Source organism: Sarcophilus harrisii, chromosome 4 (genome assembly GCF_902635505.1).
Source record: "Sarcophilus harrisii chromosome 4, mSarHar1.11, whole genome shotgun sequence".
NCBI classification, from domain to species: domain Eukaryota; kingdom Metazoa; phylum Chordata; class Mammalia; order Dasyuromorphia; family Dasyuridae; genus Sarcophilus; species Sarcophilus harrisii.
In genome coordinates, this window is record NC_045429.1 from 173741194 (window position 1) to 174780610 (window position 1039417).

Genomic DNA, 1039417 nt, shown 5'->3' on the forward strand with positions numbered 1-1039417 from the left:
GTTGGAATTGAGAAGATAAAACCCCTATTTTCCTGAATAGCCCCAATTTGAAAAATAGAATCAATCCTTTGGGTGGAAGTTTTACTAAAGGCATATTTTTTCTTACCTCAGAAGCTATATATATATATATATATATATATATATATATATATATATATATATATATATATATTGGAAAAGAGAATCATGGACTAAAACTATAAGGGATTTGGAATTATTTAGTCCAGTGCTTTTGCTTTTGAAAGGGAATTGGAAGCCAGAGAAGTTAAATTACTTGCCTGTAAGGTGCTAAACTCAGATCTTCTGATTCAAATCCATGACTCTCTACAATGTTGTTACCTATAGTACAAACACTGTACCTATTATTCTTCATTTATCTAATAACCAAGTTATTATAATTAATAAATATAAAGGAGGACAAATGAGTTTTTATCAAGCATATCCCTACTTGATACCTTAAGTGTTTTCATCAAATATATATCTACTTTGTTTGGAACTATATAACACATTCCATTAACTTGAGATGCGAGGTTTAAAATATATTTTTCCCCATCAAATAAATGTATATTTGTGAAAAGTCATTTGATTAGAACCTGCATTATGCTTTGTCCACTGGAAGTTTGTGATTTTAAATGTATTTTCACTCTTAATTCTAGACAATCAACAAATCAAGCCCTTAATTATTGCATATGCTAATTTCTGAGATATAGGAACACAAGCTGACACCCCAAGTCAAATCAATTTGATCTGGCATTCATACATCTCTCCCCCATTATAGCACTGCAGAAATGCTAGGTTATCCATACTCTGTTGCTGTTGCTTCTCAGATATCACATTCCACCTTTGGATAATTCTCAACTATAAGAGTTAGAAAGTTTTTTTTAGATAGAGCTTTACGCTGACTTTCTAAAGATCTCATCCCTTGTTTCTAGTGCTCTTTTTGGGTTTTCAGCAAACAAATCTAATCTACCTTTCAAATGCTAGTCATTTGAGCAATCCATCATTCCCAATCCAACACCACATCTTCTCTTATCAATTTCCATTTCTTTCAACTGGTCATCATATAGAGTGGTTTTAATTTCCTTCATCATCCTGATTTCTATAGATATATTAAAATTTTCAGAATGTTTCCTAAAATATGTTTCTTAGAAAAGTGCAACACTTCAGATATTGTATGAAGATAATAAAAATGTGATGATGATGAAGATGAAGATGATGATTTGTAAATATTTTATAAATATAACCTCATTTTTTTGTTGACAATGGTCCTGGGAAGACATGGTCTATTATTATCTCCATTTTATAGATGAAGAGATTACAACAGATATAGACTAAGTGACTGACCCAGAGTAACCAAGCTAGTAAGTCTATGAATAAGTGGATTTGTCCTCAGATTTTCTTGACTCCTGGCCTAATGCTCTATGTAGACTGTTCTGCTTATGAGTTTGCTAGAGAATAATAGCCCAATCTCTTCCCTAAAACTGACATTCTGATTCAATTAATGAGTCATAAAATTGCACTAATTTTTTTTGGTTATTATTAACTCATATTGAGGTGAAAGTACAATAAAATTGCAAGTCTTTATCAAATGAATTTTGGTTGCTATTTCACACTTCATTCTATATTCATAGTTTTTAAATACAGTTTATATTTATCACTATTAAACTATATTATCAATTTTGATCCATATTGTCATCTAATGTTATCCAACTCTCATGTTTATGTTGTCTTCAAGTATGATAGGCATGATATCTATGCTTTAATATAAAAGTCAGTGATTAAAAAAAAATTGAACAGGAAAAGGACAAATTCAGTTTCATGAGTCTTCCATTAGAGACCTCCCACTTTTGGGATAACGATCACTTAGCATTTACTTTGTGGGTCCAGGAATTTAATAATTCCAAATACACCTAATCATACTATCTTCCAGGCTGAAGTTATCTATAAAGTCCACAAGGATATCTCCAGAAACTTTAGAAAATGATTTTCTCCAATGTGCCTATATCAAATTTATAACATTATCTTGATCTGCCTTGATATTCCACTTGGTAGAACCAGTCAGAAAAATAATTTTATTTTGTCTCAAATGACCTTTTTTATTGTTCAAGTGTTTTATTTTTTCTGGTTGTAAATGTATATTAACATTTTAAATACATTTATATATATATATATATATATATATATATATATATATATATATATATATACATTTCTTTATGGATCTGATTGAGAGAGAAAATTCAGAACAAAAAGGAAAAACCAAGAGAAAAAAAGGAGAAAAAAGATGTGAACATAGCATATATTGGTTTATATTCAATCTCCTTAGATTTTTTTCTGGATGCAGATGATGTTTTCTATCCAGAGTGTAGTGGGAATGCCTTGTATCACTGAACCACTGAGAAGAACCAAGTCTTTTACAGGTGATCATCATGTAATCTTGCTGTTTTGTGTACATTATATTTGTGGTTCTACTTGTTTCATTCAGCATCAGTTCATATAAATCTTTTTTGGACCTTTCTAAAATCAGCTTGTTCATCATCTTTTATAGAACAATATGCCATTATCTCCATATACCATAACTTATTCAGCCATTTCCCACCGGATGAACATCTACTCATTCTGCATTTCCTTGCTACCATAAAAAGAGTTGCTACAAACATTTTTGCACATGTGAGTCCTTTTCCCTCTAAGATTTCCTTGGGAGACAGACCCATTAGTGGCATTGCTGGGTCAAAGGATAGCATTGTTTTATAGTCTGTTGGGCATAGTTCTAAATTGTCCTCCAGAATGGTTGAATCATTTCACAACTCCATCAACAATGCATTAGTGTACCAGTTTTCTTATATCACCGCCAACATTTACCATTAACTTTTACTTTCATATTCACCAGTTTGAGAGGTGTGAAGTGGCACCTCAGTTGTTTTAATTTTCAATTCTTTAATCAATACTGATTTAGAGCATTTTTCCATAAGACTTTAGATGGCTTTAATTTCATCACCTGAAAATTGTCTGTTTGTTTATTATGACCTCTAATGAATTGGAGAATGATGTCTATTCTTATAAATTTAACACAGTTCTCTATATATTTTAGAAACTAGAATTGTCATCAAAAATACTGGCTATGAAGATTTTTCCCAGCTTTGTAATTCCCTTTTTAAATTTTTTTTAGATTAATAAAAGAGGTTTATTACTGAGTTTAGAAGTAGGAGATAGGTGAAGGTAGAGATAAGGAGGGCACTGGACAGAGGGTCCAGTGGACAGAGGGTCCTCACATGGCGAGCATGTTTGGAATCTCTGCCCCTTTTTTAATTTTTAAATAACTTTTTGTTGACAGAACCCATGGCAGGGTAATTTTTTACAACATTATCACTTGCACTCACTTCTGTTCCGATTTTTCCCCTCCCTCTCTCCAACCCCTCTCCAAGATGGCAAGCAGTCCTATACATGTTAAATATATCACAGTACATCCTAGATACAATATATGTGTACAGAACCAAACATTTCTCTTGTTGCACAGGGATAATTGGACTCAGAAGGTAGAAATAACCCGGGAAGAAAAACAAAAATGCAGTTTATATTCATTTCCCAGTGTTCTTTCTTTGGGTGTAGCTGCTTCTGTCCATCCTTGATCAATTGAAACTGAGTTAGATATTTATGCACACCTGCATTTTTGATTTCCTTCACAAGCTAATTGTACAATATTTCAGAGTCTGATTCTTTTTCTACAGCAAAATAACGTTTTGGTCAGGTATACTTATTTGTATCTAATTTATATTTTAATATATTTAACATCTACTGGTCATCCTGCCATCTAGGGGGGGGGGGGGGTAAGAGGTGAAAAATTGGAACAAGAGATTTGGCAGTTGTTAATGCTGTAAAGTTACCCATGTATATATCCTGTAAATAAAAGGCTATTAAAAAAAAAAAGAAAAGAAACTGAGTTAGATCTTCTCTTTGTCGAAGAAATCCATTTCCATCAGAATACATCCTCAAACAGTATCGTTGTTGAAGTAATAATGATCTCCTGATTCTGCTCATGTCACTTAGCATCAGTTCATGTAAGTCTCTCCAAGTCTCTCTGTATTCATCCCGGTCATTTATTACAGAACAATAATATTCCATAACATTCATATACCACAATTTACCCAGCCATTCTCCCATTGATGGGCATCCATTCATTTACAAGTTTCTAGTCACTACAAACAGGGCTGCCACAAACATTCATGCACATACAGATTCCTTTCCCTTCTTTATGATCTCTTTGGGATATAAGCCCAGTAGTAACACTGCTGGATCAAAAGTTATGTACAGTTTGATAACTTTTTGGGCATAATTCCAGATTGCTCTTCAGAATGTTTGGATTCGTTCACAACTACACCAACAATGCATCAGTGTCCCAGTTTTCCCGCATCTCCTCCAGCATTCATCATTATTTTTTTCCTGTCATCTTTGCTAGGTGTGTAGTGATATCTCAGAGTTGTCTTAATTTGCATTTCTCTGATCAATAGTGATTTGGTACACTCTTTCATATGTGGAAATAGTTTCAATTTCATCATCTGAAAATTGTCTGTTCATATCCTTTGATCATTTATCAATTGGAGAATGGCTTGATTTCTTATAAATTAGAGTCAGTTCTCTATATATTTTGGAAATGAGGCCTTTATCAGAACCTTTAATTGTGAAGATGTTTTCCCAGTTTGTTGCTTCCCTTCTAATCTTGTTTGCATTCATTTTGTTTGTACAAAGGCTTTTTAATTTGATATAATCGAAATTTTCTATTTTGTGATCAATAATGGTCTCTAGTTCATCTTTGGTCATGAATTTCTTCCTCCTCCACAAGTCTGAGAGATAAACTATCCTATGTTCCTCTAATTTATTTATGATCTCATTCTTTTTTTTTTTTTATTTAATAGCCTTTTATTTACAGGATATATACATGGGTAACTTTACAGCATTAACAATTGCCAAACCTCTTGTTCCAATTTTTCACCTCTTACCCCCCCACCCCCTCCCCTAGATGGCAGGATGACCAGTAGATGTTAAATATATTAAAATATAAATTAGATACACAATAAGTATGCCTGACCAAAACGTTATTTTGCTGTAGAAAAAGAATCAGACTCTGAAATATTGTACAATTAGCTTGTGAAGGAAATCAAAAATGCAGGTGTGCATAAATATAGGGATTGGGAATTCAATGTAATGGTTTTTAGTCATCTCCCAGAGTTCTTTTTCTGGGCATAGCTAGTTATGATCTCATTATTTATGCATAAATCATGGATCCATTTTGATCTTATCTTGGTATACAGTGTTAAGTGTGGGTCCATACCTAATTTCTGCCATACTAATTTCCAGTTATCCCAGCAGTTTTTGTCAAATAATTAATTCTTATCCCAAAAGTGAGAATCTTTGGGTTTGTCAAACACTAGACTGCTATAGTTGACTGTTTTGTCTTGTGAACCTAACCTATTCCACTTATCAACTAATCTATTTATTAGCTAATCCCAAATGGTTTTGGTGACTGCTGCTTTATAATATAATTTCAGATCAGGTACAGCTAAGCCACCTTCATTTTTTTTTCCATTAATTCCCTTGAGATTCTTGATCTTTTGTTCTTCCATATGAATTTTGTTATTATTTTTTCTAGATCATTAAAATATTTTCTTGGAAGTCTGATTGGTGTAGCACTAAATAAATAGATTAGTTTAGGGAGTATTGTCATCTTTATTATATTCGCTCAGGTTATCCGAGAGCACTTAATATTTTTCCAATCATTTAAGTCTGATTTTATTTGTGTGGAAAGTTTTTTTGTAAGTTTGCTCATATAATTCCTGACTTTCCTTTGATAGATAGATTCCCAAATATTTTATGCTGTTGACATTTATTTTGAATGGAATCTCTCTTTGTAACTCTTGCTGTTGGATTTTGTTGGTGATGTATAAAAATGCTGAGGATTTATGGGGATTTATTTTGTATCCTGAAACTTTGCTAAAGCTATGAATTATTTCTAATAGCTTTTTAGTAGAATCCCTGGGGTTCTCTAAGTATATCATCATATCATCTGCAAAGAGTGATAGTTTGGTTTCCTCATTGCCTACTCTAATTCCTTTAATCTCTTTCTCGACTCTTATTGCTGAGGCTAGCATTTCTAATACAATATTGAATAATAATGCTGATAGTGGGCAACCTTGCTTCACTCCATATCTTACTGGGAAAGGTTCCAGTTTTTCCCCATTGCATGTGATGCTTACTGATGGTTTTAACTATGTGCTCTTGAATATTTTAAGGAAAAGTCCATTTATTCCTTTACTCTCAAGTGTTTTTATTAGGAGTGGATGTTGGATTTTATCAAATGCTTTTTCTGCATCTATTGAGATGATCATATGGTTTTTGTTAGTTTGGTTATTGATATAGTCAATTATGCTAATAGTTTTCCTAATATTGAACCAGCCCTGCATTCCTGGTGTAAATCCTACTTGGTCATAGTGTATTATCCTGGGGTTGTAATTCCCTTTTAATCTTGTTTCTGTTGATTTTGTTTGTGCAAAATATTTTTTAATTTGATGTAATCAAAGTTGTCCATTTTGCATTTTATAATGTGTTCTATTTTTTCTTTGATTATAAATTACTCCCTTTGCCAAAAATCTGACAGGTAAATTATCCCTTCTTCTCCTAATTCGTTTATGGTATCACACTTCAACCCCAAATCATGTATCCATTTTGATCTTATTTTGGAATTGGGTATAAGATGTAGATCTATGCTAACTTTCTGACATATATAGTTCCAGGATTTGTCTTGGCAGATAGATACCCAAATATTTTATTTTGTCTACTGTTATTTTAAATGAAATATCTCTTTCAAAATTTTGCTGATGGGCTTTGTCAGTAAATATAGACAATCTGATGATTTGTGTGTTTATTTTATATCCTGCAATTGCTGGAACTGTTAATTCTTTCTGATAGGTTTTTGGATGATTTTCTAAGATTCTCTAAGTATATCATCATATCATCCACAAAGAGTGATAGTTTTATCTCCTCATTGCCTATTCTAATTCATTTAACTTCTTTTTCTTTTCTTATTGCTAAAGTCACATTTCTAGTATAATGTTGAAGAATAGTGGTGATAATGAACACCTTTGTTTCACCCTGATCTTATTGGGAAGATAGCCAGCTTCTCTCCATTGGAAAGAATGTTTGCTTTAGGTTTTAGGTAAATGCTGCTTATTATTTCAAGGAAAACCCCCTTTACCCTTATGTTCTTTAGTATTTTTAATAGGAATGGATTCTGCATTTTGTCAAAAGTTTTTCTTCATCTATTAAGATTACCATATGATATCTGTTGGTCTTATTATTGATATAATTTAGGTAATTTATTTTCTCTTCTTTAGTCTGGGCAATAATATTTTTGTAAATTTCCATTATTTCCATTAGGATATCAGATTTAGTGCCATACAGCTGGCAAAATAACTTTTAATTATTGCCCTAATTTCTTTTTCATTGCTGATAAGTTCACTGTTTTCAATTTTGACACTGGTAATTTAGGTTTTTTATTTCTTTACTTTTTCTAATCAAATTAACCAAAGGTTTATATATTTTGTTGATTTTTTTCATAATAACAACTCTTAGTTTTAATAATTAGGTCAATAGGTTTCTTAGTTTCAATTTTATTAATCTCTCCTTTGAGAGATTTCTAATTTGGTTTTTAATTGAGAGTTTTTACTTTATTCTTTTTTTAGCTTTTTAATTGCATGCCCAATTCATTGATCCCCTCTTTCTCTATTTTATTCATATAACTATTCAGAGATATATAATTTCCTCAAAGAACTGGTTTGACTGCATGCCATAGGTTTTGGTATGTTGTCTCATTATTGCCATTCTCTTGGATGAAATTGTCAATTGTTTCTGTGATTTGTTGTTTGACCTACTCATTATTTAGATTTAGACTGTTTAATTTCCAATTGGTTTTTAGTCTATCTTTCCCTGGGCATTTATCAAATATAATTTTTATTGCATCATGGTGTGAAATAGAATTTATTTCTATTTCTGGCATTCTGTGTTTTATGTGAAGTGTTTTTTTTTGCCTTAATATATGATCATTTTTTGTGTAAGTGCTTTGTACTTCTGGGAAAAAGGTATATTTGTTTCTGTCCCTATTCAGTTTTACCCAGAGATCTGTCATATCTAGGTTTTCTAGGATCCTATTAACCTCCCTTGTTTCTTTTTTGGTTTGATTTGTCTAGTTTCTGAGACGGGAAATTTGAGGTCCTCCACTTTAGTTTTGCTGTCTATTTCTTCCTGTAAGTGGCTTATTATTTTCTCTAAAAATTTGGATGATCTACTTCTTGGTGCATATACATTTAATATAATTACTACTTCATTATCTACAGTATCTTTTAACAAGATGGACTTTCCTTCTTTATTTTTTTTAAATTAAATCTATTTTTACTTAGAGGTCAGAATTGCTACCCATATATTTTTTATTAGCTAAAAAATAATAAATTCTGCTCCAGTCTTTTACTTTTATTCAATATGTATCTCAAATGTGTTTCTTATAAACAGAATATTGTAGGATTCTGTTTTTTAATGCACTTTGCTATTCACCTTCATTTTATGGAAGAGTTCATCATATTTACATTGACAGAATTACTAGCTCTAAATGCACTTTTGTCCTCTCTTTCCAACTTGTCCCTTCTTATTAGGGTTTTGCTTTTAATCCAGTCCATCCTCTACCTGCCCTATCTTCTTTTGCCTCTCTTCCTTCTCTTATCTTATTTTCCCAGTAGTTTTGCCCTCCCCTCTAGCCAGCTCTTCTCTTTTTTTTCCCCTTTTCTCCTCCTACTTTTTTATAGGGTGAAATAAATTTCTATACCTAACTTAATGATTATTTCGTTTTTGAATCAAAACTGATGAGATTAAACTTCAGACAATGCTCATTCACTTCCATTCTTTCCCTCTATTATATTTGTGCCTCTTTATATGATCTAATTTGTCCCATAATACTTCATCTTTCCCCTTCTCCCAGTACAGTCCTTTTCTCACCCTTTAATGTCTTTTTTTGTTATCATCACATCAGACAGAGTCCATCCACAACTGCACCCCCTGTCCATATGATGCTTCTTCTAACTGCCCCAATAACAGATACAGTTTTTTTTTTTTTATTTAATAGCCTTTTATTTACAGGTTATATGTATGGGTAACTTTACATCATTGAAAATTGCCAAACCTCTTGTTCCAATTTTTCCCCTCCATCCCCCCATTCCCTCCCCCAGATGGCAGGATGACCAGTAGATGTTAAATATATTAAAATATAAATTAGATACACAATAAGTATATATGACCAAACCGTTATTTTGTTGTACAAAAAGAATCGGACTCTGAAATATTGTACAATTAGCCTGTTAAGGAAATCAAAAATGCAGGTGGGATTGGGAATTCAATGTAATGGTTTTTAGTCATCTCCCAGAATATTTTTGCTGGGCATAGCTGGTTCAGTTCATTACTGCTCCATTGGAACTGATATGGTTGATCTCATTGCTGAGGATGGCCAGGTCCATCAGAATTGGTCATCATATAGAATGATCTCTTGGCCCTGCTCGTTTCACTCAGCATCAGTTTGTGTAAGTCTCTCCAACCCTTTTTGAAATCATCCTAATGGTCATTTCTTACAGAACAATAATATTCCATAATACTCATATACCACATTTTATTCAGCCATTCTCCAATTGATGGGCATCTATTCATTTTCCAGTTTCTTTGGGGTTTTGCTTCTGGGGTATCTTTCTGTAGGTGATCAATCAATTCTTTCAATGACTATTTCCCCCTCTGTTTCTAGAATACCATGTCATTTTTCTTGATAACCTCTTGAAGAATGCTATCCAGGCTCTTGTTTTGTCTTTTAGGTATATCAATAATTTTAAAATTGTCTCAATTTATTTTCCAGGTCAGTTATTTTTCTATTTTTTCTAACAAGATGTTTTACATTTTCTTCCATTTTTTTTTCATTCTTTCTCATTTGACTGATTTTTTTATGTCTCATAGAGTCAATAGCTTCCCTTTACCCCATTTTAGTTTTAATGTGTGATTTTATTCAGTTAGCTTTTGCATCTTTTTTTTTCAGTTTGGTTAATTCTACTTTTGAAGAGGTTTTTCTTCAGTGGATTTTTTTTTTTTTTGCATTTGGCCAATTGTATTTTTTAAGGAATTTCCTTCCTTTCCCAAGTTATTGATTTTCTTTTGCATATCTTCCTCTTTTTTTGTCATTTTTCCTTCCACCTCTCATTTACCTTTTAAAGTTTTTTATGAGAAATCCCAAGACTCTTTTGGCTTGACACTGATTTATATCACTCTTTGGGATTTCCTCGGTGGACACTTTGTTCTTATATGCGTTGGTGATTTGGTCTTTCTATGGTCAAGGTTCTTTTCTGTTTCTTGCTCATTTTTTTTTTTTTACTTTTATGGTTACTCTGCTCCTGGGCTAAAGGGGGCACTCTCACAAACTTCTTATACAACTCTTAGCTTGACTTTGAGCACAGGACCTCTTGTGTTTTGTATTTTGCTTGTAGCTTTATGTGCTCTTTCCTGGAAACAATCTGATTTTCCAGAATTTGCCTTAGCTGGTACTGGGAGCTCTCCCACTGATCTGTTCCAGTACTGAGCCAGGACAGAAGGTCTTGATTGCTGATTTGTTGTGATTAAGAGCCTCTTACTGGCTTTCCCAGACTCTTTCTAAGTTGTGCTTAACACCCTTTTTACCCAATGAAACTGACTTTTATTGAAGTCCTTCCAATCTATTTAAAGCTGGAGAGTGGCTTCATTCTGTCAGATTCTGTTTAGAGGATTGGCTTCATGTGGTTTTTCAGATAAACTAGGAGAGCTCAAGCAGCTTCATTGCCTTCACTCTGCCATTTTGGCCCTATCCCCGGAAATACTATTTCTAAAAAAAAAAAAAAAAAAAAAAATTCTTATCTTCACTTTTCTAGTACCATATATTCTCTAAAGTGATTGGTTAAACATCCACTTATTCCAGTATCCTAAGACATGATCTGAATATTCTGTCCTCTTATAATTTGAAATTAGATGGTTTTGGTATATATTTATTACTATTTAACACTTGTACAAATTGCACTTCAAAAATATCTGAATAGTGTTTTTATTACAGATGTTTCAAATAAAAAAATTAAGTTTAAGTAATGAAAATGTAGTAACTCTTTGAAAACATGCAAATGCACTTACTGGATATATTCAAAGAAGTCTTGATATAAAAATCATTGCACTCACAGATATGAGCAACACAATTAATTAGGAAGGATCTTGCATTCAAGCAATTTTGATCTCAAGGTAGCCATATACTGTCAATTTAAAAGATATTTTTTTTATTCAACACATCAAAGAAAAAAAATCAAACTTAAAAAAAATTGCCAATACAACTTTACATTGAACACATGCACTTATAAAATAGAGACTTAAACCACTTATGGGAAAATTTTTTTGAGATGTTAGCTTTTGCCTTGTCACCCAGCACATAACCACATACACACTATAATTATATTCTTTTTCTATTAGTTGCCTTAAATAGGATAATATTCACAAAATGTGTTGGTTACAAATATGGTATAATAATCCATATTGCAAGCTCCCTGCTGAAAAATATGACATTCAAAGGCCAGGTTTTTCCCCCCTTATTTTGTAATGAATTCTCTAGTCATTTACATATATCTTATTATAAGAGCTTTTTATAGTACCGATGAATTTATTGTCACAACTATTTCATTTTCTTCCTTGTTTCTGAATCTGCATTTATTGTATTCATCTCTCTCTTTAGGCTTCATATTTCTAGAGATTCCATAATTCCACAATTGTCAGTGAAAATGTTAGGGTTTGCGAGTCATTTGCTTTTTAGCATGGTTATATCATAATGTTTTCCAAATAGGGTTCCATTGCTCCTTGCCAGAGTGATTTCAATTTTATTTGATACTCAATAGAACAGAATTATTTCAAAATTAAATGCTTGTAGTTAGAAGGAAAGTGTTCTAAATCTTTAAACATTTTAGGACCTTTGTAAATCAGTTTCAACATTTGCAGTCTTTACTAGAGAAAACATATGAGCTGGAACATTTTTCTTACCCATTCATTTGTTAATTTTCTGTGACATGTAATTTGTTAAGTTTCTATGATGTATAATAAATTCACATGGTGGAATAATCTTAGAATGCAGAAGATTTGTTTTCAAGTTCAGACTTTGCTTTGTTGTTGTTGAATTGTTTCACTTGTGTTTAACTCTCTGTGACTCCAATTGGGATTTTCTTGCAGATAATAGAATGGTTCATTGTTTTCTTCTCCAACTCACTGAACAAATGAGGAAACTGAAGCAAAAAGGTTAAGTGACTTGCCCACAGTCACACAGATAGAAAGTGTATAAAATAGATTTGAACTTTGATCTTGTTAACTCCAGAGCTGACACTCTGACCACATGACCACTTTGCTTCCCTTCTCCCTTTGCTATATACTAATATAACTAATATAACTCTATATCCTTCCCTCTCTCTCTCTCTTACCCCCTTACACACACACACACACACACACACACACACACACACACACACACACATATACACACACACACCTTTATAGCTGTGTGATCCTGGGCAAGGAACTTAAACTTGTTACCCTTATTTTTGTTTTTTTTTTTTTCATTTGTAAAATGAACTGGGAAAATGAAGTTCAAATAATTTTAGTATTTTTGCCAAGAAAACCTCAAACGTAATCATGAAGAGTTGGACACAACTGAAATGAATGAACAACATGTACCAGATACTGTATTAAGAGCTGGTAATACGCAAAGGGGAAAGAGACTCAATGAATGTATAGTCTAATGGAGAAGATAACATTCAAACAAATATATACAAAATAAATTATATACAGGATAAATAGGAAATGAATAATAGAGGTAAAGCAGTTAAATGAAGATAATATAACTTAAAGATGAGTTGCAGATTTGAATTAGTTCTGGAATTTTCCAAACAGAATCCCCAACTCTAATACTCTCAAAAGAAAGAAATGGGATTAGCATGATGTCAGGTGTTAGGGGGAGATAAATCCTAAAGGATGTGTGGTTGTTATTATTAATTTTGCTGCTTTTGTTTTTTGCTGCTTTTTCTATTCTTGGGAGAATACCAGATGGTAGTGACCAGACTAAGTGACAGGACCTGGGAAGGAAGCTAAGTGATTCAGTGGATAAAATATTCGGTCTATAGATGGAGGACATGAGTTCAAATGCAGCTTCAGGCCTTTACTAGCTATGTAACTCTAGGCAAGTCATTTGCTCTGTGTGTCACAATTCACTAGAGAAGAAAATGGTAAACCAATCCAGTATCTTTGCAAGAAAACTCCATGGGGTCATGAAGAATTGTAAGGACTGAACAACATTGTTAAAATCAGAAATGTAATAAAATCGGAATATAAAGTGCATAATAAAAACAAAAATCATATTATATAAGATATTTGTTGGGTATCAGAGAAGGTTTCTAGATTTATACCACTTGAAAAACAATTTAGAGATGATAGCCTGAGTATTAAGGAACACGAGGAGGACATTTCCCCAAAAGTGGGGAGCAGAATGAGTCACAGATGTAAATGATTCAGATAAAGAAGTCTTTTAATAATAAAAGGTTTTGCCTTTGATCCCTGTAGGCAACATAGGTTCCTGAATATCAAAATAAATAATCAGATGTGTGATCAGACTAAGTTAGTGAACCCCTGAGTCAATCAGAGAAAAATAAGTGATCTTTTCTGGAATTAGAAGTATATTAGTGCAAAGGCTCCTTCTCATTATTTTCACAAGCAATTAATTACTTACCCAGATAGAGTAGTTTACATTTTGTAAATCTGGCTGGCATATCCATTATCTCAATTAGATAGTATTGCTATCTTTGTAAAGTTTTGCCTACAGGCAATTTGAGGAAGGGGAAAATTTAGAGAGAAAATGTGTTCAGCAGCAATAGCTATTTGACAAAATTAAACTCAGCTATGCTTTCTTGCTTGGGAAGGGGAAAGAAGAAGGAAAAAGACAAGAAGAATTGGTCTCATTATACAGCACACTATGATGTCGCAGTTAACATACTATATAAATGAGTAAAAAAGGAAGTAGTGGGGGGATGGTTATAAAAAGTGTTTAATGGATTAATTTTAGTGCTCATAAAATCACAGTGCAGGAGATGGAGTCCTTCTATGTACTGGCTGTGGCTTTGAAACTCCATAAGGTCTCCCTGCACCAGCACACCTCAGTACTAATTAGATTCAGTATTCCAATCTAGGGATCTCGTCAGTCACAATTGCAATGTGTACCAAATTGTGTGATATTGCTTCCTTTCTGGGGACTAATTGAGACCACCAAACTAATTCTCACTTGTGATTCAAATCAAAGGTTTGAGAAGCTGTCATTGGAGATTTTCTCACACAAATGCAGAATGAAAAACGGGTTCCTGCAGCAACAACACAATCTACTCCATTACAACTACTCTCAGCACAGAATCAGATGTCAGTTTATGAAAAATCTAATTTCCATAATTTTATCTACCATAGGATTTATGAATTCTCCCCCAAACTCGGGAGTCTTGCAATGATCATTACACCCTCATTCCTCCAGCAGATTACATGTAGTAATGAAGAAAAGCCAAATTATATCTTGTCCAAGCCTGTGAGTCATTCTCACCCTTTTACTTCCTTGCTAGTCAGCTTACAGGTTATATCAAAAGCTACTACTATTTTGCTTTATTCAATATCTTAAGTAGGCTTTCTAAAAGGCAGAGTGCCATCTTCAATTTTAATTAGCACACCTAAAAGACAATGTAAATTAAATGATTATAATATATTTTAGCAACTGTGAATCAGAAAAGAGATATAAATAGGGAATTTCCCCATTTCTTTTGGATTGTTTTGCATTAAATGCTATAGTATTTGTTGAACTATGAACTAATTATGGACTACGTCTTTGGCTACTCAAAAAGAAGAAACTCATTTAAAAATTAGAATTTTTATTTTACTTTATTTTTGCCTCTGTCTGGGTAAATTTTTTGAATAGTTACCTTGAATAAACCTTTTTTTTCTCCCAGTCCAATGAAGCAACAAATATTCCTGAATAAACGTCCAGTCCTCCCACTTTCTAATATATCAAACATATTGTTGCCAGATTTCTATTTAAAAAAACATTATAAGTCTTCGATGGCTCTGAACTCTGAAGATAAAGATGGGGTGGGAGTAGCCAAAAGCAAAAAAAAGAGCAGAAATACTGTACAATAGTTGTTTTAATATATTTGTGGCAACTATTGAATTATTGATTCAAAAATGCTTACAAATAATTTCTTCTCTCAATTATATTAAATACTCCTATTGAAAACTTTTGAACATTATTATTTACAATAAGGTTTTATATTGGTATAGCTTATATAATCTTAGAACCTGAACTTAACTCCTTGCTCTAACTTTTTATTCTTTACATGACATTTAATAAAGCAAAAACTTCTATTACCTTATTTCAACCTCATAACAGACTTATAAAGTAAGTTATACAAGTATTAAAAACAATAAATTAGAAAGGATTAGAAAAAAATGCTAGATTGTTTGGTTGCTAATGGTGAAAACATAATAATAAGGGGGTGAGAATCTAGGAAAAGAAAAAAAAAAATCAATTAAAAGCATTCAGTAGAGGGAAAATGTGAAAACAATTACATCCAAAGGTATAATAAAGGCCTTGGGATAGGCAGCAAAAGTAAAAGAGACCAGTTTGATACACACCAGAGCCCTATCCTTTTAGTAATATGTGGAATAGAAGGAAAAAGTCAGGGAGCAAGGAAAACTAGTTACTCCTTCTTGTATGGCCCTCAAAGGTACATGTGGGCAGGATCAACTGTGCCTAGTTCCTCTCTCAGGACTATGCCATTCCCTTTAGTCAATATATTTTATTCCACCTTACCAGAGGCATGGGCTCATTTTCAAATCTGATTTGGGAAGAAACTGTGAAAATAAGTAAATACCCTGAGGCACAATCTTAAACACTAGACTGCAGTCTCCACCAAAAAATCGTTGGACTTATTCTATGTCCAGGATAGTCAAAATTCAGATTCACTTGATCTCTGCTTCTGAGAAGCTATATTTAAAAAAAAAAATCAATAAAATCTTTTTGGTTCATTCTGAGTCACCAGCTGAGAAAGTCACAATGATTAGAAGGAAAAAATAAAATCTTTCTCTCTCTCTCTCTCTCTCTTTCTCTCTCTCTCTCTCTCTCTCTCTGTCTCTCTTCTGTCTTTCTGTGTATGTGTATGTCTGTCTGTCTCTTTCTCTCTTTCCCTCTTTCTCCTCCCTCCCGCTTTTTCTTTCTTTTTTATTTCTGATAGTAATACACATATATATTGTATACATATATGTATAGGATGTTATTAAATTTCTTCTTTTGATTGTTGCCCTTAAGCAAATGAAACATTCGCAAACCAGCAATGCAATGATTATCCAAAGATTTATCTTGATTCAGATTTCAGAGACTTGGTCAACTGAAATGTAAAATGAGCTTTAAGGAATCAAAGATAAAATTTGAAAAAAATATATTTCTCCTAGGAAGGGAAAAAAGAAAAAGAATATTATATCATCATCTCTGCCTCTTTGGTTAAATTAAGCAAAATTAGATTCTGGCCTGTGTTTGCTGATTATTTCAGCTTTGCTCTTCTCAGTCTTGCACTCTTCCTTTTGGTCTACAGTGAGCCTGTTGATGGGTCTGTAATACCACTCTCATTTCTGATGCAGGGCTTCACTTGTAGCATGATGTATGACTAGTTAAATCAATGGTGCAAACATAACTGAATACAATGGTAGTGGTGGAGATAGGTTAACATGTAATGGGTTGGCTTTATTCCCTTATTTCTTCTTATCCCATTTCCTGTTTTCTTTTAAATCTGATGGCATTACTTCTTTTTATTTATTTATTTATTTATTTTATTTAATAGCCTTTTATTTACAGGTTATATGCATGGGTAACTTTACAGCATTAACAATTGCCAAACCTCTTGTTCCAATTTTTCACCTCTTACCCTCCATCCCTTCCCCCAGATGGCAGGATGACCAGTAGATGTTAAATATATTAAAATATAAATTAGATTCACAATAAGTATACATGACCAAACCGTTATTTTGCTGTACAAAAAGAATCAGACTTTGAAATATTGTACAATTAGCTTGTGAAGGAAATCAAAATTGCAGGTGGGCATAAATATAGGGATTGGGAGGTCAATATAATGGTTTTTAGTCATCACCTAGAGTTCTTTCTCTGGGCGTAGCTGGTTCAGTTCATTACTGCTCCATTGGAAATGATTTGGTTGATCTCACTGCTGAGGATGGCCAGGTCCATCAGAACTGGTCATCATATAGTATTGTTGTTGAAGTATATAATGATCTCCTGGTCCTGCTCATTTCACTCAGCATCAGTTCGTGTAAGTCTCTCCAGGCCTTTCTGAAATCATCCTGTTGGTCATTTCTTACAGAACAATAATATTCCACAATATTCATATACCACAATTTATTCAGCCATTCTCCAACTGATGGGCATCCATTCAGTTTCCAGTTTCTAGCCACTACAAAGAGGGCTGGATGGCATTACTTCTCATGAAGATATCACTCTCCCCTCATATTCTCTCAAGAAGTATGTGTGTGGGGTAAGTCCTTCCAGCATTCATTAGAGTGAAAAATATCTGTCTCACCAAAGATATGACATTCTACTTTATCTAGTTACATGCAAACATGGTCTCTATAATTTTTTTCATGATCTTTTGAGCATTCATAGATATCTTTATGAAAGGGAGAAACTTGGTATTAGGTAAATATTGTTAAATTTCCCAAATCTTTTACCTTCTTCATATTCAAATCAGAGTACAGATCTCCATTTCATACTAACATCTGAACAAAATATAAATATTGATGGACTCAATAACATTCACCTGTATGCTAGAATATGAGCCATACTCTTCTTTTATTTTATTTTTCCTAAATGAATTTCCAACATGTTCTTTTTTTGAGGGACAATGGACTACACTCTATTTTTTTCTGGAGCTTGATTTTTACCAACACAATGCTTCCAAAGCACAGAATCATCTATAGAACTCTCACACTGACAGAGAAGAAAGATTAGGACTTTGAGGATGAAATTACCCATGACACTGCTGATGAGTATATAGCTATTTCTTTGATGCCCTTCTTGATGCTAGTATTAGCAGATCTTTGAACACAGTAATCTCCCTGCTAACATCTGTCATGGAATTTTACATGATTTTAACATATGCATTGGGAGATGCCTTGCTTAGGGGCAGACTTTGAGGGAACATTTTGATAAGTTAGTCGAAATGCTTTTTATAATCAGAGGGCAAAAAAGACAAAGTAGAATCTTAACATTTTAACACTATATCTTTCATTATTTAACAATCTGACATTCTATTCTCCATTCCTAACTGCACCTCCAACCCCAGTCTGAACTTTACCACCTTAGTATTTATTTCTTGGAATTCCTAGTCCCTCTCAAATGCCTGAAAATTCCAGAATATTTAAAAATAATTAATATCTTTAATCATTTGATATGGGCGCTTTCTTAACCTAGGATTGAATTTTTTAAAAAAGTATTTCTAGAATTATATTCCAACATATTTGGTTTCCTTTGATATTCTACATATTTCATTTTACGGATTTAAAAACATTATTCTAAGTAGGACTCCATAGGCTTTCACCAGATGACCTGAGATCTATGACACACAAAAAAAATTTAGAAATCTTGGAAGTAGCATATCAGAGGCATTCTACTGCTACAGGGTACTATTAAAAAGAGAAGGTACAGGAGTTATGCAACATCTGTAGCAAGTCCAAGTAAAATCCCTAGACTTTTTTTCCCCTGAGGCAAGTGCAGTTAAGTGATTTGCCCAAGGTCACACAGCTAGGAACTGTTAAGTGACTGAGGCCAGTTTTGGACTCAGATTCTCCTGACTTCAGGGCTGTTGTTCTATCCATGACCTAGCTGTCCCTCCCTAGGGGACTTCTTTTAAATGAAAAGACTTTAAGAATATAATCTGAGAGTCAAAGGATAATCTAGTCAAATCCCTTTATTCTATAGGTGAGAAAATTGAAGCACAGACAGATTAAGTCATCTGGTCATGGCCACACTGGTAAGAAATAGCTAATTTAGGATCTGAACTCAGATGTTGTGACTAGGCTAAGTGCTCTTTCCATTGCACTACGCCATATAAAATAACTTTATTGAAATAACTATTGGCTGAATTAATGATCTGCTTTATTAACATAATATTCTCCTTTCTCATCATGGCACAAAAGTGATTCTTGGAATTAAAAGGCTATATGGTAAGAGAGCACATGTTCTGTTCTGGCTACAAAGCCTTAACAATCTACAAAGACTTCTTCCATTGATGCACAAATATATATAAATACCTCTCTCTTTTTTTTCTCTCTCTGTCTCTGTCTCTCTTGATGTCTCTCTCTCTCTCTCTGTCTCTCTCTCTCTCTCTCTCTCTCTCTCCCTCTCTCTCTCTCTCTGTGTGTGTGTGTGTGTGTGTGTGTGTGTGTGTGTGTTCGTGTGTGTGTATGTCTTGGCAGCATCCCTTGACAGAGAGTCTGCTGGAGCCAGTTCAAACTAACTACCGAGAAGTGATTGTTAATTTTCTGTGTGAAAATTTAGACCTCAGAAATTGGAAAATACTACCAATCAAGTCTTGATTAATAGTTTTGTTGATTGTATAGACTAAAGAATGATGGAAAAAATGTTAATTTTTCAGATTAAGGCTGAAAGTATTGTACATACATTCTCTCTCTGGAAAGAAGTTTAATAAACCTTTACTAGAATATTTTTGCATGTTTGTGCATGTGTGTGTGTGTATAATACCCACAAATGGATTTATTCTTTTATTTAAATATGTAGATATATTCATATTTGTATATAGGCCATGTCATATTACTAGTAAGGAATACCAAAGAATATTGTTTTAAGAACAACTTTGAATGAATAAGTAATTCTGACAATTATAAAAAAATGGACATATGAAAGAAGATGCTATCTGCATTTAGAGAAAGAACTGATGAAAAAAGATATAGGTTTAGAATGATCATGTGAGTGTGTGTTTCTGTGTGTGTATGAAGTATATCTATGTATGCGTGTCTGTGTGTGTGTCTAATTTTGGCCATCTCTAGGATAGGGGAAGAAAATAAGAAAAAAAATACATGATGTTTTTTATTAAAAATTTAAAAGATATAGCAGTTATACATAATAAATCAGCAATTTTTGTATGCAATCATCTTTTTTTAAATAACACTATGACATGGACATGCTTGTTTTATTCCATAAATTAAAATTAAATAAATAAAACTTTAATAAAAGGAATAAAGCATATCATCAGTGAAATATAGGACAGAAATCGAGAATGTGTTGCTCATGTGGAAAGAACCAAAGGATGACATAGAGACTGTCAGAGTACATCATGCTGTCTGGAGACAATGACAAAAAATTCATCATTTGGGAGGACATTTTGTGACAAATTTTGGGGATGGTATTGATACTATTTCAAGAGGATAGGTAGGCATGGTATGATTGTAATTATGTTTCAGTGAAGGCAACACCTGAATTGATGGGATCACAAATCCACTGGATTTGTAAGGAATCCTAAATAATTCCACTGGAGTGTTACCTATTGATGAGTATAATGATTAATATAATTATTTCACTATGTATGTTTCTACAAACATGATTTCAAAGGAAGTGAATAGAATATCTGTCAACATTTCTTTGTGCAACCACTAAAATACAAATGCTCAAAGCTGATTGCTTTGATATTAAAGCAATGGCCATATCATCCATAACCTGCATAATTATACTTCGATTTTCTAGTAAATTAACACAATGCAGTCCCATCTCTTTCCTCTGCCCAGATTACTCCCAAGCAAAGGAGCATGACTAGTCAACAATCATTATCAAAGTCTTACTATGTATCAGGCACAAGGATAAGTGCTTCTTCCAGGAGTTGGAATTTTTCGTAAAATAATGTAAATATCAGAAAAGCTCCAAGTTCTGTAGACTCAGATTCATTCAACGCAAAAAGGCACCTAATTGTTGTATTCTGACAATCTCTAATGAGTGGGGAGTTGCTTAGTTTCATGCTTAGTTACAGGTTTATGAAGACCATAATACAAAAACTTCTCTACTCATGCCTCATTATGGAGCAGAAAGCAAGGAGAAATATATTTGTCTACAAAGGCACAGCTAAAATTGTGAGTAACTGATTCTTTTGTACTTTGTTCTCTTCTAATTGTTAGGCAATTTACAGTTAAAGAATTGCTGCAAGTCAAGATAATTATGAATACACTGAATTGTATCTACCCTGTGAATATACCTTCAACATAACTCAACTCTGCTGGCTGCCAATATCGTTTTCGATTTCTACCTATTAGATATATGATCAAGCATGTCAAATTTGCCCTGAGTTAAGAAAGCCAAAAAAAAGGTCATTTATTGGAAACATTCTCACAGCTATGAATCCAACAACTCTGGTCAGATTTAATGTTCAAAGGCATTTACCTACAAAGTTAAGCAGATGCTTTGAGTTGCAAGCTAATTTTGTTCCTCTGTTATCTTAACAGGACATCTGTTAAAACATCATCCCAGGAAGGTAATATACTGAAAATTAAACAACCTGCAGGTTGCCTTGTGATTTTTGTATGCAACTCTTGACATTTAAACCATTAACTAACCCAGTGTGGAAACTACAACTAAGCAATCTTAATTGCTGCTCATTATGATGTATTGTTTACAATATGTTGTAGATTTTTACATAATTGTTTCTTTGCTAATTAATTTGATTTTCAATCAATAAACAATACTACTTCAATTTGAGATAATATTAAGATTATTGAAGATTTTATCATTTGATTAATAAAATTTTCACTCAAAATTGAGACATATAACATCTCTTCTCTCTGATGTTTTTTGTTCTCTTTAGTGCTTTGGGATACTCCTCCATCTTGGTTCTCCTCTGAACTATCTAACTGCTTCTTCTCAGGTTTTGTTAGATCTTCATCCATGTCATACCTGCTGACCATGGGTGTCCCACTATCCTATCTTGGGAACCTTTGGTCTTCTTTCTCTGTTTTGCTTGGTGATCTTATCAGCCCCCACAAATTCACTTATTATCTCCATACTGATTTTGAAATCTACTTACTCAAAGCTGTACTCTTTGCTGACCTCCTGTCTCATACTACCAGCTGTCTATTGGATATCTCAAAGTGGCTATCCCATATACCTTTTAAGTTCAATATGTCAAAAACCACATTTATTATGTTTATCCCCTTTCCTCTAATTTTTCTTCTTACCATCAAGGGCACAAATATAGTTTTGATTGCCAAGGCTTGTAAACTAAGTGCCATCCTTGGTTCCCCACTACTTTTCATGCTTCCCCTCATGCCTACTCTATTTCCAAAACCTTTTGATGACACTTTTGAAACATGTATAGAATACAACCTCTTCTCTTCTATGATATTTCTACCACTTTTCATAATGAAACTTTCTTTTTTAATATTAAAGCTTTTTATTTTTCAACATTGACCCTTGCAAAACTTTTTGTTCCAAATTTTTCCCTCCTTTCCCCCACTCCCTTCTCTAAATGGAAGGTACATTTTAAATATGTTAAAGAATACGCTAAATCCAATATATGCATACCTATTTATACAATTATCTTGCCGCATAAGAAAAATGGGATCAAGAAAGGAAAAAAATATCCTGAGAAAAAATAAAAAATGCAAGCAAACATCAACAGAGTGAAAATGCCATGTTGTGGACTACACTGAGTTCCCATAGTCCTCTCTCTGGGTGTATATGGGTCCTTTATCACTGAACAATTGGAACAAGTTTGAATCATCTCATTGTTGAAGAGAGCCATGTCCATCATAATTGATCATTGGAAAGTCTTGTGGTTGCCATGTATAATGATCTCCTGGTTCTGCTCATTTCACTCAGCATTAGTTCATGTAAGTCTCTCCAGGCATCTCTGAAATCATCCTGGTGAAGGTTTCTTACAGAACAATAATATTTCATAACATTAATATACCATAATTGATTCAGCCATTCTCTAATTGTTGGGCATCCATTCAATTTCCAGTTTCTTGCCACTACAAAAAGGGCTGCCACAAATATTTTTCCACACATCACCTTATTCTTGTATGATAGCAAGAGCCAGCTGCTAGATCTGTCAGCCTCAATTCCCCCTCCATTCCAAGCTATCCTCCATTTACTTTACTTTTTTAAAAAAATAATGTTATTTTATTTTTTCCAAATACATACAATGATAGTTTTCAACCTTAACCTTTGCTAAACCTTGTGTTTCAAATTTTTCTCCTCCTCACCCTCTGCACTCCCCAAAACAGCAAGCAATCTGATATACGTTAAACATGTGCAATTCTTTTAAAGAACATTTTCATATTTGTTATGTTGCACACACATACACACAAAAATCAGATCAGAAAAAACAAATCAAGCAAATAAGCAACATCAAAAGGTAAAAATAATATGCTTTGATCCACAGTCAGTCTCCATGGTTCTCTCTCTGGATTTGGGTGGCACTTTCCATCACAAATCTATTGGAATTACTTTGAATCACCTCATTGCTGAAAATAGACAAGTGCATCACAGTTGATCACCACATAATCTTCTTCCTATGTACAATGTTCACTTGTTTCTGCCCACAAAACCATTTTCTAAAAAGCAGATCTGACTATGTCACACTCAAACTCTGGTAATTCTCTATCATGTCCAGAATCAAATACAAAATTCTTTTTTCATATTCAAAGCCCTTAATAATGATCTTGCCTCTTCTCTCCCCTAGCTATCCAGTCCTTTTATCTTTCTAGCATTATATATTCTGTAAAGCAGTGACAATTGTTTTCTTGCTGCTTTGAATAAGACACTCCATGTTTCAACTCTAGACATTTTTTTTTTTGGCCGTTGATCATGCCTAGAATGATCTCTCTGTTCACTTCCGCCTTCTGCCTTTTTTGGCTTCAAGTCCCAAATGAAATCCTACCATCTGCAAGAAACCTTCCACAACAATTAGTTCCTTCACCTTCACTGAATATATATGTAATGTATGTTTGGACATATGTGTGTGCACATATACACACATATACCCATATTTTATATAGGCCCTCATATGTATATGTATATTTGTATTTCTAAGCATATACATTCTGTATATACATCTGCAGAATAAATTAAATAATTGCTTTCATGTTGTATTCGCTATGAGACTATAAATTCCAGAACTTAGCATGGGTTCTGGCTTATAGAAGATACTTAATAAATGTTTAATGATTGACTATAATGAACAAGATTTTATTCCAATATCAATACTAGATTCATGTACAGATGTAGTTGTTATTGGGGCAACTAAATGGCCCAGTGGAGAAAAGCACTGGGCCTGGAATCAGGAAAACTCAAGTCCAAATACAGCCTCAGACACACACTATCTGTGGTTCCTGGGCAAGTTATTTAACTCTGTTTGCCTCCATATCTCATCTGTAAAATGAACTGGAGAAAAAAATGGCAAATCATGCCAGTATCTTTGTCAAAATATGAATCATTTTTCATGAACCCATTTTATAGTTTTTCTTTGTCAAGAAAATTTAAAATGGGTTCATGAAAAATGATTAATGTCTAAGTTTCAGCTACTTTTCATGTGATAGTTTTTTTTTCATTTTATAACATGCAAAGTTGTTTTTAATGGCAGTCCTGTAATGTGTATGCATTAGATAATTTTCTTTGATCCCAAATCTGTGATTTTATTGATATTTTCTTTTTATTGATATAAATTTTATTGATATTTTCATAGTGTAGAGAGAATTTCATAGGAAATCTGCGGACTGAGAAATTTGCCTATGGATGATCAAAGATTAAAAAGACTTACACATGGTCACACAGGTAGCATATGTCAAAGACAGAAGTTAAATGTCTTAAAATTTTTCCTGATTTTAGAAGTTGATATATACCCACTATTCCACAATTCTTCTCATATAAATATTATAATCTTTATCTTACAGATGAGAAAACTGAAAATCAGAAAATTCTGATAACTCTATACTCAATATTCTTTATAACCCTTCACTGACCTTCATTTTATTTTGTAACAAGGGAACTCAATAACTTCAGGGAGTTGTCAGAATATCATCTATTTTATAGAATGATGAAGTCAGGCTTTGCTAAAAACATGTATTCTTGAAACACTCACTTAAATTAATAATAAATTTCCATACCAAGTTGGTTGATGTTTTAAATATTATTTTTTTATCTGTGGATTGTCTTATGGAGTGGTGTCTGGACTTAACTGATCATGTAATACTATTGGTAAATAGTTACATATTTAGTTATTTATAAATTAAACATATGTATTAATGAACCAAATCTTGCCTAGTATAAAACTCACACATAAATGCAAATTTAAAAGGATGAGATTAAGATAAAATTATATTTGACCTAAAACTTAGTAGAGAACCTCTTATGTTTATTATGTAGGAGAGTAAAGCTGTCAGATTCACATTTTATGAAAATCACTTTAGTATTCATATGGCCAATGGATTGAAAGTTAATAAGACTTGAAGCAGGCAGACCAATCAGGAGATTAGTTTTTGAGGCAAAAATGACCTGAACAAGATGTTAGATCAGTTGGTGCAAAGGTGACTGATGTGAAGAAATGTAGTCTAAGAAATGTAATATATAATACTTTGGGTATATACCTTTATATTTATATTTATCTTTAAATTTATATAACTAGTGGCTAACATAGTGTCTGTCATGTAGTAGGATTGTTGATTATGGACTTAGTCATGACTAATGACAAGCTATGCTAACCAGTTGCATATGGATGGAGAAAATGAGGACAAAGAGTGGAGAATGGCACTGGTTGTGAACCTGGATGAGTAGATGGGTAACACTGCATTACATAGTAATAGCAAAGGTGGAAGAGGGATAAGATTTGAAGAAAACAAAAAAGTAAAGAGATCTGAAATTCAAACTGTACCTACTCATGCTAGATCATTCATTCTGATCAAACAAAAAAGAAATTGGGTTATGGTGGGATTAAATTCTTAGATTGACCAGACACTGCTCCCAGACTACAGTTATGAAATTGGACACCTGCTGTAGATATAAAATGATGATGTGGAATATGATTCCAAAAGCACCTGTTGTGTTGAAGGTGCCAAAATCAAGAGTATATCATACGTGCTCTTAGGCTCCAAGTGAGGCTGAAATGGAGAAATTGGGAGACTGCACAGATGAAGGAAAATGCATAGTCATGAAATAGGATTCTGTGGCAGACAAACTCATATATTGGGTATCATGGGGACATGGGGATCAATACATCTTCTTAGAGCCTTTCAATTGGTTAATCACATATTCCTTTGAGTTATTCCCCTATTTAGTGGACATATTTTGGAAACCCATGATATGAGAAGCAGGACTGGTGAAATATGGATAATCAATGTGAAAACTCCAAAAACACTTGCTTTAATACTTTCTTTCCACATTCATTAGATAGCAGTTTCTAAAATACATATTATTGTTTGCAAACAAATTGGAAATTCACATATACAAACCCTACCTACACTAATTATATCAAAAGATAGAAGTTGTATAAAAATCAGTAATTTGGGAGTAATGGGAGAAAATAATATGTTTCTTTTTTTCATTTGACATCCTATGTATCAGCAATAGATACAATTTCTGTATTCTCATTTCATGCTTTCATATATCTATGTACTTTCTATTCACCATTGATTGCTTGATCATTTCTGGCATTATATACTTTAAGGGATATGAGACAGACATAGCAACTAAAAAATTAAATGTTATAATCTTACCTTTCTCAAACCCTTAGAGTGGGAAAAGGAAAAACACATATAACTTTGCCCTTTAGAGTTATCCTTTAGATTGTTTGTTAAAAGAAAATGATTAAATTTTCATGGACTCTGCTAAGACCAGCTTTGGATTGTAAAATGAAAGGCAAAGCAGATGCTATTAACTGCTTCTTTGCCAAAGGGCCATTACCAATCAGGATGTGTTATAAAATTCTTTATGCTCTTGCAGCTATACTATTTCATATCTTCAAGACTTAGAGGTTGCTTTCAGCAGCAAGTCCCTACCTTGACTTTCTCTATTTGAGTATATGGGCACTTAATCATTATATTTCTGCCACAACTTGGAGTGCAGAGAGTGTAGTATTCATATAAAATTTTCATGCAGCCATTTTCCCTTTTCTTAAACTAAACTGGCCCTCCCAGGGCTCCCTAGCCCACCTCACTGAGCCAATATGGGTAACTATCTATCTGCTCCACATTTTTTTCAGGTGATTATTCAAAAAAAAAAAAAAAGGAAAATGCCATTAAAACTCATTCTACTGTGGAATTTCTTTGAACAAAATAGATTATGGGGGAAAAGCAGAGATGTATAAATTAGGTCAGGAATTCATCTTTGGTAGGCTGTATGGGGTTTTCCTGTGTAAAAGCAAAATGTGAGCTTTAAGAAGCATTCCTGTCTGTTCTTTTTGAGCCGCCTGAACAATTTCCTTTCATTGGTCATGGTACCTTGCTGAAAGGCTTGCCTGACAGCCAGGGGTATAGGGGGGCTAACAGTGAGGCAAAGGATCAGAGAAATGCCATAAAGGAAGACAACTCTGCAGCAGGGCGTGCTGTGCCCGTATATGATCCCAATCATAAAACCATATGTCCATGGGAGCTTTAGTTGTTCCCAACATTATCACCTCCCCCACCCTGAGGCATTTTGTCCCCTTTTTTTATTGTTGGCATTGAAGTAAAACAAATCCTTCTGATTTTAGATGCATAGAGAGCCAGATTTCAGAAAAAGACATTCAGTGATTGCTACAAAAAAAGAATCAGCCTGATGTCCATTATGCATCCTTACCTCCCCTGATCACTGGTAAAGATCCCAATCAGCTCTGCAGTGATACTTAATGGTAATCCCTTAGTTTCTCCACTCCTTTAAGCAAGTGATAATCTCATGGTACTAAAAATGTAGACTTCTTTACAGGTTTCTTTGGCTCTAATAAGGAACAGTTGTAAACTCATCCCATGGCCTCTGTTCCTTACAGTCAATTTCAAGAAGCAAAAGATTTTAGGAGTGATTTACTTGTAAAGTAAATAAGTTGACTTATTTGGTAAAAATGGATGAATTTGCACTAAAGAAGGATGGTGCTTTCTTTTTTAAAAATTCCCAAGCTATGTTACTCCACTATATTAAGAAATGAAATAATTCTTTATTTCAGTAATTCTATCTTCTTTTGAGAGACAGAGAGAGACAGACAGAGACAAAGAGAAAGACAGAGAAAGAGACACAGAAACAGGAGGAAGAACAAGGAAGGGAGGAAACATTTATTAATAAGATGGAATTTTATTAAATGGTTCTAAGAAAATGCTGTGTCAATATGTCCTTTAAGGATCAGAACCTCCTAGGAAATCTCTAGTAGAAAATAAGGCTAATATTCTACATCCCCCAAAAATATTAGGTATTTTCTATTTCAAGTCTATCTGGTGCAGTGTCTAGTCCCTGAAATATTTTGCTTAATAGGAATAAATACCCAGAAGCATAATCACAGATCTGGTAATATGTTTTTTGTCTTTTTTTCTTAAAGTAAACATGGAAAAAAATCAAATGTTATGTGTCTATGTGTATGTATGTGTGTGTGTACACATGCATGAGCATGTACATATGGATATGAAATAAGTATTATGATTTTAGATTACACGCTCCATTTTTCCCATTCCCATATAACTCGAAGTACATGTGGATTATTTCATTAAAATCACAATAAGATGTAAATAAATATAAGGGAGATTACTGTGTATTGTAGAGAAAGTTAGCCTTGTAGTATGTATAACTTTGACTGTTTTTGACACCTAACAGCTTTGTGAAGGTGGTAAATTCATTTATCTCCTCAGTGAACCAGCAATTTTTTTTGAGATGAGAAGTTATAGACAAAATGCCAATCCTTATTGGTAGATGGAATTTTCATATAAGAACTTTCCTGAATTCAAAAAATTGCAGTCCTGAACCATAAGCTGCTTATATGAACAGTAGTCTAGAGCTCTATTGGGAAAGTCTAATGACAAGATAATGCATTTTTTTCTGCCACAGAAACCTTCCAATCTGGTCTTTACTAAATCATAAAGGAGTGCTGCCTTGTTGGCAGAACCATATTCATGATGGAATCATAAAATCATTGACTTATCACTGGAATGATCTTGAGATATCAGAACCTATTTGAGATATCTACTCATTGCATCAATTTACAGATAAGTGACTTAACCAAAGTTATATAGTTGGTAGAGATAGAATTTGAAACCAAGGCTTCTTCATCCAAGTTTAATTTTCTTTCCACCAAATTGTGCCACACTGGTTATTAAGTATCCAAAGATAGATGTAGTGGAGGAATTTACAGTATGAAGGAGATATGATTTATGTCACTGAAGGGAATACATAAATTAAGGCTCTTTAGAGGTATTCAATATTTATTAAACTAGTTTTGGATTGGAGCAAATTTTGTATAAGAATGATACATGGATTATTCTCTTTGTAATCTAGAAGATATTTCATATTACCTTCTAATAGTACATACATCCCAATCTGTATTAGCTGGAATCTGCCTGCAATATCATTCTCAAATTATTTTAATGGAGCCATTATAAAAAAATAGTATTCTGAATGTTTTTTTTTAATAGCAAATTAAGACAAAGCCAATTTAGATTAAAGATGCTCCTAATTTATTAGATATCAACTTTTTTTCTTACTAGACTAAGACTGTTTTAGTAAGATATAACTACTATTTTGCAACATGTCTTCTACTCTTTGAAAAGGGAGTATTGGGTGATGGAGTGGATAAAGCTATGGGCTTGGAATTAGGAAGATGGCATTAAATGTAGTCTCAGACACTAACTCTAAGACTCATGGGCAAGTCACTTAAAATGTTTGCCTCAGTTTCTTTATTTGTAAAATGAGTTGATGAAGGAAGTAATAAACCACTCTAATGTTTGCCAAGAAAATGCCAAATGTAGTCATGAAGAGTCAAGAGATAACTGAAAAAAAATTAAAAATGATCATTTTAGTCTTTATTCATATATACGTGTATATATATGTATATATGAATAAAAATTAAAATGATCATATTTATGTGTGTATATATATCTATGCATATATACATATATGTGTGTATATATATATATATATATATACATATATATATACACACACACATACATACATATGTCAAAGTGGCAAATGGGCAAACCTGCCTTAAATTCTGACCATTTCTATCTCATTGATGTAATGCAATATAAATAATTTGATGTAACATATTTTCAGTTATACCAAATGAGCCATGCTCCTGTTAGAAGTTATTTTTCAGTTGGTTAGATATACATTATACACTTACTGCTTCCTAGAGTAATTTTGAGAGTAGGGGGCAGATTATTAGTACTGAAGTTACTGTCTCTATGTCCTTTCCTCTTTGAATCAATTCATAATCTTAGTAGAATCTGAAGTATATTCAGAAATTGCAAATGACCCTTCAAATGGATTCTTCTCAAAGATACAGAAATTCCTCCAGTCATGTAGATCATAATTTATCCATGCTTGCTTGTGGTGGCTTTTTAAAACTTAACACATTGCAACCCTACACAATGTTTTGAGGCATTCTTCTCTTTTGATATCACTAGGTACTAGTGGAGTATTATAACTGTCCATATTTCATTTGTCTTCATTGTGACCAATGAAGAGAAAAAAAAATAATAAAACCATTCACTGTTTCTTTTTCTACTTCTGTTTAAAAAGTTAATTATCAATGTAATTGTTTTATAAAAGGAGTTATCTCAATTAGGTTTATTAGTATAAAGTGTTAAAATATCATCTAAATTTGAAAAATCTTTTTTTTCACCTGGTAAGGTAGAAAAACTAATATATTAGGTCTCATGAAATAAAATCAAATAGCACAGTGACCACTAACTAGCAGCATGGCTTTAAATATTGGTTCTCTGGGTCTCAGTTTCCTAATTTATAAAGTGAAAGTTGTGGAATAGAATTTTGAATGGACAAAGTCAGGCACCTTGTGCCTGGAAAACTCTTTATGGGACCCAAAATCTGTTTAAAATCTAATCGAAAAATATTTAATAAAATATAAAGTGTTAATTTGTAGTTTTCTAAGTCAATATGTGGCCCACAGGAATTTTTTTTTAGTTTGACACCAGTGGACTAGATGATCTGTAAAATTTCTTCTGATATTTCATGAATCTATGCCTTCCTATGTTAACATCAACTTTATATCTGAGACAAGCAGTAAATAGAAGTATAGTCAGTGGGTTTTAAAATATTCTCCAGTGTTGTTCTTTATTACACTATACATTTTAAATCACATAAATCTGAATTCAAAGTAGTTTGATAGATTTCACAACTAAAAAGTACCTTAGAAGACATATGCTCTTATAATCATATTTTTCAGGTGAAAAAACTGAGGGATGGAAAAGTATTGTATCTTATTCAAGATAAGACTAGTTAATAGCAGAGTCAGGAATAAAACGTAAAACAAGTGTAATATCTAATTTAAGCATTCTTCCCCCTCTACTCTCAAAATACTACTAATAGGAGGAGTGAAAAACCTAGACCAACGGCATTCATTTTGACAAGCCTGGCACAAAGCACATGTATATATACATACATTATATGTATAGAATATATTAGATAGATAGATATAAATTCTGTCTGTTCACAGTATTATGTGACAAAAATTTGAATACCATAAATGCACATAAAAGCTTATAATTCATTTTCACTTAATAGTAGGAGAATATGAATTGCCAGGTATAAATACTCTTAAAAGTAGAAAAAAAACACAATTATGAAATCTATATGGAACAAAATTATATCCATAATGAAAGCTGAGATTTTTTCATATCATATGCCCCAAAAAGGAAAATAACTTTTTAAGCATGAGAAAGTATACAGTAAAAATGTCTTTCAAAGAGTAATTTTGAACTAGATTTTATTTGTGTTTTATTTCTACAGTAAATAATATTACTCAGGCGATAATTCATTTTTAACATTCCCATATAAGTCATGTAGTAAAAGAAAACATAGACTAAAAAAAAGACTAAAAAAAAAAAACCTGAGGAAAAGTAAGGAAATAAGCAAATAAGGAACATAAGCTCTTTTTCTGAGTACTGATAATATTTTTCCTCTTATCTTTCAGAATTGTCTTGGATCACTCTATTGCTGAGCATAGTTGAATAATTCACAGATGATCAGTTTAAAATATTGCTCTTATTGTGTATAAAGTACATTTCATTTTGCACCAGCTTATGTAAGTCTTTCCAGGTTTTTCTGAGAGCATCCTGCTCATCATTTCTTGAAGCACAATAACACTCCATCACAATCACATTCTACAGTTAGTTCAGTCATTCTTCAACTGATAGGCATACTTTCAATACCCAATTCTTTGCCACCAGAAAAGAGCTGCTACAAAAAGACAATTAATTTAATTATAACAACTTACTATATAATTGTTTCATTTTCATATAGGCAATATGTACCAAGGGAAATGAACAGGAAAGCCAAAGAAGAGGTAAATGATTTCTAACAAAGTTCTATTCTTCCTTTAAGATATGAATTACCAAAAAAAAAAAAAAAAAAAAAAAAAAAAAAAACCCAACACCATTGCCAAAGTCTTTACTCAAAATACTTATTTAAATCTAAATTGAATAAAGGTGATAAAAAATATGTCATTCTCATTTTCCTTCACAAGTATAATCAGTGATATATCTACAAATCTTGGTGTATCTTTAGGTAAAGAACTACCTTGGTCAAAAGTACAGAATACTGCAAGTGGACATTGAGTTAGACTCATCTATCTAAAGATAGGAGGGCTCATAAAAAGACAGCTTAGTTTTAGGAATAGGCTCCTAATCCAGGACTAACAGCTGAAATAAATTAGATAGCAAATTACCTTTGAGAGGTCCCCAGCCTCCAAGTAGAAGCAGATAACAAACACATTCCATGTAACCCAGAGGACTAGCCAGATAGCATACTGTTGGGAAGAAAGAGAGAAATGATATTTTACTGAGAGAACCAATATTTAATTCATTTTTTTAAATGAGTAATTCAAGATTTAAGAAGATCTTCAGCTGTATGAAACTTTCAGAAAATCAATATATTACCAACAAGAGAAGAAAAAAAGAAAATATTTTACATAGATTCTCTTTTGTTAAAAAAAATAAAAAAATAACCAACCAACCAAAACAAACAAACAAAACCCCACAAGACTATGTTTCAAATAATCACACCAGAAATTTACTGTCACTTAAGAAGTTAATGGTATTGTATTCATACAGGAAGTACTTTAAGACTTGGGATTTTTTCACAGCCTCCAATAAAACAGTATAGAGAGAAGAAATGGCCTAAATTTCAATTCTCAGATTTTTTTTAACATAACAGTAATGATTTAAATATTCCAATGGTGTTTCACTATTATTTAGTACAACATATTACCATATATTTATCATAAAAGTTACCATATAACTTTACCATGGTATCTCACTTTCATAGTGCCCTTTACTAAATTGTTGAGTATTAATGGAAAGCAAATGAAAATTCATATTATCAACATTTGAAAGATACTACTTACAGAATATCAAATATTACATACATTTTGTCATTGACCGGCATTCTCCTTTGTAATTAAGTGAAACATCTATAAAACAATGTTTATAAGATGTATTGAAATGTCAGTCAATCCAGCTCTTCACTATTCTATATTCTCAAATCTGAATATCCCCTTGCCTAACTTAAGTCATGGATCATTCTCACCATCTTCTTTCAGTTATAGGACCTTGCAGAATATGTACTTAAAAATTCTTGGTTTCAGAGTCATTATGCACTTACCTCACTTCAGCAAATTGATCTTTTTATTCCTTCCTAATTGAATCCTTATTACATTTCACAGACTCTTGTATACCTTTTTTTCCCTTTTTGAGCCTCACCTTTTTCTATCTCTTACAAGTAAGTATCTCACCTCTTTAAAAAAAAGATCATTTTACATGAGCTCCCTGTTGTCCCATTTCCTTCATAATAAATCATCTTCTCATACTTGACATCATCTCACTGTCTACTCCTTTACTGCAGTTTCTGACATAAGTGTTTTTTTTCCTTTGCTCAAATTAACTCTTCTTAAATGCTTCTTGATCCCATTTGTCTTCTTCAGCATGTTGCAGCCTCAATCATCTACCCCCAATTCTCACATCTTCCATTTTTCTCTAGCAACTTATTCCTTCCTTTTTCTCAACCAAATACTTTAACAAATCTGCTATACCCAATGTCTCCTCTTCTCACTCATTTTTCAACCTTTTATAGTACAGCTTCCAACCTCAAATCAAAGTGTTCTCTCCAAAACTACCATCAAATCTTTTGTAATTGCTCATCCTTTTTGTCCTTATTTTGATATTGTGTGTTGCACTTTCCTTATCTGTCTTCTCTTCCTTCCTTTACTGGCTCCCTCTTCTCTGTGAAACCTTAATAGCTACCATGGGTACATGGGAGAAATTATCATTTCAACTATACCAATGATTCATAAATCTATACATACTGCCTAAGTCTCTCTTGTAAGCTTTATTCCTACATCACCAATTGCCTATTGAATATTACAAATTAGATGATCTAGAGACATATTAAATTCAATTTGTCTAAAACTAAACTCATTAACTTTTGCCCTAAATCCTCTTCTCTTCCAAATTTTTTTTTTTATTCTGGTGGGGTACCACCATTTCTAAAGAATCTCAAATTTGTAATAATAGCATTATTCTGGATACCTCACTCTCATTCCACATAATGAATCAATCAACAGATCTTGCTGTTTCTACCTTCAAAATCTCTCACACCGTATTATTTCTCTCTACTACAAACATACACATATACAACTACACTTTAATTTACACCTACATTAGCTCTCATTTAGATTATTGCATCAGCCTCTTCATTTACCTTGTCTCTATCAATTCTGGTCATTCTAAACTGCTGCCAAAATATGTTTCCTTAACTGAGTATATAGTAGTTTCCTCCATCAGTAACTTAAGAATACCTTCAAGGGCAAAGAAAATATTGCATCATTTAATGAGCCTAATCCTTCCAATGACAATCAATTCCAATGACTTCTCATTGGCTCTAGGATTCATTCATTCAATAAACATGAATTAAGAATTCACTATGTTCCAGGAAGTGTGATGAATGTTGGGGATACAAAAAGAGTCAAAAGAGAGTCCCTATTCTAAGGGGGCTTACAATCTAGGGATGCTTCTGTTTAGTTTTTAAAACTATTTCTAAGAATCTCATTTAACATTAGATTCAATTGAACTCTGTGACAAACTGGTCTTCTCTCTTTTCTTCTTATACTATATCCTATGTCCCATCTCTATGTTCTTGCACTCACTATCACCTCTCTCAGAAATGCACTCCTTCCTTATCCTAATCTCTCAAAATCACTCTCTTTGTTTAAGATATATCAGAGTATTATACTCCATAGAAAGCTATTCCTGTTCACTTTCTAATTCTCTCCCTGCAAAACTAGCATATAGTTGTTTATATATATTTACAACCTCCATCACAATATCCATTTATATAACTAGTGCTTAGTACAGTGGATTGAATGAAATGTTCTACTGAAATAATGGGAAATTTTATTTAGATTCTAGGACATGAAATGGTACCTTGACAAATATCATATTACACTTCTGGGGGGTGGAGGCAAGATGGTGGAGAAAAGTCAGGAACCTGTTTGAGCTCTTCCAGGTTCTCTCAAAAACCCACATGAAATTTCTGAACAGAGTCTGATGGAATAAAGCCACTCTCCAAGTCAAGATAGACTGGAAAAACTTCAAGAAAGGTCATTCTCACTGCAGTGAAACGGGTGTCCATTCCAGCTCAGACAGAATTTAAGAAAGCCAGGTCTTACTCAGATCAAATCAGCAACTGAGACCTTCAGTTCTGGCTCAGTAGAGGAGCAAATCAATGGGGAGTTTCCACTCTCCGTTTAGAAGGTAAACTCTGGGAAACTAGGATGTTTCCTGAACAGAGGAGGCAAAGCTACTCTCTGCAAACACAAAGGGCCCTTGTGCTCAAAGCCAAGGCTCAGAGCTCCACAGGAAGTTTGGAACAGTGCCTTCTTTACCGTAGAAGTGGAGCTCAACTACAAAAGTTAAAAAAAAAAAAAGAGAGAAGGAAATAGTAAAAGAAGAGGAAAGTAAATAAGCAAGAAACAGAAAAGAACCTTGACCATAGAAAGCTACTATGGTGACAGAACAGACCAAATCACAAACTCAGATGAGGACAGAATGTCCACAGAGGAAATCTCAAAGGTATGAATTGGTCTCAAGCCCAAAGAGGCTTTTTGGAAGTGCTCATAAAAGACTTTAAAAGGCAAATAAGAGAGGTAAAAAAACAAAAATAAGAAAAACCAAATAAGAGATATGAGAGAGTCAACAGCTTAGAAAAGGAAGGGGGGGGGATGATTGAAGAAAACATCTTGTTAAGAATACAGTTGGCCAAATCCATAAAAATCCACTGAAGAAAACAATGTCTTCTGGCCTAGTTTTACTAGAGCTAAAACTACATTACAAAACAGCAGTCATAAAAACCATTTGATACTGGCTAAGAAATTGATAATCATTGGAATAGGTTGGCTTCACAGAACAAAATAGTCAATGACTATAGTAATCTAGTGTTTGACAAACCCAAAGACCCCAGCTTTTGGTATAAGAACTCACTATTTGAAAAAAACTGCTGGGAAATTTGAAATTAGTATGACAGAAACTAGGCATTGACCCACACAATACCCTATACCAAGATAAGATTGAAATGGGTTTATAATTTAGACATGAAAAGTCATGTTATAAACAAATTAGAAGAACAAAAGATAGTTTACCTCTCAGATCTGTGGAAAAAGAAGGACTTTGTGGCCAAGGAAGAGCTTGAATACTTTATTGAATGCAAAATGGATAATTTTGATTATGTTAAGGTAAAAAGTTTTTGTACAAGCAAAATCAATGCAGAGAGAATTAGAAAGAAAGCAATAAACTGGGAAAAATGTTTACATTCAACGGTTTTGATAAAGGCCTCATTTCTAAAATATATAGAGAATTGACTCAAATTTATAAAAAAAATCAAGGCATTCTCCAATTGATAAATGCTCAAAGGATATGAACAGGCAATTTTTAGATAAAGAAATTAAAATCATTTCAAGTCATATCAAAAGGTGCTCTAAATCATTATTGATCAGAGAAATGCAAATTAAGACAACTCTGAAGTACCACTACATACCTCTCAGATTGGCTAAAATGACAGCAAAAGATAATGACAAATATGGGAGGGCATGTGGGAAAACTGGGATACTAATACAGTGTAAGTGGGGTTGTGAACTTATTCAACCATCCTGGAGAGCAATTTGGAATTATGCCCAAAGGACTATCAAACTGTGCATACCCTTTGATCCAGTGACGTTTCTACTGGACTTATATACAAAGAAGATCATAAAGAAGGGAAAGGGACCCACATGTGCAAAAATGTTTGTGGCAGCCCTCTATGTAGTGGCAAGAAACTGGAAACTGAGTGGATGCCCATCCATTGGAGAATGGATGCATAAGTTACGGTATATGAATGGTATGGAATATTATTGTTCTGTAAGAAATGATCAGCAGGATGATTTCAGACAGGCTGGAGAGATCTACATGAACTGATGCTAAGTGAAATGAACAGAACCAAAAGATCATTATACACAGCAACAGCAAGATTATAAAATGATCAGTTGTGATGGGCGTGGATCTCTTCAACAATGAGATGATACTGACCAGTTGTCTGGTCTTGTGAAGAAGAAAGCCATCTGCACCCAGAAAGAGGACAATGGGAGCTGAATATGGACCACAATATGGTATATTTACTCTTTTTGTTGTTGTTTTCTTTATTTTGTTTTCTTTCTCATTTTTTCCATTTTGGATATGATTTTTCTTGTGCAGCATGATATTTGTGGAAATATATATAGAGAGGAATTGCACATGTTTAACATATATTGCTTCATTTGCCATCTGGGAGAGGAAGGGGGAGGCGGGGGGAAAAATAGAACACAGGGTTTTATTGGGGTGAATATAAAATTTTTTCCATGTGTATATTTTGAAAAAAAGCTATAATTAAAAAAAAAAAAACACCTTCAAATAGAAATGGAAAAAAAGATACAAAAGCTAACTGAAGAAAATCACATTACAAACTAGAATGGGCAAATATCATCTTACTTTAAAAGATACTATCTAAATTGACCAATGGAAATACTACATAAATGAAGTAATCAGATATTTACATGGATGGTAATTTATTTACTACTTATACAATATTGTTTATTTTTTATTGAATTCATTTATAAGAGGTCATTCAATATTAGATTGCACAATCCAATCTCCTGATTTAATCATGGAATATTTACTCACAAATTAATGTTTTATCATATCTCCCTCAAAACAGCTTTAATACAATAATTGACCAGTATTTATTATTTGCTTGTGCTGTGTCAAAGCATGATACTGAAAACCAAAATAATAATATTATATGTTTTCATAGTGATTCATAATTATTTCAATCACTTGTATATTATCTCATTGGATAGGGAAAAGAGTGGCAGACTTAGAGTTTAGAAAAACCAGTTTAGATTCTACTCTGACATTTTAATAGATGTATAAACATAGACATATTTTGTAACATGAGATTCAGTTTCCTCATTTATAAAAAGAAGAAAATATATGATTGTTCTCAAGGCCAAATGAAATTATATATACATAATGCTTTGTAAAACTTAAATGATGGATTAAATCCATCTAAATGATATTAATAATTAATAATTGACATTATTATGATATCATTAATCGAATCCTTCCCCTGTGAGATAGACATCCAATACTTATTTTGTAAATAAATAAAACAGAGACAGAAGTTAAGTAACTTACCCAAAAGTCAGATATAGCCAAGAAGTGGAACAGCAGAGGCTGAAGTCCAGAACTTTGTTTTCTACTCCAATATTCTTCCGGAAGTGCACTGGGACTGTGCCTCTCCCATTAGAATGCTTAATGTCACTTTTGCATCTAATTTACCTAGCCACAGTATTTTATTCTTAACGTCAAAAGTTCTCATTTCCCAGTTTAATTTCATTTCAGCTTCTAAAATACCATTGTTTATTATTTGATAATGGAAAGCTAGTGTGCAATACAACATTTTTATTTAATTCTGAGTAATGATAATGTCATACCACTCTAAAGAATCTCAAATATTCTCTAATTCTTGCACATTGTTATTCTTACTTTTCACATATTTATAGCTTATGATTATGGACTTTTCTCCTTTGTTTTTTTAAGTAATCACATGGAATCCCATTAATCCCTTCTTCCAAGGCATACTTCAGGATCATTTTATCCCTTGGACTTATTTATAATGTACTAAGTACTTTATTATATTTCTGCAATATGTCTCATATCCAACTTACCACTTTTTGCATAGCTGTCACCTTTGGTCAGGCTCTCATCATTTCGCCTTCCAACTGTCTTCTCTGCTTCAAATTGATCCTCCAAAATCTATCATCCATTATTGTCAAATACCATGCTACTCCCCTACTCAAGGAATCCCAGTGCCTCCTTGTTGTTTCTACAGCAAAATATAAATATCCCTGACGTTGGATTTTTTTTTTTTTTTTTTTGCTATCACTCACAGGCTATTCTCTACCTCCTATCTTAATAGTGTTGCACTTTCCAAGACCCATTTTTGGATTTCATTCCTTATTCATGGTCATTTCATATAATGCCTTACTTCCTTCCAGACACAGCCTAAGTACTCTTTCTAAATTAATCCTTTTGTAACCTTCATCTGTTAGAACCTTCCCTTTAAAAACCAATATGTATTTATTCTCTGTATAAATCTATGTGTACACATTATCTACCAAAATGCTTCTTGAATTAAGGAACTGTTTCATGTTACTCTTTATGTCCACAGTGCTTGGCATAATATTTGCCTGTTATGCACTTAATAAGTGTTTTAAGTGTTTTTTCATTGATGGATTGAGGATAGAGGTTAAGCTTATACTGTATTCTACCTAATAATAGGCTCGAGGCTTGGGGGCGGGGGGGAGATGGTTATCTCTTTGCTTTAGCATGTTTGTTTTAATATACCTACATATGACTAAGTCTATAAGTATAGAGACTATATTACTACATCTTCAGAAAATATGCTTACATCTAATTTCCTATCCATCATAGCAACTCTACAGTTTTTTTCTGCATTTTCACATCAACTGCATACAGTTTTTTCTCCTGTTTTTGAAATTTTTGGAATGCTGCTTTGTTATTGTTTTTCTTAAGTTCGTTATCTGGCATTTATGTAAATTAAATCTCATTCAATTGACTAAAACCTGATTGTGTAAATGCTGAGAATCTTCTACATTCCTCTGTAATTTGGTCTATGAGCACATTTTGTCAATGTGCTCTACAATTAATTTTCTCTTTGCAATCATTATCGTCATTATTTATAGTCTGAGACTCCCCTCTTCACACTGACTCCTGTTCAATACCCACTGCTATTTAATGGTATCCCATTGATAATTATTCAGGTTGGAAATTATTAGAAATGATATCTTTCTCACAGAGATATTACTGTTGGTCTTTCCCAGTGAAATAATATATTACCCAACCTGCCAAAGATTTTTGATTCTTGTTATTCTATTAAATTATTCCTTTTTGTAAAACTAATTTTTACCCCAATTTTTATTATGAAAAACTTCTATTCCATTCTATGTTTCCTCATATAGTATTAAAAGACTAGCATAATAGAGTCATTTGTCATAATGACTATTGTCATTTGGACAATTAAGAATTGTACAATCAGACAAATGACTCATTGTCTGATTAATCCATTTTGATCCTTAAAGCACTGAAAATAATTGACTAATGAAAATAAACTGGCCAAGGTAATCTGACTGGCTCTTGTGCCCTTATTAATGTTCAAATAACTTATGTTCTCTGAAGATATGGACAGACAAATAAACAGACAGATAGATACATATATAGATATATAAATAGAGATGGAAATATGCGTGTGCATGCATATTTATATGGTACATACTGAGCTCAGCAGTTGTAATTAATTTTTATTTTATAATTGTAAAGGGAAAATAGCATTATACCTTGCTGAATAATAGAGTAATAAAAGTGTAAATACTTTCTTGATCTCATTCCAACTCACTTCTCAAGCTCTTCCTTCTACATTCTATGTATGAACCCAAACTGACTTTCTGGCCATTACTTGCAGACAATTCTCTACCTCTGTCTGAACACCATTGCACTGACTTTCACCCATGTTTGGAATATATGTATGTATGTATGTATGTATGGAATTATTGTACACTAGTTGTGCATCCTTGGCTCTGGAAAATTTGCTGAAATGTGTTGATCCTCAACTTAATTCTTTGTAAAAGAGGTGACATTTTAATTGCCTTCCATCTCAAAAAATCCTAGAATTCCATGTAACTCAAACTCCTCTTGGAAATTGAGATTTGAATGAGCTGATATTTCTTCGATTTTTTTTATTTTTTATAACTTTCTTGCTTCTTAGTAACCACATTTTAGGCCATTCAATTCTTTATTTAAGGAACTCATTAAAACTATGAAGAGAGACAGAAAGACAGAGAGATAATGAGAGAGATAGAGGAAGAAATAGAAATGCATTTAGAAAAATTTAAACTTAAAAAGGTTAAGATGGAAAAAAAAACAATGCCTAACAATAGTACTAGCAGTATGAAAGTGTGAAGCAGAATTAAATGGTCTTTCACATCAATCATGAAAGCTGTGACTGTTCCCAGTTTCATTTTGTGAAAAGAAACAAACAGATAAGCCACTGAGGATATGGCAGAGTGAGATATCTAATATTTGTTAATAGGATTTTTTTCAAGATTGATAGAAAATTTTAAGTGAACAAAAATATTTATTGAACAAAAATATGGGAATAAATATTGCTGTTTAAGACAAAGGAAATATCCTTCTAGTTTTTTTAATGTTTTCAGAGTATTTCTGTTCCTCTAATTCTCAGATCTATGAAATCAATTTCAGCAAAACAGACTGTCATTCACTTTCAAAACTGAACTGGAGAATCCTGCATTCATTGTGATGAAGATTAAAATAGGCAATTGATCTGGCTCCTGAATTGATTGTTCTCTTCCCTTTTTTGATAGTGGTATAAGATGAAGGATGTGAAAGGAGTTTTTGGGAAAACAATAAATATATATAGACTACTCACATCCTGGGAAAATATATTTTAAAATTCCACTTTCCTGTCAACTTTTTTTTTTCTTGTGACCATGCTTACTCAACAAAGAAAGTCATCAATATTGGAAGATTAGGTAGCATGTTTTCTGAAACGTTTTTCCTGCAGCCCACCGATTATGCTCTCATATTAACTTGAACTTTATCAAATATGATATATATGAAAGTGATAGTGTAAGGATCTCTAAAATATTTTTTTACAGCTAATCTTCTTCACCTTGTTTCCTATAAAATTCCTTATAAATAATGTAACTTGGGATTTTTGTTCAATATTGACAACAATTGACACATTTTTATTAAGTTGTTATATCCTCTTTGTAAATGAGAAGGAAGGAAAAGTGGTACTGTTTGTTTCCTTGCCTGATTCCGGGGGGGGGGGGGGGGGGGGGGGGGGGGGGGGGAGAGGAAGGGGGGATGGTGAGAAGTAGCATAATAAAGAAACTCAGTGAGTCAGTCAATTAGTATTAACCCAACATGCATTGAACGAAAGTGGCATCTGAAGATCTATACGTAACTATACCTTTTCTTCTTAACAGAAATTCATTAATTCAATGTGGTGAGGTGTTCTTGAATTTTCAAAGCCCATTCTAGCTGATTGCAAATTCCTTCATTTTGGCTAAAATGAGTGAATTGACAATTCTGTGAACTGTCTAAATGGATTTTCAATTTTATTGCCTCTCAAATTGATAAAAAGTACTACTCACAAAGACATGAATTTGAATTCAGCCTTGGACACTTAATAGCTAAGTGATCTTCCCCAAGTTACTAAAGCTCTTTTAAAGTCTCAGTTTCCACAAATGGAATATGAAAATAATAATAATAGTACCTGCCTCTCAGAGTTATTGGCAATAAAATGAAAAAAAATGTATTTGTACATAGAAGATAAAATATATTTGTATAGCATTTACCACAATGCCTGGCACAAACATATAAATGTTTCTGTTATTGTTGTATCTTAAATTTGATGATAGGTTTTCATTGATTTAATGATTCTTTTCACATGTTCAAAACATTGAGCTAAGTGGCAAAATGAATAAATAAGATGTAGTCTCTTTCCATTCTCTCATGGGATTTACAATCAAGGAGTGCAAGTATGACACCTAAATGAAGATGCATCACTGTGCAATGTTTGTAACTAACTTTTAAATAATTATATGGCATAACAAACAACAGAAGCTTCTGAGGCAGTAAAAGAAGAAGAGATTTCCTTTCTCTGCCTTAGAAGAAAATACCTTTTCCATCTCCTTTGGTTGTGGTAATTAATGTTGGTATCAGGGAGAAATTTGTTTCAACTTCAACATAAGGCCTTAAAACTGTTGTTTGTCTATTGGCAATTCATGAGCCCTGCCCGTACTCTACACAAACCAGCCTAGGAGTTGTGAATATGATAGAATGAAAAAAAAATTTTGATTAAAATGAGAATATAGTAGAATATGCATTCATTTGAAATTAATAAATAGAACTAGGAATGAGTTAAAAAGAGATCATAGAGTAGAAGAGATCAAACTTTTAAATATAGAATTGGGGGGAATCTCAGAGATTAATTAGCCTATTATCCTCACTTTAGAGATGAGGTCCAGAGGAAGTTTGACTTGTCTAAGGTCATATTGATAGGCAGTAGTAGAGCCAATATTCACACTCTAGTCTGTTGACATCAAACCTAGCACTTTTACTGTTATACCTCAAAGATAGATCTGTAGTGGCTGTTCTCTGCTGATAAACTCCAGAGAAAAATCAAGGAAATTATGACCTGATCAATTAGAGCATAATTGGATAAGTACAAAGGTAGAAAATCTTGTTACCTAGCACCTTACTACAAGAGTTTATTCTGTCTAAAATTCATTATTGGTGATCCTGATGATACTGAATTATGAAAGCACTTCTACAATGCAAACCCAAAACCAAACAAAATTCTAAAATTATATTATTCATTTTAACACTCCATTTTTTAGTTCTAAATTTTCTCCCTCCTGCCTGACTCTTGCCCACTGAGAAGGCAAATAATTGACATAAATTATACATTCATAATCATACAAGATATATTTCTATATTAGTAATATAGCAAAAAAAGAAAAATGGAGAGAGTTAAAAACTTATATTTCAATTCTGCACTGTCATCAGTTATTCCTCTGGAAGTATATAACATTTTTCATCATGAGTTCTTTGGAATTGTCTTGCATTTTTGTCTTGATCAGAGTAGCTAAATCTTTCACAGTTATTCACTGTTACAGTATTGCTATCACTGTGGACAAGTTCTTTTAGTTCATCTCACTTTCCTTTGCAAAACTTATATGTTTTCCCTGGTTTTTCTGAAATCATCCTTCTCATCATTTCTTACCCCCCAATTGTGTTCCATTACAATCATATACCACAGCTTGTTCAGCCATTGATCCCTAATTGATAAACGTCCCCTTAATTATAGAAGCACTTCTGGCTTCATAGAAGAGACTTTGGCTTTCCCACACAAAATTAGACATACCAAAGGATTTATGTTGCCTGAAATAATGGGAACCATGTTATTGTTACCCTCTACATTTCATAAAGGCATGCATAAAGCAACTTCATGTGTTAGACACAGAATTAGATTCCCTTTCAAAATGTGACTAAGACTTCCCATAATGATTTCAGAAAGGCCTGGAGAAACTTACACAAACTGATGCTGAGTGAAATGAGCAGGACCAGGAGATCATTATATACTTCAACAACAATACTATATGATGACCAGTTCTGAGGACCTGGCCATCCTCAGCAATGAGATCAACCTAATCATTTCCAATAGAGCAGTAATGAACTGAACCAGCTACGCCCAGAGAAAGAACTCTGGGAGATGACTAAAAACCATTACATTGAATTCCCAATCCCTATATTTATGCTCACCTGCATTTTTGATTTCCTTCACAAGCTAATTGTACAATATTTCAGAGTCTGATTCTTTTTGTACAGCAAAATAACAGTTTGGTCATGTATACTTATTGTGAATCTAATTTATATTTTAGTATATTTAACATCGACTGGTCATCCTGCCATCTGGGGGAGGGGGTGAGGGGTAAGAGGTGAAAAATTGGAACAAGAGGTTTGGCAATTGTTAATGCTGTAAAGTTACCCATACATATAACCTGTAAATAAAAGGCTATTTAATAAAAAGACTTCCCATAAAAGTCAGGCAAGTCATGTAAAAGTGTTCTATTGTTGGAAGAAGAATTACATCATCTATGACTATAGCAAAGTGGGGGCAAAATTTTCACATTTTAGTGCTCCCTGTGGGAAAAGGGAAAGGAGTCTTCTCTGCAGGACATCAGAACTTGGATTTTAAGAAATCATTCAAGAGTTTTTTGTTTTTTGTTTTTGTTTTTGCTTTGGAGCATAGTGGAGCCTAGAAGATAAGCTCCCAAAGAAACCAGAAACACTCGCATAACAGAAAAAACAAACACCACCACCAAAAAGAAAGGAACAAATATCTGTGTGCAAATACATAAATGCATATATATTTGTGTTTAGACATACATACAAAGACACATGGGTGTGTGTGCACACACACTCACATGTAATCAGATCTGATTTCTCCCTATCATACAGAAGACTTAGCTTGCTCTTCTTCCAAAATATATAATATCACAGAAAAGTTAGCTGGTGTATATACCAGATCAGAAGTATGCACCTCACTGATTTTATTTTGAGGTCTACAGGTAACCTTAGAGATAGAAAATAAAAAAAATAAAGCTAGTACTCTAAGGATGGCAATAACAGTTGCTTTCTCAGTCCACAGGTGATCTTCCTTGTCTTCTTTGGGATAACAACTTTTTAAATAAATAATAAGTAACATCCTGTTTAATTATTTGATTTTCCTATATATTATTTAGCATGCAGTAATATGTTTTTAGCTATTTTAATAGATATTCCTTTTTGTGGAATTGGGATAATGAGTAGAATAGTGGAAAAGCAGATACTATTTCATTTAAACACTTCCATGACTGGATCTTATCTCCACTGAGCAATTGTTACAGCTAGTATACCACAGCTGTCCCTAAATAAGACAGAAATGCACAAGATAAAACAAAACCGAAAAAAAAGCATAAATGCTGGACATGCAGACAATCTTGTAAAGTTATAGTCCTATCACACTTATAAATCTTATCATTTAAAAGCTAAAGGTTGGAAATAAATGATCTAACCTTGAAAGAGCTGACAAATAACTTTTTTCTGAATTTTATTTGCCACATCTGAAAACGAGGTTATCTTTCATTTTTCCATTTTAACATTTCACCTTTATATTAATGATGGGGCAGATTTTTCTCTTTCCTAGTTGTAACTCTTCCACCAAATTAAGAGCAAGATCTTAAAAAAATTACTATACATTTAGAACTACGAGTATATATTTACTATTTTTTACGTTTTTTTCCTAATTAAATTACATTTCTTTTTAAAAGCTTTTTTATTTTCAAAATATATACATGGATAATTTTTAAAATTCACCCTTACAAAACCTTATAGTTTAATTTTCCCTCCCTTTCCCCCACTCCCTCTCCTAGATGGCAAGTGATCCAATATATGTCAAACATGTGTGATTCTTCTATACAGATTTCCAAAAATATCATGCTGCATAAGAAAAACCAGATCAAAAAGGAAAAAATGAGAAAGGAAACAAAATGCAAGCAAACAAAAACAAAGAGTGAAAAAACTATGCTATCGTCCATATTCAGTTCCCTCTCTGGGTACAGATGGATTTCTTCATCACAAGACCAGACAACTAGTCTGAACCACCTCATTGTTGAAGAGAGCCATTCTATCAGAACTGATCATCATAGTATCTTGCTGTTAACATGTATAATGACCTCTTAGTTCTGCTCATTTCACTTAGCATCAGTTCGTGTAAATCTCTCCAGGCTTCTATGAAATCATTCTGTTGATCATTTCTTAGAGAACAATAATATTCCTTTACATTCATATACCATAATTTATTCAGGTGTTCTCCAACTCATGGGCATCCATTCAGTTTCCTGTTTCTTGTCACTACAAAAATGGCTGCCACAAACATTTTTGCACATGTGAGTCCTTTTTCCTCCTTTATGATCTCTTCAGAAAACAAGCCCAGCAGAAACACTGCTGGATCAAAGGGTATGCACAATTTTGATAGTCCTTTGGGCATAGTTCCAAACAGGTCTCCCAGAATAGTTTAATCAATTAACAACTCTAACAATGTATGTGTCCCAATTTTCCCACATCCTCTCCAATATTTGTCTTTATATTTTCCTGTTATCTTAGTCAATCTGAGAGGTGTATATACTTGCTATTTCTTGAAAAACACTAAAACAAAAAAAAATTCAGTTCTACTTTGTTTTTTTATTTCATGAGTTCATAGTCCAGCTTTATAAAACAATATTCTATCATTGAATCTGTATGTTATGGAGATATAGAATGAAGGAATCTTCTAAGAGTTAAAAAATGAATACCACATTGAGGACAATGGAGTGGAAATGGGAAATATTAGTATATTGCAACATATTACCATTAAGAAACTTCAAAGAATAGGAGTAATAGATGACATCAAGAAAATATGATCAGAAGAGGAAATAGGGGTAACATGATAAGGGGTGATAGAGTGTTATGGCCAGAACTTGAAACAAGATGCCAAGTCAGTGGAATTGATAGAAACATTGGTTATTTAGCATGGTGCTTAATAGTTCTCTGGTTCAGTACATTTACTTAGTACTTACTATAGTTCTACAAGATTCACACCTTTGATAAGAGACCATATAAGCTCAGACAAACTCAGCCAGAATCAGAACTAGGGAAGACAGAGAAGTGGTGGCAGGCTCCCCTCCTTTGCTTCTCCATTGAAACCAAGATCTGGAAGGCCTCCAGAAAACTAGCCAAGCCCAAGTGCAGGAGATAAGAGTTTGAAGGAGACAATAAAGGATTTGGACTTTAATACCTGGCTGTATTTGGGGTGATTACTGAACTGAAACGAAGGCTGCTCCCAGAGACCCCAAGAAAACCTCAGCAGAGAGCATTGCATTTTAGAGAAAATATTATAATAGAGGAACAATCAGCAAGTTCTATTGGTACCCTCATGTTGTCAGGACAGAGCAAGGATTGCCTCCAGTATAGTGGGTAGACCAGTTATGGCAAATGTATAGAAAAATAGGAGAAGGATTATATAAAATAGGCAGACATGAATATGATATAAACCACACTATTGAAGAGTACTTCCAAATCAGTGATCAGAAATCACAGTTTTATTTCACTCATGACTCCACTGTCTGGATTTCTTTTTCTCTCCTTCTTTTCCCATCCCTCCTGTACTTCTTTAACCTCCTTATCTTACTCCTCATCTAAAATTTTACCATCAAAGAAGAACTTCTGCCCTGAGGCTCCATTCTCCCAATTGAGCATACTACTTCAAGAGAGGTATTAGCCTGACTCCACTCCACTTATGACTTGACTCTTTTAGAACTGTTTCTTCCTCTTTCTCATCTTCCTCTTTTTGGCCAAACATCTTTCCTTGTCTTTCTCATCCTCTTCTTTTTGGCCAAACACCTTGCCTCTCCAGGAACATCTTTCATCCCTTTTTCTGGACCCCTTTTTTTCTTATCTTTCTATATTTGAAAATCTCTCTGGGAACAAGTATTGTCTGGCTTGCTTAGATTTGTGTTTCTAGCATTCAGTACAGTACTTGGCACATTGAAAGTACTTACTAAAATATTTAATTTTAATTTAGAGCTAGACAAAGTCTTAGCCAAACAGTGAACAATTTTGAATATATCTTCTTTATGCAGTGATAACATTTAAGCTTAAAGTTAGGCACAATGAATGTCCAATCTGTTGGTAAGTTCTCAACTTGCTAAAATGCTTCATTCAAAGCATTTTCCAGCCATTTAAGGAAGAAAAGTTGTATTTGGTGGCCTTATAGATGTTTAAGAGTAAAACCAAGCTAATATAATCTCCAAATCCCCTGAAATGAATGGAAATGATTCACCTCGGTGTAGTAATATCAGCTGGTTTTCATAGTCTGTTTAAATTGACATATATGGAAATGATATGATTTTTTGACTTTAAGATTACTTCAATAGCACGATTTGTTAAATGGGTTAATGGTTTCACTTTTTAATACCAAAATTAAATTTAATAGTGATACTAAAGAAATCTATCTATCTCTCTACCTATCCTCTACCGACATATCTATCTACCTATCTATACTACTATATGCAAAAGGATTTTTGTATTCCGATAGTTGGAACCATGTCCTGTTTTACTCTGTCCTCCACAAAAAGCTCTTCTTTCCAGCTATACAAACATCATGAAATGAAAGGTTTTAACCCAAATATTCTTGAATGAGCTGTGATTTCAATTATTTTTGAAAGTGAGATAGGTCCCACTACCCACCAATAGTAATTTCAGAGGCTTCTGATCTAGTGCATCTCTAATCTCTGGGCAACAATCAGAAATGGCTCCTTTTGGTCTATATGCTTGAAATATTTTTTTTGGAAACTGCAATGTGATCCCTCTGGTACAGACTATTCTTTTTTTTTTTTTTTTAATTTAATAGCCTTTTATTTACAGGATATATACATGGGTAACTTTACAGCATTAACAATTGCCAAACCTCTTGTTCCAATTTTTCACCTCTTACCCCACACCCCCTCCCCTAGATGGCAGGATGACCAGTAGATGTTAAATATATTAAAATATAAATTAGATACAAAATAAGTATACCTGACCAAAACGTTATTTTGCTGTAGAAAAAGAATCAGACTCTGAAATATTGTACAATTAGCTTGTGAAGGAAATCAAAAATGCAGGTGAGCATAAATATAGGGATTGGTAATTCAATGTAATGGTTTTTAGTCATCTCCCAGAGTTCTTTTTCTGGGCATAGCTAGTTCAATTCATTACTGCTCCATTAGAAATGATTTGGTTGATCTTGTTGCTGAGGATGGCCTGATCCATCAGAACTGGTCATCATATAGTATTGTTGTTGAAGTATATAATGATCTCCTGGTCCTGCTCATTTCACTCAGCATCAGTTCGTGTAAGTCTCTCCAGGCCTTTCTGAAATCATCCTGTTGGTCATTTCTTACAGAACAGTAATATTCCATAATTTTCATATACCACAATTTATTCAGCCATTCTCCAACTGATGGACATCCATTCAGTTTCCAGTTTCTAGCCACTACAAAAAGGGCTGCCACAAACATTCGTGCACATACAGGTCCCTTTCCCTTCTTTATAATCTCTTTGGGATATAATCCCAGTAGTAACACTGCTGGATCAAAGGGTATGCACAGCTCGATAACTTTTTGAGCATATTTCCAAACTACTCTCCAAAATGGTTGGATTCGTTCACAACTCCACCAACAATGCATCAATGTCCCAGTTTTCCCGCATCCCCTCCAACAATCATCATTATTTTTTCCTGTCATCTTAGCCAATCTGACAGGTGTGTAGTGGTATCTTAGAGTTGTCTTAATTTGCATTTCTCTGATTAATAATGACTTGGAGCATCTTTTCATATGACTAGAAATAGTTTCAATTTCTTCATCTGAGAATTGTCTGTTCATATCCTTTGACCATTTTTCAATTGGAGAATGGCTTGATTTTTTATAAATTAGAGTTAATTCTCTATATATTTTGGAAATGAGGCCTTTATCAGAACCTTTGACTGTAAAAATATTTTCCCAGTTTATTGCTTCCCTTCTAATCTTGTCTGCATTAGTTTTGTTTGTACAAAAACTTTTCAGTTTGGTATAATCGAAATTTTCTATTTTGTGATCAGTAATGATCTCTAGTTCTGCTTTGGTCATAAAGACCTTCCCCTTCCACAGGTCTGAGAGGTAAACTATCCTATGTTCCTCTAATTTATTAATAATTTCATTCTTTATGCCTAGGTCATGAACCTTTTTGACCTTATCTTGGTGTACGGCGTTAAGTATGGATCAATGCCTAGTTTCTGCCATATTAGTTTCCAATTTTCCCAGCAATTTTTATCAAACAGTAAGTTCTTATCCCAAAAGCTGGGATCTTTGGGTTTGTCAAAGACTAGGTTGCTATATTTGTTGACTGTTTTATCCCTTGAACCTAATCTATTCCACTGATCAACTAATCTATTCCTTAGCCAATACCAAATAGTTTTGGTAACTGCTGCTCTATAATATAATTTTAGATCTGGTACAGCTAAGCCACCATCATTTGATTTTTTTTTCATTAATTCCCTTGAAATTCTTGACCTTTTGTTTTTCCATATGAACTTTGTTGTTATTTTTTCTAGGTCATTAAAATAGTTTTTTGGGAGTCTGATTGGTATAGCGCTAAATAAATAGATTAGTTTAGGTAATATTGTCATCTTTATTATATTTGCTCGCCCTATCCAAGAGCATTTAATATTTTTCCAATTGGTTAGATCAGACTTAATTTGTGTGAAAAGTGGTCTGTAATTTTGCTCATAAAGTTTCTGATTTTCCCTTGGCAGATAGATTCCTAAATATTTTATATTATCAGTAGTTACTTTAAATGGAATTTCTCTTTGTAACTCTGACTGTTGGATTTTGTTAGTGATATATAAGAATGCTGATGACTTATGTGGGTTTATTTTATAACCAGCAACTTTGCTAAAGTTGTGGATTATTTCTAATAACTTTTTAGCAGAATCTCTGGGGTTCTCTAAGTATACCATCATGTCATCGGCAAAGAGTGATAATTTGGCTTCCTCATTGCCTATTCTTATTCCTTTAATCTCTTTCTCAGCTCTTATTGCTATAGCTAGCGTTTCTAATACAATATTAAATAGTAACGGTGATAGTGGGCAACCTTGTTTCACTCCAGATCTTATTGGGAATGGTTGCAGTTTGTCTCCATTACATATGATGCTTACTGATGGTTTTAAATAGATGCTGCTGATTATTTTAAGGAAAAGTCCATTTATTCCTATACTCTCAAGTGTTTTTAATAGGAATGGATGTTGGATTTTATCAAATGCTTTTTCTGCATCTATTGAGATGATCATATGGTTTTTGTTAATTTGGTTATTAACATGGCCAATTATATTGATAGTTTTCCTAATATTGAACCAGCCCTGCATTCCTGGTATAAATCCTACTTGATCATAGTGTATTATCTTGGAGATGATTTTCTGTAGTCTTTTTGCTAATATCTTATTTAAGATTTTAGCATCAATATTCATTAGGGAGATTGGTCTATAATTTTCTTTCTCTGTTTTCAGCCTACCTGGTTTAGGTATCAGTACCATGTCTGTGTCATAGAAGGAATTTGGTAGGACTCCTTCATTCCCTATTTTATCAAATAATTTATATAGCATTGGGGCCAATTGTTCTTTAAATGTTTGGTAAAATTCACATGTAAATCCATCTGGTCCTGGGGATTTTTTCTTAGGGAGTTGTTTAATTGCCTGTTCTATTTCTTTTTCTGAAATGGGACTATTCAAGCAATTTACTTCCTCCTCTGTTAGTCTGGGAAGTCTATATTTTTGGAGGTAGTCATCCATTTCACTTAGGTTATCAAATTTATTGGCATAAAGTTGAGCAAAATAACTCCTTATTATTTCTCTAATTTCCTCTTCATTGGTGGAAAGTTCTCCCTTTTCATTTTTAAGACTACTAATTTCATTTTCCTCCCTCCTTTTTCTAATCAGATTTACCAAAGGCTTATCTATTTTATTGGCTTTTTCATAGAACCAACTCTTAGTTTTATTAATTAGTTCAATAGTTTTTTTACTTTCAATATTTTTAATTTCTCCTTTTAATTTTAGAATTTCCAATTTAGTATTTGATTGGGGGTTTTTAATTTGGTCTTTTTTTAGTTTTTTTAGTTGCAAGCCCAATTCATTAATCTTTTCTTTCTCTGTTTTATTCAAGTAAGCCTCTAAGGATATAAAATTCCCTCTTATTACCGCTTTGGCTGCATCCCACAAATTTTGGTATGATGTCTCATCATTGTCATTATCTTGAGTGAAATTATTAATTGTATCTATAATTTGCTGCTTCACCCAATCATTCTTTAAGATGAGATTGTTTAGTTTCCAATTACTTTTTGGTCTATTTCCCCCTAACTTTTTGTTGAATGTAGTTTTTATTGCATCATGATCTGAAAAGAAAGCATTTACTATTTCTGCTTTCTTGCATTTAATTTTGAGGTCTTTATGTCCTAATATATGGTCAATTTTTGAATAGGTTCCATGAACTGCTGAGAAGAAAGTATATTCCCTTCTCTCTCCATTCAATTTTCTCCAACGATCCAACATACCTAATTTTTCTAATATTCTATTTACTTCTTTAATTTCTTTCTTATTTGTTTTGTGGTTTGATTTGTCTAATTCTGAGAGTGCAAGGTTGAGATCTCCTACTATTACAGTTTTGTTGTCTATTTCTTCTTGCAACTCTCTTAACTTCTCCTTTAGGAAGTTGAGTGCCATACCACTTGGTGCATATATGTTTAATATTGATATTGCTTCGTTGTTTATGCTACTTTTTAGCAGGATGTGGTTACCTTCCTTATCTCTTTTAATTAGATCAATTTTTACTTTTGCTTGATCTGAGATAAGGATGGCTACCCCTGCTTTTTTGACTTCACCTGAAGCATAATAGATTTTGCTCCAGCCTTTTACTTTTACTCTCTATGTATCCCCCTGCTTTAAATGTGTTTCTTGTAAACAACATATTGTAGGGTTCTGACTTTTGATCCAGTCTGCTATCTGCCTCCTCTTTATGGGGGAGTTCATCCCATTCACATTTACGGTTAGAATTACTAAATCTGTATTTCCTGCCATCCTAATAACCCCAGATTGTACTTTACTTATTCTTGCCTCCCCCAACCCTCTTTCCCCCTTTTAAACTTATGATACAGATATTCTGTGAAACAAATTGGAAAAACATTTTATGAGGTTTTGCCTCTTTCTCCTTTTTCTGGGAGTTTCAGGGAGTTATATATTATGATATAGAATCAGCACTGACACCCTAATACACATACAATTACAGTATCCTGGGTTCAATAAGTTTAAAACCTTCCTAGTCTCACCCCTGAAAATTCCCAAGTTGATAAGATTGTCAGAAACAGATAACACCTCATGAGATACCGGACCCCAGGGCAGATTCATGATTGCTCAGAGTTTGTGTTCAATAACATGGAAAGAGAAATGGTGAAAACACTTCTTTGGATAACTGACTAGACCTTTTTAATGTGTCAGAGACTGAATTTTCATTTGAAAATGCACAAGAAAAACTGGTTCTCCAATGCCCAAATAGCAGCTCTACTCTCATAACTAAGGCCTGTAAGCAATAGACACAATAGATTCCCTGACAATTTACATAGGAAAAACAACAGTAATCTTATATTTACCAGTCCTATTTTTCTTCAGTTATTTTTGTTTCTTTTTCTATATATAACCTCAGTATATGACAGCTTGTGTTCAGTTGTCTTCAACTCTTCATGACTCTGTTTGGGATTTTTTTTTGCCAAAGATACTCAAATGGTTTGTCATTTCTTTCTCCCACTCATTTGTAGATGAGGAACTGAAGTAAACAGGGTTAAGTGACTTACCCAGAATTACACTGGTAATAAGTATCTGAAGCTGGATTTGTACTCAGATCTTTCTGTCTCCTGGTCCATTTAGTTGTGCCTATCTCAATGTGTATGTTTATAATATTTAGTCAGGATTGGGGGAGATTGAAAGATTGTGGGATTGTTGTATTGTCAAAGAATGAAACTTGGAGTCATAGGGTCTGAATTTGAATTTTAGCTCTTCTCTTTACTGACTTTGCAGCACTGAACAAGTCATTAATCTTAATACTTCCTCATTTGAAAGATATTTTTATCTGCTGATGCCCACCAGGAATGAATCTCTCTGTTGCCTTCTGAGTGACTGGCATTTTCTAGAACAGGATGCATTTAAAAGCTCCTGTTCTTAAAACACTGGTGGGTCGAAAAAGAAAAAAAATTTGTAAGAAAAATAGTATCATACTACACATTATGATTTTTTACCACTTTAAAGGCTTTATCCAATCACACCTTACTGAGTTTGTTTAACAATTTATCAAATACTACCTTCTGTGGCCAAATAAACCATAAAAATGTTCAGTTGAGTATCATATATAAAGAGGCATGTATTTCTTTTCAATCATCTTTGGGGCTGCCCAGCTTCCAACATCTCTTTAGGACTAAAGTTTTTATAAATTTAGTGCTTCAAAATTAAATAAAATAGATATTGTTTCTACTTCTATTTTATTATTTTTAATGTGCCAGTCCCTCTCCTATTAGGATTAACAGCAAGACCCCAGAGACCTAATTGAATTTTCTGTTATAGGAAAAAACAAAAATGAAACAAAAAAAGCAAAGTAGGTGCCTTCTCTTTAACATATAAAGGACAAGATGTTAAGCCATTATTATTATATTATATTTATTATATTATTATAATTATTATATTATTAATATTATATTATAGCCATTATATTATTATAAAGAATAATTTTAAATGAGTCTTATTTCAAAACACTAAATAACTTAAAAGATGTTTTTGTGTTATCCTTAAAGAATAGCTGTCTACCTACCCAGAAAAAATAATATTTGTAACTTAAAGAAGATAGTCTTAAACCAATAGCAATGAAATATTTCAAGGAAGGAAAATAAAAATCAAATGAGACAAAATGAAAACTATAGTAGTAAATAATTTAATGATTGAGTTTAAAAAAGAAAACAAGAATAAAACCTAAATCTTCTTGGGCCCTTTTCACAATGGTTAGATTGCATTGCATTCCCTGCTACCATGTACTTTGAAATTATCAGCATAGCACAATTCCCTAGCTTGCTTTCCATTTAGATGTCTTCCTTAAAAACTGTAGTCTGATGCCATCCCCTGCCCTTTCTATCTAAGCAACAGGACAGACATTTATCAATATTTCATTTGATACCTGTCTTCTTGGTTGGACATGTCAATATTAAAAGCTTAGTCTTGTCATATCTACTAACTACAATTCACTATCCAGCTACAGTAGATTGTAGGGTTTCTAACAAACACACAATAAGAATGAAAGCGAAGTCTTTATAACATTTAATGCACTTGTGTTCAAGCCTAAATGTTATTAAGATTAAAATATAAGAAACAAAATGTTAGCTTCTAAAGGTATTAATATTTAGGCTAGAATATATGTGGACTTTAGTAGGTATACTAAATACACAGAACAATTAAACTATGTAACAGAAACCAGTCATATCAAAAAGACACTCTCTAAAACCGCTTAATCTATTACAGACATGACACATGTTTAAATTATGTATCTTTGCCTATGATTAAACCAGTCCCCTGTAGGAGTATGGCCTTTACTATTCTGGCTATTCTGGTATATGAAAAAGAAAGATATTAAATTGTCAAGGCATTATGAATCCCAAGTTTTAAAGTCTAAAGGCACTTCTTCAAGAATAACACTTGATAAAAAGTTTTTAAATAGAATAGGATCAAGTGCAGATCTCTGGGACATGCCACTAGAAATGTTCTTAGCTGATATTGATCCATAAATGACAGTTTTCTAGGTCTGGATATTCCATTATTTCTGGATCCATTCTGCATTATCATCTAGCACATTTCTATGATTTCCACAAGAATAATACAACAGACTTTATTAAATGTTTCACTTATTAATTTTTCTCTGATCTCTAGTTAAATATGCACACAAACACACATACTTTTTAAAAAAATCATTTGTTAGGAATTTTTCCTAATTGATTTCTTTTATTGGGTTTTATTTAAATTTTCATTGTTCTTGTAAAAAAAAATAGACTCTAGTAACACTCTATATATTCACATGGAAGGCAAATTCTAGGCCTTTTTTGAATGAATAAAAAAAAACCAGTTAATTATAATATTTTAAAAATTAAAAAGGCTCATTGTCTTTTTTATTTCAGATGAATATGACAAAACAGTACAAACTATTACTGACCATACTTCCTCCTAATATAATTCCATTAATTTTGAGTTATTTCATTAAACTCTAAATGTTATTTGGATAATAATTGCAGAAAATACAAGGGAAAAGAAAAAAAGGCCTCCAGCATTTGGAGTGGATTTCTGATTCAAGATGATATGAGGACTTGTACAAGAGTCTCAAAGATGGACAGGCCTGGATGAGTTTTAATTTGTATCCCTGGAGGGTACAACCAGATCAATGAGAGCACAGATCATTTAAGTACTTGAGTATTTCATTAAAAGTGCTGGGCTGAGAGATAACAGCTTATCAGTTCCTACTTTTCTATCAATTAATAGAGCATTCAATTATATAAGTAATTTCTCTAACCTTTTTATGCCTCAATATTTTCATATTAAAATACCTTTTCACCCACTTTTTAGGCTAGAACATAAAAATAAGAAAAGTAAAAAAACATTGTGGAGGAAAATATCAATATAAACAAGGATATTTGGTAGTAATAATGTGATTATTTTTCCAGAAAATGAGTTGTTTCTCATAGAAAAGCCATTTACTGAAGTGCCCACGGCTAACCCAACACTGGTCACAGCAATGAATTGGCATCTCTTAGTACTGGTGGCACCCTCGAAGCCAATCAATCATTTTTATTTGAAATAATGATTTCTGGATGACAGTAACTTAAAATATCCACACTGGGAATCACTTTCATTATTATTATACAGAACCACTACTATCTTATATACGATATGTATAGAATATCCTAAAGTATATGTTCTAAAAAACAATGTAGTTGGCTTGTTCTATATGCTCACTACCAACCTGATCATTCCAACTAAGTAGAATATTTACCTATCAATTTAAAGCAATAAATAATTTAAGCTACTTACTGATCTCACTGGTGGAAGTTAGTTAAAGAAGCCCAAAAATTGAGTGCAAAGATCGCATTCATTAGAATTTATTTTATAGGTCTGTATTAGTATGAAATTAAATCTAATTAATCTAGTTTTTAATTATTATGAGGAACAATATTTAAAAGACTGATAACTGGCCAAATGTATTAATGTCAGTAGCTAGGGCCTATAAATTACTGATGGAAATGAGAAAATAATGCTGTAAAGTCAAGGGAATTCTGATTGAGAGAATAAATTAGGATATGCATTTAACTATTTTTACTGATTCTATGAGGGTTAAATGTTTTCACAGTAACAGTCACATTTGGCAATGGCCTTGTGTGCTATTTCTAAGATAGTATGAAGTCAGAAGACATCTATGTATATAGTTATATTACACATTCTCATTAATTTCACCTTACATTTAGTTTTTTTGAAAATCTGAGGAAATTCAGAGTCATTACTTTGAACATGTTGAATATGATTCTTAGTGAAAATTTGAAAATAATGTATCCCTATGAAAATGTAGAATCTTGGTTAGAGGTTAGGTGTTCATTATCCTATCAAATCTCCTGTTTTTTTCACATCTAGGACATTTTTCACATTAAATTCTGTAACAGGCTTACAACTCCCAGTTAAGGACATTTTCTCAAGGACTCAAATTTCTTTCCAATATTATTTCATAAGACTATATCTAATTAAAACAATTGATTAGACTGAACACTGTGCTAATGAGGCCAGAGTCACAGATTTGGCCACGTACATGTGAACATCTTATTTTTTGACTATTCTATTAAACAATTGTAAATTACTATTAAATTTCTATCCTGTGTACTATAATGGGCTCAAAATAAACATAAAGTCTAAATGTCCTAGGCCCCATGATAATGACTATCACTAATACTACCACCGGCAGCAGAAGTAATAATATTAGCATTATATAGCATTTTAAGATTTGTAAAGTGTTTTATATATGTCATCTTATGAGATACCCATAACAATCTTATAGTGTATTATTATTACCCCCATTTCATGGATCAGGAAAATAAATCTGAAGGAAGTTAATTGACTTGCCTGGAGTTGCGCAGCTAATTACTATCTGAGGAAGAATTTGGACTCAGACCAGTATCCTATCTATTGCGTCATCTAACTGACTCACCAAACTTACTTCATGAAACTTAATTTAATCAGGGGTTATGATATTTATATAAATAGCTATTAGATACCAATCAAGGATTATCAAGTATTTCTGATGAAAAAAAATAGAACTTAGTAGAAACTGTAAAACAGGCAAGAATACAGAGAAACCATGACACATAAATTCATTTGATCAACTGGAGGGGTTATATGATGATACAATGCTAATATATGAATAAGGTGAGAAGAACCAAGTATTTCTTTAGAACTTTAATGTCTTCAAAGGATATTGGGGAAAACAATTAAGACAAAGTAGAAGTCCTATAGGTTAAATTGGTTCTACTGTGAAGGTTTAAAGGTGGGAAAGAAATGAAAAGGTAAAAGGGGATATGGGTTAGTTTAGAACAGAGAGAGAAGTTAATAGAATTTGATATTTTCTTATTAGAGTATATCAGAGATATAAACAAACTTTGAAAAGGCATCAGAAAAAAAATTCACTCTGATATGGACAAAGTAGAGTTGAAGAAGAGGTAAAAGCAATAGCTTTGTCCCCAAATAGAGGTCCTTTCCATATATATTTTTAAAACAGAAGAAAATAGAAGGAAGTCTGGAGAACACAGCCACATAGGACAGTAATGAAAATAATATGCATATGCATGTGTGTGTATAAAATGTATACTCACATGTGTTATTTAATGATGGCTGACTTATTTTCTTGCCAAAATATTGGAGTGTTTTATCATTTCCTTTTCAGTTTGATTAAGACAAACCTAGATGAGATGACTTATCCAAGACCACACAACTAGTGGTTATCTATGGCCAGATTTGAACTGTGTTTGACTGTAGACTCAGTGCTCTATCTATTGATCCAGGCAATTGTCTCTCTATATATGCACATACAAATACATAAAAAAGCATATTATTTAAAGCAGGTGCTATGAAATTAATTTTTCATGTAGAATTATCTTTTTGTGATCTAATGTACATATGGAAATGCTTATTTTAAAACTGAGAATAAAAACAATTTCAAAAAAAGAAATGACTGTGCTTAGTACAGGAAAACATAGATTTACATTCAATGAATGAAAGTGAAAGAGGCAAAACTAGAAAAACAACATAAACAATGACTATAATAATGTAAGTGAAAGGATCAAAACCTGTAAAATAATCAACACTCATTGCTATGAAAATATCATGACCAAACTAGGCCCCCCCAAAAAAATATGAAAGTATATCCTCTCTTATCATGGGTAGAAGGACCATGGTAAAGAACATTCAATATAATGCTAGAGTAAATTTAAATATGGATTAATTTTGGTGAATTGTTTTTCACTTCTTTTCTTATTTATTATTATAGGAGACATCTCTGAGAATAGAAGAAGGCTACTAGTAAGAAATGTAAGTGACATGAAAATAATTCATTAATTTTTATTAAAGAAAACATTTAAAAATAAAATTAGAATATCATTCCCTTGATAATGACTTTATACATTAAGAAGGATTACCATAATTTGATGCCAGTGATTATTTAACATACCACATTCAAAGGTAATAAAAATATACTTAAAATTTAAAAATATGACTTTTTACAAAGTGAGACTGCATAGTAAAAAGAAGACCAACGTAGTTTTCTCATCTATAAAAAGAAGGGCTTATATAAAATGATTTCTGAGATTTCTTCGAGTTTTGTATTCTGTAGTCTATGATATAATATGGAGAGATCAAATTTCAAGTATTATAATACTAATGAGTTATGAAATAATAAGTTTACAGATGAACATGTTGCATCATCCAATATTTTTAATAGAAATAAAATCATTTATTTTTAGGAATGATGAGACTGTTAATGAACTTTCCATGTGACTTGAAGATTTAAGAATAAAACATTTTACCTTTTCTGTAAAAATTTAAAAAAAATAACCAATAGCCTCCCAATATGAACAATTTAAATAACAATAATGTAAAAGTTTTAAACATTAATTTATTTTTATTTTAATATTCTTTTCTTTTCAAATTTTGAATTTCAGATTCTCTCTCTCCTTCCTACTTATCCCCACCCATTGAGAAGGCAAAGAATATGTCTATCCCCACCCATTGAGAAGGCAAAGAATATGTCAATTGTACTTGTAAATTCATATAAAATATACTTCTATATTAGTCAAATCACAAAATATAGAAAAAAATGATAAAATTATATATCAATTTGCACTCAGATTTCAATGGCTAATAAGTATCTGAGGCCAGATTTGAACTCATGCTGATGAGTCTTCCTAACACAATCCATTTTGTCACCTTCCTCATATATTATTTTGGGCATATACTGCCCAAACATACCATTTTACCCAGACTGTCCTATATGCGGTTTTCTACACACACAGCCTCCCATCTTCATATTTTGCACAATCTCTTTGCAGTTCCTGGAATATTCTTCCTCATCTTCACTGTTAAGGAATCCTACCTTCCTTTAAAAAACAATTCAGGTATGATTTTTTATAGGAGGACTTTCTTGATTCTCCTGTTATTAGTGCCTTACCTTCCCCTAAAATTTGCATGCATACTTTTGTGTGTGTTATCAATGCACACTTATCTTAACACATACTTACACTTAACACATACTTATTTGTACCAAGTTCACTTCCTTAGAATAGAGGTTCCCTAAGGACAGGTATTATTACTTTTTTGTCTTTATAATCTCAATACATCTTACAACAATGCTTAGCACATAATGGCTGATTAATAAATGTTATTGAATTAAATTGAATTATGTCTTCGTTCCCAAACTGATTATGAAAATATTAGAACACTTTTGAAGAACATAGTTTGTGTGTGTGTATATGTATGTGTGTGTGTGTGTGTGTGTGTGTGTGTGTATAATTTTAACAGTTCAAGGTTTCTTAAACTTTTTTCCACTAGTGACTCCTTTACATCTAAGAAATTTGTATATGATCCTGGGTATATAGATATATAAAATAGGTATACGAATCAAACTCTTACTGATTATGTCATAAAGAAATATATTTTAAAACAATTCTTTGACATGCATAGAATTGTACAATTTAGTAAAGATTAAAGCAAATTTGCATAATGATGAGATAGATGGACTTCCTTATTTTTACATAAAGAATTAATTTTTGATAGAATATTTGATACCTTTTACTTTTGCCAAATTTTTCGTGATTGATCCTCTATATTCAATTACATGACCCCCATATAGGCCCATAGTTTGAGAAGTTATGCAATAGTTTGTTCTGAATTTTTGTCTTCTGATATATCTATATTCACATGTACACACACATGGATATGTATATATTTTATCTCCCTCTCTTCCTCATCAATATTTTCCTTCCTCTCGACATTTATTTAATGCCTACTATGTGGTAATCTCTCTGACAAAAAGAGATAAACAGCATAATTTTTACTCTATTTCTATTATTTTTATTCTGCCAAATCTAAAAAAACCATAAATTTTTATGTATTAAATTCATTTAAATATCTGTCTATCTATCTATCTACACTTATATTTCTATCTCTGTATCTGCTTAGTTAAATTAACCTAGTTATTCACATCACTTTATGGAACTATTGGAGGAATGGGTTGTGAGAAATGATTATTAATAACCAATTTAGGGGGAGATTCAGAGCTCTCCATATCTTCTCTTAAAAGTTTATTCTGAAGGACATTGCTGATAGTGAAATTGCATTGACTCTCCTCCATCTTGGTCAGACACCAACCAATTTGCAAGGAATGTAATCCAGGGTGGGGAAATCCATTGTCTTCTATTCAAATTTTGTGTGGAGATAGAACTTTTCATAAGACAGTCAAAGGCTAGAGGTGGTCTGAATAGAGATAATGTTTCTGTCAAAGGGTAACCCTCACTATCCCAATTGCAAAGGGTATATAGACTAGAACCTACTGTCATCATTGTCTTTGGTCTAAAAAATTTGTTTTTAGGCAAATGAGCATTCTTTTATCGATAATATCCTGGTCTTATTAATAAAATGATTAAATTACCTTTTTAAATGCCACAAGACTAAATATTGTTACCAGTCAGTCAGTTAATATAAATATACTACTAATATTAGCAATACAGTTTAATGAATGTATAAGTAGAGTCAGTCAAGTAACCTAACATATAGTTTACTACTTGCTAAACATCCATATCTGAATAAAACCCTTAATTTTTTTTACTTACCTATACCTCATATTTTTGATCTGTAAAAGAAAGATAATTATTTCCTGTTATTTCCTTGCTTTTCCAGAGGTATTGGGAGAATAAATTGTATAATTTTGGATGAAATACACAACATAAAACCATAGTACTTTAATTATTAAGAAAGGTCCATTCAATATTTACAAACAACTATATTTTTGTAGATAGTTTTAATACACCATAAATTTATTCTTTAAAGGAAAACTATTTATCTTTATCATCACTATGATAGCATGGATATTTTATGATTTCATAATAATAAAAAAATGAATTGGAGAGATTAATGAAAAGGTTAAAAGATGCTCCAAAAGATACTATCTAGATAACTTGGGTGATTCTGACCAAATCTTTTGCCCTTGAAATTCCATTTTAGTGAAAGGAATGAAGCAAGTATATATTAAGCACTTTCAAAGAGTCAGGCACCATACTGAAGTGCTTTACAAATATTATCTCATTTAATCCCACAATAACCTTGGAAGGTAGCTTGTTAATCAGCATTATTTTGCAGTTAAAACAAAATAAGGCAAATAAACAATAAGTACCTTGCCTTAGCTCACACAATTGGTAGGTTCTCAAATCAGAATTTGAACTTAAATTCTTCTTATTTCAAATTCAGAGTTCTATGTATAATGTTACTTAATAGCCTAACAGAATGTTTGTGATAAGACCAATGTTTTGTAGCAGTCTTATCACACAGTAATCATTTAAAAATGCTTTAAAGGACTTGTTCACATTTTAATCCTGCTCAATTTGGTTTTGATTTTGTAGAACTGGTCTAAACCAGTATCATGACAAGTGTTAGGAATCAATCAGCTTGTAGATTCCAACCCAATGCTGCATTTTTTGGGGTATCCTGCAGCACAGGATAACACATCAACAAAATCACATCAACAATTTGATATTTCAAATATCAAATATCAACCATAATGTATATATGAAATCATATCAAGTTCTATCTCAGATATATTAAGCAGAAGTTTTACACTGACATAATTAGGAGGTAATACTCTCTTAAAGGAACATCTCTTCCTCCAATCTATCATCTACAGAATTGTCAAGATAATTTCCCTGAAGCCAAGATTTGACCATGTTACTTCACTGTTCAAGGAGCTCCCTTGATTCTATATTATTTCAAGTATAAAAAAATAAACTTTTAGGTTTGACATTTAAAATGCTTCACCATCTAGCTGTAGTCCACCATTTCACACTGCTTCAGTACTTCTATTTCATTGACTCTATTTTTTAGTCAAATTGAAGTTAGCTGTATTACCAAAGATTGCTCTCCATTTGTTATCTTGATGGTCTTCATAGGCCTTCAAAGCACTCCCTCCCTACTTTACTTACTTCAAAGTTTATAGAGATGATTTTCCCCTTCATCATTAGGCTTAATCTGTCTTAAAAGGATCTTATCTTTACATATCCATTTACTTATTAATTTTAGCCTAGATAATAATATAAACTTCTGAAAGTAAAAAGCTATATTTGTTTTTTATTTTAGCTTTTGTCACCAAATACAATTCCTTGCATAGAATATTTCTTAATTATTGGACTTAAATATGTTGATTTAGAGTTTATAAATAACTACTTAGATAAAAACAAATTTTCTCCATTTTTTAAATTTAATTTGCATTAATTTTTATTTTTAGAACTGGAATTTGATTAGGCTAAGGCATAGAGTCATCAACTTCATTCTTTTTTCCTTTTTAATTGTTTTTTTCTGAAAAAAAAGAGTAATTTTATTTTACTTTCACTTTGACAGTGATAGTGCAATATTGGGATAGGACTGATTTCTTTTCAAAATTGTCTCAGATCAATATCATTTGGGTAAAAAATACAAAAACCTTGGTGATAAGTAGCAAAGGTCAGCTAAGTAAAGAAATAAATACCAGAGTTTAAATGAAATGGAAATATTTCTAAATGTCTAGGTAATATTGATATAAGTAATTAAAGGAGTAATATCTTCCTCCATACCATACAAAAGAGCAAGTTCAACTTCGCCTCCAATAACCCAGATTTCAATTCAAGGACAGAGGGAGTCTGAGCTAAATTTGATAGCAGAAAAAAAACTGAAGTAGGCTTAATACTTAAGCCTTAATACTTAATAGACCTAGATCTCTTTCAATAATATTTTAAATTTTAAAAGCCTACATATAAAATATGGCTTGATTTAGACTTGCTAACTTACGTACCTAGGCATTGGGATGTTAGTAATTACACATGTATTATAAAATATAGAAAAAATAAAATTATTAGGTTTAAAAGGGTAGAAGAATAAATAAATAAATAAAAAGGTAGTTAACATTTATTACCTATTCTATCATTACTTTTTTTTACTTTAATACTTTTTATTCTTTTGTGTTGTTTTATTTTTTTCCGATTATACATATATATATTAACTTTTTAAATACACATTTCTTTATGAGTCATGTTTGGGAGAGAAAATCAGAACAAAGGAAAACCTGAGAGGAAAAAAAAAGGGAGCATAGCATGTGTTGATTTGCATTAAATCTCCATAGTTCTCTTTCTGAATCCAGATGGCATTTTGTATCCAAACTATTGGGATTGCTTTGGATCAGTGAAATGCTGCAAAGAACCAAGTCTTTCATAGTTGATCATTGCATATTCTTACTGATACTGTGTACAATTTTTTATTCCTGCTTTTGCTTATTTTACTCAGCATCAGTTATTGTAACTTTGTCTGTAATCAGTTTGTTTATCATTTTTATAGAACAATAATATTCCATTACTTTCATGTACCATACATTTTTCAGCCATTCCCCAATTGATGAGCATCTACTCATTTTCGAATTCTTTGCTACCACAAAAAAGCTTCATACACTTTTGCACATATAGTTTTTTTTTCCTCCTTTATGATTTTTTTGGTGCCCAGTAATGACAGTGCTAGATCAAAGGGTTTTATGCCTCTTTGAATATAGTTACAAACTTTTCTCCAGAATGGTTGGATCTTTTCACAAATCCACCAACAATGCATTAATATCCCAGTTTTCCACATGCCCTCCAATATTTCTCATTATCTTTCCCTGTCACTTTACTCAATCTGAAAGGTGTGAGGTGGCACCTCAAAATTATTTTAATTTGTATTTCTATAATCAATAGTGATTTAGGGCATCTTTTCATATGACTATAGATGGCTTTAATGTCATCATCTGAAAAGTGTCTGCTCATATCCCTGTTCTATCTATCATTGTAATCAATGAATAACAATAAAACAACAAGGAAAAAACAAACAAGAAAACAGAAAAAGGTACCATGCTCAATAATATTTACAGGCAAGATTTTAAGAATAAATTGGGATCTTCCTTTTACTGGTTTGCCTAACAATAACTTGTGGAGCCCTCGGTTAAAAGAAGTCATTGGAACCAAAAATAAAAATGTGGTTTAAAAAACACAGTAACAAACATCTGTATATAAATAATTACAGAATATTTCCATCTATAAAAATAATAGCATACATCTGTATACAAAAAAAGGACTATGAGGAAAGAAAACTGATTGCAACATAGTATTTTCATCTTTTTGTTGTTTTTTTTCTTTTTTTCTTTTTGATCTCATTTTTCTTGTACTGAAGGATAAATATGGAAAAAATATTAAGAAGAATTGTACATGTTTAATCTATATTGGATTATTTGTTGTTTAGTGGAGTGTAGGGGAAATGGAAGGAGAGAATTTGAACAACAAGGTTTTGCAAGGTGAAAACTGAAAACTGATTTTGCATATATTCTGAAAATAAAAAGCATTACCAAATGAAAACACAGTCAGAAAAAGGCATTTGATTTGGCAATTAATAGACTGTTAATGACTGGAGAGAGGAATTTCTATTGAATGATAAGATTGAAAGCCAGATTGTAAAGTTAAAAAGAATGAGATAAAAGAAAGTTAATGACACTTACTAGAAAAGTACTTTTCAAGGAATTTTACCACAAAAAGAAGGAGAGATACAGCACTTTAAATGGCAGGAATGAATGGAATGAATGGAAGTTTTTTGAGGATGGAGGAGATATGGACTTTGTAGGTATTATAGAAGCAGTCATAAATGATAGAGATAAAAGACAAATAAGAGAGTTTGGGATGAAGAGATATAGCACTCCAAATGATAGAAATGAATGAGGGAGCAATCTACACCCAGAGAGAGGACTGAGGGAACTGAGTGTGGACCACAGCATAGCATTCTCACTCTTTCTGTTGTTGTTTGCTTGCATTTTATTTTCTTTTCCAGTTTTTTCTTCGTTCTTGATCTGATTTTTCTTGTGCAACAATATAATTGTATAAATGCATATATATAATATATATATATATATATATATATATATTAGATTTAACATATATTTTAACATATTTAACATTTATTGGACTACCTGCCATCTAGGGGAGGGGATTGGGGGAAAGAGGGGATAAGTTGGAACAGAAGGCTTTGCAGGATCAATGTTAAAAAATTAACCATGCATATATTTTGTAAATAAAAAGCTTTAATAATATATATTGGCAGAATCTCAAAGTAGTAAAAATTACTGAGTGATTATAGTAGAAGAAGAATTTATAAGTGACAACAGAGAGTAACTTTCTCCTGAGCCTATGGAAAGAGATAGGAGTTTAAACTTTAAAACCGAGTTTTAAAACCAGTAGATTGATGTAGTAAGAAAGGAAAAGATTAAGATGAAATCTTATGATTTCTATGAATCAAACATTTTGTATAACACTGTGGAAGGGGTGGTATCATTGGAGTAGGGCATTAGTAAGTAGCTGGGTTGAGCAATATGGGAATTAGAAATCAGGAAGTATGGTTTGGAGGGTGGCATTTGAATGAGGAGCATTGGTACTCAGATTTATTACAAAGGGTATTATCAAAGGTGAGTTTATCCACAAGGAAAGAGTTGAAGTAGATTTTCATTGTCTATGTCTGAAAATTGTCTGTTCATATCCTTTGACCATTTATCTATTGGGGAATGGCTTGAATTCTTATAAATTTGAGTAAATTTTCTGTATATTTTACAAATGAGACCTTTAGCAGAACCCTTAAATGTAAAAACGTTTTCTCATTTTATTGCTTCCCTTCTCATCTTGTCTGCATTAGTTTTGTTTGTACAACACCTTTTTAAGTTAATATAATAAAATTATCTATTTGGTGTTCAATTATGAGTTCCAGTTCTTCTTTGGACACAAATTCCTTCCTTCTGAGAACTGAGAGGTAAACTATCCAATGTTCTTCTGATTTCCTTATAATATCACTCTTTATGTCTAAATCATGAACTTATTATGTCTATAAGGGCTTGGTTTGGGGTCAGAATTTCCTCAGGGTCTTAGTGAAGGAAAGGGAATAAGTATTTGCAACTGATGTTACTCTCCTTTCCACAAGGCATGAGAGAAGCTTGAGACCTGATTTAACAATGTTTCTTCTCCTCCATTGGGAGATTGGAGCCCAGACAAGATATTAGTCATAGGACTCTGCCTTGGTTCATGAAATGTCCACATTGTTGATTTCAAATATCAATGAAAATAATAGGCACAATATTTTTCCTACTTTAGCTATGTGTCACAACCAACATAACCAATATTGTACATGATGATCTTGAACTGCAGTATGTCCAGCACATAGGCTGTGTATGAGGTGGAGAACCAAACACTAATAAATGCATGTACTGATTCATATGCCAAATAGGGAGACAGAGTTGAGCTAAATAAATCATAACAGATTTCTATTTTCATCTTAATGTTTTAACAAGGATATAGAAAAATGTGAAAATATTAATAAAAGATTGAAATAAGAAAATCTAAATGAATTGAGCTAATCTATCAAAGATCTTGGCATTATTGATTTAGATCTAACTGGGAAAATGAAGGTCATCTACTTCTTTATTTTAAAGGTGAGAAAAACTCCAGAAATCTTACATGACACATCTAAAATTACAGGGATAATTTTATATATTTTTATAGGTATATTTGTCTGTCTATGTGTACTTGTGTGTATATACACATAAATATAAATACACACATCATAGATGCACATATATGTATGTATACCTATATCTATATATCTGAAGCAAACTTAGTGACACAATTCTCCCCACAGAGACAAGTTATTGCCAATGAGACTATGTGGAATAAAGTAAGATTTGAAGACTTTCCTTTCAGTTATTTTATTATATCTAAATCTACAATATCATCATTCTCGTTTATTCATTTCCATGATGTCTGACTTCTCATGACTCCATTTGGTGCATCCTTGGAAAATATACTGGAATGGTTTGCCATTTCCTTCTCTAGCTCATTTTATAGATGAGAAAGCGGTAAATAGAATTAAGTGACTAGCCTGGTATCATAAAACTAAAAAGTGTCTGAGGCTGCTTTTGAACTCAGTTCTTTTTAACTCCAAGCCTGAACACACTATCCAGTACATTATCTAGCTCCATTATAATTTCACCATTAGGAACTCTCTATTATAGGGAACTCCAGTGGAATAGTGCCTTAGCTGAAGGCAATTGATTTATTGATTTATAAATAATATATTGCTATAAATATAAAAGCTACAACATATACCTTGTCAAAGCAACTTGTTAAGTTCCTTGTCAATATATCTTGATATTAAGTGACTTACTCAAGATCACAGTGTCAGAATATATCAAATGGAAGATTTAAGTTGAGATATTCCTGACCCCAAGATTATCCCTGTACCTACTATACCACAGTGTCACTCTTCTAGATTAACAGAACCTGCCAAAACATGTTCTTTTGGAATCATATTCCGCAACCATCACTCCACAATGGGACACCCAAACAAAACTTCACTGGGGTATGATCATCAACATTCCCCAAATTCATACATCCTCTTTAGTAAATTATCCATATACTCTAGCTAAATAACTTTTCATATTGTCAAAGATTCTTCAAAATGGAAAGGATTGTGGATGTCCTTGTACAACTTCATTATCCATTTCATGTATACTATCATAATACAATAATCAAAAAGAATAAATGAATAAGGATAAGAATAGTCAAACAAAATCAGGGAAAGGTTAAAATTCAAAGCAACAACATATAAGTATTAAAGGTCAGGGGCTAAGTCAATATTCAAATATACCAAGAAACAAAATGTCAGCCTAGGGTTTTATCCTTCTTTAAGAATCAGAAAGGATCATGTATTCACAGAAGTTAAAAATATTGTTACAAATTTAAATGAATTGAAATAGATGTTTTCTAAGGTATATTCTTCCTTTGGGTTTCTAATTTTATTGAACTCATTATTTTATTTTCAAAGTTGGATGGGGACAAATTTTTAAAAAATGTCCATTTTCCTAATGAAAAAATGTACAGAAACTCAAACATCAGGAAAGAATTAAAGACTAAAAAATTGGCTAATCTAACAATTTCAGCAATATATTGCATAAATCCCCCCAAATTAATGACAGATCAAGAACTAATGCATTATATCAACGATTTATTGGCACTGGATAATTTTTGCGGAAGTAAAGCAATAGTCATTATTTCTAACAAACAAATAGCATTAGGCCATTATGGGGCCTAACAATTTTTATATGTTGCATCTAGTATTTTCTGTGCAATCTTAACTTTAATTTTAGAAATGCAATCTACATTTGATTTACTTATGAACTTCTGAGTTGTTTGATCACAGTAGCCTAAAAGGAAGGCATCAATAAATTGATCACAAAAAGGGGGTACAGATCTTTCCAAGAATCTATTTAGCTCTTCTCTGGTCTTTTTATCACTATAATGCACTTGACACTGGGTTTTATTCCTAGGGAGTACTCTAGGAAAAGGAAAAAAAAAACATGACAAATAACCAAGAAGGCTCACTAGAAAATCAAGTTTCTACTGCTCCTTTATATATCTTAAATCCAAATGTAGGAGATTATGAGTTCATGTAATGATAGAATTATTACTCTTGGAAATGTTTGAATCTTTCTAGTTGATCCTTTATGACCTAACCTTTAGCTATTGAATTACTATACAAGGTTTGAACTTCACCTAAGATCTGAAACCAATACATTCTGGAATCATTTGTCCTTTGTTTCTGTCTTTGCCCACCCTTCTCCTCTAAAAAGCCCAATTATTAATCTGATCCTTTAACTTTGGGACAGTTAGTTAGATCTTAGCCCAAATCTATCAAGCTCTTGTAGCAAATGAATAATGAAAAACTCATTAAATGTCAAAACTATTAGATGAGAACTGAGAAGACAGTATGGTTTGGATTATAAGGTGGAAAACATCCTTGGCATAAGGAAAATGACTGAGTATGTTTCATTCAATTAAAAACTGGATGTATTTAAAAGTGATTAAAGCAAATCCAACTAGTAAACTTAATTAGCAAAAAGTTACAGAAAAGCAAGTTGAATTGTTTTCTACATTATAAAAAAAACTTATCAAGTTCATAAAGAGAACTATTAAGAAACTAACATGCCAATATTTTAATAAGATAGTGAATACTCATTAAAATTTGGTTATTATTTATTTGTCAAAGAAGATATCATAGGCATGCTATAATTAAGGGATCTAATAAGACTAACATTTTAATACTACTCAAACTTACTTCTCCCAAGATCCAAAGCTATGGGTATCTGAGTGACAACTTTCCCTGAAGAGATGGAAGAAAGATATTTTCTATATACTTTCACTATCCATGAAGTTGATGTATTAGTAACCCGAATGATGAAAAGTAATTCTCATCATTTCTTTACCTTATATCATAGTAGATAAAAAATAATAGAGAGATAGTATGGCATAGAAGATAAAAGGCTGGCACATTTAAAGTATTGGGTATTAAGTCAAAAGAGGCTAAATTCAAATCCAGTCTCTGAAATTCAATAGCCATGTGATCTGAGCAAGTCCCTCATCTTTTTGCAGCTCAAACAACTTCCTAGGTTTTATTTAATAAATCATATTGAATTGGGCTGTCCCAATTAGAAGGAGTTATCAATGAAATTGGATCAGTTGTAATTACACAGTCAATTAAAAAGAGAAAAAGATTTTTATTTTTATTAGATTTTTAGGATCACCAAAATTGCAAATATATAAATTCTGTTCATTCATTTCATGTATTCCTAAGGGCCATTATGGAAATAATTTATATAATATAGGATGCCATGCTTTTTTCTGCCTTTTTTTAGAGGTGGCAGAAGTTGCTAGGAATTATGTAAGTTTATAGGATTTTTTTTTTAATTCTGACAGCAAAAAGGGAAAAAAAAAACAAAATGTAAGAATTTACATTTGCCATTAAACAAAATACTGCATACTGTCATGCTTAAGTATAAAAGCAATGTTTGGATAAAGCAAGGACTGCTGAAACTTATTTCAAACAAATCCCGAATGGCTAAGCACGCACATTCATGCATGTAGATGTGCAAATACACACACACACACACACACACACACAGAAACCCACATTGATCAGATTTGATGATCATTGAATCACGGGTTTTTGAGCCAGAATAGAAAACAAAGATCATTTAGCCCAATACTGTCATTGTACAGATGAAATAAGTCTAAAGAGACTAAATAATTTTATTGAGATCACACAGATAGTAATTAAATTTCAATCTAGGTTCTCTGATTTCATATACTACATATACTCAATTTTACTGCACTGACTTTCAAATCCTTAATTGTCATAGAATTCACTATTCCCCATGTCCCTCTTCTCTCCCCTTTAATAATCTTGGTCTCAGTTCTTATTACTTTTTTAAATGGTCACTATTGAATTCATAATATCCAAATACAATGGTTGTGTGTCATATCCTTTATCTATCTTGACTTTTCTACCACTTACCATTGTTGAACATCATCCTTTCTTTATAACCTCTCCTCATTTTTCATGACATTTCATCAGACTATTTTCTTCCCATTTCGCTATTCTTCGTTTTCTTTCTTCTGCATTTTGATATAATTAATCACTAATGTTCTATCTTTGCTCCTCCTCTTCATTTCATTTTTTGTCTATTGAACTTTGGTCATAATTACCACCACATAAAGGACTTATTAATCTATAACTTTAGCCTTGATTTTCTCTCCAGCTTCAGAGAGACAAATAAGCATTTCCAACTTCCTCCTGGCCATTCTTATCTGAATATTTACTAATAATTCAAATTCAAGTTATCTTTCAACAAATGACAATTTCCTATTTACAATTTCCTTTTGATATTGGAATTAAAATTCTAGAAAAGACTACTTAGGTAGTTCTACTAATTCTTTGAAAAAATATTCATTTGGACTTAGATCAATTATTGCATCTTCTCCTATACTGGAAACTCATACCTTCAAATCCAGAGAACTTCTATACTGGTTATGTTAAAATCCTCTACTAATGAATTGCAAGCATTTTTCAGCACAAAATAAATATAGACATAAAGAAGGGTAAAATAAGCTCTAAAAAAACTATGGCAATTCAGGTCATTTTTGAAGTATTCCCTATGACTTGCATATGTATTCTAGAATATTTTGTATTATCTGTCCCTCCTAATGGCATATATACCACTTACCTTTAGAAGTCATAATCTACTAATTCCATAATCCACTTTTGTCTGAAATACTTTTTATTTTCCCATATCACCTATAGGTGTTTCTCAATGTCATACAATTTTATTATTAAACTTATTTTAAAAGTCTCCAGAGTATTGTAGATGATACATATATTTTCATAGAGTAATGAGACAGTTTCACATGATTTCTGGAAATCAGTGTAATTACTTTTATTTATTTTTATTAGTATAGCTTTTTATTTACAAAACATATTTAGGGATAATTTTTTAACATTGACCTTTGCCAAACTTTCTGTACCAAATTTTCCCCTTCTTCCCCTCACCCCCTCCCTAGGTGACAGTCCCATATGTTAAATAGTTAAATGCAATATATATATACACACAGTTATCTTGTTGCACAGGAAAAATTGGACCTACAAAGAAAGAAAAAAACTGAGAAAGAAAATAAAAATGCAAGATAACAATAACAGAAAGAGTGAAAATGCTATGTTGTGGTCCACACTCATTTCCCATAGTCCTCTTTCTGGGTGTAGATGATTCTCTTCATTATTGAACAATTGTAATTGATTTGAATAATTTCACTGTTGAAGAGAGCCATGTCCATCAGGACTGACCATCTTATAGTCTTCTTGTTGCCATCTATAATGCATTCTGATACTGCTCATTTCACTTAGCATCAGTTCATGTAAGTCTCTCCAGGCCTCTCTGAAATCATCTGGCTGGTCATTTTTTACAGAATAATAATATTCAATAACATTCATAAATCACCATTTATTCAGCCATTCTCCAACTAATGGGCATCCATTCAGTTTCTAGTTCCTAGCCACTACAAAAAAAGGCTACCACAAATATTTTTGTACATGTGATTCCCTTTCCCTCCTTTAAGATCTCTTTGGGATATAAGCCCAGTAGTAACACTGCTAGGTCAAAGGGTATGCAAGTTTGATAACTTTTTGAGCACAATTCCAAATTGCTCTCCAGAATTTATTCATAGTTCTATCAACAATGTATCAGTGTCCCAGTTTTCCCACACCCCCTTCAACATGCATCATTATCTTTTCCTGCCATCTTAGCCAATCTGACAGGTGTGTAGTGAGTTAGATTATAAGTGTGTAAGAGTTGTCTTAATTTGCATTTCTCTGAACAATAGTGATTTGGAGCACTTTTTCATGTGATTAAAAATAGTTTCAGGGGCAGAGCCAAGATGGCAGAGAAGGCACATGCAATTTTCTAAACTCTTTTCATACCCTCACAAACAATTATTAAATTCAGTCTCAAAAATAGTGCTTGACTGGAAAAATTCATGAAGATTAAAAGTACTACATACCAGCCAAAGATAATCTGGAAGATTGCCAGAAAAGGTTTGTCCTGAGCAGTTGGAGCAGATCAGCGTAAGCAGGGATAGAACCAAAGGCTAAGGTCCATAGCGGACTGAGGCAGGGGTGGCCTCTGTGGTTAGAAAAGTTATAGAGATGACTCTGCCATAGGCTGACTGCTCTGCCTTGATTACAAAGAAGACCAGCAGAGAAATTAAAGCCAAAGGTAGAGGATACTCCAAAAAATGCCAGAACCTAACAAGATCTGACTATACCCACACAAAACTGGAAGTGACTTAGCACAGACCACAGAACAACTGTGCAGCTACATTCTGCAGCACGGCCAGTGCAGTCACAAATCTACATGGTAGGGGGGCACAGTCTGGGACAGCCTCTAATCTGCACAGTGCGGGGCTGGGCCTGGGGCAATAGGACTTCCACAGCACAACTGTGCTTCTCTGGGCAGAGACACTTCCTGTCCGTGCTGGGCTATTTGTTGCACAACTGCTAATACCCACAATGACCTTTGGCTGGGGGTAGTGACACTTTCACTGCTCAGCTTCTAGACACAGGACATTTGCTAATCCGCACAGCAGGGTTCTTCACTTGGCACTTCCGCAGCTTGGCTGTGCTTCCTAGGTCTGAGTCACTTCTGGTGTGGAACTTTTTCCCAGAGCACTTCCATAACTCGCTGCTCTTTGCAGTCCATTTGCAGAACAGCTACTGTCCATACACGTATCCCTGCTCTTCAGAGGAAGCTAGTAACCTCTTTGTCCTGAAGGCAGATACTATGGCTTTAAAAAAAATGAGTAAAACAATCAAAAGGACAATTGATAGCTTCTATAAATAAAGAGAGAAGATTTTCAACACCAAGGATACTAATAGCAAACAGTGTCCAGACAAAACCTCAAAGAGGGATGTAACCTGGTTCCCATAACAAATCTCTCCTAGAAGAGACTATTAAAAATCTTAAAAGCGAGCTAACAGAAAAAGGGGGAAAGGAAAGAGAAGCTATACAAGAAAGTAACAACTTCCTGAAATATGAATTGAAAAAGGTAAAGAACACCCAGGAAGTGCAGGCAAACAGAATTTGTGAATTGGAAAAGGTAAAGAAATCCCAGCAAAGTAGGATTTGTGATTTGGAAAAGATAAAGAACTCCCAAGAAAGTAGAATTTGTGAATTGGAAAAATAAAATAACTCACTAAAAATAATAATAATAATTAGTGAAATGTAAAAAAAATTCCATAGAGAAAAACAACTCATTTAAAAACTCAATTTGACATATACAAAAATAAGTTTAAAAAAAAGCTAATGAAGAAAATAACTCATTAAAAATCACAACTGAACAAATAGAAATGAATGATTCATTGAGACATCAAGAATCAGTCAAGCAAAACCAAAAAAATGAAAAATTAGAAAAAAAACATTAAATATATACTTGGAAATACAACAGACCTGGAAAACAGATCTAGGAGAGATAAGCTGAGGATTATTGGATTTCCTGAAAATTATGATGAAAAAAGAGCCTAGACAGGAAATCTCAAAGAGAACTGCTCAAATATAATAGAATCAGAAGATAAAATAGGCATTGAAAAAATTCATCGAACATCTTCTGAAAAAGAATCTAAAATAAAAACTCCAAGGAATATTGTGGCCAAATTTCACAACTATCAGATTAAGGAAAAATATTATAAGCAGGCTGGAAGATCAAATACTGAGGTGCCACAATAAGGTTCACTCAGGATCTTGCTGCCTCCATATTAAAGGAACAAAGGGCCTGGAATCTGATTTTCCAAAAGGCAAAAAAACTTGGAATGCAGCCAAGAATAAACTACCCAGCTAAGCTGAGTATTTTCTTCCATGGAAGAAGATGGACATTTAATAAAACAGATGAATTCCATTTGTCTCTAAAGAAAAAAACAAGACTGAAAGAAAAAATTTGATCTCCAACCATAGGACTCAAGAGAAGCAGAAAAAGGTAAAAGGAACTCTTGAGAACATTATTTTTGCTGTGGATGTACATAAAGACCACATGTATAATTTAATTTTACTGATATAACATAAAACAAAAGGGAAGTAGAAATGGAAAGGGGATATGTCAGAAAAAGGGAAAAGGAGAGATAAAAAGAGGGAAACTATATCCCACAAAGAGGCAAAGGAAACATATCATATCTGAGGGAACTTAGAGAGGGGGAGGAACTTTGTGCAAATCTTACTCTGATCAGAATTGGCTCAAAGAGAAAATAACTGACATATGTATTTTACAGAGAATCTTCTCTCACATTAAAATGTGGGAGAGGAAAAGAGAAAAAGAAAAGAGTAATAAGGGAAGGGGACAAGAAAGGGGAAGGGATTCAAAGGGAGGAGGAAGGGATACTAAAGAGGGAGAGCTGCGTGACTCAAGTGGGGTCCATAAGTTTAATACTGAGAAATGGGGAAAGGAGGGGCAAGAAAAAGAAAAGCATAATCTAGGCACAATAAGATAGCAGGAAATACAGAATTAGTCATTTTAATCGTAGATGTGAATGGGATGAACTCTCCCATAAAGCAGAGGCAGATAGCAGACTAGATCAAAAGTCAGAACCATACAATACGTTGTTTACAGGAAACACATTTAAAGCAGGGAGATACATACAAAGTAAAGGTAAAAGGCTGGAGCAGAATATATTATGCTTCAGGTGAAGTCAAAAAAGCAGTGGTAGCCATCTTTATCTCACATGAAGGAAAAGCAAAAAATTATCTAATTAAAAGAGATAAGGAAGGAAGCTATATCTTGCTAAAGAGTAGCATAAACAATGAAGCAATTTCAATACTAAACATGTATGCACCAAGTGGTACATCATCTAACTTCCTAAAGGAGAAGGTAAGAGAGTTGCGAGAAGAAATAGACAGCAAATTTATAATAGTGGGAGATCTCAAGCTTGCACTCTCAGAATTAGATAAATCAAATCACAAAACAAATAAGAAAGAAATTAAAGAGGTAAATAGAATATTAAAAAATTAGGTATGATAGATATTTGGAGAAAACTGAATGGCGACAGAAAGGAGTATACTTCTTCTCAGTAGTTCATGGAACCTATTCAAAAACTGACCATCTATTAGGACATAAAGACCTCAAAATTAAATGCAGGAAGGCAGAAATAGTAAATGTTTTCTTTTCAGATCACAATGCAATAAAAACTACATTCAACAAAAAATTAGGGGTAAATGGACCAAAAAATAAATGGAAACTAAATAATCTCATCTTAAAGAATGATTGGGTGAAACAGGAAATTATAGACACAATTAATAATTTCCCTCAAGATAATGACAATGATGAGACATCATACCAAAATTTGTGGAATGCAGCCAAAACAATAATAAGGGGAAATTTTATATCTTTAGAGGCTTCCTTGAATAAAATAGAGAAAGAGAAGATCAACAAATTGGGCTTATAACTTAAACAGCTAGAAAAATGCCAAATTAAAAACCTCCAATCAAATACTAAACTTGAAATTCTAAAATTAAAAGAAGAAATTAATAATATTGAAAGAAAAAATGATTGAATTAATAAACAAAACTAAGAGTTGGTTTTATGAAAAAAACAATAAAATAGATAAACCTTTGGTAAATCTGATTAGAAAAAGAAAAGAGGACAATCAAATTGTTAGTCTTAAAAATGAAAAGGGAGAACTTTCCACCAATGAAGAGGAAATTAGAGCAATAATAAGGAGTTACTTTGCCCAACTTTATGCCAATAAATTTGATAACTTAAGTGAAATGGATGACTCCAAATTATAGGCTTCCAAGATTAACAGAAGAGGCAGTAAATTGCTTAATTAGTCCCATTTCAGAAAAAGAAATAGAACAAGTTATTAATCAAATCCTTAAGATAAAATCCCCAGGACCAGATGGTTTTACATGTGAATTCTACCAAACATTTAAAGAACAATTAACCCCAATGCTATATAAACTATTTGAAAAAATAGGGAATGAGGGACTGCTACCAAATTCTTTTTGTGACACAGACATGGTACGGATATGTAAACCAGGTAGGTTGAAAACAGAGAAAGAAAATTATAGACCAATATAACTAATGAATATTGATACAAAAATCTTAAACAAGATATTTGCAAAAAGACCATAGAAAATCATCCCCAGAATAATACACTATGATCAAGTAGGATTTATACCAGGAATACAGGGCTGGTTCAATATTAAGAAAATTATTAGTATTATAATTGACCATATTAATAACCAATTTAACAAAAAACATATGATCATCTCAATAGATGCCAAAAAAAGCATTTGATAAAATCCAACATCCATTCCTATTAAAAACACTTGAGAGTATAGGAGTAAATGGTCTTTTCCTTAAAATAATCAGTAGCATCTATTTAAAACCATCAATAACCACCCTATGTAATGGGGACAAACTGCAACCATTCCCAATAAGATCAGGAGTGAAACAAGATTTCCCTCTATCACCATTACTATTCAATATTGTATTAGAAATGCTAGCTTTGGCAATAAGGGTTGAGATAGAAATTAAAGGAATTAGAGTAGGTAATGAGGAAACCAAATTATCACTCTTTGTTGATGATATGATGGTATACTTAGAAAACCCCAGAGATTTTACTAAAAAGCTATTAGAAATAATCCACATCTTTATACAAAATAAACCCACATAAATCATCAGCATTCTTATATATCACTAACAAAATCCAACACTTAGAGTTACAAAGAGAAAGTCCATTTAAGGTAACTACTGACAATATAAAATATTTAGGAATCTATCTGCCAAGGGAAAATCAGAAACTATATGAACAAAACTACAAAAACACATTCCACACAAATAAAGTCAGATCTAAACAATTGGAAAAATATTAAATGCTCTTGGATTGGGCAAGCAAATATAATGAAGATGGCAATAGTCCCTAAACTAATCTATTTATTTAGCGCTATACCAGTCAGACTCTATTTTATATATTATAGATATATTTTATCTATTTTAATCTATTTTAATGACACATAAAAAAATAACAACAAAGTTCATCTGGACAAACAAAAGGTCAAGAATTTCAACGGAATTAATTTTAAAAAAATCAAAGGAAGGTGGCCTAGCTGTACCAGATCTAAAATTATATTATAAGCAGTGGTTACCAAAACCATTTGGTATTGGCTAAGAAATAGTCTAGTTGATTAGTGGAATAGGTTAGGTTCAAAGGACAAAACAGTCAATAACTTTAATAATTTAGTGTTTGACAGACCCAAAGACCCCAGCTTTTGGGATAAGAACTCACTGTTTGAGAAAAATTTCTGGGGAAATTGGAAATTAGTATGGCAGAAACTAGGCACTGAGCCATACTTAACATCATACACCAAGATAAGGTCAAAATGGGTTCATGACCTAGGCATAAAGAATGAGATCATAAATAAATTAGAAGAACATAGGGTAGTTTACCTCTCACACCTGTGGATGAGGAAAGAATTTATGACCAAAGAAGAACTAGAGATCGTTATTGATCACAAAATAGAAAAATTTGATTATATTAAATTGAAAAGTTTTTGCACAGACAGAACTAATGCAGACAAGATTAGAAGGGAAGCAATAAACTGGGAAAATATTTTTACAGTCAAAGGTTCTGATAAAGGCTTCATTTCTAAAATATATAGAGAATTGACTCTAATTTATAAGAAATCAAACCATTCTCCAATTCATAAATGGTCAAAAAATATGAATAGACAATTCTCCGATGAAGAAATTAAAACTATTTCTAGCCATATGAAAAGATGCTCCAAGTCATTATTAATCAGAGAAATGCAAATTAAGACAACTCTGAGATGCCACTATATACCTGTCACATTGAGTAGAATGACAGGGAAAGATAATGAGGAATGTTGGAGGGGATGTGGGAAAACTGGGAAACTGATACTTTGTTGGTGAAATTGTGAATACATCCAGCCATTCTGGAGAGCAATTTGGAAGTATGCTCAAAAAATTGTCAAACTGTGCAGACCCTTTGATCCAGCAGTGTTACTACTGGGTTTATATCCCAAAGAGATCTTAAAGAAGGGAAAGGGACCTGTATGTGCAAGAATGTTTGTGACAGCCCTCTTTGTAGTGGCCAGCAACTAGAAACTGAGTGAATGCCCATCAATTGGAGTATGGCTGAATAAATTGTGATAGATTAATATTATGGAATATTATTGTTTTGTAAAAAATGACCAGAAGCATGATTTCAGAAAGGTCTGGAGAGACTTACAAGAACTGATGCTGAGTGAAATGAGCAAGATCAGGAGATCATTATATACTTCAACAACAATACTATATGATGATCAATTCTGATGGATGTGTCCCTCTTTAACAATGAGATGAACCAAATCAGTTCCAATAGAGCAGTAATGAACTGAACCAGCTATACCCAGCGAAAGAACTCTGAGAGATGACTGTGAACTACTACATAGAATTCCCAATCCCTCTATTTTTGTCCACCTGCACTTTTGATTTCCTTCACAGGCTAATTATACACTATTTCAAAGTCTGATTCTTTTTGTACAGAAAAATAACTGTTTGGACATGTATGCACATATTGTATTTAACTTGTACTTCAATATATTTAACATGAATTGGTCAATCTGCCATCTGGGGGTAATGGTGGGGAGAAGGAGGGGAAAAGTTGGAACAAAATGTCTTGTAAATGTCAATGCTGAAAAATTACCCATGCATATATCTTGCAAATAAAATGCTATAAAAAAGTAAAATAGTTTCAATTTCTTCATCTGAAAATTGTCTGTTCATATTCTTTGACCATTTGTCAACTGGAGAATCGCTTGATTTATTATGAATTTGAGTCAGTTTTCTATATGTTTTAGAAATGAGGCCTTTATCAGAACCTTTGGATGTAAAAATATTTTCCCAATTTATTGCATCCCTTCTAATCTTATCTGCATTAGTTTTATTTGTATAAAAACATTTTAACTTAATATAATCAAAATTATCTGTTTTGTGATCAAAAATAATCTCTAGTTTTTCTTTGGCCACAAATTCCTTTCTCTTTCTGAGGTCTGAGAGGTAAACTATCATATGTTCTCCTAATTTGTTTATAATATCATTCTTTATGTTTAGACCATGGACCCATTTTGACCTTATCTTGGTATAAGGTGTTAAGTGTGGGTCAGTGCCTACTTTCTGCCATACTATTTTCCAATTTTCCCAGCAGTTTTGTCAAATAGTGAATTCTTATTCCAAAAGCTTGGGTCTTTAGATTTGTCAAACACTAGATTGCTATAGTTATTGAGTATTTTATCCTGTGAATCTAACCTATTCCAATGATCAAATATTCTTTTTCTTAGTCATTACAAAATAGTTTTGATGACCACTGATTTATAATATAGTTTTAGATCTGACACAGCTAGACTGCCATTACTTGATTTTTTTTCATTAGTTTGCTTGAAATTCTTGACCTTTTGTTCTTCCAGATGAATTTTGTTGTAATTATTTTCTAGGTCAGTAAAATAGTTTCTTGGGAGTTTGATTGGTATAGCACTAAATAAATAGATTAGTTTAGGTAGGATTGCCATCTTTATTATATTTGCTTGACCTATCCATGAGCACTTGATATTTTTCCAATTGTTTAAATCTGACTTTATTTGTGTGGAAAGTGTTTTGTAGTTTTGCTCATATAGTTCCTGACTTTCTCTTGGCAGATATATTCCCAATTTTTTTATATATTATTGCCAGTTATTTTAAATGGAATCCCTCTTTGTTGTCTCTTGCTGTTTTATTTTGTTATTGAGGTATAAAAATACTGACATTTTATGTGGAATTATTTTGTAACCTGCAACTTTGCTAAAGTTGTGGATTATTTCTAATAGCTTTTTAGTTGATTCTCTGGGGTTCTCTAAGTATACCTTCATATCATCTGCAAAGAGTAATAATTTGGTTTTCTCATTATCTACTCTAATTACTTTAATCTCTTTTTTATCTCTTGTTACCAATAATACAATATTGAATAGTAATGGTGATAGTGGACAACCTTGATTCACTCCTGATATTATTGGGAATGGTTGTAGTTTATCCCCATTACATATGAATCATTACCAACAGTTTTAAATAGATAGCACTGACTCTTTTAAGGAAAAGTCCATTTATTCCTACCCTCTCTAGTGTTGTTAATAGTCTTGGATTTTATCAAATGCCTTTTCTGAATCTATGATATAATCATATAGTTTTTGTTAATTTAGTTATTGGTATAGTCAATTACGGTAATATTGAACCAGTCCTGCATTCCTGGTATGAATCCTACTTGGTCATGTTATGTTATGCAGGGGATGATTTTATGTAATCTCTTTGCTAATATTTTATTTAATATTTTTGCATCAATATTCATTAGGGCGATTGGTTTATAATTTTCTTTATCTGTTTTTGTCTTACCTGGTTTAGGTATCAGTATCATGTCTGTGTCATAAAAGGAATTTGATAGGAGTGCTTCGTTCCTTAATTTTTTTCAAATAGTTCATATAGTATTGGAATTAATTGTTCTTTAAATATTTGGTCGAAGTCACATGTAAATCCATCTGGTCCTGGGGATTTTTCCTTAGGAATTCATTAATAGCTTGTTCTGTTTCTTTTTCAAAATATGACTAGTTAAGTAATTTATTTCCTTTTCTGTTAATCTGGGCAATTGTACGTATTCCTCCATTTCACTTATGTTGTCAAATTTATTAGCATAAATTTGAGCAAATAACTCCTAATTATTGCTCTTATTTCCTCTTCATTGGTAAAAAGTTCTCCCTTTTCATTTTTGAGAACAATAATTTGATTTTCCTCTTTCCTTTTTCTTATCAAATTAACTAAAATTTTGTCGTTTGTTGGTTTTTTCATAAAACCAACTCTTAGTTTTATTATCAATTCAATTTTATTGATAACTCCTTTTATTTTTAGAATTTCAAGTTTGGTATTGATTGGGGGGGTTTTAATTTGTTCTTTTTTCTAACTTTTTTTTTTAAGTTGCAAACCCAATTCATTGATCTTCTCTTTCTCTATGTTATGGAAGTAAGCTGCTAGAGATATAAAATCTCTCCTTATTACCACTTGGGCTGCATCCCACAAACTTTGGTATGTTATCTCATTATTGTAATTTTCTTGGATGAAATTATTAATTGTGTCTATTATTTGTGTTTCACTCATTAGTTTTTTAGGATGAGATTATTTAGTTTCCCACTACTTTTTGGTCTATTTTCCCATGGCTTTTTATGGAATGTCATTTTTATTACATTGTGATTTGAAAAAAAAATGCCTATACTATTTCTGCCTTTCTGCATTTGATTTTGAGGTCTTTACGTCCTAATATATCGTCAATTTTTGTATAGATTCCATGGACTGCCGAGAAGAAAGTGTACTCCTTTCTGTATCCATTTAGTTTTATCCAAAGATGTATCATATGTAACTTCTTTAGTATGCTATTTACCTCTTTAATTTCTTTCTTATTTATTTTGTGGTTTGATTTATCTAGTTCTGAGAGAGCAAGATTGAGATCTCCCACTATTATAGTTTTGCTGTCTATTTCTTCTTGCAACTCTCTTAACTTCTCCTTTACAAATTTCCCATTATACGCTTGATGAATATATAATTAGTATTAATATTGCTTCATTGTCTATGGTACCCTTTAGCAAGATATAGTTTCCTTCTTTATCTCTTTTAATTAGATCAATTTTTGCTTTTGCTTGATCTGAGATCAGGATGGTTACCCCTGCTTTTTTTCCCCCCTGCACCTGAAGCATAATAGATTCTGCTCCAGTCTTTTACTTTTACTCTATATCGCCCTGCTTTCAATGTGTTTCTTGTAAGCAACATATTGTAAAATTCTGACTTTTAATCCAGTCTACTATCCACTTCTGCTTTATGGGACAGTTTACCCCATTCATATTTATGATTAAAACCACTAATTCTGTATTTCTTGCCACATTATTTTCCCTAGATTTTACTTTTCTATTTCCTTTTTCCCTTTCCCTACTCCCCAGTATTTTACTTATGAGTACCACTTGTCTCAAGAAGTCCTCCCCCTTTAGAATCCCTCCCTCTTTAGAGTCTCTCCCACCTTCTTATACCTCTCCCCTATTATTTCTGTTTTCCCTTCTATTTAGTCCACCCCTTCCCTTTTTACCTTTCTCCTCCCACTTTTCAATAAGGTGAGAGAAGTTTTTCTGTCAATCAAATATGTCTAATATTTTTTCTTTGAGCCAAATCTGATGAGAGCATCCTTCTTTCCCTCAAAATAATAGGTTTCCTCTGCCTGTCATTTCCTTCATTTTACCTCCACTTTTTTCCTTTTTCTGGTACAACCCCCTTTTTACCTCTAGTTCCTTTTTTGTATTACAACAGTAAAATCAAATTATACATGCACTCTCTATATATACCCATAACAGAAACATAGTTCCAAGAGTTCTTTTTACCTTTTTATGCTTCTCCTCAGTCTTACCTTTGAAGATCAGATTTTTTTGTTTAGCTCTGGTCTTTTCTTCAGAAATAAATGGAATTCACCTGATTCACTGAATGACCATCTTCTTCCCTGGAAGAAAATGCTCAGTTTAGCGGAGTAGTTTATTCTTGGCTTCATTCCAAGTTCCTTTTCCTTTTGGAATATCAAATTCCAGGGCCCTTGATCCTTTAAGATGGAAGCTTCTAGATCCTGGGTGAGCCTTATTGTGGCTCCTTGGTATTTGAATTGTTTTTTTCTGGCCGCTTGTTTTTTTCCTTTGTATGATAGTTCTGAAATTTAGCCATGATATTCCTTGGAATTTTAATTTTGGGGTCTCTTTCAGGTTGTGTTCAGTGAGTTTTTTCAATGACTATTTTACCTTCTGATTCTATGTCATCAGTTCACTTTGATGGTTTTCTGAAAATAATATCTAGGTTCTTTTTTATCATCATGGTTTTCAGGGAGTGCAATAATCCTTAGAATCTCTCTCTTAGATTTATTTTTCAGGTCAGTTGTTTTCCCAGGTAGGTAATTTACATTTTTTCTATTTTTTTTTTTCATTTTTTTGGTTTTGCTTGATTGGTTCTTTTTATATTTTATTATAGCTTTTTTATTGAAAAAATGTATGCATGGGTAATTTTTGCAACATTGTCACCTTGTACTCACTTCTGTTCGAACTTTTCCCTTCCCTCCCTTCACTCCCTCCTCTAGATAGCAGGCAGATTCATACATATTAAATATGTTAAAGTATATCTTAGATACAATATATGTGTGCAGATCCATACAATTCTCTTGTGGCAAAAAAAATTGGATTCAGAAGGTAAAAATAACCTGGGAAGAAAGACAAAAATGCAAGTAGTCCACATTCATTTCCCAGTGTTCCTTCTCTGGGTGTAGCTGATTCTGTCCATCATTGATCAATTGGAACTGAATTGGGTCTTCTTTTTGTTTAAGATATCCACTTCCTTCAGAATACATCCTCATATAGTATTGTTGTTGAATTATATAATGATCTCTTGGTTCTGCTCATTTCACTTAGCATCAGTTCATGTAATTCTATCCAAGCCTCTCTGTATTCATTCTGTTGGTCATTTCTTATAGAACAATAATTTTACATGACATTCATATACCACAATTTACCCAAACATTCTCCAGTTGATGGGCATCCATTCAATTTCCAGTTTCTGGCCATTACAAAAAGGACTGCCACAAGCATTTTGGCACATACAGGTCCCTTTCCCTTTTTTGATATCTCTTTGGGATGTATTCCAGTAGTAACACTGCTGGATCAAAGGGTATGGAAAGTTTGATAACTTTTTGGGCATAATTCCAGATTCTTCTCCAGATTGGTTGGATTCATTCACAATACCACCAACAATACATCAGTGTCCCAGTTTTCCCACCTCCTCTCCAACATTCATCATTATTGTTTCTTGTCATTTTAGCCAATCTGTATAATGGTATCTCAGAGTTGTCTTAATTTGCATTTCTCTGATCAATAGTGATTTGGAACACCCTTTCATATGAGAAGAAATAGTTTTAATTTCATCATCTGAAAATTGACTGTTCATATCCTTTGACCATGTATTCTTGACTGATTCTTGATGTCTCATCAAGTCATTCATTTCCATTTGTTCAGTTCTGATGTTTAGTGAATTATTTTCTTCATTTACTTTTTTTTTTACTTCTTTTTGAGCTTATCCAATTGAGTTTTTAAATGAGTTGTTTTGTTCTATGGAATTTTTTCCATTTCAAAAATTTTGTTTTGTTAGGAGTTATTTTCTTTTTCCATTTCATAAATTCTGTTTTCCTGGGAGTTATTTACCATTGCCATTTCACAAATTCTGTTCTTCAGGAAATTGTATTCTTTTCTCATTTTGTCAAATTTATTTTTTAATGAGTTATATGCTTTTTCCCAACCCTTTTCCAAAGTTGTCCATTCCTTTTCTCATTTTTCTTCTAGCTCTCTTTTGAGATCCTTTTAATTTCTTCCAGGATTGCCTTGTGTGGTGGGGACCATGTTATATCACCCTTTGGGGCTTCATCTGGAGACGATCTGCTTTTAATCTCCTTAGGGTTTGAAATTTATTCTTCTCTTTCACCATAGAAACTATCTATAGTTAGAGTTCTATTTGCCTTTTTACTCATTAAAACAAACAAACAAACAAACAAAAAACCTTAGGATCTGCTTTTAGTGAAAGGGAGGTTTTCCAAAGCTTCGTCTACAGGCAGCACCAAAGCAGCTGCATCTCCATTGGATCCATGCTGACTCACTCCCAGTGCTTGGTAGGCATGTCCATGTCCTGTGAGACTGGCATTTTGGGCTTCTGATATACTGGCTTGCAGCCAGGGCATAGTAGCCACCATTGGTGTTGGCTCCTCCCTGTAGATTCCCTGCCATGAAGTCTGCCCTGCCATGTAGGCACCCCCCAAGTCTGCACAACATGAGCTTCATCCTGCATCTGACCAGCTCCTCCTGCGCCTGACCAAAACAGGCCTTTTCTGGTTATCTTAGAAATTATCTTCTGCTGGTAATTTGCTGCATTCCCAATATTCATAGATTTTGACACCCCAGAACTAACTCAGAAGCTGGATTTTGTAATTGGTTTGAGGGTAGTAGGAGGAGGTCAGAAAGAAATGTGTGTTTTCTCCACCATCTTGTCTTCACTCCAGGGTAATTATTTTTAAATCATATTTCATAGCTATCTATTGCATTTCCAATGTAATCTCTCTAGTCTTATTTACATGCATATATATATATATATATATATATATATATATATTCACACATTTATTAAATACTATATATGTGAACTCTATCTTATACAGTCAGTATATTTATGGGAACTAGAAATACAATGTTATTTAGGTCACTTAGATATTCAGATGGACTAATAATCTTGACACTTTACACAGTTCTTCTACTACCAACTTTTATTCCCCATGCTTTGGAATTTCATGTAATTCTCATGTATTTACTTGCAAAAATACTACATAATGTTCATCTAACCATATGGAAGTTTTCTGCTAGTTTATTCAATATTTAAGAAGTACCAATGCATATTTTTAAACGGCTGTCTCAATTCTTCAATTTCTCTACATGACCAGTCCACATTCCTCCCCACTCCTTTGACTCCTTGATTTTGTCTATGTTATTTCTCCCACACAAAACATCACTATCAAAATGATCCATTTCGATTTTTATTTTGGACACATGCAATTTTGATTCTTCTTACTTAGTGGTATTCTATTGCATATGGTCTACAAACTATATTTTTCAAGTGTACATATGTATATAATCATGTTCTAAAGTTCTGCATATTGTCATGTATTTATACATAATGAAGTTATGCCTATACATGTGTGCACACTCATATCTATACACATATGTATATGTATGTATGTATGTATAGGTGCATATGTCTGCCATTTTGGTGAAACTAAATTCTATTCTAAATATTCTAAAACTATATAAAAGGGGAAGATATCAAGTTCAGAAAACCTAAATAAAGAATATCAAGTGAGGATTAATATAACTAACTTCAGAGGACTTTCCCTCTACTGTCACTGCATTCTTGTAAATAGGGACTTACCATCTAAATTGTATTTTTATTTGTGTGAGAATTGTGTTCATATAGTTCCTGTAGTTGTCTTGACAGGTAGATACTCAAATATTTTGTCTTCAATTATTTTAAATGGAACTCCTCTTGCTGCTGGGCTTCTAAGATCACTTATAATAAATAGTTTATGAAGTCACAGCACATCTGTTCAGATCTGGACACTACAATCTAAGACACTACAACCTAATCTGGATACTACATCCACCATGATGGAAGAAGACCTTAAATTTATGTCACAGAAATAATTTGACCTGGAGAAGTCAAGTCTAGGAGATATATACTAGTAGTTGTTAAGTATTGGAAAGATTAGAGTGATTCAACTTACTCTGTTTGACCTCAGAGGACAAAACAAAGATCAGTGGATAAAAACCACCTAGAGATATATCTTTAAGCTTGATATCAGGAAAAATTCTTTATATTTCAAGCTGTCCATAACAGCTAGCTGTCTCCCGAGATTATAGGTTACCTTTATTTAGAGATATTCAAGTGGAGTCATTTTTGTAAGATGTTATGAGCATGGATTTCTTTCTTCTGTGAATTGAAACTAATGCAAGTTTTGGCTCTCAAATTAATAATTATGTGAATGTATTAAATGTATTCATATCAACTTTGTGGATTGCTACAAATTAATTTTTGACTTTAATAAGAAGGTAAGATCTATTTTTGGCTATTAAAAAAACAAAATAAAACCCAGCAAAATATTACCAGTTGTCACCAGCAATATCTTTCCTTTTCACAAAGAAATAAAAATGGATTAACCACTATTTTAAAATTTTATTTCAGTAGCAAATGAGGATATTCTGAAGCTTGACTTTTTGTTCTTCATTAGTGCACTCAAAGAACAGAAGAGAAATTGGCAAATACTATGCTTGTGCAATCTGTTCCTCCATTTTTCAGATGTTTGCCAATTCTTTTCACATATTAAGCCTTTACAATTGGTGTCATGGCTTCCATCAGCTGAGTTAGATAGACCTTGTAAGAGATGTTAGCATCAGTTCAATTTCTGATTCATGAATTCTTTTTGCACATCAATTGCTTTTGAGATCATAAGAGTTTTTTCATCTTTATGAGGTTTTCTGTGTTGTGCCACTATCCTGAGAGAAATTCCTTTTTAATAGTTTCATTACTTTTTCTGTTGGCATAACTATTTCTTTCCATAAATGATGTTGTTTTTTTTCTAATTTCTTTCAGGGAAAAAATCTATAGCCTTATCTTTTAATTCTTGTCACTTTGCGGCCAAATGTCTGGGAAGTGGTGATGGCTTTATTGATTTGGTTACAAGCACAAAACAGCAGACACAGTGATTCTGGAGATGTTGCAGTGTTGATGAATGGAAATCTCTGTATACTATAATCTGAGAATGAAATGGAACTTACTAGAAACATAGGTTTCAGGATTTTTTGTAATAACTAGTATTAATTTTTTTTAAAGAAAAAAAAGCTTTAAAAAAGAAAAGGATAAAAAAAAACTTTTTTTTTTTAAAACTGCTGATGGTAATGACTTGCTTTCTTAAACACACTCTCATCTTTTGTTAACTACAATTCATAATAAAACTCATGCTTCTGATCACTAAAATATACTCAAACGATTTGATTCTTGCTAAAGTAAGATACACATGTACCTTTGAAATGATCTTGTTTCTCTTTCAGTTCTAAAATAGTATATATGAAAGAGGTAAAATGACAATGAATAGAAAGGTGACTTAAAAAGAGTTGGGTTCTAGTCTTGCTTCTAACATATGCTGACTGCATGTCTAAAATGAATTGCTTAACCTCTCAGTGCCCAGGCAATTCCATCAAATTATAAATTGTAGATTACTTGCTGATCTATATTAATAAAAATGCACCCTGCTTCCAAAAATTTCCTTACATCAACAACATCATATATTGAGCTAAAAACAGAATTTGGAAACAAAGAGCTCAATGATAAAAATGCAAAACCAAGTTATATACATTACCAGTTACATTTTTTATGGATACCTAAACTTTCTAACAACTGCAATAGCTTTTTTTGACTATCTTATTACACTGTGGACTCGCATTGAGCATAGAGAAAACTTCAGAACTTTTTGTAGATGAAAGGTTAATTCTACATCATATTTTTGTAAGAAATATTTTTTCTTCTTTTTTCTGACTCTTGAGATAAAATTATCCAATATATTTTAGTCCTTAGCTTTACATTTATAAATATTCATTATCTTAAATTGCGGTAGACTATACAGGATATTAGGTCTACTAGACAATATTAGCCTGGGAAAGAGTGTTTGTTTTTCTTGTTATTATATCATTTCAATTGTGTTTGATTCTTTGTGACCTCATTTGGGATTTTCTTGGCAGACATATGGGAGTGGTTTGCCATTTCTTTCTCCAACTCCTTTTAAAAATGAGGAAAGTAAGGTAAAGAGGGCTAAGTGATTTACCCAGGATCACACCATTAGTGTCTAAGAATGTGCTTGAACTCAGAAAGGTGAATCTTCCTGATTCCAGGGTATGTATTTTATTTACTGTACCACCTATCTACCCTGATTCATATAAAACCTAACAGGAATAATTCACAAATTATTAAAATAGTTGACCACTCAGTAGGAATGCAGAGAAGATTCATTTTTTAAAACATTGATTGAAACAGATGATCTCTGAAGTGTCTTTAACTATGATATAATAGGATATGGCATAGTCCTTTTCTTCCCACTGATTTGGAGAAACAATTTAAAACTAATCATACAATCCTTATTAGAATAGTAACCATAGGTCATTTATCCAACCCAAGAAAATAATATTATCTATGCAATCTTTTTCACATTTTAAGGAATCTAAATTTTAAAATCTTAATATGATCTTCTATACTTTGTGCCAAAATAAGCCTTCTTGCAATTTTTTTTTTCCTTTTAGTAATAAAGAATGAATAGGGACAAAAAAGGACACTAGGGTCATCAAAGCTAAAAAATTAAGAGTCAGCATAGTGAAAGAGAAAGACTTGCACTAATACTATTTCTCCTAAAACTCATGTCCGTCAATAAATAAATTATAATATTTTTACAGGGGAAATAACAGAAATTATTGGAAAAGGTGTGGAGAGAGAAAGAAAAAAAAACTTTTATCCTCATCGGGTTTGAATAAACAAGAGTCAATTGAATAAGCAGTTTATTTAGCCTCTTAAAGAAAATAAGGATCCAAGGATTTTTTTTTTTCTTTTCTTTGGAGAGGAGAGGCTATAAATGTGTAATGTTGTCACATTTAGTCATTAAACCAGTTGACTAATTTTGATTTAAATTTTGATTGTTAAAAATAGAGTAGTCTTGTACTGGGATGTATTAGAAATGGAATGGAGTGTTTAAAACAGCATTAATAAAATGTTGTTTTTTAAATATCTAAGTAAAATTGGAAGAAATACAGGATATCTTAAAGAATAGTCATTTTCAATTAAATTAAAAAGAATTTATCTAACTAAAGTCAATGCACATAGGATAAGAAGAGAAGTTATGAGGTACAGTTGAGGGGCATATAGAACTTCTCTAAAAACAAATATGACAAATAAAATATCGGGAAAATTAGATTGATAGAGAATTATTATATACTAAGTAATATAAATGAAAACAAACTCTACTTTTCTTGAAATATTTAAATAGGATATATTCTTATTTGCCTTGGAGTATTTGTTTGTGTTTCTGTTTTCAAAGTTGGATGACAGAAAAGATAACTGTTTAAGGTACTTGTCAACTCTCTGAGGCATTCATTACCATATATAATATATGGCACAAGACACATGGACAGAAGAATTGATTCAATTAAACCTAGTGTTTTTTCCAGTATGACAATGTAAAAGAAAAGTAATATTTCACATTTTGATGCCAATTACAGAATTTGCAGCTAAACTCCATAGAGTTACTTGTTTTCAATTGCCTGAAGCAGTGTGTATTTGAGGAAAGGAAATGGGAGGCTAAAGGTAATTACTGAAAGGACTATAAGAGTAACTAGATCAGCTAGCAACTACATATATATATATATATATATATATATATATATATACACACACACACACACACACATACACACACACACACACACACACACACACACATATATATATATATATATACATATATATATATATATATATATCAACTGAGTACCTGAAGCAGGTTCTAGTTCTAAAGACTCTCTGATCCCACAATCAGAGTTAGGGATATCCAAGTGACAACTTTCCCTGAAGAGATGGAAAAATGAGATATTTTTTACACAATTTCACTACTCTTGAAGTTGATGTATTAGTAACCTGAATGAAGAAAAGTAATTTTTTTTTTTCCTGAGACAATAGGGCTTAATATTGTCCTTTTGGTCACTTGGACCCAAAAAGTCAGAAATCTATAGCAAAACTATTTACTTAAACCATGAAAGCAATGTAAGAATGCATATAAATAATAATAAGGAATCAAGTAGTGGTATCACACTCTGTTCCCCACTCTTGGACTCCTTCTATACACAAATAGGTATTATCCATTACTCACTCTAAAAGTAATATGACATAATTTCATTTTAATTTCCCTATCTCCCCAGTTAGCTGTTTCAGAACTCTCCCAAGAGTATAAATATTAATTTGTATTATCACTGGCCTCAATGAGCTCTGCAGGAATATCAGAAAAAAACCTAGAAAATAATACCTTTCTATTTAGTTAATACCCCTTACAAATCTACTGGCCATTCTGCAGAAGTCAGTCCCATGGGTTTATGCTTCAATTTCTCCATTTTACGGAATGAGCTTTCACTAGGAAAAAAGTCAATAAATATTTTGACAATAATGTTTCTCTAAAACTCAAATCAATGGCATGTCCTGTAACTTCTGGTACAATAGAAAGAACAGTAGGCCTAGAATTAGGAAGCTGTTGTTCTTTACAGTGTTATCCCAGATCAGTCACTATGCTTTTGTTTATTTTAGCTTCTTTACCTGTAAAATGTGAATGATAATAACACTACCTCACATTGTTATGAAGATCAAATGAAAAGATATTTGTGAAGTGAATAGTACAGGGCCTGTTATATAGAAGATGATTACATTCTCTTCTCCTATACCTTCATTCTTTGATATCCATATGGCATACTTGAGATGGGAAAGTATAAATTGGATTTCAAATGTGCTTTTGAAAAGGCTAAATTTGCAATTTTGGATCTACCACACATACACATACAAAATTCTCATCTAATTTGAAAAGCTTGTAAGCAATATAATTTCAACAATTAAAGTTTTACACATACTAAGATGTTTTGCCTCCTGAAAGCATAAACAATATAGCTTAAAAAAGGAGAAATAATAATTCGCTAAGAAAAGAGGACTAACACAATTCTGTAAAATGTAAATTGCTCCTATGCTGCCTTAATAAAACACAGTTGTTGCTTCCAGTCCATTTTTTCCATCACTTAACTTAGCATTTTGGTCTCATTTTTATTTTCAAACAGCTCCATGAACCTATGGTAAATTCAATGGAATCATGTACTTCCATAGAATACTATTAAAATAAAAGTATTGAATTCTATCTACAAATAAGGAGTATCAAGTCTGGCATATATTGAAAAATCCTAATTTAATAAGCAACTTCAAAGTTATAGTAACCACTTAAATGTATGAAGAAACTAGAAGAGGAAAGTAGGGAAGTGAAGAATGAAAGATGGTAGAAATACAAGAAAGACATGAAAGGAGAAGAGAAAAATGAAATGTAACCAGAATATAAATAGAGGTATAGGCATGGGTTGTTGAAAATAAAGAGCATCTACAGCTGGAAGTTCTTTTTGCTTTTTACAAATGAGGAAATTGAGGACTAAAGAAACTTACTCTTACTCAGGGTCCCTTGTCTTAGCCACAGAATCAGGATCCAAACCCACATTCTTTGACTCAAAATAGTTACCCTCTTTCCACCATCCCATTCTGATCCATCAGATATATTTCTTATCATTTTTACTAAAGAAATTGTCCCTTGAAATGTTTTTAATTTCTTCCAAGTACAATTGTTAATGCTGTAAAGTTACCCATGCATATATCCTGTAAATAAAAGGCTATTAAATAAAAACAAAAAAAAATTTCTTCCAAGTATTTAATATGTTTGATCACATTATTGAATAAAAATTATATGTATTTAATGAAATAGATGACAAATTAATTGATAAGATAAAGTAGAAATAGTTAAAAAGGCAGTGGAATTTCCAGAGTCAAGACTACTGAAAGAAGGCATAAGCCCCTGAATATTAGCACCTTAAAAGAAGGAAGCACAGCACTCTTCTCCCTTCTAGATCTTTATCTCCCTGTTCTCCATTGTCCACCTTTCATCATCATGTGACTTCAACCAATAGGGGCAATTTGTCTATGAACTAATGTGAAAATCCATGTAGCATTAGTAATGATGAGAAATCAAGTCAGTATTGGAGTGTGGCCTATGACCTCTGTTCCTTTATAAAATGATTTGGCCCCAGGTACAAAATTCACAGTAACAACTCTGAATTCAGATGACCCAGTGATAAACTGGGTCCTATAAACTAGAATCCTAGTCCCAATATTGTAAGAATGTCAACTTGGTCTTAATGACAGTTATAACACTACGACTACCTATAAAGCTCTTTACAGATATGATCATATTTGATCCTCACTAACATTGTACAAAATATTTTGTAGCTGAATCTCAGAAAAGGGAATGCTTTCCTCATGTTCATATAACTATTAAACATTAAAAACAACACTAAATCTCAAGCCTTCTCCTCCCTCCCAAGTCCAGTATAAAAATATTTTATTACTATGCCCAATGCAAATGATTGTTTCTTTAAAAATCTAATCTAATATGTACAAATTTTGTTCAACTCAGGAAAAAAGTTAATCTGGTTTAACTTACTTAGAACTTGAATCATCTGTGGTAAGGAAAAAAGTGAATTAGGTTCTAGCCAACATAACTTGTCCAGCTTTTGCCACTGAATATCATTATATCAGATAAACTCTTTGGAATTCAGTTTTACGAACACACACACACACACACATACACAGAATATGGCAAATAAATGATAGTAGTTATATCAATATAGTAAAAACAACTTCACTTGAAGATATTTTCCTTTATCTTTTTCTCAAATGTGCTTTGAATAGAGCTTTCATTATTGTAAGCTTTTAATAAATGCTTGTTGAATTGAATTTTTTGATTGAACACCATGAGACAAAACCATATAAAGCACTATGTACATCTTGGGGAAAAATAGAGCTATAGTTATAGGGTTATTTTATTACAGAATTAATGAAAATAAAATACATGTTTTACTTAGGAAATTATTTATTTGCTAGAGAAATAGCCATAAATTTCAAAATTGAAGTTTACCACTTTCCACTGTGTGACCTTGGCTAAGCCATTAAAATCCTGCATGATTCAATTACACTACCTCTTTCATAATTGGAATGGACTCAAAAAAATAACATGGAAATAATGAGGTCAAATTCATTTAAAAATGTTTTTATTGGCTATCTATGATATGTCCTATAGGATAAACATTGTGGGGTGAAAGACAAAATCAACTCCCACAAAGAATTTATGACTATTTGGACACAATGCTGGAATTGGAGTCAATAAAAATTAGGATCAAATCCTATCTCAAACACCTAAAATCTATGTAATGCTGGGTAAGTCAGTTTCTCTGATTCAATTTTCTATCTGTAAAATGGGTATAATTTAACTTTCATAAGATTGTTGTGAAGATCCAGTAAAAAATGCACACACATATATATGCATGTATCTGTCTATATATTTTGTTTTCCAAGTCTTAAAGCACTATATAAATGTGGGTTGTTATCTTTATCTCATCATTATTATTTGAATGTAGCTGTAATATACTGACTTTTATTCTAACTTAAAATAATGGCAAAAAAAAGACCTGAATTAGGAGACATAGAAAGATAAAATAGGTTATTGTGTGCCTAAATTTAAAAGGAATGGATTTCTGTACCATCTTTTCTTCACAAAGTCTAGTTTCTTTGAAAATAACTTATATGCCAGTTTCTAAAGAAGAATGTCTTTGACTTCCAACCAAATTAGTATTCATTCTGGATTTAAGTAGCATATGCTTATCATAGCATATTATGTTTCCCCCAGTAGGATACAAATTCTGTAAGGTACTGCTTTGTTTTTTGTATCCCCCATTTCTAGCACACAGTGAGCATTCAATAAATGTTGGGTTGAATTAAAATTTAATAAGATAAGAATTGATGAGGATAAATATAATGTCTCTATACTTGAGGGGTTTTGTTTGTTTGTTTGTTTTTAATCAGCTGCCCATAAAAGTATAGGATGGGGAGTTTGGGATAAAGATATTTATCATGTAGGAAAAGATGTTTGAAATTAAATCCCATTGGAGCCAACAGTAAATGTGCCTTGGATGCTGAAGAAGCTAATAGGAACTATCATTTCAATGAAATAAACACAAGGTATAGAAAAAGGATGTAGTAATATCTCAAAATGCTATACTAGAAGTATTCCAAAGTAAGTAACCTGAAAAATGCAAAGAATTGTAGACCATGTCATAAAAATATTATTTGAAGTTAATGAGTATCTTCATATTGGAAAATAGAAGAATTAGTGAAGATATAAGATCTATTTTCAACCACTTCAAGGATTATCACAAAAAAAAAATAAGGGAAATGAAAGAACTAGGAACAAATGGTGGATATAAACAGAAAAATGAAATGTAAGGGAAGAGGAAAAAATTAAAATTTAGAGATACCCCTCCAAAAATAAAGTGTTTCTGAGAAAATCGGTTCTCTACCACTGGAGATTTATCAAGTGAAATGCCTATTTATCAAGGATATTATAAAGAGTAATACTATTCATGTAATGTTATTATTCTTTTTTAACGGCTATTTTAAAAAAAATTATTTTAAACTTAAAAACAAAATGAGAAAAGAAAAAAAAACATTGCCACATAACAGCATAACATAAGAGAACATTTTGAATATAAAACAATACCTATACAAGAAAACTTATACAATAAACAGGACACATTGTTTTCAAAACTACTCACTTTTTCTTTGCTTCCCAGTTGGTTTTCTTTTCTTCTATGCTCTACATTTTTTTACATCACTTTTTACCTCTCCTTCCCGTTTGCACCCTAAGGAAGGCTAAAATAAATGTGGATGTGTTTGCATATACATATCTATAAATAGATAAGTATACTTTCATATATGCTAATATGTCTAAAATTATTTTTAAATTATTATGTATCCCATACATTATTACATATATGAAATGGAATTATGATTACTTTCATTTGTGAAGTTTCTCTAAGGATGGATGGCCTTTCCATGTTTTTCTAAATCAACCAGCTCATCATTTCCTATGGCACAGCAATATTCCATCCCAATCACATCTTGTCTGGGAGATTACCTATGAATTTTTTTTACCAATTTTCTGCATTCCTTCAATTATTGGCTACACAGGTTTTATTTATACAAGAAAAATTTAATTTAAAATAATCAAAATTATTCATTTTATACATCAAGAATGCTCTCACCCTATAATATAGTTGAAGGTCTGATACTGCTGAGTGAAAGTATCCTTTTTCCTCTGGTTACTTTGTTCCTTACCTTTTGTTCTTCCAAATAACTTCATCATTATTTTTTCTAACTCAGTGTCTTTTTTAGTAATTTAAGTAGGATGACAATGAATAAATATATTAAGCAAAATTGACATTTAAAAAATTAAATTTACTTAGCCATGAACAATAAATATTATTTCAATTATTTATATCTGAATTTATTTGTATAAACATTATTTTATGTTTATGTTCTTATTGCTCTTGTGTCTGGGCAGCTATACACATTTATTTTTTATTATCTAGTTATTTCAATTGCTCTAAAGCAATATTAAATAATATTCCTGGCATGTAGTGTACTTCCTCTATTTTTATCTTTTGATTAAATCTATTTTAATTTTAACTTTGTCTAACATCATGATCACAACTTCTGTCTTTTTCCCGTAAAAATTCTACCCCTCTTATTTTGCCTTTGTCTATATCTCTCATTTTTGTTTCTTGAAAACAACATACTGTTAAATTCAAATTCTTATTCTACTATTTTTTCCCTTTTTTCAAGAGGTAAATTCATCACATTGACAATCTATGCTACAATTACTTTTTGCACATTTTCCTTCTTCCTATTTTTCCTCACTAGCCTTCTCATTTTACCATATCCCTACACATATAAGAAACATAGGTTTCTTATATCCGCTACTTTGTCCTCCTATTCCTTAACCTACCGAAGTCTTCAAAAAGTCCTCCTTTTCCTTCTCCCCCCACCAATCCCTTTGCCCTCTTTATTTCTTTCTGAATACATATATATGCAAATACGTTGTTCCCTTTTTAACCTATTCCTGATGAGAATAAGTTTCCAGCACTACCTATTCTCTACCATACTATCTTCTTCTGTATCAGTTTTTCCTTTTATGCCTCATTTGTATGAGATAATTATTCCTTTAAATCTCTCTCTACATAGTTTTATTTTTAAAATTTTTTCTAAAACAGACTAGGAAAAAAAGAAAGAAAAAGAAAACAAAATCTAACATCATCATTTGACCAGCAAAACATCAGGAAGGATTAAAAAAAAAAAAAAACAATAAATGTCCAGTACAAGAAAGGATATATAATAATAGAAGAAACTGTATTCAAGAGTGTCCATCTTTTCTTTGCTTCCTTGTAGGTTGTTCTTTTCTTCTCTAATGCACACTTTTTAAACTTATTTTTTTTCCCTTTTCATTCACCACCTCCCCCAAACACGCAATATTTAAGCATAGATATATTATATACACACATACTCACATACATACACATACATACTATATACACACATACATAAACACATTTATATACATATATATTCACACCGATCTGTAGGCTTATATACATACATATATTGATGTACATATCTACATAGAGCTACATACATATGTTTACAAACACACACATATGTATACATTTAGCCATGTATAAACATGTATCTAAAACAATTAGTAATACTGACTTATAATACTGATTTCTCCCTTAATTGAATCTTTAAGTTTGACTTTATCTAAAATTTGATTGCTAGTCACACTTTTTCTTCCTAATAAATTCAACTCCTAAACTTTATTGTAGTATTTATGTATATCTCTTCTTTCCTATTCCTACTAAATTCTACTTTAATTCTGCTCTTTAATTTGTCTTGCTATTTCTTAACCTCCTCCAACTGATGGACCCATCAATTGTTCCCCCCTTTAATTCTTTCTTGATTTTGGAGGAAGCTATACATTTCATGGTATAGAAATTGTGTTGTTTATTTAGCCTGTTCCTGATGTGAGTAGGTTTTCAAAACTACAAGTCCTCCTGTCCCTTCTAATGCTTCTGTGTCTATTCTTCCTTTTCATCTCATTTGTACAAACCTCTTTTTTTGAGCTATCCAATTATTGATGTCACTCTTTAAAATGTGGTATACATTTCCATGTAAAAATCAAATAATTTGTTCAAGTTAAGTTCCTAGAAATTAATCTTGGATATTGGTTCATTTGTTAACTTTTTTCTATTGAGTTCAGATTTGTTTGAAAGGAAGTTCTGAAAATCTGTAAATTCATTGAATGTCCATTTTTTCCATTCAAAATTATGGATTATTTTGAGTATAATATTTTTGGCAACAGGCCTAGTTCTTTTGATTGTCTGTATAAACAATTCGAGAACCTGTGGTGTTTTATTGTGACTGTGGATAAATCTTGTACAATGCTACCTGTAGCTCCAATATATTTTAATTTTTTTTCTTGTTTCTTGAAAAATGTTCTCTTTGTTTTGGGTTTTTTTGAAAATTTGCTAATAATTTTCCTATGTGTCTTCCACAAAAGATCTCTTTGAAGGATGAATTGATGGATTTTTTTTTAATTTCTACTTTCCCCTGATATTTTATCATGCCAGAATAATTTTCTTAGATTATTTCTTGCAGTATTGTGTCAAGGTTCTTTTTTTTTTTCCAGTCACAGCTTTCAGGTCATCCAATTATTCTTATATTTTCTCTTTTTAATCTGTTCTCCAGATCTGTTTTTTTTTCCTTATAAGTTGTTTTCACATTCTGTTCTGTTTTCCTTCTTTATATTTTGTTTAGTTATTTTTTGTCTTTTATAGTTTCACTGGCTTCCCTTTGCCCAATTCTAATTTCCAAAGTTATTTTCACCTTTAAGAGTCTGTATCTCATTTTCTAGTTGGATAATGTTTTTGCCATAATCTTGTTTTGTTTTTCTTCAGAGGATTTTGGTTTGTTTTTTTCCTCAATGTCTCCCATTTGATTTTAAAATTCTTTTTTGAGTTCTTCTACAAATTCTCTCTGGGCAGAGAGCCATTTAATGTTACTCTTTGAGGTAGAAACATTTTTTTTTAATTCAGTGTCCTTATCTGAAAATGAACCCCTATTCTCATAGTAAGTTTCAGTGGTGTTTTTTTTTCTTCTTTGGTAATTCATTAAAAAAAAGAAAAGTGGTGTTGTAAACACCTCTAATTATGGGATGGAGGGATGGCACCTTGAGCTTTACTTCTGCTCTCTCTTCTAACCTGGAATTCCAAACCAAGAGCTCTAGCTTCCTGGAATTGCAATATCCCTGCTGCATTGCTGCTGTACTCATGAGTGTGCTGGTTTCTTTTCCCCCAGGGCCACATCTCTGTAGCACATCTGGGCCTGGCTTCCTAATTAGCCAAGGTTCCCTCAGTCTTTTGTAACACAGACCAAATGCAATCTGGGAGCGAATTTAGGGTTAGGGTTAGGGTTAGGGTTAGGGTTAGGGTTAGGGTTAGAGTTTCTGTAGTTTGGGCTGAGGCTCCAGCCAAATCCAGCCAGCCCCATGGGTCCCCACCAGTTGTTTCTAGGAATTAACCTGGAAGTATTTGCACTTCACATGGGTTAATCCCTAGCCTTGGGTCTTTCTTCAGATCTTCTTGGGTTGTACAGGGTCCCTGTCCTGCCTCAAGTCTTCATTTTTCACCAGTCTTTGTTCACTCTGAGGCACAAATTTGTTCTGTTTGTGAAGGGAATCTAGAGAGCTTGAAATTTACTGGCCTATTCTGCCATCTTTCGTCAAAGAGTTTTTCTCACATAAAGTGACTCAGATTACTTTGTCTTTCTTTCAAAGTACTTAAACAATGATAATAGTCATAAAAATACTGCAAATATTTTACATTTGACCTTACTAAGGACCTTATAATTGGCATATTTGGTCTTTATATATAATTGGTATTTTATTGGTCTTTATATATAAATATAAATATATATATATATATATATATATATATATATATAATTGGTATATGTAATTAGTCTTTATATATAATTGTTTATATATATATCTATATCTATATATCATTGGTCTTTAATGTTTACCTTTTATTTCTGCTGGATGTTATCTGTTGATTTTCCCTTAAATTTTCCAATTTTCCATTCAGAAGTATACTATACTTAACTTCTCTGGGTTAAGTTATCCTTGGTTATAACCCCAGATCTTTGGCACTAGGGACTGTTCCAAGACCTACTATCTTTAATGTAGTACCACTAGGTCTTGTGCAATTTTTATTTTAGTTTCATGATATTTAAATTGTTTTTTTTTTCTTGTGGCTTCCAATATTTCTCCTTAACCTTTGCTTTGAAATTTTGCTATGATAAGACTGTGAGTTTCACTCCTGTGATCTCATTCAGATGAGGATCAATAGATATTTTTTTATGAGGTTTCATGATTCTTAGTAGGATTTAGATAGGGAGAAAAAATGGATAACGACATTCAAGAAGAGTTGGATAGAACTGCAAGAAGTTTAAAATGAGAATGTGCATGATGATTATGTGAAACAAGAAATAGAACTGAGTAGAATAAAGAGTTCAAGTAGGGAACTAGTTAGGCATTCATATCTTGAGAAATTCTGTACCCAATATGTATGGACCATTAAAGATCAGAATAAGGTTGGACTTCATCCTGTAAACTTTGAATTGAAATTGAAAGTTTTTTTTTTTTTTTTTTAAATTGGAAATGGAAGGGATGAAAGTAGTCTTTTAGGAAGATAACTTTAATGTGGCAAACTGATGAGATTAAAAGGGGAAGATCTTGGAGCTCAGAGAGTATCATTACAATCAATGTATGAAATAAAGATCTGAATTTGGCTTATCAGAAAGAGAAATGAATAAAGGAATTAAGTGACAAAAGCATAAAAACATCTAATCAATTTTGCTAGGTATATACTATATTATTACTAAATTTTTAATTGCTGAATATCAAAAAAGTCACCACTGTATGCAGACCCTTTGATACAGCAATACCTATTAGAACTATCTTTCAAAGACATAAAAACTGGGAAGACATATAAATTGTAGAATCAAGTGAGCAGAACTATGAAAACAGTTTGTATACCACCAACAACAGGAATAACACTGTTAGACAAACTTTGCAACAATTAAAAACTCTAATCAGTACAAAATGACAAGCCACAATTTTACAGGATTGATGACAAAGCAGGCTACCTAACAATTCCCTGAGAAAAGGGATAATTTTAAATTGCTATACACACACATGCATATATATATATATATATATATATATATATATATGTATGCATATGTGTGTTATTTCTTGCATTTAACTCTGTATATTTGTTACAACAGTTTGGTGTTTGTTTTTATTTTATTTTAATTGTGGGGAGAGTGGAAGGAAGAGAAAATAAATGTGTTAATTGAAATAAATTATTCAATTCAAATGACTTATTATACCATATTTATATATGGGGAAGGGTGGTTAGAATTATAGAGATATTTTATGAAGTTCCAGGCACTTGTACCATGAATATATTTTGGGTCCAGTTTAGTAAAATTATATTTGATTTTAATACTACTTTGGGTTGATCTTAGGCAAGTCATAAACTCTCTTGGACCTTAGTTTCCTCATTAATAATTAAAATCCTTTGTTGGCTTTCTTACTAAGTGGATTAGTATAAGATGCTAAGAAAAGGAAACTCAATGATCAGAAAGTTTGGAACTATGGAAAGGAACTTCTTAATTGAGTTTATGAGAATAGATGAGAACTCAAAGGGCCCCCCCCAAAAAAAACAAAGGACAACCAAGAAGAAGAACTGGAAAAAAATAGTTTTGTCAAAATCTTCACAGTGCTGTTTTTTGGATGTTAATGTTACCATTATTTGTAAGAGATTTTTCTAGTTTTTAATCACACTATGTTTTTTATCATGAAGAAAATATATAGTGAATAAATCTGTGATACATATATATATATACATATACATATGTGTGCACACATAAATATATTTGTATATACAGACATACATACACATAGATAAATGTTTTTAAAGATTAAATGAATATATTATATACATATATATGTATATATATCTAAATTTATATGAACACAAATACTATATATATATATATATGCATGTATACACATATAAAATTAGAAGCTTATGGTTAAGGTTATAGATACATCTGATCAAGATTACATTGTCCTTATATCTCATTTAAATCTTGTGAATAAAATATAAAAGCTCTCCTTTGAGTGCATTAAAATAGTTTATGATATTGAAGTTTGGCAAGCTTTCCGAATAGTCAAAGCAGAGTGTACAACTAATGGTATACTTTTAAAGTTTTCATTAAGGATTATCATTAAGGTTTCTGCCATGCCCCACATATCAATTTTTGAAAATGACTACTTATTTTTAGTATACATAATTTACATATATATAATAACATGCATAAGTTAGATTTAGGGTATATGTATGTATATTTACACATGTGATATTGTGTATACATATATGTATATATGTGGTATCCTTCTATGTTTACCAAAAAATTAAAATTGCATCAGAATCCAATAATGTATGATAAGTCAAACTAAAGTGTTTATACATAGATTTTAAGAATATCTTGCTCAGTGGATGACGGCAATAAGGAAAACAAGAGATTCAATTACAATTGTCAACCTTTATACATATTAAAAGCTTTCCACTTCCATCAGTGACAACCACAGGATGCACATAGTTATTGATTGCAAGCCATTTGTACAAGATGGATTAATAGTTTCTTCTCCCGTAAATATAAATATTTCAATCCAAGCTAATCAAACCTTCAAGTTGTTAAATACACTATTAACAATACCAAAGTGCATTCACTGTCCTCACCCCCACCACTTTTTCCAAGAGAATTTCCTAATATAATGCCATGTGGAGTAAGATGTTTACCAAGGGACAAATGATTTAATTTTTTTTACTATATTTCTTTACTAACTCACCTGAAACAAATTGGTTAGACAAGAGAAAGTTTTTTTTTTTCCTGGATTTATTTTTTGTCAATTGCTTTATTCATTCTCCTGCATCTTTTGCACAGCTAATAATGTGATGGTGTATGTGTTTTTGTCTGAATATAGCAAAAAATTTTAAATTCTCCTTTAATACAATATATTTTTAGAAGTAGCTATATAGTGGATAAAGCGATGGTTCTGAAGTCAGAATAAGTTGTATTTAAATCTAATCTCAGGCCATTGTTACTGTATGACTATGAGCAAGTTATTTAATCTCTTTCAGCCACAGTTTTCTCAATAAATTTGGAAATAATAATAGCAACTATCTCCCACAATTATTGTGTAGATAAAATGAGATAATTTTTATAAAGTACCTAGCTTTGTACCTATTATATAATAGATATTTATTAAATGTATATTTCATTTCTTCCTTCTCATCACAATACAATTTTTTTTAAACTGATACATTTCCATAAATTTATATACTGGGCAACCTAAAATACCCAGTGGATAGTACTTTGAAACAAATCTAACTGAACACATGAACATCTTTTACTAACCTTTCCCAATAACAAAAAGGGAAAAGCAGGTTCTTCCTAGACCACACCTTTTCCTTTTATTGCATATTTCCTTTTATTGCCTCCCAGGATGTGACTTTCTTATAATCCACATATCTAATCACAACTCCCTATTGAAAAATTGGAGATTAAAGCAACCTGGCATATCTACAACAAATAGTTTGATCTTAATGCTAAGGCAAATTCAATCTTGTTTATTGTAATTATGCTGTTTTAGGAGCTTGAATAAAACAAAAATTATTAACCAAATCAGAAACATAGGATTTATCTCCTGTAATTCAAATCTTAAGAAATAGAATCTTCTGAAAGAAAACATGGGAAGAGGATATGTCTCTATATGTGTGTGTACATATATGTATATAATATGTATGTATGTGTGTGTGTATTCCCATTAGCAAATATTGTATTAAGAATAGTTGTAAATGTTACAAGTATTTTGTAACTTTGTTAAGTTTAAGGGATAATTATAGTGGATAAATTGAACTGTGATCTTTGCTCTATAAAAAGTGAAAGGGAGAAAAGAGGAAGGAAAAGAAAAGGAGAATGGAAAGGAAAGAAATAGTTCTCCTCATGTACCATTTTTGCAAAAAAATGGAGATGCATCTTGACCAAAAATAGAACTTAAGAAACATTTTTCCTCATTGGAATAAGAGTAACTGAATTTTTCCCCTTTGGACTGAAGCCTGGAGAATATTTTTATTTTTTTACTTTTTATGAGTTAATTAATTTCTCTTTTTCAAATAACAAGATTTGTTTTTATTATTCTGTTCGTTTTTTTCTTGAGCATTTAAAAAAGAAACTGTAAAATAAATCTCTTAATATACAAAGTCCAACAAATTAAATTCCTACATTAGTCATTTCTGAAAATGTATGTCTCTTTCTGCATAGTAAATTCACCATCACTCTGACAGGAATAGAAGGTTTAGTCCTTATTGAATTGATGAGAGTTCTAAGGTCTTTTGAAGCTATTTACATAATGCATTTGTAATTGTACAAATTGTCCTGTTAATTATAATGAGTTTACTTTGCATTAGGTCATAGATGTTTTCCCAATTTTCTCTGAAGTTTTCCATGTCATCATTTTAGAAAGCTAAAATAATATTCCGTTACAACCATTAAATTCACTTTCTCATTGCTCAATATGAAGATAACTCCTTAATTTCTAATTCAGGGCTACAATAAAAAGAGCTGCTTTAAAAATGTTTGTACATACAGATCCTTTACAGTATAATGCTAGTAGTATTTACTAATAACTCAGACAAAGAAATTGCACAATTTGGTAACTTCAAGGGAAATTTTCCTAATTGCTTTGCAGGTGACTGGACCAATTTACAGCTCTACCAATAGTTCATTAATGTGTTTGCTTCCTCACAATCCCTCCAACATTTGCCAATCTATCTTTTGTTTTCTTTGTTAATAATTTTTTAAAATAATTTATCTATTGGGTAATGGTTCTACATCTTTTAAATTTTAAGCAGTTTCTTGTATATCTTGGAAATGATACATATCAAAGATACTTTTTTGAAAGATTTTTTTTCACACATATCTTTCTTTTCTAATTATTTATTACAACAGATTTGTTTACGCAAGATGTTTTTAATGTTACATAATTAAAATTATGCAATTATCTATTGCAATGTTTTCTGTTACTTTTTTTTTCTTCTTCGTGAGGCAGTTGATGTTGTGGCTTCCCCAGGATCACATAGCTTGTAAGTGTTAAGTGAATGAGGCTGTATTTGCACTCAGGTCTTCCTGACTTCAGGGCCAGTGCTCTATCCACTGTTTCATATAGCTGTCTTTATTACTTTTTTAGTCATGAACTAATGCTCTATCCATAGATCAGAAAGATTTGTTTTTTGCTTTTTTCCCTTCTAATTGTTTTGCTGACTTTTTCTAAAAGAAATACAACACTAACACTTTAGTTTTAACACTTTTAAAGAAGTTGTTGCCTTAGCTGAAGGTATCAGCTAAAACTGAAGATGGAAGGAAAGTGATGGATAGCGGATTTGCTGGTAACAAGCAAGCCAAATTGAACAGTAGGAAAGCTTTGAAACAGAATATTAGGGAAGCATCACTAGCAGATCAATTTGTCTACTTGAGATGCTATGTTTAGAGAAATGTTAATAACAACTAGCATGGATCATCTCATAGTGGTATCTATATAACATAGAAGCTCTTAAGGGAATTTTTGAAAGTTCTTGCAATCAAAGAGCATATTAAAAACCTACATTTTAGAATTGAGAGTTGTCTTGTCCAGAAATGTTCCTTGCTGTCCTGGGTTAGTGCACACTTTTCCTCATAGAAACTATCTTCAATATTAAGAGACTATGATTCAATTTTATGTGTGTAATATTAGATAAAAATAATGTGTTAGCATTTTTCAATAAATGTTTTGATCAACATTCATTGAGAAGAAATAGCTAAATTATTTATGAAAATATAGTGATGGAAGCTCATAAGCTTCAATAAGAAGTCAGCTACTAGGATTACTTCTACTAGCAATAGAAAAATTAAATATAGTAGCTCTCTTTTAGAAACCCCAAATCTGTCATTGTCAAGACAGGTTAAGGAAAAATGAGACACAAGGAGTTAAATGTTGGATATGGGAGGAAAAAGGGTAAATGTGATAGCATGGGTTAAATTGTGAGTTGGCTCATACAAGCATGTTACCACATAGATTTCATTTAAAATTTCTAAAATTAGTTAAATAGTTCTCTAAGCCAAGGGTTCTTAACCTGAGATTCATCAATAGACTTCAGATGATCCTTGAAATTAGAAAGAAAAAGCACATCTTTATTTTCTATCACCACAAACTGCAATTTAGCATAACCTTCAATTATGTACAAACATTATTCTAAAAAAGGGGTCCTCCATGTATACATATATTGTATTTAACATATACTTTAACATATTTAACATGTATTGGTCTACCTGCCATCTGGGGGAATGGGTGGAGGGAAGAAAGGGAAAAATTGGAACAAAAGGTTTTGCAATTGCCAATGCTGAAAAATTGCCCATGCATATATCTTGTAAATAAAAACCTATAATAAAAAAGAGGGAAAAAAACAAAAAACAAAAAAAATTAAAAAGGGGTCCTCAGGCTTGCTCCAACTGCCAAAGGGGTCCACATAATACAAAGCATTAAAGATCCTGTTCTAGGGAAAAGCTACCAATGTCGATTCATCTCCCAACTAAAAAACCTAGATAAGAACAAATAAAATAAAATGAAAATGAATTTCTGAAGTAGAACTTTGCAAAAAAATGAATTTACCATATTTTCTAGAGGGAAATAAAAAAAGATATATACATATTAGAAGGATCTTAACATGTCTTTTCATAATCCTTGAATGTATAAATCTCAAAGATATTAAGTTAACCAATAAGCATGTTCAATTAAATCCAATCTTATTTTAATTACCACTCACTTGTAGCAATGATGACAGAAATAGCTATCAATCCCATTAAAATTCTTTCAATGTTCAGCCTAGAGGCCTATGAATTTTATACCCACTGCTCATTTTTCTACTCTTTTTCAGAATGTATGGACTAAGAAAACAAAGCTCCATGCACCAATTTACATATGGCTTAACAGTTTATGTCAAAAATAAATCCTCACAGAGAAGCCTGAAAACAGCATTATATACCTGTCTGCCATTCTAAAGAAAGCAATTGAATTCTAAACTTCTTGAACATCTAGTCTTTCCTGTGGCTATGGAAACTTTGACCTGTGAAATCCCACACAGTAGAAACATTGTTAAAGATTTCTTATAACCACTCCTTCATAAGAATCCCTACAGTTAGAAAAGAGTAATCTGATGATTTTCAAATTTAAAAGGCTTCACAAGTCTTGTTATACCATGAAAAATACTCTTAATATATATTTAAAAATAAAATAAAAAGGGACTTCTAGGGGTGAAGCCAAGATGGTGGAGAGGACACACATTTCTTTCTGACATTCTCCTACAACCCTCAAACTAATTTGCAAATTCAGCCAGTGAATTAGCTCTAGACCCACAGAAGCCATAAATATTGGGAGGAAAATTACAAGTAATTTCACCCACCCAAAAACCGTTAAAAAAAAGAAAATAACCCTGAAAGGTTTCAAAAAATGAAATTTCCATTTATTTTGGGAAATTTGATTTTCGCCACCATTCCCTGGTTTTCCGATAAAATTTAAAAACATTTTAAACCAAATTATAATACCAAAGGAATTCGACTTCAACCCAAAAACCGGGGGAGCAGAAACCCGCAACCACAGTCAAAAAGCTCCGCTTTAAGGAAATTTGAAAATTCCCCGCCTAAAACAGCTTAATATTTTAAAAAAGAAAAATAAAAAACTCTGACCATCAGCTTTTGTGGAGGAAAACCAAACCCAGGAGAAAAAAAGATCATCTCTAATGAAGCCCCAAAATGAATAACATGGTCCCATAACACAAGGTTTCCTAGAAAAATTAAAAATTTAAAAAAAAAAAAAAGGGAAAGGTGAAAGCCAAGAGGGTTTGGAAAAGCAACACAAAATAACTTTAGTAAATGAAAAGCCATAATATTAAAAGAAGAAATTTGGGGGCACCAAATGGAGAAGACACCGAAAGTCTTTCTTACCCTCGACAAATTAACGAGCCCAAAATAGTCTTGTGCTCATTTGGATGGGCAAACCGGGCCGAAGAAAATCTGCAGTTGCCAAAAGGCTTTTCCGGGCCAGGGGAGATCCCAGCAGAGAAAAGTTCCAGGATCTCAAACCGGAGGGTGAAACACAGATTCACAGGGGCAAGCCCCAACCCAAGGGCTTTTCGGGATTGATCCCACAGCAAACGAGCCGGGTTGGGCCTCCTCTCAAGGGGGACCTGGTTTTGGGGAAAGCTTCCAGGGCAGCATTGGGAGAGACACTGGGGAGATTGGGCATCTTGGTTGGCCAGGGAAAACAGTCCCACAAAGGCCCCCTGGGAAAGGAATTAACTTAAACCTAGAGGGAAGGAAATAAGCCCTCGTTTTGATACCGCAGTGTGAACCACTCCTGTTGGGGGGGAAAACCAAGAGAAATTCCCTTGGCCGAAATTTTAAATCTTTCCCTGCAAAATTGGAACCCCCTTTCCTAGGGGCCCACCCTAAATTTAAAAATGAATAAAAAAATAAAGAAATCCCAAGTTTATCAAAAAAAGGGGTCAGCCCGGGACCCCAAACGAAAATGATCAGGAGTCCTCCACATAAGCTCCAAAAGAGACCCAAAAAGTCTCCGGAGTTGGATTGGGAAAGGAAAGGGCCTTCAAGGAGCCAACTCCTGAAATCGTTGGTTAAAAATTCCAGGGGCAAATTGGGAATTGGGAAAAAAAAATCACGGAAAGTGTTGTGTTGAAAAATAAAGTCCTGAAAGAGGTCCCTTGGGGAATTAAAAGCAAAGCAGCAAGAAATTATCGTAATTGAAAAGAAAATAATTCTAAAAAAATTGTGAAAGGAAAAAATTCCAAGACCAAAAACTCATCTTTAAAACTCCCTTCAGAAAGGTAAAAATTGAAAAAAAAATTTTTAAAAATTGAATAAAAATTGAAAAAATGCATTAACAGAAAACAGTCAACAAAACCAAAAAGACAAACAAAACCATAATTTCTACTTGCTAAAAGGGAAGACTTAAAATAGAAGGAGAGATAATGAGGAATTGACCCTTCCAAAACAGTGAAAAAAAAACCCAGATACTTTTTAAAAAATCACAAAGAGAATGAATGAATAGAATCAGAAGGAATCTTGAAAGAACAAAACCTTTGAAAGAAAAACCCCAAAAAAAAAAAGGAAAATTTGGCAAAATTTCAAAAACTATGATAAAGGAAAAATTTTAAAGAGAAAACCTTTAAATACGATGAAATAAGGTTCATTTCAAGATCGGCCCCCAATTAAAGGAAAAACCTGGAATATTATTCAAAAGGACAAGAACTTGGGATGACCAAGAATAAATCCCAGAATTGGATTTTCCAGGAAAAAGGATGACATTTAAGAAACAAAAGAATTCCATTTGTTTCGAAGAAAAAGAATTAAAACAAAAAAATTTGAAAGAAAGAACCCAAAATAAAAAAAGGAAAATTTTTGGAAATTTCGTTGATAAAAAAAAAATACAGAAAATTTAAAACATTAAATAACATAAAAAGGGGTAATAAAGGAAAAGGGTGATAGAAAAGGGGAAGGAGGGATAAAAGAAAACCCATCCCAAAAGAGGCTAAGGAAACTTATCATTCTGAAGGGAAAAAAAGGGGGAAAATTTGGAATTTACTCAAGAGTGCAAAGGAAAAAATAAAATTTGTTTTAAAAAATTCTTAATTAAAAAAAAAGGGGGAAGGAAAAGGAAAAAAAAGGGTAAAAGGGAAGGAAGGGGGAAAACTCAAAGGGGGAGGGAGGGATTAAAAAGGTGTATCGGGAAAAAGAAAGGGGGCATAAAAGTTTAAAAAGGGGAAAGAGGGGGGGGAGGGAAAAAAACCTGGATGGGGAAATACAGATTTAGTAATTTAACTAAATGGAATGGGAGAATATAAAGAGGGGAAGATAGGACTGGATAAAAGTCAGAACCCACAATATTTGTTTACAAGAAACACATTTAAAGCAGGGGATACATATAGAGAAAGGAAAAGGCTGGAGCAAAATCTTTATGCTTCAAGTGAAGTCAAAAAGAGGGGTAGCCATTTTATCTCAGATCAAACAAAGTAAAAATTGATCTAATTAAAAAGAGATAAGGAAGGAAACCATCCGCAAAGGGAGCATAAACAACGAAGCAATATCAATAAAATATATGCACCAAGTGGAAGGGCACTCACTTCCTAAAGGAGAAGTTAAAGAGTTGCAAGAAAAATGACAACAAAACTTAAGTAGGAGATCTCAACCTTACCTCAGAATTGAAAATCAAACCACAAAACAAATAAGAAAGAAATTAAAAAGAAAAAATATTAAATAATTAGGTATGTTGGATCTTTGGAAAAATTGAATGGAGATAGAAGGGAATATACTTTTCTCAAGTTCATGGAACCTATTCAAAAATTGACCATATTAGACATAAAGACCTTAAATTAAATGCAAGAAAGCAGAAATAGTAAATGCTTTTTTTCAGATCATGATGCAATAAAAACTACATTCAACAAAAAAATTAGGGGAAATAGACCAAAAGTAATTGGAACCAAACTCTCATCTTAAAAGAATGATTGGGTGAAGCAGCAAATTATAGATACAATTAATAATTTCACTAAGATAATGACAATGATGAGACATCATAAAATTTGGGATGCAGCCAAAGCTGTAATAAGAGGGGGTTTATATCCTTAGGGTTTAGAAAAAACAAGAAAGAAAGATTAATGAATTGGGCTTGCAATAAAAAAACTAAAAAAGACCAAATTAAAAACCCCCAATCAAATATAAATTGGAAATTTAAAATTAAAAGGAGAAATTAAAATATTGAAAGTAAAAAATCATTGAACTAATTAATAAAACAAGAGTTGGTTCTATAAAAGCCAATAAAATAGATAAGTTTTGGAAAATTGATTAGAAAAGGAGGGAGGAAAAATGAAATTTAGTAGTCTTAAAATGAAAAGGAGAACTTTCCACCAAGGAAGAGGAAATTAGAAATAATAAGGATTATTTTGCCCAACTTTATGCCAAAAAGATAACCTAATGAAATGGATGACTACCCCAAAATATGACTTCCCCAGACTAAAAGAGGAGGAAGTAAATTGTTGAATAGTCCCATTTCAGAAAAAAGAACAGGCAATTAAACAACTCCCTAAGAAAAATCCCCAGGACCAGATGGATTTAATTGAATTTTCCAAACATTTAAAGAACAATTCCCCAATGCTATATAAATTATTTGATAAAATAGGGGAATGAAGGAGTCCACCAAATTCCTTCATGACACAGACATGGTATTATACCCCAAAACCAGGAGGCTGAAACAGAGAAAGAAAATTATAGACCAATCTCCCTAATGAATATTGATGCTAAAATCTTAAATAAGATATTGCAAAAGACTACAGAAAATCATCTCCAAGATAATACACTATGATAAGTAGGATTTATACCAGGAATGCGGGCTGGTTAATATTAGGAAAACTATCAATATAATTGGCCATGTTAATAACCAAATTAAAAAAACCATATGATCATCTCAATAGATGAAAAAGCATTTGATAAAATCCAACATCCATTCCATTAAAAACATTAGAGTATAGGAAAAATGGACTTTCCTTAAAATAATCAGCAGCACATTTAAAACCATCAGTAAGCATCATATGTAATGGGCAAACTGCAACCATTCCCAAAAGATCTGGAGGAAACAAGGTTGCCCACTATCACCGATATTTAATATTGTATTGAAACCTACAGAAAAGAGCTGGAAAGATTAAAGGAATAAGAATAGGCAATGAAACCAAATTACTCTTGCCGATGACATGATGGTATACTTAGAGAACCCCAGAGATTCTGCTAAAAGTTATTAGAAATAATCCACAACTTTAGCAAAGGCTGGTTATAAAATAAACCCCATAAGTTAACTTCTTATATACACTAACCAAATCCAAAGGAGTTACAAAAGAAATTCAATTTAAAGAACTACTGATAATATAAAATATTTAGGAATCTATCTGCCAAGGGAAAATCAGAAACTTTTATGAGCAAAATTACAGACCACTTTTTCACACAAATTAAGTCTGATCTAACCAATTGAAAAATATTAAATGCTCTTGGATAGGGCGAGCAAAATAATAAAGAACAATATTACCTAAACTAATTATTTATTTAGCATAAATCAGACTCAAAAAACTATTTTAATGACCTGAAAAATAACAACAAAGTTCATATGGAAAACAAAAGGCAAAAAATTTCAAGGGAATTAAAAAAAAAAATCAAATGATGGTTTTTAGCTGTACCAGACTAAAATTATATTATAGAGCAGCAGTTACCAAAACTATTTATTGGCTAAGGAATAGATTAGTTGATCAGTGGAAAGAGTAGGTTCAAGGGATAAAACAGTCCAAATATAGCAACCTAGTCTTTAAACCCAAAGATCCCACTTTGGGATAAGAACTTACTGTTTGATAAAATTTGGGAAAAATTGGAAACTAATATGGAGAAACAGGGCATTGATCCAACTTAACGCCGTACACCAAGATAAGGTCAAAATGGGTTAGACCAGATAAAGAATAAATCATTAATAAATTAGAGGAACATAGGATAGTTTACATCTCAGACCTGTGGAAGGGGAAGGTCTTTATGACCAAAGCAGAACAAGATCATTACTGATCACAAAATAGAAAATTTTGATTATACCAAACTGAAAAGTTTTTGTACAAAAAAAACAATGCAGAAAGATTAGAAGGGAAGCAATAAACTGGGAAAAATTTTACAGTCAAAGGTTCTGTAAAGGCCCCATTTAAAATATAAGAATTAACTCTAATTTAAAAAATCGCCATTCTCCAATTGAAAATGGTCAAAGGATATGAACAGACAATTCTCAGATGAAGAAATTGAAACTATTTCTAGTCATATGAAAAGATGCCCGTCATTATTAATCAGAGAAATGCAAATTAAGACAACTCTAAGATACCACTACACACCTGTCAGATTCAAGATGACAGGAAAAAATAATGAGATTGTTGAGGGGATGGGGAAAAACTGGGACATTGATTCATTGTTGGTGGAGTTGTGAACAATCCAACCATTTTGGAAGAGTTTGGAACTATGTAAAAAGTTATCAAACGGATACCCTTTCCAGAGTGTTACTACCGGGATTATATCCCAAAGAGATTATAAAGAAGGAAAGGGACCTTATGTACGAATGTTTGTGGGGCCCTTTGTAGTGGTGAAACTGAAACTGAATGGATTCCATCAGTTGGAGAACAATAAATTGGGTATATGAAAATTATGGAAATTACTGTTCTGTAAGAAATGACCAACAGGGTTCATGAAAAACCAATAAAATGAAATTGGAAATCTGATTAGAAAAGGAGGGAGGAAAAATGAAATTAGTAGTCTTAAAATGAAAAAGGGAGAACTTTCCACCAAAAGAGGAAATTAAAAATAATAAGGTTATTTTCCAACTTTTGTAAATTTGATAACCTAATGAAATGGATGACTACCTCCAAAAATATAGACTTCCCAGATTAACAGAGGGGAAGTAAATTGTTTGAATATCCCATTTCGAAAAGAAATAGAACAGGCAATTAAACAACTCCCAAGAAAAATCCCCAGGACCAGATGGTTTACATTGAATTTTCCAAACATTTAAAGAACAATTGGCCCCAATGCTATATAAATTATTTAAAAATAGGGAATGAAGGAGTCCACCAAATTCCTTCTATGACACAGAATGGTACTGATACCTAAACCAGGTATGAAAAACAGAGAAAGAAAATTATAGACCAATCTCCCTAATGAATATTGATGCAAAAACTTAAATAAGATATTAGCAAAAAGACTACGAAAATCATCTCCAAGATAATACACTATGATCAAGTAGGATTTATACCAGGAATGCAGGGCTGGTCAATATTAGAAAACTATCAATATAATTCCATTTAATAACCAAATTAACAAAACCAATGATCATCTAAAGATGCAGAAAAAGCATTTGATAAAATCCAACATCCATTCCTATTAAAACCTTGAGGTATAGAATAAATGGACTTTTCCTTAAAATAATCAGAGATTATTTAAAACCATCAGTAAAAGCATCATATGTAATGGAGACAAACTGCAACCATTCCCAATAAGATCTGAGTGAAACAAGGGCACTATCACCGTTACTATTTAATATTGTATTAGAAACCTAGCTAAGCAATAAGAGCTGAAAAGAGATTAAAGGAATAAGAATAGGCAATGAGGAAGCCAAATTATCACTCTTGCCGATGACATGATGGTATATTAGAGAACCCCAGAGATTCCGCAAAAGTTTTAGAAATAATCCACAACTTTAGCAAAGTTGCTGGTTTAAATAAAACCCACATAAGTCACGCATTCTTATATATCACTAAAAAAATCCAAATCAGAGTTACAAAAGAAATTTTTAAAGTAACTACTGATAATATAAAAATTTGGAACATCCCAAGGAAAATCAGAAACTTTATGAGCAAAATTACAGACCACTTTTCACACAAATTAAGTCGATCTAACCAATTGAAAAATATTAAATGCTCTTTGGATAGGGCGACAAATATAATAAAGATGAAAATTATAAACTAATCTATTTATTTAGCATACCAATCAGACTCCCAAAAACTATTTTAATGACCTAGAAAAAAATAACAACAAAGTTCATATGGAAAACAAAAGGCAAAATTTCAGGGAATTAATGAAAAAAAATCGATGGTGGCTTACTGTACCAGATCTAAAACTATACATAGAGCAGCAGTTACCAAACATTTGGTATTGGCTAAGGAAAGATTAGTTGATCAGTGGAATAGATTAGGTTCAAGGGATAAAAACAGTCAACAAATATGCAACCAGTCTTTGAAAAACCCAAAGTCCCAGCTTTGGGATAAGAACTACTGTTTGATAAAAAATTGCTGGAAAATTGGAAACCAATATGGCAGAAACTAGGATTGATCCATAAACCGACACAAGATAAGGTCAAAATGGGTTCAGACCTAGAAAAGAATAAATTATTAATAAATTGAGGAACAAGGATAGTTTACCCTCTCAGACCTGTGGAAGGGGAAGGTTTTATGACCAAAAGAACAAGATCATTACGTCACAAATAGAAAATTTGATTATACCAAACTGAAAAGTTTTTGTACAAACAAAACTAATGCAGACAAGATTAGAAGGGAAGCAATAAACTGGGAAAATATTTTTTACAGTCAAAGGTTCTGATAAAGGCCTATTTCCAAAATATATAGAAATTAACTCTAATTTATAAAAATCGCCATTCTCCAATTGAAAAATGGTCAAAGGATATGAACAGACAATTTCAGATGAAGAAATTGAAAATATTTCTAGTCATATGAAAAGATGCTCCAAGTCATTATTAATCAGAGAAATGCAAATTAAGACAACCTAAGATACATAACACCTGTCAGATTGGCTAAAGATGACAGGAAAAAAAGATGATTGTTGGAGGGGTGGGAAAACTGGGACATTGATTCATTGTTTGGAGTTTGAAACAATCCAACCATTTTGGAGAGTATTTGGAACAGCTCAAAAAGTTATCAAACTGTGCATACCCTTTGATCCAAGTGTTATACGGTTATATCCCAAAGAGATTATAAAGAAGGGAAAGGACCTGTTGTGCACGAATGTTTGTGGCACCCTTTTGTAGTGGTAGAAACTGGAAACTGAATGGATGTCCATCAGTTGGAGAATGGCTGAATAAAATTGTGGTTATATGAAAATTATGGAAATTACTGTTCTGTGAAATCCAAAGGATGATTTAGGGGCCTGGGAGACTTACACGAACTGATGCTAAGGAAATGAGCAGGACCAGGAGATCTTATATACCCCAAACAGATGATGACCAGTCCTGATGGATCAGGCCATCCTCACAACGAGATCAACCAAACATTTCAATGGAGCAGTAATGAACTGAACTAGCTATACCCAGAAAAGAACCTGGGAGATGACTAAAACCACTACATTGTTAGTCCCTATATTTTAACCTGCATCTTTGATTTCCTTCACAAGTTTGTACAATAATTCAGAGTCTGATTCTTTGACAGCAAAATAATGTTGTGGTCATGTATACTTATTGTGTATCTAAGTTATATTTTAATATATTTAACATCTACTGTCATCCTGCCATTTAGGGGGGGTGGGGGTTAAAGAGGGAAAAAATTGGAACAAGAGGTTTCAATTTTAATGCTGTAAAGTTACCCATGTATATATATCCTGTAAATTAAAAGGCTATTAAAAAAAAAAAAAAAAAAAAAAAGAAATGACCAACAGGATGATTTCAGAAAGGCCTGGAGAGCTTACACGAACTGATGCTGAGTGAAATGGCAGGACCAGGAGACTTTATACTTCAACAACAATACTAGATGATGACCAGTTCTGATGGATCAGGCCATCCCAGCAAACAAGATCAACCAAATCATTTCTAATGGAGCATTGAACTGAACCACTATACCCAGAAAAAGAACTTGGGAAGATAAAACCATTAATTGAATTCCCAATCCCTATATTTATACAACCGCATTTTTGATTTCCTTCCAAGAATTGTAAATAATCAGAGTCTGATTCTTTTGTACAGAAAAATAATGTTTTGGTCATGTATACTTATTATGTATTGTTATTTTAATATATTTAAATCTACTGGTCATCCTGCCATTTAGGGGGGGGGGGGGTAAGAGGTGAAAAATTGGAACAAAGGTTTAAAATTGTTAATGCTGTAAAGTTACCCATGTATATACCTTAAATAAAAGGCTTTAAAAAAAAAAAAAAAAAAAAAAAGAAGATTTGAAAAAATAAAAGAAACAACCCCTAAAATAAAAAAAAAATCCCTTAAAAAACAAATCGAAAGGAAAAAAATAAAAAAAATATTTTAAAATTAATTGAACTCCAAAAGAAGTAAAAAAAAAGAAGAAAAATAATTTTTCAGAATAACAAAGGAAAAAATACCCAATGAAAAGAATAAGAAGAAAACCAAAAAAAAAAAAGAAAAAGAGAAAAATTAAAATTAAGGGAAACAATACCTAAAATAGATCTAGGAAAGCTGATTTGATTGAAACCTGATAAAAAAAAGAGCCTAAAATATTTTTCGAAATCAAAAAAAACTCCCGATGAATGAATGAAGGAAAATAAATTTTGGAAAACAGAAAGAGACCCCAAAAATTAAAATTCCAAAGTTCAAGAAATTGTCTTTGTGTTGGGCTGAATTTAGTTAGCCTGACCCAGGTGACAATGTAATTCCCATCTCTTTAATTCATGAGATAAAGAATGTCCCTCCACTCTCCTGCAATCCGGATTTTTGAAGGAAAAATTTTTGGGGGAGGCAGAAAAAAACAAAAAACAAAAATTGGGGGGGGTTCAAGATTTTGCTTTTTGGGCTGGTCGTACTTGATAGCTGACACAAGATTAAATTTCTTTCCACCCGCATCCTTTTCAGGAAAAAGATGAATTTTCCCAAGAATTTGACCCTTGATTTAAAATCATTTAATATTGAACCAAGGAAAAAAATTAAAGCCCAAAAACAAAAACAAAAACAAAAACAAAACATTCAAATACCAAGGAGCCACAATGAGGATTACTTAGGAAATTTCTGCTTCCAATTTAAAGGACCAAAGGGCCTGGAATGCGATATCTCAAAAGATGAAGGAACTTGGAATTCAGTCAAGAATAAATTTACATGCTAAACTGAACATTCTCTTTCAGGGAAGAAGATGGACATTCAATGAAACTGGTGAAAATCATTTATTTTTGATGAAAAGACCAGAGTTAAACAAAGAATTTGGCCTCCAAATATAGTATCCAAGAGAAGTACAAAAAGGTAAAAAGAAAAAAAGACTCTTGAGAACTGTATTTCTGTTAGAGGTATACATAGAGTACATGTATAATCTGATTTTACTGTTTTAATATAAATATGAAACTAGAAATGGAAAGGGGATTGTACCAGAAAAAAGTGGAAAGTGGAGGCAAAATGAGGGAAATTACATCTCAGAAAGAGGCAAAGAAAACCTTATCATAATTAAGGGAAAGAAGGGAGAGTGATGAATATTATGTGAATCTTACTGTCATCAGATATGGCTAAAAGAAAGAATATCAGATATATTTGGTTTCACAAGAAACTTCTCTAACCCTATAGAAAACTGAGAGGGGAAAGGAGAAAAGTGAACAGGTAGGCTAATAGAAAGGAAAACAGAAATAGTTGGGGAAAGGTATAAGAAAAGGACAGGCTATCTAAAAAGGGAAGACTGCTTGAGGCAAGTAGTGCTCATAAGTAAGATACTGGGGAAGAGGGAAAGGGGGAAAAGAAAGAGAAAAGTATAATCTCTGGATAATAAGATGATACACAGCATTAGTAGTTTTGACCATAAATGTGAATAGGGTGAACTCTCCCATAAAGCAGAAGTGGATAGCAGACTGCATTAAAAACCAGAATTCTACAATATGTTGCTTACAAGAAATATTTAAAGCAGAGTGATACATGCAAAGTAAAGTTAAAAGGCTAGCACAGAATCTATTATGCTTCAGGTGGAATAAAAAAGCAGGGGTAGGCTGCCTGATCTCAGATAAAGCAAAAGCAAAAATTCTTGTAGCATCTAAATTCCTAAAGGAGTAGTTAAGAGAGTTGCAAGAAGAAATAGACAGCAATAAATCCAATCACAAATAAATAAGAAAGAAGATAAAGATGTAAATAGAATACTAGTAAAGCTGAATATGATAGATCTTTGGATATAATTTATTGAAGATAGAAAGGAATACACTTTTTTCTAGGCAGTTCATGGAACCTATACAAAAACTGACCATATATTAGAACATAAAGACTTCAAAATCAAATGCTGAAAGGCAGAAATAGTAAATGCATTTTTTCAAATCCTAATGCAATAAAAATTACATTCAATAAAAAGCAGGAGAAAAGAGATAAAAAAAAACTGGAAACTAAATAATTTCATCCTAAAGAATGAATGGGTGGAAACAACAAATCAAAGACACAATTATTTCATCCAAGAGAATGACAATAATAAGACAGCATACCAAAATTTTGGGTATGCAGCCAAAGTGGTAATAAGGGGAAATTTTATATCTCTAGTAGCTTACTTACAAAAAATAGAGAAAGAAAAGATCAATGAATTGGGCTTGCAACTAAAGTTAGGAAAAGAACAAATTAAAAGCCTCCGATCAAATACCAAACTTGAAATTCTAAAAATAAAAGGAGAGATCAGTAAAATTGAAAGTAAAAAAAAAACAAAAAACAAAAAAACTATTGAATTAATAAAACTAAGAGTTGGTTTTATGAAAAAAAACAACTAAATAGATAAATCTTTAATTTGATTAGAGAAAGGAAAGAAGAAAATCAAATTGTTAGTCTCAAAAATGAAAAGGGAGAGCTTTTCACCAATGAAGAGGAAATTAGAGCAATAATTAGGAGTTACTTTGCCCAACTTTATGCCAATAGATTTGACAACATAAGTGAAATGGAGGAATACCTACAAAAATATAGATTGCCCACATTAACAGAAGAGGAAATAAATTACCTAAATAGTTACATTTTAGAAAAACAAAACAAAACAACAACAACAACAAAAAAAAACAAGCTAATAATCAACTCCCTAAGAAAAAAATCCCCAGGACCGGATGGATTTACATGTGAATTCTACAAAACATTTAAAGAACAATTAATTCCAATACTATATAAACTATTTTTTAAATGGACAATGACTCATACCAAATTCTTTTTATGATACTGATATGATACTAATACCTAAACCAGGTAGGATGAAAACAGAGAAAGAAAATTATAGACCAATCTCCCTAAAGAATATTGATGCAAAAATCTTAAATAAAGTATTAGCAAAGAAATTACAGAAAATAATCCCCACAATAATACACCATGACCAAGTAGGATTTATACCAGGAATGAAGGGCAGGTTCAATATTAGGAAAACTATTAGCATAATTGACTATATTAATAACCAAATTAACCAAAAATATATGATTGTCTCAATAGATGCAGAAAAAAGCATTTGATAAAATCCAACACTAATTCCTATCAAAATCACTAGAGAGTATAGGGAAAAAAAAATGGACTTTTCCTTAAAAGAGTCAGTAGCATCTATTTAAAACCATTGTTAAGTGTCATACGTAATGGGGATAAACTGGAACCATCTCCAATAAGATCAGGGATAAAACAAGTTTGCCCACTATCTCCATTACTATTCAATATTGTACTAGAAATGCTATCTTTGGCAATAAGATAAGAAAAAGAGATTAAAGGAATTAGAGTAGGTAATAAGGAAACCATCTTCACAGATGATATGATGATATACTTAGAGAACTCTAGAGAATCAACTAAAAAACTATTAGAAGTAATCCACAACTTTAGCAAAGTTGCAGGATACAAAATAAATGCACATAAAACATCAGCATTCTTATACATCACTAACAAAATTCTTTTTTTGTGTGATTATAGGTATTTTTTTAACATTTTAAAATTAGTATAATTCATTCAACACATTAATTAGGTCATAATATATCTCTTTAAACACATATCAATAAAAGAAAGAATTTGCTAATCAATTTGACATATAACTAAAAGAGAATACATAAAATAAAATTAATTAATTTAAAAGAATGAAAAACTAAAGGAAAATTTAAAATTTCCAATGAAATATTTAGATGAAAATCTAGAAAGGTAGATACAATTTAGAGGGTATTTTTTATTTAATAGCTTTTTATTTACAGGTTATATGTATGGGTAACTTTACAGCATTAACAATTGCCAAACCTCTTGTTCCAATTTTTCACCTCTTACCCCCTCCCTCTTCCCCAAATGGCAGGATGACCAGTAGATGTTAAATATATTAAAATATAAATTAGATACACAATAAGTATACATGACCAAACTATTATTTTGCTGTACAAAAAGAATCAGACTCTGAAATATTGTACAATTAGCTTGTGAAGGAAATCAAAAATGCAGGTGGGCAAAAATATAGGGATTGGGAATTCAATGTAATGGTTTTTAGTAATCTCCCAGAGTTCTTTCTCTGGGTAGCTGGTTCAGTTCATTACTGCTCCATTGGAAATGATTTGGTTGAGCTCATTGCTGAGGATGGCCAGGTCCATCAGAACTGGCCATCATATAGTATTGTTGTTGAAGTATATATTGATCTCCTGGTCATGCTCGTTTCACTCAGCATCAGTTAGTATAGGTCTCTACAGGCCTTTCTGAAATCATCCTGTTGGTCATTTCTTACAAAACAATAATATTCCATAATATTCATATACCACAATTTATTCAACCATTCTCCAACTGATGGGCATCCACTCAGTTTCCAGTTTCTATTCACTACAAAGAGGGCTGCCACAAACATTCATCACTAACAAAATTCAACAGCAAGAGATACAAAGAGTTATTCCATTTAAAATAACTGTCAAAATGATAAAATATTTGGGAATCTATCTGCCAAGGGAAAGTCAGGAACTATATGAGTAAAACTACAAAACACATTGCATATAAATAAAGTCAGATCTAAGCAATTAAAAAAATATCAAGTGCTTTGGGATACATTGAACGAATATAATTAAGATGACAATACTACCTAAACTAATGTATTTCTTTAATGCTATATCAATCAAACTTCCAACTAAACTCTCTTAATGACTTGGAAAAATAACAACAAAATGCATCTGGAAGAGCAAAAGTTCAAGAATTTCAAAAGAATTCATGAAGAGAAAAGCAAATCAAGGTGATCTAGTTGTACCAGATCTAAAACTGTATTATAAAGCAGTGGTTATCAAAACCATTTGGTACTAGCTAAGAAATAGAGAAGCTGATTAATGGAATAGGTTAGGTTCACAAAACAAAATAGTCAATTACTATAGCATTCTAGTATTTGACAAACACAAAGACCCCAATTTATCAGATAAGAATTCACTATTTGAGAAAAACTGTTGGGAAAATTGGAAACGAGGCATAGACCCACACTTAACACTATACCAAGATAAGGTTAAAATGGATTTATGATCTAGACATAAAGAATGGTATTAAATATTGTCATTCATTTTGTTGTTTGCCTGTATTTTATTTTCTTTTTTCTTTTTTATAGTTTACTTTGATTTTTCTTGTGCAGCAAGAGAAATGAATTTGTGACCAAAGAAGAACTAGAGATCATTACTGATCATAAAATAGATAATTTCGATTATATTAAGTTAAAAAATTTCTGTACAAACAAAACTAAAGCAGACAAGATTAGAAGGGAATCAATAAAATGGGAAAACATTTTTACATTCAAAGGTTCTGATAAAGGCCTCATTTCTAAAATAGATAGATAGATAGATAGATAGAATTGACTCAAATTTATAATAATTCAAGTCATTCTCTAATTGACAAATGGTCAAAGGACAGGAACAGACAATTTTCAAATGAAGAAATTGAAAATATTTGTAATATCATGAAAAGGTACTCCAAATCACTATTGATCAGAGGAATGCAAATAAACACAACTCTGAAATACCACTACACACCTGCCAGATTGGCTAAGATTACAGGAAATGATAATGACCAATGTTGTAGGAGATGGGGGAAAACTAGGACACTGATACATTGTTGGGGGAACTGTGAACAGATCCAACCATTCTGGAAAGCAATTTGGAACTATGCTCAAAAGGTTATCAAACTGTGCATACCCTTTGATCCAGCAGTGTTACTACTGGGCTTATATCCCAAAGAGATAATAAAGAAGGGAAAGGTATCTGTATGTACCCGAATGTTTGTGGCAGCCCTCTTTGTAGGGCAAGAAACTGGAAACTGAGTGGATGCCCATCAGCTGGAGAATGGCTGAATAAATTGTGGTATATGAATGTTATGAAACATTCTTGTTTTGTAAGAAACAACCAGCAGAATGATTTCAGAGAGGCTTGGAGAGACTTTCATGAACTGATGCTGAGTGAAATGAGCAGAATCAGGAGATCATTATGCACAACACCAAGACTATATGATGATCAGTTCTGATGGACATTGCTCTCTCATCTACATCCAGAGAGAGAACCATGGGAACAGAGTGTGAACCACAACATAACATTCTTACTTTCTCTGTTGCTGTTTGCTTTCATTTTGTTTTCTTTCTCAATTTTTCTTTTTTTTTTCTTGATCTGATTTTTCTTGGGTAGCAAGATAACTGTTTAAGTATGTATACATATACTGAATTTAACATGTATTTTAACATAGTTATTGGACTACCTGCCACCTAGGGGAGGGGATAGAGGGGTAGAAGGGGAAAATTTGGAACAAAAGGTTTTGTAAGGGTCAATATTGAAAAAGTTACTCATGCATATGTTTTATAAATAAAAAGCTTTTAAAAATACAATAGAAACTGGCAAAAATGCTGTTTTCTAATAGATTCAGGTGCAAATCCTCCAAGAGGGGGATAAGTTTCTTAGATAAATGTTGAGTTCTTAAATATTTAAATTCCTCAAAAGGGAATATGGCCACCTAAACTAAACAAAGGCTTCTTAAACTCTTTCCTCTTGCAAACCTTTTTCAACAGAGGAATTTTTCATTACCCAGAATATATAGATAAGTATCAAACATTTATTGATTATAAAAAATAAGAATTTCATAACTACACATGCAATAATCCCATATAAGGATGCAACCCTTGGCAACCCACAGTTTAAGAAGCTTTAACCTAAATTACAAGGAAGATGCATCTCTTAAAGGAGACAACTGATCTGATGATATTGAGATCCAACAACTGTTTGGAAGAGCACATTAAGTATGATGATGTCACTAAATTTAAGAGCTTGAAAAAATTAGAGATCGAGTACATTTGTCCTATTTTACAATTTAGAAAATTAAAAGTCCAGTGAGTTAATCTAGCAAATGTCCCATCTAAGATAGATCCTATCCTAAAATGCTAGATACTTAGACCACCTAACAATCCCAATCCATTTTCCTTATTCAGACTTTCTGTAGACAAAAGTTGTTATTTTATGAATCTATTGATCAGGATAGAGAAATAAAAAAAATAGAATAGCTAGATTAAACTGATTCATATTTGAGTGACTAAAGGAATCAGTTGAGTCTACATAAGATCAAGAGTTAATAAGAAGGAATAGAAATAAAACATAGCAGGGTATGGACAAGAGAAAGAGTAATGATGGGTTTGCTACAGACAAAAATGGTTCATGCATGCTTATTTCTTGTCAAAGTAAAAAATACAAAATAGAAAAATGTACTAGAATTATAAACCAAAAATTCACTATCTTTCATAAAATGACAGGACAAAAAAATTGGACAAGTATATAAATATGAACATTCAAAATATCTTGAGATTTGAAGAAAAAATTATACTGAATTGCAGCAGCAGCATCTCTGAGATTGTTGTTCACAATTGCTTGGTAATGACATAGATTCAAGGAACTCTAAGAAGGTCCTTTTTAATGAAGGGGTCCTACAAGACCCTTTTCCCAAGGATGAGTTATTTTACTTTTTGTTTTTTTTCCACCATACTTCAGCTGTCTTCTCCACTGATAATAATAGCACCTACCTTGAAGTGTTGTTCTGAGGACTAAATGAGATATTTTTCTAGTGTTTAACATAGTATCTGTCATGTAGGAGATGTTCTATAAATGTACATTCTCTTCTCCTACATCCTGATTCCTATCTATATATAAACATAAACGTACTTGGGATGAGAAAGTATGAAGTTGATTTCAAATATGTTTTTGAAAAAAGATAAATTTGTGATTTTTAGATTTAGCATACATACACTCTCTTTCTCTCTCTCACACACACACAAACACAATTCTCATCCAATTTAAAAAGCCTGTCTGCCATATAATTCCAACAATTAAAGTTGTACAAATAACAAGGTCATTTGTCTCTTGGAAGCATAAATTATATAATGAAAAGAAGGAGAAAAATAAATCACTAAGAAGAAAAATAAATCACTCAAATCTGTAAAGTGTAAATTACTTCCATGCTGACCTACTGAAATAGACTTGTTGCTTCCAGCCCTTTTTTCATTATTTAGCTTAGCACTTTGGGTTCATTTTTATATTCAATCAGTTCCTTGCACCTACACTTAACTCACAGGGATCATGTCTTTCTATGGAACACCGTTCACCAGAATGTACTGAAAGCATCTATTGAGCACATTTCCGTGGCATCTTAAATCTGGAGCATATCAAAAAATCCTAATCTAATAATCAGCTGCAAAGTTACAGTAACTTAATTTTTAATTATAAGAATAAATGTGTGAAAAGAATAAGAAAGGAGAAAAACATAGATGTAAGGGAAAAATGAAAAGGGGTAGAGAGAAAATAAAGACATGAAAGAAGAAAAGAAAATACCTTGTAATTGAACCAGCATATACCTAGAATTCTAGGTATGTACTGTTGATAATGTATAACAAAAATAGGGTAAAATCATTGGCTCTACAGATAGAAGCCCAATTTTTATAGATGAAGACATTGAGGACTAAAGAAATTTAATTTCTATTCAAGATCCCTTAGATTAGCAGTCCCAGAACCAGAATCCAAACCCAGATTCTCTCACCCAATCCTTATCTTTTTTCCGACCACACCATTTCACTACATGGAATGAAAAGTTCTCAAAATACTGTGATTTGGAAGGTATTACAACCCTGTGGTAACAAGATGAAGAACCCCTTGTCTTAGCTATGATAGAAGTTCCTCAGAAAGTGTTTTCAAAATTCCTTTAGAAAATAAGCTTACAAAAGTTTCTTCAATTTGCAAAAGCAAGACCTTACATCCATGCAAAAATTCATTAAATATTCAATAAAATAATTTTATAATAATTACTTGTTCTAATACAAAGTCTATATGAATTTCATTGAATATAAAATGAAATCAATAATACTACCACTATTTATTAATAATTTATAATGTCTGAATCCCTTTGAATATAAAAAGGGAACAATAGTGCATTGATACTGCTATTGTTAATACCATCATAATTATTTACCACTTTATATGTTCAATAATGGGTTGGAAAAGAAAGCTGTCATTAGCTTGGGTGGGTCATCCATCTGCATCCTACATTTCAAGAACCCAATCTTTCCTGAACCCTTAAATAACAAATATTAACAATGATCATCTGACATGGAAAATCAGATTTTATGTGATGTGTAGAAAAGAAAAATTAGGTAGGTGAAACTACCTCAGAAGTCACCTGATCCAATGTGAAAATCTGTAGGAACTCCTTCTACTATAATCCCGATAGATTGACATTTAACTAATACTTGAACTCTATAATGCGGCAACCTGAACAGTGTAAGCATGTCAGTAGTAATTCCAAATAAAAGTAAAATAAAAGCAAAGCAGAAGAATAACAAATGACAGACTTACTATTACTCATCAAATAACTAAAAGAAATGTTAAGTTTTATAAGCATTTTAAAGTTTCTACAAAGAGTTTCTTTCCTTAAGGAATTCACCTTCTACTCTGAAAATATAGTACACACACACACACACACACACACACACACACACGTATGCTATATTGAAGGAGAAAATCACATTAATAACTGGATTATTAGGGAAAGCTTTGTTGAGGATGTTGCAACAACCTGATTGTTGAAGAAAGAGATTCTGGGTGTGTCTAAGTTAAGAGTTTTGTGAAATATCTTCAGTTCTCATAAACTGTTGAACAACTACTTGTTAATACAAAGACCATATGTGTAAGCAGATACATTTTTAGAAATCATTTTTACAACCAAGTCTGTATGTACACATTCATACACACAAATTGTTTCTGACTCTACTGCTTAAAAAAATTCCCCAAACTAGTAATCACTAGATTTGGGAGTATTTTGCAAATCACTTCTAATTGTTCCTAGCAAAAATGGATTATGAACATATTAAAAGTAGGAACTTAGAAACAGTGATGCATATTTTTAAATAATTTCCTAAATTTTATGTATATGTACAGTGAGATTTCAATACTTGACATTCTCAAAATAGTAGCACCAAACCAAATTTCTTTGTTATTTGCAAAGCTTTCCTCTGTCTTATGTGCTATGAGAAAATAAGTTTTATGTTATCAACCATATTTGGAAAAGCCCATGTATTGCAAAATGGTACTATAAAATTTTGTCTATTTATTTATTACTACTCAGAATTATGGTCCTATTAAGGGAAAATGAAATTATGGTGGAAAATGTGCTTTCTGTGGAATAATAATTGCTCATGCCAGGAATGTTAGAAGGTTATGTGTTTTAAGAGGTATTCAATGTTTGAAGTAAAGGTGATTAAAGTACTTAGCAGTAGGCACTGAATCACAGAAAATGCATTTTATCAATAAATTAGAATTTGATGAGAAAAATGGGTCCAGCTAGAAAATCATAAATGTGTATACATCCTAGTACTCTTGAAGTTTCTAGTGGATTTTCTTTCTTCTTCAAACGAATTGACTTTTCCCTTCTTCAAAATTTTGACATAAAATTTAAACTACCAAGTTAATATACAGAGTATATTTTGTGAATGGATAATAAACAAATAATGGAAAGCTCCAACTCTGATTGAATGACAAAGTCATCTTGAGTAAAAGTTAGTAGGGACATATACTCTTGCAGAACTATCTAAAATATTTAAACTGGCTTCTCCAAGATATGGTAATAGGGAAATCCATTATACATAACCATGTTGGAGAATATTGTTGCCAAAAACAACTCTAGAGTATGTGGGAAAAAGATGTGTCTCACAAATCAAACTAAAATCATTAAAGTATCATAGACTGTGCCATTATAGAAAACTGTGACATATACACATGGGACCACAGCTTTAATATCTTAAGATGCTTATAAAACAACATTTATACTGATAATAGACAAGTGTGTAAAGTGGTATTCTACACTCACAGGCATTTATAAATATCCATAGTTATCTGCTGAGTTCACAAAAGATGCTACTTCCCTATGATCATTACTTTTAATTTAAGGCTATTTATTATTTATTGTTCCATTAATCCCCGATGTATACATGTGGCATTATCACATAAGCCTGAGCAGAGACAATAACCCATAAAAAACAATTCTCAAATAAATAGTGTAGTTGACAGATAAATTATAGAAATGGTGAGCAATGGAAATTTGGGAGCATCTTTAGTACAGCAGTTTACAACTATACATATTTTTTATCTTGTTTTACAATGTCAGCTAGAAAATGTTTCTTCTTTGGTAATAGTACTTGTGATAAGTATAGGTTGAAAAAATAGTGCCCCTTTTTTCCCTGAATGTTAGAAGTTGAAAATCTGGATGAGAACATTTAAAATTGAATGCAATAAACATGGAGACTAAAGTAGCTACATGATTATACAAAGCTGTGTGGTAAAGATTGTGACAGAGAACAGAGTTGAGGTAGGGGAATTCTATTCAGAAGATGGCCAAAGAAAATAGTTTCAGCGGGTCAGTTTAGAAACTGGAAACTGACAGGAAAATATGGCACTTTCTATCATATGTACCATAGGCAACTCTCTGCCTCTGTCTCTCTCTCTCTCTCTCTGTGTGTGTCTCTCTCTCCCCCTCTCCAATATATTCCACTATACTAGTCAGTGTAAGTTATAGGAATACATAGAAAGGCAAAATTCAGATTTTGCTCTCCAGGAGATCACAGTCTATTGAGGGAGATAATATGGAAACTTCTATGCATAAAAGGGTTTATCTTAAATATATACATATATGTGTGTGTACATGTGCATGTGTGTGCATGTGTATGTATTTATCTACATATACACACATACAAGATAAATTTAAAACAATCAAATAATCAACGGAGGAAAGGCACTAGAATGAAGGAACCCAATATAAGCTTTCATAGCAACAAGGATCTATAATTAAAATAGATATCAGAAATCATTTAGTACAATCTCATCATTTTCCAGAAAAGAAAACTTAGGTACAAAGTATTTAAATGACTTTCCCAAGTATATACAAATATTAACAACAGATATATACTAAAAAGAGATGACATCCTAGAACTCCCAAATTAATGTCATAACAGCTTCAGCTCATTTCATTCTGGGTATATTATGTTGAGCCCAATAACAAAATCTACTGACTTTTGTGAGCCAGCAATAAAAAATAATAATAAAAAAACATGGAATAGTATAAGGGATTTCTAAAATTTTCTGTTAATAAATATAGCTGAGGCAAACAATGAATGTAGTGGTTGTTGGTTAAAAAAAAAGTTTGTGGTCATATAGGAGTTATTTCATAATACATCTTTTTTTATCATCACTTGACTATTACTCTCATAGCAATATTTCAGTTCACATATCTCCATTCCCTCTCTCTTAAACCCTTACCCTACAGGGGATTGAAGAGACTCCAGCACTTAGTACATAGTAGGCTTAGTTTATTGAATGAATGAAATTAATGAATGTAAGTCAAATCCACTGTTTTAGCAGTAAGTTCAAGTTTAAATGTTAATAATACGAGCATAGAAATCAGGGAGATTTAACTTTCATTTCACAAGTTTGATAATAGCCCTTTTCCAGCCCCAGTCCTTAGAGATGTATTCATAACAGAATATCCATCTCTATAAGTATTTGATCAATAAATAAGTACAATAAGCTTAAGTTTCTATTTACTCACAAATGAAAGTCCAAAAATAAATTTTTCTTTCAACAGTTCATAAAAAGACCCATACTAAAATGGTTATATAGTGAAACATTATTTTCAAACATATTTATTTAAAACACATATAGATTTTGTCATAAGACAGTTTTTAAGTGTTTTACGAACATTATATTTTGATTCATAGTACCAGATGCAAATTATTGTTAACATGTCAAAGGTAATCAACAATGGCATGCAGGTATTTTCAAAGTCTTGCATACAAACACCCCAGTTATTTACAGACCCAGAATATTTCCAAGCCCCACCATTTGGAGAAAAAAGACTGTATAATATGAAACCACCTAAACAATAGAACTAAAATTACATGAGTTATTTTATAGTTATGTGCTTATTAACAGTCACAATATTATAATTAATGTATCCTTTTCTTCCTCACCTACAAAAAATGGGGGCTTTACTTTTAAGAGTTACCATGTAATTTCAGAACTGAAACACTGAAAATAGAGCAGCAAAATCAAGGTTATCATGACCACCTGAATTCTACTAAATTATAGTTCCAATCCTCTTTCAGGATTGAAAGATTATCACCGATGTCAAAATAGATCATGTGACTTAAGTTTTATCCACCAAACCTACAGAAATGCTATAATAGGCAGGTTAATGGCAAACTCAGAAGGCAATTCTTTTTCTATGGTTCTTTAGGTTATGAAGATCTGTCACAGTGATTCTCTGGCTTTTACTTCCAGAGGCTGGACATTTTCTTTGAAGAGGTCATAATTTTTCCTGGTAATCTGACAGTGCATGAAGTTGCCAGTTTTGCATGTTTTATTACTAGGATAACATTCAGATATTTTGAAGACCTAAGCCACTAGTGCTACTCTTGGCTCAGGAATCATAACAAATTAAACTTAAGCTCTTTATATTTGAATTTCTTCTATAGGAACACTAGTATTCCTAGTATTATGTTAAAGAATCATTAATAAAAAGAGAATGATTTTTAAAATTTAAAATTTAAAGTAAAACTTTAAAATTTAGTAATCCCATATAGAAATGTATACTTTAATATTATCCAAATATCATTTATTTCCTTTTTTCAATTTCTCACATTACAACAATTCCAATGAAAAGACAGGGAGGTATATTGTAGAGAAGTTTTCCAATGTTGTTACAAAGGGAATTCAAGGGGGCACTCTTTTCTGCTATAATGGGGACCAATTGTTTGTCCTCAGTGTCCCAAAGCTTTCCCATTTCCTACCTTCAAGGCAGGAACTGAATACTAACAGAGCTCCCAGACAGTTATGGGGCATCCACAAATATAACAGAGCAGAAAGGAGAAACTTCTGGCTAACGTCTGAACATCTAGAAATGGGGTAATATTCCTAAATACATAGTTTTACAGTATGCAATAAATACAGCTGCAAGAATAGCTTAAAATTGTAACAGAAATTTAGTCTTAGTTTACAACTGTGGGAAGAAGGAAATTCTTTATGGAAAAAATAATTCACTCATCTTTCATAGATAATAGAAGAATGGTCATTCAATATGTTTGCCCACCAAAAAAAGCCTACCTTCTGGAAAAAAGAAGCCTACTCTTCCCAGCTAGTTTGGAAACAAATTATATTTCAAAAGATTCTGTCTCTCCAAATGTACTGAAGGAATATACATAAAGGATTTTAAAGCACATGAGCCTTGAATGTAACCAAACCCATTTAATGTCAAGTAATATATTATTAGTTTATTTCCTTAATAAAAAAAAAAGCAAAATACTCTTACTTTTTTTCCTTTCCTTTCCTTTTTTTTTTTTAATTCTCTTATTGCTTTGTTCAGTTACACTCACAGTCTTGTTATAACCACAGCTTATCTTAGCCATAGGAGTAAAAAAAAGGCGGGGGGGGGGGGAATAAATGAGACTTACTACATAGGATTTCAAAAGCTAAAGATTAACATAGGCAGCACAGAGTCCAAATGCAAAAAAGGTTCTCACTGCATGGGAAGTTGGAGGATCTGATGTTCTTATGGTAGCTTAGCCATAGTATGCCAATTAGATAGGTTTTCAATGAGAAGGACTGCTTGTTATCCTTAAAGGAGAGCAGGGGGAGGAGGAGTAAGCCTGTCTTGTCATTATGGTGACATGTTGTCAGAGTATCTTTTCTAAGAGGAGATAGAAAATGTAGAGGAACTTCATCACTTGGCTCAGAGCCAGTTCCTCTGGGGCTCTAGATTGAATTAAAATAAAAATTCATATTCATTGTATATTATTAGCCATTCAAAATGGGAAATGTGCTTGATAGAGACTAGATAGAAAGTAATCTATCTTTGTGTGAAGAAGAAGACAGACAGACATTTTTCAGTGCCCTTTTCATATGATTGCTGTTCAATTAGGTTTTTTTTCTTTTAAAATTATCTGAGATTGAATATGGACAGATTTCCCATCAATTAAACCTGTTGCAATATCTCATAAATAACATCTTAAACTTTGAAATATAACAGTTATATGAGAAAATTAGACACTATTTATCAAAAACCATCACTGATCTCCATCAAAAGATGTGAATTATACCTTTTTCTACCATGATAACAATAATTCCTAAAATTTATATCATGGGGCAACAATTAGCTTTAAAATCCTAAAATGTATCCCTTTCAGCAAACATTGTGGATAGATTAAAAGATTATTGCTTCAAAAATCAGGAGACATGAGGGGAAAACAAGCTACTTGGAGGGTGGATGCATTTGCTGGTTATTAGGAAGAAACAAAGAATATTTGTGTGTACATATACATTTGTCTCTGTGTGTGTGTATATATATATATGTATATATACTATGATTGACAGTAATCCCATTTGTTTATTTTTTCTCTCTCTCTCTCTTTCTCTCTCTCCCCTTCCTGTCTCTCTCTCTTTGATGTGTGTGTGTGTGTGTGTGTGTGTGTGTGTGTGTGGTTTAGCCATTTATCTATCACTATTTTGTCTACCATGAAATAAGAGCTGCAAGACAATTGGTAAATATGGACAGGTTAGTTTTATCCTACCATTTCTTCTTCCCGCTCTCACCATCTTCTTTTTCTTCCTCGACTTAACCGTCTCACTTACCATTTCACATTTTCTACAGCGCATATACCTCTCTGAATCATAGCAGATACTGAACTATACTTGAATATCATTTAGAAAGTCCCACTTTTACCACTCTTACTATAAGAAAGTCTCAAAATCTTGTCCTAAATCTTTCCCCTTTCCCCTTCAAACAATGGACAGGGAGGGTTCCAAAAGGCATCACAAAAAAGGATAGTGAAACAAATACCCAAATATTTTAAGTGAGGAGCATCATCCAAAAGCATATAAGCTTTTGAGTGACCCCAAGGATAAACATGCATATAGGATTTAGAAATGTGAGCAACATCATTTCTTTGGGATACTTGTAACTAAAGTACTATTGGAGACAAGGAGAGTATCCAGGTAAGAGCCATGAGACATTGTAAAAAAGTTTTGGAAATAGATATATAAAGAAAGGAGAAAGGTCAAGAAGAGAGGAATCCTTATCTCTGACAGAGTTATTGGGAGATTCTTGCTGCATTTAAGTAATTCTTCAGTATTTTCATTTTCTCTTTGAGGCAATTGTGGTTAAGTGCTCAGGGTCTTATATCCAGAAAGTCTTAAGTGTTTGAGGTTAGATTTGAACTCAAGTCCTCCTGTTTTCAGGGCCAATACCATCAAGCCACACCTGTACTTCAATTTTATAACTGAAAATTGTCAATGATTTTCTATTGACAAATATCCTTTGAGCATTTGAAGAAATGTTGAAACAAATGTTTCACTTATAACTAGGATGTCACAGGCTGAATTACCCACAAATTGATAATATCCAATTATTTTGTGCACAGAAATGCCAATTTTTATTATTCTTATTGGTGAGATTCCTTTATTTTAATTTTTTTTCATTTAAAATTATCTGAGATTGAATATAGACAGATTTCCCATCAATTAAATAACTTCTTAAACTTTGAAATATAATAGTTATATGAGAAAATTAGACACAATATTTATCTATTATATGATAATTTAAGAAATACCTTAAGAACTCTTCATACAATGTTTATCCTGCAAAAAATATATAAACTCTGAATGTTCAGGAAGATAAATGGGGAAAGCATTTTTGAGTAAAGAGGAATAGTCCAATTTGAATGGTGCCATTTGCATACACTGCCCAATTTGAAAAAATATTAAAAAATTTATGTGAACTATTTCAAAGATTGTTAAACCATAACATAGAAGATGTTTTTTGTATCAGATATATTTTTGTATTTTGTAGAGATTTGTAATCTCAATAGTGGGATATATCCTTTAACAAGGCATTCCACAATAAATTCATGTCTTCTTATCTTATGCAATTCTTATTAATTTTCTTTTATGGATCATATAAACAACTTGTTTCTGGCATTCTAGTTTTTTTTTAAACAGCTATATCAACCTATCTACCTATCTATCTATATATGTATGTGTATATGTATGCATGTGTATGAATGTATAAACTCATAGCTGTGTAGCACTCACCCTTGTAATATAGATAACCAAACACATTTCAATCCATACATTTCCTTGATTCCATTTCTTGGGATCTATGACATATAGAGGCTCTGCTTGCCTCAGTCAACAGCTCCACCCAGGTACTCAATTTATCTCCTCCCTTCTTCTGCAAAATATTGCCTCCTTAATGTTATTCCTTATCTTCATCTTCTCCTTGTCAATGGTTCCTTTTTATTGCCTTCAGATATTTACAGATTTCCCTTCATGTTAAAAAACAAACAACAACAATGACCAAAAAAAAAAAAAAAAAAAAAACTTCAGTAGATAAGTATCATCCTCACAAACTATTATTTTATGCATTTCCTCACTTTCTTAGTCAAACTCCTTGAAAAAGATTGTCTATATTTGTGGTCTCCACTTTTTCTCCCCTCACTCAGTTTTTTTTTTTTTTTAAATCAGGCTTTTGATCTCTATTAAGAGTCTATTGAATGAAAATTGCTTCCTCTAGATTTACCTATGATTGCTTCATTATCTGATCTAATAGTCTTTTCTCACTTCCAACCTATCTGCTGCAATTAGCACAGTAAACCATCTTCTCCTCCTGAATGCTCCCTTCACTCTGGATGTTTTTTGACACTCCTTATTCCTTCCTGGTTCACATCCAATCTAAATGATCATTCCTCACCAAACTCCTTTTATCACTCATCCTTATATTATAGTCAACTGTGGGTTTCCCCATAATATTCTGTACTGGACCCTTTTTAAACCTTGTGTATTCTTTTCTTGTTAACTTCATGAGCCTCCAAGAGGTTTAATTTTCATTTCTAGGAAGACAATGCTCATATTCCTATATCTAAATCTAATATCTTTCTTGAGCTTTAGTCTGACATCATATAGTCAATGAAAATTTATTAAGTACCTACTATGTGTCAGGGATTGTGCAAAGCATTGGGGATACAAAAAGAGGCAAATAATGGTCCTTGTGCTTAAGGAGCTCACAATTAGCAATTGCATATTGGATATTTCAGACCAAATATCCGGCCTGATATATTCAAAACTAAACTTACCATTTTTCCCTAAACCTTGCTTCTACCTCTCCTCCCCTTCCAGGTTTCTATTTTTATGTTGAAGTAATTATTCCAATGTCTCGGTTTCATGTCAGCAATGTGTTGGGTTCCTCATTCTCCCTTGCCATTAATATCCAACCATTTGCCAAATTTTGCTATTTCTGTCTTTAAGATATTTCTAACCCTATCCCTTCTTTCTACCTACACAGATAATATCTTAACCCAATTCCTAATCATCTCTCACTTGCACTATTGCCACTACATCTTAATTGATCTTCCTTAAGACTCTCATTATTCCATTCTATTCTATATACTATTGCTAAAGTGATTTTCCACTAGAGTTCAGCTCTACTATGTGACTCCCCTATTCAGCTTATTCCAGTAGCTTCCTATCATCTTTAGTATAAAATATGCACTGCTCTATTTATTTTGCGGACAGTTAGGTGTCACAGTGGATAGAGTAGTGCCAATTTGGAATCAAGAAGACTTAATTTTCTGAATTCATATCTAATCTCCAGACATTCAGACCTAAGAAAGTCACAATTTATTTTCCTCACTTTTCTTATCTGTAAAATGAGGTAAAGAAGGAAATGGCAAACCACTCCAATATCATGTCAAGAAAACCCTAAAGGGGCTCATGAAGAGTCATATACAATGGAAAAAACAACTGAACAACCACACATTTAGCTTTTAAAAACTTATAAAATTTGGCCCCTTGGAGGACTTGAAGAAGTCCTCCTTAGTTGTGCCCAAGAGGGCCTTTTTTTCTTTAAGATTCAATTCAGGAACCATCTTCTGCATGAAGCTTTTCCCATATGCTAGTCCCCTCCTTCTTAAATCATATTATATTTAACTACTTTGCATTTATTTATGTTAACGTGTCACATATTCTTTTTGTCTTCTGCACTGGAATATAAGCTCCTTGTGATTAAGTACTAAATTCTCCCTTTTATTTGAATTTCTAGCAAGTAGTATGGTGCCTAGAACATAACGGGTGACTAATAAATAGTTGATGATTCATTGATGGAATCCATTGCTTCATTTTAATGCATAAATAGTAATCAATATTCTTCGACTATTTTGCATACAATTTCATTTATTTCACTGTTATTTAAATTGTATGTCATATATAAATATACAATAAATGTTATATAATGTCATACATTATATATAATTAATATATAATAAGTTTTATAACATGCTACATAATGTAATTTGTATTCAGCTGTCTAAATACATTTTTCAATGTGTAGATTTTTAGATTATGCACATAGGTTTTACATGGAGACAATACATCGAATACACACTTTAAAAATACTTCTTTGTCTTGTACAAACTTAGTCACATATATTGCTTATCACCATTACCCAATGGTTATTGTATGAAGCTTACTTATGTTGCAAAAGGTGTGATAAATAGGAAGTCAGAGGATGTCTCTTGGACACAACTAAGAAGGATTTCTTCATTATTTCAGGTATGTAGAAAATGTAGTGTGAAAGCAAAGAGATGAGAAATGAAAAGTTGTTTATGAAGAATAACAAAAAATTAATGGTTGGATGACAGAGTATAGGAGGGGTACTAATGACTAATGAGCATGAAATATGAAAAATGAGCAAAAATTTTCTTTATGGAAATTGCTGGGGATAAAAAAAAGAAGTAAATATCCTCTATCTAAGCAAATACTTCACATTGGACAAAATATTGCTGAAGATAAGAAAGCATACAAATATTTATTTATTCCTAAGATACAGTTTTACAAATTGAGAAAAACGGGGTTTAAGTTTCTGTTGAAAAAAAATATATATATAAAACATATGTATATATACATTTACATATATTTATATATGTATTTATGTATTACTATTATTTTTTTAAAGTTCTTATGCTAATCAAGTGCTATTTTGTCAGGGATATTAACAAGAGGAAAGGAAAAACATTAGCATACATCAACAACTACCGATTGAATACTGAGACCACTTCTTCTACAACTCTATATATGATTCAAATTGGCAAATACTCATTGACTACTGTGTACAATACAATCATTCTATAATATAACAACACGCAAAGTCAGATTTAACTTGGAAGACTGCATTAGGGAAAAAAATGGGTTTGAGAATTTTGTGACATTTCTTAGTACTTAAATTTAGAAATCTAGTCTATAATAACCATTTTATTCTACATTTGACTTAATTTTTGCAAGGCTCTGTGATATAAACAAGATCACAGAGTCAAAAATTAAATGTAGGTCCTAGAACTACAAATGGATTGTTTTCTCCACTGCAATATGCTTTCTCTCAAAATGTTATTGTCAGTTTTTAAAGTTAGAACAATTTGATTTCTTTCTACTGATTTCAATTCTACTCTTAATAATCTGTAGGAGGATTAGACACTTCAATGCAAGCATTCTGATTTGATGAAATTAAATTCATAAGTTTTTAGTGCCTAAACTTTTCCTGTAATGGGTTATAGAATAAAATAAATGAAATCCTCATGTAGTCTCCAATCTGGGTAACGTTTTCTACTTCCTTATCCAATATCTCTTTATTCAATAAACATTTATTTCTTCCTTCAGTAAGGCCTTTGGCAAGTCATTAAAACTAGAGAAGGCCTTCTACCTCCTTCATTTTCCGTATCTACCATAGTTTGAAAAGACAATGGGTAATGAAAATGACTAAAGCACAAGAGAAAATAGCAGGAGAAAGAAGAAGCCACCAGCTCAGTAATCAGCCTTAAATAGTCGTGCATTAACTGTGTGGAGCTGAAGCTAACAAGTTACCACACTGAGGGCAATGCCTAAAGGACAGCAAGCTATTTTGTCCACTGCTTTTTCTACCTTTGTTTCAAGAGACTTGTTTCTGTGATGCTAAAGGCAATTTTACAGAATCATTGCTATCCCAAAAGAATGCCTGTGAAGCACTCTTAGTCAGATTGTCACAGTCTAATGTCAATGGATTCTATTCCTATCCTGTATTATTATTTTTTTTAAAATCTGAGCTTCATGGAGACAAAAAACCCTGAGGCCCAAGTCAAGCCCAGTTTGTAAAGCTTGTCTTGAGTGAACTCAGCTTTTGAACCAACCATTGGGACTTAACTGAAGCTTAGACAAAGGGTTTTCCAAATAACACATACTGCAAGCTGCAGAAAGTTTTTTTTCTTTTGCATGTCATTAATTTTTCTTTTTGATCTCTAAGATTCCTTTTATTTTTTTTTAATAATTATAACTTTTTATTGACAGAACTCATGCCAGGGTAATTTTTTACAACATTATCCCTTACACTCACTTCTGTTCCGATTTTTTCCCCTTCCTCCCTCCACCCCCTCCCCCAGATAGCAAGCAGTCCTATATATGTTGAACATGTCGTAGTATATCCTAGATACAGATCCAAACAGTTCTCTTGTTGCACAGGAAGAATTGGATTCAGAAGGTAAAAATAACCCGGGAAGAAAAACAAAAATGCAAACAGTTTACATTCATTTCCCAGTGTTCTTTCTTTGGGTGTAGCTACTTTTGTCTGAAACTGAGTTAGATCTTCTCTTTGTCAAAGAAATCCACTTCCATCAGAATACATCCTCATACAGTATCATTGTTGAAGCATATAATGATCTCCTGGTTCTGCTCATTTCACTTAGCATCAGTTCATGTAAGTCTCTCTAAGCTTCTCTGTATTCATCCTGCTGGTCATTTCTTACAGAACAATAATATTCCATAACATTCATATACCACAATTTACCCAACCATTCTCCAACTTATGGGCATCCATTCATTTTCCAGTTTCTGGCCACTACAAAGAGGGCTGCCACAAACATTTTGGTACATACAGGTCCCTTTCCCTTCTTTAGCATCTCTTTGGGGTATAAGCCCAGTAGTAGCTGCAGATCATTAATTCTACAGAAGACTCCTCACCTCCCCCACTTCATCACCCCCACAATCACCATCACCACTACCACCACCTTTGCTTCCACCAGCAATGATCTCAAATCACGTTTTTATCCTAGACCATTTTTCAGGCACAAACTACTCTGACAGGATCTCTTTATGTGTAAGTTGGGTGAAATATAAGCATTTAACTCTACATCAAAAAGTAACCTTTCAAAACATTGAAAAGAGAATTAAAATAAGACATCTTTTAGTACCAATTTTACTGTATTGTGAAATGAAATTTCTTTCAAAAATAACTGCCTCACGTCCAAAGGGCATCTTCTCATGTGCACATGCCAATTTTTCGCCACATGACACCTCCATCAAGAGAACTGAAATTCTAGACAAGATAGTCTTAATGCATGTGGCAAAAGGTTCCTTTCAAAAATTTTCTTGTGAATTAAGTAGTATAGTTCTAGTGGAGGTAGGGAAGGAAAATAGAAAGGGGAAAAATTAACTCCATTGTGGCCTGAAGAATGATGGGGTTTGGACAAACAATTGTTACCTGTAGAGTTTTCAAAGCCTGCTGCTGTGGCTGGAATTCCCAAATGAGCAGATGTTTTTAGAAATTACTGACAGAAGTTCTAACAAATATACAGAGATGACCATCAAAGTGACAATCTCTTAAGTTAAGAAAACAGCAAGATAGTCACCAGGCTTCCTGTAAGCAAAATAACTCTCAAGACATATGTTGTTTTTCTTTTCTTGTTTTTTTTTTTTCTAGAGGTATTAGTAAGATTATTGCTAAGAAAGATTTCTGTTGATGCGCAAAGCATAGAAGTTACTGTACAAAAGAAAGCATCTGTAGGTATTAGTGTTCCAGAGAGATCATGGCTCTATCATGAATTTCCTTGGCATAGTAAAAAAGAAAGCATGAATATACATTAGTATAAATTCAACTAAGCTAAAGTCTTTCTCAATTTTAAACATTAAATGTATGCATGATAAGCAAATCAAATATAAATTTTCTAACCTCTACTCCAAAAATTATAATGTAGCAAAGTTAGTTAGGGGATGAAGAAAGAGAGAAAAAGTAGAAGGAAAAAGGAAAGAAGGAAGGACAGAAGGAAGGAAGGAAGGAAGGAAGGAAGGAAGGAAGGAAGGAAGGAAGGAAGGAAGAAAGGAAGGAAGGAAGGAAGGAAACATGGATAAAAAGAAGAGAAAGATAAAGGGGAAAAGAGAGGGAAGGAGGGAAGGAGAAAAGTATTAGAGACAACAAGAAAGCAAACTATAAACAAGAATGAATTAATGACTACAGTCCTCACTGACTCTTCCCCATCTGAATTCTTATCTTTCTATAAGCCCTCTACCTCTGTCCAAGAAAATGGGATAATATCTGCTTTCAGAAATCTGGTCTCACTCTATTAAAATGATTTTTTTCAACTCACACAATTTTAATGTATGATTATGCATAGCTTTTCTGTCAATGAATCCATGATCTGTTTAATGAAGTCTTCTCTCTAAAACTGTACATCACAATATATCCATGAACTTATCATTAACTTTTCTTGCTCTTGACATCTCAAATCCACTTACAAAGTATCCAGAACATGATAGATGTATTGCACTAGGTATTTTGATATTTGGGGAGTAGGAAGGATTAGTGTAGCACCTGGACTTTCCATCTGTTACTTCCTTGCTTTCACTAAGTGAAAAGTCCATTTTCTTCTCCAATCACAAATTACCTGGATTACTTGGATAATATGTTTGATTCCACTTTTTATGTCCAAGTAATCCTTGGCTTAATACTGAAGTGTATTTTTACTCACCCTCTATCATTGCAATGGGGTCTATCAACATGTCTGATTCTTTTAAGATTTGGTATCATGGGAAATTAGATCATATAGCTTCCTATCACTAGAATACTATTGCTGATAAAAAATGGTTTAGAGTCAGGAAAAAAATTGCAATATTTCAAAATAATACAAAGATTTCCAAAAAATCCTTCCTCATTTCTTCTAGAGATTCCATCCTAACTATATAAATAGTCCCTTATTTATCTATAATGCCTGCTCTTCTCCAGCACAGATGCATGAAAAGATTAATCAGCATTATGAATGGGAAACTCTACAACCAATTGTGCATTAATATAATGCACATATGCATTGTATTAATATATGCATATTGTGCAATTAATATATGCACATATATATATATATTAATAATATAATAATAATGTGCATAATGAGATTATGATAGGGAAGAGACCTTAGAGAGAGGTCCATTGAGTTCAATGATTTCCCTAAGTCTTTCAGGTAATGAGAAATATGAGCTCCAAATGAATGTTCAATAGCTTCAAATTCACTAATCCTTCCAAGTAACCTATACTTTGCTGGTTCAATGAGCTTGTAGCTCCTAAAAACAATTAGGGCTTATCTCTTTTGATTTTTCATATTTTTTTGAAATGGCCTTATAGCAAAATGGGGAATTATTATGTAGCACAATATTATCCAAATCCAGAGGCATTAAGTGCATCATTTTTAGAGAAAGAATTCTTCTTTTCAGATTCTATGAATAACATATAACATGGTAGAAATAACAGAGAGAAGCTGGATGCATTCCCACTAAAATCAAGGATGAAACAAGGATGCCTGGTATCACCATTACTATTCAACATTGTACTAGAAATGTTGGCTTTTGCAATAAGAAAAGAAAAAGGAATTAAAGGAATTAGATTAGTGTGATGACCATGTATTTTAAAATAAGCTGGAGTCAGGAATTCAGGTTAAGGGAAAATCCTCGATCTTTATTCTTTGCAGAGAGAAGGGGAATGGCGATAGGAAGTGAGAGCAGTGGCCACACCTGATCAGCAGTCTCCCTGCCTCTCTCTCTCCACCCACCACAATCGTCTTTATGTCATTTCCTATACAAAACTTGCACAGAGAGTGGGTGGGTCATTCTTCTCCAAGCATATATTAATAGAGTATCATCCAATTGCTATTTAGCCTCACATGCTTGGGACCTCAGTGCATCAACTCGAGCTTCAGCCCATTACATCTCCTGCTTTCTTTTGTTTTAGAAAACAGGTGGTCATGCCATCCCTGACTTCTCAGGAAGGTGAGAGCTCCCAAGGGGAGGTAATCACACCCTCCCTGACTTCTCAGAAAAGGAGGTGAAAGCACTGAAAAGGAGGTGATCACACCCCGCCCTGACATCTCAGGAAGGGAGATGAAAAGCACCAAAGGTAAATGAGGGTTACTACCGGGTTTCTGGGCTGAAGGGTCTCATTAGAAACAGGTATGCACAAACCCATCAACATGGGAGGTGTTACACAAGCACATAGCAATAACATAGAGGCTATTAGTAATGACTCTCCCCACAGTCAGTGCAAGCTTGATGTGGTGTAACAAACATTAATTGTACACACAAGTAGCGGTATAACAAAAAAATATAAATCAACATGGTATTGTAAAAGATTTGCAGAAATCCTAGAAGGAGGTATATAAACAACAGTGACAAATATGCCTTCTTTAGCAGCCAAGAGATAGTCCAAAACCAGTCTATTGCTCATTGCTTCACATATCAGGGAATCAATGACCCCCCCCCCAAGTTTTTGGAATCCTGCAACAGTTCTTTTATGTGTTAGGGAATCCAATGATTCCAGGAGATTTTGAAGTCCTGCAACAGTTGTATCGTTTCTCAGAAAATCCAATGATTCCTGAGGGCTTTCAAGTCCTACAACAATCTTATCATATCTCAGAGAATCCAGTGATTCCTGAGGGTTTTTAAGTCCAACAATTTTCGATGTCCATGACTCAAATGCCATAACTGCCACACTCTTTCAGTGGTGAGCACAATCAGCAACAGAACCACCTGGTATTTCTTCGGTCTTCTCCTTTGTTTCAAGGGTCTGCTACATCTCTCTCCAATGGACAAGGCAAATATGGCTCTTTGGCACCCATCTGATTCATTCTCCACCTGTAGAGATACAAGTAAACCCTCTCCCCCAAGCAGTTAACCTATCTGGTCCCTTCCATTCACCACTTTCTGGGTCTCTCCATATCACCTGGTGATTATCTAAAGATAGTGGAGCCACTTGCACTGGACACTGCCCTTCCAGTGGGTTATAAAACCTGTCTCCCAGAGCCAGTACATCTTTGTCAAAAATCAAGAAGTTAATAATATAAAGGACTAGATTTAGAAGTTCTCTGAGGTTACCTGTGGCTCCCTCTTTCTTTTGTTTTAGGAGGAGTATCTTAATGTTTCCCGTGTTGGGTGCCAAGTGTGATGATAGAGAATTTTAAAATCAGCTAGAGTCAGGAATTCAGGTTAAGGGAAAATTCTCAATCTTTGTTCTTTGTGGAAGGAAGGGGAATGGCAATAAAAAGTGAGAGCAGTTGTGACACGAACCTGAACAGCAGTCTCCCTGCCTCTTTCTCTCTCCATCCATCAAAATTGTCTCTACGTCATTTCTTATACAACACATCAAAACTTGCACAGAGTGGGCGGGGCCATTCTTTCTCCAAGAATATATTAATAGAATATCATCCAATTGCTATTTAGTCTCACGTGCTTGGGACCTCAGTGCATCAACTCAAGCTTCAGCCCATTACATATTAGGCAATGAGGAAATAAAACTATTATTCTTTGCAGATAATATGATGATATACTTAGAGAATCCCAGAAAAATCATTCAAAAAAACCTACTGGAAACAATTAACATATTTAGCAAAGTTGTAGGATAACCACACAAATCATCAGCATTTCTATATATCACTGACAAAACTCATCAGCAAAAGATAGAAGGAGAAATTGTATTTAAAATTACTATAGACAAAATAAAATATTTGGGGAATCTACCTGCCAAGACCCAAGAATTATATGAACATAAATACAAAGCATTTCTCACACAAAAAACATCAGATCTAAACGACAGGTAAAATATCAAGTGTTCATGGCTAGGCCTAGCTAATATAACAAAAATGACAATTTTGTCTAAATGGGTCTTTTTTGTTTAGTGCCATACCAATCAAACTGCCCAAACATTATTTTATTGAAGTGAAAAATAATAACCAAATTCATCTGGAAGAACAAAATGTCAAGAACATCAAGTGAATTAATAAAAAAATGCAAAGGATTGTGGCTTAGTAGTACCAAACCTAAAACTATATTATAAAAAAGCAGTCATCAAAACCATTTTGTACTGGCTAAGAAATAGAGTGGTAGATCAGTGGAATAAATTTGATTACTAATAATACACAATAATCAAAACTTATAGCAATCTAGTATTTGATAAATCCTCAAACTCTAATTTCTGGAATAAGAATTCATTATTTCACAAAAACTGCTGGGTAAACTGGAAAAATAATATGTCAGAAACATGGCATAGACCTACTTCTCACATCCCATGCCAAAATAAGGTCAAAATGGAAACATTTTGGGTATAAAGGGTGTTACCATAAACAAATCGGGAGCACAAGTGATCTATCAGTCCTTTGGCGAAAGGAGGAATTTCTGACTAAAGAAGAACTAGAGAACGGTATGAAATATAAAATGGAAAACTTTTATTACATTAAATTAAAAAGGTTTTGCACAAACAAAACCAATATAAACAAGATTAAAAGGGAAATATAAAACTGGGAAAAATCTTTAAAACAGTCTTTCTGATAAAGGTCTCATTTCTAAAATATATAAAGAACTATGTCAAATTTATAAGAATACAAGTTATTCCCAACTGATAAATGGTGAAAGGACATGAACAGACAAATTTTATTTATTTATTTATTTTTTATTTAATAGCCTTTTATTTAAAGGTTATATGCATGGATAACTTTACAGCATTAACAATTGCCAAACCTCTTGTTCCAATTTTCACCTCTTACCCCCCACCCCCTCCCCTAGATGGCAGTATGACCAGTAGATGTTAAATACATTAAAATATAAATTAGATACACAATAAGTATACATGACCAAAACATTATTTTGCTGTATAAAAAGAATCAGACTCTGAAATATTGTACAATTAGCTTGTGAAGGAAATCAAAAATGCAGGTGGGCATAGATATAGAGATTGGGAATTCAATGTAATGGTTTTCAGTTATCTCCCAAAGTTCTTTCTCTGGGCATAGTTGGTTCAGTTCATTACTGCTCCATTGGAAATGATTTGGTTTATCTCGTTGCTGAGGATGGCCAGGTCCATCAGAACTGGTCATCATATAGTATTCATATAATATTCTTGGTCCTTCCAATTCACTCAGCATCATTCGTAGTCTCTCCAGGCCTTCCATCCTGTTTCCTTTCTTACAGAACAGTAATATTCCATAATATTCATATACCACAATTTATTCAGCCATTCTCCAACTGATGGACATCCATTCAGTTTCCAGTTTCTAGCCACTACAAAAAGGGCTGCAACAAACATTCGTGCACACACAGGTCCCTTTCCCTTCTTTATAATCTCTTTGGGATATAATCCCAGTAGTAACACTGCTGGATCAAAGGGTATGCACAATTTGATAACTTTTTGGAGCATAGTTCCAAACTACTCTCCAAAATGGTTGGATTCGTTCACAACTCCACCAACAATGAATCAATGTCCCAGTTTTCCCACATCCCCTCCAACAATCATCATTATTTTTTCCTGTCATCTTAGCCAATCTGACAGGTGTGTAGTGGTATCTTAGAGTTGTCTTAATTTGCATTTCTCTGATTAATAATGACTTGGAGCATCTTTTCATATGACTAGAAATAGTTTCAATTTCTTCATCTGAGAATTGTCTGTTCATATCCTTTGACCATTTTTCAATTGGAGAATGGCTTGATTTTTTATAAATTAGAGTTAATTCTCTATATATTTTGGAAATGAGGCCTTTATCAGAACCTTTGACTGTAAAAATATTTTCCCAGTTTATTGCTTCCCTTCTAATCTTGTCTGCATTAGTTTTGTTTGTACAAAAACTTTTCAGTTTGGTATAATCGAAATTTTCTATTTTGTGATCAGTAATGATCTCTAGTTCTGCTTTGGTCATAAAGACCTTCCCCTTCCACAGGTCTGAGAGGTAAACTATCCTATGTTCCTCTAATTTATTAATAATTTCATTCTTTATGCCTAGGTCATGAACCCATTTTGACCTTATCTTGGTGTACGGCGTTAAGTATGGATCAATGCCTAGTTTCTGCCATATTAGTTTCCAATTTTCCCAGCAATTTTTATCAAACAGTAAGTTCTTATCCCAAAAGCTGGGATCTTTGGGTTTGTCAAAGACTAGGTTGCTATATTTGTTGACTGTTTTATCCCTTGAACCTAATCTATTCCACTGATCAACTAATCTATTCCTTAGCCAATACCAAATAGTTTTGGTAACTGCTGCTCTATAATATAATTTTAGATCTGGTACAGCTAAGCCACCATCATTTGATTTTTTTTTCATTAATTCCCTTGAAATTCTTGACCTTTTGTTTTTCCATATGAACTTTGTTGTTATTTTTTCTAGGTCATTAAAATAGTTTTTTGGGAGTCTGATTGGTATAGCGCTAAATAAATAGATTAGTTTAGGTAATATTGTCATCTTTATTATATTTGCTCGCCCTATCCAAGAGCATTTAATATTTTTCCAATTGGTTAGATCAGACTTAATTTCTGTGAAAAGTGGTCTGAAATTTTGCTCATAAAGTTCCTGATTTTCCTTTGGCAGATAGATTCCTAAATATTTATATTATCAGTAGTTACTTTAAATGGAATTTCTCTTTGTAACTCTGACTGTTGGATTTTGTTAGTGATATATAAGAATGCTGATGACATATGTGGGTTTATTTTATTACCAGCAACTTCGCTAAAGTTGTGGATTATTTCTAATAACTTTTTAGTAGAATCTCTGGGGTTCTCTAAATATACCATCATGTCGTCAGCAAAGAGTGATAATTTGGTTTCCTCATTGCCTATTCTTATTCCTTTAATCTCTTTCTCAGCTCTTATTGCTATAGCTAGCGTTTCTAATACAATATTAAATAGTAACGGTGATAGTGGGCAACCTTGTTTCACTCCAGATCTTATTGGGAATGGTTGCAGTTTGTCTCCATTACATATGATGCTTACTGATGGTTTTAAATAGATGCTGCTGATTATTTTAAGGAAAAGTCCATTTATTCCTATACTCTCAAGTGTTTTTAATAGGAATTGATGTTTGATTTTGTCAATTGCTTTTTCTGCATCTATTGAGATGATCATATGGGTTTTGTTAATTTGGTTGTTAATATGGCCAATTATATTGATGATTTTCCTAATATTGAACCAGCCCTGCATTCCTGGTATAAATCCTACTTGATCATAGTGTATTATCTTGGAGATGATTTTCTGTAGTCTTTTTGCTAATATCTTATTTAAGATTTTAGCATCAATATTCATTAGGGAGATTGGTCTATAATTTTCTTTCTCTGTTTTCAACCTACCTGGTTTAGGTATCAGTACCATGTCTGTGTCATAGAAGGAATTTGGTAGGACTCCTTCATTCCCTATTTTATCAAATAATTTATATAGCATTGGGGCCAATTGTTCTTTAAATGTTTGGTAAAATTCACATGTAAATCCATCTGGTCCTGGGGATTTTTTCTTAGGGAGTTGTTTAATTGCCTGTTCTATTTCTTTTTCTGAAATGGGACTATTCAAGCAATTTACTTCCTCCTCTGTTAGTCTGGGAAGTCTGTATTTTTGGAGGTAGTCATCCATTTCACTTAGGTTATCAAATTTATTGGCATAAAGTTGAGCAAAATAACTCCTTATTATTTCTCTAATTTCCTCTTCATTGGTGGAAAGGTCTCCCTTTTCATTTTTAAGACTACTAATTTCATTTTCCTCCCTCCTTTTTCTAATCAGATTTACCAAAGGCTTATCTATTTTATTGGCTTTTTCATAGTTTTTTAATTAGTTCAATAGTTTTTTCACTTTCAATATTTTTAATTTCTCCTGTTAATTTTAGAATTTCAAATTTAGTATTTGGTTGGGGGTTTTTTAATTTGGTCTTTTTTAGTTTTTTTAGTTGCAAGCCCAATTCATTAATCTTTTCTTTCTCTGTTTTATTCAAGTAAGCCTCTAAGGATATAAAATTCCCTCTTATTACCGCTTTGGCTGCATCCCACAAATTTTGGTATGATGTCTCATCATTGTCATTATCTTGGGTGAAATTATTAATTGTATCTATAATTTGCTGCTTCACCCAATCATTCTTTAAGATGAGATTGTTTAGTTTCCAATTACTTTTTGGTCTATTTCCCCCTAACTTTTTGTTGAATGTAGTTTTTATTGCATCATGATCTGAAAAGAAAGCATTTACTATTTCTGCTTTCTTGCATTTAATTTTGAGGTCTTTATGTCCTAATATATGGTCAATTTTTGAATAGGTTCCATGAACTGCTGAGAAGAAAGTATATTCCCTTCTATCTCCATTCAATTTTCTCCAAAGATCCAACATACCTAATTTTTCTAATATTCTATTTACTTCTTTAATTTCTTTCTTATTTGTTTTGTGGTTTGATTTGTCTAATTCTGAGAGTGCAAGGTTGAGATCTCCTACTATTACAGTTTTGTTGTCTATTTCTTCTTGCAACTCTCTTAACTTCTCCTTTAGGAAGTTGAGTGCCATACCACTTGGTGCATATATGTTTAATATTGATATTGCTTCGTTGTTTATGCTACCCTTTAGCAGGATGTAGTTTCCTTCCTTATCTCTTTTAATTAGATCAATTTTTACTTTTGCTTGATCTGAGATAAGGATGGCTACCCCTGCTTTTTTGACTTCACCTGAAGCATAATAGATTTTGCTCCAGCCTTTTACCTTTACTCTATATGTATCCCCCTGCTTTAAATGTGTTTCTTGTAAACAACATATTGTAGGGTTCTGACTTTTGATCCAGTCTGCTATCTGCCTCCTCTTTATGGGGGAGTTCATCCCATTCACATTTACGGTTAGAATTACTAAATCTGTATTTCCTGCCATCCTAATAACCCCAGATTGTGCTTTACTTATTCTTGCCTCCCCCAACCCTCTTTCCCCCTTTTAAACTTATGTACCCCTCTTGTATCACGATACTTATCCTCTTTATAATCCCTCCCTCCCCCCCTTTGAGTCTTTCCCCCTTCCTTCCCTTATTACTCTTTTTCTTTTCCCTTTTCCTCTCCCCCGTTTTTAATGAGGCGAGAGAGAATTTTCTCTAAAACAAATGTCAATTATTTTTTCTTTGAGCCAACTCTGATGAGAGTAAGATTCACACAATGTTCCTCCCCCTCTCTAAATTCCCTCAGATATGATAAGTTTCCTTAGCCTCTTTGTGGGATGTGGTTTCCCTCTTTTTATCCCTCCTTCCCACCTTATTCTGCCATCATCCCTTTTCCATATCTACTTCCCTTTTTTATGTTATATCAGTACAATCAAATTATACATGTATTCTTTTTGTATATCCACAACAGAAATACAATTCTCAAGAGTTATTTTTACCTTTTCTGCATCTCTTGAGTTCTATTCTTGGAGATCAAATTTTTTGTTTAGTTCTGGTTTTTTCTTCAGAAACAAATGGAATTCATTTGTTTCATTAAATGTCCATCTTCTTCCCTGGAAGAAAATGCTCAGCTTAGCTGGGTAGTTTATTCTTGGCTGCATCTCAAGTTCTTGTGCCTTTCGGAATATCATATTCCAGGCCCTTCTTTCCTTTAATGTAGAGGCAGCCAGATCTTGGGTGATCCTTATTGTGGCACCTCGGTATTTAAATGGTTTTTTTTTGGCTGCTTGTAAAATTTTTTCCTTAATCTGATAGTTCTGAAATTTTGCCACAATATTCCTTGGGGTTTTTATTTTAGGGTTTCTTTCAGAAGGTGTTCGATGAATTCTTTCAATGCCTATTTTACCTTCTGATTCTATTACATCTGGGCAGTTCTCTTTGATGATTTCTTGTAAAATAGTATCTAGGCTCTTTTTTTCATCATAGTTTTCAGAAAGTCCAATAATCCTCAGATTATCTCTCCTAGATCTATTTTCCAAGTCTGTCGTTTTTGCAAGTAGATAATTCATGGTTTTTTCCAGTTTGTCATTTTTTTGTTTTTGCTTGACTGATTCTTGCTGTCTCAATGAATCATTAGTTTCAATTTGTTCAGTTCTAATTTTTAAAGAATTATTTTCTTCATTAGCTTTTTTTACTTCTTTCTGTATATGTCCAATTGAGTTTTTTGAATGTATTGTTTTGTCTGTGGAATTTTTTTCCATTTCACTAATTTTTTTTTTTAGTGATTATTTTCTTTTTCCAATTCACAGATCCTACTTTCTTTCGTGTTCTTTGTCTTTTCCAATTCATGGATCCTACTTTCTTGTGAGTTTTGTCTTTCCAATTCACAAATCCTACTTTCTAGTGAATTCTTTATTTTCCAATTCGTATTTCAGGAAGTTGTTGCTCTCTTGTAAGGCTTCTCTTTCCTTTCCCCATTTATCTTCTAACTCTCTTTTGAGACTTTTAATGGTCTCTTCTATGAGAGCATTATGTAAAGAGGACAGTCTGATGCATTTTTGCTGTTTGAGGTCTCTTCAGGTTTGCTGACCTGCTCTTTTTCTGTATAGAAGCTGTCGATGGTTCTTTTCATCTTTTTATTCATGTTTTAAAGCCTTTAGGGTAGGTCTCCTAGGCAAGGGGGTTATCAGCTTCCTGTGCAGAGCAGGGAAAGATTTAAACCGATTTCCGGCTCCGAGGTATGGGAGTGCTCTGAGTGAGAGTTTTCCCTTCCCCCAACAGGAAGTGTATTCAGCACTGGCGGAACTATTGAAGTGCCCAGTTGGGCTGTGTGGGTTAGCGATTGCCCTTGGCTAGAGACTAAGGGGTGAAAGTGTCACTGCCCCAGGCCGGAGCCTCTTGTGGGACTGTCAGTATTAGCAGCTGACCCCAGACCGCTGATTCCACCGAATTCTGCCCCAGCGTCTCTGATGCAAATCGGCCCTGGGAAAGCTCTATGGCCCCAAGCCGAGCCCCCCACTGGGCAGATTGGAGGCTAACCTGGGCTGTGTCCTCCTGCCGTGCAGGATTGCAAATGCCCCAAGGAAAAGCCCTGTACTGCGGGTTGGGGCTGCAGGCTTGTGCTGAGATCTGTGCTTTCACTTTCGGTTTGAGACTCTCCTCAGAACCTAATTTCTCTCCCAGTCTGTGCTGATCTCCGCCCTTGCCCCGGAACCAACCTTTTTTATTGAGACTGCAGATTTTCTTTGGCTGGTGAGTTGTTCTACTTCTTATCTTTACGAATTGTAGCAGTCAAGACTATTTTTGAGGCTCGATATAATATTGATAGAGAGGGTAAGAGAAGAGCTTAGAAAGTAGCGTGTGCCTTCTCCGCCACCTTGGCTCCGCCCCAACAGACAAATTTTAGATGATAAAATTAAAGCCATTTGTAATTATATGAAAAAATATTCTAAATCATTATTGATTAAAGAAATGCAGCTTAAAAAACTCTGAGGTGCCATCTTATACTTCTCAGATTGGCTAAGATGACAGGAAAAGATAATGATAAATATTGGAGGAGATATGGGAAAACTAATACATTTTTGGTGGAGTTGTGAAATGATCCAACTATTCTAGAGAACAATCTGAAACTGCAACCAAAGGGCCATAAAAATGTATATACCCTTTGACTTATGAGTGCCATCATTGGGCCTATATCACAAGAAAATCATAAAAAAGGGAAAAGAACCTACATGTGCAAAAATGTTTGTAACAGTTTTTTGTGTTAGCAAAAAATTGGAAAAGGAGTGGATACACATCAATTGGAGAATGGCTGAACAAGTTGTGGTTTATCAAGGTAATGGAATATTATTGATCTATTAAAAATGATGAACAAATTGATTACAGAAAGGCCTGGAAAGATTTACATGAACTGATGCTAAGTGAAACAAGCAAAATCAGGAATACATTATATACAATAATAGTAAGAGTGTGCAGTGATCAACTATGAAAGGCTTGGTTCTTTTCAGTGGTTCAGTGATCCAAAGCAGTCCCAATAGACATTGGACAGAAAATGCCATCTGTATCCAGAAAAGAACTAATGTGACTGAATGTAAATCAACATAGGCTACGTTCACTTCCCTTTTCTATTTCTTTTTTATTTCTCCCATGCTTTTGCCCATTTTTTCTAATTTTTCTCTCCTAAAATGATTCATAAAGCAATGTGCACTAAAAATAAATAAACTTACTACAATAAAAAAATCGTTATGGACTATCACAAATATTCTATAGAAACACATTTTATATAGTGTCTCATTGTAGTACTAAGACTTTTTTCCATTTAAATTTGTTGTTCTCTTCTGGAACTTCTTTTAATCCCTTTATAATATTCTACATAAAATATTCATAATTATTTTATAATTATAGTTTTATAATCTCATTTTAGGGTTTTTATAATTATAAATAGAAGACAATTTTGTACATTATATTTATAAGTATTTAATGTAAAGGCTAATTTGGAACTTTTTTTGAGGCAAAATTATCACTGTAGATATTGCAACACTTAATGAATAAGCCTAAAAGAATATTATAAGTACTGTATAGAATCACCCTATGGGTTCACAACATAATTTTTCGTGTTGAAAGGGACATAAAAAAAGTAAAACAAAACAAAATACTAAGTAGGGGATCAGAAATGACCTAATTTGTTGAAAAGCCATACTTTGAAAGTACCTACAGATTCTACAATATTAGAAAAGATGTCATGAAGAAAGAATTAATTTCATTCTGGCTTACAACCTGGTAAGGTACCTAGAGTGTTAAGTGGCATGGTGAATAAAATGTTGAAGCCTGGAATATCTGAAGTTTTAGATATTTCCTAACTAACAAGTGGTTTAACATTTTTTTCAGCTTCATGTTCCACCTATCAAATATAATAACAACACTAACCCCTTGGGTTTTTGTGAGGAAATGAAATAATTTAATATCTTCAAAACACCTTGAAAATATTAACATGCTATATAATATCATGGTGATTGTGGCTCTTATTGCTACTGTTATAATTATTATATTTATATATAATATATATAGCATAATATATATATATATATAATATAATATATTGCAATTATTAGCTTCTCTATATTTGGCTTCTCAAAAAACAGATCCCATCTCTCAGTGAAACAAGTGACCATGTGAAATAACTAACAGAAAACCTCTGTTAAGATAGCCTTTGAGAACTTAGTTTTACTTCCTTGCCATGAATCACAAATTTAGATCTTTTTCTGGAGGATTTAACACATTAAAAGTCAAATAATATCGAATACCAATGTGCAGACAAATTCCTTGAAACCTTGTTAGATAATCTGTTGTAATATATTTAGTTATTCCTTCCAATCTTGGGCCATCTGTAATTTTACAAAAATATTCCTTACATGAGTTTTCCAAGTCATTTTGACAATTTTCAATACACATTTATTAAGTGTCTATGATGTGCCAGGCACTAAAATAAGTGGTGCAGTCTCTTTTCTCAAAGGTTTGCTGTTAAACAATGCAGGGCACTTTACTACAGACTACCTTTCTAGTTGAGACTTATAATATATATAAATCTGAGACTTAAGATATATCATATATATATATATATATATATGATATATCTTAGTCTAAATCTTATATATAAGTATATATATATATATATATATATATATATATATAAATATATAACAAGCAGGCCAGGAAAAAAACAATTTAAATACCGAGGTGCCACAATAAAGGTCACTTAAGATCTGGCTGCCTCCACATTAAAGGATCAAAGGGCCTGGAATCTGATATTCTGAAAGGCAAAAGAACTTGGAATGCAGCCAAGAATAAACTACCCAGCTATGCTGATCATTTTCTTCCATGGAAGAAGATGGATATTTAATGAAACAGAGGAATTCCATTTATTTCTAAGGAAAAAATCAGATCTAAAAAAAAATCTGATCTCCAACCATAGGACTCAAGAGAAGCAGAAAAAGGTAAAAGGAACTCTTGAAAACTGTATTTCTGTTGTGGATATACGTAAAGACCACATGTATAATTTGATTTTACTGATATAACATAAATAAGGGAAGTAGAAATGGAAAGGGGATAGTGTCAGAAAAAGGGAAAAGGGGAGATAAAAAGGGGAGAACTACATTCCATGAGGAGGCAAAGGTAATTTATTATATCTGAGGAAACTTAGAAAGGGGGAGGAACATTGTGTAAATCTTACTCTCATCAGAGTTGGCTCAAAGAGAAAATAATTGACCTATTTGTTTTACAGTGAATCTTCTCTCACATCATAAAAAATGGGAGAGGAAAAGGGAAAAGGAAAAAGACTAATAAGAGAAGGATACAAGAAAGGGGAAGGGATTCAAAGGGAGGAGAGAGGGATGCTGAAGAGGGAGAGCTGTGTGATGCAAGTGGGTCCCATAAGTTTAATACTAGGGAAAGGAGTAAGGGGGGGCAAGAAAAGGAAAAGCATAATCTGGGGATATTATGATGGAAGGAAATACAGAATTAGTAATTTTAACCATAAATGTGAATGGGATGAACTCTCCCAGAGACAGATAGAAGACTGGATCAAAAGTCAGAAACCTGCAATATGTCGTTTACAGGAAACACATTTTAAAGCAGGGAGATACATACAGAGTAAAGGTAAAAGGGTAGAGCAGAGTCTATTATGCTTCAGGTGAAGTCAAAAAAGCAGGGGTAGCCATCCTTATCTCAGATCAAGTAAAAGCAAAAATTGATCTAATTAAAAGAGATAAGGAAGGAAACTATATCTTCCTAAAGGTTACTATAGACAATGAAGCAATATCAATATTAAACATATATGCACCAAATGGTATAGCATCTAACTTCCTAAAGGAGAAGTTAAGAGAGTTGCAAGAAGAAATGGACAGCAAAACTATAATAGTGGGATATGTCAAGCTTGCACTCTCAGAATTAGATAAATCAAACCACAAAACAAATAAGAAAGAAATTAAAGAGGTAAATAGAATATTAGAAAAATTAGATATGATAGATCTTTGGAGAAAACTCAATGGTGACAGAAAGGAGTATACAAAAATTGATCATATATTAGTACATAAAGACCTCAAAATTAAATGCAGGAAGGCAGAAATAGTAAATGCTTTCTTTTCAGATCATGATGCAACAAAAAGCACATTCAACAAAAAGTTAAGGGTAAATAGACCAAAAAGTAATTGGAAACTAAATAATCTCATCTTGAAGAATGACTGGGTGAAATGGCAAATTATAGAGACAAATAATAATTTCACTCAAGATAATGACAGTGATGAGACATCATACCAAAATTTGTGAGATGCAGCCAAAGCAGTAATAAGGGAAAATTTTAAGCTTTAGAGGATTATTTGAATAAAATAGAGAAAGAGAAAGTCAATGAATTGGGCTTGCAACTTAAAAATCTAGAAAAAGACCAAATTAAAAATTCCCAATCAAATACGAAACTTAAAATTCTAAAATTAAAATGAGAAATTAATAATATCAAAAGTAAAAAAGGAACTATTGAATTAATAAATAAAACTAAGAGTTGCTTTTATGAAAAAACCAATAAAATAGATAAATCTTTGGTAAATCTGATTAGAAAAAGGAAAATCAAATTGTTAGTCTCAAAAATGAAAAGGGAGAACTTTCCACCAATGAAGAGGAAATTAGAGCAATAATAAGGAGTTACTTTGCCCAACTTTATGGCAATAAAATTGATACCTTAAGTAAAATGGATGACTACCTCCAAAAATATAGGCCTCAGGAGGAAGTAAATTGCTTAAATAGTCCCATTTCAGAAAAAGAAATAGAACAAGCTATTAACTCCCTAAGAAAAAATCCCCAGGACCAGATGGTTTTACATGTAAATTCTACCAAACATTTAAAGAACAATTAGCCCCAATGCTATATAAACTATTTGAAAAAATAGGGAATGAAGGAGTCCTACCAAATTCCTTTTATGACACAGACATGGTATTGATACCTATAGAGAAAAAAAATTATAGAACAATCTCTCTAATGAATATTGATGCTAAAATCTTAAACAAGATATTAGCAAAAAGATTACAGAAAATCATTCCCAGAATAATACACTATGATCAAGTAGGATTTATACCAGGAATGCAGGACTGGTTCAATATTAAGAAAATTATTAGTATAATTTACCATATTAATAACCAAATTAACAAAAACATATGATCATCTCAATAGATGCAGAGAAAGCATTTGATAAAATCCAATATCCATTACTATTAAAAACACTTGAGAGTATAGGAGTAAATGATCTTTGCCTTAAAATAATCAGTAGCATCTATTTAAAACCATCAGTAAGCATCATATGTAATGGGGATAAACTGCAATAGTTCCCAATAAGATCTGGAGTGAAACAAGATTTCCCTCTATTACCATTACTATGCAATATTGTATTAGAAATGCTAGCTTTGGCAATAAGAGCTGAGAAAGAGATTAAAGAAATTAGAGTAGGCAATGAAGAAACCAACTTATCACTCTTTGTTGATGATATGATGGTATACTTAGAAAACCCCAGAGATTCTACTAAAAAGCTATTAGAAATAATCCACACCTTTAGAAAAGTTGCAGTCTACAAAATAAATCCACATAAATCATCAGCATTCTTATATATCACTAACAAAATCCAACAGTTAAGAGTTACAAAGAGAAAGTTCATGTAAGGTAACTACTGACAGTATAAAAATATTTAGGAATCTATCTGCCAAGGGAAAATCAGAAACTATATGAGCAAAACTACAAAACTCTTTGCACACAAATAAAGTCAGATTTAACCAATTGGAAAAATATTAAATGTTCTTGGATTAGGTGAGCAAATATGATAAAGAGGACAACACTATCTAAACAAATCTATTTATTTAGTGCTATACCAATCAGACTCCCAAAAAAACTATTTTAATGATCTAGAAAAAATAACAATAAAGTTCATCTGGACAAAGAAAAGATCAAGAATTTCAAGGGAATTAATGAAAAAAAAATCAAATGAAGGTGGCCTAGCTGTACCAGATCTAAAATTATATTATAAAGCAGTAGTCACCAAAACCATTTGGTATTGGCTAAGAAATAGACTAGTTGATCAGTGGAATAGGTTAGGTTCAAAGGACAAAACAGCCAATAACTTTAATTACCTAGTGTTTGACAGACCCAAAGACCCCAGCTTTTGGGATAAGAACTCACTGTTTGACAAAAATTGCTGGGAAAATTGGAAATTAGTATGATAGAAACTGTGCATTGACCCACACTTATCAGCAAGATAAGGTCAAAATGGGTTCATGACCTAGGCATAAAGAATGAGATTATAAATAAATTGGAAGATCATAGGATAGTTTACCTCTCAGACGTGTGTAAAGGAAGGAATTTATGACCAAAGAAAACTAGAGATCATTATTGATCACAAAATAGATAAATTTTATTATATCAAATTGAAAAGATTTTGTACAAACAAGACTAATACAGACAAGATTAGAAGGGAAGTAATAAACTGGGAAAACATTTTTACAATCAAAGGTTTGGATAAAGGCCTCATTTCCAAAATATATAGAGAATTGACTCATTTATAAGAAATCAAGCCATTCTCCAATTGATAAATGGTCAAAGGATATGAACAGACAATTCTCAGATGAAGAAATTAAAACTATTTTAGCCATATGAACAAATGCTCCAAGTCATTATTAATCAGAGAAATGCAAATTAAGTCAACTCTGATATACCACTACACACCTGTCAGATTGGCTAGAATGACAGGGAAAGATAATGCGGAATGTTGGAAGGAATGTGGGAAAACTGGGACATTGATATATTGTTGGTGGAATTGTGAATATATCCAGCCATTCTGGAGAGCAATTTGGAACTATGCTCAAAAAGCTATCAAACTGTGCAACACCTTTGACCCAGTAGTGTTACTACTGGGCTTGTATCCCAAAGAGATTTTAAAGAAGGGAAAGGGACCTGTATGTACAAGAATGTTTGTGGCAGCCCTCCTTGTAGTGGTCAGAAACTGGAAACTGAGCGGATGCCCATCAATTGAAGAATGGCTGAATAAATTGTGATAGATTAATATTATGGAATATTATTGTTCTGTAAGAAATGACCAGCAGCATGATTTTTAGAAAGGCCTGGAGATTCTTACATGAACTCATGCTGAGTGAAATGAGCAGGACCAGAAGATCATTATATACTTCAACAACAATACTATATGATGATCAATTCTTTGAATTGATGAATGTGGCCCTCTTCAACCATGAGATGAACCAAATCAGTTCCAATAGAGAAGTAATGAACTGAACCAGCTACACCCAGGGAAAGAACTCTGGGAGATGACTATGAACCACTACATAGCATTCCCAATCCCTCTATTTTTGTCTGCCTGCATTTTTGATTTCCTTCACAGGCTAATTGTCTGTACACCATTTCAAAGTCCAATTCTTTATACAGCAAAATAACTGTTTGGACATGTATACATATATTGTATTTAACTTATACTTTAACATATTTAACATGTATTAGTCAATCTGCCAATATATATATAGTAAATAAAAAGCTATAATAATAATAATAAAAACTTCACAACTGCATCTATGTATCCTTTTTTCCCCCACCTTTCCAGAATACTGTTAATTTCGGTGTGTTGATTTAAATCAATTGAGGACAGCTATTGTGGATATTCTTCCCTGTTAACAATTTTTTTTAATCTTTTCTAGCATAAAGATGATTCTATTTATTTTTAAAGATCACTCTATTGAGAAGAGAACATTCAGCCTTATAACTCTTCTCCATTAGCATCATTTCATACAATTTAATCAGTTTACTATGCCTTCACTGATTGATTGTCCCTTTGTCTCCAAATAGGTGTTCATTTAATACACTTTAACATCCAGTCTTATCATTGGCCCCAACTATGAAAAATAATAAAAAATGTCATGGGAATACTTCACCAAATGAAAAAACTTAGAAAACTGGCATTTCATTGTGGTGTTCTTTTCTAAAATATGATCAAGCAGGTTTCTTGGGGAGGTTTTCTGGAGGCAGCCTTAGTTTCAGTTCAAAGTAATAATCATCTCAAATACAGCCAGGAGTTAAAATCCAATCTTTTATTGTCTTTTCCAAATAGCCTGGTTAGTTTTCTTAGAGGCCTATCTCCCTCCTTGGTAAACATAAACACTGTTTCTATCAATTCTATTAAGTTTACTTGTGTCAAGTTCTGGCTCATAACAACAAAAAATCTAAATCCAGTAACTTGTACCTATGAAATTTGGAGTGCAGTCAGATCTGATGAAATTGTTAGTTATTATTTACTGTTTGTGATCTTTGGATAAAAAAAGAGAAGACTACCTTTCTGCCTTACCCTCAAAAATCATTGGCCTTTCATTTAAATGCAATATTCAATCCCTTGCCCTCATCTATTTTCTTCACCTTGGAAATCTCATAGACTAATGAATTTGACTTTGATTTCTCATACAAATGTTCCAGACCTAAAATATGTGATAGTCTTGACTAGAGTTCTTAACTTGGGGTACATAAATCTTCAAAGGAATCTGGAGATTAATTTCACGAAATCTATGAATCTATATGGGGAAATTACTTCTTTATTTTCATGATTCTGTCATTAAGATTTAAGATCTGCATCAATTATTTTTAAAAAATCTAAAAAGAAGTCCATAATCTTCATGAAATTGCCAAAGAGGCCCTTAAAAGTAAAAAAAAAAAAGTTAAGAGGTAGCTAGGTGGTGAACTGGAACAGAGAAGCAGCCCTGAAGTCAAGAGAACCTGACTTTAAATCTGGTCTCAGACACTTAATACTTCCTAGCTGTATGACCCTGGGCAAGTCACTTAACCCCAATTGCTTCAGTCAAAAAAAAAACAAAAACGTTAAAAGCTCCTCTCCTATAGGTCATAATAACCTTGATATCACCATTCACATTTAATATTCAAAGTACCTAATACCAATATTAATCTCTAAATTTTCTTCTCTTAATATAATTATTATAGGCAATGGTGTCATCCATTTATCCATTCTCTCATGTCTAAAGTCTTGAGGCTATTTTTGCCTATTCCCTATTTTTAAAATATCTACTCATTTCCTAAGCCCTGATGATTTTACTGCTATAACTCCTCTTGTATCTCTCTTCTCTTATTTCTCACTGGTAGCATCTAGTTATAGGACCTTATTGACATTTGTTTAGACTATTAAACGAGAATATTAAGAAGGCATCATGCTTCCATTTTCTCTCCTCTCTAAATTATCTTTAAAAATTCTACCAGACCAACCATTCAAATACATAGATCCTTCACCATCCCTGTTTCCTGGCCAATATTATAGGTGTTCACTATAAATACAGATAGTGTATAAACAGTTGTATGTTTTATATTTTCCATCAGAATGCAAGTTCCATAAGGACAGTGACTGAATCTTAACTAGCCTCTCTATTTTTCTCAGGCTTAGCACAATAGTCTGTATACAGGAGGTGCTTCACAAAACAACTACAACAATAACAACAACAATAAAAAAAACTTGTTGAATGTAAATAGAATTTAGAGATAGAAGATATTTAGGGAGAAAATATGTTAAATCTGTCCTACGATACCTCTTCCTCAGACAATGACCCCTTGCTTAGAAGAAAAATAATGGAAAGAGAACAGACAAAACTTCGAATTAGATGCATGCTTTATGGGATCTAGAGTCAGTCAAATGACAGAGTGAATAAAACATTAGGTGTGGATTCAGGAAAACTTGTATGCAAGTGTGGCTTCAGACACAAACTTTTTGACCCCAGACAAGTTAATTTAATCTTTTAGAGATTTTCTTTCCTCATCTGGATATGAGGAATAAGAAGGATGATAACATCTTCCTCCCGGGATGACCCTGAGTTTAAAATCTGGCCTCCGACCTTTATTAACTATATGATCCTAGGTAAGTCACTTGACATTATTTGCCTCAGTTCCTCATATGTAAAATGAGCTGGAGAAGAAAATGAAAAACAACTTTAGCATTTTTGTCAAGAAAACCTTAAATGGGGTCATGAAGTTGGACATGATTAAAAAATGACTAAACAACAATTCAGAACTGTTATTAGAAAAAGATGAAAGAGTATTTGTAAAATGCTTTGCAAACATTAAAGCACTATCTCAATGTTATTATTGTTGTTATTTTTATTTTTATAACTAATCATGTTCCCTCTTACCTCAATATTTCAGAAAACAAAGGACATATTTCAATAAATATCATATGTAAAATAAATTTAGCTTCTATGAATCCCATTTCAAAATATGTTAGAGATATAAGGAGACTTAAGATCTTAGCTTAATATTTTTTACTTCAAAGATTTAAAAAAGACAACTTTTAGATACCCTAAGTGATTTGCCTAAAATGAAAAGTTATATTGTTCAACCATAAACCTTTCAACTATAAATGCTTACTTCATTATGCCATTGTTTTATAGATGGATTACAATAAACATTCTTTATTATCAATATTCTTTAAAGAGATACATTTCATGTTTTCCAATTTAACTTTTCTTTGTACAATTCTGTAAATATTTTGGGGTTTTTCTTTTTTTTTGAAAGTAGACAAAAATCTGTTTTGTGGGTTTGTTTTTTCCAAAACATTACAAAATTACCTGTTTATTTACTTGCAAAATAAATTTCTTTGATAAGAAAAATAAAAGAGATACATTCTAGCTTATTATATCAAAGTAACATTATTATACATTTATATTTAATATAATAATTGCCATAAATCCTTCAAAATCAATTTTCCAAAAAATTATTAAATATAGAAGACATATTTGGTCCATCCAATTTATAGTTTCCCTTTCTATAACCACTACCCAGATCAAAGCAATAAAAGACAGGGATAGTCTGATTGTGTGGAGAAAAAAAAGATAAGTATATATAGTATATTACATTTTTGGGAAAAGAGTGCTCCAAGATACTCCATAAACACATAATTCCATGATAACACAACACAATAATATAAAGTAATATATTAAGGAATATAAAAAAGAGTCAGATAAAACTTAAATGTGATATAGTTTATTATAATATAATGTTCCATTTATTTTAAGCTTTTAAATTCATTCCCTTCAGGCCTGCCATGATTCACCTTATGGCCTAGGCTAATAAAACAGTGCCTATTTTCATGGCTGTTACAAATCATTAAAAGTTTTATTCTTCAATATAGACTTCACTCAGGTCACTTACTCTCAAATCTCCAGTGACTTCCTGTCCTGAGTCTGAAATTGAACAAAGAAATGGGGCAACTGAAATGTCAAGGCTATTGGTAGCTCCCCTTTCTTTATTTGATAATATTTTTCTCCTAGCAAAGTTCTATAAATACATACAAATGATCAAAGAATGAAAATATAGATTTATAAATACCCACCAATTAAATAAAATTTAGAAAAAAAAAATTCAGCACACTCTATGAAAACAAATAAGTAAAGCATTCTTAGAGATATGGTTTTGGTCATAAAAAATAACCCTAGCAGAGATAAAACATTAAGAAGATATTAGGTTCTCTAAAAAATCAAGATTGTATCAATTAAGATTAACAGAAATTGAATCTTCTCACAATGCTTTGTGACTTGAAAAATAAATAATTTGTGGTCTGTACCAAGGAAGAAGGAAGAAGTAATAAGACATAATCTAGCAGGATTAACCCAACATTATTTCTATGTTCCCTCTCTGAGATTTTTTTGAAAGTTCGGGGTAGAGCTCCATAAACAATTAGCATATTGAAAAATACTTATCTTAAATAAATGGACACATTCTGGAGCTTTATAGAGCCTTGCTAAAATCAGTGGTACTAGTAGATTAAATAGTTATTCTAGAGAAATGTAGCATTTTATAAAGACTTTGAAGCCTCTCTAAAAATATATCTTGTTCAAGTAATAGGATCTGAATTGAAAGAGGGTATCCATGTTTCTTCATGAGTTCTGTATAGAAATTGGGGCTCTATTGCATGTATAAGTTTCATTACTTTGTTTAGTTGATACAATCTCCCCTTACTGGAAATTTAGAAGATCAACCTGGATTGTTATAATGCTTAAGTGTCTTAAAATGTTTATGGAGCATGTACAGATATTGTGTAATTGTTTCCAACAGACTAACATAGTTGTGGGTCATTTATTGGCCATTGTTGTAATTTAGTCATGTCTGACTTTTTGTAATCCTATTTTGGAGTTTTCTTGGCAAAGATACTGTACTATTTTGCAATTTCCTTCTCCAGCTCATTTTACAGAAAAGGAAACAGAAGCAAACAGTGTTTAAATGACTTGCCCGTAGCCAATCAGGCAATAAGTGTCTGAGACCACATTTGAACTCAGGAAGATGAGTCTTCTTAATTCCAAGTTCAGTGCTGTATCCACTGTCACCTAATTGCCCCAGCTGGAGTCACTAGGACCTTCAAAAAGACTTGATGCACCTACAGATACCTCTCTATTTTATTTATTTATTTTCCCCAAGAGGAGGTCAGTGATTCTTCCTATGACAGAGCCTGTTGAAAGGATTTTCAAGGGCTGAGAGAATAAGCCAGAGAAATCCAAAAGTCAGAATATCTGACAGGTTTTGTAACTAGTGAGGCATTAATGCCCCAAGGAGAAAAGATCAAGCTCCAATCTTCAAAAGCTACCTTCTAGATCTATGCCAGTAAAAAACGAAATGAGGACTTATCTCATATGATGCCACATTTGGACATAAACTTGCTGGGATTAATGCTATGTAGAAACAGAGATAAATTTTTAATTTACTCTCTCAGAGACTGAGGTAAAGTAGGGAAGATCATACCCTTGCCATACTGAAAGTAATATTTGTACTTTGTCCTTTATCTTCAAAGAAAATATATCTTTGTAAAAGTTAATTTATATTATTTAAATAGAACTGGGGTGCTAGTTACTGGTTCCCTAACAACAGGAGGTGGAACAACTAGGTGGAGGAAGTAGAGAGAAAAGAAAACATATGAAGATTTCAGGGTACCCTGGCAAATTAAGAAGGAAATGTAGCAATCCTAAACTTTTTTTTTTCCCTCAAGCAATTAAGGTTAAATGACTTGCCCAGGATCACACAGCTAAGAAGTGTTAACTGTCTGAGATCAGATTTGAATTCAGGTCCTCCTGACTTCATGGTTGGTGCTACTCTTGGAAAAATTGGAGCTACAGAATACACATTTGACAAGACTAGTCATATGGCTCCTTGAAGGAAAAAAAATGCAAGACTTGGGAAAGAAGGAAAGATGAAAAATAGTAAAAATGAAATTTACAGCTTGTGAGCTTGCCTTACTCTATTTCCCTGCTCACCTCTCCCCACACTCTTACTTCCACATACACACTCAATTAGGGTTTTCACATTCTTGGAACATAAGATACTTGCAATTGAAATATAAGATTACGTACTTGAAAATTGTTAGAAACTATAATTTTTTCAAAAATTAAGGGATTCCTTTTTTTAAGGGCACTATGTCATAACTGAATAATGTTGATAACCCTGAAAAGCTTTTTTTTAAGTTCCTGATTCAACAAAATAGCAGTTAATACTAAGGCAATCAGCAATGACTGGAAATATTCATTTTTGAACTTCTCAGAAAGTGGCTAAAATAATTATCTTCAGAAGTGCTCATTTTTTTTCTCACTATTATTTTGGAAAGCTATAGTTGGCATTTCATGAAATTACATTGATGATTTTCAGATCTCAGAACTTAGGAAAAATAGTTCAAGTATCTGGGTTCTTGTTCTAACCATAGCATTGTCCTAAAGAACTAAATTTGTTGCTTCATTGCCATAGCAAACTTTTACATGAGTTAAGACCCTTTATTAATGCTTTTGGATATGTGGATATCTTCTCAGCAACTTCTAGCCAGCAAAAGGCTATCTGAAGCAGTGGTGTAAAATTCAAATAGAATTAAGCTTCTAAATCATACCTAATGATTCCTAAAGGTTGCATATTTACTTAAAAACCACATATTAATATTATGGAAGTTCTATTTTATTTTCACTTCTTAAAAAATATTCAATTTCATTTCATCTGTTTCCTTTGGGGAGGATCGTAAACCATTTGTTTAACCTTTCTAGTCTCAAACAATGAGAGGTTTTGAGATTTGTCCAAGATCACAAACATAGAATATAAACCCAGAATTTCCTAGTGTCAATGCCAGTTCTCTTATCACTGTTAAAGAGACATTAATAAAACAGTTTTAAAATCTTTTTTTTTTTTTATTTAATAGCCTTTTATTTACAGGATATATACACGGGTAACTTTACAGCATTAACAATTGCCAAACCTCTTGTTCCAATTTTTCACCTCTTACCCCCCCAGCCCCTCCCCTAAATGGCAGGATGACCAGTAGATGTTAAATATATTAAAATATAACTTAGATACATAATAAGTATACATGACCAAAACATTATTTTGCTGTACCAAAAAGAATCAGACTCTGAAATATTGTACAATTAGCTTGTAAAGGAAATCAAAAATGCAGGTGTGCATAAATATAGGGATTGGGAATTCAATGTAATGGTTTTTAGTCATCTCCCAGAGTTCTTTTTCTGGGTATAGCTAGTTCAGTTCATTACTGCTCCATTAGAAAATGATTTGGTTGATCTCGTTGCTGAGGATGGCCTGATCCATCAGAACTGGTCATCATCTAGTATTGTTGTTGAAGTATATAATGATCTCCTGGTCCTGCTCATTTCACTCAGCATCAGTTCGTGTAAGTCTCTCCAGGCCTTTCTGAAATCATCCTGTTGGTCATTTCTTACATAACAGTAATATTCCATAATTTTCATATACCACAATTTATTCAGCCATTCTCCAACTGATGGACATCCATTCAGTTTCCAGTTTCTAGCCACTACAAAAAGGGCTGCCACAAACATTCGTGCACATACAGGTCCCTTTCCCTTCTTTATAATCTCTTTGGGATATAATCCCAGTAGTAACACTGCTGGATCAAAGGGTATGCACAGTTTGATAACTTTTTGAGCATAGTTCCAAACTACTCTCCAAAATGGTTGGATTCGTTCACAACTCCACCAACAATGCATCAATGTCCCAGTTTTCCCGCATCCCCTCCAACAATCATCATTATTTTTTCCTGTCATCTTAGCCAATCTGACAGGTGTGTAGTGGTATCTTAGAGTTGTCTTAATTTGCATTTCTCTGATTAATAATGACTTGGAGCATCTTTTCATATGACTAGAAATAGTTTCAATTTCTTCATCTGAGAATTGTCTGTTCATATCCTTTGACCATTTTTCAATTGGAGAATGGCTTGATTTTTTATAAATTAGAGTTAATTCTCTATATATTTTGGAAATGAGGCCTTTATCAGAACCTTTGACTGTAAAAATATTTTCCCAGTTTATTGCTTCCCTTCTAATCTTGTCTGCATTAGTTTTGTTTGTACAAAAACTTTTCAGTTTGGTATAATCGAAATTTTCTATTTTGTGATCAGTAATGATCTCTAGTTCTGCTTTGGTCATAAAGACCTTCCCCTTCCACAGGTCTGAGAGGTAAACTATCCTATGTTCCTCTAATTTATTAATAATTTCATTCTTTATGCCTAGGTCATGAACCCATTTTGACCTTATCTTGGTGTACGGCGTTAAGTATGGATCAATGCCTAGTTTCTGCCATATTAGTTTCCAATTTTCCCAGCAATTTTTATCAAACAGTAAGTTCTTATCCCAAAAGCTGGGATCTTTGGGTTTGTCAAAGACTAGGTTGCTATATTTGTTGACTGTTTTATCCCTTGAACCTAATCTATTCCACTGATCAACTAATCTATTCCTTAGCCAATACCAAATAGTTTTGGTAACTGCTGCTCTATAATATAATTTTAGATCTGGTACAGCTAAGCCACCATCATTTGATTTTTTTTTCATTAATTCCCTTGAAATTCTTGACCTTTTGTTTTTCCATATGAACTTTGTTGTTATTTTTTCTAGGTCATTAAAATAGTTTTTTGGGAGTCTGATTGGTATAGCGCTAAATAAATAGATTAGTTTAGGTAATATTGTCATCTTTATTATATTTGCTCGCCCTATCCAAGAGCATTTAATATTTTTCCAATTGGTTAGATCAGACTTAATTTGTGTGAAAAGTGGTCTGTAATTTTGCTCATAAAGTTTCTGATTTTCCCTTGGCAGATAGATTCCTAAATATTTTATATTATCAGTAGTTACTTTAAATGGAATTTCTCTTTGTAACTCTGACTGTTGGATTTTGTTAGTGATATATAAGAATGCTGATGACTTATGTGGGTTTATTTTATAACCAGCAACTTTGCTAAAGTTGTGGATTATTTCTAATAACTTTTTAGCAGAATCTCTGGGGTTCTCTAAGTATACCATCATGTCATCGGCAAAGAGTGATAATTTGGCTTCCTCATTGCCTATTCTTATTCCTTTAATCTCTTTCTCAGCTCTTATTGCTATAGCTAGCGTTTCTAATACAATATTAAATAGTAACGGTGATAGTGGGCAACCTTGTTTCACTCCAGATCTTATTGGGAATGGTTGCAGTTTGTCTCCATTACATATGATGCTTACTGATGGTTTTAAATAGATGCTGCTGATTATTTTAAGGAAAAGTCCATTTATTCCTATACTCTCAAGTGTTTTTAATAGGAATGGATGTTGGATTTTATCAAATGCTTTTTCTGCATCTATTGAGATGATCATATGGTTTTTGTTAATTTGGTTATTAACATGGCCAATTATATTGATAGTTTTCCTAATATTGAACCAGCCCTGCATTCCTGGTATAAATCCTACTTGATCATAGTGTATTATCTTGGAGATGATTTTCTGTAGTCTTTTTGCTAATATCTTATTTAAGATTTTAGCATCAATATTCATTAGGGAGATTGGTCTATAATTTTCTTTCTCTGTTTTCAGCCTACCTGGTTTAGGTATCAGTACCATGTCTGTGTCATAGAAGGAATTTGGTAGGACTCCTTCATTCCCTATTTTATCAAATAATTTATATAGCATTGGGGCCAATTGTTCTTTAAATGTTTGGTAAAATTCACATGTAAATCCATCTGGTCCTGGGGATTTTTTCTTAGGGAGTTGTTTAATTGCCTGTTCTATTTCTTTTTCTGAAATGGGACTATTCAAGCAATTTACTTCCTCCTCTGTTAGTCTGGGAAGTCTATATTTTTGGAGGTAGTCATCCATTTCACTTAGGTTATCAAATTTATTGGCATAAAGTTGAGCAAAATAACTCCTTATTATTTCTCTAATTTCCTCTTCATTGGTGGAAAGTTCTCCCTTTTCATTTTTAAGACTACTAATTTCATTTTCCTCCCTCCTTTTTCTAATCAGATTTACCAAAGGCTTATCTATTTTATTGGCTTTTTCATAGAACCAACTCTTAGTTTTATTAATTAGTTCAATAGTTTTTTTACTTTCAATATTTTTAATTTCTCCTTTTAATTTTAGAATTTCCAATTTAGTATTTGATTGGGGGTTTTTAATTTGGTCTTTTTTTAGTTTTTTTAGTTGCAAGCCCAATTCATTAATCTTTTCTTTCTCTGTTTTATTCAAGTAAGCCTCTAAGGATATAAAATTCCCTCTTATTACCGCTTTGGCTGCATCCCACAAATTTTGGTATGATGTCTCATCATTGTCATTATCTTGAGTGAAATTATTAATTGTATCTATAATTTGCTGCTTCACCCAATCATTCTTTAAGATGAGATTGTTTAGTTTCCAATTACTTTTTGGTCTATTTCCCCCTAACTTTTTGTTGAATGTAGTTTTTATTGCATCATGATCTGAAAAGAAAGCATTTACTATTTCTGCTTTCTTGCATTTAATTTTGAGGTCTTTATGTCCTAATATATGGTCAATTTTTGAATAGGTTCCATGAACTGCTGAGAAGAAAGTATATTCCCTTCTATCTCCATTCAATTTTCTCCAAAGATCCAACATACCTAATTTTTCTAATATTCTATTTACTTCTTTAATTTCTTTCTTATTTGTTTTGTGGTTTGATTTGTCTAATTCTGAGAGTGCAAGGTTGAGATCTCCTACTATTACAGTTTTGTTGTCTATTTCTTCTTGCAACTCTCTTAACTTCTCCTTTAGGAAGTTGAGTGCCATACCACTTGGTGCATATATGTTTAATATTGATATTGCTTCGTTGTTTATGCTACCCTTTAGCAGGATGTAGTTTCCTTCCTTATCTCTTTTAATTAGATCAATTTTTACTTTTGCTTGATCTGAGATAAGGATGGCTACCCCTGCTTTGTTGACTTCACCTGAAGCATAATAGATTTTGCTCCAGCCTTTTACCTTTACTCTATATGTATCCCCCTGCTTTAAATGTGTTTCTTGTAAACAACATATTGTAGGGTTCTGACTTTTGATCCAGTCTGCTATCTGCCTCCTCTTTATGGGGGAGTTCATCCCATTCACATTTACGGTTAGAATTACTAAATCTGTATTTCCTGCCATCCTAATAACCCCAGATTGTGCTTTACTTATTCTTGCCTCCCCCAACCCTCTTTCCTCCTTTTAAACTTATGTACCCCTCTTGTATCACGATACTTATCCTCTTTATAATCCCTCCCTCCCCCCCTTTGAGTCTTTCCCCCTTCCTTCCCTTATTACTCTTTTTCTTTTCCCTTTTCCTCTCCCCCGTTTTTAATGAGGCGAGAGAGAATTTTCTCTAAAACAAATGTCAATTATTTTTTCTTTGAGCCAACTCTGATGAGAGTAAGATTCACACAATGTTCCTCCCCCTCTCTAAATTCCCTCAGATATGATAAGTTTCCTTAGCCTCTTTGTGGGATGTGGTTTCCCTCTTTTTATCCCTCCTTCCCACCTTATTCTGCCATCATCCCTTTTCCATATCTACTTCCCTTTTTTATGTTATATCAGTACAATCAAATTATACATGTATTTTTTTTGTATATCCACAACAGAAATACAATTCTCAAGAGTTATTTTTACCTTTTCTGCATCTCTTGAGTTCTATTCTTGGAGATCAAATTTTTTGTTTAGTTCTGGTTTTTTCTTCAGAAACAAATGGAATTCATTTGTTTCATTAAATGTCCATCTTCTTCCCTGGAAGAAAATGCTCAGCTTAGCTGGGTAGTTTATTCTTGGCTGCATCCCAAGTTCTTGTGCCTTTCGGAATATCATATTCCAGGCCCTTCTTTCCTTTAATGTAGAGGCAGCCAGATCTTGGGTGATCCTTATTGTGGCACCTCGGTATTTAAATGGTTTTTTTTTGGCTGCTTGTAAAATTTTTTCCTTAATCTGATAGTTCTGAAATTTTGCCACAATATTCCTTGGGGTTTTTATTTTAGGGTTTCTTTCAGAAGGTGTTCGATGAATTCTTTCAATGCCTATTTTACCTTCTGATTCTATTACATCTGGGCAGTTCTCTTTGATGATTTCTTGTAAAATAGTATCTAGGCTCTTTTTTTCATCATAGTTTTCAGAAAGTCCAATAATCCTCAGATTATCTCTCCTAGATCTATTTTCCAAGTCTGTCGTTTTTGCAAGTAGATAATTCATGGTTTTTTCCAGTTTGTCATTTTTTTGTTTTTGCTTGACTGATTCTTGCTGTCTCAATGAATCATTAGTTTCTATTTGTTCAGTTCTAATTTTTAAAGAATTATTTTCTTCATTAGCTTTTTTTACTTCTTTCTGTATATGTCCAATTGAGTTTTTGAATGTATTGTTTTGGTCTGTGGAATTTTTTTCCATTTCACTAATTTTTTTTTTTAGTGAATTATTTTCTTTTTCCAATTCACAGATCCTACTTTCTTGCGTGTTCTTTGTCTTTTCCAATTCACGGATCCTACTTTCTTGCGAGTTCTTTGTCTTTTCCAATTCACAAATCCTACTTTCTAGTGAATTCTTTATTTTTTCCAATTCACAATTCTTACTTTCCTGAGATTTTTTTACTTTTTCCAATTCGTATTTCAGGAAGTTGTTGCTCTCTTGTAAGGCTTCTCTTTCCTTTCCCCATTTATCTTCTAACTCTCTTTTGAGACTTTTAATGGTCTCTTCTATGAGAGCATCATGTAAAGGAGGACAGTCTGATGCATTTTTGCTGTTTGAGGTCTCTTCAGGTTTGCTGACCTGCTCTTTTTCTGCATAGAAGCTGTCGATCGTTCTTTTCATCTTTTTATTCATGTTTTAAAGCCTTTAGGGTAGGTCTCCTAGGCAAGGGGGTTACCAGCTTCCTCTGCAGAGCAGGGAAAGATGTAAACCGATTTCCGGCTCCGAGGTATGGGAGTGCTCTGAGTGAGAGTTTTCCCTTCCCCCAACAGGAAGTGGATTCAGCACTGGCTGAGCTATCAAACTGCTTAGTAGGGCTGAGTGGATTATTGATTGCCCTCTGCTAGAGACTAAGTGGTGAAAGTGTCACCGCCCCAGGCCGGAGCCTCTTGTGGGACTGTGAGTATTAGCAGCTGACCACAGAATGCAGACAGCCACAAACTCTGCCCAGAGTCTCTGCCTGATGCAAATCGGCCCTGGAAAACCTCTATGGCCCCAAGCCGAGCTCCCCACTGCGCAGATTGGAGGCTAACCCGGGCTGCGTTCTCCTGCTGTGCAGGATCACAACTGCCCCAAGGAAAAGCCCGTATTGCGGGTTGGGGCTGCGCGCTTGTGCTGAGATCTGTGCCTTCACCCTCGGTTTGAAACTCTCCTCAGAACCTAATTTCTCTCCCAGTCTGCGCCGATCTCCCCCCTGGCCCCGGAACCAACCTTTTTTTGGCGAGACTGCAGATTTTCTTCGGCCGGTGAGTTGTTCTACTTCTTATCTTTACGAATTGTAGCAGTCAAGACTATTTTTGAGGCTCGATATAATATTGATAAAGAGGGTATGAGAAGAGCTTAGAAAGTCGCGTGTGTCTTCTCCGCCATCTTGGCTCCGCCCCCAGTTTTAAAATCTTAATGGGAAAAAATTAAAATAGATAGGACCCTAACTTTTCCACTTACTCTCTTTAGTTTAATTAGCTACCTTTAGCCGTCTTGGTAAAAAGGATTGCATAAAATATAGGATATTATCTTCATTTTGTTTTCTTCTTCATTAAAATAGAAGTTCCTTAAGGGCAGGGCTCTTCACATTATTCTCTTTATTACTGGTGTCCATTATAGAGCAAACATTTGATAATTGCTTGATTGATTTAATTGATTTTCATAGGCCCCAAATCTATTGAAGGAAATAGGTTATATTTGTTGTTTTTCAGTCACAACCAACTCTTTGTAACTCCAATTGGAATTTTCTTGGCAGAGACACCAACATACTTTGCCGTTTCCTTCTCCAGTTTATTTTATAGATGAGGAAACTGAGGCAAACAAGGTTAAGTGACTTGCCCAGAATCATACAGCTAGTAGGTATCTGAGGCTGAATTTGCACTCATCTTCTTGATTCCGGACTCAGCACTTTATCCACTGTTACTTAGATGTCCCTATTTAGTAGATAAAGAACTTTCAAATTGGAATAAAAAGAAGAGGCATTAAATAGGCAGATTCCAATTCTATAAAAGGAAATAACAAAACACTTAGAATTATGCAGATTGGAATAGGATTCCTTGGGAAGTAGCTGAATTCCTCTTATTGAAGGTCTTGGAGCAGAAGCTTGGCACATAGTAATGCAATGCTGGAGAAACTGATGTAATAGAGATTAGAGTTTTTAATATTTGGATTTCTTTGAGGGTGAGATTTTCTGGGATCAAAGGATCCATTTTCGTCCCAGGGCTGATGTCTTAAAGCATTCAGCATCAGCATCAGCATCAAATGTGAGATTCCAGTGAATTATATATGGCTCTCTAGCAATCAGAGGTGACAATAGCAAGAGGTGGAGTCCGAACACTGAGAGCAGGAATTTCCAGGGATGAACCATCAATCTGATTCTGACAGGGTGAGGGAGTGAGGACTATAAATTCTGATCAATTGGAAGTGAAGGAGGGAGTTAGAGACAGAAAGTCTGGAACTTAGAGATAGAGGATACCAATTAGGTAACTGAGATAGTACATCTGGAGTTTTATCTTTTGGAATGCCAGAATGGCCAGATCTCTTCAGCCCTAATGAACAGGAAAGGGGGTTGCAACCAGGGGGATTGAGGCAGAACAATTGAGGGAAACTGAGGCAGAACAACTAAGTAAACGGAGGCAGGATAACTTAGGGAAACGGAGGCAGGGCAATTTAGGGAAACTGAGGACAATAAAAGGAAACTGTGGCACAACAGTATACTAAATAAATCCCTGTTGATTGATAATGCCATCCAAATCTGTGACAAGCACAAAAACTTGGGTGTGGTAAAACTATATGAGTAATGAGATAAAGTATTGAACTAGAAAATGGGTTCTACTTTTAATCCTTTAACATTGTTCCCAATTAAAAAGATCAGGGAGAGGGAAAATAATTATTATTTTAGGAAAAAGCAGACTATTTTAGAACAAAAATATCCCCATAAATGTAAATGGCATGATGAAATACCCACTTAACAGTGTATAAAATAATTTTGCTTATTGGTTAGATGTCCAATGTTTCAAACTATTTTAAAATGCCTGTTGAGATAAAATAGAGGCAGTATTTTCTGAATGATGCCATAAAATATTAAGAAAGTGCTATAACTGTGGCAGCTAGTGAACTCAGGAATACTTATCAAACTAATCTAGCACCTCTGAAGGAATAGTGCTCAAAGACAATTCCCTGTCACCACCTAATAATGCTCATGTGTCCAGCCATATTGTATGTGCCACAGCCTTTTGAGCAAACTGAGATGACTAAGAAAATTCCTTGCAAAGACTAAAGATACAGCCTTTGGGTATTAATGTGTGCATAATCATTGGCTAGTTAGTATACTAGTATTAATTTGCCTTTTGCTTTGGGAATAAGTTCTACAATATGAGATCCCTTCTGCTTACTCAGGTTACAGATTTCTCTGTGCTAAATTGAGACCCTTTCTCTTTTTCTTCTCCCTTCAGGATATTATGTTCATTTGTAGTGTCAGAGTTTCATCTGAAGGCACTAATGAGTTTAGGTTCCCACTGACTGCTACTAATGTTTTTTGTCATCTGTGAAAAGGAAGACTAATGAGAAAAAGAAAATTCACAACCTAAGTCACAAATAAGTTTTATCTTCAGTTACGTGGTTGAAAATTTTATAGGATGGACATATTCATCTTTTGTTCATAATTTGCATTAAAGAATTGTACTTCATGTATATAGACAGATTCATCAATGTCAATGTACATTTATGATCAGAACTCATTGAAGACAAGCTTGACTATACTAAATAGCCTTACATTCTTAATTTCTTGCATTCTTCAATTTAAGTATGCTGTCAATACATCATAACAGAACTATGTGCAAAGGATCACAGAACTAGAGATGAAATGGAGGAAATTAACAGCTTCATTTTACTGATGAAAAAACTGAAGTGAGATCTCAGGTACAATAATAATTCCATTGCTGCTGGAAAGGCCATGACAATGAACCCATGTTTGCATAAACCATACAACTGAATTTCCAAACAAAAAGCCACTTCCACATTCATTACTGTTCTCCATTATATTATCTTATTATATTTAAATGCTAGTTTTTGAGAAAAAGGAAATTTTCCATTTTGTCTTAGACTTTCCACTGTCTTGAACAATATTTGGTGCTTAATTCATGCTTTTTTACTCCATCCATTTAAAAAGAATTGAAGCACTTGTGTTCAGATCCACACACCATATTTTGGAAAGGATATTGCTAAACTGAAGAGAGTAGAACTGATAATCAGAGAGAATTGTGAAAAGTCAGTGTCTACTTCACATGAAGATTTGTGAAATAAATTGGGATTGATGATATTGGAGAAGGATAAATTGAAGCAATGATGATAATTGTCTCTAAAGGAATTAAAAAACTCTTGCCTTCTCAATGAGTGGGATAAGGAGAATGAGAAAAGAATTTGAAATTGATTTTTTTTTTGGCTGAGGCTTGCCCAGGGTCACATAGCTAGGAAGTGTTAAGTGCTTGAGGCCTGATTTGAACTCAAGTCCTCCTGACTTGAGGTTGGTGCTCTATCCACTGCACCAACTAGCTGCCCCCAAAATAATTTTTAATAGAAGTTTTAAATAAAAGTATTTAAAAGCTGTCAGGAAAGAGCAATTATACATGGATTGCCTTAGCAGGTATTGTGCTTCCCTTATGGGGGCTGAGTGACCATTTGGGTTGTAATGGATTTTTTTTTTTCAGTAGAGATTGAACTACATGAATGCTGTGGTGCTATAAAGTGCTCTCCTGAGACCTTTCAAAGTAGTATGTAGCAGAATTAATATCTCCCCATTTCCATAGTTCACACTGGAATTTGTGCTGTAGAACTATGTCTTATTCTTTAGAAAATGTCACTCTACATATAGAATTTATCTTCCCTTATTAAAACAAGTCATTATATTGGATCTCTGTTCCAGACACCATTTTATACCAAGGAATAGCTAGAACTTAATGGAAAACAGGTAAAGAACTTTCCAATGCCATCTTAAAGGGAAGAGCATTAAAGAATTTTAAAGTGATTGCCTTTAAGAACAGGTAAGTGGCCAAGTGAGTAGAGTACTTGTCTTGGAGTCAAAACCTGAATTCATATTAGACATTGACTTATTGTGTGACCCAGAGTAGATCACTTAACCTGTTTTCCTTAGTTCCCTCTTCTGAAAAATGAGCTGGAGAAGGAAATGGCAAACCACACCAGCATCTTTGCCAAGACAACCCCAAATGAGGTCATAAAGAGTTGGACATGACTGAAAAATGACTGAACAACAATCCTTTTAAGGAAGGTTAAGGAGAAGCAACTAATCTTTGAGCTGTACTAGTATTGTTCTCACATTAAATATCTCTAACTGAGGTGATCTGAACTCTCTCTTGCACTGCACCAGGAAAGACTGCATCAATCTAATTTGGCTTTACATGCATATTTGACCAAACATTCAAACTGGCTTTTTAAGTCACCACAGTGAAACTTGAAAAGTGCCTATATCTTTTCCTTTGTTAAAAATAGACAGAATATAAAAATCTACATTAATAAAATGTTATAGCTGAGATCTGAGGCACACACAGGAACAAAAAAAAATTCTAGTTATGGTTCCCATAGCAACTGTAACTCAGTCAGATTTTACTTTTATGTTAAGTAAGTACAACTTCAGGAGGAAAGCAAAATACTACCTTTATGCAAAGAAATACAATTAAGAACACAGCAACAATAGCTCTGAATTTCCTGACTTTCATGCCAATGTTAAATATTAATTATTAACATATCATCAATATGGCAACATCGATATAATATACTTGTCATAAATCATTTCAACCTGCCTTTCTTTCCATGTAAGAAATAGATTTACTGTTTTAAAATGTGAAAGAAAATAATCTCTTAATGACATGTTAAATCAGAGCTTGACTTTATAATTTACTGATTCAGGAACATGGTTCCGGATGTAACTACAACATGTTATTTACTGAAAGTACAGTACATGAAAATGATATCTGATTGCATTCACTGTCAGGTGCTTAAGCTTGACATTTTTCCAATTACCACAGGTGTGAGCTAAATTCTTAAAAAAAAAAAAAAAGCAAACATGCAGTATCTTAAGGGTAGGTAGGGCACACAGAATTCCTAAAGAATAAAGGAATGGTTGAAGTATCCACTTTTCATAAGGAAAAAATAAATAAGAGTACTCACTCCTGTTATGTAGCGAGGTCTATATTGAATAGTTCCAAACAAACCCAGAATGACGATGATAATATGGACAAAATTTGCCAGGATAGGTGCCCACTGGTATCCAAGGAAATCAAATATTTGCCTCTCCAGCACACAAACCTAGAAACAGAAGGGACAATAGACAGTTCAGTAGGTTTCAGTGACAAAGACACTATATCAACATAACAGGCAAGCAAACTAAGCAAGAGTAGAGTGGAATCTCTCCAGTTTGTTTTTAATCAACTGGTTTTGTGGAAGTAGCATTGTCATTCAATTGAGGAGTGAGATGATGAAGGAGTAGTCCCAACAGCCCAGATGATTTCAAGAGGGTTTGGAGGTAGATATCCAACATCATTCACAAGCTGTCACATTTATAGCAGCTGGGTAAATGATGTTGTCATATGTACTATCAAATATTTCATATCATCCACTGACAAGGAAAAGATATCTATATGAAAGATGGGTTACCTTACTCTCACTAACCAAGGTGGAAAGAGTCAAGTCAAGTCAATAAGTATTTATTCAGAGACTATGATATGCCAGGTACTGTGCTAAATACTTGGAAGAGTATATAGTTAAACAACAGCAAAACATTTGTTTTTAGTCTAGTTCTTTCCTGAACACACTAATGTGCACTTAGCCTAATTCAGTCTGTCTGGACCTCACTTTCTTAATTTTAAAATATCAGCCCTGAGCTAGATGATCTTTAGGATCCTACAGCTCTTCCATCATATAATTCTATGAGTCTTTGTTGTTCAGTTATTTTCCAGTCATTAGAGGGAGGGGAGAGAGATGAGAGGGGAGAAGAAGAATGAATGGGAATCTAGGCACATTAGTTAATCATAAGATATAAAGAGATAGAATGTCAACACAACCCTAAGTCCCAAATAAAGCACTACTTTTCAAAAGGATATCCACTAAAATTCCAATCTCATACATCTTATATATTCTCATCCTAAATACTTACTCATTATTTATTAAATGTATTGTTTTATTATATATTTGTGTGAATTTATATAACTTTTATGTTCATAAATTTATGTAAATTTATAGAAATTATATTATATATTTATTAAAATTGTTTATATATGTAAATTAAAATGCTTTTCAATTAGAATCAATGAGATACATTTGTGATAAAAGAACATTAAGCCTTTTCAAATCATTAAGGTAAAAACCATGCATTGTTAAATCATAATTGATAAAATAATAGTTGAAGAGCTGGGAAATACATTAGAGGCCATTTAGTCTAGCCTATTTACTTTACAGATGAGTACTTGAGAATTAGTAAGCACAAGTAAATTGACAATGGGCACACAAATGGGAGACAGTAGAGTTGACATTAAACACCATATTTCAATCTCTAAATGAGGTAGACTTCCCCCTTTGTTATGCTGATTATCTAGTATGCTACTCAAATATCAAACATCAGAACATATACTTATCATAAATCACAATTTTTTTTTCATGGACAATGAACATAGTATTATTGTTATTTACTCATTTTCAGATGTGTCCAATTCTCTGTGATTCCATTTCAGGTTTTCTTGCCAAAGATATTGAAGTAGTTTGCCATTTCCTCTTCCAATTCATTTTATAGTGGAGGGAACTGAAGCAAACAGGGTTAAATGGCTTACCTGGAGTCACACAGCTAGCCAATATCTGAGGGCAGATTTGAACTCAGAAGGATGAGTCTTCCTGACTGCAGAGCTCATTTTTTAACCACTAATCCATCTAGCTAATTGAAAATACAATATGGTACCATGCAATCTGTTAATCTGCTTCAAATGTTCTCAAAAAGAATCAATAAAACTCTAAAAATACAATAGTTCACCTTTTCTAGCTACATGACAATACTAACATACATGTGTATATATAGTACTTTATAGTTACAGCATGTTGGTCACATGTGCCATTTATCCTCAAAACAACCTTGTGATCTAGGTAATACAAGTATTATTTATCATTTTATACAAATGAAAACATATACTACTGGGCTTATATCCCAAAGAGATTATAAAGAAGGGAAAGGGACCTGTATGTGCACCAATGTTTATGGCAGCCCTTTTTGTAGTGGCTAGAAACTGGAAACTGAATGGATGCCCATCAGTTGGAGAATGGCTGAATAAATTGTGGTATATGAATATTATGGAATATTATCGTTCTGTAAGAAATGACCAACAGGATGATTTCAGAAAGGCCTGGAGAGACTTACATGAACTGATGCTGAGTGAAATGAGCAGGACCAGGAGATCATTATATACTTCAACAACAATACTATATGATAACCCGTTCTGATGGACCTGGCCATCCTCAGCAATGACATCAACCAAATCATTTCCAATGGAGCAGTAATGAACTGAACCAGCTACGCCCAGAGAAAGAACTCTGGGAGATGACTAAAAACCATTACATTGAATTCCCAATCCCTATATTTATGCCTACCTGCATTTTTGATTTCCTTCACAAGCTAATTGTACAATATTTCAGAGTCTGATTCTTTTTGTACAGCAAAATAACGGTTTGGTCATGTATACTTATTGTGTATCTAATATATATTTTAATATATTTAACATTTACTGGTTATCCTGCCATCTTGGGTAGGGGGTGGGGGGTAAGAGGTGAAAAATTGGAACAAGAGGTTTGGCAATTGTTAATGCTGTAAAGTTACCCATGCATATAACCTGTAAATAAAAGGCTATTAAAAAAAATGAAAACATATGATGACAAAACTAAAATGACAGGAAGGAAGAAAATGAACACATATTAAAGAACTATTATGTACCAGATAGTGTGCTAGTTGCTTTTTTTTTTTTAAACAAAGATCTCCTTTGATGCTTATAATCATTCTTGGAGATGGGTATTATTCTTGTTTTACTGACAAAGAAACTGAGGTACACCAACATTAAATGTTTTACCCATGTTCATACTTAGTACTGAGGTTAGATTTGAACTTAGGCCCAGTGTGGGCCTGGGCCACCAAAAATGTTGGTTTTGGAGTTAGAAGACTTCTTATTTCCTTGTACTTTTACTTAACTTCTGTGTTACCTTGGTCTTCTCATTAAACTTTTCAGGGTTTATCCAGGTTCTTACCTGCAAATTGATGGCATTGGACTGGATGGAATTAGGATTTTTTCAGCACTTGCTTTCTGACCTTAAGTGTCTCTTATCTTTTTTTTTTTATTTAATAGCCTTTTATTTACAGGATATATACATGGGTAACTTTACAGCATTAACAATTGCCAAACCTCTTGTTCCAATTTTTCACCTCTTACCCCCCCACCCCCTCCCCTAGATGGCAGGATGACCAGTAGATGTTAAATATATTAAAATATAAATTAGATACACAATAAGTATACCTGAAGTGTCTCTTATCTTAAGGTTTTCTAATTATACATACATTACTCTTTCCTTTCATCCCATTACACTTCTACTTTTACAGTGTAAGCAATAATTTATCATTTTTCTGCGTTTCCTATCCCTTGAATGTATTTGTTTCTTTATACAGTAGCTTTATTTGTATACTACGTTGTCTTTGAAAAGAGAACTGCACTTAAATTTGAGGACCAAATGGTTTGGTTACCCTAATGTCTTCTGAGAACTATGCTATGGAAAATGTATCAGCCCCCAAACACTGCTGTTCACTATAGTTAATTTGTAATTTCATGATTTGCTTAAACTAGGAAACATATTAAAAGAAATTTAATTAGAAGAGGGGCATTTGAAAAAATAATAATACTTAGAATTCTTTCAAGTCTACTTTAATGATATCGAACTCATCAATTCAGACCAAAAAGTACTTGGGAGAAAAACAGAAGTAATATATTTCTAGTAACTTCAGTCAACAATAAAATCAAGGGATTAGACTTTATGTAGACATGTTAATAAATATGTATGGAATTTTTGATGAAGGATAAAAGCAACAATAACAGCGCTACAATGTCTGACTATGTACTATGATATGAAGACTCTTAAGTAGAATATGATTTCCTTCTCTTTACTCTTAAAAGTTAGAAATCCTAGCTCCTGTCATGACACAGTTAAAGAATTTCATATAATTCCTTCTATTGTTAGTCTATTCTTCCTTCAAAAATACTTTGCATTTATGTTCTAATGATTTTTGTATGTATGTTCTAATGATTTTTCTTTATTACCTCACACCAATCAAATGTAAGCTATTTTTGGTCAGGAATTGATTCATTTTTTTTCATGTCTGTTCCTGAAATTTAGTAATGTATGGTACATAGATGGTGCTTAATAAATGTTTGATGCATGAATGATAAATTATTTGTTTGTGTCTTGCTTACAATTCCATATCCTAACAGAAATGACAGTGAGTTTGAAAAGAGACTAACTGTAAGATCAAGTAATTGGCAAAAACAATAAAAAAATCGATTTTATTTCATAAACAGGTTCTCTATTATCCAAACTAATGCCTAGGACAAAGCACTGATGTTGTCATCAGAAACCAGATCCCTAAAGATCACTCGCCATCATCAATTAATATCTGCAGCACTCCTACTGAGTTTCTGTTGCTGCTGTGCTACATACTAAACAAGCACATCTAAGCAGCATTGACACATTTAATAAAGACTCATAATGTGATACTACAAATGCCCTAATCCCCAAACTCTATTTACATCTACATTCCTACAAAGGGAACAGACAATATGTTCTATGGAAATACTCCATGAATTAAAAATTCCTCCCAGTAGTAAAGCTGTAAAGCTGAACTACTGATAGACAAATATAACAAGAACCTGCTCTCACCCAGAATCAAATAAACAATCCTTTATTAATTCTTTTACTGTTGACTGACCCTATCAGCCCAAAAACAAATAAAAAATAACTAATATGGAGTATTTCTTAATATGTGCCCATTTATATCCTGGTACAAACATGAAAAAACATCACTTTTGTATTGCATTAGAATAAAATTGAATTTTATAATTCCATTTTTTAAAAAGCATGGTTGAGAGTACTTAAGCTAAAAATGTTTTCTCAAATCCTTCTGATAAGTACTGTTAAGCAAAGTTCTTACTGGAGCAAAGATGTCTCATTGAATACATAAATGGATAAACATTCCCATAGTGTCTTTAAAAAAATTGCCACAAGATAGGGACAAAGAATTTTAGAAATTAAGAGAATCATCTTACCCAACCCTTTGGTTTTGCAGAAGAGTAAACTCAGACCCATAGAGTTAAGATAGCTTCTTCAAAGTCATGCCACATGCGAGCATAACTTACTAATATCAACAAATTCAGTCTGATTTATATATTTTTAATTTTCAAATCAACATATTTGCAGGTTAAATGGAAAGCTTTCTTATTCCCTAAGTAGCTACCACTTTGTTGTTTTTCTGTCATATCAGTTATGTCCAACTTTCATGAAGCCATTTGGATTCGTGTTTATGGCTGTAATATTTTTTTTTTCCATTGTTCTTTGAGGGGTAGGTAGTTGGGTGTTAATAAAGATACCAGAGTAGTTTACCATTGCTTTTTCCAACTCATTTTATAAAGAAGTGAGGCAAATTGGATTGAGTGATTTGCCAGGGTTATACAAGTAGTAAGTGGCAAAGGTTAGATTTGAATTCAGGAAGATGAGTCTTAGGGACATCTATAAAAATGAAACAATTCCTATCCTTAAGCAGCTTAAATCTGACTGATGTTAAACTGACTTTTATATAAATAATATTGTGTATATATATATGTATATGTATATATGCATGCATATATATGTATACATTAAATGAAATTTCAAAGTTCACTAACATATTAAATGTAGCACCTAGCAACCCTATCACAACCAAATTGATAAATATATGCTTTATGTTCTGTTTATTTACATTATGTCTGAACATCCAGATGAAGATACTTTCCAAATAGGAAGAGAGAGCAGTAGCCTGTTTTATCCTTATCCTAAAGTATAGGATTGGCTCTCAGCAAAATTATGAACCAAAAGGAATTTGACAAACATGCCTCTCTTTAATACATTTCCCCCCTCTGCTATTCTAGTATCACAATCAGATATGCAGTGAGCTCATCTGATCAGTGATTATAGTATCTGATGAACACTTCCACAATAAAGAATAAAATGTTTAATGTGCACCTTCTTCAAGGAACATTTTTAAAAGATAAGATTCTAGATAAAGGGTAATAGCAACAACAAGGGGGAATAATAGTGGAATTTCAGGTACCATTAAGGAACATGTTTAAAGTAGAAAGCCTTCCCATTTATCTTTAAATCATACCACAATTTCCTGTAATGTTTTGTGGGGATTCTTAATTTGAAATTTATAGATCCCAAAAACATTTATGGAGAGATTTTAGAAAGGTCATGAATTGGTTGAGGAAAACTGTATCTTTGTTTAACATCTCAATGACATTTATCATTTCCTTCTATTATTTGAAAACATTATTCTAACAAAGTGTTTCTAGGATTTAAAAGGAGTTTGTGACAGACAAAAGGGTTAAAAAGCTCAGACCTAGCTTAGAGGTTAGATTATCTTGACTAAAGCACCTGAAATCTGATAATTTGTACCATTTAAAAAAATCTTCATAAAAATGATAAATAATTTGCCTATAGTTTCACAGATGTGGTTGCTAGTTGTCCTTTATTCTCAGAGAGAACTAACATGACATCACTACATTAGAGCCCAGTTACAATGTATCTGACTGTGGTTGATCAGACCAATATAAACTCAGAATGCTCTGCCATAGGTCGGACACAAATAATCCCTATAAACATTTGGAGTGGAATTCTCTAACTGCACATTTTGTGTTTCTTCTGAGCTAATTTGATTCTGCTTTACTCATAGAGCACAGCATCTGTATGCCATGCTGGGCAGTCCTGTGCCAGTGTCTCCCATGTCACACAGTCAATTCTAAAGTTCTGAAGAGAGACTTTAAGAGTGTCCTTATATTACTTTTTTTTTCCTGACCATCTTATGAGCATTTGCCTTGGGTAAATTTTCCATAAAATAATATTTTGGGCAGATTTAGATTCAGCCCGTAAATAGCAGAGGAAAAAAATTTGAATCTAGGTCTTCCTGACTCCAAATCCAAGACTTCAGTCATTCAATCTGACCTCTCTGAGAATGATTTGGGGTAGAATCAAGAGCCAAGAAGCATACTAGTACATGAGCATACATGTGCAGAACTAGAGATTCTTTTTCTGATCGCCTTAGGCACTAAAATGACTTAAAAAACAAAACAAAACAGTTTTTCTGAGCTTCAGTCTTCCTTATCTATATCTTGTTTAAACCAGACTTATATCTGAAGTATTTCTAAGATATAAAAGTATCACAGAGTTTTTGGGGTGGTCCCAAATTGCTCAAGTGAAGGAGAAAACTCTAGTCCCTTAATTAGATTAACAGTATGTTAGCCAAAAAGCTTGGGCTCTGGCTTCATTTCCCTAAATCATTGATTAAGATAGCTTGAGGCATTATAGTTAAATTGGTCCCAAAACCCAAGGGGCCAACAGTGCTGGTGGCTCTTGGAATTCAAATGAATTTCAAGGATTCTTTGGGAGTCTGAAGCTAACTGTGGGTCTTTACTCACAGGACCTACTTCTCATCTATTTCCTACACACATCACATCTGACAGCCCAGTGCAACCAAATGCTTATTTCTACTTGATAGGGATCTGCTAAATAGGTATCATAGAAAAGGGAGTCCTAGTGCAAACATCTTGAAAGTCAAAGGTAGCTAGCATTTGGTGAGTACTCAGTAATCCTTGTTATTGTCATCACCAAATGATGCTTCGAAAAGATTTGCCAAGTAGGTTATAGCTCTTATCTCATTTGATACTCAAAACAACCCTAAGAGGTAGGTACTATTATGAAAATGAAAAAAGTTAATTGTCTTTGCCATGGTCATATGTGTAAGTCAGGGATTTGAACTCAGATCTTTCTGACTCCATGTACTATACACATATGCAAATTTCTAAGGCTGCAATAAAAGTTTTGGGGGGGGGAGGAGGCTGCAATAAAAGATGGAGGGGAAGCCTTCACAAAAATAGAGCAAGGTCCCAATGAACCCTTTGCAGATTTTGTGGGATGTTTGTAAACAGCTGTCACAAGAACCATTGGACAAAATGCAGCTACAGAAATAATGACCAGACATCTAGCTAACAAAAATGTCAATGAGGTTTGCAAAAGAATTTTATGGGGACTACACAAAGATGCTCCTTTAGGGGAGCTCATAAGACACTGTGCCACAGTGGGCACAAATGCTTATTATACCCAGACTATGATGAATATGGGAAGACAGGGTTCCTCTTGGCAAGAGACTTCTAAAGAAACTTGTCAGTGCTTTCAATGTGGAAAAGTTGGACATCTAAGGGCTCAGTGTAGGTACAGAGATAGAGTGAGAGACAGGGTGAGAGAAAACCCAAAACCCCATGTCCAGAATGCAACCTAGGCTTCCACTGGGCCTCAGAATGTAGATTGACCCAGGGAAATGAGAGGCAGGGCCCAGCCCCAAGATATCATACAAAAGATAGGTGGGGCATGATAGGAGCTGAGTTTATACCCAGAGAGTCCTTAGAAGGTCAGGACTCTGATGTGATCAATTAGCCTAAAAGTGATCACATGGCAGAAAGGGATTACATAATCAACCAACAGAAAAGCAATCAGATAGAAGAAAGGGATTACAGTTGGGGAGAATACAGGCTTTTTAAACTAATATGGCAGTGTCCAGTGCAAACAGCTCCAATGTAATTGCCAGATGATGAAGAGAGATTTAGAAAGTGGTAAATAGAAGGGAATTAGATAAGTTAACTGCTTGGGAGAAAGGGTTTGCTTGTATTCCTTCATATGGAGCAGGAAACAGATGGGTGGCAATGAGCTCCTGGAGAGAGGCTCAAAAGGAGAAAAAGCTCAAAACAAAGGAGAAGATCTAAGAAACATCTGACACTGAAAGAGTATGGTTGATAATGAGGCTGTTGCAGGACTTGAAAATCTGCAGGAATCACTGGATTCCCTAATACAAAACGAGACTGTTTCAGGACTTGAAAACCATCAGGAATCATTGGATTCCTTGAGATGAAAAATTGTTGATAAAGTTTGTTGCAGGACTTGAAAACCATCAGGAATCATTGGATTCCCTAACACAAGATAAGACTGTTGAAGGACTTGAAAACCAGCAGGAATCATTAGATTCCCTGAGATGAAAAATTGTTTATGAGACTATTTCAGGATTTCAAAACTTACAGGAATTATTGGATTCCTGGCACATGAACTAATGGACAATAGATTCATTTTGGACTATTTCTAGGACTTATGGATATGTATAATTCCTCATGTCAATTCAAATTATTTGTTACATTACTACTAGCCTGTGTTACTATGTGCTTATGCAATTTATGTAATTATGTGTAATACCTCCCATATTGATGGATTTATGTATACCTTCAGAAACCCATTAATCTGATTTGATTTCCCATTTCCTTTGGTGTTTTCATCTCCCTTCCTGAGCAGTCAGGGAGGGTGTGATCATCTTCTTTTTATAGTGTTTTCACTCTCTTTTTTTTTTGAGCTGTCAGGGAAGATGTGATCACTTTCTTTTTGGGGGGTTCTCACCTCCTTGAGAAGTCAGGGAGGTCATGACCACCTATGCTCTAAATCAAAAGAAAGCAGGAGATGTTTTGAGCCAGAACTTGAAACAAGGTGCTAAGTCACTGGAGTTGATAGAAGCAATGCTTATGTACTTGATTCATACCTTTGGAGTTCATACCTTTGAAGTTCACACCTTTGGGAGAATTCACACATTAGCTCATACATTAGAGTTCACACCTTTAAGAGATCATATATAAGGAGCAAGCCTTATTCAGCAAATGAGGATGTAATGAATACAGGCCACAAGCCAACTAGAGACTCCAGGAAATTCACAAATCAGGATTCAGTGGAGGAGATTCACAAGTCACAGCTCTCATAAGCCCACTCTCTCAGAGGAGGAGCCAGATACATTCGATATTCCACCATTGTGCTGGCTGGAGGCTTTGGATTCAGAGGGAGCTGGAAGCTGAAGCTGGCAGAGGCAAAGGACTAGCAACAAGAGCTCTCAGAACCAAGGAAAGCTAACTGGGCTATTTTGGAAGAGACAATAAAGGATTGGACTTTAACTCCCTGGCTGCATTTGAGGTGATTATTATACTGAACTGAAAGGAAGGCTGCCTCCAGAAGCCCCTAAGAAACATACTCCCAGAGAATATTATACTTAAGAGTAGAGAACATTACAAAATTCAACTGAAGTAGTAGATTTTTCCAATTCGGTGGTATGGTGGAGAAATAATGAGAAGAATTTACTTTAAAATTCTTCAATCTTTACATTACCCTAGAGTTTTTGTCTTATGATTAAAAAAAGAATGAAATAAAAGCTGCTATAATATAATATTTAAAAGTAAATATCATAGTATGGTTTCTTTTGTTAAAAGAATTTATCAATACTCCATTTTCTTCTACTTGGAAGGGGAAGTAATTAACCATAAAATCCTTTCAATTCTCACCAAAACAAGGAGGCAGTAAAAAGTTTTGTTGCTGATTAATAGGGTACAGAATATTGCTAATAAATCAAGACCTTATCAATTCTGAACACAAAAATGGGTCAGGGTCTTCTAAATGAAACCAATAACTCTCATATCTAGCATAGCATGAAAAATATGCAGTGTAACTTTGACTCCAACATTAAGAGACAGAAAGCTAAGGAGTTTTAATTAACAGCATGGAAAGTTTGGTGAGGTAAAGTATAATATTTATAGGAATCTCTTAAATGTGACCTATCTAAACCAGAATAAATGACAAGAATATAGGGAAGACTCATGATGGCTTCTTTTCTATTTGCAGTCAGTGGGCATATCATGGTGCACCTCTCCTCTCATCCTCTCATCCTCTCAAGCTAACAATCAGAATAGTTGGTATCTCTCCTTTCTTCTTTCATTGGGAATAGTTTAAGAAGGAAAGGTATTGTTGGTTCCATACCAAGCTGCATACTTTCATTTACTTTAGCTCTGGAACCTTTATGGGTCTCATGGCTGTGCTTTGCCTTTTGATGGCCAAAAATAGAGGGCTTCAATTTTTCATTGATTCTCTCAATTGTGTTATTATATAATTATATTTATGTTATAAATACAATTTTGTATTATCAACTTGGAACTTGACAATCTAGTGTAGCTCTTTGCCATGTAGATTCTGCTATGTCTTTCAATATTTCTGAGTTTATTGTTAGAATTTTATATTCTCAATGAGAATTATTATACTCAAGTGTACATACTACAAATAGATGTCTGTGCATGTACACTTTGTTTCTGCATCCAAGTAAAGTAAAACTCAAGAAGGTTAATACTTAGAATATTATGTTTTTTTCTGAGTTCTATATATCATAATTTTGTTTTCATACTTTTTAGGAACATGCTGTTTCCTTCAGCAAATGAGGGTGTAATGAATACAGGCCCCAAATTATGTGCAGAAAGACAAGGTTCAATTATCAACTGTTTTTCAAATCAACTTTGTGGGCAGGCTACGTAGACCTTTTAAGCCTTATGTAACTCATTAAGATATAAATTATAGACCAGTTTTGATTTTGGGGGATTAAGGATTCTATAACCTTCAGACAAAAAAAAATGAATAAAATATCTGACAAATGAAATTCTGGATTTTTAAAATCTTTTGGATAGATATTGGTTTGTAATTTATATGTTTATATTTCCTTATGCTTATTCTTTAAAAAAAAACTTCACAAATATTGTCTGTTAATGGTTCTAAAGGGGAAAAAAAGATAAGCAAGGAAGATGGAAAGAGAAAGCAATTAAATAAGTCTTAAAACTTTTGAGTCTCGGAAATATATTACTCCCTGAAATAAGAGGCCATTCAACTTCATGAGGGCCTAGACTATCTAAGCTAGATTTCTATCTCTACTGCAGTTTAGTACAGTTTGCTTTATATAATGTACAGTTTGCCAAATGCTTTTTTCCAAATTTTCTATCATTCTCAAAAAAATGCATAGTGTCCTGCACAATATGGATGCTTAATAAATGTCGGTTGAAGAAAAATATAATGAATTTAGTCTTGGTTTTAGATTTTTTAAAATGGAAGAAATAGCAAGTGGTGTAGATGCAATTAATATTTTTAAAAGATATATAGTTAATCTGTCATAAGATACCAATGTTCTTGTGGTTGCTTGTGGGCCTTATTCAAAGCACACAACAGTTACAAAATGCAAGAACCATAACAATACAGATTTAGAAATATTTTGCTATTGTTCAGTACTTTCAGTTATGTCCAACTCTTCGTAATTCTATTGGGAGTTTTCTTGGCAAAGATGCTGGAGTGGTATGCCATTTCCTTCTCCAATTCATTTTACAGAGAAAGAAGGTGAAGCAAAAAGGGTTGTGACTTGGTCAGGGTCATGCAGCTTGAGACTAGATTTGAATTCACCAGAATGACTTTTCTTCCTCTCTGTCCACTTAGCACTTTTCCACTGTGCCACTTAACTGCTATTTAGATCTGGAAAGGACCTCTGATTCATCTAATTCAAGTCCATTATTTTACAAATGAGGAAACTGAGACTGAAAGAAATTGTAGTAACTCACTAAAGGTCACATAAATAGGAAATGATAGAAGCAAGATTGGAAACTTGGTTTTCTGGAAGCAAATCCAACCTGTATTCCCCTATACCATGACCATTTCTATCATTAACTATCTTTGTTTCTTTGTTTAGTATTCTGCACTTCAAATGTCTCCTCTTCCCATACTAATTGATACAGAAATATATTCTGTGATCAGAATATACTAGCCATGAACTCATTAGAGACAATATTTCTTAAAATTATAAAAAAGTACAAAAATTCTTAGCTAAGATATATAAATTAAAATCATGTTCTAGAGGCATAAATCTGGATTGTGACTAGAATCTATTTTAGATACATTATCTACTATGTGCAATAGAACCCTGTTATTTCATGCAAAAAATCCCTAGTAAAGATAAAAAGACCATGCACTAGGATTTACTCTTTTGTCCATGAGAGCAAGCATGATGATAATAGCATTTGTATAGCACTTTTAGGTTCCCAAAGACTTTACAAATATTACATTTTATTCTCACAATAATTCTGGGAAGTGAATGCTATTATTATTTCCATTTTATTGATGGGGGAACTAAAGCAAAGAAATAAGTGACTTCCAACTCATAGGTGTTTAGAGTTGCATTTGAATTTAGAATTTTAATATATGTCCAATTATTAAACTACTTTATTACCTAGTTCCTGTATCATTTGATAACAATGAGAATTCACATTGATATATGTCACTTTAAGATGTGCAAAGGGTTTTAAGTATATCATTTCTTAAGTTCTTACCCAAAACACGGGAAGCATGTGGTTATTATCTCTTCTTTATAAAGATGGAAACTGAGGTTCAGAGAAATCAATGACAGGCCACTACTAATTCTCTGAGATATGACAGTAACTAAGGTCCTATAGACCCCAAGTTCTGCATCTATGCAGTATATGACTTCAAGTAAATAAAAAAGACAATTGTTAAGTTCATTGAAAGAATTAAGTTCATTTTTCAATTATGTTGGATCTTAACAAAAGTTTGTTGTTAACAGAGAAAATATTGTGATCAATTCATACAAGAAAATAAAAAAAAATAATTTCATTGCTCTTTTGTTTTTGCTCTACTCATCTGATAGTGTTTCCTTCAAATCAGTTTAGATTTCTGGAGGAAAAAAATTGCTATTTTTAAAACATAAAAAATCATATTGAAATATTAAAGCAGTCATCTAGAGAACTAGAAATCTCTAAATCAGGTGAGAATGCAGGCATGTTTTGTTCTGACAAGCTGATAATTAGATGAATCTACAATGTGACACACAAGTGTTATTATGAGAGAAACAATGCGTCGGCATCTTGCACCTTTCAGTTTTTAACTGGAAAAATATATATACTTGGAGGAAAGCTTTTTTGAAATTACAAAGCATTTTTAAAAGCAACTACAATTTTCTCAAATTTCCTATAGAAAATAGTAAATTCATCATTATTACTTGATAATATATACTAAGCTGTCTGTGTGTATAATATAATGTAAGAAACAATAATAAACACTCTACATTTTCTTTCCTCTTATGAACATTTAAATTTAAAGGGATTTTTAGAAATCTACTTTAGTCTTTCTACCTTCAATTTACAGATGAAGAAACTGATGTGTAGAAAGGTAATGAAACTTGACAAAGAAAGAACATTTAAAAGGGACAATTTAGATGTCCTATTTTGTTGATATTTTGGAGTTGTTTCAATTGTGTTTCTTTCTTCATGAACTGATTTGGGATTTTCTTAACAAATACTGGAATGTTTTGCCTGCCATTTCCTTCTCTTTTTTATAGATGAGGAACTGAGACAAGTAAATACAAAGTATATACAAAATATCTACAAAGTGATTGGGAGGGGCACCAATACCTGGATAATCAGATTTGGTCTTCAGTTTAAGGTAAACCCTGAAAGGAGGAGTTAAGTATTTCCAGAGTGGGGGGTATTATAGGGTAGCACAATAAGCTGTACAGCAAGAAAATACATTGGGAAAGTAAAGAATGCTCATTTTGGAAAGATTGAAATCAAATTATGAATGGCTCAAATTGCCAGAAAATTCTGCATTTTAATTTCAACACAGAGGGCAATCACTATGTTCCTGAGAGTAATGATATATTCATTTCTGTTCTATAGGAAAACAAATTCCTAACTGAAAGCTGGTGTTAATTCAATAGCTTTCAGGCCAGAGAAAGCTACCAATAATAGCTATCTAGAATACCCTGGAGATTATATGTTAGGAAGAACATGGATGAAGTGGAATGCATCTAGAAGAAGGCAATTAAAATGAGGGACACAAAATTTCTACACTGAAAATAAGAACATGCTAGCAGTCTTCAAATATCTGAAGTGTTGTCCCAAAGACAACTTCTTTTTGACCATGGAGGACAGAAATAATTGTAATATAGAGAAATTAGAAGGGCTCAGATTTCAGCTAAATTTGAAGAGAAGCTCCCTATTAATTAGTAATACTACAAATAAAATGGATAATTAGCTCTTCAAGACTAAAAGTATATGGATATGGATGAAATTCATTTATCAGAGATATTGTTGATAAGCTCCATGATCTGAATGGGAATTTGAACAAAATGCCTTAGAGTTTCTTACAATTCTAGGGGTCTATGATTTCTCAAAGTGGCAAAAGTATTTCATGTGTTATACAATGGTATATGGAACAGATAGATGACACAGTGAATAGAGGGCCAGGCTGAAATCAGGAAGATCTGAGTTCAAATCCAACCTCAGACACTTACTAGCTGAATGATCCTGGACAAGTTAATTAACCCTATTTGCCTCAGTGTTCTCATCTATAAATTGAGCTCAAAAAGGAAACAGCAAACCATTATAGTGTCATTGCCAAGAAAACCCCAGATGTGGTTATGAAAAGTTGGACATGACCGAATAACAACTATGATAAACTGTGTTCGAAAGTTTTCATGTGATTCTGGTATGATTGACCCATAAAATGTTACGGTAATGATAGATATGAATTTATTATTCCTGAATTCAATCTTCAACTTCACCATTATTTACTAGGCCTTTGGCCAAATCATTTAATCTTTTTTGGGAATTATAATCTTGACACTGTTTGCTTTATAGAATGTTTACTTGCATGAGGAAAGCATTTTATGAACTACAAAAAAACCATTTAAATATGAGGTACTGTTATGAAGCAATGAGAGGAGAATCTGGAACATTCGCTAATTATTATGAAATGTGGCTCTGTTTTTGGCCTTCATCTACTATTAACTAACTGTGATTAATCGCTTTATACCTCAATTTGTTCATACTAAATGACAAAGCATAAATAAAAAATCCCTAATTTCCTAGCCAATCCTAAAGTTCTGTGCTTTTGAGTAACCAATGAAACTGGGGAAAAGTTGGCCAGGTTCTTAGCTGTTTAAGACATCAGAGATATATCAGAGAGTATATTGCAGTCCGCATTCAAGTTTGTTATCAGTTCATATTTATGTTATACTTTACTATTTAAAGAATGTCTTTCACAATTTTATTAATTGAATTGTAATTATATTATCACCATTTTATAATTGAGGAAACTGAGGTATGATTAGCATGTAGTCCTGTAGTGACAGAATAAAGATACAAGTTTTATATCATGCTTCCTTTATATCAGTTTTTTGGTTTAACCCTTTTGTTATCCAATCCTTCTTTTTCTCTTCCCAGGGCTTTTTTGGTTGTGGTTTGATGATGTCTTTCGTTTTTTGTCCTCACTCATTTTCTCTCCAAACTAAGAAATCTCTGCCCTTTATCAAGAAACAACCTGAATCCACAATTAGGTTCAATGAAGTCCCTAATAAAATGTACTTTCAAATTACACAAAGAACATGAAATTGCATAAGGATATCTCTGGCAAAATTCAGAAATAAATTGCTGGTATTTTTGTTACATAAGGAATTAAAATGGGTTGATTGTTGTATTTTCTTTATTTTTGTAGTAATGCTTCCCTGTTTGCTATTGCATTTTAAAAGTTAGATGAGTGACATGAGTACAAGATTTCTTTCTAGCACCCCTCAAAAACCATTCTGTGCTTTTATGCTAAAAAAATATGTCATATTGTGTTTTCTTTTAAAATATCCTCATGCTTGACACATGAAGAGAAATAACTATTCCATTCAACACTAAGCTGAAAAAAAACTGATCCAATATGAAAACTCTATTAGCAATAATATATTGAAAACTAAATATTAGAACACCAAAACCAAAAATAGACTATGAATGTTAAGAGTTAATACTCATTACTTTCATTGTAACAGGGAAGAAAAATAATTAATTTCACAGAGAAATTCTGTAAGAAAATGTTTGTCACAAAAAACACTTACATGATTTCTTATTGGATTCCTGAGATGGCACCAAAAACATTTATCACCTTTGAAAAACAAAACAAAAAATAACAGAACTGCCTTTTTAGCTTGTTCCATACAGAAAAGTACTTAGCTTCACATATGATAAAAAAAAAAAAGGTAAACTACAAATTTGTGAGCAAGTCACAAAATAATGGTGTTTCTAACTCCTTTGGCTTTCTGATCTCACTTTTCCCCTCCCTCTGATTTGATTTATTTGCTCCAATGACTATCACAATTCCCTTTGGGGGAAGCAACAACTAGTCCAATATTGCTGCCGAATCCTTTCCAGCACTGTACTGCCAACAGCTGCCATCATTCAAGTGACATTTGCTGGCTTGATAATAGAGTTGCTGCGTTTTTTTCTCTACTTCCCCTATTTCTTGGCCCCAATGGCTTCAAAGGGAGATGATCACCTTCTAACATAATGAAGCCTCAAAGCTCTGCAGTAATTATGATACTGAAAGTATTTAGAGCATTCTAGTTAGGATTTGGAAGGCAGCCTGGTTTAGTCCAGAGTTGTTCCTTCTTTCTTCCAATTCTTGCTGTTGTGTAAAAAAATGATCCTGGGTCATGTGCATGACTATGAAAGGCAAATTAATTGCTTGAACTTTCTTATGTTCATTGTCTAATATAAAATAAGCCAACTACTTTAGATGCCAAACCTCTTGTTCCAATTTTTCACCTCTTACCCCCCACCCCCTCCCCCAGATGGCAGGATGACCAGTAGATGTTAAATATATTAAAATATAAATTAGATACACAATAAGTATACATGACCAAACTGTTATTTTGCTGTACAAAAAGAATAAGACTCTGAAATATTGTACAATTAGCTTGTGAAGGAAATCAAAAATGCAGGTGGGCATATAGGGATTGGGAATTCAATGTAATGGTTTTTAGTCATCTCCCAGAGTTCTTTCTCTGGGCGTAGCTGGTTCAGTTCATTACTGCTCCATTGGAAATGATTTGGTTGATCTCATTACTGAGGATGGCCAGGTCTATCAGAACTGGTCATCATATAGTATTGTTGTTGAAGTATATAATGATCTCCTGGTCCTGCTCATTTCACTCAGCATCATAAACTATACCTCTTTATTATTTAGCTACCTAGCTAGCTTTCTCCAGGCCTATACTTCAGAGAAGGGATAGTACTAGCTAATGGGAAAATAAATAAAAAATAAAATAGATGCATTTCTCAAAGACCATGCATTCTACTCAAGAAAGATTTAGGAAATAATACAGATAAATAAAAACGAGTTCAACTAGGTTATATAATACACAGAGCACTCATTCAAATCTGACCTCAGAATTTTACTAGCTGTGATCCTGAGCAAATCACTTAAACCTCAGTTTCCTCATGTATAAAATGAGTCATTGAAGATTTTTTGACTATGAAGAGGCAGAGTGGTATCATTTCATCAAATCGGTGTTTTAGAAATAAGAAATTGTAAACTTGACTAGGAAGAAATTGAAGTAAGGGACAAATTAAGAACTTATTTCAAGTCTAGAGAAGAGGTGATGAATACCTTGGAAGCTATATGAACGGAAAAATGAATGGAAAAGATGTTACACAGATATGATCAGTAAGACTTAAGAATTGACTGAATATGGAGTCTGAGGATATCAAAGAATCAAGGATAACTTCAAGACTACAAGTCTTGGTAACCCTGACAGAAATGAAAGATGTTATAGGAAAGAGGGGTGTGAAGAGAAATATAGTAAGTTTTATTTAGGACATATTGAGTCTGAGATGTATAAAGGACATTCAAGTTTTAAAAAAAAAGTTTTATTTTTGGTTTGTCTTTAAATAAAAACCCAACATTACAATACTGAAAAGTTTCTATCTCATTGAAAAATTCCATGTTATAACCTCGATTTTTCCCTAAATAAGAAAGTGAAAAGTCACTTCACTTCCTCTCCTACTCCCCAAATACAGGAAGTTGTGGAAATCTAAGCACTGTGCTTTGGTTTCTATTCAAAGAAATGATAAATAGGCCCCTTCTTAGAGTTAACATTTCACCTTCTCCCTCTAAAGATAAGCAATGTAACCAATTTCTACTTAGATTATCTGGAAATATATCTGACAGCTATGATAGGCACAAAACTCAATAGTTTGCCCTTTCTAATAGTTAAGCATCAGAAGTGGCAAAGCTCATTCGTGGACTATCTGCAATAGGATGGAGTTGGCCTCAAACTCCATTGTCTATAGGACATATATGTATATAAGATAATCATGAATAAGATCTTGCAAACATTATCAGTAATATAATGAAAACAGTACAGTTGACAGTTGCTTCCATTCATCTGGATAAGTGATCCTTCAGGATTGGAAGACACACTCTCCACATCTTCAAGGTGCAGCTCAAGTATTGCTTGCTATTTCTCCCATTTGTTCATGTTTTCTTTTTAATCAAATTTCCTAATATCTGTATATGTGGATAAGCTCCAACAATCTGAACTGCTTGAGGACAGAAACTTATTCTTTTATTTTCTTTTGTCTTTGCATTAATTCATTGTGTCTACATAAGATTCCATACAAAATAGGTGTTTAATAAGTTTGTTGAATTTATAAATTAGTTTAGGAAAAATGTCATTTTTATTATGTTGCTCTCGCTTTGAAAGGAATAGCAAGTTGTGCACAGTATATTTGCAATTTCATGTGCAAACTTCTTTTATAAAAAGTATTATGTTATGGAAATAATTGTTTTATTCTTTAAAATAAAAATAAAAGAAAATTAGTGTCTGTTGGCTTGAATGCAAAAAAGCTAAATAAATAAAATAAAATCTCTATGAAAACCATGCTAAAATAATTGAATGTTAGATGCAACAGAGTTTGGAATGCAGTAGTATGATAAGTTCATTTTACAAATGAGGACACTGAAAGGTTGTCACTTGTGAAACTATTTTTCCCCTACAGCTTTTACTGACACATTAAATAAGACTCCAGAACCTACACTCTAACTAACTTCTTGACTCTTCTTTGCCATTTGTGAACAAGAAAGAATGAAATAAATCAAAAATGAAAATACATTATTACAGAGTTTAGTGCCTATACTAGCTACTTTTTTATTTCTTTCGGCTTTCTGTAACCTATGACTATTAATTTAAGATGCACTGTTCCATGAGGCTGTTGTATTTCAAAAGGACATTTCCATAATCTGCTTTGATCAACATTGGAATATCCATTGACCCCACTTCATCTTCTTTCAAAGATGAAGCAGTTCATGAAATATGGCAAACTCTGCAGTGTGTTCCAAAGTACCTGATGATAACAAAATTGTGAATAAATGAGTAAATTAGTCCTAAGCAGTTTGTAAGACTGATCTCCAGTACAGGTTTGTCAAAGCTGAGGGATTTTTCTAATCTTTCTGCTTTCTGAAATAGAGAAACAACTTTAGACATATAGCAGGACCCATTCAGATCATGTTTTACAGAAATGATACTCTTCTGATGAGATGCACACAAGAATTACCAAGGTTTGAAATGAAAAATTGATAAAGAGTATTCTTTAGTTTGGTTAGTTGACTATAACCTAACTGAGACTACATCTCAAATATGAAAAACATTGGCTCTAAAATGGTTGATATATCTTTATGAATCTGACAACTGAACCAGGTCTTGAAAATACTACTGTGATCAAATGTGGAAAAGCTGATCACTGAAAATAAAATAAAAGACAAACAAACAAACAAACCATCCAGCAATATTACTTGAGAAGGAAGCTGTGGATATATCTGACACTTGTTTCTTTCTCTTTTGAAAGAAATTTGTGTAATCTCTCAGTAAATATATATATATATATATATATATATATATATATATATATTACTTAACCCAAATTTATATATATTTATATATATATATATATATAAATTTGGGTTAAGCAATATTCTTCCTAATGGGAATCACCCGAATGAAATATTTTGATTCAACTCAATAAACATTCTTTAGTAAGTAGCTCTATGTGGCCAACATTGTCCTATGTGATTAGAATGGAGAACATATGAAAGGAAAATGAGGAGCAAGGGAGAAAGAAATAAATGATTATAGAGCACCCATTGCTAGGTACTCTGCTAAATACTTTTACAAATATCTTGCCTCAGAACAATTCTTGTATGTGAGGGCTGTTATTTTCCCTGTTTTACATTTGAGGAAACTGGCAAACAGAAGGTATCTGGCTCAGGTACAGACAGCTATTAATTTCTAAGGCTGGACTTGAACTCAGGTCAATAGATAAATTTCAGAAGTTTGAAAAGAGAAAAGAATGAATGTATACAGAAGTTTTTTTTTTTTCTATGAATTTGATTAAGAAAGATAGGAGGAGTTTAGGATGACAGTAAGGAAATAATACTTTCTTGAAAGGATTTTTTTGTTTTTAAGAATGAGGAAAACTTGGATATGTTTGGAGATGGCAAGGAAGAAACTAATAAACAGGGAGAGATTGAAGTTAAAAGAATAGAAAGGGGATGGTTGTGAGAATAATTGACTAAAGAGAGGAGAAGAGAGGATCACTAGTACATAGAAAGGGTTGACCTTGGGCAGAAGACCCTTCTTTTCATGATTCTTCTGCAAAAAACAAAAAAAGGAATGAATGTAAGATTATAGTAAGATAAATAAACATTCTGATCAGATAAAGGGATTTCGGAATTTATCAAATGTGTGATTTGTATGTAACTCAAATTGCAGAGATTAAGGAATTTAGAAGAAGGGTGATTTAATGGAATATCAACATGTACATTCAATTTCCCTAGTATAAAGGTAGGGATTCGATAAGAAGAAGACTGTTACCTAGTTTAGTGAACTCCTTGAGAAAAGAGGAAGACTGATTTGAAGACTAGTAGATAACAATTACAAAGATCTAGATCCCAAAGATAAATTTGAATAATATGAATCACAAAGGAAGAAAAATCACTGAATGGTGGACTCAGAAATAGAGTCGAGAAATGGCAGCAGACAGCACAGCACAGAATATGCTAATGGTCTAAAACAGTGTTTGGGGCTTATTGAGTAAGTGCAAACAGTTTTAGAAATAATGACAAAGTCAATGACATCTATAGAGAGCCAGGCTCAAAAATGGAAAATGAAAATATCCAAAATATAGGGAAGTTTGTTTATTATGAATGAGAATTCTAGGAGGAAATGGAAAGAATGAGCAAAACTTTAGATAAACATGGGGGGAGTTGAGATGGAAGGGAATAGAAGTGTCAGTGAGGGCTAAGGATGTATATTGCTATTAGTCAAGAATTGAGAAGACATTCAAATTAGTTCAAATTATCTGCAAGAATCAATTTGTCATCGTTCCTTATACCATACTCATGAATAAGGACACTGGGGAGTATGCTATGTGGAGTAGCAAAGAAGATGGGATCTATTTAAAACTGATCATATAGTTCCTTTTATTCTTTAGCAAAAACAATGAATAATACATAAAAAAACTCTTTAAGATCTAACTTTAAACAGAGATTTCAGAGATTACTCATCTACAGAAAGCATATGTAGCATGAATTTTTGAGCTTAGCCAGTGGAGGATACTTGTTTTATGGTATTTCTTCAGAAAAATTCCCTCCACCAGTCCCACTTAAAGAGAAGCACTCAATGCTTAAGAATTAAAAACTATGACCCTTTTTTAAAAATTGGATCACCAAGAGAGGGTAAGGTAGAGTATCAATCCTGCAAATGGATTAAGTTAAGTCTTAAATTTGTTGACTTAATTAAGTAGCCAATAGTCATGGGAAGAAGTTTGACGAGGAAAAAAGAAAACTTTGTACTCTTTCTAATTCTTCCTCCATTTTTAATATAAATAGTTTTTTTTAAAAACAATGGATTGTGCATGGGTAGAAAATGATAGGAAGCTCTCCAGGCAGCCAAAAAAAAGCAAAAAGAATCTCAGAATCCCTGCTGGAGGTAGTATGTGTAAAAAACACAAAAAACTCTCAGAAATTTTAAATAAAGAAAGAAGTGGAATCCATTTCAATGTACAAAGACTATGGCTTACAATTATGATGATTCAATTATGCTTTTGACACCTGAGCTTCAGGTGGTTCGATTGTATATATACAAGGAATGAACCTGTGTAGAATTTCAGGGGAACGTTTTCATCATCCCTTGTCTCAACCAACATTAAACATTTAGACATGAGTTACATTTCTCCCTACAACCTTGGGGTTTTTTTTTTTTTTTTGTTTGTTGTTTTTTGTTTTTTTGCTATTAGTAGCAAATACACAAAATGGAAGCTTTCTGCTCAATGCCATGCGATTTGTTGCATTTGAATGTTGCCTCCCCAAGGAGATACAAGGATCACATAAGTATCTAACAGCTGTGTCTCATTCAGAGTATCAGCATGAATTAAATATGCATCTTAGATTTACAAAGTTAGCAGGTATACAACTATGTTCCCTAGCTCCTCCAGGCTGCTTCAGTTAAAAGAAACATTTTAATTTCCTTACTAAGAAGAAAGGAGAAGTATACTCCTTATTCAAAGTTCATAAACTAAGTCCTACATACACATAAACATTTTGCCATACATAAAGCATACAATCTTGGCCAGTGCTCATTGCTGGTAACTGGCTGATTACAGCAATAATATGGACTTGTATTTTATCACTGCACTAAAAAATTCAATTCCTTCCTGGGGGTGAGGGGCAACAATGTTGCATTCTGGGCTGTATAAAATAATAAGCCACAATAAGATCAGAGGAAACATTCCCTTCAGAGAGATATAAAGCAGTGTAATTGAATATGAATAGCTCTTTAGATCAAGTAGGCTTTTTTGTTGTTTTCCGAAAAAGAGCCAATACAACATTTTTCACCTGGCCTTATTCTCAAGATCATCCTATTAAATGGGAGGACTAAAGCAGTTATTATGGAACTTGATATGAATGTGAATTGGCTAAAATAATGACATCTATAGAAATCATGCTATTAGAGTAACAATTAGTAGCTGGAAAAATGGCGTGTAGTAGAATAAATTATTTTTTTAATGTTTTGGATCAAAGTACTTAACCTATCTCTTTTGATCCTCATACATAGGTCAATATTTATTTCACTTTAAGGATTAGGGTTCTGATAGATTCCTCCCCCTAAAAACAGTTAAAATACAGTCCATGTATCACTACAGGGACATAAACAGAGACTTCCAGTGTCCTTCACTAAAAATAGAATTCCATATAACCAAGTTCTTTATCAGAGGACTACACTGTTGCTATGTTTGGGATGTTCTCTCATCTCAGGATAATTCCAGCCATTTTGGCTTTTCCTTAGCAATAACAGAGTGAAATACTTACCACAAGAAAAAAGTAAAAGCAAGAATCAATATAAACCTTCTTTTTTCTCTTTCCCTCCTCCCAACAACAACAAAAAAGACAAGCCCACAATTGCAATACACTACTTCCTAAATAATAACTTTGTAAAATAAATACAAGCATTTGGGCAGATGTTTATGCCACAGGGAACCACACACAACACAAGCTCTATAATAAAACAGCACCGAGGAATAACAAAATAGGTTTAAAAAAAGATTTCAAAAGCATACCATTTAATAAAATGCCCTTTTCACAACAGGAACACACATATTACTTATAGGGTAAATGATATAGGAATGAGTGATCTACAATTTCAGAGTTTAAAAATATAGCAGCAGAACCTATTGTGCATATTTTTAAATTGCATCAAAGAATTTTAATACCATGAATATAATGAATACTATCAGATGTGTGGGAAATATTTCCATTCTCTACTTCACTTTAAGTAAAAATAATATGACCAATAACAAAACCTCATAGTAACCTCATTGGTATAATACTGTTGGGGCATAGCCATTTTAAGTAATCTAGAAACAAATGTTGCCAGAATGAATTTTTTTTTAAGAGTTGGCAGGACTTTATTAGAGAACAGGGTGTGCTAAACTCATCTTGCATTTTTTTTCTATCTCTTTTAAGTTACATTTTTATTTTTTTTTGTTTTTATTTAATAGCCTTTTATTTACAGGATATATGCATGGGTAACTTTACAACATTAACAATTGCCAAACCTCTTGTTCCAATTTCTTACCTCTTACCCCCCCACCCCCTGCCCTAGATGGCAGGATGACCAGTAGATGTTAAATATATTAAAATATAAATTAGATACACAATAAGTATACATGACCAAAACGTTATTTTGCTGTACAAAAATAATCAGACTCTAAATTATTGTACAATTAGCTTGTGAAGGAAATCAAAAATGCAGGTGTGCATAAATATAGGGACTGGGAATTCAATGTAATGGGTTTTAGTCATCTCCCAGAGTTCTTTTTCTGGGCATAGCTGGTTCAGTTCATTACTGCTCCATTGGAAATGATTTGGTTGATCTCGTTGCTGAGGATGGCCTGGTCCATCAGAACTGGTCATCAGATAGTATTGTTGTTGAAGTATATAATGATCTCCTGGTCCTGCTCATTTCACTCAGCATCAGTTCGTGTCTCTCCAGGCCTTTCTGAAATCATCTTGTTGGTCATTTCTTACAGAACAGTAATATTCCATAATAGTCATATACCACAATTTATTCAGCTATTCTGCAACTGATGGACATCCATTCAGTTTCCAGTTTTTAGCCACTACAAAAAGGGCTGCCACAAACATTAGTGCACATACAGGTCCCTTTCCCTTCTTAATAATCTCTTTGGGATATAATCCCAGTAGGAACACTGCTGGATCAAAGGGTATGTACAGTTTGATAACTTTTTGAGCATAGTTCCAAACTACTCTCCAAAATGGTTGGATTCGTTCACAACTCCACCAACAATGCATCAATGTCCCAGTTTTCCCGCATCCCCTCCAACAATCATCATTAATTTTTCCTGTCATCTTAGCCAATCTGACAGGTGTGTAGTGGTATCTTAGAGTTGTCTTAATTTGCATTTCTCTGATTAATAATGACTTGGAGCATCTTTTCATATGACTAGAAATAGTTTTAATTTCTTCATCTGAGAATTGTCTGTTCATCTCCTTTGACCATTTTTCAATTGGAGAATGGTTTGATTTTTTTATAAATTAGAGTTAATTATCTATATATTTTGGAAATGAGGCCTTTATCAGAACCTTTGACTGTAAAAATATTTTCCCAGTTTATTGCTTCCCTTCTAATCTTGTCTGCATTAGTTTTGTTTGTACAAAAACTTTTCAGTTTGGTATAATCGAAATATTCTATTTTGTGATCAGTAATGATCTCTAGTTCTGCTTTGGTCATAAAGACCTTCCCCTTCCACAGGTCTGAGAGGTAAACTATCATGTATTCCTCTAATTTATTAATAATTTCATTCTTTATGCCTAGCTCATGAACCCATTTTGACCTTATCTTGGTGTACAGCGTTAAGTATGGATCAATGCCTAGTTTCTGCCATATTAGTTTCCAATTTTCCCAGCAATTTTTATCAAACAGTAAGTTCTTATCCCAAAAGCTGGGATCTTTGGGTTTGTCAAAGACTAGGTTGCTATATTTGTTGACTGTTTCATCCCTTGAACCTAATCTATTCCATTGATCAACTAATCTATTCCTTAGCCAATACCAAATAGTTTTGGTAACTGCTGCTCTATAATATAATTTTAGATCTGGTACAGCTAAGCCACCTTCATTTGATTTTTTTTTTCATTAATTACCTTGAAATTCTTGACCTTCTGTTTTTCCATATGAACTTTGTTGTTATTTTTTCTAGGTCATTAAAATAGTTTTTTTGGGAGTCTGATTGGTATAGCGCTAAATAAATAGATTAGTTTAGGTAATATTGTCATCTTTATTATATTTGCTCGCCCTATCCAAGAGCATTTAATATTTTTCCAATTGGTTAGATCAGACTTAATTTGTGTGAAAAGTGGTCTGTAATTTTGCTCATAAAGTTTCTGATTTTCCCTTGGCAGATAGATTCCTAAATATTTTATATTATCAGTAGTTACTTTAAATGGAATTTCTCTTTGTAACTCTGACTGTTGGATTTTGTTAGTGATATATAAGAATGCTGATGACTTATGTGGGTTTATGTTATAACCAGCAACTTTGCTAAAGTTGTGGATTATTTCTAATAACTTTTTAGTAGAATCTCTGGGGTTCTCTAAGTATACCATCATGTCATCGGCAAAGAGTGATAATTTGGCTTCCTCATTGCCTATTCTTATTCCTTTAATCTCTTTCTCAGCTCTTATTGCTATAGCTAGCGTTTCTAATACAATATTAAATAGTAACGGTGATAGTGGGCAACCTTGTTTCACTCCAGATCTTATTGGGAATGGTTGCAGTTTGTCTCCATTACATATGATGCTTACTGATGGTTTTAAATAGATGCTGCTGATTATTTTAAGGAAAAGTCCATTTATTCCTATACTCTCAAGTGTTTTTAATAGGAATGGATGTTGGATTTTATCAAATGCTTTTTCTGCATCTATTGAGATGATCATATGGTTTTTGTTAATTTGGTTATTAACATGGCCAATTATATTGATAGTTTTCCTAATATTGAACCAGCCCTGCATTCCTGGTATAAATCCTACTTGATCATAGTGTATTATCTTGGAGATGATTTTCTGTAGTCTTTTTGCTAATATCTTATTTAAGATTTTAGCATCAATATTCATTAGGGAGATTGGTCTATAATTTTCTTTCTCTGTTTTCAGCCTACCTGGTTTAGGTATCAGTACCATGTCTGTGTCATAGAAGGAATTTGGTAGGACTCCTTCATTCCCTATTTTATCAAATAATTTATATAGCATTGGGGCCAATTGTTCTTTAAATGTTTGGTAAAATTCACATGTAAATCCATCTGGTCCTGGGGATTTTTTCTTAGGGAGTTGTTTAATTGCCTGTTCTATTTCTTTTTCTGAAATGGGACTATTCAAGCAATTTACTTCCTCCTCTGTTAGTCTGGGAAGTCTATATTTTTGGAGGTAGTCATCCATTTCACTTAGGTTATCAAATTTATTGGCATAAAGTTGAGCAAAATAACTCCTTATTATTTCTCTAATTTCCTCTTCATTGGTGGAAAGTTCTCCCTTTTCATTTTTAAGACTACTAATTTCATTTTCCTCCCTCCTTTTTCTAATCAGATTTACCAAAGGCTTATCTATTTTATTGGCTTTTTCATAGAACCAACTCTTAGTTTTATTAATTAGTTCAATAGTTTTTTTACTTTCAATATTTTTAATTTCTCCTTTTAATTTTAGAATTTCCAATTTAGTATTTGATTGGGGGTTTTTAATTTGGTCTTTTTTTAGTTTTTTTAGTTGCAAGCCCAATTCATTAATCTTTTCTTTCTCTGTTTTATTCAAGTAAGCCTCTAAGGATATAAAATTCCCTCTTATTACCGCTTTGGCTGCATCCCACAAATTTTGGTATGATGTCTCATCATTGTCATTATCTTGAGTGAAATTATTAATTGTATCTATAATTTGCTGCTTCACCCAATCATTCTTTAAGATGAGATTGTTTAGTTTCCAATTACTTTTTGGTCTATTTCCCCCTAACTTTTTGTTGAATGTAGTTTTTATTGCATCATGATCTGAAAAGAAAGCATTTACTATTTCTGCTTTCTTGCATTTAATTTTGAGGTCTTTATGTCCTAATATATGGTCAATTTTTGAATAGGTTCCATGAACTGCTGAGAAGAAAGTATATTCCCTTCTATCTCCATTCAATTTTCTCCAAAGATCCAACATACCTAATTTTTCTAATATTCTATTTACTTCTTTAATTTCTTTCTTATTTGTTTTGTGGTTTGATTTGTCTAATTCTGAGAGTGCAAGGTTGAGATCTCCTACTATTACAGTTTTGTTGTCTATTTCTTCTTGCAACTCTCTTAACTTCTCCTTTAGGAAGTTGAGTGCCATACCACTTGGTGCATATATGTTTAATATTGATATTGCTTCGTTGTTTATGCTACCCTTTAGCAGGATGTAGTTACCTTCCTTATCTCTTTTAATTAGATCAATTTTTACTTTTGCTTGATCTGAGATAAGGATGGCTACCCCTGCTTTTTTGACTTCACCTGAAGCATAATAGATTTTGCTCCAGCCTTTTACCTTTACTCTATATGTATCCCCCTGCTTTAAATGTGTTTCTTGTAAACAACATATTGTAGGGTTCTGACTTTTGATCCAGTCTGCTATCTGCCTCCTCTTTATGGGGGAGTTCATCCCATTCACATTTACGGTTAGAATTACTAAATCTGTATTTCCTGCCATCCTAATAACCCCAGATTGTGCTTTACTTATTCTTGCCCCCCCCACCCCTCTTTCCCCCTTTTAAACTTATGTACCCCTCTTGTATCACGATACTTATCCTCTTTATAATCCCTCCCTCCCCCCCTTTGAGTCTTTCCCCCTTCCTTCCCTTATTACTCTTTTTCTTTTCCCTTTTCCTCTCCCCCGTTTTTAATGAGGCGAGAGAGAATTTTCTCTAAAACAAATGTCAATTATTTTTTCTTTGAGCCAACTCTGATGAGAGTAAGATTCACACAATGTTCCTCCCCCTCTCTAAATTCCCTCAGATATGATAAGTTTCCTTAGCCTCTTTGTGGGATGTGGTTTCCCTCTTTTTATCCCTCCTTCCCACCTTATTCTGCCATCATCCCTTTTCCATATCTACTTCCCTTTTTTATGTTATATCAGTACAATCAAATTATACATGTATTCTTTTTGTATATCCACAACAGAAATACAATTCTCAAGAGTTATTTTTACCTTTTCTGCATCTCTTGAGTTCTATTCTTGGAGATCAAATTTTTTGTTTAGTTCTGGTTGTTTCTTCAGAAACAAATGGAATTCATTTGTTTCATTAAATGTCCATCTTCTTCCCTGGAAGAAAATGCTCAGCTTAGCTGGGTAGTTTATTCTTGGCTGCATCCCAAGTTCTTGTGCCTTTCGGAATATCATATTCCAGGCCCTTCTTTCCTTTAATGTAGAGGCAGCCAGATCTTGGGTGATCCTTATTGTGGCACCTCGGTATTTAAATGGTTTTTTTTTGGCTGCTTGTAAAATTTTTTCCTTAATCTGATAGTTCTGAAATTTTGCCACAATATTCCTTGGGGTTTTTATTTTAGGGTTTCTTTCAGAAGGTGTTCGATGAATTCTTTCAATGCCTATTTTACCTTCTGATTCTATTACATCTGGGCAGTTCTCTTTGATGATTTCTTGTAAAATAGTATCTAGGCTCTTTTTTTCATCATAGTTTTCAGAAAGTCCAATAATCCTCAGATTATCTCTCCTAGATCTATTTTCCAAGTCTGTCGTTTTTGCAAGTAGATAATTCATGGTTTTTTCCAGTTTGTCATTTTTTTGTTTTTGCTTGACTGATTCTTGCTGTCTCAATGAATCATTAGTTTCTATTTGTTCAGTTCTAATTTTTAAAGAATTATTTTCTTCATTAGCTTTTTTTACTTCTTTCTGTATATGTCCAATTGAGTTTTTGAATGTATTGTTTTGGTCTGTGGAATTTTTTTCCATTTCACTAATTTTTTTTTTTTGTGAATTATTTTCTTTTTCCAATTCACAGATCCTACTTTCTTGCGTGTTCTTTGTCTTTTCCAATTCACAGATCCTACTTTCTTGCGAGTTCTTTGTCTTTTCCAATTCACAAATCCTACTTTCTAGTGAATTCTTTATTTTTTCCAATTCACAATTCTTACTTTCCTGAGATTTTTTTACTTTTTCCAATTCATATTTCAGGAAGTTGTTGCTCTCTTGTAAGGCTTCTCTTTCCTTTCCCCATTTATCTTCTAACTCTCTTTTGAGACTTTTAATGGTCTCTTCTATGAGAGCATCATGTAAAGGAGGACAGTCTGATGCATTTTTGCTGTTTGAGGTCTCTTCAGGTTTGCTGACCTGCTCTTTTTCTGCATAGAAGCTGTCGATCGTTCTTTTCATCTTTTTATTCATGTTTTAAAGCCTTTAGGGTAGGTCTCCTAGGCAAGGGGGTTACCAGCTTCCTCTGCAGAGCAGGGAAAGATGTAAACCGATTTCCGGCTCCGAGGTATGGGAGTGCTCTGAGTGAGAGTTTTCCCTTCCCCCAACAGGAAGTGTATTCAGCACTGGCCGAGCTATTGAAGTGCCCAGTTGGGCTGTGTGGGTTAGCGATTGCCCTTGGCTAGAGACTAAGGGGTGAAAGTGTCATTGCCCCAGGCCGGAGCCTCTTGTGGGACTGTGAGTATTAGCAGCTGACCGCAGACTGCAGACCGCAGACCGCTGCAAACTCTGCCCAGTGTCTTTTCCTGATGCAAATCGGCCCTGGAAAAGCTCTATGGCCCCAAGCCGAGCTCCCCACTGGGCAGATTGGAGGCTAACCCGGGCTGTGTCCTCCTGCCGTGCAGGATCACAACTGCCCCAAGGAAAAGCCCTGTACTGCGGGTTGGGGCTGTGAGCTTGTGCTGAGATCTGTGCTTTCACTTTCGGTTTGAATTCCTCCTTGGAACCTAATTTCTCTCCCTGTCTGTGCTGATCTCCGCCCTTGCCCCGGAACCAACCTTTTTTATTGAGACTGAAGATTTTCTTTGGCTGGTGAGTTGTTCTACTTCTTATCTTTACGAATTGTAGCAGTCAAGACTATTTTTGAGGCTCGATATAATATTGATAGAGAGGGTAAGAGAAGAGCTTAGAAAGTCGCGTGAGTCTTCTCCGCCATCTTGGCTCCGCCCCAGAATGAATTTTAACAATTGGCCCTCTCCTCTTTATCCTAAAGATTTTGAACAAGAAGTCAGAGAGAGAAAAATATTTAAAGATCTTCTCTTTGTGTCTCTCCCTCTATCTTAATTTTTTTCCTCTTCCTCCATCCTTCCTTTTTCATTTTCTCTATGTATCATTTAATTTATATTGCATGAGTGCTACTATTGGGCTTATATCCCAAAGAAATACTAAAGAAGGGAAAGGGACCTATATGTGCCAAAATGTTTGTGATAACCCTTTTGGTGGTGGCTAGAAAGTGGAAAATGAAAGGATGCCCTTCAATTGGAGAATGTTTAGGTAAATTGTGGTATATGAATGTTATGGAATATTATGTTTCTGTAAGAAATGACCAGCAGGATGAACACAGAGAGGCTTGAAGAGACTTACTAAACTGATGCTAAGTGAAATGAGCAGAACAAGGAGATCATTATACATTTCAACAACAATACTGTATGAGGATGTATTCTGATGGAAGTGGATATCTTCAACAAGAGAAGATCTAACTCAGTTCCAATTGATCAATGATGGACAGAAGCAGCTACACCCAGAGAAGGAACACTGGCAAATGAGTGTAAGCTGTTTGCATTTTTGTTTTTCTTCCCAGGCTATTTTCACCTTCTGAATACAATTCTCCCTGTGCAACAAGAGAACTGTGTGGTTCTGTACACATATACTGTTATCTAGGATATACTATAACATATTTAACATGTATAAGACTGCTTGCCATCTAGAGGAGGAGGTGGAAGGAGGGAAAGGAAAAGTCGGAACAGAAGTGAGTGCAAGGGATAATGTTGTAAAATATTACCCAGGCATATGTTCTGTCAATAAAAAGTTAAAATAATAATAATAAAATAATTGATATTGCATGTGTGTCTGTACAGACAAAGAGAAAATTTGTCTTATCGTGTCCTATTAATTGTGGTCTTGCTCTCCTTGTTCTGTACTTAGATACTGGATAGAATATTGGGTGCATCTGATAGAATTTCTTGGAAGAATTTTCCATTTTAATGAAAACAGAAGCCCTGATATGACAATAATAATGATAATAATAAACATTGGTTCATGACCCACTTCTAATGCATTCTAATTGTTTGGTGTTTTTTTTGAATTGCGCCAGTTGATAACAGAATGATTTCTTGATTTGTAAATGAATTGGATTTAAGTCAGGGAGAGTTGAGCAGCTATCAGTCTCACTCTCATTTCAGACCTATCAGAATCCAGTAGCAAAACATAGATCAGGACAACTGTTGTTGATTCTGGATGAAGTAGGAGAACGTTGAACTTTTTAATCTTCCTACATCTCAACACCCATTCAGTAATTAAATATTGGTTAAGGATGGAAGTAAAAGATAGTCTGGTTTGCCTCCATTAAAAAAATAATCTGGAAGGAAAAAGCCACAGAATTTCTGGCCAGAATAGAGACAATTGCTATTTACACATACTCTGAACCATCAAAATTTAAACAATGAGCAGGTGAAGTTTGAGGTGGGATCTATTATTGGCCAATCAGTGAAAGCCAGAGTGATTATTTAAACTGACTCAGTTTCATTTCCTCATCTCTATAATATCCATAAGTATAATTGTCCAGTCTGTCATGTAAAAAAATGGTTTTTATACTGTTTGGTGATGATGTGGATTGGTAACAAACAAAACAAAATAAAACAAAATCCTCCTAGGGAAAAAAAATAAACATAAAAATAGTCCTCGTTAGGTTGAATAATTAGGAAGAGTAAGCTTTAACAATTGGTAGCAATTAGAACTGTTGTTGCACATGCATTTTCCCTTTGCCAACCAACATTTTCATCACATTCTAAAGAAGATTGCTTTTTCCCTACCTTCCCCCACATTTTCAAATCCCATACATCTTGACTGATGCAGACCTTGACCTTTATGCAAAGTTTTCCATATATATTTTTAAATTTCTATAGGATATCTCTAATTGGATTTCCCATCAGATCACTATTATGTCCAAAGCATATGATATTTTGAAAACAAAGGCAAAGCAACTCATTTCTTTTTTTTCTGGTATTTTTTCTTTTTCTATTATAGCTTTTTATTTACAAGTCATATGCATGGGTAATTTTACAGCATTGACAATTGCCAAACCTTTTGTTCCACTTTTTCCCCTCCTTCCCCCCACCCCCACTCCTAGATGGCAGGTTGATCAATACATGTTAAATATGTAAAAGTATAAATTAAATACAAAATAAGTATACATGTCCAAACAGCTATTTTGCTGTACAAAAAGACTCAGACTCTGAAATCATGTACAATTAGCCTGTGAAGGAAATCAAAAATGCAGGTGGACAAAAATATAGTGATTGGAAATTCTATGCAATGGTTCTTAGTCATCTCCCAGAGTTCTTTCACTGGGTATAGCTGGTTCAATTCATTACTGCTTCATTGGAACTGATTTGGTTCATCTCATTGCTGAAGATGGCCAGGTCCATCAGAATTGATTATTCTGTATTATATTATTATTATATATAGTATTATATATAATAATATATATTATATAGTATTATAAAGCAACTCATTTCTATCAGTGCCATCAGAGTCTCCCTACTCCTTATCCAAACTCTCAGGGTTTTTTGTTTTTGTTTTTAATATGGAGCATTTTCTGGGAATATAATGGAAAACAAACCAAAAAGATCTCTTTCCTCAAAGAGCTTATATTTCTATTATGGGACCAAATATACACAGAAATCATTATACACATGGAAGGTAAATCTTAGAAAGGGAAACATAAGAAACTAGAGAAACAAAGAAAGTCTTCTTGGAGGAACGTAGGATTCAAATTGAAAACCATTTCCACAATAAACTTCTAAATGCACAAATACAATGATGTTACATGTTTTAAGTCTTTCATTAGCTACCTATAGTTTCCTAAAAGTTCAATTTATTATCTGGCATCTAAAGCTCTTTATCATTTGGTACCATACTACTTTCAAACCATATGTCATACTACTTCATTGTATGCTGAATTGAACTATTTACTGCCTCCTATAAACATTCTATGCTAACCTTCTTTATTCTTGTTTCTATCATTTTCTATGCCTAGAATTATCTCCCCATTGCTACCTGTCAAAATTCTATTTGTCCTTTAAGATTCACATCAAATGTTGCCTTTTCCTTTGCATCCTCTGATTTCCTTTGCCCTAATAATCCTCATAAAACTGGCAGTTTGAGGTTCAAAATCCTCAAATCATCTTGCTTAATTATCAATAATCAGTTAATTGATAGTGATATTCCCTTTTGATTATGTGAGTCATAAATTTAGAGACTATTTTATTTCAACATTATGTCCCCTGAAAAGTACTGATTTGTTCTAAGAAATAGTTCTCAATGATTTGCTATTGTTTTAGTTACAAATTTATCAACTATAAAGTTGGTTTATGGGATTTCTTTAAATCATACTCTTTTTCCTGCATCAGTTTTCAACAGATCTCTTTGTATCTTAAACCTTTCAAAGAATATACAATACTTAGCATAATATCAAGTGCAAATATATCACAGAGTTATAGACTTTAAGAACTGAACATATCAGTTAATCCAACTCCATAGACTAAAGGAATACCCTACCATTACAGATCTAACAGTTATCCATTCTCAGCTTGAAGACCTCTAGGGAAGGGGAATTCATCACCTCTCAGTAGCCCATTCCATCTTATAAATACCTTTACTTGATAGAAATTTTGTTTTGTTTTTATTTTTCCTTGACATTGAGTCCAAATTTGCCTCTTTGAATCTTCTATCCATTGCTAATTTTTATGTCCTCTGGGACCAAATGGGACAAGTCTAGTTCTTCCTTCATATGGCAGTTCTTCAAATACTGGAAATAGTAATCATCTATGTCTTTCTCTACGCATTGATAAAAATGTTAAATAGCATAGGTCCCTAAAGTTCCCATATTTAGATCACCTGACATATTGCCATTGGACCATTAATAAATATTTTAGACCTGATTATACAATCAGTTCTAAATTCATATGAATATATTGTTGTCTAATCCATATCTCACAATTAATATGAGATGCTTTTTTTATATAAAGCTTTGGAAACATATGGGATAATTAAAAACTCTCTTGTAGTCATATAAACTAATTCTTCTCATATTCTGGTTTAGAAATAATGTCTAAAAGGGAGCTGAGTTTAGTCTATCGTGACAGGTTTTTGATGATGCATGCTCAAGCTTGATATTTTCAAATGTTTGGCAACTAAATCACTTACAATTTATTTTTGAACATTCCCTATCATTGATGTTAAATTCACCAGTACATATACACACTTATGAAAAAGAGAGAGCTGCTGTCTACCTTAGTACCATTTCCTTATTCCATGAGATTTGTGGCCAAATTTTAATTGTCCTGATATTCCACTCAATATATAGCATGTTGGTTGTCATATAGTGAATACTCAATAGATACTAAGATATTTGCTGCATAAACACTATCAATCACTCATATTTCTGAAAAAAATTATCTTTCTTCTTCATTTGCTAATGAGTTCAAATGACAAATGTCAGACAACACTTTAAGTGAGGTCTCTATATCTCATTCTTCATAGAAATACTTTGGCCAATCACTGACTCCATCTGACTGATAAATAGCACAGAAGCTTTGATTCATTTTGTTTCTAACTTGGGTCACTTCACTCTTTCTTTGTCAAACTCTCATCTTTTTCTCACCTTTCTCTTTCTCCTAGAGGATTGTCATATTGGTGTTGAACCAATTGGTTTTAATTTCACCTATTATAGTTCAGTACTTAGATGACATAGTGGATAGCGTATTAGGCCTAGACTCAGAAGACCTTAGTTTAAATCTGGCCTCTAATACTAGATGTATTACCCTGGACTTAACCCAATTTGCCTCAGTATCCTCATCTGCAAAATGAACTGGAATACATAGCACTACAGTAACTTTGTCAAAAACATTTGAAATGGGGTCATGAAAAGTCCGACGTGATAAAACAACTGAAAAACAAAATTATAGCTCAGAACTCTTAAGCTCAAGTAATTCATCAGTCTCAGTCACTCTTTGGGAACAACGATTATAGTTATGCACTATCAGACCCAGGAGTTCAATTACTCTTAATCAATATTTAACTTGCACTAACTGAGAAAAATGCTGCCATGAGCACTCAAAGGTTACAAAGAAGTATGGCATAGCTGCTATCCAGTTATAAAGAAAAGAAACATAAAAATAATTAGCTACATAAAATAATGTGCAACATTAGCATTTTGATGTTAAAATGGTACAAAATGTGATTTTTTTCCTCTAGTGTTTGAGTTTGGGACATTTTTTCCTATTTTTCTACTTGCCTGTGGATGATGGTATCAGGTCATTCATGGGTACTGTTTATAAGGCATTTTATAGTCACATTTATGGAGATAAGACTCCATCTTCACAAACAGTGGTTTCATTTTACAGAAATTCTTCATATCCTTAAAATCATATTGCATATTTATTGCAATTCACACAAATTTCTTATGATTTACACTGAAACAGACTTCCTTCCTTAAGTTTCTATAAGCCAGATTGTGGTGAAACACTAACTTTTTGCTCTGAGGAGCTCAGCATTTTAATAGCGGGAAACTAATTTCTTGGTAAAATTAGTTTTATGGATACATCTAAGAGAAATTATATTTTGTGGCAGGCAACATTTAAATAAGGCAACAATTTTTAACTGGAAAGTGAGGCAGTATGCTTTAGCAGATATATTGCCAGCTTTTGAATTAAGAAAAATCTGATTTCAAATATTGTTTCTGATACGTGCTGCAGGATCATAGGATCATGGCTTCAAAATCAGAAGATATTATACAGGTCATCTCATTACATTCATTTTCAGATGAGAAAACGACTACTTTAAATGTTAAATGACATGTCTGAAGTCATACAAGAAAGAAAGTGACAGAATCGAAATTTGAACACCAAATTTCTGGCAACAAAGCTAGAAATCTTTCTACTATATCATGCCCATTTCATGAGAAACCCAGTTATCCAGATAACTCTTTAAAAAATTAAAGACAAAAAAGGAATTTCTAGCACACTTGAAATCATGGGTCTGTTCAAATTTGGCCTTACACATTTACTAGGGTTGTGTGACTCTCAGTAAGTCATTTAAACCTGTTTACCTCAGTTTTTCATCTTGTAAAATGAGGTACAGAAGAAAATGGAATAACAAGAATTCCCCAAATAGGATTGATGAGGTTCAACACAGAGCAAAGAGTTATGGGAACCCCTATCATTTAGTGCAGAGATTCTTTGTGAAGGAATTCACAAATCCAAAAAGTTAGACTGGCAAAAAAAGTTTATTGTTGGCACTGAGAGGTCACCCTTTGCTAGGAAGACTGACTTCCTTGGAGGCAAGGTCCTGACAGAGTGAGATAAAGTTCCTAGCAGAGAAATCCTGGTAGAAAGGTAAAGAGGGGTGTAGTCCTGTTAAGGAAAGAGGTTAAAAAAAAGGAAAGAGGGGTTAATGCTGAAAAGAGAGTATCTTCTCAGTAGGCAGGGGGTCCTCACAGGCAGCTATGCTAAGGAAAAGTCCCTTGGCCTGGTATGATTCCTGCTTTGGCCTCTGCAAGAAATTGCCTCGAGTTGCCCCTTTTTATAATTTGAAACTTTGGCTAGGGACTGGGGGCAGTCTGAGTTGAAATCAGACTGAGATCTTCAAATTGAATAGAAATTTTCCAATTGAACAAGTAGTCTTAGACTAATCTCCAACTCAATATGGGTCAATAGATATCTAGATTTCCAGTGCCTACTAAGTAGGAGTTGTCCTGGACTTAACTAGTTCCACCAAGATAACAGAATGAAAGCACTTTATCTTGATTCCCTGGGATGGGTCCCTCTCAGGGGCAAGAGTTTCAAGGAGTTCAAGAAAAGTTTCTCAAGAGTTCCACCGAAAGACAGAGGACAGCTTCAGGATCATGAACAGTTAGGCCCAATTGAACATGACAAAACTCCAACAAAAATTGCTAAATATTGGCTACTTAACCTTGATTTAACCTAGATTTGTTTTTTTTTTCTTTTTTCCTCATCCCAGTTTCTCCTTGAAAGTAGCTCAAATAATGCTGAAGTAATGCCCTATAGTCTTACCAAAATTGCTCTCTAGTGGATAACACCCACTGGGTACTTCCTTAATTACTTGATCTAAAATATTTTTGCCTCAGGAACATGCTCAGCTTCTTAATTCAGTTACTTCAAATGGTTAGAAAGATTTCTCCAGGCACAGAGACTAACTGATGAAAAAGGAGGAGTAAGAAGAAGCTTTATGATGTAATTAGAATTATATTAAATATCAGGAGTCAGAGATTTTAGGCAACCACTTCTGAGACTTCAGGCCCAAGGAGTTAATAGATATCACTGATAGCTGCCTAGTATTAATTCTTTTTCCAAAAATGATATCAATTCAGCCAGTAGGGGTAGGTGCCTAACCTGTGATTCTCTTGCTACTGGAATCTCTTTGGACATGGAAACCCCTTCTACTAAGGTATCAATGAATATTTACTAAGCACTACTTTGTACAAGTGATTCTGCTGAGAACTGAGAGAGGGACAAAATGAATAAGAAACTATCTAAGCTCTTACAAAATTTACATTTTCTGAAAAGTAATTGAATGAAGACCAATTATTAACATCTTCCCTGTGACCTGGACAAAGCCAATGTCAAAGACAATGCTGAGCAGTATCATGTCAGAGTAAAGATCACCAGAATCTTGAATTTCAGTAATGACTTACTATCCAATGGTTATCCAATTAAATTCAGCGAACATTAACACTTACTAAATAGCATACACACATACACCTATGACAAATCATGATATTAAAACAAAGGAGAGGAGTCCTGAATTTATAGTCAGAGGATTTGGATTTAAGGGTTTAAACCCCTACTTTGTTACTAAAACATGATAAATTTTGAGAACATAAACTCTCTGAGCCTCAATTTACTCATTAGTAAATAAGATGATTTGACAATATCTTGGGTTACTTCTGGTTTCCTACTATCCCTGAAAAAGTGTCTTCTATTCATGCTTAAAGACCTCTAGAGGTAGATAATTCACTGATTCTTTAAGCAAACCATTCCATTTTTGGACAGCTTTATTTGTTACAAAGGTACTTCTTCCACTTGTATTGACCTGAAATCTGCCTATTTGAATTGTACATTCTGAGATAAATTAACTCTAGGCTTTAAAATTCTAGAATGTGCTGGCAAATACTATTTCTCATAGAGGAAGATGACTTAAAGACTTAAGAGGCTGTTTAGTATCTTTTATATTAAATTGCTTTTGCAATACAATGAAATGATGAGATGTGATGAGTAAGAGTTCAAGTAATAAAGCACATGGATTAAGTGTCTCTCAAAATACAAACAGATTAGAAACTGAAGGAGAAAAGTTTAAGGTGGAAAGAACAGAAGAAAATGTCACTGAAATTGACCAAAACTAAAATCTGAAAAATAGTTTAAAACATGTTGCTGAACTAAATGTGCTTCCAGATTCTTTCAATACTAATTAATGCACCACAGAAGTAGAACTTTAATTAAAATAGAGGTTGGGGACAGAGCCAACATCCAGCAAGATGGGAAGTGGGGTAGCATGACTGTGAATTTACTGATTTAAAAGCTATTGAACCAAAGCTTTAAGCCACTGGAAATAGCCTAGTGATTTGCAATGGCCTAAAGTACAGGATCACAATGCAATGAAAAATACCTCCACCCTATTGAGAATATGTCCTCTTCTCTGCCCTTGCCACTTTCATCAACCAGAGCCTGTACATCAGCTTGAAAAATAGAAAGAAAAAAAAAGCCCTCAAAGCATCTATAACATTAACTCACATATGATTACCACTAAATAAATATGCATGATCAAAAAAGGATTGAATTAATGAGTTGGTGAAGGAATGTTTGAAATTATTTAAAGGGACAATAGTCACATTGTCCCTTTATATTTCATGGCAATATTGAGTTGTTAAGCACCATGACAAAGTCAGCCTATTGTTTTTGAAGTTATTTTGGAAGCTAAGAGCAATTCCAGTTATAGAAAAGATCCCTATAGTTGAAGGGAAAACAGGACCCATTTATTTATTTATCCTTTTCATTCTTTCCTTTGATAGACATAAGCTATTTGAAAATTTATTTCTTTTATTCCCAAGAACTTAGCACACAGAAGGTGCTAATATTTGCTGATTGAATGATTGAATGGATCACTTCTCTTCAAAGTGAAGACCCCATACAAATGAACTAAATAAGGACCCTATTTAAGCAGCGAAAATGCAACTTGTTATATATGTTATAGAATCTCAAGCTTGTGGGGAACTTCAAGGTATAAGTATGTGTAGGTATGTGTAGGTATATGTGTGTGTGTCTATATATATCTATCTCTCTATACACACATACGTGTGTGTGTATGTGTGTGTGTGTGTGTGTATGTGTGTAAAATCTAATTAATATGTGATTGAGAATCCCATTTCAGTATAACAATATACTTGAAAAAAGGATAGGGTGTATAAGGTTGGGAAACCAACTGCCTCATTAGGCAGCCCTTTCCATATTTGGAAGCTCTCAACTTTGTAAATGGCATATCTATCTTCCTTAAATGTCATATCTACCTATTTAATAAAAGTAATAATAATGATAAGTATCATTTATATAGGTTCTACTATGTTCCAGGCACTATGCTAAGCCTTTTGCAAATATTGTCCAATTTGATTTTCAGCACAAATTGTGCTGATTGTGAAATATATTCTATTTCACAATTGAGAAAACAGAAGTTAAATGAATTGTCCAATGACACATAGCCAGTAAGTACATAAGGTTAAATTTGAATTCAGGTCTTCCTGACTTCAGGATCAGAGCTTCAATCACAGGTTATTTAGATTCCTTCATTTCTCTTAGTTCTGCCCTTTTTTTAGGGCATATTTTTTTATTTTTAGGGCATAATTTTAGGGCATAAAGAGATATCTTTAGAGTCAGGAAAGTCTCAGATCAAGTTCTCTGTCATACATATTAACTGTATAACAAGGGAAAATATGCTTAACCCTTCAGTGTTCCCTGTTCCTTCAAGCAACTTTCTAAGATTGTCACAGTTAAGTGACATACCTGCATTGGTAGAGGATGGATTTTCGACAATGGAAGCAACCTAAAATTAAAAACTCTCAGGTCCAGACTCTCTTTAAATATGTGTGTATAACAATAATCATAGGCATATTGGTGGATATATGTGCATTGTACAACATATGGATACATGAGTATACATATAGAACTTTATGCATACAAATATGCAAGGATATTGTAAATATATAACTATATTCCTCTCCATCAATTTATAAGTAATCATTCAATAAACATTTACTAAGCCCTGGAAATAATGGGGCAACAAAGACAAAAATAAAACTGACATTGCCACAAAGGAACTTCTATTTGATTATAACACATACATATACAAGTATACATTTATATACATATATACAAATATACATACATGAATACATACTTAAATATATGCAAAAACACATAATAAATATACACAAGATTGTTACATTGGATAGGAAGTAGCTAGCAGCTGAAAGGACTGGGAATGGCCTCTGGTAAAAGGTGGCACTTGAAATGAGTCAAAGGAAATTAGGAACTTTAAAAGGCAGAAATGATAAGGAGACATTCTAGGTATGAGTTTGTGCAGCAGAGAGAGAGTGCTAGGCTGAAGTCAAGAGGACTCATCTTCCCAAGGTCATATATGTCCTGAGACAACTACTACCTGTGAGACCTTGGGCAAGTCAGTTTGCCTCAACTTCATCACCTATAATATGAACTGGGAAAGAAAATAGCAACCATTCCAATATCTCTGTGAAGAAATACAGTCACAAAGTTGGACATGACTGAAAAATGATTTAACAACATTCTAGATGTAGAGAACAATCAGAAAAAAAAATGGTGTGGTAAAAGTAGATAAAGCATTGCCTTTGAAAATCAGCAACTAAACCAGTATGACTGGCAAGGGTTTAATGTATAGATAGAATGGAGAAGTTGAGAGTGACAAAATCTTGAAGAGTTTTAAATGTCAAATAGAGGAGTTGCTTTTGATCCTAGAGGTAGTGTTTATATACTAAGAAAATAACCTTTTAAAGGTCATCCTGCAAAAATGCAAGCTCCATGGATATGCTAAAAATAAAAAAAAAATTTCCTTAAAAGATGCAATCACATAGATAATTTTGTTTGCTGCAAACAAAATTATTCAAACTCAAATTACTAAGAAATATAGTAGGCAGAAAAATGCTTGTCAATTGCATTCATCAAAGAACAAATGGAAAAAAAGAATTCTTTAATGGTAATAGAGGCACTGAATATTTATTCAGTGACTATGCTTGTTGATTGATTGACCAAACATTCATTTTTTTTTTATATTTGATAATTATCTTGTCTTCTCATAAAATGATTGGTCTCTTAAGGGTGTGTACTAAAATCATAAAATATTCTTTCATTCTCATAATGCAGTAACTCAATAAATATTTGCTTTTGTATATGATGATGCTATAAAAATAATTTAAAATAGCTATTTTCCCTAAAGCTTTCTGCCTAAAAACTCATACAAATATGCTGGAAGATCAAATCTATGTAGATAATACCTTGTTCCTATGTAGATAGGTACCATATCTGGAATAGGGTTCTATTTGCAATCTCATATTACATATCACAAACCATCAATTTCTCTCTTTTTTTTATTTAATAGCCTTTTATTTACAGGTTATATGTATGGGTAACTTTACAGCATTAAAAATTGCCAAACCTCTTGTTCCAATTTTTCACCTCTTACCCCCCACTCCCTCCCCCAGATGGCAGGATGACCAGTAGATGTTAAATATATTAAAATATAAATTAGATACACAATAAGTATACATGACCAAACCGTTATTTTTCTGTACAAAAAGAATCAGACTCTGAAATATTGTAAAATTAGCTTGTGAAGGAAATCAAAAATGCAGGTGGGCATAAATATAGGGATTGGGAATTCAATGTAATGGTTTTTAGTCATCTCCCAGAGTTCTTTCTCTGGGCGTAGCTGGTTCAGTTCATTACTGCTCCATTGGAAATGATATGGTTGATCTCATTGCTGAGGATGGCCAGGTCCATCAGAACGGGTCATCATATAGTATTGTTGTTGAAGTATATAATGATCTCCTGGTCCTGCTCATTTCACTCAGCATCAGTTCGTGTAAGTCTCTCCAGGCCTTTCTGAAATCATCCTGTTGGTCATTTCTTACAGAACAGTAATATTCCATAATTTTCATATACCACAATTTATTCAGCCATTCTCCAACTGATGGACATCCATTCAGTTTCCAGTTTCTAGCCACTACAAAAAGGGCTGCCACAAACATTCGTGCACATACAGGTCCCTTTCCCTTCTTTATAATCTCTTTGGGATATAATCCCAGTAGTAACACTGCTGGATCAAAGGGTATGCACAGTTTGATAACTTTTTGAGCATAGTTCCAAACTACTCTCCAAAATGGTTGGATTCGTTCACAACTCCACCAACAATGCATCAATGTCCCAGTTTTCCCGCATCCCCTCCAACAATCATCATTATTTTTTCCTGTCATCTTAGCCAATCTGACAGGTGTGTAGTGGTATCTTAGAGTTGTCTTAATTTGCATTTCTCTGATTAATAATGACTTGGAGCATCTTTTCATATGACTAGAAATAGTTTCAATTTCTTCATCTGAGAATTGTCTGTTCATATCCTTTGACCATTTTTCAATTGGAGAATGGCTTGATTTTTTATAAATTAGAGTTAATTCTCTATATATTTTGGAAATGAGGCCTTTATCAGAACCTTTGACTGTAAAAATATTTTCCCAGTTTATTGCTTCCCTTCTAATCTTGTCTGCATTAGTTTTGTTTGTACAAAAACTTTTCAGTTTGGTATAATCGAAATTTTCTATTTTGTGATCAGTAATGATCTCTAGTTCTGCTTTGGTCATAAAGACCTTCCCCTTCCACAGGTCTGAGAGGTAAACTATCCTATGTTCCTCTAATTTATTAATAATTTCATTCTTTATGCCTAGGTCATGAACCCATTTTGACCTTATCTTGGTGTACGGCGTTAAGTATGGATCAATGCCTAGTTTCTGCCATATTAGTTTCCAATTTTCCCAGCAATTTTTGTCAAACAGTAAGTTCTTATCCCAAAAGCTGGGGTACTTGGGTTTGTCAAAGACTAGGTGGCTATATTTGTTGACTGTTTTATCCCTTGAACCTAATCTATTCCACTGATCAACTAATCTATTCCTTAGCCAATACCAAATAGTTTTGGTAACTGCTGCTCTATAATATAATTTTAGATCTGGTACAGCTAAGCCACCATCATTTGATTTTTTTTTCATTAATTCCCTTGAAATTCTTGACCTTTTGTTTTTCCATATGAACTTTGTTGTTATTTTTTCTAGGTCATTAAAATAGTTTTTTGGGAGTCTGATTGGTATAGCGCTAAATAAATAGATTAGTTTAGGTAATATTGTCATCTTTATTATATTTGCTCGCCCTATCCAAGAGCATTTAATATTTTTCCAATTGGTTAGATCAGACTTAATTTGTGTGAAAAGTGGTCTGTAATTTTGCTCATAAAGTTTCTGATTTTCCCTTGGCAGATAGATTCCTAAATATTTTATATTATCAGTAGTTACTTTAAATGGAATTTCTCTTTGTAACTCTGACTGTTGGATTTTCTTAGTGATATATAAGAATGCTGATGACTTATGTGGGTTTATTTTATAACCAACAACTTTGCTAAAGTTGTGGATTATTTCTAATAAATTTTTAGTAGAATCTCTGGGGTTCTCTAAGTATACCATCATGTAGTCGGCAAAGAGTGATAATTTGGTTTCCTCATTGCCTATTCTTATTCCTTTAATCTCTTTCTCAGCTCTTATTGCCAAAGCTAGCATTTCTAATACAATATTAGTTAGTATCGGTGATAGTGGGCAACCTTGTTTCACTCCAGATCTTATTGGGAATGGTTGCAGTTTGTCTCCATTACATATGATGCTTACTGATGGTTTTAAATAGATGCTGCTGATTATTTTAAGGAAAAGTCCATTTATTCCTATACTCTCAAGTGTTTTTAATAGGAATGGATGTTGGATTTTGTCAAATGCTTTTTCTAAACCATCAATTTCTCAAAAGCAAAACAAAAGTATCACTTGATTGGGAACTAAAAGATCTTGATTATATTCCTGCTTCTACCTTTAACTTCCTGTGTTAACCTTAGAGAAGTCAACTTAACCGATAACCTTAGTTTCCTGACTGGTAAACCTTAGAGAGGGAGATAAATCTTTGATTCTCTGAATCTTAGTGGCCCACTTCTGGCAAAGAATTAGACCGGCTTCTCAGTCAGTTTTTCAGACCCTCCACAATTTATATCTAACTTACATTTGTAGTATAATTTCATACAACTCAATAAAATTATCAATAAACATTTATTAAGAATCCAGGCATTTCACTATCAACTCTCCTTTATCCATGGACGTTCCAGCCAAGGTAGACTGCTCACCAATGCCATTTTTCAACTTTTCCTCTTTCATCTCTGAACATTCTTATTCCTTTTTTTGTACCCCCTCCATCTTAACCTATTTAAATCCTTCCCTTTATTCAAGGTCTAACTCAGATTCCATGTTCTTCTTTAGTATTAGTCATCTGGTTACCCTAGACATAAGCAATCACTTCATTTCAATTTCTAGTTACATTTTTAGGATGTTCTTAGAACAGATACCCAGGTACCTGGGGACTGGGTTTAATTGCATATGACTCTTAGCACCTAAGCACTTAAGACAGCAGTTTTCCCCAAGAAGGTATTTTAAAATAATTCCCAAATGATATCTGACAATTAATGCTGATTTGCAAAATAGATTATAAGCAATATCCTATTCAATCTACACAAATTTGACAATGCAACATATATTATAAAATTATCTCCCTTATTTATAGATGAATTAAATGAACCTGAGAAAGGCAAGTAATTACCCCTATTTATCTCATCACATAGCTTTTGTGTTGGAGGTGTAGTTCCAGACCAACCCTTTCTCTTCTCTCCCTGTCTAATGCCATTTCCAATATACCAGTTCCCTTAACTTCCATATATTGTAATACAGGAGCCACCTGCCAGTGGCTGTGGAAGTCTAATTCAGATCTGTAGAATGTATCTCTTCATGTAAGAGGATGATGGTGATACAAGGAGACTGAGAGGTAGTTGTGTTCTCTGGCCTGCTTATTCACCTTTTGTGTTCACTTTCATCAACTCTCACTCTTGTGATGATACCATCACAAGACTCAATACTAAACAAAGGCAAATAAATGTCTCATTCAAGCACTGAAGAATAGAATATTTGCTGCCTTTCCCTCTGCTTTCAATCGCAGGCAGCTTAACATCAAAATGTCAAGAATAGACCATGTTAAACAAGAATTGTAGAAAAATTAAAAAGCAAAACCACTACATTTTCAATATAAGTACTCTACACTTCCATCTAACTGCTCAATACCTCCCTTTATATGCATAATCCCCAACTGGCAGCCCTCCATCGATCATAAGTTATGTCCATTATCAGTATGATTATCTGGCTTCCATAATGAGCACCATAAAAATCTAAACCAACGAAGCACATTAATAATAATGAAGTGATGCCGTCTTTGAGGCTTTTAAAAGCCCCATGAACATGAAGTATACTGTTCTTCTCTGTATTTATTAGCCTTTATGGGTACATGAATACTGCTCTTTGCAAAGCCCCGGAAGGTGACATGTCTGCCACAGATGAAGGGTGAAAACACAGCCAGAATTCAGCTTTTCAATAGGAACAAATCAAAGCAAGTTACTTTGAGAAGGCTTGGGGAGGAGGATTGCATTGTTTTGACCTGATGGATTAGTTCAGCCTTGTGAAAACCTAAAATATAATATGGAAAAGAAAAGAAAAAACCCTACCAACCTTTACATGGAGAAAAGTAAGTGGTTAAAGACGGGGAAAATATAGTCTTTTCCTGGCAAGCCTTAGATAGAAAAGAAGAGAGACAGATGGAAAATTCCATTGAGTGCTTTATCAGCCACCTGTCACTCTCTGAATAGTGGCCAGCATTGCAGCTATACCTTATTAAGTTGCATGATGGAAAAGTTGGCGCTGTGAGGGGAAGGATTGTACTTTAAAGTAATGATGTGTTAAGCTTACATTAAACCTAAAAAAACACAGACTGTGGTGGCAAGGTCAAGTGGACAGGACCAAAACAATCATTTGATAAGTACCGGTATCAAAAATAGTGGATTTCTATACAATGCTTAACAGTTTCAAGACAATCTCCTTAATATTATTATGGCTATCACAGGCAATAATGAGGCTAGGATTCATGAAGGCTAGGATTCATCCCAAAGCAAATAGCAGGTCTGAGGAACAAACCTAGGTATTCTGAAATGAAATATAATCCTTTTCCCCATGACAGCTTACTGTGTGAGATGCTCTGTACTAAGAATGAGGTATGTTTGGTGCAAAGGAAAAAGAACAATGAAATCTGGAATTAGAAGATCTGTTTGTGAATTCTAGCACTGTCAGGATGACAATACCTCTGTTGTCTTGAACAAGTTACTTTATCTTTTTTTATACTCAGGTTCTGTACTTCAAATGAGGGGGCTGGACCAGGTGACCTTCAGAGTTCCTTTTAGCCCTAAATCCTATTGTTCTAACTTAAATTTAACATAGATAACTGTCTACTTCTCACATCTTACCTTAGGTAGAAAATATTGGTAAACACTAGCCAGAGTAAAGTGAAGAAAGGAAGATATTTAAATGTATTGAAATCAGATAATGTTTTCATGATATGGACAAAAATGATGATTCTTTTTTTTTTTTTTTTTTGTTTATTTGTATGGGTATTCAGGAAGTACTAGTACCTCTGTTTGAAAGCTTATGGAGTCCTTTTGCAGGCCTGCTTATTCACCTTTTGTATTCACTTTCATTCAACTCTCACTTCTCACAGCAAAAAGCTATGTCTTGCAGCCACACTCCAGTAAAACCATTTCTGCAAATGGGCTAAACCAGATTGAGATAACCAATAGGCCTGAAATCTGTTGGTGAGTTAAGAGGATATGCACCCTAAGCATGTGAAGACTTTCTCAGAAGAATGGGCATATTGAGATTGATTTGTTCTTAGTAGCCATGAAAATGGACTAAGCTACTCTTCTGATGTAATTAGATCTTGGTCAGATATAAAAGACACCAATGTCATCTACTTCATTCTGTGTCATTGTAAATCATTTTGAATTTTGTCTTGATACTGGACTTTGATGATTCAGGGAGAGAGAACAAGGCTTTCCTTACCAAAATCCAATTAATGTGCAAGTCAAGATATCATCCATGATGTTATTGGGCTTTTTCAAAAATGGAGAATGAACCAAATTCTTTTTCATAGAGACATAGGTAGACATAGCTTATATTCAATGCCTAATCATGGAATTTTCTAATTTAGAAAGGGTAATTAAGCATTAATTAAGTTCTTCAATAGTTGAATGGAACTTTTATTTGTCATTGTTACTGAGACCAAGATAACACTAGAGGTTAAAGGAGATTGCATAATGGAAATGTTGCTAGACTTGGAGAAAAGGGAGACTTTGGATTTGAACCTGACTTCTTATACTTAATAGCTATCAGTCAGGAACTGTGCAAAATTTATTTCATTTGATCCTTATAACAACCCTAAAAAAGATATTATTATTATTCCCATTTTACAGATGAGGAAACTGAAATAGGCAAAACAAAAGTGATTTTTCCAAGATTATATATTGATGATCTATGACCAGTTTTAACGTCAGGTCTTTCTGATTCCAGACCAAGTGCTCCCTATCTTGAAACTGATCTATCTTGGATAAAAAAGATGGAATTCTAAAACATTTACTATTTACCCCTCTGTAGCAGGTTTTTTTTTTTTCTTTCTGCTTAACTATGTTATTCACTTTTTGAAGAAAGGAAGTATTTTAATCTTTTTTTCCCACTCATGTTTTCTATTCCCTGCAGCATCTAATATGAATACTAGAAATTCAATCCTGGGAAAGAAGCATGTTATAATGGAAGGAATACTAGATGTGGATTCAAAAGAGTTGGGATTGAATTTCATTTTTGTCACTTAACCAATTACGTGATCTTGGAGAAGTCATTTAACTTGCTGGTTTTCATTTTCTTCACAAATAAAATGTGGGATTTGGACCATGTGATCTCTAAGGTGTCTATTAAACATAAATATTATTATCCTGGATGCTTAATATTTTATGACACTCAAAGAATCATTCATAATGAAATTTATGAAATTATTAGATTAAGAATGAGAGAATTTTGGGAGTTAAGCAATAAAATCATTAAAAATCAGCTAGATAAAAGAGTGAGTAGATTACCGAACTTGTAGTAAAAAATATTTGAGTTCAAATTTCATCTGAAAAACTTGCAAGTTGTATGACCTTACTGAATTTATGACTACTTTATTTCCCAATTGTAATAATAATAACCACTCAAGATTGTTGTGAAGATTAAATGAGATAATAACATTTGCAAAATACTTAGCTCAATCCTTGAAACATAGAAAGCACTAATAAATGCTTTCTGCTTTTCTGTCTTCAGTTTTAAACTGAGAGATAGAGATTCACAAAACAATGTTCAGAAGCAGAACTAGGTTAATGAGATCAATTAGATCCTGTTGAATCACAAATATCCATGAATTCTATTGACATATTATGCATTGTTATAAGAGTAAAAAGCCTTTTGACAAAACTATCTCAGTGAGAAGCAGCCCAAGTATATGAGAATGAGTCTCCATTGCCCTCGTAATCGCAAGTAGGTATGAACTCATGGATCTTATAAACAAAGATGCTTTGATTGTGATTACTGGGTGAAGTTTATATCAGATAGTGAGAAAAATAGCTATTGAAAAGCAAGTTTGAAAACGTATTTTTGAGAATCTTTGCTGAATTGTGATATATTCATGAATAAATATCCTTGGAATTACACAACAGATTTTTACAAGCAATTGAAGACTTTGGGTTTAATCTACACTTTAAATATATTATTGCTTTATTTTTGACATATACCCTATTATCATCTACTAATATCTATTCTATTATCTAAAATAATTTTAAGAAGCATAGAACAGAGAAAAATGAAATAATCTCTAGCCTAAAATAATGTATATGCAATGAAGTAAAATAAGAGAGAGGAGAGAGAATGACAAAAATACCAAAAGTTCATGGGTGTGTAACAGTTGTTGTCAGTGACTCAACTGATTTGTTATCTCATCAATATGACTAATTTCTTCAGGAGGAAAACCATTCATATCTTTGCAACTTAATCCACGTTCTCCCATAAACAAGGCCTAAGAAATCTATCCAATGTACTGGAAGCCTACTTCTACATTTTTTTTTATTTGTGGCTAACAATCCCCACTGGTTATTCCTCACTCCCACTGTATGATCAAGACAACTTTTTTTCCCCTAGCCAAAGATAACTTCCTTCATACCACAATAACAATTAAACAGAACAATTAAAATAACCCATAAATTACAAATCATCCTGATGATTAATGAGCATAGATATTGATTCTATAGGAAAGCACTGGACTTACATTTAGAAAATTTAGATTCAAAAATTACTTGTCACTTACTATCTGTTTGACTTTTAAAATGTCAACCTCCCTGGCCTCAGTTTATTCACATAAAAATGAGAGTTTTGGATGAGATGTCCATTGAGATACCTTTGAACTTTAAATATGTGACCCCTAGTTTTATTCTATTTAAATAATACTTATAAATAATGCAAAACCATAAAAGGAAAACAAATAGATTCACTACTTTCCAAGTTCTTAAACTGGGAAGAAAGAACTCAGCCAGGAAACCTCATCCTTGACTGTTTTGGCAGCTTCACCATCTCTATCAGGTCTCACCATAGGTAGCAGAATCACAGTGCTTTTACACCTGGATAGACAGGTGGTAAGGAATGAAGATGATGATCCTGTCCAAAGAGCTATGGTCCCAGCCAATTTATAATTCAGAACACACACAGAAAACCCCACCAGGATGCTGTGGTAGAAAACAGAGGTCTGAATCAAACACTCAAGGAGGACAATTGTTTCTTCTCTGAAGAGTACATCTTATCCATAAGAAACTATGTTCCGTGACATGATAATCTATGCTACTTAAGAAAGAATTGTTAAAAGTCAATTCCTCATTGGATAATTTTGACATAGACACAAAGATTCAGTCAACATATATTTATCTAATAATGTATAATAGGCATTTTGATTTCTAGAAACAAGAAGTATTAAATTAAAAATAACCACTATAAAATATATCACAATTCATGATACAAAAGATTCAGTAGATATCATTCTCCTATAACCAACACAAAACCCAATTTATATTGCTTTCCTGAATCTGTATAATCATTAAAGAAATATAGTAATATATATATACATATACATATATATATGTGTGTATATATATATATATACATACATATATATACATATATATATATGTATGTATATATATATATATACACATGTATGTGTATATATATATATATACACATACATAGTGATCACAGGTTTTTAGGAGTAGGAATGTTGTTAAACAATGTAAATAGCTATCTTAGTGATTTCAAATGAGATATATTGGTTTTTTTGAATTTTGACAATGAAGATACTTGAAAATATGATGCGAGGATCAAAACACAAATATGGGAAAGATATCTCAAGTATCTTTGACAAGAATAGCATTTTTTTCTTCAAAGGCTTGACTTAATGATTGGGTGGTTAAAGAGGTTATTAGGATAATAAAGTAACACTTAAACAGAGTTACAAAATAGTTTATGAGAAAAAGAGTAATAAGGGAAGGAAGGGGGAAAGATTCAAAGGGGGTGAGGGAGGGATTATAAAGAGGATAAGTATCGTGATACAAGAGGGGTACATAAGTTTAAAAGGGGGAAAGAGGGTTGGGGAGGCAAGAATAAGTAAAGCACAATCTGGGGTTATTAGGATGGCAGGAAATACAGATTTAGTAATTCTAACCTGTAAATGTAATGGATGAACTCCCCATAAAGAGGAGGCAGATAGCAGACTGGATCAAAAGTCAGAACCCTACAATATAGTTGTTTACAAGAAACACATTTAAAGCAGGGGGATACATATAGAGTAAAGGTAAAAGGTTGGAGCAAAATCTATTATGCTTCAGGTGAAAGTCAAAAAGCAGGGTAGCATCCTTATCTCAGATCAAGCAAAATAAAAATTGATCTAATTAAAAGAGATAAGGAAGGAAACTACATCCTGCTAAAGGAGTACATAAACAACGAAGCAATATCAATATTAAACATATATGCACCAAGTGGTATGGCACTCAGCTTCCTAAAGGAGAAGTTAAGAGTTGCAAGAAGAAATAGACAACAAAACTGTAATAGTAGGAGATCTCAACCTTACACTCTCAGAATTAGACAAATCAAACCACAAAACAAATAAGAAAGAAATTAAAGAAGTAAATAGAATATTAGAAAAATTAGGTATGTTGGATCTTTGGAGAAAATTGAATGGAGATAGAAGGGAATACACTTTCTTCTCAGCAGTTCATGGAACCTATTCAAAAATTGACCATATATTAGGACATAAAGACCTCAAAATTAAATGCAAGAAAGCAGAAATAGTAAATGCTTTCTTTTCAGATCATGATGCAATAAAAACTACATTCAACAAAAAATTAGGGGAAATAGACCAAAAGTAATTGGAAACTAAACAATCTCATCTTAAAGAATGACTGGGTGAAGCAGCAAATTATAGATACAATTAATAATTTCACTCAAGATAATGACAATGATGAGACATCATACCAAAATTTGTGGGATGCAGCCAAAGCAGTAATAAGAGGGAATTTTATATCCTTAGAGGATTACTTGAATAAAACAGAGAAAGAAAAGATTAATGAATTGGGCTTGCAACTAAAAAAACTAAAAAAAGACCAAATTAAAAACCCCCAATCAAATACTAAATTGAAATTCTAAAATTAAAAGGAGAAATTAAAAATATTGAAAGTAAAAAAACTATTGAACTAATTAATAAAACTAAGAGTTGGTTCTATGAAAAAAGCCAATAAAATAGATAAGCCTTTGGTAAATCTGATTAGAAAAAGGAGGAGGAAAATGAAATTAGTAGTCTTAAAAATGAAAAGGAGAACTTTCCACCAATGAAGAGAAATTAGAGAAATAATAAGGAGTTATTTTGCTCAACTTTATGCCAATAAATTTGATAACCTAAGTGAAATGGATGACTACCTCCAAAAATACAGACTTCCGAGACTAACAGAGGAGGAAGTAATTGTTGAATAGTCCCATTTCAGAAAAAGAAATAGAACAGGCAATTAAACAACTCCCTAAGAAAAAATCCCCAGGACCAGATGGATTTACATGTGAATTTTACCAAACATTTAAAGAACAATTGGCCTCCAATGCTATATAAATTATTTGATAAAATAGGGAATGAAGGAGTCCTACCAAATTCCTTCTATGACACAGACATGGTACTGATACCTAAACCAGGTAGGCTGAAAACAGAGAAAGAAAATTATAGACCAATCTCCCTAATGAATATTGATGCTAAAATCTTAAATAAGATATTAGCAAAAGACTACAGAAAATCATCTCCAAGATAATACACATGATCAAGTAGGATTTATACCAGGAATGCAGGGCTGGTTCAATATTAGGAAAACTATCAATATAATTGGCCATGTTAATAACCAAATTAACAAAAACCATATGATCATCTCAATAGATGCAGAAAAAGCATTTGATAAAATCCAACATCCATTCCTATTAAAAAACACTTGAGAGTATAGGAATAAATGGACTTTTCCTTAAAATAATCAGCAGCATCTATTTAAAACCATCAGCTATCATATGTAATGGAGACAAACTGCAACCATTCCCAAAAGATCTGAGTGAAACAAGGCATGCCCACTATCACCATTACTATTTAATATTGTATTAGAAAACTAGCTATAGCAATAAGAGCTGAGAAAAAGATTAAAGGAATAAGAATAGGCAAATGAGGAAGCCAAATATCACTTCTTGCGATGATATGATGGTATACTTAGAGAACCCCAGAGATTCTGCTAAAAAGTTATTAGAAATAATCCACAACTTTAGCAAAGTTGCTGGTTATAAAATGAACCCACATAAGTCATCACAATTCTTATATATCACTAACAAAATCCAAAAGTCAGAGTTACAAAGAGAAATTCCATTTAAAGTAACTACTGATAATATAAAATATTTAGGAATCTATCTGCCAAGGAAAATCAGAAACTTTATGAGCAAAATTACAGACCACTTTTCACACAAATTAAGTCGATCTAACAATTGAAAAATATTAAATGCTCTTGGATAGGCGAGCAAATATAAAAAGATGATAATATTACCTAAACTAATCTATTTATTTACGCCATACCAATCAGACTCCCAAAAAACTATTTTAATGACCTAGAAAAAATCAACAACAAAGTTCATATGGAAAAACAAAAGGTCAAGAATTTCAAGAATTAATGAAAAAAATCAAATGATGGTGGCTTAGCTGATACCAGATCTAAAATTATATTATAGAGCAGCAGTTACCAAAACTATTTGGTATTGGCTAAGAATAGATTAGTTGATCAGTGAATAGATTAGTTCAAGGGACAAAACAGTCAACAAATATAGCAACCTAGTCTTTAACAAACCCAAAGATCCCAGCTTTTGGGATAAGAACTTACTGTTTGATAAAAATTGCTGGAAAATTGAAACTAATATGGCAGAAATTAGGCATTGATCCATACCTTTAACACCGACACCAAGATAAGGTCAAAATGGTTCATGACCTAGGCATAAAGAATGAAATTATTAATAAATTAGAGGAATACAGGATAGTTTACCTCTCAGACCTGTGGAAGGAAGGTCTTTATGACCAAAGCAGAACTAGAGATCATTACTGATCACAAATAGAAAATTTCGATTATACCAAACTGAAAAGTTTTGTACAAACAAAACTAATGCAGACAAGATTAGAAGGAAGCAATAAACTGGGAAAATATTTTTACAGTCAAAGGTTCTGATAAAGGCCTCATTTCCAAAATATATAGAGAATTAACTCTAATTTATAAAAATCAAGCCATTCTCCAATTGAAAAATGGTCAAAGGATATGAACAGACAATTCTCAGATGAAGAAATTGAAACTATTTCTAGTCATATGAAAAGATGCTCCAAGTCATTATTAATCAGAGAAATGCAAATTAAGACAACTCTAAGATACCACTACACGCCTGTCAGATTGGCTAAGATGATAGGAAAAAATAATGATGATTGTTGGAGGGGATGCGGGAAAACTGGGACATTGATGCTTTGTTGGTGGAGTTGTGAACGAATCCAACCATTTTGGAGAGTAGTTTGGAACTATGCTCAAAAAGTTTTCAAACTGTGCATACCCTTTGATCCAGCAGTGTTACTACTGGGATTATATCCCAAAGAGATTATAAAGAAGGGAAAGGGACCTATGTGCACCAATGTTTGTGGCAGCCCTTTTATAGTGGCTAGAAACTGGAAACTGAATGGATGTCCACTCAGTTGGAGAATGGCTGAATAAACTGTGGTATATGAAAATTATGGAATATTACTGTTCTGTAAGAAATGACCAACAGGATGATTTCAGAAAGGCCTGGAGGGACTTACACGAACTGATGCTGAGCGAAAATGAGCAGGACCAGGAGATCATTATATACTTCAACAAACAATACTAGATGATGACCAGTTCTGATGGATCAGGCCATCCTCAGCAACGAGATCAACCAAATCATTTCTAATGGAGCAGTAATGAACTGAACTAGCTACACCCAGAAAAATAACTCTGGGAGATGACTAAAAACCATTACATTAAATTCCCAATCCCTATATTTATGCACACATGCATTTTTGATTTCCTTCACAATCTAATTTTACAATAATTCAGAGTCTGATTCTTTTTGTACAGCAAAATAATGTTCTGGTCATGTATACTTATTGTGTATCTAAGTTATATTTTAATATATTTAACATCTACTGGTCATCCTGCCATCTAGGGGGGGGGGGGGTAAGAGGTGAAAAATTGGAACAAGAGGTTTGGCAATTGTTAATGCTTTAAAGTTACCCATGTATATATCCTGTAAATAAAAGGCTATTAAATTTAAAAAAAAAAAAGAAAGAAAATAGTTTATGGGTTTAGTTTCTGTAGTTTAAAGAATTATGTAGAAGGATTTATGATGATTTAACGATGACTTCTCTATGGAAACTAAGCTAAATATATGAGGAAAGAGAGAATATAAACTCTGGTTTATACATGCTATCTATTTAGCTAATTTGCTTCATATTTATATAAGTGTATAATGCATATATCATCAATCAGCATTTTAAACAACTATATACCAGGCGCTGTGATAGACATTGAGTCCATAAAATCAAAAGTGTTGATCTTAAGGAACTGACATTTTATGGAGGGAGAAAACATGAACATTTCTAAATATATGTAAAATAAATATTAAGTACAATAGCAACTAAGATGATCAAGAAACATTTCATGTAGGAGGTGTTACTTGATATCAGGCTTGAAAAAAATTAGGAAATCAGAGAGTTATAAGAAATAATAAAGGATACTCCAAATATGAGGGATAACTAGTACAAAAGGTGCAAACATTGTAAACTGGCCCTATGAGGACCAGTGAGAAGGCAAATCTGACTGCCCTATTGATTGGTTAGGGAGGCTGGGAGAGGTGCAATGTGAATTAAAATTAAGAAGGTAGTAAGACCAGATTGTGAAAGGTTTGAAATACTCCAAAGAAAAGTTGTATTTATTGTAGAATAGGCAGTCAATGGATGAGAGATAGCCAAACAGACAAAAAGACAGAGACAGAGAGACAGAGGCAGAGAGATAGAAACAAAGACAGTGTCTACTAAAGTCCTGCTCTATAGCTTCATCATGGTATAGAAAACTTTTAGGTTACTAAATGTAACAACAAAAGTTCTCTTGAAATTTTTGCTAAGCTAGAAGGCTACATGTTGGCTGTAGCAATGTACTACTTCTCCCACCTGAGTACCAACCTGATGGAATTTCATAAGGATTATCAACAGGCAATTAGCTAGCAAGTAATAGGTTTGGTAGGTCACAGCACCTCATGAAGTCCATCTGCTAAGACGCAGAGGGGCTATACCTTGAATCAATTTAGGGATTTATTTGTCTCAAACAAATCATAATAAAGCAACATATAGTAATGAAAAGAGTAATAGACTTGGAAACAGGGAGCAGGAGAGACTCAGCTTTAAATTTTGTTTCTGCCACTTAGGAGACATTTAAACCTGGGTAAGGCACTTAGCTTTTTATACTCTATTTTCCTAAACTATAAAAATAGATATTCTAATATCTCTATCTACCTTATAAGGTTATTAGAATAAATATCTATGTATATGCCTACATATATACACAATATACATACATATTATAAATATACAAATATGCCTATAGATGCATACATATACTAAAAACATACAATGTGTCTACATATACACACACATGAATATATATATATATATATATATATATATATATGCATAGTAGTGTATGTGCCCAGGATCACATAGCTAGTAAGTGTCTGAGGTGATATTTGAACTCAGATTTTCCTTACTCAAAACTCAACATTCTATCTACTGCACCATCTGCCTGTTCTAAGAGTAACATCTTCCCTTCAAACTTCACAGATTGTTGTTTTCTAATTCTCTAATAACTTGGGTAATATGTTATACACATTTATACACATTAACATATGTGTAATTTTGAATTAAATTTTGAACTACTATGAGGGCTGAAAGAAATTTTACCTAAACTTTGACTGTAACCCAGGTAATGTATTACTTTTTAATTAGCAGGTACTAATGAGTTCTCGTGCAATAATAGAAGAAGAATTAAGGGACTTGGTTCAAATCTTAGCTTTTTTACCTATATGACAGTGAACAAACCACTTAATATCTCTGGACTTTATTTTCTTCATCTGTGAAAGAAGAAAGTTGGACTAGATTATCCTTTGATTCCGCTGATTTGACTGGTAATTTTTTACATTAAGTTGTACTAAAATAGTCTGCATAGTGGTATGCTCTTACTTATAGTTGTCTAAATAAGACAGAAGATTCATAAAAATCACTTTATATTTGTTGGTTCTATGTCTTTTCCATATTATTATTGAGAAGTGGCTACTTTTAAACTATTATTTCAAGTAAAACAAGAATTATTAGCATTAATGCTATCATTAATGTTTGATGGAATAAGTGGGGTACACATACACACACATATATATACATCATATATATATATATATATGTATAGAATATACATATTCTTAGAAATTTCCCCACAATGCAGGAATAATTGGATACTTCAATGAATCTGCAGTTTCATCGATGTGAATAACTCCTCCAAACTTCTAGAAACCATTCACATTTATCCAAAGTTTACAATAGTAACCCATGCCTTTCTATATACTCTCTAATATTCATTAGGATTTTTACTAGATGTAGTGAAGTTTCCTGGATAACAATCAAGCGTAAGGACTCTCAAAAGACAACACTAGTCTAAAAGTGTCTAATGCATCATTTTTTCTGGATATTTGTCACATATATGACGTGCTTTTTCCTAGTTCTCCAATACAATTCTTCACTAATATATGACAGTCTGTTTAAACATATGCTGACTATCTCCATGGCCTACTGGAGTGAATCTCATCCTTAATTTATTGGAGATTATGTTCTCTGAATGCATGACTATACCTTACTTTTTGTCACTGCCCCAAATAATGAAGAAAACACAAAAGTCACATATGGAGTAAGGGAGAACTAAAGAGATAATCACTATAATCAAGTATACTTTTAGCTATTTAACTATCCTCCAATACTCCCTTACTGCCAGATAGAAAAGTTTATTGTTGCTATTAGTCAATTCAGTCATATCTGACCCTTCATAACCACAGTTAGAGTTATCTTGGCAAAGATACTAGAATATTTTTCCATTATTTCATTTTTTCCTGAGGCAAAGAGGATTACATGACTTTCCCAGGATCACACAGCTAATACATGTCTGAGGCCATATTTGAACTCAGGAAGATAAGTCTTTCTGATTTTAAGGCCTGTCATTCTATTCACTGTGTACCTACTTGCCTTTTACAGAAAAGCCTACACAAAATAAACATATTCAAAAAAAATTCTCCCAATTCTCAACTTCTTCTATGAAACTATTGGGGACAGCCATCACTTTCTGTGTTCTAAAAAGTTATAAACCAATCTGCAGTAGTGAACACAACAATGGGTCAAGAACTTTCCTGACTTTATAGGGAAACTGAACCCCCTCCCAAAGCAAAATTTCTTGAGCCTCAAGCACTTACAAGTAAAATTGATGATTTTCTTGCAAAAGTGGATAGCTTACTGTTGTTTACAGGAGATGAAAATATTCTCTAAATCTAAAACTACACTATTAATATTAATGCTACTGCTTTCATCTATAGGGTGTTTGGATCTGCAAATATCCAAGATGTTTTACAATAAAAAAAGATTAAGAGTTAAGTTCTCATAAAGCTTACATACACACAGGCTTCCAAATCCATAGAGAAATATGTGCAAGTGTAAATGCCAGCCGTAGTATAAGAATAACTCTGTACAATAGCAGAAGGCATCATTCTGCTCTGAGACTGGGAGAGATGACCATAATACATATTGACAAGTATATGCAAAAAAGGCATTGTGGAGAGAAAATAAGATGACAATTTAATACATAAATATTTTGCATAGATCATCTTAATATATTTTAAAATAGTCAATAAGGAAAGTAGTTTTTAAGCTACAAGATAGCTAAGGCTTTGTGAGTCTATGATGTATCTCTTCTTTTCTATCTCAAGGACAGTAGCTATAGAAAATCTCCCAGGTTTTTACAGAAATGACATATTTGTTTCTAAATGGAAAACAGAGAGAGAAAAAAGAGATGGGGCTCTAGCATACTCACCTGTGAAATTGAGGTTATAAATATTATACTTCAATTCCTTATAGAATAATGTAGAAGAATGCTAGAAAATTTGTAAACTGCTTAGTATGAAAAAGCTTGAGTGTGTAAGTGCTAAGATTCATCATAAGTAATAATAAAATTTTTAGTCAGTCAAAAACTATAAATAAAATGAAAATGCTTCCCCAAAGACCTTCTGAAATCCATAAGCACTTTTCCAGCAGATTTATTAATGAAACTTGTAAGTTATAGTTATTTATAAAAGGGAAGATACAACATATTTTCATGGTCACTAAAACAAAGACACTGGTATCTTCTCCCAGCAAAGTTTAAGCTCAAAGTTTGAGTTTCTTTTTAATTTCTTCTTTAAGACAAAAATTAAAATTTTCTATTCTTATCACCTTTCCCTCACTCCTCCCTGACATGGTAAGCAATCAGATATAGGTTATACATGTTCACTTATGTAAAACATATTTTTTACAAGAAGAATCATCTGAGAAAAGAAAGTCTAAAAAACAATCAATATCAATTTTCTTTGAAGTCAGATAGTCTAAATCATTCACAGTCCTTCCTTAAACAATATTGCAGAAGTGCAATGTTCTTCTAGTTCTATTTACTTCACTATGCATCAGTTCCTATAATTCTTTCCAGGTTTTTCTGAAATCATCCTGTTTATTATTTCTTATAGCACAATGATGTTCTATTATAATTATATGCCACAGCGTCTTTAGCCCTTTGATTATTAATTTTTAGCCATAACAAAAAAGAACTGCTAAATACTTTTTTTTATAAATAGGTCTCTTTCCCCACCTTTTTTGCATGTCTTTGGAATGTAGATCTAGAAGAGTTGGATCAAAGAGTATGCACAATTTTATAGCTCTTTATGTTGGTCATAGTTCCAAATTGCTCTACGGCATAGCTGTATTGGTTCATAACTTCACCAACAATGCATTACTGTCCCAGTTTTCCCACATGGGATATGTTTTTAACACAGTTGTAATCCAACTAATTTCTTTTAATGGACAGTTACTCAAATGAGAAATTGAATCAGAGATGTAGAATGAATCTTGGAGGTCAGCTAGTCTAACCTTCGATATTCCAGATGAGGAATGGTGAGGCCAGAAATTTAAGTGAATTTTTAAGGTCATACAGTTCCTACATCAGAGTCAGAATCTGAATTTATGACCAGTGTTTTGCCCATAGTACTTTGTGGTCTTTCTCTCTTCAGAAGAGACAGAACGCTCCAAAATGGGGGACATTGAATGTTTTTATCAGAGAAAGAAGCAAATTTTAAGGGAAAATAAGAGAATTAATGAATGGGATCCTTTGAATTTTGAATTATCTCTTCATTCATTCCTTAATCCACTCTGTTATTATGGTTCATTAAAATTGCCTATCATTGAAAAGAAACAAAATTTCCATTAAAATTTACTGTTTTATTTATCAATATTTCATAATTTTAAATAGTAATTTTTACCTATGATGAAATCTTACTTCAGTTACACTTCTTCATTTAAACATCTATCCTTTCAATACATTAGTCCTGGCAAAATTAAGATTTTAAAAAATGCTAGGAGAATTGTTACTCATATTGAAATTTAATGAAATGAATCTATGTGAAGACTTGGATTTTTAATATCCATGTCTTCACATAGATTCATTTCATTGTGCTCATGTATATTCCACCTCTGTATTTTTAAGTACATATCTATTTATATAGATAGAGCAACATAGCTATAATATGTATATGCATTTCTATATACATATGCAGATAAATAAGCATTCATGAATGCATGTAGATAAATATACATATGCATCCACAAAATTCTCCTTAAAACTTGGGCCAACCTAACAACCCACATTGAAAAGAAAGTACAAACAACACCCCCAAAAACTGTTTTGTCATACCCATTCCTCTACTGGAATTAGAGTACATCTGTCCCTGCCTGACCTGCCTAACTTATTATATGATGGCTTCGATTATTTGATATATCTTTACATGTCTTCTTAACCTTCATAGTAAACAGAAGTCACAAAAGATAACTGATGTTTCCCCATTTGTTTCCTTAATCATTGCCCACTGCTAAAGGACTACTGACTAGTTGCAACAGCAAGATTTGAACTCATTTATCAAATCATTCACTTGATGCCACCAGAAAACCAAGCTGTGTTTTGGTAAGGATTTCCTAGATGACTTGACAAAATTCTTCTTGTATCTCAGAGGTATTTTTGGCATCTGGAAAATAACACTTCAACTAAAATGGAAAAGAAATCATTTTCATTTAATTAATTTCTGCAGCCTAAGAAAAATGTTGTGTTTATGTCTAGCCAATGCAAATGCAGAAAGGACAAATACACATGAGCATACACAAATTTATCCACATGTTTATAAACATGTTCATCACATCTAATTTCATTAGAAAAATATCTTGCCCTGACATTTGCAAGCATCGTTCATTATTATTTGCTAAAGGTCCCAAATGACAGGATTAACTAACAGCATGAATCTAACTAATTCATATAAATATAAAACAACTTCTATTTGTGAGGTAAAAATCCAAAAGTGATTTTGTTTTGATGCAATGTTGAAGAATTATCTTTTTTATGACTCATTTTCACTCATTCCCATCTAACTCTCTTTAGTGCAGTCTTATGCTTCCTGGTGAAAATTTTTGAGAAAGTAAACAATGAAAACAAACATATGTTTCCCTAATGAAATTGGAATTGTTAGATGCCATGCTAGTGAGAATTGGTTACTGATATATGCATGCAAAAACTATAGCATTTTTAGGAAAAAAAGTTTAAAAATGTTTTGAAGAGAGAACCAGAAGAACAAATTTATATGATGGAAATATCATAAAGAAAAACTTTGAAATACTTTACAAATCTGATTGGTATAATAGCATACTATTATTGTAGAGGACCAAGAACATTCTGAGCAAAAGGTGATAAACTCAAAACCTAGTTTTGAGCATCACATTATTGGACATAGACAATGAGGAAATGTGCCTTACCTGATATTTGTAAGTATATATATTTACTTTCATTGCTGTTGTTCTTTAGTTGAGTAAATTGAAAGGGGAAACAGACATGTTTGAAATTGGAAAAATAAAAATGTAAAGAAATGTTCTACAAAGATCTAAAATCAAACATAGAAAATGTGATGCTGAATGAAGAAAGGGGAAGGATTATGAGAAAAATGGTCTATATTAAGAAAAGTCACCTTAAGTCTTAGTTTAGATATTTTGATATTTTAATTTTTAATGTTTCTGCCATGTATTTTGGATGTATATCTGCAAAAAGAAGCTGCCAAAAATTTCTGAAGAAATCTAATATATGTCAGGAATGTTTCAAATAAAGGGAAAAAGGAACTCAGATTTGAATAATGTTAAGAAACAAGTTTAGAATTCTATGGCCTACTAGGATAGTCAAATTACCACAAGTATTAAACCATTGAATGGCACTTAAAAGAGAGTTTTAAATATCAGTGACAACCTTTGAAATGTCAGTAGGATGAGAGTTAAGGTCAGGGTAAAGATGTAGTTACATAGCCAACCGTCACTTATACACCTCTTAGAACAGTTAATCTGTTAAGAATCAAAGTAATAATCACAAGTTGTCCAATTGTGTAATTAAACTTTATTTAAGGTAAAATTGTTCATGACATAAGGTTGGAAAGAAATGTTCATATGGATATTTCCAAGAAATAAAAACAGAGTCAGTAGAACTGAAAAAAAAAATTTTTTATTAATAACAAAAGCCCACTTTTTGAAATTCAATACACCACCAATTAGCACAAGGCTGTCTATGATGTTAAATAACAGGAAACCCCGCTTGAATGAGGTTACAGAATCATCTTTATATCCCTGACCACATTAGTAGCTCCCATTCATATAACATTTCATAATTTCCATCATGTTATTCTCATCCCAGGAATTCCTGTAACGTAGGCAGTCTAATTAGCATCATACCTATAATTTTGGACTTGATTTATGATTTTATTGATAAAGGGAACTCCCAGAACATAAACTTTTTCTATCTGTGCATATTTATATTTGTACATGCTTGTAACGTGGTGTTAGAGTAGTCTCAAAGAAAAGGACCATGGGATAGTGAACAGAGGTTTAGCCTTGGAGTTGAGAAAATCTGTATCTGAGCTCCAATTTATTTATATATATATATATATATATATATATATATATATATATATATATATAATTTACTATATTATACTATATCATACAATAAATATTATATATATATATATAATACTGCATTATAATAGTATTAGTCTTAATGATGTTTAGGCTACATAACATTTGATGAATTACAATTAGCAGTCAGAAATAGTAGTAAATATTTGGAGTAATTTAAAATATTTCAACACAAAAAAAACTATTTATTCAGGAATATGCTTTCACTGTTCTTAATGTCAGTGATCCATGTCAGTTTAAAAAGAAAGAAACTCAAGTATGGATAAAAGAGCAAAGTTTTTTGAATTCTTCTGACAGAAAAAGAATTGAATAACCTTTCTCTGGGTATTGTTTATTCAGGGCTGAAAGTGAGGCATCTGGAAGGCTGCTTGGTAGGCTTGTCATCAATCTGCAATTGCAATAATTTTTTTCAGAATAGCATTTCCTGAATAGATGTTCTGAGTCTATTTCTGGGGAGATACAGATTGCTCACTAGCACCTAGAAACATTATACGAATGAGAATCACATGCAATTCTCAGATACTGGATTTTATTGTCTTAGCCTACAACAATTGATATCAGAAAAGAAGACGGTACACAGATGGCACTAGCCAATATACATCTTTCAGGAATTAGGTAGTGCATGCTTAAAATGAACAATAAATGAACTATTCCAGTTGTCACTTGGGCCAAAGTAATAATCACCTTAATTCTGACTACATTTTGACATTTTTGAAATAGATGATGTTTTATATTTCTGTCATCCAAATTGTAAAATAAAAATTAATCACAATTAATAAGTTCAAGTAAAAAGTATGATCTCCTGTCCAAGTGATGCAGTACAATACAGTACTCTAAGAAAAATTATAGTTGGAGATTTATTTTAGGTATAATGATAACAATGAATATGACAATATTGATAAATCAACAGATAATGACTTTACATCTTAATATATTAATTCATTTATAGAAAATAGTTACTTTATTAGTTCATGTAATTCATTTAGCTAGTTGGTGCCATAGAGCATTGGGCTTGGAATCAGAAAGACATCTTCAAGAGTTCAAATCTGTCCTGAGACACATCCTGGCTGGATGATCCTGGGCAAGTCACTTAATTTCTGTTTGCCTTAGGTTCCCTATCTTTAAAATAAGCTGGAGAAGGAAATGGGAAAACAGTCTAGTGGTTGCCAAGAAACCCACAAAAGAAGTCAAGAAGTCTTGGACCCAACCCAAATGAACACCACCATTACCCAATAGTTCATAGGAAATAAAATATAAAGGAATGATAGAATAATAAGTTTTTTTCTTCCATTTCTGTTGTGACACAGGAGCCACCTGCCAGTGGCTGCTGGAGGTCTAACTCAGACCTGTAGAATGGATCTCTTCATGTGAGAGGAGGATAATGATATCAGGAGACTGAGAGGCAGTTGCTGTTTCCTGACCTCTCTACTGAGAAGCAGTTGCAATGTCTGATCTCTCTCCTCTTGCCTTCAGTTTATTTCATTCCCACAAGGAACATCTGTGAAGGCTGCTTTACAACTCCTTCAAGTGTATGATTCACAGCTGTGGAGGCTCTTGGAGAATTGACCTAGGTATGGTCCTTCACATATTTCTACTTGAAATATGTGTGTGTGTGTGTGTGTGTGTGTGTGTGTGTGTGTGTGTGTGTGTATAGTGTAGACTTTAAATATATTTTCCTTCTACATTGAAATTTCAAACTTGAATTCTGTTTTTTTAAACAATAGGAAGGCCACATCCTCTCTTCCCGTATTTCAGCTGTAAATTAAAGAGCTTTTGGCTTTTCTGAGAGAAGATTCTGATTTTTAATAAGTGCTTAATGCATACATATATTACAATTTTGTTGATAGGGATGCTATGTCATTTTCTTGCATGTACCCGGGATATTGGGTCTATTTTGGCCTGTTGGCTCCCAGGAAGTCTAAGAAATGTTAAAAAGTTATTTAATAAAAAGAATTGAGCTACATCCTTCTCGTCAGATATTTCTATCAAGGAATTTTTTTTAAAGCAAAAACTTTGGGACTAGTCATATGGTAGATTGATACTAAATTGGACATTGTTACAGGGAAGAAATTGTGATATATGAATATGATAAGGATGTGCAGGATGACGAGGTAGCCTATGGGAACCTGTATGTATCAGAGTTTTCTCCCATTCTCAGTGCACATAATGGTGGCAATATCACAATGTTTCTCTTTACTCACTCTCCTTTCCCCTTCCTCATTCTATTATACATTTCCTTTTTTGTTCTTCTGTTATATGCATATTTGTAAAAAGTGGCCTCAATTAATGAGGGTTTCATTCTTCATGAAGAACATCAAATATGATACAAATATAATGTGGTTTACTATTAAAGGACACAGGAAGACTGGATGGGAAAACAGAATGTCAGGTAGCTTAAGCGCTTAGTTACTCTCGTCAAGACAATTTCAAAGGACCTGTGATATATGTTATTTAACTCCAGAATAATAACTGATGAACTCTGAACATAGATTGAAGCACACTTTCCTAACTTAATCTTGCATGTTTTTGTGTCTGTTTTCTTTCTCTTTCTTTCTTTGTTTCTTTGTTTCTTTCTTTTTCTCTCTCTCTCGTTCTCTTTCTTTCTTCTTTCTTTCTTCCTTCCTTCCTTCCTTCCTTCCTTCCTTCCTTCCTTCCTTCCTTCCTTCCTTCCTTCCTTCCTTCCTTCCTTCCTTCCTTCTTCCTTCCTTCCTTCCTTCCTTCCTTCCTTCTCTTTCTTTCTTTCTTTCTTTCTTTCTTTCTTTCTTTCTTTCTTTCTTTCTTTCTTTCTTTCTTTCTTTCTTTCTTTCTTTCTTTCTTCTGAGGTAAATGGGATTAAGTGATTTGCCTAGGGTCACATCCTGACTTCAGAGCTGGTGCTCTATTCACTGTACCACCTGTCTGTTTTTTTTTTTTTAACATGGCTAATATGAAAACATTTTGCATAATTTCAGATGTATAACTGATGTCAAATTGCTTATTTTTCCTGTGAAGAAGGGAAATGGGATAGAGAAAGAGAATTTGAAATTCAAAATTTAAAAAAATGAACATTAAAATATTTCACATGCAATTGGGAAATATTTAATGAAGTAAATAAAAATATATTTTAAACAAGTATAAAGCCATAGTTCCAATTCTAGGCTTAGTACCATGTTTCTTTACCTAGTCATTTTTTGGCTGCAGCTTCCATTAAGGCCTTCTTTCTACTCATGCTTTTCACTGAGCACCTTAAACAATCAGCAGTACCACTGTTTCTAGAAAGGGCATGTTAATTGATTTTCCCAATATTTCAATGACCAAACTGGTAACTAACCAGTACCAAAAAACCCTATTATTACTATTATTCTGAATATGTTGTCTTCCTTTGTCAGAATTTAAGGATCTTAGAAGAATAGACTACCTTATTTTTGTGTTTATATCCTTAATCCTTATCATAGTGTTAAACAAGTAGAAAATTCTTCATAAATTCTTATTTATTCATTAGTATTTCCTGGATCTAAGGTATTAAGTACAAAGTGATTATCCATTCTAGATTTCTTTATAAAATTCCTAGAAGTTGATCCTTCTGCTAGACAATATAAGATATTCTGTTAGATTGAAAGTCAAGGAATTCAATGTCCATTCTAAGCTGAATCTACCCAGAAGATAACAATGGATAACATAGTTCAGTGAGATGTCATTTTGCCTAGTGGAAAACTGTCAAATCATCCCAAATTGTCAGGCAACAAAAATTGATCAAATTATATCTATGAGAATAGATCCCAGTGAATAACTATTTTGAAGATATATAGAGAGTGAGTATGACAATGTCAGGATGCCTACCCAAACGAAGCAAGCGCGCGCATTTAGGGTTTGTAAAAAGTGGCCTCAATTTAACTTCCTTTTAATTACATAGACATTATACACACACACACACACACACACACACACACACACACATCTATATATGTGATTTTATAAAGCACTACTGGAACTTTTTCCTGATATTTTTTTGTAAAAAGAGGGACTAAATGATTTTAAAATATATTCGTTATTTCACACTATCTTAGCATGCAGGTGTCATAAGGATCATAATATCATGCCCTTAGTGAGATACTTTAGTTGTTTCATGAAAAGAATTATAGCACCTCAAGAATTGGGAGAGACCAGCATCTACCCATATCTGAAGAGGAATGCTATCTATACTATCCCAGATAAGTGGCCCTTGAACTTCCATCTGAAGACCTCCTATGGCTAAACCACTATCTTTCAAAGTAGCTCATTGTTCTTTTTTACAACTCTAATGTTAAAGAAGTTTTTCTTAATAACAAACTTAAACCTGCCTCTTTGTAATTTCTACTGTGTGTATAGTTCTGTGCTCTAGGATCAAGAAGATCAAATTTAAGTGCCCTCCCCGCCACATTTTTTAACATGAGAACCTTTAAAATACTAAAGGATAATCTTTAATTTCCCTCCCTTTTCTTCTTAATGACATATATTAACAGTACTTTCAAATAATTTTCCAATGACATCTCCTGCAATTACTTTACCATTGTAATTGTGTGTCTTTTACTGTGCTTAGATTGTTATTCTTTTACCTAAAATATATTATCCAGACTTTTACACAATTTTGAGGCATTAAAGTGACACAGAGGACAAACCACTGAGCCTGGAATCAGGAAGATTCAAATCTAACCACAGATACTTAGTTTTGTAACCCTGGGCAAATCAATCAACCTTGCTTGCCTCAGTTTCCTCATCTGTAAAATGAGCTGAAGAAGGAGATGATGAATTAGTTCGGTATCTTTGCCAAGAAAACCCCAAATAGGGTCATGGATTGTTGAACATGACTGAAAAAGGGCCAAACAACATAAAGAAAATTCTAAGTATAATCCAATCTGAGGAACCATTACTATCACTGTTTTAGACATTGTAAGTTGAGTGTAGAAATGAAGGCATTACTTATTTTCTTGCCAGATACATTATACCAATTGACTCATTGAATTTTATGGAACCCTTTAGTATGACTACATCTACCACCCATGCACATTGCAAACTTTTTAAGATTAACGAGACAGTATTTGTGGCATTGTTATGGATAAAACAATTTATCATCTGGTGGCCAATTTCTGCAGGCAAGTACTGCAAACATTTTTTTTAATTGGGTAATGTGTTGAAATATTTCCAACTTAGCGAGAGATCTCTTCATTTAGTTATCTTGGAGAGTCTAGAATTGCCTCCCTGAACAATAAGGTATCACATCAATATTTTAGTGGAAATTAATCCTATAAGATTTAAACTACATTCTTAGAGAATATTCCAGTCAGGTTTCCATATATTATCTTCAACTGGTTATCATTATTTGAATGCTAAATCTTACATTTATTCTACTTTCTCAAAAACTCAGCCAGGTAATTCCAATAATAAAGTAATTGAACAATCCAGGTAATTCCAATAATCCAGTATCCTGAGCAGGACTTTATAGTCTGGTGTATTCAAATATGGGTGACTACAGGCAAGTCATTTAACCTCTTAAGGTTTCACTTTCCTTATATGCAAAATAAAATGGTTGGACTAGATGGTCTCTGAGATTCTTTCCAGAGTTAAAAGTAAAATCTTATGATTCTATTATAAAAATGTTCAAAAACATAGTTGGTGACGTCTGCCTGTTTAATTTTATTAGCATAATGGTATGCCAATTATCAAGATGTTTTCTAAAAGAAAAAGCTAGACTATGGGATTTCTCAAAGCCTTTCAAAATCATCTGTTCTATGAACTATTAAAAACCATCTTAGTCTTTGTCTACAAGATTCCAAAACAAGTCTTCTGTCAAAAGTATCAATGGAGGAAAAATCAATCAAAGAATTACAGAGATAAAACTAGTGCTTTGGGACAGATGTAACAGTCCCTCTGTGTGTATGTGTTGTCAAGCTATTAGGAGACTTGTTTTCCAGAACTAAGGGCCAGCAAATAGGCTGTGCCCTGAGCTTGGCATAAAAACAATGTTTTACACTCGCCCTCTGGATGATTTTAGCCATAGCAAAATCCCAGAATGGTTTCATATCAACACCAAGTGGTCTTTGAGTTTAAACAAGCACCTGTAGTATTCATGTTCTAGTCATGAAGTTCTGCTAGGAATCAAACTTGTCACGTTGTTGCTTTATCCCTCATTGCAGATATACATAGTGAGATCTCCCCACATTGCCTCAGGTCCCCTCACTTAAGGCAAACACATGTGCCCTTGCTTGCAAGTCTTCCCTCACTTTGAAATTAAACTTCTGTTTGCTTCTTGACTTTCCTATCTCTAGCCTACTTAGCTACACTTTAGAGACTTGTATGGGTCTGTTTGTGACTAAACTATCTTTTACTATGTAGGCACAACCTTAATTAACAAATGTGAGAGAAATGTTTATTTTTTTCTCTTATATGAATAACCAATTAAAATCTGGGGATCCCGATTTTTTTTTTCCTTTTCTATTTCCTCTTTCTCTATTAGGTCAAATAAGCTTCTAAAGAATAGGGCTGATGATAAATTTGGATTAATACTCTTCTCAAGCTTGTTTGAGACTACCCAGCTGGGAAAGCTTAGTTTTAATTAAAGAGTAAAAACAATCCAATCTAGGTAAATTCTGGCCTATTGTTGAACTACATAAATGGTTTGGGTTAAGATGGATCCCTTTGTTTATATTTGTTTGATTTATATATTGTTTATATTATATTTGTTATATACACAGGTAAGTGTGATCTAGATGTTTCTTTGTTTCTAGGATAGTTTCTTTATCTAAGAGAGACATGTTCAGAATCCTACGCAGCCCGTGATTATTAACCAATCAGATTTGATTTCCATCAATCAGGAAAATCCACTTTCCAGGGTAAATAAGCATCAAGAGACTTCCAAGAGTGTCTTCCAAGAGAAAGCCAAATAACCATTTTGTTAATTATCTGCTAGCTATAACAAGTAAAATTATTAATTACCCAGAAACTATGACTTTCACATATTTCATTCCTCACAAATAGTGAATCATTGGGGAGAAAAGGGTAGTAGTTACATTAAGAAACACAAAACATGTTTCATTCTTTCTGGCAAAATGATCCAGTAAAGCAAGATGACATTTGTCTGAGCAGAAACTTAGGATGAAACTCCTATGTTTCCTCATTTTTTTAGCTATGCCAGCATAAAACTCAGAACCAAATTGAAAGTCATACATGTTCTTTAATTTATGGCTTATAGTACATTTATTCTGATTTTTTATTTCAGAAAAAACAATGCTCTATACACAAAGAAACAAATTTTACATTCTGTAGAATTTATCTTTTAAATCCTAATTACATTTAAATTACTCTTCAACTCTTTATAATATTTACATAATTGTATATCAACCAATGAAATGAACTTATTGAATAAGATAGTTTTAAAACATTTCTGCCTGTAAATAATCTACTTATCCTGACATCCTCTCCCCTTAAATAAATTTACACTTAAATAAAAACTTTTACTAGCATATGGCCATTTCCCCTTTATTTTCTATGTAGCATTAACATTTCAAATAGTTTTAACCAAACTATTTCTCATTACTCGTTCTTAAGGGCAGTAGGTAGAAAAGCATATCATTAATTTTGTAAGCATGAACTGAATGTAATTTTTGAACATGCTTGTAGGGGTTAACAAATAATAGTTACAATAATAACAGCATAATACTTTATATTCATTATTTTGTTTACTCTCATACTTTCTATGAGTAAAGTTTACCTTTACTATTATGCAAATTTAACCTAAGAGGAAATTTAAGACTATCCTGCAGGTTAGTGATTTACTTAAGATCAGCTGATGTATGATGGAGGGAGGGAGGGAGAGGTGGAAGATTGGAATATAATACAGTTACAATACACATGTCAACTTCTACTAGAATAAGGACATTTCCCCCTCTCTTTTCCATTTAGAAATGAAGGTTTCAAATTTAGCTTTAACTAAGTTACTTCTCGACATTCCTTCTGAAGGTGAGAAAATTTAAAAAGCTGCTGACTTTTAAGTGGCACTTAGATTGAAAAGTGTTTTATTCAAATTGTCTCATTTGTTTCTCATAAGGATCCTATGGTGTAAAAATCCTAGGTATTGTTAATCTCATTTTACACATGAAGAAAATGATACCCAGAGTTTAAATGACTTAGCCATATAAGTAGTATTTGAACGCAGAACTCCACAAATACCAAATCCAATGCTCTTTTACATGCACATTTAAAATACTTTTTAAAGTGTTTTATGGTTGAACCAAACTAATCTTTTTTCCTCTTTCCCATGACAGTGAATGTATATCTTCTAGCATTTGCACAGGCTATCCTCTTTTGCCTCATATCTGCCTCTTAAAATTACTTACTTCCTCATAATTTCTTTCCTGATCTCACTTGCTGTCAGAGCTCACCATTCCCAAATTATCTTGTGTTTATTTGCATTAATATTCATTCAGATGCATTGACACTGTGGATAGAATTCAAGGTCTGGAGTTACAAAGACCTGAGTATAAATCTAGTTTCAGAAATGAGTTCCTAATCCTATATTTTCTTTTTTGTTGTAAATTTTTTTTACATGACCAAATAGTTATTTTGCTGTACAAAAAGAATCGGACTCTGAAATATTGTACAATTCGCCTGTGAAGGAAATCAGAAATGCAGGTGGGCAAAAATAAAGGGATTGGGAATTCAATGTAATGGTTTTTTAATCATCTCCCAGAGTTCTTTCACTGGGCGTGGCTGGTTCAGTTCATTACTGCTCCATTGGAAATTATTTGGTTCATCTCATTGCTGAGGATGGCCAGGTCCATCAGAATTGGTCATCATATAGTATTGTTGTTGAAATATATAATGATTTCCTGGCCCTGCTCGTTTCACTCAGCATCAGTTCATGTAAATCAATCCAGGCCTTTCTGGAATCATTCTGTTGGTCATTTCTTACAGAACAATAATATTCCATAATATTCATATAACACAATTTATTCAGCCATTCTCCAATTGATGGGCATCCACTCAGTTTCCAGTTTCTAGCCACTACAAAGAGGGCTGCCACAAACATTCTTGCACATACAGGTCCCTTTCCCTTCTTTATGATCTCTTTGGGATATAAGCCCAGTAGTAACACTACTAGATCAAAGGGTATGCACAGTTTGATAACTTTTTGAGCATAGTTCCAAATTGCTCTCCATAATGATTGGACATATTCACAATTCCACCAACAATGTATTAGTGTCCCTGTTTTCCCACTTCCTCTCCAACATTCTGCATTATCTTTCCGTCATTCTAGCCAGTCTGACAGGTGTGTAGTGGTATCTCAAAGTTGTCTTAATTTGCATTTCTCTGATTAATAATGACTTGAAGAATCTTTTCAAATGGCTAAAAATAGTTTCAATTTCTTCATCTGAGAATTTTCTGTTCATATCCTTAGACCATTTATCAATTGGAGAATGGCTTGATTTCTTATAAATTAGAGTCAATTATCTATATATTTTGGAAATGAATCCTTTATTGGAACCTTTGACTGTAAAAATATTTTCGCAGTTTATTGCTTCCCTTCTAATCTTGTCTGCATTAGTTTTGTTTGTACAAAAACTTTTTAGTTTGGTATAATCAAAATTTTCTATTTTGTGATCAGCAATGATTTCTAGTTCTTCTTTGGTCATAAATTCCTTCCTTTTCCACAGGTCTGAGAGATAAACTATCCTGTGTTGCTCTAATTTATTAATAATTTCATTCTTTATGCCTAGCTCATGAACCCATTTTGACCTTATCTTGGTGTACGGTGTTAAGTATGGATCAATGCCTAGTTTCTGCCATATTAGTTTCCAATTTTCTCAGCAATTTTTGTCAAACATTAAGTTCTTATCCCAAAATATGGGGTCTTTGGGTTTGTCAAACACTAGGTTGCTATAGCTGTTGATTGTTTTGTCCTTTGAACCTAACCTATTCCACTGATCAACTAATCTATTCCTTAACCAATACCAAATGGTTTTGGTAACTGCTGCTTTATAATATCCTATATTTTCTTAGGTTCCTAATCTGTAAAATGGGGATAATAATAGCATTTACCTTCAAAGATTGTTGTGAGGATAAAATAAGATCATATTTATAAAACTTTTAGTGCAGGTTCTGGCACACAGTAGACCCTATATAAGTGTTAGGAATGATGATGATATGTATTTATATATTCCCGAACAGTAGTACAGTACTATTAAATTTTAGTTTCAGGTGGCACAGTGAATAAGTATTAGAACTGGGAGGACATCTTTCTGAATTCAAATCTGGCCACAGAGACTTGCTAGCTGTGTGATCCTGCACAAGTCCCTTAATCCTCTTCACCTCAATTTCCTCATCTGTAAAATGAGCTGGAGAAGGAAAAATCTTTTTTAAAATGCCTGTTGCCTAGCAAGCTGGAACAATGTGTTTTTTGTTTTTGTTCTTGTTTTTGTTTTTTGTTTTTTGTTTTTGTCTTTTCATTTCTTTTTAATTTTTCTTTTTTTATAATTTTTCTTTTTTTTGCTGAAATAACTGGGATTGTGACTTGCCCAGGGTCACACAGCTAGAAAATGTTAATAAGGTACAGATTTAAACTCAGGTACTCGTGACTTAAGGGGTAGTGCTCTATCCACTGTACCACTTAGCTGCCTGTCTATTTCTTTAGAGTCAAACACAATAGTAAATCATTATAAAGCCTTTTGGATAAATGAATGGATGAAAAGATGAATGAATGAATGAATGACAAAAAGCAGAATGGGGGGAAAAATAACACAATGAAGGAAATAGCAATGGAAAGAACTCAGGTTCAAATCATAACACAGCTATTCAAAATTCATTGATCTAAGCAATTTGCCTCTATTAGGGTATCAGTTGCTGTAAGATAAACGCATTAAATGATTTTTTAGTGTCACTTTTACCTCTGAATTCTATAAATCTAGCTGTTTCTATTATTAATGTAGCTGTAATTTAAAACTAGAAGATTCTGAGATTATCCAAAGTACTTTGTAAGAGGAAAGGAGAAGTATTTGGGAAAGGAAGAAGGAGTTTCCTTTCCCTTCTAATAATTCTATTGCAATGTTATTTCCCCCCCCAAAAAGTAAAAATTCGATTCTGTTTAATTCTTTGTACAGATTGCTATAACCCTAGCCTTTTTTTTACATCTCCAGAATATAAACACTCAGTCAAGAAGCATAGTCATATTAAATTCTTTTCTCTTATGATCAAATAAACTTCCTTAAGATGTTAAGGCAAACCCAGAGGTTGATTTGGGGAGAATAGTTGAATTTCAACATTTAATAGCCAACTTTCCTTTTTCTTCCACACACTGCTTTGAGTTCCACAAACACACACAAATACAATTACATTTATATATATGTATGTGTATATATCTATACACTTTTATAGATATATATTTGTATTTAAATACTTGTGTGTAATAGATATATACCCACAGATATATTTGAAAATATATAAATGAAATATGCATAAAATATGTATATGAATGAATATGAGACTAAGGGCATTGATCATACTAAAGGGAAGGAAGACCTCAGATGAAGTTTCACTATTTTGAGTTAAAAATTTAAATCAAATGAATATTCAGTGAAATATTCAACCAGAAAATTAAATACAACCTTAAACAATCCAAGGACAATTGTAATTTATGGACCAGTGCCTTCTCATAATGTAAAAGAAATAAATAAAAAAATTTAAGACTAAAAATAATACCCAGCATTTACAAGGTATTTTTTTAGACATCTATATCCTGAATAGCAACATCAGGTTGTATTTTCCAATGTTATCTTAACACCTGCACTGACAAGAGATCCTTCTTTTCAAATGTTTTGAAAATCCAAACCAATGCACTTGGAACTGTAATAATAGCATATTGTAGGCACCAGAATTTCCATTCCTTGTTAAACTAAAGCTGAATTAACATAAACTAGTGTCTTCCAATGAATTTTTCCCCTGATCCAGGCTACAGGATCATTTTGTAGGTGAAACTGTCTTTGCTACTTTCATAAATGAAGTCCTGCTGATAGGGTTCAAGGAGTCTCTGAGTTACATTGAATTCTGCTCTATAATGAATGGTGTCACAGCAGCTTTTCAAGGTAGTTTCTATAAGGAACTCTTTAGGTGTCCTCTATTTGAAGGACTTCTTGTGAAGACAATAGATTTTACTTAGACAATGATGATATATTACTTTTTAAATGGATTTGCTAAAAGACCTCTTACCCTATAGTGCTTTAAAAAAACCTGCTTAAAATAATTAATGTGTAATCATAACTGAAATTATAGGCAAATTGTTAGAGAACCATTAGAGTTCAGTGGGCAGGTACTAAACAAAACTTTTAAAAGTTTACTTTAATTCCTTTCTGCTTTCTCCCCCTTTATTTTCCATCTCATGTGAACAATTTCAGATGCAAAAACTTTCTCCTCCTGCTGTGATTCTCCAACTCTTCTATAGCTTACAATCTTAGAGAGTGACTTGGAAAACAGAAATATGCGTTTCCCAATCTTGTACATGTGCATATGATGGATGCAGAATTAGAATTCTGGTCTTTCAGTTTCCAAATTTAGACTTCTATCAATTCTATGAGTAGTTTTCAAATTTTTAGATCTCAATACTCCTTTATGTTCTTAAAATACTATAAATTTCCTGGATTTACATTGAGTTCTATAAACAAATGAAAAAACTCCAATTATTTTTGTAATACTACATTGTAATTGTAATATAGGAATATTACATTCATATGTGATTTTTAATATATAATATTGAAGTACAAATTGCTGCAATATGAAAATAACAAGAGATAGGTCAGGAGCACTAGACACAATGTGAGCTCAGAGCTAGGAATATCTTGGTTCAAATTCAGATATGTGACTCTGGGCAAGTCACAAACTCTATCTCAATTTCTTTATTTGTATTGTGAGTATCAAGTGAGACTGTAATAATAAAGTGCTTAGCACATGGTAGAGTCTATTTAATTTTTATTATTGCTATTGTTATCATTATTATTATTTCCATCTCATACAAAACTACTCCATGATTCTAGGCAAGCATATCACTTAACTTCTCAATTCTAAAGCAATATTACAATATTTCCTGATGAAACTCTGTAAATATAAGAAAACTGGTGCAAAAACAAGGAGTCTCAGATATTTCCTATAATGGTTTAATCTTAAAGCAAACAGACAGAAAATGCTATCTTTCTGGGATTCAGAATGCATGCATCATTATGAGATTAAAACTAGGTCTTATTTGACATTAACCAATTTATGAAAGTGAACATTTTCAATTTATCCAGTGGTTATTTGGAAGCATCTTCACATTGCATTGCAAGTTTAGACAAACTTCTACTTGATTGACTCCTTTCTACTCAGGCAATGTATAACACGAGTTTAGTTACAAATCTACATTCTCCACTTTAAACCGGCAACATGAAAAGTCTAGATTGGACTTTCTTTTGTTATGGGCCAGAACTTGAAACAAGGTAATAAAATGGAATTGATAGAGACAATGGTTATCTGATTTAGCATAGTTCAGTATGACTGATTTAATCCTACAACAAATAATGTTTTCCTAGTGATATAATGATTGGTTTATACTTAGCGTAGAGCATATAAACAAGAAGCTCTCAGGGACAGAATGGACAAGAGCACTAAAAGCAATCTGAGGCTAAGACAGATTCATTCCATTGTCCATTTTTGTGGTGGCTGGAGGCTGAAGCACAAACCTTTGGATTTGGAGAAATTTAGAGGGCAGATAGGAGGCAGGAGCTCAAGCTCTCGGAACCAAGAAGAGAGAGAGGCCTCTAAGAAAGCTAACCAGGCTCCAAGAAAGGGGACAAGACTTTGAAGGAGATAATAAAGGATTTGGACTTTAACACCAGCTGCATTTGTGGTAATTACTGAACTGAAACAAAAGTTGCTACCAGAAAGCCAACAAGAGAACATTACATTTTGGTGGGAACATTACATCTTTTTTGCCCTCTTTTTACCTTTTTAAAGGAAGCACCTGTTTGTTTGTTTGTTTGTTTGTTTTTGATTTGTGATAGCAAATGGCTTAAAGCAGGGTGTATGTTATTCATAGATGTATTTGATTATTCTTTAAGTGATATTATTTTTAGCTATATTACTAAAATGTGTTTCTTGGTTAGGTTGAGACCTGAAATTTCAATTCTTATTCTTTCCCTTTTGGGACTCATTAAAACACTCAATACGATTATGACAAACCATATGAACCAACCACATATCATCAGTATGAATTAAAAATACAAGAGCAGGAAATAAAATAAATAGTTTGGGGAACAAAGCTTGAAGGAGGGCTGGAGATAGGGAAAAAAAACTATTTAAAAGGGAACTGGAATGGAAACAGAAAACCTTGAAGACAAATGTCTATTTTCCCTAATTTTTGTTTGATTATGTCCTAAGAAACAAGGGAAGAGAACATTCCCATGTGTATTTTTTTTCAAAAATAAATATTTCTTTTACATGACTTTCCTAATTTTTTTGTTCTTGTTCACCCTTCCTTTTCAAAGACTATTCATATTAGAGTCATATCTTGAGTTGTGTTTGAATTGGATTTAAGTGAGCCAGAATTACATACACATAGTTGTCAGTGTCATTCTCTCTTCCAGTAATCCAAGTCCAAAAAACAAATTGTAGTTCAGTAATTCCAATCATTTCTAATGCAGTGACCTCTTTGGGGATTTTCTCAGCTAACATACTGGTTAGCAGTTTCCTTCTCTGAGTCATTTGATAGATGAGGAACTGAGGCAAACAAGGTTACATAACTTTCCTAGGATCACACAGTTGATAAATGTTTGAGGCCACAATTGAACTTAGATTTTTACTGACACCAGGCCTGGTGCTCTAACCACTGGGTCCCTTACCTTCCATTAAAAAACAAACAAACAAACAAAAACAAGTAAAAATAGCAACAACAAAACCCTCATGAAATATTCATAGACTAACAAAAGGAATTCTCTACTGGGCATGCGAGAAAGTATATAATAGTTTCTGCATTATAAGTTAATTTTGAAGAGGAGAAAATGTGTGTTTCATCTTCAATCTTCAAGTTTCTTGGCTTATCAATGTATCAATAATTTCAAGTCTTTTAATGTTTTTTTCTCTATGTTGTAGTATACATTTCTCTAATACTGCTGTCATTTTATAAAGTGTTTTCTAAGTTCTGCTCACTTTGTTCTGCATCAGTTCATTAATGTCTTCCCAATTTCCTCTGAAATTATCCATTTTGTCATTTCTTATGGTACACTAATACTCCATTACATTCATATACCACAATTTCTGTCACTATTTCCCAATAGGAGGATTTCCAAATTTTTAACTATCATGAATGAGCTGTTAGAAATATTTTTCATATTTCTTTGGCAAGATTCTCAGCATGATTCCAAATGGCTGGAACAATTAAAGCTACATTAATAGTGCTCCTGTCTGGTATCTTCTCTCCCTTCTCTTCTCCCTTTCAGCTTCCTTTTGGGTATTATCTTCCCCCATTAGAATATTCTTGAGAACAAGGATTGTCTTTTGCTTTTCTTTGTATCCTTAGATAATGTATCTGGCACATAGTATGAACTTAATGTTTACTAGAATTGTTTTTTTTTTTGTTTGTTTGTTTTTGTTTTTTTTTTTTGTTGTTTAAGAATTGTCAAAGCAACTAAGATCAGGGTTATTCATCAACTACAATGAAAAATCATGTTTGCATGTCATGGGTAAGATTAATGCTCCGAAATTTTAATTTTTAATTCTATCACATTAACAGAATTTTAAATAATTCAGCAGACATTAAATGCCTACCATGTTTAGGTGGCTTAGTTGAAGGAATTCCAGAATTGAATTCTACTTCAGACATTAACCAATGGTGTAAATCTGGTCAAGTCACTTGATATCTCTTCACCTCATTTTCTTTATATATAAAAAGGATTGGAGTTTACTAATAGTAAGGTTGTTGTGGGGGTCAAATTAAATGTTATATGCAAAGCATTTTACAAATTTTAAATTGCTCTGTTTGTTATTATGTGACATGCATCCTAATTTTAAGTAACCTAGTGCAAATGGAGAGGGAGAAGGTGGGTGACATACACAAGTAATCATTAAATAGCAATGGTATTATAAGTGCAAAGAATACCAGATAAGATGCTTACAAAAATTAGAATAGGGAAGGCTTCCTGAACAAGAAGGGATCTAATTTAGACCTTGAAGTAATGGAGGCACAAAGATAGGAACTGGCATTTATTCCATATATGAGAGATAGATATGGATTGTAAAGGCAAGGTGAAAATGATGTACAAAGAGTTTATTTAGAATGTTGAATGTGCAAACTGGAACATGAAGAAAGAAGGACAGAAAAAGTAGGCAAAACCAGACTAGGCAGATCTTTGGATGTCAAGATTCAAAGCTCATATTATATTAAATATGAAACAGGAAGTCATTGAAGGTACTGAATATAGGAATAACTATTGCTAGTGATACAATACAAAGATTGTCTGGATAATAATTGTGAAACTTACATTAAAAAACAATTCATTACAAAGAATTGAGAGGGCAGAGACTTGAGATAGGGACCTTGATTTAGATGAAAAGAAGTAGATTGCATAGTAATGTAGAAAAATAGGAAGGGGTAGAGAAGTAAAGATTTCTGAGAAAAAATTAATAAAATAAAACTTTATGAATATGTTGGGTACTTGTTATAATTTAGATTAGAGAAAAGAGATCTTAGAGACCATCTAGTCCAAACTCCTCTCATTTTATACATGAGGAAAGTGAGTCTCAGAAAATGAGCCAGTAGAGGCAAAATTTTAAGTTGCCTTCTCCTGGCCTCATATGAAGCACTTTCTCCACTAGGTCTTATTGCTTTATTTAAGACAAGTCACTCAGATAGCCCTTTTACTTTAAAGAAGAACAGAAATGGAACATCTAGGTGGTGCAGTAGAGAGAACACCAGCCCTGAAGTCAGGAGGACCTAAGATAAAATCTTGTCTCAGACACTTAACACTGCTTAGCTGTGACTGGGAAATTCACTTAACCCAATCTCCTCAGCAAAACAAAAACAACAACAACAAAAGAAGAAGAACAGAAATTATTGAAAAGTTAACCAAATCACTTAGTAAAGAACAATTGGTGTCTTTGTTCATGTGATAGTGTGCAAAAAGTTTTCTCTTTAAATAAAGGCAGTGTTTGAATAGGGACTAACTAAACACTTTTAAATGGCTTTTGCTTTCAGAAGTCCATTTAAACAATAAATATTCCTATTTTATTCCTATCCCAAAACAATTTGGTAATCTTCACCATAGATATTATCTACTCCACTATCTCATTTTGAATAAAAAACATTTCTTCCACTAAAAGAAACACAATACAATATTCCAGAAATAATAACTATATGGAAAACATAAATTTTTATCTGAGTTGCCCTGAATAATAATTTTAGTCAACAGAAAAATACTTAGATCTTAAAGGAAATAATTTGCTATTACCACTTAGTGACTTGAAAATATTAATATTGTTTCAGAATGAACAAGGAATTCCTTTACTAGAACTTTGGGGCTAGTATATTAGACTATACTGAGTGCTTTACCTTATAAAACAAAAAAACTAGGTTTATGAGTTTAAAAAAAAAAACTTCAAAGTCCCAAAAATATTTGATCAATCTATAAATTTTACTTTACTCCTACCTGAGTTTTCCTCTCTACATTTTTTGGAAAAAGTAATAGATTTTCTTTCAGATGTGCTAAGTTTCACCTTCAGCTCTGGTAGTTACTACCTGCTCTGTGTGCCTTTGCCTTAATGTAAAATAAGGTCAGTTTATCTTTGGCTTTCCTTTTTGGCTTCCTTCTCTCCTTTTCTCTTTTTTCCTCTCCCTTCCTTTCTTCCTCCCTGTCTCTCTCCCGTCCCCTTCCTTTCTTCCTGCCTCCTTCGTCCCCATGCCATTTTAATTTATCTACAGAGTGTAAGTATCACATGAAGAAATTAGATCATAAAACTGATAGATTATGAAATTTAGGATCAGGAATTTCTGGTTTTGAACTCTGTTTCAGACATTAGCTGTGTGATCATGGTTACTTGTCCACTCACTCTCAATTTCTTCACTTGTAAAAATGGGGATAATACTAACACTCATAGGTTTGTAACAAATGTTTTACATACCTATATCTATATGTAGCAATCTATCTAAATTACTCTGCAACCCTAAAGTACTTCAAATAATATAAATGCATAAATCTGAAGTGCAGTTCAAATATACAACAAATGAAAGCTGTAAAATCTAGCAAGCAGAGTTCCATATAAGAACATCCAAGAATTCTAAGGGATATTATCTTTTATAAAGGATTTACAAAACACTACAAAAGATTAAATGACATGTATGGGGGGTTCAAATCTCACAAAAAGGGGAAAGCTAACATGCTCATCACCCTAAAATAATTATGAATCTAACTGATGAATGAAGTAGTTGAAGATTAAGCTGATTCAGTCAGCAGGTATTTGAAAAATCATAGTGCCAGGTATAATTTTTCAGAAATTATTATTAGGTACTAGGGCCCCTGACATCAATACAGGTAAAAAAACCAAACAGAAACTCCACATTTAAAGACTCAGTTAAGGCTTCAAGAATTTAAGGACATTTTTTCCCCCCAAGTGTTTCATTAACAAATAATTTCTATACTTTCTACAGAATCAAAAGAAACTTCACTGGTCGAGAACAGTCAGACTAGAGAGAGATTAAATTTTATTTTAGATGTGTTTTACAGCTTCCAGACACTATTTACATGACTTTTAGTAGATAAAATAAACTGTTAAGTTTTGACAAACTATTGTGAAAAGAGTCTTTACTTCTTTTTATGCAAAAACTTCCTTCTAACATTGTCTTCCAATTCATCTTGGCTTTGCCAAACTGAGGTTTTAGGACAAAAAAAAGGGTCTAATTTGAAGTTAGATGACCTGGACCAGCCATTTACTACCTCTATAATCTGAAATTCTCTGGCTCTCTATTTTGTCAGCTGTCAATTAGGGGATTGGAATATATGATTTCCCTTCTAGTTCTAAATCTATATATCCTACACCTTTTTAAGATATATAAAATGAGTAGTGTTACTTACTGAAATATTTTGAAGTGAAAAGTAAATTTACCCCCAAATAGTTATTAGCTTCAACAGAATAAACTGCATTTAAGGAAATGTAATTTAAAAATAGGAAAGGGAGCAAGAAATGGAGGGATACAGTAGGAAGATCACTGAACTTGGAGATACAGGAAGCCTAACCATAAAAATACCAAAATAGGCTATAGAACAAAAGGAATGAAGGAGAAAAAAGGAAGGAACAGAGGGAGGGAAGGAGGAACAGAGACAAGGAAGGAGAGAAGGTGGAAAGGAGAGATAAAAAAGAGTGTTGGAGGGAGGAAGGTTAAGATAGTAGAGAAAAGTAGGAGGTAAGGAAAGGAAGGCAGAGAGAAAAAGGAAAAGACTGAGAGAGGGAGACACAGAGATGAAGAGAGAGACGGCACAGAGAGGAGAGAAAGAAAAGAGAGAGGAGAGAGAGGAGAGAGAGGAGAGAGAGGAGAGAGGGGAGAGAGAGAGAGAGAGAGAGAGAGAGAGAGAGAGAGAGAGAGAAACCATTATTTTAGGTCTAAATTTTGATAGTTTTATAACCAGTTTAACTGAATTTGGCCTGAGCCAGCCAATTCAAGTCAAATGAGATAACTCCCGGTAGGTAAAAGTCAAATCCATATTCTTGTGTATGGTTGAAAAAGGTGTTACTCTTTTCATTTGAACTTAGATGGACATTAACTACCCTTAAACAGCTTTGCACATATGGGGAGAGATCCAATCCAATACTTGTGAGGCTGCAAGCTAAATTGGACAATTTAACTGTGAGTCACAGTACTAATCCTGTTTTATAGGTTATAAAGTCTATTTCCTGGCATTTAAACTGGCACCTTTAAAATCACCTTTTAAGAGAGGCAAGATGATTGAAAAATGATCTAAAAGGAGAAAGGCATGAAACCAGGAGAAGATGAATCAGGGGCAAAAGTGTGAATACTCCTTTGAGAAAGAAAAAAAAGTCAGAGGGGAAGAGGCTATCTGGCATCATAGGTGAGGGTATAGTAGTAGATAAATAACTGAAGTTTCATTCCTTTCAATAATAATTAGAACAAACCAGGAAAAAACACCATCAATATGAACAGAAGCATATATTTCACTCTTGTTGGGCTGTATGTACCTATAAACATAATGGCAAACCATCTTCAAAACAAGATGTAACATAAAACACATCCCATAATTATAATTACAAAACATTTCCTTAAAGTCTGAAACAAATATGTTCTTAACTGTTTACAATTTTCTTCTTCCTCTTCCTTTTCCTCCTCTTCCCTCCTTACTAATAATCTGCAAGAGAAAGAATTTTTATCTTGTTCTCCTGAGAGGTCCTGCTCTCCCAAATGGTGATAGACTGTGTGAACCACTATTTTAGAAGAGATCCCATGTATACTTCAATAAGCTCTCTTCCCCTCTATCTGCCTAGCTCTCTTCCCAGCAATTCCTTTCTAGTTTGTGTTCCCTAAAATGTAAACTTCTTGATGACAGGGATTATCTTAATTGCTATATTTGTATCCATAGTGCTTAATACAATGCCTAATTCATAGCAGATACTTAATATCTACTGTTAGATGTTGTAAAATATCTCTAGGGCAAAGACAACCTTTTTTTCATAAACAGAATGTGTAACTTGAGGAGAATGCTAAAGGACCCTTGACAAAAACAATTTCCCCAATGGTTTTCTGCAGGCTCAAGTACATCCTTACTACTTCTCTCCTTTTGTTAAGCTCATACATTTAGTCATTAACACTTTGGAATCAATTAATTTATTAGCAAGTGAATTACTTTAATAGACTATAAGAAATAGTTATAAGCAAAATCAGTTGTTTTTTGTTTTTTGTTTTTTTTTCCCCAGGGAAGTAGGAGTTGGTATGTGAGTTCAAGGATGGTTTAGAACTTGAATTCAAACCTAAAAAAGGCAAGCTTAACTTCAGAACTACTATTGAAAGAGACTGAGTAGCCAGGAGGCAATATGGAGGCATTGGACAGAGATGGGGAAAGAAGGCTGAGATTATAAAAGAATGACAAGGATGCTGTAATAAAGGACATAGGTGAATGCCCAAAACACTTTTCAATTATTTCCCAATTTTGCCTAAGGACTAGCTCTGGTCCAAACCATCTATTCAGTGTGCCTCCAACATTAATTTTAGAAACTAGATATTGCACAAGTATAAAACCTTATTAGAGAAAATCCAATTAAAGTTTATTTCCTCTATTAACATGACCATATTAATACTAAGCTTTCACCTGTTCTCCTGTTACACGCCACAGGCGTTAAAAAGGATCATATTTTCTGAAATTGCTTTGTAAGTTCTTTTTTTTTCCTTCAAAAATTGTCATTAAAACCTAAGGCCTCTAACTACAGTCATTAAAAACAGGGGGAATTTGCATTCAATCAGTTGAAAAGTGTATGATTATGTAACTGTCCAAAGGAAGTTGCCATGGTGTCTCCATTTTAGCCTGTCTACATATTCAATTAAACAGTTATTGTTTAAACCTAACTATCAGGGGCCTATACTGGGTCTCTTAGATTTTTCCCTCCTGTTCTGAAAATTTTCATGAAATCAACAATCTTATTTTTCTACTCACCTACCTATTACTTCTCATGAGAGAAAATAACTTCTTTCCTAGCTACTCCTATCTTACATGTATAATCTTCACTATTGGTTTATAAATTTATTGATGACATAGAATAAATATTAATACAGCTTTTACCCTACTATTTGAGGGACATAGTGCTAGACAATGTAAAATATTTTCTTAGTTGATTCTTATAACAACCTTAGGAGTTACGTGCTATTTTAAGTTTCATTTTAGCATTGAGGAAACTGAAGCAAACAGATTAAGTGGTATACCGAGGGTCATGTTGTAATGCTGGAGAAATTGAGGCAGGAGAGAGATTAGAGAGTTTCCAATATTTTATTAATTGGAGAGTATAATTGACTGGACAGGACTCTCGTCTCAAATTATCCAGTAAGATAAAGATATACTGGGACCAAGGAATCCATGTTGGTCCCAGGGCTGTCATCTCAAAGAATCCAGCAATGAATAAGAGATGCCCCATTCTTTAAATAACCTTAAAAACAAAGACCCAAAAAGGTGGGAAGGCTTCTGTCTGTATGGGAGGAGACCATAACTCCTAAAAGCCCAGAGACAGGATGTCTGAATAACCAGAGATAAAGATGTCAGTGAGGTATCTTGGAATATTTTAGAGGGATATTGTAAATTCTTGAGGACAGGGGAGGGTCAGGAGTTCTGCTCTCTTGTTTATCTTGCTAGCAATTTATAACCTTAGAGTAAACGGTTCCCAATCTTAATGGACCAGAGTAGGTTTTTATGACTAAGGGGATTGATAGGACAGTTAAGGAAACTGAGACAAAGGAAACTATTTCAGGGAAACCAAGTCAGAACAGTTAAAGAGAACTGAGGCATAACAATGTGGTAATAAGAATATGAATCTGCATTTGGACCCAGGGCTTCCCATACTCTATGTCAAATGTTCTATTTAATATTATTGTTCTATAAGAAATGATAAGCAGAATGATTTAAAAGAGGCCTTGAGAGACTTACATGAACTGATGCAAAGTGAAGTTATAGAACCAGGAGAGCATTGTACACAGCAACAAGATTATGTAATGATCAAGTGTGATGGACCTGGCTCTTTTCATCAATGAGGTGATTTAGGGCAGTTCCAAAGATCTTGTGATCTGTACCCAGAGATAGGACCCAGGAGACCATCTCAGAAAAAAAATGCATGGTATTTTTTGTTATTTGCTTGAATTTTGTTTTCTTACTCATTTTCCCCCTTTTTTAGATGATTTTTTCTTGTGTAGCATGGTAATAGTGGAAATATGTATAGAAGAATTGCACATGTGTAATATATATTAGATTACTTGTAGGGGAGGAGGTATAGGAAAGAGAGGGAGAAAAAAATTGGAACACACAGTTTTGCAAAGGTGAATGTTAAAAAATATTTATTCATATGTTTTGGAAATAAAAAGATTTATATTTAAAAATGTTCTATTCAATCAGCCACCTAACTGCCTATAGCAATTGTTTCTTTTTGTATTTATATTCCCAGCTAACTTAGCACAGTGCTTGTCATGGATAGTTTTTGAGTAACAAATGCTTTTTCATTCTTTCCAAATAAAAGACAAATTAAACATTCCTTTTAATTATTTAGTTTTTTTAATTATTCTTTTTAAAAATTATTTACCATTTACATGGTATGCTTCTTATATGTAAAAAAAAAAAATTGTTTTTATATTGTCTTATTAGAATGTGAACTCCATGAGGTCAAGTACCATGTTTGCTAACTTTATAACATTTAGCACATTGTCTTGTTTGAATTGAAACTGTGGAGGAAGGGATTGTAGTTTGATTATTTCGAAAAAAAAAAAAAAAAGGAATGACTTGCAGCTTCTTAGTCGGATCATTACAGAGAGAAGAAAACTAGTTATTTTATACAAGATATGGGTTCAACTCCACTCCTTGATTGATTCTACCTGTCTAGCTGTGACAAAATTGCCCTTTCTTTGGGCCTCAGATTCCTTTTCCTCTGAGCCTAGATCTTTGATGTTACTCACTTAGATTTTGTAAGCAGCTAGAAAAGTGTGGTTTACTGTCTTATCCGACTCTTAAGCCTTGTAATAAATTAAATACAAAAGAATTAGATCCCAACAATTGAACATTAAGAATGACAATTCAACATTTTTAGATTGCTGAGGATTTCCTGTAATACATTCTGATACTTAGGGCATTTGAGTCCCTCATTAACAAACAATTTCTAGAACTTCAGGGTCTCTGAAGTCTCATATGTGATAATAGGATGTTAGTACCTACCAGCAATCTAAAAGCATGATCACTTGCTATTTATCAAAATAAGTGCCCCACTTCTCTCATGATTCCCTGGCAGGCAAAATAAAAGAAAAAATTGCTTTCATGATTCTATGTTGCTCATCTTGCCTCATACTGACTCCTTCTAACAATGAAAAATCACATTCAACTTTTGTTCTGAAGACACAATAACACTTTCAGGCATTTTTCTCTCCTTTACACTGAAGACCAACCTACCTTCCTTCCCATCTGAGCCAATAAAAGCTGAATTAGGGCCTAATGGGATGAATACTTTTCTCCAATGGAAATAGAAGATTTGGAATCAAATCTACCTCTGATGTTTGCATATATCATTTAACATCCCAGGACTCAGTTTCCTCAACTGCAAAGCAAAAGGGTTGAACTTAATGGTCTCTGAAGTATTTTTGAGTATCATTTCTATGATCCTTGAAATAAATGATCCCTGAATCATTATTGCTCCTTTGTCTTTTTCAAGTCTTAGATAGAAATTTTGCTGCATTTGTTAGATATCATTCAATAAAATGAAATGATAATATGTATTCACTGACATTTGTTTATAGCTGTAATCTACAATAAATCTTTCTCATCATTATACACAATTTCCATGTCAAATCTTTTCTTCTATAATGCAGGCCTCGATTTTCAACCAATCCCAATTAGCTATAAACATCCGCAGTATATAAATGTCCTATAAGCTCAGAGATTGTATAGACTATATTTGATTTTCTTTTCCTCCAAAATAGAACTAAAGGGTAAGAATGAGCATCTCTACTTAACCAGGAATGATTATTTTGAAAAAGGCAAAATAGATTCACCAAAAGAAGAGAAGTAAGGATGATATTCAAATAAGATAAAAACCCAGCAAAGAATGAGACTTATCTTTACACTAAAGTCCAAGGAACTCATCACAAAACAGTATTGATCTCTTTAAGGACACAGGTTTGCCCTATGTCTGTGGTTTTGTGAAAGACCCAAAAGCAAAGTTATACATTTGTAATATTATTTAGCCGTTTACTACATAAATACCTCATTCCCATCTCAGAAAGTATTCACTGTTTGAAAGTAGCTAATACATAGGGTATGTATTGTGCGGTCATGTCACAAAAACCTATTGCTTTGCAGCTTTAATATGAGGCCAAACCATGAAATTTCAATTTTCTCTGCTGCTCTCCATTTTGACAACCTAAAGAAACTATGATTTGGCTACTATAATATAGAGTGGACTTCCATATAGCTTACCATCCATGCCTTTTTTTTTTTCTTTCTATACTATGTTAATAGAATTTGCCTGATAAAATTTAGTTACACATTTACATTTAATACATTTACAAATGTTGGTCAAACACAGTAATGTAACTCTTTCCCACAATATAAAAGTCTATAATATCATATTCTCACAATTTCTTTTTTCAAATTTTACTTGAAACTTGAATAATTATGGAATAAATTTAGAAGGAGGCACCATGATGGTTGAATGAACAATAAGTTTTGTTATTATTATTCGGTCATTTCAGCTAAGTCTGACTTTGTGATTCAAATTGGGATTTTCATAGAAAAAAACTGAAATGGTTTGTCATTTCTTTTTTCAGATATTACATATGAAGAATTGAGGCAAAGATAGTTAAGTGAATTTTTCAGAGTTAAGTGTCTATTAAGTGTCTGAGGACAGATTAGAACTCAGAAAAATAAAATCTTCCTAAATCTAGACCTGACATTCCATCTACTGCACCACCTAGCTGCTCTCATAGTTAAAGTATGCAGGATCATACTGCCAATGATGGTTTGTAGACAAGAGAAAAATTATGTGATAATTATTAATGAGGACATCTAAAGTAAAGGGAAAAAAAAGGAGGAGGAGGAGGAGGAGGAGAAAAAGGAAGAGGATGAAGAGGAGAAAGAAGAGGAGTAGGAGAAGGAGGAGGAGGAGAAGGAGGGGAAGCTGGTTTGTCATATAGCAAGAAGGATGAGGAATAGCCTGAGTACTTTCAAATTTATAAAAGAAATAGGAGAAGTCCTTCACCTAGATACCTTGATACTTTATGGAGAATTTGTGGAAAATTCTGATCAAGAGTCAAATCAAATAGTTTACAGGTGCTACAATAGAATGAATGGATTGAGCATTGGATTTGGACCCAGGGAATTTGGATTTAAATGCCTCTTCTGTCACTGTGACCTTGGGGAGCTCACTGAACCAATATGGACATGAGTATCTCATCTTTTATAAAATGAGGGAGTTCCTGGTAACTTCTAAATCTATACTCACATGGACCCAAACAAATGAGATAATAGATCCAGAGAAGAATGAAAGAAAAATTTATCAATTAAACTAATATAATTGAACTAAAATAATTGAACTAATATAATTGAGTAATTTCCTAGAAGAGTTTTTAATGACAAACCCTTATAAACAATAAGCTATTTTTTCAAGTAAATTCATTTATTCTTAATATACATTGCTTTATGAATCATGTTGGGAGAGAAAAATCAGAGCAAAAGGGAAAAACCATGGGAGACATTTAAAAAAAGCAGAAAAAAGAAGTGAACATAGCATGTGTTGATTTATATTCAATCTCCTTAGTTATTTTTCTGGATGCAGATGACATTTTCTGTACAAAATCATTTGACCTTGTTTTCAATCACTGAACCACTGAAAAGAACATAGTCTTTCATAGGTGATTATCACACATTCTTGCTGTTATTATGTATAATATATTCCTGGTTTTGCTTGTTTTGATTAGCATCAGTTCATGGAAATCTTTTCAGCCCTTTCTAAAATCAACTTGTTTATAATTTTTATAGAACAATAACATTCCATTACCTTCATATTCAACAATTTATTCAGCTATTCCCCAACTGATGGACATCTATTCATTTTCCAATTCTTCACTACCACAAAAAGAACAGCTACATTTTTGCATGTCTGGGTCCTCTGCCCACCTTTACGATTTCCTTGTAATACAGACCCAATAATGGCACTGCTGGGTCAAAGGATATGCATAGTTTTATAGTCCTTTGGACATAGTTCCAGATTGCTCAATGTTTGAATTATTTCACAACTCCACAAACAATGCATCAATGTCCCAGTTGTCCTATCTCCTCTCCAACATTTAACATTATCCTCTTCTGTCATCTTAATCAATCTGAGAGCTGTGAAGTAGTATCTCAGAGTTGTTTTAATTTACATTTCTCTACTCAGTAGTAATTTAGAGTATTTTTTCATATTACTATAGTTGGCTTTAATTTCCTCATGCAAAAATTATCTGTTCAAATTATTTGATTTTTTATCAATTGGGGAATGACTCGTATTCTGACAATAAGCCAATTCCAAATCCAAAGGCCTCAAGTGGAGTAACTAAGAGAACTGTCTTTGACCTTGCTCTTCTTCCTTTTTATCGATGACTAAAATGGTATCATTGGCATTTTATTAAAAATATTTACATGGAAAATTGGATGACAAAGTTGGCATTCAAAAAGATCTCAATAGGCTGCAAAAATGAACCAAATAAAATAACACTTAGTAGAAGAAAATATAATAATGACCTATCCTTAGGTTCAAAATACCATTTTCACAAATAGTAGGCATGGCTAAATAGAAGTTCCCATTAAACAATTTCTAAGAATTTAGTCCACTGAATATAAGTTAATAGTAGGATAATGTATCCTCAAAAACCTATTTTAGACCACCCTAAGAGAGAAATAAGATAAGGAAAATAATAATTTACTACCTTTTGAAGCACATTTGATGAGTAACACCGGGGTTCTTCATGAAATAACATAAGAATTAAATTTAATCTATTCTGCACCAGAGAGCAGAAATAGGAAAATGGCTAAAAGGTGCAGTATAGAAGATTGAGGTAGATTTCCTCACAATTGGTACTATTCAACAGAAGCTAGTACTGCCATCCTTCATGTGGCACACAGGATGAACAGTAATTTGTTGGGGCTTGGACAACTTGTCCTTTGAAAAGCCTTTCAACTCTGAAATTTGGAAGTCAAGAAGTGATAATTTATTAATATTAAACCTTTCAGAATAAATAGTATTGTAAACAAAATATTTTATTCTAGTTTATGTCACAATATATCGAGTGTACAAAACCATAAAATAAATAAAAGGAAAAAAAAAGAAATTTGAAAATTGCATATTTTGTGTAAGAGTGTTGATGTGAGGAAACAAATTAAGCTGAATCTATGTAATGTATTCCTTTCATAACAATTCTCCCTTCTTTTATCCTAAGTTCTTTCTATTCAGTTAAGTCAATAGGAAAGTCAGGAAGCATTTATTAAATGCCAAGCATTAGATTCTAGATTATAAATAAGCTTGTCATCTACAATTGCCTGTACAGACTAAGTACTATATAAATATTTGTTGTTTTGCACTAAATTTCATGTGGTCTTTTGTAATATTAAGATCTGACTCAATTTGTGACAGTGTATTTAAATATAGATTTGAGATGACTTTGATTAAAATTTGAAGCATTTAATTTCTTCTATTATCATATATGCTTTCTTGAAATGGAAATTTATTGTAATATATTTTGAATCCTCCCAGATGTTATGCTGGGAATATAACAATGCTTTGCTTGGTTGTTGTTGTTTTTTTTCTCTTTCCTTTTTATAGTGTTTTTTTTCTTATTTTGTATTTAGTTCAATAAACAAATTTTAAAAATGGAAATGCATTAAAATAACATCTATTATGATGAACTTCAGAAACAGATCTCATTGAGAATTGTCAAAATGGTAATCTCACAGAGTTCTTATCAAACAGAATTTTAAAAAAATCATGTTCTTGTTTACATTTTTATCATTGACTTGAAGCTTAATTGAATTTTTAATATCAATATTTTAACATTTATTAAATGACTACTATCTGCCAGGATCTGCTGGGGATACAAAAGAGACAAAAGATGGCCCTGGTCCTCAAGGAGCTTATAATTTGTAAATGTCTTCTCTTTTTCAACTTAGAGACATAAAATAAGGTGTTTATTTGAAGCTTCAATCCTAACTGTATACATTTTATTTGAGTGATCCTCTGGGAGAAAATACCAGTCAAAAAGTACCAAATTCCCATTGTTTGCAATTTCATTTACCTACAATCCAAAAGGTAGAAAGAGTGTGGTTCTATGGCTTGGAAAAAAAGGAAGAGGAAAAAGGCAGAAAATAAGGATAAAATGAGATAGCTTTTTTTTTTGTTTTCCTTTAAAGAGAGTGACTTAATTAATTTCTAGTAATTTCTTCATTTTATAGTATTGATTGCATATTTCAAATGGAAGTTTTAAATCCACCTCATTTTAGAGATATGGATCCTGAGCCTCAAAATAGTGATAGGACTTGGACAGCATATCACACTGTCTTGAACTATATTGAAGCAGGACCATCTTGGAAAAAAGACAACATCATTATTTTAATATCCCCAAATGGCAGTCAGCATTAAAGGCTTTAGATTTTTTTAAATTAGCTGATTCAATGAGATTTAATCTTTAAAGAGATTCCAAAGTGTTTAGTTTAGATTTTGTTTCCTTTAAGAGAGAACAAATATGTTCAAAATAAGTAGCTTTAAAACTTATTTATTTTCATATTCAATGTACTTTTAGTGTTTTCCCCTATACCCTCCTGCTTCAAATTCTGTTTTTACTTCATTTGAAAAACAGGATTACACACTGTTTCATTTTAAAAATACAATTATTTATGCTTCTTTGAGGCTGTGAAAATAAAAAAAAATATTTATGAGTGCTGCTTGGGCCCTATTAGTTTCTGTTTAAAACCCAATTCATAGATATACTTAAGATAATCATATATCTTAGGTTTGTTCTTAGAAATTTCTTCCAATTTCTAATTCTGTCCTCTTATTTCCATAAACCACATACTCTAATGGATTTGTGGTCTCATTCATATGGGCCCAAACTTTAACTTTTTCTGTGTAACTCATATATCTCCTTGTGTAAATCTTCCCAATGGGTTATTCTATCAAGGTATTATTGTATTTCCTCTTGATAATTGCCTGAATACCAATGGAGCAAGGGGCAAGTGCCACTAAATCAATAAAATCAAAGTGTAAATTAGGTATGGATAAGTTCTTAATCAATTTCAGGAGAATCAAGTGCCTTAATGATAGCAGGCAGATTTTGTCATGAAGGAAATATCTCCTAACTGGCTAAAAGATATTGATATCTTTCTAGGTCTTTTTAAAACACAGTTGGCCAATTCATAACAATGCCATCTAGAATCAATGAGTCTAGAGGTGGTCAAATTCTGTAATGTCCTTAGGGGAGTGTCCCCTTGAGGAAAAGAAGATCATATTTCTCCCTTCCCCTCTCTATCCCATAGATGATGGCCTTGTAAATTCAAAAGATTCAAAGATCCTGGACTCCCACCAACATCAGTAATAGTATCTCCAGAGTATCAATGACTGATGACACTATCTACATCAGTAGCTGAGAGAATCATCAAGGACAAACTGAAAACACGGAGGAAAGAAAGTTTCAGGACTCTACAAAAGCGTTGAATCTCAGGTCCTAGCTGAAAGCTCATCATGTAATTTTGTGAAGGTATTATCTTCAACTACTGACTTTTTCTAAAAGTGCATATCAAATCTGTTGCTAAGACCAGTCCATATGCCCTTATATCACTTCTAAAATATGTCCTCTGCTCTTCTCTGCCACTGTCATTGTCTGGATGCAGACCCTTATCATCTCATGTCTGGACTTTGGTAACAGTACACTGGTTGGTTTGTGTGCACATTCCTTCTCCAGCTCCAGTCTATCCTCACATCAGCTGTCAAAGCAATCTTCCTAAGACTCGGGTCAAACTATTTCACACTGACTCCCTTTCTTCCCCTCCCACTTCAACAAATTCCTCATCTTCTTCCTCATCTTCAGGATGAAACATAAAGTCCTTTACCTGCTATTCCAAACTCATCTTAAATTGCTACACACACAAACACACACACACACACACACACACACACACACACACACACACACACACATACCCTCCTTTCCAGTCTTAAACCTTACATCTAATTACACACTCTGCAAACCAGTACACTGATCTCCTTGCTATTTCTCAAATAAAACACCATCTCCCAACTCTAGGTGTTTCCATTTGGTGATTCCCAAGCAAAGAATGTTTTCTTTCCTTATCTTTTCCTCCTGGCTTCCTTCAATTCTCAATTCTAGAAAAAGCTTTTTCAAATCTCTTTTAATTCTAATGAATTACGTCTGTTGATCATTGCTAATTTATCTTGTATATCTTGTTTATATATAGTTGTTTGCATATTGTCTATCCCACAGTAAACTGTGAGTTCTCTCAGAGGAGGAATTTTTTTAAACTTCTTTCTATCCCCAAATTACTTGATATTACTTGATATAAAAGAAGGTATTTAATAAATGTTGATTGACCATTATTACTATTGCATTTCTATTCAACAGAAAGATTTAGTAAAATAAATAGTGTATAGAATTTCTACATACTATTAATATTCCATAAGGTAACAAAGAGAAATATCCTAGAGTTTAACTTTTTTATCAAATAATTTTTTCTATTATATATGTATGTATTAGTAAATTCTGATTCATTTTTACTTGAAACTTCACTGATATACACACTGTGTATATACAAAAATTTTCTTCTATGATCAGTAAAAAATAAATGTTAGAAATTGATCCAGGGATTACATGACTTTAATTTAATAGTTGCAGGTTTGCAATCCCCTTAAATGTTTCTCTCCAATCTGAAGGACAATATTCCATAAAATTAAGACCATGCATAGGACTACATACTTGTAAGGAGTATTTTAAACATAAGGAAATAATTCAATTACACAATCTTCTGGGGCAAAATTGTTTATTCAACATACATTTTAATGTTTAATTGTGCAATACTTGGGAAGATCACCATAATAGTACAATGGGAAGATTATCATAACAGTACATTCACTGATAGAAATTTGAAAGTATATTCAGTGGCCTACAGACATTTATATTATTTGTTTTTATTATTATTATTATTTGGTAGAGAGTTGGGAGGCAATTGGGGTTAAGTGATTTGCCCAGGGTCACATAGCTAGTAAGTACCTGAAATTATATTTGAACTCAGGTCCTTCTGATTCCAGGATCAGTGTTCTATCTACTGTGCCATTACTATTATTCTTAAGATATTAAGTAATGTATGGATTGTGTTTAAAGCTCATATATTGTCAACAATTATGAAGTCAGGATAGATTTTTAAACAACAGTTTATCAGTGACAGAAGAGGTGAGGTATCCTGATAGAGGATTTGGTTAAAAAATGACCTAAAAGCTAAAGAAAAAAAAGTCACTTGGGAAAGCCTTCAGGGATCTAATTCTTATATATTTTCCCATGATGAGATGATGGATCACAAAGATATATTCCCTTTTTACTTTGTTTGAGTGTATCATTCAAACGCATTTACCACACAACTTGAGTAAGTATGAGTAGTCAGAGACAATCATCAATTTTATACATATAAATGACCATTCATCACTCCTAACTAAAGATGCCTGAAATCTACCCACTATGAATGTAAGCAGAGTGACAGGATTAAAGAGTGATCTAAGCTCAGAGATGAAATAGAGCTTGCAAAGGGAGAAACAATAGATATGAAATTCACTGGTGTGTGTGTGTGTGTGTGTGTGTGTGTGTGTGTGTGTGATGGTGGCAATTTTTTTTTTTTTTTGGTTTTCTATGTTGTCTTAAGTTACCAAATTGTCAATGTCTCTAGGCCCTGAAATCTGATATTCAAAGTTAAATCTGTTGATTTAAATAAGTTGATTTAAATTAACTAACATTTGGAGTCAAGAATGAAGTTTGACTATAACACTATTAGGTTAGTTTCCTTTTTGAAATTTCCTTAAACAAACTAACTCTAAAAGAAAACTGCAAAATGGAATGTCCAAGGATATTTTGAACAAAGTTGGCAATCATGATCACTGTTTGCCTCACAAGGTTATTACTTAACTTCCTCTGAAATCCTTTCAAATATAATTTCTTCTTTGTTCCTAAATCCATAAGGTAACAAAGCCCATGGGGTAAGGGAATATGATTGCTACCTCCTTATACCCCATTCTAAGATAAGGAGTCCATAAGAATTAAGTAACTACTTTTCTTTTGAAGTCTGTCACATTCCCTTTTTACCACATTTCTTCATCCTAGTTGCTGTATTTTTTTATTAGCTTCAGAACATGTATTCATTATTTTCTTATATTCATTAGAATAGAGGCAGATAGATGGATAGAGTGCCAGACTTGGAGTTAGGAAGACCAGAGATCAAATATAGCCTCAGAACTTGCTAATTGTATGACCCTGGGCAAGCCACTTAATCCTGTTTGTTTCAGTTTTCTCGTATGTAAAATGAACTAGAAAAAGAAATGGCAAATCATTCCAGTATCTTTACCTAGAAATCCCCAAAATAGGATCATGAGGAAATGAGCACAACTGAAATGAATGAACAATGTTCATTAGAATGTAAGCTCTTTGAAGTAAGGGACTGTTTCATTTTTATATTTGAATTCCTAGCATCTAGTAAAGCACCTAATCATGTGAGACAATATATGCTTGAGGATTGATTAAATGACATTTTCTTACTTCAATCAATAGCTTCTAATTATAGTTCACAATTCTATCTTGTTCCATTATTATTCTCATAATTCAAATCTGTACATTGGTGCCCCCTTTCTAAAACTTTGATCTCTTAAGTCCTTTACCCTCTTCAAATTCAATGAGTTTCATTTTCACAGATTTTCAGCAGCCCATGCATATAGTCACACTTTGTAGTATAGGTATTGTCACACTTTCAAAATTTTGTTATTGCTAAAATATCTAATTGTCAAATTCTCTAACTACAGACACCTTATTTTCAAGTTTTTCTACTTTTCCATTCCTACTAAATCTGCCCTTTTCCCTCCCTGATAATTTAAATCAAGGGTTTTTTTTATTCTAATAGTTCAATACCATCCTCATTTATGACTTTTGTCTCTTTTCTCACATAATCACAGAATTTGAGCTTTGTAAGGAACCTCATCAGTCTTCTAATGTAATTCTTAGAGAAAAGGGACTAACACTAGAAGATAGGTGACAACTGCTTTTCTAACCTCTAATGGAAGACTTCCAAGAAGGAATAACCCAACATCTCTTGATTGCACTTTGGACAACTCTAATTGGTAGGAAGTTTTTTCTAAATTCAATCTGAATTTTGTCTCTACAATTTCTACACAATCATCATTTCCCAATTATCTATTCCTTGGAGCCCAATATATTAAGTCTCATTTCTCCCCCATGTGACAACTTTTTCAGCTGTCTTGAGTTATCTTTTCTCCAGGCTAAATATTCACAGTTCTTTTTACTGACTCTTCTAGGATCTAGACCACAGGCCTCACTTATCCTGTGCAATCTCAAGTTCATCAATGTATAATTTCAATCATGATGCTCAGATCTAAAGACAATAAGTTGGTCTGCTTGCCACAAGTTTCAACGTAGTCCATCTTGTATTTAGTCAACTAATGATTTTCCTAATCTGTGTCACACATGCCCCCCACCCTACCAACAAACTAGTATATTTTGGGGGCTATCACCTCTAGGATAAAATTCAAAAATTGTCTGCTTTTCAAAGTCCTTCTTAGCTTACTCTCTTTGTCCCCCACTTTTCAAATTTTTTAGTCAGACATTCTATACACACTTTGATCTAGTGATCCTGGCTTACTATTTCTCAAACAAAATACTCCAGTTGTGGGAGCCCAGCATTTTCAATAGCTGTTCCTCATGCCTAGAATGCTCTCCCTTTCCATCTCCATATCCTATCTTCCCTCGCTTCCTTCATTATCCAGATAAATCCCACATTCCACATGAAACATTTCTTGATTCTTCTCAATCTTTTTGTAAATCCTTTCTAATTTAACCTGTATGTAGTTTATTTGTACATAGTACTTTATGTGCTTTCTCAACCATTCAACTGTAAGCTCCTGTGAATACCTGGACTAAAAAATTTTTAAATCAGTATCTAGAGCTATAAGTCAGACAGACCAGCACTTCTCTTGAGTTTAGGAGTTGAGCTTTATAGTTGAGGAAATTCAAATGGGGATTAAGTGACTTGCTCAAGATTATGCAGTTAATAAGTATCTGGTGCCAAAGTCAGGGAGAACTTGAGGTCCAGTGCTCTTTCCATGCTGCATCTAAATTTTATAGGACCCCTTTTGAGAGAAGACCATCAGTAGGGCTTGAACCAATGATTAAGGGATTTAACTCAAAGGAAGAGAGATTAGACCTCAAAAACATTAAGGGTGCCAGAGAAGCTTAGAAAAGGGGTGAAATATTATATAACTGCTCTTTAGGCAGTGGAGACCAGTGTAGGAATGGTTATGCATGTATATGCCCTTTGCTATTTTTCTTTCTCTTGCTTTGGAATCAGTAATAAAATCAATACTATTATTGTGCCTAGAAAGGTACAAAGACTGTGGTAGTTGAGTATAATCTGGTCAAATTTGCCATTCCTGTGACTCTAAAGACACTCCCTTCACTCACCAAATATTCTCAGTTACACATATGATGTCTCTCTCTTTAGAATGAATGTATGTTCCTTGATGACAAGCACGATCTCACTTTTATATACATGAGAGTTAGCACATTGCTTCACATATAATAGGCACTTAAAATACCATTTTCAATCACTTATTCCTTTATTATTTTTCAGTGATCCATATGATTCTACTTTGTTAGAACCAATAGTGGAAACATCCAAGAAAAAGTTATTCCTATTAACCATTTCACAGATGAATAGGCACTTCAGGAATCATAAGATTAATAATACTGTCATCTTTTTCAAATAACAAGTGAATTATCTCTTTTTTCCCCTACAAATATATTTCTCAAACTGCATTGATTGAAAAGGGCATAGCAAGAAGGTTCCATGAAAAGTATTATTTAGAGAATATTATTCAACTACATATTCATTTGATTAAATCAATCTTTTCTTCCATATAAGTTTTTTTACTCGATTAATCCCTAAAATTCTTATTCCAAATCAAAATAATATCTAATTTAGGATTATTTTCCATTAATACATAACAGAAATGGACTCTTCTCATTGATAAGCCTGAGTTTTTTAGAGCATTGACTTAAGATATCTTTCATTAATTAGTTTAAATAAAATAATTGAGGATTTTAACATTCTAATTGGCACAAGCAATTTTCATTGGCCCAGACCAGAATGTTGCCATTTCTATTCCTTCCTTTTCCTAGATACTCTTATCATTATAGACAATATAGACACTATAGACAATTATAGACATGAGATTGACACAGTAGTCTTTTCAAAGTAACAATTTTTTTTTAAAACCTAGGTTTCCTTTTGTCACACAGGCTGAAAGTGAAGGGGCTACTCTTAGCCTAATGCTACTACTGATCAGTCATGCTCCATTTTTGACACAGGATGGTTTGCTATTCTGGGGAGAACTTGCTTTGCTTTTCTAGACACTCAGCATAGCCCATTGGAAGTTACAACTTCTAAACTCAAAAGGGATGTCAATCTCCACCTGACTGGTAGCTTGGTTACAGACCTATGACACCACTCAAATTCTAATATATTTTCAATTAAAATCCTTCTTATTTTTCTTTCTCTTTTTCTTTCATCAGACCTTATCTTCCTTCTTGTCATGTTCTGTAATACTGGGCAGCTTGTTAACCTGATACAGTTTATTGCAGCCTAATGTATTAGTCAGGAAACAAAGGTAAAGGCCTTTTCCCTTCTAATAGGCAAATACATTTGCATTTTAATAGCAGCATTCAAATGCTGGAGTCAATATTTTAACCCAAAGGAATAGTCCTAATGGTAGAAATTTGAGACAGTTAAATAGAGAGGAGATAATTTTCTGGAAAGCAAGCTTTTAATGTTTGTTAAATAACAATGGTTTAGCATTTTTTACTGGGGTAAGATCATCCATGATAAATGTGTAATTATAGGTAAAAATAAACACATACAAATATATACATACACCCAATACATATATGCATACATATTTACAGGCATACACACATATGCATACATATATACCTTAATTTTATTGAAAAGAAAAGAACATTGTTTTTTATTTGGAGACACCCAATTTACTAACAAAAACACAAATTCCAAAACAAAAGTGTAATCTCAGTATCAAATGCTAACATAAGTGTAGTTTGTTTTGGAATGGGAAAACTGAAAACAAATACAAATTTGTTCATCTAAGGAAATTTCAAAATTTTCTCAATGATATACAGAATAATTTTATGTAATTTGGACCAAGATGGAATTTGTTGAGGCACAACATTCCAGCAGATAATAGAATCTGAATAAATTCACTAAACAAATATTTAGCCTGACTAAAAAAAAAAAAAAAAAAAAAAAAAAAAAAAAAAAAAAAAAAAAAAAAAAAACTTCAATAGTAGCTTGAAGATATTTGAAAAACAATACTCATATTAGTACTGATTGTTTATGAATGTGTCCCCATAGGAGTAAAACATTATCCTTTTCAACTCTTCAGAGGTTTTAATTGAGAGAATAATTATGCTGACGAAATGGGAAAACTGTTATATGACTTCCTTTTCAATTATTTAGATATTATTAGGAGGCTTAGGGCAGAAGTTAAAGATGTTCATCCATTCATGTTTGCTGACAATTTGATTGCTAAACATTACTATATTTATATATTGTAGCAAATGATTATACTCAGTTAATTTATCTTTACTTCTAAAAAATTCCTATTGTTTAGAATGATGGCACTAAATTTGATTTTGAACTCCCACTTTTGATATTAAATTAATGACTTTTTCTCATTTCTGTTAACAAAATATAAAATGTTATATCATAGAAATATTAAAAACTTAATCAAACTTATCCACACACAAAAAAACTGTTGCCTTTATAATAAAGATAAATTTGTTCTTGATCTGATTATTTAATTTTACCCTTTTCAAGCATCTAAAAGTCATAATTTAATTCATTATTTAAAAAAAAAAACATTTTATTGATGCTCTTTTTATTCCATGCCACAGAAGTTTATAAACAAACACTGCCTACAAAACAAAAATCCTCCCATTGAATTCCTGCCCCATTGCAAAGAAAGTTAATGAGGGAAAAGTGTTGACAGAGATCTGCTTGAATGAGTATACAGTTCTCTTTTCCTGTATTGTTTATATCAATATCAATCTGAGACAAATATATTCAATCAGTTCTCTGGGCTATGATTGTCTTTAATTGTATTGCATTTCTTCTTAGTGTTACCTTCATTTACCTTCATTTGCATTATTCTCATCACTATGCATAATTTTGTAAGTCTGCTAATATCACCTTGACCAGTTTATAAACCATTTCCAAGGTTTTTGGGTTTTGTTTTGTTTTTAATTTTTCCTGAATTATTCTGATTTGGTTTTGGATCTTTTCTTCAGATCACTCTCATTTACCACAGAGTCCACATAAATAGATATTAACCAGAAGTGACCATGATGAGATCTAGATTTTGGGGTTCCTGATCAGAGAACCAAATGATGAGATTAGGGATCCTGGTGGTCAGAGAGTTAAATGCCAGGTTTGAGGTTCAGGGAACCAAATGGAGAGGTTTGGCTCCCCTATACCTCCTTGGGATTCAGCACATAGGTAGGAAGTTTTGGGAACCCTCCTGGCAGCACAGAGATCCTTCGTAAAGGAATTTATGAACCCCAAAACCTATATTGGTAAAAGGTTTATTATAGATATTGGGAAATCAGCCTTTGCTATTATGTATTAATAGAAAGGCTAAATTCCTTAGTGGCAAAGTCCTGACAGAGAGATATAAAGTAAGGTCCCAACAGGAGAGTAAAGTAGTGGAGGAGTCCTGGCAGAGAAGTAAAGTTTCTAGTAGAGAAATCCCAGCAAAGAGATATAAAGTCCCATTAGGGAAATAGGTGAGGATAAAGAGAGGGTAGCACTGAAAGAGAATATCATTCAAGTGGGTAGAGGCTTCCTTAGCATGGCCTGGCATGTTAGGTCCTCTGCAAGGAGAGGATTTAAAATTGTCATTTTTATAATTGAAGTCTTTGTCTACAAGTCAAGCCCTGCTCCCCCTCCTAATGAGGACAGTGGGTGGAGTTTGAGCTGGAATTGAATAGAAAATCTTCAATTCAATAGAGTTGGAATTCTTTAGCTCAGGACTCAACCAACCCCACAGAGGCAAGGTTGAAGGATAATCTCTCCTTCAAGGAGCTTCAATTACTTTACCTCATGGCTCATTCCTAAAGTCAGAGCAAGAGAGAGAGAGAGAGAGAGAGAGAGAGAGAGAGAGAGAGCGAGTGTGTGTGTGTGTGTGTGTGTGTGTGTGTGTGTGTGTGTGTTTCAGGGTTCCTTCAACCACAGGACCCATTTTTTTCCTCTCTTATTTTGTCTGGTGTTTTAATAAGCTTCCATAGATTCAATAACCATTTTTATGCTGATGATTCTCAGATCCACTTATCCCATATTAACCTCTCTCCTAACTGCCAGACCTACTTCTCCAGTTTCCCATTCCAGTTCTAAATATAGTTTATTTAGTAGACGTCTTAAAAGTAATATGGCCAAAACTATTCTCATATTTCCCTAAAAATCTTTTTCCCATTTCAAATTTCATTTTGACTGCTAAATGACAACCATCTTCCCACTCACCAAGGTTTGCAACCTAGATATCCTCTTCAGTTTTTCACTTTCTCTTACCAGTGCCTCCTTCCTTCCTCACTCCCCCAGCCATGCTCAATCAAGCTATGCAATTTGGGGCCAAAACTTAGAAATTTTACCTTTCTTGTATATACTCACTTCTTTTGTCCTCTGTTAACTATCATCATGGTAGAAATCTTTATCATCTCACATCTATGTTATTAAAATAGCCTTTTAAATGGTCTCTGCCTTAAGTCTTGGGGAGAAACGTCCTCTTAAAACATAATGTGGAAAATTTCAGTCAGCTTTTGTATGAGTAATGGATACACACACACACACACATATACACACATACACACACCACACATCTTATATATTTCAGCTGGAATAGAACCAGCACCAGGTGCTTTGTCACATAAAAAGAACCTTAATGGCATTCAAAACTTCTTCATTTGGAACTTCAGCTAAGAAGGGATTGATTTTAACCTGAGGTAAATGGTCAATGGCTTCAGTATTGATTGATGATGGTCGGTTGAGAATACTCTGGAAGTGTTCAAACCATGTCCTTATCACTAATCAATGACATGAGATACACTAGCACAGGACTGTGCTGCATAGCCTACCCTCATCAGAGAAGGTGCTGTGTTCCATAAGCAAAGCAGAATTGAAGTAGCTCAAAAGAAAAGTGAGATACAAAGTATTATTCATATGGATTATTTATGCCCGATCTGTGGTAGAGCATTCTGGGCTTGTATGGATCTAATCACTTGAATCTGACAGAATGGTGTCATTTTGATCCTCTGACAATGAAGAATAACAACCAGTCTCAAGTTTTACCCCACTACAGCCTCTTTCCTATTCATCTGTCTAAATGATCTTTCTTATGAGCTGGTCAGATCATGTCACTCCCCATTCAACTAATTCCAGTGGTTCCCTATCTCCTTCATAACCAAATATAAAATCCTCTCTTTGAAATTTAGTCTTTCATAAACTGACTCCCTCTTATATTTCCAATCTTTTTATATGTTATTCACCCCCACACACTCTTCAATTGAGTGTCTGGCTATTTTTTACACTAACTCTCATGCCTAGAATTTTTTCCTTTTTGTTTTTACCTCTTAGCTTCCTTCAAATCCCAAATAAAATGCCACCTTCTAAAAAAAAAAAAAAAAAGAAAATGAAAAGCCTTTCCTGATACTTCTTATTACTAACACCTGCTGTTGATTATCTCTAATTTATCTTGTATTTATTTGTTTTGTATGTAGCTATTTGCATATTATATCCCCCATTGGAATAGGACAGGGACTGTGTTTTAAATTTCTTCGCCTACAGCTAGTTAATAAGCTTTTATTAAGTCTCTGGCACATAGTAGGTACTTAAAAATGCTTCTCAATTAAGTGTTGTTTCTTATAGTGTATTAGCATTTCTTTACATGAATATATTTACTTGTTAAGCCATTCCCTAGTTAATAGGCACTCATTTTGTTTCTAGTCGTTTTGTTGTTGTTTTGTCAGAAATGAAATTCAGCAATCCTTGGATATTCAGTGTTTAACTGAATTGTTCTTATACATAGAGAAGCAAATAAGAAGAAATAGCAAATAAATGAAGAGATCATAACATATTAAGTGGATCCTGGGAAGAACAGATATTTTAGATTATTTTGTTTTGAAAAACAAAATTATTCCAAATTAATATAGCATTTTGTATCCGATACCACATTATTTCCAATTGGTTTTTTTATTACAGTTATTTGTGAAAACATCATCTTCTGTATTTCATGGTAAGCTTTAAGAGAGTGGAAATTATTATTCTCTTTTGTAAACATGTCAAGGAGAATCCATAGAAAACAATGTGTGTTCAGCAACTATTTGTTGAGTGAATAAATAAGTGAGTGGTCAGTGTACTTATGTTAATATCATTCAATTGTGCATATTTAGAATAACATTATAATATGATATTTATTTGACATTTTCAAAGATTGACATAAGAGGGAGTTACAGGCAGGAAATATCTAGCCCTGACACTTCATTCAGATAGGAATCTGGAATACAAACTTTTTTCAGATGATAAAGATCTGAAATTAAGTAATCCTCCCATAGTAATATAATCAGCATGTACTATAGACAGAACTTATACCTAGCTCTTCCTAACTCCAAAGCTAGTTCTCTAGCCAAAAAATTACTACTTCCCACTGTGACTCATAGAATAATGCTACCTATACTTCATACTACCAACTCAAATGAGAAACCAAAACAATGTTCACCATTTATTGGAGCCCAAGTTTGGCAATTCCCTTTTTGTCTTAACAGCAGTGTAATTTGCATCCTACAGAAATGAAGATGACTTTCTCCCATGACAAGAGTCTGCGTTCATTGTTGGTTAATTAGCACACAGATGGCAGCAGAGCTGTCTATATCACCCCCTACTACACAAATATCCATTTATATGCGGCACATACTGCAAACCAGAATATTAGCAAAAGTCTTGCTGTACTAAGTAATCAAGTCTTCACACTTGAAAGTTAGAGGGGAAGAAAGGTAATGATTATGAAGTTCCAAGCGTACTATCCACATTAATTGGACAAGCTTCAGGGAGAGGGGAGAGGCATAATTTATTGTAGTATTCTATGCTTTTGTAATTTAATTCCGAATTCTTAGAAATAAAAATAAGTACAAAAAAATCAATCCAAGTTGTTCTTGTACTGGTTGGTTGATTTTCTATCACCAACCTTTATAATTGTGTTAGAATTTAGAACACTTCGAATGAAAACTAGAAAAATTTCATCTACATTTGATTTTAGAACATTTGTTGGTAGTTTTATTGATATCTAAGTGTGTCTGATGATCTGGGAATTTACAGCATTCCAGAGTATGAAGAATTGACTCTGATATATCCTAAGTTATTGTATCTGATCTCTTGCTACTCTTTCTATTTGCTTAGTAGTGATTCTTTATCCTGTGAATCACAGTGGAGGAAACAAGCATCAAATCTCAGACTAATAAACTATTCTACTTATTTAATTAATTATGCCATTTCCTTCTCCCTATACTTATTTTGAATGGAAGTAAGCAATTTAATATATTTGTTCTTAAAACCCCGCCAACATCACCCTATGTTGTAGACTATGGACTAGGAGGAGTGAATAGAGCAATTAGTCAGAAGATTGGGAAGAGAATGGGACTGGAATATGATACTGAAAGTAAAATGTGAAAAAAGTAATGTAGGTACTTATTGATTGAGGAATAATTAAACAAGTTATGGCACATTAATAAACAAGGATTATGTTCTATAGAAAATAGTAAATATGATGAATATAGAGAATCACGAGAAATCATAAAAATTTAAGCATAGAAAAGTGATTAGAGAGGCTACTATATGGCCAGTGGATAGAATGCTCAGCCTGAAGTCAGGAAGATGTGAGTTCAAATCTCACCTTAGGCACTTAGTAGTTATGTGACTCTAAGCAAGTAATTTATCCATTTGTTTCAGTTTCTTCAGCTGTAAAATGAGTTAGAGAAGAAAATGGCAAACTATTTTATGCAACTGAATGAATAAATGACAACAAAGTAACTTGAACTAGGAAAACATTAAACACAATTACTGCAAATAATACAAATGAAAAGAATAACAACAAAAGAATTAAAAATGAATTCTTGAAAATTATGATAAAAGAGCATGGAACCAAAGGAGAGCTATGGGATCTCATAAGTCCTCAATATCACTTCTTTACTAAGGTGTAGGACTACAGATATGTACTACTTACTGTAGTGACTAACATCTTTAGAGTATTGGTTGATTATGGTAAACATTTTGTTCTTGCCCTCTTATTTATCCTTTCTTATAAGAAAGGCTTTCTGACAGTTCTAGAGAAAAATATATATTGGGAAACATAGGTGATATAAAAATAAAAATATGCCAGTAAAATTATTTGCAAAATAAATAAAAATTTAATAAAGTATAGTGACTAGCACCAATCGTGATCTTGTAAATATTATTTGAATTCTATTGAAAAGAAATAAAATACAACTTTTTTCCCAAATAGACTGTCCTTGAATAATGAGTTTGAAACAGATGAATAACAGATATTTCACAATCAATTTTTAGTAATGTGTTGGAAAATGATCTGTCTTGTGGATAATCTACAACAAAATTATTCTGTTATATCCCTGTAAGACAAAGATATTAATAGCAAAGTAGTGTAGTGCTTTAAAAGCTAAGTTTCCATATTTTAACTTTATCTGATTTAAAGTTTCAAGTTACCCTAGATTTTCATAGTCATCAAGTCTTCCATTTTCTCATTTGTAAAATGAAGCTGTTATTTGAATTATCTACTCTAACATGGTTGCTTTGACAAAAATACATTGTAAAACTTAAAGCACATTATAAATATAAGACCCAATTGATTTTATTTAGCATTATTTTGGGACCTAAACCAATTAAACTTTCTTGTTCTTCTTTTTTCTTATTATTTACTGTGTGCTGAATTCAACAAAATAATTTAATTTGCCATTAAGAAATTCCCAAGTATCTTATTAAATGTATATCAAATGTATAAGCATGGTCAACTAATCAGTTGATATTGAAAGTGATGATCTTTTATACATTGGAAAACCAAAATTGTGATTCAAACATTTAATTAGACTTTGAATGTTATATGGGGAAATCCCTAGGTTTCTTATTCCACATATGAATTTTTTCCCCTTCTACTATGAGACTTACAGAAAGGATACTTTCTCAAGGCAGCCTTTGGATATATTGTGTGAGGAATGAAAGTACCACATTAATTATTGGTGAGAATGTATGTTAACCTGGAATGATTGACAAAGAAAATTTACTGTGAATTCATCCTAAACACAAATAAATGTTTACTGATTGATTGATTACATTCAGTAAACATTACAGAGATGACAAGGAAGTGTGACTATTTGTTTAAAATATTGAATCAAACTGATCCATTTGAAAAGAAAAGGTCAAAGATTTGTAGATTGCTCAAAGGTAAACTTCTTACTGTCTTGAATATCTTTCCTCAGAAGAGATATAGTTAACCATTCATAGATATGCAAATATCACTACTAGCATGAGTCTAGCTCTTTATATAGGCAACTCATTTTTTTAAACATAGAAGGAAGGACAGAACAAAAATCATATAATCAGCCAGCAACACAAGGGTGAGAAATAAATGAGCATAGTATACATATAGGATGGAGACCTCTATTATTGATGAATGCTTTTGTGAATTTTATGGATCCCAGCTACATCTGCAGGTCATTGATGGGGACTAAAGTATGTAGAGTCATTGACAATTAAAGGATTAAATAACACCATTTTTTAAAATTGCTAAAAATGAGACAAGATTAAATAGAACCTAAAGATTATACCAGACCACAAATTGACTTAGAAAACCACATATTAACATAATCTATGTTCTATTTTACTTTTACTTATTTGTTAAGTATTTCCCAATTACATTTTAATCTGGTTTGACTTCACTAGTGAGTGTTGCTGGGCCACAAATATAGCCTTCAGGTCACAATTTAACATGTGTTCTGGGAGATTAAGGAGAAATGAATCTTTTGGAATTCATAGTGGAGATGAAGCCTTAATTTAGGAGAAGTGATATACATGAAGATATGGAATGATAAGAAATTATAATCCAACAGAAATTTTCAGAGTTCTTAGTCATGGAAGTAGAAAACTTGTAGGTAAGGATGACATCAAATGGATGACATTTCTTTCTATGACTGAAGAGGAGTGAGAAAGTAAAGGACATGAGAAATGAAAATAATGAGCTGAGAGTCTATGATTATTTGGGGGACACATTGATGTCCATATTAAATCCCTTAGTATAAACACAGAACTTGAAGTGGAAAGACTGCAAACTAGGTAGTAAGCCAGGAGAATGACCTGGAATCAAACAGATAAATTGCCATCTGAATGCAGATATAAGGATAAATTTGGATGGAATGAGTCCAAAAGAAATATATAATTAATTTTTATATAGTTGTGAATTATTCAAACAATTCTGAAAAATATTTGAAATTATCAATCAACAAATAATTATTTATGATGCACTTACTATTCCTTAGGCACTGTACTGAATGCTAGGGATAAAAAGAAGACAAAAACAAGTCTTCTTTTCAAAAAACTCATATTTTAATGGGAAAGATAATACCTATATCCATAGAGATACACAAAACACATATAAAATATATAGAAAGCATGCTAAAAGGAAAGATTCATAATCATCTGGGAAGAATAGAAAAGTCCTTCAGAAGGCAGTGCCTGAGTTGAGGCTTGAAGGTAATCTATGATGCAGAGCTAAGGAGAGAGTGCATTCCCTACCTGAAAGGTAGCCAATGCAAAAATATAGAGGAAAAAAAAGAAGTTTTCAGGCTGATATATATATATATATATATATATATATATATATATATGTGTCTTTTTGGGATACCCTCTGTACAGGAAGACTAGAAAGATAAGGAGACTAGATTATGAAGACCTTTAAATGCAAAAGTTCTTTGTATTTAATCCTAGAAAAATAGGAAGCTGCTGGGAGTTACTGTTATGTATGTATCCATACATCTGATACACAGATCATGTGTATGACATGATCTGACTAATATTTTATTTTTTTAATTGTAGCTTTTTATTTTCAAAATATATATATGGATAATTTTTGACATTCACCCCTACAAAACTTTGTATTCTATTTTTTCCCTTTTTTCCCTCCCTTCCCCAGTTGGCAAGGGGTCCAATATATGTTAAACATGTGCAATTCCTCTATACAAATTTCCACAAATATACTGCACAAGAAAAATCAGATCCCAAAAAAATGAGAAAGAAAACAAAATGCAAGCAAACAACAAAAAAGAGTGAAAATGAAAATACTATGTTTTGTTCTGACCAAAATTTTAGGAAAATGCCTTTGACTTTAGAATAAAATGGAAAAAAATGAATAGAAAGTTAAATGAGAATGTTCTTGCAATATAAGTTAAAATAGAAGTTATGAGCCTTAACTAGGGAGAAGACTGTGTTAGTATAAGGAGGGGAGACATTCCATTAATTCCATAAGAATAAGTAAATTGTTCATATCCTTTGACTTAGAGATTCCAATAATTAAATTATGGCCATGGACATCAAATAAGGAAGGAACTATCATATCATGGTCACAATTATACCAAACACTTTCATAAAAGCATTTTTGGTAATAGCAAAAAAATACTGGAAAAAAGAGGAATGGATACCCGTTAATTTGGGGTACACAAATTATGTGTACATAATTATGGCATGTGAACAAATTATGGCATGTGAATCTCTTGAAATATTATTACTTCATTAGAAATAATATCAGTTAAGATAAGCATGGGAAGACTATAAAGTATAAACTAAATCAGAGTAAAGTAAGCAACAGAATCAAAAGTATAATAATAATGTAGAAAGGAACAATAAAGTTAAATTGAATAGTGGGTAATCATAATGATTAATCATTGCCTCAGAGAAGAAAGTAGGAAATTTACCTTCCTCTTTTAATTACAGGGATCATAGAGTTGGAGATCAAAATGGTTTTTCTTTTGGATCATTTTGTCTATTTTTGTTTATAATCTCCCAGATAAGGGAACAGTCACAAAGAGGTAAAGTAATTGAGCAAAAATGGACAAATAATTAATTTGAACCAAAGGGCAAAATCTAATACTCTTCCACTGTACCACACTGAGTGGTAGCAATGAGATCTGGGGAAAGGTATATTTTAGGTAGAGGATGTCATATATATTCTCAAAATGTAGTCATTGTATCAATTGGTTTTTCTTCATGGTTTTCTTCACTTAAAGGGAAAGAGTCATTGAATATGAATAGGGACATTCATGGAAATTATTATATATAAAAATAAAAAGGCAAAAATAAAAGTTATTTTAGAATTTTGATAAGGGGAATTATAAATAATCTGTTAAATTTAAATAATACTACCACTTCACAAGCCTCACATTGAAAATGAGAAACAAATGCTAAGTCAATATTTTCACATAATCAAAGCAAAGGCTTTCCTTAAACAAACACACAATTACCACTGGGACCAGAAATGTATGTGTTCCTACTAAACAAAAGTCAATAAGTTGGTGAATTCATGAATCAGAGGTTCTATTTATAGGCATTTTCGTGAAAAATAACTATCCTTTGGCTCAGGCAAAATTTTGTACCTTCATTACAGATAACAGAACAAGAAATTATTAACTCAGGTTCACAATTCTCTCCTTCAAAAAGCATAGCCTTCAAATATAGTTTTGAAATAGAAACAAATTCTCTTTTTCAGGCAGAAATGATGAAACTTAAGGCAAAAGTTTTTTATTTAAATAAACAACAAAAAAGTAAAGTTGAAAAAAAGCATTGCAAACATGATTTTAATTAATGAATTTACTAATTCATCTTTCTTGCTGTCCATCGTGTCATAACTGAACATAAAGATTCTCACTGATATATATATATATATATATCATAGAGTAGGGGTCCTCAAACTTTTTAAATAGGGGGCCAGTTCACTGTCCCTCAGACTGTTGGAGGGCCAGACTATAGTAAAAACAAAAACTTTGTTTTGTGGGCTTTTAAATAAAGAAACTTTATAGCACTAGGTGAGGGGGATAAACGTCCTCAGCTGCTGCATCTGGCCTGCGGGTCGTAGTTTGAGGACCCCTGTCATAGAGTATAATAGAGTTAGCAGAAATCAGGAGTGGGATTCAAGCTCTGATAATTACTTAGGTATGTGATCTTGAGCAAATTAACTTCTTTTTAAGTCTCAATTATCCCAACTGAAATGATATCATTATTATGATAATAATAACAACAATTTTCTCACAATGTCTCTGTAAAGCAGTAAAACTTCTCTTTTTGTGAGGAAAAATATTTTGTAAACTTCAAAGTCTGAGATTTGTTATTCATAGAATTCTAGATTTAAAACTCAAATGAATTGTAAAGGCCATAAGAGTTTAATAGCTCTCTTTCCTTCTCCCACACAAGGGACACATTTTGCTCATGAAGAAATTTAGAACTTAAGAGGTTAAGATTCTTGCATAGGGTCACATAATCTGTATATGAAGGAGGACTTGGATAGAGAGCCCCATAAATCTATGTTAAGTACCCTATGCACAATATTTTCACCATATTGTCTCTCAATTCATCAATGGCTCTCATCTATTTATACCAAGTCCCTTGAATATGCAAAAAAAAGTAAGCAAAGAGCCCTTGAGAAAAACAAACAAAACCAAGATATTGCAGATCTCTGTCATAAAATTCATTTATTGAAGCTTTGCTAAAGCCTTCATACTCTATTATCTATTATCTTCATATTATATTATCTATTATTATCTTCACTATTATCTATTATATGATTATAAGGAGCAAATTGGATAAGGGGAATGGGGCTAGGAATATTTGTTGTAGTTGCAGACATACAGATAGCAGCAAGAACTGACAGATAAAATAAAGTTGATGGGGGATGGGGTAACAGTAAAAACAAAAGCTAATGAATGCTAAAAAAAAAAAAAACACTAAAAGTATAAACTCTTGACTGATCTAGCATTTGAGTCAAATATAATCATGATCATAATTAATAAAGAATAAAAGTTGAACTTGTGAAAAAGAAAAAGAACACTGAGCTGGAGATCACAAAACTTGTGTTATAGATCTCTCTGGCACTGATTTATCACATGACTTTGGTCAAGTCATGCAAAATCTCCATTGCTTTCCACTTTCTCTTCTCTAAAATGACAAAGCTAAATGTCCTTTAAAGTTACTTCTAGCTCTGTGATTCTGTGATTCTACATCTTGCTTAAGGGTATATCAAATATGCAGTTTAAAGTAGGGAAGTATGTAACATTTTTTTTAATTGAGGAAAAATATTAGACATTTTTAAATCTTGGTCATTTAAAACAGTGAATTTCACAAAAGTAGAACATTTTCTTAAATATATTAATTTCTTTCTAATTAATTAAATTGTATGGGTACATATATGGATATATACATATGAATATAAGAATGAAGTCCTTGAAAAAGTCAAATCTCTTCGAAAATTGTTGATATGCATAAAGGGAATAGGACAGCTTAGTGGTACAGTGGATGGAGTGTGAGACTCAGAGTCAGAAAAACCTGAATTCAAATCTGGCCTCAGACATTTACTAGCTTTGTGACCCTGGGCAAGTAACTTAACTCTGCTGCCCTCAATTCCTTCATTTGTGAAAAGAACTGGAGAAGGATACAGCAAACTCCAAAGGGAGTCATTAAGTTTCTGATGTGACTGAAATGATTGAACAACAAAATAAAGGGAATATATGATGAACGGATTAGAAAGCAACTTTTCACTGACATATACAGAAAACTACATCTTTCAAGTCATGTAATTGACTGAAAGATGTAGATAATCCAAAGTCCTTTTGTGCTTCCTCCAAACTGTAAATTAAAAACATTTTTTTTCAAAAAAGATTTATGGTTTTGATTTGTGATTATATGTAATTAAACAGAACAAATTCCCTTAGTGACTATACTCTCTATATACATACATATATGTATATACATGTATATTTATCTATATGTGTGTATGTATATACACTCTATTATATTATAATTTTTTTCTGGTTCTGTTTACTTCACCCTTCATCATTTCAAATGTCTTCCAATGTCTTTTTGAAATCCATGTTTTTCCTCATGTATTACAACACAACAGTTCTCCATAAAAATCTGTTGATTATTTCTAAAAGCATCAAATCAATACATGGGACAAATTTTTACACTTCTCCAATTAGGTGTCTTCTATTAATATATCAAAATCATAAAATATTCCTTGAAAGATGTAATGAAGTAGATTTATTCACATTGTTTATAGAAAAACCTGAATATTAATATTATACATTTATTAATATCCTAGACTTTAAAACTTCACGGGGCATCTATTCTACTTCTGTACCTTACAATGCATAAAAGGAAAGAGATTTGAGGAAGACCTGAGAACATTGTGTTTATTCTATGTCAGAGGCCATAGATGAGAGTCACACAAGATGAGAAGACATGGATGGGTTATATCTACATTTTGGAGCAAGGACCCTCACAAATCCATCAAAATATGAAAATAATGTGTTGAACCTGACCAAGTGATAAATGATGTTTCTATTCCAAGCCTAACAATTATATGGCTAGTTTATGTGCATGTGTGGATGCTCAATGTCCCTAAAAATGAGAACAGTTAAATCATAATGTATTTGAAACAGAAGTATCTACATATCTAAAAAGGATAAATTAATAATTAGTAAATAGTCATTATACTTTTACATATACATTGTTAAGCTAAATACCATATGAATGTATGGTTAGCCATAAGTTAGACATGATTACATTATCTCAAAAGAAACATGAACATTTGCCAGAATGCGGTATTAATTATCATTTGAAAATTTTCTTTTATTTTGGGGGATGTGTAAAGGTGGTGGGGATGGTGACAGATGAGCTTATTACTATTGAAAACTCTAAGAAGGAAATCTAGCCTCATGGAATTGTTCTCATTCTTCTCTGAAGATGACTTATATTCTGTATCTATTTTTAAGAATTAACCCTATTAAGAAAATAATGTTTGTTCTTGAACCAATGCTGCTAAAAATAACATTTATCATGCAAATCAATGAACAGGATCAACCTAGTGGCCTTACTTTATGAATCAATGTTGGTCTAATTATATGTTAAGACTCCATAATTGGACTCCACTGGAATTGAACCAATCCGTTCTAAGGTCAGTCTGATATAATTATCCTTTTCTCAATAGGTGCATGATTGTTCTAAGACGAATAACAGCAAAAAGTCTACAGTGCCTTAATTGAGGATTATGAGTGTGTGCATCTGTGTTAGGAAGAGAGGGGAAAAAGGAGATAAAAAGATACTAGACATTAAGAAGATCAGAGGTACTGCCTATAATGGCAGAGTGATTAACCTTTTATATGAATAGATTTAAATACAAAAAAATTCAAATGGCTATATCATAAATTCGCTAAAACACACAGCTATAAGTGGTATGTACAAATCCTTTCACAAAGGCATTTAGCTGATATATAGGTTTTCTTTATTGGTAGTAAATTCTAATATAGTCCTTGATACATATAAGATACATTAATTACTATGGGGTTGATTTTAATAATATTCTAGAGACCACTGCTGTCCTAAATATCTTAGAGGTGCATCTGTTGGAGCACAGTCTATCTTGAACCCTGAGGTACTCAACCCTCCCTGTGGATCATAGATTAGTGTTAATAGGGATCATAGAGACAAGTGATTCCAATCCTTAATTTTACAGCTGACTAAACTGAGGCATAAGAAGTAAAATGATTTGTGATGGTCACACAACTAGTAGCTTAGGGGAGATATGAACTTGAATTCTCTTGATTCTAGGTCCAATATTCATAAATCTATGATATGCCATTATGTCTTTCATTTCCAGTACATCAGTTTTTGGGAGGGAGGGTTCTGCTTTAAATTCCATAAAATAGCAGATGATAATACTTTTCCAAAATCCATCATATCTTATCATATATTGCCACAATCCCCCTGCCCCAAACCAGGAAACAAGGAAGCTAATTTCTTATAACAGAGTATGGCTGATTAAATTAACTGATAAATAAAATCAGGTAGGGAGAAAAAGGTAGTGACCAAATAAAAGATTATACTTAAATCAAATCCCTAGGAAGATCAGATAGAGCTAGGTGGCACAATTAACAGAACAGTGGACCTGGAATTATCTTTGTGAATTAAGTATCTTTAGATATTTTTTAGCTTTGTGACCCTGAGCAAGTCACTTAACCCTGTTTGCCTCACTTCATCTGTCAAATGAATTGCAAAAGGAAATGGCAAACTACTTCAATATCTTTCCTTAGAAAAGCCCAAATGGGGTCACAAGACTGAAATTACTGAAAAAATGGGAAAGAGATATATAGAGATTCAGGATATGAAGGATTCAGGTCTGTCCCACCCAATGGAAAGAGGGAGCAGAAAGGATCATTAACACTTCTAGCTAACAGTGCTAACTCAGGCCTACATAAAAAACCCCAATAATACTGAAAAATGGGTTTTCCTTGGTGGGCTATGGTATGCAGCCAATTCTATAGAAAGGGATCAGTAGAATTATATATTTTCAGATTGTATTATCCATTGTAATTTCAATAAAAATCATAGTTATAAAGGTAGAAATATCCACAAGCTATCCATACTTTCATGAGATCAACAATAAATTATAATTTAATACTGTCCAATTAAATAAATAACAATGACAACTCTTTTTCATACTCCAAATATGGTGCTTTGGATATACTTCTGAAGAACACAGAATTACAGAATAACTCAAAGACATTTAAGAGTATATCTACTTTAACCAGTCCATTTTGTTAATAAAGAAACTTCTAAATATAGAGAGACTAATTGATTCAAGGAGCACACAACTGTTTAATTATATATAGTGAAGTGACACTTTACATAGTTTTTGACAGAGTTAGGCCTAGAATTTTGGTGTCTTGATATAAAAGTCTAGTACTCTTCACACTACTAGATAAGGTTAAATGATTGCACTAAATTTTCTTCCAACTTCTCAATTTACATATTCCAAACTTCTAAAATCCAATTGCACATCTAGGAATAAAGAATAATAGTTTAATAATTTGTCAGTGTTCCAGCATATGTAAAAAGCTATATATCATGGACAAAAGGGGCATGATTCATTGTGATATTTGATAGAGATTTATTCTCATGTAGAAAAATTAAAAATTTGAGGGAGGAAAGGACTGAAAAAGGGAAAGAGAGGAAAGAAAGGAAATAAAAAAGGGAAGAAAGGGAAAAAAGAGAATGAAAAAAATCAACTTTATGGTAGAGATTATAAAGGAAAGTATACTAAAAATACCCAAAAAAGTAAAAAAGTATCACGTTTAAATATAGATAACCGAATATATAACATTTCACACTTCCATAATACATATAAATTGTTTGATATTAGTTTTGATTAAAAAAAAGCAAAATAGATGGACATTTCTATTTTTTTTTGTTTTAAAGAAAAAATATCTTTTGTTAAGGCACATTAATATGGTCAGCCCATTAACTAACATATGGTGGGGGAGCGGGTGGTAATGAGCTCTATATTAGCGTTTCAGTTTTACATGTAAATTCACTTGTCTGACACCCTGTCATAGCAGAAGAGAGATATTGTTCCGCTTGAATATCACACTGAATCATTTAATATTTTAAATGCTTATTAACAATCTGTGGCATCAAAGTTATGTGTCCTGCCAAAGATACTTGATGCAAGAGGTAAAAAATGGATATTGGATTAAAAAGATTTCCTTTTAATGCAACATTAATTTTTAAAAGAAAATCAAGGGCAATCATGATGTTTCATATCTTTCTACTTCATACAGATCTCAAAACTTCTGTACATAATCCTCCATTCTCTCTTCCTTTATTTTAATCTCTGAGAAAGAAATGTTATTTCTTGGCAAGACCAAGCAATCTTATATGTGCCTTTATTGTCATTCTCTCTCACTTCAAGTAATAGTTTCCTTTTTCAATCATTTCTGTCCTCTCTCATCCTCAATTTCACCTTATCTACTGGCTCTTTCTTTACTATCTTCAAACAGGACCATGTTCCCAGTCCTCCAACACTGGGCATAAAAGTCTTCACTTTCTCTTTTTTTCTTTCAAGTTCCAGTCAGATTTTCATTTCTTTTCCTTGAAAACTATTGAAAAGTTTTGTAAAATCATTACTCATACTTTCTTATTCCCACTAACTTTTCAAACCCTTGAACTATAGCTTCCGCATCCACTTTTGAATGAAATTTTATACAGTCAGTGAAATGAAATGATCTTTCCATTTCTAAATCAAATTATCCCCCGTTTTTCATACTTCTTGAGCTTTCTGTAGCATGGTATACCTTCCTTTTACCCTAACTTCTCTCTCTCTTTCCTGATTTCCATGATACTGTTCTCTTCTAATTTTCCTCTTACCTGTTGGATTCATCCTTTGCAGCTTCTTTAGTGAGTCACCATCCTTGTTCTTACCCATATGCATTAGTGTGAAATTAGGAGTGCTTGTCCTTGTTTTTTTTTTTTTTTTTCTACCACTCTATTCCCTTAGTAACCTAATCTGCTCCCATGAATTCAATTACATCACTAATCTTTCTCCTGCTTCCAGTCTTACATCATCAGTGACCTATTAATATTACTCTTAAAAGGCACAAGGGAATTTCATGCTCAAAAATGTCAAAAACTAAACTTGTTATCTTTCCCCTCAATCCTGCCCATAAAGCAAATTTATGTATTTCTGTGGAAGTTACCACAATTGTATTTGCCAACAATAGTTACATTCTCAGCATTATTTTTGAATTTTTCTCCCTTATTCCCCAATATTCAACAAGTTGTCAAGTTTTATTGAGTCTACCTTTAAAACAATGTAAACTTCCATTTGCTTCTTTTTATTAGCAAAACCACTCCATCAGTTCATCATCTCTTGCATGGGATATGAGATCTTCTTGTCTTATTCTCTATTCTCTATCTTTTATATAGTGATTCACCTTTGTTATTGTTGTTGCTGTTTTGCAAGCTTCTTTCTCCCTCTCTTGCTCCTTCTCTTTTACCTCTCTTCTCCCTCCCTGCTCTCTCTCCCTCCCCCTCTCTCCTTTTCCCTCTCTCTCTCCTTCCCTCCCCTCTCTCTCTCTCTCTCACACATACATAAATACTCTCTTTAGGAACCTATAGGGTAATCCAATATATTAATCAAAATATTCTTTTAGAATTATTAATACAATAATATATAATTAATGTAATTGATAATAATATATTATATATATAACATAAAGACAACAAACTTATAATGCTTTAAAAATATACATCTTTGTTGTCATCAATAAAAAATAACATTTGAAACATTGCTTAATGTTTAAATTACCTATATGAATTTTTTTATCAGGAACCATTGCATGAACCTGTAAGGTGCTCACAGGCCACGAAATAGGAATCACCAGTCAGCCCCATTCTTGGCTGTCAAAATACTAAGAGAATCCTCTTGAGGCACAGATATGACTATGTCATGCCATGATCAAAAATTCTTTTTTTAACTCCCTGTTTTAAGTAGGTTAAAATCCAAGCTCCCATTATGGCTTTTATTTAATTTCACAGTCTAGATTTAGCCTACTATTCCAGGTTTATTTCAAATTATTTCCCCTTATGCAGTATAGGTTCAAGCCAAATGGTACCATTTACTGTCCCTAGAATTCAAAACAAGCAGTTCCCATACTTGGAAGGCTCCTTCTTCCCTTACCTTTGCCTCTTAAAATTCGTAACTTCCTCCTCATCTAAAGTACTACTATCTTCAATGGCAAATCTCTCCCTAGTTCTCTAGTTTATAGTGCCTTCTCCATCTTCAAATTTTCCTCTATTTCCATAACTGTGTGTGTGTGTGTATGATATAACTATATAAATGTATATTACACATGTGTGTATATATAACCATATATATGTATGTGTATGTATATGTCTATCTATAATATATGTATACCTTGGTAGAATGTGTATAAGCCTCTTGAAATTAGGGGTTATTGTTTTTATGTTTTGCTGTTTTCTTTGTTTTTGTTTTGTTTTTTGCTTTTATTCTTTGCATTTCTTGGTACTGATGCAGTGACTTGCATATAAAATTGGCTTAATATTTGTTTGAATAGACATACTCGCTATATCTATATATTTATCATGCTTCTGTACATGAAATCATGACTTATTTATTACATCTTATCTTTAAAATAATTGCATATGTGCATATGTATGTGTTCCTGTGTATATGTATATGAGCATGCACACAGAGATATGCTTTTATTTCAGAGAAAGTAGGTGTCAAAAATTAGGTTCACAACTCATTTATATAGTTTGTCTATTTTTTTCAATCATATATCTTTGTATCTAATAAAAGAAAAGACAATGGACAGATAATATAAACATCAAAGAATAAAGTACTCATAACATAAGAGCTTATTATGTACCTGAAATGCTGAATGACCATGCCTATAGTAATGGAACAATGAGGAAGATTCTTTTATCAGTATTCCACATTCATGAAGGTAGCAGTTACCAATGCAAGGAAGAAACTCACTAGTTTCTGGAATTTTGTCATTATTCATCTGTCCCAGGACAGTTGGTCATCCAATGGCATTTGGTAAAGTTCTTTTAATGCTAACAATGTGTACATTTCTCTTGGAATCTATAATAGGTCAAGAGAACCTTGGACCAGCATACAGTCTCATTCCTATGGCTTCCTATTTATTTAAATATTCATAGGATACAGTTGTTCCAAAGAACACACACATCCTTTCAAAATCATTTCTATTTTTGCCCACACTAAAATCATGTCACAGTTGGTAGAGTGATTGATTATATCCTGCTAAACACAGCCTGCATTTAGTCATTTATGGCAGTGTTGACGCCATGAAAATAACCTTTCTTGTTCACGTAGGACCGTGGGTAGCTTAATGCAAAATTACTTAACAGCCTTGTGAGTTAAATAAAAGCAGATAACCCCCTATGCCGATAGTAACAAATGCCATGTCTATGTCATGCAAATAAATGCTCTATTAAGGATTTAATTCTAATTTTAATACTTTCTCTAAATGTTCAGAAAATATCAGGAATGATATTTTTGACAGTTGGCCAAAGCACCTATGTTGCAGCTTTCTTACTAGATGGGTTCTAGAAGAAGATTACAAAAGCTTCAGTGATTTTTCTGTAACTATTGAATGTTTAATCACACTGAATGGCAGAACTTTTAAGAATGAATGCTGAGGATTAGAAAAGATCTATTACAATGGGTGGAGTTTTAGCTGCAAAGGCTAGCTTTCTATTGATTAACAGGATATCAACAGCATAAAAGTATTCTCTAGTGAGTAATGCACAGAAGACAGAGAAGTCCAATGAAGTGCTTTTTCTACTGGACACCAGGCAGAGGGAGCCTCAAGAAAAATATAGGGGGAAATTGATCATGGCAAAAAGTAGAAGTGATGCACACGTAAGGCACTTATGGAAGAAAGAAGATTCAGCGTAACTGAATTTGGTGGGACTAGAGAGCAAAAATTAATCGAACCTAATTCTCACATGGATCAGTTAAGATTAATATGTCTACAATATATCAGGAATTATGATACATACTTACACATGTTTATGGACCACACACAAACACATAGATGAAAACTGCCCAATTTGGTCAATGATTTAGACAATTTCCTCTTGAGTTTTTTTTTTTTAATTCAAATTTAAAATGAAAGATCCTATTTTATGTTTTCTTTTTATTTTTTTTCAAATCACTATTCTAAATGTTTTATTAAATTCTATTTAGTGACATGATAATTTCAAAGCACAGAAAACTTATTTTTTTAGGATATTAGAGGGTTAAAGCAGAGTGAGTAATGATATTTTGATACAGCTGCCTAGAAAAGGAAATATTTTATGTTAATAATCACACAAATTGACTTGTTTTGTTTTAACTGCAGGAAAAGTGAAACTGTCACTAAGACAATTAAATGAATATAGTTTGTTGATATTTTTTAAAATGTATCTTTCTGAAAACAAAGAAAATTCATTGACTCTGATTATTCTTAAGGTTCCTTAAAAATAGAAACGAACTCTTTCTGAGAGCTGATTTCTGGAAAGATCCACAAGGGCTTTGTAGCTCAAACCCAGCTGATTTCATAGTTTTACAAATTATAAAATCTAAGAACCATTTTAACCTGTGTTTTACAGAAAAGTGGTTTGTTGCCTTTCAGGAGAGAATCAATGAAATTAAAAGAATAAAAAAATGTACTTCCAAAAAGTGCTGCTTAGTGCTAATGTATTAAGAAATAGAAAAAAAAAAATTGAAATGTTCACTCAAAGCTCAAGACGTTCAGCATGATGACACTTTGCCAAAGATTTTATTACCCTAAAGTCCTGAAATTCTCAGAAGACTCAAAAGAGAAATATTCTCTGTTTAAGTAAATACAGTAGAAAGTTTATAATGAATTGCTTTCCTCATTCTGTCATTCCTATCTCCTCCACACCCACAAATAAAGAAAATTAGTTTAGATGACAGGAACCAGGAAGTCCTAAAATCTATTATTGAACTATCAAATTTCAGTTTTTCCTTCTAAACCCTACAGCACTGGAAAATTGATATACAGTAGAATAAACTCATTACCATTTCTTACAGATATTTAACTCCTATGAAGACTCTCATTACTGTATAATAAGAGAATTGGCAAGACCCTGAAATTATTTTAGAACAAATATCTAAACTCCTTGTCAAATGTAGACATATATAAATGCTGATGGTAGTAGTAGTATAGGTAAACAAGATTTTATTATACAATATAATGGTAGAGAATAAAGGGGAATTATGAGAAGTATGCCTTCAAAATGCCTCCAAAAATGTTGAATAGAAAACAAATCCTGTGGACAATATGGTTGTTTACATGCTAATAAGTCTTTTAACACCAAGACTATTTATAAATGAAAACAGAAAACAATAAAGTATTGTTAAATTCAGCAAACCTTCTGGTATTTCTATAATAATCTATTCTCTTGGGGCAGGTAGGTAGCACAGTGGATAGAGCACCCAGCTCTGAAATCAGGAGGATCTCTATTCAAATTTGGTCTCAGATACTTAACACTTCCTAGCTGTGTGACCCTGGACAAGTCACTTAACCCCAATTGCCTCAGCCAAAAAAAAAAATCTATTCTCTTTTGAGAAAAATAGTGGAATGAGTATTTTTGACTATCCATTTTATACCCAATATGATGCAGCAATGGCATTTGTGAAGCTGGATTGATCAATCGCTCGATTAAGCTATCCATTCATTTTTAAAATCCATGCTGAAAGTGATAGTATTTAAGTCATCAAGGAATTTATTTTCAAGATTTCCAAAGAGCAAAATATATCAAAAGAACCTGAAAAAATGCAAAAATGGCACTTTTAAAAGTAACTAAGAAGAAATTACCAGTAGTAATGAGAGATGTAGTTACTTTTTCTTCTCTTTAAAATATTTTAAAGACTAGTTTATGAATGTATCAAAACTATCACTGATGAAAATTTAAGAAGGAAACACATGGTTATTTATAGCAGATTTCCTATAGTAGACACATTTGACAGTGATAAAAAATTGAACAATTACCAATACCTTTCCAGAATTCTAGCCTCATAGTCATCCTCAAAATCTCACATTCACTTATCCACATATTCAGTCAGTTGCTGTCTTATCCATTTTGCTATACATATATTTTTGCATCCATTCCTTTATTTCCATTCAACCACACAACATTAGGCTCAAATCTTCATACCTTCTCAAATGAACTATTATAATAACTTCTTAATTCATCATTTTGCCTCCACCCTCCTCCCTTTTCAATTCATCCTGTATACAGCTGCCAAGGGACAGTCCTAAAGTAAAGGCCTGATCATATCACCAGTAAATTCCAGGGACAATTTTTATGAATAAAATCAAATACAACGAGATTTATAATTTAGATGTTTTCACAGTCAGTTTGCAAGTGACTTTTCCAAACTAATTATACATTCTTCCTGAAGCACATCTAACCAAACTAGTCTTTTTTTTTTTTTTTGCAGTCCCTCAAGAATGCACTCTATTTCCCATCTCTTTGCCTTTACAAAGTTATTCCCCACCCCTCAGTGCTATCAGCATTCTATTTCTTTTGAAAGTAACCTCTTGTAAATATGTTATGTTTAGTTTTCTAGATCCAACTTTTTTTTCTTCTTATATAAGTTTCTAGAGGGCAAGGCCTGCTATATTTTTATATTCTGAGCACTTAGCATGGTGTCTGGCACAAAGCAAATATCTCATAAACACTTACTGAATTAACTTTAATTGAAGTCACAAAAAATGATTTACATCAATATCTACCATATATGCTAAATGCCTATGAATCATAGGATACTAAGATCTCAGAAGTACAACAAGTAGCTCAAGAGGCAGTGAAAGATGCTTATGGAATACAAGTAAGCCAGAATAGATTACCAATGATGACTTATGTGTAAAGAAACAATATAAAGGTCATAAAAAGGATTATTGGAATAATAAATTTTCTAATATATATATATATATATATGTATTATGAATTTCTGCATATATATGTATGTGTGTATATACATGCCTGTATGTATAGTTCCATATATGTGCATACATATATTTATGTGAAGTAGTTTAATAGAATGGTTTAGAAAAATACTCTTCTTGTCAGGAATACGTATTCTAGTTATCATTGTCTGTATGATCTTGAGCAAGTCACAACCTCTCAATGCTCAAACAACAACAACAACAAAAAACTCTCTAAGAACACTTTCCTGATTTGCCTTCATAGAAAATTTTTTCACAGAGAAGTTCTTTATCTTGATGAAGTCACAGATTTGAATGTTGGTATGTATGGGAGGGAGAGAAAGAGAGACTGTGACAGAGAGACAAACAGAGAGACAGAGACAGACAAACTTGCTTTTATTTTTGATGACTTCACACAAGTTATTTCTTAGATTATGACAAGGCAATGTTTAAACATTATTAAGATCAACAGTTTTCCCCCACCTAATTATTGTCCATATTTTGCTTGATATTATAGCATTCAAGATATTACACTGTCAAAATGTGTCTCTAATTCTGATTGGTCTTAAAATTATAGTTATGGTACCTTGTATTAGAAATGACTCTTGGGTTTGGCAATTGTCAATGCTGTAAAGTCACCCATACATATAACCTGTAAATAAAAGGCTATCAAAAAATAATTAATTTTAAAAAATAGCAATGACTCTTGGGACTTCATCTATGCTCAAAAAGTCTGTTTCATTCTTGAATATAAGGCATTAACTGTGTACACATATATGTGTATGAAGAGCAAGATATTAAACTTTTCCATAAAAATGTTACCAAAAAAGCATGTGAAAAGAAATGAGTGAATATGTATTTCATTAATAATTACAAGTTTAAGAGGGTCAGAGTTCTCATTTAATAGCTTGAAATTGAATAACAAATAGATAGGGGGATTATGTCTGCAATAGAATTAATGAAAGAATTTGGACCATTCCAAGTTTTATCATTTTGGCTGGTAAGAATGATTTTTATTTGCTCTTTAAAAATTAGAGCTATCACTACACATCTCCCATATTGGCTAAGATGACAGGAAAAGATAATGACGAATGTTGGAGGGGATGTGGGAAAAGTGGGACACTGATACATTGTCTGTGGAACTGTGAATGGATCCAACCATTCTGGAGAACAATTTGGAACTATGCTCAAAAAGTTATCAAACTGAACATACTCTTTGAGCCAGCAGAGTTTCTGTATCCCAAAGAGATCTTAAAGGAGGGAAAGGGACCCACATGTGCAAAAATGTCTGTGGCAGACCTTTTCGTAGTGGCAAGAATTGAGTGGATGCCCATCAACTGGAGAATGATTGAATAAATTATGGTATGTAAATGTTATGGAATATTATTATTCTGTAAGAAACTGCCAGTAGGATGATTTCAGAGACTTCTGGAGAAACTTACATGAACTGGTACTAAGTGAAATAAGCAGAACTAGGAGATCATTATACATGGCAACAAGAAGACTATGCAATGATCAGTTCTGATGTATGTGGCTCTCTTCAACAATGAGATGATTCAAACCAATTCCAATTGTTCAGTGATAAAGAGAGCCATCTACATCCAGAGAGAGGATTGCGGGAACTGAATGTGATTCACAACATAGCATTTTCATTCTTTTTGATGTTTGCTTGCATTTTATTTTGCTTCTATTTTTTTTCTTGTGCAGCATTATAATTGTGCATATAGATATAGATATAGATAGATAAAGACAGATAAATAGATAGATATATTGGATTTAACATATTTCTACCATTGTTTAACATATATTGGACTACTTGCCATCTAGGGGAGGGTGTGGAGGAAGAAGGGGCAAATTAGAACACAGGGTTTTGCAAGGGATAATGTTGAAGAATTGTCCATGTATATGTTTTGAAAAATAAAAAGCTTTAATAAAAACAAAATTAGGGCTACCAAAGAAAAATTTACCACCTATGGTCTAAGACAAAGCTGAATTTTTGAAGATTGTATCAATGGATTTCTGATCTGATTTCTGATCTGATCACCAGACATTCTAAAGTTGAGAGGCTTATCAATAAAAGCTTGTCACCAAGAAATGACTGCTTTTCATCTATAGTAACTCAATGAGACTATGGACAGAGGAGAAAAAGAATTGGTATCTGTGTGGGTAAAGGAACTGAGTATGCTAAGGAAATACTGGGCCCTTAAAATGAGACTTAAAAAGTAGATTTTTTTAAAGGCACATTACCCCACTTTCAAATATGGAGATGAGTCTCACATAATTCCAAGTGAAACAATGGCTTGAATAATATTTTTGTGGTATAAATACAGCAATTAGGTTTTCCAAATGTCTGGGTATATGCTCTGACAGATAATTTTTTTTCTTTGGCAGTCTCTCATTAAAATATTATTTTTCCTTTGTACTTAATACCTTCTTAAAAGTTGGAACACGTGGTTGCATGTAGCACAGTGAGAAATGGAAAGTTAAAGATGTGGCATCAGCACTGTCATTTCTTAGTTGTGCAATGATGGGAAAGTTTGCAACTATTCTTAATCCTATATTCCTTATCTCTAAAGTAAGTGTTGGATTGTAAGATCTATTAAAATGTTCCCTTAGTTCTAACAGTCAATTCCAAAGTATTTTCCTAAATCAGCACTGAAATTAAATAACTCCACTTTTAGGTCTCACTAGAAAAATAAATGCAAATTTCTTTTATGATATCTGTATGCAGGCTGGGGTTGATATTTAATTTATAATGAAATAGCTCCTTCTTTAGAAGATGTGAGCTTTGAAAGACAATAAATTTAGACTCTTAGCATTCTGAAAGCATCTCTGGTCATCTCTTACTGCTTGATTTCTTCCTCTTCCCTATGTCATTGATCTGACAGGATATGTATTAAGCCGAAACACAAATATAATCATACCCAACTGCACAAGGAGTGGCAGCTGTCTGTTTTCATATTTATTTCTTCTGCTTAAAGTGACAATCAAATTAATATTTTAAACATCTCCTGTAGCCAAGGTAAAATTCCAATCTTGAAAAAAGTCACTTTAATGAGATACATGAATCTGAAAATGAGGTTATCTGCTTTGTTCTGAAATGTTATGGCAATGCAGAAGAACTGAAAGAGATCCATTAAGAAATTTGCTATATTTTAAAAGTGTCCCAAGACCCAACACCTTATTCCAGTTGCTGCTGAATTCTTTAAAAAGACAAAGGGTTTAAAATTTATATATTATGATTTACATTATCACATAGATCAGAAAAATATAGCTTTTAAGAAGCTATTCTTTGGGGAGAGCTCCAAAAAGTTTTTGTTTATTTGTTTGTTTTGTTTTTTTTTTTTTTTGCTGAGGAAATTGGGATTAAGTGACTTGCCCAGGATCACAGAGCTGGGAAGTGTTAAGCATCTGAGATCAGATTTGAACTCATCCTCCTGACTTCAGGGTTAGTACATTTTTTTTTAAGGAAGAAGCTTTAGGGATACTATAAATAGAGAGCATTAGTTCATAGAAATGCTGATGTTTATAACTGGTTTGATTCAGATAAAGAACGTTTTAATTGTATGAAAATAATGAGATCTCATTCTAAGGACATAAGGATTGCCTCTATTATATAGGGAAAAAATCTTTAAAATTTTCTAAGACCAAAAACCTAATTAAACTGATAATAGAAAATATTTTCATTCTAAAATTTTTACTTCGTTTTAAAAAATAAAATAAAATCACTACTGAGCATTTCATGTAAGTGATCATGACTTATTCCTTTATGAACAAAATTAATATATATATATATATATATTATGGTTACATCAAAAATTATTGATAAATATATTAAATATTTGTAATAATATTCAAGGATCAAATTTATAAATTTATAAAGAAAATCTTTTGGTTTGGTTCTTTCATTTTATTACTGTAGGAAATACCCATTACAATGGAGGAAGCTAAACAACTAGTCTACAATCTAATGCATTAGAGTGCTTCATGGAGCATTATTAGGAGGTTAAGTGACATGGTCATGGTCCCACAACTAGCATGTGTCAGTGGAAAGATATGACCCCAGTACCTCCTAACTTCAGATCTTTATCTACTAGTCTTCCTTCCTCAAAATTAACTAAACAAAATGAGAAGGGAGATACAACAAATAATTAATGGCAAATTTTCATTAAATTCTGTTTCACCTAAAATAAAAAAAAAATTATGGTTAGTCAGTGAATAACTATTTATTAAGGACCTACTATGTGCTGAACACTATTCTAGGTGTTAGAAATAGATAAAATGGAGAAAGACTGATTCTTTCTTCCAGAAGTTCACAAACTACAGGGGGAATCTTAAGTACAAATTTCATTCTCTAGTCCCATTTAAGAAAAAGAAATAGAACAGGCAATTAAACAACTCCCTAAGAAAAATTCCCCAGGACTAGATGGATTTACATGTGAATTCTACCAAACATTTAAAGAAAAATTGGCCCCAATGCTATATAAATTATTTGATAAAATTGGGAATGAAGGAGTCCTACCAAATTCCTTCTATGACACAGACATAGTACTGATACCTAAACCAGGTAGGTTGAAAACAGAGAAAGAAAATTATAGACCAATTTCCCTAATGAATATTGATGCTAAAATCTTAAATAAGATATTAGCAAAAAGACTACAGAAAGTCATCCCCAGGACAATACACTATGATCAAGTAGGATTTATACCAGGAATGCAGGGCTGGTTCAATATTAGGAAAACTATCAATATAATTGGCCATGTTAATAACCAAATTAACAAAAACAATATGATCATCTCAATAGATGCAGAAAAAGCAATTGACAAAATCAAACATCAATTCCTATTAAAAACACTTGAGAGTATAGGAATAAATGGACTTTTCCTTAAAATAATCAGCAGCATCTATTTAAAACCATCAGTAAGCATCATATGTAATGGAGACAAACTGCAACCATTCCCAATAAGATCTGGAGTGAAACAAGGTTGCCCACTATCACCGTTACTATTTAATATTGTATTAGAAACGCTAGCTATAGCAATAAGAGCTGAGAAAGAGATTAAAGGAATAAGAATAGGCAATGAGGAAGCCAAATTATCACTCTTTGCCGATGACATGATGGTATACTTAGAGAACCCCAGAGATTCTGCTAAAAAGTTATTAGAAATAATCCACAACTTTAGCAAAGTTGCTGGTTATAAAATAAACCCACATAAGTCATCAGCATTCTTATATATCACTAACAAAATCCAACAGTCAGAGTTACAAAGAGAAATTCCATTTAAAGTAACTACTGATAATATAAAATATTTAGGAATCTATCTGCCAAGGGAAAATCAGAAACTTTATGAGCAAAATTACAGACCACTTTTCACACAAATTAAGTCTGATCTAACCAATTGGAAAAATATTAAATGCTCTTGGATAGGGCGAGCAAATATAATAAAGATGACAATATTACCTAAACTAATCTATTTATTTAGCGCTATACCAATCAGACTCCCAAAAAACTATTTTAATGACCTAGAAAAAATAACAACAAAGTTCATATGGAAAAACAAAAGGTCAAGAATTTCAAGGGAATTAATGAAAAAAAAATCAAATGAAGGTGGCTTAGCTGTACCAGATCTAAAATTATATTATAGAGCAGCAGTTACCAAAACTATTTGGTATTGGCTAAGGAATAGATTAGTTGATCAGTGGAATAGATTAGGTTCAAGGGATAAAACAGTCAACAAATATAGCAACCTAGTCTTTGACAAACCCAAAGATCCCAGCTTTTGGGATAAGAACTTACTGTTTGATAAAAATTGCTGGGAAAATTGGAAACTAATATGGCAGAAACTAGGCATTGATCCATACTTAACGCCGTACACCAAGATAAGGTCAAAATGGGTTCATGACCTAGGCATAAAGAATGAAATTATTAATAAATTAGAGGAACATAGGATAGTTTATCTCTCAGACCTGTGGAAGGGGAAGGACTTTATGACCAAAGAAGAACTAGAGATCATTACTGATCACAAAATAGAAAATTTTGACTATTCCAAACTGAAAAGTTTTTGTACAAACAAAATTAATGCAGATAAGATTAGAAGGGAAGCAATAAACTGGGAAAATATTTTTACAGTCAAAAGTTCTGATAAAGGCCTCATTTCCAAAATATATAGAGAATTAACTCTAATTTATAAAAAATCAAACCATTCTCCAATTGAAAAATGGTCAAAGGATATGAACAGAAAATTCTCAGATGAAGAAATTGAAACTATTTCTACTCATATGAAAAGATGCTCCAAGTCATTATTAATCAGAGAAATGCAAATTAAGACAACTCTAAGACACCACTACACACCTGTCAGATTGGCTAAGACGACAGGAAAAAATAATGATGATTGTTGGAGGGGATGCGGGAAAACTGGGACATTGATGCATTGTTGGTGGAGTTGTGAATAAATCCAACCATTCTGTAGAGTAGTTTGGAACTATGCTCAAAAATTATCAAACTGTGCATACCCTTTGATCCAGAAGTGTTACTACTGGGCTTATATCCCAAAGAGATACTAAAGAAGGGAAAGGGACCTGTATGTACAAGAATGTTTGTGGCAGCCCTCTTTGTAGTGGCTAGAAAGTGGAAACTGAGTGGATGCCCATCAGTTGGAGAATGGCTGAATAAATTGTGGTATATGAATATTATAGAATATTATTGTTCTGTAAGAAATGACCAACAGGATGATTTCAGAAAGGCCTGGAGAGACTTACACGAACTGATGCTGAGTGAAATGAGCAGGACCAGGAGATCAATATATACTTTAACAACAATACTATACGATGACCAGTTCTGATGGACCTGGCCATCCTCAGCAATGAGATCAACCAAATCATTTCCAATGGAGCAGTAATGAACTGAACCAGCTACACCCAGAGAAAGAACTCTGGGAGATGACTAAAAACCATTACATTGAATTCCCAATCCCTATATTTATGCCCACCTGCTAATTTCCTTCACAAGCTAATTGTACAATATTTCAGAGTCTGATTCTTTTTGTACAGCAAAATAATGGTTTGGTCATGTATACTTATTGTATATCTAATTTATATTTTAATATATTTAACATCTACTGATCATCCTGCCCTCTGGGGGAGGGGGTGGGGAGTAAGAGGTCAAAAATTGGAACAAGAGGTTTGGCAGTTGTTAATGTTGTAAAGTTTACCCATACATATAACCTGCAAATAAAAGGCTATTAAAATTTTTTCATTCTCATCTTTGTTCTCCTGTTTTCCTTCCCTCAAGCCTGTAGTCACAAGTCATTTAGTCACCCACCCACTTGCATTCCTGGACCAGCAATATTGGCATCTATTTTATTCTAATGTGAGAAGTGGATCTCATTAATAAACTCCCTTGAAGCTTCTGAAGGCCTCCCTACCTTGACACTTCTAATAGGGTAGACAGCTATAATTCCTAATCTGCATTTCTTAAAAGCAGATAAAGGTCATGAATAAATTACAGAGGCCTACTACTACATAGAAACAGAATAAACTGATGCTGCAATAAAATCATAATGATTAAAAATCCTCACCTCAGACACATTTCTTTTAAGCTCTTAATTTTTTGATGCTAGTAATACATAGGCTAAAGAAATATCACCAAAATGTGACTTTTTTCCCCTACCATGCTTTGCCCATCCCTGTGAATAAATTTGGTTTAAAAATGCTCACAGACAGCTTAATAGCTTTTTATTTGTCTTATTTGAACTTATTTTTTGAAAATCTAGGACAACTTCAATCAAAGAAAAATAATTCATTGCCTAACACTGAGCATATACATTAAGGTAAGTACAGAATAAAGGCCTTCCCTGTCTTGTTAGGGCTTTTTATTGTGTTTTGCTGTGGTTGTTCTATAGTTGTGTATTTTTAAGAGATTCTTGGTCTGGAACATGATATAGAGGTATATTTAGTTAAATTTCTAGCACATAGCAGGTACTTAATAAATGTTAATTGATTGACTGATATAATTTAAAAGACAATGATTTCATGATCCCTTAGTTAATTTTATAAAACAAACAAAGAAGGCATCTTTAACTCCTGGCCAAATCTTTTAAAATCAGTTCTTTGAGAAAAGAATGTATTATTAAATGCAACACATTCCTACCAAAAATAAAACAAACAAAATATCCTCCCAAATCTTTGAATCTTTCAATGGCATTAAATATTATTTTTCATTATGCTTATTATATTATATATAATTTTTCCTAATCTTTTTCTTCTTCCATAACAAAATATAAGAATTGCTTTCTATAGATTTCCTGAAACATTTCATGTGACTAGTCTCTGGATCATTCTCATGGGTTACTTGTCCCACTGGGGCCTATTAGTATCCAACCTAAGATAAAAAAAATTAGTTGCTTAGGGAGGAATAAGATCCAATGTCAAAACAGAGGAGATTTGAGGCTATTTTGTTTTTGCCCAGCAACTGAATCTGGAACTGAAATTTCAATGTACACCAGATATCTGTGTTATTTCTCATATGTATACCAAGAGCTCCTCTAATTCATACAGTCTGCAAGAACAATGATGCTGGAAATCAAATGTATTTCTCTAGACAGAATTCTGTTTGTTTAGTTAGGTTTTTTTATTTATTTGTTTTTGTTGTTTTCTTTACAAAGCACTACATCAGAATATAAAAAACCCATGTAGCCACTATCTAACCAATGAATTGATAAGCTCCCACAATGCATGGAAAGAGTCACAAGAATGAGAGACACATGAAAGATGAGCTCTAACATATCTTAGACAAATTAGTTCATATTGTTAAGTATTACCAAAGGAACTACAAGATATCTTCATTTAGATCTAACACTACATGAAATATTGAAACATTGTTTTTGATATCATTTTGCTTCTTTACTGTGTACTGTTCCACTCAAGTGAATGTGTTCTCCAACTGTTCCTTTCCAGTCCTCAGATTTCCCATTTTGCAATCCATACATTTAAGATTCTACTAAGGACACCCTGTGTAAACCTTAACTTTATGCTCAACAGTACTCTGTGATCTGGAACTTTTTTCTCCAGTTTTTTTTTTTTCATTTAAATTCATTTCTTCCATTCCTCTTCTTTTAGGGTCCTTTCCTAGATCCCTATAATAAGTGTAGGTATTGCTTGATTATTGGTGGATAAGATTTTCATAGAATAAAAGAGAACTTCCATAATGATGGAAGTTTCTGACACATAGGTAATGGAAGAGATCTCTGGGGACAAATAAGTAAATCATTTAGTGATTCTCCAATACTGTATTCTATGTACTCTAGATTCAAAAGAATCCAAATATTTTCAAGTCATTTCCTATTCATTCTTTTTTTCCCACAGAAAATTAGGTGTCCAAAAAATCATTCAGGAAGCAATATGGATTGTGATTTTCAGTACTCAGAACATCTTTCATCTGTATATTATTTCCAAAGGATTTTGCCAATAAAAATATGATATTACCACCTATTACTTGTCACAGGAGCATAAGATATTATAGACAAATCTATACCATTTCCCTAAAAATCTTTTGAAGTCTTGGAAGTATTTATGTCATAAGGAAAATCTTAAATGATGCCTAAGGGAAGCCAACTACCTCTGCTCTTTCCTTAGATATGCAACTATTTGATATTAGATCAAGTGCTGAACCCAGAGCCAAGAAGACTAATCTTCCTGAATTGAAATCTATCCCCAGACACTTACTGGTTATGTGATCCTAAGTAAACACTTACCCATGTTTGCCTCAATGTCTTATTTGTAAAATATGCTAGAGAAGGAAAGGTCAAGGTAGTTCAGTATTTTTGCCAAGAGAAACCCAAATGGGATCACAGAGTTGAACATGACTATAAAATGACTGGATAAAAAATATCCACAAAAATCCAGATTTTTTGTTTCACTGAGAGAATATACTTTCAATCTTCTGCTGTCATATCACATGCACTTATAAGCAATAACTATAAAGCTAATTTAAATAATAAAATTCTAATGTTAAATAAAGGAAATCTAAGGAATATACCTATATATTGAATATTGATTGGTATATTAAAGATATATTGAAGGTTAAAAGAAAAAATATATAAATTTTCTCCGATTATTTCATAAATATTGCATTATAAAGAAGATTAAAATTTGCTTGGGGGGGCTGATCAAAAAAAAATTTATTCAGCATTATCTTTTACATTTATATTTGTGAATCTTCCTAGTCAAGAAAGAATAAATTTTGACATTTTGAAATGAAATTTGAAATGAAGAAATACCAAGATGCAAGGGTTGGGATGGACTTAAAAGAAAAAGTAACATTTTCTAGAAAAATTATTTATAATAAAAAACATTAATGTAACTAGGTAAAAAGAAGTAATGAGTCTAATACTTGGTTACACTTGAAAATGTGTCTGTAAATGCACATTTGTATTTTCTCACATAAGAATTTATTCTTCACCAGAGAGCCTGCATAAATTTAACTACCTACAGGTATTAACCTATTTGTTTTTCTTGTTGAAAATCCTACATACGAGTTAGAATTTCTTTTCTACAAATTACTACTGTTTTGAAACCCAAATTAAGTTAAATTCCGTCCCTTTACTAACTTTCAGCAAAAATTTATTAGTTTAACTTTAGGAAGATACATTTGGAAGATGTATCTGCCTATGTTACATGAAGCACATTTATGTATGTTCTTGTGCTGGCTATATATAAGTATAGATAGAAATATATAGACAAATTCTCAATATGCATATATGTAGAGAGACATAAAAACATATATATATATATATATATATATATACATATATGTGTATATTATATATATATATATATATATATATATATGCACATATGGTAGGAAACAAAACAAAAAGGTAGTAGCCATGCATTTCATTAGATTTTTCAAAATAAGTGTTAACTCAGAACCAAGTGTTTGAGGGAAGACTACCCTTATTTTGTTTTAAAATACTCCTTTTTACTTTGGCTATTAGCAAATAATAAAATGACAAATGACTTTAAAACTTTAAAAGGGAACCCAATTCAATATGTTTTATAATATTTCCAATAGTGAATATTTTGATTTTTCTTACATTCCTTTTGAATATTTGCTATGATGCCAAATTATCAGAGACACCTAAAAAAATAAACATTTAGGAGCATCAGGAAACAGTCTGTGGAACTTATTACATAGTTATCTAAGTCCACACAGTTGATATTATCTTTTGGATAAGGTCCTCACCACTTGTGTGGGGTATAGACTCTCTAACATTTTACACAGGAGCTTGGAGATAACCTTAATGTCCAAATCCCATATCAGGAAATTGCTTTCTGTACTCTTAAATGAAGAAATAAATTTCAAGCAGAGGAGTTATTTTTCTCACATAGGTAACTCCTTACTTTGTCATACTAAACTACCATATAATTCACACATACACTCACAAAGACACATGCACACCCACACACATACACACAAAAATGTTCATATATGATATACCTTTAAAATTACAGAGCATATCAATAAAAATTAACAAATTTAAACTATAGGTCAGATGAGTGGTATATACAACAAATATAAGAATAAGCAAAATATATAAATGATTGCTCTTCCTCCTCACCATTCTTTTCATTCAAAGAAATTCTGGAGAAATAATAGGCACTCTACTGAGAAAAAAAAATGACATTGTAAAAGACTTTTCCAAAATGAGAACAAATTCCTCAAAATTCAATTTTATTGAATACATAGTCTCTGCTTTGTACCCAGAAAACAAGAAAATTATGTCATAAGCCTGATCCACTAAACCAAACAAGATTCAAGGATTGTTTCAAAACTTTTAAAGTAAAAATTAGCACAAATCAAATGAGGGTAGGGATTAAGACAATTTCCTTACTATACTGTCCTATGGGAAATTCTAAAAGCAAGGTTTGTAACTACTAATCTGAGTAAGAACACATTATGATTTATAATTAATTAGCTGATAAAAATTGACTTCCTGAGAAATAATATTATCTAGCATTAATTATATGAACATATAAAATCAGTGTCTTATTCAAAGTTGTATTTCTATCCTCATTATCATCATGTTATCAACCTAAGAGCTACTCAACATTTTCTATACATAAGATTCTATGCTATACACAGATGCAATACGATCATCATAGGTATAATTAATAATTCAAGTTGGTATGTGAGTTTTGAATGAGTTGATAAGTGAAATGACAAGTCTATATGACTTGGAAAGTGCAAAGAAGGCTTCAAAGAGGAATTAGGAATAAAATTAGAATAAATGATAAATGGAATTTATATGAGAAGAAATAATGGAAGATGACATTCTAAGAAGGAGAAGACCATAATCAAATGTTCAAAAACAGAGATGAATATGTGTTATCAGTGTATAAAGAAATAAATTTAATGATAGTAAAAAGTCTTTGTAGGGAATAATGAAAGGTACTACTTGCAAAGTCCTTTAATATCTTTCCAAAAAGTTTGGGATTTTTTTTGAAGAAAATGAGGAAACTATAAAAGACTTTTCTGGAAAATGTTGACATGGATGTAATGGTATCCAAGATAGCTGACAAGAAGGAAAATTGGAGTTTTTTTTAATCATCATTGTTTTGTCATGTGTTTCTTATTATTAATCCTCAGATTAGCATGATTGTATACCTATAATGATAGTGATATGATGTAAGTAGATTTGTCATCTTTGATATAAAAACTATTTGGGTACATGAAAAATATCAAGAAATGGTGTCTTCCAAATAGCTCTCAGTTTTGCTAACATTTGCAAAATATTGACTACATACCATCATTAATATAATTTTTGTTACTTAACAAGTCTTGAATTACTGATCAAGAGGTTAACACAACTGAAAAAGTAATCTCAACTGTGTTGGAATTCTTACCATAAGTTGTAGCAAAATAGTATAATTGTTGACTTAATATCTTTGGTGGGAGGACAAGTAATGAATAGAAGTAGAAATAGGGGATAATTGGAGAAAAGAACTCACTATATTGGAAATATGAATTTGGATCAAGAAAGAGGGAACAATAACTTTTTGAAATTCTAAATTTTAGAACATTTACAGATATACAACATAAATGCTTTATTTAAAATGAAAGTCTTAAGAATCTATATAGAGCAAGATTTTATCAATTTGTGCATGTGTAAAAATTGATTATAGGGAAAAAACTGATTAAAGATGTAGCAGCCGATTTCAATGTCAACTATGTGTGTGAAGTAATGTTGTTGATGAAAACAAAAGTCAAATGACATTTTTTTTTTTACAACACAAGAACATATTGCATATAGTTCCAGTAGCTCTGAACCTGTTTAAATAAACTTCTGCCTCTGAAAAATGGAATGGCAGGATTAAAAATATTTGCTCTGGTTATCAGAATTTTTTTTAATTTATGCTATCAAGAATTCAAAAATCTGTGAATTCATTAATGTAGTAAATTCCTCTCTATCAACATGGATCCCAACCTGTTAGTAATTCAACAGGCAACTCTGAGGGAATTATACAGGGATCACTGAAATTAAATGACTTCCCCAATGTCACTTAGTGTGACTCATCTTTTGACTTCATGTCTAGGAATGTTCTATCCACTTTATATGTTGTATTTGGAAAAGATTAACCCAATTTAAAAAATCACCTTAACAATGATCTGAATACTGAAAAATTACCTTAGTCAGCAGACACTTGATATTTGGGGGGGGGCAAAAATAGAGATATATAATGGTCAAAGTCAAAAGTGATTTTTAATTCAAGCTTATCTGTTGAATGTCACAAAATAGACTAATGGAAAATTACTAGCACCAATGTCCTATGAATCATGAAAATCAGTTGAGAGGAAAATAAATTTCAAGAGATGAAATTCATGTAAGCCAGATCATTCTGAGAGTATCTGTAAATGAATCAAGGAGGTGATCAATAAAAGATACAAAAAAACTGCCAATTTTTCTATAATGATCTTTTCTCATTATCAACTATGAGAGATTCATAACACTTATATTCTCTGCAGCTTTAGTATCTAATGCACATGGTGAAGGAAGAGTGGTGGCACTTAAGAAAATGAATTCAGGAACAGTACTCAACCAAATAGTTAGGAAGAAATAAGCATCCAAAATGTTGCAATTATAAAAATATTCCACATATATTTTCTTTTTTTATGTTGTTTTCAGTTTATTCACTTTTCCTTAGCATTTTTACATTACTAAATTATGGGCTCCTTGGCATCTTCCATTGAATCCATTCTGCAAAGTCCAGCATGTATTTTCAAGTAATATCAAAGAGAATGCTAGTAGCCTATAGCTGACTTTTATGTAATTCTTAACATTTTGTAAAGTAACAACAATATTATATGATGATAAACTGTGAATGACTTGACCATCCTGATCAATACAATGGTCCAAAATATTTCTTAAGGACTTATGATAAAAAATGCTTTTGCACTCGAAGAAAGAATTGATAGTGTCTGAAGGCAGAATGAAAAATACTAGTGGTTTTTTGTTTTTAAACATTCTTTCTTTTTCATCCATTTTTTTGGCATTTGACTTCACATGTTTTCAAATTTTTCAAGGAGGCAGGAGTAGGAAGAAAACAGAATTTGGGATTCAAAAGTATTAAAAATACTGTAAAAATGTTTATATGTAATTGAGAAACAATTTACAAAATTAATAAAATATTTTGACAAAAATAAATATATTCTAATATTGCATAGTTATTAGCTGGTAGTTGGTGTTTTCATCACTGATTATTTTTCTTAAAAGTTATATATGTTAATTTTTGTGTAATATGGTAGATTTAATTTTAATATTGTAAGGTCATTCTAATTCTATCTCTAAAACATATTAACCATTTAAATATATGTAAATAATTTACCATCTGTGAACCTTGGTTTCTTTATATTTTGGGGATAATTTTTTTTCTAGGAAGCAGTTTGGCAGAAACTAGATATAGACCAATATGTTGCACTACATATCAAGATAAGATCAAAATGGGTACAATAATTTAGGGATAAAGAGTAATATAAGCAAATCAGTAGCATGGACAACATATCTATCAGGGTAAAGGAAGAGTTTATGATGAAACAAAAAATAGAGAAAAATCTCTCTTATAAATATGTTTAGAAATATACATTCCCCCTTACTATTGCTTTGGCTACATTCCATAAATTTTGCTGGGTTTTTTGTTGTCATTTTCATTAATGAAATCATTGTTTCTAATATTTAGTCTTTGACTCATTAATTGCTTAGGATTATATTTAATTTATAATTACTTTTTTAATCTTTGTTTCTATGCTCTTTTATTGAATGTATCTTTATTGAATTATTACATGGAAAACTTTTCCTTTAAGAATTTGAATGCTATGCCATTTGGTATATGCACGTTTAATATTGACATTATTTCATCATCCATGGTAACTTGAGCAATATAGTCAGAAACTCTCTCTCTCTTATCTTGACTAAAAAATACTCCATACCAGCTGCAAGTGCTAATGCAGGATCCTTACCCCTTTGGAGAAAATCAGTACTCTTCTGAAACCTGGACCTGTAACCAGGGACCCTGTTATCTTGCAGCTATAAGGACTATCACCCCTTTTTTTCCTGGCCCCTGCTCTCCTGTTAGTGCTTCTTTCTTCCTTGGAACTGAGACTTGGAACTGAATATGGACAATGCAACAAGCTCCTGAATCTAGCATCAGAAAAGGGTCCCTTGTAATCTATTTCTGTCTAGTTGTCTGACCTTCTTACTATCTATTGGATGAGAACTCCCAAACTGCTGCTGCTTCTGTAGTTGCTGCCTTCATTCCAGCCACCTTCAATGCCTGAAGCTCTTGTCACTGTGCAGTCCACACTGTGCCCTAGGCTGATTACCACCCCAGCATGAGAGACATTTCCTAACAATCTCCTAAATTATTTTGAGTTGAAAAATTGTCTCACTCTATTATTTTGTTAGCTCTGAGTTTTCAGAATTTTATTTGAGGCATTATTTTTAAGTTATTTGGAAGGGAATGTTGGAGAGTTTAGGCGAGTTCCAGTTTCTACTCTACCATTTTGGCTTCACCCTCCAGAATTTTTAATTATGCAAATTATAAAAGTATCTTCAATGAAAATATGAAAGCGGGAATCCAGGATGGACTTTGCAATAAGTTTTCTGTAGCAAATCATAGGTCACAAATGACTGTGAGTTATAGAGAGAATATCATCTATTTTCAATTATTTTTAAAACATTTAACTCAGTTTTTTTGAAGTATCTTTGTTCTCTTTAAGAAAGATTAAATTAATTTATGACAGGACCAACGATAGCAATAACTTTATTCACAAAATAATTGAGTAATAATGTCAAAGAATTTTTAAAACAAGGAAAATATATCCTTAGCCATAGCATGTATCAATTTCTTAAGAGTTTTCCTTTAGAATCCCTATAAGACCCTAAAAGAGTAATCAATAGAGAATATTCTTTTAGGGTCTTATAGGGATTCTGATATATACAGAATTCCCAAATTCTTATAATCCATCGTGTGCAACTATCGTTCTTATTCTCTCATAAATTAGCCAAAGATCTGTTAATATATTCATTAAATTCTTATATACACCTGGCACTGCAAGTTTATAAATGGAACATATTAGCTGGAGAACACAGCATTTGATAGTTATACGTGACTTTCATGCCCATCAAATTGAACCGCTATACTAAAGGAATCTGTACTACAAAAGAAGTTAGTGACCATGTTTTGAAGACCACTACAGGTTAACACAACACCTATTCAAACATGTCAGTTCAAAATGATAATGTTTTCCCCAAGATCTCAAGTCTAAATTCTCTTCTGAAAATTAAACCATTTTTTTCTGTTTCTGTGTTTTAATTCTGAAAAGTACAAGTTCTATTTCTCTTCCCTATGATAGACTTTTTGAAATATGGCCATTAAGTTCCCCATGAGTATGACTTTCTCAAGGTTAACTATGCTGCATTCTTTACTGATTTTCATTTGTTGAGTCCAGTCCCTTTAGCCTCTTGGTTAGCATCTTTTGGACCCACTTTAGTTCAGCAAGGTTTTTCTCAAATTGTTGTGTCTAAAATTGAACATAATACTCTGTGTGATTTCTGATAAGGCTGAGTACAGTGAGACCATCACTTTCCTATTCCTAAAATCCACAAGACAGTTCAAGATTGTAGTTGCTTTGTTTTGTTTTGTTTTGGTTTGGTTTTTTTGGTTGGTTGGGTTTTTTTGGTTTGCCACATCATAAAGATGTCTCATATAAAGATTGTAGCTCATTACAACTTGCAGATTATTTTCAGAACATTAATTCTTTACACATGCATCCTTCCACTTTATAAAAGTAAAAGGTTAGTTATGTACCAAATGAAAAATATTTATATTAATCTATACTTAATTTTATCATTAGATGTGGCCCAGTTCTCCAACCTCTCTAAAGCTTGTATACTCTGATTCTATCATTCAGTGGGTTAATTGTTCCTCCTAGCTTTGTGTCATCTGAAAATTCAATAAATACACCCACTATATGTACACTAACACACATATGACTCTAATCAAAATACTCTCCATCATCCTTTTACTGTTGAAACTTTTGGCATTTGTGTATAGATACCAGCAATCTAGTGGGTAAAGATTACAGTTTATTCAAAGCATGGGAGCAATCAAAATAATGTGGGAGAGGGGAATGACTTCCTCATTTGCTCCTTCTTTTATCCCATCTCTAAGAAATGAGCCCATGGATGTTTGTTTCTGTTTTGTTTCTTTAGTCCTGAGTTTTGGTATCCATGGTGTTTCTGACTAGGCCCAGGAACTGGAGCCATGGTGACTTTGGGACCACAATTGCATGTGGGATGTTATTATTAGACAGCCTACTATAGAAGCCCAGAGAAACATAAATGACTAGAACTCAACCTTTAGGCAGTTTTTAGATTTGAAATTTGAGATTGTTAGGGAATTGGGACAAGCTATAAATCTAATCCTTCTTTTCCTCCCCAGATACTGAGCCAGTATAAGGAAGGAGAAAGCTTATACTCCACATTTTGGGGAGTAAATTTGTGTAATGTTCTGATTAGCTTTCTGGAGGTCTTGGGGCCAGCCTTAGTTTCATCAGTTAATCACCAGGAGAATAGTCAGGGATAAATTCCAAAGTCTTTATTATCCCCTTCACAGTCTGTCTCCTTCTCCTGGGGCCCAGGTTGGCTTTCTGGAAGCCCTCCAAAATGGCTCTTGGTTTCAGTGGAGGAAATGCAAGAGGCAGGAGAGCCACCAGAGGCTGGTATAAGATAGAATCTCTTCTCTCTCAAAGTGCAAGAGGCAGGAGAGCCACCAAAACAGTCTCTATCTTGAAGTCTGTTTCTGGCTGAGTTGTCCCCACTTTATATACCCTATTACAAGTATATCATTCCAGTATACTGAGTATAAACTAATCATTTTATTACTAGGGAACCATTATTTGTTATACGATTAAATAAATCATACTGAACTAGAGAACTCACATGCTAAACTAGATAATTATTGTCTTATCAATTCCATTGAGTTAATACCTTGTTCTAGGACTAAATCAATCATACTGAGTTCCTGCCCTCTACAAGTTTGTATATTTGCTATTATAATTATTATAATATTATAATAAAGTAAATATTGCTTTGCCAAGGCTAATTCAACTATCAGTAGTAAAATGGAACTCATATGCAGAGGAATTCCCATAAACTTGAAGGAACAACATCTTTGAGGGCTGGAGCCAATGGCAGAAAACCCACCTCAAACCAGTTTAAGGGTGAACCTTGAGGGAGTGGTGGAAATATAACATATCTGGCCTTCAGTCAGTAAAAGGGGCCAGGATAACATAGAATTACAAGTGGAAATGCCTGTATTATGAAGATGATTTCTTTATCCTGCTTTCTATTCATATTTCTATTTGGAAATGGACAAAATATCTTTTGTTTCTTTGAATGTGCTCTTGTATTTCAAGTGATAATGGTAAAAGTAAACTCTATTATTTAATTATCATGCAGTTATCAAGTCATAGAATATCTAATTTTCCACTCGTATATGTTCATATGGTATTGCAGCTCTGAATGCTTAGTTGGCTCCTGAAATAGGTATTCACAATTTTCTTTTATATTACTTTTTTTAATGCTCTTATTATAGATTTGGATTCAAGCATATGTCAGTATGTATGTATGTAATTTAATGAAACAAAAGAATGTGTAAGCACCATAAGGTTTTATGTTAAATGAACATCACATTAAAGCCTACTACTTAAAGTCAAAGAGTGCAAAGGAGGTCAATTGTGTTAATAACTCCAGAATCAACTTTGCAATATACTAGTATAGAGTGACACTGAAATAAAAAACTTTCTATTGATTATTTCACCTAAGGCAATGATATGATAGTGCTAAAATATATTCATGTAGTTAAAAGCCACATTTTTTTTAAAAAAGCTTTCCTTTAAAATGCAATTCCTATTAAAAGGTTTAAGGAAAATACAAAATCAAATATTCAACAAACTCAGCAAGTACATGCTATAGTAATTATTCAAAGATAAAAGGAAATTATAACTAATTCCTAATATATTAAATGAGGCAATATAGTACAAAAAGTCAATTTCTCTGTTCTCTTTAAATTTCTTCTTGTAATTTAAACATTACTAATAATGTAATGTTAAAGTTGATATTGGTGGGGGAAAGAAATAGGGAATAAGGCACCAAAATTTTTTCTTTTATTTTACAGAAAAATGCAAATATCACATTATTGAAAAATTATGATAAAACTAGCTATGTGTATGAGGTATATGGTGATTTTCTAATATAATTTATAAAACTTGATTGAGGAAAAATCTTAAATGTTGTATATTAACTGTGCATACAGCTGTTAAGAATCTCATTCCACTAAAAGCAGAGCATCCAATAAATTGTAGACTTTCCCCCCCCCTGAAAATTTAATTCATCAAAAGGCAAAGAAAGCAATACATTATGAATCAATAAGGACTGGTTGATTTAAATGATAACATCTTGTCATCTTAGGTTCATGGTTGAAAAGTAAGTGTTCTAAGTATATTCTAGTTGACTAAGTAAACGTTAGAAAATAATATTTTACCAAAAAATTCATAGAAAAAGAAATTTGATCCTATGGTCTGAAATGCTTAAATGTAATAGGCCTCAAAAATATGGGAGAGCTTTGAGAAAAAAATAAATGCTTAGTGTACAGCCATAGGCAATTCCATCAAAACAAAGGAGGCAATGAATGAATGTAGTATAAAAGGAGAGATTTTTGATTGCGATTGAGGGAAAGCACTGAACCAAATTTTATTGCTGCTTAGAAGTGTAGGAGGAGAATAGATCCTAATGGGAAATAGTCTAGGCATGAAACTTCCATAAATTGACAGGTGGCACATAGTGGGGCGGTTTCAGATATGCAGTGAATGGTATCTACATTCCAAATGAAAGTCCACAGCCCTTCAGCAATTAAATTTATATAGTTTTATATAAAAAGCTGCAATGACCCTAATAGAAACTGCTCCATTATGAAGGGGGAAGGCAATATGGTAAACAGGGCTACTGAAATGAGGGTTCTGAATTGCCTAATAAGGAATAAGAAGCAGGCTGAAATTAGAAAATGTACTTCTCACTGTGCCCCATAAAGTTTTTAATGCCTTTGGGAAAACCCTCTAAATTTATTGTGGCTCAAATTTCCCACCCCTCTCTCCAAAAAATCTTACAGTAAAACAAAAAAACAAACAAACAAAAAACTATGCCATCAGGGGTTTAACAAGAAAGAAAAGTTACTAAGTTAAAATTTAATTCAATTCAACAAGTATGTACTTAATGCTAATTGTTTAGTATTGAGGTAAGTGTGGCAGAAGATAAAAAATACTTAATGGAGACCTGATCCTTATAAAACTACCATACTACTTAAGAATAAAGATGAAACAATTCTACAAAAGAGTTTTTGTGGTCGGTAGATATTTATTTAAATATCTAATGTGTGTTCTTCAATATGTCAAGCAAGTGGGAAATACAGAATGGTAGGATATAGCCTTTCTTCTAAAAGACTTGAAACCTACTTGGTGAGACAAAACTAAATTCATATGCAATAATAATGAATGAAAAAATGTGCATGGGACAAAGGTGTATGGTACAGTCTATACTTGACCCATAGATTAATAATTATAAAACCTAGAGTATTCATAAAATTTTCATGGAATAAGTGAGATGGAACTGTATCTTTAATGATGGATGAGATTTGTATATGTGAATAATTAAGAGGAAAGGGCTCCAAATGGGAAAGTATTAAATGTAAAAAGAAAGAAATGGGAATGAAACATTCTGGGGGAAGTTTAAAACAAAAATTTTGCTTTAGAAAGTAGTGAGATATAAGTCTGAAAAAGAATATTAGGGCCAGTTTGTAGACGTCTTGAATGTGGAGATGAATAAGAAGCCTGAACTATAAGCAATATGGAACAAGAAAATAATATGAGCAAAATGCTATTTTTTTGAAGATTAATCATCTACTTCTGGTTTGTAGTATTGATTAAATAATTGGAAGACAGCAATGAAATCAGTTTTTTATAATTGTCTAAATAGGGTGGTAAGTATGAGGATAAAAGGGAATAGAAAGTAGGGTGAAAATGGTAGTTAGGTTTCTATATGGATTAATTTTTCTAAGACACAACTGTCCCCAGAATCAGATTAATCCTCGCTTCCATTAATATAATTTACTTGTAGAGGCTGGACCTTTCAGATTTCATAGGTGGCTATGACTAGTCTTAAGCTAGTAACCAAGCCTTGCCCAGCTGACTAGACAAGTTTCTTTAAGGAGACAAGCAAAACTGTCCTATCAAAGTTGTAACTGAGTGTCAAAGGTCCTGAACTTAAAGGCAACTCAGATGTTATTTAGTTCAATCTATACCTGAATGGGATATCCTTTTAAATGTCACCAACAAATAGTTATCCGGACAGTTTTAAAATTATCAGTGAGGGAAATCTTTATTCTTTAATATATTTAATTTTTAGGAAGTCTCCTTTTCTCCCCTCAAAGCTTCTTTGATTAATTCTTCTTCCCTTATCCTCTTTAGCCATAGTCAGACACTCTGACTCCAACTTATTGATAACATTTTGGTCCTCTTTAAGAACAAAGGACAACAGAAAATCAACTATCCTAAAATAATAACTGAACAATTATATACATATTTGTGTATGTGAGGCTATTCATAATATATATATATATATATATATATATATACATAAAACATGCATTTATATATGTGTATGTGAATCGATTCATAAATACCCCCATACATATCTATATCATACTATGTATCTATATATACATATACATATTTTAGAGAAAAAGTAATTTTCAGATTTGTTAGTTCACTCCTGTAGGGAAGAGCCAGTGAAGAACCTCCTTCTATCAGTTCAGATGAGTAAGTTTCTATAATTTATAGTTTGAGAAGGTTGCCTAAATCACTGAGAAAGTAACTTTCTCATATTTACATAACTGATATTTTTCAGAGGCAGATTTGAACCCAGTTCTCAACTCCGAAGCTGTCTTCTACCTACTATACTATATTGTGTCCCAAAGAATCTATACATTATAGAGCAGGTGTCAACCAAATTAATTGTTGAAGTTTCCTCATCAAAACATTCCTATGGCAACAGAAACAGGTCCAATTCAACAATAATAACAAAAAGAAAAACAAAAAACCCCAAACTCTACAAAATGTGAATATCAATTTAAAGTTAAAATAACTGAGACAGACAGTAAAAATATTATATCCAATTTACAAGGAGGAAAGTAAAGTGTATGGAGGTCACACAGCCATCCAAAGGTTAAGGTATCTCTCATTGTAAAAAGTAAACTTTTGTATTTCCCAACTAAACTCAATGTTTCTGAGTCCTGAGGGATTTTATCAGTCAGCAAAAGTTTATTTAGTATTGCTTGGTTTAAGTTATTATTCCATGTCCTGCAGAGGAAAGAAAGAGGAGGAAGACATGGTCCCTGTATCTAGATAGATTGTTATAGATAGATCCTGGCAAATATATATACATGCATATGTGTGTTACATGATTCTCTTTTGGTCAAATCCAATTTATTGGTTGTAACAATAGAAGAAATAACAAGAAATAATAAGATTTACTTAATGTCACCCTCTACCTTAAAAGAGAAGCCAATAAAAAAGCCAAAGCATGTTTATACAAAAAAAAATAAAAATGTGAGTATAACAAAAGAATGGTAGCTGTCCTGGAAACAAATAATCAATTATTAAGAAATCATTTTGCACATAAAGAGGTTAAGAACAGAGGGAAAATAAAAACAAAAACATCAGTCAGGTAAAGAACCAATATTACTGGTTCTGGCCTATGATCATGTGTTTGTAAATAAAATATATCTTGGACAAACCACAATGTCTCTTAAAGCAAAGGAATGCCTCTTGCCCCATTACTGTGTTTTACCTCAGAACAAGTTGGCCATCATAAAAGTCACTATCAGTTTAAAAAAAAAAATTGGCTTTGAAATAGATAGAGCAGTACTCTGCCCAGACTCTTTTTTTCTTTCTACAACTTCCCATGTGGAGATTCTCTAGAGAATATATCAAGCTTTCTACTAAGAAACAGCCTCAAGCCCTTCATGCAAAACTCTTTATGTGGGGATCTTTCAGGATCTCAGTCTTTGATGAAATTGCCAGGAATGGGGAAGAGGGAGCATAGCTTGTCTAAATTTATTAATAACAATTAGTCTATTTGTTCAAGCTGTCAGAGATTGGCTATTGTCTTCCTCTGTCCAATGCACCTCACAGACTTTTATTAAAATGAATACAAATGAAAAATTTCATTTAAATTACCAGTTTGAATTTAAGATGTGAAAATAACTAAAACTTACTTAATTTACAAGTAAAAAATATTAATGTAGTTTCCAAGAGACTGAAGTAGAGAATACTTTGCAATGCTTTCTGTTTTGATTTAATCATATTTATGTGACGTGAGCTTAAAGGCATTTCAAAAGTTCCATATTTGGCAGCAAATTCTTTAGCATTCATTTTAAAAAGGACTGTTTTTAATTCCTTTGAAAGAGTTTTACTCGATTCTAAACTATGTGCCTCTTCAGAAAAAGAATACCAGAGGGTGAAAATTCTACACCCTCAAGACTGAACCAAAACTGTTCTCTCTAAAGAGCCTCAATAGAGATGTTTGTAAATGTATTATGAATTCAAATTTCTTTTTTTTTACACTGAAAGATAGCCATTTCTCTTGTGATTCCATTTAAGAAAGCAAATAGAAGAAGCAGATAATCACTAAAACACTCAAATAATTCCCTTATTATTACATATTAATTGACAACAAATTAATCTTTTAGAATTAAACTTGGGATTGTTGATGATACTTCATATCATACATAATTCATTCAAAACTCAAGCCTAAGAGTAAATTTGGTAATTTTTTTACAATTTTTAGAAAATTAACATTTTTAATGAATGGCAGGGATTGGGTGTCAAGGATGTGCTTTAGCAATAAGATCGTGTTTTAAATGGCAGTATGATACGATATTAAAGGTGCTATCCAATTTGGGCATCAGAGGAGCTGGGCTTAGTCCTATCCCCCCTGCCACTTATAACTTGCCTGACTTTGGGTAAATAGCAGCCTATGTAAGTCTCACTTACTGTAAAATGATGGGATTGGACTATATGAATGTAGAAGCCTTTTTTTTAAATCTTTCCAATGATCTATCTATCCAATGATCTTGAACTACGTAGAGACTACACCAGAGATGTCTAACAGATGATTCCTGTGTAACCCTAACAATCCCAAGTTTAGCTTGACCCAAATAAAACTATAATTTGGAAATAAATAGAATAAGTAAAAATAAAATAGAATATAAAAATATTAATAGTTTTTTTTAAATGAGAACTACAGGGGTTCTACCTATGATTTAGTGGCCCCTGTTTCTATTTGAATTTGTCACTACTGGACAATACTATTTAGAATCTGACAGCTAGATAACCCAATTTATCCTTGATACTACCAATATTTTGTAACTATTTACTGTGAGGCTTTACTTTGGCACTATTTCTCTGTTCCAAGGATAAATTATTGCACACCTTCCTTGGACTGAAAATTCATTATGTATGTGTGGGTATATATGTGTGTATGTGTATATGTATATATATATATATACATGTATATATATATATATATATATACATATACACATACATACATACAAATTTACACATACATATATTCATATATATCATATATATGATACTTCCATATATCTGATATTATGTGTCATAAATGTCAGCTATATATAAGCAGATATATCCTGACGTTGTAATGATTTCTCTCTCTTAAAAGCTTATTATAATAAGATAGATTTATATAAGAAGAGCTATAGGTAGAAGGAACAAAGCTGTAGAATTGGAATGGCCTTCAAAGGCCATTTAGTCTAAATTTGTAACTTGAAAGTCACACAAGTAGCATCAGAGTTAGGATGGGAAACAATGTCTTCTGAATCTATAGCCAGTATTCTTTCCACTTGTTATGCCAATTTTAAAGATAATGAAAATTCTTTTTTGAAAAGTGACTCAATCACTATCATATAAATAATAATAATAGAAGAGCCACAAGATATCTCAGAGTAGGTGTAAGGCCGTACCTCAAACTAGTTAAAATATTTGGATGAAACAAGGAAAGAAACTTTGAACACAAGTTTCCAGAGTTCAGATCAGAGCCCCAAAAAACTTCAAGCTCACTGTTGGCCAAGGCTCTAAAAAGATGGAAGATTGGGAAAAGAACAATGGTGATTCTGAGTTCAGCTACAGAGACAGTTAAAAGGCTGTGTACATGGGCTTACAATGCACTGGATTGAAACAGACTGATCTTTACCTTTAGTTTGACTTTGATGGTTTCCCTCTGCACCCCTGACTTGTATATTTGTTCAGACGTTTTGCTCTGCTTCAAAATGGATTTAATGAGTAGTTTGCCCTTGCTTCCTATAAATCCCAAGTGAAGGTGTATCATGAGTCACTGAACTAAGCCCTAGTTTTATGAGAATAAGGGTGCAGTTGCATGACAGCAAAAAGTTGGCATGTTGTCTACAACTTAACGTGAAACCCAAAATTCTCTAACTTATAAACATAACACTCTAAGGGAAAGTGGGGGTGGCAGAAAGAGAATTTGATGTAGATGGTAACTCAACAGTAGTGGTCTTCTCTAATTCCAATATATGGGCTACAAATGAAGTAAAGTACAAAGTCAATGAGCTCAATGTAAATGGCCCAATGTCATGGGGAGATGATAGTGAAGAAAATCACACAAAAGATAAAAAGGACCTTGGGATCTACAGTACCAGCAAGTGGAGATTGTCCCCATCATTAATGTCAACAACCCATTAAAATAGTGAGTTGCTTCTATCCTTTAAAAAAAGTAAAAAGACTGATGATACTGGTGATACTTTTTAAATTTGGTATCCTAAAATATTGTTTGAGTTGTTCATTTTCGTTATGGCTCTGCCTGTAAAGTACAATAGGTATTATCTTTCCTGATAACAAGTTCAGGCTTTTTTCTTTTTCCTTGTGCTATTCCTCAGTATGATATACTATTTCTGTTCCTGACAAATCTCCCATATCATTTCATTCTACAATTATGATATTAACTTCAATATTGGTTTATATTAAATGTTAAATTATTAATATTGAAGAGCTAGAATTTTATTTCATAAGAGTTCTTTCTTACCTCCACAAAACCCTATTCCCATCCAAGGAGGAGACCTTGAGATCTTAAAAGCTATACCTTAGTAGATGGTTTCATGAATTGCTGTGACCAAAATAAATTGCTCATTGAGTCTAAGGTGGAGTCTCTTGAAAGCTTAACTAACTAACCTTAGAATGGTCAGACAAAAAGTTTGTCACTTTTCTAGGCATTCTCTACATTAAGGAAGTCATCCTCTTCAGGAATAGTCCTCAGGATATGAAAGTCTTCTTCCCATTACAGTGAGGCACTGGGTCCTACTTTTTCAATACACTAGCACCTTATATTATTCTTCTATGTCAATTTAAAAGTACTTCCACATATTTTAATTTATTTAACCCTTATAACAGCTTGTTGAGATAGGTGGAGTCATAGAATCTGAAGTTAAATGTTAATTGTTCTATCTGAGCAAATATCCTTTTCTGGAAGCTTATCAATGATGAGGAACTCACTATCTCTTCAGTTAGCCCACTGAATTTTTAAATTGCTCTAATTTTAATGATGTTCTTTATGTATTGAAATAAATATTTTATTCTTCACAACACAAAGTCATTGAGTTCTGCATGTCAAAGATGAAGAAAATAGCCTGTGAGTGTGTAAATTATCTGACTAAGGTTCTACTATGGCAAGGCAGAGACTATAAAATAGTGGCTGACTCCTGGAGAACTGTCTTTTTTATTCTTGCATGGTACCATCTCATTTTTAAGCCTTTTTTATTTAATTGTGAAATACTGAAAGCAAAATAAATAGAGATGAAAATCGTTAGGACAGAAAATCTTTGCAGTTGAGTGGTATCTAGGGTATACCAGACAGCCAAATTTGAGTAAGCTCTCAGAATTTTGTTTCCAAGAAAATTAGCTCCCAATTTATTTTATCAACATAATAGCTTCCTAACTTTTTAGAAAGTACAATTTGAAAGGGGGCAGTCTAACAAATACAAGACTATGGGGAATATTATAAAATAAGAAGATAGTAGAAAAATGTAAGCAGATAGCTTTCATTCGTTTGAACTTCTCCCCTTTCTTCCTTTAAAGCAACTGTAGACTCTCCAAGATTCTGGACATTATACCATTCTTCCTTGCATTTTGATGATACTGGAAAGAAGAAGCAGATATTATCTAGATTTATTAAGAATAATTAGATGATTCACTGAAGCTTAGATTGTCTGTTGTCTTTTCCTATCTAATAAGCATCCAAGCTTTTTGTTCAAATAAATAAGAATAAAATATTCCATTTAAATTATCAATTTGAATTTAGACTAAAAAATTTCTCCAATCCCATGTACTTTCTGAACCAGCACAATACTTACTAACCTTCTTTATCTTCCTTAAACAAGACACCTCCACTCGGGATTTTGTGCATTTTCAGTAGCTGCCTCATTCTCAGAATTTTCTCCATTATCTTTTTCACCACCTAGATTTCCTGACTTCCTTCAAGTCCTAGATAAAATCTGATTCTCCTTTATACTAGTGCTTTCCCTTTCTTGATTATTTCTAATTTATTTTGTATATATCTGTTTATAGATAGTTATTTGCATATTGTCTCTCCAAAAGACTGTGACTTCCCTGAGAGCAGAGGCTTTTTAAAAAATCCCTAGCATTTAGCATAATTCCTGGAACATAATGGTTAACAAAAACTTTTTGACTGATTGACTTAAGAAGTTGGATCATCCTTCCTTTTTTTTTCTATTTCTAAGATCATGCATTCTTTTATAGAAGTTTAGGCAGCAACTTTATAAAATAATATCAACCAGTGATTTAGGAGAAAGGGGCTACTAAAAGGATGACTAATGAACTAAGGCAGTCAGTAAATCAATATCACTCAGTGATCCATCCAATAGTTTTCTATAGATGTAGACCATTAAAGTTATCATCTTTTTCTCCTACAGACCAGTCTCATTTGTCTTTCTTTAATATATATCCTCATATTTTAAAACATGCCAAAAATGATAAGAAAAGCATTAAATTCTGGTTTTGGAGGAAGGAAAGACTTTGCAGGCACTGACTCTACAAAGAAGATATTCCATCTTTCAGCTTTAGATCTTTTTTTCTGGCTGTCCTACATGAATGGAATGGTCTTTTTCCTATTTTCCAACTACTGACTTCCATGGGTTTTTTTAATTTCCAATTAAAATATCACCTTCTAAAAGAAGGCTTCCTCAACTCCTTTTAATCCTAATGCCTTCTCTGTGTCTTGTCCTGTTATTAAGAAGTTCTGCCTACTTGTAGCTGAAGTGAACTAATTTCCCATATGCTAGGGAAAGTATGACCTTAACAAGGAGAAGTCTACAACTATTTGATATCATAATATCCTTTGGATATACATCGTAGCGTTTTTCTTTTTTCTTTTTTTTTGTTGTTTACTTTTCATATTGCAAATTCTCTTGTTTCCTATAGGCATTTAAAACTCACCCTTACACACAGTAGAGTAAGGGTTCCACAAAACCATAGTTATAGCTTCTCGAAATAGATTTATGACATTGTCCTTTGAATCAGTAGGCCAGAGTCCAGAAAATAACTATTTCCACTATGGTACTGCCAGTTTATGTGATATGTCAGAAAAGGCTATAATTAAGAATTTTATCTTTCTTGGTCAACAAGGATTAGTGCAAATTCTGGAAGGCTAAAACACAAGGTAATAATATATTACCTAAAAATAAAGAGGTGAAATCTCTCCGGTTCATATAACCCTCAGAAATTTGAAAATTTTCATTTTCTCCCATTTTGTCATTGTCCTCTTTATGCTGAGAGTGTAGTATAATAGACAGTTGTCCTTGAAGTCAGGAAGATCTGAGTTTATGGCCTGCTTCTGATAGTCATACTAGTCATTTCATCTTAATGTGTTCTAAGCTACTCTCTAAAATCCAGGTTACAGAGAAGATGCCAGTCAGCATTTGCAAAATGAATTTCAGAACTTAGGACATCCCTGCAGCAATGACATCACAAGCCAAACCCCTATTCATAAAGCCCACATAGTTGTAGAAGGAGGCTTGGATTTAGCATGAAGGCACAGCAAAGGAGAATAATTATAGTGTCATTCTTAGAGGGAAGGGAAAAGGAAACTGATGTGGGCCTATTATGAATTCAGAGGACACTCTTTAATGTGTGATTTCAAAGACTATCTCACTGTTTGCCATTTTAAAAACCTAATGAGCAATAAGCACCATGCACTTTCAAGGCTGTAATCCAACCTCCTTCAGAAAGAAAATGAATAGTCTCTCACATCATGCAAATGTCATCAAATACAGTTTTACTGGAGTTCAAAATGTAGGTTTTCAGGCTTTAGAAATATAGAACATAAACTATGTTTACTTTTGTTTGGAGCAGCTGTCACTAAGAATTCAAGACTAGAATATCCGAACACTGTCAACAACAAATATTGAGAGAGTACCCACTACATAAGTGGCTCTATACAGGAGAGTAATTGTAACAATGTAATGTATATCCTATATAGAACACATTGAGCTGGCAAGGAAAATTGGGGTCAGGAGTTCAGAATACCCCTAAAGGAAGTACTTCTAATAAAAACATTGCACTTATTCTAAGCAACCTTTGGAGCAGTTTTAATGAAGTACACACATATGGTTATTAGAAAGAATGATGGGTCTCAAAACATGATAATTGAGGAAACTTTGTTTCTGCCTTTAATCCAACCTTGCATGTGATCACTAAATTTTTTTTTCCAAAAGACAGTATTTATTTTTCTCAATTGGTCACACTAATTCTAATTTTATAAATAAAGAAAGTAAAAAAAAAAAAATTAAAACAGTGCTTTTTCACAACTATTTTTGTAAGATTCTTCATTTCTGGGTAGGCATAGTGACATTTCCACATTTGGCTTTTTAAAGTATCATTTTACAATCAGACAACAATTTGGCCACTAGTGAGGACTTGAAAGGTATAAGGAAGACAGAATATTTTCAGGCTATCATTGCTTGGTCAATCATTTTAGTACTTCAAGGGAAACTGGAGAAAAAATATTTTTAAGGATATGAAAGATGCTTTCTAGTGAGGGAGTTATCCAAGTGACGTTATTTTTATATATATATATATATATATATATGGAGGAGAAAAACATGGTTAAATTCAGAATTCAGAATATTACATCAAGCTTGTTTACTTGTTCCCTGCTTCCTCATCTATACACAAAAAATATTCTTAGTCCTAAAACATGTCTTCCCTTCACGCTTCTGTCTCACTCAGCTACTATCCCATGTTTCTCTTACATTTCACTGCTAAATTTGACAAAGCTTTAGGTGATTTCTTCCATTTTATCTTTATTACTTACTCTCTCCTGAATCTTTTACAAGTAGGTTTCAGCATCCATAACTCTCCTGCTACTTTATGACATTTTCCTAATAACCTACCAATCAGCACATCCTATGGAGTTTCAGGATCCTCCCTTGCTCCTCAAAGCCCATCTCCTGGGAGATGACAGAGTAGAATTTTCTCTTTAATTTCTTGATGGCATTTGACTCCACTGATCCATCCCTTCTGCCAGGGAGTTTCTCATTCATTATTTTCAGAAGCATTAGACCGAACATAATACAGTGGGGTCTAGCTTATTTTATTTTACTTTTTTACACAGAGGCAATTGGGGTTAAATGATTTGCCCAGGGTCACACACTTGCACAGCTAGGAAGTGTTAAATATCTGAGACCAGATTTGAAGTCAGGTCCTCCTGACTTCAGGACGAGTGCTTTATCCACTATACTACCTAGCTGTCCCAGGGTTTAACTTCTGATATTTTTCAGTAGTTTAATCATGTTCAATTACTCATGACTCTATGGACCATAGAATTGAAATACTGTCCATTGGATTTTTGGAGAAAAGATATTTGGGAAAGCCATTTTCTTCCTTAGTAGATTAAGACAAACAGAGATTAAGTGATTTGTCCAGTAAAAGAACTAGTAAGTTTCTAAGGTCAGATTTGAACTCAGGTCTTCCTGACTCCAGGCCCAGCACTCTATTCACTGAGCCACCTAGCTACCTCCATCTTATAATGCAGCTTAATATATAATTGAGACAGTAATGATTGATTTTAATTAGTATTTACCATGATAAAAACAGGAAGTTCAAATAATTAATGTTGAAATTTCATTTCTTGGGTTCCTTGAAAATGCCAATGGCAGTGTCATCTGAGATATATTAGCATTATAGTAATATTCTGTACATTGAACTGAAGTCAAATGGTTGTCCAAGCACTCTTACCCTCTTTGTTTTAAAAAATCTACATGGCTTTTTTTTTTCTAATCCATACTACTATTCTTCAAAGCATTGTCTATGATGCAAATTTTAATAAATGGACTATGTTTGTTGATTATTTGACCACAAGAGACTAGTTATATATTGACATAATGTTAAAAAAGTTGGATCTCTTCAAGTGGAAGGAAAGTAGACATGAGATATTTCTGGTATATACAAAAGGTCAGGAAAATTGGGGTAGTGGACAACAGGAAGAAAATAGAGGAGAGCAAGCTCATTTGCATTTGTAAAAGAAAAAATAAAATATATAGAATAGAGAATTGACTCTAATTTATAAGAAATCAAGCCATTCTCCAATTGATAAATGGTCAAAGGATATGAACAGACAATTCTCAGATGAAGAAATTAAAACTATTTGTAGCCATATGAAAATATGCTCCAAATCATTATTAATCAGAGAAATGCAAATCAAGACAACTTTGAGATACCATTACACACCTGTCAGATTGGCTAGAATGACAGGGAAAGATAACACAGAATGTTGGAGGGGATGTGGGAAAACAGGGAGACTGATATATTATAGTTGGTGGAATTGTGAATACATACAACCATTCTGGAGAGCAATTTGGAACTATGCTCAAAAAGTTATCAAACTGTGCATACCCTTTGATCCAGCAGTGTTACTCCTGGGCTTATATCCCAAAGAGATCTTGTAGAAGGGAAAGGGACCTGTAGGTGCAAGAATGTTTGTGGCAGCCCTCTTTGTAGTGGCTAGAAACTGGAAAATGAATGGATGCCCATCAATTGGAGAATGGTTGAGTAAACTGTGGTATATGAATATTATGGAATATTATTGTTCTATAAGAAATGACCAGCAGAATGAATACAGAGAGGATTGGTGAGACTTACATGAACTGATGCTGAGTGAAATGAGCAGGACCAGGAGGTCATTATATACCTCAACAATGATATGAGGATGTATTCTGATGAAGTGGACTTCTTCAACAAAGAGATTTAACTCAGTTTCAATTGATCAAGGATGGACAGAAGCAGCTACACCCAAAGAAAGAACACTGGGAAATGAATGTAAACTGCTTGCATTTTTGTTTTTCTTCCCAGGTTATTTTTACCTTCTGAATTCAATTCTTCCTGTGCAACAAGAGAACTGTTCGGTTCTGCACACATATATTGTATCTAGGATACACTGTGACATATGTAACTTGTATAGGACTGCTTGCCATCTGGGGGAGGGAGTGAAGAGAGGGAGGGGAAAAGTCAGAACAGAAGTGAATGCAAGGGATAATGTTGTAAAAACAATTACCCAGGCATGGGCTCTGTCAATAAAAAGTTATCATAAATAAATTAATTAATTAAAAAAAGAAAACATATAGAATAATTTTAATGCAAAGAGATTTTCTCACCTCACATTTTAAAAGGGAGTTATTGCTAATGTTGTACATTGGTACAGACACTAGATTTTTGCAAAATAGTTTCAGAAACACTAAGAATAAAATCTCAACTCTTGAATTTAAATAGATTTTTTGTATGATAATAGAACATCCAACCAAGACATCAGTCAATATTTTTAACTCAATAAAACTGGGAGTTTAGACTATATAACCTGTAATGTGCCTGTATTCTATAGACATAATCCAATGGTACTCCACAGATGTAAATTCTAAGATACTGTGATCATATTTTTGTTTCTCTCTTTATTTTCTCTGTCTTAATTGCTAGATATTTATCTTTTTTAACATCAAGATTTTGTCTGCAATTCTTTTTAATTCTTTTCACTCTTTTCTTTGGATATCTCTTTCATTCCTATTACTTCATATAGCATCTCTCTATAGATACCTGGAATGTACATCTCTCTAGCTCTGAATTCTCTTCAGAAATGTGGATTTGTAATTCTAATTACTGAGGAGATATCATTACATAGAAGCACCTCAAACTCAATACCTCCAAAACTCAATATATTATATTTATTACCTAACCTAGTTCTCATTTTTATTTCACTTTTTTTTTCTGTCCATGATACCATTATTTACCTCACCTCCAATGCATGTCACTTTGGGATTATAATGGACCTCTCTTTGACCTTTACCTCTCTTTCAATCATATGAAAAGTTGCTATTTTTCTTCTGAATCATGTCTTTTATATGACTCCATCCTCTAGTATCACTTCAATTTCCCCAGAATACTATCTCTTTCCCACCTACCTAGACTATTTCAAGAAATAGTTTTCTGTCCTTTTTACTGCTTTCAAATCTGTTCATTCTACTACAAAATAATATTTAAGTATCAAAGCTATTTAGTGGCTTAATTATTAAATTAATTCAAACTCTTAAGATTCAATGCCCTCCATAATCTTGAAGCAACTACATTTTTCAGATATTTCCTATTGTTCTTCTAAACTTTTACAGATCCCTCCCAAATCTATGATATTCATTTCATTTTTGTTATTGCAAACATGAATCCTTGCATAAAGCAAGAACTTAAGAAATGTTCACTGAATAGAATGAATTTTCTTAGACTTTTCCTTCCTTATGTCTAGAAGGCCTTCTTTTCTTCCTGTTTACTGGTTGAATTCTTATCTTTGAAATCCTAGTAAAAATGCACCATTCTCCATGAATTATTTTCCCCTTTAGAATTTCCACTATCCTACAGAGCTAAGTTCTAACTCCTTTAAACATATTTACTTCCATATGAATTCAGATAGGTTACTTTCCTCTCTTAGCCTTAGTATTTTTATCTGTATAGTGAAAGAATTAGATGGGGTCAACTCATTGCTCACATCTTTTACATCTCTAACTCTTAGAATTTCATGTGTTTTATATTACTCTCATGACAAACTTTAAGTTAAATGAGGAGAGAGATAGGACTTATCAGAAAGTCTATCACCCTTAGCACTAGGAAGAAGGTTCTATATGCATGAGACCTTTAAATCTTTTTATTGCAGAAATGGATGAATGAATCAATGAATAACAAAAGTGAACTCACTTTCAGGCTAGGGACTAGGAGCCATAGAAAATCAAAGAAAATCAGAAAGGAGTCTGCATGACAGCAGGAACAAAGTAGATGTTTTCTTTGCTCAAGGATTGATGTGAGATATTTGCTTAGTTGGTTTACATAGAAATAGTAAAACTCTGCTGGTATTGACACTTATTTTAATAGCATATACCAAATTGTAGAGAGGCAGTACTGAACAATGAAGAGTTCTAGGCTTACAACAATAAAGATGTAAGCTCAAGTTTTTAACTCTGATGTTTGCTAACTGTGTGAATATGTACAAATGATTTAACATTTCTGAATCTTAGAGATTCTGAACCCCTCTGTAGATTGGGGATGGTGATATATCTCTACTTCAAGAGAGTCTGATGTGGCAGAAATAAATTAATGTAAGAAGTGATTTGCAAACTTAATGACACCACATGCATATTATTACACATGTGTAACTATGATTTTATTACAAGTATAACTAGCCATTTATATCTTCAACATATTTAATTTTTATTATGTACTGAAAGATAAATGCCTTTATGTAACACTGTTTTAAAAAGTGCATAGAAAAAGACTGTACAATCTATAGTGTCTTGTACTCAGACCACCTGCCATATTCAACATTATTTTAGTAAGGGAAAACTGACTTATTCATAATCCATTTTAATTTGTTTTAATTATAACTGGGTTTAATTATCCATGCTTTTCTTCAAGATGTGATCTCTTTATGCCATGGTCTCCTCAAATTTCTCCCATGGATTTAAAAATAATTTTTACTCAGTAATTTAAACCCAAAGTAAACTAAAGATAAATTAATTCCTTTACAGGCATAATATGGTCAGAAATACCAACCTATTCTTGAAATTCCAAGTATGATTACCCTGACAGCAGCTTTCTTGGTCAGCGGCATGTGACCTATTTCAGGTAATTAGTTCCCCAGCCACCCTGTCAGTCTGTACAGAGTTATGGCTAGCCTATATGGCAATAATAACTCAAACTGACAAAGATATAATATGATCTTATGCATTATTATTAAAAAATTTAAATGTTCAATTTGCACAAAGATGATAAGCAGGGACAGATAATAATTAGATCCTGCCTCAAACTCTTCACCTTTATTCATATGTAATGACAAGTAATTTGGCAGTGAAGCAACATAAATGCTTGGTTTTTCTGTGAGCACCATATGGGTTTTGAATTCTCAAAAGAAAAGGAAATGGTGAGGAGTTTCTCTCCAAGGTCACTTGTACTTCAATAAACATTGTACTGCAATATCTCAAGATACAAGAGTCCATCTAATGAAATTTTCAAAAAATAAATTTATAAGTGAAACACTAACCTTAAAAGGGAATTTTGTATTGTCAGTTGGAGAATATTTTTGACCAAAACCATCTTTGTAGATCTCTTTGGGGATGTTTAACAAAATAGGGTCAGTAAATATCAGGAAAAGAAATTACTTCAATCTACATTTCCATTCCACTTCCTAAAAGCTTTTGTTCAGTGGACTAGAAGGACCAGTGGTTTCCTTTCATCAGAATTTTATTTTATATTATCCTAATTTTTTTCTAAAAACCTCCCCTCATTTGCATTTAGGTAGGATAATGGAACTAAAGCAAGAAGGTAACCCAATAAACATTTAGTCCAACTATTTCAATTTGCAGTTGAGGATTATGAGGTTTAGGGAGTTTAAATGATTTACCCAAAATTAGACTGACATTTTATAGCAGAGGTAGTTTTTGAAGTAGAGTTCTTTGACTTTAAAGTTAATGCTCATACTCAAACCAGGTTAGTCCTGTGGCCCCAGTTGAAAAAGTGAACTTAGTTATCTACAAACACTAGAAAGCATCTAACATGCAAATATTCTGCTTCCAAATTTCTTAGCTTTAAGGTAATGGTCACTTCATGACTTTGCTCCACTGATATGACTTTTCTAAATATTTGATAAATATTTCAAGGCCTTAACCACCCTTTTCTGATGCTATTTAACTGCCTTGAAGGACTTTGCTCGTGTGTGTGTGTGTGTGTGTGAATATGTGTACCACATATGCTTAAGATTTGTAAGTATAGGAATGTGATCCCCAATCTTTGAAATGAAAGGATTTGTTACAAATCCAGTTCTTCAAACTGACTATAATACAGACAAAGGAAGAATAAAAATCATGAGAATGAAAGTGTTTAGCATGAAACTCACTTTCAAACTTTTAAACCACAGAACAATTGTTCAAAAAGAACACTACTCCCTTATACTATCCATTTGGATATGTCAACAGAAAACAAAATCAATGTTTTAAAACTGGTATTTAGCTCTTGGATCTCTAGTTTATGATTTAATTTATGTTTTTATCAACCTAAGTACATCCAAAGGAATAAAATATACAATGCTCTGTAAAGGCAGTATGAAATCCAAACCTACATAAAATACTAGGATGATGTCTGTTTTTACGGAACTGAAAAATCCACATTTGGTCACAGAATATAAAATCAATAGCCAAGAAAGCAGGTGTGCAAATATATTGGAGGTCCTCTAAACTTTAGGAATTCTCAAATAAAGGTTTTAGAAGAGTGAGTGTGTGTGTGTGTGTGTGAGTGTTTGTAGAATAATAAATGGAGACCTGGACTTGAGCCAGAAAAAAACTAGGTTTAAGTGCCTTTTCTGACACAAACTGCCTCTATGACCCTGTATACACCGTTTAAGCTCTCAATGCTTTATTTTTTCTAAGCTTTTAAGTTGCTGAGAAGGTACTCACTCACGTTAGAGAGAAGATTTTTCATCTGGAATGTTATTGGTGGTATATCAGTGCTGTTGTTATTTGTCCTTCATTTTCAAAGAGGAGCATGATATTAGGGAGATGATGCTATGACATACAAGTGGACTGAATTTCAGTGAGGGAGGGCTGGCAAGGTTCCCTGCCTCACTTTCCCCTCCAGAGTCATCTGGGTCCAGTGGCCAGATAAAGATCAGATGACTAGAGATGGGGGCGGAGCCAAGATGGCAGAGAAGGTACACGCGAGTTTCTAAGCTCTTCTCTTACCCTCTTTATCAATATTATATTGAGCCTCAAAAATAGTCTTGACTGCTACAATTCATAAAGATAAAAAGTATAAGAACTCACAAGCCGAAGAAAATCTTCAGTCTCACCAAAAAAGGTTTGTTCTGGGGCCAGGGGGGAGATCAGTGTAGACTGGGAGAGAAATTAGTTTCCGAGAAGAGCCTCAAACCAAAAGTGAGAGCACAGATCTCAGCACAAGCTGGCAGCCCCAACCCACAGTACGGGGCTTTTCCTTGGGGCAGTTGCAAACCTGCACGGCAGGAGGGCACAGCCCAGGTTAGCCTCTAATCTGTGCAGTGAGGGGCTCAGCTTGGGGCCACAGAGCTTTTGCAGGGCCAATTTGCATCAGGCAGAGACTTTGGAGCAGAGACTTCGGGGCAGACTTCCGGTAGAATGGGTAGGTTTGTGGTCAGCTGCTAATACCCACAGCCCTATAAGAGGCTCTGGCCCGGGGCAGTGACACTTTCACCCCTTAGTCTTTAGCCTAGGGCAATCACTAACCCACACAGCCCAACTGGGCACTTCATAGCTCAGCCTGTGCTGAATCCACCTCCTGTTGGGGGAAGGGAAAACTCTCACTCAGAGCACTCCCATCCCTGGGAGCCGGAAACCGGTTTACATCTCTCCTGTTCTGCAGAGGAAGCTGGTAACCCCCTTGCCTAGGAGGCATACCCTAAAGGCTTTAAAACATGAATAAAAAGATGAAAAGAACGATCAACAGCTTCTATGCAGAAAAAGAAGTCAGCAAACCTGAAGAGACTAGCAAACAGGCACCAGACAATACCCCAAAGGAAAATGTCACCTATCCCCTTTTACATGATGCTCTCATAGAAGAGACTATTAAAAGTCTCAAAAGAGAGTTAGAAGATAAATGGAGAAAGGAAAGAGAAGCCTTACAAGAGAGCAACAACTTCATGAAATATGAATTGGAAAAGATAAAAAATTCCCAGGAAGTGCAGGGAAACAAAATTTGTGAATTGGAAAAAGTAAAAAAAAAAATCTCAGGAAAGTAAGAATTGTGAATTGGAAAAAATAAAGAATTCACTACAAAGTGAAGAAATTGAAGAAAACTCAATTGGACACATACAGAAAGAAGTAAAAAAAGCTAATGAAGAAAAGAATTCTTTAAAAATTAGAACTAAACAAATAGAAACTAATGATTCATTGAGACAGCAAGAATCAGTCAAGCAAAACCAAAAAAAAAAAAAAATGACAAACTGGAAAAAACCATGAATTATCTACTTGCAAAAACAACAGACTTGGAAAATAGATCTAGGAGAGATAATCTGAGGATTATTGGACTTTCTGAAAACTATGATGAAAAAAAGAGCCTAGATACTATATTACAAGAAATCATCAAAGAGAACTGCCCAGATGTAATAGAATCAGAAGATAAAATAGGCATTGAAAGAATTCATCGAACACCTTCTGAAAGAGACCCTAAAATAAAAACCCCAAGGAATATTGTGGCCAAATTTCAGAACTATCAAATTAAGGAAAAAATTTTACAAGCAGCCAAAAAAAAAAAAAAAAAAAAAAACAATTTAAATACCGAGGTGCCACAATAAGAATCCCCCAAGATCTGGCTGCCTCCACATTAAAGGAACGAAGGGCCTGGAATCTGATATTCCGAAAGGCAAAAGAACTTGGAATGCAGCCAAGAATAAACTACCCAGCTAAGCTGAGCATTTTCTTCCAGGGAAGAAGATGGACATTTAATGAAACAAATGAATTCCATTTGTTTCTAAGGAAAAAACCAGAACTAAACAAAAAATTTGATCTCCAACCATAGGGCTCAAAAGATGCAGAAAAGGTAAAAAAGAACTCTTGAGAATTGTATTTCTGTTGTGGATATACAAAAAGAATACATGTATAATTTGATTTTACTGATATAACATAAAAAGGGAAGTAGATATGGAAAAGGGATGATGGCAGAATAAGGTGGGAAGGAGGGATAAAAAGAGGGAAACCACATCCCACAAAGAAGCAAAGGAAACTTATCATATCTGAGGGAATTTAGAGAGGGGGAGGAACATTGTGTGAATCTTACTCTCATCAGAGTTGGCTCAAGGAAAAAATAATTGACATTTGTTTTAGAGAAAATTTTCTCTTGCCTCATTAAAAAAGGGAGAGAGGAAAAGAGAAAAGAAAAAGAGTAATAAGGGAAGGAAGGAGAAAAGATTCAAAGGGGGGGGGAGGGATGGATCCTAAAGAGGGTAAGCATCGTGATACAAGTGGGGTACATAAGTTCAAAAAGGGGAAAGAGGGTTGGGGGAGGCAAGAAAAAGTAAAGCATAATCTGGGGTTATTAGGATGGCAGGAAATACAGATTTAGTAATTCTAACCATAAATGTGAATGGGATGAAGTCCCCCATAAAGAGGAGGCAGATAGCAGACTGGATCAAAAGTCAGAACCCTACAATATGTTGTTTACAAGAAACACATTTAAAGCAGGGAGATACATAGAGAGTAAAGGTAAAAGGCTGGAGCAAAATCTATTATGCTTCCGGTGAAGTCAAAAAAGCAGGGATAGCCATCCTTATCTCAGATCAAGAAAAAGCAAAAATTGATCTAATTAAAAGAGATAAGGAAGGAAACTACATCCTGCTAAAGGGTAGCATAAACAATGAAGCGATATCAATATGAAACATATATGCACCAAGTGGTATGACATCCAACTTCCTAAAGGAGAAGAGAGTTGCAAGAATAAATAGACAACAAAACTGTAATAGTGGAAGATCTCAACCTTTCACTCTCAGAATTAGACAAATCAAACCACAAAACAAATAAGATAGAAATAAAAGAAGTAAATAGAATATTAGAAAAATTAGGTATGTTAGATCTTTGGAGACAATTGAATGGAGACAGAAAGGAATATACTTTCTTCTCAGCAGTTCATAGAACCTATTCAAAAATTGACCATATATTAGGACATAAAGACCTCAAAATTAAATGCAAGAAAGCAGAAATAGTAAATGCTTTCTTTTCAGACCATGATGCAATAAAAACTACATTCAACAAAAAATTAGGGGTAAATAGACCAAAAATTAATTGGAAACTAACAATCTCATCTTAAAGATTGATTGGGTAAAGCAGCAAATTATAGATACAATTAATAATTTCACTCAAAATAATGACAATGATGAGACGTCATACCAAAATTTGTGAGATGCAGTCAAAGTGGTAATAAGAGGGAATTTTATATCCTTAGAGGCTTACTTGAATAAAACAGAGAAAGAAAAGATTAATGAATTGGGCTTGCAACTAAAAAAAACTAAAAAAAGCCCAAATTAAAAAACACCAATCAAACACTAAATTTGAAATTCTAAAATTAAAAGGAGAAATTAAAAATATTGAAAGTAAAAAAACTATTGAACTAATTAATAAAACTAAGAGTTGGTTCTATGAAAAAGCCAATAAAATAGATAAGCCTTTGGTAAATCTGATTAGAAAAAGGAGGGAGGAAAATGAAATTAGTAGTCTTAAAAATGAAAAGGGAGAACTTTCCACCAATGAAGAGGAAATTAGAGAAATAAGGAGTTATTTTGCTCAACTTTATGCCAATAAATTTGATAACCTAAGTGAAATGGATGACTACCTCCAAAAATATAGACTTCCCAGACTAACAGTGGAGGAAGTAAATTGCTTGAATAGTCCCATTTCAGAAAAAGAAATAGAACAGGCAATTAAACAACTCCCTAAGAAAAAATCCCCAGGACCAGATGGATTTACATGTGAATTCTACCAAATCTTTAAAGAACAATTGGCCCCAATGCTATATAAATTATTTGATAAAATAGGGAATGAAGGAGTCCTACCAAATTCCTTCTATGACATAGACATGGTACTGATACCTAAACCAGGTAGGTTGAAAACAGAGAAAGAAAATTATACACCAATCTCCCTAATGAATATTGATGCTAAAATCTTAAATAAGATATTAGCAAAAAGACTACAGAAAATCATCCCCAGGATAATACACTATGATCAAGTAGGATTTATACCAGGAATGCAGGGCTGGTTCAATATTAGGAAAATTAACAATATAATTGGCCATATTAATAACCAAATTAACAAAAACCATATGATCATCTCAATACATGCAGAAAAAGCATTTGACAAAATCCAACATCCATTTCTATTAAAAACACTTGAGAGTATAGGAATAAATGGACTTTTCCTTAAAATAATCAGCAGCATATATTTAAAACCATCAGTAAGCATCATATGTAATGGAGACAAACTGCAACCATTCCCAATAAGATCTGGAGTGAAACAAGGTTGCCCACTATCACCATTACTATTTAATATTGTATTAGAAACACTAGCTTTGACAATAAGAGCTGAGAAAGAGATTAAAGGAATAAGAATAGGCAATGAGGAAACCAAATTATCACTCTTTGCCAACGATTTGATGGTGTACTTAGAGAACCCCAGAGATTCTACTAAAAAGTTATTAGAAATAATCCACAACTTTAGCAAAGTTGCTGGTATAAAATAAACCCACATAAGTCATCAGCATTCTTATATATCACTAACAAAATCCAACAGTCAGAGTTACAAAGAAAAATTCCATTTAAAGTAACTACTGATAATATAAAATATTTAGGAATCTCTCTGCCAAGGGAAAATCAGAAACTTTATGAGCAAAATTACAGACCACTTTTCACACAAATTAAGTCTGATCTAACACATTGGAAAAATATTAAATGCTCTTGGATAGCGTGAGCAAATATAATAAAGATGACAATATTACCTAAACTAATCTATTTATTTAGCGCTATACCAATCAGACTCCCAAAAAACTATTTTAATGACCTAGAAAAAATAACAACAAAATTCATATGGAAAAACAAAATGTCAAGAATTTCAAGGGAATTAATGAAAAAAAAATCAAATGAAGATGGCTTAGCTGTACTAGATCTAAAATTATATTATAGAGCAGCAGTTACCAAAACCATTTGGTATTGGCTAAGGAATAGATTAGTTGATCAGTGGAATAGGTTAGTTTCAAGGGACAAAACAGTCAACAACTATAGCAACCTAGTCTTTGATAAACCCAAAGACCCCAGCTTTTGGGATAAGAACTTACTGTTTGACAAAAATTGCTGGGAAAATTGGAAGCTAATATGGCAGAAACTAGGCATTGATCCACACTTAACACTGTACACCAAGATAGGGTCAAAATGGGTTCATGACCTAGGCATAAAGAATGAAATTATTAATAAATTAGAGGAACACAGCATAGTTTACCTCTCAGACCTGTGGAAGGGGAAGGTCTTTATGACCAAAACAGAACTAGAGATCATTACTGATCACAAAATAGAAAATTTCGATTATACCAAACTGAAAAGTTTTTGTACAAACAAAACTAATGCAGACAAGATTAGAAGGGAAGCAATAAACTGGGAAAATATTTTTACAGTCAAAGGTTCTGATAAAGGCCTCATTTCCAAAATATATAGAGAATTAACTCTAATTTATAAAAAATCAAGCCATTCTCCAATTGAAAAATGGTCAAAGGATATGAACAGACAATTCTCAGATGAAGAAATTGAAACTATTTCTAGTCATATGAAAAGATGCTCTAAGTCATTATTAATCAGAGAAATGCAAATTAAGACAACTCTAAGATACCACTACACACCTCTCAGATTGGCTAAGATGACAGGAAAAAATAATGATGATTGTTGGAGGGGATGTGGGAAAACTGGGACATTGATGCATTGTTGGTAGAGTTGTGAACGAATCCAACCATTCTGGAGAGTAGTTTGGAAATATGCTCAAAAAGTTATCAAACTGTGCATACCCTTTGATCCAGCAGTGTTAGTACTGGGCTTATATCCCAAAGAGATCATAAAGAAGGGAAAGGGAGCCGTATGTGCACGAATGTTTGTGGCAGCCCTCTTTGTAGTGGCTAGAAACTGGAAACTGAGTGGATGCCCATCAGTTGGAGAATGGCTGTATAAATTATGGTATATGAATATTATGGAATATTATTGTTCTGTAAGAAATGGCCAACAGGATGATTTCAGAAAGGCCTGGAGAGAGTTACACGAACTGATGCTGAGTGAAATGAGCAGGACCAGGAGATCACTATATACTTAAACAACAATACTATATGATGACCAGTTCTGATGGACTTGGCCATCCTCAGCAACGAGATCAACCAAATCATTTCCAATGGTGCAGTAATGAACTGAACCAGCTACGCCCAGAGAAAGAACTCTGGGAGATGACTAAAAACCATTACGTTGAATTCCTAATCCCTATATTCATCCACATCTGCATTTTCGATTTCCTTCACAAGCTAATTGTACAATATTTCAGAGTCTGATTCTTTTTGTACAGCAAAATAACAGTTTGGTCATGTATAAAAAAAAAAAAAAAAAAAAAAAAAACTAGATAGCACATGAAAAGTTGGGAAATCCAGGTTACATTTATAGCTCTATTCAATCATCCTTTCTCTAACAGCATACTTTTAAAATATCCAAAGTTAGAGAACAGAAATTCAGTAAATAGTGCCTAGTATCACGTAATTATTTTGATCTTCAATTATAGATTTTATGGATTTTATTGTTAAAGGAATTACATATAACTTTATTTTTTCTGTATAACTTTAAGCAATAAAATAAGGAACAATGTCATTAAAAAAAAAGATGACCAGAGATGTCATTGGATATATCAATGAAACTACAGGATCAAGCCCATTATATATTTCTACATTTGCATATATGTATATATACTGGCTAATACATTCATACAGACCTCTGCACACATAATATACATATATGTTTCTAACAAGACAGGCATGCATACTAGCAATCCAATTTCATAGGTTTGAATAACTTGAAATTATTAACTAATCCATCATTAGCCAGTTGGTAACTAATCAATTTAAACCATGGGTTGCTAAGGGGTCAATTCAATCAAAATGACTGAATAGAACACTATATAGCCACAGGGAATAGTTTAATTATTCTCTTTGAAGTTTCAAACATATTTTTCACTTGTAAATGGAGATTAACCAATCACCTTCCTTTGTTGAAAAGCCTTGACAAAACCAGAGATCTTTACTACTATGTTGGAGGTCTTGGAGTCAGGAAGACCTGAGTTCAAATGCACCCTTAGACACATATAAATTGTGTGATTCTGGGCAAGTTGCTTAAACTTGGTTTGTTTCAGTTTCCTTATCTGTAAAATGAACTGGAGAGAGAAATGGCAAGGCACTCCAGTATCTTTGCCAAGAAAACCACAAATGGGGCCAAGAAGAAACACACAAGACTGAAATGACTTAAAAATAACAACTTTCTCAAATGATGTGTTTTTTAATTTGCATTTTTCTTCATAAAATATATGTTTCTGTGTGTATATATATGTGTGCGTGTCTATGTGAAGAGAATAGCAAAGTTAACAGGAAAAATATATATATATATACATACACATACATATGTGTATGCATATATATGTGTATGTGTGTGTGTATATATATATATATATATATATTCACACATGCATCTTTGTGTGTGTATTTATATATTTCTGTTACCTTTGCTATGTTCTTTTAGACTTCTAAGATAGCAATACCTTAAAGAATATGAAGAATTTTTATCCCCTGGGAAGCAGGTGATAAATGCTGTGTCCATTTTACCGAAGAAGAAATTGAGATTCAGAGAAGTGATATGAGATGGTCTAGGCCCTACAGATAGGAAGGCGTAGAGTTGGATCCAAACTTAGTCTTCAAACTTCAATTTTAATGCTTTTACCTTTATTATGTCATATTGTTATTGTTCGGGTTTTTTTTTTTTTGTTTGTTTGTTTGTTTTGTTTTGTTTTTAGTTATGTCCAAGTTTGTGATTCCATTTGGGGTTTTCTTGGCAAAGATACTGGAATGATATGTCATTTCCTCCAGCTCATTTTTACAAATGTGGAATTGAGGCAAACTGGATTAAATGTTTTGCCCAAGTTCACACAGATAATAAGGATTTAACTCAGTTTTGAACTCAGCTTTTGCTGATTCCAGACCCAGTGCTCTATCTACCACACACCTAGCAATCCACCTAACACGCTGTCTCCAAATATCTTCACAGTATGAAACTGCAAACTAGATGTCCTGAAGCCTTATTAATGCTATTCATATAAAGTTGAGTTTCCTGGTTCTCCCACTGTATCTGGAAGCATTGGTAGTTTTCTTGACTTATGTGTTAGGCCCAGTGGTTCTCAAAGTGTGATGCAGTGAATCCTGGAGGGTCTCTGAAATCCTTTCAGAGGGTCTACAAATTCAAAATTAGTTTTTTTTCTATTTATGATAAATATCTATTATGTAACCCATATAAACAAAAACTCTTTGGATATATCTCAATAGTTGTTAATACCGTAAAGACACTGAGATAAAGAGTTTGAGAACCTCTGATTTGCCTCAGTCTCACTTAAATCCAATTCTCTTGCAAGTCAAGCTATCACCCTCGTGATGACATTGGTTCTCTCAGAGAATGAAGGACCAACAATTCCTCACATTTTAGAACATGAATTTGTCCCACCTGAATGTATGTTTGTAGTGTAAAATAGAAAATAATATCACCTTCATGTAATCATGCAGCTTGAAGGAATCTCATTAGACTTTTTCTGCCTTATGGCCTCATTCTGACTGGTGAAAGCCTTCTATGCCACTAGAAAAATCCTGCCATGCTTCATTTCACAACTTTCTCTCAGACAATCTTTTTTTAACTGCCAACCAACTTTTAGGCTTGCATCCTTTCCTTTTTCTTCCTTTCCCTGCCACCTCTTGAACTCTAGTTCTGGAATTATGGACTATGATCATATAAAATCTGCCACTGAAAAGCACATCCCAATTTATTTTCCTATAGTTCAATTCATTATCTCAGTAACTTTCTGAATAAAGGTGTCTCTCCCTTGCTACCACTCCCTAACATGTGTTGTTTTCTTAATTAGAATGCGTGCTCCTCAGGGTCAGAAATTGTCTGCTTTCTTATTTGTATCTTCAGTGCTTAGCACATCACTTGAATAACAATAATTACTCAGTACATGCTTTTCTCATTTATTTCTTTCATCCTTTCCCAGTCAATATCTTTTCATAAAAAGCCAAAAAGCACTCAAAAGAATTGAGGCCGAGAAAAACCAAATATGTAGTCCCAGAGAATAGAAGGATATAGCTGGCTATTATTATAAAGATTGAGAGAGAGAGAGACAGACAGTCAGACAGAGACAGAGAGAGAGACAGAGAAAGGAACAAAACATGCAAGTGTGTGTGTGTGGTGGGGAGAGATTAGAAGTATTTATGCTATTGGAAGTTAACTATGCTCTTTTGAGTTTCTTATACCACTCAATTAACATTTATATTTAAGTATCTGCTATGTGCCAAGCACAATGATTTTTCCCAAAGATAGAAAGGTAAAAATGAAACAGCCTCTCTTCATTTTTTTTTGAGTGTAGGAAAAATTTATTTTACATTCTTGCAAGAATAGATGCCTAACTTAGTAGACACACCTTTGAAACTCCAAAGACAGTATTTTATTTCCTATCCTGAAGCACAAGTCTCTCCCCTGATTCCTCAGTAGCACTGCTCATTACATAGCCAGTTCCTGACCCTGATGAGCTTCCCCTAATGAGGAAAGATGACAGAGGCAGAACTAGAGGCAATGAACAAAAGATTCTTTTCAAATCTTAGACCCCAACCCCAGATTATAAAAGTCAGTCCCTTCTCCCAAGGAGCTTATATTCTTTAGAGGGAAGATAACTAACCTCCACCATTGATTATTTTTTAATATCCTTTTAGGTTTCAATTTTTTTTTTTTTTTTTTTTTTTTTTTTTTTTTTTTTGCTGAGGCAATTGAGGTTAAGTCACTTGCCTAGGGCCATACATCTAGGAAGTGTTAAGTGTCTGAGACCAGATTTGAATTGCGGTCCTCCTGACTTCAGGGCTGGTGCTCTAACCACTGAACCATCTAGATGCCCCAGCTTCAGTTTTCTAATTTAAGTTTCATTTCTCCAATTTAATTTTTATAACTGGAAATCAAATAAATGTATATTCATTTCTCACAATTCTTCCTTTTTTTTTAATAATTTGGTTTCCACATCCTTTTCTAACCCCTCAAATTTGGCTAATACTTTTTACATCCCATTTCATAAAAGTCTATTAACCTCTGCACAGATTTCTTTACATGGGATGAGTAATTAATCCCTGAATTCTCTGCTAATTTTCCTGACTGGGCTGTCCTAGGAGTGAAGCCACCTCCAATTGTAATGCATGTTCCTCCTGTTCCTGCCAATAACCTGCCCAGAGTCATTCTATTTTACCTTGCCATTTTACTCATAGCATCTAACTACTTTGAACAGCTTTTCTCTTAAGAAGCATATATATTCTATTGGGAAGAAAGAGTTCAGTGATATATGAGTAAGCATAAAGTAAATATAAGGTCATTTGCCAGTTTGGGAGGAGAGAGGAAGCAGTTTACCTAGGCTAGAAAAACCAGTGTTGGGGACTTCTACAATAATGGCAATTACTCTGGTTTGAAAATAGAGATTACCAAGCCATTCTCCAACTGATAAATGGTCAAAAGATATGTACAGACAATTCTCAGATGAAGAAATTGAAACTATTTCTAGCCATATGAAAAGATAGATGCTCCAAGTCATTATTAATCAGAGAAATGCAAAGTAAGACAACTCTGAGATACCACGACACACCTGTCAGATTTGTTAGAATGACAGGGAAAGATAATGCGGAATGTTGGAAGGGATGTGGGAAAACAGGGACACTGTTACATTGCTGGTGGAATTGTAAATACATCCAACCATTCTGGAGAGTAGTTTGGAACTATGCTCAAAAAGTTATCAAACTGTGCATACCCTTTGATCCAGCAGTGTTACTACTGGGCTTATACCCCAAAGAGATCATGAAGAAGGGAAAGGGATCTGTATGTGCACGAATGTTTGTGGCAGCCCTCTTTGTAGTGGCTAGAAACTGGAAGCTGAGTAGATGCCCATCAGTTGGAGAATGGCTGAATAAATTGTGGTATATGAATATTATGGAATATTATTGTTCCATAAGAAATGACCAGCAGGATGATTTCAGAAAGGCTGGAGAGACTTACACAAACTGATGTTGAGTGAAACAAGCAAGGCCAAGAGATCATTATATACTTCAACAACAATACTATATGATGACCAATTCTGATGGACTTGGCCATCCTCAGCAATGAGATCAACCAAATCATTTCCAATGGAGCAGTAATGAACTGAACCAGATACACTCAGCGAAAGAACTCTGGGAGATGACTAAAAACCATTTCATTGAATTTTCAATCCCTATATTTTTGTCCACTTGCATTTTGGATTTCCTTCATAGGCTAATTGTACAATATTTCAGAGTCTGATTCTTTTTGTACAGCAAAATAACAGTTTGGTCATGTATACTTATTGTGTATCTAATTTATATTTTAATATATTTAACATCTACTGGTCATCCTGCCATCTGGGGGAGGGGATGGGGGAAAGAGGGGAAAAATTGGAACAAGAGGTTTGGCAATTGTCAATGCTGTAAAGTTACCCATACATAAAACCTGTAAATAAAAGGCTATTAAATAAAAAAAAAAAAGAAAATAGAGATTACTAGCTTTGTTATTTGTGAGAAACATCATTACTGATGATGACAGAATAGGAAATTTACTTAATTTCATAGGCTTCCTGCTTGTAGAATCACATGGTACAGAGAAGTCTTTTCTCACAATGACTTGGATCCTTCTTTTCCCCCACCCCCCAAATGATCGCATATGTATGAAATCCAAGTAACTCCCTCAAAATCTGCTTGCTTTGTATTGAACCTGGGAAGATGTGTCCTGTCCTTGTTTTCTCAAGAGAGTGGGGACCCTTGAGTAGGGGTTTTGCTAATCTCAGAAAATGGACCATCAGTATTGATTACTACTGATGACAAATGTCTTGAAATTAGAAGATCTGGGCCCTTTTATGAAAGTACAGTTATGAGAAGTTTTCCATCTCTTGTCTCAAGGGATAACACCTGTAGAAGATACTAACTTAACACTTAAGGAGTAGCCTTTTATTGAGAATTTCTTTTCATGGGATCATAGATTTGAAGGTAGAAAGAACTTTAGATGTCATTTAATCCTTTCATTTCATAAATTAAAAAAATGAGGTTCAAAGAGAGATGTGTTATCTATGATCACACAGGTAGACATGTCAGTCATCATTAGGAACTTAAATACTCTGATTCAAAAGTCAGTGCTCTAAACACAGTAAAAATAAATTATCCAGTATGGTTTGATTTCTAGCTCTATACCAATACATGTCTAGTCTTCATTTATTGCCATTGGTAATTTAAGTAATTTTTCTTCTTCCTAAAATAGGAAAGCTGTATTTATCTTTGTTGAAGATTTTTATACTTGGCAATAATAATTTGAGTTTCAGTTTGACCAAAAATATCACATATGGGCAAAAAATAAAATAATCTTATAATTCAAATCACAGAATTTAAGAAGGAAGTTACAGATATGAATGTCTTTATGCATTTTATGGTCAAGTACATTCTTCATTATTCATGTACCAAATACTGTGTCAAACTTTGAGCCTATATTAGATTTTATGAATTCTATATTTTATGACTTTATACCAACATGGATATGTTCATTAATTCACATAAACCATATCTATTATCAACCACATGTGCAAGGTACCATCAGGCTTAATAATTTGGAGATCCAAGTTCATATATGTCTAATACTTAGAAATAGGGGGAGAAAGATAAAATTCAAAGCTCAAGTAATTATAAATTACCTTAATCATTCTTTGATAACAAATTTTTATTAGCTCTCCAAAAATATACAGAAATGTCATTGAAACTGATGAAAAACCAAAACCATCACTAATCCAATATTTTTATTGTCTTTTAAGGATTATTGTGAAGAAGTTCTGAGTAAAGTATTTGAGGTATTATAGAAACAATAAATAGGAATGCACAGATAATTTTTCTGGACCTCAAGGAAGATAGTAAACATGATTTTATTAATTTTATTACATTTTCCTAGTTTTTAAAGTCTCTTTTTTTATAAGGAAACTCTCTTGAGGTTTTCTTTTAATAATCTTAGAAAAAATGTATTTTTATAATAAATTTGAAATTTTATTTCAAAGATGATGATTTTGAGTCTGTTTCTAAATATGTGAGTGCTCCCACATTCACATATCATATCTTCTCTCCATAGATTTTATGCACCAGACTTGAAGATAATGCCATTGCTTTCCTTGTGACAAATGGCCATACAGCTACCTTTTAAATAAAATTCTCCTTACAAACAGCTATCTCACTTATTCATTGAGGTTGCTTCCTTCGGGTAAGTGAGATATATGCATAATATGTACTTCAAATCAACATTTAATTCCTGTAAAAAATGAATATTATATGCTGGGCCCTGCTTAATGTTTCTTATGTGAGGCTATAGTTGTTCCAGAAAAGGACTGAGTGTATTTACTGGTAGAATTACTCATGTTCTCTCAATGGCTTGCAATAGAGAAAGCACTTTTGGGAACTATTGGGTCTTGGCATCTGTTGGCGAGTTTCATTCAGAATAGATTACTGCTATTAGTGCTTAGTGTGCAAGAAAGCGACTGTTGTATTGTGCTGAACTATTTTTTCTAACCCATAGATCTGTCTCTTTTTCACTGCAGGTCCACCTTGGCCATCTGTACAGATTTCCCACTAGATATATTACATTGAGATAATACTTACTTCCTGACTGTACACTGATGGGATGTACAAGTTGGTCTTTAATCCCTCCCCAATCCCATAAGCTTTATTGTTATAACCAGGATAGGTGTTACTTGGAATCCACAGGAGAAGAGCAATAGAATTGAATGTCAAATATGGGCCTTTCATAGAATATGGAATGCATAAATTGAAACCTTTCCAATGAAAATCAAATGAGATAATGTATGTAAAGCACTATATAAACCTTAAAGAGCCTCATAAGTATTAGATTTTTATTATTAATTATTGGTATGAGTTGGCATTCTGAAGTTTCTAAATCTTTCTATTATTCATTGGATATTCAAGGCAACATAATCTTCTTTTATAACAGACACAGAAGCCTAACAATATTCATTTAACTGAAATCACTTCTCATGCACCATTTGAAACATTTAATTAAACAAATTTACTCTTATGCATTTCTCAAGTAATTACTATGTGCGGGGCACTGAATTTGAAGCCAGAGATATGGAGATGTAAAATGATACAATACTTGCTCACAAAAAGCTTACATTCTTCTTCTTCATCATCATCTTTTCTTCTTCTTCTTGTTTAAATTTAAAAATTTACAAAGTGTTTTATGTGTGGTATCTAATTTGATTCTCACAACAATTCTGTGAGAAAGGAATCAGAGGTCTTATTTCTTTTTGATAAATGAGGAAACTGAGACTTGGATAGGTTACAAAACTTGCCTATAGTCAAAGAATTTCAGAACCAAATATAAATTCAGATCTTCCTAATAAATTCACCACTTAATCACTATTTCATATTGATATCATGTAATGGAAGATAATGGGATTAGAACAAAGGGAAAAAAAAAAACTTTGACAAGAAACATAAAGAAAATTAAGGATGGAGTTGATTTTTTTTTCTGCTTGTATGACAAGGAACCAGGGATAAAAGCTTGCTACACTCCACCTATTCTGATACAGATTACGTAAGGTTCAATTTAATATCCAGCCCTGATATGACTCAATAACTTCCTCAAAACCACCTTTCTCTGCAAATTATACACTTCTGTACCTGACTTTTTTAATGACATGTCATACAAGTAGATGAGTTAAGTATTGGCACATAGAGGGCACTGGGAAAACAGATGAGTTAGAAGGAAATATAGCCTTACCCATCCTTTGGGCAGCTATGGGGTACAGTGAATGGAGCACTAGGTCTGCAGCCAGAAAGAGCTGAGTTCAAATCTGGACTTAGAAACTTTCTAGTTGTGTAACACCATATAAGTCAGTCAACCCTGTTTGTCTCAGTTTACTCATTTATAAAAATGAGCTGGAGAAGGAAAAGGCAAAGCACTCCAGTATCTTTGACAAGAAAACCCTAAATAGACATGACCAATACCACTCAATAATGATACCTACCTCTTTATTTGTTTGTATCTTATGGATCTGATTTTGACTGAGTGGGTTAATGTTCCATCCCAGCATAATCAAGTGAAAAGGCTCTGGTAGCATTTAGTAATGGATGAATAGCACAATACCAAAACAGTCTGCCTCCAGCCTTGACTGTCATAGTTCTATTACAATTAAAGTATAGGCAAAACTCTCAGAAAGACCTTCAAAAGCTGATTCATGGAAGCAAAGGGCATTTTAATCTGGACACCATATCACAACAAAGAAAATAATTATGAAGGATTGTTATGAAGCAGCTACTGGATAATTAAAATACACCCAAATGCCTATAACAGAAAATGGCCAAATACAATTAGGGGCAGATTGTTTATTGGAGAGATAAAAATAATAATCAGAGAAGGATGCATTGGAGATGTAGTTTAGAGTATAGAAAGACATTAGAAAGTTATATTCATAATCAAGAAGGATCTTTGGAATAATCCTAAGGGGTTTAAGAATTTATGACGTGAAAACCAAATGAAACAAAACAGGAAAAAAACCTTACAGACTATTAAAATATAGGGAATTAAATTCATGTTGCATCTAACTTACTCTCATGTTTATAACAGATTGACAATGGACCTGTCCCTTGGTAAAAGGACACTTTAACATGCAGATTTCTGTCTCACGAGAGAGGAAAGAACAAATTTAGTATGACCTGGAAAATAATGGACTTGCTACAAATTCCTGAGTTGATTAGATTTTTCAAATTAGAATTTTCTGAAATTAGATTTTTCAAAGTCACCAAAACTCAAGCCTAGTAACCTAATGGTCAATGCTAACTACAGTATATGTAAGTTGCACTAGATTTTGGCTAGCAGAAAGGCAGGCAGAGAGGGAGGCAAGTAGGAAGGGAGGAGTTTTTAAAGATATAAAAGAATTATAATAGAACCAATGATTTTTAATGGATCTTATTACCTTGTTAAATAGCCACTTGGTATAAGAATTTGTGAAAGATTAAATATACAACTGAATATTTCATTATATATTAAGTATAATATTGTTAATTACATATTAACTTATATGCCATGAATTTATTATGTATATTCTATAATTATTGTTGTGATTCATATAAACCTATATCTTGCTTGTTAATAGGAATAATTTGTAAAAAAAAAAAAATATTCAGTGTGCTTTATATGTATAATTATTAGGTGATGGGGACCGTGAAGAGAAAGAGATTTTAAGAGAAGTAGATTTTAGCATATTTACAAATATATATAAAAAAAAGTGGAGGCAAGATGGGAGAGAGTAGACAGGTCTTTCATATCTTCCTGGTTTCCCTCAGAATCAATACCAGATTAAGTCTCTGAACTAGTTTTGAAGTAACAGAACCCACAAATATTTGAAGTGTAACAAATTTCCAGCAGAAGATATTTGGAAAAAGTTCATGAAAAGTCTGTCTCAATTGGGCAGGGGAGAGGGGAAGCAGTCCAGTGCAGGGCAATACAAGGAGATTCAAGGTAGGGAGGCCTCCCCATGTTGGGGGAATCTACTGGTAGTCTTTTAGCCAAAATATAGCGGCATTGTTGTTCTGATTTAGAAGCCAGTGGATCACAGACTACCTGTGAGACCTCCAATACAATTATAGAAGGCAAATAATGAGACTTTGAACCACAGAATAAAAAAGCAGGACTCGGTCAGTCCACCCCGCTCAGAAAGGAAGCTGACAACACCAGCCCCAGGGAAGGCTGAAGGAAGCCCAGGGAAGGGTGAAGCCATTGTTGCCTGTACAGAAATGTTGGGTCAACCCCCCAGCCCCCTTGCCCTAATAGCTGGCCTTAACTTTTAAAAATAAACAAAAAAAGCAAAAAGAGTTCTGACCACAGATAGCTATTATGGAGATAGGGAAGAATAGACCTCAAACCCTGAAGACACTATAGACAAAAACATCTCCAGATGAAACCTCAAAGGATAATATGAGTTGCTCTCCAAGACTCCCTTGAAAGAATTCAAAAAAGATCTTAAAAGAGAGAAGAAAGGGGCAAGTAGGTGGTGCAGTGGATAAAGTACCAGCCCTAAAGTCAGGAGAACCTGAGTTCAAATCCAGCCTCAGACACTTAACCTAGCTGTGTGATCCTGAGCAAGTCACTTAACCCCAATTGCCTCACCAAAAGAAAAAAAAAATAAAAGAGAAAAGAAAAATGGAGAAAGGAAATGAGAGCCTTGGAAAAGAAAACATAGAAAATGTCTAAAGAAAATCACTTTTTAAAAATAAATTTGGTGAAATGGAGAAAGAAAATAACTTCTTAAAAACAGATTTGATGAAATGAAAAAAGAAAACAACTACTTAACAAAATGACTGAAAACAGAGAATGCCCTAGAAAATAGAATTGTTAAAAAGGAAAAAAGGAATGAATAATTCAATGAACAAAAGAACTCATGTAAAAATTAAATTGACCAAATGCAAAAGGAGGTAAAAAAAAGTTAACTGAAGAAAATAATTCACTAAAAATTAGAATTGAACAAATGTAAGTGAATGACTCAATGAGACATCAAAAATCAGCCGAACCAAAACAAAAATGAAAAATTGAAGAAAATGTAAAATACGTTATCAAAAAAAAAAAAACTGCCCTGGAAAATAGATCTAGAAGAAATAATCTAAGAATTATTGGACTAATTGAAAACCACACACACAAAAAAGAGACTAGACAACATGTTTCAAGAAGTCATCAAAGAAAACTGCCCTGATGTCCTAGAACCAGAGGGTAAAAAAGCCACTGAAAGAATCCACAGATCTCCTATTTGACAAAAAATGCTAGGAAAATTAGAAAAGAATATTGTAGAAACTATACATTGATCAACATCTAACACTCTATACCAAGTTAAGGTTGAAACGGGTTTGTGATTTAGATATGGTGATACTATAAACAAATCTTTTTATTATTGCTGCTGCTGTTTTTTAGTTTGTTTATTTTTTTCTTTCATGTGGTTTTTTTCCCTTTTAGTCTGATATTTCTTGCATGATAGGATAATTCATTTGTTTAAGAGAACTGCATATATATATATATATATATATATATATATATATATATATCAGATTGCTTGATGCCTAGGGGAGGGGTGAGTTGAGGATGGGAGAGAGAAATATTTGGAATACAAAGTTTACAAAAATAAATGTTGAAAACTCTTTTTACATATATTTGGAAAAATGTGCCACAAATGGCTCTGCTTTTAATCCAGCCCTTTCTTGCCATCATGAAAGAAGGCAACTTTTGAATTGGGGCCAGCCAGCCCAGTCCACCCTATTCTCAAATCTTACTAATTAACTGTCACCCAGAGGGTAAGCAAATCAGCATAGCTGCAATAGCAAAGCCTCTTGAATGAGAGGAAGCAGTATATTCTAGCCAAGTCAAGCCACTGCCATCATCATCACTTTAACCATCATCTCTCCTCATATCCTAATGAAGAAAGGTGAAGTTTCTGAATCTAAGAGTACTTGGGATGACAATGCTTCCAGGTCTAGTGCCCTCAGCAATTGTCCTGGAAAGCAATCCTGGGAGATAAAGTTTGGGATGTGATGCTGCAGATATTACATTCATAATTACTAAAGATCAAGAAAAGAAAGTTCTTGCTACAAATGTTCTTGGCACTTTCAAATCATTAAACATCAGGAACTATATTTTATTTTATTAATGGAAATGACATTTTATAAAGAGGCATTATTATCTCTTTTGCTGCTCTATCCTAAAACATGAGATTTACAACTGAAAACTTCCATATTAATTGTCTCTCCAGTTGTATGTGAGCTTCCCAAGAGCAGGGATGATCTAACTTTTTCTATTTGTATGTTCAGCACTTAGCATGGCAGTTGGTGTTTAATAAATGCTTAATTAATTCATTTATTATGGAATGTACATTTCTTTTTTTATTCCACACTTATTTAGCAACCATTAACCTTAATGAAAATTCATAAGTCCTTGGAAAGAAGAAAATCCCTCTGCCCTCATCCCTTGCCTTGCCATAGGTTTGTAAAATAGGAAATAGAAATCACAAAGATAATCATCCAATTGGATAGGGTGAGAAGAATACACAGATTATCAATAGTGAAGAGTACGAGACACTAATAGGAAAAAAAAGTCAACAAGCTCATTTAGTGATTTCAGAAATACATGGTTCTCTGTATACAAAGAGTTCAATTACAAGATAATTTAGCTTTCAAGTTTGAGCAATGGAACCTAAACTAAATGTGAAGATAAGATGCCCTAGGGAATTTAGACAGCGTAGTAGATAAAATACAGGACTTGGAATCAGGAAGATTCCAACAAATTCAAAACCTGCTTCACTTACTAATTCTGTGACCCTGGGCAAGTCACTTAACCTTGTCTGCCTCAGTTCTTTATCTGTAAAATAATCTGGAAAAGAAAATGGCAAACAACTTCAGTATCTTTACCAAGAAAACTGTGCCTGAAAAGACCTATTTTTTTTTAAAAAAAAATCAAGAACTTAACAACTATGTTTTATCTGAATCTTTATTATTCCTGCAGGACCTAGGACAGTGTTCTACATGTAGCACTAATTGAATATTTAATAATGTGGTTTTTGAGTACTAGCTCTTGTTTTTACTAGCTATATGACTCCATATGATTACTTGACTCCAAATGATGTCACAAAAGGGGGGGGGGGGAGAGGTTGATTGACTGAAACAACTCAATAACAACTACAAGGTGCCTAAGCTCTAAATAAGAAAATTGTGTTGTTATACAACTCTATTATGGAGTTGACCAGTTGATTTCTAGGCCTGCAAAGAATGAAACATAAATTTTAATCACACATGTAGAAAATCCTTACTGCATTAAACAAAATTAAGTTAGAAAAAGATAGAGAAACTTGAGGAAATAAAAACTTAGTTTAAGAAAATAATGATCACTGAAGTTTTTGTAGGGCAACATGGAATAGTGAAAAGAACTCTCAGCTTTTATATAGTTCAAAAACCTAAATTAAAAAAAATATATTTCAAGAACTTAAGAACAATGTCTTATCTGAATCATCACTCCTCAGGATCTAGGACAATGTTCTAGACACAACACCGACTGAATATTTAATAAACTCTTGTGGTTCCTGAGTACTAACTGCTTTTTGCTGTTCATGTGACACCAAACAGGTCCCTTGATCTCTCTGACCCATTCTTTCCTTATAGGATAACAGTAATATCCTTTTTTTCTCCCTGAGGCAATTGGTGTTAAGTGACTTGCTCAGGGTCACACGGCCAGGAAAGTTAAGTGTCTGAGACCACATTTGAATTCAGGTCCTCCTGACTTCAGAGCTGATGCTCTATCTACTGCACCATCTAGCTGACCCAACAGTAATATCTTTACATAAGGATGTTTTAAGAAATCACTTTGCAAAGTATAAAATGTCATACAGTGAGTTATTATTAAGTATTATATGAAATGTATACTATGCTAAATAAATGCCTCTATAAAAAGCAAAAAGGTAGCCAAGAGAATAGATGCTCTTTTTTTAAAGAATTGATTAGCATTAGCAATGTTCTTTTCCAAATTCTATTTATACTTTAGGCTTAAAATATAAAAGCAGACATTCCTTCCTACCTACCTAATCACTTTCCCAGAATTTAGTATAACTTTTGCTCTATTAAAAATGTTTCAAGAAAATGTCAAAAGGGGGTTTCCTAAAATGCAAAGTAGCAGACAGAAAAGGAAGTTGAGGGTGCAGAACTTGCAGGCATAGGAAATTGTCTCAAGTTGCTATGGTAGATAGGCAATAGTCAAAACTAAGAGTTTCAAATGTATTTGTTACATTCTATATCTATACAGGTCTTTGGACAAGAGTACACAATACCAAAATAGGCTGAGAAATAAAGGGCTAATCAAAACTAGAGGCAGAGTTTTCACCTTTCAACAATTTTGAGTTTGAGGTAATACAATACCGGTTTTGTTTCTCAAAAGGGTAAAATTATCTAGCAGAGAGAACCACACAATTATCTTGGCAGTTTCTTACAGTCACTATCTGGAAGAAGTTTTTGCTTCTCAGTTTGTGCATTCTCCTTTGCTTTCCATATCTAAGCATTTATTATCATGTCTAATTTGCTTCCATCACATTCATATTTCAGTCCATTCGGAGTGGGGTTCTCTACTATCAAATGTTAGGTAAGGTGCTCATCTTTCTCACTTAATCTATGCAAATCATATTTCACATATGCTACTTTTACTAGATCTCATAAAATACTTCAGAATTTACATGGCACTCAATTTCATACTGCGTCAAAGCTAAGCTAATGACCACGAGTTTGAAAAGTTTGTTTGTTGTAGTCCTGATGATAACCATTCCTATGAAAAAACAGCATTGACCGTCTCAATCCAGAAGTTCCATTGTTCTCTGTACCTGTCTATTCTTTATCTTTATAAGTTTATTACCTTGAACAATCTATTCCCTTCCATCTACTAAGACCCTTCATATTATTCCTTAAAACTCTGCTTAAAAATCATACCCTCTATGAAGCTTTCACTGGTTAAGCTGAGCTTCATTTCTGTAGCACAGCCCATTAACCCCCTAATGGCCACCACATGTTCCTCCATCAGCACTGCTGTTCTCTATGTATCTAATTACAATCTCTCTATAAATTCCTTATGGTGTGTAAGTTTCTGTTGTCTCCCCATTTCGAATGTAGGTTTTGTGTAGACAAGTAGCAGAATCACAGAACTTTATTTGGAAGGGATCTCAGAGAGTATCTATTCCATCTCTCATACTTTTACAAGTGAAGAAACTACTGTCCATAGCAGTGAAGTGTCACACATTAAGTGGTAAAGTCAAAAAGTTTATTTAGGCTTGCTAAGTTTTTTGTTCAGGAATTAGGTGATTTTCCTTCCGTTCCTACACTATGACTTCTTAAATATCAATTGATTTAGAATACAGTCTTAAACTGATTAGGCACTCAATGATTATTGAGGACTGTGTATTTATAGTTAATTAGAGAATGTAATAATTTTTTTGATAAAATAAGAACTGTGGTTATGATGAAACATTTGCTGGGAATTGAGGAAAAAGATTTGGATTCAAGTCCCAACTCTGTTGTTTGCTACTTACATATCCTAAAATGATTGACTTAATTATTCAGTCTCAGTTTTCTTACCTGTAAATAATACCTATATTATCTATCTTGGAGGCTTATTTAGAAGACCAAATAAGACAATAATTATTAAATGACGTAGTTGTTAAATACCACATAAATGTCAGTTGTATGACTTATCCAAGTCCAAAAGTTTATTTGGTTAGAGGAAACCACATGTAGAAGAGTGGAGTAGTTCTATTTTTTCATAAGGTATATGAAGTAAAATAAATGAAATAAATATTCTGTACTATTTGTTTTAATTCTGAGAACAAATTATTATAGGGCTTAGTGAGTGGCTTCCTACAAGTCTGAGTTATAGAGGAGTTCTGGATACCCATGACTAATGAGGCATGTCTTCATTCAGCTTCCAGCCTCATCATTCAAATGAGAATTCATCATCAAAACAAGCATTTTATGTTTGTTCAAACTTAGTTGGAAACAAGAGGATGACTAATTTTCTAAGACAACCTTGAAAAATTAAATTTCTTCAATGATACACTTTTAGGTTGTTAGCTGGCAGCTGACAGATCATAAATGTCTAAATCTACAGTGCAATATCAGCTCTGTAATCATTTCATTTTATTATCTTTAACATAGCACATGTCTTTTGTGGATCAAAAGCGTGATATATACTCCCAAGAAAGTCAAGGATAGAATGGTTCCTTGCATACAAAACTATTTTAAATAGCCTTTTTGTAGCAGTAAAAAAGTTGGAATCAATTGGGGACTGATTATCGAAATTGAGGTACATGAATTAGTGCAATAGGATAGTATTATAGGAAATGATGATTATGTAGAATTCAAAGAAGTTGGGAAAACTAAAATGATGAAGAATGACAGAAGCAGACCATAAGAAAATATGCAAATGACTACTACAGTGTAAACAGAAAGAACCAAATCTGAATTAATTGTTAAGTACTTATAGCGATCAAGCTTGTTCAAAGAATAAGTGAGAAAATGCAACTTTCTTCTTTCAGTGAAGATTGTTTAGGAGTGAAGAAATTATGAATGAAAAAAAATTCATATTTTTTATTCTGAATGGTTTTGTGGACGTATTCTTTTTTCTTCTTTAAAAATTTATTATGAGGGCAGCTAGGTGGCATAATGGTTAGAGTACAGCCCTGAAGTCGGGAGGACCTGAATTCAAATCTGACCTTAGACACTTAACACTTCTTAGCTGTGTGACTCTGGGCAAGTCATTTAACCCCCATTGACTCAGCAAAAAAAAAAAAAATAATAATAATAATATATATATATATATATATATATATATCGATAGATAGATAGATATGGGATGTATCATGGAATAAAGGAGAATTGAAAAAGGAAACCAGTGGAAAAATATCTAGGGGGAAAAGGAGTACTTATGTAGAAACATGTTGGGTGCAGGTATTAGGGAAATAATACTTAGCCAATGTAAATTTGTTTAAGAGGAAGACTTTAATAAATGGGAAATTCCATGTCATGATATTGAACAGAAACTACTATGTCTAAGCATTTCATTACTTTAAAACATCTTACTTCTGATAGCATAGTCTAGTAGATAAAGAACTGGCTTCAAAACCTGATAGACCCACGAATTACTTCTGTTGGATACTGGCTCCACTTCACTTCAAAGTACTCTCTCAAATTGCAGAGAAGTTATTGACCTATGTTGGTAGAAGGAATTCTTTATCTCAAGTAAGCAAATATCCAGTCCCCCTCTCGCTCCCTATTTGATAGCTTTATTGGTGCCAGTAATCACCACTTGGATTGATAGATTAAAGAACTAGTCTGTGGAAATAAAATTAACACTCATTAGCACTAAATAGACATGCACCAAAAATTTCAGAATCAATAGAATTAATTTAAAACTTAGCATCTTCCTTGGTAGAGTTTTAGTTTTTAGTAAAATGATCTAATTAAATCCTTAAATATATAAAGAAATGCAATCAACTTTTAAGGTTCTTCTAAGGATCTTATTGGAAAATTGTCTAATCTAGAAAGTTATTTTGGTCCCTTCAGCTCTCTTTTAAAAGTCAAAAAGTAGATCTTGGCATCACTTTTTGTCTGGCAACTTCCCCTTCTACTTCTTTTGGAAGAAGTTGTATGTTAGTGATTAGTCTCCTGAAATGACCCTTCAGAATAACCTAGCCACCAATGTCTTCTTTTGTTGAAGACATTATATATACCATTTATATAATACTGAGCATCACCCTAACCTTTATAATGATAGGTCTGCATGTTAGATTTTTTATTCTTCCATACTGAATACAAAAACAGCAGAAGGGCACAGAGAAATATCTCTCAGAACCAACCTGTTACAAATCCTGTCCTTTACTGGTGAGTCTGCAAGCTAAGTAGTGATGAAGGTAAAAAATGAATCATGTAGAAAATCTACTAAAGCAATGCAAATATAATTGTTTGCAAAGAGAAACCCGATATTTTAAAAGACAGCAGAGCAAGAATAGTGAATTTAGGTCTTCAAGAAAGGCTGTTACTCTACAGCATTCAACCAGTATGTAAAAGCATATATATATATATATATATATATATATATATATATATATATATGCCTTTACATACATACATACAGACCTACATATATACACATATATGTGCATATATGTACACACATACATATGTGTGTATGTATATATTTATATCTTTACTTACCTTTACACACACAAATATGTTGCACATCGTTTTGTTTTTAAACTAGATTCATACAATCATTGGGTATTTCTTGGATCTATACTATGTGTTTAGTAGATGTCATGATTAGTCCCTGCTCATAATGTGATAAGATGAAACTAATAAAACTGTAACAATAAACAAAACTACATTTACTATTTAGCCAATATGTAACTTTTTATAATTAATGAGGGAATGATACAACATGATATGTAATTATATATAAATTGTTGGGTATTGACTAATGTTATAGAAGTCTTTAATGAGTATCATAGTGATTGGTGAGGAAACACTTTAAGGAGGATAAAGGACTAATTATAGACTCAAGTAATTTTACAACTAGAAGAGACTTTAGACCCTGTAGGTAAATCCTTTTATTTTATAAATGAGGGAATTGAGATCTAAAATAGTGAAATGACTTGCTCAGGATCACCCAATTTTTCAGTGGAAACACAATACACAAGCACACGTATACACACACTTATAAACCCAGGAGAAAACAAATAATAAGAACAAAAAGATATTCTAGTTCTTTGTCCACTGAAGCTAGTCTGGTACAATTTTGTAATGAGGATAAAAAAGAGGAAAGCTAAATTAACACTATCATTCTTAAAAATGAAAATCAAGAAGAAAAGGCAACTTTTCTGGATTTGGAAGTTAAAATGTTTGTGTTTGAATCCTGGTTTTGTCATATATTAGACATTTGGCAAGTCATTATATCTCTATGAATCTCAGTTCATTCCTTTCTGGATATTACACTGCATGACTACTGATGTCTTAATCTTCTCTGAATCTATGAAACCTCTTTTCTGCTGGCCTGTTGGAATATTTCCTTAAACTATAATACTTCACTGAAACCAAATTGCACATAAGCATTACTTCAATGATATTTGGATTGGTCATGAGTACTATATATAAGAATTTCCTACAAAAACTGGTGATAAATATTGAGTTTAGTTTTCATTTCCAACTCATCATGGATAATATTATTCTTTTCAAAAACTGGTTTTCATCTGAATTTTGAAAGTCTGATAAGATGAGTCATCATCTGAAAGAATTTGAAAAACTTTCAATGGCAACATTGGAAATGATATTCAAGAAACTTGTCTAGTAGTGCATGCCCACATACTCAACAGAATTATCCAGATGTAGTGCACCTAACTAAATCAGCCATAGGGGATAAGAACTTCCCTACACATTATCCACGAAACTATCACCACTCATCTTATCACAAACATAGAGTTGGGGTGATATGTCTTCCAGGCATCTTCATTCACAGAGATTTTGTCAGTTCCATTAAAGTCTAATGAAATTACAAATTTCTCATCCTTTCCTATTAGATCACTAATTTTTATTCATATATTGAATAAAAAATATTCAACATGACCTGTTTATGGAAGAACATATTATATATATATATATATATATATATATATATATATATATATATAATGAGTAAAGAAAAAGTTAACTGGATAATTGACAAGCATGGAACCTTAACATAAGAATACATATGTATGCATATTGAAAATATAGTGGGCAGAGGACCAGCTAGCCTATTTTTTTTTTCTTTTTCCAAAGAAGGATGATCAATTCATGTTCTGAACTCTAAAACCATCTTTTTTCAAAAAGGCTTTTAAAATATCCTTTTGTAGTTTAACAAAAATTTGAGCACAATCTATATAAACCAGACTAATTTCCAAAAGGCTTATCATTTTTTTTTGCATGTGAATTCGTTAAAATATCATTCTTTCAATTAATTCACTTTAGAGGTATTTATTGAGGAATAAACTGTGAAGCTTACTACATATTACATATACTTATATATGTGCTATAGTACATATATGTAATACATATACAGTATATATACTATACTATATAGTGTATATATAGTATACTATATAGTTGGTGAGACAACTAGACATATACAAATTAATTAAGTGCTGTGAGAAAGAAAAAGTAATAATATCTTAATTTTAGAAATCAGATGGCTGACTAAGAGAGTTTATTTCAGTTCAATTTAATTCAACAAGTATTTGAGGATCCACTATGTGCCTAGAACAGTGCTAATTGCTAAAGATACAACAAACAAGCCAGTCTATGCCTTTCAGTAGACTATTCTTTTGGTGAGAAAACAACATGTGCACAGGTATGTAAATATAAATTCTAGAGAAAGGAAGGGAATAAGCATTTATTTAGGAATTCTTCTTCTAAGAATTGTGCTTTGCAAATATCATCTCATATTTTCCTTCAGAACCACAATGTATAATCAATGATATTATCCTCATTTTGCATTTGATCATAGCTAGTAGTATCTGAGGCTAGATTTGAACTCTAATCTTCTTACCTCCAAGTCTAGTGCTCTATCTGCAGTCATCTCTAATTCTTTGCCACCTTGAAATTTTCACTGCAAAGATAATGCAATAGTTTACTATTTCTTTGTCCAGCTTGTTTTACAGATAAGGAAACTGGACAAATAGGATTAAGTGACTTGCCCAGGATCACATAGTAAGTGTCAGAGGTGGATTTGAACTCAGGTCTTCCTGACTCTATCCACTGAGCCACCCACCTGATCTCCCTGTTAAGGATTACTTGGAAACATAGTAAAGCATCACACCTGAAGTCTGGATGATCAGAATACAAATACAGTGTTAGGCACTAATAACTTGTGTGCTAACAAAAAAACAGGTTCTTGGACAAATCACTTAATCTTTGCTTCTCTATTTCCTCCAGTATAAAATGGAGATAATAATAATAACACCTAACTTTCTGAGTTGTAAGGGTCAAATGAGATAATATTTGTGAAAAGCACTTAGTACAGTGCCTGGCACAGAGTAGGAGTTATATAAATGCACATTTCCTTCTTTACCTCCCTCTTTCATGTTTCAAGGCAAAACTGTTAACAATAAGAAAGTATTTAATATGTGCTAGATTTAAAGTGACTAATTTTAATCTCTGGAAGACAAAGGAAACAATGGGTCATCTATAATCTACTCAATTTTGTGGGGAAATGAGATGATTGGACATATATGACTATCACTACTGCTTCAGTTTATTATAGTATTCAAGGCTCTTTAAAGCCTTCTTTTTCATATTTCTCTCATACAAATAAACAATACTAACACAAACCTCACTGCACCCTCAACAGTAAATTTTGTTTCTACCTAGAGCAGCATTTCCCCCCTTTTTATTCTGATGTTCCCCAACATTCAGTTTTTTGCCTTTTTTTACTCTACATATTCTTTGCTTTGGCAAACTCATTCTCATAACCTTTCTATGTAAATGAGTCTTAAATTTAAATCTCTCTGATTTCTTCCCTAAGCTTTCAAATCCCATCTCCAACTGTTTATCAGATATCTGTACCTGGATGTACTGATGACACTTCAATCCCAGAATGCCTAAAATTAAACTTATTACTGTTTCTTTAATCAAGTTGCTCATCTTCAAAATTGTAGTGTTATTAGCTCTTCCTTACCCCTTGTTTTAGAGGAAACAACACTTTTACCCAGTATTATTTATATTCAGTGTCAATCACATCATTCTTTTTAAACCCACTAATAATACCCTAGCATTGCTCTTCATTTTTATCTTTTTTGACCATTTCAAGAAGTCTAACAGCAGACCTTTGCTCATAGTAAGTTCTTTTTCATTTATTCATTCATTCATGTAATCAATCATTCACTCATTTTAATACATCTTTATTTGACTGTCTTCTTTTTTCATATTCTTCACATCATTGCTGACATATTCTGTGTGATCATCCCATTGTTTGCCTGAAAACTTTCAATAGTTCCCCATTGTATATGCAATAAATTTCAAAATACTTTGTTATTCAAAAAATCCTGATATTACAACACTACTCCTTTCCAAATTTATCTCATATTGTTGTTTTTGAGTTGTTTCAGTCATGTTTTATTTTTCATGATCCCATTTGGGATCTTCTTGGCAAGGATACTGGAGTGGTTTGCCATTCCTTCTATACCTCATTTTATACATTAAGAGGCAAACAGGATTAAGAGATTTGCCCAGGATCACTCAAGTAGTAAGTATCAGAGACTGGATTTGAACTCAGGAAGATGACTCTTCCTTCTTCCTAGTCCAGTGTTCTATTCACTACACCTAGAAACTATGCTCAAATAGTCTGTAATCTAATCAAACATTTTCACTCATCCACCACACTTCACTCTAAGTCAGTCAGTCAAAACATACTTATTTGGCCATTACTATTTGCCATGAACAAGCTTATCACAGTGATACAAAGAAAAACAGATGTAGACTCTGTTCTCATGATGTTTACATTATATTTCAGATAACTGTGAATATATAAGAAAGAATAAAAAGTAAGTACCTAGGGAAGGCACTAGGAGAAAGGAGGAATTAGGAAAAGTCTTCTTGTGTATGTGATTTGTACTGATTGTTCCTTATTCTCTGAATCTCAAAATATTAAAATGACATCTCCAGGCACTCTTCCTATTCCATAATGGACTTTTGCTCAAAGAATCTCATAGTATTTGTGTATAACTCTCATATCAATATTGTTTATCATTTTGTTGGATCTGTCCACTATAAGTAAATTACCACACAAGTAAATATACATTTATCAACATTAATCAGAGCCCTTTATCCATCTTTCTCTCTCTTCATCTCTCCTCCTTCCTTTTCTTTTCTCCTCCCTCTCTTTTTCATTCTCATTACATTTTTATTTGACTATCTCAGTCTCGCTTTTCTGAAAGAAAACTATGGAATAGTAAAAAAGAGGATAGGATTTAAAATAAGAAACTCAGATTTGTAACCCAGATGTATCAACTATTACTTATATAGTCATTATTAATGGATATATAACTTTGCTGGGCCTCAATTTATTTATAATGGGAATAATTTTTGTGCTATTTATTTCAAAAAACTATTGTATGAGGTGAGTACTTTGTGAATCTAAAAACATAGTATAGATTACTTGTTACTGACATAAAAATAACCATATTGTGACTTGTGATACAGCAGTATGCTCTTGAGTAAATTCTTAATGAAATTATCAAGATAAAAAATAGTGCATAATATTCTTATAATAACAGATGACCATAATAAAAGAATAACTTCGTGTTTGCTTTCCTGGAAGCAAAGTTTCTCATATATTACCATTGAAGTTTAAAAATACTTAGAATTGACAGTCCATCAAATGAAACATGCTAAAAGATAGGCTGACAACTGTAGGTGATGATTCAAACTAAGGAATACCTTCAATTTGTAATCATCTATATAAATGAAATGAGGAATTTTTAGTGACATAATAGAACAGGTGACAGCATGCATATCACCTGTTATGTTAATGACTTTAGAGAATGATTCCATGATAGTAGCTCTAATTATTATGAAGTCATGGGAGTAAAATTGGAAAGAATAGAATGAAAGAATGACAATGGCAATAAATGCCAGAACAATCTAATTTTAAATCCATAGTACTTCCATAGGAGACATCAAGTATATTTTTTAATTAGCACAAAAAGTTTAATCAGGAAATAATAATTGCTGGAACAGGTCATACTATAGAATACATCCAGAACAGGAAAAAATACTCAAACAAAAAAATCATGCAAAAATGTTTTTAATGTTTTTAATTTACATATGTGTTTTAATTTATATATCATTTGGGGTAAGTGTTTGTGTGCACACATATTTAAATTAATTCTCGATTATCACTAGGAAATAGGATGAACTATGAGGAGGTTAAAAACGCATTTTTCATTCTCTTTTCCACTTCCATGCTTTGAAAGCCAACATCACTAAATGAGTTTACAATACTTTCCCTCTCATCATAGGGGAAAACTGGGATAAATCAAATTCTATAAATTCTATAAAAATATAAATCTATTAAACTGTGTGACTGTTACTCACAATAAACAACAGATTTATCATTTTGTAATTTTGCCTATTTTAGCTATTCAGACTCCCATTAACAATTTCCCATTAATATTACTTTATAACAGAAAACTATCATTGTACATAAATGTCACTGAATATGTAAGTGATTAATTGAACCAACCACATTAAAAAAGGAAATGGAGAAAACAGCAGCATAGAACAAAAGCAAAATATAAAAACATCTTTTCTATAAGCTCTAAAGAAGGATATCTTTAAATATCCTTTATCTATCTCAGTTCCTAAGACTGAATTTGTGCATAGTAGGTACTTAACTATTTTCTCACTTAAATTAGCATAATAAAGATGTTTTCACTTCTCAAACAAAAAACCTAATTCAAGGAAATACTTTAAGCAATTATAAGTCTCGATGATTTTTAAAAGAAAGGAAAAGTTAAAACATTGCAAAATAATTGAGCATATTATAACAATAAGGAGGCAACATGCCCAAACACATCAAGTCTATCAGCAGCAGCAGCAGCAACAACAATAACTTCAGGCAGAAATAAAAGGCTGAATTAATTTAAAGCAATTTGGAGTTTTAGGATAGAGGCTGAAAGAGTTAGTGATTATGATGAATAAGACATCTTAATATATGTTATGAGTTCCATAGGGCTTTTTAAAATGAACATGAAAGCTAGCCCTCAGAATCTCTAATATTGACTAGATAAAGAGATTTAGACTTACTTGACAGTGGCATCTTCTCTCATCCCTACAAACATTAATGTGCCACACATCAAGCTCAAACATAAATCCCTGCAAGAGCACCCCTGACAAGTAATCAAGTTATTTTCTGATTTCCACTTGAAAAATCTTCCCATTGGAAGACTTGTCCAACAACTGAATGGGTTGCCTCAAAATACTGTTCTCCATATAGCCATCTTAAGACAATAAAATTGTGGAATTAGTTGTCATTCTGCATTGGGAAGGCATTGGGAACCCCATTTCTTGGGGGTAAGGGCTTCATCTTCCAATAAAAACATGGCCTCAAAAAGTCAAGATGGCAGAATAAGTAATACATCAACCATAGTTTTCCCATATTCACCTCCAAAGAATTATAAAATGGCATGCCTAAACAAATCCTGAAACAAACAAACAAAAAAATGAGATGAAACATTCTTTGAGCCTGAGAAACTTAGAAGTTCAACAGGAAAGTTCTGTCCCATTTGGGTGAAAAGGAGTGCATCTGGGATAGCAGTACCCCAGCAAGCCAGCATTGAGCCTCTCCTCACCAAATCTGTGGGAGATCCTGAACCCTAGTGCCATAAAGCAGGCAAATTCCAATACCAAGAGCCCCTATATGACCCACCATGGTCATGGGAACAGGAAAACTCTAGCTCTGAGAACTGCCAAATGCTTCAGCAGAGTAGCAGACACATAGGCAGGTTAGATAGATTCCTAACTAAATGGGCAACCTCAAGTGGCCAGAAATGTGAAGGTTTTCTAGAGGCAGCCTTGGTTTAAATTACAATCAATAATTACTCCAAAACTGCAGCCAGCTGGTAAAAATGCAAACGTTTATTTCTCCTTTCAAATTAGCCTGGTTAGTTCAGAGACCTATCTCTCTGCTTGAGCTCTTGCAGCTTTGTCCTTGGCTTCTGCCTCTGCTTTCTTCAGCCTCCAGCCAACACCAAATTGGAAGATGCAATGGATCTCTCTTGCCTCGAAGATAGGGATTGTAGGCTTTCTTCCAGAGTCACTCTCTCCTAATTGCCACAAGAAGAACTAAAGCCGAAGCTTCAAAAGCTCCCCATATATGTGATCTCCCAAAGGTTAACTCTGCCTTCTGGAGGGAGAGGGATTCTGGGTTATCTCCCAGAGTGCTCTCTGGCCCTAAGGGAGGTGTGAATTCAGATCTCATACTAGCCCTGAACTCTCCCAAAGGTGTGAACTCCATTGAGTAAGTACTCAGATAGATACTTATGAGCTCTCTAATGATGTGAACACAAGCATTGTTCTATCAGTTCCACTTAGTACTTTGTTTCAAGTTCTGGCCCAAAATATCTCTTTCTAAGATCAAATCAACTCCAATGGCTTAACACTTTGTAAAGATCCCAACATCTCCTCTTTTCTTTTGATTTAGAACATAGGCAATCATAACTTCCTTGACTTCTTAAGGAGGTGAGAACTCCAAAAAGGTGATCACGCCTTCCTTGACATCTCAGGAAGGGAGATGAAAATACCAAAGGAAATAGAAAATCAAATCAGATTAGGGGGTATCTAAAGGGGCTCACTTGTGTACTCTTGGGGAAAAGTAGAACTATTCCAGTGGCCTCAGCACATATCAGACACCTGCACTAGGAACCTGGCTCAGCACTGGGTAAGCTGCCAAACTCCAACAACCTCCAGCAGCACCAGCTACCCCTTCCCAATGCCCTCAGTGCAGCAGCAGACACTAGGTCTTCGAAGGATCTAAGGGCAACATCAACACAGCAGCAAACAGCCAAGATGAGAAGTCCCTGGCACAAAAAGCCTGACACAGTGTCCCTGCCACCTTGGAAACAGATATCACATTTAAAAGAAAGGAAATAAAGCCAAAAGATGAGAGAGAGAGAATATGAGAATATTTGACTATAAAAAGTTATGATGAGAGGGAAGATCATGACACAAACTCAGAAAAAGACAACAATGTCAAAACATCTATGGGCAAAATCCCAAAAGATAAATAAGAATAGCCTTATGTAGAGAAGGAACTGATGAAATAACTAAAAGTAAAGATTAAAAATCAGATAAGAGAAAGAGAAAAATTAGGAAAAGAAAGAGTAAAACAAGGGAATTTAGGGAAAAGAATTGACAGCTTGGAAAAAGAAAACAACTATTTATAAAGTAGACAGCCAAATGGAAAAGGAAATACATTTCACTGAAGAAAACAACTCCTTAACAGTACAAGTGGCCAAATAGAAATGAAAGTACAAAGACTAACTGAGGAAAATAACTCCTTAAAGGTTAGAATTAGGCAAGTGGAAGCTAATAATTCTATAAAGCATCAAGAGTCAAGTAAACAAATTCAAAAGAATGAAAGAAAAGGAAGAAAATGTAAACTACTTCAGGGAAAAAACAACTGATGTGGAAAATAGATCAAGAAAAATCAAGGTCAGAATCATAAAACTACACAATCAAAAGCAATACTGGGACAGCATCTTTCAAGAAATTTGTCCTGAAATTCTGGACCCAGAAGGGAAAATGGGCATTGAAAGAATCCACTGATAATTCAGAAAAGAGATCCCAAAATAAAAGCTCCAAAGAACACTAGCAAAATTTAAGAGAAAAAATACTGCAAGTGACCAAAAAGAAACAAACCAAATATTGGGGAGTCACAATTACTATTACACAGGATTTGGCAACTGCAACATTAAAGGACCAGAGGTTATAAAAGATGATATTTCTGAAGATAAAGAAGCTAGGACTACAAACATGAATCATTTACCTGATGGGATTAAGCATAATAGATCCCTTCCAGGGATGGAGCCAAGATGGTGGCAGTGAAGCAGGAAGCTGCTCAAAACCTCCCAGTTTCCCTTGAAAACCAAATTAAATTAAGCCTCAGAGCAGAGTGTGATAGAATGAAAACCCTCTTCAGTCTAAGACAGAATGGAAAAACTTAAAGAAAGATGAGTCTCCCTGGGGTGAAAAGGGTATTCAACCCAGTTCAGATAGACTCTGGGAAAGCCAGTGAGGGAGTATTAATCACAGTAAATCAGCAATTAAGACCCTCAGTCCTAGCTCATTAGAGAAGCAAATAAGTGAGGCAGCTTCCAGCCCAACTCAAAAGGCAAATTCTGGGAAACCAAGCTGTTTCCTTAAAAGAGTAAGGAAAAGCTACCCCTTGCAAACATAATGGGCTCTATGCTCAGAAATGTACAAGAAGCTTGGGATAGTGCCATCTTTACCCCAGGAGCAGAGCTCAACCATAAAAGTAAAAAAGAGGAAATGCCAAAAGAACAGGAAAGAAAATGAGCAAGAAACAGAAAAGAATCTTGACCATAGAAAGCTACTATGTGACAGGGCAGACCAAAACCTTCCAACTCCAGCTTCTGGAATAAGAACTCATTATTTGATAAAAATTTCTGGGAAAAACTGGAAAATTGTCAGAAACTCAGAATAGATGTACACCTCACATCCCATACAAAAATAAGGTCAATATGGATACATGTTTTAAGCATAAAGGATGATACCTATAAAATCTTGGGTGAAAAGAGGAATTTATGACCAAAGAAGAACTAAAGACCATTATGGAAGGTAAAATGGACAAGTTTGATTACATTAAATTAAAAAGTTTTTGCACAAATAAAACCAATGGAAATCAGATTAAAAAGGAAGTACAAAACTGGGAAAAAGTCTTTATAGCCAGTGTTTCTGATAATGGTCTTATTTCTAAAATATATGAAGAACTATGTCAAATTTATAAGAATACAAGTCATTCCCCAGTTGATAAGTGGTTTAAGGATATAAACTGACAATTTTCAGATGACAAAATTACTCATCTATAGTTATATGAAAAAAAAATGCTCTAAATCACTATTGATTAGAACAATGCAAATTAAAACAACTCTGAGGTATACCATATACCTCTCAGATTGGCTAAGATTTCAGGAAAAGATAAAGATAAATGTTGGAGGGGATGTGTGAAAACTGGGACACTAATGCATTATTGATGGATTTGTGAAGTGATCCAACCATTCTGGAGAGCAATTTGGAATGTGCTCAAATGGCTATAAAACTGTGCATATACCCTTTGGCCCAGCAGTACCATTACTGGTTCTGTATCCCAAGGAAATCATAAAGGAGGGAAAAGGACCCACATGTTCAAAATGTTTGCAGCAGCTTTTTTTGTGGTAGCAAAGAATTGGAAAATTGGTATTTGCTCATCAATTGGGATTTGACTGAACAAGTTGTGGTATATAAAAGGAATGAAATATTATTGTTCTATTAAAAAAATGATGAACAAGCTAATTTTATAAAGGCCTGGGAAGATTTACATAAACTGATGTTGAGAAAAAAAAAAACAGGAATATATTTTACATAAACAGCAAGAATGTGCAATGAGCAATTATGAAAGACTTGGTTCTTCTCTGTGTTTTCGTGATCCAAAGAAATTGCAATAGACTTTGGACAGAAAATGCCATCTGCATCCAGAAACCAAACCAAGAAAACTGAATATAAATCAACATATGTTATGTCTTTTTAAAAATCTCTCTCATGGTTTTTCCTTTTTGCTCTGATTTTTCTCTCCCAATATAATTCATAAAGCAATGTGAAAAAAAAATTTTAAAGTGGAAAAAAAATGTAAAAGCAAAATAGAACAACAAAATAAAGGTCTATGCAATAAAAAAGAAGGATTTTTAAAATATAAGGCAAAAATCTCATCTCTAATCAATATCAAGACCTAAGAAAAGCACAAAGAGGTAAAAAGGAAAAAAGAAAACATAAGGGATCAATTATAGCTAAACTTTTATTAGGTGGTGTTTTACCCTATTCATGCCAATAAATCTGACAGTCTGAGAAAAATTGATCAATATTTATGAAAATATAAATTTTTCTGATTAATAAATTAGGAAATAGAATACTTATATAACCCCATCTTATAACAAATAATATGAACAAGCCATTAATGAACTCCCTAAGAAAATGGGTAGGCTCAGAGTCAAATGGGTTCTATTAACCATTCAAAGAACAATTAATTCTAATACTAAATATTTTATATGATAAAACAAGCAAAGGAGTCCTACCAAATTCATTTTGTGACACAAACATGATGGTAATACCTAAACCAGGAAGAGCTAAAAGACAAAGAAAATTACAGACATGATGAATAATAATTCAAAAATTTTGAATAAAATACTAGTAAGATGAATACAGCAACATATTACATGAATTATATATTCTGACCAGGTCAGATTTATACCATGAGTGCAAGGTTAGTCCAACATTAGGAAAACTATCAACATAATTGGCCTTATCAATAACAAAACTAACAGAAATCCAATAATTATCTCAATAGATTCTGAAAATGCTTTTGACAAAATACACTATCCATTCCTATTCAAAACTCTAGAGAACACTGGAATAAAGGGAGCAATCCTTAAATATCTACCTAATATATTATCTATCTATCTATCTATCTATAATGGGGATAAACTAGAAACCTTGCAAATAAGTAAACAATGAAAGAAGGATGCCCATAATCACCACAATTATTTAATATGATACTAAACATTTTAGCTTTAGAAATTAGAGAAGAAAAATTAATAAAAAAATTAGATTAGACAATGAAGAAACAAAAGTCTCATTCTTGGCAGAGGATATGATGGTATACTTAGAAATCTAGAGAGAATCAAATAAAAATTACTGGAAATAATTAACAACTTTAGCAAAGCTGCAGGATATAAGATAAACCCACATAACTCATCAATATTTCTTCTTCTTGCCAACAAAGTCTGGCATCAAGAGAAATAAAAATTCCATTTAAGATACCATAAATTATGAACAATACTTAGGAGTCTACCTGCCAAAACAAACCCCAAAACTATATGAACACAAGTACAAAAACCGTTTCATGCAAATATGGATTTAAACAATTGGGAAAATATCATTGTTTCTAGGTAGGCTCAGGCAATATAATAAAAATGACAATCCTGGCTAAATTATTTTACTTATTCAGAACCATACAATTAAACTACCAAAAAAAAAAACCTATAAGGTAGAATTAGGGAAAAATCATTTAAAAGACCAAAAAGTCAAGGATATCAAGGGAATTAATAGGAGGAAAAAAGGAAAGTGGCCTAACAATACCAGAGCTCAAATTATATCATGAAGTAGAAAGCACCAAAATTATCAGGTACTGGTTAAGAAATAGAAAATACTGGGAGATCAGTGGAATAGATATGGTACATAAGACACAGTATTCAATGTCCATGGTATTGTAATGTTTGATAAACCAAAGACTTCAGCCTTTGGGATAAAAACTAAATATTTTACAAAAATGCTGGGAGAACTGGAAAACAATAGGACACAAACTAGGTATAGATTCCATATCATAGCATATACCAAGACAAGATGAAAATTGATGCATGATTTAGACAAAGGGATGATAACATAAATTAGAAGAACACAAAAGGGTTCACCTGTCAGATCTTTGAGGAAGAGAAGAATTTGTGCTGAAACAAGAAAGAACATTACAAAATGTAAAATAGATAATTTTGTTTATATTTTAAAAGCTTTTGCACAAACAAAATCAGTGCCACAAAGATTAGAAAGAAAGCAGAAAGATGGCAGACAATTCCCAACAAGTGTCTCTGATAAAGGCCTCATTTCTCAAATATATAGAGAACTAAGTCAAATTTATAAGACTACAAATAATTCCCCAATTAATAAATGGCCAAAGGACATGCCCCGGGTCATACAACTAGTTAGCTATCATAGATAAAATCTGAACTAAGATTTTCCTTATTTTAAGTCTTTTGCTTTTTCTACTAAGTGTTTGGCATATCTGGTGCCATTTATCCTGGAAAGTCATCAATATTGTGATTCACTTATATAATTCAAGCAAAACCTTTTTCTTTTTAATCTTATAGGATGCTTTGCTACTTTGAAGTAAAGAAAATGGCTGTTCCCCAAGAAATTTTACCAAGATGAATTACTTCAATAGAGAAATCTTTCTCATACACACACACACACACGTATGTATATATACTCATATATATGTATATACACACATAATGCATTTACACACACACACACACACACACACACATATATATACATTGTAAATGTGTGTGTGTTTTTCCTTTTTGACTTTCAGGATTTTTCACTTTTTAAAAGATGAACTACAATTTATAGGCCCAATAACTTAAAAACAAGTCTCCATTCAAAAGATATAGGTAGGACTATAGGAAATAGGATCAGGCATTAGACCCTGGATGATAGGCCATAGCTCCCTAAAAAAATTAGGTTTTAGAAAACTGGTTTTGAAAAAGCCCTAAAATTTAAAGTAACCTAGAGACCCAATCCCCTTCACATACCATTGTGTCACAATGAAGGAAAACATTACACAGGCCGGATTCTCCCTGTTCCTACCTTGCCAGGACTCTTCTTGCCTCCTTGTTTGTATCCTATCAGGATTTGAGTTATATTTTCTTTTAAGATAACAACAGTTGCAAGATGATAGATAAGGAAATAGGCTAAGTACATGTTTGGCTTCTGTATCTAGACTACTCAACCTAGTTAGTTAAGATTCTATATAAACCCTGTGCCTCATTTTCTTGGAACCATATGTTATGGATAGAAGTCCCATATGATCATCAGCTTTCAATAAACTGCCCACTTAAATTAAATTGGTCTCTACTTACATCTGTAACACAGAGAGCAACCAACTATCAAAGGGGATAAAAATAAAGTTTCTAAAAAGCAAAACATTTTTTCATTGAAGAGGTCTGTCTAAAGAAAAGATAACAATATTAAACATTATTCAGATATTGACAAAAATCCTTCTAAAACATATCACCCTGTAGGCTGCATCTTAAAATTTTTACTCTTGAAAATTTCCAGTTAAAACAGTCAAGGGACTATCTCATCAGAGTGGCTTAATTATGCCAATCTATCTTCAGTATCTGTAACCATCCTAGAGGGACAAATAAGCCAGTATTACAGGATGACCCATTTAAAGACAGCCTCAGTTAATTGAACACAACTTTAAAATTGACCTGTATAAATAAGAAATTGTTAAATAAACTTCACAGCATGATTCTTGATGAGCTTGCTTCCTGGAACTAAGAGACATCGGGGACTTCCAGTCTGTATGGATGCAATTTGATTCCATGAGCATCCATTATGTTCAAGACACTGTGTTCAGGGATGAAGATACAAAACTATGTGCCCCAAACCATGCTCTATAAGATAATACCATCTAGAGAAGAGGAAAAATGAAGGAAGGGTATGTCCATAAATAAATATGGTTCAAAGAAGAATTATTAATTGTAAGAAATTAATTTGATGGAAAGTTCTCTAAGAAATTTGATGAAGGGGGCGGAGCCAAGATGGCGGAGAAGGCACACATGACTTTCTAAGCTCTTCTCTTACCCTCTCTATCAATATTATATCGAGCCTCAAAAATAGTCTTGACTGCTACAATTCATAAAGATAAGAAGTAGAACAACTCACCAGCCGAAGATAATCTGCAGTCTCGCCAAAAAAGGTTTGTTTCAGGGCCTCAAACCGAAAGTGAAAGCACAGATCTCAGCACAAGCTTGCAGCCCCAACCTTCAGTACGGGGCTTTCCCCTGGGGCAGTTGTGATCCTGCATGGCAGGAGGACACAGCCCAGGGTAGCCTCCAATCTGCGCAGTGGGGGGCTCAGCTTGGGGCCATAGAGCTTTACCAGGGTTGATTTGTTGGGCAGAGACGCTGGGTCAGACTTCCGGGTAGAGTTCGGTAGAATCGGCGGTCTACAGTCAGCTGCTAATACTCACAGTCCCACAAAAGGCTCTGGCCTGGGGCAGTGACACTTTCACCCCTTAGTCTCTAGCCGAGGGGAATCGCTAACCCACACAGCCCAACTGGGCACTTCAATAGCTCGGCCAGTGCTGAATCCACCTCCTGTTGGGGGAAGGGAAAACTCTCACTCAGAGTACTCCCATACTTCGGAGCGGGAAATCTGTTTACATCTCTCCTGTTCTGGAGAGGAAGCTGGTAACCCCCTTGCCTAGGAGACATACCCTAAAGGCTTTAAAACATGAATAAAAAGATGAAAAGAATGATCAACAGCTTCTATGCAGAAAAAGAGCAGGTCAGCAAACCTGAAGAGACAGCAAATAGCAAAAATGCACCAAACTGTCCTCCTTTACATGATGCTCTCAGAGATGAGACCATTAAAAGTCTCAAAAGAGAGTTAGAAGATAAATGGGGAAAGGAAAGAGAAGCCTTACAAGAGAGCAACAACTTCCTGAAATACGAATTGGAAAAGAAAAAATTCCCAGGAAGTGCAGCGAAACAAAATATGTGAATTGGAAAAAATAAAAAAATCTCAGGAAAGTAAGAATTGTGAACTGGAAAAAATAAAGAATTCACTAGAAAGTAGGATCTGTGAAATGGAAAAGACAAAGAACTCGCAAGAAAGTAGGATCTGTGAATTGGAAAAGACAAAGAACTCACAAGAAAGTAGGATCTTTGAATTGGAAAAAGAAAATAATTCACTAAAAAAAAAAAAAAAAAAAAATTAGTGAAATGGAAAAAAATTCCGCAGACCAAAACAATACATTTAAAAACTCAATTGGACATATATAGAAAGAAGTAAAAAAAAAAGCTAATGAAGAAAATAATTCTTTAAAAATTAGAACTGATCAAATAGAAACTAATGATTCATTGAGACAGCAAGAATCAGTGAAGCAAAAACAAAAAATGACAAACTGGAAAAAACCATGAATTATCTATTTGCAAAAACGACAGATTTGGAAAATAGATCTAGGAGAGATAATCTGAGGAATATTGGACTTTCCGAAAACTATGATGAAAAAAAGAGCCTAGATACTATTTTACAAGAAATCATCAAAGAGAACTGCCCAGATGTAATGGAATCAGAAGGTAAAATAGGCATTGAAAGAATTCATCGAACACCTTCTGAAAGAAACCCTAAAATAAAAACCCCAAGGAATATTGTGGCCAAATTTCAGAACTATCAGATTAAGGAAAAAATTTTACAAGCAGCCAAAAAAAAACAATTTAAATACCGAGGTGCCACAATAAGGATCACCCAAGATCTGGCTGCCTCCACATTAAAGGAGCGAAGGGCCTCGAATCTGATATTCCGAAAGGCACAAGAACTTGGGATGCAGCCAAGAATAAACTACCCAGCTAAGCTGAGCATTTTCTTCCAGGGAGAAAGATGGAAATTTAATGAAACAAATGAATTCCATCTGTTTCTAAGGAAAAAACCAGAACTGAAAAAAAATTTGATCTCCAACCATAGGACTCAACAGATGCAGAAAAGGTAAAAAGAACTCTTGAGAATTGTATTTCTGTTGTGGATATACAAAAAAAATACATGTATAATTTGATTTTACTGATGTAACATAAAAAAGGGAAGTAGATATGCAAAAAGGATGATGGCAGAATAAGGTAGGAAGGAGGGATAAAAAGAGGGAAACCACATCCCACAAAGAGGCAAAGGAAACTTATCATATCTGAGGGAATTTAGAGAGGGGGAGGAACATTGTGTGAATCTTACTCTCATCAGAGTTGGCTCAAAGAAAAAATAATTGACATTTGTTTTAGAGAAAATTCTCTCGCCTCATTAAAAACGGGGGAGAGGAAAAGGGAAAAGAAAAAGAGTAATAAGGGAAGGAAGGGGAAAATACTCAAAAGGAGGGAGGGAGGGATTATAAAGAGGGTAAGCATCATGATACAAGTGGGGTACATAAGTTCAAAAAGGGGAAAGAGGGTTGGGGGAGGCAAGAAAAAGTAAAGCATAATCTGGGGTTATTAGGATGGCAGGAAATACAGATTTAGTAATTCTAACCATAAATGTGAATGGGATGAACTCCCCCATAAAGAGGAGGCAGATAGCAGACTGGATCAAAAGTCAGAACCCTACAATATGTTGTTTACAAGAAACACATTTAAAGCAGGGAGATACATATAGAGTAAAGGTAAAAGGCTGGAGCAAAATCTATTATGCTTCAGGTGAAGTCAAAAAAGCAGGGGTAGCCATCCTTATCTCAGATCAAGCAAAAGTAAAAATTGATCTAATTAAAAGAGATAAGGAAGGAAACTACATCCTGCTAAAGGGTAGCATAAACAACGAAGCAATATCAATATTAAACATATATGCACCAAGTGGTATGGCACTCAACTTCCTAAAGGAGAAGTTAAGAGAGTTGCAAGAAGAAATAGACAACAAAACTGTAATAGTAGGAGATCTCAACCTTGCACTCTCAGAATTAGACAAATCAAACCACAAAACAAATAAGAAAGAAATTAAAGAAGTAAATAGAATATTAGAAAAATTAGGTATGTTGGATCTTTGGAGAAAATTGAATGGAGATAGAAGGGAATATACTTTCTTCTCAGCAGTTCATGGAACCTATTCAAAAATTGACCATATATTAGGACATAAAGACCTCAAAATTAAATGCAAGAAAGCAGAAATAGTAAATGCTTTCTTTTCAGATCATGATGCAATAAAAACTACATTCAACAAAAAGTTAGGGGGAAATAGACCAAAAAGTAATTGGAAACTAAACAATCTCATCTTAAAGAATGATTGGGTGAAGCAGCAAATTATAGATACAATTAATAATTTCACTCAAGATAATGACAATGATGAGACATCATACCAAAATTTGTGGGATGCAGCCAAAGTGGTAATAAGAGGGAATTTTATATCCTTAGAGGCTTACTTAAATAAAACAGAGAAAGAAAAGATTAATGAATTGGGCTTGCAACTAAAAAAACTAACAAAAGACCAAATTAAAAACCCCCAATCAAATACTAAATCTGAAATTCTAAAATTAAAAGGAGAAATTAAAAATATTGAAAGTAAAAAAAAAAAAAAAAAAAACTATTGAACTAATTAATAAAACTAAGAGTTGGTTCTGTGAAAAAGCCAATAAAATAGATAAGCCTTTGGTAAATCTGATTAGAAAAAGGAGGGAGGAAAATGAAATTAGTAGTCTTAAAAATGAAAAGGGAGAACTTTCCACCAATGAAGAGGAAATTAGAGAAATAATAAGGAGTTATTTTGCTCAACTTTATGCCAATAAATTTGATAACCTAAGTGAAATGGATGACTACCTCCAAAAATACAGACTTCCAAGACTAACAGTGGAGGAAGTAAATTGCTTGAATAGTCCCATTTCAGAAAAAGAAATAGAACAGGCAATTAAACAACTCCCTAAGAAAAAAATCCCCAGGACCAGATGGATTTACATGTGAATTTTACCAAACATTTAAAGAACAATTGGCCCCAATGCTATATAAATTATTTGATAAAATAGGGAATGAAGCAGTCCTACCAAATTCCGTCTATGACACAAACATGGTACTGATACCTAAACCAGGTAGGTTGAAAACAGAAAAAGAAAATTATAGACCAATCTCCCTAATGAATATGATGCTAAAATCTTAAATAAGATATTAGCAAAAAGACTACAGAAAATCATCTCCAGGATAATACACTATGATCAAGTAGGATTTATACCAGGATTGCAGAACTGGTTCAATATTAGGAAAACTATCAATATAATTGGCCATGTTAATAACCAAATTAACAACAAACATATGATCATCTCAATAGATGCATAAAATGCATTTGACAAAATCCTATTAAAAACACTTGAGAGTATAGGAATAAATGGACTTTTCCTTAAAATAATCAGCAGCATCTATTTAAAAACATCAGTAAGCATCATATGTAATGGAGACAAACTGCAACCATTCCCAATAAGATCTGGAGTGAAACAAGGTTGCCCACTATCACCGTTACTATTTAATATTGTATTAGAAACGCTAGCTTTGGCAATAAGAGCTGAGAAAGAGATTAAAGGAACAAGAATAGGCAATGAGGAAACCAAATTATCACTCTTTGCCGACGACATGATGGTATATTTAGAGAACCCAAAGAGATTCTACTAAAAAGTTGTTAGAAATAATCCACAACTTTAGCAAAGTTGCTGGTTATAAAATAAACCCACATAAGTCATCAGCATTCTTATATATCACTAACAAAATCCAACCGTCAGAGTTACAAAGAGAAATTCCATTTAAAGTAACTACTGATAATATAAAATATTTAGGAATCTATCTGCCAAGCGAAAATCAGAATCTTTATGAGCAAAATTACAGATCACTTTTCACACAAATTAAGTCTGATCTAACCAATTGGAAAAATACTAAATGCTCTTAGATAGGGGGAGCAAATATAATAAAGATGACAATATTACCTAAACTAATCTATTTATTTAGCACTATACCAATTAGACTCCTAAAAAACTATTTTAATGACCTAGAAAAAATAACAACAAAATTTATATGGAAAAACTAAAGGTCAAGAATTTCAAGGGAATTAATGAAAAAAAAAAATCAAATGAAGGTGGCTTAGCTGTACCAGATCTAAAATTATATTATAGAGCAGCAGTTACCAAAACCATTTGGTATTGGCTAAGGAAAAGATTAGTTGATCAATGGAATAGGCTAGCTTCAAGGGATAAAACAGTCAACAAATATAGCCACCTAGTCTTTGACAAGCCCAAAGACCCCAGCTTTTGGGATAAGAACTTATTGTTTGATAAAAATTGCTGGGAAAATTGGAAACTAATATGGCAGAAACTAGGCATTGATCCACACTTAACTCCGTACACCAAGATAAGGTCAAAATGGGTTCATGACCTAGGCATAAAGAATATTTTTATTATTAATAAGTTAGAGGAACACAGGATAGTTTACCTCTCAGACCTGTGGAAGGGGAAGGACTTTATGACCAAAGCAGAACTAGAGATCATTACTGATCACAAAACAGAAAATTTCGATTATACCAAACAGAAAAGTTTTTGTACAAACAAAACTAATGCAGACAAGATTAGAAGGGAAGCAATAAACTGAGAAAATATTTTTATAGCCAAAGGTTCTGATAAGGGCCTCATTTCTAAAATATATAGAGAATTAACTCTAATTTATAAAAAACCAAGCCATTCTCCAATTGAAAAATGGTCAAAGGATATGAACAGACAATTCTCAGATGAAGAAATTGAAACTATTTCTAGTCATATGAAAAGATACTCCAAGTCATTATTAATCAGAGAAATTCAAATTAAGACAACTCTAAGATACCATTACACACCTGCCAAATTGGCTAAAATGACAGAAAAAAATAATGATGATTGTTGGAGGGGATGCGGGAAAACTGGGACATTGATGCATTGTTGGTGGAGTTGTGAATGAATCCAACCATTTTGGAGAGTAGTTTGGAACTATGATCAAAAAGTTATCAAACTGTGCATACCCTTTGATCCAGCAGTGTTACTACTGGGCTTATATCCCAAAGAGATTATAAATAAGGGAAAGGGACCTGTATGTGCATGAATGTTTGTGGCAGCCCTTTTTGTAATGGCTAGAAACTGGAAACTGAGTGGATGCCCATCAGTTGGAGAATGGCTGAATAAATTGTGGTATATGAATATTATGGAATATTACTGTTCTGTAAGAAATGACCAACAGGATGATTTCAGAAAGACCTGGAGAGACTTACACGAACTGATGCTGAGTGAAATGAGCACGACCAGGAGATCATTATATACTTCAACAACAATACTATATGATGACCAGTTCTGATGGACCAGGCCATCCTCAGCAACGAGATCAACCAAATCATTTCCAATGGAGCAGTAATGAACTGAACCAGCTACGCCCAGAGAAAGAACTCTGGGAGATGACTAAAAACCATTACATTGAATTCCCAATCCCTATATTTATGCCCACCTGCATTTTTGATTTCCTTCACAAGCTAATTGTACAATATTTCAGAGTCTGATTCTTTTTGTACAGCAAAATAACATTTTGGTCATGTATACTTATGTGTATCTAATTTATATTTTAATGTATTTAACATCTACTGGTCATCCTGCCATCTGGGGGAGGGGGTTGGGGGTAAGAGGTGAAAAATTGGAACAAGAAGTTTGACAATTGTTAATGCTGTAAAGTTACCCATGTATATAACCTGTAAATAAAAGGCTATTTAAAAAAAAATTGATGAATGATAGTCAGTTTAAGCGAGGTTAATGTAGGCTGTGTGGAAAAAGGGACACTTAAATTTAGTCTGTGTTGATAAATCTAATGTGTGGTTCAAAAGACAAAAAAAAAATGTTATAAAGACTATTTAAAGAATTTTATAATTTAATCATTTGGTGAGATTTTTAAAAGATAGTAATAAGAACTAAGTGATTTTATTTGATACTCAATCCAATTCTTGATGGGAGGTATACTTAGATCTAAAACAAGTCATATATTCTATCATGTACTAGGAACCTCCAGGGCAATTTTGAGGAGAGATCTTTTCATATCTTCAGAATAGCTCACTCGTAAAATAATATAGGTTGTCCTCCTAGGAACTATTGTACTCAAGCTAGAGTTTAGATTTGTAAAAGGAATTAAAAAAAACCCCAACAACTATTACCACACTTTAATGAAATAGGGAAAGGCTGAATAACTAGGGAAAAAATGTCATGGGTCAAAGAAAAGAAAAAAAAATGTATGTCTCTCTTTATATACATAAGGGAATGGACCATCTGGGAAGAATATTGTACATATTTTCTTGATGTGGTAAAGCTCCTAGGGAGGATGTAGCAATAACCTTAGGGTTTTCCAAGCTTTGGGAGAGCAGTAGTACCACAAATAATGCTGGTTGTCAGATAACAATCTGTTGGTCAGTAGTAATAAAGTTTCTAAGACAATCTAAGCCATAGAATTCAATAATGGGGTGCAACTAACTCTATCTCTAAGCCCTAGAATACAATATTCCTCAACTCTACCTCTAAAATCACCCCTCAATTCTACCTCTAAGCCATATCAGTGACTGGAATCTGATCTTTCCATCTTTTTCCTATAAATTTATCTTCTTGCTCCTGGTTCTTTGCTAAATTCTTTTGGAATTATGCCAGCTTCTATTGGTGTTGCAATTACAATAAACTTTGCCCATTGACTTGGAAATTCCTCTGTTTGATATCCAAAACTCTTTACAACCTACCTTCCCAGTCTTAATATGCATTACTTCTCTGCATACAATATTTTAACTGAATTGGGTTACTTGCATAACATTCCCTGAGAATAACCCTTTTGGAGTCTCCTTTGAACCTCAACATTCTGATGAAATAATAATATTATTTGTTTATTTCAAATTATTCTTATTTGTGACAAAGAAAAATGTAGTATAGAGAAGGTTCCTATGTACTCCTTACTGTGTGGGACAGTAGTGGCCACAAAAACAATCAGAGATTCTCAGAGTAAGAAAAAGCAAAAAGGAATTCATTACAATCTCAAGAGAAGAGACATATCCCAACTGACAAGCTGTTTGTCAATGGAGAGAGTGTAAGGCATAACTTCTAAACACAATATGAAATAGTCTAAACACAGAAGTACCTGGAATTACCCTCCCTTCCCCCTCACCTCAGCCTAGGGAATCTAGGCTTACTTTCTAACTGTGGAAATCTAATTCAGAAAAAAAAGAATAGAATAGAATAATAATAAACTCTTACTTTAAGTTTCCCTAGAGAAGTGATATACAAGTAGATGTAGAATCCAAAGCTACCATCACCTTTAAAAGAAGTACTTAAATACTAATTAAGGGGTAGTAGGAAAACAAGAAGGGACAATACCTCCAACTTTTAGCTATAGCTCCATTTGTTATTATAAAGTCTCAAATCACAGTTAAAGTATAATTTAAGGCTATACTTCCTGTAAAAGCATCTTCACTCAGTTAATTCCTCACATTTCTTTTCTGTTGAAATAACAACAATAAAACAAATAAGTTCTAATCACCAAATAAAAAGAGAATTGTAGTAAAATTTTGTCTTAATATCTAGTATGTTCTTCTAAGTGGTCAGAACAACTGATAATTTGTTCATCTAATTAATAAGAAAGTTTTTTGGGTCTAAGATATTGGCTTATGGTTTAAATATAAAGTTCTGAATAGTTCTGAGATCTCTCCTATGAGTCAAAGTACTACATGTTAATAAGATGATTTTCATTAACCACTACACCTACATGGAAACTGTTTAAATACAAGAGGGAATAGCATGACTCAATTGAGCTTGTCTCTATCTCAAAACTGGAAGGAGCTAAATGATGTGTGTTCTTTCTCTCTTGTTCAAAGTGTCTGGTTCTACAGTATTGTCACCTCTAGGCAATAAGCTATAAAGGTAAATGTTGCATTTATCAAGGTAGTGAAGAGGGGACCCCAAAACTCTGAAAATCCTTAAAGGAGAAAATCTCCTTCAACTCTGTCTCAGTGAGGGACCCCACCCGGAGGACAAACAGTTTCATCTTTGTTATCTGGTACAGTTGGCTCAGTTCTGAAACTCATTGAACTCAATTCAAATTCTAGCTCAAGCTGAAACCTAGGTAGGAACCAACTTAGGACTCCACCCACGGGCCTCCTTTACCTAAATCTCTCATTATAAGAAGAGCCAAACTAAAACAGAGGTTCCAAACATGAAATGCTATACTATGCTAGGCCATGCCATGCTATGCCAAGAGCCTCTGTCCACTGGAATACTCTTTCCAGTGTCACTCTTCACCTATTTCCCTAACCAGACTTTATGCCTCTCTGTCAGGATTTCTAACCTTACTTCCAAATCCCATAATAAACCTTTTATCAATCTAGGTTTTTGGGTCTGTAAATTCTTTTACAGAGAACCTCTGCACTGCCAGAAGGGAGTCCCCAAAACTCCCTACCCTTGTGCCAAATTCCAAGGGGTTGCAAACCTCTCCATTTGGTTCCCCGAACCCCGAACCTGTCATTAGACTTTATCATTTAACTTCTTTACCCCCAAAAACCCTTATTTCATTTTGCTTCCCTAAATCTAAACCTCATCAATAACACATTTTAAAAGAATTTTATTTTTTTTAAATGATCTTCCCTTATTCCAGTTTCCCCCCTCTCCCTAATCCATCCTCCATTCAGTGCCAAACTAAAGTTCTAATAAACATTTCTACCATATCAGTTTTAATTTCTAGAAGCTCCAATGATTCCTTACTTTCTCTAGGATTAAATAAAAAATTCCTCTGTTTGATATCCAAAACTCTTTACAATCTGACTCCAGCCTACCTTTCCAGCCTTAATATGCATTACTTCTCTGCAAACAATGTTTTAACTGAATTGGATACTTGCATAACATTCCCTGTGCATAATATTCCATCTCCCATCTCTACATCTTTGAATGGGATGTCCTTCAAGTCTGAAAATGTATCCCCTACTCACCTGTTTTTTAAAACCCCTAGTTTCCTTTGAAGCTTTAATTGCTATCTCCCACATAAAGTATTTCCTACTTAACTTAATAATCCTCCCACCTTCAGAACTTTTTTATTCACATATTCTGCATTTAGTTACATGTGTTCATGTGACTCTGTCATAGTCTATGTACTCCTTGAACCTTCCACCTCAGTAGTTCCTTAATAAATCTTTGCTGAATTTCTAAATAAAGATAGCAATGTAACTTTTCCTCTTCCTTCTACAAAATAGGACCTGACTTTCCTAGGTTTTCCTATGTCAGTGTCAAATGGGTGTTATTTATATATCCTTTCAACTTGTTCAAATAGGAAATCATAAAGATAGTAACTAATAATTGTAATTGTCTTTTCTTCTACTTATCACATATGGATTTCTAAGTATCATTTGTAATAGAGGAATATTTCATTTTATTATCATGAAGGGTTAGGTTTCAAAGATTAATTATACCACTGAATTTATAGTATAACTCGTTTTCTGTCCTTATACTTGGGAAATCAGTTTCATCTCTACCATCTGAAATAATAATCAACTTATTGACTTTCCAGGGTACTTTGTACATGAATAGAGGTACTGCAAGTAAAAAAAAACTAAATTAAAATTTACACCATCTTAAAATTTATAAAATGTTATTTTCAGAGAAATTACACCACTACAATGTCACATTAATCAACATTACATAAACATTTGAAAAGCATGTTGTTCAGTGATAGTATAATATGACTTCAAGGAAAAATACTTGGTAATAAAGATGGAAAGAACTGACAATTTCTTCCCATAAAGCAGAAGGTAGGAAAAGTGTATCAACTACTTTACAACACACCCAGAGGGACTTCTTAGTGCAAACTGCTGAAGGCATCCCAGATGGTGTAATAAGCACATATGATATTTGCTAATATGCTTGTTATATAAACTTCATTTTTGCTACTAATAGTCAGAAGGTATGTCATTGATGCAACAAGTTCAAGTAATACTGTGCATGGATAATTGACATCTGATGAAGTAAAATTTTTAACTCTTTCAAGGAGCTAAAATGATAAAAAAAAAATTCAAATATATTCAGAACGGAAAAGAACTATGAACTTTTAATGCAGGAATGGCCTATATTGCAGAGGACAACCACTCACTTAGTGACTTATTGGGTGAGTACTGGGAAATTGCTTGAGGCATATGGTGGTTGAATTGGCTAGACTCAAAAAGCTTATGATTATTAAAGGCATGTTTTGAAACTCTTGTTGAATCTAAGTCCATCACTCTTTTCACTGTATCAAACTGTCTCTATTCTTGGTTGCCATATAAGTTTATTCTCATGAGCATTTAGAATCACAAAAGCATATATTTAGACTACGAATGAGAAATTAAAATCAAATCCAATATTCTCATTTTTCCAATGAGGAAACAGAGCTAGATAGATTAAATTGCATGTTCAAAGTCACAAAGATAGATTAAACTACATGTTAAATTCACAAAGGTAGTTTAAAAAAATTATGTACATGGATTTTGTGAGGTAGGCATAGTGCTAGAGAATCCATAAGAAAATGCTCATTCATTCACTGGGGGCCTCATTTATAATCCTAAAATTTTATTATGATATTATCTAATAAGCAAAATCATCTAATGATAATGACTAAATTTTATGATAGTTTAAAGGTTTGTTTTTTTTTTTCTTAATGTAAGTAGCATTGAGTTAATTTATCATATTTTAAAAGCCACTTACATGTCTAAATGGAGCTTTACCTTGCTTTTTACACATCAAAAAGGATATCTCTTGGAACAAGAAGTCAGAAAGAAAAGCAGTTCATGAAAATCACATACTTGATAATACAATATACTTCATTCTACACTCATTATCCATGCCTCTGCAGAGAATCTTTCCAGAGTCCAAATGTCGTCATTACAAGTACCTGTGTTAAATTCTTTATTTTTGTTCCATTTACAGAGTTTTAGTTGTTGTCCATGTTAGATTCTTGGTTCTCCTCTCTTCACTCTTTATTAGTTTACATAAGTTTTCCAACATTTCTCATAATTCTTCATTTGTGCATTCCTTATGGCACAGTATTAGTTCAATGTATTAATGGATCATAATTTGTTTATCCATTTTAAATCTCTCAAATGGGGTAGTACCAAGTTCTGCGTTTTACAGATGAGAAAACTGGGATCTGGAGACATAAACAAATGATCACTATGTTAGCAGAAGTAATAGCCAATATTTAAATTTATACTTTTGTACACAGACCAACTCTTTGGATCATCATGAAATACATCTCTATACAGGTCCCCTCTTCCAAGGAAGATATATAGTCTGTCATTTTAACTTAAATTATTTCTAATCTAATCTATGTGGGGACTCCTTCTAGTAACATAGTTTACAATTTTTCCGTGTCTTTGTGTCCTGTGCAGTTTTTATTTATGTAGTCTAAGAATTCTCCAAAGGAGAGGATTGGGGGAAATCTACCCCACAACAGAGCTTCTTCTAAATCTAATATTTCTTGGATACAAATATAGCCTGCAGATTTGTCAATGATTAACTTTTGCCTTGCTACATTATTGCCCCATCTCCTCTTCTAGTTAAACGTCTTGCTTTATACTAACACTATAACACTAATCCTCAGTGCAGCTTTAAACTTTGATAGCTTAAAGCCATACTAAGACTTTTGGGACAGTTTGTATATTACCAATTAAGAACTGTGTTACAGTGTTGGTGTAAAGAAAATCATCAAATGATCAACTCTGGTGGATTTACTTATTCTCAGCAGTTCACTGATGGAGGACAATTCCAATAAACTTTGGATGGAAAACACCATCCAAATCCAGAGAGAGAACTATGAAGACTGAATATAAATCAACACATGTTATGCCCACTTTCCTCTCCACCCTCCCTCTTTTTCTTGTTTTTTTTCCTCTCTCATAATGTACATGTATAACCAAAAAAAAAGTTATTTCTATATGTAACTGGAAAAAATAAGAATTTAAAAAAAAGAAAAGAAAACCATCAGAGAAATATGTGAATAGCAGAGGAGATGTATCAGTCATGTAGTAAAGAAAAGAGTTAAATGTGACTTTAAGTCATATTGTGCCTTTAAACTACATTAAGACTTTTGGGATACTTTGAATAATCAATCTATTAAACCTACTGCCTACATATTCCTTGCCCTTTGGTTAATCCAAATGTAATTCTTCCAAGACTATGTCATGAATTTTATCTGTTATGGTTATTTATAAAAAATGATCTACACATACAGTGAGGGCATCCATGATGAAACTCTAAGAAGGGAATAGCCAAATGTCTATAAATGTCTATAGCAGATGATTGACAATCATATAACTTAATAATGTTATTATGAACACAATATTCTACTGCACTCATTTTTTTGTTTACTATTGAAACTAAGGATTTAATTTGATTAGGTGTCTTGTACACCAAATACGCCAAAATTGCATGAACTGCAATATTTATATCACTATCTTCATTTGCATCTTAACCCAAAGTATTTGTTAAAAAAAATTAAAAAGAAATGTTTGTAAACCTTCAAGAAAATGCATAAAATGTGGGAGACTCAAGTTGAAAGAAGCTTATCATTCATCATGGATAAGACTGTCTAAAAAAAGATTATTTCTTTCATATAAGAAGAATAAGACATTTTTCAAGCTTAGTGAAACAATAGTTGGTTTGACAGTTATATGTACTCAATTCTCAAAGATTCCCTTTAGTACCTGTTGGTATGGATTTTAAAAATGACCAAAAGAAAAAAAAGTGATTAATTAGTCTGTGAATTTATCATGTTGAATAAACATTGATGCAACTGAATCTACAGTGTGATTAAAGATCTGGCTATCATTTGTGAAGTTGTATTAGGCTGTCAGTGGTGGCAATGCTTCACCTAGCACCAATTTTTCTTATCTGTGGAAAATAGACTAATGGCTTTCTCAGGGCTACTGTAAGAATTTCAGGTCAATATGAGGAAAAACTAGAGGTTTATATCCAAAAGGCAGTAATACAGGTTTTTATTTGGAGTCTGGCTCAAGTTGGCCACCTGAGCAATAAAATTCAAAAGCTAAGAAAGACAAGTAGTTCTAAAACTACTTTATAAAACTGTCTTGAACTGGGTCAGATTGATAGAAGTATGCCCCAAATTCGTTTCTGATCAGTCAAACATTCTCCTACAGCATTTGCCTTTAACTTCCTTATGGCCAAAATATCATGGCAAAAACATGGCTTTCTGAGTAAACTCTAAGGAAATAAAACTACATTAAATGCTATTAAGGATCTTTGTCTATAATTTTAAAATAAAACAATTTCTTTCTCAATTGTTGGCAACAAAAGTCAAGTTAGTAAGAGAGAAAAATATTTCTGAATCATCCTGTTATCATTGTATCAAAAGAAAAGAAGACAATAGTATATAATCATATTTTTATATGTCAATCAATAAGTATTTACAGTCTACTCTTTGCCAGACACTGTGCTGAGTGTTGGAGATACAAAGATAAAAAATAGTCCCTGCTTTCAAGGAACTCATAATACAACGGTGGAAGACAATATATAAAAAGCAGCTAAAAATGAGGGTGGGCCAAGTATTTGGCACATAGGTATGATGAAGTCCAGAGAAATGCAAGCAGATGAGAAATTAAGATTATGGATGATTTGTGTGAAAGAAAAAAAGAAATACTTTATATTACACTTATCTTACATATTAGTTTCATTGAATGCCAGTTGGAAAATAATTTATTAATCTTATAAATTTATTAATCATTAATAAAATGATCATTAAATAATTTAATGCAACATTCTTATTCTACAATGAGAAAACTGAATAACTGGAAAGTCATATGACTATCTCAAGGTCAGAGATAGTTAATGCCAGAACTAGAATCCAGATATCCTAATTAACGATTATATTGGACCATATTGTATTATTTTAACCCTCAAAAGTGAATTGCTGTCTGAAAGCAAAATGACTTTATTGCGTCTAATAGTGAATCTATTTTCAAAGAACTCATTTTAAATTAACTATTTAAATAGTTTTCATTCAAAGTAAACTGAAAACATTGCATTGAAAATCTTTCATGGATATGTACCTAATGGCTCTTGTAATTCTTTATTGAAATTGCACTGCATTCTCTTTAATCAAATCATCATTTGTTGTTTCTATTACTTATTCTTTCACTTATTCTTTATTATTTGATTATATAATTTCCAATTAATTTTAATCTATACTTCTACTATCATTTATAAAATCAATTTTAATGAACTATGGTCTAAAATGGACACATTTAATATTTCTGCTTTTCTGCATTTGATATTGAAGTTTTTATGCCCTAAAAATATGGTAAATTTTTATGAATGTATTATTAACAGGTGAGAATAAAAACAAACTCTATTCTTTTCTATTCCCATTCAGTTTTCTTCAAATGACTATTATATCTAAATTTCTTAAAATTCTATTAATTTTAACTTCTATTTTATTTATTTTGTTAGATTTATCTAGCTCAAAAAGGTGGAAATTGAGATCCCCTATAATACAATTTTATTGCCTACTTCCTCCTTCTGTGATTGTTTTAACCTTTTTAAAAAAATAATATGAATGCTATGCCATTTGTTCCATATAAGTTTAATAATGATATTACTTCTTTGTTTATGGTGCCTTTTAGCAAAATGTAATCTCTCTGCTTTTCCCTTTAAGTTAGCTCATTTTTTACTTTTGTTCTAAGATCATGATTGCTAATCCTGCCTTTTTGACATCAGCTGAGACATAATAGATTGTTCTCCACCTCCTAAAGTGACTATCTATTTCTAGTGTTTTTCTTGTAGACAACATATTGTTAAATTTTGGTTTCTAAACCATTCTGCAATTGACTTTCATTTTATGGGTGATTTAGCTCAGAAGTCTTCTTAAATCTCTCTACAGTTACCAAGTCCTCTTACCATCTCTGACCTGAGAGCTGCTGAAGCTGCTGCTGCTGTTGCTACTCCTTAATCCCACTAGGTATTTCATTAACAGTCTTTACCCCTATGTCACAGCTCTCTCTTTCCAATTTGGGATAGAATGATGTCTCACTTTGATCTTTTGTTGGCTCAGCCATTCCACTATTCATTTTAAAGTTCTTAGGAGGGGGATGTTAGGAGGGGAAGTCCTATCTATGCTTCTTTAATATGCTGTATCATAATACTCCCAGATAGGTAGATCCTGCCATTTTGTTGGTGGTGGTCATGATTAAAATTGATGTTCTTATCAGTGTAGGGAGCTTCCATTGGGGAAAAAAAATGTCTTCTTCTATTCAGAGATATCTTCCTACCTTTGGGAGTTGCCTGGGGCATAGAAAAGTTAAGTAGCTTGACCATAATTACATAGATAGCATTTTTCATATGAGTGAGTTGGATCCAGACAGAGATCACAAAGTTGATCCTCTAGATGCTACAGTAGTGTTTTTTAATATGGAATATGAGATTAGATTTTAAGGAGTCTGATTTTGGAAGAGAAATAAACAACATGATTATTTTCACTGATCTTTATGTTCCTTTGTATTTGTATTTTATTTTTTTTTCATTTTAAGTATCATTCTCAGGAGTTCATTGGCTTTGCCAGAACGCCAAAGAGTTTCATGATTTATTCTCCCTCTCCCCCTTCTCTTTCTCTCTCTCTTTTCCTTCTCCCTTCCTCCCTATCCCCCAATCTTAACTCATCAGACTAGTTTCTACACTATACTCCAGCAGTCTTCTTACCCTAGAATATTCTTTTATCCTGTAACCCTTTTTATGTCTATTTCATTCTGGAATATATATTTTAAGGACAAGCTTCTAGGTCTATATTCACTTTTTTGTTTGTATGTCTTACTCTCCTCTAGACTTCTTTTTCTATCATGTCCTTTATGGGTACCACCTTATTTGTTCCAAAAATCCATTTTTCAGCTTTCTTTTATATGTTGTAATCCTCATTTAAATTTAAACTCCTTGAGGACAGAAGCTGTCTTTCATTTTTTACTTCTATTTGTATTCTCAGAGTTAAATGCAGTGTATGGCACATAGTAAACACCTAATAAATGCTTATGAACTTGACATGACTTGACATCTCCGTGGTTATAACAAAACTTTGCAGTCTTGAGATGATATTTGTTCAAATGTTTGCATGAATTCAAAAGTCTTTCTTAAGAGAAATAGATGAAACCATGTCTACATCTATGCAAAATTGGAAATGACTTCCATTTGAGCAAAGGAAAAATTATTTTAAAGCTTCAAAATATAACATCAATTCTGCCTCCTGTATATCTAGTAACCAAAGTGTAGGGATTCATTTTTAATTAACAGAAAAAAGTAGCATATCAGGAACTCAAAAGTAGTTTCAATTTAGAATTAACTTTGGTCCAGTACTTGTGAAAAGCCTTTCTGAGATATCTGATATCTGCAAAAGGCAGCCTAATGAAGATATTCAGTTTCTACTTATCTAGTTTCTCTGAAATAAATAACCAGAAAGCAAAAGTCTTTCTCTGTCACATGATCTCTGCTTGCCACATAAATTCCTATACTGAATTTAGCTTTACTTTTATGACCTCAAGTTTTATAAAAGCACTAATGAAGGAAATGTTTATTTGATAGAAATTTGTGTATTTTATAAAAGAGTAGATACCAATGTGTATTTTTAAACTTCACATCATTAAAAGTGGGCACATCATCAACTTAATGATAAGTCAAATTAGTATATTTTGATGGGAAATACATGTTTCACATATTTACTATGAAAACAATGCTGAAAGGGGTAGGAAAGCAAACTACTTTTCTACTTCATTCTGTCTGTTTAAACACTTGTATTAGATACTTAGCATATTTGCCCACTTTGACTACTGGTGCAAACTTTGAAGTTTTTCATTTTACAGATGAATAAATTGGCAATAGTAATTTATTCAATATCATTCAGTGATTTAGCACAGAATGAGGATTGTAATGTCCATCAATTTCTATTTCATTTTTTGCTTAGGACAATACTTTACACACACACACACACACACACACACACACATACACACACATACTTTCTTCTATATTTTGCTGTTTTGCATACTGTGGATCATCAACAATCATGAAAACAAGGATTTATCGAGTACCTACCGTTAGGGTAGTGAACAACTAAAGTAAAACTAAGTTGTAGGAAGCTGTGGATAGAATTGGGGAAGGCTGTCAGCTAAATAGAAAGAACCCCTTGTTTAGACCAGGGAGAACACTATGGGCTATTAAGAAAATATATCAATCAACATATTTTGTAGGAGATGGGATATACCTTCAAGAGGGGTACACATATGTAGGAAGCTGTGGATAGAATTGGGGAAGGCTGTCAGCTAAACAGAAAGGTCATGTTTAGGAAAACATTTATATGCTTATTCATTTGTGAGATTTCCTTTTCTCCTTTATATATTGTGCCAGTATGAAACATTGCTTTAGATCCCAACCATGAAACTGCAAAAGAAAAGCCTCCCACTTACAACAGCCTTTCAAAAACACCAACATGCAAACACTGACCTGAATTGAGCCTTGTGGGTGGTAAACTATTACCTAGAATAGGAACTTTATACTTCTATAGTCCATCATATTATCATATAGGATCTTATTGCTCCAAAGCATCATATGATACTCTAATTACCTCTTGATTTGGTATTCCCATTTTACAAATAGAAAATAGGGCTGCTATGTCAGACTCAAGACCTGAATAGAAATGATAAGCTCTGACAGACATTCTGTCCCCTCTAATATCCTAGTTAATTGGAAATCAATTGTTCCCTTCTGGGGTTTACTGTTGCATCAGTGAATCCTGAATACACAATGGCTTTTCCTCCAGCCAGCTAAGTAGCTGAAATTGAGCACTGGCCAACACCTCTGAGCTGGGGCCAAAGCTGAAGTCCAACCTTTCCTAGCTCTGCTAGCTGGTTCCCTAAGGCCAGCTGGCACTTCTTCACAGTGCACTAAGCTTTAGAGTATACCTGAAATGTAGCATTTCCCTGATCAAGCCATCTGGTAGTCTGGAAAAATCACAGTAATCAGACCCAAGGACTTTGAAGTCTATGTTATGTTAGCTCAGGGGACCTAAAAGGCCAACTTCAAAGTCAATAAACCAGTTCTCTTGAGCCTTATCATTCCCAGAATCTCAAACTTCTGAGACCTTTACCTATATTAGATTCTACTGCATTTTCTTGAGTATTAACCACTGATTGAGTGACATTTACCAGGTCTTTTCCCAAAAGAAATACAAATATGGTTGTACTGCTCTATAAAGCTCAAAGCCTTTGTTATTTTGGATGCCTCACTCTTACTTTCCCCTCCCTTTCAATCTAATTAGCTACCAAAATTTGTCAACGCTTCCTTCCCAATAGTTTCCATTTTATCTCTTCTTTATCATTCCCACTGCTACAGCCTTTGATTGAAGCTCATAACCCTGCTCTTGGGTTGCTATCATCTTTTATTAGCTGTTTTTGTCTCCATTCTCTGTTCTCACTAATCTATTTCACATGTATTCAACCAATATTAATCTCTTATTTTAATATTTAGGAGATTTACATACACATACATATATAGATTTACATACATATATATGCACATATTTAGGCAATACATACACTATTATATATGTATATAATAGACATATAATATAACATAATATAATATATAAAACATATAATATATATAACATGATATATATAATATATAGGTAATATGTATTAATGTGTGTACACATATATTCTTATCCTAGCATTCAACAATTTCTAATAACTATTTTAGTTTATAGCCCCATCTCACCTCCCAACAACCTCCAGGAATTTCCCTTTAAAAAAATTACAAATGCTATTTATTATGTCAAGAAAAAAAGATGAAAAGTGGGGAGGGAAAGGAGAGAAGAAAAGGAAAGGAAGGGAGAATGAGAACGAGATATAGGGAGTTGAAGGGGGTAGTAAGACAGGGAAAAGTGGACCTGATGGGAAAATTGAAAGGACAAAGAAGTAAAAGATAAGGGAGGGGTAATGGTAGTTTATGCCTGGTATCAGTTTCATTATTTGTGTATCTTCCTCCTGGATGTTCTCTACATTCTTCTCTACAGGAACAAATATTATGCTATCTTTGGGGCCAACATAAGACTGATCTCCTCCATCATATCTTCTAAGCCAAATTTTTTGAGTACTTACTTTTTAAAAATTCCTTTGTAGTGTTACTTGTATCTTAGTTCTTTAACTATCTGGTAAGCTATTTGAGAAATGGACTGAATTTTATATTGTTTTGGAATACATGTTAGATTGTATTCAACCAAGAATTTTATGCCAAATGAAATATAAAGTAATAAAACTATAAAGCCTCTTACTAAAGCAATCATTTCCTTCATGATTTTAACATGAATTTCACAGCAAAAGGACAATATCCTGTCTCATACTCTGTCAAAAAGCACTTGATCACTATTTGCCAGGCATTATACTAAATATTTTTTTAGAAATATATTATTTCATTGGACTTCCACAACAAGGTAGGTGCTATTATTATCCCTATTTTACAGTTGAGGAAATAGAGATGATCAGAAATTAAGTGACCCAAGGTCACACAACTAGTAAGTGTTCCATTCACTAAACAATGCAGTTGCCAACACTGGCAAGAATAGAATGCAAAGGCAAGCAGATACTACAGGATGTAATGAAAACATTTCTTCTTTATTTTCTTGATATGGTGCCATATTCTTACTAACTGTACTCATACAGGTGGTGGGGACTTACTACACTTTTCGGTCTCCTGAGGAAGAATCCTTTTATATTATGTTAAGCATTACAAAACATTATGATTAGAAATCATGAGTGAATCTTCTAAACCTCTCACACTTTTTTCTTATACATGTACCTTAAGCAAAAGTTCTACAGATATTGGCTTCTATTCTATTGTTCATTCTCCACAGCTCCATTAATATTGCTCTTTTTAGATTTAAATTGCTTTCCAACTCTATTACATACACTGTATATACTATTAGTAGTACTCTAATTCAAATGAAGTACTCACATTTCTCCTCATGTCTCAGAGACTTAGAAATCTTCAGTGAAACTGTAAGTGGCTTTGTCAGGTAGTGAATGAAGGGGAAAAATCCCTTCAATAAGGAAGAAACCATGTTCATTTTTAATGTACAATAGAATTTCTCTTTAATTCATGCACATTGAAAATACTGTCATAAAGATCAAGGTCGTTAAAAATTAAGATGCCTTCTCTAGTTGGCTATCAGAATCAAATAACAGTAGCAATACAAACAGTAATTGATCTTAACTGCTAAAGAAAATTCATTCCATAGAAATATGAACCCACCCAGACAAATAAGAAGCACACAATCTATTGACCTCTGAGTTCATTACAAAAAATACAATACATCCTTATTCCTTTCCACTTGGTTCCTCGATGGAGTTCTCAGAGATGCTCAAATAAAGGAAAAGTAGCATGTTGGAAAAAACAAATGTTCTCACAGTAAATGCTCACTAAAGGCAATAGAAATAAAATACTTTTCTTATACAATATTTTCTAAGTATTTCTTTTAAAAGCAGTGTGGAGTAGAGACTTGAGACCTGACCATAGAGTCAATAAGACCTGAGTTCAAATTTTGCCCTTGGCACAGGCTAGCTATATGATCCTGACCCTGGAGAAGTCAGTTATCCTCTCACTATTTGCAATGTTAAAACAAGAATTTCTAATCTATAATAGGAAAGCAAATTACCACACATCATCTTTCTTTCTTTCTTTTTTGAGTTCTTTAAAAGAAGAACTAATGACGTATAAAGGGCTAAAAGTCAGAATGGTCTGAGAACAACAAGAAAAAAAGTTGCTAACCATATTGTGAAAAAAAGATTAAGATTCACAAAAATATAGAAGAGCTAGGACCATATTTAGAAGTATAGGAGAACATTATAATGGAAAGAAGACAGACCACCATATGATTTGGTATTGTCTCAGAAAAATACCCCACTGGACCTCAATGTAGACCAGGCTCTACCATTAAGAACCCCATGTCAGTATCAGGACCTTACAGCCTGTAGCAATGCCAGACAATCTCTACCCCACTCCCCCAGCCAGCACCAGACATGAGAGTCCTCTGTTCTCTCATGAGTATCAGTGCAACATCAGTGAGGTACCATGCAAAGAGCCAGAGACTACAGCCACTGAGATAAGAAGCCTGAGACAGTATACCTTCCACTAAGGGAGGAGAGGTCAAATTTAAAAGAAAGAGAGAAAGAGACAGAGAAAGAAACACACACACACACACAGATGGAGACAGACAGAGAAAGGACCTAACAACAACCAAAGAATGTGACAATAAAAAGTTATTATGTGACAGGGAAGAAGAACAAGGAACAAATTCAGGGGAAAAATGTCAAAACAATATGGGCATAATTCTAAAGACAAATAGAAAGTGGTCTCAAACCAGAAAGAACTCATGGGGAAACTAAAAAACAAGCTTAAAAATCATATAAGAAATAGAAAAAATGGGGAAAGAAATGAGGGTGTTGAAAAAGAATTATGAAAAATGAGTCAACATCTTGGAAAACTACTTAAAAAGTAGATTTGGCCAAATAAAAAAGGGGATTCAAAAATCTATGGGGGAGGAAAAAAACTCCTTAAAGATTACAATTGGCCAAATGAAATAAAAACTAGCTGAGGGAAATGACACCATAAAAGGTAGAACTGGGAGAGTGGAATAACTCTATGAGACTTCAAGAGTAAATCAAACAAATGCAAAAGAATGGCAAAAATGGAAGAAAATGTAAAATGCCTCATGGGAAAAAAAAAACTAACCTGGAAAACAGATCCAGGTCAGAATCACTGTAGGAGTTTTCAAGAAATTATCAATGAAAAATGCCCTAATGATCTGAAACAATAAGGCAAAATAGGAATTGAAAGAATCTACTGATCACCTCAGGAAACCGATCCTCATATAAAATGTCCAAGGATTATTATAGCCAAATTTCAGAGCTTTCAGATTAAGAGAGAAGTAGTGCAAGTGGCCAGAAAGAAACAATTTAAAAACTGGGAAATTACAATCAGGATTACATAGGACAAGACAACTGTACCATTGAAGGACTAGAGGTCATGGAACATGATAATTTGGAAGACAAAGGAGCTAGGAAATAAAAACCACCTACTTGGTGAAATTAAGAATACATCAAAGGAAAAATTGGAAATTCAATGAAATAGAAGGGTGACAATCTTTCCTAAGGAGAAAACCAGAATTAAATTTAAAAATTTTAAAAATTTAAAAAGTCCTCCAATATTGACCCAAAAAAAACATGAATAGGTAAAAAGGGAAAAGAAAACATAAAGGGATCAATAGAGGTAAGATGTTTATATCCCTTTATGGAAAGGGGATACTTGTAATCCTTAATACTTATAATAATTGTAATCAAAGTAACTTTGTATTTGATAAATTCAAAGGCCTCATTTTCTATGATAAGATCTCACTATTTGACAAAAACTTCTGGGGAAAACTGGAAAACAAGAGGACACACATTAGGTATAGACCAACATGTCATATCATGTAACAAGATATTGGCAAAATGTTGCATGATTTAAACATAAAGAGTGGCCATAAGCAAATTAGAAGAGCAAAAGAGCTGTCAATTCTATGAGAAAGGAAAAAATGCATACCCAAAAGATGGAGAGTATTACCAAATGTAAAATAGATAATTTTGATTATATTATATTTTATATAAAAACCATATATATGATGTTTGCAACATTCCTTCAAATACCTCATATTTTGAACAGAATGATTGCTTTCAGAGGGTTTGATAATTAACACAGTAAAGTGTTTTTAACATTTTAAGTCAAGAGGGAGTGCATAAGTCAAGGAGACAGGGAAAGAAGAAAGAAAGGTGAAAAAGAATACTGGATTTAGAATGAGAAAAATGGGGATAAAATTTTGACTTTCCTATTCTTTATCTATGTGGCATGAGTCGTTACTTAATCACCTGGAGCCTCAGTTTTTTTTTTTAATCTTTAAAATCAGAGTTAGACTAGATGATATCTCAAGTTCTTTCACCTACAAAATACAGGATCTTAAGAAATTCTTAATTATCTTTTTGCATGGAAAAAATAAAACTTCCTAAATAAAAAACCCAAACATTTCATTTTTATTTTCCATTTTTGGGGAGCAGAGGGAATGATCAAAAGTAGAAATAGGCCTGTGAATGAAATCATGAAATCTCTGGAAAGACCAGAGTAATTGAGTTTGCAATTATAACTGTTTGTTAGTCTGATACACTAAGTGACATTTGGGGAGAGCCAAATAACAACAAAAACCACACCTCACTTTTGGAATGTGTTTTTGTTACAAATGTTAAGTGGGTGTATACTGATGTATCATCTCAAATTTTCCCATCAATTGGAGGAAGAAGTAGAAATTATAATAACTTATTCATGTGAACACTTACTCAATTCATTAGATCAATGCTCTTTGGTTCCAAGGTCTTGCTGTGATTTCCCTTTCCAAATCCTGCTTCCTATAAGATAACTCTGCCTGATCTTCTCATCTCTTCCTCCAAAACAGTCATAATAAAGAAACCCCTGAGAGCTGAGACATACATTTCACATATATACCACCTATCACATATACTTGCAGAAACACAGATCCTACTGATTTCAGCATTTGATATTTCAACCATCAAACCAGCTGTTATGACAGTCTATCTAATAGGACTCATGGGAGCTGCTAGACTGGATGTTTAATACAAACCATCTTGTTGAAAAAAATGTGATCACTTCCTATTATATTCCAAAGCAAGAAAATAAAAAAGGTTCCCTTAGAGAGCTATTTACTGTATATTGATAGAGTTTATCAAATAGACAGATTGCATGCTTGCTAAGGAATACAGACTGCAGTGTCAGTAAAATCCTAGGATTGTTTTTGTCATGAAAATCCTATAGAGAATGAAATACACATGAAACCAGATACTGAAAAATTGCTAGAACATATACTAGCATGTAATATCCATATACTAATTGTGAAATCCAGAACTGTGTTCAAATCTTGCCTCAAATACTTATTCTGTGTGTGTGTGTGTGTGTGTGTGTGTGTGTGTGTGTGTGTGTGAAAGAGATGGACAGACAGAAACACACACACAAAGAGAGAGAGAGAGAGAGCAAACAAGAGCGAGAGCAGAGCGATGGATGAATCACTTCACTTTCTGAGCTATGGATCATCTGTAAAGTATATAGAGGATAGTAATAATTATATTACCTAATTCATAGAATTGTTGACATTAAATTTAAAATAATATAAATGTTGGTTTTTATTTAATACTTCAATGAACAGTGATTCCATCAGTGTAGATGATACTTATGATTCATCCCCAGTCAATTCCCCTATCAGGTACAGATATAGGATTCTTTTTCTCCTTTTAAAGTTAGTTTTTTATATTATTTATACATTATTAATGTTAGTATTTTATAATTATTTAACATAATTGTTAATGTTGCCATTATTAATTTTTTTAAATTAACAAGCATTTATTTCTTTTCTCACTTCCCCATTGAAAGAACAATAATAAAATCATAGTAACAAATATATAGGTAAGCAAAACATCTCCAAAGATATATTTTTCATTCCATATCTTAAACAATTTTCATGGGTTGTTGAACCTGGAAAAACAAATATAACCTGAAGAATAACCATTCAGTAAATGAGCCTCTAGAAAATTAGACAAGTTGGTGCTCAACACACATTAGATACATCACTGAAATTGAATCTGAAAATGAAAAAGATGAATTCTGTTTGAAAGGTTACATGTAAACTTAGCTAAGTTAAACTGTTGTAATCACAATCATTTTTATTATTAGTCCAAAGGCAAATCAATGAAATGAAATTATATCTAAAAGAACTCACAGATACCCATGCAAAATACTTTTAAAGGCACATATATTTGGAAATTCCTCGCAATGAAATTTCACTAAAAACACCGAACAGTAAATGCAGGAAATCTCAGCCTTGCAAAGAAGAAGTAATGATCCTTATATAACTATGGGTTGTCAACAAAGATCACCTCAGAGCATCTAGTGTCACTCTGTCTGTATGATATCCAAACAACTGATCTAAAAATGACAATTTAACCAGCCAGCCCATCTTATCTGGGTGACACTAGACTTGAAGGATTGTTTCACAAAAATGATTGGCTATTCTGGCATCACGTTAGCAGTTTATTCTATTTCAAGTAGACAGAGTGGAACTGAGCTCAGAAAAATGTTCTAAATTTTTTTTCTAACCCTAATGGTTTCTTTTCACAGAACTTTTGTTTTTATTGGAGAAGAAGCAGAGAACACAGATAAAATTCATAGGCATTCTTTTTATTCCTTTCCAGGAGAGTTCTCAGATTCTAATATTGTAGAAAGACATTAGGATACAGGATGTATAATGTGCACCAATTTAGGACACATCAACAAACACTTGAATTATGGTGCCAAGGGAAGACCAAGTGTGTACTTTAAATGAAAAGTCAAGAACTGTCAGATACTCAACTATATATGCCTGGAACTTAAATCTTTGGGGTCCTCTTTACTTGAATGAGAAATTCCAGGATAGTCCTGGATGAAACTCTTGGCATTATCCAAGTCATATAGTCTCCTGAGGTCAGTTTAGGACACTTTCCATATGCAAGGATACTTTCTGTAATAACTGAAAATAGATAAAACATATAAATGTATATTTCTATATGGTTTTATATACCATGCTCAAACTCCAACCCAAGCATTATCCTAGAGATTCCTTAAACAGTTTCAAGTTCCAGAATTGTGAGATGAAAAAATATATGAAAATTAGGGTCATAATTTTTTTATTTACTCCTTCAGCCAGAAAGAAATTAATTTAGCAGTATTTAGATGGGAATTATTAAAATAGATATTTATGAAGCAATTCATTATGTAATATTTATTAAGTGCCAAAGTTTAACACTGAAGTAGCCATATGTATACATATATGCCTGCATATACTTTATTTTTGCATCCTAATACATATATACATATATTAATGTATATATTTACACAAAAAAACTTACATATATATATGCATATACTTTCCATGTATATGTATGCATATATGCCTACTTCTATCAAATATATATGTGTATATGCTGGAAAATAATGCCTTCACCTTAATAATCTTATAATCTAACTGGATAGAAAATAGTTACATCGATAGAATACTTAGAGTAAAAAAAAAAAAATAACAACAAACCCATATTCAAATTAGGGATTAGTATAGCTATAAGTGCTATAAATGGTCAGAAAAGGAAAATATATTTCTTAGGGAGTGGTATCAGTCTTTCTACACTTGGCATTAATCAGTAATCTCTCATGGTAAAAAAAAAAAAAAGGGGAATGAATAAAATTAGAAATTCTTATGTTACATACTAGTTCCCAAGCTTATCACTTCAGTTTGGATTATTAAAGATATCTAGAAATTGATTTGTGTATTTCATTTTTTTCATTTTTCAGAAATCAATATAAAGTACAACAAAGAAAAATCTCAAGAAAAATAATTGTTGCTCAAAAGAAGTGTTCTTATTTTTTTAAACTCCTCTGAGTATTCTATGGGATCTAAGTAACATGATTGATTTTTATATGGATTCTTATCCTAGAACAACTTATTTTTCTTTTCCTACATGACATTTTTGTCCTCCACTAGTTTCCAAACTGAATAACAATAAAATAACTAACCTCTGATAAACCTACACATGATAACTAATCAAACAAAGCACGTGATTTTGGTTCCAAATATTGATTAGAAATACACTATGTAGCAAAATCAATACATTTTGGAGTGACTACAAAATAAGAATGATAATGAATACTTCCTGCCTACTTTTTATATGAATATTTTGAAAATTGATTAACTTTTTAAAATTTATATAAACAAAGTTTAATAGGAAGAGTTCTAAAATTGAAGTAAGAAAGTTTTTATTTGAAACCTTGTGTTATCATTTATTTGCCAAGTGATCATAGTTGAATCTGGAGTCAAAAGAAGTCTGAGGAGAACAGAGTTTTTGTCCAAATATCAAAGTATAGTTCTTATATAATATAAAGAGTTGGTATTAGCAGATGGTTAGAAAAAATGGAGAAATCTATATGCTTCCTCTTCATGGTACTCATAACATAGGTCAGCACCTCCCTTTCACCAACTGCCCCCCAACTCAGTTTTTGTCACTTGCCTTAGGCACAAAAATAATGAGTTATAGCTCTGGGCAAATCACAAACTCTCTAGACCTTGTTTTATTTTCAGTAGCAAAACAGTACTAATAATACTTGCACTACCTCCTTCATGAAGTTGTTGGCAGGAGAGTGATGTATAAGCTTAGAAATACCCTATAAATGTGAGCTGTTATTATAATCACCACCCTGCACTACAATTTTTAACCCTCATCTCTTAGCTCTTTGGAAAAAAAAAAATGACTGTCTGAAATTCCAGAGTAGTACTCACTACCCTTCCTTGAATACAGGAGAAGAATCCACTTCCCAGGTGTCTGATCTGTCTCCAAGCTAACCCCTGGAAACACAAGTTAGTATTTTTCAGCACATCTTTAAAGAAATATTAAAGAGAATTCATGCAGCTCAATTCTGGCACAATGTAAGATTTAAGTAAACTAGCATTTACATGAAAAATTTGAGTGAAACATAGTATTAATTTAAAATTCATACTGTCACAAAGTCACAAACAGGGGGAAGGGAAAACAAAGATAATCCTAATTTAAGTGGAATGATCATGGAACAAAGCTAGGGAAAAAAATATATCTTTAATCAAAACAAAGCTCTTTGGACAACAGAGTTTGATAATGTGGAAATTGGTACTGTTTTATTTTTGCTGTGATCAGCTACAATTGTACATTTTTGTAATTATATTTCATTTAACCACAAAAATCTACACAGAAGGACTGAAACATACTGACAAGTATCTATCTTATTTCTCTCAAAAGGAAAGTAGCATTCCCATATTTCTTCGACATTTGTGATCTTATCAATCTGGGCATCCTTCTCAATGATATAGCTCATAAATTATCCATATTTATCCATCCTGTGTAGATTTTCTCCAAGGTTTCTTTTAAGCTTGTCACACTGTGACATACAAGGTGACTTTGTTTTCTTTCTCTTAATGCCATGAGGATCCTGACAAGGATGCAGAAAAACGATTATCCATTGTTTTTTTTAATCATCTAACTAGTTCATCTTCTTTTTCATTCATATATTTCTTTGACAAAATTCTTCAGTTCTGTGTCAATCCACATTTGTAACACATAATCTGATCACATTTACCATGTCCATCATCCTTTGAATCATTCTCCATTTCATTCCTTGAGTTTGTAGTGTTCCATGAGTCAGAACTATACAACAATAACCATAAAATGCAAAAATACTTATGGACAATGAAGATCTCCATGAAAGAATTGCAGTATCTCCGTTGATACTGCATGACAATCTGAACCGTCTTCCTAATAACTTAACTATTTAGTTAAGCATCATGTTTTATACTTAGTCATGAAGGAGAATTAGGTACTGTCCCGTGTTGTATATAAAAGAGCTTGATTGAGCTAAAGATTTTAATTGCACCATAGTTGACTATTCATCTTTTTTTTTTTCATGTCATTGGTAAAACAGTTAGGGAAAAATGTAGGAACAGCTCTTTAGTGAGATTTTTTTGATGTCATTAAAAATGATGAAATGTTTCATTTTCATTTCTCTACCATTCTACAGATTGAATATAAATTTAATTTTCAAGATAAATGACTAAATACTTATTGTTAAGTATATGACAATATGTGTAGAGAGGAAAGAATCACTATAATTAAAATACTTAAAATATGATTGCAGATTATGATAATAGAATTAATACATACAATGCTTAGCTTTTTCTTCAAAGTGATCCTATATAGTTGGTATAAACATCATCATCTCCATTTTACAGAGGAAGAAATTGTTGATCAGATTACACACAATAATGCTAAGTGTTAGAGATATATATTAAATTCAAGTCTTCTAAATACAAATTCAAAATTCTCTCCATTATAATGTATTGGATCATTATGTCACCTATTCAAGAAAAAATATGAAAAACATATCGATCATTGAGAATGCATTTATTAAGTACTTATGATGTTCCAGGTACTAGGGATACAAAAAGAAAAAATGAAATGGGGTATATCTTTAATATACTTCTTATGTTGTTTGGGAAAAATGTAAAAGTAAAGATATACAATCAATATGTATTGTTATTAATAATTAATAATAAAAAACAATCACTTGAATAAAAGAAATCAATAGAAACATCAAAAGTGGGATGAATCTAGAAGACTCTCCTAGAAGATATGATATATAAAAGCATATAGTGGTAGAAATTAGCAAGCTATGATAGGGTAGCAAGTATATTTTCTTAACTATAACAAAGTCCTTTATTTGGATCAACAATTAAGTCACAAGATAGATAAAATGATTTGATGGAGAGCTGTGAAGGTCAAGAAAAAGAGTTGTCATTTAATATGACTGGTGATGATTTTTCACTAATAGTTCTTAAACATATAAATCATATCATATGTTTATGTCTAATAGCCATCTATAAGGCAGATAGCTTCCTTTTTGGAAGAAAAAATTAAATAAAGAAATTTACATGATAATTTATATGTTTAAAAGGAATATCGAGTTATTCCTACTAAATTTGGAATTTCATGTGCAATCTTTATTTTAATATACTATAATATGGAAATGGTTGTTTCATTCCATAAATTAAAAATTAAATGGATAAGCCATGTGGTGAAGCTATTATTAAGGGCAAATAGTATGTTTATATTGGAGGGGTTGGTGGAAGGACAAATTAATAGTAAAGAAAATAACTAGTTAGCTATTATAAATCATTGTTGCTTACTGTTATTACACATGGCACTAGAAGCCTTACTTTAGGATTTTAACGAATTAGCAGAAAGGGATGTTTTTCTTTCTACATGTCCCATACTCTTTAGGGGAAAGCCAGCGCTATTGTCTGTGTCTTTCTAGAACAACTCAAATGTTGTTTCAGCTTTGTTAGATAGTTCAGTAAGATAAAAGAATGTTTAACTGTTTGCATTTGGGAATTCTGTATATAGTATGATAATGTCTCTCTACTGATGCCATATACAACTTTAACTTGCAAGAAGGATCTCTTCCAAGAAACAAACTTATTTAGAATGGTATATTTCATTAAAAAAACTCGATATGATGTAATACAGTGACATATTTTAATATGTCTTTGACTCAACATCTCCTATGATCTACTTAATTCATTAAGCATTTATGCAACCTATATTAAAATCCATTCTAATTTATTGTGTTGGGTTATTTCATTATTAACATGGGTTAGTATGTGGTTTTGAAGCTTTCATAGTTTATAGTTTTTTTTAGCCTCAGGACTCTTATTTGTTTCCACCTTTGGATCTGGTTTGATAAAGCCCTTGCCCATACATTTAACTTAAAATGAATTCAGACAATATTTTATGCCAAATGTATTATCCTATGTGCTTATCAGGTTTTAGCCAAACTGAAAATGTTAACAATAACAATAAATGATTGTTTATTAATTTATCTATTCATGTGGCTTAACAGTATCAAACCTAAAACTATATTATAAAGCAACAGTAATCAAAACAATTTGGTACTGGCTAATAAAGTGGTAGATCAATGGAATAGATGAGATGCACACAACACAATAATCAAGGCCTATAGCAATCTACTATTTGGTAAACCCCCAAACTCTAGCTCTTGGAAAAAGAACTCACTATTTGACAAAAATTGTGGGAAAACTAGAAAATAATATGTCAGAAACTCAATATTGACCTACATCTCATACTCCATAGCAAAATAAGGTCAAAATGGTACATGATTTGGGCATAAAGGAGGATACACAAACAAATTAGGAGAACAGGGCATAATTTACCTATCAGATCTTTGGAGAAGGGAGGAATTTATGACCAAAGAAGAACTAGAGAATATTATGAAAGGTAATGTGGACAACTTTGATTATATTAAATTAAAAATGTTTTTCATGAACAAAACCAACAGACACAAGATTAAAATGGAAGTACAAAGCTGGGAAAAAATCTTTACAGCCAGTATTTCTAATAAAGATCTCATTTCTAAAATGTATAAAGAATTGTGTCAAATTTATAAAAATACAAGTCATTCCCCAATTCATAAATCATCAAATGTTATGAACAGACAATTTTTCAGATGAAATTAAAGCCATTTATAGTTATATGAAAAAAAAATCCTCTAAATCACTATTGATTAGAGAAATGCAAATTAAAAATAACTGAGTTACTACCTCGCAGTCTCAGATTGGCTAAGATGACAGGAAAAGATAATGATAAATGTTGAAGGAAATATGGAAAAACTGTGACTAATGCATTGTTGGAGTTGTGAAATGATCCAATCATTCTAGAGACCAATCTGGAACTATGCCCAAAGGGCTATAAAACTGTGCATCCCCTTTGATCCAACGATCATTACTTAATCTGTATCCCAAGGAAATCATACAGAGAGAAAAGGACGTACATGTGCAAAACTTATGATAGCAAAGAATTGGAAAAGGAGTGAAAGCCCATCAATTGAGAAATGGCTGAACAAGTTGTGATATATGAAGATAATGTTATATTATTTTTCTTTAAAAACCTATAAACAAGTTGATTATAGAAAGACCTGGAAAGATTTATGTGAATTGATGTAAGCAAAACAAGTAGAACAAGGATTATATTGTACCCAATAATGGCAAGAATGTACAATGATCAACTATAAAAGGCTTGGTTCTTTTCAATAGTTTCAGTGATCCAAAGCAATTCTAATAGACTTTGAACAGAAAATGCCATCTGCATCCACAAAAAGAACTAAAGAGACAATGTAAATCAACACATTCTATGTTGACTTCTTTTTTCTGTTTTTTTTAAATTTCTCCCATAGTTCTTCTATTTTGCTCTGATTTTGCTCTTCCAACATAATTCATAAAGCAATGTGTTTTTAAAAATAAGTAAACTTAGTACAATAAAAATTATTTATCTATTAATTTAGCTGGTATTTATTAACCATCTATTGTATGCTAGGGACTGTAATGTATCCCAAGGACAGAGAAGACTTAGACTTGTTATTTCATTAGTTTAGGAACTCCTGGATGAGGATTCTTCCTTCAACATTGTAGGTTGTCATCTTTGCAAAGTATTTTTAAAGAGTTGTTTAGACTAGAGCACAAGAAATTAAGAGACTTTCTTTGGTTGACAATAGGAATTTTGTCAGAGATAAGATTTGAAACCAGGTGTTCCTAGCTTTGTGGCTGGCTCTCTATTCACTATGCAACTGCATCTCTGAGAGTTGATATTCTGGGGTAGAGAGCTAATTGAACACACATTTAAAAACAAAAAAAAACACAAAACCAAAGTGTATACAAAATAAATCCGAAGTGATTTCCAAGGAGGAGGGAATTAGCACCTAGGGGAAGATATAGATTTTCTCTTGGAGGTATCACTTGAATTAAGCTTTGAAGAAATAAAGGCTTCTTTTTGATTAGGGGGAAGCACATTGCAGTCATAGGGGCAACTTACACTAGGGATGGAGATAGGAGATGGGATGTCACACACAGGGAATAGGAAACAGTACACAGAGCTGTTTGAGAAAGTTTAAAGTGAGTGAAAGAGAGTAAAGTAAAGTAAGAATGAAAAATTAAGAGGAACAGAATCTGAAGGACCCTAAACAAAATATGAGCCTTATTTTACTCAAGAGACAGAAAGGAAACACTAGAACATCTTAGGCAAAAGAAGGAAGAGAAAGAGGAGACAGAAAGGAGACACTAGAATATCTGAGGGAAGAGAAGGAAAGCAGAGGCATAAGGCTAGGGAGAGGAAGGGACAAAGGGGGACTTTCACTAAGGACAGGAAGAACTAAGTTATGCTTAGAGAGGAAAAAAAATTAGATAACTGCCTCAAAGCAAGGTCATGAAACATCTCTGGAGACTGTTAGATACTCTTTCCTCATGACTTGAAGCAAAGTTTGAATTGTCCTTTCTATAGAGAGAAAGCCAATGCATCCCAATCAATTAGGGAATTGATTGTGTAGCTTTTTTGTATGAAGTTTGCCAATAACAATTATAAGGAAACATTTTTTCTCTTCTTAGGTAGTTTGACTCTACCTTTGTAAATACCTATATTATCTACCTGAAAAAAATAGTTCTTTGAGGTCAATACAATACATGTGCTGAGGATATTTCTTCAAACACTCCCTGAGAAGTAGAACATGTATACCTTTTACTGTGGAGTGTTAAGAGCAGAAAAAAAATTCTATGTTAAAATAAGCCCAGACCTTATTTAAGAAGATCAATGCAGTGTCAGATATAACAGTGAGGTCCATTACCTGGTTCTATTTTTTTAGTTTATCAGAGCTTTCTTTTAGTAGCTTAGATAATGAAAAATTAGATTATATTTTAGTAGCATTTTATAAGATTATTTATTTTACAATGATATACATATATTACATTTAGTCTCATGAAATATGATGTACCATATATGATAGACACAGTAAGACAACTGTATAGCAAATTTAAAAGGAACTACAGCTGGACCTAAATTATAGATAATAAAAGTATTCATCTGAGATGGTTTGACTTTGAACTATTCTACTGCAAGCTAACTGGGATACATATGTTCACAGTTATTTGAAGGATCATCCTAGCTAATACCAGTGAAATGCTATTCCATTAGACTTTCGGATGGAGTAAAAGGGAATTTTTTTAAGTGAACATGTTTTAGATCATCATATTTAGGATATCTCATACAGACATTTTTCCACATGTACTGTGAAGGAAAGCAAAGTAAATAGTAGCAAATTGTTCTTTGAGGATGTTTGGACAAATTTTTATAGACACATATTTAAATAAGATAAATCCAATAAAATTTTTGTGATTCTACAGATTGAAGAGAATGATTTGAGGAAAACTGTATGAGATACTTTTGGGTAGCAAAGGACTACAATTATTCATAATTTGTTTATTAATACTTGCTACCTTGTCAGGCAATTTCACCAATAGTGTTTCCTTAACTGTTGAGGCAGAAATTAATTTTAAAAGATAATAAATAATTTTCCAATAAACAAAAATATTAGGTGCTGGGTGAGCAAATGGAGTAGTAATGTTACCTGGAAGGTCACAATTTTTCTTCTGCTATCACAATCTTAGGTGAGTTGTTTATATTTAATTTGGGGAAAGAACAATTATACAAATCTCTTTTTTTCTAACAGTAGCATTCAAAAATCCTGCCTTTTCAAGCAGTTGCATTAACTTTTCCCTTGGCATTTCAGCATAATAAATCTTTGATCCCTCCAGGCTGTTTCTTTTTTCTGTTAGATGTAGGGTGCTTCATTATAACTGTTAAATGAATCATTTCTACCTTACTATGCCTTCACTTTTTAAATGTTTGGTTGCTGTGTGTATTACTTATTGTGAATGCAATTCCAAAAACAAGAATGAGCATCCTACGGGTTCCACATATTACAGAGACTCTTTGATTATCATGGTAAACACTTAAGCAGCACATTTTGGATTCCACTGGGATATGACAATTAAGTGGATTCCACTGTAATGCAATATTCAACAGTATTAGGAAGCATTTTCAGCAGTGTGTGCTCCCAGCTTGTAGCTAACACTTTCCTCCAAAGGAAGTCAATATGTAAAGCATCCATGCCTATCTTTAGTAGGATATGTTAATTTTGCTGAAATGCTTAAGGTAGATACAGAATTGGAAGCAAATTCTTATGCGGGAATCAATATATTGCTGTACAGGATAATTATGCTTCATTTGTATCCCCTGTTCCTCTTCTATTAAGATATCAAAGCAATTACATCAAAATTATTATCTTTTACAAGAAAAGCCAATCAATAAATGCTCCCCTCAAAAAAAAAAACCACAGAAACAAAAACAAAAATTCACAATAAAGCAATTTATAATACTTTATAGGGAAATGAAAGAGAAGGAAAACACATATTATACAAATATGCTTTTACAAAGACATGCACATATTTGAAAAAGGTAATGTGAAAAGTATTTTTGGAGTTCTTAATAATTTACTACTATCATCTCAAGGAATGTTACCATTTGAAGCATAACTGCAAACCCTTGGGCAGAATGAGCCAGAAAACATTCAGACTACAGGGAATCTGAGATTTCATTGATATGGGTATTTCCTTTAATCACACAAATTGCAACTCTCTGGTAATTACCTGTTCTATGTAACCTCCCAAATTCATCAAAGAAGATGCAGCAAGTGACTGGGTGTTATTCTTGTATTCCCATTATATTGCATAGCTACAAAAGAAATATGTAGTCTCTCCAGAGTTTATCATTTCCTCTAGCTATATGATTTTCTTTCTCTGGAATATGGCCATTTATTTTGGCCATGATTCCTTTAAAGATATCCTTTATGATACTTCTATTTTGCAGGTTGTTGTGAAGATCAAATGATGCTTTTAAAGTGCTTATCACAATGGTTGGCACATAGTAGGCATTAAATATTTGTTTCACCTTATTCTGTATTGTGTTTATACCCTAGTCACATCCACTGTGCATCTCTCCATAATCCCTTGGGCAAAAAATGTTTGCCAAGTTTATACATGCAAGATTCAAATTATGTTTTCTTTACTTTATTGTGGTGGTCTCCAAACATTTTACATTTTTTAATCAATCAGTTAAAAAAGAGCACATGAATCTAATCTGTTTACTTATTTATAAATCACATGCACATATTATTACTATCCGTGAAAAAAACACAGAAAAGCATATTTTTTTAAAAAATAAAAAGTTGAAATAATAGTTGATTAGAGAGGCAATAGGGACCCACTGACATTTCTTCTATATGAGAGTGAAATATATCTGAACCTTAGGAGGATCAATTTGACAACTGTGAGTAATATGGATTGCAGGGGGAAAACACTTGAGCCAGAAGAATTAGAAGAATTAAGAAGAAATTATAATAGTCTATGACAGAAGAACTGCAGACATGAATAAGGGTGGTAGTTGCATGAGAAAAGAGAAGAGGATGGATATGAGAAATGATGTGAAAGAAGAAATGACAAGATGTGCAGAATGTGGCAGGGTGGGACATTTAGGATAATTCTGAGGTTGCAAACCTAGGTAACTGAAAGAATATTAGTACTCTTTGCAGAAACAGAGTAAAAGAAATTTGTGTTTTGTGGTAAAGAAAGTACAATAAGTTATATTACAAATTTCACAGCCTATCTATGCCTGTTCATCCTGTTCAATTTGATTTGATGCATCCAAAATGGAAAAGAGGTAGAAAGTTATTGGTTATAGCTCCAGAGTACAGAATTTACATGCTTAGGATGCCTGCCCCAGCAACAAAGTAATCTCGATGGTAGAGTATAGATATACTGGAAGAAAGGTAGAGACTTTTGCTTGCATGGCTGCTTCAGTTGCCTGGTTTCCACTTAGATTATAATCATACCAAATAGTTATTGTATAGTGACTTTATTAGAGGTCATTGGTGGAAGAAGACAGAATTGGGAAATATTGGGAGATAATGGGTAGAAGAGATTTATACTTGCTTTAGACTAGCCAAAATTGATTATTCTATGGAGGGTAAATTCGGAGCTTTCTCATACCCCCTGATTGTATGATTACACATCCATGGTGTTTATTTTTTCTTTTTTTTAAAAAAAGATTTTATTTTCAGGACAAAAACTGCATTTTCACTAGCTTACAGTACTCATAAAGTACAATACTGTTTATTCTTTTCTCTCTTCACATATTCAAGTATTGAGAATGCCCAGATTTACATAGTAGCTTAAATGTTACTTCTAAACTGCTATTGTCTTGGCCATAAATTGGAGTCCTTTAATTTTTGGTGTGTGCAGTGCTCTTTCTTTGGTAGATTTAGTGAATCTCTTCAACAGTAGATCTAGACAAAGTACTTCCAGATGCTCTACCCACAAGGTATGCCTCCTAGAATGCACCCTGTACTCTGAGATAGCTTAGCAATGATGAGGTTGCAGATCTCCAGTTCTTTTTGTTGATATTCAAATTCTTCTTCCTTAGCAATCTGGTTCTTATTCAACCTGTTTATCATTTCATTACATTTGCAAGGATTTTATGTTTATCTTCATCACTAATTTTGCCTTGAAGTTTGTTATCCTTTATGCTAGTCTTCATGTTGAAAGAATGAGATTACCAAGATAAGATCAAAATGGGTCCATGATTTAGACATAAAGAACGAGATTATAAATAAATTGGAGGAACATAGGATAGTTTATCTCTCAGACTTGTGGAGGAGGAAGAAATTTGTGACTAAAGACGAACTACAAACCATTATTGATCACAAAATAGAAAATTTTGATTACATCAAATTAAAAAGCTTCTGTACAAACAAAACGAATGCAAACAAGATTAGAAGGGAAGCAACAAACTGGGAAAACATCTTCACAGTTAAAGGTTCTGATAAAGGCCTCATTTCCAAAATATATAGAGAACTGACTCTAATTTATAAGAAACCAAGCCATTCTCCAATTGACAAATGGTGAAAGGACATGAACAAACAATTTTCAGATGATGAAATTGAAATTATTACCACTCATATGAAAGAGTGTTCCAAATCATTATTAATCAGAGAAATGCAAATTAAGACAACTCTGAGATACCACTATACACCTGTCAGATTGGCTAAGATGACGAAAAAATAATGATGATTGTTGGAGGGGATGCGGGAAAACTGGGACACTGATACATTGTTGGTGGAGTTGTGAACGAATCCAATCATTCTGGAGAGCAATCTGGAAATATGCCCAAAAAGTTATCAAACTGTGCATACCCTTTGATCCAGCAGTGTTTCTACTGGGCTTATACCCCAAGGAGATACTAAAGAAGAGAAAGGGAACTATATGTGCCAAAATGTTTGTGGCAGCTCTGTTTGTAGTGGCTAGAAACTGGAAAATGAATGGATATCCATCAATTGGAGAATGGTTGGGAAAATTGTGGTATATGAATGTTATGGAATATTATTATTTTGTAAGAAATGACCAGCAAGATGAATACAGAGAGGCTTGGAGAGACTTACATGAACTGATGCTAAGTGAAATGAGCAGAACCAAGAGATCATTATATACATCAACAACGATACTGTATGAAGATGTAATCTGATAGAAGTGGATTTCTTTGTCAAAGAGACGTAATTCAGTTTCAATTGATCAATGATGGACAGAAGCAGCTACACCCAAAGAAAAAACACTGGGAAATGAATGTAAACTGTTTGCATTTTTGTTTTTCTTCCCAGATTATTTTTACCTTCTGAATCCAATTCTCCCTGTGCAACAAGAAAACTGTTTGGATCTGCATATATACATTGTATCTAGGATATACTACGACATATTCAACATATATAGGACTGCTTACCATCAAGGGGAGGGAGGGAAAAATTGGAACAGAAGTGAGTGCAAGGGATAATGTAGTAAAAAAATTACCCTGGCATGGGTTCTGACAATAAAAAGTTATTATTAAAAAAAAGAAAGAATAAGATTCACGATAATTCTTGGAAGATATCTCGTCTCTTTATTTCTCTTCTTTAGACTTGTATTTCTCACATCTAAACTATACATTCAATGTGTTCTTTACTCAGACAATGTTTGTCATTGGTAATCCTATTTTTCTTGTCCATGTTCTTATCTACATCAGAAACATTGAACATTTACATTAATGTCAAATGTTATTTCAATTGAAGAATGGTCTGGGGGTAGAGGGCATGCCTGTGAGCTCAAACCTCCCAAAAAGTTGTTATCCTTTGTCATTGATCTCTCACCCTCATAAACCTGAATAAGCATACCAAGCTGGTTGTCTGAGTAGGAAGTAAAGGTCTGTGTCTGCTTGGTATGAACGGTGATATTGTGTTTGTTTAAAACTGTCATTTCCAAAAGAAAGAGAAGTGATGTCCAACAGCAGAAAGTACTGAACGTTCTCACATTAATCTCCAAAAAAGATGCCAGCTTCAACAAGTGCACCACAGGCAATAATTTCATCAGGAATGATATTCTTGTTGAGCTCCTTGCTATTGAAGGAGTGCTGCAGAAGCTTTTGGATATGGGGTATCTCGGTAGAAACACCTACCAAGACCATGTCATAAATCTGTGATTTATCTTTGGAATATCTTAGGTCCTTTTCCATAAGGTTCAATGTGCCACAGAAGAGGTTAAAATCCAGATCTTCCGTGCAAATGATAGAGATATAGAATACCATACTTTCACATCCTCAATTCTGATCTGACTACTGGAAAACAGAATTTTCTTTCTATGTTCGCAAGTGGTGACATTTCACTTTTATTCTCATTGATGTTTTTATTATCTTTTGCTTGAACTCAACAATGAAATATTTGATCATGTGGTTTTCAAAATTCTCTTCAACTAAGTGGATGTTATCAGCTGTGGACTTGATTTCAACAATATCATCTTCAATGCTGGAATGGATACATTGAAAGCACTATTCCAAGATCAAATCAACATATTTTTCTTAGCATCAACCCTTTAGTCCAAGTCATAAATAATAGCAGCAGCAGTTAGCTCATTGAAGATTTGTACTACTTTGAAACCAGTTTATTCCAGCATCTTTGGTGACCTAATATTGAAAACTAATGATGTAGGTAGCACTGTAACAACAGGATTTGTGCCATCCTTTCCAAGCTTTGGCAATTTCTTTCAGCTTAGCCAACATCATAGACAGATTACCTATCAGTACTTTGGAGATGTAAGGAATTTATGACCAAGAAAAACTAGAGAACATTATGAAAGGCAAAATGGGCAACTTTGATTATACTAAATTAAAAAGGGTTTATATAAACAAAACCAACAGGAACAAGACTAAAAGGGAAATACAAAGCTAGGAAAACAATTTTTTTCAACCAGTATTTCTGATAAAGGTTTCATTTTTAAAATATATAAAAAACTGTCACATTTATAATATGTCATTCCCCAATTGATAAATGGTCAAAGGATATGAACAATTTTCAGATGATGAAATTAAAGCCATTTATATTTATATGAAAAAAATGCTATAAATCACTATTCATTAGAGAAATGCAAATTAAGACAATTTTGAAGTATCAACTCACATCTCTCATATTGACTAAGACGACAGGAAAAGATAATGATAAATATATGAGGGATGTGGGAAAACTGTGACGCTACTGAATTGTTGGTGGAGTTGTGAATGAATCCAACCAATCTAGAGAAGAATCTGGAATTATGCAAAAATGTTTATAGCAACTTTTTTGTGGTAGCAAAGAACTGGAAAAGGAGTGGATGCCCAACATTGGTGAATGGCTGAACAAGCTGTAGTATATGAAGGTAATGGAATATTATTGTTCTATTAAAAATGATAAACAAACTTATTAGAGAAAGGCCTCTAAAGATTTACAGGAACTGATGCTAAGCAAAACATGCATTCTACAGAAAAACAGCAAGAATGTGAGATGATCAACTATGAAAGTCTTGATTCTTCTCAGCGGTTCAGTGATCCAAAGCAACCTCAATAGACTTTGAACAGAAAATGCCAACTGCACCCAGAAAAAATCTAAGGAGACTGAATGTAATTCAGTACATGCTATGTTCACCTCTTTTTTCTTTTTTTCTCTTTCATGCTTTTTCCTTTTCTTATGATTTTTCTCTCCCAACATGATTCATAAAGCAGAGTATGTTAAAAATAAATTAACTTACTACAATAATAAAACAAACAAACAAAAAAACAAAACAAAATCATAGATGAAATTTTCTGTCTTCTCTTTGTATTCCATTTGGATCTTAGTCCTGCCTGTGTCATTCACCACTATGAAAGGTCACTGATTCATATCTTACTGTACAACTACATCATCAAATCTGTAACAAGACATTTGACACCAAAGACCATGTTGGTGAGGTTCATATTGACTTGATTCTTTGCAGCATCACCAATTAAATATTCTTTGTCAATAAAGGCAGTATAGCTTAGGGTGGTCCTGTTTCCTTGATTGTTAGCAATGTTTTCTACTTTTTAATGTTGGAAGACTCTTGTACAAGAATAAATGCCTCTTAAATCAGTGATAACTGTGGGTCCCTTTGAAATGGTTGTTAGAGTTTCATGGGTTGAAGCTGACTAAAGTAGGAAAGTAGGAAAGACTGATGCACTGAGTAGACCCACATGCCTTGAGTTTTTTTATACCATGACATTTAAAGATGCAAAACTCTTACAGACCAAAGTCATGTGGAAGGAGCATCTAGTTTAGAATCAGAAAACATGAGTTTGCAGTGGTTCTAAAACATATTGTGTAACAATCAACAAAACACTTAGTTTTTCTCATTCTAAGTTTCTTTATCTGAAAAATAAGGATAATAATTCCTCATACTAATTACTCCACTGCACTATTGTATAAAAATCACTAAATCTGAGATTAATTTATAAGAGTAATTAATATTATTAATAATAAATATATCCATAATAATGGACCAAATATGTCTAGGCAAGGAACGTCAACCACCATCATTATCTTTTTCATCATCAAACATTCATTTTAACACCTCCTATTAGAAAGGCAGTATAACTTCTTGAGAGATAATGCAGTTTATTAATCAAGAAGAGTTATGGAACATCCACTGTTCTTTGTGATGAGAAGAGTAAAATATCAGAAATAGAAGCAATGGTTTTTGCCTTTTGGGAATTTCCAATCTAGTTTGGAAGCCAGAAAATCTTGAAAATATGTTCATACATATACATATAAGACTTATGAACATTTATACAGTGAAAAAACATTGTAGAACATGTAGATTCTTTTATAAGTACTCTGCTTCTTTCAAACGATAAAATAGTAGCTATCACTCTATGTAAAAAGAACAATGGATTTGGTGTTAGGAAAAATATCTGAGTTGGATTGCCATCTCAGAAACTTAATGGACAATGTAACACTACCTAAATTGCTTCACTTCTCTAGCCTCAGTTTTCTTATCTATAAAAGAGAAGTAATAACATTTATATTATGATATGCAGGGCTGTTGGCACGATCAAATGAAACTTTGAAAATCTTAATTTTAACTATTATTATTATTTTTAATCCAATAAATTATTGATCATGTCCATAAAACTATGGGTCCTATAAAAGTAGAAAAATCTTTGATATTTTCAAGCAAGGACATAACTTATTCACCATATAAAATTCGCTACTCCTATTCTTATCTCTCGTACTAGAAAATTAACATTTAGTGTACAAAAGTAGAAAATCAGATCAGATATAAAAATTTGTTATCTCTTGTTTCTCAAAAGAATCAAATCTTAGTCATTTTGTCCTTTACTCTTCTATCATTATTCTGCTACTCACAACAATCAATGTATTGTGTGGATAAAACTAAATGCTAAGTCTAGGTATATAGAAAAATGAAACATATCTCTATGTATCTGTCTCTTGTCTCTGTCTCTGTCTCTCTCTCTGTCTCTCTCTCTCTCTCTCTCTCTCTCTCTATATATATATATATATATATATATATGTATATATATATCACACAAATACAGATAGTATCACTTTAAAATGACATTCAAATTTTTTTTAAAGCCAAAGTCAAGGTTACTTTGTTTCTCTTTAGCAGAAATTATTATTCTCAAAATTCTTTTGGAAATTAATCACTAGGAAAATTATGGATTTCTACTTCAATGGGTACATTAAAAAATCCCCACTGTCACATAAATGGAATTCCAACTGATGAACATGAAGTAATTTGCTGAAAGACAACAATTATTTATAGCCCTCATCCCCCTCCCCGTTTTTTGGCCAGTGATTCCTTTTTCATCACCCTACATGGTGGATCAGTCTTTTCTTATTGTCTACTTTTTTTTTTTTTTTACAATCCTTGCTATATTCCCACATAAAAAAGAAATATGCAGAAAACTGACAAGTAAAATCCTGGCATGAGCTTCCTTTTAACAAATTTTGAAATGTTTGAGCAAATATCATCATAGCATTTACCTGCTGTGCGCAGCTTTTTGGTGAAAAATGCTATTTGAGTTTGTCAGCAAGGTTAACAAGTGCTTTATTGAAAGGAAGGGTTTATGTTTCTTTTCTGTGAGGACAAGGAGAAATCACTTTCAATTCTACTGCAAACTTGACAAGTCGGCTCTCTCTTGGATTCCAAAAAGAAACAAGATGACATAAAGTAGATATAAATCAGAGGCATCAAGGTGCAATGAAAAGATCACCAAGATAGTCTAGATTCCTTGATAAGTGCTCTAGATTAGGCTTTACCATTTAATAGCTGTGTGACTTTGGTCAACTAACTCACTTAGGCCATCTGAGCCTCAGATTCCCAGTCTAAAATAAAATAATGCTCCCTTTCTTGCAGGGTCATTATAACTGGAAAAAAAGATAATATTTACTAGAGCAGTATGCAAACATAATATATAAGTTTTAGTGTCCACAGAATCCAGACTTTTAGAGTCTGAGTATATTGACACTTTTTTTTTTCAATTTTATATTTACCAAAGGAAAAACAAACAAATCAACCAAATGTAAAGAGGTATGTTTCAAGTTTCAATAGTTTCTATATTGTTATTTTCAGTAGCAAGACCCAAAAGCTGAGATTCAGAAGAAATTTAATAATGAAGCTTTTACACAAGTTCTCCTCCTACTCTTCCATGGTGTCTAAAAGTAACTATAACCTCTTGAAAATCTTATTGGTTGCATACAATATCTGAGAGATTTTACCAAACTGAAAACAATTTGAGGATCAGTCTTACTACCAGAAAATTATTGATGATGATAGGGACTCATTAAAAGTAACAGCAGTTATAGTAGACGCATCAAATATATGCATTTCAGTTGTTTCAGAATGTTTGTTCAGCTGGTAGATATTTTTACTCTTTACTTGACATTATCTTGTTTTTTTCCCCCCAGCAAACTTATTACTAATAGTAATATACATGGAGATTCTAAAATATAAACAATTCAAGTTGTAATGAAAAAAAAAAAAAAAAACCACTAGGCCAAGAAGCCATGAGATCTAGTGTCTAGCTCAAGCTATGTTATTCAGTAGTTTTGTGATCCTGAGCAAGTCCTACAAACCTCTCGAGGTATCAGAGAGTTTTCCTCACTTATAAAAAGAAAAGACAAGATTAATTATAGCTGTTTCTTTCCGCTTTAAAGTCAATGCAATTAAAAAAAATAGTAATGACCATCCTTGATTCCAAGCTTCAATAAATTAAATATTTTTTCAGTTTTGTTTTTTTTTTTGCTGTGATACTTTTATGAATTCTCATAAGGATGGCCACACTCTTTAGCAAATAACTTAGAAAATCCAAAATATTCATCAAAATCACCATGAAGCTAGGTAATTTTTTTAAAAATCTAGTATAGTACAATATAATATGATGATACAAAATGATATTTATTAATTGTACTATGTGCATTTAGCGAGGAATTATGGTAAATATAAAATTTGTATCCCTACTTAAGAAAGATTACAGTATAGTAAAAGAAATCAGATCAAACTACTATAAATCTCCTAATAAAATGAGAGTTTCATAAATGAGTTCTACTATCTGCTCATTGTGATGAGTTTTGTTGTGTGGTCATGTTGCACTGCTTTCCAACTCTATGACCTAGAGAAGATTTCCATAGCTTTAATGCTAACTAGATGTTTTACCACAATATTGTACTAACTGATTTTGTATTAAAATTAAGTCTCCCGATAATAGTTGAGATTAGAGATGAGGTTTTACATATATAAAAATATGCAAAGCAGCTTATTCATTTCCTTCACTCCTCTGTTTAGAACCCTCAGATTGGTGATCCTGATGATTATCTGTGATGCTTTGTCTTTATGACAATAATTTTTTTAAAATAAACAAGGGAATCAATCTCTGCACCATGAGATTTATTGCACACCAGGAACACTCATAGTCCATTAATATGTCATATTAAAATTTCCCAAATTTACTGAGTAGCATATCTAATCTCTTGATCATTTTTCACTGATATTTGACCCCTGAATCATCTTCACATTATATTATCAGTGCTTCTTGCTCTATACAAATTTTGTTTTGATTTTGACACAAATTTGACCAGCATCAGAAATTTTCAATTTTCTTATTCACTATTTCAGACTTCATAAAAGATCTGATGTTAGACATATCACCAGTGAAGAAATGGAAGCTACTTGTGTGGCTTAAATTTAATTCCTATACTGAAAATGGGTTTGGAGGAAACTAAGGAAAGGGTTTAAATGAAAATGGGAAACAAGAATAATAAGAAAACAATGTTTTCCTTTACTAGAAAAAGGTGAAAGGAAGGACAAAAGGAAGGTGAAAGAAAAAAAAGCAATGCAAAGTTCACTAGCTTTTCATTCGATTTTCATAAATGAGCTAAAATCCCAATTTTGCTACTATCCAGCTGTATCATTTTAGGCATTCTACCTCTCTGTGCTTAGTTCTCTCATACATAAAATAAGAATGTTGAATGAAATGAACTTTAAATTCCATCCTAGTTCAGGAAAACTATAATTGCAATCAATTCTACATCTTTCCTCATGGTTCATGGTCCTTCACTGTTTTTCATTTCATTTCCTATTCCTTGTCTTTAATCCTCTTTTTGTACTTTAAAGATAATAGATTCAATAAAAGTCACATTGAATCATCATGATTTTTAAACGATTCTTTTATATACTTACAAGACTTTAAAAGTATTGGTTTTATAAAATAGTAATAATTTAAACAAAAGAATAACAATAATAAAACTTTTGGTTTACAGATATTTTATAGATTTTAAATATCTTAACTTTCCCTGTCTCTCATACCAACAAAACATTTTTACAATCACAATGAATCTCAAACTCTCACCTTCTGTCAAAAGAAAAAAGAGGGCAGTTCATAGAGATTCTCATTCTAGCAACTTGATAACATTGCTGGAATGTTCTATTTACCTAGTGTTTTTGGATTATTTCTCCAACTCATTGCTATGGTGTCACTATTTGTCTTCAGAGGTCTTCATGGCTTAATATCTCAAATGCTAGTCTTTAGATGCCTTCATCCTTCACCAGATGGCAATATTATTGGATAGTTTTAAACTACAAATAATAGCTAGTCCAACCCCCTAATTGTCCCAAGTCCCACAAAAAAGACACTGTTGACCTCTTAGTCACTGTAATAGTAATGGCCCACACTGAAATACTTTGCAGTTTCTATAATGCTTTACAACGTGAGGATAATTCCTGTGTGATGAATTTGGAGGCAAGAAGACCCAGATTTAAATCAGATACTTGCTATGGGGCCCTTGACATTCACTATTTTTTTCTATCTTAGTTCTTAATTGTGAAATGAAGATACTTATACCTAGTGCTAGAGAGTGCTCAGAATGCTTCAGAATGGCAAAAAAAAATTTAAGTCAATTGTGAAATTTTCAATGTGAGCATTTATACTTTGAAATTGGAAATTAGGGCTTAACTTGTTTTTACTGATTGTTTAGACCTGAGATGAAGAAAATTTTATTTATACAGATTAAATTTAAAAGTTTGTTGTGCATAAATGTTTTGGAGGGTCAATAGTTAAACATTTACCAGCATTCCAGTGGGATAGGTGTTAATCATTATCCCCATTTTATAGATGACAAATCTGAGCCTTGGAGAGATTGAGTGATTTTTCAGGGTTTGACTACTAGTGACTCAGGCATTATCTAAATCTGTCATCTGGACTCCAAGGAGAACAATCAGGGAATTCCCTTAATAGCCATAGATAATTAAAGATAGACTTTATTTTATTTTAATCTAGAAAGTAATTCAAGTTACCATGCCTAAATTAATAGAATTCATATAGAAAAGTTATATTCAGAGGGTAAATATAGAGAGAAACTTTCACCCAAAGGACAATTTCAATAAAACAAATTCTGATGATTTAGTCAAAAATTCCCTTATATTCAAATAGTAAAGGAAAGAAAAAAATTGAGACATTCCATATCTTGGCATCTATTTGTGAGGACAAGTGCAAATCAACATTCTTTCAGAATTTGTGTCCTTTTGGAATTTTTTTTCTTTCATTTTCTTTGGCTTATTTTTTTTTATAAGGGACACAATTCCTTAATTGTTATAAAAGGCAGACTTCACATAGTCCTTGTCCTTACTTAAGGTCTCATAATTTAATATAACTATTTGTTTCTTACAATAACCCTGTGAAGTCAGCAGTATGGCCATTGTTAATTTCATCAATTAGCTGAAGAAACTGAGTTTCAGAGAGGTCATATCTTTTGTACATAGCCTCATTCAGTAAATGGTCGTTCTGAGACTAGAATTTAAGACTTCTTATTCCTACTTCTCCTGGTCCCAGTTTACTTCTTTATAAAAAAGACACTGTTGGACTAATACTCATTTATCCATTTAATTCAAGAAGCATTTACTAAATTACCACAATGTGCAAAGCACTATCTGGGCTCTGGAATTACACAAAATGTAAAACATTAGTCCCTGTCCTCAAAGAGTTTTCATCCTACTTAGGCTATTGGATACTAAAAAAAAAAAAAAGCAATAAAAATTCTATAATTACAGATTTGGGGGGATATAAGACAAATGTAATGATCACACATAATCTATATCATGTCTGTAGGGATAGATTCAACTCAAGTTGATAAAATTGTTGTGCACTTGACTAATATTAATGAGCTAATTTTTTACCCTTTGCCTTAAGGTTTTTTTTTGCAAAAAAAAATAAATTCTGTGAAAGAAAACAAAATTTATGAGAAATTACCATGTTCTATAAAAATAGGGTCTAAATTTAGAAACAAAGCAGATATTACCCTTCAAATCCAGCCAATGCTAAACCCAGAAATTTTTAAAAATACATTATGAATTTAACATAAAACTATAAGTGAACAAATCATGACCATGTTTACTAAACCAAGAATTAGAGTGTCTCGTGAAGCATTCTGCTTTTTCCTATACAAAATGCAGGACCTGCTCTAGCAGCCATATGCCCCCTAATTATTATTGTTACTTTGCAGTCATGTTCAATATTTTGTCTTATTAAAGATAGTTTCTATGATAGATCAACAAATTCATTAAGGTCCCCCAAGTCAGGCAAGTAACTCCAAAGACAAGGAAAAGTGAAAGAATCAAATAACTACTTGTATAAGGTAGTTTGAGAATTCATTTACAGAAACTTCAATGATGACACATTCCCTGGCAACAAGAAGTACCATTATATTTCATTTTTCTTGTACCTACATTATCAAAAGCTAGTGCATAGACACCTAAGAGAGTAAATCAGGAAACAAAGCCTCTAAAATAAGCTTTTGCCCTCTTGCTGAGGAATGTGAACTCTAGTTTTCAACTGCAATTATATCTCAGGATTAACTCAATGCTGTGATACTCCCTCTGAATGTTTGTTTTACCTTTTCAAGGAGAATTATAATATGCTCATATTGTTAGGAAGGGGGGATCCAAATCAGAAATGTAGAATATGTTAAAATATAAGAAAAGAACACCTAGGTTCTCCTCTTTTTCCTGGGGGCATACAGAGGAGAGGGAGAGAGAGGCTGTGAGAAAGGGCAGAATGGGAGGCAGAATGAGGACAGGGGAGAGTGTGAAGGAAAGGAGAACTAGTGGGAGGGAGGGAAAATGAAAGGAGAGAAAGAGCATGCATCAATTTAACAAAGAACAGGAACAAGAAGGGGGAAGTGAGAAATAGGGGGAGGAAAAAAAAGAAGGAAAAGAAGTAAGAAAGAAGATTTATTAATAAACTAATTAACTTTTGGTCTATTCCACTTCTGGATAGCTGTATTTTAAAGGAAATTTCTTCTCTATATGGAATCCAAATCATCCTATCTACAACTTCTTTTTAAGCTATAAACATTTCCTGATATCTTCTTTTTATATCAAGTCAAATGCTTTTGGCTTCTTTCTTTCCACTTCCAAAGAGTCATCTCATATGACAAAAAATTTACTTTAAAGAGAGAAAGAAGAAAATAAAAAGACTTCTATTCTTTGTTTCTACTCCAGATTATAAAATATTACAATGAATGTTAAAATAAACATTAAATTCAGAAAGAAAAAAGGTTAAAGGTTAGAAAAATAATATGCAATTACAACAGCTCCAACTAGACTCATAATATTGACTATGAATATATGTGGAATGTATAATATAAAGATATTGAATCTGATTGGCATCATTTTTAGATAAGTATTAGCCAATGGGAATCACTTGTCACAATGAGTACATCAAAAGAACTTGGGAACCTGCTTCAGCCTAAAAATACACAATCTCCTTGCCAAAGAGAGAGATAAGCCAGTCAAGAGAGACACTAATCTATGCTGTGTAGGAGGAAGATGAAAAGGAATGACAAGTATTTCAGAAAAAGAACTCGAAAATGAAATATGCATATACAAAAAGCTTGGCTTGAAAGACAACTAAGCCAAATCATTCCAATGGCATTTTCAAATTAAATTTTGTTATTATTTAATCATATTTCAGTCACATCCAACTCTTTATGATCCCATTCAGGATTTTCTTGGCAGAAATACTGTAGTAGTTTGGCATTTCATTCTCCACTGCATTTCACAGATGAAGAAACTGAGGCAACCAATATTAACTGACTTGCCCAGAGTCACATAACTCATAAGTTATAATAAGTGAATATTTAAATTCAAGTATTCCTGACTTCAGCCTGTGGCTTTATTCACTAAGTAATCTAACTAGCACAAATGTAACTTGGATAACAAATAGATGCAAAATAGAACAGATTTTCCAACATTTGCAGAACAATTATTTTTCTTATCAATAACATTAGAACCAGAACCAAAATGAAAATGATACCTAGAAACAAGTTGGATATAGTTTTGTATTATGTGACATAAGAAATATATAATGGATATGACCAATTAAGAAAAGTATTTAGGAATGGATTCTCAACATGTTTCAAAGAAAAGATGATTAAAGAATAAAAACACATACACAGGTTAGAATACCACCCACACAAAGATAATCAAGAAAAAAAAGCTTCACAAACTACAAAATCTTTATGAAACTCATGTCTGTCACTCATATATGCTCTACTCAAGACCAATAAACTACTGAATGTGATATCTGTCTTAAAACCCAACGAGATTTTTGTATTTCATATTATTTATCTCAATTCTAAGAAGCAAACCAAATAGAGGTTCCAAAGCATAAGCAGAATATTCTGTCAATCTCTTAAACCCAAACATGTAGACCTAGAATCTTTTCTTTTTTGCATTTGATTAGACAATGGGATTAAAAACAACAATAACAAAATAGTTCTTGGCAGCATCATTAATCACTATTCAAATGTTTAATTTCACAAATGGTATCAGCATCCTGGTGAGGGTATTCCTACATTTGCCACCTGAATGAACACTGTAATTTGGGGGGATTTCTTATATGATTCACCGTAACAACACTTCATACATGAAATTCATGATCCTTCAACTGAACTGAAAGTGACATTTATAATGTCCCCAAACTAGGCCAAATAAAATAGATGGATAGTTATCTCATATTTGCTCATATAATATACACCAGAGTTTAAAAAAAAAATCAACAGTCTGGCATTCTGATTCTTAAAAATAGTCTACCTTATAGAATGGTGTTTTGCAGACTTTCTACCACTGAAGATCCCTTGGGGCATTTGACTATATTTCACATTTCTCTTTTCATTTTATATATAAACTTTCTTTCCTCCCACAGACAGTAGGCTTTGCACGTTCTTTCCATGGACAATAATTTGTCCATATTTTTTCCTTTCAAACTTCAGGTTTTTTCCCTATTCTACTTCATGTTTAATTGTTCTTCATGTTTTCCTTTTCATCATTCTGCATGAGCCAGATATCATCAGATGCTTATTCTGGGGAAAGAGTGCATTTGATTGTCTTACATCTGCTAAGTATTACAGAAATACTAAACTAAATGATAATTTCCAAGAGTAAAAAGATCTTTTTACTCTCAAACATGCTTGTATTTTTTAATCTTAAAACTCATAGATATTACTTTATAAAATATGCAGAAAAGGTAGAAAAATACAAGTAAATTACATACTCAGCAATAAATAGCTGAAAATACTAACAAGGTTAAAAGAAAAAAAAACTAAGCAGGGAATCATCTGAACATAATACTTCTACCAAACAATGAAACTTTTCATTGTGAGGCAGCAAAAATGACACTGTGAAATGTCAGACCTGGAGTTGGGAAGACCTGAGTTCACATGTGGCCTCAGACACCTATTTGTAACTCTGGGCAAGATGTTTAATTTCTCTTTCTGTTTATTCATATGCATGATGAGGATAATAATAGCACATACATATATCAAATATCTACTACAGGTCAAATGGAAGAAATGTCCTTGGGGACAGTGACAAAGCAATTGATAATACTTCTTCATTATCATGTTCACTAGTAAAATCATCAGTTTCTGATATTGACCATTTGAGAGGGACAAGGACTTGGGTAAAAAACTTTCTTTTGTACATTAGCAAATGCATCTATTACCCAGAGTAGGTAAACATAAAACACAGTCAGTAGGTAAGGGAAAAAAAAATGACTTCTGTATTGCTATAAAAGCTTTGGCTTTACAAAGGTGTTTTTTTTTTTTTTTTTTTTTTTTTTGGTGGTGGGTAGGACTTTCTTCTTGATAAAATTTGTCACAAATTAAATACTTGAATATAAATTTTAGACATACTTTTATATTCCATAAGACAATGGAGAATATTTAATACTATTTCAATAAATTCCAAAGAAGTAATTTATGACATAGCACTAGATGGCAAAATTCCCTCCAGAATGGTATAAACCAGTGGTTCTCAAACTTTTGTTTTCAGTATCTTTATCCTATTAAAAATTATTGAGGATCTCTCCAAAGAGTTTTTGTTTATCTGGATTATATTTATAGACATTTACCATATTGGAAACAAAAACTATTTTTGAATTTGTAGACCCTCTAAAATGGTTTCAGAGATTCCCCAGGATTCTCTAGACCACACTTTGAGAACCACTGGTATAAACCATGGTGAATCCTCAAACATCTTAAAATGATGACTTTCATAACATCTATTTTAACATCATGTTTGGAGCTTTCTGAAATTTTAATATAATTAATTTAACACTTAATGTCCATTAATATATCCAAATTCATAGGAAAATGGATTAAAAACCTGGAGCAATATTTTTCCCTAAACCTAAAGTATCCAATGGTAGCCTTTTAATGTCATGAAAGATTATATAATAAGGTAACCAAGGTTTTATTAATGCTGATGAAGAATAACTTCCCTATGGCTTTGTTTTTCCCCCAGGTTATTTATAGATGAAAGAGACTTTGGATTTCCTCAGTAGTACTAGTTTTTTGAGACATAAGAGCTGTCTCTAAGAGGCCATTTTAAAAATATTACTACCATTATACCAAAATCCATTCCTATGTCCTTTAATCTTAATCAGGCAAAGCCAAGAAATGATGGTATATTAATTGAATCCTTCCAAAGGATCATCAAGGATCACTTAATACAAACTAAGAATAAGTTCAAAATGAACAAATTTTCCTTATTTTAGATGGGCATCATGGTACAATAGACAGCTAACCTCAGGGCCAGGGCTACTGAAGTTCCTGTCTCATCTCTGACATCTACAAACTGGCCATTAGAGCCCTGGTAAGCCCAAACCTCTTCATGCTCTAGATAACTCTACAAGATTGCCAGTCAAAAAGAAAGTATCAAGTTGCAATTGGGAAACATTTGCTCCTCCAAAATTCTCTACACCAGTAAGTCATAGTTCTACTTCTTATTTCTATTCTTTGTTATCTTTTTTATATATCAACTCCCTATATAGTCTTTTGTCATAATATAACAGGGAATTAGTTAATGTTGTTTTAACACTTCCATGGGCTCCATACATTCTAGCCAGTCTAGTCTACTTTCTTGAACTAATCATTCTATGTCCTCTCTTAGTCTCTTTTGCCGAATTTGTCTTCCATGACTAGAATGCATTCACAATTCCTAGATTTACTGAAGACTGAGCTCCAATGTCTCTTAAAAAATTTCTTGATTCCAGAGTTATTAGTATTCTCCCCTAATTTATATTTACCGATCTGAGTATCAATTGAATTTCTCTCCCCACTGCCTTTCCCTTCCCCTCTCATCCCTCTATATTCTTCCCAGGCAAATAAAATAGATTATCCTTTAGGATGTATAATATTTTATTTTTTGTCTTTTTTAAACTTTGAATCTTTTAGTCCTTAGCATAGTGTCTTAAAATGGTTGAACTTTCTGAATTGACTGTGCAGTCATTTTTTTATGGTGAGTTGAATAGTAATAAAGAGAGGGAGGAAAACATTCAGCTATTTGTGTGGCCTTCTCCATAAGATATTGTCATCATCAGATTCATGCATTTTGTTTCAGAAAACTGCAAATTCCAAGGGCATGAGGAAATTATGTGTGCTGTTTTGCAACCAAGTTTATTTGTCAAATACCCGTTGTAACATTTGTGAGAAAAATCATGGCTAAAGGAAAAGAATATAGTAGAATAACTTCTTAACTAATTTAAAAAAAATTGTTCAAGTAGGTCACTTAGGGATTGTCACAACAGCATAATGATAAAAGTCATATTCTAAATATCTGAACTTTGTAGGAGCACAAAAAAAAAAATAGGAATGGATGCCACAAAGATGGATGAGAGTGCTGCTCCTGCTTGAGGAGTAAATGGGGAAAGATTATGAGATGGATTTGGCAACAAAGCAGAGAAATATAAAGACCAGGAAAGATGTGAGCACTCAATTACAGATTTAGTCTACCAAGATCTTTCATGAGAATTTTTTAGCCCTGCCTTCTTTTCAACTTTTGTTTTTTTTAATATGTTGTCTCTCCCCATTAGAACGGGGCTGGCTGGTTGTTTCTACTTGTATTTCCAGTTCTTACAACAGTCCTGCCACATAATAAGTACTTATGCTTAATTGATTGACATGATTTTATTAGATATAGGGAACTCATAGAAAAGGAAATGTATTTTATTAATGAAGATTGGTACTTTCACATCACTGTTTGAGTGCTGCCTAAAATTAAATTTAGCTAAATTTAACCAAAAAGTTAAATTACTTTTCTAAGATCCTGCAGTCAGTATGTATAGGAGGTAAGATATGACTCCAGATATTTCTGGTTCTAAGGCCATAGAGATTTAATAAGCCACATGGCCTCTAAGTAAGCAAAGTGTGATTTCAATACAGGCTCATTTATCTATTTCAGCTTATTTCTGGCATGAAATCCAAGTTCACAGATCAAATGACAGCTCTGAAGAAAGACTAACTAGACACTGGCATAAAGACCAGATGTGGAAAAATGCCTAATCAATTGCTAATTGATATCAGCCATCATTAATGTCTAAATGATTCACTAACCATCTTCCATATCAATGTGATTATTATTTCTACACACTCATGAAGGTCATAATTATAGGAAAGTTGGAGGTAAGCACACTTCTCAACATGAATATTCCTATGGTCCATTTTTTCACTAAGTTTGAGAGACATTAATAAAAATAATAATTACCATTCACTTAGGACTTAAAATTTGCAAGGTATTTTACATATATATTATCCCAATTGAGTCTTATGTAGTTTGGAAGGCAGATACTATTGACATCCCCATTTTACAGCTGAGGATATTTGAAAAAGGGTAAGCAGTTTGTCTAGGGTCAAACATTTAGTGAGTTGGACTAGAAATCACAATTTCCTTACTTTAAGGTGATTATTCTCTTACCAAATAGCTGCCCCCAATTATACATTAGCCCTATTAGGTCACACAACTGACATTCTATAATCAATTACAATATTGTCTGAAATTGCAGAAATACTGCCTTCCTGAATGACTGAAATCCAGGAATTCAGACACTGAATTCAGAGAATTGTAGCTGCCAGATTAACTGGACAGCTGCCCCCACACAAATGACCCAAATAATTGAAGCATCCAGAGACCTGACAAAATGCCAACTAGACTTGAATGCAAGCCGTCCATTAGTTGAGGAATTTCCAGAAATGTTTAGGGCATGGTGACCCTGACATTGTTAATGAAGACTTGACCACAAATGAAATTTGGTTATCTAACTGCTTTTATGGATTAAACTGATTTTGAATATTCTATAGGAGAAAGCACCAAATTTAGTAAGACATAACAGGACTTCAGTAATAAAAATCAAGGTCTGTATGTTTTAAAATACTGGGGAATGAACTTAGGGCCACGAAAAATGAAATGAGGCAATGTTTGAGTTCTGGTATTCAATCAGTAAAATTCATCAGTATATTAAACACATACAGAAAAGCAAGAATTGAAAATTTCAGTATCCTTGCAAATGATCAAATATCATGAAGACCAAAAAAAGTGGAATTGCAACATTAGCAAACAATTAAAAGCATTTATTAAACACTCAATATATGATAGGACAAGCAGCTAGGTGGAATAGTGGATAGAGAAAGGCCTAAAATCTAGAAGACTCAGTCTTCCTGAATTCAAATCTGGCCTCAGATACTTCCTATCTGTGTGACCCTGGACAAGTCACTTAATCCCGTTTACCTTCATTTCCTCATCTGTAAAATAACCTGAAGAAGGAATGGCAAGTATCTTTGTCAAGAAAAATCCAAATAGCCTCATGAAGAATCAGACACAACTGAGAATGACTGAATAGCAATATATGTCAGACACTATGCTAGACATTGAGAATACAAAAAGAAAATAAAAAAGGCAAAAACAGTCTTGGATTCTAATCTTTAGATAAGTCCTTGGATTCAAATAAGGAAGATACCATGCAAGTAATTAAATATATACAAAATATTTACAGAGAAAATTGAAAATAATTTGAGAGGGGAAGGCTCTAGAAACTAGGGGGATCAGAAAGGCCTCTTGAAAAAGGTGGGAACTAAGTCTTAAATGAAACCATAGAAACCAAGTTGAGGACGTGAGCCTTAATGAATGCAATAATGGAAATAGCACTGAATCTGGAGTCAGGGGATTTGAATTCAAATTTAGCCTCTCATGCTGACTAAACAAGATTAGGCAAATCACTCCCAAATTTTCAGTTATATCATGAATTTCTAAAGAATGGTTCTTGCTCTCACAAACTTTCTCCCTCAGAGGGCACTGAAACATATTTTGTTTCAGTTTTAGGTTTTGTTTTTTTTCCAAAATAATTGTCTTCAGGCTCTTTTTCTTCTAGGCACTGTGTTCAGCTGTCATATTGATTCTCCACTTGCTTGGCAGCTCCTGCTTCAGATCGAGAGAGAAGGATGAGAAAGAAGTCCAGAAAGGAGCAGAATAGCTGACAAGGAAATAGATTGAGAAGATAGCAAGAAACCTGCAATGCGTTGCTCATGAAAGATGTTTATTACAGATTGATTGTTACATTTTACCCATCAACTAAAGAACATCGTCTTTCTGCCTAAAAATAAATAACTTGAATTGATGGGAAGTATATTATGTATTTAAGATTTTTCCAAACTAAAAGTTTGGGTGTTTCTATTGTTCTAATTTTCAATGCAATACAATAAATCCAACTCAACTTTATAGAATGGCACAATTTATTTTCTTTTTTCAAATATCATTAATTTTCTTTTGAGCAAATATTTTTGCATTGTGTTTCTTAATAGCAGCATTTTACTATGTGACTTCCTGTTTATAAAGGTACTAATAGCAGAAAAATCGATTCTATAACATGTATTTTTGTACAAAAGTACATATGGCTAAATCATATTTTTTAAAAAATTTTTGCATAGCTTTTTAGACCCAAAATTTATATGGTTCTAGAATTCATTATTGTTTTATTAATAGATAAATCATTATCATACTATTAATAAAATTTCATTTCTAATTCCAATGTGTACATGCATGTATGAAAAATGAATTGAGATCAACATCTCCATGTCTTAATAAATCCTTTGCTCTTTTTGCAAATGCAATCTAGGTAAGCACTCTCTCCTGCTCTGTGAGGCAATTAATTAGCTAAAGCTTTGCAGATTCCTGCCAATGCAATCAAAGAGCACACAGCTAGACAAGTAAGAGGAAGAGGAAAAGATAAAAAAAAAAAAAAAAAAAAAAAAAAAAAAAAGGCTGCCATGTTTCAGAATGTAGTTCTGGAATTAGAAAGATAAAATTATTATGAAGAGAATTTAAAATAGCACCACACATATGTACAGATATGTACACACTTGTACATGTATATGGAGAGATTGGGGGGAAAGGGAGATGGGGTCTAGAGAAAAAGACACACACACACAGCCATAGAGACACAGTTACAGAGAGTAAGAGAGAGAGAGAGAAAGGCAGATAGAGACAGAGAGACACAGAGAGAGAGAGAGACAAACAGAAACAGACAGGTAGACACAGACAGAGGTGGGTAGGGGAGAAGGAGAGGGAGAGAGACAGAGACAGAGACAGACATAGAGAGAGACAGAGAGTGAGTGTATGCAGTAAATGTTATGACTTTGATTTAAGGATAGTAAAAAAGATATGACTCTTCTGAAGAAGAGTCAGTATGCTTATTTTTTTTTCAAATAACCTGTATATTTAGATTAGATGAATGGGAAAAAAAAACATATTCAAACATAAAACAAAGGTCAAGCATATGACCATCAGAACTCAACTTTTCAGAACTCAACTTTCCTACTTTCTCCCCCTTCTCCCCAGTTTGACAGTGTAGAAGGGGAGAATACACACACACACACACATACACACACAAATGAGAAACATGTCAAAGATCTAGAAAAGAAGAAATATGATATTAGTGGGGTGAACATTAGGCCAAATTTGAAGATCAAAGTCCAAATCTTCGCATGACATTATGCAAGTCATTTAAATCACAAGGGCTTCAGTTTCCTTGAGAGTATTGGGCTTCTGGGTGGTACAGTAGAATATGGGGCCTAAAGTCAGGAAGATTCCTGTGCCACTTACTAAAGCACCAAGGCAAATCACTTAACCTTGTTTGCCTCAGTTTCCTCAACTGTAAAATGAGTTAGAGAAGGAAATGGCAGACCCCTCCAGTATCTTTGCCAAGAAAATCCCTAGTGGGATTTTGAAGAGTTGGCGTGATTGAAATGACTGAACAACAACAAAATTGAGGAGGAGGGGAGTTAGAGCAGAAGAACTCGTGCCCCTTCTAGATTTGGTACTATGATGATAAAAACTTTAGCGCTATATTGATGCAAAATTCAGTATAGTTATAAAATCATTGGTTATAAGTCAGAAGACCTGTATTCAAGTCTAGGTAGTCATTCTCTCTTCCCTGGACTTTGCATGACACTGTTCTTGTTCTATTTTCATCATCATCATCAATTATCAAAAAATATTTACTAAGCACTTATTATGTGCCAGACACTCTGCCCATCTGATATTCTCCTTTCCTGCATCACCATTCAGATCCTGCTCCACATCTGTTTACTGCTACCTACCCTCTTATCTCTTTACAGATGTCACTCTTGGTGATCTATAGGTACCTTTGGTTCAGTGATCCTTTCTACAAATATCAAAGATGAATGTTTCCAGACTTCAATATTTTTCATTTCCCTTCTGAATTCCAGTCTTCCATGACCACTGCTTGCCAAGAAATTCCACTCATATGTCTTGTGAGAAGCTCAAACTCAAGAGGGCAAAACCACACTCATCATCCTTAATCCCTAGGTAACCACCTCTTTCTAAATTCCTTAAGCCTATGATGGGCTTTCTTTTGAAATAGCTAGTTTTGCAATCTCAGCACTGTGTTCAACTCCTCTTTCCCATTTATTCCTTAAATTCAGTTGATAAATTCTGTCATTTTAACCATAACAATATCTCTTGCATTCAGTTCCTTACCACTCATATTGCTATCATCATAGTCAAATGGGTTGGTCCCCTCACTTTGATGAGAATCCTGTCTTTTGCCTCTTCCCTCCCCAAACATTACAAATTCAATGTGCCCCATACTGGATTGCTATTTTTCATACATGACACTGTATTTCTCATTTCTTTACCTTTTCACTGGCTGTCCCCATCTTTGGAATCCACTCCTTCTTCATCTTTGTTGTGAATAATCCATAGTGCTCTTCCATATTCAGATCAAGTTTAATACAATCTATTTCTAGATTTGTACTAAAAACTTTCCAGTTTGGTTATATTCATGCTTTTTTGACATAGGTTTTGAAAGACCAATGCCAGCTCCATGTCAAAATGAGGCATCTATTTAGAAAACAATTTAGCAGAGGTGTCACAGCTGTGATTTTGGTGAAAAGAAAAATTTAGTCTTCCACCAGAAAAACATAAGAATGTACTTATTTTGACAATCCACTGTTTTAAAGAAGAAATTATTCCCGGACTGCAAGTAGCTTCTATAATACATTTAAATTTCTGAAACCAAATTTCTGATCAGTGGTCTACCTGCCTGATTGGAATGATTAGCAATGTATACATTCACTGGAATACACTGCTAGTTACTGATCAATGGGATTGATAGTCTAAATTCTACTTAATGCAAATAGTCTAACGGGCTTCTCCCTTCCCTGTAACCTATGTTTTGTTTGCATAATTTCCTGCTGTTTTCATTTCATCTGTTTTCAACTAAGATAAGCTTACTTTGATAAACCTCAAGTGTTGAGAAATGCAGAATATATTTTTAAACTCCTTTTAAAAAGTTATTTTCACATTCATCATTAGGATATTTCTCAAATTGTCAGATTTTTTTTTAATCTCTAAGCAATAACAATAACAATTTTACAGTTGTAATGAATCAACCCTTTTGACTTATTGGTTTTTTGTGATACTATTGCATTTAACTTTGTAGCTCATTTCAAGGGCTTCAATTTCCTAAACAATTTATAGATTGTTATTTTTTTATTACCAAAATATAAATTGTCACTTCTGGGTTTGAACTTAAGTAACAAACATGAATTTTAGGTTCCATTAAAAATATCAGTGAATCTGTTAAAGGACCTGATGATTCCCACAATAGCATTTCAATTGGATCCAAATGAATTCTCTTACTGCTGAGTATATTGAGTTTCATCAGTGTCCTGGGAAGAAAAAAAAAAAAAAAAAAAAGGAGTATTTTTAAAATCACTTTCATTTCTGGCCCAGGAAACTGAGACAAAGTGAAAGACATTGCTTGGAGAGAGTTGTAAACATGCCTACATTTTATTCTCTTGGGATGTTTATTCATTCAAATCTAAGGACATACTGACTGAATCCCGACATGATGAACTTTCAGTATTAGATTACTTCTAATTTAAAAGTGCAAAATCCTCCCCTTTCAGCCAAATTCACAAAATATTTAAAGTGAATTTGGTGGAAATAAATGTTTTAATTCAGAACACATTGTGTGGAATACTCAACTATTCTAAGAAATCATCCAATTTTATTTAAAACAAAAAATACCTGCTTCCCCCCACCACCACCAAAAAAAAAAAAAGAAAGAAAAAGAAAAAACCAGTAAGGGACCCTTGGGTAACATCAGTTACAACCTTCATTTTACAGATAATCAAATGTCCTGCTCTTTGTGACCTTGAGCAGGTTAAGACCTCTCAAAATCTTCACAAAAGGAGAACACTATGCTTCCATTACAGCTGGGGAGTGGGGGAGGTTGTGAATAAAGTAATTAAAGTGCTAAGTAAATGTGAACCATCCTTATTATTACAAGCAGTTTTCTTTCTATTATAAGCTTTCCCACCCACTCCTACCACCTTAATCCTAAGAAATTAATTAAAGAGAAAACAACAGACATTCATTTATTCTAGGCTCCAGTCCCAAAGTTTTCTTAATAGACCAATTGTTATCTGTGAGAAACTGGAATTTTCCCTCATATAAAATGGCAAAATTTTCTTTACTGTTTTTAGTATTCATGGGCCCATTTCTCCTGAGAATTCTGAGAATCCCATATTGGGGACTACTTCTGATCTTTCTTGGTTTGGAAGCTTATTAATCATATGGCAAAGAATAGATAATGCTTGAGGATTATTCATCTCACTTTTTAAGGCAATTTTCCTGGACCTACTCATTAAAAACATAAAATGATCAAAATACAGTGACAGGAAAGAATTCTTGAGGGAAGAGTAAATCTACTTTGGTCTTGTATTAAATCTTACCTTTCTTTTGACAAAGTCCAATCTACAGTAATGGCAAAAGATTTCACTCCTATAAGTTAATGCACTAAGTTCAATGGAATCCCCATTAGACAATCAATGTAACTTTTAGTGTAATTTTTGTTAAATAAGGAAAAACTGGTGAACATTTTTTTGGAAGGTTAGGGGGAGAAAAGATATAAAACCAAATTTCTGGTGCTTCTTCCGAAGAATGCATCAACATTAATAGGGATGACAATTAGACCTATGGTTTCATTGTTAAAGAAAGCTCACAGTAAAAACAAAACAAAACAAACAAACAAAAACCCTTCCTCTACCAATTCAAGCCTATATTCTTTTCAATTTAGAGTTTTAAAGAGTTGTAAGAACAGTGAATTAATTTTATTGCTCAAAGTCATACACAGCCAGTTGTGTAAGAGGTGCAATTTGAATTCTTTCCTCTATAAGTTATACAATTTCTTTGAAATGTACATATTTTTGAGATGTAGATACTCCTCAAAGTCTTGCTTTTCCCAAACTAAAAGGTGTAGCAATTTAGAACAACTTAGTCAATCAGAGAAGTGAATATTTAAATATATTTTCAAATTCTTTAAATCCTATATTATTTTGTTGTTGACATTTTTTCAGTCATATCCAACTCTCTGTGACCCCATCTGGGCCACAATATAAATTGGCACTCCTGAGTTTGATAAACTTAAGTAACAATCATGAATTTTAGGTTCCATTAAAAATATGGTCAGATATCCTGGCAGATATATTGGAATGGTTTGCCATTCTTCAACTCATTTTACAGATAAGGAAATTGAAACAAACAGGGTTAAGTGCTTTGTCCAAGGTCAGACTTAGTAAATACGGGAAGCTAGATTTGAACTCAAGTCTTCCAGACTTCAAGCTTGTGCTCTAATCATTGCACCACCTAGCTTCCCATTTGTATTATTTACATGGAAAGAAAAACAGATGTATTTTTTAAAAGTTGTGACTTTTTTTGGAACATTAGGCATACATGAATGCAGTTTTCTTCTAAACCAAAAGTGACTGGAACAATAGGGTGGTATGTTTACTAACTGTATGGCATTGAGAAAGTTAAGTAACCTCTTTGGCTTCAGCTTTCTTTAATGTGAAATCCAGAAAAAGAGGTTAGAAAACTGTGACAAATCACAACCTCTTAGTCTCAGTTACTTCAGTTGAAAAATGGGGACAACATCTAACTCACAGGACTGTTGTGCAATTGAGATAATATTTGTAATGTGCTTAGCATTTACATAGCATAATCCCTCTGTAATTCAATGAAGATCACCACTATCCCCATACACATGCATTTTTTCCCTCAATGCTTATGTTGTCTGATTCTATAATTTTCTTTATATAAAGAATGAGAGACAGAGAGACAGAAAGAGACAGACAGAGAGACAGAGACAGACAGACAGAGAGAAAGATAGTTTTGGACTGGCCTTTTTTCCTCAAAATCATTGAATGACACTTTATTGTCAGTGCATAAATATTCCCATATCAAAACTCTTGAGAGAATCAGAGGGAAAATTGTGCATTATATCTTCACTAAAACATACTGGTTATATAAAAGAAAACCTCAAAACATGATGCAGAATGTGAACTTGACTTGTTTTATCAAGCCCCTTTTGGGGGCTTGAAAAGAGACAGAAGGATATTGAAAAGTGTCCTCCTTTTTTATGGAATTTGGATGGCACTCTTCCCAAACAGATTATAACTGAACAGGAGTTCTCTTGAAATCTCCTCCTACCATCCTGCCTGTGTCTCTGTCCAGGCTCAGGATATGCCTGTTAAAATCTTCTTGGCAGTCTTTCCTGTTCTTCTAAATAGGTTCTCAGCTCTTGTTATAGCAAGTGGCCTTTTCAGCTGAGTGCAGGTATCAGCTGTCCCATCTATGTCTCTGGCCCTAAGAAAGGAAGACCCATGCTGTGATCTTGGCTTGAGTAGACAGCAGGCAGCTCAGCTATGGCTTGGGCACCTGGTACTTCTGAGGCAGGAAGCTAAAACATGGGGAGGAAGATGCAGTCCAGTTCCTTTTTCCCTCCAGCTCAAACTCTATGTAGATTATCTAAGATCAAAGTTATTTTCTCTCCATTCGTAGCTCACATTCTTATTATGACTAGCTAGTTTTTACCTTAGGGATATAAAGTGATGTTAATATTGACCCAAGAGAAATACAATTAACAAACCAAGTTGGAGAAAGGGAGAAGTTTCTATTATTATCTTCCACTCCAGAGGAGGAATGAATTATCTATTTTGTTTCTCTGTATTGGTTCTTCTCCATTTTATGTCAGTACAAACATGAATAGGGAATGGGGTATTAGGAACTTTTCTTTCCATCAATTTAAGAGCAAGAATTTGAAACATCTTTACTCCTCTCCTCCCAAAAAAGGCCCAATGGCTATGTCTTTGCTATTATTCCCTTCCTGATAGTTTGGGAATGTTTTAAGTGTAGAGGTTATGGGGAGAATATGCTGTTAGTCTGAACTAGATTGAATTACATTAAGGTTCTTAACATTTTAATTATTGAAAAGTAATATTTTGTTCCTGACTTGATGGAGGAAAAACTACGTTTCCTTCAAAATTTCCTACTAACTATAGCAGTTGTTATTCCTGTTTAGAGTTCTTGAAGCATGTTTTATGTTAGTTTTTGCTACTCAGTCTTTCAATGAAACAGATTACAGAAATGTGAAACCCTTCCTCATCTATAATCTTTGCTCGTGTTGTGTCATTGTCACCTACTGAAGTGGATGAGAGTCTTTGAATGAAGAAAATCTGGATTTAAATCCAAGCTCTGTTATAGATGAGCAAGTCACACAATTTTATTCCAATTCTCCATCTTTATAGAACATAGCATTCAAATAAACAATTACACAAATTAAAAATTTTATAAAACTATCAGTTTTTATCATTTCCCTTAAACTGTACCAGGGGTCCTCAAACTACGGCCCACGGGCCAGATGCAGCAGCTGAGAACGTTTATCCCCCTTACCCAGGGCTATGAAGTTTCTTTATTTAAAGGCCCACAAAACAAAGTTTTTTTTGTTTTTGTTTTTGTTTTTTTACTATAGTCCGGCCCTCCAACAGTCTGAGGGACAGTGAACTGGCTCCCTATTTAAAAAGTTTGAGGATCTTTAGACTTATTAAAGATTAGATCTTTCTCTCCACAGTCTCCCCAACAGATGCTTTAAACTCTATCCTATCTTCCAACTCTTTCCCAGTTTTTTTTTTTTTAATTTTCATCTCTCTCTTCTCTCTCTGTCTCTGTCTCTGTCTATCTCTGTCTCTGTCTCTCTCTCTCTCTCTCTCTCTCTCTCTCTCTCTCTCTCTCTCTCTCACACACACACACACACACACACACACACACACACACACACAAATGACCCTGATCATGGATGATATAGAAAGTGTAAGAGTACTGTTAGTGATACCTACAACAGGAAAAGTTCTGACATGAAATTAGACATAAAAAGTAGTTACATTAATCTCCTCCTGTTCTTAAAAAGTATCAATAAGTTGTCTTTCTAATCTCCTTAAACTCACTAAATTCCATATTAATTTTAAAAAGAAATTAATACTTCCTATTCATTTTTTTCCTGGTGGTGATAGACTATTGTGCTTTTTAAGTGACAGATACTACAATCATTGTCATTTAACTTCATTTTGCCTCACTTTCCTTATCTATAAAACAAGGAATATATAGTGCATGGAGATTAGATAAGATTTCTCTCAGCTTAAAAATCTCATCATTCTACAGAGGTTTTGTTGGTTGACTTGAGAACCTAACCACCATTTAAAATATTATTTTATTTACAAAAGAAAAAAAGAAAGAGGGCCAACTAACCAATTGGCTAACTGAACTCTGAGAAAGACTCCAACAAATAAGTAGGAAACTTCCAGAATCCTTCATCACAATGGTCTATAAGTTTTAAAATAGGAATTGGGTGCTTATTTAACATAGTCTATTTTAATGGTGTTGATAGAACACAGATGAGGCAGGTATTTTATTCCAGAGCCCCTTCTGCTGTTCAAACCACTTACCAGCAACAAGGTTGTATGCAGTAAGCATGAGCAGTTTATAAATGTCAGCAAAATCCTATGAATAAATGACTGCCTTGGAGCCATCTTTTGAGTATCTCTTATTTAGAATAATGTGTACTTTTTTATAGGGGAAAAGAAAAAATGCCATTTGACAGTTTATGTACCTTGCCTTACTCCCTTTAAATGGCATTGTTAACAAATGAAAAACATCTGCAAGTTGAAGTTGTTGTTTCAAGTTGCCCATTTCACAGCAATTCCTAGAAATGTGAGCATGATATTAAAATCAGAAGGCCACTTAAGAAGGAAAGAATACTTCTGTTAGAGGGATAAATGAGGACAACCTATTTGGTTAGCATTACACTGTTTCATCAAACACTCAGTGTTTGTGTGCACCAGTGAGAAAGAGGGAGTGTTTATGAGCTCTCCGAAAGGATTGATTTTTGCAAGTCTCTGATTTAGCTGGAGGGTGTTCATATATATTTTGTTAGCAAAAGGGTTAATGGATTCGACCCTCTGAGAAATGCACTTCCTTTGCATGCATAGAATATGATGGATAGTTAACTGCATGCACATTGGTAAACCTAGGTGAAAACAAATTAATTGGAAGGTATAGAGTTTATTGTTTATTTTTTGCTTGATAGATGGATCTCATTATTTTCCTTGGGCAGACAAAGCCATAACAGTTTCCAGAGAAAGGAAAAGTGGCAGCTCTAGGAAACTGCTTACAGATGGACAGCCAGCAGGCTAAAAATATTACTTCTATCCACCTCATCAATAAGCTGGCTCCATGAAGAATGCCAATTATTTTTTTCCTGCTTGAGCTGCCCTTTATTAGGCATAGAGCTGGTTATTGATAACTGGGTAAGGAGTACAAAATATATACAGTAACATAAACTCATTTACTATGGTAAATCTATATTGGATAGCTCCACTCCTTTCATGCCATTATTTAAAACAGCAGTATACACTCATCAAAGTTGAAGAGGTTTATGCTGATACTGGGTTTTGCTACTATCTTATCAATGATTAATGATACACATTTATTATTCACCTATATTTAGAAAGTCTGCATTCTGCCCTGCAAGAAAATAAAGAAAAAAAAAAAAGAAGAGGAGTTCTTGGGTCTGGGTGTTCCATATTACATATATTTAAATGTTGTAACTACAGGTCTTTGTCTCTTCTTCTTGATAATATCAGAAAGCTGAAAATGACATTAAAATAAAAAAATGAAGAATCAATAACTTTCACCATCACTAATGACAGATGCTTGTTAAATTTCTAAAACTACATTTCTTTTTTAATTTTTAAATTTATTTTGAATTTACATACAAACTAAGAAAAAATTGTCAAGTATACAACAGTACATAAGAGAGGATTCAATAAAAGCTACATTTCTAGATTTATCTATATTTTGAACATAAAGAGTGAAAAATGACAAAACCTTAGTAGCAATTACTATGAGGGAGGGGGGAAAAGCCTCTTTCAATTAAAGGTACTACAGAATAAATGGCACTCTCTGGGAATCAGCACAAAGCTAAGAGATTTCATTGCCCTCATTACTTTCATTGCCATGCAATCATTCCTCCAAGTACATTGTAGGGCCTGGGTAGGAATGTGATCTTTCTTGACATTTACAGAGAGAATGACTATAGATCAGCTCACCTGAAATCAGTGACAGGACAATTTAGCATTTAAGTACAATAGGTGTTACTTGTGTAAGTTCTATCCTGTTTTGTGGCAATATGGATAAATAGGGTGGGGTCAAGATTTCCCGGGAAAGATGTATAGAAATATTAAAGACAAATTCACTTGTGGTCAGAACTTAGCTTCCAATATCTGCAATATCTTTATTTCTTCCACTATTCCCTGTGTCCCCTTGCAATGTCTGACCATACAGCTACGTCATGTTTATTCCATCATGTATTTTCATTTCAGAAATGTACCCAGAGGAAATGTAGAAATTGAAGAGTAATCAAGAATTATATTATAGATAAGTGTATACTCTTTACCCCACAGAAGACCTTTAGACCAATGGTGTTTGAAGACAATAGCACTAAATTTTATATGAAAGAAAAATTACCATTTTTCTCTCTTTTTAAAGAAAAATCTCTTGGAAGATGTAGAAGATTTCATTCTGGTGAATATCTTTCCTATTCATCAAATAAACTGCCCATTTATTAATGGACATACATTTTCATGGTGGTATTTATGAAAGAACCTTTATCTATCTACTATACAAAGCTATTAGAAGGCGTCTTGTTGAACAAAAATGACTAGAAATTCATTTAATTACCATAAGTATTCCCCTGTCTAATATATGAGAACTAAGCACAAAGTACATGATTTTTTTAAAAAAAGCAAACTAAAACTTATACTTTCAAATGATTACTGGTTCTCTTCAAGTAGTCAGTTAAGGATGTTATATTCTTATTCTAATGACTCTGCCCTGGTTCAAAACATTTTTGCACCTCTCCTTTTGAAACTGTCTTAGGATCATGTTACGCTTGCTTTGGAATATGTTCTACAACTGAATATGTCACCTATTGAGGATGTATTTGATATTTTGAAAGATCCAAGACACTTATAATTCTGGCAAATAAAGTGAGTGATTAAGTCAGATAATGCCATTTGAGATATAAGTATAAAAAATGAGACTGATTTTCTTGTGCATGGCTCATAAACTATCTCTTAAAGCAATTAGAAATGAGGCATTCTGGAAATGTTGCAGATATTAGCACTATTATGTAGGGGCATGTCCATTTCTTTGAAGAAGCTGAACTTTTGCCAAATACTCTGAAAAATTTCACAACTTTTTTTTTGATGTGAGCAAATGAAAGAGTATTACTACTATAGAATATGTACTGTGGCCAGTTTGTTAACATTATTTGTTTTACACGATTGTTCGGGAAGATTTGAATGAGGCTGTAAGGGACGGTACAAAGGCATTGGAAGATGGTCCCTGTTTGAGGGAAAAATTATGTAGAAGCTTTTTGGGGGGAGTCCCTATTCAAGTTGGAATTCATTAGCCACAATTTCTCCCACCCAGGATTCCTAGGGACAAAAATAAAAGTGGAGATATAAAAGCCATTATCTTTTCCCAACAAAGAAAAATCCTGTCAACACTGAGAATTCCAGTTTAGAAAATGATAACATTATTAGTATCCTCTCATAACATGAAGGAAAAGAGAGTATATACCTTGTGCCTCATCTATAGCTAGGTGACTGTACTTGGGGATGCTTTTAAGTTGATAAAAGTTTGTCTATCATATGCCACATAACTTAGTCAGAAAATTCTAAATTGGGTAAATATATTATAAATGCCAGAAACTCCAGAACAATGTATAGAAAATTAATTGTAGAATGTAAACTCCTTGAGAATAAATATCTTGTGTTGCTTCTCTATATGCCTTTATGTCTCACAGTTAGTAACACTCCTCAGTAAATATTTTTGAAGCAATGGATGGATAAGTGGTTTGATAACTTTATTATACTGAAAGTGATTTGTATCAGTCCCTGCTGTTATAGATATAATGCTTAAAGTACAGAAGTTCTACAATGGACCCAAAGTCACAGAATACTTACAATGCCAAGGAGCAAAAGATTCTTTGCCTCTTGGTCTAATGTTGATTTCATTCTAGCCCCAAAACTAGGTATAATATTGGATAGAATATTATACTGGGATTTAGGGAAACAAGTTCAAATTCTGCCCCCAATAGTCACATGCTAGCAGTGTGTCAACTGGGCAGAGAACTGGCTGCTAACCTGAAGGTGACCAGAGCTCAACAAACCAAGATAGAGACAGGAGAATCAGGAATTATTTAAATCCATTTCCAAATACAGTACAAGACATCCACAGTGCTTTCTTATTAGTAAGACAAATGTAACCACAGGAAATATAGTCAAGAATCAAACAGAAGTTTAATTTCAAACTGAGGGAAATGGCTTGTAAGCAAAGACACATGTGCCAGAGCCCCACTCCTAGTGTGTGTGTGGGAATAGGATTCCCAGGCAGTGGAGGGAAATCTCAATATTTATACCAATGGCTGTGCAGTGAGTTGTAACCTTGACAATGAGGGATATCAACAATAATGGAATAAGTTTGATTCATGGCAGGGCTTCCTGACCAATATATGGATAGAGTAGTGGATTATCTGAGCTCAGAGAACACCTAGTGTTGGTCAAAGAAATACAATAATTGTAGAATTTTGTCGGAGGGTAAGATCATCCATAGAGTGATGCAAAGGATTATTATTATGCCAAGGGTACAACTTGCTTGCTGAGCCTTAGCTCTGGAAAACAGAGTGTCTCCTAATAAAATGACAAGCGTGACCCTGGACAAATCACTTAACTGTTCTTTGATTCAGTTTTATTCCTTTTTATTGTATTCACTCATTTTCAGTCGTGTTCAATTCTTTATGACCGTATTTGGGATTTTCTTGGCAAAGATACTGAAGAGGATTCCCATTTTCTTTTCCAGCTCATTTTTTATAGAGGAGGAACTGGGGTAAACAGGGTTAAGTGACTTGCCCAGGATAACACAACTAGTAACAGTTTGAGGCCAGATTTGAACTCGAGAAGACAATTCTTTTTGACTCTAAGCTCAATGCTCTTTTCATTTTGTCACCTAGTTGCCCCTCTGCCTCAGTTTACTCATACATAAAGCAGAGATAATAATAATACACAAGTCACTGAGTTGTTATGATGAGTAAATGATTCAATATATTTAAAGAATTTTATAAATCTTAAAATGATAGCTATTATTGTTATTATTATTATTAGTGGTAATAGTGGTAAAAAATTAAAGGACTGGATTGAATGGTTTCTAAGGTCCCCTCTACCATTAAATCTATGATCTTGTAGAAATTGTTAGGCTTTCAAAGCATTGCAGTGTCTTTCCCCCTACAGGAATATTGTATATTCCTATACAATATGAATGTTATTGTCTAGGGAAAAAGAAATAACTTACTTGTTTCATACTATTATTTCATTTTAATATTCCAGTCAATTTGTGAACTCATAATGTAATAATTCCTTTGACTAGTATACATCAAAACTAACCTATACTTCTCAACCCATATAATTCTTATGCATATATGTCCCAATTATAAAGATGCTGCTTTTTAAATTTAGAAGATTCATAATCAAATATAGGAAGTACTATATGAACTTGGCAGTGAACTCTTTGGACCTCAGTTTTCTCTTTGATTAAATTAATGAATTAGATTAGATCATCTCTGGAGTCTCTTTAACTCTATATGATCCTATTCTCCTGTAATTTATCCAAAGGGGATGTATTCTCTATGACTGAGTTATTCCTCTAGGTCTTTTTGTTGTTGTTGTTGTTAAATCAACATCAGAGAAGAATTTGGGTTATCTTTCATTTTCAGCATTTGACAGTTCACCTATCTCCTTTTTCCAAAATACATGATCCCTATCCTTCTTAATTATCCTTATACACATCCTTTACATATATTTGTCAACTCTTTAATTATATATATGTATATTTTGTTTATATATGTATACATATAAAAATAAATTTATTATGTCATGAAATTATATATAAAATATATATTAAATATATGCAAATATAACTGTATATATGTAATTAAAATAATAAATTAACAGAGAATATTTTTCTCTGGAGCTTATTATTCTCTGGCACTTTGGTAGTCTATAGCTACCAAAAAACCTTGTGTAGTTCTCTCATGACTGTTCTGTAGCTTGCCTAGGATGAACATCATACCTCAGCAGCCCTGGAAATTAATCCTTAAGCAGAATTAGATATGCCTGTATTTCCAGGCAAATAGCAAGCAACCCTTTTGTCACTACAGGAATTTTCCTACTAGGTAATGACAATCAAATTCCAATTACAATGACATCCATAATGCTTGATAAAATAAAAATGATTAGGAAAAAGAGCTCTGTTTTAAGTATAAATATGTTTATTCTAAAAAGAAAATCAAAGACAAAGAGAAAAACCAACATCTTAATACTTACTAGGATATATGTGTCCCATGCTTATATTTCTGAGGATGTAATTTCTTAAGAGGACAGAGACTATTTGCACAGTGGTTTTTATTTTGACTTATTTTTTGAGAGATTAGCAAATAAAATGTCACATATATGTAAGCAAATGTGTTTATCTATAGTTATATTATATATATATATATTACATATCATACATAATATATATTAGAGATATATATTTGCATATAGAATATAATATATATTAGATACATAGAAACATATATCTCCATATATGATGAAACTTGGTATTGGCATAGCAGACAGAGAGCCAACTTCAGAAACACGTGGATTAAAATTTTTCCAATAGATGTCATGTGTTCCTCTAAGTAAAGTGCTTAACTTCTCTCTAGTCAACAAGCATTTATTATGCACTTAAGTCCCAGAAATTGTGCTAAACACTAGGGATACAAAGAAAGGCAAAAAATGCAGTCTCATGGTATTTATAATCTAAGGGAGAAATGTTATATAAGCAACTAGATAGTTGTATATAGATCATACAACAGAAAGTACTTTGAAGGAAGTTAGTTCTAAGATATGAAGCCTTGTCCATCTTTAGTCATTCTACTTTAGCCAACTGTACATTTTCTCTTTAATTTCTGTTTGCCAGCTATATTGGAAAGTGAAGAAAATCACTCACAAGCCTTATTCCTATGAAACTGAGCTTCAAAGTACAAGATTCAAATATAGGAAGATATGATCATGTAGTTACATTGATTTTTAGCTATTCCAGAAATGCAACTGATGTTTAAAAGAAAGATTTTTTTTTGTTTTGTTTGTTTTTTTCCTCCCTAGTTAATTCCTGTGAAGGACATTTTCCAGGGAACTACAAACTTTATTTCTGACACTGATAAAGGATTACAAACTGGATAATCACCTCAAAGAGAGACTGTGTCCCCCCATCTGGGTTGTGTGTGTATGTATGTGTGTGTGTGTGTGTGTGTGTGTAGTTACTAACACATGAAAATTTTATTGAAAAATTCCCCATACAAATCTCTTTTGTGAGATAACAAGGAATTAAAGTGTATTTTTTCCTTTTCTTTCCAAGAATGATCTAAAGAGTAAATCAACGGGGTACCAATAAGTTAGGGCCCCCTCCCATTGCTACATTAACATTGTTACATCTTTTGAAGTTCTTATTTGGGAGTTACTCTGGATTTTGGATGGGCTGGTAAAAAAAACAAAAAAAACAAATAGAAGATATTACATCACTCTAAGATCTTATTATTCTTGATTTGGATCTGAATGGTGTTATTTCTCCTAAAGCACTGGAAGTCAGTCCTGGAAAAGAATTATAAATACTAGAAGACATTAGAGTCTTTATTTGTTAGCCTAGAGCTAACTGATAGAACTTTGATAAGTATTTCCTTTGTCTTGCTTTGAATCTTGTCCTTTGATAGCCTTCACATAGTTCATAACAGATCCATGGGATGGTAACTATCCTATTCTTAGAAAATTCTTATAATAATCTGGCATAATGATAATTGTTGGACTTGTTGGACAGTAGTCATCCCACCCTACTTGAGGAGCCAAGACTAAAGTAAATTTTCCTTGAAAGCAAACACTCTCAATATCCTTCAAAACTAATACACTTCAATCCTCTCAAATTCACCACTGTAATGAATGTTAGAGACACAGGCTGTCCCTTTTTCTGAGGTTCTCTGTGAAGTGGACTGGTTAATTTCACCAACTTGATAGTAGAGTAAATGACTATATAAAACCAGTTACTGTTTCAACCATCACAATTGCATTCAACATGAGTCATTATCAATAAAATATTCATCTTTCTGAGCCCTCCTGCAGCTGCCTTTGAAGTCAATAACAACCATTTAAACTACCATGTTACAGTGTCTTTCTCCATGGAGCTCAAAGCACCTGAGAAAGATTATCTAATTAATCTTAATGCATGCAGAAAAGTACTAAGGGGATGTAGAAAAAGATGAGAATTTTCTATAAAGTTCAGCAGGACTATCATTTAAATTCTATCTGTGACAATATACTGTAGGGAACACAACCCTCTGGCTATGAGAATCCACTTTAAACTATCAAGATAGCTCATAAAATGGATTTCTATTCACAACTATTGTTGCTGTAAATTGAACTTGTGGGGAAACAGATTATTCCTAACTCATTTATAATGTTAAAGTTACTTCCTTTCATCTACAAAGCAAAAGGATAGAATAATAATCATTTATTAGCCTGAATCATCACTTTAAATGACTATGAATTTCTTTAGCTGACTTAAAAGGTAAAGTAGGTGCTATACAGTTTTATATTTGATGCCTATTTGACACTGGTCTCTAAGAATCTCAGTTTCCAATATAGTACAATAGAAATAATAAAATACTTATCATTGGATATTGTTTGGGAAAAGTATGAGATATGAGAATAGCGCTATCTCGAGAGGATTATTCATTTCAGAGAACAAAGAAAATGAAAGTTCTATTACCTTTTTTCCAAGACAATGTCAGCGATGAATATTCATTATGTTATACTACAATTAGCCATATATTTCATAGACTTTGAAGACTCAAGATACACTTTCACAGCTGTGTCCCTATCTTCACAAAGCCCAAACAGAGGCCCTCAAAGGAACTCTTATCCCTACCCATTTTGAGTAGTGGGAATTTCTACTAAAGCTCATTTTCTTGCTCATTGAATGATGAATGAAGTGATAAGGAATTTTGCTTTTGCTTGTTTTTTTTCCTTAAGAAATCTAAAGGCTTGCCCTTAGTAAATTCTAGACCCTTATATGGATCTAGGAGTTATCAATTTAGGAACAGGATTACCTCATATTTTCTCTAATATCCGAACACACACACACATACACATCAGTCCACACATACATAAAACCTATTATCTATGACTTTAGAATCATCTTAATCTCTACAAATGAATATTATCTTAGCCATGCCAGTAAGTCAGGCCAAAACTCTGCCAACAGCCATTCTTTGATATTATTCAAAATAGTAACATTTCAAATTTATCAGTTTCTTGGTATACATTTAAGATAATTTTGTACACATTATTACAAATGGAATATAAGTTCCTGGAGGACAAAAATGATTTCTTTTTTATCTCCATAACTTAATAGTGTCTGACATAAAGTAAGCACTTAATAATTATAGGTTGATTTTTTCTATAAATCTTATAATAATCTTACATAAGTATGAAGTAGAAGCAATATCAACTTCATTTAACAGAGAAGGAAATTAAGACTTACAGAGGATAAAGTGGCTCATGTAAGGCTACATGGTTAATTAGTAGCATAGCTAGGAATTAATCTCAGGTTCTTTCTCTCCCTATATACCTCCCTAATACAGACTTGTCAACCAGAAATGAATGTTATCTGGTCCTCTAGATTTTTAAGTTTGTGATCATTTAGAAATCAATACCAAGTAATAATAATGTACTATTTTTAAAAGTCTATGACTATCATGAATAATGGAAACTGTAGCTCAAATATTAAAGACAATTTAAAAATCTAACTTTAAAAAAATTGGCTCCACACACCCCCTTCAAGAACATTTGATGAATTCCTACCATTAGTCATGTTCAATTTATTAAGTGTTTCAGCCCTTAATAATCAATAAAATTCAGAATACAGGCTTAGCATGATTGAAAAATGCACTCAGGAAAATTAATATAACAGCATTAAGTAGTTTGCCACATGTCTTTTAACAGAAAAATATCGCTTTTTTTCCCCCTCTTGCTTTCTTTACTGAAAATTGTAGTTCCTGAGAATTCCATATTTCTATTAAAAAAAATTACTCTCAATCAAGCGGTAGTAAATAAATTGCATACAGACTAAATTATCTGTACATGGGAACACCAGAAAGAATTACTGACATATATGCCAAAAAAGACTATACTTTATATAAAACACAGAAGTCATTCTCGTTTTCTGAATGATTGCAAATTAATGACAATGTGACTTAATTCTGTTTGCCTCAGTTTCCTAATCTGTAAAATGATCTGGAGAAGGAAATGTCAAAAACACTCTAGTAATCTTTGCCAAGAAAATCCTAAAGGGGATCCTGAAGAGTATCTGCTAATTCATTGTTGAAAGAGTGACTAAACATTTTGGATTTTTCATTGGTAACTTGAGAAAAGACACAAAATATTCAGATTTTTAAGTCATATTCTTTTACCTTGGCAATCACTTCCAAATGGATATTTTTTTGGTCATGGCAAATAAAGCATTTTCCCTTCTAGGATAAAACAATTCTGTATAGTATATGTGTGTAGTCATAGACAAATTCAATCCACTTGCCACTTTACTATCTTTTTCAGAAATAAGCAAGATAGTAGTAGAGAATATAACTAGTATTTCAATGAAAAGTTTTCAACAGTGTTCTCACTTAAAGTTAATTTGAACAAAGATGCTGAGCCTTGCCACTCTAAAAACTCATAGCTTAAAAATCATACAACATTCATACATTCCTCTTCTTAGGCCCGTTTATGTAACCTTTTTTCACACTCAGAAGGGATTCCTCCAGTTTATACACTTCCTTGATCCTTGCCCCCTTATTGAGATTTCTGAGCTTGAGATACTTGACCTCACATAAAATAAACAAAGGAACAACAATAGCAAAAATTAAGCTTGATTCTCAAGATAGTTTATAAAATCTTCCTTGGATCTCTGAAAACAGGAAGATAACTAGATAGTAAAGGAGTTTAGTCCTCTCTTTATCTCAGCCTTTTCCTCACTCATGGAACTGGATTTTCCTTTCAGGATATTTGAGTTCTTGGTGTTATTAAGTAAAGAAATGTTATTGACTGATTGTTCACTGAAGAGACTCTGAAAATCCTGCTCTCATAGACATCAGAATAACCAGTGAGAAGTAGGGGCTAACAGAAGTCACATGCTCCAACACATTAAGGCCTTTCTGAAGTGGTGGCCATTCCTAATTACTTTCCTGAGCCCGATGAAAGCTGGTATATCCAAGTTTAGGAATGGATATACTATAGCTAGTCTCCATCTATTCCACTCATTATCAAGTAATTTTTTTTTAAAATGGGCTTATTCTTAGGCTGCCATACCCTTTAAATTAGGCCTATACATGATATGGTGGATGGACTCAGAGATGAGTTTGAATCCTTGTTATCCTGGACAAGTTATATAATCTTTCTGCTTCACTTTCCCCAAATACAAAATAGAGATATTAATAGCACTTATTTCATATCATTGTGATGATTGATTGAAATTGCCTATGTAAATATTTTATATATCTTAAAGTATTACATCTATGTTAGCTATTATTATTTTTAAAAAATTAATTTCATGTTATTCATTGTCAAAGTGAAATGAGACTAGTGATCAGAGAAATGCAAATGAAGACAACTTTGAGGTACCACTACACATTTCTCTGATTGGCTAAAATGACAGGAAAGGATAATGATGAATATTGGAGAGTATACAGGACAAGTGGGACATTGAAACATTGTTGGTGGAATTGTGAACTAATGCAACTATTCTGGAAAGCAATTTGGAACTAGGCACAAAGGGCAATAAAACCGTGCATACCCTTTGATCTACTGGGCTTATATACCAAAGAGATTTTAAAAGAGGCAAAGAGACCCACATGTGCAAAAATATTTGTGGCAGCTTTCTTTGTAGTGGCAAGAAACTGGAAACTGAGTAGATGCCCATCAGGTGGAGAATGGTTGAATAAATTATAGTATATAAATGTTATGGAATATTATTGTTCTGTAAGAAATGATCAGCAGGAAGATTTCAGAAAGGCCTGGGGAGACTTTCATGAACTGATCCTAAGTGAAATGAGCAAAACCAGGAAATCGTTATACATAAGAACAGCAAGATCATACAATGAGCAATTCTAATGGATGTGGCTCTTTTCAACAATGAGATGATTTAGGCCAGTTCCAATGATCTTGTGATGAAGAGAGCCATAAAAACCTAGAAAGAGGACTTCGGGAACTGAGTGTGGATTACCATACTGCATTTTCACTCTTTTTGTTATTGTTTGCTTAAATTTTATTTTCTTTCTCATTTTTCCCCTTTTTGACTTGATTTTTCTTGTGCAGAAAGATAATTGTGCAAGTTTGTATGTTATATTGTATTTAACATATATTTTTTACCATGTTTAATATATATTGGATTTTTTGCTATCTAGAAGAGGAAGTGGGGGCAAAGGGGTAAAATTAGAACACAAGGTTTTGTAAGGGTTAATGTTGAAAAATTGTCCATGCATATGTTTTGAAAATTAAAAAGTTTTAATAAAATTTTAAGTGAAATGAGATAATCCCAAACTATTACTGATAATGTTAACTACTGTCACAAATATTACTGATAATGACAGATTATAGAAAATTATTTCATTTTATATTTCAGGGATTTTGAAAAGCCCCCTAAGAATTATATAAAATTACTTAATATCTACATTTATCTAATCTATTCATAATAGGTAATTAGTGCTTGAAGGGATAAGAGAATGAGTGAGAAGTAATACAGTTAAGTGAATGTGTGAAATTTAATTGCACTTAATTGATCATTTCTGAATAGGTGGATCCAATACCACAAAACCAAGTCTCTCTCCTCCCTCTAAAAAACAAAAAACAAAAAAATTCATTCATTTAAACATTTTATTTAGACTGGAGTTGTAAAGGACAAAGGATTTAGATAAGACATGAATGGGATGTAAGATAATCAATGAATACCCTCCACACAAAAACTTATAAGTTTCAAAACTTTCTATGCCAGTTGAGAGCACTGGCATCTCAGCTGCCCAAGTGTAAAGGTCTTCACTATCTTTTAACTTATACTTCCTCCTCAGTACTCCATCTATTGACAAGGTCTGTTAATTTCACTTTTGCACTCCATTCTCTCCTCTGATATTGCACCATGCTGGGACAGATCCTTATCTCCTTATACCTGAACTATTGCAGTAGCTTGCTGGTTGGTCAGCTTGTCCCAAGTCTTCCTCTATTCCAATTTACCCTCCATTCAGTCACCAAAGTGATTGGTTACTTAAAACACAGATCCAACTTTGTCAACCCATTACTCAAACTCCAATGGTTTCCTATCACTTTCAAAATTAAATATAAAACTTTATAGTGACATACAAAGCCCTTTATAAATTACTTTCAGCAGCCCACCTTGCTCATCTCTACAGTCTTTTTACACCTTACAGACCACCACCAAAAGACATTATTTGATCCAGTGCTACTGATTCCTTGCTCTTACTAGAACAAAACACTCCATCTCTCTGGTCTAGGCAATTTTACTCCTTCTCACACATATGGAATACTCTCCCTTCACTCTCCCCTTCCTGGCTCTCCTGCCTTCTTTCAAGTCTTAGTTAACATCTAACTTTACAACCAGAGCCTTTTACAATTTCTTTTAATTCTAGTGCCTTGCCTCTGACTTCAGATACTTGTTTCCTGTTGTTGTGTATATATTTATACATAACTATTTTATTTTCTTTCTAAATCCCACCCCTCCAAAGGCAGGGATTGTCTTTGTCCTTTCTGACTCCCTAGTGCTTAGCATTGTGACTGACCAATAGGTGATACTTAATAAATTCTTATTGACTAAAAAGGATAACTATATTTTGAAACTGGTAATCCTAATAAACAAACTACAACCCAATTACATTACATTTTACAACTTTTTTTTCTTCTTTTTTGTCCTTGTGCCCATATGCTAGATTTTATGATACTATTTATAGGACAGAAAGTGACTACCTGTGTGATCCTGGGCAAGTCATTTAAGTCTGTTTGCCTTGTTTTCCTCATCTGTAAAGTGAACTAGAGAAGAAAATGGCAAACCACTCCCATATCTTTGCCAAGAAAACCTCATTGAAAAAAATTAATCTTGTATATGTTTTGAAAATTAAAAAAACTTCAATAAAAAAGAAAAAAAACTAGAAAAACAGTATATTTATTTAATATTTAATTTAAATTAATATTATTTAGTTGAGAAACAAATAAATAAAAATATAAACCTAAAAAAGAAGACAACTTCAAATGAGATCACAGAGAGTTAGGCCTGTTGAAAATGACTCAATAATAGTAATTTGTCTCCTAAGTGAAAACAGGTTAACAATCTTGGCATTATTGCTGCTGCTTTCTACATTTGATTTTGTCTCTTTCCTCATTTTTGTTCTTTGCAATCTAATATTTATTCCTGTTGTTCAATTGTTTAACACTTTAAACATCAATACAAACATTTGTATTGATTGTATACACTTCCTTAGTTGCTTCTCATTCTTTCAAAGTAAAAGTAAATTATTTAACTATCACAGCAGCAAAAAAAAAAAAAAAAAAAAAAAAAAAAAAAAAAAAGACAGTGTAAGAAATATTGAAAAGTTGGGTTTCCATAGTGTTGCAAACTTGAGGTAGTGTAGAATAGTGGGTACTGATATGATCTATGATGTGGGGTTTGTCACCAAATGATGACAGGCACCAAAAGTTGCTGTAAAGTCATGTGAAGAATTCACAATGACCCTTCTCCTTGGCAAAAGAAGATTTATTTGGAGGAATAGGTTACAGACAAAAGAAGGGATATAATAGACACTGGGAATGGTAAATATGAAATAGAGTGGGAGAGTGATGAGGTTAGTGGCAGGTTTGGGATTCGGGAAAACAAATGAAGAGATTTGGGGTTCCTGGAGGTCAGGGAGTCAAATGAAGAGGTTTGGGGTTGTGTCCCCAAATGATTAAGTTTGACACAGGGTCCTCTTGATTTCCCTAGGATTTGGTGCAGGGCAGGGAGTTGTAGGAACCCCTTCTGGCAGCGCAGAGGTCCTTCATAAAGGAATTTATGAAAGCAAAAAGCTAGACTGGTAAAAAGAAGTTTATTATTGGCATTGGGGAGTCAGCCTTTGCTATACATGAATAGAAAGACTGAATTCCTTGGTGACAAGGTCCTGACAGAGAAGTAAAGTTTCTAGCAAAGAAATCCCAACAGAGAAGTATAAAGTCTTGTTAGGAAAATAGGTGAGAAAGAAATAAAGAGTGGGTAATGCTGAAAGAGAATATCATTTCAGCGAGCAAAGGTTGCTACTATACCAAGGGGAGAGAGAGTTTTCCTTGGCATAGCATGGCATGGTATGTTAGGTCCTCTGCAAGGACTGAGCCCCAATTTAGCTCATTTTATAGCTAGAAGCTGGGGTTTGCCTTTGATGAGGGCTGGGTGCAGTTTGAGCTGGAATCAAATAGAGAATCTTAGAATTGATTGTCTCTAAGCTAATCTCCACTCAATAGGGAGCTTAATCAGTAGTGAGTGTTATCAATAGAGGTGGTCCTGATCTCTCAGGATAACAGAATGAAGCTGTTTAGGGCTTCATTAAAAAGGGCAGGGTCTTTTATAGAGGCTGGAATTCAAAGAGATTTTCTCTTTGAAGAAGTTTCAGAGAAAGAGTTTCGGGGTCCCCCCTTCAGTTTCAGGCACCCCTCATCAGAGAAATTCACAATCACCCTGTAAAAAGGGAGCACCCCATGAGGCTGGGGCATGTCCTTAGCAAACTAAATTCTGAAAGGGACTGAGCACCCTAAAAGAGTTAGTTAGCTGTAAGGAGGAGAAATGAGATTAGGAAGCATAGTGGAGTTAGGGGAGATACTACATAGCATCAGGCAAGGGAAAAGACACCACAAGGCAAGGTGCTGTGATGTGTGCTAACTCAAAGCAAAGTAGCAACCATGGGATGGCCCGCAAGTATATTTTATAAGTAAAATTTAACCTCAGGGACATGACTGGGATTCATGATGGAGCATGGCAAGGTGAGACTGATCCAGACCGCTACAGAATGTGAGTCTCAGGAGTTTGATATAGATTTCAGATTGGACCACCTCCCCAACAGGTGACACCATAGAGCTAAACTGGTCTCTATCAGAACCTTCTGCCTGCTTACCTTAGGGATTAGATTCTCTTAGTCCAAAACAATATTCAGATGCTTATCACCTATCATTGACCAAGAGGTTTTTAGAATGTAAGAGTTTAAGGTAGGTTCGGATTCTACAGAACAATTAAATGATCAACAGAAGTCTTGAGCAAACAAGGAATTGAGAGCTAGGAAGGCACAAGGCCAATCAGAAAGAGTCAGGTTCTTTTGAGAATATCAGAAACTTAAAATAATAACTGATCCAGCATAATCCAGTCCAAACTAGTTGGGGTCAATGACGTGGTGATCAAATCACTATTGCCTGCTTAATAGATTAATTAAATTAAATCAATTAATTAAATTAAATAGCACACCACATAGGAGGATTTTCTGTCTTTTTAAAATGTGAGTGTATAACAAAGGAGGGGGAACATGTTTATACATTTTTAGAGGAAACATATAGTAGGCAGATCAAAAAGATTATAAACCAGAAGGGACAGGACCAATCCCATCTCTAAAGAGAGGGACTGTGTCAAGCTAACTTCTCCCACTTCTCTGCTCAGGGCTCCCTCTTCCCGAAGAGAAGTGCAATCTGCTTCTGGCCAGAAATGTTAAGACAATTCCTTAAGATTATTCTTTAATAAATTTTCCTCAATATCTGATTTTAAATGTCAAGAGTGTGTTTCTAACAACAGCACAAATTTTTCTTAGAGATATCTAATCACTCACAGAATTTTCACTTAATAAAAAGAATCACTTCATCTTAAGGATTTCTCAAATTTAGAAAGTACATTCAATAATTCTTATCAAGAACAACTCTGACTCATGTTTAGAATAAATATTTCTAAGTGAAGTGTTTATACCCTGCATATCTACAAATCTGAATCATGTTGCAAAGTGTTTTAAACATCTTTGTTGGGAAACCGGGAAACTTATTCACTGTGATCAGCATGCTTTTCTTAATGAAATATTCTGGTTAATAAAATGCTTTCATATGCCATGGATTAACAGTTGAAAATCTACAAGATAATAAAATACAGAACACTAATTTCATATTGACCATATTTTAATCCATTTTTCATGATTTGCAATGAACTTGAGGATTTTACAGGATCTCAGGGACTTTGTTACTATCAGTTATTGTGTTGCAGGTACTCAGAAGTTTAAGTTAACAAAGATTTATAGTTGATAGAAAGTTGGAGTAACTACCTTTTAGAGTTTATTGCTATATCCAGGGAATAACAATATTTCTAAGATTTATTCATTCATTTCAATCATAGATATATAATATTAATATCTGTGCTAAATTTTACTGAAATTCATTATAAATCATCCAAGCTCTGATGTCCTTTAAGAAAAGGAAATTCAGTACTTTTTCTTTCCAGATACACTGAAATATTGGAAAGAAAATTCATTTTGATACTTTTTGGTAATGAAACTAATTCATTTGGTAAAAGTCAAGTTCAAGTTAACATAGAACAAACAAAAATGGAAAGGAAATTACAATTTTAAAAAGATGATATTTTATTTTAATATATCATTTTGTATATATAAACTTTTCACTTCTGAAGAAAAAAATACATTTACATCAGCATTTCAACAGCACAATTTTTGTTTTTAGTTAGAGAATTACCATGCTGAAGGTGGAAATTATGGCAACATTTGGGTTCTCTTCAAGAGAAATACATCTTTGGAAAGTGCTCCAAGAAAAAGAAATGCTTTTATTTGGTAATAGTAAGTTCAACACAATTATCATCTTTGAAAATGATGCTTTCATAATAGATTGGCAATTTTAAGGCTACCTTAAGTATATGCCAATTCAAACTGATGTAACTACTTAAAACATTTTAATTGAATGATTCCAATCTGACACTTCTATGCTACAGCAATTGCATTGTGGGGGAAAAACGCAGATTTTTTTAATGTATCATTTCTATACTTTGTTATAGTATTTGTGTTACTTTTCTATTATTCTGATTATCTCTTGCTGTCTCTGAAATGTACTATTATATAACCCAAGGTCTATAGCAAAAAGAACCAAATCTATATTTGTTATATTTCAGTGGAAATTAACCTTTTGGGGACCTTTGACACTTTTCTATGGCCAAATACAGATTTGGGCTATGTGAGGTGACAGAGCTCAAGGATTCTATACATTTGATTCAGGTTGCATTTGTTGGTGAGAAAGTTACATCACCCCATCCCAACATAATCTTACATAAGATATCTTTCCAAGAGTTTGTGCATGACCATTCTTAGGTAGATCTTACTTGATACGTAAATTTATAATATGTGAATAAAAGGAAAAGATAAATTCAGTTGCTTACTTGAGGGACTTTGTTTCCATGACAACAGGTATTTTATCAACCCAAATTAAGTAAGCACAGTTTTGTTATAAATTTCTACAGAAAGAAACTTACTTCTAATTTTGCCCTATTATGCATTTGGGGATAAGAAGTTATTAGTCCCTCAAATAACAATTTCTCCCTGTTAGATCTCAGCAGGTAGCAGGCAGCAGAAATCTGATTTCCTAAATCTACTATAAACAAACTAGACTCTGAATCCTAAAAATCAGAGGGGAAATTATTTTTTTCAGAAAAAGATATACATATGTATATATTTATATATTATGTATATATTTTTCCCTCTATAATTCTGAAAGTCTTTTGAGAAAAACATATTATTTGAAAAAGAGCTAATTGGTTAATGGATTCTTTATTTGAAGGCTGAAATGAAGTCTTCCTAAAGTCTTAAGTGCTTCCAACCAAATCAAATTCTTGCAATCAAAATGTGAATTTCATAATTATACAAAAAGTAAACAAACATGAATCCTGATGGTAAATATCTAAAGAATATTAAGATATTAAGTTAAATATTGGATATTTACTAAAAGGGTCAGAGATTGACAGGAATTAGTAGTAGTAACCTTTTAAAACCATAATGTATCAATTTCAAATTACAGAAAATGGGTTAAATGTAATTTATATACTGGAATAAGCTGAAACACATAATCACCATCTCTATGAATCACTACTTAGCCTCATTTCTAAGCCCCTGATTCCAACAGAGGTTACTAGGCTACCATGCTTGTTTTCTCTTTGATGGGCATTAAGTACTTAATTTTGAGGATTTCAATGATCTCTGAGGCAAGGGCAACCACAAATTGTTTTTTAAACAGAAGAGAAAAAACACCACATTTATAAGCAAATCGCTAAAGATTTTTCTTTGACCCAATGAACAAACAGCAATTTTTAAACCTTTTAATCAAGCTTGTTATTATCTGAAGGGGCTGAACCAAGAATTTACCTTTGCTGCCCAAAACCCCAAAACACATTTCTTATTTCTTTACATGGAACTCCTTAAACATCCCTTGATTTTTCTATTCAATAACAACTAGCATTCACCTAGCACTAGTTTTTCTGTTCAATATATCAGGTATCAATTACATACATGAAGTTTTATAAAGCTTTTTATATACTTTCTCATTTGTTTTTATCAGCAATTTTCTGAGGTGCATTCTACTATTCTCCCCATTTTCCAAAAGACTAAATTGAATTTTGGAAATATTTAGATGCTACAGTATATAGGATTCTGAGTTTGGAATCAGAAAGACTCAAGGTTGAATCCAGTCTCAGATCCTAACTACATGTGTTGTAATGCCTCAGTTTCCCTGCCTCAGTTTTCTTCAATTATAATACCCCAGTTTCCCTGCCTCAGTTTCCCTGGTAGCAAACCACCACCCCCTTCCTTGCCCCATTAGGACTGAGAGAATAGGGAGCCCTGGCCATTCTCATATTCCAAAGAATCATAAATCTCCAGATGGCTTATCTCAAAGACTTGGGTTTCTCCTGGGCCTAGATTTCCTGTCTTCTGCTAAACCATCTTGTTGACCCCCAACTTATCAGAATTAAAAAATTATGGTCCTTCCTGGAATTTCCACTCACTCATACTCCCCCACCCCCGCCTTTGTTTCCCTGATAGATAGAACCCTATAAAAGTCTCTGGAATTACTTGCTGGTGACTGTATGCTTTGAGAAGAGCCAACTGGTTGGCTATGGCTAGTATGGCTTCGATAATCAAAATTCTCCACTATTAAAATATTAAAAACCCTAATCTCTGTCTTGCTTCAGTTTCTCTGGCATCACATTTCGACCCTGATTAAGGAAACCTGTTTCCTTATCTGAAAAATAGAGATCATGATAGCACCTACTTCTATGAGTTATTTTTAAGATAAAATGTGCTAAGTGCTTAGCACATATCAGATGCTATACAAATATTAGTTATTATTGTTCTGACACAGTTCCCCTTTATTCTGACTCAGTTTCCCTAATTGTCCTACCTCAGTTTCTCTAAATTGTTCTGTTTCAGTTCCTTGAATTGTTCTACCTCAGTCCCCTTGGTTGCAATCCCCTTTTCTGCTCATTGGATTGTGGAGATCTGGCATCCCAAAAGATAAAACTCCAGATGTCCTATCTCAGATACCTAACTGGTATCTCTAAGTCCCAGACTTCCTGGCTTTAGTTGGACACCTCCTAAGTCCTCCCAATTAGAAGAATTCATAGTTCTACCCCCCCCCCCAACCTTTCAGAACCTGATTGATGGTCGGTCCCTTCTTGGAGAGTCCCACTCACCAGAGTTTGGACTCCACCCCCCATGCCTTTGTCTATCTACCTGAGCTTAGAGCCATATATAATTCATGGGAAATGCACATTCCTGGCTGGATTATTTGAGACAAAAGTCTCATTTAGCCCTGGGCTCAAAAATGGATTCTTTTGGTCTCAGAAAATCTCTCTCTCTCAGAAATCCAAATAAAATATTAAAAACTCTCTGATCTCTATTTTGCCTCAATTTCTCCAGTATTATATCATAATCATTATGAATATTTTTTAGCCCATGGCCACACATGTAGCAAATCTCTTCAAAAGAATTTGAACCTGACTCTATTGACTTCAGGATATATACTAACTCTTTCTGATGTAATATGATTTTGTGGTTCCCTGATTTTAGTGGGTAGGGGAGGTTCTCTTCTAGCAGTGAGTCAGGAAATCCTAAATCTTTTGGTTTGGGAGTCTGCCTCAGGAAGTTCCTATCCCACTCTGATTCTGAATAGACTACTTCTCAGTTCATTGTTGACTGATGATCTGATCAGTGTTAATCAACTTTCACAGACCACCCTCAATTCATCTGTAGATTACTCCCTAGCTCTACCTTTGGGCCATAGAATTAACATGCCAATTGTAGACTTCCTAATCCTTGGGCCATAGAAGGTTGGATAAAGTAGTTCTCTGTCCCTCAGCTCTCTGCTATTCCAATTGGGAATCTAGGCAGATGTTTCTCAGCATTAATAAACCTTTGCCACTTAACTTGAAGAACAAGTCTGTGATTCTTCTACCATACCTGCAACACTGATCTAGGGATCCTCAAACATTGTTAGGGTGCCTTATCCCTCTACTATGGTCCACTGATATATAGCACCTTTAATAAATGACTTATCCTAGGTCAAATTCAATCCTATAAAAATCACACACATATGGTTCCAAAAGTGGTAAAGTATTCTTTTTTTTTTTTTTAGCTTTAAAATTTAAAACTGCATTAACATTTTTGGATAACCTGTATTTTCCAAGCACCTAGTGATGAGGTCTAGATTTGGGGGTTCAAATGATGAGGTTAGTGGCAGGTTTGGGGTTCAGGGAACCAAATAAAGAAGTTTGGCTCCCCTAGTTTTCCCTAGATTTGGCACAGGGCAGGGAGTTGTGGGAACCCCTTATGGTAGTACAGAGGTCCTTTATAAAGGAATTTACAAACCTGAAAAGCTAGACTGGTAAAAGAAGTTTATTATTGGCATTGGGAAGTCAGCCTTTGCTATGCATGAATAGAAAGACTAAATTCCTTGGTGGCAAGGTCCCAACAGAGAAGTAAAGTTTCCAGCAGACAAATCCTGACAGAAAGGTATAAAGTCTTGTTAGGGAAATATGAAAAAGATAAAGAGAGGATAATGCTGAAAGAGAATATCATTTCAGCAGGCAGAGGTTGCTGCTATGTCAGAGAGAGAGAAATTCCTTGGCATGTTAGGTCCTCTGCCAGGACTGAGTTTAAAATTGCTATTTTCATAAGGAAATCTGAGACAAACGTTTCAACCAAATGAGATTCCCTCAATGCCGTCACTGCTCCTTAAGTGCCCAAATGAGAGAAAATACAGAACAGTCAAAATAAAGAAAATTTAAGAGCGTTTAGAACAGGGGAGTCAAAAAATGAGTGGTCTCAGGGCTACATATTTATAGAAAAGAGAGAGACATCAAAATGTTTCTTGATACATTTGTCATAATAAAAAGAATTTCTATTCTAGACAGAAGGCAACGATTATCACACTAAGGATGTCATTCCCAGACAGGCAATAAGACAATATTTCTTTATCTTTATCAAGTTATCAAGGTCTTAGGTTTTTTAGGGCAGCACATCTGGGGATGTAAAAATACCATCTACATCAGGGCATGAAGAGCTAGTAACAAACTTCTAACTAAAGAATTTCAAGATTATTTTTCTCGTGGTCCCATCTGGGGTGCTTTTCCACTTTACTCCCAGACCTAGATGAGACCATTTACTGGGAGTGGTTTTGAGCCAACAATAGGGGTCAATAGAAATCTGAATGCCAGCTAAATGAGATTACTTCAACTAGTCCCACACCAAGATAATGGTGGGTGAGTCTCACAGAGGCAGGGTTCAAGGAGAATCTCTCCTTCAAGGAGTTTCTCAAGCGCTCCCCTGGTCACTAGTATAATGGGCAGCATAAATGTAAAGAATAAAGATAACTGTCTCAGTCCTCTAAAAAGTGAATATATACTAAGGAAATTATTTGTTCTCTGGTCACTTTTTGTACTATGCAGAACAATTTCATCTCTTTCTTCCTATTCACTACTAAATAAGAAAAATTAATCTATGATGGATGGCTCCATTTCTTCATTACCCATTTTCTCCTCCATTTTTTTTAACAACCTTTCCACCCATGTCAAAAGTTATTGAACTACTTAGTCACCAAATCCAGTGATTTTTTTTTTCCCCAGGTAGCTTCCTCTTTGACCTTTCTGTATTTTACACTATTGGCTCTCTTCTCCTTCTATAGACTGTTTCTTTTTTCTGTCAGTTTATCTTCAAAGAAACTATACTCTTTGTTCTCCTTTTATCTCTTCAACTGTTATTTTTCTGAGTCAGAGAATCACATCGTCTTAGAAAAGACCTAAAAGTTCATCTAATTCAATCTGAAAATCTTATCTACAATATGCTCCCCAAATTATTATAATATATAAAATATAATTGTATTATTATATATGTATATATACAACACAAACAAGCATATACACATGTATGTGTACATATATACATGTGTGTCTATATCCTAGCCTTTGCTGAAAAATTTCTATCACTTTGGAAATCTGACAATAATAAGAAATTTATCTCTTAATAACTTCAATTTCTTGCTAATTCTGTGCTCAGGTACTTCTTTTATTTATGATTACACACACACACACACACACATATGTACCTCCTCTGTAAAAAAAAAAGTTTCTCTAATAATCAGATCATAGATGCAGAGCTGGGCTGAGGATCTATCTAGTCTACTCTCTTCAATTAGTCCTTATGTGGTACATACTCCAATTCCTTCATCATTCTGAATGTTTTCTCCTTCAATATGTAAGCCAACTATATCAATATACAACCTAAAGTTTAATACTTAAGTTAAATATACTGCTACAAAAGTAGTCTAAGACAGGGTAGAAATTGACTATTATATTTTTAATCTTGAGCAGTATACTTTTCTCAATGCAGCCCAAGATGCAATGGTTTTCTTGGTTTCTGTGTTACACAGCTGATTCATTTAGATTCCCTTCTTCTAAAATATTCAGACTGTTTTCAAATGAATTGCTGTCTAATTGTGGCTGTTCCATTTTGTCTCTGGGGAAACTGACTGGAAATCATTTTTTTTTTAATGACATTTTTCCTTAACAACTTTTAATGTTTTTGATTGAGTGTATGTTTTAAACCACTGAAGTTTTTTTTTTTTTTTTTTTAACTCCCTGACCAATACTCTTGGGGTATTTAGGTGGGATAGAATGTCAGCTGTAGAGCAAAAAGGTCCTTAGTACAGATCTGGCTTCAGATATTCAGTAGCTGTAATGACCCTGAACAAGTCTTAATCCTGTTACTTAATCCAGTTTGCCTCAAGTTGTCTCATTTGTAAAAATGAGCTGGAGAGGAAAATAAGTGGGCCATGAAATTTCAGATATGACTCATTAACAAAATAAATTCAACATATTAGTGACTAGTCAAGTCGTCTTTATTTGCAGTCCTAATAATAACATTGCTTTCTTCAAAAATCTTCAGTAGTTTCCTCTTACCTAACAAATGAAGTTCAAATTTCTGTGCCTTAATAGTCCACAATAAGGCACCACTCTATCATTCTACCTTTTATACCACATTAATTCTGTGTTTTATACCCATTAAATTATGCCATTTCACACACATTCTTTGTATATTCTCACTTCTCCTTCTTTACTCATACTATTCAAGTTTATATCTAGACCAATATGAAAACCTCTCTAATGCACATCCCATTTATGTTCATTTATGTTTGGATCTTAGAGTCCCCTGAATCTGTAAATATTATAAGTACAAAGACCTTCTTTTAGCCAACTTTATATTTCTCCATTACATGAAACTTTATTCTTCTTAATAAATGAATTAACACGGACATAATTATTATACAAATTAGAACGATCATTTTGTGACAAATAGAGCAAAGCAGATTGGTTATGAATGGGGTGATCATATCAATCTGAAGAGAAATGGGGGATGGTGCTAAGCAGCAATGTGACTTAAGGGGGAGAATGAGATGTCCTGTGTTAAGTACATCTAACCATACTATTGCTTCACCTTTCCTCAGATCCCAGTGGAGCCATTGAGTTAACTGGGTCTCAGGAATTTAAAGTTCCCCACAAATCACAAACTCATTTTTAGTTAGATATTTGTAGCCCAAATCCTGGGAAACAACTTCTTTAATGACTGGACCTTGAATTATCTTTTACTGTTTCTGCCACTCCATCTCCTTTATATCCATGATTACTCAAGACTCAGTAAAGAAAGTTCTCACTACCAAAGTTCTTAGAATATTCAAATGGTTCAACATTAGAAATCTATATGTCATCTATGGAAATGACACAAAAGATTCATTACTCTATGCCTCAATACTAGCCCTAAAGAACCAGTAGGTCTATCTGCCAGGCACAGCCATATTGCTTTTATTTGTTGTCTACTTTTTTAAGGATGAGGAGGTCCTTGAGAGGATTAACTTCTTTGCTTTTCAATCTGTGTCTCCTGGGTTTAGCACAATGCTTAATAAATGCTTTTTCTTTATTGAATTGGCACTTTCTTTTATTTAACTGGTTTCTCTCACAGTTTCCATTCAAAAAAAAAGGAGACTGGCCTATGTCTTCAGTCTTTTCCAGGCTCCAATCCTGACTCTGAATTTTCTCTACTATGACACAGAGGCCTCCTTGCTCTGAAAGTTCACTACACAAAGTATGCTGCACTCCAATGGTCTGGTTAGTTCCTCATCAAACTTTTGTTTTAAAGAAATACATTACTCTCTAGGCTATACTATGGATTCTCTGGAATTTATCTAACACTGTTCTCTTTCCCTCTATCCTACCCTCACATTCCTCTTCCACATCCCTTGTCCCTTTCAGCTTTCCTTTTATATGTGTTATCTATCCCCATTAGAGCACAACTTATTTTTTTTCTCAGAGGCCATCTTTCTGTTTTCATTTGAAAAGAAGAAAAGAATTTTAACAAGTATAAATGGGGAATGAACATATTTTTGTATTATGTTTTGTTTTATGTATAATGTTCATTAACAAATGACTCTCCTGAAGTACCTCAGTACAGGTAGGAGAAAAATGGATAAGAAAAGGAAGAGAAGGAAAAGGAAAGAATAAGAAAGGCAAATGAAAAGTAAAGAGAAAAATAACTGAGAGGAAAGTGGCTTGTTATGGGTCATAATTCAGCATTTCAAAAATATTTATGTTGACTCTACCTTAGTTCAATAGACATGAGAGGGCTCTCCTCTGGTGTTTACTTTTCCTTGTAGGTAGACAGGTTCTACTTTTTTTGTTTGTTTCAGTAATATTTTGAGGAGGTTCTCAGCAAACATGGATACTGATCAGCACTCAATATAAGATAGGTTAGTTCTTAGCTAAAGCAATTGACCTACAATGCAGTATGTCAGAAAAGACCATTTAAATTCTGAACTTTCTGAATGACCTCCTTTATTGACTGAGAAGATTGAAAGAATAGTAAGAGAAAGGTAGGGGCTTATGAATGAGGGGGAAAAATATTTTCACACATATAAATACATACAGACACATATTTGTAATCTATATATACACACAATATAAATCATGTATGTATGCACAAATACACACACACACACACACACACACACACATATATATATATATATATATATATATATATATATGTATTATATGTGGGGGGAGGAGAGAGACAGAGATATAGAGACAGGCAGAGCCCAAGAGAGGTGGAAACAGACAGAAACACAGAGAGACAGACAGACAAGAGAAACACACAAAGAAACAGAGACAGAGACAGAGAGACAGAGACAGAGATAGAGAGAGAGAAAGAGACACAGAGAGACAGAGAGAGAGAGAGAGAGAATATTGAGTAAACTACCAGACAGAAGTGTCACAGAGTAGTAGAATTCTTGGAAGAAAAACTATCCAACTTCCCTGATTAATTCCATTGTGCATGCCTGAAAAATGGTTCTTCTTTCCAGAGATAGAGATAATCATGACAGGTAAATGAAGGGCAATTGTCTAGTGTCTGTGAATTTGTGTTTTCTTAAGAGAAACAGAAGAGAGGAGAGAAAGAATAAGCAACAATCTTTGGAAATTCTGCCTAGTATTCCAGCCTCATAGTTTTACAATTCTTACTTTTGTTGTCATTTTCTGCATTTTCTTTTTGATTTGTACCCAACTCTTCCTGACCTAATTTGGAGTTTTCTTGACAAAGATACTAGAATGGTTTGCCATTTCCTTCTCTATCACATTTTCCAAATAAGGAAACGAATGCAAATAAGATTGAATGACTTGCAGTAAGTATCTGAAGTTGAATTTGAACTCAAGAAAACGAGTCTTTTTGACTCCTGGCCCAGAACACTACTTAGCTATCTTTCCGACATTTATGTAAGTTCTGAAATTGAGATAGAGATAATTTTCTAAAAATTATTTTTTATAAGAACATAGCAGTTCACTTAATTTAGAGTCACAAGGATACAGAAATTAAGAATTGGATAAGACCATGGAGATCAGTCTTTCCATTTTAAAGGCAGAAAATTCAAGGCTTAGCTAGATGAAGCAGTCTGATGAAAATCCCATGGCAGAACTAGAACTAATTCATAGAAAATGAGGCCACATCTTAAATGAGGACTGTATCTCTCAAAGGTTTCAAATAACTTGATAAAAACAATGACAAAAAATCTGTCAAAACCATTTGATATTTATCTCTACTCAATTAAGATGAAAATTTCAGACCAATATCAGGCATTTTGTGATGGGTTATATTTTTAAACTAAATTCATACTTGCCTTGGTTTCTGAACTTGTTTCCTATGGATTTTTTTCTTTATAGAACCAAAGAATGCTCTGGAAAATTATAGTCATCTCCACATTTTGAATTCTCAAATACTAGGGGTCCTACCACAAGATTCCACCTTATAAATGTCTTAATATCAGAATACTGTTCTTGTTCATACTTGGTCTTTTTACTTGCTTTTCCAACTCATTGTCTTATGATATTGGATTTCCAAATGTGTGTTATCACATACTGCATCGCATTTCCTTCCTAATCTTACATTCTGGCTTCCATCTTGCTATTTTGCTGAAACCATTTTTCAAATGTCATTAACAATATTTCTTTGCTTCTAATAGTACTAGAAGTTATGAGATGAACAATTGGTTAGTCTAATTATTTTATTGAAAAATTCACACAAATTGATGTATCTCTAAGGGTTTTCCACAGGACACATGATTTTTTTAATGCAGTTATAAGATTTTCTTGAGGCAGAACGGAAGGAAAATGATAAGAAAAGATTAGACACTAGAGTGACATAACTGAGGAAGAGAGAAAAAGAGAAAACGAAAATGGAATTTCCTATGTGATAGAGAAATAAGGAAGGGATTACCCTGCTGCCTTCTGCTTTCACTTGACTTTTATCCTCATAGTATTTCTGAGCCCTGCTTTTTTCCTTCAGACTCTTTTTATAGATAATTGTATCATTATATAGATGCAGATATATTAATGTAGGAATATGTGGAATGAATAGTTTCCCAGATGTGTTACAGGATAGTAAGCTTATAGTTGAAAGGCACTAAAAAGGCCATCTGCTCTGATCTTTTTTTATTTTCTAGGGGATATTGAGCTTCAGAGGGGTTAGATGACTTTTCCAAGGCTTCACATAGGGTGTTAGACTTCCACTATGCTATGAAGTCTCTGAACATTTAGGAACAAGACAACTCTCAGATGTTATTTGAAATTCACCAACAAGCAAAAAATAAACTTGTTGGGGGAAGGGGGGATACATGGGATATGATGCCAATTCTGTGATAATGTCATCACAAGGTTCATTTTCACAATGAATTTCTAAACCAAGATATTCCTGCCCCCTGATTTTTCCTTGTCTCTCTGCCACTCACTTCAGTGAGGAGGTTGCTTTTTCTTTATTAAAGAAGGCAGCCTCCCTGAACAGCATATAAGTACAAGACAGGTCTCTCTCCATGGTACCAAAGAGAACAATTAACCATCTGCAGATAGCCTGGGACTTTGTGGAATCTGAATGATAGCATTCTAGTTGGGAATTACCAGCCACAATGCCTGTCAATTCTAGCCTCACCAGCATTCACATAGGAATACTGAACTGTAAAGATAAGAATGAAGCTTTGATAATCCAAATGCACTTTGATAGTACATCAACAGAATTTAGTACCGAAGAGCAACATTTTGAAAGTTTCTAAACTTTAGCTGGAGGCAGAGGGAATACCAGAAGGAAAATAAATGAAAGCATCTCTCCTCTTCAAAAGCTAATCTTTGTAATGCTTTCATTAGCAGTTAAAAAAAATGAAACCCACTCCTTTGAAATAGAAAAGAAATGGATTTGACGACTGATTGCTAAGGGGTATAGTTTAAGTCCCTAGTTTTTCACCAACAGGCAATGTCAAGGGTTTCTTTTACTGCTGTTAGACACGTAAAAGGTTTTGCTTGTTAAGGAACCAAAACAGCTATACAGTGGAGAGATTAGCCAATGAACTGTTCATTTAGCTCTTCCAATAAAAGGATAAGTAGCTATTAGATTCAAAGTGGAAGAAGAGATGAAAAGCTTTTTTCTTTCCAAAGAGAATATCCCTGTGGGCCTAGTGGAAAGGCACCATTTTCACTTTTAAACAAATACCATGTAACAATATTTGGACTATAGGAGCTAGAGAAGCATAAATGGAACTGGAGACTAAGAAAATATACAATTTCTGGAAGCCACTAGGGAAAAGTCAGCTCTGAAAACAAACCAAACCAAATCATGTAGCAGTCAAATAGGCCTGCCAGGAACTCAGGGGCTGCTTAAGACAAAATCCAAAAATTTCAATATCAGAAAAGACTGCTGAAAGGGGAAGAAATGACCCAAAGTTTCATGTCATCGAGTAGCTACTACCCAGAATAAACATATTTCTTAAGAGCTCCTTTTAAAAGCAAAAGGAGAAATTGCTCTGCTATATGTCTGCCAAAGTGGTTTCTGTGGCTAGTAAATCAATGGCATTACAAATACAATATGTGGGCTGAAGTATAGGACAGAATTCCTAATTATATGATCTCCACAGGATATTAATCCCTAAATTAATGGAAGAGTCAATAACCACAATTTATTCCTTTGTCACTATTGTAAACTATCTTTTTTCATGATCACAGTGGTAATTCTGTCACTATTTCTGGCAAGAAATTCACTCTATACTTTTTCTGCCACCATTATCATTATCAATAACTCCTCCCAGACAAGTATAACTTCTTTAGAAGGCATAGGAGACATGGTTGCTTTTTTATTTCTAATATTCCTTACCTCTTTATTGCACACTGAGTAAAAAAAAAAAACAGAAAATGAATAATTGGTATAGAGGATAGAGTGGGGAAGGAAAATAAAAATAAGTTTCTATATATATTTGGAATATAGTTAATTAAATATGGTTTAAAAATTCACAAAAAAAGAAAAATTTGTTGAGCTTCAAGAAAAGGGAGAAAAGCATAGAAATAAAGAGAGCTCTTTCTTGACTTCCCTTGATAAATTCAAGTCAACAGAATTAGATGAACTATATCCAAATCCTGGGGGAGAGGGGAAAAACTGTGTTATAGTATTGTAGAGACATTAAATGTGACCCTTGCAAAACAGTGAAGAAGAAGATAGGCACTTCAGGACTGGAAAATGTCAAATGTTTAATATTTTCAACAAAGTTTTCTTTCTTTTTTTAAAAAAGTCTACAAACCACAGGCTACTGAACTTAATCTCAATTCCCAGCAAACTTCTAAAATGTTTTTTAAAGAAATTACTAGCAAACATGCTTTCCCGCCAAAATTGTGTTTTCTTCAGAGCCATTTCAACATCTTCAATAACTGCATTGGTTGTAGAGAAATGACTAAATTGTTTTTGGAGTAAATGAAAATTATTTGATAGTTTCCAAGCTTTGGCTTGAAATAAAGATCTATATTTCTAATATAAATACTTTCCCACTGTTATTGCATGGCTGAAAGGCAAAAAATATGAAAATCTTAAAAAACTGAAATCATCACCTGAACAAAAATTGAAAACCACATGGAACATGTGAATAGGCTACAATGAATTATAAATAATAGATTACAAAGGATAATCACAGGAAAAAAAATCACTAATGAAACATACAAGAAAAAGTGAAGAAATATTGCTTATATACAAAGAATGAGAAATAAAGGAAGGGGAGATGTTCTTTGATGAGATTACAGTTTCTGATTTAAGAGTATTTAAAAGTCAACCTAGAAGGAATTGTATAGTGAAGTGCCTCAAGAATCTGACCTTACAAATGAAGTATTGAACATTTTAATTAATAATTTGCACAAATGTACAGAAAGTGTAATATACACATTTTGAGATGACACAAGTTTCAGGGGATAACTAACAAAAGGACAGAAATAGGATACAAAATATCTCACTATAATATTGGTTTCAATCAATTAAAATGAAACTTACTATAAATATGAAGTATTAAATTTAAAACAGTATTACTAACAACATCACAAATATAAAATTAAGGAGATGGTTTTTTTTTCTCTTTTTTGGAAAAAAGAAACAAAAAATTATCTTGGGTTTAGTGAACTTTAAACTTATATAAGGCAAAAACATTACCTAATGACCAAGAAGGTTAATTCCAGGAGACAAATTTAGATTTTTTAAGAGAAAAACAAAGAAACTTATGAGCTAGTACTTTATAACAGTCCCATGGTCTGTTTTGGAATGTGGTTCATTTGGTTTCATTAGGTCCTTTAGCAAATGGTAGGAAACTACTAGCAGGTATGATGTAAAAGGAATTTTTATTCAGTTATGGTTTGAGTATTTTACATAGAGGAAATGGTGTGTTGGCAAATGTTTAACCAGTTCTTACAAGTGGAATGTTTGTGTGTGTGTGTCTATAATAAAAAAATCTGAATATTTTCTCCATCACTTTCTTAAATCTAGCCAATCAAATATATAATTCAAGTCTTAATTTGTAGCTATTGTTTTCTGAGGATCATGAAATTTTAACTGCTGAGTCATCAGTTAGTTTGAGCTGGTTCCAATACATCTCTGCAAAGTGTATTCTTGTTCAGAAAATTTTCAAGGATTGAGACCAGGAATAGATGATCTTCAAACTTTGGATTTCTACAATTCATGTACTGGCTTTGAAGCTCCTATACACTCTATATTATTTGATCCTTCTAAAAGAAAGTCAGCTTAGCATAAATAGAATGAAAAAATTAGTCCTAATCTCTTCCTTTAATTCTGGCCAGCTGCCTTTCAAAGATGTGTTTGTGAGTTCAAAAAAATTACATCTGGGCATTGTTACCTTAAGTGAACTATACTCATCACCACTTCAATCTGCATGCTTTTACTAATGCTGGGTCAACAATGAAATCTTTAAATAAAAATGAAGCAGTTTGTTCATTACAATACCAAAGGTTTAAAAGCTAATTTTTGGAGAAAACACTTTTTATTTGGATAACAACCATGTGAATGAATATTATAATAACTTTAAGAGGTTTATTCTAGTTATAGCTTTATAAATAACCATCTAGAATTAAATAAAAGTATGTTCCTCTTCATTCATTAAATTCATTGTCTGAAATTCTGGTACAGCTACTAGAAATCAAAAAAAGCTAAAGCCATTTTCCAAAATGCCTAAATATTGTTGCATTCTCCTTGTTTCCCTGACAACTTTCTTTCACTCATGACCCAACCAAATTCTACATGAGTTAGAGATCAGTCATTTAATAATTCAGAAGGCTTTCTTTTTCTCTTCTATGGGATGGTATTCTCTCAGCAACTATAGGATGACCCATCCATGCATAGTTATTCAACTCTATTTTAAGCAATGAGGTTTATGTATTATTAACCCATTCTCAAGCTATTTGTACCACATGCTATTAAAAAGAGAAAATAAAATCATACATAATATGTTATTGATATTTTCAAAGCCTAAAATAATGAAGACAATTATCAATAGTTGTTCTTTTCATTATAATGTTATCATTTGTTTGTTTTCAAGAAATAGCCTAGAAACTGTGAAAACATACAATGGGTGACATACAAAGGGAGAACATACAAACTTCATTGAGTTAGTCTTCTAAAATTTTTAATTTTTGTATTTCTAAACTTTAAAAGTTTGGTCATAAATATGCAAGTTATTTTTAAGGACATGATTGAATTCACTTAGTCTGCATAATAGGACCCTAATCTTAGAATTTTCCTTTCACTGAGATGGAAGCAATGTGTTATACTTCCTTATAGCTAACAACTGACTGAGTACTTTTTTGAATACCTTCTTCCCCCTACTTTCCACTTTGTGAATAATTCTTTCCCTTTATTCCCCCATAGTACTGAGAGAAAGAAAAGCAGTTTGCTTTCTTTTGCTTTGTATTTTATATTAAAGTAAGTCTATCATGTTAGCAATAGGCCAAGATGTTAGGTTTAGTAAAAACAAAGGGGATGGGTGCTGTTAATCAATGACAAATTATTGATTTTCCCCCTAGAGAACAAGTTTATATTTATTGTACTTATACAAAAAGTAGAACACTAGGTACATTGATAAACATTGATAAAAACATATTAGTGAGAGCCAGACAGACAGACAAACACACACACACACTCACATACACACACAGAGACAGCCACACATAGAGAGATAGACAGAGATACTCACACAGAGACAGACACACACATAGAAGCAGTGTCAGAAAGAGAACCAGAGAGACAAACAGAGAGAGAAAGAGACACCCAGAGATGGAGAAAGACAGAGAGACAGACAGACAGTGACAGAGAGAGACAATGTCATAAAGAGATAAACAGAGAGAGACAGAGAAAGTGACAGAGAGACAGAGAGAGACACACATGGAAAGACAGAGACACACGTATAGAGAAACACAGAAAGAGAGATCCAAAAAGAAAGAGACATATACTCAGAGAGGCAGAGACAGAAAGAGATAGAGACAGAGAAAGATGTAGAGAGACAGAGAGATGGAGAGTGATGGAGGAAGGGAAAGAGGAAGGGAGGTAAAGAGAGACAGAGAGAGATAATAAGACAAAGAGATAGAGACAATGAGCGAGAGAAAAACAGAGAGAGAGACAGAGACAGAGACAGAGAGAGAGACAGAGAGACAGAGACAAAGATAGAGACAGAGAGAAACAGAGAAATGCACTGAGAGACAGAATCACACAGAGAGAAACAGGCACAAAGAGAAACACAAGCCATCTAGAGACATATAGCAAGAAAATATATTTATGAGAGAAATAGTATCTGAATCAAACAGGTTCAAATTCCATTTCTAATAAATACTGTATTACCCTTGGCGAATCACTTAATTTCAAAGTAGCTCAGGCAAATCTAAGAGTATCACTTAGAGAAGGTACTGATTTATATTGGGATGAGTGTCTCCTCCCTGGGAGTTCCTTATGTTGATACTGATAGACTACAACAGGCATCATATATTATCCCTGCCCCTTGTACTTTGGCCAACAATTTTGCTTTGAAGTTTTCATTCATGTTGACAGGTCCTACTGTATGTTTCTTTTATATTCATACTCAGAGCAAAAATTAATGCCAATATAGATAATATTCACCAAAATAGCAATAATAATAATAATGAAATAAAAGCAGTGTTTCACAGTAGTTAAAAAGCCAGACTTACAGTTCAAAAGACATTGGTTGAAGGCCTTTCATACTATCTAGGTAATCCTGTGTAAGTTATATAATCTTTTAGTGCCGGAGTCAACTTTTTAAGATTATAACTTACAGATAAACTATAGAACTATATCAATGGAATGACTTTCTATGATCATAGTACCTATGTTAATGAAATCATAGACTTAGGGATGGGGAAATCAACTAGTAGTGATGTTGAGAATTTTAGTTTGAGGCCTTTGTTTTCAAGTAAATATCTGTTTGAATAATTGAACATATATAACCTTTTTTTCTTATTAAATAGCATTTGTTCTAAATAGTTTTTCTTATCTAACAGATCACAAGGAAAGTACTCTTTCATCCTTTAATGTCCTATAATTTTTTTCCATTGCTTTCCTCACAATTTTATAGCAAATGAACCTAGGGATAAAAGTCTCAGATCTTCATTGCAATTTTCACTATACAATCTCATATTTATTATATTTCTGTTATACTTTTTCCAATGAAGGAAATATTTTTGAGATTTTTATATATGCAGCTAGAAGTAACCTTTGAGGTCATGTAGCCCAGTTATTACTTTAACACTCAGTTGGATGAGGTAATTTGAGTAATCTAATCTTACAGGGAGAAAGTAGCCATTTCAAAACTGGAAGTCAAATCTTCTAAAATTGACTGTCTTTTCCAGTGAGCCACACTACTTCCTTATCCTGTACATTTTTTTTTTCCATTTTCTTTTTTTCTTTTTACTTTCCTCATTTCCCCCCATATGCCCTTGCCAAGAAATAATTCAAGCGATGTTTCTGGTTTTATTTGCCTAGTCTATTCTCATACTCCTACAATACCCCAACTGATTCCTCCCAGGGAGAATGAGATATGCTGAGAATAGAAATAGCAGAGAAGGCAGCTGGGATACTCCAGTCATGGTGATAACAACAGTTGGCACCAGAAGAAATGAGAAAGAACAAATGGTTATGCGCCTCTTCTGCCTGTAACAGTATGGACATCAGCTTTCTAGTGCTGGGGATACTAGATGCCAAGGATGTGATCCAGATTTTATATCACAGTGGGCAAAGACAAGGGTTCTAAGGAGGGCTATAAAGCGTAATGGTGGCCAAGATGTGTACCTATCACTGTTTTCTGGAACAGAGTTCTCTAGGACCTATATGATCAAGTCCAAGACTGTATGCTGCTCTGAAAAATTATTACTATTAAAATATGAAAGAAAATATGTATGGAAAAACAGTTCATTTGCTTTAACTATAATAGTAAATATAGGAAATAAAATACAGAAGGAATTGCATTGGAGCCAGTGATGACTAATGATCCAGTAGCATTTATGTTAGATGCTATATTTTAAGGCAGTAGCCTAATAATTGTTTTTTGAGTAGGTAATGCAATTATTTCTATTTTAATCAAATAATCCATAGGTTTTATTAAGCATCTACTATGTGCTAGCCATAGGGGTTGCAATGATGATAATAATAACAAAAGAATTTTTTTAAGGAGGAACTTCTTTCCTGTTACGAGGAAAATGAATATCAGAATCAATGACTTGCTCAACATTACAATAATAATACATGTTAGAGTCAGAATTTGAACCTTATCTACTGCCAGTAGGACTACTGCTACTTCTGACACCAGTGCCATCTCTTATGAAGCATATGAAGAAACAGTGAAAATAAAATTTAGGGGGAAAATGTCATTATGTGACTTTCCCAGGGTCACAAAATTAGTGTTTGAGATCACATTTGAATTTGTAGTTTTCCTGACTGTAGCTCCAGTGCTTAATACAGTGTACCATTTAACTTTTACTTTGCTGCCTTTACTTTTTTTTTTTTTTTACCATACTTACTCTTCATCCCATTATCTTCATACTTCCATCCTTTCTTCTCCTTGAAAACTATTCATATCAATATGATTAGTGACCAGTTACCAATTCTAATGACTTTCCTTGTTCTCTTCTCTGACTTTTCTACATCACTTGACACTATTGGTCAATTCCTTCTTAATACTCTCTCCAGTTTTGGCTTCTGAAAAACTACCAAAAGCTCACTCTTGTTTTCCATTGTCTCTGACAATCTCTTGTCAGTCACTGTTTCTTCTTATCCCCCTTTATCTCTCAAAATCTAAGCCTACCTCAAGGATCTTCACTTTTCCTTACTTTCCTTGGGATTCCTGGGCCATCACCTACAATTTATGTAGATGATTACCAGATATATAAATCTATCCCCAATCTTCTTCTCAGTTTCCAAAGCAGGTTTTCCACAATCTATTAGATATTTCCATCTAGATGTCCCCTTTTTATCTCAAACTTAATATATTGAAAAGAAAAATGTTTTATCTTTTTTTTTTCTTTTCCCCTCAAAACTCTGTGAATTTCTCTAATTCTGTTAAGGCACATGCATTCTCCCAAATATCAAAGTTTCAAACTCTATCAGAGCAAAATGTACTTAGAATAGAAATATATTTAAATATCAAACTTCATCATTTCTCATGCAAAAACCAGTCTCTGCAATCACTCCCATTTTCCTAAAATCATTTTCAAGTTCAAGAACTTGAGCAGTTCTTAAAATCTTTTCTTCTTCTTTTTATATATATGAGTATCAAGTGAAATAATACTTTGTTAAGGGGTTGGCATAGAGCAAACATTACATAAATGTTAATTATTGTTAATCTGCCAAATGATTTCCTTACATCAATAAATCATAAAATATATCTGTCCTACATTATGTCTCCTTTGTTCATTCTGTGCTCCCAGTAACAGGAATTACCAACCATTCTCTGAACTCATTCTACCTTTCACACTTTCATCAATGTTTCTGATCATGTACTTCCTCTGGTTACTCCTCTTTCATCTCTGTCTAATGAAATGATTTATATTCCCTCTGCTCACCTCAGGTGATAACTCTTCCAGAGAGTGATGAACAATACCTTTTGCTTCAAATAATATCTCCTGTGACATTTTTGTTTGTACATCCACATATAGATATCATATGCAATATTTGATTATTGCTATTTGCTTAAATATTTTACCACCTCTATAATACTGGAAACTCCTTGAGGATTGTGTACATGAATTATTCATCTTTCTATATCCTCCCAATGCACCATGCACTGCATTGCACATAGTAGGATTTTTAATATATATATGTGTTGCTTTTTAATGTCTTTTTTTTTTTAACTATATACTAGGGATCCAATAACCACTAGAGGGCTCAAGTTGAACACTCAGTGACTAAATGAAATATCTGTAGGAATCATCACTTCCAATCATTCCATCATAGCACAAGATAGTAGAAATGGAGGAAGACAATGGAGTTCATGTTAAAAGATTTGTAAAATGATGATGATGATGATGATGATGATGATGATGATAAACAAAAACAAACATTTTCATCACAACTGAATTTTTATTTTCTTTTTTTTCTTTTTATTTAATAGCCTTTTATTTACAGGTTATATGCATGGGTAACTTTACAGCATTAACAATTGCCAAACCTCTTGTTCCAATTTTTCACCTCTTACCCCCCCACCCCCTACCCAAGATGGCAGGATGACCAGTAGATGTTAAATACATTAAAATATAAATTAGATACACAATAAGTATACATGACCAAAACATATAATCTCTTTGGGATATAAGCCCAGTAGTAACACTTCTGGATCAAAGGGTATGCACAGTTTAATAACTTTTTCAGCATAATTCCAAACTACTCTCCAAAATGGTTGGATTCATTCACAACTCCACCAACAATGCATCAATGTCCCAGTTTTCCCACATCCCCTCCAACAATCATCATTATTTTTTCCTGTCATCTTAGCCAATCTGACAGGTGTGTGAAGTAGTATCTTAGAGCTGTCTTAATTTGCATTTCTCTGATTAATAATGACTTGGAGCATCTTTTCATATGACTAGAAATAGTTTCAATTTCTTCATCTGAGAATTGTCTGTTCATATCCTTTGACCATTTTTCAATTGGAGAATGGCTTGATTTTTTTATAAATTATAGTTAATTCTCTCTATATTTTGGAAACGAGGCCTTTATCAGAACCTTTGACTGGTGTTACTACTGGGATTATATCCCAAAGAGATTATAAAGAAGGGAAAGGGACCTGTATGTGCACAAATGTTTGTGGCAGCCCTTTTGTAGTGGCTAAAACTGGAAACTGAATGGATGTCCATCAGTTGGAGAATGGCTGAATAAATTGTGGTATATGAATATTATGGAATATTACTGTTCTGTAAGAAATGACCAACAGGATGATTTCAGAAAGGCCTGGAGAGACTTACACGAACTGATGCTGAGTGAAATGAGCAGGACCAGGAGATCATTATATACTTCAACAACAATACTATATGATGACCAGTTCTGATGGACCAGGCCATCCTCAGCAACGAGATCAACCAAATCATTTCCAATGGAGCAGTAATGAACTGAACCAGCTATGCCCAGAGAAAGAACTCTGGGAGATGATTAAAAACCATTACATTGAATTCCCAATCCCTATATTTATGCCCACCTGCATTTTTGATTTCCTTCACAAGCTAATTGTACAATATTTCAGAGTCTGATTCTTTTTGTACAGCAAAATAACGTTTTAGTCATGTATACTTATTGTGTATCTAATTTATATTTTAATATATTTAACATCTACTGGTCATCCTGCCATCTAGGGGAGGGGATGGGGGGGTAAGAGGTGAAAAATTGGAACAAGAGGTTTGGCAATTGTTAATGCTGTAAAGTTACCCATGCATATATCCTGTAAATAAAAAGGCTATTAAATAAATAAAAAAAAAACAGAACCTTTGACTGTAAAAATATTTTCCCAATTTATTGCTTCCCTTCTAATCTTGTCTGTATTAGTTTTGTTTGTACAAAAACTTTTCAGTTTAGTATAATCAAAATTTTCCATTTTGTGATCAGTAATGATCTATAGTTCTGCTTTGGTCATAAAGTCCTTCCCCTTCCACAGGTCTGAGAGGTAAACTATCCTGTGTTCCTCTAATTTATTAATAATTTCATTCTTTATGCCTAGGTCATGAACCCATTTTTACCTTATCTTGGTGTACGGTGTTAAGTGTGGATAAACATTACAACTGAGTTTAAAGCCAATTGGAGCTGCTTACAATTTATTCTCTGAGTCAAAAGCGTAACTGGAACAGAGTGTAGATGGCATTGGATAATTTTAAATAAGTCTATTAGGAAAATAGCTGAATAGACCATTAAAACATATTAAACTCAAGACGGTCTAGTTTCGAAGATTTAACTCATATTTTTGGCAATTACTTCTCTTGCCAATCTGTTACCAACATTAAAAATTTAAGTTACAATATAATTGATAAAGTATTGACTATTACATAGCACTTTAACAGAATTTCTGACTTGGGTGTGTGATCTTGGGTAAATTATTTATCTTCTTCTCCTAGCACAGTCTCTCTGTCTCTGTTTCCTCTTCTGTAAAATGGGGATAATGAAAGCATCTACTTCACACGAATATTATGAGAATCAAAAGAGATCACATGAAGTGATTTACAAGCCTTAAAACAATAAAAATGATAATTACTGTAAAAGACTAACCGCTACTTTGAAAATATCCAAGTTCATGTTTTGTTATTTATAATAGCATTCTTTACATATGCTTATTCTCAAAAATTTTTTTTTCCTGCAAAATCTATTTATTTATCTCTATCTTTTATTCTTTTGCTCTAGTATCCTTGTATCAGAAGTTACTTTTCTTTCTGATCTCTAGAAGTAATTTTTGGCTCACTTTTATGATTCTGCATACTTAAATCTGTCTTTGATCCTCATGGGATAGACATTAACTTCATCATTATAAATTACAAATGTTTTACTTCTTCTTGGTCTAAGAGATTCTTTTCTATATGCCATGAACTTAGTTCCATAAAATATCTACCCATTTATGTGGCAATCTTCTATTGACTTTTTAACATTTCAATGGCACCAAAAGAATACTCAGGCTGTCCATTTTATTACGTGCTTTATTCCTACCCAAGTACAAATTTTCATCAGAAATAGGTTATAGCCTACTCATAACCAACATGCAAGTTTAAATTTCCACTTTTTTTTTAATGTCACCTATAATTTTTATTAAATCAAAACTGCAGGATTTCATAATTTTTCAGGAATATAACTTATCAGAAGACCATTGATGTTTAAGTAAGCAGTTTTTGCAATTAGAAAAATCTTAGTATAACAAAAAGCATCAGTCAGTTTCCTAAATATGATAGTTTTTTTTTTACTTATTCAATTCTAGTCTCTTCTGATTATCAATGCATAGCACCCAGTTATAGTACTGATGAACAAATTCAGTGAGCTGCTTAACCAACAGTATATATTAATTTTAGTAATATGTCTGTTCTTCTTTCACCCTTATCTTTATTTTTATAGTACAGTAAGCCAGACTAAACTCTTTAAATTAACTATGAATTTTTTGAAGAGTTTGAAGGTCCAGAGCTCAAAACATTTTTTTTACCTCAGTTCTCATCTTTACAGTCATACAAGTGACTAAGGCAAACAGTTTTCACATGTTTTGATGAATGTATAGACATTTAAAACAGATATGAAATACACAGAAGGTGATTATGTGGGAAATGGATTAGCTATTAGGGAGATTTGTAAAATCTTCCAATAGAAAGTAACTCTTGAGTTGATCCTTAAAGGAAGTTAGAATTTCTCAAAGAATGAGATTGGGGAGGAGTATATTCTAAGAATGGCAGCTCATGAAGAGGCACATATGGGAAATAAAAAGAGCAGTTTTATATTGCTTTTTTCAAGATGGGAAGTAGTATACAATGACCCTACATAGGGTCCATTTATAAAGGTTATTGATCATGAAGGTAGAATATAAATAGATACTATTTCATTTTTGGATTTTTTTTCCACAAAGTCAGGAAAACTCATCTTGCTGAGTTCAAATCTGGTCTCAAACATTTCCCAGTTTTGTGACCTGGACAAGTCACTTAACCCTGTTGGTCTCATTTCTTCATTTGCAAAATGACATGTTCCTCTATGTATCAAGATGACATTGTCACTATTATATAATAATAATAATAATAATATATCTTCTCATTGTACTTTAAGACTCATCATTAGACCATTTTCTTTGATTACTACTTCAAATAAATACTATAGATACTAATATTCCCATTTTATAGATGAGAAAACTGAAGGCTTGAAGAAGAAATGAAAAAACTTGATTATGCTAAAACAATTAGTTTCAGGATAGGTTTTCTTTTTTCATTTTTCTGGGTTTATTTTTATAAGTTCCAACTATAACTCCTCAATAGTGAAATCCATATCAAAAGCAGCTAGGTAGTAATGTATAGAGCACTGGTCTTGCTATCAGAAGTACCAGAGTTCAAATTCAGCCTCAGATATTTCATAGCTATGTGACCCTGAGAAAATTACTTAACCTTGATTGCCTCAAAACCAAAACAAAACCACACAAATAAAACCAACAAAATAAAACATCAATGTGAAAGATTTGATTAAACATTCAAGCTGAGAGAAAAAGGCTCGATGTTGGAATCTTTACAAAGTGTTAAGCCATTGGAGTTGATAGAGACAATAATTATCTAATTTAGCATGTTTCAATATGATCGATTTGATCTTAGAAGGAGATATTTTGGGCCAGAACTTGAAACAAGGTACTAAGTACAACTGATAGAAGATGCTTGTGTTCACACCTTTAGAGAGCTCATAAGTATCTAAGTACTCAATGGAGTTCACACATTTGGGAGATTTCAGTGCTTAGTATGCCTTAGTATGAGATATCCGAATTCACACTTCTCTTAGGGCCAGAGGGCACTCTGGGAGATAACCCAGAATCCCTCTCTCTCCTGAAGGAGGAGTTAACCTTTGGGAGATATATATATACAGGAAGCTCTTAGAGCTTGAGGGAGTTTTTCTTGGGAGCATTCCCAGGAGTCGGAGAGGAGCACTCTGGAAGAAAGCCTACAAGCCCTATCTTCGAGGCAAGAGAGATTCATTGTATCTTCTACCTTGGTGCTGGCTGGAGTTGGAAGGACAAACCTTTGGATTTGGAAACATTCAGGTTGAGCTCTTAGAACCAAGGGGAGAGATAGGCCTCTGAGCTAACTGGGCTATATTGAAGGACACAATTAAAGATCTGAACTCTTTTATCACATGGTTGTGTTTTGGAAAAAGAACACCCACAGCTGGAAAGAAAAAAATAATTAAATTTTAAAATGTAATTGAAAAGGTAGCCAAATAAATTAATTAATTAGTTCACTTACAGTAATATCTAAATTTCCTCACTTGTAAAATGCATATTTAAATTTGCTACTACATTTAATATGATAAAATAATCCCAGAGGTGACAATCAAGAAATATATGTTGGAATAGATATGAAAATGTCTTACTATACTATAAAATTAAAAGTATTTGATTTCTGTTTGTAATAGGGAATTGAACAGAGAATATATAACAATTGTTTTCTGGAAAGACTAAATAATAAACAGTATGCCAAAATACCTAGCAGTAAGAAATTAGCAGAAATATCCACAGAAAAACAAAAATAAAGACTCGATGATATCTTTGAAATGTGAATATAGTTATAGTATATGGATGTAATAGAACATTGTTCTTCTACAAGATTGATGAGCAGGCTGATTTCAGAAAAGGGTGGAAAGACTTAAATGAACTGATGCTAAGTGAAGTGAGCAGAAGGTAGAGAATATTGTACACAGTAACAAGAAGATTGTCATGATCAACTGTGATAGACTTGGCTCTTTTCAACAATGAAGTGATTCAAGGCAGTCCTAATAGACTTGTGATGGAAAGTGCCATCCGTATCCAGTGAGAGACTATGGAGACTGAATCAAAGGATAGCATTTTTATCTTTTTGTTGTTGTTTGTTAGCTTGTTCTTTTTCTTTTTCATGCTTTTCTCCCTTTTAATCTGATTTTTTTGCACATAATGACAAATATAATTAGAAGAATTGCACATGTTTAATTTTTATCTGATTGCTTGCTATCTTGGATGGGGGGAAGTGAAGAGAGAGGAGAAAATTTTGGAACACAAGGTTTTACAAAGGTGAATATTGAAAATTATCTTTGCATGTATTTGGAAAAAACAAAATACTATAAAAAAAGGTTAAAAAAGTCAATTCTAGTTCCATATTTTAGAATAAAGATAATTATGATTTAACATATGGCATAATACAATTTTTTGGTATATATTATGGTAAAATTATTGACTTTTTTCCCTTTATAAATAAATATGCCTTACAAAACCTCTCCTTCTTGTTTATTGCGTTCATACAATAATATTCAAATTCTGGAGCCTTTATGAGGTCTAATGCAGAAAAAGTTGGGCAAATCAGCTATTATTTCATTTTATTAACTTAATCATTTAAATTGTTAATCATTTTTCAAGTAGGTTAATTTCATAGAAAGCTCACCTTTATCCAACTGAATTTTACTTTTATCTCTTATAAATTAAAAACATTTGATTTATATGTCATTTTTTTCTATTAATTTAAAACAACAACAGAAAAGTGCTTTTAAAAACATCCCAAGCCTACTGGTTTAAAAAAAGTTTTTTTTTTTTTAATATTTCATTTTCACTAAGATAAATGGCATAATTTCACATAGCTTTCTTTTTTTTTTTTTTTTAATTTAATAGCCTTTTATTTACAGGATATATACATGGGTAACTTTACAGCATTAACAATTGCCAAACCTCTTGTTCCAATTTTTCACCTCTTACCCCCCCCCCACCCCCTCCCCTAAATGGCAGGATGACCAGTAGATGTTAAATATATTAAAATATAACTTAGATACATAATAAGTATACATGACCAAAACATTATTTTGCTGTACAAAAAGAATCAGACTCTGAATTATTGTACAATTAGCTTAATTTCACATAGCTTTCAACAGAATCTTATGTAGACCCAGTCAAAGTAATTAAAACTAGTTAATTAGTAAGCAAATTAATAAGGAAAAATACTGTTAGTGCCGAATCTCATCTGGTAAAACTGGACCAAACACCATGGTTATTTTTCTTTCCTTTTTTAAAAAATGTATTCACATTTCTAGCCATATGAAAAGATGCTCCAAGTCATTATTAATCAGAGAAGTGCAAATTAAGACAACTCTGAGATACCACTACACACCCCTCAGATTCACTAGGATAACAGGGAAAGATAATGCAGAATGCTGGAAGGGATGTGGGAAAACTGGGACACTGATACATTGTTGGTGGAATTGTGAATACCTCCAGCCATTCTGGAGAGCAATTTGGAACTATGCTCAAAAAGCTATCAAACTGTGCATACCCTTTGACCCAGCAGTGTTACTACTGGGCTTATATCCCAAAGAGATTTTAAAGAAGAGAAAGGGGCCTATATGTGCACAAATGTTTGTGGCAGGTCTCTTTGTAATGGCCAGAAACTGGAAACTGAGTGGATGCCCATCAAATGGAGAATGGCTGAATAAATTGTGCTATATGAATATTATAGAGTAATATTGTTCTGTAAGAAATGACCAACAAGATGATTTCAGAAAGGCCTGGAGAGACTTACATGAACTGATTCTGAGTGAAATGAGCAGGACCAGGAGATCATTATATACTTCAACATCTATACTATATGATGATCAATTCTGATGGACATGGCCCCCTTCAACAATGAAGATGAACCAAATCAGTTCCAATAGAGCAGTAATTAACTGAACCAGCTACACCCAGGGAGAGAAATCTGGGAGATGACTATGAACCATTACATAGAATTCCCAATCCCTCTATTTTTGTCTGCCTGCATTTTTGATTTCCTTCACAGGCTAATTGTACATTATTTCAAAGTCTGACTCTTCATACAGCAAATTAACTGTTTGGACATGTATACATATATTGTATTTAATTTTTACATTAACATATTTAAAATGTATTGGTCAACCTGGCATCTGGGGGAAAAGGTGGGGGGAAGGAGGGAAAAAGTTGGAACAAAAGGATTTGCAGCTGTCAATGCTGAAAAATTACCTATGCATATATATCTTGTAAATAAAAAGCTATAATTAAAAAAAAGTATTCATTCAAAACTTAAATACCCAACTAAAAATAGAAAAAAAATTATCATGTGCCCAGCAAAACATAAGGGAGGATTCAAAATATGTATCAATGAATTTCCATTTACAGAAAGTGTATATAATAGAAAATATTGCTTTAATAACTGTTCATCTTTGCTTCTTTTATGATTTTCTTTTGTTCTCTGCTGTTAATTTTTTTTTTTATTTTTTACTTTTTTCTCCCTGTTTTCCCCCTTCACATATCTCCCAGCAGTCTATGATTAAACACATATACTTATATATGTATACACACAGGCACACATAATCTAAAATATCAATATAGTTGATATGTATTGTAGGTTTCTCTCAATTCTTTTTAAGTTTGACTTTGTCTGAGATCAATGATTATTACACCTACTTTTTTTCTAATAAATTCTGTAAATCTCATTTCCTGTAAACCTCATTTTCTAGATCTAACTCTTTTCCTCAACTTTACCCATTAACTTGCTTTGCTATTATTTAATCTTCCTGTTGTCACTGCCGCCATGCTCCTATCCCTCCCTGATCTTCTCTCACCCCCCATCCTTTCCACTTCCTCTTTATCTCTTTCCCATTAATCTATACACATTATCTACACACATTTCTATACTTACCTCATGCTATTCTCTCCACCCTTATTTCTTTATAGATTTTTAAGGGTATATACATACATACATACATATGCATTCACCAAGAAGGATATGTATACACATATACATACATACACATGTATGTATGTATTGTTCTTTCTTTAACTTGTCCCCAATATGAATAGGATTTCAGAACTACTAACCCTATTTCCCCATTTAATTACTGTGTGTAAGTTCTCACTCTTGCACTACATTCATATAATTACTATTTTTTACCTATTCCTACATGATTTTGCTTTTTAGAATCACATCATACTCAGCTCTTCCCCAATCTTTCTTTTGGATTATCCAGTTTTCAATGACTATCTTAGATATATGGTTTACATTTACATATATAAAACAATCAGTTTGTCCTTGAGTCCCTTGAAATTAGTCTTTAAAGTTTATTCTTATGTGCAAATTTCCTATTGAGTTCATGTTTATTTGTGACAAAATTCTGAAAATCTGAGAGTTCACTGAATTTCAATTTTTTTCATTCAATATTACATTTGTTTTTTGCTGGATAAAACATTTTCCATGCAAATGAACCTTAGTTTCAATATGTAGTATTCCAAGACTTGCCATTTTTTTTTTTGTAGCCATTGACAAATTTTTTACTATTCCAACTATCTCCAGCATATTTGAATTGTTTTTGTTGTTGCTTGTAAATTTTCTTTTTTCTTTTTTCCCTTTTTCTTTTTCTTTCTTTCTTTTCTTTATTTTTCAAATAAACTTTTAAAACAAAATCTATGAAAATGTAGCACTTGCAATAGTGTAATTTGACATACTAAAAAATAAAGTTTGAAATTTAGATTTGCATGCTAACTAGCAGAAAGATATTGAACAAGTTACTTAACTTCTACAACTAAGTTTTTTTTTTCTTGTGTGAAATGAAGAAAAGTTGGGCAAGATAGACTATAAAGGAATTATCAGTATATGATTGGATGAGTCTGCTTCTAATGGTCTTTAGGTATTTCACTGTTAAGTTACTGCAAAGCATATAATATTATGTTAAAAGACACTTTTAAATTAAAAAAAATAATTTGAGGAACAAAACAAGCATTTCTATGACATAGCACAATAAAAATAGTGATTGTACTCTAAACTGAACATCTACTCTACACAATTTGCGATTCCTTCCAAATATACAAGAAAACTATTCTGTAGATTTTTTTTTCACTTCTCTCTCCTCTCCCAAGTTCTAAAAGGGCTTAAAAGATTTAATCGTAAGAACATTGTAGGGGAATGTGACTAATATGGCATTTTCAGACTACTTAACATGGAAAGAAAAAATAACAAGTGTAATTTATGTGATTTTTTTTTTGGAGGAGGTCTGAGCATACATTATCATTGAAATAAAGTGAAAAATTACATCTATATTTTCTGTCTTAGAGAATTGGGTGACGGCATTGAAAGATTAAATGCCAGTAAAATGCCTGTTTTTATCAGAGGCAATACTTGAACCTGGCTCTGAACCCCATGCTATCTTTCCATAAAAACATCAATGCACATAATAATCTGACATATGTATAAAAGTGTTTGAGTTACTATCTGTATAAACTCTTTAAAAGAACCACATAACTCATTTAACAGGAAACCAACTAAATATAAAAGACAGGCCAACATTCTTGGGGCAAAATTATGCCAATTCTAAAGTCAAATGACTATCTGAAATATGTTAACATAGTTATTTTGTTAATAATTTAAAATTCTTTAATTTCTGATAATATAAAACCATATAGCTAGATAACTTCTGGTACACTTTCTGGCAATGGGAGTGGTGATCGTTTAAAGCCTTCCAATTTATCCACCTAAATGTTTCTGAAACAACTTAATTCCCCATCACTAATAGCTAAATGTCCTTTGACATCAGAAGTCTTAAGTTTAGCAGTAAGCACTAAGTTCTTGCTCATTACTACTCTCCTTTATCTACTTCTTAATCAGAAATACTTTGCCTTATGCCACTTAGTCCATCTTACATTCATATACATATCCTTTCAAAATAGTTTGAATTTATTTGGAGCCTTGATTCTTTCCTTGTTTCTTATTTTTTAATTGCATGAGTGTTAGAACTAATAACCAGATTCTCAGATGCATGCTATATTTTGGTCTAGCCATAAAAACAAAGACTTCTTTTCTCTTTTTAGTTCCCTTGCTGCCAAAAAGAATTATATCCAATGCAAAAAATATCAATGGCATGCTTGAAATATTTATATTCAAAGGACACTTGACTGGGCCCATTCTTTTTGCAAGCACAAATGAACTAGCCAAGCTCACCACTGATCAATGGGGTGTGCAATTTGATATCCACTCATTTGGATAGGAACAAAATTACACCCACTCTAGGAAAGTTGCCCTTAGAACATATGACCCTGAAAATGCATAAGATATATTCTAAATATCCAATCCATTCACATAAGTCTTTAGAAGAAAAAAGACCATTTGTACCATAGCCCCAGCCCTGACCTCAGATTTATGCTTACCAGAAATTCAGAAAAAGCACTGCTGCTCCCTACACCACCTTCTCTGGGAATATTACAGTATCACAGAGTAACCCAGAGAATTCACTCCAATTATTGCAGGCCCACATGAACAATTCATTATTTTTTTAAAGAATAATCAATAAGCTGCATACCTTTTGAGGCACTGACTAGACTGTCTAAATGCACTAATAAAAGAAAACCACTATTATAAATGTTTTAATAGCTCCTTTTGAGCATCTTTGATAGTACAAAGAAGGAAAAAAATTATATTCCAATGAACATATTCCTTAGGTTTTTATTTATTTATTTTTAGGGGAGAAGACAACAACTTCTCCAAGCTACAGCATGCATTTCTGAAATCTATTTTAGAATCTCTGTGTAAAACTTGCTTTGGTGTTATAGGATTTTAATATGCCTTGTCTAAGACACCAGAGAAGGTCTTTGGAATTTCCTAGCTGAGAGGTACATTTCCCTAAAGGCCAATCTATCTTTTAGACAATAAGAAAATGATGGATGATTGATTATAATTATTAAGTTTTTCCTAAGTGATACAAGTTCTTTCTATCCAAAGAATGATATGTAAAATATTTACCAAGAAATGTTTTACTCTAGAACTTAAAAAACAAAAGACCTACAGGATAGATTATGAAATTAACATGTCTTAAACTGAGCTTCAAATTTAAGAACATCAAACTAACTTTTTTTCTTTTGCCTTTTTTTTAAATTTTCCACTTCAAATTACTCCCCCAAATTTTTTTTATTGTTATTTAGAATGGGAGAAAATAGAAGAATGGTTGTTCTAAAAAGAAAAAAAAAAGACTTCAAATATATTCTATGGATGTCAGGATTTTAAGATTATCCAGTAGGTGGCTGTTAGAAAAGAATCAAAATCATAGCCTAGCTATGTTTCTCAATAAGCTCAAAATATAAACTAGATGTCTGGGTGAGATTTTAGGTAGCAAGGAAATGTAAAGAAAAAAAAATGTTGACTTCAAAACCAAAAGACTCCAATGTTACCTTTAGAAATTTACTTCATGTTTTTGGACTTCATTTTTCCCCTTCAAATTTAATGAGGGCAGTAAAATGTATGATCTGTATCCTTTCCAGTACATGACACACTTTAAAATTTAGTCTGTGACATAGACATTTTCTTCATCATTTTCTTAAGTCTAAACAGTCCAAAAAATATCAGGTCTTGATTTGTATCAGTATAAGTATTCACACTGAAATTTTAACATTAATTTCTCTGAGAACTAATATAGGTTGGCCCCAGTACAAACTAGCTTCCAGCTTTAATGAAATTCTATAATTTTAGAAGGTAAAAAAAGGATATAATGCAGAGACATCTACTCTACTTCCTAATACTAGCTGGATTCACAGAGTTATAATTATTAATTTTGGCGTCTGAGCCAACCATTTTTAAGGAAAGCAGCACCAACTGGGACAGTCATCAGGAAGGTTGCTCTCAATGCACTTTGAAACTGACAGTTGAATAGGAAAAATAAAAGAAGGAGACAAAATTATAAAACCTTGAATTTAGAGCTAGGAAAAAATCTTAGAGGGCCTCAATTTCAACTATTTAAGAGATGGCATCTCAGTCATAAGAAATCTGGGGCCATCTAGTGCAGTTCACAGGATTTAGAGTCCTATGTTCTTTTCACCTGACCAGAAAGCTCTTTGTGAGGTTCCCTGCCACAATGTATGAGCAAGAATGCTTTTCCTGCAAAAGAAATCTTCTCTGTTTGCAGAAGAAGCATGAGAGATTGAAGATTCGCTTGTAAAGGATGGAGAAAAGAGAGAACTCTGGATAAGGGCAGACGAGGAGATGGGGAAAAGAGAGAAATGAAGCAGTACAAGTTGGGGATTTCTTTATCAGATGAAGAAAGGGAGAAAGCAATTAGGTTTATATTCCTACAGTCAAATGAGATACAAAGCAACTCTTCCACCCTTCCTGGTCATTTGCCCTTAAAATTTCCTATCTAGGGAAAAGTATAGATAACATCATACTAGTTAAATTTCTAAATATTCACTTCCAGAGCTTACCTGACCTCAGTATGACCCTGGGAAAGTCATTTTATACCATTTGCCTCAGTTTTCTCATATGTAAAATGAGATGGTAAAGGAACTAATAAACCACTCCAGTATCTTTGCCAAAGATAATCCAAATGGGGTTAAGAAGAGTCAGTTATGACTAAAAAATTATTGAACAAAAACTTCACTTCTGTCTTTATGAAAAAGCTTTATTAAATGTTCCTCTTTTTAAATATTAGTGCACCTGGGAGTCTCAGGACCCACAGGGAACATCTAAAGTTATGGGCCACCCTTTGAAGGGTGGGCTGCTAAGCAAAGAGATTTTTATTTCCAAACCTGCATTAAAACATGATTTGGTTCTTCAAAGCTGATTAGCATTTGTGGACCGTGGCAAGAATTCATATAGCAGTTCAATCTATTTTGAGCAAAAACTGATCATCACTTTTAGGGAAAGCATGTACTAAATTGCCATGTTAATCAAGGTAAATCAAGCCATGCATATGAATGTCTTTTTAAAAAACAATCCTGTAATTCAAGTTATTACCTTTAGAGTTAACTAGTTTTTGACTGCATGATTGCTTGAAGCTTTATCTGGTAAGCTTCTTTATACTCATAGATCTTTCAGACATGATACAAAAAACAAAACATAAAAAAAAAAAAAAAATTTCAACCCCTCCTCCACTATTTGGAAATCAAGCTTCTCATGTATTTATTGCATGTATTATCTTGCAAAAATGAAGAATTCAATATAGTTAATAAGGGAAATTCATTAATTTCAACTTGGATAAATAGAAGAGGAAAAACCTTTAAACTGGTAACATGGATCTGTTGGTTTAGTTTTCCTGGTAACCAAATATTATAATTTATAAATATAAAAGGTAAAGATTATAGGATGATGGAAACATAAATATGAAACTAGAAGAGACTTCAGACATTATCTACTCCTATCTCCCCTTTTTTTAAAAATGAAGAAATAGGAAAGGATTTATGCAAGATCACCCAAATAAGCAAAGGATCAGTTAGAATTTGAAACCAAGTTGGAATTGACAATAAACTGACAAAATTGTTAGGAAATGAAGCTGTAATTTTAAAAAGGAAACATAATACTAGGATATATGTCTAGCATAGAAACTATATGTTCCAAGTCTATGATCTATTTCTAGGAAAATAAAGAGATCTTTTCAATGAGATTTACTGAAATTATGTTCTTTGATAAAATATGGTTCAGTTTTTAGACAGAAAAAAATATGACTATATACCAGACATAGTAATAGTAATGAAAAGTAATATGAAATAGTAATTGAAAACCATTTCTGAAGTTAAGACCTAGGTTCAAATCCTGACTATGAAACACATTGACAAGGTAATCATGGCCAATCACTTAATTTCTCAATGCCCCAGGCAACTCTCTAGGATTATAAAGTAAAGGCAAATTGCCCATCTTCACTAGTTTCCTGGCTGGGAATTCCTCATACCAACAAAATCCTATGTTTGGACATAAAAAGTTAATATTACAAATAATAAATATTTGATTAAATTGAATTGCATGGGTTATGTTTTCTCTATACTCAGGAATCTGTTTCATGTTCAAGTAAAACAATATAATAGAGTTGAGGAGGGAAAATGATTATGCTGGGAAAATAAGACATATCAAGATAAACTAAAGGAATCTGAATAAATTATAAAAGTGAAGTGAATGGTAAAGAATGATTCTTATAGCCTGTATTAGATAAGCAAGGCATCTAGGTAACATAATGGAAGTCAAGAAGACATCTTCCTGATCTGGCTTCAGATACTTACTAGCTATATGACCCTAGACAATTCATTTAACTCTGTTTGCCTCAGTTCCTCATCATTAAAATTTCCTGGAGAAGAAAATTACAAACTTTTCTTTCTTTTCCAAGAAAACCCCAATTGGGTCACAAATGAAAAGTAATTGATCTGAGACTGATGAGGGTCAACTCTGTAAAAAACAGTGTTCCCTTTAAAATTATCACTCTGAAATTGTCTCCTTTTAATCTGTAAAATTAACACTATGAAACTGTGTTCCCTTTTGATCTATAAAGAAGAGAGTTTTGAGTTTCAGGCCCTCTTAGGAAGTCTATCTCCCCAGACAAGTTAAGTGGCGTCATTTGACTGGGCCTTTCTAAGGCAAATCACGCCACTGATCTTTTGGGGATGCCAAACACCTTTTCAAGAATGGGGCATGATAAACATCTATGACTGGGGATTTTGGCTTTCTTTTCAGCCTGAAACCTAAGCCTTGAGATTACTTTTTAAAGGGCAATTTCAAACTCACTTCTTTGCAGAACGTTCAAAGCAGGACTTTGCCTTGTCCCTTGGTATAGCTGCCAGAACCCTGACCACTGAGAAGACATTCTCTTCTCAGTCCCAGCATCCATTTCCCTAATCGGACTTTGCCACTAAAGAAGTCAGTCTCTTAGCAAAGCTACCTTCCTATCCAACAATGAACTTCCATTTTTGCCACCTAAAACTCTTCCAAGTTAATGAATTCTTTCATGAAGAACCTGTGTCGACCAAAAGGGGATTTCTACAACTCTCTTATTGCCACTAACCTCATCAAGACTATATATATCCATATCTGTATATACATCAATGTCTATATATACATTCATATCTGTATATACAGAAATTTCATTTCTGACTAATGGTGACTAGTTTCCATTTTCATTTGTTAATGCATTTAACAAATATTAATTGAGCATCTACTATATGCAAGGTTCTATGGTGAAGACAGATATGAATAAGAAACCATCTCTATGATCAAGCAGCTTAAAGTCCAGTAGGATACAAGTGACAAACTCATATATGTCTAATTCTATATTCCAGCTTTGGGAAGAACCAATAAAGGAGAGGAAGATTTAAAGGAAAAGGTCCTAGATTTGGACAAGAGAAGTCAAATCCTGGTTGTGCTCTTCTCTAGTTGTATCACCTTCCATAAATAACATTACATCTCTGGCCTCCAATTATCTGTAAAATGAAGTATTTGTACTGGATGACTCCTAAGGTCTGTAATTATGATTCCCTAGCCCCATTAAAACAAAACAAAACAAAACAAAAATCACAAAAGTTACAAAAGTGAACCATAGGCTCATAGTTTTGGAGTCAGACTTTAAAATTCATCTAGTCTACCCCTATCATGTTATAGATCAATTAAACAGATCCAGATAATTAAAAAAAAATTATTATAGCTTTTTATTTACAAAACATGAATGGGTAATTTTTCAACATTGACTCTTGCAAAACCTTCTGTTCCAACTTTTTCCCTCCTTCCCCCACCCCCTCCCCTAGATGGAGGTAGTCCAATACATGTTAAATATATTAAAGTATATGTTAAATATAATATGTATATACATATTTATACAGTTATCTTGCTGCACAAGAAAAATCGGATCTAGAAAGAAAGTAAAAAAACACCTGAGAGGGAAAACAAAAATGCAAGCAAACAACAAACACAAATAGTAGAAATGCTAGGTTGTGGTCCACACTCATTTCCCATAGTTCTCTCTCTGGGTGTAGCTGATTCTCTTCATTACAGAACAGTTGGAACTGGTCTGAATCATCTCATTGTTGAAGAGAGCCATATCCGAAAGAGTTGATCAGCATATATTATTGTTGTTGAAGGTTATAATGATCTCTTGGTTCTGCTCATTTCACTTAACATCAGTTCATGTAAGTCTCTCCAAACCTCTCTGTATTCATCCTGCTGGTCATTTCTTACAGAACAATAATATTCCATAACATTCATATATCACAATTTATTCACCCATTCTCCAATTGATGGGCATCCACTCAGTTTCCAGTTTCTAGCCCCTCCAAAGAGGGCTGCCACAAACATTTTTGCACATGTGATTCAGAGAATTTAATAACTTTCTCAGAATCATAGAGCTAGTATAAAGTAGAGCTGGAATAGAGCTGTTTTCTCAAAAGTCAATAATGACCTTGGAATTACAAAATCCCCTTTCTCTTTTTTACATCTTCAGCACTGGACACTATTGAATAGCCTGTACTTCCCCTTTGAATGGAAGTCAGAGTCTAATTAAGTTTTAAAGATAAGAATAAAACATCTTAAGAAGTATAGTTGTCAAAGTAAAATGGGTTGTTTCACAAGCAAGTTTGTTATCCTTCCTTGGAGGTGTTCAAATAGAAGTGGTTGATTACTTTTCATTTATTTTATAATGGATGTTCCCTTTACTTATGGGTTTAGGTTTCACATATGGATTCATTTTGTTATGCCAAAGTTCCCTTTTAATGGGGTGACCAGTTCCTCCAATTGTCCTATTTCATAATTCTGCCTTAGGTTATAACTGTCCCCTCTTAATGTTTGAGATAAAGGTTTTATAGACATTCCTTAATGTTTGACAAGATAAAGATTTATCCATTTCAGATGTCATTAGAATATCAGTAATATCATTGTTCTTGTTATTCCATAAAAAGATTGCTGCCCCAATACTTGGGGCTAGACTCTTTGAGATGATAGTCTCGTCTAGCCCTGGGATCAACATGGATGCATTGGTCCCAGTATTTCTCTCCATTTAATAAATTATTGAATTGGTCTCTAATCTATGTCTTGCTCAGTTTCTTCGGCATTACAATTTGTGTTATAAAAGGAGGTTCCTATATGTATAGAGGATATATTGCATCACTTGCCAACTGGGGGAGGGGGTAGAGGGAAGGGAGGAAAAAAAAATGGAACACAGGGATTTGTAGGGGTGAATGTCAAAAATTATCTAAGTATATATTTTGAACATAAAAAGCTATAATTAAAAAAATGAATAAATAAAAGGAAGTTCCTTTTGTAGATGAAATTAGAGTTAGATAGCCATTGAGGTGCCTGAGTCTTACTCCCATTCCTGATTTCCCCATATTTTTTAATTAGTGCTGTTGTTCTAGTAATCACCCTGCTCAGAATCTGCAAGTCATAAATGACTCCTTCATGCTCCTAATTCCCATACATTCAATCTGTTACCAAGTCTTGTCAAATCCATTTCTGTAATCTCCCCTATATCTGTCCCATTTTGCCTCCTAATACCCCTTGATCCCTTTCCCCTTTCTCTGAGTATTCTGGAATATAGGCCTAGTAGGTCCAAGGATTTTCTAAGAAAGGCCAAGATTTCAATCAGGTATTTGTGATTGATTTCTAATCCATCATGTCACAAGAAGGAGAAAAATACTAATTAACAAAAATAATGGTTTCTGAAATTTAAAATTCTAGGTATGAAGAGTTTAAGAGGATAGTTGATTAAGGGAATGGGCAATGTCCAGGGCAGAGGTAATCTGAAGCAAAAAGGATTGGGGATAGGGCAATATTAAAACGTTAAACTTCAAAAAAAATCCTAAAGACAGAATTTTTAAACCTGCTGAATGTATCTATTTTATTGATAATCCAGTCCAACTAACTTCAGAAAAACCCTCATTGAGATGGCTGCAGGGTATAAACTCTACAAAACTGACTACCCAAGTGGAAGGTATGTGATCTGCATTGTTATTATTGGGAGCAAAAAGAGTGATGAAAACACAGATTCTTGAAGTCCTTAAATAATTCCAAATCAGAGATAAGGTGATTTTTACAACTGGAATGAATTTCATAGGTCATCTAATCTAATCCAGTGCATTTCCTTCATTTACAGGACCTCAGGCAAAGTCAATAGTTTCAGATTTAATGGAGTGAATGGAAGTAGAGACAAGTAAACCCTTAAACCCAAGTAGCAGAGCCAGGATTCAAAACCTTACAATTAGGTATCCATTAGGAACCAAATAAGCACCAAACTCCTTAGACTGAGCATCAAGGTTTTCCACAAGACGTGTCCAGCCAGTATTTCCAACTTTATACTTTAACATAGTCATTCACATACTCCAGTAAATTGGACTACTAATTACACTGAGCATGTATGTTTCCATGTATTTCACTTGATTTCCATTGTATAGGATGTGTTTTATGACTAGAATGCTCCTTCCCCATCTTTACCAGCTGACATCCTATCTACACTCTAAAGTTTCAAGCAAATGCTACCTCTTCCATGATCATATATAAATATAAATTATTTCTCATATCTAATCGTATAGCACTTTTTATTACTCTTATTCATTGCAATCTATTTTTGTGTCTGTTTGTGTTATATTTATCTCTATGCATAGCTTATTTCCCCTTTATGACATTGGATTCCTTTGGGAGCAATACAGGATCAAATCTTTTCTGTACTTGTATCACTTCCACTATAGCATTATGCATAGTAGGTCCTTAATAAATGTTTGCTGAATGCATTACTAGGCATTGTGCTTGGTGTGGTAAATATGCTATTGTTTTTACTGTTATTTTCAGTTACATTTCACTTTGTGACCTTATTTAGGATTTTCTTAGTAAAAATATTGACATGGTTTGCTACTTCCTTCTCCAGATTATTTTATAAATGAGGGAACTAAGAGAAACTGGTTTAAGTGGCTTGCCCAGAATCATACAAGTTTCTAAGGCTACATTTGAACTTAGGAAGATAAGTCTTCCCGACTCCAGGTCCAGCACTTTACCTAACTACCTGTCTAAATCCTAGAATAGCAAAATATTTTCTTAAGGGGAAAATAATTAACAATAAATTGTTCATCTTGGGTTTAATCCAAACACATATTAGATACTGCTGGAGACACAAGGATGAAATTTAACATTCAGCCCCTCCTCTCATGGACTCTATACTCTACCAAACATTGCTAAAGAATAAAATAATTTAGGATATTCTACAATTGATATCTCTAAAAAATTGTAGGGTTTTTTCTTCCTCAGAAATAGAAGTCATTGAACAAGCCTATTTTTTTAAGACAGATCATGCTCAGCTAAAACATCCTAGTTCCTTCCAATTGGACTTTTTAAATGGCTTTTCTGAAAAACTACAGTTGAAAGTGTCAAATGGTGGCAGTTTTATTCATCGCACAAGCACATGTTAGGGTTGCCTTAGTACTTTTAAAATGCCTAATGAGAGAACTTTATTCTGGCAAATTTTATGCTTTTTTGAGTGATGAGCTGTGCCCCTAAAGCCCATTTTCTTCATATTGCCTTACAGTGAAAGAAAGAATATTAAAAAAAAAAATTCCCTTTTGTTTTACTATATACTTCTTAAATCTTGATTCTGGAACAACAAGATCAAAATTAAAAACCACAATATTCATTAATTAAATGGTCTAATCAACTTTATGGTATAAGGATTTTTGTAAGTACTATGTGAAAGTTTTTTTTGGAATGATATATCTATTACACACATGTAAGTATATATCTGCTCATGCATGCATGTGTAAATGTCTATATATATGCATGTTGTTAAATCATCTCCAGTTGTGTCTTACTCTGTGACCTCATTTGGGGATTTTCTTGGCAAAGATATGGAAACACTTTGCCATTTCCTTCTCCAACTCACTTTTACAGATCAGGAACTGAGGGAAAAACGGTTAAGTGACTTGTCCAGGATCACACAGCTAGTATTTGAGTCTACATTTGAACTCAAAGAGGAGTCTCCAATTCTAATCTCTGTGTTCTGTCCAGTGCATCCCCTAACTAGCACAAACACATATGCAAATTTGTATGAGTGAGAGAGTGAGAGGGAGAGGCTGTGGGTATAAAGAAAGAAAAAAAGATATAATCATGAACTGAGAGAATTCTGACAAAAGTATATTAACTGACTTCCAACTAATTTCAATGACATTTAATTATTCTTTATGATTTACACCACCAACTTCATAGCCACCTGGTTATTATAGGTAATTATCTTAAATGAAGTCCTGTTCCACTGCTACTTTGTGGCAGGGAGATAACTCTTAGATCTCCAGGGCTATGCAGTAGGTTTCAAGTACTGGCAGGTTCTATCAAACTAGGAAGATTATATAACTTGTATATAGATCTTGGATATAACTTCTATATACCCCTATATAAGGCTAGTGTAGCCATTATTTGAAGATCAGCTGTGCTACATTTATAAAAGCTCATCAACAGGTAAGAGCTTTGACGTGATTTTTATTTTATTTATTTATTTATTTTTTTTTTTGCAGGGGTCACAGAAACCAAAGACATCTCAAACTTAACTGGTTATCTTTCCTATAAAGCACATTCCTTTTCCAAATTTTGCCATTTATATGGTTAGAAACAAGCCAACTCAGGAAGTCAGATAAAGAAATTTTATTGAGAGAATATCCAGAGGAATTAGATGTTTCTGGTCAGAAGCAGGCTCCACCCTTCTAATGGGAAGAGGGAATGCTAGATACAGAAACATAAGCTTTATGCTGCTAGTTCACCACATTTCCGTCCCTCCAGAGAATGTATTAATCAATACATCATTTAGGGTTACATCATTTTTTACAAGCTACTCCTAAACATGTTCTCCCTCCCTCATCATATATCCCAAGTTCTGTTAATGAGGTTAGAACCTAGAATTAGAATTCTTCTATGTGGGGTGTGTCAGCTCATATGCATGAGGCTTATTAAGCAAACACACACAAATACACAAACAACCTTTTCCAGGTCCTTGACCTTGGTCAGTTTAAGCCAGTTCCTGTCTAGACATTTTTATCAAAAATTTGTAGCCAAGTGAGTCTTCTGAAAGCTCATTGGTCAGAGATACTTATTATCTTACCTTACCTTGAGGTTTTCAACATTCTGTAAAAATGTATCTGCTCAATGTTTTAGAGAAATCAAAACTTTACGGTTCTATGGAAACTTAATTTTACATTGTCTCTCCTAATACTTAAAGTACTGCCTTTCTTCCAGTTTCTCCTGTTAAAATTTTGCTTTATTCTCAACTCTTCTTTCTCTTGCATTCCATCTATCCAATCAGTTGCCAAATATTGGCATCTTTACCTTCAGACTCACATACATTAACTTTCTTGAATTATACAGCTACCACTCGTTTAGGCTATCATCTTCCATTGCCTGGATAAAATGTTCCTGACTCAGCTCCTATCAAAGTTTTCCTTATTCTTGTCTATCCTAAGCTTGTCTGTCAAAGTTAATTTTCTGAGATATAGATCTGATTACCTCACTCCCCTACTTAATCAACCTCAGGGGCTCCCTATTATCTCTTTTAACATTAAAAGACCTTCACACTTAGGCCTCAATCTATTTTCCCTGTCTTGCAGAACATTACTCCACCTTTCCTACTCTGAGATCCAGACAAATTGACCTTTTCTGATTTTCAAACACAAGATTCCATGTCTCCTTTCTGAGCTCATAGCTCCCTCCTTTCTCACTTCCATCTCAAAGGATTTTTCTCTTTCTTCAAGATATAGCTAAACTACTAAGTTTTTTCTCATCTCCCTTATCCCACCATCCCAATGGTAGTCCCTAATTTCCCAAATTGTCCTGACCCAGGTGTTTCTTCCAAAAATTCTTATTGAAGTTTTGGGTACTTAAAGACATCAAAACTCAAAATTATACTATGGCTATTGGGACATCCTACATCTAACTGCTTTGTTTTCATTTGTATTTATTCTCGTTATATTTATTCTATATCCATCCACACAGGTTATTACAAAAATCTTAGTATAATTTCAACCTATCAAAATTTTCTTCATTTATTAAAATTTAAAACTGAAGACTTGAGATATCCTGAATAAATGTGCATATACACATATAAAGGTTCTCTAAAATATATACATATATTGTATATTTGTAACATATATAATAACAAATATATGTATGGTTCCCCCCCCCATCTGAATTTAAGTTTCTTGAAAATAAAGATTTTTTTTACAGATTTTTTTTTTAGTCTACTAATTTATATAAGCACGGATGTAGTCTTCTCCCAAAACAGTCATTGTGGGAGGATATGCTTACACCAACAAAATTATTAATCCTTTACGTACTGAAAGGCAGATTAAGAACCAAATTGGAAATTTCTCCATTACCTTAAACCTCCAAAGTCCCAGGACTAGTAAATATAAACTAAAGTAATATAGCTTAATATAGCCTAAAGATTGTACCCAGAGCTTCTGGTTCAAGCTGAGGGGTTAGTGGTTGGTGGTTGGTGGTGTATTTAACATTATATATGCTGACTAATGAAGAAAAACACCTACGTTTGCAGGACAAAATGACTGGAATCACATTCACCTGTAGCTTGTCTTCAACTAATAGTGGAACCAATCTGGCAATATTCAAAAAGACAATTACAGGCACACCTGGCTTTCTTAGTAGCAGAGATATTTTGCTACAATGCCATACTGATACACCAACTCACAAACACATACTCTTAAATCAAAAAATATCAAATGAATGTCTATGGATTGATGCTTGCAAGGAGATGTTATCATTACTAATGATCCAGTCACAGTTAATGATTTTATTGCTAATCAGGGGCTGAAGTAGTTAGGTTAAAGTTACAGAACGGTTCCTAGTACCTCATGTTGTTTTTATCCTCAGCTGAACTATTTGAAAATGCAGTTCTTTTAATGAACTATGAAATGAACCAATAAAACACTATGAAGCATGAACTGGGCCAGGAAATTTCATGGTGACAGTTATCCAAGATACTAGAATTCTGAGCTTTGGGTTCAATCAAGGTTTGAAGGGGAAAAATAGTACACCTATAGATTTGGAGCTGCTTTGACATACCTTATTTGATAAGGCCACACTTCTAAAACTAGATGCGTAGTGTCCTTATTTAATATTCATTTAGTTTTAGCTCAGAATTTCTTTTATTTCACTACTTAGGGGGAAAACAGACTGTCTTCCTTACAAATTATTAAGACTTGAATTTTAAACAAAGACAAACTAGTTTGCTAGAGTATTTTATGATAGCTGGAGGTACATTTTACACAATTCTCTTCCCAGATATTCTCTGCAAAAGTCAATCCAAAGTAAAATATCTGAAATTTTGTTCACAAAGTCCTTTTGGAAAAAAAATTGTAGCTCAGTCTAAAGAATAAAGTAAATAGAAAGCACAACACAAATGCAAATACCAGAATGTTTGTGAGAGAAAAACAGCCTAAATACATGTAGGGCCATGTTGGGGAGGGTAACTTTCCTATTTGTACATCAAATCTCAAGACCTTCTAGTGATCTTAAAAGCAGAAATATTGAGGATAACCTAAAAAGTAAACCTAATCATTTGTTCCAAGTTGAGCAGTAAAGAATTCTAATTTAATTTATTTCAGTGTTTGTTTATCTCTTTGGGGGAAAGTGTCTGATAAAGCATGTCACTGGGCTAGTAAATCTGTTGTATTTGCTTGCCAAGATGAAATGTCATTAACTATTTGGACTGTATGAAGAAAACTACCCTTTCCTCTGTAAATCCTCAATGACTGTAACTGATTTTTCTTTAAAATGAGGAATTCTTTAGATAAACAATTCACCACATAGATACTTATTGTTAAATAACCCATAGACAAAATAATATTTATAACTTGACAGTGATTACTCTGGAAGAGAGAGTAAGGCCATTGATTTTGTGTGATTCTACCTCACTTAAAGCCAATTTATACATGAATCAAAAAGATATCACCATATTATTTTACCATTTCTACATTCAGGTTAAAGTAGGACTGTATTGTGTACCCTGATGTTACTGAGATTGTTAAGTTTGCTTAACTGTAGAACATTCATTCTCTTGATTTTGAATTGTATATATTTATCAATTTTTATAAATGTAAGGAAAGATACGTAAAGAAAATATTTATTAGATTGAAGAATCATGGAAAAGTAAACTTCACTGAGGAAGATACACATGGTCAGAAGGTAGTGTCAGGGACAGAGACAAAGATAGGAATAGTCAAAGACAGAAAAACAGAGAGAGAGGGAAACAAGAAAAAAACTGTGAATTCTTACCAAGAGAGTTTCCAGGAACATCTTATATTGTCAGAAGTTCCTTATTTATTACAAAGGGACTGTTCAGAATCAGCTTAAATGCCACATCCTAGAGAAAATCTGTCCTGGTCTCTTCAGTTGATATTGTCCTCCCTCCCCAATCAATATAATTACTTTATATATATTTTACATTCACTCATTTATGTTTATGGGTTTCCATCTGTAAAATGTAAGCTCATTGAGGGCTAGGATTGTTCGATCCCCTTCACATAGAATAGAGTTTTGCACATAATAAGTACTTTTAAAATGTTTATTGGATTGAACTGACTCCAAATGATATAAAAGACTACAGTAGATTAGTCTCTGGTGATAGAGAAGAGATAGATTTCCACATGTATCAATCTGTCAGTGGGATTTTATGGACATAACATCATGTCTTATAGTTTATACAAAGTAGAAAAAATGGTTGTTAGTTTAATTATTTAAAGATAAAAATGAAAGGAAAAGAGGAAGAGAAAATATTAAGACTAGCAATTAAATACTGGATATTCCTAGTTACTATTATAGAACTTCCCTTAACTCCAGATGACCACTAGCATTGAGAGTAAGTTGGATCCAGTTCAACAGAAAATGGCTGGGAGGAGGAAGCACTTTGATCAGTGCATAGGTAATAAGAAAGTCATATTACAAAGTCCCTTTGAATCATTTAGCTCTTGAAAAGCAAATTCTCAATTAGAAGATGGAGTGTTCTACCTCAGAATAGAGGGAAAATATCTTTGTCAAGAGGGAAAATTGTTCTTTCTTGAAATTTTAAAGAGAAAAATTCCCCAGATGTACTTTTTAGGAATTAAAATCAAAACTTGGAAATTAGGGCCAAAGAAAAACCCATCCAGTCTTCTAAAACACTATGACTTCTGAAAAACCAGTGGATGTCATAAGAGTCCTAAATGGCTGTTTATAACATCCTAATTAGCTATTTAGGGACTGAGGCATTACTTCTGACAGGATCCCAGAAAGAATACTACAAATATAAAAACAATTGTGCTAGGATGGTTTCATTTGCTGTTGTTAAATAAACTTAAGTCAACTGCTCTCTTGGGATAATCTTGATTTTCAAGTTTCAACAAAATTGCTTCTTATTTTTAAATTAAAATTATTTATTTTCAAAATAATTGAAACAATCTTTGATTCTTAACAGATATTTAATATTTAATAGATTGCTAATAATATTAGTTAAATAAATTCTTCAAGAATTTGTGTTTTTACAAAACGTGGAAGCACTCCGTATATTGATTCAGATTACAAACCTTGTATGCTTTAGTAAAATATCTTCATGAATTGCTATGAACAACAACAAAAAAGTATAAAAAATCATTATTTGTTAACACCCCAACAATGTTCTACCAATTTAAATAGACTGTATTCTTGGCTAACACTACCATAGGAATTTTTAAAGTTAAGCCTTTCTGGTTTTCTTTCATTAGTTCATTTCCAAATCATGTTATATTTTGTGGATATTAGTATAATTTACTATTATAATAACAAATGTCTACATCACAGGATTATAGGATCAAAGATATAATATTGAATGCACGTAGAAGGAAATCAACTCCCTCATTTTATAGTTCAGGAATCTGAGGCATAGAGGTTAAGCAATTGCCAAAAGTTTCACAGGTATTGCATGTCAAAACCAGAATTTGAATCCCTATCATTTGACGCCAGAATAACTCATTTAGTAGTTATATTGCTGTTGCCAAGTGGTTGTTTTTTGTTTTTTTTTCTTTTGGTAAATGTGATTATTTTAAGGAGACATTAAGTGTTGTAAATAGCTTAACAAACATAGTAAAAGATTTATGGGCAATGGTTCCCATATTAAACATATGTATATAAAACACTGCAGGCAACAAAACAGAAATACTTTCCAAAAACCAGTGGGGATTGCTTCAAAAGCCTGTTCAGCATCACACATTGCCCTGGATTCATGTACAATGTTCTCATTATTTGTTTTATAAAGAACAAAACAATTAAGGCTAGAATTAGAAAAGTTTTCACCTAAAGTGATTGAAACTCTTCCCAGAGCTCATTTCCATTCTCAGAGGTAAGCCAGCAAATTCAGAGGCACAAACATGCACAGTCAAATATTCCCATTTTGCAAATGAACAACCTGTATGGTTTCAACTTTGAAGGAAGGGAGCATGACCTTGCTGCTTGTAGAATGTCAGAAGCAGCTGGTCCTTTTAAGTTATTGCCTGATGTTTAGCATCTCTCTATGTTTGTGATGGGGCTGCCAAGCACAAGAGAGGATGAGGCATTAAGAGCACTGGAGAGTTAGAATCTTTCTCAGAGTGTTACTAATGAGCTACAAAGAATTCTATAATGTCTATATTTAGAAATGATAGTGCCCTGGTATCATCTAAGAATATAAGACAGAAAAAGACAAACTCTAAAACATATAACTTGATTAGGAATTATTATATTATATCCTCCCCAAATTAAAAAACAAAACAAAACAAAACAAAAAAAAAAAAAAAGCACAATGAAAGCTTGGAAGAAGGAAAATGTCTCAAATCAAATCAATGATGTGACCAAGCAGGTTAGTACTAAAGAGGCCATTCAGTATTTATTAATATACTGTGTATGTATACTGGAGATGAATAGGGTATTTAGAGTGGCTTTGTGGTTTAATGCATAGATAGCTAGCCTTGGAAATGGGGAGACCTGAATTCAAATCTCAACACTGACATCTATTGAGTCTATGATCCTAGTAAAGTAACAACTTCTCAGTGGCTCAAGTCATAGGCCCATCAAAAAATAAAATTTGTAAAGTTCAATATTCTTTTTTCTAATAATCTATTAAATGATTGGGATGTATAGAAATTCAAAATATTGACTCAATATCTTCCAAAAACAAAAATATAACATGATAGGCAAGGATAAAATATAAAGGGGATTTTCTATTACTAACAGAGACCAAAAATATCACAACCTTTATCCCCGCCCCCTTGAAAACACCAACAATAATAAAAAACAAATAAACAATACAACCAATCAACCTACAAAAGTTATTTCTCAATTCCAGGGTCCAGTTTCCAAGAATCAATCAGTCCCAGGGTTTAGCATTGATTCTTTTCTTCATTTTCCTCTATTCCCCCAGAAGACATTTTCACAAAGGACAGAAACTCATCATAAAGCCCTGCCCTAAATATCAGGTAAGATTGTCATTCTTCCGCAGAAATGGTAACCATGAGTGGTGATAGCCATTGTTATCACTTATTAGCACTCATGTCATATATCAGTTTCCACTCTCCAATGTCTAGGGAGTTTCTCTACTCTTACTTATCTGTGCTGCATAAGTGACTTTATCTGATATGGCCAATCAAGTGGCAGCTCTCACTTGTTGCCTGCTACAGAAAAACAGTGACTTCTCAGGTTGCCTTTCAGCAAAACAAACATGAGATTCAAAAGCTTGACCTATTTTTTTTCCTTTAACATCTCCATTAGAAGCAGGGAAATCAGTACCAGCTTTTTCAATCATTGCCACAGTCTTTGTTAATTCTAAGCTGCCATCTTAAACACTAGCCTTCTCAGAGACCTCATAATGGGATTTGTTCTGATTGTCTATAACTGCTTTACACATGCCTTTTCTTCTCTTACCCACAGGGCTTTCTGGCAGAATGAGTGCTTTGCTTAATCAAAAGAACAACACAGCCTTCCATATTTACATTGTTACCTTCATCCCAGAGGATTGTCAAATATTTTACTCATTGACATATACATTCTATAAGCATCTTTACATAAAGGCTCTAAAATGTAGTCATCTCTGGGTGAATTGATATAGGATGACAGGTTAATCTGCTTTCCTTTTAAAATAAATTATACAATTAAAAAAAAAACCTACTTTAGCAATTTGGAGGTGGGAAAGGAAGTGGGTATTATAAATATGCTCTCAGCTGGCAGGCAGTGGGAGTATAGATTGATGAAATGAGAGCTCAGGAGATACAGAACCACATTTTTCTCTTTACAACAACAACAAAATCTTTAAAGGAATGAACCACATCACAGAAATTTTCATTCTTTACTGAAGAAATTTTTAAATATTGTTCCTCAAACCATAATATAACTTCCTCTTTCAAAGTTTGTTACACTACCCTTAATAGTGGATATTTACATTCTCTAAACCATTTATCCTGTATATCTGTTTGCACATAGTTAGTTGTCTAAACATTGGATTGTGAGCTCCTTGAAAGCAGTGATTGTCTTATACCTTTCATTGTATTCCAAGACACAATGCCTGACATTTACTAGGCACCTAATCAGTGGTTATTGATTAGACAGCCAAGATCATAACTGGGCTCAGATGACCCTGAAGAGTGCAGTCAAGAAGAAGCTGAATATATAAGACCATATTCAACATAACAGCACGCTGACCTACTCTGTCTTTTACTTTTAGAAGTGTCACATTTTGTAAGATCTGTGATATTTTCAAGAATCATATAGTTTCCTTTCCTGATCTCTCTAGATTCTAAATGCAGGACAACTAGGTGATACAATAGGTAGAGAACCAGGCCTTAAATCAAGAAGACTAATTTTCATGAGTTTAAATCTGTCTTCACATACTTAATAACTGTGTGACCTTGCTAAATCACTTAACCCTGTTTGTCTCACTTTTCTCACCGATAAGACAAGCTAGAGAAGAAAATAGCAAACCACTACAATATTTTTGCCAAGAAAATCCCAAATGGGGTCATGAAGGGCTGGACACAATTAAAAAACAGCTCAAAAGCATAGTTTCTAATCTCTCTTCTTTTTTAAATCATCATGTATATATATATTAATTTGTTTACTCCCCTGTTAGAATGTTAGCTCCTTGAAAGCAGGAGCTATGTTTTTGTTTTGTTTTGTTGTCATATCCCTAATGCCCAGCATAGTTCCTTGTACATGAGAGTTTTGTTTTATGTTTTTAGTAAATGCTAGTTGGATCAATTTTACTTTTCCCATTTCCCCTTTCCCTATCCTTATCTTACCTTTGAAATATTTTTGCCTGCACCTAAAAGTACAGACTATGATGTGTCTATGATCAGAATAGAAGATGCCCCTATCCCAACCTTTGATAGATTCACAAGGGGTGGTAGTATTGATCAAGCAAGGGCCATATGACCCTAAAAAAAAAATCCAGGTATCTGGGTTTTGGAGAAGAAATGAATTATAGTAATGCTTATTTTCAAGGAAAACTATGTAAAATGCATGAAATTCTGTTTCTTTTGCTATAAGCTAAGAGATACTGGTAGGGGAAAATACTCTTTGGATGTTAAAATTACATAGAGGAAAAGAGCAACCTGACGATGGCTGATATTAACAAAGCTTAAAACATTAGCACTAATCAGACGAAGTGATGAAAATGTCACCAAACAAAATAAAAATGCTAAAAGTGAAAATAGAACTTTGAAGTGCCTTGACAATTTGATTATCTGCTTCTTCCTCACATCAGATGCATCCTGTCACTGTGGTGATCCTAATATTTAACAGTTTTCGTTAAGTTTTTCATTACCTTTAAATTGGCTGAACACGTCTAATTCTACATCTAAAGTAATTGTTTTATTTATATATATATATATATTTTTTTTTCCCATTGTTTGAATGAAATGATCTTTCTCTGGTAATATAGATAGAGTTAGTTATAATTATCTTTTTTTTAAAAGAAGAAATAACATATATAGTAAAAGACAATTATATATATATATATATATAGTATGCATTTCTTACTACTAATAATATCTAGCATTCATATAGTTTTTAAGGTATACAAAGTGTTTTATCAATACAATCTCATTAGCTTTTTGCAACAACCTAGGAGATAAGAAAGTGCTATTATTATTTACATTTTACAGCTAAGGAAATGCAGGCAGACAGAGGTTAAGTGATTTATCCAGATTCACATAGCTAGTAAATTATCTGAGGAAGGATTTGAATTTAGGTCTTCCTGATTATATGTATCATCTACTAGAATATGCAATTACATAAACTGGTTGATGTCAGAAAGTCTCCAAGAAAGCAGAGCCTTTGATTTCTAGGAACAAAAAGACCCTAGCTGTTTCCATTAGATATGGCAAGGTGTTGACCTCCCTTGACACTCTGTGCCTATCTATAAGCAATAATGAAAAAAAAAAAGTCTGACCCTTTGAATTGGAGCTTAGATTGGTTTATTGTAGATTTTGTAGACAAATTCCTATTGGAGACCATGAAGGACAGCAAAGGAGCAGGTGAAGCCTCTTTTATAGTTTCTGACTGGCTATGTGTCTGTGATTGGGTTTCTCTGTGTCATGTCAATCCATGGGGATAATGTGTTTACCGGATTATCCTATAAATGACTGGAGGTTTAACACACACACACACACACACACACACACACGAGGAAAAAGAAAACAGCTCACTACTAGATGACTTTGCAGTGATGATTGTGCTGCAAGATCAAAGAAGAAAAAGACATTTGCCCTAATAACACCTTCTGAGCCTATTCCTAGTCCCTTAGCCATGCTATTGTAAGAGTGATTTTGTATAGAGTTTTTATAAGTGACCTTTCTCAATCCCCAAATTTTCCTATTTAACAGACGACTGGGGTCTTCATTAGGCGCTGTAAGTATATCTTAGCATTGTTTGCTCAGCCTATTCAATTGTGGAAGGGCAATTGCACAGTAACTGGTTGTTAGACTTTAATGTTAATATATGTGCTAAGTAGAGCTGGGCAATCCCAGCACAAGTAGCAATAAGGAAAAATAATAGTACAGGGAGGGCTCTTCAAATCTGCACATTTTGAGGATACTGTTACATGCAGTGATTTGTTTTTATTTAATTTATGACTTCTATATAGTTTGAATGCTGATGACTGAGGGGTATCTTCTGTGACTTAGAACCCTTTTCTGAACCTCAGGATTCACATTTATAAAATGACTAAATGATCTGCAAAGTCCCTGAAAGCTCTGGATCTATGATCCTATAATAGTGGGTAAAATGTTTCTTCAGAGCACCTCTAAAACAGAAATAACCAATTCCTTTTGTTGATAATGTTTTCCAAATGCTCATACTGCAGAAGTTTCTCCAGGCTAGATTTTTGTGATCCTAAAACATATTCAGCCTGGAAAAAGTAAATGAGCTCAGAGATTAGTGAGAAAGATCAGGGAAAGGAAGGAATACGGTTTGTTGGTTACATTTCTAATTTCTGCTTCTATTTATTGCTATATTTCTCAAATCAGTGCTAGATACACACTGCCTCCACCTCACTACCATTCATTCTTTCTGCAGTGCTCTCAAATCTGACGTTTATCCAAAAATACCATATTATTCTGCTGATACCCAACATAGGATGTGATGAATGAATGATGGAATTATCAGATTCAATTGTCTTTTCTATATTATTGTTCTTGACTTCTGTAAATACTTGGAATTATTAAGCCCTACTTAAAGTACCTTCTCTACTCATCTCTATCATCCAAGACCATTCATATTCTATTGCTTCCCAACTGTATCTTTTTTTATTTCTTTCCCAGGCTCCTTTTTATCCAATTTATGAATTTCCCAAGATAAAGTTCTTGGCTTTCTGCTCCTCTTTTATGTTTTCTCCCTTAATTTGTTATGAGGGAATCTTATAGATAGGAAAGATATAATTTCTAGCTAATGTCATTAGGGAAGACATTGTAGAAAATATGGCATTTCACAGGATCACATAACTAGAATAACATGGGATTTCAAAGGTCAATGAATCCAAATTCCTCATTTTACGGGTAAAGACACCAAGACCCAGAAATGTTACATAACTTGGCCAAGATCACAAAGATAGTAAGCGTCAGAATTAAGAGAGTTCTTTATACTACAGTTACTGCTCCCTAGATGATATTTCAGTTATGCTTTGAAAGATAGTTAGGATTTTGATAGGCAGAAATGGGAGTATTCCAGATAGAGGAAGGAGGAAGTCACATGCATAAAGATATAGAGCTAGCAGCAGGCAAAGTGAGACATATTTGAAACATGGGAAATAGCTCAAAAATAGGAACTATAGTGAAACCATTGCTGGAAATGGAAGTTAGAATTGAATTGTGAATCCCTATGAATATCAAGCTATAGATTTGGGAATTAAAGATTTTTTATTGCAAAATTCAGGTATTTACTTAGGAATGTAAACCTGGTAACCATGTAAAGGATGGATAGGAATACAGAAACATGGGGAACAGAGATACAGGAAACTTTTACTATACTAGCCAGGAAATAAGAAATTGAACAAAGATTATACTATGAAAATTATGATAACTGACATTTATAGAGCAGTTTAAGATTTAAAAAGCACTCCATATATATTTTACTCATACCTAGATTACATATGTTGCAGTCACAATAATTCTGTGAGCTAAGAAATACGTGTGTGGAAAGTAAATTTCCTTGGAATATAAATCTTACAGAGTTGTTTTAGCCTCAGAGAGATTTAGTAATTTGCCCATAGTCACACAGTATTTGAACTTGTGTTGATTCTAACTTCACTACTCTTTTCACTCTATTATAAAGTAGCATCGTAGTTCCTATTTTACAAAAGCTTCTTTAAGAAAAAAAGTTTCCAGTTCCTAGTCTGTGAAGTTTTTAAAGATCATTCTCTCACAGCCATTTGTGATGGAGAGAGGTAGGTCATGTAAGAGATATGGAAACTAAAATAAGCTAGACATTAAACATTTCATAAACTTTTCATATGTATACATAGAAAATTTTGTTCTCTGATATTAGTCAGTTTTATAAAGATGAAAAATCTGTTTATGTTCATTCCATGAATTTCATGCTTCCTTTTGATATGCAAGTTTAAACTGGAGAACTTGCAAATAATCATTTAATGGTTTTACTAGCAGTAATGAGAAAAATTAATTACCATTTTTTGATGAGGAAAAATTTTATACAGTATTTTTCAATTTAAAATGTGAATTTTGAAATGTTCAATAGTAAGAGAAAAAAGAAACAAAAACTTGGAGAGTTTGAATGACTTATAATGATCAAAGAGGATTGAAAAAGAATCTATCTTCAAATAACACTTGACGTGAGTTGCCAAGGATCAGTTCCAATCATTTGACTCATGAATATAGGCAGGAAAAAAGGCTTGGAAGCCAATTTGTTTGGTAGGTCATGAAAGGGTTGAGTTCAGGTTCTGAGCTCAGAATTCTTTTCACTTCCTCCATTATCTAACCAAAAATACTGAAAACTTAACTAAGCAAGTTATGACTTGCAAAATTGAAAAAAAAAATCTATTTTGTATTTTCCTTAAAGTAAACTGCAATATGGATTTAAACACATTCTCTATACTTTTTTCACTTTTAAAAATTACTGAGTACTCTGACATCTCTAAGAGAATATTGTATAGTAGTAACTAACATGAGTCACTTTGACAGGTCAATTTTAGTTCTTTCAAACGTATTAATAAGACATACTTGTATATGTGAAAAAGGAATATGATCTTTAAATATCACTAGGCACATCATTCTCACATTGATATATGAATGCATATATATTTATAGAAGAAGATACGATACATCTGTTCATACCTACCATGAGGAATATGCATGCTTAGATATACTTGGCAATAGCACAATTACCTATGTATCCATAGATTACCTTTTGGAGTATTTGGAATGGGAAACTATAATAATATGCCCTTTTTTTATCCAGATCCTACCAAAACAAATTGGTTTCCAAGCCTTTTTACTGCCCTTACTGATGAGTCAGATGATTGGAATTGAGGAATCTCTTCTCTTTGGCAATTCAGGTCAAGTGCCACTTGAAGGTGAATTCTTTTCCATCCCTACCAGTGGTCCCTGCCCCAACTACTAGCAACATTCCCAACCCCCCAGTGTTGCCTTGTCTCTACTTTGTATATGGCTTAATATATGTATTCCCCTTCCCCTGTAAAGATGAAAACTCTTTGGTAAGAAGTGACCGATTTATTTTTATCTGTGTATATCTATGTAGCATTTCAGTGCAAAGAATGCTGAATTTGTGTGACAGGATCTGAGTTCAAATTCAAACTCTATAACTATATGACCTTGGGCAAGTAAGCACTCTGGGATTCAGTATCCACATCTATGAAATCAGAGGGTAGGACTAGATGACCTCTATAGTCCTACACTACTCTAAATCTCTGTTAATATAGCTCTCTTCTTAGAGGAGGGTAACCTAATATCTAGATAAGCCCAAAGGGCTACTATTTGGAGTAAAATTCTATCCTTTTTTATAGAAATGCTTGCATTTCTTTGTTTTCAAAACATGGTTTAAAATTATACCTTTGTTTTTTAGGGCTCATTTTGGATAAATTTCCATATTTTATTAGTGATCCACATTTTTTTTTTCTTCCTGAAAGTCATATACTTTCAAGTAATCATTAAATTCTTCTCTTCCTTTGTTTCAAATAAAATTGATGATATACAGTGGTTCTCAAACTTTTGTTTTCATATCTTTATCCTATTAAAAATTATTGAGAATCTCTCCAAAGAATTTTTATCTGGATTATATTTATAGACATTTACCATATTGGAAATAAAAACTATTTTTGAATTTGCAGACCCTCTAAAAGGGTTTCAGAGATCCCTAGGATTCTCTAGACCATACTTTGAGAACCACTGATATAGTAGGCTGATCTCAGTTTATCAAAGTATCCAAGCTACTGAGTATTATATGCTATGAGTGGGAGTCTGAGAAGTAGAGTTGATGTGCCCTTAAATCCTTTCCCATAATGTTACTAGGAAAGTTATAATAATAATAATAATAATAAAAGCTTAAGGTTTGCAATGCATTTTGCAAATATTTTCCCATTTTATTCTCACATACCCTAGGAGGTAAATGCTATTATTGTAATCACTTTTTCCCCATGGGGATATCCTTTTATTTTCCAATTTTAAAAGATAGAAATATGTTGTGAACAGTTAGACACCTCAAGGATTATTTAGTAGATGACTCATTTTAGAGAGAAGAATTGTAAAGCTAAGGGAAGGGAAGTGGATAAGTCAGTGTCACAAAGTCAGTAAGGCATATTTAGGCAGCACTGGACCAGGCTTCTCAAGGGCCAGAGGAAGGGGCAATCAAAGGTTCTAGAGGATGGGGCCTGACTGAGCACTAGGAGGGTAGGAGACTGAGGATTTTTGATTTGGGGGCTGTCTAATCATTTGTCTGGGAGTGATGTAGGCCTCTGACTCCTGGATCTCTCTCCTCCAAGTCAAGCAGGAGCTGACTACAAGAAAAGCCAGAACTCTCTTTAGTTTCTATATTGAGTCTTCCCTCCAAGGGCTGTGAACCTGAACTGGCCCAAGGGGGTTTTGAGGTCCTAGTTTCAGAAAGATAATTTCAATTATAAGTGAGAATCTTACTTCTTGCTCTCAGAGTTATGTATTATCTTCATATAATCTATATCCTTCTGAGCTGGGAAATGCCAGATAGAGCACCTTGGGGAAATCTGGGACTTTTCCTGCTTGAGTAGATCAAGCCGGAAGATCTGGCAGATACAAGGCTGCATCTTCACCTGCTGGAAGTAGATAGAGTCAAGCTCTGCCTGCATCTTGTTTTCACAGGTTCTAACCAGATCTTTTTCTTCCAATTTGGTTATTTGAAAGGTGGCAGACCTATGTAGTTGGTAGTGACAGTGTGGTATTGGCAGATGTCACACCCTTTCTTCATGAGGATTGCTCCTCTCACTGATGATCCTGGTTCAGGATCAAGGTGTTCTTATATCACATTACACATGAAAGTGACCTAGGTTGAGATTCCATCTCTCACTATTATATCCCTTGAGGAAGGCAATATTTGTTTTTTCAATCTTTACCCTCTCCTAATCAAGATGATTTGAATACAAGGGGCTTAATCAATGTTTGCTAAAGCAGTGAACATGGAGCTATGAGGATGATTATTCAGCTGCTGTCCTTTCCAACTCTGAAGGCATGGAACTCTGTGAATGAATAACAGAAGGTGCCTGCAGTGATTGACAGAAGTGTCCAAGAACTTCACATTTGATAAGGAGAGAGAAAGAGAGACAGATAGACAGACACAGAGGGAGAGATAAGGAAACAGAGCTAGAGATAGAGAAATAGAGACAGACAGACAAGAACACAGAGACAGAGACAAAAAGAGAGATGGACAGATTAAGAGACAGAAAAACAAAGAGACAGAGAGACAGACACAGATACACAAAGACAGAGAGACAGAGAAAGAGAATGAGGAAGAGGAAAGGAGGAGGAGAAAGAAGGAGAAGGAAAAGAAGAAAGAGGATGAGGAAGATGAGGGGAAGAGAAGGAAGAAAAGGGGAGGGAGAGGAAGAGGAGAGAGAGAAGGGAAAGAGCTTATTACCATTTATTTATTTATTTATTTACAAATAAGACTGAAGGACAGAGAAGTCTAATGTCACAGAGCTAGTAAGCATCAAAGGTGTGATTAAGTCTTGGCCCTTTCTGACTCCAGGTCCTGTGCCCTTTTTGTACATTCCGCTGCTTTCTCATTAAGTTAATAACTATGAAGAAATGACCTTCAGAATTCTTTTCTGCTATTCTGGATGTGACCATTGACCTTATGAGGAGGCTGAGGCAAAGAAATGACTCCTTAGGCCATACTTTATTCTTGAAGTAATAAAACATTTTCATAAAAGTAAATATTTTTCATTCTCTGCTTTGTGGTACTTAACAAGGAACCATATAAAAAGGCTTTTAGTATTGAAACGAAAAAAAAAATCTGGTTTTTTACTATTACCATTTTGATAGGGGAAAAACAATTAACTTACACATTTCCTTAACCTGTTTGCCTAACAATGTACCACATGGAAATACTTGGTCCTGAGCTTTAATAACTCACATTAGAGCTCAGGCTTATTCTGAATGTCAGCAGAGCTTTGCTAGAAGCTCAGTACACAGTGTAGGTAGTTCAAAGCTTGCCAAAGTCTATTTATATTCTGTATGAAGGCACCTTCTCAGCTACAGCAGGGCTGTGAATTCCTATAGACTATAATGCTGCAAGGGCTGTCAACTCTTTTTCACTACATTTCCCCCCAAGATTATTCCTTTCCTTTCTCTCTCTCTCTCTCTCTCTCTCTCTCTCTGGATTTTGTCTCATTTTGTCTCATGAGCAAAATCCTGAACATAGGCTAATGTCTAGTGCAGGACATTATTCATTAATGTTCTTTTTCCTGTTTACTAGAAGTTGTGAAAAATAACTGAAGAAAAAAAAAGTTAACTCTTTAAAGTGTGCGTGTGTGTGTGTGTGTGTGTGTGTGTTTATTTAGGGAATATCTGGATACCATTTCTACCTGAACTAGCCTCTGAAACTAAATGAATACATTACACTCCTCTTAGGGTAAAAGATAGTCACATAGGTCTTAGTAGAGGTTAGGTCATATGAAAAAGAACTTATTTTCAGGCCCAGACATTCAAAGAGTTCCAAGTGGGGGAGGTTGATTTGCAATAAAAATGAATGTAGTAGAAGACCAAGGGTTCAGATATCCAAAAAGAATGCAAAGACTTAGACCAGAGAAATGCTTGAAAAACAATAAAGGTTTAGTAAGAAAGAAGGTGGAGGGGGGGAGAGAGAGGGAGGAAAGAAAAGAGAAAGAATGAAGAAAGGAAAAAAGGAAGGAAGGAAGGAAAAAAGAAAGGAAGAAGGGAAGGGAAGTGAATGGGATAAACTAGGTTAAGACCTCTCTTAAGTATATGGCCCACAAAAACACCCAGAGAGAGGACTGTGGGAACTGAGTATGGATCACAACATAGCATTTTCACTCTTTTTGTTGTTATTTGCTTGCATTTTGTTTTCCTTCTCATTTTTTTTTTCCTCTTTGATCTGATTTTTCTTGTTCAGCAAGATTAATGTATAAATATGTATACATATATTGTATTTAACATATATTTTAACATGTTTAACATATATTGGGTTACTTGCCACCTAGGGAAAGAAATGGTAGGAGGGGAAAATTTGGAACACAAGGTTTTGTAAGGGTCAATGTTAAAAAATTATCCATGAATATATTTTGAAAATAAAAAGCTTTAATAAAAAAAATGTATCCCAACCTATGCCCTAATTATGACTTGAGACTTTATAATACCAAGTTGAGTTATAGCTAAAAGATGCAGGTATTCAATTATCTTAGGTAAACAAACATTTCCCTCCTTTTTATTAGCATGTTAAGTACCTAATACAGTAAAGAGTGAATTATTGACTAGTATTCTTTATTTCTGGGCTCTGGGTAAACTAGCACTCCCAAGTCAATGGGAGAAAAGGTCAGATAGGAGTTTGGGGTGGGAGGGGGGGAGTGTGCAGATTTGGTTAGGGTCTACATAATCTTGTATTTTGCAGTTTGTACTTTGTTTTCCTCTACTGCTACCTTGTCTTCTGGAAGTTGCCCTTTCTCACAACTTTGTAATAAATCCTTTTTTGCTTTTCATCTTGAAAGTCTCTGATTTTAATTTGGATAAGGGTCACTATTCCACACAATTTTGAGGGCTCATTCCTGGATATTTCCTATACATAGGGGTCTTTTCCATACTGAATCCTTGGGCAGGCACCCTCTAGAGAATTCTCCAGTGGTCCTTGGACCCGGCTCAGCAACTGTAGCTCTGATTTGATAAGTTCCTGAAGAGAGACACTTGGAGGAAGCAAAAATGGAAATAGGCAAGCAAAGACAGTGGATTAATTTGGCTCAGGAGATTAGCCAGTTGAGAAAAGTTTGGAATCAGTCATAAGTTGTGCATAAACCAGGTAGGGTAAGAAACTAATGAGGGGGAGATCTATTTACTGTTTCCAGGAGATAGTCATTTAGGAAGAATTGAAATCAAGTACCAAAATCTATAGGGATTAAATACTGCTGTTTTGTTTGGGTAGGCACCCTGTTCAATGGATCTGTTGATCCCCGCAAGGCCTGAGTGTAAATTCAAAGAAGCCTTCAATACCTGGCCAGCTGGCTCCTATGGCTTTGGCTTCAGAACTCTCCTCCTCTGCCTCTAATCCAAGGAGGGGCTGAGAATTGGGGGAGCTTGATTGATTTAAAAAAGGAGTTTGTGTTTGTGGGTGTGTGTGCACCTGTGTTTTGTTTTCTGTGTTTCTCTCAGTCAGCTAAATTACAAAGGAAAAAATCTGGCTATTTGGGATTTAAAAGTGCTTTTTTGGGGTTACATAATTGGACTTATATAAATAGCTTTTAGCTAGAGAGAGGAAGAACTAATTCTGAGATAGGAAAAATTTTAACACACACACACACACACACAAGACTGGCATTTCTATTGACTTAGAACTGGCCAATTTGGGTTTGCAGAATTAGTTAAAATTATAGAATTGCTAAAACATTTTAACAGATTCTGGAGTTTTTGAGATTAATCATTAAGTTACTTGGCACTGTTTGCTTTATCAGCTAACTTGAGTTAGTCTATTATATTTTCAAGTAGATCTAATTTACATAACCAAAAGCCTTCTGAGTACCTAAATCTGAGGCTTACAGAAAAACTGTAAAAGAAAAAAAAAAAATCCACCCTCTTCTTGATTTTCTAAGCTTCTCTCTCTTGAAGAGACTTGTGGAATCTGTACTGGCTAGGCTGGCATTCCTTACTGGCCTGTATTCTTCTGGGATTTGAACTAGTGCTCTAACATCTTTGACATGGCCCTTTGGCATTTCTGGAATAGAGAGTGGGCTAGTCATTGAGCTGGACATCGGGGTCCAAATTTCACCAACTCTCTCCCATAGGGTCCTAATGTCTGCCAGTTTCCCAAAGCCCTTCTGCCATGTTCCCCTCTCTTGTAGATAGACTTGAAAGGGCAGTTTTCTACCACCTTAAATTTTGGGGCTGTATCTGTTTAAATTGGAATTCTGATTCTAAAATTGTATGAGCTAATAACTATTAAGTAGTGCCTGCTAAAATTGTGAACTTGTTTCTTCTGGTATAAGATTTTAGAAATAAAAGTGTGCCTTAATATTTAATTATTGCTACTAGAAGTTTAAATTTATAGTTGAGTTGATTTTAAGTTTAAAAAATTGTATGATTTGTGCTTTAACATTTTGTCAGCCCTGTTGGATATGTGGTAAATATTTTGTGAAATTTTGGTCCAAAGTTATTTAGATATTACCTATATTCTGAATCTTAAGATTTGCCTTTCTTTCTCCCTTTAACAAAGAAGTAAAAGCAAGAAAATTTGGGGTATAGAGATATGTCTAATTGCAAAACAAATTGTATCTGAAAGGTATGTGATATGCCTAAAGATAAAGATATTTATTGATTGCAGTGGACCATTTGATAGAATAGGTGGAAACTTTCCTTTGAGCTTTGCTACCTTAAGAGAAGTTAGTGGAATAACACTGGAACAAATTATACCTGAATAGATTGGTAGAGACTAATGATTCTGATAATGGAACATACTTTACTTCTAAAGTTTTATAAGAAATAATGGGGAGAGATTGCAAAGTGAATGACAATTCCATACACCTGGACATCTGCCCTCATCAGGGAGACTGGAAAGAATGAATCATATTCTTAAGAAATGTATTACTAAATTGATTTTAGAGATGAAATTACCTTGGATCAAATGGTTGCCTATTACTTTATTAAAGAATTAGAACTATCCCCAGAAATGATCTTGGACTTTTCCCATATGAGATGCTATTTGGTTTATTTTATTTGGGAGGAAAAAGGGAAAGACCCTCTTTTGCAACAAAGGATAAGTTTTTAAGGGATTATATACTGTCAGTGTCCTCATCCTTTTTAGCCCTTAGGAACTAATGATGGCTGATTCAGACAACACCTTTGAAGTTTTCAGTTCCAGGAGAGTGGGTGCTTACTAATTCCTGGAAGAAGCTGAAAGGGAAGAATCTTACCAGACATTACAGATGACTGAGACTGCAGTCTGAAGACTGAGAATACCAATGTTAAAGGACCTACTAGAGAAACCTCAAGAATGTACTGTTAAGGACAATTTATAACCTCTAATGTTGCTTTTGCAACTAGGCAGCTAGGAATATTTTGGTGGAAGGAGAGATTAATTGTGATTTATAGGAATTTTAACAATATTGATATTGTACTTGTTATTTATGTTTCCAGAAAAGTTTATAAGGACTCCTTGATTGGAGAAAGTTCAGTTAACGTTTTTAACAATGAAGAAATTATTAATGTTAATTCTGATAGGGTCCTTTAATGTAAAATTAGGACATATTCTATATTCTATATGAGTTTTAATTGATTGTATTGAGTTATTTTAAAGCTGTTCTTATTCTTTAAGGAGATTCTGAGAACAGTGTCTTTGTCCCTTTGAATATGGTTAATACCTGAACATGGTTTAATATAGATTGGTTATTGAGCATCTTAAAAGTAAAATGATTAGTGTAATGTTGAATTTAAAACTCATCTACTTAGATATAAAGATAAGCTGAGAATTTTCTAGGATGAATCTCTTATTATTATCAATGTAAGATTATAGTCAATTACTTATTTAGGATACATGATCCTTGAGAGCTAAATTCACCTGAAGTTTGGATTAATGAAATGTGCTATTTGAGATAAAATCTCTTTAGACTATAGCTGATATTATTTGATTATTTGGAATTTTGAATTCAAATATGATTGTCTGATATATCATCAAACTAGTAATCTACCATCTAAAAGGAATATACCATAATCTATTCAAAGAGATGTGATCCTGAATTGTTAGAGGTGGAGTTAGTATCTGGGCAAGAGTTGAGAGGACAAACTTGGTCTCCACTTAAGATGGGATCCTTCTGACTCAGTTTTTCACTGGTGTTCCTTTGAATAAGAATCCACCTGATTAATTCTGAATCTGGCTATAAGGTACAATTGTTACTGAATACAATTACCTAAAGTCAAACTGGGCTAAGGATGCTTTATCCTGTTATATATATGCTATCAGGCTAAGACTTGAAGAACTAGTTTTTAATTATAATCATGTCTCTACTTTTTCCTCTTATAGCAAATTTTTATAATCATGGCAAGTGTTCAGTAGAATCAATAAGCACAATTCAAGTATGTAAAATTTTGCAGTTCCCTATCTGAAAATAGGTGGTCATTATATCCTAAATAAGTAGGTGAGTATTTGACCTAGTCATCTACCTGTTGCTAGATGCATATGTCTGTCTGTTTCTTTTAGCATTTCTGTTGTTGCTGATTTTCCCGATAGGCATCTATATTTGTGAAGTGTTATCTACTCTAATTACTGGGAACACAAATGGTTGGGGTGATAGAAGGCTCCAGATGGGAGTTGAGGGTACAGAACCCCAATTTATATGCTGAAGAGGCTCATTAGACTCCAGGCCATCATCGAAACAATTACCAACCAGATGACAAAAGCACTGGATTTGTTAGCAGACTAGGTCACTAGAGAAGCAGTACTCTAGTATAAATTGATATTAGACTACTTGTTGGCTGAAGAAGATGGAATTTATAGGAAATTAAATTTTGCTGTGTGAATATTGATGATCATGGGTAGGTTGTAAAGGAAATTGCCAAAGACATCAGAAAATTGGCCCATGTCCCATTCCAGACTTGGTTCTTGTCATTTAACACCTCTTGGTGGTCTTGGTCTGGAGGCAGCTGGTAGAAATAGCTTCTTTGCTAGAAATAGCTTTCCTACTGATAGCTTTAAGTGGAGTCATACCTGTTTGCTTCCCCTGTGTGATGCAGTTTATCACAAGGGTAGTGGAGACACCATAGGTCAGGATAGTAAAGACTGAACAACCTGGAGGAGGAGGTCCAGTTAAACTTGGTGTATTAAAAGGATCTCAGTAGAGAAAAAGAACAAACCAGGTCCAGAGGGATTGGAGACTGAAGACAAGATGGTTGAGGAAATGTATGGTGTAAGAGGTCTTCGAAGGTTAATAAATAAAGAAGAGAGATTGAATGGGTGAAGACCTCTCATGGGAATGTGGCCTTGACCTATGCCATAATTGGGATCTGAGACTTTACAATAGCAAGTTGTGCTATAGATAAAAGTAGCAGGTGTTTGATTATCTTAGAAAAACAAAAATTTCCCTCCTGTTCCTCCCCCCACAATCACACCTTTTCATTAGCATTTAAGAATCTAATATAGTAAAAAATGTATTATTGACTAGTATATTTTTTTTTTCTGGGCTCTGAATAAATTAGAACTCCCAAGCCAACAGGAAGGAGCTAGGGAAAAGAGGGAGTGGAGGGAAAGAGGGAAGGGAAAAAGGGAAGAGGAGGGAGGAAGAAAAGAAATGAACTGACAGGAAGAACTGATGGATGAATAATAGGATTAGGGAAATGTTTTGTCTTTTTGTTGCCAATTGGCAATTTAAGGACCAATAAAAGATAAGGCCTAGATCTATGATTTCTTTCATGTAAGAAATCCCTGGATGAAAAAACACTCTCCACCAAAACTGATCAGCATTTTCTATTCATATTTTAGTCTTTTGTAATATCTAATTGTAAAGTATAAGAAAAATAAAAGGAAACGAACATTTTTTAAAAAAAGAAAGAATATAATTTTATCACAGGTAGTTGTTTTTTTTTCTTCCAGTTAGGATAAATAGTCTTTTCATTAGTATGCATGTTAATATATAAAATGGCTAAATTCAAATGCAAACTTCAGGGAGCTCTTGCTGTATTTATGTTTTTGAAGCAATCTAATTAGCTATATGCTGGATATCTTCACTTAGCAAAACTCTTCCCTCTGAATATAGAACATTGTTAATATCTAATTGTGAATATATTTTAAATAACATTCCTATTTCATCTTTAAATTTCTGAGAATTTTTTTAAAAAGACGCCATGCTGGAATAATAAACACTAACAATGATATTTCTGTTTATATGTCTTTTGATTCTAGTCATTGGTTTCTTCAAATTGATCTCATGTACTATCTAGTGATACCTGAAAAAAAAAAAATGACAGCATTGTGAATGTGATGAAGACTAATAGTAGAATGTAATGGAAATACTCAAAAAACCTGTTTTCAAGTCTCTGCTATATTTTCCTGTGGTTGCATACCTCTGACATATCAAATGACTCAATTTATTTTGTAATGCTGGAGAAACTGAGGCAAAATAGAGAATAGAGAGTTTTTAATATTTATTTGAAAAGGAGAGATTTACTGGGACCAAATGGATCCATGGTTTGGTCCCAGAGCTGAATGAGACTATCATCTCCAAGAATCTAGCAACAAATGTCAGATACAAAGATTCTTTTATAGGGTAATGGGGGGAGACTCTTGAGAGGGATTACATAATGAGGGGAGGCATCTGGGATGGGGATTATATAATGGGGGAGGCGCCAGAGAGGGAGTGGCACCTGATATTCTAATGATGTCTAAGATATAAGGCCTTTATCCTATCAAACATTCTGATGATGCCATGATTAGGAGGGAGGTATTACAGGATTGAGCATTACAATTAGGAACCAAGGCTGAACAATTTAGGGAAACTGATTCAGGACAATTAGGGATACTGAATCAGGATAATAAAAAGGAACTGTGGCACAACACTTTATCTGTAAGTAAAAGACTTAGGCCAGCACTGATTAAAATAGATTATAGAAAAACAATGAGAGGTAGACTTGGAAACGCAAAAGACTTGGTCCATAGCTTACATCTGACCCTTATTGAGTATGTGCTCATATATAAAGTGATAATTCCCTTGAAATTCACTGTAATACAAGGATAATGATAATAACCTTAAAAATTATTAGAAAATTCATTGCGATTATGTATATAAAATACTTTGCCAGCTGGAAAACACCATGCAAGAGTCAATTATTATTTTTATTATGGTGGCATATTTTTAGATACCCTTATTCCTGTGAAATGCATTGCTATCAAAATCTCTCCAGTTCAAACTTGGAATATTTATAATCCCTCCACTGTTGCTCTCCCCTTCATCTATATCTTGGTGATCACCAAGGGTTGTCAATATTCTGTATCTTCTGCATCCATCTTTATTTTTACCCCATTACCATCACTCTACCCTGTCAGTTGATTATAATACATTTATTAAGTGCCTACTATGGTCCAGAGCCTGGCCTCTTTACAGATGTTCATTACTTCATACCTCATAATCTCCTAATTTATCCCGTTGCCTCTAGTCTTTCTTATGCACCACTGGCAGAGTAATCTCTAAAAACTTATTTTGGACATAAGCTAGGTACCCCATAATTCAAATAATGGACTACTTGCAATGAAATCATGTATTAAATTAACCCTATTCAAAGTTCTAATTATATAAATAAGACAATTGGTTCCAGCTAAATGGAAATGTGCAGTGCAAATTTGAATAATGAGATCACTTTAGGGGATTTATTATTCGTACTAATCAAGACCTGACTATATTTGCTTCCTAAATCCTCCATTCAGAGTCTTCCAATTGTTCTTCTTTGTCTACAGAACACAATTTAAACTCCTTGGTAGTTAAGGACTTCATTAATTTGATCACTTTTTATCCTATTTTGTTTCCCCTTATTCCCCTACACAACCCTTGGACTCAGTCTTCTAATCTACTTATTATTCCCCAAACATGTAAACTGTGCTTACATCATGCTTCTCCATATACTAGAGGAATGCTGTCCAGGTTCTTTTCTGCTCATCGAAATTTTACTTTTATTTTTCAAAATACAGCACAATTCTAACTTCTCTGCACTGTGGTAGAATAAGCATTGAATTAAGAAAATTTGTAATCTAACTGCAGCTTTCCTCCTTATTTTGTCTTTGTGATCATGAGCAAATCACTTGAGTTCCTTATATATTCAGTCCCTTCATTCTGGTCCTTTTCTAGAACTAATCAGCTATTTATTCTCATTTAAAAGTGGGGTCCGATCTCCTAATCTTTTAATTTCCTTCTAGCTTTAAATCTATCATCTTTATCTATGAAGAGTTCCCCTTCCATCACATCCTTTGAAATTGTTCCCTGCTTTCTTGATTCCTTAGTTCTCTCTGTCTCTACCACTCATTTGCTATTTAACATAGACTATCCTTAGGAGGCACAAATAAACTCCTTGAAGACATTAAATAACTATTTTGTTTTGTTTTCTTCTTATCCCTAGTGCAAAACACATTTTAGACACTTAAGAAATACTTGTTGGAATGAATTGAAATATTTTACTTTTTTATATCCTGATGCATAGATAATATTTTTCCACTAGACCAGAAGACCCCACCACTACCATCACTTTTTTATTCTGTCAGAAATTTACTTTAGGCCTCTTTAGGTAATTATAAATATTCTTTGATGACACTCATGATGAAATGAAACATTTCTGCATTTCAATATTATCACTTATATTTTTAAAATAATGTAATAATTATAGTTAGGGCAAATTTTATTTAAATTCTTAAATAATTAGTCTTCATAATAAACTTCTTAAAGCAGCATCTTGAATAAATGATCCTCTCCCTTGACAGATTATGCTATTTTCTTTATTTTCAGAGTATGAACACCAAATTATGTTTATATCTCTATTGTGTTTGTGTGTGAACATAGATATACTTGACTGTAGGAAAATCATTGAGAAAATCTTAAAGAAGTTCTGGCACCTAGATGATACAGAGGATAGTGCACTGGGCTTGGAATCAAGAAGATTCATCTTCCTGAGTTCAAATACAGCTCAAATAATTACCAGCTATGAGAGGCAAGTCACTTAACTCTATGTCACAATTTTCTTATCTGTAAAATGAGCTGGAGAAGGAAATGGCAGAGCACTTCTAATATCTTTATCAGGAAAACCCCAAGTGGGGTCACAAAAAGTCAAAAATGACAAGTAACTCAACAACAAGATATTCACAAGAACACAGATTTAAAGATGGAAGAGACCTTAGTCCAAATCAGTCATTGTATAAGTGAGAAAACTGAGGTCAGAGAGTGGAAAGGGGCTTGCCCAAGGTTACATAGTAGACATAACCAGTATTATCTTCAAGCTTTTTTATTCAAAAATCAACATCCCTTAAATTGTGCCATCCTGCCTCTTATATTGTATATATTTTCTTCTTTTTTAAAAATATTATTTGGCTTTTAAAATCATGACATTAATGGTGTATATCTCTAAGCAAGGATTTCATAATATTCTTTTATTGTATACCTATCTATGCATTTACTTCCTATAAAAAGTAATCACACATACCCATACAGCCACATATATCTGGGTGGCATAAAAGTGGAGTATTTTAAAAAACACAATTGATTCATTGTGAATTTTGAAAAATCAAAATGTGGATAGATGAAAAGCAGTTCATTTTATCTTCTGTCCTCAAGGATAATGGCAACTATTTTAAAATGTCTTGTCTTTCTTATTACTCTCCTTACCATCTTTGTTTTCCTTTGAGTCTGTATCTACATGAGGAGGAAATCAATAGATATATAAATTATCCACCTTGTTTTGAATAATTGAATTTGAATTATTCTTGATTCTTGCTACCCCAGTGTACTACCTAATTACTCAAGTGCCTGATCCATTTTACTCACATAGACCTAGGCTTGGGTAATTACCACTTTTCCCCTAAGCTACTTAACTCTTTAAGTAGCCCTAGTTCTAAATTGACATCAGTATCACAGCATTTCCTTCAAATGAAGGAAAAAATAATGTTTAGAAATTAAAATTATCATAAACCCTTGGAAGAGGGCTTCTAAGGGGTGTTTTGCAATATCATAAATGTTTTATTCTAGATCACTAGAGGTTTTGTTTAGATATAAGGAAAATGCATACTTTTGAAATGGCTTATTACATTTCTGGAGTTATACTTTATGTAGGCACACCAATGGAAAATAATTGCAATTCTTTATGTGTTTATGAAATCATATTATTGGATACCAGGAATTGTAGGATATTTTCAGGATGATGGTAAATACATGGGAAATGATTTATCATCTAGAATCCAGCTTTAACCAAAAGGGAATCAGAAATTGGCTTCCTGTGTTTATGTTTGGCAGACAGAAAACCTCTTGGGCTTGATTCTGGGAGAGAATTTAAGAGACCCATCCTGACAGACTGCTCTGGTTTTAGAGGGAACTGAAGAAAATGTTCAAAGAGCTGGAATAATAAGGAGTTGAAAGAGTATGGGGATAAGCTGTGACTTGATCTGGCTGCAGGGAAGACAAGACTCTTCCTGATCTGAAAACAAAAAGAATGAAGCACCTGAGTTGTTTGAATTGAAATGCCTGAAATGCTTTGTCATGGTCATCATATAGCCTGTGGTCTCTGAGTGTTACCTGAATAAAAGCTAGCACATTTCAAGGCAAAGAAATTATAAATACTTTCAAACTTGGAATCATAACTGATTATTCTCACTTTCAGTATTTTGCATCTATCAAAATTCAAGTTTGAGGCACCAAATGTCTCCCTTGGACTTTAGCTTTTAATTAACAGTAGAATTATATTTTCTACCAAAAAAAAAAAAATCAAATCTTGGATCTCATGAAATGAAGGACACAGCCTGCCATACACCATTATCTCTTTATTACTCCATCTGTGGTCACTTTGATGTGGCTAAGAACATTTCTTACATTGCTTCTAGGGAAGTGAGAATATCTGATGAGTTGGTAAGGTCAGGGTTTTAATGTATACTTTTCATTATGTTTTATACATTTCCTTCTCTGTTATTCAACAAATTGTATTTTTATTTGTTCTTTCACATTATATCATATTAAAATTGCAAAGAATATTACCTTTAACAAGGCAATATAATGAATAAAAAGTGATGCATAAAAGTATTCAACTGCTGTTATGTTTCTATTTTAATAATAACAGCTAGCATTTATGTAGCACTTAATCTGTGCCAGACACTGTGCTTAGTGCTTTACAATTAGCATCTCATTTGCTCCTCAGAAAAACTTTGGAAATTGGTAGTATTATTATCCAAATTTTAAAGATAAGGAAATTGAGGTAAAGAAAGGTTAAGTGCATTATTCTATGTCACTCAACTAGAAACTAATTGTCTGAGGCTAGATTTGAATTTAGGTCTTCTTGACTACAGACCTAGCACTCTATGTACTATAAAAGTTAAATTTATAAAACCATTACTTTGAATTCCAAATCCCTATATTTTTGCCCACTTGCATTTTTAATTTCCTTCACAGGCTTATTGTACAATATTTCAAAGTCTGATTCTTTTTGTACAGCAAAATAATGGTTTGGTCATGTATACTTATTGTGTATCTAATTTATGTTTTAATATATTTAACATCTACTGGTCATCCTGCCCTCTGGGGGAGAAGGTGGGGGGGAGGAGGGGAAAAATGGGAACAAGAGGTTTGGCAATTGCCAATGCTGTAAAGTTACCCATACATATAACCTGTAAATAAAAGGCTATTAAAATAAAAAAAAAAATATATATATATTAAAAAAATTAGTTAAATTTATACTGGCAATAATAAAATAGGGGAGATGAAAGAAAGAGAGAAAGAGAGAGAGAGAGAGAGAGAGAGAGAGAGAGAGAGAGAGAGATAGTGTGTGTGTGTGTGTGTGTGAAAGAGACAGACAGAAAGACAGAGACAGAGAGACAGAGAGAGACAGAGACAGATGGAGAAAGAGAGAGAGAGACATACAGTCTATTTATAATAGGAAAGCTAACATAATACATACATTGCCATGTTAAAGGTTGTTATTACATGTTTATAAGATATTTAGTTCCCTCTCCTTCCCTTTATAAACAGGTAACATACAGTTTGTTCCAGAAGTGTTAATGCAGTTTTTAGTTATGAAAAGCTACACAAAGACTTTTGGGATATCCTGTGTATTTAACTTACTAATAGCTTTCTGAAAACAATGCATTGTTCATCAACTCATTCCCTTCCCTTCCTCTCCCTCTCCCTCTACTTCTTAATCTTAATCTCCTCTTCTCTTCTCTTCTCTTCTCTTCTCTTCTCTTCTCTTCTCTTCTCTTCTCTTCTCTTCTCTTCTCTTCTCTTCTCTTCTCTTCTCTTCTCTTCTCTTCTCTCTCTCTCTCTCTCTCTCTCTCCCTTTCCTTCTTTCTTTTCCTGTCAGGAAGCATATGTAGTATGTATTTTGTTTTTTTCCCTATACTTTATGTCTAAAACTTTTGTGAAACTAAAAAAATAAGATACTTTCAAAACTTTCAAAAACAATGGAAAAAATACCATTAGAGAATGATGCATTTTAGAAAATGAATATAGTTTCAAAGCTAGGATGACTCAAAGAAATCATTAGAAGATGCATTTTTATATAGAATAAAGACCTCTGCAATGTACCTTACTCAAAATAACCTGTATTATCTCATTTGAGCTCACAGAATCCCTATATGATTAATACTAAAAACCATAAATTAATTCTAACTTATGATCTTATTTCTATGAAAAAAAGTACTGAGACAATTTTAAATAAGGAATAACTGGTCCTTTGATTTTAGTGATATAATAAATTCCAAGGAGAAAAATATACCCCCTACAAAATGTAGGCCAGGATCTTCTCTGTAATATATAATTTTACAAAGTTGCTTATAAAATTGAGAGTTCAAATGACTTCCCAGTTGATACTGTCAATATTTGTCAAAAATAGTACTTCAACTCAGAAATTCCTGGCTTCAAAGGTAATTCTCTAGTTATTATGCCTTGCTACTTTTCTCTCACTGAAATATTTTTTTAAAAAATTTATATTTTAAGATGTGCCCAATCAAAATATATTCATAACAAAACACTTTTCTAAGTACTTTCACAAGAATATCAATTACACTTTAACATTGTAAAATTGTATGTCAGTCTAAGTAGCCTTATGCCAAATCATAGCTCAGAGGGACTTTTAATCATAGTATAATAAATGTCCTTCTTTTAGAGAGGGAAAAATAGCTTAAATACATTGAGAAGATTTATGTCCTGAGAGCTAATTTCTCTTAAGTGCTACCAATGCCTTAAATGTTTAGTTCTAACTTCAACATATGATCAAGAAGTCTTTATTATTTATTTGTTTCAATTAACCTATACTATTTTAGTGAAAGCAAAATTTGTGTTTTATTTCTTACTCAATAATTAAAAAAGACATTCTCTAAAAATATGAAAATTATTAATCTTACTTTGATTATATATAGATAATTTGCAAAGCTTTAAAGGAAAGGGATAGAATATTTGTTTTGGAATCTAAAATGGGCTATAATTTAAATTCAACCACATTTTCAAGATAACACCACCAAAAAGTAATACAATTTTGTTAGCTTTCATTTTCCAATAACCAAGGAAAGTATTTCTTTATTGTAGAATAACTTTTTAAAATTATTAACAGAAAACCACGAAGCTATGTTCAACAATAATAAATATAAGAAAAAGCAAACCTGTGTTTACAATATGTATGATCCAACTGTCCCTCATTTCAATAACTGCCTAGAAAAAAATGAGCAAAACAAAAACTGAAAATATGTATTTCTAATCCATGTGGATAAATCCCAGATTTTAACACATTTATATTTATGAAATTCCCATAGACTACTTTCCAGGCTTTGAATATTGTCAAAATACTGGTGTTTAGATTTTTACATTTACACCTTCTTATGATACATGGAGATGATAATCAGAAGTGAAACCTCCCAATCTATTAAAATAGCAAATTAATTCATTAAACAAACCAAACAAGCTCTTTGGGGTATGTCAGGTGTCTGACTACAATCATGGATTTTTACATCTTTTTAAAATAAATAAATAGCCATAAAAACAGCAATAATTACTGGAAAAATCAGAGGGAGGCCTCCAAATATTGGGTAGGGCTTGCAAAAGCCATGGAGGCTCAGAATTAAATAGGATAATCATACATGGGTGAATTTTGAGCTACAGCTCTGATAGAAATCCCAGACAATATCAAGGATCCATAGATATAAATTTAGACTTCAAAAGACCATAGAAATTTGGATTTAATCCAATGCCCACATTTTACAGATGAAGAAACTGAGAACCATAGAAATTAAGTAATTTTTGCAGTTGGGTGGCAGAGTGAATAGAGCACCAGGCTTGGAATTAGGCCATCTTCTCTCAAATATTTGCTGTGTGACCTTAGGCAAGTCAATTAATTTCATTTGCCTCAATTTCATCATCTCTAGAATAAGTTTGAAAAGGAAATTTCCACTAATCTTTTTGCCAAGAAAATCACAAATGGGATCATGAAGAGTCAAACATGATTGAAATGACTAAATAACAAAACATATAGATTTGAATTAATGGAAGTATCAAAATCCTAACATGATATTTGAAGATTTTGATGAATAAAATAGGAATGTAATAACTTTTGGACTCTAATTATCAAGAATGTTTCAGAAATTCTAAAGCATCCAACCAAAAGACATAACAGCAGAAACATAACAGATGCGAATCTAAAATAGAATTGTCAATCTAGGGAATGCATTAAACAGTACGTTTAAGAGGAATGCCTTCCACTTCTCAGTAACAGAACTGGGGGAAAAGTTAACATTATCTGCCCATCCCTTTATCATATTAAAACAGACCCAATCTTTAAAGCAGGGGTCTTTATCCTATGCTAAGTGCAAGGAGTACTCAAAAATCAAGATCAGCATTCTACAGGGATTTGTGAAAGACAGGAAATATTTAATCTTGGAACTCAGTTTTTATCTTTGGAAATGGGAATGATATTTTCCAACTATAAAATGAACTAAAGTAAAAAATGCAAAGCACATAGAAATTTTATTTGCACCATTACATTGAATTCCCAATCCCTATATTTATGCCCACCTGCATTTTTGATTTCCTTCACAAGTTAATTGTACAATATTTCAGAGTCTGATTCTTTTTGTACAGCAAAATAACGGTTTGGTCATGTATACTTATTTTGTATCTAATTTATATTTTAATATATTTAACATCTACTGGTCATCCTGCCATCTGGGGGAGGGGATGGGGGGGTAAGAGGTGAAAAATTGGAACAAGAGGTTTGGCAATTGTTAATGCTGTAAAGTTACCCATATATATAACCTTTAATAAAAGGCTATTAAAAATAATAATAAAAAAAGAAATTTTATTTGTTTTTTACAGGTCTACTTATTCAATACAGGAAGCTATTAAAATATTTAGTTCTAAAAATGAAGTAATTAGAACGTAACTAGCTTCAGATTTTGAAATTATTGCCTGGCAGTCTAAAAGCAGATGTATTGTTGTTATATGTAAACTTATTTTCAAATCTTCCCCTTAGTTAAATTACACAGCCAGCAAAACAAGTTAGGAAAGAATGGAACAATAATATTGTATTTTTACTTAGTGAATCATAGATATTCATAAGTGGAAGGAATCTTGTAGCTCATATTGTTTAACCCAAGATATTTAGCATGAATGATTAAGGCCTACAAAGTAATTCTCAGTTTGACTCAGCATCCTTTAGGATTCTCACATATATTTCTCTTATATAATCATTCCATTCTGCCTTTCATTTTAAGAAAGTATTGCAGTCACTGATATATCCACAAAGACAACTCTCCTCCCTACATTTTTTAGAACTTTATACTTAGTAAAAAATTATATAGGTATAAATATTTAAATTGGCAATATTCCCGACACTTCTGAAAAGGACTCAGCCTAAATGAGATTTAAAAGTTTTAATAAAGCCACACACCTAGGCAGTCTACTAAGGAACCAACCATAAGAAGGTTGAGATATCTCAGCCTCTAACTACATATGCAAAGCCCAGAAATAGTACTTCATTTTTCCAACAATTAGAATTCTCTGAAGTTTGAAAAATACTAAAATATAGCACATAGGAAGGAAGTGTAAAATGACATAAACAAAAAACTTTCACCTTTTCTTGGGGAATAAGAATACATGGAATCAATGACAGTTTTTCCTAGAGTGGTACATATCACCTAAACTTGAGAATATACCTGGTACTTAATCACAGTAGAAAAAAACTGCACCATCAGGTAAACAATACTCATCTGGAGTTGAATGAAAGCTAAACCCTGTTCATACATGATTCTTTACCAATATGTAAATCTGCAGAGGGGGCAGGTCCCTCAACTATAATAAAAGACTCAATCTTTGCTAAACAAATTCTAGTATTAACCATCAACTTCCCTGAGGTTGCAATGTTCCTTGGGCTAGAAATTTATCTACTATACTATTCTATCTCTCAGTTTATCTGCAGCCTTCCTAAAATGGGGCATATAAAACTGGACATAATATACAAAATAATCCTGAGTTCATGGGTATGTAAATAAAATTAGAGAATTTAGAGCTATAAGGGAACCCTTGAGGCCATGATGTCCAACTCTTATTTACAGATGGGAAAAGCAAGGCCTGAAAGGGAAATGCTCATGCAAGTTCACATAGGCAATGAATAGCCAAGCTGAGATTTGAAATGAAGGCTTCTCATTCAAAAGACATTACCATTTCTCTTAATCTGCTTCCCAGTTTTGCTCCTATAATATTTGTAGCTACAGTTAAGAAACAAGGAGGAAAAGATGAGGAGGAATAAAGTGATACAGAAACAAGGAGGAAAAGATTCTTTAGTTTACAGATTCTGATAAAATCTTGGCTTTGACTGATTTTGCCTTTTCTTTTTTCCTTTCCTAGATATAAAAAAGGAATATTTTGTTCTGAAGAAAGAAGGTCCTTAGCTTTTGGCTCTTTCTTTGCTCTTGAAGTTCAAGCATACATTGTAATAAAAAGAGGCTACTGAATCAGGCATATTAATTCTGCCATTCTTCCTTCACCATTGAGGAAATTGGGAAATATGTGCTTCTAGAATCACTACCTGCCACTACTACAGCATTGATTCTTTAAGGATGGACTTTTTGGAAACTTTTCAACCACCACATCAAAGATCTTCCCATGTTCATCATGGATAAGCACTATCATTTTCCTTCAACATTCAGGTTCCCTGCAGGCACATTAATCAGGAGAGGCTAAGCCAGAATAATCAACACATCAAACTCTCTACCCTTTTTTAATTTTTTTTTTGGTCTCTAGGTAGATTGAGCAAATACAGATACATTTTATCTATGTAGGAGTGAAAAACATTTTTTCCCTCTTCAGAAGAGCTACAAAGCAATGAACTCCTGTTTGTTTTCCTAATAGCTTCCTTTGTCCTTGCTAGAATTTTTTGGGGGATTGGATGCAGACAATGAGACTCTTTGGGGAAACAGAAAACTACAACTCATAAAGAAAAAATGAGTTTTATTAAATATACCAGTATTAGGAGAAGTAATTAAAATTTATCATTTTCTCCTTGCAATTAGCAGTCAATAACAGTAATAAATTTTACACAGGCAAGGACCACTTAAAAAAGGTGTGACATCCTTTCCCATTTCTAAAATATCATGCAAATCACATCCAATGGGATCCTTACACAGCCCAAAGGTCTATAGATAACTTATGAGTGGTATAAGTCAGGGCAGATGCATTATCATCAAAAGAAATGACTTTGGAGAAATATTAGATTCATAAAACCTTCCATGACCTAGGAACTAAATGCATTGCCAATATAATAACTCTGAGAGAAAACTGACGTGGGGAGTGAAGCATGCTGGTGAATATCCAAATCACTCTGTCTTTTGCTTTTAATTTATCAGGAATATTTCTATCAATCTCCTTTAACAACAACTCTCCTGTTAATAGTTATCTTTCAAGGATGGCAAAAGTTGAGAGCTTGAAAACAAATATTTTTTGTCCCTAGGTCTGATTTCTTGGCTAGAAACACAAACTTTTTTTAGTATTTAAAAACAGAAAAGTCAAACAAAAACAGAACTTGAGCAAAATTTCATATATGATAATCAAATCTATGATTGTTAACATCTTCCTTTATATAATCTTCATTCTTAAATTATTCCTTTCCCCTTTCCTACTCAGAGTCAACCTTGTGACAAAAAATGTTTAAAAGGAAGAAGAAAGAAAAGCTGTTCAAGAAAAGGACCTAACATATCAACTAAATTTGACAGTAAAACATCCTTTTAAATCTACCAACCACTTCACAGGACTTGGACTCTAGCTATTCTCAGAAGCAGACATTTATGATCATTTCTTCACTACAGTGCAATACTAAGCTTACTGCAAAAAGAGATGGCATTTATATAACATTTTAAGGTTTGTCTTACTCTATACAGAAATTATCTCACTGACCTCTAACAAATCTTAGGAACTATAACATTATTTTACCCTTTCATTAGATAGAATCACTGAAGTTCAATATAGATGACTCAATCCAGGTCTCTCAATTCAGTGTCCTGAATTGACTCAGGTTTTCCATAATACCAAATTACCTCTCAAATAATTATGTAATCATAGTTTTAAACAAGATTGTAAAAATCATTTACTCTTTGGTTAAACATATTCAATTTTCTCTTGAATGATTTTAAAGGACCTCTTTCCCCCATCTCTTTGATTTGTCACTTTTCTTATTTATTTGGCACCCTCTACTTTCAATTTCAAATGAAAAGAAGGGATTTGGTTTATAACAATATCATAAAAATGCATTTTGGACAGCTGTTATCATTATCTTAAATATATACTTTTACTCTTTTGCTTTGGAAATACTATATTTGCATTTAAATTAAATCAGTAACAACTAGTTTTCTCCTCGAATCTGTAAAGAACAATTTCTTTATTTATCCTTTTAAAATTTAATGCAGAGTTGTACAATTGGCATATTGAAGATTGGTATAAGATCAAGCTGTGGTTGCATCTCATGAAATGTGGGAAATATATTATGTTTCAAACAGAAGAGAAAAAAAAATTAACAAATTTCAGCACACCAAATGATGTTCTCTCTGAGTGTCTACTTGCTTAGATAAAAATTTCTAAAACTTCAAAATGAGAAATTTGAATTAGCTCTCCAAGGATCTTTCCAGTTCTAAATCTTATGAATCCACAATAGGGGTAAAGCTGTGTATTGCAGACCATCCCAAAGTGAAATACCAACTAAATCAAAGATGAAGTCACTCCATGGCTGTGTCAATTTATTTCAGTAACAGGAAATTGAGAATTGTAGAATGAAGTGGACCAAAGCACATAGTAAATAGTGAGCCTGGAAAAGGAATGCCAGAAAGGCAATTAGCTTATATGATACATAAAGGGCAGCAGTTGGAGTCATGAAAACTTGAATTCAAATTCTACCTCAAGCATTTAGTTGCTATGTGAATCTAAATAATTTATCTAATTTTTTTTTTTCAGTTTTCTATATGTAAAATGAGAGATTTGAACTCGATAGCCTGAATGGCTCCTTCTAAATCTTAATCTATTATCCCATCATTTAAGAAAGTTAGAATGCTGGATTTTATGCCATCTCCCAATCCTTATTATTAATCTATTCAATCAATACAGGTCCCAAAGGGAGTCATATTGCTTGTTCAGCAGCCCTTGAATATCATTGTCTTTTGAGGTAAGTTTATAGGAGAATGGGTAGTTTTATTTTTTCTGATTCTGTTTACTGACAATTGTGATAACTTCACAAATTTATTTTTTTTATTTTTGGTGCATTAAAATAAAGGCTTTTCTAGTTACCATTTATTTATCACAAGAAGTAGTTTGCATAGTGAATGTTGTTGTTGCTTGTTTGTTGTTCATTTGTTTCCTACTCTTCATGACTCCATTTAGTGTTTTCTTGGCAAAGATACTGAAATGTTTAGCCATTTCCTTCTCCAGCTCATTTTACAGATAAGGAATCTGGAGCAGACAGGGTTAAGTGACTTGTTGGGGGTCTCACAGCTAGTGAGTATTTGAAGTCACATTGGAAGTTAGGAAACTGAGGCTTCCTGACTCCAGGTCTGGCACTATCTGTTGGAACCCCTAGCTGCCCACTAGTAGATATAGAATTAGCCTATCAATACCTGTGTTTAAAACCTGCTTCTGATACCTTCTAGCTATGTGACCTTGAGTTGGCTCTAGTTCCCAATTGTATGAGCATTCGAAGACATTCTAAATCAGAATGTCAACCTGCAATGGGATAGGCCCTTCTTCACAAGAAATTCCCTACACCAAAGAAGTCACAGGCTCCAAAGCTATCACCAACCTTTTATGTATGTATTGCCTTAACTAATAATATTGGAATAGAGGAGAAAAATAAACAAAGGCCATATCTAAGGTAAAGTTACTACCTCATTTGTCACATGATTGCACTACTGTGAGATTTCTTTGATTTTCTCATCATGCCTCCTTCCCTATAGGTGCCTTCCCTATTCTCTCAACTCTACCTTTCAGGTTTTTTTTTTTTTTTAATCTCCCATCATTAGATTGTCAGCCTGTAAGATCTTTGAGAGCTGGAACTGGTATTCTCCCTCCCCCCCACTCCTCTCTTTCTCTCTCTCCCTCTCCCCTCTCCCCTTCTCTCTTTTCTTCCTTCTTTCTCTCCTTCCTCCCCCTTTCTTTCTCACATATAGACATATACAAAATATTTGTTTCCATAGCTTTACCATAATACTTGTCATATAGCAGACAATTAAATGCACATTTGGGGATTTTTTGAAATCAACTCCAGAAAGGGTCATAATAAAAAAGAAAAATCAAAGACTCTGTGTCAAAAACTATGATCAGATCTCATTCATGTAAATCTTGGGCCATATATTAAGCCAATGTTATTTAGCTGCCTTTAAAATAAGATCCATTAATTTTTTTCCATATATTTGTTGTCATCTTCTTTTTTGGTTATCTTAAAAATATATCTGAGTAACAAGAAACAATATGTGTGAGAAATATATTTATATAAGTGATATTTTAAAATTTTTTTAATTATTCCTATATATTTGAACATTGGACTGTATTTGTAACTACTTCCCATTATTTCTAATTCTACTGTCTTTAACTTAAGAAGATTAACTGGAAAAATATCCAAAACATAAACATTCATATAATGAAATTATATATGTTTATATATATACACACATATGTATATGTATATATATATATATATATTGCACGTATAAAATATGTGAATTTATGTACGCACATACATAATGACATACATGAACAACTATAATCTTTGCTGGGCAATAAAAATAAATAAATATGTAGCTCATTGTGAAATTTATAAAAATGCTATTTTCTTAAATTGGTTTTATCTATGCTTCCCGAGGAAAATAACAATTTTTAAAATTTTAACTCAATTAACTCAATGTTGTATCTAATAATACATCATTATTTCTTTCCTTTTCCTTTCATTAAAGAAGTGATATGCTTTGTCCTTTTTTCTTAATTTAAATGAATAATATATACATACATATGTATATGTATGTATTATACAGACAAATATATACATATAAACATATGTGTGTGTGCATGGAACATTTAGGACCTGGGAAACAACATTAGGCAGTTACATGCTGATATGGTCAAGAGGACCATAAGTAGTTCTAATTTGATTCTAGATCTTATGACACAGGACTCAGAAACATTCTGTATAAGTACAGAACAATTCCTAAATTGTAGCCTTTGGGGCTGAAGCTATCATAATTATGGACTCATGAAATGAGAGATGAAAAATATCTATCTGGTCACCTCATTCATCATCATCAGTACAGAATTGCTTCCTTTAATGCACATCTTAGTGGTTGAGAAAGTCTTATTTCACAGCCCCCCAAGCTAAAGACAGCACTCCCCTTCCCATTAACTCCTGGTTCTAACGCCTATAAATCTTAGTTACCCTATTTTTAATTTCTTCCCATTATTTCTAATTCTACTGTCTTTAAATCGAATATGTTTTTCATCCAAGATTTTCCCCATCTTTTAACTGATATGTTTTTTTTTAAACTTTGTCATTTCTCAACATAGTACTGGGTTCCAATTCTGGGCCTACTAAATGTTTTACCCCAGGTAAGTCTCTTTACTCCTCTTACTTTTAGTTTTCCCATCTGTAAAATTAAAATATTATGATCTTGGAAACAATCTAAGATCCTTTTCAGGACTAAGTCTTGAAAATTTTGAGACTGAGACAGCATTTCTCCATCCTTTACCAAGATTCTAACTGGTCATTTTCCTGAGGTCCTGGTTAAGAGTAACCAACAGTCTGTTGTAATGTCCCATTTTTGGTAGGGTTGATGGAACTGGTAATGGTTCTACTCAGCTCCTTATTCAAATTCAATTCTACCCCTTAAGCTGAATAAGAGACTCACATTTAATTATATAATAGCTGAAAACAGTGTAAGTGATCTTGTTAGTATTCAGGCCTTATGAAGAATAAACTGTACTCTCCTGACCTTAAAAGATCTTCTACTTTGTAATTTTTATACCTGGCATGATTCTTGGGCATTGCTGACATGTAGTAGCCATGGATAATTAAAAATGTATAGCAGTAATATCAATAAAATGAGAATAAACTTTCAACAATGTAAGTTTGAAAGGTCTAATTCTTCAACCTTGAATCTTAACCATTAGTAATACACATTGAAATCTTAATTTTCTTTGCCTAGGCCCTGTCAATCCACACATAAAACAACAATGCTATCTAACATGTGTAACTTTTTAAAATTAAAATGTCTTGTCACTTTTACAAAAGCCTTATTCTATAAAATCATTAATAACCTCTCAGGCTTTTCTTTTTAAAATACTTTACCAGTTAGGTTACAATGCTTTATCTCATATAGTACCAAAATGCTTTCTTTTACCTTTTATAGTAATGTAAATCATAACACTTAAGGGAGCATTAAAATTTATTTCACTCAGAGCTACATTTAGTGGGATTTTTTACCATCTCTCAATTCTATACTTCTATTTTGAATGGGGAGGGAAGCAACTGAGGTAATATGAATAATCTTGTCCAATTGACTCCTCAAAACACTATTTAGTAGAAAGGCACAAATGGGAAGCAATGAACTCTTGAGACATCTAAAGCAAGATATGATCTTGAGCCTCTTGAACTGTGATAGTATTGATACAGTTGTCTAACTCCTAGTGGAGAAAAATACTGTATTGCAGTCAGCATATCTCATACTCAATATTGGGAAGTTGGAAGAAATTCCAAAGAAATTACTATCCAAAGGATAATGAATAAATTGCATAGAAAAACTTATTTTCCCCACATATGTATTTTATTTTTACAAGTATATTAATTTTGTAATATACGTTTCTTTATGAATCATGTTGGGACAGAAAAATAAGAACAAAAGGGAAAACCACAACAGAAGAAAAAAAAAAAAAACAGAAAAAAGTATACATAGCATGTGTTGATTTGTATTCAATCTCCATAGTTCTCTTTCTGGATACAGATGGGGTTTTCTATTTAAATTTTATTGGTATTGCCTTGGATCACTGAGCCACTGAGAAGGACCAAGTCTTTCTTTAAAAATATATATATTTTTTTAATACACATTGCTTTATGAATCATGTTGGGAGAGAAAATTCAGAATAAAAGAAAAAAAATCATGAGAGAGATTAAAAAAACATCGAAAACAAGTGAACATAGGATATTTATTTACATTTAATCTCCATAGTTCTTTTTCTGCATGCAGATGGCATTTTTTGTCCAAAATCTTTTGGGGTTGTTTTAGATCACTGAACTACTGAGAAGAATCAAGTCTTTCATAGTTGATCATTGCACATTCTTGCTATTTTTGTGAACAATGTATTTCTGATTCTGCTTCTTTCTCTTAGTATCATTTCACATACATTTTTCCAGGTATTTATAAAATCAGCTTGTTCATCATTTTTTATAGAACAATAATATTCCATTACCTTTATATACCACAACTTATTTAGCCATTATCCAATCCACTCATTTTCCAATTCTATGCTACCATACAAACATTTTTGTAGCTGTGCATTATTTTTTCCTTTATGATTTCCTTAGGATACAGACCCAATAATGACACTGCTGTATTCAAGGATGCACAGTTTTATTGCCCTTTGGGTATAGTTTCAAATTGCACTCCAGAATGATTGGATCGTTTCACAACTCCACCAACAATGCATTAGTGTCCCAGTTTTCCCACATCCCCTCCAGAATTTATCATTATTTTTTCTTTTTGTCTTAGTCAGTCTGGGAGTTGTGAGGGGATACCTCAGAGTTGTTGCATTTCTCTAATCAATAGTGATTTAGAACAGTTTTTTCATTTAACTATAAATGGCTTTAATTTCATCATCTGAACATTGTCTGTTCATATCCTTTGACCATATATCAATTGGTGAATGCCTTGTATTCTTATAAATTTGACACAGTTCTTTATATATTTTAGAAATGAGATCTTTATCAGAAATACTGGCTGTAAAAAAATTTTTCCCCAGCTTTATACTTCTTTTTTTTTAATTTAGTTCTGTTGGTTTTGTTTGTGCAAATGCTTTTAAATTTAATGGAGTCAAAGTTGTCCCTCTTGTATTTCATAATGTTCTCTAGTTCTTTGGTCAAAGATCTGATGGTAAATTATCTCATGCTCTTCTAATTTGCTTATGATATCCCTTTATGTCCAAATTATTTACCATTTTGATCTTCTTTAGTATGGAGTATGAGATGTAAGGCTGTATAGAATGCCTGACATTATTTTTCCCTGGAAAAAACTTAGAAATGGAACTTTCTGACTCTATTTGTTGGTAATTGAGAACCACAAATAGAACAAAATGGATAACAAACAAACAAACAAACAAAAAACACTTCATGGGGGCAGCTAGATGGTACAATGGATAGCGCACCAGTCCTGAAGTCTGGAGGACCTGATTTCAAATTGGGCCTCGGACACTTAACACTAGCTGTGTGATACTGGGCAAGTCATTTAAGTCCAATTTGTTTGCCAAAAATAAAAAGTTAATGATTTCATAAGATAACAAGAAAAAAAATCAGGGTCAAAAGAATGAAAAAAAAAAAAACACTAGAAGAAAATTTGAAATAGCTCACAATGAAAAGCAACTGACCTGGAAAATAGATTAAGGAGAGATAATTTAAATATTATTCAACTGCTTGAAAGCATGATAAAGAAAAGAGCCTCGTTATCATTTTTAAAAGAAACAATTAAGGAAAACTACCCTGATATACTAGAAGAAGGTAAAATAGAAACAAAAGGAATCCAATAATTACCACCAAAAAAAGCTCTCCAAATAAAAACTTCCAAGAATACTGTAGCCAAATTCCAGATATTTCAGGCCAAACAAAAGATGACTTCAAATAACTAGAAAAAAATTCAAATACAGTGGAGCTATGGTCAGCATCACCCAATAATTAGAAGTTACCATATAAAAGGAGCAGAAAGCTTGTAATATGATTTTCCAGAAGGCAAAAGAGCTAGGATTACAATAAAAAATTTATCAAATAAAAATGAGTATAATCCTTTGAGGGAAAAATATATATTAAATGAGAGAACTTTCAAGAAAAAGAGCAGAAGTAAATAAAAATTTTGACTGTCAAATACAAAACTCAAGAATCATGAAAAGGTAAACATAAAAGAAATCATAAGGGACTCAGTAAGGTTAAACTCTTTACATTTCTTCATAGGAAGATGATTCACAAAATTCATTAATAGTGTGGTTAAAAGGATTCTACATAAAAATAGAAGGCAGGAGTGAATTGTTTATGTTAGGATGATGTGGGAAATGGAGAGATGCTTTGGAAGAAGGGGAAAGGGAGAGGAAGAATGGGGAAAATTATCTCCCATAAAAGAGGCACTCAAAAAAGAGCTTTTACAATGGAAGGAGAAATGGGGAGGAGGGGATAAAATGCTTGAATCTCATATCTAAATTGGCTCAAAAAGAAAAATACATACACCCCCTCAACAATTGGTAATACAAGTCTATCTTACCTAACAGGGAAGTATGAAGGAAAAGCAATGAAAGATGGGGGCTGATAAAAGGGAGAATAAATTTTAAAAGGGAGTAGTCATAAGCAAAATAAATTTGAGAGGAGGGACAAAACAAAAAGAGAGAGAGAAAGATAAACAAAAGAAAATAGGATAAAGGGAAGTGCAAAGCTAATAATTATGAGTGTGAATGGGAATAGAATTTACTCATAAAATAGAAACAAATGGAAGAATGCATTAAAAACCAGAATTCAAAAAGAAGTTGTTTAAAAGAAATATGCTTAAAACAGAGAGACACAGAATTAAAATAAGGAGCTAGAGAAGAATCTATTATGGTTCAGCTAATGTTAAAAAGATGGTTGGAAATTATGTTCTCAGACAAAGCAAAGATACAAACTTAATTAAAAGGGATAAGCTAAAAGGCACCATACTCAATGTAGTATTATCAACAAATACTGAGCAACAGGTAAACCACCAGGTCTGTAACACCTGGTAAAAGAAGTCTGAGACAATGCCCCTCCTACTTTGGAAACAAAGGTCAAATTTAAAAGAAAGGGAAAAGACCAAAGAAGATAAGCAAAAAGCAGCAACAGCAAAAAGAATCTGACCATAGAAAATTATTTTGACAGGGAAGATAAAGACATAAACTCTGAGGAAGTCAACCAATGTCAAACATCTATGGACAAAACTTCAAACAAAAATTAGAAGGGGTCTCAAGGTCTCAAGCCCAGAAAAACTCATGGAAGAGCTCAAGAATAATATAAAAGAGGTAGAAGAAAAATTGGGAAAATATAAATGAGAATGTGATGGAAAAGAATTATGGGGGGAAAGTGGCAACAGCTTAGAAAACTGCTTGAAAAGTAGAATTGGATGAATAGAAAAGGAGATACAAAAATCCACTAAAGAATACAGCTCTCAAGAAGTATGGTTGGCCAAATGGAAAATAAAATACAAAAACTAATTGAGGAAAGCAATACCTTAAAAGCTAGAAATAGAAGCTAATAACTCACTGAAACATCAAGAGTCAACCAAAGAAATTGAAAATAATTTTTAAAAATTGGAAGAAAATATGAAATTTTCATGGAAAAATAAAAAAGCATGGAAAAATAGATACAGGAGAGACAATATTAGAACAAGAATCATAATCTTGATTCTGGAAGACCTGAAGTTTATCTTTCAGGAATTTATCAAGGAAAACTCCTCTGATATCCTGGAATAAGAGGGCAAAATAGGCATTGGAAAAAACCTACCAATCATGTCAGAAAAACTGAAAAAAAAAAAAAAAACCTTGTATGAACTGATGCAAAATACACAGTATCTACAATATTATGTTCTGATCAACTGTGAAAGACTCAGCTCTTCTCAAAGCACAATGATTTATGTACAAAGGAAAAATGCTATTTATATCTAGATAAGGAACTAATAGACTCTGAATGCAGATTAAAGCATATTTTTTTACTTACTTAATTCTTTTACCTACTCCCCACCCTTGACCTGTTTCTTCTTTCACAACAGTGATTATTATGGAAATGTTTTACATCATACTACATGTAAAAGCTATATTAAATTGTCCACCATTTTCAGAAAAGAAAGGGGAGAGAGTTAGGAGAAAAAATTGAAAGTCAAAATCTTGTAAAATAAATACTAAAAATTGTCAACATGTAATTGGGAAAAATACTATTCAAAAATTTAAAAAATATTGATCCAACAATTTTTAATGAAATTAGCAAGGTAATTACATCAATATATCACAAAGATTACACATTATTATGACCAAATGAGATTTATATCAGAAACGCAGGGTTGATTAAATATTAAGAAAACTATCAGTATCATTGACCATAGTCGTAATAAAACCAACAAAAGTCATATAATTATATCAATAGATGCAGAAAAAATTTTTGACAAAATACATATATTCCTTTTCAAAACACCAAAAACATGGAACCTTTCTTAAAATGATAAATAATATCTAACTAAATAGATAAATAGTATGTAGCTAAAACCAAGATAAAATATTTGTTATAATAGGGATAAAGTTAAAGCCAATGAAATTAGACATGAAGTAAAAATTTCCATTATTGCCAATATTGTTCACTATTGTATTAGAAGGGCTAGCTATAGCAATAAGACAAGAAAAAGCAACTGAAGGAATAAAAATAGGCAATAAGAAAACAAACTATCAGTTTGCTGATGCTATAATGGTATTCTTAGAAAACTCCAGAGAAGTAATTATAAAACACACTGAAATTGTTAACAAATTTAACAAAGTGACAGAATATAAAGTAAACTTTCAAAAGCCATAAACATTTCTATATACTAGTAAAAACCAACAGCAGGAATTGAAGGAAAAATTCCATTTAAAATAAAATACTTGGGAGTCTACTTTCCAAAACAAATCCAGAACTCTTTGAACACAAATACAAACACTTTTCGACAAATTAAAACTAATCTTAACAAGTGAAGAAATATTAATTCCTCATAATTATTTCAATTTACAATTCAATTCAATTCACATAACAAGTTAAGAAATAATAATTCCTTTACTGACTCAGCCAATAAATTCAATAAAATAAAACTAATACTTCTATCTAAATTAATTTATTTATTCAGTGCTATAAACATCAAGCTACCAAATAATTTTATATTATATATACATACATATATATATATATGTATATACATACACATACATACACACACACACACACACACACACACATATATAATTTATCTGGAAGAAAAAAGATAAAGAATATAAAAAGGATCAGTAAAAAGGTAAAGGAAGTCAGTCTAACAGTTCCAGATTTCAAACCATATTATAAAGAGGTAGTCATCAAAGTAATGCGATACTGACTAAGAAATAATGTGGTGAATCAGTAAATACTAGGGAAACAATAAACCATAGTAAATAACCATAGAAATCTAGCTTTTGATAAAACCAAAGATCTAAGCTTTGCAGATGTGGGAGATAAGACTTCAAAATAGTATAAAGCTTGCTTGGAAATCTGGAAAGCAGTTTGGCAAAAACTAGTCATAACTCAGCATTTCAGGCCTTATACCAAAATAAAAACAAAATGGGTAATTTCATACATTCACACATACTACATATATATGCACATATAATAACAAGAGGAGCATAGAAAAAATATACCTGTCATCTATAAATAAGTGAAGAGTTTATGACCAAACAAGTGAAAGAGAATCACAGGGGGTAAAATGGATAATTTTTATTACATGAAATTAAAAAGCTTTTGCAAAAACAAAAATAATGCAACCAAAATTATAAGCAAAATTGCAAACTGGTGGAATTTTTGCTGCAAATTTCTGTGATAAAGGTCTTATTTTCTAAATATATAGTGAAGTGAATCAAAATATTAAAAAAAAATGAATGTTCAAAGTATATGAATAGATAGAAAAAAAAATCAAAAGTTAGCATTATCACATGAAAAAAAAAATGCTCTAAATCACTACTGATTACAGAAAAGCAAATTAAAACAACTTTGGCATATCACTCCAGCCCTTTCAGATTGGCTTACATAATAGAAAAAAAATGACAAATGCTGCTGGAGATGTAGAAGAATTGGAACACTAATGCAATTAGTGGAGTTGCAAATTAAGACCAAACATGCTAGAAAACAATTTGAAACTATTCCTAAAGGACTCTAAATTGTGCATACCCCTTGATTCAGCAACGCTGGGTTTATATCTCACAGAAATCAAAGAATAGGGAAAAGTACCTATATGTAAAAAGAAAAAAAAAAAATTACAGCATTGTGTATGTGGTATTGTTGAACCCAAAAAGACCCCTGTTGATTTCTCATGAGAACTCAAACATGGCCTCCTCATAGTATAAATCAAAATGACAAATACAGAATGCCTCTTCCCATTCCTGTTTTTTGCTGCCTTTGTTCATCACACCTGCAAAGTACTTTCTAAAATAAGTTCAGTCATTGTTCTCTGAAATTACTGACTTTAGAAATTCCCCTTAAACCTATTATATAATATCCCAAGCCCATTCCCACCATTGTATATATCCTCTTATTTCTTTAGACTGTAAAAAACATATTTTTTGTGTGTAACACCTATCTGATAAGTAAGGAAATTATCGGACTGTATTCTTTTTGCTTCTGTTATCACCTGCTTGCTTTGTCACTTACAACCCTATATAAGCTCTTCAGTTACTCAGGACTGAATGATTTTGACAGTAGTCCCATTGGTCAGCTAATTTCTTAAACTTTCCACTTCAAAATTAAATCAGTTTCTACTTTCCTCAGTTTCCTAGGTATTATAGTGCTGTGCCACAGTTCCCTTCAGTTGTCCTGCCTCAGTTTCCTTAATTGTCCTGCCTCAATTTCCCTTAATTGTTTTACATCAGTCCTCCTGGTCACAACACCACCCTTCCCTCCTAATCATTAGGGCTGGCTACACTACAATAATAAAATGTAAATGTTTGATCCAGATAAGGAGAAAGACCTTTTATCTTAGACATCATGACCCCAGTCCTTCCCTACTTATCAGAATGTCAGGTGCCTCCCGCCACCCTCTCAGAACTGGATTGATAATCTGTTCCCACTGTCAGTGTTCTGACTCTTCCCCTGTCTCAGTCTATCCAGGTTGCTTGGAGCCACATATACATATACTTTTCATGGGAAAAACAGCTACTGGATTCTTGGAGACAATAGTCTCATTCAGCCCTGGGACCAAACCATGGATCCATTTGCTCCCGGCACTATCTCTCCCTCTCAAATAAAATAATTAAAAACTCTCTAATATTTATTTTGCCTCAGTTTCTCCGACATTACAATAATATGTGTGTGAAGGAGTGGTGATGGTAAAATATTCAAAATTCAGGGTATACCCAAGAACTGGGGAATGGTTGAACAAATTGCAGTATATAATTGTAATGGAATACTGTTACACAATGAGAAATGATGAGCAGGATGCTTTCAGGAAAAAACAAAAAAACAAAAAACACTGAGAAGACTTTCACTAACTCATGCAAAGTGAAGTAAGTAGAACCAGGAAAACATTATAAAGTGTAAGAACTGTGAAAGCCTTAGCTACTTATTCTAATTAAGACAATGATATAAGGCAGTTCAAGAAAGACCCATGATGAAAAATATTATCTACCTACATAAAAAGAATTGATGAATTTTGAATGCATATTGAAGCATACTTGTTTTATTTTTTATTTTTCTTTTTTGTCTGATTTCTTTTGCAACATGAGTAATTTAAATATATATTTTCATGATGTCATGTATAATAATTTTCAAATTGCTTGCTTTCTCAAGAAGTGTTGCGGAACAGGAAGGAATAAGATAATATGGAATTCAAAATGTTAAAAAATGAATGTTAAAAAACTATTATATGTAATTAGAAAATATTTAATAAAACAAAATACATTTTAAATATATTTCATCAGGAGTATTTGGTGTCCCTAAAACTATTCACTATATGGCTAATCAAACAATTACATAGTACTGAGAGATGATTAGGAAAATAAAGTGAAAAGTAGCTTTTTCTCTTGCTGTCTCAACTACCTTTTCTATTTTCCTCTATTTCTACAAAAGCTAAGTGATCTCTTTCAATTTTAAAGGTTTTAGCTAAAGTAGATATTCTATGCACTGTTCTAAAGAGCTTTGTAAGTCCCTTCTGTAGGTACTTCTGACTGAATTAAGTTAACCTTACAATATATAATTTCCAAGTCCAATATAGGCTAAGGTAAAATCAATGAATTGGTGTTAGAAATTCAGGTTCAAATTTCACACTTACTACTGTACCTATTGCTACTTGTCCTTAAATGGATTATCAGAATTCTCTAGGACTTGGTTTTTAAATGAAAACATTTGGTCAAATAATTTCAAATCCTTTGCTCCTTTCCCCACTCCTTTCCTTACTTTGTTTCCTTTGAATTATTTCAGATTTTTGTATCTAAAGATAACTTGAAAAATATGTATACTTTAAATTTTACAAAATTATAGTAAGCTACTTTCCTTCAAAAAAAATTTTAAATGGCCCATTGAGTGTTATAGCTTGTATGATTAGGATAATATTAGCAGGGAAAACAATAATATTGGCAAACCAATAGATGACAGTATTAAGAGGAAAATGATTAAAATAATAAATATAGCTGATGTATACACTGATGTGTATATTATATTTAAATTTAACATATTTCACATCATTTGTTTTTCACAACTGTCCAGTGCATTGAAGTTGGTCTTACCCAAACTGGCAGCAAAATGAAATAGAATGGCATTATAATACTGGAGTCTGGAGGTCAGTGATGATACTTCATTAGACTTTGTATGTTTGAAGGGAAAAGATGACTTTTACCTTTCTAAATATCCAAGAGATATAATTTTGATTCACAGCACAAATGAGTAGAAAAGTAAAGCCTTTTTAACTGGGTCTTATTTTTATTATCATAATAATCATAGAGTACCCCTGGTATTGACGGCACTCTAAAATTTTTACTGAGTAAGTAGTCTTTAAGAGAATAAATTACTGAAAGCTTTAGAAATGCTTCTCTATGCTTAAGAAATTGGGATCATTCCTTTACCATTATAGCTAGATGTTCTCTGGCTCAGTTCCTTGGGGTATAAGGTAAACCTGAGAGACTATTAGGACAAGCCCTCAAATAATGAATTATGATGCAGTGTGCTAGATATAGCATACCACAGAGACATGATTCCAAAATAAAATAATACGTTCAAAGAGTCACCACGCTCCAAGATCTTAGAATTTCTTTTTGTAATATAAAACAGAGGGAACTTCTAAATGTTAATGACATAAACATAAAAAATAAATAATTAAAAAAAAAAACCAAGCCAAGTAGTTTTTTTTTTTTTTTTTTTAATCAATATTACATCAGCAGAAAAGTTAAGAGTGAATTGGAGAGAAAAGAAACTGGAAGCAATTACATGATAGGAGATTAGCATAAGATATCATAGAGAGGTGATCAGAGGCTAACTTAAAATGGTGATCATGGAAATGGAAAGCAAGAGAGGGGTGAATTAAACAAGTAAAACAAAGAGGATTTTCTACTTAGTAAGTGGGGATTCCAAGGTTTCCAATGGCTCCAAGGTTTTGACCTTGGTTAAAAGAAAGACTGATGGAACTGGAATTTTGAAAAAAGATTATGAATTCAGCTTTTGAAGTTTTGAATTTTAAGTGTCAATAGTTCTACCTAGGTGGAAAAATAGTAGGGAATATAAAAATTTAGTTCAAAGAGGAGGTTGGGATATCATCACAATTAAGTATTAATTAAAGTCATGGGCATGGATGAGAGGGAAAAGAGAGAAAATGTCAAGGAAGGATAGAAGAATTGTCAGTGACAGTGTCTAAGGTAAAGAAAAAAAGAAGAGACAATGAAGGAATCAGAAAGATGAACAAGAGAAATAGGATAAAATATCAACAGGGAAACCAATAGATTGGGGTATCAAGGAGAAAATGATCCAAAATAATACTAATCGACATTTGTTTGGCAAATTTAAGTTTCCAACATGTTTGACATACTTTACATCCTTTGTTTCTGACAATTGTCCAATGAGATGGGTACTACAGATACTATATTTATTTCATCATGATGAAGGAAGTTAGGAAAAGCAGATTTGCCTATAATTATGAAGCTAGTAAATGCTGGAGGTGGGAATTCAAATCCCGAACTCTTTTGACTATTAAGTTCTCTCTTCCTTTTCCCCCAAAGAGTTGTTTGCCTTTCATTCTCCAAGAGGACCATGACATCAGTGAGGTAATGCCATGATGTGCAAATGAATTGAATTTAAGTGAGGCCATTAGGACAATCTCTCAAATAATGAATTATGAGGCTATGTGCTAGATATAGCATATCACAGAGACATGACCTCAAAATTAAAATATATACAAAGAAAGTCATCACTCTCCAAGATCTTAGAATTATTTTTACTAATATAAAGCAGGGGGAATCTCTAAATGTTTATGATATATATACTTAGAAAGACCTGAGTTCAAATTTGGTCCCAGATATTAGCCATATGCCCTCTCAGTAATGAGCTCAACCTTTATATGTCTCCATTTCTTCATCATTAAAATAGGGATAATAATAACACCTATTTTTTAGAGTAATGTGGGGATCAAATGAGCTCAACATCTGATATAGTAAATGCTTAATAAATGATGAACTCATCAACAAATCACCCTCTAATTATTGGGGGGGTTGCATAAGTACTAAAATATGGCCAATATGTTAAAATATTTTTTCTTTTTTTTCCTAGTAAATTTATTTATTTTTTGGTACAAATTTATAAATCATTTTTAGAGAGAAAAATCAGAACAAAAGGGAAAAATTATGGGAGAGCAACATGTTAAAATACTTTAAGGGGAACAGGTATTTTTCTGAATTATGTTTAGGTATTATTTTCATAAATATTTCTATTTTTTCAACTGTGGAGAAAACTGTTCTACATGTGTGCAATACACATTTAAATGTTGAAATGATGCATCATTTTACATAATGAACATAAAGTCTACATGCAAATACAAAGAAATAATTTATTATGGAACCTCTTACAGAATGTAATATTGCATTACACTTTTTTTCCTCTATAAAGGTAAATTCAGTTTACCATAAAATTCATCAGTGCTTTATGAAGGAATATTACCAAGAAGGCTACTCACAAGATGCTTCATGTACCCCCTCCCAAAAAAAAAACAAAACCTATCCCTAATGGAAGAGAAGCCAGTTTAATTGGCCTACCACTGGTAAAGTTTATAGTCTTGTTCAACTGATAGTTTTTTTTTTATTTTTCTTGTTTTTCTCTCCTTTTATTTCCCCTATGTACCCCTGTTCACAATTGTGATTGGCAATTTTTATTTGAGATGGAGGAAGTAGTTAGGTGAGGCATCCATTCTACTAAATGAAATGAAGCTAATTGGCCTATATACAAATATGACCTCATTAAAGTCAAGCACTAACCAAGTTCACCAAGCAAGTCATAAGCCAACTTTTAATGATGGGTGAGTAGAATGAAGTACTTTTGAATGGACAAAAGTTTGTTCTAGAGAGCTATACTTCAGTAAAATATTTATTAGGAATTTCTTTAATTTGGTAAACTGTTATATAATAGAGAAATGTGACCTAATTTACCCTTTATACAGTCATAAATGATTAGTAATAGCATTCACTTTATGAATAAGAAACTAATTTGCTTGCCTACCAAAGCAAGGTTTTGTGAATTCTCTTGTATGCAGTTATCTGAGAATTTTTGCTTTCTAAGTATTAGTACAGATGCATACACTCAATGGGGACTCAATCATTGCTGTGTTGGGATGCTATTAGCACTAATAATAAATTGAAATGGCTTTACCCATTGCACAAAGATACCTGTAAAAGATTGGAAAGGCAATACAATTAGTGAACTATAAGCTAAGTATACCAGGTCCCTTCTTTTTAAAGTATTTTTTTCAGAATTCAGAAAGAGTTACCAAATCAAAATTACACCTGGACAGAGCATTTGGTTTTTGAGTAAATAACAAATAAAATGAAGCAATTCGTATTTTTAAGTTGTCAACAAGGCAAGATTTTATTTTTATTTTGTTACTACTTTTTGTTGTTATTGATAATGATGAATGAATAATAAGATTTCTCCTAGCTAAAGGAAGAATCTCATCCCACATGACATAATTGTAGAAGTAGCTAGGTGTCCAGTAGATATAATATTAAACTTGTAATTAGGAAAACTTAAATTCAAATCACATCTAAGAAGACAATAATTGAGTGATCTTGAATAAGTCACAACTTCTATCAGACTCAGTTTTTTCATATGTAAAAATGTGGTTAATCATAGCACTTACTTCCCAGATTTATGAAGATCAAATGACAAAGCATCTTGCAAACCTTAAAATACTATAAAAAATTTGGGCTATTTTTATAATTATTAGCTGCCCATGAAAGGTAAAACTTTCTATTTTGATTATTAAACACATTCTTAAACCTATTCTAGATCCTCAGCTGGGATAATATATATCAACTATTCAAATCACATTAAAAAATTGTGGATTTCTGTTAGGTGGTTAAGGCAGCTAGGAGGCACAATAGATAGAGTGCCTGGCCTGGAAAACTCATCTTGCTGTGTTTAAATTGGAATTCACACACACTCTATGATCCTAGGTAAGTCACTTAACTATTTGCCTCACTTTTTTCATCTATAAAATGGGCTGAAGAAGGAAGTGGAAAATCATGCAAATATCCTTGCCAAGAAAATCCCAAATAGGGTCACAGATAGTTAAAGAAGAATGAAAAATAACTGAATGGCAATAGTTATTTTTTCTTTCCTTGGGGAGCTAGAAAGATTCTAAAGAAGGAAGCAGAAAAATCAATACTAAAGAAAATGAAATTTCATGAAATAAAAGAACTTTAGGCTTTTTCTGCTTGACCTCTGAGGGCAAAATTAAGAGTAATGGGTGGAAAATACAAGAAACAAATTTAAGCTTAGCAACATGTAAAACTTTTCTCTTCAAAAGTAGAATGGTCTGTCTTAAGAGAGAATGGAATTTATTAAAAATACCCAAATTAATTATAAAGAACATATGAAGGACAATGCTATCTGCATTCCAGAGAAAAAACTGATAAATAGAAATATGTATAGGATGATTTTACAAATATATGCATATTTGGGACTAATAATAACTATCTTTAGGATGGGAGTGGGGTGAGGGAAGGAAAAAAAGGGGGGGAAAGAAAATTACATGATAAATTTATTATATATTTAAAAGGAACATTAAGTTATACATAATAGATTTGCAGTTTCATGTGCAATCATCTTTTTTTTTTAATCCTACTGTGTTATGGAAATGCCAGTTTTGGTTCATAAATTAAAAGTAAAGTTTTTTTTTAAGGAAGAGAAAATGGAATACTCTTCACTAGATGTCTTCAAAGTCTGGATAACCACTTTATTGGATATGTTTTTAAAGAGGATACGTTGTTCTGATATATGTTGGCCTGGATAACCACTAATGTTCCTTCTAATTTTGAAATTCAGTGGAATCTTTTCTCAGAAGCAAAAATCCTTAGATTTGGAAGGAATTTTATTTTTATTTCAAGAATGGGTGCCTAAGTGAGTAGGCACACTTTTGAAACTTCAAAGGCAGCATTTTATTTCCTATCCCGAAGCACAAGTCCCTCTCCTGATAGAAAGGCATTTTAAAAGTGAAGTCTAATTTTGGGTTTCTTTAGTCCTAAAAGGAAGAAGGAATATATAAAATCCATTGAAAGGAAACTCAGAAATACAGATGCATTTTTCAGATGAGTAATTGAATCTAAGACCCTTTCTAAACAAGTAATGCACATTTAGAATGAAAGGTTATCTTGGCAAGCTATTGCTATTCTTGCTCAGGTTACCCAAAGGATGTATGAAAGAACAAGTCTGGCTAGGGTGCATAAATGAGATTCCCCATCATTAATTAAATAAACAGCTGGTGGGAGGCCCCTTGGGAAAATATACAGGAAATTACTGAGGAAATTAGTCTTACCTGTTAGTATGTATATTTTCCCTAAATAAGACATATCTTCATAATTCTGCTGAGAAATTACATTATTTCTCTGGGTTAGGTGAATCAGTTGGAGAAAAATTTAACCGTGAGATATACACCCTTAACTGACTTTTCCCACAATATCTGTGGCCATTTGTTGCTATTATAATATGGGCCATTCTGACTGGGAAAAATTAATAAAAAATTTATAATGTAGTGTGAAAATATTGGAACAAACTTGTACTTTTCTGTATTTCTCAAATGGAAAAATAAATCAGATTAATCATATTGGTAGAAAGAAAGTAAATATGATAGAAATCCTTACTTCTTTTTAAACATGTATTAACTTGTATTTCATTGAATTCTCAGAGATGGAAATTTGGTAGGAGTGTGACACTTTTACTATGATAACAGAAAAAAAAATTCTACAATTAGGATTTGCCTCGTCTTTTTTGTCTGGAGGATATTTGGAGGGGAGGCATCTGTAATGAATAGGAAGGCAACCTAATAATCATGTTTTTCTCACACCCTAGCTGTGTAAATTCTGAACTCTTCAAGCATCTCTCTAATCAACTGCTGATCCTCATTAAACTACAAGTCCAGTCAGAAAAACAAAAATGAATGAACAAAACAAAACCTTTTGTTTACTGCCTGCCTGCTTGCGTCCCTTAGAGAACTTGCCATCCACAAAACAGCTGACTATGAAGAGAGTGATCATGTTCCCAGTTATTTGTGACTATATAGAGTGCAGACTAAATAACTCCACTAAAAATCTCTCCTACTGAAGGAAGTTCTTCTTTTCTCCTGTCATTAAATAATATCACTTGCAAGGAAGCTGTCCCAAGGAAAGAGAATATCCTTTAGTTTAGCGTGATTATGATTCATTTCATATTTTTTAACTTCCTAAAATAATTCTATCCCTTATTTCCCCTGAAGGTGAAAAGAAAAGGCACAAACTGAGCAGTGATTTCTTTGAATTTTCTATTTCTTTTGAATGCACTTTAATGCTTCTCTAAGCATTTGTTTAAATCACTCATACTATTAGTTTTTGGTATCATCCCTATAAGAATAGGGCAGTTCTTGAACTCTCTAAAAGTATTTCTTCATTATCTATAAAGTGTAGAGCAGGTGCCAGGTTGCATTAAAAGAGGGAGTATCATTTCCCTTTGAAAGTACATGTCCTGTTCAAAAAAATGACAAATGTGTTAATGAATGTCTTGTAATGTACTTGAATATTTCCACATTCCTACAAAGGGACTGTCTCCTTTTTATATATGTATCCCCAAATAAATGCTATTTCATTCCTTTATCACCCTTCAAACTTCTCTAAATTTTTGCCCAATCATTCCTCCTTCCTTGTTTCCAAGGAAGAGGTGGCTTCTGGCCATCCATCTGTGCCCTTGATCCTCATATCTACTATTTCCTCTAACACTTTGTGCCATGAAATCAGACAAACTCTCTCTCATATTTTTTACTTCTTTTCTCTCCATTGTCTCTTTTCCTCTCTGCCTACAAACACTTAAACTATGTAGTGCCTTTGAATACTCTTTCCCCTCCCTTTCACTGCCCACTTGAAAATAGTCTACAATCTATCCTTCTTTTTCTTACAATCCATTCATTTGTCAACTCATTGAAATCAAGAATTCATTCCCACAGTTATACAGTTTTTAATTAATAACCTATATGGCTAATGTTCACCACATTCTACAACTTTTCTCAGCCCTTATCTCCCTTGCTATTTCTTGAAATTGTATATTTCTTCTGTATATTATCCTTCCTATTTGGTTCAATAGAGCAATATTCACTTAGTCTTCTAATCTCTTTCTCTTCCAGTGGCTCCTCTTAATTTTATAATATTTCAGTGACCCCATGATCTTGTCAGAGAGGTCCTACTTTCAGGAATACAGATTGCAGTCTATCCAAGTCTGCCCATCCTTAATATCTTTTGCTACTTTTTTCCTTATTCTACTGTAAATCAACCACAGAAGGCACACTCAATTCTTCACATGCTCTTGACATTGTGTGTATATATATATATATATATATATATATATATATATATATAACAGGAACATATATGGTGCTAATCCTTTGTTCTTACTATATAACTGATCCAGCATATATCTCTCTGATTAGAACCTTTACACAATGTAATCTTTCTAATACATAACTCATATTTCTTCACTCTTCAGATACCTTCAGTCACTTCCCTTCTCCTACTAAATAAGTCTAAACACCATATTTCTTCTGCACTTAATATAAACACCAAATCAGCTTTAGCTGACTATAGCTCACAACTCCTTAACTCAAGGAATCTACTAGCTTCAGAGTCCCCTGGATAATGGATTTCAAGTATGTAACACTACACCCAATCTCATCATTGTTTCCAAGCCAATGACGTTGCCATCATTATTACCAAAACACTATAGTGTTTTGTATTTTTAGATATCTCTCTGAGTCTACATATTAACTTGCATATAATAGACATTCAATTAAGACAAAAGTTATCAGAGCAAGATCCATTTTTACTTTTCTTTGGAGTAGATTATTTCCAAAACAATAACTTGAGACTCTTCAGGGTTTTCATTTTTTAAAGTATCTTCCTCTTTCATCTCTATAATTATGAATTAAAATGAGGACTTGATTACAGTAAAAATGTCTTCAAAAACTAGTAGCTTCATGAGATAAACCCATTGCAATTTCATTATCCTAGAGAATTACAAATATTCTATATTTTAACTTCTAAAAATTCCATGTGTTGTAAAAGACTATTAATAAATATAGAGATAGACATTTCTCTTTCTCTAAAGTTCTTTTCTTATGATGATAGAGAAAAAATGTCTTACATTTTATATATATATATATATATATATATATATATATATATACACACACATTTCCAGCTTCTCTTTGAGGTAACAAGAAATTTAAGCTGCAATTCCTGTTCATTTCACATATGCTCTGATCTTCCTTCAGATTCAGTTGAATTTTCAAATAAATATAAATTGTAAGAGATATAGCTCAACTAGTAATTGATTGTTTATACAAAAAAAAAAAAAAAAGAAAAAAAAGAAAAGAAAAACTATTCTCTTGGTCTGCCACCATACTATGAATTTATTTTGGTACCAGGACAGGCTCTTATCTGTTATGTATATTGTTTATTATCTGACACTACAGAGAAAAGTATTGTCTTCTGCATTATAGATAGAGACCTTGCTAAGAACTCTCTTGCCTCCAGATAATGTGCAAAAAATGGTTGCTAATAGGAATCCTGTCCTACTAACATGTAATTACATAGTTCATTTCCCCTTTAGCCCATTTTAACATATTTTGGAGTTGCAAATGTTTTTACTTTAAAGTGTCCACCTTTTATTTCTTGATTTTTTTTTCATTTCTATGATATAATCATCCATTTCAAAAGAATTTACTTTTTTCTTTACTTAGGGAAGTTAGAAAGGCATTCACTATAAACAACTACAGAAAGGGCCTTGTAGAGAGAGAGCGTGCGTGTGTGTGTGTGTGTGTGTGTGTGTGTGTGTGTACGTGTGTGTGTGTGGGGGGGGCATGTGTGAATCCTGGAATGTTTTAAAATCTATTGTATTTTCTTTCTTTATTGGGATGTTCTAATTCTGACTTGATAAAATTCTCTATAGATGACTTGATAGATTTTGTAGATACATTTTCAAGATTAGTATAAAGCACTCCTACTCTTTTGATCCTTAGGCAGAAGATTTTTTATGTTTTTGGCCATAATGCCAAGAATTCTTTCATAAATTGAATCTTTGGATGATGCCTTCTTCTTTTACAAAGTAGTGCTTTTCTTAGTGAACTATGTTTCTTGACTTCTTAAGTCCCATTTACTTTTACACAGCATTTAAAAAGATAAATGAAGATCTTTGTATAACTACTTCAAACCTTCTGCTGTCTGAAATCTGACAGGTTTTATTAGTTGAATTCATAAAGCTTAAGACATTTTTTTTCTGTGAAACAACCCAAAGTATCAGGTGAAAGGAAATTTTTGACCTAGAAATATGGATATAGAGGAAACTAGAAAGTCTCATCTCTTTTAATGGTGAAATCTGAGCTGAACTCAAGAGAGTATAGCTTTATAGCATAATTTACTTAATTTTTAGATATGTTCCAGAGTCGTCTTTGGTCAAAAGTCAGAAATAATCAATGTTTATCCTCCTCTCTTCCTTATAAGCTTAGAACCCAATCCATTCCTTAACCCACTCCTCCAACCTTTCCTATATGTATCCTAATAGGATTTAGTCCTCAGTTAGCTATTGACTAATCACAGTAAATTATTATCTTTCAAGAAAATTTGTATTCTGATAGGAAAATCTTAGATACAAAAAGCTTTTAAAACCCAGAGTTTTGAATTTCTAATGGCAAAATCCTCAGGCACCATGAGTGTGGATGGGGGATATATTTGTAGGCAGAGCATACTGCCCAGCATCACTCTAATCACAATGTATCATCAGCTGCCGACTGACAGTCTTAGACATGGTCCATTTACCTACTATGTTACTACTTATTTTTTAATGGGACCTTTTTAAAACTCTAAGCCAGCAAACAAATTATTAAATAGTATATTTAGGTCATGAAGGAAATTGGGCATGAGGCCGAAAATAAATAAATAAGCTATTAAACTCTTTTTCTTCTTACTGTAGTAATTCCCATTCTATTTTTATGGGAATTAAAAAAAAATCTCCTATATCCAAATAGCTTAGTAATTTAGGAAACAAAAGAAGTTATTACAAATCTAGAGAAAGGAAAGATAAATGCCAATGCAAACTTCAAAGATCAGTGAAATTGTCTTTGAATTATTTTTCAATTGATGAGAATATTTGATTCTTTTCTGGTTAAGGACCTAACTTTTTTTCTTTTCTTATGAGTGAGCACTGTGGGATACTCTCTCTGAGCTAATGCTCTATTCTAGTATGCTGTAAATTTTTTCCTATGAAGGGTGGAACAGTCTTACACCATACTTTAGTTTCTCTAGAGAAATGTGATCTTTCATAAAATAAAAACTGATCTTAACTTCAGATTATTGTTGCTCATCAGAAGGTAAGCCTTTAAGAGTTTATAGCATTACTTTTTACTATTGTTGTTGTTGTTGTTGTTTTAATCAGAAGAATTTATCTTGGCTCTATGCTGGTATCTTCTATAAATTATCAATCAAGTTAAGATTAGATAGAATTCTAAAATTTGGAATAAATGTGTCTTTCTAGCACATACCTTATGAGGAAATGTCTATAAGTAAAGAAAAGTTTTCAGTCATAGCTTGGCAAGATTCTACAACTTCTACTTTCCCATCTCATGTCCAGAGAAAGATCTTCCAGTTCAGAAGGATATGTTGGACTTCCCATTTTCATATTTAGTGTTCTAAGCATATTTTCTGCACCAAATGACAAGGATAAAGGAATATGGTTTCACATGTTTAAGCTTTCCATGAATTGAATAAAAGTACTTCCAACAGCCAGTATCTCTGAGTTAACCCTTCATCACATGGGTTCTCTGAGCTTCAGCCCAATTTCTCTTTTAGGAACTCTGTATAAACTCATGAAAAGATGTGTCTCAGGCTTGGGGGAAGAGTAGTCTATAGTATCACTCTTATGTTTTCCACTAATATAATGCCCATCATCATAAATATTCTTTTCTAAAACTTTAAGTTCAATTCACTGACATGAATTCTCAACTAAAAATCTTGAGGGAAGTATATGATCAGGACTAGAACTGGTGGCATTAAAGTATTCACCACTTGAACACTCAGGGTACTCTTAAGAACTTGAGAGGAAGATGTAGTCAGGCTCTGGAGACCTGGCTGTGGGAGTGGGAATTTGGATAAGGACATTGGGGATGTGAAATTATTGAGATAATGGGAAGACAAAAGAGTTGGGATGTCCCACAGCCACCTAGAGGTAAGTTGTGGTTTGACTGGAGACATCTTAAGAATTCTTAGGCTACAGGTAACAACTGAGTTCCAAAGACTTTAAGATTTCTCTCTTAAAGACAGAAAATCAGATACTAAGCTGTAATGGGCTGAAGCTCGAGATGATGCACTGAGTTCCCAAGGATGTGAGGCTAAATAGTAACTGGACCATACTCTATTAATATATATGCTTGGAGAAAGAATGGCCCCCGCCCATTCTTTGTGCAAGTCCTGATGTGTTGTACAGGAAATGATGATTTTTGGTGGGTGGAGGCAGAGGGTCAGGAAGAGAGGTGGAGAGAGACTGCTGGGTGGGTTCGTGGCTGCTCACATTGCTATATAGAATAAAGATCGAATATTTTCCCTTAACCTGAATTCCTGACTCTGGCTGATTTTAAAATACGCGGTCATCACACTAAGCTTTCTGGAAGACCGTGAAGAATAGTCAAAAAGGAAAGAATAAATTTAAATCAACCCAAAGGTATAGAAGGCAAGAAAGGAATGTATGTATGTCCTGACCTATCATTTTTTTTTGTTATAGATAGAGAAAATAACTATCAATTGTATAAATATATATTCCCCTTTGAAGAAACATTGTATAAGTAATAAAACACTATAGTATCTTAGTGCAAAAAACATCACAGGTAGCTTCACCCTGTTTTATTGGGATTACCGAAAGAAAAAAAAAATTGTTTCTTTGCCCTCATTTCCAGATGTGCATACGCACAAACACCTGTATATTAAAATGCAATGAATAGATATCTAATACATTTTTCTTATCTGGGTTTTCTTTTTTTTTTTTTTCTCTATTTCTCGGTAGGAATCTTCTATTTCACTTCTACATTCTTTCCTTAATTATATCAAGAATACATCTGAAACAAAAGGTTGGAGGAAAATTCCAACAGGTGTAATTAATGTCAAGTGCTCTAGCAAGTGGCACAGCTTTCCTGCTGCCTTCTCCACCTGCTGCCTCTCTGCTGCTGCCTCCTTAATGCTGTGTCCATCTGTTGAAAATCTGCATCCAAAATACATCACTTTACATCGTGAGAGGCACCTGAACCCTCTTCTCTTTCTTAAGTGAGCCCTCTGAGTTACCACTTTATAGGCAAATTAGTTAAGTGTTGGGATGCTATTGAGATCAAGGGTACCATTTCCTCAAGCATTTAATATCTCAAGGCTATCAACTTTTTCTTCTGATGAAGCTGAAATATCAATCTTATATTACTTATTAAAGAAAGAATTAAGTAACAAGCTGCTATATGTATCTATCTATTTATTATCTTTTTTACTTATTTACTGACTGTGGATCTCCCAGCCTGATCCTATAATCCCATTGTTAATCAGTTTGGGAACTTTCACCTGCTTTGTTTACAACCTGGGTCTGTTTGTCCCTTCTTAGGCATCTAGGTATATTGGTGAGGGACATTGAGTTTGACTTTTTGTAGCTGAGATTCCAAGAGCTCCAAGGATCCACCGATTTCTGTTTGCCTATGTAGCAGGGATTACACATATTCGCTACAGTGCCCAGCCACTAATAGTTTTCATTTTCCTATCCTCCTTCTTTTCATTATTCAAAATAAAGAGTAGAATATGTAAGAGAAGGCACCAAGTGATGTAGTGGATAGAGCCAGGCCTGAAGTCAGGAAGACTCATCTTCCTGAATTCAAATGTGTTCTCTGACACTTACTAGTTCTGTGATTCTAGTTAAGTTATTTTACCCTGTTTGCCTCCATTTCCTCATCTGTGAAATGAGCCAGAGAAGAAAATAGAAAACTACTACAGTATCTTTGCCAAGAAAACCCCATATAGAGTCATGGAAGTTGAACAAAACTAAAAAAAGACTGAATAAATATGTAAAAAATATTATGTCACTCTCTTCACTGTGATATTGTTGATGTTTTGTTCAGAGCAACACATTTTTATATAAGAAAAGAGATAAAGTATAGAAGGAGAGGACGACAAATACATAGAGCACTTATTAAGTAGCTTTTAAATGCCAGGCATTGTGGTAGAAATAGAATTACAAAAATTAAACATCCTGCTCTCAGAGAGCTTACTTTTTTATGTACATAGATACATAAATATAATTTTGGAGAACACCAATAACCAAGATGATCAGGGAAAAATGTCTTGTAAGAAATTGCACTTAAAATGATCCTTGAAGAGGTTTCAAAAAAGTAGAAATAAGGAGAAAAGGCATTTCAGTTGTGGAGGATGTGAGAGAGCTCAGCCTTTAATAAAATTTAATCAAATGTAGTCAGCACAGACAAAAATAGAGGTAAAAGGAGGAGAAATTGAAGAAATGGAAATGGGTGTAAAATAATATCTGTTTGTTGAATCTATAATGTCAGTATTTATGCCTCAGAAGCTACAAATTAAGTCTTGATTGTTTTATTGGTTGTCTAGATTTAGGAAAGTTATGAAAAAAATGGCAATGATTCTACTTAAATTTAAAATTCTTTTTTTTTTTCCTCCAAAAGAGTCCATTTCCTCCAAACAGTCAATTTCCCACCATCATTCCTGGAGGATATTGGATAGAAGTAGGCAAATGGCCAAAGAAGGATGGATAAAGTAAGCAAAAATATAAAGGATAGGAAGGAAAAGGAGATTACAGGAAAGAAAGAAGCATGATGGGAAGATTCAAGAATTCATCCCTATGTTGTTGTTGGTCTTGGTCTAGAAATTAAAAGCTGTGTTAACCCTACAAAGTGATTAGAAGAGGAACATTCCAGATCACCTCCATCACCACAAGTTGTAATAAGTAGGCTTTAAAAGAAGAAATTTCTCTCATTCATTTAGGGAAAAGTCCCTGATTATTGTTGAATTACAGAATCTTTCAGTCATGGGAAAGTTTAGGGTCTTATCCCTTGTCCTTCCCTTTATAAGAATCCTTTCTGACAATCCTGATGGATCATATAGTCTTTCTTTCTACTTGAATATGGTCAGCATCCAATAGCACATCATTTTATGAGAGCCAGTTCTGCTCATTAAATTGTTCAACAATATTTCTAAATTCCATTTTTTTTCCATTTACAAGACACACATTGTGCTGTCTTCCTGTACTATTAACAATCAAATCTATTTACAATTTCAAATGGGAGGAAAATGCACACTGTCAAAATGTCTTTGTTGTTATGTCTTTTGGCAGCATGCCCTGATGTCCTGAGCACTAGCTTGGGAGTCAGAAATCCTGACACCCAGATCTTCTGTGGTCTTAGAAAACTCATTTACCTCATATACAAACTTACTCAACCAGGAAAATACCGACAACACTATTTAACAATGTATTAGGAGTGTGATGGGAGATATTATGCTCTTCATAGAAGATGAGGAATAAGACTGGGAGTCTCCAAGCATTCTTCCTGATTCTCAGTTTCTCAGTTTGTTCACTGCTTAATTAATTTGATATGTGTAGATTTTTGGCCATAAGTAGCCTTGGGAAAAACTGAGAATGGAAAGTCTTTCTACCCAACCTTCTAACCTGTCCTTTCTGTCTTTTCTACCTTTTTTTTTTTTTTTTTTTTTTTTTTTTTTACTATATCCTCAGCTGATTTCCGTGCACTCCCAGTGAGTTCTCCTTTTTACTGAGAAATCCCATTGAAGAATTTCTGTCATTCTGCCAAGTAATGTCCCAGATTCCAGAATTGTTTTATAGTCCTCCTTGCTGGTTCTTATCCAGGCTTCATTAAATTTTCCCTTCCTTTAGTGACCAGATCTCAGCTTATCTAAGGAAAATCAAAATCTAATTCATATTAAAGTTATGATGATGCTAAGAGAATGATTGATTAGATCAATGATCAATGATTTCAATGAAATCAATGATTTCATAGTACTTTTCTCAGGGTTATTTACATATTAAAATAGGTCATTTGCAGAGGTAAAGCCTTAACTCAAAAAAATAAGATCATACATTAGAGCTTAAAAGGCCCTTAAAAATAAACTATTCAAATCCCCTCATCTATTGACATTATATTGCATATAATATCAGTAAATAAGGCCCTGAGAAAGAACAAATTTTGCTCAAGGCCATACAATTAGTACATAGACTCTTTACTGACTCCAAATACAATGTTCTTTCTACTGTAAAATATAGTAATTTTCACTTGTCGATTTGGAGCTTAGTGGAAGTTTTGTGAAGGAAGGCATGAACACATCATATATGTGACCTTATACTGACCATTACACTAAAAGCCAGATCTAAACTAAAGACAAGAAAAGTCTTATTTCCTTATTTTCAGCATAGGAATATTAATATGTGTAGTAACTCTAGGTTATTGGGGAAAAAGAACTTAAAATCACCAAATGTATATATAAAAGTATAGAAAATATATTTCAACTATTATATTTAAGTTGATAAAGCTTGTGATATTAGTATTAAGGCCTACGCCACTGAGAATTTCATTTGTGTTGGAACCCACAGTGTGTTCTAGAGGTACACTAGACTTTGTGCTGTTTATGTTTTTTATTTGATTCTAATGCACTGATAACCTAAATTAAAAGAATGAATATAATTGTGCTAAAATTATCTATTCCTCCCTCCCTCCCTCCCTCCCTTCCTTCCTTCCTCCCTCTCTCCCTCCCTCCCTCCCTTCCTTTCTTTTCTTTTAAATTTGTAGTGCAATGTATAGCTTGACAGGTAGGGAAAATGGGGAGGGACATAATTGAAAATTAATGTGAAAGATTTTATTTAAAGAATGATTAAATGAGAAGGTAAGGAAATGCATAAAGAGCTGTAATGTGCTATGATCAGGAAATACAGTGGTTTGTTTTTATCAAATTAATTTGTCAAAAGATATACCATGTATTGAGTGATGGGTTTGATTTAGACACCAGATGATGACAGGCACCAAAAATTGGGGTTCAGTTATGTGAAGAATTCACAATGGCCATTCAATTTGACAAAAGGTAGGTTTATTTAAGGGAATAAGTTATAGAAAAATGAAAGGATACAATAGCTACTAGGAATAGTAAATATGAAATAGAGTTGGGAGAGCATAGGAAAAGGGTTTTAAGAATTAATGATGAAAAGGACAAGTTCCCTAGTGGAATTTGCCGTTCACCAGGAGAAAGGAAACACCTCATGAGTCTGGGGCATGCTCTTAGCTGGCAGGCTAAATCCTAAAAGGGATTTAGCCCTCCAAAAATGATAGCTATAAGAAATGGCATCAGGAGAGATCCCACAAGGCATAGTGGGGTTAGGAGATAAAGAGGGATAGGAAAAGACACCATAAGACAGACCCAAAGAAGGGCAGTGAATATAGCATAGCCATAAGTAGATTTTTATAGAGAAAATTTAATGTCAGAAACATGACTGGGATTTCTGACAGGATAGGTGAAGCTGTCCAAGACCCCTACAGTGGGTGGGCCTTTGGGGTTTGACATAGCTTAGATTTCTGATTGACCCCAGAGGGTGAGATCACAGAGCTAAACTGATCTCTGTCAGAGCCTTCTCCCTGCCTACCCCCCTCTTTCCCCCACCAAATCAATTCTTCAGTTTCTCTCTGCCCAACATACTCACCATTCAGGAGTTTGATTTAAAAAAAATAGACCTAATGTGTCTGAGTTTTAAAATGTTCTTACAGGGGAGTATATTGAGACTCAGAGAAATGAAGTATTTTCCCCAGGAGAATACAAATAATAAATGGTAGAGCTAGAATTTGAAACTAGTTATTTTGGTTCCTAATACAATTCTTTTTCAAGAATACAATATTGTGATTTCTACTATCCTTTTCAGTTATATTCCAATCTTACTTCTTTTATACTAAATTCCCTCTTCCTTTATCTCTTCCAAGTTCCCCTCTATCATCTAAGTCCCATTCCCAATCTTGAAATGGAACTGTTTTCTCCTAGACATTTCCTCAGGTGTCATTATCCTCAGAACTAGCCTTCATTGTGACACTGTTGATCATTCCTTCTTTGAAAATCTCTCCTCTCTTGACTGATATGATACTTCATGGTAGTAGTTCTCTAACCCCTTTGAACATTCTTTCTCTCCATTATTTTTTTTTCCCTCTCTCACTCTTCATTTCTCAAGGCTTTTTTCTCTTTCTTTTTTTCTTATTAAGTCTAGTAGTTCAACTGCCACCTATAGACAGAGAGATGTCTCAAGAGATAGAATAGATTTGTTGTTAGGAAGAGTGAAGTTTGAATCATATCATATATGCTTAACTAGCTATATGACTCAATGTCCTGTTTTTTGCATCTATAAAACAGAGATTGTTGTGATGGGATAAAATGTAAATCACTACATAAATACAAACTTGTATATTGATAATTCTCAAGCTAAACTCCAGCCCTACATTACATCAAGGACATTGTTCCTTTAATTCTTCATTTCAAATTCCACATGCTCCAAATTATAGCTATCATTTTTCCCTCTGTGTGAAACAATTTTACAAAAATTATAAAAAATTTTAATTTTTTTCTCTTTTAAATGTTTTATCCTAGAAGTGATAATTTAAAAATACAATAATATCAAAATAGTTTTTTAGAACAACCTGATGTATACACACGTGTATATATGTATACAAAAATAAGTATATGCATATAGGTATATATAGTATATATGAATTTATTTATATATGTGTGTATACATATACATAGATAATCTTTATAATCTCAAATTCTGCATAAAAAAGGAAGTCCATAAAAATTACAAGGGAGTTATAGTGATTACTAAAGGGATCATTTATTATAATCACAGCTTGAGCAGAAGCAGGAACAAATAGACCAGGAAGGCCAAGACCCAGAATGTTTCTTTCACTTCCAGAAAGCAATTAATTTTGTGATAGCCATTCAAAGACATGAGATCAAAAAACGTAGCCAAGATCAAGAGATAAGAACACAGATTCAGACTATGGTCGCTTGCAACATTAAGATTCAAATAATTAATAGAAAGGGCAGACAGAAAGGGAGTAATACAAATCAAGGTCAAATCAAAGTCTGAGATCAATTCATTTATAATTGGTACAGGAGACAGTCAATGTTAGGGAACTCTAATAACAGATGTTAAAAGACCCCAGGATTTAGAGCAACAAGGGAAGAAACTCATCCATTATATTACAGGGAATTAAATATCAACCTCCAAATATCTTGATTTCTATTAATGTTGCTACCATCTTTGTAGTTACCTACTTCTGCAGTTTCAAGTATCATAACCCTTTCCTTGACCACCATTCACTCGGTGCCAAATCTTGTGGACTCTGCCTCTACAACAATGAATGCAAGTGCCCCTTTCTTTCTACTTAAATACGATCAACCTATATTATACCTCCATCATTTCTAGGCAGTTAGGGGATAAAATGGATAGAGCTCTGGATTTGGAATCATAAACACCTGAGTTTAAATATGCCTTCGGACAATAGCTATTGGGCAAGTTATAACCTTTGTTTATCTCAGTTTTATCAATTATAAAATGGGCCAGTTTTATCAAATGGAAATGGGAATAATAAGAGCACTTATCAGCATTATTTTAAGTTTCAAATGAGAGGATGTTTGCAAAGTGCTTAGTACAGTGTCTGATATATTAGGTAGTAAATAAAAATTAGCATCCTCCCTTCTTCTTCTCTCTCTCCTTCCCTCCTTTCTTTTTATCTTTTTTATTAAAGATTTTTTATTTTCAAAACATATATATAGATAATTTTCAACATTCACCCTTGCAAAACCTTGTATTCCAAATTGTTTTTCTCTCTCTTCCCCTAGATGGCAAGTAATCTAATATGTTAAACATGTGCAATTCTTCCATACATATTTCCACAATTACCATGCTGTACAGGAAAAATCAAATCAAAAAGGAAAAAATGAGAAAGAAATAAAATGCAAGCAAACAACGATAAAAAGTGAAAATACTATGCTGTGATCCATATTAAGTCTCAATAGACCCCTCTCTGGATGCAGATGGCTTTCTCCAGCACAAGTCTATTGGAACTGGCCTGAATCGTCTCATTGTCAAAAATAGCCATCTTTTAAATTGGTTGATAATCCCATAATCTTGTTATTATGTACAATGTTCTCTTGGTTCTACACTTCACTTAGTATCAATTCATGTAAGTCTTTCCAGATCTCTCTGAAATCATTCTGCTGGTTGTTTCTTGTAGAACAATAATATTCCATAACATTCATATACCATAACTTATTCAGTCATTCTCCAACTGATGAGTATCCATTCAGGATATGGAATTGGAGTTCCTTGCCACTAAACAAAGGGATGGTATAAACATTATTTTTTTTTTCCTAAGAATTGGGATTAAGTAACTTGCCCAGGGTCACTTAGGAAGCATTAAGTGTCTGAGGCCAGATTTGAATTTAGGTCCTCCTAACTTCAGGACTGGTGCTCTATCCACTGTGCCACCTAGCAGCTCCGTGCTATAAACATTTTTGCACACAAAGGTCCTTTCCTCTTTTTTATGATCTCTTTGGGATATAGGCCTAGTAGAGATAGTTCTGGAACAAAGGGAATGCACAGTTGATAACCTTTTGGGTATAGTTCCAAATTGCTCTCCGAAATGGTTGGATCAATTCACAACAATACCAACAACATATTATCTTCCCTCCTTTATAGCTTTCCTTCTTCCCTTCCTTCCTTCCTTCAATCCTTCCTTCCTCCTTCTTCCCTCCCTCCATTCCTCCTTTCCTTCCTACTTCCCTCCTTCCTCTCTCTGTCCCTCCTCCTTCCTTCCTTCCTTCCTTCCTTCCTTCCTTCCTTCCTTCCTTCCTTCCTTCCTTCCTTCCTTCCTTCCTTCCTTCCTTCCTTCCTTCCCTCCTTCCCTCCCTTCCTTCTTTCCTTCTTTCCTTCCATCACAAAAGTTTCTTCATTAGTATTTCTGCTTCTGACCTATTTCTTCTCTAATCCAAACTTTACACCCCAGGAAAACTGATATTCCCAAAGCACAGCTGTGATCATTTCCCTCCCTTCCTAAAAAAGTTTTAGTGGCTCTCTATTACCTCTACAATCTAATATAAACTACTTTGTTTAAAATTTAAAGCCCTTCAAAATCTGACTGTAGTCCATTTTCCAGGTTGATTATACATTTGTACATATAAACTCTGTGTTCCAGGAAAAAAAAAAAAAAATGTCTTGGAAACTGTTTTCTGAATGTAACTACTTCTAGGCTTCCAAATAGTCTGTCATACCTGGAAAGCTTTTTCTCGTCAGCTATGCCTCTTGAAATTTCAGACTTCATATAAGGCTCTGTGTAAATAAGGACCATAATCTTTCATGATTTTCTCTCTCATTACTGTCTCCAAAATAATATATGTATTCATAGACATACTCACATCTATATAATATATACACACATATACTCTTTTTCTCTCTCTGAATATATACATATCCTCATTATTTATTCATATATACAACACAAATGCACATACAAAAAAGAAATACTATATATATTTTTCATATGTAAATTTGGATAATTTTCTAGTTTCCAATAAAAATTGTTCAGTGAAGCAAAATGTGGTCTGAAAGTTATAACATTATAATCACAGGACCTAGACTATAGCATTGACTAGCAGACTGCCACCTGCTTACATACCTTATTCTATCTAGGTCATGCAGAACTTGTGTTTCTTTTGGGAGAACTAATAATGATTTAGAGAGATGATGGTTTGTTTTGTCCCTTGCCTTAAAGCCTTCTAATCTCCTAGCCTCTGCATACTGGCTAGATGATATAGGGGAAAAAAAAAAACAAACTATCATCTATTTTTCTTAACTACTTATCATATATCTAGATGATATACACATGCATATATGTATATATTTATAGCATCTGAGGTAGCTAATCAAAGGTTTTTATAGTCTCTGCTTGCCTGCCTATATATGTGTGTTTCTTTGTTTTCTTAGAGATGGTTCTAAATATAGATACATATAGGGTTAAATAAACTTCCAGGATTAGAATGCTCTAGGCAGGGGAGCTAAACCAAAATAACACTTTATGAAAATTTCAAGCAACACCTAACAGTAGGCAACTAAAAAAAGTATTCTTGTAGTACTATGCATGCATGCATAGGTATACATATTGATATATGCATATAAATATGCATATATATATACTTGTAGTACTATGTATTCATAAGTGTACAAATATATATATATATATATATATATATATATATACACGTGTGTATATACATATATGTATGCATGGAAGGGGAGAGAGAAACACAAAAAGAGAGAAAGAAAGAAAGGGAGAGGGAGAGAAAATTCTTTGTTGTTTTAAAAATGCAAGTTTGAAGTTTGGTCTTTATGGATTAGGGTAAAACAACTCATGGATTGTTTTGTTTCTCAAGAATGAAGATTCCCCTCACCCCCCCCCTTTTTTTTATTATGGTGTAGAGAATAAGAAGAAGGATTTAAAAGTGAGTTGCATTCTTTTCTTCCCTTCTTTCCATTTATTCCTTTATCTGAAAAGAAAACATTGAGAAAATATTCATCAAATATACTGAATGTTTCTGGTTGAACAAATATCAAAGGTAGTCATAACCCACTTGGTAAGGAAGTCATAACCAACAAGGATGAGGTATCATGTGGGCTTTTTGATGTAAAGTTGTTTGCAATCCTAGAGTTATGAACAAGACTGAAAGGTGAATTATTACAAGAAAAAATTTAGAGTCATTCAGAAACATTTTAATCAAGTCCAGGAAATATGTCGGGGTTGGAGTCAAAGAGATAAATAGCAGTTAGAGAAGTGGAAGAGAGAGCAGATTTACAATGGTATTTATTTTTTTAAAAGTATGTTCCACACAATTAAAATATCTATTACTATCTGGCAGAAGCAAATCCAAATGAAATTTCTTTGAGTGGCAAATAAATTTCTTTTGAGTAAAGTCTTTAAATATAGACACATAAAATGACAATGGTCATACTTTGTTATTGAACACCAATCTCTGCTTTCTAGTTTCCCTATCTGTCAAAGCGGACACCTAGTAGTGGATTAAAAATATCTGAAAATTTTAGATAAGGAGATTGGAAGCTTTACCTTGTAGTTTGGAATTGTTTTAGGGTTTTTCGTTTTGTTTTACTTGTAATAAATATACTAATATATGATATAAAACAGTATTTTAAAAATACTTAATTTTTATTGGAAATTTATTGGAAATTATTGGAAATTAGTTGTAGCACAATCTTTTTTTCTTGAGTTGTTTTAAGCATTTAAATTCATATTTTAAGATGCAAAAATTATCATGTGTTTTTGATGGGGCAAGGAAAGAACATGTTCCTGCTCAAACTTTTCTTCCATTTTCCTCTTATTTCTCTAAAGAATCCTTCGAATAGGTGCCAAAATAATTTTGTAAGGTAAAAGTATTATTGCCTTCCCACAACTGCTGCCTTTCACTTTTACCTTCTTGTACTTTAATATAAAATACAAACTCTAGTTTGGTATTAAAGTCCTCTCATAATATTCAACCTACTACCCTTGGAATCTTATCAATAAACAATCTCTGTTTCAGCCAAATTGTACTATTGACTATTCTCCAAATTCCAGATTTCTTCTTCTATCTATGCATATTCACATAAGGCTTTCCCTAAGCCTAGAATTCAACCTTTGATTCTTCTTTGTTTTTCAGAATCCTTATCTTCTTTCTTTTCTTTTTTTTTTCTTTTTTAGTTTTAAAACTAATATGGTTGATGTATTATTATTTTCTTTTAGTGTAAACTATAAAAATAATAGATTCCTTATCTTTTTTAAAGCTGACCTCAGAGGTTATCTTCAGGCAGTCTCTGATAGCCTTACTTTCTAGTGTTTTCTTCCCTTTCAAATTTTCCTAGAGCATGTTGATTTATACCTTATTCCTGTTGCTCCCAACTTTATTAAGATATCTGTCATTTGTTTCTGTATGTATTTATTATGCATGTAACTTAAATATCTTTTATTTGTAGTACTAACACCAAACCAGCGCCTTGCTGATATTAAGTGCTTAGTATTTTCAATTTGACTTAAAAACAGCTATTTTAAAAATAAAGGTCATAAGAATTTGTTCATGTAATTCTATTAATTAAGTACAAGATTATTGATATTGGGTAAGATGACAAAGAAAATTATGAGGAAGTTGAGAATCTTCTGTATCTTAGTAATAAAAAATAAATGTAAATGTAAATATTGAATTAAAAAAAATAAAATGTTCAGCTCAAAAGGAATCCTAGAAATAATCCAATCTAAAACTCTGATTTTTATAGAGAAGAAAACTAAATTCCAGAAACATAAGAAAACTTGACAAAATTCATTTGCCTAGTTGTTGCCACAGGAGGGACAACAATGCCCATTTTCTAACTGCTATATCAGTGTTATTTATTTTGTTTCTGCTAGATTTAATTTCAAGATGTTCTAAAATACTAGAATCAGAGGTTACTCTTTGAAGTGTTTTTTTTTTTGTTTTGTTTTGTTTTGTTTTTGGTTTTTTGTTTTTTTTTTCTTTAGTTTTTTTTTTGTTTTCTTTTTTTGCTGAGATGATTGGAGTTAAATGACTTGCCTGGAGTCATACAGCTAGGAAATATTGAATATCTGAGGTTACATTTGAACTCATATCCTTCTGACTTTACGGCTGGTGCTCTATCCAGTGCACCATCTAGCTGCCCCGGTTTGAAGTCTTTTGGTTGAATCATCCATGAAGAATTCATGGAAAGAGACAAGAAATTTCACAGGCTGAGAAGGGATGGGAGGGTTATCATTTGGTCTAGTGAAGAAAGTGCCCAGATTTATTTATTCATTCATTCCTCTGATTAAAGTACTCTAGGTTAATTCTAGAATATTGCATTGGTCTATATATTATTCATATACATACACTATAGAATATTTGAATGTTTCCAAATGAGTGTGTAAACAAGTGACCATAAAGCACAATGTTAACTTTATGCTTGAGTACTAGATTCCACAGCTGCATTAGATTGCTATTTCATAAAATTATAGTAATCAGTTTCTGGGGCCTGGGAGTGGGGAAGAATATGTTTCTAATCACACAAGATAAAAGTTTTTTTATTGGATTTGTCTTAAAATTTCATAAATAAACACATGGATAAAAATATAGTACTACTTACAAATATTTATCTATTGGGGAGAAAATTCCTATACCATCCATGTTCATATTCAAGTGATATATCTCATTAATAAATCCTTCTTAAGATGCTGTTTATATTCTTTGGAATAACTAAGAAAGCTCAAGGGTCTAAAATGTCCTGGCATAGTAATTATCATTACTGGAAAGCTGTAACCTTTATTTAAACTTGATGTAAGGAATTTTTTTCCTTAGAATTAGAGCTATCTAAAAGTACAACGAATATGCCTCAGAAAGTAGAAGGTTCCTCTTTCACTGATGGCATCTAAGGACTTTCATGATCATTTATATGGTAGAATATACAGGGTATTCTTTTTCAAGTATCTTTGAATAAGATGGTCACTAAGGTCCCTTCTAATTCTGAAATTCTGTGATTAATGGGCTTTAAAGTGACAATTTATTATATGAAGGAATAGAGTGTGCTTGTTTATTAAAAAGTCTTCCATTCTGTACTACTGACTATTCTCCAAATTCCAGATTTCTTTTTCTATCTCTGCATATTCACGTAAAGGCTTTCCCCAAGCCTGGAATTCAACCTTTGATTCTTCTTTGTTTTTCAAAATCCTTATCTTCTTTCATTTTTTTTTTCTTTTTTAGTTTTACTAAAACTGTAACCACTTTTTTAGTTTTACCAAAATTGTAACCATTCTGTAACCACTCTGTTCTCCTTAGTCTCCTAGTTGCCATTCAAGGAGATATTTCACATAATTAGTGAATCTTATAAAATAAACATAAGTGATATATTAAATTAACACATTTTGCATTTAAAATTTCCTTTAGTTACATGTTTTCTCACTGTTTCTCTGTTTTTATTTTCCTTTAAATTAAACTGTGTTTTTTGAAAGAAAAGCTCTTTATACACTTTAAATATACTTCCTGCTCTATTTTTATTAATCTTTAAAATTATATATTTTCTTGACTTGAAATAATACTGAGAAATATTGTTTTTGAAAACTAATTCTTCCTTTTAATAAATCTTCAAAAATATATATGTTCTCTGGAGTTTCCTTTTGGTATCAGTCAGATAAGAACAACATTAAACTTACTTTGAACTTTGAAATTACAAGAAGAAAAAAATCAAAAACACAAACATGATAAAGTTAAACAAAATGATCTTTTTTAAGTGAAATGGGAATACCATGTATGTTTTAAAAGTGATACATAAAACTTCATAAAAATTCACATATTTTTCTTAGCTTGATAGAATACCTCTCTTTAAAATGTAACAGATGACTGGAAGGAATTTTTTACACCACATATAAAGCCTTATTTCTCAAATATATAGAGAACCGAGTCAAATTTATAATAATTCAAGTCATTCCCCAGTTAATAAATGGATATGAATAGTACTTTTCAGACAAAGAAATTGAAACTATAGTCAGATGAAAAAAAATTGTCTAAGTCACTATTGATTAAAGAAATGCAAATTAAAACAGTTCTGAGATGCCATCTTTTACCCATCATTTGGCTAACATGACAGACAAGGGAAATGATAAATGTTGGAGGTAAAGTAGATTGAAGAAATTGTGAACTGATACAATCATTCTGGAGAAAAATAATTGTATCAAAGGGCTATAAAATTAGGCATATATTTTGATCCAGCAATCCAACCTTTTGATCCATTACTAGTTCTGTATCTCAAAAATACATACAAAGTGGGGGTGGGGAAACATATTGATACAAAAATATTTATAGCAATTCTTTTTGTAGTGGCTAAAATGGAAAGTGCAAATTGAGGGGATGTTCGTCAGTTACGGAATAGCTGAACAAGTCGTGGTATATATGATTGTAATAGGATATTATTGTACTATAAGAAATGACAAACAGGATTATTTCAGAGGAACCTGAAATACTTACATTAACTGACACAGAGTGAAGAAAGCAGAACCAGGACAACATTGCACATAGTAATAGCAATACTGACAAATACTGTGAATTAACTTAGTTATTCTCAGCAATACAGTGATCCAAGATAATCCCAAAGGACTCATGATGAAAAATGTTATCTCTCTCCAGAAAAAGAACTTATAAACCCCTGAATAAACAGTCTGAAGGATACTATTTTTCACTTTCTTTTTTTATTCACTGTTTCTTTGAAAAAATGACAAATATGGAAATGTTTTATATGACTGCACATGTTTAACCTATATAAAATTGCTTAGCATCTCAGGAAGGGGGTAGGCATGAGAGGAAAGAATAGGATTTGGAGCTCAAAACTGAAAAAAATAACATGAATGCTAAGAATTGTTTTTATATGTAGTTAGGAGAAATGTTATTTTTAAAAGATAACGGAGCTTAAATACATCTGCATGAACCTTTCCTGATAACTCCAATGTTTAGTTCACTGTTTTCCAAACAACTTTGTTTGTTTGTGTGTGTGTGTGTGTGTGTGTGTGTGTGTGTGATTTTTTATTTACTTTGTGTAGCTAGATGGTACCACGAATAGAGCATACGACTGGTTGTCAGGAAGATCTGAGTGTGAAGCCTGCCTCACATGTTTATTAGTAGTTTGACTTTAGTCAAGTCACTTAAATTTTCTGTGTTTCAGTTTACTCCTCTGGGGATAGTGACAATAATGAGGATAATAATCATATAGATCTTCCTCAGTTGTTGTAAGAATCAAATTTCATATATATATATATACACATATATATATATGTATATATATATGTATATATATATATATATATGAGATAACATATATATGCTTATAAACCTTAAAGTACTATCTAAATGCTAGCTATCATTTAAAAAAATATTCATTTTATATTTAGGGTGTGTGTGTGTGTGTGTGTGTGTATGTATTAAAATGTTAGTTCTTTATGAGTCGATTATTTCATTCTTTGAATTTGTGTTCATAGTACCTGGTATATAGTCAAAATTGATTGTGAAAAATACTTTAAATCTAGTCATATTTGGAGAATTGTAATTAATGAAAATTTTAGAGCACAGAATTAGAATCATAGAATCTCAGAGTTGACAGGGACCTCAGTGACAAAGTATTAAGGTGAACCTGAACAAGAATCATCTGTACGATGTATCTAATGTGATCTTTCAGTTTTTGATTGATGATCTCCAAGAAGAGCTTTTACCTTAGAATTATTAATTTATTCATGTCTTCCATTTTTACCATCTTTTTGTAGATGACTCCTATATCTCTAACTCTGCTTTTCTCCTTACCTTTAAGCCTGTATGTCTACCAGCAGAAAGAAAATCTAGACCTCAGAATTCTGCTTTCAAATTATCTTGATTTCATATCTGTTCTATCTCATAGCCTTCCCTTCCTCTGTTGAGCCACTGTAGCCATGCTAGTATATTGAAATTATTATTACCTTAAAAGCAACCAGATCCCAAAGGGTCTTCCATCCTTTTATTTTCCCCTATTCCCCAAAAGCTTTTACATCATTTCAAAGTTAATCTTTCTTATGAAAAGATCTAATCAAGTCATTTCTCTGCTGGAAAATGTGTAGTGGCTCCCTATTGCCTATAAAATTAAAATTTCATTATATGACATGCTTAAGGCGCTTTACAGTCTGCCATTGCCTTTCCTTTCAACTTTACTACATGCTGTTGTTCATGTTATTCGTCCTTTATTCTAGAAAAGGATCATGATATCAGGAAAGTAATGCCATGATCACTACATGTAAAGTAGAGAAGGGAGTAGGAAACAAGCATTAATTAAATGTCTACTATGTGACAGGCACTATATTAAGCATTTTAATTCAATTCAATTTGATCTTTATAACAATCCTGAGAAGTGGAGCTAGCATTATCCCCATTTTACATGAGGAAACTGAGGTAGATAGATGTTAAATAATTTTCCCTGTGTTGAATGACACAGATGGCAAGTGTTTAAAGCTAAATTTTAATCAGACCTTCCTGATTCCATTCACAGTGTTACATTTACTGTAACAATTGGCTCCTTTTAGATAATTATATAATCATATACATTGAAATCAAATAGGGCTATTATGTACCCAAACAGAAGCTATATTTTTACTGAGGCTATTCTCTCTTCATTGAATTCCCTCCTTTATACTCCATGTTTTATTTCTATTCAAATGTCATTACTTCTTACATGAAAATTTCTCTAAATCTCCCTAGTCAATATCAATCCTTTTCCCCCTTTTTTCCCCCCTAATAATTGGTTTTATAGTGATAGGAAGTGAGAGCAGTCATGACACAAACCCAACCAGCAGTCTCTCTGCCTGTCTCTCTCCACCCACCAAAATTGGCTCCACATTATTTCCTATACAACACATCAAAACTTGCACAGAGAGTGGGCGGGGTCATTCTTTCTCCAAGCATATATTAATAGAGTATTATCTAATTGCTATTTAGCCTTGTGCTTGGGACCTCAGTGCATCAACTCAAGCTTCAGCCCTTTACATCTCCCACTTTCTTTTGTTTTAGAACAAAGGTGGTCATGCCATCCCTGACTCCTCAGGGAGGTTAGAGCCCAAGGGCTCTGGTGATCACAACCTCCCTGACTTTTCAGGAAAGGAGGTGAAAACAGCAAAAAGGAGGTGATCACACCCCCACCCTGATTTCTCAGGAAGGGAGATGAAAAGCACTGAAGGGCAGTGGGGGTTGCTAGCTGGTTTCTGGGCTGAAGGGTCTTATTAGAAACAGGTATGCACAAAGCCATCAGCATGGGAGATATTACACAAACACATAGCAATAACGCAGAGACTATTAGTGATGACTCTCCCCACAGCCAGTGCAGGCTCGATGTGGTGTAACAAACATGAATTGTACATGGAAGTAGTGATATAACAATGTAATGTTAATGTAAAACAATGAACTTCTAATGAACTTAAACTATTTTGTTTTTATTGTAGTATTATATGTAATTATCATTTTCTTTCATGTACTACAGATTCTCTAAGAGCAGGTTCATGCCTTATATTGATATTGTCTGTGTTTTGTATTTAGCATATGTCCTACACATATTCAAGTAGTCAAAGCTTAATAATTCAAAAAAAACATTAATTGGGTAACATGATTATTTTGTTTTTATATGCTATAAACTGGGAGAGTGTGTGATATAGAACATCTATTGATGTTGAACCTGGAGCATAGACCTCAGTTTGCAACCCAAATCTGCCACTTATTACCTGCTTAACCTTTAGCAGATCCCTATATTTCCTGGTGCTTCTTCTACCTCATCTATTAAAATAATGCATCATTTGGATCTTCCAAAGACTTTTAAAAATATATCTAATTCCATGATCTAGAAATCTAGGATTACCAGAGATAACAAAAGATTGAGGATCCAAAAGTACCAGCAAATTAGAATGACAGATTGATTCTAATAAGATTAAGTTTAAATATGGATTAAAGTAAAATTCTCAGCTGTGATTCAAAAAATTAATTTCACAAGTTTAAGATTGAGAAGGATGACAATTCATATACAAAAGAGTCAACAGTGTGATATGGCAGCCAAAAATTATGTTAGCCTAGTTGTATTAATAAGGACATATTATGTCAAAGGAGATAGGTCATTGCCCTGCTATATTTTGCCCTCGGTACGCAAGTATTGAATTCAGTTCTGGGGACCATATGTTTATAAATGTTATTGACAAGCTATAGGGTGTCCACAGGAGGATGGTCAATATGTCAAGGAGACTTGAAAAGGGTCAGAACATAGAAGTAAGTGATTATGAGATGTTGGGGAAGGGGGAAATGGCTTCATAAAAGGGAAAATTTCCTAATAATTATGGTTGTCAAAAACTAGAATGAGATTCTTCTCTACTCCAGAAGATTTTCAAGAAGAAATTAGATGGTCCATTATCAGGGATTATGTCTCACTATTTCAACACTATGATAATGAATGTTATTTAATACAATTAACAAATACAACTAGTTGTACCCTTGTTTGGCTCTAGTCTTCATGAGTTGTCAGTACATCCTTAAATAAAAGGAAAAAAGTTCTAACTAGTCAACTGGTTAGAATACAATAACAAATCAATCTGTCTACCGTTCTGACACAATAACTTTTTGAAAAAGTAATTAATGCCTTGGATCTACAGAATGCTCAGGGAAAAAAAAAATTATATTCCAGCAGACCCAGATTTATGCAGAGAAATGCCATGGACAACACATTAGCCAATGTGTTTTACTACTCCCATCTTTTCTGTGTTTTTCTCTGGTCCACAAGGAGGTGAGTTTTAAACAAGTTTGAATATAGGAATAAAAGTATTTAATGAATCAGGAATAATTGTAACACAATAAATGAAAGGTTTTATGTGCTATTGTAAGACTTATTTTCCTTTGTTACAGAAAATGGGACACAGGAGGGAAGTCAGTACATTTATAGAACAATGTTTTTACTGCTTTATCTTTCTAGAATGAGAGTTCCAGATTTACAATCTCCAACACACATTTTCAAATACTGAGAGGATAGTGACAATTGTAGGCTATTCGACTATAACAGAGAAAAGGCCCACACACATCCCACCTTGAAAAACTGCATCATCAGTTTCATTATGCTGTTCAGCAAAGATTTTCTAACAAGATTGAAGTCATTCATTCTTTTTCCTTTCTTTGAAATATAAACTTCAGATGATGATAGATTTATTTCCATATCATTTCCAAATGATCTGGACTTTACATCCCCATGGAAGCAGGTATTCTATCTCAATTGTCTTGGATGGTCAGTTCTTGATCAACAGCTGCTGGCTGTGGTACTCAGCTATACAGATCTTTTCTCAGGAGAAAATGCTTAGAACAAGCTGTCCTGTTCTCTGAAATTGTGCTTCTGATTAGTTGCATTCACATTTAGGACAATCTTTTGAGTTTAAAAGAGCTCTTCATTTCTGAATGCTTAGGATTTTGTCTTTTACCTATAAAGAGTGTAACAATGTTATGGGATTGTACAGACTTAAGCAAAATCCTTCAACATTTAAAAATACTTCCACATATAGTAACTACATCTAGTACTGGAATCAATTTAAAATGTAAATGAAACATTTTAGTTTTAGATGAGTTTTCAAAAAAATAACATTAGTTTCTTCTAATTCTAAATTAGAAAAACAATAATAATATTCTAAAAATAAAAGTTGGCCAGTAAATAGAAAAAAAATTAGTAAACTGTGTTAACTCATTTCATCCTCACAACATCCTTTTTAGATAGATGCTATTATTAGCTCCATTTTACAAGTGAGGAATCAGGACCTCAGACAGGATAAATGCTTTGCCCCAGAGAAACTCACACAGTGGGATTTGAATCTTGGATTTCCTGATTTCAAGTCCCATCATACTTGATATTATGATATGCTGCTTTCCCTGCCTCACCAATGTATAAAATTTAGACTTCAACACAGGATTTTTGCCTCCAAATAGAACTTCTTACTAAAGTGTTACAACAGACCTGAGGCAGAAGGGAGGTACATGGGTATGATCACGTTTTCTGGGAGGAGTACCATGGCGCACTAATACTGTGGTCAAGAGGACCTTGGTTGACTATGTGACCTCAGGTAACGGTAGAGCTTCCTTACTGCAAGATCCCTATACAGGTGAAATCACAGCTACAGAAACATAGAAATACAGAGAAAGATATGCAAATAGAAATGGAGATAGAGATACTGAGACATATATATCTAAATTTTCAAGGTTTTCCAAGTATTTTATATCCCTTATGTCATTGAATCCTCACAGTAAAGTAGATTATATTATTATCCCTATCTAATAGTTGAAGAAATGAATTATCAGAAGGTTTTAGTGAATTATCTACTGCCTCACAGCTAGTAAGTGTCTGAAGGAAGATTCCAAGCCAGGATTTTCTACTTCAAAACTAGAATTCTATCCACTGTGCCAGGCTGAGTTATTACAAAAATAAAATGCTGTTGCATAGCAATTTTTGTTGTTGTTCAGTCATGTTGAACTCTTCATAATGCAATTTTCTTGGAACATACACTAGAATGGTTGGTTATTTTTTTTTCTACAGCTTATTTCACAGATGAAAGAAGTGAAGCAAACAGGATTAAGTGACTTGCCCAGGGTCACACAATTATTAAATGTCTTGACCTCAATCCCAGCACTCTGGTTATTGTACATCTAACTGTCCTGCATGGCAATAGCTACTGATAGTATTAATATTTTATTATTTTGTATTACTATTGTAATTTAAAACTCTATGCAAACTTTAAGATGCTAAACACATTCTGATTAGTAGTTATAATATGATAATTATATTAATAACATCAGTATTATTAAATGCCTCACTACAATATGTTCATGAATATTTCTAATTTCCATAATTCTTGACAAAGAAATGTGTTCTTATAACAAAAATTGCATTAAGGGAAATCATTCACAGGTGTGTTAGACATTATAAATAATGTTATCTTTAATTGTTTTAAGTCTTGAGCTCATCGTGTTAAAAAGTAAATTATATAAACTGAACAAACCTGAATAGTTTAACGATGAAAATAAAACAGAATATACTATGAAGTTAATCATCAAATATAGGACTTTAAAACAGTCAAATTTTATATACTGATGGATTCTATTGTGAAGAAATATAAAGACAACTGGGTATAGCATAAAAATGCTTTGAATTTTTGTTCATGGAATGAGTTATTACTTAGGTGAAGCAGGGTCCTTGACTTTCTCTACATCTCTGTGCAGGGAATTTCAAACTCTTTCTGGATTTTCTGGGTTATGTACCTGGCTGCTGGGAGCCAGGCCACAGGAGAAATTCTGTTTCTTCAGTATACATGGCTGACAGTTATGCTTATATGTTGTCTTTCTGTCAATACATAGAGATTGAATAGAAGAGCTCAGGCTACAAGTTACACATAAGAAGTTGAAGAGAAAGGGAATAACTATTCCCTTTGGTAGAAGAATGGTTATCAAACAACTAAAACTGTAAATGTAGAGGGTTCTTCACAGGAATCTTACTTGGTTTTTTCTTCCAGTTTTGGGGATGTATCTTCACTTCTAGAACTAAAACGTACATTATTCTGAATGCAATGATTAAAAAAAAAAAAAAAAAAACTCTTGAGCACCAATCCAGAAATCAGGACTTCAAATCTGATTTCAACCACTTAAAGCTGTGTGACCCTGGGCAAGTAACCTAATCCCAATTGCCTCAGCAAAAAAAAAAAAAAAAAAAAAAAGCCTCCCTACCTCAAATCTATCAGACATTGATAACATATAGTAACAAGCTTTTCCTCTTCTACTTTTGTTTTTTTGAAACTGAGTCTCCAAATTGCACCCATGCTAGATAAAAGTACAGCAGTCATTTACCAGACTGAGTCAGATACTGAATGACTTAGGATCTCTGACCAGTTCTGATTCCTATCTAGGCAAGTTTATTGTTCCTTAGATAGCCTGAGGGATCCTGCTCATGGTAGTCACTATATTGGTGTTAGAATGTTTCAACATTTTTTTTTGTTGAGTTACTGTCTGGTATTCTGAACAGTACAGGTATTTTCTAATCAAAAGATTATTAATCTTTTTACCTTACTTTGCTAAGCACTTCACTGCTTAGTGGTAAAGATGCTTAAAGTACTTTTTGTTTGTTTATGGTACTGAACCTATGATTTCATTAGCATACTGAACAAGAAAGCAAATGTCCCCTACAAATTCAGATCACCACCTGCTCTGTAATTTATAATCGAGGACACTGTGAAAGATTAGCAGACTTTCTCTATACTATGTGTCCCTCAGACTGAAGCCTAGATCATCTTGACTCCAAGACTGCCTCTCTGTTACTCATTGGACAATGATTATAGAAATGTAATGTGTAGAGGTAATTCCCTAATGATATCTCAGTATCCAAGATTAAGTATCTTGCAGTTGTTGTGGTATGAAGCCATTTCTCCCTTTACGTATCAGATTCATTTAACTTACAGCATATGGCTTGCTGGATTTATGTTGTTTGTATGAGAGTCAATCAAATCCTCCTTCCCTTGTAATGAACTTGATAGCCATAAAACACCAAACCACAATTGGAGTTTCATAAAACTCTACAAATAAAAAGACAACTTCCTCCTCTTTACTAGAGCCTTGGGTAGTACATTTCCTGCACATTGACAATTCATCTCTTAGTAAACCCACCTAAGGACTTACTTACTTTTCAAAGGCCACAAATTAATTTGCATCTAGCTGGCTATGTCTGCTTCTTACCACTCAAGAAGGCCAATTCATCTTGAGAATAGGAAGGCATAATAGTTGACTTAGAAAACATAGCTCTGTTTATGGTGGAGGGGAATACAATACAATATATACTCTAGATATTGTAAAGAAAAGATTTTCAGAAAAATTCATGACTGCAGTAAAATATGGATTAATATCAGAATGTGTCATATGTAAGAAGGAAAAAATTCCAACTTGAAATAGTGAATTCAAGTTCATATTAAACATTGCAGGGACATCATTTTTTAAATTGGAACTCTTTAAAAATGGCTGAATGAAATTCTTTAGTCTTAAGTGTTAAGGACCTAATTTCTTGGAAAGAATGCTTCCCTAATAGATAATAGAACACAATAATTTAGTCCTCTGTGGAGCTCTATACATAGAAAGATCTATATGCACCTGCTCAAATGACAAAAGTCATCTCCCCCCAAATTATTTTGAAATATTATTCTGAAAGGAACAAATGGGAACACACAGTATAAGATGAGTAACTTAGGAAAAAAAATAGATAATGATCAGACTATCATAATTCCTTAGCCTCTATATTTTTCAAAACACTTGCATTGTTTTAATTTGAACATAGCTCAGTTCACTGTAAATCAAATGTGAATCTATTTTAAAACTAAGGCACATGAAATTGCTGTATATTTTCGGGGAGTGGGGGGAGACATTGCTGCAAGTTAAGAACAATATTTTTTTAAATGAGTATTTTCCTATATTTTTGTATGGTGTGTTATGCCCCTAACTGCAGGCAATTTTAAGCTAAAGTCATCTGTGCTCAGGAAAATATTGATTTTAAACATAAACACTCAGCTATAGCAATATTTGAAGGTCCTTCAGTTGAATTCATTTTTACTCTTTCAACACTGACTAACAAACAACCAGAATAGCTGGCCCTCATGAGTGTCAGACTAATAAATGTCAAATCAGATCTGAAAGGCCTCTATCTATCTGCTTGTGTCTCCTATTAAGACAGCAACTCAGAAAGAAATATTCTCTTTCTGAGGCTGCTACTCCCTAGAAATTTAGAAGATTGAGCAGGCTTGAGGATTGAATTGGGAAGAGGTAGAGATGAAATTTCATAGTTGAACTCACCTGGTTTTAGCAATTTATGGGCTTGTTTTACATTTAAGAAATGAGTGAAAGTCTAAGTCATTCATTACCTAATTGTGTGCCCCTTTATCATTTCTTAATATTTATAGTCACCAAAACATCCACTAACTTTGAAAACAACTTATCCAACATTTTTGTTTTAGCCTATACCTGAAAATCCATGTATACATGAATATTTTTTAAAAAATAATTCCACAAAATGCATAGGTGATAATATGGCAGCTTTTCCAATCAATTATATAATTTCCAACTACCCTTTCCCTTATTTCTGTTATTATAAAGAGCTTAGAAGAAAGGATTGTGCAACAATTTCAGTTCTTTCTATTTCCCAAAGTAAGGAGCAAACAACCAGCCTAGTGAACAGATAACTAACCTATATTGAACAGAATGCCATGATATTTTTTTTTTAAACTAGTAGGGGACATAATGCAATCTTGGACAAGTTTAGCTTGCCAATTGTTACTTTCTCTAAAACCATCTATTCTTTATTGCTCCTATTAAAATTTTCTAGCAAATGTTAGTGAAAAAGCAGCATTTCTATTTCTTTCAAGAAATTATTACAGAAAGAAATAATCAGCAGGATGATTTCAGAAAGGCCTGGAGAGACTTACATGAACTGATGCTGAGTGAAATGAGCAGGAGATCATTATATACTTCAACAACAATACTATATGATGATCAATTCTGATGGACGTGGCCATCTACAGCAACGAGATGAATCAAATCAGTTCCAATACAGCAGTAATGAACTGAACCATCTACATCCAGTAAAAGAACTCTGGGAGATGACTATGAATCATTACATAGAATTCCCAATCCCTATATTTTTGTCTGCCTGCATTTTTGATTTCCTTCACAGGCTAATAGTACACTATTTCAAAGTCCGATTCTTTTTGTACAGCAAAATAATTGTTAGGACATGCATATTTATATTGTATTTAATTTATACTTTAACATATTTAACATGTATTGCTCAACCTGCCATCGGGGGGAGGGGATGAGAGAAGGAGGGGAAAAATTGGAACAAAAGGCTTGGCAATTGTCAATGCTGTAAAATTACCCATGCATATAACTTGTAAATAAAAAGCTATAATTAAAAAAAATAATTACAGAATCTTGAAATAGGAAGGGACTTCAGAGAATATTTAATTAAACCTTTACCCAACAAAGAGTCCCACTTCATTATAGCTAACAAGTCATTATTTGTGTTGTTTAATATTGTCTACTCTACACGATTCTATGAACTTTGTTATGGAATTTTCTTGGCAAAGGTACTAACTAGAATGGTTTGTTATTGCTTTCTCCGTGTGTGCCCATTTTATAGATATGGAAGCAAATAGGAGCTAAGAGATTTTTCCTAGAATCATACAGTTAAAAAGAGACTGGGGTTTGAATTCAGCTCTTCCTGGCTTGAGGTATAATGCTCTATCCACTGAACCACTTTGCTGCCTCTTATTCAGCTTGTGTTTAAAAACCACTAGTAAGGTGAGAGTGGAATGGAGGCTGAAACTGCTAGAGAAGTCATTGCATTTTGGTCTAGTTCTTATCTTAAGGAAGTTTTCCCCTTAAATCAAATCTAGGGTCATCTATCTTTTTTAATATTTTGCTTATTGCTTCTACTTCATGTTAATTACTTCTTTGAAATAGGTTTATCCTAATTCTTTCCCTTCCCTTTGCTCACCTCCTCAGCAATGTTGCAAGAGACCAGAAAATATTTTTAAAAGCCTGCTTTACTTTGAATTTAAATATTGCATAAGCTCTATTTCTGAAGAATATGTTATAAAATCAGTTAAAGAGGAAATTATTGCTATGTTCAATGAAACTAGGATTCTACAAATTTGCTCAAAAGGCCATAGAGTTTCCACGTAATTTGAGAATAAATTCATCCAACACAGGAAAATTATGCATGTTTTGTAAAGCTTTCTTATTATGATTGTTAAAAATTAATGGACATACACAGCATCTTAAAATTAATATGCACAATGCATACTAATGATATGTATAATGGTTTCTATGCCCCATGGTAATAAGTAAAAAATAGTAAACATTTCTAAAAATGACTCTAATTTGCCTCACTTTTATGCAGGCAAATCTCATTGTTCACTTTTCCCCCTTCTTCTCTTTATCAGATCTTCAGTTTCAATAAATAGCTTCAATGCTTCCAGTTACTTAGATACTCTCTCTAATGTAATCCTAATCTCATTTATAACCCCTTTAAGGCATGGTACCTTTAGTGATCTCTCACAAAGGCTAAAGTTTCAGGTGTTATGTCACACAGTCCCTTCCTTTTCTGTCTTCCTCTATTTTTACACTATCCTCACTTAAGAAGTCTTTGAGTATGGGGCAGCTAGATGGTGCAGTTGGATAGAGGAAGACCTGAGTTTAAATCTAGCCTTAGACACTTACTACTTCTTAGTTGTGTGATCAAGCAAGTCACTTAACCCTAATTGCCTCACACATATACAAAAAAGGCCTTCATCAACACATCCAACATCTCTCTAATCTTTGACTACCATTTGGTTGCTGGGGGTTGACAGTTCAAGTAGTCTTTGGAGAAAAAACAGAGCATTTTGCCACTGGGGTAATAGTAATTCCACAATTATACTCTGCTGTTCTGATATTTTTTCTTTTTTTCTTATATATTTAACAATCATCAAACAAAAGGATATCAATCTACAATGAAAAACAAAATACAGGATTATATAGTAAGGTGTCAAGAATTTCCAGAAATAAGATGCTAGGCCCTCAGTTAGTCTTTCAACTAGGCCTGGAACATTTTGTTTCAGAAACATATACAAAACAAGTAATTCTATTAACAATAATTTTTTGGTAATATATATACACACATATATACTAGCTGGTATTTATATAGATTATACAAAGTTTATAATTATTTATATAATTTAAAATAGCTAGAATTTATATACTACTTTTACTATACTACTACTACTACTATTCCTATTAGCTAACTAATATTAATAATAAGACTTGAACCCCTTTACATAGGTTTTATCATTTGATTTGCACAACAGCTGTATCCGGTTGGTATTATTATTAACATCCTTGCTTTAGTGATGGGGATGTAGCTTGAAAATTCTTAGGTGACTTGCTTATGGTCATCCAGCTCATAAGACTCTAAACCAGATTTTAAATAAGATCTTATTAATTTAAATAAATTTCATAAAATCCATTCTTGGGGAAATTAAGGCCTTTGGAAGGAACAGGAAACCTCTGTCCTACACAGGATGTCAACAGTTCCTGCAATTTGAAGAACATCATAGTACGACATTTGATGTAATGATGATTTCTGAGATGTTACTTTCTTTCCCTTTCTTTATCCTCTGCAGATCTCTAACTTTGAATGTACTTTATAGGGTTAAATTAACCTGAATGTACTTTATAGAGTTAAAAAGGTGACAGTTCTGCTTCCACAGATTAGTGCCTTCTTGTCTAGAATGTTGAGAGCCTGGCTTTATTCCTATCATCATAAATAAATATTGTGTTTACTCAGGGAACTCAGTTAATCCTGACCAACTCATTGTGATAAGTACATAGGATGGTCTCCCAACAATTAATAATAAAATAACAGTAAAAATTATTCCTGAGTGGGGAGTAATAGAACCAAAGTCTGCTTAATGTCTTTTATAGAGTCATGATAATTCAAGTCAAGTAAACCAGTTCTTCCAGATTGTATGTCCTAAATTTCACAGCTACATACATTTTGATCAAATATTTATTTGAAGAAGGTGAAGATGTAAAGTAACCTTGTATTTATTATTAAAATTGCTTACATTTATTTTTTCTTCAAAATTGATTAATTACATATTATTCTTTGTTAAAATGGATAGTACAAAAGTAAAGGTAAAGAAAAAAAGATGATACTATTGACTAGAAAGATAGTATACGGAAAGAGCAGGAAAGAATGAAGATACTCAGAACATTTTAGCCCTTGTGTAATAATTCCACAATTATACTCAGCTATTACTGTTTTTTTTTCTTTTTTATTATGCATTTAACAACCATAAAACGCAAAGATATCAAGCTACAATGAAGAATAAAATGAAAGATTATGTAATGAAACCATGAATGTTTATCTACTTTAGATTTTTTTTGTTTGCTTATACATGGATATAGATATAGAAATAGATCTTTCACTTTCTTCTTCTTTCCCTTTCTCTCTCTGTGTCTCTCTGTCTCTCTCTCTATTTCGCTGTCTCTGTGTGTGTGTCTCTCTGTCTCTCTGTCTTTGTCTCTTTCTCTCTCTCTTTCTCTCTCAAAGAGTGCTGAAATTGGAGTCAGTAAAATCTGTTTAAATCCAGTGTCAGATATTTACTAGCTGTGTGATTCTGAGCATAAACCCCTATTTGCCTCAGTTCGTCATCTCTAAAATGGGGACACCCTGAAGAAAGAAATGGCAGGACAAGAGGAAAGTATTTGTCTAAATTTTCTACTTTGTAATTTGTGGATTATCATATTATCTATCTCCTTGGACTCTTGTAAAGATAAAATGAGATGTTAGCAAAAAATTGAAAATTTTAAATTGATATAGGTGTGTGTATCCACACATATCCACACACACACACACACACACACACACACACACACACACACACACACACATATATATATATATATATATATATATGCTATTTTATCTCATTTTAAAAAGTTTGTATGTCTTCTTTTTAAGTCATCTATCGCTCCCACTTCCATTCCCCTGAAGTCATACCACATGAGAGGTAGTATTTTGGGAGAAGAGAAAAAAATGAGCACAAGTGATCAATATATTGAAAAAGCTTGAAAATTTATATAATGCACATGACCTGTGGACCTCCCATTTCTACAAAAAGATAGGCTGGTGGCATCTTCTCATATCTCTTCATTTGAGTCTCACTTAATTTTTATAATCAAAATCACTTTTGATTTTTTGATGTGTTATTATTTTCCCATTTACATTGTTGTAATTATTATGTATATTTGTTTTATTGAGTGCTAACTTTACTTTGCATTACATAATATAGATCTTTGCATGCTTTACTATGTTCATCACACACAGCATTTTAAAGGTATTTTTATTAAAGCATCATTTAAAGGTATTTCTATTATTATTAATAAATTAAATATTATAGTAACAAAATTTCCCAGTTCTCCAGGATTTTTTTCCACTGCAGTCTCCTAGTTTCTTCTCAACTCTAGAGTTATAGAGCAAAATTAGAAACAAAAATGGTAGAAAAATCATAAGATTTAGAGATAGAAGGTATTTCAGTGCTCATTTGGCTCAATGCCTTTATTTTATACATGATGACAAAGAAGTCCAAAAAGGTTAAATAGCTTTTGCCACATTATAAAATTCTCAAATACCAGTGCTGGAATTATGTTTTGAAATTTCCTTAGAGTTTCTTCAACCAGAGCTGCCCAGAGGTTATAGATTTAATGCTTGAAGGCAGTAAGGGGGAAATGATGGGATAGCAGCAGCAAAAGTGTGCTTGTAAATATTTAACAACTGACTCTGAAAAAAAATGCAGGACACAAACTTTTATGTTTAATCTGCATCGTTAATATTTTCATCATCACTTTACTCTAGAAAATCAAAAAATGTAATAAATCAAACCTTGATTTATAGTATTTCCTAATTTCTGAGTTTGGTTAGTTATTCTTACAGTTGAGATGTTCTTTTTCCTTTCAGTGTTCCCAAACCTAGGAACTATTTATATATTTCCTTTAAAATTCAAAAGAGGGGTTGACAGGACCATAAATGTATTGTACTTAAAATCAACCAACCCTTTGAAACTTCTGGGGTGACATCCACTGAATGAGAAAGATCTGAGAGAAGCACCCAGACCCACATTTATACATATATATATATAATCTCAACCCTTCTGCTGCTAGCATTGTTTCAATCTTTTGTCCTCTAGTATTCTTTCTCAGAAAAAAATCACCTAATGTTGAATGATTAAGCAGCTTTCTAAAATTTGGCAATACTGTTCTTGTTGGCTTACTTTCACCTCTGAGAAAAAAGGAGTTTAAAGGAGGTACAAATGGGAGCATAGGTGAAAAAGAAGATTGGGTTCAAAGACTAAGGCCACCAACATATTAATTTTCTTTAGAATTATTTTATGCTTTACCCTATGTAGGAAAGGATAAAATCTGTGGGTAGAGGTTAATTTTTTTTCATACATAGAAGCTGAGATATTCCATGTAGGGGGATTAACAAATATGCATAAGATATTTAAACATATACTTCAAGAAACAGAGGGCATAGCAACTTCATACAATTTATCCCAAGTATGGGTTTTGCTATTTACTGTGGGGGCAAAAATCTAATTCTGGATTTGGGGAACACATCATAGATATTATAATCTCAGTTTTAAAAAGGGGGGAACAGGTTCAGTCTTCTAGCTATTTTTTTCTTTTTAAAATTCATACTAATTTAACGCATTGAATTGACCTTTGATACTAACATGAAGAAAATATGCAATTTGGAAAAATAACATAATCAGAGCCTAAAATGAATGGATAAAACTAAATTGTTAAATATTTTATTTATTGAACCATTTTGGTACATGAAAAAATATGGCACAAACACATCCAATATAGTTCAGCCTTACTTGGAACAAATGAACTTTGCAAACTTTCACTTTGACATATTTTAATACAGTAGTCTAATTGTTTTGCAGGTAGTATGTGCTTAATAAATAACTGCTGTTGTCTCTACTGGGTCTATATTCCAAATAAATCATAAAAAAGGGAAAAGGACTCACACACGCAAAAATGTTTGTAGAATTCCTTTTTGTAGTGGCAAGGAACTAGAAACCAAGTGGATGTCCATTAGTTAGGAATTGCTGAAGTAGTTATGATATATGAATGTAATGGATGAGTATTGTTCTATAAGAAATGACTTGATGATGTAAGTCTGATGGAGAGATTTACATGAACTGATGCTAAGTAAAGTAAGTAGAACTTAGAGAACATTGTAAATAGCAACAAGATTATGCAATGATCAACTGTGATGAACTTGCCTGTTTTCAATCAGATGATTCAGGCCAATTCCAGTAGACTTGTGATGCAAAGAGCCATCTGCATCCAGAGAGATCTATCAAGGCTTAATGGGGATCACAGCATAGTTTTTTCTCCTTTTTTGTTTGCTTGCTTTTGTTTGTCGCTTGTTTTTTCTTTCTCATATTTCCCTTTAAGATTTGATTTTTCTTGTGCAAAATGATAAAGGTCGAAAGATATTTATAAGAATTGCACATGTTAAACCTATATTGGATTACTTGTTGTCTAGGGAAGGGGAAAAGGGACAGGGAAGGAGAAAAATCTGGATCATGAGGTTTTGCATAAGTGAATATTGAAAATTATCTTTGCATGTATTTGGAAAAATAAAAATATAATATATATATAAATGAAGGAATGGAGGAATGAATTGATATTGCCAAAGATATGTTCTTTTTATGGGTGTGGGTTGTTTGGCTAAAAGGTAGGACAAATTGGTGTTCTGTCCTAGCTGCTGAAAATTGACAGTGAGGGCATATATTGGCTTGGAGAAATGAAGAACATGTCACACAGTATAACCCACTAGAGAGGATGATCAGTTCAAGGAAAATTATCTGGTGAGGCATCCAAAGGCAGAAAATCCTACTATACAAGGGAGATCCATGTTTCCCAGAGAGCTAATCAGGCAGGGCGCTGGGGAATAGTCAAAATAACAATTGGGTTCACTTAAAGGTCCATTTGAGGTTACTAATTTACCAGGAAGGGCATGCAATGACCAAAAAGGTTTCTCTCTTCATCTCTTTTTTGATAAGAGGTTGCCTGTAATGCTGACAGCTATAGCCAAAAAAGATGCTGCAAAAGTCCCCTAGGAGTGTAGTGTGAACTTCAAAGAGTCCCTTTGGGATCAATTAAAACCTGCAAATATTTATCTAAGCAGTCACTTAATGGGTACTTGACTAATGTGTACTTAAATTGTAATGAGAACTGATAGAGTCCTGTGAATTGGGATTTTTTTTTTTTGTAAGACAAAATTTATACATTGAACATTTGATAAATGAGTACACCATGGTATTGGGAAACTCGTGCAGTCTGTCCCAAAAAGCATCTCCTCATGGTTCTTCCAGATGGCAAATTCTGTTGATTACCTGAAGCAATGGAGTCACCAATATAGCTACTTAAATATTCATGAGAGCTCCCATTGAAAAGACAATAAACACTGTGGTAATTTAAAATATGTTTGCATTTAATGATTGTGGAAAAGCTCCAGGACTGTCCAATTTTCATGCTGATGACCCCACAGAAGAAATAAATGGGTATCTATTGCTTAAGGGCAAAATCAGATTAGTCTTTGAAGAGAATGTGGGGACATTCAAATGTGATTTTATTACATGTTGGGGCCAGTGTAGTTTATATGAGAACAACAGAGCTGAAAAAGGCAATAGGGCTTTGCCAAACATGCCAAATTTAGAAGGTGAAAGGTGTTGATAACTTATTATCAGTTTAGAAACTTCAGAACTTAGCATCAAGTTAGCAAGAAGAAGTAATTAGAATAAGCAGTAAAAACAAAAACAAAAAAAGACTAAAGTCTGGGATGGGCTTTTTAACTGACAATCTTGGCAATTACCTGAGATCACTACTCCATTCCCCCAGCAACAACACTTATACCCATCAATTCAGCTGAGGGCATATTTCATATTATTTTTCTACACTGGTTTTGGAACTTTCCCTGGTTGCAAGAATGTTTAGTTATTAGTTGTGGGGAATACATCTTTAAAATTATAATGTCAAAATGTGATTTCATGTAAACAACTTAATTATGAATCCACTTCTTTGTAGACTGCAGTCAAATTTTGTAGATATACTTGTATGAATTTCAAGGACAAGATAGGAATTGTGTTAGAGAAAATGGTCATTTTGAATAGAGGTGATGTATGTATATACGTATGTATGTATGTGCGTTTGTCTCAATATTTGTGTGTATTTCATAGTATAAAAATATAGGCTGCATTATAAATCAAATGGCTGTTAGCCTACTATTTTGTAGCATTTTGAGTTGTATTCCATGCTAGCTATCCCTGATGGAAATCTGTAATTATTGTAACTAAGCAAATCAATGAATTAGAATTAAGGGAAACCACATTATAAATTTTATAGCTATAAGTTTTGCAATGCATATGAAATAGAATAACATGTAATAAATAGTAGACCTTAAGAGGTAAAAATTGTTTATAGGATAGCAGTTGAAATCTAATAATAGTTTAGTACAATGATTTAACTCAATTATCACAAATACACACTCTAGCAATGGTAGACTCAGCTGTGGTTACTAAGAAATCTTAAATGGAAATCAAATGCTTTGAAACTAGTTGAGGTGAAGATCACAAAATTTCAGACTGAGAAGAAACCTCAGAGACTAGCTTGTTTAGGGTACACCTGAATAAGTATTTCTTCTGTGATACACCTGACAAGGTATGCTGCTATACATTCCTAAATCTTCTCTTCTGCAGGTTAAACAAACCTAATTCACTTATCTGATTCTCCTATGAATTGAATTTGCCCTTTCACATAGTGGTAGCTCTTTAGACAGCCTCTAATTTGTTATTGCTCTTACTAAAATGTGATACCCAGGCCCATAACTACAAGGCTCAGCTTGTGCTATCCATCTCCTTCAAGATATCTTTCCTGATTTCCCCAGTTGTAAGTAAACTAGGCAAAAATCAATGTTATTTGCTGTGTATATACAATATCTTGTATTTGCTTCCCATTATAATTGGTCTCTCTTTTCCAGCACATCCCTTCTTCAATTCTTCTCAAATACATCTCTATCAAAATAATCTCTATAAAGTATAGGTATGATAGTATTATTGTTCTCCTCAAGAAAAGCTTCAGTGACCATGTTTTTCTTTTACTTAAAAAGGCAATTCTCTGGCAGTACACCGAATACTGAGGATGACCTGAGTTCAAATTTTATCACAATGACTTCTTGCAAGACAACTCTGCACAAGTCACTAAACCTTTGACCCTCCGTTCCTCGATTGTAAAAATGGGGATAATTAAAACAAAATAAATGAAATAATCAAAAGAGATAATATATGTTAATAACTTTGAAACCTTAAATTCTATCAATACTAGCTATCATTGTAAGTTATATTCAACTCCTTACCTACTAACCTCTTCCCCCCAATAGCATGAGGTAAGTTGCTAAAGTCGAGATTTTCTCACCTTTATATTTGTAGTTGCAGTGCTTGACAAAGAGTAAATTTTTAATAAAAAAAACTAATTAAAAGAAATAACTGATAAGTGAACACAACACTCTGATGTTTGACTAGGACAATTTATAGTAGAATAGCCACTTTTTTATTCCTAGATTGTATGCCTCTCAAACATAATGAGACCTCTTTGCTTTTAATTCTTCATAGGACAATATTAAGATATTGATCCTTTTCCTTTTCCTTAATGACAAATCATACTCCAAAACTGCCTTTAACAGTGAAGTTTTAGAGAGATGATACAAGACTATGATTTGTCCTTTGGCTTTTACCACTGGAAATAATGGGGAAAAGTACAGCATCTATCTGCAACATAGTCTAAATTAAGGTAAATAAGTCATCCATGCAAGAAATTAACACGTGGCAGAAAATAATACTGAGCTGCAGGGTGAAAGCCAGCTTTGTGTCACAATGAAAGTCAAAGAAACTAACTTGGAGAATGAAATTCCCCAAACAGCATCTTATTAATATTACAAAGAGCTTGAATGCATTGGACCCACTGAGCAAAAAGAGAATTCACAGCCAGGTGCTGTTATTCATGCCACATCTTTAAATACATTATTTAGCATTTAGTAATATCTATTCCTTTACTGAAAGATTTAGAGGTATGTAGAAATGTGTATTACTTTTTTTATTTCTTTATAAAATTTCACTAGAACTCACTTTTAAAATATTGACAGTAATATGCAATGCAAGCTCATTGAGGACAATTTATTGAGTAATATTCATTTTTGTCTTTGCATCCTCAGCACTTGGCACTTAGTAGGCATTTGATAAATACTGGTTGATTGACTGAATATATTAGTATTTCTACTAATAGTCATAATAATTAGTACTATCCAGGAATGAAACCAGCTGTTTTTGAAAGTACTTATTCCTGCACCTTCCCAAACTAGAAATTTTAAAGCAAAGATTAGGTGGCCAGTTGTTAGGTATGATGTAGAAAGTATTTCTTATCTTGCAATAGTTTGGAATACATGGGCTCTGAGCTGTGAAATTAGCTTATTCCACTAGTCATTCATTATATCTTTTTAGTTCTACCCATGTGAAATTTTCTTCTGGCCCTGATTAGTTACCCATTTTTCATGAAATTCTAAAGAACTTCAGTAAGTGTCAGTATCAGTATGTCACAGGTTTTATTATCCATTTGTGGAATAAAATTTTAATTTTATATCATTAAAAAAGTTAAGTATCATGTCCTCTAATTGTTTGGGTCCTGATTGATTCAGAGTTAATGTAAATAACAATAATTTCTGTTTTGGTCAGAAACCCATTAGGGTTTTGTTTGTTTGTGTTTGCTTTTGTTATTTGACTAGATGAGAGAGGTCATTCTTTGCCTCAATTGTTACCTCCCCTTAATCATTGAATGGATGTGGCTTCAGTTAAACTGAGACCTCTTAAAAACCTTAGCTTTAAAAAGCCTCAGTCTCTCAGTGTATCTAGGGTTATCTCCAGTTGTTCTGATCTACATCTAGCCACTGGACCCATTTGGCTCTGGAGGAGAAAATAAATCAGGTGATCTTGCACAATCCTGCTTCACTTAAATCAACTCACTTGCACCTCATGGCATCCTCTCTCTGATGTCTTGATCCAATTGAATAGTTAAGAACAAACAATAACTACAATACAACATTATGATGTTACGAAGAACTGATTATATATTACATAATGATACAAAGTATATTTGTGATTCTGTGGAACCAACAGGTATAGAACTCCTTGCTACTAGAGATCTGGAAGTATTTAGGGGGAAAATTATGTTGAAAGATCTTAATTTGTTGCATGAATAAGTAAGATGAGAATAGTGGGGTAGTGGGGAGCTATTTGACAACAAAAAGAGAAAGAAAAAAGAAGAGAAAAGAAAAATGAAGATGAGCAAGAGGGAAAGAAAGCATTCAACTAAATCCAACTTCAATCCTGAGAAGAGCAATGCATTAGAACTTGAAGAAAATTTTAAAAAGATAAATATTTTTAAAAATTAAATTTGGTCATCATGTTCATGAAGTACAAAAGAGTAGAAAGACAGGGAAGATGGGGATTATAATTCCTTTTTCCATTCCCCTCACCAATGAAGCAATGAAAAATAAAGCATAAAATATTCAAAGTTTTAAGAAGGAAAGAATGCTAGCAAAGAATAATGTAGTTCTTGATAATTAATGAATCATAACTGAAACACTGAAGATTCTCTGGGCAGAAGTAGATGATGGACAGTGTTAGCACTGAAACAAGGGGCAGACAGATAATGGAGAAAGAGAAGTCTTAAACAAACTAGGCTTAATAGACTAGATAGCTGAGTCAGATAGTTGATACAGAGGGTAAGGCACTGAACCTACAGTCAGAAAATTTTGTTCTGTCATTTTTCAGTCATGTACCACTCATCATGAACTTCATTTGTGGTTTTATTGATAAAGATACTAGAGTGCTTTGCCATTTCCTTCTCCAGCTCCTTTGCTAAGTGAGGAAACCTAGGCAAAAAGGGTCAAGTGCCTTCCTCAGGTTCACACAATTAATAAGTATAAGAGAGTTCTTATCTCCAGGTCAATCAGTCACTCTATCCACAGCACCACTTAGTTGCTTGGGTTCAAATCTGGTCTCAGATTCTTACTAGTTCCATTATCCTGTGCAAGTTCCATTATCCTTCACCTGTATCTCACTTCTTCCGAAACTAGTATACTAATAGCATCAGATATATAAATATATATATTTACTATATATGTGTGTATATATTTACTATATAGTGTGTATATAAATATATATACACACTGACTTAAGCTATCAATTTTCATTTCAGGTTATCTGTTAATGTGGACAAACAAATGAATGAATGAAAAAATACTTGTTGAACACTTACTAGTTGTGAAATATTGGGCATAGAAATAGAAAAGTATGATAGCTCTAGATTTTAAGGAGCTAACATTCTCATTAAGGAAGCAAAAATACATAAACAATTTCACCTACAATTCAGTTTTGGACCATAGTAAAAAGAAAGAAAGCAAACTTAGAGAATACAGTTTCTAAAAGTGCTTTATTACTATAACAAAAAGCTTGAATACATGGGACAATTGAGCAAAAACATCATTTACAATTAATGATTATTGCTTATTTTACCACTCATGGAATAGTTATTCTGAGTTTTCTATTGCATGAGAATTAATGTAGATAGAGATCCAGTATGTATATTTTCTATCTTAAAGACATGATTTTCTAAATAACTGTAAGCTTTGATAAGTTATATATATATATATAACAGGAATTCAAGTATAACAGAATTTTCACATCTGTAGTAACATAACTTAAAAATGGAAACGTTACATTGGGTCATTAAGATATGAACTATGTTATTCAACCTTATTTTCCCATATTTTATCTGCTATTAATGTTATTCAAGGAAGACATTCACTTTCCAATCAGAAATTATTGATGTCTTTTAGCAAACAACAAATTATCCTTTGGTTAAGCTGAATCCCCCTACATGACAGATATGACTTTCCACTGGTCAGTTAACAGTGAAAAGAGGATATTTAATGAGGATCCACAAGTACATGAATTTTTATGAAAATTTCAATCTTAATGTAAATATTTAGAATATATCAAAATACTTTAAAAAATGAAAATATAATTTTAAATAATGACCAGAAAGATATACAGGGATGCCCACAAAGACAATCTAATAATGTAAAATTAACACTTTTTATGTATACCTTCTGGGCTCATACTTGTAACTGTGTCACAAAGGTAGTGCTGAGACGGTGAAAAAGACAGATTGAGAAAAACATTTAGAATTTAGCAAAGGATCAGCCTTTAACTTGACCAATAAAAAACCAGTGCCAGAAATAGAAACATATCACAGGTGGTTCAGTTTTAATTTTAAAAGAGACTTCAGAGATCATTTAGCCTAAATTTTAACTGAATAGAAATTGCCTCTGCAACATCCCTTACTATAATATCATAAATCCTCCCATTAGAATGTGAACTCCTTGAGCATAGAGACTATTTTTTGTCTTTATTTGTATTACCAGCACTTTGCACAGTACCTGGTAGACAAAAGCTTATTTAATATTTATTGATTGGCAGACATAAAGAATCAAAATGAAAAAGAACATGTTGCTTTTTGAGACTGTTTATTCTGTTTATGTAGCTATATTTTGTTGTGTTTTTCATTAAAAAAGGAAGAATTTTTTTCCTGAAATGAAGGGATCTTAAACTTTTTGGAATCATGAACACCTTTAGCCATCTGTTGAAGGCTATGGACTAGGTAAAACCAAAAATTTTAGAAGCATAGAACAAAATATATAGGATTACAGTAGAAACTAATTGTAATGAAATAATTATCCATTTTAAAAATAATTCATGAACCCCAGTTTAAGAACCCTAATCTTAAATCAAGCCAAAATTTGCCTTTCTGTAATTTTCACCCATTATTTCATCTCTGCTCTCAGTGAGACTAAGAAAAACAAATATAATCTCCTTTTGTTACATGACAGCTATTAAATAATTGAAGGCATTTATCATTTTCTATATCTACAGGCCTTCTCTTATTCAAGCTTATCTCAAGTTTGATCGTCTGATAATCATATGTTGTGGTTTCAAGTCTCCTCATGACCCTGTTCAATATCCAGAAAGGCAATAGGATATGGTTAGAGCATAAAATACTTATTTATACTGATTTTTTTTAGAATGGGTTGTAGAATTTTGCATTTATTAATATTAAATACATTAGAATGCTCTATCTTTTATTATGTTGAAATAATTTTTGTTCCTGATTTTGTCATCTAAAATGAAGGCTACCTTCTGTAAGCTTTAAGCTAACTACAGATTTGATAAATTTGTGATCTTTGCCTTCAACTACGTCATTGATAAGAATATAAATAGTACAGCTCTCCTTCCAGGGTGCTATCAATCTATTAATCACTATTCTTTGATTCTAATCATTCAGTCATTTCTGAATTCATTATTTATAATATTGTTTAGCTGATATCTCTTCATCATGTTGTCAAGAATATCAAAGAAAATTCATCATTTGGTTTTCTAAAATCCTAGCATCGTCTTTCAATAATTTCCCCCCGCAATCTATAAATCTAATTGTTTATTCCTCAAAGGTAAGAAAATAAGGTTGGTTTGGCAGTTAATTATTAAAGCTAACTTTTATGTAGTGCCAGCTCTATGGCAGTTCCTGTGTTAAAAGCTTTACAGTTACTACCTAATTTGATCCTCACAATAAACCTGGGAGGTAGGGATTATTATGATCTCCATTTTACAGTGTAGCAAATGGAGGCAAACAGAGATTAAGTACCTTGCCTAAGGACACCTTGCACTCCACTGCTTCATCTAGCTGCCTTTAATATCCCCATGTTGGTTCTTTTGATCACTGATTCCTTTCGTGTGTGCATCTTTTAAAATTTTAAACCTATGTCACTAAGTTGTTTATCTATAATGACATTGTTAGCAAGATTCTCTTCTTTTTCTTACTGGAATTATCTGTATTTCCCTTGTCGAAATTTCATTATTTTGAGTTTTCCATTGTTTTCAGGACAATTTGCATGTAGAATTTTAGGCCATGTGTCTACTTGATCTTTCTCTGAATTTTCTAACCTTTGTTTTCCCAAAATTTAGGTCTTTTGACAGATTATTTGAATTTTTCCTCCTTATCTATCATGAATTTCAAGAGACAATAGTCACTTTCTCCAAGATTCCCTCCAGTTCTCTATTTCAATAAATATTTCTGGGAGGGTAGGTGGTGTGGTGCAGAGGATAGTAGTCTTGGAGTTTGAAGGACATGAGTTCAAATGTGGCCTTAAATATTTTTAGCTATACTACCCAAGGCAAATCTCTTAATCATTTCAATTATTATGAATCCTATTGCTATTAACTGAGTAATTCTGACTTCCATTCACAAGCTGTCCTATTCATTTGTTTTCTATTTTGACAGATTTACTAAAGGAAAATGGGCTTACATTAAATTGTAACACATTCAAATTGGACAGAAAAAAATGTTTTCTTGACAATCAGGGAAATCAGATGTTCTCTGAAGACTCCTCAGGGAGATCATATAATCCTTTTATTTGTTTATTAAAAAAAGTAAAGAACATGTACTTGGAGAATTTAGAAATTCACTTGCATATAAATAACCTGGATATTGAACCTAATAACTTTTTTTTTCTGAGGAAATTGGGGTTAAGTGACTTGCCCGGGGTCACACAGCTAGGAAGTGTTAAATATCAGAGGTCAAATTTGAACTCAGTTACTCCTGATTTCAGGGCTAGTGCCTATTCACTGCACCACCTAACTACCCCAACCTAATACCTTCTTTGATACCTTCTGCTTATAGAATTATATAATGAGTGATTTAGCAGCAAATCAAAGGTGTTAGAACATATAATATCTAGCTGAGTGCTATTCACTTAACATCAACTCAATAAATATTTGTCAATGAATGATTATTTCTCTCTATATATAATTATATAAATTCACATATATATATATATATACATATGTGTATGTACATATGTATATACATATGCATAGTGTGTAATAATTAAATGGCATAATGGATAGAGCTCCAAGCCAAGAGTCAGGAAAACATGAATTCAAATGTAGCTTCAAATATTTATTAGTTATGTGAGCCTGGGCAAATCACTTCACCACTATTTGCCTCAATTTCCTCATCAGAAAAATAAGGGAAATAAGGGAAGTAACTGAAAATGGCTTTGCACAATGCCTGATGCATAGCAAATGTTCTATAAATGTTAGCTATTATTCTTTAAAATATTCCTTTATTTTTAAGATGGTTTATTTATCTGCATTCAAAGAGAGGACTATGGGGACTGAATGTGGATCACAACGTAGTATTTTCACCCTTTTTGTTGTTGTTTGCTTGATTGTTTGTTTTTTTCTTTATTGTTTTTTCTTCTTTTCATCTTTTTTTTTGTGTGTGTGTGCAGAATCATAAAGGTGGAAACATGTTTAGAAGAATTGCACATGTTTAACCTATATTGTATTACTCCTTCTCTAGGGAAGAGTGGGGAGAAAGGGAGAAAAATTTGGAACCTAAGGTTTTGCAAGGGTGAGTGTTGAAACTCCTCATTGCATGCATTTTGAAAAATAAGAAACTATTTTTAAATAAAAACATTATGTTTCTTCCATTTACTGATAACATGTTCATGACGTTATACCTTTATTAGACTCAAAAAATATTGGAAACTCATAAAAGCCTAGGCTTGAAATTAAGGGTGGGGGGAGATGGTTAGAAATTGTCTATTACAACCCCTCATTTGAGGAAACTGAGGTCCAGAAATGTTAACTGCCTTAAGGTCACTCAGGTAAAAACGTTAGAATGATTTGAGTCTCAGTCTTTTGACTCAAAATCCAGCACACATGCTATGATATCTTTTAAATGGAAATAATAAAACCCTTTACCTATGGCCAAATAATAGTATGATATTTATTCTAACCCATTTCATTCATATAAATGTAGCTCTGTACCGATAGCAACAATAAAAGAAAGGTCTAGATAAGTGTTATTGGAGTGGCACAAAGTGTTATAGGCATTTGGGACATAATTAGTGTTATTGGAGTGGCACAAAGTGTTATAGGCATTTGGGACATAATTAGCAATCCTATTTGTTCTATTGACACCTATCTCCAATATTTTAGAATTGGGAGGATCTTTTTCATTTCCTTATTCAGATTGTGATACTCATCCTAGATTCGGGTTGCAGAATTCAGTTTAGGATTCAGTTCAGAATTCAGGTTGCATTTCTGTTCTGAAGCAGTCCTTAGATAGTTCACTGGACATTCTATATTTCTATTGTGTACTAAATAAATTATGCTGTACAAAATAGATCCTAAATTCAAAACATTCTTTAAAATAGACTTGTTCTTGAAGTATGTACCAGGAAATCAAGATTCTACTCACTAGTAATAAACAGATTGCTCAAGACATCTGAGACTCGGTTTCCTGATATTCAGAATGAAAACACTGTAGTATTTAATTTTCATGATCCCTCTTCTAGTTCTAGCATTCTGTTAGAGGAAGAAAGAGAAGATTCATTCTGCCCTCAGTCTTTTCCTTTAGCATATTCACTTCTTCCTGATAGCAGGGAACAGGCCATCGTCATTGGGTTGGGGGGTTTAGAACACCTGCTGTATTGTATAACAGCTGTCACTTCAAAGTCAGTCTGCTTCAATGGCAATTGCAGATTGCTCTGACTCTGGGCACTCACTCTCTGCTTTGGGGTTGTATCAGGCAATCACAGTGTAGCACAAAGTCAGCATCAGAGCCAATCTGAGTAATTTTCAGGGGCTACTCCAAAACATGAGGGCTTTCTTTTTATTCTCCTCTACATGAAGAGGGTTTTAAAGGACCTTCTTCTATTCATGTTTCCCCTTCTTTCCAGGTGCCCAAAGTATTGACAATGTGGTAAAAAAACAAAACCAAACAAAAACAAAGAGGGCAATAACATTTATATAATGCTTTACGATTTGAAAAGCACTTGCCTCACAATAACCCAGTAAGTTAGGCTTTTAGGAAGTCCAAATACCATTCAGTTCAAGTTGTTCATTTACAATGTGTTAAGTGCCCATTAGGCAGCATCAGGAACTGTGCTACATGTTGAAAATACAAAGACAGATGTGTCATAAAACTTGCCTTCAAACATAATACAATATATAGGAGGCTGGGATGTGACAACAACAGATATCTAATAGAGAGAAAGGGAGAGAAGTAAAATGAAGAAACTAGTCCAAAGTAAAATGGAAGCGAAGGAGACAGTTTTTTGAAAAATTTGAGGAGGGGAAGAGCATTCTCCGTGATTGCAGCCAGAGTTTTCATGAAGGAAGAAGTGCCTTCAATAAACCTTGAAGGAATGAAGGGGTTACTCTATGGTTTATTCTTATTCTAGTCTTCAAGTAATAATAGATTCCACATTTATAAGGTATTCAAAAGATAAGAAAATGCTAAAAGTTTACATAGTATTAGCTTCAGCAATAAGAGTTGAGAAAAAGATTAAAGGAATTAAGAGTAGGTAAGGAGGGAACCAAATTGTCGCTCTTTGCAGATGATATGATGGTATACTTAAAGAATCCCAGAGATTTTACTAAAAAGCTATTAGAAATAATCCAAATCTTTAGCAAAGTTGCAGGATACAAAATAAACCCACATACATCATCAACATTCTTATATATCACTAACAAAATCCAACAGTTAGAGATACAAAGAGAAATTCCATTTAAAGTAACTGCCAATAAATAGTACAAAATATTTAGGAATCTATCTGCCAAGGGAAAGTCAGGAACTATATGAGCAAAACTACGAAACACTTTCCACAAAAATAAAGTCAGATCTAACCAATTGGAAAAATATTAAGTGCTCTTGGATAGGTTGAGAGAATATAATAAAGATGAAAATACTACCTAAACTAATCTATTTAGTGCTATACCAATCAGACTCCCAAAAAAACTATTTTAATGACCTAGAAAAAATAACAACAAAATTTATCTGGAAGAACAAAAGGTCAAGACTTTCAAGGGAACTAATGAAAAGAAAATCTAATGAAGGTGGCATAGCTGTACCAGATCTAAAACTATATTATAAAGCAGAAGTCATCAAAATTATTTGGTATTGGTTAAGAAATAGACTAGTTGATCAGTGTAATAGGTTAGGTACACAGAACAAAATAGTCAATAATTTTAATAATCTAGTGTTTGACAAACCCAAAGACCCCAACTTTGGGGATAAGAATTCACTATTTAACAAAAACTGCTGGGAAAATTAGAAATTAGTATGGCAGAAACTAGGCATTGACACATACTTAACACTGTACACCAAGATAAGGTCAAAATGGGTCCATGATCTAGGCATAAAGAATGAGATTATAAATAAGTTATAAACTTATTTATAAGTATAACCATCCTATAGTTTAATAAGATAGTTTGCCTCTCAGACCTGTGGAAGAGGAAGGAATTTGTGACCAAAGAAGAATTAGAGATCATTATTGATCACAAAAAAAATTTTTTGATTATATCAAACTAAGAAGCTTTTGTACAAACAAAACTAATGCAGACAAAATTAGAAGGGAAGACATAAACTGGGAAAACATTGTTACAATCAAAGGTTCTGATAAAGGCCTCATTTCCAAAATATATAGAGAATTGACTCTAATTTATAAGAAATCAAGCCATTCTCCAGTTGACAAATGGTGAAAGGACACGAACAGACAATTTTCGGATAAAGAAATGGAAACTGTTTCTAGCCATATGAAAAGATGCTCCAAATCATTATTAATCAGAGAAGTGCAAATTAAGACAACTCTGAGATACCACTGTACACCTGTCAGATTGGTTAGGATGACAGGAAAAGATAATGCTGAATTTTCAAGGGGATGTGGGAAAACTGGGGCACTGATACATTGTTGGTGGAATTGTGAACAAATCCAACCATTCTGGAGAGCAATTTGGAACTATGCTAAAAAAGTTATCAAATTACACATATCCTTGTTCCAGCAGTGTTACTACTGGGCTCATATCCCAAAGAGATCTTAAAGAAGGGAAAGGGACCTGTATGTGCAAGAATGTTTGTGGCAGCCCTTTTTGTAGTGGCTAGAAACTGGAAATTGAATGGATGCCCATCAATTGGAGAATGGCTGAATAAATTGTAGTATATGAATATTATGGAATATTATTGTTCTGTAAGAAATGACCGACAAGATGATTTCAGAGAGGCCTGGAGAGACTTACATGAACTGATGTTGAGTGAAATGAGCAGGACTAGGAGTTCATTATATACTTCAACAACAATACTATATGATAATCAATTCTGATGGACATGGCTCTCTTCAACAATAAGATGAATCAAATCAGTTCCGTTTGTTCAACAATGAAGAGAACCAGCTACATCCAGCCAAAGAACTATGGGAAATGAATATGAACCACAGCATTGCAATTCCACTCCCTCTGTTTTTGTCCACTTATATTTTTGATTTCCTTCTCAGGTTATTTTTACCTTATGCCTAAGTCCGATTTTTCTTGTGCAACAAAATAACTGCATGGACATGTATACAGATATTGTATTTAACATATTTAACATGTATGGGTCTGCTTGCCATCTATCGGAGGAAGAGGAGAGGAAGGAGAAGAAAAGTTGAAAAAGAGGGTTTTGCAAGGGTCAATGATGAAAAATTATCCATGAATATATCTTGTAAATAAAAGGCTATAATAAAAAAAAAGTTTACATAGCATTAAAATCTTGTAAGGTTTGTTGTTCGATATTTTTCAGTATTACCCAACTCATTATTTGGGACTTTCTTGACAGAGAGTTTGCTACTTCTTTCTCCAGTTCATTTTACAGATGAAAAAAATTGAGGCAAGCAGAGTGAAATGACTAGCCCAAGTTACAGAGTTAGTAAATGTATGAGGCCATATTTGAACTCAGGAAGGAAAGTCTTCTTAAGTTCAGTCCCTGGACTGTATACACAATGTGACCTACCAGCTCGATTGAAGCCTTAAAAAGTTAGACAATGTGATTATCTCTATGTCCATCTCATAGAAGAGGAAACTAATGCTCAGAGAGGTCAAATAATTTATCCAAAGTAACATAGTTTTTAACACAACATATTCATGTCTTCTGGTCCACATCCAGTGCTCTTTAAATAAAAAGTTATTATTATTTTATATATATATATATATGTATTATATATAATTTATAAATTATAAAATTTATACTATAAAGAATTTATAAATTAAAATAATATAATTGTTTTATTATATAATAATATATCATTATTATATAAAAAATATTTATATATATGGCTGTATAAATTTAACATTTATTATGTGCCAGACACTGTGTTAGGTACTTTATTATTATCGTCTCATTTGATCCAAACAATAACCCTGGGAGATAAAGCCCATTTTTACATTTGAGGAAACTGAAACAAACTGACTTACCCACACAGGGTCACACAGTTGAAGGCTAAATTTGAACTCAGGTCTCTCTGATTCAAAGTCTGGAGTTCTATTCACGATGCTATTTAGCTGCTTCATTATGCCTTCTCTGTAGCACTGCTTAAATATCTTGGGCAGAAGACTCTATATGAGTTAGACCAAAGAAAAGTCCTAACAGCGTCAATAATAGTTAACCTTGCCTCGTGGCATTGCTTTGGTCTGAGTCCTCAGTGCTCAACAGAAAGGGCTACTTTAGTACAGAAATAGAAAAAGGGAATTGGGTTTTATGATTACTTAGTTAAAAGTATAAAGAAAGTTAGATTAGGTTATGTCTGTCAAGGTGAAATGACTAAAATGGATGTCTATGCCCAAGAACATGGTCTGGCATTGCCAACACTACTGAACAGAGTCCTCTTGCCACCTGTGTTAATAAGGTATGGGAACTACATTCCCAGAGAATTAATGCTTAGTGTTGGACATATGTCACCCTGCTTCTGAATAGAGACTTTGCTGTTTCCTGGCATGTGCTCCCTTGCTCCATTCTTTCTTCTATCAAGGCCTTCTCCTTTTATGCCAAATACATCCTGACACTGGAAAGAAGCCTATGAGAACAGGTTTTCCCCAGAAATAAGCTCTCATTCCAACTACTAATATCCCTGAAATCGATCTGTATTTACCTTATGGCTATGAGACAGCACAGTATAGAAGTTATAAAACTTGTCTTTGGAGCTAAGAAGACCAAAGTTCAAATACAGCCTCTAATATATTGATACTATACCTTCTAAAACATGCTAAATATTTAGCATGTGAGTTATATATAGGACTGTGGAGTACATGTATCCATGTATATCAGTACGTGTATATGTTGTTGCTTTCCCTTTGTTTTTGAAGGGGACCAATGGCATCATGAGGTGATGTCTTGAATTAGATGAATTGGATTTACGTGAGGCAGAGTTGCACAAAGTTATCAGCCTGCATCTCAATTCTGAAATTATCAAAGTCCAGTGGCAAGGCAAAAGTCAAGACAATGGGTAACTGGTGAGAGCCCCGGTGGCTATGGATGACTTGGGCATTTTTAGTGCCTGACCAAGCTCTAAATGCTCCACAGTTCCTGCTTCCATCACCTTCATGGCCATTGGAGCAAACTGTTCTCATACACTTATTCTACCAAAAGAAGTCTTCACATGCTTGGGGTAGGCATCCCCCTTACTCACCTATAAATTTGAAGTTTATCAGCGACCTTCAAAGTAGTTTAGCCTGTTTGCTGAGACAGTTAACCCAGTTGTGTCACTACAGCTTTTTGGAGCCACAAATGAGATTTGAGTGAAGGTAGACACCAAAGATGTATGAGCATCCCTGAAAGGGGCTTGAGAAACCTACACATTAGAGGTGCTAATCCTCCCTGAACACTCCATATACCTCCATTTATGCATGTATGATTATAATGAATAAAAATTTTCAGCTTAATGGCTGCCAGCATTTCTTGTCAGATTTTTTCCTGTGAAGTATTTTTTGTCCCCTATAACAACTGTTTTAAATCTGAAAATCATTTGTTCTGATTTCTCTTCTTAAAATGATTTTTTGCTCTTATTTGTCCTGTATCTCAATATATAGAAGAAATAATAGGAGTAATTAATGTTTCTCCATTTCATTTCCAGTTATAAAATTAAAATGTTAGATGATCAAATCCATCCAGTGTCTGCAATTAGCACCAGTTCTGCAGCTGCTCTCCTCTCTTTTGCTAGAATGCACACTCCTTTCTTGGAGCTGTTGTTTTGTGTAATGCACGTGACATTCAATCCTCAGAATATGTCTTCCAAATAAATGTGGTTTCTTTTTTTCTCCTCAAGGCCAAAATGGAGAGGAGCCATGTTGAGGTTTCAGAATTAAAGTGATGTTTTTAGAGCCAATATTTGTGCAGTAGATGGAATCAGCAGCTTTGTCAGTCTTGTGCATTGTTATGCTACACTTTCCAGATATTTAGATGTGGAAATGAGAGGAAATGTTGAGTAGTTTTTTTGTTTGTTTGTTTGTTTTGTTGTTGTTGTTGTTGTTGTTGATGAGAGGATGTGTAATAATAGAGACACCTTGGGAATTGTGAGGTTATCTATCAGGTCCCACAAAGATCTTCAGAAAAATACATGCATATGTTTTCAGGAAAAGATACTGCCACAGGAATTTGGGGGTAATTAAAATGTGTCACAATTCATATAGGATACTTAATATTTGAATAAAACACAAAGAGTCTTTTGTTAATATGAGCCTCAAAGTTCTTTTGTCTATATGCTTAGATCCCATGTCATTAATATGATTTTGCAAGCTTAAAAATATGACCTTTGTTGAAAAATACTTTCTACTAATGATATTGAATAAGACTTTCTTCATTGATAAAGATCTTTTAAAAGTTAAACACTTTAACACCTTCTCTAATACATAAACTTCAAATAATGAGTTAGAAGGTATTCACTTAGCTCATTCGTTGTTTTTCTTAATTTTTAAAGAGAGGCTTAGCTTTCTTTCAAATAAAATGTATCTTAGTGTTTTATGGTTGTTATATTTCATGATTCATGCCTTTTTTTTGGTTTACATTTTATAAAACATCAGCTTCATCTTAATATCAGTCACCCAGGTCACAGGTCAAATGCCTGACTGGATCCACAAACCATCTTACACTATGTTTTGCTTCTTTCAAACTGTAGAGAACACTGAAATCTAGATCCTTCAGTATCATACCTGCAATTTTCACTAAGTAACAACAAAAGGCAGCCCTACTTCCATTTACTTTTTCTATGAAACAATTACTATGAAAACAGGCATGTTTGATTATGTTACCTTTTACCTTTCATGCAGTGATTAGGTTAGAAATGGTTAAATTTATTTTAAAATTATTTTAAGGTATTTATCTTTTATGCTGAACTTATCAAATTTCAAATGAGATAGTCATTTCCATATGCAAAGTAGAAGAAAAGGAGGATTATATATAAAACAGTGGGCTTCTATTATTCTATTATGTGCAACTTATATTTATTTTTAAATAAATATAATATGTATATAGATAGATCATATATAGCTATATATATGATAAATTTAAGATGTGACTTTCTCAGGTTTTCTGTTTAATTATGATTCTTTCTGGTCTATCTTCCTTTTCTGTGCATTTTTCAAAAGCTTCAATGACCATCTTTCTTTTATTTTTGTTCTTTTTATTTTTGTTGCCATATACCATCAATACCCCACTTTCATTAGTTGGGGGGGGAGGGAAATGGAGAGAAAAACAACATCCTTGTAACACAAAGGAAAGTGTATTGAGATGATGGTAATTTCTGGGGGGAAGTGAGAAAAAAATTACCATAGACTCAGACACACTAGAGAATATTAAGAGGATACATTTGCATAGCACTTTTAATGAGTCCATTTCAGAGGGGGCAAAACAGAAGAGCTGTCATTCTTGGGGGGAGGAAGAGGAGAGACTATTTTCTTCTGGGAATAAATTCTTATTTATGCTTCCAACCAGAAGCCAAACTTTTTATTAAAGTTTCCTGGAAGAGTCATAAGAATGATCCTGATTTTTCTGACCCATAAAATAGACTGGAAAGGCAATACGGATGGAAGTGATTTGGCCTTATAGTCAGGAAGATCTATGTCCAAATACTACCTTTGACATAGACTGTGGGTGATTCTGGGTAAATCACTTCATTTGTCACTGTCGAACCAACTCTCTAAGATTTGAAGCACAAAAAAGTGGCCACACTGCATTAATAGAAGTTCTTCCTCAAAAATCTCCCAATATTGATGAAATCATAAGTCCAGTCCAAAACAAAAATTGTAAGCTTGTGCAAGGCAATTAGCGAGTCACTCAAATATTTAGGAATGTTTCCTTTCTGAACCTCAGTTTGCTCTTCTATAAAATGATGGAGTTGATTTAAATGTTTTCTAAGATTCCTTCTAACTTTAAATTGATGATCGATCCTTTCTAGTCTTGCTACTGCATTTAATTCCTAAACGTGACATTAGGCAAAAGCACATATTGAAATGAGCAGAATGTTATATTGGTCATCATAGCTAGAAGAAATACACACTTTTAAATAGAAGTGAACAGATAAGGAACTAGGTGTTCACCTACTCATATAACTGCAATATGTATATGCTAACTCATTATGTGGCAGACACTATGCTAAGTCCTGAGGATGCAATGAATGGCAAACAACAATGAAAAACAAATAAAAAATAATTCCTGTTTCTTGGAGCTCACAGTCTCATAGGAGAAACAACATGAAGACTATATATGAACAAGTTTTATATAGAGAAAAAAAGAGATATTTTCAGAGGGAGGGCACTAACATAAAGAAATACTTGTGGGAGGTGGAAAATTTATTATGTAATATGTGGTTTTTGACCTTAGAAAGTTTTTGGTCTAGTTGGAGAGAGAATACACATAAATATACAGATATGTATGCATATATGCACACATATGTTTGTGTAAATATATGTGTGTATAGATATAGACATACAAGAGAACATATGGCAGATGAAAATGATTGGGACAGATTTATGGATAATTGGATAGAATTAAGAAGATTGAGTTCTTTTTGTAAACTAAGCATTGTCATGTGTGTTAGACTTAAATTAGGCTTCTGGAAGAAATTAAGGATTCAGAAAGGGGAGGAGAAATTCACAAATATATATGAGAAGAGGTGTACAAGGAAGATTCTGTAAACAGCATTGTAAGAGGATTAACTTAGACAATTAATAATTGAAGATATACATGAAAAGTAAACTGGGAAGAGGGTGTAGACCTATCATGTCAATCTAAATAATATGGATGTCATTCTAGAAGCAATGAGGAATTATTGAATAGATGTGTGATATGATATTTCGGGAAATCTAATTTGATTTCAATGTTCAGGATGGACTTGAAGCAAAAAGATGTGGACTAATATTTCAAAACTATTGCAATTAAAAAAAAACCCAAATATAACAAAACTTGGAATAGAATAGTATTGATAGGAATGTAAAGGAAGAAAAAAGGTGGAAAGGAAAGGAAAAAGAAATACTCAATATCTGAATATACTTGTTAGGAAAGGCATAGGAAAGCATTAAGAGGAAGTTGGGAAAATAAGATTAATATAATCGATAGTCTTAATAGTTTCTGTAAAGAGAACTCTTTGAGAGTATGGGAGGTAGTATATATCCTGTAAATAAAAGGCTATTAAATAAAAAAAAAAAAAGAGAGAGTATGGGAGGTAGATGATGGATCAGCTTCTTCTTAGGATCTGATTTAGTCCCATTTGTATCTCTCCATCTTCTCTCAGTGATTATGAGTTGAATTTTCATCCCTAGGAAATCAGTTCCTAAATCTATGAAAGTAAATTTCACAATTTTCACATTTCAACTTCTTTCGAGAAGAATATCTCTATCTGATTATCCCATGGGCCTCACAAATTCCACATATCCAAAAAAGAAAAAAAAAAAAAAAAGAACCACATTAACTCCCTTTCTCTTTACCCACAATAACTTAGTATCTCAAGTAATGAGAGATTAGAATAAGGTGGGAACAATTCAAGAGCACAGGACATAAAATACAAAGAGATATGATTGACTTTTGATATGTATCCATTGTAGGAATGCTCACTTTAAACAGATCACAAATACACACACACACACACACACACACACAAAATGGAACAAGTTTTCTCACTGTATCCACAGTAGCCAAGTCTAATTATTATGTTTCATATATATAATCACGAGGCAAAATAACCTATTGTATTATAATATTTAGTGCTTAAATCCTCTTTAAGGATTAAGATGAAATCTAAAGAAAACAATGCAAAATTGGAAGGTGACAGAAATGTATTGGATACCTTGACAAATCTCAGTAAGCCATACTCCAAAATTTGTTTAATTACATGTGCTTTTGAAAGAAGAATCATAGCCTAAAAATAGTTAAATAAATAATTTAGTTCAAAACTAATCCTTTGTATTGAAATATCCAGATTATTATGGAAACAAAAAATGTGGAAAATAGTCTCAAATAACTTCCTCAAAAAAATTTAGTAATCTGATCACAGATTCGGGAATTATAAATTAGAAGGATGCTCTTTAGTGCATTATTTCACAAGGCAATTGCTTAGTTTTTCATTTCATTTAATTTTGGTGCTGGATAGATCTGTGCAGCTTATGAAATGTTGGTAGGCAGAAGCTTGTCTCTGATAGTTGTTCTATTTCCAGTAAAGCCTAAATATTAATTTCTTGATTTATAATAATATAATCACACATTATGGCCTATTAAAGGTACATAATACATTATTAAGTCTATGGAAAAATGTTTTGATTTCCAGTACAATCAAATTCATAGCTTAGGCCTACCATTAGGCCTTAGTATCTTAGTGTTGTACATTTTTCAGTCATATCTGACTATGACCCCATTTGGGATTTTTTTTTTTTTTTTTTGATTAAGATATTGGGCATTATCAAGCCAGCTCTTTAACAGCATTGTTTTACCAGCATTGTGGATACCAGCACTATATCCACAATAGCCAAGCCTAATTATTATGTCTCAAATATAATCATAAGAGGCAAAACTACCTATTGTATTATAATATTTAGTGCTTAAATCCTCTTTAAGAATTGAGATGAAGTCTAAAGAAAATGATGTTGGAAGTTAAAGTTGGAAGGAAGTTTAGACACTATATAATTCTGTTGTGCCACAGTTCCCTTTTATTGTACTGACTCAGTTTCCCTAAATTGGTTCTGCCTCAGTTTCCCTAATTGTTTTGCCTCAATCCTCTTACTTGCAACCCCCCCCACCCAGTTCATTAAGACTGATATACCCCAGGGTTACTTGTTCTAAGGTTATAAATTGTCAATGTGAGAATCAAGATAAGGGAGAGTTCAGACTTCCTCGCCCCTAACTCCTTCTGTCATCAAGAATTTATGGTCCTACCCTCTATCCTGTCATTGTTTTTCTTTATCCCAATTTATCAGAATGTTAGGTGCCTCCCACCACCCTGTCAGAACCAGATTGGTAGTCCTTTTCCACTCTCAATACTCTGACTCCACTCCTGATCGGTCTACCCCTGTAGCTGAGCCATGTGTGTGTGTGTATATATATATATATATATATATATATATATATATATATATGTCATTGAAAACTCACATTGTTTGCTCTATGCTTTGGACATCAGCCCTGGGGGCTGCATGCCTCAACACAATCTCTCCCTCTCAGAAATCCAAATAAAATATTAAAAACTCTCTAATCTCTGTCCTGCATCAGTTTCTCTGGCATTACAATTCAATTTCCTGATTTGACAGATAAGCAAACTGAGACTCTAAGAACTGAAGTAACTTGCTAAATCCATATGGTTATAAAAGACAAACAAAATTTGAACAAAGTCTCTCTGACTCCAGAGAGAAATCTTTCCACTTAGGTTTCTTTGTTTATACATAATCTACTTACTATACTACAAGCTTCATGAGGTCAGGAACTGTGACATATCTATTATTTGTAACTCTCTTAGAACCTGTACTTAGTAAAAATTTAATGAATGTTTGCTGAAGTAAGGAGAAAAGCCATAATACTACAACCCAGGCCTTAACAGCCTGCCTCCTCTCACTCACAATTCTCTCTATTTCACACATAGGAAAAAGTTTGTTCGCGTAAAACTGAATGTTACTGAAAGTAGAAATGTTAGAAACAGATTTGTTATGAGATTTTCAAAAATAATAATAAAGTCAAGGACCAAAAATATAATACTGTTATCACAAGAGAAATTGGTAAAGGACAGAATTTAGACTAAAAGAAAAGAAAAAGAAAACATTCATTCAATTGGAGCACTAAAAAATTGAATATAGACCTGTTTAGCATGCAAAACTCATGGAAGCAAAATTTACTGGATAGTTTGTATTTTATCTTTCTGACCTTTTTTAATCTCCAGGAGACACAACTTTCCATGTAATGCATACCACAACAGGGAAGTGCTATGGCTTTACAAGTAATGCTTCATGTGACTAGAGACAAAAATTGAGCTGCCCTCAAAGGAAAAAAATAAATGGCCACCAACTAGAAGAGTGGTCAAAATGTTATTCAAGAGCATGTCTGCATAGTAAACAGGCTATATATGTGAAACAAACTTAGTTTGAGTTGGAGATATTTCATAGTACTTCTTTGCAACATGAATCACACAAATGAAAATTATAAGAACTAATCATTCCCATTGGTATCTCAAAATAACAAAAAGAATACTCCTTATTTTTTCTTTAAAAAACAAAACAAAAAGAACACCCTTCCCTTCTTCTAGACTTCCAAATTTCCCTTAGAACTTTGGCCAACACTCCAATTGCTACTTTATTCCACCTATCCTATCACTTGCTAAGACATCCCTCCTGTTCTCTTCACTCAGTTTCCATTTTAGTTCAGGTCTCATCACTTCCTTCCTGAATTACTGGAATAGATTACTATTTGGTCTCACTGTCAAATTATTTTCTACACTAGTATTTCTTAAACTCCCCGCCCCGCCATGACTCCTTTTTCTGAGAAATTTTTACTCGACCAAGGTATATAGATATAAAAATGGATATATAAATCAAACATTTACTGATTATAAATCATAAAGAAATTGATTTTAAAACAATTTTGTTAAAAATATTGTATCTTTTATTAAAGATGAAAACAAATTTGCATGCTAATAAGATAGATATGTTTATTTATTTTTACATAAAGAATTAAATCTTGGTGGAATATTAGATACCTTTCACTACTGCCAACTTTTTAAAAATTTCCCTCATCCAATTACATGATGCCATAAGAGGCCATGATCCATAGTTTAAGAAACTTTGTTCTATGCAACTGTCAAGTGGTATTACTAAAGCACAAATCTTACCTCACTCCCCTGTTAACCTCTATAATAAAAACAAGCCCTCTGTTTGGCATTTCAAAACTTTTCACCAAATCTGTTCATTGACTGATTTCCTAACTATGATTGATCAATTGACTCCAATCTAGCTTTACAAAATTTTTATACCTTACTCCCCTATGTGTACTCTTTAGTCCAGTCAAACTGTTTTTCTTTTTGTTCATTATATATATATATATATATATATATATATATCAATATATCATATCACCTTCATATCTTTGTACTTGCTCCCATTTTGTCTGGAAAGAATTCCTCCTCTTAGAATCATTAAATTTCTTTCAAAGTGCAGCTTAACAAAAACCTCCTTCATAAATGCTTTCCCAGCTAAAAACTAGTGCCTTTCTTAAGAAGTTACCATTTTTATTTTTTACATATTTTGTATATTTTTGTGGGGGTACAATTTGTGTTCCTTCAACCCAAATCCAACCCCTGAATAAGAATGTGAGTACCTCAAAGGAAGGGATTATTTCATTTTTGCTTTGTATATCCAGAATTTACAATCTGTACACCAGGTACTATGTGTCATACTTCATAAATGCTTTCTGATTTCTTAGAGATTTATCCTATCTTTCAATTTATCATGGTTCATGATATAACTGATTACAGAAACAGTGATTCATGATCTTTGAAGGATGTCCACAATCCTGAATCATTTTTTATTTTTTCTTTACTCTTACATGTTCAATCTGGGAAGAAAACAAATAGTTAAAGTAAGCCTTTTGATTTCTTCTGAGGAGTGAGATTATCTGAGAATGTAATTAAAGGAAGCTTTAATAAACATGTAAGTATAAGAAGGCACTTTATTTAATCTCTGCTTCATTTCCATTATATATGGGAAGAAAGGAATCTAGAATGCTGTATTCTGATTCCTTAAACTCCTAACTTGTTTCAGATTTGGTTGTTTCACCTTGAGTTGTGATTTTCCTTATTACTCTCTCACTTAATTAAACCATATATCAAAACTTAGCTGAAGACCATAGTATACAATTCTTCATAATAATCACCTCCCAAAATACAACATTAACTATAATTTCCTTTTTTATCTATCTTTTATTTTGTATCTGGTTATGGAGCTAAGAATATATTATATATAGGGCAAATAAGCACCCTTGGAACTCATCAAATTTCACACATCTCTTTTTACAAATGATGAAAACAAGCCTTAGATAGTTACTTGTCCCTAAGGCTTTTTGATTTATGGGCAAGAATCACTGGCTGGATCCCATGCCTGGAATTTTCCCCTTCTTCATCTCTTCCTTCTGTTTTCCTAACTAAATGCCATCTTCTACAGAATTGCCTTTCTGATCCCCTTTAAATTTAGCACCTTACCTCTGCTGGTGACTCCTGACTTAAAACCTGTGTTACATAATTGCCTCTACATCGCCTCTGCCATCAACAGAGAGCTTCTTAAAAGCAAGAACTGTGGCTTTCTTGGTTTCCCCAGCACTTAGTACAATGCCTGTCACATATTAGATGCTTAATAAATGTGAACTAATTGCTATGTTATACTCATTGCAAACCCAGGATTAGCACAGTTATCCAACTTCTAATACACTCTTCTTTCTATCTAAAAGCAAGGAATTCTCTACCAATGATCTTTTTTCTTCTGAGAAAAGTTCATTAGCTCTGTAAGTTCCCAAGTTTGTACTATATTATCACAACAACAACAACAACAAAATGCTACTGCCACATCAACTTTGAGAACTGGCATCAAAGGAGGAAACCCAGTATGACTTGTAGGCAGCTAGAGTGACACCTACTACCATATTGCTAAAGTTTGCCGGTCAATGGTGTCTGAAATTTTGGCTTTCAGAATGAGTATCATTTGTAGCATTCTCATTTTGAAAGACATTTAGTCAATTTTAAAAGTCTTATTTTATTAAATAACCAAAATGTGATATATATATATATATATATATATATATATATATGCTTAGGAAGATTTAAAAATTCTCAAAAGTCATTAATTCTGTTCCTAAAAAGAAATTATTATGTTTCTTATACATAAACAAACATTTTATTCACAACTTTGAATCATCAACACATAATTCTGATTTAAAACAAATCTTTTCTGGACAACAGATGTTGTATATTATTAATTACATTTTTTCAGATCAAAAATTTGCTATAGGTCTTCTAAATCAGTAGAGTCAAACAAAGAAATAGATTCCTAAAGGCTACATAGTGACTGAGAAAATCACAAATTAACATTATCAATACTGTATTTTTATTTATTCTGTAAAAAATTTCCCAGTTACATTATAGTTTGGTTCTGGCCTGCATTTGGGAGTTTTGCAAGCTGAGAGGTTGAAACTTTTGTGCAAGTTCAAAGTAAATACTAGATACACATCTCTATACTGAATCAATGTTTTCTTTTTTTAACATTAATTATAATTATTAAATATATGTTTTATTTATAGAAACTATAAAAACACCCTTCTCTTTAGAAAGACACCACAATAAAAATATCTTTGCTTTTTATTCCCTTAAAAAAACTAAAATAATTTGACCTTTAAAATAAGAAAGGAAATCTTTCGCAATAAGGCTTTAGTTAAGAATATCTCTTTTTCTTTTTCTGTCTATATTTTTTTATCTTGGGGATTGGGCAAGCAAAGGAAAGATATTGTCAGTAGTTCACAGACATACTTGATTTTCTTTTCACACTATAAATAGAACTGTATTGTTGAAGACACAATACACAGAAAGGCTAGCTAGAATACAATTCTTAGCTAGAACTATAGAATTGTAGAAGGAGGAGGAGAAGGAAAGAAAAGGACGACATGAGTAGAGGCATGAGGGAAGTACAGTGGAAAGAAGGTTGGATTCTGCCTCAGAGAGATTAGGGTTCAAATCCCACCTCTGGCACTTCTTAGCCTTGTGAGGGCAAATCAGTTAATGTTTTTGAGCCAGTGATCTCATATATAAAATTATAATAATAATATTTACTTCAGAGGGTTATTATTAGGACCAAATAATATATGCAAGCTAATTTTTGAATGTTAAAGTAGAAGGTCGGCTAGTATTATAATTCTTTCCCATGTATATTCACATCTGAAACTGATAGCTATAGACAAAAAAGGGGAAAAAAGGAACTGAGCAAATTATCAGGATGGCAAAAGAGAGCCTGCAGAGTTTATTAGGTTGGTTTGTATTGGTTGATTTCATTGACAATATTCCCTGGGTCAATGTTCCACTTAAGTTTGCCCAAGAGATCCTTCTAAAATGGAAAACCACACTTTTTCTAACCATGTATTATCCTAAACACTAAAAGATTTGAGGCTGAAATTCTTAGTCAACTTTCAGTGCATTTTAATCCTGATCAAATGAATTTTCCTAATATGTAACATTAAATGGAAGCAGCACAAATTGTTTTATAATTAAACTTTGAAATTATCTATACAGTGTACTGTGACACTAGAGTATACATCCAGATCATCTAAGATGAAGGGACAAGCTTCTGGGAGAAGACACTCAATATTCCCTTGCAGTGTTTGCATGTGAGGGAGTAGTTATATGAGAGCCTACTATCATTAGGTGATTCATCTTCTCTTTTTCTTTGAAGTTCTCTTTTATTTCAAAATGGCAGAATTTTAGTTCATCAATTCTGCTGCCTTTTAAAAATTTCCATTCTAACTCTTCCTCTTCTAACAAACATAAATGTAAATGTATTTGAGTGCACATATGCTTATACACAGATATAAGGGTATAAACATATACTTGTATGTACACATATGTACATATATATACTGTACATATACATTTCATGCATGTATATACATGAAGTATAATGTATGTGTACAGCATATATTTTTTTTCTGCAAATATATGTGTATAGTCACTTATCACATCCTAACTTTTTAGATCTTCATTTCCTTCCATTTCATTATTCAAGATAAACCCAAAGTCCCTATGTACCTGTTTTTGGAAATGGCTAAATCTCTTCTTGAAACTGTGTCATTTGGTCAGTTTATTTTACAGTCTATTATATTACCTCCCTTTTTTGATAAGTACTTCAGTGATAGTAAACATTCTACCCATTTTAAACAAGGCATAAGAACTTGCTTCAGATTTCAAAAAGAAGATCATTAAAAGCTATACATAAAAAAGTGAGAAGATAAGTAAGGATCTTGCCACTGAGTTAAGAAGAAATAGGAGTCACTTTAGTCTGACATTCATTAGATAGCAACCAAAAGATGAACATCACATATTAGCTGATTAAGTTCAAATGCACCCAGTGGAGAAAAATTACAAACTTTTACACTAGTCAATAAACTGTCCTACAAATTGCTGTTGTGAAATATATGTGTTCTTAGTTATTCAATACTTGTTCTAAAGAATTCATAAGGCTCTCTATGTGACCAGTAAGCAACAAATTGAAATATGTCTATACAATCTAAGCAAAGTCAGTTAAATTCATTATAGATTGTTAAATGAAGTCCTATGAGAGACAAGATAGTAGAATAGTTGTTTTAAATATAACTCTTCAACTTAACAACTTGAAAATATGGGGATGTGTAGCAAATCATGAGAAATTAAAGCCAACTCAACAAAATAAGAACACAAAGGTATCTCACAAGTTGACTTCACTGAATAACATCAGAGAACTAATTCTTCCTGGCATTAGTCCATTTCATAAAGCATGCCTAGCCAGTGCAAGCAAGCATACCACATGATTACATATGTGTCTGGCAATTTTTCAAAACTAATGGACTTTCGTATTCAATTGTAATGAAACTACATTCTCCCTCCTCTCCCACCTTTCCTCATTCCTCCCTCCCTTCATTTCTTTCCTCCTTTCTTTCTTCCTTCCTTTCTTCCTTCCTTCCTTCCCAGCCAGGAAACTAGGAAATCATACTTTTTTGTGATTTTCATTTTATCTATTTCATCATTCCTCAAGCTATTTTGCTGGATCATCTTTATGAATTAACTATGGATGGTCTCAGTTTAGGATAATTTAGAAGATAGCGGTTTCAGTTGAGTAATTAGGTCAGAAGCCATACAACAAAGAAATGTGAAATGAATGAAAAAGAGATTAAGTAAAACCATCCAGAGCAGATAATTATTAGGAGTTTGGGGGGAAAGAGAGAGAAAAAAGAGAAGAGACAAAGAGACAGAAAGATAGAGAGAGAGAGGGAGGAAGCTGACAGAGCAGACATAGAGACAATCCAGACAGAGACGTTCAGAGTTGAAGAGAGATGATTATAGGGAAATTTGTTGAAGAAGATTCAAGGGAATGAAATGGATGGTATATGTAGAGGAATTAGCCTTGGGGAGAAAAAAGCCAAAGCAAGAGACATTAAGGATGACACCAAAGATTCTTTGAAATATAGAGAATGGTAATAGAATGACTTCATGGAAAAATTGCTTCTGTTTTCCCAAGAAAGTATGAGGTATCTCCTTCTGAGTATTTACTAAGGAATGTTGCATTTTAAGTACAAGAAAGTGTTACATATTGATACTACAACCTGTGAATAAATTTAAAAACTGGAAAAAAAAAAGAAAGTATGAGGTAAGGTTCTTTGTTGAGAAGGTAGAAGAATGCTTTGGTTTCAGAATATTAAGAATATTAATCTGAATAAGAATATTCAGAATATAATCAGAGAAATGAGGAAGTTTGGAACAGTTACTGTGGAGAAAGTTATAGAAAAACAGTTAGGGAAGAATAAAACTATTGTTTGCCTAAAGACCCAATTGGGATTATCATTATGGGACTAGAGAACAGTTTAATGTTGAATTGATTAGCTAGAGGGTAAAAACTGGGAAGGAAGCAAGAAATTAGGAATAATAATGTGGGGAAATATTCAGAGGACTCTCCTATGAGAAAAAGGACTGACTTTTTTGAGGTTTTTGCTACTTGTTAAGAAATGTAGAAAAGTAATATGGTGCTTTTATGTAGCTAAAATGTTAGTGAATAGATGTTCAAAAAAATGAAAGATTACTCTTGTTATTCTTAAAAAATGGATATGATGTATTAATTTCAAATAAGTCCTTAACAGTAACTACAATTTAGATATTAGAAGATTTATTGGGGTCAAAAGCGCAGGACATTCTTAAACTATCTCTGACTCTGAATATCATTTTGTATCTATAAAAAGACAACTAGTCAATATGCCTTTGTTGTTACAATATGCTACTGAAATGAAATGTTTTATTTCATAATAATTATGATCAGCTGTGAATTCATGTGCTTTTCTATTACTGCATTCAAATAAAAGATAAATCCATATGCTTTGGAAATTTAAAAACTCAGTATCAAATATTTAAAGGAAGACCTTATGTAAATTTCACCTCATATTGATTTTTTCCTTTCCATCATATTCATAGTGAAGTCAAGTCATGCGAAGAAAATCAATAACTAAGCATTAGGGAGGCATTGTTCATATAAGACTTTACCACTACTTTACATAACTATTCCTGATATTTTATTTCCTATCTTGTATATTGGGGCAAGTTGAAAAATAGATAACCAAATAAATTAAATATTTTACCTATGAAGATTAAAAAAAAAGTTTAGATAGGCTCCCCCCTATTTCTTCGATATTTCTTCAATAACAACTGCTTAAAACACATTATTCCAATTACTACTGACAGAATGGTATTTTACAAAGATGTTTGGTAATCTGAAAGGTTGGAAAAAGTTAAAATCTCTCAGATTGAAATTCTTAGCAATCTAGATAAATTCAATAAAACTTATCTTCAGATTGGTTATAAATTACTGAAATTACCACCTAATAAAGCACAGTGTAGTTTTTATTTGATTTGTTGGATAGAGTACCCAAATCAAAAAAGTCACCTCATTGAATAAATAAAATCTTTATGTTTTTGGACAGGGCCTTTGGTTTTTGTTAAAATGAACTACATTTGGGTAAGATAAGACACTAAAATTTATCATGAAATTATACCTTATTTCAAATAAGTTTATCGGATCCTCATTTGTGAATAGATTTTGATAGGTAAACAAATTGAGGATACTTTGTAGCTATGTAGAAGTTGAGTTAAGGGATATACCTAACAAGGGAGGGATAAAGGATGCCAAAAGTATTTGGGAATCTTTATCTAAATTATTATTATTATTATTATTATTATTATTATTATTATTATTATATGTCCTGCATATGATGATATATATTCCACCACTAACTAAAGTAATGGAAATCCAATATCCATAATTTTAATTGATATACACTACCTAAAATATCTATTTTAAGCTATAGTTTTTGCTTATAAATATTTTCAAGGGAACTTCTAGTTTCATAGAATAAAAATTTGGATGATGAAATTAAGATAATAGTTAATTGAATGGCTATGCTTCCCCATCAGGAATGATATTTGGATCTTTTGTGGATATGTTTTTTTGGTAAGGTGATTGGGGTTAAGTGTTGTGTCCAGGGTCACACAACTAGGATGTGTTAAGTGTCTGAGGCTGGTTTTGAAGGCAGGATTGATCTGACTCCAGGGCTGATGCACTATTCACTACACCATCTAGCTGCTCCATAGATCTATATCTTTTGGTTCCACATATTGCTAAATTTAAATTATAATCACCAATTACTGTACTTTCTGGAGTAAGCAATTTTATGTACTACCTCTTGTTCTAATGAATTTATTTATTAAACTGAGGCTCTTCATCAATTTTTTATTGTCTATTATTCTTATTGTAATTCAAATTCTGATCCTGAAAAAAATAGGTCCATATTATGATTGGTTCAGCAGTCTCAAGCCAAAGATAATTTGTTTCTACTTCTCTGTATGCTGCTCAAAGATATGCCTTACCAAAATCAGCCTCATCTTGCCTTATTCCCAATCTCCTAGGGATTGGGAATTTTTTTAGAGCCAGGTTTTAATGAAATTACTCTCTTGCTTAAGTGGTAAGCATCTGAACATTCAGAACTGCATGAGAAACAAACCTACTACTTTTATGTTTGTTCAATATATCCCTCTGAAAGACTAACTGAGCATAAAATGTTACTGAAATGGTTTTCAAAGTTATTTCACGTTACCTGAAACTCAAGACCAGAGATAGAGGTCAACGCAATGTCCTAGATTTTTGTTATATTGGTGTAAAAAAAATTTGGGAGAAACACTCATAACAGCTTTAACTCAATGTAAAAAGAAAAAAAAAAAGGAAAGCAAGGTATTTTAGCCACATCATTACACTAGGCCTCAAAATAACTGTAAAGAATAAATGCTTCATATAATGTCCATCAGTTTTATTGTCTACACAACCACCTTTGTATCATCTTATATTTGTGTTTCACATTGCAGTTGCTAAAAGTTTATCCCATATTATTTTACAAGATCCTCAAAACAACCTTTAGAAATAGTAGAATAGTATTTATTACAGTTGTTTTACCAATAGGCAAATGGAGAGTCAGTTTTAAGTAATTTGGTGACAGTCACATCAAAGTAAGTGAGAAACATATAGTAGGACTAATTTTGCTCACCAGGAAACTGCAGTGTATATAGTTAATTCTAAATGGAATCTCAAAGGATTATATCTGCAAATTCTATGGTAGACCTTCAAATTTTCCTATAAATTGTTAAACCTCTGATACATATTAATAGAATATCAAGACATATTTGAGTTCTAATCATTAGTCATATTTTTTCTCTCCAAATTATGCTTGACACACTATACAGAGTGCCAACTGCTTCAATGAAAAGTTCTTTTAACCACAGTGACTGTCATAAATGTAGATAACATATTGAATAGCTTGCTGAATATTCAAAGAATAATGAATTTACTAGTAATTTGGGGGTATATCAAATTTTCAATATTTCACTCAGAGGCAGTAAGATCCATTTAATTCTAAGCATTCAGGACTTCTGAAATTTGAATGTGTGGGTGTTCTAAGTTGGATAAGTACCTAATTTTCTGTCAAGAGTGACTTTCGCTGCCAGTGTAATGTCAAAATACTTTGTTCAAATTCTTAAAAATTAGGTGAACCTGGTTTTTTTTGGTATTTATTTTAAATAGATTATTAACTTTTCCTACCTTTGCAATAATTGTTATGGTATGATTAATACATATTCCTTGAACCTTAAGGAGAATACCTGATAAATATAGAGACCTGTAAGATCTGTATTCAAGACGTGAAGAATGAAAATAATGAAAGGTGGCTAACATGGAAATATGTTTTGCATAACAACATATATAATTGATACCTTCTCAAGAAGAAAGGAGTAAGGAGAGAGAAAGAGGTTGGAATTTACTTTAAAAAAAAGTGCTCAAAAATTTGTACATGTTATTAGAAAACATTTAGTAAAATAAATGAACAGATAATACATAATAATAATAAATTAAATATTCATCATTATATTATCAATCTACCCACAGTAAAAATTCTACTTCACTGCTTCATCCTGACTTGAAATGTCACCTTTGATTCTTAAATGTCTTGAGTAATGGTCGGCATAACTAAATTCAAATAGCCTCAATTACTAGATCCCCGGATGATCTTTTTGGCTATAGAAATTCATGAAACCATCTATGACATACATAGAGTCTATAATACCTATCAGTAAAGAAATTATCCATATGAATTAAAACATGTAAGTTCTGAAATAATAAAATATTCAAATATAGATTTGATTATTGTAACACAATATAGTTTACCTCTCAGATCTGTGGAGAAGGAATGAAGGCCTAAGAAGAATTAGAAATCATTATTGAACAAAAATTAGATAATTTTGATTATATTAAGTCAGAAAGTTTTTGTACAAACAAAACTGATGCAGACAAAATTAGAAGGGAAGTAACAAACTGGGAAAACATTTTTACATTCAAAGGTTCTGGCAAAGGCCTCATTTCTAAAATATATAGAGAAGTGACTCAAATTTATAAAAATTAAAGCCATTCTTCAATTGATAAATAGTCAAAAGATATGAACAGACAATTTTAAGATGAAGAAATTAAAACTATTTCTAGTCATGTGAAAAGGTGCTTTGAATCACTATTGATCAGAGAAATCCAAATTAAGACAACCCTGAGGTATCACTACATCCCTCTCAGATTGGCTAAAATGACAGGAAAAGACAATGATGAATGTTGGAGGGAATGTGGGAAAACTGGGACACTAAAACATTATTGGTGGAATTGTGAACTGATCCAACATTTCTGGAGGGCAATTTGGAAATATGCCCAAAGGGTTATCAAACTGTACATACGCTTTGATCCATCAGTGTTTCTACTGGGCTTATATGCCAAAAAGATCTTAAAGGAGGGAAAGGGAAGCACATGTGTTAAAATGTTTGTAGCAGCTCTTTTTGTAGTGGCAAAGAATTGGAAACTGAGTGGCTGCCTATCAGTTGGAATATGGCTAAGTTGCAGTTTGTGAATGTTATGGAATATTATTGTTCTATAAGAATGATAAGCAGGATGATTTCAGAGACATATGGAGAGACTTACATGAATTGATGCTAACTGAAATGAGCAGAAGCAGGAGATCATTGTATACAATAACAACATTATATGATGATCAATTTTGATGGACTCAACAATGAGATGATTCAGACCAATTCCGATGATCTTGTAATGAAGAAATCCATCTACACCCAGAGAGAAGACTGTGGTAACTGAGTGTGAATTACTACATAGCATTTTTACTTTTTGTTGTTGTTTGCTTGCATTTTTTTCTCATTTTTTTGATTTTATTTTTCTTGTGCATCAAGATGATATAAATATGTGTATGCATATATTGGATTTTACATAAATTTTTCCGTGTTTAATATATATTTGATTACTTACTATCTAGGAGAAGGTGGAAATTGGAACACAAGGTTTTGCAAGGGTTAATGTTTAAAAATCATCAATGCATATCTTTTAAAATTAAAAAGCTTTAATAAAAATAGTTTAAGAAAAGGAGTTACCAAAATCATTAAAAAAATGTTCTACAACATTAAAAAAAAAAGATTTGGTTCTTGTTCTCCCAAAACTTTTAATCTAATAAAAACACCTGATAATACGTTGATTTCCATAAAAAAAAAGACAAACAGATTCTGTTTTCCTGCTAATCATTTCATATAAAAGTTGCATATTTTTTATGTCATTTCCATTTTCTATATAACACTGTGACACTCATGGAAGAAGAAACAACTAAATTATTTTAGGGTAATAATGGTAAACAAAAGACACATGAAACCCCTTCATACAGGAGCAATATATATGCAATTTTGTTTTAAATATATTTAGAGTGCATAATGAACACATAGTGCATAGACAAATATATAATACATATGTAATCTTGTTACACAACATTAAAATTATTATTTTCCTTGGAATACACAAAGACTACCCACATTCCAAATGGAAAACATTCTGATCAACATGTGGGCTCCACATATATTATTGAAATGGCCACTGTGCCACAGTTTAATTATGTCTTCTATAATCTGTTGATACAATTACCTTCAAGCTGTAAGAAACAGCTAAAAAGTATAATTAAGGATTTTATCTGCCAGTGGGGGGAAAAGAGCCTCACTTAAAACTTACTTTAAATTCATTATCAGCTCTTCTTCAGGTGAATTGAAGCTTCCAAATTGGAAAATTACATGATATATAATGGTTACAGATATACTTGATGGTTGAGCCAATGCAAATATTCTATCAAGCAAATCAAATATATTACTGCTAAGAAAGGACCCATAACAAAACTTTGCTTAAGACTAACTTGAAAATTCTTGCAAAATCTGACAAAATCACAATTTAATTTGAATCATATAAGGGCAAAGAGATCTCCCAAATGTTTATTATAATGAAATAATCATTTGCAATAGCTTAACAGGAAAACTAGTCAGAATCAGTGATAAATCTGAGTTACACATTTCCATTTAAGATACAGTTTTGTTATGGTCAAGGATTTATCAATTGCTTTCCATATCAATTACTTTCCACATAGTATAGTTCTTGCTGGGCCTTCTTAATGTAGATATTTTAAGTGTAAACTCTTGAGAAATTAATGCTCCAAAAGTTTTCTTTTTTAAAAGTTACTCATTTTCTGATGAAGGGAATAGTTTCAGAGGAAAAAACAATTTTGAGAGATAGAGGATGCAGTGTATGGAAGTGCTTTAGAAAGTAGAGAATCCAACACTAAACTGATTCTTTGGTCTGAGCACAGTACATCTGAAGACAATTTAGGACAGAAAGACACCGAAGTCTGGAGTATTTCCAGAGCATGGCATTCTACTAATGCATGCAGGCAAATCTGCATAGAGACTTATGGAGTTTTCAGGCCCGAGGAAATATTTATTATATAAAATAATTGCATTAGATAACACTGAAGGTCCTTTATAGTTCTAAATCAAGTCCAATGATCACACAGCCAGGTTGCATCAAAGGTACTAAACCCAAGTATCCCTAACACTGTGGCTAGCTTCTTACCAATGTTACCATGTTGAAATTGCCATGTTGAGATTATCAAATTTATTTAATTTTTTGGATTTCAATCTTCCATCAGAACATCTGGTAGCAGTCAAACAAACCAAACAAAATGATTGGTTAACCAGAATATCAAATTATCTAATTCAGCTCATTCATTTTACAGATGAGGAAACTGTGGAATTCCATAATAATCATTCTTTGGATATAAAAAATCAATAACAATAAAAACAAACAAAAATTATTGTAATACTCTGACCAAATGAACAAGTCACATGTTAAATGTGCTCCATAATAATATGTAATATATATAGGAAATTAAAGATTAAAAAGAAATGATATAACAATGTCATTGTAGGCTACATTAACAGATAATAGGATGTCTATTTTAATTAGAATATAATTCTCATGAGACAGACTTCAATGGTTAGTGTCGCAAACAGAATTTGCATATAGTGTAAGAAATTTCACTCTATCCCATCAAACTGTGCTCTTGTTCTCCGAATATGTGTTGGTCATTAGGGATACTTATGAAAGAGTGCAACAATAAAGAGTGGATCAGTATAAATTTATCTCCATCCCTGGGGGAAAACAAATAAACACAAAGCTCAAAGTACATGGCAGGGCCTGTGGTTTCATTTTTGTAACTGAAGAAGAGCTCATTAGAAACATACACTACTCTGCTCTTTTATAGTTCTGTTAGGATGAGAAAATAACATCACAAAATGTTCACTCAGAATATTCAGAGACTTTGTTTTTCTTTAATATAAACACTTATTGAATATATCCACATATATTCAATGTATGTATATGTTATATACATACATATATACTTATATATATATATATACTTAGAGATATTCTATATTTTACATTTTATTTCTTTAATATTAGTACTCATTTATGCAAATATGTATGCATAAATAATATATGATTACTGGCATTAAAATACTAGTTTTAACAGTGGTAAATGGAGAATATCTTAAATTAATTCAACATTGAAATGAAAATTTTTTCTAATTTGTAACATTCTTAACTTGGAAATATTTTTATATGTAAAGACTTCTTTGAATTGATACAAAGTGAAATGGACAGAGCTAAGAGATAATTGTGTACAATAATAGCAATATTGTAATCATGATCAACTGTGAAAGAGTAAACTATTCTGACCAATACAATGATAGACAATTCTAAAGGACTCATGATTAAAAAATGCTACCTACCTTCTGAGAGAGAATTAATGAACTCAAAACTGATGAGTGCACATTGAGGAATTCTTTTCTTTTTTTTTTCTTGCTTTTCTGTGACATGACTAAGATGGAAATGTGTTTTGCATGATTTCATTGGTACAACTAATATATTATGTACCTTCCTAGTGAGGGGGAAGGAACTAGAGGGAGAAAGAATTTGGATTCAAAAGTGTTTTTTTTTTAAATACCATTAATATAAATAAAAAATATTTTTTTAAAGCAAAGACATTCCTAGTGATAAATCTATCAGATGAATAAAGCAACAAATGAAAGATCTGTATATGAGCATAAATAAGGTGATGGAAGAATAAACTGGACATAAAATATATTAAAATCAGTGAAAGATAGAAGATGTCACATGGTGGAATTTACTAAAGGTCTTTGAGTTAAAACTAAATAAAGGCTTGTTAAGTATTCTTGTAGAAAGAATTCTTGCTCAGGTTTATGTTAAAATTGATTGTCTCTGATATCCCTTCCAAGTCAGAGATTCTGTGAATATGTAATTTGATGCACTTTAAAAGAAACATAAAAGGCCAAGTGTGAATAATTTGTCAACATAAGAGTAAGAAAAGTTCTATAAAGGCAAGCCTGAGTGCACATTATAAGGAACAATTTTAACTACTGCTATATCATAATAGAAATGATAGTACTTGTAACCTCTCTGAGGGGAAAATAGTCTAAGCATTAACATGAAGCAATAAATGGAAATGCCTAACAAGAAGCAACAGTTTTAAAATGAACATATTAGACTATGCAAAAAAGGCAGATGAGAACTAGCCTCTATGAGAATTTGCCTTAAAGGTAGTATGTAACATACATGTAAAATTAATAGAATATTAGCTTTATAAAATATATATCACCTAATATAGTAATGGGACTTCAACTTCATGCATCAGGGTACAAATTAATTGTGAGCTGAGGTTAGGAATATATTTTCTGTCTTTGTTGCATCATCAGGATAATTTCATTATGAAGAAAGATTCAACTGTCTCTCTTCCTGATATGCCCAATCTGAGGATCAGATGATTAAGAGTTGAAAGGGATCTTGAAAGTCCCTTCCTCTTATTTAATATAGGAGGAAATTGAGCCCCAGAAATTTTAAGCAACTTACTCAGAGTTCAATAGAATATGTCAGAGAAAAGATTTGAAACTAGATTCTCTTCTTCACATTAGAAATGTAGACAGCCTGTTTTCTAAACCCTTATTATCCAGGTTTTGGCCTATTTGGGTTTTTTGGTTTGTTTTAGATTTAATCTAAGAGTCTTTGAGAAGACTCAAAAGGCATCCATGTACATTATGTACCTTTATTATTATTATTATTATTATTATAGCTTTTTGTTTACAAGTTATATGCATGGGTGATTTTTCAGCATTGACAATTGCCAAACATTTTGTTCCAATTTTTCCCCTCCTTCTCCCCACCCCCACCCCCAGATGGCAGGTTGACCAATACATGTTAAATATGTTAAATTATAAATTAAATATAAGCATACATGTCCAAACAGTTATTTTGCTGTACAAAAAGAATTGGACTTTGAAATAGGGTACAATTAGCCTGTGAAGGAAATCAAAAATGTAGGCAGCATGTACCTATTTTAAATAGCATAATATAGAACATTTTCTTACTTAATAGAAACTGGTATGAAGTTGTCTTAATATGGACAATCAAGGTTCCTTGATGCTACCTATTGTTTGAAAAACAAATAAATTGCAAACTCTCTAGGGACAATGCAAGCAGAGTCATTCTCCATAGAACTGTTCTATTTAGTATTGTTAAATCAGGCCCACATCCAGATTGGTTGGACAATGATTTGTCTATAACTAAAATAAGAAAGGAAAAGGAAAATACAGTCATCATATTTGACCAGAGATGACATAACCACATACTTCTTATTGCCTATTTTGATATTGAGAGAAACTGGTTAAAATATATACTGAATATTATATTTCTAGTCAGAAGTCCTTGGTTCAATATCTGCCTGTGTGAGCTTTGGCCTCTGTTTCTTTATTAGTAAAATGAGGAGTTTGAACTAGATGGTCTCTAAGGTATATGTCAATTATGAAATTATAACTGTATAACTTATATAGAAATCCTCCTCAAAGTACCACAGACATAACTATGTGGTAAAGTAGTAGAGCCATTTATACTCTGAAAGAAAAAGATCACACAGGGGAAAAAATGAAAGCATTTTTAAGACTAATTGGCCCTATGAAGCTATAGTCCTCTCTGTTGGTATTCCAACTTTAAAAAGACTTAATGGGGGCAGCTGGTTGGCGCAGTAGATAGAGTACCAGCTCTGAAGTCAGGAGGACCTGAGTTCAAATTTGGCCTCAGACACTTAACACTTCCTAGCTGTGTGACCCTAGGCAAGTCACTTAACTCCAATTGCCTCAGGGGAAAAAAAAAGACATAACAATGAATATTTAATGCAGATACAGATGATAGCAGGCATTGTGCCATCAACAACAGATCAATAAACTATTCTACCCCAGGAACATCTTGAGAGTTTTGAAAACATTTAAAGTCAATTAGAGGTCTTGAGTCACTAAGGTTGTTCAACTAGAAGTTAGTTGTTGAGTAAGTTGATTTTGACTTGACTTCTGTTAAAAGTGATGAATGGATTAGAGCAAATTTGAAGTCAATATGATTTCTTCATTTAAGTTCCTAAAAGGATCAGGTTGACATTTTTGCCCCCATCTAAGATATTCTATTATTTAGATATAATCTGAGAAAATTTCTTTAATTCTATTTTTAAAATATTAATTAAGTATACAAAGTCAATATTGTATTCTCATGTTATCCCCTTAATTTTTATTACAAGTGACACACTGGAAGAGGTAAATCTATTATAAGTTATGCTGTGGCCAATGACTACTGTCACAAGTGGTTGCTAAAATTGACAATTAGTAGATTCGACTCAATTTGGCATTAGCCAACAACTATATTGGGACAGATAGCAGAAAATTTCTATTTTAGTCATGAGTCACTAATTTTTCTTTTCATTAAAAAAAAAATATGTCTTAGTCTTTAACATCATGACATTGTTTCATACCCCATACGATGTAAAAGAGCCTATGTATAAATTAGTCACTTCCCTTTTGATTTAAGCAACATAATTTTGGAGACTATTAGATTTGAGAATCTTACTAGTTCATGCCTATAGGTTTTTCTGAGTTTTTAGATGACTGATTGTCATTTATATCCTTTATATTCTTTATTTCTTGACAGATTCTTTATAACAAAAAGAACTTTCTCCACCATTGGCAAGAAAAAATGTTGCCCACTACTCAATTTTGCATTTTTTATAATAGTGCCAATATTTTGATGCTTTGAGGAAAATGTATGTTTTTATAGATGAGTTGCCAGAGCTGAATTTTCATCAAAGATACCTAATCTTTTGCTGATGTATATTTCTATTTGCTTTAGCTCTCTGTCAGAAAGTAGGTACATAGTTCTAGACCAAACCCCTATTTGATAAATTTCCATATTAAGAAGGCCTGAAAGGATTCTCAGACTTCAAGGACATTCCTCCAGCAGACGACATACTAGAGTACAACTTCAATGGAATAGTGTCAACAATGGCGAACAATCATTTTCAACTAGTAATGATTGTTGTTGTAGGTAATAGCTTCACCATGAAATTTGAAATTTATGAGACCTTGTGAACATTAACTTGCAGATATACTTGTATATGTCAATGTCACTATTTCCTAAAAACTGTTAAAAAGTAAGATATTGATAATAAATTGTCATATTTCTTTTAATAAGACATTAATCTAATAAGAATATCCATATGTGTATATTTGTGCATACCACCATGAGCTATTTATTTGAACATATATATTATCTGTATCAATATGCTAAGTGTATAGTTGTACATTCAATGTCATTCTAAGGATATGACTTGAAATTTAAATTCAATAGTGATGTAATAGTTCCATTAATGCACTAATTTCTGTTCAAATAATAGAGCCAAAATGGTAAAGCAGAAAATTTGCAGCAGCATCTTGTGGCATATGATTGTAGAATTAAGTTAACAGGCCTTTTCTTTGTAGGGAGAAGGGGTGACATCTTAAAGGGGAGACAGGGAATGTGTCTCCTAAAAAAGACTTAAAGAATATAACAATCAGTCATTCAGAGGGGTTATATCTGCTTCATATGCAGTCTTCAGTGGCATTCAGGAAACAGCTGTCAGATATAATAAAAATACATGATAAACAAACTCAACTCATCTTTTAAATTGATTTTAATCTAGCTGCATCTAGGCATCATAAAGCTTTCCATTAATGGTAGGGTGAATAATATGAATGCAATTAGTTAGCAATTCACTATAACTTAAAAAATATACTGCAACTCAGTCGACTATTAATACATTTCCAGTGTCCAATGAAATATATCATTGGTGGGAGCACCCAACAATCAAATGGTAATTAGTTATACTAATTTATTCAAATTTAATTTCAAATTACAAAGGAGGACAGTTACTGATAGTAACAATGGATTATGGGACAATGCAACTCAAAAATTTTATTGATAGTGACAAAAAGTCATTATATTTTATTGACTATTCAAACAGCTCCTATGAAAAGGCGAAGCTGCTGCCTATCACAAAAATCACCACCAAGTGAATCAGATTATTGTCATTATTGACAGAATGCCACCACTGAAATGTTACTGCAGTGACTCATCCTGCTGGAGGGGTGACCTTGAAGTCTGTATCAGGGAAATACAAGTTCTTTTAGCCCTTCCCAAACTGGACAGATACCAAGTGGGCAATTTATGCGGGACTATATACCTATTTTCTGAGGAACAGTCTAAGCAACAAATAGAGAGACATACTCCAGCAAATTGTTGGGCACCTGATGATGAATATTCATCTCTAGCAACCCATAACATATGGAGGTATTGCTGTCTCTATTGGTGAAGGAAGTATCACGTATATACAAAATCACACATTTTTCAAAGTATCACAATAGTGGCAACATAAAAAGAAAATTGGATGTCAAGCAATAGATGAGAAATGAAACTTTCTTCTTGCCAATGGACAAAAGTTTTTCTTAGTTATAAAGAAACCACTAAGATAAAGGATATAGATGTTGTTCCACTATCTGATGAAATCTTCTCTTATCTTCTTGTAAGTGTGTATAGGTAGCAGATTTATTCAATTGCTTAATCCTTTCTTGTAGATATCTCTTTACAAGACAAAATCAACACCCATCTCATCAACTGAGAAACTATGTTCTTCACTAATTAAATTTTAAGCTACCTTTAAAAAAAAAAAAAAGAGAGAGAGAGAAACTACCCTCTGTATAAGCTAAGCTTTTACAGAGAAAAACAATTCATAAAGATTCTTTTTCCTCCTGGAATTGAACATTATATTCCATTAAACCCAGGCTATATTTAAATGATAGATAGCCTAGATCTAAATATCTATCTATATTTATCTATATATCTATATATGGATAGATGCATGTATTATATACTATTAAGAAATATTAGAGTCTCTGTGGAATGTATTTCTTCTTTTGGGTATTTCTAAACTATCCAAAGTCAGGCAAAATAGGACACCTGTGTCATTTCCACACTTTTATACCAGCTTTCATTGTCCTAAGATTTTGTAATATTAATACTATAAAATGAATTGTGTAAAAATGTATGTCTACAAAGTTAAAAAAGCTTTGGAATTATCTTTGACACTATGAGCTTGGTGCTATGCATTCAATTCACCAGATAAAAGTAGAAATCTGAAATTATATTATATAAATAATGTTTCCCACAGCATTTTAATAAATTCTTGCCTTGTTGAGAGTTTCATTGTTCAAAAGTTAAAGAACACAATAAAAAGAACAAGAGTTCCCATTTCTATAATGCTTTTATGTTCAAAAAGTCCTTCCCTCACAATAACTCCATGAGGTAAGAAGTGTGACCTTTTCTTAACTTTAAAGGTAAAGAAACTGAGGGGCAAAAAATGGTTTTTAAAAAGGCTTTTAAAAGACAAGTCCAAAGTTACTTACAGAGGTATATGGGAAACAATTTGGGTAAATGCAATTTGGTTCATTTTAAAGCATATTGTTATTTGAGACTCGCTACTACCCACCACTATCATTGTCCTTGTCTTCACGAAGAAAAAAAAAATGAAACTGAAGCTCTTCAATATCTCTCTTCTCACTACACATCATATTCCTCAATATGATCACCTATTTCTTCTTATATACACCTTTGATGAAAGATTCTCTTTTCATTGAGAAAACCAACATCTATATACATGCTTTTAATTTCATCCCTGCTTATCTTCTCTAGCAGAATGCCTCTGTTATCCATTTCTGTCTCCCTGTAAATCTTCAATTTCTCACTACTACTGGTTTATTCCTTGACACCTAAAATAATGCTGGTGTCTATCCTATCCTTAAAAATCTCTCACTAAGGAGAAAGAAATAGTTTTACCTGTCAAATCTACAGAGAAGGGAAGAATTTATGAACAAACCAGAAATAGAAAGCATCATGAAATACAAAATGGCTAATTTTGATTATATTAAAAAGGTTTCATGCAAATACTATTAGACAAACAAGATTAGAGGAAAAGCAAAAATATGGAAAACTTTTTTAAAAGTGTTTCTGATAAAGGCCTCATTTCTCAACTGTATAGACAGCCAAGTCAAATTTATAAGAATACAAGTCATTCCCCAATTCAGAAATGGTCGAAGGATAAGAACTGACAATTTTCAGTCTGTAGCCATATAAAAATATTCTAAATCACTACTGATTAGTGAAAAGCAAATTAAAATAATTGAGCTACTAGCTCATACCTATCAGATTGGCTATTATGACAGAAACGGAAAATGATAAATATTGGAGAAGATATAAGAAATTTGGGACACGAATGCATTATTGGTAGAGTTATGACCTGATTCAACCACTCTGGAGAGCATTTTGGAACCATGCCCAGCAATATCACTACGAGGTCTGTATCTCAAAGAGATAATTAAAAAAGCAAAAGTACCTATATGTGAAAGTATTTATATCAGTGATAAAGAATTAGAAAATGAGGAATGCCCATCAATTGGGGAATGCCTCAACAATTTATAGTATATGAATATAATAGAATAAGATTGGGCCATAAGAAATGATGAGCTGGAAGATTTCAGAAAAAAATCTAGAAAGACTTACATGAACTGATGCTGAATGAAATGAGCAGAATCAGGAGAACATTTTTCACAGTAACAGTAATATTATGCAGTGATTAACTATGATTGAAATTTCTTCTCAATACAATTATCTGAGTCAATTCCCAAAGATTCATGATGAAAAATATGTTCTATATTCAGAGAAAGAACTATGAAATATGAATGCTGATTGAAGCATATTATTTTTAACTTTGTGTGTGTTTTTCCCTTTTATTCTGTTTTTTTCTTTCACAATATGACTAATGTGGGAATATCCTTAAATAATTGCATATATGAAATCTATATCAATTTGCTTGTTGTCTTGAAGAGAGGATTTGGAAGGAAAGGAGAAAAAAATTTGGAACTTACAACCTTTTTTTTTTTTTTTTACATGACCAAACTGTTATTTTGCTGTACAAAAAGAATCGGACTCTGAAATATTGTACAATTAGCTTGTGAAGGAAATCAAAAATGCAGGTGGGCATGAATATAGGGATTGGGAATTCAATGTAATGGTTTTTAGTCATTTCCCAGAGTTCTTTTCTCTGGGCGTAGCTGGTTCAGTTCACTACTGCTCCATTGGAAATGATTTGGTTGATCTCCTTGCTGAGGATGGCCAGATCCATCAGAACTGGTCATCATTATAGTATTGTTGTTGAAGTACGTAATGATCTCCTGGTCCTGCTCGTTTCATTCAGCATCAGTTCGTGTAAGTCTCTCCAGGCCTTTCTGAAATCATCCTGTTGGTCATTTCTTACAGAACAATAATATTCCATAATATTCATATACCACAATTTATTCAGCCATTCTCCAACTGATGGGCATCCACTCAGTTTCCAGTTTCTAGCCACTACAAAGAGGGCTGCCACAAACATTCGTGCACATACAGGTCCCTTTCTCTTTATGATCTCTTTGGGATATAAGCCCAGTAGTAACACTGCTGGATCAAAGAATATGCACAGTTTGATAACTTTTTGAGCATAGTTCCAAACTACTCTCCAGAATGGTTGGATTCATTCACAACTCCACTAACAATGCATCAATGTCCCAGTTTTCCCACATCCCCTCCAACAATCATCATTATTTTTTCCTGTCATCTTAGCCAATCTAACAGGTGTGTAGCGAGGAACTTACAACCTTATAAAAATAAATGTTGAAAATTATCTTTACATGCAAGAAAAAAAAGATTTTATTAGGTGAACCTTAAGTTTTCCTCCAGCTTTAGCATTCTGAATTTTGTGCCAAAAAACAAAACTAAACCCCAAATCCAAAATCACAGAAAATAGCAACAACAACCAAAAAAACAATCACAACAAATTTCTCTTGCTATTGACCCTACACCTAGAAAAAGGTCATCTATCTGAGAGTCAGTGTGGCTTCAGAAGGGGACAAACAACAGCAGATATGGTATTTGCTGCCTGATAAATCCAGAAAAAAATTCCAGGAGCAAAACAGAGGTCTACATACAACATTTGTATAATTGGTCAAGGCCTTTGATACTGTCACTTGTCAAAATTTGGTTGTCCAAAGAGGTTCATTAGTATAGTATGTCAATTTCATGATGGTATACTTGCCCTGGTTCTGGACAATGATCAATGCTCTCAAGCTTCCCCAATAAACAATGGAGTGAACAAGTCTGTGTGCTTGCTCCCATGGTTTTTAGCATGATATTTTCAGTTAGGACAAACATGGACTAAGTCAGCTACCACATTGATAGTAAATTCTTCAACCTTCTAGGATCTCTTTATTTGGCTAAACTCCTTAGGAGGAAAACTCTTTGAAAATACTTAAGAACATGACTTCCAACCTTAATATTACATTTAAAGTATTTTCTCCAGTTACCAGTTATCTCTTATGTATCAAATCTGATGGTCTTTTCTCAATCCTCAACCTCCTTGATACATTTGAAGCATTTATATTCTTAATCATTTGTACCTCTTGGTTGATTTCTTCAGTATGGATTTTTATGGCACTGAACTCTCACTTGTCCTATGTATCAAGGTGCTTCTCTTTAGTCTCCCTTGCTGGATTTTCATTCATACCATGCCCCAGAAATGTAAATCTATCTAGAGGATCTGTTTGGAATTCTTTTCTCTATCATCTCTTATTTGGTGATCTCGGCTTCCATGGATTCAGTAATAATCACTAGGCAAATGATTTCCTAATCTATGTAACCAAAAATACTCTTTTGTGAGACTTGTCCCACATCACTTGAACTATCCATTAAACATTTTAAGTTGAATATTCTTTAGACATCTCAAACACAATATGTCAAAAAGAGAACTCATCTTTCTCTCTCTCTTCTGAAGCTGCCTTTTACAACCAAGGGAAGTATCATCCTTCCATTTGTCCAAACCTGCAGCCTTGATATATTCTCAACTCTTCCTCGTACAGCAACAGTTGCTCAGACTTGTCAATTTTTTCTCTATGACAAATCTGAAATAGGGCCCCTTCTTTCTTCTTATGTAGTCACCACTCTAAAATAATCCATCATTAACCCCTTCCCTACACTGTTACAAAAGCCTTCTCATTTAAAAGAAACAGCAAGTTGTATATAAATTTACAATTTTAGCAGCAACCATCTTTTTTTTTTTTTACTATTTTATGGAAATGCTTGTTTTATTACATAAATTAAAAATAAAATAAATATTTTTAAAAGCCTTGTTATTGATCTCCCATAAGTCTATGCTAAATTTATTTTCCTAAAGTGTAAGTTTTACCATATTATTCTTCTATTCAATAAACTCCAGTGATGCTCTATTAGTAGATGCATATATACCCACAAATATACATAGATGTATATCTGTGTTTATATATAAATTCCAATATATTCATGGTGCATATAAATTACAGATTGACAGTAATTGATAGTATTTCTCTTTCTTTTGTGCATTTAAGCATAGTTTCCTTGTTTAACTTATTTAAATGTTTACTTTTACTTCTATCTTGTTGGAAATCATTTTCCCTTCAAATCTATTTTTTTCTTCTTGAAGCATAATACATTCTGCTCCTGTCTCTCATTTTAAAGTCTTCATGAATTTTTATGTTTCAATATTATATTTTAAAAACAACAACACACTTTCTAATCCATTATTCTATCTTCTTCCTTTTTATGTGTTAGATCATACCATTCATGTGCATGATTACAATTATTAATTGTGTATTTTCCTCCATCATATCCTTATATTTCCAACTCTTTGCCCGAATCTTTATAAAGAAGAGAATGGGGGGGGAAGAGATTGGAATATTATAAATGCTAGTGGTCTATAATTGAAGTGATATACTTCCATTCTAGTAGTTCTCCTTTCTTCCTTTCACCCAAGCCCTAATCACTGGTTATAATAATAATAAAAAACAATCTTTCCTTTGAACAACTTACTCTCGACTATTCTCTCCCTTATTCCCTTCCTTTTAATTCCCTTTTCCCCATCATCCTGTCTTTAACCTATTTCCCTGTAGACTTTGATGTATTTCAGCAAAAGCATGTATATATGTGCACATTATACCCATATAGTTCATCTAGTTCATAGAAGAATGAGGTTTCTGTAATGATTACTCCTCCCATGAAGAAAAGGAGAGAAGTTCTTTATATTTTATTACTTTTCTTGACTATCCCAATTATTGGAAATAGCAAGTTCTGCTTTTTTCTTCATTTCTTCCCCAGTGTATTTCAGATTTTTTTTCTTCTCTTTCATAACATTCAAAATACTACGTCCCCCATTTGTCTCATTTAACTCCCTCTGTGATCTTTGAAGATAGAAGTACTACAGAAAAATGCTTGTCACCTCTGCTTTTATTAGAAAGTAACATTAGATTTTGAATCATACAAATCACTAACCCCAAGGGATTAAATTATTTAATTAAATTTAATAAACATTTATGAAGTGTAGATTGTAGGCTAAAATGGGCACTTGGGGGAGACAAATTTTGGAAAGGGGATGATTTCTTATATCTCATAACATAGTTTCACAAGGAATATGAAACACATATAAAGAACTATAACTCAAAATAATACAAGTAATGAAACTGTCCCCTCTATATGACATGTGGTTTTCAGGGAAGCAGAATAAATATCTTTTGCTTCTTCTCCATTTTTCCCTCCACAATTCTCTAAGGTAGTAATAGTTTTTGACAGATGGGAAGCAGGGATTTGGGAGCAGAAGCTTGACCACTCTAGTCTCCTCTGTGAAAGGAAGTTCAACATGTCTGATTACATTCCATAAGTGGGAAAGGTTCTTAAGCTCTATACTCAATGCTTGACTTCTTAACTACCAAATACCAGTTCCATAATGAATAAACCATTTATTCAAGTTGATAGCAAAACAGAAGTCAGGGAAAGTACATATAGAAGAATATGAATCAGACAATATAGAACGAAGTAGCTCTCCCTTTGGGAGCAAGGTAACTGCTCAACCAGTACAGAGTCCTAAATCTCACCTAAGGGAAAATTCTCCAAAGTCTATCATCTAACAAGCTATGAATAGGGACATAATAGATACTTAATATATACTTCTTTCCAGTATCATATTTTCCCTTCAGCAACCTAAAATGAGGTTGGCTTTATTCATTTATTTTATAATACAAGGGCAGAAAGCAGAAGTGTCCAAAGCAACTGCAAAGTCTGAAGACACTTCAAAGACTCAAAGAGACTAAAGAGACTGTTCTTCTGCACTCACTACCTTCATCTAGTTTATGAGTCTGCTGTGAGGCTCTGATAGCCACTAAAGAGGAGATTTTCATAATAATGGTTATTAAGACTCAGATTACCTTCACAAAAGCTAGAAATATTAGCTAATATTTATATGGCACTTTACGAATCAGATCCCAATAGGAATTCCACTGCTACTACTAAGTATGTATTTGATGTATCTTTATGTCTTTATAGATCCAGCTTTTAATAGCAGAGAACTTAGCATATATCAAAGATTTATTAAACAATAGTCAAGAAATATTTGCTAATTGCACTTAGTGAAGTGCCAATTATGCACCTGGGTCTGTGCAAAGCACTAGGTATACAATTTCCCTAAAAATAAAGGTATTCTCTGTTCTCATAGAGTTTACAAGTTACTAGAGGAAGACACCTTACCTTCACAAAGCTAGAAAGTGAGCAGGCGAGGAGGGAGAGATATTCAATTTATGGTGAAATCAAAGATGTTCAACATGAGCTCAGGCAGGCAGAAAATGATGCTATGTCTTCAAAGGAGGAGTTTTGAGCTCTACCTTTTCATCAGAAGAGCAGAAGTTTCTGATGAGGTGTGAATTTCAAGGCTGATTGGAATTTGCAAGATGTGAGATTTCCCTAAAATGAGCTTACTGGGGGAATGATGGAGAAGGCCAAGAAGTTGTGGCACATTATAATCACTTAACCACATTTGAGTGGGGAGAAAGGGAGAGGAGGAAAAGAAGAATTGAACCATGATTGAGTTACATTTATTTCCAATATACCCCAAAATGATGTCATTGATTTATAGGAATTCCAGAGTGGAGTAAGAAATGGTTGGTCTTTAATAAATGTTTATTGACTTATGAAGAATAAAATTGTGCTTATGTGATGAACAACAACAACAACAACAACAACAACAACAACATCTTGCACATCCCCTCCTGACGCTTGACACAAGGGAAAACAAAACTTCATTGCAGTAGATCACAGGGTTCACTCTCAGAAGGCTAAACTCAAATTTTGTTTTGTTTTGTTTTGGTTTTACATTTCAGGTCATGCCAGGGTAGGAAAAGCCAAAATATAATGGCCACCCTGAAACTATTCTTTCAACAGCCTGAACAGCCCTTCAGCTTTAGGATGCGCCATTAGGATCAGACATCTTCACATAAGTCAACTCAAAATGCCCTTTAGTAAGCATTCAGTCTAACTAATAATATCATGTTGGCTAATATAATGTGATACAATGAAAAACTGAAAAACTGAGATATGAACAACTCCATTAAAATGTCCTGGTTTAGGCTTATTATTATACAGGTCAAGCACCACTTTCAATGTACTCAGACAGCACTGAAACACAGAAAATAAAATCTCTCATGTGTCAAATCCTTCCAATATCATTCAGTGGATTGCAGACCAAGTCTGTACTTGAAAGTGCAAGATGTAGCTTACTCTTCTGAAGCTTCTTCACTCACCACTTTGCTTTAATAGCAGCAGGAGCTGAAAATAGCATAAGGAGAAGATGCTTGCAGCCAGACACCATTTGTTGTCATTTTAAACTTATATGCCAAAAAAAAGAAAGGAAAAAGAACAGAAAAACAAGAACCTAAACGAACAAACAAACAAACAAAAAACTGGGGGCCACATTTGGTTATTTGAGGGCGTCTACGACAATTAAATAATTAAATTTTGTTTGTTTGTTTTTTCTAATAATACTTCCTACACAAATAGTCCATGGTTCTTATAGGAACACTACAAAGGAGTAAAGAGAGAGGGAAGTATTTAACCTCTCACAGTTTAGAAATTCAATTTCCAAAATGGAAGGAATGGAGAAATATTTCTGCTCATTCATTCTTTATGTAAATCTAACACATGCTGCACATATTTAACTCACTTGTTATGAAAGCTACATCATGACATTTCCTTGCAGAGGGTTAAAGAGGCAAAACTACAAAAGACTAAAGATTTAAAAATAATTTAAATATAATTATTTAAAAATAATTTAAAATATATTAACTTTACATTTTTAAATTTTTATTCTCAATTATAGAAATAGGGCAATGTAGTTAAAAGCCAAAATAATCACAATAAACCAATGTAAATATAATTATATCCTAGAGCTAACATAGGATGTCCTAAAGAAAGTTACCACAAAGAAAATATTTTGGAAAGTAATGATATGTAGTTCTAAATTAGTTTCATTTTTTGTCAAAGTATGATACAAATCACAATAAACTAAGGTGAATGTAATTATTATCCTAGAGCCAACATAGGATTTCCTAAAGAAAGATTCCACAAAGAAAACACTTTGGAAAGTAAGGATATGTCGTCCTAAATAAGTATTTTTTTTTGTCAAAGTATGATACATTATGTCTATTTCTTCCATAAACTTAGTATAATTCAGTAATTATTATGTACCTACCCTGTGTGTAGTAGGAGGCCAAGTAGTATAATGGATAGCCAACCTTAGAGGCAAGAAGACCTAGATCAAATCCATCCCTTACATATTCTGGTTGTGTGAGCCTGGGCAATTCACTAAATAGGCAAACAATGTAAGCCACAGGTATCAAATGAAAGTCAAGGAACTATATTAATCAAGTGCCCCAACAAGATTAAAGCATAATTGGGAAATATAACAAAATAAATAACAATACAATGTAATTTAGATAATTTTAAAATGTTGATTTCTAAGTCAACATGCTGCTGTAGTGATCATTACATAAGGTTTAGTGACCTTCATTTCTGTTTTAATCTGAAACCACTGCTTTAAGTAACTAAGACTATAAGTTTAGAGAAAGTGCTGACCTACCTGGGTAAAAGAGGTTTGTCCAACCTAGCGTTGTCTATAAAATAGTCACATTTGCCTGAAGCTATAATCCCATCAGATATAGGAACTATAGATTTAGAACTAGAAGATACCTTAGAAGTCATTAAGTCCAATCCCATAATTATACAGTAAATTGAGACCTGAAGAGGTTATTTGACTTGAACATTGTCATAAAGTTAGTAAGAATCTGTGCTGGGATTCTAATCCACACCTGAGTCGAGCATTGTGTCTACACTGCCTCTCAGTAAAGATTAAAAATAAACAACAGATAAATAAACAACTACAACAAAATAAAATTAAAACACCTGCTTCCCAACAACCTCAAGGCCATTACTTTTTACTAGGATAATTATTTCTACAAAGAAATCATATCCTTCCAAACAATAGCAACATATATAACTGAAAAAATCTATACTTAGTACACATATGTCTTATCTTGAATGGCAATGTGCCATATCTCCTGAAAATTTTACAATTTTTTTTTCCTGCAGATAACGTAAAAATATTGAGGCACAATGAAAAAAAATCACCAGTCTAAGTGTCAGGCGATTTGGATTCTAAGCCTGGATTTGCCACTAATTAGCTTTATGATCTTGTACAAATCACTTCAACTTTCTTTACCTCAATAGTTTATTTGTCAAATGAAATTAGCAGACTAGATTATACCAAAAGAGCATTAATATCCTATCTCATATCCTCATCTTTGCTTCTTGGATCCAGGGCTCAGATCAAGAGATACTTTCTATACAAAATTTTTTCCAAACTCCACAGTTATACAGATCCTTCACTCTTAAAATTACTTCTACTCTCTTTGCATATATTTTGTATTATCAGTGCCAATTTCAGTTGTGAAGACATGGCTTCAAGTCCCATCTTCAACATTCTGGCTATGTAACTTGATAAATCACTTAACATTCATTAGCCCTGGAAAAAACCTCTAAGATCCTGTATTGCTGATGTGATGCTACTCTGCTTTGGTACAGAGAATTTCTTCATACAGGTATTCCTTCCACTATGAAATAACCATTTTAATCCCTTTTTCTATCTCTATGAGTCCTACAGTCTGCAAGACACTGGAGATTGCAAATGATACATTTTGTTTAAGAAGCTAATAGAATAGAAACTTCTTGAGAGAAAGAATTATTTTCATTTTTGTCTTTGTGGCTCTAATGTTTGACACAGTGACTGGCATATACTGTGCCATTTGACAAATACTTTTAAAAATTGAGTTAAACCATCTTGGGTTTCATCAAAAAATTTTCTTATTGACATTCAGAAATGTCCATGTGCATGCTTATGTGTGTATGTGGCATGTGTGTTTGTATGTGTGTAAACTATACAGTAGGTAATCTTTATGTTCTAAACTTTCTAATTATAATAAATTTACCTGCAGCTTCTTTGGAGGAAGCTAAAAAGAATCGCCGTTATATTAATCTGTTCCATAGATCTCTAAGGTCAAAGAATTTGTGATTTGCTGACTGTACACTTAACCTGATCTTAGACAGCAAAAGTAGTTGGTCAATAAGATAATAGTAGAAACTTTTCTCCTTTTGGACTCAAACATACTAAATATTTCATGATGGGAATAATGGGAAAAAACCCAGTAACATAATTCTCCTGTTCTATAGAATATCATACTATGACTTCTGAAATCTCATGAAGAGAAAACTACTATTTAGTAGAGAGCTAAGTTCTCCCTGACTTGAATTAGTCAACAGATCAGTCTATGTGGTGGTTTTATGCCATCTTTATCTCTGACTTTCAAAGAAGGGAATCAGACTATTTCTAGTATCACCTGCTCAAGAATTAATATTCTTTAGTTCATAAAGTAATTCTTCAATTCTTCTGTTTCTGGATCTCCATCTTAATGAGGAAATAAGACTGTACTGATCTAAATATAAATGCAAAAGTATGTTAATGTACAGAAGCAACACTAATAAGGCATGCACTATGATTAAAGCAGTCAAGAGCAATTCTCATACAGCCTTGGTAACCATGGGGAACTGAAGCATAGAAGATGGAGATTTAGATCTTGTGAATGGATAATTTATTTCTACTCGATGTCACATATTATAGAGGCATCATCCCAAACAGCTTAGAGACAGAATACTGATTTTTTTTCTCAAAATGTCCACAAAGGATACAAAATGAAACACATGAAATTAGTTAATGAATGTATGATGAATCAGAAAACAACATGAAAATTACTCAATAGATTTCAGTTATCCTAGCCCACACGTTTATTTGCTAATACTAGTAATACTGCTAAGCTATTTACTGTTGCCAGAGTGCCTTAAAACCTCAGCTCACAACTTGGAAGTCTGCCCAAAGGGCTATAAAACTATGCATATCCATTAAGCCAGCAGTGTCACTCCTGGGTGTGTATCTCAAAGAGATCATATAAAAGGGAAAAGGACCCACATGTGCAAAAATGTTTGTAGTAACTCTTTTTGTGGTGGGGAATGGCTGAACAAGTTGTGAAGGTAATGGAATATTATTGTTCTATAAGAAATGATGCATGGGCTGATTTCAGAAAAGTCTAGAAAGATGTGAACTGATGCTGAGTGAAATGAGCAAAACCAGGAGAACATTGTACAAAATAACAGCAAGATTATGTGATTATCAACTATGACAAATTTAACTCTTCTATGCAATACAGTGATCCAAGATAATTCCAAAAGACTAGAGACGAAACATACCAGAGAGAGAACTATGGAGAATGAATGTGAATTAAAGCATACTGTTTTCACCTTTTTTATTTGCTTTCTTTTTTCTTGTGGTTTTTCCCTCTTCTTTTGATGTTTATTTCAAAAAATGACTAAGATGGAAATATCTTTAAAATAACTGTACATTGTATAACTTACAATAGATTTCTAGATATCTTAGGGAAGGAAAGGTAAGGGGAAAGAAGAAAACAATTTGGAACTCAATATTTTACAAAAATTAATGTTGAAAACAATCTTTACATGTAATTGGAAAAATAAAATACTACTTAGAGTAGTACTCAGCTCACTTTAAAGAAATTTCAATTTCATACAGAAAAATTTAGTAAATCAATACATTCTGTAGTACATTATACTGCCAAAAGAACAACTTTTCTTTAAATGATCTCCCACTTTATATAACTATCAAATTTTTTTTATTACATGGAGTTCTCTCAGCAAGACTCTCTACAAGCCTGGATACATGTAACAACGAAACTCCGTCAGTGCATCCAAGGCAGGGATCTTAGAGCTTTCAACAAGAATGTTTTAATGTTTTGAATAAATTGACCAATGATCTAATTGTACTCTTTACCCCTACTGAATTATATGATTATTTGACTGATTTAACTAGATATTTAGTTGAACAATTCAGTGAATTGCTATTCAGTTTAGCTTTAAAATCCACCATTTGGTTGAAAATGTTCTTTTCAAAGTTAGCAATGATTTCTTCATTACTAAATCCAATGGATTGTTCTCTGTTCACATCTTTCTAGACTTCTCTGCAACTATTGATATGATTGATCATCATTTTTTTCCTGGAATCTCTCCCTAACTGGTTACTGTGAGTCTACTTTTTTCTTAACTTTCTTTTTAAATTTTTGAACAACTTCTCTGTCTGCTTTGCTACATTTCATCTCCCAACAGTTCAACATAGGAGGTCACCACAGCCTCTCTTCTGAGTCCTCTCTAGTTCCTCTAAAACTTGCTCTTTTAATCACTTCCCATGAGTTCAAATATGACACTCAACTTGGAATGAGGGAGATCTTGATTCAAATCCTGACTCAGATACACATACTACTTGTTTCACCCTGGCCAAGTGAATTAACTTTTGAGTCTGGGGGTTCATATGTATGTATGTATGTATACATACATATACAATTTATTTTGTAAACCTTAAAATACAATATAAGCATTATTACCCTTTTGAATAGGATTAGAGGTAGGAATAGTGGTATATGTGTTATTTCTCTTCCACCTTAATCCAGTGGAATGTAAGCTCCTTGGGAGCAAAAATCGTTTCATTTTTTTCTTTGTATCCTAATGCCAAAAAGATGATTTTGTATGATGTAGGTGCTTAATAATTATTCAGCTGAATAAATATATCTTGGGGGGGGAGTGATAGTAGTTTTTCAATTTTATTGTAGGGAAAACACCCAGTTATCTGATTTTTTTTTCTTTTTAATGGATTGATTTGGCAAAATAGAAGGGAAAAAATACCTCTTATTTATTCCTCAACTTTTCCTGCACCGTTTCACTGGTTGCATTTTCTAATTTTTCTAGTGTTCAAATACTTGTTGAGGAACAATGGTGTCCTGAATTTACATTAGATGATTTTGGAAAATAAATCACAGACATACTTTCTAAGTAATCCATTATATCCATATGTGTTTTTAAAATATATTTTTAAAAACTCGAAAGTCAGAATGATGACCAAAAAATCTGCCTCATGAAACCCTATGACTTTTTCATTTTTCACTTTGTGCTTTTGTTTATTTCTCATGTGACATATTATAGGATGATGAATTTAGAGTCAGAAGAGAACTTGAAACCATTTAATCTGCCTCTGTCATTTGACAGATGAGAAAATGATTCCCAATCAAATAATCAAAAAACAAGAATAAGGAAAAATAATAAGAACTAACATTTATATAATGCTTACTATGTGCCAAGGACTGCTCTAAATGTTTTACAACTATTATTTCATTTGAACATCACAACCATCTTGGGAGGTAGAAGCTTTTATTCTCCTTTTGTAGATAAAGAAGCTGAGGCTAACAGAGATTATGTGATCTGCCCAAAGTCACAACGCTAGTGAGATTCTGAGGCCAGATTTTAATGCAGATCATCCTGAAACTAGGCCCAATACTCTACTCAATGAATTAACTCTTACAAATAAACAAATTAATTTTTAAAAATTATAATAGCTTTTATTTTTCAAAGTATGTGCAAAGATAGCTTTCAACATTCACTCCTAAAAAATCTTGTGTTCCAAATTTTTCTCCCTCCTTTTCTTCCTTCCTGCTCCCTTAAATAGCAATTAATCCAATATAGGTTAAACATATGCAATACTTATAGACATATTTCCACATTACCATACTGCACAAGAAAAATCAGATCAAAAGGGGGAAAATGAGAAAGAAAAAAACAAGCAAGCAAACAAAACAACAAACCCCCCAAAATACTATGTTGTGATCCATATTTAGTCTCCATAGACCTCTCTCTCTGGATACAGATAGCTCTTCCACCACAAGTCCATTGGAATTGGCCTGAATTACATCATTGTTGAAAAGAGCCAAGTTCATCATATTTGATCATCACATAATTTTGTTTTTGCCATGTACAATGTTCTCTTGGTTCCACCCACTTCACTCAGCATCAATTCATGTAAGTCTTTCTAGGCCTTTCTGAAATCATCTTGCTGATCATTTTTATAAAACAATAATATTCCATTACATTCATATATCATAATTTATGTTATGTAGAGCAGAAGAGAAACTGCTGGATCAAAAGGCAGGCACAGTTTGAAAGTTTTTTTTTGGCATAGTTTCAAATTGCTCTCCAGAATAGTTGGATCAGTTCACAACTCCACCAACAATGTATTAGTGTCCATTTTTCCATATCCCCTTTAACATTTATCATTATCAACAAATTAGCTTATAAACATTTCTTAAAAGCCTGTTATGTGTTAGGCTTGTGTCTAGGTATTTGATACTAGGTATTGGGGATTCAAAAACAAAAATGAAAACTGTCTATATCAAAAGGTAGTCCCTGTCTTCAAGCAGCTTACATTATTTTGAGAAAAATTGTAATGACCACACTAGCACCTAGGACACCCCAGAATCAGCCAGAGTCAGGATAAGCAAAAGTCCTCAATCTTTATTCTCGGTCCCCAGATGCAGTATTGAACAGGATGGGAGCAGATTCTCCATGACTGTCTTCCCTGGTCTACCCCTGAGAGTGTGTCTTTGGCTTGTCTAACTCCATCCCCTAGTCCCTCCTACAATCCTCTATACACCAATCATTGAGCCAGTAAGGATAGTGGAAAGGACCATTGTCCAAGCATATGCCCATAGAGTATTGTCCAAGCAGAAGTTAGCTTCAAGTGCTCAGTAGTCTTGACCTCAGTGCATCGATCCAGTAGTTTTAGCCCTCTACAAAAAACAAAGCAAATGTACATATATACACAAATAAAAGAAATGTACTTAAAATATATAAAGTAATTTGGGAAGAAATTGATATCAGGAAAGATCTCATGTAGAAGGTAGCATTTAAGATGAGTAATGAAGTAACAAACACATCCTAACTAAGGGTGGAGAGTCGTTCCAAGGGCATAGAAATGGGAAGTGATAACATACTACTATGGTACATTGTTTGTTGGAAAAAGCATATAAATGGAAAAAAAAAACTAACACAAGAAAATATGAGTAAATCTTCATGAAAAAGCATAAAATTGAATGGTGGAGGCACTAAGGAGGAAACATGAAAAATAAAATAGATACTGCTTAGGATGAACTTGAACTAGAATTAAAATATTACACATCTATATTAATACTTGAAGGTTAAAATCATCAAAGGGGAGAATGGGATTATACAATAGGCTATTACTAGAAGTAATGGGATGATTTTAAGCAATGTGAAGCAGCTACCACAAAATATATTAAACTGTGGAACATTAACCCAAGAAACATTGAAACATTGTCAGTGATGTCATCTAGCACTGAAGGGAATGTTGAGAATAAAGAAGTGGGGGTATCATGAGTTCCTAATTGAAATTTTGTCTGAATATGGGCTAAACTTTGATGCTTCTAGTTGCCAAAATACTTCAATATTTCAGTGCCCTTTCCTAGTAGGGAGAAGTTCTGCTCAACTTTGCATAGTCAGAGCTTTGTCCAAATAATTTCATCCCCCTTAAAACAAACATTTAATAATCACACTATGCAACAAGTACTGTACTAAATAATTTACAAATATTATTTTATTTGGTCCTCACAAATAATCTGGGAAAGCAGGTATGATTATTATTTACTTTTTACAATAGAGAAAACTTGGACAAGGACAGTTTAAGTGATTTACCCAGAATCATATGGCTCATGGTCTGAGGCTGGATTAGAACTCAGATTTTTCTGACTCCCAAGCCAAGACTTTATCTGTTGTACCAGCTGGATGCTCTTACAATATTTAAATTACATTATGGCTTTACTAACCTCAGACAACCCCTTCTTAACTAACTCTCTCTCTCTCTCTCTCTCTCTCTCTCTCTCTCTCGTTCTCTCTCTCTCTCTCTCTCTCTCTATATATATATATATATATATATATATGAAACAATTGCACCTACATCCCAAGGTTGTTAAAAGGTTAAAATAAGATATTTGTAAAATATTTTGCAAACTTTTTAGGAACTATATAAATACTATTTATTACCATGACTACTATTGCAACTCCTCCTCTTCTTCTTACTACTGTCATTGGTATTACTATTATTATTACTACTGTTAATGCTGTTATCACCACTATCCTTCTATGTGTTAGCCACCATTAGGGATAATATAAGACATTACTATCAATAATAATTATTATAGAATATAATATTTTTCATCTATTTTATCATATATTATCATGACACGATATTATCCACATATTATTGGTCAAATGAAAATAGCTCACAATCATATAGAAATATGGGGCTTACAAAATCTTTTACAGCCATTATTTTTTTTTGATGCTCATACCAGTTCATATAAAGAAGTTATTACAGATATTACTGATCCCATTATATATATTAGAAAACTGAGGTTCAGGAAATTTAAGTTACTTGCTCATGGTCACACAACTAGTAAATGGCAAAGGGCAAACTCAGGTCTTTCCACTACTCCATGTTATTTCAATTAAAATTTAGAAGTAGTTATTTTACTGATAACTGCAGAAATAATTTATTCCTATCTTTCTTCCTTTAAGAGAAAAGAGTTAAATTCTGAACAAAATATTTGTTCCTGATTTTTTTTTGGTAATACTTATCATTAATTTTAATACTATCTCTAGCTTCTTGGACACATTGATGCACAGATCAAGAAGATTCTCATTATATCTATGTGTTTTTCTTCTCACCTCTTCACCAACAAATTCTTTTTCCATTATAGGTTTTCCTGAAAAATGCTGCTGGAATACCCTTTTTATCATTAATCAAATTGTGGTGGCTAATGGATTGCAAATGTGTGCTATAAGCAAAAACACATTATAGTTATTCAACCTTTAATTATACAACTATTTCAATGACATAGTTGGAAATTGATGAAGATAGCCTAGATTTTACTTGTAGAGAGACTTTTTTAATTCTGCTAATTGAACAACAAAATTACTACAGATGCATAGCAACAACTGGTTAAAAAAAGGTATCTTCCTTTTTACATTGGATTGCATTATAAATAAAGCAATTATCAATTAGCCACAGCACATTTTCTTTTTAAATTTTCAAGTCCCTACAAATTAGTTGCTTTATGGACATCTCACATTTTTTCTGCATGTATTCTGCTAGGAAATCTTTAACCAATTCATTTACTGCTGGGGTTTCAAAAATGAAATTTCTCTTTAGGTTGCTGATTTCTCTATTAGAAAGATGTATATTTATGTTTGGGTATTTAATCTGACTTACCAATCATTCAATACAAAGCTCACCTTCACAATAATCTTGAAAGAAAGTTCTTAATCCTTTTTTTGAACACTTCTATGCGTGTAAAACTTACTTCTAAGTGATGAAGCCTATCCCATTATTGGACAGATCTTGGTTAATGCCGTGTGTGTGTGTGCGTGTATGTATGTGCATGTGTGTGTTTGTGAGAGAGAGAGAGAGAGAGAGAGAGAGAGAGAGAGAGGGAGGAGTTCCTTTGACTCTATGGTAAAGGGTATGAATCCTTTCTCAGAAAAATGCCTTTAAAGAATAAAATATCTCTCAGACTTGTGGAGGAGGGAGAAATTTGTGACTAAAAACGAAATAGAGACCATTATTGATCCCAAAATAGAAAATTTTGATTACATCAAATCAAAAAGCTTCTGTACAAACAAAACTAATGCAAACAAGATTAGAAGGGAAGCAACAAATTGGGAAAACATCTTCACAGTTAAAGGTTCTGATAAAGGCCTCATTTCCAAAATATATAAAGAACTGACTCTAATTTATAAGAAACCAAGCCATTCTCCAATTGACAAATGGTCAAAGGACATGAACAAACAATTTTCAGATGATGAAATTGAAATTATTACCACTCATATGAAAGTGTTCCAAATCATTATTAATCAGAGAAATGCAAATTAAGACAACTCTGAGATACCACTACACACCTGTCAGATTGGCTAAAATGACAGGAAAAAATAATGATGATTGTTAGAGGGGATGCGGGAAAACTGGGACACTGATGCATTGTTGGTGGAGTTTTGAACGAATCCAACCATTCTGGAGAGCAATCTGGAATTATGCCCAAAAAGTTATCAAACTGTGCATACCCTTTGATCCAGCAGTGTTTCTACTGGGCTTATACCCCAAGGAGATACTAAAGAAGGGAAAGGGATCTGTATGTTCCAAAATGTTTGTGGCAGCCCTGTTTTTAGTGGCTAGAAACTGGAAAATGAATGGATGCCTATCAATTGGAGAATGGTTGGGTAAATTGTGGTATATGAATGTTATGGAATATTATTGTTCTGTAAGAAATGATCATCAGGATGAATACAGAGAGGCTTGGAGAGAATTACATGAACTGATGCTAAGTGAAATGAGCAGAACCAAGAGATCATTATATATGTCAACAACGATACTGTATGAAGATGTAATCTGATGGAAGTGGATTTCTTTGACAAAGAGACCTAATTCAGTTTCAATTGATCAATGATGGACAGAAGCAGCTACACCCAAAGAAAGAACACTGGGAAATGAATGTAAACTGTTTGCATTTTTGTTTTTCTTCCCGGGTTATTTTTACCTTCTGAATCCAATTCTTCCTGTGCAACAAGAAATCTGTTTGGATCTGCACACATACATTGTATCTAGGATATACTATGACATATTCAACATATATAGGACAGCTTGCCATCTAGGGAAGGGGATAGAGGGTGGGAGGGAAAAATCGGAACAGAAGTGAGTACAAGGGATAATGTTGTAAAAAAATTACCCTGGCATGGGTTCTGTCAATAAAAAGTTATTATAATATAAAAAAAGAATGAAATAAAATGCATAGAATTACAAAGGTAACCAATTATCTTAACATAAAATTCTTTTTTTTTTAAATAGCTTTTTATTTACAAGTTATATGTATTTTACAGCATTGACAACTGCCAAGTCTTTTGTTCCAATTTTTCCCCTCCTTCCCCCCACCCCCCTCCCTAGATGTCAGGATGACCAGTAAATGTTAAATATATTAAAGTATAAATTAAATACACAATAAGTATACATGACCAAACAGTTATTTTGCTGTATAAAAAGAATTGGACTCTGAAAAATAGTACAATTAGCCTGTGAAGGAAATCCAAAATGCAGGCAGGCAAAAATATAGGAACTGGGAATTCAAACATAAAATTCTTTAAAATAAAATAAACCTGCTCATGAGCCAGAGGATAAAACAAAACAAACAAACAAACAACAACAACAAAACACTGTTCTTCAAGGTTTTTCCTTGTGGTCAATCAACAGGCAAGATTACATATTCTACGTGCAGAAGTAAATGATCACAGTGACTTTGTATCTGATAAACTCAAAGATGCAAGCTTTGGGTGCAAGAATTTGCAATTTGACAAAAACTGCTAGGAAAACTGAAAAGCAAACTGGCAGAAACTTGACATAGAGCAATATTTCATATTTCCTAAGGACATAAGCTCAAATTGGGTATATGTTTAGACATAAAAGGTACAAATCATAAACCAATTAGGAGAGCATGGAAAATATAATGTATGAGCTCTATGGGTAAGGGGAAAATTTATGACCAAATAAGAAAAAAGATCATGTGATAAAATAATTAGGTGATACTTGTTGTGATACAGGAACCACTTGCCAGTGGCTGCTGGAGGTCTAACTCAGACCTGTAAAATGGATCTCTTTATGTGAGAGATGATAATACAAGGAGACTGAAAGACAGTTGCATTCTCTGACCTCTCTCCATTTCCCTCTTGCCTCCAAATTATTTCATTCCCAATCCACACGCAACAGCTGCTTCAGTAAAGGCTGCTTTGCAACTTCTTGAAGTGTTATGATTCACAACTGTGGAGGGTCTCAGAGAATTGACCTGCCCCTTCACTTAGGCATGGTCCTTAAAAGATATTAAATTTAAAAAAGGTTTTCCACAAACAAACAAATGAATGCACCCCAAATTAGAAGGAAAGCAGGAAATGGGGGGAATTATAGTAAGGTTTTCTAATAAAAGTATATATTTTTCCTTTTTACATTGTAAAAGTAATAAAAGTCTTCTCAAAGAGACTTACATGAACTGATGCTAAGTGAAATGAGCAGAACCAGATCATTATATACTGCAATGATATTGTATGAGGATGTATTCTAATGGAAGTAGATTTCTTCAACAAAGAGATCTAACTCAGTTTCAATTGATCAATGATGGACAGAAGCAGCTACACCCAAAGAAAGAACACTGGGAAATGAATGTAAACTGTTAGCTTTTTTGTTTTTCTTCCCGGGTTATTTTTACTTTCTGAATCCAATTCTTCCTATGCAACAAGAGAACTGTTTGGTTCTGCACACATAAATTGTACCTAGGATATACTGTGACATATTTAAAATGTATAAGACTGCTTGCCATCTGGGGAAGGGGGTGGAGTGAGGGAGGCGAAAAGTCAGAACAGAAGTGAGTGCAAGAGATAATGTTGTAAAGAAATTGTTTTCAGAATAAAAAAAAAGTCTTAAAAATATAGAGAACTGAGTCAAATTTATCAAATTAGGAATCAATACTCAATTGATATATGAAGGTCAATGGTAGTTTTCATTAGTCAAAGCTATCAATAGTCATTAAAAGCTCAAAATCACTAATTGAATGAGTGCAAGTTAAAATACACCTTTTCAGATTAGCTAATATGACAGAAAATAAAAATAACATTCTGGAGAGAATGTTGGAAATTATACATATAATAATGCATTGTTGATTGAGATGTGAAACTACTATGCCCAATGGACTATAAAACTGTGTACACTTTTTGACTAAGCAATAAGGTTACTAAGCCTGTATCCCCAAAAGATTAAAGAAATAGGAAAAGGACTTTGATGTACAAAAATACATAGAGCAGGTTTTTTTTTGAGGGGAGAAAGGAGGTAGCAATGAATTGGAAATTGATGGAATGCCCATTAATTAGAGAATGGATGAATAAGTTGTGGTATATGATTGTAGTGGAATATTTATTGAGCTATAATAAATAAGAGAAAAGCTTGGGAAGACTTGAGCTGAAGCAAAATGAAGTGATTAGAAGCAGGAGTACACTATATATAGTAACAACAATACAGAAATGATGATCAATTGTGAAAGACCTTGATCAATACAGTGATCCCCCACAATTTCACTCATGATAAAAAAAAGTATTTATCCAGTTCCACAGGGAGAATTGATACATTCTGAATAAATACTAAAACTTTTCCCCCCACTTTTTTATTTGTCTTACCTTTTCTTTTCTTTCTTTTTTTTTGGCAATATGACTCCATGTGGAGTTTTTTTCATGACTTTTGTGTGCATAAGGAATATTGTAATTCTTGCCTTTTTATTGAATAGGGGAGGGGTTGAGGGTGGAAAAGCATTTAGAACTGAAAAAAATAAAACAAAAATATATTAAAAAAAAAAAAAAAAACAACCTTTCCTTTTGTTAAGCCAAACTGTGGACTCTTGTAATTTTCCCAATTTGATTCTATTCCTACCTCATACCCTGACTTCATATGGAATAAATCTATATGCAATGCCAAATAAGAAACAAAATATTTAATAACTTCCCTACATATCACTATGTTTTTTACTAATTAAACCTAAAATTGCAATTTTTTTAGTAGCAGCTTTGAATACAATTACGTTTTATTGAGATTATTTCATGCATTTTATATCTTTTTCTTATGAAATTAATTTCTGTTAAGTCATGTCTCTTCTATCTGTATTTATGCAAGAGATTTTTCAAGCCACATAAAGTATTTTGAACTTACTTCTATTATATCTAGTCTTTGTTGTAAGTTCTGGGCTAACTCCCTGGAGGCCTCAGGATCAGCCAGAGTCAGGATAAACAAAAGTCCTTGGTCTTTAGGGGGAGAAGTGAAGGAGTTGGGCAAAACTGCCAGGAGTTTTGCCAAGGATCCCTACTTGATTCTAGAGTCCGGAATCTCCATACTTTTCTTCTCCTCATCCTGAGGCCAAGTGAAGTTCTCTGCCTCTCTCACTCCACCTCCTAATCCTTATCTACAATCCTCTTAACCCCAAACATTGAGCCAGCATTAACTGTGAAAAGAGCAATTCCAAACATATGCTAATACAGTCATTGTCCACTAGGTAATTAGCCTTAAATGTTCGGTTATCTGATTCAAGCACACCTTTTAAGAGTTTCAACCCTTTACACTTTGTCTTTTTTATTTTTAATTTAATAAAAATAATGATAACAAGGTTAAACAGAAAAAAAAGATTATAGGATATGACATTGTGAATCCATACCCCTGCTTTTTTCAAAGTAAATATCAGGTGTATAAATTATTGTAGGAAAGTATCATCAAAATCTTCTAAGTGATCTGTAGAATTTTTCTAACAGGAGTGCCAATTTTTTTATTCAACCCTTTTATTAGAACTCAATGTTCTTTACCATGGTTTTATTTCAGGCTCAACTTCATTGATTTCTATATAAAAATACTTCTTATTAAACAGTATTAAGCTATCCCAATTTCTCTCATCTATCTATATATGTGTGTGTATATATGTATATCTACATATATATATATATATATATATACTAATAGATATAGATATAGATATATAAATCTTATTCTGTTAATTATTGTCAATAGCATTGAAAACATATTTATTTTCTTGTCAAAATTTCCAGTTCATTTTGTTTGTTATTTACATAGTATGCATTGCTATCTAAACATTTTAAATGAATAAATATTTTCGTGCCTCTCCCTATTATTTTCATCAGTATTTTTTACTACTTCCTCCAACATAGTTTTTTCTTTTTCTAGCACATATATGGTTCTTAGTCAATTCTACAGTTTTATGTAAAAAAATAATTTTTTCTCTTCAAATTGCATGTTAAATCTCCCAACAAACTTTTCTTCTGATATTTTATTGGTTCTCTTTCTTTAATATTTGTTTCTAAAACTTTTTATGACCAACCAAGCAATAGAACTCTCCCTTGTAATGAAGTAAACAATTAAGCAAATCAGCACATAGGCTGACTAAAAAGGCATCATTCTATTTTATACTTCCAGTATATTATTTCTCTATTGAGAGGTGAGATATATGCCACATTACCAATCTTCTAAAGCCATGGCTGATCACCACATTGATCAGAATTTGAATTTTTTAGTGTTATTTTCTTTCTTTCTTTTTTTTTTTTTTTTTTTTGTAACTGTAGTAATGTTTTCAGGCAGCTAAGTGGCACAATAGATAAGAGTGTTGAATTTGGAGTTATGAAGGCCCAAGTTCAAATCCTGCCTCAGACAATTACTTAGATGTATAATTCTGGATCTGTTATTTGACCCTATTCATTCTATTTCTTTATCTGTAATAATAAGATAATACCATGAGATAACATGAATAGTACTTCATAAACATTAGATAATTATATGAATTTTAGACAATAGATTAATACTAGTTATTGTAATATAAATTGTTTTTTTATCATTTTTAAATACTTCATTCTACAACAGTTCATGGAAGTCTTCCCATTTGCCAAACATGTTCATAAAGAACACTGACTTTTGGTAAGAGTCCAGCCTTTTGACATGATATACAAAAACAATCCTGGTTTTGGTATCATATATTAATTTAGTTGAGGGGCAGCTAGGTTATATGCTGGATAGAGTACTGGACTACTCTTCCTGAATTCAAATCTGGTCTCAGACACTTACTAGCTAGGTGATCCCAGGCAAATCATTTAACCTGTTTGTCTCTGTTTCCTAATCTACAAAATTATCTGGAGAAGGGAACAGTAAATCACTTCAGTGTCTTTGCCAAGATAAGCCCAAGTAGAGTCATGAAGAGTTGAATGTGACTAAATAAAAACATCAATTTATCTTCATATATTTCTCCTTCTTCCAAAATCAAGACCTTAAAAATTAAAAGAAGATCAACTGAACCTGCTCTCTCTAAAATTATGAATGATCTCATAATTGTCATATCCAATGGCTTTTTCTTAGGCTTCATCATTCTTGACTTTTGATATCATCAACCATTCTCTTTGTTTTGTTTTTTAGGTTTCTGGGCTACTACTCTCTCTTGGTTTTGTTCTTACCTATCTGACTATTTCTACTCAATCCCTTTTTGTGGATACTCATCTAAGATGACATCCTACAGCCATAGATATCCCAAAGACAGAGGTCCAGTTCTTCCTCCATCCTATTTTATTGTTCATCTCATCAGCCCCATAGATTTAATTCTTAACTATTAGTTAATGATTCTCAAATTGACTGATTCCTATTTCCAATTGCTTTTTATACATCTTGAAATTGATGTTCAACAGATTTATTAACTCAACATGTCTAAAACTGAACTCATCTTTTCCCCCCATACCTTTCCCCTATCCAAATTTGCTCTTGGTATTACTATACTCTCAATCTACCAAGCTCTTAGACAAGGTATTATCCTCAATTCCTCATTCTTTACCCCACCTCACATCCAATCTATTGCCAAAGTCTGTCAATTTCACTTTTACAGTAACCTTCCCTCTCCCTCTGATATTGAAACCACTATGGTGCAGGCCATCAACATTTTGTTTATACTGTAATGTTGATTGGCTTGCCTACCAAAGTGTTCTTTCTAAAGTGGTAATCCAGTAATATGACCTTTCTCTCCAACTCAGTAAACTACAATGACTCCTTATCAAGGTAAGAATCAAATACTAAATCCTCTATTTAGTGTTTAAGACTCTTCATAATCTTTCCTTCCCCACCTTTCCAGTCTTTTTATACTTTATATTTTCCCTATCTAGTATCACTAATCTCCTTGTGATTGCTTAAATAATACACTCCAATTCTTGGCTTTAAAATTTTTATCTGGCTACCATCTCCCCATTCCTGGAATGCCCAATTTCATCTCTGCCTCCTAGCTTCCTTCATGTAACAGCTAAAATTTCATCTAATACAGAAAGACTATCCCAAATCTTCTATTACTTCCCTTCCATTGATTGTGGCCCATTTATCATATAAATTTATTATATATAAATAACATACAAATGAAAATGTGAAAATAATACATTTGTTAAATATACATATTTATGTATACATATACATGTAATATAAATATATATTATTTGTACATATTCATTTTAATCTCCTTCCATTAGACTAAGTTCTTCAAGGATACATTACCTAGTACACAGTAGAAAGTTAATAAATGTTTATTGACTGATTGACAGAATGACAGAATTTGAGATCTAGAAGAGACTTCAGTAGTCATATTGTTCAACCCATATAAAAATACTCACTAAATCCTACCTAAAAAGCAGATGTCTGGCCTTTGCCTGAAGACTACTAAGGAAGGAAAACCCTCCTCTCAAGGAAACCATTTAACTTTTGGATACCTTTGATTTCTAGGAAGTTCCTAATAAAATTAACTTTGCCTCTTTTTAAAACTTCTAATCATTTCTCATGTTTCTTCTAGTGGGACTAAACAAAACAAGTCTAATCCTTTCTCTCAATAACACTCTCTCAAACACTTGAAGAGGTAGCATCTTTCCCCACTCTTTGCTTTACAAGCTAAATATGTCCAGTGCCTTCAATTTCCTGCCAAAGTCTTTGAAACTCTCCAAAATACATTGAATTCTCCACTGACATTCACACTTTCCTTCATTGAATACCTAATTCAATAGAAATGTATAGCGGTTGTTATACTTCATATTTTCTAAGGTCCATAACTGTATGTTAGATAGTATAGAAATAGAAAATGGCACACCTCCCATTTAGAGAGAAAAGTACCTCTTTATTTTTCAGTAGTTAGTTACTTTGGACCATGACATGTTTCTTCTTCCTAAGAAAATAACAAATTCTTCCCACTTGTCAGTATCTCTAAATCCATCTTAGTATTTCAGTGAGTAAAGGCTGCAGTTTCTTCTTTATTAGGTTTAAATTCACTTACTACGTGAAGAAGTTGATGCTTTTAATATGTCTAATATTCTGGAATTTCTTCTTGTATTTTTATCTATAATGTCACTAATGAGTGCAAACAAAATATTACCTTTCTGACACACTGGTCTAGTTGACAGGAAAGTGGGACTGATTTCTTACTTTGTAAGCCACTAGTATGGTAAGTGTGTGTGTGTGTGTGCAACAAACCCTCATAAATGGACTAGCTTGCACATATAGTGTTAAAGGATTTTGCCACTGGGTAAAGGCAACTAAGGTGGTACCAGTGAATAAGATGCCAGACCTAAAGTTAGGAAGACTCCTTTTTTGAGTTCAAATCTAGCCTCAGATACTTAACAGCTATATGATCCTGACCAAATCACTAAACCTTAGTTTCCTCATCTGAAAACAGGGATAATAACAGCACCTACCTCCTAGAGTTATGAGAATCAAATCAGACCACAATTGTAAAGTGTTAGCACACTGCTTTATACATAAAAAGGGCTACATAAATGTAAGCTATTATTATATGAACTATAATAAAAAACTACCTATTCTTATACCTATTCATGTTGTTTCTATGTTGGGGGGAAGAAGATTTTATGTAAAAAAGATGGGTTTATAACAATTTTCTCCACCAGATGCTATATTCCCAATTTGATATGAAGTGATGATAATTTACCAGGTGTCTAGTACAAACGTTTGTGTGACTAACAGAATCTCCAACTCCTAGAAGTACTCAATCCACATAACAACAAGTAATATTTTGCTCATCTATTACTGCATATTCCATTTCTGTCACATAACTTGTTATTCATTGACTGTTCCCATTTGGGTTGTACCAAAATAACTAAGCTCTGATTATAAGAGGTAGAATAGGCATCTCTCTGATTTTTCAATTTAATTCAAATAAAACAAACAGCACTTAAGGTTCAGAATAATATACAAGACACCTTTCTTGGATTATACCCAGGTAGATACAATATACATGCCCTTAGAAACATAGGAATTACAATTTCACAAATCAAATAACGTCTTACGGATATTAGGCAGGAATTTCTATTTTAAATATTTAAAGATGGGTTTAGGACAATGACTCCTGAAATTTATTTTCTACCTAATTTAGGCTCTCATAAATTGAGAATTGCTTTGATGAAGATAAACCTAGATTTTAAAAGCAAGTTTGAGATAGTACTGTTTATGTTTATATAAATCTCAAATACAACCTAAATAGTCAACAGATAAAAATCAATCAATTAGTATTTCTGAAGTTTCCACTCTATATCAGTATTATACTAAGCATGGAGGATCCAAAAACAAAGGTGAGATAATCACTACCTTCACATACATACAACAACTTCAGATAAACTCAAATGCCAATACAATTATATATGTATGCTTTTTTCAAAAATATCTACAGTCAGATCAAAATATTATTTTGGATAATATATCTCTTCTAAAGATATCCAAACACATATTCCTGAATGAGAATTATTGTTTAATTGTTTGGGGGGAAATCACTGAACAAAGGAGTCAGCTAAATAATAAATTTTTATCAATGTGGGGTAGGAAGGAGAAAAGAATTTATATTACCTACTATGTGCTAAGCACTGCCAAAAGTTATTTTACATATATTATCTTATTTGACCTTCACAACAACCCTAGGAAGCAGATGTTATTAATATTCCTATTTGATAGTTGATGAAACCTAGGATTACAAAGTCAGAGGCCAGATTTAAATCGAGGTCTTCCTAAATCAAGGCTCAATTCTCCTTCTACTGCATCACCTAAATGCTTATAGATTTTATTTTATTAAATAAAACACTCAATGGAAATAAATTGCAATACACATTATCTTTTGTAACTCTGAAGGACTTCCAAGGTATTTACAAGATGTAATATATAAATTGTTATTTACAAGATCATATTTTAAATATCTAAACATAAGAAAAAGATGGTATGAATAAGATTTGGAGAGAAGTGTCTGTACATGTATTCAAAAATTAGCAAAGAAATTAAATCTCATCCAAGAGAAATGTTTAAATTTAATGTATTATTAAAACCAATATACAAATATTATACTTAAATCATCAGCATTTAGTTATAATATATACTAATTTATTTTTAAGTGGTCAAGAAAATGTTATCCCAGGTAGAAAATTATAAAGAAGAAGTTTATAAATCATTTAAAACTGAAAACTGTATCAGATAATTAGAAATACAGATCATTTAGTTGTCAGTTCATTATGATATATAAAAAACAAATTTTCATACATAACATACAAATGCTTTTACAATTTTAAAACATGCAAAGGATACAGTGTTTAATAGGCAATAAAAATTTCACATTCTTAATCATAAATTCTAATCACTCTTTCTAATAGACATAATAAATATAATCGATAATAGGGTAGAGAAATTCCACCCTGTTGGCTTTATAAGACCTGTGAAATCATTTGGTCTAGCTTTACTAAGGCAGCTCCAGGTGACAAGCTTCTCCTGCTAGAATTCTACCGGTTGATAATTTTGTCTGACCCATCAATGATGTCATAAACATCCAAATGGCACTTAGCAGAAAAAAGCTTTCCCACCCTGATCTATAGCAGAGGATTACAATTCAGAACTGGAAGGTACCTGTAAGATCATCTAGTCTATTGAGATCTAGTAAGGTTAAGATATATTCTTTATGAAAATAACAAAAATTATGCATGTGTGTATATGCATACATAGATATGTAAATCACATAGATGTAATATATATGTGTATAATTTATGGGTGTATATGCATATATGTCAAGATATTTGTATGTTTGTGTGCATACACATACACATATATGCATGTATATATCATATATATTTTTGTGTGTATACACATACACATATATGTTTGTATATATCATATACATTTTGTGCCCTGAATAAATTTTAAACGTTCAGAAGGTTGTACCCAATTTTCAGTCCTTTCCAGTTGTGTCTAATCCATTGTGACCCCATTTGTTTTTGGTTTGTTGTTGTTGTTGTTGTTGTTGTTTTGGTAAATATACTGGAGTGGTTTGCCACTTCCTTCTCCAGTTCATTTTACAGAAGAGGAAACTGAGGCAAATGAGGTTAAGTGGTTGGTCCAAGGTCACACAGCTAGGAAGTGTCTGAGGCCAGATTTAAATTCAGGAAGATAAGTCTTCCTGATTCTAATCCCAGTTCTCTATCCACCATGCCAACTAGCTGGCTTGGACCCAATAGTAAAATCCTTAAATATTATATGCATAATTTAGTCTATTTCTGAGTTTCTGTTATATATACATTATACTAGTAGTTTACAAAGCAAGACATCAGTCCCACATTTCTGTGATGAGTTACTTGAGAATTATTTTAATATGATTTCATGCTTTGTACTGCATTTAAAAAATTTCTACAGTGAAGCATTATATATGAAATGCACAAATATGAAGCCTTTTAAAATGGCCACACACAAGGCAACAGACACTAGAAACGGCTCTTTAAAAGAGAAAGATAATGCATTTTCTATGCAATAGGATAGTTAATGCCTCTTCACAGAATTGGATCCAAGCTAGTTCCCCACTGAGCAATCCAAATTACAACACTAGTTACAGTACATCAGGTTTTGCTGTAAACTGCCTCATTTCTCTTCACATATTATATTGCTTCTCCTCCACCCTCCTTAGCTTCTCATTCACCGGTCAGATGAGATAAAAACAATTCTGGATGTACAAAATAAAAATCTCTTTTGAAAAAAAAAACTCTATTGAAATAAATTAAATATATGGCCACACCCAAATTAGAGTTAGTCTGTTACTTTGGTATTCATTACTCTTGCTTCTGGACTCTCTTTGTACACATTTTGTGCTCTCTTTTACTGTACACCTGATGGGACCCTATAGAATAATACCTGCTAATTCCTTTCATTCAGACTGAAACTGACTAAAGAACAAATTCAAATTGAATGCTTTCAAAAAATATTTACCATTCTGTCAGGGAGAACTTCCTGTCTCTAAAAAAGAAAATCATTTTCAATAGGAAACATGAATTGAGAATTTTAAAAAAAGTTGTAACTTCCTAACTTTGTACTCTCTGCATATCTATTATGAGAAACCTCTGATTAAGTCTTTGCAGTTCTATGCAAATATTCAGTCACAGTTTACAAAGAATATTTCCTCAAAAGATCCACAAACCTGGAGGTCCAATTCTAAAGACTGTACTGAATGCTTATTTTCAACCCTTCAGATTTCTATTCAATCTATATGATCCATTATTTCCCCTTTCACTGATAAATTCTTTTCTCCCTTTAAATGTTGGAAAGACACTTTATTTCAAAGGTATCTACTATCTCCCACAGGATAAAAATAAAATAAAAGAACAGAGCTGACTAATAAATACATTTCCAAACATGATATGGTTTGTCTTCTCTTTAAATGGAAATAAGCCTGAGATTTAATTCAAATTATATATATGAAGGAATGTAAATGTTTGGATTGATGGTAACTGCCAATTGTCTCTAATTGTACTAGTATGAATCTGTGATCATGCTCTAAAAGAGAAAACCTATGTATGTTCCATGAGTTACCAATAATAATTATCAACCATATTCAAATAGTTTACTGAGTGATGTGAGAAAAAAATCAACTATGTTGACAATCCAAGTTATTTTAGGTTAAGTGAGCCCTACCAATGGCAAAGTTGGGAGCTGCAGTTGGTTCGGGGCCCAAGGCTATCTTCATCACCACTGCCAATAACAATAAATATTTATTGATTTATTACTGTGTGCAAGGGAGAAGAGAAGAGAAGAACAAAAAAACCAAGATGAAATTAGTTCTAAAGAGGAAGCAAAAGACATGGAGGTTGGAGAGAGGTAGAGTTAAATATGACGATGTCCTTTTCTAAATGGAGCTTTAGGAGGGGAAGAGGAGAACTCTATAAGAAGATTCTTCTAAAATCTATTCAAATCTGATGACTCTGGGATAGCTAGATAGTCTTTTATCTCATTTACTAGATCTCAGTAAATTCATTTATTTATTCAGTCCGTCAGCCAACAAGTACGTATTAAGCACTATATACCAGGCACTGTGATTCAAAGATTTAAAAAAAATGGTCTCTGTACTCACTTTCAAATTCTGAGAGGTAGTAGTCCAAAAACGTCTACCTTATAGTACCTGAAATAATTCTCTTAGTTATATTGCTTGAAATTACACAAATTAGAGACTCATTTAAATTTAAAACACATCCTTTTTTTAAGTACAAATGATACTGGAAGGGTTAAGAACTAGGTCATGGCTCAGTGCAGATCAATTAAGTTTTCTAATACTTAGCAGTGATCAACTACTGAGGGAATTTTGATTGAAGAATAATGATGAAAATGATGATGGCAATAGTGGTGATAGCAATAATGTTAACGATAACACCTTCAATTCATATAACATTTAAAATATTTTTCTTATTTAATCCTCACCAACCTTGTTATGTGTAATATTTCTATTTTATAGATGATAAAACTTTGCTCCTAATATTCATATATGATAAAGTGATTTTCCTAAGGTTATATAACTTCTTGTTATAGAGCCAGAGTTAGAACCTCTACCCAATCCTATTTTCACCATACTATCTGATTTTTTAGAAAGAAAGAGGAAAAGAGAGAACAAGGATTCTGGAGCACAGTGCAGGGCTTTTGAGGATGCAGCAGTAATGAACTGTGGCCAACAAATCCTCAAAGACATATGATAGCAAGAGTAGAAAGCAAGGTGAAAAAGTTCTAAAAATAAATTTGGCAGGTTTTGCCTATGAGTGGTCCTGTCCTTTCACCTCCTCCCAGAAACCAGAGGGCAGCTAGGTGGCCTAGTAGATAGAAAGTTATCTCCTTTGAAATTAGGAAAGGTTGAGGTTAAATTCCTCTACAGACATTTATTAACTTTTTGACCATGAGTAAGTCATGTTTCCAATGTTTGCTTTCTCATCTGGAAAATGGGGATAACAATACCATACACCTTATAGAGTTGTCTTGAAGATTAAGTAAATAATTATGCTAAATATATTTTAAAATTTTGTAAATGTAAAGCTATGCATAAATATTTATTATTATTAACAATGATAACAACAACAATAATAACATAATAATTCTTCTCTTCCTTCTGGAAATAATGCCTAAGAAGAATATCCAAGTTCTTGCTTCCACAATAGCTTTTCCATGGAACAGGTCTTCCTCCTCTCCATCCTCATCAAGGACTCATTTTATGAACAGAGGGTAAGTTTCTTCACAATATCCATTTTCTGTCTGCATCTACACATTCTGTATCAATACAGTGCTATCTCCCTGTCCCTACTGTGTGCACAACCTTCTATAGTATACTCTAAAACAATGGCTAATGTTAAAGGAATATTTTGGCACTTCTTTTTATAGCCTAGGGGAATAATTAATAATTATAGGCAGCTGTACACTTCCTTTTTTTTTCAAATATAGTTATTTGCCTTTCAAGCCTGTCATCCTTCGAGAGTAAAAGTCAATTTATCTGAGGTTTTCTAAATAGAGTTATCATTGGAATACCATCTATCAAGAAATAACATATAATCTTAGCAAAATAATCTCACAAGAAATAACATATAATCTCACATATATCAATGTGTGAGACACCTTGCTGAATGAGAAATTTGAAGAGAGCAAATACAATATCAGCTCAAGCATTTTTTATGGAATCAATAAATACTAATATTAGAATTATTTATTCTCTATACTTTCTAGACAATAGTTTGAACAGGAAGATGTTATCTATAGACAATTATATCTTCTTTTCTTAAATTTCCATTAAAATATTCCAAATATGGACAAATGTTTCTCATAAATATTTTGTAGAAATGAAAAATGAGAATGTTTGAGCAGCTGATATCTTCTGATTTACCATCTTAAAGAATTCATTTATTATATTCTAATCCTCAAACCACAGAATTTGAGAGTTGAGTCATTTGAAACAATCTAAGAATGAAAAGAATCCCCTCTATAACATATCCATCAGCAGGATTTCTCAAGCCAACAAATTTGACTCTGTCTCTGTCTTTTTCTCTCTTTTTTATATTTCCTCTGGGTAATCACTTCTTTTCAACATAATTTCCCTATATGTCTTTTCTAACTTCCTCATATTCCATATCATGTATTGAGGTGTTAGAGTATAAATATGTTAATTCTGTTATCTTTGATCTGTTATCAAAACAAATCAATAAAGAAATGTTTGAAAATTCCATTTTCTAGCTTTTATTTCTCTTTTTTTTTTCATTTTAATCTATTTTTTCTTCTGGGTGATCTACCTGTAAAATTATAACTCTGGGCTCAATGATCTCCAAAATTCATTTCTTTTTTAATTGTAAGATTCTATGAAGAGGCCAACTAGCTTTGCCTAGAAATTTCCTTTAATGAAATTATTAAAAAGAAGAATTTAAGGTAATGGGAATAAATTGGCCTGTGCTACTTCTGCATTTGATCTGGCACCGTTTTGTTTTGTTTTTTTAGATTTTTTTCCCCTTTCAATTTTTCACTCATTTGTGAGGTGATATGACTCATCACCATCCATCATTCTCCTTCAAAATGAGTCAGAAATCTGTTACTCTGTATACACTGTACTCTGAACTCATGGTTTCTTGGCTGCTTTCTTTCCCCTTGGCAAAGACATAAGTAAAGTTTTCTGACTGAGGTGGTTTCTGTGTAATTTTGGCTTCCTCATTTAAGTGTCTCTTTCCATATTTTGGCAGACTTCAATATTATCAGCATTCATTGCCTCTAGTACTTCTCTTCTCACTCTTCACCACTTTGCAATTGTTATTTAAACCTCATCACTTAAACTAGCTTTCCAGCATCTGCAAGCCAGTCTTCTCTCTTTTCTTCATACACAAAACTTCATATCCTAACCCCATGCCTTTGCAGTGGCCATCCTGCGTACCTAGAATGCACTTCCTCCTTTCAACCTTAGAAAGCCCACCTTTCCTTTAAGATGCAGTTTAATCACTATCTTTCCTAATTCCCCCCAAATATAAATGTCCTCTCTTCCAACTACTTTGTAAACATTTGTATTTGTTAGTTTTACATTTTTTCTTGTACGTATTTTTATATATACTTGTTCTCTCCCACATTAGAATGAATCCTCTATTTTTTTTTCATTCTTTTCCCCTGAATCCTTAGAATCCAGCACAAACCTTGGCATATAGAGGCTCTTTTCACTAATCTACATTGTCCTGCTATTTCCCCTTCTGACTCTCATGTCAGTTACCAGTTATTTCTTTCTGTTAAAATACAACTATTTTATTCATGAAGATATTTAGTGCTCACCATGTTTAGCAGCTTCTAAAACTCTTTTTAAAGAGAAATTTTATGGTATCGAGGCATAAAGATTTTAAGTTTTTTTTTACAAGCTTTTGATTTTTTAAAATTTTTAATTCTGAACCATATTTTTCCAAAATATTTTTCAATATTTTCCTCTGTGTGAAGACTATTTTGGAAGGTATTGATCACCATATATATTTAATTTTTGGAAGAATCAGTATTGGATAGGAAAAAAAACTTGGATAATATAGTAAGAAATAAGGAAACCACTCAGCTTATTCTCAACAGTTTCAGTGGAAAGTACTATACCAGCATGCTTTCATTATAATTAAAGTGTTATAAACAAGTATAGTAGAATAACATGTAGGAATTTGATTGTAGTCTTGCTCAAATTAAAAACTTTGTTATTTGGAAGTAAACTAAATTTGAAGATAGAAGTCATTTGTTCATATTGAAGTTGAGCTACTTACTATATGTGAGGCTTTAGTTTCCTCAACAATAAAATGTCAATAAGTAGCTCTGAATCAGCAAGCATCATCAGATTCCATGAGTTACATTCTTCCCATCACTCCCAGGACATCATGCATCAATTTGGTCAATAGCTGGATAACCTAGACACTTCTACAATGATTCATTGCCAGTTCTGAAACTCATTCCTTGCTAGCCTCCCCATAGAGTTAAGTAGCTTCAGGAACCCTGTATAAATAGATGATCCAAGCTAACATTGTCACCAGATTATAGATATCAGTCTCTGAAAGAAGTCTTTATCCCTTTATAGTGTCTACAGTTAATATAAGAAGTAGAAAAATAATAGTCTTTGGTTTCAGTGCATCCTTTTAGGATCACATTTTTTATAACTGGTAAGTACGGATTACCTACAACCTATTGATCTATTTTTTATCTGTGCTACAATCAACTTCTTAATATCCAAAAGAGTATATAATTACTGCCATTTCTGATGAAATGAATAAATACTAATGAACACTCAGCAATTAGGATTAGAACATAGGAGATAAGATGTTGTCTATCACAGCAGAGACATAACATAGAAAGAACAATGAGTCTAGAGGGGAAAAAAAGTGATTTCACTTCATTACCTGAGTGACCTAGAACAACTTAATCTCTCTGGATGTAGTCTCTCACCTGTAAGAGTATAACTTGGGCTCAAGGATATCCAAAATTCATTCCTTCTGTAAATTGTAAGATTCTATGAAGAGGACAACTAGCTTTGCCTAGATGGAATTATTAAAAAGAAGGATTTAAGGTAGTGGGAATAAATTGGCCTGTGCTCCTTCTGCATTTATTTGTGAAGGAAATGTCTTCATCAAATAGAGACTAAAGTCAAGAAGCAATCAAATATTATCATAGGACAAAGCTGATAAAATTATTTGCTGGATGCCAAATAGTAAATAATGAAGGGAAGGCATAAACCTAGGAAAAATGGTTCTATAAGCATGATAACACAATAAAGAAATAATTAAAATCATTTTCAGCATTTTATACATATAAAAGCATTAGAGGTATAATTTATTTCTTTAGACATCAACTACAAACACGGTCAATGATAGGAGAAGATGAAGGATTATGCAGTTAATCAACAAACATTTATTAAACATTTGCTAGAGAATCAATGTCTCCCAAATATATTGGATAACCTTTTTTTTTCTCTTACTGTTTGATTATGTGCCAGAATGTGCACAAATTTATTTTATTTCTTTAACAGACTAATAATTTCAGTTATAGATGAAGATGAGGAGCAATAAGGTATCATGGCTAGAAGGCCTGCCTTTGCATTTGCTTTGTATCCCTAGTGCTTAGCACAGTGCCTGACACCTAAGTGCTTGATACATTTTTGTGGATTCAAGTTCTACCTCTGACAAAGATTATGTTAATTTTGGGCAGATCACTTCATACCTTGGTGCCTTGAGTAATTTTCTAAAATTAAAAGTTGAAGAATGATTACCATTGTCCATTGGTGAAGTCAGAGCAACATTAATAAAATCAGAATTCTATGCTAAAAATAATATAAATAGGTCACAGAAATAAGAATTCCTTTAAAACTTTGTAAGAGTTTTAAAATAAAAAACAAAACTCCTAGAATTTGGGGATAATGAACATCAAAATTATGCTGAGATTGTCATTTTATACCAAAATATCGAGTTTCTTCATGCTTTAAAAGGGGAATGAGAAGAAAATGCTTTTATAAATCAGTGATGTTTGCTAGTCTTAGCAGTTCTTTCCCTGATCACAAAAGAATGAGTTCTATTTGGTATAAGAGCTTTCTGAAGTTGGTGGTTTGATTTTTACCACCATCAGCATCAAGCATCACAGTGTCGACTTGTTCAATACATTTTGCAGCAAATGACCAGTTCTAGTAAGTGACTGCCATTAGCAGTGATAAGGAGCCAATTTGAAGGGGTGTGGGGGAGTGAATTTGTATGTGGGCAAACCAAACAGGGGAAAAAGCACTTTCCCATCAAGAAAAAAAAAAAAAAAAAAAAACTTCAACCATACAATTGGACAATTATTTATTGCTTAAGAAATGCATCTGAATCCCATTCTGACTGATTTCGCAAGTGCCCCTACTAACTATGAACTAGGAAATCTGTACAGATCAGACTTGAGAGCAGGGAGTGTATTATTTTATACTTAGTCATTCTGTATGGAAACTAGACCAAGTACAGCATGTGAAAATGTAGCCTCAAATCCATTCACAGTCTCAAAAGAGACATGTAGGGAGGGTTTCTCTCATTACTGATTCAACATTAAAATGAATGACCCCCTCCTCCACCAGCAGCCCTAAATAGCTAATGACCACAGACTAAAAGCAGAATTATATTTTCCAACTTCCAACTTAAAACTTTTTTTTTTTTTTGGTTTTTCCTACTGATGATAGGTCATTTGAGGTTTATTAAAGATCAAACATTGGTCATTTTAATGGAACATTGCTACTGGGTTTCACAGCACAGAAGGCAACTAAAAGCGTACTTTTTGAAGGTAAGTAGTTTCTTTGTCAAATGTGGAAGCATTAGCCAGTGATCTCACCAGTTGCAAAAGGACTAGATTTAAGCCAGAATGGCTGCAGTTTTACAAACCTAGAGTGAGGTTTTGTTTTCTTTTCTGGCTTTTGTAGTCACTAATTTTTAGAACCAAATAAACAAAACTCTTCCTTTTCTTCCTTTTTTTCTTATTTTTCTTAAAATAAAAAAAGAGAACCAAGCAATAAGAAGCCTACCCTGGGATAGTTAAAATTATTTATTCTATACTTTCATATTCTTAGAGTAAACATCATTTTCTTTTCATTCAAAATGAAAAATCAAGATATGCTATCTAGACTCTCTTCTACACTATGAGCAAGAAACTGACCAACTTATATACTTGTTTAATCATTAGAAATAACTCAACCCAGGTATCCCATAAGTTTCCACCTTTTGTTGATGCTATATCTAAAACTTCTCTCAGAATTTTATCTGTCTCTCTGTTCACAGCTACAGTGGTATATTATTTCCTTTCTCATTTAGCAATAAAATGATTGTTATAACTTCATGATTAATGATTCTAACCTTGAATCTTTTCCCTCTCCAATCCTGACCATACTATCTGGCCAAATTATTTTTCTAAAGCTTATATCTTACCATGTCACTTCATTACTCAATATACTTCTATTCTCCTTAATATAATATTATATAATCATCATAATAAATAAATATATATATTTAGTTTACATTATTTATTTAATAATAATTTGAATTATAATGATTTAATAAACAATAAATTTTATAAATAATAAATAATCATAAAAATATGAACTCTTCATTGGCCATTTAAATCCTTTGGTCTGATGACAATCTATTTTCCCAGCCTATTATACATTGGGTTCCATCATGCATTATGCAGGCCAAATTTGCTTTCCTGCTTTTTTTTTTCAAATATGATATTCAATCTCCTGCTTCCATGTATTTGTTTTAGCTATCCCCCATGTTGAGAATGTACTATTTCATTACAGAATTTCTAATTTCCTCCAAAACTAAGCTCAAGTATTTCCTCATTGCTAGTTTCTAATGCCTTTTACCTCACAAATTAAATTACTTCCTTTTTTGAATATATATATAGAGGTAAGGGGAAAGGAAAAAATGATGTGTAGTATATATAGATATGTACACATAGATATACACATACACACATGATATATCACATATGTATATAAACACATACATATGTATATATGTTTATATTTTGAAAATTTTCTATTTTTATTTTTGTACCCCTAATGACAAGCATAATGCTGGACACATATTAGACAGATACTTAACGAAAGTTTCTTGATTTATTGATTAAAATCTGCAAGTGAAAGCTCTGAGAGACTTAATCATCATTAATCAATGTCACTAACAAATCTATTTCTATAAAAAGCTTAAGATATCTTTTTGTTGAAGATGGGAGAGAGGATTTGGATCTATTATTTCATTACATCAATGACTTTCCAGGGCTGAAACTCCCTTCACTAACTGAGATCAGAAGGTTGACTTCTAACGAGTCTTAGAGAAATATCTAGTCTTGTGATGAAGAGAGCTATCTCTTAGCCCGAGAGAGGACTATGAAGACTAAATGTGGATCACAACATAATATTTTTCACCTTTTTTTGTTAATGCTGTTTGCTTACTTGATTTTTTCTTTCTCATTTTTTCCTGTTTTGATCAGATTTTTCTTGTACAGCATGATAAATGTAGAAATACATTTAGAAGAATTGCACCTGTTTAACCTATTTTGAATTGCTTGCTGTCTATGGATGGGGGAGAGAGAAAAAAAAAATTTGGAACACGAAGTTGTTGCAAGGGTGAATGTTGAAAACTATCTGCATGTATTTTGAAAAAATAAAAAGCTATTATTATTATTAAAGAAAAAAAAGAGAATTATCTAGAGCATTGAAAATTTGATTAGCCTGTGGTCACAAAGACAGTACACAGTTCATGAGCCCAAGTCTTCTTGATTACAAGAACATATTTGAATTTACTGAACCAAGATATTTTTCAAGTGTCTTAAAGGAAGAAAAAAAGAATAATTCATTGTTTGAATCTTTTTCCTCTCTCTTAGTTTGTCTTTGAATATCACAAATAAAAGGAAAATTTCTTAATTATTAGGAAAATTTCAATTAACACATTTAGATACATTTTTTTTTAATATCTGTATTGAAATTGCTGTGAAACTTCCTCTAGATTTTGTGCTGGATAGGGCTGGTTTTGGTCAATAGTTTCCTAGATGGCAGTTATCATTATGTATACAATTTGTTTTTACATAGTATTCAACACAGTGGTGGGAATCAGTGGACATTCAATCAAATAAATGGTTACTTTTAATGCATATGAGTTCCCTACTCTATCACACTAGATATTCTGGCAATGATGCCAAATAAAATCTGTCATTCCCTTCTCCTAATCACTATTAGAATATCTAATCACTATTAGAAATGAATGTGCCTGGGTGTTTTACAATTGGTAAAAAGGATATTTAATAATTTGATATATTAATATACATGTAATAAATAAGAAAAATTATGAATAGTAAAAGAACCTGCCTCAAGAAATGTGTCTTCAATGGACTCTGAAAATAAATCAGATTTTACTCACAACTAAATGATATAAATCTCAATTCCTATGCATTGTCATATTCCATGTCCTGCACTGTGAGAGTGTATTTAAAGTTAAATGGTCTTGGTTCAAATCCAAGTGCTGATCCTTCTTCTTGAGGCAACTGGAGTAGGTTTTTTAACCTTTCAGAGTCTCATTTTCTTCATCACTAAAAGGAAGTAGATAAGCTAAATAGACTTTAAAATCTCTTCCAAATCTTAACTTCTGTTATAATCTAAATGAGGGAAACACTAGAAAACATAAAAGAAAATATTCATTTTTCAATATGATCCAGGACTGAACAAGGATTTATTTTCAGCTTTATTTGATTTTCACTGCAAACAACAAGAAATCATTACAGACTTCAGGGTTCAGACATAATAGTCTATGTTTTAAGTAACTTCCATGAATAAAGCATGTATACTGTAATTCTTATGGATTTTTGCTCATCTTCACAGGCAGCTTCAAAAAATTCTACTAGTCCAATTTGTCCACGGTGAGATTCTATTTCCAAAGGGAGATATCCCAATGTCTAAGTCACATGTACAGGGACCATGTTCCATTACCACAGTTGCTGATTTCCAATGGTGTGATGAGAAGCTCTCCTAAGCAGAATTCTTCTGGGCTACCTTTGAGACTTATTTATTCTCAATCACGTGACCCAAAGGGGACAACTGGTGTTTTCTACATGGAGAAAAGTGATAGATGGAAGGAAAGATATTTAGGAAAATAAGATAGTATTTAGGAAATTATTTCATTTTGTAGACATGACCTCAAGGTATATGGCTAATTCCCCCCCCCCCCAGTTCCAGCCCCAACCCACTAGAATTTATCTTCATATCCATTTTTCTTATTTTTTGCAATTAAAATGATTGCATAATTTTAAGTGTACTTATTAAACTCAACTATATGCATAACACTAATGATGCAAACAGAAAAGGGTCCTGCTCTTATAAACAAGTATTTGTTTATACTTATACTTATACTTATAAACTTATACATATAAACAAGTATAAACAAGTATAAACAGTATAATCTGTTCTCTTTCATTACCCCCTACCCTTTGATAAGCAAACACAAATATAACACACACGCACACACACACACACACACACACACACACCCCAAATAAGCTTTCTATACATAGCTGTGAAGAACGTGTATTTTTAAATCAGCAGGAGTCCGGAGTTCAGGTTAGGGGAAAATCGTCAGTCTTTATTCTCAGTGAAGAAGGATCGGAGGTGGAAGAGAATCGGCGATAGCAATGTGTGCAGCTGAGTCAAGAAGCTAGCTACATCACCAGCCACATGACCAGCAGCCAGGAGAATGGAACCCAGGCCCAATCTCTCCCAGCTTCTCTTCCTCTTCCTCTCTCTGCCTCCACCCACCAAAATCGTCATTTCCTGTACAACACATCAGGACTTGCACAGAGAGTGGGCAGGGACCATTCTTTATCCAATCATGTATAGAGTATAGCCCAATTACTATTTAGCCTCACGTACTTGGGACCTAAGTGCATCAAGTCAAACTTCAGCCCATTACATCTCCCGCTTTCTTTTATTTTAGAACACAGGTGGTCATGCCATCCCTGACTCCTCAGGGAGGTCACATAGCTACATCAACTGGCAAAATAAATTCTCATATTAGCAATATTTGAAAATGCATGTCTTCTTCTGCAGTCCAAGTCTATCATCACTTTGTCAAGAAATGAGTCAGCCAGTCTTTCTTATTACCAGAGTGTCCATTATTTACCTCACATGAATATAAATTTTATGTATACTCGAAGTTTGACAAATAGTTAAAATGAGATCCTCTTTTATTCACTATTTAAAGGAACTATAGAAACAAAAGAATTTCAAGAAATTCCCTGAGATATAATAGTAGTATTCAACTATTATTATCACTATTAACTTTATAATGATCATTTATATAATTGACTGAAGTTTGCAAAACATTTTATATATAGGGTATCACAAAAGTTTTATTGTAGTTTTAAAATATTGAGGCTTAAAGCTACACTAAGACTTTGGGGACTATATAAGTGTATATACATTATATATGTAGTGTGATCACCTTTTTATAGATGAATAACCTGAATTGTGAGAATATGTAGGACTTGTTGAGAAAACACAGTTAGAAGAGTTTTAAGTGGAATTAAAACTCATTTATTCCTAAATCCAAGTGTAACACTTTGCTTTTAGTCATCTAAAATGCTAAAGTTAAATTTGCAAGGATACTAATGTTGATACTGTATTATTGTTGTGCCACAGTTCCCTTTTATTGACTTGCCTCAGTTTCCCTGCATTGTCCTGTATTGTCTGCTAAATTGTTCTGCCTCAGTTCTTTGAATTGTTCTGCCTCAATCCCTCTGGTTGAGGCCCCCTTTTCAGAATCATTAGGACTGAAATAATTAAGGCTTGGAGATCTGGCCACACTGACATTCCAAAAGAGTCATAAAATTCCGTATGTCCTATCGCAGATACCTAATTGATATACTCTGTCTCTGAGGTCAAACTTCCTAGCTCCTAACTCCTCCTAAGTTATCAAGAATTTATAGTCCTACCCCTCAACCTGTCAGAACCGGATTGATGGTCCCTTTCTTGGAAATTCCCACTCACCAGAGTTTGGACCCTAACCCCTCTGCCTTTGTCTACCAGAGCTTAGAGCCATATATATTTCATTGAGAATTCACATTCCTTGCTGGATACTTTGAGACTTATTCAGCCCTGGGGACAACAGGGATCCCTGGGGGCAACATTTTGCCCCCAGCACAATCTCTCCTTCTCAGAAATCCAAAGAAAATATTAAAAACTCTCTAATCTTTATCTTGCCTCAGTTTCTCCAGCATTACATTATCATGAAATATATATATATATATATATATATATATATATATATATATATATATATATATATGTATAAATATAGATGTGGAGCCACAAAATCTTAGTGCAGTTTTAAGCCTTAATAGTTTAAAAATGCAGTGAGAATTTTAGAATGACCCTTATGCACACATACATGTGTGTATATGTGCTTTTCTGAGGAGAGAGAGAGAGAGAGAAAGAGAGAGAGAAACAGACAGAATAGAGACAGACAAACAGAGAGACAGAGAGACAGATAGAGAAAGAGAGAGAAAGAGGGAGAGAGAGAGGGAGAGAAAAAAAGAAAAAAGAGGGAGGGAGAGAGGGAGAATGAAAGAAAGAAGAAGGGAGGGAGAGGAAAAGAGAAGGAGAGAGAAAATATATTTGGGATGACTTAACTTTTTTAAAAAATAAATGCACAAAAGTGGACTTGAAGCAAACTCAGACAAGCAGGACAACTTTAAATAGCTAAGTGCTAGATTTTTTTTTTATTTAATTAAAAAGAGAGACAAGCTGAATACAACAGAGATTCACAGTTTCATAAATGATTGTTTTTCTTTGCATACAGAAGTGCTCATTTTATTTGATGTCTTTAAGTTCAGAATTCAAAATAAAATTTAAATAAAATAATCAAATGCATTAAATTAAATACTCATTTGATCCACACAACCCCATTAACAGGGGATTAATATTGTCCTCTTTTCACAGATACAAAACTTGAATCTGTCAGAAATTGTATAATTTGCTCAGAGTGGCACAGGGAAAATTGGGGTAGAATTAAAATAGAAGTTTTCCAAAAATTCAAGTATAACACTTTGCTTTGGATCATTTAAAATGCTAAAATTACGTTTTCAAGGATTCTGGAACTGATAATGTATTGTGGTGACATGGAATGCTGAGACTTCCTTTCTAGGATTATCAGTTCAACGTTTAAGTGCCTTCTGTGTTCAAAGGCATTCTATTAAGCAATGATGATTCAAAAAGCAAAATAAACAAATTAGCAAACAAAATAAACAGTCTTTGCCTCAAAAAAAATGCATTCTACATTCATACTGAAATAAATATACATAAAAAATAAGTATTGCTCTGAAGGCAAGGCCTTACAAAATGACATTTAAACCAAAAAATGTCTCTATTTCAGGACAGATGATGGAATCTCAGTTCAGAGATGATTTTCAAACAGAATTACAAAATAGACATTTTTTGTGTAAAAAAAAAAAGAACAAGCTTAAAATCACATTTATTTTTCTTACAGGTTTTCTTGCTAATTTTTTAAATAGAAGATTAAAAGAGTTTAGTTTTAAAATTTGTCTTCTCCCTTCCCTAGCCCCCCCCACCCCCATGAAATACTAAAAATTCAAGGTACAAAAGAAATGTATATGACTGGGATAAATGGAATTGTAAATATCTTTTTCATGGAAGTCTCTTTTAGATTGGACTCATATTTAAAAATAACCACAACAAAAAATTTTCCCTGATAAAGAATTATATATAGCTTTTTATTAAATGTTAAATGATTTTCTACAAACTTTTACAATATGCATTGCTTAGAAAAAAGTGTAAAGCATCAGGACAAGTTTACCAAGATTTCTGAAGAGTCTATTTCATGAATGATACAATAGAAAATTTATTTATTTTTCAATAGCCATGCATTGTTCATAATGACCAAAGCAGCAGTTATTCCTGCAGATAATCAAGAACATCCTTAATACTGTCTCATTTTTCTTTTCTCTTAAAGAAATGTGACAACTTTATTTATGATTTTTCTTCAAGGGTAATAACTTTAACTTCATAATAAGTGATTAAATATATTTGAGGGATGGAAGGTGATAGTGCTGTTGGAATATAGCCTGTCAGACAGAGAATAGGATAAAAATGTCAGGAAAATGCAAGAGCATTTACCAAGGTTACTTTAGCTAAAATTTGAATTAATTTAGCCCTATATAAAAATTAACAATTCCATTTTATTTGCCTCCAACAAATTTGTCTAAATTTTGTTATTTAAGTTTATGAAGGAAATCCTCTAAAACTTGAATGACAATTCTTAAAACTATTCAGTGTTCATATATGTCTCACTATATTTTAAATCATTTAACTTATACTTATTAAAGACTTTGAAGTTCAAGCCACAGGCAGTGAATTTTATTCTGGGGATTCAAAAGAAAGACTTTCATTTTTACTTTTTATGTTACCTAACCATCGAATAATTTTTATTTCTTTGTCTCTGCAATAACGTTCATAACTTCTAGGTCACCTGTGGTACAGTGTCCTCTTACTATTTTTAAATAATATTTATAACAATTTGTTATCTTAGAACTACCATGGTTTCCAAGTCCCAGGAGATCTATAGTATCCTTTTAAGCTATTCCCTTTTAATTCAATTTATTTTTTTAGGTTATACATGTACATTTATTTTTACATATTTCCATATGATCATGTCTGGATGAGAATCATTATGGGAAAGAAAAATGAAAACAAAAGGGGAAAACCATAAAAAAGAAAAAAAGAAATTGAATTAATTTCAATATGCTTCAATTTGCATTAAATTTCCATGGATCTCTCTCTGGATGTGCATGGCATTTTCCATCAAAATTTTATTTGAATTGCCTTGGATCACTGAATTGCTGAGAAGAGCTAAGTCTATCATAGTTGTTCATCACATAATCTTACTGTTGCTGTGTATAATGTCCTCCTGGCTCTGCTCACTTCATTTAACATCAGTTCATGTAAATGTTTCTAGGCTTTTCTGAAATCAGTCTGTTCATAATTTCTTATAGAACAATAATTTTCCATTACATTCATATACCACAATTTATTCAGCCATTCCCCAACTAATGGGCATCCACTCATTTTCCAACTTTTGGCCACCACAGATACCCCATATTCTTGAAGAGAGAGAGAGAGAGAGAGAGAGAGAGAGAGAGAGAGAGAGAGAGAGAGAGAGAGAGAGAAAGGTTATCCTCAAGATCAAGAAGATGGCTTGTAGATGAGTTTCCTGTTAATTTTATCACTATTTGCAAAGATAACAGTGGTTTCTTTGACTCTCAATTGTAAGGTTATGTCTCTTTCATAAAGAGATTTGTTTAAAATCTTGAAATCCCTGAATTTTCCTTAATTTGGCAATAGAATTCTTTTTAAGGATCATGTTACATGCTTAGAATTTGATGTTAACTAGGTTCCTATTGCTGAGAATAATTGGAAGCCAAACTCTCTACTGAAAATGAAGAGGATATAGTTGAGTTATCTGTCAGTAGAGGAAAAATATTTTTTGTCCTCTAGTGTCCTAAAATGATTTACTTTACCACAAGGTATGTGCATATAGTATAGTACTCTATCATTAAGGAAGCATAGTGAGGACTAAAACTTTGCCACTTTTGAATTCTATGGAAAGCATTCCTAACAGTTTACCATTAAAAATTTTAAATTAGCCTCTATAAAATTATTCTATTGATCAGTGGTATTGGCTATATTAGTTGTACCAAATGGATATCAAAAAAGGACAGAAAAATTAAGATGAATTTTGAGAATTTTTTTCTTTCCTCCTGCATGCATAAATATAACTCAAAGTAATCTTCATTTGGAATATAGGTATTTTTTAAAAAGTGAAAGCCAGAAAACAAGTAGAGAAATATATTGCAAGACTTTTAAAATAAACTAAAAACTTTCCTAGATCAAACAGTGGCCTCTGTGTCATATTTCTTACACAAATTTCTATAATGCTGTTAGAACACCAGTATCCATAACTTCAAAATCATTCATACTTAACTCATTCTTATCTAAAGAAACATTTTTTGCCCCATAACTATTCTTTCTTTCTTTTCCAACATATCCATCCCTACTTTGTTCTAATCTTCCTGTCTCCTTTATAACCCACTGTATTTGTTTGAATAATGAACTTTCCCTTGACTTATTAGAATCTCTTCTTCCCCCTCTTGCTTTATTCAGTTAGTTTTCTATTTCTTTTCCCTTTCCCCCTTTTCAATCTCCTTTTCCATCGAAAACTCCCCTTTTCTCCTCCTCTATCTATACAGTATCTTAGGTTGTATAGTTTTCTTTTTTCAAAACTTTTCCTAAGATTTTATTTTTGCTGTGCTTTCATTAATTCTCTTCTCATCAGTACTGAAATTTTATTCTATCATTCCTAATCTACAGCCTTATTTGTTCTGTTTGAATTCCACATAGAGTTTAAATTTAAAGCTTCATCTCTAAGATCCTCTTTCTTTTTTTTTTAATAATAGCCTTTTATTCAAAATATATGCAAAGATAATTTTGCACATTCACCCTTGCAAAATCTTGTGTTACAAATTTTTCTCCCTCCCTTCCCCCACCCCTTTTCCCTAGATAGCAATGAATCCAATATAGATTAAACATGTGAAATTCTTCTAAATATATTTCCACATTTATCATGCTGTAAAAGAAAAAACAGATCAAAAAGGAAAAAAAAATGAGAAACAAAAAAGCAAGAAAACAATAACCAAAAAGTTGGAAATACTAGATTGTGATCCATATTCAGTCCTCATAGTCCTCTCTCTGAATGAAGAGGGTTCTCTTCATCACATGTCTATTGGAATTGGTCTGAATTACCTTATTTTGAAAAAACTTAAGTCTATTATAGTTGATCATCATGTTATCTTCTTGTTGCTATGTATAATGTTCTCTTGATTCTACTCAATTCACTTAGCATCAGTTCATATGTCTCCATCAGCCTGCCCATCATTCCATTATATATTCCATTATATTCAAGTACCATAATTTATTCAGCCATTCCCCAATTGATGGTCATCCACTCAGTTCCTAGTTCCTTACCACTACAAAAAGGGCTGCTACAAACATTTTTGTTCATATGTATTTTTTTCCCTTTTTAATGATCTCTTTAGGATACAAGCCCAGTAAAGACACTGCTAGATCAAAGGGTATTCATTGTTTGATAGCCCTTTGGTCATGTTACAAATTGTTCTTCAGAATGGTTGGAGCAGTTCACAACTCTAACAACAATGTATTAGTGTCCTGGTTTTCCCAAATCTCCTCCAACAATTATCATAATCTTTTCCTGTCATCTTAGCCAATCTGAGAAGTGTCTAGTGGTACCTCAGCATTGTCTTAATTTACATTTCTCTAATAAATAATGATTTAGAACATTTTTTCATATAAGTATAAATGGTTTTAATTTCTTCATCCAAAAACTGTCTGTTCATATCCTTTGACCACTTATCAATTGGAGAATGGCTTGTATTCTTATAAATTAGAACAAATTCTCTATATATTTTTTAAAATGAGGCCTTTATCAGAGCCCTTGAATATAAAATTTCCCCCTAGTTTTCTGCTTCTCTTCTACTCTTGGCTCCATTGGTTTTGTTTGTACAACAACTGTTTAATTTAATATAATCAAAATTATCCATTTTGCATTCCATGATATTCTCTAGTTCTTCTTTGGCCATAAATTTCTTCCTTGCAAATCAGAGATAGACTATTCCTTATTCTTCTAATTTGCTTATAGTATCACTCTTTACATCTAAATCATGAATCCATTTTGACCTTATCTTGGTATGAGGTGTTGGGTGTGGGTCAATGCCTCATTTCTGCCATTTTTTTTTTTTTTTGCAATTTTTTCAAAGTAGTGAGTTCTTATCAGAAATTGGGCTCTTTGAGTTTATCAAACACTAGATTACCATAGTCATTGACAACTGTGTCTTGTGAACCTAACCCATTCACAGATCAACTACTCTTATTTCCTTTTTTTTTTTTTTTTTGGCAGAGTCAATTAGAGTTAAGTGACTTGCCCAGGGTCACATAGCTAGAAGTGTTAAGTGTCTGAGGCCACATTTGAACTCAGGTCCTCCTGATTTCAGGGCTGATGCTCTAATCTACTGTGTCACCTAGCTGCCCCTCTTATTCTTATTTCTTAGCCAGTACCAAATGGTTTTGATGACTGCTGCTTTATTAATATAGTTTTAGATCTGGTACAGCTAGGCCACCTTTATTTGCATTTTTTCCATTAATTCCCTTGAAATTTTTGGTGTTTTGTTCTTCCAGATGAATTCTGTTATGATTTTATTTAGCTCTCTAGAGTAATTTCTTTACAATTTGACTGGTATGGTGCTGAATAATTAATTTAGATAGAATTGCCATTTTTATTATATTAGCTCAGCCAACCTATATAGTTCCTGGCTTTGTCTTGGCAGGTAAACTCCCAAATTGAGATCCTATCTCTAATCAATTACTTTCAATTGGCTTAAAGATCTTGACTCTTTTGCTTATAACCCTTTTGTTCTTTTTTGTCTTATTTTTTGAAATATATCTGTTCATAAATGGAAGTAATTTGGATGGGGACAATGCCTTATAGTAGAAATTATTCTGTACCCCAAATCATGTGGTTCATTCTTATTCTACAATTTCATCAAGATAGTTCTCCATCCCATTGTTGATATTATCTCATCTTTATGTCCATCCAAAATTCCCTGCCATGTGTCAGTTGCCCCTAAAAGGTTGATACTCTAGATTCAAAATATTGTCCAGATAGGTATGATACTCTTAGTAAATTTGATCATTTTGCCAACTAAATCTACCATGAAGTCCCCAGCTCCCATTCCAAACAAACATACTTTTTAACCTATTTGAGTGCTTTCCTGTTGAGCTATCTTTTCCTGGTGTGTTGAGAGTCTCTTCTTTGAAGTCTGTAGTTTTAATTCTTTTTTTCTGCCATCTTTTCCATTCTCTTGCAATTCTTCCTCTTACAGAGTGATTGTATATACATCCCATCCTCCATCACCATTCATGGATTTAATAAAGGTACCACACTCATATCTCTCTTCTCTTTCCATCTAAATACTCTCCCATTCTTACTATTTTATCCCATAAAATAAAACAATTCATCTAAATACTCTCCCATTCTTACTATTTTATCCCATAAAATAAAACAATTCATCTCTAGAGGATTTGTGAGATTTAGTCTGTTGCACATTTGTTCTGCACCTTAACCTTGACTGTATATTCTATCTATATATTTATTACACTGCATTTAAAAATAATCTTGACATCTTTTGTATTACTCTATAAATAAGTCTTTCTTTATAAAATATACTCTAAAATTGTAGTAATTTATTTTATTATTTCCTTTATGTTTGTCCTCACCTTTGTTGTGTTTCTGTGGTTTGTAGTATTTTAAAGTTGATTATTCATTTTTATCTAAATATTTATCTTTTATGTATTCCAACATTTACTTTTCCATTAATAGTTTCAGGTTTACAACGATGTCATTTTGAATTACTTCTTGAGCTTTTTTTTTGTTGCTGTTGTTGAGATGCTATTCCAGTATCTTCACCGATTTCTTATCCATGTTGAATAGTCTTATAGCATTGATTTCCTTTTTTTATTTTGGGGGACATTTCTCCTGACCATTTGCAGAATTTTGGAGGAAGGGGTCTTGGATTGTGAAATTGATCCACCATGTACTTGGAGTTTAAAATCATTTTGTTTGATCTTATTTTATTACTATTAGTTTTCTGGAGATAATAGATTCTTCCACTTCTGTTTTGTATTTAAAAGATTTAAGAAGTATTTTTATTTTTTTCTTAAATCATAGCATTCACTTTTTTATTTATTTTATTTATTTGGGGGGAGGGAGAGGAGAACTATGAACCGTAATTTATCTCTGTTAAACCTGTTCTTGAGGACAATGGCTTTTACTCCTACAAAGGTGTTTTTAAAAATATTATTGCCTTTTTTTTTTCTTTTGTCAGACTTTTCTCCACTTCGGTATTTTTTCTTGAATGAGTATATTTTTTCTTTCAATATTATTGCTTTTTGCTTATCCTTTTGCTGATTGCCTTTCACTTCTGTATATTTGTACTTCTAATCAATTATTTTCTCTCGCATTTTTTGGTAAAACTTGTCATCATGGATTCTATTCTGTCAATTATTTCTACTATATAGATCATAAATTATGCTTTCACAATTCTTATTTCTCTATGAAATCATTCAGAAACATCCTATTGTGGTTTCATGCTATCTTGGGTATCCATAAGACCCTCTGCTTTGTCATTTTTCTTTTTCTTATATTAATTCTTAGATGTTTTGATTCTATTAACTGATCTAGATGCTAAATTCTTTTCTGTTACTAATTGCATTCAAATTGGTCTATTTACTTTTATTCAATGTCTCTGAGTCTTCTGCCTTCTGAGATCTTTGATAATTTCTGTCTTTCCTCCCCCTCTTGGTCATGTTCTGACTCTTTCCTTTTTGATGGGAGTTTCTCTGGGGGTTGGACTTAAAAAAAGATATCTCAGTTTTAGCCCTACTTTTAGGGGATGAAATTGGCTCTAATAAGATGTTCAGACCTATTGGAGTGTCACACAACCACACTTATATCCTACCCATTTGCTTTCATTTTTCAGATCTCTGTTCAAGCTCTGTTACAGCTGTTATGATGCTGTTTCAATTAGAAAAATTCTCTGCCTTTTGGGTTTTCTCTGGCACTGAAAGAAGGCATGAATAGAACTGTGTTCTATCGCAAACTCATCAATCTGCTACGTAGCCATAACTTCATGGAAGACAACTGCAGAGAGTATAGTTAGAGATCATACACCTCCCTATTCTTAGTTTATTGAGTTTTTTGTTCATATGGTTTCTTGGTATCTTAGACCATGGTGACATCTGAAATTGCCTCATTTCTTCTGTCCAATTCCTATTTCCAAGAAATTTGAGGGATTGTGAAAAATTGAGAAAATGCCAAATTGTCATTTTTTATTATTTGATCCAGAAGTGAATGGTTTTATATTCTAAATTTGTTCATTTTTCTTAAACTTGCAAGGTAGAAACAGAATAACAAAACTGCACTATGAATTTAGTAATTTCTAATATTACAATTGAGTTTTTTAATCACCAAGAGCTATAAATTCTGACATAAATTCATGTTTAATTACTTATTTTATGTACTCCATTTTTTTGAATAATTTGAGATTTTGCTGTTGCTGTTGTTATATGCTAGGCATTGATTAAACAAGATTAATTCTGTGTTTTCTTAAGCAATGATTTACTTGTTTTCTCTTAGAATATTTATTGAAAGTTTTGTAATTTGTTGAGAACTCTTTTAGGATTTAGAACTCATCCTTACTCTCTGATGATTTATCTGTTTTATGCCATTTTAAAATGTTCATTATTGACATTTTTGATGTTCCTATTATTTTCCCTTTTTTATTCATTCATAATCTCAGTTTTTGATTCCTCCTGTCTGGATTGCTGGATACATTCCCAGTGCTGGATTGTATAGGTGACTCAGCTTTTTGCATGTTGGGCAATTTAATTTTTTCAGGCTCTATTCTTACATGAGTAGCTCCATATGTAGGACTAGTTTTAACTGAGTTCTATCATTCTTTCCTTCAAGGGTGAATGGTACCACTCATATGATTGGAGCAACAATCTTTCATAGACTTTCTTTGGTTTTTTTTTTTCCCCTGCTAGCTGGGCTAAATTAATATCTTCCACTTTTTTGTAGAATTCAGGGAGGGTAGTGAGTGTTCTCTAATGAGGATCTCTAACTAAGAGGTATCCCAGGGAGAAAGTAACATACCTCCAATATTTTCATGTGACTAGACAAAATACACAACTGCTACTTGTTTCAGAGAAGGAATATAGACATCTAGTGACCATAGCAAAATAAGATCCTTATACCTACCTGAAATATGAGTCAATATGATTGTGTGCCACATATGCAGCATATAATTAATGTAATACTGAGTGAATATTTTAAGGATTAATATTCTTACATATTAATTAATGAGAAATCAAAGTTTTGTGGATTTTCCTGTTTTTAGCTGGTAGTACCAGATGAAATAGATCCATAAGTCATGTAAAATGTCCATATAAGGGAAATTTTGAGAATAGGGACTGAAGAAACTGTCCAACCCACCTTCTTATTGGTCCTGTGACCTATAGATCCTCTTCTTAACTCTCAGGTTGGATTAAAACCACATTCTATTTTGAAAAATTCCTATCTTCTTTAAAAGAACCTTATGTAATTATACATAATAAATCTGTAAATGAAAACAAGAATATAACTGATGTTATAACTATAAATTGGCTAATTTGTTTTTAACATAAACACAATTGTTTTGAACTACTAATGGGATTTCTGGAAGACCCAATGTCTAATCCCAAGTAACTTTTAATAAAGAATGTTAATTTCTCTTATTAATAGAATATATTAGTTTTTATTTGGATTACTTATTTCAGTTGAGTACAATGAATTGGAGACTTATAAAACAAATATGAATAGAAAGTGAACCAATAATTTATTTATAGGCTTCCACTTTCAGAGGCTACTTTGCTATCCTTTAAGTGCAAGAGTCTATGAAACTAAGAAAGTGGGGAAGGGAACCCTTTTTAATATCTATATCCTTCTGATCCATATATGTGACTCCAGAGAAAACCCAAAAAGCATATAGTTTGACCTCTGCTTGACAGTAAACATAAGGAATATGAATATTTTTATCCATAGCATATTTTTCTTTCCTCCTTTATACAGCAAAAAGTGAAAGGTATTGCTCTACTGTGCTTGTAAATCCTCGATATGAACTAGCTGGAATGGGGGGGAGTGTAATAAAGACTTTTCTTCCACTATGACTAAAGGAGAATAATTCTTAAAATCTAATTTGGTAGGCAATTTGAAATAAAATCTAGAAACTATCTGTAGAAATATATTGATAGCGGTTGTTTTGTGGTAGGTAAGAATTGGTAATCAAAGGGATGCCTGTTAATTGAGGAATGGCTAAATAAGCTATGGTATATGGTTGTAATGGAATGTTATTGTGCTATAAGAAATGATGAACAGGTGATTTTCAGAAAAACCTGGAAAAACTTGTAGTAATTGATGCATAGTGAAGTGAACAAAATTAGGGGAATATTGTATACAGCAATAGCAATATTGCTTAATGAAGAACTGTGAATGACTTAGCTATTCTCATCAATATAATGATCTAAGAAAATTCCAGAGGACTAATGAAGAAGCCATACTATCTACCTTCAGAGAAAGAGTGAATATTGATTAAATACAGACTGAAACTTACTATTTTGCACTTTCTTTTTCTTTCACTTTCTTTCATTTATTTTATTGGAATCTTCTTGTACAAAATGACCAAAGAGAAATTTTTTACATAATTGCACATGTATAACATAACTGATTGCTTACCACTTCAAGGAACAGAGGGAAAGGAAGAATATAATTTGAAACTAAAATTTTTAAATAGAAATGTTTTAAAAATTGAAATAAAAAGAAAGAAAACCTAGAAAGAGTTTTTATACAGATGGAGGCAAAATGGGAGTAAGCTATTGCTATCTACATTCCCATGTTGTTCAGAATTGTTCCATAATGATGGATTTATAGAGGCACATTCTTATTCTAATTTAACTGGTGGGAGAATTACAATAAACATTTTTATTACTTTCAAATTAGTGTTTCTATGTGGAAGTGACACATATTATATTTATGTAGTCATTGCCAATGTTCCCTTGCAAGGGTATATATCCAGATTAGTAAAAGTAATGAAACAGCATTTCTAGGCCCATAGAAACAGCAGTATAGTGGAGTAATGTATGACAGGCTCTCTCTGCAATAAAAGAATCAAAAAAGTAATAAAATAAATTTGAAGTTTCACCTCATTTCCAGCAAAAAATGGCTAAAATGACAAAAATATTCAATGTTGGGGCACACTAATCTACTGTGGAGATATGAATCTAAATTCTTGATTTCAGATATACCTTTCAATGTTCCACAATGTTCTAATCTATTAAGAAGACAAGAAAATCAAACTCTTCTCAGATGTAACATTAAAAAAATGTGGAATATAGGTGAAAAAGATTTAAATCACACTTCTTGATATCATTTTATAAAAAGAAAACAAAGGAGGGGAGGAAAAGCAAAATTCCTCAAAGTAGTTGAAGCAGCATGGTACACTAGGCATTCAGGTGAACAGTAAGCTATTAAGTGCCTACTCTGTGCAGGATCTAGAAGCTAAATGACACAATGAATAAAGAGCAGATCTGGCCTCAGATAACTAGCTTTGTAATTCTGGGCAAATCACTAAGCCCTCTTTACTTCAGTTTTGTCACCTGCAAAATAAGCTGGGGAAGGAAATGGCGAACTACTACAGTATCTCAGTCAAGAGAACTCCAAATGGGATCATGAAGAGTTTGACAAGACTAAAGCAACTGAAAAACAACAACAAAAACAATATATACAGGCTCTGTGCTGTAAAGAAACCTTGATTTAGAGTCTTAGGATCTGAATTCAGTTTCAGAATTTATTGATTTTCCCTGTCTTAGTAAAACTTTGGACTAGTCATGCAATATTTCAAGCTGCCTATTTCCTCATATACAGATGAGAAGGTGGAATTAGATGACATTTTTGCCTATAATAATTATTAATTTATAATTCTATGAGTTTCAATTTTCTTTGTATTATAGATCTATGTTTTAATAAGTTACTGTTTTTCAATGAAAATATCTTCTTGGAGAATAACCCATTTTCTGGTTTGGGCCTTATCATTTTCTCCTGTAGTCTAGACTTGAAACCTCATTGCCACCTGTGACCTTTCATTCTCCTTCACACAAGCATTTGTAAGGTTCTATCTATTCACCTTCCTGTTTGGTGCCTTCTCTTCTGTGAAATATTCCCCGATTTCCCAATTCCTTACTGAAGAAAATCTTCCCTCTCCAAGTCACTCTATTAGATATTTTCTATATAATTATCACAATATATATATGTCCTATAATATGTATGTATGTATATATATATAAATATATATATATATATATATATATATGTCCTAGATATATCTCCTATAATATCTATGTATGTGTATTTCATTAATGGAATGTAAAAGGAGAAGGATTGTAGTCTTTTATTTTTCATTTCCAATATTTAGCATATTTGCACTGTTATACCACAGTTCTCTTTAACTGTCCTGGTTTAGTCTCCCTGCACTAGTTTCCCTTGTCTCAGTTTCCTTAACTGTTCTGTCTCAATCCCCTAAACTGTAAAGCTCCCACTCTGGTCTATTAAGACTGGGGACCGTTTGCTCTAAGGTAATAAATTGTTAGCAAGATAAACAAGAGAGTAGACTTCTTGACTCTTTTCTGTCCTCAAGAATTTACAATATCCCACTAAAATATTCCAAGATACCTCACTGACATCTTTACCTCTGTGTAATCTGACATCCTGTTTCTGGGTTTTTAGGATTTATGGCCTTCCCCCATCCTGACAGAAGTTTACCCCTTCTTTGAAAAGAAAAGAGAAAGGTATTTAAGAAGTTGGGTTTCTCCCATTCATTGCTGGAGGCTGGCTTCTGGATGCTGGAGGCTGGATGCTGGCTACTGGACTCTGGATTCTTTGAGATGACAGTCTGCTCCAGCCCTGGGACCAACATGGATTCCTTGGTCCCAGTATATTTTTATCTCTGTCTGACTGGATAATTTGAGATGAGAGTCCTGTCCAGTCAATTATACTCTCCAATTAATAAAATATTAAAAAGACTCTCTAATCTCTCTCCTGCCTCAGTTTCTCCGGCATTACAGCACAATAGCAATTGTTTAATAAATATTTGATGAATTGATGAGAATTATGCAATCTTAGGTATGACTAATATGTAGTTAATATCTACAGCACTGAGGGAGTACAAGATTTGATTAGGGTCTATGAGAAAGGAGTGGTTATTTCAGAACATGGAGCTATGCTGAGTAAAGCGCTAGAGGTGATAAAGAAATAGAGACTTTCAATAATCTGAAAGCAAAATTCCTAAGTACCTATGTAGTAGGAAAAAGAGATGTAGAAAGGCAGATGGGACAGTTAAAATAAAATTCCCTTACTCTGAAATTTTGCCTAGAGTTCTGAAGGGAATTAATAAACTTGAAAAATAGATTGAAGCTGCTACTAGTGTAGCAATTTCCTTAATACATAGATCTTACTGGAAGTCAGAAGATATATATTTTTTATTCTTGTCTCTGCCATTAACTTAAAAAATAATGTAGTCAATTCAGGGACCTGAAATGAAATGATGGATACCTGATTTTTTCAATTCTTCTGGAGTCTCAAAAGCTTCTGAGGTCTATAAGTAGAACAAAATTTAGAAAGATCTTTGTATGTTGGAAACATTTCAATAAAGGTCCCAATAACCACATAACACAATTTGCTCCCAGGTCAGTATAACTTGTAAGAATTGTTCTTGGGAGCAACCACACTGTGAGACTTAGTATGGAAATCAGGTAAATGAAGAAAAAGTTCCACAAGGATACTGAGAAAGTCAGATATGAAGCGGTAAGTACTACTGTAAAGAGTAAGAAAGGAATTGCAGCAGGCTACGAAGTAGCAAACTGAGGTTTCTGGAATGAAGCAAAATACTATTAACATAAAGCTGTTGAGCCTGTACTTAACAATGAAAACACTGAAACTGAACTTGCAGCAGAACTGATGCAAACGCTACTGATGGGCCTTAAATTGCCACTATGAGCTTGGAGGAAATATGAAACCAATCTTCAGGGAAGGAAATGTTATTTACTGGGATGAATTTCTTTTATTACTTTACTAAAGATTTGAATGACAGTTCATTTCTACTCCTTGCTGCCTTAATTTATGATTAAATATCTTTGTAAGGAATACCAGGGATATGAAAATCTTCTAAGAGTTAGGGGCCAAATACAGGGTCCTGAATTTTTTGTTAGAGGAATATTATTAAAGAAAGACATCTCCCCATATGAATACATACATATTTTCTTTCAGAGGCAATGATCTGATTTTAAAAATACATTTATAATCCCAGGATAAAGTTTTAGCTAACTTAGAATTTGTCTTGGGACAATTTGATTTTCCCACTTTAAGTAAATTTCTTCTCCCAAACTTTTATGCATATCTTCAGTTTCACAAGATTGTTCCAAATTTTACATATTTTTAAAATAGCAATAACCTTCCCATTAGGTAAGACTTTGATTTTATTTGCCTTTATTTTCATTAAATGTTCTCTTTGTGAAGTTTGTAGCTTCAGAATCAGACCCTATCCAATTCAAGTCACCAAGTAAATCTGATACGTTACAGCCATATTTGCTTAGTTAGTCTTGCCAGGCCAAAAATCTTTGTCACTTTCACTTTTCAGGCATACTTATATTTCTGTATTCTACAATTTACAAAGGTTAGATGAAATTACTGGGGGCAAAACAAAAACAAGCTTTGCCTTTTGTTTTTAGAGGACAACTTATAAATACAACTGATATCCCTGATATTTTATACAAATTTAGTATCATGTCCATGCTCTAGAAAACTTTTTAAATAGCTGTATCAGGTAATTCAAAAAGTTATGACATTCAAGATCTTTCTACAAAAGTATATGCCTTTTTTAAGAAAAGAGAGATTCAATAAAATATATTTTTTTAATTTTTTACTGCATTTCTGAGCACATAAAACATATTCTCTGTATAAAAAATGTCTTATAAGTGATCCAAAATAAGACTTCTATACTAAATTGATAATATCTTCTGATTTCAACAAATCATTGGGTCTCCACGTTTAGTCATCAGTAAACCAATAAAAATTTTTTTTGGAAATTTCATGGCCAATTGAGTAAATATAACCTGTTTAAGAAACATGATTGCATATTTACACACAGGTACTATTATGGACTTTCTAAAGAATTACAAAGAGTCTAAAAAGTCTATAATTGTACTTTTATGTAGTTACAGCTCCTTAGGAACCATTATAGACTAACAAGTAAATAATACACAGGTTAAGAAGCCCCTAGTTGCCATCTCTTGTAGTTACCAAATACACGGTAAAAAACAAACTCACACACAAAATTATGGTTCAGATTTGTGTTTCAATATATTAGGACATTCTAGAAATTTCAACCAGAAAATGTGATTGGCAAGAAAATGACATGGCTTTCAAAATGGCGGATTAGTTGATTTCTGCCAACTTCTTCAACCCTAAAACTCCAAAGAAAGAAATTTATGCAGCAGATGAAACAAATAGTATTTATATGGTACTTTAAGGTTTATAAAATTCTTTAGAAATATTATTTCATTTGATTCTCAAAACAACCTTGAGGGAGAGGGGGAAGTAAGTGCTACAGAGTATTACAGCTAGGTTGAGATTAGTGTCAATAATGAATCCCCTAAAGTGATTGCATTATTTGAATTTACACTGCATACTTCCACTGGGCTAGAATCAATTACCATATTTTACATAATTATGATTTTGAATAATGCTATTTCAATTGCATGCACCTAACTAAATTCACAGGAGGAAAAGAGAAACTTTATCAGGAAGGTGTAACCATCATCATTACCAACAGCATTTATTAATGGGAAAGAAAGTATAAGCAATAGGTGGCATAATCTGAAAAGGTAGTTTAAGATAGAAAGAAAAAAGGAAGGAATAATACTTTTCCCATGATCCTACACATATTTGGAATATAGACATGACCAGATTTCGTAAATCAAAATTGTCTTCATCCAGGGTCACATCTATTCCTTAGAATCATTTCAATTGTTACTCCCTGGGTGAACTTAAGGAAGATAAAAACTATAACATACAAAAAAAAATTCGACTTTTGTCTGTTTTCTTATATTCATACCAATTACTGACTCTAACATTTGCAACTGCCTCTTCACAGTTAAAAACATATTTAGTTTCAACTAGCTTTTACACTATTACTAAATCAGGAGTTGTGAATAATCTAAAGAAATAGAGAAAAGGGCAGCTAGGTGGTGCAGTAGATAGAGTACCAGCCCTGAATTCAGGAGGACCTGAGTTCAAATCTGATATCAGATGCTTAAAACTTCCTAGCTATGTGACCCGGGGCAAGTCATTTAACCCCAACTGCTTCAGCCAAAAAAAAAGAGAAATAAATTTCTGTAAACATAAGGGGAGGAACAGAGAGTTAAAGCATATCATTCAATTTTCAAATTCCTCCCCACACATATACCATTTTCAAGAGTGTTGAAAAGACAGAACATGAAACAAGATATCTTGTCAAGTTATTAATTTAGTTTTAATATCCATTGAGAACTTGCTCTCCTATCTTTTCTCTTTTCTTCTTTTCTCTTTCCCTTCTTCCCTAGTATTTCATGTGCCACACTTATTCTATGTATTGAATGCTACAGAAAATTTCACAGGTTATATTCATATTCCATTGAACACAGTGTGAGAAGACACAATTTTGCATATTTATTAGAAGTCCACATAGTCAGATCTCAAAAATGTCATCTGCAAAACCTAGAGAGACCCATGGATTTATGCAAAGTGAAATGAGCAGAGCCAGGAGAATATTGTATGCAGTACAGAAGTATTGCATGATGAAAAACTATGAATGACTTAGCTATTCTCAGCAGTACAAAGATACAGGAGAATCTCAAAGGACTAATGATGAAGCATACTATCTACTTCTAAAGAAAGAAATATTAGCTGAATACAAATGGAAGCATTCTATTTTTCCTTCTTCTTCTTCTTCTTCTTTCTTCTTTCTTCTTCTTCTTCTTCTTCTTTTTCTTCTTCTTCTTCTTCATCTTCTTCTTCTTCTTCTCCTCTCTCTCTCTCTCTCTCTCTCTCTCTCTCTCTCTCTCTCTCTCTGTTTCCCTCTCTCTGTGTTTCTTTCTTTTAAATCTTCTTGTGCAAAATGACAAAAACGGGAATGTTTTATATGATTGTGTGTATATAATCTTTATAAGATTGTTTGCTGTCTTGGGAATTGGGAAAAGGAAGAGAGAAATGGAGGCACACAATTTGAAACTCAAAACTTTGTTTTAAACATTAAAAAAAAAGTTTTAACAGATATTTGTGGGAAAAAATTAAAATAACAGATGAGGAAAAAATGAAATAACATCATCTGTCCAAAAATTAAAATTGTTCTGAATAACTGGCTATAAAAATTTTTAGGGAAGAGTCAGGATAGCAGAGAAAAGGCAAAGAGCTCTCTCCCAAAACTCTCAAAATATCTTTAAATAATGCCATAAAACAATTATTGTAGCAACAGAACGCACAAAAGGATCAGCTGAAAAAATTTTCCAGTCAAAGAAAATTTAGAAAAATGGTATAGTATAGCACAGGCTGTACTAGCATAGACCAAGCTCTAGCAAACCAGAAGCAGGTCTTGGAGGTCACTGAATTAGCAGCATTAGCAGCAGTGGCTTCCAGAGCTCTGAGTCCACAGACAGTAAGGGGATCAAACAACCAATCAAGAGATTACAAGAGTCTTTTTGCTGGCACTAGGAGAAGTATTATGTGGTTTTATCCACACTCAGATCTAGGTCACAGTCCTGGGTAACAATTCTAGGATGATGAGGAGCACTAGCACATCAGAATATGGGGCAGCATTGTAGCAGGAACTCGTCACAGTTTCAAAGCAGAAAAGATTGATTGTGATCACTGACAGACCAAAGCACTTGCCAAGAGAATAGTAAACACTTTCCTTAGATCATACTACCTTGGAAGACCTGAAAACTTAAGATATTTAGAAGTATCTCTAAAATCAGCTGCACAAAACTCTTAAAAGTTTGGGACAGTAAACCCTCCACTTTGGAAGTAGAGCTCCACTTTAATAAAAATGTAAGTATATCAAGAAATAGACTGGAAAAATAAACAAAAATGGAAAACAAAAATCTGACCAAGTAATTACTATTATGACAAGGAAGATCAAAATGTATACTTAAGAGAAGACAACAAAGTAAAATCTCCAACACCCAAAGCCTCCAATGAAAAAAACTGAATTGATCTTAACCATAGAAGAGCTCAAAAGGGATTTTCAAATTCAAGTAAGAGAGATAGAAGAAAAAATGAAAAAGAAATTATAGTGTTGCAAGAAAATCATGAAAAACAAGTCAACAAATTGTAAAAGAAGATACAAAAATACAGAAAAAATAACACCATAAAAAACAGATTAAGACAAATGTTAAAAATATGTGTAAAAAGTCAATGAGAAGAATGTCTTGAAAAGCAAAATTGGCACAAAAATTCACTGAAGAAAATCAGTCCTTAAAAAGTAGAACTGGCCAAGTGTAAAAAGAGACACAAAAGCATCCTGAAGAAAATAATTGCTTAAAAATTTGAATTGGATAAACGAAAAATAATGACTAGAGGAGAAATGAACAAAAGATCAAGCAAAACTGAAAGAATAGGAAAAATAAAAAAGAAAATGAATATATATCATTGGAAAAAATAACTAATCTGATAAACAGATAAAGGAGAAATAATTTATTTTTTTACCTAAAAGCCATAATCAAAGAAAACTGGATATCATTTTTCAAGAAGTTGTCTTAAAACTACCCTGATGGTCTACAAGCAGAGGGTAAAACAGGAAATTAAATAATCCATCATTTGCCTCCTGAAAGAGCTTCCCACATGAAAATCCCCAGGAATATTACAACCAAATTCCAGAACTCCCAAGTCCAGAACATAACATTGCAAGAGGCCAGAAAGAATTGAACTTGTATGGAATTGCAGTAAGAGAAATAAAAGATTCATTAAAGAATCAGAAATCTTGAAATATATTCTGGAGGTCAAAAGAACTAGGATTAGAATCAAGAATCACTTACTCAGCAAAACTGAATATAATTCTTCAGGGTGGGGAGGATGAAAATTCACTGAAATAGAAGACTTTCAAGCATTCTTAATGAAAATAAAAGGGCTAAATAGAAAATTGAAGTTTTGAAATAGGAAACTCAAGAGAAGCATTAAAAAGTAAATAGGAAAGGGAAATCATAAGAAACTTAATATGGTTAAAATGTTTGTATTCCTATATGATACTTGTAACTCATAAAATCTTTCTTGTTATTAGGGCAATTAGAAGGAGTATATATAGACAGAGGGCACAAGTGACTGAATATGAAGAGATGATATCTTTAAAAAATAAGATTAAAGAGTTAGAAAAAGGAATGCATTAGGAGAGAGAAAGAAAAATAATCACACAGAGAGACAGTGAAACAGAAACAAAGAGAGATAGTGAGACTGAAAGACAGAGACAGAGAGACATAGAAACAGAGACAAAAAAACAGTGACAGAGACAGACAGACATAGAGAAAGAGAGAGGAGAGAGACAGACAGACACAGAGGCACACACAGAGAGATAGAGACAGGGAAAAAAAAGCCTGACAGAGACAGAGAAGCAGAATGGAGCAAATTATTTTACATAAAAAGCCAAAAGAAACTTTTACACTCATCAGGAAAATAAGGATGGAATGAGTGAATCTTACTTTCATCAGAAATTGCTCAGAGAGTAAAAGCAATACACACTTGACTGGGTATAGAAAGTAGGAAGGGCAGGGGAGATGAGAAGGAGAGGGTGATGTAAGAGAAGGAATATTAGAAGAAGGGAATAGTAAGAAGCAAAACACTTTTGAGGAGGGGCAGGGTGGAAGAATAGAGAATAGAATAAATAGGGCTGGGTAGGATGGAGTGAAATACATTTTGCAATCATAACTGTAAAAAAAAATTGAAGCAAGTTTCTCAGATAAAGATTTCATTTCTCTAATATATAGAGAACTAAATCAAATTAATAAAAATAAGAGCCACTCCTCACTTCATAAATGAACAAAAGATGTATATATATATATATATATATGTATATATATATATATATATATATAATTTTGATCACTTCATCTGAAAACTAAAGTTTTCAGATGAAGTGATCACAATTATACTCAAATACAAAAAATGCTCTTACTCATTATTGATAAGTAAAATGCAAATTAAAACAATTCTGAGGTATAAACCTCTCAGTTATTAGATTGACTAATGGGGGAAAAAGAAAATGACAAATATTAGAGAAGATGTGAGGGAAAGATTTTTTTCCCTAGTAAATTTATTTATTATTGACAAATTGCTTTGTGAATCTCCTTAGGAGCGAAAAATCAGAGAGAAAGGGAAAAAGCATGGGAGAAATTAAACAAAAAAAAACAGAAAAAAGAAGTGAACATAGCACATGTTGATTTACATTCAGTATTCTTAACTCTTTTTCTGAATATAGATGGCATTTTTTTGTCCAAAATGTATTGGGATTGCTTTGGATCCTTGAACCACTGAGAAGAATTATCACACATTCTTGCTTTTGCTGTGAGCAATGTATTCCTGGTTCTGCTTGTTTGCTCAGCATCAGTTCATGTAAATTTTTCCAGGCATTTCTAAAATAAGCTTGTTCATCACTTTTTATAGAACAATAATATTCCATTACCTTCATATACCACAACTTGTTCAGCCTTTCCCCAATTGATGGGCATATACTCATTTTCCAATTCTTTGCTACCACAAAAAGAGCTGCTATAAACATTTTTGCAGATATGGGTTCTTTTCCCTGCTTTATGATTTCCTTGGGATACAGCAGGTAATGGCATTGCTAGGCCAAAGGGTATACGCAGTTTTATAATTCTATAGGCATAGTTCTAAATTGCTCTCCAAAATAGTTGGATCATTGCACCACTCAACCAATAATGCATTAGTGTTCCACTTTTCCCACATGCCTTACAATATTTACCATTATCTTTGCCTGTCATCTTAGTCAATCTGAGAGGTATGAGGTGGTAACTCAGAGTTGTTTTAATTTGCATTTCTCTAATCAATAGTGATTTAGAGAATTTTTTCATATAAAACTATAGATGGGTTTAATTTCATCATCTGAAAATTGTTCCCATCTTTTGACCATTTATCAATTGGGGAATGACTTGTATTCTTATAAATTTGGCACAGTTCTTTATATGTATTGTATGTTTATTTCTTTTTAATACACATTGTTTTATAAATCTTATTGGGAGGGAAAAATAAGAGCAAAAGGGAAAAACCATGGGAGAGATTTTAAAAAAAGCAGAAAAAAGAAATGAACATAACATGAATTTACATTGTCTCCATACTTGCTTTTTCTAAAATCTATTGGAATTGCTTTGGATCACTGAACTACATAAGAACAAAGATGTGCTGTTATTGTGCACAATGTATTCTTCGTTCTGCTTTTTTCATTCAATGTCAGTTCATGTAAACCTTTCCAGGCCTTTCTAAAATCATCTTTTTCATCATTTTTATAGAACAATAATATTCCATTACCTGCATATACCATAACTTGTTCAGTCATTCCCCCAATTGATGGATATCTACTCATGTTCCAATTTTTTGCTGCCACAAAAAGAACGGCTACAAACATTTTTGCATGTGTGGGTTAGAAATGAGACCTTTATCATAAATTGACTGTAAATATTTTTCCCAGCTTTGCACTTCATATTTAATCTTGTTTCTCTTGGTTTTATTTGTGCAATTTTTTAAAAATTAAATGTAATCAAAGTTGTCCATTTTGCCTTTCATGATGTTCTTTAGTTCTTCTTTGTTCATAAATTCCTCCAAAAGTCTGATAAACTGTCCCTTGTTCTCCTAATTTGTTTATAGTATTCTCCTTTATGCCCAAATCATGTACCCATTTAGACCTTATTTTGGTATGGGGTGTGAAAAATAGGTCTAAGCTGAGTTTCTGACATTATTTTCCAGCTTTCCCAACAACTTTTGTCAAATAGTGAGTTTTTATTCCAGAAACTGGACATTGAGGCTTAGTAAAATACTAGATTACTATAGGCCTTAACTACTAGGTCATGTATATCTAATTTATTCCAATGATCCACCATCTATTTCTTAGCCAGTACCAAATGGTTTTGATGGCTGATGTTTTATAATATAATTTTAAGTTTGGTACTGTTAAGCCACCATCCTCTGTATTTTTTTTTATTAATTCCTTTGATGTTCTTCATCTTTTGTTCTTCTAGATGAATTTTATCACTTTTTCTGGTCCTATAAAATATTTTTTGGCAGTTTGATTGGTATGGCACTGAACAAGTAGACCAATTTTGGCAGAATTGTCATTTTTATTATGTTAACCCATGAGCAATTGATATTTTTTCAGTTGTTTAGATCTGATTTTATTTGTGTGAGAAATGCTTTTTAATTATATTAATATAAATATAATTCTGGGTTTGTGTTGGCAGGTATACTCCCAAGTATTTTATTTTGTTTGCAGTAATTTTAAATGGAATTTATCTTTCTTTTGTTGATGGACTCTGTCAGTAATGTATAGAAATGATGATGATTTTTATGGATTTATTTTACATCCTGCAACTTTGCTAAAGCTGTGAATTTTTTCTAGTAGGTTTTAGTTTGATTTTCTAGAATTGTCAAAGTATATCATCATATCATCTGTGAAGAGTGATAGTTTTTGCCTATTTTAATTCTCTAATTTCTGTCTTTTTTATTGGTTAAGCCAAGATTTTTAGTACAATATTGAATAATAAAGATGATAATGGTCATCCTTATTTCACCCCTGATGTTACTGGGAATGCATCTAGCTTCTCTCTACTACAAATAATGCTTGCTTTTGTTTTAGATAGATACTGCTTATTATTTTAAAGAAAGCTTTCTTCTTATGATCTCCAGGCTTTTTAATAGGAATGGGTGCTATATTTTGTCAAAAGCTTTCTCTGCATCTGTTAAGATTATCATATCATATGGTTTCTGTTGGTTTTTGTTATTGATATAGTTATTTATCCTAATAGTTTTCCTGATATTGAACCAGTACTGCATTCCTGGTATCAATCCCACTTGGCCAGAGTATATTAACCTGCTGATAAATTGCTACAATCTCTTTGCTAATATTTTATTTAATTTTTGCATCAAAAGTCATTAGGGAGAGGGGAAATGAGACATTAATGCTCTGCTGGAGTTGTGAACTGATTCGGTCATTCTTTAGAAAAAATTGGAACTATGCCCAAAGGGCTATAAAATATTACTACTAAATATGTACCCAAAAATAGATTAAAAAACAAAAAAGAAAAGGACCTATACAACACAAAATATGTATAGCAGCTCTTTTCTCATGGCAAAGAATTAGAAATTAAGGAAATTCCCTCAATTGGGGAATGGCTGAACAAACTGTGCAATGTGATTGAAATGGAATATTATTGTGCTATAAGAAATGCTAAACCATGCTTTCAGAAAAAGCTGGAAAGACTATCAGTTGAAACAAAGTACATGTACCTTGTACAAAGTAACAGCAGTATTTTAAGATGATCAACTTTGAATGACTTAATTATTCTCAGGAATACAATAATTCAAGTCAACTTAAAAGTCCTTAGGAAGAAAAAAATTCTATCCATTTCCAGACAAAGAATACAGATAGAATTAAACTCCTCCCCCAAATTTTTCTTCAATTTTTTTTTTGTTTTTCTTTTGGTCTCTGTGTTTTCCCCCCATAACATAATTAAGATAGAAATGTGTTTTTCATGACTATACATGTATAATCTATATAAAACTGCTTTCCTTCTCAATGAGAGGGGTGGGAAGGGAAGAAGAAAGAGAATTGGGAACTCAAGGTTTGAAAGTGAATGTTAATTTTTTTTACATGTAATTGGGGAAATATAAAATACTAAACAAAAAGCTTTGAAAACAATACCTTTATGAACTAACAACAGAGAATCTTACTCTCTGGGGATCTCAATCCCCATTCTTATTTTCCAACTTCCAACCAGCTTTCTGGTACTAATATTAGTGATCACATTGGTTAAAAAACTAAATATTATAAATCAACTGATGTTTTCCATCTTTTAACTACTTTATTTTCCTTTGAGTTTCATTCTTAAATGCCTTGGGTGACTTTGCTTAGTAGAACTTTCTTTTTTTCAAACTATATTCCTTCCCATAGTTTCTATCTATGCTAATAGGAAATATTCATCATAAATCTAATATCATTCTTTGCAAATTTCTATAAAAATATTCTAAACCTATGTTGCTTTTACTGACATACATCTCTACTTAATAAGTGGGTAAAGGTTTGCCAAGGTATATTTTAGACTTTTCAAAATTACTTTTTTGATCTACTTCTAATGATCATTGATTAGATTAGTTAAACTTCTTCATAAAATTCTTATATGTACAATCTTTCTTTGATACATATTGTATTTTCATCAAAACTTAATTAACTGTGTCATGATAGAACTACTTTAATTCGAGTTTGTTCTTTTTACTCATTGTTATTTTTTTTTCTAATTCTGAACTCATTTTGCACTTAATAAGTCCATGGTGTGACTGTAAATGGGTATGATGAATCATATTCCTCCCTTTAAAGGTAAAAGATTTAAAAAGTACACGGCTTAAAACAATAATAGTAATAACCCCAATACCTCATATTCATATGCACTCAAATGTCCTCAGGTTCCACAAAGTAATCCCTTTCATAAGAACCCTGTAAGGCAGGTATGACATACATTATTATCCACATTTTACAAACTAGAATTAGTAAACAGAACATAATTGTACATGTTGCTAAACAATGAAATTGTCACTTAAATTGAAGTCTCTTGATTGGTCTGGGCATGAGATATAGTGGTACCAACAAATTATATAGTCAGAAGAACTGGATTCAAAAAACTGTTCTACTTATTTGTATGAACTTGGACAAGTCACTTATCCTTTATGGTTATCCTTTATAGTCCTTGCCACCTTTTAACAAAGGGTCTTTGATCCTATTACTTCAAGTGCAATCTGATTTACACCACACAGGCCTAGAATGATTAGTTAATAACATGAAAATTTCATTTAAGTTCTTCTTATGTGCCAGGTATTGTCCTCCTATTTGCCAAAAAAAATTATAATTTCACTGTATTTTAGAAATCTTTCTATAGCATAAAGATGAGATATTTTAACTAAAAAAGATAGCTTTATTTTTAGATTATAATTAAAATTCTATAAAGACTAGCTAATTTTTATTTACCCTTTAGAGTCACATTTTTTGGAAGGAGAAAAAAATTTAATCCTAGATCATATGCATTTGAAAAACTGAGAAATTTCACTAACTATCATACTTGGAACGTTCTCTTTCTCTTCAGTCTCCTGACTTGTTAAAGACTAAGCTAAAATTCTACTATCTGCAAGAAGCTTTTCTCCATCCCCTTTAATAATCATGTCTTCCTTCTGAGATTATTACTGATTTATCTTGTATATATCTTGTTTCTTCACAGTCACTGCATATTGGCTTCTCCATTAGATTGTGAAATCCTTTAAGACAAGGACATTCTGTCTTTTGTATTCCCAATGCTTAGCAGACTACCTGGCAAATAGTAAGAGTTTACTAAATGTTTTATAACTTTACATCTCATAAGAGTACAGGTTGAATAAAATAAAGTGTACTAAGGATATACATATGTATATATGTATACATATTTAGAATTTGACCAAATAACTCCCCCAATGGGGTGACTTTAATTTACCAGTCATTCAGAATATCACATTCCAGAAAACCTTCTACTCTATGAAGATGCATGATATAATTATATCTAAAAATACAGAACAATGTATCTCTGATAATTGCTTAAAAGTGCATATGTACTCTGCAGGGCAGAGGCAATAAGCTCCAGTTACTGTTCCTCTCAAACATTACAGTAATTTTGATAGTTGTGCCATAAGTCTAAGCAATGAAATTAAATCAATGACATTTATAGGAACAACTAGCCTAGATGTCCATGTGAACTTAGACACTGCCAGGTAACATTTATATGCTGGGTACACAAATAGCCTTGTCGCTCAAGAGTCACTCTTTAATGCAAAAACATCACCATATCTGTCTAATTTCAATCATCATCAGGCACTTCATATGTAACCCGTAAGAATGACTGACAGAAGCATTAGAGCCACTCTGGATAATCTATAATAGCCTGACACCCAAGATGGATGGCAAATATGTCATTCTGACTAGTATGTGAACACCTAACAACTAAAATTCAAGCTTTGATAATGTTGTTGCCCATACATCACTCCTGGGTAAATTTGGACCTGTCTCAGAAAACTCAAGTGGGACAAATATAAGCATACAATTCACCAAATAAATGGATTACCAAAATGGTGCAAAAGGGTTGTTTTACATTGACAGTAACATTTTTTCTGTGCCACCCATTTTGTAAATGTCAGCTTTGTGGATATGGATCGGATATGTTCATATAGATTTGAGGCATGGGTAGGATATTTTCATATAGATTTGAGGCATGATTTTACTTCCTATTTTAATGTTTCTACTACTGTAAAGTTATGAAAAAGGAATGTTAATTTGCTTGTATGTGCAATAAAAAATGTAGGCATTTTATTAATTTTCTTTCTTTTTATTATAGGAATCTGAAGAAATATTTAAAGACAAATATAGAGCAATGATTATGCTATGTTTTTTAAAGCTCTTTAAGTTAAAAATGTAGTGGTTTAATTCATATTTTATCCCCATTTTGCAGATGAAGAAAACAGACTCACTGAGATTAAGTGACTAGTATGCTATTATGCAATTCATGACAGAATGAGGCTTTGTGTGATGACCGTGTATTTTAAAATCAGCCGGAGTAAGGAATTCAGGTTAGGGGAAAATCTTCAATTTTTATTCTCAGTAGAGACAAAAAAAAAAATCGGAGGTAGAAGGGACTCGGCAAGAGCAATGTGTGCAACTGAGTCAAGAAGCTAGCCAGACTAGAAGCCATGAGACCAGCAGCCACCAAAACAGAACCCAGCCAGCTGTCTCTCTCAGCCTCTCTTCCTGCCCCTCTGTCTCCACCCACCAAAATTGTCATTTCCTATACAACACATCAGGACTTGCACAGAGAGTGGGCGGGGACCATTCTTTCTCCAAGCATATATATTAATAGAGTATAGTCCAATTACTATTTAGCCTCATGTGCTTGGGACCTCAGTGCATCAACTCAAGCCTCAGCCATTACAGCTTTGGATTCAGGTTTCCTAATTCACTTCACTAAGAATTTATGATTGTTGAGGTAATGATTACCTTACATCATATACAGTGTTATATGGAAAACCTTTCTAATCTCTAACATAAATGGAATACAAAAAAGGAAAAGTTTATGCATGATTATATTCTAACTTAAACTAATGTGAAATGAGTAACTGTGGACTCGGAAATAAAATGCAAGTATTAATTAATACCCTACCATGTGAACAACGTACAGTTCAGCTGTAATCCAAATTTGGATTTTGTTTTCATTTTTAATTATACTATGATACATATTTGAACCTAGTCTTGGAATTCACATAGATGAATACAGAAAATCATAGAGTCACATAAGAAAAAAAAATTTAAATGTAATTAATTATGAATAACAATTTTTAAGAGCATAAGATTACTGGTCAGCTCATCTTTTGCCTTTGAAAGACACAGACAGAAACAAAGAGACAGAGATAAGAGAGAAGAAAGGAATAGAGGAAAGAGGGAGGGAGGGAAGAAAGGAAGGAAGGAACAAGGGAAAGACAGACAGATGGAGAAGAGAGAGACAAAAAGAGAGACAGTTTTAAAATTTTGAATGTTATGAATGTTTAAATATGATACATCTTCAAGTAACTAATATGAAGCAATAACTCTAAGGAGAAACTTAAGCATTTAAATTTAACTCACCTAGAGTTTACTGAGTACCTTCTTTGTGAAAAGTATTGTGTTAGGGTTAAGGGGATATTAACACCTATTAAAAGCAGTCATTGTTCTAAAGGAACTCACAATATCTGACTAGATATTCTCAGGTTGCTCTTTTCCTCATTTCTGTTCATAGAAGGCACCTCAGAAATCATCTGATCCAATCCTTTCATTATATAAATGAAGAACTGAAAAAACAAGGAGGTGAGTTGACTTCCTTAGAATTATACCACATTAGAATGGATACAACCCCTTTGTAGAGCAATTTGAAATTATGCTCAAAAAGTTATCAACCTGTGCATATCCTTTGATCCAGCAGTGTTACTGCTGGGCTTATATCCCAAAGAGATCTTAAAGAAGGGAAAGGACCCATATGTGCAAAAATGTGTGTGGCAGCCCTTTTTGTAATGTCTAGAAACTGGAAACTGAATGGACGTTTATCAGTTGGAGAATGGCTGAATAACTTATGGTTTATGAATGTTATGGAATATTATTGTTCTATAAGAAATGACCAGCAGGATGATTTCAGAGAGGCCTGGAGAGACTTACATGAACTGATAAAAGTGAAATGAGCAGAACCAGGAGGTCATTATACATTATACATTCAACAACAATACTATATGATGATCAATTCTGATAAACATGGCTCTCTTCAACAATGAGATGATCCAAATCAATTCTAATTATTCGGTAATGAAGAGAAACAGCTACACCCAGAGAGAGATCTATGAGAAATGAGTGTGGACCATAATGTAGCATTTCCACTCTTTCTGTTATTATTTGCTTGCATTTTTGTTTTCCTTCTCAGGTTTTTTACCTCCTTTCTAGATCCAATCTTTCTTGAGCAACAAGATAATTGTATAAATATGTATACATATATTGTATTTAACATATACTTTAACATATTTAACATGTATCAAACTGTGCATACCCTTTGATCCAGTAGTGTTTCTACTAGTCTTATATTCCAAAGAAATCTTAAAGAAGGGAAAGGGTTTTGAGGTAGTATATGGCATCCAAAGAGATGGCCTATTTGTATGGATCAAATAGTACAGGAAGGGAAGAAATGTTCAATAATAGAAATACATGTCGGGGCTAAATAGTGTAGGATATTAAATGATGAATAGAAGATTTTATATTTGTTTTTAGAGCCAATAGGAAGCTATTGAATTTGGCTGAGTAGGGGATTAATATACTTGGATTGAATGAAGATTCCTTTGGAATTGAAGTGGAGGGTGGATTAGAGTGAAGGAAGATTTGAGTCAGGGAGAGAAACTAAAGGGTTATTTTATTAGTCTAGGCAAGAGTTAATGATAGCCTGAACTATAGGTATAGCTGTATAATTGGAGAAAATAGACTGGATTCCCAAAGATGTTTTGAAGATTAAATAACAAGATTGGGCAATAACTTAAATATGTGGAGTGAGGAAGAGTGAGTAATATTGGAAAACTTATTACAGGTGGGAAATGAACAAATTTCCTCCAATTCTAGAGGAATTATTAATTAGAAGCCATGACTATTTTAAAACATATTTTTATATAATTTTTATTTCATGTATTTAAAAACATTATTCTGAGAAGGGGTTCATAGTCTTTACCAGTCAGCCACAGAAAGGTCACGACACAAGAATGTTAACAACCCTTGTTCTATAATCATCGTCCTTTCTACTGAACCACACTGACTGCCTTAGTAATAAGCTTCTCCATGTTCAGATAGTATGATTCCCGTACAAAAAGCATGCATTTTTTCACTTAGAATTATACCTTTCCATTTTAAAGAACCTGCCAGAACTTTTGATTTAGTTTTATAAACTTGTCATATTCTTCCCTATTCACAATTATTTAGTTACAGTATATTTTCCATTTTCAGCCCCATTTTAGACTGTAACCTTCTTGAGAACATGGCCTCTGTCAACTCTAGCTTTGTAATACCAGTTTCCAGTAGAATTCCTTGCATATAATAGGTAATTAATAATTAATCTAGAAGTTAAGAAAAATATACAAATAGATATACCCCAAAGTAGAATATAATCATGACCTTAATATAAGTCTTCAAAGCTGGGTTAGAGGTACATGAGATCCTTTTGGAAGATCAGGATAAGCTTCATGATGGAGGTAATGGTTGGCATAAGCTTTGAAGAATGTCAGATTTCAATATGAAAATGAAGTGAGAAATACTCCAGAAGAGAATAATAAGAATGAAGATAGGAAAGAACAGTGTATATACATTCAGCAAGGCTGAAACATAGAATACAGAAAAGGTAGTAGAGAAAACTATTTAGAAACTAAAGCATGGAGGGTCTCATATGACGGGAAGAAAGTATTTAACATGTAACATTTTGTGGAGCCAAAGATGGTTTATGAACAGGAAAATTATATTCTTGGAGATACTTTTTTTCTTTTAAAAATATCTAGTAGTAGAATCTGAAAAAAAATGTTCAAAATTATCTAGTCTAACCTAATCATTTTTGAAATAAAATAAAAAACAGGCTTAACATTTGTTCAAAATCACACAAATAATTAATAGGAAGCTGAGACTTAAATGCATGTCTTCTGAAAAAGATATTTGCCCCCAGAATTATACTCGAATTTTCCAGTTATTTGCCCCCACAAAGACAGCTGCTATAAATATTCTAGAACATATTGGTAACAGACTAAATAGTGATATTGCTGGGCCAAAACATATAGGTAGCAAGCAGACAACTTAATAATTCTTTTAGTATAATTCCAGATTGCTATTCAAAAAGATTGGATGATTTTACAATTCTATTAGCAATGAATTATTTCCACATCTTTTCCAACATTTTTCACTTTCTTCTTCTATCATTTTAGCCAATCTGGTAGTTGTAAAATGATATCTCAAAGTTGTTTTAATTAGCATTTCTCTAATCAATAATGATGTTGAGCATTTTTATTTAACTATTGTTTATATTTCCTCCTTGGAATTCTGCCTGTTCATATTCTTTGTCCACTTATCAATTAGGCAATGACTTATATTCTTATATATTTGACAAAGTTCTTCATAAAATTTAGATATTGGATCTTTATCTGGGAAACTACAATTCTTATTTCCTAGTGAAAAGAAAAGAAAATCCCATACTATTATAGTACTTCTATATATCTCTACATATAATTTATTCACCTTTTCTTTTAAAAAATGTAGATGCTATGATTTTTGGTTCATATAGTGTCAGTATTGATATTGATTCATTATTTATGGTACTTTTATCAAAATGAGTGAGAAGACCTTGATTCAAAGGCTATCCCTGAACCTGACTGATTGTGTGAGCCTGACAAAAAGGGGTCACTTCTTTTTTATCCTGAGGATGAAAAATTTAGACTAGATGAACACTCAAGTGTCTCTTACCTCTAGACCTATAGTCTAAGAATGCTATGAACTTGGTCTACTGTTCTTTTCTCCACAATGTGTCCTAGCTCTGCTTTTGTCAGGAAATTAGACCATATGTTATTATTAAAGGCAAAATAGCTCCAAACTCTCTGTGTGTGTGTGTGTGTGTGTGTGTGTGTGTGTTTATCATCCAAAAACCAGTTAGGCAATGGGAAATAAGTTTCTGCTTTAAATCATTGTGCTAGTGTTGTTTTCTCTCTACTAATAGGATGAAGTGATAAAGCTCTACTCATGACATATGGTTCCAAACAGTATAAGCAACCAAAGGCAATGGAAAAGCAGATGAGAGAATTTTAAAAATTAAAGCAGCATTTGACTGCTCTACATTCCAACCTATTTACAGAAAAGTGTGTCCAGGAAAAAAAATGTTATGAATGATGGATATAGAACAGTAGAAAGAGGAGTGGTAGAAGTATATTTTAAAGATTATTCTGGAAACAAAATTAATTTGTCCTTCTATTGTGTTTATACTCTAAGCCCTGCATCAAAAGCTAAATTACTATAAGATTTTCTTTCTATATGTAGATCAATAGAATTCAAAGGGAAACAATAGTTAAACATGGGGAAAGACAGCACTATATTATTTTAATGTTCAATCTCCTCTGTCATGTGCTCTCCCTCTAAGCAATGAAACCCACTTAGTAATTCCAAATAGTTAAGGTCGGCTATAACTCTGCTGTCCTTAAATTTGTTATTAAACTTCTAATCATGTCAAAAGCAGGTATTGTTTTTGCTAATATACTCCTCATTTTTCTGCATTTCATCCATTTTGCAAATAATACAAATTTCAAGAGATAAGTCAGAAACCTCCAGTTTTCCCCAAGATTTGCTATCTATGATTCTTAAAGTTCCTGCAAGTTTTCTTTTTCTTGACTTTTTTTACTAATGAAACAATCATAAGTTCAAAAACAGCTTCAGATACTTAGTGTATAACTCTAGACAAACCGTTTAATTCCACTTTCCTCAGTTCCTTCAGTTATAAAATGAGCCAGAGAAGGGAAATGGCAAACCACTCCATCATCTTTGCCAGCAAAACCCAAATAAAGTCACAGAATCAGAAACAACCAAACATTTGAACAAAATATTTTCAAAGAAAACACATGTGCAATTCCTTCACACTAAAAATTTACTAGAGTTGTGTCATGAAAAGTTCTGGATTTCATTTAAGAAGATCTGGATTCAAATTCCAGCTTTGCTATAAATGATTTTCTTGATTTTGAGCAAGTCATTTCATTTTTCTAGGACACAGCTTCATCAGTCAAATAATAGGACTAGGGCTGATGATCCCTAAGGTCCCTTCCAGCTTTAAGATATATTTTTCTTATACTGGGGGGCAAGTAAAATAGTTAATAATCTATATGTTTGAAATCAAACTCTTTGTGTTATTATGGAATAAAATGTTTAATCAGTCAATAAATAATATATCAAATATTAATTATCCTAAATAGGTATTAAATAATTCCAACCTATTTTCAGTCTATCAATCTTAAAACTGTGCCTTCTTCCATTTCTAAAATTTCACTTATATCAGCTTCTTGAGAAGTCTCCATCCATTACTTTTACACATCTCTTTCAAAGTAGATGTAATGAAATAAGCAAAACTTCAATGCTCTTAATCCAGGTATATGACCTAACTTTTTATCTGTTCCCTGGAATTGCCTTTTGAAAATTCACAGGAATAGTGATAAAAACTACTCTGGAATTCCCTTTATTACTTAGATATTTAGTAAATATTGATAAGGTGTCCACAATCTAGAGTTAAGTATTCTTTGAGAAGCATCCTGAAGAATGCGAGGACTATTGGAAGCTAGAAATGGAAAAAAGCAAGAATATTCTGGGTAGAAGTAAAGAGCATGAAAAAAGTACAGAGGAAGGGAAATATATCAGAGAATTAGTATCCTTATTTAGCTGCTCAGACATTTACTAGTTATATAACACTGAGAAAGTCACCAAACTCCTTTTAGCCTTAGTTTGTCATATATAAAGTGAAGATAATAATATAACTACTTCATAGTGTTCTTGTGAGGATCCAATGAGCCGATTTAGACTATTTTAATATACAAAAGGCTAGCAATTTATATTACTAGTATTAAGAGAAATTAAAGTAGAATGGTAGGTTGAATCCAGCTCACTGGGAAAACCAAATTCCCAAATAAAAAGTAAAAAACTGTTTTATAGAAATCTGAAGTTTTTAAGACCATTTCAATAGAGAATAAAACATTATGTATTCAGAAGTTTGACCAAGAGAATCACATAGTATTCATTTGAGCACAGGAGGCAGTGTGTTGTCTCAGTAGAAAGCCAATGCAATAGTCTAGGAAAGAGGCAAAGAAGGTAAAGAATTAGAGAAGTGGCAGTGGGAATAGAAAGTTATAGATGTATAGATGCTATACTAAATCAATAATAAAAAGAATATATGATAATAAAAGCAGCTCACATTCATGTAATTATTTAAGGTTCACAGAGTGCTTTCCTGTGAGATAGTTTATAGAAGTATGTTACTTTTTTCACACAAAGAAATTAAGGCTTAACAGGATTTCATAAGTAGCAAACAACAAAGCCCAAATTCAAACACAGATTTCTAAACTTCAGATTCAGTAATCTGTATATAAGATGTTTATTGAATAAAATTTATAAACATTATATTAAAATATCACATATTTGAAAATCATCAAAAAGGATGAAGCCTATTTATGCACAATAGAGAGGAACAAAATGAACATTTCATTTAAAAATGAACTCAGAAAAAGCAGTATAAAGGATGACTTAAAAAGAAAATATATGATCAAATAAGATGGGCTAGTTGTTTAGTTAGAATGAGGGATAACCAAAGAATAGCCTGCTTGACAAGAAAACATGAAGAAAGATCCCAGCTTGTTAAATGTTATTAAACCTATGAAAGGACATGTACACATTAGAGATTGAAACAGATACAGTATGATTCGTATCACTGGAAGGAATAGCTATATCAATGACACTACAGATTCAGTGAAGTAACATACAAGTTCTTATACTCATTGTGTTACAATTTTTATGTTTTTGAAATATGAATAACTTAGAAATACTGTCAAGTATCTTCTCTTTTTCCCCCGAGGTAATTGGGGTCAAATGACTTGCCCAGGATCACACAGCCAGAGAAGTATTAATTATCTGAAACCAGATTTGAATTCAGGTCACCTTGCCTTAAGAGCTAGTGCTCTATCTACCAACTAGCTGCCCTTCAAGCATCTTCTCTTAATCTTCTTCAAAGCTGGTACATATTAGTTTATACTACCTACTACCTTACTTTATTCATGACTTATGTTTATGATCTTAATTGTTTAGAAATTTTCCAAGATGCCTCTAAAATATATTCTAATAGTGGTTTGTAAACAATGATTATAATCTTTAAGCATGGCTTTTATAGAAGGATTCATAGATCACATTATGATCAGGAAAAACCTGGTAGATATTGTATTTAATCTCTCATTTTCATATATCCAAAATCTTATATGTAGGAAATGGGAGATTTGGGACTCTCAGCTAAGTCTTTGTGAATCATTTGATTCAAAGGTTAATTCTGTCTACTATACCATGTAGAATAGGTTTGAGTCTCTTACAAAAGCCTTATTTTATCCCTTAAACAACTGGGGACAGGCCAGACAAGATATGTTGTAAATCATCCACACCATTAGGAATCAATAGTAAAAATGATGTTAAATTTCTTAGGTACTTGAACTTGCCCAGTTGATGCCAAATCAATTTCACTAATGACATGATAAAATTATGTTAAATTATATTGTCTTTATTAAGAAACACAACTTTTCTTCTATAAAGTGTAAGAATTTTTCATATAAAAAGCACTATGAAAAGAAAAATCTATATTAAGTTCAGTTAAGACAAAAATGATAAAAACAACAATAAATTTCATAATACTAATTCATATGTGTCCCACTTTAATATTACAATATCCCTGTGAGATATGGGATGCAAGTAATATTATCAATTTATGTAAGGAAAGCTCAGAGGCACTAAGTGAATTGCCCAATGTCAAGCAATTCATAAGTGGCAGGATACAAATAAGGTATTGTAATTTTCAACTGAGTGTTTTATCTAGAGATGTTTATTTAAATATTTATAAGTATCTAAAAGTTATCTTCTTTAAAGCTGCTATACCCATCTGTCTTAGTAGGGCTACATTTCAGATTATTTTCCCCCTTAAGACTAAGTATCAAAGAAATCTTGTTAATTATGCTATCAATAAACAATACCTAAGAAGTTATCCCTTATAATTCTCAGTTATGTAGCTCCTGAAAGTTGGTGCTATAATCCAATTGCAGGTCAATCTTTGAGTGAGTCATAACATTTTTGATAATAATAAAAGCTGACATTTATATAGCACTTTAAAGTTTACAAAGTACTTTCTGCACAGTTTCCATGTGATTTATTAATAATAATAACATAGTTATACATTATACAGATATATAAAAATATGTATACATATTACATATAAAATTATATATAAAACAATTTTTAACATTTGTTACTTTTTTGTAAAGTTTTGAGTTTCAAATTTGATTCCTCCCTCCTTCTCATTGCCCGAGATGGTAAAAAATGTCTAAGTTAGTAATTTTGAGCAAGAAAAGTCAAGAAGGAAAGAAAGAAAGAAAAAAAAAAATAAAAAGAATACTAGTATGCTTCAGTCTGTATTCAGATATCAATTCTTTTATTGCAAGAGGATGGTAGTTTTCATTATGAATCCTTTAAGATTGCCAAGTGCTCGATGAATTTTAATACAATTGATTTCCTTTGTGTTCAAATATCATAATATATGGAATAAGAAAAATATTGCTCTGAGAAAGGGTCATTGAACCTCAACATATATAAAAGAAGTTTCACAACCCCAAAATTAGCAGATATTCAATAAGGCCCTTCCAGCCCTCATATTCTGTGATTTTAATCATTTTAAGGAACTGATAATCTAGGAAGGCAAGACAAAATATAAAACTGTTCATCACAAAAAAAGACAATTATATGATTAAATGGCTTCTCCCCAAAAGTTGTTTTGTACAATAAGTCTTCTAAAAATTGAAGAGTGAAAAATTCCCAGCGACTTGAGTGGTCATGGAAAGGTTAAAGAAAAGTTTAAAATATCAGTTTAAAGAACATGTATGATTCCATGAGTGAAAAGGAATGGAAATAGTATCTTGGCTGCTGAAAAACAGAAACAGATATTTTTAGTTAATTTTCTCAGGTTTTCTTAAATATCAGAAACCTTGATTTTCAGGGAAACGTTTTCCCAAACATATACAAACTTTCCTAATTCTTCACAATCCCATTTTTTATTCCTCATCATGATGTGTTTGTGTCTTCATCATTTTATTCTTACTTATGCCCCCAAATATGAGCTAACTCCCTAAGTAGCCACTAAGGCCATAGGAACCTACAGTGTTTATAGAAGAATATGAATAAGAAGAGTTGCACAGGGCAAGAAAGCAGGAATAATAGCTTACCTTCCATGCCAGTAGAGGAAGTACTGACATCATTGAAATTGCTCATGGAAATTATGTAATACAACAAAAACTGGCCCAGATTTGGAGTCAGAAGACCTGAATTCAAACCCCATCTCTATTACTTCCTCCTTGGGTGACTTTGGAGAAGATATTTATATTCTCTAGACCTTAGTCTCTTGTTTTCTAGTTCTAACTGTGCTCTAACACTTTTAAACAAAGTTGTTGTTTCATAATCCTCTGTGAATTGAATCTGTTTGGAATAAGCTTTGCCAAGCCATTCTTTTCATCTCTAATTCTTTACTATCTGCTATCTCCCTATAGACTGAAAGGAAAGCAAGGATATGATAAAGATGTAGAAATGAAGAGAAAAGGAAGATGTATGATCCACATCAGATAAACAATGCAAAGTATGCTATAAACAAGACAGTTAAAAGTGATCACACATGACAATTGCTAAATCTCTATTTCTCATGTTATTTTTCAGTTATTCTTTTAGTCAATTGTATACTGCCTTATGAAATAGATGAAGGTTAACATATGGTGTTTCTGTCAAGATTTTCAAGCTATTCTTTTGAATATCATGCCAGTTTTTAAAATACCTGGTTTCCTTCTATTACTAAATTGTTCTACACCAAATAAACTACCTTATCTGACAAAATTTACAGAAAGATAAGACCTTGGCAGCAGAAAGGGAAAAAAAAGATAACAACAACAAAGTCTATAATGTTCATTTCATTCCATGTGCTTTGCTGTAAAACGCTAATCATAGAATTCCCAATGCAAAATCCATTTGTCTACAAAGCATATTTTAGATGGAAAGGTTAAAAATGAAAATACCCAAAAAATCTCAATTCAACTGCTATTTAAGGCTGTTTTCCGAGGAGTATCATAAGGCAGAGATTTCTATACCTTTTTTTCCCTAATGTTTAAACTCCTCCCCTCCCTTTCCCCTCCCTCCCGCCTCCCCAAGTATACCCTCAATCACCCAATTAAGTGAGTTATCGTCACTGTTATTGTTTTTGAGATCTGGCAATATGCCCATAGACAACAGTTAATTTCTGGTTGATTTATACTAAGCTGGTGACAACGTTTGATGAAAGGCACGGAGATGAAATTACTCATGCTGTTAATACATTATCAAATTGTAATGATCACAGAGTACCTGATTTTATAAATAGGGAGACAATGTGGTGAAGTGGAAAGACCCATGGACCAGGAATCAAGGGATCTGAATTTTAGTCCCAATTCTGTGACAGACCAACTATGTGACTTAGAATGACTCAGGCTCTCAGCCTTTGTTTCCTTAGCCATAACAGCTTCATGAAACTATTATTATAAATAATAATAATTGACATTTAAGTAGATTTGGGAGACATACATGATATCATTTGAGTTTCATAACAACTCATGATATCTGTATTGTTATTCCCCACATATACAATATTAATATCTCCATTTAATAAGTGAAAATATTGTGGTTCAGAAAATCTAAATGACTTGCCCATGACCACACTGATAGAAAAACATTGGCAGTAACATTAAATATCAGAGCCTTCTTATTTCAAGCATATTCACATGATAACTAGGAGGCAAAGTAAACAGAGAGCTGGAACTAGAATCAGGAACATCTGAGTTCTAATCTGGCCTCAGACACTAATTATGTGATGCTGGGCAAATCACTTAAACTCTTCACCTTCAGTTTCCTCAACTATAAAACTGGCATAACAATAGCATCTGCTTTACAAATTTGTTGTGAGGACCATGTAAAATAGTATTTGTAAAGAACTTAGCACAGTGCTTAGCCCACACTAAGTACTTAAATGCATGTCCCCTTCATTTCCTTCTAAGACCAGCACTCTTGACATCACATCTCTCTGACTTACCACTCCTAGTAGCTTTCTTATTCTATGACAATGAGAAAAGTTATCTTTTTTAATGCCAAACATTGGTTCATCATCTGTAGTTATCAGAACCACTCTTACAAACATATAGAAGATGGAAATATTTGGATGGCTAATAACCCCTACCTTGGCCCAACATTTCTATTTTACCAACTGGTTATAACACTAATTTTCTTCTCTATTTGTCCTGAAATTTTTACCATTAGTGTACATCACTTAGCTTAATTAATCAAAAGAGAGAAAAATATTCTGTTTTTGGAAGGTTTTCTATCAGGAACAAATGAATAAAAACCACTTGTTATGTACAGCAAGCATTGTATAAAGGAAAGCAAAACTGTCTTGTGGCTCAACAATGTCCAGTTTTAACTAGGGGAGAGAAAACAAAAAGGAGGTTTTGACTACTGGGCAGACTTCCACAAAGCCCAATCATTCTCAGGATTTAGTGGCAAGGTAGATAACAAAGCCATTAGGGTACACTGGTTGGTAAAATGGTCCATCTTGATGGGTAGTGAATATAACATCAGGACAAATCTCAAAGTCTGGTGGGTTAGAGTGGAGATAAATGGTATGGAGTTGTACTATAAAGAAGTCATTAACAGGTTGAATATTAAAGAATATTAGTCTCAAGCTATGAAAAAAGATGATGACTTTTAGATTATTCAATTGGTATGTCTGGGAGTGAGAATACTAGAGAGATCTGTCTCATAATCCTGTAAGAAGAATACCATTTAAAGTAAGATGGAAAAACATCTATCTGCATGTCCTCCTAAAGAAGTGGATTTGAAGAATCAATTTCCAACCAGGAAGAAAAATGAGACAATGGAAAAAATGAAGGGAAAGTTAATTCATCTTATTTGTTCTTGCCAAGTCTTGTGGAATCAGAACAGGAGGTCAAACTCCCTCAGCCTATTACTCATGGTTCTTATGGCTCCTGCTTAAAATCTGACTTTTCCTTAAGAGAAGATGCAAATATTTATAACCTGTTAGCTGGCATGTAAGGAGGCAGCATTATACAAAACAAAGAACCCTGAATTTGGAGCTGGGAACTCTGGGTTCTAATCCTGGCTGGGTCTTAGTGTTCAGGTGCAAATCATTTTATCTCTTTGATCCTTAGTTTCTTCTAACATAAAATGACTGGGGGGGAGGGACAAATTAGATGGCTTATAAAGATCCATTGCATTCAAAAATCTGTGACCCTGTGATTACAGATTCCAAAATTAGTTGTAATAGTTTTGTTTTGAATAATGTTGCTTTGTTTTATTTTGTTTTGTTTTTTGTCAAATCCAGGATTGAGTTATTAATGGGAGAGATCAAACCAAAGATGGCAAGGGCATCAAGACCAGACAGACTCAAAGTGGAAAGAAAGACAGATGATGGAAAGCAAACCCCAAAAACGGCAATTAGTATAAAAATGCTCCAGTAATTTGTGAAAAAGAAATGATCATTCAGACTTCTGGCCAAGATGGCAAGGAGGACACACACATCTATCTAAGATTTTTCTTGCCCTCAGAATACTTTTTTTTTTTTTCCATGATGGAAATTAGCCTTGGAATTAGTGCTTGACTGAAAAAAACCACAAATACATTACCAATAGAAGATATCCTCAAAATTCGCCAGAAAAGATGTGTTTTTGCTTGTGGACAAGGACGGTTAGACCAGCCTCAGACTGCAGGCAGGCAGCAAAAGCAGGGAAGGCAGGTCATACTGAGCAGACTGGAGGAAGTGGGGTGTAGTCACAGCCCATGGAAATTTTTCTGGGAGAACTTTACACAGTGTGAACTTCTTTAACCTAGCAGCAAGCCAATAAATCAGCAGAGAAACTATAAACTCAGGGGGTAAAGACTTAAATCTCTAAACACTGGGATCTCTGGGGATCTGACCACACCCACGCAACACCCAGAGTGACTCAGCATGCTCTCAGAGTCTCAGAGAATGGTCACTGTGCAGGCAGCACAGCCATTGCTATCCCACGGCTGCCTCACTGTTACCTCTTATAGTCTGTAGAGGAAGCTTGGTAATACCACACCACCCAAAAAGCAGACTACATTTGCTTTTTTTGTTTGTTTGTTTTCTTTGATTCTTTTTTTTTTGTCAAAATGAGCAAAAAATTAAAGCAAACTCTAACTATAGATAACTTCTGCAGGGACAGAGAGCAGACTTCAAATCCTGAGGAGACTAAAAACAGAGTGTCTTCAAATTACTCCTCAAAGGGGGATTTGATCTGGTCCCCACAACACTAGACTCTCATAGAATAAATTTATTTATTTATTTATTTTTACTTAATAGCCTTTTATTTACAGGATATATACATGGGTAACTTTACAGCATTAACAATTGCCAAACCTCTTGTTCCAATTTTTCACCTCTTACTCCCACCTCCTCCCTAGATGGCAGGATGACCAGTAGATGTTAAATATATTAAAATATAAATTAGATACACAATAAGTATACATGACCAAAACGTTATTTTGCTGTAGAAAAGAATCAGACTCTGAAATATTGTACAATTAGCTTGTGAAGGAAATCAAAATGCAGGTGTGCATAAATATAGGGATTGGGAATTCAATGTAATGGTTTTTAGTCATCTCCCAGAGTTCTTTTCTGGGCGAGCTAGTTCAGTTCATTACTGCTCCATTAGAAATGATTTGGTTGATCTCGTTGCTGAGGATGGCCTGGTCCATCAGAACTGATCATCATATAGTATTGTTGTTGAAGTATATAATGATCTCCTGGTCCTGCTCATTTCACTCAGCATCAGTTCATGTAAGTCTCTCCAGGCCTTTCTGAAATCATCCTGTTGGTCATTTCTTACAGAACAGTAATATTCCATAATTTTCATATACCAAAATTTATTCAGCCATTCTCCAACTGATGGACATCCATTCAGTTTCCAGTTTTTAGCCACTAAAAAAAGGGCTGCCACAAACATTCGTGCACATACAGGGCCCTTTCCCTTCTTTATAATCTCATTGGGATATAATCCCAGTAGTAACACTGCTGGATCAAAGGGTATGCACAGTTTGATAACTTTTTGAGCATAGTTCCAAACTACTCTCCAAAATGGTTGGATTCGTTCACAACTCCACCAACAATGCATCAATGTCCAGTTTTCCTCAGATCCCTCCAACAATCATCATTATTTTTTCCTGTCATCTTAGCCAATCTGATAGGTGTGTAGTGGTATCTTAGAGTTTTCTTAATTTGCATTTCTCTGAATAAAAATGACTTGGAGCATCTTTTCATATGACTAGAAATAGTTTCAATTTCTTCATCTGAGAATTGTCTGTTCATATCCTTTGACCATTTTTCAATTGGAGATTGGCTTGATTTTTTATAAATTAGAGTTAATTCTCTATATATATTGGAAATGAGGCCTTTATCAGAAGCTTTGACTGTAAAAAATATTTTCCCAGTTTATTGCTTCCCTTCTAATCTTGTCTGCATTAGTTTTGTTTGTACAAAAACTTTTCAGTTTGGTATAATCGAAATTTTCTATTTGTGATCAGTAATGATCTCTAGTTCTGCTTTTGGTCATAAAGACCTTCCCCTTCCACAGGTCTGAGGGGTAAACTATCCTGTGTTCCTCTAATTTATTAATAATTTCATTCTTTATGCCTAGGTCATGAACCCATTTTGACCTTATCTTGGTGTACAGTGTTAAGTATGGATCAATGCCTAGTTTCTGCCATATTAGTTTCCAATTTTCCCAGCAATTTTTATCAAACAGTAAGTTCTTATCCCAAAAGCTGGGATCTTTGGGTTTGTCAAAGACTAGGTTGCTATATTTGTTGACTGTTTTATCCCTTGAACCTAATCTATTCCACTGATCAACTAATCTATTCCTTACCCAATACCAAATAGTTTTGGTAACTGCTGCTCTATAATATAATTTTAGATCTGGTACAGCTAAGCCACCTTTATTTGATTTTTTTTTTTTCATTAATTCCCTTGAAATTCTTGACCTTTTGTTTTTCCATATGAACTTTATTGTTATTTTTTCTAGGTCATTAAAAAGTTTTTTGGGAGTCTGATTGGTATAGCGCTAAATAAATAGATTAGTTTAGGTAATATTGTCATCTTTATTATATTTGCTCGCCCTATCCAAAAGCATTTAATATTTTTCCAATTGGTTAGATCAGACTTAATTTGTGTGAAAAGTGGTCTATAATTTTGCTCATAAAGTTTCTGATTTTCCCTTGGCAGATAGATTCCTAAATATTTTATATTATCAGTAGTTACTTTAAAAGGAATTTCTCTTTATAACTCTGACTGTTGGATTTTGTTAGTGATATATAAGAATGCTGATGACTTATGTGGGTTTATTTTATAACCAGCAACTTTGCTAAAGTTATGGATTATTTCTAATAATTTTTTAGCAGAATCTCTGGGGTTCTCTAAATATACCATCATGTCATCGGCAGAGAGTGATAATTTGGTTTCCTCATTGCCTATTCTTATTCCTTTAATCTCTTTCTCAGCTCTTATTGCTATAGCTAGCGTTTCTAATACAATATTAAATAGTAACGGTGATAGTGGGCAACCTTGTTTCACTCCAGATCTTATTGGGAATGGTTGCAGTTTGTCTCCATTACATATGATGCTTACTGATGGTTTTAAATAGATGCTACTGATTATTTTAAGGAAAATCCATTTATTCCTATACTCTCAAGTCTTTTTAATAGGAATGGATGTTGGATTTTATCAAATGCTTTTTCTGCATCTATTGAGATGATCATATGATTTTTGTTAATTTGGTTATTAACATGGCCAATTATATTGATAGTTTTCCTAATATTGAACCAGCTCTGCATTCCTGGTATAAATCCTACTTGATCATAGTGTATTATCTTGGAGATGATTTTCTGTAGTCTTTTTGCTAATATCTTATTTAAGATTGTAGCATCAATATTCATTGGGGAGATTGGTCTATAATTTTCTTTTCTCTGTTTTCGGCCTACCTGGTTTAGGTATCAGTACCATGTCTGTGTCATAGAAGGAATTTGGTAGGACTCCTTCATTCCCTATTTTATCAAATAATTTATATAGCATTGGGGCCAATTGTTCTTTAAATGTTTGAAAATTCAATGTAAATCCATCTGGTCCTGGGATTTTTTCTTAGGGAGTTGTTTAATTGCCTGTTCTATTTCTTTTTCTGAAATGGGATTATTCAAGCAATTTACTTCCTCCTCTGTTAGTCTGGGAAGTCTATATTTTTGGAGGTAGTCATCCATTTCACTTAGGTTATCAAATTTATTGGCATAAAGTTGAGCAAAATAACTCCTTATTATTTCTCTAATTTCTTCATTGGTGGAAAGTTCTCCTTTTCATTTTTAAGACTACTAATTTCATTTTCCTCCCTCCTTTTTCTAATCAGATTTACCAAAGGCTTATCTATTTTATTGGCTTTTTCATAGAACCAACTCTTAGTTTTATTAATTAGTTCAATAGTTTTTTTACTTTCAATATTTTTAATTTCTCCTTTTAATTTTAGAATTTCAGATTTAGTATTTGATTGGGGTTTTTAACTTGGTCTTTTTTTAGTTTTTTTAGTTTCAAGCCCAATTCATTAATCTTTTCTTTCTCTGTTTTATTCAAGTAAGCCTCTAAGGATATAAAATTCCCTTATTACTGCTTTGGCTGCATCCCACAAATTTTGGTATGATGTCTCATCATTGTCATTATCTTGAGTGAAATTATTAATTTTATCTATAATTTGCTGCTTCACCCAATCATTCTTTAAGATGAGATTGTTTAGTTTCCAATTACTTTTTGTCTATTTCCCTAATTTTTGTTGAATGTAGTTTTATTGCATCATGATCTGAAAAGAAAGCATTTACTATTTCTGCTTTCTTGCATTTAAATTTGAGGTCTTTATGTCCTAATATATGGTCAATTTTTGAATAGGTTCCATGAACTGCTGAGAAGAAAGTATATTCCTTTCTATCCCCATTCAATTTTCTCCAAAGATCCAACATACCTAATTTTTCTAATATTCTATTTACTTCTTTAATTTCTTTCTTATTTGTTTTATGGTTTGATTTGTCTAATTCTGAGAGTGCAAGGTTGAGAATTGTATTTCTGTTGTGGATATACAAAAAGAATACATGTATAATTTGATTGTACTGATATAACATAAAAAAGGGAAGTAGATATGGAAAAGGGATGATGGCAGAATAAGGTGGGAAGGAGGGATAAAAAGAGGGAAACCACATCCCACAAAGAGGCAAAGGAAACTTATCATATCTGAGGGAATTTGGAGAGGGGGAGGAACATTGTGTGAATCTTACTCTCATCAGAGTTAGCTCAAAGAAAAAATAATTGACATTTGTTTTAGAGAAAATTCTCTCTCGCCTCATTAAAAATGGGGGAGAGGAAAAGGGAAAAGAAAAAGAGTCATAGAATAAATTTAAAAGGCTCTTACAATAGAGATAGAAGAAAAATGAGGAAAGGAAAGGGAAGCTTGGCTAGAGGATAAGTCATCACACTCATTTAAATATAGAGTGGATAAAGAAATCAAATCCCTGAAAAATAGCATTAGTGAATTCGAAAAGGTAAACAATTCCAAGGAAAACAGAATTAGTGAATTGGAAAAAGAAAATAGCTCTCTAAAAAATAAAATTGGCAAAATGGAAAAAAAATTCCATAGAACAAAACAATTCACTTAAAAACTCAATTGGACAATTACAAAAAGAAATAAAAAAGTAAATGAAGAAAATAATTCATTAAAAATCAGAACTGAATAAATGGAAATAAATGACTTGAGGAGAGACCAAGAATCAGTCAAGCAAAAGCAAAAAGAAATGAAACAATGGAAAAATATTAAATATTTTCTTGGGAAAACAACAGACCTGGAAAATAATCTGAGAATTATTGTACTTCCTGAAAATTATGATGAAAAAAAGAGCCTAGTCACTATTTTCCAGGAAATCATCAAAGAGAACTGCCCAGATGTTATAAAAACAGAGGGTAAAATAGACGTTGAAAGAATTTATTGATCACCTACTGAAAGAGACCCCAAAATCAAAACTCCAAGAAATATTGTAGATAAATTCCAGAACTATCAGACCAGGGAAAAAATACTACAAGCAGTTAGAAAAAAAATACAATTCAAATATAGAGAAACCACAATAAAGATTACTCAGGATCTAGCAGCATTCACATTAAAGGATTGAAGGGCTTGGAATCTGATATCCTGAAAGGTATACAGCCAAGAATAACTTACCCAGCCAAAATGAGCATTTTTTCCCCCAGGAAAGAAGATAGACATTCAATGAAATAGGTGAATTTCATCTATTTCTGATGAAAAAACTGGAACTAAACAAAAAGTTTGACCTCCAAATATAGGACTCAAGAGAAGCATAAAAAGGTAAAAAGAAATCTTGGGAACTATATTTCTGCTACGAATATACATAAAGAATGCATGTATAATTTGTTTTTACAGTTATAATATAAAAAGAAACTGAAGGTGGAAAGGAGATTGTACCAGAAAAAGTGTAAAGTGGGGGTACTACATCTCACAAAGAGGCAAAGGAAACCCATTATATCTGAGGGAAAAAAGGGATGGGGATGAACATAGAACCTCATCAGAATTGACTTAAAGAGAAAAATATTAGACATATTCGATTTACAAAGAAACTTCTCCCACCTCATTGAAAAGTGGAAGGGGAAAAGTGAAAAGGGAAGGAGTAAGCAAAGCATTAGAGAATACAGAAATTGTGAGGGAAAAGGGGTAAGAAAAGACGAGGAACTCTAAAATGGGGGAAGGGATCCTAAAAAGGGAGGGCTGTGAAAGGCAAGTGATGCTCACAAGTTTAATATTGGGGAGGGAGGAAAGAGGGAAGGAAAGGAGAAGAGCACAAGCAGAAGTTAATAAGATGGTAAGAAATACATAATTAGAAATTCTAACCATAAATGTGAATGGGGTAACCCCCCCCCCATAAAGCAGAAGCAGATAGCAGACAGGATTAAAAGCCAGAATCCTACAATATGTTGTTTACAGTAAACACACTTGAAGCAGGGCAATACATACAGAGTAAAGGTAAAAGGCTAAGCAGAATCTACTATGCTTCAGGTGAAGTCAAAAAAGCAGGGGTAGCCATCCTGATCTCAGATCATAAGGAAGAGCACTATATCTTGCTAAAGGGTAGCATAGATAATGAAGCAATATAAATATTAAACATATATGCACCAGGTGGTGTAGCACCTAAATTCTTAAAAGAGAAATTAAGAGAGCTGCAAGTAGAAATAGACAGCAAAACTATAATAGTGGGAGATCTCAACCTTGTATTCTCAGAATTAGATAAATCAAACCACAAAATAAATAAGAAAGAAGTCAAACAGGTAAATAGAATACTAGAAAAGTTAGATATGATAGACCTCTGGAGAAAACGAAATGGAGACAGAAAGGAGTATACTTTCTTTTCAGCAATTCATGGAACCTATACAAAAATAGATGATATATTAGGACATAAAAACCTCAAACTCAAATGCAGTAAGGCAGAAATAGTAAATGCATCCTTTTCAGACCACGATGTAATAAAAATTACACTCAACAAAAAGCCAGGGGAAAGTAGACCAAAAAAATAATTGGAAACTAAATAATCTCATACTAAAGAATGATTGGGTGAAACAGCAAATCATAGACATAATTAATAACTTCACCCAAGAAAACGACAATAATGAGACATCATACCAAAATGTGTGGGATGCAGCCAAAGCAGTAATAAAAGGAAATCTCATATCTCTAGAGGCCTACTTGCATAAAATAGAGAAAGCGAAGGTCAACAAACTGGCTTGCAACTAAAAATGCTAGAAAAGGAACAAATTAAAAACCCCCAGTCAAACACTAAACTTGAAATTCTAAAAATAAAAGGAGAGATCAATAAAATTGAAAGTAAAAAAAAAAAAAAAACTATTGAATTAATTAATAAAACTAAGAGATGGTTCTATGAAAAAACTAACAAAATAGACAAACCCTTAGTAAATCTGATTAAAAAAACGAAAAGAGAAAAATCAAATTGTTAGTCTTAAAAATGAAAAGGAAGAACTCACCGCTAACGAAAAGGAAATTAGAGCAATAATTAGGAATTACTTTGCCCAACTTTATGGCAATAAATTCAACAACTTAAATGAAATAGAAGAATACCTTCAAAAATATAGCTTGCACAGATTAACAGAGGAAGAAGTAAATATCCTAAACAGTCCCATCTTAGAAAAAGAAATAGAAAAAGCTATTAACCAACTCCCTAAGAAAAAATCCCCAGGACCAGATGGATTTACATGTGAATTCTACCAAACATTTAAAGAACAATTAACTCCAATGCCATATAAACTATCTGAAAAAATAGGGATTGAAGGAGTCCTACCAAACTCCTTTTATGACACAGACATGGTACTAATACCTAAACCAGGTAGGCTGAAAACAGAGAAAGAAAATTATAGACCAATCTCCCTAATGAATATTGATGCTAAAATCTTAAATAAAATATTATCAAAAAGATTACAGAAAATCATTCCCAGGATAATACACTATGATCAAGTAGGATTTATACCAGGAATGCAGGGCTGGTTCAATATTAAGAAAACTATTAGCATAATTGACTATATCAATAACCAAACTAACAAAAAGCATATGATCATCTCAATAGATGCAGAAAAAGCATTTGATAAAATCCAACATCCATTCCTAATAAAAACACTTGGGAGTATAGGAATAAATGGACTTTTTCTTAAAATAGTCAAGAACATATATTTAAAACAATCAGTAAGCATCATATGCAATGGGGAAAAACTGGAACCTTTGCCAGTAAGATCTGGAGTGAAGCAAGGTTGCCCATTATCACCATTATTATTCAGTATTGTGTTACAAACACTAGCCTGGGCAATAAGAGTCGAGAAAGAGATTAAAGGAATCAGAATAGGCAATGAGGAAACTAAACTATCATTCTTTGCAGATGATATGATGGTATACTTAGAGAACCCCAGAGATTCTACTAAAAAGCTATTAGAAATAATTAATAACTTTAGCAAAGTTGCAGGTTATAAAATAAATCCACATAAATCCTCAGCATTTTTATACATCACCAACAATATCCAACAGCAAGAGATACAAAGAGAAATTCCATTCAAAATAACTGTCGATAGCATAAAATATTTGGGAATCTATCTGCCAAAAGAAAGTCAGGAATTATATGAGCAAAATTACAAAAAACTTTCCACACAAATAAAGTCAGACTTAAATGATTGGAAAAAATATTAAGTGCTCTTGGATAGGCAGAGCGAATATAATAAAGATGACAATACTCCCTAAACTAATCTTTTTATTTAGTGCTATACCAATAAGACTTCCAAGAAAATATTTTAATGATCTAGAAAAAATAACAACAAAATTCATATGGAATAATAAAAGGTCGAGAATCTCAAAAGAATTAATGAAAAAAAAATCAAATGAAGCATGTGGCCTAGCTGTACCTGATCTAAAACTATATTATAAAGCATCAGTCACCAAAACCATTTGGTATTGGCTAAGAAATAGATGAGTTGATCAGTGGAACAGGTTAGGTTCACAAGACAGAATAGTCAACTATAGCAATCTAGTGTTTGACAAACCCAAAGATCCTAACTTTTGGAATAAGAATTCATTATTTGACAAAACTGCTGGGATAACTTGAAATTAGTATGGCAGAAATTAGGCATGGACCCACACTTAACACCGTACACCAAGATAAGATCAAAATGGGTTCATGATTTATGCATAAAGAATGAGATTATAAATAAATTAGAGGAACAAAAGATAGTTTACCTCTCAGACTTGTGGAGGAGGAAGGAAATTATGACTAAAGAACTAGAGATCATTATTGATCACAAAATAGAAAATTTTGATTATAACAAATTAAAAAGCTTTTGTACAAATAAAACTAATGCAAACAAGATTAGAAGGGAAGCAGTAAACTGGGAAAACATTTTTATAGTTAAAGGTTCTAATAAAGATCTCATTTCTAAAATATATAGAGAATTGACTCTAATTTATAAGAAATCAAGCCACCCTTCGATAAATGGTCAAAGGATATGAAGACAATTTTCAGATGAAGAAATTGAAACTATCTCTACCATTGAAAAGGGTTCCAAATAACATTGACGGGAAAGAAATTAAGACAACTTTGAGATATAAACCTGTCAGTTGTCTAAGATGACAGGAAAAGATAGTGAAATGTTGAGGGATGGGAAAACGGGAATGATGCATTGTTTGGAGTTATGAATGGATCCAATTCTGAGAGAATTTAAAATTTTAAAAAGTTATCAAACTGTGATACCTTTGATCCAGAGTTTAAATTGTTTATCCCAAAGAGATATTAAAAAGGGGGGACCTGTATGTACCAAAAGGTGGCAGTCCTTTTGTAGTGGTAGAAACTGAAATTGAATAGCCCATCAATTGAGAATGGTTAAATTGTGGTATATGAATGTTATGGAATATTATTGTTTGAAGAAATGACCAGCAGAATGAATACAGAGAAGCCTGGATAGAATTACATGAACTGATGCTAAGTGAAATGAGTAGAACCAAGAGATCATTATATACTTCAACAACAATGGATGTTGTATGAGGATGTATTCTGATGGAAGTTGATATCTTAGACAAAGAGAAGATCCAATTCAGTTCCAATTGATCGATGATGGACAGAATCAGCTACACCCAGAAAAGGAACACTGGGAAATGAATATGGACTACTTGCATTTTTGTTTTCTTCCCATTTACCTTCTGAATCCAATTTTTCTTGTGCAACAAGAGAACTGTATGGTTCTACACACACATATTGTATCTAGGATATACTATAACATATTTAACATGTATGAGACTGCCTACCATCAAGGGGAGGGGGTAGAGGGAGGGAAGGGAAAAGTTGGAACAGAAGTGAGTGCAAGGGATAATGTTGTCAAAAATTACCCATGCATATGTTTTGTCAATAAAAAGCTATAACTAAAAAAAAGATAAAGAAATGATTATCCATGGAGACAGAGCTTCTAGAACAGGTCCACATAACCTGAGGAACAATAAAGGAATTCAGTTATAATAATTAGGGTACACAATTAGAACTAAATCATCAGGAAGGTGGATTGATGATAGACTGAAGATCTAATGAATCACTCACCTGGGGCTGTTTATTGTACTTTCCTAGGAATGAATTTGATGCCAGGGTGTGAGGAAAAGCAGAAACAAACAATTGTACAGCAAGCATTTATTAAGTATGTTTCCTTCATTTCCTTTAAAGATTAACCCTTGATATTTTATCTCTCTTCCTGGTTCCTTCTTCCTTCCCACCCACAGAACCTTTACTCTCTACTACTTTCTCTCAGTTACACTCTATTTTATATGCACATAGTTTCTGCAAGTTGTCTCTTTCCATCAGAACGTGAGGTACAATCCTTAAGGTTAAGAATTGTACATTTTGTTTTTCTTTGTATGCCCAGAGCTTAGAAGAATGCATAGGATCACATAATAGGTGTTTAATGAATGGTTATTGACTAACTAAATCTTTCAGTATTTGAAGATAATTAATAGATAAAGATTGCACTATATTCTAAGATTTATACTAAGATTTCTTCACAACAACCTGGTAATGTAATTAGTGAATCAAAGCATGGAACTAAAAGTATAAGAGAGCAAAAAAGTCACAAAGTCCAACTCTTTCATTTTACAGAAGAGGAAATGGAAGGTCAGAGAGGTTATAGGATTTGCTAATGTCACACAGTTATCAAGTGTCTAAGGTAGAATTTGAACTCAGTTCTTCCTAACTACAGTTTTCATCATTTCACTAGAAACTACTATTTGCATAATTCTGAATAGAATAAATGAAGATTTCTCAGAAAACTATAGGGTAAAAGAGAGCAGATTCTAGGCCTAAGTTTCAGGAAGTCATGCACTCTCTTTGAAGCAGAATCTGTACAGCCATATGATCACTGCTCCTGCCAAATAACGAAGCATTGTTGTATATTGGTCACTAGCTCCTTCTGTGTTCCTGAAGAATTCAGTCCATCCAATGAATTTAAAAATCAACAGGATAAGGGGGGGGATCCACGTTTTTTTTTTTTTTTGGTTATATAACCCAGTTTCTGCTTCTGTACTTGCTAGATTTCCCATTGCTAGCCTGCTTCTTGCAAGAAATGAATAAAGGCTTTCTGTTTGTACCTGGAGACACCTCTGAGAAGTCAATTTGGGTAAGGGGGGTCTAGTACTCCATCCCACACAATTCTGATATACAATAAAATAGGACTGAATATTGTTGTTGTTTCCCCTCAATTTTTCATTCATCTGTCATCTTGCAAAAGTCACATCAGCTGTCCCTGAAAGACATGACTGACAAGGTTGCACAGGAGTTGATCCAGGAAAATTCAAGTCAGAATCTTAACAATGATAGAAAATCTCTCAGCAGTTAGCACAGATATGTTGCTTTTCCTTTTGATGATTCTGATGATGTACTGGAAACCTGTATCCACTTCACATGTGAAGGAATATTTGATAATGTCTTAACAGATCTTAGTCTCTTACTAAATCAAGTACATTACTCTTTTTGGCAGACAGATCTATATTTACCATACCAGTTCTTGGCAGGTTTGTTTAGGATTTTTCTCTTAATAATGAACAGCTAGGTAGTACAATGACCAGTTCCAGTTTGTGGGTTAACTCTACTCACAGAGATTTTTGTTCATTCTTTATCATCAAAAGGGACCATGACATCAGGGAGGTGATGCCATGATGTACAAGTAAATGGGATTTAAGTGAGAGAGAACTGTGCAAGGTTACCTGCTTCACTTTCTATTCTGCATTGAGGACCAGTTCTAGTTGTCCTGATCTATATCTAGACAGATGGCTCTGGAGGGGAAATTGAGGCAGGTAACCTTGCTCAGCCCTCCTCCAATTAAATCCAATTCACTTGCATGTCATAGCATCACCTCCCTGATGTCATGATCCTCTTGGAGAATGAAGGATAAATAATCACAATGACAACAAGATGGCACAATATATAAGACAATGGGATTGGATTTGGAAAGATTCTTCATAGGTTCAAATATGTCTTCAAATATATAGCAGTCAAATAAGCAAGTCACTTAACCCTGTTCACTTCAGTTCTTCATAGAAGGAAATGGACTGTAGTATCTTTACTAAGAAAGCATCAAGTGGGGTCACAAAAAGTCATACACAACTGAAATGACTCTACAGCAACAAAAATTTTCCATAAGTGATATTATATAACAGTAGCAACTGCAATATTGTTGCCATCCCCACATTAAACCATCTAGTATCTTTCCTCTAACGATAAGGGTAAGGCAGAAAAATCATATTTACTTTTCACAGAGACTAAGTCTAGAATCATACCCAACCATGTCACTTACATTGTGTATAATTGTGGGTGAATCTTGTAATGTGGTCCTCTGTTTCTTCATTAAAATTGTGCTGAACCAAATGATGTTCTAGGATCACTTTAAATTCCACACTTATGATTTTGTGACACTATATCTCCACATAATATTTAGCTTATTATTTTGTTTTGTTTTCCCCTAATCTTCACGCTGAAGCTCAAGGGTAAATCATTTTTTATTTAGGAAATCTTTTTACATGATGGAGATTTCATCTCCTTTTTGTCTTTAGATAATATTCCTGAGTTTCTATGTTTTAAAACAATCAACTTCTTCTGGTTAAAATAGTGATGAATATCTCAGAACATAACTAAGCTAGTAGTCAGGCATAAAAAAAAAGCAGAGCCTTCAGAAGATGTATATGATCATTATAGCAAAAAAACAAAGAAAATTAACTAAATATTTTGACAGTCCTATTCACTGTAAAGTAGAATTTTATATTCCTGGAGCCCATACAAGGCAATTTAGTTTCAGGATCCCTAAGGCCTTTATCTTGAGGTGATTTCATTTTAAAAGCTATTGCCAAAAATGAACCCTAAACAGTCTTATGATAGGCTTTGATTTTATTGACTTTATTTTGTTTTGTTTTTAATAATTTCCATTAACTGTCATTAGTAACAATTGTCATACTATTCAAATACACCAGGAACTCCGTTGTGTTCTTCCCCTTTTAATGGCTTTGACATCACAAATAAAACATGTAACATGGGAAGAATTTTATTATTCTCTATTTTCAATCAGCAATAAGAAAGTAACAATAACAACAATAAAAATATCAGTTATTTAACTAAATAAATAATTTATCTAAAAGCAGAGATTATGGATTATTTATGATTCAACAGGAAATTCTGAATATTGAAGCATAATCTAAAGTACACAAGATTTAGAATCAAGAGTATCTGGGTTCATATGCTAGCCTTGTTACTTATATATGTATAATCTTGGTGGTAAGTAATTTCATAAAAGCAGAACATCTCACATTCATGAATCATAGATCTAGGACTAGATGGGACCTTAGGGAATATTGAGCCCAACTGAGGTATTTTACGGATAAGAAAAATATGGCTGAAAGAGGTCAAGTAACTTGGTTATTGTTATAGTCATAGGTAGTATTTGAACTTGGGTCCTCCAAATGTAGAATTAGAGCTCTTTCAACTACATCTGAGTCTATCTACTTTAACTCATACCTCAACAATGATCCTTTCTATAACAAATTAGACAAAATGACTATCCATTTCTCCTTTATTGAGGAGTGAGGAGTGAAAATGGTCAAATATTTCTTCATATGAAGCCGAAAAGTGTTTTGTGTTTTTTTTGCTTGTTTGTTTGTTTTTTGCTAAGTCAATTGGGATTAAGTGGCTTGCCCAGGGTCACACAGCTAGGATGTGTTAAGTGTTTGAGGTCATATTTGAACTCAAGTCCTCCTGACTTCAGGAGTGGTGCTGTATCCACTGCATCACCTACCTGCCTCCCTAAAGGTTGTTTTTTTTTTTTTTAACATCTTCTATCCATCATCATTAGTTGTACTCTCCAGTAAATTTAATCCTCTTTATGAAAGATGTTCAAATCCTTGAAACAACTATGACTTTCCCACTTTGTTCCCCCAGGCTAAAAATTCCCAAGTCTTTCAAGTCCAAAAAAAAAAGAAAAAAATCTAAATAAATACATTTGGAAGAGAAAGACTCTCCAGGTTTCTGGCTAAAACAGAAATGATTTCTATTTAAATTCAATAATAGTCGATCAGGAACTAAACAAAGACCAAATGGGGCTTGGTCTAGGACCTATACCTGAGTTTCTATGTTTTAAAACAATCAACTTCTTCTGGCTAAAATAGTGATGAATGAGAATCAAATTGGTTTTGATTTAAAACATAGTCCTTAAGGAATAAATCTAGTTTATAGAATCCAAGATATCTTGGGAGGGTTCAGAGTTTCAAAAGAAAAGGAAAAAAAATGTTTTAAAGACTATCTGTAGTATGAATAGCAAAGAGAAAAGTGGATAATTATTACTTTTCGTTTTCTATTCATTATTGAACCTTTTTTGGCACTTAGGCCCTAATTTTTAAAATTAAAGATTTACACTGCATAGCTTCTAAGTTTTGTTTTTCTCTATATATACATGCAAACATTTGGCAAAAATTAAAAACTACCTGTGTGGTTTTGGATAGATGACATAATCTCAGTTGGCTTGAGTTTCAATATCATTAGAATCAAAAAGTTGGATTTGATCAGAGTTGTGTCCTACTTTCTAGAGCCTCCAAATTGGGGTATCAAAACATACTGTGTTTTCTAGAGCCCCCATGCCAGGTGATTATATATACCATCCTAGTGGAGAAGAGATGAGGCAGGACTTCTGAGGATAGTGGGAAAATGGAGTATGTTTATTCCAAGGACTTTCCCCTTTTAATACTCTCATACCCTTATGTAACAAAAACACTGGACATGTGCCCACTATATACTGCCTACATGAGACCACATAAACAACTTGCTATTGTATGTAGTTTGCCACCTAGTATCACTCTGCTTAAGTCACAACACAGGTTGTCACCACCCCCTAAATTCTCAGGAAGGCAGAGAGCCCTTAGGGGAAATGGGGAGCCAATCAGACATTGTTAGTAGGTTCCCTCTGAGCTGAAGGGTCTTATATGTCACCCAGAGTTTCCCCTCTGACTGTGACTCTCTACAGATCAGTAGTTCTCGAAGTTTGGTCCAGTGACCTCTTTATATTTCTGAGACTCTAAGGTCAAAAATATTTTCATCATCATTGAGCATTTTAATTTTTAATATGACAAATATCAATAAATATCACTCACATAAACAAAAACTCTTGGGGCTAGGAGATCATCAATGATTTTTAGAAAGTAAAGGTATCCTGAAACTGAAAAATTTGAGAACTACAAAACTAATTGGTCCCTTAAGTCCTTTCTAGAACTAAATCTTTGATCTTATGATGATAGAGAGCTGTCTAGCATCTACTTAAAATAATTTCAAGCAGTCTTTTTAAAGATGAAAAGAAATACCAAGAAAAATACTGAAATTACTTGAAGAAGTACCTAAAGTCCATTCTCAAATACCTAAAATGTTTGAATTAATCCCTGTCCTCCCACCTTTCCTTACACCCTTTCTTCCCCCCCCTTTTTTTCACTTAACAGTATTTTATCTTTTTCCAATTAAAAATGTATGGTTTTCAACATTCATTTTTCTAAGATTTTGAGTTCCATTTTTTTCTCTCTTTTCCCTTCTCCCTCCACAAGACAACAAGCAATCCAATGTAGGCTATCCATGTACAATCATGTTAAATATATTTCAATATTAATCATGCTATGAAAGAAAAATTAGAACAAAAGAGAAAAACCACAAGAAAGAAAGAAAAACAAATAAAAAATTGAAAACAGTAATCATTGTTCTGCATTCAGAATTCAGAATTCTTTCTCTGGAGGTGGATAGCATTCCCTATCACAAATCTTGGAATTATCTTGAATCACTATGTTGCTGAGAAGCACTTAGTCTGTTCTAGTTGATCATCATTCAATGTTGGTGTTACTGTGTATAATGTTCTCCAGATTCTGTTCATTTCAGTCAGCTTAAATTGATATGTCTTTCCAGTTTTATTTTTCTCAAATTCACCTGTTTATCATTTCTAATAGCACAATAACATTCCTTTACATTTATATGTAACACAATAGTTCAGCCATACCCCAATTGGTGGGTAAAAATGTCCCCTTTTTTATGATCTCCTTCGGATATAGACAAAGTAGTGATATTGATCAATCAAAGGTTATGTATAGTTTGATTGTCCTTTGGATATATTTCCAAATTGTTCTCCAGAATGGTTAAATCAATTCATAATTCCCCCAACAGTGTATTGATGTCCCAATTTTACCACAACCCTTCCAACATTTATTACTTGCTTTTTTTGTGATTTTAGCCAATTAGATAGGTATGAGGTGGTTGGTATCTTAGAATTGTTTAATTGGTATTATTCAAATCAATAGTGATTTAGAGCATTTTTATATGACTATAGTTTTAATTTCTTCATCTGAAAAGTGCCTTTTCACACCTTCAATTTTCTTAAAGCCTAAATACCTGCTATATTTATAAGTGAAGTGTCAGACAAACCACTTGGCTTCATCCAAAAAATGAGAGAAGTATAGTAAATGGTCACTAAGAAGATAACTTTTTAAGTTTTCAAATCTTATTAGGCAATGCATTTTCAGGAAACTGAATAAAATACATGATCACTGCAATTAAATTTTAGCAGGTACAAATTTTAAGTGCAATAGTACTTTTCTGTTGATGAATGTGTTGCAAGAATTCAGGGGCCTATATGACAGACTGTTTGCCCTTTCTTCTGTAGGGGGCATTAGCTGTACAAGCAATTAGGTAGGATTATTATAAGAGGACTAAGGGAAAAACAGTTTAAAAGATAAGAGTTAAAATATTCTTTAAGGTAATAATATATGAGTTGTTCATACAATTTTGTAAGCTTCAAAAGCTATCTCTGATTGAAAAAGAAATCTGTAGATTCCATTTTTTCTGTGTGCTCTGTAATTTTTTTTGCACAAAAGATATAATTTATATGCAAATTTTATGAATACAAACTTTCATAGTTTAAAAAAGTAAATATTTTAAAGACAGTATATAATCATACAACACAAATGCATTCACCTAAGGAGTATTTAGAGAGTAGCAGCAATTAAAATCACACAAACTTACATACATAACTTACAAACATATAAACACATATAAAACATGAATAAATTACAACTTCTACAATGTGTACTGAAAGCTATTAGGATATCAATAATTATGGTTCACATGTATATGATACTTTATGGTTACAAGTTGCTTTACCTTGATTATGAAGAACCAGTAATAATTTTAAATTTCCAAAAAACTGCCATAAAAAATGTGCAAAATAAAATTCATTTACTTTAAGTAAAAATTAAAATGTCACATACAATATATTCCAATGTAGATTCACCAGCAAATTTTTTTGGGTTAGAATTAATTCTGATATTAACAAATTCATGACACATTTTGAGGGAACACTTTATTAATTTTGATTTTGTTTTATTTGTAAACTTTAATTTATAACTTTTAATTTTACCTCATAATCATTTCTGAATATACTCCATATCCTCAACTTTCACTCTGTCCTTTTGGCCATGCATCTTTTTTTTTAAATTATAATATAAAAATAGCACTTAAAAAGTGACACAGCAACATTGTATGACAACATATGAAACTTTCTATATGCATAGTTCTACACCTCTTTGAATGTGTGGATTAAATGAATCAGGATGTTTTCCAAGTTGTGTGTGATTTCAACATACTCATTCAAGGTTTTCTCCAAGAAAATCATTGTCCCTGGCAGAAATTTGGCAGGAAGAATCCTGTTTATGTGCTCTAATTTTACAAGACTGGATCAGTAAGGAAAAGAACAGTCAAGAGAAAAATCTGATATGTTCCCACATTGACACAAGGTTAAATTAGTTTCTTGGCATATGGGCAAAGAAACCAAACTCATACAACACAGTATTGGCCAAAATCACCATTATAAAAACTATCTATATTTTATGAAAGGTATTTTGGAACTGGAATTATCCCAAAGCAGTCATGACTAAAAATATTTTAATGATTTCTGGGGTTTTTTAAACAGATGAATTTGTAAAAACTATAAAAATGAAAAAGAAAGAAAAACCAATTCAGCAAAACCAACAGAAACATTGACAATGTTTGAGAGTATATGCAACATTCCACATGCATAATCTCCCAGCTCTGTGACAAAGGGAGGGAACAAATTTTCTTATGTTTTCCACGGGGCTAAGTTTGGTTACTATAATTACCTTCAGTTTTCCTTTTAAATTCTATCTATTTGCATTGTTGTAGCCATTAGGCATGTCTTTTTCCTGGTAATTATAAATATACGATATATCATTAGATATTTCTTGTCATGGTTCTCAGAATTGTTCAATCTCAATAGTTAGATCACTTTTTGGTGCATATAACAAACTATTTTATAGTATTTTGAGACTAAGTCAAAGGCCTACCAATCTTGAATTAATCCTTTTAATGTTCTACTATCTTTTCTAGGCCCCACAATATTGTCTATTTTCATGTAAACATTATTAAACAATATATTGCCTGTGAGATGAAACTTCAGAGTTGTTGTAATTAACATTTACCATCATACTTAAGATTTGGAGCAATCTTTCATGTTACTTAATAATTTACACTTTTTTTCTGAAAACTGTTCATATCTCTAGACAACTTAGTTGGATGATCATTTTATTTTTAATGGCCCTCTATATGTTCTTTTCTTAATATATTTAGAAACTTTTTCTAAACCTAGTAAATATTCCTTGATTCTTCTATAATGTATTAAGTTGGAATATAGTTATATTTTTGATATGATATTTCAAATTAGTTTTAAGGTTAATCACTAAAGAATCTACCTATAGCTCCCACTGGGAGCCATGTTGGCTATCATCTCTTTAACTCTAAACAATTGAATTTAAAGAAATGGTATAAAAATTCAGTAGAAGGGATTTGCAATAAACTATGAAGATTTCTTATTGATTGTTGTTACTAAAGAAAGTATTGAATTCCTAAGAAAATCTGTGGGATTTAGAAGACTTTAAAAAGTGACATTCTTATTTTGCATAATTTAGCTATGATTTTTTTAAGGACTAAAAATGGACAAGATGCTTTTATTTGACTCATTTCACTTATGATTCTTTAATAACAAACTCTGTAATAAAACCATAAACTCTCTGTCAGACATAAAACTACATTTAAAAAGAACTTCTCTATACAAAAAAGTAAAAGGCCCTTAAAATAGTTCCTTAGTATTTCTCATAAATTACTTTAACATTTTCCTCTGTCTCACTTTCCTATGTTGAAAATAATGTTTTAATCTTTAAGAAATATATTTAGTTTTTAGGAACCTTAAAGCCTCCTCAAGTTCCTGTACATTCTTATGAATCATTGATTCTATAGTATATACTATTCCAGAGCCACTATTTTTATCTGTGAAGGAATACTATTTCCATGAATTCCCATGAAAACAGAATTACTCTATCCTGGTATCTACACTGGGTACTATCAATACCATTCTTTCACAATGCTGATGCTTAACCTTGAACAGGGAAATCACTCAAACAATCGGAGATGGAGTTGACATTAGTACATGACTTAAGCCATTTAGCAGGATACATTATGATGCAATGTTATTTTTTCCCTCAATTTCCAGAAAAACACTGCTAATCACGCTTGTGGATTGATAATTTCTCTTTTCAAATAAAATACAAATTCCTCAACTTAATATTGATCACACAGTGAATTTTTAATTTGGAGCCCATGGAGTCAATTCATTTTGTTTTTAATATTTAAAAACTATTAGTTTCCTTTGCAATCATATCCATTTTATGGGTATATGCTTAATATGTTATTTTAAGGAGTCCATAGGTTTCATCAGACTGCCAAAGAAATCCATGATAGGAAAAACAAACAAAAAAACAAATTTAAGAATCCTTCCTTTACAACCTGGCTTTGTTCTTTCTTTCATTTGATTCATGCTATTTCCCCTAAAAAGTTTTATATTACAGATAAATTGGACTATGAGCTATTGCCAGACTCAATATGTCATCTTCCACTTCCATGCATTTGCATAAACCATCAGCCATGCCTAGAATAAATTGCTTTCCTCATTTTCATCTCTCAGAATTCTTCTATTTCTTTAAGTTTCAGCATAGATGCAGCTACAAAAACTTTTTTAAGTCTTTAATTGATAAAACTATCAATAATTGATAAAACTGTTATCCTTAAATTATCTCCTATGTGTTTACCTGGGTACATTTTGCATGTTCCAATAATAATAATAGCAATTGACATTTAAAAGTAATTACTATAAAATAAGTGAGGCAGGGAAGAGAAAAGGTAAGTACTTAAGTAGTGCTAACTATATGCTAGGCCTGTGTTAAGTAAGCACTTTACAAATAATGTGTCATTATCTCATCTTATTTGATCTTTACAACAAGCTTACAAGTAGGTACTACTATTTTCCTCAGTTTACTAATGAGGAAACTGAGGCAGAAGTTGTTACCCAAGGATACACATAGGTAGCTAAGGACAGACAGATTTAAACTCATATTTGTCATCCTAACTCCAGTCCCAGCATTCTATTGTACCACCTAGCTGTTTTCATTAAATTAATTTTCTGTATCCATGTAACAGTATCTTACACATTTTCAGCACTTAAATACTTGTTGCAATGAATCAAAAAATGTAAATACACAGTCCAGCCTGGTGTTGTAAATAATATTTCTGAAATGTATACAAAAACCACACAGTCCTGATGAAATATTTTTGTCTTCTAATATATACCTTTCAGTGGTAATCATTCCTTTTAAAAGTGTTCTTTTTCTCAATGAGTAAAACTGTAATAAACACATACACAGATATATACACACACATGCACTCACAGACATGCGCACACACATACACACATACATACACATAGCTTTAGAATAATGAACCAGTCTGTGCTGTAAATGTTTGCTTATTCTGTCTTTGATAGACTGTTTTGCCAAAGGCACATTCATTTTGACTCAGTTTGGGAAAGAAAATAAATATATCAGTTATTTCTTATCAAATGACATTTGGCAGCTTGTCTTTTTTAAAATGTAAAACCAGAAATACTCCTGATAGAAGAAATCAGATATAACTAAAGTACAAATGATTTCCTCCCACCCAAAGGCAACAACTTGAGGTAGCCTCAAACCTTTGCAAAAAAAAAAAAATATATATATATATATATATACATATATATATATATATGTACATTGCTCTCTTGGACACTTAGGGAGGTCACTACTGAATCATAGAAATCAGCACTAAGAGAATTTATGCAAAATAAAAGGAGAACAAAATTGATTAAAAAAGAAGTGAGCCTGTAATGGATAAACGAATTATGGTATATGAAAGTAATGGAATAGTATTGAGCCATAAGAAATAATGGACAGTTTCAGAGTGATGGGGGAGAACCCTGAAGCTGTCCTCTGACTTTGAGGGGAACACTTGAATAAGTGAACTTGAAAGTCTCCTGGAAGATGCCTGCCTCAGAGAATCAAGATAAAGTGGTTTCTTCATTCTGTTATCTTGGTGGGACTAGTTGAATCCAGGACGATTCCTACTTGGCTCAAATTTAAGTAATCTCATTTAGCTGGAGAGTTAGATTTCTATAGACCCCTACTGAATTGAAGATTGGCTCAGATCCATTCCCAGTAAATTGTCCCATTCCACTGGAAATCTAGGCCTGGGAGCAGTAATCTCCTTCAATTGAAATTTCAATCTCAAATCTCTTTTAAAAGAGCAACTTTTGGGCTCATTTCTTTGCATAGGGCCAAAAGTGGGAATCATGCCAGGCCAAGGGATAGCTCCTTGGCATAGCTGCTTGCAAGGTCTCCCTGCCCACCATGAAGACACTCCCTCTTGTCAGTGTTAACACCCTCTTTATCCTTCTGCCAAGATTTCTCTGCTAGGAACTTTATCTCGCTCCCTGTCGGGACCTTGCCACTAAGAAAGTCAGTCTGCCTAGCAAATGCTATAAGCAAAAGCAATCAGCTTCTTTTTGCCAGTCTAACATTTTGGGTTCATAAATTCTTTTACAAAGGATCTGCACCGATCAGAAGGGGTTCCTACAACTCTCTGCCTTGCACTGAACATCATCAAGAGGACACAGGAAAGACTTGTATGAAGTATTGAATTTATACAATGAAAACAGAATCATAAAGAGAAAGAACTTCGACAGATTTTAGAATTCTGATCAGTGCTGTGACAAATCATGAATTCCACAGACCTAAGATAAAGATGAAGAACTCAAAATTTAGACTGAGACAGATATTTTGGACATGGATAATGGCAGAATGGGAGAGGCCAGTTAAGTGGCTCAATGTGATAGAGTGTCAGGCCTGAAATCAAGAAGATTCATTTTAAGTTCAAATTTGACCTCAGACACTTATTAGTTTTGTGACTGAAAGAATTGCTTAATCCTGTCTGCCTCAGTTCCTCATCTGCAAAATGACCTGGAGATGGAAATGGCAAGCCATGAAATCAATAGAGAGTTGAACACAACTGAAATAAGTGAACAACAAATAATAATAGCAGAGTTTGCTTTGCATATTTGTTATATGAGTTTCCTTTTTTTTTTTTCTATTTCTTTTCTTTTTTCTTTTTTTTTTTTTTTTTTTTTGGTTCAAAGAGGGAAAATAGGTGAGAAAGAAAGTAAATTTTTGTGGCTCAAAGATAAAATAAAACAGAAGAGAAGAGACTATTTGGACAATAGAGACATCCAAAAATATTTCAGGTAACATGCTTCATAGTCAAGCTAAGCAAACTGGTCTCATGGCTCAAATATCCATCCAAACTTAATGTATAAGGAAAACTCATAATCTCATAGATTTGAAAATAGAATGGATTACCACAATGGCCACTTATGTGAACCTCTTAATTTTACATTTGAAGTCCAGATAATTTAAGCAGTTTAGTTAAGATCACACATTCAAGAAGTAGCAGGATTAAGATAAAAGAACATAGGTGGAATACTCTTTTATTAAAATCACACCGAATGGTCTACCAACCTGCATGCTATAGTCTGAACAGCATACATTTTTCATGTACTTTGTTTTTCCAGACTAATTTCTTCCAAATCATAATGGATATTAGCAGGGAAATTTTATAGTATTACCACAGAATCATGGAATCTCTGGAATATGAGAGAACACAGAAGCCAACCCTTACCCAAGCAAGAAACCTCTTCAATTTTAAATTGTAGCCTTCTGCATTTATTTCAATTGTACAGACCTGAACGAAGGACACTGCATTTCCCTCATGGAAATGATAAAGAATATCAGCAAAACACTCAGTGCATTATAGAAAACAAACTCTGGTATTACACATTGAGATTTGGCTCTCTAGCTCTTAGACTCTTCTTAGTCTTCAAAAGGGAATTGTCACTAATACGGATCAAGGGCTTTTAATCTTTTCTAGCAAGTCAGTATAACTATGATACTTATGATAGGAGACAGCTAAAATGTTGGAAGCAAGAAAATAGCTAATTATAGGCAATCTATAGCATTTAAAATACATTAGCTTAGAAATTTATGAAAAAAATGATGCTCTATCTTCTGACACAGGCAGATGTCATAAATAAGAGTAGTATCTATCATGTTTTAACTATTTCAACTCCATCAGAATATAAATGAAAGTGCCCCAGCACTTCTTAAAATATCTTTTCCACAAATCAGAGAAAGTTACCAAATCTTAGCAAATTTAACATAAAGTTATAAAAGTTGCCAAGTTTTCATATTTTTGTGGTACATGAATAACAAAAAAGTTATCAAAAAGAACCAATATTCAAATTTTTCTTCATAATTGCCATTATCAAATTTATTGATGTCTTTCATTTTAAAATCATGATCATTTCCAATCTATAAAGCAGCATATTCCCTAAGAAAAGGAAAACAAAGCTGTCTTGAAGTCTTTGGAATTTTTTTCTCTATGACCCTCTAGATTTCCTATTGTATGTAAATACAAAGAGAAAACATTTTATTGCCTCCACTTTCAACCAATTGCAAAAGGAAAACAATAATGATGTTAATTTGATTTAAAAAAAAGATATGCACCATTATAGTACTTTTTAAAATGATATGATATAATTTTAACATCAGTAAATCCCACACAGTGAGCTTTACTATTTCTGTAACATTTTAACACAAAGACTGGTAGTCCAAAGACAGGAAGGTGAATTGTACTAAATGATGCACTATGACAGAACCTCTCCAAATACTATGATCTTATACCAATTTGTCCTAAGGACAATTAATCACAAAGTTTTCATGAAAATATGGGTGAATTTTGATTCTATCCCACACCCAAAGACAAAAAATATGTGATTAAGAAGCTCAATGTATTCCAAATAAAAGCTGTAAGAGATGATGGTCTCAATTCTGTCCAGTCATTGAGTAAGCTAAAATCTCCAAAGATGTGATAGTGTACCAACTCACTGGCATGTCATTTGGACTCAATCCATATGGAAGATATCCAGTTCTATGAGTCGTTTCATTAATATCAACTAAAAGCTGTATTCAACATCGTATGATATGATAACATCAGCAACAATAAGATTGTATAAGAAATGCAGTAACATTTGCTGCCAACACGATAAAGAACATTTATGGAGAATGGAAATGGGAGATTACGGAATCAAGAGTTTATGGGAAACCAAAAATGGGAGACCACAAGTAAGGGTCATTTTCTCTTAAGCAAGGGAAAATGCTATGGAATAAAAAATAATTCCAAATAAATTGCATGAAAAATATAGGGAAAAAATTAGGTAATTAAAAAGGCCAAAGATAAGAGAATGAGGATCTCAAAGTGAACAGAAAGAGAAACAGAACAATGGAGAGAATAAGGGAAATCCCTTTTTTTTTTTTTAATTTAAATTAGATACACAATAAGTATACATGACCAAAACGTTATTTTGCTGTACAAAAAGGGATGACCAGTAGATGTTAAATATATTAAAATATATCTTAGATACACAATAAGTATACATGACCAAAACATTATTTTGCTGTACAAAAAGAATCAGACTCTGAATTATTGTACAATTAGCTTGTGAAGGAAATCAAAAATGCATGTGTGCATAAATATAGGGATTGGGAATTTAATGTAATGGTTTTTAGTCATCTCCCAGAGTTATTTTTCTGGGCATAGCTAGTTCAGTTCATTACTGCTCCATTAGAAATGATTTGGTTGATCTCGTTGCTGAGGATGGCCTGATCCATCAGAACTGGTCATCATCTAGTATTGTTGTTGAAGTATATAATGATCTCCTGGTCCTGCTCATTTCACTCAGCATCAGTTCGTGTAAGTCTCTCCAGGCCTTTCTGAAATCATCCTGTTGGTCATTTCTTACAGAACAGTAATATTCCATAATTTTCATATACACAATTTATTCAGCCATTCTCCAACTGATGGACATCCATTCAGTTTCCAGTTTCTAGCCACTACAAAAGGGCTGCCACAAACATTCGTGCACATACAGGTCCTTTCCCTTCTTTATGATCTCTTTGGGATATAATCCAGTAGTAACACTGCTGGATCAAAGGGTATGCACAGTTTGATAACTTTTGAGCATAGTTCAAACTACTCTCCAAAATGGTTGGACCGTTCCAACTCCACCAACAATGCATCAATGTCCCAGTTTTCCGCATCCCTCAACAATCATCATTATTTTTTCCTGTCATCTAGCCAATCTGACAGGTGTGTAGTTATCTAGAGTTGTCTTAATTTGCATTTCTCTGATTAATAATGACTTGGAGCATCTTTTAATATGACTAGAAATAGTTTCAATTTCTTCATCGAAAATTGTCTGTTCATATCCTTTGACCATTTTCAATTGGAGAATGGCTTGATTTTTATAAATTAGAGTTAATTCTCTATATATTTTGGAAATGAGGCCTTTATCAGAACCTTTGACTGTAAAAATATTTTCCTAGTTTATTGCTTCCCTTCTAATCTTGTCTGCATTAGTTTTGTTTGTACAAAAACTTTTCAGTTTAGGTATAATCGAAATTTTCTATTTTGTGATCAGTAATGATCTCTAGTTCTGCTTTGGTCATAAGACCTTCCCCTTCCACAGGTCTGAGAGGTAAACTATCCTATGTTCCTCTAATTTATTAATAATTTCATTCTTTATGCCTAGGTCATGAACCCATTTTGACCTTATCTTGGTGTCTGCATTAAGTATGGATCAATGCCTAGTTTCTGCCATATTAGTTTCCAATTTTCCAGCAATTTTATCAAACAGTAAGTTCTTATCCCAAAAGCTGGGATCTTTGGGTTTATCAAAAGACTAGGTTGCTATATTTGTTGACTGTTTTGTCCCTTGAACCTAATCTATTCCACTGATCAACTAATCTATTCCTTAGCCAATACCAAATAGTTTTGGTAACTGCTGCTCTATAATATAATTTTAGATCTGGTACAGCTAAGCCACCATCATTTGATTTTTTTCATTAATTCCTTAAAATTCTTGACCTTTTGTTTTCCATATGAACTTTTTGTTATTTTTCTAGGTCATTAAAATAGTTTTTGGAGTCTAATTGGTATAGCGTAAATAAATAGATTAGTTTAGGTAATATTGTCATCTTTATTATATTTTCGCCCTATCCAAGAGCATTTAATATTTTCAATTGGTTAGATCAGACTTAATTTGTGTGAAAAGTGGTCTGTAATTTTGCTCATAAAGTTTCTGATTTTCCCTTGGCAGATAGATTCCTAAATATTTTATATTATCAGTAGTTACTTTAAATGGAATTTCTCTTTGTAAATCTGACTGTTGGATTTTGTTAGTGATATATAAGAATGCTGATGACTTATGTGGGTTTATTTATAACCACAACTTTGCTAAAGTTGTGGATTATTTCTAATAACTTTTAGCAGAATCTCTGGGGTTCTCTAAGTATACCATCATGTCATCGGCAAAGAGTGATAATTTGGCTTCCTCATTGCCTATTCTTATTCCTTTAATCTTTTCTCAGCTCTTATTGCTATAGCTAGTGTTTCTAATACAATATTAAATATAGCGTGATGAAGTGGGCAACGTTGTTTCCTCCATATCTTATTGGAATGGTTGCAGTTTGTCTCCATTACATATGATGCTTACTGATGGTTTTAAATACATGCTGCTGATTATTTTAAGGAAAAGTCCATTTTTCCTATACTCTCAAGTGTTTTAATAGGAATGGATGTTGGATTTTATCAAATGCTTTTCTGCATCTATTGAGATGATCATATGATTTTGTTAATTTGGTTATTAACATGGCCAATTATATTGATAGTTTTCTAATATTGAACCAGCCCTGCATTCCTGGTATAAATCCTACTTGATCATAGTGTATTATCTTGGAGATGATTTTCTGTAGTCTTTTTGCTAATATCTTATTTAAGATTTTAGCATCAATATTCATTAGGGAGATTGGTCTATAATTTTCTTTCTCTGTTTTCAGCCTACCTGGTTTAGGTATCAGTACCATGTCTGTGTCATAGAAGGAATTTGGTAGGACTCCTTCATTCCCTATTTTATCAAGTAATTTATATAGCATTGGGGCCAATTGTTCTTTAAATGTTTGGTAAAATTCAGCATAAATCCATCTGGTCCTGGGGATTTTTCTTAGGGAGTTGTTTAATTGCCTGTTCTATTTCTTTTTCTGAAATGGGACTATTCAAGCAATTTACTTCCTCCTCTGTTAGTCTGGGAAGTCTATATTTTGGGTAGTCATCCATTTCCTTAGGTTATCAAATTTATTGGCATAAGTTGAGCAAAATAACTCCTTATTATTTCTCTAATTTCCTCTTCATTGGTGGAAAGTTCTCCTTTTCATTTTAAGACTACTAATTTCATTTTCCTCCCTCCTTTTTCTAATCAGATTTACAAAGGCTTATCTATTTTATTGGCTTTTCATAGAACCAACTCTTAGTTTTATTAATTAGTTCAATAGTTTTTTACTTTCAATATTTTTAATTTCTCCTTTTAATTTTAAATTTCAATTTAGTATTTGATTGGGGTTTTAATTTGGTCTTTTTAGTTTTTTAGTTGCAAGCCCAATTCATTAATCTTTTCTTTCTCTGTATTATTCAAGTAAGCCTCTAAGGATATAAAATTCCCTCTTATTACCGCTTTGGCTGCATCCCACAAATTTTGGTATGATGTCTCATCATTGTCTTTATCTTGAATGAAATTATTAGTTGTATCTATAATTTGCTGCTTCACCCAATCATTCTTTAAGAGGAGATTGTTTAGTTTCCAATTACTTTTTGGTCAATTTCCCCCTAATTTTTTGTTCAATGTAGTTTTTATTGCATCATGATCTGAAAAGAAAGCATTTACTATTTCTGCTTTTGCATTTAATTTTGAGGTCTTTATGTCCTAATATATGGTCAATTTTTGAATAGGTTCCATGAACTGCTGAGAAGAAAGTATATTCCCTTCTATCTCCATTCAATTTTCTCCAATGATCCAACATACCTAATTTTTCTAATATTATATTTATTTCTTTAATTTCTTTTTTATTTGTTTTGTGGTTTGATTTGTCTAATTCTGAGAGTGCAAGGTTGAGATCTCCTACTATTACAGTTTTGTTGTCTATTTCTTCTTGCAATTCTCTTAACTTCTCCTTTAGGAAGCTGAGTGCCATACCACTTGGTGCATATATGTTTAATATTGATATTGCTTCGTTGTTTATGCTACCCTTTAGCAGGATGTAGTTTCCTTCCTTATCTCTTTTAATTAGATCAATGCTTACTTTTGCTTTACTTTTGCTTTACTTTTGCTTGCTTTTTACTCTGAGATAAGGATGGCTACCCCTGCTTTTTTGACTTCACCTGAAGCATAATAGATTTTGCTCCAGCCTTTTACCTTTACTCTATATGTATCCCCCTGCTTTAAATGTGTTTCTTGTAAACAACATATTGTAGGGTTCTGACTTTTGATCCAGTCTGCTATCTGCCTCCTCTTTTGGGAGTTCATCCCATTCACATTTACGGTTAGAATTACTAAATCTGTATTTCCTGCCATCCTAATAACCCCAGATTGTGCTTTACTTATTCTTGCCTCCCCAACCCTCTTTCCCCTTTTAAACTATGTCCCCTCTTGTATCACGATACTTATCCTCTTTATAATCCTCCTGCCCCTTTTGAGTCTTTCCCCTTCCTTCCCTTATTACTCTTTTCTTTTCCTTTTCCTCTCCCGTTTTTAATGAGGCGAGAGAATTTTCTCTAAAACAAATGTCAATTATTTTTCTTTGAGCCAACTCTGATGAGGTAAGATTCACTAATGTTCCTCCCCCTCTCTAAATTCCCTCAGATATGATAAGTTTCCTTAGCCTCTTTGTGGGATGTGGTTTCCCTCTTTTATCCCTCCTTCCCACCTTATTCTGCCATCATCCCTTTTCCATATCTACTTCCCTTTTTATGTTATATCAGTACAATCAAATTTTACATGTATTTTTTTTGTATATCCACAACAGAAATACAATTCTCAAAGTTATTTTTACCTTTTCTGCATCTCTTGAGTTCTATTCTTGGAGATCAAATTTTTTGTTTAATTCTAGCTTTTTCTTCAGAAACAAATGGAATTCATTTGTTTCATTAAATGTCCATCTTCTTCCCTGGAAGAAAATGCTCAGCTTAGCTGGGTAGTTTATTCTTGGCTGCATCCAAGTTCTGTGCCTTTCAGATATCATATTCAGGCCCTTCTTTCCTTTAATGTAGAGGCAGCCAGATCTTGGGTGATCCTTCCTTATTGTGCACCTCGTATTTAAATGGTTTTTTGGCTGCTTGTAAAATTTTTCCTTAATCTGATAGTTCTGAAATTTGGCCTACAATATTCCTTGGGGTTTTATTTTAGGGTTTCTTTCAGAAGGTGTTCGATGAATTCTTTCAATGCCTATTTACCTTCTGATTCTATTACATCTGGGCAGTTCTCTTTGATGATTTCTTGTAAAATAGTATCTAGGCTCTTTTTTTTCATCATAGTTTTGGAAGAGTCCAATAATCCTCAGATTATCTCTCTAGATCTATTTTCCAAGTCTGTCATTTTGCAATAGATAATTCATGGTTTTTTCTAGTTTGTCATTTTTGGTTTTGCTTGACTGATTCTTGCTGTCTCAATGCATCATTAGTTTCAATTTGTTCAGTTCTAATTTTTAAAATTATTTTCTTCATTAGCTTTTTTACTTCTTTCTGTATATGTCCAATTGAGTTTTTGAATGTATTGTTTTGGTCTGTGGAATTTTTTCCATTTCACTAATTTTTTTTTTTTAGTGAATTATTTTATTGTTCAATTCACAGATCCTACTTTCTTGTGTTCTTTGTCTTTTCAATTCACGGATCCTACTTTCTTGCGAGTTCTTTGTCTTTTCCAATTCACAAATCCTACTTTCTACTGAATTCTTTATTTTTCCAATTCCACAATTCTTACTTTCCTGAGATTTTTACTTTTTCAATTCGTATTTCAGGAAGTTGTTGCTCTCTTGTAAGGCTTCTCTTCCTTTCCCATTTATCTTCTAACTCTCTTTTGAGACTTTTAATGGTCTCTTCTGTAGAGAGCATTATGTAAGGAGGACAGTCTGATGCATTTTGCTGTTTGAGGTCTCTTCAGGTTTGCTGACCTGCTCTTTTTCTGCATAGAAGCTGTCGATCGTTCTTTTCATCTTTTTATTCATGTTTAAAGCCTTTAGGGTGGTCTCCTAGGCAAGGGGTTACTTCCTCTGCAGAGCAGGGAAAGATTTAAACCGATTTCAGGCTTCAAGGTATGGGGTGCTCTGGTGAGAGTTTCCCTTCCCCAACAGGAGTGGATTCAGCACTGGCCGAGCTATCAAACGGCTTAGTAGGGCTGAGTGGATTAGCGATTGCCCTGGGCTAGAGACTAAGGGGTGAAAGTGTCACTGCCCCAGGCTGGAGCCTCTTGTGGGGCTGTGAGTATTAGCAGCTGACCGCAGACCACAGACCGCAGACCCCCGCAAACTCTGCCCTGCGTCTCTGCCTGATGCAAATCGGCCCTGGAAAGCTCTATGGCCCAGCCGAGCTCCCCACTGCGCAGATTGGAGGCTAACCGGGCTCAGTCCTCCTGCGTGCAGGATCACAACTGCCCCAAGGAGAAGCCCCGTACTGCAGGTTGGGGCTGCGAGCTTGTGCTGAGATCTGTGCTTTCACCCTCGGTGTGAGACTCTCCTCGGAACCTAATTTCTCTCCCCGTCTTCGCCGATCTCCCCCCTGGCCCCGGCACCAACCTTTTTTGGCGAGACTTCAGATTTTCTTTGGCCGGTGAGTTGTTCTACTTCTTATCTTTACGAATTGTAGCACCTTTTTAAAAATGAGGGCAAAAATAAAATTTAAAAGCCAAAGAGCATCACTAGTGGAGGAGAAGAATTTCTTAACTGAGAAGAAAAAAATATGGGAAGGAAATACATAACTAGATAAAAATGGGACAAAAAGGGAAATGAATAAATGAAACCCTAAAGAGAAAGGGGTACAAAATGAAAAGAGAAATCAGAGGTTAGAAAAAGAAAGTCAATGGGAACAGAGTTCCCATTAAAAAATTAAAGTAAAGTAACTGAGGGAATATAGTGCTGTGTTTACAGCAAAAAAGAAAACTTTAAAAATGTTTTTAACACAATCTTTTTTTTAAATTAAATTTAATTAATTATTATTTTTTTTAACAAATTAACTCCCAACACATGTAGGGAAAGAAAAATCAGAGTAAAAAGGAAAAACCATGAGAGAGATTAAAAAAAATAAGTGAACATATATAGCATATATTATTTTACATTTGCATTTACATTCAGTCTCCTTCCTTTTTTTTCTGGATGCAGATGGCATTTTCTGAACAAAGTCTATTGGGATTGCTTTGAATCACTGAACCACTGAGAAGAACCAAATCTTTCATGGTTGATCATTGCACATTCTCGTTGTTAATTGTAGTATTATGTACAATGTATTCCTGGTTCTGCTTGTCTCATTCAGCATCAGTTCATGTAAATCTTTTCAGGCCCTTCTAAAATCAGTTTGTTCATCTTTTTTGAAGAATAACAATATTCCATTACCTTCATATATCACAACTGATTCAGCCATTCGCCAATTGATGGACATCCACTTCTTTTGCAATTCTTTGCTACCACAAAAAGAGCTTCTACAAACATTTTTGCATATGTGTTCCTTTTCCCTCCTTAATAATTTCCTTGGGATACAGACTCAGTAATGTCACTGCTGGGTCAAAGGGCATGGACAGTTTTATAGCCCTTTGATCATAGTGTTAGATTGCTCTCCAGAATGATTGGATCATTTCACAATTCCATCAACAATACATTAATGTCCCAGTTTTCCCACATCCTCTTTAAGTGGGTAGGTCACCCTGGGCTGCATCTTAAACTCCAATGTTTTCCAGAACACAATATCCCATTTCCGCCTCCTTTTTCTTGTGGGTAAATATAGTCTTGCATTAATCCCGTGTCCTTTGTATTTTAACATCTTTCCCCTGGTGTAATGAATTATTTTTTAACTACTATGTATCTTAAATTTTATAACCTTGGGCTTTTTTAAAGGTAATATGTTAATTATTTCAATTGGAAATTCATTTTCTAAGTTTAGAATTTCTGTACAATTCTCTTTTACATATCTTTTGTTATAATGTTAAGGTTTTCTGTCCTGTTATGATCTTCTGAGAGATCTCTAATTCTTAAGTTTGTCATTGAGTACCTTGCCTTTGAGTTAAGTAAGTTTTCTTTGCATGATGAGCACATTTTCTTTTAATATCCCCCTGTTTGTTTTTTGTTTTCTTCTAGATCATTTTTCACTTCCTTATTTTTGCACCCCAAAACTTTTTTTCTCCATTGTCTTTTCAGTGAGGATTGCCATCGCAGATTTAAGTTTTCTATTTTGTTCATTATTTTGGTTGTGCAAAGACATAGATTCTGCTCTCATAATCCGCATTCCTCTTTTAAACCACTCAAGAATAGTGTATTCTGGTTTGGTTATCTGTTTCATTCATTCTGTTCATCAGTTCTCTGAACCAATACTGGCAGATTTCTCTAGCACTGACAATTTACAATATAGTTAAATAAAACTACATTGTAAATTGTCATTACTTTAAAAAGTATACATATACATACACATATATATGTGTGTATATATATATGTATATGTGTGCATATATATGTATATGTTTGCATATATATATATATGTGTGTGTGTGTGTGTGTGACACACACACACACACACAAATTCTGACAATAGCCAGAAGGTGTTTTTGTTAGGCTAACTCTGCTCTGAGCAGATCACTATTGTGTTAAGTTCTAGACAAAACATTTTAAGAAGAGTTTAGATAAGCTAAAGGAAAGTGTCCTAAGAAATGCAAACAGAATGATGAAAGTTAAGTTCATGCCATCTAAAGATGGTATAGGACTATTTAGCCTGGATTATAATTATTTCCAAGTTCTTACAAAGTTCTGTTAAGAGATATTAGGCATATTCTACCTGGCTCAAGAAAACATAACTAGGCACAATGAGTGAGTTGAGAGAGACAGATTTTGTTTTCATGAAAGAAAACACTTTCTAATAATTTGAGCTACAAAGTAAATTGGGATACCTTGAGTAGCAGTAATCTTACCTATCCTCAATGAATGACCACTTGTCAGAAATTTTATATAAAGGATTCTTGTTTAGGTAGATGGCTTCTAAGATCTTTTCCAACTCTGGGATTCTGTGAAGCACAACTAGAATTCAACCTACATGATTCTGTTTATGTGATTTACCTTAATTCTTACTTCTGGCCACTTATCCTACTTCTCAGTCAAAAGTCACTTTTGGTAACTTCTTGCAACTTTTATAACTTATATCTATTAATTATATCCAATTTATTGGATATAAGTTATATCCAACTTATATCCAGTAAGTTTTAAAAGCTACTTCAACATATATATATATCTATGGCACCAGAAGAATATCAGTATTAAAAAAAAAGAAAATAGATTTTTGTGACAATGATTAGGTTATAATCATTTAAAGTAGCTTCTCCTCCTATTCAATTCTACCCCATTCTTTTGTCCTTCTGTAATGCCTCTCCAAAATAACATGTGTTTTTTGAAGCATCAACTCAATAAGTAACTCACCATACATTAAATGTTATGATCTTTATATATGCATTTTTTTCTCCAGCACATATGATTATGCTGGCTTCTTTCAAGAGACTATAGATTTCATGAAGACTGCTTTATAAAGTTCCAGAGTGGGATACAATTATTAGATATTATCCATGAATAGGAGTGTTTGGAGAGATTTGCTTTCAGTATAGAATCCTTCTCCTCATTAAACTGAACATAACATCCTTCACAAGATAGACCTGTATTTTTAATAAATACATATTTGTTCAGATTAAGTTTCACTTGGGATTGCTATACAGTGAAATTGTGAAGAAATTAACTTGGTGGTCAATGACATCTGTCTTAGTCTTATGTAATTCTGTCACATATATATGGGAAATATACTTGGGGACAGTAACTGAGCTACATTTTTTTATATCAATTTTTTTTTCAAATCAATGAATAATGTGTGTAAAACTTAAAATGTTACCTCTCATTCAGTTATATGACAATGGATATGTAGTTTGCTATTTAAAAAGCACTTCTGAGAGAATAATTCTTCCTTTTTTAATAGAATATTCTTTTTTAAAAGAATATCCTTGATGCATGCATAAAATGTTATCAAAAATGTTTTGTAGAGTGGGTGGCTAGGAGGTATAGTAGATAGAGTACCAGCCCTTAAGTCAGGAGGACCTGAATTCAAATCTGACCTCAGACACTTAACATTTCCTAGCTATGTGACCCTGGGCAAGTCACTTAATCCCAATTGCCTCACAAAACAACAAAAAAATGTTTTGTAGAAATCAGAGTATAGAAACGTAGATGTTTAGCCACTCTCCAATTGATAAATGGTCAAATGATATGAACAGACAATTTTCAGATGAAGCAATTAAAACTATTTTTAGTCATATGAAAAGATGCTTTAAATCACTGTTGGTCTGAGAAATGCAAATTCAAGTATCATCTTTGAAACATACTGTGGGACTTTTGATAAAACATTTAATATTTCAATGTCTCCAAGAACCTCTAAGATTACAATTATTGTTCATGATAATAATTGTTGCAGCAAACAATTAATGATGTGAATTTCCTCACAGGAAGTTCCCCACATTGAGTGAAATCGTAGGTTAAGAGGGGCAGTTGGATGGTGCGATGGACAGAGCAACAGGCCTGAATTTAGGAGGACTTGAATTCAAATCAGATCTTAGACATGAAACATTTATTAGCTGTGTGACCCTGCCCCAGTTTCTTAACCCCAACTGCCTTACATATACACACACTTATAATCTTATGCTGAGTTAAAAAAAATATCATCAGTCATATTTTCATTTTGGGGATAAATCAAAAAAAAGTTACTCTTCCTTTCTAAAATCCTAAAATTTGTTTTGTGGGCCCTTTAAATGTCACATCAGCTCCAGCATCAAGTTATTTTATATGTATATGGTCATGTTTAACGGTTCTTGCCAATTTGACATTAAATGATACTCCTACTTAGGAACTGAAGAATGCAAGTTTTAAATGTAGCAGTTTTGCTATTTTTGATCACCAAAGACTACAAAATGTCATATAAAAAAGGGATATTTGTTCTATGACATATTTATTTATTGTCTTCTTTATACATTCATCATAAATTTCAGTGGATTGATTTTCATTAGCTCCCTTTTCTCCCAACTATCATCATTTCCTTATCAAATGATTTTCATTGCTTTTGCCAACATTCTTTGCAGTGTAAGTTAAAATAGATATAATTTGTAATTACTAAATCTGGAAGTTTTCTTCAGTGTGCAGCATTAAAATGTTGGATTTTGAATCAAGGGATATGAATCCAAAACTTGATTCTCTCATTTATTTTCTGTGTGCTTTGCACAAATCACTTAACTTCTCTTCCCTGTTCTCACCTATCAGAAAAGAAAAAGTTCTTACTAGATAGAGTAAAGGTCCCTTCTAGTTCTAATCATATGAGCCTAGGAAGCTAGGGACCTGTGTCAACACTTAGTCTCAGATGGAAAAGAAATGGGGGACACAGAGGGACCCAGCTTTGTAAAACTCAAGTTCTAAACAGACAAGTTAAAAATTCTAAACAATAAAAAAGGGTCTATACTCAAGATAAAATGACTGTGAAATCTAAATCATCATGACCTTCATTTCACTTTTATATTCTTTATTAAATATATTGAAGGGATCATAAAGATTTAGTATGATTGTGGTTGTTAACTTAGTGTTATAGTATAATGAGAGAAATCAATTACATCAAATAACGCATCAAGGACTTCTTGTTAAGTAAATAATTTGAGATCTTTTTCTTTCTTTAGAAGAGCAAAAGTTTGGGGTATATGAAAAGTATGGCTTATGTTGCAGTTAGCAATACCTGTATTTAGGTTTTTAAACTATTATTTTAAAGAAAAATAAAAAAATATACTGCTAAAGGGACAAAATAACAATGATTTAGGGATAATAGCAGAGGGCCAATACAGTATAGCAGAGAGATAGCCTCAGAGTCACTAGGAAAACCAAAGTTCAGGCCTTTTCTCTGATATATATATATATATATATATATATATATATATATATATATATATATTAACTGGGTAATCATGTGCAAATCCATTAATCTCCAAGTACCCCCAGGAAATTTTCTAACAATAAATTTGTTGGACATCAGAGAAAGACATTTCCCTTCCAAGAATGGTAATATCAATAAAATAACAAGTCTAAACCAAAACTCAAAACACCACCTCCCAGTAACAAATTTGATTAAATTATATCACTACAAATCATATTATCATGATGAAACATATTGCTAAAACACTTCAAGTGTTTAAAATGCCCTTCAACTCTGTAATGTCTTGAAACAACTTTCTTTTAAATTAAATGTAAATCTTTAAGTAGATCAAGCTTCACTCTCCTTCTTATATAGTAATCTTTAAAAGGTCTGCATAATTTTTGTAATAAAGCAGATTTGAATAGAAAGCAAATGTTCATTGATTGGGGAAAGGCTCAACAAATTTCACTATATAGATATAATAGCACTACTGTGTGGTAACAAGTTAAGTATATTACATATATAGAGAAACAAAATAAAATTCATATAAACTGAGGCAAAAGAACTAGGAAAACAATACATACAGTGTCTAAAAGAAAGAAAATGGAAAAAATAACCACAAAATAATCAAAACTGAATGTTGGAAAATTATATTGAGCAATTTTGGTCTCAAAGAAGAGAAATGAGATGACTCAGAAGATACTTTCCCCAGATCCTTTGAAGAGATGGGAATTTAAGTTTGCAGGGGGAAAAAACACACACATATGTATGTTTATGTATACATGTATACATGTATTTATCTATACATCCCACAATACACACACACAAATATGTGTGTGTTTAATTGTTGATTATTGTTTAGTTTTGCTAAACTTTTATTCTTTTCTTTTTTTTTTCCTTCTTTATTTATAAGGAATAGTTTTCCAGAAGAAGACAAAGGAAAATGTAGGAGATACCAAAGCAGAAATTATTTTTTTCAAATAATAAAAAAGGAATTGTAGAATTTATATATAGACAGTCCATGATGAATAATCCATACAAGCTAGCATCTGAGACTGTTACTCCTTCCTCACCATAAGACCTTTTGCTTGTTTTGAACACAAAAAGCATGAGTCGAATAGAGTCATTTTAATTAACACAAATAATTTAATATTATTGTTAGCAATAATGTACATATTCACACTATTTTACAGTTAATTTAGAAAAATTTTACAATAATCTCTGAGACAGTATAAGTTATCATCAACATTTTACAGAAAAATAAACTAAAGCACAGAAAAGTAGACTGATATACCCAATATCAAAACACGGTTTTGAGATCTGGAAGGGCAATCCAGTTCTTGTAATGAAAATATTGGTGTCCCAACCACTTTATGATGGTCAATTAACAAGTAAAAAGCATATATAAATATATATATATATATATATATATATATATATATAAAATTAAGCATAGTATAAATAATTAATTCATTACTTTAAATGCAAATGATTAAACTGAGTTTTTGGACTGGTCTGAAAACTCAGCCACCATATGTCAAATAGTAGGAGAACAGTGCATTTGGAATTAGTATTCCTCTACTCAGATTCAGACATTAAAAAGCATCACTACAACAACATACTTGATAAATGATGAATTAGATGAGGATAAAACATTATTACATTATTTCTATGGGGAAAAAAGTTCCAAGTTCAAAACAATTGAGAAATGAGTTTTTGAAATAATATCTCTTTTCAGATGGGTCAATGCTTTTATCATAGAATTAATAATAAGTAATAGGCCTTCATTTATTGATGTAACATTGTCATCCTTTCATGTATAAATGTGCCTGCCAATTTTACTATATATATATATATATATATATTTTACTAGATTAGCAATTTCATGTATATATGGCACTTCTAGTGAGGATCTCTCCCTAACAAGTAAATCAGCATCTGCTCTGAAACTTATAGCTTTAGCTTTACAGAGTTGTATGAAAACAGTGAATTATCTGGGGTTGAACAGACCATTATATTTCAGAGGAGAGACATGAATGCAGATCTTCCTGATTGGGAGGCTAGCTTTATACCATGATTTTTTTTCCAATTGATCACATATTGATAAATGTTGACAATTACAAAGCACTTTAAAGTTTATGATATTTATTTTTACTATGTATATATGTAGCTATGAATATATGTGTGACAATATTTATATTTGTTATATGTATATGTACATACATATATAACATAACATATATAACAATTATCTCACAGGTTGTGAGGCTTAAATAAAATTTTTATATATACAAATTATATACAAATATATATAAACAAAATTATATATCATGAAATAATATAAAATACATTCATTTATATATTATCTATTATAATTCTTATATTTTCTATAGACTATATATAATATGTAAATGTAAAATTTTATATAGGGACTCAAATTAAGTACCTATTTTATCAATAAACAGCCATTTACATATATATTATATATTATAAATTTTTATGTGTCTACATATATTAAAATACATGTTTATATATGCACATATAAGTACACATACATAAAATATCACTTAAATGTTACAATGACCTTATGAGGTAGTTATAATAAATGCTATTATATATATAACTAGAACCTTAGAAAAGTAAATTGATTTGCTGATAGGGACACAACAGACAACTAACTGTAGAGTCAATATTCATCTGCAGCTCCCACTTTTCTCCAAGTTTTGAATTATTCCCATTATACCACACTATTTTATTACTCTTCAAATCCTATTTCATGTCTCTCCCATAGATGTGCTTTATTAAATCAAGTATTTTACATACTGTGATTTCTAAGTATGCTTTTTCTTCTTAAAATATATTTGTCCATGTATATAGAGATGGCTCTCTTGTTAGTAATAAATAACAGACCAGTGGACATAAGATGTCCATATGGATTCTTTTTCAGGTGAAAAAAATTGTCTTACAATATTCAAATACTGATCATTGAAAAAGATACTTTGAGGAAAGAGTTCCAATTAGGGTTATAAGGACTACATGCACGTAATAAGTTGGCCAATTCCCATTAACATGATTTTGGCTAAGTCACTAGATATCTTCAGGGCTTCTATGTCCTTGACTATAAAGTGAAGTTGACTAGATGTTTTTAAGGCTTCTTTCAGCTATAATTCCATAATTTACTGTGATTATTTATTTTTGTAGTATCTTTGATTCCTACTGGCTGCCTCTGAGGAACACTCCTTAACAGTGCCCAGCGCATAGTAGGACCTCAGTAAATGTACACTGTATTATACAATATGCTAATACATTGCATTATTTTGAAATTAACTGCTCTTTACTATACTGTATTATATTATATTGCATTGTCCTCTTATATAACTTGTCCTGTTGTACAAAGTTTTGGCATAATTGAATTCACTTCAATCGAATATCACTTTAGCAAAATTTTCGAAGAAGAGGTTTTGTAGCTTTTACTCTGTTGCTTGGGAACGTCATAGTGCTCAGCAGTACAGAAGAGAAGTAACATTTAAGAAAAGGAAATAGGGATCAAATTTTTTTCTGTTTCTCTTTTCCTTTAGAGCTATTCTGTTTTGAGGAGCGGCTAAGGGGAGTTGGAAAGCATGTGGCAATGAGGAAAACATGAGGAAGGTCTAGGAAGCAGAGATATTAAGAAAGGTAGATGTTAAAAGAATAAAAGGTATTTAAACCCTCTTTGGTTAAAAAAATTAAAAAAAAGGAATCACTGATGTATAATTCATTTAGATTTATACAAATGATTACCCAAACTGAATGAAAAAGAAAGGGGAGCTGGGGAGCATTTGTAAATGATATTGCTCCCAAGCTGTTATAGTATGTCAGTGTAGTGCTTATCACTGAGAAAAGACTGAATGATTCTCATTTAAAGATCCACTTCAAGGCTCAGATTGTGGAAAATCAAAAAAGGAATGCTTGTCCCTTGTTCAAAGAACTTTTGTGCCATTTACTCTAAAGCATGAGTATCACACTGCTATTCCTCTTAAATCCCAAAGTCACCACAATAGGACATCTGTGGGCTGTGAGCAAAATCACCTTCTTAGTTTCACCTCATTCTTTTCAGTACCATTTTTTAAAAAGTGTTCTGGTGCCAGCTTTGTTTTTCCTTACAAATGGTGGAATAACCAGGACTTAAAGCTTTAGCTTATAGTGAACAAACTTCAAGCTATGAATAACCATATAAAATATGCTACAAATCATAAACAATAAAATGCCAATTTATGCATTATTATGAATTATTCGTTGAAGTATGAAATTGCACCTGGCACCTATCTGATTCCCAGAATTAGTAGAAAAAGGAAAATGCTATGTAGGTGGGACCACAAGAAAATGGACCCATTAATGTATTGTGGGTGGGGCTATGAATTGATGCAGTCATTCTGGAAAGCAATTTGGAATCATGGCCTGAATCATCCCTAAATAGCATGTATTCTGTGACCTAGTAATACTACTATTAGACCTATATTGCAAAGAGATCAAAGAAAAAGGGAAGAGATCCATATATACAAAAGTATTTTTAGTATCTCTTTTCATGATGCCCTTAGAAAGAGAATTTGAGGGGGCCCCAATCAACTGGGGAATGGCTGATCAAATTATGAATGTAATCGAATGCTATTGCTCTGTAAGAAATGATGAAAAGAATGTATCAAGTGATACAGATTGAAGTGAAGAGAATCAGGAGAAAAATGCATAATATAGTAACACCATTATATTTGTGTTAGTAATGATAGTAATATTTACTACTTCTCCTAGTAGTACTGATAATGATAAAGTGTTAGGAATATTTAGTCCCTGTGTGCTAGGCATTGTACTAAGTGCTTAACAAATACAAAGACTAAAAATTTGGAAATTTTTAATAACTCTTATCAATAAAATTAAAAATAATGATTCTAGAGAAGTGCTACCCTGCCAGAAAGGTGATAAGATTCAATCAGTAGACTGAGATATCGATAGATAGATAGATATAAATATATTTTTTTTTCAATATAGCCAAACAAGAATTTGTTTTGCTTGACTATAAACTTGTGTTACAGTGGTTTCTTTTCTTTTCTTTTTAATGGGAAGATGAAAGGAAGAAAAAATAATTTTTGTTAATTGAAAACAAATATAGATATAAGAACACATATGTATATATATACATACATACATGTATACATACATAAAATACTTTGCTTATAATATTGCAAATATCATGTATGTCACTATGATACCCTTTAATGCTTCATCTAGTCTATCTAGTCAGTTTTTTTTTTAATTTAATGTTAATCTGGAGAAAGGGAAAAGAGAAAATGGGAAGACTTGGGCTCAATTTATGCTTCAGAGTCTTACTAGAAATCTCACTTAAAACTCTACAAAATCCAGCTTCTTCATATAAGAATGGACAAAAATAGTACCTATGATGCAGGTTATCATAAGGATCAAATAAGATAATACATGGAAAACCTTAGGTAATTGTGACTTGGTACCATTATTATAGTTGTGTTATAGATATTAATTATTATTACTATCATTATGACTAAATATAAGAGATCCAAATCATATAGGAAGAGATTAAAAGCAGCTTTAAAAAAACACTAGAGAATGAGAATGAAAATATTTTCTATTATTCCATTTAGAGCAGTTATCTAGCAGCTTAAACTCTCAGTTACAATATGTTTGGACATTAAGGAAAATAATGCTTATATATACCTCTTCTAAATAATGGGGACACCAGATACTGGGCAGATAGATAATATTTTATTGTCAATACTAATTAATAATCAATAGATTTCCATTTATACTGTAAGATGAGTGGGGGTAAGGGAGATAGCAAAGAGAATGAACAGTTTCATAGTAGAAATAGCTTTATATTTTTAACAATCGTTCTTTTATGCAAAGTAGCCTGAGGGAAAGTATTTAATAATGCTTTCATGAAATGCTTTTTAAATGAAGAGGAAACACAAGATAAATGATAGTGTGTATTAATCTAAGAAATAGAAAGATTAAATGACTTGCCCATAGCCACCCAGCTACCAAATGGCAAAGATTGGATTTCAAATCAGGTTCAATGATGAAAGACACTTTATTGGCGCTCCAGTCCAAATATTACCTGAACAGAAATCCTTTCTACATTATACTTAAGTAGCAATTTGGCTTTCACTTCAATATTTCTAGATGAGGGTGAATTCCTACCTCCCATTCAGCAGCTAATTCCCCTTTAGAATAGCTCGATTGTTTCAGAAGATTTTTCTAACTTTGAGTCTCAATTTGATTTTTTCTTTTTTTCACCCATTGCTCTTTTTTGATGGGGTCAACCAGAACAAGTTCCTATGATATTTAAATATATTTGTCAAGTCCTCAATAGTTTTCTCTTCTCTGGCTAAACATCCTCAGTTCTTTAGATAACATCTTCACATATCATAAGGATCACCATTCTGCTTATCTCTGGACTGCTCTAGCTTATCAGTGTCCTTGATGAGATGTGGTGAAAAGACACCAACACAGTACCCCAGGGGCAGAGGAGAACATAGAAAGACTACCACCTACTCTTTCCTATATACCACACCTCTACTGATGAGCTTTCTGACTCCAAGTATAGTTCTTTTATGATAACACTACCATGCTTATCTGTCAGCATCTTCTGCAAAAATACTATCCTTTTCTTTGGGTGTATTTGATTCTTAAATCTGGCAGAAGTTAAAAGAAGAAGGATCTGTACAGAAGTATGCATGTAACCACATATCTTAACAAAACTGTTTCAAAGATATTCAAGAATTGTTCTGGAGCCAAGTGAAAGATCCTGGCAAACAAAGATCTAAATCAAGTAGAAGACGAAATATGCTACCCATATCTGCTTGGTTATTGTCAAGATTATCAATTCACACTTTTGCAAGACCTACACATTCACCAAGTTTTTTTTTTTTTTTTTTTTTAATGTCATTTCTCTGGAGTTCTCAACTAGTTCTATTTTTATTCTCCAAACACCTCTTGGCCATTAAATCTTTTTGAGTGTGAGAACCGGCACATTCTTCTTTCCCCAAGAATCACTGCTATTGGATCTGTTAATAACAGAGCAGAATAAGAGGTAATGCTGAGACTTTCCCTTCTGCATTTTTCTCATTCTCTTTAGGCCTAAAAGTATGATATAATGAGATCTTCTTTCCTAAATTCAGGCTTTTCACTTGGTACAGAATTGTTTTACTAATGGACTGAAAGCCAGGCAGTCATCTATTTTTAAATGGTGAAATTAATGTAATAAAAATATTATCTTATCTACCATAAAACCACCACAGTTCTTAATCAATCTAAATGTTCCTGAAAAGAACTGACTTATTTGTTACCATTTAAATGATGTTTATTTCATTTCTTGAGATGAAATGAGCTGCTGTTGGAAAATACAATTCATTCCAAATTTAACACTAGAGTTTTTATTATTGTTTTTAAAGGAAGAAAAATCTTGATGTAAACAAGGTAGGAGATTTGTATCTAAAAGATAAGGAATTTTGGCACATCAACATTTGCTGATTTATAGATTGTAATCATTTTAAATGTTATTTCTATCACAAAAGATCTCTGGTTTCAATCAAAGCTTAGCTTTTGGGTTGCTTTGTTAGAGAAGCTCTTCCCATTTCCTCTAGTTTTCACCCCATTGGTATGAAACTGGATGTCAGATAAGAGACCTAGATACTACAATCAACAGTTATAAGATTCTGAGGCACTGTCCTAAGCACTGGATCTGGGATTATCTGAATGATAAGAGGAAGAAAAACAGAAACCTAGGACAGAACCTTGGTGAAAACTAATGGTTAAGAGACATAATCTGAATAAAAATCCAGCAAAGGAGCCTAAGGAAGACTAGTCACATAAGAAAAAAAAACAAAACAGGAAAGGGAAGTATCACAAAAAAAAAAAAAAAAAAATGGGGAGAGACTGAGGCAGTAAAATAACAAAGAGTGAATAAATCACTGGGTCTAATGTCAGGAAGACCTGAGTTCAAATCTAAACTCATACATGTAAAAGGAGGGTCATAAACAACATCTAGGTTTGGAGGTTTTGAGGATCAAATGAGGCAAAAATTACAGTGTTTTGGACAGTGCCTGACATATAGCAAGTGTTATATAAAGTCAGTTGTAATCATCATCATCATCATTATTAGCTTTCATTACAGAGAAGCATCTAAGTAGCAATGCAGATAAAGTGCTAAGCCTGGAACCAAGGAGACTCATCTTTGTGGGTTCAAATCTGATCTCAGACACTTATCATCTGTATAACCCTCGCAAACCACTTAACCCACTTTGCTTCAATTTCTCATCTATAAAATGAGCCAGAAAAGGTAATGGCAAACCATTTTAGTATCTTTGCCAAAAAACAAACAAATAAATCCAAATGGGATCATAATTGAAATTATTAAGCAACAACAGCAATAAGAATAAATTATTAGAGAGATTGTATATAGCAAGAGTGGACAATTGACAGTATCAAAGGCTGAAGACAGCATCAAGAATGTATCAAGAATGACAAGGATTGAGAAAAGACTATTAGATTAGGCAATTAAGAATTCACTTAGTGGGACAGGTAGTTGGTGTAGTGGATAGAGCACCAGCCCTGAAGTCAGAAGGACCTGAGTTCAAATCTGACCTCAGACATTTAACACTTTCTAGCTGTGTGAACCTGGACAAGTCACTTAACCCTAATTGCCTCAGGAAAATAAAATCAGTAAGTTTGGATAGAGTTGCTTCAATTGAATGAAAATATTGGAAGGCAGATTGCAGAAGATTGAGAAATAAGTTTAGGGAATGGTTATTATGAACAGAAAAGAGGATGGGGACAATGACAGAGATAAAAAGCAGAGAAGTGTGGGAGCCATTAAATATCTACTTCATGCCAGATACTGCTAGAAACTGGTGATACAAGACTAAAAACAAAACAGTAAATTATGAGGTAAAATTATTTATTTAGAGGGGGAAGGGGGCAATAGTATGGGAGCTCTAAACCCAAAATACAAGCCATTTCTTATACTCACACACATATACAGACAAACATCTACACATACACACAGGCCTCTGACATAATGAACAATTCAATTAAACAAATGATTTTTGAGAATCTATTATGGGTAAGGAATAGTGGTGAATACAAAACTATGTAAGATATTTTTTTTCAAGAATCTTGTCTAAATAGGAGAGAAGGTAGTAAAGCAAGTATTGGATTAAGGCCACTTTCTCTTTGGTTTAATGTCAGTTGCTGATTCAGGAATAGTAAATAATCCCCATAGATTTTGAACCTTTCCTGGTATAGGAGAGATAGAGACTACTGGCATAATAAACAACATATAAAGGTGGGTTTTTTGGCTATTGTTATTTAATTTATTTCCTTTCACAATTATTTTCTCCCTTCCTCCTTTGAAGTAGGAACAAGAAAAACAACAAAAAAGGAAAAATTAAGCCCTTGTAATCAATGTGCAGTCAATCAAAACACAATCCTACATTGGGTACTTCCAAAAATGTGTCTGCAGCTCTAGTGCCTCACTGATATGTTGCCAGGTGGGCACCATTCTTTATCATCAATTCTTTAGAATTCTGAGGGGCATGGATCAGTTGTTTTCTTAAGTTTTTCATTCATACAATGTTATTATTTCACTAGAAATTATTCTCCTAGTTGCAAAAAAATTAATTTATATGATCAAAATAGTTGCTTCATTTTCATGAAATATTTTTATCTTTAAATTTTAAAAGAAAAATGATGTAGAGAACATGAAATAAAAATTTCTACAGATTATGCATAGCACAGTTTTGCTAAACATGGTAATAATAATTGACTTCCATTTTCCTGACCAGAAAACCAAAAAGAAACCCAAAGGTTTTCTTGACCTTGTATAAAACAATTTGGCTAAATTCCAAAATTATATTAGCAGCAGTATATTTATTTTCTGGAAAAAAGAAATTCTTATTTTTGTACAGCAATGAACACAATATGAAGTATTTTCACAACCATTACCTGGATACTCAATAATAACTGATAAGTAAATAGAGCAGATATTAATACTCCTATTTGACAGAAGAAACTGAGGATCAGAGAATATAAATTATTGGCTTAAATTTATATAGTTTAAGCTATATGGAATCAGGATTTGAACACAGAATTAACTCCTGAGATCATTTTTGGAATTAAAAAAATTATTTTCCCAGGTCCATAAAAAATAATTTTTTTACATTTGTTTTTAAAACTTTGAGTTCCAGATTCTCTCCCTTCCTCTGCTCTTCTCCCCATTAAGAAGACATACGACGTTACAAAATATTTTGATAAAAGTCATGTTGTGAAATAAAGTATAAATTCTTCCCTCTCAAAAAAACCTCAAGAAAAATAAAGGAAAAAATTTAAAAAGTGTGCTTTAATCTCTATTCAGATGCAGTCATTTCTTTTTTTTTTTTCTGGGCATTCAGTTTTGGAATTTAAAAACTACTTTCACCTACACATTTTAAAATAAGAACCCTGCTCTAGATGAACTACTTAGCTCAATTGTTATATCTCATCTCTAAAGAAGTAAAAATTCAATTGGGAAACAAAAATAAATATATAAATCGAAGGCCAGCAATGATCAAACTCAAGGGCAACAAATTTCCTCTTCACTATCTTTGGAGTCCTGTCTTACATCAACATTACTACTGTCATCACCTGGCTTGACACCAGCCTTGCCACAACAACTAATGGTTTCTATTTTTAAAAAAAATGGGCTGCTGCTGATTGGTCTAATGTGGATGGGGACTGGAATTGTGAAAGCATTAGGTATTGCTAAAGCATTTTTACAAATATATAATTAGCTAGCAGGAGGGATGGTACCTATAATTAAATGGCAGTCGGCCAAGAAATGGCTTTCCTTTTTCCTCTCATGCTCCCTTTGATCGTTCTGCCCCCCCTTTTTTTCCTCCTTTTTCACTACTAGGGTTTTGAATAATACTATGATGGATACTATTTTTTAAAAGACAATATGATGATAGCAGTCCAAGTAAATATGGAATATCATCTATTGTCAATAAGCATTTATTAAGTACCTACTACATGCCAGACACTGGTATTGAGCAGAGGTGGTTAATTCCTTGTCCTTTCTTTGATGCATGCAGTGGATCCTCCTACCCCCAGTGGGGAACCAATGCAGAACCGGATTAAAATGTAATTGGGAAATATTTATTTAACAAAATAAAAACACAACAAAACAAAGATAATGCCAATAAATGTTTTTCTCAGTTAATACATGACCCTCAGGGATTTTTCTGTAAGGTTTAATCCCCCTCATTTCTATTTGAGTTTTATACCTTTGATATAGGGTATGAGCCTTTTAGAGGTGAAATTAAAGTTCAGATATTTTCACCTATGAGCAGTGATACTCCTTCTGGCAGCTACCCTATAAATGCTAAAAATTATAGATTTTCTACTGGTTTCAAAGTGGTGAAAGGCACACATTTCCAAAACTTTTAGGATTCTAATAATCTGATCCCAGTGGTCCAAGGTGGTGTAGAAAGTCATTTGGGTTCTCAAAAGTTACAACAGAAAACAAGCTTGGATGGGTCCCATATAATTGGAAAGACTCTTCAGTATTGGGTTGTGATAAAATAAATTTCTGACATCTGAGTACCTCTCATTCTAAGAGGGTCATCACTAGAACACTGCTATTTGAGGAGTATGTGTATGTGTATACACACACACTTAAATATGTCTGCTACAGAAATTCCAGAGGCTATATTCTAAGTTGTCTGTATTTGAGGAAGAAGTACACACATGGAGACAGCCAAATTGCTGCTATGATAAAGAGTCTGATAACTCCTGACTTATAGACTGTAGTTGATGTAGGAGAAGGAGTCCTGGATTTGTAATGAGCAATCTGGATTTGAATCTTCGTTCTCACATTTACTAAGCTATCTAACTATAAGCAAACTCTTTAAGCTTCAGTTTTTTTCATCTGAAAAATGAGTTTAATAATATTTCCATTATCTACTTCTCAGGGTTGTTGTGCAGAAAATGTGTGTAACAAATTCAAAAACTGTTCTATTAAACTTTATAAAGTTTAAGCAAAGTAAAAAAAACACACAGAAACAAAGGAGTGCAAATGAAACCCTCCAGGCATCAGATTTTCTGGGGATGAAATAGATCTATTTCTTCCTTGGATTTGATCATTGCCAGTTCTAGAATATTTTGTTTCAATATATTTTGGTTGTCTTTTTTTTTAATCTAGTAATCAAATTTTGTACACAAAGAGAAAGTCATAAAACGGTATGCAGTTTCACAATCCCTCTGTCCCATCTCTGCTGTGCCCCATTGTCCCATCTCTACATGTCTCAATTTTGAAAGTCATTTGCAAGATATATAAAATAAGAATTGTGTTATTCTCGGGTAACTTCTAAATATACAGTCATCTGAGGCTACCCAGACATAATACAAAATAGAAGATACAAAGCCTTCTATTTAGTTAGTTAACAATGACCTTAGCTCATTGTATGATTAGCTGAAATGCATCTGTTTGGATTCAGTAGGCTGGGCTAGTCCCTTGTACACACGCACTTTCTGATTTAGAGCACTTAACTGTGTGTATAACTTTCTTTTATTAGAGGGTTAATTCCTCAGAGCCTAATTGTATGTATGTATGTACATATATATCTGGAACCTCACATAGGAAAGAACTAAATAAATATTTGTGGATGTGAATTGAGTATAAATATGATCTGTACCTTCAGCATTGTGAAGCCCTTGGCCAATTACTTCCCCCCAAAAACAGGTATCACAAATCTGCATTCTTTCACATATTATTTTCTCTTCTTGTTATAATTTGTTAATTCTTCTGATGCTTTTCTTTTATAAATGCAAAATGAAAATACCTTATAAACACATATGAATATAAAAACACCATCATAGCATAATACTAATATTTAAATATTAAAGTTGTAGCTAAGAGTGCTATTTGGAATAGAGATTGGAAAAAGTATCCTTTGAATAGAGAAACAAAAAGCAAACTAGGTAGAAGGAGAAAAACAAAGATAGAGAGTCTGAGAAATGCAAAGAAAGAAAAAGGTAGACAAAGAGTTCTGTAGGTCCTAAACATCTTTCCTCCCACCCCCACAACAGATGTTTATTTTCTTTTTTTTCATCCTACAACTGAATTATATAAAATCTGCACCATCTCACTTTTTAAGACCACTATATGGGTAAAAAGTATAACAAAGGCAGCAGTCTAGGTGTAGTAAATAGGACCCTGATGTTAATGGCTGTCTACCAGAACTCTAAATCCAGTTTATGACTTAGGAGTATGAATCATTTAGCCTCTAAATGGACCCCAACTATTCCATCAACTGCCCTTTCCTTTGCATTTCCTTCATGTTGCTTTTTTAAAATCAATCTTCACTCATGATAATGATATAAATACACACTGTAATTAGATCCTTAATTATAATAATAAGAGAACTATAAACCATGTATTCCACTAGACTCTAAATCCAATCCTTCCCAAGACAAAAATGTATTTTAAACTGCTCTCCTCTCTCCATTGTCTTAGCCACAACATGAGAAGCAGGAAAAAAAAAGTAACTAGAGATTTGGTTTCTAATAATTAACCTATCATGTCCCATGAAACAGGAGCTTGACTTACTTACTTAACTTACAACTGGACTAGAAAGTGCTATAGAAACTTCTTTGAATCTCAAGGTCACTGCATGGGCAAACAGGAACACAAGATCACTCAAATGGGACCTGAGAACTCTACTCCTGCAGAGTCCAGAAACTCCACTCCCAGAACTTTTCATACACCTGTTTTCACCAAAAACCTAACACTACTCAAAGACAATGGAAGTTAATGTTAACAGGGCAGTACCTGACTTAGAAATTTCACCAGAAGTCAACGGGCACAATGCACTTCAGCTGCCAACATGTCAATCCTTGCTTTTCACTTACAAAACGTCTATGAAGAGTTGTGTCTGTCATCACCTTCTTCCCCTAGGAAACATAATTGTCAGAAGGCAAGGGGAGGAGGATTGGGGTAGGTTATGGAAGTAGACAAAGCCATTTCAATACGTCATTGACCTTTCAAGGACTTAGAATGCCCATTACATGTCATTGCAGCCTAAGAGCATTTCTATTACTTTTAAATCTTTGGGTAGAGCAGTAAGAAACTATCCATAATTCATCAAGATCATCTCATATTTCTAGCATGTTTTCTATTTTACAAAGTGCTTTCACATTAATGCATTCATTAGATCCTGCTAACAATTCTTTGAAGTAGGCAGGGCAGTCATTATTATCTTCTTTTTAGATGAGAAAATCGAGACCTGAGAAATGGCTTACCCAAGGCTACACAACTAGTAAACACAAGAACCATGGCTCAAGCCCAGTGCCTCAGGTAGCATATCAGGCACTAATTATCTGTCAGTATCTATTATGTTCAAAAGATTGTGGATGGTGGTGGTTAAAATATGACAAAGATATTCAAGACCCAGATAACCAACTATCAATTTTCTTAGCACCATACCATTATGAAATCACAATAAATATTCTTAGTATTTTTTATAATATAGAAGAATTTTTAAAAGAGTGAAAAAAATTCACCTAAAATCTTGTAATGTTTTCATAAAACACTAACATTTTAGCCAAGTAAGTCATAATATATGGAATAATAAGAGTAAAATGTTCATTTCAAATCTGCAGGGTTAGTATTGCCATCCTTAGTTTTCTGCTGTTGACTCATAATCTGCTTCATGAGTTAATTCTGGGGCTGGCACAGCTTTCTACTTTTAAAAGCTGACTTACTGTTGTCACTTTAATACTTCCTTACTGGAAATGCATTCTAATTAATTATCCTGATGGTATAGAACATCTCTAAATGCATGTCAAGAATATACAATCTGTCCAGTCACCACACTGCTTAACTAGAATGGTACTCTCTTATTATTCCATGTTTCTTTAAACATAGGGGAGCAATGCTCAAAATGAATTCATGCTGAATTCTTAAAAGATCATTCTGAAAGTTTTAATGAAGATAGTCAACCTAACATAAAAATTAGGTCAGATTTTTAAGCACTTATGATCTGGAGGTACAGATTTCAGCAAATACCAACTTCTGCAAATCAGCCAACTTTGCTAGGTCTCAACATTCCTTTAATTAGGCTAGACAGAAAGTAGTATACACTAATATATGTCCTGGCTAAATTCCAGCTTCGGATAATTGCAATCTGGACTGCCTAACTTTCCGCTGCTTTCTGGAGCACAATTTTATTTTCCAATCCTTTTCTTCATCTCAGTCTATAGTGATGCTTTCTGATAGGTATGCAGGTTGAAGGTGCCTGATTTTCACATTGATCACTGAATATGCCATTCATTATAAATTACCTAATTAACAAGATTTATTCAGTGCCTACTATGTGCAGTAAAACATTGAACTAAACAATTTTACCTTCTTTCTACCTAAAAAAAGTAGAGTGCTTGTCTATCATCATGGATGTGCAGAAAAGCATTTATTGCCTCAGTTGGACAATTTATAATGATGGGGGAATAGAAGGGTCTGTCTTCAAGATCCTTGTACTGTTCAATCATTAAATGTGAGAGTTTAGTGTGACCTTAGAAATGATCTAGTTAAGCCAACACGTTTTTATATGTGAGGAAACTGAGATCCAAGATAGTTTCATGATTTGATCACATTTCCCCCCCAAAATTTCTCAATGACCTGCCCTCAATTATGGATAATAATCATTTATTTTGTTAAATGTACACCATAATTTCATCTGTGCTATTTATGTTATAGAAAATTGAATCAAAGTTATTTGTGGAATGATCTGTAAAAAACATAATACTACGGAAAAACCTTTTCACCTGATTCTCAGTGAATCAAAATTTTACAATACAAGAATATTTTAAAACTTTCAAACTAATGGTTTGTTCTCAAGGATTCAAGTAGTTAACCTACTTTCCGCCATGTAAATTAGAAAGGGCCCATAGGCTTGTGATAAGTAACAAAGAAGAAGGAATAAAGTCCTTTTTTTTGGACAAGCATCCTGTAAATATGATTGGTGAACATTACTATAGACAGATTTTCCCTACAAGAATGACTGAAACAGCTAAAGAAAATAAGGACTTTAAACAATGCAGTGTCCTTAAAAGCAGAGACATTGTCTTCTGATTTTCTAGTACCCTTCTATAATATCTAGAGGGCCATTGGACACCCAGCAGATACTTGACAAATATTTGTTATTTAACCAACAAGATCATTCTTTCTTAATTCTGATCTTAATTTTCTATTTGCAACATAACCCCCACTACTAAAGTTGGAACCCCTGGTGCCTTCCAAAAAAGGGGTATCCTTCACACCCACAATTATCATTCTCTCTCATCACATTCATATCTTATCCTGGTACTACCATACTTATGCTAGTGATATTCAATTAGTTCCCTTTATGAAGAAATATAAAGAATCTTTTTTATAAAACCAAATTTTATATATAAATTCACACAACACATAAGTATTCTGTATTAGACGAAGGTAAGTTGTTAAATGAACAATTAAAATATTCACTGTATGAAAATACAGGTTTCATCCAGTAGATTCCAAAGAAATCTTATTTGGCTCAGATTTCATTAAGGAAACATATTGATAAAATATTTGAGCAAACAATAAGGGGTATTTTAAATAGGCAGTTTTCAATTAAATATAGGTTCAATATTACTGCTAGTAGATTCTATATTATTACATTCCTTGTATACTATCACTAATACATCCCTACAAACTGTACTTAATCAACTTTTCTCTATTTGTTTTCATTTGGATATAAACCTATCCTATTCCCCCCTTACATCTTATACTCATATCAATGTATAACTTAGAATTCTTATACTCCACTCCTACTCCCTATCTTTTCAAATGTTTGCCAGGAATTTCTGTTGTGTCATATGGAATCTCATATTCTAGTAATTGCTTCATGTTTATATAAGATCTACTTTTCCTTCCTTGCTTACACTGTAAGCTGTCTTTCCTGGGACTATTACTTCATTCAAAATCCTCTTAGTCATTCAAAATAATGATTAAGCAAACATTAAGATTTTGTAGTATAACCATTGCACATTAGAAAGGAGAAGAACCAGAGTATTTAAGTGGCCAAAATTGAACTCTACTCTTCTGAATGTCAATATAGCAAACTTTCCATTTTCTTCAGCCTTCCTCCTTTTTTCCTTCTTTCTTTTCTTTGTCTTCCATTCATTTTTCTTTCCTTCCTCTTTTATTTTTTCTTCCACCCTCCCTTATTTATTTATTTTTCTTCCACCCTTCTTCCCTTCCTCCCTTCCTTCCCTTTTCCCATAAATAAGTGAATTTCTACTCTGTGGGGGTCTTTGTATTAGAAGTTACACCTTTTTCTTGTCCCTTCTCCAAATCACAGGGTAAGAGAAAAAAAACCCTTATTCTTATTACCATGTGCAAATATTTATTACAACACTATTACTAAACAATGGTATTTTTAAGTTCATACCATCATCCTAGAACCATTCATTTCTTTTTCCTTTACCATTCCTGTCTAATGAAATCCTTAAAATGAATATTTCCCATAATCTCATACGCTTTTTTTTTTTACAAATATGTTGCTGGGTGTTGCAGTCTAATCCAATTTCAGACCCTATCTGGTGCTTCAAATTCAGAATTTGAATGAAATCATAATTCTCATAAATCAGTCAATAGATAACAAAAGGGGATATATTTATTCACGTGATGAAAACTATATTCAGCATGGATATATTATTGATTTGTTCAGTTCAGTTTTTAGAAACCTCAGAGAGTTCCTGATGCTTTCTTAGATGGCTAGTCTATTTGGTTCACCAGGAAATTACATCAATGATTCAAACTTTAGTCCCATGGGCCAATTAAGTATCAAGGGCAATAACTTTTAAGGGATACTAGCCTAGTCTATATGGGTTAGGGCTTAGAAAATTATTCTCAACATAATTTACTTTTGCATATAGAGAAACGTAAAAAAAAAAAAAACATTGAATTTGATCCATTGCAAATATATGTCATGTTTTTTCAACTGGATTCTCATTGCTATTTGACAACAGATTCGTCATTTATTGACTCTCTATCACATAATAACAAGGATAATTTCCAACCTTTTCCACTTTCCTCAAGATCTCAGCTACTCCACTCCCCTCCCATCTCTTATTACATAAGCAAACAACCTACTTAGTTTTCTGCTCATTCACATTTTTGTTTCACATCTTTTACATGTAAGTAATCAACTTGTACCCACCATGGATATTTCCATTGCCCTTTTGGCAATGGAAAGTATGCTTTTATAGATATAAAGTAAAGCCAAGGTGAATATGTAATGCTTAACCATCCATCTACAAATCAAAGGTTTTCAAACTTCAAAAGTAACATGACAATTTTTTTTGCTCCAATTTTTGTATGGAAAGAAGTCTATATTGACACACTCTCTTACTGGAATTTTTCTTGAGTGAACATAAATAAACAAATAATCTATTAACTCTTTATAGACTCTGGGGAGAAACATAGAGGGATTAATTAGAGAGGGAGAAAGGGAAAGAGAATGTTCCTGAATCCAGTCTCACAAAGGGAAGAAGCTATTTTTGGTAGTTATCTCCTACAAAGAATATGGTATAGGGATCTGGTAGCAATGTGCCCCTGTGCATGTGTCCCTGAGAATCAATCTGTTTCTTCATTTCCACATATGCATTAATATAACTCAAAAGAAATGATCTCAACTTCTACTTTACCAAAAAGACTGAGGTAATTTGACCCAACTCTAACCCCTGTGTAAATGACTTCTGCATCTATATTGCCAGCTCTAACTACTCTTCTGAAATAAAATCCTCCATGGCAAATAGCCTGGTAGACATCACCAACAAGAGACTGTGCCAGCCAAAATATTTTCACATTCAGTGACCAAAATAAAATCATATTACTACCTGAATTATTTCCTCTCTTCAAAAATACACACACACACACACACACACACACACACACACACACACAAACACATACATACACCATCCCCAGATTGCTCTTTCTGTATTATAGCTATCATTATGTCATTCTTTGGTCATTCATGATTTCCTATTTTCTACTGAAAAAGCCCAAATTCCTTGAGCTGCTATTGAAAGATATTTATGATCTAGGTCCAATCTACCTTTCTGGCTTATCTTTTATCATTCTCTCTAGAATTACCCTTTCAAACTGCCATCCCTCAAACACAAGCAATGTATTTTTGTTTTTGTTTGCTTATAATTTTCATTGCCCCCATTCATTAACAACTGTTGAACTTATCTTAATTGAAGTGTTTATGATCAAAGAGTGTAAAAGAATCAGAAGACAGAAGAAGCATGTAGAGACAGGTAGAGAAATGAAATAAAATAGAAGCAGTGAAGGAATTTGTAGAATTATTTATACTTTGATCAAATAGAGCCCCATGAGTTTCTAAGCACTATTAGATATCTGCATTCAAAGTAACTAGGTAGCTTTTGAGTAAATTTAAACTGAGCTAAAATTTTATTTTAAAAAGGACCAGAATAACACATTTTGAATAAATAGTCATGACATTTGCCAATGATTTCTCATCAACACATTTCTCTTCAACATTGATCTTATCTACAGGAGGTGTGATTTTCATCAAAAGATTAAACAGAAGACAGTAAATCATTTTGAACTCTTTAATACCAATACAGCCTTAAAATTTAATCTTTTCAGATGAATAGGTGGCAATTTATGGCTAAATAACTGTATATCAATTTCCAAAAGAAAGAAAAGACAATAAAAGCTATTCAGTTATTTTCATTTTATTTTTAGATGCTATTTCCAAGGGAATAGGAACTGGATAGGTTTAACTTGATTTGTTCAACACTGAGTATTGCTGTGCATATAAAGACCCTTAATCAACACTGTTTGACAATGCTGATTTAGTCATTATTAAATTTCCTGTTACTACAAAATCGTATGATTCATTGCATCCTAAAATGATCCCTTAATAAATAATTCCAATCTATATTTTTCTTCCAATTTAGGTGAGAGGCACTTTTTCTCTGGTTTCTTTTGCTGGTCCATAGAGCATTCACGCATTCAGTTCTTGTCAGATAGTTGTTTCATTTGTCTGTTTTACTATATCTTCTGTTTCAATGACATAGTGAAGTTCTGGTGAATCAATTTCTCTACCAATTTAAAATGGCAATGGCTATGCAGATAGCAGTCCTAGGGAACTGCCTGTTTTACTGATAAGTGAATCCTATTTAGGATCAGTAGAATAGCATATATCAGAGGTGGGACCAGAATTCACATCTGAATTGAAAGCCAGCTTTCCATCCACAGTAAGAACTTAGAAAATACCCAATGATTTATTTGCTGTTGAACAACAGAACAATTCAATAAAATAAGCTTCTTCTCTTTTAAAATATCCATGAGGATTTCCACAAGCCACAAAATATTATAATCTTTCAAGATAATTTTTTTCAATTGAAATACCCACTCACTTCTTTCAAAATAGAGTCCATGAAATCAGAAACTTTATGAGCAAAATTACAGACCACTTTTAACACAAATTAAGTCTGATCTAACCAACTGGAAAAAATATTAAATGCTCTTGGATAGGGCGAGCAAATATAATAAAGATGACAATATTACCTAAACTAATCTATTTATTTAGCGCTATACCAATCAGACTCCCAAAAAAACTATTTTAAGGACCTAGAAAAAATAACAACAAAATTCATATGGAAAAACAAAAGGTCAAGAATTTCAAGGGAATTAATGAAAAAAAAAAATCAAATGAAGGTGGCTTAGCTGTACCAGATCTAAAATTATATTATAGAGCAGCAGTTACCAAAACTATTTGGTATTGGCTAAGGAATAGATTAGTTGATCAGTGGAATAGGTTAGGTTCAAGGGATAAAACAGTCAACAAATATAGCAACCTAGTCTTTGACAAACCCAAAGATCCCAGCTTTTGGGATAAGAACTTACTGTTTGATAAAAATTGCTGGGAAAATTGGAAACTAATATGGCAGAAACTAGGCATTGATCCATACTTAACGCCGTACACCAAGATAAGGTCAAAATGGGTTCATGACCTAGGCATAAAGAATGAAATTATTAATAAATTAGAGGAACATAGGATAGTTTACCTCTCAGACCTGTGGAAGGGGAAGGTCTTTATGACCAAAGCAGAACTAGAGATCATTACTGATCACAAAATAGAAAATTTCGATTATACCAAACTGAAAAGTTTTTGTACAAACAAAACTAATGCAGACAAGATTAGAAGGGAAGCAATAAACTGGGAAAATATTTTTACAGTCAAAGGTTCTGATAAAGGCCTCATTTCCAAAATATATAGAGAATTAACTCTAATTTATAAAAAATCAAGCCATTCTCCAATTGAAAAATGGTCAAAGGATATGAACAGACAATTCTCAGATGAAGAAATTGAAACTATTTCTAGTCATATGAAAAGATGCTCCAAGTCATTATTAATCAGAGAAATGCAAATTAAGACAACTCTAAGATACCACTACACACCTGTCAGATTGGCTAAGATGACAGGAAAAAATAATGATGATTGTTGGAGGGGATGCGGGAAAACTGGGACATTGATGCATTGTTGGTGGAGTTGTGAACGAATCCAACCATTTTGGAGAGTAGTTTGGAACTATGCTCAAAAAGTTATCAAACTGTGCATACCCTTTGATCCAGCAGTGTTACTACTGGGATTATATCCCAAAGAGATTATAAAGAAGGGAAAGGGACCTGTATGTGCACGAATGTTTGTGGCAGCCCTTTTTGTAGTGGCTAGAAACTGGAAACTGAATGGATGTCCATCAGTTGGAGAATGGCTGAATAAATTGTGGTATATGAATATTATGGAATATTATTGTTCTGTAAGAAATGACCAACAGGATGATTTCAGAAAGGCCTGGAGAGACTTACACGAACTGATGCTGAGTGAAATGAGCAGGACCAGGAGATCATTATATACTTCAACAACAATACTATATGATGATCAATTCTGATGGACCTGGACATCCTCAGCAATGAGATCAACCAAATCATTTCCAATGGAGCAGTAATGAACTGAACCAGCTACACTCAGAGAAAGAACTCTGGGTGATGACTAAAAACCATTACATTGAATTCCCAATCCCTATATTTATGCCTACCTGCATTTTTGATTTCATTTACAAGCTACTTGTACAATATTTCAGAGTCTGCTTCTTTTTGTACAGCAAAATAACAGTTTGGTCATGTATACTTATTGTGTATCTAATTTATATTTTAATATATTCAACATCTACTGGTCATCCTGCCATCTGGGGAGGGGGTGGGGGGTAAGAGGTGAAAAATTGGAACAAGAGGTTTGGCAATTGTTAATGCTGTAAAGTTACCCATGGATATAACCTGTAAATAAAAGGCTATTAAATAAATAAAAAAATAGAGTCCATGCCTTTCATTCAATTCCTTGTTTAATTTTATCTTCAGGGACTCAATGACAAAGTATAACATATATCACATATGTTTTTACATTGGGAAGTTCAATGAGTTTATCTAGGACAATATGTACCTGCAAGTTACAAGCATACAACAAAGCTGGTTTTACATGTAGCAGTTGTCTTAAAATATGATTGGGCTCTAGTCCTACTTCTCTAATTCAATACCAGATAATGAGGTAAGTGACTCAATTTAGGAGACAAATTAGATTTTTACATCATGAATGTACTAGTTAGTGACCTCTAACAGTAACATAAAAAAAAGTCTCTAGTAACTTAATAATCTTAATAGCTCAAGGTCCAGTTAATGAAATAAGAGGTTCAGCGTTAAGTATTTATCATAAATGATACAGGTGTGGTAAAAGCAAGTCTACTACCTTTTAGTTCCTAATGAAAGTCAAAAGGACATCCTTAGAGCAATGCAAAAATGAGACAGAGAGAGAGAGAGACAGAGAGAGAGAGAGACAGAGAGAGAGAGAGAGAGAGAGAGAGAGAGAGAGAGGGGGAAGGAGGGAGGGAGGAAGGGAGAAAAGAGAGGTAAAAGGATAGGGAGAGGGAGAAGGAGGGAAAGAGGGAAAAGGAGGAAGATGAAAATTTCATACTTTGAGACAAAAAGGTTTGCATGTACAAGATGCAAGCTGTTTGTATGATTGTAACAATAGCTTGTTATTATAATAAAGGCAAGTCAGATATACTTTTTCAAGTAATTTGAAAGAACTAGGAGATCTCTCTAAGCACCTAATAGTTTATCAGGGAATGGCTTATATGTACTAGAAAATCTGAATTCAGATATTTTTTCTTGAGAAATCTCATTGCTATCTACCCACTTTCAGAAGATTTCACCACAAAGTGGTGGTCAAATTATATCTTTAAAAAAATCAGAACAATGTTTACTTATTTCTTAATCTTTTAACTACCATAAACCCCAAATTTCTTCCTGGAGAGGGAAAAAACATTTATATGGGGGTTGAGCTGGGGGAAGGAGACTCTATTGTGAGCTTTAGATAATAAAACATGTTCATATCTACTATTTAAAAATTTTTAAAAACCCTCTGATTTTGCTGTCCTCCTCCTAGTTTCTGAAATGATTCTTCATTTACTTAGCTATATTCATTCCTGTTCCAAAGGAAATGAATGTACACATCTAGGAAGAATATCCAATATATTACATCTTATCAGTTTGGCTTGTTATATTTCAAGAGCTTTCATAAACTAGCCAACATTAGATTGCAGGTCAGCCCTCAATTGGTCATTGTTTGAGCCCTGATTGGCTCAGAGTGAAGGTAAATAGCAATTATTTCTGTTTTAGCCAGAAACCATGAGGGTCTTCCTCTCCCAGAATGATTTTTTGACTAGATAAAAGAGGCCATTCTCTGCTTCATTTCTTACCTAACCTTAATCACTGACTGGACATTGCCTCAGTCCAACTGAAATCTGGTTAAGACCTTAGCTTAAAAAGTCCAGTCTCCTATTACATCTAGGGTCATCTCCAGTTCTGCTCTATATCTTACCCTAGAACCACATAGCCCTTCCTCACTTAACTGCAATTTACTTGCATGTCATGGCATCACTTCCCTAGCATCATGGTCCTCTTTAACAAGGAAGGACAATAATATTTCAAGAGCATCCATAGTGCTCAATTATACTAATTTATATTGAGGGCAGTGGTAGTTTCTAAACCCTCAAAAAAGATTCTCCATTCAATATAGCAAAGATTATTCAGAGCCTGAGAAATCTAAGATTACCTTCATCAACACTTTGTGATACAGATAACAGCAATCAATAATAATTTCATCAACCAAAACAGAAAGAAAATGTTCGATGAAGATTTACCAAATGAAGCCTTTGTAGAAGTAATTTCCCTCCATAGCTGGTAGGGCAGTATATAGCAGTGGAGTAACAGGCTAGAGAAATACTCTTGTTTTGGCATTTTGCAAAATCAGAATGAAAATATCCCTGCCTACTTCAAAAAACGTAAGTACAGAGTAGGTGAGAAGTAATTTTAGATGGGAAAGAATTAACAATTAGGGAATGCTGGGAAAGACCTGGAGAATGCAGGATTTGAGTTGAGTTTTGAAGGAAGCTAGGCAAACAGATATAGAAGGGAAGAGAGCATTAGAGGCATGGAAATTAATGGAAATACAAAAATTGGGAGATGATGATGTGTTTTAGAAACAAAATTAGTCCACTGTGGTTAATTTACTAAGATAGTGGAAAGTATTAAAAATTAAGAAGACTCAATAGGTAGAAAGGGGCCAGTATATGAAAAACTTAAATGGCAAATAGAGTATTTTTGTATTTGATGCTGAAGGTAATAGGGAGCCACTGGATTTAGTGAGAAGGGAAAAGAAAGGAACTAACATTTATTAAGCACCTATTATATTCCAATCACTATAGCACTTTTCAAATATCATTTTCATATATTGGCCCCATTCTACCTTGATTCTTAAAACAACTCTTAGGAAGTAGATGCTATTATTGTCACCATTTAACACTTAAGGAAACTAACACATACAACTGACCAGGGGATGATCAGATATATGCATTATAAAAATCTTGTTGGCAAAACTTTTGTTGCTTTTGTTTGTCCTTAATTCTCAAAGATGACCAATAAAACATGAGGGTGATGTTTGGCCTTTGTGTGAATTGGATCTAAGTGAGCTGAGCAAAATCATCATTCTCATTCTCTTCTCCAATCAATGGACTCCATTGGCAAGACAAAGGTGAAGACAACTGCAATGGGTAGTGGCATTGTAGAGAATAGACTGAAATGGGAAGGAATTTGAGGCAGAAAGACTGGGTAGAAGTCTATTTCAATATTCCAAGTAATAATAAGGCCCTTCATTAAGGTAGTAGTGGCCATGTGAGTAGAGAGAAGGGAGGTATATAAATGATATTATGAAGGCATAAATGAAAAGATATAGCAATACATTAGTCTCCTAGTATAACAGAAGAAAATAGGAAGGAAAGTGGGGGGCAAAGTACTAATATTTTTGAATAGAAGGGAGAGAGTGACTGAGAGATCAGTATACAACAGCTACCATAATCAAGGGTAGTAGAAAAATTTTGATACTGTGGCCTTCTGAGAGATGAGTAATAATAGCAAATAAAAGTCTGAAAGCAGCAGTGAGAAACAAGGAATTTTGTCCAAGACCAATGTGTTTTAGGGAGTATAAGAATGTTTATTTTCCTTTTTTTCTGTTTATAGTTTTTTTTCTTTGTGTGTTATATATACTGATGATCTCCCCTAGTAGAAGGTAAGTGTCTTGTTAGTAATGCTTGTTTCATTCATTATATTAGTATCCTCAGTGCCTAGCACAATGCCTGACACATATAAGCTTAATGCTTTTTTGATTGATTGAATGATTTAATAACTCAACATGTTTAAACCAGTCATTATCTTTCCCTTTTAATTCTCTTCTCCGTGTTTTGATATTTATATATTTTCCTGTGGCAACACGAACCTCCTGATTTCTTTTATTTGTCATCTTTTTCTATCTATATTTCTTCATTTTTCCTTACCTTTCATATCCAGTCAGTTACTAGCTCCTATTAATTCCATCTCCAAAATATCTCTTACTATTGTAAAAAGCAACTTCTAGGCCCTCACTTTAACTATTTAAACAATTCAAAAATATGTTTGGTCATCACTTCTCCACTATTATTCCCATTCATATTTATCCTTAATTTTATTGCCAAAATAATCTTATTTTACAATTAAATCTGTTCATATCCTTCTTTTCTTAACCATATTCAGTACTTCTCACAATCTGATGCCATTTTCCTTTTAAATCATATGTAATAACTCTTCTCCCTGAACACTGTGTTCTACTTTCTGCCACTACTTCTACCTCTCCCCCCCAAAAAAAAAGTAAAATCATGTACTGAACTTTCATGCCTTTATGTATGCCTTTATCTAGATAGTTTCCTATGCCTTTTATTAGCCCTCCTCCACCCCAACTTTGCCTTTTGAATTCTTACAAACCCAATCTAAATGCCCACTGTTCCAGTAAGTCTTTCCTTTACCCATCTATACCAGGGGCCTTGTCTTCATTTGGAGATGGCAATCCTCAGACTTCATATGGCATTTAGTTTAATAACTTTATCATGTACCACTGTAAGATTTTAAAATATAGCTCTCTGTGTGTTCATACCATCTCCTTAATAGATTATGTGTTTTCTTTAAGACCAGGAATGATGTTTTATCTAAATTTCCTCTCGCATAATTTTTAGTTCTATACATAATGTGTATTCAATGAATACTGTTATTAATTGGTATTAAGTTCTCTCTATGAATATATAATTAAAAAGTTATTATCCCAAAAGATCCTTTTTAGGGTCCTCCCTTCCCATTAAGGAAGACACCAATTGCTTCTCATTCTTCTTGTTTCTTCTCCTCCTCCTTCTTATTCAATAACATTCTTATCAGTTCTTATCAGTACACTTTCCATAAGTAAATCCTCCTTAATGGCAAAAAGTGCTGACATTCCTTTACATATAACAGATTCATTTCATATGAAATCTTTATCACTAATAATTTTAGATATTTTACCTACATCATCTGATTATATTCACACACTTCAGCAGTTGTTGATTTAATATAAAGTCTTCTGTTTTCTGTTTCTGACTTATCAATGGCCATAGAGATTTACACAAAGAGTTTTATTCAATCAGGGAAAGGCATGCATAGTTCCTACTTTTGAAAGAAAAATTAAGTTACTAAGGCTCATTTGTTCTCATAAGACTATAGCATTGTTCAGTTTCAAAATGTCACTGTTATATAATTTATGCATTGATAAGAAAACAAAATAAGTATTAAAAAACCTTTCTGTGTATAATGTTGATCAATCTAATAGCTCATACAAATGTAAAAGTTCATCATATATATTCATCATGAGTCTGACCTTAGATATAAATATACATGCATGATTTTTTGGAGCTTCTATTAAAATGTCTGCTTCAGATGCTCTTCTGACATATTTATCCTTGGTTCTGAGCTCCAGGAACACATATCCATCTGTTATTTGAATATGCACAGATCCTTCAAACTCACTGTATTCCAAAATGAATTGAGTATCTTCTCATAAACCATTTAGTCCTTCTGACATTACTACTTACCTTATAAATGTCAGTCAATAAACATTTATTAAATACCTACTCCATTCTAGACTCTATTCTATTTAATAACTCAAAATGTCCAAAACCAATTTCTTACTTTATATAAGTGGCTTCATTATTTACCCAAGGCTCTTCATTCAAAACCTTGTAACAATCTATAATTCTTCCTTATCTCTCATTCTTCATATCCAGTTGGCTACCATATGTTACCAACTATACCAAATTCTCTCTTCTATGCAAGCTCTATCTTCTGCTCTATGTTTAGGACCTTATCAATACTCATTAATTTATAAATTTCCTCAGAGATCTTCCAATATCTACTTTCCCTATGTCCCAACTTATCCTGCATATCACTGAATGATTAATTTTTCCTGTATGTCTATCCAGTCAAATTGGGGGTGTAGTCTGTGCTTAAAAATTTTCAGGGATGAGCTATTTCCTACTGATTAAACACCAAAGTATTCTACCTAACATTTATGATCTTCTGAACCCCCCCCCCATTTTTCCAGTCTCAAATCACCCAATTCTATCATATATCCATACTTCAAATTTCATTATTCTAGTCCTCCAACATAGTCTAACCTTCCTAAATCTTTGACTCTGCTCATGATACTTAAAGCCTGAGATACACTTTCTTCTTTGCTTTACATGCTTTACACATTTAATTTTTAATAATTCTTTAAAGCCTAATTAAATGACGCATTTTCCAAGAAGCCTTTCCTCGACTCCCTACAATGATCCTAAAATGGTTTTATTCCAATTCAATAAAGAAATCAATTAATATTATTTCATTTTAATGTATTTAAGAGTCTGGAAAAATATATAATTATATTATATTAATGAGTATGTCCATCCTGATCAAATGTGTGGGGTAAAGTTATATAAGCCAAATACAATGTTTTGATTTCATTTTAAATTGAATTTTTTTTCTAAATTCCATAATCTTTGTTTATACAGACCTTAGAAAATGAAGTGAGGAAGAGGGAAAAACACTGAAATTGTCTCAAAGATCTTTTAGATCTTCTATGATCTTTAGGAGCTTGTATGCTGAGATATCAATGACAATGTTTTCTTTATTGATTGACACTTACTAAGAGTAGAACTCTTGTCTACACCCAAGCTTCTGACAATGACATATACTGAGAAAAGAAAACTTTAAAAGCAGGATTATTGGATTAGAGCTATCCATTCAAAAATAAAGGACAATCTTCCTTCACTACAATTCTAAGTACCCCCCAATATTGTATGATCTTAACAGGTTGTTGTTAGCTTGAAATGTGCAAGATGTAAATTTGCTTCTAATTCCCCAAGGGAGAACATAGGAATGACAAGATAACTCAGGAGATAGTGCTTTTATCAACCTCTGTGTAAACAAAAGAATAAACAACAAATACAAACAGAAGTGTTCTTAATCTCTTCCAGTCACACTAGAAGGCAAAGTAGATTAGGGATTCTTAGTTTAGGCTTTATGACATGAATTTGTGATAGATAAGTGATAGATAAGTCAGATGCATAATTATATTTTAATATACTTGGTTTCCTTTGTAGTCGTATGCCTTATTTTAAGAATTTTAAAATGTTATTCTGAGATTAGATCAACAGACTGACAAAACATCCATGACATACAAAAAGTTAAGAACCTCTATGTTTAGATCATCTCTTTCTACTATGGGAATAGATACATGGCTTTGGTAATAGTAAGTGGTCTAAAAGAAGGGGAAAATAAATCATCCTGAGAAGGATGTTCACTACTAAAATATCATAGTGTATCTGGACTATACCATGACAAAGTCTATGGTCATCATAGCCCAGGAGCAGAAGAGAGTTGGCACAGGTTACTACAAGCCTGCTGACTTTCTCATGGGTTTTAGTTCATATCTCTTTTATAATAGCATCCATAAAAACTAAAATTCTCAAGTAATAGAATGAGAAATTTTGAACAGGCTAAAAAGCTACTACTGGGCGCAATGGCAGAAGTAGAAAATTACCACTGCTGTAAAGGCATAAGCAAATTGGACATGGTTCATTATGTAGAAGGTGGTAACTTTAACATTATGTAATTATAATAACCAATCTTGGATAGAAAGAAAAACTGAAAAAAAAAAAAAAGAACATGTCTATTATCCTTCATGGTAGAGGTGGATTGGGAGAGAGTGACATGCTGTGGGTATAGAATGTTGCCTGTAGTCTATCTAATTATCTGATATGGTGGATATGTTGGTTGATTTTGTCAAACTTTTTTAATTAATAATTTTGTTGTTGTTGTTGTTAAAAGAGAAGGTTTTCTGGAAGGATTGTAGAAGACTACATTGGGAAATGAATGTGATTTTAAAACAAAATACATCACAAAAGTTAAAAGAGAAAAAGGTGATCCCACAACTTAAATATATGGTCTATTGAAACCAATTTTTCCAACATTGCTAAGTCATGAGGTATCTTGTGGGAGATGGAGATATTAAGAAAGGCAGTATGACTCATGATAATGCTCTACAGTGACACTAGATTTATTGGTCTCTATAATAAATTCCTTATGAGAGAACAATTAAACCAAAACAGACGCTTAAACTCACTAAATGTCCAATAGAATGTCTACAAGAATTCCAAAAGCTCTTTTAGAGGAGCTATTAGAGCAACAGGACCATCAGTGGTATCCCTTCATTCATGTGCAAGTATTTTACCAATACAACTCTTTGTTTTTCCCCTCTTGGATCTCCTTGGGTCTCTTTCCCCATTTTGTCTTTCCTTTCTTTCCTTTTGCCACCTTATTTTAAGGAACTCAACTCTTTTATTAAATTGGTCTGGTGACAATTTAGACTGAGAAGAAATTCTAATGGATAATTCAATTCTATTTTCTGAAAATATCTTAATTTTAGAGATGGGGCTCATTGTTAAAAATACATATATACTACCCATTTATGGATGCTATTTTCAGATATTTTGTCCATGCTTATTTTATGTTAGACATTTTCTCCAAATTTCCTTTACATGTAACTTAATTCTGCATTATTTAGAATCTTTTCCTCTTTAGGAAATTGGTCTATAATATTTATTTCAACAAACATTATAGACTTGGAACACACAAGTTACCACTTACCGATTGGAGAGATAAAGACAAAACCAAAAAGTAGTACTTGCTTCAGGAGATTATTTTTTTATTGCGGGAACAGGAATGTATAACATATACAAAAAGAAATAACAAAATCACTTGTTGTTACTTCTTTTTGTGTGTGTTGTGCATCCCCGTTGTACATTCCCCCTTGAAGGGAGAGGTGATAACTACTGAGAATAGCAAAAGTACTGAGTTGTATTTTGAAGCAATCCAGGGATGCAGTGAGAAGAAAGTATTTCTGATATGCAGGGATAGATAGGATATGTCTCAAATGTAGAAGTTTGATTTGGCAAGCACCCTGTTGGAGATGGAGCAGAAAGATTAGTATGTCCTAGGGTCTAAGGAGTGCTGCTGAAATTCATAGTGCATATGCATGAAGAGGGAGTATTTTGGAGTTTAATCCATTAATAAAATTCTGCTGCCCAATTCCTAAAAGTCCCTAAGAACAGGGAGTGGATTTCTCATAGAAATAGAGAGCCCTTCCAAATTATTAATGATCAATTTTTACAATGTTGATTAAAGGATGAAAAGGTTTCAAGCTAGGTCCATTAGTTAAATGGTATAGCAATATCTCCAGATTCCTCAGTCTCAGTACCAGGTTTTGATCAGTAGTTTTGAAAGATTAAATTGTCAATACTTAGCTGAAAGCTTAGATAAAAAAAGCAGACTCTATATCTATTTCTGACTGACTTTGGAATCTTAGGATGGGAGATAGGATAACTGAAAGTACAAGTAGGCTTTTGTTTTTGTTTTTTTCTATATAGCAGAAACTTAAGTCTTATCTATGCTGGTGGCACTTTCTCCAATGACCTCTTACTTTTCTCCTTTATCCTCTTTTTTATATTAGTTCAATGCTTTAAGGATAATTTCCATGCTATTATCTTTTCAGTTTCTTTAGCTTCTGGGCAGGACTGAAACTACAGTTTGAATTAGGCAAACTAATTTACTAAGAAAGCTTTTTCTTGCAGGCATTTCAGGGAGCAACTGTTAACTGGGCAAATACAAAAACGAGCAATTATCAGTGATTTCAAGGAAGCTAAGAAACTCTTTTATTTTTACCAGACAGGTTATGGAGGCTCCCCCTACCCAATTACCCAGATAATGGCCTCAATTCTGCTTCACCTTGCCTGAATAAACACACAGTCCCCTTTACACTTTAAATAAAGATTTTCCTATTTAAACATATCAGGCTCCAACCAAAAAACCTAGCTTTCACAATATATATGATTACCTAAAATGTTTTAGGCCAAAACACCTGTTAATTCATTCTTAAGCCAGTAACCAAAGCCCAGGGCCCTGTAACAGAATAAACTCTATGTTTAGTAGAAGAAGTGTATCATTTAAGTAAATATTCAGAAATCCTTATTTGTTGCTGTTGTTTGTCCTTAATTCTTAAATGGGTCTTTGAGTTCAAGAGGGTAATGTCTCCACTTGTAAGTGAATTGTATTTGTGAGCTAAGGCTGTTCAAAGTCTTCAGTCTCACTCTCCCCTCCAGAATTATTGGAATCCAGTGGAAAGCATATGTCAGAATGATTGGCACTGGCCCTGGCTGCAGTGGGGAAACCCTGGACTTTTTAAGCTACGATTTTCTCAATTAATTTGAGGCAACACCCATTCAGTAATTAAAGGGTAGGTGAGAATTGAGGTAAAAGATGGTCTAACTTGCTTTCAAAAAATGAATCCATCGGGGAGGGGAAGATGCTTGGAGTTTGACATATTTGTAGAGAATGTAGATGTATCATAGGAACCATCTAATCAAATCCTACATCTTCATTATACAGATGAAGAAACTGAGACCACAAAGGGTAAGTCATGCAGTTATAATTAGATTTTATTGTGACAATATAAAAAAGAGACTAGAGGTAAAAGGGGGATTGTACTGGGAAAAGAGGAAAATGGAGGAAAAATGAGGAATATTACATTTCATGAGGAGGCAAAAAAGACCCATTATAATTGAGGGAAAGAAGGAAGGGGGATGAATATTGTGTGAATCTTACTCTCATCAGATTTGGCTCAAAGAGAGAATATCAGACATATTTGGCTTCACAGAGAAACTTGTCTCACTCTATAGGGAACTGGGAGGGGAAAGGGGAAAGGAAGGGAGGAGGCTAATAGAAGAGAAAACAGAAGTAGTAGGGGAAAGGTATAAGAAAGGTGGAGGGGCTGCAAAGGGGGATGGTTATTTGAGGGAGGTGGTGGAAAGAAATAAAATACTGGGGAGGAGGGAAAGGGGGAAAGGAAAGAGAAAAGCATAACTTGGGTAGTAGGATGGTGGGAAATACAGAATTTGTCATTTTAACTGTGAATGTGAATGGGATGAACTCTCCCATAAAATAAAAGGAGATAGCAGATGGGATTAAAAGCCAGAATCCTACAATATGTTGTTTACAAGAAACACATTTAAATCAAATTGATACATATAGAGTAAAAGTAAAAGGTTGGAGCAGAATATATTCTGCTTCAAGTGAAGTTAAAAAAAAAAAGCAGGGATAGTGATCCTGATCTCAGATTGAGCAAAAGCAAAAAATAGATCTAATTAAAAGAGATAAGGAAGGAAACTATATCTTGCTAAAGGGTACCATAAATAATGAAGAAATATCAATACTAAAAATATATGCATCAAGTGCCTATATATATATATATATATATATAGCATCCAAATTCCTAAAGGAAAAGTTGAGCTGAAGAAGAAATAGACTATACTAGTAGGGGATCTCAAGGTGGCTCTCTCAGAATCAGATAAATTGAAGCACAAAATAAATAAGAAAGAAGTTAAGGCGGTAAATGGAATTTTAGAACAATTATGTATGTTGGATTTTGGAGAAAATTGAAATAGAGACAGTAAGGAGTATACTTTTTTCTTGGAGTTTCATGGAACCTATGCAAAAATTTACCATATATTAGGACATAAAAACCTCAAAATCAAATGCAGAAAGGCAGAAATAGTAAATGCATCTTTTAAAAATCATGATTCAATAAGAATCACATGTAATTAAAAAAACAGAAAAAAATAAACCAAAAATTAATTGAAAACTAAAAAATCTGATCCTAAAGAATGAGTGGGTGAAATAAATCATAGACACAGCCAATAATTTCATTAAAGAGAATGACAATAATGAAACAACATAACAAAAGTAATGGCATGTAGCCAAAGCAGTTCTTAGGGGAAGTTTTATATCTCTAGATGCTTACTTGCATAAAATAGAGAAAGAGATCAGTGAATTGAGCATGCAACTAAAAAAAAGCTAGGGAAAAAAAAAAAAACAAATTTAAACTCCCAAGTAAATGCAAATTCAAAATTCTGAAAATAAAAGGGGAGATTAATAAAAGTGAAAGTAAAACAATACTTTAACTAATAAACAAAACTAAAAGCTATTTTATGAAAAAAAACAACAAAATAGATAAACCTTTAGTTAATTTGATCAGAAAAAGGAAAGAAGAAAATCAAATTGTTAGTATCAAAAATGAAAATGGTGAACTTTCCACAAATGAAGATGAAATTGGAACAATAATTAGGAACTATTTGAACAACTGTATGGCAATAAATATGATAATCTAAGTGAAATGGAAATTTAGAAAAATATAGATTGCCCAGATTAAGAGAGGAGGAAACAAATTACTTAAATAGTCTCATTTTAGAAAAATAAATTGAACAAGCTATTAATCAACCCTTTTAGAAAAATTTTCCAGGACTAGTAGGATTTACATGTGAATTCTATCAAATATTTAAAGAACAATTAAGGAAAAATAGGGTTAAAAGGAATCCTATCACATTCCTTTTTATGACCCAGACATAGTACTGATACTTAAAACAAGTAGGGTCAAAACAAAGAAATAAAATTATAGACCAATTTCCCTAATGGATATTCCCTAATAAAATATTAGCAAAGAGATTGCAGCAAATTATCCCCAGGATAATACACCATGACCATGTAGTATTTATATTAGGAATTCAGGGCTAGTTCAATAATAGGAAAACCATTAGCATAATTGACTATATCAATAAGTAAACTAACAAAAATCATATGATTATCTCAATAGATGCAGAAAAAGTGTTTGACAAAATCCAACACCCATTCTTATTAAAAACATGGGAGAGTATAGGAATGAATGAAGTTTTCCTTAAAATCATCAATAGCATCTATTTAAAGCCATCGGCAAGCATCATATGTAAATAAACTAGAACCATTCTCAATAAGATCAAGGGTAAAACAAGGTTGCCCAATATCACCATTACTATTCAATACTGTATTAGAAATGATAGTGTTGGTGATAAGAGAAGAAAAAGAGATTAAAGGAATTAGAATATTACAGTAAGGAGGAAACTAAATTGTCACTCTTAGCAGATGATATGATGATATATTTGGAGAATCCTAGAGAGTCAACTAAAAAACTACTAGAAACAATTTACAACTTTAGCAAAGGTGTAGAATACAAAATAAATGCACATAAATATCAGCATTTTTATATATGACCAACAAAGTCCAGCAGTAAAAGATACAAAGAGAAATTCCATTTAAAAATAACTGTACATAATATAAACTATCTGGGAGTCTACCTGCCAAGGCAAAGTCAAGAACTATATGAACACAATTACAAAACACTTTCCACACAAATAAAGTCAGATATAATCTCTTGGAAAATACCAAATGCTCATGAGTAGCCTGAGCTAATATAATAAAAATGATAATACTACCTAAATTAATCTACTTTTTCAGTTTAATACCAATCAAACTCCCAAAGAATTACTTCACAGAGATAGAAAATACAATAGCAAAATTCATCTGGAAGAACAAAAGGTCAAAACTTACAAGGGAATACATGAAACAAAATGCAAATGAAGGTGGTCTCACTGCACCAGATCTAAATCTATATTATAAAGCAGTGGTCATCAAAACCATTTGGCACTGGCTAAAAAATATAGTAGTTGATCTGTGGAATAGATTAGGTTCACAAAACAAAGTAGCCAGCCAATGACTATCATAATCTAGTGTTTGACAAATCCAAAGACCCCAGCTTTTGGGATAAGAACTCATTATTTGACAAAAACTGCTGGGAAAATTGGAAATTAATATGACAGAAACTAGGTATTCACCCACACCTAATACCCTATACCAAGATAAGATGAAAATGGGTTAATGATTTAGACATAATGAGTGATATTATAAGCAAACTAGAAGAACAAAGGATAGTTTACCTCTCAGATCTGTGGAGAAGGAAGGAATTTGTGGCCAAAGTAGAACTTGAATACATTATTGAATGCAAAATGGATAATTTTGATTATATTAAATTATAAAGTTTTGTGCAAATAAAATCAATGCAGACAAAATTAGAAGGGAAGCAATAAACTGGGACTTTTTTATACAAAGAATCTAATAAAAGTTTCATTTCTAAAATATATAGAAAACAGACTCAAATTTATAATAATTCAAGCCATTTTACAATTGGTAAATGGTCAAAGGATATGAACAGGCAATTTTCAGGTGAAGAAATTAAAACTATTTCTAGTTACATGAAAAAGTTCTCTGAATTATTATTGGTCAGAGAAATACAAATTAAGATAATTCTGAGGTAATACTACTAACCTCAGATTGGCTAAAATGACAGGAAAAGATAATGATGAATATTGGAGGGGATGTAGGAAAATTGGGACACTAATACATTGTTGATGGTGGTGTAAAATGATTCAACCATTCTAAAGAACAATTTGGAACTATGCCCAAAGGGCTATCAAAGTGTGCATACCCTTTCATCTAGCAATGTTTCTACTAGGTTGTATCCCAAAGAGATCTTAAAGGAGGGAAAGGAATCCCCATATACAAAAAGGTTTGTGGCCCTTTTTGTAGTGGCAAGATGCTGGATATTGAGTGGATGCCCATCAGTTAGAGAATGGTTGAACAAGTTATGGTATATGAAAGTTATGGAATATTATTGTTTTACAAGAAATGAACAGCAGGATGATTTCAAAGATGCCTGAACAGACTTACATGAACTGATGCTAAGTGAAATGAGCAGAACCATGAGATCATTATACACAGCAAGATTATACCATAATCAATTCTGATGGATATGGCTCTTATAAAGGATGAGGTGATTCAGATCAATACCAATGGTCTTGAGATGAAGAAAGTCATCTGCACCCAGAGAGAAGATCATGGGAACTGAATGTAGACCATAACATAGTATTTTCACTCTCTGTTATTATTTGTTTGTATTTTCTTTTCTTTCTCATTTTCTTCCCTTTTTGATTTATTTTTTTTTTTTTTTGGTGCAGCATATTTGTGGAAATATGTAGAGAGGAATTGCACATGTTTAACATATATTGGATTACTTGCCAACAGGGGGAGGGACAACATTAGAACACAGGTTTTTGTAGGGGTGAATGTTGAAAATTATCCATGTATATATTTTGAAAATAAAAAGGTATACTTTCTTTTTTTTGTAAAGTGTCACTTGTCCAAAAGTACACAGATAATGAGCAGTACATCCAAGCCTAGAACCCTTCTCTGGTACTGTGAGGTGAGGGTGGTAGAGTTAAAATGAATGGAAACATTGTTTAGCCCAAAAATTAGGGGGCATTGGTGGGGACTAGGGTGGCGAAGGATTCACAATAGGTACCTTTAACTACAAGTAGAGCTGTTCTGTGTCATGGGGATACAAGTTATTTCTCTGGTCCTGCAATTAAAAACAGTAGGTGGAAGTTACAGGTTTAGGCTTGATTTAAGGCTAACCTGACTAGCAATTAGAGCTATCTAAAATTGGTATGGACTGCTTCAGTGGGGAGTGATAAGTAGACATCTTCAAAGAGAATCTTTATAACTCATTGCATATATTATAGAAAGGATTCTTATACAGAAATAGGTTAAATGAGATGTTCCCTCATCATTCCTTCAAACAGATTCTGGGATTCTGTGAAATTTTAGCCCAGTACTCTTGCCACTAAATCCAACTCCTTCAGGCTACTACTAAATGGCAGCTAGCCTTCAGCAATATACTTTTCAGTTGAATAAAGTAATTTTGAGCTTCTGCTTCACAAACAAGAGAACTATCATCAACTAATCCAAAAGGGCAAATCTTTCCAGCTGCAGGTAACATACTCTGGGGAAGACCAATGAAGAAAAGACTCCTCCCCTCACCCCAAAGACAATCAAAACTTCCACAGGAAACTATTTCCAACTGTCATGAATAGCAACCAGAGTGAAATTGCAGCAGTCACCAATTATGCTGGAAAATGGGCTTCCCCCTTTCCTAATCACCAATTAGTAAAATTCAGGACAATAGAATCTGGAAATACTTTAGAATATGAAAGAGAACCCCTCTCTCCATTACTTTGTAGGTTGGAGGAAAGAAGACAACTCACTCTCCATTCAAGGAAAAGGGGTAAGTTGGGTTACAGGGCTAATTTTTAAAGATTATATTTTATTTTCAGCTACCTCCCAAATCAATTGCATTTAATTGATATTCATACATAATATCAGTGTGAATATACTTATTGAATATGACCCCAAAAAGGGAGAAGGGGAAGAAACAAAATAAAAAAAAAATCAAACAAAAAAAATCTATGCACTGACTGTTCATCATAACTGCCTCCAAAATAAACTGCAACTTGAAGAAAAGAAGCATATGTATTTTTTTGCTTTAAATCATCTCTTGTTTAATTCATTTAAAATGTGTCCATCTCCATGATTGTCCAATATTTAGAAATCTTTGCTAAAAGTCAATACTATCTATTGAAATTCAGCAGGGATGACAAGTAGCCAGAAACTCCTCTCCAGATTTTGTTTTCATACTGGCAACTCCAAAAGCAATCATAGATATGTCTCTTGCCTGCAGTCAACCCAAGACAGCTCTCTCAATCTACATAACCAAATGATAGTCATTTGTGAATAAGAAAAGGTCAAATAGATATGAATATTTTAGCATGGAGCATTTTATATTTGCCTAGTCCTATGATTTTATTGGGATGATAGCAACCTCTAATGAGAAAATTGCTTGTGTCATTGTAGATCCACAACCCTTTGGCAACATATTGTTTGCAAGAATTGCCTGGGGGCACCAAGATATTAACTGACTTGCCAGGCATATTGACATGGCCAGTATAGGTCATCTGGAGATGAAACTTCCTCACTTTGAAGCATGCTTAACTATGTCATGCTTGCTGCTTCTTATGATCAAAACAAATCCAACAAAAAAATCTGGTCTTATTGAAGGCTCTTAAACATGTAAGAAAACTTTAGGAGCATCTTTGACTCTTCCTTCTCCCTCACCCATCAAATCTAATCACATGCCAAATCTTATGCATTCTGAGGTCAATTTCTTTAGCATTATATCCTCTGTACTCCTACCATAACCACTTGGGTTTGAGTTTACATACTTATAATTACTTGCCTAGATGATTTTAAGGGCTTCCTAATGTTATGCCACAATTTCCTTTGATTGTTGTACCTCAGTTTCCCTTAATTGTTCTACCTCAATTTCCCTGAATTGTTCTGCCTGGTTGCAACATAACTTAGGGCTAGCCACCCTAAAGTTATAAACTGTGAATGTTTAATCAAGATAAAGAGGAAAGACCTTCTATCTTGACTCCAGACCTTCGCATCTTATCTGAATGTCCTGTGCTCACTCTGCCTCCCCCATCTTATCATTGTTCTTCCCAATCACTAAACCCTATAAAGAATCTCTGGAACCCCACATTCAATGCTGGATACTGGGAGATGAGAGTCCGATCCAGTCACTTAATCAAACTCTCCAATAAATTAATTATTATAACTCTCTAATCCATATCCTGCCTCATTTTCTCTGGCATTACACTATCTGATCTTGCTTCCAAACTCTTGAAAGAACTCCAATTCATCCTTCACATCATATCATCCCAAACCATTTTCTTAATGCACTCCTGATATCACTTCCTTATTGAAAAAATCTATGGGCTCTCATCTGAAAATCCAATTAATGCATTCAATTCACTTACAACCTTTTGTCCAGCTTCTCTCACACAATATCCCACCCCTTTATAAAATTCTCTGTGTAACAGTCAACTAAACCACTTCATTATGTATTATGTATTATACATATCTCATATACATCTTTCACTCATATCAGCCTTTACATGGAATATTCTCCTTCCCCACTTCTTGTCTCTACTTTATGAAGTCTGAACTAATCGGGTAGACATGAATTCCCTCCCTTCAGATTATTCATAACACTTTGTAAAAATTCCTTTTAACTTATCACATTCTACCCTGTATTCAATTACATGTGCATGTCTTACTCTTCCATGTAAATGATAAATTCTTCTAAGGGCAGGCCTATATTTAATTCTATCTATTTCTTAATCCCAATAGCTACTAGATTGATTTGCACAATGTAGTACTTACTTAATTCATGTCTGCTGAATTGAATAAGAAAAAAAATGCAAAGGTATGAAATCAAGCTGACGTGAAAATACTTTTATGAAGTCATTAACTGTCAAAATGGATAGAGCATTGGACTACAGAGAGAAAGACCTAAGTTCAAATGTAGTTTAAGATATTTAAGACACCCTGGAAAATTCATTTAAAAACTGTTTGCTTCAGGAATCTTATCTGTAAAATGGGGATAATAAGAGAAACTATCTTCCAGGGTTATGGTTCATTTAAAATGATAGAATATTTTAAAGCTTTGGCAAAACTTAAAAGCATTATATAAGATAGCTAGTATTTATATAGAGCTTTAATAGCTTTATATATAATGCTACATAAATGCTATTATAGCAAAACAGCATTTTAAAAACCATTTTCACAAAAATCTTTTTTGCATGTAACAAGTAAACAAATTCACTGAATATTTTGGGAAATATTCATTGAAATTAAATGTTAAATAAGATCCACACATAAATATAAAACTTATAATTTACTTGTTCACAGAATATATTTTGATAACCAATTATTCTCACTTAAAGGTAAAAGAAAACAACTTCTATGACATAAATTAGGTAGGTACATTTTCTTTTCTTCCTTCCTTCTTTCTTTCTTTCCTTCCTTCCTTCCTTCCTTCCTTCCTTCCTTCCTTGCTTCCTCTCTGTCTCTTTGTCTGTCTCTCTGTCTGTCTCTCTCTGTCTGTCTCTTTCTCTCTCTCTCTCTCTCTCTCTCTCTGTGTCTCTCTGTCTGTCTCTCTCTCTCTCTTTCTTTCTCTGTCTCTCTCTTTCTTTCTTTCTTTTCTTTTTTTCTTTTTTATTTTTTTGCTGAGGCAATTGGAATTAAGTGTCTGAGGTCAGAGTTGAACTCAGGTCCTCCTGATTTCAGGGTCGGTGCTCTATCCATTGTGCAACCAAGCTGCCCCCAGGACTTAAATTAGATAAAATTTGAGATTTTCTCATATGTTCTTTAGAATTAATGCTTTTCTAGTGAATAAACTATAAGAGAAGAAAAATACTGAATTTAACAGGAAAATTAGTCTTTTAGTAAAAGGACTCTCTCATTTCTCAATATACTTTCTATATGAGTGTGTATATATGTGTGTACACATATATACATAAAAATGATAAATACATAAAGACCAAATTACTATATATTAATATAATATAAAGCTAGAGGAGATATAGAGACATAGAGACAGAGAATTAGAAACAGAGACAGCATGTTGAAATGTGAAAGGAATATATATTGGAAGGAAATAAAACATTTGCAGGAAACCCAGTTGGCAAAATACAATACATCATCAAACATCTCAAAGCCACTCAAGAGAAATAGGTTGATAACAACATTATTTATTCCTTTTGAGATTAACAGAGCATATTTCAAGTATTTCTTTTTATTAGGAAGAAAAATTGTTTTAAACCACTTATATGGAAATTATTTCTATTAAAAAGATTATTTAAGACAAAAACTATATTCATTACAGAAAGACATTCTGGTCAACTGTACACAGTTAACCCCATGTGTCTAATTATACTGAATGTATATATACATATATATTATATTATTCAATTATTATATTAAAATTATTACTTACAATTATAGCAATTAATAAGTATTACATTATATCATAAATTATTGTTTGATTATAATTATGATAGCATTGCATTAATATTGAATATATCACAATAAAGAAAAAATGTTACAAGTTAATAAAAAGAAGAAAAAGAATTGTTTAGGAGAAGGAAGAAGACATTGCATTAGATGATGCAAATTTAGATTCAAAATTTCTAATTTTCAAAAATCTTCAGGCCATGCCAATTAACATATTAATTGTATTAATATTAGATTCACAAATTGCTTAAGGGAATAATATTTGATTGATTGAAAATTGTGCCTTCATTATATGTAAGAATATAGCTTATTTCATACTTTGAAATTTTGGTCATATATAACAACAACAACAGTAATCTATAGCTACAAAGCACTTTTTCAGTACATGCAAAACAATTTCATTAGAGCAAATATAATGTAGGTATTATAATCGGGTTTTTTTAACACATGAGGAAATTGAGGTTTAGAGAGGTTAAATTACTTGATCAAGATCACTGTAATATATATATATATATATACATATATATATATATGTTCTATTTGAAACATGTAGCTATACATACATTAACACCTTATGCTTTCACTTTTTTTTTCTTCTAGCATTAAAAAAAAAAAAGATCAAAGGCAATCCAAAGTCCAAGAAACAAACAAAAAAAAAATTATTAGACACTATTATTATTCATGGTTTTTAACATATGTTCAGTTTTGGGTACAAATAGTTCATTATTATTACTAACAACAATGTACAGTAATCTTATTAGATATCTCGTATTTCAAAGAAGAAACTGAGGATTTTAGAAACTAAATGTTTTGGCCATGCTTATAAAACCCATTAAGTGTTAGATTGGAGATTTAAAACCAGGTCTTGTGATTCCAAGAGTTTTTTCTACTATATCAGCCTATTCTTTTAACTTCAATAAAGACAAAACTCATGTAGAATCTGAAGCTAAGGCTAACCACAACCCAAAGATCACATCATTGTTATACAATCCTTTATGATCCAGTCAAAGCTCATAAACTTAATTGTCCCTGCCTATGCCAACAGTTTCAAATGCTTGTCTGAGAATGTCGAGGAAGTGAATGTATAGAGGTGGCACTCTACATCCCTAAGTTGCTTAACATCAGTTAAGCAACACAACTTCCTTCCTTCCTTCCTTCCTTCCTTCCTTCCTTCCTTCCTTCCTTCCTTCCTTCCTTCCTTCCTTCCTTCCCTTTCTCCCTTCCTTTCTCCCTCCCTCCCTCCTTCCTTTCTTCCTTCTTTCCTTCTTTTCTTCCTTCTTTCCTTCCTTCCTTTTTCTTGACTTTTATGCTTTCCTTCCTTTCCTTCTCTCTGTCCATATAGGTATCATCTCCTTATCTGCAGATGCTCTGCCCAAGGCAATATAATTTTTGATCCTTGAAAGCTAAAAAGACATCTTTGGATTTATGAACTAGATTTCTTTTTAAGGACCATGCCTTAAACCCAAATCATTCTAATTCTCTATTGTTGGCCAACAATAAGTTCCAGACCAAGTCCCAAATTTTATCACTGTTTGAGTCCTAATTGGTTCAGGGTAAATGTAAATAGCACTATTTCTGTTTTGAACAGAAAGCCTGAGGGTCTTCCTCTCCCAGAATGATTTTTTTTGGACTAAGTAAAACTAGGTTAAAAAAAAAAAAAGATTACCTAGTCCAAATCAAAGCCCAAATTTTTTTATCTCTAAAACAGAGATAATAATTACACCATATATCTCTTTTGAAAAAAGTGCTCTATTATTCTTAAAATACTATATATAAATGAGTTGCTTGTCAATTATCTTGAGTTTTATGCTTGTCTAACAGTTTTTTAAACAATTATTTTCTTTTAAAGAAGAACTAGTTCTTCATTACTTCATTTCTTACCTAACCTTAATCACTGAATGGGCATTATCTCAAGTCAAACTGAGCCTGGTAAAAGATCTTGGCTTTAAAAGTCTAAAATCTCCCACTGCATCCAGGGCCATCTCCAGTTTTTCTGATCTATATTTTGCCATTGGACCCAGATGGATCTGGAGAAGAAAATGAAGCTGCTGATTTTGCAGAGGTTACACTTACTTAAAATCCAATTCACTTACATGTCATGGCATCACCTCTCTGATATCATTCAACAAAGAAGGCCAAATAACAACGAGTTGGAACAAACTAATATTGAATCTTTAAAAGAAAATAATTGTTTAAAAAACTGTTAGACAAGCATAAAAGTCAAGACAATTGACAAGCAACTCATTTATATATAGTATTTTAAGAATAATAGAGCACTTTTTTCAAAAGAGATGTATGGTGTAATTATCTCTGTTTTAAAGATAAAGAAATTAGGACTTTGAGGGGCTAAAGAACTTGATCATAATCACATAGCTGGGGAAGTATCCTGGTTGTAATTTGAATTTGATCTTCTGACCAAAAAGAATGTGAGCAATGTGTAGCTAACATCCATATGGTGTTTTCAAGCTTCAAAGAATTTTCCATGGCCCTCACAAAAACCCTATGATCTAAGTCCTATGATTATCCCCATTTTATAGGTAAGGAAACTGTGGCTGAGAGGTGTTAAGTGATTTGCCCACAGGCTTATAGTTATAGAGTATCTGATACAGGATTTACCTTCGGATCTTTTTAACCAAGAATTAAGTATGCTATCCACCACTACTTCACCTAGCTTCCTCAGTTTTTCAGTTCACTATGCTATCTCAAGTTTTTTTTTTGTTTTGTTTTGTTTTGTTTTGTTAGCCCAATCTTTAAACAAGAATAATCGGTACATTTGAGGGTTTCTTTTTCTATTTGTTGAATATTTTGTCTTTGATTTAACATCCATAGCACTATATAACATGGTTGTTGCATTTTATGCAAATGGTAAAATGAAAAAAAATCATATATATATATATATATAGAAAAAAATGTCAGGAAAGGTATGAAATTATAATCTTTAGAGAAACATCTTTGCTTTATTTAGGTGAATAAGTTGCAAATATGCCAAAACTTGCCTAAGTAATATGTGATAGTTTTTATATGTTTTCAAGGAATTTAATTTGAACGTCTTATTTTCAAAGCAGCAGTTAAATGCCACACAATTTATAACACTGCATTATATCAACAGAGGCACCAAGGAAATATTGTATAATTATAATAAATCTGTGTTGTTGTTTTCTAGTCTGTCCACATAGCCATGGCCTACTTCTTCTACAAACGTGTGTATCACTAGAAGTGCTTAGTAATTGTGTAGTAGATGGCAACTGATAATTCTTAATTAAGTTTCAAATGTGCTTCCTCACACAGCTGTACACACATGTGCACAGAACTAATCGTTACTTGCACCTGCTCCAACTTAGGAATATTTCACAGTGCACATGGCAAGAATGACATTTTCAAGTGTTAATTTGTTGAATGTAAATCAATATATTTTTTCAATACTTTATGGCACATGCTTCTTGACAACTGCCACTTATATACACTAAATTTTAAATGTAAAAGTTAGCTGGTTTGAGTTGCTGACCTAAAATAGCAGTGACTTTTTAGATATGAAAGACCAAAAAAAAAAAAAAAAAAAACTCCTTCGTCCTATTATCTCTATCACAGCCCACACACAATTTAAATTATCAATAAATGAAGTATTTTTCAAAATGCATATTAGAAAAGTTTCCTCCTAATCAGACACTGAGTATTTTGGTCAACTTTTTCTCTTAAAAAACCCTAAAAACAAAATTGAAAAGAAAAAAATTGGTTTTTACAGGCAAGTCCACTACAACAAATGCAATTGTGATTTTCGACTCTTATCTGAAATCTTTAGTTATAGAGTATTAAGGGCAGAAATGATAAAAAGAAATTACCTTCTTAAGATTATGAGCTTAAACTCTTCATTCTGCAAATGCAGCAAACCTGACTCCAAAGATCACATCTGTTTCCTTAAGAATCACCCAAAAATCTGAAGTTAGACCAGCTACACAACTGCAGAGATTTTAATTTGTGATGAAGGAGAACATTTCCTTTTACTTGAAATTAAAGTTTTTCACAATCTCTCTGGAATGGATTTCCTAATACCAACTACAATCCTTTTTTTGGTGGCAGAGGAGAACATGATGGTGGCAATTATCAAATATTGTTGATCACCAAACAATAAGCATATAACTTAATTAAGAGTGAAATTAAGGAATCATGACATAAACATTTAATACTTTTATTTTTTATCAAAATAATAATCTTCATCCAACTGAACCAGGTTGATATATACTTTTAGGTGAAAACAAAATCTTATTTCTTCTTCAAGAAGAGCAAAAGAACTAAATGTACTTTTTCTCAAGTTCAAATTATGTACAAATTATGAAGCTTTCAGAAGATTTAGAGTTTTGATTCTCTAAAATTCAGTGAATGAAAAGACAAACTAGGCAACTCTTGTTGCTAAGAATTTGCCAAAAGCCATATGACAAGAAAACATCTTAAACAACTTAGGAGTAAATCAACAAACCTGCATGAACTTTGCTGTCAATCAAAAGTACACAGGGATAATATTCATTCTGCAAACTTAGTTTATAATATTCCCTTGTCTTAATTTAACATTGTGGAGTATCAAAAGTACTCTACAAAAACAAAAGAAACATAAATTTTATCATTTTATTAACCTATATGTTTCTGCCACTTTTAAAATATTTTTTAAAAATGTATCTTATCAACAGTTTGTAATATTCTTACAAGCAAGTATGATCAAAAATTAGATACATTTGGGGCCTTTTAAAATGTGTGATTATCTCACCCTGTCAGACCAATTGGCTTTTCTTCATCCTTTGTTTTTGTTCTGCATCTGCATTAACATGGCTGCTAATTATATTAGTCTGGTGGCACATAAAGTCTGGATGGGAAACTCACATGATTTTAAGTGAAAGTATCCTTTGACACACAAATACATTTTTGATGCAATTGACCACTCTTATTTTAAAGTGCCCAGTAGCTTGTTTTGAAAGTGAGTTGTGATTTCTATTTTCTTTTTCACAAACAATATGACAGCTCAGTCATCCATGCACATACAAATACACACACAAAGAAGCTTTTAGTCTTGTATTTCTATGTATATTTAATTCAACCTTTTTAAAATGTACTCTATAATTAATTTGAAAGTTTGAGATTTCTTTTTATTCAGGATATTACATATACTGTTAACAATTATATATAGTTTACTTCCATCAGAGTCCTAGTAAGTTAAATGTTTCAAAGTTAAATCACCATTAAACAAAATTCTGCATAAATGTTCCTACCACCCACTTATTCTCACAGTTCCATGCTATTTTTTTTTACACAATGATTTGGCAAATGTGTTGTTTTTCTTAACAATCCATCTAAATGAAATTGTTTGAAGATTCTTCTTATCTTCTACCACTTGTATACAATTTAGATTGCTCAGACACTCTTTTGCACAAATGATGTAAACTTTCTCAATTTTCTAATCTCTTTCAGTGAGAATAGGAAATATTTGATCTAAAACTCTGATAAAACCAGGCTCAAAAATATACTTAAATGTTGCTTTAAAAAAAGGTTACACTATTAAATTTTTACATATCATTCTTCTCACTTGTTTTAAGAACCAATTATAAAAAATGAGTAATTACCAAATTAAAACACTCCTCAACATATATCACCAAGTTAGGTGGAAGATGAATTTACTCAGGCAGGTGATGACAAGTAAACTATAACAATCCAGAGCATTTATACAAAAAATATTCAGCCATACATAAGAATGAAAAATGTGGATATGGTGACAGTTGATATAGAATAAAGTACATTTAAGATATTTTGGTGTCAGTTCTACTAGTAAATTCTTTCCTATGTGGACAGCTTAGTTGATTTAGGTCTCAGATTTGTTTCCTTCCTGGATTTTCTTTAGCACCTACTTTCATGAAACAACTATTGAGAATGCTGATAACCTCTCCTAACAAGTTATGCTTTCCAACCAAAGATATTTGTCAGACTAGAAAAAAAAAAATCAAACAGGATATGCTAACTTGCTGCTTCTTTCAACAACAAATCAACTATTTAAAGACTTTACTATTTATTTAAATTCCTTCTTCTTCAAGTCTCCCCCCCCCCCTACATGTGTATATTAGAGAACTGGAACTCAAACATGTGACATTTTCCATTGTTGGGTACTTGGCTCCGTATAATTGCATAAGATTCCTCACAAAGTCCATAATCCAACATCCTATGTGGACAGAAAACTAACTAATTAGGAACCATTACTTAGACAATATAATACTTTCTCCCAAAATGCTTTTTAGCAGGACCAAATTTAGAATGCTACCATTTAAAAATAGTATATAGCAAATGTTTTTGTTGAGTTCCTCTGGTCTTTTAAGAATTTTTTTTTAATTTCTGGCATACATACTTTTAAAATACAATGCTGCCAATACACAATATGTCTCACATAGGTGTATGTTTCTAATGTCTTACTTCTATAATCCTTAAGGTTGGCATATAGATATATCTAACTATATGAAAAGAAATAGCTGAAAAAGTCAAGATTTTCACATTTCACTGGTTTAGCAGTTGGATAACAAACTGTTTGTGCCTGGAATTACTGTTCTATATTTATACTAACAAAAACATGTAAGCTATAAATGAATAGACAAGAAATATCAGTTTGTTAAAGAAATGAAAGCCACCAAGTTTAACCCATACCTTTCAAAAAGGAATTCAGAGAGGTGTAAGGAATGGGTGGAGTAGATAAGTGAGTAAGTAAGTGTTGGAGGTGGGGGTGGAGTCTACACCTCCTGTACAATACAGTAAATCTACCTGAAATAATTTCAAAGATGGATAATGTATTTTCCACCTTTTCTTTTTTTTTTCCCTCATTCCTTCATTCTGATCAATTGTAGACCTTTCATTGTACTCTCCTGTCTATTATCACAGAGGCACATTAGAGAACAAGAGGACTCAAGTGTCACTTACCAGTTGCATGCCACAGATAAAGATAAGCGTGCACCTGCCACTGCAATAACCCATGGTTTCCAAGACCCCTGCCACAGCCAGACTGTCCCACGTCGGCCACCGTCGAGCCCCCACTTTATCCAATCAGATCGCGGGGAAGGACAGGCAAACCTGCGGAGGGCTCAGGGGCTCCTGTCTACTGCTGCCAACGTCCTGGGAAGTGACAGGCATTAGGACCTGCTGGAGCGGCTCCGTGTCAGCAGCAGCAGCAGCAGCGGCAGCAACAGTGGCAGCAGCAGTGACAACAGCGGCGGTGGCAGCAGCAGCAGCCGCTCCAGCAACACATACCTTCACTCCCTCAGTGCAAACAGCGCTCCTCGGGCTGCGCCTGTGGGGGAAATGCGCCAGGTGCCAGGAGCAAGAACAGGAGCAGGAGCAGCAGCAGCCTTCACGCAGCACTGAGGAACCCACAGTCATCTGGTCTCCAAAGTTTCACCCCCTCCTTCCCTCCTCCTCCTGACCCCACACCCACTCAAAGTGCCAGCGCTGCAGCCCGGGCTCCCTCTCCAAACACCTCACGGGGCTGCAGTCAGAGCCCTGAGAGTACAGCGCGCGGGGCGCCCTGAAGGCGGGGGGAACGCACGGGATGATGCCTACCCAGCACTGCCACTCTCTAAGGTGGTGATGCTGCGAAGCTGCCTGCAGGAGGTGCGGAGTGGCGGTGGGGAGGAGGAGGAAGAGGATTTAGGAGAAGGGGGAGGGATAGGGCGCCGGGGGCGGAGGCGTCCGGGCTCCTGTGTCCCGGCCGGGCGTCAGCAGCTGATGCTAACACAGTGATGCTCTTTCCAGCTCAGGCTTCCTACCGTCCCCATCACCCCCCCCCCGACTTTCAGCACCGCCCCCCCCCTTTCCTTACACCACCCGCCCTCAGACGTGTTAATCCCTAGCTGACAACAAATCTCTTAACCCACCCGGTGCCTTGCCACCCCTTGATTTCCCCCCCTCCCCTCTTCAAAGGCGTCAACTTCTCAGGGCTGGTGGTGTGCTGCTGCTGCTATTGCTGCGGGTGCTGCGGGTGCTGCGAGTGCCACTCACAATGCAGGAGGGGAAAGGGAGGAGATGGAGGCGACGATGGTGTTGGTGCTGATGCTGGTGTCGGCAGCAGCAGCAGCGGGGAGAAAGGAACCCAGGAAGCATGTCAATCTGTCAGTGTGGAGGCTCTGACTATCTTGGTCGTGTTCCCGCAGTCCAGCCTGGAGCACAACATGCGCGTGGCTTGTGTGTCTATGCCCTCCGGAGTGGGGTGGGTAGAAGGGATGGGGAGGGAAGCTAGGCAAAGGGGTAGGTGGATGGAAAGAAGGGTGCCGCACCAGCATCCCAACTGCTCAGGCATATCAAACTGGTCCTTTCTGGTGCAACCACCGGCCTAAGAAGGTGAAGAAAGAGAAGCAGCAAGACATCGTCAGTATTGCTACCCCAGCTCTGTGCCTGTGGTGCTGACTCCATTCTTTTTCGTGAGTGGGAGACGGGAGTAACTGGGGAAGGGATCACTTCTGGGGTTGGTTGCAATTGAGTGTCAAAGAGGATGGGAGTAGAGGGCGTACAGAACACTTTTGGGGGGCGGAAATGGGTAGATTAAGTTACTGCTCTTTTTTGAAACAGGCTTCTGTTGTCACGTAAAAAAAAAAAAAAAAATGATCCAGGCATTGGCACTAAAAAGCCGCAGCCTCACAAAAGTGCCCTGATAAGAGTCTGGGTGTCTATTCACATTGTCAAGTACTGGAGACTGCCCCTAGAATTGGCCTGAGTGCCAAAAGACGCTCCAGTTATTTTAAGTAGAGTAATATTGAAAGCTTCAGAGCTTGTTGCTGCCCCCAGCTGGCCGAGAGCGGAAGGGCTTCTCTGAGCTAGGCGTGCGGGCGGTTGGTCCCAGAGGACAGGAGTGTTTCGTGAGTGTTAGGGACACGAGTAGAAAATGACAGAAAAACTTCCCCCTAAGAAGCGCGATAAACAGTGAACATCTGATTCACACCCCACCGCCCCCGCCCCCGCCCCGGGAATTAATGAATAATGACTAAATATTCCGGAGAACTCAGTAGATAGAAATAAGCAGGGGATTACCAAATACTGGGTTAAAAGAATGGGGAAAAAGAAAACTTAAGAGAGATCAATGCTAAGTGATGGAAGTCTTTGCCCAAGACGAAAATTTGAATAGCATAAGGACTTTATTAAAGATAGCGATCTGTGCATGTGTAGGGACTGCTCTTTCACTACTAAGATTCAGCTCTATTTTGAAATATTTTTATGAAGTTACTTTCTCTAAATTGGGATTTGTGTAGGGTAGAACAGTACTCAGATATTTAAGTAGTAATGATGCCAAATTAAGACTTTTAAATGAAAATTGTGTTGTACTATGATAACTGAAAATTCAAAATATTATCAGTTACCTTATTAGTATCTCTCTTTGAAGCTCAGGACTGAACTTTCAGGAACACTTTTTATTGCAAAGTGAAGGTGAACTGTAAATCTTACATGCCATTTATAGTTTAGAAATAACATCTCTAAGTTTCAGTTTTCTCATATGTAAAATAGGGGGCCTAATATCTCTAAAGCTTTCTTCATAGGATTATTATAAGGATAAAATGAGATAATATCTATAAAACATCTTGTAATCATAAAGTGATATAATAACAAAAGTTATTAAACTGCAAAATTATAAAGCATAAAGTTGTGAAAAGTGTGGTGAACTTTTTGAATGAATGTAAATGAGCAGAATATTAAATGTCTGTTATGAATAGGGACAGTGCATCAATTCACAATTTTATTTATTTTAAGTTATTTGCATTTAAAATATAGCTATAGGAAGATACTGGGATATTATTCTGCATTACTATTTCAATTATAACTACATGTTTTCTGTATGACAATATGATTCCATACAGAAGAAATGGGCAAAATCATTGCATAGATTTGAATCTTTCTACTTCATACTAATCAGATCAATATTTTATACATTAAAGAATGTTCATGCACAGATGCTCATGCAGTTATTACCCCTTTGCTCAGTTTCCATTGTAGGCTACTTTTGGACACACAGCCAATTTCAAAATTTATAGCCACTTGATTTACAAATAATACTTTATTATACCAGTTTGCTCTGCCTAGTCATTTATTTCTTAGCCAATCAGTTCTAATTGCTTTATTTATAACATGTTTCAGAAAGTTGAGAATTGTAATACATTCTATGAAGAGAATGCAAGTAAAACACACCTAGAATACTGTTTCATTTCAACAGAAGTTATAATGATTTTCAAATTAAGGCATTTACTTACTACATACTCCTTACTACCCCCCCTCCAAAAATAACAAAAAAGTAGAAAGTACTATTTTCATCAAGTAAAGCAACAAATAATTGGGGGAGAGGGGAAAGCTGTTCCAGATTTATACTATACTTCTCTGTGAATTCTTCTGCAGCAGTACCTTCCATCATGACCCATTCTTTTTCTTCTTCTTGCTTTCTTTGTCTAAGCTCTTTTCTGTTTTTCCAATTCCTTTAGTATCACCCTTTTATAGAATTTTGAATATAACTGTGAAGGCAGTAAAGATTTTCATATTTGTCTTTGTATTCTCAGCACCCAGCACAGTTCCTTGCACATTGTTGTCCAGTCACTTCCAATTTCCTGACCTTATTGGCCAGACCATAGTGTGCCATACTATCCATGGGGTTTTCTTGACAAAGATACTGGAGTAATTTGCTATTTCCTTGTCCAGTGGATTAAGGGAAACAGACGTTAAAAGTCCAGGGTCACGCAATTAATTAGTAAATGTCTGAGGTCAAATGTGAATTCAGGTCTTCCTGACTGCAGGTATAGCACTCTATCCATTAAGTGGCCTAGTATCCCCCTTTACACATAAGCCATATAATAAGTGCTCTATTGAGTGGGATTTAATCTAATTCAAATAAAACTTCTTTGGGAAAACTCCTACAATCCTAGATTCAATAAATATTTCTCCTTGAGTCTCATATAACATGATACTATTTCTGTATATATGTGTAATATTTAGACTACAGTTTTTTAACCCAATTTTAAAATTTGATTAGTTTTTTTAAAATAAAATATCACAGTATTTTCCAAATATAATCTGTCACTACTACAACTTTTTGATAAAGAAAAAACACTTAAGCTAAACTGGCAAAGTAGTCAGTTCTGAAATTATTTATACCATTCTTTATTCATAGTCACCTATCTTTCTACTAAATATAAAGCATTTTTTTCTCAGTCACCTAGCAGTTATTAAGTTCTTACTATATGTCATGCACTATGCTTTATCTTAGAGATTCAAGGAAAAGAAAAAAAAATAGTCCCTAAGCTTAAGGGGATCACTATTTAATGAGATAGATAATATGCAAGTAACTATATATATATATAATAGTCTCAGAGATAAGATATAGGAAGAATAGGAAAGACTTCTGGTAGAAGCTAAGTCTTTACAGGTAAAGATAATATTGGAAGGGATTTGAGAAAACTAGGGCACTAATGCATTGTTGGTGGAGTTGTGAAATGATCTCACCATTCTAGAGAGCAATTTAGAACTATGCCCCAAAAGCTATCAAACTATGCATATCCTTTGATCCAGTGGTGTCTGTACTGGGTCTATATACCCCAAAAGATCAGAAAAGTAAGAAAAGGACCCATATATGCAAAAAATGTTGGTAGCAGCCCTTTTTATAGAGACAAGATACTGACAATAGAATGGATGCCTATCAATAGGGGAATTACTGAATAAATTATAGTATATGAATGTAGAAATATTATTGTTCTTTAAAATAAACAGGCTGATTTCAGAAAAGCCTAGAAAAACGTACATGAATTGTTGTCGAATGAAGCAAGTGAAACAAAAGAATGTTATACACAGTAACAACAAGATTATGTGACAATCAACTGTCATACCCTTGGCTCTTCTAGACTTTACAGTGAATCAAGGCAATTCTACTAGACTTGGCTTGGAAAATGCCATTCACATACAGAAAGAGAACTATGGAGACTGAATATAGATCAAAATATGGTATCTTCACCCTCTTTTATTTCTCATGTTTTTTTTTTTCCTCTTTTGGTTAGATTTTTGTGCAACATGACAAATATGGAAATATGTTTAGAAGAATTGCACATATTTAAACTATATCAGATTACTTTCTGTCTTGGGGAGGGGGAAGGTAAGGGAGGGAGGGAGAAAAATTTGGAACAAAGTCTTAAAAAATGAGTGTCGAAAACTCTTTATGTGTATTTGGAAATACTATTAAAAATTAGAAGGTAGGTCTTTAACTGAGACTTTAAGGAAGCTGGAAAAGCTAGAAGACAGTGATGAGAAGAGATAGAGTACTGAAGTAACCAGTGAAAATACCCGAAGTCTAGCAATGATACATCACATAAGAGAGATAGCAATTTTATTCAATCTCAGAATGTGTGAAGGAGAGTAGTGTATCAGATTGAAATGGTAGAAAGAGTTAAGCTTGTGAAGGGCTTTATAAGCTGAAAAGATGATTTTATATTTGATCCAAGAGGTGATTGTATTCTACTCAAGTTTATTGAATGGGAGAGGAAGGAGATATGGTCAGACTTGCATTTTAGGAAGATAAGTAATGAAGATTGTTCATTGTGACTAATTTGAAGTCAGATGTCTTTTATTCCTGCTTTCATTCCACAGTTGTAGTTAAATATATTGTTCTTTTTTCCCTTTCTTCATTCCTTCACAAAACTCTTCCCATGTTTCCCTGACTTCCTATTAATCATTTCTTATAGCCAAGGATGATCAAAAACCTTAGTATATTCAACCATTCACCAAAGATTGTATCTTATCAAAAAGTAACTTGGAGCACTGCTCTGCATGCTATAGGAACTTTATAAATGTCACTTAAATTAAACTTAACTGTCTAAAATTATTTAGATTGAATAAATTCACTGATAGTTATATGAATAAGGATACACACACACATACACATACATTGGAAAAAGTCAAGTAGAAAAGATCCCATTTAATAAAATGAGCTCAAATACTTAGTGCAAATTCAGGCTAACTTATTTCTTCCAAATATTTTAGCTGTCAAGTACACTAAAATCTAAACAAATGATTGCTTAGATTGTTAAACAAAATGTATTAATATGCCTATGGTAATGTATTCATTATGTCTTCTTTTCAATATAGTTCAGATTTATTATTCAGCATTAAAGTATCTTTCAAGTAAATACAGTTACTGTATCATCTCTTTATTTGCTGTGCTTTCCTTGCTTATCCTTCTACGATCCTAATAAATACTATTTTAATAGAATATAAAAAGTGACAAAGAGAAACATCAGGAAAGTAGATAGTTGTTCACTTATAACAGGTTTAGTCAAAATTCCAACAGTGTTGTGTTTTGAGTTTCTGGAATAAAGAAAAGTAAAGAGATTCCACAAACCTATCTGCACCTTGCTTATGACAGAGTGGAAATGCCATTCTTTCTTAGAAGAGACTTTTGATATCATCTAACCTAATTCTCTCATTTTATAGATGAAGAAATTGAGAAGTAGAGAGATTTATTGGCATAAAGTTGGGCAAAGTAACCCCTTATTATTTCTTTAATTTTCTCTTCATTGGTGGAAAGTTCTCCCTTTTCATTTTTAAGACTAATAATTTGATTTTCCTCTCTCCTTTTTCTAATCAGATTTACCAAAGATTTATCAATTTTATTGGTTTTTTCCATAAAACCAAATCTTAGTTTTATTTATTGAGTTCAATAGTTTTTTTAGTTTCAATATTATTAATTTCTCCTTTTAATTTTAGAATTTCAAGTTTAGTAATTGATTGGGGGTTTTTAATTTGGTCTTTTTCTAGCTTTTTAAGTTGCAAGCCCAATTCATTGACCTTCTCTTTCTCTATTTTATTCAAGTAAGCCTCTAAGGATATAAAGTTTCCCCTTATTACCGCTTTGGCTGCATCCCACAAATTTTGGTATGACATCTCACCGTTGTCATTATCTTGAGTGAAGTTATTAATTGTGTCTATAATTTTCTGTTTTACCCAATCATTCTTTAAGATGAGATTATTTAGTTTCCAATTACTTTTTGATTTATTTACACCTAACTTTTTGTTTAATGTAGTTTTTATTGCATTGTGATCTGAAAAGAAAGCATCTACTATTTCTGCCTTCCTGCATTTAATTTTGAGGTGTTTATGTCCTAATATATGGTCAATTTTTGTGTAGGTTCCACGAGCTGCTGAGAAGAAAGTATCTATCACCATTCAGTTTTCTCCAGAGATCTATCATACCTAGTCTTTCTAATATTCTATTTACTTCTTTAATTTCTTTCTTATTTGTTTTGTGATTTGATTTATCTAAATCTGAGAGTGCAAGATTGAGGTCTCCCACTATTATAGTTTTACTGTCTATTTCTTCTTGTAACTCTCTTAACTTCTCCTTCAGGAAGCTAGATGCTATACCACTTGGTGCATATATGTTTAATACTGATATTGCTTCATTGTCTATAGTACCTTTTAGCAAGATATAGTTTCCTTCCTTATCTCTTTTAATTAGATCAATTTTTGCTTTTACTTGATCTGAGATAAGGATGGCTACCTACTTTTTGACTTCACCTGAAGCATAATAGATTCTGCTCCAGCCTTTTACCTTTACTATGTATGTATCTCCCTGTTTTAAATGTGTTTCCTGTAAACAACATATTGTAGGGTTCTGACTTTTGATGCAGTCTGCTATCTGCCTCCTCTTTATGGAAGAGTTCATCCCATTCACATTTACGGTTAAGATTACTAATTCTGTATTTCCTGCCATCCTAATATCCCCAGATATGCTTTTCTTTTTCTTGCCCTTCTTCCCCACTTCCTTAGTATTAAACTTATTGGTTCCACTTGCGTCACCCAGCTCTCCCTCTTTAGTATCCCTCCCTTCTCCCTTTGAATCCCTTCCCCTTTCTTGTACTCTTCCCTTATTACTCTTTTTCCTTTTCCCTTTTCCTCTCCCACTTTTTAATGAGGTGAGAGAATATTCTCTGCAAAACAAATGTGTCAATTATTTCCTCTTTGAGCCAATTCTGATGAGAGTAAGATTCGCACAAGTTCCACCCCCTCTCTAAGTTCCCTCAGATATGATAGGTTTCCTTTGCCTTATAGACGCATGAAGTTTCCCTCTTTTTATCTCCCCTTTCCCCTTTTTCTGAAACTATCCCCTTTCCATTTCTGAGAAGTAGAGAGATTTAATAATTTGTGCAGTCACACAGAAATCAGCAGATATAGTATTCAAACTTTTTTTTCCCCTTCCAAAAAAAGGTTATGGGAAAGGAAATGAATAAAAGACTTTTATAACTCCAACCCTCACAACTATTTAAAGCCAAGTTGGAAAATAATGAGCTTTGCCAATGTTCTGGGTATGTCTTTGGGTGTCTTCATTGAGTCCAAAAACCATGGTTCTAGTCTCCTTTTGTCTAGACTCTAAGTAACTTACGTGGAGCAGTACAAAAGTGATGTGGAGAACTTAACAAGTTTCCAATGGATTTTTATTTCATTTTTTTTTTTTTAGTTTTTGTGTCTTGTTAGAAAAGACCAGCAGTCCTTTCAAATTCTTGCTTATTAATAGTTGGGGAAAAAAATAACGGAGAATTTCAATCTCCCTCTCTCTCTCTTTGCCCCTCCCCTCACCCATACCTTGCATCCCTGTCCTAGCTTATTCAATTTTCATAAGACATACCAAAAAACAAAACAAAACAAAACAGAACAAAACAAAAAAAACCAGGACTCATGTCAAATAATATAATGACATTTCAATGAGTCATTTACACTCCTTAGAAATAATTACTTTTTTAAAATGCCTTAATAATTTTTAAGTTATAAGTTTTTTTATTAGTTTTGTGTATTAGATTGTTATCCCATTTCCTAAAAAGAAATGTTATATGTCACAATACTTCATAACATTTCATGCAAATTAAAATTAATTTTATTTTTTGAAGTTTATGATATCACATAAAATAATTAGATCCCTGGAAGGTAAAAAACAGTGTAAGATCACTGCTATCTGTAGTATGACTGATAATTCCTCTGATAGTGATAAGCATTTATCACTGATAGTGATAAGCATTTCTTAGATTGTTTTCAATTTTACATAATTTTTGCTTTAAGTACAATTTCTTGCAGGGCCTATGTCTCAAAAAGTTTTTTATGCTTGATTTAGTGTCTTAGATAACTATTTCAACAATTTGATTCTTCTTCCTAACACTTGTCACAACCACATATTCAGTAGAATATGTAGATCTTATATTCCAAACCTTTTTTATAGAGTACTATACAGTTCTATAGAATATAATTGTCATTTTTGAATAATTATTGATGTGTTATAATATTCATGTAATTATATATATAAATATACACACATAAATATACTTTAACTGAAGCCAAACATATTGTTGTACTTAACTGTTTGAATAGATATATGATAAAGTCATCTAGATTTCCAATTCTGTTCTCTATGCTGCTATTAGAATGTTCATTCACCTAGTCAACTGTCAACAAAGCATTTATTTATTAAGTGCCTTCTATTTCCATGTGTTATGGGCCAGAACTATGAACTTGAAACAAGGAGCTAAGTCAGTGGAATTGATGAGAATGGCTATCTAGTTTAGCATGGTTCAGTATGATTGATTTAATTCTTACAACAAATAATGGTTTTCTTAAGTGATATAATGATTGGTTTATATTCAGTGTGGAGCATATAATAAGGGACTGAGAACCACAGAAGAGAAGCTTTCAGAGGGCAGAGAAGAAAGGCGGGAGCTCAAGCTCTCAGAACCAAGGACAGATATTCATTCGATCTTCAGTTAGGCCACTGGTGGCAGGCTCTGTTCCTGCATTTCTCCACTAAGCTGGTCTGAAAGTGTCTCCAAAAAGCTGACCAGCCCCAGGAAGGAGATAATAAAGAATCTGGACTATAAGAAAGCTAACTGGGCCCCAGGAAAGGAGACAAGACTTTGAAAGAGATAATAAAGGATTTGGACTTTAACCCCTGGTTACTCTTGTGATTACTGAACTGAAATGAAGGCTGCTCCCAGAGACCCCCAGAAAACCAAATCGAGAACATTACAGACATGTACTCTTATAGGTTAAAAGTATTATTTGCATTTAAATAACATTTTAATCCAGAAGTTTATGCATTATGTGGAACTAGGGGAAAACAATTCCATGGGAAAAGAGATGTTATAATATGTTTTTACTTAATCATATGTCAAGAGTTATTGAAGAAATAAATTGATTTACCCTAAAAACATTACAGAAATTTTGAAATTATTTTTATAACATACATACTACAAAGATTGAGTCCCAAGTATTTTCTCCTTTTTCTATTGGTCTTTAAGTAATGATTTTCACAGTTTACCCATTTTACAATCACAAACTTTTATGACATGCCATAAGACAATTATATTTCACATTTTATAGTAACAGTCGGATTGTCATACAGTGTTAAACTTGAAACTTTTAAATGAGTGGTTTCTGCTAAGAATATTATTAAAGTTCATAAGTTTCTTAAGTAAAATTTCCTTTACACCTGAAGGAAAATCCAATTATATTCTTTTGCTAGTAGAAAAACGATATAATGTTCAATATGATTTGGGTGTTCAGATGAGAGAAAAGATAGGCATTTTAAATAATTAATAGAAGGTAGTATTCATTAAATCTGTTGCTAAAGCACAGAAATAGTATTTGTTTATGCTGGCTCTTCAATGTCAATTATTCCAAAAATTTTTAAATTTTCCAAAACCTTTAAATCTTGATATTTTAAAAATTAACCAAGGGAAAACTCAAATCTTAATGTCCAGTTATTTCTGTGGGACAATGAGTTGATATTATTTAAATATATCTTTTTTGTTGTTGGATTGTTAAAAACTACTGTTCTGTAAGAAACAAGGTTTTTTCATATAAGCAACAAAACTTTTCATTTTCTTTCATCATATTACATATTTTTTTTTACTGCTTTTGGAACTACTCATGGATTTGACACATGGATTTTATTATGGCTGATAGAAAAACAATTGAGACTTCTGAAATATATAATACCCATGAACTCATCAAATAACACATACATGAAATGGTATATCATATTTTAATCATGCAGTGATGTAATCATACTAAGGTATTTAAGGGCTGAGAGGACTGGAGAGGAGAGTGGGTGTGTGTTCAAGCTAGATTACAGACTCTAGACTCCAGATTCCAGACTCTATCCCTGACCATCCTCATGGTGACTCTCCTGCTAAGACTGAGGCACATTCAGAGATCCTCCAAAAAGCTAGCCTAGACATTATAGTATCGTAAAGTACAGTATAGTAAAATATATTTAATATTTTATGTTTCTTTACATTTCATTATATATTTGTTATAATCCATATATTTAACATTATATTATATTAAAGCAGAGAATATACCATATATTATATCATTGTATATATTAAACCAAATCTTTAAAAATATCAACATCAATCTAACACTACATAGATGGGACAATACATTGATATTGATTACTCTTGAATTGAATAACAGATTAATTTTGGTCATTTTAAAGACTATTTCTGTAATGATTTATATTTGATAAATGTCACATATAACACAGTAGACCATCATCTTTTCACACTTATTGCTATGATTTTAATTTATGACCTCTTTATATATCTTTTGGATTTATAGATCTCTTAATTGACATTCTAGTCTTCCATCTCTCCCTTTTATAATCCATTCCCTCCATAGTTAGTTGTTTTCCTCCCAATGACAGAAGAGCTATTATATTATTTCTCTGCCACAAGACTTTTGTTGATTTTCATTGTCTATGAAGCAAAATAGGAGAGCACTCTACTATCTGGAACCAGATTATGTTTTCAGCCTTATTTTACTCTGCTATCCTTTATACACTCTTATGTTCTTATCAAACTGAACTAATAGTCTTCACCTAGTCTCATCCTGACCTCCCTTTTGCCTCCAGATTTTGTTTGTTTCTTTTAAAAATGATTTTTCATTTTTTAAAATTTTTTATATTGCCTAAAATTCTTCTTGAATTTCTCCCAAGGGAACTATCTTATGTAACAAATGGATAAATATATATGGATAATAATCATAAGAAAACCAGCCAAATACAATAAATATGTTGAAAATGAATAAAGTACAACTGAAATTTAAAATAGGTACAATGGAGGAGGAGAATTCTGTAAGATGGTGGAACAGATCAGATTTCAAGCTCTTCAGATTTTCCCTACAAATAAAACAAAATTATACCTTGGGGTATAATTCACCAAAGATTGGTGAAAAACAGGTAAAACTTGGCCCCAAAGAGGGTATTCCTGAGACAACTGAAGGAGACACATGGACCCCAAGACCAGGGTTTAACATGTGTGAAGTATAAATACCTACATGTTACCTCCATAGAAACAGCAAGGACAGAGCCCTGGTGCTAGCTAGGTTTAGAGGGAACCTCACATAAAAACACAAGAATTTTCATCTCTGGACAGTGTGGGGAGTCAGGGGTCTGAGTCTAGAAGCTTATTAGGACCACCAGCTCCAGCTGTGCTGTAAAGATACTGCTTGGGCAAGAAGGAACCAGGATACCTAGTGATTACAGAAGCAATGGGACAGGAATGCTGCTGGCCATGGATACTTGCAGAAGATTGGAACTTTTGGTTTGGGGTTCCAGATCAGAGGCAAAAGCTGAAGTGAAACTAGAGCCACCATTCCTATCAAAATTAAAAATGCTTATGTTAGAAGTTCTCATTAAAAAAAATAGAAAAAGACAAAAGAACCCAACCAGAGAAGTTTACTATGGGGTAGGGAAAGCTAAGGCTCATCTTCAGAAGAGGATAGTTATGTTAAAAAAAAATACAAACTCTTTTGTCCCAAAGAGTAACATTAAATGGCTATGTGTCCAGAGAGAATTAAAAGAAAAACTAAAAGAAATACTTCAAAAGTCAACTGAGAGGGATTAAGGAAAAACTTTTTAAAAGCCCTAAAAAATAAAAAAGAATCATTCAAGAAAAACAAGAAGATTATGGGGGAAGGGGGAAAGTTCACCAAGGAGAAAAGGAGATACAGAGTCCTAAAAAAGAAAATATTTCTTCAAAAATTAGAATTGAGCAAGGGGAAACCAATGAAGCTATGAAACCAAGAAATAATAAAACAAAATGTAAAGAATGAAAGAATAGAATAGAATGTGCAACACCTTATAAGAAAAACAACAGATCTGGAGAACAGATTATAAAGAGAAAAATATAAGAATAGTTGCACTACCTGAAAGCTATGACAAAAAAAAAAAAGGAACTTGACACAATAATGCAAGTAATAATCCATGAAAATTATCCTAGAGTGATACATAATGAGGGGAAAATAGAAATAGAAAAAATCACCAATAATCATCTCAAAGAAATCTTTTGTATAACATACATAGAAAAATTATTACCAAATTTTGAAAATCCCAGATCAAAGAGAAAATTTTGCATGAAATAAGAAAAAAACTTCAAATACATTGGCATTACAATTAGAATTGTACAAGACTTATCAAGCAGCCACAATAAAAGATCACAGATCCTAGAATCGTATGTAGAGGCAATCAAAAGAACTAGATCTATGGCCAAAATATATATTCAATAGAATTATCCATAATATTGAATAGTAAAAAAGGACATTCAATGAACTTGCAGATTATTACACTTTCAATAAAATCCAAACTCAATTAAAAATTTAACATAAGAGCCAACATCCAAGATTAACTTCGAATGTATACCATATGCTTAAGATTGACATCAATAATTGGGTAGTTGAAAAAAAAGATTGGGGCAGAGCTGGGTAGGAAAGAAAGGAAACAAGAACAAAAATTATCTCTCCCTTAAAATCTATTGAATAGACTATATTTTCTAGCTCAGTGGCCAATCATCTTTGATATAGTATTGTCCTTTGCGGGGTCATAGGAACCAAGAGAAATAACCAGAGAAACTTAGTTCAGATCTATACATGTTTGATGGAGAATATTCATTATAATTCAATTAAACTCATTACCTCAATTCAACAATTATAAAGTGTTTAATATATTGAAGGCTCAATAAGGCAATGGCAATGAATGTTTTTTTTTAAATGCCATCTTTTTGGCATTTAAATTCTAAGGTGATGCAACATGTTAACAGTTAAAGAAATACAAATTAATTTGAGGAGAAAGAAACCCTGAAGAACTAGAAGCATCAGAGAAGGCTTCCAGTAGGAAATGGTACCTGATTTGAGCCTTGAAAGAAACAAAAAAATTTTACAAGGAAGACATGGTTTGAGGGCACATTTCAATATGTAGGACTGCACAGTGCCTTGGAGATAGGAAATAGAATGCTGAGTTTGGAGGGCTAGATTATAAAGGACATGGAAGGGGAAAGAAATAGAAAGTAAGTTTCAGAGCTTAATTCAGGGGCTACCTCATCCTCTTTCCTCATTTTTATAATTTAAAATAATCCTTCTCTTTTCAGTTTCATATCCTTCCCTGTTCAATTTATTAACTCCAAATGTATTCTTATTTATATGCATCTTTCTACTAGAATGTAAGTTCTGTGAAGGCAAGAACATATAATTTGTTTTTATTTATTCATCCAATACCTTGCAATGAGTAGAACATACATAATAATGGAAATTAATACTTACTTTATTAAATTCTTATTTGTCACAATCCTGTGATTTATATCATTATATTAACATAAATGACATGTTAATAATAATAATAATATGTTAGTTGTATTGTTTTGTTCTTTCTTCATTCCCTCTTTGTCCCTCTTTTTGAAATCAGAAACAATACATTTAATCACCGATAACAATATTAAAAATACCTCTGCATGGCAGTCAAATTTCTCCTGACTGATTCAATGGTATTATTTAATAATTATAAAAATATAGTATTAAAACTATAGATAGTATCTAACTTCCATCATAGCACATTTATGTAAAATTTGAGTTCATCTAATTCAACTTCTCTTTACAAAAGACAGACTGATACCCAAATTGTTCATTCACTTTACTGAAGTCACAGAATTCCTTAAATAAAGGGTATTACAGCTATAACACAAATGCAGCTTTGGGGTTTGATTCCCTCATCTAGTGTTCTTTCTTTTGGACAATGTTAAATACCTGTGTTTGAATCAATATGTAAGCATATATTTAGCATATTTAGATTTCATAAAAATCTTTGGTAAACTCAGATTTGGTAAAGCTGACTTCAGAAAACTTCAGAGCTCTGTTTATGATCCCAAACTTTTCTCAGGGACACTGACCCATTTTTCAATAGCAATATTCTCTATCACTCTATAGAATTATGAGGCACTAGTCTTAGAGAAATTAAAAAAGATAATCACATGGAGGACAATGGAGAGGTACATTGTAGATGTAATCAGGCCCCCAGGAGACAATAAATAAGACATTCCAAAGACAAACTGAAATAATCAGGAAAGGATCATCTCAGAATTACATGGCAGAGAAAGAAGATGAACAAGATACATGGCAAGAGCTAGAGATAAGCCATGGACAGATTGTGTACTCTTCTGATATTGTAATGTCAGGAGAAAGTTAAGAAAGTTCTCTAGCATATTTGGTAGCTCTTTTGTGGGGAACATATAAGAGGAGAGAGACAAAAGTTGTTCAAGTTGGCCAGGTATGAATGATTTATTATTTTTATCACTGAAGGGAACAATCAAATTGATTAGATCACAGGTCCATTTGAATGGACCTTAGGAGGTAATATTTACTTTACAAAAGAATTCACATAAAGGTTTCTTTGAATGGTGACTCACTTGATTATGATATAATTCATCACAAATTAACTCATACACAACTCTACAATAACATAGGCACTTATTACATTTATACTTATCAAATATATTCTCAGCTGTGGGTAGGCCCTAGTCAAAATAAATTATGAAAAAACAATTCCTGTCATTTTAGAATGCTGTATCCTCAGTTGCCAGATTATATTGAGAATCATACTGTATTCTTACCCAGATTCCATTCATTTCTCTCTATGAGAAGAAATTGGTAATGACTTCAGTTTTATTGAACATCCATATTCAAGCTCAGGAGCAAAGACATTCCTTCTGGTAAAGATGTATCTTATTTTTTGCAATAGGGTAGTTTTCAAAAATCTACATGTAGTCATTTAGACTATATTGAATCAAAGAATCATTTTAAGTACATATCATTGATTTGAATTATTTTAAATGTCATAGGAAAAATATTGCATATACTTGAGAATCAGTAGATATGTATAGATAGACCCTTTTCTTGCCAAACAATACTCTTCTTCTCTTCCTCCCTCCCTTCCTCTTTCCCTTCCCCTCTCTCCATATAATATATATGTTTATATGTATATGTGCACAACACATATGCATAGATATAGATATATAAAATGTATTTATATTCTCAAACTTCATCACTCATAATTTTATTCCTAATTGCCAAATTTAATAACCCTTTCTCAATTTTCATCATTCCAGACCTCAATGCCATTTGACATTGTAGACTAGAGAGGTCAAACAAAATAAGAATCACAAAATTCCAAAGTACAATGAAACCAGATTAAAATTATTGGTAATTAAAATATGAAATGGGAAATTTAAAATATAGCAAACATAGGTAATATTAATATTTCTAAATCAATATGAAGGATATGAGTCCTTTTGTAGAACTTAGTGGCCCTGCTTTCATTTTGAGTTTGACAGCACTGCTGTAGACATCTCACCTTCTAGGTACTTTGCTCATAACACTGCTTTCTCTTGGCTCTCTTTCTGTCTTCCATTGCAGGTTCTTTGTTGGATCATCCACATCCTACCCAGTAACTTGGGAGTATCTTTGCTTGGTGTACAGCCAGAAACTCTGTCCTAAGTCCTCTTTTTATTTGCCATTATGGTCTTTCACATGATGAGCTTATCAGTTCCCATGGATGCAATTAATATTTCTAACCAGGTGATTCACATATATACATATATGTGTATCTATATGCATATTTAAATCTATCTCTCTATCTATCCTTCTATCTAAGTATATCTCCTGAGCCATAATCCCATATAACAAACTGAGGATTTGTTTTAGAAATTTAGGAACATAAAGAGGGATAAAAGAAGAGATAGGACTGATAATATGGCAAGGAAAAGATAATGGTTAGGAGGAAAAAAGAAAAAAGAAAGTGATAAGTAATCACAACATCTCATATACTGTGATAAGTTCTGTGGAAACAAAGATGAAGTACAAAATATAGTTACTGCCCTAAAAGAACTCAAATTCTAAAGGAAGGGCAATAGAGAAAAGATAGCTATTCAAATTTTATTTTTCTTATTTTTTTTCCTTTTAAAAATAATGATCTTTGGACTAGAAAGGAAATGGAGAAAAAAAAAGGGTAACTGGAAGTAGACATCCAGGATAAGTAGAGAGGTGCTAATAGAATACTTCACTGCCCTTGATCACTTCGAGTTCCAGGGTCCAGATGACTAATATACTTTTCCCTTGGAAAATATGGGAGATATGAATATTAAGTGATGCCAGTGACCTCAGATAGACTGGGAAATGAAATATGAATTACCAAATTGGAGAACCAATTATACCGATTTAAAAAAAAAAAAGGAGAGAGAGAGAGAGAGAGAGAATAAAAAAAAAATAACTTTATTGTTTGATTTTGAGTCCTGTTAATACATCATTAGATGGCTGGGTAATAAACATCAAATAAACAGTGATTACAAAAATATATTGATAAACATTTATTAATTGGCTGCTGTATGCTAAGCACTCTACTAATCAGGTCAGATTAATTTCATTTCTTTCTTTCTTTTTCCTTTTGGATAAGGTTTGATAGGGAGATCAGTGAAATGATATCTACTTACTTGAATTTTAGCAAAGCCTTTGATCACTTTTGTGTTATTATTTTACATGAAAGAAAAATATACCTGTATAATATAGTTACATAGATTTGAAACTGGTTGAATGGGAAGTCCCAAAGAGACGTCATAAACAACTTAACATCCAAGGATGTTATATGTGTCATATATGTTATATATATATATATATATATATATATATATATATATATATATGATGATTAGAAAAGCTCTGTTTGCCACTTTATTATTAAATATGTTTTATCAGTAGCAGTCTTATCATTAACAGATAACATAGTAGAAAGAAGTAGAGTTAGCAATTGGGTAAATACTCTCAAGATTCAAAAATATTTTTATAGGATAAAACATTCTACTGAAACAACAGTGGTATGTGAATTCCTTGTAACAAGCAAAAAAATTGTATGTAGTTTCATTTATTATTATATCATAGTCATAAACTGATACTAGGATGACTTAGAGGATTGAATCAGGTTGTTTTCCCACCCTTGTTTAGCTCTTTGTTAGTTGAGTCTAAGTTTTTGGACTATATTTTGGAGTGTATTGGAATGTATTTCATCATTCTCTATTGTTGGTTTTTTGTAATTCTTTTAGAAATGATATTGTTTCAAGGAAATATGAAAAAAATAGCTCCCAAATATGCATATAGAATGGCCTAGCTGTACTAGAACCAAAAGTATATTATAAAGCAGCAGTCATCAAAAGCATTTGGTATTGGCTAAGAAATAGAGTAGTTGATCAGTGGAATAGATTATGTTCACAGGACAAAATAATGACTATCATACTCTTGTGTTTGACAAACCCAAAGACCCCAGCTTTTGTCCCTATTTGACAAAAACTGCTGGGAAAATTGGAAATTAATATGGCAGAAACTAGGCATTGACCCACATCTAACACCCTATACCAAGATAAGATGGAAATGGGTTAATGATTTAGACATAAAGATAGATATTATAAGTAAACTAGAAGAACAAAGGATAGTTTATCTCTCAGATTTTGAATCTTAAAGGAGGGAAAGGGATGTATATATGCAAAAATGCTTGTGGTCCTTTTTGCAGTGGCAAGATGCTGGAAAGTGAGTGGATGCCTATTGGTTGGAAAATGGCTGAACAAGCTATGGTATATGAATGTTATGGAATATTATTCTTCTATAAGAAAAGATCAGCAGGATGATTTCAGAGATGCCTGGCAAGACTTACATGAATTGATGCTAAGTGAAATGAGCAAAACCAGGAAAACATTATACACAGCAGCAAAAATATTATACAATGATCAATTCTGAAGGTCATGGCTTTTATCAACAATGAGATGATTCAGACCAGTTCCAATGGTCTTGAGATGAAAAAAGCCATCTGCATCCACAGAGATAAAAGTGGGAACTGAATGTGGACCACAACATTCTATTTTTACTCTCTTTTTTGTTGTTTGCTTACATTTTGTTTTCTTTCTCGTTTTTTCCCTTTTTGATCTAATATTTTTTGTGCAGCATATTTGTGGAAATATGTATAGAAGAACTACACATATTTAATATATATCAGATCTCTTGCTCTATAAGGGAGGAGATGGGGAAGGGAGGAAAAAAATTTGAACACAGGATTTTGTGAGAGTGAATGTTGAAAATTATCCATGTATATATTTTGAAAATAAAAAGCTTTAATTTAAAAAAGAAATATGGTTATAGAACTTTTTCAGTGAATGTGGTTGTGCAGAAATCAGATTTTTCAAGAATTATTCAAACCCACAATAAAATAAGGTCAGTGTAAAGGAAAAAGTCAAAAACAAAGAGAAAAAAAGAACTTCAAAGCCTAAAAGACTCTTGATACAAAAATGTTTAATTAATCCTTAGAATATTAGTAAAGAGCTTCAGAAGGACTTTACAAATACCTTAAAGGGTAGATATCTTAAAGATGGGAGAACAGTAAAAAAAAAGAAACACACACACACACACACACACACACAAAACTACCATTGTTATAAATGTGTGAATGTAGTGTATGTGTTTGTGTGCCTGTGTTTGCCTCGTTTGTCATAGACAAAAACCACAAAGACTTGATTGCTAAAGAATGGAAAAAGGTAATATTTATTGATGAAACTTACTTTTTCACTGAAGTAATAGCTAGAGCATCAATAGAAGAAATTTATGTGAGCATATAAGAACTAGATGCCTTAATCACCTACTTAATCTCTAACAACAATAACAATAACAAAATATTTGGTTGTGTTTTTTTTTAACATCTAATGGACTTGAAAGTCTTGATCCCAATGGGGAATGATAAGTTTTGATTAACATAATGATATGTTAGACAGAATTATTTCCAAATTATAGAGATTTCTAAATTGAGATGGAATATAGCATCATGTATTCACATCATGCTACATATAATAAATAAAAAATATGTATAGGACATACAGTTACTTTCAGTTACTTGGGAGCTTGCTTCAGACATTACTGATACCCCATGCCATAATCAAGACCAAACTTGGAAAAATGAATTGTTTTTTAAAGGATTCATTTAGTATCTTATTTGATGTGTGCTTTCATAATGAAGGGTTAAATAATTGATATCAAAATTTGTTAATTCAACAACAAATTGAACAGCTAAACAAATGAGTAAAGAAAAATAAGATAATTGTACATTATGTGTTTTTAAGATGTAAAAAAAAAAAAAAATTGCAAGGTTTATTGCAGACATCAACAGATTATTTCCCTTTATCTCAAGTACATTGCATTTCATGCTGATAATGCAATAGTAAATAGAGACAAATGCAAAGTCATGACATATGCTTTAGTTCCAAAAAGTCAATTCCAAGATCAGCTTGGGAGAGGCTAAACTTAAATTATTCTGAAAAAAAAAATCTGAAAGCGGTAGGGTACTAAAATTTCAATATTAGCAATGTGATAAAGCAGACAAAAAAATCTAATCTGAAACTACATTAAGAGAAACCTGCTTTTCAGAATAAAGGAGGTATTAAGTTCATGGCAGCTGATTGCTAACAGTATAGTACTGTGATGAATTCTGGGTGCCACATTTTAAGAGGGCCACCAGGGTATATTGTAAAAAGTATTCTTTTTCAGTAAGCACTTTCCTTTGAGATCTGCTTTTTTTTCAGGTCTCAGAAATGTGTATTTCTCCCCAAGTACCTTTCTTTGAGTGGTTATGTTCTCTCAAATCTTTATAGAACTTTCTGTTTCTGTTCATATCTATAAATAAAGAGACTCAAATTTGAAACGGAGAGTACCTTACAATATTCAATAAAAATCCTGGACTAAATGATCCCCAGCATTTCTTTCAACTTTAGATTTATGGCCTAGTGATTCCTCCCTTGAGAAACACCCTGCATGGAACTTACTGATTTATCATAAATGATTCAATCTGTGATAGTAACAATATTTTACATAATAGATATGACCCATATTAGAGTAAATAATAAATAAAACTTAAGTAAAAGCAAATTTTACAGCCATTTTTCTATCACTCCCAAAACATTTGTTTTCAAATACAAAAAAATAGTTTGTTTATCTTTTATTGAGCTCAAATGGGATTTACATTAACAATACAACTTCTTTAGTTAGAGAAAGAGAGAATTAAAGCAAAAACCTTATTTAGTAATAACCATTTCAATGTCTATACTCAAGATCTATAAATAACAAGAAATTCTGAAATTCAGTCATAACATGCAATCTATTTTTAAAATGAAGTAGGACTTTTTTAGATTCCAGTTGCCATATAAATGTCTGCAGGTATTACAATTTTGTCACAAAATTTCTTTCAGTATTTTAAGAGTAGCAAAGATGTTCACCTATCTCAAAAATTATTAAAGATCCCCAGTTGTCCTTAACAGTCTGTCTATTCCATCACATACTATACAATTAAGTTGTTTTTGTTGTTAAATGTTTCTGACTTCTTGACCTCATGGAATTTTCTTGGAAAAGATATTGAAGTGATTTGTCATTACCTTCTCCAGCTCATTTTAGATATGAGGAAACTGAGGCAAACAGATTTAACTGATTGCCTTGTGCCACACAGCAACTAAAATGTCTAAAGTCAAATTTGAACTCAGAAAGAGGAATCTTCCTGACTCCAGGCATTGGCTTCACATATTCAGGATACAAAAACTATTGTCTAGAGTAGGAAAAGCTACTTCTGAAGAATTCCCTTTTTTTCAGGATTTATAGTTGATACCTAAAGTTTTGAGGTATTATCTTTTATGAGTTGATACACATCTATTCATCTTTTCAAAAAGGCCCATTTGACCAGAAGGAAATCATCTCTCAACTAAGCATACGGATGAAGATGTAATTGTGATGATTGGAATGGTAGTGTGGGTCATGAAAAGAGTACTGGACTCACACTTTGACAATCCCCACATATACTATTTTGCTATTCTACTGACTGAATCAATTCACTTTTTTCAGTTTCCTTATTTGTAAAATATGAATAAAATAACTATCTCATAGCTAAAAACTATATTTCTTTGAAGAATCGTTTTATTTTACTAGATGTTGGAGATAACTTGTTAGAAGATAGATTTTAAGGCATCATTTTTCTCTATCAAATCATTTTTAGTAGTTAAGAGAAAATAAACACAATGGGATTTTCTATTCCCTTCTATTTTTCAGTCAGTTTTAAAATTGTAAAGATGTGTTTTTCTGTTGTTGCTATTATTTCTGTTGTTCTATTAATAATGATAATAAATGACAGCATTTATAAGATACATTAAAATTTACACAGGATTTTACATACATAATTTCATTTACTCCTCACAACAATCTTATTGGGTAAAGACTTTTATTATCACCACTTTTTTCATTTTTAATTTATTTTTCAATTAATAAGAATTTTTCCCTTATACTTCAAAATTCCTCTATAACAAATATGTTTAATCAAGGAAAACATATTATATTACCAATGGCCAGAAATGTATATCATACTCTATATTTAGTCCATCAAATCTTTGTCAAAAATAATTTTTTATTAATAGTCTTCTGGAACCATGTTTAATTGTTGCATTGATCAAATACATCTTTCAAAATCCTTTTTCCCCCAACATTATTTCTGTCTGTATTATTCCTTTGATTCAGCTTATTTTGATCGGTAACAGTTCACATAATTTTTCTCTGAAATATTTCAAAATGAAATAGATACTTTTATCATTATTAACTTTATTACCAATGTGAGTCTTAATGATCAGATAGGACAGGAAATGGACATGTGCTCTGATTCCTCTCCCTCTCTACCATATCTATCTTAGAAACAAAGAGCCTCTTGTTCCCTTCAAAGGAAAATCATCTATTCAGCTTTGGAGTGAGTTCTAGGACAGAGCTTAAATGACTAGGCTGATGGTAAGTACCTTAAATACATGTCAATATGTGATGTTATTAAAAGATTGCTTTTTACATTAGCCTCTTCTTTCCATTTAGAATATATTTTGTAGATCATTTCTATTTACTTATATGTCTAGAAGCCAATCAATGAGCATTTATAAATATTTACTATGTCTTTCACACAGTGCTAAATGCTAAGATACAAAGAAGGGGAAAAGAAAACCAAACCAAAAACAAACCAAAGCAAAGCAAACCAACCAACCAAGAAACAAACAAACAAACAAAAAACCCAATGCCTTCTCTCAAAAACCCAAAGTTCCTCTGTGTCTGGCATTCACCCTTAACTGAATATAAAGTCCTTAAGAATGGGACCTGTTTTGTCTTCTACCCTGATTGTTTAGCAGACTGTTGATAGTAGTAGGAACTCAGAAAATGCTTGCTTATTTGAAATGACTGAATTTCACAGATGAATGCTTTAGAAACTTTCACTTTTCAACACTTTGCAATCTGGTTTCTGACTCATCAAAAACTTTTTGTTACCAACAGTCTAATAACTGCTAAAGAAATTTATATAGCTATTTCTTAGTACTCTTCCTATATTCATCTTTTAATATGGATAACAACCTACTCTTCCTCAAATTCTCTTCTTATTTGGTTTCTATGACAGTGTTCCATTTGTGATTTCAACTATTTCCATTGATTTATTATTCAGCCATAATCTTGCTTCTGAACTCGAATCTCCCATTGTCAACTGTCTGCTGCACTGATCCAATAAATGGTTTATAGCTCAACATATTTGAAATATTCTCCCCTAATTTCTTTGACAAAGAGATCTAATTCAGTTTCAATTGATCAATGATGGACAGAAGCAGCTATACCCAAAGGAAAAACACTGAGAAATGAATGTAAACTGTTTGCATTTTTGTTTTTCTTCCCGGGTTATTTTTGCTTTCTGAATCCAATTCTCCCTGTGCAACAAGAAAACTGTTTGGATCTGCACACATACATTGTATCTAGGATATACTACGACATAATTCAACATATATATAGGACTGCTTGCCATCTAGGGGAACGGGTGGAGGGTGGGAGGGAAAAATCGGAACAGAAGTGAGTGCAAGGGATAATGTTGTAAAACAAATTACCCTGGCATGGATTCTGTCAATAAAAAGTTACTATAATTAAAAAAAAAAAAGGGTCAGGACTCAAACCTGATCAAAAAAAAAAAATATTCTCCCCTAGCCTACATGTTCTCTATACCTTCCTATTCCCATTGTAAGCCATCACTAGTTCCTTAATTTTGTATCCTCTGAATTATTCTTGACTTTTCACTCTCTTTTAAATCCCATATCTCTTCAGTTGTCAAATGTCCTTCTTGACATCTATTAACCTTCCATTAACATGACTACCACCCAAGTTTTGATCACTGCTTAAAATAACTATTGAAATAGACTCCTAATTAATTTTCCTGGTTCCAGCCTCTCCCTTCTCCAAACCACACAACTACTAAAAATAATATTCCAGGTCCATGTATGAAACTTCACTTGGAAAATAGTTCACTGGTTCATGGAAGCCTTTAGGTTAAAGCATAAATTTTTCAACCTGGAATTTCAACCAATTTGCAACCTATCTCTGACCTACTTCTGATCTTATTTCATAGAATTATTCTTCTTCAGTATTTGTGCCAAACTGGACTACAGTCTATTCCCTTAAGTGGTTTTATTTTTCCCTTTCATTCATTAATGATATTGTTGTATTGGTGGAAATGATGTTAAAGGTATTTAGCTATCTGCTTTGCCACTGCCTCTTAGGACCATGAAATTTTTCCCTTTTTCTTTCGGCCAAAAGTTTACCTGTATGTTGTTTCCATTTTCCTCTTTGTATTCTAAGTGCTAAGCATAGCACTTTGCATGTCGTCAGCAATTAATAAATTATTTTTAATTTATCTATCCATCCATCTGTCTATCAATCAGTTTGTTGATATATAAATTTATTGTTTCTGTTTCTCTATATCTTTGCAAGACTATTCCCTTCCTTCCCAGAATATATTCCCATCTTCTCAATCTAACATAATCTATTTTATTCCAAAAATAAATTTTAGAAAAGGTATTTTATGATAACCTATATATACATATATTACTGCATACTGATACTATGTTAAATAAATCTGCTCTCAATGGAGGAGTAAAGGAGGCAGGAGAGCCCCAGGAGGATGGTCAAAGATAGAATGTCCCATTTCTAGTCCTTCTTAGCCCTTAAATACCTTGGTATGATTACATCATTACAGCATATTGTATATGTGTGAACTAAAGGACCATTATATCATCATGCTAAGAACTAAGTATATGTATACTAAAGAACCATCATCTCATCAATTCTACTGAGTTAACACCTTGCTGTAAGTATCCTTGTTTCAAGTATACTTCTCCAAAGTTCTGCCTACAGATAATACTATTCAAACATAAGAAATTTAAGTACATTATTTAGTTAATCTTTTGATAATTATATCAAGATGTTTCTATTTCATGGGCTGTTTATAAAATGGGATAATCTGCTCACCTAAAATTGCTTTTAATCTTTTTTTTTTTTTTTTTTGAAGAAATGCCTGTCTTACTTAACACTTCCTAGCTGTGTGACCCTGGGCAAGTCACTTAACCCCAATTGCCTCAGGGAAAAAAATACATCAAATTTTAAAAAATATATTACAAACAAAACAAATACAGCCAAGATTAGAAAGGAAGTAGAAAGCTGGGGGAATTTTTCATATCTAGTGTTTCTGATAAAGATCTCATTTCTAAAATAGAGAATTGACTCAAATTTGTAAGAATGCAAGCCACTCCCCAACTAATAAATGCATATACGACATGGACAATTTTCTGATGAAGGAATTAAAGTCATTTCTAATCTTATTGAAATATGTTCTAAATTACTATTGACTAGAAAATGTAAATGAAAACCATTCTGAGGTACCACTTCACACCTTTAAGATTGGCTAAGATATAGAAAAATATAATAATAAATGTTGGAAGGCACATGAGAAAACTAGAATATTAATGCATTGTTGGTGAAGTTGTGAACTTATTCAACCAATCTGGAGAGCAATTTGGAACTATGCTCAAAGGGCTATAAGACTACATACCATACCCTCTGTGATCCAGCAGTATCTCTACTAGGTGTGTATTCTAAAAAGATCATAAAAAAGAGAAAAGCATCCACAAGTGTAAAAATGTTTGTAGCAGCTCTTTTTGTAGTGGCAAGGAACTGGAAATGAAGTGGCTGCCCCTCAGTTGGGGAATGACTGAAGAAGTCCTGGTATATAAATATAATAGAATATTTTTGTTCTACAAGAAATGATCAGCAGGCTGATGGAGAGATTTAAATGAACTGATGCTAAGTGAAGTGAGCCGAACCAAGAAAACATTGTACACAGTAATAAGATTATGTGATGATCAACTGAGATGAACTTGACTCTTTTCAACAACAAGGTGATTCAAGGTGATTCAATATACTTGTGATAGAAAGTTCCATCCACAATCAGAGAGAGAACTATGTGAATGAACACATTGTATTTTCATCTTTCTCTTCTTGTTGTAATTTGCTTACTTTTTTTTTCCTTGTGATTTTTTTCTTTTGAGTTATTTTTTCTTGTGCAACATGACAAATATGAAAATATGTTTAGAAGAATTGCACTGTTTGACCTATATCAGATTGCTTGCTCTCTAGGGAAGTAGAGGAAACAGGAGAAAAAATCAGAACACAAGATTTTACAAAAATGAATGCTGATAACTAGGCATATATTTAGAAAAATAAAAAGTCATTAAAAATAAAAATGTAAAAAATTCTGCCTTAGAGACTTCTAATTTTTGACAGGTTTCCCCCTTTACTTTGGAGAAAAATAATAATATCAGGGATTTAGAACTAGAAGTAATCTTAGAAACCATTGAATACAACATGCTGTTTTTATAGATGAAGTAACTAAGGCCAACAAAGTTAAGTGATTTTCTCAGGATCTCACGGTTACTAAGTATCTGAGGCATGATTCAAGTTTACATATTCTTGACTTCAAGTCCAAATTCTTACTTCCATACCATACTATCTTTCTTCTTATGTGAAATTTATTTCTCTTTGGGAGGATGCTGGAATATCTTACTTTTATTTCATGCACTATTCTATCAGATTGTTTTTCATCAGATAAAATTGAACCACTTTCCTTTATATTATAAAGAACAATTACTTCATATATTTTCATTTTTTTTCCAATTTTTATTCATTTTCTCTTCTATTTTAAAGTCCTATATTCTATTTATCTGTTTCCATGCTAGGACTTTATTTAGGCTTTTACCTTGTATTACCAGATACTCAGTGTTTGGCACCTCCTCCTCTATTGATTTACAAAGCCTCAAGACCAGGCAAATTCAATCCCTTAATCGTGAAAGAACATGGAAGTTGGCAGGCCTTTGGAGGTAAGAGGCAAATATATCTCTATTTCCTTTAAGTTGTTGTTAACATGCTACTTGTCTCAAGCATGTCACTGAGTTTTATAAATTCGAACTCATTTTCTCATCTGTGATTCTAAGTCACAATCACTCAAAGTGTTCACAAGTCAGTAAAATTGTCTTAGCAGATAGGCTAAACCAAACAGTCATAGACAGGTCTCAATCCCATCCATGAATTCGGAGGATGTCTACCCTAAACATATGAAAATTTCCCTTGGTAGAATGGGGGATGAAAACAATTTGTTCCAGAGGTCATGAAGGCAATTGAAGCAGGTGTTATGGAGTACTTAGAGCTTGACCCAACTTTGAAGACACTAAGGTCATCGAATGGCATCTCAGGCTATTGTCAGTTGTCTTGCATTTTGTATTGCCACTGGATTTCGATGATGCTGGAAACAGAGTGATCCTGATGACTTTGTGCAATTCTGCCTCACTTAAATCTAATTAACTGGGAAGTCAAAATATCATCCAGGACATCACTTCAAAAACAAAGGACAAACAGCAATAGCACACCTTAATCTTCTCTCCTCTATCTTTCCTTCCTTTATGTGGTTATGTTATGTCAGAGACTGCCAATTCTTAAAACATTGAGAGGAACTGGGTGTTGGGGCAACACACTACAACTTTAGAAGAACCCCTATGAAGTGGTCATAATGGTAAGGCATAAGCTTGACAGTTTTCTAATAAAAATCCTATGAGAATGATCTAGAACTCTCAGCATCCGTCTTTCAATTTGCTCAACTATTCTACCGCAGTGAAAACTAGAAAACTGTCAACTTTCCATTATTAGCGAAAACAAAACACAACATAGATTTGAAGATAATTTTTGCTTAGCCAATGGGCAATTGAATCGCTTCATTATTATTAGGAAAGCATGAGCATTAGATGGCAGAAAGGAAGTGAAGATTTAAAGTCATTGGGCTGCCTGTAAGTTAGGATTTATTACAGCTATTTTTAAAAAAAGAATTCTATGCTTTAGAGAGGATATTTTGCAGATTATAAATTATACAAAAAGTAATCCTTTATTAATCTTGTGAATTACACTAGCTAAAAACTTCTACCAGATAAACTAAATCAATAAGGAAAAACTACAATACCATGCACAAATGCAGGTTTAACTTTCTGAAAGTAAAGAGAATTAAGAGACACATTTTGCCTACATGAGTTACTCTTAATCTGAGATTCATATTTATTTACACACAAACACACACGCATAATGATTATTTCAACACAATTGGTTTCCTTTGTAGTCCTATGTATTTTATCTTAAGCACTAAAATCTTATTCTGAGAAGGAACCCATGGGATTCACCAATATGTTGGAGCCAACTCAAACTGGTTTTCAAGAACCTATTGTTATATTTTCAGAATGTGCACTTAAAGTAAGAAATTGTAAAACACTGCAAATCAGCACTTTAATTATTGTTTGGTTGTTGTCTAGATTTAAGAGAATAATGGAGAAAATGTTAATATTGAATAAACCTGAACATGTGTGCTTTGAACAGTTCCTTCCTCTTTGGTAGAGCCAGTGTAGTTACCAAGTATATCACTAGCAAGGTCAATGATTCCTCCCACCACCCCCTCCACCCACCCCCTACCCCCAGTCCAAAGAAAAAGTTAAGAACCACTAACCTGGTGGATTTATTTGTTCTAGGAAACTAGGCGATGTGACAAATAAACTGCTGAGCTTGGAATGAGAAAGACTCCATCTTCAGATACTTCCTAGTTATGTTATCCTGATCAAATTATTTAATTTCTGTTTACCTTAGTTTCGTTATCTTTAAAATGGGGGTAATAATAGCATCTATCTCCCAGGCTTTTTGTGAGGATCAAATGAAATCATTATAAAGTACTGAACATAGTGTCTGACACATAAAAGATGCGATATAAATGTAAACTATTTATATATTATTATTCTATGACCTTACTGAAAATAAATGCCACTAGGGCTATTCATCTCTGCCTTATATTTATCAATATGCCAAGGTTTCCTATTAAACTGGCGTAGGATAAACCAAACAATCTGGATGCCGGCTCTTCTTGGTGTTTCCTGCAAAATCTTTAGTACCATGCTCACAGGTTCCACTCTTTCTTATATGCATCTATCAATCTTCCCACATATTCAAGATCAATGAGGAAGAAGTGAAAGTAAAGTCCCAAAATATTCCAGAATAATTACAAGGTTCTCTCTGTCCTTTTATTCCTCATCTTTGTATTAATGAGAATATGAAAACAATAATTTACTGAAGGCATATTGCTTATGCATTATGCCTCTGTGCACCTGTAAACAACGTATTTCTGTGTAACAAGATGGACAATCTTTTTCAAGTAATTCAACATGCTTGAAACTGATTCCATATCAGCCAAATTGTTAAAGCTCCATTGAGAATTTCTAGCCCAAATTACAAAGACTAAATTATAATTTAAATAGATAACTGGATAAATAAATGTTCCATTGGAGGAAAACAATATGTTGGAATTTAAATAAATTAATTTGGTTATTTTGAGAACAGAAATTATCCTTTGAAAACCACAAAAGCTTTTAGAATTCGAATCCATTCATTTATTAAGCACCTACTATGTACCAGAGTCATGAAGTTAAAACTGAAACAAAATCCTGACTTTGAAAAGTTTAAATAATAGTATGGCAATACAGGCATAGAATAACACATTTGTAAAACAAATGCATACTAACTGGCGGTATAGGGGTATAGGAGAATACTAACAACTAGGTGGATGAGGATAACAAGAGAGAGTACTTAAGATAAAAGCAAAACAAAAACTAGGGATTCTAAAATGCAAAGATGAGAAGAGACTATATCCCTTTCTTAGATAATGCCTATGCAAATGAATGCAGGATAATTTGTCAGGAGGTAGACACCATAAAGGAGGGTTAGGGAAATGTTCAGTAAAGTTGGGAAGGTAACCTGGTTTCATATTGGGAAGAACTTGAAATGCCTTGTAGAGTTTTTACTTTGTTCTAGAAGCAATAAGGAACCAATGGAGGTTTTTTTTTTTTTTAAAGCAGGAAGTGACATAGTTTTTTTTTTTCCTTTGAAAAAAACAGATTAAGAAAAACAAAAACAGAAAAGAAATACAAAACAAAATAAAGCAAAACAAAAGAGAACATTGTCATGTGCCCAACAGAACATCAGAGAGGATTCAAAATATATAACAATAAATGAACAGATCAAGAAAGTATATATATTAGTAGGAGAAATTATATTCATGAATGACCATTTTTTCTTTACTTCCTTATACGTTTTCTTTGCTTCTTTGTTGCACACTTTGTTTACTTTATTCTTTTTTTTTCTTTTTCATCCCCCCTCCCACGCTCTAGCAAGATATTTATGTATACATATATAGATACGTTCATGTGCGCGCGCACACACACACACACACACACACACACAAACACACACACTTTTTTCCTATTCCTGCTGCCTCTTTAATTAAATTCTACTCCTTAACTTGCCTTTCTATTACTTAACCTCCACCCACCCAAAGATGCTTCCCTTCTCTTCTTCCCTTACCCTTTGCTTCCCCAGCGCTCAGACCTCCCCTCTTATGTCTTTATAGATTTTGGAGGGTGCTGTATTCTTTATAGTATATATGTAGTGTTGGTTATTGAATCCATTTCTGATGTGAGTAGTTTTCAAAACTAAGAGCCTTCTTCCCTCCTCTAATGCCTCTGTCTTTATTCTTTCTTTGCACCTCATTTGTAAAACATGATTGCTAAGTTTGTTTTTTGTTTGTTTTTTGTTTTGTTTTGTTTTGTTTTGCCAAGGTGATTGGTGTTAAGTGCCCAGGGTCACACAGCTAGGGAGTGTGGTCAAATTTGAGGTCAGTTCCTCCTGACTTCAGGATTGGTGCTCTATCCATGATGCCACCTGACTGCCTCCATGATTTCCATTTTTACCTTAACTCTGCTAATCTTTCTTTTGAGCTACCCTATTGTTCATGTGAATCTTATATATAAATGCATATATATACATGCATATATAAAAATAATCTGTCCATGTTTATACAGTTTGTCCATGTTAAATTCCTTAAAATTGATCTTTCATACTGGAATACAATATGAGATATAAGATATAACATTTTACATGTTAAATTTTCTGCTAAGTTTGGTTGAGGTTGATAGAAAGTCCTGAAAATCTACAAGATCACTGAATGTTCATTTTTCCTCATTCAAAATTACAAATAATTTTGCTGAATATATTTCTGGCTGCAGGCCTAGTGTTTTTGATTGTAGATAGATATGATTCCAGGACCTGTGATCTTTTATTGCAGCTGCTGCTAAGTCTTGTATAATTCTAATGGTAGCTCCAGCATATTTGGATTGTTTTGTTTCTTGTTTCTTGAAAAATTGTCTCTTTGATCTGGGTATTTTGAAACAAACAAACAAACAAAAACCTACACTTAAACTAAAAGAGTGAGTTTGAGAGATCTAAAGCAAAACATTGAGATATACCCAAACATAGTTGCAGTAAAAGAGAATGAGAAGTTAGGGAGTTAGGAAGATGACCAAAAGAAAGCAATGTCACAAAAACCCAGGAAAGAGAGAAATTCCAAAAAGACAGAATGATGCAGCTTGTCTCAAGAAGGAACTCAATGATCCAACACAATTCCAAAGGATCCATGATGAAAAAAATATTATCTACCGTAAGAGAGAGAACTGGTGAACTCTGAGTGCATATTGAAGAATACTTCTTCACTTTATAATTCTTGGTGTGTGTGTGTTCTTTCGCAATATGGCTAAAGTGAAAATATATTTTGCATGACTTTCTATGTTTAATTGCTAATATATTGCTTGCTTTCTCTAGGGATAAATGAGGGGAAGAAAGGAGAGAATTTGGAACTCAACATTTAAAAAAAAAGCAATGTTAATTTTAATGTAATTAGGAATTATTATATGTGTATATATATATATATATACATACATATATACATGCATATGTATGTATGTATTAATTGAAGGATGTTAGTACCCAAGGTTCAGTATGTACCTTACTCAAACAGTTACTAGGTATGTGATCTTGTGCTAGTCACTGTTTGCTTCAGTTCCTCATCTCTAAAGTGAACTGGAGAAGAAAATAGCAAACTGCTCCAGGATCTTTGCTAAGAAAATCTCAAATGAAATCATAAAACTTCAATATACTTCCTGACTAAATGATTGAAATGAGTGAACCAATAAATGTGCCAAGCACTGGAAAAGATTTTAAAAAATTATTGGATTCGAAAATTTAGAATATGTTGGTATTTTTGTAAGGAATGTTGTCAGCTAAGTGATAAGTATGGCAGACATTGGAAAGCATTGAGAAGTGAATGGAAATAGAGGAAATTGTAGTAATGAGTATGACTGCTTTTGGAAGAGTGAAGACAGTGGTATGTACTGCACTTGAAGATAGGAAAAGACTGAAATGTTTCAATTTCATTCTATTATGATGAACAATAATAGCTGTAGCATGTAAATTTTCTATATGCATAAATACTGAGCTCTATTATGCTATCTTATTTTTAACAGCAGAAAAATGCGTTCCATCAGATCACAGGAAGAATCTGTGATCTTGAAAACTTCAAGAATTAACAATAGCTACACTTTCAAGCACTTAAGTCACTCATTTCCTTCCTGCAACAAACACAGACAAGAGGCTTAAGACAAAAAGCAGCAGTAACAGTAATCAACAATCTTAAGAGAACATAAGTTTTTCAGCCTCATAAAGTCTCATTAGATATCAGTCAGTGTGATGACTGCGTATTTTAAAATTAGCCAGAGTCAGGAATTCAGGTTAGGGGGAAATCATCAATCTTTATTCTTAGCAGAGATGAAGAAAGATCAGAGGAAGAAGGGAATTGGCAATAGCAATGTCAGCAGCTGAGTCAAGATGCTAGCTAGACCAGAAGACACAAGACCAGCAGCCCCTAGAATCAAACCCAGCCTGCAATGTCTCCCAGCCTCTCTTCCTCTCTCCCTGCCTCCACCCACCAAAATCATCATTTCCTATACAACACATCAGGACTTGCACAGAGAGTGGGCAGGAGCCATTCTTTTTCCAAGCATGTATATTAATAGAGTATAGTCCAATTACTATTTAGCCTCATGTGCTTGGGACCTCAGTGCATCAATTCAAGCCTCATCCCATTACAAGTCAGGTTATCAGGGACTTCTTAAACTGAAAAAAAAAAAAAAAAAAAACAAGTAGTGAAGGGCAATTTAGAAGTTCAGTGTTTCCTCCTAGCCACAATGTAGGGCATTTTGCTTTGAAAGATTTAAATTGTTGTCCTTTTAATGTACAGAATGCTTAATAGCAAAAGATTTAGGGAGACTAAGGCATTTTTCTCATATCAAATCAAGAAGCATTTAATATTTTTTAAGCATTTACTGTGTATCTAACATTGCTATCAGTACTATGAGGGATATGAAACATTTTATGGATTATGAGATGTTTTTGTTATTGTTGCTGTTATTAATATATTGAATTTCAAGAAACATCAGTAAATCATCTAACTACTTAAATGAAACACATGAGTTTTCCCTTTTAAACATCTTATGATTAGGGTTCACAAGTAGACATTCATACAAATAAGCATGAAGAAACATGGAAATAGCTGGCATTTGAACCACATTCTTATCTGAACTGGTCAGAGAACAAAATACACACAGATAGCTTAGTACAGAAATTAATAGATTTCACTCCATAGGGTAATAAAATGGAAAGTACAGAAGACAAAGGAGAATGAGAGGGTTAGTGGATTAAAGGAGGATTAGTCCTAAGCAAAACAGTCTAATTAAACATGTACATAAATATTTACAACTTTTTTTGAGGCACTATGGAATGGAAATGTGAGGGTTTTCCCATAAATTGGGAAATTGCTGGACAAGTTTGGGAATTTAAATGTAAAAAGATATTATTATACACTAAGAAATGATAAAGAAGATAGTTTCAGATAAACCTGGGGAGGTACAAAGTGAAGTAAGCAGAACCAGGAGAATAATTATACAACAAAAATAATAATGCAAAGACAAAGAACTTTGAAAAAAATTAGGAATTGATGACCATGATAATCAATCATAATTATAGCTGATTAATGATGAAATATGCCATTTGCTAAGACAACTCTAAGATACCACTACACACCTGTCAGATTGGCTAAGATGACAGGAAAAAATAATGATGATTGTTGGAGGGGATGCGGGAAAACTGGGACATTGATGCATTGTTGGTGGAGTTGTGAACGGGTCCAACCATTTTGGAGAGTAGTTTGGAACTATGCTCAGAAAGTTATCAAACTGTGCATACCCTTTGATCCTGCAGTGTTACTACTGGGATTATATCCCAAAGAGATTATAAAGAAGGGAAAGGGACCTGTATGTGCACGAATGTTTGTGGCAGCCCTTTTTGTAGTGGCTAGAAACTGGAAACTGAATGGATGTCCATCAGTTGGAGAATGGCTGAATAAATTGTGGTATATGAAAATTATGGAATATTACTGTTCTGTAAGAAATGACCAACAGGATGATTTCAGAAAGGCCTGGAGAGACTTACACAACTGAGCTGAGTGAAATGAGCAGGACCAGGAGATCATTATATACTTCAACAACAATACTAGATGATGACCAGTTCTGATGGATCAGGCCATCCTCAGCAACGAGATCACCCAAATCATTTCTAATGGAGCAGTAATGAACTGAGCTAGCTATGCCCAGAAAAATAACTCTGGGAGAGGACTAAAAACCATTACATTAAATTCCCAATCCCTATATTTATGCACACATGCATTTTTGATTTCCTTCACAAGCTAATTGTACAATAATTCAGAGTCTGATTCTTTTTGTACAGCAAAATAATGTTTTGGTCATGTATACTTATTGTGTATCTAAGTTATATTTTAATATATTTAACATCTACTGGTCATCCTGCCATCTAGGGAGGGGTGGGGGGTAAGAGGTGAAAATTGGAACAAGAGGTTTGGCAATTGTTAATGCTGTAAAGTTACCCATGTATAAATCCTGTAAATAAAAGGCTATTAAATAAAAAAAAAAAAAAGAAAAGAAATATGCCATTTGCTTCCTTCCCTTCTTGCCCTCAATAGAGAGGTGAATGATTCATTTCATTCATATATTTTATATATATATATATATATATATATATTTATATACATACACACACACACATATATATGCATGTGTATATATCACATATATAATAGAATATGTAATATATAAATTATATATAGGACTCATGTATATGTCATAGGACATATACATGTATATGTATATATGGGTGGTGTAGAAGTCTGCTTTTCATGATTATATATGCTTGTATGTATATGATTAAAGTGAGAGGGAGAGAAAATTATTTTACTGATTGGAAAATACAATTTTTTCAAAAAAATAAATGTTGGCTTTTTAAAATATTTCAAGTGTCTGATTTTTCTAATATGTATACTTTCTCAATAAATACAAATTTCAATGAGCTACAATTTAGAAAATGGTATTTCAACATTTTAGTCAGTTAAAAAAATATTCATCCTGTATTGAAACTGGTAATGAGCCTTCAAAATTTTGTTTTGTTAGTCCTAGAACAACATATAATCCCTTGTAGGGCTTATAGTAGAAGCATTCTTTAAAGAGCTATAAGATCTTGCACTCCCTAGAATAATATTCCAGAACTCGTGGTAACCTATGTACCAGATTGAGGCATCAGAACAGGACCTCAGTAGGAGAAGGAAAATGAAAATTCACTTAATTATTGACTTTTCCTGTGATGTGCCAAAATTAAGACACTCTGGTGATGTATATTGTTCTCACTATCCATCTTTAGTCCCATAAAGAAGACAGCCATGAAAGATACCATCCTAGCTTAATGAAGACTTGTCAAAGATAATGCTCAATAATTAATTTGTCTACCCATTACAAGAAGACATGAGCAAATAGATACCTTGTCTAACAGAGAGACTATGATGGGGAAGGAAATCAATACAATTTATCTTTATTTTAATAAAATTTTTGATTCTATCTCATATAATACTAATTTTCAAAATCTTGACAAATGAGACTTAGAGTAATCAATTATTCCTCCTTTTCAATCAGTATAGTTAGATTCTTCTGTTTCTAAGAGTAACATCTTACCCATATTTTCAGCAAATGAATTTGGTAAATCTGTCTTAGTGAGTTCTGTGCAAACATAATAAAGATGGCAAAAAAAACTAACAAGAGTCATATGCACAAATATTTCTATAAGAAAGAGTTATCACTTAAATATTTCTCTGTATATAGAAGATAATATAGCAAGGCAATAATTCAGAGAAAAGGATTATGGACATGGTAAAAGTTATTAAATTGGTGCTATGGAAGGTATAAAGTAGATGATAATTTCCATTCTCTGAAGGAATGAAATTCAATTCCATTATTAACATTTCATCTAAGTATTTCACTTTAAGACATATTAATTAAGCAGACAATAAATAGTTGCACTAAATATTCAGTGCGATATTTTTGAATAAAAAATCCATTCTGTTAGGAAATACACAGAGATGAAGTAGTTCACCAAGAGTTTCTTTTTCTCCTTTAATTCCTACATCATATTTACCAGATACTTTTTGTCACTGTCTTTACCTTAATTTTTCTTACCTGATCATTTATCCCTTTCCTAGCCAAGAAACAATTCAATTTTATATAGATGATCTCAATCCATCTTATCTCAACTCTTAAAAAACCTACAGAAAATCATACATGAATGAGCATCTTAGGCAGGTAATTTCACAGTGAATTTATACAAAGAAAATATCAAGTTTGAGATATGTGTTTAGTACATATTTTAAAATCAGCTGGAGCTTCTCTTGAAAGATTTCCATTAAAAATACTGTAATTTTTAATTTATTAAAAACACATATGTTAAAAGCAAATAATTGTGGTTTATCTGAAGTTCCAAATTATGTTTTTGATTGTTTCTAAATAAGCTATAATTTCTTTTGGTTTGTTTCACTCACAAGTTCTAGCACTATTCAAATCAAAACCATCAAGATTTAGATAGTAGTTATAATTCATGTATGAACAACAGTGACCTCATGTGGTTAATACTTTATGTCTGAAGCCCTATTAAACTAAGAACAAAAGACAATAGTCTGAGGTTTTCATTATAATTGACCTCAGAACATTTGATTGAAAGTTTCTGCTTATGACTGTTCCTCACCCATTTTTATTCTCAAATAGATTACACACTGATGACTCATAAAGACTTGTAGGAAATCATCATTGGTATGCTAATTAAGGTAGTTCTTTCAAAGCTAAATAATATGTTGAAAAAATACAAGGAATTTATGTCCACTGACTTGCATCTCAAATGTATTGACTTAATACCAAAATATTTGAAATAAATATTTAACAACTTTAAAATTGTTTTCATAATCATAGAAAACATTAATTTCTTAATGAAAGATACTGAGATGCACAGTTTATTCTTTGTGAAGGTTTTTATAATTACTTTATTCAATGTTTGGTCAGAAAGAAACAAAGTTAGATGAAAGATTTTGTATCACATTATGAAAAGCACCTTTCCAAGAGTTTTCTTTCATCATTAATTAAAGTTTAATTTTTAGTCATATACATTATTATTGAAGCTATAAAGGATCTCATGGAGCATTCAGTATGATCTCATTTTACAGATGAGGAACCAAGGCCCAGAGAGGTCCATGGATTTGCCCAAAATCATACAGATTATTATTCTCCTAATTGAGATTTGGCCTTGTGTCCTCCAGAACTCTGTGTTCTTCAACTGTACAATGTAGTCTTCCTCATCCTTCTGAAGTTTTAAATGAATATATACTAGATAATTTCACACAGTGGTTTAGAAGAAGGCCATTGTCTTCAATTACTAATCTCAGATAATTAGTATTTTCTATTTTCATCATCTCTTTAAAAAAATAGAATTGGGGCTTTAGTTTCCCATTTTTGAGTGTTTTCTCATTTTCTCAGTTTTTTTAATTCTTTCCACACCTTTTTTGAAACATAGTTTCCACTTGTCTTCTTGTTTCTTTTCTTTTTCCTTCTTGATAGTTTATTAAAATACTTTTTGAGCACATTTATTAGTTAGGGTTGTTTATCATCAATACTAATGAAACAGATTGCTTCTAAGTTCACTAGGTAGGTATGGTATCATGCAACATGTTTAGTCTGCTTAAGGAGTCAGTTACTAAAATAAGACAACTGATACACAGATACACCAAAACAAAGGATTTAAAATCATAAAGTTATAGATTTAAAGGAAGGAGAAAGGAACTTAAGGAGACACCTAGCCTAATTTTTTTTGGCCAAATCAAAAAATGATAAAATGGAAGGTGAAGTACACTGTATAGGCACTTAAAATATATTATTGAAATTTTACATTATATTCAATTACTGTTCTAAAACTATAAAATAAAAAGACCAAATTTCTGATACCTTCTAAATTCTCACTCTCTTTCACATCTTACTTTTTATAATTGCTACTTTTGGGGTTAAATCTTGAAACAACCAGTTATTTATTCTTTGGAAAGTGAAACTATAGTATATAATGATTCTTTAAAGGGAAGCCCTATGGAAATAAGCCTAGTTATTCAAGATCGTGTTTTATTAGTACAAGAATGTACTTTAAAATCACATCTGCTTCTTATATTATGACTGCATTATACAAAGAAAACATTATTTTTGTAAATTGGAGGAAATTTCTAGCAAAGGTTTTCAAAACAACTTACTATTAAGAAAACACTAATCAAATTTTCATTGCACTTAAGAGCATACATCCATGCCAAATTTAAAATATGTATGTTTTAGCTTCATGCCAACAAAGAAATATGTGAATAGTTCTCTGAAAAGTTCTCTTTAAAGAAATAAGAAATTTTTATTTTTAACTTTACAAAAAAGTTTTGAACTTTTATTTTTTGAACATAAATAATAAAAGTTAGTGAGGAGGAATCCAAGGCAAAAATTATTTGAAGAAAATTGATAGTTATTATTTGTATGTTTCTATGCTTCAGGATCTGTGGTTTCATTTAAGAAGGGATCTCCCCCAAAAGGAAACTTTGTATGTTTCAGCATCTGTGGTTTCATTTGAGTAGGGATCTCCACAGCAAGGAAACTTTCTTTACTAAATGGTCAATGATTTACAGTCTTGGAGGATGTTCTGGATAACTGAGAAGTAAAATGATTTCCTGAAATGCAAAGATTGTAGATGTCAGAAAGGGTGAACGTTGAACTTAGGTCTTTCTGATGCTTTATGAACTTCACTATGGAAAACTGAAGGAAAGAGGGGAATGAAGAGAAACAGAGGAAACCCAAGAAGTTGCTTTGCACTGTTCTTGGAAGATTATATTTGGAATCATAAAATCTCAGAACTGGAAGAGATATCAAAGTTCATCAATCCAATTCACACCAAAAAAATACAATTTCTATAACATCAAGTAATCTTTCATACCTTTTATGGAGTTTAATGAAGGGAATGTACTAACTTCTAAAAGCAACCAAATTACTCTTTTGGGGGTAATAGTTCCTATTATTAGGATTTTTTTTCCTTTATGGAAAACCCCAATTTGTTTTTATGAAATTTCTTTGTATTGTTTCTAGTTTTGTTCTTTTGAGGTAAGAAAAAAAAAAAAGGTATAATTAACTCTTCCATATGGTAATCATTCAAATTCTTCAGTATAACTTTATTTTCTTACAACATTTTTTCTTCATAGTGCTAATCATAGATCCTAATAATTTATCCTTATAGGACATTATCTTGAAATTCTTCATCAATCGTACATTTGTTCTTTGGCCACCTTGCAGACTATTAATATTCTTCCTTAAAAATGTTTGATATCAGAACTAAACATAAAACTTTGTATATAGTCTGACAAGAAGTTGTTTTGGATAATATATTTCCTTTATCGCAATCTGAGATTGGAAGAGCACTCTTTTTTTTACTTCCCAGTCAAATTGTAGATCTTATAACTCATTAAAATCTTCAGATCTTTTTAAATTGTGTTGTTATCTAGACAAAGTTCTCCAAACTTTTATCTGTTTTTAACCCAAGTGTAATATTTATCCCCATCAACTTTTAACTTACTCTATTTGTTCAACTCTTTCAGGTTGTCAGATGAGATTTGAATGTAATAGTGTTAGTAATTTCCTTCATTCTGGTTATCAGCAAATTTGAAAAAGGACACAGCATATGCTTTTATCTAAATTGCAGATGAAAATATAAAACAACTCACTGTTATACTTGAATTTTAGTTTTCATTTCCTCTTTCATTTCATTTTTAATGATTTGGAGAAATCTTTTACATGATTTTCAATTCTAAGAACTTTAAAATATATACTGTGTCCACTTTTCTATTGCAGAGTAACTCTTAATACTTTATGTACCTATGTGCCAATTCTCTTTAACTTGTTTTGCTTACTATTATCACTATTAGTATTATTATTATTGATTTATTTACCCCCACTTTTGGTCCTTTACGTCCTAGTCAAGTATGATTTGTAATCTTTCCCTCTACTTTCCTCAAGAACTTCTTAATTTAATTATTACTCCATTATTCTTTCCTCAAGAAACATTCATTTAATTTTTTCCTTTCTTTACAGTAGATATGATACAATAGTAAGAATTCTGGAGCTAATTTTAGAGAAAACAAATTTCTATCTTGGATCTGCCAATAAGTATCATTATGACCTCCAACAAGTTGCTTAACCTTGCTACATTTCAAATTTTACATCAGCTTTGTAAGATATGTTAAGAATTGAGGGGAGAAAATAAGGGTTTATATAGTTATTTAATGTATGTCAGGCACTATGCTAAGTGCTTTACAAATAGTATCTTATTTGATCTCATAGTAACTCTAGAATGCTATTATTTTTCAATTAAGGATTTGCTTGGGGTCACACAGCTGATAAGTATCTGAGGTTCAATTTGGACTCATATTTTCCTAATTCTAGGCCCAGTACGCCATCCTAGCTGCCTAGATGACAGACATCTTACCTCCATTACTTTGTAAATATGCCCCATGAAACTCTTACCTGATTTCGCTTAGATGATATCTTAGTCTATTTGAATTGAATTTCCTTCATAGTTGAACTCTTTCCCCCCCTTCCTTATAAAATCCATTATTTGACAATAAAATTCTGAGATTTAATCATCGCATTCTTTGAAAGTTCAAAAATGGGGGTTTTCCCTGGTGTTGATGCATAGATTTGTAACAAATAATGAAATCTAGAAAGTTTCCTTACTATTTTCCCAGTAGTATCATATTTAGTATCTTTATCATATTTTCCTATCAATTATTTCTCTTTGTTGATCTTGCTTCAAAGTAAGTTATTTAGGTCCATATGGAATTTATGTGATCTTTCAAAATTGTCTTTTCTGTAATACTTTTTTACTGGTTCTATAAAATAATATTTTGCAATTTGATTGGTATGGCATTGAACAAATAGACTAAATTAGGCAGAATTGTCATTTTTATTATATCATCTCCTAGGTAGCCATGAGCAATTGATTTTTGCAATTTATGCAGTTGTTTAGATCTGACTTTATTTGTATGAGAAGTGTTTTGTAATTGTGTTCATATATTTCTTGGGTTTGTTTTGGCAGGTAGACCTCAAGTATTTTATTCTGTCTGTAGTAATTTTAAATGGAATTTCTCTATTTCTTGCTGATGGACTTTGTCAGTAATGTATAGAAAAGCTGATGATTTTTGTGGGTTTATTTTATACCCTGCAACTTTGCTAAAGTTGTGAATTGTTTTCAGTAGGTTTTTGGGTGATTTTCTAGGATTCTCTAAGTATTATCATATCTTCTGCAAAGAGTGGTAGTTTTATTTCCTCATTGTCTAATTCCTTTAATTTCTTTTTATTTTCTTATTGCTAAAGCCATTTCTAGCACAATGTTGAATAATAGTGGTGATAATGGGCATCCTTGTTTCAACCCTGATCTTATTGGGAATGTGTTCAGCTTCTCTCCATTACAAATAATGCTTGCCATAGATTTTAGATATATACACCTTATTATCTAAGGAAAACTCTCTTTATTCCTATGCTCTCTAGTATTTTTAATAGGAATGTATTTTGTCCAAATAATTTTTCTTCATCTATTGAGATTATCATATGATTTCTGTTGGTTTTCTTATTGATATGGTTATTATGATGATGTTTTTTCTGATATTGAATCAGCCTTGCATTCCTGGTATAAATCTCACTTGTTCATATATTATCCTGCTGATAACTCTTTGCTAATATTTTATTTAAAATTTTTTGCATCATTAGGGAGATTGGTCTGTAATTTTCTTTCTGTTTAGGTATCGGTGCCATATTTGTGTCATAGAAGGAATCTGACAGTACTACTTTTTACCTATTTTTAGAAATAGTTTCAGATATAACTGGGAAGACATCAGTGAACTAATATAGAATGAAATAAAGATAAATAATAAAGAATTTTGAAAAACTCTAGAATTCAGATCTATATAATGATAAATCATTATTACAGAGTACTGATGTTGGGATGTGCTACTTATTTCCTGAAAGAGAAGTAATTGATTCAAAATGCAAAATGAGAATAGAGAAATACAAAATTTTCAACATAGCTAATGTAGTAATTTACCTTACTTGAAAATGTTGAGGTCTAGATTTGGGGTACCTAAATGAGATTAGGGTTTAGTTGAGGTCTAGTGGCAGGTTTGGGGTACAGGGAGTCAACAGAGCTCCCCTGCAACCCCTCTGGATTCTGCGCAAGAATGTGGTAGTAAATGAGGTCTAGCAGCAGCACGAGTCCCCAATAAAGGAATTTATTGGCCTGGAGAGCTAGATTGATAAAAGAGGTTTATTATTGGGTTTGGAAGTAAGGAGCTAGGTAAAGGTAGAGATAAGGAAAGCACCAGACAGAGGGTCCAGTGGACAGAGGGTCTTCACATGGCTAGCATGTTTAAAATCTCTGCAAAGAGGAGTTCCCAGCGTGACCCTTTTATAATAGGAGACTTAGCTCTAGGGGCTTTTGGGTGTAGCCCCAAAGTTGGCTCAGATGTGGACGGGGCTGGGACAGGTCTGGATCTTCTATTGAAATTCAAAGGGGCCAGGATTTGTGAGTCAAAGAGTAATTACATTAACTAGAGGGGTTTGGGAATCAAAGATAGGAATCTTTCCCACATCAAAAATATATATTTGTTTTGAGGCTTTTATTTTTTGTTGTTCTTATAATAGTGGTTGTGGTTGTGATTATTGTTTAGGTGTGAGAGAAAAGTGGGAGGAAGAGAAAAATATCCATAAATATGAAAAGATAATCAAATAACATAAAATTATTAAAAAAAAACAAATAAAATTAAAGGACTAAAACTTTTCCTATGATCTACAGGCATTTCCTTAAATTTATTTTCTTTTTCACATCTTCAATGGGAATTTCAGGTCTACATTCCTTTAAAGTTTAATACTTAGTCATTCTTTTGAGGCTTGCAAAAAAAAAAAAAAATCCAACTCATTTTCCTCCCTTCTGTCTTTATTCATTTTCCTTTTGACTTACCTGCTTGTGCTTTTTCCCAATCATTTTGATTTTGATTAAAAAAAAAAAAATAACCTTTTTTCTCATCAACCTTGTAACTTGCTTTTGGTTTGTCTTCTTAATGTTTGACCTCCTCTCATTCCATACTTACAGCACATATTTTCTCCTACAAAGACTCCCAATTTTACCTCTTCAAACTCTTCTAGCTTGGGGCTGTAGGATTTGAGCAATTCTCTATTTAATGCAAACTCCTTAGGAATACTTTGCAACTAGATTTCTAATTTCCTTTTCTCTTTTATATGAAACCTCCTTTTATCCTATTTGTCTCTTTGTTGTTATCCCATTAACACCATATAAGATTTCATTCTTTCCTTTGTGTTTAAAAGGAAAATTAATGTTTTCTAACTCCTACAGTGGGTGGGGGAAGGGATTTCAAACTGTTTTTTTATGTTATCTTCCTTCAAACCTTAGCATGGGCTAGTACAGAATAATATGAAAAAGAGACAAACACTTCAACTTTTTAACATTATTTCATAACATATTTCATAAAACATTTGTTTTCTTATCTTATTGATGAAGATTTAACTATTTGCTTTTGATGAAGTCATGATAGATCTTTGGGATCAATATTTCTTTTCTCTAGTTTTATAGTAGCAATCTTTTAAATAGGATTTTCTAGTATTTTGCCAGGTATTAAAACAAACTCAATGGTCTGCAGACTCCATTCACTTTCCTTTCTTGAAAATTGGAACATTTATTCTTCCTAGTATTTAACATGTTTCCTATTTTTCATGTCATTTAAAGATCATTAATGATGACTTAGAAATCACATCTGTTACTACATCAGGACCTTAGTTTACAATTCAATTAGACTAGATGAATTTAATTTACTATGAACAGTTTGGTTCTCCTTTACTGAATCCTTACTTATCTTATTTGAAGGCTGGGCATTTAGATTCCTAGATCTTTTTTCTTTCTTTTACTTTTGCTGTCTAGTTTTAAATGAATGCTAATTTGACTTTTTAAAGAATTATATAGATCCCTTGATGAATTACGACTGAACATGTAGCATCACATTAAAAACCATTTATTTTAAAACAAAATAAAACAAACAAAAAAAGCCCAAATCCCCAAAATAAATAGCAAATGGTTAAATCAAACAACAAGCACAACAAGCATACCATTAGTCATTCTGTACAATCTTAAAGACTGTGTGTCCATTCATTTCCACTGCTTCTGCTGTTTCATTAGTATGCATACTAGGTAATCAAAATAGTGTGAATCCTCTCAGCACTGTCAGTATGAAGCCTCAAAATCCTACATCATCATTCCCAGTATGGAAATAGTAAAGCCTCCAGCATCATCTTTAGTCATGGTTCTCCCCTAAAATGGTGAACTCTTGATGTTCCAAATGAGCTGTTACTTCAATATCTGAGTGTGTTAACACTGCATGAATGAGAGAAAGCCAAGTAGTAGCTCCAACAGAAGTGAAATAAAACCTAAGTAAAATTCCCTGGACCTGTGTTCATACTTCTCCTTCTCATTCCCTACTCTCATTTCCTTTTCATTTGGCTCTGCTTTTATTGTACTACTCTGAACCTATTTATGCCAAATCTTTCTCCAGAAACAGTTGCCTAAACTCTTACCAGATATATTGTAACTATTCCCATCTAACTAGAGATAATACCACCTGACTATTGCAATCCATAATTATAAGTACTGGCCATACTCTACTTATGGGCAATGTGAAGCAGTGTCAGAAGCATCCATTATTGTCAGGGTCAACTTCTACTGCTCATTGTTAAATATTACTACTATCAGCTTACCATCAACCATTTTCTTTTTGTCTTTCCAATCCAAAATTATTTGTTTAATAGATCAGTTAACGAGTATTTATAAAAAAAAACTTCATTATGCAGTGGAGGTGGAGCCAAGATGGAGACTCTTCTTTATCTGAGCTCTTTGTTGTCCCTCAAATCAACACTAACTTACGCCTCTGAACTGGTTTTGGAGAAACAGGACCCACAAATATTTGGAGTGTAACAAATTTCCAGCAGAAGAATATTTTGGAAGACCTTCAGGAAAGGCCTGATTCAGTTGGGTCGGGAGCACAGGTACAATGTAGCAGCCTAGGTTGGTGTGAGCCCCATATGCCAGGGAATCTACTGGGAAGAATCTATAGCAGTGCTGGCTACTCTGTCCTGGTTGCAAGCTAGTAGATGAGCATATAGCATAACATCCAACACAACTACAAAAGCAAATAGCCCCTATACTCCAGAGTAATGAGGCACCTAGCCACTCCTACTCAGCACCAGAAGTTAGTCAACACTGACCTAGCACAACCACTGTTCCCTATAAAAGAAGTTTGGAAAATCTCCCCTTTGCCCTAAAAGCAGACTTAATCCTTTCAAAAAATGAGCAAAAAAGCAATAAAAACTTTGACCATATAGAGTTTTTATAGAGAAAGAGAAGAACAGATTTTAAACCCTAAGGACACTAAAAGCAGATCATCTTCAGATGAGGCCCCAAAAGTTGATATGAATTAGACCCCATCTAACAAGGATCTCTTGGAAGAATTCAAAAAAGGATCTTAAAATATAGTTAGAAGAAAAACTGGGAAGGGAAGTTAGAACTTTCATAGAGGGTTTGGAAAAAGAAAACACAAATTATCTGAAGAAAACTCGTAAAAATAGATTTAGTAAAATGGAAAAAGCAAATAACTCTTTACAAAATAGACTTGACAAAATAGAAAAATCATACTTACAAAATACATTTGACAAAATAGAAAAAGAAAACAACTTCTTGAAAAACAGAATTTGTTTACAAAATATATTTGAGAAAATAGAAAAAGAAAACAACTCCTTGAAAAACAGAATTTGTTTACAAAATATATTTGACAAAATAGAAAAAGAAAACAACTCCTTGAAAAACAGAATTTGTAAAAGGGGAAAAAATTGAACAAAGTAACTCATTTAAAAATTCAATTGGCCAAACACAAAAGCAGCTAAAAAAGGCAACAGAAGAAAATAATTCACTAAAAATCGGAACTGAACAAATGGAAATAAATGACTCAATGAAACCTCAAGAAGCAGTCAAACAAAACCAAAGGAAGAAGAAAAAAAGAAAAGAAAATATAAAATACCTCTTTGGAAAAACAACTAACCTGGAAAAATATATCTAGTAGAAAGAATCTAAGGATTGTCTGGCTTCCTGAAAATCAAGATGGAAAAAAGAGCTTAGACATTATCTTTCAGGAAATCATCAAGGAAAACTGCTCTGATGTCCTAGAACCAGAAGGTAAAATAGCCATTGAAAGAATTCATCAATTATTTATTGAAAGAGAATCCAGAATCAAAACTCCAAGGAATATTATAGCTAAATTTTAGAATTATCAGACCAAGGAAAAAATATTGAAAGCAGCTGGAAAGAAAAAAAATTCAAATACTCTAAAGCCACAATCATGATTACCTAGGACCTATAAGCTTCCACCTTAAAGGACTTAAGGTCCTGGGATTTGATATTCCTAAAGTCAAAGGAACTTGGATTGCAACCAAAAATCAACTATCCAGCAAAGTTGTGCATAATATTTTGGGGAAGAAGATGGGCATTCAATGATACAGCCTTATTTCTAATGAAAAGACTAAAGGTGAACAAAATATTTGATCTCCAAATATATAACTCAAGAGAAGCATAAAAAGATAATGAAAAACTATTGAGAACTTTATCTCTGTTATGGGTATATGTAACCTCCCACACCGAGGTTACTGATTGCCTGCTTATCAAATCCCTGGTGTTGGATGTCTCCAGCCATGCTACCTCTCTGAGTAGTAGTACTTGTTCAACAGAATGCCCAGACAGAGGCTTACAAGCACAAGACTTTATTCCACATGTTTACATCCTGCACTCTTACTGACCTCCTCCCAAACTCCTGTTGATTCCTGTTGAACTCTTCCTAAACTCCTAATGAACTCCACCTACTTCTTGGTTCTTATTGCTTATATAGGGTCTATGAGGTCACAAGCACAGCCAATGAGGGAAGGAGACATCTCCTGTTGATGATGAGTTCTCAATGCAATGAGAGCTTCTGCTCAAGAGGCTGGTCACAGAAACCACATCTAGGTGCCTCAGACATTAAGTCTCTTTACTTCCTCTTACACTGTGTGAAGTTCCTCTCTTGACCCTTTTTTTCTTTAGCACGGACCGCTCATCACATCAAACTAACTTCACATCAACAATAACTTGCTTAATCAAAGAGATTATGGCCTGTATAAAATAGAACAAAGGCAAATAAAAGTAAAATAGTAAAAACTAGACTCAACAGGGGCCAAAACCAAGAAAAGATAACATAGTATTCAACCTACTCAAGAAAGTCATGTTCAAGGAGGTAGGGTGTCATAAGTCTGTGGTGTCAATTGTATATAACTTTTGGTATCTAGTAAAGAAAGGCACTGAGGAGGGGTATATACAAGAAAAGTCATGTCCTGTAGCACTGCCTCACTAACTTTGACAGATAGGCATGTTGGTTTTTTACCCACTAATTTAGAAGCCTTGCCTACAAGTGGAAAACAGGATGAGGTCTCTCCCCAGGCCACCATATGAATAGCTGTGGGAGCTGTGGGAGAAGCACACAAGCTCATTGTCCAATTCTGTCAGTCTCTAGATGTTGCACATCAACCAGGACAGTTCAATTCAGCTGCTACACTGGCACTGTGTTTTCCATCTTTGGTGTCATGGTCAGGAGGGACATGGCTATCATCAGCATCTAAAGAACTGTTGGTCTGACCACTCCTTCTGGGCTATCATTGAGGGCAGTGATGTCGTTGTCATCTGGCCCTTCTCTTCTTGGTTCTCCAGTTATGAGTATTTCTGGTTGGGATCCACTCCTCTGTTGTTGAGTCTGCATCTAGAATGACATGAACATACCCGGGACCTCAAACCTTGACCCAACCCAGCCCTTCCAGATGCCATCTAAACCCTTCCACATCACTGTGGAAAGAGGGCTCTTATCCTTGTTGGGCAGTCTGTTAGTTAGCCATACTTTCTGCGTGTGCCAGAAGCGCATTGCTGGAGTAAGGTCCAAAGAAGGTGAAAATTTCAGGTAATTATATGTATATATTGCTGCATCTAAGAGAGCCTGCATGAATAGGAATAAAGAGTTGTGCAAACCCCAATGCTCTCTTTTCTTGCTTAGATGAGAGCATCTTGAGGTATGAATAGCCTGTCCAATAATGGGTTGACCAGCAGAATTATATGGGATGCAGTGGAATGGGCAATGACAAATTCAATGCAAATTCTGCCTAAAGGCAGAAGATGTATAAGCTGGTCCATTATCTGTTACATGCCTAATTGCTTCCCCAGATTGGAGTGAAGCCATGAGGAATTGAGAGTGTATATCCATAGTTTCATCTCTGCTTCTTTACATGAGTAATATCCATTTGCCATAAAGCATTGGATCTTAAACCACAAGGGATATTTTTTCCTGAAGGGAGCATAGAAGCATGGAAAGGAAGGCAACCTGTAAAGCCTTTTACTATGTTCCTAGCTTCCTCTTTCATTATCCCAAATTTCAAATGTAAAGCTCTAATAGCCTGATGATAAAAAATAGGACCTGAAAGTCTGCTATAAAAGTGGACATGCAAAATATAATACTTCCTTGAATGCTTTCTCACTTGCTCTTTAAAGAGCTGATATATGTTAAAAGCTACAAATTTTATTTGGGTTGTGCAATTATTTCTACCACACCTACTGAATAGGCCAAATCAGATATTATATTTATATCTTTTGTATAATAAGTAAGAGCTAGCATTACTGCATACAATTTATTCTGCTGAGTGGACTGAAAAGAAGTTCTGGCTACTCTTTTTTACAATTAAGTCATGAGAGTATATAACACAATGTTATGTTTGGATGCATCTGTAAAGATAGTTGGTTTTTAAAAGGAATCTTAAAAACCTTTTTTTTTTTTTCCAAGAATCCATTGCCAATTATGTAATAGGCAGATTATCTTTAATGGAGACCCATGTGCAAAGTTTGGACAAACTTTTGGATTTGGAGACATTTGGGTGGAGCTCTTAGAACCAAGTGGAGAGATAGGCCTCTGAGCTAACCGGGCTATATTGAAGGACACAATAAAAGATTTTGGAGTAATTATTTACTTCAACTGAGATTAAGGCTGCCTCCAGAAAACCTCCCCAAGAAACCCGCTCTCTCCCAGAGAGAACCATTATTATTATTTTAAAGAAGAGAAAACACCAACTATACTAGTGGTGGATCTCAAATTTGCTATCATAAAACTAGACAAATTAAACCACAAAAGGTTTGGGTAAGAAGGTAGAGATAGGTAAGAGATAGGTAAAGAAAGAAGGTAAAGAGATAAATAGAATTTTAGAAAAGTTAGGTATGATAGATATTTATAGAAAATTGAGACAGAAAGGAGTACACTTTTTTCTTGGTGGTTCATGGAACCTATACAAAAATTGACCATATATTAAGGCATAAGAACACCAAAATGAAATGCATAAAGGCAGGAATAGCAAGCGGATCTTTTTTTCAGATCATGATGCAGTAAGAATCATATGTAATAAAGAACCAGGGAAAAATTGACCAAAAATTAATTGGAAACTAAAACATCTGATCCTAAAGAATGAATGGGTGAAACAACAAAGAATACACAACAAAGAATAGATAAAACTGGTAATTTCATTCAAGAGAATGACAATAATAGATAACATACTAAAATTTATGGAATGTAGCCAAAGCAGTTCTTAGGGGAAGCTTTATATCTTTAGATGTTTAATTTCATAAAATAGAGAAAGATAAGATCAATAAATTGGTCATGCAACTAAAAAAGCTAGAAAAAGAACAAATAAAAAACCCCTAAGTAAATGCCACATTTGAAATTCTGAAAATGAAAGAGGAGATTAATAAAATTTAAAGTAAAAAAAAATCTATTGACCTAATAAACAAAATTAAGAGCTAGTTTTATGAAGAAAAAAACAACACAACAGATAAATTTTTAGTTAATTTGATCAGAAAAAGAAAAGAAGAAAATCAAATTATTAGTGTAAAAAATGAAGATGAACTTTCCACTAATGAAGAAGAAATTGGAGCAATAATTTGGAGCTATTTTGCCCATCTGTATGCCAATAAATGTGATAATCTAAGTGAAATGGATGAATATTTACAAAAATATAGGTTGCTTCGATTAACAGAGGAAGAAACAAATTACTTAAATAGTCCCATTTTAGAAAAGCAAATTGAACAAGCTATTAATCAATTCCCTAAGAAAAATTCTCCAGGAGTAGAAGGATTTACATGTGAATTCTCCCAAACACTTAAAGAAAAATTAATTCCAACATGATGCAAATTCTTTAGAAAAATAGGGAAACAACGAACCCTACCAAATTCTTTTTATGACACACAGATGGTGTTATAATTAAACCAGGTAGGGTCAAAACAAAGAATTAAAATTATAGAGCAATTTCCCCAATGAATATTGATGCAAAAATCTTAAATAAAACACTAGCAAAGAGATAATACACCATGATCCAGTAGGATTTATATCAGGAATTCAGGGCTGGTTCAATATTAGGAAAACCATTAGCATAATTTACTATATCAATAAACAAACTAACAAAAATCATATGATTATCTCAATAGATGCAGAGAAAGAATTTGATAAAATCCAACACCCATTCCTATTAGAAAATAGAGAATAAGGAATAAATAAAGTTTTCCTTAAAATAACCCGCAGCATCTATTTAAAGCTATCAGCAAGCATCAGATGTAATGGGGATAAACCAGAACCATTCCCAGTAACATCAGGATTGAAACAAGGTTGCCACTATCACCATTACTATTTAATACTGTATTAGAAATGTTACCTTTGGCAATAAGAGAAGAAAAAGAAATTAAAGGAATTAGAATATTAGGGTAATGAAGAAATCAAATTATCACTCTTTGCAGATGATATGATAGTATACTTAGAGAATTTAGAGAATCAACTGAAAACCTACTAGAAACAATTTACAACTTTAGTAAAGTTGCAGGATACAAAATAAATCCACATAATTCATCAGATTTTTATTATTATCAACGAAATCCATCATCAAGAGATACAAAGAGAAATTCCATTTAAAAATAACTGTCAATAATATGAAATATTTGGGAGTGTACCTGCCAAGACAAAATCAAGAACTATATAAACACAATTACAAAATACTTTCACAAAGGCAGATTTAATAAGTTGGAAAAATATCAAGTGCTTATGGGTAGACTGAGCTACTATAATAAAAATGACAATATTACTTCAATTAATCTATTTATTCAGTGCCATACCAATCAAACTCCCAAGAAATTACTTCACCGAGTAGAAAAAATAATAGTAAAATTCATCTGGAAGAATAAAAGGTCAAGAATTTCAAGAAAATTAATGAAACAAAATGCAAATAAATATAGCCTAGCTATACCAGATCTAAAACTATATTAAAAAGCAGTGGTCATCAAAATCATTTGTTACTGGCCAAGAAATAAAGTAGTCAATCAGAGGAATAGGTTAGGTTCACAGGACAAAATAGTCAATGACTGTAATAATGTAGTGTTTGACAACCTAAAGACTCTAACTTTTGGGATAATAACTTAACTATCTGACAAAATCTGCTGGGAAAATTGGAAATTAGTATGGCCAAAACTTGACTACCCACACCTAACACCCCATAATGAAATAAGATGAAAATGGGTTCATGATTTAGACATAAAGAGTGATATTATAAGAAACTTAGAAGAACAAAGGAAAGTTTATCATTCAGATCTGTGGAGAAGGAAGAATGTGTGGCCAAAGAAGAAATTTAGTACATTATTGAACGCAAAATGGATAATTTCGATCCCATTAAGTTAAAAAGTTTTTTATGGAAACAAAATTAATGCAGATAACATTAAAAGGGAAGCAATAAACTGGGGGGAAATGTTTATATTCAAATGTTTTGATAAAGGCCTTATTTCTAAAATATATAGAGCATTGAATAAAACTAATTAGAATTGAAGCCATTCACCAATTGATAAATGGTCAAAAGATATGAACAGGCAATTTTCAGATAAAGAAATTAAAATCCTTTCTAGACATATGAAAAGATTTTCTAAATCACTATTGATCAGAAAAATACAAATTAAGACAACTCTGAGATTCCACTACACACCTCTAAGATTGAATAAGATGACAAAATGATAATGATGAATGTTGGAGGGGATGTGGGAAAACTGGGACACTAATATTTTGTTGGTGAAGTTGTATATTGATTCAACCATTCTGGAGAGCAATTTGGAACTTTGCCCAAAGGGCTATCAAACTGTGCATATCCTTTCATCCAGCAATGTTTCTACTGTGTTTGTATCCTAAAGAGATCATAAAGGAGGAAAGAGACTCACATGTGCAAAAATTCTTGTGGCAGCCCTTTTGTAGTGGCAAGAAACTGGAAACTGAGTGGATACCTATCAGTTGGAGAAGGCTGAACAAGTTTTGATACATGAATGTTATGAAATATTATTGTTCTATAAGAAATGATCAACAGGATGAATTCAGACAGGCCTGGAGAGACTCACATGAACTGATTTTAAGTGAAATGAGCAAGACCAGGATATCATCACACACAGCAACAACAAGATTATATGATGATTAATTCTTTTGGACATGGCTCTAACGACATGATTCTGACCATTTCCAATGGTCTTGTGATGAAGAAAGCCATCTGCACCCATAGAAAGGACAGTGAGAATTGAATGTGGATCACAACATAGTATTTTTTACTCTTTTTGTTGTTGTTTGCTTGCATTTTGTTTTCTTTCTCATTTTTTCCCTTTTTTGATATGATTTTTCCTGTGCAGCATGATATTTATAGAGGAATTGCACGTTTGACATATATTGGACCCCTTGTCGACTGGGGGAATGGAGGGAAAAATTATAACACGGGGTTTTGTAGGAATGAATGTCAAATATTCTCCATGTATATACTTTGAAAATAAAAAGCAAAAATTCGTTATGCATAAAATACTTTGCTTAAAAATGGGTATACAAAGAAAGGGAGGAAACCTAATCCCTGCCCTCAAAGAGCTAACTTTTCAATGGGAGAGTCAAGCAAATTATTAGATATATAAGAGATATATTTTCCTTCTAAGAAAAAAATCAATAAAGAAAACACTAAGCAACACCTACCTCCTCTATGTAATCAGTGGGAATGTAATTATGGGAAGACAGTATGGAATTAGATCTAAGGTTAAATATTTTTTCTCAAATGAGGAGTAAAGATGCTTTTCCCTGCAGTCAGGGAAGAGAAGAATTGGCTGATGTTGCTCAGAACTTCTGAGCAAAATAATAGCTTACTTTGGACGCACTTTTACTCAATCCCTATGGAAACATTGCCGAGTTTTCAAATAAGACAACTCTTCCTTTCACAGAAATATCTAAGTTACATCTCTTTGCTTTTTTCCTTTTTGGCTCTGCTCATTATTGCAGCAAATAAAGCATTATGGTCCAGCTCTTGATAGGCTTCCAACCTATCCCCATTGAAGACTTTTTTGGGGGACTAAGAATTTTTCTTACAAAAGTGTCCTATGTAAGCACTCATGTCCATCCTAGAATCTACTGCCCCCTACAAAGCTGGAAATTGTAAGAATTGCAGTTGTTTGAAGATTGAATAATTAGGAAGCTCCTCTTTGTAGCAAGGCCTTGAGAAATAAGTAATTTTCCTCAAAGCTGATTTTATATATATAGTATTGCCAATTATAGTTCCAAAATATTTTATATATGTTCCTTTTTCACTACTTACTAACCAACCATAATATTCCATAATATCCTATTCCAGTCCAGTCTATGTACCAGCCAAAATGGATTGCTTTTTGTCTCCTGTTAACATCATTCTATTGTGCTCTTCCCTACTATTCCATTGCTCAATCTTAGAATTGTCTCTTTCTTCACCTCTACCTCTTGGGACCCCTAGATCCCTTCCCTATTCAATGTATCTACCTCCATGTCTTTCTTCCCCGATTCCTAGCCTTTTTAGTGTTTTGCCCTATCCAATTAGCTTTGCCTTAGGATCTCTGATTACTTTGTTCCTTCCTCCAATGATTATTTTAAATTTGCATTGTACCGCACCTCAGTATGAGGACCTGAGGATGCTATTGCTGCTTCCTCCTCTCTGATTTACTTCATTAGTGTCACTTTCTTTTCCATTTCTCATTGCCCTTTCCTTTCTCTTTCTACTTTTCTTTTGGTCTTATCTAGAACTTAGTACCCTGCAAATCAGGCAGGATCTGCTAAGTGTGCCAGGACTGTTTTTTAAAAGAAGCAGAAAAGTTTGTGGTCTTTTAACTTGAATGACAAAAGGCCAAGACTTGGGGGGAATTCATAGAAGGAGTTTTGTAGAAGTTTTTTGCTCTTCTTGATCTCTCAGGAGCCACTGTCATAGTGATGATGAATCTAGAATAGAGTAGCATTCTATTTAAATTAATATTATTTAACATAAAAGTATGCTATTATAACTTCTCATTAGTAAAAATGTTTTTATTTTAGAGATTGACAAATGCTTTAACTTACTGTAATGAAAACAAGAAGACATAAGAGCAGTGAAAAAGGTTTTATTGATTTTATGCTTCACTAATCCCTTTTTGAATTTTTAATACCCACTTCCACCCTTATCCCACCCACACCTAAAACACTGGACTGGATTAGGTTGTGGAGTGGAGTGAGCACAACAAAGAGAATGTTGTACACAGTAATAACACAATTTTGTAATGATTAACTATGATGCACTTGACCTTTCTCTACAATGTGATGACCCAAGACAATTCCAATAGAGTCGGGATGGAAAATACTATCTGCATCCAGAGATAGAATGGTAAAAACTGAATGTGAATCAAAGCTTAACATATTCACTTTTTTGTTTGCTTTTTCTTTCTCATGTTTTTTTTTCTCCTTTTGATCTGATTTGTTTTGTACAACATGCCAAATATGAAAATATGGTAAAAATTGTACACGTGTATAACCTATATCAGATTGTTTACTGTCTTTGGGGGAAGGGAGAAAAGAGAAATGGAGATAAATGAATTTGAAATTCATTGAAAATTATTTTCACATGTATTTAGAAAAATAAAATTCTATGGAGAAAAAAAAGTTCATCTCTAGAGCACTTACCTGTGTTGGGAAAATAATGATAGAGCTATATTCCAAAACTAGTCTATCAGATGATATTGGTCTGATTACTCCAAATGAATTTAAGTTTAAATTCCACTTTCTAGAATTTTCTAAATTCTATAGAAGTTCTATAGAAAAATTATATAGAAGTAACAGATACATTCAACATGGACATTTCTTATTGACTTAATATTTGAAATTTGTTAAGAAAAATCCTCACTGAGAACTCTTGAAAACCATGTCATTACCAGAAGATTGGTAAAAGGTTAGCATGGGAACCCTTTTTGATTGACAGACCAATTTTAATGAATAACTAGGAATACCTAGGGGACAGCTAGCTGGCTGAGAAGATAGAGTGCTGCACTTGGAATCAGGCAAACTCACCTTGAGTTCAAATCTGGTCTCAGATACTTACTATGTGATCCTGGGAAAGCAATTCCCCTCTGTTTCTTTCAGGTTTTATCAACTATAAAATGAGTGGAAGAAGTGTGTGGAAAGGTGAAGAACTTACAGATTAAGCACATATTGATCAAAGACTGTTAGCTAAAGTAGATCAGGCCTATAGGCCCCAGTCATGTGATTTTAGATGAGACCTGGACTGCATTCCATTGTCCAAAGAAGGAATTAAGTGGCAGAAGCTGTATATCACCTTTTTCACTTCATTCCACTGATCAAATAGGGAGATAAAGGTTTATGTAACCAATCACAACTTATAGAGGGTGGGATTTTGGGGGTTCTTTGTCTGAAATGTATAAAAGTTGTCAGCATCTTCAAGTGAATGACTCTCCTCCTGTGGGTATCTTTGCTGTCCTTTCGGTCCCACAGGCCAGGACGGTCTGCTTCTCGAGATTCTAATAAATTCTTTCTGTACATCATTTGGAGTGACTCCTGAGTAGTCAGTTTGGGTAGGTGCAATTGCCCCAAACAGTTTTGGGGGCTCATCTGGGATTGGTGTTTTTTGGGGAGACAGGTGTGTACCTTGAGCAGAGGCGGGCACCCACGGAGGAATTTTTCCAGTGGTTTCCAACAAAAGTATGTGCGTCCTCCCTATCAAACAACATACTGAAGCAGGGGGACTCAGTGATGTACAGAAACTAATACTTTGGAAGAAACAAATGTCCTGACTGGTTGGCACAGTTTAGAATCCTCACTGTGTGGCTCGGTAAGCTCTTGGAATAGTTTGGGGGTCTTATTGGCTGGGGTTTAGGGAACCCGAGGGAATAGCCCTTACTAAATTTTGTTGAGTGCTGGACTGTGATAGGCCCCAGTGGTAAAGAACTGCCAAGGGAGGCTGCTGAGAAACTGCTGAACTTAGTTTGGGGAACTAAGTGAGATGGGTTATTCAAAGGTTATTCAAGGGTTATTCAATGGGTTATTCAAGGTTATTCAAAGGAGAGTTCTGAACCTATTCTTAAATTAACAGAACAAAAGGAAAGGACAAATGAAAGATCGTTGAATATTGCTGCTTTGTTTGGAGCGGCCAAAATATTGGTGGGGGAACTGATTTGGCCGAGTTTTGGTTCCTCCTAGGATTGGGTATGTCAACAACTGAATTTGTATGTGAATGGTAAAGCCCCTTTTAACCCAGAAGAATCTGCTTATGCTAATCTCTGGCTTGATGGGTCTGCTAAAGTCTTTTTGAACCAGCCCCAAAATCCAGAGTCAGAGAAAACAGAAAAAGAGCCAGGGGCTAAAGAGAAAGTAGTAAAGGAAGAGAAGCAGGATTGGGACCCTTTAGAAGCTCTGCCCCCTCAGCCAGTTGAGGCCCAGTTAATGGCTGAAGCTCCCAGAGAGGCAGACTAGAGAAGGACCTTATGCTCCTGTTTCCAGGGAAATTGCACCAGGTGCAGAAGGATATTCAGAGCCTCCCCTTTAAGGAGGAGGCAGGATCACTCCCAAGAAAGACACAGAGTTCAGTGGGGGACAGACATGGAGTTCAGAAGTGAGGTCAGGGCATTAAAAAAAAAAAAAAAAGAATTAGTTTCTGTTATGGAGGACTCAGTTGGGGCATCAAAACAGTTAGATCAATTCCTGGGCCTCAGTTTATATACTTGGGGGGAATTAATGCATGTATTGTCAATATTGTTTACTCCTGAAGAGCACTGCTCAATTCTGGCGCAAGCCATGCGAGAATGGGAAAAGAGGCACCCACCCCTGAATGATGGGGCCGTCCCAGCTGAACAGAAGTATCCTGTGAATGACTCAGGGTGGGATGGTAATAATCAGGTGCATAGGCAGAATATGCAAGATCTGAGTGAGTTAATAGTGTGAGGGTGAGGGATGCCTTCCTAAAGAGGCAAAATATAAACAAGGCCTTAGCTATCACCCAAGAAAAGGACCAGAGAATGAACAGATGTTAAAGGTGCAGTTTGTATCTAATTTCTGGCTGGATATAAATAGGAAGTTACAGAAGATTGAAGGGTAGATGTGATCTCCTTTGGAAATTTTATTGGAGGAAGCTACAAAGGTTTATGTAAGGAGAGATGAGGACTGGGCTAAGGAAAAAGAGAGGCAGAGAAGGGAATGGAAAAAGCAGAGGGATAAGAGAGAAAGAGAGAGAAATAGGATCATTATTCAGCATATATGATGCTAAAAAGGAATATAAGGGACCCAGAAAGGGCTGGGAGTCTGCAAGAAACAATAAAGGAAAGGGTGCATTGAGGAATCCAAATTTAGAATGTTGGACATGTGGAAAACAAGGAAACATATTGGGTAATTTGTTAACATTTTAAGTTATGCTTTATGGAGTTTTTCTAGCTATTCACTATATTGTGAATCTTAAAAGTTCTGAAGGGAACTGGAAAGAAGAATGCAGGAGACTGAAGGATTGATTTGTAGGAGCAAATTGAGAGCCTGAATGATATCAAGAAGGAATCTGTTGGAAAATGAAAGGAAATAAACTGATTGCCTAAATCTTGAGAAGGATTCCCGAGTAGGAAATTGAGTGGAGAAACAGGAGGGAATGCTTTGTCCAGGAGCGAAGGAGTGGCCACATGGAATCTTCTCCTCCCTTCCCCCCACCAAGTGCATTCAATCATTTTCTGTAGTGGCTTGGTTAATTGACTGAATATTTGTTTCTTTGAAACATAATGGTTTTCTTGTTTAAGGAAATGATCATAAATGCGATCTATAGTTTGAAAGGGTTATTTCAAAAAGTTTAATTTATGTTTTTAAGAACTTTTCAGATTCTTTTATGTGAAAATAGGAAGTTTTATTTAACTGTATTGATGCCAATTATTTAAAGGGACTCCAAGAATAATAGTTTTTGCCTTTGTCCTTTTGAAAAAGTTTTTGTTATGGACAATATGTAGTTTGGGATTTTTCTGTGTATTGGGTATTTTAAAAGCAATATGATTGGTATAATATTCAATTTATGAAACATCTATTTGGGTATGTAAAAATTGTGTGACCATTCTGGGATAAATTTCTTACTGTTAAAAGTCTTACAATATGTAGATGATCCTCTTGTGGCAGGAAGGAAAAAGAGTGACCTTGTCCAAGTCACTATCAGTTTGTTAAATTATTTAGGAGCACAGGGACTGAGAATTTCTCAAGACCAATTGCAATTTGCGAAACATGAGGTAAAACATTTAGTTCATTGTATAAGTGAAGGAAAAAAAATTAGATCCTGTAAATTATTTGAGGGAAAGAATAGAAACAGTAAAGGTAAGGGATTGGCACACAGGGCATTGGTCATTAAAATTTTGACTAATCTTATGTTACTTAAGAACATTGCAGTGAATTATGTGCAGGGGCACTAAAGAGGAGATTCATTTGAGACAAGGGGAAACTGCATTGCGATGAGGAGGGGAAACAGGCTGGAGAAGAGGAATCTGTAAGTATGGAGGAGATGATGGTCCTAATTCTGGCATTTCTGCCTCCGATGCCTCCACCTTCCCTTACCCCATAAGAGAAGCAGGAAATCCAAAGCCTTGGCACTCAGGAGGATAAAGAGGGGCACTGGCTCCTTCCTGATGGCAGAAAGGTACTGACCACAGCAGGTATGAGACATGTACTTCCACATTTACATCAGGGCAATCATTGGGATGTCCAAGACCTGTGTGATGCAGTGCTAAGTTTGTGGCACCGGCCTGTATACAATAGCAGGCAACTGGTCAGCGGGTGTCCTGTTTGCCAGAGAATGAATAGGGCAGCCCAATGACAAGTCCAAAAGGGAGGAAGGCCCCCTGGTATCAGGCCTTTCCAAAGCATTCAGGTGGACTTTACCGAGCTGCATCAGTGGGGCGTCTCAAATACCTGTTAGTCATAGTGGACCATCTGACCTCATGGGTGGAGGCCTCCCCCCAGCCCTTGCCTAGGCAACTACCTCAGCAGTTGTAAAAGTCCTCCTTGAGCATGAGGTATGGGATGGTGGAGCAGGTAGATTCGGACTAAGGCACTTGTTTCACAGCTAAGATCCTCCTATCTGTGGCCCAAGCTCTAGGACTTACATACCCCAAGGCATCCACCCTCATCAGGTAAAGTAGAAAGTATGAATAAGGAAATTAAACAGCAATGGACTAAATTGGCGTTGGCGTTAGAGACACAATTGCCCTGGACCAAGTGCCTTCCCCCTTGCCTTATTAAGAATAGAACAAAACCCTGAAGGGATGTGGGGTTATCACTTTATGAATTATTGTATGGTCACCTTTATCCAAAAAGGGGATTCAAAATTCTTCCTTGGATCCAATATTTGAGACCAAGGATTTGTTTTTAAAGGAATATGTTCTGTCTTTACTGTAACATCTGAAAACTTTACAACTGAAAGGGCTTATTGATGAGACTCCTCCCTTAGGATCACAGTACATAAGTTCTAGCTTGAAGACTGGGTCCTGGTTTGGACGTGGAAGGAGGGCAAGCTGACCCTGAGCTGGAAAGGACCGTTCCAGATCCTGTTGACTTCAGATACAGCGATACGTACCAAAGAGAAAGGTCGGACACATCACACTTGAGTCAAAGGTCCCGTGGATGTGCCAAAGAAGTGGGCAGTAGAGACTGATCCAGGAACATTGAAAGTGTGGCTGAAATTACAAGAAGCCTAGCAAAGACTGATGAATTGTGCATGTAAAATCTTTTTGACTTGTCGCATTTGGAGAACTCTCTTGGAACTTTTCTTATTTGTATTAGATATTACATTTTGTTGAATTGTATTGTTAGGATTAGGGGTATTATATACTATCAGGAAAAATGGGGTGTGAACCAAACCCAAAGGGTTGGGGACTGCGCCTTCTATATGTATGTGCAATCTTATGTGGGTATTCCTTTTGTACTGGTACCTCCAGAGCAGTGGGGTATGAGAATACCTTTCAAACCCTGATCCAAACAATAGCCACTAGCTTTAGATTGACTGACTGTTGGATATGTGGGGGACCTGATCAACTTACACAGTGGCCCTGGGTTCCTGTTCCCTTGTCTCCAGCCTGGATCTTGAGCAACAGGTCAATAATGCACAATGGAACAGGTTTCTGGTCAGCAAAAGAAAAGCACCACTGGACTCTGACCAGTACAATGTTAGGGAGATATTGACTGAATCAGTCTGGTACAAGGCCATGGATGGGAGAAAGTGAATGTACATGGACATTTACTCGCAGGCCAGAAAAGGGAACTGCCATAGACTACAGTAGGTATGTGAATAGATGGAATCAAACCAGTTATGACGGATCAGTAGTTCACTGTATCCAATGTTCTAATAGTAGTGCTGGGTGTGCGAGGAAAATGCCACCTGCCTGTTTAATCCCTGACCCAGAGGGACCCCAGATATGGACATGTATAACCTTGAATAGCATAGCACCAGGTTCAACTTACACTTTGATGGAATGGGAGTGGGAGAATAGAGAAGGCCCTGTTAGGAAAATGTTTAATAATTTCTGGAGCTGTCAGGAGCTAACTGGGAAAATGGTTGCACCTGCCAATGGGTAGTTGAAAGTCATCTTTGGAGATGTAATTCTAATATAGGAGGAGGGCCCTTAGGTCCCTGGAATGTCAGGTATTTTCCACCTTCAAGTGGACCCATTATATTTTGGTATGAAGATAATCCTGCCCTGAAGGGGCATAATTGGATCTGGGGTGAGAGGGCTTATACCCATTTACCCAAAAATTGGACTGGGGTTTGTTATATAGGTATAATTAGATCTAAATTTTTCTTTCTCTCATCAAGTATTGGCAGACAATTGGGGATATGGTTATATGAAGATTTGGAAAGGGAAACACGAAGTGCGGACCTCTCTCTAACCCACATTGATACTTCTTTGACCCAGACAAATGATGCCAGTGGGTGGGGAGATGCCTGGCCTCTGGAGAGAATAAGAATATGGACCAGCATGGTAGTTGGGGGTACCGAACGCCGATATACATGTTACATGGGTTGATTAGACCTCAGGCAGTCCTAGAGATAATAACCAATCAACCTGCTCAAGCCTTAGACTTACTGGCTGATCAGGCAACTCAGACAAGGGAAGCAGTGTTACAACATCGGCTAGTCTTAGACTATTTGCTAGCAGAGGAAGGAGGGATCTGTGGGAAACTGAATGTGTCCACCTGCTGTATGCAGATTGATGATAACGGGCAAATTGTTAAGGAAATCACTAAGAACATCTATAAGATTGTTATGTACCTGTGCAGGTTTGGAAATCTCCCTTTGGTACTGACTGGTAGTCATGGTTCGGTGGAAGCTGGTGGAAACAACTGTTGGGATATGGGTTAGTAGCTATAAGTGGAATCTTCCTATTGCCACTATGTTTACCCTGTATGATTACATTGGTAACAAAAATAGTTCGGAGGTCACTGTCAAGAATCTTATAGAGGATGCCATTAAAATGATGATTTTACAAAAGGAGGGATAGGAGACAATAGCAGGGGATGATCCTGATGAAGAGATTAATAAGCAATGTGTAGAAATGTTAATTGAATTTGACCACAATATTAGTTCTTCATGAGGAAATGTATATACATATATATTTATGAATAACAGTGGGGATTGTGTGGAAAGGTGAAGAACTTACAGATTAAGCACATATTGATCAGAGACTGTTAGCTAAAGTAGATCAGGCCTATAGGTCCCAGTCTCATGATTTTAGTTGAGACCTGGACTGCATTCCATTGTCCAAAGAAGGAATTAAGTGGCAGAAGCTGTATATCACCTTTTTCACTGCATTCCACTGACCAAATAGGGAGATAAAGGTTTATGTAACCAATCACAACCTATAGAGGGTGGAATTTGGGGGTTCTTTGTCTGAAATGTATAAAAGTTGTCAGCTTCTTCAAGTGAATGACTCTCCTCCTGTGGGTTTCTTTGCTGTGCTTTCGGTCCCACAGGCCAGGACGGTCTGCTTCTCGAGATTCTAATAAATTCTTTCTGTACATCATTTAGAGTGACTCCTGAGTAGTCAGTTTGGATAAGTGTAATTGCCCCAAACAGAAGGAAATGACTTATCAGTCCTGTATCCTTGCCAAGATATTACCAAACAGAGTTTTGAAGAGTTTCACCCAACTAAATAAGAGGAAACTAACAAAATATCCTTTTTTAAAAAGTCAATTTCCTTAATTATGTTTTGAGATCAATGTTTTAAAGATTCTGTTCTACTCATAATTTCAGCCACTTACCCTGAAATTTATTTATACAGTCCCCTTTATTTAGCTCCCCATTAAGTAAAAAGAATGCTAACCCTTTTCATTAGGACATCATTACTATCAAGAGAACATCAAACAGCTTAAAATTGACAGAAAAAAACAGATTCACACAATTGCTAAAGAGACTTATTTAGTGACATGAAAAAATTTTTTAAGAATGAGAATTAAATATATTTGAACTGATTATCAAAGGAAGATTTTTGTAATTAGTTTTGGAAAAATTCAATAAAAATATCAACTTATATTTAAATAATCTAAATTGATATTTGATAGTTGACATTCCTTAAAGTATGTAAATATATTTCAATAATCCTTTTAGAGTAGCTAATGAAATTATTATTAACCTATTTTTAAAATGAGGAAACAGTTTGTGTCTTGCTGATATTCATATAAATAGTGCTAGAGGCAGGATTTGAACTCAGTTCTTCTGATCAGTAAGTAGCTTATGTAGAGATATTTAATTCAATGGGGAGGAGATAGTTGATGAGAACACCACATTTTTGTAGAATATACATGATATATGTGAGAATAGTATTCTTAAAAAGTAGACATCAAGAACCTCACACTCTCAGATTGGTTAAGATGAGAGGAAAAGATGATAAATATTGGAGAGGATGTGGAAAAATTGGGACATTAAGGCATTGTTGATGAAATTATCCAACCATTCTGGAGAACAAGCTGGAACTATGCCCAAACAGTTATAAAACTGTGCATACCTTTTGACCTAATAGGGCCATTACTAAGTCTGTATCTCAAGGAAATCATAAAAGAAGGAAAAGGACCAACACGTGCAAAAATGTTTGTAGCAGCTCTTTTTGTGGTATCAAAGAATTGGAAATTGAATAGATGTCCATCAATTGGAGAATGGTTGAAAAACTTGTGGCATGTGAAGGTTATGGAATATGATTGTTCTATTAAAAATGACGAACAAGATAATTTTAAAAAGATTTGGAAAGATTTGTATGAACTTATGCTGAGTGAAACAAGCAAAACCAGGAATACATTGTACACAATAACAGCAAGAATGTGCAATGATCAACTATAAAAGCCTTGGTTCTTTTCAATGTTTCAGTGATTCAAAGCATTCCAGAAAGAAAATGTCATCTGCAGCCAGAAAAAGAACTAAGGAAACTGAATGTAAATCAACACATGCTATGTTCACTTTTTTTTTTTTAAATCTCTCCTGTGATTTTTCCCTTTTGTTCCTATTTTTTCTTTCTGAAGATGATTCATAAAGCAATGTGTGTTAAAAACTTTTTTAAAAATTAAATAAAGGAAGAAGTAGATATCCAAGATAAGAAAAGAGAAGTCAAAGAACTGGTTACTGGATTCCCCAGTTCTGGCCATAACAATGCCATGAAGGTACCAAAAACAAAACAGAGACTTTAGGAACAGAACTGTGGTTTATTTATTTATTTGCTGTTGTTGTAGTGTTCAAAAGAAACCTATTTCTTACCAATAACCTTCCTTTCTAATCAGAAGTAGTTCTGAGGCTTCTTGCATTTTTTCCCTTCTAGTGTCATCACAATAGGAGCAGGAAAAGAATTTCCACTTTATTTCTAAATACCCTATAGGAAGTTATAAAGAGATTCATGCATAATAATAGGATGTAAATTTAGGTAATGATTTGGAACTTCTCCAGTTGTAGCATTAGTCTATAAAGCAACAGATTCTCTCAAAAATTCATTGTAGCTGGGATACAAAAATGCTTATTATATTGTTGCTCTTACATCATAAGAACATCTATAATGACTTACTTATTGAAGAAATTAACACCTTTTGTACAAGGGAAAGAAAATACACAAAGGGAAAAGTAACTGAATCAGAGAGAAATTTATGTATCCATATGTGTATATTCTGAAGTTTTCCTTTCATTTTTATTTAAGTTCATTTCACTAATCCATAAAGTTGCCAAATGAAAAAGTCATAGCAACTTTGTGACAGAGACATGAAAAGAAAAGGGGGAAAATGAATGTGTAACACAGGTATAAGATAAGTTTAGAACTGCTGCTCTCATAATGGATTGATTTTTTTTCTTACCATCCCACTTGACATTCTGATCTCAAAGGTGACCCTGAAAGAATAAAAGTTTGTTTTACTATTTTTAGAGGAAAAATTAAAATGAATATATTTTCCCCTAAAGATAATGATAATTATTATTCTAAAAATAGAAAGCATCAATACACAATCTATGATTTCTGGATGTTAATTTTTTTTTTTTTACTAATGCAGCTAAGTTACATTTTGAAGAGTTCTTCTCTAAGACTAAATCTAAACTTACAGAGTATTACCCATGACTTAAAGCAGATACATGTTTTGCTCAGCATAACACATAATAAATGCCAAGATTGTAACCCATATCTTTCTGATTGCAGGTCTAGCATTTATTGTCCTAACTCCTCCTTTCCATTAGCCATTGCATCTTATTGCATCTTATAAAGTAATCACTGATCTAATAGAATAAACCAAATCCAAGTCTGTAGTTGTAGAATGAGATTTGTAGTAGGAAATAGTTTCAAGGTGTATGATTTCTAAAAGTAGAGGAGAAAGTAGGACATGAATTTAGTGAAGAATTAGCCCTATCTTGGAGCTTAGCTGTGAAGAACTAGTCTCATGAGTCCAATTGAGTAGACCACCTAGCAGAGATGCTATAATCTCTTTCAGAGCAATAGTAGAAGAAAAAGGACCTTTAGTTCTATAGTACTGGATGCATGAGTTTCCTACATATATGTCTCACTACCAGTGTATACTGAGTAAATGCCTACTAATACATCTTATTTGTGGGGAAAATGAAAACCAGGTTTATGAGGAAAATATTTTAAACTACTATTATGCCATCTTAGTAAATAGCTTTGCTTTGAGTTAATTGTTTCTATTGGCTGACTATTTAATACCCCAGTTAGACTTTATAATCTAAATATCAGTTTTAGGAGTGTTTCCTTGATTCAGGGAGCAGTTGACCCTCTAGGAAAGCAACCTGAAAATTTGTTAAGGCAAACCCTAAACGTTTTAGCTGACATAAGTCACTCTTTTAAGTGATTCTCTAATTGACTTGAATGGTCAGATTGAAAGAGTGGTGGTGTAAACTCAAAAGCATTTTCTGAAAAGCACATAGATTTTTGTTTCATATCTGTCTTATTTTCATCAATTACTTGATTAAAAAAGATAGATGGTAAGCCTTTCAAATTTGTGGGGGGTGTAAAGCTGAAAGAAACAGCAAATACACTGTGCAACAAAATCAGAATCCAAAAAATATTTTTAAAGATTAGAAAATTGAGCCAAATAAATAATAAGACAAAATGTAATAGGGGCAAATATAAAGTCCTGTACTTGGGTTAAAAAACTTGTCTCCCACAAATACAAGAATGATTAGATGGAAGTTTTGTGGGGTTGAAGAAGGATAACCTGGTGATTTTAGTGAATGTCAAGTTGTATTTGAGTTAGTTATTGCAGTCAAAACCCCAAATACGATCATAGGTTAAATTGAGAAGCTTAGCTCCTAGAATAGAGTCCTATGCTGTGATCTACCTTGGTCAAACCACATCTAGACTGGTGTGTTCAGTTTTGCATGCATTCTCAGGCAGAATATCTATGAGCTGGAGAATTTCCAGGAGGCAAATAGGATAATTTAAGTTCATGACATGTTTGGATCATTTGAAGGCACGAGGGATACAGAATTTAGATAAATGAATACTTGACTGAGGGTAGAGGATGGGAAAGAATAACATAAACCTTGTCTTCAAGTATTGGAAAAGCTTTCATAAGGGAGAAAGATTTATTGACCTTCATTCCATAAAATTAGGTGGAACAGGTGGAGATTGTAGAAACAGATTCAGGCTTGATGTTAAGAGACCTTTTCTTCTTAACAATGAGAATTATTCACAAGCTGAATTGGCTGTTTTTGAAGATAGTAGATTCCCTCCCTTGCAGACCTTCAACAAAGGCTTATTGATCACTTGTCTAAGATTTTATAGAAGGGATTCTTTATCATAACTGAGTTGGTTTAAATGGCTCCTAAAATCCTATGATTCTATAAAATACAGAGTTCCAAGATGTTCGACTAATATTTGTAGAAGGCCTTACAGTATGTGAGTCTTAGAATCCTTTTTCTACTTTTCCACAATTTCAAGACAATCCCTACAGAAATAGAAGGAGACCACTAAGAACTAGGGCCATTTTGCATTTCATTATTAGTATGCAAAATCTAATGAGAATTATGTAGTTTATGAAAACTTTCCTTTAAATACCCATAATATTTTACCATGAAAAAGCAAACCAGCAAATAAAGAATGAGTGATGATAGTATAACTTGACTATCAAAACAAGCTATTGCAGTTGCTTGCTTAATATGGAATGATACAGATGAAGACAAACTCATATATTGATTGGGCTCATCTACACACAAAATCACAATTTCAACAATGCATGTCATGAAGAATGAGACAGTAAAGAAAAAAAAATACAGAAACAAAATTGTGTTTCACACTAAAAAGAAACTAGATCATGTGTCTCTACCAAAAATTGAAGTTTCTATTGTTAAACTACAAAATGAATTCTATCCAAAGAGAAAAGACATAGTTCTAACTCTTTTGTCAGGAAGTAGTCTAAAGACTTAATTACAGAAATACTCCTGCTCTTGGTAGTGGGGGTTTTTGTTTGTTTGTTTGTTTACTTTCTGAAAACAATTTATCTTAGATTTAAAAAATAACATAGTAGAAAAACTCTAACTCAGGGATTTTTAACCTTCCCTGTTTCACAAATTGGTTCATAGGTTAATCTCAAGAACTCTGAGAATTTAGATGGAAAAACAAAATGACATCTTTATTGTCACTAACCTCTAATTGAAACTGCATTTCTTTGAACTATGATTAAAACAAACAAGCGAACAAACACATTAGTCTGGGGAATAATCTACCCATAGGTTTCACCAGAATGCCAAAGTAGTCTATAATGTGCCTGCTCTAACAGGAAGGCCTCTTGTGTAAATGTAAGGAAAGTCAAAACAAATTGACTATTTTCCCCAGCCCTTTTATCTATGCTGGTAACAAGGATAAAGAACCATTCAGAAAACCATCTAGATTTTAATATATTATTTATACTTTCAAATATTATGAGCTTAACACAATCTGAGTTCAGCTTTCTTCTTAAACCTTATTGCTACCTCAGCCCCAGCTTTAACTTTCACTCTGATGCTTTTACTGGTGCTGCTTCCTAAAAATGCAAATTCATAGATGTCCTTAGCAAGAGAGCTCATAATCTACAAGTGTTAAGGCAAGATTAGTACCTCAGAGAGGTAGCTCTCCCTGATGTAATCAGGAGAGATAAAAGAACATTAAAAAAATAAAAGGGAGATTTAGAAAGAAGCTGTCAACAGCATTTTGTGTTGGAAACAAATCCCTTGCTGTCTATAAATCTTTAGCACCAACACAGTGAAGTATTTACAGATGTTTCTCTCCTGGGAAAATAGCTAGGTCCTACCCTTTGCAAATGGGGAGGGTCTATTGTACTCTTTCTAACTCTTCCAGAGTTCCAGCCTAGTTGTAGGCAAATGTTTGAGAGCAATCCTTCTTGATTACTTTACCTGACCCTTCCTATAGGCTCAGAATCTTTATATGCTTAGGTCTGCTTTCAGGTCTGCTTTTCTTCATTTTCAAAGATGCCTTGGAAAATAGTATGCATGTATAAGTACCCTGTATTTCATTCCACAGTGGAAATTCATATATGTAGTTTGTGCTTTTGGAAGTGGCCAGTCATTGATATTTAGAACTCTGGTAATACTGGATAATTAGTTTCTTGAGGGCAAGGTCTGTCTTGTTCATCTCTGTAACTCCCCTGGCACCCAAGGCACACTACTATGTCTTACACAGAGGATCATAAATTATAAATTTAGAGCTGGAAGGGATATCAGAGGTCATCCAAGTTCAAATCCCCATCATTTTCCAGAGGCACTCAATAAATATTTCTTGGATGAATGAATGAATGAAAAGAAAGGTTTTCCCATGTCACCCCCTATTTATGACTGTGACATCCTAAGTGAATTTGTCCCATTCAGTATTTCTCAGCTGGCAGTAGAAAGGCAGCTTATTGTACTGGAAAATGCCCTGACCTAGGAATCAATTGCCCTAGCTTAGGAATCACTATATTGAACTGAATTTGAGTCTGGCCTCTGCCAGTTACTACCTGGGTAGCTCTAAGTTATTTATTCCCTCTAAGCCTCAATTTCCTTATCTGTAAGAGAGGGATAATATTTTTCTATCATATACTTATTTTAAAGAGGGTATTAGGAGGTTTGATAAACCAAAAATCAGTAAACATTTATTAATCATTTACTATGTGTCAGTCAACAAGCTAAAAACTGGAAATTTTTAAAAAAGAGATAAAAGTAAATCAATTATTGATATGAAGGAGCTTATATTTGAATAGGGAAGACAACATATACATATAGTAAGCAAACAAATGAAAGATAGGTGGATAGAAAAAGGTACATCAACAAAATGAATACAAGGTAGTTTAGGGAGTGTATACATTTACAGCATAGGAAATGAGTAAAGGTTTCATGAAGATATCACCTGAGATGAGGCTTTAAAAAAAAAAACAGGATTCTAAGAGACAGAAATAAGAAGGAACCACTTGAGACATGGGACTCAGGCAGTACAAAGCCTCAGTGTCAGTAGGGGGAACACCATGTGTGTGTAATAGTAACTAGGCCAGTATAACTATATTGCAGCACGCAGAGTGTGGAGAATGTTTATAAGACTGGAAAGGAAGGAGATGAGGTTATTTAGATGCCAGACAGAGGAGTTTATGCTTTATCCCAGAGGTAATAAGGAGCCATTATAATTTATTTAGAAGGAACATAACATGATCAACCCAGTGCTTTAGGAAAAATCACTTTGCCTGGTGGTTGTGTGAAGAATAGAATAAAATGGAAAGAGATTTGAATAGGAGGCTTTTGCAATTGTCTAGGTGAGAGGTGATAAAGACTATGTTCTAGTGTGATGGGTTGTATGAGTAAAGAGATATAAAGATATGTATGAATGTTGTGGAGATAGAAATTAAAAGGTGTGGCAAATGTTTGGCTCTGTGGGGTGAGTCAAGGTTGACAATGAGGTTGAGAAGTGAGGTGATTGAAAGGTTAGTGTTATCCTTCATTATAATAGAGAAGTCTAGGAGAAGGAAGGATAGGAAATTGGGAAAGAAAATTAGTTCTGTTATGGACATGTTGATTTACAGGTGGAAATAATAAATAATTCTGTAAACCTTAAAATACTTTTTGAATGTAAGATATTTTACCTTCGTAATAATGCTTTTTATGGTCACCTTGCTTGCCTCTCACCCTGCATCTGTTTCACTTACAACAGGTGCTCGATTATTTTATTTACATTAAAAAAAAAAACTAAGAGTGTTACAATGAAATTTTTGGAAGTGCTGTGTTCCTGGGAATGGAGTTTTAGCAGTGGCAGATTGGACTTCTCTAGAGGTAACCTAGTCCTGACAACTGATACCAGGAATGATTTGAAGTGATATTGGTGAAATCATTAAAATAAGTAAATAAAAAAGGGAAAAAATGCTATCTTGCAAGATTTGAGAGAGAACCATGATGACTTCTACACAGGCCAGAAAATGTTCTGATAAAGAATTGGGGAAGTCAGATATTGTCGGGCAGGCATGAATAAAAATGGAATAGAATTTAAAAAGAAAGTATATAGAAAAGAAAATGGATAGAAATGCTTGAACTGAGTTCAAATGTGGCCTCACTTACTAGTTTACTATAAGACCCTGTGCAAGTCACTTAACCATCTTTGCCTCAATTTACTCATCTTGTAAAATTTTTTAGGTGTTCTGTGGGAATAGAGATAGTATTTGTAAAATGTTATGCAAACTTTAAGGTACTATTTAGAAGCTAGTTGTTATTATTATTATTAGGATTGTGAAACTCACATGAGGGAAATATGTTAGAAAGAAATTTTCAGTCACTTATTAAGTGACTCCCCTACTTAAAAAGAGCTATCTCTTATACTATGTCTAAAGAAAGAATATTTTCATGATCTGAGCACATAACTACACTGCTTTTTCCTTTTTCCTTTTCTTATCAAGAAATATGTAAGATGACTCACAATTGTTTCCAGTTCATCATGCCCAGTATAAAAAAAGTACTTTTTATGTGGAAAAATAAATATTTATGACTTTTTTATGGTTTTATTGTATACTTATATGCAAATCAGTTTCCTTTCATTTAGTGGTACTGTTTATTCTTTCTCTATGCCAAAGAGGACTGTTTCTCTGTACTGTTTTACTAATGATATTTAACGTTTCATTTTGGAAATAATGCAGTCTATATAAATATATGCATCCTGAAGTTTTGAAAATTCCCCTAGCCTGTGCAAAAGCATTTTACTAAATCATATCCCTCTTTTGTTTGCCAATATTTTTTATGATGTCTTATAGTCATATCTTCCTATATGAACACACCCCAGCCTTTTCCCACAAGCACAAAATACAATTTCACTCTAGGTATTTGGCTCATGAAACTAGTTCACACTGGCCCTCTGGCTAAATAAAGCAGACAGGACTGAGTGAGACCCTTCTTTCTTGAAAAATGCCACTGCTGTGGTTGAAATAGTCAATCATTTTTAATGACCCACTGTGAGAAAAAAACAAAGAGTTGGAGAAGCAAAGGGAACTGTCCAAAAATAGAAGTCATAGTCCCTGTCCTCCAAGTGCTTACCGTCTCTTGGGACAGTTCATTATTTAACTATTTTGAAGTACAGAAAAATTATTTAAAATAAATCAGTTTTCTTATCTTTTTTTGCTTTCTGCTCTGTATCAAATTTTGCTATTGTCAATTTATTTTTTTGCAGATGGCTTAAAATGCATGGTAAACACTGTCAGTGATTATACACGAAAAAGGGTCAAAATCATGAAAAATAGAGTATATCGAATTTAGGTTCATTCTAATGTTTTTAAAGAGGCCATTATAATTCTTTATCATGATATTAAAACCTGATAGATATTTCTTTTCTACTGATGGGACAATAAGTTTTGTTTTATTATTAATATGTGGGTAGATTTATTTTGTTTTTAATTTAAGCTCCCAGCTGCTAGTTTTTGTTTAGACTTCATTGAAGTAGCTGTCAGGTCAGCAAAAGTGTAGCACAATTTTCACAAATATAAGAATTTTAGAATTCTGATTTTATTGGTCCTCATTATTCTGACTTCTAGTTTTGATGAAAAAAAGACAGAGAAATGCTTGATGTTTATAAGTTCTTTATTTAGTTCAATCTATTTACCTTTTGAAACCCCAAAGAATTAGGAAACATAAACACATATATCCACATATAATATATATATATATATACATATGTATATATGTATATCTTGATAAAGAAATATACTTATATGACATACATATATGTATGTGTACATGTACATGTACATAAAGATATGTGTATTTTCAGGGGGGGAAACTTCGTACACATTGTTCCCCATTCTAGATAGACAGAAGGTAATGAGGTGGTCTTGTGACCAATAGGATGGGGAACTACATTGTGCCTAGTTCCCATTAATTTTCCAAAAAGCAAACAAAATTGAGTAATTATATGTTAAAAATTAAGATTGTTTTAATTGTTTCAACAGGACAAGAAAACAAGAAGTTCAACAAGATAAGAGCTTTATGGATTAATAGAAGAGAATATGAAACCTTAAGGCATTCATTCAGAATTCCTTCTTCTATGTTCCAGCTTATATAAAGTGATCCACAAATATGTTTTATGAGACCAAGTCTCAAAGCTCTTCTAGTGTATCCCATTATTGCCTTCCCTCAATATTCTATTATGAAAATTTGAGGGAATGGGGTTTGATAATGCCCAGACATTTGAGTAAAAGGGGAGAGGAAAAATTGTACTTTTTTTCCACTTGGAATGGACCCTAGATTAGTGTTAACCTAGGGCAGCCAAAACTGAGTCTTGAATATTCACCCTAACCTTACCTCAACCACAATCTTGCAAAAAGCATGAGATGCAGCCCATTCTGAGAGCTAAGGAATGATAACAAATTAGGTTAGTAGCTGGTGTGTTTGTATGTACCAGATCGAAAAAAAAAAAAAGTAAAGTGGAAAAACAGCTATGGTCAGTATAATCTCCCAAGAAGATCTGTCAAGTAGAAAACAAGGCCAATGGAGAGTAAGTTATTCAGCTTGGGAGCTGATTAAAACTACTTTGAGATACAATTCTGAAGGTAGAACTATTTTCAAAGTGAGGAAGAATCAGAAAGCAAAAAATAGAGTAATATGGGGAAGAGATGATAAAATTAACATATTAAAATAAAGGAGATTCAACTTAAAACTTGTAACATAAGCAGATAATCAACAGAAAAGATGTTAAAATTGGAAGGGAGAATAGCTACCAAGGTATTCAAAATATTGCAAACATTTCCAAACAAATATTGCATGATGAAGGAAATTGAACCTAGTCCAGTTCAGAACAATGGAAAATTTAATCTGTTGTTGTTGTTGTTGTTGTTTTTTATTAAAACTTTTTTATTTAAAAAACAGTACGCATGGGTAATTTTTCCAACTTTAACCCTTGCAAAACATTTTGTTCCAAATTTTCCCCTCCTTCTCCCCATCCAGTCCCCTAGCTGGCAGGTAGTGTAATAATACATGTTGAAATATATGTTAAATCCAATATATGTATACATATTTATATAGTTATCTTGTTGCACAAGAAAAATCAGATCAAGAAAAAAAGAAAAACAATGAGAAAAAACAACAACATGGAAGCAAATAACAACAGAGAGAGTTAATGCTACATTGTGTTCCATACGCTGTTCCTATGCTTTTCTCTCTGGGTGTAGATGGCTCTCTTCATCACTGTACAAGTAGAACTGGTTTGAATCATCTCAATGTTGAAAAGAGCCACATCTATCAGAATTGATCATCACATAGTCTTGTTGTTACTATGTATAATGAGCTCCTGGTTCTGTTCATTTCACTTAATATCAATTCCTGTAGGTCTCTCTAGGCCTCTCTGAAATCATCCTGCTGGTCATTTCTTACAGAACAACAGTATTCCATAGCCTTCATATATCATAATTTATTCAGCCATTCTTCAATTGATGGGTATCCATTCAATTTCCAGTTTCTTGCCCCTACAAAAAAGGGCTGCCACAAACATTTTTGCACATGTGGGTCCCTTTCCCTCCTTTAAGATCTCTTTGGGATATAATCCCAGTAGAAATACTGCTGGATCAAAGAGTATGCACAGTTTGATAACTTTTTGAGCATATTTCCAAACTACTCTCCAGAATGGTTGGATCCATTCATAGTTTTACCAACAAGTGTCCCAGTTTTCCCACATCCCCTCCAACATTTGTCATTATCTTTTCTTGTAAACTTAGCCAATTTGATAGGTGTGTAGTGGTATCTTAAAGTTGTCTTAATTTGCATTTCCCCAATCAGTAATGATGTGGAGCACCTTTTCATGTGGCTACAATGTTTCAACTTTTTCATCTGAAAATTTACTATTTATATCCTTTGGCCATTTATCATTTGGAGAATGGCTTGAACTATTATAAATTTGAGTCAGTTCTCTATATATTTTTGAAATGAGGCCTTCATCAGATCCTTTGAATGTAAAAATGTTTTCCCAATTTATTGCTTCCCTTCTAATCTTGTCTGCATTAGTTTTGTTTGTACAAAATGGTTTTTTCACTTAATATAATCAAAATTATCTATTTTGTGATCAATAATGATCTCTAGTTCTTCTTTGGTCACAAATTCCTTCCTCTTCCACAGGTCTGAGAGGTAAACTATACTATGTTCTTCTAATTTGTTTATAATATCATTCTTTACGTCTAGATCATGAACCAATTTTGACCTTATCTTGGTACATAGTGTTAGGTATGGGTCTATGTATACTTTCTGCCATACTAGTTTCCAATATTCCTAGAAGTTTTTGTCAAATAGTGAATTCTTATCCCAAAATCTGGAGCCTTTGGGTTTATCAAATACTAGATTGTTATAGTCCTTGACTATTTTGTTCTATAAACCTAACCTACTCTACTGATCAACCTCTCTAGTTCTTAGCCAGTACTAAATGGTTTTGATGACCGCTGCTTTATGATATAGTTTTAGATCTGGTACAACTAAGCTTCCTTCATTTGCTTTTCTCTTCATTAATTCCTTTGAAATTCTTGACATTTTGTTCTTCCAGATAAATTTTGTTGCTCTTTTTTCTAGTTCAATAAAATAGTTTCTTGGGAGTTTGATTGATATATCACTAAATAAATAGATTAGTTTAGCTAGTATTGTCATCTTTATTATATTTGCTTAACCTATCCACAAGCACTTGATATTTTACCAATTGCTTAGATCTAACTTTATTTGTGTGGAAAGTGTTTTGTAGTTCTGATAATATAGTTTCTGACTTTTCCTTGGTAGATAAATTACCAAATATTTTATACTATCAACAGTTATTTTAGATGGAATTTCTCTTTGTATCTCTTGCTGTTGTGTTTTATTAAGTGATGTATAAGAATACTGATGATTTATGTGGATTTATTTTGTATCCTGCAACTTTGCTAAAGTTATTCATTGTTAATAGTAGATTTTGAGTGGATTCTCTGGGTTTTTTAAGTATACCATCATATCATGCAGAGTGATAATTTGGTTTCTTTATTACCTACTCTAATTCCGTTAATCTCTTTTTCTTCTCTTTTTGCCAAAGCTAGCATTCCTAATACAATATTGAATAGTAATGGTGATAGTGGGCAATCTTGTTTCACTCCTGATCTTAGCGGGAATGATTCTAATTTATCACCATTACATATGATATTTGCTGATGGTTTCAAATAGATGCTACTGACTGTTTTAAGGAAAATTCCATTTATTCCTATAATCTCTAGTGTTTTTATTAGGAATGGGTGTTGGATTTTATCAAATGCTTTTTCTGCATTCATTGAGATAATCATATAGTTTTGTTAATTTGGTTACTGATATAGTCAATAATGCTAATAGTTTTCCTAATATCGAATCAGTCCTGCATTCCTGGTATAAATCATACTTGGTCATGGTATATTATTCTGGGGATGATTTTCTATAATCTTTTTGCTAATATTTTATTTAAAATTTTTGTCTCAATATTCATTAGGGAGATTGGTCTATAATTTTCTTTCTCTGTTTTTGTCCTACCTGTTTTAGGTATCAGTACTATGTCTCTGTCATAAAAAGAAGTTGGTATGACTCCTTCATTCCGTTTTTTGAAATAATTTATATAGTATTGGAGTTAATTGTTCTTTAAATATTTGGTAGAATTCATGTGTAAATCCATCTTGTCCTGGGGCTTTTTTCTTAGGGAGTTGATTGATAGCTTGTGTAAGGGTTAAAAAGCCTCTAGGAGAAAGGAATGCAGTTCAAGGCATGTGGGAGGACCTGAGGGATGAGAGGTACCAAAGTGCAGGTGAGTCTTATGTGGAAGTGGGGCATAGCCCCAAGAGGCCGTGTCTCTCCAAGTACCACATCTCCCTCTCTTAGTGCTTGCAAAGCCTAGCACGCCTGACTCCTTCTTCTCAGGCAAATCTCATTATGACCTGCCCATCCTGGTTCTTAGAGGAGCTCCCCTTTCCCCGGATCCTTGGGTGGGGTGTAAATATGTACTATCTAAGAATAAAGTTCTCTTTTGCTTCACCCCCTACCTCCTGATGATCTGTCTCTTGTGTTATCTAGATTGGTGCCCAAAGATGGGTAAGTGTGGCCTACCCGTGCCATCGATGAATGAACATTAAAAGTAGCTAAAAGGGTAGCTACAAGATTAGGGTAGTGTTAAGAGATGTTACAGTTTGTTCTATTTATTTTTCTAAAATGGGAGTATTTAAGTAATTTACTTCCTTTTCTCTTAATCTGAGCAATCTATATTTTTGTAGATATTCTTCCATTCACTTAGGTTGTCAAATTTATTAGCATAAAGTTGGGCAAAGTAACTGCTAATTATTGCTCTAATTTCCTCTTCATTGATGGATAGTTCTCCCTTTTCATTTTTGGCACTAACAATTTGATTTTCTTTTCTTTTTTTCTGATCACATTTACTACAAATTTATCTATTTTGTTTTTTTTTTTTCTCATAAAACCAAAACTTCGTTTTATTTACTAACTCAATAGGTCTTTTTAGTTTCAATCTTATTGATCTTCCCTTTTATTTTTAGAATTTCAAGTTTGGTATTTGGAGGTTTTTAAATTTGTTCTTTTTATAGCTTTTTTAGTTGTAAGCTCAATTTATTGATCTTCGCTTTTTCTATATTATGCAAGTAAGCATCTAGAGACATACAGTTTTCCCTTATTATTGCTTTGGCTGCATCCCACAAATTTTGGTATGTTGTCTTATTATTGTCATTCTCATGGATGAAATTATTGATTGTATCTATGATTTGCTGCTTCATCCATTTATTCTTTATGTTGAGATTATTTAGTTTCCAATTTCTTTTTGGTCTATTTTCTCCTGGCCTTTTATTGAATGTAGTTTTTATTGCATTGTGATATGGAAAAAAATGCATTTACTATTTCTGCCTTTCTGCATTTGATTTTTTGGTCAATTTTTGTATAGGTTCCATGAACTGCTGAGAAGAAAGTGTACTTTCCATTCAATTTTCTCCAGAGATATATCATATCTAGTTTTTCTAGTATTCTATTTATCTCTTTAACTTCTTTCTTATTTATTTTGTGGTTTGATTCATCTAGTTCTGAGAGAGCAAATTTGAAATCTCCCACTATTATAGTTTTGCTGTCTATTTCTTCTTGCAACTCTCTTAACTTCCTCTTTAGGAATTTAGATGCTGTGCCACTTGGTGTATATATGTTTAATATTGATATTGCTTCATTATCTACAGTACCCTTTAGCAAGATACAGTTTCCTTCCTTATCTCTTTTAATTAGATCAATTTTTGTTTTTGCTTGATCTGAGATCAGGATGGCTACCACTGTTTTTTTTTTTTTTTTTGTTTTGTTTTGTTTTGTTTTGTTTTTTACTTCACTTAAAGCATAATAGATTCTGCCCCGGCCTTTTACCTTCACTCTGTGTGTATCGCTCTGCTTTAAATGTGTTTCTTGTAAACAACATATTGTAGAATTCTGGCAGACTGCTATCCACTTACATTTTATGGGACCATTCACCCTATTTACAACAGTTACAACTACTAATTCTGCATTTCCTGCCATCTTCTTAATCCCAAATCATACGTTCTCTTTCCTTTTCCCCTTTCCCACCTCCCCAGTATTTTACTTATGACCACCACTCAAAGGGAAAGGAAGACAATACAGGAAATGAAACAATGTAAAACACAAATAAATAATTGAAATTATTTTAAAAGGAAAATAAAGAAGGTAATGAAGTATCATTTGATAAATAACATTGTCATGAATAGATAAGTTAAAACTTCCTAGCATACATTCTTTTAAATTACTTCATAATTTACCAAAATCTCTTGACTTTTTTATATATAGATACACTTTCTTGCAGGATACAAATAAATCCACATAAATCCTCAGCATTTTTATACATCACCAACAAAATCCAACAGCAAGAGATACAAAGAGAAATTCCATACAAAATAATTGTTTATAGCATAAAATATTTGGGAATCCATCTACCAAAGGAAAGTCAGGAATTATATGAGCAAAATTACAAAACACTTTCCACACAAATAAAGTCAGATTTAAGTAATTGGAAAAATATTAAGTGTTCTTGGATAGACCAAGCAAATATAATAAAGATGTCAATACTCCCTAAACTAATCTATTTATTTAGTTGCTATACCAATCAGACTCCCAAGAAACTATTTTAATGACCTAGAAAAAATAATAACAAAATTCATATGGAAGAACAAAAGGTCAAGAATTTCAAGGGAATTAATGAAAAAAAAAATCAAGTGAAGGTGGCCTAACTGTACCAGATATAAAACTATATTATAAAGCAGCAGTCACCAAAATTATTTGGTACTGCATAAAAAATAGATTACTTGATCAGTGGAATAGGTTAGGTTCACAGGACAAACTGGTCAATAACTGTAGCAATCTAGTGTTTGACAAACCCAAAGATCCCAACTTTTGTGGTAAGAATTCATTATTTGACAAAAACTTCTGGGAAAACTGGAAATTAGTATGACAGAAATTAAGCATGGACCCCCACTTAACACCATATACCAAGATAAGCTCAAAATGGGTTCATGATCTAGACATAAAGAATGATATTATAAATAAATTGGAATAACTTAGGATAGTTTACCTCTCAGACTTGTGGAGGATGAAGGAATTTGTGACCAAAGAAGAACTAGAGATCATTATTGATCACAAAATAGAAAATTTTAATTATATCAAATTAAAAGGCCTTTGTACAAACAAAACTAATGCAAACAAGATTAAAAGGGAAGCAACAAACTGGGAAAATGTTTTTACACTTAAAGGTTCTGGTAAAGACCTCCTTTCCAAAATATAGTGAGAATTGACTCTAATTTATAAGAAATCAAGCCATTCTCCAATTGATAAATGGTCAAAGGATATGAACAGACAAGTTTCAGATGATGAAATTGAAACTATTTCCACTCATATGAATGAGTGTTCCAAATCACCACTGATCAGAGAAATGCAAATTAAGACAACTCTGAGATGCCACTATACACCTGTCAGATTGGCTAAGATGACAGGAAAAAATAATAATGAATGCTGGAGGGGATGAGAGAAAACTGGAATATTGATGCATTGTTGGTGGAGTTGTGAATGAATCCAACCATTCTGGAGAACAATTTGGAATTATGCCCAAAAAGTTATCAAATTGTTCATACCCTTTGATTAGTAATAACAGTGTTACTACTGAACTTATATCCCAAACAGATACTAAAGAAGGGAAAGGGACCTGTATGTGTCAAAATGTTTGTGGCAGCACTGTTTGTAGTGGCTAGAAACTGGAAAATGAATGAATACCCATCAATTTGAGAATGGTTGGGTAAATCGTGGTATATGAATGTTATGGAATATTATTGTTCTGTAAGAATGATCAGCAGGATGAATACAGAGAGACTTGGAAAGACTTATATGAACTGATGCTGAGTAAAAGGAGCAGAACCAGGAGATAGTTATGTACTTCAACAACAATACTATATAAGGATGTATTCTGATGGAAGTGGATATCTTCGACAAAGAAAAGATTTAATTCAGTTCCAATTGATCAATGATGAACAAAATCAGCTACACCCAAAGAAGGAATACTGGGAAATGAATGTAAACTCTTTGCATTTTTGTTTTTCTTCCCAGGTTATTTTTACCTTCTGAATGCAATTCTTCCTGTGCAACAAGAGAACTGTTCGGTTCTGCACACATACATTGTATCTAGGATATACTATAACATATTTAACATGTATAATACTGTCTGCCATCTAGGGGAGGGGGTGGAAGGAGGGAAGAGAAAAATCGGAACAGAAGTGAATGCAAGGGATAATGTTGTAAAAAAAATTACCCATGCATATGTACTGTCAATAAAAAGTTATAGTTTTTAAAAAATACATAGACACTTTCTCTATTAGGCACAAAAGTAAGGTTTTTTTTTAATTGTGTGGCTTCTGGGTAACATGACCAACAAGATAGAGGACTAAACATATTTTCTGATCCCTCTGGATATTTTCCATAATTAAAGTATACACCAAAGATAAAACAACTTAAACGGTCTCCTGGTTTAGAATACCAGGAACACAAAATTAAAAATTCTATGTGCAAATGCCTAACTCAAGATCACTCAATAATTTCTTCCTTACTACTTACTCCATCTATTATATTACCAACAGCACTACTTCCCTCCCCAGCAACTCAGCATTGCAACACCATACAATCTCACATCCTATTCACTCCATTTTCTTTCCAGTGAGGTAGATTTTCAAGATTCAAACAGCAGAAACTAACTGAGATCCTTATAACCAATGCAACAATATTATATGCTTAAAAGATCTTTGCAAGAGAATGGAGGAACAGAGGGTCTGAAATCATGTTCAACTTTACACTTCAACCATCTTGATGTAGAGGGCCACAGATAGTGAGAAACTCTGGCTGAGGTATAAGAACCATTAGTCCAGTCAAAGGAGTTTTGCCAACAGTGTCAGGTTCAGCTCCTCATCTTCCTCAGGGCCTCTAAGCCTTCCTGAGAAGTCAGGGAGTGGTGACAACCTCTGTTATAATTAAAGCAGAGTGATGCCAAGTGGCAAAGAGATATCTATACACAGTAGCAAATTGTTTGTATGGTTCCCCATGCACAGTATATAGTTAACACATGCACAGTGTGCTGTAGTTATGTAAGGTTATTAGGGTATATTAGGCTGAGAGAATTTGAAATAATTTGATCTTATGTCAGAAAGAATAAAAGTCCCCTCAAGAACTAATAGGTCCCCATCATTAACTTCCTGCCATTTCACAGGAATTATCGAAGAAAACACATGGCACAGGTTGTAATGACATAGAAAGTAGAAAAACAATAGAGATCGGTAAGTGACAACCCTAGATGGAAAAAATATTATTGGGGCTTTTAGGAATCACTCATCCAACCCAATCATTTAACATGTTCAAAAACTTAGGTGTAAATATATAAAATAACCAAGCTAGTTAGTGACAGAATTTACACTAGAATCTAGACAATGCTACTCCTAAACTCTCCTAGAAATTTCCTTATGTTAGGACATTCAGCATTCTTTTCTGTAATTCTTAGATAAAAAGTGAGTATATCACCATGATGCATATAATGATTTTATATTTTTATTCTTTAGATGTAAAATATCATTGATGGATATCTGAAGATACAAAGATGAAATTAGAACTTGGTGTTTTTAAAGTTGACTACAAGTTAGTAATACCAGGCTTAAGACATTTCTTGGCAGAAATTCTTTTAAAAATAATTTACAAATTTACAAATTATTTTAAAAATAATTCACACCTCCTCAATAACATTAAAGGAAAGAATTGTGCCTAAGATTTACAGTGTAATTTTTTTGCACTATAAGTAATAATTAAGCAAGCATTTTAATGATGTTTTCTGAATATGTTTATTGAAAAAGATTTAATTACAAAATAATCTGTTCCAGAAGATTTTCTGTTGTACTAATCACGGTGCTTATCTTTCTTGCTCTTTCATCTTTTAAAGCTCTTTTTTATTACCTTTTCAGTTTATAAATTTCTCATCACTTCATAAATTTTTCCATTTCAAAACAGTACTTTTCCCCCTCCCCCATGTTGAACTGTCATTGCTGTACCAGATTTCAAAATACAGTGGATAACTATGATTAATCTTAGTTCTTAGGAAAAATTATTTTTCAATAGCTAGAAATAAAATTGTAGCCATGTTTATAGCCATGTTACCACAGTCATGGAGACAGGAAAGTTGAGTTGTGGGAGCAGAAAGGCAGCATCTGTTCCCAATAAGTCGAACAAAAGAAATCAGCATATCACCTATTCTGAGTATACCTGTGGGCAAGTATATAAAAGCTGGAAATTAGACTATCAGAATTATTGCTCCTGAATTACCTATCCTTTTTAACAAAACTGGTTGTATGGACAACAGGCAGTTTATTAGTCAACAAGCTTTGATTAAACACTTGCAATGTGCTAGGCACTATGCCAAATACTAGGGATACAAATAAAGCTAAAACAAACAAACAAACAAACAAACAAACAAAAACCCAGTTCTGATTCTCAAGGAGCTCATAGTCTAATGAGGGAAACAGAATGCATTTTTTTACAACTAAGTTATAGGAAAGATACTGGGGATATTCACATAAGGGAGGAACAACAATTAAGGACTGGGGATAACTTCTCATGGAAGGTGGATTTTAGCTGAGATTTGAAGAAATCAAAAGAACTCATGAGGCAGAAAGGAGAAGAAAGATAGTTCAAATATTGATACTAGTCAATTAATATGCCTGGAGTTAAGAAATGGAGTATCTTATGTAAGGGGGGGAGTAGTAGAGGTGATAGAGTGTCACCAGTGTTAAGTGAATGTGATAAGATTTGCTCTTAAGGTTGGTCACTTTGACAGTAGAATGGAGAGAAGACTTGAGACAGGAAGACCCACCAGAAATTTATTGATATAGTTCAGTCATGAGGAAATAATAGTTTATACCACAGTGGTGAGTGTGCTGAGAGAAAGGAATTATATGAAAAAAAATTACAAAAATAAAAATGAAAGGTCATGGAAACGTATTGGATGTGTAGAATTCGAGACATTAAGGAATTCCACATGGCAACTGGTTTAAAACTCTGGATGAATTAGAGAATGCTGGCACCCTTCACTGCAATAGCAAAGGTAGAAAAGTAGAAGATTTGGGGAGAAATAAGTTCAATTTGGGACATGTAGAATTTAAGGTGCAGTCCAGACATTCAGTTTAAGTTTTTAATAAATAGTTGAAGATAGAAAATTGAAGGTCAACAGAGAGGTTAAAGCTAGAAATAAATTTGAGAATAATTAGCATTGAGATAGTAATTAAATCCCAATTACTCAGTTGAATGCCAATTGAGATTGGCAAGTGAATTGGTATAGAAGGAGAAATGAAGAAAGCCAAGCACAGAAATCTTTGGTATACTCATAATTCCCTGGGTGAATTCCCTGGATGAAAAGCAAGCAAAGGAGACATAGAGATCAGATAAGAAGAGAACTAGCAAAAACAAAACAAAACCACACACACACAAAACATGCGCACACACACACAAATCAAAAAACCTAGAAAGAAGAGAATAGTAAGCGAAACAGGATGATCTAAAGTGTCAAAGGTTGCAGAGAAATAAAAAAAAACAATGAAAATTGAGAAAAGGTTATAAATTTGTTAATTCAAAAAATATTGACAATTGAAAAAAACCACTTTGGATCAAAGTGCATACTTATTTTAGATGATTTGCCTTCCAAAGGGGTTTAGATGTGAGAGAGAGGAGAGATACAGGCTAACAGCTATCAGAAATTAATGGATCATGAAGGTTTTTGAGAATGAAGGAGACATAGGTATGGTTTGCAGACAGTAGAAGAGTAGCCAGTGTTACAGAAAAAGATTGAAGCTTATTAAAAGAGTATGGATGATAAAGATACAATTTGCTGAAAATGATCAGATGGAATGGAACCATTTGTGCATGTAGAGGTATTTACTTTGGCAAAGAGAAGAGCTACCTTGTTATATAAGAAAAATGTGAATGAAATAATGAAAGAAGTATCAAGTGAGATGAGGAAGAGGAAAGAAGTGAAAGCTTTCAAGTGAATTGAATGAAAGAATTTGGGAAAGTTTCCCTTCAGAATAAAAAAATAGGAGATTCAATAGATATCATTAAATCATTTTAAAAATAAATTTCAATAGCATTTTATTTTTTCCAAATACATGCAAAAATAACTTTCAATATTCATTTTTGTAAGAGTTTGTGTTCCAAGTTTTTTTTCCCTCATTCTCTTCCTTAAATCTCCCCAAGACAAGCAATCTCATATTGGTTAAATATAGGCAATTCTTTTAAACATGTTTCCATTATCTGTCATACTGTGCCATAAAAATCAGACCAAAAGAGCAAAAATCATGAGAAACAAGCAAACAAACAAAATATGTGAAAATACTATTCTTCAATCCATATTTTGTCTTCTTAGTTCTCTCTCTCTGGGTACAAATGGTATTTTCCATCCCAATCTGTTGGAATTGCCTTAAATCATTGAATTATTAGAAGAAATTCATCACAGTTGATCATCATACAATCTTGTTATTGTGTACAATGTTCTCTTGGTTCTGCTTGCTTCATTCAGCATCAGTTTATGTAAATTTTTCCAGGCTCTTCTGAAATCATCCTGATCATCATAGACCAACAATATTCCATTATATTCATACACCATAGATTATTCAGCCATTCCCCAATTGATGGGCATCCATTTAATTGTCAATTCCTTGTTACTACAAAAAGAGCTGTTACAAAATGTTTGTATATGTGAATTCTTTCCCCTATTTTATGATCTTTTGTTATACAAACCCAGTAGTGACACTGCTGGATCAAAGGGTATGCATAGTTTAATAGCCTCTTGAACAAAGTTCCAAATTGTTCTCCAGAATGGCTGGGCCATTTCATAACTCCACCAACAATGCATTAATGTGCCCGTTTTCCCACATCCCTTTCACCATTTATCTTTATCTTTTCCTGTAATCTTAACCAATATGAGAACAGTGAAGTGGTACCTTAGAGTTGTCTCAATTTGTATTTTTCTAATCAGTAGAGATTTAGTATATATTTTTTCATGTGAGCATAAATGACTAATTCCTTCATCTGAAAATTTTCTGTTAATATCCTTTGACCATTAATTGGGGAATGACATGTATTCTTAATAAATATGAGTCAGGCCTCTATATACTTGATAAATGAAATCTTCATCAAAGAAGCTTTCTGCTTCCTTTCTAATCTTGTGGATATTCATCTGGTTTATGCAAAAAAAAACACCTTTTTAATTTAATGTCTTCAATACTATCCATTTTGTATTTCATAAAGTTCTCTAGTTCTATTGTGGCCACAAATTCCCTTCTCCACAAAACTCACAGGTTAACTTTCTCTTGTTTTTCTAATTTACTTATATATGCTTTATATAATCACCCTTTGTTTCTAACTCATGAACCAATTTCAATCTTAACTTGGTATATGATGTTAATGTCGGTAATGGCAAGTTTCTGCCATAATATCTTCCAATTTTCCCAGGAAAGTTTGTCAAATACTGAATACTTTCCCCAGGAATTTATTTATCAAACACTAGATTACTATAGTCATTGATTATTATGTCATGTGAATTTGACTTAACCTATTCCACTGATCCATTACTTTATTTACCTAATGTTTTTGAAGACCATTTACTTTATAATATAGTTTCAAGTCTGGTGCAGTTAAATCACCTTCCTTTGCATTTTTTATCAATTCCCTTAATATTCTTGACTTTTTGTTCTTCCAAATGAATTGTATTATTATTATTTTTTCTAGCTCCATAAAGTAATTTTTTGCCAATTTGATTGGTATGACATTGAAGAAATAGATTAATTTAGGTGGGATTGTCATTAGCTTGGCCTACCAATGACCAATTGATATTCTTCCAGTTGTTAGATCTAACTTTATTTTTCTGAAAAGTGTTTTGTAATTTTGTTCATATAGCTACTGGCTTTTTTGGGCAGATGGAGTCCCAAATATTTTATGTTGTCTATACTTATTTTAAATGGGATTTCTATTTCTATCTCTTTTTACTCAGCTTTGTTCATAACATATAGAAATGCCAATGATTTATGTGGGTTTGTTTTATATGCTGCAATCATTAGATGGTGTGTGGTATGTGTATAGAAATGAAGATGGCAGATTGTAGGAACAATTGACGGCTGAGGTTTAATAGAAGACTGTGTTCAGTTGCATAAGAGGGCAAAGAACTCAAAGAAGAGAATAGCATAGAACTGAACTCATTCATCAAAGGATTAAGATAAGGAAAGGAAGAGACTATAACTAGTTCAGAAATGAAGACCTATGAAATAAAGTTGATGGGATTATTACTATTGTTCATCCTACATTCTCAAGGAAGACCAAAGAAGGTAATGTCTTGATTTTGGAGTGAATTAGATATAAGTGAATCAGAGCTGCACAGTTATCAGTCTCAGTCTTTCCTCCATAATCATGAGAATCTAGTGGCAAGACATGAGTCAAAATGACTGGTAATGGTTCAGGAGTGGTATTTGAGATTATTGTTAGAATAAAGAACAAATCTGGAGTTGTGAGACGAGGAGGAAGTGGAATAACAACAGAATATGAGCAGAAATTTCAGAGTTCATTAACCTGGATGTGGAACATTAGTGGGGGGAATTAAAATGAAAGGTATCACAATTTCTGTGTATAGTTCTTATGAGGTAGAAGATTAGGCCATGAGAATTGATTAAGCTGAGAAATTTAGATATTAAACTGTTTGGAATATCAGTATATGTTGAAGTGGTTTAGCACATGGATAGGAGTTGGGGATGAAAGAAAGAATATGAACCAATTAAAATTCTTTGAGGAAGGAAGGATATTATTCTGGATGTTAGTAAACAATCAGCAGAATCTAAATTTGGTGATAAATAAGGATTGAATGAACCTTAAAGAAGAGTTTATTGAATGGTGATAGAGGGAAAACCAAGAAGTGACGATGAGAAGCAAGAAGTGTTTCAAATCCCCCATTATAACAAATGAGTTGAGAGTTTTAGATAAAAATGCACCTAGTGCTGGAAAAGATAGCCTGGAAAATTGTGTCATTAGGAAGGACCAACTTTCCAATGTGTTCAAGAAAGAGGGAGAAAAAAAGAAGAGATTCAAGTTGACAGCTAGTTTATTACTTATGTGTAGGCATTGCAGACACCATAATAACAACACTGGGTAACTTTTAGAATGGTATATTGTTAGAGAGAGAGAATTGAGTTGAAGAGGATGGGAATAAGACTAGTCAGTAGGAAGTGGAGAATAGAGTTTGAAGAATGGTAGCCAAGGGATCAAAATTATTAGAATGAGAAATGTATGATGATGTAAAATCATGTTAATGATGGAGAAAATAATTCAGATGAGTTATTGTTATTCAAGTTAAGAATTTCCCCAGGATCAGTCATCTAAGGGTTGCTGAAAATGGAAGGGATTGGGGAGCAAAGAGATTTCCTACACTGGTACAAGGCAACTTCTGTGGAGTTGGAGGTGAGTAGAGTATGATAGAATAGCTGCTCTGGGAGATAGATACAGGCAAAGCAATCCTCTTGGAACTGTTGTAGTTCAGTCATGTCCAACTCTTTGTGACCTCATTGGGGGGTTTTCATGGCAAAGATACTAGAGCGGTTTGCTGTTTCCTTTTCCAACCCATTTTACAGATGAGGAAACTGAGGCAAACAGGGTTAAATGGCTTGTTTAGGGTCACAGAGCTAGTAAGTGTCTGAGTCCACATTTGAATTCATGAACATGACTTTGAAGATTCTTAAGTCTACATCTCTCATTTTAGAGATGAGGAAACTAAGGCCTCAAGAAATTTTAAGTGACTTGATCAAGATCATGGCTGTTAAGAAAGAAGAGCCATAATTTGAATGAAGGTCTTTGGATTTCCAACCCAGAACTCTTTCTACTTTACACAATATATGAATGTAAATACTTCATCAATTAAGAATAAGTTGTCTTTTGCCTATCCTAGTAGCTCCTTGAGTGAAACAGAATATTTTCCTTGAGGCAGTAAGATGGTATATTGAAGAACTGACTAGACCTGAAATGAGAAAAACTCCAAGGAAAGTCAGTAAATTTCTAGTTGCTTCAGTCTTCTAAACTGTAAAATGGGAATCATAATAAGACCGACATTCCAGGGTTGTTAATGAGGATCAAATGAGATAATATTTTAAAGTACTTGACTGAATGCCTGGAAATAGCAAATGCTAAATAAATGTTTTTATGTCCCTTCTCCCTCCATCTCCTTCCTGCCTTTCCTTTCATTTTTCTTCTCCCTCCTTCCCTTCATACCTCCCTTTTCCCTCCTCTCTCCATCTCTCCCTCCTTTCCTTCCTTCTTTCCTTCCTTCTTTCCTTCCTTCCTTCTCTATTTTTTCTTCCCTTTCTTCTCATTGCAATGTGTATAAGCAAAATGTTTCACCTCTGTCCCACTAAATCATACACCATGAAGTGCTAAACCTGTGCCTTGGCAGCTTCATGGCATCCATACATGATAATTCTACAATGGAAGAGCCCATGCCTTAATTTATATTGTCCAAAACATGAATTTTGAGGGAGACTGTACAGAGCTAAGATGAAGGCAAAAATGCTAATTCAGCCATCCTACAAAATATCCTGTGTTTCATTATCAACCTCCAAGGACAGTATTGTATTAGTTATATTAGTTCCTTTTTTCTTCTTTTTTCTTTAGACTTTTTTGAGAAATAAATGAGAATTTGTAATTGTTTTATGTATTAAACATTCTTTTAATATTTTATTTATTTTCCTATAGACACTGTTTCTGTTTCCTTTCAAGGACACTCTAGATATGAGATAGGTATAAGCCAATTAAAATCCTAAATGAGTTTTCCCTAGGGAAGAGCATAAAAACCTAGACAGTGGAATAAATGTTGACACGTATCTTCATGGGTCAAACTTCCCCAAAATTTAACCTCTTCTAAGTACTTGAATCCACATCTTAGAGGAAGTTAAATGTGAGAGAAAATCAGTATCTCATACCTTCGGGGTTCAGTAGTAGATATGTGAATATATGCATGCTTGCATTCTTGCAGTCATGTGTGTGTGTGTGTGTGTGTGTGTGTGTGTGTGTGTGTGTAAAGGGGAGGAGAAAACCATGGTACAGTACTTTGAGGTACCAAAAGATGTTTGGTAGTCATCAATCACTCAATTAGGAAGAGTAAAAATTGGTACCAGTTCAAAGAACACACTTATTGACCATAGTGATTGCTTGAACTAATATGTTTTTAGGTGAGAAAAGAAGAAAACCAACAGAGGTCTTCCTATTCTATACATAACTGCACCAACATTTCATGTATTGCTTTGGCATACAAATACAGTTTTTCACAGCTTAGTTTTAAAAAAAACAACCTCTTTATTTTCCTTCCTTTGCCCCTCCATATCATGTTGAATTAAGTTGTAGAATTTTCCAAATTGGCTAAGTGGGTTAACAGTGGTTTCACAGAATCTAGGCTACCAACCAAGTGCCAACTCAGCATGATTTTGAATGGCTGCTAAATGAGCCTTTGAAAAAAACTACAATTTAGAATGAAAACACTAACTTAACAATGATTAAAACAGAATTACATGGCTATTACAATAATTCACATTAGAAAAAATAAAAGCTTCCTCCCTTAAATTTGAAGACTAGAAAAAATGAATATTGGAGGGATCTGTCAATGGAAAAAATATTCTGAGTACCTATGACATGGATAACTATTCTAGATGCTATGAGAGACATAGATATCTAACAAAATCCTCACTTTAAAGGCAAATGCATTATTACTAAGAGGCCAAGTAGGCTATTCTTTCTTCTTCTGGGTTCTCAAAAAATCATGGGTTTTGAGAGTTGGAAGAAAAGTCAGTGGCCATCTACATTCCTGGTTGCCCTCAGGACAGGATGTACCTTCTCATTATCCTTCTTAAAACATGCTACTCAATACTAAACATAATATTTAAAAGAACTATGTGGAGGGAGGATTATAGCAAAATTATCATCTATATTTTCCTGAAAACTACACTCCATCTAAGCACAGTCCAAGATTAACTTTTTATGGCTGTCACATACTCCTCTTGCCATATTAAGTTTTCAGTCTGCTAAAACTTACATATGTTTTTCAGAATAAATTATGTCTATCTACAACTCCTCATCTTTGTGGATTTAATTGAACTCTAGTGCAAAATTTTATATCCCCCCCAATTTGAATTTTATTCCCTTGAATTTTGCCCAAAGCTATAGATTTTCAAGTTATTTTTGAATCATTATTCTGGGATCCAGTGTGTTAGCTATCCTTCTCAAGTTTTTGTTATCTGCAAATTTGATGAATCCTTATTCGAAATATTAATTAAAATGTTAAACAACATAACTCCAAATGTAAATGCCTTTAAGTTCTCTGCTGTGGAACTCCTACAACATTTTTATTGAACCAATACTCAGTCATTTAATCAAAAAACATTTATTAATGTTCTTACTATGTGCCAAGCACTGTGCTAAGAAGCAGACACAAAGGAAGATGAAAAACTTAGCCTTTTTTCTCAATCAGATCACATCCTAAATGAGATGTGAGTTTATAGACTTGATGCAAAAAGCTTAAATGCAGTCTTAAATGAAAGAGTGAAAGAATATTTGAGACATTTTTAGTAAAAAGTTACATAGATGATAGAGTAAATTATGTGAAAAATACCAAATCAGAAAGAAGGGTGGAACCAAATAGAAAAGTAAAGGCCACAGTGACTCACCTGAGCTCTCCCCCAAATCCCTCTAAATCCCTTTAAATAATGATTCTAAACAAATTTTAGAGCTTCAGAATCCACAAAGAGACAGAGTGAAAAATTTTTCCAGCTAAAAACAAATTAGAAGGCCAGGAAGAAAGATCTGTTTCAACAGAGTAGCACTAGAGTATTGCCATGGAGCAGCCTCAGCCCCAGAAAACCAGAAATAAACCTTAGGACAGGTTTGAATCAGAGGCAACAGTATAGTTTCCAAACTTTTCAGCCCACAGATGCCAAGGATGACTTGAAAAATTGTCAGGAAACATTTATCACACTGAGGTGTTGGGGAAGTTGGCAATCCAGGAGTGGATTTTGGGAGCCACTGAATCAATAGCAATGGCAGAAGCAGTGCCAGCTTCTGAAGGTCTCAAACCACAGGTAAAGGAACTGAGCAGATGGTCAGAGGGAAATTATAGAGTTCTCTTTGCTAGCACTGAGGTAGCTCTCTGACGTTTTGTTTATACTTAGATCTGGGTTTCAGTGCTGATTCACAGTACAGATGGCTAGAAGAATCTATGAAAATGGCTACACAAGGTGGGGGCAGGGCAGAGTCAAGATGGCAGAGAAGACACACATTTCTTTCTGAGATCTCCTACTATCCTCACACTAATTATGAAATTCAGCCTCTGAAATAATGCTCGACTGTCAGAATCCATGAATATTGTGAGTGCAGCAAATTATCAGCAGAAGATAATTTCGAAGATTGCCAGAAATGTTCTGTTTTGATCAGGCATGAGAGGTGGACAGGTGGAAGCAGGGAGGCAGAGCATGGAAGTCAGCACATGATGTGCAGACCCGGGGTGGGATGTGGTCTCCATAAGGCGGTGCAGACTCCATACTGCAGAAAATTAACAGAGAGGATTCTACCACAGTGTTGGTTACTTTGCCCTGGAATGCAAGCCATAGAACAGCAGAGAAGCTATAAAAAATCCAAGACAAATACAAAAGGTAAAGAGTGAACCCAAAGCACCAAAGTCTCATGGGACCTGGCCACACCAACCCAGCACTGGGAGTGACTCAGCGCAACCCCAGGGTAGCCACTGCCATTTCCTGATGCCTGTAGAAGAAGTTTGGAGTGCCTTCCTTGCCCTAAAAGCAGATTCCAACATTTTAAAAAATGAGTAAAAAAGCAAAGCAAACTCTAATTGTAGATAGCTTCTATAGTGAAAGAGAAAAAAAGAGTTCAAACCCTGAGGAGATTAAAAACAGATTGTCTGCAGATGAAGCTCAAAGAGTGATATAACCTGGTCTCCACCACACAAGTCTCTCCTAGAAGAAATTTAAAAGGATCTTAAAATAGATCTAGAAGAAAATGGGGAAAGGAAATGAAAACTGTGCAAGAGGGTTTGGAAAAGTTATTAAAAGATAGATTTGATAAAATGGGAAAAAAAACAACTCCCAGAAAAACAGAATTTGTGAAATGGAAAAGGTAAAGAACTCCCAGGGTAACAGAATTTGTAAAATGGAAAAAGAAAATCACTCCTTAAAAAATTGTGAAATGAAACAAAATTCCATAAAACAGAAAAACTCATTTAAAAACTCAATTGGACAAATACAAATAATGAGAAGCCACAATAAGGATTACTCAGGATTTAGCAGCTTCCACATTAAAGGATAGAAGGTCCTGGAATCTGATGTTCTGAAAGGCAAAGGAATTTATAATGCAGCCAAGAATAAACTACCCTGCTAAACTGAGCATGTACTTCCAGGAAAGAAGATGGTCATTTAGTTAAACAGGTGAATTCCATTTATTTCTGATGAAAAGATCAGAACTAAACAAAACATTTTACCTCTAAAAAAATAGGATGCAAAAGAAGCAAAAAAATGTAAAAAGAACTCTTGAGAACTGTATTTCTATTATGGGTATACATAGAGAGTGCATGTATAATTTGATTTTACTGTTATAAAAAAGGAACTACAGGTGGAAAGGGGATTGTACCAGAAAAAGGGAAAAGTGGAGGTAAAAAGAGGGAAATCACATCTCACAAAGATGCAAAGGAAATTTATTATCTTTGAGGGAAAGAAGGGAGGGGGATGAACATTGTGTCAATCTTACTCTCATCAGATTTGGCTGAAAGAGAAAATATGAAATATATTTGGTTTACAAAGAAACCTCTCACCTTATTGAAAAGTGGGAGAGGAAAGATAAAAAAGGGAGGGGTAAGCTAAATAGAAGGAAATACAGAAACAGTATGGGAAAGATATAAGAAAGGGGGAGGAACTCTAAAGGGGGAGGGATTCTAATGGGGGAGGGCTGCTTGAAGCAAGTAGTGCCCATAAGTTAAATACTGGGAAGGGGGATAAGGGATAAAGGAAAGAGAAAAGGTTAATCTGGGGATAATAAGATGGAAGGAAATACAGAATGAGTAGTTTTAAACATAAAAGTGAATTGGATAAAATCTCCCATAAAGCAGAAGTGGATAGCAAACCAGATTAAAAGCTAGAATCCTACAATATATTGTTTACAAGAAACACATTTGAAGTAGAGTGATATATACGGAGTAAAAGTAAAAGGCTGTAGCAGAATTTATTAGGCTTCAGGTGAAGTTAAAAAAAAAAAAGCAGGGATAGCCATCCTTATCTCAGATGAAGCAAAAGCAAAAATTGATCTAATTAAAAGAGATAAGGAAGGAAACAATATCTTGCTAAAGGGTCCCATAGGTAATGAAGCAATATAAATATTAAATATATGTGTACCAAGTAGTATAGCATGAAAATTCTTAATGGAGAAATTGAGAGAGCTGCAAGAAGAAATAGACAGTAAAACTGTAATAGTGGGAGCTCTCAACTTTGCACTCTCAGAACTAGATGAATCAAACCACAAAATAAATAAGAAAGACATTAAAGAGTTAAGTAGAATACTAGAAAATTAGGTATGATAGATCTTTGAAGAAAATTGAATGGAGACAGAAAGCAATACATTTTCTTTTCAGCAGTTCATGGAACCTATACAAAAATTGTCTATATATTAAGACATAAAGACCTCAAAATCAAATTCAGAAAGGCAGAAATAGTAAATGCATTTTTTTTTCAGATCACAGTGTTATAAAAATTACATTCAATAAAAAGCCAGAGGAAAAATGGGTCAAAAAGTAACTGGAAACTAAATAATCTCAAACTAAAGAATGAATGGGTGAAACAGCAAATCATAGACACAATTAATAATTTCATACAAGAGAATGACAATAATGTTAAAACATACCAAAATTTGTGGTATGCAGCCAAAGTGGTAATAAGAGGAATTTTTATATCTCTAGAGACTTACTTGCATAAAACAGAAAAAGAGAAGATCAATAAATTGGGCTTGCAGCTAAAAAAGCTAGAAAAAGAATAAATCAAAAAACCCCAATCAAATAAATACTAAACTTGAAATTCTAAAAACAAAAGGAGAGATTAATAAAATTGAAAGTAAAAAAGTACTGAATTAATTAAAAAGCTAAGAATTAGTTTTAATGAGAAAACCAATAAAATAGATAAACCTTTAGTAAATTCGATTAGAAAAAGAAAGGAGGAAAATCAAATTGTTAGTCTTAAAAATGAAAAAGGGAGAACTTTCCACTAATGAAGAGGTGATTAGAGCAATAATAAATTATCATAAATCCTAATTTATGCCAAGAAATTTGATAACCTAAGTGAAATGGAGGAATACCTACAAAAATATAGGTTGTTCAGATTAACGGAGGAGAAAGTAAATTCCTTAAATAGTCCGATTTTAGAAAAAGACATGGAACAAGCTATCAATCAACTCCCTAAGAAAAAATCCCTAATTTTGGAAAATGTTGGAATCCCCAATGTTGGAAAAATTACCCATGCATATGCTTTATAAATAAAAATTTTCAATAAAAATAAATAAAATAAAATGCTTGAAGATAAAAAAAAAAAATGAAATGAAAAAATCCCCAGGACCAGATGGATTTACATGTGAATTCTACCAAACATTTACAGAACAACATAAACTATTTGGAAAAAATAGGGAATGAAGAATACCTACCAAATTCCTTTTATGACACAGACATGATATCATACCTAAATCAGGAAGCACGAAAACAGAAAAAGAAAATTATAGTCCTATCTCCCTAATGAATATTGATACGAAAATCTTAAATAAAATATTAGCAAAGAGATTACAGAAAACCATCCCCTGGATAATACACCATGACCAAATAGTATTTATACCAAGAATGCAGGTCTGGTTCAATAATAGGAAAACTATTAGCATAATTGACTATATCAATAACCAAATTAACAAAAACCATATGATTATCTCAATAGATGCAGAAAAAGCATTTAATAAAATCCAACACCCATTCCTATTAAAAAAAAACACTAGAGAGTATAGAAATAAATGGACTCTTCCTTAAAATAGTAGCATATATTTAAAACCATCATAAGTATTATATGTAATGGGGATAAACTGTAACCATTCCCAATAAGATCAGGAGTGAAACAAGGTTGCCCACTATCACCTTTACTATTCAATACTGTATTAGGAATGCTAGCTTTGGCAATAAGAGATGAAAAGATATTAAAGGGAGTAGAGCAGGTAAAGATGAAACTAAATTATCACTCTTTTCTGATTATATGAGGATATCCCTAACAATCCCCAGAGAATCAACTAAAAAGCTATTGGAAATAATCCACAACTTTAGCAAAGTTGCAGGACACAAAATAAATGAACATATAGCATCAGCATTTTTATACATCACTAACAAAATGCAACAGCAAGAGATACAAAGAGAAATTCCATTTAAAATAACCATCGATAGGATAAAACCTTTGAGAATCTATTTGCCAAGGGAAAGTCAGGAACTATATGAATAAAACTACAAAACATTTTCCACACAAATAAAGTCAGATCTAAACATTGGGGAAAATATCAAGTGCTCTTAGACAAGTCAAGCAAATATAATAAAGATGACAATACTACCTAAACTTATCTATTTATTTAGTGCTACACCAATCAAACTCCCAAGAAATTATTTTACTGACCTAGAAAAAAATAACAACAAAATTCATTTGGAAGAACAAAAGGTCAAGAATTTCAAGGGAACTAATAAAAAATAATCATATGAAAGTGGCTTAACTGTATCAGATCTAACAGTATATTATAAATCAGCAGTCATCAAAACCATTTGGTACTGCATAAAAAATAAACTACTTGATCAGTGGAATAGGTTAGGTTCACAGGACAAAATAGTCAATAACTACAGAAATTTAGAGTTTGACGAACCCAAAGACCCCAGCTTTTAGGATAAGAATTCAGTATTTGACAAAAACTGCTGGGAAAACTGGAAACTAGTATGACAGAAACCAGGCACTGACCCACACTGAACACTGTATACCAAGTAAGGTCAAAATGGGTTCATGATCTAGGCATAACGATTGATATTATAAATAAATTAGAAGAACTTAGGATATTTACCTCTTAGACATATGGCGGAGGAAGGAATTTGTGAGCAAAGAAGAACTAGAGATCATTATTGATCACAATAGATTATTTTGATTATATTAAGTTAAAAATTTTTGTATAAACACAACTAATGCAAACAGGATTGGAAGGGAAGCAATAAACTGGGAAAACATTTTAGCATTCAATGGTTCTGATAAAGACTTCATTTCCAAAATATATAGAGAATTGGCTCAAATTTATAAAAAATAAAGCCATTCTCCAATTGATAAATTGATAAATTCTCCAAATATCAAGGGATATGAACAATTTTCAGATGAAGAACTTGAAACTATTTCTAGTCATATGAAAAGGTGCTCCAAATTAGTACTGATCAGAGAAAAGCAAATTAAGACAACTCTGAGATACCACTATATACCTGTCAGATTGGCTAAGATGAGAGGAGAAGATAATGATGAATGTTGAAGGGGATATAGGAAAACTGGGACACTGATACATTGTTGGTAGAGTTGTGAACGAATCCAACCATTCTGGAGAGCAATTTGGAACTATGCTCAAAAAGTTATCAAACTGTGTACACTCTTTGATCCAGATGTTACTACTGGGCTTATATCCCAAAGAGACCTTAAAGAAGGGAAAGGGACCCACATGTGCACAAATGTTTGTGGCAGTCCTTTTTCTAGGGTCTACAAACTGGAAACTGAATGGATGCCCATCAATTGGAGAATGGCTGAATAAATTACGGTATATGCATGTTATAAAATATTGTTGTTCTGTAAGAAATGACCAACTGGATGATTTCAGAGAAGCTTGGAGAGACTTACATGAATTGATGCTAAGTGAAATGAGCAGAACCAGGAGATCATAATACATGGCAACAATAAGACTATATGAAGATCAGTTCTGATGAATGTGGTTATCTTCAACGATGAGATGATTCAAATCAGTTCCAATTCTTCAGTAATGAAGAGAGTCATCTACACCCAGAGGAAACTATGGGAAATGAGTGTGGACCGCAACATAGCATTTTCACTCTTTCTGTTACTGTTTGCTTGCAGTTTTTTCCTTCTCACGTTTTTTTCTTTCTTTATACATCTGATTTTTCTTGTGCAGCAAGATAACTGTATAAATACATATACATCTATCGGATTTAACATATACTTTAAAATATTTAACATATACTGGATTACCTGCTATCTAAGGGAGGGTGTGGGGGGAAGGTAGGGAAAATTTGGAACAGAAGATTTTGAAAGATTTTGCAATTGTTGAAAAATTACCCATGCATATGTTGTGTAAATTAAAAAATCTATAATAATAATAATAATAATAATAAAGAATCAATTTCAAGGGGAAAAAAGAAAAGAAACACAAAATTGCTGATGTTTGGGATATTGCACCCTCCAACTTGGAAATAGAGCCCTACATTAAATAAGCAAACAATGGAAAAAGTGTATTTTGATCTTCTTTGTCATCATAGTAACTTACGATTGTCAGAATAATTTATTCAGATACCATCAGTTCTTTCTCTGGGTATATATAGCATTTTTCTCATAAGTCTTTCAGAGTTGTCTTGGATCATTGTGTTACTTTGAATAACTAATTCATTTGCAGATGATCACTGTTAAAATACTGTTGTTACTTTGTACATAGCATTTTTCACTTTGCATCAGCTCAGTTTTCAGGTTTAACTTTGCAAGTAGATACCTAAGTATTTTATATTTCACAATTATTTTAAATGCAATTTCTCTTTCTATATCTTGTTGATGGATTTTGTTGGTCACATGAAGAAATACTGAAGGTTTATGTGGGTTTGTCTTCTATCTAGCAATTTTGCTAAAGTTGTTAATTATTTCAAGTAATATTTAGTTGATGGTCTAAGGTTTTCTAGTTATATCGTCATATCATCTGCAAACAAATATAACTATTCAAATTCACCTTATGCCCATATGTCTGTATACACACACACACAAATGCATATATATATATATATATATATATATATATATATATGTATGTATATAATATACTTGTGTATAGCCACTGTATATATGCTTATTATGTATGTGTGTGTGTTCTTTCTAGCTGTATTATTGGTGATACCATTATTAAGAATTTCAAGATATAAACAGGTAAGTTCTGTTAAATCCCTTGCACTTTCTTTTCCATTTTTACTTACTTATGTGTCTTTTGGGTTTTCATATTGGAGATCAAAATTTTCATATACTTTTGGTGTTCTTATGAAAGCTTGGAATTCTTCTATGTCATTGAATTGTCTTTCTTCCTTAAAATATCAGGTTTCATTTCACCAAGTAGGTGATCCTTGGTTGTAATCCTCACTCCTTAGATTTCCAAAACAATATATTCCTTGCTCCTGAATTGCTCTTTTAATGTTGCAACTGCTAGATTCTGTGTAATACTGATTGTGTCCTCAGTATTTGAATTGTTTCTGGGCACTTATAGCATTTTTTCCTTGGCCTGATAGTTCTGAAATTTGGCTGTAATTTGTTCCTTGGAGTTTTTACTTTGGGATTTCTTTCCTTAGGTGATTGGTGGATTCCTTCAATGTCTAGTTGACCCTCTGCTTCCAGGACCTCAGATTATTTTTCCTCAATAATTTCTTGAAAGATTTTGTCCAGGTCCTCCTTTCTGATTATAGATTTTAGGTAGTGCAATGAATTTGATATTGTTCTCCTGGATTTATTTTCAAGGTATTTGTTTTTCCCATAAGGTATTTTACAATTTCTTCCATTTTTTCATTCTTTTGAATTTGTGTAATTGATTTTTGATGTCTCACAGAGTTATTACCTTCCCCTTGCCCAGTTCTAACTTTTAAGATGTTTTCTTCAATTATCTTTTGTACTTTCATTTTCATTTGGTGAATTGTGCTCTTTAAGACTTGTTTTCTTCAGTAGATTTTTGTATTATCGTTTCCATTTTCTATCTCCTTTTCCATTCAGCCAATTCTACTTTTTTTCAAACAGTTTTCAAAACTAGCTTTTGTAACTTTCTTGCAACATTCTCCTTTTCTCTCCCAATTTTTCTTCTATATCTATTATATTATTTTAAGTTCCTTTTTGGGCTCTTCTATGAATTCTTTCTGAGTCTGGAACTAATTCCCACTTATCTTGCGGCTTTGCCCATAGGTGTTTTGACATTGTTTTCCTTTTCTGAGTTTCTGTCTTGATCTTCTCTGTCACCATAATAACTTCTTTGGTCAGATTTTTTTTTGCTCTCCCTTTCTCTCTCTCTCTCTCTCTCTCTCGCTCTCTCTCTCCCCTGTCTGTGTGTGTATGTCTCTTTCTTTCTCTTAATCTCCTTTCTTTTAAGTGTGACTTCTGCTCTTCAGATGGAAGGAATATTGTCTCAGACTTCTTGTGCTAGTGGCTACATGCAGTTTTCTTGGTACTACATTGATGTTATTTTGAAGCCCACATGAGATCCTCATGTCTGGTACTAACTGAAGGTGTGAGGTAAAAATTGGTTAGCACTGTTTTAGGCTGTAGAGGTCTGGCAGATTACCTAATGCTGGGTTACCTAGTGGTGGCATCTGTTGTATACGGAGGCGTGGTAACATGTTTCTATTTTTCCCTGGGGTTACAATGAAGCAAGTGGTGATTTGATCTTTGAAGGATGCCTCTTTGCCTCTCTTTGGCTGGGGCAGTGCTGAGGTATATGTGGATCTGGCAGCTAGAGGAGACCTGTTTCAGGTTAAGTCCTTTAGAACATCTTGGATCATTGTGTTGTTGAGAATAGCTAGACCATTCATAGATTATTATCATACATTAGTGCATACATTAGTGTACAATGTTGTCTTGGTTCTGTTCATTTCACTTTGCATTAATTCATGTAAATCTTCCCACAGTATTTTTGAAACCATCCAGCACATCATTTCTTATAGCACAATATTATTCCATCACAAACATACACCACAAATTGTTTAGATATTAATAGCTATTTAGTTGTTCCCTTTAATTTCTAATTCATTGCCACCAGAAAAAGAGCAACTATAAACATTTGAGTATATGTAGTTTCTTTTCCCTTTTCTTTGTTCTCTTTCAGGTATGGAACTAGGAGTGGTATAGCTGGGTCAAAAGGTATGTACAATTTTATAGGATTTTGAGCAGAGTCCCAAATAATTCTCCAGAATGATTGGACCAATATGTAGTGCATTGTGTTTCTATTTTTCCACATCTCCAACAATGATCACTTTCCTTTTTTTTCATTTTAACCAATCTAACAAACAGGTAATGACTAGGTTACTTCTTCAGGTCTCTTCCAACTCTGTCTATAATCCTGCTCTAAATGATATCATCATTGAGGGCAAAATATTTCTTTTTTGTTACTTTTCTACTAAGGTAATGATTCATAAACAGTTGGTGCCCAATTAAGAAATGTTCCTTAAGTATTCAGAATGAAAGAGTAGAAATTTTCTTATTAATTATTCTCATTGTAATCATTTGTATTACTCAATTAAAATATAATAAATAATAATGAATACATGAAATAAATAAAAATATCAGACAATCTAATTGGAGTTCTGCATGTTACAATGACAAATTGTTTCATCTTTTGGCTTTGATTGATATATCATTATATATCAATGAGAATTAATTTGTAAAATTCCTCACAGACTTTGATTGACATTTACTAACTGGCTAGCTGTTGCTTCACTAATGATAAGACAATCATAGCATTCTCAAGGGTAAAGGAGTTATTAAGTAACCATTGAATAGAATTTCCAGAGTCAGAAGGTTTTTTTTTTCTTTTGAAGAATGAGAATTTACAACCTCAGTATTCAGTTTGGGTTATCAGCCTTCACCACTAATATATGTGCTGTCATAATTTAATTTTACTAAAAATGTTTAAAATCAGTAAATAAAGAAGTTCATTAAACATTGGCCTGCCATGTGTTTCCTTCCTAAGGATGGCCAAAATAATTGTGGCTCTGTGTAAGTATGTAAATATATGAGAAGACAGCAAATAGGCATTCTTAAATCAGTGCTGCCTAAATCATCACTGTCAGACAAGGGGATTTTCAAAAGTGGCAAGTTAATTGTATCAGTTATGTTTGATGGAAATGAGATGTAGTAGCTATTCACTAGGAAAAAAACAGAAATGAACTTAATATAAGCATAGTTCGTTCTCTCTCTTTCTTTGTGTGTGTGTTTGTGTGTGTGTGTGCGTGTGTGTGTGTGTGTGTGTGTGTGTTTTAGAGAGTATTTCTGGGTACATTATCAAGTCAAACATAAGTTTATTTTGCATCTTATTTGTTATGTTGATGTTGGACAAAAAAAATGAAACAACAGCTATAATCTCCTCACTGAGTATGGATTTTTAAGAATTCAAATAGCAACTGTCAGTCTGCTCATATCTCTCATTTTCTCCTGTCCTTTACTATGTATGTCAGAACCACTTTCCCTTTATCTCTAGCTGCTCTTTGTCCTGCAGACTGAGAAAGGTTAAGATGATTTGAATGCTTTTAATCAATTCCAGTTACTTAAATCTATGCATATATATGTTCTTGTATATGTGCATGTGTGTATGCATATATATATACACATATTAATATATAAACATAGTTGTGTGTGTATATATATATATATATATATATATGTTTGTGTGTGTGTGATTTTCACTGATATTGAACATTTTTTAATATAAAATTAGATAGTGAATGAAGGTTGATGATATATTTAAAAGACATTCTAACATTTTCCTTACCAGCCTGAAATTTTGTCCCACTTTGATTGCTCCCTCTATTCCATTTTCTCCATTTGCTACTCTTTGAAAAAGAAAATGTTTAATGTTCCTTTAATTAAAAAGAAATTTCACTATGGAGAGCATATTCCCAAATACCCATGCAAAGCTCACCGGTCTTGAGGAAAAATTCCAAGTTTGAATAGATACACTGTGCATAAGAGTTCAGCAAACATTTAATTTGAATATTCTAAGAGAGATCTATATACTCCATTTTCTCATGCAAATAACATGTTTTTTAAAAGGTGAAGAGATTTTTCACATATATTGCAGTTAAATGCTGAATATATGATGTGATACTTTCTTGTTATTTTTTCTCATGAACTAGAGCAATTAGAGTGAAAATTCCCTTTATTTTATTTTTTAATCTAGAAGAAATCTATTTTCCTTTCCCAAAATGATGACTGTTAAAAGAATGAGAAAATGTAATAATCTTAGAGGTCTGAATTTCAGAGTGCTATGGGAAAAGTTAGAATGTCTTTTACATAAATACTTTCTCCTCTTTGGAACTCTATACATTAAAAGTGTTGGGCTACATCATTTTTATTCTCTCTCTAGTTCTAAATTTCAATAATTCTTTGCTTCTAAAGGCCTGTTATGTTCTTTGCAGAAGAAAGGGACTATATATACACATTGTAGACACATATATAAATATCAGACACAAACATATATATGCATATGTGCTCATACATTACCAATATAGACATATATATTATATTGTAAGAATATACACATATACTTATATATGCGTATGCACCAACCTTAGAAGAAGATTTTTTACTCTATGCCACATGAATAATCCTCTGTCTTTCATAGGACACAGTGGTGTAATAACTAACCCAAGTACTAAACTTGTATTATATTCAGAAAAGTACAACTTTGGAGATAGTATGGCAGTAACATGGTAGTTGGAGATGAGCTTTGGAAGCAAAAGGTTCAAATTCTGCCTTTTCTATAGAGTAGGTATAGGTAAGTTAATCTGTAAGATAATCACTAAGCACTTTTTAGGACTTACTGTGTAACCAGGTACAGTGGTGAAGGAGTCTATAAAGGAAGATGTTGGTAACAATTTAAGTCTATAAATTGTCAAGGAGTTGCCCATCAGAGGTTACCTGTATAGGTAATGTGAAACAAAGCTCCTTAAGCTTTGTTACTTCACAAACTTGTTTCTATGTCACAAATTTTAATAATTGTTACATGAAAAAAACATTCAGCTCCCACAAAAATAAAGTAAATGTTTTAAAGGTCATATGTTTTTAATAGATGAGGCTTTCTTTTCCTGTTTATTTATTTTGCTTTTTTTGCTGAGACAATTGGAGTAAAGTGATTTGCCCAAGATTACATAGCTAAGAAGTATTAAGTGTCTGAAACCAGATTTGAACTCAGGTCCTCCTGCCTTCAGGGTTGGTGCTCTACCCACTATGCCACCTAGCTGCCCCTTTTTTCCTTATTAAAAGTGAGTTGAGCACTCTCATTTTAAAGAACCGATTGGGACCTAATTTCAATTTATAATAAATAAAAATGATAGAAAAATTAACTACATTAAAAAAAACTTGGCATGTTTGGTCATCACACTACATACACACACATATACGCACACACACACACACACACACACACACACACACAGAAAATGAATTTCACAGAATTAGATATTGCCCTTTACTATATTATAGGTTTCAATAGGCAACTCAAATCCAGAACTATTATTATCTCCTCAAAGTCTTCAACTGAAACTGAAAGATGAGCTTCAGCTGCAAATATGTAGCAATTATCAGGAAATGAAGTTCATTGCACATTTTTTGCTAATCACCATGGTAACCTGCCTCCAGTAGATTTTTTCCTTGGAAATATTCCAGACTTGATCAAATGTTTTTGGTTTTGAAGTTTAAGATATTTTTTACTTAACCAGTTGTTTATTTTCTATGTGATGAAAGACTAGATATTTATACATAAATACATATATAGTTTGGCTTCTTATTGCAATATTCAGCTGAGAAACCTTTCTTTAAAATTTCCAGCGATCTCTTAATCACCAAATCTTAGGCTCGTTAAAAAAAAAAACCCTATTATTCTTGACCTGTCTTCAGCCTTTGATACTATCAATCAGTTTCTTCTCATTCATATCATCTTCTTTTTAGGTTTATGTGTCAATATTCTATGCTGGTTTTCTTCCTATCAGTCTCAACTTTCTTCAGTCTCCTTTTGGTGGACCTTTGTGCAGCTTACATTAGGTGAGTGTCCCACAGGCTTTCTTCTCTATAGATACAATTTTACTTGTTGATCTCATTAGCTATCAGGAATTAAATGATCTTCTCTGTTCTGATAATTTTTAGAGCTACTATTCCCAGCCCCCAACCTTTCTGTTAACCTTCAGAATAGTTTCTCCAAACATCAATGGGGCATTCTAACTTGGATATTCTGTAAACCTCTTAAACTTGAAATTTGCAAAACTAAACTCATTATCTTAATCTAAAATATTTCCCATTTTTCAACTACCCTAGTATTATTGAAGTCACTACCATCCTCCCAACTCAATGCAGACTCTCAACCTTGGTTTCAATTTCAACTTCTTACTCTCATTGCTATATCCAATCTGTTGATTCATCCTCCTGATTTTAATCTTAGTCACATTTCATAAATATGGCACTTACTTTCCTCTGTCACTAGCATAATTATAGTTCTTGCCACCATCTTCTCACTCCTGCAATATTGCAATAGCCTGTTGGTTGGTATCTTTGCCTCAGATACCTCAAGTCTCTCCTACTGCCAAGCTACTTTCCACTCCGCTATCATATTGTTCTTCCTAAAATTCAGATCTGACCATGACACTCCTCTGTTTATTAATCTCTAAGGCCTAGAAGATTAAATGCAAAAATATTAGGTAATCAAAAACCTTCAATTTATCACTCTCTACCTTTCTATTCATCTTATGTTTTAGTCCTCTAGAGATACTCTGTGATCCAATATCACTGGCCTTCTACCTATTTCTCATATAAGACACTCCATCTCCTGATAACAGGCGTTTTCACTGGCTGTTCTCTATGCCTGGAATTCTCTTCAACCTCATTTCAACTTCCTTGATTTCCCTGTCTTCCTTCAAGTCCTAGCTAGAATCCAATATTCTACAAGAAGGTTTTTTTTTTGGCATGTCATACTGTGTTCTTCAGAGACTTCAAGTGCAATTTAGGAGAGCTTCAAGACTTAAAGTTCTTTTTTTTCTTTTTTCTTTTTTGATGAGGCAATTGGGGTTAAGTGACTTGCCTAGAGTCACACAGCTAGGAAATGTTAAGTATCTGAGATCAAATTTGAACTCATATTCTCCTGACTTCAGGGCTGGTGCTCTATCCACTGCGCTACCTAGCTTCCCCCATTAAAGTTTCTTTTAAAAGAGTGTGGTCCAGGGAAAAGTTTGACTGCTACCCACCTCATTTGAGCCTTGCCATCTCTTAACACTAATTTGGATATGAGTAATGTAACTGTAATCTTGTTCCTAGTTTGAGTTCTAATAGATCATCACTGGACCCAATTACCATTAACTAATTAAAACTCACTGAATGTTCAGTATGACAGAATTGCAGTATTTCCTATTGCCTGACTTCACTGGGCTAGTTATTCTTTTGGAGACTTCACACCTGGAGAGCAATGAGAGCTGAGATCCTATTCCACTTGAATGAAAATCACATAGATGTTTACTTTGTTTCTCCCTGTCCAGTATATAGTTTCTGGCCTGTAACTTTTCTTTCTTGTGATCTATCAACATTAAATATAGACCCCATGCTCAGTTTTCACTGAATATGAGACCCAGGTCTAGAATATGAGCAGTGGAGTTTATATTTAACCTGTTTCTGTTCCTGTGCTGGATGTATTCTTGGTAGAAAAGTGGCACAATAGACATAAAAATTGAGATTGGAGTCAGGAGGACCTGAGTTCAGATCTAACTTCAGTTGCTTTATAGCTATATGAGTCTGGTCAGTTTACTTAACCTCTGTCAGCTTCAGCTTCTTCAATATAAAATCAATTTCATAGGATTGTTATGATGATCAAATGAGATAATATTTTTAGAGTGCTTAGCACATTGCCTGGAATATAGGAGGTGATCAGCAAATGCATTTTTACTCTGTCACTATCTCACTTTCCTTTCTCCTCCCTCACTAGATAGACCAAGTTCCATGACTGTACAAACTTTTGTTTAACCCCCAATTATAACCTTCTCTGAAAAAAAGATTTGGATTTTTCTTATATTTTTCTTACATTTCAGGACTTGGTCTAGCATATTTTCATTTTGGAGTAATAGGATGGTGATGGGTATAGGGTAGAAAGGGAGTGCTGTACTGTATTATTTCCTCCTAATTCACCACCTTGGCTTATCATAAGTATATAGCTTTTAATAAAGCATACATCTTTCACTTATTAGTTTGCTTTTATATAATACCATACTATTAATAAGGCCAAACCAAATGGTGTAGTTTCTTTGAATTTTGCTCCTTTTTTCTATATAAGTAACCTTATAGGAAAAGTTATTTGATTGTATGTGTGTATATATATGTGTGAATATAAATATATATGTATATATGTGTTATGTGTGTATGTATGTATATATATATATATATATATATATATATATATATATATACATACATACACACATATCCCTTTCCATTACTATTTACTACTACTACTGCCAAGAATAATTAGTTGATTGATTATACATTGTAAAAGTTCACATAAAAAAAAAAATCCCCCCCCCAAAAAAAATAAATAAAAAGAAAAGAAAAAAAAATCCCTAGGAATTTTGGTAATTTTTGAAATTCAACATGAGTCCTGTCCTTGTGCAAATGATTTTTACTTTTATCTAATTTTAAAATTTATCTGTACTTAGCCTTTTCATCACAGATTCAGTGTTTTATTGAATCCTATTAAGATCTTTTTTTATATCTTGATTTTTTCATTCTTTGTTTTATATGTCTTTCCTAGTTCCATGTCCTTTTCAAATTTTATAATCATGATATTTATGTCTTGTTGGAGGGAAATAGTTGAATGTAAGGGGAACTGGATTTGGGAGCAGGAGAGAATTTATTTAAAATCCCTGGTATTTCTTTCTATTATTAAGCTGTTTGATCCTGAAGGTTCAACATCTCTCTTCTTTTCTATCCTCATTTTGAAAACAGAGATAATTATATTTGTACAACCTATCTCATATGATTGTTTGAGGAAAGCACTTAGTCACATTTACATAGTGCTGCAAAGGTCCACATAATTTCACGATTACTGTGTGACGGGGAAGCTGAAAACACTAAGGGAATTTAAAGCAGTATCAACAGAAATGTGACATTAAAATGTAATAGAAAATCTATAATCTTTCCGTATTTTGCCCTAGTAAGATTATTTTTGGAGCAGTGTTCAGTTTTGAATCATATACAATCTTATTAGATAATCTTTCTCTTGCCTGTGCACTATGCTCCAGAATTCTGATGCCCCATCTCTTCTTTTGTTTCTTGTAAAATGTATCTAATTCTACATTAGTTCTTTCCCCATTCCTCCAACATATAGTGTATCCGTTTCATCCCCCGAACTTCATGATTTATACCCACTTATATGTAAAAGTATAAGTAGAATGAGATATAACTAGAATAAGTAGAATCTCAGTAGAATATAAATTCCTTGAGTGCAAGAATAATTTCATTTTTGTCTTGTATCCTCAGAGTACATACCATGTATAGCACAGAATAGTTAATTAATTTATCTTAATGACAGATTGATCATTTCTGAGCATTAAATTTTTGGAATTAATTTCCAAATTTTCATAAGAATGTGTTAAAGGTTATAAAAGGATTAGAAATCATGTTATATGAAGATAAGTTGAGTGATCTAGGGATATTTAAAATGAACAAGGAATTATGTAGTCAACATATGATAACAGTCTTCAAACCACAGAATCTCAGAGTAGGAAGGGAATTTAGAGTCCAGTTAATATAATTCACTGAAAGAGCTCTGAGGTCAACAATAACTTCCTTCTACATAAATTCACTTATCTTCTCATTTCTCATCCTTAGTACTTCTCATTTGCATTGAATATTCTCCATGTTTCTAAACTATTCTTTTGGCTTCAATCAGACAAACTCAAACCCTAAAGATCTGTTATTGGTATTGAAAGAAGTAATGTACGCAAAATGATTTACTTTATAAAACTCCTCTAGATATATTCATTAAAATAGCAAGTATCTCATGAATTTGTTAGCAAAACAGTACGGTTTTTCTTATGTAAAAAGCACTTAATAAATGATTGATTTACAAGGAAAATAAAATGTAATATGTGCAGTGATATGCAAAGTTTAAAGTGCAAGATAAATGTTATCTATTATTATATTTGAAGGACTTTTAACCAGAAAAAAATAGGAATTTTTTTTTCTTCTTCTTAGAGGATTGTATTAGGAGCAACAAATTCACAAATCAGAGTTTTATATAACTAATAATTTAATAACAATTAGAGTTGTCTAAAAATTAAATAAACTTATTTAATAAATAGTGAGTTTTGATTCACTTGAACCTTTAAGTAGATTATTATATTATTTAAAAGCAGAAAGTCCCACTAAATTTCTATTCTATAAACCCCCTTCAACAACAACAATAATGGTAATTTAATAAACAATGCATAATATCCATTTAAATTTATTTGTTCAGCATTTAGAAAAATTACAATAATAATTTTTGTTCCCCAAATCTCTAAATTTCAATTATGTAATTTTTATTTCTTTTTTTCTTTTTTTTATCTCTCTCACCCTCCTCCCCTCTTTCTCTTTCTTTTAGGCAATTGGGGTTAACTTTGGGCAAGTCTGTATTTGAACTTGGGTCCTCCAGACTCAAGGGCCCATACTCTATTCATTGTGCCACCTAGTTGTCCCACATTACATAATCATTTATAAAATATGGATTTTTTTCTAAATATCATTGTGAAAACTCTATACATAAAGTTATAAAACTATAATTCATTGTGCATATTTTTGTAGAATACTCTGTAAGAATTAAAAAAGCAATTGAATAAGATCTTATATTGTTACAATTATTTAATATTAAATTTATTTTATAAATGTTGTAAATTGAAACATTTTAATGAAATAAAATAGAACTTAGATTTTTAATTTGATATAAAAATCTCACATCAGCTTAAAGTTGATTTTGAACTTTTTTTAAAATTTAATCAAAGGTTTGCAACATTTGTTCAACACCAAATAAAGTATTAAATCTAGTTATACTTTAAGTTAATTTTTGAATTTTCATTTTTAAATAAGACTAAAGTGAAAATGTTTGCATATACAAATGTGTGGCAGGAAATGCTATGAGAATTTTATTAACTCTTTCTGAGAGAAGGAAATTTAACTTTTACTTTTAGCAACCTAAACTATCAGTTAAAATGATATAAAATATTTTTTCCTTCTGTATAATGTTAAGCTCTGTGGTAAATGATAAATCTACTCTAAGTTCAATTATATCTATTACTCCATTTTTAAAAATGTTTATATGTAAACTAATGTTCACAAGAAAAGACACTTTTCAAACATGAATTTCTTTTCTCTTACCATACAACATACACATAATAACACACACACTCAGAAATTCTATTTAATGCCTAAACAGTGTTGCCAAACAGTTCATTTGAAAATTTATTAGATAAACCAAGGACAACTTTAAATGAAAAAAAAAAAAACAATCTTCTTACTACAATGAGAAATAATATAAAATTTGTTTACATAGACTGTATATGATAAGCCATGATAGTTTCAAGATTTTTTTATATAATCATGGGTTTCAAACAGTCTAACATTTTTACTTTTTTACTTCTACAATTTTTACATTTATATGATTAAATTTTACATTTATTAACACAAATATTAAATAAGTATAGAATAAGCAAGAATGTTTCTTAATATATTGCTGTGATTCTAAAGATAATGAAGTATAATTATGGATGACAGAGGGAAAAGAGGGAGCTACTCTGATAAAGTAAAAAGAACAAAATTGAGGGCCAGCATTTTGACAATCCAGTGCAAATTTGGTATGCTTAAATGTTGAAGCTTTGTGATGGCTTGGAAACAATATGATAATAGGTTGAGAAAACTCCAAGAATTGTACAGTTAAAAGTAATCAAAGTTTGATGTAATAGCTATACAAATATGAAGTGATATATTTTCAAGTGCCTGAGGAAATAAACATAATTCTTCAAACATGCATTTATTTACTGTAGAAAAAATACATTTGTAACATAACAGCAGTTATTTATAGTTAAAACATAATTAGACATATATGGCTATCAGGGAAAACTAGTATCTCCTATATGAAAACTGCTTTCCATCTTTGGTGTCCAACTACCATCCAAATCTCATCTGTGCCTCCAAGAAGCTGTAGCTTATATAGTAACTATAAACTGCTTTGGCAGATTGGGCTAACTCTATTTGAGAACTACCAACAGACCGACCTGTCAATGAATTAGAAAGGTATTTACTCAAAATATGTAAAAGATTTCTTGGAGCAAAATGATTGGATGTGAAAAATTTGTTCCAATGGGCCATTAAGATGTTGGAAGCAGATGTTGTGGAGTATTTATAGATTGAAATATACCAAGGTTATTCACTGCATCCCAAGCCAATACCAATTATTTTGAGTTTTGCCTTGCTGCTGGATTCCAATGGCTCTGGAAGAGAGAATAATAACCAATGACTTTGCAAAACTCTTAAATTTGATATATGTATGATTCAAACGGTATCATATGTACCATTTTGCCATTTTTACCTACCTCAAAATCTTGGGTGTTAAGATGAAGCTTGGAACAGATAGACTGGGGACAGGAGTCATAATTTTGTACACAGGCAGCCCAGTCCATAGGGTCAATTTACTGGACTAAAGCAACAGTAGTATTTGGTAGTCCTCTGGGTGGCTGAGAAGCATTCTCAAGGAACATACCACTTACCTCCTTGCTTAAGGAGGAGCTAGAAAATATACCCTTAATTGTCTGCTTCACTAAACTTCAGCCTTTCCAGCTTAATATGGCAGGCAAATATCATACTCTGTGGTAAAAAAAAAATGCATAAAATCTTTTTCGAAGATGATTCCAACCATCATTGGTTCATGGAATGTGTACACACTGATGAACAACAAAAACAATAGATCTGAAAGACAAACAGTTATCTCTCACTAAATATTATATACAAAGAGCAGCTCTAAGTAAAACACTATCATGCATTAGCCTAAGAACAATAAAATTTTGTGAATGCACCCTCACAACAAAAATTGGCATTTAATAGATTATGTCATTATAAGAAGACTCAAACAGGTGTGATAAAGGCAAGATGTAGTACAGAGTTCTGAACCAATCATAGACTTTCCCTCTTCAAGTTAAACTTTCACAGTGTGAGCAGTGGCCCCAAAGTAAGATGACTACCAGAAGACAATATCAACACATTCGAGTGCTTTTGTGAATGTGAACAGTTCCTAGTTTAGAGGAAACACAGTGGAACAACAGTGAAGCAGAAAAGAACTGAGCAGCTTTCAGAGATTTGCTGTACAGTACTGCATTTACTCATCTAGGTTAGAATTCTCATAAAAATAAAAATTGGTTTGATAAAAATGATGGAGAAATTCAGAAGTAACCAAACAAAAATGGACAACTTTACAGAGTTTACTAGGAAGATAGTTCATCTTTCTCTAAGAAGACAGCATTCATTTCTATCTAAAGTAAAGTACAAGTGAAACTTAAAGAAATGCACGATTCTTGGCTCAGTAAGAAGAAATATGAAATTTAGTTTTATGCTACTAGTAACAATCAAAAGTGCTTTTCTGATGCCCTGAAGTTTATTTATGGGTCAATGACCTGTGGTGCATCTCAACTACTCAGTGCTGATGGAGCAATGTTGATTATTGGTAAGGATATGATCGTGGAGAGATGTTTCATATACTTACATAGTGTCCTCAACAGACCAATCAATGCTGAAGCAACTGATTATATAGCTCAGGTTGAAGTTAGTACCTGTCTAGCTAAACTTCCTGCTGGAACAGAGATTTTGACTTTTCTCATGTGGCAAAGTGCTTGATGTTAATGTTATTCTAAGATTTGCAAGACAAAAGGTCCACTGTTTATAAAAAAGCTGACTGAAAAAATCTTCTAGGTTATAAGGTAAGAGGTAGTTATCCCCCAGGAGTTCAAAGATACCCCTTTTGACCATCTCTATAAAGAAAGAGGAACTAGGTTGTCCTGTGATAATCATCATGGAGAAGGGCATTCTTGTCTTTGCTGGCAAGATTCTTGCCAGAGCATGCTTTAATAGGCTGATCCTTCATATTGAAAATGATCATCTATCCAAGAACCAGGGTAGTTTCAGAAAGGGCTGAAGAATAGTACAAATGGTTTTTGCTGACCAAAAATTCCAGGAAAAATGGTAAGAGCAGAACATAGGTCTGTAAATAACATTTACTGATTTGACCAAAGTTTTTGATACTATCAGTCATTAGGGCTTCTGAAAAACCATAGCATGCTTTAATTTCTTGTAGAAGTGCATTAATATTGTATGTCAATTTTATAATGACTTACTTGCACATGTTCTTTATGATGGATAATGCTCTCACTTTTTCCTAATCACTAACTGAAAGCTGTGTGCTTTCTCTGATTCTTTTTAGCATGCTGTTTTCAGGGATGTGGTCAGGGACCTTCAATGAGCACAAAAATGTCATCAAGGTCAGCTACCACATTGAAAGGGATACAAGCCAAGACTACAGTGGAGGGAGATTTGGTGCATGACTTTTTAGTTTTGCATTCATTGTAGCCTCTGAGATGCAACAAAATATAGATAGATTTTCTCTCGGCTGTGCTAATTTTGGCTTAACAATCTTCACCAAAAAAACACATGTTCTCCACCAATCATTACCACATCACCCATACTTGGAATCATCAGTTATATGAGGTTAATTTATGCATTGCCAGAGCTATCTCAGTGTTTGGAAAGATCTTCAGGAAAGTTCAGGAGGAAAGAGATATTAGATTACCTATTGAACTGAAGATCTCCAGAGCTATTGTGTTGCCCTTACTGTTGTATGGCTATGAGGTTTGGACAGTATACCAGCACCATTCCAGTAAACTGAATTGCTTCCACCTGAAGTGGGCAGAGAGAAGATGGCAAAAAGGACACATGCTTCTTTCTGAACTTCTCTTTGGACACTCCACTAATTACCAAAATCAGCCTCTGAATTAGTTCTAGACCACCAGAATTCACAAATATTGGGGATGCAGCAAGTTAACCACAGAAGATAAATTTGAAGATCACTAGAAAAGGTCTGTTTTGGTTGGGCACAAAGGGAGGCTAGGTACAGGACACCAGCTCAGGCTGTGCAGACCTGGGATGGAGGCGGTCTCTACAGGGTGGTGCAGACTCTGTGTGGTGGAGAATCTATGGGGAGGATTTCATCATAGTGTTGGGCACTCTGCTTTGGGTTGCAAGCCAATAGATAAGCAGAGAAATTATGAAACATGCAACGCAAACACAAAAGATGAAGAGTGAATCCCAAAGCACCAGAGTCTCACAGGACCTGGCCACACCCGCCCAGCACTGGGATTAAATCAGCAAGATCCCAGCACAGCCATGGCCACTCCGCTGCTGCTTCACTAGTACTGGTAGAGGAAGTTTGGAAAATTTCCCTTCCCCTAAAAGCAGATCCCAACATTAAAAGAAAATTAGTAAAAAGGCAAAGCAAACTCTAACTATAAAAAGCTTCTATGGAGAAAAAGAACAGATTTCAAGCCCTGAGGAGACTAAATACAGATTGTCTCAGATGAAGCCCCAAAGAGTGCTATTACCTGGTCCCCATCACACAAGGCTCTCCTAGAAGAAATTAAAAAGTATCTCTAAAGAATCATCAAAGAGAACTGCCCTGATGTCATAGAATTAAAAGGTAAAATAGCCATTGAAAGAATTCACCAAATACCTCCTGAAAGAGACCCCTAAATTAAAACTCCAAGGAATATCATGGCTAAATTTCAGAATTATCACACCAAGGAAAAATTATTATAAGCCACCAAAAAATAACAAGTCAAATACTGAGGAGCCACAATGAAGATCATCCAGGATCTAGCAGCTTCTACCTTAAATGATTGAAGGACCTATAATCTGATATTCTGCAAGGCAAAGGAACATGGAATGCAGCCAAGAATAAACTACCCTGCTAAAATGAGCATTTTCTTTCAGGGAAGAAGGTAGGCATTCAATGAAACAGATGAATTCCACTTGTTTCTTTTTTTTTAAATAGCTTTTTATTGGCAAAACATATGCATGGGTAATTTTTCAACATTGACCCTTGCAAAAACATCTGTTCCAACTCTATCCCTCCTTACTTCCACCCCCTCCCCTACATGGCATACATGTTAAATATATTAAAATATATATAAAAATATATATATATATATATATATATATATATATATATATATATATATTTATACAGTTGTCTTGCTATACAAGAAAAATTGGATTTGGAAAGTAAAAATAACCTGGGAAGAAATACAAAAATGCAAGCAAACAGTAACAGAAACAGTAAAAGTGCTATGTTATGGTCCACACTCATTCCCAAGTTTTCTTTTGCTGTGTTTAGCTGGTTCTGTTCATTACTGATCAATTGGAATTGATTTGGATCCTCTCATTGTTTAAGACAGCCACTTCCAACTGAATTGATCTTCATATAGTATTGTTGTTGAAGTGTATACTGATCTCCTGGTTCTGCTATTTTTTACTTAGCATTAGTTCATGTAAGTCTCTCCAAACCTCTCTGTATTCATCCTGCTGGTCATTTCTTACAGAACAATAATATTCCATAACATTCATATACCATAATTTACTCCGCCATTCTCCAATTGATGGGCATCCATTCAATTTCCAGTTTCTAGCCACTACAAAAAGGGCTGCTGGATCAAAGGGTATGCACAGTTTGACAAGTTTTTGAGTATAGTTTCAAATCGCTCACCAGAATGGTTGGATCAGTTCACAACTCCACCAACAATGCATCAGTGTTCCAGTTTCCCCACATCCCCTCCAACATTCATCATTATATTTTCCTGTCATCTTAGCCCATCTGAGAGGGGAAAAGTGTTATCTCATAGTTGTCTTAATTTGCATTTCTCTGATCAATAATGATTTGGAATATTTTTTTCATATGAATTCCAAGTATTTCTGATGAAAATACCAGAGCTAAACAAAAAATTTGACCTCCAAATATAGGACTCAAGAAAAGCATAAAAAGGTAAAAAGAACTCTTGAGAACTATATTTCTGTTATGGGTATACATGGAAAGTGCATGTATAATTTGATTTTACTGTCATAATATAAAAAAAGGAACTAGAGGTGGAATGGGGGGGGATACTAGAAAAAGTGAAAAGGGGAGGTAAAAAGAAGGAAATTACATCTCACAAAGAGACAAAGGAAACCAATTACATTTGAAAGAAAGAAGGGAGGGGGATGAACATTGTGTGAATCTTACTCTCTTCAGATTTGACTCAAAGAGAAAATATTAGATATATTTGGTTTACAGAGAAAGTTCTCTCACTTTATTGAAAAGTGGGAGGGAAAAGGAAAAGGGGAAGGGTAGGTTAAATAGAAGGGAAATCTGAAAAGTATAAGAAAGGGACAAGGATTCTAAAGGAGGAGGTATTTTAAAGGGAGAGGGCTGCTTGAGACAAGTAGTGGTCATAAGTTAAATATTGGGGAGGAGGGAACAGGGAAAAGGAAAGTGAAAAGTATAATCTGGGTATAGTAAGATGGGAAGAAATACAGAATTAGTAGTTTTAATCACAAATGGGAATGGAGTGAACTTTCCCATAAAGCAGAAGCAGATAGCAGACTGGATTAAAAGCCAGAATCCCACCATATGTTGTTTACAAGAAACACATTTAAATCAGGGAGATACATACAGAGTAAAGGTAAAAGGCTGGAGAAGAATCTATTATGCTTCAGATAAAGTAAAAAAAAAAATCAGGGATAGCCATCCTGATCTCAGATCAAGACAATGCAAAAATTGGGATCTAATTAAAAGAGAAAAGGAAGGAAATTATATCTTGCTAAAGGGTACCATAGATAATGAAGCAATATCAATACTATATATATATATATACCAAGTGGTATAGTATGGAGGTTTCTAAAGAAGAGAGTTGCAAGAAGAAATAGACAGCAAAACTATAATTGAGGCAAATCTCAAATTTGCTCTCTCAGAGCTAGATAAATCAAACCACAATATAAATAAGAAAGAAGATAAAGAGGTAAATAGAATACTAGAAAAATTAGGTATGATAGATCCTTGAGAAAACTGAATGGAGACAGAAAAGAGTACACTTCCTTCTTGGCAGTGCATGGAATCTATTAAAAAATTGATCATATATTAGGACATAAAAACCTCCAAATCAAATGGAGAAAGCCAGAAATAGTAAATGCATTCTTTTCAGATCACAATGCAATAAAAACTACATTCAATAAAAAGCCAGGGGAAAATAGACCAAAAAGGAAGGAAACTAAACATTCTCACCCTAAAGAATGAAAGGGTGAAACAGCAAATCATAGACACGATCAGTAATTCCACCCAAGAGAATGACAATAATGAGACAATATACCAAAATTTATGGGATGCAGCCAAAGCAGTAATAAGGGGAAATTTCATATTTCCAGATACTTCCTTGCATACAATAGAGAAAGAGAAGATCAGTGAATTGGGCTTGCAATATAAAAAGCTAGAAAAATCAAATTAAAACCCCCCAAATAAATACCAAATTTCAAATTCTAAATTTTAAAAGGAGAGATTAATAAAATTGAAACTAAAAAAAAATCTATTGAATTAATAAATAAGTTAAATGTTGGTTTTATGAAAAAACTAATAAAATAGATAAGCCTTGAGTAAATTTGATTAGAAAAAGGAAAGAGGAAAATCAAATTGTTAGCCTTAAAAATGAAAAGGGAGAACTTTCCACCAATGAAGAGGAAATTAGAGCAACAATTATGAGCTACTTTGCCCAACATTATGCCAATAAATTTGATAACCTAAGTGAAATGGAGGAATACCTACAAAATATAGATTACACAGATTAACAGAGGAGAAGATAAATTGCTTAAATATTTCTATTTCAGAACTATTCTATTTCAGAAAAAGAAATAAAACAAGCTCTTAATCAATTCCCTAAGAAAAAATCCCCAGGACCAGATGGATTTACATGTGAATTCTACCAAACATTTAAAGGACAATTAACTCCAATACCATATAAACTATTTGAAAAAATAGGTAATGAAGGACACCTACTAAATTCCTTTTATGACACAGACATGGTACTGATACCTAAACCAGGTAGCACAAAAACAGAGGAGGAAAATTATAGTACTATCTCCCTAATGAATATTGATGCAAAAATATTAAATAAAATATTAGCAAAGAGATTACGAAAAACCATCCCCTGGATAATACACCATGACCAAGTAGAATTTATACCAGGAATGCAGGGCTGGTTCAATATTAGGAATACTATTAGCATAATTGACTATATCAATAACCAAATTGAGGGGAAAAAAACATATGATTATCTCAATGGATGCAGAAAAAGCATTTGATAAAATCCAACACCCATTTCTATTAAAAACACTAGAGAGTATAGGAATAAATGGTCCTTTCCTTAAAATAGTAGGTAGCATCTATTTAAAACCATCAGAAAGCATTTTATGTAATGGGGATAAATTGGAACCATTCCCAATAAGATCAGGAATGAAACAAGATTGCCTACTATCACTGTTACTTTTCAATACTGTATTAGGAAAGCTAGCTTTGGCAATAAGAGATGAAAAGACATTAAAGGAAGTAGAGCAGGTAAAGATGAAACTAAATTATCACTCTTTGCCAAACATATGATGATATACTTAACGAACCCCAGAGAATCAACTAAAAAACTATTGGAAATAATCCACAACTTTAGCAAAGTTGCAGGATACAAAATAAATCCACACAAATCATCAGCATTTTTATACATCATTAACAAAATCCAAAAGTAAGCGATACAAAGAGAAATTCCATTTAAAATAACCATTGATAGGATAAAATATTTGAGAATATATCTGCCAAGGAAAAGTCAGGAGCTATATGAGTAAAACTACAAAACACTTTCCACACAAATAAAGTCAGATCTAAACAATTGGAAAAATATCAAGTGTTTTTTGATAAGTCAAGCAAATATAACAGAGATGACAATACTACCTAAACTCATCTATTTATTTAGTGGTATACCAATCAAACTCCCAAGAAACTATTTTACTGCCCCAGAAAAAATAACAACAAAATTCATCTGGAAGAACAAAAGGTCAAGAATTTCAAGGGAATTAATGGGAAATAAAAGCAAATAAAGGTGGCCTTGCTGTACCAGATCTAACACCATATTATAAAGCAGCAGTCATCAAAACAATTTTGGTACTGGATAAGAAATAGTGTAGTTGATAAGTGGAATAGGTTAGGTTCACAGGAAAAAATAGTAATTATAGCAATCTAATGTTTGACAAACCCAAAGACCCCAGCTTTTGGGATAAGAATTCAGTATTTGACAAAAACTGCTGGGAAAACAGGAAACTAATATGATAGAAACTAGGCATTAACCCATACTTAATACCTTATACCAAGATAAGGTGAAAATGGGTTCATGATCTAGACATAAAGAATGATATTATAAATAAATTGGAATAACTTAAGATAGTTTACCTCTCAGACCTGTGGAGGAGGAAGGACTTTGTGACCACAGAAGAAGTAGAGATCATTATTGATCACAAAATAGATAATTTTGATTATATTATGTTTAAAAGTTTTTGTACAAACAAAACTAATACAGACAAGACTAGAAGGGAAGCAATAAACTGGGAAAACATTTTTTTAATATTCAATGGTTCTGATAAAGGCCTCATTTACAAAATTATAGAGAATTGACTCAAATTTTAAGAAATCAAGTCATTATCCAATTGATAAATGATCAAAGGATATGAACAAACAATTTTCAGATGAAGAAATTGAAACTATTTCTAGTCATATGAAAAGGTGCTCCAAATCAGTAAATCAGTATTGAGCAGAGAGGATAGTAAGACAATTCTGAGATACCGCTATATACCTGTCAGATTAGCTAAAATGACAGGAAAAGATAATGATGAATGTTGAAGGGCATGTGGGAAAACTGGGACAGTGATACATTGTTGATGGAATTGTTAATGAATCCCACCATTCTGGAAAGCAATTTGAAACTATGCTCAAAGAGTTATCAAACTTTGCATACCCTTTAATCCAGCAGTGTTTCTACTGGGCTTATATCCCAAAGACATCTTAAAGAAGGAAAAATGACCCACATGTGCACAAATGTTTGTGGCAGCCCTTTTTGTGGTATCTACAAACTGGAAACCGAATGGATACTCATCAATTCGAGAATGGCTGAATAAATTATGGTATATGAATGTTATAGTATATTATTTTTCTGTAAAAAATGACCAACATGATGATATCAGAGAGGCCTGGAGAGTCTAACATGATGAATTGATACTAAGTGAAATGAGAAGAACCAGGAGATCATTATACACAGATACAACAAGAATACATGAAGATAAATTCTGATTTGATGTGGTTTTCTTCAACAATGAATTGATTCAGACCAATTCCAATTGTTCACTAATGAAGAGATCATTTACACCCAGGGAGAGGACTATGGGAACTAAGTGCAGACCACAACATAGCATTTTCACTTTCTGTTGTTTTTTGCTTGCATTTTTGTTTTCCTTCTTGGGTGTGGTTTTTTTTTTTTCTTTCTAAATCCGATTTTTCTTGTGCAGCAAGATAACTATAGGTATGTATACATATATTGGGTTTAACATATAGTTTAACATGTATTGGAATAACTGCCATCTAAGGGAGAGAGTAGAGTGAAGGAGGGAAAAATTTGGAACAGAAGGTTTTGCAAGGGTCAGTATTGAAAAATTACCCATACATATGTTTTATAAATAAAAAGCTATAATAAAAAAGATCCTGAAGTTCACTTGGCAAGATAAAGTACTAGACATTGAGGTCATTTCTTGAGCTAAACTGACAAATCTTCAAGCTTTATTGCAGAAAGAGCCATTCTAAGGGACTGGCTCTATTGTGTTGATGCCAAAAATACATTTGCTTAAAAGATTATTTCACGGAGAACCAACACAAAGCAAGAATTCACAGAGAAGTCAAAGTGAGAGTGTCATAAAGACATTCTCAAGGTCTCTCTGAAGAACTTTGCAATTGATTGTGAGATTTCAGAGACACTGGCACAATACATTTCAGCATGGCATGCTTGCATCAAAGAAAGTGCTATGCTATATGAGCAAAGCTTAATTATAGTAGCCTTTAAAAAAAGAAAACATAAGATGCACACATTTAGAAACCTATTTCAAATATTCATGTGGACTATTTCCCCAACCTGTGATAGAGCCTTCAAAGCTTGCATTGGTCTGAGCAGTCACAGCAGGACATATTGTACCTTGACCTCAACGTAATGATATAATTTTGGAACTCTCAGTGTAAAGAGGATTAACCAAGATCTCATTAAAGAATTTTTGGCATGAATCCCTGGGGACTGTTGTTAAAAACCACCACAAGAATAATAAACTATCAAATGTGAGTAGTTTTTGTAGAAGGAATTGCTGCTTAAGGAAAATTAGATAAGTTCTAATTAGACAAGTCCTATATAAACATGTGACTATTTTTAAGGCTCATTTTGGACTTACTACAAATAGTCCCCAAAATGGAAACATTGGAATTTAAAGGCTATAAAATACCACCAGGTAGATTTATTATTTTCAAATGGTGATGTTCATTGCATAAGTATGGCTAAATATTGCTTTGGACTATTTGACTATTTTGCTTTGTTTTTGTTTTTTGGTTTTTTTTGGTTTTTTTTTTTTTTACTGTGGTTGAGTTATAAATTCAATGATATTCTTCTTTGTAAAGGGCTGAAACTCTTGAGTTAATGCACTAAGGTTGAACAACTGAGCAATTACGGCTAATTACCGATTGGACAATACTCTATAAGCATATGCTTGGAAAATGGCTCTTCCCACTATCCTGTGCTGGCTCAACAATTGGTGTATACAGAGAATTGTAGGAGGGACTAGAGGGTGAAGTGAGACTAGCCCGGGTCACTTCTGGGCGGGAGATGAAGAGAAGAGGTTGTAGAGATTCTGTGTCTATCCAATTCACTCCTACCTCTAAAGACCAAGAATAAAGACCAAGGACTTTTGCTTATCCTGACTCCAGCTGATTCTAAGTATCCAGGGAGCTAATGTGGTCTTCACACTTCTTGCTGACACAGAAATATTCAAGAACTATTTCTGACAGAATTGAAAATGCTTAGGAAATCTATCAATATTTACTATCTGGGTGGCCTTGAACAAATCACTGCTTTTCAGATTTCTCATCTATGATATAAAGGAGCTGAACAAGATGACCTCAAACTTATCTTCCAGATCTAAATCTATTTCCCAATTAAAGTTTTTGCCTCAAGTGGATACATATTAATTTTTTTGTTGTAAATTGCTATTACGTTTCTTCTTGAGTAATTTATATAAGAACTCTTTAATATATTGGCTCTTTAATGAGATAATAACTTTTCTAATTACCCAAATTCAATACTTAGAGTGTACCAAGAGCTTTAAAAATAAACAAAATTGGTTGGGAATTGAAGTCAGAGAACCCTTGATTCAGATAAATGTTTATGTTTGTGGTAGGAATATTTGAATTAATTTTTTGTGGCAGTGGAGAAGAAAAGTCAGATAATTTTGTTTCTGCATATAGATTGACATTTCAGTGAGAATTTTCTCATGATTTTTTCCAATTTAGAACCATAAAGTTGGGAAAATTAAATGAATCACAAAGAGTAATAGTTTCCCAGCATTAAAAAAAAAAAAATAAAAAAAAAAAAAAAAAAAAAGAAAAAAACAGGTACACCCATACACATCTGGTGGAAATGGAAATTGATAAAATTTTGAGAACAATTTAGTAATACACAACAAACATTAAAAATATAATCATAGCCATTGACCTGATAATTTATATATTGTAAATTTATTCCAAGATGCTATTATAAATAAAAATACCTATCTACATAAAGATCTTTATAACAGCATTATCTGTAATTTTAAATAATTCAACATAGTCTAAATGTGAAGTAAAGAAAGCAGAGTCAATAATAGTACATATGTATATGTGTATATGAGAGAGAGAAGGGGGAGAGGAAATAGGGAAGAAAGAGGAAGAGAGACAGAGATAAAAAATGAGAGAAAGAGAGAGACACGAGAGATAGAGACATAGAAAAAGATAGAAATAGACAGAGAGACAAAGACAGAAACAGAGACAGAAAGACACAGAGAGCAAGAGAGAGAGAGAAAAGAGAGTGAGAGCGAGAGCGAGAGCAAGAGAAAGAGAGAGAGAGAGTGTGACACAGAATCACTGTTTATGCAAATATGCAAATACAGGAAAGATCACATGAGAAAAGAGAAAAACAGAGGACAAAGCCACATTTCCAGCTTCCTATTCTCTAAGAGGATTTGTTGGTGACTAAAAGTAGTTAACAATACCAGAGAAAAGACATTCCTGAGATAAGAAGTATGGATAAAAGTGTGGTATAAGCAGAAAAGCAAAAGATTTACCAGAATGCTGTGTGAATTTAAACTAAAAAGTATGAGTAAAAACACACTCAAGCATTCCTTCTCTTTTTATTCTGCCATGTCTACACACATTGTCTATATTAAATTATTTAAGAGATCTAAGTAATTTTAATGTATTTTCTACTGTTTTCAAAGCATATAAAATTATTTAATAAAATAGAAAACAAAATAGCACTCTCAAAATTATTTTTCATGAGGTTTGAAGTGAAATGAAGTTCCCCATGTATTATTCCAATTTTTATGTATTCTCCAATTTCATGTGATAAAAATATTCATATAATATTTCAATCAAAAATGAACAAAATTGTGAGTTATCAATTTTCCTTTTTTAATATCTGCAAAGAATTAAAATGGGATGCAATTTCCATTGCAGCAAACAAATATTTTCATAAACAAATTAGGCTAAGTTTTAATATAAATCATAATCACTTCCATAGTTTGGGATAAAGGTTAATAGAAACACTAAAGTTGCTTGCTTTGCATAATCTACCAGCTGTCATTTTGAATTATAAACTGATCTCTATAATTGTCTTTGTCTTTATCTGTAAGAACCAATAGTTTTCAAAATTTCACTCTTTCAATATTTTCTAACATGAACTATTTCTATGTATAAACTTCATTCAAAATTTATTTCACATTCTTGTATAATCTCTTTTAATTTAGTTGAGATTAGAAGTAATGTAAATAATACTAGGCTTCTAATTATTGAAGCCAATTTGAAAAAAGCAAACTTTCCCCAAAGTATCACATTTTAAACAAACATTTGAAAATTATGAGATTTTTAAATTCCCAAAATAATGCTCCTTATAAAGTTATGTGTGTATATGTATCTTTTTGTGCACATATATTTAATATTAGAGCATGCATCATTTAGTAGAGATTCAGTAAGCATATGAAATGCATCAATTTTAATCTTTTTGTAGTATACAGATTTACTATGTAGCTAGCTAGGGCATTAAAGGAGGTAGAAGGATTGTTGTTGCTATGGATATTTGACTAACTGAATCCTTATTGTCTCTAATCAAAGATGCTTTATGAATGGAGAAAAGCACTGGTCTAAATAAGCCTATCAATACTGTGAAAGATATTTTTGTCCTGTTTATATCTTTTTCATTGCTATTTTGTATACTTGAAAATGGGATGACTCCCTGAAAAGGCTACATATCTGTTTGTGTACATATATTTAAATGTATTTTTTGTGTACAACAACATCTATGTGTGTGAGCAGTAGGCTCCAGAAGTCCCTGCTTTCAAGAAGCTTATATTCTACTGGAGAGGAAGGATACAACATTCACACAGAGAATGATGAATCGAGAGAAGAAATCTTAGGTTTCTATATGTATTTGAAGGGATACAGATATGATGAAAAGGAAGAATAAAGAAAAAGTACTTTGGTAGATGTATTAGAAATGAAAGAAGAGAAGGAATCTAGATGTCAAAGGTGAAAGGGTGAGAAGATTCTAGGAAAATGGCAGAATAAGTTGGTAAATGTTAAGCTCTCTGGATTCCCCCCACAAATAGAACAAATTTGTAGCTCAAGACAAACATAAACTGGTGAAAAATAAAGAAGACTTGGAGCAGAACAGGAGTCCTCTATGTACAACCAGAGATCTTGTTTGAAGAATCCTGGACCTGGGATTAACCTTGTGAAGCGCAAACACTTCAGGGCTAGCTCCACAGAAACATCAAATGGGTAGTCCTAGGGCTAGCGAGGTGTATTGGATCCTCAGCAGGAATCAGAGAAATTCTCCCCTCCCAGATAGCATATGAAATGGGGTTCTGAATCCAGGAAGACTGAGGAACCTCAGCTGATTATGAAACCAGGCCTAGCTGTGCTGCTGATAGACTCTAGGGAAGAAGAAAACAACACACTCAATTAGTGCAGAGGCAGTAGGTCAAGGATGCTGCTGGATGCCAGCATTTGCTGGAAAATAGAGCTCTTAGTTTGGGATTCCAGGTCAAAGGAGAGAGCTCAAGTGAAGACAGAAGCACAACCCCACCTGCCATGATTAGAAGTGTTTATACTAATAACTCTTATTTGAGAAAAAAATGAACCAGCAAAGAACAAAGAATTCTACTATAGAAATTTACTGTGTGAGCAGAGAAGACAGGGTTCATCTTCAAAGGAGGACCTTGAAGTAAAAAATCTTCTACCCCAAAGAGTAATATGAAATGCCTCCCTACTCAGAATTTATAGAACTCAAAAAATAATTTAAAAAATCAAAAAGAGCTATTAAGGAAAAACTAAAATAAAAAATAAAAACCATTCAAGAAAAGTAAAATTAGGAAAAAAGTTAACTAATTAGAAAAGAAGAGAGTGTCTCAAAGATGGAAATAACACTTTAAAAATTAAAATTGGGCAAGAGGAAGCCAAAGCTATGAGAGATTAAGAAGCAACAAAATAGATTCTAAAGAATGAAAAAAATGGAACAGAATGTAAAACATCATATAAGAAAAATGACAGATCTGGAGAAAAGTTCAAGAAGAGATAAGAATAATTGGACTCCTGAAAGTTATGACCAAAAAAAAAGAATCTTGATATAACAATGCAAGAAATAATCTGAGAAAACTGGAATGATAGAACATGAGGGAAAAGTAGAAAAAGAAAAAAAAATCCACATCACCACCTCAATGGGATTCTTTGTGGAAAACATATATGAATATTATTGCCAAATTTTGAAATCCCCAGACCAAAGATAAAATTTTGTAAGAAACAAGAAAAAATCAATTCAAATATGCTGGAGCTACATTGAAAATTGTACAAGACTTAGCAGCCACAATATAAAGCCATAAGTCCTGGAATTATATTTATTAACAATCAAAAAAAAAACTAGGTCTGTCGCCAAAAAGATCATATCTAGCAAAATTATCTATGTCAAATGAGAAAAACTGGACATTTAAAGAACTTGCAGATTTTCAGGACTTTCTATCAACCAAACAGAAACTTAATAGAAAATTTAACATATAAGAGCAAATATCAAAGACCAATTTTAAGGAATTCAACATGGACAAATTGGTTATGTGGTTTTTTTTTTAAACATGAGAAATGTATAGCATATGTTTAAGTTTGACATCAACAATAGGGTAGCATAAAAGAAAGATTGGGACAGAGGTAAGGTAAAAATAGGAATTATGTTATACAAATCAGATGCAGAGGAAGAATAAACACAGAGTTATTAGAGGGAAGAGGAGGGCTCATAGTTCTGTAAATGAATTCACATGAGGAATAGGTTAAATAGATAGTGCTACATATGTACTATTAAAGATATAGCACCCTCCTAAATCTAAAAAGAAATAAGGGGGGGGAGGGGGAAGGGGTGGATAGGGAAGCAAAGGACAAGAGGAAAAAACAAGGCAGGAATCCATGAGTGAAGGGAAGTTTAATAATAGCAAGACAAGTTAAGAAGCTAAATTAAAGCAAAGAGTCAGAAGAAATAGGAAAAAAATATGTGTGGCAATCTCTGTATATGTATATAACATCTGCATAAAAATATTCTTTCTTCAATATAAGCTGCTTGGAGGTGGAGCAATGAAAGCAAAATGGGCATGCAGCAGAGAACAAAAGAACAATTTATAAGGAAGTAAAGAGAATCCATCCCACCACTTCCATCCTTCTTTATACTCTACAAGTTCTTTTGAACCTTTTTGGAGAAATTTTACCTAATTCTGCCTTTCCCTTTTTCATTCTCCCAGTACATTTCTTTTTCTCCCATCCTTTTATTTTTTTAGATATCATCCCATTCACATCTTGCCTTAATTGTATCTATATTCCTTCTATTTCTGCTACTAATGATAAAGTTCTTAGGAGTTATGAGTATCTTCTTCCCATGTGGGAATGTAAACAGTTTAATCTTACTGAATCTCTTATGATTTGTTTCCTGGTTACCTTTTTATATTTTTTGTAAGTGTTGTATTTGAAAATTAGATTTTCTTTTTAGCTTATATCTCTTTATCAGAAAGACTTCAAAGTCCTCTCTTTTATTAAATGTATTTATTTCTTCTAAAAGATTATGATCATTTTTAATGGGTAGGTGATACTTGGTTATAATCCTAAATTTGTTTACATTTTGGAATATCATATGTCAAGCCTTCTGATACTTTCATATGGAAGTTGCTGAATCTTTTGTTATCCTGACTGTTACTCCATGATATTTGAATTGCTTCTTTTTGGCTGCTTGCAACATTTTCCCCTGATCTAGGACCTTTGAAATGTTTCTATAATATTTCTGGGATATTTCTCTTTCAGGAAATGATTGGTATTATTAAAATTATAATAATTTTCTGAGAAGAAATATGTTCTTTCAACAAGAATACAAATATCATCAAGGTCTGCTACCCACTGATGATGACTCATTTAACTTGAAAAAGCTGTAAGCCAAAACTAGGTTAGAGGAAAAGTCAGTGCATTTTTTTTTCTGATAACTATGTACTCAATAAAACCAATGAGGTTAAGATGCACCAAAGTATAACTTTGTCATTAATTATGAATAGTTTGAGGAAATATGATAAAATTTAAAAATTATCTAAATTAATTTACTTATTCAATACCATGCTAATCAAACTAGCAAAGGATTTTTTAATAGAGGTGGGGAAAAATAACAAAATTCATACTTAAAAGCACAGTCAAGAATATCAAGGTTAACAATGAAAAATTCAAAAAGAAAGTTGTGTAGATGTCAAGGTTTGTTGAAAAGTAGCAGTAATTAAAATAAGTTGGTGTGCTTCTGAAATATGTGGCCAATAAGATGGAGGTCTAGAAGTTTTTCTTGCTCCTTATGAACTCTTAAAGCTCTCAAATAGCAATTTTGCAGAAGAGATAAAGCATTTTTTTTTTTACTGAGGCAATTGGGATTAAGTGACTTGCCCACAGTCACACAGCTAAGAAGTATGAAGCGCCCAAGGCCAGATTTAAACTCAGGAACTCTTGACTTTAGAGTTGATGCTTTATCCATTGAGCCACCTAGCTGCCCCAAGATAAAGCAATTTTAGCTGCCTCCTCATCCAGGACACTATGAACCCTAATAACATAGCTGTACAGTGAACTAACAGTGAAGAAGATTAATAACAAACACCTAACATACTCACTCAGCACTCTTTCCTCAACTTTCCACATTGCTTTGGCAGGGCTACATAACCCTACAGACAGGCTTGCAACAAAACTCATTTCTTATTCCTTTCTTCTTATCACAACCAGAAAACTAAGTCAGAAGCTTGCTCCACATGGATATCAGTATGGCCATATTCTGTACTACAATAGAACTCAACCAGAAAACTGAGAAACTGAGGGAACTATGCAGGACACTTGTGAGACTATATGACATGATTTTGCCTGATTAAAAGAACTCAAATCCAGCTAGATGAGATTCTGCCCTCTTCCCCACTCCAACTTCTTCAGAGGAATAGACTGGGATGAAAGTGAGGAAAGACAATTCTGAGTAATGTGACATAAGGACAGAGGAAAAGGAGCTGTCAATGAATGGCCATTTCCAGGAAAATATGAAATAAAATTCTTAGCTGAGAAGGTGAGGGGTAGAAGACGTATGAGTAGACATGAAAAAGTTTGGAACAACTGCTATAATAAATGGGAAAATGAATAAGTACATTTAACAAATTGCCTTTTTATGGTGAAGGCCCAGTTGAGATTATGTGATGTGAATTTGTAGATATCAGTTCATGCTTCAGCTTCATGAATTATCTAGCCATTCATCCAGAGCATCTTACCATTTGCCAATTGTCATATGATTTCGAAGTTCCTGATCACCAGAACTCTTACCCCAAACAACCACAAGTATCATGACTTCTGGAAAGAGTAAAAAAAAATGACAAACCTATTCATCAATTTATGACTACCCAGACTAAACTTTCTTGTATGAAAGCCTTTGACAAACAAGTTTTCTTCCCCTATTCACAAACAAGATTTTTGAAAGCAGGGTCTATTTCTCCTTTATATTTGTATCATAAACAGTATAATTCCTACCAAAGAGTAATTGCTTAACAAATTCCTTTTCATTTATTGAAAGTTTTTACTTTGCCAGATAGAAGTGAACAGGATGTAGGAATTTCTTAGCCATAGTAAAGGAAAAAGAAAATATGGAGAAACTAGACTTAACTAGATGTAAGATTCCCAGTAGACATATAATAGAAAAAATTTATTTGCTCTCTGAAATAGAATAGGAGGTCATAGATTCCATGGTAATAGTATAGGAAAGTCAACTTGTGAATCATCTATTATACTGTGGCTATTTTATTTATTCAGAAATAGATCATTATAAGATGGAATCTTTTATGATTGAGTAATTCAAGATAGAGCCCATTTGGTCACCCTCCTGCACCAATGCCCTCTGGGAATTTTTTCCAGCCAGGAATGAAATAATTGCACTGTGATGTGATCACAGGACCAGAGTGATAGAATAGGCAGGACCGTCAGAAAATTACCAAAATTTTAATTATGAGGACCCTAAGGCCCAGGGAAGAAAAGTTATTGATAAGAGTCATGCAGATAAAAAGCAAAAGTGACAGAACTTCAATCCATTACCATTAGCACTGCTAAACTACTCTTCTATCCCATCACTTTTAACAGAGTGACACATAGGGAGGGACACAATTATTTTGATATTAATTCACAGCCTGTATATCTTTGACATATGCAGATACACATAGACATAAATACATACATGTGTATGTATGTATGCTATATTTAATGCTATCTTTTAGACACTTATTTCTGTAAGAATCACATCTTCTAAGAGCTCCTAATTCTTTAAAATTATAATAATGCTAATTTGCATTTATATAGTGCTTTAATGTTTAAAATAGTTTCATATACATGATTTAATTTGATTCACACAACAAGCATCTGAGGAAACTATTATTATTCCCATTTTACAGAAGAGGAAAGTGAGACAGAAAATTTGAGTCACTTTCTCATAGTCATACAGCTATTAAATATCTGAGATGAAATTTTAATCTAGGTCTTCCTGTCTCCAAGTGAAGTGCTTTGTTTTGTACATCTTTGACCTTCCCCATTGGAAGCTCACTTGGGGCTTAATTTATTTATACAATTACCAGGTGTCCCAAAATTGTTAGTGAAGCACTCAGATTTGATAGAGGCAGCTAAGTGGCACAGTGATAAAAGTGCTGAGCCTGGTGTCAGAGCTCAGTTTAAATCCCTCTTCAGACACCTACTGATGTGACTTTGGACATGTCATGTACCCCCTTTTTGCTTCATTTTCCTAAGTAAAATGTACCGGAGAAGATGAGAAGCCATCCCAATGTGTTTGCCAAGAAAACATCAAATAAGATCACAAAGAATTGGACACAACTAAAATAATTGAACAATAAGAGTAAGGTTTGAAAATTCAAATCTACACTAAGACTTTTGAGATGCCATGCATTTAGTCAAAATGTTAGAGACCCTATTTAATTCTCAGTGATTGTTTTAAGCAACTAACAACCTTCAAAAATACTGAGACATCCAAGGAGCTCTAAAGTGGGGATAGATAATTTGCCTGTCTTTGTGAAGATTCACAATATACTTGCAAAAAGACCTCAAATTATTAAGAAGATTATAACATCAGAAACTGGAGAGTGGGGTGGAAGGATAATTGATTTCAAAGCCAGTCAGTTGAACCAATTCCATTATATATTCTAAAACATTTAAAAGAGGCCTTTTAGAGCTGGTTTAAAATGGCAGATTTCCCAAATAAAGATTACAGAAGAGCCCATAAAATAAAGCAAATTAAATAAATAAAAAAATTGGGAATACCTAAGCAGAATTCAAAAAGCAACTTGTTGAAAACACTAAAATCAGCAGCAAAACATTGTCTGTTGGAGGGCTAAAACCATTTAGAGACAAACAAGAAGACCATTGTGTTATGGGCCAGAACTTGAAACAAGATACTAAGTGGAATTGAGGAGACAATGGTTAAATCTAGTTTAGCATTGATTTAATCCTACAACAAATAATGGTTTCCTAGTGATATAATGATTGGTTTATACTCAATGTAGAACATATAAACTAGGACCCTTAGTCAGGATTCAATTCGGGAAATTCAGAGGCCAGAGAAGACAGAAGGCTAGAGACTGTAGCACTATTCATTTACATCTTCATCAGCACTGTGGTGGCAGGCTCTCCTCCTTCACTTCTCCACTGAAACCAAAACTCTGGGGGCCTGGAAGGCCTCCAGAAAACTCCAGAAAACTAGCCAAGCCCCAAGTGAAGGAAATAGGACTTTGAAGGAGACAATAAAGGATTTGGACTTTAACATCTGGCTGCACTTGTGATGATTACTGAACTGAAAGGAAGGCTGCTCCCAGAGATCCCAAGAAAACTGAAACCAAACCAAGAAGAACATTACACCATTGGTTATCTTAGTGCAGAAAAAAAGGTAATTTCTTGCATAAGAGAGAATCTTTTTCTTGAAACTATAATGAGAATGATTTTAGGAAGAATTCTCTAATAAAACCATCATTTGAAAAAAAAATGAATAATCAGTAGATTAAATAATGGTAAGTACATAGGTTATTCAAAAGCTAATTGAAAAATCAGATATAAATTATAATATATAAATATATAATATAATAATAATATAATATTAATTATAATTATATATATAAATAATATAATTATAATACTGAGTGGCATTTAAAAAACCCTCAAAGTTCCCTAGATTATCAAAGTCATAGAGAGTAAAATCCCAATTAATCCCTTTCCCAGGATTTTTTAGGCCAGGTATACATAAATTACAGAAATCAATAAAATAGATTTTTTAAAATGTGCTAAGTGCACATTTATATATAGATAGATATAGAAAAATCTCTCTCTCTCTCTCTCTCTCTCTCTGGATATATATATATATATATATATATATGGATACACAGGCTTTCCAGATTCTCATTCATTGTGACATATTCAAATAACACCCTTATTAGGAGAGCAGTGGTTCAATAGGTCAAAAAAAAATTCACTTCCTTTTTCATTCTGGTCCACATAGAATTTGACCAAAAAAAAAAAAAAAAAAAAAAAAAAGCATGTACTTTTTTACATATATTCTATCCCCCTTCTTGGTATTAATGACTAAAAACTAGACTAATGCCATAAAGTTTATCAGCTGATTAAGATGATCCAAGGGCAGTAGTGCAAATAATACCCAGTATATCTGTTATTTGGTCATGTTTCTAGTATTCTTACTAGTAAATGATCATGATTTTGATTCTAGTACTAACAAATTAAAATAATGACCATAAATAGTATATAAAACAGTCAAAACTCGTGTGGGGATGAGAAAGAAACAATCATAATCACAGCCATAATCTTCTTTCCTTCTTTCTGACCATTTTAATGGAGACATTTTCAAGAGTATATTATCACTTGGAAAATCACAATGAAACACTGTTCACACCAGGCAAATAATAATCAGAAACTACAACAGAAGGCTGACCACCAGAACCAAAGTAATTGAGAGACCTTCTCTGCTTCAAAATATGATACTTGCTTGCTGCTGAGTGTGTGATATTGTCTTCTCTTATTTTGTACTGCTACTCATTCGATTTTCTGGCTTCTAGGCTATCCTCTCTTCTACATGCATATGTTCACCACTTGGGAAATGAAATCTCTTTTTCTTTTTTTTTTTGCTTGACTGGAATGGAATAATTTCCAAGTTCTTCTGGGAAAATTTGCACTACCTGACTTTTACCCATCGATTAAGTATAAGCAGAAAGATTAATGGGGAGGATATCTCCCATCTTCCATTTATCTTCAACATATTGGATCGAGGGCTAGCTTCAAAACCAGAAAGACATGAAGCTCCCATCTTTTATACAGCCTGGCTTGTATAACTCTGAGTAAGGAACTTTAAATTTTTGGTGCTTTTGAAAAAAAAAAAAATCTAAGACTAAAACTTGTAGGGGACAACCAAGTGGTGAAAGGGATAGATGCCAGACCTGGAGTCAAGAAGATTCATCTGGGAAACTGGGACTCTGGAAAAGTCATTTAATCCTGTTTGCCTCAGTTGCTCACATATAGAATGAGCTGGAGAAAGACATGACAAACTATTCCAATATCTTTGCCACACAAACTGCCACACAAGGTCACCAAGAGTCAGACATAACTGAAAAATGACCAACAACAAAAATAAATTGCAAAAAAGGAGCTACCCTGCATTAATAGATGGAATTTTCTAACCTGGAGTGATGAATGAAATCCCGGTTCTAGTCCCTATCATTTGTTTTGTTACTATATAATCAAAGTATATTATACCCTCTACCCCCTGCCAAGACTTTCTAATTTTTAGGGAGTTGATTTCTCCAAATGATTCAAAGGAAAAAATAAATATGGGATTGAAAAGAATAAAATGCAATTCTTCTCAAGGTAAGGTAAGTACCTGCATGGAATATTTACAATATTATACCACTATCTTCCACTGAAACTGAATTAGGCATATCTTTATTTTTTTCCTCTGCAATTGCACTGTTATGTTGAATGGACCCTTACCATCACCATCTAGCTCTTCATCCCTAAAATCATTATTGAGAAACATGAATCAGAGAACCATCTTTCTTAGTAAATTAGAATTAATAAAAGACAGATTCTCTCGCCTTCCCCCTAAAAAAAATCTTGTTCATTTGACAAAGATAGATGTCACTGATCAATATTTTGAAAAAATCCACTCAACATTAAATGAAGCCCACTGTCTGAGGTTATAAGATACATAAAAACAACAGATGAGGATGTCATTTATCTCTGTCTTTAAGATAAAATGGGTTATCTTATCAAATTTAATTAAGATGGTAGACCAAAAGGAAGAGGTAAATTTTCAGAATTATTTTATTCCTCTAAAGGAATATTTGGATATTTGCTTTTAAGATACAGAAATGAGGAGGTAAAGGACTCCAAAAATGTGAGGAACAAAATAAGCCAATATGTCTGGAGAAGAGTATGTAGATAGAAATGTTGTATAAGAATACTGGATGGATAGGAAAGAGTAAAATTGTTAAAATCTTTAAATGGCAGGGGATTTTATAATACTTTCTTTATTTGCCTCCCAATGATTACACAGACTCATTGGAGTTTGAACATAAGAGTCAAAATATTTTTACTTTAGAAAATTTACTTTTTTAACAGGTGGAGGATAGATAAAAATTGGGCAATGTCTTGAGTCATAAAATCCAATTAGGAAATTATTTTAAGATTTTAGCTAGAAGGTAATGAGAACTTGAATTAGGATTATAGCTGTGTGGTGAGAGACAAGGACAAAAATCTGAAAAAAGTTGTGGAGGCAAAATGACAATTTTTTTCCTATTGTAAAGGAAGAGCAAAAGAGAATAGTGAGACTGGAAATCTGGGTACTTGAAAGAATGATTTGGTCCTCTTTGAGAGCAAAGTACAAAAAGGTTGCCCTAAAAAGAAATGGGAAAGATAGGTTAAAGGGTTCATTTTAGTGGAAAAGAATGAGATCTATTTTAGATAAGTTGATTTTGAGATGTGTATGGAGCATCCAGTTAAAAATATTTAATACATCATTGGTCATGGTCATGGTCAGTAGAAATCAGGAGAAAGGATACAATAAGATATGTAGATTTGGGAGTCATGTTCATAGAAATAATAACTAAATCCATCAAAGCAAATGAAGAAACAAAGAAGGTGTAGAGAGACAAAATGAGAGAACTCAGGAAAGAGTTTCGAGATATACTTATGATTAGAGCTTTTTAATATAAAAATAATTAGCATTAATATTGCTTCATCTACTTATAACTGATTTCTCAGCATCAAAAATTGATTTAAAACATTGGTTGGGGTTGTTTCAACTGAATTCTATATCTTTATTTACAAGTTTTCCCCCAAGTTTTGCATTAATTTTTACCTTCGCTTTAACAAGTTACCCCTACAGATAAATGATGAATGATTCCCTATATCAGTAACGTCATTTCTTTTTCAATAAAATAAAAGAAATGCCATGACTTCCTTCTTCTGATGTCATTGGAATTATAATTAATTTCATGACCTTAATACAAGGTTTCTAAATAGATATAATAAAGTTAACCATATCACTATAGCCCTAACATGTCAATATATGGTATAAGGTTTGCAAACATCTTAGAGCATTCCTAATTTAATCGAAGTAGATAACATTATATAATGGGGAAAAAAAAAACTGAATTTAAAAGCAGTGATTTGGGACTTAAAATTTCCCTTTTCCATTTACTACCAGTGTGATCATGAGAAAGGTATTTCATCTTTAGTGGCTTCAGTTTCCTTCTCTGTTAAATAGATTGCACTCAATGAATTCTAAAGTTTCTTGCAAATCTAAAAATGTAATCCCTGTGACATGTTCTGAGGGACCCAAATGCTTAATAATATCATTGCTGACTTGTAAAAAATTGAAATAGAATGAATTTATTTATAAAAGCTAGTGCCACATTAGAAATAGAGTAAAAATCTGGTATCATCTAGACTAAGACCTTCATGTCCATTCTCTGTTCTTGCAACTTGAATGGGGAGACCTAAAGAACTCTCATTTAAATTTGTTCCTATAACTACAATAAACTCCCTCATCAGGTCTTATAGCAGAAAGCACTTTCTTTTCACTAGTCCTTTCGCCCATAATCAGTATGATGATAATTGATGTTCACAATGATGAGTTTGAGGCACTGATGACAATGTTCTTAAGGAGGCTTCTGAGTCACCAAAGAGAAATTAAACTGTTCCGGATAGACTGCCTTTGGGAAATAGGAAATTTCTTTTAATGATACCCAGTTTTCTCCTGAAACAAATGCCTAGCTTTTAATGTCAGTATTCTTTTGATAAAAGTTCTATGTCTCTGAATTTTGGAAAACTACGGTCTCAGAGGAACTGAATTCTTCAATATGGACATACTGACATATTCATTGTTCATCTCCCATCACTGTGCCTTTGAAGAAAAGGTCACAAATATACAAAGGGCTATGGCTAACACTTTCATCCAAATATTTCTTCCCTCTGGCTTTTCAAATCTTGAGGGTTTCTTTTTTTTTTTGGGGGGAGGAGTTATTTTGTTTTTATAAAACTCAAATTAGCTATACTACCTTATAGTAGTGTTTGACTTTTCTGATTCCAATAGCTGCAAGTTCTCTTCCTTTGTAAACTATATCTTTTATCTATTTCATATTTATTCATTTTAGATTCGTGTGTAAAATTATTGTCTTCCCTTTTGGAATATAACCTTCTGCAAGTCCAGAAATATTTTACTTTTGTCTTTTGAATCCTTACTACTTAATATAGTATCTCATACATCAGAGGCACTTAATAAAATGCTTTTAAGTCATTTGACTGAACTGAAGTTGGGAATCACCCAAAGGATAATGGGAAATAAATAGATGAGTGCCACAAGCAGATTATAAGACATTTCAAACAAGGAATTAGGGAAGAAAAGTGGTATAAAATAATGTTGTCAAACTCAAATAGGAATGGATATTGATTTTAGAACCACAAATTAATATTATCTGTATTTTATTGTATTTTGTGGCTTGCCAACAAGTTTAATCCCTGTGGTGTAAAGGATGCTATCAAGAAAATGTATGACTGGGGGTAGGGAAGATGAGCTGGTTATATAGTGAGAGGAAATTAAGAAATAACCCATGACTGAGAGATAGCCTATGTAGTCTAATGAAATCTACAAAATGTCAGGAAAACTCAAGAAAAGCCCATGACATATTGGGTAGTCTTTGTGGCAAAGGCCACCCAATATGGGAAGATATAGACAAAGGATGCAGAGATTAGGCTACCATGAATGGATTGTAGTCTGTACCAATGCAATAAATATTCTCAATGATGAAATCACAATCAATTCATTTTGATTCATTTTAATACAATTATTTATAGAAAAGTACTGATGTAATGTTATTGGAATATTGTAGCATTCTATATTCTAATTTGAGTATTGTATTCTAATTTTACCAACTGGCAATCCATATATTACTTACATAATAATTCTTAGCAAAATACAATAAATATTCAGAATATCTAAATTTCCATTCCTATTGAAAAATAATGTGTCTAACAAACATGCATTTAGCATTGTAAAAATGGAGTTATACTACTTTTTAGGTTTACAAAGTGCTTTACATATATGATCTCAACTGATCCCCACAATAGCCCTCTGATAATAACTTGTTTCAATGTCCCTATTTTACAGGTTAGAAAATCATAGACCAGAGAGGTTGTTCTTTACCCAGGGGTCACAGAGACAGTAAATAAAGTAGAATTTGAACTCAGGTTTTATTACTCCACTTTACTATCTCTATTGCAGACCTTTAACATCAATTCTTGGTTGGATACAAGATGACTCTGGTCAAAACTGGAATAGGATCAGCTGAGTTAGGCCAGTAATTATGATGCAGAGTGATTACAGAGAACAAAGACTGTAGTCAATAGATGTATTATTCCAAGAAGAGATTGATGATTCCATTACATCCAAAAGATAACAGGAAGGAAGTAACCTGAATACAAAGCCCATATCAGTGCCTGATAAACCAGAAAAACCAAAAGAAAATAGGCAAGCAGAAGGTTCTGAATGGACAAGGGAATTGGGTCAATTTCTACATCCCAGTACAGGGGATCTGTTCCATAGCTAAAGCAAAACGGGGATTTATTTAACTAGTCATCTTTGCCTTGGACTAATGCCTTCTACTGCATATGGACTGGCAAAAACTGAGAGAAAGAGAGATAGATATAGAGAGACAGACACAGAGAGAAAGAGAGAGAGACAGACAGACAGAGAGACAGAGAGAGACAGCGACAGAAATAGAGACAGAGAGAGAGACAGAGAGACAGATAGAGAGGGAGGGAGAGAGAGAGAGAGAGAGAGAGAGAGAGAGAGAGAGAGAGAGAGAGAGAGAGAGAGAGAGAGAGAGAGAGAGAGAATGAATTAGTTTACCTCTAAGGTTCTCTGGTGATTACATCAGTATGAGAACCCAATCCTTAATGCAGGACTTTGTATAATATACTTATTTACTACTAAGATAAGATAGCATTAAGTACAAATAAGCTTTCAAAATGCAAAACCTGGAAGGAAGATCACATATCACAAGGAAATTTTTTGAGGTTTATAAGTGTGAATAGAATGCTTTGTTTAATTATATAATTATACAATTATGAATGTGAAACACAATGGAGAGATAGAACCAGAGAAAGGTGTGACAGGACTTGTGCCCCAATATTATTCAAATTACAGGGCAGCTAGGTGGCAAAGCAGTTCTAGGTCTCAAGTTAGGAAAATTCATCTTCCTATGTTCAAGTCTCGTCTCAAACACTTTCTAGATGTATGACCCTGAACAAGTCACAACCACTTTTGCCACAGTTTTCTGTTAAATGAACTGAAGAAAGTCATAGCAAAGCACTCTATATTCATCAAGAAAATCCCAAATGGGGTTAATGAAGAGTTGGACATGATGAAACATGACAGAACAATAACATTCTTCAAGTTACCCAGCCACAAAACTGAAGTATTTGCAGAGTTATTTAAGAATTTTCATTGACTAGCACCAGTGAAATATTCCAGTTCCATTTCCAACTAAGCAATATTTTAGATAATGGAAATTATTTGTTTCCCCCTTCTTCACTTTATTATCATGAAGCTTAAAATGTTGCATCCTGAGTAGTAAAAAACAAACAAACAAAAACAAACAAACAAAAACCTGAGAATTGAAAATTTTACATTTCTTTACTATCATCATAATATCATAACTATAGAGACTTTGGGATCTGTTTTATTTATGGGATCTGTTTTATTTATAAGACTTTAGTATCTTTACTCTTTTGTTGATGACTTTCGTGTAATCTCTATCTCTCTCTCTCTTCTCCTTCCACCCTCTCTCCTTTCTTCTTACTCTTTCTCCCCTAGAAATAATAACTCAGGAGTCATATAAAGACTAATTCATGGTTTTTCTCTAAGTCTTTACTTTTGCTTGATGACACATTTTCTTCAACTTCTATGTTCATGACTTACTTACAAAATCTACTATTACATCTACCCTCTTTTGATATATAGGTCTTTTCCCCTTTCTTTAATCTCTGGGATACAAAACTAACATTTCTTGGTGAAATCAAATGTACAGTTTTATAACTCTTTGGGGATAATTCCCATTGTTCTCCAGAATAGTAGAACCAGTTCATTATTGTCACATATTAGTGTACCTCATTCCCTCTAGCACTTTTCATTTCTGAGAGGCGATACCTCAGAGTTATTTAATTTTCCTAATCAATAGTGATTTGGAGTGTTTTTTCCTATGATTATAGATATCTTTGATTTCTTATTCTGAAAATTACCTATTTATATCCTTTGGCTATAATAGAATAACTTATTTTTTATAAATTTGATTCAGTTCTCTACTCAGTCTATATATGAAAAATGAGATTCTTATTAGAGAAATTTGTGCTAAAATGTTATATTAATGCATTGTCTATGATATATTTTAGCAAAATGTAGTTTCTTTCATTATCATTAAACATTTCCCACATCCCCTCCAACATTCATCATTATCTTTTCGTATCATCTTAGTCAATGGCTACCCCTGCTTTTTTTTTTTTTACTTCACCTGAAGCATAATAGATTCTGAGCCTTTTACCATTAATCTATATCACTCTGCTTTAAATATGTTTCTTTCACATAATTTTTATATTTCTTTTTCCAAACCCTCTTGCAAAGTTCTCATTTCCTTTCCCCATTTTTCTTTTAGCTTTATTTTAAGATCCTTTTTAACTATTTCCAAGAGAACTTTGTGAGATGGAGACCAATTTATATCACCCTTTGGGGAATATGGAGACAATCTGCCTTTAGTGACCTCAGGGTTTGAAATCTGTTCTCTTTCTCCATAAAAAAACTATCTGTGGTCAAAGTTCTTTTTGTTTTGTTTTTTTGTTTGTTTGTTTGTTCATTATTTATTAAAGTTGAGGTTTGTTTTTAGGGCAAAGAGAGAAATTGTCCAAGTTTCTACAAGAGACAATGGTTGTGCTGGGTCAGTGCTGACTAACTTCTGGTGCTGGGTAAACATGGCCAGGTCTCATGAAATTCTGGCATTTAGTGGCCCACTACTTCCCTTTTGTATTTGTGTTTGATGTCTTGTAACTAGTTTGCTGATCTACTGGCTTGCAACTGTAGCCAACCCTGATGTGGATTCCTCCTGGTAGATACTATTGTTAATGGAGCCCACACAGCCTTGGGACTCGAGTGCTGCCTGAACTCAGCATCTGTGCTCACACCTGTGCTTGGCTGGCACACCTCCATGCTCACTTGAAACAGACCTTTTCTGGAGATCTTCGAAATTACCTTCTGGTGGTAATTTGTTACATTTCCAATATTTGTGGGTTCGGTCACTCCAAAACCATTTCAGAGGTTGGATTTCCTGTTAGCTTGAGAGTGATGGGGAGAGCTCAGAAAAAATGTGTCTTTTCTCCATAATATTGCCTTCACCCCTCTTTCTTTTCCATCTCTTTTTCTTTTTTTCCCCAAAAAGTCATTTTTGATTCTAACCACTGCCTCCTTGAATCTTTCCTTCATTTTATCATCCATTACTTTCTATCATCATCTTCCCCTCCTATTGTTCTACTAGGAAAATTAGATTCCTATACATAACTGATTGTGCATTTATATTCTTCTCTCTTTAAACCAATTCTCATGAAAATAAGATTCCTGCATTGCTTTCAATCCCTCTATTTTCCCCTCTGGGTAAAAGTTCTTTCTTGCAAACCTCTATGCGAAAAAATTTACATGAAAAAATTTTACCCATGCTATTTCTCCATTCCTCCCTTTTTTGTAGTACATCCCTCTTTCTCATGTGATATATTTATATATACATACATGTATATGATCATTCCAACATAATTAGTTCGCACTCTAGCCCTCTCTGTTTGTATATACATTTTAATCACCCTAAGAAAGATAAAATTCTTAGAAGTCACATGTATCATCTTCTTAAATAGATATTTTCCAAATATTTCCTAAATAATTTGACATTATTGAGTCTATAATGGCAGACTCAATCTATCTTTTCATATGTCTCTTGAATCCTATCTTTGAATGTTAAGTTGTCTATTGCTTTCTGATCTTTTCATCAGGAATGCTTGAAATTCCTTCATTAAATATTCTTTTTTTTTCACCCTGAAAGATTATATTCAGTTTTGCTGTGTAGGTTATTCTTGATTTTAATTCCAGCATGTTTGCCTTCCAGAATATCAAATACCAAGCCCTCCTTTCCTTTAAGGTTGAAGCTGCTAAATCTTATGTGATCCTGAAATGTTTTCCTGGCTACTTGAAGTATTTTTTCTTTTATCTGGGAGACCTGAAAATTTGGTTATCTTATTCTTGGAGTTGTCACTTGAATACTTCTTTGACAAGATATTCAATGGTGTCTTTGATTTTATATTTTACTCTTTCAATCTAAGTTTTCAGTGGTTTTCTTTGATGATTTCTAGAAATATGAAATCTAAGCTCTTTTTTTGATCATGGTTTTCAAGTCCAATAATTCTTAAATTATTTCTCTTCGATATATTTTCCAGAATAATTGTTTTTTTTTCCAAATTAAATATTTCATATATTCATCTATTTTTTCATTCTTTTTATTTTGTTTGTTTCTTAATGTCTTGTGGAATCATCACCTTTCATTTGTCCTATTCACATTTTTAAGGAATTATTTTATTTATTGCACTTTTGGGACTTCTTTTCCACTTGGCTTATTCTGCTTTTTAAGGTGTTTTTTTTTTTTTTTTTACTCAGTGATTTTTGTCCCTTTCCTTGTCTAGATTCTGGTCTTTAAACATGAAAGGTTCTGACAAAATGGATAATTTTGATTATATTAAGTTAAAAAAGTTTTGTACAAACAAAACTAATGCAGACAAGATTAGAAGGGAAGTAATAAACTGGGAAAACATTTTTACGTTGAGAGGTACTGATAAAGGCCTCATTTCAAAAATATATAGAGAATTGACTCAAATTGATAAGAAATCAAGCCAGTCTCCAATTAATAAATGATCAAAGGATATGAATAGACAATTTTTAGATGAAGAAATTGAAATTATTTCTAGTCATATGAAAATTTGTTCCAAATCACTATTGAGCACAAATTAAGACAACTCTGAGATATCACTATACACCTCCAAGATTGGCTAAGATGACAGGAAAAGATAATGATGAATGTTGGAGAGGATGTGGGAAAACTGGGACATTGATACATTGTTGGTGGAACTGTGAACAAATCCAACCATTGTGGAGAGCAGTTTGCTCAAAAAGTTATCAAACTGTGCATACCCTTTGACCCAGCAGTGTTACTACTGGGCTTATATTGCAAAGACATCTTAAAGAAGGAAAAATGACCCACATGTGCACAAATGTTTGTGGCATCCCTTTTTGTAGTGGGTAGAAACTGGAAACTAAATGTATGGCTATCACTTGGAGAATGGCTGAATAAATTGTAGTATATGAATGTTATCAATAATGTTGTCAACAAAGGGTGCCCAATAATTTGGGTCTGAGCAGTTGTCTGACCCTTTTACCATCTCTGGACTAAGAACTCTTGCTCCTTTTCATTCTGCTGCTTTAGCTGCTGTGGCTACTATAGTTAACATTGTGTATACTCCAGACAGGCATTCATTTAAGTGGCAAAGATGTCTCCTACCAATCTATTAAATTTTTAACCCCCAAAAAATGCTTCACCTAGACATTTTTTTTTCATTCTGCTATTCCAAAGTTTTTTTTTTTTTTTTTGAGGTATGATTTTAAAGTAGTTTGGAGAGGAATATTGAAAGAGTTCATCTGAGTTACTACCTCTAATATACTATCTTTGTATAGGTTTTGACAAATCAGATAGGTTTTATGTTTCCAGTATTTTGCATAATATAGCACAAAGTAGGTAGTTAATAAATATTTATTAATTGATTTTGGGGGGTCAGGACCAAAAAAGGAACTAGCAGTAGAAAATTCTGAGCCAAAACTCAGAGCTAGACAGAAAGCTTGAGATAGGAGCACCTTAATCCCACAAGCTGAGTTCTACCTTGAAAGTAAAAATAAAAAAAGAGGAAATAACAAAAGAAAAGGAAAGAAAGTGAGAAAAAAAATAATTTGACCATAGAAAGTTACTATGGTGACAGGGCAGACCAAAACAAAAATTCAGAAGACAGAATGTCCACAGAAGAAATCTCAGAGTGAGATTGGTCTGAAGACCAAAGAGATTTCTTGGAAATTCTCATAAAAGACTTCAAAAAAGCAAACAAGAGATGTTGAAGAAAAAATGAGAAAAGAAATTAAAGTATGCATTAGAGACTCAATGATTTGGAAAAGGAAAGAAAAAATTGGCTGAAAAAAAAACAGCTCCTTAAACAGTAGAATGGACCAAATGGAAAAGGAATACACAAGCAAATTGAAAAAAAATTCACATATTAAAATCTAGAACAGGGCAAATGGAAGCTAATGACTTTGTGAGACAGCAAAAATCAATCAAATAAACTAAAAAGAATGAAAAAATGGAATAAAATGTAAAATACCTCATTGGAAAAATAGCCAACATAGAAAACTGGGTCCAAAAGAGACAATGTAAAAATTATTGGCATACTTGAAAGCCATAACCAAAAAAAAAAAAATACAGAGTCTTGATAGCATTCTACAAGAGTTCATTAAAGAAAACTGCCTCAATATTCTAGAAACAGAGGGAGAAATACTCATTGAAAGAATCCATTGATCACCTATGGAAAGAGATCCCACAAGGAAAGCCCCAAGGTACATTGTTGCAAAAATCCAAAATTATAATCTCAAGGAAAAAATATTGCAAGCTGGGAAATAGTCAGGATTATGCAGGATCTGGCAGCTTATGCAGTAAATCTTCAGAGAGCCTGAAATACTGTATTCTGGAAGGCAAAGGACCTGGGGTTACAATCAAGAATTAACTATCCAGCAAGACTCAGAATCATCTTTCAGAGGAGGAGATGAACATTCAATGAAGTAAGAGACTTTCAATCAGTTGTGTTGAAAAAGACAGAACTAAACAGAAAATTTAATCTACAAACAGAGGACACAAGACAACTATATAAAGGTAAAAAGGGGGGAAAATATATATATATATATATATATATATACATACATATACAATATATAAAATATATATAATTATTATATATATATATATTATATTTATTATAATTATATTATATATATATAATTATAATATATATAAAATAATAATATATATATATATATATGCAGTTTAAATAGTTTATATATCTATATTGGAAAACAATATCTGTAACTCCTGTAACTGTATCTGTACCTGGGGTCCACAATGGGGGGCATCACATGGACTGAGGGTGAAGTTGTGGATTGTCCCTGATGTGATGACTTCAAATAAAATGACATTTAGGGCTGGGAAAGGGTTTATAGTGGACCAAGTAGAAAAGGGAGGTATAATGGGACAATTAGTTCACATGAAAGGTGCACAATCCTGGGAGGGAAAAGGAGGAGATGAGGATTGCCTGAAGCTTGTTCTCATCACTTTTGGCTCTATGAGGGAATAATTTAATCATTTAGTTGGGTATAAAAATCTAAATAAATACATAATGAATTAGGAGGAGAAAGAGGAAAAGAAAGGGAATTAACAGGATAGAAGGGAAAGCACAAACACTAGGGAAAAGGGTAACAGAAGGGGGGAAATTAATAAAAGATAAAGTAGTGGGTGGAGTGGGTTAAAAACACATCTAAGAAAGGGTGAAAAGAGAGAACAAAAGTATATACAGGGAACAAAATAGGATGGAGGGAAATACAGAGCTGGTAATTATAACTGTGAATGTAAATGGTATGAATGCTTTCATAAAATGGAAGAGAATAGCAGGTTGGATTAAAAAAAAAAAACAGAATCCTACAATATGTTATTTATAAGAAGCATAGGTAAAGAAGGAATATTGCCAAATTCTTTCTATATCACTAATAGGGCACTGATACCTAAACCAAGAAGGGCCAAAACTGAAAAAGAAAATTACAGATCAAACTCCCTAATAAATATTGATGCAAAAATTTAAAATAAAATATTAACAATGAGATTACAGCAACTTGTCAGCAGGATAATACTCTGTGACCAAGTAGGATTTATATCAGGAATTCAGGGCTGTTTTAATATCAGGAAAACTCTTGCCATAATCGACCAAATCAATAACAAAATCTGTAGAAATCATATGATAATCTCAATAGTTACAGAAAAAGCTTTTGACAAAATACAACACCCATAATAAAGCTGTGTCAAATTTATAAGAATACAAGTTATTTCCCAATTTATAAATGTTCAGAGGATATAAACAGAAAATTTTCAGATAATAAAATTAAAGCTACTTATATAAAAATGCTCTAAATCAACAGCACCTCTCAAATTGGCTAAAATGACAAAAACTGAAAATGATAAATGTTGTAGAGGTTATGGGAAAACTGGGACACTAATGCATTGTTGGTGGAGTTGTGAAAGGATCCAATCATTTTGGATGACAATCTAGAACTATGCTCAACGAACTATAAAACTGTGCATACCCTTTGACCCATCAGTGCCATTACTGGGACATTAGCCCAAGGAAATTCTAAAGGAGGAAACAGGACTCACATGTGCAAAAATGTTTGTAGCAGCTCTTTTTTTTGTGGTAGCAAAGAATTGGAAAAGGAATGGATGCCCATGAATTGGGGAATGGATGAACAAGTTGCAATACATTAAAGTGATGAAATATTATTGGTCCACCAAAAATGATGAAGAAACTGACTATAGAAAGACCTGGATTTACAGGAACTAATACTGAGTGAAACAAGCAGAACCAGAAATACATTGTTCACGATTACAGCAAGAATGTGCAATGACCAACTATGAAAGCTTTGGTTCTTCTCAGTAGTTCAGTAGCAAGTCCAATAGACATTGAACAGAAAATGGCATTTGCATCCAGAAAAAAAAATAATATGACTGAATGTAAATCAACACATGCTATGCTCACGTCTTTTTTTGGGTTTTTTTTTTTTTCTGTCTCCCATAGTTTTTTTTTTTCTCTTTTGTTCTGATTTTTCTCTCCAAACATGATTCATAAAGCAATGTGTATTTAAAAAAATAATTAAACTTACTGCAATAAAAAAAGGTAATGAGAAGAAAAAGAAATTGAAGGAATTGGAACAGTCAATAGGGAAGCAAAATTACTACTCTTTGTAGATGATATGATACTATATTTAGAGAATTCTAAAGAATAAATGAAAAATTACTTGAAACAATTAATATTAGCAAAGTTGCAAATTTTATTTGTCACATAAATCATTAACATTTCTATAAGTTACAAAGACCAGTAGCAAAGAGATAGAAAGAGGAATCCCATTAAAAATAACCATATACAGTTGGAGAATGGCTGAATAAATTGTGGTATATGAATATTATATTAATATTATGGAAATGACCAACAGGATGATTTCAGAAAGGCCTGGAGAGACTCACACGAACTGATGCTGAGTGAAATGAGCAGGACCAGGAGATCATTATATACTTCAACAACAATACTAGATGATGACCAGTTCTGATGGATCAGGCCATCCTCAGCAACGAGATCAACCAAATCATTTCCAATGGAGCAGTAAAGAACTGAACCAGCTATGCCCAGAAAAAGAACTCTGGGAGATGACTAAAAACCATTACATTGAATTCCCAATCCCTATATTTATGCACACCTGCATTTTTGATTTCCTTCACAAGCTAATTGTACAATATTTCAGAGTCTGATTCTTTTTGTACAGCAAAATAACGTTTTGGTCATGTATACTTATTGTGTATCTAATTTATATTTTAATATATTTAACATCTACTGGTCATCCTGACATCTAGGGGAGGGGGTGGGGGGGTAAGAGGTGAAAAATTGGAACAAGAGATTTGGCAATTGTTAATGCTGTAAAGTTACCCATGCATATATCCTGTAAATAAAAGGCTATTAAATAAAAAAAAATAACCATATACAACTTAAAATATTTGTTAGTCTATCTGCCAAGACAAACAGGAACTAAATGAACACAATCACAAAACACTTTTCACACAAATTCAAATATAAATATTTGGGAAATTATCATTTGCTCATGGATACGTTAAGCTAACATAATAAAATATAGTGATTCTACCCAAGTTAATCTACTTATTCAGTGTCACATCAATTTTTATAAATTTTATAATGTTTTTAAAAATTTTAAAGAGCTGGAAAAAGATAATTAAATTCATCTGGAAGAACAAAAAATCAAAAATATCAAAGGAATTAATGAAAAAAAATAAAAAGGAAAGTGCCCTATCCAAACCAAACCTAAACTATATTATAAAGTAACAATCATTAAAACCATTTGGTACTGGCTAAGAAATAGAATAGTGGACCAATGGAATAAGTTAGATATACAAGACACAATAATCAATGACTACAATAATCTACTGCTTAATAAATCAAAAACTCTGGCTTCTGGGATAAAAATTCACAATTTGACAAAAATTGCTGGGAAAGTTGGAAAATAATATGGCAGAAACTAGTCATTTAGAACAATATCTCACATGCTATATCAGGATATAGTTGAAATGAATCATGATTTATACATAAAGGATGATACTATATGCAATTTAGGAGAGAAAAGGGATAATCTAATATGTCAGATCTTTGGAAAAGGGAGGAATTTATAGACAACTAAGAACTCGAGAACATTTTGAAGAACAAAATGGATAATATTTTTTACATCGAATTAATTTTTTTTTTGCACAAAGAAAACCAATGCAGCCAAGATTAGAATGGAAGCAGAAAGCTAAGAAACAATTTTTACAGCCAGTGTTTCTCATAAAGACCTACTTTCTAAAATATAGAGAAAAGTGACTCAATTTTATAAGAATACAAGCCAATTTCCAATTAAGAAATGGTGAAAGAATATGAACAATTTTCAGATGAAGAAATTAAAGCCATTTATAGTCATAAGCAAAAAGTTCTCTAAATTATTACTGATTAGAGAAATGCAAATTAAGACAACTCTGAAATACCATTTCATATCTCAGATTGGCTGAAAGGAAACAATAATGCAAATGTTGGAAGATAAGTAGGAAAACTGAGACAATAATGCATTATTGATGGAGTTGTGAACGGAATCAAACATTCTGGAGAACAATTTGGTACTATGCCCAAACAATTCCAAACTGCAACAGCTTTGATCTAGCAGTATCACTGCTAGACCCCAAAGAGATCATAAAAGAGGGGGAAGGACTCACATGTGCAAAAATGTTTGTAGCACTGTTTATGGAGGCCAGGAATTGGAAACTGAGTGAATTCCCCTCAGTTACGGAATGGCTGAACAATGGTATATGAATATAATGGAATATTATTGTGCTATTTTAAAAAATGGTAAACAGCTGATTTCAGAAAAACTGCAAAGACATATAAACTGATGCTGAATGAAGGGAGAATCAGGATAACATTGTATACATAGTAACAGTAAGATTATGTGATGATCAACTGTTATAGACAGCTCTTCTCAGCAATGCAGTGATCCAAGAAAATTCCAATAGATTAGGGACACAAAATATCATTTGCATACAGAGAATGAATTATGGAGACTAAATGTGGATTAATGCATAACATTTCCATCTTTTTGTATTGTTTTTTTTCTTTCTTGTGTTTTTTTCCTTAGTCTGATTTTTCTTGTACAACATGACAAATATGGAAATATAGTTAAAATGATTGTACATGTATAAGCTATATCAGATTGTTTGCTGTCTTGGGAAGGGGGGGTGAAGGGAGTGAGGGAGAAAAAGTTGGAATTCAAAATCTTTCAAAAATGAATGTTGAAAGTTTATTTGGGAACAAAATATTATTGAGAAAAATATAATCACTTACATTTCTATATGGCAATAACAAAAAGCTATATAGAAATGTGAGTGAACCTGAATGAGACACTTAAATCTGTTTGTCTTGATTTCCTCATCTGTAAAATGAGTTATAAAAAGAAATGACAAACTACTCTAATATCCTTGCCCCCAAAAAATCCAAATGTGTCACAGAGTCAGACATGACTAAACAAAAACAACAACAACAAAGCCAAGTAATTGAAATTAGCAGTTCAATGTTCATCAAATCCATGAATAAAAGATACTGAAGGAAGAGTATTATTGGGCAAGACTTATTAGGGAAACTCAGAAAGCAATGTAACAAAAAGTAAGCCCACTTTTCCATTAATTAATCCATCAACAATTTTTTAAGTGTCATTATATCTCTGTTACTGTATTAGACACAGTACTAGGAATACAAAGAAAAAATAAATCATTCCCTATTTGAAGGAATTCACATGTTAATGGGGGAAAATGCTAAAAACAGACCCTAATACCGTATGCTACAATAAATTACAAATGAAATTTGTAAGCTTAATATTAATATAGATTATTTTTTTTTAAAGAGGAATAGAAGGAAACATCTTTTTACAATTGTGACTGGAAGCAAAATCCTAAACTAAACAAGGATTATTGGCCATTATTTTTTATAAAGGAAACAAATATTTTGGTTGCATAAAATTTTTTTAAAATTTGGCAATAATAAGACAATGAAGCTGGTATATGAAGAACTGTTTTTTTTTTAATTGCTACCTCAAATATCGCAAACATCTAATACAAAGTTCAATATATGTAACATTAAACGATAGGGAAACTATTAATGATTAAATAAAAAATTCCCATACATTACTACTAGTAGATAAGATGTAGATTGAAACAACTTAAGGTTTCATATTGAAAAGATAAAAAATGAAAGAAAAAGTTCACAGTACTTGAACTATAAGAATAACAACAGCACTTCAGTGTTGGTTGTGCTTTGATATGATCCATCCATTTTGAAAAATAATTTAGATTTATGTTTCATAAGACACTAAATTCATCATATCTTTTGTGACTCAGAAATGTCATTCAGAGATATCATAAGAATAAGATCAAAGACAAGAGGAAGGATTCTAAAAGAGCCAAAATATTCATAGTAACATTTTTGTGATTAAAATTTTGGAAATAATGCACATGATATGTATTGGGAGAATGGCTGAACAAAATTGTGGTACATTATGCAATGGACTAAATATTATTATTACTTGGGAAAAAAAGATTCTAAGTTCAGAGAAAGAGTGGACAATGTAAGTTAATAAAAAATAAAAAGAATCAAGCAACGAGAACAACACACAAATACAACAATGGGGAAAAAGGAATCTGAAAACAAAGCTAAAGTTGAGAAATTGTGTCTCTAGGGAAGAAATATGGAAACATCTGTATCATTTCAGTGGAAAGATTAGAAACCATAGATGTAATTTTAGATTTTAGACTACACACAGATTTCATCATTGTGTTAATTTGTTTTATTTAGCTGGTTTTCTTTGTTGATTTATTTATTTATTTTTATTACAAGGGACAACTCATTTGTTAGGGCATGTGGGTGTGAAACATCTAGAAATTACTTAATGTGGAAACAAAAGATATCACTTCTTTGGGGAAAATTAATAAAGGAAAAAGGATATCATTTTTTTGGAGAAATATCAATGTCTATTAGACATAAATAAATAGATAGCTAGGTAAGTATATAGATAGGTAGGTAGATGGAAGATAAGATAGATGGGCCAGTAAATTGGTCCTTCTGAAACATCAGTCACAAAAACCTCTATATAGAGATTGAAACACATGTGGATATATACACATATTTGAGTGTGTTTATTTGCACAGGTATATGTGTCTGTGTATGTGTGCTTGTGTGTGTATATGTACAAAATTTGGATTTGGGAATAAGTATTAAACCTATTATGTTGGCCCAACTTGCAAAATAAAAGCTGCATGACAACAACTACAACAAAAAAAGAAAAGTTGAACTCTATCTTGGTATTTGCTATGTATGTATGCTGAATGAGCTATATAACATATATAAATAAGGAATTTAGAACCTCAAAATAATTACATTTTCTTGTTAACGTTTTGTTTGATTTTGAGTTGATTTTACCCTGAACTTCTCTTCTATCACTTCTACTTCCTCTCCCCCTTTTTGCCTCCTTCCCTCCCTCTCTTTCCTTTTTCCCTCCCTTCCTCCCTTCCTCCCTCTCTTCCTTCTTCCCTTCCTTAGTTCCTTTGTTCCTTCCTTCCTTCTTTCTTTCCTTCATTCCTTCTTTCCTTCCTCTCTCCCATTTCCTTCTTCCTTCCATTCTTCCTTCCCTATGCCTTCACTAACAAGTGAACATTTATTTATTTTTTATTTTGTGTTTAAGCACAAAATTTCCATGGTCCATACAATATAATTCCAGAAAATTAAACACTGAAGACATGCTGATATTTTTTAAAAACTAAGAAGCATTTGCTGTAATTGGACAGTGCACTAAAGCCAGGAATTTATTCAAGATAAAATATTCAAGATTTTGACAAGACAAAAGAAAATACCAGAGAAAGAATATAATCTGCTTTTGCCTTCAGAGAATGAGAATGTTGTAATACTGACTATTCTGATTCTCCACTGAGATATGTTATTTGCTATTTTTAATAGCCCCTGCATACTAACAATGTATTTGATACTGTACAGGACTGAGGGAAAGAAAAAATGGAAGCTTTTAATCAGGCATCTAGACCAAAGTATCAGTAGATTCAGGATTTGTAGAGTAACTTTCTATTTGCTCTCCAAACTAACCTATTTATGAGCAATTAAATGCAAATTTAAACTAGGAAATTCTAATAATGTATACATACAAATTATGAGCTAAGCCAATGTTTTCTCCTTTTCTAGCAACACATTTATAATATATTAATGTGGACAGAGTAATGAACTTTGTAATTTGCCCAGACTTAATTATATCATTTAATTGCTTGTCTTTTTAAACATTTAAGAGCATAATTACATTTAAATAATTGCCAAAGATTACAAATACTCTTCCAGAAGACTTGCCCATCATATCCTCTCACTTGCCTAAATGTGATAAGGCATGATCATATAGCAATTTCTTTGTAACATAACCTCATATAATCATCATCATTGTCATCATATATTGCTTTAAGATTTTAATGTAACTTAATTTTCTCAATAGCTCTCTGAAGCTTCTACTATTATCACTTCCATTTTACAAAGGAAAAAACTGAGACTAATTGAGAGAGGTGACTTGCCCTGGCCCATTTAAGTCTTGCTCATTTTACATCTACATCATTTTACATCTATGCCACCTATCTGACTAAGAACCATCATCTTGGCTGGTGTGGCAATTCATTGAGACAGGTCTATTCATGTCCTATTAAACTGCTATTAAACTTTTCGTGCTTGCCACATTTTTTCATTTGAGAAATTATGTGATCCCAGGTATATAGGTGTATAAAATAGTTTATACAAATGAAACATTTACTGTTAAATCACAAAGAAATTTCTTTTTAAAATAATTCTTTAATATACATATAATTTTACCATTTATTAAAGATGAAAGAAAATCTGCATGCTGAGATAGATGTGCTTGTTCATTTTTACATAAAGAATTAAATCTTAGTGGGATATTTGATATCTTTACTGTTGACAAATTTTTCCTGAGCCCCACATTCAACTACATGACCTCACAAGGGGTCATAGGTGATTCAGAGAATTGAGATTAAGTTAGAGATAAGTCTCCAACTCTCTCATGAAATTTAAAAAAAAATTCTCCATGCTTTTAATCATATCTAATCTAAATATCCTTGATTTTTTTTCCTTTTAATTCCAGTCTTGCCACCAGCCAATTACTGTTACTGAGAAGCTACACTGCACTAGTGTATGGAGATATGATTATAAAATTGAGATAGGTCCTGCCCTCAAATATCTACTTTCTAGCAGAGAAGACAATATGTTCATATATAAGTAAATACAGCAGACACATAAAATAAATATATAGTAATTTTTAAGGAGCTTTACAAGCTTTCAAGCTTTACTTGCAAATAAAGTTATAAGAGAGTCACATCACAACTTGATTGGAATAACAGTATCCATTACTTCCTCTATCTCTTTGAAAATTTCTGCAATCGCCAAGTTAGACTGCTTGATGCAACATTTTTCCTTCTCTCCAACATTATTAGCTCAGTGATTTTTAAGAAGAATATTTTCATTTTGTTTTCCTTTTAATCTCTGTTTGTGTGCTTTTCTTATTTTAATTCTTGTATTTCCCTGTTGACATTGCCTCCAGTTTATGTATTTGTCCCCATTGACCAAGCTGCTTTACTTTGTCTTTCTTCTTATTTCTCCTTAGATCTTTTTTTTCCTATCAACTCTGAGCATCTCAAGAAGAGTAGTGTTTCACACTCATACCACAGCTTTTGGGGAATTAAATGGATTCAGTCTCTAGACCCCTTTATCATGTTTCCCACATTTGTTGATAATGTTTACATTACATTATCTTGAAAGTCTACCTCTCATTTTGATTTTTCAGGCTGCCAGTATTTTCTTAGAAGCAAAGAAAAAAAATAGATTTACATATTCTTTGATAAGACTTGGAGGAACCATAGTGCAACTGAACAATTGCACAGTTCTTAGAACCATAAAAACTAGGTTAAAATTCCAAGTTTGCTATTTATTATCTTGTGACCTTGATCAAATTATTTAACCACTCTCAATCCCAGTTTCCTCATTCATAAAATCATGTAGTCATATTAAATCAATACTAAACTCATTTCCATCTCTAAATCCTATAGTACTATTGAAAACTCACTAAAAAAAAAAAAAAAAAAAAAAAAAAAAAAAAAAAAAAAAAAAAAAAAAAAAAGAACATTTCCTTGATAAACTCTTAGAACTGTGAGAAATTTTAGAAAAACTGTCATCCACTTTTTATTTTATTTTTAAGGAAACTGAGGCTCAGAGAGGTTAAGTGATGTATCCTGACTCACAGATAACTGTTGAGAGAATCAGGATTAAACCTCAGTTTTCTGGTCTACCTTCTTTTCCATAGGCAACATGCTGGTGGAAAATTTCTAGAAAAACTAGAAAGTTAATTATCTCCAACACCCTACCCCCCACAAAACTTACTTATCCTCACCCACAAAACAAAAACAGAAATTAATCCCTGCTACTTTTATAATCCGATCTTTCTGCATTAACATTATTTTGAGCCATTTTTATAGTATGAAAATGACCTCTGTTATGAAGGATTGTTCTAAGAGACTATAATCGGTGTCTCTCTTTCCTCTCTTTCCACTATATGCCTTCCATATATTCTATACATTCTTCAACCATTCCCCTGAAATTGTTTTCTCTAAGATCACTTGTCATCTCTAAATTACTGCATCTATGGCTTTTCCTAAGTCCTTGTTTTGCTCTCTTTCCAGTTTTTAATATCATTGATCACCCTTAACTTCTGGATATTCTTGCCCATCTAGATAGTCAAAATACTCTTCTCTACTAGTTTTCCTCCTTCCTCTTTAACCACTATTACTTTACCTCTTTTGCTGGTTCTTTATCCAGGTCACTAATAGTAGGTGCCCCCCAGGGCTCTGTCCTAGTCCTTCCTTCTCTACTAGTTTTCCTCTTTCCTCTCTAACCATTCTAACTTTACCTCCTTTGCTGATTATTTATCCAGGTCACTAACAGTAGGTGCCCTCCAGGGCTCTGTCCCAGACCTGCCTTTTTTATTTTATACTATTACAGGCAGTGATCTTATCACTTCCCAAGCACTTACTTAACATTTCAATGCAAATGATTCCCAAATTTACATATCTAGACCTAAATTTTTTCTTAAGCTCTAGCAAGTCTGCAACTAACTCAAATTGGATGTCCATTTCAAATGCAACATGTCTGAAACAGAATTCATTGTCTTTCCCTTCCAAACCTTTCCTCTTCCAAATTTCCCTATTATTGTCAAGGATATGGCTATCTTCCCAGTCACCTAGGCTCACAACTTTGCTGTCATCTTCTATTCTTGTCTCAGACTCACTCCACATATCCAATTCATTGCCAAGTCTTATCTTTTCAACTTTCATATCTCTCATCTATATTCATTCTTTCCATTTGTATAGCTACCACACTGGAACAGGTCTTCATTAAATCAAATCTTTACTCTTTCAATAGCTTGCTAACATCTCTCTATTTCTACTTTTACCAAATTATCTTCCATTTGAATTCTACTCTCTGGTGAATACCTTTCCCAATCCTTTCTCATCCCTACCCCATCTCATTGGCTAATTCCTACAACAATGTATATAGTTTACATAATTATTTACCTATAATCTCTCAGATTATAAAATGAACTCCTTTGGTTTGTGGCCATAATTTTTCCTTTCTTTGTATCCCCAGCACACAGTGCTTGACACATAGTAATTTTATTTAGTCAGTACAGTATTTTTTTTTAATAGCTTTTTATTTACAAGTTATATGCATGGGTAATTTTACAGCATTGACGATCATCAAACCTTTTGTTCCAATTTTTCCCCTCCTTCCCCTTACCCCCTCCCCTAAATGGCAGGATGACCAATACATATTAAATATAGTAGAGTATAACTTAAATAAAAAATAAGTACACATGTCCAAACAATTATTTTGCTGTACAAAAAGAATCAGACTCCGAAATATTGTAGTTAGCCTGTGAAGGAAATCAAAAATGCAGACGGGCAGAAATATAGGGATTGGGAATTCGATGTAATGGTTCTTAGTCATCTCCCAGAGTTCTTTCACTGGGTATAGCTGGTTCAGTTCATTACTGCTCCATTAGAAGTGATTTGGTTCATCTTATTGCTAAAGATGGCCAGGACCATCAGAATTGATCATCATATAATACTGTTGTTGAAATATATAATGATCTCCTGGTCCTGCTCATTTCACTCAGCATCAGTTCATGTAAGTCTCTCCAGGCCTTTCTGAAATCATCCTGTTGGTCATTTCTTACCGAACAATAATATTCCATAATTTTCATATACCACAATTTATTCAGCCATTCTCCAATTGATGGGCATCTACTCAGTTTCCAGCTTCTGGCCACTACAAAGAGGGCTGCCACAAACATTCTTGCACATACAGTCCCTTTCCCTTCTTTAAAATCTCTTGGAATATAAACCCAGTAGTAACACTGCTGGATCAAAGGGTATGCACAGTTTAATAACTTTTTGAACATAGTTCCAAATTGCTCTCCAGAATGGCTGGATGTATTCACAATTCCACCAACAATGTATTAGTAGGACAGTATTTTCTAATCACAACAAATAGCTATTGTGAACATTATAGTGATTTCTGAAAAAAGGTTTCAGTGTGATTCTTTTGTTGAACCCAATTGGAAAACATTATGAAGTATGATAATCAATATCAGCCAATTTATAGCTAATAAGGAAAAAAAACATGGTGATTATGTTAATATTGTAGAATTATAGTATAATACATACCTCTAGGTATTTGTTTCCACTCTGAGTAAGACAGTTAATGAATCAAGAATTAATTTAAAAAATAAAGGGAGAAATTCTGGCTGGATCTACCTTTCACTGCTGTCCTATCCAGCTAGATTTTCACAATTATATGTTCTTATCTTCAAATTTAATTTTCCGCCAATTCTTGATCTCTTTCCAATTCTTTGAGATTAATTTTAACCTCAGAATGAGAGACAGCATGGCAAAGTGGTTAAAGTTCTGAGTCTGACATCAGGAAGATGTTTCCAAATCTTGCTTCTGACATTTACTAGGTGTGGACTCTGGGCAAGTCACCTTATATTTTCAGCCTCAATTACTTCATCTGGAAACTGCAGATCATAAACTCTATAAGAACAAACTCAGAGGTTTGTTAGGAGATGTGTGTATGTGTAAATATTATATATTTTTATCAACAGACAAAAATAAAAATTTTCACTCTTTGTTTCTATTAACTCTAATTATTAGAATTTTCATTCTATTAGATCAAAGATGAAGTTACAGAAGGCTATGATCTTAGAGGTTTCATATGATTTAATTTAATTACCACTTCCTAGAATATTAATTAGTGAATGCATGAGAAACAGTTGTAAGTAGAAACAGCAAGTGTTAATCCAAGCTCAGAGCACACTTTCTGGGGCTCCTCCAACATGTAAAGTTAAATTCCTGTAAATGGAGGTGGTCTACATTTACCTTTGATTCTGAGTGGTGAGGCTTCTATAACTAAAGAATAGTCAAGGTTCTACCCATAAGAGACCTTGAAAGGCAGTATCCATCTTAATAACAATTCCAATATCCAACAATTTTTGGATACTTTTATTGTTTACTCCAGAGTCTGCAGGAAGAATGAAGAGATTCAGATTTCCATGCCAATAGGTAGCAACTAACTTCTTTGAAAACAAATATCCTCCAAGTCCTATTCCTATGGAATAAAAAAGAAAGTTACATCTGTCAGAAAGGCAAGGTGCCATTTCAAAATCTATGATCCCAAAAATATATAAAACATACATTGAGTAAATGTATAGCCATAGAGAGTAAATGTGGACAGAGTGCTCACATTCAGACCAAGAAGACCATGTTCCAGTCTTATTTCTGACACATAACTGGTTGTATCTCCTTGGCCAAAGCATTCAGCTTCTCAATGTTCTTGGTGGTTCTCTAAGCTTCTACGTTACAGAGAAAGTGATAACTTAAAGTTGCAAAGAAAGTTTACTTGCCTGAAAACTCTTAAGCCAATGAAAGCTCAGATATAATCTCTATTTCATATACAAAATACATATAAAGTATTTTTAAATAAAAAAAAGTTCTTTGCTAAGAAATATGGCTCCTTGGGGAGAGGAGAAAGGATAGATGTATTTAGAAATGAATATGATATAAAAATGAAATATATTGACAAACATTTAAAATTTACCTAAAGAAAACTCCAAAAATTAATAAGTGAAAACTACATTTAAAAGAGATTCAGATTTGTTAAATAATATCTTTTTGTTGTCAAAATACAAGCAAACATAGTTTTCAACATTCACCCTTGCAAAACCCTGTGTTTTAAATTTTTCTCCCTTCATTTCCACCATTTCTCTAGACCAGGGGTCCTTAAACTTTTAAAATAGGGGGCCGGATCACTGTCCCCCAGACTGTTGAAGGGCCAGACTATAGTAAAAATAAAAACTATGAACAAATTTCTATGAACGCTGCATATATCTTATTTTGAAGTGAAGAAACAAAATGGGAACAAAAACAATATTTAAAATGAAGTAAAGTTAAATCAACAAATTTACCAGTATTTCAATGGGAAATATGGGCCTGTTTTTGGCTAATGAGATGGTCAATGTCTGGTTCCATATTTGTCACTGCTAATTGTAACAAGTGATGCAAAGTGTGCATCCGTTAGTCTTGGTCTGGTTGGAGAATTCAAATGTTTCATTCTAGAAAAAGTCTGTTCACAGACATAAGTGTGCTGCCAAAGATGGTTGCCATTTTGAGTGCATGGTTCCTGAGATGAGGATATGTCTCAGAGGGGAGAGATGCACAGAAATTATGAAGGCTGCTTGACTTGACTGCGTCTTTCAGAAAGTCACAATTCTGCAGTTCAGCCAGTTTCATTTGGTAAATTGTATCCACATTTTCAATGTCAATAGAAAATGGGTTACGGAAAAGCTTTATGTCCTGTACATGGAGATGAAGCTCTTTAAATCTAAATTGGAACTCCTTTTGCAATTTTTCCAGTGAATCCACACACGTTTTGTTTGGGAATACAATCAGCAGTTTTTTCCACTTACACATTTTGAGTTGTGGGGAGATGGTAGAAGTTTTCCTGATTCACTTGTTTGATGAGGAAGCCTAATTTTACTTCAAATGTTTTGACATGTGATTGCATGTCACAGATGAGCTTCCCCTTTCCTTGAACTGGCATATTGAAATTGTTGAGTAGTTCTGTTACATCTGTCAGAAAGACAAGGTGCCATTTCCATTCTGCATCATTGAGCTCTGGCACTTTGTTTTTTGAAAGCAGAAAAGTTGTAATCTGTGGAAGTAAGTCATAGAAACGTTTCAAAACTCTCCCTTGACTCAGCCAATGGACTTCTGTGTGATATAGAACATCTTCATACTCAACATTTAGCTCAGACAGAAATTCCTGAAATTGTCTGTGATTTAGTGCATTAGATCTAATGAAGTTAACACAAGATACCACAATTTTCATAAGAGTCCCACTTCAGTAATTTACTGTACAGTGCTTATTGGTGGATGAGGCAGTGTATGGCTATTGTATGAGAATGGTTATGTTTGTCCATCTCTTGATTGATGTGAGCAATTACTCCTTTCTTAGACCCCACCATGCTAGGAGCACCATCAGTTTTCACACTGGCTAATTTAGCCCAGTCCAGTTCCAAACCATTCATAGTTTGGCAAACCTTTTCATAGATATCCACTCCTGTAATTGTTCCTTTGATGCTTTGCAGTGCAGCAAGCTCTTCTATGACTTCAAAATCTTCAAAATAATCATTCATCCCATGAATAAAAATTAGAAGTTGTGCAGAATCACAAACATCATTGCTTTCATTGAGTGTCAAGGAAAAATATGAAATTTTTTTATTGAGTTTTGCAAATACTGATGCATATTGTCTCTCATTTCTTCAATCCTCCATGTAATTGTAGGTCCTGAAAGACTCACTGTACTAAATAAATCGGCCTTCTCTGGACACATCTCTTTGGCAACAGAAAGAACGCATTCTTTAACAAATTCTCCCTCCACAAATGGTCTGCCAGTGCATGCTATTAGCTTGGCAACTTGAAAACTTGCTCACAGTGATGATATATTTAGCTGCTTCTGCTTCACAAAAGTATTTTGCTGAGTTGTCAATGTATTTTTCAGTTTTAATATTTTATCTTTTCTCACTTCTCCAACAAAACAATCATATTTATCTTTATGTTGAGTTTCATAATGTTGATGCAAATTATATTCTTTGACCACAGAATATAGTGTCTGGCATATCAGACATACAACTCTATACAACTCTTTTCATTTTTAAGACTAACCATTTTATTTTTCTCTTTCCTTTTTCTGATAAAATTTATCAAAGGTTTATCTATTTTGTTGGGTTTTTCATAGAACCAATTCTTAGTTTTATTTATTAATTCAATAAGTTTTTTTTTTTAATTTTCAATTTTATTAATCTCTCCTATTTTTTAGGATTTTAAGTTTGGTATTTGATTGGGGTTTTTTAAATTTGCTCTTTTTCTAGCTTTTTTAGTTGTTGATCTTCTCTTTCTCTATTTTATGCAAGGAAGCCTCTAGAGATATAAAATGCCCCCTTATTATTGCTTTGGTTGCATCCCACAAATTTTGGTATGTTGTCTCATTATTTTTGTTCTTTCTTATGAAATTATGATTTGCTGTTTTACCCATTCATTCTTTAGGATGAGATTATTCACTTTCCAATTAATTTTTGGTCCATTTTCCCCTGGATTTTTATTGAATGTAATTTTAATGCATTGTGATATGAAAAGAATGCATTTATTATTTCTGCCTGTCTGCATTTGATTTTGAGTTCTTTATATGGTAATATATGGTCAATTTTTGTATGGGTGTTCCATGAACTACCAAGAAGAAAATGTATTCCTTTCTGTCTTCATTCAGTTTTCTCCAAAGATCTATCACACCTAACTTTTCTAGTATTCTATTTATTTCTTTAATTTCTTTCTTATTTACATTGTGGTTTGATTTGTCTAATTTTGAGAGTGCAAGATTGAGATGTCCCACTATTAGAGTTTTTCTGTTTATTTATTCTTGAAGTTCTCTTAACTTCTCCTTTAGGAATTTAGATGCTATGCCACTTGGGGCATATATGTTTAGTATAGATATTGCTTATTATCTATTGTTGGTGGTTTTCCTAGCTCCAAGAGATCTTGCAGCTTTGTCCTTGGCTCTTGCCTCTGCTTTCTTCAGTCTCCAGCCAGCTCCGACTCGTAGCTTCTCAATCTCCAGTCTGTGGCCAGTAGTTTTTTCTTCCAGAGTGTTCTGTCTCAGAGCCCTTTTGATGTTCCGGAGAAATTCTTCTTCACTCCAAGAGCTTCCTTCATTTATGTGATCTCCCAAAGGTTAACTCCACCTTCTCGAGGCAGGGATTATAGGTTATCTCCCAGAGTGCTCTCTGGTTCTGAGGGAGATGTGAATTCAGCTCTCATACTAGCCCTGAACCCTCATGTGAACTCCATTGAGTACTTAGATACTTGAGCTCTCTAAAGGTGTGAACACAAGCATTGTTCAATCAGTTCCACCTAATACCTTGTTTCAAGTTCTGGCCCAAAATCAGATCAAATCAACTCCAATGTCTTCACACTTTGTAAAAGATTCCAACAATCTATAATACCCTTTAGCAATATATAGTGTTCTTCCTTATCTCTTTTAATTAGATCAATTTTTGCTTTTGCTTGATCTGAGATCAGGATAGCTATTCCTAAATATTTTTTTTACTTCATCTGAAGCAAAATAGATTCTGCTTCAGCCTTTTACCTTTACTCTGTATGTATCACCCTGTTTTAAATGTGTTTCTTGCAACCAACATATTGTAGGATTCTGGCATTTAATCCAGTCTGCTATCTGCCTTGGCTTTATGGGAGAGTTCACCCCATTCATATTTATGGTTAAAATTACTAATTCTCTATTTCCTGCTATCTTATCACCAAATTAGAGTTTTCTCTTTCCTTTTCTCCTTACCCTCCTCCTCAGTATCTAACTTAGGGGCATTACTTGCCTCAAGCAGACCTCCCCCTTGGGAATCCCTCCCCCTTTCTTATACCTTTCCCATACTATTTCTTTATTTCCTTCTATTTAGCCTACTCCTCCTTTTTTCACCTTTCAACAAGGTGAGAGAAGTTTCTATGTAAACCAAATATGTCTAATATTTTCTCTTTGAGCCAAATCTGATGAGAGTAAGATTCACACAATGTTCATCCTCCTCCTTTCTTTCCCTCAGATACAATAGGTTTGCTTTGCCTCTATGTGAGATGTAATTTCCCTCTTTTTCTCTCCATTGTTCCCCTTTTCTGTTAAAATCCCCTTTCCACTTCTAGTTCCTTTTTTATATTATAATAACAAAATCAAATTATACATGCACTCTCTATGAATGTCCATAACAGAAATACAGTTCTCAAGAGTTCTTTTTACCCATTTATGCTTCTCTTGAGTCCTATATTTAGAGGTCAAATGTTTTGTTTAGCTCTGGTTTTTTCATCAGAAATAAATGGAATTCACTTGTTTCACTGAATGTCCATCTTCTCCCTAGAAGAAAATATTCAGGTTAGCAGGGTAGTTTATTCTTGGCTGCATTCCACGTTCCTTTGCCTTTCAAAACATCACATTCCAGGCTCTTCGATTCTTTAATGTGGAAGCTTCTAGATCCTGAGTAATCCTTATTGTGGCTCCTCAATATTTGAATTGCTTTTTTCTGGCTGATTGTAATATTTTTTCCTTGTTCCAATAGTTCTGAAATTTAGCCACAATATTCTGTGGAGTTTTAATTTGGGGGTCTCTTTCAGGAGGTGTTTGGTGAATTCTTTCAATGGCTATTTTACCTTCTGATTCTATGACATCTGGGCAGTTCTCTTTGATGATTTCCTGAAAAATAGTTTGTAGGCTTTTTTTTCATCATGATTTTCAGGGAGTCCAATAATCTTTTGTAATGGGCCAGAACTCTGTCCTTGAAACAAGGATTCTTACAAGGTATATACCTGTTTCAAGTGAGACCTTCAGAAATCTGCTAATCTGGTTTGATTCCCCATTTCCCTTTGGTGTTTTCACTTCCCTTACTGAGACTTCAGGGAGGGTGTGACCCCTCCTTTTTTGTGTTTTCACCCCATTTTTCTGAGAAGCCAGAGGGGCATGATCACCTCCTTTTTGGGGTTCTCACCTCCCTGAGATGTCAGGGAGGGCATTACCACCTATGTTTCAAAACAAAAGAAAGTGAGAGATGTAATGGGCCAGAACTCTATACTTGAAACAAGGAATCTTACAAGGTGCTAACTCAGTGGAATTGATGATACAATGGCTATCTAGTTTAGCATGGTGATTAATAGTTCTCTAGTTCAACATGATTGATTTAATCTTACAACAAAAATTGGTTTTCTAGTGATATAATGATTGGTTTATACTCAGTATACTGCATATAAACTGGGGCAAACTCAGCTGTAGGGAACTAGAACAGATTTAGAGAGACATTCCATCTTTGATCAGGCTCCTGGTGGCTCTCCTTCACAGTCTGCTCTCCTTGCCAAGACTCCGGCTAGCTTTCTGGAGGCCCTTCAGAATGTGTGTTGATTTCTGTGGGGGAGGCAGGAGGACCACCATGATGGTCTCTGTCTTGAATTCTCTTTGAGTCCAAGGGCTTGTGCTCCAGCCTTCAGCCATCACAGAGGTGTGAGATGGAATGAATGTCTCTCCTTGGCTCTGAGAGCTTGAGCTCCTGCCTCCAGTCCTCTGTCTTCTCCGAGTCTGACCCTGAGTTAGTTTCAATTTATATGCTTTATTATAATTAGATCATTTACAGTATACTGAGTATAAACCAATCATCATATCACTAGGGAACCATTATTTATTGTAAGATTAAATCAATCATACTAAACTAAAGAACTATTAATCACCATGCTAAACTAGATAACCATTGTCTTATCAATTCCACTGAATTAACAGCTTGCAAGAATCCTTGTTTCAAGTACAGAATTCTGTCCCATTACAATTCTTAGATTATCTCTCCTGGATCTATTTTCCAGGTCTGTTGTTTTCCTAAGTACATATTTATATTTTTTCTTTTTTTTGGGGGGGGGGGTTTGCTTGATTGATTCTTGATGACTCACTTAGTCATTCATTTCCTTGTTCAGTTCTGATTTTTAATGAATTATTTACTTCATTTACTTTTTTACTTTCTTGTATTTGTATTTTGTACTTATTTTGTTTTTTAAAAAATTAAATGAGTTGTTTTGTTCTATGGAATTTTTTCCATTTCACAATTTTTAAGGAGTTATTTTCTTTTTCAAATTCACAAATTCTGTTTTCCTGGGAGTTCTTTACCTTTTCCATTTCATATTTCACAGAGTTGTTTTCTTGTTTTACTTTGTCAAATCTTTCTTTTAATTAGTTATATGTCTTTTCCAAATCCTCTTTCCAAACACTTTCTTTACCCCATTTTTCTTCTAGCTCTCTTTTAAGATCCTTTTTAAATTTCTCCTAGGAGAGCCTTGTGTGGTAGGGACCAAGTTATATTGCCCTTTGGGGTTTTATCTGGAAAACAATCTGCTTTTAGTCTCCTCAGGTTTTGAAATCTGTTCTCTTTCACTATAGAAATGGTCTATAGTTAGAGTTCACTTTGCCTTTTTATTCATTTAAAAAAAAAAAGTTGGAATCTGCTTTTAGGACAAGGTGGTTCCAAGCTTCCTCTACAGACCAGGAAATGACAGCAGCTGTGCTGAGATCAGGCTGAGTCACTCCCAGTGCTGAGTGAGTGTGGCTAGGTCCCATGAGACTGGTGCTTTGGGGGTAAACGATACTTTTTTTGCATTTGTTTTGGATGTTTTATAACTTCTCTTCTGATCTACTGGCTTTCAGCCAGAGCAGAGTAGTCAACACTGTGGTGTAGTCCACCTTGTAGATTCTCTGCCTCATGGAGACCACCCTCACCCCATGGAGACCACCCCCATGCCTGGTCTGCGTGCCATGCACTGGCCTTCTTGCTCTGTCTCTCTCTCTGTGTTTGCCTTCCTCCCATGCTAGGGAAGACCTTTTCTGGTAACCCTTGAAATTATCTTTTGCTGGTAATTTGCTGCACTCCCAATATTTGTGGATTCTACCAATCAAGCACTATTTCAGAGGCTGAATTTTATAATTAATGTGAGAATAATAGGAGAGCTCAGAAAGAAGTGTGTGTCCTCTCCACTATCTTGGCTCTGCCTCTTTGCATCAATATTCTTTAGCAAAATGGATCTATAATTTGCTTTCTCTATTTTGACCCTTCCTGGTTTAGATATCAGCACCAAATCTTTGTCATAAATTTGTTAGGACTCCTTATTTCCATATTTTTTTCTAGTTTGCATAGAGTTGGGATTAGTTGTTCTTTAAATGTTTGGTAGAAATCACATAAATCCATCTGGCCCTGAGGATTTTTTCTTAGGAAGTTCATTAAAAGATTGCTCAATTTCTTTTTCTAAAACGGGCCCATTTATGTGATTTATTTCCTCCTCTGTTAACATGGGAAATCTATATTTTTTCTGAATATTCATCCATTTCACTTAGATTGTCATATTTGGCATAGATTTGGGCAAAATAGCTTCTAATTATTGCTTAAATGTCCTCTTTATTGGTGGTAAGTTCACCCTTTTCATTTTTGATACAGGCAATTTAATTTTCTTTCCTTTTTCTAATCAAATTAACTAAATTTTATTTATTTTTTTGTTTTTTTTCCATAAAACCAGCTCTTAGATTTTTTTATTAGTTCAATAGTTTTATTACTTAAATTTTTTTTTATTTAATAGCCTTTTATTTACAGGTTATATGCATGGGTAACTTTACAGCATTAACAATTGCCAAACCTCTTGTTCCAATTTTCACTTCTTACCCCCCCCCCCCCCAGATGGCAGGATGACCAGTAGATGTTAAATACATTAAAATATAAATTAGATACACAATAAGTATACATGACCAAAACATTATTTTGCTGTACAAAAAGAATCAGACTCTGAAGTATTGTACAATTAGCTTGTGAAGGAAATCAAAAATGCAGGTGGGCATAAATATAGGGATTGGGAATTCAATGTAATGGTTTTTAGTCATCTCCCAGAGTTCTTTCTCTGGGCATAGCTGTTTCAGTTCATTACTGCTCCATTGGAAATGATTTGGTTGATCTCGTTGCTGAGGATGGCCAGGTCCATCAGAACTGGTCATCATATAGCATTGTTGTTGAAGTATATAATGATCTCCTGGTCCTGCTCATTTCACTCAGCATCAGTTCGTGTAAGTCTCTCCAGGCCTTTCTGAAATCATCCTGTTGGTCATTTCTTACAGAACAGTAATATTCCATAATATTCATATACCACAATTTATTCAGCCATTTTCCAACTGAAGGACATCCATTCAGTTTCCAGTTTCTAGCCACTACAAAAAGGGCTGCCACAAACATTCGTGTACATACAGGTCCTTTTCCCTTCTTTATAATCTCTTTGGGATATACATTACTTAAAATTTTATTAATTTCTCCTCATTTTCAGAATTTCAAATTTGGTATTTAATTTAGGTTTTTTTTTTCCTAGTTTTTTATTTGTATGCCCAATTTATTGATTTTTCTCTTTATTTTATTTAAATAAACACCAAGATTTATAAAAATTCCCCAAGAACTGTTTTGGCTGCGTCACATAAATTCTGGTATGTTGTCTAATTATTGTCATTCTCTTGGATTAAATTATTTATTGTTTCCATGATTTCATATTTGACCCACTTATTCTTTATATTTGATTATTGTTTCCAATTAATTTTTCTTCTATTTTTACTCAACCCTGTGTTACATGTAATTTCATTGCATCGTGATCTGAAAAAAGATGCATTTACTATTTCTGACTTTCTACATTTTATTTTGAGGTTTTTGTGCCCTAATTCATGGTCAATTTTTTTGTGTGTGTAGATCCATGTACCATCTAGAAAAAAGTATATTACTTTCTGACCCCATTCAATTTTCTCCAAAAGTCTATCATACCTAACTTTTCTAAAATTTTATTTGTGTTCTTAACTTCTTTCTTATTTATCTTGAGTTTTGTTTTATCTAGTTTTGATAGAGCAAGGTTGGGATTCCCCTACTAGTATAGTTTTGCTATCTATGTCTTCTTGCAACTCTCTTAATTTCTACTCTAGGAATCTGGTTGCTATACTACTTGGTGCATATATGTTTAGTACTGATTTATTTCATTATCTATGTTATTTTTTATCAAGATATACTTTCCTTTCTTATCTCTTTTAATTAGATCTATTTTTGCTTTTGCTTTCTGATATCAGGATCACTATCCCTGCCTTTTTTTTTTTTTAACTTCAGCTGAAGCATAATAGATTCTACCCCAGTCATTTATCTTTACTCTGTATGTATCTCTGTGCTTCAGATGTGTTTCTTGGGGGGAAAGAATCATATAGGATTCTGGCTTTCAATCTATTTTGCTATCTACTTTCATTTTATGAGAGACTTCATCTCATTCACATTCACAGTTAAAATTAAATTTGTATGTTGTATCATCCTGTTTTCCCAAGTTATACTTTTATCTTTCCTTTCCCCCTTTCTCCCCTACACCAGTATATTCCTTCTAACCATCACCTCCTTCAATCTGCCCTCCCTTTTTTTAGCCCTCTCCCCTTTGTTTTCCCTTTCCCCTCCTACTAACCCATAAGGTTAAATAATTTTCTACAGTAAACTAAATATTTCTGATATTTCCTTCTTTGAGTCAAATCCAAAGAGATTAAGATTCAAACAGTGCTCATCCTCCTTCCTTCTTTCCCTCAACCGTAATAGGTCTTTTTTGCCTCTTCATGTCACATAATTTACATCATTGTATGTCCTCCTTTCCTCTTCTTTCAGTACAATCCCCTTTAAACCCCTTGTTTCTTTTTTATATCTTCATAATAATATCAAATTATACCCACACTAAGTATACCCCTAAGAAAAATATGGTTCTCAAGAGTCACACATATCATCTTCCCTTAAAAGGATGTAAAGATTTTAACCTTTAAAAACATTTTTTCTTCCCTTTTTATCTTCTTATCCTTCTCTTGAGTTCTGCATTTGAAGACCAGGTTTTCTGTTCAGCTCTTTTCTTTTCATCAAAAATGAACCATCCATCCCCCTGCCATTTAATTGAGTGTTCATTTTTCCCCTAAAAGATAATGCTTAGTTCTGCTGCACATGGGTGATTTTTTGGCTGCAGTTCAAGCTCCTTTGCCCTCCAGAATGTCATATTCCAGACCCTTCTATTCTTTAAATTGGAAGCTGCTAGGTCCTGGGAAATCCTGATTGTAGCTCCTCAACATTTGAACTTTTTTTCTTTCTAGCTGTTTGCAGAATTTTCTCCTTGATCTGATAATTCTGCAATTTAACTATTGTATTCCTTGGAGTTTTCACTTTGAGTTCTCTTTAAGGAAGGGATCAATGGATTTTCAATGGGTATTTTACTCTCTGGTTCTAGGACATCAGGGAAGTTTTCTTGTTGCTTTCTTGAAAGATGTTGCCTTTTTATTATGGTTTTCAGTTGGTCCAATAATTCTTGGATTGTCTCTCCTGTATCTATTTTCCAGGTCAGTTCTTTTTCCAATGAGGAATTTTATATTTTCTTCTATTTTTTTCATTTTTTTGTTTTGTTTGACTGATTCTTGAATTTTCATTAAGTCATTCGCTTTCATTTGTTCGATTCTAATTTTTAGTGAATTATTTTATTCAGTTAACTTTTTTTTTTATTTAATAGCCTTTTATTTACAGGATATATACATGGGTAACTTTACAGCATTAACAATTGCCAAACCTCTTGTTCCAATTTTTCACCTCTTACCCCCCCCCACCCCCTCCCCTAGATGGCAGGATGACCAGTAGATGTTAAATATATTAAAATATAACTTAGATACACAATAAGTATACATGACTAAAACATTATTTTGCTGTACAAAAGAGTCAGACTCTGAATTATTGTACAATTAGCTTGTGAAGGAAATCAAAATGCAGGTGGGCATAAATATAGGGATTGGGAATTCAATGTAATGGTTTTAGTCATCTCCCAGAGTTCTTTTTCTGGGTATAGCTAGTTCAGTTCATTACTGCTCCATTAGAAATGATTTGGTTGATCTTGTTGCTGAGGATGGCCTGATCCATCAGAACTGGTCATCATCTAGTATTGTTGTTGAAGTATATAATGATCTCCTGGTCCTGCTCATTTCACTCAGCATCAGTTCGTGTAAGTCTCTCCAGGCCTTTCTGAAATCATCCTGTTGGTCATTTCTTACAGAACAGTAATATTCCATAATTTTCATATACCACAATTTATTCAGCCATTCTCCAACTGATGGACATCCATTCAGTTTCCAGTTTCTAGCCACTACAAAAGGGCTGCCACAAATATTCGTGCACATATAAGTCCCTTTCCCTTCTTTATAATCTCTTTGGGATATAATCCCAGTAGTAACACTGCTGGATCAAAGGGTATGCACAGTTTGATAACTTTTTGAGCATAGTTCCAAACTACTCTCCAAAATGGTTGGATTCGTTCACAACTCCACCAACAATGAATCAATGTCCCAGTTTTCCACATCCCTCCAACAATCATCATTATTTTTCCTGTCATCTTAGCCAATCTGACAGGTGTGTAGTGGTATCTTAGAGTTGTCTTAATTTGCATTTCTCTGATTAATAATGACTTGGAGCATCTTTTCATATGACTAGAAATAGTTTCAATTTCTTCATCTGAGAATTGTCTGTTCATATCTTTTGACCATTTTTCAATTGGAGAATGGCTTGATTTTTTATAAATTAGAGTTAATTCTCTATATATTTTGGAAATGAGGCCTTTATCAGAACCTTTAACTGTAAAAATATTTTCCCAGTTTATTGCTTCCCTTCTAATCTTGTCTGCATTAGTTTTGTTTGTACAAAAACTTTTCAGTTTGGTATAATCAAAATTTTCTATTTTGTGATCAGTAATGATCTCTAGTTCTGCTTTGGTCAGAAAGACCTTCCCCTTCCACAGGTCTGAGAGGTAAACTATCCTGTGTGTTGGAGGGGTTCTTTAAGAGGATCTACTCTCATCTCTTATTTTTACAAGTGATAGAAAAAGGGAAGCTGACTTGAGAGAGACCACATAATTATAGGCAGAACCAGAATAGGAAACCAGACATCCTAGCTAATACAGTGTTAATTTCACTCTACCACACAAGAGAGGAAGGGTTTAGTAGACTCTTCCAAAGAAAGAGTATGTCAGGGGGAGAAATTCATTTTACAAGAAAATAATACTTTTATTGATTTATGAAAATAGCATAGATCATTCTATTTATGAAGAAAACCATGGGCAAAAAAGTCCCCACTTCACTTTAATACTTCCTACTATGTATAACTGTGTAATGCACCATGCTAGTTTCTGGGACTCTCCGTCTTCATTTATTTCAACCATGTCTAACTCTACATGACCCCATGTATATATGTAAATATTAGAGTATGTAACATTCAAAAAGGATACGGAATGAAATGAAAGCCCAGGGAAATGAGAAATTGATGTAATCCAGGAGGATTTCAAGAAAGCTCTGTGAAACTTTTAAAACACACCCTGAAGGATGCATACAATTTCAGTAGCTAAAATTGGGACAAGAGGTGAATGTTTCACATTTAGGGAAATAAGTGAACAGATTCCAATGTCACTCATATTCAAAGCATAGGAAAAGCTTTTTCCATTCATTCTTGAATAGTATATTTGAATTGGATTAGAAAAGAACTTCAGTACTTAAACACAGATCAGATATTGCCACCACTCTGCTCAAAACTCTAGTGGCCTCCTATTTGGCTAGCAAGTAAAGTTTAAGCTCTTTTGATTGACATTGAGTGTCAGATATATTCTGGGGTCATCAAATCTCTCCCTTCTTATTTCATATGTTTTCTTTCACATATTCTGTTTTAGGAAAACTTAATCACTATGTCCTGCATGCACTATGCACTTTCCTGCCTATCTTTGTTCACAAAGTTTCCAGTGCTTAATTATAATGATAGCTAGCATTTTTGAGATTTTTAAAAGTTTTCAAAGTATTTATAAATGTCTTTTCAAGTATCTCATTTTAGCCTTATAAATCTTGGAGGTAGGTACTATTATTTTATTCATTTTATAATTAAGGAAACTGAGGCAGAGGTCAAGGGACTTCCCTGATTATTAAATGCCTGAGGTTGGTTTGAATTCAGGACTTCCTGGCTCCATCTCTAAATCTCTATCTACTGTGGCACCTTGCTACCCAGGTAAAGAGACATGGGGACAGTGGTATGCTGCTGCAGATCCCATTGTATGTTGTTACAAGATTTAAAAATTTGGTTCATGGTTACAGCAAAATTTAAAATCATTTGAAAAGAACACTAATTTTACAAGTAAAGCTTTCAAAATTTTAAGGCAAAAATATGATTAACTCATAATCCTCAAAGAATCTTACAAGATGAATTAACACAACCAAGATTATCCTAAATAATAAAATGTTTACCTAGAGAAAACAATCACAACCTTCTTTCTAATAAACAAATATTTTACACATATTTATTTGATGCTTACCACAGACAAAGCACCATATTAATTATTGGGATACATAGATAGATAGATATAGGTATATACATATGAATATATATAGAGAGACAAAGAGATATACTGAGAGACAGACACACAGACACACACATACAGACAGAGACAGACAGACAAACAAAACAGAGAGAGACTGATAGACAGAGACAGAGATAGAGAGAATGTATAAGAATAGGAAAAAAGAAGAAAAATATGCAATGTACTAATTTACTATATGGATTTGGAGGAAGGCACTTTGAACCAGATTATTCTTCATAAATCTACCAAGCAGAAGATTTCTTCACTTTTGATGAACAAACAATTCAGTTAATCATGGGTAATTATGGCTTAATTTTTGACTTGTTTTTATTGGTCCATACCTATAATTTCTTTGTTTTAGGAAATAGTGGGTAAAGAAACATATAATGTTTCATATAATATCAATGTATATCAGGAACTATTCTTTTATTTTTATTTTTTAAAAATATTTTTCAATTACATGTAAAAATATTTAACAATCATTTAAAAAATATTAAGCTCCAAATTCTGTCTTCTCCCATTCCTCCCCCATTTTGAGAAGACAATTTGATATCAATGATAAATATCATATTTAATCATGCAAAACTCATTTCCATATTAGTTATATATATATATATGTCATATATAGTCATTTCTTTTTTTCTTATTGAAACTTTTTATTTTCAAAACATATGCATGGATAAATTTTCAACACTGACCCTTGCAAAACCTTGTGTTCCAGATTTTCCACTCCTTTCCCTAACCCATCCCCTGGTTGGTAAGTATCCAAAACATGTTAAATATGTTAAAATATATGTTAAATCCAATATGTGTGTACATATTAATACAATGATCTTCCTGCACAAGAAAAATCAGATCAAAAAGGGAAAAAATGAGAAAGAAAAAGAAAGTAAAATAAAACAATAAAAATAAAGAGACAAAAAGTATCTTTCACTCTGTATTCAGAGTTTATCATCTCTCTCTCTCTGGAGTTATCATAGATCCTTTGGAAATATGTTGGATCATTGTCTTGCTCAAAGTAGCCAACTAAGTCTTTCACAGTGATAGACATACAATTTTTAAAATTGTAGTCTTAAAGAATAAACTGATGCATCTTTTTCATATCCTTATACTTAATTTCTTTTTTTTTTTGTCATCCTTTGCTACTTCTACTTCCATTGCATATTCTCTTAGTTTGAATGATTGCATCCTTTATGTCCTCTTTTCACTTTACCTTACTCATTAGGGAACCCAGAATTGATATTAACAATCATTAACATTTACTTAGTGCTTATATGTGTTGGGCAATATGATAAGTGCTTTATAAATATTATCTCATTTGGTCCTCACAACAATCTTGGAAGATGGGTGTTATTATTACCCTTATTGTATAAATGCAGAAACTGCAGCAAAGAGAGATTAAGTAACTTGCCTATGGTCACACAGCTGGGTCAACAATTAGTCACACAGTCAATATCTGAGATGGGATTTCAACTTAGATCTTCCTTCTCCCAGATACAGCCTCTATCCACTAGTTACGTTAGTTAACTATTTTAAAATGATCAGATCATTACACCAAAATTCCTGGCCTTACCAATAATCTATTTTTACAATATGGCAATTCCCAAGGTGTCCTCACTGAATTCTCTACTGCTAATTTTAGGATGTTTTGCTAAAGAAAGTTATGAAATATTGCTGATTAACTCCTTTCATCATTCAATCAATCAATAAGAAATTAAGTTAACTATCATGTATCTGGCTTGTGTTAAGTGGTGGAGATACAAAAAAAGGCAAAAAACATGGTCCAGGTTCTTAAGGTTCTGATATTTTAATGGAGGAGATAAAATACAAACCACTTAGATGATATAAGATATGCTGTTGCTTGATCATCCTAACCAATTCATCTTGCTGACTTCACTTGCATTTTTCACACCTATTTGTCCAAACCTTATCCATATACATCACTTTTAGGCCTATTTTTATTGTTGTTTATTCCTCATTATGAGTTTCCCCATGGAGTTTAACTGGGTCTGAACATGACTGCAAAGTGCTGAAATGGGAAATCAGGAGTCAGAGAAGGGGCTTCATATCAGGGACTTTTTTAACATAAGCATGATGGGTGCTATATAAAGTGTCATTAAAATCATTTTGACTCCTAGAGGGTATCCCTTTGATGATGACTGTGAGCATTTCCTACCCTCACTTTATTCTGACATTTAGGTTCCTAATTATACTGGTATGGTATATGTAAGTCACTTTTTGGGCTTTATTTAATTAAATTAAAATTCAACAGACAATTTAAAAGCACATTTAATGTGAGAGGAATGAATCAAAAAATCCAGAACATTTAATTTGATCTCAAGTTTGTGGAAGGGTGTGGTTGCATATATCAAAGACCTCTAATATCTCTTGGAAATGACATTACTTTCAGTGGGTTTTCATGTATGCTTCTTGGACCTCTACCTCTGTTGATCTATTGGGTACTAAAGGCAGCCCTACTGTCTGTGAATATAAGATTTCCTGAAGAAGGTATTTTTCTTGCACACCCACTAATTTTAGTGGTAGTCAATGATTTGGGAGATTGTGGTTGAGTACATTGTAGTAAGGCCTGAAGGAACACATGGCAGATATGGAATAAAAAAGGTACTCTTAGTCACTAAACCACAGTACATGTCTGGAATTGAAAAATGAAGTATCTTGTTCATGGAAAAAACAAGAGAGCAATGTCTGGATCAAAGATTATGTGTTGCAGAGTAAAGTATAAGAAGACTGAAAAGGTAAGAGGTAGCTTTGTTATGAAGGGCTTTGAATACCAAGTGGAACATTTTGATCCTGATGGCTAGAGGAATTCCTTGGAGTTTATTGATGGGGCAGGTAAGAAGGAGGACTCATGGAAGTGCTGGTAGTGTGTGTGTGACATGATCAAACCTGGATTTCAAGAAAATCACTTTAAGCAACCACATCTATCAGCAGGCTAGTGCAATAGTTCAGGTGTAAAGTGAATTCTGCACTAGAGTGGTTGCAGGGTTAGAAGAGAGGAGGGGGTCTATTCAGGAAGTGTTGCAAAGGTGAAACTGACAGGCTTGGCAATAGCATGTCATAAGGAATGATATAGTGAGTAATTTAGGATGACCCCCGTTTTTTATCTTAAGGGACTGGGAAGCTGGTGTTGCTCTCTGTATCAAAAAGAAAGGAGGGAGACGTTTGATTTGATCGATCGGATTTTTCTTGTACAGCATGATGAATATGGATAATTAAGAAGAATTGCACATATTTAGCCTATATAGAATTGCTGCTGTCTTGGGAAAGGAGGTAAGGAGCAGAGAGGGAAAAAGTTTTGGAACACAAGGTTTTGCAAAGATAGATGTTGAAAACTATCCTTGCATGTATTTGCAAAAATAAAATACTATTAAAAAAAAGAAAAGAAAAAGGGAGAGAGAGTCTAGAGGGAAAGATAAGATATTTTGTTTTGGGTATATTAGAGTTAAGATGTCTATTGGACATCAAGTTTGATTATATCTGAAAGGCAGTTGTAGATGTAAGATTAGAAATCATCAGGGATTGATCAGAAAAGGTAGATTGGAGAATCATCAGTATAGAGATGAAAATCAAATCCAAGAGAGCTAATGAGATCACCAAGTGAAGTAGCATAGAGTGAGAAAAGAAGGGAGTCCATAATAGAAGACATCTATAGCTAGGAAGTGTGAAATAGTAGCAAGACTCAGCAAAGGAAACAGAAGTAGTGATCAGATTGGGGCGATTAAATCAATAAGAGAATGATGTTCTGTTAACAAAGGAAGAGAATATGAAGAAACATAATCAATAGTTTCAAAGGCTGCAGAGAGATCAAGAAGAATGAAGATTGAAAAAAGATCAATGAACTGGACAATGAACAGATCATTAATAAATTTAAAGAGAGAGGTTTCAGTAGAATGATAAGGTCAGAAGTTAGATTGTAAGAAGTTTAAAAGAAACAAAAAATAGAGATATCTATTGTAGATGCTTAACTACAAAAGGCAAAAATATAGAGAAGTAGTTAGGAGGGAAGAAAGGATCAATTGAGGGTTATTTTTCAGGATAGGAGAGGCACAGATATGTTTGAAGGCAATAGAGAATGAGCCAATAAAGAGGAAAAGATAGAAAATAAATGAACAAGTAGGAATAACAGAGGGGACAAGACTGGATGAAATGGGATCACTTGAATAAGTTCAGGAGTAAACCTTAGTAAGGAGTTAGGTCAAATAATTAAGTAAAACAAAATAACTTTTGCATACTACTTCAACATCTATAAAATTAACATTATGTATGAAAATATATTTGTGTATGTACAGATAAGCACATATGTATGTATACACCCACAAATTTATTTTCCAATAACGAAGTGTCAAAGTATTATTATCTTCACTTTATTGATTTAAAAAATTGTTTCATAAAAGTTAAATGACATGCATGGTCACACAGATTGGGATTTAAATTTGGGGCTCTCCTGACATCAGGCCCATGATCTGTTCATTATAGTATGCTGTTACTTTACAATAGCAATGTAATTTTAGTTAAGGATATGTCACCTTTCTTAGGCAAATTTCTCCCTTAAAATTTGTAGCTTCATAGAGGTGAAAGAGCATGGAGCAAGAAGACAAGGGTATTTACACAAGAGGTGCCTTTTTTGATAGAATCCATGCCTTATCATTTCATCAACTGGATTGATGGGAATTAATTCATCAGGAGACCACTGATCACTCCCCCTTTCCTCTCCAACAAGATGCTTATTCCCCAAATTTCTTTTATGTTGTCACAAATTGAAATTTTTATAGTAGAGCAGACCCTTGAAACAAAGGAGAAGACCCAAGAAATATCGGGTGGTTCTGTTGCTGATTGTGCTCACCATTGAAAGAGCGTGGCAGTTATGGCGTTTGACTCATGGATATCAAAGATTGTTGGACTTCAAAACCCTCAGGAATCATTGGATTCTCTGAGCCATAGGACTCGAAAACTCTCAGGAATCATTGGATTCTCTGAGAAATGATAAGACTGTTACAACACTTCAAAATCTGCTGGAATCATTGGATTCCCTAACACATAAAAAGACTTTTGCAGGACTTCAAAAACTCAGGGGAATCATTGGATTCCCTGACATGTGAAGCAATGGACAATAGGTTGGTTTTGGACTATCTCTTGGCTGCTGAAGAAGGTATATGTGTGACTGTTGTTTACATACCCACCTTCTAGGACTTCTGGTAATCTTTTCCAACACCATGTTGATTTATATTGTTTGCTATTCTGCTACTTGCAAGTACAATTCATGTTTGTTACACCACATCGAGCCTGCACTGACTGTGGGGAGAGTCATCCTTAATAGCCTCTGCGTTAATGCTATGTGCTTGTGTAAAACTCCCATGTTGATGGGTTTGTGCATAATAAGACCCTTCAGCCCAAAAACCCACTAGCAACCCCCATTTCCCTTTGGTGCTTTTCATCTCCCTTCCTGAGATGTCAGGTAGGGCGTGATCATCTCCTTTTTAGTGCTTTCACCGCCTTTTCTGAGAAGTCAGGGAGGCTGTGATCACCTCCTTTTCGGTGCTTTCACCTCCTTCCCTGAGAAGTTAGGGAGGCTGTGATCACCTCCCCTTGGGGGCTCTGACCTCCCTGAGGAGTCAGGGAGCATGACCACCTGTGTTCTAAAACAAAAAAAAGCAGGAGATGTAATGGGCTGAGGTTTGAGTTGATGCACTGAGGTCCCAAGTACATGAGGCTAAATAGTAATTGGGCTATACTCTATTAATATACATGATTGGATAAAGAATGGTCCCTGCCCACTCTCCGTGCAAGTCCTGATGTGTTGTATAGGAAATGACGATTTTGGTGGGTGGAGGCAGAGAGAGAGAGAGGAAGAGAAGCTGGGAGAGATTGGGCCTGGGTTCGAGACTCCGAGCTGCTGGTTGTGTGGCTGCTGGTCGAGCTAGCTTCTTGACTCAGCTGCACACATTGCTATTGCCGAATCTCTTCCACCACAATCCTTCTTCACTGAAAATTAAGACTGACGGTTTTCCCCGAACCTGAATTCCTGACTCCTGCTGATTTAAAAATACATGATCTTCACAATCAAGGTATAAAATTTAAAAATAAGAGGCATACTTATCATATTACTATAGTAAAAGTTGAATCCCATTTATTTCCATCAACATGTTTTCTCATTGAAATCCCTTTTCCTTTCCTCATGGGTGAATAATAATGGCATAAGAACAAAATGGGTACAATGTTACCATTATTCATCCATGTTAACACTGTGAATGAGAATAGGTTAGTAGGTCCCTTTGTCAGGTGCAATTATATTGGTGTGCTGAAGACCAAATGGTACAAATCATTAAATACAGGCTGATATTGGCTTGTAACTAAAAAGATCTATTGCATTTGTAGAAAATCTATTTCCCAACTTGGAATTTTGGAAATTACAGTAGAAGGACTGGTTGTCATTTTCTTCTTTGATCTAGTTATAAGCAAAAAACTTCTGTAAACCAAATGAGTAGGGAAATGAGGTGAAGGAAAGTGTGGGGAAAGAACATAGGGAACATTGGGATGAGTTAGGTATCTTGTTTATGCTAACTTACCCTTCCTGAGGAAACATCCTTCCCAACACAAAAATGCACAGGTTATATAGATTTGGGGAGAAATGAATTTTTTTAAGAAAAAAGGGTCCATGTAAAGGACCTAGGAACATGCCTTTCCTCTGGCACTATATGACCTGGTGAAAAATAGTTTACATTTCTGGATCTTAGTTTCTTTATGTGTAAAATAATAGCTAATCACAAACATTTTTATAGTGCACACTAAATGCCAGACACTGTGCTAAATGTTTTATAATTATGATGAAATTTGATTCTCTCACTCTTGGAGATAGGTGTTACTATTATTCCTATTTTTCAAAAGAAGAAACTGAGTCAAACAAGCTTTGATTAGGTCAAAGTCACACAGTAAATATTTGTGAATGAACTTGAGCTAAGGTCCAATATTCAATCTACTTCATCATCTAGCTGTTCTCAGATGGGCCAGATGGGCCAAAGAATGTTTTTAGCTCTAAATTTATTGCTTTGTTTTTATTTTTAAGTATGCATATTTCCATGAAACATTATCAATATATTATAAAAACACACAATTTATAACACGTTAATTCTAACACAGAACTTATTATTCCAGTATAGAGATGTGGAAACTAATATTTAAATATATGAAGTTTCCTGGGCTCTGGTTCTATAGCTTATAAGTATGAGAAGCAAGATTTTTCATTTCAGTCTTTTTATTCCCAGATATTTCAATTTCCTATTTTTGTAGGATTTTTTTTCTTTTTAAAAATTCTGAATTTCTCAAACAACAGATAAAAATACCTTTCCCATATACTTTGTTCACTCTCAAGTTGTCATAGAGCACATTTAATGGTTTTCAATCTTGTATTTAAATAACTGATTGCATTAGCTGAAATAAAGTAATATTTCAGTAATACTTTGCAATCAAAAAATCTCTTGTATGAAGATTATTCCTTTGTTTTTTTCCCTGAACAATATTAGCACTAGCTATGAGACTGTTTTATTCTTAAACACATACACACACACACACACACACACACACACATAATGAAAGGATTCTGGGAAGATGGTGAAGTAGGCCAAAAGATTTCAAGTCCTCCAGTTGTTACTTCACAAACAGACCAATATTGTGCTTCAGGCAAAACATGGACTAGTGAAAAACAAAATAGATAGGGGGCAGAATAGGGTTCCTCCTGGGAAAAAAACTAGAAGCCCCTAAAAAAGACTCCATGATCAGGGATTAACCAATGTGAAGTATAAACCTCTGGGCAATCTTTGCAAAAACAGCAAGCAGGAAGCCCTGGGGCTTACTTTCTTACATAATTTTCCAGAGTGGTGCTGATGCTCTTGCTGACTTTGATTGAGGCCTCCATCTGTCTACCAGTCTATCCATCTCTCTCCTTCACTTCTCCCTGTTTAAAAGCATCTCATTATTACCATGTTTGTTTTTTAAGAGGAGAGAAACTAAGTGCTTCTGCAAAATGAGTATCCCACCTACTACATTGAATTTAACTATATGAATTTAACAAATGAAATTAATTACAAGTAAAAATATAAAGTGGTCTCAGAAATAGTCAGATATAGTATAGTAGGTAAGTACAGAAATAGATGTATATATACGCATATTTGTATAATTTATACATAAATTATATACATAATATGTGTATATATCATATGTCTGCTTATATACATATACATATCTATATCTATACTACATGTGATTTCACATATCTGTGCATATGCCCACACTGTGGTATATAGACAATATAGTTTATGATGATACTGTACAGGTTAGTTCTTGTTTGGTTCTCCTACATTAATTATAGTTATAAATAGTAACGTAATTTAAGAGGAAAAAAACTTTAAAATTCTTTAAGATCTAAGTGTTCACACAAATCATGAGGTTAATTACATATTCTAAAATTATGCAAATAATCATTTCAGTAGTGAATTAATCAGTGTTCATCACTTGAAAAATAGCTTTTAAATTATTTTCCCCCATAGAGATGTGTCAGAGTAGTTGAAATTTTCATAGTGAGCTTCCCTTTTTAAGATTTTTTTTAACTGGCAGATGAAGATCCTTGAGTTATTTTGGTGTTGAGCAACAGAAACAGTAGGCTATTAAATTAGATGCAGGTGTAAAATTCCTGAAGGGTATTCCAGGCTCTGCTTTACTATTACTTATATGTTAGCCATAAGTGTTCACTACTGCTACTCCTGATCTTTGTTGAAACCTGATGACTTAAAGAGAAAAAGCTGCTAACATGAGCTACTATGTAGGAAGACAAATCAAAAAAGGAACAATCAATATTTGATTGACTAGATATAGCATATCTATTTGCCTGGACTATAAAGCAACATTTCCAATTCTGAACTGTTACAATATATACTCCTCTCTCTTCTATCTGTCTTTCCATAGATTCATGCCTAGAATATGTTCCCACCACCTTTCTACCTCAGTTTTCTTCATAGCATATCTGAAGCATCATCATCTAAATACAGTCTTTTCTGATCCCCCCACTAGTAGCATCTCCCCCTATTATATTTATTTAGTATTTGTGAACTTATATTGTTATATTTTAAGCATTTATATGTGTGCACATCATCTACCCAATAAAATATATTTTTTAAGGACAAGAACTGTTTGATTTTTATCTTGTAGATTCAATGAGTGTTTAATAAATATGCATTGTTGGATTTTCAAAATAAATGCTGATCAGTATTATACAAGGTCAATGCACTAGGCAGAAGGGATTCTGTCTTCTTAGCAGTAAGCAGTTAGCATAGTCATTCTTATTCATTTAAGGTCATTAAATGGCCTGAATCTAAGTTATTCACAAATAAGAAAGGTTAGGTTCTAAAGACCTCAAACTGAAATGGAATTTGCGAAGTTGTTTCATTCAACTTTCCCATTTTTGACAAAAAAAAAAGTTGACCAATAGAATTATTTTTTTCTTTTTCTAGATCAAACACTATATATTATAAGGACACTATATCATTTTTCTTCATGGTCAAATACGTTTAACCCATTTGATCCAATATTCTCATAGATATTGAAGAGAAAGGGACTTTAAAGACCATCTCTAATCTAACCTCTAGTATCTTGAGGGTAATATATAAAATCTTCTTTTTGGCAATTAAAATGCCTTACATACAGGCTCCAACTTATGATTGCTCCAAATTTATCATTACTCTAAACTTACTATTTGATATATTAGATCTTGTAACAGCCCTGTATAGCCTTGAGAAAGATACTTAGCATCTCTGAATCTCAAACTCAATAATCCTCTGTCTTGCATTTATTTGTTTTCTCTCTTATTGATTGGGCTCCAATTTTATTTTTTAATTTTGAACATTTCTCTCAGTTTATATGATTTATGACTTTGACCACCAGATTTGGAAATATGGATCAATAGTTGATCATAAATATTTTAATCTTTCCTCTATAGTCCTTCTAAATAGAAAAATCCTTGCATCCTTTTGGATGATTCCTCTTTTATCAAACAATGTCTTGCAGATAAACTTAAAATTGTTTCAAAATCTACAATCTAATGAACTTGTAAATGAGCAGAATCCATCTCATTCAAAAATAGTTAAATATGGATAGATTATATCTGTAACTTCTCTTGTTTTTGTTCAATCGTGTCTGACTCTTCATAGCCTCATTTGAGTGTTCTTGACAAAGATATCAGATCAATTTGCCATTTTCTTCTCCAGCTTAATTTACAGATAAGGAAAACTGAGGAAAACAAGGTGATGTGACTTACCCAAGTAAATATCTGAGAACAGATTTGAACTCAGAAGGAGGAGTTTTTTCTGATTCACTGTGTCTGGTACTCTTATTTACTGATCCACTTACTTCTCCCTAACTTTCCTAGCAAAGTTGTAATAAAGATGTTAGCTTTATGGATTACAACCTTCTGTGTTATGGAACTTTGCTTCATATAATAAATAATTTAATAGTATATTACTATCCCATAACTAAATGCCTATTGCAATTGCAAGTGAGTTTAAATAAGTGACTTTGAAAAGTATAGTATACTATCCATGATGGCATATCCAGCAAACCATAATGTGATTTTTTTTTTACTGATCCAATCCTCTAATGGGCCTGTGATTTTGATTTGTGGATATCTTTTTAGTGGTGCACATCAGAATCTATTTCTGCCTGTTCATCTTGTATCCATGGACTCCTATATTTCCACCATGCAAAGTTCACTCAGTATTTTAGGTCTTCCTCACTTTCTTTTGATGTTGATTGCATATATTTGGTAGGGGAGCTCATGGACTTCTCTCATTATCCCTTGTCCTAGTAAGATTGGCCTATCATTTTGGTTTTTTTCTTCCTGGTCAATATTTATCTTATAGCAACTGTAACTAGAAATTAAAAAAAAAATCTAAGCCTCTTTGGAAAGTTCCAATTAATTTTGTTTATTGAGAAAATAAAAAAAAAAACCTTCTGGAAATGACATATTTAAATGCTATCTTATGATGAAACTGTTTTGCTATTCTGTATATTTTACAATGAATTCTTAAAATTGAGCACAAAAAAGTTCCTCACATTATGCAAAATTTATAGTAATTCAATAAAAACTTGATTGAGTAATTAATACCATGGGGTTCATTTTCCAATTTCAGCTAACCTGGATACTATGATCCATTATTCCCAAATATGTTATATTTTCTCTGATGGCACACTGTGAAATCGTTACAGGAGGGAAAAAAGATTTAATTATGGGCTGTCTTTCTCCAAAGCCAATTTGACTAAATAATTTGAGATCTTCCAGGCTTGCTCATCATTTCAACTTTGGAGGCAGGTATGATTCAGAGAATTTAGTAAAATAAAACTTAAAATAAAAGGTAGGAGTCTATATTTTAGACATCTTTCTCCAATTCTCATAAAGTATTATCTATTTTCACTCATATGCAATTTTTTAACTTGAGACATTTTATTTAAAAAGAGAAAGGTTTTATAATCACACTAAATTTAAAAAGAAATATTTGATAAACTATATTTGATTTCATAGTTGTGGGTTATTCAGACCATGAAATAACTCTTTTTAAAGATGGTGAGGCAAAAGAAATGGCACAGCTAATAGACAGATAATAAATGAAAAATAAAATGATCTTTCCTATTGTCTTAGACAAAAGTAGAACAGTGGACAGAGTGTCAGGCCTGGAGTCAGGAAGACTTATCTTTCTAAGTTCAAATGTCACCTCAGACAATTGCTAGGTGTGTGATCTTGAGCAAGTCGGTTACTCCTATTTGCTTCAGTTTCCTCACTTATGAAATGGGCTAGAGAAAAAAATGGCATATCATGTCAACATGTTTACCAAGAAAATCTCAAATAAGATCATATTTGGAGAAGACTGAAAATGATTTAACAATAATACCTTTTATGACAAGGTACAGATAAAAATTCTCAGCAAGTCCTATTCATTATAGATATTTAATAGTTGAGAACTATTAGCTATCAACTATTAACAAGGGAACCACAATGGGATGTGCTCAGAAAAAGTTACTGGGGTTTTTGATCTATGTCATGATATATTGCTTCTCTTAAAACTAGTTTCTGAATTCTGTTACTTATGTCATGGTGAGAAATGCCATTAAAAGTGTCATAGCAAATTAAGTAATGAAATGATTTGACACATGAAAGAAAATTTAAAACAGTGGTTTTTCTATCAGCTGTCACAACTCATTTAGATAACAATTGTCTACAACTGCAAATCTCTGATCCAAATTGTCAGTAAATGTCTTAGTGAGAAAAAAAATACAACAGTGGCTCTAAGGATGGGGTTTATCTATCTTCAACATCCTGTTTGGTTACTCATTCTACTAATTTCGAACAAGCCTACTACTTAGGGTTGCAAGATGAAAAATTGGAGATGGAAAATACTGAAAAGGTATGAACCAAAAATATTCTCAAAGATATTCTGAGTAAAGTCTGATGCTATTCTGAAGACTTGTCCCCTTGTCCTGCTATTTTATCACATGTGCTCTATAAATCTTTTCAGTATTCTCCTTGAGGCACCTGCAGTATATCTGTGAACAAAGGAACTTGATAAGAGAGGAATACCAGGTTTTAAAATTTTCCTTGCCTTTGTCCATTTATGTCACTGTATCATTGTTACTGAAATAACCTATTATATGTTTTAAAATATCATTTTTTTCTTTTGGATAATTTTTGCAAAAGAAAACCTCATTCAAGTGTTTGAGAATTATCATGATGAGTATTAACCAGATCTTTCATGATCATAATGGAATATAGAAATAGACAAAGAGGAGATATTTGCATTGAAGTCATAATGAAAAACCACTGCTCTTATAATTAGGTATCAGCTGAATATTTTGTGTTTTTGTGTGTGCGTTTATACACATGTATATTTATATGCATGTGTGTATAAACATGCACTTTTATAACTACAAGTGTAATGTGTACATATGTACATATGATACATGTAAGTATCTTTCAATAACCTAAACAAATAGAAATATATTTTCATTTCTAAAAGTATAAACAAAAGGAAGAGACATATTTTTGGCACATGGCCTAAATTGATTTTAATTGTCATGCAGTATGACAGAGTAAAACAGTCTTACTAAGCTTATTTTAGTTTCTTAAAACCAACTTATGACAACATGTCCTTGTCCAAACTCAATTCCAGTGTTGTATGATATGTGGATAGACAGGATGAAGTTAATTTTGTATTCTAATGTTCTTTCAGTTTAGCTGATTTTGATGAAGAAAGACATCTTAGGCACATTTGCAGAAGATTAGATATACTAGATATATTTACCAGTTCCAAGTCTCTAATTTTTGATAAAAAATAAGAATGTGGGAAAGGGGCCACAGCAAGAGATGTAGGTAAACAAATGGACCAGAGTATTCAATATTCTACCTTCATCAGTGAACAAAACAAATTAAAATGGAAAATTTGGGGGAATATTTAACAATATTTAACAAAATAAAAACAAAATAGAACATAGATAATAGTCAATATTTATTTGTTTTTTAAGTCAACATTTATCCACAATGATACTTATATATAGTAGCTTCTACTTCTACTTAAGTTTGATACCAATATTGTAGAGGACAGAGTAAATTTCTCTAAATGTTTAGACTCTATTCAATAGGAATACTTTAATTGACATTATGATCATTTTCCAATATATCTCTGCCATTTTACCTTATTAGGCTTGGAATTAGCTTAGGAAAAAGAAAAACATTTCCTAAATGTTTCCTATTGCTTAGACAAAGGTAGTACAGTGGACAGAATGTCAGGCCTGAAGTCAGGAAGACTCATCTTCCTAAATTCAAATCTGACCTCAGACAATTGCTAGCTGTGTGATCTTGAGCAAGTCACTTAATCCTATTTGCTTCACTTTCCTCATCTATGATTAGCTAGAGAAAGAAATGGCATATCATGTCAGCATGTTTACTAAGAAAATCCCAAATAAGATCATAATTGGAGAATTATCATATATCATGACACAGATCAAAAACCCCAGTAACTTTTTCTGTTGAGTAACTGAAACCTTGTTGGAAAAAAACACTTTCTTGTATAAACAATATAAAAAAATCAAAACAATTGAATTTTTATTTTAGAGTACAAGCTGTTTTTTAGATTTATTTGACAAAATTTACTATCCATCATGCATTTATATAAAGTTTCCTATATTTCAGCAAATGTTTTTAATTTTTAACTAGTATTATGATTTTATATTTTTTCACTAACTTTCAACCCAAATCAATTTCTAAAACTTCACTAACTCTGTATGAAATACTTTTGAGTTGCAAGAAATGACCAATAAAAGAAACTTAAATATAACCAAGATTCAAAGAACATTTGCATACAAAGGCTTTCCTAACTGGAGGAGATAGTAACTAGTGATTTCTAATCATTACTTGCTTGAGGGGTAGAGTTGGCAAAATTTGGGGAACGAAGAGATCCTTGGTACTTGACTTCCAGTTTTGAGGAAAAAATATTTCTATATTCTCTTGAGGGAGAGATCCCAAAAGGGAGAAGAACACTGGGAACAGACTGACATGTAGAATAGCAAGCATTTCAATCATGTCCTCACCCCCAGTTTACTATACTATTCAAAGGGAATTTTCCCTTTGAATAAGATCTGGGTTTTTAATTGGATAATCTGAGTTATCTCACAACCAAGGGGAATAATACTCTTTTACTCTATGTATTGTTTGATATATTCTCATCTATATAACTTCAATGATTTCTGTTTAATCTTAGCCTGGAAAAATGGGTTTGTATGTTATTTACTATGTATAATCTTTGCTTCAATGGCATTTAGTGGAAACAGAATCAAATATTGTTGGGGCAATACTCCACCATTAAGGGAAATTTCATTATATCAAAATTGTTCATAAGCTTTGGCAATTTGTCAGTTGGGGAATGATTTATATTCTTATAAATTTGACACAATTCTTTATATATGTTTAAAATGAGGCTTTTATCAGAAATACTGTTTTTCCCCCTGGCTTTGTATTTCCCTTTTAACCTTGTTTCTGTTGGTTTTATTTGTGTAAAACCTTTTTAATTTAAGGAAATCAATGTTGTCCAATTTGCCTTTCATAATGTTTGCTAGTTCTTTGGTCATAAATTGCTCTCTTCTCCAAAGATCTGATAGCTAAATTATTCCTTGTTCTCCTATTTTGTTTATGGTATCCTTCCTTATGCCCAATTTTGCCTATTTTAACCTTATTTTGGTATGGGTTATGAGATATAGGTTTACCCTGATTTTCTAACATGTTATTTTCCAATTTTCCCAACAATTTTTGTCAAATACTAAAGTCCTTATTCCGGAGACTGGAGTTTAGAAGTTTATCAAATACTAGATTGCTATAGGCCTGGATTATTGTATCATGTGTATCTAATCTATTCCATTGATGCACCACTCCATTTCTTAGCCAGTACCAAATGGTTTTGATGACTACTGTTTTAAAATATAGTTTTAGATTTGATACTGCTAAGCCACCTTCCTTTGTATTTTTTTCCATTAATTTCCTTGGTGTTCTTTACCTTTTGTTATTCCAGATAAATTGTTATTTTTTTTTCCTAGCATGATAAAATAATGTTTTGGCAGTTTGATTGGTAGGGCATAGAATAAGTAAACCAATTTACACAGAATTGTGATTTTTATTATGTTAGCTCAGCCTACTCATGAGTAATTGATATTTTCCAGTTGTTTAACTCTAACTTTATTCATGTGAGAAGTGTTTTATAATTGTGCTCATATAGTTCTTGACTTTCTCTTGCCAGATAGAACACCAAGAATTTTATTTTGTCTACAGTAATTTTAAATATAATTTCTCTTTCTATCTCTTGCTACTGAGCTTTGTCAGTAATATATAGAAATGCTGATGTTTTGTGTGGGTGTATTTTATATCCTACAACTTTACTAATGCTGTGAATTGTTTGCAGTGGGTTTTTGGATGATTTTCTAGGATTCTCTAACTATATCATCATATCCACAAAGAATGTTCATTTTCTATTCTAATCCCTTTAATTTCTTTTTCTTTTATTGTTGAGAAGGTCAACATTTTTAGGACAATGTTGAATAATAGAAGTGATAAGAAGAACTAGAGATCATTATTGATCACAAAATAGATAATTTTAATTATATTAAGATAAAAAGGTTTTGTACAACAAAACTAATGCAGACGATTAGAAGGGAAGCAATAAACTGGGGAAACATTTTTACATTCAAAGAATCTGATGAAGGCCTCATTTCTAAAATATAGAGAGAATTCACTCAAATTTATAATAGTTCAAGCCAATTCTCCAGTTGATAAATGGTCCAAAAATATGAACAGACAATTTTTAGATAAAGAAATTGAAACTTTGTAGCCACATGAAAAGGTGTTCCAAATCACTATTGATCAGAGAAATGCAAATTAAGACAACTCTGAGATACCACTACACACCTCTCAGCAGATTGGCTAAGATGACAGGAAAAGATAATGCCAAATGTTGGAGGGGATGTGGGAAAACTGGGACACTAATACATTGTTGGTGGAACTATGAACAGATCCAACCATCCTGGAGTGCAATTTGGAACTATGCTCAAAAAGTTATCAAATTGTGCACACCTTTGATCCAGCAATGTTTCTACTGGGATTATATCCCAAAGAGGTCCTAAAGGAAGGAAAGGGACCCACATATGCAAAAATGTTTCTGGCAGCCCTCTTTGTAGGGCAAGAAACTGAAAACTGAGTGGATGCCCATCAATTGGGAATGGTTGAATAAATTATGGTATATGAATTCTATGAAATAGTGTTGTTATGTAAGACGAATGTTATTGTTCTGTAAGAAATGACCAGCAGGATGATTACAGAGAGAATTGGAGAGACTTACATGAACTGATGCTAAGTGAAATGAACAGAACCAGAGATCGTTATACTTAGCAACCATCTTACTTACTTAGCAACTATACTTAGCAACAATCAATTCTGATGGAAGCAGCTATCTTCCCTATTGAGATGATTCAAACTAGTTCTACTTGTACAGTGATGAAGAGAGCCATCTACACGCAGAGAGAGAACTGTGGGAACATAGTGTAGAATACAACATAGCATTCTCACTCTTTCTGTTATTATTTGATTGCATTGCATTTTCTTTCTCAGTTTTTCTTTTTCTTCCTTCTTGATCTGATTTTTGTTGTGCAACAAGATAATTGTATAAATATGTATACATATTTTGGATCTAACATGTATTGGACTACCTGCCAGCTAGGAGAGGGGGTAAGAGGAAGGAGAGGAAAATTTGCAACAAAAGGTTATGCAAGGGTCAATGTTGGAAAAATTACCCATGCATATGGTTTGTAAATAAAAAGCTTTAATAAAAATAAATAAATATTTAAAAAAGAAATTATTTTCCTCAGTTAGTTTTTGAATCTCTTTTCTCAATTGACCAATTTTGCTTTTTTAAGGCATTCTTCTCATTAGTTTTTGCATTTCATTTTGCACCACTTTCAATTCTTTCCCCAATTTTTCCTCTCTCTCTTATTTGATTATCAAAATCTCTTTTGAACTCATCCACGGCCTGAGCTAAATTCTTATTTTTCTTGGAGGTTTTAGATATAGGAGATTTGATTTTGTTATCTTCTGAATGTGTGTTTTGATCTTCCTTGTGACCATAATAACTTTCAAGGAACAGAAACTTTTTTTTGTTGTTATTGTCTACTCATTTTCCTAGCCTATTACTTTTTTTTTTTTTTTTTTTGAATAACTTTTTATTGCCAGAACCCATGCCAGGGTAATTTTTTACAACATTATCCCTTGCACTCACTTCTGTTCCGATTTTTCCCCTCCCTCCCTCCCCCCCCTCCCCCATATGGCGAGCAGTCCTATACATGTTAAATAGGTTACAGTAGAACTTGGATACAATATATGTGTGCAGAACCAAACGATTATCTTGTTGCTCAGGGATAATTGAATTTAGAAGGTATAAATAATCCTGGAAGAAGAACAAAAATGCAAGCAGTTTACATTCATTTCCTAGAGTTCTTTCTTTGGGTATAGCTGCTTCTGTCCATCCTTGATCAACTGAAACTGAGTTAGATCTTCTCTTTGTTGAAGAAATCCACTTCCATCAGAATACATCCTCATACAGTATCGTTGTTGAGGTATATAATGATCTCCTGGCTCTGCTCATTTCACTCAGCATCAGTTCATGTAAGTCTCGCCAATCCTCTCTGTATTCATCCTGCTGGTCATTTCTTACAGAACAATAATATTCCACAACATTCATATACCAGCCTATTACTTGGCTTTTAACTCTGTTAAAAAAGGTCTCTGTTTCCAGGGTGGAGAGTTCACTGCCTTGGGCTTCAGGAGTTTTGCGCAATTGTTTTAGAGATTTGAGGATAAACTCTTTTCTGTCCTGGAGCTGTCAGGAGTGTCCCTGTTCCTCTAGAGCTGTAAGTTCTAGTGTGCTAAATCAACTGAGTTCTGCATTGCTCATAATCATGCCCTGGGATAGGGGCTCTGGGCTGCACTGGCATTGCCTGCAGTGGAACTGCATATTGGACTCCCACTGTGTAGCCACAGATCTTGTCCCCTGACCTTCCAAGTTCCTGGATTGAAAAGTCCAGAACCCTCTGACACTACTGCAGATTCTGGACCTGTCAACACAGCTACCTGCTAGAGTCCAGCTAATGCTGGGATTGGGATCATGCTCAGGGCTGCACTGTGGACTGGGCTGGAGCCAGAGGTGGGCCAGGGGTAGGGCTGGGGTGCAAAGAGAAAGACAGGTCTGAAATTAGGTGCTAGATTCCCACTCTGTTTCCACAGACCTTTTCTGCTGACCTCCAAGTCCTCTTTGGTATCTCTGGGCTATGAAGTCTAGAAGCTACCAATATTGCCACTGATTCAGAGTTCGAGCAGGGGTAGAGCTGGGATTGAAGCTGGGAATGTGGTGGTAGCACCTGCACCAGGAATGCACACTGGATTCCCACCCTGGTGTCACAGACCTTTTCTGCTGACCTTCTAAATTCTTTTCAGAAAGTATTCTACTCCATCTGCTGTGTTCTGCTGCTCTAAAATTTGGTTAGAGTCATTATTTAAAGGAATTTGGAGTGGTTTGAGGGAGAGATTGAGCAAGGTCATGCCTTTAGTCCACCATCTTATTTCTACCTCCAGAATTATGAGGATTCTGTTTTTTAATCCATTCTGCTATTTGCTTCCATTTTATGAGAGTGATCATCCTATTTATATTCATAGTTATGATTACCAACTTTGTATTTCCCTCCATCCTATTTTCTCTCTTGCATATACTTTTGTTCTGTCTTTCCACCCTGTTCCTGCCTAGTATTGCTTTGTTTTTAGCCTACCCTACCCTCTACTTGCCATACCTTCTATCACCACTTCTCCCTTCTCTTATCTCTTTCTTTTAGTGTTTCTGCTCTCTTTTCTATCTAGCTGCTTCCTTTTCTTTTCCCTTTTTCCTTCTACTTTTTTATAGGGTAAGATAAATTTCTATACCCAACTGAATGATTAAGTTATTCGCTCTTTGAAGCAAAAGTGATGAGATTAAGCTTCAGACAATGCTCATCCCCTCTTTCCTTCTATTGTAATAGATCTTTTATGGATCTTCATATGAAGATGGATATGGATCTTCATATGTCCCATTATACCTCCTCTTTCCTCTTTTCCCAGTACAATCCTTTTTTCCACCCTTTAAAGTATTTTCCTTTAATATTATCACATCAGAGTTCATTCACAGCCACACCCTCTGTCTATGTATGCTCCCTCTAATTGTCCCCCAAACAGATACAGTTTTCAAGAGTTGCAGATATGATTTCCCATGTAAAGATGTAAACACTTTAATCTTTATATAATATAAAATTTCCCCTGTTTATCTTTCTATATTTCTATTGTATCCCATGTTTGAAGATCAAATTTTCTGTTTTGTTCTGTTTTTTTTTTTTTTTTAAGAAATGACTGAAAGTCTCTTCCTTCATTGAAGATCCATCTCCTCCCCTGAAAGATGATGCTCAGTTTTTCTGGGTAGTTAATTTTTGATTGTATTCCTAGGGCCTTTGCCTTCCAGAATATGGTATTTCAGCCCCCCCTATCCTTTACTGTAGATACTGTCAGATCTTGGGTAATCCTAACTCCTTGATACTTGAATTGCTTTTGTCTGGCATCTTGCAACATGTTTTTCTTAAAGATTACAGTTCTGGAGTTTTCCAACATTGTTCCTTGGGATAATCCTTGTGGAATATCTTTCTGGAAATGATTGATGAATTCTTTCAGTGACTATTTTCCCCTCTGGTTCTAATATATCAAGGTAGTTTTCCTTGATGATCTCTTGAAGAATGCTATCCAGGCATTTCTCTTTTTTGCTCATTTTCTTTGCTTTTCTCTTTTGTATTTCTTCTTTTGTGACTTTTATCATCGACCTTTGTACCTGGTATAAACAGGGCACTTCCCCAAGCCTCCTGTGCAGCTCTGAGCCTTCACTTTAAGCATAAAAGTCCCTTGTGGTTGGTGGTTTTCTCCCAGCAGGGAATAGCTTTATCTGCTCTTTCTAAGAAACAGTCTGGTTTCATAGAATTTGCCTTCTGGTTGAATTGGAGGCTGTTCTACTGGTCTGCTGCATTACTCGATCAGGACTGAGGATCTCAGTTGCTGATCTGCTTTAAGACCCTCTTACTGTCTTTCCCAGACACCCTTTGAATTGGGCTGAACACTCCTTTTACCTCAATGAGATTGACCTTCCTTGAAGTATTTCTGATCTATCTTGAGCTGGAGAATGGTTTCATTACATCAGACTCTGTTCAGAAGCTTAGTTACATGTGTTTTTTGAGGGAAACTGGGAGAGCTCGAGCAGCTTCCTGGCTTTACTCTGACATTTTTGTTTTGCCCCCAGAACCAAATCAATAATCACATAATCTTCTTGTTATTATGTACATTGTTTTTCTGTTCTTCTAACTTTATTCAGCAACATTTTATGTAATTCTTTCCATACTTTTCTGAAATCAGCATGTTCATCATTTCTTATAGAACAATAGTATTCCTTTGCATCCACATACCAGGGCTTTTTCAGCCATTCTCCACTTAATGGCCATCCACTCAATTTCTGATTTCTTGCCACCACAAAAAGAGCTGCTACAAATATTTTTGCAAATATAGATCCTCCCCTCTTTTATGATATCTTTGGGATACATGCCCAGTAGTGGCAATACTGGATCAAAGGGTATGCACAATTTTATAATCCTTTGGGCATGCTTACAAATTGTTCTCCAGAATAGTTGGATTCGTTCACAAAACCACCAACAGTGCATTAATGTCCCAGTTTCCCACACTCCCTCCAATATTTATCAATATCTTTCCCTGTCATCTTATTCAATCTGTAAGTTGTGAGATGTGAGATTTTAATTTGCATTTCTCTATGAATTAATTTTAACTTGATTTTTGGTATCACTACTACATGAATAGCTTTGATTTATTCTTACCTATAGCACTACTTGCAAAATGGAATACTCATAATAGCATATTTTACAAGGATTGATGTGATTCTATAATATTACATAAGAACATTCTTAAAAATAATGCATCCAACAGAAATTTATTATAAAAGTTCAATCAATTTAATTCCACAGGAATGTATAAAGTGACAGGAATTTGTTAGGTATTTTTTATATACTATTGATAAAATATAATGCCATGAAATTACAGGATAATTTATGGCAACATGGTTTCAGACAAAGCACTTTAGAACTATTTAATGAGAAATGAAACACTTTCAGTTAGGGGTCTTCAGAGTAGGCAATAGAGACAAGGTAGTATTTGGATTAGGTCTTCCAGGAAGAAAAATATTCTGAAGGTGAGAGTTTATAAGAGGTATATAGAAATGAATAAAATATGATCCCTGTCTTCTAGAGAACTTCAACTGAGTAAGGGAGATAGGAAATAGAAAATAGAGTATGACAAATGAATGAGAAGCACAAAGTAATGGTTTGATCAGCTCTGTCTGGGGATATCAAGGGTGACCTCACAAAGGAAATGACATTTGAGTTGATCCTTGAAGAATGGGGTAGGCAGATGAAGGAGATCAATTTATGAGTAATATATTTCTGAAAGGATGAAGTTTTAAAAATATAATATATGGTCATTCAATATAAAGCAGAAAGTTATTTACAGAATTTGAGTTCTATCAACATAATACAGTACTGCCCTTTTCTGCAGAATTTATTACAAGTCCAGAACCAAATTATTCAATCAAATATCCAAATGCCAAGTCCTGGAGTAAATGCTATAATCAAATTCAACTTTGGCCATTTGGTTTCAGTAACACTGGCATAAAAAATGCAGATGATGTGAAAATAGATGCCAAAATTCTGAATATCCTTTAGAGCAGTGATATCAAACTCAATAGAAATAGAAGCCATTAAACTATCTGTAGTAATCCCTCCAAGCCACACATTAACTTAGTTTAAAATGCAATATTGCCAACATTTTATTGCATTTTTATTTATTTTGTTAAATAGTTCCCATTTGAATGTCCCTTTTTCTACTTCTTTTTGGTACTATTGTGGGTTGCATGTTTGATAACTCTGCTTTAGATCATGAGACCCCATGATGATCAATAGGTGCCCCAAACTTTTCAGTTAGCTTTATGCCATGCTTTCCATCTGAGGACATTTTCTCCTATTTTATTTTCCCTTTTCAATTTTTTTGCTGAGGCAATTGGGATTAAATGACTTGCCCAGGGTCACATAGCGAGGAAGTGTTAAGTGTCTGAGGCCAGATTTGAATTCAGGTTCTTCTGACTTCAGGGCTGGTGATCTTTCTACTGTGCCACCTAACTGCCCCCACTCTCCCTTCTCAATTTTGTTTTACACCTTTAGATTTGGGAAGAGTAATCAAATCATCACTACCATTTCTGGAAAAGAGTTAATAAAAATTTCCTAGAGAGTGGATCCATTCATCCTGTGACCTCCCAAATGAAAATAGGATGCCCTGACCATCATTTCTCTATGTCCGTTTGTTTTTATTTAATAGGCTTTAAGCTCCATGAGGTCATGGACAGTTTTCCTTTTTGGTTTTATATCCACAGAAGTTAGCACAGTATTGTGCTTGTAATAAATAAATGCTTCTTTCATTTATTTACTTGTTCATTCAGTCATCAAGACCTGATCACTAGTTATAATGTCTCTCAAAATTATCTGTTTAAGGGAGGGGGAGAATATAAACTTCATTTACTATGATATTTTATAGATCAATGTTTTCCTAGATACAGGTATTCTATTCATTGATGCCTATTATAAATAATCCATATCTTTTCATCAGGTATCATTCTTATCTTTTCAGAATTATTTTACTAATTATCTGCAGAGTACATGGAAGAATTTCCTTTCTTACTTTTGTTTTTTTTTATTTAATTTAGTTTAGTTTTGTTTAATGCTTCTGTGTTGCCAACTACTATTTGTACAATTCCTCAGCACATTCTTCATCATGTCATTTATATGCATCTTCATCTATTCATTGTTGGTAATAAACTGCAATCAAATTATTTCCATCATGCATCTTTCCTTTGTTTTCTAATCAATTATCAAAGTAAACTGAAGAACTACATGACTTACTTGCTTCAATTTCCAATAAACTTGTATGTTATCTGACAACAGGTATTTGTTTTGCCTTATTTTTTTCCTACCAGAAAGCAGAAATTGTTTTGCTAGGAAAGGATTTACATAGTTAAATCTTAGGATTAAGGATAGTAACATTCTCCTTGAAGTAGCAACTCATCACCTTTAAAAAAAAAAAAAAAAAAAACAAACAATTTCTACTGTATTTCACCAGCTATAATGTCTGCACTTTCAGGTTTTTCAGATCATTTGCCTAGGAATGATGTAACCTTTTAAAAATTTTTCCTTTAAATGAAAATAATAACAGGACCAGTTTTGACTGACAAAACTCAGTTCAATCTGACACAACTAATACAAAGTTGTGTAAGGCTATCCAAAGCATCATTTTGTACTCTGATGCATAGTAGAAGTGATTCTTCTTCTATGTTTTGGAACACAGTCATAAGCATATTATGGGATTTGGAGCGCCTATGTACCAATGCTGACAAGGCAATGGAGACTTGGAACTGGGTAGTGCTCAGCAGGGAACAGCTGCTTGTGAGTAATTGTAAGAGGTTTTCCATGTATTTACAATTCTATGGGCAGCTGCTCTTTGTAGAGACCAACATGATCACACAGTGGCTGTTTTTCCCCCTCTGTTACAAAATAGCCAAAGGATTTAAAGTAGATACCAGAAATTGTCCTGGTCAGCACTTTAATTTTTCAGATGAAAAAAAAATTGAGGTCTTGATTGGCTGAGGGACTTTGCCAAGGTTACTTACACGGGGTAAAAAGTAACAAAGCTCGGTCTTCTGACTCTAAATCAGTCAACAAGATTTATTAAGCACATGCTGTATATGGGGAACTGCAATAGGCTATGGTAATTCAGAGATAAAAATGAAACTGTCCCTGCCATCAAGCTTTTATTTTATCAAAGGGAGCAATATATACATATCCAGTACTCCTTATACTATATAACACTGCCTGACAGCAAAATTTACTACAGGTGTCTTCGTGTTCTCTTTTCTGACAGGTATATATTTTCATGTCTGTTGAGATGGAACATTGGTTTCTAAAGTGAAATGTGCCTATCTCAGGAGGTATGCAAGATAATGCACTCAAGTATAGGAAGAAAATCTCTGTTCTGAGGAGAGCAATACAGGTGTTCAATATGGGTAAATTCTCTCTGTCTCTGCCCTTCTCCTCACTGCCAGAATCTAATAAGTCTTGTGTTTGAATAGTCAGTGATGGGCATTCTTCCCTAGGAAGGCAGGTGGCAATCAAGCAGTCATTCCCTTTTGGGCTTCCACCCTGCTTAAAATGAGATGATTTTCAGGCCTCATCCTTAGGAGATAAAAGGATAGATTGTACAAACTATTAAATAGGAAAGAGTAGTAGTGCTCCATGGCAGAATCCTGGGACAAAGTGTCCTTCAATGAGCCTTCAAATACTTCCTTGGCACATGGATTTCTTGCTGTCAACTGGAATTTTTCCCTCCATCTTACCTTAGGAAAACAAGAGGGCCTCATGCAAGGTCTTTGAGAAACATTTAGAGACACTAAAAAGAATAAGCACATCAATTCACAGCATAAGTGGGAGCAAGAACAGCAGCACCAATGAGTAATACTAGCTGCTATTATAATGGTTTGGAGGCTCAGATAACCAGAGATAGAACTTGCAGGTTTACAATTCTGCTCCCAAGATCTACTTCTTTTGAAAATTGAACTTCTTAGAAGCAAATGGAAAAATACCACCTACCACCAGGAAATGACCTATTTAGATAGTTTTCCATCTGGCTTGCCAGAGTACCCTTCTCCTTGCCTAGGATGTCTACTCTCTAGACCTGTGACCTGAACACATAGACCAGCTATCCTTCTGACATCAAAAAAGATAGAAATCCACTAGTAAAATTTCAACAAATCTGGTGTTCAGTTGTGTTCAACTTCTTATTGCTTCAATTTTTTTTTGGAAAAAATACTTGACTGATTTGCCGTTTTCTTCTCCAAAACATTTTACCATGGGAGAAATTGAGGTAAACAAGGTTAAATGATTTTCAAGGGTCATACCCTGGATTGCCTATTAAGTGTCTGAGACTGGATTTGAATTCAGGTCTTCCTAACTCTAGGTTTGATGCTACTTTTGCTAAATTAATGGATGAGATTTTTTTAAAAGTTATATCTTGGTTTAACAACTAGATAGCAATGAGTTTCTTCAATTTGAATCTCTGCAATTTTATGATGTGTCATATATGATAGTCATTAAAATTAAGTATTCAAATAAACTTAGAACAAGATCTTCAATGCCATATAGTAAAGTGTTAAAGTTTTAAAAATAATGAAACAATGATATTCTCACTAAAAAGTTAATTTTTAGTGAGATTAAAAGTTTGTATTAATAAATGCAATAAAATGATTTTAAAATGTTCATCATCTTATCTCATCTTTTAAAATATCTACTTTGGAGATGTTTCATAATTCACTTAATATATTAATCTAATAGTACATGAACATAATTTTAAAATAAATACACATTATTCAAGGGTGCATGCACCAAACTTTGTTGACAGGATATGTGATCAAAATGTATGGAGACCATTGTTCCAGAGGATCTATAATTTTGACTTTCCATTTCTTAGATCAGAAAGCAGGTGCTATATCAAGCATCTCAGAAAAAGACAGTAATAAGAACCAAGAAAGATAGAATAAAAGGAATACTATTTTGGGGAAGTTTCTTTTGCATATGGAAATAGACATGATTTTAGAGTAGTCTAATATGATTGACAATAACAAGTGATGAGACATTACTCAGAAAATAAAACAATTGAACATATTTCTAAGTGACAGAGCCTTTAATACTCCAACTTTGTTCCTATGCCCTTTAAAAAATGTCTCTTTCTATATTTTCCTTCCTTGGAGCAATTGCAGCTTCCATTCTTAGCTCAGGTTCCTTTTCATGCTTATGAAAAAAAAATGAAAATTGAAAACTACAAAAGCCCCATATTTAGATGTTCAAATGAAAGAATGAAATCCCCAGCACAGACGGATATTGACAGTTCTGACAGATCTTACTCTGACTTTAACAGTGGAAGACAGTTGCATGGAAACAATAACACTCAAAAATAACTTTTTTTATTACAAAAATAATGAGGTGATGAATTAAAAGGCTTTTTAGGACCCAACCAAGTATCATGAACTATTATTTTGAAGTTTTAGACCTGACATTTTGTCAATTAGTTTTCATTCTCAAAAATTCAAAATGATCTCCAGTGAAACTTGCATCAGAGTTTTTTCATTTAAATTGAATTTTGAATATTAAAATATTTTTCTTCTTCAATGATTTTTTTTTAAAATTGTTAACATATCCTCTCAAAGCCTGGTTGGTTCTTCTGAGCCTGGAGTCCAAAGTGTTACTTTGTTTAATAAATAATTTACTTCTCCCACAACAAAACTATATTAGATCTTACTCTTTTTTTTAATATCCACAAGTTCAGATGCTAATTGAAAACTAATTCAATTATACTCTTCTACCTTTCACACACTGAAATACTCAAAAAATTGAATTATAACCTAATGTGATTTCACTTGCTGGATTCAGACGATATAGCATCACCAAAATTTCTGAAGACAATTTGAAATGCTGCATGAAAACCAGATGTAGAAATGTGCATGCATCACCAAAACAATAAGCAAATTCAGTGAAATAGCAGATTAACTGGACTAAAGAAAAAATGGTTACTTACTGTTCTTTCTTTCCCCATAGGATTTTCAAAATTTGTGTTGATATCATATTGAAGAAATTTATTCTCAAAAAGTTGGAGATTAGCTAAAATGTGAATATTTTCTACATCTAGTATAACTCATTTCCCCATATCTATAAATAACTTTTTAATAAAATTTACCTTTTCATGAATTCTATTTATTTTCCCCCCCCTGAAAGCCTGTCTGGTGTGCCCATCTCTCATTAATATTCATTGGAATTATTTAGCATTTTAATTTATTTTTCCTTTTTATTTCTTTCCTCTTCAAGCACATTGTTATATTTGAAGAACCTAAGATCCATTAATTTTGAGCAACCCATACTCTATATCTCATTTCAAAACCTCCATATAGCACTCTGTCATAAGATTTGGACCAAGAGCATGAAATCATTTCCTGGTTATTTGTGATTGTAAGGTAGATGTTTGTATTTATGCTTTATATGTAGAAAGGGCAAACAAGAAAATCAGCCTGAATTTATAATATGAGCAGTACAATATATTACAACTAAAAGAAAGGAACAAAAAGCTTAAAAAGGATAGATTTTACAAAGTTGTGAAGTTGCGTTTCATTAGATAATTTGCAATTTTCTAATAAATAATATGTGAGCTCATTTGAGCCCAGTTTTCTGAAAAAAGGAGATTGTTCTCAGTATATGAAATTTTCTTTTCCTTGGAAAAATTTATGCAATTTAACATTGAAAACACTTCCATCATGTATAAGAATTTCATATTAACCTTTTGTTCAATTAAATTTAATTGGACAAAAATATTAGACACCTACTTGTGTAAGTCATTATATGTGCTACTAAGAATTAACAAACAAACTCAAAATGGTTCTGGGCCTCAATTGGAGATATAAAAAATTCAAAAACAAGGGATAAAGCATCTACACACTGAGAAATCAAGGAAGGCACCATGAAGGATAAATTACTCTAGCCAAGTAACAGTGTCAGAGTTCTTATTTCCTTTAGCATACTCTACAGTTTAAGAAAAAACGTGACAAATTGTATATGGTAGATTAGTTATAATTTTACATGAGTTAATATGAAACATATTTACAGGCGATAGAAAGAATAACTAACACCAAAAACCATTGAAAATTCAATCCAATTCAAAACCATCATGCTATTTTGGTCAAAACAATTTAGAAGAGAAAGAACTCTTCTTTGTGAAAAACCTAGAGATGTGTTGAAAGATATGAAATAATGGTAAGTGAAAATCAGAAACAGGAAAACTTTATAAATAAAAACCTTAATAGTGTGATGGAAGAGAAACAATCAAACAATCAAAATTGAATGCCTTGAAATTGTAAATGTCAAACTTAGCACACAAGAAGAGATACAAGAAGGTAACTTCCACTGTTTCTTTGCAAAGATAACTGTAGATAAGGGACAGTGACTGTAGTCAGAAGTTAGTTTGGTTAGTTTTGCTAAAATATCCCCTTCCTCGTCTCTTTTAGTTCTTTGTTGCTTTCTGGAAGACAAAAAGTGTAATATATTTGAAAAAGAATGTATAGTAATTGTAGGGAATTTTTTTTTCATTAAAAATATGAATATGACTAACCAAGTTCTTTCAATAATTCTAAGCTACTCCCAGAAAACAAATTATATATATATAAAACATCACTATTCTCTGAATAGTATAATAAAGGCTACTCATAATGTAACACCACAATTCAATTCAGTTCAACTCAATTTAACAACCATTATATTATACGAATCTACCACTTCCCATCTGGAATGACTCTCATGTCCCAGTCCTTGGAGAAACTAATCTAGTTGCCCTACAGTCAACTTGTCCTAAATGGTGACTGAGGGCAAATTCACCTAAGCATATGAATACTTTAGTGTTGGGAGAATTAATATGCTATCCAGAAGGGAAGGGGATTTTGTGCCTTATAGATAAACTTCTATGGGGGGTTGGGGGTGGAGTAGACACAGCTATATCTAACCTCCTCTAAGCTTCCCCTCAGATCAATAGTAAATTAAGCATCTTAACTGGTTTTGGAGTGACAGACCCCACAAATATTTGGAGTACAATACATTTCCCGGAGAAGATACTTCAGAAGAACTTCAGAACAGGTCTGTTTCAAGTGGGCAGAGGGAGAGGCTACCAAACCTAGATCACAGAATAGGGAGCCTGGGGCAAGGAGCTGGGGCAGGGAACCAGAGCCTTGAGGGGTCACCATACCAAGCAATCTACTGTAAGGCTCTTGGGCTACTCTGCTCTGGTTGCAAGCTGATGGTTTAACAAATTTGCTGCAAGACACCCAAAAGCAAATACAAAAAGCAAATTGTAAGTGACTGAACCCTGGAAGAATGTGGGACCAAGTGGCAATTTCCCAGAACCAGAAGTCAGTGAGCAGAACTGTCCCAGGGCAAATTAAAGAGGTTGTCGCCCATTTGCCTTAAGAGCAGACCACAACCCTTAAAAAATGAGCAAAAAAGCTAAAACAAAACAAAACAAAAAACAAAAACAAACAAACAAACGAAAAAAAAAAAACAAAAAAAAAATCTGACCATACAAAGATTTTATGAAGAGAGAGAATAACAGACTTCAAACCCTGAGTTTCCTATAGGCATATTAGCTACAGATGAAGCCCCAAAGCTGGTCCCCATTTCTCAAGGCTCTCTTGGAAGAATTCAAAAAAGAATCTTAAAAGAGAGTTAGAAAAAAATGGGAAAAGGAAATGAGATCTTGGCAAGAGGGTATGGAAAAGGACAAACAAAAATTATTTGAAGAAAACTCCTTACAAAATAGAGAGTGAATTGGAAAAAGCATATTACTCCTTACAAAATAGATTTGATGAAATGGAAAAAGCATATAACACTTTACAAAATAGATATGAAAAAGAAATCATTTCATTGAAAAACAGAATTTGTGAAATGGAAAAAAATGGCAACAAATAAAACAACTCATTTAAAAATTCAATTGGCCAAATACAAAAAGGAGCTAAAAAAAGGTATCTGTAGAAAATAATAAACTAAAAATTAACATTGAACAAATGGAAGTGAACGACTCAATGAGACTTCAAGAATCAGTCAAATAAAACACAAAAAAAAAAATGAAAAAAGAGAAGAAAATGTGAAATACCTTATTGAAAAAATAACTGACCTGGAGAATAAATCTAGGAGAGATAATCTAAGGATTGTTAACTTCCTGGAAACCATGATGAAAGAAAGAACCTAGACATCATTTTTCAGGAAATCATAAAGGAAAACTATCCTGACATCCTAGAACCAGAAGATAAAGTAATCATTGAAAGAATTCACCTATTACCTCCTGAAAGAGATTCCAAAATAAAAACTCCAAGAAACATCATAGCTCAATTATGGAATTATCAGATTAAGGAAAACTATTTCAAGCATCCAGAAAGAAACAATTCAAATATCAAGATTACCCAGGACTTAGCAGCTTCCACCTTCAAGGATCGAAGGGCCTAGAATCTGATATTCCAAAAGGCAAAGGAACTTGGATTGTAGCCAAGAATTAACTTTTCAGCTAAATTGAGCATTATCTTTCAGGGAAGAAGATGGACATTCAATGATACAAGTGAATTTCATTTATTTCTAATGAAAAGACCAGAGCTGAACAAAAAAATTGATCTCCAAATACAGAACTCAACAAAAGCATAAAAAGGAAAGAATTCTTGAGAACTATATGTCTGTTATGGGTAGACTTAAAGAGAGTGGGAAAATTTGATTTTATTGTGACAATATGAAAAAGAAACTAGAAGTGAAAGGGAGATTGTACTAGGAAAAGAGCAAAATGGAGGCAAAATGAGGGAAATTACATCTCCTAAAGAGGCAAAGAAGACCTATTACAATTGAGGGACAGAAAGGAGGGGAATAAACATTGTATGAATCTTACTCACATCAGATTTGGCTCAAAGAGAGAATATTAGACATACTAAGTTTCACAGAGAAACTCCTCTCACCTCATAGGGAAGTTGAAGGGGAAAGGAAAAAGAAAAAAGGGGAAGAGGAGGCTAATAGAAGGGAAAATATAGTACTGGGGAAAGGTATAAGAAAAGGGGAGGAGTTGTAAAGGGGAAGGACTATTTGAGGGAGGTGATGATCAGAAGCAAAATATTGGGGAGTAAAGAAAGGAGGAAAGGAAAGAGAAAAGCATAACTAGGGGTAAATAAGATGGTGGGAAATACAAAAGTAGTCATTTTAACTGTGAATGTGAATGGGATGAACTTTCCCATAAGATGGAAATGGATAGCAGACTGGATCAAAAGTCAGAATCCTACAATATGTTGTTTACAAGAAACACATTTAAAGCAGAGTGATACATAAAGAGTAAAGGTAAATAGCTGAAGCAGAATCTATTGTGCTACAGGTGAAGTAAAAAAAGCAGGGCTAGCCATCCTGATCTCAGATCAAGCAAAAGCAAAAGTAGATTTATTAAAAAGAGATAAGGAAGGAAATTATTTCTTCCTAAAGAGTACCATAAATAATGAAGCAATATCAATACTAAAAATATATGCACCAAGTGGTATAGGATCTAAATCCCTAAAGGAGAAGGTCAGAGAGCTGTAAGAAGAGACAGCAAAACTATAATAGTGGGAAATCTCAACCTTGCTTTCTCAGAATTAGATAAATTGAATGACAAAATAAATAAGAAAGAAGTTAAGGAGGTAAATAGAATTTTAGAAAACCTAGGTATGATAGATCTTTGTAGAAAATTGGATAGAGACAGAAAGGAGTATACTTTTTTTTTTCAGTGATACATAGAACCTATACAAAAACTGACCATGTATTAGGACATAAAGACCTAAAAATCAAATGCAGAAAGGCAAAAACAGTAAATGCATTTTTTCAAATCATGATGTAATAAAAGCCCAGGGGGATATAGACCAAAAATTAAATAATCTAATGCTAGAGAAAGAATGAGTGATACAATAAATCATAGACACAAGTAATTACTTCATCCAGAGAATGACAATAATGAAACAACATACCAAAATTTGTGGGATTCAGTCAAAGCTGTTATTAGAGGAAATGTTATATCTCTAGATGCTTACCTGCATAAAATAGAGAAAGAGAAGATCAATGAATTGGACATGCAAACAAAAAAGCTAGAAAAAGAACAAATTAAAAACCCCCAATTAAATAGCAAATTCAAAATTCTGAAAATAAAAAAGGAGATTAATAAAATTGAAGGTAAGAAAACTATTGAATTAATAAATAAAACTAAGATGATGTTGGTTTTAAAAAAAACAGCAAAATAAATTTTAATTACTTTGATTAGAAAAAGGAAAGAAGAAAATCAAATTGTTAGTCTTAAAAATGAAAAGGGAGAACTTTCCACCAATAAAAAGGAAATTAGAACTATAATTAGGAATTATTTTCTTCAACTTTATATCACTAAATTTGATAATCAAAGTGAAATGGAGGAATACCTACAAAAATATAGATTGCCCAGATTAACAGAAGACGAAATAAATTACTTAAATTATCCCATTTTAGAAAAAGAAATAGAACAAACTATTAATCATTTCCCTAAGAAAAAATCTCCAGGGCCAGATGGATTTACATGTGAATTTTACCAAATATTTAAGGAATAATTAATTTCAATCCTATGCAAACAATTTGGAAAAATAGGGAAATAAGGAGTCCTACCAAATTCCTTTTATGGCACAGATATGGTGCTGATACCTAAATTAGGTAGGAGGAAAATAGAGAGAGAAAATTATAGATCAATTTCCCTAATGAATATTGATGCAAAAATCTCAAATAAAATATTAGTAAAGAGATTACAAAAAGTCATCCCCAGGATAATACGCCACAACCAAGTAGGACTTATACCAGAAATGCAAGGCTGGTTCAATATTAGGAAAACTATTAGCACAATTGGTTTTAATCAACAACCAAGCTAACAAAAATCATATGATTATCTCAATAGATGCAGAAAAAGCATTTGATAAAATCCAACATCTATTCCTATTAAAAACAATAGAGAGTATAGGAATAAATGGAGTTTTCCTTAAAATGACCAGCAGCATTATTTACTTATTTATTTGTCTGTTTCATTTATTTATTTTTGCTGAGGCAATTGGGGTTAAATGACTTGCCCAAAGTCACACAGCTGACCTGAATTCAGGCTGGTGTTCAGTAGCATCTATTTAAAATCATCAGCAAACATCATATGTAATGGAGACAAACTAGAGCTATTCCCAATAAGATTGGGGTTGAAACAAGACTGCCCACTATCACCCTTGCTATTGAATATTGTGTTAAAAATGTTTACTTTGACAATAAGAGAAGAAAAAGAGATTAAAGGAATTAGGGTAGGTAATGAGGAAACCAAATTATCACTCTTTGCAGATGATATGATGTTACACTTGGAGAACCCTAGAGAATCAACTAAAACATTAATAAATTTACATTGAAATCATAATGATAGAAGAAAAAATATATAGGATACCCCCTCAAAGTCATAACAGTGAGTATTTTCGTTAATTCATTTTAATGAAGGCAAACCAAAATGAAGTTGGAATAGAAATCCAAATAATTAAAAAGTAGATAATTCAGAACTTATCTTCAGTGTGCTAAAGACTCTTCAAAGCATTATTTCAAAATTTTTCTCCCTCCCTTTTCATCTCCCCTTAAACAGAAAGGAATCCAATATGTTAAACATGTGCAGTTCTTCTATGTGTATTTTCATAATTATCATGCCTCCCAAGAAAAATCAAATCAAAGACAAAAACAAAAACAACAACAAGAAACAACAACAAAAAAAGAGAAAATACTACATTGTGATCCATATTCTGTCCCCATAATTCCTTCTATGGAGGCAGTTAGCTCTCTTTATCACAAGCCAATTGGAGCTAGCCTGGATCACCCCTTTGTTGAAAAAAGCCGTGTCCATCAGACTTGATCATTGCATAATCTTGTTGCAGTGTACAGTGTTCTCTTGGTTCTGCTCACTTCATTTAGCATCAGTTCATGTAAGTCTCTCCAGGCCTTTCTGAAATCATCCTGCAGACTGTTTCTTATAGAACAATAATAAAAAGGGTTATAATTTTAAAAACAAAGAAAAAATAAATTTGGAAATGAAAAATAAAGAAGTGAAGAAAAAATTAGCAAGATTAAGAAAAACTTTGAAAGAATATATATATATATATATATATATATATTGCATATAAGGCATAGCAACTGATCCTGTACACAATAAAGACATAATTATGCCTTGTAGATCTTCAGAAGAAGAAGAAAGTATGAGAAAGTATGTTAAAAATATGAATTTGAAACTGAAGAAGATAATACAAGATAATTCCTAGAATTTTTGAAAACATATACTAACGTACTAATTTGTAGAATAAATAAATTATCATATTAGAAAATGACCCATACTTAAAACTGAGAAGCACATAGTGGGTAAGTTTCAGGATTTCATTAGCAAATACAAACTTTAAAAGCAGTCAAGGGAAAAACCTCCAGCTGTGAAGAACAACAAATTTGTATGTTAATTTGCATCTACAAAAAAAAAAGAGTTAGCATGCAATCATGGAATCATGGATGTAAAGCTGGAAGGGAATTTAGAGGTCATCAACTCTAATCCTATCATTTATCATGAAGAAACTACGCATACCACAACTGTCATAGAATCAGGAAGTTTGATTTTTGCTTAAGATAATGTGGGGGCCCCAAATTAAAAATCAGAGACTTTTGAGGTTAAAAAAAAAAAAAAGAAAGAAAGCAAAAAGGGATTTATTATCATCTCAACAGAAAGGGCAACACCCAATAGACAAGGTGCCTGTAGAGGAGTACAAATTGTAAACTGGGATTATATGGACCCTAACCAGAAGCCCCTACCCCACCCTCTGACCTTTTCTCCTATTGGCTAGAGAGTACTAATTTACCCAGATACTAAATATGGACCCCAGAATACACTTTACTGTTTTAGGCACTTAAATGCTAATGAAAAGGAAGGGGGAGAAACCAGAGAGGAACGTTTGTTTATCTAAGATAATCAAACACCTGCAGTTTTTAGCTATAGCTCAATTTGTTATTACTAAGTCTCAAATCACAATTAGGGCACAGATTGAAGTCACATCCTTATGAGAGATCTTTACTCAGTTTATTCTATTCAGATACTATATATCTAAGTCTGGGTAAATCATGTAATCTCTCTGGTTGATAATATGTGTATGTTTGTATGTGTGTATATGTATGTGTGTGTATGTGTGTATATATATATATATATATATATATATCCATTATATACATATGTATGTATATGTGTATAAATCCATCCATATATCTATCTACTAACTATAGGTCTGTCTTTCCCATGTTTAACAAGTTTCTGTAATAAGTATTTTCTTCAACTTACATATTGTTATAAGTACTATGCTTAAATAGAATAAACAGGAAGGTCAAAAATAATACTGAATTTCTCATTAATCTAACTTTCTGTAAACAGTATGCTTACCCTGATTTATTTACAATTTGTTTAGAACCACCTAGTGTGATTTAATGAAGTTCTCATATTCAAGGGAATATGACTTATATGCTTTTCCAAACTTCTTTCTTCCCTTTTCCCAGATAATCCTTTTGATCCAATTTTATAATTACTTGTACCAGGGAATTTCTTGCTTTGATATTGCTGGAACTTTATATTGTGTCCATTCATCAAATAGGTTTGAGGCCCAATTTTACTATTTCCTACCTATTGTCCATCTCTAGTGCATTTTAACAAAAAGAAGGCACAGAGCTCCTAAATCCAGGGATGTTTCATTGAGAATTAGGAGAAGATGAATCATCCTGTAAAAATTTGAATTCCATGAAAAGGAAGGAGCAAGTGTTGTTACACAAGGATTCAGACTGCAATAGTCTAATGATTTGAAAACATGGAGTTAGGTTGGACAGATTCAGAACTGACAAGGATAATGAACCAGTTATATGGGTCTATGAGTAATTTCAGAATGTTTAGTTGACTGGAAGTAGGATGCTACTATCATAAATATAGGTAGGCAATTAGTTGGTGAAGGCAGGGATGAGGACCCTATCCTATGACATTGGTAAAACAAGGGATCAGTATATGAAATAGAAAACATGGAAGGAAGACTGAGAAATCCAGGCCAAAATTATTTAAACTTCTCAGGAGATAAAGATTCTAGTTATGGAGTAAAAATAAGGAAACTTACCTGGTCCTGAAAAGATAAACTTTATTTTTTGACACATTAGTAGATTAAAGGGTGGGATAAATGTAGAAATATCTAGAAATCTATAAAGCAATTGACAAAAATTCTCATATTGTCTTCCAGGAAATATCAATTTCCTCATCTATAAAACAGACAAATGATAGCACATTTTTTTTTTGTTTTGAAAATCAATATGTTAAAATATATAAAGCACTTCATAACCTTTAAAGCACTATGTAAATGCTTATTATTAGTAGTGCTATTGTATTATAATCATTATTAATAAATCATAATACTTACATGAATTTGAATTTATTTAACCATAACTAAAGAGACTAATGTCTACCCAGAGAGTGATATAGTGAAGTTTTAAAGGATCTGTCCTTGTCACTGTGCTTTTAAAATATTCATCAATAATTTAGATGCAGTCAGATCTATAACTAGTAATTCTGGCCAATGGGACATGCATGATAAAGAAAAAAAGGGTTATATGTAAGAGGGAAGAGCTAGTGCTCAGACTTTGTTACATATACTTTTGAAGGAGAGACACTGGTGTTCAAACTCACAGGGAGACTTAAGTAGATTGCCAGAACTTTGGTCATTGGAGACACCTGATCAATACCAATATTGGGAAGGCCATTTCCAAGGTGTGGAAAGAGCAGCAGTGAGTGACCAGGCCAGAGAGGAACTCAGCAGGGAAGCTTCCTAATTATCATGTAGTTTCTTGCTTTCACTATTTTTAACTGGTGCTAAACTCACTTATTTATGCTGGATAAATAAGTAGGAGTACAGTCAGCATATTCTAAATGTTGATGTCCTGCAGACAAACCTTAGAGTTCCACTTTTATTGAGCTGTCACCTAGGATGAAAATATTGAATGCATGATTATTAGATATGAAGATGACAAAAAATTTGGAGGGATAATTAAGACAATAACACATCTTTAAATATTTCAGCAGTTCAGGAAAATTGAATTCTGTAAGAAATGAATTCAGAAATTGAATTCAATAAGGCTAAATATAAATAGGGATAAATATAAAAGCTTTCACTTGGGCTCAAATAATCAACACATAAATAAAAGATAGGGATAATAGAAATAATCAGTATGATAAAAGATACTAATAACTAGCCTTTATTTGGTATTTAGGGTTTACAAAATAGTTTACATCTTCTCACTTGGACCTGACAACATCTGGATCCTGTGGACAATATTCTTCTTATTTCACAGATAATGAAGGTGAGAGAGATTAAATGACTTGCCTATATTCACATAGCTAGCTAATATTGGAGCTGGGATTTGAACCTACATTTTCCTGACACTAAGTCCACAACTTTATAATATCATATTGCCTCTGGAATGTAATGAAGCGCAAACTCAATGTGAATCAAAATCTGGACATCACATTTAGGGAGGACGTTGACAAATTGTAGTTCTTCTATGCAAGGGAGAAGAGAATAGAAAGAAGAAAAGATACAATGATAAATAAAAATGAGATTTGGTTGAAAGAACATATCATATAAAGTTTGGAAAAGAAAAGACTTAAATAGGATATAAGACAGCTGTCTTAAAATATTTAAAGTTCTATAATGTAGAAAGAGGAATGAAGCTTGTTCTACTTGGTCTATAAGTCAGAGTTTGGAACAATGAATAGAAACTTCCTTAGCAAATTTTAACTCCACAATTAAGCACTTGTGCGGCACCTGAGGCACCTCCAGAAGTATGGGTCCCAAAAAAATCTCCCAGTTTAAGTTATTATGTGAGTCATTATCCACTCAACACACTCTGGAGTTCACACTTATGTCTTTACTTTTATCAGTCAGCTAGAAGACACATTAAGTAAAAACAAGACATTTAATGAAACAGGTTAGCAAGTAAAAGGACAATGAAATATACTCCCATCTACATCTATATCACCTATGATATATTCTCTCACACTTTGCCATATCATCATTGAGAAAGATTATATATAAAGAGAAAACATGTGACCTGGGAACACCTATTGAAAGTGTAAATATAGAGGCATATATTTACAGCTCTGATGCTTCAAAGCTGCCCGTGTGCTCTGGAAACATCAATGAAGTGATGTCTACTGGGTGATTTCTGCTAATGAGGGCATTGTGCTTCTCTTGTATGTCTCATCTCAGTATTGTATTTCCACTGTCCATTGGGCAATGAGCCATCTCGGCTTCATCCAACTGTTACTGCATGAATATCCAACTGTTACTGCACTACCTAACTACTGTTGGAAATATGATTTGCTCTCACTCTTCTGGTAAATATTTTGAAATAATAGAAGAGGGAGTAATTAGTGATGGGAATAAGCATTTATTAAACATTGACTATGTACAAGACAAGGGAAGTTCGATAGTGCATTGAATAGTTTGCTGGATCTGGATTTGGGAAAAGCTTCAGACACTTAACTAGCTATGTGACCCTATAGAAGTCATTTAATTCTGTTTGCCTCTGTTTTCTCTTTTGTAAAATTAGTTAGAAAAGGAAAGGGTAACCATTTCAGTATCTTTATCAAAAAACATCTCAAATAAGGTCACAAAGCATAAAACATGGCTAAAAAGGACTAAACAATTACAATCTAAGACACTGTTAGATATTTTATAGATATCATCTCACTTAATTCGATTTGATTCTTATGATAACCCTGTGAGGTGAGCATTTTTATTATCCATATTTTCCAACTGAGGAAAGTGAGGTAAAAGTTTTAAGTGACTCACGAAAGTTCACAAAGCTAGTTCAAATCTGAGGATGAAGTTGAATTCAGCTTTTCTTAATTCCAGATCCAATGCTTTAGCCATTAAAAAAAGTATCTAAACTTCTCATATCCTTTTATCCCAAGATCCTGATGCTGGTATGTGCCTCAAAGAATGAAATATTCATTTTAAATAACATTCATAACATATATTGTTGTTCAGTTATTTTTGAGTCCTGACCAAGTCTTCATGATTCCAATTGGGGTTTTCTTGGCAACCATAGTGGGTATTTTGCCATTTCTTTCTTTGCTCATTTTATAGATGAGAAAACTGAGGCAAATGGGGTTAAGGGACTTGTTTAGGGTCACACAACTAAAAAGTATCTGAAGTCAGATTTAAAGTTAGCAATATGAGTTTTCCTGACTCCAGGTCTGATACTCCATCCACTGTAATAATAATATATAAAATATCATATGGCAAATATAAAATTTTGAATAATAATCAATCTATTAACAAGACTAATTAATAATCAATGCATTTATGCTTATTGGTCTCTCTTAGTAACTAGAGGGAAAAATGGAATTCTTCATATGATTTTGGAAAATGGGATACTCCTGACAGATGAAAATCAATCCTGACTGGTGAGCAGTTAATAAGGGAATGGGTGTTTAAATGAAAAGGTAGGCCAAAAAGTCTACAGTTACTCCTTCTGATCAGATTCCGCCTCCTCCAGCAATGTGGACAAAAGAATTTACAACTATCCAGACCACTCTGGTTGGTTTTCTCCTTCATGAGATGAGTTACCTTAAACTCCAATGGAGAAGTACAAAGACATGGGCTTATTGCTTTGGGGTTGGAATTCACCTGAATTAGTTTCTGTTTACACTCTAAACAGAAGTAAGATCTCCTATTTTGATGATTTCCTACCCAAAATATTAGAGTATATACCCCAAAGATTAGGTCAATCTCATCTGTCAGCCTTGTTCTTCAAAGATTGGTTGACTGACCTACAGGGGCTGGTCCCTGAATAAGGAAATAAAAAGAAAAGCCTGGATATCAATTTAATAATGGCTTACTTATATAATTTTAAAATAACAATTTCTTTTGACATATATTAATGTTTTAAAGGTCATACTATTTTGAAAGGTCATACAGCCACCTACCAGTGGCTGTTGGAGGTCTAACTGAGACCTATAGAATGGATCTCTTCATAAGAGAGGAGGAGGAGGAGGAGGAGGATGATTGATGACGATGACGATGACGATGACGATGACGATGACGATGACGATGACGATGACGATGATATACAAGGAAACTGAGAGGCAATTACTATTATCTGACCTCTCTCTTCTTCCCTCTGCCTCCAATTTATTTCATTCCCAGTCCACGAGCAACACCTGTGTCAGTAAAGGCTGCTTTGCAACTCCTTCAGATATTATGAATCACAGCTGTGGAGGCCCTTGGAGAATTTACCTGCCCCTACACCCCGGCATGGGTCCTTAACATTATATTACTCATGGGTATTATTAATGAGGATTCAAATGCAATATTCCTCACTCCAAATCCATACCTCTATCCACCACAACTCAGATGTGGTTCTCTCTAGGGTAAGATATTAGCAAAATTATTTTCCTTAATGTAGATGACTGAGAGTAAGATGTTTTATCTAAGAATCAAAGGATTTAGAACTTGAATCCTGGTTTAGAAGGCCAATAAATGGAAGACTAGGATGGTTTAGTATCTCATCCAAAGTCATACTAGTAGTATGTACATAATTGATGCCAGATTAAAACCCATGTCCACTGATACCAATACAGAGTTCTTTTCACTATACCATACCCAATACATTTGGTTTTTTTATAGTCCTTTATGACTGTCTATATACTGAACAGATAGCACTACAGAAACACTTTTAGATGATAGATAGCTATGTGTTGAGTTTTTTTTTTTTCTTTTTTGCCTCACACATGTTTTTAGTCTTTCTACTTAAAGATGAGATGATGATGCTACTAGATTAATCCAGCAGAATCAAGATGTAATCAGTGATGAAATCAAATGTGCCTAGAGTCCACACAATTTTCAAAGCAGTAACAAAAATATATTTGCTACTCATTTGACTAGCTAAAGTAATTGCTGATTTTTTTAGAACCCACCAAATACTTTATGTTGATTGGTCAAAGGCAAAGAATCAGCTCTGTGATTAGCACAGGCAACAGGCAAGAGCATTGGTTACAGAGTACACAGATATAATCAAGGACCATGGGTTTAGGGATGATATTCTCATGGAAAAGTGATTAATTAGTGATAATAAAAATAATGATAACTAGTATTTATTTTGTTTTTTAAAGATTGATCCTTACAACAATGTTGAAAAATAATTACTGTTATTATCTCCCTTTTTACAAATAAGGAAAGTGGCAAGTAAAGGTTTAGAGTGTCATGTCAGTTAGTGTTTAAGGAAAGATTTGAAAGCAAGTCTTCTTGACACAAGGTCCAATGAGCTATCTACTGTGACTTTGATACTTCAATGATTAAGGATTTATTATATTATCTCTTTAACATTGCCAAGTATTTAAGTGTTTATTATGTTACTAGGTCCTTGAAGGAAGGACTAAATGAAAAGTCCTGTATTCAAATTCTTTGTTTTTTAAAATAGTATGTTATTTTTTCCAATTATATGCAAAAATTTTTTTAACATTCATTTTAATTTTTTTTTTATTTTTTCCCCAGGCAATTAGCGTTAAATGACTTGTCCAGAGTCACACAACTAGGAAGTATTAAGTGTCTGAATCTGGATTTGAACTCAGGTCTTCTTGACTTCACTAAGATAGTAAACAATATAAGGTATATACTATATTCATTTTCTGACTGACATTTATTAAGCATTTAATTTCCTCATTTAAAAAATGTGGGAATTGGTTTAGATGGTCAATAAGACTCCTTCACATCTAAAATTATGTTTTTAACTTATTTGTAGAGATAAGGTTTGACAAAATTGGACATGGAAGTCAATTCATCTTCTGCAACCTCCTCTAACTTTCCTTTAATCAATTAATTACACTTCTACAATGTGCCAGGCCCTGAGCTCTCCTACTCTCTCTTGAGATGCTCATATTTTTAATAAGGATTTTATGGAGACAATGCTGTCACTTAAAGAATGATTCTCTAACGGTTTGCATTCCAGGCGGTCTAATGGAGGAGCTATTTTAGGACAGGGCCCTTTGGCAGCAAACCTCCCAACACAGCATTTATTCCACCTCCACATGAGGCAGAGACCTGTTTACTCTGTAAGTATCTCTCAGGGTTTCAGATTTGTTCTTTGCACTCAGGTAACATTCATTGTTTCCCAGTCCTGTTCTAAACATAGAGCCCATGATTTGTGTGGGATGCATCAGTTGACAAAACAAGTTCTTCTATTTCTAATGCAAGTCCTACTTGGACAGATTTTCTGGGAGCTATGTTCAAACAGCTGGGGAATGTACGAAATAGAAGACAGCTCTGAGCAAATGAAAGAATAAGCAGGAAGAAAAAGTTGGGGAGGGATGGAGCACTTTTATTTGGTTAAAGGAAAATATTTGGTACTACTTTGTTTTATTTAAAAGATATTTAAAGGACATCAATCCAAAACTCAGCCTGAGAGGATTGTGACATCATTAGTAATTATCTTTCTTCTAATGTGGCAAATGGAAGATAATCACTTCAAATTAATAATGGATAGAAAACATTTCTGAAAACAGATTTTTTGTGATAAAATGACATTTAACATTTATCCTTAGCAAAAAAAAAAAAAAGTGAATAGAGAGCTGATATTGGAATAAGAGTAGCAAGAGTTCAAGTATTTAACTGCTTATACAAACTGTTTTAGGACAACTAGGTATTGAAGTGGATAGAATGCTAGGTCAGGCATGAAGAAACGTCATCTTTGTGAGTTCAAATCTATCCTTTGACACTTACTAGCCATGTGAACCTAAGCAAATTTCATAACCCTGTTTGTCTCAATTTTTTCATCTGTAAAATGAGCCACTCCAATGTCTTCACCATGAAAATCACAAATGGTATTATTTGAATAAATTACCTAATCCTTCAGTACTTCAGTCAACTCTCCAAGACTATTAAATTGTAGAACAATATTGATATGGCCTCCCTTCCCAGAAATCTCTTAATCAATGAAATAACAGGTTAGGATAAAAAATAAATATAGCTCTAAATTTTCAATACTTGTGGTGACAACACATTGCAATATACATTCCAGTTCCTTTATCTAAATTGCTGACTTTAGATACTGAACTGGACACTGAAGTAATCTGGCCTCAAGCACTTACTAGCTTTATGACTCTGAGTAAATCATTTAAGACTGCCTCAGTTTGCTCATCTGTAAAATGAACCAGAGAAGAAAATTTGAACTACCCCAGTATCTTTGCCAAGAAAACCTCAAATAAAGTTACAAAGAGTTGGATATGACTGAACCAATAAAAATGATAGGTAGGTTAACAAAGGATTCTGAAAAGATGGCAGAGTAAGTCGCTAAACTTTCAGCTCTCCAAATTTCTCTCATAGAAAAAGAGTATTGCTTCAGAGGGAATGTAGAACAAAAGAAATACATGAAAGTTAGGGTGAAATAACTGTTCTCCCAAGATAACCCAAGAAGACTCCAGGAAAGACTGGACCTCTTGGTGCAGAAGTTAAACCTGAGTAAAGTGCAAACACCCCCACTCTGAAGAATCAATAAACAACAAACCCTGGGGGCAACTGGGATTGGAAGGGAGCTTCAGCCTTAAAAACTTTCAGCTCACAGAAAGTGTTGGGATCTGAATAGAAGATTGGAGGACCTTCCACTGTTGAGGGATGCTAAACATATCTGTGATGACCAGGTGAATCCTAGGCTGTTCCTTCAGGAAGAAAAAACTATTACACAACCTGATGAGTGCAATAATGAAAGACAGAGACTCTGTTGGCTATGGGCACTCACAGGAAAGCAGAGTCCCTTAATTTAGTTCCAGAGCAGAGAGGACAACTATAGTTTGCAATCACCTATAGAAAGTGAGAATATTTGTGGCACAGTCTGGCTTGGGGCTCTATCTGTTCCTTAAGAGTGACTAAAGGTTGAACCTCAGGAAAGACCTCAGAAAATAACAATGCAAAGGACTTGAGGTTAGGGGTTTTATTCCCCATATCTCAGGACTGGAACTTGATCACACTAATAGCTGCTAAAAATAAAATAAAATAAAACAAATTTAAAAAGCTAAAATGAACAAGCAAAGGAGAGAGAATGCAAAAATAGCTAGCTACTTTCTGCATAGAAAAGATCTGGGTTCATATTCAGAGGAAGATAATAGAGTTAAAAAAAAAAAAACAACACTACTCTTTCTTTTTTTTAAGCTTTTTATTTTCAAGACACATGCATGGGTATTTTTTCCAACACTGATCCTTGCATAGCCTTATGTTTTCAGTTTTTCCTCTCCTTCCCCCATACTCTCCCTTAGATGGCAAGCAATCCAATATGTTATATATGTTAAAATATATTTTAAATCCAATATGTGTAAACATATTTATAAAATTCTCTTGTTGCACAAGGAAAATCAGATAAAAAAGGAAAGAAAATGAGTAAGAAAACAAGATGCAAGTGAACAACATCAAAAAGAGTGAGAATGTTATGTTGTGATCCACATTCAGTTCCCACAGTCCTCTCTGGGAAGGGTGGGGGGGATGCTCTCTTCATTACAAGATCATTGGGACTGGCATTAATCATCTCACTGTTGGAAAGACTCACATTCATGAGAATTGATTGTTGTATAATATTGATGTTGCTGTGTACAATAATCTCCTGGTTCAACTCATTTCACTTCTCATCAGTTAACACTACTCTTTCAAGGAGAACTATAAAATGATTCTAATTACAAAACAATTTCTTATAAAACAAAAAGTACTTTAAAAAGCACATAAGGAAGATTAAAGAGAAATCAGAAGAAAAATAAGATCAATCCAAGAAAATCAAGAAAAATTATGAAAACTTGAAATAAAGAATCTAAAACATAAAGAAGAAGATAATGCCTTGAAAACTAGAATTGGGCAAAGGTAAGTTAGTGATGTTCTAAAACGCAGAGAAATAATAAAACAAAATCAGAAGAATGAAAAAAAAGAAAAGAATGTGAAACATCTCATCAGAAAATCAGCTAATGTGGAGAATAGATTGAGGAGAAACAATATAAGAATAGTTGGATTTCTTGAATATTAGGATTAAAAATAATCTTGACATAATATTACAAAAAATTATCAAGAAAAATTACCCTGAAGTTCTAGAATAAGAGGGCAAAGAAGAAATAGAAAAAACAAAACAAAGCAATGATGATAAAAAAAAAATAACACTGATTACTACCTGAAAAAGATCCCAGGAGGAAAAGTTACAGGAATATCATCATCAAGTTTCAGTGCTCCCAGGTTAAGGAAAAAATATTGGAAAGAACAAAAAAATTTAAATATTGTGGAGCTACAATAACTATTACACAAAACCCACTATGTTGAAGGGCCAAAAGTCTTGAAATGCCATTTCTGCAGGGGAAAAGAGCTGAGGTTATGAACAATGGTAATTTTTCCAGCAAAATAAAGTAGAATCTTGAATGAAAAAAAAAAAAGGTTTTAATAAACTGAGAGACTTACAGGTATTTATGGAAAAACAGCAGAGCTTAAGGGAGAATTCAATGTATAACATTTAGGAGAATATAATCATTAATAATAGATTATAAGGGACTCACTGAAGTTGAAATGTTTACTTCTTATATATGGGCAAAAGATTAATCTGTATTTTTAAGTATTAAAATTATTTGAAACAATTATAAAATAAAAAGAGGAAAAATATTGCTATATATACAGTAGAACATAAGGGAAAATTTAATATGAAGCAACATATTTCCATTTTAAGAAAACCTACATAATAAATACTTCACATTGTTTACCATCTAGCTTTTCTTTGTTTGCTTGTAGGTTTTCTTTTGTTCTCTTTTTACTTTATTTTCTTTTCCCTCCCCAGGCCAAGAAAGCTACAATTAAGAGTATATTAATTCTTTACTCAGAGCCATATAGACAATCAGAGGAAAAACTTGAATCCAGGTCTTTTTTGCTCACAGGACATCTTCCTAACCATTACACTGTGTGTAGACTTCTTGCTGTTGTTGTTGCTCTGTACACCTAAATTGTTTGTAGAAAGTGCAACCACCTATATATACGTAGTCATTTCCTAAAAGGGATTTCATTCTTTCTTTTTGACCTTTTTGATCCTTCATGGTAAAGTTTGTTGTTATTGTTTTGTAAGCTATCTAAGGTGCCAGAATAAAGAGTTAAGTTTAATCCAAATCCTAAATATTAAAGGCTAGAAAGAGTAGGGACTAGAAATGTAAGAAATATAAAATGACTTCCTTATTGTTGGAGATCCTCAAGAAGAAGTTAATGATTCTAATCAGCAATCAGAACACTAAACTAGCTTCAACAGATTGTGCAGTTACTGATGCAAAATGTCATAAATATAGAAGGCAGCTTGGTAAGCAATGAAAAAAAGGAGTCTGTAGGAGTATCTGCTTTGCAAGAGAAAAATGACCTCCTATAAGTTATTCATTTTAGATCTTTTCAATTGGTATATTGCACTTTATAAAGAAGAGAAACAAAACCCAAACCATAAATTGCCATCAAGATGCACAATATTCCAAACAACAGTAAAGACAAAAAAAGAAAAAAAGAAAAAGAAAAACACATACAAATGTAAAAGACATATACACGAGTACTTGAGGAGTAGTAAAACTAGCCTCTACTAGGTTCCAGCCAATTTCTCTGGCCATCCCTAATTCATGGAATGCTCTTTTCCCCTCTCACCTCTGCCTCCTGGCTTTCTTGGTTTGCTTCAATTCTCAACTAAAATCTCATCTTCTACCAAAAATTAATTTCCCAATTCCTCTTGATTCTAGAGCCTTGTCTCTTTTATTTCCTATCTTTCTTATATACAGCAAGTTTATACATATCTGTTTGTTGTTGCCCTATTCATTAAACTGTGAACTTGAGGGCAATAACTTTTTCCTTTTTTTGTAAAATCTCTAATGCTTTAATACAATGACTACATGGTACATAAAGAGTTTTAACAAATGAATATCGATTGATTAAATAGACATAACCATTAAAATTAAGACTTTCAAAGTATAGACTAAAGCCCATGAAATTATAGGTCTAGATAAAGAAGGCAAGATAGTAACAGAAGCCAGATTCCAAAACCCTACACTGAAGACCTTAGAGAGAGGAAAGAACATTTAGCACCTTCTTTAACTGAAGATTATATTGACGCAGACAATTTTCTGAAAGACTTTTTTTGACAGTGTCAAATACCCATGAAGAAAGATGACTGATATTGGACACTAAGCTATTTATGTGTCAGTGTTAGGGAGAGGAGAGTTTTTAATTGCAATGGAATGCCTTCTGTCATTTTAAACAAGTTTGAATTATGCAGTTTCTAAATGATTAGACAGTGAACTAAAATTTTGGGAGGGACATATACTTGATTCGCCTTTTGGAGTCATTAGTTTCTTGCACTAAATAGATTTTTTAAAATTAAGAATTAGAAAAGTAAGCTATACCTGAGATAAGATATAATGATAAATTAAATTGGTCAATTGAGCTGGGTTTTTCTTATGCCAGAGTAATTTAAACACCACATTTAGAAGCTTGCAGAGAATATAAGGGTAAATTTTATGTTAATTAATAGCCAACACAATTAGATATTGAAAATAGCATTTGAAATAAAGATATGCTAAGGGGAAAAACATGGATGATAGCTGTTATACATTTAGCCTGGCAAAGCAAGAAAAATTGGGGTTATGCAATATTAATTTAGACAAAGTAATTGTAAAAAAAATAAGTATGGTTTCAGAGTGAAGTGCATATAAATATTACAAAGCATGTACTTAAATGCTTTTTTGACTTTTTGAAAGGAAACAAGATTTTCTTTTATATTTATTAACTACAATGATAAATGAAACAACACTTCTTTTTCCCAGTTACTTTGCCCAAATGAATATTGCTTATTCTCAGTTTTAAATAGCCTACATGACTGAATGTACAACAATTATAATCCTTAGATTCCCTTCAGTAAGCTGCTTCAACTGAGATGCCTTTCCCAATGTCACATTCTGTTGGCTCTTGATTAGAGAAGGTTCTTAAGTGGTGACTCTCTCAGTCTTTTTGAAATCATTCTATTTGGCTTCTCATCTTTTTCTTCTGCTTGAGGAAAAAAAAAACAAAACAAAATGATAGCAACAAAATTAAAAAAAAAAAAAAAAAAAAGCAAATGGACTTTAAAATCAGAACATCAAGATTGTGCCAAATCTCCTTTTAGGACTCAGACAAGGTAGCTTATCCAAACACATATGGAAATTACTCAGATTTATTTGTAATCTGTTTATCATTATACTGTATTTTACTACATTCTTTACTATATTCAAATATTTTCATTCCTATTCCCTGAGGCCACTACCTAGAATTAAGATTTTTTTATTCTGCAATTAATTTTATAAATATGTATGCTTATGTGTATGTGAAATCATATGTGTATAGCTATAGGTGTTGGTATGGGCTGGTATATGTGGAGAGGAGCAAGAGTTTTGATTTCATTAATCAAAGACAAAACCTAGATAAGGAAATTGCCTCTACTTGATGGAGATCATTATATTCTCTGCAACTTAAATTCTTATAAAATTATCATTAGCATGTAGAGTTTAAGTGACTTGCCTGTGATCACATAGTGATGATGTGTCAAAAAAGGAACTTAAATCAGGTCTTTCTGACATGTAAGTCAGTTCTCTATTAGCTACATCATACATAGCACATGTGGTATTTAAAGGATATGTGGAGAAAGGGGAAGATATTCTAAGTAAAAGAAATACTTTGAAAGAAGATTCCCTAATAGAAGGATGCTAAGAAGAAAGAAAACAGTTCTGTTTTGCTAGAATATGTCATTTCCTGTCAAGGAAATTAGTGTAAAAAGTTTGACAAAAAAGGATGGAAGTTCAGGGACATTTTAGAACTCCAAGTAAATCTACTATTCATGAAGTCATTTATATACATGTTATGGCAATTATATGTCTATATCCCAAAGAGATCATTTAACATAGGAAAGGACCTTATACATATGCAAAAATATTTATAGCAGCTCATTTTATGATGGCAAAGAATTGGAAATTGAAGGGTGGCCATCATTTGGGGAATGACCAAACTGTAGCATATGAATATAATGGAATACTATAGTGCAATAAGAAATTGTGAATAGGTAGAGTTCAGAAAAACCTGGAAAGACTTGTATGAACTGATTGCAAAGTGCAATGAGCAAAACGGAGGGAAACGTACACAGCAGGATGTGATGATCAGTTACTTCATGAACAACTTAGCTCTTCTCAGCAACATAGTGATCCAAGGCAAGTACAAAGGACTCATGAAATAAAATGTTATCTGCATCTAGATAAGAACTGGGATGGACTCTGAATGCAGATGGAAACACATTTTTTTCACTTTATCCTTTTTTGTGTTTTTTTTTCTTTTTGATCTGTTTCTTCTTTCTCAATTGTGACTGATTTAGAAATGTTGCATATGATAGCAGATGAATATTCTATATCAAATTGTCTACCTTTTTAGGAAGAGGGGAGGGGAAGAGAAAGGAAAAAATTGGATTTCCAAATCTTGTAAAAAAATGACAAAATTGGCAAAAGTTGGGGGAAAATAAAATATATTAATTTTTAAAAAATTAGAAAAACTGGGGAATCCTTTCACTGCTTCTTTTGGAATGACAAAGGATGAAAGGCAAATTGGATAGGAGTCAGACTTCACTCTCAATTATAAAGTTTCATACTAAGGCAATTCAATAGTGAAACTAGTTATAAACCAGTATTTATGATCTTCCTCTCTTTTTAAACACTTCTCTGGTTTCTCCAGTTGGAAATGATTCTTCCCTCAGGAGCTATTCTCAAAGTACTCCCAAAAGAAATTTTTGTTGTATTATGCATATTTTAATTTGCATTGAATTGATCTGTATACATGTTTTATGACCCCTACTAGACTTTAAGATTCTTGAAGGTATGGGTTATGGCTTATTTATGTTTATGTCTATTCCCCTCCAATCTCTAGTCTAGTAATTTGAACAGAGTAAATTATTAATAAAAGTTGAATTGGAGATATAATCGGATCAGAAAAATAATATTATTTAAACCATTAAATAAAATGTTATAGACAATAAATTCAGTTCTAGATCCATGAAGACAAAGGTCAATCATAGAATTTCTTTATTTCATACATTTTGCATTTTGAAAAAGCAAAGATATCTTTGTTGGTATTAATTTTCATTGCACCCTAAGTATCATAGAGCTCTTACAATTGATTTGAAACTGAAGCTTTCCAAAGGTAAGGATACTCATTAGAATGTGAGCTTTGTGAACAGGAACTGTCTTTTTTTCGATCTCTTTTCTTTTGTATCTCCATAATTTGCACTAAGTAAGTGACTTCTCTCCCTTCCTTCCTTCCTTCCTTCCTTCCTTTCTTCCTTCCTTCCTTCTTTACTTTATTTCTCTTTCTCTTCTTTTTTCTTTCTTTCTCTCTCTTTCTTTTTCTTTTTCTCTGTCTTTTTTTCTTTCTTTCTCTTTCTTGCTTTCTTTTTTCTTTATCTTCCTTCTTTCTTTTCTTTCTTTCCTCTTTCTGGTAACTAGCATTCTTCCACACATGGTAGGGGAATAATATAATTGACTGGATTTATTAGTTTAGTGGATTGATTGGAAAGATGAGTGAATTATCTGAAAAGATATTGAGAAGAAAATTGTTCACCTTTTACACTGAATGATGATTCTCAATTACATGGTATTTTAAAAGGCAAACTTCACAGGAATTCTCTGAAGTAGGTAATATAAATGTTATCATTCCTAGTTTACAGATGAAGAAGCAGCCTTCTGAGAAGAAAATGGCTTGCCCATGATTACACACCTAATATGCTGAAAAGCTATGAAACAAAATCAGATTCCTGACTCCTTCTTATTTAAGTCTTCCAGGACACTATTTTAAAATTACTAAAAGTTCAGAGTTGGAAAAGACCATACACATACATATACAAGATAAAATACTATCTAGTCTCTGCTTAATGACCTCAAAATACTCGTACTTAAGACAACTCAGAAATGGATCCTAAAGGTTTAAGATTGAATGAGTGTCTCAAAACTAAGCAGTTTATTCCATGGGATAATATATACATTATTTAAGTTTCCAGGACAAAAACATTATGCACATCTACTGATATGCTTAATAAATGCTTACTTGCTGACTGATTGATACTTTCATTGAAAAGATAATCAGCTTTTTGTTTTTTAAAGATATCAAGTGACCCAATTTAGCATCAAAATTATAATTTGCCAAAACCTGGAAAGGATTCTCATACCCTTTTCAAAATGAGAAATCCATTATATTCTCAAGGAAAGAAACATCTTCATAAGCTATTTTGCAAAGGGACTAAGAAAATAATGTTTAAATCCAGTGTCTAGTTGGTTTTCTTTCTTTTTTAAACCAACTAAGTTTTTCTTGTTTAAAGAATGAAATGGCAAGCCTTCCTATTATCTACAAAGAAAACCTCAAATGAGTTCATAAATAGCAGACACAATTGAAACAACAAAACAGCAGCAATATTTTTTTCCCTTTATCTTTCTTTTCTCACAATACCTTATGAATTAGTTTGAGAAGAGGAAAATTAACAAAGCAACATGTGGACATTATTCTTCGGTGGTACCAAATGGAAGTCCCTTCTACTAATGATACAATATAATATCCAAGGCTATTTGGTATTTGTATCTTTATATTCCCCAGAGACAACCATAATTCTATGTTCATAATAAGTGTCTAATGAATAGTTATTAATTGATAAAAAATGATTAATTTTTCTGTTTTATAGAGGTCACTCTTCAAGTATTCCTCATATGTAGGACTTAAAATTTTATTAGTGCTCTGGGGAAAATTTAAAATTAAAAATAACATGAGGTTATTTTCTTTGAGGGGTGGAGGTGGTGATGCTTGGTGCACAGGGAAAGTTTGGCATTAGTTTTGACTAGCTAGTTAAGGCAGGTAGGTGACACAGTACATAAGGCTGGACTTAAATCAAAGATCTGTGTTACAATCCTGTTTCAAACATTTAATAGGTGTTTGACTTCAGGAAAGTCATTTCTCATTTAGCTTCAGTTTCCTCTTCTAGCAAATGAGAAGGTAGAATTCAATGGCCTTTAAGGTAATATTTATAAAGTATGTATCACAGTGCCTGGCACAAAGAATCTAGAGGACTGGAACTCTGAAAAGGTGTACTTGAATCTAAGAGCAGAGTGCTTAAGGATAAATACCTACTCAATGTGAGATAATAGTTCTATAAGCATATACTTAGATGATATGGTGATGTGATGGCTTTCCTCACTATTGGGGCTTGCTGAATATGTTGTGATGAGGTAATTGGTGGGAAGGATTGGGGGGCTGAAGGAGAGGGTCAGAGTCTCTCTCTACCAGCAACATGCTCAGGAGGAAAGGTTCAAGGCTCCAGACTCCAGAGTCCAGGTTCCAGCTTTGAAGAGCCACATGGCAGCTTGCCCTCCTCCTTCACTTCTCCTAAAGACCAAGGACTTTGAATGATCCTGAGTCTGACTGATCCTGAGGCCCTTCAGAGAGCTAGCCTGGACATTATAAAAGTACATACTACATAAATGCTTATTTCTTCTCTTTCCCTCTAAGGAGACTTCCAGCCCTAAATCAGTATCATGTGATTCTCAGGTCTGAGAAGAATTGACTCTCTTCTCTATTTTCACTTGCTTAAATGAGTGACTATATTGACAAGCTTTTAAAATATGTGATGAATTTAAATATTAAGTCCTATTTCATTCTAAAATTAAAAATGCTTCAGTAGAATTGAATGAAAAGGGCCTTGGGAACATAAAGTGGGAAGGGACTAATTACTCTAACATCAAAGGCTGACCATTTTAAACCTCCTAGCTTTCATTTTACTTCATAGTGCTCTGACTGGTGAGCCAAATGATGGCACTCACCATTATCTGCAAGTAATAAGAATGTGAATCCCACTCGAGGTTTCCATAATGTAGAACACAGCTAGAAAATAACACAGCTAGAAAATATGCACATTTTAGGAAAAAAAGCCAACAAGTTGAAGATAAAAAGGTTAGCTTACTTAAAGTTGGTTTTAATAAGAGGATGAAAATCATATATAGGTACTCTCAATCATTAGAACATTTTTCTACTCATTATCACCTTAACCTTGGTGGCAAGGTGAAATTTAATCAGTTAATTTGACTAATTATTCACAGTCCTGATCATCTTGTAAGCAGAGGGTTAAAGAGAAAAAAATTGAAATTACTCTATAAAGTGAAATTTGAGAATTACTTGTAAACATAGCCTTCTTTTCACCTTCATTCTGCCAAGATGGCTGCAAGTGATTTAAGTTTTCTGCAAGTATTTTCATTTATTTATTTTTTTGTA

At 33.1% G+C, this 1039417-nt stretch overlaps 1 protein-coding gene and 1 pseudogene across 1 annotated transcript; both read right to left on the reverse strand.

Moving 5' to 3' along the window:
* Nucleotides 1-32773: 32773 nt before the first annotated feature.
* Nucleotides 32774-813495, reverse strand: LOC116423541 (sodium/potassium-transporting ATPase subunit beta-1-interacting protein 2-like). The gene is made up of 3 exons (XM_031968413.1): nucleotides 813434-813495; nucleotides 179811-179948; nucleotides 32774-33164 (listed from the first exon to the last, which is right to left on the reverse strand). The coding sequence occupies exons 1-3, from the start codon at nucleotides 813485-813487 to the stop codon at nucleotides 33051-33053; spliced, it is 306 nt and encodes a 101-aa protein (XP_031824273.1). The 5' UTR covers nucleotides 813488-813495; the 3' UTR covers nucleotides 32774-33050.
* LOC100920388 lies at nucleotides 422853-443310 on the reverse strand (annotated as a pseudogene).
* Nucleotides 813496-1039417: the final 225922 nt, after the last annotated feature.

What these genes read in the sequence shown, in the direction of transcription:
- LOC116423541 (XM_031968413.1), bottom strand. Translation starts at nt 813,487, where the DNA reads ATGGGTTATTGCAGTGGCAGGTGCACGCTTATCTTTATCTGTGGCATG. An exon ending in TTATCTGTGGCATGCAACTG is followed by an intron (nt 179,949 to 813,433) that starts GTAAGTGACACT and finishes TTCTGTTTCTAG; the next exon opens with GTTTGTGTGCTGGAGAGGCA. An exon ending in GACCTCGCTACATAACAGGA is followed by an intron (nt 33,165 to 179,810) that starts GTGAGTACTCTT and finishes TCTTCCCAACAG; the next exon opens with TATGCTATCTGGCTAGTCCT.